This window comes from Podarcis liolepis (genome assembly GCF_965112155.1).
Source record: "Podarcis liolepis genome assembly, chromosome: 15".
Classification (NCBI taxonomy): domain Eukaryota; kingdom Metazoa; phylum Chordata; class Lepidosauria; order Squamata; family Lacertidae; genus Podarcis; species Podarcis liolepis.
In genome coordinates this window covers 35789324-36942756 of record NC_139566.1, presented here as the reverse complement: position 1 = coordinate 36942756, position 1153433 = coordinate 35789324, and the positions used below count along the sequence as shown (strand labels likewise).

Below are 1153433 nucleotides of genomic sequence, written 5' to 3'. Positions count from 1 at the left end.
TAGGAGACACTGCTGGTCTCCCACCCCTAGGGAGGAAATGGTGGGGCTCACCAGTGGGATAAGTGTGTCTGAAATTGGGGTCCCAATAAGGGATTATTGCATTTGCATTTTATTTTATTTTTTGTTGTTGTTAGCTGCCCTGAGCCCGGCTTCGGCTGGGGAGGGCGGGATATAAATAAAATAATTATTATTATTATTATTATTATTATTATTATTATTATTATTATGGCTGTTGGCCTTTTTTATCGCACTATGCTTTTCTTGTTATTATCACCATACATATGCCTTTCATATTGCACATATGCTATATGTTATTGGTGTGGTGTAATAGTGAGGTAGGTAATAATAATAATAATAATAATAATAATAATAATAATAATAATAATAATAATAATAATAATAATTTATTATTTATACCCCACCCATCTGGCTGAGTTTCCCCAGCCACTCTGGGCGGCTCCCAATCAGTGTTAAAAACAGTACAGCGTTACATATTAAAAACTTCCCTGAACAGGGTTAGACTAAGACAGGGGTCTGCAACCTTTAAGACAAAAAGAGCCACTTGGACCCGTTTCCAAAGGAAAAAAACAAACTGGGAGCCGCAAAACTCGTCATTATAAAAATAACTTTGGTCACTTTTTATCATTTCTTTGTTTGACCCCTCAGAATTACTCCTCCTCATAGAAATGAACGTTAAATTAACAAGTTACCTTTTTTTGTGTGTGTGTTCTTCACTCCCCTTCAAAACAGTGACCAGCGTACATGCCCCCTTTCAATGCAGTGACCAGCTTACATGCCCCTTACAATGTAGCGGGCGGGAAGGTGACGTCGGGACGGTGCGTGACTAACGCACGCACCGCCCCCATGCGACGTCACAGCCAGTACAGCGCCCGCCACAGTAGGGAGTGTCAGGGCGCACAATGCGCCTCCTCCCCTCGCTAGTATCCGCCCCGGAGCCGCGGCAAAGGTGTAAAAGAGCCACATGCGGCTCCGGAGCCGCGGGTTGCAGACCCCTGGACTAAGAGATGGTGACTGGCCGAAGGTCACCCATTGAGCCTCATGGCTGAGTGGGAATTCAAGTCTCCCAGGTCCTAGTCCAACACTCCAACCAATGTGAAGAAGAAAGGCAATGATAATAGTAAGAAAAGCATAGTCCAATAAAAAAGGTCAACAGCCAAAATAAAATGTAAATGCAATAGTCCCTTATTAGGACCCCAATTTCAGACACACCCATCCCATTGGTAGCCTCTCCAAGGCTGTCCATCTCCAACTCCCTGAGCACCACTGCAGGATCTGACCATCCCTTCCACAATGCCTCCATGGGACTCATCTCTGATGGCCTGTAGGAGTTTGATCTAAATTTTAAAAATAAGAAAAGCAAATTTGTGGGAGCTCAAGCCTAGCACATCTTCCTGGTAGCGGTGGGTGACCTTCAGATCAAGCCAGTTAGACAATGAAATTGACAATGGGATTGGTAGCTCCCTGAAGCTGACATTTTGCGTCCCACCTGCCCCATTATGCTCTGGCTGCCTCGCTCTCGAGTAAGTCTATGGAATTTGCAAGCGGATGGCTAGGCTGCCTGAAGTTGGCATTGGGCAATCGACCCGTTCCATCTGCCCCCTTATGTTCTGGTTGCCTAACATGCCCGTATATATCCCTGCTCCACTTTGCAGCCCTGGCTTCCTTGCCATCTGGGATTCCATCCAAAGCCATTTTACCCGGGAACAATGCTTCCTCTGTTTCCCCCACTTTCAGCTCCGAATAGCATTGTTTAGTCTACAATAGCTTAAGTGGGCTTTCATCCAGAAGAGGGTCAGTCATAACAAAGAACTGACATTACGATAAAGGCTTGAAACTGTATCCAGCTCTTTGACAAACTGCCACTCGGCTGACAGGTTTGTACTGAGAAGCATTTCTCCACACTTTTAGCCATATTGCTGGTTTGGGGTTACTGTTTGGGTAAGGATTTTTCTTCCCCGCTTTCCATTTCCTATTTGTGTCTTGGCCATTACACTCTGAAAACTACAGCTGGGCTTTCTCCAATTCCTATGAAGGAGAAGAAGGAGGAGGAGGAGAACCTGGAGGAACCAGGGCAACAAACAATGTTGTGACTTTGGCTTGCAGTACACCTGCAAGCGGGTGGATGCAGGTGGCGCTGTGGGTTAAACCACAGAGCCTAGGACTTGCCGATCAGAAGGTCGGCGGTTCAAATCCCCACGACGGGGTGAGCTCCCGTTTCTTGGTCCCTGCTCCTGTCAATCTAGCAGTTCGAAAGCACGTCAAAGTACAAGTAGATAAATAGGTACTGCTCTGGCAGGAAGGTAAACGGCGTTTCCGTGCGCTGCTCTGGTTCGCCAGAAGTGGCTTAGTCATGCTGGCCACATCATCCAGAAGCTATACGCCGGCTCCCTCGGCAAATAAAGCGAGATGAACACCACAACCCCAGAGTTGGTCACGACTGGACCGTTACCTTTACTTTTAGACCTGCAAGACCCATGAAGTCAGGGTGTGATTTTGAAAGTATTGAGGGGGAAAGAGAAGTTGCCTTGCCCTGCATTCCAGAAAAAAGCTGAGGCACCTCTTTGGTTTTGTCAATGGGTGGCTACACCTTCTGATGGAGTTGTTCCTGGGGTGGGGGCAGGCCAAGTAAGCAGTTCCTCACCACCAACCATTACTTCCACACTCATACCACATAAATGGATGGGTGGCAGGGAAAACAGCAGAATTTCAGCACTTAATCAAATGCTTAATTGCGCTCCTAAATTGCGGCAAAATAAATAAATAAATGCACAAACGGAAGCATCTGATACACAGCACTGATGATAAAACTATTATCAGTGGGATTTCAGCATCACCATTAAGGTTCCACAAAGACAGCTGCTTTAGCTTAGTTTGAAGACTCGCTGCCTCCCCCAGTTTTCAAACACTTGCCCATTATCAAATGGGCAGCAACAAAGCAATTTACGCTGCCTTTGTTGGTGCTTAGCAAAGAGATAATGGTGTCCGGTACAATTCATCGCACATCGTGTTAGTACAATGAGAAAGCAACGCTGTTGACAGCTGGAGTTGTTCCCTAGTGGGACTGAGAATAAAGAGCTCTGTAAGTATGGCTGGAGCATGAGCAGAGTTGATATTCCCTTCGCAGTGATCCAGGGCTTAATCTGAGTCGTCGATCAGCTGTGGGAAGTATTCAAAAATGAATGCCTTCAACAGCATGTCTTCCAGTATTACGATGACTAGAGTGGCATCTTATATATGTGTTTCAGGGATGTCGCCCCCAATCAGCACTCCTGTGTCACGAGGGGCCACTGCTCAGCAGGAAAGCGTGTGATTTGGCAAGGAGAAATTTCACAGTGTTAATGCCATGCAGGGGGTGGAGAAACCTTTTTCAGCCTGAGAGCCACATTCCCTTCTTTCAGACAGTCTTTTGTATATTTATGTTTTTATTATTACATTTATATCTACTCTGGCAAGCTCAAGTTGGCAGCGTACATGGTTCTCTCCCCACCAACCTTCCGTTCTCCGTTCTCCCCTCACAACAACACTGTGAAGTAAGTTAGGATGAAAGACAGTGACTTTTTGATTGATTGATTGATTGATTGATTGATTGATTGAATTTATATACCACCCTATACCCGGAGGTCTCAGGGCAGGTATCAATATATAAAATAAAAACAATAATCCAATAACACACACCCCCCCCAAAAAAGAGCCACATTTTAAAAGGGCGTAGGATGTCAATCAAATCAACCAAAGGCCTGGTTAAAAAGGAATGTTTTTACCTGGCGCCTAAAGGTGTATAATGAAAGCGCCAAGCGAACTTCCCTGGGGAGAGCATTCCACAGACAGGGAGCCACTGCAGAGAAGGCCCTGTTCTCGTGTTGCCACCCTCTGGACTTCTTGAGGAGGAGTCACACAAAGAAAGGCCTCAGAAGATGACCTCCGGGTCTGGGTAGGTTCATATGGAAAGAGGCGGTCCTTGAGGTATTGCAGTCTGGGGCCATTTAAGGCTTTATAGATCTGAATTGGGCCCAGAAACTAATTGGTAGCAGTGGCGTAGCGTGGGGGGTGCAGGGGGGGCCGGCCGCACCGGGCGCAACATCTGGGGGTTAGGGTTAGGGGGCGCAAATTACTTGCCTTGCCCCGGGTGCTGACAACCCACGCTACGCCACTGATTGGTAGCCAGTGCAGTCGGACCAGGATCAGTGTAATATGCTCAAACCATCTTGCTCCGGTGAGCAACCTGGTCACTGAATTCTGCACCAGCTGAAGTTTACAAACCGTCTTCTGAGGCAGCCCTGCGTATAACACATTGCAGTAATCTAACCTTGAAGTTACCAGGGCATAGACAACAGTAGTTAGGCTATCCGTGTCCGGATAGGTGCATAGCTGGGCCACCAGCCAAAGCTGATAGAAGGCACTCCGGGCCACTGAGGCTTAACCAAGGTCACCAAGTGAGCTTCCTGACTTCTCCCAGGTGTTTGTCTCACACAAGGCCATTGTAAGCACATCAGGGTTCTGGCTGGAGACTGTATGGTTTAACTGCCTGGACTTTTATGCCACCTTAGATTCCGTAAGAGAAGAAAGCATATCAACGTAAATAAATAAAGCATTCATTGACTCCTTAGTTTACCAGGAAGGGTTAAGGAATGATTTTCATAATGTAGATGGGCACATTATGTTTTGCTTGTAAAATTAATACAGTGGTACCTTGGGTTAAGTACTTAATTCGTTCCAGAGGTCCGTTCTTAACCTGAAACTGTTCTTAACCTGAAGCACCACTTTAGCTAATGGGGCCTCCTGCTGCTGCTGTGCCGACGGAGCACGATTTCTGTTCTCATCCTGAAGCAAAGTTCTTAATCCGAGGTACTATTTCTGGGTTAGCGGAGTCTGTAACCTGAAGCATATGTAACCCGAGGTACCACTGTAATGTGTTATTAAAACATAACGCTGTTAAAAAGGACTGTGTACGTGCAGCCCAGATGGTTATGAAGGGGGGGGGGTAACACTATAGTTCAGCTATCCAGAACTAGAGGATGCCTTGGGGGGGGGCATCTTTGCTTGCAAGCTGACCGCCCTTCTAAGTAACAGGTTGCAATGTCATACTGTTCTTTACAGCAAGACGTTTTTCCTATTGTTCAACTGCTCCTGTAACTTAAGCCCAAGTTCGTCGAGTCCTGACCTCTAGAGCAGTAGAGAGCAATTATCTGACCCCTTTGGGTAGTCTTTCATTCAGTAGCAGATGGTGTTGTGGGGCAGAGGTACTCACTTGACCTCATTGCAGAGGAGTCCCTGCCACTCACAGCAGGGGGAGAGGCAAGGTGGCAATAATCACACTGGCAGGAGCACCAGACTGACACTGTGCCAGCCTCGCCACCACTTCACCCCTTCTTGAAAGCAGCAGTGATGACTCACATGCAAAGCGGTCAGGTAAGAATCTCTGCCCTGCCACACAACCCACCCACCCACCCACTGCCTTCATTTGGACAACCGGAACAGCTTTGTACAGTTAATTTTATCCCACTTATGGGACTGCATTTGCCTTCCGCATTGGCCTGTCTCAGCCAAACTGAATTCAGAAAACAGATTGTGATCCCCTTTAGAGGGTCTCAGTTGCTGTTTCTCTGCCCACTAAAGGCTTTATCGCTCAGGCTTGTTATTACCATACTAAATAGAATGCTTTAAGAGCTTAGCAACTTTAATAGGATAAAAGCATGTGGTTTATGTGGTTATTACGGTCATGCATACAAGGGTCAAAGCATGAATTCCCAGTGTTCTGGGGGTGGGTGGGTTGTCCAGCTGCACAACAATTTAAGTGGTGGAGGGGGGAGAGAGAGACCTGGGTGTCTGAGGGACAATTCATATGCCTCCAATTGCATAGTGCTTTTTTTTTTACCCCCTCCACAATCATTTGCACCATGCTTTGATCATGCAACTTTGACTTGGTTCATTTTGCAGCTGGAAGGATGGGAGTCATCAAATGTTTTGTGATCCATCATGTGAGCTGAGCTTCCCTGATTCCCTCACCATGTATCCAGCTTCTCTTGCAGTCTGCAGGGTTTCTGGGTGAAGGAAAAGGACAACCACTTCACCATGTTCACAACTTATTAAATGGGCTAATTTCATCAGTTTTCACTATACAAGTCGACAACATTTGTTATAGTCAGGCTCAATAAGGGCTTTGCAGTTATGGAATATATGAAGTCCTATGTAGGCCATCCCAGTTAAATAAAAAGTTAAGTATAGTTGAATATAGGGACGCGGGCGGCGCTGTGGGTTAAACCACAGAGCCTAGGGTTTGCCGATCAGAAGGTCAGAGGTTTGAATCCCCACGACGGGGTGAGCTCCCATTGCTTGGTCCCAGCTCCTGTCAACCTAGCAGTTTGAAAGCACGTCAAAGTACAGGTAGATAAATAGGTACCACTCCGGTGGGAAGGTAAACGGCGTTTCCGTGCACTGCTCCGGTTCGCCAGAAGCGGCTTAGTCATGCTGGCCACATGACCTGGAAGCTGTACGCCGGCTCCCTCGGCCAATAAAGCAAGATGAGCGCCACAACCCCAGAGTCAGTCACGACTGGTCCTAATGGCCAGGGGTCCCTTTACCTTTTTATAGTTGAATATGTCAATTTTAAGTCTGTGTCACTTTCAAATATTTTTACCCCCAGTTCCATTTTTTAAGACGTAACCTCTCAAAATATATACTTAAATGCTAGTTTTTAATGCATACTGAAATGCATATTCTCTCTTGTGAAATATGTCTTGAAATTGTTTGGAGAACTGTGTCTACAGAATATTTGGGAAAGGGCCGTAGCTCAGTTAGTGTGGCATCTGATTTGCATACAGAAGGTCCCAGCTTCCATCTCCAGCATCTCCAGGTAGGGTGGGAGAGACAACCCTGTCTGAAACCCTGGAGAGCTGCTGCCAGTCAGTGTAGACAATACTGAGCTAGATGGACCGGTAGTCTGACTTGCTATAAGGCAGTTTCCTTGTAAGTGTAAAATTGGGCAGGTAACTAGGTTCCAATTCACACATTAGTCCAAGAGATGTTGGGATCAGCTCACCCTATATTAGAATTCACAGGTACCAATTTGGTCAAGCATCCATGCTGAAAAGGATGGTTATCAATCTTTTAGCCTTTGCAAGAAATCACAGGAGTGCTATGGGATGGATCATAGTGCAGTGATGAAGCACAACCTTTGCACAAAGAAGGTCCCAGGTTCAGTTCTTGCTAACTTTAGCTAAAAGAAATTATAAGAAAGAGTCATCTCTGTCTGAGGTCCTGTAGAACTGGTGCCAGTCAGACTAGACCAGCAATGGGGTTCTGGGGTCCTTCAGGTTTTACAAGACTCCTCCTATCATCCCTGTCCCTTGGCCAAACTGGCTGGGCCTGGTGGGAATTGGAGTCCAACAACATATGGAGGACTATAGATTTCACACCCCTGGACTAGACAGTACTGTGCTATATGAGCAAATAGGTTGACTTGGAATAAGGCAGTTCCTTATCTTTCTGTTTTGTTGTTTAGTCGTTTAGTCATGTCTGACTCTTCGTGACCCCATGGACCAGAGCACACCAGGCACTCCTGTCTTCCACTGCCTCCCACAGTTTGGTCAAACTTATGCTGGTAGCTTCGAGAGCACTGTCCAACCATCTCGTCCTCTGTCGTCCCCTTCTCCTTGTGCCCTCCATCTTTCCCAACGTCAGGTTCTTTTCCAGGGAGTCTTCTCTTCTCATGAGGTGGCCAAAGTATTGGAGCCTCAGCTTCATGATCTGTCCTTCCAGTGAGCACTCCGGGCTGATTTCCTTAAGAATGGATCGGTTTGTTCTTCTTGCAGTCCATGGGACTCTCAAGAGTCTCCTCCAGCACCATAATTCAAAAGCCTCCATTCTTTGGTGAAAGTTTTCTTTATGGTCCAGCTCTCACTTCCATACATCACTACTGGGAAAACATCATCTTTCCGTAAACACCACCAATATGGCTGCCTGCTCAGTTCCTAGGAATGCCATCCTCCTTACTTAGACAAGAGTCAAGCTGTCGATGTCATATAGGCAGCATTTTTCTTCAATGGCAACATGGATTTTATGTTCTCACCAGTGTGCTACAAGTCGAGTGCTCAGTGTGTCAGTCCCAGAGGTTGATGCATTATTCAAGACCTTTGAAACAACCAGAGAAACTCAACCCAGAGATGAAATGCAAAGGCAGAGCAAGCAAAGGATGCATTGGGCATGATGATTGGGAAGCACCTTGTTTTAATTGCAAAGGACAAATTGTGCTAGTTCCTGGAGACACAGCAGAAGCTTCAGTTGGTCTGCCATATTTATTGGAATGCAAAACGCCCTGCCTAATTGAATTGCCATGGTTGGTTTCCATCTTGAGTGTACATTTGCTGTGTAATGCATCTAGGATCTGCACCAGGATCCAAGCTACACAATAAGGAAGATGGTTTCTAAAAACTGCCTGGCCTTGTGCAGGATCACAGCAGCCCCAGATGTGGAATTTGGGATAAGAGAGGCCAGAAGTTCATGCTGAAGACAAAGTCAGATCTGCTGTGTAATAGGTATGAGTTACTCGTGCGTAAACTGGTGCCTTTCTCGGTCAATTTGCCTTGTTAAACCTTTCTGACTGCGCAGCCCCTTCTCATGGTGGCTGCCTCAGTCACTGGCAGAATCCGTCAGTGGGCGTTTCTTGATCCTCTTCCAACATAAAAGTTGTTTGACACCCAGTCTCCTCCTCCTCTCACTACGCGGGAGTCTTCTGCGCAGGGAAGGCGTGGGTAGTGGAGGACCTGGGCTCTCCTCACTAATGTCCAGTGAAGAGTCCTGGAGCCCTCTCTCCAATTCCCCCGTCTGCCCCCCTTTATCCCTGGTGTTGCGCTGATTGGCTTCCCCCTCTACTGAGCTGTTTCTCCCCCTGCTGCTGGGTCCTTCTCCAGCATCATCTGGGAGCCTCCCCTTCGCCTCTCGCTCCGATGTCAGTTCCCTGACATCCTGCATTAAAGAGATGAAGAAAAATCCAGTAAAATTGATTCGTCTATCATATTAAATGAGGTGTCAGTCACTGTGGGCATTGGAACATGGGGGGGGGCACCACGGGCCAAAGATTCATCCAGTCCAGCATTCCAGACTAGATCTTGTTAGTCTCACAGTGGCCAAAAGCAGTGCTCATAGAAAGGCCAAAAGCTGGAGCTCAGTGCAACAGCACTTTCACTGCCTACAATTCCCACCAGAATTTACTAAGATTTACTGAGAGTTAAGCTGGGGGCTGGCAGGGGAGGTCAGGTTTTATCTGCTTCCTGCAGTGCTGCTGCTGCAACATCCTCTGATATTTCCTGCGATAACAATTCCCTCTGATGTTTCTGCTTCCATTGTTCACACTGCAGAAATTAGTTTTAGCCACACAGGACTCCCCCAGGCTGAGTTATTCCGTTATGAAGACACGTATTCTGCTGAAAGCGGAAGGGGATTCTGATGAAGCCTCTGGAGGACACTGGCTCTTTTTTTAAGCTGCAGCGTCCATCCATCGGCCTCTTAACCCTGCATGCTGAAATCCAGAAAGAGATGGAAGATGCCCAGCGCATCAGCATAATGTGCATCAGTCAAAGAGCTAGGCATTCTGCTGCTAAACATTATGCTTGGGGAATGAGATGGTGTCAGCAATCTTGGTGCATGGTCCAGCATTCCTAATGCCCCCCACCTGCCTACCTTCAGACTTCCATCCAGCCCTATCAGCTTCCTCCTCCTTAGTCTCAGTGTTACCCCTTGTCGAACTCAGCAGGGGAAAGGAGGAGGATAAAACTATGGTTTGTTGGCTATGCCTCTGATGGGCTTGGGCTCCAGCCACTGCTTGGCCTCCCAGCCTTCTGATCTCCCACTGCCAATGGGCACCAGGTGCCAAGGCAAGCAGCACTGTCACTGCAACAAATGCCACCAAATGCAGTGTACAGATGCCACCAAGGACCACAGTATTCTGAGTGTTATTCTAGGCAAGATAGCGTTAGTTGGGTCCTTAACCAAGGACTGGTGGCCATCTGTCAGGGATCCTTTAACTGTTATTCCTGCACTGCAGAGGTTGAACAAGTGGAGCTGTTGAAGCAACGGTGGGACCATGACCCCTATCCTGGGCTTCTGTACTCTAGGCTAATGGAGTGCACTTACACAACCTGAGGCTTCTCCTGCATAGGAGTCACTACTTGCCGGAAAGCCTCTTCCTCTGCTTCCAACCCATGCTGTGCCCCCACCTTCATCTCTGACTGCTCAGCTCCTTCCCTTTCCCCTTGCCCTGGCTCCTGCCTCCCAGGTGGCACCAAACCCCATAAATCACTGTCCCCCAATCCTGGGTCCACCTCTGCCCCCCTTCTGCTGCACACTGCCAGGCCCTAACACTAAGCAAGTGGGGCTTCTGGTCAATGCTAATCATCTATGAACCGTCCCACTGGTGCCGCCATTACTATGATATCAGGTGATTGTGGGATGTGATACGTAAGTAGCAGTCAAGTACAACATTCCTTGTTTTCCTAGAGTGGACATGCAGGGGAATGTTTGGTCCAGCCAATTGAAAAATTACTGTTTCCTCCTGGCTGGGACATACTTCCTTTGTATGTGACTACAGGTGGGCATGACCTTACCTGTCCAGGTAACAAGGCATGCAGCACACATTCTCTCTCTCCTTTTGACTTCTTCCATCGTTGGAGCAGCTTTTAGCTAGAGATGCTCTGTTGGCTGGAAGCCAACAGAGGACACTGGGATTATCCCCATATGGGATAGCTCCACATGTATATACAGTGGTACCTCTGGTTAAGAACTTATTTCATTCTGGAGGTCCGTTCTTAACCTGAAACTGTTCTTAACCTGAGGTGCCACTTTAGCTAACGGGGCCTCCTGCTGCTGCCGTGCCGCTGCTGCTGCACTATTTCTGTTCTCATCCTGAAGTAAAGCTCTTAACCCGAGGTACTATTTCTGGGTTAGCAGAGTCTGTAACCTGAAGCGTCTGTAACCCGAGGTACCACTGTACTTTGTAACAAAGTCTGCCTTCAGGGATCCATCTGTGAACTGAATGTGAGCAAACCATTTTTGTATACTTTACACAAGATTGCGGCGTCTTTATTCTTTTAAGAGGGATATAAGGGAACTTACCAGGAACCTGATAGTGAGAGGTTTACACAAGCCTGCAACCAGCTACCTGCTGTGTGTTTAAAAGGGCAATGTGAAACTTTGCTAAGTAAAGGAACTTGCTAGCGCAAGTTAGGAAGGGTATTAACAAGCAATATATCCTCTCCTGCCTCCCTGAACATTCCCACAGTGATTAACAGGTAAGCAATCCCATCCATCTGTTAGAGTTGGCCTGCAGGGGGTTAAGGATCTGCCTCCCACCCAGTTCTCCTCACCCCCCAGTTTAAAGCCATATAAAGCACTGCAATCACCTTGAGAACAATATCTCTCCACATTGTTAACAGCAGGGAGCCCAGCCATAGTCCACCATGATATAGCACAATACAAGCATAGATGCCAGAATCAATCCACTGTTATCACTGGACATTTGGGACATAATTAACCACTATAGTCCATAATAAAAAGATGGAGGTTTTAAAACCCACTTAAAATTACACTGGGGAGATAGAAGCCTGCCTCATGTCAAGTGGGGTCGTTTTTCTCTCTCTGCTCGGGGGCTTTGTCCAGGGATGGACAAATCAGATTATTTCTAGTATGTGTTGCCTTCACAAGTTTTGACTGCTACATCCATTATGCCTCACTTTGTATCGACATGCAATTTTTAAGAAAAGGAAAAAACCTGCATTTATCACACACATACGGTGCATCTAAATAATGTTGTTCCAGCTTCCCCACGTCTTTCTAGACTGATGGCATGAAAGCTTGCCACTCTAAAGAACTTTTTGCAATGGGAAAGTTTGAAAAAACTCCATTTGTCTTTGTAGTGTATAAGAACTTGCGGACCTCAGCTACTGCAGGAAAAAATAGCACATATATTTATTATTATTATTTGCATTTCATCTGTAGATCTCAGGGCAGTTCAGAGCATAAAAATACAAGATAAAAACACAAAATACATAATAAAAACAATAACAAATAAAACAATAACCCCCCCAAAGAGGGGGGGTGTCTCCAGAGGGATGGGCGAGTCATAATTTCTTATGATTTTGGCTTATATTGGTGTGTTAGCACTACTTCCCCTTAATATTTTTTTCTTTGCTTGATTGCTTGTTCTGAATGTAGTGTGATGTAATGCCCTGCTGCTGTACTTTTGGGCTGATAGTAATGTACATTATGTTTACAATATATATTTTTAAAAAAATAAATAAATGTTGCTACGGTATATGACCTCACAATAAGCACATTGAAATGCATTCCATGTTCTTTGAGCTGCAAATGTTCACTTTGAAACCTTCAGAGAAGTGTGGAATAATAGCTGTGTTCAGATCTGCACGTTACTCCAAAAAATGTAAGCCCGTTCAGTTTAGTTTATATCAGATTTCATAAAGATCAAATTCCTCAGGCACCTTGGGGTGCAGGCTCTGGACTTAATGGTCTTATTTACAGGGGAGACTCTCTTTGGGTGGCTGTTGCTGTTATTACATTTATATCCCAGTTTTCCTCCAGAAAGCTCAAGGTGGTTCCTATAGGTAAAGGGACCCCTGACCATTAGGTCCAGTCGTGGCCGACTCTGGAGTTTTGGCACTCATCTCGCTTTATTGGCCAAGGGAGCCAGTGTACAGCTTCTGGGTCATGTGGCCAGCATGACTAAGCTGCTTCTGGTGAACCAGAGCAGCTCATGGAAACGCCGTTTACCTTCCCGCCAGAGCAGTACCTATTTATCTACTTACACTTTGACATGCTTTCGAACTGATAGGTTGGCATGAATAGGGACCGAGCAACGGGAGCTCGCCCCGTTGCGGGGATTCGAACCACAACCTTCTGATCGGCAAGTCCTAGGCTCTGTGGTTTAACCCACAGCGCCACCCGTGTCCCAAGGTAGTTCCTAGCTCCCTCCATTTTATCCTCACAACAAGCTGGGAGAAAGTGACTGGCCCAAGGTCACCAAGTGAGCTTCATATCTGAGTGGGTCCTAGTCCAACACTCTAACCATAACACTGCACTGTCTGTGAAGTAATGCCCCCATACACTTCATATTGCCTGTCCTTAAATCAGTTACCAGTACCTTAATGTAAAGTGTGATAAGCCAGGGAGGCTCGTTTGGTGTCATCATTACTTATCTCCAGGCGAAAATTTTCCCCTTCTCCCAGGCTTTTGGATAATTAAACAATCTATGGCCTTTTAAACTGTATCAAGTACAGTGGTACTGTAGCACCCTGCTTGTGGTTAACGCTTAGCTGGAATGAAATATTCAACGCAGCAACAGAGAAATTAAAATAATAATTTATTTGTCAGACAAATAAATAAGAGGCACAGTGGTATATGATTACCAAGCTCTGGCCTGGCCTCCTGCCATTATGGCCAGCACTTATATTTCCTTAATCCACCCCCCTTTGTTCCTCCTGTGGCTGCCTCTGTTCAATCAGCCTGCTCGAATTTCCTATTGGCTGATTGCTATAACCAATCACAAAAATACACTCATATCCTCCTGTCCTTATATGGAACACAAAGAGCTATATATTGTTACATCTATAAATGACAAATAAGTATTAATATATCTTACATGCGTCTCAACAAGGAATCTTAATTACCAGCTCACCTCTTGCCCTCCTTGCCCTATTGCCTTCTAAAACAAATGGTTAATCTTAAATTTTTATCTTGAACAGATGTCAGAGACCTCGGGTTCATATTCTCATGCATCATCAATGAAATATCTCCTTTTAGAGGTCTTTAAACAAAGGTCTGACAGCCATTTGTCATAAGTGCTCGATTGGCGTCTTCTTGTCTGACAGGGGGCTGGGCTCAATGGCCCCTGTGGTCTATTCCAACTCTAGGACTCTATGATTCTATGAAATAAGAATTTAACATTTCTTTCTTTCTAGATCCTTTGCATAATTACATTTAAGCCAGGATATTTCATACATTATCATAGATAGCTTTTTAGAAGGATAAACTTCCTAAAAGTAACAAGGAAGGAACAGTTTACAGCCTCAAAATAAAATAGGAAAAAAAAAAGCCTCTTCCCCTGTTCACACTTCCCCCCCTTCTCCAGCCGGTTTGTTTTCCATGTGCTCTTGGCCTTTTGACCTTAGGCTCAAGTTTAAGGCACATGGTTTTATTTTACTGTTTACCAAACTCTTAATTATGTAGGGTCTGTGTAACCTTGGTCTTCAGCCTGTAATTCCAGCTTTTACGACTTTGAGAATTGTTTTCTGCTATCAATCAAAGGGGGGGGGCCTTGTCTAGGAGGAAAAACATTGCCTGTGTCCTTTAAACAGCTGGCCTTCTTGCCTGGCATGAAGCTTTTGAAAATCTTTAAACTCTCTCTTTAATTTAGGAACCTGATCAAGATATAAGCCAATATATGCCTTGATTAAAAATGCAGTCCATATTCAGATGCCACAATCCCCCCTTTCAAGCTCAAGGACCTTGCTACCAAGCGTCCTTGATAGCTTGATCTTCCTGAGTTAAAGCTCTGTATAGGGCCATGATATGAGGTAGAGTTTCATTCGAAATCATCTTGCTAATTGTACTTCTAAAACATGAGATGATACATGGCATCATACATAAAACCATTACTACTACCGTCAAGAAAAACAAGCAAGACAATAGTATCCCTTTGAGTCCTGTGACATTGGGTAACCATCCCATATCCCATCCTTCCCATGTTTGTACTGGGACATGTGCTATATTCTCCATCTTTGTGGCCAACACACGGATTGCCTCACCATTATCAGAAATGTTAAAGCAACAGGCATTCCCTGTCAAGTTCAAGACTCCACATAGGCCTCCCTGCCTGGCAAGTACATAATCCATTCCCATTTTTCAGCTGCAAAATGGTGGCTCTACTTTCATCCAACTGTTGTGCAATAAGTCTCAAACTCTGGGCCGTTGCATTGGTTACAAGTTCCACTACTGCTTGCAATCGAATTATTCTGTTTAGATTATAAATAGGATCCCGTGCCCCTTGTATGAGCTCACCAGGATTCCAGGAGGCAGGATCATAATAGGCTATAATGCGCTCTGGTGGCCAATCATCAGTATCGCTCCAACTTTGGGTACTTCCTCCTGCTATATGAGAAATATACTAGTGGGCAAAATCCACATTGGTGGTAATACCCATCCCAGGAAACAAGTCCCACTCCATTTGGAAGGGAGTTTCTTGTATGCCCATTCTCCACATATCCACCACAACCATCGGGTCTGAGGTTTTTGGTATGTGGAGTGCATAAGGCGAAATATCACAAGAGGTATAGAGTTCACAGTGCAGTATGTTAGATTGCCTTTTTCTGTCACAGTTATGTTCCATACCACTTTCCATGCATGAATAAAAGGAAGTGCACAGGGCAAGGTATTCCGAGTTCGATAGGTAGTACCGTGTGCCCAGGTATTCTTAATATTATCCCAAGTATAGTGACAATGAGAAGAGCCTATCATGGGAGAATCAGCTGCATCTGATGATTTATGTACACAGAATTCCCCTTGTACAGGTATAACTCGTAATGGTTTAGTTGAGTTCCATCCGGGGAAATTCTGTACTTCTGTTTGGTGTAGCATTTCGCTTACCATACCAATGGCATTTAATGGTATTGGTAATAAGGGCATACCTCCCTCTGAATCATCTGGCCCAAGAGAGCAAACAAGGCAATTGGTCCTATTTGCAACACTGGCTACCATTTCAGCTAAACCTACCCACATATTGTGGTCATAGCGGAATCCATATTTAGTAAATTTGGTCAGATTCAAGGACCCTTCCCCTTCCCAAGGGATCAGGATTAATAATAAAATCATGTTGATGTCTAGCATATGCATTCCTTCCACAAAAGATTACCTTATTGTGATAGCATAAATATTAGTCCCAATATAATTCCCCCAGTGACAGGAATGGGGAACCACCAAGACCAAAACATATATCCCAAGGATCCCCAATGTGTAATATCTCTGATAATTGTTCCACAAGGGGGCAGTCAATCAATTGTATAAGAGAATCTTCCCTTTCACAGTCGCTGGTTCAGACGCTCCTCAGGCTTCAGGCGTGCGCAGGTCAGCCAGCTTCCAGGTTTGTGGCTGCAGCAGGCCGGTCGTCTAATGTTGCCCGTGACCTAGCCCGTTCCCCGTAGGGCTAGGTACAGGGGTTTTTGGAGAGAGTCAGTTTTAAAGGATTAAAGGGGTCACCTTTGCATGTCCAACTGCCTTCGGACTTCTTCAAACGGGAGTGATGAATCCAGGGGGTCACCTCAGCTACCTTCACCGCTGTTGGAGTAAAGAGCAAGACGGTGTAAGGTCCACGCCACTTAGGTGCAAGTGGATCACGTTTCCACTCTTTCACCCATATGCTATGCCAGCCTGGAGCTGATGAATCGGCTTGGCAATGCTGCACGGCGTGCGCTCGAGGGCCCACCTGTTAAGATAAAAAAAAAAAAAACAAACAAACACGGGAGAGAGACAAAAACACGGGAGAGAGATTGCACTTATCCCTGTGTCACATGGTCTCCTATTTGTTTGAGGTCAGTTGGAATATCCTGAACAAAGGAGGGCGGCCTCCCATACAGGAGCTCAAAAGGTGACAACTTAAGTCTTTTTGTGGGTGTGCACCGAACACGAAACAGTGTTATGGGTAACACGTCTACCCTCCTGAGACTTTAGACATATTAGTGGGCTTCTGGCATGCCCTGCAGATACCTTGCACAAGCGTCTGGCGATAGGTGGTAAGCCTGGCCAGGTGAATTGCATTGTTTGGATCCCAATTAGGATCTTCCAAGGGAAAGTTGTCCTGGAGATGACGGTCAATATTATAAATATTTCCCACTCTGGCCTGCTCACGCAAATATATCTGTGCCTTTTCAATTATGTCTCTCCTTTCCTCAGTGGTGAAGAGAGTATTCAGGAGCTGGCGACAACCTGTCCAAGTAGGACTGTTAGTATTTACTATTGAAGTCACCAAGTCCATCATAGCCTGAGGTTTTTCTGCGAAAGATGGGGTGTTTTCCAATTCATCAGATCCGTAGTTGTGAATGGAATATATAGGACTCCAATGCCTCCTGAAGATATTTTTCATAATCTATCAAGGAATCAAGTTCTGTGACTCCACCCCCATTATTCATTCCACTTTCTTGCCTTGGGGTTACAACTGGTGGAGGGTTTGGATTAGGCTCCCTTCGATGTGGAGCATAGGGTGGAAGCACCTCTTCCTCTGGTCCCTCAAAAATAGGTCTGAGTTTATTTGGCAAGATTCCTTTCCTAGCTTCGGCTTTTACAGCCAATAATTTGCATCGTTGGACTTTGCATTCCCTTATCCATGGAGGATTTTTATTTAATGTGCTCAGCCAAGAATCTATATATGAAAATTGTTCTGGGCACCCTCCAGTTTCTTTGGCGATGTTAGACCAAAGTTTGCTTACTAAATTTATATCAAAGGTTCCCTGAAATGGCCATTCAGTAATTTCTTTTGGCCACTCTAGTTCACATAACGTTCTCAAGCGTTCTGGCGTCATTTTGACTCCATATGCCCCTGAGAAGGCTTTCTTAAAATTATTTAACATACATTCAAAAGGTGTATTTCCCCCCTTTGAACCCCCAACTCCCATTGTATGGCCCTGTGAAGTATCCACTCAGTCACTCACACACACACCTTACTGGGAAACGAAGTAGTACTCACTCCACACTTAGGTCAGCTACACATTGTACTTTCTCACACATGCAATGCGCCAGATACTTCACCACACACTACCTCCCATTCTTCCCTTTTCCCTACACCAGATCACCATCTGATGTACCCAGCCACCTAGCGTACTCAGTTCCCCTTTACTGAGACGCAGAAGTTTGATCAGGACTTCTCTTCCTCCCAATTAATTGGAGGGCCAAAACCCCTTAGTGCACTTACCCTTAGCTGGTTCCCTGTTTATTTCTCTGGTCCCCCCCGGTCCGTCGCCGTCAGTGGGCAGGGTATCAGACAGACGAGACTGCTGCGTTCCCCTGGAAAAATTTTTCCAGTGCGCGCTGGGTAGGCACAGTTGTCCTCTCTCTTGTACCCCGCTCAGTGAGGCGAAGGGGCTGCGTTCCAGCAGACCACTTATCCGAGTCACGGCACCATAAAATGTAGCACCCTGCTTGTGGTTAACGCTTAGCTGGAATGAAATATTCAACGCAGCAACAGAGAAATTAAAATAATAATTTATTTGTCAGACAAATAAATAAGAGGCACAGTGGTATATGATTACCAAGCTCTGGCCTGGCCTCCTGCCATTATGGCCAGCACTTATATTTCCTTAATCCACCCCCCTTTGTTCCTCCTGTGGCTGCCTCTGTTCAATCAGCCTGCTCGAATTTCCTATTGGCTGATTGCTATAACCAATCACAAAAATACACTCATATCCTCCTGTCCTTATATGGAACACAAAGAGCTATATATTGTTACATCTATAAATGACAAATAAGTATTAATATATCTTACATGCGTCTCAACAAGGAATCTTAATTACCAGCTCACCTCTTGCCCTCCTTGCCCTATTGCCTTCTAAAACAAATGGTTAATCTTAAATTTTTATCTTGAACAGATGTCAGAGACCTCGGGTTCATATTCTCATGCATCATCAATGAAATATCTCCTTTTAGAGGTCTTTAAACAAAGGTCTGACAGCCATTTGTCATAAGTGCTCGATTGGCGTCTTCTTGTCTGACAGGGGGCTGGGCTCAATGGCCCCTGTGGTCTATTCCAACTCTAGGACTCTATGATTCTATGAAATAAGAATTTAACATTTCTTTCTTTCTAGATCCTTTGCATAATTACATTTAAGCCAGGATATTTCATACATTATCATAGATAGCTTTTTAGAAGGATAAACTTCCTAAAAGTAACAAGGAAGGAACAGTTTACAGCCTCAAAATAAAATAGGAAAAAAAAAAGCCTCTTCCCCTGTTCACACTTCCCCCCCTTCTCCAGCCGGTTTGTTTTCCATGTGCTCTTGGCCTTTTGACCTTAGGCTCAAGTTTAAGGCACATGGTTTTATTTTACTGTTTACCAAACTCTTAATTATGTAGGGTCTGTGTAACCTTGGTCTTCAGCCTGTAATTCCAGCTTTTACGACTTTGAGAATTGTTTTCTGCTATCAATCAAAGGGGGGGGGCCTTGTCTAGGAGGAAAAACATTGCCTGTGTCCTTTAAACAGCTGGCCTTCTTGCCTGGCATGAAGCTTTTGAAAATCTTTAAACTCTCTCTTTAATTTAGGAACCTGATCAAGATATAAGCCAATATATGCCTTGATTAAAAATGCAGTCCATATTCAGATGCCACAGTACCTCGGGTTACATACGGTTCAGGTTACATACGCTTCAGGTTACAGACTCCACTAACCCAGAAATATTACCTCGGGTTAAGAACTTTGCTTCAGGATGAGAACAGAAATCGTGCAGCAGCGGCAGCAGGAGGCCCCATTAGCTAAAGTGGTGCTTCAGGTTAAGAACAGTTTCAGGTTAAGAACAGACCTCCAGAATGAATTAAGTTCTTAACCTGAGGTACCACTGTATATAGTTCTTCTTGTTATGATGTTCTATATTTTTGTGTTTTCATACTGTAAATCACCCTGTTATCCCCAGACGAAGGGTGATCTATTAATTTACATGAATGAATAAACAAGAGATTGGGAACTGCACGTTCTGCAAGTATGGCCCTGGAGTTATGCTCAGTTTTCTGCTCAGTCCTGCTCTGATGCTGCCACTACAAGCACCCTTAAGCTCATAGATCATGGGTAGGCAAACTAAGGCCCAGGAGCTGGATCCGGCCCAATCGCCTTCTCAATCCGGCCCACGGACAGTCCAGGAATCAGCGTGTTTTTACATGAGTAGAATGTGTCCTTTTATTTAAAATGCATCTCTGGGTTATTTGTGGGGCATAGGAATTCATTCACCCCCCCCCCATATAGTCCGCCGCCCCCCCCCACAAGGTCTGAGGGACAGTGGACCAGCCCCCTGCTGAAAAAGTTTGCTGACCCCTGTCATAGATGTCTGTGGGGAGGGGAGCATTTGAGATTTAGATCAGGCAAATGGCGGAGGAAGAGTTAAACTCCCATTCATCAACACTGTTGTTTGGCTCAAAACTGACCCCACTACCACCACCGCCCTTGTTTTAACATAATGCTTGGAGAATGGACTGTTCGTGGTTTCAGGAATCTTGACACACGGTCCTGCATTGTTGACAACCATCTGCAAGGGAGAAAAGCCCAAGAGACACACAGACATTGCTACACCAATGGACAAATGCCACCAGGGGCCTCACTATTTTGAAGGCATCCTAAGGGTGTGGGTGGGAGGTTGTGTTGAGTAATCAGGAGATTCAGAAATGGCTCTCCCAGTCACTTCTGTGTTTTGGTCTCTGGCTCCATCCTTGAAACACATGTTTGGGAGTTTTGACTCCTTGTAGCTCTCTGCTTGCCTGTCCCCTGATAGAGATGTTACAACAAGGCAAACTAGCAGTGGCATTGTTCAGAAATAGTATCAATCTGCAGCTGCTGCACTGGCTAAGCATGCTTGTATCCTCTAGGGTGTTAGTGCAATACAAGTTGACCTGGCCCTTCTGAACAGCTTGGTTGATGACATGTCGCTGTGCTGTCTGTGCTACCAAGAGGCAGAAGCACTCTCACTGAGCAACAGCAGCAACAACAGCCCCCTCCTTTGCTTGACTTGCAGCCAAGAGGAAAGATTCTGTTTAAACAGAAATCGTTCTCGTGCTTCTTGAAATAGGCTGCGTTTCTTATACTTCCTAACCAGCTAAAGTAGCGCAGGGGTAGAGCATTCACTTATATACAGGCAAGGCCATCTCCAGGCAAGGCTGGGTGAAGAGACCAGGGACGGCTAACCTTTAGGTCTCTAAATGATGTGGGGCTCCAATTCCCATCAGCCCCCATTAATGTAGCCAATAGTCAGGGATAATGGGTGCTGGAGTTGGAACACCTGCCTGGGGAAAGCAATACTGGGACAGTAGTGTCAGTGATCTGGCTCGTTCTAAAGTAGTGTCCCATGGTTTCCCTTTGCTTGTACAATCCATTTTAGGGATGCGGGTGGCGCTGAGGTCTAAACCACTGAGCCTCTTGGGCTTGCCGATCAGAAGGTTGGCAGTTCAAATCCCCGCGACGGGGTGAGCTCCCGTTGCTCTGCCAACCTAGCAGTTCGAAAGCACACCAGTACAAGTAGATAAATAGGTATCACTGTGGCGGGAAGGGAAACAGTGTTTCCGTGTGCTTTGGTTTCCGTCATGGTGTCCCGTTGCACCAGAAGCAGTTTAGTCATGCTGGCCACATGACTGGGAAAGCTGCCTATGGGCAAACGCTGGCTCCCTCGGCCTAAAAGCGAGATGAGTGCCACAACCTCATAGTCGCCTTTGACTGGACTTAACCGTCCAGGGGTCCTTTACCTTTACCTTTTTACAACCTATTTTATATTATGTTAATGTTTCGTTTTACTGTTTGTTAAAAGAGGGATGATCTTCCCCTTTAAAGATCATGCTGTGACCATGTTCCCCTTTAAAGGCATCTGCCAGCGATATTTTGGCATCGTAAGTTTATTTGTGCTATAGTTTATTGCTGCTTCCATGCTGTTAAAGAGTCTTTCTGCCAGTTCTGGAGATGCCAGGAACTGAACCTGGGACTTCTGCATATTACCCCCCCCCCCAAAAAAAAATCAATCTTGAGTCTTATTCAGCTTTCTATAACCAAGTTTGCCTATTCAGCTGTCGTATCATTAGCATGCAAAACCTAGCCATCCTCCCGCATCCCTACCCAATGCTCAGATGTGGGGACCCCAGGCCTCCCTGCTGAGCATCAGCTTCTGGAAAGCTGGTGAGAAAGAATTAAAAAAATATAAGCCTCTGCAAATACTAGCCGCCATGCGCAGAACATGTCTGAATTGCTGAGAGTTAACTGCTGGGAGAAGTCAGAAGCATCTTTAATACATCACTGTCATTCTCTCCTGCTGCTTTTAATATTTAAACCAAAGGGATGAACGACAGCAATGGGTTCAGGCCAAGCCCTTTGCATCTTTGCCTGTAGTTATTCCTCTGATGTATTGTCATGTATAGACGTCTCCTGCGTGGGTCTCCAAAGGCCTCTTAATAATGGATATTATACTTTGGCGATGATCGCAGAGTTCACAAGCACCCCAAAATTACCAGCTTCCCTTGCTGGGTAATTTGTTATTTTAATGCTGTCAACCTGCAGAAATAGATTTATTGTTATTAATAACAGTGATTTGCCACATTTTTGCTAGTTAAATTACAGTGCTGTATAGTTAGTTCGACAATAAAGCGCTGGAAGGGAGCCAAGAGATCGCTCATAGCGTTGAGTGCAAAGGCAGTTTGGCACCCTTCCCATTAAGGCATTAAAATTTGAATCAGAAACATAACAGATGCAAAACAAAACATGAGCTCGCTCGCGGGGATTATATAAAAACAATTAAAACAAATTAATTACCAGTTACGTTAATGTTCTGCCGTGTACATGCAAAATGATTACCAAACCCATTGCCGAGATCTTTAGACGACCATAAAGTCAATCGGAATTCCCCAGAGGGCTGGAGGACAGTCACGAATGGGAACATTGGTGGTGTGTTGAAAGGAAATGGAGACAGAGAAACAGGAAATAGCAGAGCAAGTGGAACGCAACAGGGAGCTCACATGAGAGGAGATGTGGGATGCACATCCAAGGGTAGAGTTCCAAGGTTCCTAAGAACCAAAGTAGATGGGATAGGAAGAAGTCTGTGATCAGATCTTCCAGCATTCTTAAAATGAGAACATAATGAGAAACCTGGGTCATGGCCAGACTGTCAGCATTTCGTGGGAGAGATTCAAGGGCATTCCAGAAATTTAGATTTGCACAATTGAAGTGGAGTAAAGCTCTTTGTCAATCTGGCACAATAAATTCTTTTTTAAAAAAACAGTCTTTTTGCAGTTAGGTGGTTGGGACATGCACCAAATAGAGATGGGTGGATGGATGCTTAACAGAAAGCGACGTAAACACCCCACAAACAAATCGAGGTGAATGCTTATCGCCATATACCCCGCTCACTAACAAGTCAGAAGGAATGTCCAATATAAACCAGACATGTACACTTTGTGCCAGCAAATCAGGATGGATGTTCAGTAAATAGGGTAAGAACGTAAGATGAGCTAGCTGGATAGCGAAAGGAATTCTGCCAATTCTGATGAGAAGCCAGCTCCTCCCTCCACCACTTGTCAGCAGCTATTCCACTAGGCTGCAGCAGAAAGAGAGAAGGGTATCAGGGCCACCACTGGCTCTGCTGAAAAGCCACCCTCCTCCCCAATGCCCACCAACTATCACCTGGCCATTCCATTCCACCAGGCTTTAGCCAAGAGAGAGACAGGAACACCAGCAATGTTTAGCTACTCTTCTCCCTGAACAGTTTCCATTGCCACTGGTCTTTAGAAGGACTTGCAGCTAAAGAGCTGGTACTTGAGTTTTCTTATTTCCTCCTCCCTCTCAGTCCCATTTCCTTTCATGCCATCCCTTTTTAGATTGGAAGCCTGAGTACAAGGACTGTCTTGTTTTCCTTGATCTGTGAGCTGCCCTTGGAGCCTTTGCTGGCTGAAGAGCAGGGTTAAGAATTATTTAAAGTCAATAAATAGCACTAGGTGTGCCACAAATGTTTTCTCATTACAAGGAATAATCAGCATCCCTTCCAGATCTCTCTTCCTAGGCCTATATAGGCAGGAAGTCATGCTAATTCATCTCTCTCTCTCTCTCTCAACCTCCAAATAATTACAACAGAATAATCAGCATGAATGACTCAGGCACGCACACTGGTAATGGCATAGCTTTGGGGGAAAGATAAGCTCAGAGCCAGGCAGTGATAATTGCTGAAGTGGTTTCCTCAAACTGAGCAAACGGAACAGCAAATGGCCGCCTTTGCTTTTTTCAAGATTCTTTGAGTGCAGTCTTGGGAGATGCTAACGATCACTATTAATAAGCACAGTGGTGGCCTCAGAGCAGAGTTGAAGAGCAGTAGCCAGGGTTGAAACCGCGGGGGGGAATCTGCCGACTGTCTCATCCCAGCTGCTCTCCAGCCTCGTTGACTTCTGATGGCCGCAGCTCAAGAGAAAATGTGCAAGTGTTGGCGGGGGGGGGGTGGGGGGCAGAAAGGAAGAAGAACATCAAACTCAGGACCCAGATATTAGCAAAACACAAACGGAACACAAGAACTGGAGCTATAGGTTTTGTGCTGGGAAGAAACAAGTGTGGAGCAATCCTATGTGTAATGCGAGGGGGAAGGATTCAGTCATTTCCGTTTCATGGAGAGGCTACCTACCGTATTTTTCGCTCTATAAGACGCACCAGACCACAAGACGCACCTAGTTTTTGGAGAAGGAAAACAAGAAAAAAAATATTCTGAATCTCAGAAGCCAGAACAGCAAGAGGGATCGCTGCGCAGTGAAAGCAGCAATCCCTCTTGCTGTTCTGGCTTCTGGGATAGCTGCACAGCCTGCATTCGCTCCATAAGATGCAGCCTGCCTCATCTCTGTCTCCTGGTCCACCTCCTCTCCTGCCTCTGAGTCTGGACTGCTCTCTGCCACAGCCTCTTCCTGCCCACTAAACCCTGTTGCCTCTTCAGCTTCCAAGACCTCCTCCTCCTAGTCTTCTCCCTCTAACCATTCATTGTCACCCCACCGCCAGTCCCCTGGCTCTGAGCCTTCTTCCGCTGGGGTGTCCCTTGAGGGTTCCCCAGCTGGTGCCTACCGCCACTCCTTGGCATTCAGCCAGTCTGTGACAACTTCCTTCTGTCCCTCTGTTGGGGAAGAGATGGGAAATGGTAGAGAGGAGAGAATGGAATGGAGCATAATTAAAGAGTGACATGGCTGGCTGGCTGGCTGGCTGGCTGGCTGGCTGGCAGGAACCCTGAACAGGAGCCCTCCACACTGACATCTTTTGGTATAGGTCCTACAACCCATTAAGAACACAGAAACACAGATAAAGTAAAGGTAAAGGGGCCCCTGACCATTAGGTCCAGTTGTGACCAACTCTGGGGTTGCGGCGCTCATCTTGCTTTATTGGCCGAGGGAGCCGGCGTACAGCTTCTGGGTCATGTGGCCAACATGACTAAGCCGCTTCTGGCGAACCAAAATGTCGTTTACCTTCCCGCTGGAGTGGTACCTATTTATCTACTTGCACTTTAACGTGCTTTTGAACTGCTAGGTTGGCAGGAGCAGGGACCGAGCAACGGGAGCTCACCCCGTCGCAGGGATTCAAACTGCCGACCTTCTGATCAGCAAGTCCTAGGCTCTGTGGTTTAGCCACCCGTGTCCCTCAGAAACACAGATACTTACTCACAAATGCTGTGCATACTTGGGTGGCGGGAGAGTCAGAAAGCACACCCCAAAATTGAAATGGCTACTTTTAGGGGCCTTCTGCTGCGGAGCTTTAACAAAAAGATTCCCTCCACCAGCCGTCCAAAGCAAATCTGAAACCTGAGCAGAACAGAGGATTTGCTCCTTTGCAGACTTTTCCCACAGCTCAACCACATTTCCTGAATTTGGTTTGGCTTCGGGACGGGACGAGGAAATAGCCCAAATGTTATAGAGGGATCTGTGCAAAGACACTGGATAAATGCTGTCACTGAGCCAAGTGTGGAGTCACCGGTGGACTGGGGGAGAAAGCAGAGGTGCAAAAGAAGAGAGCCAATGTTTGCAATCTTAGCTGAGGCAAATTTACTAGGCCCTCACTAATCCCTTAAGAAAATAAGGAAGATGAAATTTGGCTCTGGCTGATCCTAGAAGAGTAGTGGAAATGCTTCCACTGTTCACTCCCTTGTTGACACAGCCAGTCTCATGTGCTTGTTTCTCTAAGCAGCTCCTGTTTACACGCAGAGAAGAGAATGTGACCTCTGTCCGGGGAAAGGCGTTAATTAATCTAATCCAAGACACACCAGAGAGTATCAGCAGCCACTACACGGAGCAGAAAGAGACCTAGAGTCCACTGGCGTAACAAGACAGGTCAAATGAAATAAAATTCCAGACGTCACTAGGACTGTGCTGTCAATTGGACTCCTTATTGCGTCACAGATAGGGAAGTTGGAGAATCCCAAGAAAAACAGAAGCAAGGACTGGAATTTGCCCAGTTTTGCTTATTTATCCCCTATCCAGAATGGGAATGAGTCCAGCGAATGCAGTCAGTATTCACTGTTGTTGCTTTCAGTTCACATACTATACAGTGTTACCTCTGGTTACATACACTTCAGGTTACATACGCTTCAGGTTGCAGACTCCGCTAACCCAGAAATATTACCTCGGGTTAAGAACTTTGCTTCAGGATGAGAACACAAATCGTGCTCCGGCGCTGCAGAGGCAGCAGAAGGCCCCATTAGCTAAAGTGGTGCTTCAGGTTAAGAACAGTTTCAGGTTAAGAACAGACCTCCAGAACGAATTAAGTTCTTAACCTGAGGTACCACTGTATAAGCTAAACAAGCTATAGCTTAGGGCCCCAATCTCTTGGGGGCCCCAAAAAAATTTGAAGGGGAAAAAACCTGGATGTACATTTCCAAAAGATAAGATAAAAAATAAAAACAAAACCTTCATACAGCAACAGTGTTTTGTGTTGTGTAGGCTCCTATGATGTAAATAATGGGCCCCGCCTGCAAGCCTCTTTTTTTGCAAATGGCTTTACATACCTATTGTTGTTGTTTAGTCATTTAGTCGTGTCCGACTCTTCATGACCCCATGGACCAGAGCATGCCAGGCACGCCTGTCTTCCACTGCCTCCCGCAGTTTGGTCAGACTCATGTTGGTAGCTGCGAGAACACTGTCCAGCCATCTTGTCCTCTGTCATCCCCTTCTCCTTGTGCCCTCCATCTTTCCCAACATCAGGGTCTTTTCCAGGGAGTCTTCTCTTCTCATGAGGTGGTCATGAGGTATACATACCTATTAGGTCCATAAATTGCCATATAGCATATATTCAACACAAAAAAGCAGTGACAATTTGTTGTTGACAAAGGACAGCTGGACATATAAAGGGCCCCATTACCTTCAGTAGCTTAGGGCCTCATCAAACCTAAATCCAGCCCTGGTTTGACTTCACCCCCAGAGGTACACTCGAGACAGATATCATCAACAACCTTGATCACTGAAGCCTTCTGATGAGGCCCTATTGGTGGTCCCACAACTGGCCTCTACCAGAGAGCAAGTCTTTAGCATGGCAGGCTCTGCCCTGTGGAACTCCTTGCTCATTTGTAGGTGCCTTCTAAAAACTGCATTATTCAGACAGGCCTTTCAAACTTCAGATTCTCTGCTAGCACATCCTTACTGATGTGTTTGACATTTTTATTGCAAGACTGTGTTTTCAGTCTGCATACTGCCTTGTGATTGTTTTATATGGAAGTGTGGCTTATAAATATTTGAAGAAATAAAACACAGCCACGCACACACGGATCAGCCTTAGATGCTCTTGTTATGTGTCGCCGAGGGGGAAATGCTCCCGTTTCACCAGAGAGGAGGTGCTGCCAGTGCTTGGCCACAATGAAAAACCAATGGGAGTAAGATTGCATGCTTTCCCTGTACACAAACTGTGAAAAATACAGACCCCCATTGATGCTCAACAACCCGTGCATCAGAACCAGTTGACAGCTAAGTACTATGTAAAGGCTGATTCCCCCGAGCAAGTAGACATTTACAAATCAAAATAACTGTGATCCGCATTGTCGCAATGCAATTGCCGGGGTGGCCTCTGCTCAGCTTTCCTCCACCTAGTGTGTTATTAAGAGCACTCTCTCCCTCTCCTTTCCAGAGATAGCTCGGCTTCCCCTCCCCTTTTCACCAACCATTTCCCATTTCTTAGAATCTCTGCCCAGTAGATGGCACCTTTATCCAAGTATTTCTCGTGTTCCGGGAAACCTGCATGGCGGCGCGATAAATCCTAGACGTCAGTGCAAAAGAGAGACAGAGAGGCAGAGAGGGCTGGGGTAATTGAGATCTCGTTCCAGCCAACACTAGCTGGAGCTCACAAAAGGCAGACAGGCCCAGGGCTTTGTCGGCAGAGAAGGCTCAGCCAGGAGCTCCAAATACGAGGCTTATGCTGAAAGCTGATAATGTGGCAGCCTGAGTGGCAACAGGCAGCGACTCGAGATTCCAAACACACACACAAAAACATACACTGGCTGAAGGGGACAAGAGTGATCTGGTACTTCATTTATGCACAGCTCAAGCCAAGCTTCCTGCTGGCTCTTTGAGCCAGCTATTTCACTACAAAGTTGAGAACATAAGAACATAAGGTAAGCCCTGTTGGCTCAAGCCAAAGGCCCATCTAGTCGTCGTCGTCTTCTTCTTCTTTGGCGATCACTCATAGCCGAGTAAGATTGTCTTCCATAAACACGGTTTTAACAATGAGTCCGTAAGTGACTGTGGAGGCCAATGCTGGATACACACGTCCTTCCACAGTGGGGACATTGGTTTCCGGGAGGGAGTTGATCACGGTGTGGATTTGCCAGGCGTGCCTTCCTCTTAGCACATTTCTTCCTTACATCCTGAGTTTGAGTGTCTTCAAAGCCCATGACACCTTTGGTAAAGGCTGTTCTCCCACTGGAGCGCTCGCAGGCCAGTGTTTCCCAGTTGTCAGTGTTTATACTACATTTTTTTAGATTTGCCTTGAGACAGTCTTTAAACCTCTTTTGTTGACCACCAGCATTACACTTTCCTTTTTTAAGTTCAGAATAGAGTAGTTGCTTTAGAAGACGATCATCAGGCATCCGCACAATATGACCAGTCCAATGAAGTTGATGTTGAAGAATCATTGCTTCAACACTGGTGAAGCCAGTGCTTCTTCCAGTACACTGATATTAGTCTGCCTGTCTTGCCAAGTGAACTATGTAAAAATTTTCGGAGACACCATTGATGGAATCTTTCGAGGAGCTGGAGATGGCGTTTATAAGTGGTCCATGTTTCACAAGCATACAGTAAGGTTGGATTGGAGCCTTCTGTGGTTTCAAGCAACTGGTATTGCGTGGCAAGGTCCCAATCCCTCCCATAGTTGAAATAAAGACACTAGGCACCAGTATTTTAGGTTAATGGGATAAAAAAGGCCACAACTTTATTGGTTACAGGTTGTGAGTGGTATTGGCTTAGGCATTGGCCCTAACCGACTATATCTGACTCCTGCCTCGCCAGGGAGTCCGGGAGGGGTTAACCACCAGTAGGGGGAGTCCTGCCAATACACATTGACTCGGAGCTCCCCTAGGGTTACCGATATGGGTTGTTCCGTAGGCCCTAGCCACCCACCGGGCTTCGGACAGGGCCACGCCCTCTGGAATCCTTTAACGGAATACTCTTCATATGGGAGGGACAGGTATGACAATTACCTCCCCTCATCGCCTCCAGCAATATTCCAATGCCTAACTGCCACTTGAGCCAAAAGGCTTGCCACCAATACCCTCACACCTGCAACTCAACTATGGTGGCAGAGCACAGCTATTGTGACTAGTAGCCCATCAACAGCCTTCCGCTCCATAAATTTGTCTAACCCTCTTTTACAGCCATGCAAGTTGGTAGTCAACCCTGCCTCCTGTGGGACTGAGGTTCCATAGTTCTCCACTGCTCATGTTACAGATTTGTGCATGTACATTTGGGGAAGGATATGGCCACCAGGTCAAGAGCACCGCAGACCCTGCTACCTAGTGATGTCACAGAGCAACTCACAGTGATGTCACAAGGTGGGCCCTGGAGATGGAGGTTAATTGGGAGAGGGGAGCGGAAGATGGTAGAACCCTCCATAGTGTCCACGCTATCATTTGCAGCCAGCTCCTGCTGGGCTGATGCTTGAATGTTATTATTATGAAAGGTACTCTTGCCCTCTTGGGGATTCAAGCTCTCTCCTGCAACCTGGAGGTCTGGCAAACCTAGAAGACCCTAGCTTAGTGGAAGGGAAGGGTAAATCTGTCCACTCTGATTTCTCACTTTTCTGGACTTTATTTCAGTTCTCCAGATTTCTACATCAGTTGGGGAATTTTATTTTTGAAGTCCTCATGAAAATTTGTCAGTAACTTATTGAGTATTTTTCCTAATATACACCTCTTTGTGTGCAAAGTTGGCTCATGCACACATTCTTTTGCAAAGCAGCTTTTCCTCATGTAACACACATTTGTGTATTATTTTCACTACTTTACATACTTATGTGCACACTTTACCCTGGCACATGCATTTTTGCACATTTTACTTGGCTAGAAAACCGCATGGCAAAATTCAGAGAAGCGTGAATTTTGAAGAATGACTGTTTCAGTAGCTGTGTTTCTGACATCCCTAGAAGTGCACCCAGTGTAAAAAGGGGAGTGTCCTTTTCTCAGGTCATTTTTGCAAATATATGCAACTTTTGCACATTTCCCCCCAATTATTATCTTTATTATATTTATTTGTGCCCCACAATTTTCTCTGACAGGACTCAAAGCAGCCTACAGATAAAAATACCGCTAAAAACATAGGGAAAAACCATTTTTTTAAAAAAAAACAAAACACCATTAATAGACTATAAACTATATATTAACACCATACCGATAATTACAATAAAAACAGCTCTTTCATTACAAATTTTGTCCCAATGTTTTTTGGTGGGGTGCGTGGGTGAAGAATTGCATTGCAAAGTTTGGTCAAATGTGAATTTCAAAGGATAGTTGTGTTTCTGGTTGTCTACTGTTTGGGCATGACATAAGTTCATACTGAGATGCCCACCGATCCAGACTTTCTCCCTCATTCATCTGCACAGCACCAGCTCATCATCTCTGCATTTGGCTGCATGGCCTGGAGGTCTTCACAAACCTCTCGTCTCAGCAACATGCCTTTGACAGCAAGGTGAAGACTACAACTTATCCCGCCTGACTTTGTCAGGTTAATTTGATTAACTCTGGCTGGCTGCCTCCGCTGACCAAGTGACAGGACGGCGGGGGATAATTCCTTGTGTGTGTTTAGTACATCTTTGGCAGGTGTCAAGGTGCATTCTAGAGCTTGTCACTCATCGGAGTGCCCTTTAGATAGTTATTATTTCATGTAATTATGATTACTACATGCTGATACGCTGCCGTTATGAATAGCCTCTGGCTCCCGTCACTCAGTAGGATTTGATGTGGAAGGATGAGTTGTCAGGAAAGCACCCACAGGCTGTGAAATCGCTGAATTGCTCCAGAATAAAGGAAGAAACTATGGCACGAATGAAAAACTGGGCCGCTCAGCCCTATTACATTCACTGCACATGAGTAACCGAAGCGAGGGAACGGGGTTGCAGCTTGCGAGTGCCTCGCTTTACTGAGAGTGGGTGCCATTCAAAGTGGGCACAGCTTCTCCCCTGAGTTGACCCCACTGCTGCACCCCTCCTTTCCCTGCCAAATCTGCCCCCCTCTTTTCTCAAGCCAAAAAGACTAAAATAAAACCTTTTACTATGGATCAGAAGGGGCCTAACTCCCTTACCTTTGGTAATGATACAAGAGACTATTGTAAAGTTACAGATAGGTAGCCGTGTTGGTCTGCCATAGTCAAAATAAAAAAATTCCTTCCAGTAGCACCTTAAAGACCAACTAAGTTAGTTCTTGGTATGAGCTTTCGTGTGCATGCACACTTCTTCCAGTGTATCTGAAGAAGTGTGCATGCACACGAAAGTTCATACCAAGAACTAACTTAGTTGGTCTTTAAGGTGCTACTGGAAGCAATTTTTTTATTGTAAAGTTACTTTGAGATTTTACTTTTGTATAAAGTCACCAGCAAAGATAAGCAACAGCAACAAAACAAATAATCATAATCATAAAATACTTCCCCAAAAGAGGACTCATTATACCTTTAGACCCGTAGTGAGGAACTGCAGGCCTGGGTGACAAATGCAAGTCTCCCATAGGAGCCAACTCCTAGGGGCCAAGGTCCCTTCAGCCCCCCTAACATATTTGAGGGTGTCAGGGCCCCCCAAAGTTGATGGGCATTGCTATTCAAATGGTGTGGATGTGCCTCATCATGTGATCGATTATGTGGGGTGGGGCTTACCTGCCCCCCCAATTTTATTCGAATTGGCACCCCCTGAGCCTTCCAGACATCTCTAGCTGACCCCTAAAATTCTCCTCAGGCCACACCCCCTCTTCTAAAGCTACACCCCTCACTGTTCCTGCTTTTCAATCTATGGATTCTTGCCCAGAGGAAGTATGTCATTGAACCCTGATAATGCCTCCTGCTTGTCTGGGTGGAAAATGCAAAGAAGAATGTCTGCCAAAATTAGCCAACTGAACAAAGGGCCAATGGACATTCATTTCCCTGCCCACTTTTGCATCTTCCCACCATGGTCAGGTGGCCTTCAGAAGCCATGTGACAGAAAATAGTACCCCACCTCTGCTTTAGAAAGAGGGAGACAGCTGCCTCTTCCTGGACCCCATGTTTGTAAGAGGGTGGCAACACGAGACCAGGCCTTTTCTGTGGTGGCTCCCAGTTTGTGGAACACTCTCCCCAGAGAGGCTCGCCTGGTGCCTGCATTACATATCTTTAGGCACCAAGCAAAAACATTCCTCTTCTACCAGGCCCTTGGCAAATTTGACTATCCATGGCCTGTTAAACAGGGGGTGGGGTATTGTTTTTGTTTGTTAGTATGTTAAGCATTTTTGTGTTTTTATATTGTAAACCACCCTGTAATCCTCGGATGAAGGGAAGTACAGAAATTTTAGTAGTAGTGGTAGTAGAAGTAGTAACATTAATAGTAATAATAGATTTTTGCTCTACGATAGAACCTCTCTAAAGCCACAATTGTGGCCACAACATAAATCATTTTCTGAAACAATATGCAAACCGTAACAGCACAGCCATCCTTCAAAATTTGCACTTTTTTGAAGTCACACAAATGACCCTTCCCCTTTTCCTTCCTTCCCTTTTCAGGTGAAGAGCTCAACATCAGCAGTATCAGTGTGGAGTGCAGAGACAGTGTTGTGTAGTGGTTACAATGTCTAACTAGGAACTTGGAGACCAGGATTCAAATCCCTATTCAGCCACGGAGTTCACTGGGTGACCCTGAGCCACTTTCAGTTTTTCAGTCTAACCAACTTCGCAGGGTTGTTGTGAAGATGTAATTAATGGGAAAGGAGAGAACCACATTCGGCACCTTCAGTTCCTTGGATGAACTCTGAGATACAAATGTAATAATAACTAAATAAATAATTAACAACAGATGGTGTCTGTTGGTTTGAAATGGACTGTTCCAAAGTTAATTATAACTTTGTTATAAGTTAACTTTTTTATAAATATAATATTCCCAGAGTTCCCTGGGAAGAGGAATTGCTGTTGGAACTGCAGCTTTGTGAGGTGAATAGGGGTCTTCTAGCAACTCCTTAAAAAGCTATGGCTCCCATATTCTCTGGGAGAAGCCAAATACTGTCAAAGTGGGTATTATAAGGCTTTAAAAGTATTGTGTGAATGTGGCTCAAGTCTGTCTCTTGAAGCAAAAGCCTGAAGAGCAAAGGCAGCTCTTGATCATTGGAACAGCGCAAACGAAAGAAGGAGGAAGAGTCAGCAGGACACGTCTGGCTCTGATTCTGGCCATTACAGAGACACTTAATGAATGTGAAAGATGCCTTGGCAAGCCTCTCTCATTCTGGGTGAATGTGCATTGTGCCTGCCGATAGATCAGTTGATCCACTTAAACAAGGGCACAGATTTAGACCAGGCCCCGCTGGCATGCCAGAACCTCTTCAGGCACTTGCTCCTCAGTGCACTGCCAAGGCCTCATGCTTTTTGACTTAACGAACCTGCAAGCACAGAATGTGCCTTCAGGAAATCTGACTGGATGTAAGGGAAAGAAAAAGAGGAAACTCACAAGGAAGGAAGAGAAGGAATCATGCTGCCATCAAAGCATCTTGGACCGGAGGGATATTTGCAATGAGAGTACAATGTCTTTATTTAATCTGTTGAAAGGCTAGACAGGTGTCAACATCCACACACAAAACAAGATTCTTCTATTGGCCTCAGGGGCCGTGACATCTGCTCTCGAAACCCAGGCAGAATTTTCCCTTGGACCTCACTGTGAAAGAAAAGGTTGCATTTAACAGTGGAGAAGATGTCTGAGAAATATGCATGCTGCTGGTCTTGGGTTTGAGACTTCTCAGTGGTTGAAAGAGGGCCTTGGGCTTGCAATCCTTTGCGGGGGGACAAGGGTGTTGACTATTTTCACCCTTGAAACATGGGCTCTGCCTAACATTCCTCCCTCTTTTCTAGGTTGCTCTCTTCAATTCCCATGAGGAATTCCCACCCACAAAAAAGTTTGCTTAGTCTCTCGCAAAGCATAGCCTCTCTCAACTACCGAAGAGCATCTTCTTCATAGCAACATTTGAGGAAGGATCGGGTAGGGGCTGGGAGTATAGTTGACATTACATTATACAACACAAAACTGATCTGTTGTGCCTCAGGGGAACTAAGAAACATCTGCTTTATACAACTCTGATGTGAAAGACATGTTTAGCATCTGTCCACCTCTAACAATCTTGCTGATCAAAGCAAAAACAAACCCCTTACCTGAATAGGAGGTACAACCAAGATGGATGGCAAGTATCAATGTTTGACCCAACGTTTGAGAGATTTAGCCTAGGGACAGATTAATTTGTCAATTTTTGTTTTTCTTTCCCCCACCTCAACCCAGTCTTAAATTCAGTTCTTCATCTACACCTGTTTAAGATTGTTTACTTTCTTAAAAGCGCCTAGTGTGTGCAGATTTCTGAATGCAATTTTGCCTAGCATACAAACAAGGGATGGGGGAGGGATTTCATACCGGTTTCATTTTAATGAGAAACTACCTAATTTACACTACCAGAACCAATGCACAAACCAAAACACAATCATCCTTTGAAATTTGCACTTGTCTAAATTTTGCAGTGCTGTTCTCCAACCAAATTACTATTATTCATTATGTTCATTAGTCCCCTTTTCCACACTAAAAAGGTGACTCAGTGCAACTTACAGAAACAAATGCTAAAAGCAAGTTGGACCCTGGCTAATACTATCTGTGATCAGATTGCAGTACAACCATTACAATCACGGTGACCACTGTTTCCAGTGACTGGCCCAAGGTCGCCCAGGAAGCTTCATGGCCAAGTAGGGAATGAAACTCTGGTCTCCCAGGTCATCGTCTGCTAGTAGCATGATTACTGTTGTTATCAGTGATATGCTGTGTCCCTGCTTCTCTGGGTTTCTCCTAGCAAGAGTCTAGATCTGCTACTAATTTGTTATAGCAGGTACTTCTACTATTCCTTTGGGGGGGGTAATGCACCACACATAAATCAAGTTGATACTGTACTATACACTAAAAACAAGAGTAAAAGCAACCTAAGAAGGCCAGATATAGATAGATGATGATGATAGATAGATAGATAGATAGATAGATAGATAGATAGATAGATAGATAGATGATAGATAGATAGATAGATAGATGATAGATGATAGATGATAGATGATAGATGATAGATGATAGATAGATGATAGATAGATAGATAGATAGATAGATAGATGATAGATAGATAGATGATAGATAGATAGATAGATAGATAGATAGATAGATAGATAGATAGTAGATAGAGATAGATGATAGATAGATAGATAGATAGATAGAGATAGATAGATAGATAGATAGATAGATAGATAGATAGATAGATATAGATAGATAGATAGATATAGATGATAGATAGATAGATGATAGATGATAGATATAGATAGATAGATGATAGATAGATGATAGATGATAGATAGATAGATAGATAGATAGATAGATAGATATAGATAGATGATAGAGATGATAGATAGATAGATAGATGATAGATAGATAGATAGATAGATAGATAGATAGATAGATAGATAGATAGATAGATAGATAGATATAGATAGATAGAAAGATGATAGATAGATAGATAGATAGATAGATAGATAGATAGATAGACGATAGATAGATAGGATAGATAGATAGATAGATAGATAGATGATAGATAGATAGATGATATAGATGGATGATAGATGATGATAGATAAAATATAGAGCTGCTGTGGAAATGTGGATAAATGAGTTTAAGATTAGAACAAGGAGAAACTGAGAGAAACCAGAATGAGCAGATTCATCCATCCCTAAGCACTAGATATAAAATTATTCAACATGTAATTATTGTATTACTGGGCAAAAGTAAAAGCCTAGACCAAGAGCAACCAATGTGGTTCCCTCCACCTGTTGTTGGAGCACAATTTCCATCACTCCTGACCTGCTGGCTGGGGCAGATGACTGGTGGAGTCCAAGTACATCTCGAGGGCACCACATTGACTATCCCTGACCTAAATTTCCCAAATCTATCCCTATCTAGATCTATTCATCCTATTACTCCAAATATAGACCTTCTGTATCCATATCTACTTATCTTTATCTAGTGCTATCCCAATCAACGTTTTCCATATTTATCCCTATCTAGAACCATTCAGACCTTTTGCCATTCTGCTAGCCTGATCTAGACTTTCCATTTCCATCTATCCCTACCTCTACCTCCCCTGGTCAAGACTTTCCATATCCATATCTATCTATCCCCATCTAGATCTACCCCTGTTCTACTACCCCTGATCTAGACTTCCCTATATCTAGATATCCCTGTCTAGTTCTACCTCAACCAAGACTTTCCATATCCGTCCCTATCTAAAGGCATCTAGACATATCCCTGTTCTACTAATTCTGATCTAGACTCCCCCACCCTCTCTATCTATGTAGATCTACCCTTCTCAAGACTTTCCATATTCATATCTATCTATATGCATATCAAACTAAATACATGAATCATCAGTTTGCAGGGGGGGGGGGTTAGGTGGGAAAGATAAATGATTCACAGCGCAAATATTCAGAGTGATTCATTGTTTAGCTTCTCACTCCAGCCTAAGTAGCTGAAGCTGTCACAACTGATGAGCATTGCTTTAAAAAAAATATGGTGCGTGACTCTAGAAGAAACCTCAGATTAAATTGTGTACTTTGGCTGAGGCTGCAGAAAACAGCTCTCAAAAATTAAGACAGGTATAAAGAAGTTAATTACAAAAGCATACTTTTCCACAACCCCTCTCCTCCATTTGCAAGTAGGCATTAGTTGCCCAGATTTCACTGTATCCAATGGACAGGATTTCCCTCTGTGCAATATTTGTTTTGCTGCCTGATGGATTAAAGCAGAGAAGCTGGTCCCTGAGTAAAAAGTTCTCCATCATTTTTATGGGGGAACGCAAAGCACAGGGGTCCCCAAACTAAGGCCCGCAGGTTGGATAAGGCCGGAGGGACTCGTTTATCTGGCCCACGGCGACCCCCGCAGCCCACTGCAGCCGTCCGCTCTTACCAGCACTGCACGGCTGCCCACTTCTGGGCTGGAGGAGCACCGGAAATAGCTTGGTCACATGTGCAAGCGCAAGCGTTATTTGCGCATGCGCAAGCGTTATTTCTGGTGCACATCTGGGTTGGAGGAGGCCTGTGCACATGCACACAAGCTATTTCCAGTGCTCCTCCAACCCGGAAGTGCACCGGAAATAGCATGTGCGCACGCGTGCCCATACACGTGCGCACACGCTCCTCCACCCTCTGGCCCGCCACACGATCGGCTGGAAACACTGGCCCGAGGCCCGGTAAGTTTGCTGACCTCTGGTATAGCACATGTGTGAGGCTACGTGTTGGTATCTCCAGCTGAAGGAATGTCAACATCTGAAGCAAAATCTGACATGGCTTGTGCACTATCCCCCAGAAAGATGCTGTCAATCAAAATTAGACAGGTGGAACTGGCAACAATGTTGCAGTACAAGGGATATGTCTCTTTGGGATGCTTAAACAACTAAAAACAACTTAGTAACCATCTGTGACCAAACTGCCCTCCATCCTAGCTTCAAAATCTGGCACAGCAATTGGGATCAACTGGGTCAATTGCCTTACTGAAACCCTTTCATATGCAGTATGAGTAGCATTTGGTAAATGACTCTTGGTTAAGGGGTAGGCTTTACTCGTTGCAGTCACACACGCGATGCTTGTAGAGTAAGAAAATAGCAAAACAGTGTCTTGTGGGGAACACATCACTTGGATACAGGGCCCAAGACATTTTGGCACCCAAGAGGACCCACAAAATGGTGCCCTCCCTTTCTGCCAGGGAAGAAGGCGTGGTCTACATCAGGAACAAAGAGGGAATAAATATCTTCATTGGGATCTGTTGCCCCTGTGAATCTTACCACCTAAAGCGATCACCTCACCTTGGCTCATGGATAGGCCGACCCTGCTTGGATAGGAAAGTTTCTAGTTTTACTGTAACTGGACTGGAGAAGACAAAGTCAGCCATGGACATTTTCAGAAGCTGACTCCAAGGTGACCTTTGCTCTTGAGGTCCAAAAGGAAGGTGTGAGGAAGAGGAAGTTGTAAAATGAGATTCAACCTAAGCTGTATATCAGTTTAACATCAAAGAAATAGAAAGGCTGGCTCAAGAGGTTAAAGATACAAGGACTATCTGGGAATCTGAAGGCACCTAACTCTATGTCTTAACCCATGAAAGACCCTCTTCAACCTGAGTTGCACCCAAACTTCCAGCAGCAGTTCCCTCCCCCTTTACCATAGCCCTGTACTCTCTCTCTCCATACAATGCCATCAGAGGTTGAGAGAAGACAGGAGGTGCCTGGTAGCTGTTTAGAAGCTTTGCTCTCAATAAAAAGGGCAATAACTCTCACAGAGAAAGAGAAATGGAGTACTGATGAAAATCACTTCAGATAACGTCTTGTTCCTATGCACCCTCAGGACAAACTAGCCTACAGCTTCTAAACTCTTCTTGAGACTGTCATGTTATTCTGAAGAGGAACAGCAGAAGTTAACATCAATGGATGTTAGATTATCATAGCGGATATCAGTCGTAGCACAAAGGAAGGTGTCGTTAATATCATAGCTTAATCTTTTGAAGGGACATAACACACAAGTTCTGATAAGAAAGGGCTGATAAAAAAGTGCCTCTCCACAGAGCTTAGATGTAGAGATGGCAACCAACTTGGATGGCTTTTGTCAGGGAACTGACATCGGAGCCAGAGGCGGAGGCAAGGCTCCCGAGTGATGCTGGAGGAGGGCCCAGCAGGGAGAGAGGCAGCTCATCAGCGGGGGAAGGAAATCAGCGTAACATCAGGGATAAGGGGGGCAGATGGGGGAATCGGCGAGGGGGCTCCAGGACTCCTCGCCGGAGACCAGCGGGGAGAGCACGGGTCCTCCGCTACCCACACCCTCCCTGCGCAGAAGACTTCCGCGCAGGGAGAGTAGGAGGAGACTTGGCGTCAAACAGCTTTTATGCTGCAAAAGGTTTAAGAAACGCCCACTGACGGATTCTGCTAGCGACTGAGACAGCCACGAAGTGAAGGGCTGTCCAGACAGAAAAGGTTTAACCAGGCAACCTAGCCAGGAGTGGCGGCAACTTACGCACGAGCAACCCCTATTATTATTATTACAGCTTTCAAAGAGGATTAGAGAAATTCATGGAAGATAATGTGATCAGTGGCTACTAGTAAGGGTTGCTATGTTCTCCCTCTGCTGTCAGAGGCAGGATGCCTCTTGGTACCCATTGCAGGTGGGGAGAGCACTCAGAGGTCCTGCTTACAGGCTTCCCATGGGCAACTGGCTGGCCACCATGGGACCAGGATGCTGGACCACATGGGCCATGGGTCTGATCCAGCAGGGTTTTCCTTATGTTGTTGTACTTCAACACATGCATCCAGCCACTGAGTTCCATGCAGTCTTTTCTTTCAGTTAAGAGCAATCCATCAACAATGGTTTCACTGAGATTAAAGGGTTTGCATCAAATAACTAGACTGGGTGCCTCATCCACTGAAAATGAACTGAGCATGCTCAGAACATCATTTGACACCGCTTTTTCGCCTGTTCGAAACACATCTACCCTTCTTCAACCTAGTGGCCATCAAACAGTGGAGGCTGGTTGATTAAGGCAAACTGCCCCACCAAGCACAGTTTGACCTCAGCCAGCACGACCTTCCTCCTTACTTGCAACCCATAACTGCCTGCTAGCTTCCTACTCCTTTAGACAGTGTTGTCCCTTGTAGAACCCTGCAGGGAGGAAGATGGGGGCAATAGCAGAAGTGGTAGGCTCTGCTTCTCATTGTCTCTAGCGCCACCTACTGTTGGCCTCCCTGCCTTCTGCCCTGCAAGTCTCAGTGGGTGCTCTCCTCCACCACTCTCAGAGCAGCTAAAGCCACATGAGAGACTTTTAAAACTTCATCACCATAGGAACAATCCCATTGAAACTTGCAGCAGAACAGCTGTAAGAAATGCCCATAAGAAAAATGAAGGTCACAGTCACATTAGGTTAGAGCTACAACCCAAAAATATTGTTGCATGCCACCCCTGTCTCTAAGCAATGTGAGATTTCAGGGATTCCAGGCACTTACTCGGGATTCAGAAATTAGGCACAACAGAGGATATGGTGCCTTTATGATATATGGTTTTATTTACATGTATCTGCAACATGAGCCAAGATGGAGGGATTGCAAAGCATGCACATCCCATGAGTGTCTGGCTTCCCCCTTAAGGGCAAAAATGGATTCAAAAGACAGCAAAAATCCATCCCCTGTTCCAGCCTGTCACCCCCAGCTCACATGGAGTTCTGTCCCTCCTTCTGCTTCTCGCTGCTAACCGACTCCAAGGACATTGGTGTTGGTATCAGATGAGTTTCTTTAGAGAAGACATTCCAGAAACAGAGCACCACCACCAAGAAGGCCCTATCACAGGTCTCCCCCTGGCTCACCCCTGAAGGCAGTGTGGGATCCCAACATAAGCCTCTGGGCAGGATTGCATGGGGGCTTTCTGAGCCAGGAAGGTTGCCAGGGAATAGCTTTTCAGTTCAGAATAATCTGTTAATTACGAACTGGACCAATTTGTATTCCAAATCAGGGGATATCTATGAACTTCTGCATATACACCACACAATTAATTCACATCCCCCGCCCCAAGACTCCTGAGAAGTATAGTTTACCCCCTCACAGAGCTGCAATTCCTAGCACCCTTAAGTATGGTGTGTAAACAACCATGGCTTCCCCCAAAGAATCCTGGGAAGTACTGCTGCAATTCCCAACACTCTTTGGTTCCCAGGAGTCCTTGCAGAAGGGTGGCTGCGACCAACATCCTATCAGCCCTGTATCATGTGGTTCTTTTAGAATGCAAGGCATATGTATGTGAAGTTCTGGGCTACTGAATCTTCTTGTGCAGGCAGCCTGTTGTAGAACACTGAGCCAGGAGAAGGCTTCTAATCCCACTTCTTATTTATTTTTATTACCCAGCAGAAAGCTCGGCTGATGAATGCCTCCCTAGCTCCTGCTGATGTGAGATACAACAGCAGGTAAACTGCAGTCAGCAGCTCATTCTGACTTCATTCTGAGCTCTCCCTTTGCACAACCCACATGTCAATAAAAGTCCCCCCTAGCCATAAACCACACGGCAATCAAATGGAAGCCTCCCTTGCTTTATTAACCCCACATGGCTTTAAAATGCCCCTACAGGAGTGGAGATGAAGATGTGGGCAGAGAGAAAAGAAGAAGGAAGTGGATCTATGAAAAAGAGAACATATAATAACAGTATTTTTAAAACAGTGGCAAGGTTGCCAGCTTACTGGGGGGGGGGGGTGCACCCTGGTCTGCTCTTGTGCCTTTCACTGTAACTTGAATCCCAGAAGCCTCAGGAAATGTGCTTTTCATAGCATGGAAATTAATGCGGCCACCTGCCACCGCCTGTATGCTGAACTGCTATGAAAGGTGTAGCTGCAGAGGCTGACTCAAAAGTTGGCACTCTTAGGCGATGGTGGCAATAAATCCATTTCCTACCTCTTCCTCTCACTCCCCCACCAACCCCACACGGGGGGGGGGGGGTTGGGAGAGGGAGAGAGACAGCATTGGGGTATTTGTCTGGAATCTTCCATGAATCTAGCATTCCATTCTATGGCTGATTCATCCCTTTCTGAAACACCCAAGCAGGTTTAGTAAACAAGCAAAAATGTAACACGCCATCTGCAGTGTGGTTTGCTTCTCTCACTGCCCCCTCCCCAGCCCCGCATTCCCAGCTATGCTTTTAGGAGGATGAATTTGCTGTGCCCGCCAATACAGAATCTGGCTTGGGCAATGTCACACCAAGTTATCACTAGGGAAGGAGAAGCTGTCGTTCCTGGGAGTCTCATGCCATGCTCACCTGAGATATTGACCAGGGTGCAGATCCTAGAGAGAATTGCCTCCTAGGTGACAACTTTCAGTTAAGAAGGAGTCCTTCATTACCCAGGGATCTCCATCTTTCTTAAATTGCTTTAGACCAGAGCTGGAGAGCCCTTGAGCCCTTCAGCTGAAAATTGCCTTCCAAGGGTCAAATGCCAGCGGTGGATGGGGCCAAATGTAAACGTGTGCAGGACAATAGATGCGATGTAGACCTTTGTATCATAGCTTACCTTCCAACCATGCAAAGGTCAGAGGTTTCTACACATCTCTCCTTCCTCCTGCCAGGCCAGCAAGGGGCATTGTCACAGGTCAAGGACAGACAGGCAAAAGCATGCAAGGAGGATGTGATCTCTAGGAAGATTTCAGAGGGCTAAATAGAAGGCTGCATTTGGCCCTAGGGCGTCTGAGTTTCCCGACTCTGCTCTCAGTGTTAAACCTGATTAATATGCCTCAGAAGGGTTTCAATAGGTAGCTGACCCTGTTATCCTGTTCACAGGTTCATTGTGGGATGCTTTCTATATATACACACATACCGTATTTTTCGCTCCATAAGATGCACTTTTTTCCTACTAAAATGTAAGGGGAAATATCTGTGTGTCTTATGGAGCAAATGCCTACATATGGCAGGGGGCTCCTGCTGCAGTCGCGAGGATCCATGGTTCTCCTTCCTTCCTTCCTTCCTCCGTGGCTCGCTTTGAAGCAGCAAAGAAGGAGAGGAGTCGCTTACATGGGTGTAAGCGTCTCCTGTCCAGTTGGCTCCTTTAAAGCGAAAGGGCTCTCTTTCCCTCCCTCCTCCCTTTTCATAGAGCTGAGCCGGGGAGGAGGGAGAGAAGGAGAGCCCACTCGCTTTAAAGGAGCAAAGCAGGAGAGGAGCTGCTTACATGGCATGTCCATGGCTACAGCCTGCACCAAAAAAACCGTGCACCCACTGTTGCCTGGGGCCACAATGGCACAAAAACATGGTTACAAAGCACGGATCCACATGGATTATCAGGATTTTTGCATTGGGCTACCCCAAACTCACCAGCAAATCACATGTCTGTGGCCACAGCATGAACCACAAAAATCATACATCCACTGTTTCGTTTAGAATACTTTTTTTTCTTGTTTTCCTCCTCTAAAAACTAGGTGCATCTTATGGTCAGTTGCGTCTTATGAAGTGAAAAATATGGCACATACCATATTGGCCTGAATATAAGCCTCACTTTTTTTCCAAATTCCGACCATGGAAAGTTAAAGTACGGCTTAAATTCGCGACCTTACAAAAATGGGCTTTTATGATATCACTGCTGAAGCAGACACACAGTAAAATGGAACAAGTGTGAGTCCCTGCAGAATTTTAAGGGAGTGGTTTATATTCCGGTATTGTCTTTTTTTCCTTCCCCCTCCCCCTTGAATTTTAAAGGTGCGGCTTATATTCAGGCCAATACGGTATATCCATAATTTCCACAGTTCAACCCATGCTCAGGGCAGCTTGCAACCTGAAAAAAATACATAATCGCAACATAAGCTACGGCTGTCAAAAGCAACTTTCAGGGTGTCCTGGTTTTTACTTATTGAAATATGGCAATCTTAAACAATAAACAAAACATTTTAAAAATATATACAACCAGCCCAAAAATAAAAAGAAGTCCCAACGAAAGAAGAATGGATACGAAAACTTACGAAATATGCAGAAATGGTGAAACTTACCAGAAAAATAAGAAATCAAGATAACAAACTTGATATATATATATAGAAGAATGGAAAAGGTTTATTGAATATTTACAAACAAATTGTAAACAGATAAGAATATTAACAGGATTATTGCAATAACCTGCAGTTTTATAAGAGTATATATTTAAAGTAGATGAATAAATGAGTAAGTGAATCTGGAATATGCAGAAAATATAAAAAATAAATTTAAGGAACCACAGAAAGAGGGGGAAGGAAGACGAGTTTCAAAATGTTAAAATGATTGTAAAATTATTGAATTGTATAAAATTGTAAATCGTAATTTTTTTAAAAAACACACACACAACCAAACCGAACAATTTCCACATAAATCACAAGAAGATCTGAAATAAAGATACAAAAACCCAACAGCAACACACCCACCCTCAAACATCACCCCATCCCAGGAGTCTGTGTAGCAGCCTTAGTTTTTGTAGCTGGAGTCAGTCAGGGCTCCACCCTCCCAGGCCAGGTGGGGAAAAGCCTTCCAGGATTCACAGAATCACGATGAGATGATCTGAGACCTGGTTTATGTGCTTTATATGTCCATCTCAAGCACAGCAGTCCTTTTCCTTCAGTCCATTTCCTGCTCCCATGATTCAGTCTCTTCGGACAGATTTCAGAGCTAATTGCAGCACTGAGCCACTAGACTTGCATGCTCTGACCTCTCTCTCCTGGTGGTTTTGCTGGGGGATCTGCACGCCCCACCAAGGAATATCCCTGTGCCCTTCGTATCACCTTTGCACATGTACATCTACCAAGGGGCAAATGATAATTAAAAGAACTGGGGTCTATTTAATTACTTTCCAAGGTGAGATTGCCTGACAAATTGAACCTAATGGAAGGGAAGGAGTAGCTGGGGATTTGGCATCCTAGTAACACACGTTGTCTACATTAGAGAAAGGAGAGAGAGAAAGAGGCTTGTTGTTCTAATTAGCTGGGGATTCTGCCAGCATTCAGATCAAAATGAAGTTGCATTTCAGATGGGAATGTAAATGTACGGGGTGGGGTTTGTGTAAATTTCACCACTTGTTCAGACACTTATCGTTCTGAGCACAGCCTTTTAATGCCTCTGCATTCTTTCAAACGATTGTGTAACGACACACTCAGAGTTGCATCCAAGGTTGGCTGCATTCGTACAACAGTTTATTCCATTTCCATAGTACAGTTGAGCTTTCACGCGATGCAGAAGACACTTCCGGAAACCTAGCAGAATCTAATGAAAGTTCAGCATTCATTTCTGCGTTAATTGCTTCCAGAAAATACCCACTCTGGAAGAATGGCAGATGAAAATGATGGACTACATGGAATTGGCGGAAATGACTGGCAGAATCCGAGACCAGGGAGAAGAGTCGGTGGAAGAAGATTGGAAGAAATTTAAATACTATTTACAGAAATATTGCAAAATTAATGAATGTTAGAATGATGTTTGATTGAAGTTAAGTGGTTTCTAGCTGTAATGGTATAAAAGAATATGGAAAAATTGGATTTTTAATAGGTAAAAATTTAATGCTACAATATATTAAGATTAAAGATCAGGATAATAAGGAGGGAAAGGAATTGCTGAACTAATAAATTGAACTGGAATACAAAAAAGGGAGGTATGAGGAGGTCCGGGAAACTAGTAAATGAAAGATAAGTGACGAAAAGATGGAATTATTTTTAACTGTTTTTTATTTTGTATTTTTTCTTTTTTCTTTTGCATTATGTAATACTGTGAAAACTTTAATAAATATTTATAATAATAATAATAATAATAATAATAATAATAATAATAATAATAATTGCTTCCAGAAAATAATCATTTCACAACCCCTTTAATCCCCAAAACTAGTGGAAGTAAAGTGACAAAATTTGGGATGGCATGCGGTTGTTTTCTGATGTTTTCATGGGGGAATCATGGGGGAACCAAAGAATTCATGTGTGGAAAGGGCAGGGGAGTCATAACATTGTCCAGTACCGTTCAATGTTGTGCCACACCATGCCCACCGGTGTGGATGAAATTAAGCATGACCTGATGGTATATTGGTCAAAAAGCCACAGTCCCACAATGCACGAATAAAGTAACAGAACAGAAGTCCCAACGTTATAATCAGGGAAACTAACTCAGTATTTCCTACCTCTGAATTCATATTTGGTCCTACTCAGGCTAGACCCATTAAAATTAACTGACATGACTAATTTAGATCCCTTAATTTCACCAAGTATAATCTGAAGAGGACTTATATGTAAATAGCACTGCCCAGAATTCATATAAACTCCTTAAGCAGCCTTCCTCAAGATGCCTCCATCTGCTTGGACTCCACCTTCCATCAACCCTGACCACTGGTATTGTTGGCTGTTGATGGTGGGAGCTTGTGTTCAACAACATCCTCAGTATATCAGTTTAGGGAAGGCTATTCTAGACCAGTAAGGTTGTTATCTGCCCCTAGTCAGAGGAAGGGCTGAACATTGGTGGTAGAGCATCTGCTTTGCATGCAAAATGGCACCTTCATCAGCCACCACTGCCCTCACAGAGAGAAGCTCCATGACTGAGACCTTTATTGAGAAGTGCAAGGATGCCTTTGATATTTGTGCTGAATGAGCCCCTGGCTTCTTCCAAGGGAGAACAGCTTGCATTTTACACCTTTACACCTTCCTGGCTACAGCACACATGGATTTCCTGGGAGCAGAAGACGACTTTGGCCCCATGACTGACGCCTGCAAGTTTTCCACCCTCAGTTTTCTCCTCCCGCCCCAGCCATAATTGAGAAAATCACCAGCAATCAGAGGAAGTCAGCTGCGCTGAGACCATAATGAAAGAGGGCTGGAGCAGCTGTGCTACATCTCTGCACAATTATCCTCCCTCCGCCTCACTAACTAATAACAGTCCCCAAGAAGAATAAGCCTCGCCATGCCTGAAATGCCTCCGGAAAGGGGGTCCGGTTCCCCGCCAAGCCTGCTGCGGAAAGTGGATAGCACTGAAGCAAGAGGCTTTTCTTTCTTCCTTCCATTATCGATAACAGGTGTCAAAATATTGGGGGTGGGGGGTGAGGGGAAGGAGAGCCAGCCCATGAGCCAAGGGCACTCATGTGGCAAATAGCAGGAGGGAAAGACTTTCTGAAAGGCGTGGAGGCCAGTCGAGGCAGCAACGCAGGCAGAGGGTGGAAGAGGAAAATGGCCATCCCCCCCCCCAAAGTAGAAAAATATCAGATTTTGCACCACCATCTTTCTCTCTGTTCCATTCCTTTATTGCAAGGGCTAGCCAGTGGGCCTTTGCCAGGCAATCTCTTTCGCCCTGCACCCCAAAAGCACACTCCAATTCAGGAAGGTTTGCACAACAAGCACCATTGTAATGATGGGTTGTGCATAGGTGAAGAACATTTTTTTGGAGCAAGGGCCACATTCCCTTCTGGGAAACTTTCCAGGGGCCACATGCAGTGGTACGTGGGGTGAGAGGCAAAAGTGGATGGAGGCCAAAGATGGGTGGGTGAGTGGGTGCAGAAAGGAGCCCACTGTGCAAAGGTAAACTTCACATCATTTTGTCAAGGACTGAGCAGAGGAGTGGCAAAGACCGTCTCCCCATCCTGACCCTTCCGGGGGGAGGAAGAAGAAGACAGTATAGATTTACAGCAGGAGTTTGCAGGAGGTCACAGCTCAGAGGCAGATGAGAAGGAAAGTTGAAAAATAATGGGAGAGGAGGAACAGGCAGAGACAGAGCAGTAGCTGGCTGACATGTTGTCACTAGAAAGCATTCCAGACCCACCATCTCCCAGTACCTGGCGAGCCTTAAAAGTAGGAGAGCAAAGTGCTCCAAGACAGAGGGCACGTAGCAGCACCTGTAGATGAGATGATAGACGGGTGGTGGGTGGAGATTCACTAGAGACAACACCTTTATCCAAGAGGCTGGGTTCTATAGCCTCTCTCTGTAAAGTTTGAAATAAAAAAGGATGTTAAGAAACTTTCCCTTGTCTTTATATTTTCCTGGGCAATCAGCCGGGGGCCGCTGATAGCATCCTGACACCATTGCTCTGCCCACTTTTGCTTCTGCCCCAACAAACTCCTGGCACATGACCTCTGGATGATTACCTAGGAGTGTCCCTCAGGCCAAAAAATATGTCCCTCACCACTGCCCTAGGGCTTGCCTGTTCCTCTATTCAGGGAGAACAGAAAAGATGCTTCCTTAAGAAGCTTAATTGCATGAGCGTTGATGGTGTCTGATGGCTGGTGGCGACTTAGCTGCCAGACGCACATGCTTCTGTTTGCTTGGGGGCTGGTGAAAAGCAGTTTGGCAGCTATGTGGAAGAGAGGAGCTGGTTTCAAAGCTGGCTAGTGAGAAGGAGCCTTGGGGCAGGAGATGCTGCAGTATGCTGTTGTTTTCAGGGGACCTGAGGCTGCATATTTGGAAATAAGGAGCAATTACAACACTCTGATAGGTCTTCTGCATTGTCTCCTCAGAAAGCAACTGACTCCGGACAGCTCTGCCCCAGGAACTGGAAATGTGGGAAGCCACGAAACAGTATATTGTCTCCCAATCAGGAGTTTAGTGCTTGTTAGCTTCCTCCTCCATCAATAACAAAAATCCCATTTACTCTAAAGAGATGCATCTCCGGTCTGTATTGGAGGCAGGAAGAAAAGCCTGTAGATGTACATCTGTATCAGCAGCGTGAAGCCTGTATAAATCACAGCGCTGTTATCAGGGGTAAAATTAGCTCCTGTTACTGACAGCATCTATCACTCATTCCTGCTCTAATCTCTACCATGGGAAAGATTTACAAGCAACTGATGAAAGAGAAAGGCGGGGGAATCAAAGGCATACAGAAGGGAGATGGGGGGAGATGGGGGGGGTTGGACAGAAAGCAGAGATAACAAAAGTATTTGCTAAGCCAGAAGAAACAAACAAGCGGGGAGGGGGGGCGATTACTAGAAAAGAGGGGATCGTTATCACACAAGATTATTTTCTCTTAACCTGTCAGCCCAACTGTCTTTGAAAGAACCTGTCAAAAAAGCATTAAATGATCAGACTGAGCACTCTTCCAGTCGTGTGTGTGTGTGTGTGTGTGGAGAGAGGGGGTTTGTCCCACGAGATCTCACAAGTGTATTCCTACAAGTTCTCTCCTATTCTACCGACCCCCCAAAAATGCATATATTTAAGAGAATGTTCATACAAATGCATGTTTTAGTGAAAATAACATACAAGAATGCATTATGTTAGGGGAAATTACCTGCAAAAAATTTCAGCTGCATGCAAAAAGATACTGGCGAATCTTCAGAAATTTGCTGCAGAAATGTGAGGAACTGAATTTCAGATTGGAAAAATGAAAAAAAACAAAAATGATGAATTTGTCCATCCTTATGTAAAAAAATTAATAAGGTCTTATATATATAATAAATGTTCATAAATGTACCAACCAAGCACGTACATAGATATGTGGACCACATGTCTGGAGCAGCACAGGAAGGCCATCCTGAAACCATTTCGACTCCCAAGCTGACCAAATGTTTTCTCTGCAAGGAGGGAGGGGGTGAGGGAACCTTCCCATTGTCTCAGGAATAGGGTAATCACCATCTCAAAGGAACGGCCAGACTACCAGGAAAGGCAATCAGACAAGGCATTATCAGATAACCTGACAGACAGGAAAAACAACAACATTCAAATTTCTATTGTAGACCACCTTTTCTGTGGTGTATGTATGATGTATGGAGGCGTGGTCTTGAGCTCCAGGGAAGGCAATTTAAAATGTCTATATAAGGGCAGGCACACTTTTGTTCTGAGTCCTCCTCCATTCTCCTGTGTGTGGGGGGGGGGGAGCACCCTGTTGCAACAGTTAATAAAGATCAGGCTTACGAGCTGCTTTGCTTCTCAATATTCTCTGATTGGCCTCTGATATTTTCTCCTACCAATGGAGAACCTACAAAGGACTCTATGAGGGCTCTTGTGTCCCCCATAAGGGAATAAGGGCAGATTTTGTTTACAACACTTACCTTCTGTACTTTTTTTTTCTGGGAGTACTCAAAGGTACCCTATACCAGCACCTTCTCCTCCACCCCATGTTCAAAGTGTGGCACTTACTATAACAACTTCAAAGTAAGTACTGACAGCTTTTTTTCTTTTTTAAAAGCACTGCTTAAAGGTAAAGGAAAAGGGACCCCTGACCATTAGGTCCAGTCATGGCTGACTCTGGGGTTGCAGCGCTCATCTCGTTTTATTGGCTGAGGGAGCCGCTGTACAGCTTCTGGGTCATGTGGCCAGCATGACCAAGCCACTTCTGGCGAACCAGAGCAGCGCACAGAAACGCCATTTACCTTCCCACTGGAGCGGTACCTATTTCTCTACTTGCACTTTGATGTGCTTTCAAACTGCTAGGTTGGCAGGAGCAGGGACCGAGCAACGGGAGCTCACACCATCGCGGGGATTCGAACCGCAGACCTTCTGATTGGCAAGTCCTAGGCTCTGTGGTTTAACCCACAGCGCCACCCGCGCCCCTGCTTACCTATGCACTGCTTACCTATGCATAATTATTCAGAAGTAAGTCCCTGTAAGTTCAATAGCAGGTGGATACAGGATTACAGCCGAAATGACCGAGTTTCATGGGTTTATACATGTTTGAACAAGACACATGCTAGCATTGTAACACGCACAGGAGGGAGAGAGGGAGAGAGAGATGCTGGGTGTATAATGAGATCATGTATGCTAATATCCAGTAATACAATTTTTAGGCAGATAATGCCATTTCAGCATTTTCCCCTTAACATCGTTATTGATGGACTGACTTTGCATGAGTCAGGCAGAGAATAACCTTCAAAGATTCTCTGGGAATGGCATGGAAATTAAGGTGATACTTGGGCTCATGTATCCTCTGCTATGTGTGGTGTTGAAATGCTTCACTGTCAGGTAGCGTATAGATCAGAGGCAAATGGAAGTAGAAAACAAACACATATCTCTCTGGTATAGGTTTTTTGTTTGTTTTTTTTTACTTTATATTCCCACTGCCCCAAAGGAACTAGCAGTGGTGATTGGCATCCAATGGAACTGGTAGGGCAGAAAAGAGGGAGGCCACCAGTAGGTGGAGCCAGAGCCAACGACAGAGGGAGCCAACTAATTTCAGATTTTATCCTTCTGCTCCCTGCTGAGTTCTAAAAGAAACAACAGGAAGACTAAGGAGGAGGAAACTGGCAGCCCAGGGCCACTCCCTGGACTGGTTTAAAGTGAGAAGGAAAGCAAGTGAAGGCTGGTGAAGGATAGACAGAGGCTGCGGGGCTGGACCCCAGCTATGCAGATAAACCAGCCTTCACTGGGAAGCTAGATACAGATAAGAAGGAAATGGAACTGTAAATTTAAATTAATAGGCAGCTTACGGATGCAATCCGCTCAAAATGGAGCACTTCAACATGCATTGGGAAAGAATGTCTTGGCCCACCCTGTTCTGCTAGTTTTCTACTTTGGAGTATTTTAATGGAATATATTGAAATTTAAATGAATTAAATATGATTTAAACATGAGATACACCACACATTCTGCTGCATGTGATTAGATCAGGTCAGTGGCTGTAGGCATGCCAGTCTCAGTTGCCACAGGAATACAGTCATACCTTGGAAGCCGAACACCTTGTGAGTCAAATGCTTTGGCTCCCGAACGCCGCAAACCTAGGAGTGTTCCGGCTTGCAAATGTTCTTTGGAAGCTGAACATCCCGCGTGGCTTCCACAGCTTCTGATTGCATGCAGGAAGCTCCTGATGCCAATAAGTAGCTGCGCCATAGCTGCTGAACATTTTGGAAGTTGAACGGACTCCCAGAATGGATTCCATTCGGTTTCCAAGGTACGACTGTATAGGAAACTGCCATATACCGAATCAGACCTGGACGTTCTGCATGCAAGGCAGATACTCTACCGCTGAGGTATAGTGGCAGTCCCTTATTCTGCCTAGCATTTATCTGTGTGCAGAATTACATTGAAACAAGACAGGGGATCATGACATTCTCCTAGACGAGCACACAGACTGCTCTCATAAAGAGTGGCAGACCAAAAGGTGCGCATTACTCTGCCCCCATCACAACTTGATTGTCCTAAGCCAACCTTCCCCAATCTGGTCTTTTGGACTTCTACCTCTGTCAGTCCCAATTATTGTGGCTAATAATAATAATAATAATAATAATAATAATAATAATAATAATTTATTATTTCTACCGCACCCATCTGACTGGGTTGCCCCAGCCAGCATATATAAAAACACAGTAAAACACGAAACCTTAAAAAGTTTCCCTATACAGGGCTAATGGCCAGGGATGGTGCGAATTGGAGTCCATGACATTGGGAGGGTACCAGGTTGAGGAAAAAGTTGCTCTAAACTACCATTGGCATTTCTGGACCTCCAAACAGGATTTACAGTGAGCTACACGCAAATCACATTGGGACACGGGTGGCGCTGTGGGTTAAACCACAGAGCTTAGGACTTGCCAATCAGAAGGTCAGCAGTTCGAAACCCCACAACAGGGTGAGCTTCCATTGCTCAGTCCCTGCTCCTGCCCACCTAGCAGTTCGAAAGCATGTCATAGTGCAAGTAGATAAATAGGTACCGCTCCGGCGGGAAGGTAAACAGCGTTTCCGTGCACTGCTCTGGTTCACCAGAAGCGGCTTAGTCATGCTGGCCACATGACCCGGAAGCTGTACGCCGGCTCCCTCGGCCAGGAAAAGCGAGATGAGCACCACAACCCCAGAGTCAGCCACAACTGGACCTAACAGTCAGGGGTCCCTTTACCTTTAAAGGTAAAGGTACCCCTGCCCGTATGGGCCAGTCTTGACAGACTCTAGGGTTGTGCGCTCATCTCACTCTATAGGCCGGGAGCCAGTGCTGTCCACAGACACTTCCAGGTCACGTGGCCAGCGTGACAAGCTGCATCTGGCGAGCCAGCGCAGCACACAGAACGCCGTTTACCTTCCCGCTGGTAAGCGGTCCCTATTTATCTACTTGCACCCGGGGATGCTTTTGAACTGCTAGGTTGGCAGGCGCTGGGACTGAACGACGGGAGTGCACCCCGTCGCGGGGATTCGAACCGCCGACCATGCGATCGGCAAGTCCTAGGCGCTGAGGTTTTACCCACAGCGCCACCCGCGTCCTTTACCTTTACTTACACGCAAATCACACTCTTGATTAATCAAAGCTCATAAATAGCTCTGATTGTGCAGATAGCTCGTCTTCAGCGGCCCCGGCTTTTGTTGGAGGGCTCTGTGTTAATTCGAGAAGCCATTCATCAGGCCCAGGAGCAGGATGGCGGGAAGAGTGATATTTGCCAAAAGTGGTTTGGAAATTTCTAAATGGAGCAGGCAGCATGGAGAGAGCCAAGATGGATCTCTCTGTTAGAAAGGGCTGTGTGCGTAGGCTCAGTGCCCACGTCTCAGTAATGGATGACTGATGTACTCATGGTACGGCAGTGACAATCAGAGAGGTAAGCTATGTGTCTCTTCTTTCCTATGTTTGTTTAAGGATACAGATTCACACAAGAATGTGGTTTTAATGGCTAATAGAAATTTTGCATGGTTAGACTACATTTTGATTACAGCTGAGCTGAAGTGTTGACTTGCAGAAAATTTGGGGCTTCGTGGGAGGTCAAATACCTTCCCTTCCCCTCCCCCAAAAAGTGCAACTGTTAGAGCTATACACACACACCAATCTGAAGGATTTTTTTGGCATAGCATAAGTGTTGGTGCTGACCTTTAAAGCTCTAAACGGCCTCGGCCCGATATGCCTGAAGGAGCATCTCCACCCCCATCACTCAGCCCGGACACTGAGATCCAGCTCCAAAGGCCTTCTAGCAGTTCCCTCACTGTGAGAAGTGAGGTTACAGGGAACCAGACAGAGAGCCTTCTTGGTAGTGGCACCTGTCCTGTGGGACACCCTCCCATCAGATGTCAAGGAAATAAGCAACGATCTTACTTTTAAAAGACATCTGAAGGCAGCCCTGTTTAGGGAAGTTTCTAATGTTTGATGTTTTATCATGTTCTTAATATCCTGTTGGAAGCCGCCCAGAATGGCTGGGGAAACCCAGCCAGATGGGCAGGGTATAAATAATAAATTATTACTATCATCATCATCGTCGTCGTCTAAACTGGGGGAGTTTATATTCCCAAACCTGCTGATTTGTAAATGCTTCTCCAACATTAGACACAACATTAGGGCAGTGGGTTCCTCTTACTGAGACACTTAGGTCTAAGTCCCACCCCCTTCCTATAGAAGTCCCCTCTTGAATGGCAAACTAGTCTATTCTCCATAGCAGATCAGAGTACGTCCAGTAAATCAATTCCTAGTCCTTCTGTTTTCAGAGGTAAAATTTCCATTTGCTCTGGCTGAGGAGTGCTGCAACCCGCACAACAGGTTTGTTTTCAAAATGCTTTAGTTCCACAGGACTAGAAAATCTAAATGAAAACAGATTAATATCTAGGGGGCCTATGGAGGCTCAAATACAGCAGGAAGGGCCAAATAAAATAACAAATGTACATCAGAAGTGGGGAAGACCCAACCTACGAGCCCTGCCTCATCTTAGCCTGTGGGGTCAGGGGAGATAGTTTTGTCTGCTGGATCCAGTCTCCTGTTTTCATTTCATTTTATTTAAATTTATATATTACTGGCTCGCCAAGTGGGCATACACACACACACATCTGCTGGGAAAATGGTGAGAGATTGTTGACTCATTGAGGAAGAAAGGAGCATTTTTCTTGAGCTCAACATTTTCACACTTTGGAGTTCAATTCATTTAGTTGTTTGTTTATTTTGTATCCCTTGCTTATAGCGTCTTGCATCAGTTTTCAAAAAATATATTAATTCTATCCCCTAGGGGCTCACAGTCTAAGGAACTTAAATGGATTTAGAGGACTCAAATAGACCAAACGAAATCAGAAAATGACATTGCATTTATTAAAGGAACTGGAGGCCCCTCGACTGTCCTCGGGTCCAGTATTGGACCACTTCGACCAGATATCCCCAGCCGATGTGGACAGACTCCTCCGAGCTGGAAAGCCCACCACCTGTCCTCTCGACCCGTGCCCGTCTTGGCTGATTAGAGCGTGTCCAGACGAGGTGCGGGCCCTCCTGGGGGATATCATCAATTTGTCCCTTGGCACGGGGACATTCCCAGGGGAACTGAAGGAGGCAGTGGTGCGTCCGCTCTTAAAGAAAACATCATTAGATCCTTTAGATCTATCCAATTACCGCCCGGTTTCGAATCTTCCGTTCCTGGGTAAGGTGATTGAGAGAGCGGTTGCTGAACAGCTTGGTGGGTTTCTGGATGAAACATCGGCTCTGGATCCATTCCAGTCCGGCTTCCGCGCTGGTCATGGGACCGAGACGGCTCTGGTCGCCCTAACAGATGACCTTCGTAGACAGCTGGATCGAGGCGGGTCGGGGCTGCTGATTCTTCTAGATCTATCAGCAGCTTTCGACATGGTCGATCACGAACTTCTGGACCACCGCCTTGCCGACGTGGGGATCCAGGGCACAGTCCTTCAATGGCTGCGCTCGTTTCTCTCTGGTCGGGGACAGAGGGTGGCGCTTGGGGGGGAATTGTCATCGCCCCACTCCTTGGTGTGTGGAGTACCTCAGGGTGCGATACTCTCCCCGATGCTTTTCAACATCTTTATGCGCCCCCTCGCCCAGCTTGTTCGGAGTTTTGGGCTGGGTTGTCATCAGTATGCCGATGACACCCAACTCTATCTGTTGATGGATGGCCATCCTGACTCGGCCCCAGACACACTGACCAGATGTTTGGAAGCTGTGGCTGGATGGTTACGTGGGAGCCGGTTGAAGCTAAATCCTTCGAAGACAGAGGTCCTGTGGCTGGGACGGGGCGATATGGGATTTGGGGGGCAACTCCCATCTCTTGCGGGGGCGCAATTAGTGCCAGCACCGTCCGTTAAGAGTTTGGGTGTAATCTTCGACACCTCCCTTTCCATGGAGGCGCAGATTGCAGCTATAACAAAGGCGGCATTTTTCCATCTCCGCCAAGCTAAGCAGTTGGCTCCTTACCTCTCTCGCCCTGACCTAGCCACTGTGATCCACGCGACGGTCACCTCCAGACTGGATTATTGTAACTCGCTCTACGTGGGGCTGCCCTTGAGACTGACCCAGAAACTCCAGCGGGTGCAGAATGCTGCAGCGAGACTCCTTACGAGGTCTTCGCTGCGAGATCACATTCACCCGGTGCTATACCAGCTGCACTGGCTCCCGGTGGAGTACAGGATCAGGTTTAAGGTGCTGGTTTTAACCTTTAAAGCCCTATATGGCCTAGGACCCTCGTACCTACGGGACCGCCTCTCCTGGTATGCCCCACAGAGAAACCTACGGTCTTCAAATAAAAACCTCTTGAAGGTCCCAGGCCACAGAGAAGTTAGGCTGGCCTCAACTAGAGCCAGGGCTTTTTCGGCTGTGGCTCCGATCTGGTGGAACACTCTGTCACAAGAGACCAGGGCCCTGCGGGACTTGACATCCTTCCGCAGGGCCTGCAAGACAGAGCTGTTCCACCAGGCCTTTGGCCAGGGCACAGCCTGACTCCCTCCCTCGGCAATCTTCGCAGAGCTCTGGCCCAATGGTTACTAGTGGCTTGAATTAATTAATTTTTATAATGAATGATTTTAGAATGTTGTTTATGTTGTACTTTTGTACTGTTTTATTGTTGTTAGCCGCCCTGAGCCCGGCTTCGGCTGGGGAGGGCGGGATATAAATAAAATTTATTATTATTATTATTATTATTATTATTTAATAAACAAAGAGTAAACAAAAGATCTATTTTTTAAAACAATAATCCTAAACACCTATACTTCACTGTAAATAACCTCCCCAAATAGTTATCCAGACAACAGTACCTTTTGAAGGCAACCACCAGCTGAATGCCCTGTTATTATTAATTTTACTTATTAATCACTGCCTATGGATTATCTCAAAGCAATTTCACAATGCAATGAAAACACATATAACACAACTGAAGCTATAGAAAGAGTTTACCCAATAGCATACACAGAAACATTAAAAACCCATTCCATGTCTAGAAACACTTAAAATTACTGCACATATAAAAATTATTTCAAATCCAACATAGACACTGTCTGGGATAAGAATCTACACTTAGAAATCTTCCTGAAATAGGAAAGTCTTTAACATACACTCTGAGGACAGCAGGTACAGTGGTACCTCTGGTTACGGACTTAATTTGTTCTGGAGGTCCGTTCTTAACCTGAAACTGTTCTTAACCTGAAGCACCACTTTAGCTAATGGGGCCTCCCGCTGCTGCCACGCTATTCTCATCCTGAAGCAAAGTTAATAATTATTATTATTATTATTATTATTATTATTATTATTATTATTATTATTTATATCCCGCCCTCCCCAGCCAAAGCCGGGCTCAGGGCGGCTAACAACAATAAAACAGTACAAAAGTACAGCACAAACAACACTCTAAAATCATTCATTATAAAATTAATTCAAATCAAGCCACTGGCAACCATTGGGCCAGAGCTCCGCGAAGATTGCAGAGGGTGGGAGTCAGGCTGTGCCCTGGCCAAAGGCTTGGTGGAACAGCTCTGTCCTGCAGGCCCTGTGGAAAGATGTCAAGTCCCGCAGGGCCCTAGTCTCTTGTGACAGAGTGTTCCACCAGATCGGAGCCACAGCCGAAAAAGCCCTGGCTCTAGTTGAGGCCAGCCTAACTTATTTGTGGCCTGGGACCTTCAAGATGTTTTTATTTGAAGACCGTAAGTTTCTCTGTGGGACATACCAGGAGAGGCGGTCCCGTAGGTACGAGGGTCCTAGGCCATATAGGGCTTTAAAGGTTCTTAACCCGAGGTAATATTTCTGGGTTAGCAGAGGCTGTAACCTGAAGCGTATGTCACCTAAAGCATATGTAACCCGAGGTACCACTGTATAGTGCTCATCTGATATGTAATGGCACAGTTCCAAAGGTAGGTGTCGCTACACCAAAGACATGGTTCCAACACCTGTATTTGTAAAAGAGGTGAGAACAGAGTTCAGTCTCAAGTGATCAAAGAAATGCCATCAAAGAGAGTGTGTACCTGCACACGGTGCTCTGTAAAAGGTCGCTGCTGCTCATGTGCAAATGCAGATCACGGAGGCCTAGTGCAGTTCTCCTTTTTTTAACAGCTTGGCAAGGGGGAGAGATTTTGTGCAAAGAAACAGCAAGGAGGAGGCATGCTTTTCCTGCTGAAAACACACACACCCAAATGTCTTCCCACAACACCATTTTAATTATGTATTGTTGAAGTTTTAGCTAAGTCAAAGGTGCTGAATTTTTTCACTCCTCCATTGCCTCTGTTATGCCTACGGATGGGAGAATCTGCCGATTTTGATTTTGTTCAATTTCTCATTTCCCCCAATCAGTTCTCCCCTTTTTATGTCAGTTTGTGATTTTTTTTTAAGTCCTCATGAAAATTCAGCAGTATATTAATGCAAATTTCTTCCAAAACCCATTTGGCCCACTTTACAAACTGATTTCCCCCTGCATAACATGTTTTTGTATACTATTTGTATGCACACTTTACCCTAGTATATGTGTTTTTGTACACATTACTTGGCTGGAGTACTGTATTGCAAAATTCAGGGAAATGCAAATTTCGAAGGATGGCTGTATTTTTGTTCCTGCATTGTTTCAGAAAGGGTGGATTAGGTAGGTTCCCCTTAAAAAGAGAACTGGATCTAATCTCCCCACCCCCAAATCCCTAGCTATGCCTAACTGTGTGATAAATGGATCAGGTGCTGCAGATTCTCTCCCTTGGCCTGGCTTCTTTGCCTCTGTCATTTCTCTCTCCCCAGCCTGCCACAGGCTCCCCAGCCTGGTTGGAAAGGAAATAATTGGCGATGCTTTGCAATGGTGGCAGAATCAGTGACGGATGCTGCCCTCTCAGCAGATGAGTGCTTTGTCTGTTGTTTCCAGAGGCTTCATAAACAAAGCCATTAAAAAAAATAAAATCTCATTGGAGTGAGCTCTGGTGGACCTAGCAAGGCAATCAACATAACTTCTTTAATGACCCTCATTTTGTCGGAATTAAATCAAACCTACTGAATAGTTATGCTTCACCAAAGAAATACACTTGGCTCTGTCGGCGCCTTCTCCTTCTCCTGGATGCATGGCAATAGGGCCCCAGGTCGTGATCACAGCATAGGCATAAGGAACCAGCTTTAAGAAACCACTAAATATTGTACTAATTGGGTTCAGCCCATATGTGAGAGAAGGAAGAGCAGATTGCCGGACTCAGAGGACTAATTTTGACTCGGGGAATAAGCTGTACCAGTCTGTAAATGGGAGGCACAAGTATGACTGAGTACATCTCCAATGCTAAAATAACCTTCACCTGCTCCCTGCTCCTTTTAAAAGTAAATATCTGTCTGTTATACCTGCAACCTTAGCAAACATGGGACCAGGATAGTTGGAGGCAATTACACTTCTATAAACCTACCCACCATCCTCAGTTTTAATTCCTGCTGGACACACTGATAAGTTGGGGGGGGGCTGTTTCACCATGGACCAAATCACAAGGACTTAGACATCAAGAGAATCTCCATTAGCAGTTATTCAACAAAGAGGTAAACCAGGGGGGAGCTCCTGCTCATAGTTCATTCTTGATATTCCAGCAACCACTGCCAAGAGCAAGACAGTGGTTCTCCATCTGTTCCTGCCACCTCCAAGTGGATGGAGATCATCATTTATCTACCTTGAGGTGCCCATCTGCCTTCACCTTTAAAAAGATGTGGGAGATGCAGTCACAGAGGGTTCAGAAGGAGTGTACACACAATATATTGAATGAGTGTACAATCGGCGTACACAAATAGTAAAGCTCTACACTCATGTGGTTATTCACATGTAACGTATGCAGTCTGTGTACCTCTGTACACAAATATTAAGGCTGAACACTCATATTTGTAACATTTAACAGATGTAGTGTATCTGTGTACACAACAGTGGAAATGTACCAAGTCAACAAGTGCACAATCTTTCACACAAAGACTTAGACATGTGCAGAGACTTCTTGAAATTATGTTCAGGGTACATGTGTATAAGCCTAGGATCTCTGCTTACAGCTGTCAGAAAAAGGGGCTTATTAATTATTACCCAGCAGAAGAATACAGATAATTTCTTTTGCCTCAAAATAGTCAGACCAGTGACAATATAACCTCTGTCAGAAAAAAAGTCAAGGAGGAAGAATATTTTCTTTTATAAAATAAATTAAACTTTCTCTCCATATTTTCTTTGTGATGAATGGAGACAGTTCAACTGGCAGCATTTTCCTAAGAGTTGAAAAATTAGACAGAAAAGCTCCGGAGACACAATTTGGTCATCGATCATCCTCTTTTCTCCCCTTCATCTTGAGAGAAGTCATCTAATAGCGACATCCTTGACTAAGATTTAAACAACAGTCATTCCATCAGAGATGGAGAGACCTGACTAGCTTCCTTAAAAAGTACGGACACACACACACACACGTTTAGGAGTCTGGCTTTCAGTCACCAATGGACAAGTTTTGAAAAAGGGTGAACTTCCAGAACTTCCACATATTTTGGGACAACAACTTCCATCTTTCCTAAGATAGGAAAGATGAGAAACCAACTTTTAAAAGTTTGTCCATCCTTTGGTGGTAGAATTGGTTAATGTAGTAGCCACCACGTGCGAGGATGGAAACCTCAGGCCTGGGGGCTGAATTTGACACTCCAGTCTTCTCTATCATCCCATCAAAATTCTTTCCTTCTCAGAAACCTTGTGAGCTCCAAATGCCAGTGGTGCACAGGGCCAGAGCCAACAGTGGCCAGAGCAATCAATGTGAATGTTATCTTTGGAGATGTCGTGGTCCTCAAGGGGACTTCTCAACAGGGAAGCAGGAGGACTTGGTGGCAGAGCCACTTGATGTGACTCCAACACCACTTTCCATCAGTGGAGTGCACTCCACCTCCAGCGAGATACCAGATTGGACAGTGAGCCAGCCATGTCAATGTCTTAGACTACACCTAACCATGTAGCTTAGAACTCTGTCATGGCACAGCCTTGACCTTATGGAAAGATAACCTGTAACCTCGCTCAACATCTCAAAGGCTGATCATGTGCCTGTTCAAAAAAAGACAAGAAGATGACAATGTAAGTATGCAGCACTGGTAGGGACTGGCAGGGCTCTGAGGGGTGTGTGGCAGAGGCAGGGGAGGCAGATGATGATCCAGGAGAAAGGCTTGGCAATTTATAGGGTTTTGTACTGTTGGGATATCCAGTTAGAGCGGTCAAGTCCAACATTTCCTGTTTGCCAGACTGGGCACACAGAGGAATGTGGGTCCAACAAGGGAGTACTTCCTGTCAAACTTATGGGAGCCACATACACCCCTGGGTGCAACCAGTTAGATGGACATGACATAAATAAAAGGCTGGGCATGTAGCCATTCTCCTCTTGGCTCTCTTGATCTTCTCTCTTCTGCTGTTCATATGCTTCCTGCACATGGTTCATCCATAACATCCATAACAAAAGATGTAGGCCCATGTTGGAAGCCTGAGGCTTAGCTCAGACTTCTGTTCTCTTCAATCTAATCTACAGAATGTGCCTGTTACTGCATCTTAAGCCTGCCTTCCGATTGCTACTGAATGTGAACTAACTGTGAGTAAACTTTATTCTTATTTTAAGAGGACTTTTGTGTTGTTATTGTTTGAAGAGGGAAATAAGGAAGAATCCAGGCTGCACTAAGGCATCCTGGATTGCTTCATCAGGGACTCAGCTACATTAGTCAAAAAGCAGTGTATTGAATGTGTTATAAACATGCAACACCAGATGGCACTGGAGAGTAAAAAAATAAAATCTATGCTATTTTGAATAGCATTTTTCTTTTGTTATAATGACTTAATTTCTGACTTATTTGTAGCATTTTTTCCTGTGTGTAGATCCACCCCAAAAGGCTGAAACCAACTATCAACAGCTTCCTACTTGCTGCAAAGGAATGCACTCTGCTCTACGCCCACTAATGTGAGTAAGGAAGAATAATATCTAACTAATATATCCTCTCCTGCCTTCCATATACATTCTTGCATGTACTACGTGGGAGGCAGGAGCCAGAGCTGGAGGAAGGGGAAGAGTCAGAGCAGTCAGAGATGGGGGAAGAAGCTGCAGGATGTGTCAGAAGTGGAGGAAGAGACTGTTTCTGAAAGGGGAGGGCTGGTAGAATCCCTTCCATCCCCTTCCCCGGGAGAGTCTTGTAGAGGTAGGCACAGTGGCAACTTCCTTGCAGGAGAAGTCACAGGTGGCTTGCCCACACCCCACCAGGTGAGGGTACTTAAGTTCGGGTGGAGCCATTGTCACACTGTGGTTCCAACAGTCCAACACAGAGCAAAAGCCTGGACAGGGGATGCCAGCTACTTAACCACCAGAAGCATGTGTGTGTGTGTGTGTGTGTGTGTGTGTGTGTGTGTGTGTGTGTGTTCTGGGCACCTTAGGAGCTACTATAAGTGTGTGCTTTGTCAATAAAGAATTAAACTAGCTGCCGTTTGTCCTCATTGGGCTGGGTGTGCTTAGGACAAGCACCAGACAGCGATCAGCTTCTAACGCAATTAACAAACCCTTGCCAAGTGAGTCAATAAGAGCACTTCGTCAGCCCATAATAACTCTGGAGGGTATAAGAGGAGCCTGCCACCGTAATGCCTTTAATTGTCTTTAATGTTTCATTAAACACAATTAGATGCAAAACGTCAACTGCGCCATTTGTTGTGGCTTTAATTACGCAAAGGGCAAGATATAAGAAGATTTGATTAACCCCCGTGTTTGTTGAACACTTAGGGGAGATACCCCCTGTTAAAACAAGGATTTTTTGAGGCTGGGGAAAATGACACAGGCAGTGCCATCAATTTGCTAACGATTTCATGGCTTCCCCACTTTTCAGGAGGTGAATACCAAGACAAACTTGTAGCACCCAAAACCCCTCACTGAGGTTCACTGCCCTCATTTTGTGACGGCTCCTTTTCTTACAGATATACTGGGGTGGGGGGTTTCATGCATCCACCTAACTACCTGGAATAGATCCAATGGAATCAATGCGCCAGGCTAGCAGGTTCATTAATTTTGATGGGTCCACTCTGAGTAGGACTTAGTTGGCCATGGTCTTAGGTGTTGCATTCCAGATGTTGCAGACCACAGCTCCCTCATCACCCTTGACCATTAGCCATGCTGGTTGTGGCAGATGGGAGTAGGAGTCCAGCAACATCTAGAGGGCACCATACTGACTGCCCACAGCTGCAAGGGGGGCAGGAATTGAGAGGCTGCATACTTCAATTATGCATTAGTCCCTAGGGACAGACAAATTAGTCTACTTCCATGTCATGTCAATTTTTGTTCCCCTTAATAATATTCCCATCCTGTTTCTGCATTAATCTGCTCATTTTAAATAAATAAATGCAATTTGATACAATTACACTGTTTAAAAATTAAATGCATTTTTTTAAAAAAAAGTAGTTAAAACTAAATACATGCAAATGTCCTTTAAAAAAAATTGTGAGCTTCCATTAGCAGAGGTACGACATATTTTTCTTCCAAAATACTAATTCCTTCATATATTTCAGTATATTTTATTTGAGCTGAAAATCGTGGCAGAACATTTGGGTGGAAGATGGTGGGCAACCAACTTCCAACCCACACTGTAGTCTGCAGGCGATGCATTCCTTGAGGGACAGATCTGCTGCTCCTGTGAATCCTGCCACCCAAGGCAGTTGCCTCACCTAGTGTCATGAGTGGGCCGGCCCTGATCACAATGTAGAATTAGCAGAATGGAAGACTGCTGTTGCACTCAGGTCCTACTTGTGGACTTCCCACAGGCTGGCCATGGTCAAAACCAAGACGCTGGACCAGATGGGCCTTTGTCCTAACCCAGCAGGGTTCTGCTCATGTTCTTAAAAGGATTCAACAAATTCAAATAGCTATCAGTGGTTACTATCTGAGGCAAAGGCTCTGGGACATATCACATAGTGATCTCCGATCTCAATCTCATGTTATCTGTGGCCCATTAGCAGCAGGAATTCAGTATGGGTTTGATACCTGCATATCTTAGAAATTTGTCTGTACTAACATATCAGCATCTGTCAGGGCTGCCGCCCAGTCCCAGCTCACATAGGACCAAGTCAGCCAGCGTTCAGTTTCAAAGAGTCTTTATTGGATTACAGGTTCCATTTCCAAACTGCAACGTGCAGCCCTACTTCTTCTAGGTCAGAACGACGAAGACCCGTCTGAGTCTCCGCCTCTAGCGCACCAGCTTAATACCCTAGCCTTGCTCCACCTCCTGCGCCTTTCCCTCCGTCTCTGGGTCCTCCTGCCCCCCTGGGTCTCTCCTTTCCTACTCTCTTCTGACGCGGACCCCCCTGACCCTTCCGCCTCCTTGCGGCGGGCTTTGGGACCCGGTTCACTCTCTGGGCCGCTGACTGCGCCAGCTTCCGTTACATTTGAACTTGGCGCGCGCGCCCAACTCTCCACTTTCCTCTTGATCGTTTCCTCGCTCCCCGAGGTGGGCGTGACTACTCCTGACTCATGCCCTCCCTCCTTCTGAAAGTCTCCGGAGCCCGATATCTGGTCCCCTTTCTCCCCGCTGCTCCCGGCTGGAAACGTGGGTCCCGATCTCCAACTGCTGCTTTCTGATCCCTCTCTGGACCCTTCTTCCTGGGGTGTCCCCCTGCTCTCCCCCCTTGCTCTGGCTGCTGGCGCTCCCTTCTGGGAATCCTCGGACTCGCTAGACAGGCTCGGTGATCTCGGGTCGTCATCCCCACTCATCCTTCCTTCGTATTCCTCCCCCTCGCTCTCTGTCTCCTCCCTTCTCTGCGTCTCTGCTCCTGAACCCCTGACAGCATCTTTTCACCAAAGCCAGATTAAATGTATTTTCATCAGAAGTGTTAAACAGCAGACTGAGAGGTATCCCTTATAAAAATAGGATCTGTGTGTGTGCTCTCAGGATGTCGACTGCATGAGGCATATTTTATTGCATTGCGGACAATATGATCAAGCTAGGGAACTATTGATTAAACCACTACAGTGGTACCTTGGGTTACATACGCTTCAGGTTACATACGCTTCAGGTTACAGACTCCGCTAACCCAGAAATAGTACCTCGGGTTAAGAACTTTGCTTCAGGATGAGAACAGAAATCGTGCTCCAGCGACGCGGCAACAGCAGGAGGCCCCATTAGCTAAAGTGGTGCTTCAGGTTAAGAACAGTTTCAGGTTAAGAACGGACCTCCGGAACGAATTAATTACTTAACCCAATGTACCACTGTATTGGCAAATCGGATGGGTCAATCTGAAGCCTACTATATCAAATACCTTCTGGACAACAAGTCCAACGATATCACAGTGGCCATGGCAAAGTTTCTTTCAGTAGTCATACGAATCAAAGATCAATATACCCATGACTAAACAAATAACGCTGTGGTCGCCCTTCCCTGGGGGGTTGTCTGTATGAGTCTGTATTTTATTCTGTATCTATGTTATGGGTCATTGGACTGCAATAAAGATTTTATATATACTATCAGTGGGTGGCGCTGTGGTGTAAACCACTGAGCCTCTTGGGCTTGCCGATCAGAAGATTGGTGGTTCGAATCCCCACCACGAGGTGAACTCCCATTGCTCTGTCCCAGCTCCTGCCAGCCTAGCAGTTCAAAAGCATGCCAGTGCAAGTAGATAAATAGGTACCACTGTGGTGGGAAGGTAATCAGCGTTTCTGTGTGCTCTGGTTTCCATCTCAGTGTTCCATTGTGCCAAAAGCGGTTTAGTCCTGCTGGCCACATGACCTGGAAAGCTGTCTGTGGATAAACGTCAGCTCCCTTGGCCTGAAAGCGAAATGAGCACCACAACTCCATAGTCGCCTTTGGCTGGACTTAACTGTCCAGGGGTCCTTTACATTTACTAGCCATGATGCCTATGTTTTACATCCACTACCTCAGAGGCAAGCATGCCCCTGAAGATGGATATTGGAAGATTCAGGAGAGAGATAAATGGCTACTAGCAACCATGTCTCCACTGCCAGAGGAACTATCTCTCATGGGTGGGCAAAGCACTGTTGTGCTCATGCTGTGCTTGTGAACTTCCCATTGGAGCATCTTGTAGACCACTGTAAGAACAGGATGCTGGACTAGATGGGCTATTGACCTGATCCACCAGGCTCTTTTTATGTTCATTAGGGGACATGCTATCATTGGCATTGACAAGATTTCCTCCATTCAGTGCTGGTGGGAGTCAGTGAGGTCTCTTTCAGTTCTGTGATTCTTCCATTCTCCAGGGCATGTGGGGCAGGGATTCCACTGACCAGAAGGACCTATATACTGTATGCCTCTGTGTAACTTAATTACCAGACATTGGCTGTGATGCCTGGCAGTTGCTGCTCTTGTTCCTTCTCACCAAACAATTATTGCCACCCACTTCTTGCTCACTTGCTGGGAACAGTGCCAGGCAGGCAAGCAAGGAAGTAGGTGTTCCTCCTCTTCACTGTCATTGCTTGCTTGCTCACTTTCCCTGGCTCAGAGGAAAATGGTAGGCTAGAGAGCAAGCAACAGTGGTGAGAATCAACAGGCATGTGAGTAAGGAAGAGGGAGAAATTCATTTAGTTCATTATTTAAGGTGAAATTCCCAAATTCACACTTAACTGATGCACAGTCTGAAACCCAGCTCTCATTTGAAATCTGCACTTCTCCAGATCCTGTGGTTGCAGATCTCCAAAATTGATAGATTAGTGAAAAGTACCCCCAAAATTGATAGATTGGTGAAAATAACATACAGAAGTGTATTATTTCAAGGAGAAATTGCCTGCAAATATGTATATACCTGGCAAAATTGTGTCCTAAAACATTACGCATGCACACACACAATATACCAGTACAGTATTTATTCACTTGCTCCCTTTGAGCTTGACATATTTGGTTTCCCCTATCTCCCCAGAACCACCATGTTGTCATACACAGCAGACTAAACATGGAGTGTGGGGAGAGGAGAGCACATGACAGGAAGTGCATCTGGCTGAGTCTGAGTCTGCCTATCAGCAATGTGGCTCTGTGATCTTAACCCCTTCACATCATGCTAACCTGCAAAAATATGCATTGTTAGATTTGGTGGCAAATCTCCCACAGAACTTCACTCACTCCTTCTTCCCTGGCAACGAAGGGGCATTATTTTGTGGTTCACCTCAGGTGCCAAAGTACCTTGGGCAGGCCCTGCCTTCTCTGCCCATTGCTCATATTCAGTTGAGACTGGTACCCATTGCAACTGGTGGAGCACATTCTAGGGAGCCCAAACAGCAGGCACGGAAACAGCCAATGATAGTCGGAGCCAGCAGATTCTGGTTTTGTCCCCATCCTCCTCCCTGCCAAATTCTACAAAAGCAACACTAAGACTGAGGAGGAAGCTGACACCGGGTGGTAGCTCCTGGACTGGTTCTAAGTAAGGAGGGAGGCTGATGGGGAGGTTGGCTGTGGGCAGACGGAGACTTACTTGCCTCACTTGCCCTAAAGGACTAGTCTCCACTGCTCATATCCTCCTTCTCCACCGCCTGCATTTAGCCTCTTTGGGTTTCCATCCCTTTTCCCCAGCAAGAGTGTTTTATATTCCCGAGTAGCAATGTTAAAGATTCTAGCCTAACTCAAAGTGACAAGAGTGTCTGTGCAGGCTGGGGACTCCGTGGTATTATTAAATGTGCACCTCAGAGCTATTTGGGGAGGGAGGAAGAGAAAACTCACCAGGGAAACATATCTTAATTTGTCTCCTTTCCAATTACATCATCAGTCTTTCAACATTCTGTTTTCCCAGAGATAACGCTCTAAATAGTTCCATTAAAGCAGATGGGTGTGGGATTTATCTCCGCCCCCCTCGGTGACTCCTGTCACCATCCCTACTGTTCTATTGATCTTCCAAGAAATGAACTGCAGTATAAGCAGAACGCAGTAATCCAGGCAAAGATGGAAGGTGACTCCACACATTATGCGGCTGCAGACCAGTTTCCTGCAGCCACAAGGATGCTTGGCAGGGAGGGGCAGCCAATCCCAGTGGACTCTAGTCCATAATGGCAAACAGGGCACTGCCCCTTCAACCTCAGCCTGCCCTCAGCCATCCAGAGGGTGGCAATGTCTGTAGGCTTCCTCCTCCTTGGTCTCAAGGTTGCCCTTGCAGAACTCGGCAAGCAGGAGGATGGAGTCAAAACTCGAATGCATTGGCTCTGTCTGTCATTGGCCGTGGCCCTGCATCATGGCTCCACCTACCATTGGCCTTCTTGGCTTCCACCTTCGGCTGTCATTGGCTCTGGCTCCACTTACTGTCGGCCTCCCTGCCTTCCACCCTACCAGTCCCAATGGACATCAATCGCCACTGGCCAATCCTTTGGACCCATTTCATACATTGCATTGCAACAAACCAATGTTTGCCATTAAGTGTGTTGTCAACTAGCGATAGAGGAGGAATTGGTTTGGTTCGCATTTCAATGTGAACCAGCCTAGTTCATTGGTTTCTGAACTAATTTACAGATTGGAAAGCAGCTATTCATCAGATCACACGCTTCTCCAATTTTTTGCTGAGCAGTTCAGCCCCAACCCAAATGTGTGGAAAATGCATATTTCGTGGGGAAATACATGCATAAACGTGTGTTTAAGGGGGAAATGCATTGAAGAAGTATAAGCGATTCATATTTTAGGAGGAGAATGCATGCAAAATTCATATAATGTGCTTACCTTAAGGGAACGTGCATACAATTTAAATTTTTGTGCCTTAAAAAAAAAAATCCACCAGAAAAAGTGAGATGGAATGAGCATGTGCAAAATTGACCTGGAATGAAAACAGACTGCTCTGCCCATCCTTACTCTCAAGAAGTAGTTGTTGCCAAGCATTTACTCCTAAATGAGTGTCCATGATTTGAAACACAAATGCCCCCTCCCAATTATGTCCTCCATTCACGAACTGCAAAATTGGAGGGAGGGATCTCACTAAATAATTCTTCTGAGGGAGGACAACATTCTCCCATTTCTTTTAGGGGCAGGTTGGGACACTATCACAAACAGGTGGGAATACAAACAAGGACTGGGCTGCCAACATAGCAGCTCTCTGAAGATACTGGAACCAACCATGGGGGCAGGGGGGTTAAAGGAAATGAAAGGCACCCCCCCAAAAAACAACAACCTGGTATTGCCCATGGATCTGATCAAAACTCATAGAAATGATCTCAGGGTGATGGGTGAAAAATAACTAAGACTACAATCCTAACCCCACTTACCTGAGAGCAAGCCCCATTGAATTCATTTGGCATTATTTCTGAGCAGACATGAGACTGTACTGAAAATGAATAGTTGATTTCTCAAAACATGGTTTGGACATGTATGATATTTCAGCATCTCTGTGGCGTCCGTTTGGCTTGGTTGGTGCTTTTTGAACCTACCATGTGAAGGGCTCTATTTTTGTCCAAGAGGTTATCGCAGAAAGGCCAGCTAGAATATCCTTCAGTAATAAAGTGAATTACTATGATATTTAACCCATAAGACCATAAGACCAGAGATATTTTGAGTACCTTTAAGATACGCTGTAAACTTAATTTGTCAGGCAGCAGCAGCTGCTAAAGATAACACTCCTGGTGAACTTAACTTGTGATCAGCCACAAAGGAACACTCAAACACTGTCAAAGTTCCCCCACTGTTTCTAAAATATACAAGCGTGTTTTATGGACACAAGCTTTTCAAGCATCCTGAGTTAGCTGTTTGACTCACTTGTGCAAAATGTGTTTGTTTTCTGTCTCTAGAGAGGAGCAAAACAGATATGGGTCTCACTAGAAGGAAGGGTAAGAAATAAATTTAAAATACAGCAGGATCCTGAAAACATTATTTGAATTTCTGCTGAAATTAGGGAACATGAGGAATTGTTATATATGGGTATAGGGCTGGAATTATTCCGTTTCAGGAATTTAGACAGCCCAGTACCTTTGAGCATGCTTAGAGCAGGATAACTGTTAAAAACCTGTGGTGTTTGTATGTGTGTGTGCTGTTGTATTACCAACCTTACTGTATGCTTGTGAAACATGGACCACTTATAAACACCATCTCCAACTCCTCGAAAGATTCCATCAACGGTGTCTCTGAAAACATCAACAATCGTTGGACAGGTCATGTTGTGCGGATGCCTGATTATCATCTTCAAAGCAACTACTCTATTCCGAACTTTATTTTTTTTATAATATATTTATTAACTTTTCACAGGTTATACAGAAAAAGCAAAAATACAAAAATAAAAACACATATAATTCCATTCACTTATTTTCTTTTAACTTACTTCTCAGACCTCCTCATACCTTCCCTTTTTGTATTCCAATTCAAATTATTCATTCAGCAAATCCTTACCATTAATTTTCACTTAATTTCCCACCTTTCTTTCTTTTTTCCCCCAATTATCTTAATCATTACAGCTGATAACCACTTAAATTCTAACCAACATCATTCTAACATTCACTAATTTTATAATATTTCCCAAGATAGTCCTTGAATTTCTTCCAATCTTCTTCCGCCGTCTCTCTTCCCTGGTCTCGGATTCTGCCAGTCATTTTATTCTGAACTTTAAAATGGAAAGTGTAATGCTGGTGGTCAACAAAAGAGGTTTAAAGACTGTCTGAAGGCAAATCTTAAAAAATGTAGTATAAACATCAACAATTGCCTGTGAGCGCTCCAGTTGGAGAACAGCCTTTACCAAAGGTGTCATGGGCTTTGAAGACACTTGAACTCAGGACGCAAGGGAGAAACGTGCTAAGAGGAAGGCACGCCTGGCAAATCCACACCGTGATCAACTCCCACCCAGAAACCAATGTCCCCACTGTGGAAGGACGTGTGGATCCAGAATTGGCCTCCACAGTCACTTACAGACTCATAGTTAAAACCATGTTTATGGAAGACAATCTTACTTGGCTATGAGTGATCGCCAAAGAAGAAAGTGTTCGTTCTACTTCAGTAACTTGAGCACAGTCCAGCTAGGACTCCTTGTTATTGCAGTGACTCACACCAAAGGCTTGTCTAGTCCAGCAGTCTGCTCCCACAGTGACCAATCAGATGCCTGTGGAAAGTCCACAAGCATGATCTTCGTGCTAGTCAACGAGTTGAGTATCAGTTCAATTCATACTTAATTTCACACACACACACACACACACACACACACACACACACACACAAAACCCCCAACCAACTTGCTCAAGCACCTCTACGTCCAGATGACAGCTGATGGATGGAGGGGAATCTGGTGGAGGTGGTCCCTCAGCAGAGCAGATGTAGTGGCCTGCTTCCTTGCTCTCACTCTGCTGTTGCCTGATGGAATGTCTGCTTCCTAGTGACAGCTCACGGAAGGAGGAGCCAGATAGAGCTGGTCCTTAGCAAACTAAGTCTAACTCTTCCTTCGATGCAGCCACATTGCGTCTTTCCTTGCTGGATTCTGCCCTACATTGCTGCCACAATCTCACAGACAGCATGCTTTGTATATCAACACCGTGGTGTTTGCACAGAGCTAGTAGATTGCAAAGGTATTGTGTTCCATTGTAGTCTCTAAACAGACTGAGAAACAGCACGTATGTGTCACACAAACTTTGTTTTTGCTTCTTCTTCTGCTGTTGTTGTTTGCTCCCCTGCATATGGAGGAAAACTATCAATCCTCACCCCCTCCTCTTTACCCGATCACAGCTCTTTCAGTTGCCACTAGCCTATCAGTAACAACAGTCAACAGAGCCCCCAAGGAGATCTTGCCAAGCCAGTCTCTGACAGCCAGTTTATTTTGGAGAGGGATCCATGAGCTTCTTTCCCCTCCACATGCAATCTTGCTTTCTTTCATGAAGTTCTTCCTCTTAGGTTTTTCTCCAGCTTAGAGATAATGGAAGTGCCAAAGCCTAGGGGAATGGAGAGAGAAACTGCTTTAAAAAAAAATTCAGAGCATCAGTTAAATAGCTTTTTCTGCACTGCTTTGGTTAGCTGCAAAAATAACATCAGAGGTTATTGGAGGTAATGATGTCAAGTGATTGGCACCCGGAATCAGCTGTTTCAGCAACCTCCTTTGAAGGTGCTCCCTAATGCAGATCCACTCTGATAAGTGCTGACAGAGAGCCTTGCTTGCAAATGAACCATCAGGATTCCCTTTAAGCTCCCAATTGTTTCTTTGCAGCCATGCCCATGCCTGCCTCATGAATGCCTTCAGCTGTGGGGTCTGGAAAGCATGGCGTGTTGAGCCAAATCTAGACCTTTTCCAGATCTCATTGGGCAAAGGTTCCCCACCATTGATGTAGACGACACTGTGCTATCTATTAAATCATGGAATTATAGAGCTGGAAGGGACCATGAGGGTCATCTAGTCCAACCCCTCCAATACAGGAATCCTTTGCCCAACATAGAGCTTGAATGCATGATCCTGAGACTAAGAGTCTCATGTTCTACCAACTGAGCTATCTTTGGATGGTCCAGTGTTCTGATGTGGTACAATCGGTGTGGCCTGGGAAAGGGACGTGTTATTGACAATGCAAGAATTAGGACCATGTCAACAAACAACGAAACCTTGGAGAACAAGTGCTACTGTACTATAAAGGGCAGAAGTGGAGAAGCTCAGGCCTGAGGGATCCCACACACCCTCACCGGACCCCAGCCCTACCACACACCCTCAGGTGCCTTTGCCCGGTTTGGCATACCATAGTGCCTCTCACTTGCCCAGATAGAGAAAGGGGTATGTGAGGAACCTGTCTTTTGCTGGAATGTCAGATCTTCCAAGTGTCCCTATTTTCCAAGGACAGTCACGGTTTCTGATTTGATCCTGGAATGTCCCGCTTTCCCTTAGGATGTCCCTATTTTCATCAGAGAAACGTTGGAGGGTATGGTAGGACAGCCCTATTTTCCTTGGAGAAATGCTGAAGGGTATGGAGTTATGCAACTTCTGAGCCAAGGAGATAAGTAACTATACAACCTTCAGAAGACACCTGAAGGTAGCCCTGTATAAGGAAGTTTTGCTAAAATGTTTGATGTTTATTATGTTTTTATTTTGTAAGCCTCCCAGAGTGGTTGAGGCAAGCCATTCAGATGGGTAGGGTATAAATAATAAAATTACTATAATTATTACTACTGCTACTACTACTACTACGGAATAGGGCATCACTATTTTCATCAGAGAAATGTTGGCAGGTATGGAATGTAAGCCAGTTTACACAGGTAAACTTTTGCCTCTGGCCCCACCCACCACCAACATGTGGCCCCTGGAAGGTTGCCTGTGAGGCAATGTGGCCCTTGAGCTTTCAAAAGTTTATCCGCCCCTGACGCAGAACCAGCCTTTGGAGCAGAGAAGCACACCCAGCAGATAGCCCAAAGGTCATCATCTGTGCACATCAAAGAGAACAACAAAAGACAAATGAGTCATTTGTGCTGCCGTGAGCTTGTTCCATTAACCCAAAAAAATGTTGAATTGTGTGGGGTGGGAGTGGGGGAACCATGAATCTGATTCCTTTCCGAAAACGGAGCGTTTGCTTCACGTTTAAGTGGTAATAACTGAGTTTTCTATTCCCAGGGGTAGGCGCTTTACTTTGAAAGCAAAGATGTCAGAGTGAGTTCAGCCTCCCAGCTTGATAGATTTAAACGTGGCCGATGACTAACGAGGCCCGCTGCGGTACAGATTACTGGTGTTTATACAGCTTTACGGAGGAAACTCGTAAAGTGCTCTTTAGATGAAATCAGTACATATTTGCACATTAACGTAATTTAATCATAATACTCACATTATCACTTCACTCTCAGCAGGGGGGAGGGGGGGCCAAGCATGCATTAGCAAACACAGAGAGAATTCTGCTTCCATTTCTAGACTAATTATAGGAATATACTAGGGTGTGTGTGTGTGTGTGTGTGTGTGTGTGTGTGTGTGTGTGTTTTCCCCCCTTCACGTGTTTGTTCCCAAAATATTTTTTAAAAAATTAAATTTCAGAGACAACAGAAACATCTAATCAGGCTTTTACTCTAAGTGGGAATGGCTTCTCTACGAATTGGTTTCAAGCAAAAGAGTTTGCAGAAAGACAGTTCTCTTAACAGCAACGTTTTCTGCCACCAAAGAATGAGTCAACCCAGGGAAAGGCTGCGTGGGACTATGTATCAGTTTCAGGCAACCCTTTTCACCCTGAGGCCCACATTCCTTTCAGGGTAAGCCTCTGAGAGCCATGTGCCTGCGAGGGGCATGGCCATGGGCAAAAGTGGGCAGCGAATATCAATCATACCTTTGTACAGTCGGCTAGTTTCTACACGCTCAAGCCACCCCTCTCTATCCTCCCTCCAGGCAAGCAAGAGGCCAGGCAAAAACTCTGAGGGTGCGAGAGGGTGGGCTAGAGAAAGTTTTGAGGACCAGATTGTGAGACCTGGGGCACCACATTTTGCCCTCAGACCTGAGGTTCCCCATCCCTGCTTGGTATAAGGTGAGAGAAGATGCTTCCCTGGCCTAATTTCCCATCCTATGGCCCCTAGACAGGCATCTCAGGGGCAGAAGATACATCAGACCTCACCCTCTGAATTTAGTACTGTTGTTGTTGTTGTTGTTGTTGTTGTTGTTGTATTTGTACTCCGCCCATCTGACTGGGTTGCCCCAGCCACTCTGGGCAACTTTCAACATACATGAAAACATAATAAAACCTTAAACCTTAAGAACTTCCCTATTATACAGGGCTGCCTTCAGAGGTCTTCTAAAGGCTGTATAGTTACGTATCTCCTTGACCTCGGGTGGGAGGGCTTTCCACAGGGTGGGCACCATTACTGAGAAGGCCCTTTGCCTGGTTCCCTGCAAATTCACTTCTCACAGTGATGGAACCACTTCTAACAGTGATGCCACCATTTGTCATCTACAGGATAACAGGAACCACAGGGTGGGAGAAATGTAAGGAGGAAATTCACTCTGTCATTTCACAAGTATGCCTAGTAGGGCCGGCCCACACTCACACCCCGCTTTAGCCAAATCCAAGGTTCTGTTTCAGAGGCGGGGAATACTATGCATAACCTTCCAGGGGCCACATGACAGTGTTGGGTGCGGCAACAGATGTGACTTTTATCGTTGTACAGTAGGCTACAGTCCAGCCGCACAAAACCCAGAGGTTTCCACATTTGCATCTTTCCATGCAAGCAAATAAGAGGTAATAATCTACTCCAAGGACACATTCCAGACACATTCGGGGGGGGGTAGGGGTGGGATATGGCCAGTGTGGCCTGGGGTCACTTCCAAGGGCCAGATAAAGAGTCTTGGAGGGGAGTTGCAGTCCAATGTATCTTGTTGGAGAAAGCTGGCCTAGACTATGAACTTTGACCAGGGAGACCTGTCTTCAAAACCCCACCAAGCCATGAAGCTTACCCAAGCCAGTGTGGTGTAGTGGTTAAGAGCGGTAGTCTCGTAATCTGGGGAACCGGGTTCGCGTCTCCGCTCCTCCACATGCAGCTGCTGGGTGACCTTGGACCAGTCACACTTCTCTGAAGTCTCTCAGCCCCACTCACCTCACAGAGTGTTTGTTGTGGGGGGGGAAGGGAAAGGAGAATGTTAGCCGCTTTGAGACTCCTTCGGGTAGTGATAAAGTGGGATATCAAATCCAAAACTCTTCTTATTATTATCTGATTATATTTATGTTTTATTGAATGGTTGAGTGGGTTTTTGTTTGGCCCTGGGCTTTTGTAGGGTGTCTTTATCCATAAGTGTTTCTGGGGTGGTTTTGTCATCTGCTGTGAAGACTTGGGTAGGGTTGCCATATTCTTAAAACAAAGTGAAAACCAGGACACAAAGGTTGCTGACTTTTGGGGGGGGCAAAAAGAAATGAGTTTTTGAACTACTTTTAATGAAATCTGGATGGAGTCCGGATTTTCCCAGACGTTTCCGCATTTTCCGCCCAGACGCTGTTTACTTGATCTGAATACCCGCTGTGTCTAGGAAATTCCAGACGTACGGCAAAGCGGAGGAGAGTTATAAATGATCTCAATAGGGAAAGTGTCAGGGGTAGAGTTTTACCTGTATCTCTAGTTAAAAGAATCAGGTAGCCGGTGATGTGAAAGACCTGTGTCTGAAACCCTGGAGAGTTCCTAGCAGTCAGAACAAACATTGCAGAGCTAGGCCATTTCCTACGATCCTGAAAAAACAAATTAATTTTAGTTATGCATGCGGGGCAGGGCAGAGACCTGGAATAGAATGTCAGGCCACTGACAATAGGTTAAGGCTTGGAGAACAAGCCCCTTGCGCACCCACAGCACTGTGCCTGAACTTATAATATTAGAATTTAGGGGCATCCAATGAAGCATAGTTAAATTATAGTATCACACATTTTAAAGGGACGCGGGTGGCGCTGTGGGTTAAACCACAGAGCCTAGGACTTGCCGATCAGAAGGTTGGCGGTTCAAATCCCCGCAACGGGGTGAGCTCCCATTGCTCGGTCCCTACTCCTGCCAACCTAGCAGTTCGAAAGCACATCAAAGTGCAAGTAGATTAATAGGTACCGCTCCAGCGGGAAGGTAAACGGCATTTCCGTGCGCTGCTGGCCACATGACCTGGAAGCTGTACGCCGGCTCCCTCGGCCAATGAAGCGAGATGAGCACCGCAACCCCAGAGTCAGTCACGACTGGACCTAATGGTCAGGGGTACTTTACTTATCATACATTTTGATGGCTTTAAAAGAGGATGGCACAAATCCCCAAGGCTATCAATTGTTACTGGTCATAATGGTTATTTTCTGCCTCCAGTGTTGGAGGGGACTGCAACTACAGTCAGATCTTGCCTTCGGGCTTCCCATAAGCATCAGATCAGCCACTGTGAGAAGAGGATGATGGACTAGATGGGCCATTGCCGTGATCTAGCAGGGCTCTTCCTATGTTCTCTGGATTAAGAGGACTTGTACCATCTCTTGATGTGTACTCAGATATTTGGGGATGTTCCCTAAGGCACCAATGCAACTCATAGAATCATAGAATCATAGAGTTGGAAGAGACCACAAGGGCCATCGAGTCCAACCCCCTGCCAAGCAGGAAACACCATCAGAGGACTCCTGACATATGGTTGTCAAACCTCTGCTTAAAGACCTCCAAAGAAGGAGACTCCACCACACTCCTATCCACACTCCTAACTATTTTATAACAATATGGGAGAGAAACCCCAAAGTCTGTCCAGCCATCAAATGTCTTGCAAAGCGAATGTAGGCTGTTCCTTTGCTGTTCCTATTGTCTTTTCAAGTCCCAGCATCTTCTTTATTATTATTATTATTCTTTATGGTGGAAGGTGGGTGGAAGGGATGTAAAATACTACCCACTTTAGTCTTTCAAGGGCCTGGAAATCGAATTTGCCCTTTCATGCATCGGGTTCCATAAATTCCAGAAATACAAGGACAGAAAAATCAATGCTCAAAAGGGATGGATCATTCTCCTACCTACCCACTGGAAGAGATGGCTTGAGTTGTATCAGATCTGTCAATAAGGTTGGTGCAGCGTGTCAGTGTTTTTCAGGGAGAGGAATGCCTTTTGTTTTGGTGGGGGAAATAGAAGCACTTTTGCAGGGGAAACACTGTAGGAAGAGTGTGGCCATTAAAAAAATATCCTATGGCAATGTCCACCATTATCTGATCCCCATCTCTTAGACCAGGGATGGGAAACCTGAAGATCTCCAGATGTTGCTGCATTTCAGCTCCCACCACCCACAACCATTGCCCATGATGTCTGGGGCTGGTGGGAGTTGGAGTCCCAAGAACCTTTGGAGGGACCACAGGCTCTCCATCTCTAGTGTCAACCTTTTCAGATATTCTTTCCTGTTGTAGTTTAATCCCAAATTATGGTTGTTCAGTGTCTAGTATGGCCAAGAATAGAGATGGGGAATCTGTGGCCCTCAGGATGCTGTTGGGATCCTATTCCCAATCATTCCATCTAGCTTGGCCAATGCTCAGGGATGATGGAAGTCATAGACCAACAAATTCTAGAGCGCCACAGATTCCATATCACCGTATTGAATTGTTATACTTCCTATCTTCAGGGAAGTTGCTTTCTCTGCTGATGCACCTGCCGAAGAGCTTAATTGCACTGTGGAGAAGGATTCTCAATGAATTCTAACTAAGGCAGTGCTGGGGAACCTGTGATCCTCCACATGTTGCTGAACTAGAGTTCCCATCAACCATGAGCATATGACAGGAGTGAACCAGCAGTAAATCACACCGTGCATGCTGGAGTTAACCCTTTAATATTAAGAACAGAATCTGCACAGACTTGGCAGAATATCAGGCTTAATGAGCACAGGAACTCATCCCCACTAGGTCTTACCCCATGGATCAGTTGATGAGACTAAAAATCCCTGCCTCCCCACAGCTTCCTAAGTCCCCTCCTCCCCTGGGTCCTTCTCAAGCAATCCAAGACTATGCCAACACACCTGTTTATGCTCCTCCACCTTCATACTTCTGCTGGTCCTGTATTCACACTTTCCACAAACAGGCACATTTTAATAGACTTTATTTGGTTGGAGAATTCTGCATAGCCAAATTTGAAGAAGTGAACATTTTGAAAAATTGAAAATTTGGTTCTTATATTGAGTCAGGAATTGAAGATTGGGTATATTTGCATTAAAATACAAACCAAAGCGAATTTCTCCCCCAATGATTATGACCCTTGTCAAGAGCCCTTCATGCCACAAAGTCATCTAAGCGTAAGAACTTTGCCATGCTCACATACTCCCTCTCGCTATCTCATGGGCCAGGAGGGTTTGCACCTGAGCCTAACAGTGGCAGCTGGATCCTTCAGTCACTGAAGTAATCTAGCCATCCCCAACCCCAAAGTGAACACATTTGTATGGAGCAAGTCACTCTGCATTCATGTTTGAATGAAGGCCAGACTTTTTTCTCTTTTAAAGAGGGGGTAAAGAAAGATCAGCCTTTGAAATAAGCAGTCTCACTCTGAATAACACACACTGCCTCTTTCTAGCGACATGAATTGCAGATGAAACACTACAAGTGTCTCCTGGAAGTTCTGTTTCTGATCTCATCCGGGGCTGTTGTTCCAGCATGCTCGCCTTTGATATGCAAAATTCCTTTCCCCCTGCCCCCACTTCTCGACTGAAGCACTCGATGTAACTCATGAAATGGTAAACCTGGGAATTCGCCCAGGAGACACGGAGTATAAAAATGCAAATCGACAACTCTAAAATTGATGAGCATGTACGCGGACTGCTTACAAGATGTCTAGTTTTGGTCTCCATGCACAATTCTAACGAAAGGATACCCACTCCATTTTGTTAATGCTCTTGTGGCAAATAAGTATAAATGAGGGCTGGAAAGGGGACAAATCCTGGAATGTCAATTCTTATAATTTCTGATCCTCTTCCAGCATTTATAGGCAGGCCTGCCAAAGTATAATTTGCATTCACTTAGAAATGACCGGACTTCTTCTCCGAGAGAGTCTAACAGAGATGGTTTCCTGACCCTGGGAGTCATGGTATAGGTATGGTATAAGTGGAGGGAGCGGGTGGCACTGTGGTCTAAACTACCGAGCCTCTTGGGCTTGCTGATCGGAAGGTTGGCGGTTCGAATCCACATGGTGGGATGAGCTCCCATTGCTCTGTCCCACCTCCTGCCAACCTAGCAGTTTGAAAGCACACCGGTGCAAGTAGATAAATAGGTACCGCTGTGGCGGGAAGGTAAATGGCATTTCCATGCACTCTGGTTTCCACAGTATTTCATTGCACCAGAAGCGGCTTAGTCATGCTGGCCACATGACCCGTAAAGCTGTCTGTAGACAAACACCAGCTCCCTCGGCCTGAAAACGAGATGAGCGCCGTACCGCATAGTCGCCTTTGACTGAACTTAACTGTCCGGGGTACTTTACCTTTATGATTCTGGGTCCCTTAGCAGGTTATTGTCTGTGATTAAACACCACTTTATAACTGGTAGCCGAAGGTATGAACTGAATCTATTAAAAAGCATTGCACTCAAAACCGGGTAATACTGTATTCAACTTTGGACCTGGGGTGGTTTCACTGGCGTGGTTTTGCAATACCAAGTAACTCCCCTGGGGGGAGCAGTTTATTTCATCCATGTCAGGAATGTGGAACCTCAGGCGCAGAGGCCAAATGCATTCTCTATCTGGCCTATATGCCACATACATGCATAAATGGCTTCTAAGTGGTTTCCAAGTATAAAACCAATTATAAAATTGATACATAATAAAAATATGCACTAGAGCAATTCCATCAAAAGCACTACAAACATCTTTAATTAACATTTGCAATAAGACAAACTTGATTTAAAGAGTTAAAGGAGTTGAAAGAATGAGTGGAAAAAAAATGAGATCAGGAAGGTCAAGTTCAGGGGAGTGCTGGCCTAAACAGAACCCGCAGAATGCCAGTACTGATGGGGCCTTGCTTTTTTCAGCAGAGAAGGCATTCCACAACACTGGTACCATTGGTGCTGTGGCTCCTTTAAGAGCTGACACTGGGTGCCCACTGGTCAGAGCTGCTTTATTCAGCTGGGCCATCATTAGCTTTATTAAACATGACCTGAATTCCCACAGGTCTTCCCCCTGAATTTCAAAGAGGTCATGCTTGAGCTCCTGAACATATTATGGGCTGCTGGCCAAATATCTGTAGAGTCAGGAGCGGCTCAAGCGCTGTCCTGCTCTCCGGCTAGATCCAGGCAGCAGCACTGGTCAGCATCCCAAGGTTATTCTGCATTTCCCTAATGGATCTCCATGCATAATGAATTTGCTCATTAACAGATTGATTGGGAGGAAAGAGTTGGCTGCTAAAGCCAAGGGTAGGTCTTCAAGGTTCCTTAAGAGACTTGTGATTGATGACTTAATGGGACCCAGTCCTGCAGATATGAACTTCAGGAGGGTTACTTGGGTCAGACCCCATTCTGGTGCACTGGATGTTTTTTGTGCAAATCTCTCCATCTCCCCCCCACCTATAAATTCATGTATTTGTGCTGAAATTAGAGCTACACCAAATATTTGCTGGGTCTGATTTTGGAGATGAAATGAGCCAATTACATGAGGACACCTCATTTGCATCAAGATTCACTTTGTTTCACCATTATTTCACCCTTTGGGTGTGGTGCTTCTATGCTGTCTCCCTCCCCAGTAGCTGCTGCTTTGTCACTATTGTGTGGGTGACCCTATCATACCTAACCAGGGAGCTTCCAATGAATGGGATGTTGCTGCGATGCTATGTAGCTGACAGGATTCGGCGAAGGCAGAGATGTGAAATCTTTTCCAGCACATAGGCCACATATTCTCTTCTTTCCAATGAAGGCAAAATTTACTTTTACAAAGTATGCTAATTTCTACACACACACACACACACACACACACACACACACCTTTCCATCCAGGCTATTGAAAGGCATGATCAAAGTTCAAGGACACATTCCAGCCAGGCAAAAACCCTTGGGTCAGTGATGGGGAGGAAAGGAATATGGCCCAAGCAGAGTCTTGTGGTTGGAAGAGAAATGCAATTCAGTTTGCATTCAAAAGTGAACCAACCTAATTCACACTTTCTGTAACGATGCACTAATTGAAATGCATCCATCCTTTGAAATTTGCAGTTCCCTGAATTTTGCAATTCAATTCTCCAGTCAAGTAATGTGTTACACACACACCCTAAAAAAGCACAGTGGGGCAAATTACATACAAATGGTGAAAATAGGGGTAATTAGGACCATCAGAATGCAAGAGCAGCCCTGCTAGATACAGGCAGTGGACTATCTAATCTGGCATCCTGTTCTCTCAGCGGCAAAGGAAATGGCTGAAGGAAACTTTTAAGCAGGACCCAAACACAAGAACATTCTTCCTTCCTGTGGTTTCCAGCAACAGCTTTGCAAAATAAAAAGTGTATATTAAGCAAAATTGCATGCAAAAATGTGTATAGCAGGAGAAATTTGCACTAAAATGCTGGTGAATTTCCACGAGTCCTTAAAAAAATAAATCACAAATCAACGTGGGAATGTGGAGAACTGAATTGCCATAGGGGAAAAGGAAACCCAAAATTGACAGATTTTACCAACCCTACCTATGGGCGGGATAGAGATATTTGGTGGGATGCCCTTGGTCCCCAGTCCTGATGTTTGCCACTTGTGTTTTGGGGGTCCCAATTGCATCCATACTCTATTCTCCTCCTGCCCCCACCCTCAAACACAACACCCCCTTCCCTGCTGACACAAACCCTCCTCTAATCTTCCCTTCGTACCTCATAAGCTGAACAAACAACCCTTCTCCTGCAGGTCTGTGTGGGCAAAGTTAATTATCTCCAAAATAGCTTCCAGAAGCCTCAAATCAATTTATGAAAACAAAAATTAACTTTCCATATAAACATAATTACAAGGAAACAACAGTATCCCAAGCGCTGGTATGAGTGTTCTTCTGGAAGCCGGGAAGAGAGCCAAATGAGTTCATTAGGCAATGTAATTAATAACACTCTCCCCCTTGCTTTAGGAAGCTGTTTATGGTCCTCAGAGCAGTTTTTTTAAAAAAAGCACTACACAATTGACAGGTTTTAAAGGTGTTTCAGTGATCAAGACAGTGGCTTTTCAAAGAGGCAGTGCTTTTACTGGGGGGATGCAGGGGTACACATACCCCTAAATATTTTGTGAATTTAGGTTTGGCCTCATTGAGGGGCAGTATTTCAATATGAGTAGGAAAATGAGAGTACCCTTAAACATTTTTTTAGGGGGAAAAAGCACTGGGTAGATGAGTTTTTTGTAATTTGGAGATATCCAAGAGGCACGGTCAAGCTGAGGCAGACATCCTGCCCTCTTCCATCTCTATTACAATATATTTATTTATTATTAGCAGTATACCTACCCTGTCCTTTTGCACAAAAATTATGTCAGAGCAGCCTTCAAAAATCAGTCATTACCATCAGGCACACGGTCTAAAGGGGTCATGGCACAAAAAGAAAAAAGGAGGAGGAGGGAGGAGGGAAAAGCAAGCTCAAGCACACAACCTCTTCAAGTTACAGTCAGTGCCAATGATGGCTTTGGCTTTTTTGCCTTGGATAAAGAGCAGCCCCTCCCTGGAAGCTCTCTTCCTTCCTCAGATCAGAGGAACAGGTGACAACATCCAGGCAAGAAAGATCAGGGCAGCTCCTGACACAAAGTTCTTCCTTCTGAATATTGCTAATTATGTTGTACATCAGGCACCATATAGCTCAGTGATACAGCACCATGTTATTCTCTCAACAACCCAGTGAGGAATAGGGATGGTTGGATTAGTCAATTTCCATATCTGTTCTGTTGCATTTTGTGCATGGCTGGGGGGGGGGGAGGAATCAGAACTACACAAACACATAAATAATCTAATTTAAAGTATGTACACTTCCCCTAAAGTACACATTATATGCATCATTTTACACATAGCCCCTCAAATGCGCATTTCCCTATCTGTTTTTGGTACGGCATTGCCAAAATTGACAGAGCGGCAACCAAAGGTTCTGTGTTCCAATCCATGTGTTAGTCTGGGAGGTGCAAATTAGGTGAGAACCAAATGAAATTCTCCTCCTTCCCTGGGGAGGAAAGATAAGCTGAGAGCATAAAATAAGATGGGGCAAGGATTGTAGCTCCACGTCAAAACATTTGATTTGCATGCAAAATGCCCAAGGCTCTACCCATGGCATCTTCAGATAGGGCTGGGAGAGACTCTGACGGAAACCCTACACTGACTGCAAGTCAGTGTAGACAATACCGAGACAAATGGGCCAATAGCTTGACTCAGTATAAGACAGCTTCCTATGTCACTAGGGCATGTGTTATCCAAGGTAACCAAAGCGAGTCTCTATAGCCTAGCGAAAATTCAAACCCAAAAAACCTGCTCAAACTCCAACATCCTCACCATGTCCTTTCCTATGTGTTCAGCAAGGCTGAATCAACATTGATCTCCTAAACGTTTTTTGTTTTTGTTTTTGTCTTTTAAAAAAATATATTCTATACAGTGGTACCTCAGGTTACATTTGCTTCAGGTTACATACGCTTCAGGTTACAGACTCCGCTAACCCATAAATAGTGCTTCAGGTTAAGAACTTTGCTTCAGGATGAGAACAGAAATCGTGCTCTGGCGGCGCAACAGCAGGAGGAGGCCCCATTAGCTAAAGTGGTGCTTCAGGTTAAGAACAGTTTCAGGTTAAGAACGGACCTCCGGAACGAATTAAGTACTTAACCCGAGGTACCACTGTAATGCTTAATGACAGTTTTCCGTTGCCAGTGGCTCACTGCTCTGCAGCGCTCCCCTGCTGTCGCATTTTAATAACGCATTTTTAACGTTATAAGTGACAAGTGTAGATCCGCCCCAGCATGTGAAAACTAATGAATGGAAATGACTAAATTTTAATTATTTTGTATGACACCCTTCATCTGAAGATCTGAGGGCAGTTCACAGCATAAAAACACAAAATAAAAAACAAAATACATAATATATAATACATAATAAAAACAAGAGCAAAACAAACCCAATACCCCCTCTTCCACAAACACATTAGGTCCATTAAAAGCAGTGGGTGTGTTCCAAGTAGAACTTAGTTTGAGACTAAGTTGTTGCCCATGATGGCTGTGTTCTACGTCCACAGTATATTTCTGGGTATCAGTTTCTCAGAATCACAGGTGGCGAGAATTTAGTTGCACTACTTTTCTGCTTGGGGGCTTACCATAGGCATTTGTTGGGCTACTGTGTTAACAGGATGCTTGGCTAGATGGACCATTGGCCTGATCCAGGAGCTCATCTAAGGTTCTTATGAATACAATCCTTGGCTTTGTTTGTTTTTCAACTGCTGAAGAAGCAGGGCATCATCAGTGATTCCCTTTTTCACCCATCAGAGAGATGCAAGATAGGTAACAAATCTAGGTCCCTTTATCAACCCCCTGATCGCGCCTCTCAGGAAAGCATTTGTTAATTACCACTTTCGTTTGCTGCATGGCCTACAGCTCCTCTGGAGTGCCCTCAATTAATTCCTTGCACCACTGGTATTGCATTTGCCAACAACGAAGGACACACCAAGTGAATAGTTAAGTAGCATGTGATGGAAAGCAGGCAGCTCCGCAGCTGAGTTAAAGATTCCCTCCCCCTTCACCCAAGTACACCACAGTAGAGCAAATATTAGTCTTTATAGGTGGACAGTGGACGCCAAAGATTGAATTAGAAAGGAAATATTTGATCAGGAAGGGATGGGTAGCTGCTTTTTCTAACATACGCCAGAATGTTAGGGTAGGATGCTGACTTGGGTTTTCTGTTTTCCCAGCTTCCCCATTGCCAAATGGTGTTGTCTAGTTGCTACCAACTCTGGTGCTGCCTGGTAGTGAGGCAAAGGAGCAAAGGAGCTGTCCAGCAGACATGAAGAAAGATTCAGAGTTAGGTTGTTGAAACAGCAGCAGAAGCTGTGCACTCAAGTAGCATTTACTTACTTACTTACTTACTTACTTACTTACTTACTAACTTACTTTTACTTACTTACTTTTTTTTTACCCACCATTCTTCCAAGTTAGTATTCAAGGTGGATTACATAGTTTCAAAAACCTAAATTATAAAAGACAAACAAATGAAAACAAACCAGTTAAACACAATAATTAAATTACATCAAACACGTTTAAAAGCAGCAATTAAAAGACAGTTTGCCCTGATCGTAGCCCAGTGATCAGCATTGTCTGCAACTCAGTTGTCAAAGACCTGTCTGAATAGGAAGGTCTCCGCCTACCAGCAGAGGGACAGCAAAGAGAGCGCCAGTCTAACCTCTCCTGGGAGGTAATTCTACAACAAGGGAGCAGTCAATCTGAATCCATTGGATTGGTTTCTACCCTCTGGAGCAGCAGAAAACAGGCTTGCTCCATCTTCCATGTGATAGCCCTTCAGATCTTTGAAGATGGCTATCATAACATCTCTCGGTCATCTCTTCCCCAGGCTAAACATACCCAACTCCTTCCACCATTTCTCATGAGGCTTGGTTTGCAGCCCTTCTCCCAGCTTGTCATTTTCCTCCTTAAACTGCAGTGGTCTGCTTACAGGCGTAAGGCAACATGCTTGTTGGTGAACCAGAGCACACCACAAAGTATTGAAAAAAGAACAAAGGTGCAAGCAAATTTCACAGCAAACTGTGACTCTGTTGATGGGGAACGAGGAGAGAGAAGAAAACAAGTCAAAGAGCACAGGATGTTTGCAAAGATCATTCCTGATAGAGCAAGATTAAAGTGTCCTTGAGGCCTATTGTGATTTTGGCTTGCAAAAGAAGATTACTGTGTATCTGATCCGCAAGAAGGATTAGCAGAGTTTGAAGCAGGAGGAACTGAAGTGCAATACATCCAAAGGTGAGAATGCAGGTGGAAGGTTACAGCCAATCTCTTACTAATGAGAGCTGAGATGTATGTCAACTAGATATCAGTTCCAGTCAAATGTTCCCGTTTAGAAAGAGCCTCTTTGCAATCTGTGCAAAGAGGCTTCCCATTCCATAAGTATCACACCCCCAAATCGATATTGGTTGTGCAAATGCACATTCCAATTTGGTAATTCAAGCATCTGAAATAATTAGCGGCGGGAGGCCCCATTAGCTAAAGTGCTACCTCAGGTTAAGAACAGTTTCAGGTTACGAACGAATCTCCATAACAAATTAAGTTCTTAACCTGAGGTACCACTGTACAGTGGTACCTCGGATTACATACGTTTCAGGTTACATATGCTTCAGGTTACAGACTCTGCTAACCAAGAAATAGTACCTCAGGTTAAGAACTTTGCTTCAGGATGAGAACAGAAATCCGGCACCGGCGGCACGACAGCAGCGGGAGGCCCCATTAGCTAAAGTGGTGCTTCAGGTTAAGAAGTTTCAGGTTAAGAATGCACCTCCAGAACAAATTAAGTACGTAACCAGAGGTACCACTGTATTTTGAAGAAGAAAAAAGAATGAAGTCCTATGCCCCACAAATAACCCAGAGATGCATTTTAAATAAAAGGACACATCCTACTCATGTAAAAACACTCTGATTCCTAGACCGTCTGCAGGCCAGATTTAGAAGGTGATTGGGCCAGATCCTGCCCCCTGGGCCTTAGTTTGCCAACCTATGTTATACATCAGTCTTCCCTAACATGGTGTCCTCCTGGTCTTGCTGGAATCCAGTTCCCAACAGCCCCAGTCAACATGATCAATGGACAGGGAGGATGGCAGTTGTAGTCCAAAAGATCTGAAAGGGACTAGGAAAGGGAAGTATGCCATATGTACATGTTGTGATCAAATCCCCATCTCTTTTCCCATCAGTCTATGCTCCCAATTTCTAGTAAACAGCATGGTGGTCATCCTGAAATGCGCCTGCGATCAGCCTTCGTTGGATTCCTCCCAGCTCTCCTGTGGATCTTGTGCTCCTCATTGTTGATACTCTGATGTGCTTCTCATTATGCCTTGTTATAGGAAAATTGAGTTTCCGCTGAAATCTGCAGTACTGACTTATTAGTGCAAGTAACCAGGCTGCAGAAGCCATTGCCGCCGCCCCGCCATTGCACAAATCAGGCAGCACCAGATGGCATTTATCAGGATATTGACCATAAATCTTTGCAGTGGAAACTGAAGAAGAAAAGGGAAAAGGCATAATTGCTCATTAGTACCGTACAGGCCCTTGCTTTGTATTTAGAAATTAGCCCAGCACAGGCTGGCATTTATTTTCATTAACTGTTAATGCTAAAACAAAATAAAAACAACAAAAAATCCCTGCTCATTGTTCTCTGCGGTGTCCTTGTTACTTACCATCCCAAAGCAAGTAAACAGTGGGAGATCACAGTCTCATTTACATGGGGGCAAGGCAAGAGGAGCTGAGGGAGTAATGTTAAAATATTTGGGACAGGAGTCACAACACATTCCAATAGTCCTATTTAACAGGGGTAGTCATTTTTAAAAGCTATTTTCTGTCCCTGGTAAGTGACTGCCCTATGTGCCCCACTTTTTTGCTCCTCCTTTTTAGATCCCTTGCTAATATTTTGTGAAGTGTGACTTCCTAGGTTCTGATCCTAAGGTCCCAATCATAAAACCCGTAACACATAAAAAGAACTTGGCTAAATCAGGCCAAAGGCCCATCTAGTCCAGATTCCTCTTCTCACAGTGGCCAAACAGATATTTACGGGAAACCTGCAATAGCGGTCTTCTCAATTGCAGTTCCCAGAAACTGGTATTCAGAGACACACTACCACCAACAGTGGGGGAAAGCTATAGCCATTGTGGCTAGTAGCCATTGATAACTTTATCCCCCATGAATTTGTCCCATCCTCTAGGTTGGTGACCATCAATCCACTTCATCAGTGTGTCCTGAATTTTCCAATATTCACCTTAACTGAGTGTCCCTGAGTTTTAGTATTATGAGAGTATCACAAAAGGAGTTTTGCACAAGTACAGGCCTTGGGCTTAATGGATTTTCTGAATCACGTTAAGGGGCCACCAACATTGGGGTGGGGGGCAGTGTGCACTCATGGAATGTTGAGAAAAGTGCTGTGGTTGGAAGTAACAATATAGGTGTTGTTGGTTGGATAGCGTAACAGTTTCTGCGTAGAAGAGGTTGAGCCAATGCAAACATGATTTTACTGTAAAGAGCAGCCTCTTGAGTATTGATTTTTGAAGGGATATTCACTGAGACCTCCTGTGGGCACAAAAGGAGGTACTAGAAGGTCCCCGGGGCACCACATTGTTTACGCTTGCTTAGCAGATGATCCCATCAAGTTTAATAGGGCCTAAAGAAGCATGAAGACCGTGATCTTCATCCACATGGGCTGCACACACAATGTCATGGACTGGTTGAAAGCAGAGGAATGGTGGGAGGCACCAGCTGGGGAACCCCCCCAAGGGAAGAAGGCTCAGGGCCTGGGGATTGATGATGGGACAATGATGAGGGATCACAGGGAGTAGTCTGGGAGGAGGTACCAGAAGCTGAAGAAGTGACAGGGTTTAGTGAGCAGGGAGAGTCTATGGCAGAGAGAAGTCTAGAAGCAGAAACGGAGGCAGAATCAGGAGACGAGGGAGGCCAAGAGGCAGAGGTGAGTCAGGCTGGTGAAGAAGCCAGGGTGTGACAAGTTCTCCTCTCTTCTGGTCTCCCAGAACCAGGAGAGGCATGAGGAGGGAGGAGCAAAGACAGGTTCATGGCATAGTCTCAAATTGCATGGGGAGGGCCCAAGGACGGAGGAAAGGGAGGCTGTGGGAAGACCTTCAGTCTCCACAACTCTCTCATAAGGGCAAGACCTACTGAGAAGAGTTGCTGTGCTCATTGGGCCTGGCACTCCTGAGCAGACCTTGTTTCTTCTAACAGAGAGTTAACTCCACTTACTCTGTATGATTTATTGCTGGCTCGCTCCTGACACACAAAAAGCAATTATCAGAAGGTGGCAGTCTCTCCTTCACTGGAGGCTTTTAAAGAGATGTTGGATGGCCATCTCTCAGGAATTCTTTAGATGTGAATTCTGCATTGCAAGGGATTGGCCTAGATGACCCTTTGGTTCTCTTCCATCCCGATGATTCTGTTATTCTGCCTCCGAAATCAACCAACTGAGCCCATTTAAATAAAATAGTTTTTACTTGGTATTGAAATGGCATCAAAAGAGAAGGCCAGGTGGATTTCCCAGGAAAGGTACTGCTAAAGTTTGGATATCATTGCAGGAAGACCACTTCCCACCTAGCTACCAACCGGACTTCTGAGAGTGGTGGGACAAAAAGAAGATCTCATCTCCCCAATGACCTAAGAAATACCTCTTATGGAAATGTATCATTTCCCACTTAGATGTTCCCGTGTTAGATACAGCTTCAGCATTCACTGTCAAACCTCCTTAGAAGCTGGGTGTAGACAGGATAGTGGTGCCTAGCACAGGACTTCTAGTCTGGATGCAGTTGCCAAGGAAACCACTTTCTTTGCCGTTGCATTTCCTGCATGTCAATGTCGCTTTGTGTCTGGCTTTTTCTCAGAAATGCAAAATAATCTGTCTCTCCGCAGAAGTGTTTTTAGAAAATACAACATGTTGGAGACATTTTTCTTTTACTATAAAAAAGAGAGAAATGGAGGGAGGAGGAGAAAGAAAAGAAAAGAAAGAAAAATGGGTCAATGAATGGGATGATGGAACAGCAGGATTCCTTCTGCAGAAATCACAAGTGTCAAAGCCTTGCTTAAATTCTGTTGATTTAACACGGCAGATTTATGCTTGTTAAATCCAACTTGGAAAGCAAAGTATTAGTAACATAGAAAGCTGTCTTATAACAGGGCAGAACATTGGTTCATTTAGTTCAGAATTGTCTACATTGACTAGTAGCAGCCCTCTAGCATTCCTAGGCTGGATCTACACTGACCTGTTTAACGTTATTAGAACAATATAAAATACATCATTCCAAAATGTCACAGGGCATACTTGTAAACTAAAACATTCCTTACCTTTGTTTTTTTCATCAAAACGGTTATATCCCTGGTCGCTGGTGCCCCCTGGTGTCACATTTCAATAACACATTATGAATGTTAAAACTAGAACAACATGTGTCCATATGGTTATTAAAACCATTCCTTAACCCTTCCTTAATGTTAAAAACCATGAGTGTAGATGCGTCCCTAGACTTCATTCCTAGCCATAACTGGAGATTCTGGGAGCTGAATCTGGGGCAGGGGTCTGCAACCTTTAAGACAAAAAGAGCCACTTGGACCCGTTTCCGAAGAAAAAAAAAACTGGGAGCCGCAAAACTCGTCATTATAAAAATAACTTTTTTGTCACTTTTTATTATTATTTCTTTGTTTGACCCCTCAGAATTACTCCTCCTCATAGAAATAAACGTTAAATTAACAAGTTACCTTTTTTTGTGTGTGTGTTCTTCACTCCCCTTCAAAATAGTGACCAGCATACCTGCCCCTTACAATGTAGCAGGTGGGCGGGAAGGTGACGTTGGGACGGTGCGTGACTAACGCACGCACCGCCCCCATGCAAAGTCACAGCCAGTACAGCGCCCGCCACAGTGGGGAGTGTCGGGGCGCACAATGCGCCTCCTCCCCTCGCTAGTATCCGCCCTGGAGCCGCGGCAAAGGTGTAAAAGAGCCACATGCGGCTCCGGAGCCGCGGGTTGCAGACCCCTGATCTGGGGTGTTATGCATACAAAACAGGTGCTCCACCACAATGTTACAGCCCTTCCTCTTACCAGCCCAACACTGAGGAATTCGCGTACCAGGTGCTCAAGGCATCCAATGGATTGAACCTGTGATCTGCTGCATACAAAGCCAATTGCTCTAACAATGAGCCACAGCCCTTTCTCCTAATCAACCACAAGGGGCAGCATCCCTAATACTGGCAATCTACCAATCAAGTAGTATATTTATTATGAATTATTTCATTCTTCTCCCAAGAAACATAAGGTAACATGTATCATTCTTCCCCTACTCAAAAGACAGTCAACCACAGTTTCATCCAGAGTTGGAGTGATCAGCTTCTGAGCATGAACCATCAACATCTGCCAGCTTTAAGTGTCTCATGCATTGAAAGCAGTCCACGCAGGTGCAAAATCAGTACACAGTCTCATCACGGTCTCTGTTTCAAAATTCCAAGTCAAGGAAGCAAGCTCTCCTTGGAATCCATCTGGCCATTATGAGCTGGCAAATTGCACCCCAACCATATGTTCAGTATATTTAATCTTAGGAAATCAGAACTATAGCTATAGTAATAGCAATAGCAATAGAGAGAGAGAGAGAGAGAGAGAACAGCACAAATACAACAGAAGGTGGAGAGAGAGAAAAGAATGTCCTCGTGTTAACCATAAGACAATAAGAATGTTCCATCAATCCTAATATAAAGAGGTCCATCGATCCACATATAAAGAGGTCTGAATGCCCAAACTGATGTCCAAACAAGATTGATGACTGTAAGATACACATTCCAATGTAGAAAGGGCAGTAAGATCTTCAGACCATTGAGAAATGGATGTGTTTTTCCTTCCAGCCTTGAAGTTTAAGTTTCATTGTAGCCATAAGGGCTTGAAGGATCCGCTACAATCCTGAATTTAGGAGGCTGAACTCACACACCCCATTTACCCCTCTAGCCATGTTCCATCTCTGTATTTGTTGTGTTCAATTTCTGATTGTAAAAGTGCTCTTGCATTTCATAGAGCAGCAAGTGCATTGATGGTATGATAAAGGTTAATGTGAGGGATAGGCTGGTGATCTTCAAATATCTAAAGGAAGATCATGGTTAAAATTAGAATTGCTTGTCCTACCCACAGAGAATACAGAGAGCAAAAAATAACTGCTGTTAAAGGAAGGGCAGATTTAGGAAATTCCTCCCATTTGTATTGCGATATTTCTATCCTACCTTTCCTCCAGAGAGCTCAAGGTGGCATCCATGGCTCTCCTCCTCTCTATATTATCTCACAACCTCTGAGATAGGTTAGTCTGAGTGCTGGTGACTGGCCCAAAGCCGGTGAGCATCTTGGCCAAATGGAGATTTGAACCCTGGTCTCCTGGGTCCTTGTCCAGCACTCAGTCTAAACACTGCACCGTGCTGGCAGAGCTCCATTGTGGAGCTACTAGTCAGCTAGAATCCAGACTCCAGCTTGGAGCTTCAAGCTGCTCCCTCCTGGAATGTTTCACAATGTCATTCCTTGCCAGAACGTCCTCCTGCCAAGAGCGCTCCTTTCAAGAAGAGGTGGGGTGGAGAAGCGAGGGAGTGCTATATAACGGATGGAGGAAACTCCTATTTTGCACACTGGAAATGTAGGGAAGGGTGAACAGATTGGAACTCTGTGACAAGTGAGTCATTATCACACAAAGCAAATAGCTGGAGATGCTGAGGGTTTTGCCAACATCACCCACACAAGTTGTCTTCCTTCCCAGGGAGGAGAGACAGCAGCAGCACATTTCCCAATGGGCTGTTTCTCATCTCTTCGAAAGCAAGGATGGAGAACCTTTTCCAGTCTTGAGGACTGCGTTCTCTTCTGGGCAGCCTTCCAGGGGCCACAAGCCAGTGGTGGGTGGGGCCAGAGGCAAAGGTTGATAGAGAAACAGCTGCAGATGTTACCTTTGTACAGCACAATCGCAAACCCTTCTCTGTCATCCATCCCAGCAGTCAAGAGCTCAAGGACACATTCCAACCAGGCAAAAATACTCAAGGAGGGAGAAGGGTAAGGTTGGTGTAAGGTGCAGCCTGGGGAAGTGGTCCCAGTGGCCAGAAAGAGAATTTGGCTCCTGAGCCTAAGGTTCCCCATCCCTGCTATAAAACACCCACATTATTTAGGAGGAAAGACACATACAGGGACTGCAATACTTGTATCCCAGTAGTGGGTGGGGGAAAGAGCTTTCAATGCATAATATGCAGCTGTGCCTCTGATCCTCTAGGGTATAATTACCTCCTCTGAGCCTCCCCACCCCCCACTATTTCCCCCTAGAGCTGCCTTTGTAGCTATTATGAAATTTCCAGCTTTTCACATCTCTGTCAATTAATGGGGAGCTATTTATCCTTCAAAAAAACCCACCATTTGGTCCTTCAGCTCTGGAAAAAAATCACACAGAGTTGTTTGTGATGAGGTCAAAAATTAGTTTAGAAATAAAAAAGAGCATTTGAATGAAGGTGGGGAGTCAAGTCAGTAGGAGTGAATGGATGATGATGATGTATCATTTGCTTTGGTTTAAGATATTTATCATTCCTTCCCAACACACACACTTTTAAACCAGTTAGCTTGCTCAACCCAGACCTCATCCAATATAACATTGTGTTTTGGAGCTAATTATTACACTTTATCATAATCACCCCAGGAGTGTCTGGCTGTCCAAATGGAGTTTAGGGAATGGCTTATTCACATACTGTGCTCCAGACTTTTTGTGACATGCTGCATCAAATGGTTAATTCAAGAGCTAGGGAAGCCTATGGTTTCTGTGGACTGCAGAGGAGTAGCCATAGAGAGTGTCTTGCATGTGATGGGGCTGGTCCCATGGGACTATTCCATGCCTTCCCCATAGACTTTCATCTTTTAAAAACTATATTTACCTTCTCATCCATTTTATTTGCCCCCCCATCCTATGCTCAGGTTATATCTATGTCTAAATAAAACAAAAAAATCGTAGACACCACAATCTCTACTGACCTGAGAAACAATACAAAAGAAGCAGTACTCCCTAACAGCTCTGAACATGGAGGTTTCATCTATGAACTCTGATCTTCACATCAAGCATCTTGGCTAATTCCAATGGCACCTGCAACTGAAATCGCAGTCTTGGTTGGTAGCAGTTATCATTCTCCATAGGTAAAAAGGTAAAAGGTAAATGACCCCTGGAAGGTCCAGTCAAAGGTGACTATGGAGTGCGGTGCTCATCTCGCTTTCAGGCTGTTTGTCCACAGACAGCTTTCCGGGTCACGTGGCCAGCAGGACTGAACCGCTTCTGGCTCAACGGGACACAGTGACAGAAGGCAAAGCGCACAGAAACACCGTTTACCTTCTCACTGCAGCAGTACCTATTTATCTACTTGCACTGCCGTGCGTTCGAACTGCTAGGTTGGCAGGAGCTGGGACAGAGCAACGGGAGCTCACTCCGTCTAGGGGATTTGAACCACTGACCTTCCCAGGAGTATATCCCACTTAACACAACGGAGCATGCTGCTAGTTAAATGTACACAGGCTTGCATGCCCATTCGTGTTGTACGCATGTGCTGTGGCGAGTATGTTCTGCAAACAGAAAATAGAAATCCTAAGTAGTTAGAAGCCCTGGAAGGATCTTCTGAGAAACATATATAATTCATTTTCTGTGACACTTATAGCATTGCTAAATACACATTGTTGCCTTTGGATATGAACATGGCTTTGCATTCAGCAGACTAAAGGAAATCCTTTCCCCCCCCCCACCTCCTTCCCTTCCTCTCTCTCTCTCCCCTCTCTTTTTTTAAAAAATTGCCCGAGGGACACATTCTTTGTTTTAGTTTAACTGAACGCCCATTAATTTTATAATAAAGGGGGCAGAGAGGAACTGGGCGGGGTGTGTGGCAATATACAGAGGGAGGCTAATCTCTCGGCAACTTTATGACCTGTGGAAGCACCCCGAAAAGAATTCCCCCCTCAATATAATCACACAGCCTACTTCAAACACAAGGGTAGCTATGGATGTAATATTCACCAAGAGAATCTGGAATCTGTGTTTGATGAGGGGCTTGTGGGAGTGGATGATGATAAGTTACTTGATTCTAATTTCACTTGTGCCCCCAATGCTGCAGAGGTGTGACTGGCCTCAACCAGATCATAGAGTTGGAAGGGACCCCAAGGGTCATCTAGTCCAACCCCCTGCAATGCAAGGATCTCAGCTAAAGCATCCATGACAGATGGCCATCAAACCTCTGCTTAAAAACCTCCAAGGAAGGAGAGTCCACAACCTCCAGAGGGAGACCATTCCACTGTCGAACAGCCCTTACTGTCAGAAAGTTTTTCCGTATGTTCAGTCAGAATCTTCTTTCTTGCAACTTGAAGCCATGGGTTCGAGTCCTACCCTCCACAGCAGAAGAAAACAAGTTTGTTCCCTCTTCATTTTTTATTTTTATTTTTTGATACAGCAAGAAAACTGAAAACACAAATACCAAATTACACACAGGTATAACAATAGATACTGAATTTTTTTAACAAACAATAAGACACAAATTGGTCTTAACACTAAAGACCCACCTCCCGTCTATTCCATATTTCGATATCATATAATTTATTGCCAGTACACACTTTATTATTAAACTTTTTCCTAATATATCTTAATTCTTATATCTGCCTTGCAACTATTGCTGAAGTTCCTCAAATGCTGCAACCGAATTTAAACTACTATATTTATATTTCAAATATTCTTTGAAAACCTCCCATTTTGAAACATTTTTTTTAAAAAGTTTGTTCCCTCTTCCATGTGACAGACCTAAAGATATTTGGCTATCATATCTCCTCTCAGTCTCCTCTTTTCCAGGCTAAACAAACCCAGCTCCCATGGGGATTTAGTGCTCCCTTGCTGTGAAACACTCTTCCAGCAGAGATTCATCAGGCATCCTCACATTTGACTTTCAGGCATCTCTTGAATATCATTTTTATGCAGTCAGACATCTGCAGCTATTTATATAACTATTTTTGAATAACCCGGTGGTTCCCAACCTTTTTTGGCCATGCGCCACCTAAGCACTCTAAAACCCTGATCCCTCCCCCCCATGACATATAATTTTATTATTCAAAAAGTGAATTCCTATTCATGTGAAGGAAGCCTAAAAGGCCATTCACTGGTTAATAACTCATTCTCAAATTGCCCCCTGTAAGGGGGGGGGGTGCCCCACGTTTGGAACCGTGGGAATAACCAGTCATTTCAATCATTCATTTGTCATAGTGTTTTGTGTTTTATAGTATACTTGTGAGGAGTGCCTGGGATTTTTTAGAAACCAAAAAATATTGTGCTTTTTAACATGGACAGTGTAATTTGTGAGTTTGGTCCCATTATGCCAGCAAGTCGGGTGAAGTCATGCTGAAGTTATTTTGGTCAGCCATCTTGAGCCAAAATGACCCCTAGCATTCAAATATCAACAAAGACCCCCACATTGGGAACCTCATGCTGAGGTGATATTCTGAGAGACAGCTGAACCTAGACCCCAAACTGGGTGCTAGACCACCCAATACTTCTCTTCCATCTCACACCTGAGTGGAGCCCAGTTGTATACCAAAACAGGCTTTTGCCTGGGGGTGGTGGGGGTGGTTATAAATCTGCTTCCATCTCCTCCCCCCCCCCACCATGAATTCATAACATCCATCTTCTAGTGGGGTGCAGTTGCATCCATCCATTTTTATTTTATATATCTTGATTTAAATGATCGAGAAGTTGTTTTGTACTTTGAACCTTTGTAAATTGCTTTGAGTAGGACGCGGGTGGCGTTGTGGGTTAAACCACAGAGCCTAGGACTTGCTGATCAGAAGGTCGGCAGTTCAAATCCCCACAACGGGATGAGCTCCCGTTGCTCGGTCCCTGCTCCTGCCAACCTAGCAGTTCGAAAGCACGTCAAAGTGCAAGTAGATAAATAGGTACCGCTCTGGCAGGAAAGTAAACGGCGTTTCCGTGCGCTGCTCTGGTTCGCCAGAAGTGGCTTAGTCATGCTGGCCACATGACCCGGAAGCTGTACGCTGGCTCCCTCGGCCAATAAAGCGAGATGAGCGCTGCAACCCCAGAGTCAGCCATGACTGGACCTAATGGTCAGGGATCCCTTTATCTTTAAGTTGCTTTGGAAGTTTTATTGTAAAAAGCAATGAATTAAATACAATAAATGGTTGTGGTGGTGATGATGATGATGATAAGGAGGGACTTTCTGTCTACTGACATGGAGGGCACTGGGGGGGGGGCAGAGGTCCAAGGGCCATTTCATACCTTTGCATGTCTTTTGGAGATGCCACTGCTAATTGAAGAGGTGACTACGTATTAGCTTATCATGAAAGAAAGATGTGCAAGTGATGTTCATCTTAATAACAACGAGAAAGGGGAGAGGAAATCTGTGCCGCACCAGATGCTATTAGCCTACAACCAACAGTCATCCCCAATCGTTGCCTTTGCTGGCTGGGGCTGAGAGAAATTGGACTCCAACAACATTTGGAGTTGCAATGTCCCACCACCAAAACAACAACAACATGCTCCTGGTTTAAATTTCCTTGCTCAAATAATCTGTGATGCCGAGGATGCGATGTTGTGAAATCCTATCCAAGATAAAGTATTGGATGAAGTGGCACGTCAGCCTTGGAGACAGCTTCAGAGCAACAGTCCAGATGAACAGAAGTTGAATTGTAACGACAGGACCACACTGCAAAGAGAGCCATTCGGAATGCCTTTCCTGACCAAAAAATTAAGGCCAAAACAACCAATCCAACCCATGCCAAATAAAACTCCCAGAACACTTTGCACATGCGAGTGTAACTTGAGATCTGGTTTCATGAGCTTGTTTTCTCTCCCTCTTTTCCTTCTTCTGGGATGACATCACCAGCTTCTGGATGAAGAAGTCTCAAGAGGGTAAGCAGTATACGCACTGCAAGTTTTTACGATGTGTCTGCTTTCATTTGTGGAGGAGGGGGAGACAGTCTCTCTACTCTCTGGAACAACAAGCTGAATTTCTCCTTTGGCGCTACTAAAGCTGAAGACAGAAACTGGAATCCATTTTTTTAAAAGATTGCGGAAATAGTAGTGGGTGCCACTTTAGTGAAGGTGCCACATGTCTGGTGTGGGCACAATAAACTTACCCCCCTGTGGTGTAGTGGGGCCAGTCTTGATTTCGCCATGCCCAGTCCTACTGAATTCCTACAGCAAAGCATCTATGCATTCAACCGTAAAACAGGCAGGAGTTTTGCATTCCCATCACTTAGGAGAGCTTAGAGGAAAAAGGCTGAAACAGGCACAATTCACAAGTTTTAACAACCTGAATATTGGATTCTTTATTCAAATTTCCATTAGCAACCCTTTGAGAACATTGCATCCAATTAGCTATCGTTTAATTTGCCTTAATTTGATTTGCCTTAATTTAGTGCGAGAACATGTACGGCTCTGCATTTAGGTCAGGTTGGCAGGTTATGCTAAATCCAATTCATTCTTGCTTAATTCAGTTTCTCTCCTTGATATTAAAATAGTGAAGGGGACAAAGAAGTCAAATCCAAGGACAGGCTGGCCCTAGTTAGAGTTGGGTGCTCAGGTGCAGAGGTCTGAATATTGTTTGTTTGTTAAGCATTATGGATATTGATATTAGCCAGCCCCCCTTGGTGATCATTATTTGCTCTTCAGCAGATTAGAATTTACAGATAGAGATAACTATATTTCTGGCACCACACTTTACAGGGCATTTCTATGGATGTTTACTCAAAAATAAGAGCACATAGGGACACGGGTGGCGCAGTGGGTTAAACCACAGAGCCTAGGACTTGCCAATCAGAAGGTCGGTGGTTTGAATCTCTGCGACAGGGTGAGCTCCCGTTGTTCGGTCCCTGCTCCTGCCAACCTAGCAGTTTGAAAGCACATCAAAGTGCAAGTAGATAAATAGGTACCGCTCCGGCGGGAAGGTAAACGGCGTTTCCGTGCGCTGCTCTGGTTCGCCAGAAGCAGCTTAGTCATGCTGGCCACATGACCTGGAAGCTGTATGCCGGCTCCCTCGGCCAATAAAGTGAGATGAGCGCCACAACCCCAGAGTCAGCCATGATTGGACCTAATGGTCAGGGGTCCCTTTACCTTTTAAGAGCACATAGGACTGAAGCCTTAAGTGAATTACCACTAAAACATATTGACTATAAGAACAGAAGAGAAGCGCTGCTGGATCAGGCCAACCTAGTCCAGCATCCTGCTTTCAGAATGGCCAGCCAGATGCCCCATGGAAAAGCCCAGAAGCAGGAATAGAGCACCATTTGTGATTCCTAGCAGCTGGTATTCAGAGGATTGGGATGTGGGTGGCGCTGTGGTCTAAACAACTGAGCCTCTTGGGCTTGCTGATCAGAATGTTGGTGGTTCGAATCCCCACCATGGGGTGAGCTCCCATTGCCCTGCCCCAGCTCCTGACAATCTAGCAGTTTGAAAGCACACTAGTGCAAGTAGATAAATAGGTACCACTGTGGCAGGAAGGTAAACGGCGTTACCTTGCATTCTGGCTTCCATCACGGTGTCCCGTTGCGCCAGAAGCTATTTAGTCGTGGTGGCCACATGACCCGGAAAGCTGTCTGTGGACAAACGCTGGCTCCCTTGGCCTGAAAGCGAGATCAGCGCCATACCCCATAGTCCCTTTTGACTGAACTTAACTGCCCAGGGGTCCTTTACCTTTTACCTTTTTATTCAGAGGGATACCACATTCCACAGTAGAGGGAGAACCTAGCCATCAGGAATTTATCCTCTCTTGAAGCCATTCAAATCAGTGGTCATCATTGCTTCTAGTGGGAGCCAATTCCATTATTTAGCTATGTCATGTATCGATACTATTATTAACAACAAAAACCACAAAAACTTTCGTTTCCTGCCCATCACCAGCAGGCCCTGGGGTGGGTTACAAAAAAAATAAATTAAATTCAGAATTAAAAATAGTTAAAAGAAAATCCAGTCACGGGAAGACATGCATCTCAGGGGTCAAGGGGTGCATCCTCAGCATTTGCCAAAAGCAGTTGTCAGGGAACTGCCATCGGAGCCAAGAGTGGAGGTAAGGCTCCCCAACGATGCGGGAGAAGGGACCAGCAGAGGGAGAGAGAACACTTCCTTTGGGGAAGGAAATCAGCGGGACACCTGGGAGAAAGGGGAGCAGGGAGGGACTTCAGAGAGATCGCTCCAAGACTCTTCCACAAAGACCAGCGGGGAGAGTCCAGGACCTCCGCTGGCCACGCCCACTCTGTGCAGAAGACTTCCGCGCAGGGAGGCTAGGCGGAGACTTGGCGTCAAGGAATTTTTATGTTGGAAGAAGTTCAGGAAACGCCCACTGACAGATTCTGCCAGTGACTGACACAGCCACGGAGAAAGGGCTGTTCAGCCAGGGAAAGTTTTAGCCAGGGAACGTTGCCATAGAGCATCAGCACCCTCTACGCACAAGCAACCCCCAATTCCCTTTACAGCAGTATAGTGGGAAAGCCAGACATACCCAGGGGCAGAAGGCATTCCATGACTTAGGGGCTGCCACAGGGCTACCACCACCATCCTGAACTTCTGAGGGATGTGGAAGTTTGCTAGATAGGCACATGATAGGAGCAGCTGCTCCTGTAAGTTTGCTAGAGAGAACTCTGAGAGACACTCCCACTGTGCCCTGACAGGGGGAGGGCATTGCTACATACAGTGGTACCTCTGGATGCAAACGGGATCCGTTCTGGAGCCCCGTTTGCATCCTGAGTAGAACATAACACGCGACTGCGTGTCTGCGCATGTGTAGGTCGCGTTTCGCTGCTTCCGCGCATGTGCGTGATGTCATTTTGAGCATCTGCTCATGCGCGAGCTGCGAAACCCGGAAGTAACGCATTCCGTTACTTCTGGGTTGCCATGGAGCGCAACCTAAAAATACTTAACATGAAGCTACTTCAACCCGAGGTATGACTGTACAGTGCTTTTTTTTTAAAAAAAAAAGAAACGTTTAGGGGCACTGTCATTTTGACTTAAGAAAATCAGCATTTTATAGTTCAAATTGGGGAAAATAAATACAGTAAATGGACAAAATTACAAAGAACATGCGTTACCTCATATTACAAAGCTGACAGCTCACAGTAACTTCCACCTTGGCATGAGGTTGCATGCACTAACATCTTCCCAATTCCACACATCCACATTCTACACTGCTTCACACATTAAACACTCGCTTTTGTGTGAGACTCAGGAACCACCGGGAAAGGAAAGGAAGCCGCCATCGGAGGTGGTAACAACAAAACTTACCAAATCACCGTGCTAGATTCCAACTCCTACTTCACACAGTAAACGCTCTCTTCCATCTGAAACTCAGGAAACATCATGACAGAAAATGAGGCCGCCATTGGGGGTAGCAAATGGAACTGACGATTCAACGCGCTAGAGAAGGAACTAAAAATGTTAACATTTTTAGTTTCTTCTTCCGTTAGATTCACAAAATGTTTAGGGGTGTGTGTACCCCTGCATACCCCCAGAAAAGAAAGCACTGGCCATATAGATATTCTCCTTACCTGCCTGGACACATCCTCTTTTGCCTCTTACCTGTTCATCTCCTCAACAAGCCAGAAATGTGAGAACGATCTGCTAAGTCTGAGCTCAGACTCCATCCTAAAGTAGACTTAAGCCTTTCTTTGTAACCGAATTACCATTTTAAGCCTGCCTGAACAAAGCTGCTGTTTCTGTTACTCTAAAACAGAACACTCTGCATGAGTAAATGTTATTTTTATCTTTTACAAGACTGTTTGTGTGATTATTGTTTTAGGGGGGGGGGGGACCCAGCCTGCCTTAAAGCATCCTGGAGTATAAAGGTAAAGGTAAAGGGACCCCTGATCATTAGGTCCAGTCGTGACCGACTCTGGGGTCGCAGCCTTCATCTCGCTTTGTTGGCCGAGGGAGCCGGCGTACAGCTTCCGGGTCATGTGGCCAGCATGACTAAGCCGCTTCTGGCAAACCAGAGCAGCGCATGGAAATGCCGTTTACCTTCCTGCTGGCGTGGTACCTGTTTATCTACTTGCACTTTGAGGTGCTTTCGAACTGCTAGGTTGGCAGGAGCAGGGATCGATTAACGGGAGCTCACCCTGTCGCGGGGATTCGAACTGCCAACCTTCTGATCAGCAAGTCCTAGGCTCTGTGGTTTAACCCACAGCGCCACCCGCGTCCAAAAACACTAGTGTGAACACTTACTTTTCTCTGTCCTGAGTCTTCCAACCATCAGCTTTGCTGGGTAGCCCAGAGTTTGTAGCATTATGAGAGAAGGAGTTCTGCTTAGACTGAGCAACGGACATCTATCACAGGCTTTCTTCAGTCCACTCTCTGGTCCTCGTGCTGATCCAAACCTCCCACAGCCAGCAGCAGGGTGAAATCAATGATGCTTGTGATTGAAGAACCAGGACACCATTCCCTTCAGCAAACAGGGAGTTAATTAAATTATGGCATCCTTGTCATCAGCTGTGAAATTTCTACCTGCAAATTGTGCCAGCTTTAAGGAACAGCAGACCTTGAGGCCTTGTTATTCATTTGGGGGGAAAGGGAGAAATTTAAGTCTGATTTATATGTGCCAAGGATCTCAATAGGGGACTCTTGGGTCTGGTGTACAGTCGCTTTCCTTCAATTAACCTCCTTGGCGTAGAGGGAGAGGAGAATGAGACATCTGTTGAAAACCCAACCCCAGCTCGAAAAAGACAGCATATTTCAGCTTGAAACCAGCTCTTGTCTCCGTTAACCCTTGGCCAGCAGGACCTGCCAAGTTCTCAGCATGAGATGCCTTGCGAATGACGGAGACAGGCTACAGAAGGAAACTTAATCACAGACAATATGGTGAGTCAAAGGAGCTTTTGTAGACTTCAATCATCGCCTTCATTCTGGGGGGAATTTTGCAGCCAGCTTCCCAGTGGTTTCTCAAATTGGACATCCTCCCCTCCATCAGTATGCAACAAAACTGGAGGCACAGGAACTCCACCTCTAAGGCTGTTATATGTGAGGGAGCAAATCTGGTAGCTGCAATGGCAAAATAATATGAATAATGATACAAGATAACTGATGGAGAAATGATGTTGGAAGTTTAGATAGAAAAGGGCTGTGCATGGAGTTGAGAAAGACAGGGACCTCCAGATTCTCAGACTGTCTCTATATGTTTAACTTCTTGAGCTGACCTCTCCAACTCCTCATTGTTTAAACTGATAGGACTCAGCTATACAGCTGCAAATAAAACGTTTTAGGTGTGTTTTAAGTGCAATATACAATGTGACACTAGATGGCGATGGTGAGGTTTATGGAAAATCCAATGTATTTTTTTAATGCTTTTTTAAAAAAGCATTTTCAGAATAGTTTTTATATGTAACTCTAGATGTCCCTAACTTGTCTTAACCCATGCGAAAACCCTCTTCTGCAAGCTGAGTTGCACCTAAACCAGGCATAGGCAAACTCAGCCCTCCAGATTTTTTGGGACTACAACTCCCATCATCCCTGACCACTGGTCCTGTTAGCTAGGAATGATGGGAGTTGTAGTCCCAAAACATCTGGAGGGCCAAGTTTGCCTATACCTGATCTAAACATTCCTCTAGGACCTAGTGCATAAACATAAAAAAATGCCTTATGCCAAGACATACCATTAGAAGAAGAAGAAGAGTTTGGATTTGATATCCCGCCTTTCACTCCCTTTAAGAAGTCTCAAAGCGGCTAACATTCTCCTTTCCCTTCCTCCCCCACAACAAACACTCTGTGAGGTGAGTGGGGCTGAGAGACTTCAAAGAAGTGTGACTAGCCCAAGGTCACCCAGCAGCTGCATGTGGAGGAGTGGAGACTCGAACCCGGTTCCCCAGATTACAAGACTACCGCTCTTAACCACCACACCAAACTGGCTCTCAAACCATTAGTACATCTGCCTCAGCATTGTCTACTTTGACTGACAGTGGCTCTCCGGGATTTTAGACAGGGACATTCCCAGCACCACCCAGACATGCTGGGGACTGATCCTGATACCTTATGCATGATCTACTGCTGAGCTACAGTCCTACCACAAATGAGAACAGCATATATGCCATTATTTTAACAATACACACTATATTATCGACCCGAAAGCTATATTTAAGTTGAAGCAACCCCTCTTGAAAATTAAGACTGCAGATTTATCAAATGTGACCTATTAATTTTTACAATGTGTTAAAAGGATCTTTTATGAGGTCTGGCGAGAATGATCGAAGAGGAATCGCCCACTTAGATGACTTTAAATGTCAGCAAGGATTAGCAGGGCTGGGTAGGAAACTCTCCCTCAAAATCACAAATGGGTGAAGAGGCAAGTATATTTCAGTTACTAATTCTGTTAAGCAATAGCTATAAAACAGTAGTGAGAGGGGGAGGGGAGACGGCGGAGGAACTGGCCTCAACATGTTACACAACATGAATGTTACCCATTGATGAAAGTGTTTGGAGAATTAAGAAAGGATTTGTAAATGCCGCTATTGGCAGGAGTTAATGCAGAAAGTTGGTACTTTTTTAGCATAGGGGAAATAGGGCAACAGACATGGGCATGATAAGTTTATAAGCAAAAAAACTCCCTCTTGCTGATTTATTAATGTTTACACAGGTTACCAAATCTGAGTGGGAGCTCCCACTAAGATTTGGTGTTGGTGTTGTTTAGTCATTTAGTCGTGTCCGACTCTCCGTGACCCCATGGACCAGAGCACGCCAGGCACTTCTGTCTTCCACTGCCTCCCGCAGTTTGGTCAAACTCATGCTGGTAGCTTCGAGAACACTGTCCAACCATCTCGTCCTCTGTCGTCCTCTTCTTCTTATGCCCTCCATCTTTCCCAACATCAGGGTCTTTTCCAGGGAGTCTCCTCTTCTCATGAGGTGGCCAAAGTATTGGAGCCTCAGCTTCAGCATCTGTCCTTCCAGTGAGCACTCAGGGCTGATTTCATTCAGAATGGAGAGGTTTGATCTTCTTGCAGTCCATGGGACTCTCAAGAGTCTCCTCCAGCACCATAATTCAAAAGCATCAATTCTTTGGCGATCAGCCTTCTTTATGGTCCAGCTCTCACTTCCATACATCACTACTGGGAAAACCATAGATTTTACTATACGGACCTTTGTTGGCAAGGTGATGTCGCTACTTTTTAAGATGCTGTCTAGGTTTGTCATTGCTTTTCTCCCAAGAAGCAGGCGTCTTTTAATTTCGTGGCTGCTGTCACCATCTGCAGTGATCATGGAGCCCAAGAAAGATTTGGTAGCCATTCCCAAATCTCAGAACTTCTTTGATATTTTCCCATCTGCCTCTTGTTCCTTCTCTGTTTGTCTTTCCTCCCACAAAGCCTAAATACCCCACCCACAACACCCAAAATATGATCACACAAAATACTTTTAGTGTTGTAGCTGCTTGATCCTGTACTTCAACTAAGGACCTATAAACCTATCTAAGGTATTACATAACAGCATATAAATATTGTATTTTATATTTTAAAATATTATTATTTATCTTAGCTATATTCTGCCCTTCCTTGAAGGAGCTGGAGGTTGCATAGGACGTTCCTCTCCTCATTTTATCTTCAGAACAGCCCTGTGAGGTCATCAGGCTGAGAAACAGTGACTGGCCCAAGGTCATCCCATGAGCTTCATGGCTGAGTGGGGATTTGAACCCTGGTTGCCCAGGTCCTATTCTGACACTAACCACTAGCTATGCAATGTGCAACTTACCTATGTTCCATCCGTGATATAGTCTATGCACCAGCCTAATGTCAATAGGGAGTTCCAGAAAATAGAAGCACCTTCTCTAAAGCCTCGACTCCTCACAAATGCAGAATGGAGATTGTATAGCACTATGCAAAAATGGAAGTTTTGCAGATTACCGTAAATATCTGTGTGAGTGTGTGTGTGTGTGTGTGTGTGTGTGTGTGTGTGTTTGTTCGTTTGTGTGTGTGTTCATTCATACATTCCAACAACAAACAAAGTGCAACAGAAACATCCTTGCTTCTGTTAATTTTTTTTTTAAAGAAAGAAAGAAAAGAAGAAAGAAAGCAGAACCTATTATCGACACTAATAAGACAGCGGTGAAACTAGCATGTTCTAATTACTCGGGTCAGCAGTGGAAAACTGGAGACAAGGAGGACGTTTTTACAGGGAGACCTTGGCGTTGGAGCGTGTAATCAGCCAGGCATAGCAGCATATTTATGTCAAGATAAAAAGAGGAAAGACAGAGCAGACACCAGTCCTGGTACATGATGATAGTGACACAGGTTGTCAGCAGACAAGAGGAGGAAAGGTTCTGTTTGTCTGAAGCGGGACCCACCAGCCAAGATGACACAAAGGCTTTAATGTATTCTGCAGCTACCCCAAGCTTCTTTGTCTAATTAAAACTGTGAACCTTTGGGATATGTGTAGGAAACTGTGTTCCTCAAGCTCTGTTAAGGCTTCTGTTGATATTGAAAGATGCTGTAGTCGACACTGTAAAGTTGAGCTGTAGATAGAGTACAAATCTAAACCATGGAAGAAATACAATCCCCTCCCTTCCTTTGCTCATTCTAAGCCAATTCCATTAAATTCTCACAACAGTCCATCATGCCGTAGTGCGATGCATAAAGGTGAACTAAAATGGAAGTACAGTATTCAGCCTTTCCCAACCTGGTGCCTCCCAGATGTTGTTCGACTCCAGTTCTCATCAGCCCTAGTCAAGAATGGTGGGAGTTGGTGTCATAGCTGTCAACTTACAGATTTGAAAATAAGGGACCAGCAGCCTTGAAAATAAGGGACTAGCAGCCAAAATAAGGGACCTGCAGCCTCATCTGTCCCAGGCACTCCAGTCTTCCTGTCCTCCTGCAGTCTGGTCAAACTCATGCTGGTAGCTTCGAGAACACTGTCCAACCAACTTTGTAACCAGAGGTTCAACTGAATAGAATCTGAATCACATGCACTACAATGCCTATGCAGCCTCAACTTAAGATGGCTCCCTGGCCTGGCTTTGCACTGCAAAGTTTGCAGCAGCACGTGCAAAAAAATGGCATCCAGCATTCAAAAACCCCCTCAGCTTGCATTAACTAGCCACACACAAGGCATGCAAGCTCCGCCCCCCAGTCGTTCTTAGACTTCTTATTGGGTGAGCAACACAGCCAAGCAACACAGTTGGAGCCTCCCTCCTCCCTGGCCAGCAGGGAGGGAGGGAGAGGAGCTGCTTCCTTTGAAATTTAAGGGACATCATTTAAGGGACATTTAAGGGACATCCATCAATAAGGGACAGCAGCGGGACATGGCGCTGGCATAAGGGACTGTCCCTTCAAATAAGGGACACTTGACAGCTATGGTTGGTGTCCAATGACATCTGTAAAAGCAGAGGCTAGCCAGACCCCTCACTGGCCTTGCATCATATCCTCTTTGGGTAGAATGTGTCCTTGAACTCTGATAATACCTCTTTGCTTGCCGGGATGGAAGATGCAAAGCATCCTGCTCACATACTGTGATCATATTGTTTTGGAAAGCGTGAATCAGGACCCCCTTTAAATGTCGGCTGAATCAAGTTTCTCCCCCATCCCTAGGAGAAACTAGCCTCCTATACAAAGGCAATATTTACATGAATTGCTCCGCCTACTTTTGCCTCTGGGCCCCACCAATGGCAGGTGGCCCTTGGGAGGTTGCTGGAAGGGAATGTCACCCTTAGTCTGAAAAAGTTTCCCTATCTGTGTTACAGAGGATGACAACCAGATTCAGAGAGCCAGTATTCCTGTGCCATAGATGCTCTCCTCCTTCTAAAGCCCATTTAGTTAGACAGCTGACTCCCAGTAGGAGTTGAAGCAGGAGATACTTCAAAAGACCAGTTATTCAGGACCACCTTCATCCCAGGTAACAGTTCAAACTTCATTTATACATGTGATTCATTTAAGCTCTTTATTGCATATAAAAATATAATTAAAGAAATTATTGATCAGGGTGAATGCAAATGAATCAAAGAGTAGTCCACTAAGTCCCTCTCTCTTTAATAAAGTTCTCACCTAGTCCTTTTGAGTTTATCAGGCAGGCTCTTAGCACTTAGTATCCAAATCTAGCACCTCTCTTAAATTATTCCTCATTCTTCCCCACCACTGCCCCACATGAGTCAATTTGCCCCTGGTCCCTATAGCAACCCCGCTTATCAATCATGATGGAGGGCAGATCCTTGTTAACAGGTCCTCTGTTCCCAAAACAGCTGCTGTTCACAACTGATAAAGAAATAAAACAGGTGGGGAGCTGGAACAGAGGTGGCCCTGGAAACCGCTCTGTCTAGCCCTCAGAACTCTCTCCTGGCTGTGGGATGTAAACACAGGAGCAGTCAATGACAACATTCCTAGAGTGTACATGTTAGAACATGGGGAGGGATGTCAGTCCAGCAAGCAGGTAAACTTCCTGGGGACGGACTTCCTCCGCATGTGACCAGAGGTGGGTGTGGCCTCACCTGTGCAGGTAATGACAAAAGCACAGGGCAGGCAGCCACTCTCTCTCTCTGCCATCTTCCTTCGATGAGGAAACATCTAAGGATGCTCTCTTGGCTCCCAGCCAAGAGAGGAGATAAGGTCTATCTTGCTACAAGATAGATTCTGAATGTATGTAACCTTTTTAAGCTGTCTGCCTTCTGGGATCATATTGTGAACAGAACGTGAGTAAACTCTTTTATACTTTTATAAAGACTGTGTCGTGTCTTGTATTTTAAGAGGGAACAAAAGGGGAAATTACCAGGGTAATTATTATAGAGGTTCTAGCGAACCTGTGCACACGTTACCGTTGCGAACTTAAAGGGGAATGTCTATAAACTCTGCTGATATTTTGGGAACTTGTTAGCACAAGTTGGATAAGGTTATAATTAGTCAATATATCCTCTCCTGCACCCCAGAACATTCCCACACTGGCCACATGCCCTGTCCCCAGGCCACAGTCCTCACCGACCCTGTTTTGTACCCTGAGTGTTTTTGTCTGCCTGGAATGTGTCCTTAATATCTGATAATGCCTTTTGCTTATCTGCACAGAGGATAGAAAAGGTATTGAGGATGACTTAGGGGCTAAAATTAGCATTCATTGCTCCACCCAGGACAGGGGTGGAGAACCGCAGGCCTGGGGGTCAAATTGGCCCCGCCTGGTCCTTGTAACTCTCTCAAAGCCACACCCTGCTCCTTAAGCCACACCCCTCTTAAGCCACACCCCTGGCTGACCCTCTTTCAGACCTCCAAGTGTTTTCGCCAGGCTAGAATTCTGGCACGCTGATCATTCCTTTTGCTTGCCTGGATGGAGGATAGAGAGGCCTAGGCAGGTCAAAAGCAGCTGGTATATGGCTCCTGGAAAGTCAGCCATGTGGCCCTCGGACAACAAGGGTCTCCTCGCCTACGACATATATGCAACTAAGTCCAGTGCCACCGAGTGACAAAATGACACGATACTATCCACACCACTGCAGTCAATAGAATAGTCCTCTGAGTAGATGAAAAAATATGTATTTCAAACATGTATTACAAACGAAGGGTCTTCACCTGGGTCTCTTTCTAGGACCCTGCTTTCCAAAATTATCTGGACACTATTCTTTGTTTACTCAACAAGGTTTTCGTTTCGTGTTTTTTTGTGTATGTGTGTTTTAAAGAATCAATAGCTGTTTACTCTGTAGATTATCTGGATTGAACCATTTCAGCTGAATGGATAAATGTAGCAATTTCACATTTTCTGATCCAGCAGGCAATTTTCTGTTGCATTTTACTCCTCCCTTACCCTGCAATCATCGCCAGTGTATTAAAGCTGGGATTGGAGCTGAATTGATCCAGTGTCCTTCAGCAATCAAGCAGCATCTCTGGCATGTGTGGCTCTTCCATTAGTGCTCCTCATTACCCAAGCTTTCATTGGGGGGCTATTAAGGAATAAAATAATGCCAGTCCCAGCTAACAAAATCTGTGCTTCCCACTTGCAGTGAAATATACCAGCAGGAAAGATGGGCAGCAAACGTTAGTCAGCATTTTCCATCCAGCAGGGAAGCTTTGTAAGACTAGAGCTTGTGCCTATCCAATAAGTCCGAATGCAGGAGAGAGCAAAGGAAAGTTACAGAAGTGGGTTTTGCATGGGGTTAAGGCAGATAGAGTTAGAGACCTCCAGATTCCCAGACCATCCCTGTATCTTTAACCTCTTGATCTGACCTCTCAGCTCCTTGTTGCTTAGGCTGAATCCTTTCTCTGGTTGAATTCTGCTTTACAGCTTTCACCTCCTCCTCACTCCGACCTCAAAATGAGAGGTCATCTTTTAACTATCCTTCAGAGACAAAGGAGCAAGCATGGCTGCTTTGTTCATCTTTGTATTAGTTAGTTCAGTGCCGTAGCTTTACGGGGGGGGGGGTGCTAGCCTGTTTTTTTTTGCCCTGGGTGAAGCTTCCAGAGGAGCACCATTGATGCTCCCAGCCTGTATGTGTGTGTACGCAAATGCAAGGGGGTGCCAAACTGGGGCTGGATCTACTCTGGTCAGCAAAAACACTTTTAAAACGGTAATATAGCTCTCAGTGCAATTGCCCATTGACAACGGATCACTGCTCTACAGCGCCCTCTGGTGTCACATTTTTATAACACATTTTTTAATGTTTTAACTGGCCAGTGTAGATTAGTGGCGGGTCTTTGACCCGCGTGAAATAAAGCCTAGTTTTGCCCCTGGTTGGTTAAACTAGAACCAGAAACTCTTCTATCCAAGTTATGCATCTCCTACAATAAACAGCTTTGTTATTTATCCTACAAGCATCTCTGTGTGCATGCGATAACAGCGCGTGAAGTCGGTTCTTCTAACCAAGATTCACTAGCGTAACTGCTGATTGCTCTGCATAACAAATGGGATTCAATGGGTGATTGTGACCCCATTAAGGAAATATTTATTCACACAGCACCAACGTAAACTACGTAACTTACTCCCACAGGGGGCAGTGGTGGCCACCAACATGGAAGGCTTTGAAACAAAACAAAAAAAAAGGATTTGACAAATTCATGAAGGACAATAAAGCTATCAGTGGCTCCTAGCCATGCTGGCTATGGTCTGCCTTTACTGTTGGAGGCAGTTTGCTTCTGGGTACCAGTTGCTGGAAACCACAAGAGGGGAACTGCAGCTACACACAAATTATGCTTGCTGGCTTCCCATAGGCATCTGCTTGGCCACTGGGAGAAAAAGATGCTGAATTCAATGGGACTTTGGCCTGAACTAGCAGGGCTCTTCTTATGTTTTTGAGTTCTTATGCTTCAGCAGAGATGCTACATATCACTCAATGAAAAAAGAGGGGCACTACAGGCAGCACACATTTTCATTTGCACTTGTTATAAGAAAAAGCTGTTTCTTTTCCCTTATGGGGTACCCAAGAGCCCATATAGAGTCCTTTTGTAGGTTCTCTATTAGTAGGAGAAAATAACAGAGGCCAACCAGAGAATGTTGAGAAGCAAAGCAGCTAGTCAGCTTGATCTTTATTGATCTGTTGCAACAGGGTGCTCACAGCCACACACAGGAGGCAGGAGGGACCCTGAACAATGGTATGCAATGCCTTATATAGACTTTTTAAATTGCCACCCTGCAGCCCAAGACCACTCCCAAAAACATCATACGTACATCACAGAAGAGGCGGTCTACAGCAGAAATACATTACAGAAGAGACAGTCTACAGCAGAAAACCTGTCTGCCAGGGTACCTGATAATGATCACTGATTGCATTACTTGGGCAATCTGGCCATTCCTTTGTGATGGTAAATACTCATTTCCTGAGTCAAGGTCACAGGCTCACCCTATTCATAAACAGATACCCCTTAAGACAGGATTTGTGAACAAAGAGACAATGGGGATGCTTTTCCGTTTCCTTCCTCCTTGCAGAGAAATATTTGAGGTGACTGAAAGAGTCAAAATGGCTTTAGGACTGTTTTCCTGTACTGTTTCCAGACATGTGATTTATATATTTATGTATGTGTTTGCCTTGTACAGTTGTGAACATTTATTTTATATATAAGACCTTAAAATTCCTACAACACACTTAAAAAGATATGCTCAAGTACCACAAATGTTTGAAAGAGAACACACGTACCATTTCTACAAATAGTGCCTACAATCATTTATTCAGGTATATATTAAAATCTTTTTGTCTCACCATTTCTGTTTCTAGCAAGACCTGCAACTATTCATGATTTTAAATTATAAAATGCCTCCTCACAAAAAAGGTTTAAAAAAACACATAGTCATACATAAGGTTGTAGCCAACAAATGTTTTCTCACAATAGATGCACTGAAATTAAGAGACTGAAATATTTCCTATTCATTAATTTCAAAATCGATTAATTTTACTTTGAGTAGATCTAACATTGGATACAATGCTGAATCTTTCTTTCCCTGAAGAATGACCCAGGAGGGTCTGGAACACATTGGATTATTAAGTATCCATTGCCTACTCTATTGCTTTTTCCAATATATATAAATAAGCCCAATGCTTTGTCAGTGTGTGAGAGACAGTATTCACTGGTATGGAGTACCATCACCTCTTAATTTTTTTATTTTGTTGCCCATGGCAGCCTATTTGTGTTGGCATCCATGGTACTTTTATCAACACATGACTAAGAGGAATGCATATTTTACCACCACCACCTCACCAGATCTGTATGCAGATCTGTGTCCTGTTTAGTCTTTTTGGTGATGCATTTATTGTTTCTTTATTGCATTTATATCCCATCTTTTTTCTCCAAGGAGCTCAATGTGACCTACGTGGTTCCTTGCCCGCCTCCTTATTCAATCCCCACAAACAACCCAGTGTGGCAAGTTAGGCTAAGAGGCAGTGACTGGCCCAAGGTGATTATTATTATTATTATTATTATTATTATTATTATTATTATTATTATTATTTATACCCCGCCCATCTGGCTGGGCCTCCCCAGCCACTCTGGGCGGCTTCCAAAAGAATATCAAAATACTATAATACATCAAACATTAAAAGCTTCCCGAAACAGGGCTGCCTTCAGATGTCTTCTAAAAGCCTGGTAGTTGTTGTTCTCTTTGACATCTGGTGGGAGGGTGTTCCACAGGGAAGGCGCCACTACCGAGAAGGCCCTCTGCCTGGTTCCCTGTAACTTGGCTTCTCGCAGTGAGGGAACTGCCAGAAGGCCCTCGGTGCTGGACCTCAGTGTCCGGGTAGAACGATGGGGGTGGAGACGCTCCTTCAGATATACTGGACCAAGGCCGTTTAGGGCTTTAAAGGTCAGCACCAACACTGAATTGTGCTGGGAAACGTACTGGGAGCCAATGTAGGTCTTTCAAGACCGGTGTTATGTGGTCTCTGCGGCCGCTCCCAGTCACCAGTCTAGCTGCCGCGTTCTGGATTAGTTGTAGTTTCCGGGTCACCTTCAAAGGTAGCCCCACGTAGAGCGCATTGCAGTAATCCAAGGTGTAGCTTGATGGCCCAGTGAGGATTTGAACTGTGTTCTCCCAGGTCCCTAGTCCAACACTCTAACCACTAACCCACCACTGGCGTTCCAGTGATTGGAGCCAATTGGAGACTAGATGAGCCTGACTCTTGCAGAATGCAGCAGTTTCGAATGTTCCTGTGTCTGCTATTGGCAAAGCAGTCTCTGTGATGGATTCTACAGCGTCAACACAGCAATAGCCTCGGGCAAAAGCATCTTCCTTTGACAGCACGGGAATGTTCTCCTCACATCCTGTCAGCCCCCCCAACAGCAACAATCTGGCTAGGTAATAACTGCCAGAGTAAAACTGCATGGAACTATATGACCAATGCCTCCAAGGCAGTAGGCGGTTCCAAGGCAGTAGCTATACAAAAGCAACTTGTGGTTCTTTTTAAAGAGCTGTGCATGTAAAAATTGCCTGGCAAACAGAGCATTGTTTTACGAAAGAACAACAACAAAAGCCTGGTTAATAATTAACAGCCTGCCAGCTAATTAGCATTCCCTCAGGTAGTTGGCTAAAAAAATGCCTCTTTCCCCCACCCCTCCAAACTATATCCGAAAAGCAAATGAAGGATAGAATTTGGTTCAGTGTACATTTAACAGGGAATCTACTTATTTCCCACTCCCCGAGAAAATAAGCAAACTGAAACTTCAAAATCTGAGCATCTCTGAATTCTGCAGTGAAGTCCCCCAACCAAATCAAGGATACGAAAATGCGTATTATAGGGGAACTGTGTGCATATATAAATGCATATATTAGTGACAATAACATACAAAAATGCATTAGGTAAAGGTAAAGGGACCCCTGACCATTAGGTCCAGTCGTGGCCGACTCTGGGGTTGCGGCGCTCATCTCGCTTTATTGGCCAAGGGAGCCAGCGTACAGCTTCCGGGTCATGTGGCCAGCATGACTAAGCCGCTTCTGGCGAATCAGAGCAGCACACGGAAATGCCGTTTACCTTCCTGCCGGAGTGGTACCTATTTATCTACTTGCACTTTGACGTGCTTTCGAACTGCTAGGTTGGCAGGAGCTGGGACCGAACAACGGGAGCTCACCCCGTCGTGGGGATTCGAACCGCCCACCTTCTGATCGGCAAGTCCTAGGCTTTGTGGTTTAACCCACAGCACCACCCGCGTCCCTACAAAAATGCATTATATTAAGGTAAATTGCTTGCATATTAGATTGAACGGCATGCAAACATTGAGAAATTCTAAAATGGCTGTGCTTTGACAAAATAAATCACACACAACAAAGAAGAACACTGAACTTAAGGCAGGAGAAATGAGAAGCTGAAAATGAGAATGAGAAGCTTAGACTGAGTGTTTACATAGCAGCTAGAGGCTCCACCCTGGTTCTCAACAAGACCTTGATCTGGGTAGGTCAGGGATGGAGAACCAGATGTTCTTGGACTCCAACTCCCATCAGCCCCAGCCAGCATGGCCCATGGTCAGGGATGATGGGAGTTGCATTCTGGCAACATCTGGAGTGGTTCACCACCACTGGGGCAGGTGATTAGATGCATTCCCCCTTACTCCTGAGTAAACTCACACACAGCTATCCAAACACATTGCCCAGGGCCCTGAAGCTGAGCATGGAATGCTGTTTGGCGCAGGAAAGTCGAAAGCCAGGTGGGAAGGGAAATGGAAAAGACTGGCAAGGGCATGACTTTATTTCTACCCCACCCATCTTCCCCAGCCACTTTGGGTGGCTCTTATACGGCCAATTCTCAAGTACAAACATGGTTATGTATCTTTGCACCAAAGGGAAACTGTGCACTTGGAGGAAGGGGCTCTTTCGCCTCACCTCTCCTTCAGCCATCACTCATGACAGCAGGCTTTGTCCCTCTTATTGCATCTTCCATCTTTCCTGCTGAGGGCTGCTTATTTGATCTTATTTGGAACTGTGTGCTGCCTTCTCAGGCTGGGGGGGATCCGTCAGTACTTATTTGCCTCAGCATGGTCTTCTCCATTTCACGAGCGAGTGTAATTTGGTTAGGCTCTCAGGCAACTGTGTGTGTGTGTGAGAGAGAGAGAGAGAGAATGAATACATTTTTGGTTCCTATGCAGAGTTGTGGAATGTCCCCTCTGCTTCCTACTATAGGGAAATGCTCAGTGGTAGAGCATTTTTTGCATGTAGTATGGTAATTTCCAGGCCCTGGCAACTCCAGATAAAGGGAAGAGAGACTCCTATTTGAAATCCTGGCGAACCATTGCCAGGAAGCATAGACACAGGTCTCTCTCATCCCCACCTGGTGTCAAGGCTTCAGGGAATCCTACCCCTCTCATGGTGAGATGCCAAGAAGCAGAAAAACAAGAAGACTTCTTTCTTGGTACAGTGGTACCTCGGGTTACATACGCTTCAGGTTACAGACTCCGCTTACCCAGAAATAGTACCTCGGGTTAAGAACTTTGCTTCAGGATGAGAACAGAAATCATGCTCCGGCGGCCCATTAGCTAAAGTGGTGCTTCAGGTTAAGAAGTTTCAGGTTAAGAATGCACCTCCGGAACAAATTAAGTTCTTAACCTGAGGTACCACTGCAGTTTATTCAATATCCACAGAGAGACGAAGGAATGTAGTCTCTCTTAGTTAGTGTTGTTGCTCCAAGTAAAGTCCCACTCCCTCAGTCCCTCCTATTCTATGTCACGCCTACGCCGGCTAATCTGTGCTTTCCGCCTCTGAGTTTTCTGTTCTATTACTGTCAAGGCACGCCTTGTTCTGGGAGAGTGGGGGGTCAGGCAGGGGTGGAGCAAGTGGGCAGGGGGGGATTGCCCTGGGTGCCATCTTTGAGGGGGTGACAAGAAGGCACCCCGGGGGGGCTCACCCCCACCACCATCACGCTGCCCCAGCCACTTGCGGAGGATCCTCCACTCGCGGCTGCACCCTCCTCCACCAGGGTCAGGAATGCTTTCAAGAGACACTAAGTCTGTTAGCTGTCTCTCCCCTGTTGCTGCGTCTTCCTGCTGTTCCTCTCCCAATATTTCCCAGCTTCTCCCCTCTGCAGCCTCTGAACTGTGACCTTCTGCAAACCATTGTTCTAAATCTATACAGTCCTCCTGTTCTTGGGAAGGTTCAGGAGAAGGGGAGCGGCCCCCACCATTCCTCCTCAGTCCAGTCCCTAACAAGTGATAGAGCACTTTTTGCACGTAGTAATGTCCAGCTCCTGGCATCTCCAGGTAGAGGGAGGAGACACTCCTGTTTGAAATCCTGGAGAGCCATTGCCAAGAAGCATCCCTACCTGGATGTTGTGAATCGCAGCTGGGGCCTCTTGCATGTACAGCAGATGCTCTACCACTGAAGTGAGGGGAGAGGCAAGGCCTCTTTCCACCTGCCTTGCCCCACCCTCTAACCCTAGGAGTCCTCATAAGGGAGCTGGGCCTGGAAGAAGAACTATGAGGGGAGAGACTCCATCAGGCAAGGCCTCTCCACCTGCCTTGCCCCACCCTCCAGTCTCGTCTTCTCAATTTGTATTGTATTATTTTATGCACTGTGGCTTGCCGTTGTTTTATAGTTTAGATATTATTTATTGTAACTGTTGAGGGGATTTCTGTTTAACTTTTATATGTTGATATTATTATTTTATACTATTCTAATGATTGTTGAGGGGGACGCGGGTGGTGCTGTGGGTTAAACTACAGAGCCTAGGACTTGCCGATCAGAAGGTTGGCGGCTCAAATCCCCACAACAGGGTGAGCTCTTATTGCTCAGCCCCTGGTCCTGCCAACCTAGCAGTTCGAAAGCACGTCAAAGTGCAAGTAGATAAATAGGTACCGCTCTGGCGGGAAGGTAAACGGCGTTTCCGTGCGCTGCTCTGGTTTGCCAGAAGCGGCTTAGTCATGCTGGCCACATGACCCAGAAGCTGTACGCCGGCTCCCTTGGCCAATAAAGTGAGATGAGTGCTGCAACCCCAGAGTCAGCCACGACTGGACCTAATGGTCAGGGGTCCCTTTACCTAATGATTGTTGAATGTTACTTTTTTGATGTAGGTTGCCTATTTTAAAGTTATGTTTTATTGTCACATTTTTGTATGGCATTAGATTGTTATAAGATGTACATTTTTTGTTTCATCAGCTTGTAAACCACCTTGAGTATTGTAAGATAGAAAGACGGTATACAGATTAAAAATGATGATGATGATGAGCCACAGCTCCATCCCAATAATGATTCTTGGATTAATGCCTATGTTCTATGTCTGTGGGGTGTGGGGGGGTAGTATCTCTGGTGGGGGACACATCATGTTCCTTCTGAGGTCCATCGTCCCCCTTTAGTCCCCACCCTACACTCAGTCTCACCTGTGGCTCCTAGAAGCTGTCAACACGGAAGGTTACAGATAGGTAGCCGTGTTGGTCTGCCATAGTCAAAATAAAAAAAAATCCTTCCAGTAGCACCTTAAAGACCAACTAAGTTAGTTCTTGGTATGAGCTTTCGTGTGCATGCACACTTCTTCAGATACACTGAAACAGAAGTTGCCAGATCCTTCTATAGAGTGAGAAGGTGGGGAGGGGTATTACTCAGAAGGGTGGTGGGAATGGGTGATTGGCAGATAGCTGAGATGAGCCTGTTGATGACTCTTAACGACTGCAATAGGTCTTACAGGAAAAGGCAAGGGGTGAGAAGGTGAAAAATGGCTTAGTCATGTATAGTGAGATAAGAATCCAATGTCTCTGTTCAGACCAGGTCTCTCCATGGTTTTAAGTTTGGTAATGAGTTGCAATTCAGCAGCTTCTCTTTCCAGTCTATTTCTGAAATTCCTTTGTAGTAAAACAGCTACTTTGAGATCTTGTATAGAATGTCCTGGGAGATTGAAGTGTTCTCCTACTGGTTTCTCTGTTTTGTGATTCTTGATGTCTGATTTATGTCCGTTTATTCTTTGGCGTAAGGTTTGGCCTGTTTGTCCAATATAGAGAGCTGAAGGACACTGTTGGCATTTGATGGCACACACAATGTTAGACCGATGAGCAATTAAATAGTCCCGAGATGGTATGTGTGATGTTGTTGGGGCCAGTAATGGTGTTGTCCGGGTGTATGTGGCAGCAAAGTTGGCATCTGGGTTTATTGCAGGCTCTGGTGCCAGTGTCCGTGTTAAGTCTGGTTGTAGTATTATTGTGGGTTAGGAGTTGTTTACACGGAAGGTGATAGACTTTCCATCACTGGAGGTTTTTAAACAGTGGTTGGGTGGCCATCTGTCAGGGGTTCTTTAGCTGGGATTCCAGCATTGCTGGGGGTTGGACTAGATGTCCCTTGGGGTCCCTTCCAACTCTGCAATTCTACCATTCTGTGAAGTGGGAGCCCTGGAATCCTCTCTGCTCAGCCAGCCACCTGCGCTGCATACAGCCCTGGACAGCTCCAGAAAAAGAAGGAAATCCCCTATAATCACAGCCACTTACCCTTGAAATTCAACTTGACTCTACACTTTTTATGTAATCATGTAAGTAGTTCTTCCCACAGAGGCAGCTCCTAGGAGCTTAAATATTTTACAATTGCCTGCAAAAGTGCAAATCTGGGGCACACACTCTCCCTTTGAAGTGCACTTTATGCGCAGGTTTCGGCAGCATAATTTGCCGCGCGGTCCAACAGGTCAGAGGCAAGAGGGGGCCATTTCTCCTCCACCACACCCCCCCCCCCAGGTCTGCTTTCAAATTATTTACACAGCCGCTCCCAGGTATTACTTTCTAAATTGCACTCCTAACAGCCCATGTTGTGTCCATGGGTATGTGCTAGTTATGTCCGCCTTTTATGAAAACATAAAAGGGAAATTGCCTTTTAAATGCAGAGACAAAGAAGAAGGTTTGTTTTTTTAAAAATTTGCCTGGCCAGGAGACCCTAAAATGCAGCTTAAAAAGATTAAACTTATATATCGAAAGCACTTATTTATACTTATATAACTTATATATACAGAAAGCATTTACAGTGATACCTCGGGTTAAGAAATTAATTCGTTCTGGAGGTCCATTCTTAACCTGAAACTGTTCTTAACCTGAAGCACCACTTTAGCTAATGGGGCCTCCCACTGCCGCCACGCCACCGGAGCATAATTTCTGTTCTCATCCTGAAGCAAAGTTCTTAACCCGATGTACTATTTCAGGGTTAGAGGAGTCTGTAACCTGAAGCATCTGTAACCCGAGGTACCACTGTATTTCAGACCCAAGGTGCTGTAGTTCTTAGTAGGGCTGTGCCCTGTGTCTGTCGGAATCCCAGAACCCAAACCAAGGTGGGACAATTCTGGTCACAGAATCACAGAATCGTAGAGTTGGAGGGACCCCAAGGGTCATCTAGTCCAACCCCCTGCAATGCAGGAATCAACACTGGATTTGGCCGGATTTGGCCAAATCCAGCCTTATAAATTTTAACTCCAGCGGGCTTTTAATAATTGTTGCTTGCTTTTATGTCTTTAAGTGATTTTTAAAAATTATTATTTGTATTTTATCTTTGTAAACCACTTAGAGGCTGTGGTAATTAAGCATGTTTTTGTTTTTTAAATCTTGTATCCTTATGTTGTGAACCAATGAGATCTATGGATGAAGGGCAGTATACTAATTTAATAAATAAAATAAAATGTTTTTTTATTTCTCTCCCTCTTACTAACACAAGCACCCAACTTCTCTCCCCTCATTTCATTCTCAAGATATCCATTCTCTTTCATTCACTTCCTCCCTCCATCCTGCTCTCTGTGGACTTGAGTGGGGGCACTGAAGGAGGTGGGGCCCTGCAGCCCACCCCTGAGCCCAGGGCCATAGCTAGGGGGTGGTGAGGAAGGCCCCCATCAGGGGCGCAGCCAAGGGAGGTGCAAAACCGAGTAAAAAATATGTCCCTAAAAATGTCTATAAATAAAAATATTGATTATTGCCTCATAAGAAAAGGTTTTATCGAACTGAATGGGTGGAGGGGTAGGTTGAGGAGAAGAGGAAATAAGAGCTAATTTGTCCATGGCTAGGGGCCGCAATCTGGGCAGTTCTGCCAGGGGCACAAGATCACCTAGCTACAGCTCTGCCTGTGCCCACCTGTGGCTAAAAGACCCTGAGACCCTACCTACCTGCGGACTGTCTTGCCAGAGTGGTGCATGCTCTAGCTATCTCCCACTTGGACTACTGCAATGGGGCTACCTTTGAAGGTGACCCGGAAACTGCAATTAATCCAGAATGTGGCAGCTAGACTGGTGACTGGGAGTGGCTGCCGGGACCACATAACACCAGTCCTGAGAGATCTGCATTGGCTCCCAGTACGTTTCCCAGCACAATTCAAAGTGTTGGTGCTGACCTTTAAAGCCCTAAACGACCTCGGTCCTGTATACCTGAAGGGGCGTCTCCACCCCCATCGTCTCCACCCCCAGACACTGAGATCCAGCGCCGAGGGCCTTCTGGCAGTTCCCTCATTGTGAGAAGTGAGGTTACAGGGAACCAGACAGAGGGCCTTCTCGGTAGTGGCGCCCACCCTGGGGAACACCCTCCCTTCAGATGTGAAGGAAACAAGCAAGCTACCTTATCTTTAAAAGACATCTGAAGGCAGCCCTGTTTAGGGAAGTTTTTAATATTTAATGCTGTGTTGTTTTTAACACTCCTTTGGAAGCCGCCCAGAGTGGCTGGGGAAACAGCCAGATGGGCGGGGTATAAATAAATTGTTGTTGTTGTTGTTGTTGTTGTTGTTGTTGGCTGGCATCTACATTTCTTCTCCCAGCTGCTACCCACAAGCCAGCCATGTCGCTCCAGAAAACACGTGCATTCCAGGAACATAAACCATCTCGCCCAGAGAGATTTATGTGTCCTCTCCATTTCCAAGAAGGAAGGGAAGAGAGGCGGGGAACTCTCTTCAGGTGCAATGTTCTCAACAGCAGCTCAGACATAAAGCCTTGTAAATTTACATGTTTGGAGTTCCTCGGGAGATGCTTCTGTTTTTCAGCGCACCAGGCTTTCAAGCTTATCCTTAAGATCTCTGTAATCATTTCCAGCTTCTCTTTGCAGTCTCTGACTAGATGAGGAGGGTGGGAAGGGTGCAACGCTCAAAGGCATCACCCTTGGCACTTGGGATCCAGGCCTTCATTTGTGTGCCTCCCCATCTGTATCATTCCCAGAGCCTGCATCATGGCAACTTCTTGGCTTTCTCTCTGGGAAGCTCAGGTGTAAGCCAGCACCTCAAGATTTGATGGGAAGAACAGTGTATGAAATTAATATATGCAAGTTGAGTGACCGCTGAGACCATATAACAGCGGTCCTGAAAGACCTGCATTGGCTCCCAGTATGTTTTCGAGCACAATTCAAAGTGTTGGTGCTGACCTTTAAAGCCCTGAACAGCCTCAGCCCAGTAGACCTGAAGGCAGTGGCGTAGCGTGGGGGGTGCAGGGGGGGCCGGCCGCACCGGGCGCAACATCTGGGGGGGGCGCTCGCACTCGCAGCTCTCTGCCCCTACCTGGCTCACTCACTCTCTCTCACTGCAGTGCTGGCTGTGCGAATCCGATCCAAGCCGCTGGGTCGCCGCCCACTGTGGAGGGGGTGGGTGCCAGGCGTATGGTGCGGAGAGAGAGCGAGGGACTATCTGGGGGAGGGACAGTGCAGCAGCTGCCCAGCGCAGCGCTGAGCGCGGGAGAGAACCACATCAGACCAGACCAGGCAGCAGCAAGAAGAAGCTGGCAGCGGCGGCAGGTTAGGGGTTAGGGGGCACAAATTACTTGCCTTGCCCCGGGTGCTGACAACCCAAACTACGCCGCTGCCTGAAGGAGCGTCTCTACCCCCATTGTTCAGCCCGAACACTGAGGTCCAGCTCCAAGGACCTTCGGGCAGTTCCCTCACTGTGAGAAGTAAGGTTACAGGGAACAAGGCAGAGGTAGTGCTGCCTGCCCTGTGAAACGCCCTCCCATCAAATGTCAAGAAAATAAAAAACTACAGTGGTACCTCTGGTTATGAACTTAATTCGTTCTGGAGGACCATTCTTAACCTGAAACCATTCTTAACCTGAGGTACCACTTTAGCTAATGGGGCCTCCCGCTGCCGCCGTGCCGCTGCAGCACGATTTCTGTTCTCATCCTGAGGTAAAGTTCTTAACCCAATGTGCCACTTCCGGGTTAATGGAGTCTGTAGCCTGAAGTGTTTGTAACCCAAGATGTTTGTAACCTGAGGTACCATTGTATCTGACTTTTAGAAGACATCTGTAGGCAACCCTGTTTAGGGAAGTTTTTAATGTTTGATGGTTTAATTGTGTTTTTAATATTCTTTTGGAAGCTGCCCTGAGTGGCTGCAGAAACCCAGCCAGATGGACGGGGTATAAAATTAGTAGTAGTAGTAGTAGTAGTAGTAGTAGTAGTAGTAGGCTGGTACTGGGCAGGTCTCGGTTTTCCTATTCTGCCCGTCCCTTGCAGATGTCAAGTTAGATTCCATTCCATTTCCATAATGAGGATTATCACAACACTCCATAGAGAGCAGGGTGAGAACCTCAAGCCCAGAGGGGCATAAACAGTCCTCCAGACCTCTTTATCTGGCCCTTGTACTTTCCCCAGGCCATACCCTGTCTCGCTAGGACATACCTCTCACTGGCACTGCTTTGCATGTTCCTTGGGTCTTTTTGCCTGGCTGGAATGTGTCAGGGAACTCTGATAATGCCTCTTGCTTGCCAGAACAGAGTGAGAGGTGAGCCTAGCCAACTGCACAAAGCTAAGACTGTGAACCACCCCATGATCCTCAAATGTAGGGTGGTATAGAAATTCAATAAATAAAATTTAAAAATAAAGTAAGATGTACATTAATTGCTGTGCCTGCTTTAGCCCTGCCCACCACTGGAAGCATCCAGGGTAAAGGTGGTTGAATGCCCAAATGGGCAAATTTGAATGGAAATTCGGTTTGGGGGCACTTCATTGCGCTCAATGGCATTGAAATGTATGCACTTCCAAGTGTCCATCTCAGTGTTCAGAGGAGGGGTGCCTCAGTGATATCACATATGACACATCTTTTTCTGGGGCAAGCAGGTAGGGTAAGGCAAGTCCAGAAATTCAGCCTAAATAGTGGTCACCAGTCCAGGTAGCACAGAACCTTGGAGAGCTCCCTATGGAGAAGCCTGGCATGAACTCTCTCAAAGTGACCCATTACCTCTGCAGCAGCCAGCAGTCTTCTGAAGACTGGCTGGCTTTTTGCTCCTCAGAGGAGGTGGAGCTACTAGAAGGTAGCTGTTATTTAAAGGGCCATTGTCCTGTCACAGGCTCCTACAGAGTGGAGGTAGTGAGGGATGTAGAGGAAGGGGTGTCTTTTGAGCTGGAAGAGTTGGCCAAGGCTGTATCCTCTGGCCTGGATGAACCAAGAGTTAAGGATTATGGCTGCCCAGATACTGCTTCCTCTTCCTCTACGTCTGCCTCTGAGTTGGGTTGGGAATCACGGGAACCTGACACAATGTTAGTAGACCACTCCCTACCCTCTGCGCCATCCTATATCTTATCCGAACTCACTTACAGTCTTTGTCTGAGGCTCAATGTGGAATCTGACCCAGATACGATGTCCAAAGGAAGCACAAGCCATACAAGAAGTTGCCACATAGAACAACTATTTCCTTTCTATGTTCACTTTGTGAGGACTAGAAAGTTGGCAGACAGGCAGGTAGGCAGGAAGATGTCCTCTAAGCAATGCCATCCAAGATTATACAGAATCCAGATTCAATTTGTCTTCCTTTGCTTTGGAGCCAGGGTCACATACGCACTTGTTAACTCTTACTGTTTGTCTCTTCTGCTAGACTATTCTTCTGCCACAAGGAACTTGTCTAAACATCTGAGATAGGAGACATAACTTATTACCAACAGATTTTCATGAATTATATATGCCTTACTGGGGGCACTGATGATAGTATACACTGTGGGGGAGGGGAGACAACTATTTGCTCTCCAAACACTTTCATAGTTCCAAGGGAAGTGGAAATTAATGAAGGGCTATCTTATTCCCTCCCCTTTTCAGCTGCAAAGTGTATTTATTTAAGAGAAGGAGGGTCTTAATGCTTTTCAAGCTGTTTAATTGCCACAAGCGAGTCATCTAAAACTTACTTGCAGTTGTGGTTCAAATGATTTGTAATCCATGGGGATTAAAAATAAATGAGGTGGGATTTTCTTTTATTTTTATGCATGCCACTGCTAAAGGATGGAACTTGGGGAAATGGAAGTGACCGAGTCTCACTTTGGCAGGCCATCCTGCTGGCTGGAAGGGCAATCTGGCCCCAAATCTTATTTCCCAGGGTTGATGTCAGAGGACTGTATCCTTGGGCACCCGCTGTGGCCCACTACCCGATCAGGGGACTGTGGCCAATACCTGAAGGAGGCTGGACCTGATGGAAAGGGAGACCCTGGCAGCCTTTGTGTCTTCACACAACAGCTGAGACGATACCTGCCGTAACTCAGCCAACAGGGAGCTGTCCAGGGTCCTGGATGACCTTGTTTCAAGTGGAAGAGGTTCTGGTGATTGTCACCACTCCCCCCATGAGCTCCAAGGCCCAGCAGAATCGGGATAAAAATCCAAGGATGGGAGAACTGTGGAGTAATAGAGCATTGGTGTCACCTTGGAAACAAGCTCAGGTAGTTTAGAAGTCTGAACTCCAAGAAAGAAATTCAGATCAGATGAAATGCTGAAGAAACCCTGTTGCAGATGACAATGCAGGCCAGTGACAATCACATTAAAGTCAAACTCAATGCTTCTTCCATATTCAGTAAGGGACAGTTGAATCAGGGGCATGGAGAGTTGCCATGTGAGCAGGCCCTGAGACAGAAGGCATGTGCTGAGCCATTGCACTTGTAAAGGTTTCTGCCTGAAGAAAGTGCCGTCACTGTTGGCATTAGGGGCTTGCAATGCCATCAACAATTCATTATTGTCTTCCTCTCCTCTGTTCTGATTGCCTTTGTCTCTCCTGGATAACTGCAGGGGCTGAAGTGAGTCATCCAGCCAAGGAAGACAGCCCAGTGTGCTGTAGCCAAGTGACAGTTCAAACCTATGGGAAATCTAGTAGTGCATGGCGGCAAGGGATGCATTTTCCATGACAAATTTCCCGGATGCGCATGCCACTCCAAGCCCATCTCTGCCATCTCTGGCAAAACATTATTGCGTTGACTAGCGGAGCAAAATGTTTTATGTCACTCTGAAAGGAACTGACACGGCTGGAGATTTAATCGCTTTGGATTCATCTTGGCATGACGCCACTTGTGCGTATAAATGGAGCATTTAATGTTTAATGTGATGCTGTGACTGCGCAGTGACCTTCTCGCTGCATTTGCATGTCGGGGATTTCTGACGCTCTGTCACTACAAGCAGCATTGAGAGATACAATATGTAGTGCAGATATCACCAAGAACCTTGCAACTTGGAACGAGAAGGGGGAGGATTAGCTGCTTGGAACTTCCTAATAATGCCCGCACACACATACACACTTTATACCTGGGGGCCATATCAAGACACTTTGTGTGCTCTTCATTTTTATTTTTTATTTTTTTAATGCTTTTTATTAAATTTTCAAAAACCAAATCAAATAAAACATAAATCCTTATATTCAACATTTTAGTATTTTCTTATTTACCCTGCGCTTTGTCGTGCTCAGACTTCCTTCCTTCCCTGCTTCAGCTTTCACAAATTAACATCCACTCTTACAGATTCTTATTTACACTCCATCCACATCACAAGATTTATGTTAACCCTGCTACAGTTTTTAAGCTTCTACAATTATTCTGTATATACACAACAAATTTATTCCACTCCTCTTCAAACTTTGTTACTTTTTGGTGTCTTATCTTATAAGTCATTTTCACCAACTCAACATATTCAAACATTTTCGTCTGCCACTCCATTAAAGTTGGAATCTCCTGGGTTTTCCATTTCTGGGCCACGAGAATCCTAGCGGCGGTTGTGGCATACATAAATAACTTACAATCCTCTTTTCTTACTTCATCTCCTATTATCCCTAGCAAGAAAACCTCTGGTTTCTTTGGGAATGTGTATTTAAACAGTTTTTTTCATTTTGTTATATATCATATCCCAAATTTTTTTCCATTTTTTTGCATGTCCACCACATGTGGAAAATTCACCATCCTTTAATTTACACTTCCAGCAGGCTTTGTTGCTCATGCTATACATTTTTGCTAATTTGACCAGGGTAATATACCACCAGTACATCATTTTCTTTAAGTTTTCTTTTAAGGTGGAGCATGCTCTGCATTTTTAAATGCTCTATGAGCATAAGGAATAGCATATGGAAACAATGGAACCCTTTAAAGCCCTGCATTTTTAAAATGTTTTTCAGGTCCAAATGATGGCTCCATTTTCTGATGGTTTTTCCCACCACCACTCCTCGTTAAGAGGTTCATAAGCCTTGCCTGGAACTGCTTTGAGTGACATCATCATGTAGAGAAATCAGATTGGCCATGTGCCATTTTGGCATTGTCTTCTCCCCCGCACATCTGTTTAGAAGGGATCACCCATGCGACTAATTCAGGAATGAGGAACAGCAACCAGAGAAATCCAAAATACTGGCAAACAACCACACAACTGAAGGGTCAAGCTAGGTATAATGAAGTTGTCATTCATGTGTTCACCCCATTCACACATAAAACAGGTGGTCTTACCATTAAACAAGCACATAGAAGAGGAATATTTCTCCCCTACGGCACCCGATGTCCTCTAATTGGTTGCTTTAGCTATTTTTTCCTCAGTTAGTTCTCTGTTTTGATAGCAGAAGTTAGCCAGGACACAGAAAAGTGTCTGGAACATCTGATTTGGGGGCACTAAAGGCCCAGGAAGTTGAGGGCTTAACACCCATCTACCAAATTATGAGGAGCGTTTGTTAATTGTTGAGTTTTTTTGCTGGTGAAGACCTCAACTCTCACTTTTCTATCATCCCAAATGGAATACAGGAAGCTGCCTTAAACTGAGAAGTTGAGAGGAACCAAAATAGATAGTCCTAGCTGTCTGGCTTGTGGGTGTGATTCCTAGAAATGGGACCATGGGAGGAGATTGTCTCATGACTGACGTACTCCTATTCTGGCATTCTTGTGTACAAAAACATGAATACTCGACCTGTAAAGAGAGATGAAATTGTAGGGCTAGAGAAGATCAGATGAGAATGAGCAGCAAGAATATTATTGGCCCAGAAATGGAAACAAGAAGAACTACCTACGATTGAAGAATGGAGAATGAAATTAACGGAATACGCAGAACTGGATAAATTGACAGGAAGGATCCGGAACCGGAGAGACCAGAAATTCACTGAAGACTGGACTAAATTTACAGATTATATGAAAAATGTATGTAATGATCAGATAACATTTGTAAGTTTTCAGGAAGTTTTGTGAAAATTAGTGGTAGGAATATTACCAAAAAAAAATAAGATAGAATAAGTTGCTATTATTGTGTAATATTAATAAGGGAATGTGAAAGAGGTGAATAAGACGGAGAATTATCAGATGTGCTGATGGAAGTCCAAAAGGTTGATGTTGGTGATAAACTGGATGTATTATTTGCATAATTTTATATTGGAAAATTAATAAAATATATATGAAAAAAAGAAGAGAAGATCAGATGAGAATGGTCAGAAGATCATTGCTGCATCAGGCCAAAGACCCATCTAATTCAGCGTCCTGTTCTCACAGTGACCACCCAGATTTCTCTGGGAGGCACAACAGCACTGTGTCTCCATGCAATTCCCAGAAACTGGCATTAAGAGTCATATTTCAGGTTTATTGTTGGTTGTAGAGGATGGATTCAAGTTAACTGCTGGAGGCTCCAGAGGATGTTCCAGAGTTTGCTACTGGAGTGCAAAGCAGTTCCTAAATAGAATGCATTTTGAATTTGATACTTTCACTAATACAGGGACACTTTACCCCCAATATATGCATTTATGTACAGATAACTTGGCTGGAAAATCTCCATTGCAAAATGTTGGAAATGTCGGAAATGTGGGAATTGAATTTCAAAGGATAGCTGTATTCCAGTTCTCCTATTGCTTCAGAAATTGTGAATTAGTAGGTTCACCTTTAAATGCAAACAGAATCAAATTTCTTCCCCTGCCATCCCCACTGGCAGCACCTCTTTAGTGTGTGACTCATGTTTGCACCTTTTCTGCATGGAAGTCTTGTTAAACACCGGCCTGTGATGAATATTTAAAGTGACAGTAGGACCAATACAAGTGTTCCTGCAAACAGGAAGGCAGGAGGGAAGATATTTTAACCCTGGGAGTTTTCTGCTATTCGTGTTAAGCTTGACTAGAAAGATCTCTGTTCAGGGCACGTTCCGTTATGAAGCCTTTGAACTGTGGCACACACGACTTCAGTAAAATCTGTTGCAAGATTTTTCTTTCTGATCAAAGCCCTACATGCTCATATAGTTCTTTGCCTCCAAACGATGCCTACAGGACCTCTGGAGAATAGCTTTGTCCGCTTCTAGTTCAAAACAGGGGCTTATTGATGTGAAAACACATCTTCCGCACATGAAACAGCAACTCCAAGATGTAAGGTGGTACATTTCATAAGCCTGCAGGTCCCTAATATTTATCAAGATCTTTCAGGCTGAACTAAGCAAACGTTGGAAGCATGCAAGAGGCAAGTATTTTGCCTAATAATAACGGTATCCTGTGGTTATTGAGCACTGCATTTGAGCATATGCCTCTCAAGTAGCATGCATGAAACTCACAAAACTAATTCTATTTTGCAACCTGTTTTTCTACCACCTGAGCAAGAGGATCACTGTTCAAAGATCCATGTGCCCTTTTGACATTCAGCCATTTCTGAGTCCCCCGCTGTACTTGGAATATTGTCAATTGCATCCTTCAGTTAGAGGCACCAAATATATGTGAAGCTAGATGATAAATAGAGATGATAGATTAGATGGATAGATAGATAGATCATCTTTATGCTGCATCATGGGTTTTGTAGTTTCAGGAACACACATGCCCTGGCAGTTATTCCCACTCATGCATGTTGACAGGAATTGGTTTGATTGTGAACAAGTACAAATGTTGTAAAAACAGAATATGAGAAAACAGATTAATATTTATCCTGTTATTGCATGAAAGACTGGGCATGTTACTGGCTCCCCGTTATTCTTGGCAAGTCCTGGGTGATCTCAACCCTCAGTCAAAACCCTCGATCCCACGTGTAGTTTTGAATCCTAACCAAACTGACAACTTCCCCTTCCCTCACAGAAAGTTAAGCCACTAACTGTTTATTTCCTTAAACAACCAAATACTTTGACTCATCGCATCAGCTCAGCCAGTATCAAAAGCAGTATAGATATATTCTGTTTTCATCATGATCACAGGGGCAAAGATTCCAGTATGTCTACAACGTTTGGAGAAAGGAAGAGAAGGAGAGTTCATTTTTAACGTGGAAAACTGTAACACTCTGGGATGAGACTGACAGCAATAAAGACTTTATTGGAGCTGAACCGCTTGTAAATGTTCGCGTCTGTTCCTCGTGGCAGATGTGCCAGCTTTTAAAGCTGTCTGGCATCTTCACTCACTTCCTCCTAAATGTTTTTCTTCCTCCTTGGCAGCGCTTTCAGGTCGGAGCAGGTGAGTTTTCCTTGCCAGCTGCTCAGATTTTAATACAAGCAGGATGAAGGGAAACAGGTCAATAAAAGCATTTGGCTCAACTTGTAGCATGGAAGTTGGCACTGAATTACACTACAATCTTTCTAGAATAAAGTGATGCCCTACACAGCTTTCAGGTTCTGTTGCTTGCAGAACACATGTGATTTTTCTAACAGCAGTAATAATACCACCAACACCGCCATCACTATAAATCTTCCCAAACAAAATGGGATAGTTCTGCCCCTAGGATCATACAATCAAAATTTTGACAGTGAAAATCACATCTGTCATAACGTTTTCCAGAGGGGTAACTATGTTGCAGCAAGACCAACAAAGGGGAGTAAAAAAGAACCATTTCCCACTCGCTGTGGCTGAATTTATGTTATTCCATGATGTCAGGGAACTGACATCGGAGCGAGAGGCGAAGGGGAGGCTCCCAGATGATGCTGGCGAAGGACCCAGTAGCAGGGGGAGAAACAGCTCAGTAGAGGGGGAAGCCAATCAGCGCAACACCAGGGATAAAGGGGGGCAGATGGGGGAATTGGAGAGAGGGCTCCAGGACTCTTCACTGGACATCAGTGAGGAGAGCCCAGATCCTCCGCTACCCACGCCTTCCCTGCACAGAAGACTCCCACGCAGTGAGAGGAGGAGGAGACTGGGTGTCAAACAACTTTTATGTTGGAAGAGGTTCAAGAAACGCCCACTGACGGATTCTGCCAGTGACTGAGGCAGCCACGATGAGAAGGGGCTGTGCAGTCAGAAAGGTTTAACAAGGCAAATTAACCGAGAAAGGCACCAGTTTACGCACAAGTAACTCATACCCATTACACACACCATTCATTTCAATGGGGGCACGGGGGATGTCATAAATAACATACTGAAAAAATTGAGGACTGAAAAAAATGACAACAGCCCATCCTCTACCAATTACCTATTTTTCTACTGCCATCTCTGCCCCCTAGGATTCTTGTTGTAGAAACCTCAATATAAGTAAAGTCCATCCTTGTGAGAGAACCGCTGAATTCTGAATTCTGGCAGAACCCATCCACTCAGAAGGAGTGGCCATGACTGCAAATTTCCTTCCAGTTCTGGGCAGAAAATGAAAAGGTGATAGATTTTCCCTTTGTTTTAAATATTCCAGCTCATCTGAGCGCTTCGTTTGCTGCCCAACTGGGAACGTGAATAAACTGAAAGTGTGGAGTGTAAATTAGGGAAATAAATATATTTTCCAAGTGATTTTAGCTCTCTGGGATACATAGCGAGAAGAGAGGGGCAAAACAGGTTGAATTGCCAAGAGGAAAAGGCGCTCTCTGAAGCGAACCACAAGCCAGGCTCCACTTTCAGGCAAATAGACAAAATAATTCTGAAGCAAGCCTCATCTGCCAGCTCCACTGTGGTTTCCATTTATACATCTCATTCCCACCCACCTCTTCACCTCAAACACGTCCCTTCATTTCTCCCCTCTCTTCCTGATTTCCAGATATATAGAAGTCTATATTGCCAAGCCACCCCACATCCCCCCTCTCAGTAATTTAGTTTCTCTGATAAAGAAATTCAGCTGTGATACTTATCCAAACACTCAGAATCTCATCCTGCCTGGCAGGCAGATATAGAAGCCCAGCTGCTCAAAAGGTAGTTCTTAATTCAACAGCTTTGAGTCCCAGCTGTGCTTTATCCAAATAGATAAGAGAGATTGTGGCCACTTCACAGTCGCTGCTGCTGAAATACGGGATTGATGGGCTCTCTCTGATCTCCCATCCTTCACTGGAAGCTGCCTTATACGGAATCTGCCGTCTGCACTGACCGGTAGTGGCTCTCCAGGATTTCAGTAGCAGAAGATACTCCCAACCCTACCTGGAGGTGCTAGGGAAGATTGAACCTGGTGCCTTTTGCATGCAAAGCAGATGTTCCACCACTGAGCTATAGTCTTCCCCCGCTTTCAAGGCCCGACTGACTGCATGGTTCGGTCCATGTCAGGGGATGGCGGGACACTGTGGACTGGTGGCTGGGTGCTGAGGAGTGGGCACTGGGAAAGGGGGGGTTGGAGGCTGACTTGGAAGAAGGGATCAGTACAGGGCCGGATTTAGGTTTGATGAGGCCCTAAGCTACTGAAGATAATGGGACCTTTATATGTCCAGCTGTCCTTTGTCAACAACAAATTGTCACTGTTTTTTGTGTTGAATACATGTTATATGGTAATTTATGGACCTAATAGGTATCTTAAGGAAATCAGCCCTGAGTGCTCACTGGAAGGACAGATCGTGAAGCTGAGGCTTCAATACTTTGGCCACCTCATGAGAAGAGAAGACTCCCTGGAAAAGACCCTGATGTTGGGAAAGATGGAGGGCACAAGGAGAAGGGGACGACAGAGGACAAGATGGTTGGATAGTGTTCTTGAAGCTACCAGCATGAGTTTGAGGAAACTGCTGGAGGCAGTGGAAGACAGAAGTGTTCTGGTCCATGGGGTCATGAAGAGTCGGACACGACTAAACAACAACAACAATAGGTATTTAGGGACGCGGGCGGCGCTGTGGGTTAAACCACAGAGCCTAGGACTTGCCGATCAGAAGGTCAGCGGTTCAAATCCCCACCACAGGGTGGGCTCCTGTTGCTCGGTCCCAGCTCCTGCCCACCTAGCAGTTCGAAAGCACAAAGTGCAAGTAGATAAATAGGTACCACATCAGCGGGAAGCTAAACAGTGTTTCCGTGCGCTGGTCTGGTTCGCCAGTCATGCTGGCCACATGACCCGGAAGCTATACGCCCAATAAAGCGAGATGAACGCTGCAACCCCAGAGTCGTCCGTGACTGGACCTAATGCTCAGGGGTCCCTTTACCTTTAATAGGTATCTAAAGCCATTTGCACATAACAAATAGGAGCCTACACAACACAAAACACTGTCGCTGTATGTAGGTTTTATTGTATTTGTTTTTTATCTTATATTTTGGAAATGTACATCCAGGGTTTTTTTCTTTAATTTTTTTGGGGGCCCCCAAGAGAGTGGGGCCCTAAGCTATAGCTTGTTTAGCTTATATGTAAATCTGGTACTGGATCAGTGATCTGGAGGAGCCTGTAACAGCTGGGCGATGAGAGTCAGAGGCAAGAGATGCTGCAGGATGAAAGAGTGAAGAACAGGTACAGAAGGAGGCAGAGATAGCTCATGCTGCCACAGAGCCGAGGGCTTCCACTCTTCCTTCTCCTGGCCCCACCTCTCCTGCCCCACTGTCTCCCAGAACCAGGAGTGAAGTAGGAGGAGCAGAAGCAGGTTACATGAAAGCGGGGTCTGCGCCTGCTTGTACACAGCTAAAATGGGGGAGATAAATAAGCCAAGGTCAGGGGCAATGCCTCTCTGATGACTTAACTGCCTCATCAGGTGCACACCTAGAAGTAGCAGAGATATATACTGTAGGACTGATGGACATGCCTTTCCCTAACTTGAAAGTGTATTTTGACAATAAATAGTTAATTCCTCACTCTGGACGTTCTTGCCTTACAGCGCTATGACAGTCCACCATCCAGGTGCTTCGAAAAATATTTGGGTTTCATGTCCCTGATACTTCAGACAGGAATTCTGAAGCACGGGAAATGTGTGCCTCAGTTGGACTCTGCCTTAGGGATCCCACAGACCTCAAGCCATCCTGGCATTTAGTCTGAGAAAGAGCAGTCTGCAGGATCCACTGCATAATTTTATCCCAAACCCCAAAGCACAGGAATGGGATAGTGGAGGCAGAAAAGTAGGGAAGCCCAGCTCCAATACATTTTTCATAGCAGGAGCACTATATATTTTTCAACAAAATATGTAAGTAAGATTCATGCTAAGGATCAGTGCTCACTAGCGTTCTGTTGAAAAATATTGGCTGATGAAGACTATTACGAAACAGTAGTATCATTCCAGAGACACTGTCCTTTTGAGGCTTTTGAGATGTCTTCCATTGAAACTTTTGAAAGACTATTGTGAGACTGTCCTTAGACATCTGTTTTGAACACACGGCTTGACGGCCCTCACAACCACTCTGTTATATTGTACATATGAACTTTGATTGGCTTAGTCCTATATTTTGAATGATATAATTATTCTATTATATATTTTCTACTAACTATTAGCCTACATGTTGTGTTTGTATTGTTGTGATTGGTTCTTATTGCAACACAGAGCTTTGTTTTTGGATTATGGGCTGGGGCTCCGTTTTAGAAGTCACATAACCCCTGCTTGGTTGACAGCTGACAGCAGCAATAGTTGACTGTTTCTGGGCTGAGTCAAGGTGCCCACATTAGTGTTTAAGGTCCTGAACATCTGAAGGACCATCTTCTTTCCAACAGACCCTCTCAGATGTCACAATCAACGGAGGTCAGACCCTCTTGGTAGTTCCACCAACCTCAGAACCTCTGAGGCAGTGGCTTGGGGGACAGCATTTTCTGCAGCCCCTAAGCTGTGGAATTCCCTCCCCATACCTTCATAATGTAGTTTCCATCATATGCTGATGGTGGACTTTCATCTTTCGAATTTCAGCAGCACCCTGTGCAAGGCCAAAATTTGGCACCTCCAAACTTCCATTCTCCATGTGCACTACAACATAGTTGTGATGCCTTATGGCGCCCCCCTAGAGTTGGTGCCCAGTACAAGGGAACTGGTCACATTGTCCTAAATCTCCCTCTGCCTCCTCCTCCTCCTCCTCCTCCTCTCATTGAAGCTGCAACCACTTTGGCATTTCTCTATTGCAAATGAAAATCTATATGAAAATCCTTTAGATAAACACACCTACCCAGTTCTGTTAGCAAAGTGGATCAATGGTGCTTAGAGCAAACCCTATGGATTCTATACCCAATGTGGTGCTAAGTTAAGAGTCACTTAGTGGTATAATTGTTTCGATAGCGAAATGCTTTGTGACAGTGGAGCGTTGTGGTGCAAGAGATCGCAGAAGCAGGCTGCTGGTAACCTTTCCACACAACAGATTGCTCAATCCATTGCCCCATGGTTTTCCCCTGGTGCAATTGTTGCATGGGATCCCTCTGTTGCCCAACCTTCCATCATGCCTTGCACTAGCAGGGAATGTGGGGTGCAGCCCTCTGAAATCAATTACTATCTAAAATCCCTGTGGGTCTCCTCTATGCATGATTAGGACTGGATCCATCCTAGCAAGCCTATGGCAACCCAGGCACAATCTGATTCCTCTCTTTCTTTCTTTTAGTCTGGGCTATCCAGCTTGCAAAATGGAACAAAGAAAAGAGAAGCATCATCTAACAGGAGGCCTGCAGGAAAGAAATGTCTTTCTTACCACATTTGCAAAAGTTTTCCATGAACACTTGGCCGCAAGAACAAGTAGGTATTCTGCGGTTTGGGTGGCTGATGTTGTTTCTTGTAAGTGAGCGAGGAGATATGCACCTTGGCATGAGAGAGAAAAAGAGTGTGTGTGCTGCAAGACCAGAGGGGGGTTTACATAACCCTGGGAAGGTGTTTAATCTGACTTGTTGACATTCAGATCTGGGGAAACAGCTAATGCTTATGACACTCGGGCAGAATAATACCTGGAGTAAGCATAGCAGAAGCTAAAGGGAGGTGGCAAAGTGACATCATGGGTCTAATTGTATTGGGGAAATGCTAGAAGAAGAATCTCTGCACACATAAAAGATTTCAAGTTCATCCCCCTTCCTGGAGTGCCAGGGAATGTATGGTCATCTTTGCAAACACAGTGTCCTTCGGAGAAGAGACTGCCAGAGACTTCCCTGTACAAATTTCTTTATTTACCAGTAGGGATGAATAAAGCACAGAATTATAGAATTGCAGAGTTGGACTTGACCTATGGGTCATCTCGTCCAACCCCCTGCAACCATCACAGCTAAAGAATATCTGGCAGGTGACCATCCAACCTCTGTTTAAAAACCTCCAAGGAAAGCTAATCCATCACCTTCCAAGGTAGCCCGTTTCACTGTTAAACAGCTCTCATGAATCTACTGGTTCCAGTTTCTCATTTTTACACTTTTAAGTTCACTTTTCCACATTGCTTCATGTCTGTGATTTTTTTTAAAAAAAAAGGTTCCCATGAAAATTCACCAGCATTTTAGTGCAAATTTCTTCTAACGTGAGTGTGTGTAGAAACTAGACTGTTCTACATAGGTGAAATTTACATTCGTCCCTCCTCCCACTCTTGCCTCTGTCCCTGCCGACACTGGCACTTGAGCCCTGCCAGGTTGTCTAGAAGGAAATCAAAACAACTGGGAAGCTATCCTCCACAAACTCCACTGACCAAGAACCTGACCCTTCTAAGAAGAAAAACCTTGAAATGATGTCAGGTTTATTTTTACTTCCTAAGCAGTCAGTGGCTCACTTACACGAAGTGCTAAGAGGCAGACATTCCCAACTGATGGCTGTGAAATTCTTTCTGTCTGCCCTTCCTGTAACCTCACACAGGGGGTCCCTTTCATTCCCTGCCTGACCTTTAGCCTGCAGGAGCCAGAAGAAGGCTCACAAAACATGTTGAACAACAGCAGCTCATATTTTGGCAAAAAAAAACCACAACAGAGTACAGAGAATGATGCAGATCCCATCAAAGAAATGGAGCGGTTGTTCTGCGTAGAGAAGGGAAGAAAGCGGTGAGAGATTCTGAAGTTGTAAAGCAGAGCATGAAGAACATAAAGAACTTGTGTGCCCTTTGTCTGAGAAGTGAAGCAAAAAAAATGTGCCAGAGGATCTGTTAAGAGTTTAGGAACCTTTTCTAGCCTGGGGGCCGTATTAGGAGTGGTAGGAGGGGTCAGATGCAAAAGCAGGCAGAATGTAAATTTTTATTGGCTGGTTTCTACACATATCCCCATCCCCCTCTTTATTATAGACCCATTGGCTGGATAGCTCAGTTGGTTAGAGCGTAGTGCTGACAGTGCCAAGGTTGCAGGTTCAATCCCTGAATGGGACAACTGCATATTCCTGCACTGCAGGGGCTTAGACTAGATGATGTGATTCTATGAGATATCCTCAATCAGGGCAAGCAAGAGGCATTATCAGAGTTCAAGGACACATTTCAGCCAGGGAGAAACACTCAAGGAAAACAAGAATCAGGACCAGGAAGGGGTGTCACCTGTAGAGAAAGCATGTGACCTGACGTGTCCCAAGGGGAAGTTTAGAGGGGAAGGCAGGGAATCCTCCTTTCATCTCCACGCTCTTCCTGTGCAGCTTTCAAGGCTGTTAGAATGGATATACAAGTTAATAGACACGAGCGCATTCCTAATTAGGACACGCTCCCCAGTTCCACACACTTGAGCAAGCAGCAGTGATATTTTGCATCAATCATTTCTTTCAAACCAAGCACCTAGTAAGATGAGGAGGACTCTCCTTTCGGGTAACTGGAAGCAGATCAGGAGCTGCTATAGGATAAGCCACATCCAGGCCACCATGCATTTAAAGCACTGTGATGCAACTTGAAATAATCCTGGATTTCCCCATAGAATTCTGGGAGCTGTAGTTTGAGTGATGATTTTCAGAGTGGTTTTAATATAAGTGGGGAGAGCAATGTTCCACTCAGGTCCTCCTTCCCTCAGGCATCTACCTGTAGTTGGTCACTGTGAGAAAACAGGATGTTGGACTAGATGAGCCATTGGCCTCATCCAGCAGGGCTTTCCTTACGTTCTTATCATTGCACAGAGGAGGAGGAGGATAGTAGTGGGAAGATGGATTCTCCCACCAACCTTTCTTGATCACCTCTGCATGCCTTAATGGTTTCCTGCATGCAGAGCATCAGAAGATGGCTCAGCCCAACCTGCCTCTCAGGGTTTCCTTTAGTTATTTATGTAAGGAAAACCTCTAAGGTCCTCAGAGTAATGGTGGAATACCAAAGCTTATTATTGTTCTTGATGTTTATGTATTTCAGTAGTGAGGAACCTATGTGAGTCAAGTGTATTTGCCTTTAAATGCAATCTGGATTGAATTTTTTCCCCTCCACCCCTAAACTGGAATTGGAGTACGAATTCAAATGTATAGCAGGCATCCATAAGCCCAGAAAATATATTCACCATCAACATTCACAGAAGAGCTGTTGTGATCATGTCTGTCAATTTCATCCTGGTCCCATAATCCACTCTTCGTGTGGGCCTTGCCCTCTCTGTTAGAAGTGGGTTCAGTAGGCAGAAAAATAATTCAGATCTATAAAGCCCCCCCCCCAAAAAAAGGAGTCAATCTATTGATCACATCCACTTGGCTCTTTTCTGACACACTGTTCTCAAGTCTGTTATTTACTTGGTTGAGGAGTTCCCATCATTTCAGCTGAGAGGGTTTTCCAAAAATAATAAAATAAAAAGTAGTTTTTAATGGGTTTTTTCCACAGCATCCTTCCGATTGACGGCTTTCCGTGGAACCGTTAACACTGCAATTGCCTGGTCCCTAGTTACAAGCCATCTCTGCACGTTTACTTTGTCACAAGTAAACTCCCACACATAGCAATAAAGCTTAAGGTAATGACTTGTTCGGTACAAAGCTAGCAATTTCCTGTCAGCTCAGTTTACAAACGGCTACCTCTCGGGTTAATTTTCAACTGTGGCTTTGGTAGGGAAGCTCTTCAGGCACTGCTGTCATTGACGCTTACCCCCTGAAGCAAAATCTAAGCCCAAGGTTTCCTATGGGGGAGAATGAGGGTGTCCATGTAACCTACTATACTGTAGGGCAGCCTTCTATTGGAAGGGCCTGTCAACAGACAGTCCTCTCTCCGTAGGCATCCTCTGCGTGCAGGGGCTGTCCATGCAAAGTCCGGCATAAAGATCAAGAACAATATGAAATTGCACATACCTGGACAGCAGACTGAGCAGGCACATTATTAGAGAGTGTAGGAAGGCGTCCATTTCCATTGCAAACCGTGTTAATCGCATGCAGTGCTGCTTCTGTTCCATTGCAGTTCGACTTCCAACGAAAACCACATTGTTCATTCCACTGTGGTGGAATTTTACGTAATTAATAATGTAATTAATTACATTGCTCTGCACCATTCATATCAGTGCAAAGGAAACGCACTGCAAATGGGTATGGTCAATTACTTGTCATTTGCTGACTGAAAACAACCACAGCGAATACCGATTGCTTTCACTGAATTGATTTGTGTTCTGCACGTGGCACAAATATGCAAACGTTGCCAATATCCTCTCCAGATTTGTCAGGATTCTCTAACCTCCTTATACCCAAGTTAACTGTTCACAGCCTTTGCCACTACAGTGAGATTTGTGGTGTTTCGATTTAACTGAGAGTAATCATTTCTAAACCTGCATCTACATAAATCAACACAGGCAGATGTTATGCAAATCAGTGTCCTCTTTTTTTATTTTAGGCAGATGTGGCCACCCTGGGTCTGAACTGCCTTTAAAGCAATCTAGATGGGCATCGTACAGCAGCTAATGCCATAGTTTAACCAGTGGAGGCTGGTCCATTATGGCAAAGTTGGTACTGCCCCACCAATTCTCCTTCACTCACCACCCCTGTCCCTGCCCACTCTCAACCAATCAGCTTCCTTCTCCTGAGTCTCAGTGTTGCCCTTGTAGAACTCAACAGGGAGGAAGGTGGGAACCAAACGAGAATGTGTTGGCTCTGCTTTGCCTTTGGCTCTGATGTCTGACCCCATCTCCTCTTGGTCTCTTGGCTTTCTGCCCCACTGGCCCCGAATGAACACTAGACACCACAGTCTTTAGCTGTGTGCTGTTAGAAAAAGCCCTGTTTTTTTCTGTTCTGAGCTTTCTAACTCGCCCACTGTACATCTGAGGAGGAAAAGCCCTTTGATAGGCATAGCAAAGATTTCATCTGTTCGCCTTCGAAATGTGGTGAATTAAAAAGCAGAAGTGAGGGAAGTCTGGCAGGTGTTAACCTTCCCCCGAAAGGATTGGTAGGCCTGCACCACCACCTTACGGAATCAGTGAGTGCCGAATCCTCCAAACAGACTTCCTGTTATTTTTAAGGATGTGTTAGAATTAAATCTTTGTAAAATGTCTGCCACCGCCAGGCAGGAGAGCCCATTAATCAAAAGACTGGGCCTCTCCCCAGTTGTCTAGGCCAGGGCAAGGCAGCAGTTGATAAATTACACCTGGAGGTAACTCATAAATCTGAGGAGTAATTTTCCTTTTATGAACAGGAGCCAGCGAGAAGAAGGATTCTGGCTGCCGAATGCATTTGGCTTGGAGAAGCATGACTGGACCTGGCTTCCAAGCCAAGGGCGGCCTCCCCAAAGCTCTCCCGTACACATTTCCCAACTGAAGTGCCACGCATTCCAGCAGTGTCACCTGCAAGAAAGACACAATGCATAAATGTGATGAGTGTGTGTGTGTGGTGTCAGGCGGTCCATGTGTCCTACTTTAACAGATAACAGCAGGGCATCCCTCTGCTTGAAGGGTTGTCTTGTCCCAAGTCCAATTAGATAAAGGAAACTAAGAGGAGAAAAGCAGGAAGAGCCTTGAAACTGCCCATTAGCATTTAGCACCTGGGCAGCAGACTGAGCAGAGACGCAGATCAACTGGTACCCGTCTTAAATTAGGGCCGCAGGAACTCAGAGCTATAATTTACAGCACCCTTAATAAGCTACAGTTCTGAAAATTATTTGTGGGGAGCCACGGGCTTCAAAGATGCTTCAAATGTATTGTGTGGGTGTGACCTTCAACTTTTGACTGCGTTTAAAGCCTGCTGGTATCCTCTTTCCTGACTCATGTGTTCGTTCCTGAACCAGGCTGCCTATTAAAGAGAGACAAAGTGGTACTTCCTGGTGCATCTCGCCAAGCGAGGTCAAGCCTAATGAGGTTTTAATTGTCTTGTTATATCTATTAAATCTATATTATGCAAGCACAGGCTCTCTTCAGATTATCCTCATGTTATAATGTGCTTCATAAGAAATATCTCTTAAGAATTCATTAGCAGTGTTTCCGCTTGCAGAACATCTCTGGAAAGAGAGAGTTGCCCATAATCACGGTTAGCAAATCTAGGGGTTTGGATCTAGGATTATCATCTGGCTAGAAAGAAAAGAAAAGAAAACAGGCACGAGTCTAATGCCTTTGAACATGCAGATCTGCCAAAATCAGTGAGTGAAGTTTTTCATAGGCACAGAGCTAAGCAGGATCACTGGCTCATTGCTGCAGATCAAAATAAAAAATACAGTGGTACCTCGGGTTACAGATGCTTCAGGTTACAGACGCTTTAGGTTACAGACTCCGCTAACCCAGAAATAGTCTCTCGGGTTAAGAACTTTGCTTCAGGATGAGAACAGAAATCGCACGCTGGCGGTGCGGCAGCAGTGGGAGGCCCCATTAGCTAAAGTGGTACCTCAGGTTAAGAACAGTTTCAGGTTAAGAACGGACCTCCAGAAAGAATTAAGTTCATAAACCAAGGTACCACTGTAGTAATAAGTAGAAACAGAGATTCAGCAACAACAGGGCCCAACCAAATACAGTGGTACCTTGGGTTACAGACGCTTCAGGTTACAGATGCTTCAGGTTACAGACTCTGCTAACCCAGAAATAGTACCTTGGGTTAAGAACTTTGCTTCAGGATGAGAACAGAAATTGCATGGTGGCGGTGCTGTGGCAGCAGGAGGCCCCATTAGCTAAAGTGGTACCTCAGGTTAAGAACAGTTTCAGGTTAAGAATGGACCTCCAGAACGAATTAAGTTCTGAACCCAAGGTGCCACTGCACATGTAAAAGCATAATAAAAACAATAATGCAGCCAATTACATGACAGCAGCAAGTACATTATCATATAGTATCCAGAAAATCAAGGTTTTACCTTGCTGTTAAACCCCAGTTGTGAAGGATCCAGCTGAGCCTCCTGCAAGAACACAGAAATATAGGAAGCTCCATCTAGTTCAATGTTGTCCACACTTACTGGCAGCACCTCTCCAGAGTGCAAGGCAGAGTTCTTTCCTAGCCATATCTGGAGATGCCAGGGATTGAACCAGAGACCTTCTGCATGCAAGGCAGATGTTTAACCACTGAACTATGGGCCATCCACAAAGGAGTTCCATAATCTATAGTAGGTGCTACCCCGAAGAAGGACCTGCCTCTTGTAATAAAAGGTGGAGGCATACAGAATGTAGCCTCTCAAAATCAGTAGAGTAAATATGGCCATATGAAAGGTAGTGGCCCGTTCATATGGGAGTTGGTGGCCTTTCAGCTACTGTGGCCCTAGTCCACTGAGGTCAGAGACAGGGAACCTGTGCCCCCACCCCCGATGGAGTTGATCTCCCATTAGCCCCAGCTAGCATAGTCAGTAGTCAGGGATGATGAGGAGCTGTAGTCCAGCAACATCTTGAGGACTGCAGCTTCTGCAACTCCAGCTGAAGAGTTATAAAAATCAAAAACAGCCTGGAAACCAAACAAGAGCCAATCAGGTTCTCACAAAATTGGAGATATGTGTTCCATACAGCATATTCCTTTTTTATTATTTATTTATTTATTTATGCATGCATGCATACATGCATGCATGCATGTTCCAGTTTACAGTTTACATGCATTTAATATCTTAACATTTACAGTCTACAGTTTACATGCATTTAACACACAAGAGCCAGTGTGATTAAGAGTGGTTAAGAGTGGTGGACTCATAATCTGGTGAACCGGGTTCGCTTCCCCGCTCCTCCACATGCAGCTGCTGGGTGACCTTGGGCCAGTCACACTTCTCTGAAGTCTCTCAGCCTCACTCACCTCACAGAGTGTTTGTTGTGGGGGAGGAAGGGAAAGGAGAATGTTAGCCGCTTTGAGACTCCTTAGGGTAGTGATAAAGTGGGTTATCAAATCCAAACTACTACTACTACTCCTCCTCCTCCTCCTCCTCCTCCTCCTCCTCCTCTTCTTCTTCTTCTTCTTCTTCTTCGTCTCATACTCCTATATCGACTTCCCAACCTATCCTTCACCGACATCCTATTTCCCTTTCATTGGTTCTCTACATCTCCTTGGGTCTTCCATCCTTTTTCATCCCTTCAATTCACTTATCTTGTCTACTGCTGACCACAGGTTTATCCCCACTTGCAAATTTACCATAATGCTGTCTCTTTCTAAGCATTCTCCAAGACAATCCCACTTGCATCTTGTTTTCATTTCATCCCAGTTCCTTATTTTGGCCATCATGCTCGCAAAGCTCCACAAATTCTATTAATTTATGCAACCACTGCTCCTTGGTTGGGGTAGCCTTTTCTTTCCAGTTCTTTGCATAAACTATTATTGCGGCCGCTGTTGCATTAACAAATTCTTAACTTTCTTTCTATCTCCTCTCCTCATACAGAATAGTCTAAGAACATAAGAAGAGCCAGTGGCCCATCTCCAAGCAAAGGAGATGATCTACCGCTGAACTACACCCCTTCTCCAAACCAGATTCTGACATCTAAACCCACCATTGAATTCCAGAGCCCGCCAATACAGTCATACCTCGGGTTACAGACACTTCAGGTTGCGTTTTTTCAGGTTAAAGGTAAAGGTATAGGTACCCCTGCCCGTACGGGCCAGTCTTGACAGACTCTAGGGTTGTGCGCTCATCTCACTCTAGAGGCCGGGAGCCAGCGCTGTCCGGAGACACTTCCGGGTCACGTGGCCAGCGTGACGAAGCTGCTCTGGTGAACCAGAGCCGCACACGAAACGCCGTTTACCTTCCCGCTATAAAGCGGTCCCTATTTATCTACTTGCACCCGGGGGTGCTTTTGAACTGCTAGGTTGGCAGGCGCTGGGACCGAACAACGGGAGCGCACCCCACCGTGGGGATTCGAACCGCCAACCTTTCGATCGGCAAGCCCTAGGCGCTGAGGCTTTTACCCACAGCGCCACCCGCGTCAGGTTACGGACCGCTGAAACCCAGAAGTACTGAAACAGGTTATTTCCAGGTTTCAGTGATCGCGCATGCGCAGAAGGGCTAAATTGTGCTTTGTGCATGCACAGAAGTGCCAAATCGCAACCCGCGCATGCGCAGGTGTGGGTTGTGAATGTGATCTGTGCGGGATACACATTTGCAACCCGCGTTTGCGCACGCGTGGGTTGCAAACGTGCATCTCGCACAGATCACGTTCGCAACCCAAGCATCCACTGTATATGGGGGCAAACGGCCACTCTTCAAAGCAAAGGAAGAACAGGTCCCATCTCTTGCCAAGGGCATTTCTCTTTCTCCCTCGTATACAAGCTTCCATGCAATAACCTGTTTTCGACTCTCTGTGTCCTCCGCTTGCAGCCTGCAGAGTGCCATCACACATCAGTGTGAACCGGCAAGGGAGAGGAGCCCTTTGGCAAGCCACTGTGAGATTTCATGCGGCTTTCAACTCTTGCTCCCGCTGCAGTAAGGAGCCACTCTGGCCTGCGAGCTGCCTCTTTATGCTTTAAAGGGCAGACTGGGGGGAGCTACAGACCTCCGCTGTGACTTCACACAGTGCAGGTAAAAGGAGCAGTCGAAGTGTGCTTTGCTACAAAAAAGTGAAGAACGGGGGAAACAGCCTCCTCTTTCCCCAGGAGTGCAATTAGCATTTTTTAGATTGGAATAGCTGGATAGCCTGTCTGCACCATTTGCCTAAGCAAAAGGGCTTGACTCTCAAGGAACTTGCCATTTAAGTTTGGACAGTGGGAGAAGTGGGACAGGGGCCTTTTGCCGAGTCAGACGATTGGTCTATCTAGATCAGTATCGTCTACACTGACTGGCAGCAACCCTTCAGCGTTTCAGACAGGGAGTCTCTCTCTGAGCCCTGCCTGAAGATGCCATTGGGGATTGAACATGGGACCTTCTGCCTCACAGGAACCAAATCCAGAGAACCGTAGGTACTTGGACACCCACAGTAATATAAATGTGGGGGCTGGGCACCCACAAAGTCAACGAGAAAAGCCTGCAGGTGGCAGCAGTGCTGCCTCCAAGAGAGAAGCAGTTCTGCTCCACCCTCCAGCCTCCAGCCAGCCAGCGAGGCACCCCCTTTTCTAGGGGGTGGGACCCAGACATGGCAGCAATGTCTCTCTGCCTCTGAGTCCAAGCTGCTCCCTGCAGAAAAGGGAGAGAAGGAGGAAGAGGAGCTGTTGCCACTGCAACACAGACATGTGATATCACACACACATGCCTGTATGTAGTATGTGTGATGTGTGCTGTTGTGTGCATCTGAGGTCACACACCCGCACTGCGGTGGTGGGTACCCACAATCCTGAGGCCGAGATGGCACCCCTGTTCTGCATGCAAGGTAGATGCTCTACCAATGAGCTACGAGCCTTCCCCAAGGAGGAGAGGAAGCTAAGGAAGGGTTGTGCCAGGGTGTTGAGATGAAAGTGAGAAATTACACCTAGGCTTGCCGATCAGAAGGTCGGCGGTTCAAATCTCCACGATGGGCTGAGCTCCCGTTGCTCTGTCCCAGCTCCTGCCAACCTAGCAGTTCGAAAGCACGCCCAAAAGTGCAAGTATATAAATAGGTACCACTCCGGTGGGAAGGTAAATGGTGTTGCCGTGCGCTGCTCTAGTTTTGCCAGAAGCGGCTTAGTCATGCTGGCCACATGACCCAGAAAAACTGTCTGCGGACAAACGTCGGCTCCCTCGGCCAGTAAAGCGAGATGAGCGTCGTAACCCCAGAGTCATTCATGACTGGACTTAACTGTCAGGGGTCCTTTACCTTTTTTATGTTGATGCTTGTGGGGAGAAGATTATGAAGAGAAGCTACAGGTAAGCATTCTCCACTGTGGCGCCCATGGGCACCCATGTACCCACAGAGGTCTACCTGGTGCCTGCAGGTTCCCTGGCCACAGGGCATGCTGGCTGGGGTTAATGAGGGTTGGAGCTCCACCACATTTGGAGCTCCCCATCCCTGCTACTATAGGGTCTTCTGCCCCTTTGGCCTATATATGGCAGTGTGTAATTTGTGAGCAACCTCCACTACTGGTCTGACATGTGGCTCGTCCTTTTCCTGTCTCTGTGGGTCTAAGCAGTCAATGTTATAATTCTTTGTGACTTCTTCCAGAAGCCTTTCATCACACCCCTGCTGGCTCTTTGTTCAGTGCCCACAGAGACACCTACTGGCCATCAAACATGCTGCAAGCAACAACAACAACAAAACTCATTCTGAACCCACCGTCAAGATCTGAAGCTGGATTCCCAAGATATCTTAGAACGGTTCAGAGCAAATGTTCTGGCTCACTGCAACACCGGTACTTTTAAAGGGGGTGGGGGTGAGAAGAAACCTGTGCCGACTTTGCAGATGCAACTTGGCAGGCCTAGAGATTAAAACAACACCCCAGCAGGGCCTTTTTATGCTACATCAATGCACTTCTGAAAAAGCTCCACAGCTGAAAGCTATTACAGCATGAAGTGGATCCTTCATCTACCTGCTCCCTCCAGATGAAAAGACCTGGCAGTTTCTAGGTCCTTTGGAGAGAAGGAGAAAATAATACTGTATCTAAAAAAATAAAAAATCCAAAACCAGATTAGCACTATAGTCATGCTGTTAATTACGGGTCATTTAGTTCTGTTAATCAATAGGCAGGCTTCTTTAACCAGCTAATTATGCTGAAGTGCTTCCATGCCAAACAGAGTGCACGGCTGATTATTAACTGAGAAAGGATAACACTTCTCTGTGTAATATAAGCCAAAGTCCCACTGCTTATGCAAATGCTACAGCCCAGGATCAGGGCATCTAGAGATGAGATAATTGCCCACGCAACCAACCAAATGGGCAGATTATGTCCTTATGAGCTGAAAGCATTGCTCTGGAATTCTTAGAAATGGAAAGATACTGGTATTTATACATGGATATTGCAATTTGTTACTTTCTAGGGCTCTTCGTGCCCCTCCAGACTTCCAGACAGAGACAAAAACCTCCTGCTCAATCTCAGGAGCCACTATGCCAAATTTGGTGACAATATCTTCAGAAGTGTCCAAATTAGCACAGTTTGGAACGCTTTGGTCCACTATCTTAATTTAAAAATGCATTAGACGTTTTCCAAGCATAGGGCAAAACCAAATCCTCTATCTTGGTAGCCACCACTCTCCTTCCTTGGAGATTTTTAAGCAGAGGTTGGATGTCCATATGTCATGGATACTTTAGCTGAGATTCCTGCATTGCAGGGGGTTGGACTACAGTAGATGACCCTCAAGATCCCTTCCAACTCTACAATTCTATTATTCTAAACTAGGCAACAATTAGGCATACTAATTGACACAGTTTGCAATGGTTTAATCCAGGCATAGGCAAACTCGGCCCTCCAGATGTTTTGGGACTACAACTCCCATCATCCCTAGTTAACAGGACCAGTGGTCAGGGATGGTGGGAGTTGTAGTCCCAGAACATCTGGAGGGCCGAGTTTGCCCATGCCTGGTTTAATCCACCATCTTGGTCCAAGATGGCAACCAACAGTATCTGAACATAGACAAAAACTGGCTCCTCCATCTCAGGCACTGTTGTGCCAAGTTTGCCAATGATATCTCAAGAGGTATTGAAATGCATGCCCATGAGTTTTTATACCACAAATGCAAGTGTAGATGTTTCGAAGTTTTCCACTGCTGGACTATTGAAATCCAAGCTGCAGCAAGCAAGCTTTGAAGTTATCAGTCCTCATATTCAGTGACGACAGTTGTGGGGAAGCCTGTACAGGTGATTTAATTGTTTTAGATATTTCTTGATATACCTGGGGTTTGCTAATAAAGCTATCAAAGGTAGTTACCATCAGCACATCCCCTGGCAGCAAATTCCATTCATTAATTACTCACTGTGCACAAAACTAATTCATCTGGTCCGAGGTAAGTCAAGATGGTGTCTTCCGGATGTGGTTGCACTACAACTCTTTATACACAGACATTATCAGATCTCAAGGACACATTTCAGCCAGGCAATAACACCTGAGTAGGGTCAATGCGGGGTGTGGCTTCCAGAGAGCTCCAAGGGCCAGATAAAGAAGTGGGGGGGGGGCTGCACTGGGCCAGAGCTTCCCCACTCCTGCCAGACCCATTGTAGACTTAGACACAATTAGATACATTCCCACCTAAGGATCAGGCTCTGGGATGCTTGCACATCCCACAGATTTGGTATGTTCTACATTTCATCACCATCCTAACCTGTCATGATCACTTGCTTGCATCCCACTGTTAATCATCTAATCTTCTTTAAATGCCTCCAGTACCTGGAGTAAACAGGTGCTAGAAAAGATCCCCTCACAGCCCATTAACCAATTAACACTAATTGTTGCCATTCCAGTTAAAGACTAACGAGGATGCAGTTTTCCTTTCTTTTCGGGGAGAGGAAGTCCCTGGCAAATGCACACACACACATGCACACCCTATGCCTTGTTAAAAAAAAGTCACTGCCTGCAGAGGAGGCTGGGCTATTAGAGCAAATGGGGCACTTCCCCACCAGCCCCCACCTGCCTGCCTCCTTACTTACAAAGACCTTAAAGGTAAAGGTACCCCTGCCCGTACGGGCCAGTCGTGTCTGACTCTAGGGTTGTGCGTCCATCTCACTTAAGAGGCCGGGGGCCAGCGCTGTCCGGAGACACTTCCGGGTCACGTGGCCAGTGTGACGAAGCTGCTCTGGCGAGCCAGCACCAGCGCAGCACACGGAAACACCGTTTACCTTCCCGCTATAAAGCGGTACCTATTTATCTACTTGCACTTAGGGGTGCTTTCGAACTGCTAGGTGGGCAGGAGCTGGGACCGAAAGACAGGAGCTCACCCCGCCGCGGGGATTTGAACCGCCGACCATGCGATCGGCAAGTCCTAGGCACTGAGGTTTTACCCACAGCGCCACCCGCGTCCCCAAAGACCTTACTTACAAGGAATTTAGGGGTTGGCACTGCCTGCCAGCTTCCTCCTCCTTCGTCTGAGCATTGTCTCTCGTAGGAGGATGAGCACAGGATGAGTTGGCTCAACCTGTGGCTCGGCCACCCAGGGCATAGAATCCCAGTGTTTTTGCCTGTCTGGAATATGTCCTTGAACTCTGATAATGCCTCTTGCTTGTCTGGAGGGAGGCAAATTATTGTGCAAAGGTAGTGTTCACATGCATTGCTCCACCCTCTGGCCCTGCTCACCACTGACATGTGGCCCTTGGAAGACTTGCCAGAAAGCAATGTGGCCCTCAGGGTGAAAAATGTTCCCCACCACTGTGACCCAGGAAAATCTGCTGCTACAGCATTCTTGTTGTAAAATGGGAAGAAGCAGGAAAGTGACACTTTAAAAAAAAATGAATGAGAAAACAATATCCCAATCTACTCTTGATCACTTTTTCGGCTATTCTTAAACTGCTTGCTATGCAATCCAACACCCAGTGGGGAGGCAGTGGGATTTCATTTCACCCAGGGCAGCAAAGCAAACAAACAAGCAACCTCAGACTGGCCTGGATAATCACACTTCTGTCAGTTATGATCTGCTTTCCATCATGTTCATCCAGTTCATGTGGCAGGCCTGTACAAATTTAGCTGCGAGCTACTAGCTTCTGTTACTCGTGCATTGAGGCCCTCCATGCTGAACATATTGCTTTTCCACAACAGGAGCAGAGAGATGCACTCAGGGAAATGGAGACGGCGGTTGCCATTTGCACAGACATTCCATCTGAGGACGCAATGAAAAAAGCACTTTCGTGTTTTATTTTGTTTGGGGAATCGATAACGTCAGATGCCCACCCAGGTTGGTTTGATTTCAGCTCTCTTTTTTTCCTGCAGAACCCAACAGGCCTAAGACGGCATGTAGTGAACATTTCTGCAGTAATATCCCTGCCACGGTTTTCTAACACCATGAAGAGGATAAACCTCTCGTGCCTGTTGAAAGCAATTGACAGCACCTTTTATTACCTTGCCCTGCATCCAAACAACAGCTCTGTTTACATTCTGCCCTCCAGCAATGCTACTCATAGTTCAGGGGCTGTGGTTGTTGTGGGTTCTGTTATGTACTGAAGTTCTCACCCTGGGCCAGCAGGGGGATACTGTAGATAGTTATGCAAATGAAGGATCCAAAGTGACGTTCAGTGATTGGATAGTTTGTATGCAAATGAAGGATCGAAAGTGACATTCAGTGATTGGCTAGTTACAGAAAATGGTTACTGTTGCATTTTAGTGGAGCTCTATATAAACAGGCTGACTGAGCTCCTCAGTTTAGTTCTGTTCCAGCTTACAAATAAAGAGCTGCTTTGGAAGAATCGCTGTGTCGTCTGATATGTTCGCCCACAACTTAACAGGTTCATTCCTCCGCCTCCATTTTTTAAAAATTTTATTTTAAGAAGAGGGGAAGGCAGAACCGATGGCATGGATCTAAGCAGCACTTGACTTTATGAAGCTTTATTTGCACTGCTGTGAACATGCACCATAATTCAACCAATGGTAAATGGTGTTTTCCTCTCCAGTGACCACTCCTCCCAAAAGAAACAAAACAGGTTATACTTACATGGATATTTGCTAATGTTAGTCCAGAGGTAAATTCACACCAACAACATGTGTGATTACTTTGCAGCAGGAAGAATGGCTATCAGCTGAAGTGAGTTGGGTTCTAGCTCCCATCAGTCCCAGCCAGCATGACCAATGGCTGAGGATGATTGTAGTCCAGCAACATCTGGAGTGCTCCCCATGAGCGACCCCTGGTCTCTAGAGTCTGGTAGGTTGGCCTTTTGGTTCTCTAAGCAGGGAAGCAGAATCTGTTTCCTAGAGATAACTGGTGCACTGGTCCATCTCCTCAACTGTGTTGGACACTTGGGTGCAACTCAGCTTGCAGAAGAGGGGATTCACAGGGAAAACAGGGATTTCCAGGTTTCTTAAACTATCCTGCATCCTTACTGCCTACCAGCGTGCATCTCTCTCTCTCTCATTGTTAGACCGATATATCAGGTAGCACTTCACTTTACAACTTCCTGCTACCCCTCACACTTCTCTCTCAGACCTCAAGATGACAGCTGTCATCTGAGAGAACAAAAGAGCAAGCATGGCTGCCTTGTTCTACTATAGACCAGTTCATTAGACAAGAACAAGGAAATTGTCTGCCCAAGCATAGATTTCCTTCAATAAACTGCTTGTGTCATTTTCTTACCTACAAGTATCTGTGGGTGTTATTGGAAAAGGTAAAAGTCTGCCCTCTAACCAATATTCACTCCCTTAATACAGCCATACCCTGCATACCAAAGGAGTTTCAGTAAGTAATTGGAACAAAATAACACAACAAGACACCTACAATATCCTCTGCCTTCTGCCACAAGCGAAGAAGAAGCATGAGTCACATTTTCCAGCCCTCTCTTAACCCTGAGCTACCAGAAATCTCCCAACCAATAGATGTCAGCACCCATGGCCACCAGTTATTAAGGAAGGAGCTTTCAGCAGCCCTTCTGACCCTGTTTAATCTCCTGTCCAGACTCACAAATGCATACCCTTCAACCTTTCTCCAGTGAAAATAGGGACATCCTATTCCATGATGACTATGGTGATTTTATGTATACCCCACCTATCTGACTGGGTTGCCCCAGGCACTCTAGGTGGCTTCCAACATATACAAAAACATAATAAAACACTAAACATTGAAAAACTTCCATAGACAGGACTGCTTTCAGGTGTCTTCTAAAGGTTGTCTAGTTAATTATCTCCTTGGCTCGGGGGTGGCATAGCTCCACACCCTCCAACATTTCTTCAATGAAAATAGGGACGTCTGAAGGAAAAGCGGGACATTCTGGGATCAAATCAGAAACTGGGCAGCTTCTGTAAATCCAGGACTGTCTCTGGATAATAGGGACACTTGGAGGGTCTGCAAATGTGCATCAGAAGCTGCTCAACATGCTACACAGAATTGTGTCCATACAATTCTGTATGGACAGAATTGAAAAGGATATTAATATCCTTGAAAAGGATATTAAAGGTAAAGGACCCCTGGTGGTTAAGTCCAGTCACAGACGACTCTGGGGTTGCAGTGCTCATCTCATTCTATAGGCCGAGGGAGCTGACGTTTGTCCACATACAGTTTTTCTGGGTCATGTAGCCAGCATGACTAAGCCGCTTCTGGCAAAACCAGAGCAGCACATGGAAACACCGTTTACCTTTCCGCCGGAGTGGTACCTATTTATCTACTTGCACTTTTTGGCATGCTTTTGAACTGATGGGTTGGCAGGAGCTGGGTCCGAGCAATGGGAGCTCACCTTGTTGCGGGGATTCAAACCGCAGGCCTTCTGACTGGCAAGCCCAAGAGGCTCAGTGGTTTAGACCACAGCACCACCCGCGTCCCCTGAAAAGGATATTAGAGAGCTGGAAAACATTCAGAAAAGGGCAACCAAAATGATTAAGAGGTTGGAGCAACTTTCTAGCTGAGAAATCTAAAAACATTCAAGGCTTTTTAGTTTAGGGTCATTGGGCTAATCTAGCAGGGTCCTTGTGACGTTGTTATGACGAAGAGCTAGAGAGCAGGATGTCACAGTGACGCTTGCAGCCTGAATGGCAAAAAAGAAAAAGAAAAAGGAAGGGAAGATGGTGCTTAGCAGTGTTTACCTGCTCCAATAGTTCTCCATCCCAGGACAGAACGCTGCAAATAAACTCCAGCCTTCATTAGACAGGGATGGAATTACGTGGGTTAACAAAGTAATGCTCCCAGTTTCCTTTTGCATTTTAAAAGTGGCTGGAGACCTATAAAATCCCTCTGAATCTTATTAAAAAGTCTCCTGCAATCATTTTTCATTCTGCAGACCCAGTTGAGCTGAACTAATAAATTAACATGTTATCTGCATGGGTATCCATTATAGCTTCAAAAGGAATGTTATTAGAGGCAAGAAACTGGCAGTGCAAGTCTCGAGGGCCACGAGAGCAAACACAAGGCAGAGATTGCGGGTTTGGGAAGCTCAGCCTTGACAGGTTAATTTGGATGTGCTTCCATTAGTATGGGAAGTACTTAGGGCTAAGGTCTTCAGCATGATGCTTGTGGGAACCACAGCACACTCAGATGCGCCCTTTGGGACCTGATGAGGCCCTCTGACCTTCCCAATTTGTCATTATTATTTTTTAAAGCTTTTTTTAAAAAGGGGTTGTTTAATGGGGTGCCTGTTTTGAGGAGAGTTTCCTGCTTTTTCCTCATTGTTTCGGGGTGTGTGTGTGTAAGTGTTTTGCCTGTTTTGAGGGGGTTTCTGAGCATCACAAGTTTTTCTTCCATGAAATGCATATTTTGTGGCACCCACAAAAGTTTCTCAGCTTTCCTTTAATATATATATATATATATGAGAAAATGTGTATTTAAATCTACGTTTTCAAGATAGCTTACAAAAGAGAACCATAAAACAAATATAAAACAGATCAAAAACATCAGAATTAAATGCAATTATCATAGCTACAATAAAAAAATGCAAAAAGCAATAGATATAAAATCAATTAAAATCCTGGGAGATTTTTTTTAAAAAAATGTCTAAAAAGTGGTTCTCTTCAGGTGGCAGCATATAAATTATTGTTGTTGTTATTATTATTATTATTATTATTATTATTATTATTATTATTATTATTACTACTACTACTACTACTATTACTAAGAAAGCCTACAGAGTGGTGGGGATAATTAGAAAAGGACCTCTGGTGCCAGACTTTTCCAAATGTGCTCCCCTGAGGCACCAAAACGCCCAGATGGCATTGACTCATGGCAGGGCCTGGTCAGTGGTGGTTCCCCACTTGTAGAATGCCCTCTTTGGTGAGCCATATGTGACTTCCTCATTGTTGACTTTCAGGAAAAATTTAAAAACATTCCTGTTTACCCAGGCATTTTAATGTCTGATGGATACTGCCTGCGACAATTGTGATACCAATAAGCATGAGGGTCTGCTATTGCCTTTAAATGCATTTAGATGTTCTAAATATTTCTGCACCCTTTTAGATGGTCTTAAATGGTTTTTTGACATGTTTAAATGAAAATGTATTATATAGCCTTCCTTTAAATTGTACTGTTTAAACATTTTTAAATTTTGTTTTTATTAGTTTTCACATTATTATGGAGCCACAAAGACAAGTAAACAATAACAAAAAATCAGCAATATATCCAGTTAAAGTCAGGGCATACAATATCTAAACATTAAAAACATGTAAAATTGGGACAGCCGTATTTCTCTAGATGGGGTGGGGGAAGATACCTGTAAATCTGAAACTAAACTATATGAAATAAAATTCCACCTTACTTTGTAGAAATGATCAGGATCTTCCTGTCCCTTAGACATTTGTAACTCAATTCTTTTTTCCTGCAATTGCAGATATCTTTATAAGGGCATACTCAGATTTTTTAAAAAGAATGTCCACTGATATGCTATAGAGATCCTGGCAGCTGCCAATGTCTATGTTTTAACATTTTGATGTTTGCCAAACTGGACTCCTTGGGGAGGAAGGGTGGAATACAAACAGGCATTCTGTGGCACCCACAAGTGTTTCTTTATAAAATAGTTTTTAATAAGGTTTGGAACCCCTGACTTAGCAAGCTACATACCGTATTTTTTGCTCCATAAGACGTACATTTTTCCTCCTAAAAAGTAAGGGGAGATGTGAGTGTGTCTTATGGAGCAATGGCATTGCGCAGAGAGGGAGAGCTGTGTAGCACCCCTTCACCGAAGCAGGAGGAGGAACGGAGCCCCTTCTGTTCCTCCTCCTGCTTCGCAGGAGAGGCACTGCGCAGAGACAGTGGCCAGCACTGTGGCCACACAGTGGCCAGCTTGATGCCTCTGGGAAGCTCACAAGCAGTACATGAGCATCATAGCACCTCTAAAAACTAGGTGCGTCTTATGGTCGAGTGCGTCTTATAGAGCGAAAAATATGGTATATAGACAAGCACTTGCCTAATCTGTCATTGTGGTTGTGACAGCAGATGAAGCTTGGAGCTCTTGCAGACTAGGTTATTGGGCATCTTCTTTGGGAAATCAAGAACGGAAGTGTCAATAGTTCAATGGGGAACCCTAGTCCAACTCAGAGCACTTTCAGTTTCAAAGTTCAAAGGGGCCTGATTTGACATTTTCTGAGTTTCAAAACTGATGTCCTCTTATTCCAACCCACTTCCACTGGGGGAGCAGCAGCTACAGCTGCAAACAGGTCTGTAGGTTCATGGGAGTTTGGGAAATAATAGAGCTAACACTCAACGGTGGAGGGAGCATTCTTTGCCTCTCATAATTGCTGGCCCTTTTCTGAAGCCTGGCGTTATTTGCCCATTGCTAGAAATGTCATGTGCATTTTGCAATTTGGAGTGTTCTTCTCCCCCTCTCCTTCGCAGTGGGAGAGAAGCCCAGTTCTGAGTCTTGGAAGTGTGCCTGGAAAGCCTATGGCATGACCTTGGCAAAGGCAGGAAACAGATAGTCTGGCAGCCTCCTCTAGTGCTGCCTCTGGATAAGCAAGGATGTGTTCTGCCTTCCCCTTCTGTTCATCCATTCATGCATGCCTGCCTGCCTGCATTCATGCTAAAATGTGTGCCCTGCCTCCTGGCTTTCCTATAGGCTTGGTGCAGAAACATTGACAGGGGTCATACAGTGCCAAACCTCGTGATCTTCCATTGAGCGCATGACAATGAACTGCCAGCCCAGGACACAACAAGAATGGCCAAAGGTTGCCATTCCCAGTCAAACCAACAGTCCATCTCATCAGCACTCTCAGCCAACTTTGCCCTGCCAAGATCATTTGAGCAGACAACTTGTGCAGGAGATCAGCTTGTGTTTGCAAGCTCACATCAACAAGAAAGGCAGAAAGTCTGAAGTTAACTTCAGGATTCATTTTGTAAGATAATCTGGAGAAGACAGAAGCATTGTTTTTTCTGAGACAAGTACCTCTGCAGGCTCATTCCTACACTACCCACAAAGTTATAGTCTTTGCTGAGCTCCATCCATGCATTGTGTGGAACATCTGCAGGAGGAAGTCTGATCATGTATCAGCTCTTCCCTTCTGCTGAACGCATGCAGGGTGGAGCAAGCATTCATAGAAAGCTGCCTTATCCCAAGTCAGACCACTGTCCATCCAACTGAGTATTGTCTACTGTATAGTGACTGGCTGTAGCTCTGCAGGTTTTCAGAAAGGGGACATTCCCAGTCCTACCTGGAGATGCCAGGGATTGAATCTGGGACCTTCTGTGCGCAAGGCAGATTTTACTACAGAGCCATGTCTCTTCATGCATTTGTGAGTGTATACAGGGAGACTTCTGAATCGAACTAGAGCAGGGGTGTGGCGTGTACTGTGGTGTGTACAGTGGTACCTCTGGTTGCGAACGGGATCCATTCCGGAGGCCCGTTCGCAAAATGAAAAGAACGCAACCCACAGCGACACATCTGCACACGCACGGGTTGCAATTTGCCGCTTCTGCGCATGCATGTGATGTCATTTTGCGCACCTGCGCATGTGCGAGCAGCGAAACCCGGAAGTAACCCTTTCCAGTACTTCCAGGTCACTGCGGGACGTAACCTGAAAGAACGTAACATGAAGCGGACGTAACATGAGGTATGACTGTACTTAGTTGCAGCGTGCCTATGACACTTCCTCTTGTTTTCAAATGTACCCTTAAGCCTGAAAAAGGTTGGTGACCTGTGAGCTGGAGTGTTTTCTCTCGGAGATCAGGGAAAGAGAGTCTCTTCAAATCTAGATGGGGATAAATTATTTGTGTGTGTTGGTGGTGTTCCTTTTAAGATCAAACTGCTTTCTAATAGTAATATATAGATATTTGTTGTTTCTTTCTATCATTTGTATCATTTCTGTTAATCACATTTGCTGTGCACTTTGCTTGTCTGTATCGACATGTTTTATCAATAAAGTCATTCTGCTTCATTTCATTATATTGCTATATATTTGACAGTGCCCCGACCCGATTAAAAAAAATTAATTAAAAACCATTGGGTAGAGTAAAGCATCTATTTGTAGGCCTACAGCTGCAGTGGGGAAGCTGTGGCCCACCAGATGTTGCCAGACTCCAACTCCCATCACAGCTCTGGTGTTATGGAGTGGTTAGAGTGACAGACTAGGACCTGGAAGACCAGAGTTCAAATCCCCACTGAACCACAAAGCTCACTAGGTGACTTTAGGTCACTCAAACTCTCTTAGATCAACATCTTAGCTCACGTCTATTCTGCTTATGGGACATGGGTGGCGCTGTGGGTTAAACCACAGAGACTAGGGCTTGCTGATCAGAAGGTCGGCGGTTTGAATCCCCATGACAGGGTGAGCTCCCGTTGCTTGGACCCTGCTCCTGCCAACCTAGCAGTTCGAAAGCACGTCAAAGTGCAAGTAGATAAATAGGTACCGCTCTGGCGGGAAGGTAAACGTGCGCTGCTCTGGCTTGCCAGAAGCGGCTTAGTCATGCTGGCCACAAGACCCAGAAGCTGTATGCCGGCTCCCTCGGCCAATAAAGCGAGATGAGCACCGCAACCCCAGAGTCAGTCACGACTGGACCTGATGGTCAGGTGTCCCTTTACCTTTACCTTTATTCTGCTTATGTACCTGCTGCTCTTTAAAACCTCTGCCTTGCCTACGTGCCAGTCTGATACACACGTTAAATCCTTGGGCAGAAACAGAGCTGAGTGTTCGAGTTTGAGAGCCAGTGTGGTGTAGTGGTTAAGAGCAGTAGTCTCGTGATCTGGGGAACCGGGTTCGCGTCTCCACTCCTCCACATGCAGCTGCTGGGTGACCTTGGGCCAGTCACACTTCTCTGAAGTCTCTCAGCCCCACTCACCTCACAGAGTGTTTGTTGTGGGGGAGGAAGGGAAAGGAGAATGTTAGCCACTTTGAGACTCCTTAAAGGGAGTGAAAGGCGGGATATCAAATACAAACTCTTCTTCTTCTTCTTCTTCCTCTGGCAGCAAGGGCCAGGACAAAACCTGCCACTGTGTAATCTACAATAAAAGGCCCAATTGTGTGGGGAGGGTACCTGTTCTTCTTCCTCAATTCCAGTTCATTTTAATACAGCCTGAGGAGGAGACATTCTCCACAGATGCCGCGCTAAGAGGCCAAATGTGGGCTTATTTGGTAAAAATTGATTAAATTTGTCAGGTGAATAAAACCCTTTATTGAATTTACCTTGTTGAGTACTGGCCTCGTGTGTTCCTGGTTTTTTTCATTAGGGCACCACTGCATTTGTCGGAAGTCATTAAGCATATCATAAGTGAAACATCAGGAACAATTCGGCCAAACCGCAATGGAGACCCTCCCCTGAGAGCAAGCAAGCGTTGCCTGTGAAGCCAGGGCCAGCTCAGCCTACTTTGGCTGGCTTGGATGAAGATTAATTTGGCCTCTCCCTCTCCTGTCGTGCTGAATGCAAGGGGAGGGTAATTATGTCGCCCGAGAGCAAGTCCTCTTTTGCATTTGCAGCTTTGCAACCCGCTTTCTCTTTTGCTGCACCTGCCTCTGCAAGGGATAGGAGAGGCATTTGATTGAGTTTGCCTTTAAAAACAAACCTACCCAATTCAAGCTATCTAAAAAAGTGCATGCACTAAAATGTAACCAACCATTCAAAAATTGCACTTCTCTGAATTTTGCGATGCAGCTCTCTAGCCAAATTAATATGGACATAATCATGCATGTTGTAGCATGCCACCCTGATCTCTGAGTGGTGCAAGATTCCAGGAGTCCCAGGCACCTATCCAGGGTTCGTGTTTCATTGGGGAATGAGGGAAAGCAGAGAATGTAATTTCTTTAGGATATATGGTTTATTTACACATGTATACAACCTGAGCCTACGATGGAGGGGTTCTCAGCATTAACGCACCAAGAGAGTCTTTTTTCTCCTGTAGCCGCAGCCTTGGATTTAAAGCAAAATCAACCTCCCTCACTCCCCAGCTTTCTGCTCTGCTTCTAGCCCACATCACTGCAACTCTAAACTCAGGCTTTGTCCTTCCAACTATCTATGAGTTGGGAGAAGGACTCTTCCCATTTGCCATCTCACACTTTATTTACTTACTTACTTACTTACTTACTTACTTACTTACTTACTTATTATACTGCCCTAAAACCGCAGGTCTCAGAGTGGTCCACAGAACCCCTTTCCTTTGTTCTCCTAATGGCCCATCACTCAGGGAATCATCCGGAAACTAGCCTGGCTTATATTTTAACACTTGCTGGGTCCAGGAGTTAGAAGGGTCTAGTCCATGGGTAGGCAAACTAAGGCCCAGGGGCCGGATCCAGCCCAATCGCCTTCTAAATCAGGCCCGCAGACAGTCCAGGAATCAGCATGTTTTTACATGAGTAGAATGTGTCCTTTAATTTAAAATGCATCTCTGAGTTATTTGTGGGGCATAGGAATTCGTTCTTTCCCCCCAAAAAAATATAGTCTGGCCCCCCACAAGATCTGAGGGACAGTGGACCGGCCCCGTGCTGAAAAAGTTTGCTGACACCTGGTCTAGTAATACAGCCTGCTGCCCCAAACTCATAACAATATCTCCATGAAAGCAACATACAAAAATTCATTATTTTAAAGTAAATTGCTTTGCAAAAAGGTGTACCCTCAGGCAAAAGTGCATATAGACATGCATATGAGAAATTTGCATTAAAATGTAGGTGAACCTTTAGGAGGACTTAAAAAAAAAAAAACCCAACTACTAACAAATATGAATTTAAGACTGTAAAAAAGAGAAACTGTGAGAAACTGAACTTGACAGATTTGCCCATTCCTCACCCAGGTCCACCCACTCTGAAGAGACAGCCGTACTCAGATTTTAGTTTGCCGTTTAAGATAGGATCCTCAGTCCTGGTTCCCAAGATTCGGGACAGATAAAATAAAGTGCTTCTTCATGCATCACATAGTTACGGAACTCACTGCCACAAGAGGCTTTGGAGTCACCAAGATGGCTTTAAAAGAGGATTAGACAAATTCATGAGGAGAGGCCTATGGAAGGTACCATGCTCTGCCTTGGCCTGATCCAGCAAGCCCTTCTTCTATTTCTTCTATTTCTTTTTTTTTCTTCTTTTTAATATTTATACCCCGCCCATCTGGCTGGGTTTCCACAGCTGGGTGGCTTCCAACAGAACACTAAAATACAATAAAATATTAAACATTAAAAGCTTCCCTAAACAGGGCTGCCTTCAAATGTCTTCTAAAAGTTTGGTAGTTGTTGTTCTCTTTGACATCTGGTGGGAGGGCGTCCCACAGGGCAGGTGCCACTACCGAGAAGGCCCTCTGCCTGGTTCCCGGTAGCTTTGCTTCTCGCAGCCAGGGAACCGCCAGAAGGCCCTCAGCGCTGGACCTCAGTGTCCAGGGTTGACAATGGGGGTGGAGACGCTCCTTCAGGTATACAGGACTGAGGCCATTTAGGGCTTTAAAGTCAGCACCAACACTTTGAATTGTGCTCGGAAATGTACTGGGAGCCAGTGTTGGTCTTTCAAGACTGGTGTTATATGGTCTCGGCGGCCGCTCCCAGTCACCAGTCTAGCTGCCGCATTCTGGATTAGTTGTAGTTTCCAGGTCCCCTTCAAAGGTAGCCCCACGTAGAGCGCATTGCAGTAGTCCAAGAGAGAGATAACCAGAGCATGCACCATTCTGGCGAGACAGTCTGCAGGCAGGTAGGGTCTCAGCCTGCGTACCAGATAGAACTGGTAAACAGCTGCCCTGGAGACAGAATTGACCTGTGCCTACACGGACAGCTATCAGTCCAGAATGACTCCCAAGCTGCGCACCTGGTCCTTCGGGAGCACAGTTACCCCATTCAGGACCAGGGAGTCCTCCACACCCGCCCACCTCCTGTCCCCCCAAAACAGTACGTCTTGTCAGGATTCAATCTCAATCTATTAGCCGCCATCCATCCTCCAACTGCCTCTATCATTTGCCCCAGTATATTGGACCCTATTGTCCTAAGGTTGCCTAGCCCTGGTGGCTGGGATGATATCCTTCTCTAGAGGAACTCCCAACTAGCCGAAAGCCCCAGAATTCTGCCGCTTTAGACAGCCACCTTTGTGGCTCTTTGGCTGGGCTGTTCATGTTCATGCACCTATCTGATTGAAGCGTCTTGAGATAGGAAAGGGAGGAGGAGAGAGAGAGAGATGCCAAAGAGAAACTGGGCTGCAAAATAATAAGGAATGCAATAAAATAAAAATAAGGAGAAGGGCTGTGAGGGCGGACAACGGCATCAATATTTCAAGCGCAGTCGCGAAGTTGAGCAGCAAATATTTGCATCCGCAACATTTCTCATCATTGCATTCAAAGCAGCTCCCTCTCTAGATATATATTCATATATAATTTCCCTCTTTTCTTCCATTCCCCTTCTCAGGGCTGAATGCAGCTGACATTTGGTGCTCAGGGAATTCATTTCAGCCGCCCCAGTCTGATTTCTAATTATGATGCAGGAGGCACAATTATGTCGCTCCTATGGGATGCTCATTATATAGCACATATGAATGTACCGCAATCAGGCACGTTTGTTGCTTGGGGCGGGGGCCAGAGCAAGCATGCACAGCCTTATTTGTGACATTTCCCGTGGACTCCCAACACCAGCTTCTTCCATGCATCAGCAAACCGAAGGCAGAGTGGGATTTCAATTGGCACGCAGTAGAATATAGGAGGACGCGGGTGGCGCTGTGGGTTAAACCACAGAGCCTAGGACTTGCCAATCAGAGGTCGGCGGTTTGAATCCCCGCGACGGGGTGAGCTCCCGTTGCTCGGTCGCTGCTCCTGCCAACCTAGCAGTTCCAAAGAATGTCAAAGTGCAAGTAGATAAATAGGTACCACTCCGGCGGGAAGGTAAACGGCGTTTCTGTGCGCTGCTCTGGTTCGCCAGAAGCGGCTTAGTCCTGCTGGCCACATGACCCAGAAGCTGTACGCCGGCTCCCTCGGACAATAAAGCAAGATGAGCACCGTAACCCCAGAGTCGGCCACGACTGGATCTAATGGTCAGGGGTCCCTTTACCTTTAGAATATAGGAAGCTATCTCAGAGCACTGATCCATCTAGCTCAGTTTTGTCTACACTGACCGGCAGGGGCTCTCCAGGCAAGAGTTTTCCCCAGCCCTACCTGGAGATGTTGTGGATTGACCCTGTGGCCTTCTGCATGGAATGCAGGTGCTCTACGACTGAGCTACAGTCCCTTCCCCACAGAGGGGGGAGAAAGGAGACAAAGAAAAAAGAAGCTTTGTGGATCTTTTGGGTCATAGTGAAAACCAGTTTCCAGAGAAGGAGAAGGACAGAGGCTGAGCAATTGCCTTCCCACTGAGGCCAAATGTGATGCAGACCCTCTCTCACCACCTTCCTCACAATGTACCACTACATCTGCTTGCATCCATCCTTTGTTGCCTTGGCCGCTTTTCCTTATCTACATTTAGGTTCAAGTGTGAACATTATCAGAGGCGCACAACTGCCATGGTCAGGAGCATCGTGTCCTGATGGAATTCATGTGATCTCACGAGGAGTATTTCTGACACCTGAACAGGGAGGACAGGACATATTTATTTATTCTAAAGTATTTACTCATTTAGATGGACGCGGGTGGCGCTGTGGGTTAAACCACAGAGGTTTGAATCCCCGCGACAGGGTGAGCTCCCATTGCTCGGTCCCTGCTCCTGCCAACCTAGCAGTTCGAAAGCACCTCAAAGTGCAAGTAGATAAATAGGCATCGCTCTGGCGGGAAGGTAAACGGCGTTTCCGTGTGCTGCTCTGGTTCGCCAGAAGCGGCTTAGTCATGCTGGCCACATGACCCGGAAGCTGTACACCGGCTCCCTCGGCCAATAAAGCGAGATGAGCGCCACAACCCCAGAGTCGTCCGCGACTGGACCTAATGGTCGGGGGTCCCTTTACCTTTACTATTTACTCATTTAAACAAATCTACAGCTTAACTTCAAATGCCACTCAGCAGTTTACCAAGATAAAATACAAAAAAACCCAACTATAACAGGCTTCCTCAAACTCGGCCCTCCAGATGTTTTTGGCCTACAACTCCCATGATCCCTAGCTAGCAGGACCAGTAATCAGGGATAATGGGAATTGTAGTCTCAAAACATCTGGAGGGACGAGTTTGAGGAAGCCTGAACTAAAACATCAAACTTTGGTTTGAATGTCTGCTGGAATTATTATTATTATTATTATTATTATTATTATTATTATTATTATTATTATTTAAATCTACTGTAGGTAATGGAAGTTCAGTAGGGAAGGAGGGGGCCTGTCCAACCTCAGCTAGAAGAAATTCCATAAAATTGGTCCCGCAATGCTAAATTCTCAGCTCCTGGTATATATAAGGCAAGCCTTGGGGGGCCAAAGACAGTGTCTCCCCTGAAGGTCTCAATGACCAGGCAGGGGAATGAGAAATCAGATGGTTCTTGGGGTATCCTAGACCCAAATTGTTAAGGTGATTTTGGGCTCCCCTTTTAGAAAGGATGCCCAAAGCCGTAAGCCTTGAAGAACACAGGAGAACCCCAAATATTTTCTGAGTGTCAAATGCAAAGCGCTTTTGCATACATGTTCTTGTGCCTGCTGCTGACTACAGGACTTGGCCCAGTGACAGCTGTGTTTGCTGTACCTTTCAGGAGCTTTGAGTCACTCAGGCCCACTGGTTCTCATCTCCGCACTGAAAACTCTGAAGGCAGACATAAATCTGAGTCCTCCTTGGTATGGTTGAGATGCTTTAAAATTGGTTTTGAATTCTGAATTAGTTGTGACTGACAACAGCAGTGTTATGGGAAAGAGATGGAGGGCTGCCTAGACTGGAGTTCAGCTTTCCACAGAGTTTTATGGGGCCTTAAAGATAGGCAGACTGATCATGGCCTCAGTCGATTTCAACAGATACAGGAGAGGAAGATGAGTGATAACTTGTGGGTGAGCAACTGTGCCTGGGGTTCATGTCTGCTCTGTGCCTTGACTCACCCAAGTGCATGTACATCTTGTCTGACAGAAAGCAGGTAGCTGTTGTTACCTTGGGACAGGATTTTCCATCTTCAGGAGATGAGTCAGATGGGGAACTGCATCTGGGGCCACCCATCACATGGGGGAAGGGCCATGGATCAGTAGCACAGCATCTCTTTTACTTAAAACAATCTCATGCCTTCCGTTTAGCAGTGTGTTGAATAAACTGATCTGGGAAGCCATGGAAGATGTCTTGGAAAAGACTTTGCATGCTTGCTGTGCTCCCAACCCAAGCAAGACATAAGGCAGGGATGGGGAAGTTTTTTGGCCCAGTGGGTCAGATCTTTCGTCCCCCCCCCCATGGGCCAACTTTGACACCCCATAGGTCAGTCACCTGCCAGTCACCTGGTGTCACTATTAGCTTGTAGGCTGGAGGTTCCCCACTCCTGTCACAAGGGGGCAGCAAGAGAGAATGGAAGTGATCCAAGCATGAGGGGGTAGCAAGGGAGAGTGGGTGGAGTCCTTCAAAAAAGAGCAGAAGATCGTTGAGCATATCTGGGCAATAGTTCATATTTCAATTATAAAGTCATTAACCTTTTTCCTCGTCTCACGGGTACCTTGTCAATCCTGTGTAAGCCTGCTGCTATTTTCTGGTTATTTCAATATAGTCTACATGCAAATGAATGCAAAAATCTGGTTCACTTATTCTAGAGAGTAGTGAAGAAATGCTAGCGAAAAGTGTGGGGGGGTGCGTATTAAAAATGAGAGCAACAATCTCCTTTTGTGTCAATTGCAACTTCTTGGCTTCGCTGCTATGGTTACCACTTTGTTAATTTTATCTCTATTTAAAAGAAAACAATAACAAAACACCTTTTGAAATGTTTGAAGTGCTGAAATGTCATCTCGCCTGAATTTGAAAAGATGCCTGTCTTTCTCTGAAAATAAAGGGCCCATCTAGGAAACCGGCAGCAGAACGGGAGGGGGGTATCTCTTCTCTAATGTGCTATTCTTCCCTTCTCTCCCACCGCCCCAATCACTGCTCTCTACCATGAGATGATCCACAAAACAGGCACAATGTCAAAAACCGGGATGTGAAATCAAATGAGATGCCAATCAATAATGCCACCCTCCCCGCTCTCCGAGGATATATATGTGTGTTTTTCTCATTGGATTTTATGTTGTCTTTGCAGCCACGATATTGCTATTCTTCCTTAGCACTGGTGGTATATAGTTTGCTGCAAATAAAATAAAGAAAGACAGGGAAGAATCTGGGTTGCATCCAACTAAGTATAGAACTGTTGAGATGAATGGACTTTGGTTAGACATGCCCATTCACTTCAGTGGGGCAACTCTACGTAGGACTGGCATTGGCAGGGCAGGGCAACCCATGAGGCAAGATGAAGTTGCTGCCTGGGTCAGGGGGATCCACAGAGGCAGCAGATGTGTCACCTGCCACTGCCACCACAGAGCCAACAGCAACTGCAACACACTCTTTCAAGGCCGGTTATGCCGTTTCCTCAGCAGTCTCCTTACCCCACCCCAACAGCAGTCTCTGAGTGAATAGGAGACACTACTGGTGCCTTCCCAGCCCCTGTTTGCAATGCTGGTCTTTATTTCATCCTTCCCCTCCCCCTTTCCTGAGGTAGTTCTTCACACCCTGGCCGGAGGAGCCATTTTGTAATTTGCCTCAGGTGCCAAAATGTCTTTGGCCAGCCCTGAGCACTGGATACAACCCACATTCACCAAGTGCAGTGGTGCCCCCAATTCCCAGAAAGGAAGAGGTGGTGGTCAGACTCAGTTCTCACTTCTAACCCAAGCATGCTTTGGGGGTCCTGTTTCTTATTCTTTTACCATATTTTTCTGTGGTGGTAGCACTCCTGTTGCAACCCACCATGGATCAGGACTAGGCCTGGGTGATGTATCAATACATCACTCAGGACCGGTTTGAGGGCCAGAGCATAGTGACACATTCACCCAACAGTATATCACAGTGGTGGTTGTGCTTGCAATATACTGCCGAGTGAAGGCACCATCATGCTCTGGTACTCAAACCAAGGGAGGAACGAGCAGCGAGGAACTGTGGTCAATAGAGTTCATTCCTCCCTCAGCCTGCCACGTGCTGGCAGCAGAGGGAATCCCGCTGCCGCCAGCGCCCAGAGAACAAGCTCTATTGGCCCCCTTCCCACAAGGCTGCCACCACTCCCACCAAAGGGCTGGGCCCAATGCAGTTTGTTCCTCCCGCCATTTTTCAACATCATAATGTATCACTGTATTGCAGTGTTTGGCTGGCGATACAACGCAATTTGGAAATGTTGATATCGCCCAGCCCTAATCAGGACACAACCCACCTGGGGTTACGACCCACCAGTTGAAGACCAGTAAATTAGACAAATTCATGGAGGATCTGCTCTACCTTCACTGCTGGAGGCAGTATGGTTCTGAATACCAGTTGCCAAGAATAACAAGTTGGGAGAGTACTGTTACACTTAGCTCCTCCTTGTGGACTTTCCATCAGGATCTGTTTGGCCACTGTCAGAGCATGATGATGGACTAGATGGGCCTTTAGCCTGATCCAGTAGGGCCCTTCTTATGTACTTATTCCAACCAGGCAAAGAACACTCAAGCAAGACTATTGATGAGCATGTTCTGGAAAGATGCGATGCAGTTGAGGAGGGAGTTGCCCTGGGCCAAGTCCCAAGAGCCAGATAGAGTAAGTCTAGAGGGCCTTACTTGCTTCTCAAACTATAGATTCCATGCTCCTGGCTTTCACAATTGTGTGCCACACACACTCTCACCAACAGCTCACTCCCTAGGGAGCATGATCTGGTTAATTTTGTGATCACATGGTGGCAAATCTTCAGAAAAGCCTTGGGGTTCTCTATGAGTGACGAATTGAAGGTATCAGAACTCTCCAGGACCTTTGAGCTGCCACTGTGGGTGTGCCATTGGGATCCTGTCAGGATGAACGGGAGTTGTTTCTATACAGGACCATACCCTCCAACATTTCTCTAATGAAAATAGAGATGTCCTGTTTAATAATAATAATAATAATAATAATAATAATAATATCCCACCCATCTGATTGGGTTGCCCCAGCCACTGGGGTGGCTTCCAACATATATAAAAACATAATAAAACATTATACTTTAAAAAATAAATTTCCCTATGCAGGGCTGCCTTCAGATGTCTTCTAAAGGATGAATAGACACTTATCTCCTTGACTCGGGGGGGTCACATAACTCCATACCCTCCAATATTTCTCTGATGAAAATAGGGACATCCTAGGGAAAAGCAGGACATCCCAGGATCAAGTCAGAAACCAGGACGGCTTCTGTAAATCTGGGGCTGTCCCTGGAAAATAGGGACCCTTGGAGGGTCTACAGGACTCGGTTTTGAACCAAAAGGCAGGAAGAATTTAATCCACACAACAATGACCAAGGAGGGGGTCAGGATGGGAGAGCCATTTGCTCACAATTGTTATTCAAGGACACCATCGGCCTCCTCCTCCTCCTCCTCCTCTGTCTACTTTGCATGGAACAGGAGCCACACGTTAGGTCAGAGGCCTAGCAAGAGCCTGAGGCTAAACTAATTATTGTGATTTGCTCGTCTTCCGTAATTAATCGAGGGAAAGCTTAAGGCTGTTAGCAGCTTTAAAGAAAGTAAATCTGAAGGGCCAATTAATTAAAAGCAGCAGTGTTTAATGAGGACCTTTTGCTTCCCTCGTGTTGATTGTTATATTTGTCAAGAAAGTTACCATTTCCCACTGTCTGTCAAGATCTCGTCTGAGCTTGTAAAACAGATCTTCTTAATGCCTGGGCGCTTTAACCACTTGACACAGGGAACAAAAGCTTTCGATTACAAAGCAGTTTACAGAGATTATAATGGAATGAACTACGACCACACTCCTTTCCCCCTACCACATAGGCACACGGCACACTTTTTCAACAATCAATTGAAGGTAACAGTTGAGTTCAAATGGGAAGTGTTAAGATCAGAATGTCAGTCCTGCTGGCAGAGATAATGTCCTGCAGCAAATGACCCTGGAGATGGAGTTGCCAGAACTTCAGCATGCAGCTAAAATGACAGAAATGATTTCTTGGAAATAGAAGGCAATTTTCCTTCCTTCCCAGGTCTTACATGCCATGAACACTCGATACAGGGAAAGAGATACACCCTGGAGTTATTTTGGCCGAGTACATCTCAATCTTTTTGAACAAGAGCCATGGCCTTTTGGCAGAACCTAGTACAGTGGTACCTCTGGTTACAAACTTAATTTGTTCCGTTCTTAACCTGAAACCGTTCTTAACCTGAGGTACCACTTTAGCTAGTGGAGCCTCACGCTGCTGCCACCAGCGCGCGATTTCTGTTCTCATCCTGAGGTAAAGTTCTTAACCTGAGGTACTGCTTCCGGGTTAGCAGAGTCTGTAACCCAAAGTGTTTGTAACCCAAGGTGTTTGTAACCCGAGGTACCACTGTACCTGCTGGGACCTGCTGCTGAAGGATGGGTAATAAATGTAATAATATTGGCACCGTTGATGGAAGCAAGAAGAGTTACCGTTGATTGAAGAATGGAGGGTGAAGTTAATGGACTATGCAGAATTAGATAAACTAACAGGAAGGATTCAAAACCGGCGAGACCAGAAATTCACGGAAGACGGACTATTTCAAAAGGAATTGTGAAGAGCAGGTGACGTTTGTAGGGCTGCAAGAAGTTTTGTGAGGAGTATTATTAGAAGTATTGTAAAAATGGACAAGGGGGAGGATGATTTGTTAAGAGATGTAAAGGCAATATAAAGTTAAGAAATGCATAAGAAGTGGTTAAAACGGTGAATCATCAGAGGTGCTGATAGAAGTCCAAAAAGATTGTATAAGTGATAAGTTTTGTAGTACATTTTATAATTTATATGTTAAAATTAATTTTAAAATATTATAAAAAATAATAATATTGGCACCCTTGAGGTACCTGTCGCTGCCTCATAGAAAGGCGACACTGCAGGGGCCTTGGACCAGCTCCTCCTCTTTGCTGTCACTTTCTGTTTACTTTCTTGGGTGGCTACTTACACATCACCAAAAAGGGAGGGAATGCGTCATCGTAAGACAGGGACACAAATTTATGGAGAAAATGCTTGTGCTAATGTGTGTTTGCATGTAAATTAAGAAATAACAGGCTGTATCCAGGCAGAGGGCCTTCTCGGTTGTGGCGCCCGACCTATGGAATGCCCTCCCATCAGATGTCAAAGAAATACATAACTATCTGACTTTTAGAAGACATCTGAAAGACAGCCCTGCTTAGGGAAGTTTTTAATGTTTGATGTTTTATTGTGTTTTTAATATTCTGTTGGGAGCCACCCAGTGTGGCTGGGGAAACCTAGCCAGATGGGCGGGGCAAATTATTATTATTATTATTATTATTATTATTATTATTATTATTATTATTATTCCATTATTCTCGGTCTGCTCGCATTAAAGCTTGCCTGTCTGCTAGCACAAAGACTTTTATGCCAGCAGACAGGTGAGCTTTAATGTTGAATGCGCAGCAGAGGAATCCAACACAACTGTTGTGCTAGCGCAGGGGTCAGCAATTTTTTTCAGCAGGGGCCCGGTCCACCAACCCTCAGACCTTGTGGGGGGGTCGGACTATAAGCCATCCCCTCCACCAACTCTCCCCTCCCTTCTCCACAGCACCGGATGAGCTCCGGTTGCTGTTTACCTGTGTGTTGCAAGCGACAGGGGCTGGTGGTGGAAGTGGCGGAGGGACGATGAACAGCGCACAGGACTCCGGAGAGGGGCTGCTTAAAATGGCAGCTGCTTGAGCACTGCTGCTGCTGGCACCAACAAAGCCCAGCCCCCTTCCTCCTCTAGGCAGGGCGGAGAGAAGCCAGGAGGAGGGAGGGGGAGGAGGCGGCGCCGTGTGAGTGAGAGGGAGGAAGAGGGAAAGAACGCACACGCGGGCGATCCATGCAGCAATTCCCTAACCGTCCGTGGGCTGGATCCAGAAGGCAACTGGCCCATAGTTTGCCGACCCATGTGCTAGTGGAATCTCACTGGTGCTGTTGATTGTGCAACGAAGTTGATTGTGCAACCTGCCTATGCATTCTCTTGCACGACAACCTTCTAATTAGCACAAAACATTGCACCAGCAGAACAACTATACCACTGAGTGGCTTTGAATATGTGCTATATTGGATACAACCCAATGATTGTGACTCAAGTCCATTGATTGTAACAGGTATACTTGCATATGACATAGCTGGAGACAACCCAATGATTTCAACACATAAGCAATGCATCTCACTACAGTGGGGAAGACTGTGGCCAGGTGCACCTGCTCAATGTGATCATAGAATCATAGAATCATAGAGTTGGAAGAGACCACAAGGGCCATCGAGTCCAACCCCCTGCCAAGCAGGAAACACCATCAGAGCACTCCTGACATATGGTTGTCAAGCCTCTGCTTAAAGACCTCCAAAGTAGGAGACTCCACCACACTCCTTGGCAGCAAATTCCACTGTCGAACAGCTCTCACTGTCAGGAAGTTCTTCCTAATGTTTAGGTGGAATCTTCTTTCTTGTAGTTTGGATCCATTGCTCCGTGTCCGCTTCTCTGGAGCAGCAGAAAACAACCTTTCTCCCTCCTCTATGTGACATCCTTTGATATATTTGAACATGGCTATCATATCACCCCTTAACCTCCTCTTCTCCAGGCTAAACATGCCCAGCTCCCTTAGCCGTTCCTCATAAGGCATCGTTTCCAGGCCTTTGACCATTTTGGTTGCCCTCCTCTGGACACGTTCCAGTTTGTCAGTGTCCTTCTTGAATTGTGGTGCCCAGAACTGGACACAGTACTCCAGGTGTGGTCTGACCAGAGCAGAATACAGTGGCACGATTACTTCCCTTGATCTAGATGCTATACTCCTATTGATGCAGCCCAGAATTGCATTGGCTTTTTTAGCTGCCACGTCACACTGTTGGCTCATGTCAAGTTTGTGGTCAACCAAGACTCCTAGATCCTTTTCACATGTACTGCTCTCAAGCCAGGTGTCACCCATCTTGTATTTGTGCCTCTCATTTTTTTTGCCCAAGTGCAATACTTTACATTTCTCCCTGTTAAAATTCATCTTGTTTGTTTTTGCCCAGTTCTCTAATCTGTCAAGGTCGTTTTGAAGTGTGATCCTGTCCTCTGGTGTGTTAGCCACCCCTCCCAGTTTGGTGTCATCTGCAAATTTGATCAGGATGCCCTTGAGTCCATCATCCAAGTCGTTGATAAAGATGTTGAATAAGACTGGGCCCAAGACAGAACCCTGTGGCACCCCACTAGTCACTCTTCTCCAGGATGAAGAGGAACCATTGATGAGCACCCTTTGGGTTCGGTCAGTCAGCCAGTTACAAATCCACTGAGTGGTAGCATAGTCAAGACCGCATTTTACCAGCTTCTTTACAAGAATATCATGGGGCACCTTGTCAAATGCCTTGCTGAAATCAAGGTAGGCTACATCCACTGCGTTCCCTTCATCTACCAGGCTTGTAATTCTGTCAAAAAACGAGATCAGGTTAGTCTGACATGACTTATTTTTCAGAAATCCATGCTGACTATTGGTGATCACAGCATTCCTTTCTAGGTGCTCACAGACTGTTTGCTTAATGATCTGTTCCAGAATCTTCCCTGCTATTGATGTCAGACTGACTGGGCGGTAATTATTTGGGTCCTCTCTTTTCCCCTTTTTGAAAATAGGGACAACATTTGCCCTCCTCCAGTCTGCCGGGACTTCGCCTGTTCTCCAGGAATTCTCAAAGATGACTGCCAGTGGTTCTGAGATCACATCTGCCAGTTCTTTTAATACTCTTGGATGCAGTTCATCTGGCCCTGGAGACTTGAATACATCTAAACTAGCCAAATATTCTTGTACTATCTCCTTAGTTATTCTGGGCTGTGTTTCCTTTGCTGAATCATTTGCTCCAAATTCTTCAGGTCGGGCATTGTTTTCTTTATCGGAGAAGACTGAGGCAAAGAAGGCATTGAGGAGTTCAGCCCTTTCTGTGTCCCCTGTTTGCATTTCACCATCTTCTCCTCTGAGTGACCCCACTGTTTCTTTGTTCTTCCTTTTGCTACGAACATACCCATAAAAGCCTTTTTTGTTGCTTTTAACCTCTCTAGCAAGCCTGAGTTCATTCTGTGCTTTAGCTTTTCTGACTTTGTGTCTACACGTGCTGGCTATTTGTTTGAATTCCTCTTTGGTGGTTTCCCCCCTTTTCCATTTTTTGTACACATCCTTTTTTAATCTTAATTCATTTAAAAGTTCTTTAGATAGCCACCCTGGCTTCTTTAGGCATCTTCCATGTTTCCGTCTCATTGGTATTGCCTGACGTTGTGCTTTTACTATCTCCCTCTTAACAAACTCCCAGCCATCATGAACTCCCTTTCCTTTTAGTATTGCTGTCCATGGGATCTCACCCAGCACTTCCCTAAGTTTTATGAAGTCGGCTTTCTTAAAGTCAAGAAATTGAGTCCTAGTATGCTTGGCTGCTCCTTTCCGCTGTATAGTAAACTTCAGAAGAGCATGATCACTCGCGCCTAATGAGCCTTCCACTTCTACCCCACTAACCAGGTCATCAACATTGGTTAGGACCAGATCTAAAATGGCTGTTCCTCTTGTTGCTTCTCCCACTTTCTGGACAATGAAGTTGTCTGCAAGGCCAGTGAGGAATCTGTTTGACCTTATGCTCTTGGCTGAGTTTGACGTCCAACAAATATCCGGGTAATTGAAGTCCCCCATTACTACTATCTCCCTTCCTTTTGCATGCTTGGCCATCTGTTCCAGGAAGGCATCATCTATGTCCTCCGTTTGGCTTGGGGATCTATAGTAAACTCCCACAATGAGGTCTCTGTTATTCTTCTCTCCCTTAATTTTGACCCAAATGCTCTCACTTTGGCTTTGAGGTTCTAAATCTTGGATCTCTTCACAGGTATACACATCCCTGACATATAACGCCACTCCTCCTCCTTTCTTGTCTGGTCTGTTTCTCTGAAATAGATTGTATCCCCCCATTATTACATTCCAATCGTGGGACTTATCCCACCAGGTTTCAGTGATGCCTATTATGTCATATTTAGTTTGCTGTACCAAGAGCTCAAGCTCATCTTGTTTATTTCCCATGCTTTGCGCATTAGTGTACAGACATTGAAGTCCATTAATTATTCCCCCGTGTCTCTTATTTAAGGATTTTTTCCTCCCACCACTAGGTCCGTGTGCTGCTTGCTCCATTTGGTCTATGACATTTGGATGATCATCTTCATTAATTGATAGACTCCTACCTTCAGGAGCACTGTCTCCCTCCCCCACATTAGTCAGTTTAAAGCCCTCCTGATGAGATTTCTGAGATTTTTGGCAAAAACATTTCTCCCAACCGTTGTGAGGTGCAGCCCATCACTTGCCAGAAGTCCATCTTCAAGAAACTGCAGTCCGTGATCTAAGAATCCAAACCGTTCCTGTTTACACCATTTGCGAAGCCAGCTGTTCACTTCCACTATTTTCCCCTCTCTCCCTGGGCCACGTCGTTCAACTGGGAGGACAGACGAGATGACAATTTGTGCATTTAGTTGCTTCAATTTCCTGCCGAGAGCCTCATAGTCTCTTTTGATCTTCTGGAGGCTATTGCTTGCAGTGTCATTGGTTCCCACATGAACCAAGAGGAAGGGGTATTTGTCAGTGGGTTTTATGATTCCTTGCAGTCGTTCAGTTACATCTTGGATCTTAGCCCCGGGGAGACAGCACACTTCCCGAGACATCTTGTCAGGCCCACAGATCACTGCTTCTGTTCCCCTCAGTAGGGAATCCCCTATCACCACTACACGCCTCCTCTTGGGTTTGGTCGGGGTTTTTCCATGAGCTGTCCGTTCCAAGGTCGCCTGCACATTCCCTGAGGACTGACTTTGCTGCTCGTCTTCATATACCTGATCGACTGTAATGAGGGAGAGATCCTCAAATGGAGTCTGCTCTTCGTCCTCCATGCTAGGGGAGAGGACCTCAAAGCGATTGTGTATTTCTAAACAATCAGAGTGAACCCTGGGCCTCCTACTTCTTTGAGTCACGTTTCTCCATATATCTGGCTCCTGTATTGGTGAACTATCCTCCTTCTCAGGGGAGTCCCCTGTCTCCTCCTTGGTGGGGACGGTGTGCTCTGTTGCTTCCAAGAAGAGCTCCAGCTCTCTAATTCTTTGGAGCGTAGCTACACGTTCCTCCAGTTGCTGTACTTTGTCTTTTAAAAGGGCAATCAACATGCAATTGCTGCAGGTAAAGCTGCCTGCAACCTTTGGCAAGATGGCAAACATTGCGCAGGAATCGCAGGCGACTGCAGCTGTTCCCTCCCCTTCCATCTTGAGATCGTGTTGTTGGGGGTGGCTACAGAGGTCCTCCATCATAAAAAGCTTGAAGACAGGACAAATAACTTCCCCCACAAAAAAACAACAACCTAGGTCTCCCCCAACAAACGTTTGAGACTAGCTCCCCTAAATCTAAAAGATGGGTATCAGCCACAAAGAAACACACACACACAAGAAAACCCTTTTTGCTCCTTCTTCAATTGCTGCCCTACAAACTCTCATCTGATGTCCAGGTGCTCACTGTTGCTGGACAAGCACCCTCCTGCTCTTTATCTTGAAACCAAATTTTGACTGGGCAGCCCTGGGAAGGACTTCTTCTAACAGAGGAGTGTGCTCTGCCAAGAAGGGTTCTTGCTAAAGAAATATAGTAACATGTCAAACAGCTTCCAAAGGCTGTGTTCCAAGGGTACTTTCCCCACATCATTTCCTTAGCTGTTATTTTGTGTGACCTTTCACACAATATAAAAGACATTTCTGAAAACGTGGAAATTTAGTGCACATTTCTGGGTTAACTGTTCCCAGAAAAAAATCAATTTGCAACATTATTAACTCAGGAATTCATAGGTGTTTCATGCTGTAGCATCATGTCACAAAATTGGAGGCATTTTTCCAGTATAAAGTTCTTTTCCACAGCTTCAAATTTAGTGTGACTAGGTGGTCTATTGATCAAAACGCCATAATGCAACAGGTACTGCAGCGTCAAAGCACTGTTAGAAAGCAGAAAGGAAGCACTGGCATTACAACCAGTAAAACTAACACAATAAACCCCACATCTAAATGAAGCCCAAGTTTTAACAAAGTACCCATTGAGAACAAAAAAAATAGGGACTGCCCGTTGTAAACAGGAATACGTTTCAGCTCTCCCATCCAAACACTGGAATCTCAACAGCCTTGCAGCACAGATCACTTTGTGACATGACATAATTGGCCAGGAATTGACAGGTTAAGGTAAAGGTAAAGATGACCCCTGACAATTAGGTCCAGTCGTGGCCAACTCTGGGGTTGTGACACTCTTCTCGCTTTATTGGCCGAGGGAGCCGGTGTACAGCTTCCGGGTCATGTGGCCAGCATTGCTAAGTCGCTTCTGGTGAACCAGAGCAGCGCACGGAAAAGCTGTTTACCTTCCCGCCGGAGCGGTACCTGTTTATCTACTTGCACTTTGAGGTGCTTTCGAACTGCTAGGTTGGCAGGAGCAGGGACCGAGCAACGGGAGCTCACCCCGTCGCAGGGATTCGAACCGCCGACCTTCTGATCTGCAAGTCCTAGGCTCTGTGGTTTAACCCACAGCGCCACTCGCGTCCTGTGTTGACAGGTTTGTTGACCTTATTTTAGCTTTTTGGTACTCCAAATTGCTTTAGAGTGCATTTTAATTATGGTGTGTTTTTAATTATGGTATATTTTAATAACAGCATGCAAGTGATTTTTCAAAATGTTTTGTAAACTGCTTAGATGCTTATTTTTGAATTAAGCAGCATATAAATTAATAAATAAAGCAGCAGCAATAACAACTCTGGACAATGGGAACTGAAAAGTTGACGCACCAAAGAAAATGAGTGACCTGACAATCACTTGACATTGCACAGCAATGATGATGATGATGATAGTAATAATAGCAACTTGCAGTTTAGCAGTGTAAAAATGGAACATAGCAGTGATACCCTGGCTGTTAATTAAGTTCAGGGATCATCTGTGCTATCGTACTGATCAAAATAGGAAGATGCATTATGCTGAGTCAGACTGTTGGTCCATCTAACTTAATATTGCTGACACCAACTGGGACATATTTTCTTATATATATTTAGCAGGGTTGTAAAAAGCTTGGAAGCTGGAGCTACCTCACCCCCACCCATCGTCTGTCTCATTCTAGCACTAGCGTTTTAATTTGTTTTTTAAAGGTAAAACACATCCGAGTCCCAAAGAAAAAAATGTTCCTTACTTACAGTTACTTCATATTCACAAGGTTGGCTTTGGGCTCGGATTCTACATCGTGGAAAGAGGTTTCATGGCTGATTCATGCAAGAGGGGAGAGGGAGAGCAGGAGGAACAGGCAGAACTTAGTGGGCAACCACAAAGTGTATTTTCCATGACTAACTGTCTGTCTTAGCCCTGCCCTCTACTAACTAGAAGCATGCAAGGTTGCTTATACCCAACAGATGCTGGAGAATGAACCTAGGCCCATCTGTTTACAAAGCAGATGTTCTACCACTGAGCTACAGCCCTTCCCCCAAAATATTCCTTCTAACATTCAAAATGTATGTGGACCTTAGAAGATGGAGCAGCTGCAACCATAGCATGGCAGTTTTCCTTCTTCTCCAAGCCCCCTTGTAATATGCAGCCCATGTACTCTGAGACCAGCTTGCCCCTCATCTCTGAGCATCTCTTAATGGTCCCAGCATGTTCTCTTTCCACCTGCACTTTGCTGCTTTAACACAAGGCAATCGACATGTAAATCATAACCCTCCATCTGTTCCTAACTTGATCACATGTGGTGGGGGAATTATAATAAAATGGTGCTCCAGGGAGTTCAAGTGCCTGGCCCATGCTCTCTGGCGGAGAGTGGATCTTAATTGCATATCCAAATCCACTGTTTTCTTTGCCAAGGTCCTGTGGTTCAGAAGGGATCAATCCAGCCGTCAGAGTCCAGCAGCAGCTTTCTAATCCAGATTATCTAACGCCTGGCTGTCTGCTCTTCTCCAGTTTGGAAGCACAATCAATGATGCAATGTTATTCCTTCCTTCCAGGCAGCAACATAAAAAAACTACCCTCTGATGCAGAACAGATAAACAGGGCTTTCAGCCATCATTTTCAAATAATAAAGCAGGCAGACTAAGACTAAACTGTAAAGCAGACTGAATCTCTATACAGCAGAGCAAACCTGAAATGTTGGCCTTGATTTTAACTTTAGTTTCAATATGTGATGGGTGGAGAAAATGTTTTTATTTTATTTTCCAGTGTGTTTAATCCATTATTCAAATACAAACTCACTCCAGTTGAGAGACGGGGAGAAGTTCAGGGCCTTCCTGAAACACTGAGCAAACCAAAATTGCATATACAATATGTCTGTTAGAAGAAATGTGTGCTCAACTGCTCAAATTTTGCAGAGACTGATTGGTTATTTAAGGGGTGAGGTGATCGTCCAGGTATCCTGGTCCCAAGCTGTTTGGGCTTTAGACACCAGAACCAGCACCTTGAACTTACCCTGGTAGCTAATTGGCACCCAATGCAATTAGGTGCAAATATATGAGTTTTGAGATCCTGTTTAACTATTAAGGCAACAACTGCTGTCAACGGATCTCTTCTTCTCTATGACTTTGTCTAAGCTGCTTTTCAGCCATCTAAGCTAATGACTATCACTGCATCTTGTGGCAGAGAATTCCATAAATTAATTACTTCTGGGAAAAGCATGGAAGTCATGCTTTCAAATATCAGAGGTATCAGGGTAGGATGTGAATCCTAGGTTCAAGTGTGGGTTGGTTTTCTTAAGAGAAAGAAAGAAAGAAAGAAAGAAAGAAAGAAAGAAAGAAAGAAAGAAAGAAAGAAAGAAAGAAAGAAAGAAAGAAAGAAAATGTCTCTGTTAGTGGTCCCCCATGGCTCAACACAGGCCTTATAAGTACAGTGATACCTCAGGTTACAGACGCTTCAGGGTACAGACGCTTCAGGTTACAGACTCCGCTAACCCAGAAATAGTACCTCAGGTTAAGAACTTTGCTTCAGGATGAGAACAAAAATTGTGTGGCAGCGGCGCAGCAGCGGCGGGAGGCCTCATTAGCTAAAGTGGTGCCTCAGGTTAAGAACAGACCTCCAGAACGAATTAAGCTCTTAACCCGAGGTACCACTGTACTAGAAGATGTGCATTCAATGTCGTGGGTTCAAGACTCCATAACTCCCTCCCAAATGAGAATAGATACATGACCTTCCAGGTACATGACTTAATACTTTCTAGTTCCAGCAGACATGTCAAGATAGGTACTCCTCTGCGTGAAGGAATAGAGAGAATCAAGAGTCATGATTAAATCACAAGACATATTCCAGCCAGGCAAAAAGGACAGTGAGTGGGATGTCTAGCAAGAGGTTGTGGCCCAGGGAGAATATCAAGGACCAGACAGAGAGGTTTGCAGGGCCACATGTGGCCCCTCGGGCTTGAGGTTCCCCACCTCACTAAAGGTCAAATGGTGTAGGGCACATCCCATTCTTGAGAAGAAAAAACCATGCAACAAGTTAATACCTTTGTGAGTTTTATGAATTGCTTATCAAGAGTGAATGCATTGCATGCATGGAGAATTAGAGGCAAGCATCTCCGTCTCCCCTGCCATAAAACACACCCAGGAGATGCTCAGCAGCACGTTTGCAACTGTGTCAACACCGAATTCTTCATTGCTCTGCACATGAAGATAAGTGCCAGACTCAGGCATCATGTACTCTTTGCTGTACAATAGAGAATACTTTGAGAAGTACTCCCTGGGGCACTTCAGTCATCACCGTGCAATGAAGCACAATGAGACATGTGAAAAGCCTTGGCAGTTGTTTTATGTCTGATTGGTGCTTTCATGAATAGTGGCATCAGTAATTCTTCCTTTATGTTGATGGCTGAGAAAACTCCAGCGACTCTTAATATGCTCGAGAGGTTAACCCTTAATCTGCTCAGACATCTGGCAGTCTGCTCCAAGTCCCTGAAGAAATTAGGATAGAAGCTGGGCTGAATCCCCCTCCCCACAGATTTCTGCAAGGCTCTCTCCCACAGGACCCTCCATCTGCTAAAAGATGGGTTTTGCCTCTGCTCGTGAGTTTGCCCTCGTGGTATTTTTAAGTGGGGCAAATCTTTGCAAATCCCCAGGAGTGGGAATTCTGAGAAGGGAAGGGGAAAGGGGGGGAGAGAGATAAATGGGAAAATAAAGGGAGAAAGATGCAGAAAAGGAGGGTGGGGAGGGAAGGAACATGGCAAATACACATAATACACAAAGGCCCCACTATCCGAACACAATACATTCTCAGGAAATGGTTTGTTAGGAAAGTGTTCACATAATAAGCTGGCGATTTCCATTTGTTCCTATGGGAAAATTTCTAATACGTTCCCAACCCAGTGGAATTTTGGCCACAAAATGATGAAAAGATTGTGGAAAACCCAGGAAAACCCTCTGAAACCTTGCAAAAGGCAAACTAGGAGGGGGGGGGAGACATATTATTTCTGACCTCTCCCCCCGTCTTCCATTCCTCTCTCCCACCATGGTTTCTGGCGAAACGGCTGCCACAGACCACCAAAGCACAAAAAAGTAAAGCTTATTTATGGCTGCTTATTTGTTTACAGTACTACACACAGGGCTGGCTGTTCGGATCTCTAACTCTGTGGTTTGTATTGCAAGGTTTGGGGTACTAATGTTTGGATAAGTGAATTTTCGTATAATGAGCATTTGGATAGCGGGACCTGTGTGAACAAGAACTCAGGGACATTCAGTGAAACTAAAGGTTGGGAGATTCAAGATTGAGACCAGTGAAAGTACTTATTCACACAATGCATAGTTTTGCTATGGGATTTGCCCCCACAAGAAGCAGTGATGGCCGTCAACTTGGATGGCTTTAATTAGACAAATTCATGGAGGAGAATGCTATCCATTGCTACTAGCCATGATGACCATGCTCTGTCTCCATGGTCAGAGACAGTTCCTGGAAACCACAGGAGAGAAGAGTGCTCCTGTGCTCTGGTTCTGTTTGTGGACATCCCACAGGTATCAGGAGCAAGCTTGTTTTCTTCTGCTCCAGAGGGTAGGACCTGAACCCCCAGATTCAGATTACAACAAAGGAAATTCTGACTTTCTGTCAGTTAGAGCTGCTCCACACTGGAATGGGCTGCATTGGAAGATGGTGGACTCTCCATCATTGGGGGGTTTTAAACAGAGGTTGGAGTGCCAACTGTCAGGAATCCTTCAGTTGTGATTCCTGCATTGCAAGGGGTTGGACCCTTGGGATCCCATCCAACTCTTTGTTGTTGTTGTTGTTGTTGTTTTGTCGTTCAGTTGTGTCCGACTCTTCGTGACCCCATGGACCAGAGCATGCCAGGCACTCCTGTCTTCCACTGCCTCCCACAGTTTGGTCAAACTCATGCTGGTAGCTTCGAGAACACTGTCCAACCATCTCGTCCTCTGTCGTCCCCTTCTCCTTGTGCCCTCCATCTTTCCCAACATCAGGGTCTTTTCCAGGGAGTCTTCTCTTCTCATGAGGTGGCCAAAGTATTGGAGCCTCAGCTTCAGGATCTGTCCTTCCAGTGAGCACTCAGGGCTGATTTCCTTAAGAATGGATAGGCTTGATCTTCTTGCAGTCCATGGGACTCTCAAGAGTCTCCTCCAGCACCATAATTCAAAAGCATCAATTCTTTGGCCATCAGCCTTCTTTATGGTCCAGCTCTCACTTCCATACATCACTACTGGGAAAACCATAGCTTTAACTATATGGACCTTTGTCGGCAAGGTGATGTCTCTGCTTTTTATGATACTGTCTAGGTTTGTCATTGCTTTTCTCCAAAGAAGCAGGAATCTTTTAATTTCGTGACTGCTGTCACCATCTGCAGTGATCATGGAGCCCAAGAAAGTAAAATCTCTCACTGCCTCCATTTCTTCCCCTTCTATTTGCCAGGAGGTGATGGGACTGGTGGCGATGATCTTAGGTTTTTTGATGTTGAGCTTCAGACCATATTTTGCGCTTTCCTCTTTCACCCTCTACAATTCTATTATTCTTCAAGGCTCTTCCTAACAGGCTCTGTTGCAGACCTTTCGTCCATGAGTGTGTGTGTGTGTGTGTGTGTGTGTGTGTGTTTTAAATCCATCCCAGAACATTTTGAAATTATTACAGTCCACTTGCTCTGTAATTATAAAAACCTGAAATTACTTTGAAGCTTCAGCTATGCAAGAGGAATGCTGCAATTACTCCACCAAGCCATTTGCAACCTAATTATCTGCGGGTGTCATATGCTTATATTTGCGCATAAATGGGAGCCGTTTAAGGGCGAGCCATGACCAAAAGTATACCTCTAGGCTCCTCCGTTAATATGCTTGGCCTCTTGAAACGATCTCCAATAAACTAAGAAAACAATAATCATACGTTACACACTGCTTTAATGGTTGGCTCTGCGGCAGGGGTGCTTCCAGTTGAAGGAAACCCAAAGAGGGGGAGGAAAGGAGGTTAGTGAGTTATAGCTCAGCAACACTGAAGTTATTAGCACTTGCATTCTGGTTCAGAGAGAGAGTAATATTCTGGCAAGTAGAACAGGCTCAGTGCTCCTGTATCTCCTGAGAGTTAACCTCTAATTATGACTAAGGGCATGTACTTGCAGAAAACTCACATCCAAAGGCAGGTCTTGGATGTGCTTATTTATGCCATCATATCCCTGACAACCCCAAAGGCCCCATGGAAAGATTACATGGATTCTTTGCCTAACCACAGAGCAGGTGTAAGTAACTAGCCATGCCAGAGGAGGGTTTTTGTTGGCATATAATACCCACAGAAACACTGGTTCACCTGTATGGGAAAGTCGCACCCAACCAATTCTAAATGGGGCTACATGCCCCTTAAAACAGAGGTGAGAAAGCAGGGCTGGATCTGTAAAAACACTATTAAAGGCTATATAACAACGTTCAGATTTTTGGGCATTGAATTACAAGAGGATCTGTCCTGGAGTGTCAACACAAGGGGGCTTGTGAAGAAGGCGCAGCAGAGACTGTACTTTTTGAGAATACTAAGGAAAAACCATCTTCCGCAGAAACTGCTGCTTGCCTTCTATCACTGTGCCATTGAGAGCGTGCTCACTTATGGCTTATGTGTGTGGTACGGAAGCTGTACTACCCAGGACAGGATGGGGTTGTGCAGGGTTGTTAAGGCAGCAGAGAGCATTGTTGGCTGCCCACTCTCCACCTTAGAGCAGATTTATGCCACAAGGTGCCATAGGAAGGCACTGGACATAGTAAAAGATCCATCGCATCCTGGTCACTGTCTCTTTGAGCTCTTGCCGTCGGGACGGAGATACAGGACGATGAAGACAAGAACGAGCCGTCTTAAGAGCAGTTTCTTCTCCAGAGCGATCTTGGCCCTGAATGGGAAGCCCGGACTTTGAAAGTCATCTATTCTCCCTTGCTGTATTATACTGTATTGTTTAATTAGTGTTTTTATGGAGCAGCCAAGTAATTTCGTTGTCCCCGAAGGGGGCAATGACAATAAAGATATTATTATTATTATTATTATTATTATTATTATTATTATTATTATTATTAAGTTATATAGCTCTCAGTGTAATTTCCCATTGCCGACAGATCACTGCTCTGCAGCGCCCTCTGGCATCACATTTTTATAACACATTTTTAACGTTATAACCAAGTAGTGTAGATTCACTTCAAATCTCTCTGCCTAGCTCTCAGAACTTCTTTCAGGCCACACCCTTCAGTCACCCTGCTTTGGACACCAAATGCTTTCCCCTGGCCTGATCATGTGCCTTGCTTGCCTGGATGGAGGTCAGAATGTGTGTGTAGAAACTAGCCTAACCATACAAAGGCAAAATTTACATGGATTGTCCCACCTCTGGCCCTGCCCACCACTGACATGCAGCCTTTGGAAGGTTGCCTTGCAGGAAATGTGGTCTTCAGGATGAAAAAAGGTTCCTTATCCCTGTCTTTAAAGGATCGGGTTCATAGTTTGGGGATGCACATTGCTCCAGCTTTGTCCATTGATGGACTGATGTCCTCTGAGGCAGAGTGTCTTCCACCAGTTGAGGCCAGTGCCCCAGCTGCAACCTTTCCTGAACAGAGATAGTCAAAGTTAAATGAGTCGAATGCATTTAGAACCAGGCACCATCCTCAACACCACACCACCCCTTCCTCAGCATTAAATCTAGGAGAAAGTGCAGACTTTCAAAAAGAAGATCCTATCCATAGTTTTTATATTCTTGTACATAGGACTGGTATTTTATGAGACAGCGGTATACAAATACTTTTGTAACGTAAATAAGCAAATGACATTTCTGCAAACTTGTTGTGCCATCCTTGAAGCATACAACACTAACACCTCAAGGGCAACACGTTGGCTACTCCTGAGACAGAGCAAAAGCAGAGTCATTCACTACAAAGCAGCATATTGGATGCCCACATAAGATCCCCAGAGAGAATCTCTGCACCCTCAAGGTGCCTCCAATCAATTCTTATCTGCCCCTCCATAACAAGGGTCGTCAGTCACTTTTCCCAACTTTGACAGGCATCTCGAAAGACAGAGAGGTCCCCCCATATTTCCTAACCATTCAGTCCCTTCAGCTGATTTTTCCGACTGGCTGATCAGGCAGGCTGCTGTTCTATCACCCAGCAATGTCATCAAAGAAAGGAGGGAGATATAGGAATTAGTTGTCATTGTGGACACACTCACACGTACACACCATCAGTACCCTCCTATACTATGTATACAGCTTGGAACCAGGAGACCTGAAAGATCATCTCTCCCGTATGTACCAAACTGATCACCTAAGCTCTGCAGGTATCATTTTATCAGAAGGCCTGTTCTGCACAAAACAGGAATTGGGAACCTACCCTTTGGAATTCTCTCTGGTTAAATATTAGATCGGCACCTCGTTTGTGGTCCTTTTGCGCTGACTGAATACTTTCCTTTTCCAATAAGCCTTTCAAGTAGAGCTCTTTCCTAGTCTTGACATTTATTTTTAAATGTATTACTTGTTTTATCATTTGTGTGTCTGCTGCCCTGGGCTCCTTTGGAACATAGGGTGGAATTTCTATTGCTGCTGCTGTTGTTGTTGTTGTTGTTGTTGTTGTTGTTGTTGTTGTTGTTGTTGTTATATTGTTATTTTATTTTTATTATTATTATTATTATTTGACCCCCTTATGAAAGCTGATGGCAAACAGTCTTTGGCAATGCTGTTTTTCTATTACACTTGAACGCTTTGGTTTTCCCAAGGGACAGGAAATGGGTGTGCTGTATTTCTTTAACAATATATGCCACTTGAGAAAGAATAAAAGTTAGTAATTGTTCCCACGGTGATACTCCTCTTTTAAAACTTAATTAAAACCCTTTAGTCGGCTTGCCCACCCCTGCCTCCTTCATCTCTCTCCTCCCATCTCTGCTCTGCTCGCCGTAAGAACATGTTCCTTTCAGAGTGGGAAGATTAAATACACTTTCATGTTATCCAGAACAAATTAAAAATTAAACAAAGTCATTTAGCTGCTTTTGAAATACGCCTTTTGTGTTTCCACACTTTCTGTTGCCTGTCATTTGAATTGGAAAGCAAACAGATGTCCCGGCGTGCTTGAAGGCACAATCGGGCGGAGATACTGTTAAAAATAGCTTCAAATAAATCCTCAAATCTAAACAATAATGTTACAGGTAGCAACAAGGAAGGGAAGAACAATCTGGCATCCGGCTTCCCTATCCCAACCCTGTGTGATATTGTTGTGCAAAACTGGAGATGAGAAAGAGGTTTGCACAACAGTTTATCTCAAGTTCATTTCAAAATCCTGTCATTTTGCCTGTTGATGCAACTTTGAACCAGAGAGAGGGAGGGAGATAAAGATAAGAGTATCACAAGTGACATAAACAGAACTGGGGAGGGTTTGGAGGAGTCTTTGGATAACATGGCTGTGAAAGACAATGCAAACATGATAGCGTTACTCTTGTTACCTGGTAGAAATTCTCCAAGATTTGCCTGCTCTTTCAGTGGCTGGCAGCACAGCCCTATCTATGTGTGTTTACTCAAAATTCGTTTCCAATCAAGTGGAACGCCATACCAATTCAACATAAAGTTCCATATAATAAAAATGTAAGACTGTCATCACGCAGCCCACACTGGAGCATTTGCAGTGCTTTTTTTCTAGGGGGTACTCAAGGGTATGCAATACTGGCACCTCCCACACACACACAAACATCAATGTTCAGTTATTACTGTAACAACTTCATGGTGAGTACCAGCACCTTTTTCTTTTCTTTTTTGTTTTTTTTTTTTTTTTTTTTTTTACAAATGCTTTTTATTAAATTTTCTTCATCGCATACATCCAAAAAAAAGAAAACACATCCACTACACATTAAAAAGACATTAAATAAGAAAATACAGAACAAAAAAAAACAGAAAAAGAGAAATTAGAAAAGTAAGAAAAAAAAGAAAGAAAGAAAGAAAAGAAAAAAGAGTACATATAGACAATTTGCTAATAACAACTTCCTTCCCTCCTGATTTCGGATTTCTACCTTTAATGATTTCATCATACAGCTGGTGTAGGTTTTTAGTTTGTAACATTGAAAGATTTACATCAGACCTACTGTAGTTGGTAAGTTATTAAGGTTGCCTTCAATATATACCATAAATTTATTCCAGTCTTCTTTCAACTTTGTATTTTTTTGATTTCTAATTCCTTGCGTCATTTTTGCCATTTCTATATTTTCTTTTCTTTTTTGTAATACCACATCACAATCCTGGATTTGCATGAGGTCTAGGTGGGATAGGGGACCAAAGTGAAGACACATGCCACAAGAGCAGTGGGCATGGCATGGGATCAAGAAGGGAGGGACACTGAGAGGGGGAAAGTGGCTGATAAAAACAATGACAGAAGTTTGAGCAAAGTACCTTCGTTATTTACCGCATGAAGTGTGATTAGGATTGCATTTGCAGAGTGGAGAAGCTGCCACAGGCACAACTCAGAGAAACTGCAGCCAAGTATGTACTGGATGTAGTGGAAAGCTTTTGTCAAGCCTGCTTTCAGCAGAGGAGAGCCCAGGGAGGAGACCCTCTGAGCACCAGGGAAAGTTTCTATGGGTGCATGTGTGACTGTGGTCAGCACACTGGCAACCCCTGTTTCAGGGTCTGGGTCCAGATAGTTTGCTTCAATCCAGACTCTACCTTTCACCCTGTTTCAAGGACCCGTCATGTAATAGAAGCAGAAACCATGGTACTCATTGCGTGGACAGGCGGAGTCCCCAGATCCTGCACGGTCCCCCCGTCATGTGAATAACGACTCAAGACAACGTGCTATGGGATTAAATTGGCCACAACTTTATTAAATTTCAAATGTGGGTAGACCTTGGCTCAGGCATTGGGCGTTCTCCCTCCCCGGTCCCCAGCTGGGGACCTAGGGAGCATCAGGGTTATCCAGTGTGTGGGGGGGGGATGGGCCGGCTCTGGAGAACATATGTTCAAGCAGAGATGGCCGCCCCCGTAACGCCGCCGCCGCAGGAGGGAGCAATGACGACCTTTCGGTGTACGGCCAAAGCCTCCCTTCAGACAACCCCTTTAACGGGGAACCCTGGTATCGCCGCCGCAAGAGGAAGATGGACAAAAGGATTCCGCCCAAGGCCTGATACCGCCAAAGTTGTGACGTTTTGCTACGGGAAAGGCGAAACCTGCCAATGCAGGGAAATTCCTTTCCGGCCCTTTAACAGCGACCTTAACGTAGCAGCGCCCGCATACCTGTGAAGAAAAGTTAACCTGCAAAACCTGTGAAGAAAAGTTAACCTGCAAAATAAGACCTTAACTGAGGGTGGGTAGGGTGGGAGAAGCTCTGGAGCCAAGTGAGGATTCCTAGGTAAGATCCTCCCTCTATTGTGTGGGCAGGTAATCCCTCCCCTACCTGGCCTGGTCTCCTTGGCAACGCTTCCCCCAGGTGGGATTGGACAACTGACTGAGGTAGGTGGAGACCTCCAGGTATCCCACCTGAGGGAGGCAAAGCCAAGCCTATGCTGTTGGAGCCGCTCCAGATCTAGGGGCTGCACGCGTCCACGCAAAGGGCGCCCCCCGTTTTAAGCGGGGAGCGGTCATTATTGGCCTGGGAAGAGAAGATCCAGTGTCAAGTCCAGGATTTTGGGAGAAGGGCCTTGGGCAAGGCACCAGAAACCAGAAGGAGCCAGTGTGGTGCCTATCAAATATTGTTTGATACCAACTCCCATCAGCTTTAGTCAGTTTGGCCAACGGTTGGGTTTATAGGAGTTTGAGTTTGAGTTAAGGGGTGATATGATAGCCATGTTCAAATATATAAAAGGATGTCACAAAGAGGAGGGAGAAAGGTTGTTTTCTGCTGCTCCAGAGAAGCGGACACGGAGCAATGGATCCAAACTACAAGAAAGAAGATTCCACCTAAACATTAGGAAGAACTTCCTGACAGTAAGAGCTGTTCGACAGTGGAATTTTGGAATTTGCTGCCAAGGAGTGTGGTGGAGTCTCCTTCTTTGGAGGTCTTTAAGCAGATGCTTGACAACCATATGTCAGGAGTGCTCTGATGGTGTTTCCTGCTTGGCAGGGGGTCGGACTCGATGGCCCTTGTGGTCTCTTCCAACTCTATGATTCTATGATTCTATGATTCTATGATTCTATGATTCTATGATTCTATGATTCTATGATTCTATGATTCTATGATTCTATGATTCTGAGTCTAAGGTGTCATGCCTAGCCCTGGTGCCAGACATTGAGTCCTTGGAGGATGAACCAGACACGACACAGGTCATGAAACTTGAGGAGCAGGCATTGGCGTCCTGGAACCAACGATGAGGATCCCCTTGGGGGCCTTCCCACTGTGTGGAGGGAGAGTTTTGCTAAAGAACCCTTGGAGCTATCTGAGGAAGGAGTGGAGCCACCCCTCAGTCCAAAAGGTCCTGGCCAGAGAGAGATAGCATAACACACATCTATGGACCTAGAGTCATTGCACAGCTAACATGTACGGGGTCTACTTGTGAATAGGGGTGGCGCTGTGGCATTAAACCACAAAGCCTAGGACTTGCCGATCAGAAGGTTGGCAGTTCGAATCCCCACGCCGGGGTGAGCTCCCGTTTCTCGGTCCCTGCTCCTGCCAACCTAGCAGTTCGAAAGCACGTCAAAGTGCAAGTAGATAAATAGGTACCACTCCGGCAGGAAGGTAAACGGCGTTTCCATGTGCTGCTCTGGTTCGCCAGAAGTGACTTAGTCATGCTGGCCACATGACCCAGAAGCTGTATGGTGGCTCCCTCGGCCAATAAAGCGAGATGAGCACCGCAACCCCAGAGTCGGTCACGACTGGACCTAATGGTCAGGGGTCCCTTTACCTTTTACCTACTTGTGAATAAACAATATCTAGAATTTCTTTGCTCTCCACCTCCTCTCACTTGGCAGAAATACTGGCTCAGGGGCTTCAAGGAGGCGTATACAGGCGCATCCAGGTAACCTACTTCCAAGGCATTCAGCCCTGCCTCAAACTGAGCTTACACATGCGATGAGAAAAACGAAGCAGAGAAGGAGGGGGAATTAAATTAATCTCCTGGGTTCCTCCGCCCTCCCTCTCAGCAGTTTCTCCTCATCCTGTCAGGGGCCCCCACAACCACCCCCTCCAGCATGCTCACCAGGAGCCCAAAATCCCAGCAGGAGAAATGGAGTCATTGGGCATTAGCTAGCAGCTCTAAACTCATCAAGGGTGGGCGGTAAATAGATTTGATTAATATTTATCATTTGTGTGTTATAAATAAATGATGCTGGTAATGTGAAGCACAGTTCACTCCCTTAAGCCTTGGATGCTCAGAGATTCAGTATGTTTAGAGGAGCTGAGGAAGAGAAAAAGAAAGAGAGATTTTTTTTGTTAATTCTCTGGTGCCTTATTTGGCCGCTGCTCTGTTAGGTTGTTCATTATGCTGTTGGATTGTTGATTATGTTGTTGTGTATTTCACCACCAACACCCTGCCTGACCCCCTAACTTCTTCTAAGTAGCCACTTCAGTCTTCTGATGAAGTTCCCAGGGGAAAAAGGACAAAATCATGTTCTGTTTCCAAGCTGCATTCGTATAAAGAAAGATGCATGCCAGCAGGAATGTCCAGCCAGGGACATTATGGGTTTTTCAGGCAAGCGCAGGCACTCAAGAAGGCTGCAGAGTGCAGGCTACAGGTTGTATCTAAGTTATTCATTTAGCAGTGCATTTTTTGCATTGGTGGAAGACGTTTGCTCAATGGGAACCACAAGTACATTACCAAAGATGGTGTGGGATAACCAGCCTCATATAACCAACATGCTTTAGTCCAACTAATACATGAAGGGGTTAAGACCATTGAGTAAACTGCCCTGCCAGGTTCACCTCGCCTTGGGAGGAATTAGGTAATCAGGCCTATTATTCCCTCCCAGTCTAACTGAGAAGTTCAGTGTGTGAGGAGGTCTGAACTGGCTGCTTCAAGCCCAGACCGCATGGCTATAACAAGCCACTCTTGAGTTCCTATACCAATTATTTAGACGCTTTCGGCACATTGCAACTAAGCCAAGTTTTACCGCCTGTACAACTTTTATGACTGATGTATGGGAAAGCACATAAACCATTGAATAGTTTGTAAGTAAACCATTTTTAGCTTACCAAACATGTCATTTCCTCCATATACTCTGTAGGAGGGAAGTTATTTTAAAGGTCTAACAGCCTATATTTCCATGTTTTACTTGGCATCCAGGAATTCTCCTATACAGCCCTTTTTTCCTTGCCACCAACAGATGGAAGTGCAATTGATTGCGTATCAATAATCAGCTGTTGCAGCTGGAAGCCGCTGGAGCCCAGGCCAGGGAGCAGACAAACCACCAGCAGCTCCTGACAAAACCACTGATGGCCTGAGATAACTGTTGAGGCAACTTCTCCCCTACCTTTTCTGGGGCTGCTGGAGAACTGCATGCCTTTTGTTTCTCCAAACACCACTCTACAGTGTTGTGTAAATTTATCAGTCAAAGCCAAGTACCCTATCATACCACTTGTGGATAGTGCATCCTTTTTTTAAATATAATTATATTTATTAAAGTTTCCAATTTTTAACAAACAAAAAGAAAAAAACACAAAAATATTAAAAACACATAATTTTCACAACTTATTTTCTTGTAACTTGTTTCCCGTACCTCCCCTTCTTGTATACCCAGTTTAAGTTGTTTATACAGCAAATCCTTATCTCAACCTTTAAATTACTATAACTTTTAAATTCTTACTTACAAAAAAAGGAAACATTTTATCATAATTACAGCTTGGAACCCCTTAAGTTCAATCCAACATCATTCAACATTCCTTAATTTTACAATATTTTTGTAAATAGTCTTTAAATTTTATCCAATCTTCTTCTGCCGACTCTTCTCCCTGGTCACGGATTCTGCCAGTCATTTCTGCCAGAACCATACAGTCAATCAGCTTCGTCTGCCATTCTTCCAAGGTGGGTAGGTCTTGTGTCTTCCAATATTTTGCAATAAGTATTCTTGCTGCTGTCGTAGCGTACATAAAAAAAGTTCTGTCCTTCTTTAAGCATCCTTCTGCATCTTTCCAATGTAACCCCAGCTCCATGTGTGCTGCCTCAAGGAGGTGGTTTATCAGATTCTTGCAAGGGAGATGCTTGTTGTGCCTTCTAAATAAGGAGAGCAGAGCACTTTTGTCATGTGGAGTAGAGAAGCATCAGTAACTATTTAAAAAATTGTGAAAATGCCATAGCTCACCATCTCCATCTAGTGCCACATTTGTATAATGCACTTTACAACACTGTTAAAACGTTTTATTTGCAGCTGTATAGCTGAGTCCCAGGGATCCTCTTTAAACTTGGTTCAATTTCTGTGTTTTATCTGTTGACTTGAGACCAACAGCCAAACTGTTGTCTGCGGGTCTTTAGCTAGCTAAATTTGCTTATCTTCTCTTTGCTGAAGTGCATGATATATTTGACTTTTTTTTTCCCCCACTGCTGCCCTCTTCTTCTTATGAAGCCAAGATAATAGCATATTCCCACTGATTAAACTGACATGGATGTCAGGTATGAAAGAGCTGGTTCATCAGATAGCAGCCAGACAGGTGTTTCAAGGATTTCCTATATAAATAATTCAATAGAAGGATTAGTATAAATCCATAATAAGAACATCGCTTGGTGAACCGTAGTTATGGGGATGAGTGTATGAAAGAGAGAAAGGGGGGAACCTTCTTTTCACTGATATAACTTTGGTTTCTAGTGATAATAAAAAGCGGCCCCTGGGTGGGTGCATTTGGGGCGCTCCATGGCTCAGTGGTGGAACATCTGCCTTGCATGCAGAAGGTCCCAGGTTCAATCACAGCCCAGGTGGGGCTGGGAGAGAACCCTGTCCAAAACCCCAGAAATCTGCTGCCAGTCAGTGTAGACAATACTGAGCGAATTGGTGTGAAGCAGCTTCGTTGAATTGCAGAGTTGGAAGGGACCCCAGGGGTCATCTAATCCAAACCCCTGCAATACAGGAATCTCGACTGAAGCATCCATGACAGATGGTCACCCAACCTTTGGATAGAAACCTGAAGTGAGACCACAACCTCCTGAGGGAGGTTCCTGTGCTCCGTCTTAGCACAGATACGCCATGCATCTTAATCCCTTCTTACACTACTCAGTCAAGGGCCGGTGGATTCATATGGCTCAGATCCTCCACCAACAGTAGGTGAAGCCAGAGCCAATAGAAGACATAGCCAGCCCCTGACTGGTTGCAAGGTTGGCTGAGGACAGACTGAGGTTGGTGGGCCATTTCCCCAAACAGACCAGCCTTCACTGTAGCTCCCCATGATAACGCTTTGCTTAACTGCTGGTTGTAGTCTGGTATACCACAATGGCAGCAGTGGGGAGAGGGAGAGATGGGGAGGAAGGAAGAACGGGCGACTTGCAAATGTTTGTCTCCCAACCCAATCGTTACTGCATATTGCCATAAACCTTGGCATAATTTATTTTTATTTGACCCATGAAAAGCTTTGGAGAATGCTTTCCTCATAAATGGCTCATAAAGTCTGACAGGAACTAGGCCTCCCACGGCTTTTTGTGACCAATATATAAACATGAAACCAACTCATTCAAGCCTCCTTCCCCAACGCCTTTAATGGACGCTTTATGAAAGGAGGAAATGCCTGTGCCTCCCTGAGGAAGGAAGGCAGTTTCTGGGCCTAGCCCTGTGTGGACCTATGTGTGTGTGCGTTGCTTTCTGATGAAAGCTTTCTCAATAAACCTCTGCTTTCATGACAAATCCCTTTCACGTAGCCTGGATTTATCTCCTGGATTTGCCGCATCCACAACATACATTTAAAACACTATGATACCACTTTAAACAGTCATGGCTTACCTCAAAGGATCTTGGGAACTGTAGTTTGTTGAGGTGCTGAGAGTTGTTAAAAAGGTAAAGGACCCCTGACAGTTAAGTCCAGTCATGAACGACTCTGGGGTTGTGGCGCTCATCTCTCCTTACTGAACGAGGGAGCAGACGTTTGTCCACAGACAGTTTTTCCAGATCATGTGGCCAGCATGACTAAGCCGCTTCTGGCGAAACCAGAGCAGCACATGGAAACATTGTTTACCTTCCCGCTGGAGCAGTACCTATTTATATACTTGCACATTGAGGTGCTTTCGAACTGCTAGGTTGGCAGGAGCAATGGGAGCTCACCCCATCGCGGGGCTTCGAACCCCCGACCTTCCGATCAGCAAGCCCTAGGCTCAGTGGTTTAGATCACAGGGCCACCCGCGTCCCTGAGAATTGTTAGGAGACCCCTATTCCCCTCAAAAATTGACAGTTACTAGTGGCTTAACAGTCAATCCCTCTTCGCAGGGAACTCACAGAACTGATGGGGTCTCCTATCAACTCTCAACACCCCTCACAAGCTACAGTTTGCAGGATTCGGGGGTCTGCTAGTTTAAAGTGGTATAATACTACTTTGAATGTATAGTATAGTTTGGGCCCTAAAAACAGGGGTGTAGCATGGGTTGCCAGTGCCCGGGGCTGCACAGAGGGGATGGGTGAGAGAAAGGGAAACATACGGAGTATACATGTGCATTCAACAGCCTAAGGTGCCTGTGTCACCCAGGAGATCGCAACTGCAGAGATAAGAAAAGAAGAGTTGTTCTGTTGTCTGGAGAGGTCACTTCCTCGTTCGCATGGAGAAGCCATTGAGCACGTACCTGTATTCAGGCAGCACCGGGTGTTGAAATTTTGTGTCTGTAACAAATTTTGCTTCGGGGCAACTTCCCCTGACTATTAGGTTCAGTCGTGACCGACTCTGAGGTTGCGGCGCTCATCTCGCTTTATTGGCAGAGGGAGCCAGCATTTGTCCACAGACAGCTTCCGGGTCATGTGGCCAGCATGACTAAGCCGCTTCTGGCAAACCAGAGCAGTGCACGGAAACGCCATTTACCTTTCCGCCGGAGCTGGGCCATAGACAAATATGGGTACAGTGAATGTAAATTTGTGGCAGTAGGCAACTTCCTGTGCATACTCACACACCCCTCTCTGCTCTCCATCCACAAAAGTAAGAGGCATGATCAGAATCCAGGGACAGATTCCAGCCAGGCAGAATCACTCAAGGAGGGCAAGAGGTAGGGCTGGATTATGGCCTGAGCAAGGAGGATGTGACAGAGGATGGGGTGGCCTGGGAAGAGTCTAAGGGCCCACAGAGACAGCCCTGGGGGTCCACATTTGACCCACAGGCCCAAGGTTCCTCACCTCTCATTTAAAGCCTAGACGGCGTGTGAGTTAACAGCACAGTTTTGACAGCGAACAATTCTTGTTAGCAATGAGTAGTGCTGGTTTCTTTTTCTTTTTTAAAAATGATGCTAGCAGGAGTGCCACTAGTTTTTAAATTTTCCATCGTCCTTGGTTTTGGACAATGTGAGAATATGAGAGAGACGCAGATTTCTCCATCTGTCCCTTAAAAAAAAATATCCTGTAGAAAAATCCCATCTGAATTTGTTTTCCATTGTAGTGACATATCTCCCTACTGTTCACCTGGAAAATGGCCAAGAAAAATTGGTGGGTGTATTTTTAGCTTTACTTTAATCTTGCCCAAGCACAGTGGCAGATTGCAACCCTTCTTAGTTTTCCCCAAACCCGGCTGTGAGTTACGCTACTAAGAAAAACATACATATATATAAGTCAATGGCTTTGGATTGATTGCCACCCCGGAATGATATGGAGATGCTCTTAACAGCTAACCCGTTTCAGCTATAGGAAATTTGATCATATGCATTTCATTCTGGGTGTCGCGTGTAAATGGGAGATACATTTGTCACCGGGTAATACATTCAGAATTAACAATAAGTACTTGTCAAGTTTTGGCTGCAACCGCGAACGCAAAAAGCCTACAGCAAAATAAACTGTCAGATCAGAGTGTTGTTAAAAGGGATTAAACCTATTCGCAAAGGCGGAGCAGCAGCAAAGCTTTTAAGCTTTTTCCTTATACCTGAAAGATTTTAAAGGCAGATCCAGACAAAGGCTGACACCGCAAAACTTTTCTTTTTAAGCCGAGTGTTCCTACTTTGCTCATGGGATGGGTGAGCAACAGATCTGACAAAAAATAATAATAGCCTGGTTTCTTGAAATGCCGCAAGCTGAAAAACCTGTTTGCAATCACAGGTTAAGAGTTTGGGCATCCAGCCAAGTTAACACACACTAGAGATGGGGGAGAAATACAAACTGGGTTTGCATTTAAAGCAAACCAACCTAATTTGTGCTTTTCGAAACAGTATGCAATCCGAAACATAGCCATCTTTCAACATTCACACTTCTCTGAAATCTGCGAGGGAATTCTCTCCAGCAAAGCAATGTGTACAAAAATGAATGCATTAGGGTAAAGTGTGCATTAAAATGCATGACGTTAGGGGAAATTTACATACAAAAATGTGTTAGATTAGTGGAAAGCGCTTTATGAAAATGTGTTGTTGTTGTTGTTGTTTAGTCATTTAGTCGTGTCCAACTCTTCGTGACCCCATGGACCAGAGCACGCCAGGCACTCCTGTCTTCCACTGCCTCCCACAGTTTGGTCAAACTCATGCTGGTAGCTTCAAGAACAGTGTCCAACCATCTCGTCCTCTGTTGTCCCCTTCTCCTTGTGCCCTCCATCTTTCCCAACATCAGGGTCTTTTCCAGGGAGTCTTCTCTTCTCATGAGGTGGCCAAAGTATTGGAGCCTCAGCTTCAGGATCTGTCCTTCCAGTGAGCACTCAGGGCTGATTTCCTTCAGAATGGAGAGGTTTGATCTTCTTGCAGTCCATGGGACTCTCAAGAGTCTCCTCCAGCACCAGAATTCAAAAGCATCCATTCTTCGGCGATCAGCCTTCTTGATGGTCCAGTTTTCACCTTCCATACATCACTACTGGGAAAACCATCACTACCCCTTCATGGAGCACTGGCAGGCACTCCCTGCATTACAGGGGATCAGACTAGGTGATCCTTGTGGTTCCTTCCAACTCTAAAATCCTATGATTCTTAGTGGTTAATTTGGCTGTTTTATAAAACCTGCAAAGCCAGTTCACTCCTGATTGGGCAAACTTCTCAGATTTAAAAATGGTTCAGCATCCCCCACCTCAAAGAAAGTAGACAATCTTGATATGTTTCGACATGCATAGTTTCTTCCCATTGACATCAATGTAGAGATGGAGGAAAAATTTAGCTACAACCAGATTTTAAAGCGAGTCGACCTAAAATGCACTTTCCTAAAAAATATATGCAAACTGATGTACAGCTGCCTTTGAAAGTGCACTTCTCTGGATTTTGTGATATAGTTTTGCAACCAAATAATGAGTTTATTAGGGAAAAGCAGGTACAGAAATGGATATATTAGAGGGAGGGACATTAAATGCAACATATGAGGGGTAATAGATTGCAAAAAATGTGCACATGGGCCACAACTGCACACAAAGAGAGATGTATATAATAAGCAATTTGCACTAAAATGCTGACAAATTTCCATGGGGACTCGTCTCACAAACTGATGCAGAAATTCAGAGAACAGAACTTAAGAATGGGGGGTGGGGAATGGAGAGAAGCCAAAATTGAGAGGATTTGTCCATCCCTAAATAAATGGAACTTCAGTGTTACTGTATAACGTTGCATTCCTATGTTAAAATAACCAAAAAACATAAAGACCCTTTTGGATATCTTCCTAGTAAAGGTAAAGGGACCCCTGACCATTAGGTCCAGTTGTAGCCGACTCTGGGGTTGCGGCGTTCTTCTCGCTTTACTGGCCGAGGGAGCTGGCATACAGCTTCCGGGTCATGTGGCCAGCATTACTAAGCCGCTTCTGGTGAGCCAGAGCAGTGCACAGAAACACCGTTTACCTTCCTTTAAATTGTACTGTTTTTAAATTTTGTTTTTATTAGCTTTCACAATTATTATGGAGCCACAAAGACAAGTAAGCAACAATTATTATGGAGCCACAAAGACAAGTAAACGGAAACACCATTTACCTTCCCACCAGAGCGGTACCTATTTATCTACTTGCACTTTGACGTGCTTTCAAACTGCTAGGTTGGCAGGAGCAGGGACAGAGCAACGGGAGCTCACCCCGTCGCGGGGATTCGAACCGCCAACCTTCTGATTGGCAAGTCCTAGGCTCTGTGGTTTAACCCACAGCACCACCCGCGTCCCTCGATAGCTTCCTAGAGGGGTCTAATAAATCAATTACTAAGCAGGTGGCAGTATATCTGAAATCTCTTAGACCTGCCATGATTGTTTGCTCCTAACTTTTCACTTACAGTTTTTTATCAAATGCTAGTCCTACTCAGAGTAGACCCACTGAAGTTAATGGACATGGCCAGTGCTTTTATTCTAAAAAAAAAATGTTTAGGGGTACTCTCATTTTGACTCAAGAAAATCACCGTTTTATAGTTCATATCAGGAAAAACAAATACAGTAAATGGACAAAAGTACAAAGACTCACAAAATGTTTCGGGGTATGCGTACCCCTGCATCTCTCCAGAAAAAAAGCACTGGTCATGGCTAACTCAGCTCCAACTGATATACAGTGGTGCCCCGCAAGACGAATGCCTCGCAAGACGGAAAACCCGCTAGACGAAAGGGTTTTCCGTTTTGGAGGTGCTTCGCAAAACGAATTTCCTATGGGCTTGCTTCGCAAGACGACAATGCCTTGCGAGTTCCTGCGGGGGGGTTTTCCTCCTCCCCCCTTTTTCTAAGCCGCTAAGCCGCTTATCAGCTGATCCGACCAGCAGATAAGCCGCTAAAAGCCGCTAATAGTGCTAATCCGCTAATCCGTCAATGGGCTTGCTTCGCAAGACGAAAAACCGCTAGACGAAGAGAATCACAGAACAGATTCTTTTCGTCTTGCGAGGCACCACTGTAACTCTTTGGTCTACTGAGGCTGCAGTTTTGTGTGTTTGTGTGTGTGTGTGCGCGCGCACACGCATATAACTTGATTTACTGGATGGTTGATTAAATTTGGATAGCTAATCACACTGCTGTCCTTAAAGACCCATTTTTGGTGGGCGGCAAAAAATTAAAAATTAAGAAATGAAACAGGTGGGAGGGAGACGCATCATTGTGTTTGTGAAAAATAGAATATGAAGCGAGCCCAGCGCCATCCTCGACTTTCACAATGATCCCGAGTTACATCAACAATGGCACAAGAACAAAGGGAGCCACTTCCCCCAGTTACTGCTCCAATTAGGGATTTGAAGAAATGGAGATTGCACCTCTTTATCTCGTTCTTGTAACATAATCATTGTATTTTACATCTCACGAAAGAAAGGGGAGGGGGGAGAGAGAGAAAGAGGCCTGCCAAAGGACATTATCTGGCTCTGGGGCATACATCAGAGGTGATAACATCGTTATTCATGTCAAGAGGGATGATCAAGGCCTGCCTGTTTTATCAGCGATTAGCCAGGGAAGAAAAGCTGTAGCCAGGCTGCCGTTGGCAAGTGGCCAGGCCTTCTGGAAGTATTACCATCACAATCAAAAGGGGAAAGGCAGCGAATATTTCTCAGCCGGGTTAGAGAGCTTCACAGGTGCGCCCGAGGGACTCTTGCCTTTTGTTTTACCCAAGATCTGAAGATGGAAGACGGGAGCCCTTTTTTTACCTGAGGAACACAATCCCTTTGGGAGAGCTGCTGGAGGATTGGGGGGGGGGGAGCTCATAGATGGCCAGAGACAAAAGTGGACAGAGCAACACGAATCACTTTTTATCTTTGTACAGTAGGCTACTTTATGCTCATGCTCCATCATCACCCACTCATGGAAAGCAAGAGGCATTCTCAGAGTTCAAGGACACGTTCCAGCCAGGCAAAAACACTCAAGGGCTGGTGCAAAGCAGGGCCCGTTAGATGGTGGCCTGGGAATTATTATTATATTATTATTATTATTATTATTATTATTATTATTATTATTATTTAGGTTGGCAGGAGCTGGGACCGAACAACACAGCTGCCATGTGAGCCTATTGGAGAGAACAATGTTAAGTGTTATTGGTTTTTTTAAGTGGCACAGACCGGAAATATACTTGATTCACAAAAAGTAAGTAGATTTTGTCTTGACTTCTATGGGTTGTTTGAATCACATGATGGGAAACAGCTTCATAGGGTTAGACCTAGAGAAATCTGGTCCAATTTGCACTTCAAAGCAAACTTACCTGTTTTGTACTTACTGAAACAACATGTAAACTGGAGAAAAACAGCCATCCTTCAAAATTCAATTCTGAATTTCCAGTCAGGTAATGTGTACAAAGACTCATGTACTAGGATAACATGGGTAAAATGCATGTATTTTTGAGAGCAATATACAAAAGTGTTATATTAGAGGAAATTGCTTTTCAACAATGTATTTATTAGGCAACATTGCATATAAAGATGAGCATATTAAGGGAAATGCCTGGCAAAGTGCTTATGAATTTCCATGAGGAGAGTTTGCAAGCTGATGTGGAAATGTAGAGAACTGAAAATAAGAGGAGAAAAACCAAAAGCTGAGAGGAACCAAAATTGACAGACTCTCCCATCCCTAGTTCTGGGTACAAAAAGGTTTTGCTCCCATGAAAAAAGCAATGTGTTATATGACTCAGCAAGCAGTCAGGGAACTAAGCTCCCATCACTGCATTAGTAATTGAGACTACGGTGACAATCTGTGCGAAGGAGCTGAAGTGCACAGCATCATTACCCTTTGGAAGCCAGGAGCCTGTGAATCATCTGAAGGAGGTAGAATCAGAGAAGGAAGCTTCAGGCGGATCATCGTCATCGACCAAAGATCTTTCTTTCTTTTCAAATGGCTACTTCAAAAAAGTGTGTTTCTGTTCTGATGCATCACCCAGGGCAATGGTGACTCACCAAGTAGCCTCCTACAGGAATGATCACTTGCATCTAGTTTTGGTCAAAATCCAACCATTTCATTGGGGTGGATCAGAGGCCATCAACCTGTTGTGGACAGTGGACACATCTGGGATTTTGAGAAGGAGCCATGTTGCGTGTAGGGGTCGCATAACACAAAATGGCTGCCATGGAGTCAGTGCAAACAAGAACTAAGCAGGAAGATCAAACACTCTCTCGTTCATCATTGATTTTTGAGGGGATGTCTTCTGAGAACTTTCATAGGTGTTATAGGAGATACTGGTCGGTGCCACATTGCCGACCCCTGGGCTACATAATGTTCCCCCCTCCCTCAAAATACACATACATATAATACAAGGAGTCATCTGGTTGGATATTGCTTCAATGACACTGCTTTTCTTTTCATGGGCTTCCTTCCATGACAAGTCCCACTAATGATCACATATGCACAACACACACTCGGGAAATGAGAACAATCTCCTACATCTCTCTTTCAGTAATTTTTGGCACTCCTGATTAATGTGTTTGCTTAGTTGTTTAAATGGTAACAATCTGACGCGTCCTTGTTCTCTCTTGCCCTCAGTGATGCCACAAAACCAAATTGGATCAAGGCACATATCATTTCCACAGAATCTTGAAAAACCATTTGAGGGAACCTGGAAGCACATTTCGTGGGTGACAAGAATGGTGGTGTGACTGAAACACAGTAGAAAGGAGATGGATTCCATCCGTAGAAAATTTTTGTCCTCAAGTTCTCATGGAGTCAGTCTCTTGTTACGGAAACTGCATCTCCCCTTTCCAGGGCTACACACCTTTAATCATGCGCCTGCCTAAGCTGATAAGCAGAAGGAGGAACATGGAGGGCTTCACTCCTCATTGTCCCGTCAAGGCATCTAAAATTGGGCAGTGTCCAGCAGTAAGCAGCAAGGTGGGCTGAGACTTCCTCAGCCTGGCTTAAGGGTGGGTTGAGGCCCAATTCAAATGAGCCCTCGTTAACTCATTTATGGAGGGGCTAATTTGAATTCGGCCTCATTGCCGCTGCATTGCCTCCCCAGCACCAGCCCACATCGTCAGCCCCGCCACACCTTCCCAGGCTTACCTGCAAGGTAGGACTGTAGCAAGGTGAGTGATAAAACAGCAACCCTCAGCCTATGGTTTATGGCAGTGGTGGGGGAACATTCTCTGCCCTTCTTAGCAACCTTCCAGAGGCCATGTGCTAGTGGGGAAGGTGGCCAGAGGAAAAAGTGCACAGAACAATGAATGTCACCTCTAAGGCTTCCCTCACTGCAAGAAGTGAAGTTACAGGGAGCAAGGCAGAGGGCCTTCTTGGCAGTGGCACCCTCCCTGTGGAATGCCCTCCCATCAGATGTCAAGGAGATAAAACTTTTAGAAGACATCTGAAGGCAGCCCTGTATAGGGAAGTTTATAATTTTTGACTTTTTATGTTTTTATATCCCACAACTTCTCTCAGCTCTTGAAAATTTCAGGCAGGACAGCAGCCCTACCTGCAAAATGGATGCTCTATCACCGAGCTATTATTACTTTTATTAATCATTTCATAACACTTATACACTGCATGACTGTGGGGGGACGGGACGCTCAAAGCAGTTTACAGAAAGGCAAAACAAGAAAATAGAGAGGGGAAATTGCAGCAATACCTTAAAATATGCAAAAGCTAAACTATGAAAACAGATTAAGATTATCTCAGCTTTCTGAACACCAGGATAGGCTTGTCTAAATGAGAATGCATTTTGCAGGCACTGAAAAGAGTACAGCGAAAGCGCCTGCTTGATATCAATAGGCAGGGAGTTCCAAAGTGTAGCTGCTGTCACACTAAAAGACTTACCAATGTAGAAGAGGTATTATGTGGCACATGCAACAGTCCCAGTTCCACAGATTGAAGCAGTCGAGGGAGTATATATGGGAGTGTGGGATGTAAACACAGGAGCAGTCAATGACAACATTCCTAGAGTGTACATGTTAGAACATGGGGAGGGATGTCAGTCCAGCAAGCAGGTAAACTTCCTGGGGACTGACTTCCTCCGCATGTGACCAGAGGTGGATGTGGCCTCACCTGTGCAGGTAAATGATAAAAGCACAGGGCAGGCAGCCATCTCTCTCTCTGCCATTTTCTTTCGATGAGGAAACATCTAAGGGTGCTCTCTTGGCTCCCAGCCAAGAGAGGAGAAAAGGACTATCTTGCTACAAGATAGATTCTGAATGTATGTAACCTTTTTAAGCTGTCTGCCTTCTGGGATCATATTGTGAACAGAACGTGAATAAACTCTTTTATACTTTTATAAAGACTGTGTCGTGTCTTGTATTTTAAGAGGGAACAAAAGGGGAAATTACCAGGGTAATTATTATAGAGGTTCTAGCGAACCTGTGCACACGTTACCGTTGCGAACTTAAAGGGGAATGTCTATAAACTCTGCTGATATTTTGGGAACTTGTTAGCACAAGTTGGATAAGGATATAATTAGTCAATATATCCTCTCCTGCACCCCAGAACATTCCCACAGGGAGAAGGCGATCTTGAGGGAAAACTTGTCCCAAATTGTTATGGGCCAAATACGCTACCTTGAACTTGGCCCAGTAGCAAATTGGCAGCCCATGCAGATCTCTGAGCCCAGGTGTTGTTTATTATGCCCTCTCCCTGCCCCCTCTCCCTGAAACCCAAATTTATCTTAGCAAGCAAGCCAGCAGGACACCATGCTAGCAGCCAGCATGGTACCAGCAAGCATAACACTCAAGAGTCCACAGAACAAACCCCAGGCAGCTATTATGCTGCAATGAGCCAGGCATAATAACTCTATGGCCCTTTATTTAAAAAGCATACCTAGCTGCCTAGATTAATAAAGACATCCTCCCCTCTTCTCAGTTAATATTATTGATTAGATCTGTGTAATGAGAACGGATAGGATTTCAATTTTGGCATGTTAACCTGATTGCTGGAATAATTCAATGCGGATAAGAAAACATCACCCAGAGTCAATTATGTTATGGCTTGTTAAGAAATGTTGACTTTGAAAATGCTTCAAGGGAATACGGAGCTTTGCATCAAGATGATTTCAAAGACATCCCTGACTTGCCATCAAATGAGGGTTTTTGTGTTTCTTTGTGTGTGTTTCTAATTTAAGCCGACTGGTTGATGCTGTGAAAATAAAATTAACCTCCAGCTTTGCTAATATAAAGACTAGCATAATTCCCTTTACTTCTGCTCCCTGCTGAACAAGGCCCCCGGGTATTCCGATCTGAGCCGGGGTCAGATCTGAATAACTGCTAGATACTCCATTTTCAAAATGTGGGGAACGGCTGTTATTATTTCTTGTCGCTCCAGCCTTTGGTACATCCTGAAACCATACGGAAATATTCTGAAAGGATATTGACAAGCTGGAAGGTATCCAGAGGAGGGCAACCTAGTTGATGAAGGGTCTGGAAACCAAGTCTTTTGAGAAATGGTTGAGGGAGCTGTGTCTGTTTAGCCTGGAGAAGAGAAGACTGCTCCCTGCCTTAGAGGCCTTTATCCACCTTGCCTGGGAGGGCAGGGTCTTGACTGAGTCATGACAAAAGCTGAGGCTGCTGAGGAGGCCAAAGACCATCTTGGCTGTGAGTCCTGGAAGACCTGCTCTCTGCCTTGCAGGCTTTTTCTTATCTGGCCTGGGAGGGCAGGGCCCAGACTGACTCCAGCTACAAAAGCTGAATCTGCTGAACAGACTCTAGGGTTGGCGTCCTGCTTTCCAGTTCGGGAAGGGGGTATTGCCTTATCGATATTGATTTTTGTAGCTTTACTATTTCTGCAGAAATTGTTCTGTTTGGTTGCTCACTTTTTAATGTTTTATTTATTACTTAGGACGACATTTGTTGTGTTTTGAATTGTGTGATTTTTTTCTTTCCCCGTGTTGGAAGCTGCCTTGAGCATGGTTTTAACTGTGGAAAGGCAGCATACAAATAAAATGATGCATGCATGTATGTATGTATGTATGTATGCATGCCATTTTCAACTACCTGAACAGCAGCCACAAGGAAGCTGGAGCAAGCTAGTTTTCTGCTGCTCCAGAGAGGAGGACACTAATCAATGGATTCAAATTACAAGAAAGGAAATTCTAGCTAAACATTAGGAAGAACTTACTGTGTTTTGGTTGGCACATTGTTCCAGAAACAGCATATCAGACAGCTTCACCTTTAAATGCAAACTGATCAAATTTATTACCCTAACCCAGGGGTCTGCAACCTTTAAGACAAAAAGAGCCACTTGGACCCGTTTCCGGGGGGGGGGGGACTGGGAGCCGCAAAACCATTACGACATTTAAAACAAATATATCTCCGGAGCCGCGATCTGACAGCGGGCGGGAAGGTGACGTCGGCACGCACTGCCCCCATGCGACGTCACAGCCAGTACAGCGCCCGTCACAGTGGGGAGTGCCGGGGTGCACAATGCGCCTCCTCCCCTCGCTAGTATCCGCCCCGGAGCCGCGGCAAAGGTGTAAAAGAGCCACATGTGGCTCCGGAGCCGCGGGTTGCTGACCCCTGCCCTAACCCTAAGCTGTATAGCTGGCTTACTGCAGTGTGAAGTGATGAATTTCAACATCTCAAGAGTAGGGGCAGCCTCTAAGAACATCAAGGCCTGAATTTAAAATGGCACTGTAACTACACTACTGGTTCCACTTAACATCTAGCTAATAATAATAATAACATTAAAGCATTCAGTGAACTCAGAATATTCCTGTCTGTCGTGTGATGTTTTAGCTGGTTGTGATGTTGGTCTTCTAGTATAGGAGAAGCCTTGGGGCAGGGAGGGCTTTGCCAGGGGTCCCCTCAAACACAGAGGTGACTCTTTCTTATCCAGAACTTCGCCATTTCCTCCTTTCTCCTTTTGCTAAAAGGACTGCCGGGAAACAAGAGAGCCTCTCACTTCCAAGAGAATTTGGCAAAAGATGGAGACGTAATTTCTTTTTAATAACCGTAGCAAACTTTAGCCAAAAAAGAAAAAAGAAACAGAGTGTGAACAGTCCTATTATGTCAGCAGTGAAGAATGAGGCCTCGTTTCAGTATGTTATTAAATTATTATTGTAGCTGAATCTTTTTACAAATGCCATAAAACCATTTATTCCAAGACCAGAATTGCTGTCTTATTGGGACTGGGCAATGTAGCGAATTCAATTATATATCTCAATGAGGGATTGAACAGACTTGCCTTTTGAAACTATACAGATTAGAAAGTCTTTAAGCCAAATCTATGAAGGAAGAATGCAAAAGCTATAGCGGGAACTGACATTTACTAGGTATCACTATAGTGCTCCCAAATTAAATTAGCTGCATTCAAAATTATGAATTTCTCAAAATGATGGTCATTGCTTTCCGTCTTGCCTTACCTCTTTGTTCATCCTTCTTTATATATATATGTCCTTCTTTATCCTGACCCTTCTCCAGGAGTCCTCTGTAAAGTAAGATACTTGAACACGGTACCAATTCACGTATGTGAAAGCAAGTTCTTTGAAGCGGAAGAACTTCCTTGAGTTTTTTTACCTGGCTGGATTGCACCCTAGTGCTGAGGTTCCAGCAGGACCATCTTAAGCATATGCGATGCCAGGGTGCAAAGATCCACCCAGTGCCCCCCTCTGGTTGCCCAGAGTTGTCAACCTTTTTTTAGAGGGGAACCCCAAAGCTGTTGACCTTTTTTTAGGGTGGGTTGGCAAGGCGCGCACAGCAGAGGTGGCCTGGCCAGCCGCTAAAACAGAGGAGCCTGAGGAAGAGGTGGCAGCAGAGCAGGGCCGGGGCCGGGTGCCTGGGGGGGGGACAAGCAGAGCCCAGCAACAACACTCGAGCCCAAGGTGGTGGCTATGGCAACTGAGCAAAGCTGGGTGCCTTGTGTAAACAGCGTGCATTGGGTGGGCCTCTCGATGGCCCACCAATCCCAGGTGTGCAGGAGGGCGGAGCCAGCCAGCTGCCTCAGCGCATCGCTTGCCCACAGCAGAAGAGCTGTGGTGCTCCAGTGGGCTCCGCTCCACTCAGCAGTGGCTGTCAGCTCTTCCCAATCCCCAGACTCCAAATCTCAGCCCCGGACTCTCGGCCTGGTGCCCCTGAGAGCTCAGCACCCGGGTGCCCCACACCCCTAGCGCCTATGTGTAAGATGGCCCTGGGTTCCAGTTTGAATTAGTAGGGTTCATCCAAATCTTTTGGACCAGCAGCACCAGAGGAAAAGGTGCTGGAAACCAATCAGGGTCCAGCATCATGACTAGGCCTGAATCAGAGCCTGGGTACATTAGTTGGACAAGGGCAGTCCCTCAGTGGTAGACCATATGCTTTGCATGCAGAAGGTCCCGGGTTCAGTTCCTAGCATCTTCAGGTATGCCTGAGATAGCTTCGTATCTAAAATCCTGGAGATCCAGTCAGTGAAGGAAATCCTTTCGGGCTAAGGCAGCTTCCTATATGCCTAAATTAGTGTTTCTCAGTCCAGGGATGCCAAGTGCAACCTTTGAAGTCCATAGCCTCAGAGCCTGTGCACCCCAAGGAACCAATCTTTTAATGCCAGGAGTCCACACCCCTATATTGGTCTATCAGCGTTGGCAATGCTGCTGCAGGGTACCCACAAACAGGAGTGCTAGGCTCCAGGCCAGAGTTCTGTTCCTTTCAAGTCTTCTACTTCTCAAGGAACGGATGTGTTCTGAGAGGAGGAGCCAGACTGTGAAGGCTTCGGCCAAGTCTCATTTGGAGCTCCCCTTGGTGCTGAAACTCCTGGCCTATCTCACCACGGCCTTATTTCCCTAGGGCTCCATGTCAAGAACAGGACAAGACACTCACAGTTTGTAACAGATAGTCTCAATACTTACAGAGTAAATGAATACAGCAGAACAGTGGCTAGAGACCAAACATGTGTGGTGGTTAGAGCATCAGACTAAGATTGGAGGGACCTGTGTTCAAACCTCACACAGCTATAAACCTCAATTGGTAGCCTCAGGCCACATTTTCTCTCTTATCCTAAACCAGAGGTGGGGAACTTATTTCAGCCCAAGGCCAACATTCCCTCTGGGTAGCTTTCCAAGGGCCACGTGCCGGGAGTGGGAAGGGCCAGCGGCAAAAGCTAACAGAACAATGGATGTAAGTTTTACCTTTGTACTGTAGTCTACCCACTCACATACCTCTCTGTATCCTCCATCAAGGAAGAAAGAGGCATGATGGGAGTTCAAGAGTGCATTCTAGCCAGGCAAAACCACTCACAGAGGGTGTAAAGCAGGGCTAGTGCTGGGTGCAGACTGTCAGCTATGGAGACCTAGATGCTGTGGCTCCCAGGCTAGAGGTAGACTAAACTACTTTGCAGTGTTGTTGTGAGAATACAGCGCAGACATAAAACCATGCATACTGCTGCACTGGGCTCATTGGAGGTAGAAATGTAATAAATACATAAATGGTAGTCAAGGAAGGCCTCAGGTACAGCTCCTAGGCATGAGACTAGGGATGTAGCAAATGCACCTTTGTTTTCATCTGTGAAGCTATGGAGAGTAGGGAGGTATATCAAGTTATGTGATAACAACAGAGAAGATCTGACCCATCTTGTTTGCTGAATCCCCTTGAACAAAACATGCTGGCTTTGTATGATTGAAACACCTTTTTAATATTCTACCCCGCCACAAACAGAGAGAAAAAGACGTTCTATACACTTTGTGAAATTCCTCCAAAAGTCACTGTTGTTGCCGTTGCTTGAGATTTAAATATATGACCTGTAAGGAGAAGGAAATTTATTTGAAAAAAAGCATATGGCAGATCTGACAAGGTGTTTGTGATAGAGGGGACTATGATAAATGAGGTGCATTTTGCAGCGTGAAAAATTTCTTTAGCAATGTATTGTGAAAGTGGATCTTTAAATGCTACGTGGCTTAGAAACTTCACATTGGTTTTATTCAAGACTCCTTCCACACTGCGCATAGAGCATAAGAGCCATTGAGATCTCAGGGCACATCAGAACATGAGCTGATGCCTCGTACCAACAGAACATTTCTCCATCTAGGGTAGGCAAACTAAGGCCCGGGGGCCGGATCCGGCCTGATCACCTTCTAAATCCGGCCCGCAGATGGTCCGGGAATCAGCATGTTTTTACATGAGTAGAATGTGTCCTTTTAAAATGCATCTCTGGGTTATTTGTGGGGCATAGAATTTCATTCATTTATTTATTTTCCAAAATATAGTCCAGCCCCCCACAAAGTCCAAGGGACAGTGGATCGGCCCTCTGCTGAAAAAGTTTACTGACCCCTGGACTAGCTCAACTTTACCCTATGCCTCTCTGCAAGCTCTGTGGCTGCCCTCAGGTTTGGTGGAGAAGACATTCACACGGGTGGGTGTGTCCGTCAGTTCTAGTTTCTAATTATTCCAAACTCCACGTCAGTTTTAAAAATAATATTATTATAGAGTCCTCATGAAAGCCCAGCAGTATTTCAATGTACATTTCTCCTCATACACATCTTTTTGTATGGGATTTTGCCTAACAGACATGCTTTTGCAAGCATCTCCCCATACGCCATGCATTTGGGTATGTTGTAAGAGCACAGGAATGTAACAAGAACCTTCTGGATCAGGCTAGTATCCCATCTAGTCAAACATCATGTTAAAACTGGCTAACCAGAGGAGGGGTGACCATGGGGAGGAGCACAGAGCGGAGAAATAGCATGGAGCATCTGCAGCAGCACAAGCGGACGTCTTCATCTGCCCCAACAAAGCATGGCTCTCCTGTAACCTTCCAACAGTTTGACTTCACCTCCGAAGGTGCACTCCTCCATTGTCTCCCAAGGCAGAGGGATGCCAACCAACCAGATCCCAGTGGGATGCCTGCAAGCACAACAGCACTTTTGCTTCTGGCGGTTTCCCTATCCTTCTCATCCCTGTCTTCAGCATCTCCGACACATGCTAAACTGAACATAACAAAAAACCAGGTGTTGTGGGGAGTGGGGGTTAAGGGAAAGGGAAACTGAGAATGCTCATTGGCTACAGAATGCTGACTGACAGTTGAGGGATGAGAGTGGAAAACTGGGGGGGGGCAGTGGAAAGAAATGGAATGGGTGGAATTCTGAAAAGAAGTCGGCTGCACTGCAACTTGTAAATAACAATCCTGTTTCCGCCAAGAAATAGTTTATGAATATTTCCTACCAATGTGCTGTAAACTGAAGCCTATCCATCATGCTATGAAGTCTTAAGAGAAAAGGGGCAGAAAAAATGTTTGTAACATCTAAGCCAAGCTACCAACAGCACCCAGTCCCACCAGCACCATCAAATCATCAGCATTTTAGATTCGTCATGCTTTCCTAAATGCCAGCATTTTTCTGGATCCATTCCCATTATCATGCAGGGACACGTAACCAAAATCGGTGTAATCTCCAACACAGCATATTGTCTCCCAAACATCCTTCCTTTGCCATGCAAAGGGGTTGCAATGAAGGTGGTTTTTTTTTAAAAAAAAAAGTGTCAAGATGCCAAAACGAAGAGGATGAGACTGAGTGAGCATCTGTAGCTTTTTGAGCTCTGAATACATAGATGCATTCGTGCTTACAGCTGTCTTCAAGTGGTGTTCGGGCAGAGGTTGGCAGATATTTCTTTAAAAACTCTTAAGAATGGTTTAAATAGATTCCTGCAGAAGCAAGTGATAAATCTTTGCTCAGAATGCCTAGAGTGCTGCCAGGGGGAGGGGGGCTGAATGTCTAAATCCAGCAGAGGAGAGGACTTTCCTCACCTGCCCACTCCCATTGGTGGACTCCTGCGGACTTGAAGGAAAGGCACTTTTCACCACTGAGTTTTAGCTGAACCATAAACTACAAATTTATGTAGGGACGCGGGTGGCGCTGTGATCTAAACCACTGAGCCTAGGGCTTGCCAATCGGAAGGTCAGAGGTTCAAATCTCCGCTACGGGGTGAGCTCCCGTTGCTCGGTCCCTGCTCCTGCCAACCTAGCAGTTTGAAAGCATGTCAAAGTGCAAGTAGACAAATAGGTACTGCTCCAGCGGGAAAGTAAACGGCATTTTCGTGCGCTGCTCTGGTTTCACCAGAAGTGGCTTAGTCATGGTGGCCACATGACCGGGAAGCTGTACACCAGTTCCCTTGGCCAATAAAGCGAGATGGGGGGGGTGAGAGAGGTGCCCACTGAAGTCACCTTGCCCATCCCTGAAGCCACCAGCCCCTGCCAAGTGCAAATGAAGCCCTGGCCTAGTGACAAGGCTGTGCTTTTGTCGACATAAAAAGATCTCAGGAAGGAAAAGAGAAACCTGAAGGTGCTGGGCCTCCCCATCAGCCTTCCACGATATAAATGCAGATTTGGAAAAAAGAAAGAAAAAAGCAGGACAGAGAAATTTTCTACATCAGAATATTGAAGTGACAGGCTCTCTGCCCCCCCCCCCAAAAAATCCTCCAGTGCAGAGGGCTGCCAGCCACCCCCGCTGGTCAGCTCCAAGGACTTGCTTGGCTTTGCTCACTGCATCAGCTGTCACAGCAAATTTTTCACAGCAAACTTGCTCTTTGGGCAGTCCATTAATTTTGTTTTCTCGCTCTCTTTTTCCAGCTCGGACAAATGCGACGCAACACATCATTTCCCCGAACTCCCAAGCACAGATTTCTCCGTCCCCGCTTGAAATGTATCTCACATGCACCTCCCTCAAGGACCAGCCTATCGGACTACTAAATCTTGTAGAACAGCTTCTCTCACTCCCCCCCCCCTTTCCTTGCTGCAATATTGTTGTTGCAGATCTATGCTCCGAGAGCTGCCACCGCACTCTCCCTAGTGGGCAGCAATGAATAATGTATTCATTACTATTCAATACAAACTCAAAGCAACAGAGGAAGCAAGAGGGAGACCCCACGGGTCACGAAGAAATCATTTGCTTCACTGCCGCTAACCCTCAGGCCCTTTATTACATTTGAAAGCACAGTATTTCCCCCCTCTGAGCGTTAATTCCCTTTGCTCCTGCACAGCTTGCTTGCTTGCTTGGGTTGGTGCGTGTGTTTTTTTAACATTAAAATTGCCTGCACAATAGGCTAGGGAGCCAGTATGAATGGGGACAAGTCTTGTAATAGTGAGGGCGGGGGAGGGCATTGAATGGCAGAGGGTGAAAGGGAAATGCTGAAATGCAATTCATGGCAGCTGAGGATTTCAAGAAGGAAGGAGCTTCTGGTTTGAAGCAGGGTGTCCACTTAGGCATGAAGAAGAAGATCTGCATTGCATCTGCATATGTTAATTTATGTGCATAAGTCAGCAGTGAGGAACCTCTGGCCCATGGGCCTAATGTGGACAACCATGCCTCTGCATCCATCTCTCAGACTTATAGCTGTGACAATGCCTCTTGCTTGCATAGGAACACAGGAAGTTGCCTCATACTGAGTCAGACCATTGATCCATCTAGCTCAATATTCACCAGCAGCGCAGCAGCTCTGCAGGACTGCAGACAGGGTTTCCTCTCCCAGTCCCTCCTGGAGATGCCAGGGGTTGAATTTGGGACCTTCTGCATGCAGAGCAGATGCTCAGCCATGGAACGATGGCCCTTCCCACAACTCTGTTGCCTAGATAGTGCTGGAGAGCCTCTGGCTTCTGTGTGGCTGGAATATTGTGTACTGTGCAAATATGAGAGTCACAGACATTGTCCCACCCACTTTTCCTTCTTGGGCCTGCAGATCAGAAGGTCGGTGGTTCAAATCCCCACGAGGGGGTGAGCTCCCATCGCTCTGTCCCTGTTCCTGCCAACCTAGCAGTTTGAAAGCACACCAGTGCAAGTAGATAAGTAGGTGCTGCTGCTGCGGGAAGGTAAATGGAGTTCTCATGCGCTCTGATTTCTGTCGCGGTGTTCCACTGCGTCAGACGTGGTTTAGTCATGCCGGCCACATGACCTGGAAAGCTGTCTGTGAACAAACGCCAGCTCCCTCGGCCTGAAAGCAAGATGAGCGTCGCAACCCCATAGTCACCTTTGAATGGACTTAACTGTCTGAGGGTCCTTTACCTTTACCTGCAGCCTGAGACTGTTAATCTCAGGGCTGTGGGTTTGAGCCTCATGTTGGGCAAAAGATTCCTGCATTGCTGGGGGTTAGACTACATGACGCTGATGATCCCTTCCAACTCAGCAATTCTATGATTCTGTGGTTCTATGATGTCCAGGTAGGTCTGAAAAGGACCCTTGCCTGAAACACTCATTGTAGACAACAGCTTCCTGTGTTTCTATGTGTGTTCATGAAAAGGGCCCAAATTCTAGAATTACAAGTGTAGGAGAAAAATGCCTCCCTATCCGCATTCTCCACACCAGTTCCAGAGAACAAGGTCCAATGCCAGCAAACTTTCTGCGCTTAGTAATGTTGGGTTTGTGAACTCAGCTCCTCCAAGGTTTCCCTGTAAAAATCAAAAATTCTTCGTCAGGACTAGAGTGCCAAATGTCACACAACCAGGAAGTCAGAAACCAACGGTGGGTGGAGGGTGAAGGGGGAAATAAACTATTTTAAAAATCCTGGAATTGTTGCTATCATGTAACTCTTCCCGTAGATTTAAATCACCCCAGCAGGGACCGCTTATGCTTTCTCCTTAATGAAATAGCTGCCATCTATTATGCCAAGGAACGAATTTGTCAATGCAACTTACCAAATTACAAGCCCATAATTCTAGAAACATTAAGCACCTAACAGAAGATGCAATAATTTAGCAGGGAAACTCTGGCTCAGAAGAAGTCAGTCGGAGCTTTGCCAGGAATTTCAATGGAGCAGTCTCTCTCTCTCTCTCTCTCTCTCTCTCTCTCTCTCTCTCTCTCTCTCTCTTTTAACTGTCTTGATTGCTCAAGCTCCCATTGCCAAGTGCAGGCGTGCCAGCTCTTTAAATTTAGCACAATTCTCATCTTTGTCAAGGCGTTCCTTAAAGCCCTAGTTCCTGAAATCATAAAAGTTCAAGGCTGAATACATCAGTGCTCAGGGTTGGTTGGAGTCACCAAGAAAGAAAAACAAAATTAGAGGTAAGAAGTGGAAACTGCAGCAAACTATTGCAGAATGGAGTGCTCCTGTTCAGGATACTCCATTCCATTATGCACACACACGTCAGCATTCCGTGAATGTTGAGCCTGAACCATCTTCATCAGCTTGTTTTGAGGGAGGTTACTACAGATTTATTTTGTACAATGGTGCCTCGCAAGACGAAATTAATTCATTCCGCGAATTTTTTCATCTAGCGAATTTTTCGTCTTGCGAAGCACGGTTTCCCATAGGAATGCATTGAAAATCAATTAATGCGTTCCTATGGTCAAAAAAAGTCCAAACAAAGCCAAATTTGGTACAACAAGAGTTTATTAAGTGCTCTTTAAAGTCACACATACTGTAAAGAGCATTTCAAAATTCAAACCCAGATTTTTTTTTAAAAAAAACAGCAGAGTGGCCCAATGGTCACAGGAAATCAGAAAAATGCAGAAAAAAACACACAAGCTTCCAGATTCTTGCAAACCCCTTCCCAACACCAAGTCCTTGAATTCCAAACACCCCAACCCAAAATCCAAAACCCCCCAAAAAAGTTTTAAAAGCTTAACTTATCAAATGGCTGCAAAAGAAGTTTTGGAAAAGCTTCAAAAATCACCAAAGTCTTTAAAAACCTCAAAAAAGGCTACTATGTACACTGCGTTCAATGAGTTGCTCCTCGAAGTCAAGTCACAACTGTATTAACGGTGTTAAGAAAAAGGAAACAAACTTGCAAGACGTTTTCGTCTTGCAAAGCAAGCCCATAGAGAAATTCGTCTTGCAAAGCAGCTCAAAAACGGAAAACCCTTTCGTCTAGCGAGTTTTCCGTCTTGCGAGGCATTCGTCTTGTGGGGCACTACTGTACTTCTGCAAACCTTGAGGTTTCCCCAGGTCTGCCAGTATGTCTTTCTTGGGCATGACTGGTGCATTCTTGGCTACATCAGCAACAGCACTCACTCCCAGAACATCGGATCGAAGTTCCACTGAAGCATAAACTTTGTTACAGAGTGGCAAAAGATCTCTGGATGTGTTCCAAACTTACCGCTGTAAAGTTTCATTTCCCCCACTGGACTTGCTGTAAATAAGAAGGAAGGCAAGTGAGGGGTGGCTGAGGGCAGACAGGGGCTGGTGGGGCAGTTGCCCATTTGCCCTAACAGACCAGCCGCCTCTGCCACATCCTGAATACACAGGTAGATTAAACTAAGGAGCTGAATCATTCGTGCTGGCACAAAGAAAAAGTGACATGCCTAATTCTTTCAGCCAGTGTGGTGTAGTGGTTAAGAGCGGTAGACTCGTAATCTGGTGAACCGGGTTCGCGTCTCCGCTCCTCCACACACAGCTGCTGGGTGACCTTGGGCTAGTCACACTTCTCTGAAGTCTCTCAGCCCCACTCACCTCACAGTTTGTTGTAGGGGAGGAAGGGAAAGGAGAATGTTAGCTGCTTTGAGACTCCTTCAGGTAGTGATAAAGTGGGATATCAAATCCAAACTCTCTTCTTCTTCTTCTTCTTCTTCTTCTTCTTCTTCTTCTTCTATGTCAAACACAGTTTTAAATGCACATGAGTAGATTTGGAGGGCAGAGAGAGAAAGAGGAAACCTTATATTATATTATATTATATTATATTATATTATATTATATTATATTATTTTATTTTATTTTATTTTATTTTATTTTATTTTATTTTTTGTGTGTGTGTGTTTGTTGGATTGTGTGACCCAGTGGATACAATCCAATTATATGAGATGGAGATAGTCAGAAGAAGAGAAAGATGGAGATGCCAATAGGGCACAGCCTTATTATAGATCTCCCTGTCCCTACATCGGAGTCCAAGCCACGGTCCTTCGGTCAAACACATCACCTCTTTCGAAGATGGCAGGAAGCTATTAAAGTTTAAAATGCAATCAAGTACATAGCGGAGAGGTCATTTTTCCCTTCCCCAACTATGTGGGTGCTCGAAGGCAGGGGGGAATAAACTATTCCACAGACTGGGGCAAGATGTTAAGAGGAGAAAATATCCAGCTAACCAAAGGAAAGCAGCAAGAAGCAGTTGGGTTTGGTGGTTAGAGGTAGATTTGCTGCAAATGCCCCTATTTCTCCAGGAAGCAGTCAATTCACCAGTCTCTGGATTGATTAAGTCGCTTTTTAAAACCATTTTTGCCTTTTGGGAATGCCTTGTTAAACTGTTGCTAGCTGGAACAGGAATCTCCAGCCTTTCAGGGTCTTAAATATACCACTAACAGGGTTAAAGAAATAAAGGTAAAGGACCCCTGACAGTTAAGTCCAGTCGCAGACGACTCTGGGGTTGTGGTGCTCAACTCGGTTTGCAGGCCAAGGGAGCCGATGTTTGTCCGTAGACAGTTTTTCTGGGTCATGTGGCCAGCATAAGCCGCTTCTTGCGAAACCAGAGCAGCACACGGAAATGCCATTTACCTTCCCACCGGAGCGGTATCTATTTATCCTCTTGCACTTTGACGTGCTTTTGAACTGCTAGGTTGGCAGGAGCAGGGACAGAGCAACTGGAGCTCACCCCGTCATGGGGATTCGAACCGCCGAACTTCTGATCAGCAAGCGCAAGAGGCTCAGTGGTTTAGTTAGTGGTATCACTAACGGGATTCCTGGATTTAAATTGCTATTCAGCAATGAAGCTCGTAGAGGGTACTTGAGCAGGTGACATCCTCCCCCCCCCCTTTCTCCCCTAACTCCTTCACATGGCTGTTGTGGGACCAATGTACATCCCCTGGCCCCAAGTTCCATGAAGGATAGGCTGGGTATTTTGTAATTTATATATATATATCAGTTAGAGTTGGGATGAAAATGAATGAATAAAAAGAGGAAGGGGGGGACACACTGCAAGAAAGAAAATGTTGTTTGAACGCTGTTCTTTCAGCCACTGATTGAATCACTGCAAACTTGGGCACCGTTCTTATTTTTCCTGAACTGCAGCCTGTCCGGCTCAGAAGTAAGGTAAACGCAGGATATTGTCGAAAGTTAAAGCTGTTTGTAGGAACAGTGTTTGTCTTGGCACCTTTGAGCCATGCTAGATCAAGTTTGTCTGGCTGCAAGAAAGAAGTCTGGGAGAGGGAGAGAGAGAGAGAGAGAGAGAGAGAGAGAGAGAGAGAGAGAGAGAAGTGCAATTTGACATAAAGAGTCTCTTTACTGGAATTGCATTTGTCCTGTCCAAAAACTCTGGCAACCTGCCCTCCTTGAAAAGATGTCTCATAAACTAAAAGTACTTAAAGGGCAGAGCTCAAATGACTGTGCGGCATGATTTTATTTCTTATACAGTGGTTCCTCAGGTTAAGAACTTAATTTGTTCCGGAGGTCCGTTCTTAACCTGAAACTGTTCTTAACCTGAAGCACCACTTTAGCTAATGGGGCCTCCCGCCACTGCGCGATTTCTGTTCTCATCCTGAAGCAAAGTTCTTAACCCGAGGTACTCTTTCTGGGTTAGCAGAGTCTGTAACCTGAAGCGTCTGTAACCTGAAGCATCTGTAACCCAAGGTGCCACTGCCCAGTGGTTTTCAGCCTTTTTGAGTCCATGGCTCCCTTGACCAACCACATTTTTTCCACAGGTCCCCTGTGGAAGCCACTTGCACTGGGGTTTCTATCACAGGCACTGGCGGACAAAGGTGGGGGCAGGGGGCGGTCCATCCTGGGTGCCATCCGGGGGTGACATCAGGGCCTCTGGGACGCTCGGCACTCACCACACATCCCTGGGACTCTTGGCGCTTACCACACATGCCTGGGACACTCACCACTCACTGTGCACTCCCCAGGACCTGCGCCACTTGCCACACGCCCCCTGACACACACACACCACACCACCTGGGACATGTGCCACGCCCCCGGATGTAGGTCGCACCCAGTGCCGGAGCAGGTAGCTTTGACGCTGATTACAGGATCTGTGTAAGTATGGATTTGCCCCTGCCCCATTCTGCCCCACCTGTATCTGGTGCCATTTTTGTCATGCGTGTAAGTTAGGGTTACCAGACATCCCCAGTTCCCGGGGACAGTCCCCGGATTTGCAAATCTGTCCCCGGGAAACATGGCAGCGGCAGCCTTAGCAGCCCAGAGCCAGCCTGGTAGCGCAGTTGGCTCTGGCTGGCTTCAGGAGCTGCTCGCTGCCGTGGCACCCACCATTTTTCCTGCGCCACGGCAGCGAGGAGCGAGCAGCTCCTGAAGCCAGCCAGAGCCAGCTGCACTACCAGGCTGGCCCCTCCTGGGCAACAGCCACCCACCCATGACTCCCTAGCCTCCCCTAATCTGTCAAAACAAAGGGGGAAGGGGGAAGGGGGAAAGGGGAAGGGGGAAGGGGGAAGGGGGAAGGGGGAAGGAGATCAGGGAAGGCTCGGGAGTCACAGGTGGGTAGCGCGCCGTTGCCCAGTTAAAAAAAAAAACTCTGTACATTTATGTTTCACAGGGTGCAAAAGAAGGGCTTTGCACCTTTATACAATATGCATGTGTGCTTGGGCCCAGGGTCTTTTGCCTTACCATCCCCTCTACTGACTCCCTGTTGCTACACAGCTTCAAAAAAAAAAGGGGGGTCCCTGATTTCATTGAAAAAAATCTGGTAACCATAGAAGTGGGAACGCATGTGTTGATGGGAACCCAATCAACACCACTGCTCTGCAGGGCTGAGCTGATGCACTCCACATGGCAGTGCCAGCCTGCCTTTCCCAAAATGAGTGTGCAGAGTTGCCAACAGGCCTAGTGCCTAAAGCCAGCTCCCTGTAGAGCCCATCCTTGGGTATCCTGCCATCTTCCATTCTGTGGACATGACCAAGCCAGCATAGAAGTCACTGTAAGTTCTGTACTTCCAGAGATGCATTTGTATGAATGCACAGGCTAGCAGCAGCTCTCTGGGGCTTTCCCAGCTCTGCTTGGGATTGAACCCGAGGCCTTTGGTGAGTAACAGAGATACTCTACCACTACGTACACCTTGCATGCCCTAGCAGACCCCTGAAGGGGGCTGTTCAGGCTTTGCCTTCCTTAGCAACTGCAAACGCTTTGAGGCAGAGGAGCAAGCTTCACCAGGGGCCAAGCTGGCGACCAGTTCAAACCCCGTCTCCTGCTTGATATTGAACAGATCTTTCTTCTTAAGGAGCCGGGCTGCCAAGCCAAGCTTAGCCAAGCCTTCTGCTTCCTTGCACAAAGCAGGAGCAGAGGCGAAATGAAGCAGAGTCGTTGAGCGCGCCGGTGTTCCACGCACCAAAGTGGGTCAATGCAAGTGGCACCTCGCCCTTTGAGGAGTATTAAGCCAATAAATTTCTGTAAGCAAGAGCACTTGTAGATAAAATGCTCATCCACCTTCCCTCTCTTGTGCAATAGAAAGCTTATTAGAACTGGGTCACCTTCCAAGTGTAGAAGGGAGCAGATTGCAAATTGGCAGGTAGTGGAATTCTTTCTAAAGGGCAGCTTCCGTGACCAGGCACCTTCTTTCAGAGAAATCCTTTCTCTCCCAGCCTTTCCTATGCATACCCCTGCTGTCCGTCTGGCTCGAGGGCAGGGAGCCTTTTTCAGCCAGAGAGCTGCATTCGCTGGAGGGTGATTTCCTGGGGGCCACATACCAGTGGTTGGTAGAGCCAGGGGCAAAAGTGTCTGGGGCAGGGGCAAGGATACAGTTTGCTTTGGTAGAGCAGGCTGGTTCCTAGACACACTCGTCCTCAATCTTCCACCTGGGTAAGCAGGAAGCAATATCAGAGGTCAAGGGCAAATTCCACCATGGCAAAAACATTCAAAGAGGATGCAATGTAGACTAGTGAGATGTGCTGTCTGGGGAGGAGGGGGTCCGAGAGAGAGTTTCACGCCCTCCCATCAGATGTCAAGGAAATAAATAACTACCTGACTTTTAGAATACATCTGAAGGCAGCCCTGTTCAGGGAAGTTTTTAATGTTTGATGTTTTATCGTGTTTTTAATACTCTGTTGAGAGCCGCCCAGAGTGGCTGGGGAAACCCAGCCAGATGGGCGGGGTATAAACAATGAATTATTACTATAAATGATTGTTTCAAGGGCCAGGTAAAGAGCGATAGAGGGCTGCTTTTGGGCCCTGAGCCCTTTGAATTCCCGCTGCACAGAGGTACAATATGCTTGCCACCTTCATTGTAGAGCTTTCATCAAACCCAGAAGACAGACTGTTTTATACTGGCTTTTGACACCTGAAATATATATAGGGCCCACCTGTTTCTTTTGATTCTAAGTTGTTTAAACCAATTTAAATGTTTTATTTTTACATTGTTGTAACCTGCTCTGGTACGTTGCAGTGAAGGGTGCATAAGGAACATCATCATTATCACCCCGAACTTTTAAAGGCATTTATAAACCACTTAATATTTTTACAGTATTGTTATATTTTTAAAAGTAACAGCCAGCCACTCCCCTAAGTGCAAATTCACCGGAATATGCACACATCTCTCCAACATTGCAGATCTGTGTTATTTTAGGAACGACCCAGAAATGACAGAGAACTGTATCAAACACTGTGTTATTGGACTCCCGCAGTAGCAGCCACATGGCAATTGGTTATGGGAAAACCGATCACTGTGAAAACAGGGTGCTGGGCTAGCTGGTTCACTGGCCTGATCCAGCAGGCTCTCCTTCTGTTCTTACGAGTTGTAGCCCAACACCATCTGAAAGACAGCACATTTGGCTTCCCTTGCTATATACTAATAGCAAACACATTCCCTGAGTGCACAACTGTTTGCGGCTAAGATGGTACCATCCATGTACAAAAGGAAGATATCAACAGGCTTCCGAAGGTTTGCAAAAGTACAGCAAAAATCCAGAAAAGTGAAAGAACCCCGAAACAGCCCTATAAAGACTGAACAAGCTCAGGATGGGGTTGGGGGCAAATGAAAGAGAAGAAATGGAATGGAGTGTTTTGGAAAGGGGGCTGTCTGGCTAGTGGGAGCCCTGAAGAGGAACACTCCACTCCACAGCATTTTGTTGCAGCTCCCCCTTGTTCTCCCACATTAATTGACAACCTTCCAGTGAACCTGTTGCAGTGTTTAGATTTTGTTTTATTTTTTGCCTTGGGGAGAGGACCTCTGACTTTCTAAAAAAGCAATGTTGGTGCCCAGCAGGGGTCCTGAAATACATTCTCTCTCCCTTATGCATACACACACAGCCTTTCTTGAATGGGAGGAGGGAAAGCAAAAGGGAGAATGTGTGCTGGGTGGGTGAAAGGCTTGCTCCATAAACTGCTAACAGACTGGAACTGGCAGCTGGCAACGGGACACAGCGGGGAGCCCCACTGTCTAACGACATCAGAGGGAAGGTTGCCTGGCGGAGGCAGACAGAAGCCAGATTAGCTATGCAGCCCGGACAGCTAGCTCTCATTGTCTATGCAAGGGAAGCAAAGGAAGGCCGAGGGAAATGGCAGTTCAAAGGTGAAAGGCTTGGCGGTGAGTGGCAGGCCCAGAATAGCAACCTAGCAGGGGAGAAGGAGGGGTGGCGTTGCAAGGCTTTGCAATAAAGACAAGGCCCTCCACAGTTACAGGGGGTGCAAATTCAGCAGGTGGTGACACTTTTAGCTCTAATGCAGACTTGGCAAAGGGATAAGCAGAACCGGTTGAACCTGCCTCCCTCTGAGGCCTGCCAGTGGGGAAAACATTTGATTCAGTTCGCATTTAAAGGCGAGTGTACTTGATTCAGGAAACACAGCAATCCTCTGAATTTTGCAGTGCAGCTATCCAGCCAGGTAATATCTACAGGAAAAAAAGCACCTTCCAGGGTCAAGTGTGCATTAAAATATGCATAAATTTATGAAAAGAACATACCAAAAGGTGTGCTGCATTAAGGGAAATTGCTTTGCCGTCTTTGTTAGGGAAAGTTGCATATTAGATGAAATTTGCACCAAAATGGTGATGAATTTTTCAGGATGGCCTTCGGCAACGTCGTCTCAAGCAATTCTTCTCTCACATTATCCCGTGTCTTTTCCCTTTGCTTTCCTTATGACACCAAGTCCCTGTGGGGAGAGGATTTGTTGTGCAAGAGCACCAAATCCACTTCCATTGCACAACTTGAATCCTGGGGGAAAGGGGTCCCCAAGCAATTATCAGCATTTTTAGCAAACTACAGTTCTCAGAGAAAATCTGCATCAATGACGCAGGTGAGTTTTCAAAAAGACTAAGAAAAAAAGATTGCTGCAGAAATGTGAAGAGCTGAATTTAAGACTGAGAAACAGAGAGAACCAAAACTGACAGGTTTATCCATCTGTAGTCCCATGGCGTTGGGCTTTAAAATCAGCATCTTCAATTTAAGCCTGGAAATGCCCTAGCCTGTCCATCTATGAACCCCACACCAAAAATTCACCCCTCCTACAATTAGATAGTTTTTAATAAAAAAAACAATGATAAAGAAGAACATAGTAAACTCTTCGTGAACTGGTGCTGAACAGCTAGAAAGCCTTGCAATCCCTGCAGTCCTGACACTGCCTTCCCAAAGCCAGGTAAGGAGGCATTAGGTTTTGGAAAGGAGGCATGAGGGCTCTAGGCCCCTGCCAGAGCCTTGCATCTCCTTCCCAAAGCCTGGCACCTCACTTAGCCAGCTTTGGGAAGGCAGTACAAGAGCTGGTGCGTGTGTATCAAATTTGGGGCTCACTCACACACACACTCAAGTGCATGCATGCACAATCCAGTATGCAGCCTGCAGGTTCCGTGTCAAAGTACTGCTGCAGCCCACTTGGTATGAAATGTTGGACCGCCTTGGGTTAGACGATAACCAGTCTTTATTGAACATTTGTTCTGAATCATTTTCAGGGTGGCTATATGACAACATGCATTCAACTTGATTTGCTTGCCCGGGGGCATAGGCCTTCCCATTAACCATTTGTCCACTACACACTTTTCAATGAATTTCCCCATCACTTTCCTAATGGCAAAAAGTCTGTTTTCTGCCTGTGTGTGTATCTCCGGTACCAGGAAGACAAAGCACTTTAATCCACTTCAGTTGCACAAACCTAAATTCACATTATATGCTTGAATCCCTCCTGCAAAATAATAATAATAATAATAATAATAATAATAATAATAATAATAATAATAATAATAATAATATCTTTATTGTCATTGCCCCCTTCGGGGACAACGAAATTACTTGACTGCTCCATAAAAACACTAATTAAACAATACAGTATAATACAGCAAGGGAGATTAGATGACTTTCAAAGTCCGGGCTTCCCATTCAGGGCTGAGATCGCTCTGGAGAAGAAGCTGTTCTTAAGACGGCTCGTTCTTGTCTTCATCGTCCTGTATCTCCGTCCCGACGGCAAGAGCTCGAAGAGACAGTGACCAGGATGTGATGGATCTTTTACTATGTCCAGTGCCTTCCTATGGCACCTTGTGGCATAAATCTGCTCTAAGGTGGAGAGTGGGCAGCCAACAATGCTCTCTGCTGCCTTAACAACCCTGCACAACCCCATCCTGTCCTGGGTAGTACAGCTTCCGTACCACACACATAAGCCATAAGTGAGCACGCTCTCAATGGCACAGTGATAGAAGGCAAGCAGCAGTGACAGTGTGTGGGGATCCTCCGTCAGAAGTCAGTCTTCCAGTTTAATGCACCTGGAAAAAGCAAGTTAAACCGGCGAATGTGGTAGGTTATGACACCTATTTTCTTAGTAGTGGCTTGTTAAGAAATAGGGAGATAGTGGGAGTACCATGCTGTTGTTGAGATCTGAAGAAGCATTACTGAGCCTTTAATACAATCATGCTGGAGGTGGAAAGGGAGGGGCAAATCCCCATGCTTTTTGGCACTGAACACCACTGTGTCCCGCCAAACACTCTGTTAAAACTAAGTAAACGTCTTATGAAAACACCTGCCATTTGCATTATGTGTTAAGGAAGCTGCAGTAAAAGAACAAACACAATTACCAAAAATTCAGCACTCCCTCTCCTTCCCCTGCTCGCCCAAAAAAAAGAGGGGGAATAGAGAAAATCCCTTCTTCTGTCAATCATCTCTTCCAGAGTCACACATGCAACACAATCCACAAGCTGGACCCAAGTACACTGAAATGTCTGTGCTAAGCGGGAGTTGGGGCTGGATTGCCAGAGGATGGGTCGGTTTTATGAACTTGAGAACAGCTTTGGGAGGCATGTAGGGATGGAGGAGGAACTTCAGCTCACATTTACCAAATTCACACTTCCCGAAGCTCAGCCCTCCTTCAAAATTTGCACACCTCTGAATTTTGCATTGCAGTTCTCCAGCCAAGTGATATTTACAACAAAGCCTATCCTAGTGTGCATTGAAATTCATATATATTATATTAGGGGAAATTGCTTTGCAAATATGTGTGTGCTAGGCAAAACTGCATACATCAATGTGAATATTAGGAGAAATTTGCACCCAAATGCTGATGAATTTTCATGTGGGCTTTAAAAAGAAAAAACCCAACAAAGTGATGTGGAAATGTGGAGAAGTGAATTTAAGATTGGATAAATGAGAAACCAAAATCAACCGATTTGCTCATCCTAGCAGCACGTACAGTGGTACCTCAGGTTAAGAACTTAATTTGTTCTGGAGGTCTTTTCTCAACCACAAACTGTTCTTAGCCTGAAGCACCACTTTAGCTAATGGGGCCTCCCACTGCTGCTGCACCGCTGGAGCACGATTTCTGTTCTCATCCTGAAGCAAAGTTCTTAACCCGAGGTAATATTTCTGGGTTAGCGGAGTCTGTAACCTGAAGTGTATGTAACCTGAAGCATATGTAACCCGAGGTACCACCGTACATGCATAGCAATGGGGTCACTGAGTTTACTCTTGAGTCCCAACCAACATATTTCCTTTAACAGCCTCTCCTTGCCTTCCTTCATTATCCCCTCTAGCTTCAATGTTCAGACAGTGAGTGCCAATGTTAATTTACGCAAAATGGCACCAAACAGACACACAAACATGGAGGAGTCAGGTGGCTTGGGAGACCCGAAGATCTGCAAAGTGCCGCCAAAAAAAGTCTTTAAGGAGGATTAAGGAGGGGGTAACCCAAACCAGTCCAATTTGGGGTGTGCTCAGTAGCCACAGCATGCTTAATGACTGACGGATGAAGGTGAGGCATGAAAAACCAGGTGGGAGGGGATGGGAGTGGCTGGAAGGCTCCACGCTGCAAAATTTTGTTGCAGAACCCAACAGGCCATGGGCCTGATCCAGCAGGACACCTCTTGTGCTCTTAGATTGGAACCCAATATATCCCACCCCTCTGTCTCCTAAACACCACACACATCCTATAGGCTGTGGTTATTTTGACCATCTACTTGACAACACTGATGCATATCAGTATACTTAGCACAAAGATGCCATCTTCTCTAAGGCACAAGGTGTTTTCAGCAGCCTATACTGACGTGGGGACCGTGGCAGGAGGAAAGCCGATTGTGTGAATTGGCAGGCGGCCAAGAAGATTTATGTCAAAAGGATCTAACCACAAGTGAATTGATAATTCTGCCTGCGGTTGGAATTGCCATCCTCTTTATCAATGTGAGGGGGGAAGCGAATGCTGTTCTACTCATCCTCTCCCACTCGCCCCCCATTCATCTTTTAATTTCCAGCTTGGCAACTGTATCTGCTAGATTGAACATAGCCAAAGGAATGGTTTCTCCATCTGAGGCCAGCCTGAAAGTGAGCTATTAAAGGCTTTGCCTGTGTCCATAACACAGAAGCTCATTGCCCCATTCTCCTTGTGGAAAACCATGCAAGCGTGAGTGAGCACTGCTGCTCTTTGCTATGCAAATGTTGGTGTTAATTGCACCAAAATGAGAAGCATATTACTTAAATCAGGGCACTCTCCTGAAGGGTATTGGGGTGTGTGTGTGTGTGTGTGTGTGTGTGTGTGTGTGTGATATTTTGCCAGATGTTGCTTTATGACTGTGGTTTAATACCTAGCCATCTGTTTGCTTCGTTATTCCATCTCAGCTTTTGAATTTTCACTGCATCTTATCCACCTCCTCTTCTTCTTTTTTAAATAATAATAATAATAATAATAATAATAATAATAATAATGCTGCACAGTCTTTTATCTCTTTTAGGCCTAAAGGATGCAGAGAAAAAGAAAAAGCAAGAAGAGTGAAATATAACTTCCAGGAAGCAGAGGGTACTATTGTATTTTAATATTCTGTTGGAAGCCGCCCAGATTGGCTGGGAAAACCCAGACAGATGGGCGGGGTATAAATAATAAATTATTATTAGGTAAAAGTAAAGGGACCCCTGACCATTAGGTCCCGTCGCAGATGACTCTGGGGCTGCAGCGCTCATCTCGCTTTATTGGCCGAGGGAGCTGGTGTACAGCTTCCAGGTCATGTGGCCAGCATGACTAAGCCACTTCTGGCAAACCAGAGCAGCACACAGAAACGCCGTTTACCTTCCCGCCAGAGTGGTACCTATTTATCTACTTGCACTTTGATGTGCTTTTGAACTGCAAGGTTGGCAGGAGCAGAGACCGAGCAACAGGAGCTCACCCCATTGCGGGGATTCGAACCGCCAACCTTCTGATCAGCAAGTCCTAGGCTCTGTGGTTTAACCCACAGCGCCACCAGTGTCCCTTTAAATAATAATTATTATTATTATTATTATTATTATTATTATTATTATTATTATTATTTGCTGTGAGACAAAAAATGAAAAGAGCAAAGGAAGGAAGGAAGGAAGGAAGGAAGGAAGGAAGGAAGGAAGGAAGGAAGGAAGGAAGGAAGGAAGGAATTCATTTTCTCCCCCACCCCCTCTCTTTCCCACCCAGAGATGTAGGAGAATTCTGAGAGAAAGAGAAATGGGAGCAGAAATTCCCATTGCCTGGTTATTTGTCTGCCCTGAATAGAAATCAACCACCCCTGCAGAACCCCACCCTGAGTCATGTTTTTTTGGTCACACTAACCTGTGACAGAATGTTAGAGGAGCAGAATGTTTGGGAACTGGCATTTGGGGTAATGGGACCATCAGTGACATAGTACTTGGAACCAATTTCTGCTCTTCACTTGATTCCATTTAGGAATTCCTTGTTCGCAGGATGCAGCAGGAAGGGTAAGGGAGAGCAGTTGGCCAAGGTCACCCAGGGCGTCTACCCTCCAGGCAAGACCTGAAGTAGATCTCTTGGGCCCAACACCCTGTTTCCCACTATCAATCCCCCTCTGCTTCCTTGCCAGCATTAGAGCTGTCGGAACAAGAGCATCTGCTTCAGCTTAGTGTTAATTCACTTAGTTTGCTTGTTTAACTAAGTTGAACTGCTCCTTTGATTAGTTCCATTTTAAGCAAAGTTTAATCAAACATCTGAAAGTAAACAAAATCAAATTGAACTAATTGAAGTAAATGGGAGTCAAATTATGGCCTCGTTAAGCAAGTTAAAGCAAAAGTACGCAAAGCTGGATTTCCCGCAAATGTCGAGCCGCGGCGCAGATTTAAAATTTGGGAACTAAAGAAACCTAGAAGCCAAAGCTCAAAGAGAGATGGGTGCATTCATTCCAACCTCTGGCTGGCATATAGAACATAGCTGGAAATATCAGCCAAACTGAGCATGGAAGCTTTGGAAAAGAATGGGTTGCTTCTAACTCATTTTTGCTTTGAGTAGACCCACTGAAATTAATGGACCTAAGTAATGTCTGTTGTTTCAATGAATCTAACACTGGAAACAATCCTTTGCATGTAGAGTGATCATATGTACTATTTTACAGAGGACCATCCTCTGTTTGAAAGGATGCCAGAAGACTACCCTTTATTTGAAAGCATCATATTTAAAGGGTTGTCCAGTCCAAAACCAGCTTAAAATAAAGAAACCTACTCCTGCAATTGCCCATCAACAGTTAACACCAGACTGAACAGGCATGGAGGTGACTTGACCACAGTCTTCACCAATACAGTGAGATGTATAGTATTACAGCAATTTTTTTCTAAATGGGTCTAAATCAGGCATCCCCAAACTCGGCCCTCCAGATGTTTTGGGACTACAACTCCCATCATCCCTAGCTAACAGGACCAGTGGTCAGGGATGATGGGAACTGTAGTCCCAAAACATCTGGCGGGCCGAGTTTGGAGATGCCTGGTCTAAATGGTCTATGGCCCTCCTGGTGCTGCTGGACTCCAACTCCCATCAACCCCAGCAATCATCATCAAGGTTGATGGGAGTTGGAGTCTACCAACATCTGGAGGGTCACAGGTTCCTCATCCTTGCAAATCCTCTTTGGTCTTCTTTGTTTTGGTGATTCACAGGCAGCCACATTGCAACAGGCCCTATAATACAGTCCCTGGGAAAGCAATGCCCTTAATTTGGGGACACCCACTGCCTTGCGAGATATCTTCAGGAGAAGAAAAGGCTAAGGAATAAGCCCTATACAAATCTGGAGTGGAGTCCCAAATACACTTGAGTGATGCCTTGTATGCCTCCTTCCAGCAACTCCTGCAGCCAAGCTGGTGCCAAATATTTTGCTCTGTTTCCTTTGGACCACATCAGCAAGGTTCTCCAGCAGTTTGATTTCACCCCTGGAGGTGAACTCCATTGTCTCTCGAGATGGATGGATGCCAACATCCGCTGGGGGAAGTGGGAGAGATTTGTTAAAATGTTGCAAGTTTTTGTCGTGCCTCTAGTGCACATCGATCTGTTTCCATGCACATGAAAATTAAGGATGGTGCGTTGAATCTGTGGCCCTCCAAAAAGAAGGCAACACGCAGCCCCCAGTCTCCGATTTTGCACTGTATAACTGCGGAGAGATGCTCTGAACTACTGATAGCCTATCATACGACAACTATTATTTAGGAAATCACTTTAACCAAAAGACCCAGCACCCTTTTGGATTTTGAATAACTGAATGATAAGGTTTTTGTAGAGTGGGTGAATGCAGTAGACACCAGGCTCTAAGGGGTCTGCAACAATTGCTCTATTCAGTTATACAGCATTCGTGAATACGGAGAGTGCGTCGTTCAAAGATTGCAAGCTCTGACACCAATCTGCGTGCATTCGAACTCATGAATGGAGGGAATGGAGTTCATTGCCTCTGCCTGTCATTGGCCTCCTGCTTTAAACCCACCAGTTCCAATGGAAACCAGTCACTGCCCATTCCTACCTGTAGGCAGAGCGGAGGCTGAGCTAAGCATTCTCCTGTGATAAGTTTTGGCTTGCAAATCAAAGGCAATGATTAGGGTTGGGTGAATCTGTCAATTTTAATTTATATCAATTTCTTACTTTTCCAGCCTTACCTTAAGTCTGTCCAATTCTGCATCAGTTTGTGGGGTGAGAGTTTTTGTTTCGTTTTTTAAGGTGAAAATTCATTTGCATTACTCTATGCATTTCTCCATGGGACGCGGGTGGCGCTGTGGGTTAATCCACAGAGCCTAGGACTTGCTGATCAGAAGGTCGGCGGTTCGAATCCCCGTGATGGGGTAAGCTCCCGTTGCTCGGTCCCAGCTCCTGCCAACCAAGCAGTTCAAAAGTACGTCAAAGTGCAAGTAGATAAATAGGTACTGCTCTGGCAGGAAGGTAAACGGTGTTTCCGTGCGCTGCTCTGGTTTGCCAGAAGTGGCTTAGTCCTGCTGGCCACGTGACCCGGAAGCTGTACACCGGCTCCCTCGGCCAATAAAGCGAGATGAGCGCCGCAACCCCAGAGTCGGCCACAACTGGACCTAATGGTCAGGGGTCCCTTTACCTTTACCTTTTATGCATTTCTCCTATAATATATTGAAAGCAATCTTCCCTTATATTTGGGTAAATTTTCACCTCTGCATATATATACTTTCTTTTGGAGTACACTTTCCTCTGGTGTGCATAAAGATTTGTATTGCAAAATTCGAAGAAGTGTGGATTTCAAGGGCTTGTTTTGCTTCAAGCATTGGTTTTGGAAGTGCAGGTCAGGTATTAGGCATTAAAATGTCAACAGGAAAAAAATGATCTCCCCTCCCTTGTGAGGAGTGGATTGGACACCTTCTCCTGTACCCGAAGGCACTAGGCTAGCTTAGGAGGCACAGAGTGGGTTAGTTTAAGGGGGATCAGGGGAAATGGTGGTGGAACACAGAACGTTGCCTTATGTGCTGAGTCAAACCAATGGTCCCTCTTAACTCAGTACTGTCTACACTGGCTGGCAGTGGCTTTCCATGATTTCTGGCAGGGGTCCTTCTCAAATCTACTTGGAAGGGGGTTGAATTAGGGACCTTCTGCATGCAAAGCAGATGCTCTACTGAGCCATGGCCCTTCCCAAAGGAGAAGCTGGCTTCTACAGAGTCAACCTGTTGGTCCATCTAACTCAGTATTGTCTCCACTGGCTGGCAGCAGCACTCTTGGATTTCAGGCAGGGGACTCCCCCATCCCTACCTGGAGATTTCAGAGCTAGAACCTCATATGCACCTTCTACCACTTAGTGGCTCGTATTGCCATCGCTTGATCCAGCTGCCTCACCCTGTTTTGTGGGTGAGCTGCTCCTGAGCAAACCCCACTGCGTAGGCAGCGGACGAGCATTTCTAGGTTGCAAAGTGTGTGGGATTCCTAGTTAGAAGAAATAAATTAACCTTCCATCGATTAGGAACCGAAGGCCTGTCAAGGAATCTGCCCCAGCCGCCCCACAGAACGGACACTCAAATTCAATAGCAACAGCTCTCTGCAACCTTTTAAGTGCTGACAACAGCTTTTAACCCTGGCTCACCTATTCATTCCGTGTGTTAATTAAGGGCTCCGCAGCCGGGGAGGAGAGAGAAGTCAATTAATTAATTGCATCCACACTCACTGAAAGGCACACGCCAGAAAGCGAAAGGAACTGGTACCGTAAGAGGTGGTGGTGGTGGTGGAGTCTCGCCTAGGTGACTCTCAGAGATATTACTATCAGTGGCTATCTTTCACAGCATCCCGATCTTCCGAGGCGGCAACTGGCCTCCTTTCACCAAATGCTGCAGGGAAAGTAAAAGAGGGTGGCTCTCTCTCTCAATCTGCTTTGGAGGTGCCCAGAGCCATACTGCTGGGAACTATGGGAAGCAGAGCTACGGACCAGAATCTTAGAGCAGGAAGGGAGCTTGAATGGCTGCCCAATGTCTGCATTAATACCTTGTGCTAGGTGGACCAATGAGCTAGGTGGACCTTGAGCTAAGTGGACTAACGGTCCAATCTGGTATAAGGCAGTTTGCTAAATCCCTCTCTGCTGCTCATGGCAGAGTAGCCTATAGTACAATACACAAGTCCAAAGTCCTATAACACTTGTCCACAGTCAAGGAAGCAGTCTGTAAAGGCATTACAGAGAATGGAGCCATCCTTTTGCTGTTTTATGTTTTTTTTTTTTGCGCCCCCCCTTCCCCCCTCCTTTGGTGGTTTCACTTTATTTATTTATTTATTTTCTCCAGGAAGCTTAAGTAACCTGCTGAAGTGCATTAAAACGCTCTTGCCAAGCCCTCGTTTATTGTAAATATAACAGCAAATCCATTGTAAACTGCAGCAAGAGGCTGTGGGAACACATTCATCAAAATAAACAGCTCTTGGAAAGGAGAGAGAGAGAGAGAGAGAGAGAGAGAGAGAGAGAGAGAGAAGTCCTCTGCTCTGCTTGTTTAACTAGCATTGCAGCTCCTCACCACGTAGCCGATTTCCAAATACACAATTTATCGCCATGCCCAGATTTGCTTAGGAGCTAGGATGACACTCCTCTGGGGCTACTTTGAACATCCAGTTAATCAAAGCACAATGCCAACCCCGATCATATTTACAATCTGGCAGGCAATTAGTCGATAATAAATAAATAAAAGCGGGGATCAGCGGGGTGAAGACAAATGGCATTGTTGTGCCTGTATCAATGGGCTTATAGATTCCAAAAAGATGTGTCAGTAAGCACTGCAGAGAATAAATATTTATCAATGGGAAGTATCATTCATATAATATGATAAAGTATCTTTACCCATGGCAGAAAGAAAAATTAAAAAAAAAAAACCAACCCAACAGCACACTAGATTAACCACCTAATCATTCCCAGAGATGGGTGGAGTTTGGAGGCAATTTCGTTAGCCCTGCCAAGCTACCGCAGGAACTTAAGGTGAAATAGGTCTCTGCAGTGGTAGGTACAGGAAATCGATAATAAAATGTTTCAGCAGCCCAAAATAAAGGCATGTGGTGTAATCTGGATCCACTCAAAAATGACAGGATTTTTGTCGTAAGCTTCAGTGGGTGCAAAGTCACACCCCAGGATCTCCAGGGACCCATGGCCATTGTGAGAACAGGATGTGGGACAAGATGGGCTAGGAGTCCTAAGATTGGTAGTGGGATGGTGGTGAATGGTAAGAGGGAGGAGATGGGGAGGGGGAGATGTGGGAAGCTGAAGAGGTAACAGGGCTTAGTGAGCAGGGAGAGTCTGTGGCAGAAGCAGAAGCTAAATCAGGAAAGGATAGAGGCCAATAGGCAGAGACGAGTCTAGCTGGTGAAGAGACACTGGTATCTCTCTCTTCTGTTGAAACAAGCTCCCCTCCCCCTGATTTCCCTAAACCAAGTGAAGCATGAAAAGGACAGAGGTGACATTAGTTTCACACAGGAGCAGTCTCCAATTGCTTGGGGAAAACCCTGGAGAAAAAGGGACTTGGGCAGCTATGGGGAGGTAGGGACCTTCAGTCTCAGCAACTACTTTTGGGGGGCGAGACCTACCCACTAGAGATGTGTTGCTGGGCTCATTTGGCCTGACACTCCTGTGCAGATCCTGTTTTTGCTAATAAAGGGTCAACCCCAACTTGCACAGTGTGATTTACTGCTGTCTCACTCTTGTCTGGACCTCTTGATGAGATAGCATCTGCTGGATGCAATGTGCAGTGATCCATCAGTTATATAAGGAATGGGTGATCTTTTAGATAAGGTAAAGGTAAAGGGACCCCTGACCATTAGGTCCAGTCGTGGCCGACTCTGGGGTTGCGGCGCTCATCTCGCTTTATTGGCCGAGGGAGCCAGCGTACAGCTTCCGGGTCATGTGGCCAGCATGACAAAGCCACTTCTGGTGAACCAGAGCAGCACACAGAAACGCTGTTTACCTTCCCACCGGTTTACCTTCCTATTTATCTACTTGCACTTTGACGTGCTTTCGAACTGCTAGGTTGGCAGGAGCAGGGACCGAGCAATGGGAGCTCACCCCATCACAGGGATTCGGACCGCCAACCTTCTGATCAGCAAGTCCTAGGCTCTGTGGTTTAACCCACAGCGCCACCCGCATCCTGGTCCTAATCTGTATAGGACTTTGCACATCTGTGCTAGCAACTTAAAGCTTAACCTGGAAGCTACCTGGGAGCCAGTGCAATTCTTTCAGAAGCTGCATAACATGGTGGCAATAGTGTGAGCAGGGTTTTTTTGTTATTTACATTTGTATTCCACCTTTCCTGCAAACTGAAGGTAGCATACATGGCTCTCCTCCTCCCTATGTTATCCTCACAACAACCCTATGAGGTAGGTTAGGCTGAGAGTGAGTGACTAACACAGAGTCACGAAGTGGGGTCCATGGCTGAGCAGGGATCTGAACCCTGGTCTCTCGGGTCCTAGTCTAACAGCCCAGGCACTGCACCACACAAACACTCTGCGGCTGAATATTTTGCACTAGCTGAAGCATTCAGGCCCACCTCGAGTCTTTAAATGCAAAGCAGATGCTCTACCACCGAACATCTTATAACAGCTCCAAAGCCACGGTTACACCACGGGGTGGGGGAAGACCCTGGCACTAGCTGAAGGAGGCAGGCAGATGTTCTCATGTTTACAGCAGCAGTCAGACACAGCTCCTCATTGGGCGGGAGCTTTCCTTCCCTCGGGGCCTGTGAGTGGGAAGATAGACAAGGAGTCTCCGAAAAGGGATCCTTCCTATGCTTGCACATCGCTACCCTGCTAGTGAGACCTGATGAAAATTTAAATGCTCCCTTGGTGTACAAACCCACCACTGTCCTCCCACTTGTTGTTACATGGGCGTTTGGCAACATCCGATGCATCAGCAGGCAAATGTGTCGAAGTACCTGTGAGCAGACACTCCCAGCTTCCTTTCAAATTAAACCTCTGCAGGAAAGGCTGTGTCAATTCTTTGCAGTAGCTACGCAGCCAAGGCGTTTGAGAGGAGAGAGAGAGAGAGAGAGAGAGAGAGAGAGAGAGAGAGAGAGAGCGCACATCTGAGCAGCAAACAGGAAGTCCTCAAATTTCGGTTTCCAGCACTTATTCCCATCACTGGGGCCATCAGGGCAGGACTTTTGGGCACAAGTCCAATGGATTGTGCAACATTGTGCCTTGCATGCAGGTGGTCCCTGGTTCATCCCAGGTAGCGCCAGGTGAGATTCCCTGACTGAAACCTCGGAGAGCTGCTGCCAGTCAGTGTAGACAATACTGAGCCAGATGGACCAATGATCTCGCTATTTGTTTTAATCTCATTTTGAGGGGTGCCTCATTTTATTTTATTTTATTTGCACCACATTGCTGCATGCCTGGCGATACCATCTATAAATATATAGATGGTGAACTAATAATACACATTGCCATCTTAAAAAAAAAGCACTCTTTCCTGGCAAATCATTAAAATATTTGAAAGCATTCCTGTTTACCCAGACATTTGGTAGAATGTTTTTAACTGCAACAGTTTTAGTTGTTATTGCTTTTAAAATATTTTAATCAGCTTCAGAACGTTCTTGCTTTGTTTCTAAATTGAGTGCCTGTTTGCCACCCTGGGCTCCTTAGGTAGGAAGTGTGAGATTTAAACAAAATAAACAAATAAATAATAAGCCCAGCGTCTAAATTACCAAGGGACGTGGGTGGCGCTGTGGGTTAAACCACAGAGCCTAGGACTTGCTGATCAGAAGGTCAGCGGTTTGAATCCCCGCGATGGGGTGAGCTCCCGTTGCTTGGTCCCTGCTCCTGCCAACCTAGCAGTTCAAAAGCATGTCAAAGTGCAAGTAGATAAATAGGTACCGCTCTGGCAGGAAGGTAAACGGTGTTTCCGTGCGCTGCTCTGGTTCGCCAGAAGCAGCTTAGTCATGCTGGCCACATGACCTGGAAGCTGTCTGCGGACAAACGCCGGCTCCCTCGGCCAATAAAGCGAGATGAGTGCCGCAACTCCAGAGTCGGTCACAACTGGGCCTAATGGTCAGGGGTCCCTTTTCCTTTACCTTACCTAAATTACCTAAATGGCAACACCGATTTCCCCCTTCCACAGACCTGGAGCTGTATCTTGATAACTGGCTGGGCATTGCAAGTGCAGACACTTGCAGGCTTCATCCTGGCTCATCTGGAAAGTTAACCAGGGCCAGTATTGGCTGGTATCTAGACCACAGACCACCCAAAAGGCACAAGTGTTGCTGGTGGCAATTGCAAGTGATCACAGCAAGCCAAGCAATGCAAGAATTACAATAGCAACTAGGGATGGAGAGAGAAATCTGGTTCATTTAAAAGTGAACAGACCTAATTCACACTTTCTGAAACAAAAGCCATCCTTCAATATTTGTACTTCTCCAGCCAGATGCAGTTCTTCTGCCACCTATACAAAAACGTATATGCTAGTGTGCGTTGAAATGCAGATATATAAAACTGAAAATAACATACAGAAAGGGAAAATCACTTTGCAGAAACGTGTGTATTAAGCATAAATGCATACAAAAATGTGTAAATTCAGAGAAATTCATGCTAAGCAAACAGGAATGTCCTGCACTCTCTTTTAACTTGTAAGTTCAAACAGCAGTGGCACAAGACATTCAACTGGCACCAATGCAGGTGAATCAGAAAAAGAAATGCGCCAGTTTGAACATGCCCTTCAAAGTACATACAGAGGAGATTTTTAAAAAGCAGAAGAGATAACCTCTGCTGAGGGTGGCAGACAGAAGGCACATCAGCAAACAACTCCAGAGCACTCTGAAGCAGCCAGCCAGACACCTGCCTATCTAGTGTAAATATCAATGGCATATTGTGGTGCATAACCCAGCTGTAAAAAGTCCCCATGTGGTCTGGGAAATCCTGACAAGGTGCAGGTAGAAGTCTCCTTTTGTGAAGTGGCTTTAAGAAACCACAACAAAATCAGAGTGTGCCAAGTATTCCCTGGCTTTAGATGCTAGAAATCTAGGCAGGAAAAACAGATGTCTAACTCCCCCACAAAAAAAGTAAAATTTTGCAAATATTCACTCCTTTGAAAATCCCACTAAGCATCATTTTTACTATGGAAGGTTGCAGCCGCAGTGAGCGCTACTCCCTCGCGCCTGCCCCGCCCCCCCCCCCAAGCTGTTGCTGCTGCTTCCTTCTTGGATTAGTAACATAAGCCAATCCAACCCAATCAAGGATCACAGAGTGAATGGGGTAACCGTACGATGCTCCATATTAGGGATGGAGGAAAAAAATAGTTTAGTTCACCTTTTAAAGAAAATCCACCCAAAGCTCACTTCTTGGAACAGTACACAGCTATCCTTTCGATAGTCACACTTCCCCAAATTTTGTGATACAGTTCCCCAACCCAAAAAAGCCACAATTCCTGCTCACCCCCTCCCAACAGGTGGGCGGAGTTTGTGAACCCATGCAGGGGTTACCTGGCTGGGTGCCACCCACCTGGTAACCAGGTGTCAATGGGCTGCAGGCGGGGTTGTGGCCTGGGACAGGTACAGGGGCTGATCCTTCAGCCAATGCTCATTCTTCACCCACCGGACACTCACTAAATAATGAATTTGGCTTTGTTGTCACCTTTTCCTTCTTTTGCAGCCTAACCTTTGCGTTCCAGGTTAGCGGGCACTGCTATGGTCCTAAGATTGTTGCTGTACTCAGAACTGGGAAGGAATTTTCCCTGCATTGGCAGGTTTTGCCTTCCCTGTAGCAATTCATCACAACTTTGGTGGTTTTTTTGAGCCTTGTTAGGTATCCTTTAGTCTAGCGTTGAGTTTGGGGGGAGCATCTCCTTCACCCCAATGCAGCGGTGTTCGCAGGGCCCATTAAAGGGTGATTGCGGGAGTCACTGGCCCTAGAGCAACAGCAAGTACGTCAAACTCCCAACTTAGGTGCAGTGCATGGGCACTCTGTGTAAGTTCACGCTTTACAGTTCCCTCACAGGCACCTGTCTGACCCTGCACATCCTCAGCCCCGGTGGGTTGAGAGGGATACCTTCCAAGGCCAAGGCCAAGTTTCCTACACCTGAGATTCAATAAAGTTGTGGCCTAATTTGGACCCATACCTTGGTGTCTAGTCTCTTTCTTGTGGGGGGGGGGAGGCTCCAAGGACAGGGTTTAGCGCGTGGGCTGGCAAATTGTGTATTAGAGGAAAGTGTGCATAAAAATGTCTATATTAGCGAAGACACCTTCATCCGCTCTAGCTGCAACAAAACATGTCTCTCCTGTATCAGTCTCTATGGCCACAGCAGGTGCTGCAACCTTCCAACAGTTTGGCTTCACCCCCAAAGGCACACTCCTCCTTTGTCTCTCCTTTGTGTCACCCAGGAGAATGCAGCTGTGGCGATAAGGAAAGTAGAGTCATTCCGTTGTCTGGAGAGGTCGTTTCCTGATTCACATGGAGAAGCTGTTTTCAATGAAACCCAGTGACAGAAGTGCACAGCTGTATTGAGGAAGCACTGGGTACTGAAATTTTGTACCTCCTAACAATTTTGTGTCCGGGGCAACCGCTCCTATGCCCCCCCCCCATGCTACGCCACTGGACGGTGCACACTGTCCTGCCACCAGCTCCTTGCTGCTGCTACTTGCCTGCCCCTGCCCCTCCACAAGCACACACATCAGCTGCCTCTCTGCCTGGTGGTGGAGCTTGCCCTAGGCAGCACTGAGAAAACACAATGTAGCTTAAATTCAGAGGACTCTAAGTAGCCCGGATCAAGCCTGAGTGCAACTAGACAGAAACACACACACACACACAGAGAGAGAGAGAGAGAGAGAGAGAGAGAGAGAGAGAGAGAGAGAGAATCATACACAGTTGAAAAGCAAATGCTCTTATTGAGAAAGGTTATTAGGGTGTTCGGGAAACAGCTGCAGGCCCAGATGTAGAAATGATTGCTCAGTTAAAGATTTCTCAGCAGAAGATGGCTGTTGAATAAACCAGTGCGGAGCTTCAGAAGGGCATTTGAAGGAGCTGGATTCCTTAAGGCAGAACACTGCACAGCCAACGTTTCATTTCTAGTAGCGGAACAAAATTGCAAACAGCTGGTGGAAGATTTTTTAACATTTCTTTCAGATGGGATGATATTGCTTTTTATTTTTATTTTTTAGCAAACAAACAAAAACCAGGCAGTCATACAAAAGGCATTCTTTCCCCCACCCCCACCCCTATAAATAGCTAGCACTGATAAACTCACATCCATTATGTGAAAACAACAGTGATCTAGATGCGGTAGTTCTTATTCATTTCTTAAAACTGTACTCTCTCCATGTTCCACAGTATGCTCTAGGGCAGCGGTTCTCAACCTGTGGGTCCCCAGGTGTTGTTGGACTACAACTCCCATCATCTCTGAGCCCTGGCCTTGCTAGCTAGGGGGTGATGGGAGTTGTAGTTCAACATCTGGGGACCCACAGGTTGAGAAAGGCTGCTCTAGGGCTTAGGAACCTGTTGCCCACCAAATGTTGTTGGATTCCAACTCGCAGCAGCCCCAGCCAGCATGGTCAATGGTCAGGGGATGCCAGGAGTTGCAGTCCAACAATATACCGTATTTCACCACGTAATGGTCACATTTTTAATGCTGATTTTTCTTTTCAGAAAGCTGAGGCGCAACCATTATGCGAGGAAACAATTTTTATTAATGAACATAGTTATGTTTATGTTGCTCATGGCAGCTTTGCCCACCCACCCGCTCCCCTTGTACCTTCAGCTGGTACAGAGAATGTGCACTGCGAATGCCCTGAGACAACTGTGTGGTGAATGTCTTGGGACTGATATTAGGGACCCAAAAGGGGGGGAGCGACTATTATGCTAGTATCGAGGGCCGCAAGTTCTGTGCCCCTAAATCCATGCAGCTCTCTGGGATTTCAGGCAGGGGTTTCTCCCAGCCCCACGTACAGATGCCAGGGATAGATCAAGGCATGCCTGCCCTCCCTAGTAGCAGCTTGCAGAGGCTTCTCCGTTGATTTTACAGTGGGGATGGGACATAGCTCACTGGTAGGCCACCTGCTTTGCATGCAGAAAGTCCCAGGTTCAATCCCTAGCATCTCTGAAATCCTGGATTGATGTAAACAGTACTGTGCTCGATGGACCAGTAGTCTGTCTCTGTATAAAGCAGTTCCTATGTTCCTTTGGCAAACAGGGATAGGGTTAATGTCTACTCTAGGCTGAGGAGGATCCCAAGTCAAGACACTCTCCATATCCCTCCTTCCTTCACTGAGTCCTCATTGCAACAGTTCCAGGGGGTTCTTGTAAGAGGACCTTTGTTTAGGGGTGGTGTGGCTCCTCAGCAGATGCCTGACATGTCAACTCTTGACCCTGGTCCTGGATGTGGTGGTCTAAGGATCTGGATCCAAATAAATGCTTTCCCTTTATTCCATTTCCATGGGAGAGTATACTTTCAAGAAAGGCCTTCCTAGACATTTCCACATAATTTAAAACAACAACAAGAACAAAACGATCACAACTGCATTCTCCATTCATGGGTATTCCCTTCCACAGAAGGGAAGCTTCATCGTCCGATTAATTATTCATTGCAAATTAGGCACTCGGCTGTAGCAGTTTAAAATTTTTTGCAACAGACATTTGTTTTACCGACTCGTAGCCTGGATGCAAAATCATTCTACACAGTGGTTGTATTTGGATGCAGAAACACTTGGTAAAGAGGAGCGAAAGTGGAACTCTGTTGGCATCTTGCAGACCAGCGAGGGGGGGGGGAATCAATGAGTTGGTCTTTAAAAGCACCATTTGCAACCCACTCCAATTATAACAACCTATATTCTTCATATCACAAAGATGTAAACCAATGAAGTGTTTATACTATTGTTATAATATGTTCTTCTATAACAACTCCCTTTGGAATCCTCATCCCACCCACCCTCTGCTTCATTTCTGCAGAATATCTACAGTGGTGCCCCGCAAGACGAATGCCTCGCAAGACGAAAAACTCGCTAGACGAAAGAGTTTTCCGTTTTTTGAGTCGTTCCACAAGACGAATTTCCCTATGGGCTTGCTTCGCAAGACGAAACGTCTTGCGAGTTCTTGCGAGTTTGTTTCCTTTTTCTTAAAGCCGCTAAATCGTTAATAGCCGCTAAGCCGTTAATAGCCGCTAAGCCGCTATGCTGCTAAGCCGTTAATAGCCGCTAAGCCGCTATGCCGCTAAGCCGTTAATAGCCGCTAAGCTGCTAATAGCCGTGCTTTGCAAGACGAAAAAACCGCAAGACGAAGAGACTCGCGGAACGGATTAATTTCGTCTTGCGAGGCACCACTGTATTTGTTTTCAGATGGGGGTCATAAAGACCCCCTGCAAGTTGCTCCACCCACTTTTGCTTCTGGACTTGCCCATCACTGGGGTTGTGGTCCTTGGAAGGTTGCTCAGAAAGGAATGTGGCCCTCAGGGTGGAAAAAGTTCCCCATCCCTGCCTCATAAGAGCAAAATAAAAAAATTCCTTCTGGTATGAGCTTTCGTGTGCATGCACGAAATTTTTTTATTTTGACTATGGCAGACCAACACGGCTACCTATCTACTCATAAGAGCAAGTTGCTCAGTTGGAGCTCTCCGTGGTGCTGTAGCATCATACCTGCCTTTGCTCTGTGGGTTCCTCCATGGAACCTCAATAAGATTTTTTTAAAAAACACAACACCTTGTATTAAAATCATTCTTTAAAAAACAGCCTGGTGCACAATGAACTGGGTAACTTTTTAAATCTGTCAAATGGTGGTTTAATTGACAAGTGCAACCCAGGAGTAGACAATGCGGTGCTCCACAGATGTTGCCAGACCTGGACTCCCATCTGCCCCAATGTTCAGCTAAAGAATCCCCAACAGATGACCGATGAACCAACCTTTGTTTAAAAACTTCCAAAGGAGGAGAGTACACCAACCGTCCACTATCAAGCAGCTCTTTCCCCCAGAAAGTTTCTCCTAACATTTTGTCGGAATCTCCTTTGTTGTGGTTTGAATCCATTGGTTCGAGTCCTACCCTCTGGAGCAGCAGAAAACAAGTTTGCTCCATCTTCCATGAAACAGCCCTTAAGAACTCTTCTTAGAAAGGCGAGGATTTACTGCAATGTATTGTTGTGCTTCTTGCCTGTATTTCCTAGAATGCTTGAAAGGAAGGGAGCCTTCGCTTCACCAGCAGCAATTGCATGCTGGAAGCCAAGCGAGACTGCCTTTTTAGAGGGACACTTCAGGCAGAAATGGAAACATATCATATGCTCTGATTGGACATGGTTTGCAGCTGTAATGCAGAAGTAGAGGGAAGCAAATATACCATTTCCTATCTCTCCCACCATTCGCTCCCACCTCAAGCCCCCGCCCTGGGCAAACACACAGGGTTTTCTTGATCTTATCTTTACCTTTCACAAAGCCTTTAAAAGCCATCTGTAGGGATTTGTAAAGGCTGTTTCTTGTTTCAAATAAACTACAACAGTGATCTGTATGGAACAGATGGAAACAAATAAAAAAAGCTTATCAGGATGCCAGGGAGGGGAGGGTGTGTGTGTGGAGGTAACACTTGCTACATTTGGAAAATATCAGATATGAGTTAGCAGAAATGTTGCCTATGAGATGCACCAAGTTGGCGCTTGGCCAGCAATTTCCTCTCCTTCATAATAAGCCAGAGTGCTCCGCAGCCACTTGAGATGGATAAACCCATCAATTTTGGTTTCTCTCTTTCTCATTTCTGCACTCTTCATTTTTCTGCATCACTCGCCATTTCTTTTTAACATCCGCATTAAAACACATCTGCATTCCAGTGCAAACTTTCTCCCAATATATACATTTTTGCAAAGCACTTGGTACCTCGGGTTACAGGCGCTTCAGGTTACAGACTCTGCTAACCCGGAAGTAGTACCTTGGGTTAAGAACATTGCTTCAGGATGAGAACAGAAATTACGCAGTGGTGGAGCGACAGCAGCGGGAGGCCCCATTAGCTAAAGTGGTACCTCAGGTTAAGAACAGTTTCAGGTTAAGAACGGACCTCCGGAACGAATTAAGTTCTTAACCAGAGGTACCACTGTATACTGCACATTGCATATTATTTTTCACTAATATCTGTATTTTTATGGTGGCTTCACCGTACTGTAAGCATTTTTGCACACACTGTTTGCTTGGAGGACTGCATCTTATTATTGGGAGAAGTGCACATTTCCAAATATAACTTTTAAAAAAAAATTGCAAATAGTTTCATAGAGTGCAAATTAGGTAGGTCGTGATTATTGGAAGAGTGTGCCCTAATGTATCCAAAGTGTGCAGTATAAGGTTTGTAAATCTGGATACAGAGCAGACTTTACCTGTTGCAATCAGACTCGGAGAGATGCTTGTAGAGTGAGTGAAATAACAAAGTCATTTGTTGTATGAAGCACATAACTTGGACAGGAAAGTTTCCATTTCTAACCTACCTAACTAATCTAGAGAAGAACAAGGTAGCCGTTGCTTGTTCCTTTGTTCTCAGAGGATAGCTCCAGCTTGACCTGCCAATCTCCCATTCCCACCACCCTTCTGAGTAATACCCCTCCCCACCTTCTCACTATATAGAAGGATCTGGCAACTTCTGTTTCAGTGTATCTGAAGAAGTGTGCATGCACACGAAAGCTCATACCAAGAACTAACTTAGTTGGTCTTTAAGGTGCTACTGGAAGGAATTTTTTTATTTTGACTATGGCAGACCAACATGGCTACCTACCTGTATCCAGCTTGACCTGTCATCTTGAGATCCAAGAGAGGAGGAGGAGGTTGTAAACAGGATATCTAAACAACAAAGAGATAGAGAGGTCAGCTCAAGAGCTTAAAGGTACATGTATATCCATAACCAAAATAACTTTATTGGCTTTTAAATTAGTTTCCAAAGACCAGAGCTGATGGGAATTGCAGCCTCCAACATCAGGCAGGCAACAGATTCCCCATACACATTGGGAGATGCCTTATACTGTGTCAGACAATTTGGGCTCCAACTAGCTCAGTATAGCCTGCACTGACTGGCAGCAGCTCTCTGGGGGTTTCAAGCAGGGGAGATGTCCAGGATTGATCCTGGGATATTCACGCAAAGCAGATGCTCTGCTGCTGCGCTGCAGCCCTTCCCACAAGGCAAAGGTAGTGGTGACCCATTAGCACAAGTTTACTCCCTAAAAATTAAGCTGAGCCATTTACCAGACTACTTTGGATTGCCCTCGAGAAGTTATTAGGGAGCTAATTAAAACAAAGAGACGTCTTTGGTATTCAGAACTCATAGTGCATTTATTCAGCAGCACTCAAGGCAAAAGCTGGAGAAAAAGCCATGGATGACAAAGCACCATTCTTCCTGGGATGGAGCTCTGGGATGTCCACTCTGCTCCTTGTTACGCAAAGGATTCTCCTCTGATCTAAATATACTGGTAAAGATGAAAAGGGGTTGTTCTCTTTCCTTGCCTTATAATGAATGGGAAAGAGAGGGAGGGGACTTGGGAACTGCTCGTAAACCAAGACAGCGGGGTGGAGGGGAAGTGTCCTGGGAAATGATAATATAAACTATGAAATCAAAAGAAGCATCCCCCACAAAACACAAAATCTCTTAGGATTTACATAACACAAAAGGAAAAGCACACATCCAGCAGAGTTTCAGGGGCTACGTGGGAGCAGGAAAATGTTCTGCCTTTTTTTCTTTTGTTTAACTAGCCGGAGGCTGCATAAGCACTTTACATTTAAAGCACACACTCCAAGGATCCTGGGAACCGTAGTTCACCACTCAAAGTGCTGCAAATCCCACTTTTCATGATTCGTTGAAAAGGAATATGCTTTGAATGTGTGTGCAGCCATAGCTTGAGTGTGTTGGGGAGTGTTATATACAGACTGTGCATCCCACCATAAGTCTACTGAATATTTCTAAATTACACCTATACATATTAACTGCATGCAGCTGAATGAAGCGGCAGAGCCAATGTGGTGTAGTGGTTAGAGTGCTGGGATAGGGTAGAAAGACCCAGATTCAAATCCTCTTTCACCCATGAAGCTCACTAGGCTACACAAAACCATCAGTCTAACCTACCACACAGGGTTATTGTGAGGATAAACTGAAGGGGGGATGAGAAAGAAGCATGTATGCCACCTTCAGCTCTTTGGATGAAAGGTTTGGTGTTTAGTCGTGTCCGACTCTTTGTGACCCCATGGACCAGAGCATGCCAGGCACTCCTGTCTTCCACTGCCTCCCAAACTCATGCTGGTAGCTTCGAGAACACTGTCCAACCATCTCGTCCTCTTCTCCATCTTTCCCAACATCAGGGTCTTTTCCAGGGAGTCTTCTCTTCTCATGAGGTGGCCAAAGTATTGGAGCTTCAGCTTCAGGATCTGTCCTTCCAGTGAGCACTCAGGGTTGAGTTCCTTCAGAATGGATAGGTTTGATCTTCTTGCAGTCCATGGGACTCTCAAGAGTTTCCTCCAGCACCATAATTCAAAAGCATCAATTCTTCGGCCATCAGACTTCTTTATGGTCCAGCTCTCACTTCCATACATCACTTTTGGGAAAACCATAGCTTTAACTATACAGACCTTTGTCGACAAGGTGATGCCTCTGCTTTTTTAGATGCTGTCTAGGTTTGCAATCACTTTTCTCCCAAGAAGCAGGCGTCTTTTAATTTCGTGACTGTGTCACCATCTGCAGTGATCATGGAGCCCAAGAAAGTAGATATAAATAAATGTTGGCCATCTCTCTCCTAACTTATTCAGAAATATGCAAGACTCCCCCACTCTTTCCAGTCTCAATTTCTCTTTATCCCCCAGACAAAACTCACCACCACCCAGTAGGCCAAGCAAATTTGGCCCAGAAGTATATCTGCTCTGCAGGTACATGAAAAATGGGGTTAGTTATGGAAACGAGGGTCGCAGTGTCCAGGTCCATTCATACGAGGAAAGGCGGTCTTTGAGGTATTCCGGCCTTAAGTCAATTAAGGCTTTCTAGGTCAAAACCTGCTCTTTGAATTGGGGCTGGAAACTAATTGGCAGTTGTACCAGGATTTACATTATACTCTTGCTGTCTTGTCCCTGTGAGCAACCTGGCCGCTGAATTCTGCGCCAGCTGAAGTTTCCAAACCATCTTCACAGGCAGCCCTACTTTTAACATGTTGCAGTAATCTAGAGCAGGCTTCCTCAACCTTGACCCTCCAGATGTTTTTGGCCTACAACTCCCATGATCCCTAGCTAGCAGGACCAGAGGTCAGGGATGATGGGAATTGTAGTCTCAAAACATCTGGTTGAGAAAGCCTGATCTAGAGTTTACCAGAGCATAGATGGCCCTTAATCTGATCCAGCAGGGTTATTGGGTTTTTAAAAAATGTTCTTATGGACCTTATTTAAGGTCAGGGCTGTAGCTCAATGATAGAGCGACCGCTTTGCATGCAGAAGGTCCCATGTTGAACCCCCAATGGCATCTTCAGGTGGGCTGGGAAACAAGCCCTCTTTGAAGCCTTGAAGAGCTGCTACCAGTCAGTGTTGACTATGTTGGGCTAGATCAGCCAATGGTCTAGAGAAGCTTCCTATGTCCCCACATTTATGGAGCCCCTAGAGCTCCCCCTGGTACCCCTGAACTCTCCTGCATCTTTGCTCTGGGCAAGATAGAAAGGTCACAAATAAACATGTAGCAGCAGGCACATCCTTTATGTCCCAATCTTGTTTCTCCCGGAGGCCATCTCAGCCCCCAGCCCATTACTCCAGAGCAACCACTATCGCCCCAACAGCCTTCTTCTTGCCTCTCTACAGCGCACCGTTATGCTTGCATCCCTCAAGGTCATCCGAGTTTGTTTGCAAAAGGCTTCTGCATCGTAAAGTGGCATTTTAAGTACACATGCGGCCGCCTTGCAATCTCGCCAGCACCCAAGGTCACCGTGCAGAGCCTGTCAAGGGGTGAAGAGGGCAAAGTGCCTGATTCCTCTCTGAAATTGAAAACGCTGCCCTTCCCCTTGGTTCCTTGAGGGCTGTCACGAGACATACAATTCAGCTGTTAACTGAGAGGGAGGAAGAGGAGTGTGTCTCGCATATGCACCAGCGGGGTGGGTGGGTGTCTTGTGGAGGCAGGGAGGTTGTTTAAATAGCTGTGAAAAGCACGGGGTGTGTGTTTTACCCAGAGATATATTACACTTGATTAGGCGATGCGCTGGAGCGCAAATGGTACAACGGGAGACGGACGTGCTTAACTAGCAGTTCCAGCCCGCTCTCCGGTATCAGGAGGTCAAGGGAAAGATTAACTGTATCTGACTGCCATGTCAAAACGCTCAATTGGAGTGTTTATAAAAATATTAAAAAGCAGCAAACTAGTTGCCATGGACAAGAAGGGTAGATTGATATCCCACGATGCAGCTCCCTCCCCACTGAAAGCAACAACAAATCCGTGGCGATTAGCAAGGCCTTGTTTGCAAGATGCTGCAGCCAAAAGGCCAGAGGAAACCTAGCTTCCCATCAGGATTCTGAAGCAAATGGAACGGAGAGGGAGAAAAGCAATCTCCACTTTCAGTCTCTAACCTGGGCATGGTAGGAAAGAGGCAGGATACCTGCGGCCCTCCAGAGGGTAGGATTCAAATTGCCAATTACAGTGGTACCTCAGGTTGCAGACGCTTCAGGTTACAGACTCCACTAACCCAGAAATAGTGCTTCAGGTTAAGAACTTTACTTCAGGATAAGAACAGAAATCGTGCTCCGGCGGCGTGGCAGCAGCAGGAGGCCCCATTAGCTAAAGTGGTGCTTCAGGTTAAGAACAGTTTCAGGTTAAGAACAGACCTCCAGAAAGAATTAAGTTCTTAACCTGAGGTACCACTGTACGATTATTTGTTTTGTTGCTGTTGCTTATCTTTGCTAGTGACTTTATACAAAAGTAAACTCTCAAAGTAACTTTACAATATAGTGGTACCTCGGGTTAAGAACTTAATTTGTTCTGGAGGTCCGTTCTCAACCTGAAACTATTCTTAACCAGAAGCACCACTTTAGCTAATGGGGCCTCCCGCTGTCACTGCACCGCCGGAGCACGATTTCTGTTCTCATCCTGAAGCAAAGTTCTTAACCCGAGGTACTATTTCTGGGTTAGTGGAGTCTGTAACCTGAAGCGTATGTAACCTGAAGAGTATGTAACCCGAGGTACCACTGTACTGGGCCAAAGCCATTTAGGGCTTTAAGGGTCAGCACCAACACTTTGAATTGTGCTCAGAAACGTACTGGGAGCCAATGTAGGTCTTTCAAGAACGGTGTTATGTGGTCTCGGTGGCCACTCCCAGTCACCAGTCTAGCTGCCGCATTCTGGATTAGTTATAGTTTCCGGGTCACCTTCATAGGTAGCCCCATGTAGAGCGCATTGCTGGACTACAGCTCCTACCTGCCACAGTCCCCATGGCCAATAGCCAGAGATTATGGGAATTGTTGATGGACTACATGGAATTGGCGGAAATGACTGGTAGAATCCGAGACCAGGGAGAAGAGTCGGTGGAAGAAGATTGGAAGAAATTTAAAGACTATTTACAGAAGTATTGCAAAATTCATGAATGTTAGAATGATGTTTGATTGAGGTTAAGCGGTTTCTAGCTGTAATGATATAAAAGAATATGGAAAAATTGGATTTCTAAATAGGTAAAAATTTAATGTTATAATATATTAAGATCAAAGATCAGGATAATAAGGAGGGAAAGAAATTGCTGAATTAATTAATTGAATTGGAACACAAAAAGGGAGGTATGAGGAGGTCAGGGAAACAAGGATATGAATGTAAGATATGGAAAGGTTGATTTTTTTATTTTTATTTTTTTCCCTTTTTCTGTAAGTGTACTTATTTTATTTTTTTCTGTATTTCTCTTGTATTTTTATTTTTGTCTTTTACTTTTGTATTTCTTGTTTTTATGTAATTCCTTTTTCTGAAACTTTAATAAATATTTTATAATAAAAAAATGATTATGGGAATTGTTGTTCAACAAGATATATAGGACCACATTCCTACCATAGTGGCCAGGAGATTGACAGCACAATCCCATACACATTGATTTAGAAGTAAGCCCCACTGAGTTCAGTGGTGCATACTCCCAGGTTTGCCACCATATGCTATAGACTGCATCCCTTGCCATTGGAGATGCTGGCTGCGAATTATTGGAGTTGGGGCCCAACAACATCTGGCAGGTCCCACAATGCGAATCCCTTGTTTAGGACTGTGATGCAATAGCACAGAGAGGGAGAGACCAGGATCCCAATTACAGAGTCCTCTGCCTCTGGAGCTAAGACAACCAGCTTTAGAAACAGCATACACATTAACTAGTTTTAGGGAGTTTTACCCAATACACAAGCATTGTTCCAATCGCACAAAAATTGGAGAAATTAATTCCCTGCTCTCCCCCCCCCCCCCCAGAAAAAAGCAAAGAATGTACAAAGAGAGACAGACTATAATTCTGGAATCGACAAGGCCTGACTCACCAGTATTAACTGGCCTATATAATTATGTCATGAGAGTGCTTTAGGGAACAGACAGTCTTAATACAGGAACCAGATCCTTTGAGTAGAACAATAAAAAGAAAGGGGGGGAAACCTTGAGGGAGGTGACTTTCATTTTCTTTTTTTAAAAGAGAAAGAGAGAGAGAGGCAAGAAAAGAAGCCAGATTTAGTACTGTTCTAACTTGCAGGCTTCCCTTTCAAAAAGGTAATTGCAATGCATTAGTGTGCCAGAGAATGTTCCAAAGCATTTCGGTGAAATCTCTTTTGCTTTCACGGCCTCGGGACGCAGATGCCAAAACAACAAACAGCTGAAATCCAATTACAGTGGAATATTCCGAAGCCCATTTCCATCTGTAATTCGTTAGTCTGCTTAAACATGCAAAGTGATTTCGCTCTCATGCGTGGGGTGCCCGGCTTCATGCGTGCTGGAGCTCACACGGCAGACCACTTTAAATTTTAAATGGCGGCGCCCGCCACAGATCAGGGTGATCCTCCGTGGTTCCTTTAATCAACTGTGAACTGTGTGCTCCAGTTTCAAGCATAAGTCCTGAGGGATAAAGCCAAAGGCCCATCCTGGTCTCTTGGCAGCCAACCAGGTACCTATAGGAAGCCCACAAACAAGACCTGAGCACAACAGCCAATTTCACCCACTTGCAGTTTGCAGCAAGTGGTATTCAGAGAAATATTGCCTCCGACAGAGGAGGGAGAACATATCCATTGAGAGCCTTATCCTTCACGAACTTTTCTAATCCTCTTTTAAGGCCACCCAAGCTGGTGGCTATCGCTACATCACAGAGCAAACCAAGAGGCAGGACAGTCACGACGTAAAGACAAAACCAGAATTACACCAGATCTCAGGTAGATGAAGGCAAGCCCAGGAAGGCTGGGGCCATTGCATGAGAATGTGAGAAGACTCCTGCTGGGTCAGGGCAAAGGCCTATCTAGTCCAACATCCCGTTCTCACAGTGGTCAGCCAGATACTGACAGGACGCTCACCAGCAGGATCCAGGCACAACAACACTCTCCCCATTAGAACCCCCAGGGCATTCAGAGGATTCACACTGTTTATAACTGTCATGGTCGAACATAGTCATCATACGCCATCCCGTCCCATTCTGTCCTTTTTGTAGTAGACATTGATAACCTTATGGTTGTTGTTGCTGCTGCTGCTGCTGTTGTTGTTTAGTCATTTAGTCGTGTCCAACTCTTCATGACCCCCTAGACCAGAGCACCACAGGCAATCCTGTCTTCCACTGCCTCCCGCAGTTTGGTCAAACTCATGTTCATAGCTTCGAGAACACTGTCCAACCATCCTGTCCTCTGTCGTCCCCTTCTCCTTGTGCCCTCCATCTTTCTCAACATCAGGGTCTTTTCCAGGGAGTCTTCTCTTCTCATGAGGTGGCCAAAGTATTGAAGCCTCAGCTTCAGGATCTGTCCTTCCAGTGAGCACTCAGGGCTGCTTTCCTTCAGAATGGATAGGTTTGATCTTCTTGCAGTCCATGGGACTCTCAAGAGTCTCCTCCAGCACCGTAATTCAAAAGCATCAATTCTTCAGCAATCAGCCTTCAGCTCTCACTTCCATACATCACTACTGGGAAAACAATAGCTTTAACTATACAGACCTTTGTCAGCAAGGTGATGTCTCTGCTTTTTAAGATGCTGTCTAGGTTTGTCATTGCTTTTCTCCCAAGAAGCAGGTGTCTTTTAATTTCGTGACTGCTGTCACCATCTGCAATGATCCTTATCTCCCATCAATTTGCCCAACCCCCTTAAGAACATAAGAAGAGCTGGCTGGATCATCAGCCCAAAGGCCTATCATAGTCCAGCATCCTGCTTCAAAGTGGACAACCAGATGACCATGGGAGCCCACCATCAAGAACAGAGTACAAGAGCTTTCTCCCCGCTTCTGATCCCCAGAAGAGCAACCCTCAAAGAAACCCCAAACCCTAAAAGGTGTTTGTTTGTTTTTTGGTCTCCAACTATATAATTAATTTCAGCAAACAAGAATCAATCAATTGGGAAATTCCTTAGATGCCACTCAAGGTTATTGGTTGATTTTTTTAAAATTATTAGAGTTTATAAATAAAAATGCAAATATTATTGTCAAATACCTTTTTTTTTAAGACTAAAACATTAATCCAGAGGCAGAAAAAGAGAAAGAATATTTACAAGGAAGGAAGGAAGGAAGGAAGGAAGGAAGGAAGGAAGGAAGGAAGGAGAAGCAATCCACTCAAAGTTTTCATTATGGGCCAAGCTGCCACTCGACATCAGCCACAAAGACATCAGAAGCCTAAAAGTGTTCTCTCTCGCTCTCACTCTCTATTTCGAAATCCTGGTTTATTGATTGAACAGAAACATAACAGAGATGTGTGCCTGCTTCCAGAGACAGGCAGCAATGTAATTCCTTCAGCTCCCTGTCATTCAAAATTGGTCAGACTGAAGGTCACAAGAGTGAGAGGAGCAAATCCTGTTCTCCTCGAGTGCTTTGTTGAAAGGCAAAGTGCTGATGCAGCATCGTGGTGAAGAGGCTGAACAGTGACTCAGGAAGCTGCCGGTTCAAATCCCACCTCAGCCGGTGTTCTTAGAAGAGCAGTTTTTTCTCTTTCTCTCTCAGCCTGCAATATGGAGGAGGGGAGAGATAATTGTACTGACTTACAGTACAATTGTACTGTACTGACTTATCTTACAGAGCTGTTATAGGATTACAACAAGGCGGTGGCTTCTAAACATCTGAAACTCCCTAAACATACATTGCATTATTTTGTTGCATGAATTTAAATAGGTGTGGTGAACACACAGTCCTCAGTCTAATTTAATGGGGACGGAAGGAGGGGAAATTGGGGAAATCCCAAACAAAAGGAGCAATGGAAAGAGGAAAGTTCTCTTCAAGCGATTGTTTCAGACCTCTGGTGTCACAGACTGGCTAGACGCAAAGGAATGATGGGAGGCACCAAAGGGATAAAGGCTCAGAGCTCGGGGAGTGGTGGTGGGACAACAACGCATGGTCAGAGGAAGAAGATGGGGAAGAGCAGGTGTCAGAATTTGAAGAGGAAGCAGGGCTTGGTAAGAAGGGAGCATCTGTGGCAGAAGGAAGTGCTGAAGCAGAAGCAGGAGAGGAGGGAAGCCAAGAGGCTGAGATGAATCAGGCTGGTGAAGAAGCCAAGGTATCTCTCCCTCCTGCTGCAACAAGCTCCCCTTCCCACTGGTCTCCCAGGACCAGGAGAGATATGAAGCGGGAGGAGCAAAGACGCACTGCTATAGTCTCAGATTTCTTGAGAAGTACCCAGAAGAGGAGAAGACTTAGGCAGCTATGGGAAGGTGGGAACCTTGCCTCATAGGAGCAAGACCTACCTAGAAGAGTTGCTGTGCTCATTGTGCCTGGTGCTCCTGTTCAGACCTTGTTTCTTCCCATAAAGAGTTAACTTTGCATGCTCTGTTCAATCGGTGTGATTTATTGCTGGCTGGCTCCCTGACATTTGGCAAGAGCGATCGGTGCCACGGGATTTGCTTCTGGGTCCTGGTGTTGACCTTGAGAGGACTTGGATTCAGATGGGGCATCGGTCACACCACCCAAGGAGAAACCCTTGGCCAGTGATAGCTGATATCCACTGGGACTGGTGGGGCAGAAAGCCGGGAGCCCAACGGAAAGTGGAGGCAGAGCCAATAACAGGCAGAGCCCAGGAATTGTTTTGCCTTCCTCTTCCTCCTCCCTGCCAAGTGCACATTGAGACCAAGGAGGAGAAAGCTGACAGGCAGTGCCATCTGGACTGGGTTGGAAGGCAGGTAGGTGGGTGCTGGCCCAGGACGGGCAGAGTTTAGTGGGGCAGCACCCCAGTAGCCCTAACCCTCTGCTGCCCTCAACACACCTTTAAATGCTGCTCTGGTCTGGGGACATGGCTCTCCCATCATCCTCAGAGTCTGAGGAGGAATCTCTCACAGCCTGTCCTGCTTCCCAACCATGCAGCTTCACGAGACTACATCACTTTAAAGATCACAAATTTAACAGCTGGGCAGGAATTCTTCACATACAAGTCTGTGTGTCTCAAAGAGACACTGCTGGAGTTTTTCAGCTTTACTGCATTCAGAGTTCAACTATATGTGAGATATGGAGGCTAATGATGGCTACCAGGCATTATTTACTTATTGCATCTGTTCCCCACCTTTATTCCAAAGAGCTCAAGTTGGAATACATAGTTCTCCTCCTTCCCATTTTATCCTCACAGTAACCCTGGGATGTGGGTTAGGCTGAGAGGCAGTGACTTGCCCAAGGACTTCATGGCCCAGTGGGGATTTGAACCCCCGGTCTCCCAAGCCCTATTCCGACACACAAACCGCTACACCACACTGGCTCTGTTCTGCTTCCACTGTTGGGTGGAGGGTGTTTCTGAATACCAGTTCCTGGAAATCGCAAGCAGGGCAGAGCGCCTTTGAACTTGGGTCCTGCTTTCAGGATCTGGTCAGCCACTGTGAGAACAGGATGGTGGACTAGATTGTTGTTGGCTTAATCCCGCAGGGCTCTTCTTATGTTTTGATATCCCTGGAGCTGGTGTGTCTGTGTGTGTGTGTGTGTGTGTGTGTGTGAGAGAGAGAGAGAGAGAGAGAGAGAGAGAGAGAGAGAGAGAGAATGCTCACCTTCCTTCTCCTCTCCCCGCCCCCTATCAGTGAGCAGGTAAACATTATCCATTTTATAACAAGGCAATTGGGTGCTGCAAGGGGAAGGAAAGACACCAGCATAGACTTCTCTCCAATAAAACCGACAGGGAGGGAGGGAGGGAGGGAGGGAGGGAGGGAGGGAGGGAGGGAAGGAAATTGCCATGGTTCACTTCCCAATGTAATCACTCAAGTTCAAACACACAGCTGCGATGAATGGCAAGCATCCAAACCTTAATGCAGCAGAAAGCGGAACCAGTGTTTGAAGAGGCTGTCCCCCGGAGGAAGAGGGTAAGAGAGTGCGCGAGGGAGCGTAAACCATGAAGTCAGCAGTCTGAAGGCCCTGACTGGAATGGCTGCTAACTGGCAAGAAGAGAAAAAGAAAGAGAGAGGTCTGGGCAATAAAGATGCACAACTGTGACCGCCACATCTTTGGGTGGGGGGAGTTTCCTGTCTCCCCACCAGGCTTGCAATTAAAGGAAGGAGCTCTCTAGCATATGTGCCAAATATTTCACAGGTTCTCCTGCAAGCAAGCAAGGAGCATCTTCTGTGCCCCTCTTCCATGTGTTCAACTTCTTGGAAGATATACTTGTCTCTTCAACTCTTTGTCCGAATAGTTTATCCCTGGCATACAAGACAATGCATCTGCATGTATGGCTCTGATCACAATCATTCATATGTTCACTTTTTGCACTGATGATGGAGATATTCCTACAGTTTTCTTGAACAAACAAACAGACATTCATGCAAGAGGGGCTGCACTGTGTTGTGTTGTGTTGTGTTGTGTTGTGTTGTGTTGTGTTGTGTTGCCAGCTTTACAAGTGAAGATGGACTGTTTGTACTAGTTGGTTCAGCTACTGACTCAATAGTTGAGTAGATAATTCATGGCAGGTAAACCTTGAACCCAAGGACTTCCTTCAGGCGGAGGCTTAGATCACCTGCCCCTAAGGATTGGAAGATCTGTCTATTTTAGTTCTCTCAGCTTTTCATATTTCCCGTCTTGAATTAGGCTCTCCACATCTTACAGCAGTTTGTGAATTAAAAAGAACAAAATCCTCAGGAAAATTCATCAGCATTTTAGGATGAATTTCTTCTAATAAACACACTTTTCTTTGTAGTTTTGACTAACGCATTTTTGCAAGCAACCTTCCTTAAAACAATGAGTTTCCCTCCACCCCTATAACCATCAGGTTGAGTTTGGTGAAGGTATTTTGATAGAAAGCCACAAGCCTATGCCCCCAAAATGGGCAAATTCACGTGGAAGTGATGTTTCAGTTCACCATCTTGATTCAAAACAGCACCTGGTGTCCAAACAGAAACAAAGTCCTCTACCGCCAACTCCTCAGGCCAAATTGGTGATGATATCTTGAGAGGTGTCTGTCCACATAGCGTACAAACAGACAAACGGGCAAACCATTTCCCAAAATATATAGTACAGTAGATTGCAAACTGCTTCAAGATCTCCAATGCTAAGTGGCCTGTAAAGTGCAAATCATAATATAAATAATAGGATTTGTTGCAACAGAGCATTTTCAGCCACTTTAATTGGGCAAACCTCAATTTCTGGTGTGTGGTTGGATCATTCCTACATAATACTGACAGCCTGAAAGTCACCTTCCGCAGTTAACCTACCATGTCCAAATACAACATGACTCTGGTACCCTTGTGTGTTCATAGGACCCTCTTCCCACTTTTCCATGGAAGGATCAAAGACCAAGTTATGACCAGAACAGAAGGAAGGATTCCACTGTCACTGTCCCCAGCCACCCTGCATTGACCTCATGGAGGACTCATGAAGACTGCTTAATCTTAAAACAGCTGAACATAACCAGCAGTTATGGTTCGAAGGCAGTCACACTGAGTCCACAGAACTTACCGTACTCCCAAGTATGCATGCCTAAGGGATCACAGCCTTCAGCACCAGTTGTTCACAACATAGATCGGGAACCTAACATTTTTGACTGCTAAAAAAAGTCTCCGTGCACATAAAATGTTTAGAGACTTCAGTATGTAGCTGCCGTTTTTCTGATAGCCTTGTAAAAACTGACTCCCTCCAGGCAAATCCTAGTTTTGACAGACAGGGGCGGGGGGGGGGGTTACGGTACTCTCTTCTGTGCTGTTTGTGTTGCAGCAATATGTTGCTGTTTGGGGGTTTTTTTTGTGTTTTTATCTAGAGCTATCAGCTGGAGACAAGCCCCTTTTGTGTTGAACAGGGAGCAAACGTCAGCCCCAAATGCACAGAGATAAAAGGCAGGGGCTTCATACAATCAAAGACGCTTTGCAAAATCTGGCAGGCAGAAACCTGGCCAAGAGCCCTGGAAAGTCAGTCATGAACTGCTGACAGCCAGACCTAGATTAACTTCGATGCTGAGTGTCAGTGGAGACTGGTCCGTTAGGACACATGGGGCACTGCCCCACCAACCTTGGTCTGCCCTCCGCCTGCCAGCACCGGCCTGCCTTCCTACTTGCATCCAGTCCTGGGGGAGAGAGTGATTTGAGGTAACTTCCAGGTCCATAGCTCACTTGGCACGCAGGCAGTTTCAGGTTTGGCTGTTGGCCTCTCCAGTTAGCAGGCAGTGAACAAGCTGAGTTTGAGAGCCTGGAGGGCTGGTGGCAATTCTAGTAGACAACCCTGGGGTTAGATGCAGTGCTCCATTATGGCAGACAGGGTGTTGCCCTCTCTAATTTCAGCCTGCCTCTTGGAGGGTATCTGGGACACGGGTGGCGCTGTGGATTAAACCACAGAGCCTAGGACTTGCCGATCAGAAGGTCGGCGGTTCAAATCCCCGTTATGGGGTGAGCTCCTGTTGCTCGGTCCCTGCTCCTGCCAACCTAGGAGTTGGAAAGCACGTCAAAGTGCAAGTAGATAAATAGGTACCGCTCGGGCGGGAAGGTAAATGGCGTTTCCGTGCGCTGCTCTGGTTCACCAGAAGCAGCTTAGTCATGCTGGCCACATGACCCGGAAGCTGTACACCGGCTCCCTGGCCAATAAAGCGAGATGAGCGCTGCAACCCCAGAGTCCTTTTACCTTGGAGGGTATAGACAGCAGCGGAGCGAGCCGATCAGGTTCCTGGGGTGGCGTGCATGCCCTGTGCGCAGGGGCAGGGCCAGCCACCTGTGGGGCAGGGCAGGACGCTCCACGGGGCCTCTGAGGAGTCTGCCTGCCTCCTCCCACTCAGCCGCCCTACAGCTGAGGAGGAGAGAGTGGGCAGACCGTTTGGGGCAGCCCGGAGCCTGCGGGCCCCCAAGCCACTGCGTCACTCGCAGGAGAGACACATGGCTCGGGTGTGCTGCAGGCCCCGTGGTGAGTACCACCTGGCATTTTGGTGGTGACACTTGGGGTGACCCGCCCTACCACACACACACACCCTTCTTCCGCCCCTGGGTATAGAGTTACCCCACCCCTGAGCCCCCTGAAGGCAGCTCTGTATAGGGAAGCTGTGATTCCCAGCAACTGGTTAAAAAAAAAGAGAGGTGCATTATTCAAGGCTGCATTCCAGCCAGGCCAGTCGAGGCCAAAGGTGGGTGTTAACTGAGGAGAGTTCTGAGGGCCAGACAGAGAGATTTGGAGAGCCACGTGCTGGCATGAGGCCTGAGGTTCCCCACTCATGAGTTAGCAGAACATCTAACATAACATTCATCAGATTCAGATCTCTCAAATTCTCACATTCTGAAACAATATGTGCATCGAAACACAATCATCTGAAAATGGAACAAATCACCCCTCAGTTGATGACTTTAGATCCCAAAATGGCACTACTTTCAATATTTGCAAATAAAGCACAAGATCTTAGGGACGAAGACAACATCAGAATCTACAAAACTTTTACAAAACATGCTCCACTTTTATTTCATTTGCAACAAAGAAAGATCATGCCAGTCGGTAAATCGTGAGACTCTTAATCTCCAGGCTGTGGGTTTGGACAAAAGACTCCTGCTTTGCAGGGGGTTGGACTAGATAATCCTTGCGGTCCTTTACAAATCTACAGTCTATGATTCTGTGCCTAATAACAACCAAAGACACATGGGGACCTGTGGAACAACACTTTTAAAATCAGCAGCAATTGAATGTTTTGTTTTATTATTACTAATGCAACTAGACCTGGTTCAGATTGTTATGGGAGGGAAAGGACAAAGAAGAACTATAATTGATTGTAAGCTTGTTCCTGTATTCAAAATTAATTTTAAAAAATTAAAAAAGGAAGAAACACAGACATCCTTCAAAATTTGCACTAATCAGAATTTGCAGCACAGTTTTCCAGCTAATATGTATATGATGAAAAAGCATGAATCAAAACAAATATAAAACCAAAACCACCAGAATGCCTGCATCACGCAAATCCAATTGAAAAAAACACATAAATGTAATAGGCCGTATAGTAACAATTGCAAAGTTATTTACTAGAAACTACTTCTCAAAAATTAGATACAGCTTCTTCTAATGTCAAAAATCAACTTTGTGACATAATATATTAAAAAGTAGCTTTTCAGTTGATCACCAGGTCCAGTATGTAGAAAAGAATGTACTACAGCACTGACAAAATAGGATTTGTATTTTATACATACTGGACCTGGTGATCAACTGAAAAGCTACTTTAATATATTATGTCACGAAGCTGATTTCGGCATTATAAGAAGCTGTATCAAATTTTTGAGAAGTAAAGAACTTTGCAGTTGTTACTATACGGCCTATTACATTTATGTGTGTGTTTTTGAAAAATGAATATACTCATGAAAATAGCACACAAAGTGCATTATATTAGGAGGAATGTACGTTAGTCAAAATTGCATACCCAAAAAAGTGTTCGTTAGGAGTAATTTGCATTAAAATGCTTAATAAGTTTCCTGAGATCTTTTTTTATGATTATTTTATGCAAATTGCAGCAAAATTCGGTAGAGAACCAAATTCAAGATGGTAAAAATAAGAAGCTGAGAGCACTGAAATGGACAGATCCTTCCATCCCAATTGACGGATGGGTTGCGCAACTGAGGCATCTTGCAGAGATCGTCCGCAGATCCCTACGGAGACTGTATTCCATAGCAACCGTGGATTTGCTGCCGTGCAATCTGCAGAATCACCCTGAGGGTTCTAAGGTATAAATTTAGGAACAAAAGCTATCCATGCGTAAGTGCAGCTGAAACCAGATCTGTCCTGTAGAAGTTAGCCTGTTGGCATAGCTTACACTTGATATACCCGGGGTAGGTTACAGAGGATATGGACTTGAATTTCCCCTGCTCTGCTCCAGGATGCTGGGGCCGGGGGGGGGGGGGGAGTTTCTAAGCCACCCAGGAAGGGTATTAAATTTCATCCAGCCCAGCCTCATTGTAAAAGCCCATTAAGAACAATTGATCAGCTGCTCGGCGCAACAAGCCCAGTGACAATAGAGAAACAGGGCCGCATTGTTAGGCTAATGGAATAAATAGGTTGGCGCTTCTCCCCTGCTCAGAGAGAGAGGGGGGCCGGGCGTGCACAAGGGAATAGATATAAAACTCCGAGCAGCATAGATCCATAATTGATGTTCGCTGCTATAATAAATACAATTTAATGGCTAAGCTTCAGATGGTTTTAGAATAACAGCGTGCTAAGCTAAATCCTGTCGAGAGGGCAAGGAGGAAGTACTTGATCTCGGTACCATAGGAGAGAAAGGAAATGCATTCTCTTGTCATTAAGGGCTGGAAATATCTGATTAAAAGGGTTAGAGGGGAAACTCCCACTGGCACTGGCATACCCCAAACAGCGCCCTGAAGTCACCCAGCTGTTTACCAAAAGGAATTTCATTGACGGAATGGACTCTTTCATCAACCACACACCATTATCATCATCATCATCATTATTATTATTGCTATTATTATTATTATTATTATTATTGCTATTATTGCTATTATTGCTATTATTGCTATTATTGCTATTATTGCTATTATTGCTATTATTGCTATTATTTTGGGTTTTTTAACCTTAAGGTCCCATGGTGGGTTGGAGCAATTTAAAAACAGTAAAATAATTTTAAATACAGGTAAAAGAATATGATGGGATATATACTTGTGTGTGTTACATAAAAGGTAAAGGGACCCCTGACCATTAGGTCCAGTCGTGGCCGACTCTGAGGTTGCAGCGCTCATCTTGCTTTACTGGCTGAGGGAGCCGCCCTGCTTCTTGTCTGTTCCACTTCCTGTGTGTGAACCAGCCTGACTTCCTTATTCTGGGCAGTTAGTTACTCTATAAATCTCCCTCTCATTCATGTTGACGTTGCGTTGAAATCCAGGACTGGAAATTGAGGGATCAGGGAGTATTTCCATGCACACTGTGTCATTGTGGCTCTGTTGCATTTTGACACACTTTGCTAGTATAGCATGGGGGTGTGAGTTTGTATGTGAGAGAGACGGTGTGGGGAGGAACAGGAGGAGGACGAAGCGCTGATTGCATCATGCAGAATTACATCATAGCCTTATAGATTGTCTTCTGAGACAGGCTGTAAATCCCATCACAAAAGGGAGAGGACAAGAAAAAGAGAGAGGGTCTCTTCAGCACATGAAATAAAGGCTTTCATGTTCAATGAAAGTACAACCTTGTGAGTTTTCTCCAGCTGCGTTCACCAACAGCAAAGCCAATCAGGGAGCACACAAAAAGCTCATTGTTTGAATCAAGATGAAAAGACGGGTGGCCCTCTGAGCCCGCTGAGGATTTGCAGGACTTAACTTATTTTTTCATGTTTTATAAATAAAAAGCACTTGAGGATTGGCTCAGCATCCTTTTTTTCCTCCCCCAGAAATAAAATAAGCATACGGCGCTGCCGTACACTGAGTCACATCACTGGTCCATCTTACATTGGTCCAAGTTACAGAGAACCAGGCAGAGGGCCTTCTCGGTAGTGGCACCAGTGGCGGAGCTTCATGCTCCGGCCCGGGGGTGGAGCGCAGGCAGAGGCTGGGCTGGCACGCATCCTGGGGGCAAAGTGCACCATCAGGAGGGGCGTGGTGTGTGTCCTAGGGGCGAGGCAAGCCACCTGCGGGGGTGGGGCAACCAGCGTGGGCGAGGGGGCCACCGCGATGGTACCCTGGGGGTCGTGCTGCCGGGGGCGGTGTGCTTCCCCTGCACTCCTCTTCCTCCACCAGTGAGGGGCACCTGCCCTGTGGAACGCCCTCCCACCAGATGTCAAAGAGAAAAACCAACTACAGTGGTACCTCAGGTTACATACACTTCAGGTTACATACGCTTCAGGTTACAGACTCTGCTAACCCAGAAATAGTGCTTCAGGTTAAGAACTTTGCTTCAGGATAAGAACAGAAATCGTGCTTTGGCGGCACGGCGGCAGCAGGAGGCCCCATTAGCTAAAGTGGTGCTTCAGGTTAAGAACAGTTTCAGGTTAAGAACGGACCTCCGGAACGAATTAAGTACTTAACCCGAGGTACCACTGCACCAGACTTTTAGAAGACGTCTGAAGGCAGCCCTGTTTAGGGAAGCTTTTAATGTTTGATGGACTATTGTATTATAATATTTGGTTGGAAGCCGCCTAGAGTGGCTGGGGAAGTGGCTGGGTGGAGTATACCCTAGTGATGCTGACATAAAAACCCCACTAAGTATTACCACCCCTCCTCTCCCCCCTCTCCTTCCTCCTTCTTTCCCAGCCTTATTCTGTATACAACACTAATGTCTCACATCAAATGTAAAAAAAACTCTACAACCTGAAAAAGGAGCAATGCACATACTTTTGTAAACCAAGAAAATACTTAATAAAAATTATTTTTTTAAAAAAAAATGACTGACAGCAGCTCTCTAGAGTTTCAGACAGGATTTCAAGCTCCTGGAGATGCCAAGGATTGAACCGGCGACTTTCTGCATGCAAAGAAGATGCTCTACCTTTCCCTATAAGAGAAAAGACCTGTAGCCAGTGAATTGTCTGTTTATGTCGGCTCAATACGGGAATGGCAGTTGCCCTCATCTTCTTCAGAAGAGCAGTCCTACAGGATCAGGCCAGAGGGCCATTTAGTCCAGGATCCTGTTTCCCACAGTACCTATCCAGATAACTATGGGAAGCCCACAAGCAGGACACAGGGGTAATAGCACTCTCGCTACAAGTCGATGGCTGCCTTAAGAACTTCTTTGGAGGACCTGCTCCAGGTACCCTCACCAAATGAAGCGAAGCAGGCAACCACCAGGGAGAGGGCCTTTTCAGGGATGGCCCCCCACTTATGGAAAAGCCTTTCCAAAGAGTCTCCCCCGGCACCCTTTTTGTGTGTGTGTCTTTTCCAGCACCAGGTGAAGACGTTTATCTTCACCTCAGGCTTGGAGGGTGAAGGTGACCCACTCCAGGAATACCTAATATGGCTCTCCATGACCCTCTCCAGGCCACACATTTTCCCCAAGTCACAGCCCACACCAGTCATGATTGCTGAATGTTTTTGTTTGGCTAGAACATGTCTTTAAAGTGCACAGATACCTCCTGTTTGCTTGGACGTGTGGATGTTGGGAGGGTAGAAACCCCTGACTTTGGCCTAGCTGAAATGCAGCCTACTGTACAGAGGTAGGAGTCACACCCACTGCCCCACCCACTTTTGCCTCTGGCCCTGCCCACCGCTCTCATGTGAGTATGGGAAGGTGCCCACCATGCCTTGTGGCCCTTGGGCTGCAAAAGGTTTCCCAACCCTGCTATAATATATAGGATTCTAGCAAACAATTGCCAAGAAAGAAAAGGGAGGGGAGAGGCCAGTTCTGTGGTCTCGCTGAACCTCGGGAAGTGTTTTATTAGCAGACAAAAATGGACGCATTCCCAAGGAAGACTTCTGCGCCACTTGGAGCCGGAACGCACTGAAGTCTCTGGGCTCCAGCATCTTGTCATCAGCTCTAATGAGCTAGCTGAGAGGCAATATTTTTCCCCCCTGAACCGAAAATGCACTGTGACAAATTCTGGATCAAGGACACTGACCATGTGACAGCGATTATCATCAGCCTGCAGAGTTGATTAGGCATGAAAGCCAGCATGCTTTGTGCATGGAAACATCAGGCTACGTCTACACCATAGAAAAAGAAGGGGAGGGGGGCCCATTAGCAGGGCTGATTTCCGTATCACGAGGTGGAGAGGTTCTCCGCACTCCATCATGAATGGGCCAGGGGGAGCGGGGTGGGTGGGGGGGTGTATTCTGGATGACCCAGTAATTACAAAGCAGAGTATCAAAGCTATTCACTGAGAAAGACTGAAGAGTCATTCACAAGATCATAGCCTTTTTATCTGAGATTAATTCATCTGCTTTTTCAGCTCACCAGCACAGAAGAGGATCTTGCCACTCCAACTCTTAAAGGGGCATTCTCAAGTTCACTTACAAAAGGCTGAATTCACATGAATAAAGACGGTTTCAGGTACTTCCAGTTATTCAGAAGGTATTGCCTATAGCTACAGAAGAGCACAGCTACAAGTAGAGATGAGGGAGGTATTTGACTCCCTTCATGTTCTAAAACAAGGTGTGAAGCAATAGGCAGCCATCCTTCAAAATCCACACTTCTCTGAATATTGTTGTTGTTGTTGTTGTTGTTAGGTGACAGCAACCATAAAATTAAAAGACGCCTGCTTCTTGGGAGAAAAGCAATGACAAACCTAGACAGCATCTTAAAAAGCAAAGACATCACCTTGCTAACAAAGATCCGTATAGTTAAAGCTGTGGTTTTCCCAGTAGTGATGTATGGAAGTGAAAGCTGGACCATAAAGAAGGCTGATCGCCAAAGAATTGATGCTTTTGAATTATGGTGCTGGAGAAGACTCTTGAGAGTCCCATGGACTGCAAGAAGATCAAACCTCTCCATTCTTAAGGAAATCAGCCCTGAGTGCTCATTGGAAGGACAGATCGTGAAGCTGAGGCTCCAATACCTTGGCCACCTCATGAGAAGAGAAGACTCCCTGGAAAAGACCCTGATGTTGGGAAAGATGGAGGGCATAAGGAGAAGGGGACCACAGAGGACAAGATGGTTGGACAGTGTTCTCGAAGCTATCAGCATGAGTTTGACCAAACTGCGGGAGGCAGTGGAAGACAGGAGTGCCTGGAATGCTCTGGTCCATGGGGTCACGAAGAGTCGGACACGGCTAAACGACTAAACAACAACAAATTATTATTATTGTTGTTGTTATTATTATTATTATTATTATTATTATTATTATTAACCACCCTTCACAGAGGAGGTTAAATGAGAGTCTGCGCCCACCTGCTGAGAATCCTTGGTAAGATGGTAGATGGTTCAGGGATGCAGACTCAACTCAAAACAAAGAGCGCCCTCTTCACTGCTCTAACTTGCCCGAAGTTGTGAAATACCTTCAAGGCATCCCTGCCTTGTCTGGTGTGGAATGCATCACTCACTAGGAAGTCTTGAGATGCTCAATTATCAGAACCACACCTTGTGCCATCATCTGACACACAGACATTCATCCTTCCTTCAGCACCTAATTTAATTTAGTCAAGGTGAATCCTGCTCTGCTTCTGAACTCTCTCCTGGGCTAATCTATTAACAATGTGTTACAGTCTGTGCAAATCTGTCTGGCATGTCTCTCAGCACACTTTTTCCTCCTTTTATTCCTTCCCTTCCGTTACCTCCTAATCACCCCTGGAAGGCAAACCAGCTCTCCAGCTATCCTCATAATAAATACCTATTAGGAGGATGTCAGCACCAACCCACCCACCACCAGTGTCCCCTGGGAGTTCTCTTGCCTTTTGACATGTCAGAAATATAGCAAGTGGAGAGACTGGAGAGATAGAAAATGTGATGCCCTCCAGCTCCAGACATTGCTAGACTCCAACAAACTTACAGGTGTGTGGACTGCAAAGTGTATGCCCAAGATCAGCCTTCCCAAATACGGGGGGCCCCAGGTGTTGTTGGGGGGGATTTCCTTTTGGGTTTAAGTATGGAGGCTCAAATTCCCAGTCGGTCAGATTTTATTCAATAATACATTACAGGACAGAGCCCAGAGAGTCTGCAAATTAGGACACATGTCCTAATTAGGACACATGCTATATTGGTAAAATATGCATCATCTTGGCTGTTTCTTGCTCTCTCCACTCACCTCCTGCCATCCCCACCATCTCTCACCCAACCACATTCCTTGGAAACACTCAACTCAATTTTTAAAAATTTTATTTATTTATACATTTCAAATTTATACATTTCACTAATTTTATACATTTCACTGATTTTACAATCATTTTGACATTTCAAAACTTGACTTCCTTCCCCCTCTTTCTACGGATCCTTAAATTTATCTTTTATATCTTCTGCATATCCAAATTAACTTAATTTGCTCATTTATTCATCTTCTTTAAATATATACTCTTATAAAACTGCAGGTTATTACATTAATCCTGGCAATGTTTTTATCTGTTTATAATATATCTGTAAATATTCAATAAACCATTTCCATTCCTTTATTCAAAATTGTTTCCTTGATTTCTTTTTCTTCCAGTAAGTTTTGCCATTTCTGCATATTCCGTAAGTTTTTGTATCCATTCTTCCTTTGCTGGGACTTCTGCTTCTTTCCATTTTGGGGCAACTCAACTCAAGTTTTTTTACTGTATGTGCAAAGCCCTCCTTGCACCTTATCTGGAGCTGGTTTTTCACTATAACATTCAGCTGTTTGGTCACCCCTTAACTGATTCCTACCAGTTTTGTAGTCAATTCATATTCTTTCTTATGTGACGCTGGCCTCACCGATAATAGAAAATCCACCACAGTTTTGCTTGACTGGATCTTCCATCAGCCCCGGTCAACATAGCTAATGTTGTATGCCATCAAATGCCAACAGTGTCCTTCAGCTCTCTATATTGGACAAACAGGCCAAACCTTACGCCAAAGAATAAACGGACATAAATCTGACATCAAGAATCACAAAACAGAGAAACCAGTAGGAGAACACTTCAATCTCCCAGGACATTCTATACAAGATCTCAAAGTAGCTGTTTTACTACAAAGGAATTTCAGAAATAGACTGGAAAGAGAAGCTGCTGAATTGCAACTCATTACCAAACTTAAAACCATGGAGAGACCTGGTTTGAACAAAGACATTGGATTCTTATCCCATTATACATGACTAAGCCATTTCTCACCTTCTCACCCCTTGCCTTTTCCTGTAAGACCTATTACAGTCGTTAAGAGTCGTCAACAGGCTCATCTCAGCTATCTGCCAATCTCCCATTCCCACCACCCTTCTGAGTAATACCCCTCCCCACCTTCTCACTATATAGAAGGATCTGGCAACTTCTGTTTCAGTGTATCTGAAGAAGTGTGCATGCACACGAAAGCTCATATCAAGAACTAACTTAGTTGGTCTTTAAGGTGCTACTGGAAGGAACTTTTTTATTTGAACATAGCTAATGGTTAGGGATGATGAAAGCTGTAGTCTAGCAACATCTGGGGGGATACAGGTTCTGCATATCTGTCCTAAAGAATTTTTGAAAAGAGCCAGGTGAGTTTCCTTTTGGATGAAAGTTCTCAGGGTGCAAGCGCACAGTAACTCCTCTCTCTGGTCGCTACCCATCTAACTCAGTTGGGAAGGACACCCAGAGAAGGACTTCTAAAGAAAGTTTCACCCACTAGCTGGGTTCCTTCAACAGCAAGCACATGATATCTGTGCCTTTACAAAAGCAACTTGGTCCCGGGAAATGGGGAGCATTGCTAAACTGTGTTTAAAGGAAGAGTTGAAGCTTGGCTTGATATTTACAGTCCAGCATTTCTGGTGAAACAATTTAAAAATGGTGTGCAATAAAATACATGAGAACAAAAATTAAGCAAGCAAGAAGTCACGAAATGAACAGCAATAAAACAACAGCTGTTGAAATATTTGGCAGATCAGACTGGCGGTGAGCTGTTCAATCATGGAAGAGGCTTGTGGACTCTCCCTCCTTGGAGGTTTTTAAGCAGAGATTGGGTGGCCATCTGTCAGGGATTCTTTAGCTCTGATTCCTGCATTGCAGGGCGTTGGACTAGATGACCCCTTTGGTGCCCTCCAACTCTCCAGTTCTGTATGATTCTGTCTTCTTAGGCAGCATGCTGTGCTTTTGTCCACACACACATACCAGCAGCTGCTGCTGCTGCCTCAGATCAGCTGATCACAAATACAGCTTCTACATTACCAAAAGAATTCCACTGAGCTCTGGAACTAGCCCCTTGAACCAGACATTGAAATCCCCCACTAAGGCTACTGGGATACATACAGCCGGGTCTTAATTCTACTGGATCTGCAGCAAAGCGCCACAAGCTAAGCTTTCCTTGGAAAACTGAAAGAAATAAGTGCAGGTGGGGAGAAGAAAAGCCCAGGCTTGTGATTTCAAAAGGCAGGAGTTGAAAACACACGCCATCCTGCCAATCCTACCTTTTATCCTCGCTTGATACAAGTTAAACATACTTAAGCCTTCTCCACTTTCCTGCAGTCAAGCTCCCAGCGCAAAGTTCAATTACTCCAGCAGCATAGACCAGCCGGCAGCTAGAGGAAGAGAGGAACAGGAAAGGAGAGAGAGAGAGAGAGAGAGAGAGAGAGCACTAAGCCCAATTGCTCTCAAATAAGCATTTCACCCTTTGCCGACATCCTGCTTCCCCACGGTGCCGAATTAAAATGTAGAAAGCATCCATAAATTGCAAATGTAATTCACCCCTGTCAGAGACGCGGGTTTCCATTCACTCATCTGAGCTATCTTCCGCCAGAAAAAAAATTAATGCAGTTAACTTTTGCTGGATATTTCAGTTCATATAAAATGAGGTCAAAGCAACAGGCCCCACCCCGGCTAAACCCAGCTCTGACAGCAAGCTTGGCACAAAATAACCCTTTGCTGGGGTCCAGGCAGTGTTTCAGGGCTCATCCAGACTTCCCCTTGTCCCACTGCTTCCCCCCTTCCTGGGGGAAACCGCTCTTTAGCACTCAATTGGAGCAAACTGCAATTAGGATTTTCTTCGGATTGATGTTTGCTCTGATTTAGCACTAAAGAGTGGGTTTTCCCTGCAGGGCAAAGGGGAAACTGTTTCAGACCCATGTTTTCTAGGCACAGGGCAAGCCAGTGGATGAGGCAGTGTTGTGCGGTCAGTAGACTAAGGGGACTAGGCTTTGTTGTTTAGTCGTGTCCGACTCTTCGTGACCCCGTGGACCAGAGCACGCCAGGCACTTCTGTCCTCCACTGCCTCCCGCAGTTTGATCAAACTCATGCTGGTAGCTTCAAGAACACCATCCAACCATCTCATCCTCTGTCGTCCCCTTCTCCTTGTGCCCTCCATCTTTCCCAACATCAGGGTCTTTTCCAGGGAGTCTTCTCTCCTCATGAGGTGGCCAAAGTATTGGAGCCTCAGCTTCACGGTCTGTCCTTCCAGTGAGCACTCAGGGCTGATTTCCTTCGGGCTGGATAGGTTTGATCTTCTTGCAGTCCATGGGACTCTCAAGAGTCTCCTCCAGCACCATAATTCAAAAGCACCAATTCTTCGGCGATCAGCCTTCTTTATGGTCCAGCTCTCACTTCCATACATCACTACTGGGAAAACCATAGCTTTTACTATACGGACCTTTGTTGGCAAGGTGATGTCTCTACTTTTTAAGATGCTGTCTAGGTTTGTCATTGCTTTTCTCCTAAGAAGCAGGCGTCTTTTAATTTCGTGACTGCTGTCACCATCTGCAGTGATCATGGAGCGCAAGAAAGTAAAATCTCTTACTGCCTCCATTTCTTCCCCTTCTATTTGCCAGGAGGTGATGGGACCAGTGGCCATGATCTTCGTTTTTTTGATGTTGAGCTTCAGACCATATTTTGCGCTCTCCTCTTTCACCCTCAATAAAAGGTTCTTTAATTCCTCCTCACTTTCTGCCATCAAGGTTGTGTCATCTGCATATCTGAGGTTGTTGATATTTCTTCCGGCAATCTTAATTCCAGCTTCGGATTCATCCAGCCCAGCCTTTTGCATGATGAATTCTGCATATAAGTTAAATAAGCAGGGAGACAATATACAGCCTTGTTGTACTCCTTTCCCAATTTTGAACCAACCAGTTGTTCCATATCCAGTTCTAACTGTAGCTTCTTGTCCCACATAGAGATTTCTCAGGAGACAGATGAGATGATCAGGCACTCCCATTTCTTTAAGAACTTGCCATAGTTTGCTGTGGTCGACACAGTCAAAGGCTTTTGCATAGTCAATGAAGCAGAAGTAGATGTCTTTCTGGAACTCTCTAGCTTTCTCCATAATCCAGCGCATGTTTGCAATTTGGTCTCTGGTTCCCCTGCCTCTTCAAAATCCAGCTTGCACTTCTGGGAGTTCTCGGTCCACATACTGCTTGAGCCTTCCTTGTAGAATTTTAAGCATAACCTTGCTAGCGTGTGAAATGAGTGCAATTGTGAGGTAGTTGGAGCATTCTTTGGCACTGCCCTTCTTTGGGATTGGGATGTAGACTGATCTTCTCCAATCCTCTGGCCACTGCTGAGTTTTCCAAACTTGCTGGCATATTGAGTGTAGCACCTTAACAGCATCATCTTTTAAAATTTTTAATAGTTCAGCTGGAATACCATCACTTCCACTGGCCTTGTTATTTGCAGTGCTTTCTAAGGCCCATTTGACTTCACTCTCCAGGATGTCTGGCTCAAGGTCAGCAACCACACTACCTAGGGTGTACGAGACATCCATATCTTTCTGGTATAATTCCTCTGTGTATTCTTGCCACCTCTTCTTGATGTCTTCTGCTTCTGTTAGGTCCTTACCACTTTTGTCCTTTATTATGGTAATCTTTGTACGGAATGTTCCTTTCATATTTCCGATTTTCTTGAACAGATCTCTGGTTCTTCCCATTCTGTTGTTTTCCTCTATTTCTTTGCATTGCTCGTTTAAGAAGGCCTTCTTGTCTCTCCTTGCTATTCTTTGGAAATCTGCATTCAATTTCCTGTATCTTTCACTATCTCCCTCACATTTTGCTTGCCTTCTCTCCCCCGCTATTTGTAAGGCCTCGTTGGACAGCCACTTTGCTTTCTTGCATTTCTTTTTCATTGGGATGGTTTTAGTTGCTGCCTCCTGTATAATGTTGTGAGTCTCCACCCATAGTTCTTCAGGCACTCTGTCCACCAAATCTAAATCCTTAAACCTGTTCCTCACTTCCACTGTGTATTCATAAGGGATTTGGTTTAGATTGTATCTTACTGGCCCAGTGGTTTTTCCTACTTTCTTCAGTTTAAGCTTGAATTTTGCTATAAGAAGCTGATGATCTGAGCCACAGTCAGCTCCAGGTCTTGTTTTTGCTGACTGTATAGAGCTTCTCCATCTTTGGCTGCAGAGAATATAATCAATCTGATTTCGATGCTGCCCATCTGGTGATGTCCATGTGTAGAGTCGTCTCTTGTGTTGTTGGAAAAGCGTGTTTGTGATGACCAGCTTGTTCTCTTGACAGAACTCTATTAGCCTTTGCCCTGCTTCGTTTTGATCTCCAAGGCCAAACTTGCCAGTTGTTCCTTTTATCTCTTGTTTCCCTACTTTAGCATTCCAATCCCCTATAATGAGAAGAACATCCTTCTTTGGTGTCACTTCTATAAGGTCTTGTAAGTCTTCATAGAATTGGTCAATTTCAGTTTCTTCAGCACCAGTAGTTGGTGCATAAACTTGGATTACTGTGATGTTAAAAGGTCTGCCTTGGATTCGTATCGAGATCATTCTATCATTTTTGAGATTGCATCCCAGTACAGCTTTCGCCACTCTTTTGTTGAGTATGAGGGCCACTCCATTTCTTGTACGGTTTTCTTGCCCACAGTAGTAGATATGATAGTCATGCGAACTGAATTCGCCCATTCCTGTCCATTTTAGTTCACTGATGCCCAGGATGTCAATATTTATTCTTGCCATCTCATTTTTGACCACATCCAACTTACCCAGGTTCATGGTTCTTACATTCCAGGTTCCTATGCAATATTTTTCTTTACAGCACTGGACTTCCCTTTCGCTGGTTTCCGGTAAATTAAAATATTAAAGCCTGGTGCCTCCTTCCCAAAGCCTGGAAAACTTCTGCTTAGGAAGGACGGTGCAATGCTTTGAAAGGGTCCAACTGCCCTTCTGCCACCTTCTCAAAACCCACCCAGCTTCGGGTATCAGAAGTCCAGGGAGGGGGCTAACTGCTGCTGGGATTTTTCCTCCCAGCTGCTGCGTCTTTTCATTTATTCTGTTATTTAGCTGTATTCTTTTGTCTGTTGTAATGGTCATTAGCCATATTGGATATCGCCGAATTGAAATGTATGGGGTGAAAATATTACTAATGGAAGCCCTGTTTCCCTCATATTACAACTGTGGGAGTTTGGTGGAGAGATGAGAGAGAGACTAGGATTGCGTCCAACTAAGTTTTACACAGAGAAGACCCACTAATGGGCCCAAGTTAGTTGTGGTGTTGTTGTTTTTAGTTTCAGTGGGCCTACTCTGACTCACACCTAGATACAACCCTTACATGCAGAGCCAACCCAATGCATTTCTCTGCCAGAGGTGAAAAACAAGATGGCATCTCCTTCTATTCCATGTACAGAACCTGAGTAGACTGACAGGGAAAACTTTGACACCTCACTGTACCTGAGAGCAACATGGGTTGCCAGTTAACTACCGAAAATACTGCCTTCCACAATATCAACCATCTTGGGTCCTGCAATTAGGAGGGGAGGCTGGTTTGTAGCGCTATAGCTAGTTGGGTGCTGTCCAGTGGCGCTGATTCACGACAGGGCCTTATTGGGGGTGGGACCCCGCTTGTGGAATGCCCTTCCCAGCGAAGTGCACCTGTCTCCCTCCTTATTTAATATCCAGGAGAATTTCGAAACATTGCTGTACACCCAGACATTTGATGGCTCAGTGATACTGTTCCAAGCCCCAGTGAAATATTTGCTGTGAGGGTATTGTTTTCTTCAATTGTATTGCTTTGCTGCTCTATAGTGTGCTGCCAAGAGCTCCCTTGAGAGGAAAGGCAGGCTAAAAATATATATTATTACAGTGGTACCTCTGGTTACGTACTTAATTCATTCCGGAGGTCCATTCTAACCTGAAACTGTTCTTAACCTGAAGCACCACTTTAGCTAATGGGGCCTCCTGCTGCCACCGTGCTGCCAGAGCACGATTTCTGTTCTCATCCTGAAGCAAAGTTCTTAATCTGAGGTAATATTTCCGGGTTAGCGGAGTCTGTAACCTGAAGCATCTGTAACCCGAGGTACCACTGTATTATTATTATTATTATTATTATTAATAATAATAATAATAATAATAATACAGGGGTCAGCAAACTTTTTCAGCAGGGGGCCAGTCCACTGTCCCTCAGACCTTGGGGGGGCAGACTATATTTTTGGGGAGGGAATGAATTCCTATGCCCCACAAATAACCCAGAGATGCATTTTAAATAAAAGGACACATTCTACTCATGTAAAAACACACTGATTCCCGGACCACCCATGGGCCGGATTTAGAAGGCAACTGAGCCACATCCGGCCCCTGGGCCATAGCTGTCAACTTTCCCCTTTTCTTGCAAGGAATCCTATTTGGAATAAGGAATTTTCCTTTAAAAAAGGGAAACGTGGACCTTAGTTTGCCTACCCATGGATAAGGGGATGCAGAACAGGCTCTGTGGCACATATTTCTGCCTCCCATCATCCTTGCTGCTGTTTCTCACCACCACCAGCATCTGCTGCCAGAGGCAACCACCTCACTCTGTCCTACTTAAGAAGAGAACCAGTGAACACAAGGGGATTCCCCCCCCTCCCCGGTGGTTTTAATCCCAAATCCCACCTCCGAAACAGGAAATGTGCCCCCATTTGGGGAGCAAACATCTTCCATTCGTAGTGGAGAACTGATGGGTGCAGAAAGCATCATAGGTGCTAACTCCCTGGGGCCCTGGATGACCAAGCACCCACAAAATTCCCCATGAAGGGGCCATGCACCCACAAATTTCAGGGCCGTGAACGCTGCACGGCACCCATGGCTCTGGGCACCCACAATGGCGGGGCCAAGTTGGCACTCCTGGAAAGGGTTAAACATCCCATCTTGCCCAACCTTCGCTGCCCCACATGTTCCCATTTTATGGTCCCATTTACAGGATAGGGAGCTGCATTCATGGTCCCATTTACAGGATAGGGACCATGATTTTGCTAGTTGTGAGGTCTAAATCTACTCTCAGGCAGCCGTAGGTTCAAGTCTGGTGTTTTGTTTTTTACAAAGAAAAAAGAAAAAGAAAGAAATTTAAACTACCACCTTTTGGGGAATGGAGGGGAAAGATAGGATTTATTACTTTTTAACAAGTGCTGTAGAAAATCCATTTCATGAATTTATAAGGGAGGTGGGGAAGGGGAGAGGTGGCGGTGGAAGGGGGGGGGTGGAGTTGTCAGTTCAATAAATTCTCCCCGACTGCTCCTTTGAAGCGAGTGGATTTGGGCCTCTGGATGTCATCGCACAGGCTTTTATCCAAACGAGCTATGTGTTTTCAATGGAATGACTTAAAAACACCTCAAGGCAAAAGAGGGGGGGGGGAGAGAGAGAGATGGATGGGAGAAGCAGAGCCTGACAAAAAGACAGGCGATCACGTTGACACGTTTTTTTGAACTCCTCAGCTGAAAGGGTTTAAAATAAATAATTATTTTTTTCCATTTTTAAAAATTACATTCCCTCGAAAGCAGGCCCACAATTTTAGTATGCAGCATTTGCTAATTATGACAACACTGATGGCAGACCGAATTATATATGTGGCTAGTGTGTCACTTCATCTTGGTCCCTCGTAGGGATGGATGGATGGATCTCCATATTCCCATCCTATAATGGTTTCATTTTTATTACTGTTATTCATTCATTCATTCATTCATTCATTAGCCGCTTACTACAAAAAGTCTCAGAGTGACTTACAGTTTTAAAAGCATGCATGATATAAGTTTTAAAATACATTATTATTATTATTATTATTATTATTATTATTATTATTATTATTATTACACTTACATGCCAAAATGGCTTCTAAGAGGTTTATCCTTTAGCCAAAAAAGGCTCTCAAAGTGGCTGACAAAAATGAGTTCTAATGCGACCCCTATTCTCAGGCTCACAATCAAAGAAGCCATGGCACTCGAGGAAAAAACAAGAGGTGGGAAGAAGGGAAAGCAAGTTCAAGCACATGTTCTTAAATCTTTAGTTCTACAAGTCACAGCCTGTGACAGTGGTGGTTCTAGCCATCTTGCTTTTGATAAAGAGAAGTCCCTTCCGTAAAGCCCTCTTCCTCCTCCAGATAGATTCAAGAGAAGAATTGCGGACAGCGTCCAGGCTAGAAGAAGAAGAAGAAGAAGAAGAAGAAGAAGAAGAAGAGGAGGAGTTTGGATTTGATATCCCGCCTTTCACTCCCCTTCAGGAGTCTCAAAGCGGCTAACATTCTCCTTTCCCTTCCTCCCCCACAACAAACACTCTGTGAGGTGAGTGGGGCTGAGAGACTTCAGAGAAGTGTGACTGGCCCAAGGTCATCCAGCAGCTGCATGTGGAGGAGCGGGGAAGCGAACCCGGTTCCCCAGATTACGAGACTACCACTCTTAACCACTACACCACACTGGCTAGGAAAAACCAAGGAAGTTCCTGCCATACATTACTTCCCTCAGGCAGCGAACAGCAGGGACAGCCCTGCTTAAAGTGGAGTCTGGCCCCTGAGACACACTGCCCAATGGTAGGGCCAGCACTAATTGCAAAGGATGCAGTAGACACCCAAGCAAGCGCCACCATCTTTTTTCTTTTTTGCTGCACGGACCATAAGTATAAACAAAACAGGCATCCATGACAATACCTGATGAAATTACACCGATCTTGCCTTTCTCTCTTTCCCAACTTCTTTTACTATTTTGTCAGGAGAACAGCCTCCAAAAGCATCCCTCTCAATCACAACACAAATTTCGGAGCAATCAAAATATCAATCAATCACACACTGCATCTTTATCGCAGCTGTTAACGCGAACAATTGGAGAGCAGACAGACTCCTGGAGGAAAAGATTGGAAAAGCAGCGCCTGTTATGTATTCAGTGGTCTGTGTTTGCCTGAGTTTGAGTCTAGATTAAGGATTCTGACCCCTCGTGTTCTGATTCAATACATGATATCCAACCAGAGAACATTTCAGGATTTGGGCCACTGCCATTGGCCCTTAATCTCTGAGTCATGATTCGCAGCTTGGAAGTTTAGACAGCCAATCACGTTGGGAGTGGGAGTGGCCCAGGCCTTCAGAAATATACAGTGGTACCTTGGTTTGCATACGTCTTGGTTTGCATACTTTTAAATTACAAACACGTCAAACCCAGAAGTGTGTGTCCCGGTTTGCAACCTTTTTTTGGATTACAACCCATTTTTTTGGATTACGAAAAAAAATGGGGGGAGGCCCCATTGGCGAAAGCGCACCTTGGGTTACAACCTGTTTTGGTTTACAAATGGACCTCTGGAACAGATTATGGTTGTAAACCAAGATAAAAAGTAAAGCTAAAGGGACCCCTGACCGTTAAGTCGAGTCGTGGCCGACTCTGGGGTTGCGGCGCTCATCTCGCTTTACTGGCCAAGGGAGCCGGCGTACAGCTTCTGGGTCATGTGGCCAGCATGACTAAGCCACTTCTGGCAAACCAGAGCAGTGCATGGAAACGCCATTTACCTTCCCGCCAGAGCGTGCTTTCGAACTGCTAGGTTGGCAGGAGCAGGGACCGAGCAACGGGAGCTCACCCCATTGTGGGGATTCGAACCGCCAACCTTCTGATCGGCAAGCCCTAGGCTCTGTGGTTTAACCCACAGCGCCACCCGCGTTCCTCGTAAACCAAGGTACCACTGTATATAAGCAGTTGCTTTGCCCCTGCTGTCCAGTTCTGTTAGTTCAATAAAGGTTCTTGCTGTTATCTCTGTGTCTTGCCTCCTGGGACCCTCCCACACTTCAGCACCCATCTCTAAGATTGTATCTTCCATCTAGTTCAGTACCGTGTGCTCACAGTGGCTGGCCAGATGACTATGGGAAGCCTGCCAAAAGGACCTTGCAACACACTTGTGGTTCCTAGCAACTGGTATTCGGAGACATACTGCCTCCAAGAGTGGAGGAAGAACATACCGTATTTTTCGCTCTATAAGACGCACCAGACTACAAGACGCACCTAGTTTTTGGAGGTGGAAAACAAGAAAAAATATATTCTGAATCTCAGAAGCCAGAACAGCAAGAGGGATCACTACACAGTGAAAACAGCAATCCCTCTTGCTGTTCTGGCTTCTGGGATAGCTGCGCAGCCTGCATTCGCTCCATAAGACGCACACACATTTCCCCTTACTTTTTAGGAGGAAAAAAGTTAGTCTTATAGAGCAAAAAATACAGTAACCACCACGACTAGGAGCAACTGGTAGCCAATGTCTGGATATAGCCTGCAGGCTTTCACTACTGCTGGATCATTTTCACAGGAGTAAACCAGGGACCTTCTGCAGGATATGCATATGCCCTGCAATTGAACTATGACTCCTTCCCAAGCAAACAGCTGAATCCCAAAGCTTGCTGGGGCTCCATGCCAGAGGAGCAGATTTAGCCCTTCCCTGTCCTTGCCAAACAGCTGATTGGAACAACTGCTGGTTGTGTGACAGGGTGACACAGATGCACGTTTGGATTGGGGCCAGCAGCTATAGCAAGTGGCAGATGGGGCTGAGTCTCCCATGTGCATTTACATCACTTGCAGATGGATTCTCTGCATGGTTACTTGGAAGTAGGGATGGACAGGTCAATGTTGGTCCTCTCAGTTCATTATGATTTTTTATTGAATTTATATACCGCCCTATGCCCGGGGGTCTCAGGGCAGTTCACATAATAAAACCAAGATATAAAGCCACAAAATAAATAATGAAAATAAATACTACAACCCACTACCCACACACGCACACACACAAACCACACATCTTAAAAGGGCATAGGATATAAATCAGATCAACCCAAGGCCTGGTTAAAAAGGAATGTTTTTGCCTTGCGTCTAAAGGTATATAATGAAGGCGCCACAAAAGAAAGTTTCTTGCTTTCTTTCTCCAGTCTTAAATTCAGTTCTCCACATTTCTGCAGCGAATTGCTAATACAGTGGTACCTCGGGTTAAGTACTTAATTCATTCTGGAGGTCCATTCTTAACCTGAAACTGTTCTTAACCTGAAGCACCACTTTAGCTAATGGGGCGGCCTCCTGCTGCCGCACCACTGGAGCACGATTTCTGTTCACATCCTGAAGCAAAGTTCTTAACCTGAAGCACTATTTCTGGGTGAGAAGCGTATGTAACCTGAAGCGTCTGTAGCCCGAGGTACCACTGTATGTTTATTTTTTTAAATCCTCACAAAAATTCATCCCAAGCCTTATGAGGAACAATTGGAGAGCATGCTTAGCCTAAGAGAAGACTGGAATGTGTTATGATAGTCACCTTCAAAGACCTGGAGGTCTGGCACAGGGAAGATGGGGCAATCTTGTTTTCTGCTGTTCCAGAGGGCAGGACCCAAACCAATGGCATCAGACGACAAGAAAGGAGATTCCAGCTAAACATTGGACAGAACTTTCTGACAGTAAGAGCTTGTTTGACAGTGAAATAAACGACCACAGAAAGCAGTGGCCTCTCCTTCATCGGAGGCTATAAACAGGGCTGGATGGCCATCTGTCAGAAATTCTTTAGCTGTGATTCCTTCATTGGGGTCTCTTCCAACTCTACAGTTCTTACAGAAATGGGGAATATTTTTGGTCAGAGGGCAACATGCCCTTCTGAGCAACTTTTTGGAGACCATATGCCAGTAGTGGGTTGGGCCAAAGGCAACAGCAGGTAGATCAATAGATATAAATTTTACATTTGTACCCGTAGGTTTGTTTCCACACACACTCTTTCTGTCCCCCACCAAAGCACAAAAAAGGCAGAGCCAGTGAAGGAACATGGCCTATGGAGAGTCCCAAGGTTCAGACAGAGAAGTCTAAAGGGCCAAATTTGGCTTCTGCTTCTCTACCCCTGACCTTGATGGACAAACAGTTGAACTGGCTTAAAGGCAGTTTTCCAATGTCCTTGCATGCCCAGTTCCATTTTTTTCTACATGCACATTTTGCCTGAGCTGGATTGAGGAGGAGGAAGAGGAGTTTGGATTTGATATCCCGCTTTATCACTACCCTAAGGAGTCTCAAAGCGGCTAACAATCTCCTTTCCCTTCCTTCCTCACAACAACACTCTGTGAGGTGAGCGAGGCTGAGAGACTTCAGAGAAGTGTGACTGGCCCAAGGTCACCCAGCTACATGTGGAGGAGCAGAGACGTGAACCAGGTTCACCAGATTACGAGTCCACTGCTCTTAACCACTACACCACACTGGCGAAGAGGTCCCTGAACGAGTTGGCCCTTTGCAGATGTGCTCCTGCTTTTTCAGGCTACTAAAGCTGAAGTTTACCCCAACTTCCCACCCTCTGCTGAGAAACTCATCTTTGCAAATCCAACTTTCGTCTGCAGAACCAGTTCCGTCAATGGAAATGTGGCTATTTTGTTTTGTTTTGTTTTTACAAAGTAAGCCTGCTGCCTGCTACTACCCAGCTCCCCCCCCCCCCATGCTGCCATCCCTCCACCTCCCCACCTCTATTTCCAAGTTTTAACTATCAGGTTGTTTCCATAATTAAATATTTATCTTGGCTTTTGCTGCAGTGTCATGGAAACATTGGCTAACAATCAGCAGGAAAGGCAGAACACCCTAGATTTAAGCCTCCCCCTTTTTTCCCTTTTTCTCCTCCTTTTTGTTTTGCTTTAAAAGACTTCTCAGGCACGAGGAGGAAGAGGGTCTCACCGACATGGAACTCGCAGCCTTTCCTGGATTTATGGGGCTCTCTTTGGTATTTAATAAAGGTTTGTGTTTTCTGACAATAAAGAGAAGCAGCTGTCACGCTGTTCACACTTGGCGAGGTGGCAAGACAACTTATCTTTGTTTCCTCCAACGGCTTTCATCCGCTCCCGTCTCTCAGCCTCTACCCTTCAGCCAGGGAACGGAGAAACCAGCACTATGCAATTGGGGGAGGAAGGAAAGCAGAGCTCCACAGCCTGTTTCGATTAGTGCAAATTAAGCTGGTTTTGAAACACGCTCCAATGCTTATGGGGATTTTTGTAAGCCCTGGTGAGCCTAGTCCCAGGTGGGCATAGGATTGCAGCATTATTTAAAGGCAACGGCATTAAGATTAATATTTTTGTTTGATCCACCACACACACATCCTATTGGTAATTACTGTGGAATTGTCTCTTCCAGTTATGTAGACGTATTTGTTAAACCTCAGCAATATTCTCCTGCAATCACTTCCATGTCTCTGTTGCTTCCCTTCTGGTATTCTTCTCCCTCTCCTCTCTTTCTTGTTTGCCTTCTGTAAAGAAAAAAATCACTTTCTTCTAATTTTAAAACTTCTGTAAAAAGTATGTGAAAAAATAAGGATTGCAACATTAGATTTTCTTGCTTCCTCTGAAATGTGAGTGAAAAGCCTTGAACCAAAGGCATTCCACCTGACTTCTGTATCACAGAAAGAGAAAGAGAAAGATTTTCACTATACATTTAAGGCACTCATATCACTTTAACAGTCAACACTACCCACAAAGAATCTTAGGAACTGTCATTTTAAAAAAGGTCCCTCCCAGACTTGGGAGAATGCAGGTAATTTGACTAGATTTGACCTCTCAGAGTCTATAAAATCCATTCTAAGGCAGGAGGTGTGACAGATTTGGAAGACGGGGTTTTGCAGGGCACCTGTGCGAGGCAGGATTGTGTTCTTTGACTTGCCAGAAGAGCAGTTTTGGACCTGTGCTATTTTCTTCCACAGTCAGCTGGCGGAGCTGGCTTGTTGCTCTCCAGCTGGCACTCGGACACTTGCCAGGCCACATTCCTGAATGCGCTGCAAATCATAATGCAAATAGAATTTAAGTGCACGAGAAGAGCCGTACGGGATCATATTCAAGCATGCCATTGCCCTCCGGTGGCCCCTTGGATTCCCCCAGAGATGCCCATAAGCAGGATATGAGGGCAATAGTCCCCATGGGAACATAGAAAGGGCACAACCAAGTCAGACTGCAGCTCCATCTAGCTCAGCTGGCAGCATCTCTCCAGGGTTTCAGACATGGAGCCTTTTCCAGACCTATTTAGAGATGTTGGGGGTTGAACCTGGCACCTCCTGCATGAGAATCATGTGCTCATTCACTGAGGAAGGAACATAGGTAGCCCTTTTTGTACTGAGTCAGGTCTTGGTCCATCTTACTGAGGACTGTCTACACCAGAGGTAGGCAACCTAAGGCCCGGGGGCCGGATGCGGCCCAATCGCCTTCTCAATCTGGCCCAGAGATGGTCCGGGAATCAGCGTGTTTTTACATGAGTAGAATGTGTCCTTTTATTTCAAATGCATCTCTGGGTTATTTGTGGGGCTTGCCTGGTGTTTTTACATGAGCAGAATGTGTCCTTTTATTTCAAATGCATCTCTGGGTTATTTGTGGGGCTTGCCTGGTGTTTTTACATGAGCAGAATGTGTCCTTTTATTTCAAATGCATCTCTGGGTTATTTGTGGGGCTTGCCTGGTGTTTTCATATGAGCAGAATGTGTCCTTTTATTTCAAATGCATCTCTGGGTTATTTGTGGGGCTTGCCTGGTGTTTTTACATGAGTAGAATGTGTCCTTTTATTTAAAATGCATCTCTGGGTTATTTGTGGGGCCTGCCTGCTGTTTTCATATGAGTAGAATGTGTCCTTTTATTTCAAATGCATCTCTGGGTTATTTGTGGGGCTTGCCTGGTGTTTTTACATGAGTAGAATGTGTCCTTTTATTTCAAATGCATCTCTGGGTTATTTGTGGGGCTTGCCTGGTGTTTTTACATGAGCAGAATGTGTCCTTTTATTTTAAATGCATCTCTGGGTTATTTGTGGGGCCTGCCTGGTGTTTTCATATGAGTAGAATGTGTCCTTTTATTTCAAATGCATCTCTGGGTTATTTGTGGGGCCTGCCTGCTGTTTTCATATGAGTAGAATGTGTCCTTTTATTTCAAATGCATCTCTGGGTTATTTGTGGGGCCTGCCTGGTGTTTTTACATGAGTAGAATGTGTCCTTTTATTTCAAATGCATCTCTGGGTTATTTGTGGGGCCTGCCTGCTGTTTTCATATGAGTAGAATGTGTCCTTTTATTTCAAATGCATCTCTGGGTTATTTGTGGGGCTTGCCTGGTGTTTTTACATGAGCAGAATGTGTCCTTTTATTTCAAATGCATCTCTGGGTTATTTGTGGGGCTTGCCTGGTGTTTTTACATGAGTAGAATGTGTCCTTTTATTTCAAATGCATCTCTGGGTTATTTGTGGGGCTTGCCTGGTGTTTTTACATGAGTAGAATGTGTCCTTTTATTTAAAATGCATCTCTGGGTTATTTGTGGGGCCTGCCTGCTGTTTTCATATGAGTAGAATGTGTCCTTTTATTTCAAATGCATCTCTGGGTTATTTGTGGGGCTTGCCTGGTGTTTTTACATGAGTAGAATGTGTCCTTTTATTTCAAATGCATCTCTGGGTTATTTGTGGGGCTTGCCTGGTGTTTTTACATGAGCAGAATGTGTCCTTTTATTTTAAATGCATCTCTGGGTTATTTGTGGGGCCTGCCTGGTGTTTTCATATGAGTAGAATGTGTCCTTTTATTTCAAATGCATCTCTGGGTTATTTGTGGGGCCTGCCTGCTGTTTTCATATGAGTAGAATGTGTCCTTTTATTTCAAATGCATCTCTGGGTTATTTGTGGGGCCTGCCTGGTGTTTTTACATGAGTAGAATGTGTCCTTTTATTTCAAATGCATCTCTGGGTTATTTGTGGGGCCTGCCTGCTGTTTTCATATGAGTAGAATGTGTCCTTTTATTTCAAATGCATCTCTGGGTTATTTGTGGGGCTTGCCTGGTGTTTTTACATGAGCAGAATGTGTCCTTTTATTTCAAATGCATCTCTGGGTTATTTGTGGGGCTTGCCTGGTGTTTTTACATGAGTAGAATGTGTCCTTTTATTTCAAATGCATCTCTGGGTTATTTGTGGGGCTTGCCTGGTGTTTTCATATGAGTAGAATGTGTGCTTTCATTTCAAATGCATCTCTGGGTTATTTGTGGGGCCTGCCTGGTGTTTTCATATGAGTAGAATGTGTCCTTTTATTTCAAATGCATCTCTGGGTTATTTGTGGGGCCTGCCTGGTGTTTTCATATGAGTAGAATGTGTGCTTTCATTTCAAATGCATCTCTGGGTTATTTGTGGGGTCTGCCTGGTGTTTCTACATGAGCAGAATGTGTGCTTTTATTTCAAATGCATCTCTGGGTTATTTGTGGGGCATAGGAATTCATTCTTCTTCGTTTTTCAAAGTATAGTCCGGCCCACCACATGGTCTGAGGGATGGCTGAAAAAGATTGGTGACTCCTGGTCTACACTGACATAGCAGCAGCTGTCCAGTGATTCAGGTGAGGTCTCTGCCTGGAGATGCCAGGGACTGGGCTTGCGACCTTCTGCATGCAGTGTGGGTGCTTTACTCCAGGCTGTGGCCCTTCCCCCATTGTTAACCCCCCACAACCACTGCCCTGGGAGCTTTTGACACCTGAGGCGGCAACTTCACCCCAACTCATGAGTGAGCCGGCCCTGCCAGCAGCTGGTATTCCGTTATATATTCGCCCGGCGCATGGAGGTTCCACAGAGCCTCTCGCCAGCTTGTGCTGCATCAACGACGCCAAGCCAAGACTGCTTCCTCGAGGGGAGAAATGAGCAACATGCACTTGTTGTGCTATGAAGCGATCCTGCAGGAAAGCCACAGGAGACTCAGGGGTCTCCCAAGGATTCTGGAACATTTATACAACCTGCTGCCTAGTAACATCCTCACCTTAGGGGACACAAATCACCTTGCCAACCACCAAGCACCAATATCAGTCGGCCTAGTTAGAACATAGAGCACCTCTCGCTCCTGTTTGCACCTCTGTATTACTCTCTCTCACACACACACACCCAAATCCCCAGTGATAGTCTGTAGGCGCATTGCTGAAGTTCAAGTGCGTCTGGGTTTTAATCACTACCTGGATGCAGGGATTTGCCTAGGAATCCCATGTATACCTACTTAAGCTCTGCAGAAGAAAGGTGAGGTATAGGGGGAATAAATACATAAACCGCTAATTTGTTTGTGGGTGGGAAAACCTCTTTTTTACAATCAAGGGCTGCATTCCCTCTAGGGTAATCTGCCAGAAGGCATAAATGCAATGGGCTGAAGGCAACGATAGGCAGGGCCTCCCCTTTTCCCTCTCTGCTACTCCCCCCCCCCCTCACACACACACATAAGTTTCTTTTGGAAATGCTATCTCTACCCTTCCTTCCAGTGCGCTCTTGGTAAAAGGTAAAGGGACCCCTGACCATTAGGTCCAGTCGTGACCGACTCTGGGGCTGCGGCGCTCATCTCGCTTTATTGGAAGAGGGAGCCGGCGTACAATTTCCGGGTCATGTGGCCAGCATGACTAATCCGCTTCTGGCGAACCAGAGCAGCGCACGGAAATGCCGTTTACCTTCCCGCTGGAGGTAAACTTGCACTTATCTACTTGCACTCTGACGTGCTTTCGAACTGCTAGGTTGGCAGGAGCGGGGACTGAGCAACGGGAGCTCACCCCGTCACAGGGATTCGAACCGCCAACCTTCTGATCAGCAAGTCCTAGGCTCTGTGGTTTAACCCACAGTGCCACCCGCATCCCTTTTCCCAGTGGACTGTTGGAGGAGGGACAAATTGCTCTTGTCTGAGGTCTGAACTAAATGATTGCAGAGGATCCACCCCCTATCCTCCTCCTCCTCCTCCTTCCATTGTCAAGTCCATTGCAGCTTCCCCACCCCATCCGTCCCCCACCCCACCCCTATCTTCTCTCCTTTCAGGTTTGAAAGCGGCAGGTTGCCAACCCAGGCTTTAGAGAATCCTACAAGGCAGCCCCATAAAAGCTGCAGATTTCCATCCATGGCAATGGCAATCATTCCCGTGTGACCAGGCCAAAGTCAGCAATCAATCTTATAGCTAGACTCTGCAAAACTGGCTTATTAAGCAAATACAAGGGGAGCTGTTGGAGCAAATAATTGAAGGATAATATGATAAAAAGCCTCAGTATTAGTGATCAGAGGCTCTACAAATTGGCCCTGTGTAAGAGATTTGGTCGGTACATGAATCACCTGCTCCATTCTCACATGGCTTTGGGACGATTTTGGTGATCATCTGTATCATGGGCGGGCAGACTTCAGACATCTCAGATCATTTTTTAGTAGACTTCTTCCCTCATGCTAAGAGGACAACAGGGGCAAGGCTTATATACATTTCTGAAGGCCTGAACCACTGCCACTCCCAACATGATTTGCTGTCTAAACTTCCAAGCTGCGAATCATAACTCAGAGTTTAAGGGCCAATGGCAGAGGCCCAAACTCTGAAATGTTCTGTTATTGGATATCATGTATCGAATCAGAACACAGGGGCTCAGAATCCTTAGTCTAGACTCAAGCTCAGGCAAACACGGATCACTGAATATATAACAGAGACAACCCCCTCTCTAAAATCCCAGAGAGCTGGTCAGTAGGCAGTATTGAGCAAGAAGGACCAATTCATTCTTCTCTCTTCTGGGAGACCAGGGAGGAGGGGAGTGGCTCATAGCAGGAGGCAGAGATTCCCCGGCTTCTTCAGCAGCCCCTCTGAGTCTGGACTGCTCTCTGCCACAGCCTCTCCCTGCTCACTAAACCCTGTGGCCTCTTCTGCTTCTGACACCTCCTCCTCCCAGTCCAATCCCTCTTCTCCCTCTGACCACTCCTTGTTGTCCCACCACCAATCCCCAGGCTCTGAGCCTTCATCCCAGGGGGTTCCCTTGGGGGGTTCCCCAGCTGGTGCCTCCCACCACTCCTCAGCACCCAGCCAGTCCATGACACCCACCACCTAATGTTGTTAATATGGTTAAAGTGGAAAGACCTCACTCGTGTAGTAAGCATGGTATAACCCAGGCATAGGCAAACTCGGCCCTCCTGATATTTTGAGACTACAATTCCCATCACCCCTGACCACTGGTCCTCTTAGCTAGGGATGGTGAGAGTTGTAGTCCCAAAACATCTGGAGGGCCGAGTTTGCCTATGCCTGGCGTAACCTACCCCATGGGATTGTTGTGAGGATTAAGATAAAGGGGGTCTGCAGTTGCCACCCTGAGCTAATAAGACTGCAGTCCTATATAAGCTTACCTGGGAGCAAGCCCCATTGAATTTCATGGTGCTATGTACTGAGCAGTCTGTGCTTCAGATTGCACTCTAAATGAACACATAGGATACGTTCCTCTGGACCTCTCCCTGCTCAGAAACACACAGCCAGAGTTATTGTTAATTCTGACATCTGGCTTTTCAGGAAGATGCATCTCTCACTGGGAAAACGCATGCTGACAAACCAAGGTTCCTCTGTGTATTTTGGTAAATTGCAATCCATTATGAAATATATATCCTCCAATAATGAAATGCTACTCTCTATCCCCCCCTCCACCCTCTTTTTTATTATTATTAAGAGTCATGACAGATGCTGTCCAAGCACCAGGGGAAATGTTTTCCAACTGCATTATTTTTCTGTAGATTACGCAGCTACCTTGTTTATGTATTCCTAATGCTATCCTCTGAAGAATGAACACTTTATGAATGTAGACCTAACTCGTATTACTGTGTGCACTCAATCGTATGGATAACTAAAATAAAATAAACATAGTTGAATAAACCAGGCTGCATAACCCCTGCAGGCAAAAAAGCTGAATACTTGAACCTGCATAATATATTTTATTATTTTTATTATTACTGCAATTATTATTATTTTCCATTTCCCCGCCCCCACTGCAGCCTTGTAAATAACTACCCACTATGGTCAGTAGATTTCCAAACCTCTGGAGGGGAACGGGGGGGGGGGGACGGCCGAGGGAGGGGGATGTTACGAGGGAGATTTTTTGAGGCTGATGATTTGTTCATAAAGCAAATGGTAAAATAGGCCCTGCTAGGTCAGGTCAAAGGCCCATCTAGTCCAGCATCCTGTTCTCACAGTGGCCAACCTGATGCCTATAGGAAGCTCACAAGCAGGGCCACTATGGTGGTGATAGTCAGCAACTGATATTCATACTGCCTCTGAGGGAGAACATAGAGATTGTGGCAAGAGCCACTTGATAGCTTTATGCTGCTCCATGAATTTGCCTAATCCTCTTTTGAAGCCATCCATGTTGGTAGCCACCACTCCCTCAAGTGGAAATGAGTTCCATAGTTTAACTATGTGCTGTGTGAAGGAACCCTTCCTTTTGTCTGTCCCGAATCCGTCCAAAATGCAGCTTCACACGATGTCTGTGTGTTCCAGGTAAAGGGTAAAGGGACCCCTGACCGTTAGGTCCAGTCGTGGCCGACTCTGGGGTTGCAGCACTCATCTCGCTTTATTGGCTGAGGGAGCCAGCGTACAGCTTCCGGGTCATGCGGCCAGCATGACTAAGCCTCTTCTGGCAAACCAGAGCAGCGCACGGAAACGCCGTTTACCGTCCCACCGGAGTGTAACCTATTTATCTACTTGCACTTTGACGTGCTTTTGAACTGCTAGGTTGGCAGGAGCACGGACCGAGCAACAGGAGCTCACCCCGTCGCGGGGATTCGAACCGCCGACCTTCTGATCGGCAAATCCTTGGCTCTGTGGTTTAACCCACAGCGCCACCAGAGAGAGGGATAAAAGCTTCTTACGGCAATGTACATCCATATTCTCTTATACAATATGCACGTATTATTACGTTAAACACCAGTGAGGCATTTTTATTATTATCATTCCATCTTTTCCCAATAAAAGAGTAGGGAACCATGAGAAACCATGAGAAATATCATTCATAGTGCTTGAGAATGTTCAGCATCTATTGCATACATGATCTCAGTAATTATATAGCTGCAAGAATAATTATACAATTTAAGCACATTAGAATACATTCGCTTATTCTGCATAATGAATGCCAATTCTCCAAGTCAAGAAGAGGGGCAAAGAGTGGGGCAGGGTGCTGACACCCTTTCCCCTGCTCTTCTTTCCTAGCTCACTTAGATCCTGTGTCATCAACAGCCAGCATGGCTGAGCATCTGCCGGGGTCCATGTACCAACAGGGGGCCATGGACTGAGGCCCCGCAGACCAACTGTTGGTGCAGGTCTAGCCAGGCAGAGGCAGCGAAGGGCAGCACTCCAGCAATGCAAATCTTGCGCCTGCAGGCTGCCTGCAGTCTCTTCGAGGCAACCTGCTGGGTGCCACAAGCTGGCGGTGGGCAGAGCAATACATCTCAGTTTTCCACAGTAGGCCAATTTTCACACACATTCAAACACACACACAGCCATCCTCCACCCAGACAAGCACAAGGCATTGTCCAGCTCAAGCACACATTCCAGCTGGGCAAAAACACCTAAGAGTATAAAGCAGGGCTGGGGAAGGGTGTGGCTTGGGGAAAGTCTGGAGGGCCACGTAGAGGGCCACATTTGGCTCCCAGGTCTGAGGTTCTGCACCCCTGCTGTAGCCGGGCACATGAGGGATGGGATGGCATTGCTTTGAAGCCTCCTCTCTCCATCTGGGTTCCGTCCTTCACAACAGGCCCTCGGGGGCAGCGGGGGACAACCACACATTGTGTGGGCTCAGGCTCAATTCCTGGCATCTCCAGGCAAAAAGGGGGGCACATAGGTAAGAGGTACACCAGAGGACCTATGCTGGGAGAGTGAATGCTGCAGGACTCAATAGACCATGGGTAGGCAAACCAAGGCCTGGGGGGGCCGTATCTGGCCCAATCGCCTTCTAAATCTGGCCCCCGGACGGTCTGGGAATCAGCATGTTTTACATGAGTAAAAAAAGGTAAAGGGAGTCCAGTCGTGGCCGACTCTGGGGTTGCGGCGCTCATCTCGCTTTATTGGCCGAGGGAGCTAGCGTACAGCTTCCGGGTCATGTGGCCAGCATGACTAAGCCGCTTCTGGTGAACCAGAGCAGCGCATGGAAACGCCATTTACCTTCCCGCTGGAGTGGTACCTATTTATCTACTTGCACTTTGACGTGCTTTCGAACTGCTAGGTTGGCAGGAGCTGGGACCAAACAATGGGAGCTCACCCCGTCGCGGGGATTCGAACCCCCGACCTTCTGATCGGCAAGTCCTAGGCTCTGTGATTTAACCCACAGCGAATGTGTTTTTTTATTTAAAATGCATCTCTGGGTTATTTGTGGGGACTGTCTGGTGTTTTTACATGAGTAGAATGTGTGCTTTTATTTAAAATGCATCTCTGGGTTATTTGTGGGGCATAGAAATTCATTCATTATTATTTTTTCAAAATATAATCAGGCCCCCCACAAGGTCTGAGGGACAGTGAAAAAGTTTGCTGACCCCTGCAATAGACAAATAGTCTGACTGGGTACAAGAAAGTGGTCTGTGTTCCTCTGCCTCCTTGCAGAATTGGAAGCTGCCTCACAGGTGGTCAAACTGGACATCCATCTAGCCCGGTGGTTCTCAAATTCCTTTCCTCTTGGCCACACTTTCAGAACAAAAATTTGCTTGCACTCACCCAAAAAATGTATAGATAGGAAAAATAAGAGGAAACAAAAAGAAACAACTCCCAGCAGTGCTTGATTTATAACATAGAAGACTGTACTACTTTATAATATGATCATGGGACATCCTGAAAGTACTGTATAAGCCAATGCAGCTGCGTAAGAACATAAATCATTCCCAAAATGTAATGATCAATGAGCCTCTTTCATATGTACCTTATGTATATATACAAACTCAGTGATAGGTGAGAGCTTGCAGGATCCCTTGATGCTCATGCTCTCATTTTGAAAAACTATCCAAATTCTGCAAATAATAATATTAAAAATTTGATACTATACTATACTACACTGAAATGTTTAAATGTTTATTTGATTGTCCTTTGCTTTACCTTTGTGCACTGTGCTAGTTTCCATATAGCTCACACACCCTTCTCCAGCCTTCATGCCAGCTAGCAAAAGGCCTTACCAGAGTCCAATAATTCGTTCCAACCTGCAGAGGATGGGGGGGAATACTCAATGAAGGTGTGAAGCCAGGCATGTGAGGGGTGGGGCCTGGGGAGAGTGCCAAGGCCTGAATGGAGAGGCTCAGAGGCCTCAGGTTCCCCAACACACACCCCAAACCCAGCCCATTAGAGTCTGCATTGAGCAGCAGCCCACCTCTGTAACTTTGAGGACTAGCCACTTGCTCACATTTTTTACAAGTAGAAAGATAAAATGCTCAGGATGCAGCGCTCTACCCCCAAGAACAGAAGAAGAAGTCCCTGACTTTTCCTGAGCAGATGCTATGGGTTAGGAAAGTGGGGGGGGGGTGTCCCGCACCCCTCTCCCTTTATAGTTAAAGACCCCCCCCCACACACACACACACACACTGCTTAATATATGACCTGGACAGTTAGGGAAAACCTAGCCAACAGCATCGTATCTAGTTGGGCCTCTAGATGACAACTGCTGTTCAGGCTGCAACGTGATAGCAATCTGCCCTCTTGAGAGACTCTTAAGGAGAGGACAGTCCTTGAGGAAGGCAAGAGTCCTTGAGTTCCTTCTCCGCTCTCGCCATGCTCACCTTTCAACAGCATCTCTTTCCAGTGAAGCATGCCACTCCTGCATGCTTCAGTTTCCTTTCCCATGTCCCGCTGGCCTAGCTGAAGAGCTGTTGATGGCAACAGATTAGCAGGGAATTCTGCAAGGGGGATCTGGTGTCAGGCAGGTCAGGGCTCCGTCTACTCCTGTGGAAAATGCTGCTCAACCACTCTGCCCAACAACAACATCCAAGTGCAATGGTCCTTTAATGAAGCTGGCTGGCTGGATTGGGCCACAGGATGGAAGAGGACAGGTAAGCAGAAGAGGGCACCCCGACTCCTCCCTGTGGCTGGCATGTATGGGAATCCACTTAGGTAATGCGAGCCTACAAGGACACCCATTGGAACATAGGAAGCTGCTTCATACTGAGTCATCTAACTCAGTATTGCCGACACTGACTGGCAGCAGCTCACCAGGGTTTCAGACAGGGGTCTCCCCCAGCCCTATCCGGAGATGTCCAGGGCTGAACCAGAAGCCTTCTACATGCAAAGCAAATGTACTACCTCTGAGCTAAAGCTCTTCCCTGATTTAAGAGGGACACAGAAAGCTAAGAGTCAGGACTTTGGTCCATCAGTGTTGTCTACACTGGCTGGCAGCTCCTCCAGGATTTCAGGCTAGGGTTCGAATATGGCACCTTCTGCATGCAAAGCAAATGCTCTACCACTGACTTGTTCCCCATTTGAGGTCAGCCTTGGAGTAGTGCAAGGAAGAAGTGTGAGGTTGTTGATACCATCCTCACTACAGTGGTACCTTGGGTTACATACGCTTCAGGTTACATACGCTTCAGGTTACACACTCCACTAAGCCAGAAATAGTGCTTCAGGTTAAGAACTTTGCTTCAGGATAAGAACAGAAATCGCACTCCGGCGGCGCAGCTGCAGCCGGAGGCCCCATTAGCTAAAGTGGTGCTTCAGGTTAAGAACAGTTTCAGGTTAAGTACGAACCTCCGGAACGAATTAAGTACTTAACCCGAGGTTCCACTGTATTTGTATTGGTACCACACAGTACCTGGGGATGGGAAAGAACTGTGCTCAGCTCACATTTTAATGTGAACCTACCTAAGTCACATTCCCTAAACCAACGAAACTCACGCCTTGAATTTTGTGATACAGTTTTCCAACCAGAAAGCGTACACACGCAAAATGCGTATCTTGTTAACAAAAACCACATTAAGGTAAATTGCTTGTAAAAAAAACCACAAAACAAAACATGTACACGTGGCAAGATTGCGCACCAAAAATGCATACAGCAGGAGAAACATACCCCCTGCCGAAAAAGCACATGCATTTGCATTCAGACTTTTAAAAAGAAAAGCGTTTGCAAAGCGATGCAGGAATGAGGCATCTATAGAACTTTAGGGTGGAAAAACGAGAAACTGAAACGGACAGATTTGCCATTCCCTGACTGTACCCACCGAGAACCGTTATGGGCTGCCAAGTGTTTCCACCTCCCTCTGCAGGAAATAGACAGAACATTCTCCTACGCACAGGCTCTCACATTGAAAGGCATGGCTTGCCCCTGCCCTGGAACCAGAATGAACGGAGGAGGAGGAGGGGGAGCACATGACTGAACAGCCCACATGCTTTTCCTGTCCATGGCAAACTGTTCTGAGGCCCACTGCGTAACACTGCCAAAGCACAAAGGAAATGGTTGGCTGTCAGGGTATCTAACAAACTTCTACGGAGAGGGTTAGGCAGACGCATAAATTCGTGAAAGTGCAAGTGGGAACTGCAAAAGAATTTCACAATGTTGAGTTGTTGTTCAGAGTTCTAGCCAGCCAGCCAGCCTTGCCTTACCTGTCAGAGGCACCTTCCCTATGAAGAATGGTTGCAACATTTGGAGCCTTTCAGTTTAGAGGGGAAGCAGGTAGGAGGTGGCATGGTTGAAGTCTCTAAAACGATGTACGGCATAGAGAAAGTGGCTAGAGAAAAACGTCGCTCCCTCTCTCATGATGCTAAAACTCAGGGACACCCAGTGAAAATTCAGGACAGGCAAAAGAACGTACTTCTGCATGCAGTGCACTGTTTAACTATGGAACTCACTTCCACAAGAGGCGTGATGGCTGCCAACCTGGGTGGCTTTCAAAGAGGATTTGACAAATTTGTGGAGGAGAGGACTGTCAATGGCTGCTAACCCTGATGGCTAAGTTCTACCTCCACAGTCAGAGAGAGTATTGTTACAAAAGTTGGGTGCAGCCCCCCACTCTCTGCAAGATCCCAGGGGATTCCAGGCACTCACACAGGGTCTGTGTTCCTTTGGAGAATTGAGACACATAGCGGAGACTGCTGTAGCTTTAAGAAATACAATTTATTCATCTATTTGCACCTTCAGTCTTTGTGGAGGGGGCTTCAGATCTTACAGCAGTGTCAAGAGGAGCTTGTCCCCCACAGCAGTGCAGCCATGGAGACGAAGACATCTCTCCCAGCCAGCCTTCAGCCAACCTGCCCAAGATGGACCCCAGTCTTTCTTCCTCCTTCTTCTTCCCAGAACACCCTGCTAAAAACTTTCCTTTCCTGGCAACCTTTCAAACCCCCAGTCACTGTTCACAGGGCAAGGGCAGAGGGCAGTTCTCTTGCATTGCCAATGCGTCTCAATGGCCCTGTATTGATGGCCCAGGGTTTTAATTGATTTTATATCTACTGCTTTTTGTGTTTTTACTGTTGCTACTATAATTGCTTTTATTTCTAATGTTTTTGATCTGTTTTATATTTGTTTTATGGTTCTCTTTTGTAAGCTATCTTGAAAATCTAGATTTAAAAACACATTTTCGTGTGTGTGTGTGTGTGTGTGTGTGTGTGTGTGTGTGTGTGAATGAATGAATGAAATGTCTCAACAACAGTAGTTTTAAATTACTTTCCCTTTGCCCCAAGTGCTCAGAAAAAAAATCTGTCAAAATCTTCAGTCATTTGAAGACTAGCACTAGCCCCCTAGGATTTCAGACAGGGGTCTCTCCCCAATGCCTCATGATATGAAGAATTTAACCTAAAAACGTCTGCATGCACATTGTGAACTTCCATAAAATGGCCACCAACAAAAGAATTAAGAGGAGAACTTGCTTTTGACAAAATGCATCCCCCAGCTGCCAGGGTCTGCGGCAAAACCCAGGGCCTTTGAATAATCCTTGGACAATTTATTTCAAGCAGAAAACCCATTGCCTGTTTTGTTTTTTGTTCTTGAGAGGTGCGGGAGGGGGAGCTTGAAATCACTTTCAAAACAAGCTTTTGTAACCTCAAGTGCCTTCTTATGTATTCTTCAGCGTTTCACACTTTTGACGACACTTAAACCTGATGTTTAATCAGAAGCCAAGCGAAGAAAATGGGAAAGCTCAGGAAAGGAAGCTCGGTTTCCATTCCCACAGGAGTATGAATTATATTTTTCTCCTGTCCTCACTCCAAGGAGCTCAGAGCTGTGTAAATGGAGACTCTTTGACCACCCACCTTTTTATTGTCAAAGCAACCCTCGCTGGGGGGTTAGGCTGAGAGGCAGTAGCTGGCCTTGGGAGGGACAACTCGGTCAATTTCAGCTTCACTCTGTTTCTCCTTTTCCCCTGACTTTATTTTGCTTTTCCACATTTCTGCACCAGTTTGTGTGGATTTTTTCCAATTAGAAAAAAAAACACACATGAAAACTCATCAGCATCATAGGACATGTTTCTCATAATAAATGCATTTCTGTATGCAGTTTTGCCTAATATGCACATTTTTGCAAGCAATTTCTAGTCACCTAATGCATATTTAAATATTATCCCTAGTAATACGTGCATTGTATTTATGCTTTCCATTATCATGTAAATTTTACCTTCCATACAGTAGGATAGTTTAACCAGCTGGGGGAACCCCAAAGGAAGAAGTCTGAGACCCAGGGCATTGGTGGTGGGACAATGATGAGTGGTCAGAAGGAGAAGAAGGAGCAGACTGGGAGGAGGAGGAGGTATCAGAAGCTGAAGAAGTAGCAGGGCTTAGTGAGCAGGGAGAGTCTGTGGCAGAGAGAAGTCCAGAAGCAGAAACAGAAGCTGGAGAGGATGTAAACTAAGAGGCAATGAGAAGCACAGCTGGTGAAGAAGCACAGGTTTCTCCCCCTCCTGCTGTGACCAGCTTTCCTCCCTGTTGGTCTCCCAGAACCAGAAGAGGTATGAAGAGGGTAGGGCAAAGACAGACAAGATGAAGGAGCCTCAGATTGCTTGGGATGGAAGAAGGAGGAGAAGGAGGAGTTTGGATTTTATATCCCGCTTTGTCACTACCCAAAGGAGTCTCAAAGCGGCTAACAATCTCCTTTCCCTTCCTCCCCCACAACAAACACTCTGTGAGGTGAGTGGGGCTGAGAGACTTCACAGAAGTGTGACTGGCCCAAGGTCACCCAGCAGCTGCATGTGGAGGAGCGGAGACGCGAACCCGGTTACCCAGATTACGAGTCCTCCGCTCTTAACCACTACACCACACTGGCTCCTCAGAAGGGGAGGAGGAGACTTAGAGGGCTGTGGGAAGGAGGGCACCTCCAGTCCTCGTAACTGCATCTTTGGGACAAGAACTACTGAGAAGAGTTGCGGTGCTCACTAGGCCTGAGCTGCTTTGCTTCTTTGAATAAAGAGTTAACTTCACTGATGCCTTGTTGGGAATTGCTGACCTGTTCGATACCCACCCTGACTATGAAGGTGGCAGAGCAGGGTGTGGCTGACCATGAGTGGTGCAATCTTGGAGAGAAGACCCAGACCCGGAAAGCTACATTTTAATTTTCCACCACTGCTGGAGAACCACCCAGCTCTGTGGCACTAACCCTAAACTCATTCCACTTAGATACGTCTGTTCCTGCGCATGCCACTAGATACAAGGATGTAAGACTTTCATTTGTTCACAAGAGGAGATGGCTTTGCCAAGACGTGTTCAATATTTGAAATATGTGCTCGAGAGAGAGAAATAATCTGTGTAAATGAAAAGTAACTCTATCAATGATTCACGTGCTCACCATCAATGCAAGCCCCAAATCTATTTATGACTACTCTGGGGAAACGTTCTTTTTCTTTCTGGGTGGCTTTTCGTCCTGATCAGCCCCTGTGGCACCCTCAGTCCAGATTAGTTTCTCGTTCCGCCTTCCAGCATGTCTTATCATGTTGCCTGTAAATATCCCGGCCACCCCTGTCTGCAATAATTTCCCTGCTATCAAGAAAACATTGGCCACAGACGGATGTTTTCATAATGTTTTGAAATACTGATGAGGGTTCAACGTTAAGATTCACAGTAGCAAGCCCTGGCCTTTTTCAGATCTACAGAGACAGTGTGGCATTTTCTGGAGGGGAAAACTGGGGGGGGGGTGAAACGGGGGCGGGGAGCAGTGGCGTAGCGTGGGGGGTGCCAGGGGTGCCGGCCGCACCGGGCGCAACATTTGGGGGGCGCGTTTGGCCGGCCCTCCTCGAGGAAGCAGGAACCCCACTGTCCTCGGACCTCCTCCGAAGGCTGGCGGTGGGGCGGAGAGACCTCCTCCCGCCGCCAGCCTTCGGAAGGCTGCTCCGAAGCCTGGCGGTGGGGCGGAGAGACCTCCTCCCACCGCCAGGCTTCGGAAGGCTGCTCCGAAGCCTGGCGGTGGGGCGGAGAGACCTCCTCCCACCGCCAGGCTTCGGAAGGATGCTCCGAAGCCTGGCAGTGGGGCGGAGAGACCTTCTCCCCGCGCCAGCCTTCGGAAGGCTGCTCCGAAGCCTGGCGGTGGGGCGGAGAGACCTTCTCCCCGAGCCAGCCTTCGGATGGCTGTCCTGAAGACTTGTGGTGGGAGCAGTGGCGTAGCGTGGGGGGTGCAGGGGGGCCTGCTGCACCTGGCGCAACATCTGGGGGGGGCGCGGAAGAGACTCGAGTGCTAAAATCCACGGGTTAGGGGGCGCAAATTACTTGCCTTGCCCTGGGTTAGGGGGCGCAAATTACTGGCCTTGCCCCGGGTGCTGAGAACCCACGCTACACCACTGGCGGGGAGGAGCATCAATGGGGATATAAATAGCCACAGAGGAGTCTTTTAATCGCTGGGAGGGCAGTGTAGATTTTTAAAAGATAAAAGAATCGAAAGCTCTGAACCATCTTTGCTGCCTCAAGACTTAAAATCCATTCATTTGCTGCGGTCTAATTGCAGCACTTCTTCCCCATATTTTAGTGTGTCAGCTGATCCAGGCTAGCCTAAGATACTCTGCACACCAGGGTAAAGGAGAGGGACACAAACACACGCCCCGTCCATATACAGAAGCCAACCAGATTGGCAGCTGAATCTTCAACATTACTTTCAGTTACTTATTTACAGCATTTATACCCCAGTCTTGAGCCAAAAAAAAGGCTGTCAGAGCATCTTGCAAAACAAACAAACAAAAACAAACAAACAAACAAGCCAGTATTAAACCCTTCAGGCTTGTGTTTTTAAAAGACATGGCAGGCAAGGAAAAAGGAATAGGAGGGAAGAGGGATGAAGTGAGCTCAAGTTCTTAAGGTATAGTTTTCATAGCGTAGGTAAGAGTAGAAGCTTCTTGCTGGTGTCAGTGGCAGTTCTGATGATTTCCTCTTAATGAAGAGCACTGCCCCCCACCACCCCAAAGCAGCCTGTCTGTCCCACTCCAGATCAGAACCCGGAGCACAGGAGACAATAGTGTCCAGGGCTAGGAAGGCAGGGCAGTTCCTACGGCACAGTCTGAGCCTTGAAGGCAGCATCCTCCCAGGTGGGGGCCTGGTGGGGCGCTGCCTCTTCCCTTGCCAATGTCAGTGGTGAGTCTCACTGTTTTATTCTCTCCAGATGCACTTTTCAGATCCAGTGGCAGAGGCGGTGACAACACCCAGGTCAGGAGGACCAGGCAGCTTCTACCACATGGGGAGGGACGATGGAGGCTGGTGACCTTTGGGACCAGTGGGGTGGAAGGCAAGGAGCTCACCAGTAGGTGAAGCCCGAGCCAATGACAGGCAGAGCTAACTCATTCTAGTTTTATCCCGATCCTCCTTTCCTGTTGACTTCTACAAGCTCCATGCTGAAACCAGGAAGGGGGCCCGGTGGTGTCACTCCTTGGACAGCTTGTAAGTAAGGTGACAGCAGACCCAAATTGGTGGGGCAGTGCCAGTGTTAGAAACTTAGGTATATCAGCTAGGTGCCAAATGGCACCTTAAATCTAAACGGAATCTATTCACCAGGGGGCTGGAATAGATGTCACCAGGGGGCACTTCCAATGCGACAATTCTATGATCCTATGATCTCAGCTACATGGCTTGACTGCAGCTTGCTCTTACAGCAATTCACTTGTTCCAGTATGCAAGGAGGAGAAACACACACAGTGGAAATGGAAATGGTATTATAGAATCATAGAATCATAGAGTTGGAAGAGACCACAAGGGCCATCAAGTCCAACCCCCTGCCAAGCAGGAAACACCATCAGAGCACTCCTGACATATGGTTGTCAAGCCTCTGCTTAAAGACCTCCAAAGAAGGAGACTCCACCACACTCCTTGGCAGCAAATTCCACTGTCGAACAGCTCTTACTGTCAGGAAGTTCTTCCTAATGTTTAGGTGGAATCTTCTTTCTTGTAGTTGTAGTTGCATTAACTATGGACGAAGGCAGAGGCTTTTAATCTGGGGTCTGTGAGTTCCATTTGGGTGGCCTGTGAATTGGCTGCAGCACAGTCAAATATCTCTGTCATCAGCCCTGCACTTACTTTCCTTGATGTGATGATGGAGGACTAAGTTGCCCAGCAAGGGGTCCATGATTCGCACAGCAGCACAAGACACATGTCTTTTTGCTGTGCACGAGTCAGCTGACCCGACAGAGATGTCAGGCGCCAACCAGATGCCCAGAAATCTCGCCGTAGTCGCAATTGGACCCGCACCTAACCTTCTGCATTTCTTGTCAAGCTGGCACACTTACCCAGCTAGCGATGTCACCTTGGGCTGCTGGAGGAAAAGGACTAAGGATGATGGAAGCTGTTTCTTTTTAAAATCAAAAAAATCAAAAAAATCTTAAGGTCAGCATCATCCATCCACTTTGCAAACAGGCGATCTGACCTTTCAAATTGGTAATGTTTGTCAGTGTCCCCATTGAGAGTTTGACCCAGGTGGTTGTTTAAATGTCACTTATGGCAAAAACTAGGGGGCTGGAAGCTGTATAATTTATAATTCTGTGGGGGGAAACCTGCACTTTTTATTTGACAGGATGATGCACCATTCAGAACTGCTAATGAGACTTTTGGACGCCTTGTTAGAAATGTAAAAACCTATCCGGTACATATCGTATCCGGTCCCCTTATATCGCAGCCCCAGTAGATAATTGTGCAGCAGGAGTCTTTGCGGTATTTAATTCATTTATTTATAAGAAATAACAGGAAGACCATGTTGGTCTCCTAGGCTAAAGGGAAATGTGTCTTGCGGCACCCTGTGGTGAACCTTTAATAAGCTGTTTATTACAAAGTGGTGTGAGCAATTGTGGGCGACAACCTACCGTATTTTTCACTCTATAAGATGCACCCAACCATAAGACGCACCCAGTTTTTAGGGGAGGAAAACAAGAAATAAGAAGCCTCCTGAGCGAAGAGGGAGTGCTCCTCCCTCTTCCCTCAGGAGGCTTTGCGGGGCTATCCCTGAAGCCAGGAGAGCAAAGCCACATGCTCTTTAAAGGGAGCACAGCTCTTGGGGCCTTTTCTGGGAGGTGGGGGAAGGGACAGAGCCACGTGCTCTATCCCTTCCCCCACCTCCCGCAAAAGCCAGGGATAGCTGAGCGAAGCCTCTGCAGGACAGCGGGATCAAGCCTCCCCACTGCCCTGTGGAGGCTTCGCACGGCTAAGCCAGAAGCTAGAACAGCGAGAGGGAGCGCTGCACAGTGCTTCCTCTTGCTGTTCTAGCTTCTGGCTTAGCCGCGCAAAGCCTGCATTCGCTCCATAAGTCACACACACATTTCCCCTTTCTTTTTAGGAGGGGGAAGTGCGTCTTATAGAGTGAAAAATACGGTGCTTCTTTAAATGCTGAGTTGGCATCGAAGAAACCAAGATGGAAAACCTGATCAAGAGGAAATATCCCTTTCCCCCGTTTTCCTTCTCTGTTTTGCCCCCACCCCTTGCTTCACCGCAGTGAATAAGTGCAGTCAGACCTGCATCAGCGGCTGCTACTTGCAGGAGGATGGGGAAAAGGCTGACCACCATTTGCCCCCTCAACATTTGCCTTCTGCTGCTGCCAGCCTCCTGGCAAGAGGACTCCTTCTCTCTGAACTGCATTTAAGCCAGGCTCCTTGAAGTACAGGAAGACCTATATTGGAAACTTTATTGTCAGTTAACTCTCATTGTACTTAAACCTAGATTTTCTTCCTTTTTTGTAATATCAGATTTATATTGTGTTTGTTAAATTGTTGGTTTTTGTCCTTTTTGGAAATTACTGGCATGCTCTGCAACTTGCATATTTGTACAGTATTTATGTGTTTTGGATGTTTCTGTATGATGCTCTGGACACAGCTCATTGTGGAGCCAGTGTGGTGTTGAAATATACTCAGAGTCGAGAGTGGATTTCATGCTCTTTATTCAGCTCATAGTGGTGAGGAGGGAATGGAAGTCCCCTCAAAGTATCTGCTTTATATACATTATTTACACAATGGGCTGCACGTGATTGGCTAATTCCGGAATTCTCCTGTAGGCCAATCAGGTTGTGGATTCACTTCTACCTGGAGCTGGATTGGGTGGCTCCTGCCGACCAATCATACTGCTGCATTGTTCTAGGACCAATCAGACTGCTGCAGTTTGGATCCTATTCAACTCAGTACATAACAGGTGTAGTGGTTAAGAGCGATAGACTTGTAATCTGGTGAACTGGGTTCGCTTCCCCGCTCCTCCACATGCAGCTGCTGGGTGACCTTGGGCTAGTCACACTTCTTTGAAGTCTCTCAGCCCCACTCACCTCACAGAGTGTTTGTTGTGGGGCAGGAAGGGAAAGGAGATGGTTAGCCGCTTTGAGACTCCTTAGGGTAGTAATAAATCCAATATCAAATCCAAACTACTCCTCCTCCTCCTCCTCCTCCTCTTCTTCTTCTTCTTCTATAGAAGTCAGCTCAATCGGTCACAGCCTCCCCATTTCTTCATTTCCGCACCTCTGTCGAACCACTAACCCACAGAGTCGCACTCAAGTACATCAGGGAGAAGGAGATTCCGGCGAAACACCAAGAATAACTTTCTGGCCATGAGAGCTGTTCAACAGCAAAACAGTCTCCCTCAGGAAGTTGTAGACTCTCCTTCCTTGGAGGGTTTTAAGCAGAGGTTCAATCGCCATCTGTCATGGATGCTTTAGTTGAGGTGTCTGCATTATGGGAAGTTGGACTAGATGACCCTCAGGTCACCCCCTTCCTAGGACTTGCTGATCAGAAGGTCGGCGGTTTGAATCCCCGCAACAGGGTGAGCTCCTGTTGCTCAGTCCCTGCTCTCACCAACCTAGCAGCTCGAAAGCACGTCAAAGTGCAAGTAGATAAATAGGTACCGCTCTGGTGGGAAGGTAAACGGCATTTCCGTTCACTGCTCTGGTTCACCAGAAGCAGCTTTGTCATACTGGCCACATGATCCCGAAGCTGTACGCCGGCTCCCTCGGCCAGTAAAGCGAGATGAGCGCTGCAACCCCAGAGTCGGTCATGACTGAACCTAATGGTCGGGGTCCCTTTACCTTTTTATGATACCATGTTGCATGTACAGCGGCCTTGGGACAGGCAGGCTCCCATCTTTGCAAGAGAGCAATGTGAGTCTCCAGGCAGTAAGCCGTGGTGTAAAGGCAACAGAGCGATCAGCTGGCAGAATGGAAAGAGAGGAAAAGAGGGCAAGACGAGCACTCTGCCGCCAACACCACAGCACCTTCTCTCCATCCAAAGATACATTTCACTCAGTTAAAAAAACCTCAAAGGGTGCAAAGAGAGGAGGGTGGCCTGAGTCCCAACAGAGGGACCCGGAGAGCTGCATTTGGTGCTCTGGCGAACCAGAGCAGCGCACGGAAATGCCTTCCCGCCAGAGCGGTACCTATTTATCTACTTGCACTTTGACGTGCTTTCGAGCTGCTAGGTTGGTGAGAGCAGGGACTGAGCAATTGTGCTCTTCTCTATCTGTGCTCTAACCCAGCACCCTTAACAAAGCACAATTCCCAGGGGATGCATTTTTCCCCCCCGGTCCGCCTCGGGCAGCAAAATGTATTGGGCCGGCCCCAGCATCAAGCTTCCAGGCTCCACAGAAATCTTCAAGCACAGTTCATCCTTCCTTGCAAGTGATGCTGCAGTCACTTTAAGTAGTCTGCATGCTGGAATGTAATGAGAGAAGGCTAGGGGGAAGGAGGGAGGGAGGGAGGGAAGAGTAACCAATCTCCCCAAAGAATGAATGCTAAAAGCAAGAAAGCCATATACGCTGGGACAGGAGAATTATGGAGCCTCTTTGCCTCCTCCTCAGAGGATCCAGAGAGCTCAGTTTCAAGCCCAATGTAGCAATCAAGGAGAGGAGAGGGAGCCATTATCGTAATGCACAATAGTATTTGAGAGAGCTTTTGAAGTTTTCGACTGAGATGCTATAATTAAGGGGAAACAATCAAGGCTCGCCAGTTGCCATCTGAAGCAGAGAAAGGAAGACATCACTAGCTAAGCTTTCCTGGGAGATAATGAAGAGAGAGAGGGGGGGGGCAGGCAGACAAAGCACAAGAACCTGGCTACAGCATTCTTTATTTTTTTCCTTCCTTGCAAAAAAGTAAAAGAGAATGCCCAGGTTCCACAGAAGTGCAGAAATATCCTACATATCCTCAGGAGGTTTTCGCATTTGCATTTCCATGCTCTCAAGGCAAATATTTTTTAAATGTAGTATAAGCACTGATAACTGGGAAACACTGGCCTGCAAGTGCATCAATTGGAGAATAGCCTTTACCAATGGTGTCATGGACTTTGAAGACGTTCAAACTCAAGAGGAAAGGGAGAAACGACCTAAGAGGAAGGCATGCTTGGCAAATCGTCACCATGATCAACTCCTGCCCAGAAACCTATGTCCCTACTGTGGAAGGACGCGTTGATCCAGAATTGGCCTCCACAGTCACTTACGGACTCACTGTTAAGACCATGTTCTTGGAAGACAATATTACTCAGCTATAGGTGATTGCCAAAAAACAAGAAGAATGCCACGCAAGAAACACAGCACTGTATTCTCTATTCACTAACACAAGGGATCTTGCATGAGGTGACGGGTGGGTTTTAATGTTGGGCAACAGTGGAATTCAATGCAACAGTTGCACTAGGGGAAAGCTCATCACACCACAAAGTTATGAACAACCTACTTGTGCATTCTCTTGTGCAGGGTTCAGCAACCTTTTTCAGCCGTGGACCGGTCCACCGTCCCACAGACCATGTGGTGGGCCGGACTATATTTTGGAAAAAAATAATGAACAAATTCCTATGCCCTACAAATAACCCAGAGATGCATTTTAAATAAAAGCACACATTATACTCATGTAAAAACACACTGATTCCCAGACCGTCTGCAGGCCGGATTGAGAAGGTGATTGGGCTGCATCTGGCCTCCGGGCCTTAGGTTGCTTACTCCTGGTGTAGACAGTCCCCAGTAAGATGGACCAAGACCTGATTTAGTATAAAAAGGGCTACCTATGTTCCTTCCTCAGGAAATGAGCCCCCAGGCCTTAAGCTCTTGTGCAACAATGTCCCCCGGCTCAAAACATTTCGCTAGTGGAATGAGTATACCATAGGCTTGCTAAACATCGGGAAAATTCCCAACATATCCTTGTTTTCAGCTGTAAAAATGGCATCAGGAGGGAATTTTGCTGAATTAGCAAAATTAAGGGAAAACCTGGATGTATGGCAATGTGATGGGAAAAGCAGCAGAAATAGCTACAAAAGCTTAAAAACACTATTTTGGGGGAGGCTTCCTAAAACGAAGCTCAACAATTTTGGGGTCTTCCTAAAAACTTTGCAGGTGTCAGGAATTTTACTTTTTGAAATATGGCAAGCCTAGTATAACGCTATATTATTCAAACACACTCTGCAAAGTGACTTTAACTCAGTGCCACATTGGATACAATCCATATTTTTGAATTATGCTGTTGTTTTTGGTCATTTGAACAAAAAAAGTGGGTCTGCTGTTCAAATCTGGGAGAGCTAGTGAATTGCATGGAGAAGACAGCAATGTCTGGCACCCAAAGCTCTGTCCTGTCCCCCCAAAACCTCCCCCCTACCTCTCTACCCGCCCCCATCGATCTCACTCTGCCCCATGGTAAGTCTGGCCCTGTAAACAGATGCCTCTGCAAAGAAGAGTCCCTTGCATTCATAGACGGGACAGAGAGTCCAGTGAGGATCCTACCAGATTCTAGAGCAGTGTTTTTCAACCACTGTTCCGCGGCACACTAGTGTGCCGCGAGATGTTGCCTGGAGGGAGGCGGGCGAGTCGGGCGGCGAGAGGCGGGGCGGCGGCGGCGAGGAGAGGCCGCCCAGCACGGGGCTCTCGCCGTCTGCCTGCCTGGCTGCCTGTGAGCTCGGCGGGCAGCGCCTCCGTCCGCAGCGCCCGCCTCGCGGCTCTCATTCCCTGCCCCTGCCAAAGCTCACCCAGCCAAGCCACGCTCTCCTTCCTGCCTCGCTTTGCTGCCTCCTCCCCCCCCACCCCCAAAGCTTGGAGGTTCCCCGGCAAGGGGGAGGGGAAAAAATTGAAACTTACACTTTCGTGCGTCCCTCCCGGCGTGACGCTGCGCGCTGACGTCACGGGGCTGTAATGGTGGTGTGCCTCGAGATTTTTTTCATCAAACAAGTGTGCCTCTGCCCAAAAAAGGTTGGGAAACACTGTTCTAGAGGCTTTATTTATAACCCCCTCCCTTCTCCCTGTGCTGGGATGGTCTCCTGCTTGCACTCTTGGAGAACTTAAAAAACTGTTCATTTCTTTGTGCACAACCGCTGCTCAGCTCTTGCAAAAAGATTTTACCTAGCACCTTTCCACTTGAAAAGCTGCTCCCAGTTCTCTCAACAGCCAATAATCCTGCTCAGGTGACCTCTGTAAAAGCAAGACAAACTGATTGTTGTTGTTGTTTAGTCGTTTAGTCATGTCCGACTCTTTGTGACCCCATGGACCAGAGCACGCCAGGCACTCCTGTCTTCCACTGCCTCCCGCAGTTTGGTCAGACTCATGTTTGTAGCTTCGAGAACACTGTCCAACCATCTCGTCCTCTGCCGTCCCCTTCTCCTTGTGCCCTCCACCTTTCCCAACATCAGGGTCTTTTCCAGGGAGTCTTCTCCTCTCATGAGGTGGCCAAAGTATTGGAGCCTCAGCTTCACGATTTGTCCTTCCAGTGAGCACTCAGGGCTGATTTCCTTAAGAATGGATAGGTTTGTTCTTCTTGCAGTCCATGGGACTCTCAAGAGTCTCCTCCAGCACCATAATTCAAAAGCATCAATTCTTCGGCGATCAGCCTTCTTTATGGCCCAGCTCTCACTTCCATACATCATTGCTGGGAAAACCATGGCTTTAACTATACGGACCTTTGTTGGTAAAGGACAAACTGATAGCCATTGAAATTAAGCTGTTTTCTCTGCAGAGCACATTGCTAACACACTGCTATATGTTTTATGCTGACAGTCGTTGCCTCTGCACCAAGGGATTCTGGGACAGCATGACATTCCCAACAGGCCGACAGAAGTATCGCCCCCACAAACACTTTGTGTGCTTATTTTAAAACACTCAAAGGCTATAGCTCCCCGCTGCAGCGAGAAGCCTTGCCCTGAGCCCTTTGTACTGAACTTTTGACCCTAGGCTAAATAAATCTTCATTACAAAGAAGCATGCATCACTTTGCTTGGCTCTAGCTAGGAGATTCCTTGATGCTACTGTTTGGTCAACACAGAAACCACAGGGCAAGAGGGCAGGGACACATCTCTTCATTTATTTAATTTACTGCCATATATATATGAGTTGCCCTACATCCAGAATTTCCCAGACATAACCGGGAATTTAATGGCAAAATTAGTGTCTGGGGGAATTTCGAAAAATCAGAATTTGGGGGCGATTTCCCCCCAAAAAACTCAACAACTTTTGTGTCCGGATTTTTACTTCTTGAAATATGGCAACCGTGTGGTCATGCTGCAACTGAAGCAACAGATAATTAACCCAGAAGTCTGGCAGCAAGCTGTGGCAAACCACAAGTCACTGGCATCACTTACATCAGCACAAATTGTTGACAGGCAGGCATGGATTGTGAGAAACAGCTGCGTGGGCCGTTAGGAGTGACCAGGAGCTGGGACTAATTCAGCCCATAGGTGAGAGTCGTTCCCCCCCAATTGCTTTATTCAGCTCTTATGGCAAAATGGATCAAACACTGATCTTGAACAAAGATGTTGGGTCCTCCTTCCTGTTGGACATTGGGTGCCTCTGCACAACTGCGTTTCAGGAGAGAAAACTGGGTAAGGTGCGACTTCTTCCTGGGCACTATTGGGGCAGGGTCCCATTCAGCAGAATGAGCGGGGAGGTGGGGCTCAAAATGCTACAGAGATGGTTTCACCATGTTGGCCAACATAGTTTGTTGCTTAACCAAAGTAATGTGGTGCCTGTCAGATGGTGTCAGACTACAAATCCCCCCAACCCTAGACAGCACAACCAGCAGTCAGGGATGGATGGGAGTTGTAGTCCAACCGCATGTGGCAGGCACCACATTCCTTTGGTTACGTAACAAACTATGTTGGCCATATTCCTGCCTTGCAGGGGGGTGGATTAGATAATCCTCGGGGTTCCTTCCAACTCTATGATTCTATGAATTTAAGATTGGGGAAATGACAAACCAAGAAGCACTGATGCAGACGGATTTGCACATCCTTAGAAGTGTTAAATTTGACATCCGTTGCCTGTCCGGTCCTCTTCTCTCTGTGGGATGCAAGGAGTGGCACCATCTTGCCCTTTGCCTCAGGTAGTAAAATGACTTTGGCTGCCCGGAAGAGGCTCCCAGGTTCTGCTGGGATTTTAACACTTCATGAGGGTCACGTGCAGCACACTTCATCCCAGCTCTTTCAGTTTCAGAGGAAACAGTCAACGCCTTCTGCGGGTCAGAGGGATAACATCAATTATATCCTCGCGAAACCGAGTTGTCTGTCTGTGTGAAGCAATCTGACAGTTACCACCATTAACACAAAGCACACTTTCTCTGTAATGCCAGACACCTTGTAACTGACAAAAGACATCATTTTCAGTTTAAGTGCAACAGAGAGTGGGAGAGGGAGAGGGAAACGGAATTAGACCTGTGCAGCTAGCACAGAAGAGAGATTTAGACCACGTATAACAGATCACACACTTTAGTGGCTAGTAACTAGTGAAGGGATGTGGCCCTCCATGCCTGTGTGCCTGGCCCTGGGGACCCTTCCTGGACCAGATCTTTTCCCAGAGGCCTCACCCTACAGTACCTCTGCTTTGGACCTTCCAAAGTCCAATCAAGTCCAACACTCTCTTTCCACAGCAGCCAATCAGAAGCCCATGGGAATCCTTGCAAGCGGAAATCGTTCGCCCTGAATTCATTCTCTTGTGGGGTGTTTTATACATCTTCTTGATACACTTTCAGTCACATCACATTTTGGAATGCATTTTCCCATCACTTTTCTGACCTGGAAAAATAGAGTCGATTTATTATTGTTATTATCTTAAGCGGATTTGTTGCACTAGGGCAACAGAGCACTTCAATCCAGTTTAAATTTGAGTACGTTGTTGTCAGCAATCTGCTGATGACACACTGCTCCACTTCTTTGCATCTGCAGGTGTGCTGGACCATCGTCTTGCCTCAGTAAAGGACTGGATGAGAGCCAATAAACGGGGGCTCTTCAGCCCTGTAGAGCCTTCAATGTGGGGTTCCTCAGGGTTCAGTTTTACCCCCTTTGCTGTTTAACATCTACAGTTCTACGTCTCTTTTTCTTGTCTCTGTAGTGGGCTGGATGAGAGCCAACACACTGAAGCGCAATCCAGATAAGACTGTGCACTGTTAGTGGGAGGCTCCCTAGACCGAATAGATGGGAGGTTGCCTGCTCTTGATGTCACCCTAGACAGGTCAAAGGGAAGGAGCTAGACAAAGAATGATCCAAGAAGTCCTCAACAGCAGAACAGGCGGATGATAACAAGCGGTATGTTACAACAGCCGTGAAGGCGGATGAAGGCTGCAGCAGATAGGAATCTACTAGTTTGTTGTGACTACTTCATGCCATTGGAACAGAGCCCTACTGCAAAGACTGTGTGTTGGTCAGCATGCACTGATCTACGCACATAAAACAAATTCATGCACAGGCGTCTTTCAAAAACCCAACCCAAACCCCAAAAGTCCCACGATGATCGGCAAATGGTAACGGGGGCAGGATCATGAAATCTGGAAGCCCCAGTCATGAACCGGCACATGGGTGGTGGATACAGATTCAGTCATTCTGACTCAAGGAATGAGGCAGTTGAGCAGCTGTATCCATGACTGAGCAGCCCTTTTTAGGATCCACTCTGCTCACCTCAAAAAGGGGGAGAGGCTAGAAAAGGTGCCCTAACCATAGTCTGCCTCCCTTTTTCCCTGACTGGATTACCACACCCAGTGGGGTCACCACCTAGCGGTCGTAAAAGACAATTGAACTTTGGAACATGGAATGTACAGACTTCGTCAGATAACACAGACAGTGAATGTCCTGAACGCAGACACTGGCCTGTGAGCGCTCCAGTTGGAGAACAGCCTTTACCAAAGGTGTCATGGGCTTTGAAGACACTCGAACTCAGGATGCAAGGGAGAAATGTGCTAAGAGGAAGGCACGCTTGGCAAACCCTCACCGTGATCAAACCCAGCCCGGAAACCAATGTCCCCACTGTGGAAGGAAGTGTGGATCCAGAATTGGCCTCCACAGTCACTTACGGACTCATTGTTAAAACCGTGTTTATGGAAGACAATCTTACTCAGCTACGAGTGATCACCAAAGAAGAAGAACACTCCTTCTGAAGAAGTGGATACACAGCTTGGGGTCACTTGAGCCGCAGGTGGCTTCAGTGGCGCAGAGTGCCTTTTATCAGCTTTGAGCATATAACACCAATCCAGAAGGTAGCAAAGTGAGAACTAGCCTTTTCTGTGGTGGCCCCCTGTTTATGGAATTCTCTCCCCAGGGAGGCTCGCCTGACACCTTCGTTACATATCTTTAGGTGCCAGGCAAAAAAATTATCGTCTCCCAGGCTTTCCGCTAATGAAGCAATTTGTGGCCTTTTAAAACTGGGGGGTATTGTTTTTGTTTGTTACTATGTTGTGTGTTTTTGTTACAGGTAGGTAGCCGTGTTGGTCTGCCGTAGTCGAAACAAAATTAAAAAATTCCTTCCAGTAGCACCTTAGAGACCAACTAAGTTTGTTATTGGTATGAGCTTCTGTGTGCATGCACACTTCTTCAGATACACTGAAACAGAAGTCACCAGAACCTTATATACAGTGAGAGGGTGGGGAGGGGTATTACTCAGAAGGGTGGTGGGAATGGGTGATTGGCTGATAGGTGTGGTAAACCTGTGGACGGCTGTTAACGACTGCAATTGGTCTTACAGGAAAAAGCAAGGGGTGAGATAGTTCAAAATAGCTTTATCGTGTATAATGAGATAAGAATCCAATGTCTCTATTCAGATCAGGTCTCTCCATGGTTTTAAGTTTGGTAATAAGTTGCAATTCAGTATATTTTTGTGTTTTTCTACTGAAATCTCTGTGATCAGATGAAAGGGTGCTTTAATATTATCTTTTTAATAATAATAGTGCAACCTTCTATTTATTGTACCCACTTGATTCCCTCCAACAAAACAGCGACAGTCTGGAGACAACTTGAAAAAATGGGGTGAATGAATGAATAACAGGAAGGTGAATAAGCACCCTGCAAACAAATTGGGATGAATGCTCAATAAACGGGCCACCTAGAGAAGCCCACCATTCCTGGACAACACATTCACACACCATGGAGGTATGCCCAGTGTTTAAGCCTCGGGATCCTACGACGTTTTAGCTTTATCCACAATGGTTTTAGAGCTGCCTTGGATTTTATCCCAGATTTGTGAACTACAAAAAGCAGTGCCTTGCGGCAAAAGCTGTACTGGTCTCTATACAGTACAACGGTCTTGTTTTGACTGGCAGCTGTGGAGGATGACATCACACTATCATTCTGAACTCTGGCTAGCTGGGGAGCAGAGAGAGGGAGGGAAGGAAGGAAAAAACAGGTTTGTTAAATTGCCCAGGGAAAAGTGGAATGAGGAGGGGGAGGACTGCTATGTTCAGCAGCTAAAAATCAATGCTAACTACAGTTGATTCTCTTTCAAGTATTCCTCAATAGCTTATTTATTCAATGGAGAGACCTTTTTACAATAAAAAAAAATCGCTTAACAACATGGTCTGAACTACGTCTACTCAGAAGAATGTCCTACTGAATTCAGTTGGAGCTTACTCTTAGGTAAGTGTGATTAGGACTGCAGCCTAACTAAAAAGAAATTAATGCATTGGAGCTCTTTGCAGTAGGATCCCCTCCCATAGCTGTCAACTTTTCCCTTTTCTTGCGAGGAATCCTATTCGAAATAAGGGAATTTCCTCCTTTAAAAAAGGGAAACGTTAACAGCTAGGCCCCCTCCCCTGTTGATCTCTCTGAAAAAGCAAGCCACATAAATTCCAGAGCAAACCACAAAAGTGGCTCTCCTTCACTATGTTACAAAAGTTGGGTGCCTTCCCCTCTCTCTGCCGAGTGGTGGCAAGAGCCCGGGCACCCACACAGGGTCTGTGTCTCTTTGGAGAATGGAAGGCACGGCAGAGACTGTTGTGGCTTTTAAGAAATACGGTTTATTGACCTACACCTTCTGTCTGCATGGAGGGAGTTCAAATCTTACTGCGTTTCAAGAGGCAGCAAGCGCAGGCTGCCTGCAGCCAACCTGCCCAAGATGGATCACAGCTCTTCTTCCTACTTCTCCTTCCCAGCAACCCTTGCTGAAAAACTCCCCTTCCCTGTCTCCTCAAACACACACTCCATCTCCTTGGTAACATCTCACTCCCCAACTTTTCTTGGATGGCCCATCAACCCAATTTGTCACGTTAAGAGATATGCTCTTCGCTAGGCCAGTCAGTCTGGTTTGCATAAACCAGCCCAGGGATTCCCTGTCTGGAGCAGCTCTGCAACTTGTACTTTAATCCATATCCCAATTAATCAAAATCCTAGTCTTTATTCATGGCTAGGGCTGTGGGGGGGGGGTGCCTCCCCCTAAATCTATAACACCTACAGTAGAAAATTTTAAGTAGAGGCTGGGTGGGCACCTACCAGAGGTGATGTACCAGTGGATTTCCTGCATTGGCAAGGCGTTAGACTAGATGGTATTTGAGTCACCCTATGTAGGTGGCGCTGTGGTTTAAACCACTGCGCCGCTTGGACTTGCCGACTGGAAGGTCGGCGATTCAAGGCCCTGTGACGGGGTTATTTCCTGTTGCTCGGTCCCAGCTCCTGCCAACCTAGCAGTTCAAAAGCATGCAGTGCAAATACAGTGGTACCTCGGGTTACAGACGCTTCAGGTTACAGACTCCACTAACCCAGAAATAATACCTCGGATTAAGAACTTTGCTTCAGGATGAGAACAGAAATCGTGCTCCGGCGGCGTGGCAGCAGCAGGAGGCCCCATTAGCTAAAGTGGTGCTTCAGGTTAAGAACAGTTTCAGGTTAAGAATGGACCTCCAGAATGAATTAAGTTCTTAACCTGAGGTACCACTGTAGATAAATAGGTACTGCTCCAGCAGGAAGGTAAACGATGTTTCCATGCACTGCTCTGGTTTCGCCAGAAGCGGCTTAGTCATGCTGGCCACATGACCCAGAAAAACTATCCGTGGAAGCGGACAAATGGCAACTCCCTCGGCCTGTAAAGCGAGATGAGCGCTGCAACCCCAAAGTCGTTCACGACTGGACTTAACTGTCAGGGGTACCTTTACCTTTACAACCTTTTGTGATTCCAGATGACTTTGCAGGGGTATCTGCTGGCCACCACTGAACTAAGCAGAGCCATGGTCTCATACAGCCTAAGCAGTCCTTAACCACGATTCCCCTGTCTATTAATCCTGTTATGTCCCAGCAAGTTGACAGTTATGCCACAGAGTAAGCTGCAGTTATCTAGTCAAATGATCATTTAATGGTCTTTATTTCACAATTTCTTTTTCTGCCTAAAGAAAATTGATTCCTTGGTTTTCATGTTCAGGGTATTTCGTCGGGCTGTGATTATGAAGCAAACGGGATGGCGTTGCATTGATTCACTAGGCTGCACGGTTTATAATCTTTCCAGCGTATAAGAAGCCCTAAAAAAAAAACTTGGTGCCAAAGAAGAAGAAGAAGAGGAGGAGGAGAAAAGATGTATGCTTATTTGTTTTCTAAAGCACATTCCACAACACGATCTCTTGCTTGCACAAACTGAGCCTGCATCCAATCAGCTTCGTTATGACTGGAGGAGATGGTTCAGCGTGTAGAAAATGATCTTCTCCAGCCCATTAAACTTTAGTATTTGCAGATATTCAATGTTTTAATCCGAGGAAAGCTCTTCAAACCTGGTTTTGTGGAAATGATGTTCCTGTCTCAGTCCTGTCTGAACATTTCCAGCTCGTTAAACCCGGGGATTTGAATCCCAAATGCTCAGCATTTTGGTAACTCCTAGTGCCAATTCGGGGTTGGGGGTTGGGGAACCCTTGGAAAATGTACTCTCAGTGGGGAGGGCCCACCTTTCTTACCCATCCCCATTAGTTTCCTCGTCTCTTTGGACTCAATCAGTATTATATCACCTTCAACAGAGATACAGGAGGATGCTATTAGGCATGGACCTGAGCTGGACCATGGACCATGGACCCATGAGGCTGAGTGAAGCAGTCACCTCAGGTGGCAAACTGGGAGGGGCAGCAGATTCAAGAGGCCCAGGAGCACACTGCCCATTGTCTCCTGCACTTGCTGCCCACCAAAGCTCCTCTCCAGCCTCCTTTTTCTACCCCCACTGCCTTCAGTATGCCGGGCTCCCCCAGGCCAACTCCAGCATACCTGCCAAGTGCCCTGGAAAAAAGTGCATTTTTTTTTTTTTTACTGCTGCACGAGATCTGCAAAAGTGCTGGGGGGGGGGTGAAAGGGAGGTTTTGGAGCACATCCCTGACTACGCCAAGCCCTGAATTTAAGACTGAAAAAATGAGGAATTGAAAGAAACCGAATGAACAGATTTCCCCCTGTCTACATTATGCTACTGAATTTCTTGGTGAAAGGACTGCTATTTTTGCAGTTTGAATATTTATATATTTTTGTCATTCAGTGGCATGTGAGATGCTAAGCATCTGTGTGCTTGACCAAAGTTGTGCTGATTCAAATTGAGGTATTCACTGTGCATCCTACGCAGGTTTACTCGGAAGCAAGCCTGGTGCTTACTCCCAGGGATGGGTGTGGCAAGGGCTTGGCAGCAACAGGCCCATGATCCAAATGTGCATAGTATTTTCCTATGCTATTTTATATGTATAGAGGGCAAAGTAAGATGCTGAGTGGTTGTGCTCTTACCAGTACAGAGCAAAGTCAGGTCAATAGCTCAGTGACAGAGCACCTGCTTTTCATGCAGAAGGTCCCAGGTTCCATCTTTAGCATCTCCAAGCAGGGGTGTCGCAAGGGGGGGTTGCAGAGGGTGTGGTCCGCCCCAGGTGTCATGCCTAGGGGGGTGACAAAATCCCCCTGGGCAGATCGGCATGGTGGCACTCGCACCCCCGGCAGGTGGATTTTCACAATTGGCATGATTGTGGTTGTCAAAATCCGCCCACTGATCGCGCAAATACACCCAGCGATCAGCCTGGCACCCACCCCAGCGGGCAGCGCTCGCATCCCCAGTGGGCAGTTTTATGCAATCGTCAGTCAGATTTTTGCGATCGTCGGGCAGCGCTGGCACCCCTGATGGGCAGTGCGATCAGCAGGCGGATTTTCACAACGACACGATTAGCGGGCGGATTTTCACAGCAACCACAAAAATCTACCCACCGGGCGAGCGCCACCTGCCAGGGGGTGCAAAAAAGCTCAGTAACCCTGGGCAACCTTCCCTAAAAAAAAACCTCAACAACTTTGGGCAACATTCTCAAAAATTGCAATGTGAGGGGGAGTGACCAAAAGATTTCCACACCTTGCTATGCCTCTGTCTCCAAGGAGAGCAGAGAGATGCTCCTGTCTGAAATTCTGCAGAGCCACTGCCACTCAGTATAGTCAGTACTAGGATAGGTGGACCAATGGTCTGACAAGGTACCTTCTTATTAAGGGAAACAATCTGTGCTCCTAATAATTTTGAAAAGAGGAAGAGAAAAGAAGAAGAGGAGAGCTAAGGCTCATCACAAAAGACCCGGGAGTCCCCACAAATGTCCCTGCACCCAGAAAATTGCACAGAAAGGATTGCAACGTTATTTTCTGTTCAGAAGCTAAAAGAATCCTATTTCTTCCACCAATGATGTCTTATATTTGCTTACTTGTGTGATTTTTTCCCCTTTTTTCATTTTACAAAACGGTACTATTTTTATATCAGTCAGCCGGTCTTATTGCAATGCAAAAAAGAAAAACCCAGCCAGTACACACCAAATCACAAACAATTGGAAAGCGACAGCCAGCGCTGCTCCTTATGTTTTGTACAAAGTGTTGCAAATAAAATAAGTGGCTCTGCCTTTCCATGCTGATCACATCAGGAAGCCATGGGGCACCACCAGGATCAACACATTTATCAAGGCCCATAAACATTTGCGGACCAGAGTTCGTGTCGCGAGATGCATGAAATGTTATCCTCAGTTGCAGGTGTGTACCTGAGGGGTGGCAGCAGTGGGACTGTAATCAGAGGGATACAGAATGCGAAAAGGTACAGGCAGTAGCAATTCAATTAGAGCTACACTGTATGCAAGATTAGCACAGTGACCCTTTGCAACAGCAATGATAGGTGATAAAACAATCAGCTTGGTAATGCCGAGTTAATTAACATCTGTCAGAGGCTAGGAATACATTTCCAAGTTGATGCGTCTGCTGACGAAACCCTGCATGTCACAAAGGCTTCTGGGTAGTGGTTGCTTTCCAAAATAGTATTGTAATTTATATGGTAGTTTCTCTTCAAAAGGGGATAGGAAGTCAAACCTCCCCCCCCCCTTATTTTTAAAGTTAAACAGTGAATATGTAACCATGCACCTCTTAAATTTTGGAAAGTTGTGAAACATGATCCAGCAATTAGTATCAAACCTTTCTATCGTTTACCTCAATAGAAATAGTATCAATAGAAATCACAACAATTTACGATTCAAAGCCCAGGAAAGATTTCCAGTGTGATATCTCAGCCCCATGTTGTTGACAACAATATGGTTTTTTTCTGTCAAATCTTTCTGATTTTCTTCGTTACACATGTGTTTGTATGTATCTGTGTTTGTGACAGTAGTCTGTATGTTCCTTAGATTTCATTATTTTTCCTGAAAAGCTTTGGATGATGAAAAGGTATGTTTTATGGGCTGGATAAATAGACACAGGCAAGTGTCTTGCTGTGCTATGCCTTCCCATCTGGGAATAGAACTTGTTGCATCAGACTTACTTTCTTGTCTGTGCAGTGGGAGAATATTAGCCGGGGCTGTGTGCATACTTGGATTAAAAATCTGCACTCAGGACACGAAGGTAACCTGAATTCTCTGACCGGCACAGTTTTGCAAATTAAGTAAATATATATTTGTTTTGCATCGTTTATTATTCTGCAGCTTGTCATCAGGGGAGGCACAAAGTTCTCTGCAGATTCTCCTTCTGAGACTTCCCTGGGCATTGCTTACTCTCCAGGCAATCCTCCCTCCCTAGAAACGTGGGTATTTTCCTGTCTTCTTTCTTCACTGTAGATACAGTTACTAGTGGATGCTAAAAGGGACCAAATATGCAAGAAAATCAAAAAGAGGGAACTGAAAAGCATGTTAAGGTGGTCACACGAACAAATCGGGGCCAAATCTTCACCAGAGAAGGAAGCATTATGTCAGGGGTAGGCAACCTAAGGCCCAATCACCTCCTAATTCCAGCCCACAGACGGTCTAGGAATCAGTGTGTTTTTACATGAGTAGAATGTGTGCTTTTATTTAAAATGCATCTCTGGGTTATTTGGGGGGCACAGGAATTCATTCATTTCCCCCCCCAAAAAATATAGTCCAGCCCACCACATGGTCTGAGGGACGGTGAACCAGCCCAAGGCTGTAAAAGGTTGCTCACCCCTGCATTATGTGCTTCTTTTAAACTTAATTCTCCCTCTCATGTCTGCAACAATGTTTTACAGTGCAATCCTGTACATGTTTAATTGTTTTTAATGGTTGCTTTTTAATATGTGTTTAGCTGTTTCTGTTTTGGTTGTAAGTCATCCGAGAAAAAGGCAGGAAACGACAACAACAATGGCAACAACGACAACAACAACAACTTCTATGACAGAGGGATTGTTTCCAACTTTGTGGGTGGTGGGTTAGATTGGCCCAGAAGTCATGCCTGGTCCCAAGCTTTTACCCCAGCCCAAGTTTAAATGTTGGTGCAAAATTGCTTGAAGATATTCAGTGGGAAGTGATCTACAAATAAACAGCAGTAATAGCACTAGTAATGGTAAAATATAGGTGTGGATATGGTTACATCATTTTCATATGTGCAATTGTTTTTTATTTTATGTACAGATTTTTATTGTATAGTTTTTATTTACTGTATAGTGTTTGATGCTGGTGCTTTTTCTATGAAGTCATACCGATATATTTGAAGGGAAGGGAAGCAATTCATGAATCAGATAAACAATTAGCACTAGTAAATGTATTAATGACCAATCAATGATTGAAATTGTAATAATCATAACTGTAGTTGTTGTTATGAGCAGCATTTGCAATATTATATAGTCAACTGTAATTATACTAGATACGGATATTACAAAAAAATAGCAGTCAGCCATGGTGCTGCCATAAACAGGTCTCTTCGCCCTGCTCTTTTGCAGAACAGGCTCCATCCCCAAGATTTGCACATGGGAGAGAAGATCACTGTTCACCCACCTCTACCCCAACAAAGGACACCCCTTTCCCTTGCGACAGCAGGTGTGGGAACAGGTGGCAGAAAATCTCCTTCTTTGACCAGGCACTGTGCTTCCTTTTCCTCCCATCTCTCATCCCTTCCGCGTGTCAAAGCAAGCACTCCTGCCAAACCTGCTGGCAGCCAAGGAATCTTCTGGAGGCTCTCGCCCACAGCCAATTGAGTGCCAGGAAACTCTCTGGAACCTATTGCCAGGGGACTGGTTCACGGCTGACCTCAGCTTGAGTATTCGCAAAGCACACTCTTGCTCCATTTAGAGATGATGAAGTGCAATTTCACCTTGATTAACATGTACATAATGTAGTGAGAAATGCGATAACAGAGCACATTTCTCTTTTTTAAAAAAAATGGATTGGTTGTTAGGGCTCCAGTGCTTCAAACTACAAAAGCAGAGAGATCTAAATCCACCTGGCAAATTCTGCTACTCAACAGGCTTGGTGGGAAGACATAAGAGGAAGCTGCTGCACTGAATCAGGCCATTCCTCTGTCTACTCAGTACTGTCTGCACTGACTGGCAGCAGTTCTGCAGGACTTCAGGCAGGGGGTGTTCCTACCTGGAGATGCCAAGCAGTAAACTACAGTGGTACCCCGGGTTACATACACTTCAGGTTACATACACTTCAGGTTACAGACTCCGCTAACCCAGAAATATTACCTTGGGTTAAGAACTTTGCTTCAGGATAAGAACAGAAATCGTGCAGCGGCAGGGCGGCGGCAGCAGGAGGCCTCATTAGCTAAAGTGGTGCTTCAGGTTAAGAACAGTTTCAGGTTAAGAACAGACCTCCAGAACGAATTAAGTTCTTAACCTGAGGTACCACTGTAGTGGCCTTTTGCATGATTTACCACTGAGTTATGAGTAGGGCTGGATGAGTCTGGCAATTTTAGCTGCAAGGAAACACCGAACAGATAGAACTAGCACAGAGTGGCAGGACACATCTCAGGGGTTTTAAGAGTGTGCTAATTTCAATTTCAGAATAAATTGAGTTTTACCATATTGCATCAAAGGTTCTAGATAATCATTGTATTTCATGCATTCATTATTCATTGTTCATTTCTACTTTACTGCCAATATATCTGGAATTTTTTGGGGGGAGTGTATTTGAAAGTTGTCAAGGCTAGTACAATAAATTTGCTGGTGTTTATAATGACTAACAGACACCTTTCCCCCAAGTAATTTCCCCTAATGTAGTACATTCCATACGTTGCTTTCACTAATATGTATTTTAGAATCATAGAATCATAAGAGTTGGAATAGACCACAAGGGCCATCGAGTCCCACCCCCTGCCAAGCAGGAAACGCCATCAGAGCAATCCTGACATATGGTTGTCAAGCCTCTGCTTAAAGATCTCCAAAGAAGGAGACTCCACCACACTCCTTGGCAGCAAATTCCACTGTCGAACAGCTCTTACTGTCAGGAAGTTCTTCCTAATGTTTAGGTGGAATCTTCTTTCTTGTAGTTTGGATCCATTGCTCCGTGTCCGCTTCTCTGGAGAAGCAGAAGACAACCTTTCTCCCTCCTCTATGTGACATCCTTTTATATATTTGAACATGGCTATCATATCACCCCTTAACCTCCTCTTCTCCAGGCTAAACATGCCCAGCTCCCTTAGCCGTTCCTCATAAGGCATCGTTTCCAGGCCTTTGACCATTTTGGTTGCCCTCCTCTGGACACATGTTGATGTACATGTTTTACTAATGCTTACATTTTCTTCACATTGGTTGGAGAACCGCACCACAAAATTTGGAAGAATGCAAACTTCAAAGGATAGTTATGTTTCGATTCATGTATTGGTTTTGAGAAGTGCAAATTAGGTAGTCTCTCACTAAAAGGCAGTCATAGGGTAGAATTCAACATATGCATGCAGGGAACCAGTTCCTCATCAAAATTCATCAGCTTATTAGCATGAATTTCTCCAAATACACACATTTTTGCATGTAATTTTACCTAATATCCAGAGTTTTGCAGAGCAATTTCCCCTCAATATAATACACTTATGTTATTTACACTTTAATGCACGCTTACCCTAGTATATGCATTTCTGTAGACATCAATTGGCCAGAGAACTGCATTGCAAAATTCAGGAAACTGCAAATCCTGGCTGCACATTTTTTAAGGAATTGTGAACTGGGTATGTCCACCTTTAAATGTGAACTGAAACAAATTGTCCCCTTGAAGTGTCTCTGAGGGAGCAGTGCTTTATGAACAGTAAACTAGCACTACAAGTTGCAAATGCAATCCTTCAGTCTAGAAACTGTTGGAAGTTTGGGAGGAACACAGCTTGCTAAAATGGGTTTGCACGGGTCATGAGAGATGAAGCAGCAGATTCCCAATCTCTTCCTGTAACTTCATCTCCATGCTGACATCTCTCTATCTCTTGGATGGATGTTTAGACTGATGAATCTTGGGTTGCATCCCGTTTGACAACTTCCTGCTTCCAGTCAAAAGTCTTTCTCTGGACCTCACAGCCAAGCATGTCATCTTTGTTTCTCCAAAGAGTATTAGATAGTTAACTATGACTATAGAACTATTTCCTATCAAGAATATACCTCCTTTAATAAGCATACGCTTTCTTATCTTATACCTAGTCTCGGTCTAATTAACTTTCAACTAAAGGTGTGCTCTGAGTAAGGATTAATTTAATTCAAGTTTACCTCTACTGCTGCAAATAGACTCTGTATCAGGCTTCCTCAAACATGGCCCTCCAGATGTTTTGAGACTACAATTCCCATCATCCCTGACCACTGGTCCTGCTAGCTGGGGATCATGGGAGTTTTAGGCCAAAAACATCTGGATGGCCAAGTTTGAGGAAGCCTGCTCTATATGCTAGCACAGACCACCAGTGGCAAGCTAAGATTGTTGCTGATGAAGTCCAGTTTTACACATGGCGGTGGTTTTTTTTTCATCTGCCAGCTGCCAGAGAGTGGGGAGGGGGGGTCCTCATTCAGTAATTGAGAACATCTAGCAACCACAGCAGTTCAAAGAAATAAAAATTGTGAATACAGTACAAATGCCTTAGCACCTTTTATCATAAGAAGCTTGACCACTTATGAAATTATTTTCACACTCCATGGTCAAGTTCTCTGGAAATCTGTCTGGGGGAAAAAATGCCTGCTACTAGAATTGCCTACTCTAAATTAATTTTCTTTTTTACTAGCTCTCCTCTTTTTCTCTTTTAAAGCAACATCCACTAATAGAGTGGAAAAAGTTAATGTACAGCAAATACATCATTTTACAGTATATGCTTTCTAGGTCTCTAGAGGCTTGGGTTCTTTTTAAACACACAAGTACTACATAGACACACACTATTTCAAGCATCCAAGTTTAGCGGAGGAAAGAATATGAAGGTACTTATTTATAGGAGCAAGAATTTTGGGAAAGATTATGGCTGATCATTCAGCACTTAAGGTGAGCTCCTGCTCCCTTTTCTTAAGCATGCCGAGTGGGTTTGCTCTTTTTAACTTTCTCGTGCATTGAAGTGACGCAGTGTTGCCATTAATGATATCTCCGAACCCTTCTCTGGATGAAGGGTTTTGCAAGCAGAAATTCACAGCTGGATACAACCCAATTATTATTAATCACAAGATCAAAACTTTATAGTTGTAAAGCTGTTCTTCCTCAGAGATGTTTGTAATGTTAACAGTTATGCTTGGGCTTGGGTGCAATATTGGGTTCAAATCCCCATTCAGCCATGAAGCTCACTGGATAACCCTTGGAACAGTTTCTCTATCTCAGCATTACCTACTTTGCAGGGTTGATGTGGGGACAAAATGGAGGAAGAACCATGCACACCACTCTCAGCTCAGTCCCTGGAGCTTGTGGGGCAGGCAGCGGGGAGAAGCGCTCTTCTCCCCACCGCCCGCCTTGAGATCAGGTCCGGGGACAGCAGGGAGACGCAGTGCTTCTCCCAGCTGTCCCTGGAGCTTGTGGGGCAGGCAGCGGGGAGAAGCGCTCTTCTCCCCACCGCCCCCTTGAGATCAGGTCCGGGGACAGCAGGGAGACGCAGCGCATCTCCCCGCTGTCCCCGGAGCTTGTGGGGCTGGCGGCGGGGTCTCCCCGCCGTCAGCCTCCAAACCACTTTGAGAGACAGCGGGATGCCGGCATTCCGCCTCCCTCTGTCCCCCGACCTTGTGGGGCTGGCGCTGGGGCTCTCCTGAAGCCTGGAGAGCGAGAGGGGCGGTGCGCACCAACCCCTCTCGCTCTCCAGGCTTCAGTGAAAGCCTGCATTCGCCCCATAGGGCGCACACACATTTCCCCTTCATTTTTGGAGGGGGAAAAGTGCGTCCTATAGGGCGAAAAATACGGTACATACTGTACACAATCAAGCCTGGATAGGTCAGTATGGGACAGCTGCAAATTTCTCCATTGCAGGAGGTTGCTGATGTGGTCCAAAGGGAAGCAGAGCAATATGTTTGGAGCAAGCTTGGCTGCAGGAGTTGCTGGAAGGAGGCATAAAAGGCGCCATCCTTAGGGACTCCCTCTAGATTTGTGCAGGGTTTACTCCTTAGCTGTTTCTTCTCCTGAAGATACCCTGCAAGGCAGCGGAGGTTTAGGAACAGAGTTTTCCTTCTCCTGGATGAACTACCTTCCCAGGTTGATGAGCCCCATCTACTCCTCACTTCTCTCTATGGTGTCACGGTCTGGTTCATGGGTGATCGAAGTCCCGGCAGGGGACATCAGGACCAAGGGCAAGATGGTGGAGTGGGAGCAGGAACGAGGGTCCAGAAGCCAGGAAGCCAAGAGTCTGAGGGTCAGAGAGCCAGGAGTCAAGAAGCCAAGGGTCCAAGGGCAGGGAGCAAGGAGTCACGAAGTCAGGGGTCCGAGGATCAAGAAGCAAGGAGTCAAGAAGCCAGGGGTCCAAGGATCAAGAAGCAGGGAGCCAAGAAGCCGAGGTTCAAGGATCAGGAAACAAGAAGCCAAAGACTGGAAGCGTGTTGCTGTGGCAAAGAGCCGAAGGGAAATGCTGACCTTATATCCCTTCCCAGCTCTTGCCACCAGGTGCTTTCAGTTACCACTCGGCCTCACCTGTTCGGCCGCGCCTTGCCTGTTCAGAACAAACTTAGGAAGGCCCCAGTCCTGCAAAGTCCTATTGGTCACAGGGCCTGGCTCCTGCACGCACACCTGACATATGGCATGTGCAGAAACTGCCTTTTTGACTGCTGGTCTTGTCTGTTCAATCTGCCAGAGCCTGTCTTTGCATGCAGGGGAAGTCCCTATCTCCCCAAGGCTTTGAGACCTATTGGCTACCCTCCCCTTGCTTAGCTGGCCAGTTGAAGCCATTCCCAGGGGGCGGCTGCTGTTGGATGCTGACAGCTTCTAGGAGCCACAGGTGAGAGCCGAGTGCAGGGTGGGGATCAAAGGTGGACAAACTACCCCAGAAGGAGCACAATATGTCCTCCACCAGAGGTACTACCCCTCCACCTCCCCTACTCTCCATAAAGAGTACTCTCCCCCACCTTAATATCTCCTGTATACTGAAAGGTGGTTTATCATCCTTAATACCCTTGAATGGTGTTCAGCTATGCAGGACTGCTTTGCATTTGCTTGCTTCCTTTTCCTCCTTACTCCGGTTTGCTTTCCTCATTGTCTTTGATGGTAAGTTCTTTGACAGGGAATTAAACTTCGCTTAAGCTGCTTGCAAACATTAGCCTGGGCAATAACGTAACGGTAACAAATGAATTGTGCTTTTTTTACTGTTGTTTAAGGTGGGGCGCGGGTAGCGCTGTGGTCTAAACCACTGAGCCTCTTGGGCTTGCTGATCGGAAGAAGGTCGGCGGTACGAATCCCTGCGACGGGGTAAGATCCCATTGTTCGGTCCCAGCTCCTGCCAACCTAGCAGTTCGAAAGCACGCCCCAAAGTGCAAGTAGATAAATAGGTATCACTCCGGCGGGAAGGTAAACAGCTGCTCTGGTTTTGGTCTTCCGTTGCACCAGAAGTGGCTTAGTCATGCTGGCCACATGACCCAGAAAAACTGTACGCAGACAAACGCCAACTCCCTCGGCCTGTAAAGCGAGATGAGCGCCACAACCCCAGAGTCGTCTGCGAACAGACTTAACTGTCAGGGGTCCTTTACCTTTTTACTGTTGTTTAAATATTAAGCATTAAGGACTAACCAAAAACAATAACACCCCACACCATTAATTAATAGCAGGTTCTCCTCCAATCCAATCAATTTTTACTCTTTGGGTAGAAGACAAGGATTCTCTCTCCACCAAGCCTTTGTCCATCCATCAAATTGAGTTTTACACAGTGATATCCATCATATTGTAATTCCAGGTGAATGGAAATAGATCAGAGGGCGTGGAAATGGACAAGGGTTTAAAACAGACAATTGCTACCACAAACCTGGACACTCTTGGCTACTGCAAAGGCTGGTCATTCAGTTTCATAATGGCTACATACATTTTGGTAAATATATATATATATATACATCTGAAGGAAGCTTTTTAGCCTACAGCTTTTTAAAACCTAGCAGCAGTCTTCTTGAGCAGTGACAATGAATGGGAAGTCTCTCTTTTTGAGACTGAAAAAGGCTGAAAGATGAGGAGTTCAGCGATGCAAGATAGATAATAATTGCAGCTGCAATTTGGCTGGGTCAAAGTCTCCAGGCCTTGTTTGCGCCGTGGAGATTTGCAGTCTTTCCTGTCAGTTCTCTAGCACATCTCACTTTCCGTCCAAAGAAAATGTGCAGATTTCTCACTGCAAATGGCCTGGAATATATCCAGGCACGGGTGTGAAGCTGTGGGATTTGGGTCAGGTTGATTCTTTTTGCTGTCTGCTTCCGTGGGCCTTGGCACCTATCCTAAATGAGGAGCTTGATTTAGGGTCAACAGCTAAACTGTGCCCCCAGAATGGAAGGGCAGGGGCAGAGGAGGAGAAGAGACTGACCCCTGGGGGACTTCAGCCATTCAAAACTTGAGTTCATCCAGTGAAGCTGAATGATGGAAGATTATGCACAGACAAAAGAACGGACTTCACGCGGTGCATAGATTAACTATGGAATTTGCTCCCACAAGAGGTAGTGATCGCTACCAACTTGGATGGCTTTAAAAGAGGATTAGACAAATTCATGGAGGACAAGGCTGTGAATGACTACTAACCCTGATGACTATGTTCTCCCTCCACTGTGGGATTCAGAAGTGGGGAGTGCCCTCTTGCACTCAGGGACAGCTTATGGACTTCCCATTGGGGCAGCAGTCTTCTTGAGCAGTGCCAGATTTACATATAAGCTAAACAAGCTATAGCTTAGGGCCCCACTCTCTCGAGGGCCCCCCCAAAAAAATTAATGGGAAAAAACTGGATGTACATTTCCAAAATAGAAGATGAAAAACAAATAAAATAATTTTTTTGTTATTGCCAAATGCCAATGTGTTTGCATTATTAAGTTTGTTATGAAAAAATAATAATTTTAAGTTAGAGCTTAATAATTATTTCACTATTAATATACTACTTCTTAATTGTATTTCACTTTTTTGTTATGTTTAGATACCTATTAGGTCCATAAATTACCATATAGCATATGTTCAAGACAAAAAACAGTGACAATTTGTTGTTGACAAAGGACAGCTGGACATATAAAGGGCCCCATTACCTTCAGTAGCTTAGAGCCTCATCAAACCTAAATCCGGACCTGGCTGAGAAAAGGTTGCCGGACTTGATGGTCCTTTGGCCTGATACACATACAGTATTCTGAAGCATTTTGTCTCACTCGGGCTACGTGCTCACCCTACATTTAAAGCACACTACTTCCTCTAAAGAATCCAGGAAACTGTAGTTTGTTACGAGTGCTGGGAATTATAGCACGGTAAATGACCGTTCCCAGAGACCTGGAGAGCCACATTCCTGGGCCTGAGGTTTCCAACCCATTTTAACTGGTGCTTACATCTGGAACCTTCTGCATGCCAAGACCCTGTAATAACCATCTGAGGCCCTTCTTCGTGTGTCCCTTCCATGAGAGGCCCAGAGGGTGGCAACACGAGAATGGGCCATTTCTGCAGTGGATCTCCATTTGTGGAATTCTCTCCCAAGGAAGACTCACCTGGCACCTTCACTACAAATATTTACGCACCAGACAAAAACTTTCCTCTATAACCAGGCCTGTGGCCTTTAACGAACTATGGACCTTTAGAAGCAGGTGGGATGTTTTTAATATATTCTAATGTTTTTAATGTATTTCTTCCCTTGGGCGGGGTGTGTGTGTGTTGTTTTGTCACCATGGGTTGCCTTCGGCAAGATAAAGTGGCTAACAAATTTAATTCATAATAATGATTTAATTCATAATGGTGATAATAATTAAAAGGCCCCAGACTGCTCCATCAGCCTTCCGCTACAACACAAATTAAACAACTCTGTAAATCTGTGATTTATCTCCCTGTATTTCTTGGGCATGGCATTCTACTACAACACAACAGGAGAGACTCTGATCTCATTGTGATGGAGCGCCTCAAATCAGAGGATGGCAGGAAGACACAGGATCTACCCACACTGGAAGAATGGCAGATGAAAGTGATGGACTACATGGAATTGGCAGAAATGACTGGCAGAATTCGTGACCAGGGAGAAGAGTTGGTGGAAGAAGATTGGAAAAAATTTAAAGACTATCTACAGAAATACTGTAAAATTAATGAATGTTATAGGGATGAATTTTAAAGGTTAAAACGATGTCTGATGGAAAATAAGTGGTATTGGTAAAAAGATTTCTAAGAAAAAGTAAATAGGGATTGACAATTGGAAAATTGATACTTATAATAGGTTAATATCTTGAGTGAAGATAAATGCCATAGGGTAAGGACTTGCTGAATTAAATATTTGAACTGGAATACAAAAAGAGAGGTGTGAGGAGGTCAAGAAACTAGTGAATGAAGTATAAGATATGAAAATACTAACCTATTTTCTGTTTTGCTTTTTGGTTTTTCTTTTCTTTCCTTTTTTTCTTTTCTTCTTTTGTTAGCTGTTTTCTATTGTGTATTTTTTATGTGTTTTGTCTTTGTATTTTTCCATTTTTGTAGTTTTTTATGTTTAATTTTTGAAACTTTTTATTGTTTGTGAAACTTTAATAAATATTATTAAAAAAAAAAAACAAATCAGAGGATGGCAATGCTGCCCCTCAAGATCTGCACATTGTGGGGTGTGCATGCCATTGTCTAAACAGCTGGTACCCTGCTACCATGGAGACACTGCTTAATTTCTGAACAAGGATGCAAAACCAGGCCATTAGACATGCCGGAGGATCTGGAACAGGGGCCAAATGCAGTCCCCGCTATCTGGCCCTTGCAGCTCTCCCCCAGGCCACACCCCCTCCTAAACCACACCCCTCACCAGCTCTGTTTTGCAGCCGCTTCCAATGTCTTTGCCTGGCTGGAATCCATCCTTGACATTGGCTGCATTCACCTGGCAGCTTGTTCCATTTTCACGACGCTAGTCACTCATTTCCACATTGCATTTGAGCTTTCACGCAAAGTAAAAGCCACTTCTGGAACCGTAAGTGGAATATGGCACACGTTCCGCTCTCATTTCCGTTTTATTTGCTGACTGATGGGAGCTGGAAGTCCAGCAGCAACTGAGGGCCACAAGTTCCCTGCTCCGCGGCCTGTGCTTGCAAATACGCCTTGCGCTGCTAACACATTAAATGCAACACATTTTAAGTGTGTGTCTAAAAATGGGAAGTGTGACATGATCCTCATTGGCAAAGGAGAGGTGGAGTGCGTGCCCAGGCTCTTTCCTCTTATTATTTCTCACACCCTCAGGTCTTTGGATGTCAAACAAAATGCACAGCAGCTGGCAATGTGGGAACCAAGGTGAACTGCCAAAATTACTGCAGCAGGAGAGCAGAGCACAGTTTGCGAGGAGAAACAGGCAGGGGAGAGATGCTTCACCCTTCCCTATTGGTTCTCCCCTGCCAACTGTACCCTGGTCACTGCTGATGTCCCTCGACATTATATGCAATGGAGAAACAGTACTTAACTCTGCCTTTCTTAGTAGAAATCACTCTGGTGGAGGGTGTAATTTGCAGAGGGGAAAGGCGGCAGCAGGAGGTGAGGGTTGAATCCCGTTTCTCAGTTCCAAACTGCATCCTCCTCAATGTTTTGAAATTCAGACAACCTGTTTATTTGGCACTCACCCCAGTAATAATGATAATAATTTTATTATTTATACCCTGCCCATCTGACCGGGTTACCCCAGACACACTTCCAGCACATAATAAAACGTCAAACCTTAAAAACTTCACAATGCAGGGCTGCCATCATATGTCTTCTAAAGTTGAGTAGTTCTTTACCTCCTTGACATTTGATGGGAGGGCGTTCCACAGGGAGGGCGTCACTACCGAAAAGGTCCTCTGCCTTGTTCCCTGTAACTTCACTTCTTACAGTGAGGGAACTGCCAGAAGGTCCTCAGAGCTGGACCTCGGCGTTCAGCCTGAATGATGGGTGTGGAGGCGCTCTTTCAGGTGTACTGGGCCAAGTCCGTTTAGGGCTTTAAAGGTCAGCACCAACACTTTGACTTGTGCTCAGAAAAGTACTGGGAGCCAGCGTAGATCCTTTAGGGCTGGAGTTATATGGTCTCGGCGGCCACTTCCAGTCACCAGTCTAGCTGCCACATTCTGCAGTAGTTTCTGAGTCACCTTCAAAGGTAGCCCCACGTAGAGCACATTGCCATAGTCCAAGTGGGAGATAACCAGAGCATGTGCCACTCTGGCGAGACAGTGTGCAGGCAGGTAGGGTCTCAGCCGGCGTACCAGATGGAGCTGGTAGACAGCTGTCCTGGACACATAATTGACCTGTGCTTCTCAAATGACTCCTAGACTACACACCTGGTCCTTTGGGGACCAGAGAGTCCCCCACACCCAACCACCCACCCCTGCTCCCCCAAAACAGTACTTCTGTCTTGTCAGGATGCAATCTCAATCCATTAACCACCATCCATCCTCCAACTGCCTCCAGACGCTCACACAAAATTTGCTTACACAAAATTCACATGCTGGTTAGAATATGTCTTCACTGAACATTTGTTATGATTGGTTTGCAGTCCTGACTTACCTGCAGGTTGTTTACATGTCTTCCTGTTAATCATTTCTTCATTCTACACTTTGTGCAGTGCTGGAGAAGTACATTAGAAAATGAATCTGGAAGAAATCCCTCTTTTAACAACGACAGCAAAAGTGGATTTGTTGTGACGGAACAACAGAGCAGCTTAATCCACTTTGAAGGTGGAAACCTAAAGTTCTTGTGTTGCTCTCCTGCAAAATACTGAGTCAGGGGGCATCCTTATACAAGCTGTGTTATGCTCTGGCAATAATGAATGAAGCTTATTTTATGTCTCAAGTGCATGTAAAGATTCCCTACACTTTGGCTTCAAGGTCTAGTTCCTTCACCCTTTTGATGACCCTTCATAGCCTTTGCAGGTCAAGCATTGCAAACCTCACAGACTTTTCCTTAAAAAAAAAAAAAGCCTTCCGAGCCAAAACACTTCAAAGACACAGGCAGAAATGGTGACTGAGGGGGGAAGGGGGAGGAGGAAATCCCATCTCATCTGAGAGTCCAGCCAAGCCCATGAGCAGATAAATGGCCAGTTCCTGCTAGCCTGCAATTACCAAAGGAAGTGGTTAGAGAGTCAGTTGTCTTTCTTGCTTAATTGGGCCCGAAATGATTATAGGATTTGTTGCAGGACAGATGACATTGGAGGGCATGTGTGATTTTTGGCTAAGCTGCACACAAAATGCCGATTTGCCCCCTAACAGACCGAGGAGCACAACTTCTGCCTCCACTTTCAAATTAAAACACTCAACGACAGGAGCTTGTCGAGTGGCAAATACAACGAGCCAGGATGGTGCATTTCTCTAAGAAGGGCCTAGCATTCAACACTTCAGAATTCCCAGCTTTTTTAAAAAATAAATAAATAAATCTTGAAGCATAGGGGTGAGGAAACCTTAAGGGAAGGGAGGGGACAAAACAGCCTGACAAGCCTTTCTATGTAGCCCCTGGGGCTCCCGCCAAACCAGCTCCCCAGGCTACATCCTCTACTAGCTCTGCTTGTAACTGGACAATTTAGTCTGGGGGAAATTATTTCCCAGCAGTCTCACATATGTGGTCAGAAACAGCACAGAGAAGTGAGATTTCCCCCCAGGCGCTGGCTTGGAAAGCAAAACAGCAGTAATATTCTGAGCTTGCAAGTTTTGGTAATTCCAAGTGTATTTGGCCAGCGTAGCATAATTACTATAGGACCAATCAGCGAGTCAGTTGCTCCCAACTTCAGAAATGTACCTCTGCTGTTTTGGGGGGGTTTTTTTGTCTCACCAAATGGAGGGAGGGTGCCTTAAAGCAAACTACTGACCCATAGCACACCAACTGCAGTGGGGGGGGGTAAGAACATGCTGTCCTACCTCACAAGGCTGTTTGGATTCCGAGACACCGCAAGACACTTTGAGCACCCTGACATGCTGCACAAAGCTAAGTGCTACTATTTTTAAATATCAATCAATCCATCCATCAATCAAAGAGTGTTACTAATTGCCTAAGGCACCGTTAGCAGAAGTGAAATCTGTAAGGGTTTTTGAAACAAAACAAAACAAAACAAAACAAAACAGGAGCTCTTTTGTGTTTTTGAATAAAAATAGTTAAGAGCCTTGCATTCAAGTGGAGAGGGGAAAGGGAACCAACAAGAGATACTGACTGCTATCCCTTGGGTATGTTTTTCCAGATATCATCTTCCCCTGTTCCATTTCTTTTCTATAGATCTGGTTCTAGACATCCTCACCAACCTTATCTAGATTATAGGAGTTACTACTACAACATAGAAAGTCTCAAACCAAAACAGGGGCTATGTGACTGCTCCGGATGACAAATACTAGTGATGGCAGAGCTCTCCAAACATTTCCTGGGGTTAAGATGTACCAAATGCTTACACTCCAAATGAGTTAATGCAAAATAATTACAGCCCCGGGTGTAAATCCAACTGCCTGCATAAATTAGAATTCTAATTCTAATAAACATGTACCAACATGTACCAACCAGGTATGGGGAGGGGGATATTCACCTTTATTTTAGCTACCGTACTTTTGTTATTTGCATGCTGTTTACAAGCAATTTGCCTAAGAAGGACTTGAGAACAGCAGCAAAAACCAGCCTATGAACCTTGTGTCTTGAGTAAGGAAAGCCATTTTTAGTTCAAACACAACCATTGATCAAGTTCTCAATGAGCAAGACTTTGACCTCTAAATAAACAGAAGCCACACACCTCAACTCAATCCAATTATAAGGAGAAATAGGTACACCTGTTGAACAGCTTGTCTTTATGCTTCAAGCCCAGCCCTTTTTACCCAACATTCCTTATGGCTGCTACCCCAGCCCCCTTTAAGCTATATAAAGGAAGAAGAAGAGTGCTTACATCTATAGCCAATGATTTGCTCCTTGCTTACTGGTTGGAAAGGGGAAGATTACTATAGGATGCTACCTTATACCAAGTCAGAATGGAGAGGTCCAATTAAATGAGCCTTTTCTATACATACTAGCAGCAGGGCACAGAATTGCAGGTGGATTCTCTCCCAATCCTGGCAGGAGATCCCACAGATTGAACCCGAGACCAACTGTATGCAAAGCAGTATCTAGACAATAGAGCCACATTCCATCCTTGGACTGGTAAGTCGTTACAACTGTATAGGACTCTGAAGTTGATCACAATCTACGGGTGGAGCGTTTTTGCAAGCGAGCTATCTGCTATGCAGAAAACTGCTTCTCTTCCATAATAGCCCCAAGCTTACTTTTTTAAGTCCCTGGGGTTTCAGCGGGGTTTATGTCCAAGGAAATGTGTATAACTCCCATCCACACCAAACATTTAAAGCACTATGATGCCCACTTTTAAGCAGTCATGGCTTCCCCCAAGAATCCTAAAAAGTGTAGTTTAAGAGTGCGGAGAGTTCTTAGGAGGCCCCTATTTTCCTTCCAGAGCTGCAGTTCCCAGTTTCCCCTTGGGACAGCTCTTGGAACTGTAGCTCTGTAAAGCACCGTCAACAAACTACAGCTCCCATGATGTTTTGGGGAAAACCCACAACTGCTTAAAGTGGTACCCTAATGCTTTCAATGCAAAGTGTGGATGTGGTCTTGGGCTTTTATGGGTGCTAGGTACAGGGGGGAGTGGCATTTGCTTCTCCCTAGAAGACGCAGGTGGCGCTGTGGGTTAAACCACAGAGCCTAGGACTTGCTGATCAGAAGGTCGGCAGTTTGAATCCCCATGACGGGGTGAGCTCCCGTTGCTCAGTCCCTGCTCCTGCCAACCTAGCAGCTCGAAAGCACGTCAAAGTGCAAGTAGATAAATAGGTACCACTCCGGTGGGAAGGTAAACGGCGTTTCCGTGCGCTGCTCTGGTTCGCCAGAAGCGGCTTAGTCATGTCGGCCACATGACACGGAAGCTGTACGCTGGCTCCCTCGACCAATAAAGTGAGATGAGCGCCGCAACCCCAGAGTCGGCCACGACTGGACCTAATGGTCAGGGGTCCCTTTACCTTTACTAGAAGACGGGCTACAGGACCCAAGGGACAAGGGCTCCACTCCACAGAAGGGTCTTACAAAGGAGAAGTTCTGTCTGAGTACATGAAGTCCCCCAAAGTGTGAAGGTGTCCCCATACAAGGCCCCCAGACCCTTAACTCAAACCGCGAAGACAAGTCTCTTCAGCGGTGCCTGGTGCCCATTAGGACTGGTAGAGTGGACAACAGGGAGCCCAACAAGTGTAGCCAATGACAGGCAGAGCCAACTAGTTGTATCCCCATTCTCCGTGCTGAATTCCGTAAGGGCAGCTCTATTTTAGACTGGGGCGGAAGCTTTTATGTAAACAAAATGAAACAAAACTACCACTCAGTGAAGGAATGAGCAAATTGCAAGGTAGTGGTTACCTCCCCCATATGAATACTGACCTTAAATGCTCCTGTTCTTCCCCATGGAGTATTATTAATGACTACAGCTGAGCAATAGGTGTGTTTTTTGGTGTTTTTTTACCCCTCACCTGATTGGGAGACATCTCCCGTACAAGAAAAATTGCAGAGTCTCCTATGCCCCCTTCCTTGTTGAGGTGGCTGTCAATGGCATATAAAAAAGATTTGCAGTGTGTCAGGGTTTGTGTAGTATTATCTGTCCTCCCCAAATGCTTGCTTGCTTTTATTGTAGTTTGTTTTCCCCACCCCACTCCCCCATTTAGATGCTCCAGTATCTGCAATGGTTAGCTTGACATCTTCTGAAACAAATGTGCCACTCAATACAGATGGCAAGGCGAGGAGGTTGTTACTTCTCTTCCCCCCACCCCAACATTTTAAATGTCTCCTTTATTGCAGAGGAGGGTGGGTGTAATCTTGACAATTCTCTTGTTATAGCAAAAAATTGCAATGGGTAGCTTGGTGTGGGTATCATCACCTCCATAGGAATTTATTTATTTTTTTGCAAATAATTTATTCTTCTAAATACCTAGTTATCACCAATATTGTGGGCTGCGGGGTGTTTTGTTTTTACTCTCTTCTTCCCCTGCTCCCTTTTGTATTTTCTCAAATTGCAGCTAAATAAAAGAGGCAGGCTTCTTCTCATTCTGCAATTCTGTAAGATCTACTTGGCTCCCGCAGCAATAAAACTGGTAGCACATTTGCAAAGCCAAGCAGTGTCAGTTATGGTTTCAAATTGGATGGGGAACGAGTTGAGATTCCTGTATTGCAGGGGGTTGGACTTGATGACCCCTGGGAACCCTTCCGGCTCTACAATTCTGATTCCACTGACAGTGGAGTCCTCAGGGCAAGACATGGTGGGGCAGAAATCCAAGCCCCCTCCCAGGATAGTAAGTAGGAGGGCCTCTCAACGGCCACACACCTATTGAAGCCAGTGAAAAGTCCAGGGTCCGCCTCCCCTTTAAAAGACCCTCACAAGTGCAAAAGTCTAAAATGACTTAACTGTCCTCTGAGTTCAGTGGGATTAAGACTCTCCGGTTAAGTGACGGCAGCCTGAGATCCTTCCAAGAATTGCAAGATGAAGGAAATGATTGCCATGAGGAAGCTACAGAGATTGCAAAGGGGGTTCAAAGTGTGTGTGCGTGTGTAGCTCGACACTTTCCTTAATTCTTTCCCCTCTCCTAACGTGTTGTTGTTTTTTTTTGGGGGGGGGGGGTTCAATTTCCAGGAATTGCACGATTTTGCTTGCCTTCCCCTTTTGGATACAGAAACGACTGCAACCAGGGAGGATGCAGAAATGCTAAAGGCAAGAGGGGTGTGTTGTGTGTGTGCGCTTGCCCTCCCCTCTTTTCACCCTCTTTCCCCAACCTGGGGGGGGGGACACACACACACCAATTACCGTTTCTCTTTTACCTTCCCCCCCCCCCCGCCTTTTGACGCGGGTCCTCTTAACCTTTCCTCCCCTCCCCTCCTTGGGGAGTTGGTAAGGTCAGCGAGAGAGCGAGAACCCGGGAGGTTTGTTGGAGGGGAGTTGGATTGGGGGGGGCGGCGTGTTGGAGAGAGAGGGGAGTGCGTGCGTGCGAGTGGGAAGCGAGCGCGCGCGTGAGAGAGAGAGACACAGAGAGAGAGAGAGAGAGAGGAGAGAGAAGCCGCCGGCTCGGGGCCTGCGCCGGGGAATGACGCGCAGCTGGCAGCCCTGCTCATGCGCGGCCGGCCGGGCGGTGCTTAAAGCCTGAGCCTGCTCGGGAGGTGGGGTGGGGTGGGTGGGGGGAGAAGAAGAGGAGGAAAAAAAAAAAAAAAGAGGAGCGAGAGGGAGAATGAGAATGGGGCGGAATGCGAGCAGGAGAAGCTTGAGGGAGAGCAGCAGCAGCAGCAGCAGCCGGCGCCGCGGCGCAGCAGCCTGAGAGAGAAAGAGAAGCGGGCGCGCGAGGGAAGGAGGAGGAGGCGGAGAGGCAGGCGCAGCTTCTCCGGGTGACAAGGCAGGCAGGCAGGCGGGCAGGGCGGCTGCTGCTGCTGCTGGTGGCGGCGGCGGCGGCGGAGGGAGGAGGAGGAGGAGGAGGGTGGCCGGCTTAGGGAGGCGGGCAGGGCGGAGAGGCTCGCCGGCCGCGGGTGGGAAAGTTGGGGAAGGAGGGGAGCAGCCGGGCCCGGCTGTAGGAGGAGGGGGCGGCGAGCTGAAGGGGGGCGGCGGCGGCAGGAGGAGGATCAGCAGCAGCAGCAGCCGCCGAAGAGGAGGAGGCGGAGGCTGCGCCAGGGAATTTCTCTTCGCCTTCCTCGCAACAAAGTTGCGGCGCGCGCGCGAGCGCGGGATCCGGAACCCTCTTGTTGCCATTTTCGTCTCTCGGCAGGATTCGAACCCGGGGCGGGGCGCTGCTTGCCCTGGGGCGGGAGGGAGTTAAAAAAAAAGAGGGGGGAGGAGAAGGGGGGAGGGTTCGTCGCGGAGGAGCAGCCGCCGCCGCCACTACCACCACCACCGCTTCTGTTTCTTCACATCGGCTCTGCTGGTGTCCTGGATTTATTATTTTCCTTTTCCCAAGCCTGGATTCGACCTCCTGGATTTGTCTCTTGTGTTTCAGTTTTTTGGGGGGTGATTTTTTTTTATATAATTTTTTTTTTGGACGGGGTGTGTGTGAGTGTGGGGGTAAGCTTGGCTCTTTCTCTCTCCCACCAGATCCGAACTGGAGATCAATTGCACTGTTTGGCTGCGTGGCTTACCTCTCTTTAATTTTTAATTTTATTTTTGCAAGGGAGGGGGAAAAGATTTGTCAAGGTCACTTCGTCTGGATTTACATTTTTCTTTTCTTCTGGATCTCTTTTAATTCCCCCACCCACCCACCCCCTTCTTCCTCCTCTGCCCTCCATCGGATCACCCTTTCCTTTCCACAGAGGTCTGCTGGATTACATTTCTCTCTTCTATCCCCCCCCCGCCCCACCTCCCGCCCCCTTCCTTTGGATTTTATAAGCCTGAAGGAGAGAAGAGAAAAGAGAGAGAGAGAGAGACAGGCTGGATTATATTAGGGTGGTATTTTAGAGAGAAAAGACCCACCACGCTTCGATCTGAAATACATTTTTGAGGTGGTTTTTTGTGTGTTTGTTTTTGCTTCTTTGACATGGATGGGAAAATCAGACAGAGCAGGAAATCTCGGTCCCAAAGGGACCGCGTGAGGCGAAGGGATCCAAATGGCAGGGACCGCCCGAATCAGAGCCCTTCCTCGGCATCCGAGAGAGAGCACAGCCCGGGCAAGGAGAATACCAGCCAAAATTGCCCAAATCCTAAGAGCCAGGCTTCTGCAGCCCGGAACGCCAGACCTCCGAGGCGGAGGAGGCGAGAATCCAGCTCTCAGGAAGAGGATTTAATTGATGGATTTGCGATCGCCAGCTTCAGCACGATGGAAGCCTTGGAGGTAAGGATCAGAATGGGTTTCATGGGCTTATGTTATAGGGATTTGGGGGTGGGGTGGGAGAGAGGGAGGGAAGAGCTTGGGGTGTATCTGTTGGGTTTGGCTGGATCCAGCCATCCACCCCCTCCCCTTTTTGCTTCCTTGTCAATATCAATTAACTTCTGGCACATGAGCGATGAGTATTCAAGCCTGGAGGAATAAAAGGCAAGAGGCGTTGTTGGGTGTGGAAGCCTGTGCCTTGTTTGGGGTGTGCAGATGTGGTCCTAAGGTGCAGAGCCTCTGGCTGCATCCTGGGGGTACTTGCTGGGGCCGCTTCTCCTGAGTTGATGTGTAGGCCAAGGCATGTGGTCTTGTGCTTTACTTTCCATTTGAGCTGATAAACCAACTTGAGTTTGCTGAGCGCTGGTTTTCAATGTTTGTTTGGAATTCTAATTGGCTGGCGAGTCTGTGGGGAGAAGTACAAAAAGTTCTCGGTTTGTTTGGGTGGTCTTCTCCCTTTTGCATGTTGGAGGCAGGGGGTCACCAGGCGTGTTTCGAATTGCTTTAAATGTGTGTGCACTGCTGCCCAAGTAATTTTCTTTTTGGGAAATTGAAATCTCCCATCCTTTTGGTTTGCTGTTGTCATTTCCCCCAGATGTGTCTCTGGAGAATGTAAGAACCAAATGGTTAATGTTTTTCATTTTGTGTGGATGGGGAACAGTGGTGGAAGGGGAGATGTTCTACGAGACAATATAAATTGGTTTCTGATTTCAAAAAAATGTTTTAAAGACTTGCGGATATCAAATAGATTTCTAATCGCTGGTGAACTATATTTTCTTGGTGTTAATCAGTTGGCAAAAAAAGTAATTGCATGTCTGACTTATTGTGAAAAACGTTTGCTGTGCCAGTACTGCTTGTTTTGTCTGAGTGAAGTTAAAGAGAGCAGAGAAAATTTTAATGTGTTCAACGAGACTGTGACAAGCTAGGGGATTTTGGGTGTCTCTTGGTGTTTTTTGTGTGTCCTCTTGATGTGATGGGAAAGTCTGAAGCGATAAGAGACTTTCTGGTAAGTGTGTTGTTACCCTGTTAAAGTTAGTCATTTTGTTCACTCTTAGTATGCTTTTCTAAAAAATTAAAAGTTGGCTGGTATGTTTACTCACGTTGGGTACCTGACTAATTCACAGGAGTGAAGAGTTGGTTTGGATGTCGGCAGGTTTACTGTTCATCAGTGAATATAACATGTTGGCTCCAAACTTTTTCAGCGATGCACTGTGAATATGTGTGGGAGTCCATGGGTTGCATCTTCCATTAGAGTCTTCTGGCTACTGTCTCTCGTTCTCTGGAACACAAGTTTCATTTATTGTAGCAAGTTTTACTTACTTGTGAGGTGTCTCAAAGAAAATGCATATCCTATGGCTTCAGACTCATTTAAGTGTTTCATTTTTTTGTTTTTAAATCCTTGGCTTTTTTGTTTGTTTGAAATCTGAAATTATTGGAGATTTAATGAATGCAGGAAAAGGCTATACAATATTGTGAAGTTCATGCATGAGGATTATCTGGCAAAAGATTATTCTTTGAAGAAGCAAGTTTCATTGTACATCATGTGGTCAAGACCTGGAGCCAATACTTTTTTTGGAGAGCGATTCAGTTGCCTTTCCTTCTTAGTGGTGGCCCCAGGCCTCATACCTACCTCTGTCACATTTGCTTCCTTTTGCTATACCTGTTTTCTGCTAAAGTCTCTCACTTTTTCCTGGGCATTGACATGAAACTTGTCAGGCGCTGAAGTTCAAAGCCAATGAGCCTTCAGAATTGTCATTGACGAATAGACAAATATGTTACCTCTTCGGGGGATGAAGTATGTCTTGATGGTTGCTTCATTAAACCTTTTTTTAAAAAAACTATGTTACAGTGATGGTAAATATGTCTTTGCTTGCTCCAGAGGAGAAACATACAAATGCAGAAGGAAGCCATGGAAAATAGTTTCCATCTGTCAATCATGAATAGCTGGAATACTGGTGGCCTTGCTTGTGGGGGTGGGGGACCCAAAACAGGGGGAAAGATTCCCTCTAATGTTTCTCTGTGAAGTACAAGGAGAAAAGCCATAAAACAGGCTTCCAAAACTGCTTCGCCATATGGTCATCTGTAGATGCTAGGTAGCTCTTCCAGGTGACTGGATATGGAAGCTCTGGTGGTGGTTGAAAACTGAGAGAGTTGTTTTTTTTTTTTCTTTCAAAAGGGCGAATGCGTGTAGATGAACTAGTACCATTTAGGCCTTTCTAGCAAGACTGTCATAAGGTAGTGACCTAGATACAACACCCCACTGTAAAGACAAGCAGCTACAGATTCCTTTTTAGCTAGTGTGATGGAGGGGCTTTGGATTGGGGAGGACAAATTTTGGTGTCTGCAGAAGCCACCTTCTCTTGGGTGTTTAATCCTTGAATCCTTTCAGTCCACCCCTGTTCTCTCTGCTCCTTCATCAGCCTTCCTTTAAGGGTGAACATCTTCATTTTCGTTGAAGTCTTATTTCATTTTAGACATTCCTTCCCTGGTGGACTGTATTGAGGGCTACTAATTGGTGTTTCATCTGGACTAGATCTGTTCAGTTTAAAGCAAGGCTGCCACAATGTATGTATGCTTTCAGACTTGTCCTGGGACCAAAGTAATGTTTGGGGAGGTTCTGTAGCGCCACACAAAGTACGTTAACTATTCATCCTGCGACTTTTGACTAAAGAGTGATGCTCTTGCAATTGGCAAGTAAAATAAAGTTCTTACCCACACAGAATCATTTTGCCCAAAGACATAATCCCTTGGTGGCAGTTTCTCTATGTCAGGGGTCAGCAACCTTTTTCAGCTGTGGGCCGGTCCACTATCCCTCCGACCATGTGGTGGGCTGGACTATAGTAGTTTGGGGAAAGAATGAACGAATTCCTATGCCCCAGAGATGCGGTTTAAATAAAAGGACACATTCTACTCATGTAAAAACACGCTGATTCCTGGTCCGTCCACAGGCCAGATTGAGAAGGCGATTGGGCCGCATCTGGCCTTAGGTTGCCTACCCCTGCTCTATGTAGATGCTGCTTCTGTTTAGTGTTTCAACGTTAGGATAGTTGTTATTCCCATTTTAAAGATGAAAGCATCAACTCTTACAGAGCAGTTTGCATAAAGATGTCCCGCTGAGTTCAAAGGTCGAAGTTGTGTTAGTGATTCAGCTAATGTTGTGTGCTAGCACACCTAGCCTGCTTCACTTGCATGCAGACACACACCTCTGGTGTGGTTATGGGTTCCAATTGGGGCTGGGTGGATGTAGGTTCCAATCTCCCCATGGCCATTTGTTTATGTATTTAACTCACTCACTCCCTTCCATGGAATTCAAGTTGATATATGTCAGTGTTCCCAGATAGGTGTCCTTCCAAGCACAGCCCAGACCTAGACCTCATTCTGTTCCCTGGAGCCACAGGGTGACCTTGGACCCAGTCACTTTTTCTCAGCCTACCCTACCCTTGCAAGGTTGTGAAGATAAAATGGGGCATGGCCTTGTGTGGTTCCCTGACATCTTTGGCAGAACAGTGGGCTAAAAATGCAAGCAGTATAACCTCTTTGCCTTAAAGTCTGCCTCACAATGTATGAACCAACCCAGGCACCTCCTTTGTGTATTCTCTCCAAAAGGAGCTATGGAGGGTGTCAACCCAGTCAGTTGGGCAGGATACAAATAATAAAGTTGTTGTTGTTGTTGTTAACACGAGAGTGGGCTTCTTCAGTGGTGGCTCCCTATTTGCAATCTCCATCTCTGGTTAGGGATCAGGCAGGAACATTCCCATTTACCCTGGCTCATTGGTTTTTAATTGGGAGGGGATCTTGATATGTCGGCAGCCCTTAATTGTGCTCAACCTTTGGGTTGTATGGGCTCTTGTCCCTTTTAGTTTTTTAGTTTTTGTTTGTTGCTTTTAAAAAAATCTGATTTTAATGCCTTGGTTTCATTTTTACTGTGCAAGTAGTCTTAGGCACGCTTGAATACAAAAACGTGACTGATGGATATCATTAATAATAATAAATAAGCAATGTTTGCTAGGTATGATAAGCGTGGACACATTTCCCTGCACCGTGGCAGAGTGGGTCATGGGTTGTGCAGAAACTGGGAAATATGTGTGGGCAAGTAGCCTGGTGAGGAAGTGACCCTCTTAATCCACACGACAGTGGCTTTGTGAGCACTGTGCCTGCAGCTCACCTCTATCAACATTCAAGAGAGCACCTCCACTTGCAGCATCTTGGGTTTTTAATTGGCTCATCAGAATAAATAGGATAAGCAGAATTCGCTTGTTTCCTTTCATGTGTTGAGCGGGGGAAGAGTGTCTGCTGTACTCAAGGTGCTTTCAGAAGCCAAAGTGGCAATCTGTGTTAGTGTAAGATGTGCGTAGGTTTTCTTCTTCTTTTTAAATTCCAGTAACAAAGCAAAGCAAAAATCACCAGGGACACACCAGTGGGTTTTTCCTTACCAAGGAGCGATTGGTGCTTCTGAGTGTGGGAATTGCCAGCCAGGCTTCTGATGTTAACATTAGTAAAGGGGATTACCAAGACCAAAATCTCTTAAGCTAACATATGCCCAATTTACGTCATAGTCCACAATTTTGTTTCTTAAAAAAAGAGAGAGACTTGGTGGGGCTCATATTGACAATGTAAAGATGCTTTTCTGCTATCCCTCTTAGCAAAAAAAGTTAGCCATGTTTCTCTGTTGCAGCAATAAGCAAGCCTTGTTCCACCTTAGAGGCTAGCAAATTTATTGCATTCGCATTATGGGCCATCAGTCCATTTTATATAGGATGCATGATTTATTTTGATGTGCAGGTCAAAAGCAAATACGTACGTACTGTACACAAAAGCTTAGACTCCAAAGAAAGCTGAGAAATGGACCAATGTGTTTGTGTGGGGGGAGGTCCCCGTTTCAATCCTTGGCATCTCCAGCTAAAGTGTCTCCAGTCTGCTGGTGATTGAAAAGGCCTCTCACTCCCTGCCTGGGACCCATGGAGAGCTGCTGCTGGCCAGAGTAGACAACACTAGTCTAAGTGGATAAAGACCCTCCCTTGGTATAATAAGGCAACTTCCTAAACTCTTGATAATGAATACTTGTAGACAGAGCAGAGAAGCTGAAGTCTCCAGCGCTCCTTTTTAAGTGGGTCTTCCCCAAGTTCGTGAGTTCGTGTCATAATTTTCTTTGGCAGCTGAGCCTGAATGGCTGTGCACATGATAGTCTTTCATGCTGTGTTCTAATCTTGTTGCTCTGCACCACTTTTTAAAAGTTTGCTTATAAGAACCAGCGATTAGGAAAACAGAGGAGCTGTATTGCTTGGGTTTCCCCTCTGTAAGTTCTAAATTGCTCTGCATGCGTGTGTTGAGATGGATATTTGTGGTGGTGTAAGGATGGAAGGTACGTTCTATTTTATCTCCAGTACAGTATTGGGAATTTCCCTTGTCTCTGCAAAGTTACCACAGTAACCTTTAATGTTCTTGAAAGTACAGTGTTGTGTGCATTCCTTTTCACACAGCTATTTACCCTAGCAGATTTGAGAAATCCAGAGTCTTATAATTTTCTCAGGCTTCCTTGGGTGTAGGCTTCCTTGGGAGTTTACAGTATTTATCCATCCCTCCAGGTGCTTTCAACCAACAGAGGTGACTGGACAATTAGGAACCAGAATCAAAGTGTAATCTTAAGTCTTTGGTTCACTACATTGCGACACAGTTCATCCCACTCAAAACCTTTAATTTGTGTAAGGTCCTGGCAGTTTGGCCGTGCATGTGTGAATGCTTAGACAACTGCTCAGCATACAAGTAATTGGGGAGAGGGGGCCATTCTAGAGACATGGACATGCATATCACATACATACCTGCAAAGAAGGAGCTTTGAGTGAATGGAGTTTCACGCAGCTAACTTTAACTGGCTTCTGCACACTTGTCTGTGCCTACCTGACATTCATCAGTGATCATCTCTTATAAGAGATGGGAATGGCAAGACCTGAACTTGTTCATTCTAAATATATGTTCCTCACACCATGAAAGTAATTATCCTCCCAAATAACAGCGATCATGTCAGGGCTGGTTGGACAAAATGCAGTTTTATAGTGTTTGGTGCCTTGGGAAAAAGCTATCCTCTGGGATTTCCACTTTGCAGGGAAGATTCTAGGCACTGGGACTAAGAAACTTGTCAAAAACCCAGAGAGAGAGAGAGCTTGCTTGCAGAGTCTGTGGGAAAGGAATTAAATTATAGAGGGGAAACTTGCAGAAAAGAACGGTTAACGGCAGTGGGAGGAGTGAACACTGAGGATTTGCTCCAGGGACTTGCTTTTAAATGAAAAAGTAGCCTCCTGGGTTATGTGTAAACTGAAGTAGCCATTTTGGATTGCTGCATTTGAATGACTAGCAAATAGGGTTCTGTGCACCTTAACTAGATCGTATGCCAGTTTGCCTTGGGGGCAACATCTTCAACATCTGTATCAGAGATTACCAGGTGAGTGTTGGTATGTAAAATTTAAGAGCTAAAAAAAAACTATTCAGGCAGTACATTTTTGGTACTGCTTTGGGGGATAAGACTTCCTCTAGCTTTACAGCAGAATCCATCAGGCTACATGGCCTACGCTTAGCAGGAATACAAAGTTTTCCGCCACACCAACAAGACAGACCTCTTTCTGAATTATTGCAACCAGCCTCACAACCATTCTCATAACTTAGACTAGGTGCAATCGTGGTTCTGCCTCTCCCCTCCAAAAGTGTAAAAATAGCACTAAAAAAAGGAAGCTTGTCAGAATAATTAATTGGATGTTGGAAGGGAAAGCAGTAAGAGAGCTGTGGAACTGGTATAGCTTTGTGCGGTGGTCTCTTGCAGTCAACTCAGCACATTTTAACAAAGCTCCGGATTGTTTTTGTTACAATTAAGTCAGGGAGAGGGTGTGCGTGCGCCTTGTGATTTGACCACAAGCCCTTGTGCAAACAGCTTTCTCCTTCTGACCGAGTGTTTCCCGTCTCCTCTGCTTTGGGTGATCAGGTTGTCTGTGGGATCCGCGCAGTGGTGCCTTCGTACAGCCAGGGTGTTTGGCAGAAATGACCACCACATAAATTAAAAGTAAAAATGGAACAGGTCACCAGGGTGCCTGCAATGCTGTGGCCTATGATTTGAGGCAGGGGCGGCCATCTGTCTCAAGCAGCAGTGGTTTCCAGTGAGATATCACAAGAGTCCTGGGAGATGTTGCCAGCACTTCGTTGCAGGCATCACCGTGCAACCCAGGTAAGGAAGACTTTGGTAGCAGGGTAGTTTCTCATTTAGTCTCGGGTGGCAAAACGAGACCCACTGCCCCTGATTTGGGGAAGCTGTGTGTCAGAGTGGAGGAGAGAGCCCCAAGAGTCAGAAATACTGTACTTTTTTCTCTCCTAGCTTGTAGGTAAGGTTCCAAGATACAGACCTGGGAAATAGAATAGGAAAGAAGAATAACCATGGAAGAAGCATTGCCCATTGGAGATAAGGAAGGTCTAGAATAGCGGTGCCCCCCCCATTCCCAGTTTTATCCTCACAAAAAACCTGCAAAATTTAGCAGAGAGAAGGAGCAAGCATCATGAAGGTTATATGATCATGGAGCTTTTCAGTCCTCATTCAGCGCTTTAATCCAGGGTTGGCTAACCCATGAGCCATATCTCCTTGCAAGAAATTTAGTTTGGGCCACAAGACACCCTAATACTTGTGCTTGTGTGTGTGTGACACTGAACAGTCACCCCCAGGAGTTGAACTTGAGTCAATGCTGCCCTCAGTCCAGAAGAGATTAGCTACCTCAGCTCTGATGCTGCTCACTGCTACTGAATTCGATTTGGAGGGAAGTCTTACAATCATAATGAACATTTTCAGTGTGAATTTGCTGCTCCTTCAGTAGCACATGCTGCTGCTGGCTAAACAGGTGTTTGTTGAGCCTCAGTAAAGTGCCTAAATTACAAACGGAATGCCTATTTTATTTCCCTAACCTCTGTGAGTCACTGGGTAGGCATACTCCATGACTGGAAGATGCACGGAATGAACATTAACTCGCTCAGAGATGCAGTGGGTGTCCTCCTCGCCGCATGGGGATGCTGGTTTCAATATGGCATTTATTCATGGCTTGTGGCCTGCTAGCAGTCATCTCATGGTACACAACCTGGTTGCTATGACTAGCAGCTTTATCCGCATTGTGGCTTCCCCCAGAGATTTATGGGAGCTGTAGTTTGTTAAGGGTGCTCAGAGTTGTTGGAAGACCCCTATTCCTCCCAGAAAACTTTCTAAGTTCTACGGTATTCAGAGTGCTTTGATAGACAGTCCCTCTCTCTGCCCAGGGACATCTGGGAGTCTTAGCTGTTTGTGAAGGGAACTGGTGTCTTCTGACAGCTCTGAGTTCCTTCAGCAAACTACAGTTCCCATAATTTTGTGGAGAAGGCCACATTTGCTTAAAGTGGTACAATATTGCTGTGAATGCAGAGTGCAGATGGGGCCTGAGGGTGCTTGGTATGCGATTCAGCGCTAGTGCTATGTATCACACTGCAATGGTACCTCGGGTTAAGTACTTAATTCATTCCGGAGGTCCGTTCTTAACCTGAAACTGTTCTTAACCTGAAGCACCACTTTAGCTAATGGGGCCTCCCGCTGCTGCCGCACCACTGGAGCACGATTTCTGTTCTCATCCTGAAGCATATGTAACCTTGAGGTATCACTGTACTTAATCTGGAGCCTGTCCTGTTTTTTTATGGCAGCCGGGAAAGATCAGGACAGGGAAACGTGCAGTGAACATGCATGAGCCCAGTTCTAAGGCCCTTTTGTTTATTTCTTCAACTTAGAGTTCGATTATCTTGTGCTTCACTTCCCAAAGAAGAGAAGCTTGTTGGGAAGAGAAAAAAATAATAGAAACTTGCTCTTGAAGAGCAGAATTTCACCCAGGTTTAATGGCAAACCCATTGGGTAGGGCAGCATAGGCCTGTAGGTTTTTAAAAACATGTATCCTTCACTCAAGGTGACCTCCAAAGCAGCATGTGCTTTCTTGGTTCTCTTGGAATGTTTGCAGAACCCGTGATCTGTTGAAGCTGCCTCATACCAAGTCCATTTAGCTCAGTATTGACTAAATTTGACTGGCAGTGGCTGCTGTAATCCAGCATCATCTGGAGGGCAGTTGGTTGGCCAGTCCTGCCATCTGTGCCCTTCCCAGCGCTCTCTGCTGATGCCAGGAATTGCCCCTGGTATCTTCTGCATGCAAAACACATGTTCTAGTCCTTGGGGCCAGTGGTAACATGGCAACCTGGGAAGCTTTGTGTCACTGGGTTTCAGTTTTCACGGAAATATTTCTGTGCACGTTTCATGCATTCTTCTGTGGCTCTGCTCCTATCTGCTAAGCCAGCTGATCTAGTATTGCCACCCACAATACACTCACCACTCCAGTGCTGCAGCCATTGAGTTAACTCTGCCCCTCATGATTGCTGCTGTTTGCCGTTTCCTGTCAGCCGGCCCGGTGGGCATAAGAAGTTGGAGCAGAGCCTGACCGCAGACCTTTGCAGCAAGCAGCTTCTAAAGGTGGCACAGTGTTCTAAATTAGCCAGGCGCCAATCGCATTTTGCACCTGGCTATCCACTACTTGCGACCAAGTGAAGATGCCTGGGTGCCAGGAAGGTGCCTGACATCTCTACCATCTGGAGGTGCATGCCTGGGAATTATTGGATCTGGACTGTTTTTGCACACAAACAAACCCATCCTGTAGAATTCTATCCGTTGTATTTTATCTGCACAATCAGAATGAATGTCAGGAACCAAAATGCTTTTTCTGTGCAGCAGGAGCAGTGAACAACCTTATAGTTAATTGTTGTAGCTTGCCTTCATTTACCCTGCCTCACTGCCCTGTTCACAGTTGTGAAGAATATTCTTGCATTATGGACGGTCCATGTCACCATTAAGAAAAAGAGGTCGGAATAGGCCAATATAAATGTGGACTGTCCCTGGATCAAGTGACTTTTCTACTTTAAGTTCTCAAAGCTCTTAACCTAGCTCAAGGTTGTCATCTGAGCTAGCCAGATGTTTAACTGATAATCAATCACAGCCAATCCGTCATTTGAAAACTCAGACCTTAGAGCAGTCTTGCCCCAAAATGGCAACTAGATATTCTGTTTTGGTGACTAACCTTGGTTTAAGGACATTCCTTCCAGTAGCACCTTAAAGACCAACTAAGTTAGTTCTTGGTATGAGCTTTCGTGTGCATGCACACTTCTTCAGATATCTTCAGATAGGTGGTATCTGAAGAAGTGTGCATGCACACGAAAGCTCCATACCAAGAACTAACTTAGTTGGTCTTTAAGGTGCTACTGGAAGGAATTTTTTTATTTTGACTATGGCAGACCAACACGGCTACCTATCTGTACTTGGTTTAAGGAGGCATTTGGGTCACCAAAGGTGGGCGACCCCTTGCTAATGCAAGGCTTCAACTTAGTGGTAGAACATCTGGTTCACATGCTTGACGGTGCAAGATTCAATACTTGCCTTCTCCAGCTAGGGCTGGGGAAAAGACTGTATTGCCTGAAACCCTAGAGAGTCTCTTGTCAGTCAGGGTAGGTGGACCCCATGACTTTGTCGAAGACAGCTTCCTGAGGTGACTATGTCAGGACTAGCTGCTGGACCACTATAAGTCCCAGTGGTGGAAAATGGGCTTAGTGCAAATCTAATTATGCAGGGAGTTAGTAATGAGTAAGGATCAAGGTCGGCTGCCCGTATTGGGAATCTATATCTCATCAGCAAGACCTCCTCTTATGGCCTGGACACAGCAAATATCAATGGACAATTGTTACATGAGAGTGAGCCATTGAACAGGAGTCTTTTTTTTTAACGTCGTAATGAAGTGGAACTCTTCCATAGCGAAGAGCCTCTGCGTTACACAGATAGTGCTAGTTGCAGGGCACTGTCAAGATGTATGTTAATTGCTACTTACTCTATAGCTAGAAGGGGAGGTTGCCCAGTGATGTGAGCGCTGCCTTTATTCCATTCCTTGAAACATGCGCATCACCCTGGAAAACTCCTGATGCTGTCACACATTCCTTTCTAGCTTCCCATCGTGGCAAGCAAAAAGCATTGTGGAGTCCAGTGACACATTCCAGTCATGCAAAAACAGTTGTGGGTGGTGTTGCAAAGAAAGTCCAGTAAGAGTCCACAGAGCTAAAAAGGTCTAGAAGGACACATTTGGCCCCTGGGATTGATGTTTCCTATCCCATCACAAGAAAGGATGCTTTCTCCCATCTTTGAGTGCCTTCAGGATTTTAAAAATTTAACCACTCGAAGCAATTGTGTGTGAAAGATAGGTCGGTTTAGTGATGCTTATTGGAAGATACCACACTGAAGTCTCCGTCTAAAGAGTCAGCTTTCAGTACCCTGTCACACTCATAACATGATCAAGGAATGGAGTCCATGCTGGGGCTATGCAGGTGACAAGGGCAAGGCTTTTTAAATGGGGAGCCGTGAGGTCCTAGTGAGGTTTACATGTGCACCTCTTCCCTTCATGCCTTGATGTGGGAGATTAACATAGCCTTGTGGGCACTGTTGAAAGTGCAGGTGAACGTTGCCCCATCTTAGCAGTGACACTCAGTGGCTTGGTCCTTACTGACGGGTAATCTGTAGGTGCTATGTGTGCAGTGAAAGGGTGCAAGAGCCCTGGTGGATCTGATGGAAGACTTCTCCAGTCGAGCATCCTGTCTCCCATGGTGGCCAATCAGATGCCTGTGGGAAGTCTGTAGGCAGGGCACAATAGCAATAAGTCTTGTGTTGTTCCCTAGCAACTACTTTTCAGAAGTCTCTGATACTGGAGGTAGGGTACGGTCGTCATGACCTGCAGTGACTGATAGCTTTGTCATTCCCCATGAATTCCTCTAATCTCCTCTGTAAGGACAACTAGGATGATGACCCTCACATATTGTGGCTCCAGATTCCATAGTTTGGTAACCGTGTGCTTTGTCTGCAAGAATACATAAATGTGCGCACCCTGTTCTTCAAAATGACGGGCATTTTTGCTAGTTAATTTTTATAAGCCCTCCTTGTTTGTTCTACTGACTGGCTGCTGAAAACTTGATGAGTCTTCCTGGTGTACTACTAAAGAGATATAATTGCGATAATGGCCCCTGCTGAATACTGCAGTATATTGTGGCTTGTTCAGAGAAGCCTACGGAAAAAAAAGGATAAAGTTGGCTCAGTTTTAAATTCAGTCACTTTAACTATTCATAATTAGGATGGTGAAGAATCTGCTTCTGAGTTTCGCTTAGTATTCTTGGCTGTGCTTGCCCAGTTGTGTGCACACTTGAGAGAGAGACAATTCCGTTGGCAACTGGACTGGAAGCAAGTAACAATTGCTTCCTAGTGGAGAGGCTTGCCAAGTCTTCTTTGGAGATTGCACCAATATGTAGATTCATGGAGTAGTGTGGAGAACATAGCATAGGAACATAGCAAGCTGCCATTGGTCTATCTAGCTCAGTATTGTCCACCTTGACTGGCAGTGTGGTTCTCCTGTTCTCTTCTTTTTTCAATGTACCAGTGTTTAGGCCAGTGTTTAGTTCTCCAGCTATTTTTTAAGTACAATTCCCACCATCTATGTCCACTGGTCCTGCTAGCTAGGGGAGTTGTAGTCCAGAAGCAGCTGGAGATCCAAGTTTGGGGAACACTGGTTTAGGCTGTCTGCGACTGCTTCATGACTTTATAAGAGATAAAAATGCAGCGTTCAGGACTTTCTGCTTTAGGCAAAAGGAGAGTAAGAGGTGATGTGAGACAGGTTTCTAAAATTATACATGGCATGGAGAAAGGTATATGGAAGTTTTTCTCACTCCCAACATGAGAACTTGGCAGACATCCAATGAATCTGCAGGTTGGAAGATTTGGGGCAGATAAAAGAAAGGACTTCTTTGCACAGTGCATAGTTAAAACTATGGAACTTGCTTGCACAGAAAGCAGCAGTGGCCACCAACGTGGATGGCTCCAAAAGAGGATGAAACCATTTCATGGAGGAGAATGCTGTCTGTGGCTGTGAGCCAATGGTTCCTGCAGGGATCTGGTTGCCTGGCGCTGCACTGCATAGGCCATTTGCCTGATCCAACATGCTGCTCTTAATGTTCTTAGATCTTATGCATTTTATGTATAGTCCTATGCACTACATTTAAGTGGCAAGTCACAACATCCTGTAAGCGGCGTTCAAAATTCACCAGGTGCCAGACACATTTTGCACATGGGTATCAGCCAGTTGCAACCAAGTGAAGATGCCCAGGTGCCAGGATGGTGCCTGACGTCTCTACCATCTGGAGGTGCATGCTTAGGGATCCTAGGATCTTGACCGTTTTCACACACTAACACATCCTGTAGAATTCTTTCTGTTATATTTTATCTGCACAATCAAAATGAATGTCAGGAACCAAAAAGTCGTATTGAAAAATGAGACTTTAGAGCTGTCTGGTCCCCAAATGGCAACCAGGTATTCTGCTTTGGCGATTGTAACCCTGGTTTAAGGAGCCATTTGGCACCTAGCTTATATATCTGAGTTTCTAACATTGCCTGTAAGGGTACGTTGGTTACAGTATCGTATGGTTTTGGTTTTTTTAAGGGCTAAAGTAGCAGGTGCTGGGAAAAGATTTTGGGCCACTTTTGTGATGCCCCTATACTACTATGAGTTGCTAACAATTCACTCTAATCTCCTGTGTTCCTTCATTAACAAACCTGTCCAAGGCAGCCTTCCCTTCTGTCATTCCCTGAAGGGAACCTCTTTTGAGTCCTGGCCCTCACTTGCAAGCAAGCATGATTGCATACAACTCTTGAATTTCTGCTATCAGTCCACCCTGTTCCCACTTTGTACCGTGCCCCAATTGTAATAGTGCCAGACTTGGGCACAAATCTTAAGTCACTATAAATTACATTTGAATGCCAATGGCAAATAAAACCCCCATTGCTGTTTCTCAGTTGTCGATTATTCTTTACCATGATCTTTAAGCAGTGTGCTTCCCTGTTTAATCTTCCAAAGGGTCATGTTCATGATTTGCTACATTGCTTGTGCTGTATAAATGTGTTGGTATATGTTTGTACATTGCTGGTGAGCAATGAAGTCTTATTTTAAAAATTCCTTAACACGATAGGCACAGCCCATGCCTCAGTGTTCTGTGGTCAGTAACACCTGTTCCCCCTTGTAATTGCATGTTAATGTTCCTAGTTTATCATAGTCTAATGTATAAATGAGTTTTTTTATCTAGGTGAAATGGTTCTTGCAGTGGAACTGTTTTCTTCTTTTTCTTTTTCTTTTAGTAGCAGAACATGAGAACATTTTAGCAGTGCCTCCTTGCACAGAATGAGCCAGAACGCTGGTTGACTGGGAACAGTCTATCTCTTGGGAGAACACCAGATCATTGTCTTAAACACAAACAAAAAAAAAATATTCAGTGAGCAGACTTGCAATCCACACTTACAGTTCATTTTCTCTCTCTCTCTCTCTCTGGCAAAGTTATTCTAGGCTATTGTTAAAATCAGACTTCACTCCTGGATGTTTATAAAAGACCTAGATGCTATTTTTGCAACTCTGACCCAGCTTGCATGTAATGCTAAGCCATGGTTTCTCAAGCAAGTGTTTGGAGAGAAGGTCATGGCCATTGTACTTGTTCCCTTGTCCTCCTGCTGCCGCCACTCTGCCCAGGGCTAAACTGTGGTTTGGCTTGTATTGCTTCAAACTCTGACTCATGGTTTGCCTTGCTCCAGACAAACTATGACCTGCGAATCAAAGTGTGTTTTTGGCTCACCAGTCTCTATTTATAGCAGGGATGAGAAATCTGTGGCTTTGCCAGTTTTGTTGGACTCCAGTTCCTATCAACTATAACCAGCATGTCCACTGGGCAAGGATGATTGGAATGGCACAACACAACATTTTAAAGCTTCAAAACACAATCTCAGCATCACTGCTTTTGTTGGGGTGGGGGGGGAGGTGTTTTGAGGAGAGGAAGGAAACATGCAAATTGCAGTGCACTTAAGCAGAGCTTTTTGAACAGAGTGGTTTACCAGGACTTGGTTTGAGACAATCAAATGGAAACGGGCTTGGCTAGAGTAAAAGTTGCATTAGTGAGGTCACAACTTTAGAACAGGGGTCAGCAAACTTTTTCAGCAGGGGGCCAGTCCACTGTCCCTCAGACCCTGTGGGGGGCCGGACTATATTTTGAAAAAAAATATGAACGAATTCCTATGCCCCACAAATAACCCAGAAATGCAGTTTAAATAAAAGCACACATTCTACTCATGTAAAAACACGCTGATTCCCCAACTGTCCACGGGCCAGATTTAGAAGGCAATTGGGCTGGAGCCGGCCCCCGGGCCTTAGTTTGCCTACCCATGTGTTATGGTGGGGACCGCAATGATTTCCAGAGATGCTGGCTGCAAAACAGGAATTTACCGTAAAGCTCGGGGATTTGCTTTACATGCAGAATGTCTCAGTTCAATTTCCAGCATCTGAAGGTGGAGCTAAGAAAGATTCCCTGCCTGAAATCCTGGAGAGCTGTGGCAAGATGAGCTAGATGGACCAATGGTCTGACTATGCGTAAGTCAGCTTGTTATATTCTTACATGTAATGGTAGGGAGTTCCAAAGGGTAGCTACCATCACACTAATGGTCTGCTTCTGACTTCGTGCACAATGGTCTTTCTTGGAAGTTGGCCCCTGCATGTTACTGGCTAGGTATATAAAGGATGAGACTATTTTTTCAGGAATATTCCCACTTTGCACTGTGTGTGTGTCTATGTATGTACACATGCATGGGAACAGAGTATTGCAGCCCTGCTTGCACAATAACTGCACATTTGAGTTGTGAACATTGATCCCATTGGGCTCATGCCCAGTATTCTGTCCCAAAGCTGGAAGTCTCAAGAGCTTTACTTTACTTAAAAAAAAAATATAGACAGCCCAGTGCTATCCTTATGCCTATAATCCAGTGTTGGCTCCTGAAAATGGAATTGTTATGGCCACTTCTACTGGGCCGTTTCTGATATGGAGACACGGTGGTCTCCCTTCTCCTGATTTGTTAGAGGCCATTCTCACCCAGCTATTTGTTAAAGCTTGAGTAGTTCTATCTTTGCCCTCCCCCCCCCTTCTTATAAAAATGATGAGCTAAAATAAGACCCTTTACTTTCTTCAGCTGTTGGTGCCTTTGAAGGCAGACAGCTAAGCCTTGGCTAATGTGGTGCCTTTGACTTGGGAATCGACTGTGGCTTTAGTCTGAATGCCTAATAGGGGAAGGCAAATGCCCTTTAAATAGCCACCCCCTCCCCAGCCTCGTCCAAAGCACATGCCCACCACCACGGTAATTGAAGGGGAAGATTGAAAGATGCTACAGAGTCAAAGAGATGGCTTATGGAATCAGTCAGACTTGGTATGAAATAATTATGGTGTTTTGACAGCCTGTTAATAACTCACAGCCATTGGAAGAAATATAATTGCAGCGCTGTGAGTTTCCTGGCGTTTTCTGTCAGATTTGTAAAATTAAATAAAGGCTGTTGAAATCTATTAAAAATAGTTGGGACATTGTGTCTTGGAGATGATGGGCCACTTAATTTCCCCCCCTTTTTAACCTTCCCATTCCGATTCAGGTTCACGGCATTTCATTCTGGGGCTGTTTTGAACATTTGTTAAAAGCCGTTGGGTCTTTCAGTTCAATCTTTGGAAATCTGTAGCTTCCAGGGGGGTTGCCCGGAGGTGGCCGAGAAGCTTGTCTAAGGGAATGCAGTGGACGTTAATCCTCTCGCACGTAATGTAAGAGAAGAACCTTGTCACCTGTAATGATTAAAATCCCCTGAAGTGTTGCCAGCATGTACTTTAGGAATTGTATAATTATATGATTATTGAAAGAGACATAAAAGGAAATCATGGCGCAGAGAGGGAGGGGGGACCCAAAGGGGGGGAAAGTTCAAATGTATAAAGAGGAGCTCAGGATTTTGCCTGCGCTTTCCAATTACTTTGTGCAGTGTCTAATAACAAAGAGGAATAAAAGGAGGTTAGTCCAATAATTGCTTTGTATCAACATCCATTTAATAAAAATTGTGGAGGCAGCGGGGGGGGGGGGGAGGAAATGGTCAGCTGATAACACAAGAGTTCCAGTGGTGACGACTTCTCATTGAACCGAGTGCAGGGTGATGCCTTTCTGGGGCAAAAGTGAGTGGAGGAAAGAATGTGTATTTTGCATAGTAGGCTAGTTTCTACACATGCTCAAACATTCTCTTCTCTGTCCTTTGTGTGGGCAGGCAGGAGACATTATCACAGTTTAAGGACCCATTTGAGCCAGAAGGAAACACTTGAGGTGCAAAGCAGGGATACTGGATGTATGTGGCTTGGGGAGACTGCCAAAGGCCTTTGGACCTGCCCACCGCCCCCCTCACAGAAGCAAACTTCCTATTAATGCAAATAGCAGGCGATTGAGACAAGTCACAGTGGTGGCAGAGAACTAGTTGCAAATGGAGTAGTATGGTTTCTGATTCTTTTTGAAACCCTCAGGATGCCAGCTGTCAGTGTAGAAAGGTGTTTTAATAACTACATGGCCATCCTTCTGATGCTCATTTTTTGGCTAATGGTTGGTGCCAGGGTGGTGCTCCTTTGTTTTGTGGTTAGTGGCAGAGCATCCTTCCACTCCCTTGGGCAGTGTTGGGGCAAGATGTACGTGAATGGGATAGCAAAAACTTGAGCTGTAGCTTTTTCCGGTCCAAATTGCCCACATCTGCCTTGAGAAAAGGAGAACAGAAAGTTAATTAACACTTTTCTCTTTTGATTCTCTTGTCTGCCTTTCTGCCGTAACCTTGAGCAAGGATTTTTAATTTGCTGTTTGCTTTTATCTAGCTGTGAATAGCATGCCACGATGCATACAGACGTGACAGAATGAGAGCATTGCCCCCTCCTCTTTATGGAGCAAAAAATTTGGTTAGTTGTGAGCAGAAACTGACTTCCTGTTCAGCCACATGTGTGTGGTGTTGATTAGAGCACATGGCCACTGGTTTTTTTTGTGGTTAGTTCTTCCCAGTTATGATTTAAACATTCAGGGTGCACTTGGACATTAGGAATAGCATTTCAGTTTTCCTGATTTTAATGCTAGCTCTTCTGTCCTGTTTTCTAATGTTCCTTTCACTCTGCGGCAGCTGTTACATTGTGGAACTGTGGCTTTTTGTCTAATGTGCCAGCATGTCACGCTATATTTCATTCACACCAGTGGCTGTGGTGTGACACAGCAGTGAACATCATTGGGCAAGGTTTCTGCTCCCCCACCATTTCTACACATGTGTGTTTCTGTCTCCCATGAAAACTGCAGGAAGAAATTCCACCCAAATTTCATCACTTTACCCCTGCAATTTTCTGGGTTGTAAGGGGGCTGCAAGCATTTTTTCCCCCTGGAATCAAGTAACATGGACATGAACCATATTCCACCTGTTTTCCAGAAGTGGCTTCTACATCAGGTGAAAGATAAAATGCAATGCGGGTTTTAATTGACAGGGAAATGGAATAAACTGTGATGTGAATGCCGCCTGGATGGGTCCAGCAAATGGCAACTGGAAGTGGTTCATTGGGTAGGCAGTGTTTGTAATTAGCCAGGCGTGTTTTGTGACTGATGTAGGTCCAGTTGTGGCCACGTGGAGGTCCTCCCACTTTTGCCTCTGGTGCCACCCAACATTGGAATGTGGAGCACAGGAGGTTGCCCAGAATGGAGTGTGAAAAAGGCTCCCTACCTCTACTCTACACTGACTGGCAGCTTTCCAAGTTTTCAGACATTCTCCCTTCCCAACACTATGTGGCAGCGCATGGAGTGCAAAGCAAGTGTAGCTCCTCTACTGAGCTTATGGCATCTATGACTTCCCCAAAATGGGAAGTCTGGAAACGGCCAGGAGAAGCTGGCTGCATGTTCTGTTTGTCATTGTGTCCTCGGCTAATGTAATTAGGCACCTGCAATTGGATTATTGGGCTTGTTTAATGGCTTGCGCAGGTATCCCTCAACGGTGCGCGCTCATCGTCTGCTCTTTACCTTGATGTACCCACTGGTGTGTTTACTGTTGCCAATTAGCATAGTTATTTTTAGAGAGTGTTGAGGCAGCTTTTGCAACTGGTATCAGCTAGGGACTGAACGCAACAGTTTTTGTTTTTTTCTTATAATTATTTAGGAGTGCAGAGAAGTTTGTTGTTGTTGTTTTTAAAATCGCATGATTGCTGTTGAAGCCTTGAACTTGGAGAAGAGTAATTTTGGTTTGAAGAGCTTCCACTTGTCAGCAGTAGGACATACAAGTAAGTTTTTCTAGTTTGTGTTCTTTGGGAGGTCTTGTCCATCTCCTTCCCGGCTGCCCTTGTTATAACATTGGTGGTATATTGTGAGGTCATACCATGACTCTGGTGAACTGGGTGGGGAAGAGAGACTTCAGCACATCCTTCAACTGTTTGAGGTCCACAAGCCCCAGGGCTCAAGTGGTTTTTCTCCATTGCTGCACCAAGCCTGTAGAACTTGCTGGCGCAGCAGATATGTTCAGCCACATCTCCACTGCCTCTCAGATATTTGGGTCTCAAGCTGTTTGGGGCTTTAAAGCTCTCATGAGCATCTTGAATTGGGCCAGGATACGAACTGCACCCTAGGCAGCTGCCTGATTGTCCCAGTGATAGCACTGGCCCTCATCCCACCCCCAAAATAGCAACAGTTTGGAAGCACACTGAATGAACTTGTATTTGCAATAGAAGACAACTCCCCCCTCTATTTAACTAGAACTGTTAAAGGACCTTTATCTCTTGGAGAAGACACTGAAATCAGAGAGACTTTTTAAATGTAAAAATCGTATAGGGCTAGAGGTTTTTTTTGGGTTGTGGTGGTGGGGAGAAACACTGTTAAGGACAAGTAAAAATATCTATCTAGTTGCAGAACCACACACATCCCTTGCCTGTTCTTGCACAGCCTCAATTTAGCATTCTCAAGACTCTCGTGACCCACCCAGATCTGTAAATAGTCCTTAAGAAATTTAGTTTGAGCCCCAAGTGCAGTGTTTTATGATAGGCATCCGCCTGCCAAGAAAAAGATTTGGCCGAGTATTATTAACAACGAAGGTATTTAAACCATCGGCAATTCTGATCCTGATGCTCATTACAAATACAAATTTCAAATGGAAACTGGCTGTGGTAGGTATTAACCTTGATGCAGACACCAAGGCTGATGCTGAAAACTATTTGGGGTTGGCATCTGGGAGCTGTAGCCCTGGCGACTTTCAGTAGCAGTCCTGCCGCTGTTGCAAGTTTCTCCTGAGAAAGATATTTGAGCCAACAACTTCAGGAATGAGGAGCCTGGAGGATATGAAATTGTGCTGTGAGATTTCATTCGTGCTGCTGTCGCAACGGGCTCACAGCAACCTGGCTGGAAGCTTTCAAGACTGTGGAGCAGAATTTTAACTGCTCTGAAAGCTATCTGTGCATCTCCAGTGCATTTTTCAGAGTTCTTGTCTGGCGGGCTTGCAGCACCTTGATGCCTCGTGTTCTCCAGTTCTCTTGTGTTCAGCCACTGAGACGAGCTGGGAAGCCTCAACAGCAGAAGGAAGGAGGAGTGCATTGAGAGGCAACTGATAGTGTCTGCTAGTGCTTAAAAACCGTGTGATCTGTCACCATTGCTGAGTAATTCCCAAAGTTCTCATGAACAGAGGTGTGTTGACAGTCAGGAGCAAGCTGCTTTTAATACAAGAGTAGGTATATATTTGGATCCATTAGTGCTCATGCTGGGGGTGTCTGTCTCTGGTAGCAGGTCCTGTCTTGGGGGACGCTCCACAGGGGCAGGCTTTGCACCCCGAGTGAGGACAAAATTTAGTGTCCTCAAAATGAGTAAGGTAAAGGGACCCCTGACTATTAGGTCCAGTCATGGCCGGCTCTGGGGTTGCAGCACTCATCTCGCTTTATTGGCTGAGGGAGCCGGTGTACAGCTTCTGGGTCATGTGGCCAGCATGACTAAGCTGCTTCTGGCAAACCAGAGCAGCACATGGAAACACCGTTTACCTTCCTGCCGGAGCAGTACCTGTTTATCTACTTGCACTTTGACGTGCTTTTGAACTGCTAGGTTGGCAGAAGCTAGGACTGAGCAATGGGAGCTCACCCCGTCGCGGGGATTTGAACCGCTGACCTTCTGATCGGCAAGTCCTAGGCTCTGTGGTTTAACCCACAGTGCCACCCGCGTCCCTCAAAATGAGTAGGTACCCATATAAATATAGGATTATTGCTATTTTGTGCTCCCTCGGCTTGGTGTCCTGTGCAACACCCTTCAAATCTGGTGTTCCATTGTGTGTTTTTGACAACATAACTTCTGCATTTGTGGTGGATTTATTCTGCTTTCTCAGTTGTCCTGCACCATTTCCCAGTTCTGCCAAATTATTTCTCAGGAAGTGGAAGGGAAAGGGAAAACAACACCCACACCAGAATATTGGTGGTATGAAAAGTTACAGGAAGGATGTGAATTGGTCAGAAATGAAGCTGAGTGACCTTCCCAAAATGCCTGCATGGCACAAACAGTATTGGGAGCAGTAGGTGGTGGCCCAAGGTGTTTTGGCACTTGAGCCCGGACCCCAAGGAAAAAGGAGTGTGGGAAGAGCTACATCAGGGGGAATGGGGGCAAAGGAAGATCGGGATCTGCTGCCCCAGTGGATCCTGCCGCCCGAGACAATTGCCTCACCTGGCCTGGAAACCAAGATTGCATATGACTGGCCCAAGAGTGCGAGTAATAAATACACAAAAAAGGATGTATGGAAGAGCCCTTGATGTGCCAAGAAGAGCAGAATTCACCTCCTGCAATTCTTCATAAGAGTTGTAGTAAATTTCTTGGAAAGAGAAAAGTAAAGGACGAATGCAACGGGGAAGGAGACCATTAAAGCAACGGATTTTGAAAGTGGTGGTGGCGGTTTTATTACAGCTTTGAGGGAAGGAGATTTCTTGGCCACCTTTGAGCCTAAGCCGCCCCCCCCCCCCATTTTAACAAGCTTGCTGATGGAATCACTGCAAATTAAAAACAGTGATGTTGGTTTTTCCCTGTACACTTGGCTGCCTGTGGTTGTTTTGAGATTTTTCCAGCCTCCATTTGACAGTATTAGTTGTTTTTGCTCTTGCAGATCACTTGAAGGGGAAGAGTTTCTCCCCCTCCCTCACGCCACATATTCAGTGTGGAATTTCTGCAAGGTTTGGGGGGCTTTTGTACTCCATGAGATTCAGGGTCCATTTCTGTAGAATGAAACGGTTAGGTGAGCTCAAGACAAGTTGACTGTCCAGTTTACCAGGGTGTGTTGGGGCCTCCAAGCGGAACACATCCTGAACTGAGATGGGTTGCACCGGTAGAATCCCCAGTGCTTTGAGAGCTAGGGTGTAGGCAGTGGTTTCCAAACTTTTTTCGAGGGGGCCAGATTTGATGAAATGAAGGGCTGTGAGGGCTGCCCAAAGGGCCAACCAATGTTGTTGACCATTTTTTAGGATTGAAGTTTGAAGTTGTCGAGGTTTTTTGAAATGTGTTTTTTTGAGGGGGATTTTACCCCAGGAAATAAATGGCCGCAGGGGCCGGATTAAACCCAGCAGCGGTCTGGATTAGGCCCCCGAAACGGACTTTGGGCATGCCTGGTGTAGTGGATAGGAGGTTGGGATCATGACTAGGGAGATCTAGGTTCAAATTCCTCCTCAGGCTGAGACCAGGGGACTTTGGCCCAGTCACAGTCTCTTAGCCTAACCCAGACGTTTTCAATGTTTTTGAGTCCACGGCTCCCTTGACCAACTACATTCTTTCTGTGGCATCCCTCTGGGGCTCAGGACCCCAATTACGTCACCCCTTGCCTGCAGAGCCAGCAGCCCCTCACCCCTTTTCGAACACCTCCCTTGTGGCGTGTTCCCTCAGCCTCCTCTTCTCTCCCCTCTCCTTGGGAGTCCTCTGGGCAGCCACAGCCGCTGCCCCTGGTCTCTGAGCTGCCTTTCCTGCCCCAGAGAGAGGTTCCTCGTCAAAACTGCCCCACAGGGGCCTGGGAAGCACCAATTGGCCAGTTCCAAAGACACCATTCACCAGGGGAGCTTGTAGCCAGGGGTGCTGCAACAAACAGCTATGCAAGCTTTTGGGAGGCAGAGACATGAGAGGGCATCAGAGGAGGGAGGGAATGGCCATCTTTTATGTATTTATTTACGGCTATTAGCCCATAAAATATGTACAAACATAAAAGCACAGAGGCATAGGGACCGATATATTCAACACCAGAGGGTGAACACCACAATGCAAGGGTGGGTCAATGAGCAGAGCCAAATAACAGCTTGGGACCCGGAGAGCTCCAAGGGACGGATCACAGAAAAAGGAAAACTGAAGACGAGGTCCGACATGCACTCTCATCGTAACTGTCCAATTAGTTTTGGTGTTGTTGTTTTTTTGGTTGTTTTGTGTGTGAGATAACCGTGTTCAGGAATCTCGCCACCTGCAGAGTTACCGAAGGATCTGTATCCTGCAAAAGTAGTGCGGCGTGTGACTCAACAGGCCGGCCCACCAAGCACAGTAGAGCAGGACCCAGGAATTTAGTCCTGGCTATGCTATGTAGGGGGCAGTTGAACATTATATGTGGAAGAGATTCAACAGTTTTCCCGTCACACACGCATAGCGGAGACACTAAACCCTTGGAAAATCTGTGAATGGCCATCATTCAAGGCACCCCAGGGTGCCATGGCACACTGGTAGAAAACAAATGGCTTAACCTATGTCACAGGGTTGTTGTGAGGATAAAATGCACCAAACCTCCATTATGCCCTTCCCTCTTTTGCCTAACCTAAACAGACCCAAAGTTGTAACCTCCTCCCACTTTTCTTAAGAACTTGGATTTTTTTTCTACTTCTGCGTTAGGTTTTTAATGAGGAAAGCATGCAGATCTCCAAACAACTGTAATTAAATGCATGCTTGAGATCACCGTTGCAAGCTTTTGTTCCCAATACCTGCCTTGCTCTGCTCTTCACACGCAGGGCGAGAGTGTGAATTGGTACCGCCCACAGACACCTCGGATGCTGACCTTGTCAGCATTTGCTTCTGGGTGTTGTGTGCGCAGTAAAGAGGGCTGCCACAAGAGATTACCACATCTGGGCAGAATGCATTTTTAATCCAAGCGTGTCTGTGCCAAATCCCAGCTCTGGCAACGCAGCTGCATTCATCGAGTGACACAGAAAGGGAAACAGAACAGCTGGAGGCTCGCCAAGGTCTCGGGGAGGGGGGAAAACAAGTAGGAGGCTTGAGCTTTGATGATTCAAGGCAGGGTTTAACCCCAGAGCCTGCTGACTTATTTCCGAGCAAGCTCGCTGAAGGTTTACGGTACTCTCCCCAATGCAAGGCCCACTCCAGATTCAGAGATTCAACAGCGCTGGCAGTCTTTGCAGTCCCGGTACTCAGACTTTGCTAGATGTCAGATGCAGTAGTGCTCTTGAATGTGCCCACCGTGTTTTCCCTAAGCTGTGTTAGCCAGACCTTAATAGGTGGTTGAGCATGGATAACCAGGCATTTTCCCGTAATTGAGGCCTCTGAGAACTTGTACAAAACAGCTTATCATGGGCACAGGGAACCCCAGGAGTCCTAATTCCTAGAAGCTGTTTCTGGAGGATTCCCCCTCCGAGTGGCTGATGGAGAAAAAGGGAAGCTCTTCCTTTTCACCTCATTTAAAACCCTTTTTTGAACCTGCATTTTTTATGTTCTTATTTTGCGCACCTACAGACTCTTGCTGCCTCGTCTGTGCTAATACACTCATGGTAGGGGGAATTAAGGATCTTGGGAAGCTGCCTTTGTACCAAACCATAGCTGTCAACGTACAGATTTGAAAATAAGGGGCCAGCAGCCTCGGAAATAAGGGACCAGCAGCCAAAATAAGGGATTTTCCGAACACAGGTATGTTCAACTTCTGAGCCCCTCCGAGCCAAAGGCAGAAAGCCCAACCAGCAGCCAAACGAAGCCTCAAGCGGTGGTTCCCACAGCACAGCAACCCGGCAAAGGGGATGCAGCAAGGGAAACCACCGCCACCTCTCCGCTGGGAAGCGCTGAGCAAAGGCGAGTCCCCAGGCAACACGGCCGATTTGATCAGCACAAGGCATGCAAGCTCCACCCCCCAGTCGTTCTTCAACTCCTTATTGGGTGAGCAACGCAGCCAAGCAACACAGTTGGAACCTGCCTCCTCCCTGGCCAGCAGGGAGGGAGGGAGAGGAGCTGCTTCCTTTGAAACCCGGGAAATTTAAGGGACATCATCAATAAGGGACAGCAGCGGGACACTGCGCTGGGATAAGGGACTTTCCAGCCAAATAAGGGACGGTTGACAGCTATGTACCAAACCAGACCATTGGTCCATCTAGCTCAGCATTTCCTGCTCTGACTGGCAGAAGCTCTTCAGCAATCAACGGGGTCTCTCCCAGAGCTACCTGGATATGCCAGGGATTGGACTTGCAGGTAAAGAAGATGCTCTACCACTGAGCTACAGCCCCTTCCCCTTAATAGGGATTCCTGCTATTCAGAGAATAGCAGAATCCCTCTGCATCTTTTCCAGAAGCAGAGCAAAACTAAGGGGGCCTTCCCTTTCTCAGTGGAGCAGTGATGGGGGACATGTGCCCCTCCAGATGCTGTTGGACTCCAGCTCCCCTTAGCCCCAGCCAGCATGGCCAATGGCAGGGGATGATGGGAGGTGTAGTTTGACTGCCTCTGGAGGGCTGCAGGTTCCTTGCCGTAGATGGACAAGGCGGTGAGTGCAATATCTCATCTGGTCTGCCAGAGGCAGGTTCCAGTGTGTGTGTGTGTGTGTGTGTGTGTGTCTGTGACAGTGTTAGAAACTCAGATATCTATGCTTAATCGTCAAATGGCACCTTAAACCTAGGTTGTGGTCGTCTCAATGGAATGTCTAGGTGCCATTGATTATTGTTTTTTAGGTTTATTATGATTATGATTACTATTATGATTTATGATTATGATTTATTCATTTCTATACCGCTTTATATTTTAAAGAATAAACATGTCAGAGCAGTTTATAATGCATTAATACATCAAATAAAACAATCCAGAATATAACATAATCAAGCTTCAAGGGAAACATTTCAGATCCTCCTCTAAGTGACATTTTGTTTCCCCCCTATTTATTTACCTACTTAATTTATATAGCTGCCCCATAGCAGACGTAATCTAGGAAGCCATTGTGGTGTTGTGGTTAGAGTGACAGACTAGGACCTGGGAGATCAGGGTTCAAATCCCCACTCAGTCATGAAGCTCATTGGGTGACCTTGGGCCAGTCACAGCCTCTTAACTGACCTCACGGGGTCATTGTAGGAATTAATTGGGGGTGTGGTATGTGAAAATGCTGGAAAATGCTGAAAAAGGGGAGGGGGGTGAACCATGTACTCCTTGCAGGAAAAGGTGAGCGATAAATGCAGGAAACAAGCTCTTCTGCTAACCTGCTTAAGAAAGCTGGAGGGGCCCGGCAGATGGAGATGTCAGTTGTCAACCTGGCATCCAGAGATCTCCACGTGGTCACAGTTGGACCCACGCCAGTTGCAAAACGTGCATGGCGCCTTGGGAATTTTGAACTCTATATTTAAATTTCTAAAGACCAAGTGAGATCTAGTGGTTACAGTGCATGCTATGTAAGCTTTTCAGTGGGGCCACGGTGTGTTCTTCTGTAAGAACAGAGCTGGTCACATTGATCTGGTTTCGTTTTAGGGTTGCCCAGGAGTCTAAGATTTCTTTTCTTGGTTGGCGTTAGCTGCCATAATGAGCTAATTCATTAGTGAACATGGTTAATGAACTAATTGGTTAAACTGTTAAGTTGAATTTTGATCCCAAAACTACTGTGGCTTAGATAAATCAGTGGTAGTTAATGAATTTTACTGGAGTTGTGTTTATGGGCTGAGATATGGCTGGCTTTGATTTGTAAGAAATTGTGGTTCAGATGGTCTTAATGAATATTGGGGCTTAGCTGGTATAATCTTCATAATTTAAACATGTTGAAAATGCAATAAAATAAAATATTGTGTTTTATTGGAACCCATGGCCATGAGTGCCAGAAGTATAAAGAACTAGAAACTAAATATAACTGAGAGAAGGAATAACGCTAAGCTAAAGGAAATTCAGAATGTTATGGTAACTAAGCTAAACTAATGTAAGAGATGATTAAATCTGTAGTGAGGTAACAGGGAAAACTGCTTAAATGTCCAGCCACTCCAGAGGAGAATGTAGATGTTATGGACAAAGGCTGTTAAAAATTAATATTAAATTAAAAGCTAGTAGGTTGGTTTCAGTAAAGATGGGCAAATTAAACAAGGAGTTTACTATCAGATTTTGAGTGTGAAGAAGTATAGTGGTGCCTGTTCCCAAATGGCTTAGTTGTCAAACAAATCAGTTCCCAAACAAACCTGGAAGTAAGTGTTGCGGTTTGCAAACGTTTTTCGGAAGCCAAACGTCCAATGCGGCTTCCGAATGCAGGAAGTTCCTGCAGCCAATCAGAAGCTGTGCCTTGGTTTTCAAACGGTCCTGGGAGTTGAATGGGTTCCCAGAACAGATTTAAGTTTGAGAACCCAAGGTACCACTGTAGTTGAGAAAAATCAGTGACAGTTTAGGGTTAGGGTTAGGGTTAGAAAAATCAGTGACAGTTTAGGAGACACATACAATATGAGTAGGAAATACAACGCCCACACCGAATTGCAGCCAGCTGTGTCATTGTCAAAAGCCTTTTTGGCAATGGCTAGCAAAATTGAGAATGGTGAGTATTTGATGTTCAAATCCAGAGTAAACAGGACACGTTTTTGATGCCCACGAGAGCAGCTATTCTGAGATCCTATTGTTCCTTCCAGAGACTGAACTTAACCTTTGGTTTAATTCTTCTTTGCTCCATTGCCATTGCCTGTGATTAATGAATGTTTGAGTGACGGTGTCATAATCAAGCTGTATAGATACGCCATCATAAATGGTCCTTTGTTTGACTTATTCTACCAAACGCAATCTTTAAAAGTTTCCCTTTTAAAGTTCTATGCACTATTGGCAGGATGAATGTGGAATAGGAATGGGTTGGTGGAGCGATTTGAAGTTGGAATAATGTTTTCTTTTTACTCATGAAGGAAGCTATAGTTGGACGAATTTTCTGAAGGGTTCTGTTTTTCAATAGTGTTAAGTATATGCTGGGAAACATTTTAAGACCTGCATATGGTACGTATTGATATGTCACAAAAAGAGTAACAGATGCTCTTAAAAGAAATGTAAAGCTTAGAAAAACAGGGTAAGCAAACAAGATAAAAATAAGGAGGGGGACATAGAGCCCTAGTATAGATAAGCTGAAGATTAGCAGATGCTATGAAAACACATTTTATTGAAATAAAGCTGGGTAGTGGATTGACAGAAGCAAAATATACCCCAGTACCCCCCAAATTAAGGGAGAATATGTCATCACTCCAGATGATGAGACATCAGAATTTTGTGATTGTACTAGACTTGATGAGAAATCAAATTCTAGTAGACAAAACAAGATGCAAACTAGATGTTCCTGTCCTTTCAGAAGGATTTAAGAAAGTTGTGTCCTATTCAATGAAGTTTGTGGAAAAAACAAGGCATCAAGTCCAGATAAAAGTATAATTTTTTAAAATAAAGAATTTAAAGATTGGTCTTTTTATTGTTTAAATTGCAAAAAATGGGAAGTGTTGAATAGAGGTTGATAACAATAATAATATTGCTCATCCACCCGTCACCCTAAGGTGGGTTATGGCAAATTAAAAATACAAAACGTATCAAGGAGGCATCCTGTCCTCCTTTTGAACCTTGAACATTGCAATAAATGTAATATATATAGCAAATCATGTGAAGTATTAGGTGATCTGTGACATAGCTTACTAACATCCCTCTTTACCCCAGGCCTTTGTCCGATAAATAATCTATAGCCTGTTAAAAGCAGAAGGAAGGGGGGGACTGTTAATATGTTTATTTTTTGGTTTGCTATCTATTATTATGCTTTTATTATTATGGTCCTTAATAGGCTTGCCATATGTCAAGGAAATTCCTTACATGTCCTGGTTATGGAGGAATTTTGCTGAATTGGCAAAATGTCACGGGAAACCCGGATGTATGGCAGCGTGATGGGAAAAGGCAGTGGAAACAGCTCAGAAAGCTTAACAACTTTGCAGGTGTCAGGAATTTAATTCTAGACTCTGTAACATGTGTTCTAAATGTACATCACCCTGGAATCTTCTGATATAGGGTGCTATATAAATCATCATAATAATAAGGTAATAGTAAAGGTAAAGGGACCCCTGACTGTTAGGTCCAGTCGCGGATGACTCTGGGGTTGCGGCGCTCATCTCGCTTTACTGGCTGAGGGAGCTGGCGTACAGCTTCCGGGTCATGTGGCCAGCATGACTAAGCTGCTTCTGGCGAACCAGAGCAGCGCACGGAAACGCCGTTTACCTTCCCGCCAGAGTGGTACCTATTTATCTACTTGCACTTTGACGTGCTTTCGAACTGCTAGGTTGGCAGGAGCAGGGACCGAACAACAGGAGCTCACCCTGTCACGGTGATTCGAACTGCCCACCTTCTGATTGGCAAGCCCTAGGCTCTGTGGTTTAGACCACAGTGCCACCCACGTCCCTATATTAAGATAATAAATAATTGCAAAAAAAATCTGTATATGTTTGCATTACTCTGTGGAAGACTAGAAACTGTTAAATTCAGGCATACATATTTTAGCAGAAAGCAGCTAGAAGGGACTTCAAAGATTGTATGGTTATGAAAAATAATACCATTGGATGGAGAATAAAGCTCCCCCCCCCTTCTAAGACATATCCAAGAAAGCTAACAGCAACATTAATGGAATTTGATTTTGTATCCAGCAATTACCCCAGTCAATTCAAATCAGATTATAGGTTTGGGTATAGTTGAGAAAATGAAAGATGTAATTAAGAGGATATTTGTGGCACTGTAGAAGGACAAAGATATAAGACACCTCGGGGTAGAATTATTAAATGATTCTGGTGGGTTTATTAAAGGCAGCATGTATCATTTAGTGAAACAAGGCAGAAATGGATGGTCAATACTGAATTCCTCAAGTTTGGAAAGAATTTTCATGGCAAAAATTGAAGAGACTCGGGTATTAGTGTTAAGAAAAGAACCTTGGGGGGGGAGTCTATTCTTCCTTACACCATTTCATGTGGAATAAAAGGCACCCATAATCAATGCATTACTCGAAGGTATGTTAGCTGCTCTCAATTATTGGGACTCCCACCAGAACATTGTGGTTTGTCTTCTCTTCCTAACAGGAGTGCTTCAGTTTGGGGTGCCAGACAGCAGTGCCCCCCTCCCCGCTCCAGGATACTTGGTTACGTATCTCTTGCACATCAGATTTACTTTCTTTTCCTTTCCCCAATGGCGCTTGCCATTTCTTAGAGCAAAATTTCTGTACTGCTGGATTGTAATTAGAAACCTCTAAGTGGTTTACAAAAAAACAAACATTAAAACTTGCCATTTAAAAATGATGTTAAAAATAGATATATATATATTAAAAAACCAGAGTATATTTAAAACCAACGGTTAAGCTTTTAAAAAGCAACAACACATGCCAACTTTTACACGGCTTGTCTGAACAAGAATTTCAGCAGGTGCCTAAAACCGCCTGACGTTAATAGGCAGGGATTTCCAAAGCGGGGGTCCTGCCATGCTAAAAGTTTTAATTTTGTACAATTGTGAGATGAATATTTTGTGGCATCTGTAACAGTTTCACAGATCGCAATGGCCGAGTATGCAAATATATGCCGCCATCACTGGTGCTGATTAGGGTACAGTGGTACCTTGGGTTACATACGCTTCAGGTTACATACGCTTCAGGTTACAGACTCCGCTAACCCAGAAATAGTGCTTCAGGTTAAGAACTTTGCTTCAGGATGGGAACAGAAATCATTCTCCGGCGGCGCAGCAGCAGCAGGAGGCCCCAGTAGCTAAAGTGGTGCTTCGGGTTAAGAACAGTTTCAGGTTAAGAACAGACCTCCGGAACGAATTAAGTACTTAACCCAAGGTACCACTGTATTTTGCCCCAAACATGTGCAAACTTCAGGGGTTCCGCTTGGTAGTAAAGCACATCTAGAGCGCTGTAGTACCACTTTAGCAATTCCCCTCCCAGAGCTACAATTCCCAGATATTGCTGGGGGAAAGGGTTGGTTGTTAAACCACTCTGGAATTTTAGATCTGGAATATAGAGCAGGATATTCCTCAAACAATTTGATTCAGGACCATGAAGGTTTGTAAATCCTCCAATTTAAGAATGCGGGATATAAATGCAAAAGCGATCTGGCAGCAGCACAGCTTCTGGCTTCTTTAATATACTGCATAGATTTCTCTCTCTCTTTTTTAGTTGCCAGAGAGAAGTAAGTAATTTACCGACAGGGAAAAAGGCCAATTTAACAAGTTATTGATTTACATATTGTGAGCAGATTTATGACACATTCTGATGTGAGGAACAAAATGCAATGCTTGTATCCTTTCTTCCTTCAATACTAGCAGACGAGAAATGTGATGCCCACAGGGATTGTGACACACTGAGAGCGGATGGAGTTTGAAGTCCGGTTTGCTAAACTTTTAAATCTTGCAGAGATTTAAAGAGAGATACAGAAGCTTGACTGATGCTCTGAAATGATAAATACAAGTAAGATGAGAGATTGCAAAAGTATTGTGTTGGTTGATTTATGGAAATACATGTGTAGGAGAGGTACCAGCTGTGTGGAAATAAAAACTTTAATAAAATAGTAAAAGGTAAAGGTACCCCTGCCCGTACGGGCCAGTCTTGACAGACTCTAGGGTTGTGCGCTCATCTCACTCTAGAGGCTGGGAGCCAGCGCTGTCCGCAGACACTTCCGGGTCACGTGGCCAGCGTGACGAAGCTGCTCTGGCAAACCGGCACCAGAGCAGCACATGGAAACGCCGTTTACCTTCCCGCTATAAAGCAGTACCTATTTATCTACTTGCACTTAAGGGTGCTTTCGAACTGCTAGGTGGGCAGGAGCTGGGACCGAACAATGGGAGCTCACCCCGCCGCGGGGATTCGAGCCGCCAACCATGAGATCGGCAAGTCCTAAGCGCTGAGGTTTCATAGTATTCAAAGGCAAAAAGGGGGAAAAAGAAAAAAGTAATGCCAGAAGGGCTTATTGGAGATACCAAACAAAAGATACGGATTTTAACACTTGCTGGCGTTGTCAAAACTATAAGAGCGTGTTGGATGGAGATATTAAAAGATATATGGGAATAGGATGGGGCAGGGCAGTAGTCTAGTACTTAACCCACAGCTAAGGGGATTGTTGTTGATGATTTATTATCTACCCTTCACAACAGTTTAAAATGCCACATTATATAGGGGAAATATGTGTTATGTTCAGTGTATTGCTAAAGTTAAAGGCACATATCATAGCAGTATACTTGTCTGCTGACAAGATGTTTTGTTCAAATACAGCCGCAACACATGGCTAATAAATATGGTAAATGTATTATTAGTAGTAGGTAGAATATAATCCAAAATTTACAAATCATAAACATCATTATATAATGTATGTATAAGTCCATAAACAAGAAAGTCAACGTAATGAATTGCTGTCAGGGAACACCACGACGCAGGCCGAATGCTTTTTAGTAGATAATGTCCCACAGTATTGTATTTGTATTGCAACACAGGGGTTTTGTTTTTGTCACACGATAAGATGTTTTGCAGCAGCAGATCATGGTTGCACAGGAAAATGCACAAGCCGGTTGTTGGTGACTCCATTGCATGAGTTTCTGCTAGTGTGGCTGCTAGACTGGATTCCTCTGAACAGATTCCTATGAATCTTTAAAATAAACAATTAAAAATAAAAGTAAGAAATGTGGTTATTGGGGGGGGGGGGCACGCACGTTAGCAGTAGTCAAAATGGTTAAATGAAGCAGGAAAGAAGCCTCCCATAGAATATGTTCAAACTTTTGTTTTGCCCAGATCCATTAGATGGTTGAAGGACCAGATCCTTGAACTTGTTTGAAAGGAAGCTGGTAGCCATTTATTTCCTGTGCAAAAGGAAACAATTCCAAGGAGGAAATATGGGCTCAGTTGTTATGAACAATGCTTCATACTAGGGGTAGGAGTTTCTCTTGTGATCAGACCATCAATCATGCTGGTTGGGGCTGATGGGAGCCTGGAGTAAACTTCCGCCTGGCATGCTACAGTTTCCTTGTCCCTAGATGGGTAGATCGTCATGAATTCACACACTTGACGTCTTTGAAAGGGTGAATAGGAAGAAGCAATTGCTTACATCAGCTGAAAGCAACTTTTCTTGCGAATTAGTGTACAGTATATGTAGTTGTTGGAGAGCCTGGAGGAAATCTGACCCATTGAATCTGGCCAGGATCTAACATCTATAAGAGATGCAATGAAGCTTGACTCTGTCGACAGTGGACCAGTGTTCTAAATGAGCCAGGAATCAGGTGTGTCTTGTGACTGGCATGGGTCTTGTTGTTACTACATGGAGATGCCAGGTGGGTGACGGGGGGAAACAAAATGTCACCTAGGATGGGATCTGAAATATTTTCATTGAAGCTTGAATTTGTTGTATTCTGGGTTTTATATGATGTTTTAATGTGTTGTAAACTGCTTTGAAATTTGTTCTTTAAAATATAAAGCGAAATGGAAACAACAACAGTAATAATAATAATAATAATAATAATTATTATTATTATTATTATTATTATTATTATTATTATTATTATTATATCATCCCATCCAGGGGGGCCAGGACTGCACATAAAAACTCCATTGTGGTGACTGCAGCCTAGGTTTAAGGTGCCATTTGGCGATTAGATTATATATCTGAGTTTCTAACACTCTGTTGAACCTAGTGGATTAGTACTGTTCTCTGATAAAAGTCAAAATCTGCACATAAGGATGTTGATGGTGATGATGATTGTTTGTTTATTTATTACTCTCCCTTCACTCTAAGGTCCCAGGGTGGGTTACATCAGTAAAACACAATATAAGAAACAGTTTAGGACAAATTAACAATCATAAAAAATAAGGGTGGTGGTTGTTAAAAACATACACCTCATGTGTCAAAAGCCAATGTAAAGAGGGCAAATCTTAAGCATTCTTTGGAAGCTGTACAGTGAAGATGCTGGGCACACCTCTCTGGGGAGTCCTGCAACTTAGGGGCTGCCACAGAGAAGGCCATGCCCCTTGGGTGTAGGAACTGCCAAGGAAACCTTTGCTGTTCTTAGCACTTGAAAAGCTCTGTAGGGAAGGAGGCCAGCTTTCAAATGTTGGGGGCCTGGGTTATTTAAACGCTTAACGTGAGCACCTAGAATTGGGGCAGCTGTTTTGAAACAGTAGCTATATGAGACCTAAACGGATTCGAAGCCAGAAATCTGGCTGCTGCATTTTGGACTGACTGAATTTTGCAGCCCCACATAAAGCGCGTTGCAGTAATCCAATATGGGAGTTAACAGAGCATGGAGTATGTGGCTGAGTTGTCTCTGTCCAGTTATTGCACCCATAGGTTAGAAGCTCTCAGGCTGAAGCGCGCTCTCTCTCTTTCTCTCTCCTCCTTTCTGTGTGGCCTTTTTATTGAAATATAGGCAGCCTATACAGATAAATGCCAGCACTCTAAGCTTTGTCCGGAGCGTTCTCCGGAAGCTAATTTGCTGCCCTTCAGCCAGTTCTTGGCCGTGCCTCTCTCTGGCTCCTAGCTGCCAGCTCCGAGTACTGCAGTGGGCAGCCAGACAAGCCGCCTCATTGACACAGTGAGGCCACTTGTGTACATAGTATACAGATTTGGAAGTGGATCGGGTGGGAAGATATGGGGCTGCAACTGCAGTCTAGCTTGTTGATGGACTTGGGGTCACAGGGAGTTTACTGCCGCACCTGCGCTGGCTATTGAGGACAATTCATGGTGTTTGGTTTTGCTCAAAAAAGTCCTGGAAAAAGGATGGGGAGCCCGTGGTCAGAGAAGATGGGAGCTTTAGTCCATGAACTTCAGGAAGGGCTGCAATTTCCCCTTTCCTAAAAGGTAGTGTTGCAACATAAGATGATAAAAATCCCTGCAGAATCAGACCCCAAAGGTCCATCTAAACTAGAATCCTGCTTCCCAGGGCAAACTTTATCAAATTTGCCTTGATCAGCCTTTAACAAAACCTTTGGGGAGTAGCAGATTGGCCAAGGCTGGTCTTTAATTATCCCCCTTTTAAAGTGTGGCGTTGAGAACGAGATGGAAGTAAATCTTCCATGGCCCATCTGAAAGAACCTAAAATAATCCTGTCATTTTCCTGTGATCTCTGCCTTAGCAGGTAAAATGTAAAGCATTTTTCACGCTCTTAGTAGAGTCCTCATTTTCACCTGGGCATATCCTTCTTATCATGCTGCGAATCTTCACAGCAGTCTGAGATGCTAACCTTCCAGGCAGGAGGTGCTGAGGCTTAAAATATTCCATGCTAGCGGCTGGTCTGCCTTTTTAACTTTACACATTCCGTTGCCCCCCCCCCCCCCGTTAATTGGAAGCCACATAAATGTATTTCATGGCAATAAAGCAACTATGCAAAGAGATTCTTCGCATATGGTGTTGGTTTGAGTAGCTCTGATGGTAGTCTGTCTCTGGCATGGAAAAAGAGCTGAGTGACTTCCTTTATAACATTGCATCAAATGAATATATCAGCAACCAGTGTTTCCTTTTGTTGTAGTGCTCAGTTTAAGCAATACAGTGGTACCTCGGGTTAAGTACTTAATTCGTTCCGGTGGTCTGTTCTTAACCTGAAACTGTTCTTAACCTGAAGCACCACTTTAGCTAATGGGGCCTCCTGCTGCTGCCACGCCACCGGAGCACGATTTCTGTTCTCATCTTGAAGCAAAGTTCTTAACCTGAAGCACTATTTCTGGGTTAGGGGAGTCTGTAACCTGAAGCGTATGTAACCTGAAGCGTATGTAACCCGAGGTACCACTGTAGATACTGCAGTTCACTCATACAGAAGGTTCAGAAGTGCATTATTATTGTTTATTTGAAAAAGCTTGGGTGGCCCTGAATTCCCTTTAATAAGAATATTCTGACTTTCCTCATTAAGAGCTTCTCCAGGTAGCAACCAGCAACAGAGCAGATAGATGGCTAGTGCAAATGGTAATTTTTGACTCAAAGACAGGGGGTAGGGAACTTGTGGCTCTCCCAGATGTCATTTGACTCCATTTCATTCATCGTTCTGGGAGTTCTAGCCCAGTAATACCTGGAGGAGCACAGTTTATCCATCACTACTCACGGAGAAGAAGCATATCATAAGTACAGTGGTACCTCGGTTTACAAACTTAATCCTTTCCTGAAGCCCGTTCTTAAACCAAATCCATTCTTAAACTGGGGCGTGCTTTCCCTAATGAGGCCTCCCGCCACCGGTGCCCTTCCACCGTTCAGCTTCCATTCGTAGACTGAAGTAAAGTTTGCAAACTACTTCCGGTTTTGCGGAGTTCGTAAACCGAGTAGTTCGTGAACAGGACTGTTCTTAAACTGAGGTACCACTGTAGTTGAATATGGTAGCTAGATGGCTCCAGTTTGCTATGCAGCCAGTGTGGCATAGTGGGTAGAGTGCCAGACCAGGACCTGGGAGACTGCAGTTCAAATCCCCACTTAGCCACGAAGCTCACCTTCGGCCGGTCATTGTCTCATACACTGACCTTCTTTAAATAGGAAGTAGAGCTGTATACACATTGAGCTCTTTGGAATAATAGGTAAAGGTAAAGGCACCCCTGACCGTTAGGTCCAGTCGCGAACGACTCTGGGGTTGTGGTGCTCATCTCGCTCTATAGGCCGAGGGAGCTGACGTTTGTCCGCAGACAGTTTCCGGGTCATGTGGCCAGCATGACTGAGCCGCTTCTGGTGAACCAGAGCAGCTCACGGAAACGCTGTTTACCTTCCTGCCGGAGCGGTACCTATTTATCTACTTGCACTTTTGGCGTGCTTTTGAACTGCTGGGTTGGCAGGAGCAGGGATCAAGCAACGGGAGCTCACCCCGTCGCAGGGATTCGAACCGCCGACCTTCTGATTGGCAAGCCCTAGGCTCTGTGGTTTAGACCACAGCGCCACCCGTGCCTACCCCTTTGGAATAACAGTGGGATATGAATGTAATAAATAACTAGGTAGTGTATTGTTTTGCATATACTGCTCCTGGAGAAAGAGCAGCACACTGGAGCAGCCAGCAACACCCAGAAATACAGCATTAGGAGCAAGAGTGAAACCATAATCTAATTTTTAAAAAATTGAGTTCGGAAGATGGGAAAAGGTACCACAAACAGTGACCAGTAGGCATGGGGCAGTATAAATGCCAGACATATAGGATTGATTACAATGGCAGACTTGCAGAGTTAGCAACAACCTTCTTTAAACTTTGGAGAGAGATACCTAGTTGAGGAAAGTCTGTAATATTGAGATAACGTACCTGTCAGGGCAGGTGTCAGGAGCAGATCGGCACTAACTCGCACAGTGCCCAGTGAAGTTAGCTCTCTTTATTCAGAGAAACAAAATAGCTCAGGAGGCCAAGCCTAGTGAGCAGAGCAGCTCTTCCTGGTAGATCTATGCCCCAGTGAGGCCGCCGTGAGGACTGAATGTTGCGTTAGTCTGTTTAAATAATAAAATTATTATTATTTATTAAAAGCGCAACTTTTCTAGCCCTATCGTACCAGTTTTGCATAGCTAACAATCACTATAAACGAGAGCTAGATATAAAAACTCTGTTATCATGAAATCCATATGGAAGTATAAACCTTAAGGCTTGGGCCTTCTACTTTCCTCTTGCAAAGTTACCGTAATCAAAGTTCCACTACTCTCTAGCAAAAGTGTCCTTGTGTTCTGTCCATCTTGCCTGCTAACAACTTGCGTGTTAGCTTTCCAGTGAGGACTATATGCCATGCTCTTCCATGCAAAGATTTTTTCTAACAGTATTTTTATTAGTTTACACACACTACATTAAAGAAAAAGAAAAAGAAACATAACATGAAACATAACAACTGTATATGCTATCAATATTAAATCCACATTGTGGGATTGCTTCCCTCTACTCCTTCCCTTGTACTATCTTCATTCGTGCATGTCAATAAAATCCCTGCAAAGATTTTAAAGTTGCCCCTTTTAAGACCTTCCCAGAAGTTAGCAATGGCCCGAAGTGTTGGGGCAAGAGTGGCAAGTCGACTTTAGTTGCACAACCTGAACTGGCTGCTGTCCTGTTGCATCCCATCCGAAAATGATGGCACCCTGGAAACCCTTCTGCTGCAGAGGGCTGGATAAGTTATGCATTCGGCACATTCACAGGATAAGCAAGTTTCCATTTGCGTAAACAAAAAAGGATGCAAATGCCACCCAAGGAAAGTGGCTGGTGAGTCACCAGCACTTCCTGCAAGCTACCCCTTTCATTTATGTTTCATGTTAATGAGGTAATTCATTACCTTTATATATAAAGGTTTGTGGCTACAATTGCTGCTTAAGTAGCTCTTTTCTCCAGGTGTTCAGTTGCAAGTGCCAAAGAGGCTCTGCTGATCAACGCTCTCTTGTTTTCCTCCCGAAGCCTCTCTTTCCGTGCCTTCTGTGATCTACTGTCATGCACCAGAATGATTAAAAAACAACAGCAACCCTTCCCTCATTAATTCATCAAGAGGAAAGTGGAGACAGCGGCAGAACAAAGCCAGTGTTTTGCCTTTGACAGGGGCTTGATGTTCTTGTGACAACTTTCTCCCCTTTTGTGTGTATGAAAGCACTTCATATCACATTCCTTCTCCCTGCAAGGAAACTTCCACTCGCTTGTGCATTCAGAATTCGGAAGAGAAGTCGGAGACTTGCACATCGCACAGCTTACTACCCAAAGCGGTGATTTCTCTTCCTCCTCCTTGGGTTCTGAATCGTGAAGAAGCACCACAGCGATGCGCCTTTTCATATCTTGGGATTTACAGGCCTTTTGCCTTTTAAATCTATGACCTTTTAAACTGAGGGGGGTGGTAGTATTGTTTTTGGTTTTTTACCGTGCTATGTATTTTTGTTCTTTTCTATACCGACCTTCATCCAAAGATCACAGGGTGGTTTACAGTATAAATTAGTTAATTAAATAAAGCTTTTTTCAAAATATTCCCAAGCAAAGAGGGGGGAGATGGGAAGCAGGGCCATTTCATCTGTTCTGTGGAAAGACTAGCATCATCTGTCACCGAATTGTTTCCATTCCAGCTGGTCATTAGCTACTATTGAATTTTAAGGATTGATACCGGAACTTGTTTTCCCCCTCCTCTACCCTCCTCATCCATTCTTCCTTTTGTGTCATGTCTTCTAGATTATAATCCTGTTGCCATGAATTTGCCTTGGTTTTTATTTACCATGTGTAGGGAACATTGTGCACTTCAGTAATACTAGGCAGATCTCTGTCTTGGTTTCCTCAGCTTTAGCTCATATAGGTGTCTTGACTAAATAACCTGTTGCACTGAGCTATGTTTTAAAGGCCTGACCCTGATTTAGAGGAATGCTTATCTATGATTTGATGAGTTCCACCTGAGAAGAGAATTCGCACTGTGATTCAAGATGATGCCATGCATGTGTTTAGAAGGCACGTTTTGCAAAATGCTGTGTATTTTCTGTCTTTGCTGTTGTGGAGAAGTAGTTCAGTGGAACACTTTCCTTATCTGTTAGGCTGCCGATTTGTCAAATGGAGAAGTTATGTTCTGGAGATCATTAACAAAAAGTAGGTGCTATTCCACCTCGCAACTCTAAATAGGCGGTGTTAGTCTATTTCATTTGAAAAAAGTCTATGCTACCAATATTCAGGAAAAAGAAACTTATATGGTGTTAACAGCATAAAATCAACCATAAATTTAGATTTATAAAACCAAGTTGTAAGGCATTCCTGGAGGTAACCTAAAAGATCATCTCATTCCTTAAATATCCAATGGATCACTACACTTTGCAGGAGAGGGCATAATCAGGTACCATCCTATCAGGAGGTCTGTTCCATATTATGTCAGAACTGAGTCTTTAGTGTACAAAATCCATTTGGAATTTCCTGCTGTTACATATCAAGCGCCCATTGTGGTTGTGTTTTTGGTGCTTGTTGGGAAGTTTCCACTGTCCTAGTTGGTTATCAGCATCGTATTAGTTTGTTTCTGTGTGTAATTTTTAAAACTGTTTTATGCATGCTAGTGTTTTATATGCATGCCTATTGTATTGAGAAATTGCCTCGAGAAGCATCGTAGGAAAGGATTCATGCATGCTATAAATAACAACCACCTGGTTCCCAAGCTGTTCAGGGCTTTGTGTGTAATACCTAATAGCAAATACCTTAAACTTGGCTTGGTAGCAAACCTAGAGTTGCTTCATTTTCAATGACGTTGACAAGAGTTTCAAGCTGAAACTGTTGATTTTAATGTATAAAATGCCACATAATTGATTTTAATGTATAAAAGGTTTGATAGAGTTTCTGCATTTCCCCGGCATTATTGTATTTTGGATGCGGTGTTACGGCTTGAAACAACAATAGTTCTGCAAAACAAGCTAAGAAATGAAGCGTAAAACATTCAAGTGACATGTAATGGGCGTCTTGTGCGATGATTCCTGTGTGCCACTCTGCCGTTGAGTTGATTTGCAGAAAGAATCTTATTTCAGAATCCCAATGAGCAATATGGATTAGCTGGTTAGTTACACTCAGCTGAAGCTGAACGTTGGAAGATTTGGGGACAGCCAAAAGAGACTTTGTGCAGCGCAGAGTGGAACTTGGAGGTTCGCTCCCACAAGATGTAGCAATGGCCACCAACTTCGATGGCTTTAGACAAATGGATCAAGGATAAGTCTATTAACAGCTACTTGACGCAATGGCTATGTTCCTTCTCCACCATTGGGGACTCTTTGTCTCAGAATACCATTTGCTGGGAATCGCAGATGTTGTGCTCAGGTCGTGCTTTCGGGCTTCCTCCAAACATCTGGGTGGCCACAGTGAGAACAGGATGCTGGACTAGATTAATTCGGCTAATTAAAACATCTATGGCCTTATTTTTGTTTGTTACTATTTTATGGGCTTTTAAAAAATTGTAAACCCCTCCGTGATCCTCAGATGAAGGGTGGTATAGAAATTAAATGAATGAATTAATGAATGAATGGGACCTTGGCTTCATCCAGCAGGGCTCTTATGTTTTCCTAGTTCCACCAGGGCTATCGCAACAGTAGTACAAATCAGAGCATCCCAGTAAGAGCATCAGCCACTTCTAAAAGAAATAGCAAAACTAGTCAATCATCTCATGTTGTTCCTAAGTTTTATTCATTTACACATACTTAATGCTGACATGCTTTGGGTGGTTTGTAATGTGTGTTAACTGCTTTGGGCCTCTTTATTTTTACATGGAACGGTGGGATAGAAATGTTTGCAATAAATAAGCGCAATGCATTTTGAAAACACATATTTCGCCCCTTCAAGGCAAGTCTGAATAAATGCACTTCTTGCCTCAAGGGCATCCCTGAATCAAGCTGGAAAAAAAGCACCGTGTAAGGGGTGGGGGTGGGGCTTTCTAGGACAGGCACCATCTTAACACACTTAATTGGTATACGTTGTGCGGGATGTCATGGCTCCTACCTTGGCTTGCCCCCTGATAATTCCCTCCTCCCTCCGGCTCCCGCCCCTTTCCTTCAAAAGTAATTCTCCATATCGCTCTGCTCATCACGCGGCGTCACAGCACAAGGGAAACTCACAAGCTGCCTTTTCTTGTCACATGAGATTTGAGCCGAAATGACAGCCAGATAGAAGCAGTTCTGACAGCGGGGAGGGGAAGGTGGTGGAATTCTCTTCCCGGCGCTGTAAGGCTTTTTGAGGCATCATGATAACACACAAGTACCTCCTAGTTGCGATCTATAGCAGCAGTGCTTTCAAAGTACAGATTTATCCCTCGCGTCAAGCAAGCTCTGGAAAGGGGGAGAATGAGGCCAGGCAAATTGCAAGCTGCTTTTTAACAGAGAGGGAAGGAGGAGGAATTGATTCTGGCTTTGTTTCTGCTACTGCTTGGGCAAGGAGGGCCAAAGACCCCACATTTTCTATCCCCTCCCTTTAATTTCTTAGAAGTGGCATGTGGCCAGTCTCTCCCTGCAAGCTGGCTTAATTTACCCAGTGCTGCCTCCTTATCAGTCAACTCCAGCCAGATGTTGCTAGACTGCAGCTGTGGGTTCTCCTGCTTGCATGAACCCGGGGACGACTATTTTTTTTTTATAAAAAAAACACCATGTTCTTGTACAGTAAGCCCACAACTTGCACACATTTAACTTGAGTGCATTCAGCTTTACGTGTTTGGCAAATTTAAAAAAAGGGGTGGGATTAAAAGTGGTCTGGATTCTGGGGGGAAATGACTGGCAATCGCACCCACCGTGTGTTTTGACTATACATCATTTTGCCTTATGTGCAGCCCTTGGAACGTAACCTCCACGTTAGTTGAGGCTGACTGTGCTAAGGAAGGTAGAGAGTGGCTCGACTGGTTTTTAATTGTGCTGGTTTTTGTAGGTGAGACAGTGAGTTATATAGTGTTTAGAGTGTTAATTCTTGGGGGAAAAGGTAAAGGGACCCCTGACCGCTAAGTCCAGTCACAGACGACTCTGGGGTTGCGGCGCTCATCTCTCTTTACTGGCCGAGGGAGCCGGCATTCAGCTTCCGGGTCATATGGCCAGTATGACTAAGCTGCTTCTGGTGAACCAGAGCAGCGCACAGAAATGCCGTTTACCTTCCCGCCAGAACGGTACCTATTTATCTACTTGTACTTTGACATGCTTTTGAACTGCTAGGTTGGCAGGAGCTGGGACCGAGCAACGGGAGCTCACCCCGTCACGGGGATTCGAACCACCGACCTTCTGATCAGCAAGCCCTAGGCTCTGTGGTTTAGACCACAGTGCCACCCGCATCCCACTTAGACCTTGGAAACCACTGTCTCTCAGCCCTCTTAGTGAGGATGAAACTCAGAGAGGTGGTTGGTAACCATATATATGCTGCCTTGAGCCCCTTGGAGGAAAAGTGTGATATAAATAAATAAAAATGTGCCATAACGTTCTCTGATAGAGACTTAAGACGGGAGCTTAACGGCAAACTCATTTCAGTGCTTTGCTTCCTCTAAAGGGTGCATAAAGCTCTGGCATGCTGACCAAGTAGCGAGCTTTGCACTATCTGCTGCTCAAGCGGGGTAACACTATACCGGCCAAGACTTCTGCGCCAGCCGATCTCCCAACAGGACGTGCTCTGTGCTGAAGCTTACTTGGAACAAGCTGAGAGAATGGGGGGCATTGTTCTTCCAGCCACAAGACTTGCACAGTGTAATGTCAGGCGGAGCCTTTCTGCAAGAGGGTTTGCTCCGTACATAAACCCTCTGCCCACCCACTCCCCCCGAGTGCCTGGAACAAAAACTGAAATAGCTATTCTCCACTAACGTACGGTATTTTCTTAGGTCTCTAGATGGAGAAGCTTGATAGCAGTGAACCTTCATAAATTTCATCTCTCTATTTTTATTTTTTTTAAATTAACTTTTAAATTAAATGGAAATTGTTCAATCCCCAGCGTCTTCAGGTAGGGCTGGGAGATACCCCCGTCCAGAACCCTGCTGAGCACCTGACCCAATATAAAGCAGCTTCCAATGTTCCTGCCTTGAATAGCTAGATCCGTGATTGACAAATGCTAAGCGTGGCTAGAGGCTCAGAAGAGATCGCTCAGGAAGGTGCCGTGAGCTTGAGTTCCACAAAATCTAGATGTCAGCTACAGATGACACCTAGGCAGCATAGAAACGAAAGGCACCCATGGGTGCAGCTGCTTGTTTAAATTAAGGTACTGAGAATTAAAGTTATTCTTCTCCATGCAAGTGGCTGGGAAACACGGGCTTGAAAGGCCAGATGCAGCCATCAGGACCTGTCTATTTAATCCTCAGAACCCACTCACTGCCTTGCTTCACCCTTGGGATGTGTCCTGAACTCTACCAATGCTGCTTGCTCTGCCAAGCGAGCCTGTTTTTTCCTGCTCCCGGAGGGAGCAACCAATGGCTTGAAGTTACAGGAGATTCCGACTAAACGTCAGGAAGAACATTCCAACACTAAGAGCTGTTTGACAGTGAAAACAGTCTCCCTTGGGATTGTGGACTCTCCTCCCTTGGAGGTTTTTAAGCAGAGGTTGGAGGGCCATCTGTCATGGATGCTATAGCTGAGATTCCTGCATTGCAGGGGGTTGGACTAGGTGACCATTGGGTCCCTTCCGACTCTACTGTTCTATGATTCTTGGTTGCCTGCATGGAGGATAAAAAGGTAAAGGGACCCCTGACCATTAGGTCCAGTCGCGAATGACTCTGGGGTTGTGGCGCTCATCTCGCTTTATTGGCCGAGGGAGCCGGCGTACAGCTTCCGGGTCATGTGGCCAGCATGACTAAGCCGCTTCTGGCAAACCAGGGCAGCGCACGGAAACGCCGTTTACCTTCCTGCCAGAGTGGTACCTATTTATCTACTTGCACTTTGACGTGCTTTCGAACTGCTAGGTTGGCAGGAGCAGGGACCGAGCAATGGGAGCTCACCCTGTCGCGGGGATTCGAACCGCCGACCTTCTGATCAGCAAGTCTTAGGCGCTGTGGTTTAACCCACAGCGCCACCCGTGTTCCATCGGTGTTTATGTGGAAACTAACCCTACTGTCGTGAAATTGACATTCATTGCTCGGCACACCACTTCCATGCGGCCCCCTGGACATTCGCTGAGATGGGAAGGTGGCCCTCAGATTGAAAAAGGTTCCTCAACCCTGCTTTCTGAGACTTGTGGTTAGTCACGGGTTTTTTTCCCAGAATGTTCCAGCTTTTCTAGGAACGACTTGCAGAGTAAAAACCTAAAAAGATAAAAATACTGCCTGTTTTGCAAGCCCTCCTCTTACAGAACCTTCCGTGCTCATTTTTAGATTCCTGCTTTAGTACAGTGGATATCTAATCACTTAACCCACAATGTCAACACCCTGTTATAAAAAGGGCAAGTTTTATCTCCAGTGAATGGTTATAACAGCTAATAAACTGGTCTACAGGGCTATAAGGAAGTGGAAAGGTTGTCTGTGTGGTAATGTTCATTCAAAGTTTCTTTAAGGTTTTGAAAATGCACATTCATGTGCCCGCAAGGTTGGCATCTGTCTGTCTTGGGAGGCAATGGAGGAGTTCTGCTTTGCGAGTGACGTTCAAGCTGTTGGAAGGCTGTATCACTTGCTGTGTCTGTAGAGACCGATATGGGAGAGACACATTTTGTTGCAGCTGGGGCAGATGAAGGCATCCAGTTGTGCCAATGCAGATGCACCATGGCGTTTTTTTCCTCTCTGTGCTCCTCCCAGCGGTCATTCCTCCTCTGGTCACTACTGTGGATACACGACCTGACCGATTGTCTCCAGGTCCTGTGGTCATCTGCAAGGGATACCCACGCGGTGGGGTTGATGTAGCCAGCCATTATGTCATGCTTGCAGACATTTTTGTAGCACAGAGCTGGCCTGCCAACAGGCCTGGGGCCTGTAACTAGCTCCTCACATGCAAACAGATAAGAAAAAAACCCCTACTCAAGGTTGCTCAAGGGTTATCCAGGACTGTGTCCTCTGGATATTGTTGGACTGTGACTCCTATCACTCCAGTCTGTTGACCTTGGCAGCTGGGGCTTATAGGAGCTGGAATCCAACCACGTTTGGAGGGCGCCATTTGGCTACCCCTTCTTTGGGGTGATCCCCGGACTTGATGAACCTCACCTGCAGCATAGCGCCCCCCCCTTGAGCATTCCAAGGGACAGATAAGAGAGGCCTTTTGGGCCACAGATTCCTCCACTCATGCTCTAAGCCATCTTCAGCAGACTGTTGTTCATTCATTTGGTCATCTCAGATACAAGTTTAATCAATCATCTTGAATGACAATCAAACAGGCTAACTACAACCTTTTGCATTACACACATGCTCAAAATCCCATCATCCTTGGCCACTGGTCCTGCTAGCTAGAGATTATGGGAGTTGTAGTCCAACAACAGCTGGAGACCCAAGTTTGAGAAACACTGCCTCAGATGCTCATCTGGCCTTTCGGCCAAGTCTCAGGAAAACAGGAGGAGGTGCATAGCAAAATCTCTTGACCAAGATTTAGTTTCATTCCACGCTGATCAAGGGAATGAAGCGCTTGTCTGAATGAGTTGGCAGGGCCAATGCGTCTTGAACCTTCCTGCAGTGCAAAATGTGCCCAGCCTTCCACAAACTGAATAAGCAGATAAAGGGGGGGGGGTGTTAAGTTTTGATACCCAGCAGATGAAGATAATTTTTCTTGCAGAGCTTGGAAACGGGGCAGCAGGGCATTTTGTGCGACTGACCTAGTTGCTCAAAACAGGAGCGGCGGCTTTTGCCGTCTGTGAGTTAAAGAACACCCACAGAATCAGCCTGAACATCTGTCTCCGCTTTCATGGCGTAGGGTTTTGTTTTTTTTTTGTTTTTTGTTTGCATTCCTTTCCTTTCCTTTCCTCTCCTCCGCTCTCAGCATCATAAGAAGCCTTAGTGCAAGGAGGGTAATTTAGAGCGCTGGAGGGGAGGAGGCATGGTGAAAAAGCCTATCTAACCACATGCCCCTGCTGCCGGGTGTAGCAGGGTGGAAGAAGAATCCATTAGAGTCATCGTTTCCTTGAGCTAGCTAGTCAGAGCCTCCGTTTCCTCCTTTTTATATGAAAAAAGAAGAGTGCAGGTTCGGCTAATATTTATGTCATCTGGGAGGACGAGACAGAAAGCGCTATGAATCTGCAGAACGCTTAACTGTAATGCCTGGAGGGGCAGTAAGGAAACTCAAGCACTAAATCAAAATCCTGCTGCAGCCGTAACCCAATAATGAAAATTTCATAACCACTGTTATGCAGTCTCCCAACTAGGCCGGCTCTGGGGCCTCTCCTAGGCGGCCCGTGGTTTCGTTGTTGTTGTTGACAGTCTCTTATATTATATGCGAGTAGTTTGCCGCTCACGTTAGCTTCCTGCCAGAAGTGTTTGCGTGTCAATTGTTCTGTTAACTTGTAGAGCACCATCTGGGTACGTGGAGCATTGGCCGTGGGCCACAAGTGCCGGAGGAAGTGCGGCGAGGCTCCTAGCCTTTTGGCCAGAGCATGCCGTTATTGGGAATTGTTACCAATGACAGGAACTTATGCCAGCACTGGTATTGTGCGCATGTGCATTCTTGTTTTTAGCAGGAAGCCACAGCTTCACCCATGGGGAGGGGAAGCTTTTGCAGACAAAGGGTCACATGCCCATCTGGGCAAACATTCTAAGACTTGCATGCCAGCTCAAGGAGAAGACCCTGGCATCCTCAATTAAAAGGATTGGGTGATGAGACAGACCTGTACCTGGTTCCCCAGAGAGTAGATAACTCTCTGGACAACAGGAGTAGGCGTACAAACAGTCTTACCAGGTATAGGCCATTTCCGTTGGGTTGCCTCTAGCTAAGTTATACGCAGAGCAGACCCACTGAAATTAATTGGTCTATGTTGGTTGTTTCAATGGGTCTGCTCTGAGTAGGGCTAACACGAAGGCAGTGATGCGGTTTGCGCTGTGGTCTAAACCACTGAGCCTTTTGGGCTTGCCGATCAGAAGGTTGGTGGTTCGAATCCCCACGACGGGGTGAGTTCCCATTGCTCTGTCCCAGCTCCTGCCAACCTAGCAGTTCGAAAGCAGTGCAAGTAGATAAATAGGTACTGCTGTGGTGGGAAGGTAAATGGCGTTTCCATGAGCTCTGGTTTCCGTCACGGTGTTCCATTGCGCCAGAAGCAGTTTAGTCATGCTGGCCATGTGACCCTGTGGACAAACACCGGCTCCCTCGGCCTGAAAGCGAGATGAGTGCCACAACCCCATAGTCTCCTTTGACTGGACTTAACTGTCCAAGGGTCCTTTTCCTTTACCTAACATGGAGTACAACCCAAGAAGAGTACAATTTGCAGTAGAACAGCTGTAAATCTATGGCATGCTTAAACGCACACGTACACGCCACCTCAAGCTGCACACCCTTGCACTTTCACGAGCAGACAGATTTATGTGCCTAGTAAAAGCTCAGTCGAGGGGTGCGATATAAAGCGACCCATTATGGGAGTGTTTTTCCTACGTGCACCCTGATGCGAACTCTTCCAAGAAGCCAACCTGTCCGTGCCAAACGATGCATCTAAACTGGCCCTTGGGGAGTGCTACAGTCGTGCAGAAGTTCCATCCATTTTTTAATCTTTCTCCCCTCCCCACCCCTTTAGCCTTGAAAGAATTCCTGTTGCGGATACCTGGTGCTCCATTGGCTGCTTCCAGTGAAAAATTCATATTGGGAATTTAATGGCCGTGAAACTAAGCTGTAGAGACCCTTGTACTCTAAAGACCACCACCCCCCGCCCCCCAAGCTCAGGCCTCTTTTGCTTAGCTTTCCTTCATCTACTGAAAATAATAATCCAGTCGGGTTGATTTCTCTTCCTCAACTCAAACAGCAACCACTTTGCACAGGGTATATGATTACCCCTAACTATTTTTTCGCCGACAGAATAAGATGGTGATGAATAGTGATAAGGAGGAGGAAAGAGTGTAATCGTAAGAAAATAATTGTCAGAAAATTAAAATAAAATATGAAATAGCAATTCTTGGCATTTGTATGGAGCTTAATCTTCGTGTTGCATGTATTATATGTGCCATCCTTACTGACTGATTTTATTTTATTTTGCTTGCTATTGCTCAAAGTGGCTTACAACAGACATCCACCCACTACCAAATACAAATAATTTTTTTAAAAAATGAACAGGGGTCGGGGGAGAGAAAGCAATTTACAAAACACATCGAGGAATTCCGAGAACAATTTTAGCGTTTTAGCGAAGACAGAGTAACTTCAGCAATGCAAAAGAAATGATATGGACGTGAATACGTAAGCACACAGCAGAAAGAAAGTTAATAGACAGTAACGTTCTAGCTGTCTCACGGTAGAGGAGACCCAACAGTCAAGAAGGTGGTTTCTGCATCTACATCAAATAAAAACATCTTGAAGGTCCCAGGCCACAGAGAGGTTAGGCTGGCCTCAACTAGAGCCAGGGCTTTTTCGGCCGTGGCTCCAATCTGGTGGAACGCTCTGTCACAAGAGACTAGGGCCCTGCGGGACTTGACATCTTTCCGCAGGGCCTGCAAGACAGAGCTGTTCCACCAGGCCTTTGGCCAGGGCACAGCCTGACTCCCTCCCTCGGCAATCTTCGCGGAGCTCTGGCCCAATGGTTGCCAGTGGCTTAATTTGAATTAATTTCATAATGAATGATTTTAGAGTGTTGTTTGTGTTGTACTTTTGTACTGTTTTATTGTTGTTAGCCGCCCTGAGCCCGGCTTCGGCTGGGGAGGGCGGGATATAAATAAAAATTATTATTATTATTATTATTATTATTATTATTATTATTATGCCGTAGGCAGGTGTGAGGGGCAGATGGGGTTTATTAACCTGGGAAGGTAGCCCAACTAGGGGAAGGAAAACTCTGATTCTAAACCTCTGCTGCCTTGCGGGATATCTTCAGGAGAAGAGAAGGCTGAGGAGTAAACCCTACACAAATCTGGAATGGAGTCCCTAAGACTACCGTCTTGTACGCCGCCTCCTGGCAACTCCTGAAGCCAAGCTCCCCCTTTTTCTGGTCCCCAAACTGGCAAATAAATAAATAAATAAGAATAAGCAAGGTCTCAAGCTTCTGCCTCTAAGCCATTAACAGGGGGCAGTCAAGGGTCTTGTGGCAGGGGGCTCCAAAATTTGGGTGCAACTACCACAAAAGGCCCTGTTGCATGTAGCATATCAGATGGGAGGGAGGAACTCTTTGGCTCACATGGGGGAAAGGGGTGCTTCAGAGATCCTGCTGGCAGGACATTTCAAGCAACCTAAAGTCCTCCAAGTAGTGTTGGGCTGACAGCTTCCATTAGCCCCAGCTAGCATGGCTATTGATCAGGGATTATGGGAGTTGCAGTCCAATAAACATCTACAGGAATTCCCTGCCCCTGGGCTAGCAGCTCCCCAGTTTTAAAACCCTCTATGGATATAATAAGTGGCTAACTCATTCAGTGGGTTTGTGCACAAAGTATCTGGACACGCAGAATGCCTCTAGTATATATATTTTTTTCCTGGCTGAATGTGCACAATTTGCTTTGTTCTTAATCCCCTAGGATTCTTGGTTACATTTTTTATTATTATTTGCATTCTTGTTTTAGAACATTTCTTCCCCCTTTCTCTCCTCTCTCCTCCACTCCACTCCACCCCAACTTGATATGCTAGTTCTGATGCTACTTAACATGCACTGTTTATTTTTAGAGCGAACGGCGTCAGGCAGATTTGTACTCATTGTCTGCAAAGGCACGTTTTGGCTCCTCCAGCACAGTCAGGGAGAAGACAATATTGGGTGATTGTGCCTGGGCAAACCTAAAAATGATTTTAATTAAACCATGGCAGCAGCTTTTGCAATGCCAGAGTTGTGTTCTGAGTGGCATGCTTCATGCACAAGCATTGTATTTTGTGTGTGTGTGTGCGTGTGTGTTTTGAAGCAACCCCCCCCCCCAATATTCAAATAACAGTCAATCAAGCCACACACCCCCACCCCCTTTGGGGATTGCAGGTGTTCTGCAAGAAATCGAATCTGATGTTGTTTTGCCGCCTTTATTTATGGCCCCTGAAACGAATGAAAAAATGAGACTGAGAACAAAAGTCTTGCTACCTTCATTAAAGTGAAACGTTGTGTCTCCAGCTTCACCCTTTGCTCAGTCTCAATTTGTGTGTCAGGATTCCTGTCTCTCCCTCCCTTCCGCCAGACCTCCTTCTCTTCCCTTGTTTGTTTAGGTTTTTGTGTTTTTTAATTTGTTCTGCTTGGTTAATCTGGTTTGTTTGTTGGTGGCACAAGGAGCTGCTTTTTAAAATTTATTTATCCCTGGGGGGGGGGCGAGGCTTCTGTTCACTCTGGAACGCTTAGAAAAACTGGAATGCGGGTGGACGGATTTAGCATGAATATTGCAGAGCCTCACTGGTGACAGCCAAACGGGGTATGCCTGTCGTTTTGCATGACTGGTGCAGGCGTATCAATCTCCGGCTAGGGAAATCTTGCCTCTTCTGTGAAGTAGGTGGATTTTGGTGAAGTTGACCTCTCACAGTCTTGACCACTGCTCTGGATTGCATTCACTTGCCTGAGAGGGTGGGGGTTAGGTTTCCAGAAAGACGATTAATACAAAGTGCTATATAAATGCAAAATGTGGGGTGCACCCTGTGCAAATGCGTCATGGATTTGTTTCATTTATGAATCACTTCCCTTGAGGCCCCCCCCCGAAGCGATTTACACTACAACAACATATGCAAAACACATACATATGTAAGGCAGTCAAAACAATTGCATATACAAAAGTGATGGTTAAATAAAACCCCAAGTATATATACAGTATATATAAACGGGTTAGAACAGCAGCAGGATATACATAAAATCATTTCAAATCCAAGACAAATGCCAACTGGGAATAAAGATATTAGACAGCTTATTGACAGAGGAATACCTTGAGCAGGTGCTGAGAAAACCTGTCTGAGGTGCAGTGGCAGGGAGTTCCAAAGGCCCTAACCCAACATTGTGTGGAACAATCCTTCTGATAGGATGGTATCTGCAGGATGCTCTCCTGGCAGAATGTAGTGATTGGTTGGCTACGGAGGGGATATGGAAATCATTTGGGCGTCCTGGTCCCGAGCTGAATAGGGTTTCGTACACCAGTGACGACACCTTCAACCATGCAGCATAGAGGCTTTACACCCATGGTGACTTATTTGGGGGGGCAAGGGCCACATTCACACTTGACTAACCCTCTGAGTTTTGCATGCCAGCAGTGGCTGTCACCCACCCACCCCACTCAGGACACACACGGCTCAGCCGATCTATCTTCTGCCGTTTGACATCTCCGTCACGATTTTCTCTAAACTGAAAAGTCCTAAACACAGCAACCTTTCCCCCATCAGGGATTCACTCCATCTTCTTGATCCTTTCAGTGTTGCCCTTTTCTGAACCTTAATATTAGAAGATTAAGGCTGCAATCCTACCTACGATTGCGTAGGCGCAAGCTCTGTTGAACTTAGGGGGATGTTTGAGCAAGCATACCTACGACAGGGCACAGTATCTTTGGGAACATAGAAAGCAGCCTTATGCCCGCTTCATATTCTTCGTTCATCTAAGCACAGTATCATCTGTTCTTAGAGGCAGCAGTTCACCATGGTAAAAACTCACCCTGCCCACTAATTGCTTCCTGATCCCTCTAACCATTTATGGTGCCTTACTGACTTATCCTAGGGCTTTTCCCATGCAAAACTCCACCACTGAGATACAACCCTTTCCCCAGGATGGGGCACAATACATTGTTTGCTGGTAGGACACTATCCAGTTTATTCTTCAATAATCTGTCTTCCCCTGCCTGCTCCCCCATTATTCCTTGATGGTTCAAAGTCCAGGCATGGCCAAACTTGGCCCTCCAGCTGTTTGGGGACTACAACTCCCATCATCCCTAGCTAACAGGACCAGTGGTCAGGGATGATGGGAATTGTAGTCCCGAAACGGCCGGAGGGCCAAGTTTGGCCATGCCTGGTTCAAACGTTCGAGTCTCCTCCTTGCCCAGGTGGGGATTCTTCCATGCCTTAGGCGAGTAGTTGTCTATACTGCTCTCTCCACTGTTTAAGTCAGAAATAGCGCTTGTAAGTAATGCATCTGACCTCAGGGACTTTCCTTTCCTCATCCACCCTGTTCGTTGCAATCATGTTTGAACGATGAAATATTAATAAGAATTCATTTTCCTCCCCCTGTTCACTTCCTTGGCCTTTCTCGAAATCTCTGGATAACTTCGCTAAAACCTTGACACAGAGCCCTTGAGCTGCTGAGTTTGAAGCAGTTTCTGTTTGTGGCGAAAATGCGAATAGCAGAACAAGGGAGCCTGGCTCCTGAGGTTTCCCAGGTCTGGGCTTCTCCAAAGTTGAGAGATTTGCTGCAAGTCAAAGGGAGAAGTGCCTGCCCACAGCTTTGACTTCTGAGATTCAGTACCTATTAATGTCCCTGTTACCTTCAACAAAAATGCCCAGGTGTTGTTTTTTTATACTCAGGCATGCAAGTGCTGATTTGAGCACGGACATTGTAAGATGCTACCTTTAACCAGGTTAGGGTATTGTTCATCTAGTCCAGGTTACTGAATCCACCCCCCCTCCATTCATATAACTCCCATTTAACTGATTAGTGTGGAAGGCTAGGGTTTGAATGTTTTCTTCTTGCCTCACACTGTGTATTCAGGATTGTCCCACACCAGTACAGTGGTATCTCAGGTTACATACGCTTCAGGTTACAGACTCTGCTAACCCAGAAATAGTACCTTGGGTTAAGAACTTTGCTTCAGGATGAGAACAGAAATCATGCTCTGGCCGCACGGCAGCAGCAGGAGGCCCCATTAGCTAAAGTGGTGCTTCAGGTTAAGAACAGCTTCAGGTTAAGAACGGACCTCCAGAACAAATTAAGTACTTAACCCAAGGTACCACTGTACTCAGAACTGAACTCTTGGTGTCTTGGGGTGCCTTTTGTCTGTCTTCAACTCTGCCTGGGTCCAAATGTCTAGAACATTTCAGCCTAAGGACCACATTATGCAAATTTTACCTTTTTGCAGTACGCTGGTTTCTATGCGCGCACACACACACTCCTCCATAAAGACAAGAGTTTCAACCACACATTCCATCTGGGCAAAAACCCTTCTTGGGCTGTGAAACAGGACCAGTGAGGGGCATGGCCTGGGGAGACTTCTGAGGGCCACATAGAGAGGCCTAGAGGGCCGTATTCAAAACCCCAAGCCTGAGGATCCACACTCCTGTTATGCACATTATTTCCTGAACATTATTGTTTTGCTTCAGCCTTCCCCCAACCCTCTGCATCAGTACTGAAGATGAGGGCTTAAGGTTTAAAGAAGTGTTGCTGCTTTAAAAATGTATATAAATCTGAAGATGCCCACTCTCTCCCCCTTCCCTTTTTCTGCTTTTCAGATATAACCTTTCAAGCCGACAGGATGTTATTCAAATATAAGCCTCTCCTTTAAACTGTTTGCAAAACTCCACAGGGTCTGCAGGATATTTGTTTAGCAACAATACATGGGAAAGCATGTTTCTTTCATATATATATATATTTTTAAGCTGCTGGGTGAAATTCTCAGGTCATATTACAATAGATGTTTTGATGTTTGTTTTCTGTCTTACCCTCTTTGCTAGCTAGGTAGAATGCCCCTTACTCAGGGGAATCTGACAGAGCTGTTTGGGCAATGCAGCTGTACCCTGAATTCCAGTAAGGAATGAATGAATAAATGAAAGTGTTTGTTCCTTCTTAGGATGATGGACATTGGTGGACTCCAGTTCCCATCAGTCCCAGCTAGCCTGGCCAGTGGTCAGATATAATTATCCAGCATCTGGAGGTCACCACATTGGCCAATCCTTCTTTAGCATACATTGCCAACTCTGTGCACAGAAGATCAGAAGGCTTATGTTCAATGTCACAGTGTCAATTCCTGCTACCCAATCTGCATTGTCCTTGCTTTTGGGTCTTTCCCCCCTAAAAGAAAAGAGGCATGCAGGGAGACCAGATCATCTTTTTGAATAATGGCCAAGCATTGCTTGGCAACTGAAGTAAAGCTCTCTCTCTTTTAATCACATGGATTTCCTGCGATGAAACCAGTGAGATGGAGATAAGGGAGGAGATGTGTGGGGCTAAGGAGCTTGATGCAGGCAGTAACCAGCAGGCTTTAAAAGAAGCACAAGGGAAGGAAACCCATTAGCATGGGAAGAGAGCAAGAGAGCCCAGCAAACCACCAGAGATGCAAGCCCTGTTTGCGTTTTGGCAGGAGGAGCTGAATGGAAGCTGTTCCGAGTTAATGTTCTCAACAGCAAGACGCAGCCGAGGTCATGTTACAGTTGAGTCAATCACTGGGTGTAAAGAGCAGCTTTTGCTTTTTCCTCTGCCTCTTCTCCCGCCTGCCTCCCCCCCCCCCCCCCGGCTTCTTCTTCTTCTTCTGTGCTAGACCTTTGGCAGACTTCTGTTTTGCTCTGTGCCCAAACTTGGGAGGCAGACTCCAGAGATGTGATAGGATTACTAACCATTTTAAAAGGTGCTTGGGAGATGCAAGATCTTCGTGTGCCGGTAATATTGCAAGACCTTGGTGAGTACCCACTAAGATTGGCCTGGGAGCTATCAAACTAACTAAACTGTAGTCTTTATTGGTCAGCAGCATCCTACGTCCTAACTCTTAAGCAATGCCGGACAATGTGCCACCATGAGATTGGCATGTGCATTTGTCTTGCGTACATCTGCAGAATCTTTTATCGAACTGGACATCTTGAAGGGTGGTGTACAAAATTAATTGATGAGGATGATAATAATTTAAATATGTATAAGACAGTGAGGAGCATGGATGATGTGACTCTTAACCTTTGTTAAGCTATATCCCAGCCACGCAAACACCAGCGGTTTCACACATCCAGGCGAAGCAAGAGGCATTGCTGGACAGTTCTCGGACGCATTCCAGCTTGTAAAAGGGACCCAAGGAGGGAAGCGAGTGTGCTTGGTGCCAGGGGACGTGGCCTGGAAAAACGTAGTTGCCGCGTTGGGAGAGCTCACAGGGCTCAAACTCGGAAGAGCCGGGCAGGGGGCTGCATTTGGCCCCTCTGGGCTTGACGCTCCCCATGGCTGAAAAAATGCAAACCAGCGGACTGGGAGGCTGTGAGATTGCTGCAGGCAAGGATTGTGCTCTTAATAGCCGTGTCACAGCAGCTTGATCAATGTCTGCACTTAGCTGTTTTCTTCCAGTCTTCTGATCACATGGATCCTGCAACACTGATGGCAGCCTGACTATTGGGTGGGGCTAATTGCCAGGGGGAAGGGTGTAAACTGCTGGCTAGAGGGGAGGGGAATGTGGCTTCCTTCAGCAGGACCACGTGCCCGATCTTCATTTTTAATTGAATGGGGGATGCTCCTATCTGGGAGAACTTTGGGGAAAGAATTCATTAGCCAACACTGATAGGAAAAGCCTAGACCAAAAGCTTACCTTCAGCCCAAGAGCCACGGTTGCTTTTGGGCAACCTAATGGGGGGGGCACACAACAGTGGATGCAGATTTTACCTTTGCACAGGAGGCTAGTTTCTACTCTCACGCAGACCCTTCTCTATCATTCATGTAAGCGAGCAAGAGGCATTGTCACAGCTACAAGACGCATGGGTTCCTGCCAGGCAAAAACACTCAAGGTGTTGGGGTCAGTGCAGGGTCTGGTCTGGGAAGGAGGGCTTGGTCTGAGGAGATTCCCAAGGACCAGATAAGGTGTTTTGAAGAGCTGCTTTTGGGCCCTGAGCCCAAGGTGTCCTACACCATCTCCCCAGCTTTTATCCGATCTAGGATCTTGTTTACGGTCAACCAGATAAGGAGAGGCCAACAAGCAAGACATGAGTACAATAGCTCAGTTGGTTGGAGCGTGGTGCTGATAACACCAAGGCTGCAGGGTCAATCTTCATATGGGACAGTAGCATAGTCCTGCATTGCAAGGGGTTAAATTTGATGGTCCTCGGGGGTCCTTCCAACTGTACAGATCTATGATTTTATGAATGGCCTCCCATTGCTTGTTGTGATTGGCATTCACAGGCATTTAGTCTCTGATCCTGGAAGTAGCACATGAGGATAACAGCTTATTAGCCCCATGCTCTGTAAATTGTCAAATCCTTCTTTAAAGCCATCCAAACTGGTGCCCAGTGTCACATCTTGGGGCAGCAAATTCCACAGTTTATTAGTATTGCCTGTTGATTTAGACAGGAAAGTAGTTGGGGATGGTGAGTTCCAAATGGGTTGTCATATAATAGGGGTTGAGGAACCTGTTTCTGAACTACAACTCCCACCATCCCTTGCAGTTGGCCACAGGCTCCTCACTCCTGATCTGGAAGGCCAAGTTTGGAGTGTGTGGGAGGGAATGGGTAGACATCATACGCAGGTTGTCATAAGTCTGTGGGAGCCATTTTTCAAAAGCCACCCTCCAGCAGCAGCAATTTCCTGCCTCCATAAAATGCATGTCGAAGTGTAACTTTTCACATGTTTTTATGATAGTGTATATTAACATACTTTAATATAGTAATGCCAATAATGGTCAAAATAAGCAGAAGTTAACAAGCAGCTGGGGTTGTGCAGCCCAAAATAATATTTGAGAAACCACTGAAAATATAGCCACAACCCCAGTTGACTGTCCCCTAAAAGACAGTGTTGAATTGCATCTGGCCCAATGCTTTATTTGGGCACCGGACACAGTGTATGATGGCTCCTCCGTGCCAGTACACACACAGCAGCAAAGGCCAAGTTTTAAACTCAACAGACGAACTCTGTGTGTGTCTTTCTGCATGTGCTGATCTGGCCCTACATCTGTTCTGAGTGCCAGTTCTCTCTCTCTGTCAACCTAGACTACAAAAACACACTCTGTTCCCATAGGAGATTTTGTAAGTGCAAACTGTGGAACAGGGGCAGACAACGTGTTTGGCACTAACTGCCATGTGGGAAATCAGTCATGAGCTCGAGGACAGCAGTTAATTGCACCTGTAATTCATGTCACTGTAATTTGCATTTCATTCCCTTTAACCTAGGGAATGCCAAACTAAGGTGGATGAAGTTCTGCACTCTATGCTTTGAAATAGTTGCCCCTTTTATGAATAGAACATTTTAAAAAGAAAATTGTCAGTGTCCTTGGAGATGGTCGGAGTTGGTGGTGGAGGGTGGAATATTTTGGGCTATTGTTTGCACTCGAGTGGGGGTGGGAGGGGTCCTTTAGACTTTTCCGTTCATTGTTTACTTGCAGTTTTCTGACCTCGTCCCATATGTGACAATGCATTTAGGTTTAATAACATGAACACACAATTCCCTGAAATATTATATACAGTGGATGCTCGGGTTGCGAACGTGATCCGTGTGGGATACACGTTCGCAACCTGTGCATGCGCAGGTTGGAATTCGGCACTTCTGCGCATGTGAGACCGCCGAAACCTGGAAGTAACCCGTTCCGGTACTTCTGGGTTTCCGCAGTCCGCAACCCGGAAAAACTCAACCTGAAGCGGCTGTAACGCGAGGTATGACTGTACATTGGTATGTTAATGTATCTCAGTTAGCGTAGATGCAGCCATTAAATGTCGTTGCAGACAAGAAAGTCTTTAACTGCACTCTCCCAAAATTTTTGTTATCAGAAATTGTTAATACATGTTTAATTTGGTGTTTACAATAAAAAATATTGGTGCCATACTTTAGTTTTCAAAACCAAAGCCAAACTTCAAAACCAAAGATTTAAACCAAAGCCAAACTTCAAAAAAGCAAAATTAAAAACATACATTGGCAAACAGTAATGACTGATAATTTAAAAAAGAGAAAACATTTACCAGCTCTTTAATTATTATTATTTTTAATATCCCATTGTGTTGATATTGGGATTTTTTTTCCTCCAGAGGGCAGATTAAGGACAAACAAGCCACCTATACCTGTGATGTCCTGTTAATTACTGCTTAATTACTTTTTATGCTGCTCATGCTCTCAAAGTCTTGTAAGGAGATTATTGGAATTGACGTCCTGTTGGTTGTGCATCCTTTGCCTGGTTAAAGGTTTCCATGGTGATTGGCATAGTGGTGCTTCCAAATGTTACAGAAACAGGCTTGATAATTTAGGCAGGAGCAGGGGGGTTGGTTGCACAGGGGAGAGGACAAGATTAAAAGCTCAATTAAGGAATCCGATTCCAATATTTTGTGCTGATTTTCTCTTTGGGGGGGGGTGCTTTTTGTTGTTGTTTTTAAAAAAGGAAGCTCACCTGAGCATGCATCCTATTAATAGACAATGGGGAGGGTTTCTTTAAAAGCGGGCCCACAGATCCATAAAAGTATAGGTTTGAACAGACCTGAGAGCATTTGGATGGAGTTTCTCTTGTGTTTGATCTTCATATCTGCGTTCAGGGTTGGAGTGACATGAAAGAAAACGTAACCGCTGCCACCTCCTGCCAAATCCTTTCATTATGTGTCTCAGAGAGCAGGGTTTTTGGCTTGCACTGAGGTGCATTTGATTTTCAAAAGGTTTTAGTCAAAGGGGTCCAGGAGTTGGGTGAATGTGCAAGTTGTCGCTGTGTATAGAGCACATGGGTATTGCACTCATCCCTCCTTGTGGTACAAAGGTCCTCGACACACACACACCACACTTTCTGTCACAGTAATAGCTAACTTGCTATCATGCATCTATATGAGTGTGTGGTTTTTTAATGTTGAAATCCAGGTGCAGAAATAGAATAAAAATTCAAGATGATTAAGTACATCATTGAGAGAGAGAGAAAGATGCAAGGTTGTACCTTATCTGGAAAAGTACTGCTTCAGAACATTTTTTGCACAAAGACGTCATTTGATTTGTGTAACGGCTCCTGGGAGGGGGTGGGGAGAGAAAGATTTAGTTAATAACTTGGCATCCCAGGTGTTTCTGATCCGTTTGAAGTTGATGGTACAGCAGATTTCTCCCAGTACTAAGTGGTGATGCACATTCTGTCGGCTGCTAATGAATTCGATGCCAAGTCAAAACTGTCCATCTGAATATTGTCCTTTAGAAATTGCTATGATGTTTTTTGGAGGATCGTGCAAGATAGGATAAATGGTCTCCTCATAAAAATCTTGAATTGATATCTCTCCAAATGCTTGAATCAAAGGGCACAACCAGATCATGTATTAGAAAGCTGCAATGTGTGATAGCTTACGTGCATATATTGTATGAGTTTGATACAAGATAAAATGGTAATTTATGTGTTAGCTATGTTTGGCTCTGCGTGCAGGAGGTTCTAGGTTCAGTTGTCTCCAAGTATGGCTGAACAATATTGCTCCATGAAATGCTGGAGGTGCTTGAATGTAAGCCATTGTAGAGAATACTGAGTTACATGAAAGATGGTTCTCACTCGGTGTAAGGCAGGTTCCTATCAGATGCATTGTCCTGTAGTTCATTGGTAAAACATTTGGTTTGAATGTAGATGATCCCAAGTCTAATCTCTAGCACAGGGGTCAGCAGACTTTTTCATCAGGGGGCCGGTCCACTGTCCCTCAGACCTTGTGGGGGGCCGCTCCATCGGCTCGTCCCCACGAGGTCCCAGGCGGCGTGCACCATGCGCTGTGGCCCGTCGTCAGAGGCCAGGTTGGCGGGAAGGCTGCTCATGTGGAGTGCTAGGCAGGTTGCGCACAGATTGCCCTCCAGCTGCTCCAGTGTGGCCGCCAAGCACACCACCATCAGCAGCGCTAAGCTGGGTGCCAGGCGTGGGGCCAGCAGGCGCGCCCGTCACAAGGCCCATGGTGCAGTCCAGACCCGCTGCCCGCCCGCTTCTCCGTCCATGGCTATGCTGGGTTTACTTCCTGCAGCCAATCCGAAGGCGTGCCAGTGTTGTGGAAGTCAGTCCCCATGCAGCAAGGCGCCCACGGCTTCTTTTCAAGGAAACGCTGCACCAGTTTAGCTCAGCACAGGGACTGACCGAGTGTGTGGCAGGGTCCGCAGGCTGGATTTATGAGCCTGGTGGGCTGCATCCAGCCCCCCGGCCGTAGTTTGTCAACCTCTGTTCTAGCATCTCAAGGTAGGGCTGGGAAAGGCTATTTGAAATGCTGGAGAGTTGACTTGCATGGACCAATGACCTGATCCTGTATGAGACAGGTTCCTTTGTAGTTCACTGTGCCCTCCTTGCCAACAAGCCACCCATTGCATCAAAAATCAGGCATGCAAACATTCAGAGCTCATATGAAGCTCTAGTACCAGGTATCTATAAGGACTCGCATATGAGACTGTCCAACTTTTTATATTATTTAATGGATTTTCTGTCCTGCTTTTTAGGGTATATATCAGCTGGGGTTTCTTTTCTTCTCCCTCCCTTTTATTCCAACGCTGCTGCATCCGTAAGACCAAGAGCTCACTGCTTGAAAGTTGCAGGCAAAGTGAAGTTATTTGTATGGGTGCTTGTCAAGGAATGTCTGAGCATATTTCATTTTTCTTCTTTCCCCGCAATACAACTTGTTCTTTTTTTTATGATCCTTTTGCCGGAAGCTGCCTGAGAGCTGGAGTATGAAATATAACAACATTTGCATTGCTTCATGAAAGCACCAAATTGAGATGCATTGACGCTTTTGCCAGAAAGCCTGGTAACATTTTTCACATTCCTATTTAGTGAGAGGCAAAATCGCAGGAGAGAGACAGAAACAGAGGAAATGAGAAAGCGAGAGAGACAGAGACAAAGACAGAAAGTGTAGATGTAGCCTGTTGTAACATCTCAAATATTCACTAAAAATACCAATGGCCTAATCCAAAGCAAATGACTGGAGACGAAAGAGGATTTTTTTAAAATACAAAGGTTGCCAATCTTGTTAAGAAATTACTAAATTTTGTTAGGGTATAGTGATGGAGAATTAATCCAGAAAACTATGGGGTGCCTGCCTGCTATAGGATTGGCATCTGCCAGAGTCTTGGGCCAAGGGACACATTGTTGTATTAATGCAGAGATGTTATACTTCCAGCTTTTGGGGAAATTTAATATTTGACCGTGAAGATGATAGTGTTGCTACTAAGATTTGCATAGCACTTGTGAATGTGTAAACTAGGTTGGCATCCTTCTGTCTCAGAAGATAATGGAGGAGGAAGTGTTGGAATGGAATAGTCTTCATCATGTTATGAATGTTAGTAGCATGAGAAGGCAAGTATTTATTATTTGCAAGCTTCCTTGAGCTGGGGTTATTGTTATTATTATTAATCTGGGATCAACAATAGCACTTGACATTTGTGAGTTTACATTTCAACTTGGTGAGTGCAGTGTTGAGATGTCCTCTACCTCTCCTGAGCCAGCAGAAGAGCAGGAACACTCCCTATCAGTGTGTTGAGCCTTGAAGACCTTTGGAAAGTACCAAGAGCTCCTGCTGCTTCCTGAGCATCTCTGAGGTTTAGCACAGGAGGGGTGAGTCTTCACCTTTCCCAGCAGTCCCCCTCCCCACTCCTGTCTCCCTAGGCCTGGAGCACAGTATGACATTAAAGAAGTCCCTGACCTTCCTATGCAAGGGATGTGGAGGCTGGGGTGTGTTGAGCAAACATCTTGGCTGGTTACCAAGGCCAGCCAAAGTTTGTGGACCTCCTGTTCATTAATAATAATAATAATAATAATAATAATAATAATAATAATAATAGAACATGCACAGCTTGTCAAGACACTGCCAATGAAACTTCCTCCTCCCCCAATCTGAGGAGTGTATGGTGCAGTGAAAGGGGAAATCACATGTGTGTACAAGTCTGTCCCAATTTTTCAAACTCGTGTCCCTGCTTGCTACTGCAAATTCCCTATCCGCCTGCCAGCTCAAGGCTTGTTCAAAATCCCTATAGCTATAGTGTAACTTAACAGAATGTTGCTTGGTGGCTGGTGTTAAGAGGCAGAACACACCCCACAAAAATTCAAGGATGTGTGTACATGCATGAATGTCCCCTTTCCAGATCTCTCTCTCTCTCTCTCTCTCTCTCTCTCTCTCTCTCTCTCCCCCCCCCCCACCTACCCACCCAGCCATGTTGGTCAACTTGTATGAGCCAATTTTCAGCTATAAAACCACACTGAAACTCACAACAACAACAAAGAGCACCAGCTATTATAGACATTGATTGTTACCTTAATCGCCTGCATAAGCCTGGCAGCAAAAGCATTCATTAGCTGGTATGCTAATACAGTTAGGCACAAAACATACTTTTACTCCCTGATTTACATCTTCAAAGGAAGATGCCTTCTTCCAAGTCAGGCTGTTGGTCCATCTAGCCCACTATTGTGTATTTCAACTGGAAGCAGCTCTCCAGAGTTTCAGGCAAGGGTCGTTCCCTGCCTAGGTTGGAAGGGTCCAAACCCCAGCAATGCAGGAATCTTTCGCCCAACATGGGACTTTAACGCACAACCCTGAGATTAAGAGGCTCATGCTGTACTGACTGAGCTATGCTTGGGGTTGAACCTCAGATCTTCTGCCTACAAGGCATGTTCTCTACTACTGAGCAATGGCCCTTCCTCTCCTGGCAGCAGTAGTAGTCAGCCGGATGCTGTTGGTTGTTCTACTCCAGTTCCCATCATTCCCATCCAGCATGACCAGTGGTCATGGATGATGGGAGTTGTAGTCCAACAACAACTGGGGACCCACAGGTTGAGAACCGCTGATCTAGAGGGTGCCACCTTTGCTACCCATTGATCAGGACAGTGATATTTCTGGCCCAGGCAACATGATTTTGGCTGGTCAGCAATCCTAGTGAGAGAATCCTCCAATTTATCTGCTCTGCTTTTCCAGAGAGGAAGTAAGTTGTCGTCTTCGTAGGCGGAGACCTCCTGTGATTTGCTGGAACTGACCTTTTTCCTGGCAGTGTTAAAAGATCCTGGAGCATGCAGCTAAGATTCAAACCACCACACACACACCCAGTCCATCTCCTTTTATAAAAGTACCTCCTTTATTCTCTTTCACTTTTCTTGATAACGGGTATTCAATTGCATTGGGAGTTGTTAAGCTCCAATAATAACAAGCTCACATGAATGTGGTTTTAGGACACACTGTTCCTTAAAGAATCTCGACGGGTCTTGAAAGCTTATAACGTGTGTTAAACTTCTGTTTGGCCCACTGAAAGGAAGATCAGTTCGGCCTGTCCAGGCGAGATAATACATTCCAAAGTGTGTCTAAATTCTGAAAGTGGCATTTTTAATTGTTCCAAAGTGAGTTCGAGCTGGGAAGTGGTGTGCTGGTTCTTAAACTCTTTCCTGCTCACTGTTTTTTCTTCCCCAAGCTGCTGTTTCAGGTTTTCTGACAGTTTGAATCTACACAGCACCCCAGAAAAGAATGCTGAGAACTATAGCTTACACCTTGCAGAGCTACAGTTCCCAGTACTCTTAACAAATGACACTTCTCAGAATTCTTTGCTTGTGTGCGGGGGGTGGAGGGGCTGGAGAGAAATCTGATTTAAATGTTTGGTCTCTGCTCTACATCTCTACTCTAAATCATAACCTGGAGAGAGTCCTGCTGGATGAGAGCACAGAAGCAACAGCCCATCCTCATCCCCTGGCTGTTCACCTGGTGTTCAGAGGTACATAGCTGTTTAGCCTTTTCCGGGCCCCATCCAATTTGTCCAATCCGCTTTTTGCAGCTGCTTAAGCTGGTGCTCATCTCTATACTCTGTGACAGCGGAGCCCCTGCATAGAATCATAGAATTGTAGGGCTGGGAGGGACTACGAGAGCCATCTAGTCCAACCCCCTGCAAGGCACGAATCTTTTGCCCAACATGGGGCTCAAACCTTCAACCCTGAGATTACTGACTGGGCTATCCCAGGTATGTTATGCATTATGTCAGGGAGTGGGGAACTTCAGCCCTAGGGGACAAATGTGGCCCACAAAGCCCAACTTTCTGGCCCTTGGGGCTATTGCTACTCCACACTCCTCAGAGGCCCTGCTTTTCACCCTCCTTGAGTTTTTCTACCTGGGTGGAATGTGTTGTTGAACTCTGGTAATGCCTTTTGCTTGCCCAGATGGGGGATGCAGAACACGCTCTCTCGCTCTCTCTCTGTGTGTGTGTGTGTGTGTGTTTGTGTTTGTGTGTAGAAACTGTACAAAGGAGAAGCTGTGCATTGCTGCTGTGTCCATGTTTGCCTTTGGCACCACCCACCACTGGAATTGTGGCCCCCAGAAGGGAATACGGCCCTTTCTTATAAACGCAGCTGTTGTTGACGTTTCTGTGTTTGTGTTTGCAGGCCCCTTTGTTAGTAGGAAACAGAGACAGCTTTGCAGGAGTCCTTCAAAAGCCAGCAGTGTCAGCTGCCTCCTTATTCACAAAAGTTCCGAAGTGATTCCTCGCTTCGCGTTCTTGTTAATCTGTCAGAGTGCGGCTCTTGCTTCGAGGCTGCTAATGTAAACCATGTTAATAAGACAAAACAAGGAGTTGTGCTGTGCCGTAGGCAGCGGGGAGGGCTGGTCCTTGCGTTTCCTAGCAACGCCTAGTGTGGAGATCTGTCGCTCCTCCTTTCGGGAGGGGGTGGGGACGGGACACACGCCATGCCTTGTCTCGGCCTCCCTCCCTCTTTTCTGTCAGGCAATTCCTGTGCAAATGGCGTTGGGGGAACTAGTAATTTGCATGGTGTGACCGCCACGAATCAAAAGCCTTTGCAATATGTATCAGCAAAATCTAAATGCTGGCATGGTTATATTGTGTAAAATGCAAGTCTTTCAGCATGGTAGGGGACTCATCAACTGGTATTTCAGAAGCATACTGTCTCTGTCTGCAGGTAGAACATACCTTTCTGGTTAGTAGCCATTAATAGCCCCATTTGCCATGCGTTTTGCCTAATCCCCATTTAAAGCCAACCCAATTGGTGGGCGTTGCTAGCCCTCAGGGAATGAATGAAGTTTCACAGTTGTCTGTCGTCAACCTTCCAAAGTTCAGCTTCCTTGGAAGCCCACAATTTCTAGTGGTTTGAGACAGGATGAAAAATGCATGGTTTTTATCCATCAATTCTGTCCGCGTATAAATACTTGCCTTCTCCTCTCCATCTCTGTTCACAATAGCCTTCTCGTACGCTAGGCCTGGAGAGGGTGACCTTATGGCGATTGATCCAAGGTCACCCAGTAAGCTTTGTGGCTGAGTAGGCATTTGAAACCCCGATCTTCTTCCATGACTACGCTGGACATTCCAGTAATAATAATAATAATAATAATAATAATAATAATAATAATAATAATAATAATAATTTATACCCCGCCCATCTGACTGAGTTTCCCCAGCCTCTCTGGGCGGCTCCCAATTTCCTAGAGGATGTTGGACTCCCAACTCCCATCAGCCCCAAGAAGCATGGTCAGTGGTCTGGGATGATGGGAGTTGTAGTCCAGCAACATCATGGAAAAGTAAGCTGGGATGATGGGAATTGTGGTCTGCCAAGTTGGTTCAAAGACACATTCAAGCCAGGCAAAAGCACTCAAGTAAGGCGTGGAACCGGACTGCAGAGGGTCAAGGCTTGAGGAGAGGGAACATGGCGTGTCAATTTCCCAAGGACCAAACAAAGAGGTCTCAAGTGATGCATTTGGCCCCTGGGTCTGAAATTCAGTACTTCTGAATTAGAGGGTGGATTCTTTTACAACACACACACACACACACACACACACACACACACACACTGTGTCTAGCATTTTTTACGTAGTGCTTTTGAATGTCCAGCACACTTCCTTGATCCTTACAACAGCCCTGAAAGGCAGGCAGGGGATGGCTGAGGGCAGACTGAGGTTGGTGGGGCAATACCCGAGTTGCCCTAATGGACCAACTCCCAGTGCCAAGCCCAAGGCACACTGGTATTGTCATCATATTGCAGATATATCAGCTTGTCTAAGACTTCTTCTACAGAGTTGTGTGTTAGAGATGCAAATTGAACTGAGGACTTAACTTGCCTTTACACTCTTGGTCACTACAGTACCCCAGCCATCATATCCTGGATTGATATGTCCTTTGTGTTTTGCACCATATGTGTTCGGAAGAGTAGGAATATCTCAATTTGCACTAGGTTCTGTATCTTTGCTTCAACGGCAGATTCCTTTGTGCATGTTTCATTACGTCATAGCTCCACATCTCCCGTTTGGCCAGGTGAACCCCCTTCTTCTTCTAACAGAATTTCAAATACACTTGGAACCAAGGGTGTCCTAATGGGCTGAGCTCTCTTCCTTTTCCCATCCCACCAATCATCTTCAAATATTTCAGCAGCTGTGCTTGGAACTAAACAGTACCTTAGCTTCCCAAGGAATTCAAGATGGATCCCACAGGCTGAAATATTGCTTTGTCCAAGCACTCTGCTGTGTACTACTGGTTTGAAACAGAGTACAGGGAGCTATTTTTCAAATGCTGTGGTTAAAAAAGAGCTTTTATAGTAGCTCAGACCTGCCAATAATTTATCTTTCCCTACCAGCAGCTTCTCAGGAGTATAATCGTTAGAGTTTGTATGTGGTACTATCTGGATCCATATATAATATTTCCAACTTCTGTTCCTACCCTGATAAACTCCATGCTTATGATGTGTACCCTCAGTATCAATCTGACGAGGCACCACTTGAGTTATAGCATGCATTGCAGCTTTTTCACCGTCTATGGCAGGCTTCCTCAACCTCAGCCCTCCATATGTTTTGGCCTACAACTCCCATGATCCCTAGCTAGCAGGACCAGTGGTCAGGGATGATGGGAACTGTAGTCTCGAAACATCTGGAGGGCCAAGGTTGAGGAAGTCTGGTCTATGGCTAGAATGGGCTATTGTTTTTGGAAGTACAACAGTACAATTCAGTTTGTAAGTGAAAGGTTAATAGAGGAAGCTGACCTTCTGGTTGCTTGAGGACCAACCCTACCATTAGGCAGAGGGAGGGAGGGGACAGGCATGGTAGCTGAGTGATGGTGAATGTGTGCACGGTCTCTCCATAATCCCATAAACTAGCCTGTCCTCTGGTGCCATGAAGGACACTGTCTTGTCACCAGTGTTGGAAGTAAGATTCGACTTTAGGTTGTGTAGCACCTTGCAATATTTTACATACAAATATGGTCTATGAATATGTTCATAAACCACCCGTTTCACTTGCTTCTTCTTATTTGCTTCAAGCAGCAAAATGTCTCAGGTTGGCCCTGTAAAACTTCCATCTCCTAAAAAACCCAAACCCATGCAGCAGGCATGGGTAAACCCTTTTCAGCCTAAGGGCCACATTCCATTCATGGCATCCTTTTGGGAGCCACATGCTAGCAGTGGGCGGGCGCAGTGGCAAAAGTGGGCGGTGCAGCAATTTTTAATTCAAGCTTCTTGCGTAATAGGTGAATTTCCACACCCAACCTTCCACACCCCTCACTGTCTTCTATTCAGGCAAGCTAGAAATGTTATCAGAGTTCAGGATCACATCCCAACAGGAAAGAAGCACTCAAGGAATGTGCAAAGCACAGTCAGAAATGGGCATTGCCTGGGAAGAAGGGCGGTCTAATGGTAGGGTGCTGTAGCATTTTCTTATGTCAGTCTTGGGACCTTACTGCATGTTGTAAACTTAGCTTCTCAATAAGAGAGCTTTAGGGCCCAATTTGTGAGAGCTGTGACCCTTTTTGTGCCTCATAACAGTGCCGTTTTGAAAATCTGTAATAGTAGTAGTAGTAAAAAGGTAAAGGTACCCCTGCCCGTACGGGCCAGTCGTGTCCGACTCTCACCTAAGAGGCCGGGGGCCAGCGCTGTCCGGAGACACTTCCGGGTCACGTGGCCAGCGTGACGAAGCTGCTCTGGCGAGCCGGCACCAGTGCAGCACACGGAAACGCCGTTTACCTTCCCACTAGAAAGCGGTACCTATTTATCTACTTGCACTTAGGGGTGCTTTCGAACTGCTAGGTGGGCAGGAGCTGGGACCGAAAGACGGGAGCTCACCCCGCCGCGGGGATTTGAACAGCCGACCATGCGATCGGCAAGCCCTAGGCACTGAGGTTTTACCCACAGCGCCACCCACTAGTAGTAGTAGTAATATAATTTCTTAAGAGCGGTGGCCTGGCCTATGAAACATGCATCGATGGCTGTGCTTTCAGAAATGGCGCACTTGCTTCTTGGTAAGGCTGTTGAGCTCCAAGCGCTTTCAATTAAATCCCTGTTCTGAAGGTTCCTGAACTCATTCCAAAGCTCATTTCCTACTTCATCAGGAAATTGTTTTGCTGCCTTATTGCCTGAGCTGCAAAATAATCCAGAGCTGGGGGAAAGGCTGGTGGAATCACTTCTCTGGGGTGTCCTGAGCAGTCAGCACTGAAGGTGGACCTGTAAGGTTTGAAGAGATGCTACTTCTTGTTGCGTAGATACCCCTGTTTCTTGTTTCCAGTGAAAGGGTGAATTATGGATTAGAAATACTGCTATCCAAAGCAGATTTAAGTGCCTGTAGATGCACTCCTTAGAAAGCTTCCTGAGATTAAGTGATCAAATAAAACCATTGAAGCAGGAGAAATGCAATACCCATAAGATAAAATCTACTTCACCCCTCCCCCCAGGCAACTCATGGCTGGCTGAATTCCATTTCAGAAGTCTTGAACAAAACATACAGTGCTTAAAGTTCTCCCAAGTCCAAGCACACTGCTGCTGGATGAGTAGCAAATAGTTTTGCAGAGGAGTAAATTCTTCAGATTTCAAGTTCAATCACCGGGGAGCAGGGATGGAAGAGAAATTCTCAATTTAAATATGAACTTATGAAATTTGCATTTTATAAAAGAGTTCATGAACCAAAATCCAGCCACCCTTTGAAATTCAGACATCTCCGAATTTCCAATGCAGTGCAAAAAATCATAGGCTATGGTATGGTGTGCATAGAAAAATACATATTTCTAAAAAAAAAAGAATACAAAAATGCATTATCTTCAGGGAAATTGCTGTGCAAAAATGTGTATATTAGGTAAAAGTACATTCAAACATGTATGTTTGGATAAATTAGCAGTAAAACACTGATTAATTTTCATGAGGCCTATGTTTTGGAGCCTGAGTGGTGTACTTCCTGGGATGGAAGTACCTAGGGAGACTAGGCTTAAAGCCACATTCAGCCATGAAACTCTCTGATTGTCCTTAGGCCAGCTGCACACTCTTACCCTAGGACAGTGTTTCCCAACCACTGTTCCGCGGCACACTAGTGTGCTGCGAGATGTTGCCTGGTGTGCCGCGGGAAAAATTAAAAAATTCGAAAGATTTTTATTTTTTTTTAAAGTCAAATTTTCGATTGGGGCGCCGTCACTAGATGACCCCTGGGGTTCCTTCCCTCCCTCCCTCCCGCTCTGCGCCTCCCTCCTCCTCCTCCTCCGGGGAGGCCCTTCCTGGCTCTCAGCCAAGGCTTGGCAGCTGCCACTCACTCACTCGCTCGCCCACCCGTCCCTCCATCCCTGCACCCGGCCTCTCCCCCTCCGTCCCCGGCGCGGGGGCTGCCGGGATCCGTAGTCCCCTTGCCCTTGGGCTCCGCGCCTGCGCGGGGTGCGCAAACTACGTTTCCCATCGTGTCCTGGCGGGCCGGGCGTTTTGTTTGAAGCGCTCTTCTCCCGGCCATGGAATGAGCGCAGTGGCGGCGGCCGGGCGGGCAGGGGCTCTTACGCGCAGACCCCGCGCAGCCTGCCTGCGTCCCCACGCAGATCGGGCGGCAGGATGGAGCCCGGGGATCCCCGCGGAGGCGGAGCCGCGGAGGCGGAGGCTGCCCCCCAGGTAGGGCTGCATCGGGGGGTTTTAATTTTTGCAATGCTGCATCCGCGCCGGAGGGGACGCATCGGACCGCGGGGAGACCCCTTGGCGGGCGTGCAAGGCAATGCATGCATGCAGGCGTTGCATGGAGTGCAGTGCAATGCAATGGCAACGCGGCGCCCTGCATGCATGCATGCAACTTCCACCGGCGCTCCGGACTTGGCAGGTGAGGGGGGTCCCCAGTGGGCGGCAGAGAGTGTCGGGAGGGCGAAGGGGAGCCGGGGGGGAGCAGCGCTGCTCCCCGAGCCGAGCCCGGGGGGAAACTTCGGCGTCGTTGCGCCGGGTGTTGGAAGCGGAGGCTGGCGGGGGCCCCTCACCTGCAAAACCTGGTCGCCTCTCATATATTTCGTGCATTGCATTCATCGCCCGCTTGCTCCTCCAAGGAGCTCCCGGGGGCGTGCGTGGTTCTCCCCGTGTTATCCTCGCAACAACAGCCCTGCGAGGTGGGTCAGGCGAGTGGCCCAAGGGAGCACCCAGGGATTGTCCTGGCCAGGTGGGGTGATTTGAACCCTGCTCTCTGCCCGGTCTTCGTCCTCATTTAGCCCCCACATGTGCATGACTGTGCATGACTGAGGTTTTCCCCCCTCGTCTTGGCTATGGTGTGAGTCTGTGCTGTTAATTAATGGGGTTCTGCCTTCGGAGAAGATGAGCCAGCCCTCAAGGAGGTGATTATGTAATTTGCTAGCAATTCATGTCCCTCCCGGCGTGACGCTGCGCGCTGACGTCACGGGGCTGTAATGGTGGTGTGCCTCGAGATTTTTTTCATGAAACAAGTGTGCCTTTGCCCAAAAAGGTTGGGAAACACTGCCCTAGGATACCCCACAAGGCTGCTTCGATAATAAAATGAATGCAGTGGGGAGAAAACTTATGCTCTCTGGGGCCCCCCTTTCTTTGGAGAAAGGTGCAATAAATGACATAACTAGTTGTGCAGACTGAAGAAAATAGCAGTCAATCCCCACAGGTGCTAATAGGTGGAACTGGAAAATTACTGGAAAATTATTTATTAGTTGGAATTATTATTTACTTTCTGGTACTCTACATTTGGCTGGACTCTACATTTAAATTCTTCCCTGGTCTCCTTGCTGGCCCTAGTAGGACCCGTTTGGCCAGTTAGCCCTGGTGATCATTTGATGTCTACTGAATGGGGTTCCCTCCCGCCTATCACCCCTGAATTTTTGAATTTTATTGATATTGATGCTGCATTTTATGTTGTACTTTATGCTGTTTTAAAGTCGCATTTTAATCAATGCTTTATATTTGCTGTTAGCCAGCCTGAGCCCGGTTTTTAAACTGTGAAGGGCGGGGTATAAATTATTATTATTATTATTATTATTATTATTATTACTTCTTACAAATGCCAAAATAGGCTTCTAAGCAGTTTACAAAATATGAAAAGGAGCTACAGAAACATTAAAATATGACCCTCCATAAATGGACAATAAACCAATGCTATTAAAACACAATCACTTGACTTTGCTGGTCTGAGGAGTTTACTCTACCTAACCTGCATCTCCCAGGGGTGCCCCAGGTATGGATCCCTCGCCTTTACCTCTTGGTTTTAGCCTTCTAAGCACTTGACTTATGGACACATCCACAGCTGGGTGGCAAGTTTATGAATTGTACATTCCACGTCTGGAACTAGGGCCTTAAGAATATGAGTGCTGCTGAATATTCAGAGGGGGGTGTGGTTAGTGGTAGAGCATGTGCTTTGCATGCACAAAGTTCCATGTTCCATTTCCCAGTATATCCAAGTAGAGCTGGGAGAGATCCTTGCCTGAAATCCTGGACGGCCACTGCTGGACATTACAGTATGCACAATACTAGATGAGTCAGTAGCCTGACTCAAAATTAGGCAGCTTCCCTATGTCCCTGAATTACCCTACTTACGCAAAAGGCTCATTCCAGTCGAGCACTTTGCTTTCCACAGTGGGCATCCACGAAGCTCGCAAATAGTGCACAAAGGCAATAAACCTCTCCTGTGGCTGTTCATTGGCTACCCCCTTGACAGGACTGAAGGGGGGGCGGAAATGGGGAAGAAAGACATGTATTTTGCAAGCCAGCCTTTGCTAGCTATTGCATATGCTGTAATTGGACCCTTTCGAGCCAGGCTGTCTAGGCTTGGCTGCATCCGCTGTGAGCAGACAAGTGTCAGCCCTTAATTCTATTCTGTCTGTGTCACTGAGCTAAGACATCTCATCTCATCCTGTTATATGGAGACTTAAGAAAAGATACAGGCATCAGAAAGCTGCCAGGAAGCCACAAGGGCCTGAAACCACTTTGCTACTGATAACCTTCATTTTGGCTTCTTTGAGCAGGATGTGGAGATTTTTCTCTTCTGCATCCAGTTAGAAGGAGGGTGTGTGTGTATGTAAGTGTAAACTAGCCTACTGTGCAAATGTGAAATTTACATTCACTGCTCCATCCACTTTTGCTTCTAGCCCTGCCCCCTACTGGCCTGTGGCCCCCAGGAGGGAATGTGGCCCTTTGGCTGGAAAAAATTCCCCAGCCCAGATTTAGGAACACAGGTCATATTAGCCCATCCAGTTCAGTATTGTCTATATTACAGGCATAGTCAAACTTGGCCCCAGTGGCGTAGCGTGGGGGGTGCAGGGGGGGCCGGCCGCACCGGGCGCAACATCTGGGGGTTAGGGTTAGGGGCGCAAATCCACGGGTTAGGGGGCGCAAATCCATGGGTTAGGGGGCACAAATTACTTGCCTTGCCCCGGGTGCTGACAACCCACGCTACGCCACTGCTTGGTCCTCCAGATGTTTTGGGACTACAATTCCCATTATCCCTGACCACTGGTCCTGTTAGCTAGGGATCATGGGAGTTGTAGTCCCCAAACATCTGGAGGGCAGAGTAAGTGCAAACCACACACTCAAGGGATGAGGACTGTTTTGCAGGTAGATAAATGAAAGGCTGCCTGAGATCAGCTGCACAAATTGGATCTTCTTGTCTCTTGTTGAATCAAACGGCAGATCCATCCAATCCAACATCAAGCAGCATCTCTCTCATGCTGCTAAACCCAGCAACTTGTTGGCACACTGCCTCTGAACTTGTGGATGGAATTGAGGAAGTGCTATAGCATCTGCTTTGCCTGCAGCAGGTCCCGGGTTCAATCCCCGGCATCTCCAGAGAGGACTGGGAGAGAACTGCTGCCTGAAACCCTGGAAAACTGCTGGAGATAATACTGAGCTAGAAGGAGCACTGTGGTCTGATTCAGCATAAGGCATCACCCCATGATATCTACCATGGGGGGGTCTGTGTTTAGCAACAACGGCTACTAGTGGTTGCAGACGCATCTTCTCATGAAGAAGGCTCTGGGCTGATTCCCCTTGTAAGGGTGAGTCTAGATCAGCCTTTCTCAACCTGTGGATCCCCAGATTATGTTGAACTACAACTCCCATCACCCTTAGCTAACAAGGCCAGAGCACAGGGATGATGGGAGTTGTAGTCCAAGAACATCTGAGGACCCACAGGTTGAGAACCGCTGGTCTAGATTGTCACTCCTTTGTAGGAGGAATCCAAGTACATATTGTAAACTCAGATTAAAAGTGGTTGCACAATTAAAAGTGGATTGTTGCCCCACAACAGGGTTATACAATGTAGTGCCCTCCAGATGTTTTCTGGACTCCCAACTCCCATCAGCTCCAGACAGCATGACCAGTGGTTAGGGATGATCTTCATTGGAGTCCCAACAACATCTGGAGGGCAACCCAGTTTGGCCTTTATTCCTGCAACCACACTTCCCCTGTGCCTGGAAGACTGCCAGGACATAGGTTTTAGCCTGGTAGCCTAAGTTTAATCACAGAGCCTCATTCGGAATCTGTGCCCCTTCCAAAAAGTTCACTTAGACTTCAGAGGATGGGGAGGAGGGGATGGTTTTGGCAGCCTATATAGGTGGTTTTTTCCTTCACTTATTTGTAGAGAAATTGCAGAGAAGACTCCTGGTTTTAAATATCTACTTTGTTTTTAAATAGAACCCTGAGACTCACCAAACAGGGCCAGACATGAAGTGGTGGCTCAGGAGATGGAGCCCCTTAGCTCCTGTATGTTTTGAGCCAAGTACTGAGATGACCTACTTAATCCAATACAAATCTACATTTGACTTCTTCTTTTTTTAACAGATCAGAGATTCTAATATTCAGACTAGAGTTGAGTTACTGCAGATCAGAGATTCCAGGTCTCTAATTCAGAAGGGAGATAGCCTTTTGTTGCTATTTTTGAAACTCTTGCTGACCTACTGCAAATCATGCAGGGATCTTCCTTGAGATCCTAATCTATCTTTTCCCTACCCCCAGTCTGAAAAGATCAGGTGAGAACTTTAAAGGGCAAAGGATTCGTGACTAAAAATTGAAAGGGTGTGAACCCATAGTTTTGGCTTCCCTGTGGCTCGAAACCTACTGTATAGCAGTGCTAAATACACTTGCCTGCCAGCAAGTCCCATTAGACTTTGTTGGTGTTAAATCTGAGTAGACCTGCCTAGCATTGTGCTACAAGAGTTTCCCCAAGTATTACCATGAAGGCGATAAACTCTGTCGTCCAGCAATTGTAAGAAAAGCCTCATGCTGATCTCTTAAAATACAAGCGGTACCTCTCTCTAGCATGACCCCCATCCCTTTCCTACGAATGTTGGCATGCATGTTAAACAATAACAACCAAATTATTGGAAGACCAGTGTGAAACCCAGTGGTTTTGTTTCCCTGCTTCCTACCAGCATTGATAAGTGGTGGGGAGCTCTGTCTAAACTTCATCTGAAGGCTTAGATCAATACACCGTGGGCTTCTACAGGCATCGGCAGGAAGGAAAGGATACTTAACTTTAATCAGCCAACCAGGCGTTTTGCTCTGGCTGCTCCCAGTTTCAGTTTTCTCAAAGTAAACACCAGCTAAATTTCTGGGCAAGTAACCACAGAGGCTGGGAGCTCCTAGCAGTGGTCTAATCTAATCTATATTAGGCCCTCTCTGTTTTCATTGTGGTTGGAGTAACTCTTCACATTTGGCACAATGCGCTTCCTTGCTAACACTTGAAAAATTATCCTGTTCTTTTCCCCCCTGCAAACTCCATCACTTTACAAGAGACACGGTAACTGATCTGGAAGAATATTTGTTCTTGCAAAAAAGAAAAGTGTTGCGTGAACCCCCATCCACCCAAAAAGAGAGCAAATACAGCTATGTAACTGAAATATTCCCTAAGCCATTTTTTATCCCTTAGCGTGTCACAAACAATTCATACAGGGAAGGCAGGCAACTTACATGCATGTCAACCCTCATTCACTTTTCTGCTGCGAAAAGCCTCGTCTGTGTTTCATAAACATTTCACCGAAAAGGCTTTTGATTTTCTTATCCCAAAGGAACTGTCACTCCTCAAGTTGACTCCACTAGAGGTTGCCATCCAGTATACTGCCTGTAAGTGGTGGTATTTAATCAGAACTCCCCAGTGGCATCCTACACAATTTAAAATAAATACTCTGTTGGCCAACTCATGCATTTAGCTTCTGCCTCTCCCTGAAGTCTTTCAGAGGGGTAGAAATATTTAAGGATTCCAAAAGCATTTTAATTTATCAAGAGTCAAATCCAAAAATTCATTTTGGATTTTGTGTAAGATGCCTTTTGTACTTTTATAGAAAGGTGGAGTCATAAATTCAATTGCCGTGCTACTAATAATGGCACTTAAAAATCCCAAAGATTGTGCATAGTGATGCTCACCAGAAAGCACCAAGTAAAAAAGTTACACTTACTCGTGAGACACTTCTCCAGGGTTCAAAGTAGGGAACAAAAGATGAAACGATAAGGCATTAGCAACAGAAATGAAGCAAAATCATTCAGATGTTTGCCACGAAAACCACTGTAGTTTCTTGTAAACGGCAGCGAGAGATTTTCAAGCTTTTTGTGTCTCTTGAGTGAGGCCATTGGTCTGCCTGGTTCAGTGTTCTCTGCACGGACTGGCAGCAGCTCTCCAGCATTTCAGATGGTGTGCATTCCCTGGAGAATGCCAGGGATGGAACACAGGTGCTCTACTGCTATGTCCTTTTAAGCTGGTGGTTTTCTCTGCTGGGGTCCTCAACGAAGTTTCCCCCACTTAGAAGTGGGCTTTTGTTCTTGGGAGCAGAACCTTGTGGCACAGTTGCTTCCTCCGATGTGGGAGGTTGTCCATATGCCAAGTGGCGCTGCTGCTTTGCTTTATCGTTTTTCCCCTTCCTTGGGAAAATGATCTGGTAGAGGGTCTGAGAAAAGCAACCAGGCAAAAAGCCGCGAAGTGCAGCTGGTGTCAATTTGCAATAGCATTTTGGGGAGGGGGGCAGGAAGGGGAGAGCGAGGAAGTTAAGAAAGCACTTGGAGTGGTACGTAGATATATGTAGCCTGTGCTGCATGTATTTTTGCACTCAAAGAACACAGGACCACCCCGTACCCAGCAAGAACTATGCGGTCTCACTTGTCATTCATTCCTTGGGGAAAAAATATTTCCTAGCAACTGAGCTTTTCTCTTTAACAAAGAAACACCAGCAACTAGGATCCGTGTTGCACAAGGCTGTAATAATTTAGAAGGGAATCACTGATACAGGCCTTGCATTGATATAAAACAGTGGTGCCCCGCAAGACGAATGCCTCGCAAGACGGAAAACCCGCTAGACGAAAGGGTTTTCCGTTTTTGAGCTGCTTCGCAAGACGAATTTCCCTATGGGCTTGCTTCGCAAGACGAAAACGTCTTGCGAGTGTTCCGATTTCCCCCCGCTCCCTCCTTTTTCTAAGCCGCTAAGCCTTTAATAGCCACTAATCCGCTAAACCGCTAATAGCGCTAAGCCGCTAATAGGGTTGCTTCGCAAGATGAAAAAACCGCTAGACGAAGAGACTCGCGGAACGGATTATTTTCGTCTTGCGAGGCACCACTGTACAGCCATACCTCTGGTTACAGATGCTTCAGGTTGCGTTTTTTCAGGTTACGGACGCTCCGAAACCTGGAAGTACCGGAACGGGTTACTTCTGGGTTTCAGAGGTTGCGCATGCGCGGACGCACTGCTGCGGGTTGTGAATGTGCATCCTGCACGGATCACGTTCGCAACCCGAGCATCCACTGTAATCTGAACAAACACAAACCCCTGTGTTGCAAAATGTAACAATCTACAAAGATGCAAATTCAACACGCTGGCTAATAACTGTAAGTGAATATATAATTGGTTGTAATGTCATTCAAAATATACGAATAAGCCACTTCAAAATGATGTATATATCATACAACACATCTCACAAAATATACAAGTAACTGCAAGTAGTTATATATATCAGAGTCAAACAAAGAACCAAACAAATCAATGAATAGCGAGGAACGCCAAGCCGTCTCTCAAAGGAAGACGTCTCACAAAAGTCTCAAAGGAAGACATCTCTCAGAAGCCTCAAAAGGACAGTATATACTCTGCATATACTCTAATCTATATACAGTGGTACCTCGGGTTAAGAACTTAATTCGTTCTGGAGGTCCGTTCTTAACCTGAAACTGTTCTTAACCTGAGGTACCACTTTAGCTAATGGGGCCTTCCGCTGCTGCTCTGCCGCCGCCGTGCGATTTCTGTTCTCATCCTGAAGCAAAGTTCTTAACCTGAGGTACTATTTCTGGGTTAGCGGAGTCTGTAACCTGAAGCGTCTGTAACCTGAAGCATCTGTAACCCGAGGTATCACTGTAACTACTCTATATAACTACTTGTAGTTACTTGTATATTTTGTGAGATGTGTTGTATGATATATACATCATTATATATTCACCAACAGTTATTAGCCAGCATGTTGTATTTGCTTTTTTGTAGATTCTTGCATTGATATAGGCTAGGGATTGCCTACATGGTGCTCTCCAGAGCTTGCTATACTACAGCACCCATCATCTGTGATCATTGTCCCTGCTGTTAATGGGCACCATGTTGGCTACCCTTGATAAAGGCAATCCACTGTTTATTCAGGGTGCTGGCATCTCTCAAACCAGCTTTTTTCAGATGGAGATGGTAACGAGTAAGGCTGCTTGTCCTTGAGCTCTGCGGTCTGTCCTTGTTTTGATTTATTTTATCTTGAATGGTTTTAAAGCCAGTTGGACCAGCAGCTAATGATAATTGCCACATGCAAGCAAGGAACATATCTGTTTTTATCTGTATTACTTCTTCATGGGCTTAACAAGCCACATATTTTAAATGGTGGACAGGCGATAGGGGAGCAGCTGTTTTGGCTCAGCTGCTGATGAGAAATGTTTAGACTTCCATCTTGACTGAAGGGTACTCCACAGTTTTCACATGGTTATTACATAAGCACAGGCCTACAGTACTTCAGATAAAGCACCCAGAACTCCTTTCCCAGATTTAGTCCAGAAATCTGTGTTGGACTATTGTGACTCGTCAAGGAAGATGCAGGTATTGGCAAAGCAGTTGTGGGAAGATAAAGTTAATAATGTCTTACATGGACAGCCCTGGAGATGCCTTATCCCAAGTACAGTGGTGCCCCGCAAGACGAATGCCTCGCAAGACGGAAAACCCGCTAGACGAAAGGGTTTTCCCTTTTGGAGGTGCTTCGCAAAACGAATTTCCTATGGGCTTGCTTTGCAAGACGACAATGTCTTGCGAGTTCCTGCTGGTTTTTTTCCCCTCCCCCCCTTTTTCTAAGCCGCTAAGCCACTTATCAGCTGATCCGATCAGCAGATAAGCCGCTAAAAGCCGCTAATAGCGCTAATCTGTCAATGGGCTTGCTTCGCAAGACAAAAAAAACCGCTAGACGAAGAGAATCACAGAACGGATTCTTTTCGTCTTGCGAGGCACCACTGTAAGAGGTTTTGCTACATGCTCCTTTAATGAAAGCTTAGCTAACTGGTCAGTTGATCTGGACTTGCTAGGAAGTGATCTACCGTATTTTTTGCTCTATAAGACTCACTTTTTCCCTTCTAAAAAGAAAGGGGAAATGTGTGTGCGTCTTATGGAGCGAATGCAGCCTGCGCAGTTATCCCAGAAGCCAGAACAGCAAGAGGGATCGCTGCTTTTGCTGCGCAGCGATCCCTCCTGTTGTTCTGGCTTCTCAGATTCAGAATATTTTTTTTCTTGTTTTCCTTCTCCAAAAACTAGGTGCGTCTTATAGAGCGAAAAATATGGTATATGCTCCCAGGCAACCCCAGCTTAATCCATATAACAAAGTGTCATCCATGTACATTGAGCAGCTTGACATAAAAGACTTGGCTACAGCAGAGACTGAAAGTTCCTCACTATGGGAACTTTTACATGACCAGTGTCTCCTGTTTAAACAAACAGCAGAGGGTATGTTTAGTAGAATTGACACATTAGAAAAGGAAGTTTTGGCTTTGAATACCATAATTGGTACACTGGTTTGGTTAGTGGAGACAGGAATTCTAACTGTAAGACCCTCCCAAGTAGAAACTGAGTTTATTGATGGTTTGAGGGTACATGAAAGTTGGAGATAGATCTGAGTTCACCAAGCCCCTATCAAATTCAGCAACCAAACAATTAAATTACACCCATCAAGATTGGAACTTGAACTCAGAAACCTTCTTTTACGCCAGTATGAATGTTCACGAGATGGACTTGGAGGAGTCCTTTTCCATTCATCTCTTTACTCCTTCAGATACAAGGCTACTGATAGGGGATGAGTATGCTAATAATCCACTTGCTACATTCCAAGGAAATGATCTGGGTCTGTCACCTAATCTAATTTGTACAAGCTGGCGTCTTTCGATGGAACTCTGAAGGCTTCAGGGCAGCTCTCCTCATTTCCTGCCCTATAGCACAGATGGGAGGAAAAGGCAGCGAATGATGGCTTAATAAACATACTTTGAAAGCTTGTGAATGAGGGGGGTGGTCATTCATAACTGACCAGTGAAAAAACCCAGCAGAATAATTAAAACAGAATCTGAACTGCAAGCAGGAATTCAGTCCATTGTAGGGGTTTTCCTGGGTTTAGAAAATGGTTTACGTTGTAAATACCTGTCTTAATTTTGGCTACAGAACTAACCTTTCAGGATCCTGTTGTATGGGATAAATTTTGGTCTCTAATTCATATGTTCGCTGACAGAGAGCTGTTTTTCAAATTAAAAGGTGTTCCAAATAACCTGTACTTGCTAGAGAATGGGAATCACAGTCTGGAAAGGAGCAGAAAGTTCTTGAGCTATAAGACTCCTGCCTTTGTCACCTATCCAAATAGTATCCAGATACATTCCAATAGACAAGAAAGGAATATCAATTATATTGGCCTGAATGCAGGTATTGGAAGAAACATCTCCGGGTTAGAGGCCTCAAACTCCTACCCTAGCAATCTACTTTCCAGAGATCAAAGGGATTATCTGTTAACAAATGCTCAAGATAAGCCCAGGGACTCTAGGTAATTATAGAAAAGCAAATTATGATACCTTCCGCTCCCCACTAAGGTACAGTAAATGACTAGAAAACATCTAGAAAGGTCTTAACATTCTTTCTTGGAACCCGGTGGGTTGGGATAATAAGGAGGCAGATAAGAATTTTATTAGGAATCTTTCATTTCTATGTGATCATCTCTCAAACCTTCCTTTTTGGGGTAAGGTCATCATTATTATTTAAATAGTGATTTAAAATACAACTTTAAAACCAGGTTAAAACAATCTATGATCGAAGTGGTAGATGAACCAGGCAGTGTCTCTTTCATGTGTGTGGTGTTATAGATATTCCCGCCCCCCCCCCCTCTTTCTCATGAATCCATTCCATCGCTTGGATATTTTTAAAAAATTGTTATTTTTAAACCACACATGAAAATTAGCATACTTTAAGATTTCCATATACAGTGATACCTCGGGTTAAGAACTTAATTCGTTCCGGAGGTCGGTTCTTAACCTGAAACTGTTCTTAACCTGAAGCACCACTTTAGTTAATGGGGCCTCCTGCTGTCGCTGTGCCGCTGTAGCACGATTCCTGTTCTCATCCTGAAGCAAAGTTCTTAACCCAAGGCACTGTTTCTGGGTTAGCAGAGTCTGTAACCTGAAGCATATGTAACCTGAAGCATATGTAACCCGAGGTACCACTGTAGTATAAACATATAAACAGCAAAAAAAGTACATCTATTAGCTACATAAATTAGATAGGATACTTATGTACAATTTTTGTTGCCCAACCTGCAAAGCTCTCTTAGGTCAGGATAACCAGTGCTGGGGGCTGAAAATCTTACAAAATCCCATTTCTGCCTACTTGTGAGCCAAACTGAGATACCTAAAATTAGGAAGTTTTGGTCACCGGGGTTTGGCAGAGGATGACGGGTGTGCCGTGTGTCATTAACAGAACTTCGTTTGGCTAATGATATATTTAACAGAATGATTCACATCATGGTTGCTAGCATCTGTTTGCAGAAAGTAGAGGGCCCCCATTTCCTAACCGTTTTACAAAAAAATATATTTAAAAAATCCTGCTATTAAAGCCTCGGTTTTGATAACTTTTAAAAGCATAACTATTAAAACTAATTGGCTGATCACCACTTTGGATGCTGCTGCTAATAGTTTTCTCTTTTTTATTCTGCTGGAATGCCTGATGGCTGCTACGAAAGGAACGTGCAGAGCTTGTAAAAAGCCCAAGTTACATACGCTGCATTAAAACACACACATGCACACACAAAAGGGGTAGCCATGTTGCTCTATTAAGAAAACAACCAGCAACAGCTCTAAATTTCACAGTTGGGCAATCTATTACAGTGGTACCTCGGGTTGCAAACACCTCAGGTTACCAACACTTTGGGTTACAGACTCTGCTAACCCTGAAGTAGTACAGTGTTACCTTGGGTTAAGAACTTAATTTGTTCTGGAGGTCCGTTCTTAACCTGAAACTGTTCTTAACCTGAGGTACCACTTTAGCTAATGGGGCCTCCCACTGCTGCCACACCACCACCGTGCGATTTCTGTTCTCATCCTGAAGCAAAGTTCTTAACCCGAGGTACTATTTCTGGATTAGTGGAGTCTGTAACCTGAAGCGTCTGTAACCCGAGGTACCGCTGTAAGCAAAGAAGAGGGGGGGAGAGACGGGGGTGGGGGTTGGAAAAAAAAGCACCAATTAGGCTGAATGTCGTAGCGATAGGGTCAGTTTTTAGACACTGTTCCAAGATGGTAAGTTGCAGGCTGAATCAGTCTCTGCCAAATGCTACAAGTTACACACCTAGGATTTGGGCATAAAGAAGCAACAACTTCCCCTTCCCCCATTTTTTAAAAAACATAAAAATCCATCCTACTCCTTAAGCAGAACAGGGAGCTTCCTCGTTAGGGCAGAGAACAGAAATTAAGAGAAAAGTGCAGTCATTGGCCTGTCTGCACACAATACTGTAGCACAGGGGTCAGCAAACTTTTTCTGCAGGGGGGGGGTTCATTGTCCCTCAGAACTTGTGGCAGGTAGGACTGCGCATGAGTGTGCACGTGCACATGCCTATGCCTCTCTTCCCTTGGAGACAGAGCGGCTGAGATACCTCCACTCACCGTGTTCAGATGGAGTGGACTGGGCTGAGCTGGGCTGGGGAGGGGGCGCCCCGCCGGCACTGGATCTCGGCTTCTGCAGAGAGGCTGCAGCCACCCCGCCAGAAAGGGTGTCCATGACCGTGCTGCTAATGTGTCATCACCGCCAAGCAGCATAGAAGAGGAGTCCTCCTCCTCCTCCTCTTCCCTCTCCCTCCTCGTAGGCTCTCTGCTCCCGCTTCTTCCCGCCCCTTCGCTTCTCCTCTTCCCTACTCGGAGCTAGACGTCAACATGGCGCCCTGCGCTGCGCCTCGCCCCGATTGGAGCAGTGAGTCTTGGGAAGGGTCGCCATTGGCCACTAGCTCGCATCAAACCAGCCAATGGAGGGGAGGCCCGAGGTTGCTAAGGCTTCGGATTGGCCAGCGTCGCAGAAGTCTGAGCAACTTCGCAGCATGCTGGGGAGATGTACTCCCGGGGGGGGGGGGACGCAATAAAGTGGCTCCCATAAAAAATTGAAAAAGGCGATCGCACCGATCCAAGTGGCAATTGCAGAACCGTTCGCAGGCCGGATCCAGAGGGCAATTGGGCTGAATCTGGCCCATGGACCGTAGTTTGCCAACCCCTGCCTTAGCATGAACTTGCAGACTCTGGAACAGGAGATTGTTCTCCTCCCATGCTGCGCTGCGCTGAGCTAAGCCATGTCATGCCTTGTTGTCCAAACCTGAGCTCGTGGTTTAGCTCTCTGTGGGCGGACTACAAACTGCAACCAGAGTTTCTCCTACAGGAGAGCTAAGACACAAGCTCAGTTTTGGATGATGTGCAAAACACCATGACTTGGCCTAGTTTAGCAGAGCAGCAGAACAGCTGAGATGGAGCAAAGAGGCCAGAACCTCTTTTCCAGGAGCCCACATACATATAGCATGCACCTGCTAAACCATGGTTTGGCTTAACGTGACCTGCAAACCAGGCCTACATATTAGCAGAGCCAGAGATTATTTGGGGTTGCGTACTAAATTACAAAGAGTTGATTCGGTATGATTTTTTTTGTGGCTGATGCAATTTTATTGGCTAGCCAACACCTGTCTAAGAAGGAAAGGAGAGCAAGCAGCAGGGAGCTTATAGGACTGAGGCTCCTTTGACTGGAAAGTTTTATTTGCCCATCATTGTAAGAATACGATTCTGAGTTACTTGTGCAAATTTTCCAATTAGGTGTCTGTTTTAAGCAGATTAGACAAAACCTATGGTGGACAGGTGTATCAGTGACTATTAGCAAGTGGCCCAGCTGGGTCCTTTTAGACCCTAGACATAATGCTTACACAGAAACGCACTCTTTTGGAGTATGTATTACTTCAGTTGAGAAGCACACAGAACATTTTTCTTCCCCCTGCTATGCCATGCTCTAAAACTCTGCCTGCATCTCTCATGTTAAAGCGAAAACGACAACAATAGTTTGCCAAGCCTGTTTTAAAAACAATAATTACTAGTAATAATAATATGTGTGTGTGCAGCTTTCTCTCAAATCATAGAAGCATCATGAAAGCAAGAATAATGTTGGGTTTCCTTCTTCTACCCTGATAAGTACCATTTTGTTGTAGAGAATGATAATTGATTTGTTGCGTCTGTTACCATGTACATGCCTGATTAGGCACCCACTGCCTACAAAATGAATTCAAGAAAGAAAGGGTGTTCTGGTGACTCGGACTTCGCTCCTCATGCCCATGCCTGATCAGATGCTTGATGAAGGGACTGTTAGCTGCAGCCCCATCATCTGCTCTTCTCTGGGTGGTGGGTTCTGGATTCCTGAACCAGAGTCCAGCCTACTCCACCTACTGTTAGTAATTGTGACTGTGGAAGGGTCACACAACAGTGGTACTACATCTGTTTTGCATGCAGAAGGCCACAGGCTCAATCCCTGGCATCTCCAGGTGGGGCTGGGAGAGACCCTAGCCCCCAATCTGAAGGCCTGGAGAACTTCTGAGCCAGGTGGGCCCAAGAGTTTGACTTGTTACAAGGCAGCTTCCTATGTTTCCATGATGTCTCCATGTATTTTAATAATATACCTGTCAGACTGATGTAGAGATGGTGCACAACTGCATTTCTACCTGCTAAAGGTCCAACTTCAGCCCCCCCCCCTACATTGCCTTTGCATTCCACACACCACCTTCAAATACAAATTAAAGGGAGTCCCTCTTTCCTTTTCCTCATTCATGCTCGTTCGTTTGATCGCTAGATTTGGGAGAGATGAGCAGAAATCTCAAAGCTATTTAAAAGGATTAGAGCTGGCCTGTGGGGGTTTTAGCAGAAGAATTAGCCAGCGGAAATCATCTTTTAGTGCATGGGTCGAAAAGCAAATGGGTGGTATTTTAGCCTACATTTTGTAGGAAGCCCAAGACGCTGTTTCCTTTGTCAGCGAGTCTGATTTGATGAGGCTCTGCCGCTCTTGAGTTCTGACCTGCTCTCGGGTATGATTGCTGCCAGCTTAGCAGCCTGTGTGTTTGGTGGAAAATGGAGAGAGACGCAATATTCTTGGGAGGAGGGTAGATGGAGACTAGGAGGCATAGCAAGGAAAGGGGACATTGTGCTCAAACTCCCTCTGGTGGGAAGCTCACTGCCTGGAGGCTGGTTTTAACATGCCCCAACCCAAGATGGCACAGTCATCCCTGGGACAACAGCAGTTCACAAACCAGTGTTTGTTGAATGAAAGCACCCATATGAAAAACTACACACCTTGTGCTGCAAAGGGTCTTTACACCCACCCACACCCCGGGGAGCATATTCTGAAAGGGCATCTGTTCGTTGTGTAAACGGCAACAACTGAAGCATGGCCTTGATGTAATGGCATTTCCATACAACTTTTGGAGTGCATGTGTGTGTTTGTCCAACCCTCCTGCAATTATTTTTTGGTTTGCAGCCAATCTCATATGCTGGCCTCAGACAAGGCAAGGGGGGGGAACACAAAAGCCCTGCCCACCCCCTGCTCAGAAACTGGGGTGGGGTCAACATCTCAGCAGTTGCAGTTATAGCAAGGAACTTGGTTTAAGAGAAAGAAAGCAAAACGAACATCAGGATACCTGGACATGAGACCATGTACACACTCTCTTTCTCTTTCTCTTTCTCTTTCTCTTTCTCTTTCTCTTTCTCTTTCTCTCTCTCTCTCTCTCTCTCTCTCTCTCTCTCTCTCTCTGTGTGTGTGTGTGTGTGTGAGTGAGAGAGAGAGAGAGAGAGAGAGAGGAGAGGGAGGGAGGGAGGGAGGGAGAGAGAATACCCACATCCCTGCTTTTGTCTTTCATGACATTAAGTTCATGGGCAGAAGTTGTGCCATATGGAGCTAAATCATTCATCATTCATCATGACTGGGAGCATTAGTATTCTTAACACAAAGGACCACATCCTCTGCCAAGAGACTGTCCTTTCTGTGTATGTATATTATATACTGTTGTTGTGGAATACAGGCAGTTGCAGGAGGGGAAGAGCCTGTTTGCATCTGGTCCCAGCCGGGTCCCTGGAAGAGTCCTCACCTTTCGCTCTTGGGAAGTGAGGTAGCTTTTAGCAGCCCATGCCAGGGATTCCATTGCAGTAGCAAACAGCTTAAGAGTGAGAGAGAGATCACCCTTTTGGCCACAGAAATACGACACTGAGAATGTCCCACAGAGTTTGTTGCTACATGGGAAACTGCACAAAACATCTTGTTTGTTTATTAGATTTATAAACCGCTTGATCGAAAAGCTCTCTGAGCGATGTACAAATAACACTGGATGCAAGACACTGCTAAAATGCACTGTCCAGTTAAAAACAAACGAACTTAAACCATGCATAAAAGCAAATACCTGTAGAACCATTGTGACAATATTTAAAAAGAGAAAATCATTAGTACAGCCAAGGTAGCAGGGTGCTGGTCATGAAAGCTAATCCGGCAAAGCATTTATTAGCCTTGAGGTATGCTTTACTTTGGGCATGGCAGGTATAGCCTCACCTGTTCTCTACCTCCAAAGCTGGTTTAAGTTACCCTTCTGACATGGAAACTGCAGTCCCATTATATGACAGTGTACCTGGTGTTTTCCTCCCACCTCTTAATTTCTTTTTCTTTTTCTTTTTTAGAAACCTGACATGTATAACCATCATGTCAGGACTTCACAACACAGTAAATGCTTTTTCACATTGCCTAGGAACTTCCTGTGTGTTTGACTATGCGGTTCACGTTGCGGCTGCAATGGGATCGCCTTACTGTGATGCTGCGGTGTCTGCTGAAGCGGACAAAAGGAGCACGTTGCCTTTCTAAAAATAAAACGCTTTTCCCTGACTACTTCAATTTGGGGAGAGAGAGAGAGAGAGGGGGGAGAGAGGAGAGGAAAAAAACTGGCACACTGGCATATTAAGAGACTGCTTTTTACCAGAATCAGAAACTCTTGCCTTAAAAAAAAAAAAGAAAAAAAGCCAAGGTTTTATTCTCACCTTCTGCCTTGCAAACTATGACTACTTTTTGGTATAACAGCAGTTGCATTTCTTGGTTCTTGTCAAGCTGTAACTTCCACTTGCCTGCTCCCAGCTGCCTCTTGTCTCCAGGTACTTAAGGGGGGTTGGGGAGCTGAGAAGTGCTGAGCAATCTGTGGTGATGGAGGCAAAAGAAAAACCCATGAGAAGCGGAGGAGACAAAGCCTTGAAATAAGCAGTTGTTGGGAAAGGCATTTAAGCCTCACACCAGTCAGTTCTGTTTTATTCTAGGTAGGATTGGCACCTGCCACTCATCTGTCTGGCTGCTCCTTTTTTCCCCAGCTTGCAAATATATCTCAGGGAGCCATCACAGTAAGAGTCATATCTAATGTTTGATGGGGCTGTAGCTCAGTGGTGTAGAGCCCCTGCCTTTGCATTGCAGAAGGCTTCAGGTTCAGTCCCTCACTGTAGGGGCAATCTATCTGGAAGACAATCGTAGTTCGAGGAGTTTAGTGATCTGACATGGTCATTTCTCCCTGCCAGGGACATGGTTGGCACTGTGGTTCTAAACCACTGAGCCTCTTGGGCTTGCTGATTGGAAGGTCGGTGGTTCAAATCCTGGTTACGGAATGAGCTCCCGTTGCTCTATTCCAGCTCCTGCCAACCTAGCAGTTCAAAAGCACACCTGTGCAAGTAGATAAATAGGTACCGCTGCAGTGGGAAGGCAAACGGCATTTCTGTGTGCTCTGGTTTCCGTCACAGTGTCCTGTTGCTCCAGAAGCGGTTTAGCCATGCTGCCACATGACCCGGAAAGCTGTCTGTGAACAAACGCCGGCTCCCTCGGCCTGAAATCTGAGCTCCACAACCCCATAATTGCCTTTGACTGGACTTAACCGTCCTGGGGTCCTTTACCGCTACCTCTTCCTGCCTCTGTTTACTTCCCCTCTATCTCTTGTTCTGCTCTTTGATGGCTGAGAGCAGCCTTTAATGTATAATCTGGTGGACGGAATAAGTGATAATTGCAGGGTACCTTCTGACCTTCTTCTGTGCTAGACATTGTTTGGAAGAATGTGGGGTATTGGAAGAGGGGGCTAGCTAATTAATAATCTGCACTAGCTAGTGGCGCTGTGGGTTAAACCACAGAGCCTAAGACTTGCTGATCAGAAGGTCGGCGGTTCGAATCCCCACGACAGGGTGAGCTCCCGTTGCTCTGTCCCTGCTCCTGCCAACCTAGCAGTTCGAAAGCACGTCAAAGTGCAAGTAGATAAATAGGTACCTCTCTGGCAGGAAGGTAAATGGCGTTTCCGTGCGCTGCTCTGGTTCACCAGAAGCGGCTTAGTCATGCTGGCCACATGACCCGGAAGCTGTACGTCGGCTCCCTCGGCCTATAAAGCGAGATGAGTGCCGCAACCCCAGAGTCAGCCATGACTGGACCTAATGGTCAGGGGTCCCTTTACCTTTACCTTTACTAGCTAGTCAGGCAAGACACATAGGCTAACAGACTTAGTTAGCTATAAATCAGATGGTGTTGGGCAGGACTTCTGTGAAACTCATGTACAAACTCATGGCCGGAGGGTCCTGCAACCTGAGGCTGCCTGGTGGTGGCCCTTTGCCACTTCTTGACGGCTTCCCAGTGGCAGATCGCAGTCCTTGCTTGGTAATGTATATAATGCTTATTATTTTTAAAAATCAAAACAAATTAAAATCAGCAGATAGCTAAAAACAAAAATTACTTGCAGTGCACTGCAGTTTGTGAGGGCTCCTGTTCTCTCCCCCCCCCCCCCCGCCGCCAAACTAGATGCTGAATAGCATTATCTCTTGTTTTTGTATGACATGTTTTCCCTGGGAAAACAACACTTCAACACAAGGAGAGTGTGCCAAGTGCATTACTTTGAACCTCTCATTATACTTGAACTTGTGGCCGTCCAATGAAGCCGAATGTTGGAAGTTGCAGGCTCTGACATACACCTGGGCACCCAAAACCGGCTCTGCTTCTTCTTCCCCTTGTCACGGAGGTGACTTTCAGCCAGAGAGGTAACACAGATGATAATTTGCATTCTCTTCCTGCTTGCTTCCTACCTCATCTGGCTAATGGAAATTGCATGGAAGGGAAGAACAGAAAGGGTGTTTTAAAAAGGGGAGGCTTAAAGCTGCGAAGGTAACATGCATTAGCTTGAAAGCACAGGTCACTGCCCAGGCTCATGCAAAAGCAGTAAAACGTTGCAGAGAAATGAAAGTTGACTTAGTGGGGTTAGAACATTTTAACGCAGCAGTGTTAATTTCCATGTTTAAACCTAAGGGAGCCCTTTTGATCTGAGCAGCCTTTTGACAAGCCCTCTGCCCCTCCTTCCACAATCATATCATATTGCTGTAAATGGATGAATGTGTAATTATCGGAGGTGCCATTTCCTAGTTACTGCAATAAAGTATTTGCCCTCTCGTGTTAAAACACCTGCATTTTTGCTCTCTGTTCTCAGAATTGCATACTTTGGCACAGGGCCCTGATTTGAGACTCTCGGGTGACGAGGCGACGGCTTTGTGGTGTCTTTGTTTTATTGTACTCTTAGCTGAGGGATTAAAAAAAAAAAAATCTCACACTGGCCTGTTTCATACATTACTGTAAGCCATGGTTAGGAGTATGAGCAGAGCCTGGGGGCTTAGCTGTAGTTCACCCCAAAGTTGAAGAGCTGCAAACCACTCTCGAGGCTCATCTGTTCTTCCTGGAGCTTTTAACTATTTGGTAAATTAATAAACCAAAGTTTAAGCAGTTCTCTGCCAGACATTTCAGTGTTAACTATGGTTTGTGTTAACCATGGTTAAGCACTGCGTATGAACCACACCACTATCTCTAACCTGACCCCCTGAGCCTTTCCCCCTTAGGGGCCTAAGATGAAGTTTGTTTTATATTCTTAAGAATATAAAAGAACTCTCCCCTGGCACTTCTCGGTGTGCAAAGAGAGAAAGGAACATGATATTGGTAAAGGGAAGCATTATTTCACTTCTTGGTCTTAAGGGAGGGGGTGTCCCTTTTTCACATCAAATGAACATTTTAACGATTAATAGCCAAGTCTTCTTTGGAGCTCTTGACCTGAGGCCAGAGAAAATGAGAGGCTAGAATCCAATCTCTCTCTCTCCTTTCCCACTCATCCACTCACCCCATCTGCTTCAAAAGAGGCGAAACTCAAAGCATTAAGGATTTGCTTCAACACCTGTTTGGCTACTCAAGAAAAAAAACACCACAGAGCCTTTTCTCCTCCTCCTCTTCCTCCACCTCCACTCCTCCCGATGATTAAGAAGAAACATATGGCAATCCCAGGGAATGGAAACCGATGCCCATTTTGCCTGTCTAATCAATCAGACTTGTTAACAATCAGTGCCGTTGCCTGTGTGCTTGATAAATAATAGTGCCCATCGAGTTTGTGTGTGTGTGTGTTTAATGTAATAAGGTGCTCTTGCTTAATTAATGTGTGTGCATTGGCTAGGGTTGACTTTGAGAGCCGGGTGGTGTCGCGGTTAGAGTGTCCAGCCAGGGTGTGACAGACCAGGGTTCAAAAATCCCACCAGGCCATGAAACTTACTGGGTCACCTTGATATCTCTCAGGCTCTCCGACTGGACACGGTTGCAGTGGGGCATGACAGCGAGCTACATTTGAACCCCTGAGATAGGTTTTAACACTCCACTGTTGCTCAAAGCTATCCCAGCCTAACACGTCTGAAAAGGACTGGTGTCAGGACAAAATTTGGGAAAGGAGCGGTCTGGACCTTTTGCCTGCCAGAAAGCAGTACCAATGTGGGGAATCTGAAGTATGTTCTCTGCTTTACTAGTTGTCTGCTGTTAAGAGAAGGGTGGAAAAAACACACGCATCTTAACTCTGAATTCAGTGTTCGTACCCTGCCAACACAACACTGCTTATCAGCTAAAACATATGTTAAGCTTGGCACTAGGTGTATCACCTGGCCGCTCATTTAATTAAAAATGTTGTCCCATTGAGGGAGGTGCTGGTGACCTGTTGTATATACATGCAGGTGTGGATGCATAGGCAACACAGAACTTCAGTTTGAATAAAACAGCTTTGTGGAGCGAATGAGGCGGCTCAGAAGCCCGTGTTGCCATCGTTCTTGGAACTGTGGGCACATCTGCAAACTGGATAAACTCTCGTTGTCACAACCTGCGCTGCAGCTAAATACACCCTGCAAGCTGTTCTACTGGCTACAATAAAATTCTTCTTCCGAGCCTAATTTCAGAAAGGGGGGAAGATCTTGTAGGTGCTCCAAGAAGGCCTCTGCAGTCCCACGTGCAGCTGTGCAATCTAAAGGAAAGGGGAAAATGCTGGGCAACTGAAATGGAAAGCAAAGATGAAGCTGCTTCTGTGTCTCGTGGAATTCTCTCAAGTTTGGGCAGGGGTACAAGGAGAAGGAAGGAGGGGGATGCTGTAATAATGGGTTTTCTGCAGTGGCAAAGGATTGGGCTAGATTGTGAGATACCTTGAAACTCTTAATTGCATGAATGGAGACATGGTCAGACGTGGGACAAATGCAAGATCAGAGACCCATCTGTAGGGAGCCGTCTTATACCGAATTCAGACCGTTGGTTTCTCTAGCTCAGTATTATCTACAAGGGCATGAAGCAGTTCTCCAAGATTTCAGACAGAGTCTCTCCCAGCCCTAGCTGGAGATGCCAGGGATTGAACCTGGGACCTTCAGCATGCAAAGCAGATGCTCTGCCACTGAGCTACTGCCCTTTCCATAATCTATAGTGTACAGGCATCCTGGATGAGGTCCAGCTGCTCAGTTCTCTTGTCGATACTGCTTTTTGCTCCAGTTACAAATGCCTGCTCCCTATTTATTGCCTTTATATTCTCCATACCCAACAGGGCTTAGAACTAAGAACTCGGTCTAGCTCAGGTATGGCCAAACTCAGCTCTCCAGCTGTTTTGGGACTACAACTCCCATCATCGCTGACCACTGGACCTGTTAGCTAGGGATGATGGGAGTTGTAGTCCCAAAACAGCTGGAGGCCAGCCAAGTTTGGCCATGCCTGGCTCTGTCTGGTTGACTCATTTAAAAAATGCATCCCAGTTTTGAGCACTGCCTGTGAAGTCCTGTAGTTGAACACTCGCAGCGCTCAGTCCCTCTTGTCCCCACAAAAAAGATAGCTGAGAAGGATTTCAGTTTGAAGATGCCTCATGTTTGGACTCATGTACCAAGTAGGCACCCTAGTCACAGAGAAAGCTCCCATTATATGGAAGCCATGCCCACATGAAAAACAGCTCCCTTCAAAGCTCTGTTCTTAGGGCACATGACATATTGCTGCAATTTCAGAGTTTCTCTTAGCGGTAGGCATCTCTCATTGATGTGGCCACTTCTTTGCAAGCTTTTCCATATGTAGCTGGTCAAGTGCTTTGACCAAAGCTTGAGGAACAGCCTTGTAGGCTTGTGGAGATTAATTCTCCTCCTTGAAACTAGATTGTCAGGCTATCCCAACAGCACTCAAGCCACTCGTGATTCCCAGCAACTGATAATTAAAAAGCCCAGTGCTTTTTTCAGGGGGTACTCAACGGTGCGCAGTACCAGCACCTCATTTTGCTGTTGTTAAAAAGTATGGCACTTACTGTAACAACTTAATGGTGAGTACTGTCACCTCTTTTTCTAGAAAAAAAGCACTGCTATTTTCTGTGACAGCATAAGTAGAAAATAGCCATTGTATCCAGCATGAACATCTAATCTTTGCTTAAGTGACTTTTAATGAAACCGATTTTTCTTTACAAAAGTGCACAAAAGTACACCTTTCTAAAGGTTCTGCCATAGCCCTTAAAGGTAAAAGTAAAGGGACCCCTGACTATTAGGTCCAGTCGTGACCGACTCTGGGGTTGCGGCGCTCATCTCGCTTTATTGGCCGAGGGAGCCGGCGTACAGCTTCCGGGTCATGTGGCCAGCATGACTAAGCCGCTTCTGGCGAACCAGAGCAGCGCACAGAAACGCCGTTTACCTTCCCGCCAGAGCGGTACCTATTTATCTACTTGCACTTTGATGTGCTTTCGAACTGCTAGGTTGGCAGGAGCAGGGACTGAGCAATGGGAGCTCACCCTGTCGCGGGGATTCGAACCACCGACCTTCTGATTGGCAAGTCCTAGGCTCTGTGGTTTAACCCACAGTGCCACCCGCGTCCCCGCCATAGCCCTTACCTTGCTGAAAAGGCATACTGTAAATCGGCTTGCTTCTTAAGCAGCATAAGCAGATGCTCCAAAAATACCAAAAAAACCCTCTTGTTCTTCCCCCATGCATGTAAGTTGGATGCTCAAGGCTATTGCAGCCATGTGTTTCCTGGATAGCAAGAGATTAGTTCCCTCTCCAACATAGGAATGTCAAATGCAGAGGTCTGGATAAACAAGGAAGGACCCGGTCAGTGGTAGTGCCAAACCGGTATTAATGGAGGGGCCATATTTACAAGCTATGTAGATGAAAGGATAGTCAAAACGGAATGGATGGTGATCATTTGGTCTCCCTATGGGCAGTGTAAGAACTAGTTGAGCTTTAGCAATGGCGCCCTCATTTAGCAACCCCAGTTAAAGAGGATTCCTGTTTGCCAAGTTATAATTACTTTTATCTCTCCATCCTCTGTTTACTGCAGCACAATTAGTCATTTTATTGGTACCGCATAGTGACAATGTTTAGTGAGGAGTATAAAAATTCTGCAATGCTAGGCGCCTTTATTCACAACATTCTGAAGAGCTGGGGTGGGGTGGTATGCTAGGAAAATGTTTAGATTGAGCTGCATTGAAGTGTTTTGGCTGGGTTCTTTAAAATGCATCTTTCTAGGCAGGCTGTATTAGGAGCAAAGTATCCTCCACCCTCCCCTCCCTTGCCATCACTCACTTGCATACAGCTAAGGATTTGCAGGGAGCAAATGCTGGTATAATGGCAGCCTTGCGTTGACAGTTCCAGAAGCCTCTTCATTTCTCAGAAGAGGAGATTAGTATTAGGCTATACTGGAATAATCCCAGGTACCAACAGTTGCAGTGCTGGTACCTAACACAGGCCTGTGGCCCTTCCGGGTGTTACTGGATCACAACTGACATCACCCCTAAATATTGGCTGATGACAGCTGTAGTCAAACAACATCTGGGTCAACGAAAGCTTTAGACAGTTGAGTTTCAGACAATGGTGGATACTACGGCGAAGCAGCATTAGGAACCTGCTGGGTCAAGCTGAAGGCCCATCTAATCCAATGTCCTATTTTCACGGTGGCCAACCAGATGCTTATGGGAAGCCCACAAAAAGGAACCGATTACAAGAGTCCTCTTCTCCCACTTGTGATTCCCAGTGAGTGACATTCAGAGGCATGCTGCTTCCAACAGAAGATGTAGAACAGAACTATTGTGGCTGTTAGCCCTTGATGGCTTTTTCCTCCTCCGTGAATTTCTCTGATCCTCTTTCAAAGCCTTCCAAGTTGGTTGTCATCACTACATTTGGTGGGAGCCAACTCCACAGTTTAGCTCTTTGCCGTGTGAAGAAGTACAGTCATACCTTGGAAGTTGGACGGATTCCATTTCGGAAGTCCGTTTGACTCCTAAATCGTTCAGAAACGAGGGCGCACCTTCCAGTTGGCTGCAGGAAGCTCCTGCAGCCAATCAGAAGCTGCAGAAACTGCGTTGAACTTTTGGGTTCCCAAAGAACATTTGCAAACTTCCGGGGTTGTGGCATTTGGGAGCCAAAAGTTTTGAGTCACAAGACATTCAACTTCCGAGGTACGACTGTGCTTTTAATCCAGAAAGTTCCAGGATGAGGAGGCTTCATTGAGTTTTCATTGAGAGAGGGAGAAAAAAGCATTGTTTCAGCTGCAACCCCTGCTTTATTCAGTGAGAGTCTGTTTCCGCTGGTGGCTGGGTGTTGACCAGGCTTGGGCATTGAGATTAAATGACACCTCTGCTAATTTGTCCCTCTCTCTCTCCTCCCCCCCTCCCCAAACCACAAAGCAAAGCAACGAAAAAGTTCAACTCCTTCATCTGGCTGATAAATGTTTATGCAACAGGAACAGGCTTCCTTCCAGCGGGGGGAGTTGACAGGCAGGAGAGGCAGACAAATTGGAACAAGTCATTAAAAACATGCCACTCCAAAGCTGTTTAAATCATCATCATGCGAACTGTGAATTTATTACAATGCACGCCTCCTCAGGGGACAGAGATCTGAAAGGGCTGTTTGTAAACATGTAAAACAATAAGCGTTTTTTCTCCTGCAGTGCTGGTGATGGAGATCTTGCATGTCTAAACAAGACAGGGATGTGCACACAGGCTTGCCTCTCACCTGAGGCCAAATGTCTCTCTCGGTGGGTCAGAGAACAGAACATTTAGCAAAGCAAGCTCTTCTTCCTTTGTTCTTCCCCAGCCATAAAACAACATAAACAAACAACTTGTGTGTCTTGGAAATAGCAAGGTGCATTTTCTACCTTTGCAAAAGACCTGCCCCTGTCTCTTGTGTGCACACGATAATTGTGCCAACTGGTGGTCTACAGACCACAGGTGGTCCATGAAACCCACCCAGGGGGTCTGTGGCACTATTCACATAACAAAAAACTACAATAGAGATATCAAGATTTTCAAAAGCTTAATTGGGAACCACTGGTGTAAGGTAAAAAAGGAAAAAGCAGGACAGTTGCCATTTTGGAACTGGGCAAACCTGGTGCAGTAAGACCTAGTGGTTAGCAACTGAGCCCCTCAGTCTCCGAGAGGAATTGTAATTGCCATACGTTATTAAAACACAACCCCAATGGTTGCCTCACCCATTAAGGATGCTTTGGAGAAGTATGTGGTAGCAGCTGCCCATTCATTTGCCTCTCCCTCTTGGCCCAATCCACACCATCTCCAGAAGGAGAGGGAGAAACATGCAACAGTTGACGCTCCTTCTCAGGTAAAGCGTATCTCAGGTGAATGGGTACCAGCAGCAAGGGAAAGGAGGAGCCATATCAAAAGGGAGCATCTTTCCCCATGGTGGGGAACCTCCAGAGCTCTGTGTCTGCCCCCCACAGTCTTCTTGGTCATGCCCCTTGGTAGTCTTGCTTTGCACCCCATGTGCTTTCGCCGGGCTGGCATGTGCCCTTGAACTCTGATCATGCCTCTTGCTTGCCTGGATGGCTAGCCCTACAGCACAAGGCTAACATTTGCATTTCCTGTTCCACCAACTTTTACCTCCAGCCCCTCCCACCATGGGCATGTTGCAGCGCTCAGAAGGGAATGTGGCCTTTGGTCTGCAAAAGGTTCCCCACCCCTGAGCCTTTCCATAAGGTGCTGGGTCAAGTCCGGAAGCCCTTTCAAGCTTTCAGAGTTCATGCATTCCAAGTAAATTCTTGTTGACGCTTCTGCTGCTGAACAGAATGTCAGGCGAAGGAGCTGGTGACCTACAGATGAGCGGCTTTCATTCCCATTACCCTGCCCTTTTCATGCCTTGCGTGAAATATGAGTGGGGCAGGGCGACGCTTCATGACACCAGCTGGTCAGCACTCCCTCCATGTTTTCTAGGCCAGGGCGAGGTCACACTTGGCAGCAACTTGAGATAAGCATGCTGGAGAAGTCTCCGAAACGGACAGCATTGATTGGAAGGGAGGGGAATGATTTATATGAAATGGGAAGTCAAAACAATAGTTCTGTGTGTGCTGATGGCTTGTCCTAAAAAGCCTTCTCTTTTAAAACTTCCAGTAATTATCTTTTTAAAACTATATTTAATTTTGATAATAAACTTAAAATAATTGTGCATGCCTGCAGTTTTTGCTTACAGAAGTAACAGGTAAGGAGCAATGCATTCCATACCAGAACAGCAGCAGCAATAATTTATCTTGTGAGCAAATGCAACCAAAAACACCGCTGCAGTCAAGAACATATGCAGTAACAGGAAACTGTATTTCAGAAGATTTATCCTTTTGCCTGCAGTAATTAATTAATGGGTATCAGAATTTTAAGCATGCAGGAGTTTGGGAAGCTTTGAGGAATACTTCCCAGCTCCCTGAGACACAATGAGAGATTTCACTAGGTCTCACATCACCCTCCAAAGGATTAGTACAAGACCTCTACTTTAACCCTGCAGGCATCTCTCTTGACTCCTTTTTGTATACTAGGGAGGAAACTCTGTCTTAGTGGATAGCACCTGCTTTGCATGCAGAAGATCCCAAGTTCAATTCCTGGTTGTTGTTGGCATCTGTCTATCTCCAGCTAAACGGATGAGATCACTAGTGATAGGAAAGACCTGCCTCTACCTGAAAACATAGAGAGGTACCTCCAGAGTAGACATACTAGCCTACCTGGACAAAGTGTGTGTGTATGTGTGTGTGTGTGTGTGTGTGTGTGTGTGTGTGTGTGTAGAGAGAGAGAGAGAGAGAATCTTCTCTGAGTGCTCTATCATTCCAAAGTTTGGAAGGTGATTGCCAGGGAATGGTTGGACATAGTGGAATCGTGGGAGAAACCAGCTGGAGAACCGCCAAAGGAAGAAGGTTCAGAGCCCGGAGATTGGCCAAATCTCTTTTCCAATTACTAAAACATTTTTCTCCTCCTGGTATTGGGATACTTTGAAATAAAAACATCATCTTTGATAATATGTTCATCTTTATTACCAATATTTTCCCTAATAAGGATCAGAACCCAGAGATTGGTGGTGGGATGATGATGAGTGGTCAGAAGGAGAAGACTGGGAAGAGGAGAAGTCGGAAGCTGAAGAGGTAACAGGGTTTAGTGAGCAGGGAGAGTCTGTGGCAGAGAGGAGTCCAGAATCAGGGGCAGAAGCTGAAGCAGGGGAGGAGGGAGGCCAAGAGGCAGAGATGAGTCTGGCTGGTGAAGAGTCACAGGTGTCTCCCCCACCTGCTGGAACAATCCCCTCTCCCCCCTGGTCTCCCAGAACCAGAAGAGGCACGAGAAGGGCAGATGAGAGGTTGGTTTCGCTCAGGCACAGTCTCCGGTTGCTTGGGGGAAACTCTGGAGAGGGACTTAAAAGGCTGTGGGGAGGCAGGGACTCTGAGTCTCGGCAACTGATCTGTGGGGTAAGACCTACTGGGGATGAGATGCTGTGCTCAATGGGCCTGACACTCCACCAAGTCTGTGCAGATTGTATTCCTGTTAATAAAGCGTTAACTTCAACTTGAACGGTGTGATTTACTGCTGGCTCGCTCCTGTCAGTGACCATAACAGAGAGGGGCCTTTCAGTGGTGTCCCCTCAAGCAATGAATTGCTCTCTGTAGGGGAGCTTCCTGGCAACCATGTTGTCCTTTTGGCATGAAGTGCCTTAAAAAACAAACAAAAAACTGGCAGGCATCTTGAGAGTCTGTTTTTTTCCGTTTTTGTGGTGTGGCTGGTGGCTTTGGTTTTCATATTTGCTGCTGGGTTGTTAGCTTCTGCAATTTGGATAGTGCTGTATTTGATCGTGTAGGTCAGAGGTGGGGAAACCCCTTTCAGCCCTGGGGCCACGTTGCCTGCTGGGCAGCATGCCAGTGTGTACGTGTTTGTAGATCATACTAAATATAGCAGAGCACGAAGAGCCCTGCTCCCCCTTGCTTGTGCATAAGGGGAGGGGGCTGCCAAAAGCCCCTCTAGCCTAGCACTGTGTTCTCTAAGTGGCCAACCAGATACTTCTGGAAAGTTTGCAAACAGGGCCTTCCTGAGTGCAAGAGCACTCTCCCCATTTGTGGTTCCCAGTAAATGACATTCAGAGGCATACAGCTGCAGCAGTGGAAACAGAACACAGCCTTTGTGCAAAGCAAGTGTATTGATGGGTCATGACGGACCATTATAAAAATTACATTCATGTTGCTCTTGTCTTGAACCAATTTCCTGGTCGTCACCATTGGCAGCCAGGAATCCCATGCAAGCCAAGTGTGTGAATTTCCCTCCGGGTGAGGGATTGTGCTGTCAAAACAAACACAGAGCACTGAACAACTTCCCTGAAGCTGCCATCTGAGTCAGCCCTACCTGAGTCTGCCATATATATATATATATATATATATATCCAGAGTACTTCTGGGCCCAAAAGGACTTGGGCAGCACTTTTCTAAAGGGGAGTGCTCTTGTAAATGTTTTAAAGGGAGGCGATGGAGAAAGGTTTGTTTCAGCTGGAGGGTGGGAGAAAAGAATTAAGTCAGGGGTCAGCAAACTTTTTCAGCAGGGGCCGGTCCACTGTCCCTCAGACCTTGTGGGGGGCCAGACTATATTTTTTTTGGGGGGGGTGAACAAATTTCTATGCCCCACAAATAACCCAGAGATGCATTTTAAATAAAAGCACACATTCTACTCATGTAAAAACACTCCTGATTCCTGGACCTTCCGCAGGCCGGATTTAGAAGGCGATTGGGCCTTAGTTTGCCTACCCATGAATTAAGTTATTAGGGCAGTGAGAGAGGAGTGGAAGCAAGGAACACAGCAGAGCTTATAGCCCGCAGAATTGTTTTACTCATCTGCTTGATTTTCCTCACCTACTTTGTGTAAGTGGGTTCTGTCTTATGAATGAAAAAAGTGTGTGAGTAAAAGCAAACAAACAGGCTAGCAACTCATGGAGCTTCATAACAAGGCTGTGTTGATTTCATGCTGATTTGGGGTTGGGGACAGGGACATCCCACTTGGTGCTATCAGTTGACAAAAAAGCAAATAAAGGAACAGTCCAGTAGAGTCCATCTTCTTAACCAGAAGAAGAGCATGCCATTTCTCTGTTGAATGTCGGGGTGACCTGGAGCCATCTTGGCCTGACAGTGATGGATAAGCATAATTCCAGCAAGTAAAATATAATTATGGATACAGAAGAACAAGACGCTGTGAGAAAGATATAAAACGATACTGTATGGCCATAAAATGTGTTATCTGCACAAAGGCCTGCCAGGATTTATAGGATAGGTAATAATTCTATCCTGTATGAATTTTTTTGCCTTGGTTTTCTGCCCGCGGGTTTAGAAGTGTGTTAACTGGCTTGTCAGCTACAGTCGTACCTTGGAAGTTGAACGGAATCCATTCCGGAAGTCCGTTTGACTTCCAAAACGTTCAGAAACCAAGGCACGGCTTCTGATTGGCTGCAGGAAGCTCCTGCAGCCAATCAGAAGCTGCAGAAGCCGTGTCAGACATTTGGGTTCCAAAGAACGCTTGCAAACCAGAACACTCACTTCTGGGTCTGCGGCGTTCGGGAGCCAAAACGTTTGAGTCGCAAGGTGTTCGTCAACCAAGGTACAACTGTAATAGGCTGGTTAGCAGATTGAAGTTTCTGCCTGAGTCGTTTGGATTCCAGAACATCCACGGTCTATAATGGTACAATAGGTATTGCAACAGAAGCAGAGAAATATTTTTGCCCAACCCCTAAGCATCACCAATAGCTCAGTGGTGGAGCAGGTGCTTGGCATGCAGAAGGCTGCAGGTTCAGTCCGCAGCATCTCTAGGTAGGGATAAAGCCCTGCCTGGGACTGTGGAGAGTCGCTGTCAGTCAGGGTGGACTGTGCTGAGCTAGATGTGCCAAGGGTCTGTCTGGGTTATAAGGCAACTTCCTATGTTTATAAATACTTAAAATATAAAGTCAAGGTTTAAAAAGTAAGGCCAAAATATTTTTATACCGCAAAGATACAAAAATTAATGCACGTGATAACTTTTTTTGGAATCAATGTACAAATAAAAAGAATGTGTGCCCTAAGGCATTAAAATCAAATATTTCAGTGCACAGAGGGTGTCTAACCTGTGGCCTTCTAGAAATAGTTTGACTTCAGTTTCCATCATCTGTGACCACTGGTCATGTTCTGTGTGGCTGATGAGAGTAGTAGAATATCTGGTTGGTCACAGGTTGGCCGCTCCTGCTTCAAAGCAAGTATTTTACTAAGCATTTTTTTCTGATGAACATTGATGGCAGGCATAAGAATTTGAGAAACGCCCTGGATCAGAAAAAGCTCTATCTGATCCAACATCCTGCTCCCACAGTGGCCAGCCGGATGCCTATGGGAATCCTGTGGGAAGACTCAAGTGCCCACATTCATGGACAGACTTGCCTTCAGTGGTGGAAGGAGAACATAGCCATCGTGATCAGTAGTCATTGACAGGCTTATTCTCCTCCGTGATGTCATCTGATCTCCCTTTAAAGCCACCCAACTTGGTGGCCATAAGCTAAACTGCTTCTCCCAAACAAAACGCAGGTGGGAAGCCAACAACCAACCTTGGCTTCCAGATATGACTGGAGATGCCAGAGACAGAAGCTGGCTTGAAAAACCTGTGCCCTGCCACTAAACCAGGAAGCTGGCTTCCTCCAGATGATGTTGGACGACAGTTTCCATTGGCCCCAGCTAGCATAGTCAAGGATAATGGGATGGGAGCAACAGCTGAAGGCCACCATGTTGGCCAATTGAGGCCGAAGCTATAGTCCTCCTCCATCTGTTTGCTGAGCTATGGTTCCATTTTCTAGATGTGTTTTTTGAACCCTTGGGTCCTCTTCAGTGGTTTAGAAGTGATGGTTGTTAATTTTCCAGGAATGAAGTAAGTTGAACCAGACTCTTTCTATAAATGCATTCATCCACTCTGAGGCTCCGTGAAAGGAAGTCACCACTTTGAAAATGAATAAAGCTTCTTTTATCATATCTGAAGAACATGTGGGGAAAGAAGATCCTATTTCAATTCTTATGTCAAGAGAGAAAAAGAAAGAAAAAGTGTGCTCTTATCAGTAGCTGGAGCCTAACATCTTAAATCACGCTTTCTCTTGTGTTTCTCCTTGTTCTGTTTTGTCAGTCCAGCCCAAGTCTATTTGTCTTGGCTATGAGCCATTACAAATGTCAGAGTCTACAAAATGCATTAAGCACAAGAAAGGCAACATTTACTGAAATAGAAATTCACTCAAGGAACGACCCAACAATGAAGCAGTTTTCTCAAAAACTCAATTAGCAGAACGCTAAGTGTTGACCTCAGGTGGCAAGTTTTCCATTCCCGTGTGTGGATGTGTAGAGTGTTTTGGTGAGATTTAAACAGCTGCCAAAGCAAAGTAGGATAGCAAAATAGCCTCTTTTGTTACTGATTGTCAGGAAACGCTCCAGTTTTGGTGCAGTAATCTTATTACGTGTTCCTCTCCCACAGTTTAGAAATTCAGATATATAATCTAATTGCCAAATGGTACCTGAAACCTAGGCTGCAGTCACCACAATGGCATGTCTAGGTGCCTCCCCCAATGGGATTTTGTTTGTTGTTGTTGCTGCTGCTGCTGCTATATTTATTTCCTTTTAATACACTGCTTTATATTGTAAAGGACAAATCTCAGAGTGGTTTACAGCATATTGAAACATCAAATAAAACAATACGGAATTAAACTAACTCAACAGAGAAGGCTCTGAAATATTCAAGAATTCAGTGATGGCCACCAACTCAGATGGCATTAAAAGAGGATTAGACAATTGCTCTACCTCCACAGTTGGAGGCAGCGACGCTTGTAAATACCAGTTGCTGGAAACCATGGGAGGGGAGAGGGCTATGGACTAGCTGAACTAGGTGGGCCATTTGCCTGATCCAGCTGTCTATTCTTATGTTCTTATACTCTGCCACTGAGCTGGAGAACAATCAATTGTGAAGCAGGCTGGTGAAGCAGGAAGGTCTCTCTCCTGCTCTTCCAAGAGCCAGAAGGTAAAGGTTAAGGTAAAGGGACCCCTGACCATTAGGTCCAGTCGTGACCGACTCTGGGGTTGCGGTGCTCATCTCGCTTTATTGGCCGAGGGAGCCGGCGTACAGCTTCTGGGTCATGCGGCCAGCATCACTAAGCCGCTTCTGGCGAAACAGAGCAGCACACGGAAACGCCATTTACCTTCCCGCCAGAGCGGTACCTATTTATCTACTTGCACTTTGACGTGCTTTCGAACTGCTAGGTTGGCAGGAGCAGGGACCGAGCAACGGGAGGGATTCAAACCGCCGACCTTCTGATCGGCAAGTCCTAGGCTCTGTGGTTTAACTCACAGCGCCACCTGCGTCCCAAAAGAGCCAGAAGAGAGGGAACCAAATCTCCCATCTGTCCAGGGTGTGGGCCCACCCCAGCCCCCATTCCTGAACTGTGCTGCTGCGCCGCTGAGGGGCATTTTAAGTCACTTGTTGGTTGCCAGAGCAAACATGTTCTATGGTTTTGTCTCCTTCCTCTCTCTCCCCCCCCCCCCCCGTTCTCAGCAGCCATAGGATATTACCGCAAGCTGGTTTTCATCTCCTGCCTTAGTCAGCCCGCAGTGCGATTCATTTCTCCACTTGGATTTCAGTTTCTAAAGCACTTCAGGCCGATAAGCGTTCCATTTAATGTGAGAAAGAGATGTTGCTGTGCTGCTAGCCAGCTGTGAAAATACTAAAGAAATGACAGTGTGGCTTTCCAAAAGCGAGGGAATCGGTAGGCAGAAGATGAGAGATTGGGTTTTCTCCCCCAGGGTTTCCAGCGAGAGAAGGGACCCCAGGGTATGGCTTCCTAACCCCCAGCCCTTTTGAACATGGGGACAAAAAAGCCCAAAACTCGAAGGGTTAAGCGGAAGGGATTTCTCCTTGAAGGCTATGACTGCTTCTGGTCAGCAGGCCTTCTCTGAGCCACAGATAGGCGCCTAAGAGGCAGGGGAACCAGCGTAAAGTGCAAGCCATAAATTATGGAGGCACCGCAATAAATTGGAGAGATTGCAGGTGTGCTTTGGTGCTGAAGTCTATTAAATCCGTATGGCTGAGCATTTTTCCTGTGCCTTCTCCTCTTCCCCCTTTCCTTTCCTTTTGAAACACACACACAGAGTGAAAAACACACAAGCCTTTTGGCTTGGCTTTCACCTCCCCGAATTCTTCGGAGTCTACATCACAGTGTTTTTAAACAATGTGAGATGTGGCAAGAGGCTGATGGTATTAACAGAGTGCTGGGATTTATTGGCAGATTGACAATCTGATACATTCTCTCTTCTCCTTTTATTCTTTCTGCCTCCCCCACCCCTTTTATGCCACAATTTGACTCCCCTCCTCCTGTCTTTTTTTTAAAAAAAATTCATTCATAATAAGGGATAGGGAAATAAACTCCCAAAGTAACAATAAACCATTCCCAGGAATTTCTTTTGTGTGGAGCACACTATCCGCTGCTAAATATGTTTTTAGAACAGGCTGCCATGTTCCACCTCTCCCTCTCTTTAAGTAATAGACTGTGTGTGCGTGTGCGTGTGAACTTCTAATTTTTTAAAAAATACATAATGCTGTTGCTTGGGACCCTTGGGTCTGTATGTTTACAGTAAGGTAAATGCGCATTATCAAAGACAGTGGGTGCATTTAGACATGGGGTATATTGTGTTAGTACTCCTGTCCTGCTTTCTAACATGCCTTTCACACTGCAATTCCTGTCATGTTCTGGAACTGTGACTTTTTGAAACAATTTAGCCTGTGGTGCTGAATTTCATTCACACCAGTGAGCGAGGTGTGACACAGCAACCAACATCATTGGACAACATCACGATTCTCCCACCCTTTTGTGCACATGTGTGCACTTCTATTCTCCCATGATTCCCATATGGAAACAGCAGGAAAGAATTGTATGCCTGTATGTTGCCGCTTTACTTCCATGATTTTCTGGGTTAAGGTGGCTGCAAACCGATTTTATCCGGAGTCAAATAGCATAGAAATGAGTACCAAACATGTACCACTTCCGATTCATTTTCTGGAAGTGGCCTTCCTGTCATGTGAAAGCTCAAATATAATGTGGAAATTAACAGGGAAACATCGAGCAAATGGAATAAACCACCCCGTGAATGCAGCTGTTGACTCCAAAACCATGTGTTTGTATGTGCCTCTCATAAAACCTTGTGGGGGGTGGGCATTGCCTCTTCACCATGCTGGGAGTCAGTGTCTCCCCAATGCAGTGTTTCTCGAACTTGGGTGTCCAGCTGTTGTTGGACTACAACTCCCATCGTCCCTAGCTAGCAGGACTTGTAGAGTTACAATCCATCTAGACAGACAGCATCTCCAAGCAGGTGCGGGAAGGACTCCTGTATGAAATCCTGGAGAACTGCTTCCCATCAGTCTGAATACTGAACTAAATGGACAGTGGTCCTACTGTTGCATTCATCTTCCAGAATGCTAGCTAGCTCTGCTGTCCCAGTTCCTTTAACACTGAATCTACCTGTGGCTTTTTGATGGATATCCCACCATGCCACGTGAAATATTCACTCAGCGGACATTGTTGGGGATGCTTCCACTCTTCATGCCCATGCATGATTCTGCTCCTCTGTGATTCGCCCATGAAAATGGCAGGAAAGAACCATATGCCTGGGATACCACTGCAGGTATACTCGGCCCAGTATACCTGAAGGAGCGTCTCCACCTCCATCGTTCCGCCCGGACACTGAGGTCCAGCGCCGAGGTCCTTCTGGCGGTTCCCTCGCTATGAGAAGCCAAGTTACAGGGAACCTGTCAGAGGGCCTTCTTGGTAGTGGCACCCGCCCTGTGGAACGCCCTCCCACCAGATGTCAAAGAGAAAAATAACTACTAAACTTTTAGAAGACATCTGAAGGCAGCCCTGTTTAGGGAAGCTTTTAATGTTTAATAGGTTATTGTATTTTAGTGTTCTGTTGGAAGCCGCCCAGAGTGGCTGGGGAAACCCAGCCAGATGGGCGGGGTATAAATAATAAATTATTATTATTATTATTTGTCCATGGTGTGATCCATGGAAACAGTGGGGAAATTGCAGTTCAAAGCTCTTTGCCGTTTTCCAGGTTAGCAGGATTGCAGGAGGATCATCTCTGGAAATAACCAAAACACAGAAATGAGCACCTGAACCTCTGCTTGATTTCCAGGAGCACCTTTTGCATTGTGTGAAAGATTTGCATAAAATAAGCAAAGGAGTGTTGGGGAGACAGAATAAAGTGCTGTGTGACTGCAGCCTTGGTGCAGCTTCCTCCATTAAAGTGTCCCCTGACCCCCACCTTAAAAAGCTGGTTGCAAACCAGGACCTATGGTTTGATTATTGCTGCTCCCTGTCTCCTGAATGTAACGATTCTGCCTGCCCTTGCTCCCTGACTCCTCCGTAGAACGGCTTGTGCCAAGTGATCAGCCCATTAATATTCTTCCCATCACCCTTCCACCCGCTCCAGTTCGTGCAGATTAAATGGTTGTAAGCAAGCTTGCTGTGATGACTGACTCTGCACTCATTCAGTCGTCCCCCCCCCCCGACCCCCACGATGAAGTGTGGCACCATCTGGCAAATGGACAAGTTGGGAAAGATTGATTGGTTCATAGAGAGCCCCATTCATTTTCTCCCTCCCGGTTTTGGACAGGAAGCAAATGTTTTTAATCAAATCTATATGTTGCTAAAGCATATTGGATGCTGAAGGCATGCCAACAATTACGATTCTTCGCCGCCGCCCCCCCCCCCGCCTTTTCTCTGCTTCCTGTGAAATAGAGCTATCTTCTGCCAAAGTCCCATTAGGTGGGCTTCTGGGAAAAACAGCATTGTGGTGGCCATTTCCTCAATTTCAAACACATGCTTAGATTGGGAATAAGGATCTGTGGGTTATGGGGATGTGTTTGCATGGATAAGGATGCGTGGTTGCGCGTAAGGGGAAGCATCTATTTGCAGGACCAGAATAGCTCTACTTTAGAACATTTGCATCCCCTGCCAAGACACACTCTGAATATTCTGAAGTGATGATATTTATATAACCTCAGTGTGTGTGTGTTATTTTGCAAGCACTTGGGGTGGTTTATAGAATCATAGAAATGTTGAGTTGGAAGGGGGCCCTTGTAATACAGGAAACCCAGCTAAAGCATCTATAACAGATGACCACCCAACCTCTGTTTAAAAACCTCCAATGAAGGAGAGTCCGCAACTTCCCGAGGCAGAGCGTTCCAACTGTTGTTCATACTAGGGGTTCTCCAAAGTGTGGTCTGTGGACCACCAGTGGTCCATGAGCTTCATTCAGATGATCCATGGAAGTTACTGGGAGAGGAACAGGAACATAGGAAGCTGCCTTATACCGAGTCAGACCATCTAGCTCAGTGTTGTCTACACTGACTGGCAGCAGCTCTCCAGAGTTTCAGGCAGGGGTTTCCCCCCCACGCATATCTGGAGATGCCTGGGATTTAACCTTAAAGCCTTTTGCATGCAAAGCAGATGCTCTACCACAGAGCTATCTTCTTTGGCGATCACTCATAGCCGAGTAAGATTGTCTTCCATAAACACGATTTAACGACAAGTCCGTAAGTGACTATGGAGGCCAATTCTGGATCCACACGTCCTTCCACAGTGGGGACATTGGTTTCCGGGTGGGAGTTGATCACGGTGTGGATTTGCCAAACGTGCCTTCCTCTTAGCACGTTTCTCCCTTGCATCCTGAGTTTGAGTGTCTTCAAACCCCATGACACCTTTGGTAAGGGCTGTTCTCCAACTGGAGCGCTCACAGGCCAGTGTTTCCCAGTTGTCAGTGTTTACACTACATTTTAAAAGATTTGCCTCATGAGACAGTCTTTAAACCTCTTTCGTTGACCACCAGCATTACGCTTTCCATTTTTAAGTTCAGAATAGAGCAGTTGCTTTGGAAGACGATCATCAGGCATCCGCACAACATGACCGGTCCAACGAAGTTGATGAGAGCTATGGCACTGAGGGGGCTCTGTTTCAGAGTACTAAAGCCATAGCTGGTGGCAAGACAGGGGGAAGGAGTTGGGGGTGGGGGAAGAGGCTGACCGGCTGCTGCAACGCCAGCATCATTCTATTTGGTTGCTGACTTCCCATAGCTAAAGCCATGCTCCAATCAGCTTACAACATGAACCAACTTGTAAAAGTGAAAAAGTAGCCATAAACAATAAGTAAAACATGCCAAGAAGTTCACAATTTCCACATAAACTCTAATAGCAGCTAAAAAATAAAGGTACAAACAACAGCAACCCACCCAAACGGGGCAATGCTCTGTTTCAGCATACTTCAGCTCCCTGTGGTCTCCCTCCCTCTCCATTCATCTTTCTGCATGCTGACCACTTTTGATTTCAGAAAGCTCTCAGGTATTTCCGCCACTTGGTGGATCCATTTCAAACTTGCTCCCTGCCTCTCCCCACCCCCAACTTTGTGTTTCAAGCACACTCAACAGCCCTGAGTAGTGTCGTTTCTGCTTCTTGAGTGTCCGATCAGATACTTGTGGTAAGCCACAGAACTTTAGTTGTGTTGTGGGGGTGGGGAGCAGGCTGGGAAAGCCTAACAGGGGTTCAAGTGTGAGAGCTGAACACGTTCAAGTATTTGAAGCTGCAAAGAGAGAGGCGGTGGCGGGGGGGGAGGCTTCTCTTACCTTTGCCTTTGAGAGAAAAAACAAACACTTCCATACTTGAAGGTCGTCTAGGCTGCGTGGAGAGCTCGAGATGTTAAGTGGTGGCACTGCAACGCTCTTCTATCCTGCATTTCTTCTTTTAATCGAAAGAGGTCTCGTTGCAAACAGAAATCATCTGGAAAAAAGCAGAGATGGAAGATATGATACAATTAATTCAGAGGCTGTTGATTCCCCCCACCCCGGCTGCCTCTCTTGTTCGCTCTTTTTGCATTCTTTCCATTGACTTTTTCCCCCCACCCAAAAGAGAGTCGACCTGCCATGCTCTGTGTCACTAGCTTATGTGATTAGAAGCAGCCTGAATCATTTTGAAAAGCCGATAATTAGGCTTATTTTGAATGGGAGACCTGGCCTTGAGGCAGCCTTGGCACGTTGGGCATGAATTTTGAGGCTGTTAAACTTGATAATCCAGAGGGGAAACAGAAGCAAGGTCTCGAGAGGACACACCTGCCTGAACCAAACCTTTTATCAGCCCTGTTTTGCACCCTCCTTCAGCTTAACTAGAATGTGCCTTTGAACTTGGAAAATGCATCTTGCTTGCCTGACTGGAAGGTGAAAATGGGTGTGGAAGCCTGTGTGGAAAGCAGCCACCTTATTGGCTGCTTCCAGCACCATAAAAGCACAGCAAAAACGCCAGACATTTAAAACTTCCCGATACAGGGCTACCTTCAAATGTTTCCGAAAAGTCATATAATTGTTTATCTCGTTAACATCTGATGGGAGGGCATTCCACAGGGCGGGTGCCACTACCGAGAAGACCCTGAGCCAGGTTCCCTGTAACTTCACTTCTTACAATGAGGGAATTGCCAGAAGGCCCTTGGATCTGGACCTCAGTGTCCAAGCTGGATGATGGGGCTGGAGACGCTCCTCCGGAGGAGGAGCCAGAACCAACACTTTGAATTGTGCTTGCAAACTGGGAGCCAACGTCAATCAGATTTTATTGGTCGACCAAATGCAGGTTGTAGCCAAGAACAAACAAACAAAAACAGACAAGCCGCAAAAGCATAATACAGCACATAGCATTAAAACATTATAAAGTGTTTCACAGAAATTGCGGAAAATCCCAGGCACAAGGCAGGTCTCTAGGCCTTTCCTGAACTGAGAGGCTTTTAGTGCAAACTTTGCTGTGTTAAACAGAACTGGTTTGTTCGAGCTAGACAGCCAATGTAGATCTTACAGAGCCGATGTTATCTGGTCCCGGCAGCCCCTCTCTGTGACCATTCCAGCAGCCGCATTCTGGATTAGTTGTAGCTTCCAAGTTTCCCCATCCCTGCAACACACCTTTAACACACCTACACCTTTATTCAGGGTTGCAGAGTTTTGTTAAATGGGGGTGGCAAACTCCGCATTTCCCACCCCACCTCTGAGACTCTGAGCAAAATAAACCAGCCTTGCTTATAACGGTGATGCAGCCACAGACCTCTAGGAACCTTTCTCAGCTGTTAACGTTTTAAGATAAAGGTTTTGGAGGAGAGGACGGGAACCGCTGAACTTGCTGCTCGCCTGCAGGTAGGCATATTGCCCTTGCAGGGTTCCTCGCTGTTCTTTCTCTGTAATTTGACATGAGCGACGCAGCGTGGAATAGGTTTCGGAATGGTCCCAATGTTGCTCTTTCCTGATGGCCCATTAAGTGCTTAGACCTCAGACTAGCTGTTGGAGGAGAGGTCATCTTCCCCCGCCACCCCCTTCCCCAGGGAAACATTCAATGCTTATCTCAAAAGGAACGAAATAAACCAATAAAGATGAGCCAGTGAGGCTCTGTGACAGAGTAGAAGTGGGTTCGAATCCCTGTTCATTCAGCAGATGTGTATTAGGTGCCTGAGCCAGCCATTCTCATTATCTCTCTTTCCTAAACCTACCTCAAAGGGTTGTTTTGAGGGTAAAAATGGTGGTAGTGGGGAGTTTCTACACCCAGTATTGCCCAGATTGACTCTGGGATCTTCTGTATGCAAACATGCCCTCCACCCCCATCAACAAGCAACGTTATACTGAGTCAGACCATTGGTTCATCCAGCTCAGTACTGTCCACACTGACTGGCAGCGACTCTCCGGGATTTCAGACAAGGTGTTTTTCCCCAGCATTGCCTTGAGACACCAGGGAATGAGCCTTGGATCTTCTACATGAACAGCAGGAGTTCTACCACTGAGCTCTACATGCCTTCCTCAAGGGAAAAGGAGAAGAAGTATTTTACAAGTGGGTTGTTTGCAAAGTGGGACTAAAGCAGCCTTGTCTTTAAGCCAGTGTTTATCCAGCTCAGGTCCCAGGCTGCTGCTGGACTACAACTCCCATTATCCCTAGCTAGCAGCGGTCAGGGATGATGGGTGTTGTAGTCCAACAACAGCTGGGGACCCAGCTTTGAGAAACACTGATTTAAGCACTAACCTGGTAGCCATGGGTGCTTATAGGCCAGTAGTAAGGTTGGTGGGAGAAGCAAAAAACACTTTGCCCTCTTTTTTATGCCGAAGTGAGCTTCTCATAGAGGTGGATGCCCTTCTCCAGGCCCAGCATTGAAATTTGGTGAGTTGTTGGTGGAGGGACAGAACTCTGCATCCCTCCTCCCCTACCAGCCCTCAAAAAGGTAAAGGTAAAGGTACCCCTGACCGTTAGGTCCAGTCGTCGTGGATGACTCTGGGGTTGCGCACTCATCTCACTCTATAGGCCAAGGGAGCCCGCGTTTGTCCACAGATAGCTTCCGGGTCATGTGGCCAGCATGACTCTGGCGAAACCAGAGCAGTGCACAGAAACGCCGTTTACCTTCTCGCTGGAGCGGTACCTATTTATCTACTTGCACTTTGATGTGCTTTCGAACTGCTAGGTGGGCAGGCGCTGGGACCGAACAATGGCAGCTCACCCTGTCGTGGGGATTCGAACCGCTGACCTTCTGATCGGCAAGCCCTAGGCTCTGTGGTTTAGACCACTGCGCCACCCGCATCCCACCAGTCCTCTTGCAAGGCAGTAATATAACTGTCTGCTTGTCTCCCGTTGCAGGCTAATAACTTTCATGAGCTTATTTACAAGGCTAGACTAAAGGTGGGTCCAGGGATCAAGAGGAAGCTGAAGACCACAATTTAGATGAGTGTCGTATTAGCATGCAATCTATTACCCCTTCCTAGTTTTTACCTTTTTCCTTTTGGGCTGCCTCCACTATTCCAGCCCTACAGAGCCTCATCATTTGAAAGAATGGTTTCCTGATCTTTATTGCTCTCCCATTCTTCACCTGTCTTCCAAGGCAGGCTAGAAAATGAGGATATTCTTTTTTATCCCTCGGCAGAAAGCTGTTATTAAGGTAACTATACCCTTGCCTTGCTCGGAGCCTCTGTGGAATCCCTAATTAGCTCCCACTTCATAATAGGCTCCTGGTGGTGCTGATGACTCAGAGGCATAATCTTTCTTGGCTTTGAATGTCTTCCTGAGCCCAGAAGGGAAGCTGCAAAAACACGAATGTCGCAGGCTTTGGACTGAGCCGCAGCGAGCTGAGTGACAGCCTCCTCTTTCCAATTTCCTCCTAATGTAGTTCCATTGCGCATCCATCATGACATTATTCGCCTCCTTCAGGAGCAGAGTGGCCAACTCCTCACAGGCTCTTTTGTGGTGGTGTTGTTTTTCTTCCTACAGACTTCAGGTGGAATTTCAGAACCAAACCTCACTGTTTCCGGGGAATGACCCTAGGTCAGCAGTAGAGCTTTGAAGGCTCAATCCCTGCTATCTCCAGATAGGGCTGGGGGGGGGGGAGGGGACACCTTTATGAAATGCTATAAAGTGCTGCTGCCAGTCAGTGCTGACAATATGGAGGAAATGGAACAATGGTCTGATGATATATGGGAGCTCCATTTCAGGTTCTGCTGCATGCATATCTGGCTGTCTACCTTTTTTGAAAAAGCACTGAATCCTGCTGCTGTTTTTTGTATAGCTGATTTGAGCATACTGTGCATTCAGAGCTGAAAAAAATGAGTGAGTGACTAGCATTGACCCGTCACCGTTCCTCTAGTTCGCTGGAAAACTGGATTGGCTTCCTTGACAGCTCATTGACAGGACAGTACATCAGCGGAGAGGCCCTTGTTTTCACGCTCTCGCTATTTTTAGTGCCTCTGCTGAGCTCATTCACAGAAGGGTTGCCTGCTTACATGCACATACCACCTGTGAATGATTTCTCCCTTTACATTCCGTTTTAAAAAAAAGATGATTATAAAATGACACCATTGGGAGGGAGGAGCCATAGAACCGTAGTTGGGAGGGACCCCCCAGGGTCATCTAGTCCAACCCCCTGCAGTGCAGGGATCATTTTGCCCAATGTGGGGCTCGAACCCACAGTGCTGATATTAAGAACGGCATGCTCTACCGACCAAGCCAATGTGGCACTGTTCAACCATTGTTGGACTCTAGCTTCCATCAGCCCTAGGGAACATGGTCGCCACCTGGGGATGATGGGAGCTGCAGTTCAGCATCATCCTAATCCCTGTGTTACCTTTCTCCTTTGTGATGTATTGTGTTGTAATGAGCGGCTAGAATGCCCAGGAAATGGACATGAAAAAGGGAGCCCTCCGATTGAGGGCTCCTCTAAAGGGAGTTCTGAACAGCCTTAGTTACGATTACAACCTTCACACTTGTTAAGAATCAGCACGTCGCAAAAGAGAATTGATAAGTTGCTGCTGTGCACCGTAAATGGGAATCTTAATTGTTACCTGTAGGAATAGGCAACTTTCGCAGAATGTTCCCAATAGTGACATGCTCTTCTTGCGGTGGAACCTCTTTAAAGCAGAGGAAACCAATTGGTGCCCTCCAGATGTTGATATGGACTACAACTCCCATCATCTCTGACGATTGGCCGTGCTGGCCGAGGATGATGAGAGTTGAAGCCCTAAACATGTGCAGTACCACATTGAGTACCCCTGCTTTAGAGTAATTCTCATTTGCACATGTGTGCACGGAAAAACCTGAAGAAACCTAAAGGCTAGTAACCATGGTTTACTTATTGACACAGACTTTCATACTCCTCTACCCTACTTCTTTCGTGTTTTAATTCTTCTCTTTCCTTCTTAACATGCCTCTGGGAATGTCTCTTATAAGCATCAAGCCCAGCCTGAAATATGGCACTGCCACTCACCTGAAGAGCTTAAGGGAAGCTCTGCATAGCCTTAACCATGGTTATTGTTCATTCTGGCAAGCTGGTAAACCGTGGTTGAGAAATAGACACTTTTTCCTATAGACTGGTTAGGGGGCACAGGAAAGGATCCCCAACTTGGCTTTTCAATAACCACAGTTAGTAGAGGACCAACACTACAGCTTTACCAGCCCATCAATGACAGGTGGATTTTTTATTTTTTGCAAGAGTTCAAATAGGGACATTGTTAACAACTGGAGATTCTTGAGTTCCCACAGGGTGGAAAAATGTACACTAATTCAAGACCAGGGAGTGCACAAGAGAACTCGGCTATTGCAAAGGAACGAAGTCAGCTTTTTTGATATGTGTTTGTTCCCTTGGCATCCGTTTAGCATTGAGCTTGTTAAATAAATCCCTGGAGATCTGAGGGATACTCTTAGCAGCAGCAACAACAGGAAGAATATGCTATAGAAGGATTCTTCCCCTTTTGCTCTCAGTGAGGTTATAATACTGGATTGAAACGGATAGGGGGGAAAGCAAAAACCATTCAGTGGGGTGCAAAGATATACAAATCAAAATACACAACCAATACAAATATTATTTAAAACATTCATTTTACCATGGAACTGGTGTCAAGTCAACATCTGACTTGGCTCGTTTGTCAAACTTCTCTTTCTGTAATACTTTGCTTTTGAACAACTCCTGCTGTTTGCATAAATAGCTTTTCATCTGGGCAAGCAAGGAATTGTAGAATCTTAGAAGTGTAGAGTTGGTTGGGACCCCAAGGGTCATCTAGTCCAACCCCCTGCAATGCAGGAATCTCAACTAACGCAAACATGTCAGATGGCTATCCAAGCTCTGCTTAAAAACCTCCCAGGCAAGGAGAGTCAATCACATCCCCAGATAAACTGTTCCACTGTCGAACAGCTCTTACGGTCAGAAAGTCCATCTTGATGTTTAGTTGGGAATGTCTCGTTAACTAGACTGTACTCTTCTGCCTCAGTGGTGCAGATTTGCTCCATAATTTTCACACGTTTGCCAAAATGCATCCTAATAACAAAAAAGGGAGTCATTATCTTGCAAAAGGGATGGGGTGGAGAAGCTGTTTCAGCTCAGGTGAACACCAGAGCATTTTTACAGGATCACTGTGGGATGTGCAGGAACTCTTCAAAGATGTTGTGTTCCTTGTTTTGTTAGCTTGCCATCCCACTCCTTGACTATAATTGAGCAGATGTCTGTTAATCTTTGTGAGACGTTACCTTGCCGGTTTCATCAAGTGCAACGCAGAGGACAGATGTTTGGTTTCTTTGGTTTCCCTCCCCCTCCCCACTTTTCCTGTCTTGCTTTCACAATTGCTTGTGGTGCTTGTTACAAGATTTGCATATGCTTAACACAGACAGGTGGCTTCAGACTGAAAATAAACTTGCTGTTTTAACTTTGCTGCTTTGCTCGCGTGCGGAAAAGCGAAAGGCGGGCATGAAGGCATCAGGACACAATTTCTTTGCAAATCGGTTTGGCATGCATCTCAGACAAAGTGGGATCCATTAGCATAGCATTTTTTAAAGAGAGCTGGATATGTTTGAATACAGTTTGTACCAGAAATCCCTTCCGTGCTTTTTGAAGCAGATGGTTTTGTGGAAAGGTCCAAGGATTTCGGCAATCAAGACAGCAAACAGCCTTGGACTTTGAACTGTTGGGCTGGGACCCCCAACTGGGCTACTAGCTAGTTTGCTGGGATGGGGGAGGCACAATTCAGAGGTAAAGGCAAACCATGATTTCATAGAATCATAGAAATGAACGGGACCCTGACGGTCATCTAGTTATTGTGTTTTTAATATTTTGTTGGGAGCCACCCAGAGTGGCTGAGGCAACCCAGTCAGATAGGCAGATGATGATGGTGGTTGTGGTTGTGGTGGTGGTGATTCAACACCTGGCAATGCAAGGATCTCAACCAAAGCTTCCATGACAGATGGGCATCCAACCTCTGCTTAAAAACCTCCACCGCCCATCTAGGGAGACTGTTCCACTGTTGAACAGCCCTTAACATGAGAAAGTTCTTCCTGATGTTTAGTCAGAACCTCTTTTCTTCTCATTTGGATCCACTGGTTTAGGTCCTACCCTCCAGAACAGGAGAAAACATGTGTGTTCCATCTTCCATGTGTCATCCCTTTAGATAACTGAAGATAGCTATCACATCTCCTCTTTTCCAGGCTAAACATACCCAGCTCTCTCAACCATTCCTCATAAGGCTTGGTTTCCAGTCAATGTGGGTAATACTGAGGTCGATGGACCAGAACTGCAGACAAGTTGCCTCTGAATACTAGTTGCTGGGGAAGAAAAGTGGACAAAGCTCTCATGTCCTGTTTGTGGGCTTCCCACAGACAGCTGAGATGCATGTGATTCTCCTTGTCATTGGAGTTGGGCTAGGCTGTGCAGGTCTGGGACTAGTGTTTGGATGTAGCAGTGGACTGGACGAGAGCCAGTAAACTGAGATTGAATCCCAACACGATAGGAGGAGGGGGTCACAGCTGCAGTTGCGGACTGCAACTTCCATCAGCTCCAACCAAGATGGTGAGCAGTCATGGATGATGATGGGAGTTGGAGTCCAATAGCATATGAAGGTCTGTAGATGCATCTCTGCATGTAGCAGCTGTGGTTTGGGCTCATTCGAACCTTCTGAGCATTCTTCAAAGTAGCCCCAAGTACAGTGGTGTTGCTTCGTTACTGGGGCATGAATAACAGAGGCCAGGATATATTTGTCAAGGAGAGGCTACCCTTAAGTGGTGAAAAGGCATTTTGTGCCATTTATGTTGCATATGAGGTAGTAGGGTGGATGGATGTGCCTGTCTGTTCGGTCAGTCCAGATCCTATGATCCTATTTTCCTCTTATTGGGAAATATTTTATGCACTGCAGTGCACTTCAACCAAGCGAGTGGAGGGGGGGGTACCACTTCTAATTGATGCTTAATAAGGATTAATACTTGTAAAGTAATTAAAATGAGCTCTGGAAGCACTTCTGTCCCTTTGGTGCTGCCAGCTTAATGGGCCATTGTTTTCGGTCTGTTAGCTGTGCCCTTCAGCTCTTCTGCAAAGTGTGCTAAAGCCCTTTTTTATTTTATTTTTTTGGAATTCTGCTCCGAGATTAGTATTATTAAATACGCATGGATTTAATTTTCTTTAAAGTTTAGTTTTAGACATTATTTTCTCTCTTTCCTCTTCCTCCTCCTCTTCTTCCTGCTTCAGTGTTAACCATTATAGGATGTCGGCAGGAATTATTACAGCAAAGGAGTCAGCCTCACAGTTTCCTTTCTTCCTTGATAAGTAGAAAATTACAATGTCTAACATTTTTTTCCTGCCTGGAGATTAAGTGTCCTTTAGGCGAATTAGCCCACATGGGATTTCTTTCACTGCCATGGGAGGGACAAAGACCACTTACTGGCTGGGAGCATCCGTTCAGCTAGTGCAGGGATGGGGAAACTTAGGCTGAATGTGGCCCTCTAGATCTGTTTATCCGGTCCAAGTGGGACTCTCTGAATGCCACACCCTCTGTCCCGAGACACTCTCCTCACTGGTCCTCCTTTTATGTTTTTGCCTGGATGAAATGTGTCCTGGAACTCTATTAATGCCTCTTATTTACCTGTACGCAGGATAGAGAGATAGGTGTTCAAGTGTGTGTAGAAACTAGCCCAGGGGTGGGCAAGCTTTTTTGGGGGTGGACCGGTTCACCGCACTATAAACCTGCTGGTGGGCCAGAGTGCATGTGCACGTATGTGCACATGGCAGAGGGGGATTCTCTCCCCCCCCCCTCAGTCCCTCCTGTCCCCCTGCCTACCTAGGGTGCTTTCAGGCTCCTCCTTCCTTCTCCTCCTCCACAGATGACAGTGGCAGAAGCGGCGGAGGAGGAATGAGCAGTCCTCCGCTGACAAAGGCAGCCTCAGCCGCTCGCAAGGGCAGGCACAGGAGCTGCGCTGGGCAGAGCGGCGGTGGCACGAGCGGCGGGGGCAAACAGCTTGCTCCGACGAGGGGCTGCTGGAAATGCACTCGGCCAGCTCAGCCCTGCCCCCTTCCTCCTCTCAGCCACACACAGCAGCCGCTCACCCATTGACCAGGGCCTCAAACCTTAGCAGGCGATTGGCCGGCGATTTGCTACACCAGGAGCAGGGAGGGAGGAGGTTCCGCTGTGGTGTGGGGGGGGGGAGTGTTGGTGGGGGGGGGCGGAAATGGCACCAGTGCTGTGAAAAAACCCCACAGATTCCCCTCGCTGATCCACGGATCCAGCCCATGGGCCTTAGGTTGCCGACCCCTGAACTGGCCTATGTGAACATGTGTTTCTCTGTCCTCTTTTGTCTCTGACCCTGCCCACCACTGGCATTTGACCCCCCCCCAAAGGGATTGTGAACTTCAGGCTCTAGTGAGCGGAACCAGTCCTAGACCAAAAGGCACTCCATGCTCCCTCCATATGTCCACATCTTTACATTTTGAGCATCTCGTTGTTTTGTTGCATTTTTAGTCTGGGTGTATCGACTGGAAGGGTTATTACCTCTGGTGGGGGACATGCTGTGCCCCTTAGGGGTGTAGTTTGCCCACCTTTGCTTCCCACCTTGCACTCAGCTCTCACCTGTTGCTTCCAGAAACGGTCTGCGTGAAGCAGTAGCCACATCACGGGAACAGCTAGCAAGTGGCCGGCTAAACCAGGTGAGGATGGCTGGTGGGTCTCAAACCCTCAGTGAGTTAGGGGCTTGCCCTGCATGTGAAGACAGAGTCTGGCAGATTGAGTTGATGAGACCAATAGTGGGTCCAACCGTCAAGAAGGTGTTTTCTGCACATGCTGTAGAAGGAAGGTGAGGTTTGTCAACCTGGGAAGGTAGCCCGTCTAGCAAAAGGAGAACTGATCCTTAACTTCCTCTGCCTTCTTCTCTTTGAGAGAAGAAAGGGCTAAGGAGTAAACCTTACACAGATCTGGAGCAGAATTCCTAAGACGGTTGAATGGCACCTTCTGGCAACTCCTGCAGCCAAGCTGGTGCCAAACATATTTCTGGGTTTTCCTTTGGAGCACATCAGTGAGGTTGAGAGGGGTCTTGTCGTCTGAGCAACACAGGACCTCCACACATACTGCCCAGGCTTGTGCCCCAGGAAGGTCACTTCAGTGCTGCTAACACAATAATTTGACTGCACCCCAGGAGGCACCCTTCATTGTCTCTCAAGACAGATGGGTGCCAACAACAACAGTCTGGTTCACAAATCTGATGCACAGTTTGCATGCATGATTTATCCCTGTTCTATGAAAATGTTGTACATTTTTTCTGAGAAGAACAATGGGTGGGGGGGAGAACATAAACACAGCACTGCTTAGGGAGTTGCTGGTACTGCCAGCTTTAAAAATGAAGAGGAGCCGCTTGTGCTGTTTCAACTCTGGAGCAGATAGTTGAGCCGACTGCAAGATTGTTAACCAGAACTGGACATTTTAGGGATCAAGCTGCAGAATAAGGAGCTCATTTGATCTAAATTGAGGCATCTTGGCAAGCTGTGGTTAAGGATGTGTGAACCATGGTTTGGCACAGGTCACATTTGACAAACCGCGGTCTAAGAAGCCAGAAGAGAAAGCATGGTTTGAAGTGGGTCTGCATCCCTGGTTTGTTTTAACTTATCATTTCATATGATACCTGAAAGGGAGGGTAAATATGGGTTATAGCAGTAACACAGTCTGCAGAGACTGCAGCATCATAGGAATTAGAGTGCTGAGCATATGATAAATAATAGCAAACAAATTTACATCATGCTAAAGAGAGAGTTCTAAGTCCATGGTGAGTTCTAAACTGTGGTGAGTAGAAAACCATGGTTTGATGTGTTGTCTGAACTGAGCCTTAGGGTTGTATTCAGCTATGTCATAATCAGAGTGGACCCATTGAAATGAATAATCCAATTTAGTCATGTGCATTAATTTTGGTGGGTCTACTTCGATGGGTCACCAATATAACTGGTGTTGGATATACCCTTAGTAGCGGTTTGTTAGCTCTGTCAACACATTCTTTTTCTGAGCACAGTCTGGGAAAGGCAATAAGGATAAATAAAGGTTCTTATTTGTGAATAAAGCTCCATTGCTTGCAATCTGTGCATTTCCTGCTCTTGAAATCCAAAACTCCTGCTGAGTGACATCATTGGGTCAAGGAAGGACAAGGGAGAATTAAAATGTCTCATGCCGAAGAAAACAGTTGATGGAATGTCTGTTTTTGCTTCTGGAAGTAGCTTCTGTGTCCACCTGGGAATTCATATTCTGCTAATGGGAAATCTGCCCCTAGTAGTTAAATGATGAGCAGCAGAGAGGAATCAAGAGTTGCTGTTTCTATGCTATTGCAAATAGAGTTGACTTACAACTTATGCACATTTAATTTGTGCGAATTCAGCTCTATGCACTTGGCTAAAAAATATATTAAAAAATGGAGTGGGCACCTGGGAGTGGGGGGAAGTCTGCAATTCCACCCACCATTGCAGTCGCCTTGGGAGAACATTCGGAAGTGCAGGGAGAATGTATTCTGACTGTACACGAGCTTGGCTTTATCTGCTATTCCCGGAACATAACTCCAGCCTAAGTTGGGAGTCAGCTGAACACATTTGAAATAAACTTGCGTGCACAAAATTGAAACTGGGCTGTCAATAAGAAGCTGTTTACCTGTTTACCTGGCATAGATCAGAAGAAAAGAAAGGAAGATATAATGGCCAGACACAGAGGTGCCAACTTACAAGGGTGATGTGGGTGAGGGATGTCATGTGTGACGTCAGGACATTGGGAGGAGCCTGGGGCAGAGCGAAACACAGTGGCCCTGCAACTTTGATGGACAGCATCTCCTCCTCTGCCTCCTCTTGGCCCAGCCACCAGCAAGAGGCTGCTTCCACCCTCCTTCCCCTCCATGGCAGGAAGAGGAGGAGCCAGTCACTGGAACCATGCCATGCTTGGCTCCATGCTCAGCCTCCACCGCCCCATCAACATTGGGGGGGGAGCCCCTCCCGAAATATTTTTGGGGTTCCAAAACAGCCCAGCCCCCAGGACTTGGTGCCCCTGACCAGACGGATCCAAGAGTAACCCTCCCCCTTTTTGCAACGATCCCACCTCTTGCCCTTGTATTAACAAATTTGGGAAAATAGGAAGCTACCTTACACCAAGTCAGTATTGTCTGCACTAACTAGTAGCAGCCTTCCAGGATTTCAGGAAGGGATCTGTCCCAGCCCTACTTGGAGATGCCAGGGATTGAACCCAAGACCTTCTGCATGCAAAGCAGTTGCTCTACCACTGAGCTGCGGCCCTTGCCTTTCATTAACACAAGGAGTCTTGTAGTGCACTCCTTTAGGAGGGAAGGAGATTTGTGAAGGCTCTCCTTTCTTGGCAGAGTGATCCCAGGCCAGTTTTCCCGGGATCGCTGTCGGAGTGCAACAGACATCAGTGCTTGCAAGGAGTTGTATAAGGATAAGGTGAACCAAAAGGGCATAGTGAACATGGATGATGGGTAGCTAAGTTTGACTCACAGCTCAGCTGCCATTTTTATTTATTTCATCTGTCCGTAGTTGGGTCTTGTGAGGTAGAGAAAGCAGCAAGGTTGACTAGTGGCTACAGAATGGCAAACTACTCCTGGCAAGCAACTTCCTATGGAGAAGCCTGGAGATGAACAGAGGCCTTACTGAGCCTCTGCCTTTGGACCACCCCTCCTATGCTCTGGAAGACTGGAGAGTCTTAAGAGGCCAACTCCCTGGCCTGAAGATGGGCGCTTGACCAGTGATGTGGGGATAACTTCTGAATTGCAGGTTCTCGTCATGAGACCCTTGCCCATATAACCCCCCCCCCCAAGCTGTGCCTCTTCTAAGACTACAGTCTCTCATCCCACCTTTCAGGGTTGTTGTGGAGATAAAATGGAGGAAAGGTGTGATATAAGCATATTCATACTAGTAACAAGCACTTGATCACTTTGTTGTGACATTTCGGTTGGGGATAATAAAAGTGCTTCCCGATTGTGCATTTTTGATACACCCTCTCCCCCACCCCAAACACACCCACCCACCCCCCAACCAAACTAGCATTCTAGCCCTCCAGTGTCCGTGCTAATGTAATCTCTCCAACTGATCTGGTAATGGGAATCCTATGAAGGACATTTTCGTTTACTTAATCAATGCTCGCTTGCACTTTCCACACAAATTGCAATGGCTGGTGGCTGGTGCAAATAAATTATCTACTTTAATTAATAAATAAATAATTAAGGAACAGCAACAGCATTGCAGGTGGTGGGAACCTCAATTTAGCAAGCAATCCAAGATCGGCTGGATATTGGGCAGGTGGGGGGAGGTGTTTGTAGGTACACATTCTGCTTCTCTGGTCCTGGCTGTTGTCACAACAGCTGCCTTGGGTAAGCTTTTTGGAATCCAAATTCTGCCATTTTTTTAGGGGTGGGGGAAGTGGTGGATAACGGGTTAATGGGTTTCCTGAGGGATTCCTGTGCATGGAAGTTGAGCTCATCAGGAGTTGGCCCAATGCGTTTTCTGGTCAGAGTCACAGACCACTTGACTCCCCACCCCTGCCAAAAAAAGAAATAGGCCTGTAAAGTATTTCCATAGGGACTAATTTAGAACATCTCTCCCCCCCCCCCTATCTCTCCCTCGCTCCATCTTCCCCTTTGTTTGGCTTGTTGGAGAAGTTTCTCTCTGAGGCTTATTTATTTGGCATGCACAGGCGTTGGCAAATAGCACTCCAGGAGATGATGTCACTACCCCTGCTGTGAAAAAATGTGTTGGAAAAAATGTTGATGCTTGCTGCTTCCCTCCTTCCCTCCCTCCCTGCCTGCCTGCCTGCTCTACACCACTGCAAGGAAGTCTCTCCTGGAAGAAGACCTCTGCATAAAGTTCTCCTGCAAGTCCTGACTCTCTGTGGGTTCAGGTTCTGCAAACCCTTATTCATCAGCCCCAGGGTTGGCGATCTGCTGACCAACAACCTCTGGCTTAGGACCAGGAACCCAGTCCAGTCCCCCCCCCCAGCCAGTTGCACAGCAGCCCTGGACTTGGCCAGCTCATCCTAGCTTGAGGCTGGGGCGATGACATAATGTGTGCTTTCCAACCCAGTACTGAAAACGCAAAAGTAATTTTAAATGGAAGCTAATTGGGGCAAATTTGCACACTCCGTTTTCGGCTCAGCAGAAGGCACTGTGTAACTGTGTCAATGGAACGGGATAATGCTGATAGTCTGGTAAATAAGATTACCTCCCGTCATTAATGTGCTATGCTTGGAGAGCAGGGGTTTTTGGGGTTTTTTAAAAAGCCACATGGCTGTTTCTGCAGCCCATTGAGAAAATTCATGTGCTGCCTTGAATTTAAGAGCAGAGCTGCATTTGGATCTCGGGGAATACAAAACTAGTTGAGATATCGGTTCAGGATATAAATCTTATCTGGTCCATGAAATGCAAAGGGATTAGTATCGTTCCGTATGAAGGATGACTTGCTGTGTCGGGGAATTACTTTAAAGCGTTAATTCAAGACTGGAAAATCTCAGTGAGATTTTGAGCTGTGCCAGGCAGACAAGCTAAATCAGCCTCTCCCCCCCTTTTGTGCTTCTTTGATTTAATTTAAACAGAAGCAGCCTTGGGCAGGGGCTATGATCCGTCTAAGCTGGTGGTTTCCAACATGGAATACTTGCTACCATTTGGGGGTACTCAAGTCCTCATCAGGGAGTAATTGAGAAGAATAATTGCACGGTGGCCTCCAGCATCACCACAAATAACTCCAGTGTGGCGAGTCTTCTAGCACCGGGAGGACTGCGGGGTATAAGTTGGAACAGGTGACGAGGAAAATGCGAGGGGAAATAGGAGCCAAAATACAGGGAAGCTGAGAATGCACTGATCAGGGTAAGGAAGTCCTATGCCTATTTGAGATTGCCCTGACTCCTAGCATGTGCTTAGGTTTCCCAGCTAAACAGAAGGGGGAGTCTGAGAATCAATTAAGTCCCAAGAAACCTTGGAAGAAGTAGAGCAAACCTGAAGGTGCAGGTACATAATTTTGGGGTGCTTTTGAACCATCATTGTCACTTAGGAGTGCCTTTTGAAAGCTTCAACTGTGGCCATTCCTGGGTAGAGAAAACCTGAGCGCTGCAGTTCATGCTAAAAGACTGGGTTACTGTAGTGTGTTTTATGCAGGGTTGCCCTTGGGTCTGGTCTGGGAGTTAAAGCTAGCGCAGAATGCTGCACCTAGACTGGTGATGGGACGGGACTACCATCAACATAAGACACTGGTGTTTTAAGACCTGCACTGTCTTGTAAGGTAAAGGTAAAGGGACCCCTGACCATTAGGTCCAGTCGTGGCCGACTCTGGGGTTGCGGCGCTCATCTCGCTTTATTGGCGGAGGGAGCCGGCGTACAGCTTTCGGGTCATGTGGCCAGCATGACTAAGCCGCTTCTGGCAAACCAGAGCAGCACACGGAAACGCTGTTTACCTTCCCACCAGAGCAGTACCTATTTATCTACTTGCACTTTGACGTGCTTTCGAACTGCTAGGTGGGCAGGAGCTGGGCAACCAAGCAACGGGAGCTCACCCCGTCTTGGGGATTTGAACCGCCGATCTGATCGGCAAGTCCTAGGCTCTGTGATTTAACCCACACCTAGTGTATAAATCCCTGGTTTAAAAAGCCTAGAATACCTTAAGGACTGCCTTAACCTGTATGCCCAAAGTGGGGAGCACTTATTAGTGGGTCTCTGAAGGGCAAGAAATTAGACAGATACCATCCCTATGGAGTTTCAGATGCCTATTCAAACCTTGTTTATTTCAGGGGACCTTAGCACCCTCGATGCTTCTCAGATGTTTCACTTTCTTTTTTTTAGATGTGGCACTCTTGAAGTTTTAAGTTTTGCAGGTTTTACAGTATAGTTGTATGCCACTTAGAGACCTCCATGTTAAAAAGCAGGGTATAAATTTGTATTTAGTCCAGCATCCTGTTTTCCGTAGTAGCCAATCAGATGCCTGCAGGAAGCCTAAAAGCCGGACACTAGAGCAATAGGCCTATCCTTGCAACTGGCATTCGCAGGCATGGGTAGCGATTGGCTTATCCTCCCTGAATTTGGCTAATCCTTGTTTAAAGCTACCTGCACTTGTGCCCATAAACCACATCTCGTAGTAGAGAGATTAATAGTTTAACTATTAACTGCCCCTTTCTATAAAGATTTTCAGGCACCTCCTGTAGATTTATTTCCAATTTCTTACTCCTCTTAAAAAGATTGCTCCTGTTTGTTTCTACCTTTTGGTGAGGTGGAGAGGTCAGTATTGCTTGTAGATTTTTATCTACTCCTTTGTATCTCTCTCTGAAGTTCGTTTTCCATTGCCTTCTCCTTGTTATTCACAAGCCTCACTTAAAAAGGTAAAGGACCCCTGACAGTTAAGTCCAGTCGCAAACAACTCTAGGTTTGTGGCGCGCATCTCATCTCGCTTTAATGGCCGAGGGAGCCGGCGTTTGTCCACAGACAGTTTTTCTGGGTCATGTGGCCAGCATGACTAAGCTGCTTCTGGCAAACAAGAGCAGCGCTGGGAAACACCATTTACCTTCCCGCCGGAGCGGTACCTATTTATCTACTTGCCCTTTTTGGTGTGCTTTCGAACTGCTAGGTTGGCAGGAGCAGGGACTGAGCAACAGGAGCTCACCCCGTCGTGGAGATTCGAACCGCCAACCTTCTGTTTGGCAAGCCCTAGGCTCAGTGGTTTAAACCACCCTTTTTATAAGCCTCACTAACCCATAATTTACCAGCTGATACCTGAAGGTGATGGTGGTCTTGGTGTGTGTTCTTCTGTAGAGGAGGGGGTTATAAAAAGTGGAGCAGGTGATGGAATCTCCACCTATTTTAATTTTTGTGACTGGCACCAAAGATTGCAAGCCATTGGCTTCTTAATGCAGGTATTTTTCACTTCACTCTCCCTGCCTCTGCCTCTGCCTCCCCTCACAAATGCTGTAATAGCTGCGGATCAGAGCACCGTCTAGTCCCCTCCGGCAGTTTGATGTAGGAGACGAGGAATAGCTTTCCTGCACTTGAAAGAGAAACGCATGAATCACTCTTAAGAACTATTCTCACTGAATTGTCATTTGAAGACTTTAAATCTTGTTTAATAACATGGGACTGAAGGGAGAATTTATATGCATACAGAGTCTAAACCCTCATCCCGTGGTCTTCGAGAGAATACCCTGATGGATGAACCCATAATTTCAGATGGCTAGAACTGAAGCGGTATGGGATTATTCTTGCACCAGGTGTCAAGGTACTTAGAGTATTGCTCATCAGTTGCTCACCTGGGGATTGTCTGTGGACCTCATTTTGGCATTGATTTAGAGGTGAAAGAGCTATGGACATGTGGTAAACCCTCCTCACAGCTTTTGTCATATGCTGAAGATACAGTGGTGCCTCGCAAGACGAAATTAATTCGTTCCGCAAGTTTTTTCTTCTTGAAGAAGAAGAAGAAGAGTTTTTCGTCTTGCGAAGCACCATTTCCCATAGGAATGCATTGAAAATCAATCAATACATTCCTATGGAGACCGTCCGGGAACAGAGGGGAAGCGCCGCGGGCCTTCCCCTCTGTCCCCGGACCTGTTTTAAAGCAAGGGAAGGGGCAGCGGGGAGAATCGCTTCTCCCCGTTGCTGCACCTTGGTTCAAAAGGGGTCCGGGGACAGAGGGGAAGGCGCCTGCGCGCCTTCCCCTCTGTCCCCGGAGATTGCGGGGCTGGCAACGGGGAGAAGCGATCTTCTCCCTGCCGCCCCTTGCTTCAAAAGAGGTCCGGGGTGCTGGGGCAAGCTTCGTTTTGCGAAGCAAGCCCATAGGGAAATTCGTGTTGCGAAGCAACTCGAAAACGAAAAAACCTTTCGTCTCGCGAGTTTTTCGTCTCGCGAGGCGTTCGTCTTGCGGGGCACCACTGTACACCTTTTTATTCCAGTATTTTGAAATCAACTGAAGGCTGCCATCCTGTTCCGTAAGCAGAACTTAATGCAAAGGGAGCATCTAATCCATGGGTAGGCAAACTAAGGCCTGGAGGCTGGATCCGGCCCAGTCATCTTCTATATCCGGCCCGCAGACGGTCCGGGAATCAGCTTGTTTGTACATGAGTAGAACGTGTGCTTTTATTTAAAACGCATCTCTGGGTTATTTGTGGGGCATAGGAATTGGTTCTCCCCCCCAAAAAAATATAGTCTGGCCCCCCACAGGGTCGGTGGACTGGCCCCCTGCTGAAAAGGTTTGCTGACCCCTGATCTAATCAGAACTCGCTTGTCACATCCTACAGAATTTAAAATAATTCCTAAGTTCTGTCCCACTTAGAATGGTTTTAATTGCTTTATCGCACTAACGGTTTTGTCTGTTCTTTTGTAATTGTATATTGTATTGTTTTGACCCACCCTGGGACCTTAAGGTGAAGGGCAGGTAGGAAATATTGCAAATAAGTAGATGTGGGCTTGTTATCTGGGGGTAACAAAGAGCAGGCAAGGCAAAATACAAGCTAAAAGCCGAGAAAGTGGGGGGCTGCACCTGTTGAACTGACTGACCTGACCCAGGAAATTTATATTTTGGGTTCCCAGGCAGTCAGAAAGGGGAAGCTAGTCTAAGTTAAACTTGTATAATACCCCATCTAATTTGTGGTGGTAATGGAATGTTTTGCACACGTTATTTTTGGGTTCTTTGAAAGCAGAGTATTGCCATATAAATGCAAACACGTTTTGTGAACATATGATTCAGCTTACCTGCCTCAGCAGTGTCCAATATTTTGATCAAACATTCCTTGACAGTAGATTGTTGGGAATTTCTTTGACAGCCTCTCAAAAGGTTACTCCTTGTAAGCAGCCAACATGGTGCCCACAAGATGCTGTCAGAATATAGCGCCCATCAGCCCCGGCCAACATGGCCGAGGGTCAGGAATGATGGGAACTGTAGTCCAGTAATATCTGGAGAGCATCGTATTGGCTCCCCCTTCATTACAGGCGTAAAAATACTCAAAATCTTTCTTGGCATACAGCTTGCTTTCCCCCTTCAGCAGCCCACAGGCTTTGCCTCTCAAAATGAATTTCATGGTTGCCCCTGGCAACCTTTGAGGCCTAAATTTCCCGTGCCATCCTTGGGAGCTAGCGCTGAGTTAGGCTATTGGGCTTTCCCAATCCATTCTTAGTTCATGCCCTCTTATCCTTGCCCGTTTTTCTTTTCTCTTCTGACTGAATCATGAAGTCTTTTTCCTTGGCACGAAACCCGCAATTGATGTCTCTGCAGAATACGAGCTCAGACCAGCCGAGAGACTGCTGTTGTCGGTTCCAATTTGGAGAGAGGAGGGTTTTTTAATTTATTTATTTAGCTTGGTTACTGCAGCAAGGCAAAGCAATAGCTAGCCAGCCTACTGCATACTTGCTGTGTTGTGTTTAGAGTTGTCAAAGCCTGCTTTAATATTAACACAGCATATGTGTTTTGTTTAACCTCTGGTTTCTGAGAATGATCATAAACTGACTGCATTATTGGTGCATTGCCAGATAACCTTGGGAAACGGTCAGAGCCCGTAATTACCTCCCCATTTAACACAAGGCCCTTTCTCTCTCCAGACTTAGGGTGGTTTAGGATGTTTATAGGGAATTTAAACTCTGGTTTGGAAGGGAATTCTTTCTGAATGCAGCCAGTAATTTCATAATTAGCTCTTAAAATTACAGAGTAATAAAAGTCTGAGCATCATTAAAGATCAGAAGCAGCGGAGCATCTGTCTTGCATTCTTTCTTTACTGCTCCGAGTCTTGTTCCTTCTTGCTTCCATCAAAAAGAAAATTATTGGGAAAGCAAAAGAATGTTTTGAATTTATGAAAGGAGCATGCTTTTGTTCATAAATATATTTTAATATTAAGATGGTTGCTAATCCAACCACAAGAGATCCTTCAGGGCAGTGGTCTTCAACCGGTCCACACCCAAGACCCACTTTGGAATGTCACTTTCAATTTATACTTGATAGTGCTAATAATGCGCATTATTAATCCTAAAATGGAAGCTTTCATAGCAATATACATAGTGTTACCTCAGCATTAACGAATACAGTGGTACCTCGGGTTACAGATGCTTCCGGTTACAGACTCCGCTAACCTGGAAATATTACCTCGGGGTAAGAACTTTGCTTCAGGATGAGAACAGAAATCGCACGGTGGCAGCGTGGCAGCAGCGGGAGGCCCCATTAGCTAAAGTGGTACCTCAGGTTAAGAACAGTTTCAGGTTAAGAACGGACCTCCAGAACGAATTAAGTTCTTAACCCGAGGCACCACTGTACTAGTCTTCCAATTTGGCAGGAGAACGGCATGAGCATGCAGTTAATCCACAAATAGTTATCTTATTCAAAAATAAAAATAAAAAATGGCTTGTGCCTTTTTCTGCCACATTGCAGCACTTGTGGAAATGGATAAAATGGACATCTCATCAAAAGAATGTGGCCTAAAACTTTTACATTTTATTTTTTTTGTGACTTCAGAAACATGGCAAAAAGCATCCCAAGTGGAACAGGGATGTGCCCCCAAAACAGAATAAATCTGTATTTTAAAGGACAGGTAGCAACTCTGTTTGAGAAGTCTCACTAGCTCCTGGCCCTCTTGAGAACATGAATGGTGAAAGAGCTTGGGTGTGAATGTAAAACATTGGTCTCTGTCTTGATGCTCCTCCAGGCTTCCTTTTTATTGCACGCTCATTATGATTTGTGCTCATGATCACATGTGATCCTGCTTTCGAATACTGTTTGTGCCTACAAAACCTTTCTTGTGGTCCCACTGCTTCCGATCAATACATACCCCATAACTTCCTGTTGGAATTTACTTTTTTATATTTTGGGTTCCCAGGCAGTCAAAAAGGGGCAGTCCCGCTTTGGCCTTTCCAATCAGCGGCACTAATGCACTATAACTGTGTCAGGAACATGTTGCAGAATGCACCAGCAACAAAACTCCAGTCTGGATGGGCCCCTAGACAAGCATAGGGACTTTTAATTTTGCTGGCAAGGGCAGCCCCTTGTCTTGAGCATTTCGTTTTCCCTCCCCACCCCTGCCCCCATGCCTGGAAAAGAGTTGTGATGTGTTGAGATGAGGCTTGTACTGGAAACGCACCACCCTGCAATTGGAGCTATCATGTTACAAACAAACAGCCCAATTAAATACCGAGAAGCCAAATTAAGTGGAAGCCCTTGCCTTTCTTGGCCAATGGATCATTTACACTGATGATTGATGTATTGTCGGGCTTGGAAATACTCAACCGCTTTGTCTGGCTTTCATTTTAAGTGTCACCCGATGATCTTCTGGAAATTTTCTTAAGTACACATAGTCTAATTCAGATTCACCTATGTGTTTTTATGACAACGTAATGGGAATGTGAGTGGGATGCAGGTGGTGCTGTGGGTTAAACCACAGAGCCTAGGGCTTGCAGATCAGAAGGTCGGCGGTTCGAATCCCCGCGACAGGGTGAGCTCCCGTTGCTCTGTCCCTGCTCCTGCCAACCTAGCAGTTCAAAAGCACACCCAAAAATGCAAGTAGATAAATAGGTACCACTCCGGCGGGAAGGTAAACAGCATTTCCGTGCGCTGCTCTGGTTCGCCAGAAGCAGCTTAGTCATGCTGGCCACATGACCCGGAAGCTGTACGCCGGCTCCCTCAGCCTATAGAGCAAGATGAGCGCTGCAACCCCAGAGTCGGCCACGACTGGATCTATCGGTCACGGGTACCTTTACCTAATGGGAATGTGAGATTTGGAGAACGATTCCTGGGCCATAGAATCTGGAGGGTTGTTCACTGCCAAATCTGCAATACAGGAAGAGACTCCAATAACCTTGACAGATGGCTCTCCAGCCTCTGCTAAAATGCTTTCAGAGCCTACCACCTCCTGAGACATGTTGTTCTATTGTCACAAAGCTCTTACCATCAGGCAGTTTCTCCTAGGTGCGGGAGTCATGTTTGTTTTTTCTCCCCACATAAAAAAACTTCCTGCAACCTGAAAACTAACAGAGCAGGAGGAAAAGCTTTGTCACAGCCCTTAGCCTACTGTGGTTATTTTTCTAGCCACAAGAGAGTTTTCACACCAGCAACTATTAAAAATGTTATTTCCGTTCTCCCTCCCAGGCCGCCTAAAATGGGCAGTCCAACCTGCCAACCCTGTTCTTCTGCATGTGTGCATCGGGTTTACATTTGGAACTACAGAGCCAACTCTTTTGGGCAGCGACCTGCCCTTTCTGGGCCAGATGCCTGAAAGATCCACCCCAACCCTCTGCTCCTGTGCGGTGTCCATTCATTTCAATGGAGCTTGTACATAGAGCTGGACTGCATACACTGTAAGCCTCCTGTTTTTGAGGAAGGTGTAAGGCAGGGGTGGGGAACTGTGTCTCTCCCGCGGGCTGGATCCTCCTACCCCTCGTCAGCCAAATTTTCCAGGTGGGCAGGGCCGCCCGCCCACCTGTCAATCAGTTAACCTCCAAGTGATGCCAGCTGATGATTGTCAGGATTTCAAAGCACCTATTCTTCCAAGAAGCCCTTCAGGCAATGACTTTGAGCCTGCTTTTTCTGGCTGTGCAGTCAAGTTCCCCGTGGGGAACTGGGGTAAGATGGTCATGGGACTGATCCAGGCGTCTTAAGGTCACTGCCCATCATGTGATTGGGCCAAGTCTTGCGCATGGTCCAGAGTGCCCCCACCCCTGCTGTAGGGAGAGGGTCACAGCTCAATGGTAGCACACATGCTTTTCTTTCAAAAGGTCCTGAGTTCAGTTCGCACCATTCCTAGTCAAAATAGATCAGGTAGCAGAGATCAGTTCTAGTGCTTTATTACAGAAAGGGGTAGACTCACAGCAAATCAGCCTGCCAGGTCTCCCAGCCTTTTCAGACGCAGGGCAGGCATCGCAGCAAGGAGATGGCTTGTCAGCACACAAGTGAGCATTTATACCTTCTTTGTACACAAACCAGCAAATGTCACTTCACCTGACCAGATGAGGGCATAGGTGGCAAATGCCCAAATCTTACAGGTAGCTCCCCTTTCTGGGCTCAGAGCCCAGCACCCCAAGCCCCCAGATAAGGATAGCATCAAAGCAAGCCAATTAAACCCACATCAAAGCAAGTGAATACCAACATATATGAGCTCATGGCTACGACAGCTACCAATTATTTGCGGGATTATCTTGACTACCAAGATGGTGTTTGCTTCTGGAACAGCTCACCTGTGTTTCAACACAGGTGTTGAGAAGGATCTTTCCCAAAGATGCTGCCAGTCAGTGCAATCTGTACTGACCTAGATGTACTGACCTGGAATAAGGCAGTTTCTTAGCTGGTTGATCCATGGATTAAACTGATTAAAGCTTGCAGCCCTAATACCGCCATAGCTGGATGGTTTTTTTAGTTCATTTGATCCTGGTTTCACTGAAAATTCACATAAGATGTGCAGTAGCCCAGAAAATTACATTGGGTGACTGTGATTTCACATAATCAGACCTTCCATGTCTCTCAGAAGCTGCCCCAGTGACGTGTTTTTCTGGGGGGAGAGCTGTAGCTGAGTGGAAGAGTATTTGCTTTGCATAATAATAATAAATAATAAATAGTTTTATTTATACTCCGCCCTCCCCAGCCAAGACCAGGCTCAGGGCGGCTAACACCAAATATAAAACGATTGGAATACAACTTTAAAAACAAGATTAAAATACAACATTAAAATGCAGCCTCATTTCAGCAGGAACTCAAAAACTTTTGGGGGGATGAAAACGCCAAGTCTTCACATGCAGATGGTCCCTGGTCCAATCCCTGGCATAGGGCTGGGAGCGACATCTCTCCCAGAAATCCTGCAGAGCTGCTGCCAATCAGTGCTGAGCAAGAAGGACCAATGGCCTGACTCAGTGTCAATCAGCCTCCTACGTATGCCACTTAGAGCAGGAGTAGACTTGCTATGCCCTGGCTGCTGACATTGTAAAACTTGGCAGGCCCTTGACCTCCCCCCCCCCCAAATGAGAAGTACTCTTCTGGACTTCCACTCCAAGCAGCGAAAAGAAAGCAGCAACACAGCAGATGTTTTCCATCTTACACTGTGCGGTCTGAGCAGGCCCTGAAAGCCGAGCGGAAACATATATTAGTGTTAATTATTAATGATTATAATCTCACCACGGTTATTAGTGGTATTTATTATTTACTTACAGCTGCTCTGCCTTTCTCTGTCTCTCTCCCAAGCCTGGCTGATTCGCCTTGCGGTGCTCTGCAGAACTTATGCTATAGTAAGCATTATGAATGAAAGGGGCTCTCAAATATAAACAAATGGACAAGCTTCTTTGCAAGGCGAGGAGGAGGAGAGGGAAATTGTGTGTTGGGTAGATAATTTGAGAAACAGGCCGAGACTTGTTCTCGGTCGCCTCTGTTCTCAACCAAGCAATTCTGCTTGCTGGAAGAATGATTTAAAAGCTGGGAAACCAATAATCAGTCTTTTGGCACCTCAAAGTCTTAAAAGTCTTTTGGCTGCCTAGAGTGGCTGGCTGGGGTATAAATAATAAAATTATCATTACTCTTAGTAAAGACTAACAGATTTTTTTTGGGGGGGAGTGTTAGTAAAACATCTGGATGGTAGCAAGGTTAGAAAGGCTGGCATCAGGCATGTTAAAGGAGCACAGAATTGAGTTTCCGAGAGGCTTAACATTCCAGTCTGTGTCTTTATTGGAACTACTGTATTCTAAAATGTGTGGTGTTGTTGTTTTTTAATGGAATTGTTTTTATATATTTGTATTGTTTCGTTTTTATATACAGTGGTACCTCGGGTTAAGTACTTAATTCGTTCCGGAGGTCCGTACTTAACCTGAAACTGTTCTTAACCTGAAGCACCACTTTAGCTAATGGGGCCTCCTGCTTCTGCCGTGCCGCCGGAGCACGATTTCTGTTCTCATCCTGAAGCAAAGTTCTTAACCTGCAGCACTATTTCTGGGTTAGCAGAGTCTGTAACCTGAAGCGTATGTAATCTGAAGCGTTTGTAACACGAGGTACCACTGTATAATAATTAACATTGTACTGACATCTCTGGATATTCATTGCTTTTGCTGCACATTCCTGCGTGCTGAGCTGATTCATAAACTATTAAGACAGATTCATTTGTCAGATAATGCAGCATAACTCATTCTTGGCTTTGTTTATTTGGTGGGGCTCCTGTGTGTGTGCTTTCGCAATGTGCACACACTTTCGGGTTTTTATAAGCCAGCAATTTGTTAGCTGATCTCTTTGGAGACTGTTAATAATGTTGGTGGGGGTGGAACCTTCAACTTTTTATCAGCCTCATGGCTGGTAAAACTTCATGGTTTATTATAGTTGTGGAGGTTGTGAGAAACTGGAGCTCCTCCCGGTTTCTGTAAGAGCTTAAGCCCTGAGAATTCATCAAGAAGAAGAAGAAGAAGAAGAATACTCCTAGGTACATTTTGGTTTGTGATTAAGAGCTACATCAGATGCTTATCATAGCGCCAGGTGCAATTTTCTCTAGGCATGTGGAGGCAGATTTCAGGGTTTCACCTGCATTTCCAGAGTGCCAGCCTCTTCTACAGGATTTCCAGGTTAAAACCCAAACTGAGTGATCCAAATCAAGAGAGCAATCACTTGTCTACTATTCTTCAGTATTTGTAGCGCCAACTCTGAGATGTCCATCTCTCTTCCTTGACCTGCAGAGACTTCTTCTGCTCTGTGCTACTGGGCACTGCTCAGAGGATGGCTGCTGCTTGATAACTGTTGAAAGGGAGGGTATAAATATCTTAAAATAAATTAGAAGAGCTTGCCCCCGTAGCAAATATTACACAGTTGTGGCTTTTTTTGCTCTGTTAATCCTGGATTTGCTTTTTAAAAATCGGCTGTGCTTTTTCTTCTTTGCTCTTTGAGGGTCATAGAGCTAGCAGCACACATGGAGGCGTTTTATCTGTGCAAGGTGTCCACCTCAAAGGACAAATGAGGGCATATTTGCATAAATACTGCACATCACATGCTAATTTATAGGTCTAGATGCAAATATAGAAGCCGTTTCCGTAATTTAAATTGCAATACAGTAGTGGGGGAAACCGTGACCAGGTGAGTTGTGTGTACCTGCTTGATCTGCTGTCCAGGTGATGGGCAACTTCAAAGCATCTCCCCTCCCACCGTAGGGTTCTTCATCTTTAAACAGGACTTGAACTGGCCTTTCAAGCAGAACAGAAGTGGGGAACCTGGTCCCCCCCCCCAATGTCACTGAAATACAATTCCCATCTAGCACTGCAGTAAAACCGCTAACGCATTTTTGCAAAAGCTAAGCAGGGTCTGGTGTGGTTTCAAATTGGAGCGGGGGTTGTGTGTTGAGATTCCTAGATTGCCGGGATTGGACTAGTTGACCCTTGGGAGTACCTTCCAGCTCTACAGTTCTAAAATTCTATGGTCCCTGATCACTGGACATTTTGACTGGGGCTGGTGTGTCTTGCGAGTCCAAAAACAACTGGAGATTCCCTATCCCTGAAATAAAAAACTGTCCTCTGTTGTTTATGTATGGTATGGCCTCTCACAAAAGCTGCCAAGACGATCAATGGAACAAGGCAGGTTTTCCCAAGCTTGAGTCTCCAGCCGTTTTTGGACAACAATTCCTATCATCCTTGACTTCTGGTCCTGCTGGCTAGAGACAATGGGAGTTGTAGTCGAAAAACAGCTGGAGACCAAAGTTTGGGGAACCCCGGAACAAGGGAAGCAGGCAAAGTCTGCCTTATGGGATGTTATTTTTGAGAATCAGGGAATTTTGTTCATGCTAAGAAGTCTTGTTGCTCTGTTTTTGTGTGTGAAACCACCGCACCAAACTCTATTCTCCTTTTTTCCTTCTGCCAGGTGGTCCAAATTGTTAAGGGGTTTCACATACTCGAAAGCCTGGCTAGTAGCTAGTTCAGTCCCAGCCAAAGAGATGGAGCAAAGGCTGTCTTGTAGAGGAGTAATGGAATACAGACCTTGTGGCTTATTTCTCTGCTTTCTTCCTGCTCTCTGTTGCCTCATTCCCCACATTCCCGCAGGCTTCAGCTCCTTTCCCTGGCCTGCTGTGATGTCTAGACATTAGGAGTTCAAAGTCTCCAGTGCTCCCCTCCTTCAGAGCCGGCTATTAACATGTCCCCTACAGCCTTGCTTTGGGAGGAAACAGCTACATGTAGTTGCATCTAGCAGGAGTTAAGTTCTTGGGTTCTGCTTCTTCAGTTGTGTTAGACTTGGAACCTCAGAAATGCCTCATTTCTAGTTGTTCACAAGTCCATATACGTGTACCGCTTTTTATCACACTATGTCGCTTGTTATGCCTCCTTCATCTTTTTGATTGTGAGAATTGGTCTGCTAGGATTGATTAAAAAAATTGGGTATTCACAGTCTGAGTTTAAGGGCTGCAATGAAAGTTGCAATGGAGTGAAACTTTTATTTTTCGGTGGTGGAGAAATGTACAGTATCTTAAAAGGTGTCCACCCAGAGGAATATTTTATTTTATTTTAATCCACTAGAATGGCACAAGCATTGCTTTAAGGGCTTCCGGATAAAAGAAAAACCCCTCCTCTGCCGCCCTTCTGTATTGTTCTCCACATTTCACCATCTGTGAATGGGAGACTCCATTAAATATAAACAAGTTTAGATGGAGTTATCTAAAATAAAATTGCAATTTGATTGATTACAAATTCTTCCAAAATAATGATGCCTCTAGCATTTGACTTGATAGCCTTTGATTATTCCGTTTCCCATAAATACTTTATATTGTTGCTAGCTGCAACTTTTGCATTTAACATGAATAGACATATCTTTTGACAGAAGGCTCTTCACTCATTCTGTCAGCTATCTATGTTTGTTTCATTTTCCAGTTGAGAGACAGACCCTCACAGCTATCCCACAGCCCGGTTTTGAGTGCCAGGGAACAAAAAGTGAGTCTCATGCTATTGGCTTCTGCTTATGTTCTGTAAATCAAGACATTTTCCTGACAGAAATAAGATGGGAAAGGAACGGTATGCTTTTCTTTATCAAGTAATCTGCTACACTTAAAAATCTTTTTTACTGAGCACCAGGCGTTGCATCATATGGAGAGTGGTTTCCCAGATGTGGCTCTTGAAATAAGTGTGCAGATATATATACACAGCCTCTAATTAAATATACATCATATAAGTTACTGACAGTTAATTATAATTCTCTGTAGGCCATTTGTCATTTATTTTACCCTTGAGGATACTGTTATTGCTCCAGAGTTTTGGCGACCCAGGAAAGGGAGCATTAGGATACTGTCTGGAGGAGAATTAATTTCCCACCCTGGAACTTTCCTTAAATGACCTGCAGCCATTAGTTGCAAAATTATTGTTTCAAAGAGGTATGGGAAGAGAATTTTTGAGTTGTTAAATAACCATTTCAAAGAAGTTGCAATCCATGTTAGTTGGTGTGTGTACAAAATGTGGTATCACTCCTCTTTCATATGTGACTCATATATTTGCATATTCAGATTCAAGACAACATGGATAGGCCAATTTTGAACCCTTCTAGTTTAACCACTAGGGAGATACCACACACAAAAAGGGGATGAGATGCAAACAAATGTTAAATGTAAAGGGACCCCTGACCATTAGGTCCAGTCGTGACCGACTCTGGGGTTGCAGCGCTCATCTCGCTCTATGAGCCAAGGGAGCCGGCGTTCGTCCGCAGACAGCTTCCGGGTCATGTGGCCAGCATGACTAAGCCGCTTCTGGTGAACCAGAGCAGTGCACGGAAACGCCGTTTACCTTCCCGCCGGAGCGGTTCCTATTTATCGACTTGCACTTTGACGTGCTTTCGAACTGCTAGGTTGGCAGGAGCAGGGACTGAGCAATGGGAGCTCACCCCGTCACAGGGATTCGAACCGCCAACCTTCTGATCGGCAAGTCCTAGGCTGTGTGGTTTAACCCACAGCGCCACCTGCGTCCCCACAAACAAATGTTGCACATGCTAATTTATATATTTAGAAATTGCTGTTATTTAAAGAGATAGACTATAAGGTAGCATGCTAGCTGCTAACTTGTTGATAGACAGCGTCAATATTTTTGCTATTGCTTTTTATGGTTCTTTATCTTTAAATTGGATTTGAACTGGACAGTCTATCCACTGGATGGCGGAGCCACTTCCTGGCAAGTTGGTCACTGTTGCTTACCAGGAGGAAGAGGGGCAAGCCAGCGGGGAAGTTGGTGTGGTGCAAACACAATCTGAAGCCCCCGCAAGTGTGTCTACACTGCTCCAAACTCCTCGCTGCCTTGCCTCTGCTCCTCTCTTTCTCAGTAAGCAACAAGGACTCACTTTATTGAAGGTGTTTGCCATGCCATCCAGCAAACCACTTCTCAGCGTGTGCCTCCAAATAATGGCCATGAGCCTAATGGTTAGAACAAAATAATTAAAAAGAACTATAAAGAGAGTTAAAAAGAAGAGAAAAGGAAGCAGATTGTTATGGTTGATATTAGACCCGCGTAGAGGATGAAGGAAGTCATCAAAGAAAATAGATTTGAAACTTGGTTAAAATATATTTTCCATTAGAGTATTTTTGAGGTATGTTTTTATTTTTGCTGTTCATTTTGTTAATATTGTGACTTCTTTTCTGTTCTTTTTTATTATTTTCTTTTTCTTTTTAATTTGTTATATAATCTATGTCTTTGTGTTATGTTTGTCTGTCAGCACATAAAATAAAATCATTAAAAAAACAATAATAATGGCCATGAGCTTGAAGACAGGGTAGAGGGGGAGAGAAAGTGCTTCTCTCTCTCTCTCAAAATATTTTATTCTTTATCCATATTGAAAATTACATTTTTACTCTACAGTTGTATCCCAGTTCAACAAAAATAGTGACTTCGAGCTTGATGTTCATAACCCAAATTGCATGCAATTGGGTTCCGTCTTACCCAACTGCATCCTCTTTAACATGTTTCTTAATATATTCTGCCATTTTCTTACACTTCAAACCCCGCTATGGTCTTCGCATATGGGGAATACAATTTTAAACAGGTCAGAAGTTTCCAGTCTTCCTTAAAGGATTCTTAATTTGTGTCTCTTATCAGTACTGTCTTATCAGTTTTGCCATATTTGCGTACTCCAAGATTTTTTATCAACTGTTCTTCCTTTGAGGGTATCCTCCCTCCCTTCCACTTCTGTGCATAGAGAATCCTTGCTGCTGTAGTCACATCCATAAATATGTGAGGGATATAATGAAAATTATTATTATTATTATTATTATTATTATTATTATTATATCGACTTTTCCCCAAGAGGCCAGAATTCTTCCTGCTGGGGCTACTAGACAGAGAAATCCCAAATAAACTTTCTCAGTCTTTCTCTCTCTGTTGATTTTTAGTATTCTGTAATCTTTATTTGTGAGCACAACAAGGCGATTAAAGAGTGTTACAGAGCAAATAATCTCTGCTAAGTGATCTTGCCTTGCCGTTGGTTTGAAGGGGACTTGGAACTGGAGGCAAATACACTCCCCCCCAGCTATTGAAGCAATGCCCAATGTGAGAGAAAGGCTCCCCAAAGAAGAAACGTGCAGAAGACGAATGGGGGAAACTTCCCAAACCTGCCCTAGTTAGGAAGAACCAGGAGGGGAAAGGAACTCCCCTCCTGCAGTTGTCTGAAGGCTACAAGCTCTGCATTGTGGCCCAAGTTTTCACCCATCATTGACTCTCTCCCGACAGCTGTCATAATGTTATTCTCCTCAACAGCCTCCTTTGTTTTGTTAGGAAATTATTTCAAACATTTCAGCTCTGATCCTTTGAGGAGGAATTAAAGTTTCGGCAGCTGGGCCGCGTTCCTCCTCTCCTCCTGCCATCGCCTCCTTCTCCCCACCCCACTCCTTTCTCAAATCCTCCACATTAGCTGGGACTTAATTACTTTCTACGTCCTGAGGCCCAGCCAGCCCCGGAGAGGAGCAGGCCAGAGGCTTCCCTTTTCTCTCCCTGCCTGCTGAGTGATGTGCTAAGTAAGTGGAAATGATAATGCCGTGGGACAAAGCAGCTGTAATAGACTTTCTGTGGTGTGAGCGAAGGAGCCTTTAATTAGAACTGAAGGTCATGCTTGCGGAGGGATGTGGTTCAAGAGCCCATGCAGTTTGTCTTGAAGGCCTTGGGGGGGGGGTGTGTGTGAGTGTGCATTTTGTGTGTGAGTGAGAGAGTGAACGAAAGAAAGAAAAGCAGTTGGCAAGATACAGAGGAATAATTGCTAATGAGGCGGCGTGGCAGACTGGCCAGGAACAGGATTTTGGCTTGTGGCAATTTGGGGAGGGAGCTTCTATGGGGCGGTTCTTCCTGTCCTTTTATTTTTATGAATCGCACGAGCCCTTTGCGGAGGCTCTCCTCTTAGAATCATAGAATCGTAGAGGATCGTCTAGTGCAACCGCCTGCAACTCAGAAATCTTTTGCCCAACGTGGGATTCGAACCCACAACCCTGAGATGAAGAGTCTCTTGCTCTGCCAGCTGAGCGATTGCTCAGCTTGTTGTCCTGCTCTCGGGACATTCAGTGAGTGGGTGGTGGTGCACAGTTGCTGCAAAGGATTGCTAGGAACTTAGAAAGCTGCCTTACGCCGAGCATAAACATTGGCCTGTCTCACCCAGTACTGTTTGCACGGACCAGCAATGTTTCTCCAGGGTTTCAGAAAGAGTTCTCTCCCAGTTCCTACCTGGGGATTGAACCAGGCACCTTCCGCATGCAAAGCAGGTACTCTACCCACTTGAGATATGGCCACAACTTTATGTGCATCTGTCAGAGCTGCTCCCAGATCCTAGCTCACAGAGGATCACGCTAGCCAGCGTTCACTTTATAAAAGTCTTTATTGAGTTACAGTTTCCATTTCCAAGCTGCCGCGTGCAGCTCTACGTCTTATAAGCTAGACCGGCGAAGCTCCGTCTGAGTCCCCGCCTCCTGTACACCAACTTAATACCCTAGCCTTACTCCACCTTTTCCGCCTGACCGTTCTTCTCTGGGTCCCTCTGCCCCCCATGGTCTCTTCCTTCCTGGACTCTTCTGACGCTGACCCCCCGGACCCTTCTGTCTCCTTGCGTCGGGCTTTAGGACCTGGCTCCCTTTCCGGGCTGCTTACTGCGCCGCCTTCCTGTGCATTTGAACTTGGCGCGCGCGCCCAACCTTCCACTTTCCGCTTGACCGTTTCTTCGCTCCCCGATGGAGGTGTGGCCACTCCTGACTCATGCCCTCCCCCCTGCGGCGAGCTGCCGGAGCTCGATACCTGGCGCCCTTCCTCTCCACTGCGCTCTGTTGGGGATGCTGGCCCCGATTTCCAACTGCTGCCCTCTGAACCCCCTCTGGACCCTTCTTCCTGGGGTGTCCCCCTAGGCTCCCCCTTGCCTTGCTCTGGCCACTGGCGCTCCTTTCTGTGAATCTTCTGATTCACTGGAAAGACTCGGAGATCTCGGGTCGTCGTCATCACTCATCTTTTCTTCGGACTCCTCCCCCTCGCTCTCTGTTTCCTCCCTTGCCCTCGCCTCTGCTCCTGAACCCCTGACAGCATCTGTGAAGAGCTGCTCATAATCTTAAAACACACACACACACCGCTTTCCACCAGTGTTTCTTGCTCAAGACCTTTTCCCACTTTCAGTTTTGCTACTGTTGACTCTTCATAGCACCAACCTAAAATTAATTTCCAGCTTTGTGTCCATGCAAGGACTTCCAAACTTTTGTTTTCACTTCAGCTGTCTGGCTTACAAGGGTTATTCTGATTATTCTGCTAAGCACTGGAGAAGCAGGTACAGTGGTACCTTGGGTTAGAACTTAATTCATTCCGGAGGTCCGTTCTTAACCTGAAACTGTTCTTAACCTGAGGTACCACTTTAGCTAATGAGGCCTCCTGCTGCCGCCGTGCTGCTGCCGCACAATTTCTGTTCTCATCCTGAAGCAAAGTTCTAAACCCGAGGGTATTATTTCTGGCTTAGTGGAGTCTGTAACCTGAAGCATCTGTAACCTGAAGTGTCTGTAACCCGAGGTACCACTGTATACAAAACCACCAGATTTATATTTCCTAAAACATTGAAACTGGGACCCACTGCTGGGACTGGGACCCACTGCTGAGTCATAGCCTGACTTGAGAAGGTTGCAACAGTAATATGACCACCATCGTACAAATAGTGTAAAACTAAAAACTGGATCTTCCAGTGCATGTTTGGGCGTTGGTCTGAAAAGGGTAAGGACTGTTGTTCTAAGGCACAGTGGCTATGAGGTTCTTCACCCCAGTAGTTCTGGATGCAGCCTAAAATCTGTTTTGCACTCAGCACAATCCAACCTTAATGTTGGGATTCTCTCTGATCCAGACCCCAGTGAGGCCTCTGGGGAGGAAGAGGTTCAGGGCCCTATGGAGAACCCCACTCCAAATGAAGACCTCCTCAGTAGTCCACAGGCAGCTTGAAGAGCCTTATCTCAGGGATGCCCACCTCCTCAGCAACACCTCCAACTACATCCTGGCTCTTGCATCAATCCTGCAGCACCCACCCACCCACGATCTCAGGAGCGCAGGTGGCAGTGGACCTGATGGGAAGCCCAAAGTTTCTGGAGAAGTAATGTTTGGTTGCTAGAAAGCTCTATCACCAGGGATCTATTGGGGTGGAGGGAGAAGAGCCATCAAGCAATGACTCAGCAGAGGACCAGACAGACTAGATGTTTATTATTGTGCTCAGTCTAGACACACCACTGCTGCTACAGAACTTCCCAATTCCGCTCCAGATCTTCCTCGCCTTGGGCTCTACTTTAACCCCTATGCCAGCTGCTGGTCATACATACTTCTTCACTTCCTGCAGAATCTCAAGTTTTCCCCATCAACTCAGGTTTTTTGTTGTTGTTGTCCTTCCTTCCTTCCTTCCTTCCTTCCTTCCTTCCTTCCTTCCTTCCTTCCTCCCTCCCTCCCTCCCTCCCTCCCTCCCTCCCTCCCTTCCTTCCTTCCTTCCTTCCTTCCTTCCTTCTTCCAAGGAGTGTGGTGGAGTCTCCTTCTTTGGAGGTCTTTAAGCAGAGGCTTGACAACCATATGTCAGGAGTGCTCTGATGGTGTTTCCTGCTTAGCAGGGGGTTGGACTCGATGGCCCTTGTGGTCTCTTCCAACTCTATGATTCTATGATTCTTTCTTTCTCTTTGCTTAATATCTGGCCTTAATATGTGGCACTCAAAAGCTTGCTCACTACTTTATGCCACTTTTGTTTATCTATTAAAGATATTAATCTTTTAACTCACTCTTACTTGTGCCTCATGTCTGATCTGTGCCTCGTGTCAATTGACCTTTGCGTGCTGGAAACAATTTCAGACCTCTCCATTGTCTAACACAGACTGTGTGTGTACAGAGCCTATCTCGTGGGATAATATTCTGTAAAGGGAGGCTTACTCTGTATAGAACTGTAGTCATTAACGCGTTGTTGAGTTTTCTGTTTGATCTGAAATGGAAGGATGAGGAAAACAGTTAATTTTATATTCCTAAACCATGGTGTGTGTGTGTGTGTGTGTGTGTGTGTGTATTGTGCTTCTGCACACATTTCTTATTTCTATGTTGAAAAAATAGCAATAAAAAGATTTAAATAAATAAATAAATGCAATAAACCCTAGTAGTAAGAACTGAGTAAGCAAATACAGTATTTCTACATTCACGAGTGCAAATAATTACTCCCTAGTGAATTACACCACTGATAGCCCATTGGTTACAGTTACATGTGTTTGTTATGGATCTACATAATCACAGCTGGTACTGTTAACCAAATCCATTCATATTGAGCACTATCCTGCAGCTGCAGCTGTTATTTTAACCCTCTTTTAAGAACCATTGAGGCATATCTTCCAACTGTACTGATTTAATTTAACAGGTGCAGCACCTATTTTCTAAGTTTTCAATTAACACACCCTCCAAAAAAACAACAACATTTCAGTTTAAGATATTGTGTTCAAGACTTCACACAGGGCCCAAAATGCTGGGATATCACAACCGTTAGGGCTTAATCCTTAAGAGACACTTTATTTAAGCAACAGATATAAGGCATCGTATTCTATTCTTTACTTCTAGCTTAGCCCAACACCTTGGAGCTGGCTGTGGTAGAATAATGAACTTTAAGTCCCTGATTCGTCTGTTCACTGGAATAGACATGATTAGCATCTTCAGAAGCATCTTCAGAAAAACAAGAAAAACAGCCCAAAAAGAGTTTTTAAAACCTATGTTTTGTTTTGTTTTGTTTTGTTTTTTAAAAAAACCAAAACACACACCCATGGCGGGAGCAGAAGTTATCATTCCATGTTGCAGATATCCTGTTTGCATGTTCTCCAACGTCCGGGTGATCCAAACTGGAACACTCGTTTTTGTGTGTGCTAAGCTCTCATGGGAGCCAGCTGACTCGCGCCAGAACACAAGACCAAAACCGCATGCTTCTTGACTTGTGCAAGAGTGTGCCAGACCCCTCCCCCCAAAAGGAACATTCTAGGATCTAATCAGAAGCAGGGCATGGCTTCTGTAAGGTAAAAGGTAAAGGTAAAGGCCCCCTGGATGGTTAAGTCCAGCCAAAGGTGACTATGGGGCGCAGCGCTCATCTCTGCTTTTGGGTCGAGGGAGCTGGCGTTTGTCCACAGACAGCTTTCCGGGTCATGTCACCAGCATGACTAAACCTATTCTGGCACAATGGGACACCGTGATGGAAACCAGAGCGCATGGAAACGCCGTTTACCTTCCCACCAGAGCGGTACCTTTTTATCTACTTGCACTGGTGCGCTTTCGAACTGCTAGGTTGGCAGGAGCTGGGACCAAGCAACGGGAACTCACCCCGTTGCAGGGATTAGAACTGTCAACCTTCTCATCGGCAAGCCCAAGAGGCTCAGTGGTTTAGACCACAGTGCCATCCGCATCTTGGCTTCTGTAATTCCAGGATGCTCCGCTTAAATCGGGACGGGTGAGCAGTATGCAACTGATAACTAATACCATCTATTCAGAATAACAGAATGCATTTTTCCTGCACACCCCACTTGTAAAATCTCATTTTAAAACTTAAAGTCAATTCTTTAGCTTGTGTACCCAAAACTGGTTGGAGAAGCTGCCTTCAGTGAACACTTCCTCAGCATCTGTTCCAGCCTGTCTGTGGCAGCCCCTGACCCTCATGTCTTTAGGTCGACAAATATGAAAGCCTCCACAGAAAGTTAAGAAACTCCTTTGGCTGTTCTCGCCAGCCCAAATTACGCCACCAACCTCAGAAACCCTTAACATTCAGAGTAATGTGAGAAATCCTGGCAGCTTGACAAAGTAATAAAACTATTAATCCTTGCTTGGAGCTATAGAGGCACCTAACTTTTTTTTCTTCTTTTAACGTCATCGCTGGTGTTATTAACTTGTGGCACTAAAAGACTGCAGAACGCTCTTCAACATCTGACAGTATTTAAGTTAAGGCAAGGCTCAGTGTTGGAATATATGAAATAATAAAGATGAGTGCGACTTTACAGAGCTGCATAGTATCCTCCCTTCATCACATAAATTAGTGTAGAGAGAAAGTTTCTCAATTAAAGGTCAAGGCACTCCGAAAACTGGAAGCCAGATACCCCACATTTTATAAATTAAGTGGTGCTTGCAAAGTATGATGCTTTGACTTGCTGTTTTCTGGAATGCACATCCCTGGTAAATGGCTACCCTTATTTGGAATCTATTTTTGCTTTATTTTTGCAGGGGCCTGTGTGTGTGTGGGGGGGTGCCTTTTGTTAGTGTGAACTGCAAAACTTTGTTTTTTTTTTTCATGCAGCACATTTTGTCTCTAGTGCACATCAGTGAGTGTGCAGGAGCAAGAAGGCACCACATAGTGCATGGCCTACTATTCCACCCGTTAGAAACTGAGATATGAAAGCTAGGAGCTAAATAGCATCTTAAATCTAGGTTATGGGCGCAACAATGGAATGCCTAGGCATGCTTTTTTTATAACAAGAATGCAAAGCTGAAAATGAATGAACTGCAGCTAAAATACTACGTTCATTTTCCACATGGTGTAGGCCTTTCCCCTCCCCACCCCCCACCCCTAATATCTTCTCCAGTCTTCAGAGTAGCTGGAAGTGGGGAGGCAGAAAAAGGTCCTCCTTTCCTTCCACTCTGCAGTTTTAATCTGAAATCTTAGGCGCAGTACTGCGCCCAGAGAGCAGACTGCTCGCTTCTTGGCTTTGAAAATGCAGCAGGCCAGGCCATGGCAGAACAAATGAGTGCATGGTGGAGCCGAGCCTTGCACAATGTGCCATCTGTTTATTTCTTTCACAGTGGCTTGCAACAGCGCTCTCTCTCTGTCTCTCTCTCATAATAATTAATTGGGGGCAGTCATACGTGGAATGTTATTTATTTTTGTTCCTTCAAGGAGCTCAGGCTGGCATACTTGGTTCTTCCCCCCCCTGCAATTTTACCCTCACAACAACCCTGTGAGGTAGGCTAAGCTGAGAGAGAACATAGTTTCATCTCCAAAGGCTTGTCTACAGCGCAATTATCGCCAGTTGACTCGGTTGGTAACCAGATTGCCTAAATTTATACTTCATATTGGCTTCTTGAAGCTTCATCTTGGCTTCTTGAAGCTTCGTATTGGCTTCTTGACGTCTTCTTCATAGCTTGCTGCATCTCAAGCCTGCCATCTGGGGCTTTAGGGCTTTATCCCACCTCCATGTCTTGATGGTCTACATGTTGCAAAGGAAAATGTCCCTATGGGACAGCTGCCTATTCCTGCATTGCAGAGGGGTTCGACTAGATGACCCACAGGTTCCTACCCGATTCCGTTGTGCTCTGCTGCATGTCCTCCGTGTGGAGTCGTGATGCTGTGCCTGCTTACCCCCCCCCCAACTTAAGATAGAAAGAGACAAAAGTTGGAGGCAGCAGTTATGTGAAGCATTGGTGTTTTTTTACATAAACCATGCCCAATCCCCTCCTTGGTCAATGTAGTAAAAGGCACAGGGCAGGAATGTTTGAACTGGAGCTCCCAAAAGAAAAAAAGGAAAAAATGCAGTCATAAGTGATGAAGGCTGGTCTGTTAGGGCAAACGGGGCACTGCCCCACCAATGCCAGCCTGCCCTCAGACAATGCCCATCTTCTTACTTGCATCTGGTCCAAGGCATGGAACTTCCTCCTCCTTCGTCTCAAGTGTCGCCCTGGCAGAACTCAGCTGGGAAGAGGATGGGAACAAGATGAGAATTAGTTGGCTGTGCTTGTCGCTGGCTCTTACTCCTCCTCCTGTTCTTTCTGCCCAACAGGCACCACTGGTCCTATAGTGCCTACATCCCCAGCGGATCCAGGTGGTGCTGTGGTCTAAACCACTGAGCCTCTTGGGCTTGCCGATCAGAAGGTCGGCGGTTCGAATTCCCATGACGGGGTGAGCTCCCGTTGCTCTGCCCCAGCTCCTGCCAACCTACAGTTCGAAAGCATGCCAGTGCAAGTAGATAAATAGGTACTGCTCTGGCGGGAAGGTAAATGGCGTTTCCATGCGCTCTGGTTTCCGTCACGGTGTTCCATTGTGCCAGAAGCAGTTTAGTCCTGCTGGCCACACGACCCAGAAAGCTGTCTGTGGACAAACGCCCTCGACCTGAAAGCAAGATGAGTGCCACAACCCCATAGCCGCCTTTGACTAGACTTAACCATCCGGGGTCCTTTACCTTTTTACTTACATCCCCAGCATAAAGTTCATTGACAGGCAGAAAACAGAAGTATTGGAAGCAAGTAGTCCTAAGATTGGCAAAGCTGGAGTTTTTGAAGATTCTCTTAAGCAAACCAGCGACCTCCCGGTTGCCATTTTGAACTAGGCCACCTGTGTAATTCATAACCTCATTATTTCTTAGGCTGACACGTGTGTGTGTTTGTCAAAGACGAGTTTTCATCTAACGATATCTTCCTGCAATTCTGCTTTTGATACAGATATCTCCCTCTTTCTTTCTGTCCCTCTCCCTGTCTCTCTCTCTCTCTCTCCCTTTGTTTCAAATTAGCACCGTAATTAAAGCCTGAGATCCTGCTGACTGCTAACCAGTAATTACTGTACAGTGAAAGGGAGAAACATCTGTCAAAGCTAGGATGAGATAACAGCTGTAATTGATTGCCACCTCACGGAGCCTGACCACCAACAGATGGCCGGGGCCAGTTTTTAATAAGCAAATGCAGCGGCAACTGTTGGGCCCACCGAGTCTCCTCGGAGGTGGCCGTGTGCGAATTACACCTGCTTGGAGGTTTGCTGCGTTAGGACCAGGCGCCTGCTTCCTCTTGCTTTCATTGCATCTTTTCCAAAGCGCTTTCCCTGGACTCCAGCGGTTTGTGTTGTGTTCACTTCGCAGGGAATGAGACAAGAAGGGGAGGTGCGAAGAATAGGACCTCAAGTGGTTTTTCAGTGGGAATGGACTTCGCATCACTGATGGTTCAGCAGGGAAGAGGCCCCTGATAAGGATCTGCTTGGCTTCAGGTCCACAGCTGAGGGAAGAAATTGTCACCAGAAAGGAAAACCCCTTCCTAAGAGGGTGTGCCACACGCCTGTGGCCTCCGTAGCAGAACCTTGTTCCGTGCATTCGTAGAATTGCCCCTGGGACTGAATTTCCTGCTGCATTTGAGAAATTTCTGTTAAGTTGTGGGCGAACATATCAGATGACACAGCGATTCTTCCAAAGCAGCTTTTTATTTGTAAGCTGGAACAGAACTAACTGAGGAGCTCAGTCAGCCTGCTTATATAGAGCTCCAGAACAATTGTAACTGTTGCAGCTTTCTAAAACTATCCAATCACAGAACGTCACTTTTCGATCCTTCATTTGCATACAAACTATCCAATCACTGAACATTACTTTCGATCCTTCATTTGCATAACTATCTACAGTATCCCCCTGCTGGCCCAGGGTGAGAACCTCAGTACATAACACTTTCAGTGCTGCGACTCAGTGGCAGAGAACCCACATGTGGCCCTGCAAGAGACCCAAGGGCCAGATAGAGAGAGGCTGCTTTTGGCCTCCTGAGGCCTGAGATTTCCCATCCCTGCTGTTAGAAACTCCCTGTGTTTCTGCATGGAACGCTTGAACGGTACACTGGTGTGTGTGGTGGTGGGGGGGGAGCGGTCAGGTGTTTCTTCATTGTCTCTGGTTTATTGGTTCACCGTACACAGCAACCCCTGTGCCCTGACCCTGTTGGGAAGAGCTCCCTGCGATGCCACGTAAAACAGCAGCCTGCATTTAAGCTGTGCAATCCGTCATTAATGTGGCTAATAAATCACAGCGTAAGAACAAGAGTCTTGGAAGATTAACATCTACAATCAATTGGGAATTACAACATTGGCTCTCATAGCGCAAGCTGATCGTTAAGTCCTGGGAAATTTATTGCCTTACAAATCTGCTTCTTAAAAAAAACCAAAAACCCACAAGAAACGAATTTGTTTGTTTTGAAGTCTCTGCAGATTGTCTATGTAGCTGTTGCTTTTTTTGGTTTGGGGCAAAGGGTCAAATAATAACAGTTCTCATCCCTGAGACTCTCTCTGCTGCAAGGTACGACATGAGTTTCTGTTGTTTTTGCTGTTGAATCCTACTTAAAGAGATACAGATTTCCTCTGATTCCTTCCTTCCTTCTGACTTTCAAAATCCTTTTAGCCTGTCAAAGGATATGTTAAACTTGTCAGGCGGTTTTACAGGAGGCGGGAGAATCATATCCCTACAGATGGAATAAATTGCCTTTCAGTAGGTTTCGGAAGATAGGTTGTGTCATGGAGTCTCAGGGGTTATTTACTGTCCTCCTTGTGATGCTGTAAGTCAAGGATCTCCAAAATTTCTGCCAGTAGATGCCCAGAGGCTAAGCTTTCTCCCTATTCCATCCAACTACGGAAAGGAATGGTACCACAACTGTCATGGGGGTAAGCCTGCCATGTTAGAGGGGGCAGACCTTTTGTTAGTGGGGCAGAACCTCTGCTTGCTATGTATTTGTATTGATTTGGGGTGGGGCAGGTGCCCCTCCTTGCCCCCTCCCCGGTAACGCCCATGACTACTGCGCACTGTCAATCATTTCAGGCAGAGATTCCTGAAATTGCAGGGGGTTGGACTAGATGACCCCTGGTGTCCCTCCCAACACTACAGTTCTTTGATTCTGTGATCCTATACTGCTACGGATCCAAACATACCGTCCCCTCTACACGTACTGGGTGGCAATGCAAGGCAGTGGGGTGACTTCCCTCGGAGGGGGCAGGATTTGGCCCAGAAAGTGGCAATCACTGACTTGTGTCCAACCTTATAACTGCTGTAAAAATAATATTTTTGCCCCTCATATATAAATGAGACAGAATCAGGGAGGAAGGGCCACCAGGCAGATTGGAAGACTGGGGTTGTTTTTTCTCCTGATGATGCTTTCAGCTTCCCAGAAGGGAAACAAGAAAGCTTATTAAAACCAGGAGGTTTCTCCACCAATCCCCAGTACTGGCAGCTAAAATGCAGAGCAGGGGTGGAGAGCCTTTTTTTCTGCCCAAGAGTCACATTTCTTTCTGGGCAACGTTCCAAGGGAATGTTGTGAATGATGGGTGGAGCATTGCCTGTACATTTTACATTTAGCACAAAACCTCTTTGCACAAAACTAGACACGTGTCGGGCTCATTTCTGCCCACACTCCTCTCTGTCCTCCGTCTAGGAACCATAATGCGTTGGTCAGAGTCCAAGGACACATTTCTGCCAGGCAAAAAACGCTCAGGGATTTGAAGCAGAGCCAGCGAGGGCAGGGTTTTGAGGACCAGATAGAGGGGCCTGCATTCAGCCGCTAGTCTTGAGGATCTTCGCCCCGGCACAGAGTGAGTTCAATGCCTTACTGAATTGCAGAAACCCGAAGGCATGCACTGTCTTCCAGCCTTGCGTTGCCATTCAGCCTCTCAGCTCTCCTGAAACTAAGCACCCTTCCCAGATGATCTGTTGGAATTGCCAGGCAACATGGCCAGCAGCAAGAAATGATGGCCGTTGCAGTTCAACAGCCCCTGGAATGCCACAGTTCCCTTCTACAGTGTAGACCAAGCTGAACAGACTCTGCATAATTATTTTTACCCATTTATTTATTAAACTTGTAGGCCAGCCTTGTATAGCATGAAATTGCAGTATTAAAAAAACACAAAATTAATAATAATAATAATAACAACAACAACAACAACAACAACAACAACAACAACAACAACAACAACAAGAGCAAACCAATAATTCCACCCCTTCCCACAACACATTTAAAAGGGCATCAGATGTCAATCAAATCAAAGGCCTGGTTGAAGAGGAACTTTTTCATCTGGCACCTAAAGGCATATAATGAAGGTGCCAGCCATAACTCGCTGAGGAGCGCATTCCACAAACGGGGAGCCACCACAGAAAAGGCCCGTTCTCATGTTGCCAACCTCTGGACATCTCTTGGAGGAGGCATACAAAGAAGAGCCTCAGATGATGATCTCAGGGTCTGGGTAGGTTCATATGGAGAGAGGTGGTTCTTGGGATATTGCAGTCCTGAGCTGTTTAAGGCTTTCTAGGACAAAGCCAACACTTTGAATTTAGCCCAGAAACTGATTGGCAGTGCAGTTGGGCCAGTGTAATATGCCCAAACTGTCTTGCCTTGCACCAGTTGCAGTTTCTGAAACGTCTTCAGAGGCAGCCCTACGTAGAACACGTTGCAGTAATCTAACCTAGAGGTTACCAGAGCGTAGACGACAGTAGTTAATCCGCCCCATCCAGATCACGCATTAGGCAGATTCCTACGAGAAACACTCACAGTGCTGCACGCTGGGCTGCAGATCTTCCAAGCGAGCGGCACCTCGGGGTTAATGTTCTGCTCCTTTTGGCATTTATATGCATGCCACAGTGGTGGCGGCAGCAACCGGCAGCGCGGTTGACATGGAGAGGGCCCTTTGTGCTCCCAACTCCCGCGTGAGCAGTAGGTCAGTGAGTGAGTGAGGCTTGAATAAGCAGCTCTTGTCGTCTTCTGTCTCTCTGATCCCTAGAACAAAACCGGCATGCGAAAGGCAGCGGGGCAAGGCGAAGGCCTTCTTAAATGTCACAGTAATGTCAGCAGCGGAGGGAGCCGAGTGGCTTCCAACTAGCAGGAAGCCTTTGTAATATTTATAGAAACAGAATTGGTTTAAAAATACATTTGCCTGTTAGGAGGTTTTTTGGGGCCTCTACAGAGCCTCCTCTGCTGTTGCGAGTTGTTGGTTTTTAAAAAAATCTTCCTTCCCCTTTTCCAAGTGTGGAAGGAAGGAAGGAAGGAAGGGCAATTTATGAATGCCATGCAACCGTGGTTCATTGATGCAATTGGTGCTGCCCATCTTGACGTGAATTATGGAAAGCAACCTCCCCAAAGTTCTCAACCAGCAGCTTAGCTCAGTTGAATCCTCAGCATCTCCAATTAAAAGAAAGAACGTTAGGAGATGATGAGAAAGGCCCTTTCTGCCTACGATCCCAGAGAGCTGCTGCCCATCAGAGTAGACATGCTTGGGTCTGGTCAGAGGTAGGGAACCTGATACAGCTCAGCTGGAAAAGATCGCTAATAATGGAAGGTCTACGAGAGGCAAATCAAAACTCACGAAGCCTTATGCAATTTGGCATCTGTTTATTTTGTGTGTGCAGTGAAAAAATTGACACATGATGGCGTCCACAAGATAATCCGGTTCACCTGGCTTTTCTTTTTCCTTTATGTTTGACGCGCTCTTTAATTAGCCAAGGCGCCTTCTCATTGCAGCTTTTTAACCTGTAATGGTGATCAAAAAGGGCAGAATCTGTTACGAAACCTGATCTCAATTCTATTGCTTTGTTCCTTTTTTTTGATCGGCTTTTCTTCCAGTACTTCCTGTTGTATATTACCTTCGCTGTGGCATAGTAACCTTTTTGGGTTGTTGTTGTTGTAATGGAAAAACCAAACACATTACTAGTTTCAAAAAGGGAGATAAAGAGATGGGGAACCTGGGGAGCTCCAGATGTTGGGCACTATTGCCCAGCCGGCATGGGCAGTAGTCAGGGGTGATGTGAGCTGAAGTCCAACAACATCTGGAAGCTGGCCTGGCCCAGGACATTTTGTCACTTCGTGCAAAACAGGAAATGACAGATGCACACATTGCCTCCTCCGTTGCCCCCTCCTCCCACCACCATCACCTCTGTGCAGTGTGCAGTGTGGTCCTCAGACGGCCAGATCTGCTGCCCCTTCCAGCTGCCCCCTGCCTGCCGCCTGAGGCAAATGCTTCACCAAGCCTTATGAGTGGGCCAGCCCTGTCTAGAGGCATCCCTGGCTTAGATGGACTCATCGTCTGACCTGGAGTAGAGCATCTGCCTGCACGTCTTCTTCAACCATTTTTTGCGCTGCGACCTTAGAGGCCGCTTCCAGTGAGGGGCAGCTTCCCTTGTGACATTTATTTGCCTTAATTTCAGTATTTACGCCCATTTATTCTACAAAACATTCATGATCAGAACCAAGGGTGTTGCGCTAATAACTTGCCCTTTGCATCTGTGTCGTCTGTTTTTAAATTTGTGTTTCCGTCACAGTTTAATTAAGAACTTTGTGATTATAGAAAATAAAGTAAGACAGAGCAGAACAGAGGGTGGTATCCAACGTAGGTTTAGTCTGAAATAAATGAACCCAAGCTAGTCAACTGCATTAATTTAGATGTGTTTCCTCTAAGTAGGGCTAACACTGTATGCAACCCCCAAACAATATTTATTTACAGTGGTACCTCTGGTTATGTACTTAATTCGTTCCGGAGGTCCATTATTAACCTGAAACTGTTCTTAACCGGAGGTACCACTTTAGCTAATGGGGCCTCCTGCTGCTGCTGCCACCGCGCGATTTCTGTTCTCATCCTGAGGTAAAGTTCTTAACCCGAGGTACAACTTCCAGGTTAGTGGAGTCTGTAAACCGAAGTGTTTGTAACCCGAGGTACCACTGTATTACATTTATATCCTACATTTCCTCCAAGGATCTCAGTGTGGAGTGGAATTTTTTCCTCTTCCTCATTTCCCCCCTCACAATAACCTTGTGAAGTAAGTTAGGCAGAGATGATGTGACTGTCCCAAGGTCACCCTGTTCACCGAGTTCCTAGTAATGAGGCTCTAATTACCATGCCGCTCTGGCAATCATAAAAAATCAAGTTATCAATAAACTAACTGCAATCTTAAAAATGTGAAATTCTTTATTTTTCAAAAGAGCAATAGGATCATACATTCTTAAGGGATCCCAAATGTCATCTGTTCCAACCGCCTGCAATGCAAAATTACAGCTAAGAAATCCCTTGCAGATGGCCATTGAGTATTTGTTTGTAAACCTCCAAGGAAGGAGAGTCCACCATTTCCCAAGGGAGTCCGTTCCACTGTCAAACAGCTCTCAATATCAGAACGTTCTTCCTGGTGTTTAGTCAGAGTCTCCTTTCTTATCACTTAAATCCATTGGTTTTGGTCCTACCCTCTGGAGCAGCAGATATCAAGCTTGCTGCATTTTCCATGTGACAGCCCTTCAGATTTTTGAAGATGGCTATCATATCACCTCTCAGTCTTCTCAAGACTCCCTCAACTGTTCCTCTTAAGGCTTGTTTTCCAGGCTCTTGGTCTGTCTTCTTGGCTGCCTTCCTCTGCACACATTCCAGCTGTCAATATCCTTCTTAAACTGTGGAGCCCAGAACTGGACACAGGTGGTGTCCTGACCAAGGCTGAACAGAGAAGTGCAGTTACTTCCTTTGAATGTTAAAGGAGCATTAAACAATTTGAAAATCATAACCTACAAAAGATCTCTGAAGTAGAAATAATGTGCAGGTTACCCAAATGCTCCCCGTCGCCAACATGTGGAAAGGCTTTCTAGCAGTTTTGCACGCAAGTGTGCTGAGAATCCTGGAATAGCTTAGTGTGCCCAGAGCCAAGCTGCACACTGACATGCAAATACCTTCCTATGTTAACTGTATTTTTTCCAGGTTATTCATCCTGGGGCATGAGGTGCCAACCACTTCAGCTGGCGTAACTTCAACCAGCATTGCTTTCCCTCTGCCAGAAGTTTCCGAGGGTGTCCATCAAGCCCTGGCATCCATCAAATCAGGGGAAAGGCAGAATGGTGCTACATTCTGCTCTGTAATCCCAGCTCATTCTACCTCCTGCACCACATAGTGCCAACTGGCTCCTCTGCCTGCTTGGAGTGCCATAGTTTTCACCCATCAGCGGGTGGCTAAAGCCATTAGCCTGAGCAGACAGGCATAGGAAGCTTAGATACTTAGAATCCTAGAGTGCCTTACACTGGTGAAATGGCACATGGCTATGACTCTTCCCCCCCGGAATATATCTTTAAGGACATAGGAAGCTGCTTTCTACCAATGGTCCATATAATTCAGTGTTGTCTACACTGCCAGTCAGTGTCTCTCCAGGGTTTCAGAGGGGGAACGTTCTCAGCCTTACCTAGAGATGCCGAGGATCAAAGCAGGCATCTTCTGCCACTAAGCTAAGCCCTTGCCGCATTAGCAGGCACTGGGCAAGATTCATACTGCAGTGTCGTAACTGAAGTCAGCATGGAGTGGCACTTTCCATTTCTCTGTAAGTGAGGGATGTGCATTCATCTCAGCACAAGAAGGGGATTCTTCCAGGAGTTAACCCTCATGGCCTCTTTTGCTCTTTGTTTTTCTGTGTACCCACACTGCTACATCCAGCACTTACAGGTGCATCCAGATGTACACTATTTCACTGGCAAACCCATGGCACAGTTGTATTTGGGCTGCGTGTTCCATTTCCCCAGCCATACTGCGAAGGAGGAGACTTTCTTCCGAGAAGAAACCATTGGCTGCCTTGTTGGGTCAATCGTGGCACTGTGTTCCCTCCTCCCCTCTCTTCTCACCTTGCACCTTGCTAATAGGCTGCGCTTGGTGCCAGTCACAAAGCCCCTTCTTGGAACCGATTTGAAAGTATGCAAGTGTCTACATGTTAGACAGCAAGAGAGGAAGAGAGACAGCAAGAGAGGAAGAGGCTGTATATGTTTGTTGGTGGCAAGGGGTGCATATCTCCAGCTTCAGCTGGATTGTCAATAATGTCCCTTCCTAATTAAATTGGATCTTCATGTGGTCATTCATGTCTGTCTGACCTCTGGATTAGATTATGGCAGGGGTAGGCAACCTAAGGCCCGCGGGCTGGATGCAGCCCAATCGCCTTCTAAATCTGGCCCATGGACGGTCCAGGAATCAGCGTGTTTTTACATGAGTAGAATGTGTTCTTTTATTAAAAATGCATCTCTGGGTTATTTGTGGGGCATAGAGATTCGTTCATTCCCCCCCCCAAAAAAAAAATATAGTCCGGCCCACCACATGGTCTGAGGGACAGTGGACTGACCCATGGCTGAAAAATGTTGCTGACCCCTAGATTACGGCAACAGGTTCTGCATGGGGTTGCCCTTGAAATGTGGGTGGAAATTGCAACTCAGCACAAAATACTATCACTAGAGGCTGCTGTGTGTTCAGCCTTGTGAGGGCCCCTCTGGACACTCTTTTCATTGTACATTCATTATTATTTGTGTACAGGATGCTACTGGGGTGGTCATACAACATCATTGATTTCAGTACTGTTTCCATCCGCAATAGTTTTGGCGCAATCATAGTGCTTTATTCCTAATCCATGAGTGTCCAATAGCTTCCTGCTAACATCACATTTCCCCCTTTTTTCATTTTGCCAGTGTGTGTGTTTGCAAGGGGGGGGGGAGGTTTCCCTGCTTTTTGTGTGCTGTAGCCCCTCTGGATAGCAATAATGTGGAAGCACTGGGGAAGCATAGCAGAACGACTAATACTGCAGGTTAATATTATTATATTGTTGTTGTTCCCAAATACACTCACAGTAAAATGCCAGCCAGAGGGTGGGGACTGAGTCTTATCAGTCTGGCGCGATCTGCAGTGCCTGCTGGTTTGTTTCATGGGCTAAATCCAGGATACTGGTTTCAACCTTTAAAATGTTTTTTGTGTATGCGTGTGTGTGTGTGTGTGTGTGTGTGTGTCTTCATATAGGTAACGGCAAGGAGGCTTGCGGCTTCAATACCTTGCCACTGCAGGAATCACTCAGGTTTTTGTCAGCCTAGGAGGATGCGAGACCCCCTTCAAAAGCTGCAGCAGCTGCTGCCAAGGCCTGGACGCTGCGGCTACTAAATCATTTGGAGACGCGCTGCAGCCGAGGGCTGTCCAGATCAGCCTTTTGTTGCCATCGCTCAGCAGGCTCTGGACGGAAGCCAGGGCTGCAGGCGGCCATTGTGTGAACAGAGACGCACATCTGCAATGGAAGGAGAACGCTGCTCTCAGCTGCCTGAATGGGACTTTTGTAGAGGGTGTTTGTTCCGGGTTGCTGTTTTTTTTAAAATAAAATAAAAATAAATAAAAAGGGCCAACCAAAAGGGGGTGGGAGGAGTAGAAGGATGGTGAGCTATTTTTATGATGCAAACGGGCTATTTAGGTTTCCGTCTTGTGTTCTGTGCCCTGGCTTCTCCTGTGTTTAACTCGCCACAAGCTTGGAAACCTCCACTACCTACCCCCGATTTTAAGGCGGTGAGGTAAGCTTGAGTGGAACCCTTTAAAAAACATTTTAACAGTCTACATCATGGGTAGGCAAACTAAGGCCCGGGGGCTGGATCCGGCCTGCAGATGGTCTGGGAATCAGCGTGTTTTTACATAAGTAGAATGTGTCCTTTTATTTAAAACGCATCTCTGGGTTATTTGTGGGGCATAGGAATTCGTTCACCCCCCCAAAAAATATATATATATAGTCCGGCCCCCCACAAGGTCTGAGGGACAGTGGACCGGCCCCCTGCTGAAAAAGTTTGCTGGCCCCTGGTCTACATAGATGCAGTCCATTTACAGGTCCAATGCAGCGGGTTAGAGCAGAGCCTGGGGGCCACATTCCATTCTGGCCATGACCTAGGGGGCCAGGTGGGTGGGACCTGAGGCAAAAGTGGGCAGAGCAACAGCTATTACCTTTGTACCTTAGGCTTGTTTCTGCACCAGTTCCTGCCTTCCATGCAGGGAAGCAAGAGGCACATTCCAGCCAGGCACAAACACTTGGGAGTCAGGTTGTGCTTGCAGACTTTCCCAAAGGTCACTTTGAGAACAGGACTACATGGGCCTTTGGTCTGATCTGGCAGGCTCTTTTCATGTTCTTCAGGGAATTGGACAAATTCATAGGGCTTTCATTAGCTTTGTTTAGTCGTTTAGTCGTGTCCGACTCTTCGTGATCCCATGGGCCAGAGCACGCCAGGCCCTCCTGTCTTCCACTGCCTCCCGCAGTTTGGTCAAACTCATGCTGGTAGCTTCAAGAACACTGGCCAACCATTTCATCCTCTCTCGTCCCCTTCTCCTTGTGCCCTCAATCTTTCCCAGCATCAGGGTCTTTTCCAGGGAGTCTTCTCTTCTCACGAGGTGGCCAAAGTATTGGAGCTTCAGCTTCAGGATCTGTCCTTCCAGTGAGCACTCAGGGCTGATTTCCTTCAGAATGGATCGGTGTGATCTTCTTGCAGTCCATGGGACTCTCAAGAGTCTCCTCCAGCACCATAATTCAAAAGCATCAATTCTTTGGCGATCAGCCTTCTTTATGGTCCATCTCTCACTTCCATACATCACTACTGGGAAAACCATAGCTTTAACTATACTAGCTACAATTCTTCCTCCGCTGTTGCAGGCGGTTTGTCTCTGAATCCCCAGAGTTGCCGGGAATCACAGGTGAGGAGAGCAGGTGGTGCTTGTGGGTTTCCCAGAAACATCTGGTTGGCCACGGCAAGAATGGGCTGCTAGTCTTTGGCCTGTTCCAATCGCTAGGCTTGCTGGGATAGCTCCATTGGTGGAGCATGAGGCTCTTATTCTCAGGGTTGTGGGTTGAGCCCCACGTTGGGCAAAATATTACTGCATTGCAGGGGGCTAGAGATGGCCCTTGTGGTCCCTTCCAACTTTGCCATTCTATGATTCCATGATTCTTCTTATGTTCTTTAGCCACGGGGCTTTTGGGACCTGCTCCAGGTTGACACTTTTATGTCAACAACTCGTATCTCCCAGGATATCCTGCTTAGGGGTTTTCCCCTTCTGCCCACAATTTGATTTATTCCTACAATTCAGTTTATTTGACTCGGGAGTTCGTCAAAACTGTTTCAGCCTCTCTCTCTCTCTCTCTCTCTTCCCCACCCCACCCCGCCTACCAATCATGTTTCATTTCCTGAGGGCGTTTTGTGGACTTCCAGTGAAGAAGGATGAGACATTTATGAGTTCTGTGTTATTTTATCAAATGTTTACTTGTTCTAGCCATGGGCTGCTAACAATGATTTTGTCAGAAACAAAGATATATAAAAAAAATAGGACTGGGGCCATATACTGTATTAAAAAGTAGCCAGTTCACCAATAAAACAAACAAACAGAAACTACAGTGGTACCTCGGGTTACATACGCTTCAGGTTACAGACTCCGCTTACTCAGAAATAGTACCTTGGGTGAAGAACTTTGCTTCAGGATGAGAACAGAAATCGTGCTCCGGTGGCAGCGGGAGGCCCCATTAGTTGAAGTGGTGCTTCAGGTTAAGATCAGTTTCAGGTTAAGAACGGACCTCCGGAACGAATTAAGTACATAACCAGAGGTACCACTGTACATATCTTTAAGCAGCACATGCCACTGGATCACAATAAAGGAAAGGATCACAATGAAGAGTGCAAAAGGATGTGTTTGTGTCTCACTTTGAATCCAAAAACATACAGGTCACACCAGCCAGAAAGCTAGACAGACTCTTCTAATAAACCCTGTTGCCTTCCAGACATTTCTGGACTCCGGCTCCCATCCCTTCCAGCAGCATGGGACACTGGGAACTGTAGGATACGTTCAGACACGTTTGACTGATATGCCAGCATGCCATTCTAAATGTCATTCACGCCAGTGGGCTTGGTGTGACACAACAAAGGTCACTGGACAGCAGTGCTACTCTGGGGCTAGGGATAGCTCAGACAGAAGAACATGAGACTCTTAATTTCAGGGCTGTGGGTTTGAGCCCCATGTTGGGCAAAAGATTCTTGTATTGCAGGGGATTGGACTAGGAGGCCCTCAAAGTCCCTTCCAACTCTACAGTTCTATGGTTATCACCATATTTTTCGCTCTGTAAGACGCACCAGACCACAAGATGCACCTATTTTTTGGAGGAGGAAAACAAGGAAAAAAATATTCTGAATCTCAGAAGCCAGAACAGCAAGAGGGATCGCTGCACAGTGAAAGCAGCGATCCCTCTTGCTGTTCTGGCTTCTGGGATAGCTGTGCAGCCTGCATTCGCTCCATAAGATGCACACACATTTCCCTTTACTTTTTAGGAGGGAAAAAATGAGTCTTATAGAGCAAAAAATACTGTATCTCCTTTTCCACACATGTGTGCATCTGTTCTCCTGTGAAAATAGCAGGAAAGAACTGTATGCCGGTATACTGCCCCAAAGTTTGTTGCTTTGCTCCTACAGTCTTCCAGGTTAAGGTAGCTGCAAATGGTTTGTTCCCATCCCACGCCCGGGATGAGTTTGCACAGAAATGAATGCTAACTCATGCACTGCATTCCATTAGTAACCTGAGAGTGGCTTTTACGTCACACGAAAGCTCAAACGTAATGCAGAAATTAAACAGAGAAATAGCTGCGAAGTAGAATAAACTGCTGTGTGAATGCAGCCATTTTCCAGCAGCGTCTGGAAGGCACCAGTTTGGGGAAGCCTGTTGCAATGGAGCACAAGGTAAAACAATAGACCCTGGCAGTATCACAGGCAAGATGCGTCTGTGTCAGCTTTATAGGATGCCTGTGCACTGAGCTGGTTCTGAGTTTGGAGGGAGGGCAGGTGTTGGGGAAATAGGCCTCTGGTTCTGCCCTGATCTGGCAGGCTTGCAGCAATAGTTGTTGGCCGCAGGGTCTAACCACTCTAGATTGGAGTGGGCGGGCATTGTGGATTGTTGAAATGGCGGGTGGGCTCAAACTGAGAAAACCAAAACGAAACTGAACAACCCCCCACCCCGAACAACAATAAAATTATGGTTTTTAAGGGAATGGCAGTGGTATCAATGTCTGCTTACATGTTTTCAAAGAAAGCCGAAGATCCTATCTCTGTTCAGTGTACTGGTCTAAGTCCATTTCCCCCCCAGCCTGGAGGATAAAACTATCAGTTGCCATGTTCCACCTCCTTCCTTTTTGTGAGGCGTTACGCTTCTGAATGCCAGTTGGTTGGAAATCGCAAGAGGTTGATTGCTGTCGTGTTCAGGTTGTGCTTCCAGGCTTCCCATGGTCACTGTGGGGACAAGATGCTGATGTAGTTCCCTCAGGCTCTTCTGATGTTATGGTCTAAAGCCCTCCATGTGTCCTGGACTACATTTCCCATCAGCCCCAGCCAGCACAGGTTTGGGAAGGTTGGTCTAAGTTGACCCCTTCGTCTGCAGACCGTAAATTGGATCAATTATCTAATTTAATCTCCTTGACTAATGGCTCCGCAGGCAGATTCCACTGGCATAAGGCAGCTTGGTTTTCCCCATATTAACTCCGAAAAAACACTCCTGGTTCGCTGCCTTCAATTACCTTTTATCCAGCACACCCTTCGTAATGCTTTTTATTCTCCAGCTTGTCTAGCCCTGCAGTTTTTAAATCATACTTTCATGACCCATACAATATTTCACATAAAATCTATTGCCTGTAACTCAGTTCCTTGGTTTTTATTGGATTCCACCACTACCTGAACCAGAAACGTTTAAGCTTTCATATACCCATTCACGACTTTCTTTTCTTTTTTAAAATGTGTGAAGTTCCTGAGATCAGGTTTCACTAGAGGAGCCCACTTATTGTTTGTTCACTTGAAGGATTTGGATAATAGCAAGCAGGATATGCAGGCGATTCAATTAAGTGTGTAGCACTGCTGTTTTTTGAGCCTTAGTGAAGACACTTCAACCTGAGACTGAAAGGTGATAGAGCAGTATATAATGGATAGGGAGGGGGGCCATTAAATTCATGATCACCCCTCCCACCATCTGCTCCTTTTAATAAAGGTTGAGTCATGTAGACATGTAGACAGGGGTGTCCAGACTTTTTTCAAAGAGGGCCAGATTTGATGAAGTGAGGGCCGACAATTTTGCCTGATGTTCTTTGAACCATTAAAATTAAATCCAAATTAAATTAAATGCAAATTAACTATTTTATGCAAAGTTTATTGCAAATGGCATACTTTTAATTTCGTCACATGGATGACAAATCTAAACAGGTGTTAAATCACTCTGCCTTTCATATCTGAAGGCCAGATTTTTTTTTGGGAGGGGAATCCAGGAAGCTGAAATACATGTCAGGAACATTGTAAAGTACGTTACATATTATTAGTAATAAAAGTTGTCTGTCACTTTTAAGTTCAAAAAATGCAAACAGGAACATAACACCAAGTTGGCACAAACCTCTTGATGAGGGTAGTAAACAAACCAGCAAAATATTGTTAAAGGAAGTGTGTGTGTGTGTGTGTGTGTGTGTGTGTGTGTGTGTTTGTGTGTTTGTCTCCCCCCTTTTCTTCCCTCTCTCCTAGGAGGTGGGAGAAGGCTGTTGAGCATCCCTAAGAGATGCAATTCCTATGTGATTTAGCTGTGATTCCTGCATTCCTAGGGGGTTGGACTACATGACCCTTTTAAATAATGTTATTTATAATTTTTTTAACAAGGAAGCAATTGAACGACGTTTCCAATTTGGCCATCAGTCATTCCACCTACGACTTCCTCTCCCTCACTTCATGGTCCCCCCCCTCCTATTATAGTTACACTTATACCTTCTCCTTATTTCACAACAAAAGCAAAACCCCAAAAAGTTCACCTGCACTGCTGTTCGTACTCAAATCCTATTTGCATTCTAACATTTTTACACGGAGTCTTCAAGTATTCCGCAGAAATTTTTCGATCTTCTTTAAAAACCAGTCTCTTTCTGTTCTCCTAATTTTTAAACGTCAAACCTGCCAATTCTACCAATTTCAGCTGCCACCATTCTTTGGTTGGTTCCACCTCATCACGCCCTTTTAGTGGGTATAATATTTGTTCTGCCAGGTGGGCTAGATGACTTTTGAGTTCCCTTCCAACTCTAAAAGTTCTACGATTCTATGAGAAGGGAGACTATATAGCAGAACTGAGGTTGGAGAAGCCCCTTCTCGTTTTCTCCTCTTCATGCAACTGTTCAGGGTAAATCCTGAAGGGTTTATATTTATGTTTTCTGTAGACCTTTCCACGTGTTCTCTGTAAAAGGGCAAAGAACAGTGCTGGAACGAGGAGAGCCTGGCCTGAGCTGAGAGGTGAAACATGAAACCAATTGTCTATTAGTCTAGTCTATCCTGGCGCTTCTCAGTGGTCTAATCCTAGTCTTCCCCTCTGCAGTGTACTGAGTGTACTTCCAGTACCTTCCCCCTTAGATGTTGGATTATCTTTGAGCGTTCCATGGTTTCACTGCATTTCAGGTAAGTGTAGCTGTTGGGACAGGAATAGATAGCTTATTTTAGGGGACACATTGGGTGGCCAGGGAGCTGCTGTACTGAAATAAACACAGTATATTCAAATAAGCAGAGTTTATAGCTTTCTGTCTGCGACAACAGAAGCAGCTTTCGTGTGGCTGAGCCTGGTATCCATCTCAAAATGTCTTAACCTGTCTCATTGCCTGAACCAACCTTCCCATTGTCTGATGTCCTCAGGGTAGACTCCAACTCCCACCAGCCCCAATCAGCATAACCAATGGCCGTGGAAGTTGGAGTCCGACAATGTCTGGAGGACATTGTGGAAGGTTGGGCTTGAATCACAGTAGGTGCCCCCCCATCCCACCCTCTGTGCTAGACACCGGATGCACAGAAGGATCTAGACAATCTTTTTCTAGATTTCTACACTGAACTGGATGGTTTGCCTTGTTGTGCAGTATAGTTAAATCATGGTGAGGGAGAGGGTGGGGTGAGCAATGGGACCCCCGTCCCCCAAAGGGGTTACTCACACCCTGGCCCTTCACCTCTGTAGCTCCTTGTCCTCTTCCTAACCCAAGAGCTTCCCCCGACCTCTCATTTCCACTGCCTTTCCGGCCACATCCGCTTCCTGCCTCACTTGCATTGCGCTTGTAGTGATGTATGGTAGTGGTGTACGGAAGTGAGAGCTGGACCATAAAAAAGGCTGATCGCCGAAGAATTGGTGCTTTTGAATTATGGTGCTGGAGGAGACTCTTGAGAGTCCCATGGACTGCAAGAAGATCAAACCTCTCCATTCTTAAGAAAATCAGCCCTGAGTGCTCACTGGAAGGACAGATCCTGAAGCTGAGGCTCCAATACTTTGGCCACCTCATGAGAAGAGAAGACTCCCTGGAAAAGACCCTGATGTGGGGAAAGATTGAGGGCACTAGGAGAAGGGGACGACAGAGGACGAGATGGTTGGTCAGTGTTCTCGAAGCTACCAGCATGAGTTTGACCAAACTGCGGGAGGCAGTGGAAGACAGGAGTGCCTGGCGTGCTCTGGTCCATGGGGTCACGAAGAGTCAGACATGAGAAAGCGACTAAACAACAACAACATAGAACACTGGAAGCTGCCTTCAATACAGTCGATAGAATAACGGAATCATAGTATTGAAAGGGACCATAAAGGGTCATTCAGTCCAGGAATCTTTTGCTCTCTGAGGGGCTCGAACCCACAACCCTGAGATTGAGTCTCATGCTCGACCGACTGTGCTATCCCTTCATCTAGCTCAGCTTTGTCCACAGTGACTGGCTGTGACTTTCCAAGATTCCAGGAAGCCCTACCTGGAGATGGTGGGGATTGAAGCTGGGTCCTTCTTCATTGCAAGGCAGATGCCTCTCCACTGAGGCATGATAGCGCTTCCTCCCATATGGCCTGTGGCTTATAAGGAGGCCTCAAGGGAATTGGCTGCCTGTGGGTGCCAGTTTGCAGCTGCATCTGTGGTTGGACTTCTGCTTCCCTTGTGGTTTCATCCCCGACTTAGACTTCTTTCTTTTCTTTTCTTTTTAAAAAAATATATTTATTAAAAGTTTAATAGTTACAGGAAAAAAAGAAAAAACAATAAAAAGTTCACAATACATCAAAAATAAAGAGAAAAAAAACGAGGAAAAAAAGAACAATACAACAAAACAACAAGAAAAGCAAAAACATTCAAAAAAACACATCCAATATATCTCTACCTTTCATTTACTTGTGTCATCGACCTCACACCTCCCTTTTTTGTATTCTTGTTCAATTAGCTATTTCAGCAAATCCTTTCCATCTTTCTCAATTTTTGTTCTATAATTTATCTTAACACAATCTGACCTTAAATTTTACACTTTGGCCCATTAACAATCTATTTTTACTTAGTTCTTTATAACATTTCTGCTAAAACCATGTAACTTCATTCCAGCAGCCTTCTAACATTCATTAATTTTACAATATTTCTGTAAATATACTTTGAATTTTTTCCAGTCTTCTTCCACCAACTCTTCTCCCTGGTCTCGGATTCTGCCAGTCATTTCCGCCAATTCCATGTAGTCCATCACCTTCATCTGCCATTCTTCCCGGGTGGGTGAATCTTGTGTCTTCCAGTGCTTTGCGATGAGTATTCTTGCTGCTGTTGTAGCATACATAAAAAAAGTTCTATCCTTCTTTGGCACCAATTGGCCGGCCATGCCCAGGAGAAAGGCCTCTGGTTTCTTCAGGAAGGTATATTTAAATACCTTTTTCATTTCATTATAAATCATCTCCCAGAAGTTCTTAATCCTTGGGCATGCATCCTCGACTTAGACTTCCACCTTCTTCTTCCAGCAGAACAACATAAGAAGGCCCTGCTGGATGTGGCCAGTGACCTGTCTAGTCCAGCATCTTGTTCTCACAGTGACTATTCAGGTTCCTGTGGGAAATCTGCAAGCGGGACCTGAATTCAACAGCACTCTGCCCTCCTGCAGCTTCCAGCGACTGGCATTCAGGAGCATAACTGCCTCGCACTGTGGAGTTGGAGCATAGTCCATGGGCTTCATAGCGCCAGAATCCTGTGTTACTGCGGGGCTGTTGCCCCCAGTATCTCCAAATATATCTTTTTCTAAAATGCCCCGTGGCAGAGTGAACTGTTGAAAACATCTTTTACATTTTGACCCCCTTAGTTACAGCTTTACGAGGTGACGGGAGTTGCTGTTTTTTAATAGCGAGTAGCATTGTTCCGTTGCTCCCAAACTGCTAAAGCAATTTAGTGACTGCAAATGGAATAAAACTGCCTGTGTATATATATATAAAATGTTTAAAGATCACCCTGACCTTGTAAATCCTGTTGGTTTCCACCCTTCCTTTGCCTCACTGCAAATGTGGAACAATGCAAACAGTGGTATTGGGTTTTTTTTGGGGGGGGGCAGCGAGAGATAAATAGCTCTAATTAGCAGCTAGCAGCTATAAGACATGGGGGGAAGTGTTTGCTGCTGATGCCGAATTTGATTTAGCCTCTGTTGGGCATGGTACAGACATTTAGCTGTCTTATCTCGCCGCGTTATGAAGATGACATTAAGTAAAATATCTAAATGTCACGAGGGATCTCTGTGCTAACATTTAGTTTAAAGTACACGATGCACATTAGGAAGGCAAGCCGCATTTTGGGGGATTATTGCCGGTTGGAGGTTGAATGAATCTTCACATCAGAGGTATTGAATGCCAGAGTTCAGCATGTTGTAACAAGGAGCTCCTGATAAGTTCCTTAAAACTCATGTCAGCTTAAATGACGACAAGAGGAAGGGTAGTTTGACACAGGGCTGGATTTTATTTTTTGTTATTTCTGCACAAAGCCCAAGCAATGTGGGCATGATGATAATGATTCAAGGGCCAAAAGGTGTCAGTGGACAAGCGCTGTTCCTTTCTTGTGCATAATCTAGTAATTAATGTTATTTCTTTCTTGATGTTTTTTTAAAAAAAATATTTCTTAATTGCCAATCATCTAAAGATTCCAGGGTGGTGCAGAGAAGTGTGAATTACAGTGGTACCTCGGGTTACATACGCTTCAGGTTACAGACTCCGCTAACCCAGAAATAGTACCTCAGGTTAAGAACTTTGCTTCAGGATGAGAACAGAAATCGTGCAGCAGTAGGAGGTGCCATTGGCTAAAGTGGTGCTTCAGGTTAAGAACAGTTTCAGGTTAAGAACAGACCTCTAGAACGAATTAAGTTGTTAACCCAAGGTACCATTGTACATTAATTCTAACGGTGCTGCAGGGAGTTAGACTAGATGACTCTTGGAGTCCCATCCAACTCCATAATTCCATGTTTCTATAGTTTTACAACTTCAAACCCAGGAATAAACATGCTGGAATGCAACAAGACCCCGATACTGAATAAATGCCCAGGATAGTTAGGAATAGAACATAATTGCAAATATCTAAAATCTCTTAATTTCTGATTGCTAGCTTTAGGTTATTCATGGTATTGCAATTTTTTTTGGTTCTTCATTATGTATTTTTGTGTTACGTTTTGAAGCAACAGCAGCTGCCCTTTGGGCAGACTGAGTTCCATGAAAAATGTGCCGCAATATCTTTGTGAGTCTTTGTGAGAGTTAAGCAACAATGCTTTCAACAAGTTACCTGTACAGTGGTACCTCTGGTTACGAACACTTCTGGTTATGAACGCTTCAGGTTATGAACTCCGCTAACCCCGAGGTAGCTGCTCCTGGTTGCAGACTTTGCCCCAGGATGCAAACAGAAATCACGTCCCAGAGGCCCCATTAGCGAAAGCGCGCCTCAGGATAAGAACGGTTTCAGCTTAAGAATGGACCTCCGGAACGAATTAAGTTCGTAAGCCAAGGTACCACTGTACAGGGATGGATAGAGAGAAAGATGCAAGCAATTCTTCCCTCACTGATTCCTTCTTGTGTTGATTGTTGATTACACTTTACTTCCTTCCGGCTGCGTCTCTAGTTCAGTTAGACCTTTTCTTAACCTCATGACGCCATTATACCACATGTAAGCTTGTATATGGGGACGCAGGTGGCACTGTGGTCTAAACCACTGAGCCTCTTGGCCTTACTGATCAAAAGGTCAGCGGTTCGAATCCCCGCGACAGGGTGAGCTCCCGTTGCTCTGTCCCAGCTCCTGCCAACCTAGCAGTTCGAAAGCACGCCAAAAGTGCAAGTAGATAAATAGGTACTGCTCCGGCGGGAAGGTAAACAGCGTTTTGGTGCGCTGCTCTGGTTTTGCCAGCAGCGGCTTAATTGTGCTGGCCACATGACCCGGAAAAACTGTCTGCAGACAAACGCCTGCTCCCTCGGCCTGTAAAGCGAGATGAGCACTGCAACCCCAGAGTCGTCTGTGACTGGACTTAACCGTCACGGGTCCTTTACCTTTAACTTTAAGCTTGTATACACAATGGCTTTGTTTGCTAGGAGTAATAAACCTTATGTTTCTGTATTCTCAAAACCAACAGTTAATCAGACTATTTATTTTTTGCAACCCCCTGCTCCCTCCCTCCCTCTCTCTATCTCCACACACACACACACACACACACACACACACCAATCCCCAACATTTTAAAGGTGCTGTTAGACTTGTGCCTGGGGGGGGGGGTGTCACTTAGGTGCTGCTGATGTAACGATTTGACTTCACCTCCAGAGGCACACTCCATTGTCTCTCGAGACAAATGGGTGCCAACAACGCATACCCCAATCTTGAAGCAGTGGGAAATTTCAGTAGCACCAGCGCATGGTTTGGTTTCTTTGGTATGAAGGTTACCAGAGACTGTGATGCCTTTGTGATTGACGGCTTTATGTACACATATACACAGGCTGAGCATAAGATGGAGGGGCTCTGAGCAGCAACAGTCCAACAGATCTTGCTCCCCCCATTAGTTTTTGTTTTAGCACAGACAGCTAGTCAGGCATTTGTGGTCATTTCCAGATGAGCTGTTTAATGAGCGTTCAGCCTCATTTCTTTGTGGGTAGATTAAGTGACTTTGCATCACAGCCAGTGTTATCCCACACTTCCCTTATTGCAAGAAGGAGGTGGAGGAGGAAGAGGAGGAAGAGGTGGAGGTATGTTGTTCAGGAGCTCCAAATAAGCTTCAATTGTGTAGTCTGAATTTGCTGGGAGGTGATTGAATCCCACCCCAAAATTGTGACAGGTCTGGAAGCACTCAGAGCATCTTCCCAGCTCCAGGTGAGACTAGCTCCTGGCCTGTCGCTCTCCGTACATCAGTGGTTCTTAAAGGGTGTGGCAGGAGAGAAAGGCAAGTGTGGTAGGAAGGTTCAATGAAACATTTAAACATTTCAGTGTAGTATAGTGTGTGTGTGTGTGTGTGTGTGTATGTGTGTGTGTGTAATTTTGTTTGCAAAATATCGATAGATAATATTTTCAAAATGAGAGCATGAGTATCAAGGGATACTTGCAAGCTCACACCTCTTATTGAGTTTGTATACATACTCAAGGTACCTAGGTAAGAGACTTGTTTAAACAGTGGTACCTCGGGTTGAGAACTTAATTCGTTCTGGTGGTCCGTTCTTAACCTGAAACTGTTCTTAACCTGAGGTACCATTTTAGCTAATGGGGGCCTCCCACTGCTGCCATGCCACCGGAGCACGATTTCTGTTCTCATCCTGAAGCAAAGTTCTTAACCCGAGGTACTATTTCTGGGTTAGCGGAGTCAGTAACCTGAAGTGTCTGTAACCTGAGTTACCACTGTAATTATATTTTGAGAATGATTCAGATTCTTTTGCAGCTGTATTGTTTTATACTTTCTGAATGTCTCGTGATTATGTTATAAAGTGGTTGTGCCTCATGTTATAAATCAAGGTGCTATTTCTTTTTTGTTTCCTGTTGTATTTTTTATCAATGAAAAATCCCGTGTGGTGCGAACAAATTTTTATTCTGAAAGTGTGGCCCACCATCCTTATCCTATAAGTACAGTGGTACCTCAGGTTACATATGCTTCAGGTTACATACGCTTCAGGTTACACACTCCGCTAACCCAGAAATAGTGCTTCAGGTTAAGAACTTTGCTTCAGGTTGAGAACAGAAATCGTGCTCCGCGGCAGCAGCAGGAGGCCCCATTAGCTAAAGTGGTGCTTCAGGTTAAGAACAGTTTCAGGTTAAGTACAGATCTCAGGAACGAATTAAGTACTTAACCTGAGGTACCACTGTAGCGCCAAGTTGCTACAACACGAAACTTAACACAGCTACTTCTCTCTGGAAACAGTTCCTATTGGTAGAAGGCTGGAGTGCCAATAGCAGATAAATGCATTTTATCATTGTAATACACCATCCTGGGCATTGATGACTGTGGAAAGGTGATCAGAAAACTCTACAAAACACAGAGCTCTTGGCCCGCTGTCAGGGTAAAAAGAGCGAGAGATAACAGCAATAACCGGAACTGCTGGCTGGCAGACAGGAAGGCGGGCAACACCGCTAAGGGTTGCTCAGACAAAAGGTTTGCAATTAGTCCTGATAAAAGCGCCACATACGCATTAGCAAGTCGCTTGGCTCTCTCTTGGCTGGGGCATGATTCTATAATCTTTCCCGAGCATCTCAGAAGAACGCCACATCTTTTGTTTTGGTTCCCAGGGTGACTTGTAAATTCCATCTTGCTGAGACCCAAGCAGGCAGCTAAGCGCCCGTGGCTGCAGATTTCATTGCCCGCCCGCCCCCCCCCCCGCCCAGAATTAATTATTTCTGTGGCTTTATTGTGCTTAAGGAAGGGGGGAAATCATTATGTCTGAGTGGAAACTGTCTATTTTGTGTTCATTGGTGAGAAGAGCTTTTGTGATGCAAACTGGTGTCTCTCTTTACCCTAGAGAGGAAGCCACCACACCGTGTTTCAGTCCAGCAGGATTGGGACCCTCCTGCGTTTCTGCTTCTACCCTGCTCCCTTAAATCTTATCATAGATTGCTATCCTTATCCTGATGTAGAAAAGCCCTTGTACGTTATGAAAAGTGGTCCGTTAAAAAATAGCATTATTACTCATTCATTGCAGAGGGAAGTGGGGAGGAATCAATTAAGGAATTAGGCAAACCATACAGGAAACGAGGTGGCAATATTTTATTTTATTTTTATTTTTAAAAAAGGTTCTCCCAACTTAATTGGTAATAATTAGGCTTTTGTTCACAAGTAACTAAGGTGTAAGAAATATTAGCATCATCATTCTTTGAAGCAGAATGGTTTTGCTATTGAGAGCCTCCTATCTTTTTTTCTTTTTTAAGCACGTGTTTCTGGCTCGGATCAGAGGGACAATTATGAGATGCTCCTACCATATTTATTAGGTTTTTAAAGGGCTGTTCAGTGCAACACATTAATCAAATGGGAGCTGGCTGAAAAATACAATGACTTTGGGCACGAGGCTGAGCCAACTGGCTGGGGAATAAACAGAATCTGAGTTGCAGTTTCCACTGCACTGCTTCTCTCTGAATGTGTCAGGGTTGCAGACCCACGAAAAGCCCCGGGCAGTGACCTCCTGGGATGTTAGGAGTCCAGCCATGTGGTCTCTGGGCAAGGCCAGCTCCAGATAAGACAGCATCCCAGGTGAGGAGCGTCCTGTTGTTCACCTTTTTTCATGTCTTTGATGTGCCCTTTCAATGCAGAGATTACAGGGGTAAGCAAACTTTTTCAGCTGGGGGCCAGTCCACTGTCCCTCAGACCTTGTGGGGGGCCGGACTATATTTTGAAGGGGGGGGGGAATGAACGAATTACTATGCCCCACAAAAAAACCAGAGATACATTTCAAATAAAAGAACACATTCTACTCATGCGGAAACACACTGATTCCCAGACTGCCCATGGGCCGGATTTAGAAGGCGATTGGGCTGGATCTGGCCCCTGGGACTTAATTTGCCTACCCATGGTCTAAGAGAACAAATGTGCATGTTAGGATCTGTAGATCTGTATTTATTCACTCTTGCTGTTTGTTTCAGCTGTTGAGTGGGTAAATTGAGTAAATACAACGGGTCTGTCAAGGCAGGACTTTGGGACAGAGGAGAAGGAGGGTCTCCCAAGATCTGCAGGCATGACTGACCACGTTTTGAACTGGTTTAAGCCTATACACATTGCCAGCTAGAAAGTGGGGAGGTGCGTAAGATGGAAGAATGGGGAAATGATAACTCAGGAAGGGGTTTTCTCCCTTGGAGCACCTCGGTTCGGAAACTCTCTTCTCCCGCAGTGCTGCAATTATGAGGAAGAACTTTATGATTGTAGGAGCTGTTCAACAGTGGAATGGACTACCTTCGGAGGTGGTGGAGTCTCCTTTGTTGGAGGTGTTTAAACAGAGGGTAGATGGCATTCTGCCAGGGATCTGTGATTTCTGTGTTGTAGGGGCTTTCACTTGATGACCTGTTCAACTCCAGAGTCCTATGATTCTGTGACTCTGTGTCAGGGGTCAGCAAACTTTTTCATCAGGGGGCCAGTCCACTGTCCCTCAGACCTTGTGGGGGGACGGACTATATTTGGGGGAGGGGGAATGAACGAATTCCTATGCCCCACAAATAACCCAGAGATGCATTTTAAATAAAAGCTCACATTCTACTCATGTAAAAACACCAGGCGGGCCCCACAAATCACCCAGAAATGCGTTTTAAATAAAAGGACACATTCTACTCATGTAAAAACACGCTGATTCCCGGACCGTCCGCGGGCCGGATTTAGATGGCGACTGGGCCGGATCCGGCCCCTGGGCCTTAGTTTGCCTACCCATGTTCTATGTCCTCCCACCCCACCCTGAAACCTCTTCCAGTAAGCGGCTTGGCGAATGCAAGACCTTTAGCCTTTGACTCGATAGCCCCCTTCCACAACATAGCATGTCCGTGACATTCCCTGATGTGCGAAAGGTCAGCCTCTCCTGGCCCCCAGGACAAATCCAGCCCCCCCCCATTACGTTTCAACTTTTGCGTGGCTGAACCAGTTCCCTCCTGGATTCCAGCGCTAAGCTAGCAAATTGCTTCTTCTCTTCTCTCTCCTTTTTTGTTTTTCTTTCCCTCATCTCTGGATTAGGAAGAGTATCATGTATTGCTGGCTGAAGTAAGGAATCGGATTACTGACATTTTAACCCCCCTTCCCTCCACTCCAGTGTGAGCTCCAGATTGGCTCCAGAGTAAAGCACCTGTTGCAATAAGAATTAGAGAGGATTAAGTGAAAGGAACTTGAAGTTACAGCAGTTCGTTTTCCTTGAAGCCACATCATTCCTTTGCTTTCTGTTCTTTCGGTTCACTACCCAGTGGGTCTTTAACTGCTGTCTTGGCCAGTCTCCTTATCTGCAACTGGGGAGGGGGGTGGAAGTCTGGCTGTTTGATCTGTGCATCATGTGGTTGGCCGCTATGAGAAACGAATTCTGGACTTAGACAGGTCGGGAATGGGCCAGGGGTGAGCAGATCCAGAGGGGAAAGTGGTGTGTGTGTGTGTGTGTGTGTGTGTGTGTGTGTGGATGTGTGTGTGTGGATGTGTGTGTGTGTGGATGTGATTCATTCCAGCCACACACAAGCAAGAAGTTTCTTTGACTCTCCATCCAGGCAAGCAAAGAGGTTCAATGACACTGCTAGCCTGGCGAAATCTCTGGAGGAAGATGCAAATCTGAGCTGCTAAGGAGTGTGGCCTGGAGGGCAACATTTGGCCCCTTGGCCTGAGATTCCCCACCCCGACTCACCTCACAGAGCTGCAATTCCCAGAGCTTGCTGGGAAGAGGGATTTATTGTTCAGCCGCTCTGAGAATTGCAACCCAGTGAGGGGAATGGAGGGGGGGGGGACTCTCAGCACCATTAAGAAATCACAGTTCTCAGGATACTTTGGGGGAAAGCCATGCCTGTTACCAACAAGTGATAGAATAGTGCAGGTGTAAATCTAAATCTGGACGCAGGTGGCGCTGTGGGTTAAACCACAGAGCCTAGGACTTGGCGATCAGAAGGTCGGTGGTTTGAATCCCTACGATGCGGGGAGACACCGTGACTAAGAGCTGCTGAAAGATCCCCTCCCTCCTCCATGAATTGGTCTAGTCCTCTGTTAAAGCCATCTAACCTCGTAGCCACCACCATATCTCGAATTTGCACCTATGTTGGCCAGATACAAAAGGGAGCAGGGTTCCTGCACCTTTAAAAGCTGAACACCTGCTGAAACACCCTCTGGTGGCGCTGTGAGTTAAACCACAGAGCCTAGGACTTGCCGATCAGAAGGTCGGCGGTTCAAATCCCTGTCACGGGGTGAGCTCCCGTTGTTCGGTCCCAGCTCCTGCCAACCTAGCAGTTCGAAAACACGTCAAAGTGCAAGTAGATAAATAGGTACTGCTCCAGCGGGAAGCTAAGCGGCATTTCCGTGCGCTGCTCTGGTTCTCCAGAAGCAGCTTAGTCATGCTGGCCACATGACCCGGAATTCTGTACGCCGGCTCCCTCGGCCAGTAAAGCAAGATGAGCGCCGCAACCCCAGAGTTAGCCAAGACTGGACCTAATGGTCAGGGGTCCCTTTACCGTTTCAAACCTAAATCTAAAAGCTGCTCCCCATTTTGCTGCGAGGCCGGCCAGTTGATTTTGCATGTGTCACACCTCTGAACAGGCCTTACAAAAGGGTATTGCAAAAGGAAGAACCACGGCTAATATCTCAGCAAGAAGCACTGTCCCGAAATGAGTTACGGCGCTATTGGAACCGTCTTTATCTTCATTCGCTCCCCCCCCCCCCCGGCTGCCCTCTGCATATCAGCCAAGCCAACTGTGTGCCATATAATAATTACAACATTGATAATGTTGTCAGGAGTAGCTGTGCCCGTTTTGCCATAGTTTCTAACCCTACATTATTTACTGCTGGGACTTGACACTATACTATGATGCCAAAAAGCGGGGGGGGGGGGGGAGAGTGTGTGAAGAGAAGAAAGTTTTATCACAGCAGCAGAGTGAACATGCAACACACCAGCTGTGTGTTATCAAGACGGTCTCCGAAGTGTGAGTGGAATTGTGAAGGGAAGGCCTTCCATTTGATTGTCTTTATCTCCGGCTCCAGATTTCTGTTTTTCTTGCCATTTTTTTAAAAAAAGCCTCCAGTGCAGAAAAACAATCATTCTCAGTAATTTAGCACCTTCGGTATCTCACATTGTTTGCTGCCTGATTACAGAAAACTCTCGGTGTGTGAGGTGTAGTTCTTTGGAAGGTCCATCTGCCTTTCTCGTTGTTGCGACCAATTTGGTTTTCAGAATATCAGTGCGGAAATAATATATGAAGACTAAGCCAACATACACCTCCCACTCTGAGCATGGCTAGTCCGTTTGTAGGGCATGGCTGTGGAATCTCAGGTCCAGGCATAGCTGTCAACGTTTCCCTTTTTTTAAGGGGAATTCCCTTATTCTGAAAAGGATTCCTCACAAGAAAAGGAAAAAGTTGACAGCTATGGGTCCAGGGGCCAAATACGGCCCGCCACATTTTTCTGTTTGGCCCTCAGAAGGGCCACTCTTATCTCTCCAGAGGCTATGCCACTCACCAGGCCTGCTTTGAACCTTCTTCCTGTGTTTGCCAGAAACGAATCTTTGGACTCTGATAATGCTTCTTGCTTGCCAGGATAGAGATTTGTGTGAAAACTATCCCACTGTATAAAGTTAAAATTCAGATTAATTGCTCCTGGCCCCACACACCACTAGCAGGCGGCCATTGGAAGTCTTGCAGGGTAAGATGTTTGCGGGCAGGCAGATATTGGTGGTGAACAGGGGCCAATTGTCCTACCGGCACCAACCATACTCCCAATTGCTGTTGGCACATTCCCTCTCTCATTCCCAGCAAGGCTTCAGAGCGAGTGGAGGGGGGGAAATATTTGTTGTTGTTGTTTAGTCGTTTAGTCGTGTCCGACTCTTCGTGACCCCATGGACCAGGGCACGCCAGGCACCTCTGTCCTCCACTACCTCCCGCAGTTTGGTCAAACTCATGCTGGTAACCTCGAAAACACCATCCAACCATCTCGTCCTCTGTCGCCCCCTTCTCCTTGTGTCTTCTCCAGGGAGTCTTCTCTTCTCATGAGGTGGCCAAAGTATTGGAGCCTCAGCTTCACGATCTGTCCTTCCAGTGAGCACTCAGGGCTGATTTCCTTAAGAATGGATGCGTTTGATCTTCTTGCAGTCCATGGGACTCTCAAGAGTCTCCTCCAGCACCATAATTCAAAAGCATCAATTCTTCGGCGATCAGCCTTCTTTATGGTCCAGCTCTCACTTCCATACATCATTGTTCACAATGCTTTGTTATGAGCCCACTTAATGCTCTCTCTGTGTGTTTTAACCACCATTTTGGGGGGCATATGCTGTGGAGAATTCCGAGGGCCCCCTGGCATGAGGTTCTCTGCCCAAAAAGAAACCATCCCAGAATGACTATCTGTTCCTAGCTTTTCTGGGCCTCTCGGGGAGAAAACTCACATTTTGTTCAAAGCCAGCTTTCTTCTACAGATTAAACAATATTTAATTTTAATGAAGAGAATGAACTACAGAACCATCTATTGTTTAAAGAGGGAAGGGGGGGGAACCCCGACGCTCTGGTTTTTTTGGCTGTTGCAATGTTAATAACTTGCTATTATGGACTGGTCCAGCCAAGCCATTGTTGGGACTTGTTCCAAGCCTTTTAATTTGATCCTGCATTTGCTGACAAATCAAAGTGAATTGGCTGTGTGCTTAACGCACTGTTGCCGCCATACAAATGATGATAGGAATCCCAACGATTTTTAATCAGGAAATACTGTTCCTGAATATGTTATTAGAATCTTCAAAACAAAGCCTCCCTAACGTCAATGGACAGGGCATGCAAGTAAGTGGGTCAGAATCGCAATCCTAAAACACAGCTACCCATTGAACTCAGTGGAACTGGCTTCTGAGTAGGATCGCACTGCAGACCCCCGTTTCTGACAAAAGGCTCTGTTACCTTTTCATCCAGCTGGCATGGACATAAGGATTTATTTATACTAGCATTTAAACCCGTTTTCCCGTACGAAAAAGGAGCCGCTCAAAGCTGCCAACAAAATAGAGAAATAAGCATTAAAAATTATAACCCACCATTAAAACACAACTATATAAGTGTGTCAGTTCGAAAGCACGTCAAAGTGCAAGTAGATCAATAGGTACAGCTCCTGCGGGAAGGTAAACGGCGTTTCCGTGCGCTGCTCTGGTTCACCAGAAGCGGCTTAGTCATGCTGGCCACATGACCTGGAAGCTGCACGCTGGCTCCCTCGGCCGATAAAGCGAGATGAGCGCCGCAACCCCAGAGTCGGTCACGACTGGACCAAATGGTCAGGGGTCCCTTGAATATGTTCAATACAAGGGGTCCCTTGTATATGTTGAATATATTGGGTGTTGTTTACTCAGAGTAGACCCATTGTAGACCCAGAGTAGACCCACTGAAATTAATACTCGTTGGTATTGTGTTTCTCTAATGGACAGGCCTAAATATAGAAGGCTTTTAAAAGATATGTGGCATTGTGGTTTGTTGGCTGCTTAAAATTGAACACCCCCCCCCGAAAAGCTCATGTTATTTAAGCTAAAAAACAACCACCACCCACAAATTTGGTTAAATGAACCAATGAGTGACTGATAATGGCATCTCTAAATTCCTGTTTAATGGACCTTGATGCATTGGAGTGGAGTGAGTGGGGAATCTCACTCATGGAGCAAGGAGGAGCTGCATATCTTTATTAAGAACATCATAGTGCCGTCTCTCTCTCTCTCTCTCTCTCTCTCTCTCTCTCTCTCTCTCTCTGTGTGTGTGTGTGTGTTTTCTCCTTCTGCAAATCATTTCCCAGAAAATTAAGAGAGCTCAAATTGCTGCTAATTTAACCAAGTTAAGATTGCAAATGAACAATCTTTTTTTTGAAAAAAATATTATTATTATTTGACAAAGTGAATGGCTCACGAGTATTGTGCTGTTCAGTTCCCCCTCCGCTCCCCAGCCTTTTTTGCACTGCATTATTATCCCAGTTGACAATAGCTTGTGCACTTCCAGAACAGCAAAGGAGGAGAAAATGAAATAGATTTACATAACCAAGTTTACACTTAATCAAAGGCATGCAAAACCCCATTTGTGCCTAACTTGTTCTCATCATGCAAATTGTTTTTTTCTTCCTTCACATTCTTAAGCTGGAAATCAAGCGCCAACATTTTACTAGGCAAATCTAAAATGTATTTTCTTCTGTTTTTGGCCTGTTGGTAGCTGACACACACTCCTGTCCTTGGCCTTCACAATACCCCTGAGATGCAGAGAGTGACTGACTGAAGGTTACCTGGTGACTAAGTCAGGATTTGAACCTGAGTCCAGCACCTTAATCACTGCATAACACTGACTCTAAAAGAACACTTGTTATTGCAGACTAACCATGAGCTGTAACCAAGGTTTATCCCATGGTTTTTGACTTGTGGTTTATCCAGAGGGCTAAACTGCAAGCCCAGGTTTGGGTGATGAGCGAAGGCAAACCCTGGTTTAGTTTAATGCAGTGGAGCAACAGAATAGGTGGCCGCACACTTGTGCTAACACATGGTTTGGCTTTGCATGCAGAGGTTCCCGGATTCAATTCCTGGCATCCCCAGGCAGGGCTGGGAGGAGACCCCTGTCTGAAATCCTGGAGAGTCGCTGCCTGCCAGTGCCAGCAGTACTGGTCTAAATGGGCCAGTGATGTGTCTCAGAATACAAGCAAGTGTCTCGTACTAAGAGAAAGCAGCTTGTGTGTGTCGGGGATCCACTTTCAGGCAATATTCTGGTATAACGTTTTTTTTACGCGACTGCTGTTTCTAAGTTTTGGAAACCATCCAACCATCCAAGACACACACTCTCTCTCTTAAATCAGCTTTAAGCCTTCTTCCTTACAAATAGGCTTCTTAGTTTTGTTTTTCCTTTGAAGCAAGGGGAGTGCAGAGGCAACACCTTTCCAAAGCTCCTCTTCTCCAAATAGCATGGAGAAAGATTAACAGGCTGATTGCTGCAGGGACATAAAGTGCACAGCTCTAAGCCCCCTGCCAACGCTAACCTCCAAGGAGGGGTGGTTGGTTGGTTTTTGTGTGTGCCAGGGAATATTATGGGAATCAAACAGACCAAAATCCCCAATTGCAACTGCTGTATGTATGCACAGTTAACTTGACAAATGCAAGTCTGCAGCAGAGCCATTAGCCATTGGCCATAGGAATTAACAGTTGCCTGGAAGTGATGAATCACAGAATTGTAGAGTTGGAAGGAACCACAAAGGTCCTGTTGGGATCATTGCTGGAGGGTGTCCTCCCTGGTGAAATACGAGAGGCCCCCCATCTGTATTGGCATTCCACCGGCTCTTGAAGACACACCTGTTTAGGCAAAACCCTCCCCCCAAACTGAACTTCTTGATCCAACTGTTTTAATTGTCTTTATTGTACAGTATATTTTAATATGAGCGTTCTTAAAGTTTTGTTGGAATTGAGAATATTATTTTAATTAAGTAAGGGTTTTATGATTGATTTTATGCTTGCAAAACACTTGGAAACCATTCTAGCGTGTGGGCAGTATATTAATTAATTAATGTCTACAAGGGAATGTGTGAATCGAAGACAAGAGTCTTTTTGAGGGTGCCGTAGAGGTCTGTTTCCTTCTCTTGAGTTCACTAAGGGCTTCTTTGTGGCAAAATTCCTTTCTCTTAAGAAATCCACCCAGACCTCTTTGTCAAGAAATCCCATTCCTTAACCATCCATTCATATCCCCCAAATAATCCCTTCAAAAGGGAGTTATTACAAGCCATTCTTTTTCTGCCATCTTGTGTTAATGACTCTCCCTCTCTTGCAAACCATCATCTTAGTTCAAAGTACCTCTTGGAGGGCTTTTGATGAGCTGAACTCAATTTGCTCAGGGTTGGTAATGTTAAATTGGTATTTGGTTTCCATTAACCTGCGCTGTAATATCTTGTCGTTAGCAGGGGCCTTGTATGGGGGGGGGGTCCTCACAATCGTTAATTCCTGAAAAGACTGTTTATCCTCTCTTTCCCCAGCTCGCTCTCCCCCCACCCCCACCCCAACCCGCAAAGGTGGTTTTGTTTCCTGCTTCCCGCATTTTTGCAGTAAGCAACCCAGAGCCCTTGTTCTGTGAGTAATGGGAGGTTTGCTGTCAGCCTGGTAGTACTGAATGGTGAATGCATTTAGCAAGAGTGTCTGTTCTGCTCTGCCTTTAATTAGAGTTAGCTCATTGGCAAGGTGTTTTCATCACTGTAATTGCTTGAGAGAGCAAGGCTCGATAATAGAAGCATAGCTGCAAAGTGGCATTTGAATGCAAACACTGAAATGTAGCAGCAATCAACTTTGCAGTGTGTGGGAAAGTGGGGGCATGGGCTGGAGAACAATACCAATTTCACAGGCTCCCAGCTTAGCCAGGGACCATTTCCTATATTCCAGTACCTGCCCCATATAAATCTCGGCTCCTAGTTAACATTGGTAGTAGAAGGGCTCTCCCAGAAGTCCTGTCTATTGAGCATTCATCCTAATTTGCTTGCACAAAGGTTATACTACACCTAGTCTTTACTGACTATTCGTTCTGATATGTGTGCAGGATGATTACGTGACAGTGAGCATTCATCCCGGTTTGCTGGTGGGGAGTTCATACGTCTTCCTAGTAGTCATTCATTCAGCCCACGCTTTTCAGAGCAGTTCCTCACCATGTTCCGAACTGCAAAAGGTCTTGTAGGGTTTTTCTAAGTGGATTTGTTGCTCTAAGGTAGCCTTTATCAAACTTGGGTCTCCAGATGGACTACAACTCCCAACACCCCCTAGCTAACAAGGCCAACACTCAGGGATGATGGGAGTTGTAGTCTACAACAGCATCTGGGGACCCAGAGTTGAGATGGGCTGCTCTAGGGTGACAAGAGTGTTTCAATCCACTTTAATTGTGCTACCCTAAATTTTTGGTGTGTGCTTGAATCCCTCTCTGAAACTCATGACAGTCCAGAGGCACCCCATGACTAGACTTGTTCTGCTGCTCCTTCCCCAAAGAACATAGGAAGCCAACTTACACAAAATCAGGCCACTGGTCCATCTAGCTCAGGGCTGCCACTGAGCTACGACCCTTCCCCATCTTATCTGCCACAGAGCTACGACCCTTCCCCATCTTATCTGATCATGATGCACATGATCATTAAGGTGCCAATACAGGGCCCAGCCTGCCATTTCACATGTAGCAATTATGCCCTCTCCCCCTGATCTGATCTCTTAACTGAAAGGTCACAAACACCTGAGGAAGGTACAAAGCAGGGCTGCTGAGAGGTGTGGCCCGGAAAGGTTTTAAGACCTGAGGAATGTTGCAAGGGCCAAATGGTGTTTTTGCCTGTGCCTTTTGAGATAGACTTGGTGGCAATTTGTGAGAGACATGAAACTCCCTAAAGTAAGCCCAAGAGTTTCTCTTCCTCTCTGTTTGTGTTCTGCTAGCAGCTGAACACATTTCTCTTTTAAACAAGCCTTTAATTCTCTCACTGCTTAATTTAATTTATTGATTGTTAGTCTTGGCTCCTTGTTCTCTTGCTCTTTGATGGTACTTTTAGTCTGGCAAAAGCTGTGTTTTAATATGTATACACCAACTTGTTATATTCGTGCGAGAGTGAATGTCAGGGACAAAAACAAATTTGTTGAGAGATGGCTGCTTTTTACTTCTTTTTGGAACCAAAAATTTGCAATACCATTTTCATTATTGTCTTTCGTTTAATTCTGAAGCATATTTGTTATCTCCGTCCTTTTTCATATGGCAGTGTAAGAATCTTTTTATCCTCAGTTAATTTTCTCTACATATCTAAAGGGTGGTATACAACTACAGTAGGTTTTACTCAGCATAGACCCAATTCATTTCAGTGTGAATCTTGTTGGAAAAAAAGATTAGCCTAGAGCAGGCATAGGCAAACTCGGCCCTCTAGATGTTTTGGGACTGCAACTCCCATGATCCTTAGCTAATGGGACCAGTGGTCAGGGATGATGGGAGTTGTAGTCCCAAAACATCTGGAGAGCCGAGTTTGCCTATGCCTGGCCAAGAGAGGGGGCATCAGCTTTCACTTCAGAAACAAAATTTATTCAGTTGATAAAACGTGAATTAGCCTTCCGTTGAAATATTCCAGGACAATTTACAGTAGATCATGAACAGTCACTAGGTGTATTTTGCGACTGGCGCGGGTCCAATTGCAACCACATGGAGATCTCTGGCCCCTCCAGCAGGTAAGCCAAAATGCTTATTTGCCGTATTAAATCCCACCTTTTTCTCCAAGGAAAACATGGTTCACCCCCACTCCTCATCTAACCCCTACAACAACCCTGTGAGGTGGGTTACGAGGCTCTGAATGGCCCAAGTTCACCCAGTGAGTTTCATGGCTGAGTGGGGATTTGAACCCTGGGTCTCCCAGGTCCTAGTCTGACACACTAACCACTACACCACACTGGCTCATTCTTTCACACCCACCCAAACCACCCCTAACCCCAGTCCCCTTCATAATTTCAGTGGCTTGGGTGGATGTGGCGTGCACAGACTTCGGGTGGGCGGGCGTCATTTTAGCTTCTTGCCTAGTGTTCCAACTCGCCACTGCTCCGTCCTCTCAACAATTCAGCTCCTATTTTTTGCTCTGTGGTGGAAACCATGTAAATAACATTCGGAGCCAAGTCGCTGACTCTGTTTCCAGATGACACCCTCCTGAGGGCTTGGTTACGTAAGGCACTTGGCTGTGAAGCTGCTTGCCCGTCTCTCTGAAGGAACAGGCATTTGATGACAGCTGAGCTGCATTCTTCGTAGCAAATTGTTATTTTCTACACACCAGGTGCTGTGGAAGAGCCATCTATCTATCTGTGCACTTGACTTTTGAACAAGGAGCCTTAAAAAAAATAAAAAATGGGGCCAGAGATTCCTTGCAGAGAAAAACCGGGGGGGGGGGAGGGGGCGACCTGTTCTCAATTTCTGCCTCTTATCAGTTTGTTCCAGTGGACATACAGAGAGTGGCTGTAAATCTACCAACAAGGAAGTCAATTGAAAGTTTATTAAAATAAGAGTCAAATAGTGGGAAATGTGTAAATCCTCCTTAAGAACTGCAAAGGCACGATGTAATATAAACAGTGAATTATATATATTAAAGAAATTAGTACGCCATAAATTAGGGGGTTGTTAATGCCCACAAAAGGTTTGAGTAAATACCCTCTCAAAATTGCACAGTGCATGAGAGAAATCCAGCTGAGTTCCTGCTTCCATGGGCTCAGCCTTTCGTACATTGAACGCTTTGCATGAAATGCCCACATTTCATTGGAGGTCAGGACAGGACAGCCACCCTTCCTTCCATTCTGAACTGAGGTGAGATGCAGAACGTTTATCTCTGTGAGCAAGCACACACACATACCCCATACACCCACAGTCGATGGGATGTGTGCCTGCACCATTTTGTTGCCCCATCTCTTTCTGATCTTTTCGAAGTGGCAGCCATTTTGTGGAATGCCATGGGCTCCACAGCAGCCATCTTGTGACTGGCGCTCACGACACTTTCTCGCAGTTCCAAATGTGTCCACTGGCCTAAAGTGGGTGGGCAAACCCTGCTAAGTTCCCTGTTTTTGTCTCTGGTCTGTGCTTTACTTTTCTTTTCTTTTTTTGCCCTTTGTAATAGCAGTTTTTCAGAGCGGGGGGACAACAGACATTACTTCTGCACACCTTGAGGTTCACGCTGGTTTCTCCTTATTTCAGCGTCTCTGCTTTGGATCTAGTCCTTTCAGTGATCAAAACTTGAATTTCCTATTGCAAGGAATGATAAATAAAGGGCCATAGAAGTCAAGGGAGAGAAACTGGCCATCCAGAGGTTGCTGATCTACAACTTACATAATCCCTGCCTATCGGCCATATTGATTGGAGCTGTGGTCCAAAATATCTGGAGATTACCAGATGTTTTCTATTCAGGTTCTCTGCCTCAGTGAGGTCCAGAGGCTAGATGCCAGCGCACACTTTTGAATGTTTGTAGTTCAAAAAGATGGGAGCCTTTCTCTCTGTGCTATGGATTGATGAACATGTTATTGTTGGACTAAAGCTGCCATAACCTCTGGCCGCTTGACATGCTTAACCAGGAGTACTTTTCTGGGAAAGTATTTCCATTTGCTAGCTGCTGGAAGCAATGCCGGAATTAAGACGTTAGCAGCCAGGACCGAATCTTAAGGCACCTGCCCTGAATGACCATGAAAAAAGAACCTTTAGGTACACATGCCAAAATGTCCCCCGCCGTTTATTGTCATTTTTGCAAGAACCGTTGAAAGGAAAATAAAAGCAGCACAAGGCTGCAGATCGATACAAAACACAAGAGGCGACATTAGCGAAACACAAAAGAACCAATAACAATAATTTTATGAAATTAAAAATTAACCGCTGGGTCATAATTTGCCAACCAAATCAATCCAGTAACAAGCTAATCATGAGCACCTTTGCACAGGCGATAATTGAAAGATAGGTCATTAGTCTAATAACAGCAACAATTGGTCTAAAATTGTCTGTGATCAATAAACACTTTTCAAAGGATCTTCTGGTGGCTTTGTATGGGGTGAATCGGACTAATTGCCCGACTTACAAAGCAGGAAAAGATTGCATGAATGCCTGTGGCTTAATGATTACTTAATTTCGCAAATCGTTGAAGGGTTAATTTTTATATATATAAAAAAAATATGTCTCCAAAACATTAGTTAACCTGCTATTTTCCAGCTTCCTCTACCCAAAACCTCTCCCCTCCTGCTAAATCCGCCTGTCAATCCTTCTATTAACCTCAGTTCACTGAGTGCTACTCCATCGTTTACCATCCACACAACACGAGGGAGGTATGAGTCAGCTTATGGAGCAGAACCTGTAGAGAGTATTTGAGACTGTTAGAAGAGAGGGTAAATGGACATGGAGTATTCCAGAGGAGGTCCTGGCTTCCAGCTAATCAATACTGCAGGTACAATTTTGCATTGCATGTTGCAAATGCTGTTTAGCAACCCTTGGACAGGAAGCATGCTGAGGCTTTGCGTTCCTTCTCTCCCTCTGTTCTTTCACCTCCCTGAAACAGAGTTCTCACACTATTTATATTTTGTATATGTGTGCTAATTTCCTTTATTCTTTTAATGATGACAGAAGAGCCTTTCACGGCAGTCCAGAGAGTTTGTTCTAAATGATGTATTATTTATCCAGTGGATAATGAGCCCTCTGTCAATATGTCTTCTTTTTAAAGGGTGTGTGTGTGTGTGTGTGTGTGTGTGTGTGTGTATTTCTAGCTAACATTTAAATTCACACTCCAGTACTGCTTAGAATGTGCAATACAGTGTACATATGTATTTAGGGACTTGTGTGTGTTTTCCTTAATAGGCAATCCATCTTTTTTCTGTGTATTTAGGGACACTTAAATCTGCTGTTGAGTATTCACATTATGTCTGTGGTCTGAGAGCAATATACAATTTTTATTGTGTTTTGGAGGGAATGTGTGATCAGCAAGCTGCTTGTTATAGTGGTAAATCTGAATGATCTTTGTAATGCAGCCAAATACAGCCCCACTGTTTAGAATTCAGCCTGGCCAGGACATCAGTTTATAGCTTGGGAATGGACCAGAGGGAAGGGGGGTGTCACTCTCCAGTCTGTTTCAAAGCAGCTACAGTGGTGCCTCGCAAGACGAAAAGAATCCGTTCCGCGAGTCTCTTCGTCTTGCGGTTTTTTCGTCTTGCGAATCAAGCCCATTAGCGGCTTAGCAGCTTAGCAGATCAGCTGTTAAGCGGCTTAGCAGATCAGCTGTTAAGCAGCTTAGCAGATCAGCTGATAAGCGGCTTAGCGGCTTGGGGAAAAGGGGGGGGAGGGAAAACCCCCCACAGGAACTTGCAAGACATTTTCGTCTTGTGAAGCAAGCCTATAGGAAATTCGTTTTGCGAAGCACTCCAAAACGGAAAACCCTTTCGTCTAGCGGGTTTTCCATCTTGCGAGGCATTCGTCTTGCGGGGCACCACTGTATGTGACTTCTGGTCAGGGCTTGGGCTGCAGCATAGTGGGATGGGTATCCCCAAACAGGCCATTCCAGAAACAATCTTGCCTTCCCAGCACACACCTCCTCCCATGTGACTGGGCATGGCTGGTCAGTGGTGAACCATCTACAGTGGTACCTCTGGTTAAGAACGTAATTCGTTCTCGAGGTCCGTTCTTAACCTGAAACTGTTCTTAACCTGAGGTACCACTTTAGCTAATGGAGCCTCCCGCTGCCACCGTGCGATTTCTGTTCTCATCCTGAAGCAAAGTTCTTAACCTGAGGTACTATTTTTGGGTTAGCGGAGTCTGCAACCTGAAGCGTCTGTAACCCGAGGTACCACTGTATTTTTGCTGCAGGCTAATACGGTTCTGCTGTTTTGGAATTATAGGGGTTCCTGCATATACCAGGATTCAAATCCTCACGCAGTTATGAAAATCACTGGGTAGTTGTGAAGGTAAGATGGGTGGAAGGAGAGTTATGTAAGCTCTCGGAAGGGGAGGCTGTAGATCAGTGCAATGTAATGCAATGCAATGCAATACATACAGCAAGAACAACAACCACCCAAACCTTGGGATTATGGGTTGTTGTAGTGTGCATATGCAGCTTTTCATTTCATTGTCTTCATAGCTGGGGTGGGTGGAAAACAGTTCTAAGATCCCCCTCTGGAAAGCAACTGGGCAGCATAATACAGTGGTAGCTTGGTTCTCAAACGCCTTGATACTCAAACAAATTGGAACCCAAATGCTGCAAACCCGGAAGTAAGTGTTCTGGTTTGCGAACGTTTTTTGGAAGCTGAACATGCTCCATTTTGAGTGTTACGCTTCTGATTTGAGTGCCACTCTTCCACTTGAGTGTTACACTGAGGTCTGTCTGTTTTTTTCTATTTAATTTGCGTTTTTGCTTTTGCGGCTCTTTTTTCTTTTGTTTTTGCAACTGTGTGCAACCCAGTTCAGCTACTGATTGATTGATTGATTGATTGATTGTGTGACTGCAGTACATTGTTTATTGCTTTCATGGATCAATGGTCTCGTTAGATAGTAAAATTTGTGTTAAACTGCTGTTTTAGGGATTGTTTTTAAAAGTCTGGGATGGATTGATCCATTTTGCATTACTTTCTATGGGAAAGCACGCCTTGGTTTTGGAAAGCTTTGGTTTTGGAACGGACTTCTGGAACGGATTAAGTTTGAAAACCAAGGTACCACTGTAGTGTTCTGGTGTCAGCGCAGCTCTGTTGGAAGATGGTAGGACCAAGATATGTCACTCCATTAAGACTTAATTTTCAGCCTTCTGTCCTGTCACCCTTAGCTTAGAAGAACCACAGTGTCATGTGCTTGGTCTGAATGTGCTTTGGCTTCTATTCTTATTTTTCTGATCTCAAGAACAAAGGCATGTGTTGCTCTTCCTCTCCACTTTAGGAAGGATTGGCTTGCAGAGATTGGCATGCATTATTTTTCGGCATGTAGAGTGTGTGTGTGTGTGTTGTTTTATCCCCAAGGTTACTTAAATGAAAACAAAGCCTCCTCTCTTCTTCTGGGGTTCATGTGTTCTTTGCCCTTGCCTGACATGCAGATAACCATCGACTTGCTGCTGCTGAGCAAATTAGAGGCCGCCGTCGAAGGCTTTGGGCTCAGATTCAATCTCGTGTCCTGGGTCATTCTCCTTTCTGCAAACGGGATGTGCATTGTTAAGAAAAGTATAATTGAAATTACTTCTGGGAGGAACGTCAGAAGCCGCCTTTGTCACCCAGGCTTGTTGTTGCTTGCAAAGCACAGTGCTGCAGGGCTTTGCAAGCACCAATAATCAGTGGGCTGGCAGGGCTTGCTAAGTGCTGTGCAGAAGGGCTTTGCAGGCCCCTTTCGCCCAACCGTGTTTTTACCTGCTAACAGCTGGGCATATATCACATCGGGTGCAGAACAGGTAGACATGGATTGGTTAAAGTGGGCAGAGGGGTTGTGGTTCTTAGCAGCTGGTATTCAGAGATGTTCTGCATCCCAACAGTAGATGTGGAGCAAAAGACAAAAGGGGAGAGGGAGACTCAGGGAAAACATCACTGTGGGTTCTGCTGGGGCCCTGGCATTCGACCAAGGTTCCCTAAGTGCTTATTCTGGCTACTTATTCTGGCCCTCCTATCTATTAAAACATCTGTCCCCCTTTGCAAGTTGTCACGCTTGATCTTGCTATTTCAAAGAAAGAGAAAGAAAAATAGTGTGCTCCTCCCCTCTGATGTTCTTGATCCCGTCCCCAGTGCAAAAACCATACACAAACTGGTTATGGGAGTCTGTCTTTTTATTTATTTGCTTGCTTACAGCATTCATAACTTGCCCTTTAGCCAACAAGGTTCTCAGAGCAGCTTACAAAAAGAACCACTAAGGTGGTCCCTGCCCCCAGGCTCACAGTCTAAAAGGACACGGCACAAGAGGAAGAGGGAAGGGGCGGGAGGAGGAAAAAGCAATCTCAAGCACTAGTTCTTGACAGCTGATGTCATTGGTGGTTCTAGCTACCTTTCCATTGAATAAAGAGCAGTCCTCCCCTTGAAGAACTCTGCCTACTCCAGATTTAGGTCTAGGAACAGAGCAGGCGATACCCTCCAGACAAGAAGGATCAGGGCAGTTCTTCCAACAGAGTTTCCCCTCATGGATTGCTGCAGCCTAAAATAATGTAAGGGCAGGGATGCGGGTGGCGCTGTGGGTTAAACCACAGAGCCTAGGACTTTCCGATCAGAAGGTCAGCAGTTCGAATCCCCGTGACGGGGTGAGCTCCCGTTAATCGGTCCCTGCTCCTGTCAACCTAGCAGTTCGAAAGCACCTCAAAGTGCAAGTAGAGAAATAGGTACTGCTCTGGTGGGAAGGTAAACGGCGTTTCTGTGTGCTGCTCTGCTTCACCAGAAGCGGCTTAGTCATGCTGGACACATGACCTGGAAGCTGTACGCCGGCTCCCTCAGCCAGTAAAGCGAGATGAGCGCCGCAACCCCAGAGTCAGCCACGACTGGACCTAATGGTCAGGGGTCCCTTTACATTTACTTTACTAAAATAATGTAAAAGCCATTTGCCTAGGGGTAGATGTCACAGGGGACATATACCACACACACTGAGGTTGTCTGAACTGCGAACTGTGCAGTGTCTGCTTTTGACATAACGTAGGGCCGACGGCGACTGCTCTGGGACGCTTTCTAAACAGACAGTTGGCCTGCTCAGAAAGAACTGGATTGCTGCAGTGATTCCAGCCAGCATCAATGCATGCCAAGTTTTTTTCTTTTGCAAAGGAAAGGGAAAGTTGGGAGGTATTGTAGCAGAGGAAACAGTAGGCTGCTCCTTGGCTACTCCAATTTGTGTTGAGCTCACAACATGCATTTAAAAGCAAGGCTTCTTCTGCTGGAGCCCCGAGATAGAAAGTGTTGGCAGTTCTTCAGGGTTGGCCCAAGACATTTTGGCACCTGAGGCAAGCCACAAAGTGCCAGGAACAAGGGTGGGAACAGACCAGCAGTGCCTCTGATTGGCCAAGAGGCTGCTGTAGAGGTGGCATTGGGTGGGGAGCTGCCAAAGAGATCTGGCCTCCAAGGAGCGCCACAGATGATGTTACCACGGTGGCAGCGGCCGATGCATTTCTTGGCAGCTGGATCTGCTGCCCCTATGGATCCTGCCACCTGAGGCGGTTGCCTAACCTGCCTCATGGTTCGGCCGGCCCCGCAGTTGCACCAATTCGCTCAGTTCTGGCAGCAAAGGTTCATAAGACCAAATGGCTGGGCTGGTGTGGCTGGTATGGTATGGCTCACAAACACTCCAGCTGTGCTGCTGACGTGCAAGGAGGGTTTGCAGACTTGTGAGCAAGAGAGGCAAGCGAGGGCAGGGCTCCTCCAACCCAGGACCATGGCAGGGCTGCTGTGGTTTTTCAGAACAGCAGACATGGTAAATCCTACCCCTAGCAGGGGCATCAAGCCCTAAGCAGTGAGGGAGCTGAATTGTGACTGTACTGATTTGAGCTAACCAGCCAGTTCTTTGGCCTCAGGCTTCTAGTATATCTTGACTGCTCCACTGGGTACTCAGTAGGTTGGGGTGTTTATGCAGAGAGCATGCTGGAGTTCGGAGCAAAGGAAAGTCCAAAAGCTTTTTGCCTGCAGCCGGCAGCTATAAAATGGGAGTTTAATGTTTTCATTTATCTCCCCTACTGCTTCACCCAGTGCTTCCTAAATCCCTAGTGCAAGAGTGGAGAACATTTTTTTTGCCGCATTCCACCCTGGGTGGCAGCGGGTGGAGGGCACATACTGGTACTAATGGTGGGTGGGGCTTTCATTCTTGCCTGGGCTGCTGCTTATCTGGTTGCCCAGACCTAGGACGGCTGGTTGACTGTCCTGTAGCACTCATCCTGCCTTGCCCTTGCCCAAAACAGGACAACAGATTCCGCATCGCTGCAATACTCAGACTGCTTCCACCACTGAAATCCTGCTCAGTTACAAATGGTGATAAGAGTAGGGTGGTTTTTTTAAAGGAATGCCAAATAATGCTACCTCTCAGGCTGCAAAGTTCTGCTCCCACAGATGACTAAACACACAGATGAAAAGGGAAACGTAGAAGAAATAATTTGTCCATCGGTTCATTCCCTCATGGGTTACAGAAAGCCAAGACATGTTAGCTTGCGCTGATATGGGGGGGGGGGAGGAGACTGGTTACCTTACTGATGGCTGAGCGTGTTCTCTTTATTTTTATCCTGACAAGCCTTTTTGTGCTCCAGGGCATGTGTAAGAAGAATTAAATGCAACCCCTCAGAGTCCTCTGCAGGTTAAGAGACAAGAAAGATAGTGCAAAGGGATTAAGGATTAAAAGGTGGCAGGGAAGCAAGCTACAAGCAAGGGTAGAATTGGTCTCTTCCGCCAGCTAAATATTTATGAGGGGCTGCCTTGGATGACTGCAAAGTCTTCCTGAGGTTTGTGTGTGGGAAAACATCAGAGGTCTGATTTGCTGGCTTCCAGGGAGTTTGCCCAAAGGTACAGAAGAAGTGATTTCTGCCCAACCCACCACATTTGCAAATAGGTGGTAATAATATAGGGAAACTTGGGGCCCTAGGAGCCAAATTCACTCCTCCAAGTCTCTCTGTCTGTCCTGCAGGACTTTTCCCCAGGCCACACTCCCTACACACTTGACTGGCCTTGCTTCACACATCCCTTGAGTGGTTTTTCCCACTTGGAATGCATCCTTGAACTCCGATAACGCCTCTTCCTTACCTGGATGGAGCCTAGAGGGGTGTGTGTGTGTGTGTGTGTGTCTGTGTGTGAACTAGCCTACTGTGCAAATGTGAAATTTACATTCATTGCTCCACCCACTTTGCTTCTAGCCCTGCCCCCAGAAGGGAATGTGGCCCTTTGGCTGGAAAAAATTCCCCAGCCCTGATTTAGGAACACAGGTCATATTAGCCCATCCAGTTCAGTATTGTCTATATTACAGGCATAGGCAAACTCGGCCCTCCAGATGTTTTGGGGCTACAATTCCCATCATCCCTGACCACTGGTCCTGTTAGCTAGGGATCATGGGAGTTGTAGTTCCAAAACATCTGGAGGGCAGAGTTTGCCTATGCCTGGTCTATAACAGAGTTCCCCATTCTTGCCGAAATGCATATCTTTTTTGGTATTCTTTATTAACATAAAATTTTTAAAATGCAATAATAGTAATCGAAGTTATAAAACACAGGAGCAATGCACAGGCTGTGTTTTCCAAACGGAGAGCATTTAATGTAGAAGAAGAAGAAGACAACAAAGCTTATTGTGAATGCACCATTTGTGAATTATTTCCTTCTGCAGTAGTCAGAGACCACATATTCTTGTACCAGAATGAGCAGTTTTAAGTCCTGTAGTGTCTTCCATTTCTGGGCCAGCATCCACATACAAATTCCCTTAGACCAGAAGCTTACTGTTTGATCACCTCACAAGTTCAAAAGGACAAGTTGTGGGGAAACTTGAAAGAGGCATTTCGTTTTTCATTTTCACTTCTGCAAAAAAGTAATATAAAATAACTTTAAAATAAACAACATATCAAATAAAGTAATATTCAATAATCCATTGGAATATAATAACCCACAATAAAATTAATTCTTAAAATATTAGCATATAATAATTAATTAGAAATTCACTCTTTGCAATTGCAATACTATCAATCTATTTATCTATCTTCAGAACCATCAGTCCAAAATGCATATTTAATTGCACAAGTGAAGAACTGGTAGCAGGAGGCAGACTGTAAAACTGTTCCCTTCAGCCCCGGACAAGGCTAGCGGCCAAGGATATTGGGAATGGCAGCTCAGCAACATCTGGAGGGTCAAACGTTCTCCCACATCCGATTTACACTGCATAGGGGCCTGGCAAGAGGCTTTTCTGCTCCCAGCACACTCCTGTGGGAGCCCTGGAAGTGAATCAGCCCTTGCGAGTAAAGGAGGGGTGGCCGTGCACTTGATATGAAAAGAACACTTCTCTTTTTAATGCGTTCTTATTTGTTCTGCCACTTAATTTAGCGAGGGAAGCTAGTCCCACCACGCATGGCTTGGCAGGCAGGGTTAGACAGAAGGCTCCCTAACCAAGCAGGATCAATAGAGACAAAGGCTCATTAAGACTATGCAAGTAATGGGGCATGCCTTGCGCGTTCCTTTAAACACTCCTGCCGTTCCCATTTGGCGGACATTGTTCCCTTTGCACTTAGATGATCTTTAATGTTAGAGGAATCCAATTCCGTCATGTTAAGTTTGCCCTGCGGAGCGGAGTGCGAATGCAAGATGCCGACTGCTTCAAAGGCACAGGCACGCTTCAACCTCCTTGTGACTTTTTTTTGTTTTGTTTTGTTTTCAGTGGAGGTTTATTAGAAGGGCTGTTTGGTTTGCAGAGGGTCGAGAACTCCCAATTTAATTTGGAGGAGGATGCTGTTTGCCAGAAACGGAGAGAAGGAATAGGGTGGTGGTAGAGCACATGCCCTGGTTCGACGACCCCTGGAATATTCGGCTAAAAGATCTGCTGCTGGGAAAGGCCTCTGACCAAGACCCTGCAGAGCCACTGTGTCATGAGCCCCATGGAAGGGATGGCCCAATCCTGAGGATGGGTGGGAGGAGCTCAGAGAATTGTGGCTGGGCAACCCAGGAGGAAGATCCTAGTGGGTTGGGGAAGCCAAAGCAGAACCCCAAGAAATGTCTGGGCCTGAGGAGGGGACTGGTGAGGCAGGGCGTAAGGAGCTGGATCCAGAGGGTTGGTAGCGAAGTGTTCTGCTCCTTAGATATTGGATTCCTCTAGCCAGGCATCTGTCCTGGACTGGCTGGATGCCGAGGAGTGGTGGGAGGCACAGGCTGGGGAACCCCCAGTGGAAGAAGGCTCGGATCCAGGGGAGTTGGGAAGGGACGGCTGTTAAGTTGTGGGTTGACATAGCAGCCGGCACAGCAATTTCTTCAAGTAGCTCTTTATTTTAGTAAGCTGGAATAGAACTGACTGCGAACAGCTCAGCCGGCCTGTATTTATAGGCAGCCGGCTGTCAACATTGTAACCACAACAGCCCAGAGTTCCCGCCTAAAATAACTGCCGCGGACCTGAGTGAAAACTATCTACAGACCTGAGTGAAAACTATATACAGTATCCCCCTGTTGGCCCAGGGTGAAACTATACTACATAACACCGGCGATGAGTGGTCAGAGAGGGAAGAGGGAGCAGACTGGGAAGAGGATGTGTTGGAAGGAGAAGAGGTAACAGGGTTTTGTGAGTAGGGAGAGGCTGTGGCAGAGAGCGGTCCAGACTTAGAAGCAGGAGAGGAGGTGGACCAGGAGACAGAGATGAGGCAGGCTGCTGTGACCAGCTCCCCTCCCTGCAGAGGAATGATGTGGGTGGAGCAAAGAGAGACAAGATGAAAGAGCCTCAGGTTGCTGGGGAAGAAACCAGGGGAGGAGCCTTAGAGAGCAGTGGGAAGGAGGGACCTTCAGTCCTCACAACTGCCTCATTGGAGCAAAACCTACTGGGAAGAGTTGCTGCTTTGGTTTCTTTGAATGAAGTGTTAACTTCACCAACCCCGGGTGTTTTATTGCTGATCTGCAGCGGACTCCAGACCTCCTGTCAGTGAAGGGCCTTTCCCTTATTTGGGAGGTTAGTCGGGTACCAATCAACTCTGACTACACCGCTGTCAAACAGGAAGTGGTAAGACCAGCATAAACAAACTCCACAGGCTCAACCCACTCAGAGGAAGACCTGTTCACTTGCCCAGTCCCAAGACTCCAGCCAACTCCAAAGGAAGGGCATGGCACTGTTGGATCAGCATCTTTCTTGCGCTCAGCCAATGCCATTCACCTGCTGGACCTTGCAATGCTTGCCTATGTATCCATCTGATTTACACATTAAAGATTTCATCAGAAACAGGACTGCAAAATCATGCTGTTTATCTGGCAGTGCATGCTAGGATGCCCTGCTTAGCAAGAGCAGGTGATCCTGGGCTAGTCAAGCGGTGCAGAACCTCTGGCCTGTGGGCCAATCTTGCAACAATTCCCAAAGCTTCCAGGTAATAGGGATGCACTGTTAAACCACTCTGAGAATTGTAGCTCTGTATAGGCAGTGGGGGTCTCCTATCAACTTTTCAGCGCCCTTAACAAACTGCAGTTCCCAGGATGCTTTGTGGGAAGCCATGTCTGTTTAAAGCAAAGTGGGTATACATTTTTAAATACAGTGGTACCTCGGGTTAAGTACTTAATTCTTTCCGGAGGTCTGTTCTTAGCCTGAAACCGTTCTTAACCTGAAGCACCACTTTAGCTAATGGGGCCTCCCGCTGCTGCCGCATCATTGGAGCACAATTTCTGTTCTCACCCTGAAGCAAAGTGCTTAACCTGAGGTACTATTTCTGGGTTAGCGGAGTCTGTAACCTGAAGCGTAAGTAACCCGAGGTACCACTGTAAATAAAATGTAGAAGGCAATGTTGTTATAGGATTGGAGGCATCCATAACAATCGACTTAGCATCCCTTGCAGGCTAACCCTGGGTACTGCTCATCTAGTAGGCCTGCCTTTTATTAATTTCCTTGGAGGGGCTGCTGATTGGCAGTAGACAGGTTGGATTTCCAGTTTACCAGGCAGTTTTGTTGATGCTGGAGCAAGGCTTTCAGCTGGTTATTTTTAGCGCTTTGAGGCTGACTGCCAAGAGGTCCTTGCTGCTGCTGCTTAAAATGATTTGGAGTTATTATTATTACTATTATTAACGATTTTATTTTGCAAATTCCATTGCTGGCTGTGGAATTTCAAGTGCCAGCTGTCTGTCTTTGGGCTGGTGGATTGTCTTGACACATACTCCCTGTGATTTGTCACCACCAGCTCTAGCTTTGCCTTGGCTGTGACAGACATGCTTATCAGCATCTGACAGGGAGGGAGCGAGCGAGTGAGCAAAGTGACAGGGAAAGCCTCATTACTGGCAGCCTGGGAAACACTAAATTCACATTGAGATTGCTGGCTTCCTCCTCCCTCAGACCTCCACTCTCTGGTAAAGCATATTTCCCCAGTGGCTGCGTCGGCTCTCAACTTCTTCCATCCTTCCTGTTAAAAATCAACATCCATGGGCACGGTTGTGCCCGCTGCTGCCTCCCATGGTGCTCACAGGAAGGTATCAATAAATATCCCCTCAATAAGTGCATGAGAGACTGTTGGCTCTTCCTGCTTAGCTCCTGTTTGCATTATCTCGGCCTCTCCTGCATGAAATGTAACCCCTTAATCATGCTCACATTTCATTGGGTGCAAGGATTAGACACCCACGCTTCCTCCTGAACAAAAGACAGTTCAAAGAGCTTCACTCTGTGAGCAAACACAGCGGTGGCTGATGTAGGAGCCTTTTCCCGGGGTGGGGGTGGCACGCCTTTACACCATTTTGTGGTCCCATCTCTTTTTCTGTTCCTGTAGATGTGGCAGACGTGTGGTGTTGTGCCATGCCCGGCCAGCAGCTGTTCTGTGTATGAGTCCCACAGCAATCAAAAAATCTAAATGTGTTCACGAGTTTGAAAAGGATTGGCAGCTCTTGCTGTCTAGCGTTTTCCATTCTTGCCTTCTCTTTAAGCCTTGGTGAAAGTTATATGGTTTGGCTGTGCCCGTGCAACGCATACCTGCAGTAGCTTTCCACTAATAAAGGGTCCCTTTATTCCAGATGGAATTTCCTTTGTATAAGTACATGGGCTGGCATGAACATTGCATGATGTAACCCATGATGTGACAAGTGCACATGCAACTCTCTCCCACATGCATGCAAAAAATACACCACGGAAATCACTAAGCACTTGTGAGATTTACCCATTTCCCTACCCTGACCCAGCCTAGTCATTTCCCCAATGAGTGTCATTTCCCAAAAAAATTGGGGGGTGGAGGAACATGGGCAAGGTACTTCCAGTGAGACTCTCCCACTGATCGCACCTGTTTTCTCCTTGCCACTATCCTTCTGCTTGTCTTTTTCTCTAGGCCCAGGGCAGCTCTAGATGTTCCCGTTCATTCAGCATTCTTCCTGGTTTCTTACATAAAGCTTACGAGGAGGTTAGACTTATGTTTGGCATTTGCTGAGGTCTGATTTGTTTCTGAGGTGGTGTTTACATTCCTTACCGTGACGCGAAGGGATGATGGCCGCCAATTTAGACAGCTTTAAAAGATTAAATGCATTTGTGGAGGTTGTGTGTGTCAATTGCAAGTAATCGTGATGGTTATGTACTCTTGCAGGATTAAAAGCAGCATGCCTCTATGAGTTGCTGGAGAACAACAGCAGGAAAGGGAATATGATTAGCTTGCAGGGCTGGGCTAGAGAGGCCTTTGGTCTGATCTAGCAGGGATTCCTGCAGGCAACCTGTTGGTTGAGCATTCATCCAGATTTGCTTGTACACAAGTTGGACTACACCTGGTTTTTACTGAGCGTTTGTTTGCGGGGTGGTTACCCAACAATGGACCTTCATCCTGATTTGCTTGTGGGGACGTTTACATGTTTTCCTGTTAATCATTCGTTCAGCCCACACAGTTTCATTATATTCCCCCCCACTTTTCGATTGGATTTGTTCCACGAGGGCAACAAAGTGCTTTTAATCCACTTTCACTGCGCAAACCTAAAGTGCTGGTATGCGATTGAATCCCTCCTGCGAAATAATGACAGTCTGGAGGCACCCTGGGTTGGCGCTGCCTCCCAGAGAGCAAGACAGAGAGAGAAAGAAAAGGAGGGGGAGGACAAGGGGTGTGGCGGTTGCTGCTCCTACAGATGGGTGAATATATCAATTTCAGCTTCTCATTTTTCCGTTCTTAAGTTCAGTTTCCCACATTTTCACATCGTTATAATTATTTTAAGAAGTCCTCATGAAAATTCATCAGCATTCTAATGTACATTTATATTTTTCTGCATGCACTTTTGCCTCAAATAATACACTTTACATGCTGTTTTCATGAATGCACATTTTTTCAAAATGCACACTGATATATGCATTTTTGAACAGTGTGATGCAGCAGCAAAAAAAAAGGTTACATCAACAGAAGTATGGTGTGCTAAGTGCCAGGACCACTCTGTTCTTCCTTGGTCAGACCCCAGCTGGAGTTCTGGGTCCTGTTCTAGGCTCCACAGTTCAAGAATGATATTACAAGCTGGAATTTGTGCAGAAGTGGACAATCAAGATGATTATGGGTCTGGAAGCCAAGAATTATGAGGAACGGTTGAGGGAGCTAGGTATGTTTAGCCTGGAAAATAGGAGTCTCAAAGTGGCATGATAGCCATTGTCAAAGATCTGAAGGACTATTATGGAATATGGAGTTGGAATCCATCCAAACTGGTGGATTCAAATTGCAAAAAAGGTTGTTGTCGGTGGTGTTTATATTTATTTATACGCCACCTTTTCCCCTGATGGGACGGCTACTTATAGATATAAGAATTGCTAAAAACATAGATTCTGACTAAATATTAGGAAGAACTTTTTGAGGGAAAGAGCTGTTGGGCAGTGGAACAGAACACCTCAGAAGGTGATGGATTCGCCTTCATTGGAGGTTTTTAAACAGAGGTTGGGTGACCATCTGCCAGGGATAATTTAGCCATGATTCTGGCATTGCAGGGAGTTGGACTAGGTGACACTTGCGATCTCTTCCAGCTCGACGGTTCTGTGGTTCTAAGTTCAAATTTGTCAGGATGGCTGGGTTGCAGTTCCTGCATTCTTTTGAAAAGTGCAAACCAATTCAGCTTTCTATCCCCACTCCTAGCTCCTCTTCTCCTTACACTCTCCCACTTGGGTGGGCTTTGGCAGGTGCCTGGTGATGCCTGCTCCCTGCAACCCCACTTCTTATGCAAGGACTTGCTTGTTCAGCCCCTCCCCCCCCATGTGAAAAATCATGCCCTGCGACATGTCAAGCTATTTCCCTACTGCTTTTCTTGTAACGTTCAAAGAAGTAAACAATATAACAACGCATCACCATTGAAATACAAATCAGCCCAGAAGACTTCAGAGAGAAGGCAGTCCATGTTCCCAGTGTGTCTCTTTGAATGCACAAATTCGCTCTTAGCCTTGGAAAATAAAATACTTCCCCCACCCCACAATGATAGATGCTTTATTGTAGCAGTAAACAAACCTATGAAGTCTTACATGGGTTTCTAACACTTTAGTTTGAGGTTGCATGTTGCTTCTGTGATGAATGTTCACAACTGTGCTCTTAATATTGTTATTATTATTATTAGTTTAAATTTTCAATTGAATTGTCACGGGCTACACTTTTTTTGCGTTTCATTGTCTTTTTAACCCACTGCTGACATTCTCTCTCTCTCTGTATGTATGCACAGACATCTCTCTCTATATATATGCACACACATACACTCTTGCCAGCTGAGGATAATATTTATTACATCTGATGTTTGTTTGTTTGTTTCTATACCACTTTATATTTTTAATAAAAATCTCAAAGTGGTTTACAGCACATTAATCAATCAATCAATCAATCAGTCAATCAATCAATAAAACAATAGCCGGGTGGAAAGGGCCTTGCAGGGAGCGGCCTTCACACCTTGCAGCCAGGCGATATTCCTCCCGGATTATTATTATTATTATTATTATTATTATTATTATTATTATTATTATACCCCACCCGTCTGGCTAGGTTTCCCCAGCCACACTGGGCGGCTTGCAGCACATAAAAAATTGTAAAACATCAGGCACAAAAAAAATTCCTGATACAGGGCTGCCTTCAGATGAAGTGAATTCTAGTCAATGAAAGCTTATGCTATAGTAAAGTTGTTGGTCTTTAGGGTGCCACAATATCCTTTGTTATGTTTGCTGTAACATCCTATTACCACGGCGACCCCCTCTAGAACTTAGTCGTGGCATACCATATATGGAAGGCAAGTTACATCTGTGTCTGTTATACAGTAGAACCTCTACTTACAACAGCCTCCACTCGTGGACGTTCCAAGTTGCGACCACGGCAACCCAGAAGTAACCGGCAGGTTTGCTGCCATTCACTCATGCGCAGAAGTGGGCAATCGGCGCCTGTGCCTGCGCACAACAGCGCCTCTCCCAGCGACCCATTTCGCCATAAGGACGGGCCTCCGGAACGGACTATGGCCGTGAGTAGAGGTTCCACTGTATATAGCCCCATACCTGTTGAACTTCTAGGTGCAACCCCATAGCCTTTTCCTCATGGCAAAATGAACAGAGGGGCTTGAAATACCTTGAAAGCTGCAAGATGCTTTGTTGGTTTCCTTGTACGGTTACAGGGATCTGCTTTTTTACCTGCCAAGCTTTACTGCCTGGGACAGCTGCTGTATTGGCCCAAAGGAGCCATTTATCTCTTTCCAAATCAAACTGAAGTTTGCTGTTGCTGAAGATGAAGTTGAACATTTTTCAGCAGGGCATTTAGAAGATGTGCCAATCGCTGGGACTCACAGGAGAGTGCTGTTGTGCTTGTGTGCTGCTTGCAGAACACCTGATCGGTCCCTTGTGAAAACAGGATGCTTCAATAGATGATGGGCCATTGGACTGATCCAGGAGGGGTCTTTCTAGGTTCTTCCCAAATTGATCCCATTTCACTGGGCAGTGGAAGAATTCTGGCAGGCTGGTAACTTAATGGGTCTGAGGACTGCCGCCTTTTGCAAAACAGGGGAGAAGACGTGAGGTGATGGTGATGGGGAAAGCTGAAGAAGAAACGGAGGAGCAGGTCTCTTTAACACCTGGAGCATAATAAAACTATTCACTGTGGTTGTTTAGTTGCATATGCGAGCCACTTTCTGGCAGGGTCGCTCTGATATCCAAACTCCTGCTAATGCTCAGCTTTAAAAAAGCCAACAGCCCACAAACCTTTGTTTTAAAAAAGAAAATCCACACCCAATTCTCAGGGGTTCTCTGCTGCTGTCCCCTAGTATGGAACTGCAACCTGCTCATCCTTATTCTCCACAATTGCCACATGCTCTCCCACTCCTTTCTATCTTGCCATCTCTGGCTCTCGTGCCTTGGAACAGGACCCATGAGTGGTGGGCTACCTCCTTCCTTTCTGCCTGTAGCAAGCGCTGATGCTAATCTTTTCTCTGCGCGCTGAAGGGGGGTGGAAAATAAATAAATAAAAACCGTGCTTTGCATGGCAGGGGGATTTGATTTCAAAAGACAGGCACTGCTCCCTTTCCCTCTCGTTGGGAAAAGTCCAGATTGCTTCATCTTGTGCGGCATTAATACGAGAGTGCAGCTAATAGGCTTTCCCTTGGGGTGTACGTTACAGGCCGCACAAACGTTCCCTTCAGAGGCTGGCTTAAGAGAAATTCGGTAGCTGCTTCTTGTTAAGTGCATTCCAGCTTCCTTATTTGACTGCGCCACAATAGCAGGAGTTTGGATATCAGAGTGACCCTGCCAGAAAGTATTGGCGCCAAGGCTCGCATATGCAACTAAACAACCACAGTGAATAGTTTTATTATGCTCCAGGTGTTAAAGAGACCTGCTCCTCCATTTCTTCCTCAGCTTTCCTCACCACCATCACCTAACATCTTCTCCCCTTTTTTGCAAAAGGCGGCAGTCCTCAGACCCATTAAGTTACCTCATACAGACGCAGACTCTTTATCACCTGAGCACAGTATTGCCTGCTCTAACTGGCAGTGACCCCCTTTGGCTGTTCCTCCCCTGAGCATGGAGGGTGGCAATAAAAGGGACAGGGATTGCATATGGCGCTGGTGTTCCCTTGAAAGAATGATCTCCCTGAAGAGTTTGACCTGCCTGGCATCTGCTTGTATACCAGACCCTCCAAGTGTCCCTATTTTCCAGGCACATTCCCAGATTTAAAGAAACCATCCCAGTTTCTGATTTGATCCTGGAATGTCTTGTTTTTCGTTAGGTAGGATGTTCCTATTTTCATCAGAGAAATGTTAGAGGGTATGGAATTATGTGATTCCCCCAGGGCAAAGAAATAAGACAACCTTTAGAAGACATCTGAAGGCAGCCCTGTATAGGGAAGCTTTTAATGTTTAATGTTTGATCATGTTTTTATATATGTTGAAAGCTGTGTGGAGTGGCTGGGGCAACCCAGTCAGATGGATGGAGTATTATTATTATTATTATTATTATTATTATTATTATTATTATAGGATGTCCCTATTTTCATTAGAGAAATGTTGGAGGGTATTGTATACTCCCTACATCTACACGTTTAATGTTATTTTAACATCTCGAATTTTAAACTGTCCGAGACTGATCAGTTTTAGCTTGCATTTAGACTTTTGAGGGGGCTAGCTTTTATATGATAGTGCCAGTGTTGATTCTTGTTTGTGTTTTTCCTCCTTGCATTCTTTTGTATTTGCATATTTGTGTGTGTGTGTGTGTGTGTGTGTGTGTGTGTGTATCATATATATTACATAAATATATATCTATATTGGCACTGGGTGGCGTACCTGGGGTGAAATCACAGTAGCACCTTCTGCAGCTGTGTTATCACCATCCCTGTGTTTGATCCCACTTTTCCTCCAAGTAAGGTTGGTTGTATGCACCCCTCATTACAAATAATCCTGTGGTGTAAGTTAGGCTGAGAAACACTGACTGGCCCAAGATCATCCCGTGAGCCCCATGGCTGGGTGGGGATTTGAACCCTGGTCCCCCAAATCCTAACCTAACACACTAACCACTACACCACATGCTCACAAGCTGTGCATCATAGTAGGCCGGCCGACAACAAAACCATAGCTTGGGGTGGGGGGCAGAGGCACCCAAAACCTGGCAGGCCAATGTTGAGAGTTCTGATGGGCAGAACCATGGCAGACTACAACAGCAAATCCTTTCAAAATCTGGATTTTACTAGCTCCCCCCCTCCACCATATTATTTACCCAAAAACCATATTGTTAACCTAAAACAATACTGTTTTCCTAAAACAGACTACATCTCACACACATAGTAAACCTGTTCATTATATGAGCAAAACAATTTACTGCAATCTATTTTACAACGGTCCTTGTCATAATTTAAATACCAGCTGTGACCATGTACTGAGTCCTGGGCTCCGATTCTAGCCACAACATTGTTATTAGCAAGCTTAAATATGTTGGCTGCCTCAACACTAATGGAGAAATTTGTCCAGAATGCGCCTTCCCTTTCCTGTCACTTATTTTTGGAGTTGCTTTGCGTTTGTGGCGTTGTTTGAGCTTGGATTTGCCCTGTGTGTTGCTATCAGTAGAAGGAGTTTGCACCCTCCCGAATCTTGGAGAAGGAGAACACTTTGTCCTTTGTTTGCATACTATCCTCCTGAGAACAAGCCAGTTCTGTGTTTTGGCATGCCTTTGTGCTTTAGTATTCATTGCTGCTGCTGTTCCATGCATCAACAGAGAACAGAAACAGAAATTCCCTTTTTCCAGAACACTCGCCTTACAATCCGGAGGAGACATTAACGGGACATAGGAACACAGGAAGCTGCCTTATAGTGAGTCAAACCATCAGCTCACATTGCTCTGCATTATTTACACTGACTTAACAGTGACTGTCCAGGATTTCGGACAGTGATCTCTCTCAGCCCTACCTGGAGATGCTGGGGGATTGAACCTGGAATCTTCCACACACAAAAGCTGCAGCCTTTCCCCCAAACATTGAGAGGAAGAAAATTGCAATGTTTCCCCCTCTCTGTAACAGAATCCCCAGATAGGGGACAAAGAGGGAAATAACCTTCCCCTATGTTAATCAGACAGCAAAACAACAATGTTCAGGGATTGTGGAACTTTTGATCAAGTTCCCATTAAGGCAGAAAGCTTGAGTCTGGGCTGCACCGATTTAGACTGCATGTGTCATCTCACATAATGGAATACCCTTCCATAGAAATAATAATCAAAGCACTCGCTGTATAGGGAATTACATGTGCATAGGTAACAGTATGGTTTGGAAACAAAATTTAAAAAATCCTTCCCGTAGCACCTTAGAGACTAACTAAGTTTGTTATTAGTATGAACTTTCGTGTGCATGCACACTTCTTCTGAAAAAATCAGATCAGGGGTGCCCAACCTTTTTCCAAAGAGGGCCAAATTTGATGAAGTGAACATGCGTGAGGGCCGACCAAAGTTGATGAGCTTTTTTTAGGATTTAAATTACAATTTTACCCAAAGTTGTTGTTAAGCTTTTTTTAGGATTGAAGTTGTTTAGCTTTATTTTTAAGATTTAACCCCAAAGTTGCTGAACTTTTTAAAGGATTTTACCCCAGGACACGGGGGCGGAATAAATCGACCGGACTGGCAGGCCGGATTAGGCCCCCGAAACAGACTTTGGACATGCCTGCCTTAAGCCCTAAGTTACTTTCTCATGGTACAGTTCTATATGTCTCTACTCAGAAGCTGAGTTCAATGGGACTTTCTTCCAGGTATACAAGACAAGTGTAGCCTAATTTTCCTGAAGTTCACCAGCATAGCTCCCTATCATTGGAGTGCATTTCTTCCGCTCCTTCTGCTGGTGCATCTGATAAAAAAAAGACTTGCCTCTTCACTCTTCCATTTAACTGAGTTCACCTTTGCAGCATACCACTTTCAACTTGCAGATCTGCAAGTCCCAGAGCAGTTTAATATAACCATCAATCCCTCTTCCCGGGGAATGCTGTGAACCGTAACTCTGCGAGAGGTGTCTTCTACCGACTCTGAGCACCCTTAACAAACTACAGCTCCCAGGATTCTTTGGGTGAAGCCATGACTGTTTACAGTGGCATGACACTGCTTTAAATGTATAGTGCAGTTATAACCTGATTTCCTCTCTCCTCACCTTCCTTTTTGGGCCACAGAGTTTGGTGAGACTTGTTTCTGAACACATATGCATAGGGTTGAGCTGCTCTTTAGAATGTAACCCTGAGGACAGGGCATGTGCCCCATTTTCCCTTTAGATATACCACCTACAGTGGTACCTCGCAAGACGAATGCCTCGCAAGACAAAAAACTTGCTAGACGAAAGGTTTTTCCGTTTTCGATTTGCCTCGCAAGACGAATTTCCCTATGGGCTTGCTTCGCAAGATGAAAACGTCTCGCGACTTTTTTTTCTTTGTCTAAAAACAAAGACATGTTTTGTTTATAAAGTTAATTTATTTTCCCTTCAATTTTTGAACTGCTCTTTACAGTATGTGTGACTTTAAAGAGCAGTTAATAAACTGTTGTTGTACCAAATTTGGCTTTGTTTGGACTTTTTTTGACCATAGGAACGCATTAATTGATTTTCAATGCATTCCTATGGGATTTCGTGATTCGCAAGACGAAAAATTCGCTAGACGACAAAACTTGCGGAACGAATTAATTTCGTCTTGCGGGGCACCACTGTACCACCTAGTTCTTTGCAGGCACTCCAATGGGGCTTTCTCAAGAGTACCCGCTGTATTGCCTGTATCTTAGACTACAGTTCCCTTCCACCCTAGTCATCATGGCCAGGGGCCAAGGATTATGGGAGTTGTAGTCCAATAACCACCTGGAAGGCAACACGTTGGCTGTCTCTGGTCTACCCTGTTGCGTCCCTTCCTAATCTTGCAGTTTCCTTCCTTTAGTCCTCTAACAAGAAGAAGAAGCAGCAGCAGCAGCAGCAGCGATAAAAGTCCACTAACCTCCTCCCCTGTTAAGCGACAGATTAAAGTCTAGTTTGAGGTTCTGTTGGGAAAGGGGAGGGGATGAGAGGAAGGAAATACCTTTTGATTCATGTATTTATCATGCTGCCTCCAGCCTCTCTCTCCTCTCTGCTTACAAAGAGCAGGCTGGCTTTAAAAAGAAAAGTTGGCCTTGGTGTGTGTGTTTAAGCCTTTAAGAGCATAGTCTCTGGCTGCTGATAAAGCAGAGACGCTCCTTTGAACTTCACAGTGCATGGTGGTATTTGTACTCACAAGCCTTCGTGTTTACATGGCCCCTGGCCAATCGTTCATAGATACCCTCTGATTCTATCCCTGATGCCCCCTATCTCCATTTAAAGCAGCTCTATAAACTTCCCTTGTTCAAAGGGATCCTTTAATCTCTCCGTATTTGACCCTGACACAGGCCCGACCCCCCCCCCCTCTGCTTTTGCAGGGTTTATTTTTTATTGTTTGGAACCGCCGGGCTCCTCTCTCCCCAGCCTTCTCTCTCCTCCCAGTTGTAATCATTGCGCCCCAGTGTCCACTCGGAAGTTGGTGGCTCCTTGTGCGTCAAGTGATTAAGATTCGCAGAAATTAGAAGCGTTGTCCTGGGAGGAGGGGGAGGAACCTGCACTTGGAAATACTCGAGCCAGCTCTCCTAGCCTGTTAGCAAAGGGAGGGATGCATTTGCCAGATAAGGCCCACTTAGTTGCTTAGCAACAGGCTCAGCCGAGATGGAGATTGGAGAAGGAAGGCCTGCTGGGCCCACTTATGGAGATTCTCCTTGGACTGTCAATCTGGAGAGGCAAACTTGGGCAAGTTTATTATTATTACTATTATTATTTCCCAATTTCATTTGCCCTCCTTGAGGTGATTTTTAATAATAATAATAATAATAATAATAATAATAATAATAATAATAATACCACCTCATCAGGCCCAGGCAGGCAGAGAGAGAGAGAGAGAGAGAGAGCAAGAGAAAGAGCTCGTTATTCACATTTTTAAAAAGGTGTTTAAGAGGGCTAATGCTCTCTGAAGGCAGTTGGTGTGCCGGTGGTTGCGATGTGGGCCCTCCTGAGCACCCACATTCTGCCCCCCAATAATGTCAGAATGGGGCAATGAAAAAGCCCTCCGTGGTTTTGTGGTAAGTGGTGTTCCTTGTGTGGAGGGGTTTGAGGGTTTTTTGGTGTGCATATGTGGACACCTTAGCCACGGGCTCCATCCCCCAAATTGTGATGCTCCCTCATCCCCAGTGTTGTTGTTGTTGTTGTTGTGTATATTTAATTATATCCCACCATTTTCCCTTGGTGGGACTCAAGACAGCTTGCAGATAAAAATAAGAACTACTAAAAAACAACTGGTAGAGTTAGAACTCTGTGTGTGTGTGTGTGTGTGTATCGGCATCCGACTGTCTCAGGAGACAATGCAGGAGTGTGCCTTTTGGGGGTGAAGGCAAGCTGTGGGAAGGTTGCAGCGCCGGCTGTAGAGACAGAGACATGTTTTGTTGCAGCTGGGGCAGATGAAGTTGTGCTGCTGCAGATGCACCATGGCGTTTCTTCTCTCTGCGCTCCTCCCAGCGGTCATTTATTCTCTGGTCCAGTTCTGGGCGCCACAGTTTAAAAAGGATATTGACAAGCTGGAGCACGTACAGAGGAGGACAACCGAGATGATCAAGGGTCTGGAAACCAAGCCTTACGAGGAACAGCTGAGGGAATTGGGTATGCTTAGCCTGGAAAAGAGGAGGCTGAGAATTAACCATCTTCAAATATCTAAAGGGCTGTCACATGGAGGATGGGGCAAGCTTGTTTCCTCCTGCTCTGGAGGGTAGGGCTTGAACCAATAGATTCAAGTTACATGAAAGGAGAGTCTAACTAAACATTGGGGGGGGACACGACTTTCTGATAATAAGAGCTGTTTGACAATGGAACGAACTCCCTCAGAAGGTGGCCGATTCTCCTTCCTTGGAGGTTTGTAAGTAGAGGTTGGGTGACCATCTGTCATGGATGCTTTAGCTGAGATCCTTGCACTGCAGGGGGTTGGACTAGATGACCCTTGGGGTCCCTTGCAATTCTACGGGTTTATGATTCTGTGACAGTGCTCTCCCTACCTGTGATTCCCAGCAAGTGATATTCAGAGGCATACTGCCTGTGAGAAGCTCAGCTTCACTTACCACAGGAATGAGGGACCTCTGGTCCTCTGACTTTTATGGGACTACAACTCCCATCATCCCTGAACATTGGCCTTGCTGGCTGAGGCTGATGACGGTTGAAGTTGAACAATACTTTGAGGAAACAAAATTCCCCATCCCTTCCTTACAGGAGTGTAAGTGTTGTTTTTTAAATGATTTTTTAAAGGATTACATAATTGAGTGATATAATTAACCCCACATTTGCCACCCTGAAGGTAGGGCAGGACACAAATGGGATAGAGAATCAAAAGGAAAGCTGTCGATAATTCTTCTTCTTCTTCTTCTTCATGTATACTGTAAATCATCCTTATATCACATGAGTCTCGAGGCGATTTCCAAACATACCATAAAATAACTAAACATAGTTTCTAAAGCAGTGCAAAAAGACCTAATGGCAGATTTTTAAAGCAATAAAAAATTAACAGCTGAGGCCTTTCCGTCCAGCTGCAAGAGGTGGCCCAAACGAAAATGTCTTCAACTGTTTCCAGAAAGAACAAATAGCAGGTTCCTGCCATTCCGCAAAGGTTTCACCAAACAGGTAGAGCAGCCACACTGAAATCCCTGCTCAGAGTCGTTGTGAAATTGTCTTCTGATATTTAGGGACTTCAAGCAGAACCTTGCATGAAGTATGCACTGGTGTTGGCAAAGGCCAGTTTCTCAGTGGTTGCATATTTTGATTATTTAGTACACTTGTATCTTACACTTCCTCAAACAAGCCCGGGAGAGGGTAGGTGGTTTTCTATCTCCTCCTACCCACCCCGCTTTTAGTGGTTGGCCCAGAGCGGGCTTCCTCAACTTGTTTGAGATGTTTTTGGCCTACAACTCCCATGATCCCTAGGTAGCAGGACCCAGTGGTCAAGGATGATGGGAATTGTAGTCTCAAAACATCTGGAGGGCCGAGGTTGAGGAAGCCTGGCCCAGAGTCATCAGGTAACACATTCTCTGCTCAGTGCATCAGCCCATAATACTGTGCTTTTGCATTGGGATTCTAGTGAACTTGACATACAAAGACGTCCTCCTGCTGCCACGGAAAATGTAGCCCATTGCTAGTGGCTATACCATTTTCAGGGGCCTTCTGTTGCTCCTTCTCAATGCAATCCTATATCTGGGTCTGGTCCATCTTGCATGGCCCTGGAAATTTGTGTAACGCATGACATTCTCAGGTGGAGAATGGAGTCCTTATACGCAAACACACACACACACACACACACACACACACAAAATTTCGTTGGAGATGTCTGGCCAAAATCACAATCTTTAATTCCCTAATTAAAGATTGTGATTTTGGCCAGACATCGCCAACGAAACGTTATGCATCTATGAAGCACTTAGGCAAAATTGGGACTGAAAGCTATACATGGCACCAGCTGGCGTGGTGTTAATGAGACACAGTTGTTCTTCTTGAGAGAGACGCTCTTGTAAATCAGTGATTTGAGATGAAGCCTGGCTTGGGGTGGGGCGAGGGAGGGGGGATAGAGAGAGGGAAGAGGGAGAAACAGCAACTGCAACCTCCGCTTGCTTTCTCTAAAATTGTCGGTCTCCTTTGGCAAAGAAGATTTTCCCTTAATCCTCCCCGGTGTGCTAATAAACAGTTTTTAGAAGCAGTGTAAGTGTAAATAGAATTTAATAGATGGTTTGGGTTACTGGATGCAGCATGCAAGGCTTTTTAAATGACAGCGGAGTCCTAAAGGAGAGAGCGAGAGCAAGCAGAACCTTGCCCTGTGCCCATCTTTGGGTGTCAAGATAACAGCTGGGCGCCTGTGGACACTTACATAGCAGTTCTAAAATCACATAGCTTGAAATGGATGTCTGGTAAACAACTGGTAATCTGCTAATGACCCTCAGTGCTTTCCTATTGAATGTGTGCTGTCTTATTAAAAGGCAGTGTGCTGACAACTCTGTAAGAGAATAGCACCTGCAACGGGTAGGCAGGAACTGATATAGCTGCGAAACATTACGTTTCCTTTTCTCTGTCGGAGGTTCTGAGCCAGGGAAGTTCTCAGATGATGCTATCTGCCATCACACCCTGTTTCCAAGTCATAACCTGCTCACACAGCCACTGTGACATCATAATAGGAACTGGATTTGTCCTGTCCATTTAACTTGGCATGGTCTACCCTGGCTGGCAGTGGCTCTTTGAGGTTCAGACAAGAAGTCTCTCCCAGTCCTACTTGTAGTAGATAGGTAGCCGTGTTGGTCTGCCATAGTCAAAATAAAAAAATTCCTTCCAGTAGCACCTTAAAGACCAACTAAGTTAGATCTTGGTATGAGCTTTCGTGTGCATGCACACTTCTTCAGATACCAGTCCTACTTGGTGATGCCACAGATTGAACCTAGGGCATTCTGTTGGCAAAGCAGATGTTTTACCACTGAGCCATTCCCCTAGTGGCTCTCTGGGGTTTCAGACAGGACCTGTCTCTGTCCTACCTGGATCGAACCTGCTAGGGACTGAACCTGGGGCTTTTTGCATGCAAAGTGTGTGCTCTGCCACTGACCACTTGACGCCTAGACAAAATGTAAAACTGGGGAAATTGTCCTGTATGGTATCAGAATTCTCTTGAACCCCTCCACTCCACCCTCTAACCTGAGTTAGTACTGTTAACCTTACTGCTCTTTGCCTACCTTTGGGCCAATAAGAGGGTAGAGAGCTGGAACAGTGCAGAATACACTTTAATGGGATTTACAGCAACTTTGTGAAGCCAAGCCAAGGCCAGATCCATTCAAGGGATCCAAAGTCCCTCATCTTCATAAACAATAATAAATATTATTATTGAATTTCTATACCACCTCTCATCTGAGAATCACAGGGCAGATTGCAATATCAATTTACAAGGATATGTACCATAGTAACAAACAAAAACAATACCCCACACACAGTTTAAAATGCCATAGATGGATGCCATAATTGCCATAATTGTTTAATTAGCCAAAGGCCTGGGAGAAGAGAAATGTTTTTGCCTGGCACCTAAAGATCTGTAATGAAGGTGCCAGGTGTGCCTCCCTAGAGAGATCATTCCACAAACAGGGAGTCACCACAGAAAAGGCCTGTATTTGTGCTGCTACCCTCCAGAAATCTCGCAGATGAGGGGCACAAAAATGGGCCTCAGATGAGGAACTCAGGGTCTGGGTCAATTAATATGGGGTCCTTGAGGCATCGCTGTCTACCCTGACTTGCAGTGGCTCTTCATAGTTTCAGGCAGGAGTCTCTCCCAGCCATACTTGCTGTTTAAGGCTTTATAGGTCAAACAAGCACTTTGAATTGGGCCCAGAAACTAATTGGCAGCCAGTGCAGTCAGGCCAGAATTGGCATTATAGGCTCAAAACCGTCTTGCCCTGGTGAGCAACCTGGATGCTGAATTTTGCACCAGCCGAAGTTTCCAAACTTTGGTCCAGCACATCCACTGCAACAGCTGCAGATGTAAAGGAGAAGTAGAGCTGTGTGTCATCAGCATATTGCCAACGAAGTGAGTTCTCTGGGGGAAGAGAAAAATTGTACTGGAAATTTTTCCTATGCAGATTAGGCTAGTTTGCATATTGGGCAGAGGGGGGGGGGAGAATCAGTTTGCAGCAGAAAATGTTCTGATGTCCTAGAGAGTGATTAAATTTAGCATGTTTGTTTTACTTGTATTTAGTAAACAAAGCTAAAAACTTTGAAACTGCCAAGCATGCCTAATAATTGCCTCTGCAGTTGGCATCCATCCCCTGTTGCTAATGAACTTAGGAAACAGAGCATTTTCCATGGAAAAATAAAGCACTGGAAAATGTTGCATGTTGGAAAATTTTCAAGCCCACATTTCATGTAGGAAGCACATAGACAAATTTCTAGCTCTAACCTAACTAATCTCGAGAAGACAAGGGCCGTCCTTTGTTCCTTTGTTCTCAGAGGATAGCTCCAGCGTAATCTCTCATCTTGAGGTCCAAGAGAAGGAGAAGGAGTTGTAAGCAGGATGCCACCTAAGGTGTATCAGTCTAAACCAGGGGTATGCAAACTAAGGTCTGTGGGCCGGATGTGGCCCAATCGCCTTCTCAATCCGGCCTGCGGATGGTCCGGGAATCAGCGTGTTTTTACATGAGTAGAATGTGTCCTTTTATTTAAAATGCATCTCTGGGTGATTTGTGGGGCATAGGAATTTGTTCATTCCCCCCCCCCAACAAAAAAAATATATAGTCCAGCCCCCCACAAGGTCTGGGGGACAGTGGGCCGGCCCTCTGCTGAAAAAGGTTGCTGACCCCTGGTCTAAACAACAAAATGATAGAGAAGTCAGCATAAAGATGAAGGTACAGGGATTGTTCCTAGCTCTATCTGTCTTAACTTTATGCAGAATTCTCTTCTGCAAGCCGAGTTGTGCCCAAACTTCCAGCTGTAGGTTTGCCTTTAAAAGGGAACTGAATCAAATTTCTCCCGCATCCCTGGCTCTCTACCTGCCTTTTATTCTTTTGCTCCCATCTCATCTCCCAGCTCTTTGTCTTGGCGTGTTCTCTTTGTTTTGCTTTCCCTGCCTCCCCACATAGTTCCATGTAGATAAATGAGCTGCAGCGTTACATGAGTGTGTCTGTATGCGTGTTTTATATAATATAATTTGCCGCCCCTTACATCAAGGTGTATGGTCTCTTGTTACAGTCCAGGGAACTGTTGGAGCAATAAAGCAGCCTTCATTGTGAGAGGTTTGACTTTGTGCCCGTATGTGATGCATTCTTCGGGGAATTATTGTATTTCATGGCTGCATTTTAAAAAGGGAAAACTCTAAAAATAAATGGAAGGCAGCAGCCCTCCTGACTGTTTAATGTGGCGAGATAATAAATTGTCGTGCCATTTGTACCTTTTAGTTGAATGACGCAGAGTTGTTTAAAGAGGCACGCAGAGGGACATAATCATAAGTTTCTGAATTCATACTGAATGTAACTTTATGTAATATGTACTTAGCACTAAAAGTGCTTCACGAGACGGGTGCGGGGGAGTGTTGCCAAGGCAGGACTTGCTCAGCATATCTCTGCAGGCTCTTCTGTCACAGCTACTGGGCAAAGTTCCAGCTGTGGTGGTGGAGTCTAAAACTCCATGCAGCTTGGGACCAGGATACCTAAAAGATAGTCTGACCCCATATATATATCCAACCCATCATGGCTCTGTACAGCTGATAACTTCCTGCAGATACCATCTTAACAGGAGGCCCATTCTGTGCAATGTAGGAGTCAGACCTTTAGTGTTGTGGCACTTATCCATTGAAATGCCCCCATTGCATGTCTTTTATCTTTCTGGCACCAACTTTTCTGCTGCTCCAGAGGGCCTGGGACCTGAACCAGTGAATTCTAATCACAAAGAGAAGAGATTCTGACTAAACATTCAGAATAACCTCCTGACGGTTAGAGATGTTTTTGGCAGTGGAACTGAGTGTCTCGGAATGGTTTGCCTTCATTGAAAGTTTTTCTACAGAGGTTGGGTGGCCAATTTGCCTGGGATTCTTTAGCTGCAACTCCTGCTTTGCAGGGGGCGGGCAACTAGGTAACTCTAGGGAACCAAAACTCCCATCATCCCTAGCAGCTGGCTATTGTGGCTGGGGATGATGGGAGTTAGAGTCACAAGAACATCTAGAGCTCCACAGCTTTCCCAACTCTACTCTTGAAAACAGAACAGAGGGCTCCATTATTTAGTGAAGCTGGCACCTCCCTTGCGGGACCTGTATTCTTTGGACCAACCTTCTCCTGTACAAATCTGCCCACTTCTTGAGATGTTCAGCAAAAAGCTTACTTTTGCCATAGGTGATAAACCTTTGGTAGTGAACCTAGGTTCTAGAACTTCTTCTCCCTGGAATCCATCTAGCCCGCATGCTTACTGGCCTTGAGGCACTCTGCAAACTCTTTCATTTTCGTTGGACCTGCAGGTCTTGAATTACACGTTGCTTGCCTGGGTTTACTGCTTCATTTTTTAAGGTAGCTTCATTATATATTCAGATTTTGGGTTTTCTGTTCATCTTAGTTGTGTTGAAGGACTCTTGCGTGGGACAGCACCCTAAAAATGTAATTGCAAATAAATAAATGAAAACATTGAACAAGTGAAGCTCCTTCTGTAATGAGTCCAACCAGATCTTTCTGTCCTAGTAGTGCCTAGTCTGCCTAGCTCTTCTTCAAAGCATCAGGCAAAGATTTTTCCAAGCCTGCTGTATGAGATCCTTTTTAACTGGAGAGGAATAAGGATTGTTCCCAGGACCTTCTCACGTGCAAATCCACGGTGGTGTAGTGATTGGCAGGTTGCAGAGACCTGAATTCAAATCCCCACTTGAACAAGTTATTACCTCTCAGCCTAAGCTACCTCACAAAGTTATTGTGAAGATAAAAAATGACTGGGAAGAACCATGCAATTCCACCTTGGGCTCGTTGAAAGAAAAACAGGATAGAAATGAAAATAAATAAAACTTGGGCTGCACCATGAGGTTATATGTTCTCATTTCTTACAAGTAAAGGAGTAAGTGGATGGTATTACAGATTGGAAGCAAGGCTCCTGCTGCTCCTGGATTTATAGATTCATAGAATTGTTGAGTTGGAAGGAACCACGACTGTCATCTAGTCCAGCCCCCTGCAATGCAGGAATCTTTTGCCCAATGTGGGACTTGAACCCACAACCCTGAGATTAGGAGCCTCATGCTGTACCAACTGAGCTGCCCCAGAGAGAAGCCCCTGCATAAGTAATGCTCTTCACCTCTTCATCTGTTCATTACCAACAAGCTGATGCTGGCTATAGGCCCAAATTTACAGTGGATGAACTCCAGAATCGGGGCGGGTGCTGTTTAGCACCATTGTTGACCGTCTCAGAAGAGAGGTCAAGAAGCGACTGAGAGCCTTTTGTTAGCGCCCTTGGAAGTGCACGATGGTGTTAGCATAATTGTAGAGGCAGCAGACAGTGGAGCTTGCTGTTTTGGTGCCGGGGCCCTTCTATCTGGGAGCACTATGGCATCTATAAGCTGTAGAGCAAGAGTGGAGAACCGTCATCTGTGTTCATTGGCCACGTTGGGTTGATGTGTGCTTAGCCGCATCTCCATCCCTGCTGTAGAAGAACCCTGTGATGCACACACCTAGGACTCCCAGTTCAGATCTCACCCACTACTAGGTAGCTTTGGACAATGCCGCTGTCTTTCAGCCTCAGTCTGTCCATCCCTCTCTGCCTGTCCACTTGGTCACAAGAGTTAGAAGGCTGGGCAGCCACCCATGGATTCTGTGTGTGGGTGCTGGGCCTGGAGGCTGTGGCTGGCTAAGATAAGACCTGTTAGCAAGTCACAGGTTCCCATTCTCTTTTCCCTCCTGCTTCAGGCTGTAGGGAGGTATCAAGCAGAACATAGGAAGCTGCCTTATAGGTCCATCTGCTTCAGTGCTAACTGGCAGCAGCTCTCTAGGGGGGTTTCAGGCAGGGAACTTCCCTGAGCCCTACCTGGTGATGCCTGGAATTGAATCTGGGACCTTCGGCATGCAAAGCAGGTGCTCTGCAGCCCTTCCCAGTTGAACCCAGTACCAAGCAGCAGCACCGTTGTGAATAACTGCCCTGGTTTCTCTTTCTGTCTTTATACACTCTCCAGAACTGGTCCAGCTGATCTCTGAGGCCCTGCTTTAAAAAGAGCTCCAACCCAAAGCATCCTTTAAAAAAAAAAAAAGTGAACATGCTATCAAAAGATAGGCAGGCTTGGCCTTCTGGTGTCTAGTTGAATGAAGATCTCTCTGTCTCTCAGCTTCCGCGCAGACAGCCAAAGCCAGGCAGGTTGGGTCTGGCAATATGCTTCATTTCATCTACCTGCAAAAGGCGCCCTGGCTCGCCTTCAATCATTTAAGCTCCCTTGCTCCCTGACACGCTTTTCCGCTGTCAGTAATTCTGCGAGCGCTCGCCGGGCATTTACTGCCATCACCAGAGGAAATACTGATGGCTTAAAGTGGGATCATTTCCTTTCTGACGGACAGCCGGCACCTGTGGGAGTTTTAATAGCCGTGTGGAGCGCCTGTCAGGAGGCAGTGCAGGAGATGTGAGCAATCGCCCTGCAGTGAGGTGCTTGCAAGCTGTGAGAGCCTACTGGGAGACCTGGGAATGGAAAATGAGCAGAGAAAAGAGGGGGGGGAAGGAGGAGGGGGAGGAGGAGTATATGCAGCAGCAGCAGCGGATTTATAAGAAATCTCTCTCTGGAGAGATCTGGGGAATGCAGCTGGGGAAATGTACCCCCCCTTCTCTTTTAGGCTTCCCCAGAATATATATATCTTTTCTTATACACTCAGTCAGCATCCTCAGTTAGCTCCTCTCACTTGCCTGGAATTAGTGGAATGAATGGGAAATCCCAATATTCTTATAGATCAGAGACGCCATATGAGCCTTTAGGGCAGCGATGAGGAACCTGAGACCTTCCAGGTGTCTTTGGACTTCAATTCCCATCAGTCCCAGCCAGCATGGCAAAGGGACAGGGATGAGGGAAGTTGAAGTTCCAACACCACAAGGAGAGCCACACACTCCCCATCTCTGATTTAGTGGTTCTCATTGCAGCCTTGGGTAGTTGTTGGCATCGCCATCAAAGAAATAGCTTGCATGGGATGACAAAATATGGGGAGGGGCATTAGGTCATACTCACTATTCCTAGCATTGAAAGCACAATGACTTAGCTGAATTATGCAAGGATTGCACTGAGTCGGTTTCCTACAGCTTGAGCTGCAATAGGGGGATTTGGTAGTTATGTGGACCTCCATTTCCAGTGGCACTCACCACTTGAGTTTGCTATTGAAAGGAATGGTACTCAAGGTGAATTGGAATCAAATGAATAGTTGAACTGCTTTATAGGTTTTTAATGTGAAAGTTTCCATAGCCAGAATTATTATAGCAAAAGCTTACTTGGCAGGGACACTTCCCTTTTAATTATATGTTTATTGAACAAGTTTCCTGAGATTTTAGCAGTGCAGGTGAGGTTTCTACGGGTACATAAGTGTATTTTGTGCCGCACAACGGCCCTTTGGGAAATCATATTATTTTGGGGTGAACCTTTTGAGCTAAATGAAAATAGATATGTACCAAGGTACCAAGTTAAAATAGATGTAGCATGGATCTTGTTTTCAGGAGCCTGTGGTGCAATGGATCAGTGTGTCTGGCTGTTAACCAGAAGGTTGGTCGTTCAAGCCCACCCAGTGACACTTGTGGGCATGATTCATGCATTGCAGGGGGTTGGCTAGATGACCCTTGGGGTAAAGGTAAAGGGACCCCTGACCATTAGGTCCAGTCGTGGCCGACTCTGGGGTTGCGGCACTCATCTTGCTTTATTGGCCGAGGGAGCTGGCATACAGCTTCCGAGTCATGTGGCCAGCATGACTAAGCCGCTTCTGGCGAATCAGAGCAGCGCACGGAAACGCCGTTTACCTTCCTGCTGGAGTGGTGCCTATTTATCTACTTGCACTTTGACGTGTTTTCGAAACTGCTAGGTTGGCAGGAGCAGGGACCGAGCAACGGGAGCTCACCCTGTCATGGGGATTCGAACCGCCGACCTTCGGCGTATATCCAGGTCATTGTAGGAAGGAACGGGAAGCAGGCGGAGAAGAAAAATACCTGTTCATGGTGCCAGTTGTCAGTTTTTTGCAGCAAAGAGGCCTGGAATTGGGCCCATTGCTGTTGCATGCTGCCAGCAGGGTTGACCCCATCCCCCCCAAAACCCCTGTCCCATTTGGGGGTTTTCTGCTGGCTACTGCAGAATCCCCAGTGGTGATTCCAATAGCTCCTGCCTGCTGTTTGGGCAGATGTATTGGGTTTCCCCCTGCTGACTTCCCATAAAGATGGAGGCTGGTGGACCCAGAGAGGACTGCTGGAAAACACGTTGCCCTCGTCCAAACCACCTCCAACATTGCTCTGCCCAATACTGGAAGATTTTTCCTGTTAAACATGTAATAATATTATAGCATTACTTTGCTAAGCTGCCTTTTCTTAATAAACTAAACTAAACTAGCAGCAGAACAGTCATGGAGCATCATTTAAACACCAGAGCAGCCAATTAAAAAGCCTTGAGGTCTGTTTGTTTTTTAAGGTTTTAACTTGTCACCAAAAGGTCAGCAGAGAAAGTGCCCCCTGAATCTGTTTGGGGAGGTCATTGCAAAGATGGCACATCATCAGTGAAAAGCCCTGCTCCTCTCTGACAGCCACCCGCCTTGCCTCACAAGCCTGGGGAGAAGAGCCTCAGAAGATTACTACAAAGGTCAGGCAGGCTTCCACGAGAGGAGACTGTCCTTTACGTAGCTTGCCCTAAGCTTGCTTAGGGCTTTCAAGCAGCTTTGTATTTAAGGACTCACCTGGTCGCCATGGGTGAGAAGGAATTCCATGCAGGCGAGTACATGTACATTCCATGCTGGCAAGCTTAATGGGCTGGCGGAGGAGGACCTGAGGACCCATATCTCACCTCTGGGCCCAGGTAAGAGGTGCAGAGGAGGGAAGTCCCCCTCCTTCGTGATCAGTGTAGAAATGCAACAGCAGCTGTTGGAGGATATAAAGGGCTCCCAGTTCCCTTCCTTCCCTGACGGGGTCCAGCAGGCTAGTACATTTTTTGCAAAGTAGTAACACTTCTGGGCTTTTCTCGCAATGTTGCTTTAAAGGTTCAAACCAGCACTTTGAATTGAGCCTAAAACAGACTGGTATAACCAGTGTGCCCTTAGAAAAATTACTGGTGAGGTATGTTCAAACCAGAATGCCTGTGTTAATCTTGCAGTCATGTATTCAACCAGCTGAAAATCCAAACTGTCTTTAAGGGCAGCCCCACAATGAGCCTGTTACAGTAGCTGAGTGTAGCTGCTACCGGAGCACAGATAGTGGCAGCCAGGATATATACACACACAAGGGAAGGGAATCCCTTCTGTTTTTCTTGTTTGTGGGGATTTTTGACTAGTATTTCCTGCTATGTATAAATATAATGAGATTACGTTAAGAGAGTGGTTTCCATGTGCATAGTTTATGCTTCTGTTAGTGACTCTGTGTGCTGCTTAACTGTTGCTTTGTGGTGTGGTGTGTGTGTGTGTGTGTGTAAAATGTGTGCGTGTATAATTTCTTAAGGCATTCTCCCCAGCCCTTTATGACAGCTGTGTAAAACACAAGCAGATTTCTTTGATTTAAAGCAAACATGGGGTTGTATCCAAGCAAGTTAGAGTTGACCTCTTCCAAATTAATGGTCCTAAATTGAAATGTGTTAAGCCAGGGATGAGGAAAAGGTGGCCCTCTGCTGATTCTCATCAGCTGCAGCCAGCATGACCAATGGTCAGGGATGATGGGAGTTGTAGTCCAACAACATCTGGATGGCCAGAGCTTCCCCATTGGTGATTTGTACACAACAGTAAATTACTTCATGCCATGGCTGTGTCAGGAACAACTTTGAGTAGAATAGTTTCTTTGAATCTCTTTTTGTATTTTAGTATTGCACACCTGCAAGCCTGCTTGCAGCTTCAAACATCTTAACCTTCCCAAAGCTGTCAGTTTATCAAGCAGGGCATCTGATTTTGACAGGGTCAGAGAGCAAAAGTCACATTGTTTTTAAAAGCAAGACATAGGCTGATCTGGAATATGTCAGCTGCCGTTGTGGAAATGTTAAGGCTGGGGTTAAGGAAATGTTGTGGTGCTTCAGGGTGGGGAGGGGAGAGGTTTCTTCCAGTGGAACTGTATGGCTAAGATTTAAAAGACCAAAGGTGTGATATTCCCCATTTAGCTATTCTTCTATTTTCACAAACAGATTCTCTCCCTCTCCCTCTCCCTCTCCCTCTCCCTCTCTCTCAGCTTCTTTCAGTATAAGCAACTTCTTTTAAAATTGAGTTTGTCCACCTGAAATTGTGATTTTGGATAATCACTCTTTAAGATGTTTGTTCAAAAGGCTATATTATACATTGAAGAAATACGTACATGACTTCTAATTTAAACTTGTGCAGATTCAGACTTTCTTGTTCCTTGCCTAACATTGATGGGCACTAGATATGGCATCCCTGACCATTGGGCATGTTGGCTGGAGCAAGCTGGAGTCTTAAGAGCATCTGGAGGTTTCTCACCCCAATTTATAGGGCAGGCTGTAAACCAGCAAATGTTAGCTGCCACTCTGGAATTCCATTTCTCCAATTAACTGCTCTGGAAATGAATATGTGGCTATTCCCACTACAGCATTTGGTCAAATACATGTGGCCTTAATGCTGTGAGCTTCCTCATGTGGTGACTGAAGCAGAAAGCGCTGGTCTGCGCACTGTAGTTAGACAGTGAAATCATGACTCTCCCAGCCATGAACTGTGCATTGGGACTGCTAAAGTAGATATAGTCATGGCACACGCTTCTGCAAAGCCCCAAGGATATTACTCCTCCTTCACGCTCTGGAATCTCAATAAGCTGTGTAAACAGAGAAGATTAGGGAAGGGTTTAAACCTGGGCTGAGCAAACAGTGAGATTTCTGACCTGTGAGAAGCTATTGGTGGGTGGGAGGGTGGTTGTCTCAAAGCCAGGGCCTCCAATTAAAAAAGAACAAAATGATTTCTTACTGATAGATTGCAATAACCTGAGGTCTTGAGATGTCCCTTTACATCTCATGGAGCCACAGTTACGGTACATATATAAATGTCGTATTCCTGGAAAGCATAGGACTGCATCGTGTGGGAAGCTGCCCAGTTCATTAGATGAGTATCAACAGCCCGAGCTCCCAGGTGAGCATGTCATGCATTTTTTTGGTATCATATTTTGTCCTTGCAACAACCCAGCTAGTGTGCATTTGCATAGGTTCTTCTCTGATAGCAGGGCATTCTCATGCACCTCCTTTCTGATCCATTCACCTGGGCATTTTCAGCACACATTGGTCAGTCGTGGCAGTGGAGGCTGGTCCTTTAGGGAGAATGAGGCATTGCCCTACCAACTTCAGTCGGTCCTGTCTTCTTACTTACATTCGGTTGGGGGGGGAGTGGCCCTGGCATCAGGGAGGAGAAGGGGGACCAAACACAATTAGTTGCCTGTGCCTGTATTGGCAGAGGGATGGGGTGCCCTGCTCAAGTCCCTTGCGATATAGTATCCCAGAGGAGATGTCCCTCTGGAACTATAAACACTTCTTTTAGAAGGAGAGGATATTGCCAGCTGCTGGTTGAGTCTGTTTTCAGTATTTTAACATTTTATTGTGTTCTGGTTGCCGTGACATTAATAGAGCTGTTGTTCTAAAATGCCATTAGCTGACGCAAGAGTGTTAAACTGAGAAGCAGGTTGGAAATATTTAAGTAAGCAAATAAATACATTGAACTTTAACCAGGAAAGCTGACTGATAGACTCTGTGATCATGGGCTTGCTTTATCTGTCTAAATGCCGCTTGACATCTGCCAACCGGAGGCAGCAGGGGTATTGCCGCTGTTGTTGTTGTTTCATTTATTTTATCTCTTTTACATTGTATTCTCACAACAACTCTGTGAGGTCGGTTAGAATGAGCAATAGGTGACCAAGTGGGGATTTGAACATGGGTGTAATGGGAATTATAGTTGCTTGTGTGTAAGTCACCAACTTCTCTAAACTGCTTGTTTGGTTAAACCTTTCCCTGACTGAAGCGCTCTCCTGTGCGTCTGCTTCAGTCGCTGGCAGAATCCGTTAGTGGGTGTTTCCTAAACTTTTTCCAACATAAAAATTCCTTGACAGCTAGTCTCCTCCTAGCCTCTCTGCGTGGAAGCCTTCTGCGCAGAGTAGGCGTGCCCAGTGGTGGTCCGGCACTCTCCCCGCTGATCTCACTGGAAGAGTCCCTGAGCCTTCCCTCCACAGTGCTCTCATCCTCTCCTTTCTTCTTGGTGTCACCTTGATTCCCTTCCCCCTCGGAACCTCTCTCTCTCTCCTTGCTGGTTCCCTCTCCTGCACTATCGGGGCGACTTCTCTCTCTGCTGGTCTCCAATGTCAGTTCCATGACAATGGGTCTATAGTTGGATGCTCTAAACAGAGCAAACTACAAGATATATGTGTGTGTGTGTGTGTGTGTGTGTGTGTGTGTACACACACACACACACGCGCACACACACACACACACACATATATATATATATACACACACACACACATATATATATATATACATACATACACATATACATATATACATATATACATATATACATATATACATATATACATATATAATATAAATAAAATTATATATATATATATATATATATATAAATGCTAAGCAGCACGGCACTGAAACAGAGCCAAAGCCCCTGTTTGCTCTTTTAAGACTAACCAGTGGCTTCTCCAGCCCTCCTGACTCCAGCAGTGGGTTGGAGGAATCCTTTTCTTCCAAATAAGCAGGCGGGGGTGGGACTTTTATCTCCAGCTTGCGGTGCTTAGAGCTGAGATTGGAGATAAGCCCCCTGACTGCTCTTTCAGAGTAAAAGGCAGCATTTCTTCCCACACCACCACTGTGTGGGCTGGTGTGTCACTTCCTACAGCTTGGTGGCCAGATGTGGCTTGCGGTCTATAGGTCAGACACAGGGCTGTCTTAAGCATATGCAGCGCTGGGATGCAAAGATCTGCCCGGTGCCCCCCCTCCGGTTGCCCAGTGCCAGGCGCGCAGAAGGGCGGAGCCGGCCAGCCACCTCAGCTTCTCGCTGGCTCAGTTGCCCCCCCCCCCAACTTGCAGTGCAGAAGAGCCCGCCGCAGCACTCCGACCGATGGGTGGGCTCTTCCCCGGACTCTTGGCCTGGCACCCCTGAGAGCCTGGCGCCTGGGTGCCCCGCACCCCTATCACCTATGGGTAAGATGGCCCTGGTCACCCACTCATTCTCTAACCACAACACAACACTGACTGGTAGGACCAATGCAGCTCATACTGAGAGAGAATTTCTCGCCTAGAGCCATCAAGGGAGCTTCACGGCTCACCCGGGTTTTCAATCTCATGTTCCCCACCATCAAATTCAATAAGGAGTGGCTGCAACTGACCAGTTGTCGTTTGGGTCTGCTTGCGAAGTTGTCAGGCTGCACACAAATACATGGGCAGTCAGATTGATCTATATAGCCTATAGCCATGTTGCACAACAGTTCTTGCCATGCCTTCTATATCCGTGCTTTGCTTGCAGAGGAATGGGGTTTCCCTTGCCAAAAAAATCACTTTTCTATATGACCAGATGCTGCATAAACGAATTAGCTGCTTGCAGCAAAATAAAATGTCATTGTAGGTGATAATGAACCGCTCTAAAATGTCAGTGTGTGTATAGCTTTGCTGTGCCTGCCTAAATAAATAAATAAGCCTTTTTTCCCTTTTTTTTTTTTTTTTTTTTTGGTGCTGAACCTATGTGGCCCCTTATGCGTGCAACGATCTGTTAATTAAAAACTGGGGGGAAAGAAAATAGCATAGTGCAGCCAGCAGGGCATTTCATCTTAGTTCCTAGTTCTTTGCTTTCAGGTTTCCATGGACTTAAAGAGTGCAAAAGCGAGCACGAAATGAACAAATGGGTTTCTGTTACAGCCTCCAGTTTGTACAGAGACTGAATAGAGATGTCGCTGTTGTGTCTGAGACAAAAAGGCAATTGCAGAACATTTAATGTACTTTAAAAAATAAAAAAAAATGCTTGCAACCTTTTGCAGTTCACTATCCTCTCATTGTTCCTGGATAAGGTTGTGGATAATAGCATTACTTCTGTTCCATAGATGAGATATTATATAGCTTCTTGCATTTCTGATGATATTTTATTTTATTATGTTTGAAGAGAGCTCATACAGTGTAGTGTTGAGTGTTGAGATTGGCCTAGGAAGACTTAGGATGGGGAATCTCAGGCTGAATGCGGACCTCTAGGGTGCTCTGACTGGCCCTTGGAATTTCCCCAGGCCACACCTCTCAATGGGTTTCCTTTTTCCCCTCCTCATGTGCTTTTGCCTCATTAGAATGATCTCTGACCATTCTTCTGGTTTGCCCAGGAGGGAGGGAGGAATTTGAATACAAAGGTAAAATGAACATGGGTTGCTCCCTATATGTATTGCTTCTGGCCCACCACTGGTATGTGGCCCTCTTAAGGTTGCCTAGAAGTGAATGATGCTCTCCAGTTGAAAAGGGTTCCCTACTCCTTCCATATGGTTTTCTGACTCTGCCCCTGGTTTATCATGGCTTTTTCTTTGTTTGCTGCATGTTGTACAGACAAGCAAGGTACTTCACCTTGCAGTGAATAAGGGAATATGGAGGAGGTCAAGGGTGCCATTTTGATTTTCAGTAAAGTCACATATAGGCATCACTCTGGTCTCTGTCTTTGCTCCTTCCTCTTCTCCAGTGTCTTTCTCAATGCTTCTTCAATGGCAACAATATTTTATGGTCGAAACTGTAGAGTTGAAGGGGTCTTGTAGGCTAAGCGGACTAGCTTCCCGCTCAGTGCAGGAGACCCAGAACGAGAGCCTCCCCAACAGTTGTCCCCCAAACAAATTCCATGTGAGAAATCATTAGGAAAGGAATTGAAAGTAAAGTTGCCAATATCGTAACACCGTTATACAAATCTTTGGTATCAACACATTTGGAATACTGTGTGCCAGAGGCGAATAGTGCAGCGCAATATATTTAAATGTAAATAGGTGTTTTAAATGTAACAGGGGGCCAAGTGGTCCGGATTAAAACAGTGGGAAAGCAAAGTAGCCAGTAGTGTTTTATGAAATACCTTTTTTTCACTTCCTCTTTTCTAATTTACTCCTTTTTTTACAGAAGGATATGTCATTGAAGCCACAAGAGAGAAAGGAAAAATGGGAGAGACATCCAGGGAAGAAACCCAGAGAATCTGAACACTGCGTGTCAGCTGAGCCAAGCGAAAATGGCCACAATAACGATGCCATGAGTTCGGGGAGAGAGACGGATCGAGGGAAGGAGAGGGTGAAGAAGAAAATCCCGTTGAAAATCCACACGCAGGTAGGACAAAGGTTATCTCCCACCTTTGGTGCGGGTGGTTACTTGGGGGGAGGCAAGTGTTAATGTTGTTATTATTTGCTTACTGCTGTTAATATTATTTGGATGTAATATTATTTGCATTGAACTTAAGATTCATACAGATGTTTGTGGGTGTGTCACACTCGGGGAAATTGCGGTGCTTCGGCTTGTTTCGTTTGAGTTGTGTTCCCCAGTTTTGGGTCCCCAGATATTGCTGAACTAGAACTCCCGTTATCCCTGACCATTATCCATGCTTACTAGGGCTGATGGGAGTTGGGAGCCCACATCATCTGGAGTGCCATAAGTCCCCCAACCCTGCTTTAGAAAAGTGTTTATTTCAAGAATTAAGTGTGGGGAGATGGGGGTTGGAGTCAGTGGCGTAGCGTGGGTTCTCAGCACCCGGGGCAAGGCAAGTAATTTGCGCCCCCTAACCCGGGGCAAGGCAAGTAATTTGCGCCCCCTAACCCGTGGATTTTAGCACTCGAGTCTCTTCCGCGCCCCCCCAGATGTTGCGCCAGGTGCAGCAGGCCCCCCTGCACCCCCCACGCTACGCCACTGCTCCCACCACAAGTCTTCAGGACAGCCATCCGAAGGCTGGCGCGGGGAGAAGGTCTCTCCGCCCCACCGCCAGGCTTCGGAGGAGGTCCGAGGACAGTGGGGTTCTGCTTCCTCCAGGAGGGGCCGGCCAAACGCGCCCCCCCCAAATGTTGCGCCCGGTGCAGCCGGCACCCCTGGCACCCCCCACACTACGCCACTGGTTGGAGTATTTTGGTATTTACCATTTTGTCTCTCTGCTGGCTTAGTTTCACTGGTGCACCTGAACATATCTGACGCAAATTATCTCAGTTGTTTCTTGTGGCTTACCTTTTAACAAAATTGGTGGTGTTTGTGGCCTGGCTATGGCTTTCAAAGTTCCAAATGTGAAATCCACCAAATACTTCTTACTGCCTGTGGAGAACCAGACTGTAGGTAGTTGCCAATGCAATAAATCGGAGTCAAATTCTAGGAAGGAAATTGAAGCATCTGCACTGTCTCCTGGCTCATTTCAGGACCAATTCAGGCAGCTGGTGCGTATCTTTGTAGCTCTTCACAGTTTGGGACTAGGATATTTGATAGTTTAGCCTGCCTTTGTCATTCTCAGTGGCCCTCCTTCTGGGAAAGGGCCTTCTTGGTGGTGTTCTAGAGGCCTGCCTTTTATCTTCTCCCATGTCATTTTCTGAGGTATTTTAATTGTCATTCTCCTGTGGCTAGTTATAAGCTGCCCACACATCTAGTGGTTTTACTGGGGGTTTTTTTCTTATGCCTTGATTATGATTGCTTATGGTTGCTCTTTTTTATATTATTACCCCTCTTGGAGTTATGTTTTTTGTTGCTGTAAGCACTCCTGGGAAAATGTTGCTTTTGTTGTGGGGGAAGGAAGAATGGAAGGGCAGGGTATGAATATTTGGTAATACAATAGGTTTGTATCCTCCTCAGAACAGTCCTGTTGCAGTTAATAAACATAGCTGACTTACGTTCCTCTATTTCAACAGGTCTACTCTGATTAGAACTTTATTGTTTTTATTTGTTAAATTTATTGGTCACTTTTTTACCTCTGCAACTCAAAGCAATAGAGTATTTTAAGCAAAAAACTAACACATGGACATAAACACACACACGTAATGTATATGTACATCTGTGTGTAATGTATGTATATGTACATACATTAAAACCAGCACTGAAAACAACAACAAATATTAAAACATCCCACCCATGCGTAAAGGACCTAGGTAGGTAAAAGCCAAAGACCTACCTAAAGATATGTAACAATTGCACCAGGCAAGCCTACATTAATGTAGACAAATAACAAATTACAAAAAGGATCAATAAACCTTTATCATAATCACATGTCAGATTTTCTTTTGTGAACGAAATAAAATGGTTTCAACCAGTTTATAATAGCCAAAAATCAAATATAGGGTTTGTGGTGTATTTAAACAAGGCTTAGATCAACTCCACAGATGTTCAGTGTCCAGGGGTTCAGTGCCTGGCACCCAGAAACTTATGACACAGGGGAGTATGGTACCCACAAACTCATAGCATTCCACTTCCTTGCAGCCTAAGGAAAGCTGTTTATTGGCAGAACACAGTGGGAAGAAACTGAAAGAAACAGGGGGATGAGGAGGTCTAAGGGTGAAGTCTTGTTCCTGTCCATCATAACACTGGACAGATTGCTACAGGTGTTGAGAGGGGTTATTTTTAACTATTAAGTGAGAAACAGCAGCCATAGTGTAGGCCGGAAGTGTTTTCCCTTGGTGACCCCGCCATGTTGAAAAGTGTGTGTTTGCAAGGTGTATCCTGTCCTGTCCAGAAATGCACCGTGCTAGATGAAGCCAGCTCTGGATCTTTTCTAAATAAATTGAATAAAACCACTTAACCCACTGAAAGATATATTTGAAAAATGAATATTAAGGGGAGCCATGCCTCTTGTAAAGCAAGGTAGCTACTGGTGTCATGTCCTCCATTGTGACACATCCCCCTGCTCAGTGACTTGGCTGAGGACTTTGGGAAGAACTATTTGTGGATAGTTCAGGTGATAGAAGGTGATTTTTGACAACCCAAGTATTTTTTCCAGTGCTATGAAGAAAGATTATTCATCTAAAGTGTAAGTAGAGTTCCTAATTCTTTCTGCATTCTACTTCTTTGGCTGTTCCTCAAAATTTAGAAACATAGGGAACCAGGTCATGGTTAGATTAAGTTTTAAAGATTGTCCTCAGGGCCCCCTTAGATGCTTTGAGGGAAATGGCTTGCCTTCTCTCTTGTGGGCATCATCACAAGAAGGGCATCTCCCAATTTTGTAGGGTCCTTTGACAAGATGCCCTCCTCCGTGGGTTCAACTGCATGGGGGAGCCACCAATGAAAAGGCCCTTTCTCGTGTTGGATATAACCTGTGGGAACTTGCTGGTAGGGATGTAGGACAAATATGATTCACTTGACATTTTAAGGCAAGCCTAGCTAATTCATACCTTCCAAAACAATACACAAATCAAAACACAGCCACCCCTCAAAATTCGTGTTTCTCTAAATCTTGGAATGCAGTTCTCTAGCCATGCAGTGTGTACAAAATGTCTACATTAGTGAAACTGATGTTTAAAAATGCATTTTACAGAGGGAAACCTCTTTGCAAATATCTGATTAGGGAAAATTGCTTACAATTATTATCAGGAGAAGTTTGCACTAAAATGCTGCTGGATTTTCACGTTTTTGTTTTAATTTAAAGAATCCAAATTGGTGTGGCAATGTGGGGAATCCAAACTTAAGAATGGAAAAATAAGAAACAGAGAAACCAAACCTGACAGGTTTGCCCATCCCTACTTAGAAGCTGTTGAGGCCAACAACCTGCTCAAAGCAGTATCTGCGCTGCTGGGTGCAACTGCAACGCCCCCGACAGATGTGAGCGTGTGTGTGGTGTGGTTTACAAACACAATTTTCGTATGCTTTCTGTGATTCGGCTTTCTCCTGTGTGGTGCCTGGCGGCGAATTTAGAGCTGCAAAGAGAGAGAGAGAGAGAGGCAAGGAGTGCTGGAGAATGTGAGAGGCATACCGATTTGGGCTGTTCCCCCTCTCCCCTCCCTGCTCGAGGCCTCCAGCCGTTTCCCCCATGCATTCAAAATTTGACAATGCATTTAACAAACTCCTGAGATGGCAGTAGTCTAGCCTGCCAGTCATACACAATGGGGGCTGCCCCAGCAGCCTTTGCTTGAACTAACATGTTTGTTCAAAGCTAAGGAGGTGAAGAGAGAAAAGCACCAGGGGGGTGGCAGGCCATTTATCACTTACAGCTGCTCATCTGGGATGTTTGCAGGGGGAGCTTGGTGCTCAGTCATCAGCTTGATAGTTCCATGGCTGCAGCAGCAGCATTTGTATTGCTAACAGCAAAGGTTTCCTCACTTGCTGTCCCTGATAAGAGAGAAAAGCTGGGCTAAAATAGCCTCCAGAAATTCTCCACCTTATCTGTCGGTATAGAAACTGGTGAGTGAGGGTAGGGGAGATGTTTTTATATTTTTAATTAGTATATTTTAAAAAACAATTAATAGGAAGAGGTGGAGAAAGGAGCAAAGGAAGGAAAGAGGTACAGACCTGGATTGCAAATGCCCTTTGTCTCACAGAAATATTTTTACACTCATAGCCTGCGGGGGCCACATTCCCTTCTGGGCAACTTTCCAGGGGCCACAAGCTGGTGGTAGGCAGATCTCCCTTTGTTTCAGCGTTGCCCTTCTTGAACTCATTGGGGAAGAGGATGGAGACCAAACTAAAATTAATTGGCTCTGCCTGCCACTGGCGCTGCCAACACCACACCATACCTTTAAAGTACAATTAACACACTATTAAAGCACATAGCTTCCTCCAAAGAATCATGGGAACTGTAGTATACTGCCTCACGGAGCTCCAGTTCTCACCATCCTCAACAAACTACAGTAGCCAGGATTCTTTGAGAAAAGCAATGTGGTTTAAATGCCTTTTACATGCATGCTGTAATTGTGACCTTGTTCTCTTTCCCTTCAGCCCTACCAGTCTCAATGGGAACCAGCCAGCCCTAAACCTAGGCCTCATTCTGGGGCATTGGGCATGTGGAAAATGGTGGTTACAACCACTGATAAAGAAAGCTGAAGATAGTCTATGAAAATGCTCTTTATTATAACATAAACAGTACTCCACACTGCAACATTTTGTTGCAGATCCCACTTGTTTTATATATACAGCAGAACTTCATCAGGCTTGCCGATGGGGTTTTTCTTACATGTTTTTAAAGCGGGTTTTCCACCTGGTTGGTTTTCACCCAGAAGCACCCTTTAAAAACAGCAAGCAAGCCGGTGGAGGCAAATCTCAGACTAGCTTTCTCCCTCCCAGTTCAGACACTGCCTGATTTGAGAAACGTGCCGCTGCTGCTGGCACCCTCTCTGCCCTTTTCGCTTCTCCTTGACTGCTCCTCCTGCGGTTAAGCATCCCATATAGAACTGTAAATGCAGCCCGGCCGGAAAGAAAGTCCTGGCTAAGCTAGTGAAGTTCAGCTTAAATGTAAAGGCAAGCGGAATGGAGGAAAGAGGAAGTGGGAAATAGTGTTGTTCTAACTTCCTCCTAAAGCTCTATGTACTTTTCAGTAGAGGAAAAGACAACTTATGTAAGCCCCTCCTGACCAAGGGGGCAGAGACAAGACCTCGGGGACTTTGTGTATTCCAGGGGAAGACCTCAAGGGCCCCATTGCTCCCATAGGCACTCTGTTGGTGACCCCCTGCTTTAAAGACTAGCAAATTGCATCTGATGAAGTCGGGTGAGTAGCCCACAAAAGGTTATGCCATAGCAAATTTGTTAGTCCTGTGAGTTTAATTCAATAAAATGTATGGTCCTATTTGGTTGCAGTGGTGTCCAAACTTTTTTCAAAGAGGGACAGATTTGATGAAGTGAAGGGCTGTGAGGGCCGACTAAAGAGCCAACCAAAGTTTTTTTTAAGATTTAAGTTGTTGAGCTATTTTTAGGATTTTACCCCAAAGTTGTTGAGCTTCTTTTTAGGATTGAAGTCGTTGAGGGATTTTTTAAAAAGGATTTTACCCAGGAAATAAACTGCCACGGGGGCCAGATTAAACCAACTGGCGGGCTGGATTAGCCCCCAAAACAGACATTGGACATGCGAGTTCAGAGCTTTCAAAATGGCACCCAGCAATGTGCCTGTTTCAGGGGGGTCGAGGAGGGTGGTGTTCTCCATTGTTAAGTTCTTAGTTCAGCCTGAAAGCCGCTGCCACATGCTCTGAAGTCACAGATGGCTCTCTCCTGTTCGTTCCTAGTAATCTGCAAGGCACAGAGAATTCGCAGCTGCCTAAGAAACCACTGGGGAGCCCCAGCACAAAGTGTTGAAATGGGCAATACAGTATTTAGTCATTAGGGCCGCTCATCTAAAGAACTAAAATAAGGCTCATTTCAATCAATAGCAATCTGTTTGCACTGTCAGGAACTAATTTAAAAATCTGCTTTAAGTCCCGGTTAGGCATTTTGATGCTGAAAGCAGAATACAAAGTGCAGGGGAACTGTTGGGCATGGTGCGGCGGTGGCAGCAGGGAGGGAGTTAGAAAACAACCGAGTAAGGGGGAAACCCTGTCATTTTAACAGAGCTTATCCTGGTGTGTTAAAGCTTCTTACTGCCAGCCCTGAGCACACAGCTCTGCGGCATGTCTATGCGAAAAAAAGAAGCAAGCGATGCTCGGCTTGCTAAATACACGGTTCTTCCTCATTTAAGCATTTGTTTGAAGGGGTAGGACAGCAACATTGAGAGGAATAGCAGCAGGTACAGGTTGCCTAGGGAGAAAGGGGCTGTTTGCATTGGCGTCCATTATGGGGGTGGCTTTCTTTCTTTCTTTTTTAAAAAGAATATTTTCTAGAACTTGAGCTAGGAGGCAAAATGTACAGGCTCTATTCTTTTCAATTTTTTTCTGAGAAACTAGCCTTCCGCCTCCCCCCACTTTCATTGTTTTAATTTGTCGTCATCCCCTCTTTCTATCTCTGTGAAAACCCATAGCTGTTTGCTTCTGGAGATGGCATTTCAGGGGCTAAGGGTTCTCCCTGCTACACATCTGGGCCTACCACATCCATTTCCCCCATGCTAGAGAGTAGCATGGTTGCTAAGCAACCCCTTCTGGGCCTAGCGCCTCCTGTCAGGTTAGAAGAGGGAGTTGGGAAATTTGAAAGGTAGGGCCCCATCTGTCAGGCATCCTTTCCCTTACCTGAGTTCTAGTTCTAGACAGGCCTGAATAATTGCTAGCTTTAAAATAAAATAAAAAATCAGAAGGGAGAGCAGCTGTGTTGACTTTACCCCAATAGCCTTCGGTGCAACATCAGATCTCTTTTCTACCCGCCACTGTATAATCCAGTGAACAGCACAATCTTACATATGTCTACTGAGAAAGTCCATTTGTGTCCTGTGCTCCCTTATAATGGAGAACCCACAGCCATAGCCCAGAGCAGCCCAAGACATTTTTCTGCCTGAGGTGAAACAGAAAATGTCCACACAGATTACCCCGCCATGCAACCTGACAAGGACATTATAGCTACCACCTCCTATACTCTGAGGCGCACCCTCTTCATCCTTTTTAAATGTATTTGTTCATTGTTGTCGAACACATGCTGAGCAGCGAATTGGACTTGATTATTTCAAAAGTCTGTTCCAACCCTAAAATGCTTTGATTCCAATCGGAACGAAAGCCCCAGTACTTTGCAAATTAACTGCAGTTTGAGGACCTTGCAAATGAGAATTTTTACTTGGGTGAAAAAGGACCTATGATTCCGAGGAGCTTACCCCCAGGAAAGTGTGCATAGGATTTGGTTGTTTGTTCCTGGGGGTTTAAAAGAAAACCTCGAACCGCTCAGTGCCCAAACCCAGACACATGACTTTATCCAGAGCATCCTTGGGAACTGTAGTTTGTTAAGAGTGCTGAGAATTGTAGCTACAGTTCCCAAAATTCTTTGGGTAAAGTCATGTGCTTTAAATGAATGGTGTGTACACAGCCTGGGACTTCCAAGGCTGCCCAGTGAACTTTGTAGCCACGTGCACACGCTATATACCTTCAGTGCACACTTTTGAAGCACACTGACACTCAAAAAATGTCTGTGCACATTATTTTTCCCCTCAGAGAGTTAAAATTCCCAGCAAACCTTAACAAACTACAATGCCCATAATTCTTTGTGGGTGGTAAATATGCTTCAGATATGCTTTAAAGGTATAGGGTGTGTACAGCCATAGTCCAGTAGTGTTTATGCCAAGGTCTTGGGCAGAGATAGGTCTTTCTCATCACCTGTTACCTGACGCTTTTACATGGAGTGGTCAGAGATTGACACTGGGATGTTATTCATGCAAACCACATACTGTGCTACTGAGATATGGCCCTTCCAGATTCAATTCAAAATTGTGAGCCATCAATTTTGTGAATAGGAGGAGAGAAGAGCTGTTGAACCTCTGTTACACTGCACAAAAATAAAATAAAATAAAAGCTTCCTTTTGACGAAACCTCTTTTGCAAAACACCTTTAACACCCGTGGCTGCTCATTAGCTGATCAGTAGCAAACTCCAAACAGGCCATGGTTCGTCAAATATGGTCCCAGCCCTAGAGCAGTGTCTTGAAGAACAAAGTGCTCTCTCTCTCTCTTATCCTCCGAGCAGCTTTCTGTGTAGACATAAAATGGATCTCATTACAATGACTGCTTTGAAATGAGGAGACAGAAAATTTTGTTGCTAACAACTTTTATGACATCAGGCTCCATAAAAAGGTTGTTGTTGGTCATTGCTTACATTATTATAAAAGAAGAGCTAAATGGTTTGTAATTTAGGGAAGCAGATTTAATTACATGAAGTAATTTACAGAAAGCCGTAATTGTATCTCAGACTCTCTCCTTCCCTTGGATTTAATTGGCAAACTCAGTACACCAGCCTTGCAGTTTCCCCCCACCCTCTTTGTTGTATGCAAAATCCTTTCTTTATTTGGGAGGAAAAGGCAGGCACCTTCTGTTATGTCACCTTGGCCTCAGATAATAAGAAAACACAAATAAACAAGAAGTTATCATTGAATAGGTCTGGCTTGTTTTGCAGGAAGATGCTGCACTATGATGTTCAGCTGTTCAGTAGTTGAAATGGAAGAAATTAGCTTGCTTATAAATGTAGAGGCCCTTTGTGTTTTCTCTAGTAATTACAGTAGTTCTGAGTTAACTGGAAAAGCTTGTACGAAACACACTCAGTCCTTTAAACTTGGCAACAACTGAAGCCTAACAGAATTTTCCTGCTAGGAATGCATCTACTTGATCATTTTTTAAATATCTCCCATCCTGGTCCCCTCCATAAAGTTTGGACCACAACTTCCATCATCCCTGACCACTACTTACACAGATGGGGGATGATGAGAGTTGTAGTTGAAAACATCTGTCAGGCATCAAATTGGACAATTCTTACAGCCTTAAAAACAACAACGAGTTTTACAGTTAGGTACCGTATTTTTTGCTCTATAAGACTCACTTTTTCCCTCCTAAAAAGTAAGGGGAAATGTGTTTGCGTCTTATGGAGCGAATGCAGGCTGTGCAGCTATCCCAGAAGCCAGAACAGCAAGAGGGATTGCTGCTTTCACTGCCCAGCGATCCCTCTTGCTGTTCTGGCTTCTGAGATTCAGAATATATTTTTTCTTGTTTTCCTCCTCCAAAAACTAGGTGCATCTTGTGGTCTGGTGCATCTTACAGAGTGAAAAATATGGTATATAGTTCCATATAAGCAGCTGCCTTAGACACGGTTGGACTATTTGACCATCTAGCCCAGTATGGCCTACTCTTCTTGCAGCAGTTCTCTGGGCAGAATGTGTTTTCCATTAATCCCATTCCAACAATAAAACACGGAGCCTTCTTCATGAAAGCCATGTGCTGTACCACTGAGTTATGGCTTCTCCCATTAAGGGCATGATCAGTGCCAGTTGACTGTATATGTTATAGAATCATAGCCTTGGAAGGGCTCTTGGAGGCCATCTGATTTAACCTGAATTCTCAATGCAGGATTCAGCTGCACTGACCCTAACAGATGACAGTCCACTTCTGCTTAAATACTTCCAGCAAAGGAGAGCCCACCACTTCCTGAGACAGTCTCTTACCATTAGGGAGCTTCTCCTAATGCTACAACAAAATCTGCTTCTCTACATTTTTCATCTGTTAGTTCTTTGTCTTGCTTTTTGGAGCGACACAGAACAAGCCTACTCCATCTTCTGCATGACTGCAAGGGGTTGACCCATAGTGATATCACAGTGCATCTGTGCAAATGCCCAGAATTTGTATCGTTAGCAAAGTTCTTCAAATATAATACAGATGGAACAATAACAGTGTATAATTTGAGAAAGGAACAGCAGCATTCAACTGAAACACTCAGAAGAAAAACTCCCTTAAAACTACGCAGCCAGTCAAAACAGGTACTCCCTCAGTGAAGCTCATGCCACTCTTCTTCGTTGCTAAGCAACACCCCACTTCTTGTAGCATAGATGCAATAAGCGATTAAATAATGAATAGGGTTGTTCTGTGTTCTCTGCTTCCTGGTGAACTTTAAGATACTACGCAAAAAAAAAATTAAAATCTAGCTGTGGAGCTGCGATACTGCAGCTGAAAGTGCTCTCTTGAGGACAGGAAGCTATTGGGAACCGTCCAGGACTGTGTGCTGTGGCAGTATTATTAACCTCAAGCATTCAAAAGATCTGTGTCAACTGCAACCACAAATTATAGGATGGGATTAAAAATAATGATAGTGTTTAGGGTGGGGGGGAGGGAGAATAATAGACTGAGGTTTCTTTTCTCTGCCTCCCTCTCTCCCTCTCCTCCTGCCTTCTGAACCTTTTCACTTACGTTCAGCTGTGCAGCGGCTATAAGCAAAGTGCTGGCAGCAGCATTCTTTAGCCCGTTGAACTGTGGTGCATCCATTTGTGGAAACCTTTAAGAAAAGAGAGGCTGCGTTACAATCTACTCTGGTTCACAGTGGATTAAAATGTGCTCTTGAAGGAAGTGGGGGTGGGGGGGCATATGGCCTATAGGTTTCTGAAGTGCCACCCTCCATCCACTCCGATGCCTTGAGTTGCCCTGATGTGTCTTGACCACAGTTGTTAAGAAAGGATTCTTTCTCTAATGATGGAACAGATTCTCAAGTGAGGCTTGACTGGTGGTCCTTCCTTCCCTGCCTTTTATGTTGGCTTTAATCCAACTGATTTTTGTTTTTGTTTTTTATTTTGTTTTATTGTAATTTAGCCAGTTAGATTTTTAAAGTCATGTTTTTAGTCTGCTGTTAAGGACAGAATTAACACCACCCATTTAATAATTCTGTGTGTGGGGGGGGGTGCTTACTAATCTTTCTATCTTGGAATCCCAATCACGATTTATTTATTTTAAATATTTTCTGTTTTAAATGCTTGGAATGCCAACTTTGCATTGATTAGTATTTGTTTATGTAAATATGTTTTTTGTATACCCTGTTTTGTGGGGTGGAGCCTATGTTATTATTGCTGAATCAATATTTTTTTGGGGAAGAATCAGGGCAAAACAGAGAATTCAAATATACAGTGGTGCCTCGCAAGACGAAAAGAATCCGTTCTGTGATTCTCTTCGTCTAGCGGTTTTTTCGTCTTGCGAAGCAAGCCCATTGAAGGATTAGTGGATTAGCGGCTTTTAGCGGCTTTTAGCGGCTTATCTTCTGATCGGATCAGCTGATAAGCGGCTTAGCGGCTTAGAAAAGGGGGGAAGGGGGGGAAAACCACAGGAACTCGCAAGGCATTGTCGTCTTGTGAAGCAAGCCCATAGGAGATTCGTTTTGCGAAGCACCTCCAAAACAGAAAACTCTTTCGTCTAGCGAGTTTTCCGTCTTGCGAGGCACTCGTCTTGCGGGGCACCACTGTAATGCAGCAAAAGTATAAAGCCTCACTAAAGATTCAATTATTTATTTATTATTATTACATTTATATTCCACCTTTCCTCCAAGGAGCTCAAAGTGGCATGCGCGCGCTCTCTCTCTCTCTCCCTCTCTCTCTCCATTTTGTCCTCGTAACAGCCTTGTGAGGTGGGTCAGGCAAAGAGAGAGGATGCTTCCGAATGCAATCCACCCATTTTCTGGAAGTATTACGACAGTGTTGCAACAAACACGTTGCAGTGTATTTTCCCACCAGTTTCCTTATTGCAAGCAAGTGAGGGCTTGACAAACCTTAATATCACTTGATTTGATAGGAGAAGCTTTGATAGCAGATTTTGGAATAATTATCTTTTGTCAGTACAGATCAAAGCTGAATTAGGAATCTTTCTCTTCTTCCTACCTTACCCCTACTAACAGTCTATCACTGACCACCAAGATTTGGTCATATCTAACATCCCTACTGGAGCAGATTTATACTTATTGTGAGGATTTTAATGCCCAAATTGAAGGAACTGCAAAGGGTCTATTGCTACCTTTAAGGCTTACACTTGGAATATATTTTCCTAACCTCACACTGTTCTTTGGACAAGAAATATAATGCACAGGGCCTGAAATTGTTGGAATTCGTATTCTAGCCTAATTTATTTATTCTTCGTGGTAGTCCTGTAGACATATCTAAGGGTCAGTGCACTTATTTGAACAAACATGGTAGAACTGCTGTCAATCATATTATAGTCTCTCCTTTATTCACTTTTGTGAACGCCTTTGAAGTATTAGAATGAACAGAAAGTGACCATTTTCCAGTAGCGATGACCATAGTACAGTGGTGCCTCGCAAGACGAAATTAATCCGTTCCGCAAGTCTCTTCGTATTGCGGTTTTTTTGTCTTGCGAAGCACGGCTATTAGCGGCTTAGCGGCTATTAACGGCTTAGCGGCTATTAGCGGCTTTAAGAAAAAGGAAACAAACTCGCAAGAACTCGCAAGACGTTTCGTCTTGTGAAGCAAGCCCATAGGGAAATTTGTCTTGCGGAACGACTCAAAAAACGGAAAACTCTTTCGTCTAGCGAGTTTTTCGTCTTGCGAGGCATTCGTCTTGCGGGGCACCACTGTATGTCCTTTAGAATGCATAGCAGCAACCAACTCTGCAAGAGTGTACACAGCTATGGCAGGTGTGAAAAGGCTGAAATGGTCTCACAGACTGAGAGTTATAATCTCACAGTTATAATCTGACAAGCTTCCATCAACTTTTTATGAGCAGATCGCCAAATCTCATTGATATCTTTCCACAAATTCTCACAGAGCTCAGGCCTATTTGATAACTTCAATAACTACACGCAATCAGCACATCTTGGCTGGTTTGACGTGTCAATGCAAAGTGCCTAAGAAAGTTCTGGCTAAGACATTTAGGGATTTGCATAAGAATCCATAAGGAATCTATAGAAATACTGATCAAATGTAGATTGGAAAACAGGAGTCTGAAGTGAGTTCACCATAGGAATGGAAGCTTCTACCTCTACCTCTGATTGGGTTAAATATTTTTCCAATATATTTGGTGGTAAGTTTGGATAATCATATGTACCAGCAACCTTCCTGAATGGCAACTAGCCTCTGATAGTGAGATAAAGGCCCTTATTTCCTGCCTGAAATTAAGTAAAGCCCGTGGAGAAGATATACCATATTTGTCCGTGTATAAGACTAGGATTTTCCCTAAAAAATAATGTCCAAAATTTGGGGGCATCTTATACACAGATAGACCTTTCCCCATTTTCTTAAATTGGAGTCCCCCAAAATAGGGGGTGTCTTATACCTGGGGGCATCTTATAGACTGAAAAATATGGTAGTTGCAATTGAAAATATTCAACCCCCATTGCAAATTGGGTTTATTATCAAAATTTGCAGACTTTCAGCTGTTTGCAATGGGCAAACCAAACCAAACCAATTGAAAGTTACAATTTCAGTTGATTTTGGGGGAACCATTTGAAGCATCCATTGTGTTGAGCTATTTCAATTGCTTCTGTTTGATTTGCTCATTGCAAACAGCTGAAAGTCTGTAAATTTTGATAATAAACCTGATTTGGAATGGGGGTTGAATAACTTCAATTGCAACTGTATGCTTCCACCCGAGCTCTGTAAGGAATACAGTGGTGCCTCGCAAGACGAAATTAATTCGTTCCGCGAGTTTTTTTGTCTTGCGATTTTTTTCGTCTTGCGAAGCACAGTGTCAGGAAAGTTTTGGAAAAGCTTCAAAAATCACCAAAGTCTTTAAAAAACTCAAAAAAGGCTACCACACCACGTTCTATGAGTTGCTCCTCGAAGTCAAGTCGCAACTGTATTAACGGTGTTAAGAAAAAGGAAACAAACTTGCAAGACGTTTCCGTCTTGCGAAGCAAGCCCATAGGGAAAATCGTCTTGCGAAGCAGCTCAAAAAACAAAAAACCCTTTCGTCTAGCGAGTTTTTTGTCTTGCGAGGCATTCGTCTTGCGAGGTACCACTGTACTTAGAATGGTGGGTGCCTATCCTAGCTGGCTTATTTAACATTGATTTTATTTATTTATTTATTTATTTGCTTGTTTGTTTAAAGCTGCTCTTTAGCAGCTTACAAATCGCCAAAAGAGAGAGAGAGAATCCTTGCCGTCAGGCTTGCAAGGCATGACACAATAGGAATATTGATTAGGAGGGACCAGGAGGAAATAAGCAAATGCAGGGTCAAGTTCTTAGTTGCAAGTTGGAATGGAAAACCTCAATAAGTATTAGACGAATTCATGGAAGATAAGGCTATCAGCAGCTACAAGCTATGATAGCTATGTTCTATCTCTGCTGCTGTAGGCAGTGTATCTCTGAATACCTACCTGTGCTTGGAATCACAGGAGGAGGGAATGCTGTTGCATGTCAATCCTGCTTTCAAGCCTCCCACAGGCACCTGGTTGGCCACTGTGAGAATAGGATGGACTAGAAGAGCCACTGGCCAGAGAGGGCAGGCTCTGTTGTTCTTCACACAGTGCCTATTTCAATTGGAATCAGTACCCACAAGAGGCAGGGATGTCCACAGACTTTGATTGCTTTGAAAGAGCATGAGACAAATTCATGGAGGATGACACTGACCCAGATGGATCTGTTCCACTCCACAGCTGGAGGCGGTATGCTTTGGAATGGCAATGCTGGAAGCTGCAGGAGGGTGCTGTTGAGCTCAGGCTCCACTTGTGAGCTTCCCGTGAGCATATGTGAGATGCTGGACTGGATGGACCACGGGCCTGTTCAAGTGGCGTAGCGTGGGGGGTGCAGGGGGGGCCGGCCGCACCGGGCGCAACATGGGGGGGGGCGCACGCTCGTACTTGCAGCTCTCTGCCCCCTGCTAAAATCCATGGGTTAGGGGGCGCAAATTACTTGCCTTGCCTCGGGTGCTGACAACCCACGCTACGCCACTGGCCTGTTCTAGCAGTCGTTTCTTAAGTTAAGGAGAGGAGGCCATTGCTGGTCTGGCAGAGTAGTCCTATATCCCTTCTCTTCACTCCTCTGTTGCAGCCTGATACTCTAATGACCGCTGGCAGGTGACAATTGCGGGAGGGAGAAGACCAGCTTTTTAGAACTAACATTGACCCTGTGTCTTCCTTTCTTCCAAAGTGGGATATCAAATCCAAACTCTTCTTTCTTTCTTTCTTTCTTTCTTTCTTTCTTTCTTTCTTTCTTTCTTTCTTTCTTTCTTTCTTCCTTCCTTCCTTCCTTCCTTCCTTCCTTCCTTCCTTCCTTCCTTCCTTCCTCTGATGCAGCTTGATGCAGTGGCTGCTATTAGCCACCCCTGATCTAAGGCAAGAGCCCTCAGCCTTGTCACTCCAGATGTACCTTTAGCCCAAACATTGTTGTTGTTGCTGTTGTTAAATTTCAATATCACACTTCATCTGAAGATCCCAGGGCTATTTACAATATAAAACATGTATTTAAAGACCCGCTTTTAAAGCTTACACTATATGTTTTTATGGTGTTCCACATTGTTGATCTTAACCATCTTTTTAATTTTTCCTGTAATATGCCAGACAATTATGAACTATTTTAATAAAATAAACAAGGTTGAGCCATGTAACTAGATATCTATACATACACAAATACTCTCTTTATTTATATGTAATCTTAAACCATATTTTGAATGTTTGTAAATACCTTTTTTTTAATCGAGAATTTCTAAGTTTTACGGTAATTTATCTTGTTGGAAAATGCTTAGAGGCTTTCTTAAAATTAAACAGCATATACATTATGTTAAAATAAAACAAACAAAAGTGGTGGCAGTGCTGCTGCTGTGACCCACTTTAGGTCATGCCAGGAATCGCCAGCATGAATCAGAGGCCCTCCAGATGTTGGGCTCCAACTCCCATCAGCACCAGCATTTTTCAGGCTTGATGGGAGTTGCAGCCCAGCCCTGCAACATCTGGAGGGCCACAGGCTCCCAGCCACTGTGGCAGCGAGTGACCCTCCCATCCTTCCTGCGTAAAGTTATATTTGGGGGAAAGGATGTTACCGCCATGGTGAGAGTGCCCCTGAGAGAGAATAAATCTCCTTTCTCACTCTGTAAAGAGAACAAACAGTACATCTGTTCCTGACCAGTGATCCCTGCTTCCCCTCGTGCATACAAACACACACACACACACAGTCCTGTGAGGAAAAGCAGTGATTCTGTATGTCTGAACTGGCACATCATGAGCTAGAGAGGAAGAGAGAGATGGTCCTAGCCAGCTCTTGTTTAAAGCCTTTTAATGATGTGGGTCTGACTCTGCTGGGTTTTCTCACAGAAGCGTACAAAAGAGAGGCTTGTTTTCCAGCGCTCGGTGGTGCTTGCGTTGCAAAATGCAGCTCCAGGCAATACTAGTGTATTCCCACTTCCCTCACACCCCACACCCCTCCTCCGTCTCCTTCTTCTCCTCCTCCTCCATGCATTTCCATTTCCAGAACTGTGATTCTTCAGGGAGCCAATTTTCATACTGCTAACTGATGGATGGTTTACATGAACTGTTGAGAATACACACAGCTTGACTAAGCACATCTCTTGATTTCAGGACATCTTTTAGGTTAAAAAAACAACAACCCACACCCTCTGTTTTTCATGTGCAAGGTTTTCTAGCAAGGTTACTTGTCACCACAAGGGCAGTGGGGAGATGATGCCTCTGGGCTATTTGTTAAGCAAAGTCAGCTCTCCAAACCCTCTTCTGTACGAAGGAGGAAGGCCTGGAAACCAGCTGAAACCATGGGGGAGAGTGGGAGTCACAACACTACCCTCCAAGACTCTCAGAACAAGAAGGATTCCTGAGGGTGAAGATGCTTGTTTGTTGAGCAAATGTTTAGCTTCGAGTTAGAAACATTCGTGTCAAAACAACAATCTTGTGGCATCAGCAACAAATTTATTATAGTATAAGCTTTTAAGGACCAGGGTCTGTTTCATCAGATGCTTGATAAACGTTGAAAATTGACATGAGCTTTAATCTAGGGTTCACCTTATCACTGATTTTGATTTTTTTTTAATATCTTAAATGGTTGTTTTTCTGTTTCATTTCTACTGATAATTTTATTGGTTGTTTTTTTTTTGTAAACCGCTTTGATCTAGCCTGGTTTTATTACAATCCATTTTGGGAAATAAATAAGTGTTATCTGCCTAAATTGGCAGGTATATACATATATACACAGGAGGGGGGAAGAGTGGAATAAACTGCAAAAATTACAGACTGTAACAACTGTACTAGAGCATAAATGTATGTAAAACAATTACAGCGACCAATCCCATATCAGTGACTGTGGTAGCACATACATTCTAGTGTTGGTAAGCTATTTAACAACAGTAGTGGGCTAAAAACCCATTACAGTGGTACCTTGGGATAAGTACTTAATTCGTTCCGGAGGTCCGTTCTTAACCTGAAACTGTTCTTAACCTGAAGCACCACTTTAGCTAATGGGGCCTCTCCCGCTGCACAATTTCTGTTCTCATCCTGAAGCAGAGTTCTTAACCCAAGGTACTATTTCTGGGTTAGCGGAGTCTGTAACCTGAAGCGTATGTAACCTGAGGTACCACTGTATCTCAATTCAGGCTGCAAGTAATAGATTTGAACTTGCTGTTCCCAGAGGGGTAGCTATCTTAGGGTGCAAGCTCATTGATATCTCGGTTTATTGCACCAAGCTTTAGGGTTGGGGGAGTTTGGATGTGGTGGTCTCCTTTCATCCCACCTAGAACAGCTCTGCCAGGCTAAAGTCACTCTGCTGGCCCTGAGCTCCCCATTCCGCCTGCTGATAGTAAAAGTGGTAGCAGCCTGCAGAAAATCCAGAAATGGAACGTTCTGAGCAGTGCTCGAAATTCCCCAGCTGCCAGGCGCATTTCTTGTGGGTCCAATTGCGATCATGTGGAGATCTCTGGATGTCAGCTTGGCGACTGACATCTCCATCTGTCTGGCCCCTCCAGCTTTCTTAAGTTGGTAAGCAGAAGAGCTTGTTTCCTGCATTTATATCCCAGCTTTTCCTCCAAGTAATACATGGTTCACACACACTGCTCAGTTAATCCCTGCGATGACCCTGTGAGGTTGGTTAAGAGGTTGTGACTGGCCCAAGGTCACCCTGTGAGCTTCATGACTGAGTGGGGATTTGAACCCTGATCTCCCAGGTCCTAGTCCTGTTACTCTGCAAAAGGGGTTTTAGTTCACTCTGGTTCTCCAGGCCAAATGAAGACATACAGCGCATGGAAGGAACTCATCTTTATTCATAAATCTGCATGAGCGGCCCAGAGGATTGCTCCAAAAAGCTGGGCTGAGAATACAAAATTCAAGACGCTTTTATAACTTCTGACTAACTCATGAACGATCTCGTTCAAGCAATATAACTGGGTAACAAAACGTGTGGACAGCTCATGCATACGTTTTCATTGGTTTGCAGAAACATGTTCTTATCTGCATGTGCAGCGCCATGGCAACAGGCAGTTTTAAGCAAAGTTTCATTTTCTACTGCCAGTCTTTGAGTTACTCTTTCTCTTCCTTTGAAGTTCTCCTGGTCTTCTTCTGAAGGCACTGCTGTTCTGTGCCAACAGATAAGGAAAGCGAGGGGGACCCTAGACGGGTTCTATGCTAGCAAAACATTGAATTGCAGCTTCTATTCACAGATGGGGGTGCAGAGAGAAGAAAGCTTAAACTTTCAGGTTTAAAAGCATGAAGTGTTCTCAATCCTTGTTTTACTTAAATGACAGAAATGATCTGATTGACGCTGAGCATCTCTGGCTTTGGAATTTAACGGGCATAGCATTAATTCTAGAAAACAAGTGCATTACATTACCTTAGCTAGCCAACATCAGAATTTAGACACTTCAAGGCTATTTGACCACTGCTTGCAGCTCACAGGTCACATGAGACTCACAGCCACACGTCGGCCCACAGATTTCTTACCTGGCAACCACAGTGCCTCACCCCTGCTTAAATTGGACATGGAATAAGCCTTTTGTAGCCCATAGAAAGCTTTTCTAAAACCTAATTGCAGTGCAGGTGCAATTTCAGGGGGGTTATAATGGAGGGAGGGTAATTGTGGCACTCATGTGGTTCCCATAACCATTCATCTGCTTTGTGCATGTGTCCACAGTCTCCCAAAGGTTGGCAACCCCTGGCTCTAGTTGCTCTTCCAGTGCTTAAAAGGCTGGAAGCAAAGTTTGGTGCCATCTGGCGTGGAAATAAATCAGGTTTTAGGTGTTTAGAGTAAGAAACAAAAGGGAAATCTGAGTTAAGATCGCTAGACTACAGTTTACCTACTCATGTCTGTGGCCTTTCAAGTCAGCAAGACAGAAGGTTAATTAATGCAGACACCATGTTAATTAGATTACACATAGGCCTTGCTGGTGCGGGTTCCAGTTACAAAATGTTCCTCAAGGGACAAAGCAATAAATTAAATCGGTTATCTTTGGAAGTATAAACACTAGGAGTGAAGACATGCCCATATCTCCAGTGCCTTCTGGATAACAGCCATCGTTCTTTTTCACTATAGTTTTTAAAGGGCATAGCAGTGTTTTTAAAAAGAACTTCAAAATGCTGAATGTGAAGTTTGACCCAGCAAACAAGTCACAATAAAAAGCTGGTTTGTGTAACATTGCCAGTCACCTTGAGCTTAAAAGCATAAGAATCAGAAGACTCTGATGTCCTACAAAGGTAAAGAACTATATCTATATTGCAATTATTATTTCTAATTGTTGGAATATTTTGCCCGTGTGCAACTTCCTTTACAAAATGACACCCCCCCCCCCCAAAGAATAAAATAAGTTTTTACTCATTTATATGTGTGGAGTATTGGCAGATGATTAGGAGATAGGAGACCATTATCAACTATGGTGTGGGTTATTTCTTGCATTGATGCTTCAGCCAATTTTCATATGAAAATTGCTGACAGCACAGCAGGCATTAGAAAGGCTAGTTGCCTAGTGCCTGAGTGCCTTGAATTGTATTGTGTGCTTTTGCATTAATCCTTTGGAGTAAGAGATTTGTTAACTAATTTTGCAGATTGAACTGCAATCCCTTGCAACGTATATTTAGATCATACAGCCCAAAGAGTTGGAAAAGAATCAGAATGCCATCTCAACCCCACAACGAAGTGAGCCTCCAAAAATAAACATAGTATTGTAAAGTACACAGATAACTTAGTACTGCTATCGAATTTAGTTACCGTATTTTTCACTCTATAACACACACCCGACCATAACACGCACGTAGTTTTTAGAGGAGGAAAATCCGTAGGCATGCCACCCGTAGGCATTTCCTCCATAACACGCACAGACATTTCCCCTTACTTTCTAGGAGGAAAAAAGTGAGTGTTATGGTGCAAAAAATACGGTACTTCCTGCTCCTGCTCTGTGTGTGTGTGTGTGTGTGTGTGTGTGTGTGTGTGTGTGTGAGAGAGAGAGAGAGAGAGAGAGAGAGAGAGAGAGACATAAATACTACTGAAGAATAGATGGCAATTTTCCCTCTCTGGACTCCAGGATACAAATGACTGAGCAGCAAACAATGCATGATATCTTCAATCTGATTGTACCCAAATATACATTTCCGTTATATAACTGAGTTTCCAAGGTATCTCCCATCCAGATGTAGTGAGGGCATCTGCTGGAACCTAAGATCTGTCCAAGCTGTCAAAGCTGGGTAAAGGTCATAGTCTCAAAATATTGGGGCATGGAATGATTAATCTTGATTTGGGGGTACCAGATAGCAAAAAGAGCATTAACAATGGATGTTCCATCTTGATTAGCATTGTGATTAAAAAAACCAAAAAACCCAGTTCCTAAGAGTATGTGAACTAATAGGCAGACATTTTCCTGTTCAAAGATTATAAATCCTTAGTGCATCTTGAAATGTAGGTGCTCAACTTCCAAGCTTCGATTGCTCCAACCTGCAAAGCTTAGTAAGATTCTGGTCCTCCAGACCATTAAATCTGTGCCAGTACTAAAGTATGCTGAATCAGTTCTGGCTGCAAACAGTAGAAGCCTCAGTTCAGCCCTGAGATGGGTGGATGCGGTCCCTGGGGAACACCCCAGTATTTGCCTCCTAAAGTTGGGTGACTGGTTATCAAACTTAGTTACTCTCCCCATATACACAAACTTTGACCTTGTGTGTATGTGTGAGTGAGAGAGAGTGTGTGATTGATAACCGGTTTGAGTTTTATTTGATTTGATTTATTGAATTTATATGCAGCTTTTCATTCAAACAAATCCCAAAGTGGCTTACAAGCAATAAATAACGATTGCATACTAAAACAGAAGACAACATACTAAAACAGAATACATTACAAATACACATAGAAAACAATTAACAAATCCAACAATTAACCAGACAATTACAATCTATAAAACACTACTAACAAAGCAACAGCTAAAAAATGATCTAAGCATCACAATTACAGAAGTCATATTATTAACATGGCATTTATAATCTATAGAGCAATAAAAACAATAACAAATAACAGCGTTTAGATGATTATTATTTAGTTGTTAAGTTCATACACACACTCCCCATGCCCCGTGACTCATAATTGATCGTTCAGTTCATTAAAATACATATAAAATACACTTAATGTCCATTGTTAGACCAGCATCTGGCTCTGAGTTCTCAGTTGGTGTCGTGGTGGGAACATTGGATGTTGACTTTGGGTTGCCTGCCCTGGCGTCCTTGATGAGGAACTCACCCACATCGCTCTCGGTAATCAGGAGGTGCATTCCAAGAAAGTCCAAGACGAGCTTGTCCCTCTGGAACGGCGAGTCACAGCTGAACTCGGTGCAGAAGCCAACCAGGAGGTCCAGCAGCACTTTCACACTCAGGAAATGCTCACTGTTCCATGGCCCATCCACCAACAGCTGCTCCATCTTCTTCAGCTGCCCCTTGGCTAACATGGTGGTGGAGGATGGTGGAAGGAAGCAGTTCTTCATACAACATAGGCAGCTGGAATCCACCAGTAGCATAGGCAGGTGAAGAAGAGGACAGGGAGCCTGCCCCTTCCATATAGTTGTGTAAAGGTAAAGGGACCCCTGACCATTAGGTCCAGTCGTGACTGGGGTTGCGACGCTCATCTCGCTTTATTGGCCGAGGGAGCTGTCGTACAGCTTCCGGGTCATGTGGCCAGCATGACTAAGCCGCTTCTGGCGAACCAGAGCAGCGCACGGAAACACTGTTTACCTTCCCGCTGAAGTGGTACCTATTTATCTACTTGCACTTTGACGTGCTTTCGAACTGCTAGGTTGGCAGGAGCAGGGACCGAACAACGGGAGCTCACCCCGTGACGGGGATTTGAACCGCCAACCTTCTGATCGGCAAGTCCCAGGCTCTGTGGTTTAACTCACAGCGCCACCAGAGGGTGTTTCAGCAGGTGTTCAGCTATTAAAGGTGCAGGAGCCCTGCTCCCTTTTGTATCTGGCCAACATAGGTGCAAACTCGAGATATGGTGGTGGCTACGAGGTTAGATGGCTTTAACAGAGGACTAGACCAATTCATGGAGGAGGGAGGGGATCTTTCAGCAGCTCTTAGTCACGGTGTCTAAACAGAATCTATAGACAGACTCCCAGGCTTTGCGATCTTTTGAGGAGGCCTTTCTCTTGGCCCCATCACCTTCACAGACACATTTGGTGATAACACCAGACAGGGCCTTCTCTATGATTGCTCCCAGATTGTGGAACTCAGTGGAAAGCTTGCTTCTCCTCCTCTGTTTTTCTCTCTCTTTTCTTTCTTTTTTATTAAAGATTTCTTGGTTTACAAAAGTATGTGCAATGTCTCTTTTTTCAAGTTACGTTTTCTACAGATCAGTTTCATTTGTTGAGACATTAGTGTTACATTAGGATGAAAAGGGGGAAAGAGGGGGCATGGTGAGTGGGGTGAGGTGGCAATGTTTCTATTCTACTTATGTATGTCTGGGGTTTTGTGTCAGCATTGCTTATTAGTGAACTTCTCTTCACTATTCATTTGTGTTCCTTTGGTGGTGAGAGAGGTTGGGGTTGGCCTAGGTTGTGGTTGGTTGTTTGTGACTGGCTGTGGTGAACTTCGTTTTCATGTGTGAGTGGGATGTGTGTGTGTTTTTGAATCAGGTTAGCCATATTGATTCATATGATGTTGGCGGATTCTTGTCATTGTCTTGTTGGCCTGTGTATGTGATAAAGGGAAGCCATACCGGGGTGAAGGCATCTTCTTCTATTTATCCCTGTGTCAGTTTCAGTTTATTGGTTAGTTTTTCTAATAAGGCTGTTTCCGATAATATTTGATACCATTGGTCCATGCTGATTCCTGACAGGTCTCTCCAGTGTCTGGCTATGATGTTTCTCTCTCTTTTTTCCTTTTTGCCAGCAGTCAAATATTTCTTTTTTCATGCCAACCTTTGGCCTCTTACTGCCTGTTGTGGCAGAGTCTACTGAGGGCTGATGTTGTACATTCTCTCTCTGTCTCTCTCTTGCTTTTTAAAAATCAATCCCTCATCCCAGGGAACTCTGGGAATTGTAGCTCTGTGAGTGGAGTAGAGGGTCTCCTAACGACTCTCAGCAACCTTAAAAAACTTCAGCTTCCAGAATATTTTGGGGGAAATCATGGCAGTTTAAAGTTGCATTAAAGTGCTTTAAATGTAAGCATTTCATTTTCCCAACCATACACCCTTAGTTACTTTGCAAATTGTGTGTGTGTGTGTGTGTGTGTGTGTGTGAATTCATAATTTCACTTCAAGCAGAGCACCAGTTTCCTCTTTCCCTAAATTGTTCAAAATGCACACAGGAGTAAGGGGTGGGAGTGGGAGACAGAGAACAACAACAACCTTAGCAAATGTGCTCCAGCAGCCTATTGTTCCAGCCAAATGGAGAGAATAAAAGATAGTGTTCAGACATAGCCTATCCGCAGCAGCAACCAGGGACCTCTGATAAATTGATCAAGGGACTCATTTGACCCGAGGCTTGCCTGTTAGAGAACATTGTTATAGGCACGTTGTAATCACAAATGTAATAAAGAGTCTTCATTGTCCTAAGGAAAAGAAAAGGAACATGTTGTGTAGTTTGATTTTATTGTGGGAACTCAAATTACTGTCTGCTGACCTGGGGTCATCTGAAATAAGTTTTTAACCCCGAGGCAAAGCCCCAAAGTCAAGGAGCTTTCAGATGGTTCTTACCTGAACCTTTTGACAAAATTACTAGCTCGGGTTGTTCGCTGAAAGAAGAGGTCGTGAAAATATGAGGCCATTTTGGCAAATTATTTCAGCTGCAAAAGGGTAAAACCTTTTCCGCTGAGCCTTGGGTTATTGAGGTGTCTTGATATGGGAGAGAGAAGGGTGGCAATAGGAACATAGGAAGCTACTGAGTCAGAGGACTGTTCCGTGTATTGCTGACACTGGCTTCTCAGTAACTTTCCAGGATTTGAGACTGGGGGCATTTACACCTGGAGGTGTCAGGGGTTGAATAGGGCCTTCAGCATGTGAAACAAGTGCTCTTCCACTGAACTATGGTGCTTCCCCTAAAACCAAAGTAGGATTCCATTCCTGGTGGTTTGTAATAAAGGACTGCTTTACTGACCTAGGAATCTGATTTATACTGACAAAGACCAGAACGCCTACCTGGAGATGAAAGGGATTGTACACCTTCTGCATGTAAAGCGGATGTTCTACCACTGAACTACAGTTGTACCTCGGAAGTCAAACAGAATCCATTCTGGAAGTCTGTTCAATTTTCAAAACGTTTGGAAACCAAGGCGCGGCTTCTGATTGGCTGCAGGAAGCTCCTGGAAGCCGCAAAAGCCTTGCGCACGTTCAGGTTTCAAAGAACGTTCGCAAATCAGAATGCTCACTTCCAAGTTTGTGGCGTTCGTGAGCCAAAACGTACGAGTGCCAAGGCATTCAAGAACCAAGGTACAACTGTATAGTCCTTTCCCCAGCTTGTAGATCTTGGGACTTCCAATTCAGCAGTTTTTTGGGTTTGGTTTTTTTCTTTAAAAATACGGTTAAGAGACACAGAACACCCACACTAATGGGAATTTACAGTATATGGGCCTGGAGAAATGGAAGGAGGCTGAGCTCCTTGGAATTGGAGTTCCAGTAAATAAAACGCTCTCGGGGGGTCTAATAATGCTTTTCTTTGCATATCGATTATTTGTTTTTATCCCCTCAAAGTAATTTACTGTTAAAATAGAGTAGCAAAGATATGGAAATCAGCAACAGACAAAAACGTGAATGCTTATCCAACTATATCTTTTAAAAAGAATAAGTCCTACCTACCCCACTTGATAGGAACACGGGTGGTGCTGTGGGTTAAACCACAGAGCCTAGGACTTGCCGATCAGAAGGTTGGCGGTTTGAATCCCCGCAGTGGGGTGAGTTCCCGTTGCTCGGTCCCAGCTCCTGCCAACCTAGCAGTTCGAAAACACATCAAAGTGCAATTAGATAAATAGGTACCGCTCCGGCGGGAAGGTAAATGGCATTTCTGTGCGCTGCTCTGGTTCGCCAGAAGCGGCTTAGTCATGCTGGCCACATGACCTGGAAGCTGTACGCCGGCTCCCTCGGCCAATAAAGCAAGATGAGCACCGCAACCCCAGAGTCAGCCACGACTGGACCTAATGGTCAGGGGTCCCTTTACCTTTACCCCACTTGAAGAATGAGTAAAACAAAGGCCTCGGACATAATCTATCTATCCTCCCAATCAACAGCCACAAGCCTTGGTTACATAAGGATATGTTTGCCTGGCAGCTAAAAAGAGAAATCGGTAGCACCAGATGTGCTTTCCGGGAGAAAATATTATACAAACAAAGGGCCACCACTGAAAAGGTCAACAAACCTCTGCACCTTCTTTGAAGGGGGCACATGAGGAAGGGCCTCAGATGATGAATGCAGCAGTATCCATAATTTTAAAAAAATATTGAAAGAAACTATTGTCGTTTTTGTCAAGACCAGAGGCTTCCAGATGGGGAAATGGTTTGGCTGGAAATACACTTGAGCATATAATTTGTGGTGTTCCTTCTTTAGTAACCTGCTCTCAGGAGGTTGCAGGGAAATGCCACTTCTAACCAGTCGAAGGAAAGCTCAGTTGCCACACAACCTTGAAACTGCTCCACCTGGCCACGCAGCCCTGAATCGTAAAACGGGCCTTAAGCTGATTTGCAGTTTAGGAAGGAGGCTGTCCAAGGGCTGCCTTGCCAAGGGATCACATTTTCAGCAGCTCAGTGGAGAATTAATGCCATCTTCCAGCCCAGCTGTGTTTGGCTTGGTGCTGCCTTTTAAAGTGGGTGCTTCTCTAGCAATAGCTTCCTGAAGATGATACAGAAAATCGCCCAAGGGGGAAAGGAGCTTCTCTGTGACTAGGGATGGAGGAGAAATTTGATCCCGTTCACGTTTAAAGAAGCAGCTGCCAAATTTCCACTTTCTGAAACATTACATGAACCAAACACAGAACCATCCTTTGAGATTCACACTTCTCTGAATTTTTGTGGTGCAGTTCTCTGCCCACATAACGTGCACAGAAGTGCTTATACTAGGGTAGAGTGTACATAAAAATGCATGAATCTAACATATATGTCAGGAAATTACTTTGCAAAGATTTGTGTATCAGGAAAAAATAGCTGATGTGTTTTTATGAGAACTTTTTAAAATAAAATTGCAAACTGGACTGGATTTAAGATTGGAAAAATAAGAAACAGAGAGAAACCAAGCTGACAGATTCAGCCTTCCATTTCTGTGACCCTTCACTAGGAGTGTGTTAAAAATTTGATCTGCCTCAGCTTCACATCTCAGGACAATAGGGTATCTTTTATTGATGAAGTCATCTTTCATCGGCTGTACCTGAGCTTGAGCTGTCCCACCTGAATGCTTTTCGAGATGATATTATGGTCACTTTGATTTGGCTAGCTGCCTGTTCTGTGAAATATTTCAGCCTTGCTTTCACAGGAGTTAGTTTTTAAACATCACATCTTTGCTTCCTGACCCAGCTAAGAGCTTGAAAGCAAATTCTAGTCAGTCGTAAAAGAACAAAGATGAAGGTTTTAAAATAAGCTTTAGCGGTCAAAGGATGTTGCTAATACATTTTATATTAAAACGTTTCGTGGTTTATATTTCTGATGCAAGGCTTAAGTAACACCATGTGCTTGGATGTGTGTTGGCTGCAGTAGAGTTTTTCTTTTTAACCCCTTCCATATCGCATTCTCAGTCATTCCTAGTCACTTGAACGAAGGCTGAGTTCAGGGACAGCCAAAGTGACTACTGATTAACGGGGCATTATAGCTTAAGCAGGGTTTTCCAGACTTGGTTCTCCAACTGTTTTTGGACTACAATTCCCATCTTTGACCACTGGTCCTGCTAGCCAGTGATGATGGCAGTTGTAGTCTATCAGCAGCTGGGGACCCAAGTTTCGGAAACCCTGGTCTTTATTATTCTGAATGGTTGTAGTAGTAGTAGTAGTAGTAGTAGTAGTAGTAATAAGCCCTTGTAGGCTTTTGGCAGATGTTAGCTATATTTAAGAATATGGTTAGACAAAATGCCCTTGCCTAGGGATTCCATTGCTTTTGTTGATAGCACCATTTATCTTCTCCATGGTGCCAGCATAATCTTACCTGGAGTTTTGATCCCTAGCTGGCTGCGGTCAGCCCTAGCCTTGAATCTTGGCCACCCCTATTCTGTATGTAAGAGAGCTCCCAAGATACCTCAAGGAAGGGAATAAAGTTTCTGGAAAAGATTCTGCACTATTTCTGACGTTTTGATGGAATTAGAATCTGCGCCCCATATTCCCACACCGCAAAGCATTTGGGTAATCACCTCACTACCAAAAACCTTTAAGGCCACCTAAGACTAATGGTGCTGTAACCTTGATCAAGGTTTTGCTGGCACCCTGGTGGTAAAGTTTCCCTTTTCCTTTTTGCCATCCTTTACTCTGTCCGGTTCTGTTTGAACCAAGGGTGCAAGTGCTGGGTATTTTCTTTCTTTCCAGATAGCTCTCTGCAAATGTTTGACCTTCTAGTTCCTGCATTCATTTTTATCTTGAGACCCTTTGATCAGTTCAGCGAAGCACTACAGACAAAACTCCCTGAGCTTCCTCTCTTGCAACAACTACATTCAGTCATTTAGATTTGCTTTGTGTTCTTCCTGGCAGTACTCTGTGTTCTACAACTGTGCTGCCTTATCTGCCAATACCGAAACACATCTCAATATGTAGACTTATACCTGGCAAAGGAACAAAACCGTTGTGGCTCCGTTTGTGTATGCTCTGCTGCTGCCGCCTTGCAAAGTGTTCAGGGTTCTCCATACTGGCTTAAGTGACTATTTGTAGCACGAAATGCAAGCAGGAAGAGGCATTTGAGCTATGACTGGAAGAGTAGGGAAATCAAAACGTTGCTTTGAGAGCTCTAAAATGGAATCGTGTGGGTGCTGTTTGCCGGGTGGGGGTGGGAGTGGGGTGAATGACAATAACATAAGGAATCGCACTGAAAGCAAAACTCTACCAAGATGCCCCAAGGGGGGGGGGACATCCACTCTATATAAAGAATAATTCCTATGGGACAGAGACCAAAGGAAGAACATGTCCCTTTGGGGAAAGCATTCTGTTAAAGCATCTAAAGAGAAAATGAAAATCACAATTCTCTCTCTCCCTCTCGGCAGTAACAATTCATTGTGGCAAGGTTCAGCAAATAAATAAATGCACCCATTCTGGGTGCGTGATAATTCAGGAAGGATGCCAATGTATGCAGAGAGACCTGAGCTAGTGGAGGCTGGTCCATTAGGGCAAATGAGGCACAGCCCCACCAGCCTTACAACCAGTCCAGGGGGTGGCATTGCCTGTCTACTCCCTCTTGCTTAGTCTCAGAGTTGCCTCTTGTAGAGCTCAGCAGGGAGGAGGATGGGGACAAAAATGAGAATCAGATGACCCTGCTTGTCATTCGCTCTGTCGCCACCTTACTGTTGGGCTCCTCACATTCCAGCCAACCACTGAACATAACTCAATGGCAAACATCCACAGGTTCTGGGGGATGGAGAAAAGCTTTTCTCTAGCCTCTTTCTCCATGCCGTGCATAATTGTAATACACCTCTTCCAGCATGTCACCCCTTGCCCACCTTTTCCCTAAGCTAGAAAGCCCCCAATGTTGTAACTTCTCCTCATAGGGAACTTTCTCCACACCCTTGTTGGTTGCCCTTTGCTGAACCTTTTCCAGTTCTACAATATCTTTTTGGAGGTAAGGTGGACCAGAACTGTACACAGTACAGTGGTACCTCAGGTTAAGAACTTAATTTGTTCCGGAGGTCCGTTCTTAACCTGAAACTGTTCTTAACCCGAGGTACCACTTTAGCTAATGGGGCCTCCCGCTGCCGCTGTGCCACTGCCGCATGATTTCTGTTCTTATCCTGAAGCAAAGTTCTTAACCTGAGGTACTGTTTCTGGGTTAGCAGAGTCTGTAATCTGAAGCGTCTGTAACCCGAGGTACCACTGTATCCCCAAATGCGGTTGTAGTATTCCATAAGAGCATCAGAAGAACCTACTAGATCATGCTAATGTCCCATCTAGTCCAGCATCCTGTTCTCACAGTGGCCAACTAGATCTGCCTGTGGGGGATCTGAGAGCAGGACCCCCAAGCACAAAAACACTCTCTCCTCCTGCAGTTTCCAGCAACAGACGTTCAGAAGCATTGCTGCCTCCAACTGTGGAAGCAGAGAACAACAGCCTTCATGGCTAGTAGCCATTGATAGCCTTATCCTCCCAGAATTTGCCTAATCCTCTTTCAAAGGCACCTAAAGACAGGCTATTGAAGTAAGGTGAATGTGTTTTTATCCTAGCACACTGGGTTCTCTGGTTTCTGTTTGCTCCTCTGCCAAAAGCTTTCTGGGTTGTTTTTTAAATGGGTTCTTATTTTTAATTAAAGGAGATTAAATTCTCATTTGGCTGGTTCATTTAGATTGTTTTATTCTAGTTTTATATCCACCTTATTCCAGCATGAGTTACACTAAACCACACTAAACCTCTTTTAATCCAGTGGGTTTAACAAATTGGGTTAAAAAGGGTTGTTGTTGTTTTTTAAAACAGTGCCGCTTAATTGTTCTGCTTTTTTTTTGCCTCCTGGAGTCCTCTGTGTTGCATCCATTGTTAGTGCTACTCAGAGTAGGCCCAATGAAAATAATGGGAGTGATTAATTTCAGAGTTTGTATTCTAACATAGCTGGATACGGCTTTGTCTTCTTAGAAAACCTTTGTGGACTATAATTTATCAGATGCATGAAGTGTTATTCTTGGGGGGGGGGGTAGGCAGAGATGGATAGATGTATGGATAGATAGATGAGAGGGAGTTGTAAACAGTGAGGTTGGAAGAAAATGAAATGCAGAAAATTACATGATTAACAGTGGCCATTCATGAAAAAAGTTGTTGGTAATGCATACATCTTGGTATTGGTAAGCCAGTCAACACATGGAGGGCAATAAAACTCAGTTGTCCTAATTCAGTCCACAAGCGATAGCACTGAACCTCTTGATGTGCTGTAATTGAGCAGTTTCACATTGCAGTTTCCCTTTGCAAAGGCCACCTTAAAGTCAGTTCCAGAGAGTCCCTGAAGGTTGAAATGTCCACACCCACACACCCACACACACACACCATTTTTATTGTTGTTGCCATTTCTGATATCAAATTTTTGTCCTTTTATTATTTTGCATAGAGACTCACCTGCCGGGCCTTATATAGAGTGCAGCGCAGAAAGACATTGCTGGTGGATAATGGCATAAGTTAGGCTGAGCAAGTGAATTAATCCCTGGTATTGTGGATGCTGCTGCTAGGTCCTATACTAATGTTGTCAAAGTACAAACAAGGACAGAGATGGTGTCAGTTTCCATTGCTCTCTGTATCTCTGTTATATGGCCATAGCTCAGTAGTAGAACGTCTGCCTTCTATGCAGTAGGTCCCAGGTTTAGTCCCCAGCATCTCCAGGTAAGACCAGAAGGGATTCCATGTGTGGAATCCTGGACAGCTGCTACCAGTCAGTGTAGACTGTACTGAGCTAGATGGACCGATGGTCTGACTCAGTTTAGGGCAGCTCCCTATTATATTCCTGTGGTCTGTTGATGGTGGCAAGTAGCATTAGGATGGGGAAACTCTCTGTAATCAATTACAGGGCTGCCACCCAAGGCCTCTGGGAGGGAAGAGTCATTGTCCAAGATCGGTTGTAGGCTATTGATTATTGTTTTAAATGGGATGAATAGCAATTATTAATCCCGGCTAATAATAAGTGTTATGTAGTGTAGTTTCACCCTGGGCCAACAGGGGGATACTGTATATAGTTTTCACTCAGGTCTGTAGATAGTTTTCACTCAGGTCCGCGGCAGTTATTTTAGGCGGGAACTCTGGGCTGTGGTGGTTACAATGTTGACAGCCGGCTGCCTATAAATACAGGCCGGCTGAGCTGTTCTCAGTCAGTTTTATTCCAGCTTACCACAATAAAGAGCTACTTGAAGAAATCGCTGTGCCGGCTGCTATGTCAACCCACAACTTAACACTGGCGACGAGGATGGGATGGATGGACATCAGAGCACAGCCAGATGCGGCCAGCCTCTGAACTAAGCCGAATCACTGAGCTGAATCACAGAGCGAAATCACTGAGCGAAATCACTGGGCAGAACCAATTCAGAGCTGACTGTTCTGGCTAGAGCACTGTGTTCCATCCATCGCCCTTCACGCCGGCATCGGAATCATGGCTTCACTTGTGCCTCTACCGCCGTTTGCGCCAGCCTCTGAATCATGGGACTCCTACCTCGCTCGGTTTGACTGCTACCTCCAAGCCAACGAGCTGACAGCAGTATCAAAGGATCGGAAGCGGGGCCTATTCCTCAGCCTCTGTGGGTCTGAGGTGTTTGAGACGGCCCGAGCGTTGGTTGCGCCTGAAGCAGTCCAGGCAACACCATGGGACACGATCCAAGAGAAGCTCCGCAACCACTACGCACCAAAGCCGTCCAAGATTGCTGCCCGCCATGCGTTCTACCACCGGAACCAGGCAGAGGGGGAGTCAATCAACAACTACACCACCGCCCTGCGACAGGCTGCAATGCACTGTGAGTTCCGAGACTTAGACGATGCCCTGATGGATCGAATCGTCTGCGGGGTCCGGGACATCCATCTGCAACGGCGCCTCCTAGCCAAGCCAGACCTCACGCTACAGAAAGCCATTGAGGAGGCTGTGGCCTCAGAAGCTGCTGAACGCTCCGCCCAGGAGATCCGCAAGTCCAGCAGCCCGCGTCTTGCTAGGGAGCCAGTTCCGGTGCATCATGAAGAGGCCAGCAGTGAGGAGGCATCCTCCAGTGAAGACGATGACGTGCACCAGACAAAGCGGGAGCGCAGGAAGTTCCAACAGAAGTCCAAGGGCCAACCGGAATGTGCTGGCTGCGGAGGCAACCATTCCCGTGCCAAGTGTCGATTCAGAGACGCCATCTGTAGGAAGTGTTCCAGAAGGGGCCACATCGCTAAGGTCTGCCGATCGGCTCCGTCTGACACCCCCCCTTCATCGACTCGCAAGTCCAAGTCTTCACTCCAGTCTGCCAAGGAAAGTTGTTTCGCTCTCACCAACTGCCGCTGCCCGTCTGGAACCACGATTGGCCAAACCGACTCGCCTACGCGACACAAGCTGAACGTCACGGTGCTCATTGAAGGAGCTCCATGTGACATGGAGATCGACACCGGGTCTGCCCTGTCCATCGTGTCATGGAGCACCATCAAAAGACTGGTACCCAGAGTGTCCAAAAGGCAACTCGACTCTCACCGTGTACACCTGAGAGACTACCAGGGAAACGACATTCCCGTGGTAGGCGTTGGCCGGTTCCGGATCGCCTTCAAGGATTTTTCGGGCCTGCTCCGGTTGGTGGTGGTCGAAGGTCAGCGGCCAAGCCTCCTAGGGCTAGACTGGTTTGATGCCCTCGGCCTGGAAGTCACCGGCATCAACTGCATCTCTAACGCAGAGACTGAGGGTCTGGTCAAAGACTTTGCCGAGGTTTTTGACGGCACCTTGGGCCAATATACAGGTACGCCCATCTCCTTTAGCCTTGATCCACAAGTCGCCCCCATCAAGCTAAAGCCACGCCGGGTTCCCTTTGCTCTCAAGGCTAAGGTGGACGAACAACTGGACAAACTGATCGCCCAAGGAGTTTTGGAGCCGGTTGACCACGCAAAGTGGGAAACCCCCATCGTCACGCCTGTCAAGCCGGATGGGTCGGTGAGAATCTGCGCTGACTACAAGTGCACGATCAACAAGGCACTTCAGCAGCATGCTTATCCGGTTCCTGTTGTCCAACACCTGCTGCATTCCCTGGGTGAGGGTAAGGTCTTCGCTAAGCTGGACCTTGCCCAAGCCTATCAACAACTGCCAGTCGATGATGCCACTGCTGAAGCCCAGACGATCGTCACCCACCGGGGGGCATTCCGTTGCCGCCGGTTGCAGTTCGGGGTGAGTGTGGCTCCTGGCATCTTCCAAAGCCTTATGGAGCGTCTCCTGCAAGGGTTTCCGGGCGTGGTACCATATTTTGATGACGTCTTGGTGTCTGCAGACTCACACCAGCAGCTGTTCGAGCGCCTCCGTGCCGTGCTGACCAGGTTCCAGGAGGCCGGGCTCAAGGTAAAGAGGGAGAAGTGCCAGATCGCCGTTCCACAGGTAGAGTTCCTGGGCTATCTTATCGACGCCTCTGGTCTTCATCCAACCACATCCAAGATCCGCGCTATCCAGCAGGCCCCCACCCCAAAGAACAAAACGGAGTTGCAGGCATTCCTGGGGCTGCTGAACTTTTATAACATGTTCCTGCCCCACAAAGCCACAGTGGCTGAGCCTCTTCACCGACTCCTTAAAGAATGGTGCGCTCGACAAAATAGGCACTGGCGCGCCTGGACCGGGGAGACTGGCATGAGCGGGTCGCCGAATACTTGTTCGTGCAACACATCACCCCTCATGCGGCCACAGGGAGGAGTCCTGCTGAACTGCTTATGGGCCGCCGCCTCAGGTCACCGCTCGACCGGCTACACCCAGACTTTGCCGTGGCTGAACCCCCAGGCTGTGCCAACGCACCACGGTCATTTGTCCCAGGAAACCAGGTCTTTGCCCGGAACTATGTGGGGGACATCCCTTGGGTGCCAGCCACAGTAGTGGGAGTCACTGGACCTCGCTCGTACCAGGTGGCACTCGAAGACGGACGCTTGTGGCGACGGCACATAGACCAGCTTAGGCGCAGGGTTGGGGACTTGGACACTACCGAGGTGCCCCCAACTGCGCTTGCGGCTCCAGAAGAGACACGTACAGATGGCGAGGCCCCACCTACACCTCCCTCGCGAACTGCCAGCGTGGAGCCGAACCAAGCCGTTTCTGAACAGACTCAGACCACTCCACTTGCGGAGGCTCCACCCACAGCAGCGGATCCAGGGGAGTTGGTTCCAACGCCACCTAGGGTCGCACCACAGCCTCAGCGAGAACTGTGTGGCCCTCCGGACTTGGCTACCAGTCCCCGGCGGTCTGGCAGAGTTTCCAAGCGCCCAACGTATTTAAAGGACTATGTTGTTGGACAGGTATCACTGTTGGTCTAAGTATGGGAAATGTAACCGATATGCTTTTGTGCTTATTTGAACCATTACGCGTAGTGCTGTATATAAGGAAACCATTACGATTGTAACTAACGCCTTATCTCGGTGGGGAGGGGTGTTATGTAGTGTAGTTTCACCCTGGGCCAACAGGGGGATACTGTATATAGTTTTCACTCAGGTCTGTAGATAGTTTTCACTCAGGTCCGCGGCAGTTATTTTAGGCGGGAACTCTGGGCTGTGGTGGTTACAATGTTGACAGCCGGCTGCCTATAAATACAGGCCGGCTGAGCTGTTCTCAGTCAGTTTTATTCCAGCTTACCACAATAAAGAGCTACTTGAAGAAATCGCTGTGCCGGCTGCTATGTCAACCCACAACTTAACAATAAGAATGAATTATTGTTTTGAATTTCAGCGCTAAAATTTATTCTAATTCCAATAATAATTCTAATAATAATAATAATATGATCCTATAAGTGTTGCTGTATAGAGTACAAGGGAACAAGATCTCTGCCTCAATGAGCTTACAATATAAAATTTGGCATGGTGAGTGGGAAGAGAAATGGGGCTCCCACTCACGTTTGTAGGGATTAACTGTGTGGTTCCTTTCTTTACCAATGTTTATCTTTAAATTTATTACATTTTTAATTACATTTATATCCCACCACCTTGCCCTATATATGCCCACTCAACCGCTTTGGTCTGCAGAATATGTTGCTCTTTTCTTGCAAATCTTAATGGAGTGACCTGGGAGCGTCTCCCATGCTCCCTTAGTAATGCATCACAATTTACCACCATTAAAAAGAGGTCTATTGCAGGGAATTTAAAGTGGTAAATACCACAAAAGACATACTTTTTTTTATAGCCAGATGTAACCTGGTTTTCTTCTTCTGAGGGACTCATGCCTGCTTCTCTTGAGGCAGGATCAGTTGTTCCTTTCCCCCTCTTTTCTTTCCTCTGCCTTTGTGCTCCATTCTACTCATTGCCGTGTTCCTGGAGAAGGGAGGGGGGAATTGGTTAACTGTAATAAAAGCAAGAAACACTTGATTCGCTGTGTGCAATAAATTATCCACTCCTTACCCATTGAAACCTCTTTCTGGGGAAACTTGAATCTTCTTGCTGCAGATATATAGATGTTATTTGACTGGATGGGGTTTGGAAAGGAATCCTAGCTATTAAGCAACGTATTGAAAATGATTCCACCTTGCCTATTGTGGAATTGAAGGAAAGGTTCAGACTCAAAAGCTAAGAGGCAATTAGCTCAAGTTCATGAGCTCACAATTTTCTGGCCTTTTATCTAAACTGCCTCCACTTAAAGCCACTGGCAGCACGGGAAGGACGATAGATGGGCCCAGGCAATATAGTGATGCTAGCCCAGAAAGTGTTATAAATTGTAAGGTGCAGATGTGGCAAATTTAACAGTTTCCTATCATGATCATGGGTTCGTCGTGGTGTGTGGTGTGTGTTTATTCCTCTCTCAAGTGTACTTTAAGAAGAAGTGGACAGTTTATAGAGACGGTGTGTCCCAGTGCTTATAAGCACAGAGCTATCAGCTGGAGGTCGTCTCTTCCTGCTATCTTATAGCTGTCGCCTTTAATGGAACATCCAAGTAGATTAAAAGCAGCAGCAACCGCCAATCAGAATCCAGCTGAGACAGACAAGGAGGCAGTCTCAAGGAGGGGAAAAGCCAGTGCAGGCTAGCTCTTAAAGGCAAATGGAAAACTGCCCCACCAACCACAGTCTGCCCTCAACCATCCCCATTGGACTCACTTCTTACTTACAACCATCACTAGCTTCCTTCTCCTCAGTAGAACTCAGCAAGCAGGATGATGGGGGCAAAACCAGAATGCACTGGTTCTGCCTGTCATTAGGTCTGGGTCCACCTATTCTTTGGGCTCCTAGTATTCTGCCCCAGTAGTCACAGTGGGCCTCAGCCACCCCTAGGAAGAGCTGAGCTTTTTTTTGATGGTGGGACATGTGTCTTCCTAAGATCTGCCAGGAGATGGTGAGGGGCCTGGAGACCAAGTCCACTAAGGAAGGGTTGAGGAAATTGGATATGTGACTTAAGAGGCAATACAAGTGCCATCTTCAAATATTTGTAAGGCTGTCACATAGATGATGAAGTGTTTTCTGTTGCCCCATACAGGAACATAGGAAACTGCCTTATACTGTGTCAGAACATTGGCCATCTAGCTCAGTATTGTCCACACTGACTGGCAGCAGCTCTCCCGGGTTCAGACAGGGGACATTCCCAGTCCTGCTTAGAGATGCCAGTGATGGGACCTTCTGCATGCAAAGCAGATGCTGTACCACTCAGCTATGCCCCATCTGGAGAGTGAGATTCGAATGAACGGGTTCACATTAAAAAAGAGTGGAACTTTGATTAAACTTCAGGAAGAACCTCTCCTTTATTAAAGCTTTTAAAAGGAAGGCCACGGATGAGAGATGCTGTTGCAACGGACTTGCTCCATTGCCAGGAGTCAGAAGTAGGTGATTGTGATTCTGTGCTTTATGATTAAGTGTGGGCATCTTCCACAGCTGTTCAGAAAGGGGGACAGTGGTGCTCTCCCTTCTGGCCAGTGAAGGCCTACATCAAGAAGGAGCTCACATCACCAAAAAGAAGGTCTTCTCTGGCCTTTGAAAATGCCAGTCATATGCAGGACACTTCCATTTCACCTTTTTATTGAGCATTTTTTAGATGACTTGGCTACATAAAGGATAGTTGTTCCAGTTTGTTTGCAGGGAAGTTTGATGATAAAGCCACTTTCCTTATTGCAAAAAGTCTTGGGGAAGCAGGTTTGTTGCATCAGAACTCTCAATCGGCTTTAATTTCACAACCTGAATTTGCTGGTATGTGATTGAATCTTACCTGAAAACAATGACAGTCTGGAAGTTCCCCCAGTTTCAGAAAAGTATCATTAAATAAATAAAGCTTTCAGTCTGGGTGCTTCTCCTTGGGTGCTTCAGAATTGCCAAGTTTGGACCTTCCTACTAAAACTGTCCTTTTTTCATGTCATCTGCTTTGACAATGTCATCTTACCCTTCTTAGAATAACTGTTCTAAGAAGTGTGACTGCGGTAAATGCAAATAGATAGGTTGGATATAGATATAGATATAGATATAGATATAGATATAGATATAGATATAGATATAGATATAGATATAGATATAGATATAGATATGGATAATATTACATTTATATCCCCCAAGGAAGTTCAGGTTGGCAATCCTGTGATGTAGGTTAAACTGGCCCAAGGTCACTCAGTCAACTTCATTTGTGGTCCTATAACCTGCAGGAGAGTTTATGGAGCAGGAGAAAGCTGATCATGGGAGGGCGTGGTGATGGCATTGGATAACACCTTACCTATCAGAGCAGGTGTGCTTTGTTTTTGCATCCTGCATAGTGAAGTGATAGCCTCTCCTTTGCTTCTGAAGTGGGCATGTTTGGACTTGCCCACACCGCTAGCAGCCAAATCAGCAAGGGGCTATCCCTGTTCAATATGGAAGGGGTGGGTGTGTATACCAGAACCCTTACTTAAAATATATGCAGCCAGGCTTAATGGGCCAGCTCTTTGCCTGCAGGCAACATGTTCAACCCCTCAGTTAACCACCACTTAGCATTCCCAACATGAGCAAGGTTTGTAATCCTTGACTTGTGATGAAATTCTTGGTACATCATCCACAACCTTGAGGGCCCCACAATGTCACCTTTGTACACTTCCACGTTTCTCCTTTGAGCAAAAAAAACAAAAGCTTTGCAGACTTGTGACAGCAGCAACATGGGAAGTTGCTTTCTGCAGTCAGACCATTAGTCCATCCAGCACAATATTGCCATGGCTGTCCAGGATTCCTCATTCACGGGTCTCTTCCAGCTGTAGGTTATGGGAATCGAACCTGTCAGTTCTTTCATTTTCAATGGGAGGGGGAATCCAGCCATTCTCGCAGAGGACGATGGATGAATTTAATATGCAGGTGGGCTGCGTCTCATGCCCTTTCGTAGGGAGAGGAGACTTAGCGATCTAATAGGAGTTTGTTCTCTCTTAAGCTCTTGCCGCCCTGCTTCCTGCCAGAATAGATTTCTCTCTTTTGATGTTAGTCAAATGTTAACAAATCATTGAAGTCAGAAATAAGGAGGGAGAAGCAGAAGGCAAGGAAGATACCACTGCCGGCCTTAATACTATGCTTTGTGGATATATATATATATATATATATATATATGACATCAACCCTCCTGCAGGCATGAATTAAAGATGAGAACTTAATAAAACTTGAACAGGGAAAAAGAGGGAGGAGAACCAAAATCTATAACATCTTCATTTCTGAGCAGACAGCACCACCTTTGCTTCGGCACAGTTTCCCTCTCTGTGCTTAAGAAAATCCTCGTGTGGTCTGCGAATCAAAAGTGCCCTCTGCTGGGTAATTCCGGGATGAAGGAATATTTCCAGAAAACATTTTCATTGTTGGCATCTGGAGTTGCTGAGGCTTTTTTTCCTGCCCCTCAGTGGAGAGTAGCTGGACTCTGTCCAAAATCCTCTCGTTGGTTTTGCCATTACGTGCCCTGTCGGCGGGTTAATACATAACCTATAAACTAGCATTGCTGTTGTTAGTGAATAAAAATAAAATCCCAGATCAAGCTTGAACACGGAGGCAGTTTTGAAGCAGGGGAGGCTGGAACAATAGGGCGAATGGAGCAGGTGCCATAACAAACTGCACCAGCCCCACTTACCTGCCTTTTACTTACAGACAGTCCAGGGGGTGTCACTGGCTGTCAAATTCCTCCTCCTTAGTCTCAGTGTTGCCTTTGCAAAACTCAGAAGGGAAGGAGAGTGGAGCTGAATCTAGCATCAGTTGCCTCCATCTGCCCGAAGCTCTGACTCCACCTGCCGCTGATGATGATGATTTATTACATTTCTATACTGCCCTTCATCCGAGGATCACAGGGCAGTTTAAAATATAAAAACACAAAAATACATACCGTGGTAACAAATAATACCCCCCAAACACAGTTTAAAAGGCCATATATTATTTAATTAGACAAAGGCCTGGGAGACAAGGAATGTTTTTGCCTAGCACCTAAAGATGTGTAATGAAGGTGCCTGGTGCACCTTCCTGGGGAGAGCATTCCACAATGCTACCGCAGAAAATGCCCATTCTCATGTCACCGCCCTCTAAACCTCACACAAAGAAGGGCCTGCAATGATGATCGTAGGGTGCCCCTACTGTTGGTCTTCCTGCCTTCACCAACCACCACTGCTGAAATGTGTTCTGAAGAGGAGGTCACACAGAGATTGCATAACGAAAACAACTTTAATACAAAACGGTTTGTGGAAGGAAAAACCATGTGTTAAGCTGCTGCCTTGAACACAGAACAGAAATTATAAAAGCTTGGTGCCTGAGCACTGACTCAGGCAGTTCCTGGTTTGGAAAAACCAGGAGGGCTTATACACTACAGTAGCCAAGATTGCAAAGGACTGAACTGTTGCAGAATGGTAGAAATCTTAGGATGATTGAGAGGACCTGTTCATTTTGTAATAGCTAAGTACGTATCTCACCTATAATATAAGAATTCTTGAGTTTGGGTCTTATCCATCACCATTTCCTAGTCTGCTGCATCCCTGCTGCCTTTCATGAATTGGATCACAATCAGGAATCTAAAGCAGCCTGCACAGAACATACCTCCCTTTTCAAACCATCAGTGCCTCCAGATCTGGAACTATCTTCCCTTTGATATTAGCAAAGAAACTACCTTTCTTCCCCCCCCCCCCTTTGGACACTGCCTAAGTTGGTAGTTCTTGGTCGTTCACTTGGTAGCTCTTAAATGGCTCAGTTGCAGCTCTTAGTTCATTCTGCAATTGGGCTAAGTATGATTTTGTTATTGCCATTTTTTATTTTTTAAAAAAACATGTTTTAATATGCCTTTGTTGCTCCCTGCCCTGTAAACTGAGGATAAGGTACAGCTTATAAATACTTTGAAATAAATTTTGAAAGACTCCCTAAAGGAAATATTAGTGAGGCCCCAATATACCGCATGTTCCTTCCTCGGAAGAAGGGGAGGAGCGCGTGAACAAGAAGTTTGTGAGCTCCCCATAAGCATCTGGTTGGCCACTGTGAGAGCAGTGGCTGAAATAGCTCAGCTGGGAGAGCATTTGACAGATGATCTAAAGGTCCCTGTTTCGATCTTGGCTTTCAGCAAATCCTTTAAGGGGAGAGATGTAGCTCAGTGGTAGAGCACTTGCTTTGCACGTAGGAGGTCTCTGGTTCAGTCCTCAGCATCTCCAGATAACTCTAGGACTGTCGCCTTGTCTGAAACCCTGGAGAGTCACCACCGGTCAGTGTACACAACACTGAACTGGATGGTCTGACTAGGTGTAAGGCAGCTTCCTGCAGTGGCAGACTTTGGAACGTCAAATTTCAGTGGTGCCCTGTGTGATGCTAAAATTCGGCACACTCCCGTCTCTCTCACTCCATTCTATGGCATTGTTGTGGTGCCCCCTGCAGCACTACCCTAAAACCGTCTTTTCTTCCCGTGTTCCTAATGGGAGACTGGGCTCGATGGGCCTCTCACCCGATCCAGCAGAAATGCTCTTCTTAGGATCCTAAGATGTCTGCATTCTGAGCATGTCCTGAGTATGTGTTCAGTTCAGACAGTCAGAATACTGTCTGCCTCTAACACAGAGAGTTCTCTGCTTGGTTCCTCCCTAAGCCTGGAAGCAGTGCAGTCCAAATACGGCTTATTTCCTACCAAACTTTAATCCGTTTAGACCTTCTCCTCCTCTCCAGTGTCTGAATGCTGCATTCCTAATGGGTTTTGTACTCTTAGGAACAGGCCTAATCGATTTCAAGTCAAGCTAATATAATTCCACCTCCGTTCCAGGTCTAACAGCAGAGGAGAAGTGCAATCTTGGGGTTTTTTTGTTTTTTAAAAAAGAGGAAACACCCAAGCATCTGGCCAGATTGAAAAAAAGGGAGGGGGAGCTTTTTTGAAAAAGCACTGTTCGGTGCATTAGCAAGCAAGCATCATCTAGTGGCGGTGGCATTGTTTTCAATGGGATTGGGTTTTAGCTGTGAGCTAGGCTAGAATAACAGACTAATATTGTACACAAGGTTTGGTGACTGGGAGTGGCCGCCAAGACCATATAACACCGGTCCTGAAAGACCTACACTGGCTCCCAGTACATTTCCGAGCACAATTCAAAGTGTTGGTGCTGACCTTTAAAGCCCTAAATGGCCTCGGACCAGTATACCTGAAGGAGCATCTCTACCCCCATCGTTCTGTCCGGACGCTGAGGTCCAGCTCCGAGGGTCTTCTAGCGGTTCCCTCACCGCAAGAAGTGAGGTTACAGGGAACCAGCCAGAGGGCCTTCTCAATAGTGGCACCCACCCTGTGGAACGCCCTCCCATCAGATGTCAAGGCAATAAGCAACTATCTGACTTTCAGAAGACATCTGAAGGCGGCACTGTTTAGGGAAGTTTTTGATGTTTGAGGTTTTATTGTGTTTTTAATATCCTGTTGGAAGCAGCCCAGTGTGGCTGAGGATGCCCGGCCAGATGGGTGGGGTATAAGTAATAAATTGTTGTTCTTGTTGTTGTTGTTGTTATGTTGTTATTTGCAGCTGCAGCATGTAGAGCTGGGGGTGGGTTGCAGCTAGCTAATGACAAGGTTCCAGAGCAAACTTCATCCTCAGTTAAAGTTTTCATCTGCATCCAATATAGGGTGTTAGTTAAAGTCACTTACAGGTATATGTGTCCTGTGGGCGAAGAAGAAGAAGAAGAAGAAGAAGAAGAGTTTGGATTTGATATCCCGCTTTATCACTACCCGAAGGAGTCTCAAAGCGGCTAACATTCTCCTTTCCCTTCCTCCCCCACAACAAACACTCTGTGAGGTGAGTGGGGCTGAGAGACTTCACAGAAGTGTGACTAGCCCAAGGTCACCCAGCAGCTGCATGTGGAGGAGCGGAGACGTGAACCCGGTTCCCCAGATTACGAGACCACCGCTCTTAACCACTACACCACACTGGCTTTGCAGTAACTTTCTACTAGCACAGAATTCCTGTGCTGAATTCTTCTGTCCTGCAGCATTTAGGCATGAGTCTTGCATTGCAGGGGGTTGGACGAGAGTCCCTTCCAACTTCCAAGTCTACAATTCTATGAACATTCAAACTTAGCCATCTAGCACAAGAGTGGACGGAGAACATTGGCTATAGCACATTGTTTTTCATTCTGTTCACCCCCCCCCCAAAAAAGGCAGTTTTCCTTCTCAGTTGCACAAAAATATCAACAGCAGATGAAGTGCTGGAGTGAGGCCATAACTCAGAGGCAGAAGGCCTCAGATTCAGTGCCCAGGCGGGTAGGCAGTAGCAAGTCTTACCTGACTTTCTGCCATGGGCATCGTTGTGGCATACTGGGAGGGGGAGCGGGAGGGATGAGGGAGTGGCGAGGTCATTGCAGTGTAAACACACTGGGGGAGCCAATCAGATGGCCTGTATGGTTCTCCCCCTCTCCATTTTATCCTTCCAACAGCCCTGCGGCGTAGGTTAGGCAGGGAGACGGTGACTGACCACCTAGCAAGCCTCATGTTGAATGGGGATTTGAACCCTGATCTCCCACATCCTCTTCCAACAATTTCACCTCTACACCATACTGGCTACATGGAAGCAGCAGCTATGATGGAGAAGCTTGGTGGGGGTTTTCCTGCAGTGTGGAAGAGGAGAGTTGGGGGCAGGAGCAGAGAATGGGTGGTGTTGGTGAGATGGCGAATGCAACTGCAGGTGACTGTGCACAGTGATAGACTCTTTTTTATGCAAAAAAGAAAAGAAATAGAAATAAATATTTTTGGACACACCAAATGATGAAGGATGTGAATATTTGCAGTGCAGTTTTGATAGTAACTGCAGCTTTGGCTTTCATGGGCAATGGATTGCATTCGTATCAAGGCAAGACAGCCTGACCTGGGTGGCTCTGTGGGTACCGCAGAGGTGCTGTGGGTTTGGAGCAAAGATCAAATTACCACTTCCTCTTTTCTTCACTTTCCCAGCAGATTTGTGTGTGTGTTTTTTTGTGTGTGTGCTTCATCCAGCATTAGTCCAGTGGGAGCAATGGCAACTAGAGACATTTCAGTTGATTGAATAAGATGGAGAGATTTTGAGTAGACAGCCGCTTGTTCACTTACAGAGTCTTCCTCTTTTTTGTCACAGCTGACGGGGTGTTGCCTTGTTTGATTCTGCAAATTGTCCTCATATTCCTCAGTGAGGTAATGTTTCATTTTTAGTTAACAGAATGCATTTTTGAAAACTACTTGTTTTTGTTTAGAGAAGTGAAACAGAGCCACATACTTTTCATCCATCCCCTCCCTCTTTGGTTTTCGAAAAAGTTCAATTCGTTTTATTCCTCTGTAAGAAGATTCCAGATATAAACAGGAACGTGTGTTCATTTACTAGCATGTTTTACTCAAGGAGGAAAGCATATTGGCTTTCCCCCTCTGTTCTGTTCTTGCCAACAAAGAATACTTGGTCTTTCTGAATGAATTAAACTCTGTGGGACTTAATTAAATTTATCCAAGATTCCTAAAGGAGCTGCATAAACCACTCACTAGGTTCCCATGACCCATTGGCTTATCTTATCCACCATTTCAGCATGGCTATTCTATTGATTGAGGGGTGGTTGTACATTACTACTCCTATGTACTAACATTTTCTTTAATTTGCTTTTTAAGACCTGTATGAAATTCTTTAAATGTATAGTGTCTGCTGACAGGCTTACAGTCTAATAGGCATGATATAAAAGGAAGAAGGGAGGGGGAAAGAAGGGGAGAAGAAAAACAACTTTTTTCATAGTGACATCAGTTTTTCTTTGCCTTTGGCAGTAGGTACAGTGGTGCCCCGCAAGGTGAATGCCTCACAAGACGGAAAACTCGCTAGACGAAAGAGTTTTCCGTTTTGGAGGTGCTTCGCAAAACGAATCTCCTATGGGCTTGCTTCGCAAGACGAAAATGTCTTGCGAGTTCCTGCAGTTTTTCCCCCTTCCCCCCTTTTCCTAAGCCGCTAAGCCGCTTATCAGCTGATCCGATAAGCCGATAAAAGCCGCTAATAGCGCTAATCCGCTAATCCGTCAATGGGCTTGCTTCGCAAGACGAAAAAAACGCTAGACGAAGAGAATCACAGAACGGATTCTTTTCGTCTTGCGAGGCACCACTGTACCTGCCAGTCCTAGTGAATTGAGCCATGCAATACATAGGAGCTCAGTACAGAGCTGCCTTGTACTGAGCTAGACCATTGCTCCGTCTAGATCAGTATTTATTGTCTGTACCAATGGTTCTCCAAGCATGTCCTCCTGGAGCAGAAATGGCGTGGAACCCCTGAAGGATGCTCACAGACCACAATTTGGGAATTCGTGATCTTTAGTGACTGGAAGCTCCTCTTCAGGGTTTCAGACAGAAGTCTTTTCCCAGCCCTACTTAGAAATCCCAGGGATTAAACCTGGTGTTTTGCATGTACAGCAGCTGATGTACCAGTGAGCTACGACTTCTCTGCTACAGGCAAGTGGAATAGCTTCTAATAGATGACATTAATGGTATTGTTTATCATGGGGGTAGAGAAACTCTGGCCTCTTATATATTGTGGGATTCCATCTGCCATCAGGCCCAGCCAACATGGCTGATGGTCAGAGATGATGGGAGTTATTGTCCAGCAATAGCTGGAAGATCAGAGGTTCCCACTACTGCCATAAGGAATATGAAGATCAAACAAGAAAATCAGAGAAGATAATGTGGTGTAGTGGACTAAGTAGACCTGTGTTCAAATCCATGTGCAGCTGTGCAGCTCCCTGGTTTTCTATTCAGCCGTCTTATGTATGCCATCTGGCATTCCATTGACGGAAGGTGAGATGTGATTGGGTGAAGGGGTGGTTCAAAAGATGCCTGAAGTTGTTCAATTCCAGAAACTAAGCAAGTCCAGACCTGGTCAGTATCTGGATGGCAGGTTGATTAGGAACCTCAGACTGCTAGCTCAACCCTGGTTTTAGCAGGGCTGCTTTTTAAAAGGAACAATAACAAATTCTGGGACGTTGTTGGAAACAAAAATGGCGATGGGGAGCACCTTCCCCATTTATTATCAAGGAAGGCCCACAAGGCCTCGCATGAACCATAGCAGGTGGGGCACCAGGTGGCCCTTTGCCAAAGTACCCTTCATCCTAGCGATGTTCATGTTTGAATTCCTTCAAGATGGGCTAGGAGAGGTCCCATCAATATTGGCATTCCACCGTCTCTTGAAGGCACACCTGTTTAGACAAGCATTCCCCTGATCTGCTGACTTGAACCTCCATCTTTAATTGCTGTTTTAACATTTTTTATGTTTGTGTCGTATTAATCAGCTTTATTGTACATTTTAATTGTGAATGCTTTTTAAGGTTTTGTTAAAATTGTTTTATAGAGTATAGTATAATTGATTGCAATTGACAGTACACACACAGAAGCATACACACATGTGCAAATGACACATATATTCCAAATTCTGCTCTCTCCCCCCATGAATTTTGTGCAGCTGGAGTGTCCTTGCCTTAATTTTGAAATACCAGTAGGAACTGATATAATCAAGAATCTAATCTCCTACAGATTGAGCTCCTTGCAGGTTTGAAGATTAGCAGCTCTTGGATTTGCAAAGCGCTGTGCTTCATAAGTGGCAAGCTCTTTTTCCCTGAGACCTGCAGCCTGTTAGTGGAGTGTGTTAAGCACATCTTCAGAGGCAGGATTCTCCTTGTCAAGACTACTTAACGGGCAGTTAAAACAAGTCACTTAAACCCTTCTGTGGCTGCTGTTTATTGAAAAGTGCTTGGCTCTCCAGCAAGCAAAGCTATTAATATGCTAAACCAGACCTGTGACTTAATTCTGATGCAAATAACTTATTTTAAAATCAGCATTGGATGAGACATTCTTCTCCTTCCCCCACCTCTCTGAAGATTTTTCTGCTGCTAGAATAGCCTCATTTCAGATGCCTTTTGTGGCCTCTCTTTTTTCTTGGAAGGCTGCCCCCGCCTCCACAGACACTCTCTTGGTGGTTCGCGCACTCCTGTTAATAAGTCTGCTGCTCCTTGAAATTGCATCAGGAGGTCAAGCTGCCAAGTGGACACCCACTTATAGTTTAATATGAGGTTAAATGCAGGTGGTGGTGCTTGAGAATCCCAGCTGGCATTTCTGCCCAGATGTGATTGTTATAAAGTCATTGCTAGGTGAGTATAGTTTTCGTCCTGCTGTTCTTTTAAAAAGTTAGGAGGACCTGGGCCCCGTTTTCCTGAGGCACTGACTGCCCTGGGAAGACAGGCAAACTAATGCCAGTATATTGGAAGAAGCAACGATCACTAGTGTCAAAGCATTGATTCTTCAACATCAACTTCGTTGGACTGGTAATGTTGTTCGGATTCCTGATTATCGTCTTCGAAAGCGACTGTTCTATTCCGAACTTAAAAATGGAAGGCATAATGCTGGTCATCAACAAGAGAGGTTTTAAGACTCTTTCAAGTCAAATCTATTTTTAAAAAAAGTAGTATATATACTGACAACTGGGAAACACTGGCCTGTGAGCGCTCCAGTTGGAGAACAGCCTTTACCAAAGGCGTCATGGATTTTGATGACGCTCGAACTCAGGACAAAAGGGAGAAATGAGCTAAGAGGAAGGTACATTTGGCGTCACCGTGATCAGCTCCCACCCAGAAACCTATGTCCCCATTGTGGAAGGACCCGTGGATCCAGAATTGGCCTCCACAGTCACTTATGGATTCACTATTAAGATTGTGTTCATGGAAGACAATCTTACTCAGCTATGAGTCATTGCCAAAGAAGAAAGAAAAAGCCTTTTCTCTGTTCCCTTTGCAGTCTCTGTGATCAATGCTTGCAGAGATCAGAATGGAGGCCTAATTCATGAATTAGGAGCTATGGGAAGAGCCAGTGTGGTGCAGTGGTTAGAGCAGGGAGGGGAAACCTGTAGCCCTCCCCTCAGGTTTTGGAATTGTTGGTAGTGTTGTTTTCTTGTTGTATTTATGTTGCTTTTGGTTTTATGGTTTTGTTTTGTGTTTACATTGTTTTATCATGTATTTTTGTAAGCTATCCACAAGACTTTAGATTAATGGGACAGCATACAAATGATGTTAATAAATTAAATGAAAGACAGTACATTATATGATGAATATCATACAAAACATTTGTCATTATATGACAAGTGGCAAATCACAATACTGTAGGCTGTGTGCAATGTTAGTAATACTCTGAGTAGACCCAATAAAATTAAAGGGCATTATTCTGCCTTGGTCAGACTACACCTGGAATGCTCTGTCCAGATAAGAATGTTGACAAGCTGGATCATGTATAGAGAGGTGTAGCCAAGATGATAAAGAGTCTAGATACCAAGCCTTACTTATGAGGAACAATTGAGGGAGTTGAGTATGTTTAGCCTGACATGACATGACAGCCATCTTCAAAGACCTGAAAGGCTGATGCATGGAAGATGGAACAAGGTTGATTTCTGCTGCTCCAGAGGGTAGGGCTCTAACCAATGGATTCAAATTACAATAAAGAAGGTTCTGACTAAACATTAGGAAGAACTTCCTGACGGTAAGAGCTGTTCATGGAACAAACTCCTTTGGAAGGTGGTAGACTCCCTTTCCTTGGAGGTTTTTAAACAGATGTTGGATGGCCATCTGTCAGGGATTCTTTGGCTGTGGTTCCTGCATTGCAGGGGGATGAACTAGATGAACCTAAGGGTACCTTCCTATTCTACAATGTTATGGCTAACTTAGATCCATCAATTTCAATGGGTGTCCTCTGAGTAGAACTTAACTGGATGCAACTCTGTGTTTTTAAATGCATTATGAGATATTTGGACCCATGGGAGCCACAGGTTATTTTTGGAAGAGTTGGGAAGTCATGTGGTGCCCGGGACAAGGATGCCCTCTTAATCCATGAAGCATCTTTTGGGCCTAGATTCACACAGGCAGCAGAAGGAGATGGTAGGAGTCCTGACATGCTATCAGGAATGGAACTGGAATCACTGAAGATTGCGGGTGGAAGATCACATTTGTTTAATGGGCCCCCTGTATTTAAAATCAAACAACCCACTTTGCATACATAAAATTGATCCTGCAGGGATTGGGACTGGCACTGGAATCTTCATTATGGATATTTTAGTTGTTTACTTGCAGGGAGATGGTGGGGTGTGTCCAAAGGCTCGAACAATTTCTGGGACTTGGTTCCATAGGTACCTGCAAGTATTCCTACAAGTATTCAAAGCATGGTCTATCCTACCGTGCCTATCTTTCTTATCAATGACTTCCTGCATCCATGTAATTAAATATTGCACTAGGGTCGCCCCCCCCGGCTTTGTTTTAAAAAATCTGTACCACTCTCTTCTTTTGTTATAAAACGGGGGAAATTGGCCATTAGCAGCTGAGTCAAAGTGTTTGTTCATTCAGCTGTTGAAGAGTAGCCCATCTATCTATTAATAAAAGGGGTGGGAGGGCAGAGAGAGGGAGAGAGACAAGCACATTTCGACCATCTGTCTCATTTATTGTCTTTTACCAAAAGCTACTTACAAGCCTTTATAATAGCTAACTTAAGGGAACATTTTCTCTCCCCCACCCTTTCCCCCATCACCATTTATGAAAGTCTCCCCCCTTTTTTTCTAAGTAAGCTTTTAATTTTAATTTAAAAATGGTTTCAGGATTGGATCCAATTATGCATCCTGTTGTTTTCAAACAGACAGATACAATTACTTGCGTCAAGCTCTTGGTTTTGGGGTTTAGTATCTACTGGATCATTTCCCCTTCCCTGGGTTTCTGAATTTTCAAACGCATTGCGAACTTGCAGTAAAATTGTTCTGGAAATGGATTTCATGTGGAATGATTAATAAATGAGGAACGTATTCGTCCATGGCCATTTAGAGAAATCAGGCCAGCAGCACACATTTAAATGAAAGCTGGTGGCTGATAACTTCAGCTCTGCTTCTACCTTTTAAGGAGGTGGTTGGGTCTGACTCTTTTTCTTGAAAGGTACTTGCAGGGAAGGGTCACAGCTCAGCGCTAGAGCATGGGCTTTGCATGCAGAAGGTCCCAGGTTCAATCCCTGGTTTCTCTTGGGAGGGCTTGAGAAACACACCTGCAATTGTGCTCAGAAGTAAGGCCAGTTCAATTCATTTACTCCTGGTAAATGGGGCTAGGATTTCAGCTGAAATCGCTGGAGAGCTGCTTCTACTCAGTGTAGACCAGTGGTTCCCAAACATTTTTGTGCCACCTCCCCCTTGGTTCCACAAACTCATCCCCAGTGACCCTACCCTACCCTATGAAAACTATAAAAATAGTGGTTTTCTCAGCCTACTAAGGAATATAATTGCACATTTCTTCAAAAAAAATCAGAACAATAACATTTAATTGCACATTTCTTCAAAGTTCAATTAAAACCATTTAATTATTTCAACAAAACTGATGGGCCCTCTATTCGCTCCTCCCTCCTCCTCATGCATTCCATTTGTATATATCATTCACTTAGAGCAGTGGCGTAGCGTGGGGGGTGCAGGGGGGGCCGGCCGCACCGGGCGCAACATCTGGGGGTTAGGGTTAGGGGGCGCAAATCCACGGGTTAGGGGGCACAAATCCACAGGTTAGGGGGCGCAAATTACTTGCCTTGCCCCAGGTGCTGACAACCCACGCTACGCCACTGACTTAGAGGTAAGTTATTTAAGAAACCACATGCAAACAGTGAGATCAATTTTAGGCATTAGGTAATAACATGTGTATTGTCTTAGCAGATTACTCTAGAGCAGCGGTTCTCAACCTGTGGGTCCCCAGATGTTATTGGACTACAACTCCCATCATCCCTGAGCTCTGGCCTTGCTAGCTAGGGGTGATGGGAGTTGTAGTTCAACAACATCTGGGGACCCACAGGTTGAGAAAGGCTGCTCTAGAGATTGCCATGAGTCAACAGTGATGACCTTGCTCTGTTGGTGTTTCTCAAAATTGTCTTTGTTTTGTGTATCTTTTAGCGCCTTAAGTTTTTCCACGAGTGCCATATTCCAGGTCTTCTTGTATCGTGCCCCCGGTGTCAATCAGCCGCCACCTTCCAGGTTAGAGAATACTGAGCTAGATGTAGGAGTAGTCGGTGGGCCTCATCACAGCGTTATCACTGTCACTTACCAGGACAGGGCAGATGCAGGGCAGGACAGGGCAGTGGCGAGGTGGGTACACTGGTGGAGTCACTCTGGCACTCCTGCCAGTGTGCCTGCACCACCTCAACCTCGGGACCACCCTGTCCTGTATATGCACCAGGAATGCCGCTGTTGGGATGCTGGCTCCACAGTGCCACACTGCCAACTGTTCCTGGATAGATCTACGCTGGCTTGCTCACATCCACAGAATGGAAGATGGCAGGTTCCCTGAGGACATGCTCTACAGGGAGCTGGTTTCAGGCACTAGGCCTGTTGGCAAACCAGCTCTGTGTTACAGAGATGTCTGCAGACATGACATGTAGGCTGTATGGGATGATCTCAGTGCCTAGAGACAGTGAGGTCTTGTATCTGCAGCAGCGACCAGAGGCGGAAGGACAGAGAAGAAATGCTGTGGTGCACTTCATCTACCCCACCTGCAATAAAACATGTCTCACCTCTTGTATTGGTCTCTGCAGCCACAGCAGGCACTGTAATTCTCCAATGGTTTACCCCCGAAAACACCCTTTCTCACTGTCTGCAAGACAGAGGGCTGCCAACAGTCTGCCTCCCCACCCAAAAATATTCTTTCCAGTGAATGCCTAAGCACGTTCCTTTTCCAAAAGCTTCTCTACAGGTGCAATGAGCCGCTTTAATGTTGTAGGAGAGTGTTGGGCATGGGTCGGGGAAATTAAGTTCAAGTCCTGGCCCTGCTAGGAAGCTCGCTGTGTGATCTTTGACTGGCCCTTTCTTTCATAGCTTCAGAGAGTTGTTGTGAGAATAAAGAGTCTCCATGGATGTCACCTTGGGCTCACTGGAGGACGGAAAACATGCAAACGCAGTGCATAAATAGATTTAACATAAAATTCAGGACAGGATTTCTCCTTGCTTGTTTGAGCACTTTAGGAAATATTTGTTTCTGTACTTTGCTTTCCCCCCTTTCTTATTATTTCTATCTGGGTTTTAACTGATTTTTGCTCTGTTTGTGTTTTATGATGTTGTAAGTTTCTGTGATAGCTTTCTTTTTAGCAACAAATAAGCAACAAATAAATAATAATATTATTATAGTAATATAGTTTTCTGCCCAAAGGGGATAGCCAAGGTTAGAATAGTGAGTCAAGTAAGCTCTGAAGACAGTTATTTTTCTCCCAAAGTGCAGAATTTATTTATTTATTGAGGCAAGTGTTTCATGCTTAAGGAATTAAAAATTAAGGGAAAGCCTCTTGAATGCCAGGGTTAAATTGCCAGAGACACCGCAAAGATTTTCAATTGGCAGTTCTGTGTGAAACATTCTTGGAAAGATACATGGCATTTTTTGTGTGTGTGTTTACCCATTTCACCCATTCATCTTAATCATGTGGTTTTGGACTCAGCCGCTGGAAAAAAAATGTCCTGTATGAATCAATTCCACATTGATTCTTAAACCATAATCCCAGAACCTTCTGTCAAAATTCAGACTGTGTTTTATTGTGCCCTGATGGTTCCAATCCTGCCTTCATGTGTAAAGAGAACAGGAAGCCACTGCCTTAAACCACACTGCCTAGCATACATTCAGTTCATTTACCCATTAAATAGCATGTCCCACTGCCACAGCTCTTTAGCTGCTTCCAGACACTCATTTTTTTATATAATATCCTGAGCATTCATTCAGATTTGTTTGCAGGGGAGATTACCAAGTACAAGACAGCTTCCTGAGTTCCTAAATATACTTGACTGCCTACGTGTCATATGCAGCCAAGTAGACAAGTCCTATAAATTACCGTTATTCATTCTTCTTGATCTGCTGCCCTGGCCTTGATCAGGGAAGTTTGTGATTGCATCCCTTCTCTGCCCTTACTCATCCCAGTCACATGTGAACTTGGTTATTGCAATGTAAAATCTTTCTTCACCACTATTTTTTTCCTGGGAATTCTCTCTTTCCAAGTTCAGTTGGTCTATGTTGACTCAAGTCTTGAGATCTAACACAATCAGAAGCTAAAGTGTGTGGCAGCAGGATTTTTTTCAAGTACAATGAGTCTGCAATTTAACACACATTTAACTTATGCTCATTCAGTTTTATGCGCTTGGCGGAAAAAAAATGAATTGAGGGGATGCTCATCAAATTTGCAGATGACACCAAACTGGTGGGGTAGCTAATGCCACAGAAAACAGATCCAGAATTCAGAATGACCTTAGCAGTTTGAAGAACTGGGCCCTAGGTAACAAAATGAATTTCAATAGGGACAAATGTATGGTTTTGCTCTTAGGCAGGAAGAACCAGATGCACAGATATAAGATGAGGGGACACCTGGCTTACTAGCAGTACATGTGAAAAGGATCTAGGGGTCTTGGTGGACCACATGCTTAGCATGAGTCAACAGTGTGATGCAGCAGCAAAAAAGCAAATGCTGTTCTAAGATTCATCAACAGAAATATAGTGTCCAGATCAAGGGAAGTAATAGTACCACACTATTCTGCCTTAGTCAGACCAGACTTAGAATACTGTGTCCAATTCTGGGCACCACAGTTTAAGAAGAATGTTGATAAGCTGGAACGTGTGCAGAGGAGGGCAACCAAGATGATCAAGGGCCTGGAAACCAAGCCTTATGAGGAACAGTTGAGGGAGCTAGGTATATTTAGCCCAGAAAAGAAGAAATTTAGAATAGTTATGACAGCCTTCTTCGAATATCTCAAGAGCTGTCACATGAAAGAGGGAACAATCTTGTGTTTTTTTCCCTGCTCTGGAGGGTAGGACTCGAACCAGTGGCTTCAAGTTACAAGAAAGGAGATTCCGACTAAACATCAGAAAGAACTTTCCGACAGTAAGAGCTGTTTGACAGTGGAACAGTCTCCCTCAGGAGATTGTGGACTCCTTCTTGGGAGGTTTCTAAGTAGAGGTTGGGTGGTTATCTGTCATGGATGCCTTTGTTGTGATTCCTGCATTGCAGGCGATTGAACTAGATGACCCTTGGCGTCTCTTCCAACTCTACAATTTGACGATTCCTTCCCATGTACTACAGTCGTAATCCTGATCATTCCCCATTTATTTAGCAGAGGGGAAAAGCACTAAATATTTTAAATACAGTTGTGCATTCAGTGGCATGTCTAGTTAGTCTAGACCTATAGTCTAGACCTATAGTAAATTCTTAAATAGAAGAAGCGAGCTTAGTTTGGAGCTACAATGCACTCCAAATGTAGACATTCACATGCATTTGATTGTGTCCATAATTTGGGAGGGTATCATTTAAATGCAAAAGACAGAGCCTCCACCCAAGATCAGATGCCTATTTAGAAACAAATAGGAAAACCAACACTGGTGGATAAACTCACCCTTTTTCGTTGACTCACCTCTCCCTTGAATTGGGATGGGGAATAATGGGATCTGAGGGCTATTATTTTTATTGCAGGCAACAGTCTACTTTGTTGGATGTCAGGCATGTGGTACGGTAAATGTCAGAAATGTGATGAATGTGCTCATTGATGAGCTACTCCTGGGATTTTTTTAGGTCCAGCAAGAAACGCTAGGAGACATTTGTATTATCAGGGTTGTATTGATATTTACACCTGCAGCACAGTAAATGCCTTTATTGATTGAAATAAAGGGAGGGGAATTTTCTGAAGACAGCTAAGTTGGCTTTGCTGTTTTACAGCTGAAGGTCAGAATTTTCTAACACAAACTTCCATGGCTTTTAAAGTTCTAAATTCTTACCAGTGAGTGCCATTGCATGCCATAGAAGTAAGCATCAGAAAATACATTTTGTGTAATTTGAAAACTTATATAATCCTCTCTTTTTTTAATCAACGTAAGTTCCAGTAAGAAAATACACTTTACTGTACTACTTTTATGTTTCTTTTCTGTGGGGTCATAATAGCCACAACACTATACCAGGAATAGCCAGTGTGGCACCCTCCAGATGTTGCTAGACTCCAGGTGTTGCCAGAGGGCTGATGAGAGTAATCAGCCCCAGTCAGCAGAGGAGTGGGCAAGAATGATGATGGTTTATTAACTTATATACTGCTTACTTGCCAAAATGGCTTCTAAGCAATTTACAAGGGTACAACCAATTATAAAAAATATATTCACACATAATTAAAAATACACAATAAATCACTTCAATCAAAACATTAAAACAGTGAAAACATTTTTAAAATACGAGAATTACAGTACATCAGCTTCTGATCTGTAGCATGGATGGGGAACCTGTCGCCTTGCAGTGGACTACAAATGCCATCATACAAAACTATTGGTGATAATGGGAGTTGTAGACTATTATTTATTTGCTTATTGCATTTATATCCCACCATTTTCTCCAAGCAGCCAAGTACATGGTTCCCTCCTCCTCATTTAATCTCCACAACATCCCTGTGAGGTAGGCTAGGCTGAAAAGCAGTGGCTGGCCCAAGGTGACCCAGTGAGCTTTGTGGCCAAATGGGGATTTAAACCCGGGTCTTCCAAGTCATAGTCCGACACTCACACCGTGACACAGTATCTAGAGGGTCACAGCTTCCTCATCTCTGATATTTAAACCCAAGTTAAACTGAACATTTTCTATGGCCTGCTAGAATGGTGCTTGATCAAAAAGAGAAAGAAAATATTGTGCTATTTAACAGATAAAATTGAACAAAGTCCTGAACATTCGACGTTCCCTAATTGTTCTAGTCCATGGCAAAATCAGGGCTTGCTGGCATCTTATAGGCCTGACTTGTTAATATTCCACCAGAAGTGATAAGATAAGGCAGTGGAAATGACCCTGAATTTGTACCTTTTAAAAAAAATCAATAAGATTTCCAAATTGAATAAACTGTCATGCCATTAAATTATTATTATTCTTTTTGATGTTTGATATTATGAGTTCAGACATGATAGTTTTCAGCTTTTCACTCACAAAGGCAATTGTTGTTTTTTGTGGGTAGATGATCTTATTGCTATCTTTTTTTAAAAAATATACTATGCTAGCACTTCTCTTTTAGAAATAAAACAATAGCTTACAATTCCTAATTTAGGGAAGCACAGATGATGTATAAGATGCTATTGGTCCATCTAGCTCACTGTTGTCTACACCAGAGGTTTTCAACCTTTGCGGCACCCCTGTGGGACTCGGGAGACCAGTTATGTCGCCCATTGCCTGCAGAGCTGGCAGCCCCTCACCCGTTTTTGAACACCCTCCCTCGTGGAGTGTTCCCCCAGCCTCCTCTCTTCTCCCCTCTCCTTGGGAGTCCTCTGGGCAGCTTCAGCTGCCACCCCTGGTCTCTGAGCTGCCCCCCCCCGGCCCCAAAGAGAGGTGCCTTCTCACACTATCCCACAGTGGCCTGTGAAGTACCAATTGGCCAGCTCCAGAGGCATTCGCCTGGGGAGCTTGTAGCCAGGGCTGCTGCAACAAACAGCCATGCAAGTCTTTGGGAGGCAAGAGTGCATCGGAAGAGGGAGGGAAGGAAAGAGGGACAGAGGCTGGTATTGCCCACAGCACCCCTGACCATCATTCAAGGCACCCCAAGGTGCCACAGCTCACTGGTTGAAAACCACCGGTTTACACTGACAATCAGCCATTCTCTGGGATTATGGTGGGGTGGAAGGAATCTTTCCCAGACTGTCTGGAGTTACTAGAGATTGAACCTGGGACCTTCTGCATGCAAAGCAAATGCTGTACAACTGAGTTACACTCCCAAAGTAACCATGACTTGTTTCACTTAAAATTGGCTTGGTTTTCTCCTTGCTCTTCCTTTGTTTTAATGTATATTTAATCTTGGTTGGAAGCCGCCCAGAGTGGCTGGGGAAACCCAGCCAGATGCGTGGGTTACAGATAATAAATTATTATTATTATTATTATTATTATTATTATTATTATTATTATTATATTTTAGCCAGCGTATTGAGAACTCCCCTGGCTTGGGCATAACATAAGAAACCATGGTTCATGCAAACAGAGATCCATAAGCCAACTTCAAACAATTTTTTTCATATTCTGGTTTGTTAACAACAAACCAACCATAGTTTGTAGACTGTAAAAGCAAACCATGGCTTAATGTTATCTGCAAATCTTGCCCGTGAGTTGATCCAGCTCAATCCTGTCTTCCACCTGGAAATAGCTCTCTAGGATCTTGAGTCTTTCCTAGCTCAGTTGTCAACTGAATATCTGTTAACTGAAGATGGCAAGATCTGAACTTGAGACCTTCTGCATGCTACTACTGAGCAAGGGTGTCCATTCTTAAATTCTGAGTGATTTTTCAAACACCAGCCCATGGTTGCATTTTTTTTTTAAAAAAAATATGTGTTGGCTGCACAGTTGCAGAATAATCATAACAGAATACCTGCTTCATGATGGGATAATTCAGAGCTAATCAGCCATGCGAAAGTACCGTTAGTCTCTGTGGGCCTCGTTTCCATATCTGTAAAATGACAATTGTGACAATTGGAGCAATTCTGGTCTCCCAAGAGTGCTGTGACAGGGAACGTGTTAAAAGGCTGTCGCCTCAACTGTGTTTCAGTATCTCATTAACAGCACAGTAAATCGGCAGTACCGAAATCATCGGATACGTTAGGTTGGCCACTGAATTGAAATGAACTAGTTAACATTCTGTTTCCCCGAGGAAAGATTTAAGCTCTCCACAATGCAGCCATCTCAGCCCTCCTGCAGGAATGAGATGTAAGTCATGGCTCCAGATCTTTTGCCCATTTGGGAATTGCATCCTTACTGACCAAGAAATACTGCCTGATGCAAAATATTAGAGGAAATATGGGTCACCCGTTGTGTGATAATTAGCTGTGGAAGGCTCTAGGATTGTGAGACTTTTTAATAGGGCAAACTGTGCCATTTCCTCCTCCCCTTGGGTTCTGACTAGCATAGATGGAATTTATATTTTTCTCCCATAGGAAGCAGGTAGTACAATATGAGATCTGGAATTGAACAAAGGGAGCTCAGACATTGAAGCCAAGCAAGGAGGACTCCATATCTGAGCAATGAGAGAACAAGTGGCAAAGGCCATAGCTTAGTGGTAGAGCATCTGTTTACATGCAGGAGGTCCCAGGTTTGATCCCCAACATTTCCAGGAACAGCTGGGAACGTCCTTTACTAGAATGTCCTCTACCAGAAACCTTGAAGAAGCTGCTGCCAGTCTGCATTTGGTGGGGTGTCCTCCTGCTCATTATGCTGCGTGGAGCTCTGGACTACTTCCCCAAAGTCTTTCCCCCATAGTACCACTGATGAGGAGGAATGAATGAGAGCCAAACTACCTGTGACATTGCATACATCTTTGCTTGGAGTGGCTGCTGTCCATTGGGACTAGTAGGGTGGCAGGCAGGCAGGGAGAAGTATGCCGATGACAACATAGTGTGCACACACTCAAAGGATGACCTCCAAACCACCCCACTGTAAATATCTTCACAGAAGCTTACGGAAAGCTTGGCCTGTTGCTCAACATCCAAAAAACCAAAGTGCTGACCAACAAGCACAAAACAACCCCTTTGCAGCGCCACAAATCCAACTCAATGGTGTAACGTTGGAAAGTGTCAACCACTTCTCCTACCTGGACAGATCTTTCCACAAGGACCGACATTGATGCCAAAATCCAGCATTGCCTGAGCTCTGCAAGTGCAGCTTTCTCCTGATTGAAGTGCAGAGTGTTTGAGGACTGGGATATTCACAGGTGAACCAAAATGCTTGTTTACAAAGCTATTGTACTACCAACCTTGAACTTAAAAACGGAAAGCGTAATGCTGGTGGACAAAAAAAATGGTTTAAAGACACTCTCAATGCAAATCTTAAAAAATGTAGTATAAACACCGACAACTGGGAAACATTGGCCTGCGAGCACTCCAGTTGGAGAACAGCCTTTACCAAAGGTGTCATGGGCTTTGAAGATGCTCAGAGTCGGGACGAAAGGGAGAAACGTGGTAAGAGGAAGGCATGGTTGGCAAACCCTTGCCGTGATCAACTCCTGCCCAGAAAACTATGTCCTCACTGTGGAAGGACATGTGGATCCAGAACTGGCCTCCACAGTCACTTACAGACTCCGTGTTCATGGAAGACAATCTTACTTGGCTACGAGTGATAGAAGAAGAAGAAGAAGAAGAAGAAGAAGAAGAAGAAGAAGAAGATAGACTGAGCCAGCTTATTGTAGTTTTGACCTCCACCTCCCCCCCCCCCCCCGTTGAGTTCTGCTTCCTGGACTGTTTGCAAATAAGGAGGCAGTTCTGCAAGGTGGGGGAGTGGGCTGTGGCTGAGGGGCCACTAGCTTTGAATTTAACGTGCAGGGTGTTGTTGTTTTTAAAGAAATGTAAATAGCATCAGCAGGGTGTGTGTGGATTGATAATTATTGTGACTGCAACAGGTAAGGATAGGAGGTTTAATGCTTTGCTCCCCTAGTGCAGGCCTGGGAATGTGGGGGGAGCAACCTCCTTTAGTAAGAAGGAGCTCCCCCTCCCCCTGGAGCTGCTTGAGAGCAGCCATTGCCATCAGGAGTACAGCAACAGAGGGAAATGTTGAACCTTGCCTCCCCACCTGCTGATAACCCTGATCCTTATTGCCCCTTTCCAGCAGATGGTATCTGGACTCATTCACCATTACCTTGTTTGGCCCAACGAAGGAAGGGAACCAGTAGCAGGAGAACAGAGCGCTTGTCTTCCTGGGCTTACAGAGAAATTTAATGTGTGAAGCTCTTCCCTACCAGGAAAACCTTCCCCTGCTAAATTGGCGGGCCAGGCTGCTTTTCTGGGCAGAGAAGCAGGGGCGAAGGGAAGGAGGGAGGGAAGAAATAAGGGGGGGGGAGTCAATTTGCTTCAGTTTATCAAAACTTAGAGCAATACACAACACACACATTGAGTTTTTAGCATGCTGTGTTTCCTTTGTGTCAATAAAGGCCAGGTTTTTATTGCTTCATTTTCATGGGAGGTTTGTGTTTATGACTTCACAGCACTACAATTCCTTTTACTCAAGCTAAATTTAACCCTGCCCCGATAACAGCAGCAAACATCGTTAACCCGTGTGCATAAAGATGACACATGCAAAATGTTTGTGTTTAAAAGGAAAATGTGCTCTAAGCCATATGCTACAAGTTTCCCTCCTGGTTCTTAGTCTGGCAGAGGTGAAATCTTGAGCCAGAGTGAATCTGTGCCAGTTTGCCAAGAAGCCTTTATCTGGGATAGGCTTGGTGGTTGGGCATTATTATGCAACCCTGCAGTCAGTCAAGAGTAAGAGTGGCTATCAAGCCAGAAGGGGTATTCATTGCTTTATAGGTTGTGGCTCACTGGTTTGATAGCAGAGGAATGTAGGAAGACAGATCTTGGTCCACCTAGTTCAGAATTGTCTACACTGATTGGCAGCAGCTGCAGGTTTCAGAGAGGGAGTCTTTCCAAGCCCTACCTGGAGACACCTGGGGTTGAACCTGAAATCTTCTGCATGCAAAGCAATTTTTTTACCATGAGCTACGTCCCTTCCCCTATGATCCATCTGGATTGCTTTAAACACTTTCCTGCCATCAGCCATAAAATGCTGCACGCATTTGATCTGGCATCTCTAGATGCACTATTTCTGCCCTCCCCCCGCCCTTCTGTGTGTGCACCTTCTCTTTCCTTCACAAGTCAGGAAGCTCAGAGGAAGGGGCTTTAGCAGCTTTAAGTGTACTCTGTGAGCAGCATTAAGCCCTTTGCCCCTGAAATCCCACTTCTGCCTAGGCACTACGGGGACGGAAGCCACAGCAGTGTGGTGTTGTGCAGTTGGTATCCATTACTTCACTTACATACTTCCCAAAATCACCAGCCTTCATAGTGACAGGCAAGCATCTGCTCAGCATTCCCTGCTGCTAATCAGAAAGGCTCCAATATCCTCTTCCATCCTCCAGGACAGTGGTGGGGAACCTTAGGCCAAATGTTCTCCCCACACCTGGTTTTTGAGACTCTCTGCAGGCTTGCTCCAACTCTTGAGTGTTTTTGCCTGGTTGGAATGTGCCCTTGAATGCTAAAAACGCCTCGTACTCTCCTCGGTGGAAGATGGAGGGATTTGTAAGCATGTGTGGAACTAGTTTACTGTACCAAGGTAACATTTGCATTTGTTGCTCCTCCCACTTTTGCTTCTGGGCCTGGCCCACCACTGCCCATGGCCCTTGGAAGGCTGCCCAGCAGGGATTGCGGCCCTCAGGCTGAAAAAATGTTCCTCATCCCTGATCCAGGAATGTCGGCATTATGTAGTTTGAGCTTCGTCCAGCCCCAACTGGAGATGCTTGCGATTTAACTGGGGGCCTTCTGCATTCAAAGGAGGTGCTCTCCCTGAAAGTCTGGGCTTCAGACAGGCTTGTGATCCCCATGGCAGCCTCCTCCCACTTCTCATCTGTGCCTGAGCATCACTCTCCTAGATGTCTGAAGACTGGAACATGACAATTTAGGGGCGAGCCAACTATCAGCACAGCTGGATGTCTTGGAAAAGCAAGGGTACCTCCTCCTGCATTGAGCTGAACAGAGAGAAAATAAAAAATCTGAATTCTTCTCATCCATCCCTCAGACATATTTCCATAAATCATCCCATCACTTGGGGATCCCATCAGTCTTACTCGGTGGTGGCTGGTGCTCATTGGAACTGGGGAAGCAGAAGGCAGAGAGTCTGACAATCGATGGTGCCAGTCAATGAGAGGCAGAACCAACTTTGACCCCATCATCTTCCCTGTTGATTTTTTCAAGAGACTAAGGAAAAGGAAGCAGGCAAGCAACACAACCCCCTGAACTGGTTGCATGTAGGCCAGTGAGGACTGGCTGAGGGCAGACTGAAGTTGATGGCTCTAATACAGTGTTTCCCAACCTTTTTTGGGCAAAGGCACACTTATTTCATGAAAAAAATCTCGAGGCACACCACCATTACATCCCTGTGACGTCAGCGCGCAGCGTCACGCCGGGAGGGACATGAATTGCTAGCAGATTACATAATCACCTCCTTGAGGGCTGGCTCATCTTCTCCGAAGGCAGAACCCCATTAATTAACAGGACAGACTCACACCATAGCCAAGACGAGGGGGGAAAACCTCAGTCATGCACAGTCATGCACATGTGGGGGCTAAATGAGGACGAAGACCGGGCAGAGAGCAGGGTTCAAATCACCCCACCTGGCCAGGACAATCCCTGGGTGCTCCCTTGGGCCACTCGCCTGACCCACCTCGCAGGGCTGTTGTTGTGAGGATAACACGGGGAGAACCACGCGCGCCCCCGGGAGCTCCTTGGAGGAGAAAGCGGGCGATGAATGCAATGCACGAAATATATGAGAGGCGACTAGGTTTTGCAGGTGAGGGGCCCCCGCCAGCCTCCACTTCCAACACCCGGCGCAACGACGCCGAAGTTTCCCCCCGGGCTCGGCTCGGGGAGCAGCGCTGCTCCCCCCCCGGCTCCCCTTCGCCCTCCTGGCTCTCTCTGCCGCCCACTGGGGACCCCCCTCACCTGCCAAGTCCGGAGCGCCGGTGGAAGTTGCATGCATGCATGCAGGGCGCCGCATTGCCATTGCATTGCACTGCACTCCATGCAACGCCTGCACGCATGCATTGCCTTGCACGCCCGCCAAGGGGTCTCCCCGCGGTCCGATGCGTCCCCTCCGGCGCGGATGCAGCATTGCAAAAATAAAAAAACCCCGACGCAGCCCTACCTGGGGGGCAGCCTCCGCCGCTCCGCCTCCGCGGGGATCCCCGGGCTCCATCCTGCCGCCCAATCTACGCGGGGGCGCAGGCAGGCTGCGCGGGGTCTGCGCGGAAGAGCCCCTGCCCGCCCGGCCGCCGCCGCCGCGCTCAGTCCATGGCCGGGAGAAGAGCGCTTCAAACAAAACGCCCGGCCCGCCAGGCCATGCTGGGAAACGTAGTTTGCGCACCCCGCACGGGCGCGGAGCCCAAGGGCGAGGGGACTACGGATCCCGGCAGCCCCCACGCCGGGGACGGAGGGGGAGAGGCCGGGTGCAGGGATGGAGGGACGGGTGGGCGAGCGAGTGAGTGGCAGCCGCCAAGCCTTGGCCGAGAGCCAGGAAGGGCCTCCCCGGAGGAGGAGGAGGGAGGCGCAGAGCGGGAGGGAGGGAGGGAACCCCAGGGATCATCTAGTGACGGCGCCCCAATTGAAAATTTGACTTTTTTTAAAAAAAAAAATCTTTCGAATTTTTTAATTTTTCCCGCGGCACACCAGGCAACATCTCGCGGCACACTAGTGTGCCGCGGAACAGTGGTTGGGAAACACTGCTCTAATAGACCAGGCTCCACTTACTTAGGTGTGTGTATCGTTTGCAGCCCACAATATCATTCACACCACTGAGGTAGGAATGCCCCAGAGTGAGATGTGTATTACATCCCCACTGCCACAAGGACACAGCAGGTATGAAAACACCCAGACCCAGAAGAGCAGCTTCGAAAGCATTATCACTTTCATTGGGGAGACATTTGAAGCAGCCTTCCCCAACCTGGTGCCCTCCACCACGTATTTTAGATTGCAACTCCCATCGGCCCCAGCCAGCCCAGTTGGGCTGATGGGAGCTCCAGTTCAAAATACCTGGAGGGCACCAGGTTGGATAAATCTGCTTTAAAATAATAATGGCATGATCATGATAATGACATGACATGATTTTGGGGCTCCCTGAAGCACCGCTTTTAATTGCAAGCAGGCAAACCGCAAGTGGTAACAAGACACTGGTAGCAAAAGGCATTATGTGTGTTTTCCTAGGCTCCCTGCTAAGCTTTTGACACAATAAGTAGCATTGCTCCATAGGTTGGGCTACAGGGTGCAATTGCCCTGCAATAAATATGTGTTTATGGCCTACCATAAATGTTCACAGTGACAGTTTATGGCACGTAGATTGGGTGCTCTGAACAGCAATTGCCTATATTCTGGATTTTTCCTGTGTTCCTCTAGTGGTAGCCAAAGTAGACATTTAAGAGCTCTTTTGCCTTGGTGTGCGTTTTGCCAGTCTGAGGTGCTCCGGCACATAGGGGAAAGAGCCAGTGGCCAGGGCCCTTTCCAGACATTTGGGAAGTGAATCCTGCTCCGACTCACATTAACTCATTGGCACTCCCACTGAACATTTGGGGATACACCAGTAGTGTAGTGCCTGACAGGGTATATTATAACAGAATAGAGTATTAGAACTGCACCAAACTGTTTGTGTTAACAGTGGGTACCTTGCTTCCATTATAGGTAATTCCTACTGTTACATGTGTATACTTCACTCACAGTCATGTTGTATCATAGATTTTTTGTAGTTGTTTGGTTTTCGTTCATGTGGTTTTTCATCGTTGCAGTGAATCGTGGAGCTCGTAGTTGTAAAGTTGCATAAATGGAGTTTTTGTTTTAATGAGTATTGACTCAAAAGAAACAAGAGAACCCATAGTTATTAAAAAGAAGCAAAAGATGTGCCTCTGTATCCCATGAGGTGGTGAAATTCATAATATAACCTGTAATTCAAGATTGGTTGAAAGGTAAATTATACGCTTTGGGTTATAAGGAAAAATAGATTTGCTTAGTGGATGTTTATGGAACTTACTATGACGAGTGTTCAGCTGTAAAATCTGATACTTGAGCTGGGTAATCTTTCCTGAAATTCAAGATACATTTTTGTGATTAAAACCATGAAGACATCCTATTATTTTTTATAAGCACATTAACTCTTGTAATTTAAACAGATTAGTTTGCATTTCACATGCCAAGTGCATGCATCATGATTTATTAAGGGAAACAGTTCTCCACATCTGTTTCTGTTTCTTGATTCATTAAATTTTGATTGAAAAAAAAAAGTTGTAGGAAAATCCCACAACACTCACCAGCCAGAGTGATTGCTTTTCTGCTGCTTTGTCTGTTTGGGATTTATCTTTCTCTCCATCTCCCCCCTCCCATCCCCTAAATGAAATGAAACAAAACAAGATTCGGTTGATAGCCTATAAAATCTAGAATTCCATGGCTTCTAAATTTCAAAGTCAGGTTCACACTTGCTGTGTCTAGAGGCTGCTGAGTTATGGCCATTCAGCCTTGAGAAAGATGTGCCTGTTTTTTTGATGTGAAAGAATTTGAGACCGTGCTTTCTTTTAGAATGCATGTCACTTCACACATGTCACACATCTTTACAGTGGTGCCCCGCAAGACGAATGCCTCGCAAGACGAAAAACCCGCTAGACGAAAGGGTTTTCCATTTTTCGATGTGCTTCGCAAGACGAATTTCCCTATGGGCTTGCTTCACAAGACGAAAACGTCTTGCGAGTCTTGCGATTTTTTTCGCTCCCCCCTTTTTCTAAGCCGCTAAGCCGCTAATAGCCTTTTAACTGCTAAGCCTTTAATAGCCGCTAGACCGCTAATAGCGCTAAGCCACTAAGCCGCTAATAGGGTTGCCTCGCAAGACGAAAAAACCGCTAGACGAAGAGACTCACGGAACGGATTATTTTCGTCTTGCGAGGCACCACTGTACTTGCAACAATGCAAAATTCTGTATTCTGTGTCTTCCTGTAAAGCATATGCTGTCTAATTGTACATGATTCCTCCAAATCTGCTTTAAGGTCTCAAGCAGAGGCTGGCAGACAGCACACCAAATGTGCTTTCCCTGTTCCCCTTTGATAAGGCTGTTGTGTTTGTGGTGGTGTACTTAGAGCAGGGGTTGGCAAGATTTACCTCGCCTGGGCCAGTTCACTCCCATGGAGATTGCTCTGTGGGCCGGATCATGTCTGTGCATGTGCAGACGTGATTTCTGGGGCCGTGGAAGCGAGTCCCCGCTCCGGGCTGCGCCGGTTTAGTGCTGCATGCGGAGATTCACTGAGTGGGTGGCTCGGTTTGGGGGCAGCTTGTGGGCTGTTTCAATGACCCCTGTGGGCTGCTTGTGGCCCATGGGCTGCAGGTTGCAGACCCCTGACTTAGAGGAAGTGATTCAGTTAGAGTAAGCATGGACCAGGGAGAGAAAAGTGCCTGTCTATCAGTGGTGGCGAACCTCTAGCTCATGGGCCAAAATTGACTTCTGAGGCCATTTGCTCCAAACCACACCCACCAGCCCCACACTTGCCTTTGTGCAGCATGGTTCTTTTTGACACACTCACCAACCCCTCTCTCTGTCCTCCATCCAGGAAACAAAGAACCAGCACCAGAGCTCATGAAGAGCTCATGAAACATTCTAGCTAGGCAAAAATGCTCAAGGAAGGTGCAAAGCAGGACTGTGAGCAGGTGTGGCTGGTGATGGGTGTGTCGGTAGGCGAGGATCCCAAAGGCCACATTCAGGGCTTGAGGTTTCCCATCCCTGAAATAAAGCTCAAAGGCCGCTCAAAGTGACTCTTGAGTATTGTCCTGCCTTCTTAGGTTATCGCACCTGGCTCTGGTGAAGCGAAAACCACAGAAGTGGACGGGTTGTGCCGACCAAGTGAGGAGGGAGGTCACAGGGCACCTGCTGATATCCTTTGAATAATGGGATTCTCTTAAGAGCTGGGGATTCTCTTAAGAGCAAAAGAGTCCTAGCAGAGGAAAGAAATCAGCAGCTTGAGAAGAAGAGACTTCACAGGCTGAAAGTGGAAACAATGTGCACTTGGTCTCAGTTGTGGCCTGGTAGAGTTTTAATTGCTGAAATTACCTTGTCGGGAAGCCTTATCAGCTGCTGTTCTACTGATTGTTTGGTTTAGATAAGCGCTGAAAAAAGGATAAAGCTCTTGATAAGGTTCTGCCGATTACAGCAACCAGTTGAAAAGTGTTTCCGCTTCCTGGGAGTGGAGTCATTTTGGATCTTGCTTGGATCTTTCTGTTTTTCTCTCTCTCTCTCTCTCTTGTGGAATACTTTTCGCTCCCTTCCCGTAAGTGAGTTTAAATTGACCTCTTCAAAATGTGTTTTTATAAATCCTCCGAATGCCCCCCTCTGTTTGCATGGGTTTCTTTAGGGGAGGGGAAAATTATCTTTGTGGAAACAGATGCTGATAGTGTAGGATTTAATACAAGGTTGATTTTGCTGCTTTTCTCTGTTGCTTACATGGTTTGACTTGCCAGTACAGCATATAGTAGTGACTATAAAGTATTAGAATAAGTTGTTAACTATAGCGATGCCATGGCTGCTCCAAGTCCATGTTTTGGCATCAGAAGTAGGTTGTTTGTGTAATCGACAAATAAATCTCCAGTGCTTGAATCCATATGTTCAAAGTCAGGGTTCCCAGCTTGGGAAAAAATCACTTGCAAGGTGGAGGGTGAGAGTGCTATGATTTGGTCAGAATCCCTTGACATTTGCAATGAGGTAGGGAGTTGTTTGTTAGTGTTGCTGTTTGGTGTGTTTTTTTTTGGGGGGGGGGGTCTCTCTCAACTCTGAGATCCTGAATCAGAAATGGAGGCAACAGCTGGACAAAGTTTGCTGCTCAGCTCGTACCATTTGGGTCAGTGCCTAATTATGCTCTTTTGTAAGGCAAGGAAAAGAGAATAGAATAGAGGGAATGGAGTATCATTCCTGGTTTTGTTTTTTGTTTTTTTAAATAGCTCTGTAATATTCATTTGAGCCAATCCTTGGGCTGTGACAGTACAGCAAACCCCCTCTTTACTACTGCTTAATTTTTTTGTTCTTATGAAACAGCTCTGGGATAGAGCCGTCAATAATGATGTTTTAAAATATGGAATTTATGCGTTGATCAAATGCTAGTCCTACTCAAAGCAGGCCAATCGAAATTAATGGACATAACTAACATAACAAACTTGCATACAACCCTGTATTTTCTAGTTGATTTTCAATTGTAATAATGATTTTTAGAGGAAATTCGTTTGTTTGGCTGTTTAACTGTATTTTGCATTGTGAAATTTTCCTTGTATTTTTCAAGCTGGTCTTTATATATTTTATTTTATTTTATTTTATTTTATTTTATTTTATTTTATTTTATTTTATTTTATTTTATTTTATTTTATTTTATTAAAGCATTCATATACCGCCCTCACAAAATACAGCAACATAAAAAGACACAGAGAGACATTAAAAACAGTACAGAGCAATCATTAAAATGACTGAATTTTCAAGAAATTTTTTTAACAATCATAGAATTTGGCTTTTTTTGTCTTTGTGGTTCACTAAAGTAGGGATTTTATAGAGCTGAAATTTAGTCATCTAGAGGGGCAGTATTTGTTTGTTTTGTTTCTATTTTTATTATGTATTTTGCATTTTTATGCTATGAACAGCCTTGAGAAACACAAATTTAATAAAATTTAATAAAAACAAACAAAAAAACTGAGAATTCATAGCTGGGAGCTGAATTTCAACTCCAGTCTTCTAGATCAGGGTTCAGTGTACTACTTCTGAAATGCACCATGGAAAAGTGAAGATAGGAACCATTAGTCCATCTAGATGAGTACTGTCTGTGCTGACAGCAGTCATTCTGGGTAGTTATCAGGAGGAGGTGGAAATTGGAGCTTTCACATGCAAGGGAGTTGCTCTACCCCTAAGCTATGGATGGCACTTCCTCACTTCCACACTGTATGTCAGGGTTGCTAACATGCTGCCCACCCAACTACAACCCCCACTATTGCTTAACCTTGCCCATGCTAGTTGGAGCTGATAAGAGTTGGAATCCTATAATTTCCCCCCATTCTTACACAGGCTTGGGCAGCTGCAGCCAATTTACAGAGCAATCCAGTGGATATCTACTCAGAAGTAAGTCCCTTTGAACACAGTAGACTTGCTTCCAGGTGAAGTGTTCATTGTGTTCAGCCCACCCAGTAGATATGACTGTTTCTTCCTGAGTATTACTGTGCTAGTAGCATTTACATGATTCCGTTTGCATTTTTACTGTGGAAGAAGGCTTTGTGTAGAAACCCATTTGACTCATGCCTGCAAGAGGCTTTTTAATAGGTCTTTGGGTTTTGTTGAACCCTCCAGCCTTCTAAATAATCACAGCCATCAAAGGCCTTGCACTTAAATAGCACCTTAATGCAAGGATCGTCAAGGGCTTTGCAGATGTTAAGGAAGGAATGTTTGCCAAAGGCAAAAAGAAAGCTCAACAAAATGATAGAGAATGTTTCTCAGACACACTTTTATTCCCTTCCCTGCTTGTCTGTAGAGAGCTACTATGCCTCACTCAGATGTTCCTAATCTTGATTAAAGTTTGACACGAACAGCACAGCCCAACATTTGGCAAGATTCAGATCGAAGGCCAAATTGCCTTGCTTGCAGTTGAGAGAAGAAAACACAGTTGTATAGTTTGTCTCAAGAGTATGCCAGAGTAATCTTCCCTATGTTCTTGTTTCCATTGACTAAGAACCCTCAAATCTGGTTACCCACAAAACCAATGAAAATGTTTTGTGCTATATTATGCCACAGAACCTGAGATTTGTGCCACCAGTGCCTACTGTAGCATTAAATTGGGTTTTGTAGTTAGTGGTCCAAAACCCCATACTGTCCATCTTCTTCAAACCTGTCCCACTGTTGTGTATGCTAGTTTTGTGCCACAAGCCTGGGTTTGGCGTTGCCACTCACAAGTGTGCAAATGGGACTACCCAGTGGTGAGATCCTAGTGACTACCCTAAAAACAGCATGATCATATCTCCTCCAAATTTTGGTGCTGCTCTGTACCCCAAATTTCCAACACCGCTTGTGAGCATGCAACAAGCATATCATCCGGTGACCCCTAGTGAATACCCTACATCTTCTGTAAACCTGAGCTGAACCTTTGATTTTTGTTCCATTAGTCTCCAGTTTCTTATGCCCCCCCAAGTGTTCCACAGACATACCCTGTAGTGATTGCTAGTGAACACGCCAAATACAACATTTATGTATCTCTTTTGAACCCGTGCCAAAGTTTTGTGGTGTTTTGTGCCACAAACCACGGTTTTATTCGAACGTACAGCTAAACGCCTTGGCCTGGTTCACACATCATGCTAAGCTAAACCATGGTTTAGCAGGAGCTTGCGAGCATGCAGGTTCCAGGGGAGGAGATAGTATTGCTGCTTTGCTTTACTGAGTTAAGCCATGGTATGTCCTCTTCAACAGTGTTAAATTCCTGCCCCCCCCCCTTTTTGTTTCCAGTGAAACCACATAGGCTGGACCAGAAGCATCCCACAGATGAAGAAGCCTTGTATAATACCTCCCCCCCCCCCAATCTGCACTCCAGCTTGGGTTTCTTGTGGTGTCGGCTCCATAACAAAGGCTTGGCTCTTAGCAATGTAAACTATGGCTAAAGCCATGTTGGTTTGTTTAGATATGCCAAGGAGTGCTGCTTCTCTCCCGCCTCCCTTTCCACAATGGGGACTAGGCTACCACACACAGCTGGTGTTTCTAATCAAGCACAGATGTGTATTGGGATCTCTCCCATCTCCTGGAACATTTAAATGGAGATGAATGGGGCTTAATCAGCTATAAATAACAGCATGCCTTGCCTGTGGATCACTAACCTTCTGCGGGACTCCCACAGGAGGAGGGTTAGGTTTAATTACTTCAGCTGACTGCAAACAACAAAATAATCAGGCTGTGGATCAAGTGCCAAAAGGAGGGAGAGGGATTAAGAGGTGAAGTAATAAAGAAAGATAAAGATCTAACAGGCTGCCTGGGGTTGTGGGTCCTGCCACCCAAGCAGGGGACCCCTTGGGGATTGGGAAAGCATCCTTCTAAGCACTAGAAGCACATGGAGAGGTTGGCAAAAATGTGTGCACAGCCCCTTACCCCAGTGCTCTCATGCAGTTGCCCATCCTGAACTCTGCTTCAAAGTAGAGTCTTGACTGGGGAAAATCCTGGATTCAGATAAACACATTAAGAATGCAGGAAGCTGCCTTAAGTCAAGTCAGCACGTTGGTCAATCTAGCTCAGTATTATCTACAGTGAATGGGACACGGGTGGCACTGTGGTCTAAACCACTGAGCCTCTTGGGCTTGCCAATCAGAAGGTTGGTGGTTCGAATCCCCACAACAGGGTGAGCTCCTGTTGCTCTGCCCCAGCTCCTGCCAACCCAGCAGTTCAAAAGCATGCCAGTGCAAGTAGATAAGTAAGTACCACTGTGGCAGGAAGGCAAACGGCGTTTCCGTGTGCTCTGGCTTCCATCATGGTGTCCCATTGTGCCAGAAGCGGTTTAGTCATGCTAGCAACCTGACCCAGAAAGCAGTCTGAACAAACGCCAGCTCCCTTAGCCTAAAAGTGAGATGAGCACTGCAACCTCATAGTCACCTTTGACTGGATTTAACTGTCCAGGGGTCCTTTTCCTCTCTCTCTCTCTCTCTTTTTACCTATCTACACTGTCTGGAAGATGCCAGCTTTCAAGACGCCGGCCAATGCTGCAACTTTTCCTCACAGGGCAGTTGCTCCTCCTCCTCAATCATTTTGGTTGCTTGTTTCTGAATCTTTTCCAACTCTACAATGTCCTTTCGGAGGTGGGGTTCTCAGAACTCCAAGTGTGGTCAAACTCCAGATTTGTACAATGGCATCATGTTATCGGCAGTTTTATTTTCACTTCCTTCCCTAATGAATTTGATGGAACTTGGAGCCCAACGACTTCTGAAGGACCACCAGTTCCCCATCCCTGAAGTAGACAGTACCTGCCCTTATGGATATGTGGTTGGATCATGTATTACAGGATATTTTCCATCCTCATAATCATTACTCCTCCTCCAAGCAAAATTCTAGCTATAAAAAGTGCACCCCACATCTTTAAAATAAGTGGGTTCAAAGGAAAAGCTGCTGTTCCCGTGTGTGAGAGGGTGAGATATAATCAAAGGGTTGTTCTGGAATAACTTCCCTCCCTCTCGTTGGGCAGTGGCGCAAAATTGCATTAATCACGTACATGTAAATATTCTTCAGCTCCTTCCATTGATAAGCAATTTCAGAATGGTGACTGGTGCCATCCAAGAGCTACTAGGGTGCGGGGTGAAAAATGGGTGAAAACCTCTTCAGTCTACAATTGCCAAAAAAAGAAAGAAAATATGGGACATAGTTGCTAATTCTGGCTGCTTTATCACTTGCTGAAGAACACAGCCTCTGTCAGAAAGCGTTTAACTTATGTTATGACTGTTCTCGTTCACTGACAGCCAGCGAGGCGCAAAAGAGGCAAAATGAGACGGAATGCCCATCATGAGTCTCCCCCCCCCCTTACTCACTGTGGTTCGTGGTGCATTGGTGCCACTTAGTGGGGGGAGAACTGAACTGAAGTTTTCTTAAACTGGGTGAAGGCTTCCCCAGCAGGGGCTGAGGGAACACGGCATTCTTTGAGCTTTTTGTCCTCCTTATCTAGAAGATCAGGTGACTCCAAAGCGTAATTCGAAGACATTTCAGGGTGAATGTCCGGCTATTCTTGATGAGCGCCTATACTATTGCTGGCCCTCATATGAACATTTTTTTGCTGAAAATTTCTCCTTCTCTTTCTCTTTGTAATGAACTTCATTAATAACCTCCCCAAAATGCTTTTGGTCCTGTTGCTGTGAATGCAAAAGCTGTGTGCGCATTATACCTTAAAGCACATTCAAAGCACCTTCTTTCCCTCAAATAATTCTGGGCACTGTAGTTTTTACCCCTTACAGAGTTATAATTCCCAGCAAACCTTAACAAACTACAGTGCCCAGAGTTATTTGAGGGCGGGACTGTGCTTTGAATGCACTTTAAATATGTACACAGCCTTGTGGACTGTTTTGCGTTGTTGTTCTTGTTATTATTCATACCTCAATAACAGAGCATCTGCTTTTCAGATTTAACCCTCTGCATGTCCAGGCAGAGCTGGAATAGATCCCAGCCTGAAATCCTGGAGATCCATCGCCAATCAGTGCAGACAATATGGAGCTAAACAGACCCAGTGGTCTGATTCGTATAAGGCAGCCTCATCATGTTTGCTTTCTTCCTTGGCTGACCTTAATAAAAACCACTAAATCCTGTGTTTACTTTATAAATGGGGAACATATTTACAGATTCTGAACCTTCTGATGGGCAAGGCGATAGTAACAAAGCCCAAATCTTAATTAAGTAATAGGATCTGACAGGCTGCGTATTTCTAGATGTGCACTGCAGCCTCTGGGAGAGGGTCCAGAGGGCGAACACTCATAATAGTCTGAGATGTGTCTTAATTGCTCAGAAAGGAAGTGGATATTTGTCCAGTCACTTTTTCCAAGTAGAATATAGATATTCTAAGAAAGTTAGATTCGACATTATTTTATTTTTGTTAAGGCAGCTGCACTGGGCTTAAGAAAAAGATTCTCCAAATACAATTAAAGTTAGGTTGGCAAACTGTGTGATATCCACCTAAGGCTTCAACCCTAATCCCACTTAACTGGGAGTAAGCCCCACCCAATTTAATCTGATTTACTTTTGGGTGGACATAAGTTACAGAGCTGTACAGTTGGAAGAGACCCCGAGGGTCATCTAGTCCAACCCCCTGCGATGCAGCGGGTTAGTCATATTCAGAGTATAACTAACATTGGATATCCCCTGTTGTTTGCTTGTCTTCCATGTATAAATGGAAGATCAGAATCACACGAGATTTCTTCCCACTCCACCGTTGCTTATACGTATTAGAGCTGGTATAACATGTCAGAATTTGACCAGTGGAGTGGACAGTGTGGGCCGATTCCAAAATGAGGAGAAGAAGGATGTCGTGTAAACATTAGGAAGAACTTCCTGACAGTAAGAGCTGTTCAACAGTGGAATTTGCTGCCAAGGAGTGTGGTGGAGTCTCCTTCTTTGGAGGTCTTTAAGCAGAGGCTTGACAACCATATGTCAGGAGTGCTCTGATGGTGTTTCCTGCTTGGCAGGGGGTTGGACTCGATGGCCCTTGTGGTCTCTTCCAACTCTATGATTCTATGATTCTGTGTGTATCACATGGTTTGGGCAGAGGAGGGGGCCTTATGATGGCAATACAGTGGTACCTCGGGTTACAGACTCTTCAGGTTACAGACTGCGCTAACCCAGAAATAGTACCTTGGGTTAAGAACTTTGCTTCAGGATGAGAACAGAAATTGTGCGGTGGCAGTGGGAGGCCCCATAAGCTAAAGTGGTACCTCAGGTTAAGTACAGTTTCACGTTAAGAACGGACCTCCAGAACGAATTAAGTTCTTAACCCGAGGTATCACTGTAACAGTCTTGGTGAAGAGGATAATGTTAACCAGCGCCCCACTGAGGGTATTTCCAACATCTTTTAAAGGTGTTTTTTTTAAAAAAAAAAGAGAGAAGAAAATTCCAACTGTGCAAAATTCAGATCCCTTTTAATTCTCACATGTTAATCCAACCATTTGGGCAAACAAGAGACATTATCACAGTACATTGACACATTCTAGCCTGGCAAAAGCAATCAAAGAGGGTGCTGAGCAGGAATGTGACTCAGGAGAGTGTGTGGCTTGGAGAGGAGCAGATAAGAGAGGCCTGTGGAGCTACATTTCTACACACACTATAGTTTCTCCACCCACCCACATCCACCACCTCTGTGCTAAATCCAGGCAAGCGAGAGAGTTTATCAAGAGTTCAAGGGTACATTCTTGACGGACAAAAGCACTCAAGCTAGGTAGAAAGGGCTCAATGCCCACATTTGAGTTCACAGGCCAGATATTTCATTCCTCTGCTCTTGGGAAATAAAGAGTTCCATAGATATGGGTCCACCAATGAGATCCCCCATCTCTCATGTCCAACATTCTAACTGGCCCTAAACCAACATTAAGTTGAAATCAAACACACCTTATTGCTGGAAAGTCTTGTGGTGCTCTCTTTTAATTCTGTGCAATTCTGTTTGCTTCCCAGTATCAGCAAGCGATTCAGTCCCTCGTGCATCTGCCTGCCACAGCTAATGCTTGCTGGTTTGATCAAAACATTTGGTCACCTGTAGACGGTGCAAAAAGTCCTAGGGGCTAACTCAATCTTCCTTTTTATCTGTTCTTTCTGTGAATCCACTTAAGTTGACAATTGCCCTTGATAAAGACCTTTATTTCAGTGTGCCAAGCGCCCATTCCTTATAAAGGCTACAGAAGAGTTTTGGATGTTGTTGTTGTTGTTGTTTTTAAAGCACACATTTCTGTCTTGCACACACACCAGAGGGCACTGTATGGCATGTTGTAACATAATAAATAACCTCTTAACCTGCTTAGTGCTTTATGCTCAATAGCGTGTTCTACAGCATTACCTGGAGTCCTTGAATACTAGTTCCCATGGCAACCTGATATAGCGTTTTTATTCTTTATTACTATCACTGTTTTATTGCTGCCTTGTTCAAATGTGCTGTCATCTTTATTTTGCTTCAGTGCTATCCTTGTGTGCGCGCCTGAGATTGAGAGAGGGAGGAAGGGAGTGAAAGAGCACTGCAAATCTGTTTCTAGAAATTATTTTAGAAGTAAGAAGGTGATCTGTCATCTCTGTATTAAATCTCAGTTCAAGCGTTGACACAAATTGGGGGTAGGAGAACCCCCACATGTAGAAAGAGACTGACAACCTGAATATAGATTAAGGCAGGTGGTTAAATTATGGCATAAAGCTGCACAGAACCAGTGAAAAATGAATTGGGGGGGTGGGGAGGTGATAGCTGTTCTTACAGATGGAAGAGGGGAGAGGATTCCATTTCATATTTGGAGCCTAAATGCTGTGATGTAGATGAGGATTTTTGTAAATTGTATATGGATCTGAATCTCCAAGGAACACAGGAAAAGGACCCTCTACCCAAATCATTTGTTATCAATTAGCAAAAAAGGGGGGAGAAGGAGGGACCCACTCTGATTCCCAGCTTTGCAGTGCGTGCATCAGTATGGTCAGTTTGCACCCAACACACAATACCTTGTACACACAACTTCTTGGTAGCATCCACCCTGGATTAAAATAGTTTCACCCTGTGGGAGTTCAGGACAAGGGCTGTAGCACAGAGCACATTCCTCAAGTTCAGTACCTGGTATCTCCAGGTAAAGACTCCTGTCTGAAATTCTGGAGAGCTGCTGCTTGTGCATGTAGACCAGCAGTAGGCAATCTGGTGCCCTCCAGATGTTCTGAACTGCAGCTCGCATGATCACCTCCAGCCAATGTGTTTAGTAGTCAGAGATGATAGGAGCACCTGGAGGGCACAACTGGTTCCATTAAACAGACAAAGTATTTGCCACTCAACCATTTCCATGAGGTCTAGTGTCATGGCGCTCCAAAAACTTTATGAAGGACTGTGAATTCAATCATAGCACACATGTTTTACATATAAGCGTTCCAGTTCCAGTCTCTGGAATCTCTATATAGAGTCTGTCAGGTAGCTGGACCGTGAAAGACTTTGGCATGAAATTTGGAGAGCTGCTCTCAGTTAGCATTTAGAGAGGTCTACAGTTGGTGCTTTAAAAGTAAATCAACATTCTGGTGCCAAGGTAAACTTAAGTACTCCAGAAAAGCTGGATGTTGCAGTTAGTTTAAATTTTATGCAAATTTGCCTGATTTCTTTTCCTTTGCTGAATATATTATGCTGCTGTTAGTCATTTTTTATTTTATATTCTTTATTGAAAGATTTTGAAAAATTACAATTGCACAGAGTAAGATAAGAAACAAAAAAGAAGAAGAAAAAGAAAATAAATAGTACCCATGTATAAAATAAAACAGAACAGAACAGTGGAAAGGACATATATGAATGTTTCTCTCGCTCTATCTCCAAAGAGGCAAAGCTGTTAAACAGCATTATGGTATTATTATGATTAACAGGTGGGAAACCTGTGACCCTCTGGATGTTGGGCAACACTTCTCATCATCTCTGACCATTGGGCATACTGGCTGGGGCTGATGGAAGTTGGAGTCCAACAGCATTCAGAGTGCCACAGGTTCACCACACCTGCTATATGTTAAGACCTATAATTATTACCCCAGCTATGGTCCTAATTCATATTAATATATTGTGAACTCATAACCTGTATTTGCACTAACTTCTTCCTCTTGCAATATTCAATGAAATATAGCATGCTTATCTTATCTTCTTTTTTAAATTTATTTTGTCAGTTTTAAACTATACCCAAAAAGAGGAAAGGGGGAATTCCTTCCCCTTAATGAAGAAACACTAAATCCATCACTTGCAAGGTTGCACATACAGTCTGAATTGCAAAAACTAATTTCAGAATCCATATCCGAAGAACAATGGAAAGTGATTCATTTAAAAATGTATCCAGAAACAAACATACAATAAAACTAAGTATAAATATAAGACTGTGTTTTCAAATTAAAATATTGGAAGATAATATGGATATTTTGATGTCTACTGGTACAACCAGGATGGGTAAGGTAAGTCAAGAGGGGCCACCATGTGACTTCAAATGAGTCGGACTTGATAAATCATCCGCTAAGTCTGCTTTGTTGGACCAGCTTTTATTGTAATCCAAGAGCCCAACTTTACTCCTGTGTAAAAACAGAGCCACAATTCCGTTGCTGGGCTATTTCCATTTTCGCCGTTGCCAAAAGGAACATAATCAAACTATTTAAACATGATAGCCACTTTAATATCTCATAAGAATTTGTTTCTGTTATTGATTCATGAAGTTACATTTGGTCCTGATCAGGGTGGATTTGATTTAAATCAAATTGATTTAAATCACGATTTAAATTACTAGTCAGTAAGACTTGATGTAAATCACTAGTCAGTAAGACTTGATTTAATTTTTTTTTACAGAAAGACTCATTCTTGCTGGTATAATCTTAATATTTACAACCAGATGAAGGTGTCTTTTTTGGAATAATAAATTTTCATAGTAGTTTACAGTTATATCAAAAATTACTGATTTGGTTATACTACTACAAATACATAGACAGATAATTAGGAAATTATTGCGAAGTTTAATAAGTTAACTGTTTATATTTGGAAAACTTTTCTGCTGTACTTTATTGGAAGGAGAAAAATAATCATTTCCTTAATAACAATTTAAACAATTTATTTAACTAAAACAATAACATTATAGCATATGTATCCATGTTTGTTAACGGATGTGGTTAAATGATTTTTTTAAAAAAACAACCACCTTAGACTAAGTTTTAGCACACATGGAAAACTTAAAACAAATCCTTATTTCCTGATGAATAGCCTTTGGACTATAATGGAACTTCAATAGGAAACTATCTTTAGAAAGATTTTTCCTCCAAAAGCATTTTATTTTGAAAATCTGATTTAAATTTTTAAAAATCTGATTTTGGGTTTTTTTTGTTTTGTTTTAAAAATAATTGATTTTTACCCACCCTGGGCCTGATGTCTTCAGTGGGCCCAGCTCCTTGACCAGGGGTCAGCAACCTTTTTCAGCTGTGGGCCGGTCAACCATCCCTCAGACCTTGTGGTGGGCCGGACTATATTTTTTTTGGGGGGGGGGGAATGAATGGATTCCTATGCCCCCAAAATAACCCAGATATGCATTTTAAATAAAACAATATATTCTACTCATGTAAAAACATGCTGATTCCTGGACCGTCCTTGGGCCGGATTGAGAAGGTGATTGGGCCGCATCCAGCCGACAGGCCTTAGGTTGCCTACCCCTGTCCTTGACACTGCTGTGTGTTTGCTGGCCCTCTGGGCCCAATTCACATCGCTGCTTGAAAAGGGGAAGGGGCAAGGCAGGGAGGGACTGCTGCTCCTTCTGCATGTTTCTGTCACTACTTTTGTGTTGGGGGCAGCAGCAAAGTCTGGGGACTCTGGAGTTCAGCAGCGGGGCCCTTCTTGGGATGTGGCCCTTGAACCCTGAAGCAGACCCTGCACCTATCAGTAATGGCAATAACGTGCAAGGCCCAAGATGCTGGTCAGGATATTGGAAAGCGGGGCAGGTGACCCTTTGCAACTCAAGAGGGGGCCAGATTTCCCCCATGGAGAACCTTCTAGGGGCCTTATGCCAGCGATGGGCGGGGCCAAGAGCAGCAGGGAGCGGCCTAACAGATGTGGCCATTTGTATAGCATTCCAGCCATGTAAAAAAATTGAAGGCTTTATCGTGCATATTCACACACCTCTCTTTGCCGCAGTCAAGAGGCACTGCCACGGATGCCTTGCTTTTGGAGAAAGCACTTGAGGAGGGTATGAAGGTCTGTAGCCTAGGGAGTCCTGAGGGCCATTTAAAAAGGTATGGAGGGCCATTTAAAAAGGTATGGAGGGCCACATTCCTCCCATGAGCCTGAGGTTGCCCCACGCCTGTTGTAAAGTCAGAAGCAGCACCTCAAATCTGCCTGCATTTAAAACAGATATCCTGAGAAGTGTGTCAGGGGATGCTAATCCTTACGCCTGTGTGTGAATTCCACATTGCCAGATGGATACATATATCTGGGAGAGCTGGCAAGGCTAGATTTTGCTCTGCAGAAGAAAGCGTGGTAGGGAGGCGGGACGGATGGAGGGAAAACATTAATCTGAAGTTACCCATGTCGAAAACGCTCGCTGTGAAGCCGGGCCTAGACAAGTGACCCCACTGGAAGGGCAGCAGTGCCTGGTGTGTCATCCAGCGATAACCAGTTGTGTGTTTTACTTGCGAAGGGATGTGACATGATTTCCGGAACGAATGCATTTAAAGGCAAGCACTGTGTTCCTGAGAATGATAGAGCCAGTGGAGTGTTAACCGTGGCACTCTGATCTTGGACTTGCAGGAGCTGGCTGGTGAGCCCCAGATAACACATATCTGCTGAGCCACATGTTAGGACTAATATGGATTTTGGTGTCGTTCTCTTGCAGCGAGAATCTCCCTCCCTCCCTCCCTCTCTCGCACACACGTTTCCCACACTTCTAGGTTTTCTGGCTGTCAAAATATTTGTATTTTCTTGGCTAGTCCCTCCACAAATATATAAATACACATCTGATTGCTACTGTTCACCAAAATACAGCAATAAGTTATAAGTGCTCCTACGGCAGAGGGAGATCTAGGGTCAGGGCTGCCTCCTCCAGTGTGATCTCTCTCCTATTTCGGGGAATTGAGAGGCATCATTTGGAAAGGCATACAGTGGTGCCCCGCAAGACGAATGCCTCGCAAGACAAAAAACTCGCTAGACGAAAGGTTTTTTCATTCGCGATTTGCCTCGCAAGACGAATTCCCCTATGGGCTTGCTTCGCAAGACGAAAACGTCTTGCGACTTTGTTAAACCATTTAAACCGTGCTTCGCACGAAGAAAAATTCGCTAGACGGCAAAAATTGCGGAACGAATTAATTTCGTCTTGCGGGGCACCACTGTAAATCATTTTGAGAACAGTGGATAGATTTTTTTGGGTGTTGTTTTTACGGCCCGCTTTTGAAATCCTTCATTACATCTTGTGCCCAGAGGCAAGGAAGATGCTACGAAAGCAGGGGATTCACTTGAGTGTCTTGAAGAACATTTGTGCCCTTGAAGCAGGATCTGGCAAGTGTTTATGCATCGCCTTTGGTAGGAACATGCCTGCCTTATATTGCACCAGATCATTGGTACATCTATCTCATTATTGTCTGTGCTGACTGGCAGCAGCTCTCCAGGGTTTCAGACAGGGATAATTTTCCAGACATACCTGGAAATGATGGGGACTGAACATTGAGCATGCAAAACGGAAACTCTGGCACTGAGTTAGGGTAGGTGCTAATACAGGGGTCAGCAAACTTTTTCAGCAGGGGGCTGGTCCACTGTCCCCCAGATCTTTTGGGGGGCCAGACTATATTTTGAAGGAAAAAGAATGAACGAATTCCTATGCCCCACAATGAACCCAGAGATGCATTTTAAATAAAAGGACACATTCTACTCATGTAAAAACACACTGATTCCCGGACCATCCACGGGCCAGATTTAGAAGGCGATTGGGCCGGATCCAGCCCCCGGGCCTTAGTTTGCCTACCCATGTGCTAATTATCACTGAGTGTTCTTCATAGAAAGGTAGGGATCTAATTTTCCCCTTCCTGGAAATGTAGGTGGATAGAGGAGTATTTAAGGTCAGATTTAGAAGCAAACAATCCAGACAACTCCCCGAGGTGTTGAATTGAGGTGTGGTGGAATGGGGAGGAGTCTGTAGCAGGCCATCTTCTCAAATGTCCGCTCAACACCTGAAACCAAGGATAAAACCAGTTCACCTTTGTAAAGCTGTCAACACTGACCCACACAGCCAGAGCTTTGTTAGTGTTTGTGAGATGTTTGTGTGTTTTGATTCAGATAAACATTTACAGCACCCTTCTCCAAAGTGGTGCCCTCCATAATCTTGGAATACAAGTCCCAACCCTCATTATCAGTGGTCAGTGATTTTAGGGTTTCTAGTTCAACGCATTAGAAGGACTGCAGCTGGGGGAAGGTTCATTTATAACATCCGTGTTCCATTTGCCGATTGCTGCATATCTGAGTGATTGTGATGGGATGGATGCATGCAGATTTATCACCCTGCGCAACATGGGTAAACTATGCAGTGCAAACCATGCATCAGAGCCATGGAAAGAGCTTCAAATGCAACTGCTAGGAAGGTGCAGTGAATGGAAGCAGGTGTTGAAGGCCTTTCTCACCTGGTGCACCGTTTGATATAGGGAGCATGGGAGCCCCTCTCTGTAATCTGAAACAATACAATCCAGACAGAGATTTACTACCAGGTGGGAATTAGACCATGAGTCCTTCATGGTTCAGTGACAGAGCACATGCTTGGAATGCGAAAGGTCTCAGGTTCATTCTGTGGTATCTTCAGATCAGGCTGGAAAGTTTACCTGTCTGAAACCATGGCAAGCCTCTGCCAGTGAGTGTAGACTAGCGGTTCCCTAACTCCCTCACTCCCCCGCTTGGACCACTTTAAAATTGCCAATGGTCCTGGCAGACCATGATTTTACTCTTTGTTGTCGCAGTTGCAGTGCACTGTGCTAAATGCTGCATGGTTTCTAATTGTGTTTGATTGTTCCCTTCCCTTCTTATATTGCATTTGGTTGTATTGCAGAAGAAATCAAGGAAGCAATAAAAATACACTTAAAAATAAGGTTTAATGGGGATGTGTTGTGGGCCACCTGAATGACGCTCAAGGACCACAGTTTGACAATTCCTGGTGTAGATGATGCTGAACTGAATGAAGTGGTCTAGTTCAGTATAAGGCAGCTTCTTACGTTCCTGCCTTTCCTTTAAGAAAAACAGTGGTTTCAGTGGAGCTATCCTGCTAGTGAAATGCTATTGCCATTCATAGACTTTACTACAGTACAGTCCTTCCACAGATACCATCTCTGGCTTAAACAGCATTGTCACACGTGAGTAGCTCTCAGTGAACTTGGTAATTGTGAAGGGCACGTTGTACAGCAAAGTCTTCAGCCCAGCAGTTGGAAGAAGCATTGATAATTAAGCAGCACCTAAAATATCATTTATCTGGCAGAAGCATCTGGACGGATTCAAATTTAATCTACAACAAAGATGATTCTCAGTCTGGAATGAAATGGAGCTCTTAGAAAAGGTGGTGCATTTGCAGAAAAGCCCCTGGCTTTGAAGGGGAGAATTACAGTGGTACTCTGGTTAAGAACTTAATTCGTTCTTGAGGTCCGTTCTTAGCCTGAGGTACCACTTTAGCTAATGGGGCCTCCCGCTGCCGCTGCGCTGCCACCACGCGATTTCTGTTCTCATCCTGAAGCAAAGTTCTTAACCCGAGGTACTATTTCTGGGTTAGCGGAGTGTGTAACATGAAGCATCTGTAACCCGAGGTACCACTGTATATCCAATTTAGTGCTAAGTTAAATCCACTTAGTGGTACACAGTACTTGCGCCAGCAAAACATCATAGTGCAAGGGCATGCAGTCAGCAGATTGCTGGTAACGTTGTTGTACAATAGATTGTGCAACAAGTTCCTGCTAGTGCAACCGTCACATTTGGTTCCTCAGTTGTGCAACATTAAAACTTGCCTGTCCTCTAACACAAGAGCCCTTGTGCTAACAGGCAAATATTGCAGGATACAACCAGCAGTTTATGAAAGAGCATTTGCTGCTACGGTGTTGTTTGAATAAACATTGGTCCCGCTATCCACCCACTTGTTATGGGAAAATGCACTTATCTGAACACAAAGAATTATAACCAAACCTTGCTACACACACGGCTGATTCAGATATGCAAACAGACAGGGTTTGCCCACTTCCTTACTTGTTTATATTTTGCTGGTTGACTGCAGCCATTTTGGGGCAGCAGCTACAGAGCGAGAGATCGGACAAATCAGAGAGCAGGAGAGACCAGACAAATCAGTTTTTCATTTGTCTGGCTGGCTGGCTGCAGCCATTTTAAGAAGAAACCCTGGTGGGAGCAGGGGGCAGGGAAGAGATCACCAATTAGAAATGTTCCCATAGGAGAATATGACAATCATCAGCTCGTTATGGGAACGCTTTTCTCACAAACAATTTTCTGGTAACATATTGGGACGTGCATGCACTCTACTACCAGTCAGCTTCTGGAAATGCAAAGCAACAAGATTAACGTTTCTAGGAAGCTGCATTACACCAGATCAGGCTATTAGTCTGTCTAGCCCAGTGTGGTCTGTTCTGACTGGCAGCAGCTGTCCAGGGACAGAGAGACAGGTCTTTCCTTTCTCCTGCTACTTGAACTTTCTAACTGGAGATGCCAGGGATTGAACCTGCAAGTGAAGCAGACTATCTGCGTCTTGTCCCTCCTTGTGACTTTGAAGCCCTCACCCCCCTATTTGGCCCAGGGTGCAAGTAAAGCAAGCAAGCAATCAAATGTATGAATGTATGTGTGTTGTGTTTAAAGGCAAAAGATTGAAACACTTCAGAGTGGTATTCTTTCAAGGCCATACTGTAGATTTAAGACTATTGTTGTTATCGTTGGTAAACCTGGGTCTATGCATTTCCTGTTAAGCTGACTTGCTGCCAGTGGCGTAGCGTGGGGGGTGCAGGGGGGGCCGGACGCACCGGGCGCAACATCTGGGGGTTAGGGTTAGGGGGCGCAAATCCACAGGTTAGGGGGCGCAAATTACTTGCCTTGCCCCGGGTGCTGACAACCCACGCTACGCCACTGCTTGCTGCAGACAAAGTTAAGGTTCTGCGAGACCACCTTGTAAAATTGCTGTGTGTCAGCTCAGGTTTCGCAAAGTGCATCTTAACACAGGGCTCTGCTATAGTGTTTGCACCCAATCCGAGACCTCCTCCCTTTCTGTAGTTTTATTTCACATTACTGTGCTCAGAGTGTGAGATGGGCCTTATTAAGATCGAAAATGAGAATGTATCCTGAGCTCAGATGTTGACTTTGGCTTGTTCTTTATGTAGCAGTCTGATGGAAACGTAGGTTCAGTGTGACATAAAAATCTGTTTTAGCATTTTGGAAAATGATTTATTTTGAGTACACATGCTTAAATACCCCGCTCCAGTTTTTCACAAAATGGAGCACAGATGGGGTTAAAAAAACACACGAAATAAAAAACCCTTCTTTCTCATGCAAAAGGCTCTGGGTATTTAGTTGGAACCACTGCTTTCTAAAATGACTTCATAACTTTTTAAAAAATATCCAGTATAAAGGGAATGGGGTGGCTTAGTCCTGCCACTAAATCACTAAGGAGCTAGTGTTGCCTTGCATGAAAAATGCCTTGGATTCCATAGGAATGCTGTTCTGCTTAGATCTTTGCTTGCTCTCATTTAGCTCTGAGGGCTCTTGAGGGAGCTATCAAAGGAGGCAATGGACAGACAATAAGAATCAAGTTCCTCAGAAGGGGAGAAGGGGAATTGCGAGTGGTGTCTGGGGTGACATCACGCTTTTGGACTCTTTCCTCCTCCAAATTCGGATCAGACTTAAGAAGACAAGAGATGAAATGCCGTCCAGGAGGCTTTCTGAACAGGAAGAGCCTTCAGACATCAGAAGAATCTTTTTTAATTACAGGCAGAGAGTGATTCATTCAGAGGTTTGCATCTGCGTTGCATTAAAATATGAAATCCTTCACATATTGAAGGTATCTCTGTTTTCCATCCTCACTTGGCACCAGTACAGCTGTGTTTCATGTTGAAGCACTGCAAGGCCTTCCTTTCAAGCGTTGAGGGTTGCTTGCTTAACCCCTGCACACGCACCCTGTGTCACTTTTATATCTCGCTCCCCCACCACAACCATTGTCTGAAGGAGTGTCTTGGCAGACGAAGGAGGGAGTAGCTCAGCTGGTAGTGTGTGGGACTCTTAAACTCAGGGCCATGGATTTGAGCCTCATGTCGGGCAAAAGATTCCAGCATTGCTGGGGTTTGGACTAGATGACCCTCGTGGTTCCTTTCCAACTCTACAATTCTGTGATTCTTTCACTCTTCTCTGCTGTTTCTTTGCTGATGCCAGAGTGTTGGGGGGTAAAGTAAAGGACCCCCTGGACGGTTAAGTCCACTCAAAGGTGGCTATGGGGTTGCGACGCTCATCTCGCTTTCAGGCCGAGGGAGCCGACGTTTCTCCACAGACTGGTCATGCGGCCAGCAGGACTAAACCGCTTCTGGAGCAATGTAACACAGTGGCGGAAACCAGAGCACACGGAAACACCGATTACCTTCCCACCAGAGCGGTACCTATTTATCTAGTTGCACTGGGATGCTTTCGAACTTCTAGGTTGGCAGGAGCAGGGACAGAGCAACAGGAGCTCACCCCGTTGTGGGGATTCAAACCACCAACCTTCTGACTGGCAAGCCCAAGAGGCTCAGTGGTTTAGACCACAGCGCCACCCATGTCCCATGTTGGGGGTTATCTAGCCCCCAAATGTATGGCACAATCTTTCTATATATGTTTACTCGGAAACAAGTTCTACTGAATTGTATGGGGTTTAGTTCCAGGTCACTCTGCATGGGATTTCAGCTTAACAGAGCAATCCTAGCAAGTTGGAGTAAAGTAGCAGTCTTATCACAGCCCCACTGAGCTCAATGGGGCTTTAGACTGCAATCTGGGGAGCAAGTCCTATTGAACTCAGTAGGACTTATTTTTTAGTAGTCATGCATAGGACTGTGCTGCTGTTTCAGTTAGCACTACCCAGCTAAGGGGGGGTCCAATGTAGCCTTAGTTTAGCAAGACCATCAGTTAGAAAAGCAAGGGCTTCACTGTGTTCCCTGCTGCCCGCCCACACATACACGCCACTACGGAAATTTTCTCTTTGGATTTACTTTTTAAAATCTAAATAAAGCCAGAACAAGGTCATAATCATGAGGAACACTCTATTTGGTGCGTACACGCTCTCTCTTTTTCTCCTTGTTATACCTTTTTAATTTCTTTTTTTTAATATTATTTTTAGCAAGAGAGCAAGCCGAATGTTAACAACAAATTAGAGCCAATTAGGTGTTTTCAGTTTTCATACATCAGTTCTGATTAGCTCTGGGGCCTCTTCCTCTCGTTGCCGCTTTCCAAGATGCATTAGGCCTGTCAGATGCAAATTGGGGGCATCAAAGAGCACTGGAGCCGGGTTAGTAGCCGGCCCAAAGTACAAATTGCTGTGCCTTTCCCCTCCATGCATTTGGTGCCAAGTGCAAATTATGTTTAAAAGGCTACATTTTATTTGGCCAGCCCATGTTGATCATCAGCTGTGAGGTTAACCTTCCAGCTCTGCCAGCTGGCTTTAAGGCTGGAAAAAGAAACACCAGCAAAGGAGGATTCCAAGCCCCGTAAAAACTTGGAGGTGGTGCACAGGGGCAGGATGATGTGTGGGGAAGGAGGTCCTGATGCGTTTGCCAGAATGAAATCTGGAAGGAGCCAGCTATGATGCTGGCGTTGTGTGGAGCTTTTGGTATCGTGGACATCTTGGGGTTTCTTTTAAAGACAAAACGCTCACGGTTATTTTTTATTTTATCAAGTCCATATACAGTGGTGCCTCGCAAGACGAAAAGAATCCGTTCTGTGATTCTCTTCGTCTAGCTTTTTTTTCGTCTTGCAAAGCAAGCCCATTGACGGATTAGCGCTATTAGCGGCTTAGCGGCTTAGAAAAAGGGGAGGGGAGGGAAAAAAACCCGCAGGAACTCGCAAGACATTGTCGTCTTGCGAAGCAAGCCCATAGGAAATTCGTTTTGCGAAGCACCTCCAAAACGGAAAACTCTTTCGTCTAGCGGGTTTTCCGTCTTGCGAGGCATTTGTCTTGCGGGGCACCACTGTACCACTTTCTCCTCTAAGGAGCTCAAGGTGGTACTCATGATTCTCCTGTCCCCACCCAGTGACACTCCGGCCTTTATATTCTAGCCCTTTTGGATGTGGAAATGTTTGGTGACATTTCAGAAGCCAGAGGGGCACCCGCCTGGATTAATCACTAGTGGTTTGTTCTCTGCAGCAACAACCTGGTTTCCTTGTAGCACCAGAAGCAAGCAAGAAAGGACTTATGATAGGGGCACAGGAAAGGTGCATTTAGCATGCTGTCTGCCAGCCTCTGCTTTAGACCTTAGAGCCTCGGGGAGTTGTTAGACTACATATCCCATTGTTCTTGACCACTGGCCATGATGACTGGGACTGATGGGAGTTGGAGTCTGACATGTGGAGGACCACAGGTTGTAGGCCAAAGGCTATTCAAAAGACGAAAGGTATTTGTACTTGCAACAAGGTCTTTGTTGTTGTTGTCCACATTTCCTCCAAGCAGTTGAAAGTGGCATACATACTCCTGCTGCTGCTGTTTTATCCTTACAACAATCCTGTTAGGTACCATATTTTTTGCACCATAACACTCACTTTTTTCCTCCTAGAAAGTAAGGGGAAATGTCTGTGCGTGTTATGGAGCGAATGCCTGTGGGTGGCGGGGGGGTCTGCTGCAGTCGTGAGCAGAGGATCCATGGTTCCCCTTCCTTCCCTCCTCTGTGGTTACAAAGCATGGATCCACATGGATCCTCAGGATTTTTGCATTGGGCTACTCCAAACTCACTGTCAGATCACATGTCTGTGGCCACAGCATGAACCACAAAAATCATATATCCACTATTTTGTTTAGAATATTTTTTTTCTTGTTTTCCTCCTCTAAAAACTACGTGCGTGTTATGGTCTGGTGCGTGTTATAGAGCGAAAAATACGGTAGGTTTCTCTGTTCCCTTGGAACAGCATCTTATGCATTTTGTAAAACTGCCATAGAGGATAATGCCTGTTATATTACTCTGTACCCACTTTACAAAGTTCCTCGTAGAAAAATAACTACTGGAGTTACAGTGAGTTTGTATGATTTTTCACCATTTGATAATGAGAACGATGTTACTTTTCGTGTTTCTTTACTTGTGGTGGCAGCCAGGAAATTAAGAGCTAAATTTGTTGTTCCCCTCTGTGTGGCTTTTGCTTTCTGTTTGGTTGTGGCTTATAGCTGAACAAATAAATTATTATGTATGTATCTGCTTGTTGTGGTGTATACCAATGAAGGGTTGTTGCTTTTCAATTCCCCTACCAGAGCCATCTCCAAGTTTGAAAAGAGCCTTGGCAATGTGCCCTCAGCTGACCCCTACAGTGGGTTTACCTGGTGGTGCCACAGGGGGAAGCAGTATCTCGTTCAGTGCTGGTTGGGTGCCATTCTAATTTCTCACAGCCATAGAATCATAGAATCATAGAATCATAGAGTTGGAAGAGACCACAAGGACCATCGAGTCCAACCCCCTGCCAAGCAGGAAACACCATCAGAGCACTCCTGACATATGGTTGTCAAGCCTCTGCTTAAAGACCTCCAAAGTAGGAGACTCCACCACACTCCTTGGCAGCAAATTCCACTGTCGAACAGCTCTTACTGTCAGGAAGTTCTTCCTAATGTTTAGGTGGAATCTTCTTTCTTGTAGTTTGGATCCATTGCTCCGTGTCCGCTTCTCTGGAGCAGCAGAAAACAACCTTTCTCCCTCCTCTATGTGACATCCTTTTATATATTTGAACATGGCTATCATATCACCCCTTAACCTCCTCTTCTTCAGGCTAAACATGCCCAGCTCCCTTAGCCGTTCCTCATAAGGCATCGTTTCCAGGCCTTTGACCATTTTGGTTGCCCTCCTCTGGACACGTTCCAGTTTGTCAGTGTCCTTCTTGAATTGTGGTGCCCAGAACTGGACACAGTACTCCAGGTGTGGTCTGACCAGAGCAGAATACAGTGGCACTATTACTTCCCTTGATCTAGATGCTATACTCCTATTGATGCAGCCCAGAATTGCATTGGCTTTTTTAGCTGCCGCGTCACACTGTTGGCTCATGTCAAGTTTGTGGTCAACCAAGACTCCTAGATCCTTTTCACATGTACTGCTCTCAAGCCAGGTGTCACCCATCTTGTATTTGTGCCTCTCATTTTTTTTGCCCAAGTGCAATACTTTACATTTCTCCCTGTTAAAATTCATCTTGTTTGCTTTTGCCCAGTTCTCTAATCTGTCAAGGTCGTTTTGAAGTGTGATCCTGTCCTCTGGGGTGTTAGCCACCCCTCCCAGTTTGGTGTCATCTGCAAATTTGATCAGGATGCCCTTGAGTCCATCATCCAAGTCGTTGATAAAGATGTTGAATAAGACCGGGCCCAAGACAGAACCCTGTGGCACCCCACTAGTCACTCTTCTCCAGGATGAAGAGGAACCATTGATGAGCACCCTTTGGGTTCGGTCAGTCAGCCAGTTACAAATCCACTGAGTGGTAGCATAGTCAAGACCGCATTTTACCAGCTTCTTTACAAGAATATCATGGGGCACCTTGTCAAATGCCTTGCTGAAATCAAGGTAGGCTACATCCACTGCGTTCCCTTCATCTACCAGGCTTGTAATTCTGTCAAAAAACGAGATCAGGTTAGTCTGACATGACTTATTTTTCAGAAATCCATGCTGACTATTGGTGATCACAGCATTCCTTTCTAGGTGCTCACAGACTGTTTGCTTAATGATCTGTTCCAGAATCTTCCCTGCTATTGATGTCAGACTGACTGGGCGGTAATTATTTGGGTCCTCTCTTTTCCCCTTTTTGAAAATAGGGACAACATTTGCCCTCCTCCAGTCTGCCGGGACTTCGCCTGTTCTCCAGGAATTCTCAAAGATGACTGCCAGTGGTTCTGAGATCACATCTGCCAGTTCTTTTAATACTCTTGGATGCAGTTCATCTGGCCCTGGAGACTTGAATACATCTAATCTAGCCAAATATTCTTGTACTATCTCCTTAGTTATTCTGGGCTGTGTTTCCTTTGCTGAATCATTTGCTCCAAAGCCCCCTGAGTTATTTTAATTAACCTACCCTAACATGGTGATAGGATGGTAAATTTATCTTGTAACCTTGCCTTTAGCTCCTGGAATAATGTGGAAAAATAAAATGTAACTAAATAATTACCTTGTTTTGTTTTGTTTTGTTTTGTTTTGTTTCGTTTTGTATGTGTGTGCGTTTTTGTAGCTAAAATCTGCATGACCAACTAGCATGAGCTCTTAAATCAGATCCAAGTAAAAGGATTGTTTTAGCCAAAGAAAGCAAAAATCAATATCTCTCCCTGACCCACTTAAGCTGATTTGAGTGCCCGCAAAAGTGGTTGAGCTACTAATTGCACCAATTTAGAAAACGATTTAGCTAAGTTAGTTATTAAATCAATTTGTCTTCTGGGTTTAGACTAGAGGCTGTCGTCACTGGTACAACCTTCCGCTCTTAGCTACCCAGCCACTTTCCCTCTACCAACAAGTGTGCCATTCCTAGAGGGAGGTTTAAAGTCATCAGGAACACACCGTATCGCGGAAGTGAGTCTTCAGTCTGAGACAGAGAATGGGTCAGGGACTGTGACAAGACTGGGGAAGCCTCAGGTCTTCCTGGGCCTTTCATAGTGGAGCCCTCTGAGGATGGAATTGACACATCCTTGGGTGTGGGGCACCAGTGGCACCCACAGATGCTAGCAGCACCTCTGGGACATGCTCTGCATCCATCCCTTCCAGGTGTGAAGTCCTGCCCTCCAGAACTTGACATTTTATTTATTTACTGCAGGTATTTCTATACAGTTAGCTACCTCTACCAAGGTCTGTTTAAAAGAAGAAGTCTAAAACACTCTTAGTGCTTCCTATCAATAGTCTGTATGTTTTTAAATGGTTTTGGGGGTAGTCAATCACGTTTTACTCAGAGCAGATCCATAGAAATTAATAGACTTAAGTTAGTCATGTTCCTTCAATTCCGTGGGTCAGCATTGAAATTGATAAATGTTGGGTACATCTTTTTCTTTTGGGGTCTGTTTTCGATTTGGAGGGCATATATTGCTGCTTCCCTTCCAGCCGCCTCCTTACATCCTTGAGGTACTACTTCTAGATTTTGTTGTTAAGTCATTTAGTCGTGTCCAGTGTGTCCAATCAAGGCAATTTGCCAATACTATCATTACAGTGGTGCCCCGCAAGACGAATGCCTCGCAAGATGGAAATCTCACTAGACGAAAGAGTTTTCCGTTTTGGAGGTGCTTCGCAAAACGAATCTCCTATGGGCTTGCGAGTTCCTGCTGGTTTTTTCCCCTCCCCCCCCTTTTGCTAAGCCGCTTATCAGCTGATCCAATCAGCAGATAAGCCGCTAATAGCGCTAATCCGCTAATCCGTCAATGGGCTTGCTTCGCAAGACGAAAAAACCGCTAGACGAAGAGAATCACAGAACGGATTCTTTTCGTCTTGCGAGGCACCACTGTACTATCATTATAGGATTGGGGGTTGGTTTAGACGAGGGTCCCAACCCAGCCTGTGTTTTTGTATCCGCAAGACACTAGTCTGTAGTAGAGGGAACATGCCAGGCTGGTCAGACTAGTTTCTTTGTTAAGTTGATGGCCCTAGCTGGGCCTATAAGCATCATATCTACATGACTAAAGAGTGACCATGTTGCCATGGCGACAACTGGCTGATGAATCTTTTCCAGGATGGAGTAGGCTTCCTCCCTTTTTCTCTTTTTTCGAAGAAGAACGGGATATTTTAATAGAGGCCCAAACTTGTATTCAGGTGACAAAAATATAGTTCCTTTATTGTCGGTTTGGTATTTGGTAATACCTGCTACTCCTTGTTTGAATTATTTGGATGTTCACATCTCACTGGTATGTTCTCCTCTTCCTCTCTGGTTAATGGCTTGCAGGACATGACTGCGGCTCACTCCTCCAGCCCAAGCAGCATGCTTTGATTAAATACCTGTGGGGTGGGATACATCAGACAAACAAAGCCCTCGCTATCAGCCTCTCCCCCTTGTTCCCCCCAACTGTAAAACAGAAACCATGAAGCCCTTCCTCAGCAGAGTTGTTGCAAAGTGTGAATGCAACAAAGAATGTAAAGCACTTAGCAAATTAAGCATGCTGTGCAAATTATCAGCTGCAGCGTAAATGCATAGGGAGGGGGGAACCTTGAACCCTAAGAGCAGCTTTCCTTGCCCAAAGGCAGTGCTTTATTATTAATTAACCAAGGATTAATCAGGCTGGTTAGTACTTAGTAGCTAGGTTTCCACAAATGTAAACATCTCCCCCCCCCGCATGCGCGCGCGCACACACACACACACACACACACAGACAAGAAAGAAACTTAAATACAAAGCTTTCTGTTATCTGTGGGTTTTTAACACCCCCCTGGAGGTTTAAGTGACCTCATTCCCAGGCTGTTTTGAAGACTGCACTTTTCTCTTACACTTTTCTCTTGCCTTTGACACCCGTGGAATTCTCCCGACCCAGCTCCACTCCCCTAACTACAATTAAAATGTTGACACCTGGTTTAGCTTTGTAGATTAGGATTTGATTTTCTGTAATTATATGTTATCGCTCACATTCAGCAGCAATTTTGCCTTCTGTACAGTATGATAACACTTATTAATTCAATAAAAGAAATCAATTCGCAGGCAATTTAAAAAAAAACAACCTTAAAAAACCCCCACTGTAGCACCTTGGTAATTTAGCAGCTACCCAATCGGATTAAGCATCTGACTCCGCGTCTTGTCATTTAATCAGTAATGGGTGATTACAAAAGAGGATACACGTCAGATGTTAATTAAGAGTTGCACAGTTTGGGACCAGGAGGTTAACAGTGCCTGTTTTGTTATGATGCCGCGCTGAGTATAGCTGATATTTGACTTTGCACTTAAGGATTATTTACAGTAAAATGGAACGATAAGGACATTTATTCTATCTCTTTGTTCCGACCAGATATACTGAATTCCTCCTTGATGCCATGCCATAGTACATACTGGCTGATAATGGACCAAAAGCACACTGTTTGGTTGTGACGTTGCGTGGAGGCAATGGTGTGTGTGTGTTAATTTGGGAACACAGGGAAGTTTAATGCCACCCAGGATGAATTTCCCAGGGTTCCTCACTCCTTTGGCACTTCCCTTTAGCACCTTCCTTTAGTGAATTCCTTTAGCACCTTCGATGGCTTTTGAGAGCCAGTGAACTTTTAGTGAACTTCAGGCCCCTAGGTAGAAATACAGCTCTCCAGGCCTTGGAACTCTCCTAAGGCCAGGGGTGCCAACTTGAATAAAAAATGGGGGGGGGCAGGTAAGCCCCACCCCACAAAATCAATCACATGATGCGGTGCACACACACCATATGAATGGCAAATGCCCCCCTCAAATACCGTATTTTTCGCCCCATAGGACGCACCGGCCCATAGGACGCACCAAGTTTTTTGGGGGGGAAATAAAGAAAAAAAATTATTTCCCCCCCAGGCACTTGTGGGGCCGGCAGCGGGGAGAAGCGCTCTTCTCCCCGCCGCCCGCCTGCATACCAGGTCCGGGGACAGCGGGAAGACGCGCTGCGCCTCCCAGCTGTCCCCGGAGCTTGTGGGGCTGGCAGCGGGGAGAAGCGCTCTTCTCCCCGCCGCCCGCCTGCAGACCAGGTCCGGGGACAGCGGGAAGACGCGCTGCGCCTCCCAGCTATCCCCGGAGCTTGCGGGACAGGCGGCAGGGAGAAGCACTCTTCTCCCTGCCGCCCGCCTGCAGACCAGGTCCGGGGACAGCGGGAAGACGCGCTGCGCCTCCCAGCTATCCCCGGAGCTTGCGGGACAGGCGGCAGGGAGAAGCGCTCTTCTCCCCGCCGCCCGCCTGCAGACCAGGTCCGGGGACAGCGGGAAGACGCGCTGCACCTCCCAGCTGTCCCCGGAGCTTGTGGGGCTGGCGGCGGGGAGAAGCACGCCGTCAGCCTCCAAACCACCCGCTGTCCCCCGACCTTGTGGGGCTGGTGCTGCGGCTCTCCTGAAGCCTGGAGGGCGAGAGGGGTCGGTGCACACCGACCCCTCTCGCTTTCCAGGCTTCAGCAAAAGCCTGCATTCGCCCCATAGGACGCACACACATTTCCCCTTCATTTTTGGAGGGGGAAAAGTGCGTCCTATAGGGCGAAAAATACAGTATTTTAGGGGGCACAAAGCCCCTCAGACCCTGGGAGTTGGTTTCTATGCCTCAGACCACCCATCTCACCAGCCCTGCTTTGCACCCACCTTGTATGTTTTTGCCTGGCTGGAACGTTCTTGCTTCTTGCTTGCCTAGACGGAAGACAGAGAGGAGAGTGTGCATGTGTGGGTGGAAATTAGCCTAGTGTACAAAAGTAAGATACAGATTTATTACCTCACCCACTTATGCATCTGACCCTGCCCATCACTGGTATGTGGCCCCTGGAAGTTATCCAGAATGGAATGTGGCCCTCAGGCTGAATATGGTTCCCTGTAGGCTTTTTCCAGGCTTACCTAGAAACTCTACCCTTATATATGTGTGTCCAGTGTCAGAGATTGCTGAATATTGACCCAGTGTCTAGCAGCTGTGGAAAAGGTGACATTCAGAGAGGATAAGGCCATCATCAGTTTTTATACCTGATGTTAGCCACCCAGTCTTGGGCGGGGTATAAATAAAATTAAAAAGAAGAAGAAGAAGACGAAGAGGAGGAGGAGTTTGCATGTTAAAACTGATAAGAGGAAAGTATATACATGCTCCCAGACTATCCCTATACAGTGGTACCTCGGGTTACATACGCTTCAGGTTACATAAGGTTACAGACTCTGCTAACCCAGAAATAGTACCTCGGATTAAGATCTTTGCTTCAGGATGAGAACAGAAATCGTGCGGTGGCAGCATGGCGGCAGCAGGAGGCCCCATTAGCTAAAGTGGTGCTTCAAGTTAAGAACAGTTTCAGGTTAAGAATGGACCTCCGGAACGAATTAAGTGCTTAACCCGAGGTACCACTGCACTTTTAACCTATTGGCTTACTTCTGTATCTCCTTGTTGCTGAGACTGATTCATCTTAGGCTGCATCCCACTTACAACTTCCTCCTCCTCACATTTCTTTTTCAGACCTCAAGGTAAGAAAGAGGTCATCTTTATTTATTAAAGAACAAGGGAGCAAGCATAGCTGCCTTGTTCTTCTCTGAACTAGTTAGTATGAGTGGAACTACAGTGGTGCCCCGCAAGACGAATGCCTCGCAAGACGAAAAACTCGCTAGATGAAAGAGTTTTCCGTTTATTGAGTTGTTCCGCAAGACGAATTTCCCTATGGGCTTGCTTCGCAAGACGAAATGTCTTGCAAGTTCTTGCGAGTTTGTTTCCTTTTTCTTAAAGCCGCTAAGCCGTTAATAGCCGCTAAGCCGCTAATAGCCGTGCTTCATAAGACGAAAAAACCGCAAGACGAAGAGACTCACGGAACGGATTAATTTCGTCTTGCGAGGCACCACTGTACAAACTTTTTAAACCATGTTATGTGCTTCCTGCAATAAACAACTTTGTTATTTTCTTAAAAACCTTTGGATGTGATTGCAACAGGTAAAGTCTAATCTCTAACCTAGATCCAGTACCCAAACCCAGCTCACTATACACACTGTAAGTGTTTCAGTAGGTAACTGACCCAGTTATCTAAATGGAATCAATATATCTATCAATAGTTCCCGTCAAAGACGAGTTTCCCCAACTTGCTAAGTGTTGGAACTCCTAAGAAGTTGCGAACGCTTGCTGAGTGTGTTTTAACTGTCAACGAACTATGTATACTGCAGGTCTCAGGACAAACAAACAAAATAGGAGTAGCAAAACATTAGCATTTGTCATTTGGGTATAAGGAACTGACCATCGCTCCACAGGATGCAGGCAGGGGGGCAAGTTTGACTAAGTGGCAGAGGACAGGCCATAGATCAGCAGGAGAGCATCTTTCTGTTGATGCAGAAAGTCCCAGGTTGAAACTCCAAATATGGCAACACTGTCGACAACACTGAGCTGGATGGACCAGTATAAGGCAGCTTTTTATGTTCTGTTCCCAGTTTAGTAAGGGTTGGAAAGGGCGCTCTCTCTCCCTCTTTCCATATTTTTGCTTTGAGGGTGAATATTTAGAAAATTGGTTAAGTGCATTCTCTTCCCTGCCTCCCTCTGTCCCTCAAATCTCACTGGTTAAATGAGAGGAGAGGAGTCGTACCCCCCCTCCCCTCTGCTGCTTGCAGACATTTCACAGCAATAGCGTCATAAATTTGTTTCATTTTGTTGTGTTTTGCTCTCTTAGCAAACAGAACAAAGAGGGAAGTTTTAGCCCCGCTTAGAAATACATATCCATTTAAAGCAGACGATAAAAGAAAATGGTTTAACAAACAGAAATGATCTAAAATGCCGACATTCCCCCTCGTTTGAACAAATCCACTGGCTTTAAGAGACACACGCCTCACGTTCTGAAGCCATTTAATAAGATTTAATGAATATTCTCCCTGCTAAATGAATAGAGTATGCCCTAAAGCTTTCTTGGTTTAGATGTTCCTCTGATGAAAGATTATGAGCAGAGTGACCAATGAACATGCAGATCAGAGCCAGCGCTTCCTAGTTTACAGCTTCACTGGAACTGCTTTGCATCTGTCCTCTTCCCATTTTATTTTGTGCAATTTGGCAGATAGCAGCTTTCGTTCTACATGCTGGCAAACGCCATTAGCTTTGTTCATTGCATCCATACGGCTGTTCAGTTGCCCCTCCCAGTCGTGTTTGCCATATAAAGTGCTTTACAATTCTCCGCTTTCTCCTCCCAACCCCCCCTGTGAGGTAGGTTAGAGCAAGAAAAAATAGAAAGGTTTTCAGTTATTACAATTCTTAGCTGGGCTTCCTGCATTGCAAGGGGTTGGACTAGATGACCCTTGGGATCCCTTCCAACCTTCCAATTCTATTGTTCTGTTCCATTTTCTCCTCGCAACAAGCCTTGAGGTAGGTTAGAGAGGGGTTACAGAAAGAGAGCCAGAGGGAGAACGATCAGAGGTCACCTAGAAAAGTGGAACCCAGGTCTTTCCAGCTCTAGTCCAAGCCCCTCTCAAACAAAATTTCTGAGTGAATTTCACTGATACTCCTTGGAACCATTTGAAGGGGGGGTAACAGGGCTTCTGCATTGTAAATGGGAGTATGCTTCTGGTCCCTGGGATTTTCATTCTGCTGCACCCACAAAGGACTGTACATGATGAATGGAAAATAGGAAACCTCAGTCCTCTGAGGTTAGCTATATAATCAGGATGGTTTCTAATCCCAAAGTTTTGTGCCCAAGAAACACTAACTCTTTATCCAGGACTCATGGTGTATACCAGTGAAATATGAATCTGTTTTAGTCTTTAGCCATAGCCCTCAGCCATAGAACAAACGTGAAACACTGAGCACATCTATCGAAGACTTATTACTATCCCCTGAAGTCTACATACAGTGCTGTTTTTAAGCCTGATAAACGTATAACCCACTTTTAAAGGAATAAATCTCCACCAACTGTTATATAAAGAACAACCAATACAAATGCAATTTTAAAACGTTAAAACCAACCACAGCTCATAATAATATTTTTTTTAAAAAAGAAAAAAACCCATACACCCCAGACAGAAACAATTTGCCCAACATAAACTAAAACCTACTATTAACAATTCACCACGCTGTCTTGGCAGTGCTCTCAAATTTGCCACGACCGCAAAAAACAGAACCACCTCACAAGCGGCTGAGTAAAAAGAAACAGAAAATTGGGGTGAATGGGAGACAGGATGGAATGGTAGCCTGCTGAAGGGCATGGCCGACTGGCTGGCACCCTGAACAGGAGCAGTTGACTGTGCAGCATTGTCTTGCAGGTCCCACTTACAATGGACACCCCCAGCATCTCACTGAGAGGTGTGCATATATTTTATTTGTTTATTTTATTGCATTTCCATTCCACCATTCCTCCGAGGAGCTCAAGGCATTGTTCTCCTCCTCCTCCCCATTTTATTCTTGCAACTACCCTGTGAAGTAGGTTAGGCTTGAGAGTTCATGACTTGACCAGGGTTACCCAGTGCGCTTCATAACCATGGTTCACACCATGGTTTCTTAGGCCCTAGTCTGACTCTTAACTACTCCTCCACACTGGCCCTATGTGTGTGAGAGCAGGGGGTTGGGGGATAAAGAGAGAGAGTTTTTGTGCATGTGCAGACGCAAGGAGGTTGGTGTCCATTGTGTCAGCAGACTAGAGCCTGCCCACATTGTCACACCAGGTGTTCGCTGTAGCCGGGCTGGCATCCCTCCAATAAAGCAATTCTCTCTGCCGTGTGTAACCCACAGATAACGGCTATCTCTCTGCAGAAATAAATGACACATGGCCATTGACAATAATTCAGACGGACAGACTGTCAAGTTTGCAGTTTGTTATATGGTGATTGGGCTTTTTATTTTTAAAAAAATTACTTGTAACAGGATCCTTTGTGTGTGTGTGAATGCTTGGTTTGGATGTGGGCAGCTGTTTCTTGAGCCGCAGTCTCTGCTCAAGTTAGCACGGAGCCTTCAGAAAAACAGTGAATAAATACCCTTGGAATGCTCCTTGGATCTGGGGGGGGGGGGAATTATTCCTTTTATGCATTTATTCTTTTATCAGGTCTAGAACAGTTTCGTTGCCAAGCTATACACAGCTTTAGCTTGCTGCTATCAGAGAAATAATGCCTATTAGTAAATTCTGTATTCTTGTCGCCTTTATTTCCCATGGGCCTTATCTGCAGGAGATGGATCTAAGCTCACAAAATACCTTTGTGTTGAGTGAACTGCTGGGGGAATTTGGACAACCAAGCTTAATTCTCTGGTTTCAGCGTAGCATATGGTTGAGTTGCAAAGTTAAGCTCCCAGGAAATGTTTGCCGTTGCCTGATCAAGTTGGTGATGAGATAGTCAGAGCTACTCCAACCTGGAACAGAGTCAGACCATTGGTGCATCTTGCTCCATATTGTCAATAGTGACTGAGAGTAGCTCACCAGGGTTTCAGCCAGGGATCTTTCCAAGCCTCACTTGGGAATACCAGGGATTGAATTTGGGATCTTCTGTGTGCAAAGCAGATACGCCACCACTGAGCTGGTTTCAACAGAGAGCAAAAACACTATGCAGTGGTACCTCGGGTTACATACGCTTCAGGTTACATATGCTTCAGGTTACAGACTCCGCTAACCCAGAAATAGTGCTTCAGGTTAAGAACTTTGCTTCAGGATGAGAACAGAAATCGTGCTCTGGCGGCGCAGCAGCAGCAGGAGGCCCCATTAGCTAAAGTGGTGCTTCAGGTTCAAAACAGTTTCAGGTTAAGTACGGACCTCCGGAACGAATTAAGTACTTAACCCGAGGTACCACTGTATACCTGCATGTTGCCTTTTTATCACTCCACTCAATCTATTGAGGACTTCCAGAAAGCTCTAGAACTGTTTTCACTGTCAGGCCTCATCTCTTGAAAGATCTGTATAGTCCTCCTGCCATTGGCTGAGATAGTGTGAGGTCACAGAACCTCAGATAAGCGGGGCCGGGGGCCGAGAAGCACAGGGATGCAGCAAGTGGAGATAGGAGAAAAAGCCGAAAGGAGGCCTAACCGTTTTTAGAGGTGAGGAGAAAAAGGAAAAGAAACAGCAAGGAATCCAGACAGACGTAGTGGAGGAGTTTCTCTGACCATGTGTAGAGTTCATAGGTAACCAGAGCTTGCCCACATACACATCTGGGATTTGGGCCTGCCGTACACCAAACCACAACTTCCACAAAAACTCTGAGAGCATTAAGCAACTACAGAATTACGCACATTTTTAAAATAAATATGTCACCCTACTTCCCCACCACCACACCACCACCAAAAAAAATAACCATTTTGCAGTAAATGGGGTTTGCTTTCCTGGCCTAGCATCAGAAAGTTTAAGTGACATTCATAAGTTCAAAGACATATACAGTTCTGACCTACCATAAGCTCCCCTCTCCTACAAATGACATTTCAAGACTTTCAGCGTTTCTCAAATAGATTTGGAAGGATACAATATAGATTTAAAAATGCACTGTTGATTTAGTTTAAGCTGTGATATTAAAGGTGGATAAAGCTAGAAATCAGCGCTCACCTTCCAAGGTCGTGATTTCTTAGTTCGAGGTCATTTTTATATTCATCAGCAAAGTGAAGAAGGCAGCATTCAGCCAGTGCCTGTCTCACATGCTACTGGCATCTCTTTAGTTGTGGCTGTAGGTCAGGGCACCTCCAGTTGGACTAAGGCTTACACAAACCCAATAGGTTTTGTGGCAAATATTCCTAGCTTTCCCATCCCTACCCCCTGGTTTTTGTACCCCAGGGCAGCTTTGTTTAAAATGAAAAAAACAATTGACCATGCTGGGACAGCTTCTACTGTTTCAGGTATTTGCCATTGCTCTAGGGTAGAATCATTCACTCTCCCAACCCACAAAAATACAGTGGTACTTTGGTTTGCATACGTCTTGGATTACAAACACGTCAAACCCAGAAGTGCGTGTCCCAGTTTGCAACCTTCTTTTGGATTACAACCCCCTTTTTTTTGAGGCCCCATTGGCAAAAGCGCACCTTGGGTTACAACCTGTTTTGGTTTACAAACGGACCTCCGGAATGGATTATGGTTGTAAACCAAGGTACCACTGTAAAATAAACCAGGTTCTCATTGCAGTGTTGTAGCTGTTTCCATAGACCAGGGGTCTGCAACCCGCGGCTCCGGAGCTGCATGCGGCTCTTTTACATCTTTGTTGCGGCTCCGGGGCGGATACTCCCCTCCGAGGGGAGGAGGCGCATTGTGCGCCCCGACACTCCTCACTGTGGCGGGCGCTGTACTGGCTGTGACGTCGCATGGGGGCGGTGCGTGCGTTAGTCACTCACCGTCCTGACGTCACCTTCCCACCCGCTGTCAGATTGTGGCTCCGGAGATATATTTGTTTTAAATGTCGCAATGGTTTTGCGGCTCCCAGTTGTTGTTTTTTCTCCGGAAACAGGTCCAAGTGGCTCTTTTTGTCTTAAAGGTTGCAGACCCCTGCCATAGACTTTCATCTCACAACATTCATCTGGGTGCTGAGAAGTGAATGATCCATTCCCTTGCCTGGCAGATTTTATTGTCTTACACCCAGGTCTGTAAATCTTTTCAACAATTTAAGGCAGGAGTAGGCAACGTGGTGCCCTTTTGATGCTCTTGGGCTGCTTGCTAGCTCCTGCTTCCAACAAAGGTCCAGTTTTCATGCAGGTGGGGGAACCTGTGTCTGGCTTGTCCCCTGTGAGTTTGAAGGTGTGCGCTGCTATGACGGAATATTATTCTATAGACAAAATAAATAAATTGATGCTTGTGGCCACTGCTTGAGGAAAGCACAGCCATTGCTGTTGCCTCTGGCTCTTCTCCTGCCTCCTTTTTTCCTCCCCTGCTTCCTTCAGAGCACCTGTCCTTCTCTGGAATGCCTCCAGTTGCCTCAGACGGTCGTGGCGGCAGTGAGGAGGTGGAGGCAGCAATGATGGGGAACTCCATTTTCTGGTTTGTGACAAAATGTCATGGCCATGTACTTGGTTTAGAGCAGGGTTTCCCAAACTTGGGTCTGCAGCAGCTGTTGGACTACAACTCCCATCATCCTCAGCTAGGAGGACCAGTGGTCAGGGATGGTGGGATTTGTAGTCCAAAAAACCACCTGGAGACCCAAGTTTGGGAAACCCTGGTTTAGAGCTTGCTCACAACTTAGCTTTCACCCTTTAGGGATGGTCACCCGCCCCCAAATCATTGTAACTGTTGTATCATCATTGACTCCCATCAACCCTAACTAGATCTTTCCTGTTTTACCCCTAGTGCGCGCGCGCACACACACACACACACACACACACACATGTGTCTTTTCAATAGTGTGACTTATCTACACAAGTAATAAGTTAAAGCTGCTCCATGACACATTATAACTATGTGAGTGCTCTGGTGTGTGTAACCAGAACCCAAAATGGCTCAAGGATATTTTGTCTTATGTGCAGTGTAAGTAGATTAGATGGAGGATGCTTTGCTGTATATGGCATAGTATTGCCACAATGTTTCAGATACAAACCCAGAATCCTAATACTAAAAGACACGACGGACTTGTGCTGTCTTCTCTAGTTATATAGAAGTGTACAGTCCTTAAATAAAACATTTGCATACTGTTTTGTTGAGAGCCCATGCTGCCTCACCCGCAAAGTGTTGTGCTTGGGTGTTGAGAGACCCAGTTTCTCATAGCCGAACAACCGAACAGCAGAATCAATCAAGCACTGAAGTCCCTGGTGATTTTAATGTGTTTTGGCATCTAAGCGTGCTTCAGCTACCTGTCCTTCAGTGTTTAAGCTGAGTCCATTCAGTCTGCTTCATAAGTCATGGTAGACAAGTCCTTGCTTTGTGTACATGCAGTGTGGGATCTCTTCCTCTGTACACCTCCAGGGCATGTAGAAGACTTTTCACCATGTCTTCCTGTCTACATGGGGGGGGGGGGAAATTCAGTGCAGCTGCCATTTAAATGTACTGAAAACCCAACATATGAAGCAGCCCTGATTTCATTGGCTAATAGCACTTGCAGCATGATCCCTGTCACATTTACTCAGAAGTAAATTACATTTTGCTCAGTGGTGCATATACCCTCCCACATTTCTCCGATGAAAATAAGGACGCCCCATTCCATAATGGTGATTTCACTACAGTGGTACCCCGCAAGACGAACGCCTTGCAAGACGGAAAACCCGCTAGACGAAAGGGTTTTCCGTTTTGGAGGCGCTTCGCAAAACGAATTTCCCTATGGGCTTGCTTCGCAAGACGAAAGCCCATAGGGAAATCTCTGGGACAGCGGGGAAGCGCAGCGCATTTAGAAGCGCTCGGGGAAAGCAGCGCACTTCGCTGCTTTGCCCAGAGTGCTTTTAAATGCGGGCGGCTGGGAGGGAATCCCTTGGCCCCCCGCCGGACTTCCCGAAGCTCTTTTGAAGTCCAGCGGGGGGCCAAGGGATTCCCTCACCGCCGCCCGCATTTAGAAGCGCTCGGGGAAAGCAGCGCACTTCGCAGCTTTCCCCGGAGTGCTTTTAAATGCGGGCGGCTGTGGGGCGGCTCCGGGGAAAGCAGCGGGGGGTCCCGGGGAGGTTTTAAAATGCTGGGGGTCGGCAGCGCTTCGCTCCCGACCCCCAGCATTTTAAAACGCTGTTCCGAAGCGGGGAGGGGGGGCGGGAAGACCTGCCCCAGCCGCCCCACTTCGGAAAGCTGTTCCGAAGCGGGGAGGGGGGGCGGGAAGACCTGCCCCAGCCGCCCCACTTCGGAACGCTGTTCCGAAGCGGGGAGGGGGGGCGGGAAGACCTGCCCCAGCCGCCCCACTTCGGAACGCTGTTCCGAAGCGGGGAGGGGGGGCGGGAAGACCTGCCCCAGCCGCCCCACTTCGGAACGCTGTTCCGAAGCGGGGGGCGGGAACACCTTCTGAAGGCGGGCAGGGGGTGAAAGTCTTTGTCCCCCTGCCTGCCTTCCCAGGGGCTTTTAAATCACCCCGGACAGCGGAGAAGTCCTCCGCTGTCCCAGGGTTTTTTAAAATGCTGGGGGTGGGAAGAAAAGCCCTTGTCCCCCCCCCCCAGCCTTCAGAAGAGGTCCGGGGACAGACTGTCCCCGGACCTGGTCTGAAGGCGGTTTCCCTAGGAACGCATTAATTGATTTTCAATGCATTCCTATGGGAAACCGTGCATCGCAAGACGAAAAAACCGCAAGACGAAGAGACTTGCGGAACGAATTAATTTCGTCTTGCGAGGCACCACTGTATTTATACCCCACAAACCTTACTGCGTTGCCCCAACCACTCTGGGCAGCTTCCAACATGTATAAAAAAACAAAAAACATTGAACATTTACAAAGACTTCCCTATACAAGATTGCCTTTAGAGAGCTCAGGAGTCAAATAACTCTCTAACATTTTTCCATTGAAAATAGGGACATCCTAAGGAAAAGAGGGACATTCCAGGATCAAATCAGAAACTGGGACGGATCAGGGATGTACTTGAAAAATAGGGTCTGGTGGTGCTTTTCTCCCCAGTAGATCTGTTTTGGACTAACAGCGTTTTGCGGCCTTTCCCAAGCTGGTGGTCTTCCAGATATTTCATTTACTTTTGCCTCTGGCCCCACCCACCACTGGCATGTGGCCCCCAGAAGGCTGCCTAGGAGGGAAAGGTGGCCCTCAGGCTGAAAATGACCTCACCCAGAAAGTCTGCCCTTACATGTGTCTAGCACCAGAGGTTGCAAAAGTGTTCCATAAGCAATGGCCCTTGATCCATTCTAAGGAGGCTGAAAAAGATTTTACAGCATATCCTGTGTTTTCTGACATGACTGCAGCCGCTCTTTGCAAAAAAGAATCCTATTTCATGACAGATCAAGAGCAGAGAGGGATGGAGCTCAACGCTTATTTGAAAGGCAATCCCTAGTAAAACAAGAATTTGCAAATGTGGCGTGTTCCTCATATAAATATAATCGTGTGTTGCATATAACTACAAAAGAGCATAAAGTTTTAATTATGGCCTAAATCTACTTCTTTAGCCATGGGGCTCACATGATTAGCAGTAGGAGGGGGGAAAGAGAGCATCTGGAAAGGTTGCGTGGAACAGTTTTCCCACATGTTAAATTTTATACGGAACAAATTATTAAAATGCCAAACCTCGGGAGAAAGATTGTAATGAAAAAATTAGCACTCCTTTATCAAGGCTGTTGGTGATTTGCCTTGTGACTCTGTCTAAAACTTTGGGAAGAGGAAAGCAGAAAGGAGACAATGGAGGTGGCTGAGTACACATTATACGTCTGAAGTACATTTAAAGCACATGGTTTCCCCCTAAAGAATTGTGGGGACTGTAGCTTACTCCTCACATGGCTACAATTCCCCCCACCGTCAACAAACTACAGCACGATTACTGGCAGGAGTGAGGCCTTAGCAGCATATAACACCTGTGATCAGAGATCTGCACTGGTTGCTGATCTGCCAAGAACCCTTACTATATTGTCATTTTATCCCACATGTGTCCGCTCAGCCGCTTTGATCAGTGGAATTGGCACTACTTCAGGAGCTACATAATACCCATTCTGCATGTGTAAAGACTTGATCATTTAGGCAGTGCCTAAACCTAGGAACTCCCTGCCACTTGATATCAAGCAGGCGCCTTCACTGCATTGTTTTCGGAGCCTGCTAGAAATGTTCTTGCTTAGGCAAGCCTGCCCAGAGGTTTAGAAATGTTGGTGTGCATTTTAATCTGTTCAGTATTTTTGTATGTTTTAAAGTATTGTATTCTCGCCCCCACCCTTGATACAGATCCCTGCCTGGGAAAGAAAAATGCATGTGCCACCCATGACCACCTCGCAGCAATAAAATATGCTGTAGCCCCACACCCACAGAAATTGTAAATTGCCCTGAAAATGGGGTAGTGAAATTGGACCCTCTTCCAAAGGGGAACAAAACTTTCCAGAAATTGGAGACTCTGGTTCAGCACAACACTAACAACCCTATACAAAGTGTCCTAACCACACCAAACTATGAATTAAAGGAAGCTAATGAAAAGACGCGGGTGGCGCTGTGGGTTAAACCACAGAGCCAAGAACTTGCGGATCAGAAGGTCGGCGGTTCGAATCCCTGCGACGGGGTGAGCTCCCGTTGCTCGGTCCCTGCTCCTGCCAACCTAGCAGTTTGAAAGCATGTCAAAGTGCAAGTAGATAAATAGGTACCACTCCGGCGGGAAGGTAAACGGTGTTTCCGTGTGCTGTTCTGGTTCGCCAGAAGCAGCTTAGTCATGCTGGCCACATGACCCGGAAGCTGTACGCTGGCTCTCTCGGCAAATAAAGCGAGATGAGCGCTGCAACCCCAGAGTCGGTCACGACTGGACCTAATGGTCAGGGGTCCCTTTACATTTACCTAATGAAAAGATTATATATCTTGAAAAGCCTTCCTTTTCTTCTAGCTCACATCATTCAACTTTTTGCAGAGCCATAGCTGGGGGGGGGGGGGGCTAGCCGTTTTTTGTTTTTCTGTAACCAGGAAGCTAGTTTAGGTATTCCAGATCCTCCAAGTGTCCCTGTTTTCCAGGGACATCCCTGATTTAGAGAAGCTGCCCTGGTTTCTGATTTGATCCCGGAATGTCCCACTTTTCCTTAGAGTGTCCCTATTTTCATTGGAAAAATGTTGGAAAGTATGGAGTTATTTGACTACCAAGCTGTCTGAAGGCAATCCTGTATAGGGAAGTTTTTGTAAATGTTTAATGTTTTATTGTGTTTTTATATATGTTGGAAGCTGCCCAGAGTGTTGGGGCAACCCAATAGGATGCGTGGGGTATAAATAGTAAAATTATCATTATGGAATGGGACGTCCCTATTTTCATTGGAGAAATGTTGGGTATGCTATTCCAAGAACTAAAAAAAGGGGGGTAGACATTCACCCTAGCCCACCCAAAAGCCATAACAACGTCAAATTAATGTGAGCCTTCAATATGTTTTCTGAAAGCACAGAATGTCCGAATCAGTTGAGTCTCTCTTAGAAAATAGCTGCACAGTCAGGGGTCAGCAAACTTTTTCAGCAGGGGGCCAGTCCACTGTCCCTCAGACCTTGTGTGGGGCCAGACTATATTTTGAAAAAAAAGAAAGAAAAAAAGAATGAATTCCTATGCCCCACAAACAACCCAGAGATGCAGTTTAAATAAAAGGACACATTCTACTCATGTAAAAACACTCTGATTCACAGATCGTCCACAGGCTGGATTTAGAAGGCCCCCGAGCCTTAGTTTGCCTACCCATGGTTTAGGGGCCAGTGGAGAAAAAGCCCTGCTTTGAGCCCTCGTACATATCAACCTTCCCCATGTGCAGAACAGAGCTGCTCTTCTGATCTGTTCCTAATGCTAAGGGGGAAGATACCCTGGTATGCTGGGCACAGTCTGTTATCTGTTAAAGATTAGCTTCTGGGTTTGTTTGCTTAAAATACTTGCATCACTTCCTTGGAAAGATTTCACCCACCCCCTCTCTTTCCCTCCCTTTCACAGGTGCTGATTTTAAAGTGTAACTCTGTAGATTTTCCTAGGGACAGATTAAATGGAAAGGTCAACTAAAGTAATACTTACAGGTAGCCCGATGCAAATTGAGGCACTCACAGCATGATTATGTGTGATTAACAGGAGCTGCATTGTGCAAAAGTGCTTATTATAACTAAATTCTTCATTTCCTGCAGAAACTTCTGCAATTGTCATCATGGGAAAAGTAAACACTTCTGGTCTTTGCAAAAGAGTGTCAAAGGGCAGTTGCCCTGTATGTTTCTCCACCTGCCCCACCCATAATTTCCTTCTTTGAGAGAAGAAATACCAGCTCCCTTTGCCAGTTTAAAAACATCAGTTTTTGCAATCATGCCTCGGTTTCTCCTGAGTCTGCTCTCAAATCCAGATTTAACAGCTGATGACATGTAGCACCAGCAGTGTGCTCTCAGCACCGGCTGTGTGAGGTGCTGATTAATAATTTGAGCTGCAAATCTTCTTAGAAGCACCAGGTGGAACCTAAATTGTCCATCAGAGGCGCCCGCCTTCTTCCTAAGAAACTCCATCGTGATGATCTTTGTAGTGGCTCATGTTTAATTCCCCACCAAAGAGATAAGTCTGCAAGAGGGGAGAAATCTGAAAGGCACACCTGGAACAAGCAGGGCAGATGGTGGAATGTTAATATGTAAAAAGTGTAGAAATTGTGTGCTATGGACCTGCTGCAGAACTATGGAAATGTGCAACCCCCCCCCCAAAAAAAAAGAATCCTTCTAACAGAACTACGATTCTCAGCACCCTTAACAAACTATAGTGTCCAGGATTCTTTGTGTTTTCAATGTATGGTGTGGATATGGTGTAAATCAGAGCATGGGCTGTTGTGCTCCATGTGTGGTACAACACATGCCAGGGGTTCCAGGTCCATGGAATGCTAAGGGCATGTGACAGAGCTCAGGGCATGGTAAAATGTGAAGCAGCTGCACTGAATGCTTCCCAGGTAAGCAATTTATTATTGTTATTATTTTAGCTTGCCTGGCATTGCATTCAAATTGGGCCTGTGAAGAAGCTGGCGAGAGGTGAAAATATATTACTCAATTGGAGGGATTCAGGAATTAGATGTGCTAGTTTGTGTGCAGTTCCCTCGAGTTCACAAATAAAATTAGATGGGCTTTCAAATTAAAACCTATAGGAAGGCATCCACTGCATCATTTATCGAAGCATTGCTGTAATATTTTAGGGAAGGGAATGGTGGAAGTGGTTGTGTGTGTGTGTGTGTGTGTGTGTGTGTGTGTTTTATGTGTGTGTTATACCAAGTGCATTCCAAACTTCTGCAGAAGGCTTCAAGTAGTCGAAAGCTTTTAAATACAGATGGTGGAGGAATTCCCGATGGGGAACAGGCTTCTATTTCAAACTTAGGTTCGTTTTCTCTCCCCCACCCTCCCCCTCCTTTTCATGGCAGGCTTTGACAGATCAGAAGAAATTTTCACAGCTTGATGCAGCTGGATTCTTCTTTGGCATGAACGAAAACATCTGGCCCCCAAAACAGTGCCTTTTACCAAAGGGCCGAGAAAACATGCGCACACATCTGTTGTGCTAACATATTTCCCTATAAACTCAGATGTTAATTGCTTTGTTTTGGGGAGGTAACACAGTTGGCTCTCTGAGGCAGGCTGTTTCCCATCGCCCTGTGCTAATGGTTTCCTTTAACACTGATATTGCTTTGATTTGCAGATTCACAGGTATAATGTGGGCGGTATTTAATCTAAAAAGCGCTAGCAGAAAAGTGCGCTAGGCAAGGCAGATGCATGCCTGCTGTGTGGCAGAGAGATATTCAGCTGAGGTCAAAATATGCAGGATGGAGGGATATCTCTGTATACAACACAGGGCACTGACAATTTGATATTAAGTGGGGAAGATATCAGTTGCGGGAAGTACAGGTGAGAATGGCCTGAGCAAGGGCCTACCACCTAATATTTGATTGTACTGTAATAGGACAATCTGTTAGGAATTACAGATACGCCTGACTCAGAATCCAAGTCTGGACAGTATGCCCTATTATATTTATGATTGTTATTCCCCTGCTGCCATTGAGTGAATATATCTACAGCAGTAAGGCTAACGCCATCCCTTGCTACATGGAAGACGAAGGGAAAGATCCAACCTCTGTGGTAGAACATCTACTTCGCGTGCAAAAGAGTCCTAAAACACAAGTGAGCTAGCCTGCTGAATTTATTTCAAGGTGAAAACTGGAATGTTCACTTTAAACCGTTGGTTGGATATTTAGCGACCAGTTTGGTGACTGCCAGATTTTTGAAGGGATTAGAGGGAGCGCTTTCTATGGCATAGCACTAGTGCATTTAGGGTTTTTCTTTCTTTCCTTGAAAGTACTCAAGGGTACACAGTACCAGTATCTTTTTTCCTAGAAAAAAGCACTCTATAGTACAGTGGTGCCCCGCAAGACGAATGCCTCGCAAGACGAAAAACTCGCTAGACGAAAGAGTTTTCCGTTTTTTTAGTCGTTCCGCAACACGAATTTCCCTATGGGCTTGCTTTGCAAGACGAAACGTCTTGTGAGTTTGTTTCCTTTTTCTTAAAGCCGCTAAGCCGTTAATAGCCGTGCTTTGCAAGACGAAAAAACCGCAAGACGAAGAGACTTGCGGAACGGATTAATTTCGTCTTGCAAGGCACCACTGTACCAAAGGATTTGGCAGATGGCTTTGAATGAAAGCTAAAATAGCAAGGGGGAGAAAGGAAAAGGCCACAGACAAATTCACAATGGAGTGGAACTGTTTGGTTACGCATATGAACAAGATGGACCACAAGGGATTTCCTACCGCAGCATGTATAATCTTTTGGCTGGTTTGGTTCCTGATATTGGGCTGTTTTTCTTGTGCAGAATAACTGGGACTCTTGCTTTCCTTTGCTGTGTTACAGTAACTTGGCTTTATTCTGTGCTGCATCTTAGCTACTAAAGGTTTCTTTTGCTGTATAAATGTTGTTCTTCAATCTCTAAGAAGAAAAGCATTTTTTTTTTTTAATTTTTTAAAGAAGGTCTCCGGTTCTATCCCTGGCATATCTTGGTAGACCCCTGTCCAAAATCCTGGAAATCTTCTGCCAGTCAGCTAATTGGAGGCCAGTGTTCTGACTCACTATAAAACAGCTTCCTAATAGACAATCTCTGATCTTTTGTGGAATACACCTGCGAAAACAAAACAAAAAGCCACCAGTCTTGGGGGCCCTGTGGCATTAACTTGTTCAGATTTATTGACAACAATCTAGTCACATGTCACATCGAAAACCAGCTGAAGCAATGGGCAGTTGTGTACACTGTGGTCCTAAACGCATTTCTTTCTGTCTCTTTTCCCTTTTGATGCTGGCTTGCGGTCTCCGAAAGGTTGCCCGGAAGGGAGTGTGGCCCTTGGACAGGAGAAGGTTTCCCAGCTCTGCCTTATGATGACAAAGTTAGCAATTAGTTTCAGACGGTATGCTGTGTAGCAAGATTTAGTAGTCAGTCCTAGTGGCTAGAGAGCAAAGTCCGATCCCGCCCCCAGTTGCACAGTAGCAGGACATGAATGGTTGGTGTCGAATCACAGCATCCCCAGCATCCCGCTTTCCCAGCTTTTGTTTATTCCCTGGCTCTTTGGGTAATTCAGCTGATCCGTTTTCTATATTAAGTGATAAACAGCAATTCCACAGGGCCCCCGTGCATGTCCTTATCGCAGCGCGACTTCGGGGGGGGTGGGGGGACGGATGTCAAAACGTGTTTCCTATTCCTCAGCCGTGAATGTTAATCACCAAGCAAAACACGACAATAATTAACAGAAACAATTGTTGCCCCCTTTTTAGCTATTCAGGGCAGAACATTATCAAATGACTTCACCTGAAATACTGGGGCATAAATAATTCATGTGGTTCAGGGTGTCCCTCCCTCCCCAGCAGGGAAAAAAAGAAAAAAAAAACCAGGATGTGTCCCTGAGGTATTCTGGGGAATTTGTCTATGTGATTCCTAATGGAGCCAGCTTTGTTATGAGATCCCAAACACCTCAATGGCAAGAGTGACGTACGAAGCATCGCTCCTCACTCCTGTCTCACAGAAAGTATCCACAGCAACTGTCTTTCATAGGGATGGGGAACCTCAGGCCTAGGGGCAGAGTGTGGCCCTCCAGCCCTCTTTGTGGCTCTCCTCCTCAGCCACACACCCTCTCCTCAAATGACACCCCTGACTGGTCCTGCTGGGCACCCTTTTTGAGGGTTATTTTGTTTTTTCCTGGCCTGGTTGGAGTGTGTCTTCAAACTCTGGTAACACCTCTTGCTCACCTGGATGGAGGATAGAGAGGTAGGGGTGCATGCAATCGGTAGGATAAAATTTACATTTGCTGCCCCACCCAACGCTGGCATGTGGCCCCCTGGGACCCTGCCCAAAACAGAACGTGGCCCTTAGTTAGAATACAGTCCTCCACCCCTGGTCTAACAAATCATAGGCCTGTTCCTCACTGAGGTGGTAATCTCAGATTATTAGGTGAGGGCAAGCATGTTATAATAGTCCTCTATACAGTAAGAATCCTTCCACACAAGTACATGAAATAACAGTCGTGTGAGGGACAGTTTGAGCTTGTCGCCAAACCCTCCTCTCCCCACATTGGCATTGTCTTGTTTTTTAGCCCTCTGTGAGTCAGAAGACAACTTCATGAAGAAAAGGAAGCTCCTAGCTCCATATGTCTACCTCCCAGCTCATTGAGAGCTGCAAAAGGAAGATAGTGGCATGCCGGAGAGGTTAGGGGCTTGCCAGCATGCTCCTGTCAGGGCTTGAGTCAGGCATAGGTCTGCAACAAAAAATAAACCACTCAAGGACAGTGAAGTTAAATATTTATTCAAGGAAACAGAACACAGCTGAGGCCTAGTGGTCTCAGCAACTCCTCCTCGGAGGTCTTACCTCCTCTCCCGGGTTTTCCCCATGCAGTCTCAAACAGCATCTGTACACAGCTAATCTCTGTTCTGCTCTTTTTATTTATCTCAGGGGCCGGCAAAGTTTTTGTGGCTTGGGCCGGTTCACGGTCCCACAGATGCCGCGGTGGGCCAGAGTGCGTGCACACGCATGCGCAAACGCTATTTCCAGCGCACCTTCCGGAGCGGAGGAGGCGTGCACAGCTTCCCATTGTCTGCAGGAGCTTCCTGCAGCCAATGGGAAGCCAGCTAGCGTCGCGGAAGGCGGTCCCTGCTCTGCTCCACGCCAATTTAACGCGGCACACGGGAGCCAACTGAGTGGGCAGCGAGGGTCCATCGGCCAGTTAAACAACCCTCATGGGCCGCTTGTGGCCTATGGGCCTTAGGTTGCCAATCCCTGATTTATCTGGATTCTTCAGCAGCGTCCTGGCCCCTCTCCTCTCCAGCCTCTGCTTCAGCCTCAGAATCTGAACTGCACTCTGTCGCAGACTCTTCTTGCTCACCCTGTTGCCCCTCCAGCTTCCAACGCCTCCCACCGCCACTCCCCTGGACCTGAGCTTTCGTCCCCCGGGGGTTCCCTAGGGGGTTCCCCGGCTGGTGCCTCCCACCACTCTTCTGCATCCAAGCCAGCCTACGACAGTTCCTGCTCTTCCTAGCTTATTGTGCTTACAAACTGAATGTCTGCCTTATACCAGGTGAGACCACATGCCCATCTGGCTCAGGGTTGTCTATGCTGCCTGGAAGCAGCTCAGTCAGGATTCAAGCAGGAAACTTTCCCAGCCTTAGCTGGAGGTGCCGGGGGATTGAACCTGTGACCCTTTCAATGCAAAGCAGGTATTCTAACCCTGAGGTGCAGATCCTCCCACTCTCCATGTATGACACCCCCTCTTGGTGTGGGTGAAATTATGTTTAAATGGAACAGAGAAAATTGCAGGGAAAATAAAATAAAATTTATTTTCATAGATTTCTAGCCCACTTGTCTCCCACCATGGAAACGAAGGAAGGTGGCAAAATTTTGCTTCCCAGGAAGTCTCCACAGGGGCGGAAGAAGGGGGGGTGCAGTTGGGGTGGGCCGCCCTGGGTGTCACCACTGAGGGGGGTGACAAAATGCCAGGCGCATTCACCACGGGGCCTGCAGCGCGCCTGAGCCACACGTATCTCCTGGGAGAGACACGGTGGCTTGGGCGTGCGCAGGCTCCATGCTGCCCAAATGGTCCACCCGCTTCCTCCCCCCCAGTTGTAGGGCGGCTGAGTGGGAGGCGGCAGGCAGACTCTGGAGGCCCCGCAGTGCGCCCCACCCCTATGGGAGGGTTGGCCCAGGCGCCCGAGCGGCTTCCTCTACTGCTGAGTCTCCAAGCACTGACCAAACCCTGACGTGCTCAACTTCAGCAAAGTTGTGGTCTCATGTTCTTTCAGAGCAGACCCAGCAGAACTAGAATCAACTGTGGTTATGAAATGGTCCGAGAGAGGCTCGCCTGTGTTCTTTTTTTTTGGCATCAAATCCCTATTTGTCTCACAGAACTACACTATTCAAAATTCCCTGGGAAAAGGCATCAACTGTTAAACCTCTCAGTAGATTGTAGCTCTGTGGGGGGAGTTCCCAGAGTTCTTTGTGGACAAGCCATAACTGTTCAAAGCGGCACCACTGTGCTTTAAATATAAAGCGCAGATGGGGCCAAAGAGAGACAGCTAGAACTAGGTGAGCATGGCAGCAAAAGGATCGTTCTGTTCAAAATGTCAAGCATTTGTCTGGCATTTTTTTGCTGTATTTGTGATCGGAATATGTTGGACTTCTGTTTAAACAAGAACCCTTTTATATATTAGTCAGTCTGTATAGCAAATAATCCCCCCCCCCTCACCTATTTGCACAAGCACATACAGACATATTCCACATGGAAGCTTTATAAGCGTGTCCATACAGATGTGTGCGTTGGAACTAATAAAATCTTGATAGAATATCAGGAAGGAAACCTGCCATTTATTGCAACAATTTTTACTTCTGTAGACCAGAGCTTTCCAAACTTTTCATCTTGGTGACACACTTTTTAGACATGCATCATTTCGTGACACAGTAATTCAGTTTCCCTAGCAAACTGGAGGGTAAACCAACCCCTTTCCAGCCCTGGGAGGAACACGGAGAGTGTTTGTACGACACACCTACACACTGCATGTCGTGACACACTTTGGAAAGCTCTGCTGTAGACTCTTGTCAGGGGAACAGCTTGTGTGTTCATAACAAGTTCAAGGTCCCAAAAGCTAACATAAAGCAAAGTCAGTTTAGATTCTAGAAAGAATTTTTCTCAGAATATATAAGATTTATGAGTCAGTAACTTGGGTTGATTTCTGTTATTGGTCTCCCATGCCTCAGACATTTGAGTATTTACACACTAGGGGCCACGTCTTCAGAATTTTCATAATTACAAAAAATATAACAAAAGTTAAGTAGTCATAAACAGTGCATGAAAACATCTCAGTAAGTATATTGTTACGGGCTTGGGGGGCTGGTCTGGATGATATCTGTGGGCCCCAACCAAGGCTGCGATTGTAGTAGAGGAAACTGGTCAACTTAGCACCCGCAAGAGAGGACCCTGGTGGCTTAGAGACAAATGGCTAATGCCGTGAGCCCTTCCATCCTCTGCTCAGGATATAAAACCATATATCTTAAAGACACTGCAGCCTCCATTGACGTTCATTCTAAGAAAAGCAAACCCCTGGTAAGCGCTTGCGCTCATTGAGTCTCTTGCCACATTCGAGTATGTGCAGCAATATATTAAGATTAGACAACAACAAAGATCTAACAACAAAGATACAAAAATACCAATGAGAACAAAAATTGTCTCCAAAATTAAATATTGACTCCAACAAAATGTCCTAAATAATACCTCCACCCTGATAGTCTCTCTCTAGGGATCCTCCTGAGCAGTACATCTTCCACGACTCACAGGTAAGAAGCTAACGCTGCAATCCTAAATGACTCACTCAATGCGAAGCTAAAACTGTGGTCCTAAATACACATAATGGAGAATAAGCCCGTTGGATGCAGTGGAGCTTTTTTCTGGGTCCATTTGGGCTGTAAATGTATAATGAGATGCTGTTATAGTGAACCAGCTTGAGAGTAGGGGGAAAGTTGGTATTTGCATATTCTTCTGGCTAGGATTGAATGGTCAGACCTGATGTTCAAGGCTTCTTTTTTTAAAGGCATCAGAGGCTCAGATGATCTAAATGTTGAGCTTATTAGCATTTCAGTATCACAAATACATAAATTATGTTTGAAAATTTTAAATGGTAGAATGATAGAAGTGGTGGATGTCCTTGGAAATACATTTTCCTTATGTTGAACAATTATATTCTACAGCTTTATGTAATTGGTTCCATAAGGCAGCAGCATATTGCCTCTCATTGACCTAGAAGTTTTGAGCTGGATACTTTCTCATTTATATTTCCAATGCTTTGTGACTTTTTTATTATTATTTCAGCATATATTTAAGTAAGCCCCACCCCACCCCGATTTTTATGTGGTATCCCTTTCGCAGCCCATGTGCTGAGCTAATTGTATACATAGAAACTGTGGCATTAAGCTAATAGACACTACTGAAATAATAACTAAATAAATCCCCACTGGAGAAGGTACACGAGCCCCTTCTCAGTGTTCTGCCTCCAGGGGAAATACAGGCCATAGCACAATGGTAGAACATCTGTTTTGCTTGCAGATGGCCCCAGGTTCAATCCACAGGATCTCCAGGTAGGGCTGGAAATTGTCACCCATCTCAAATCCTGAAGAGCCACTGCCAGTCAGTGTAGACATTACTGAGATAGATGGACCAACAGACTGACTCGGAATTAAGGCAGCTTCCTGTGTTCAGAGTGCTCAGCTACAAGCCTAGGAACCTACCAAAGATGTTGAAACTTTGCTTGTGATGTAGCGCTCTGGCAAGATGCAAGCTCCGCTGGAGGTACATTATTGTTGTGATGGCTGTGAGATATTTATCCTCTTCCTCCCAAAGTTGGATGGATCCCAAGGCAGCAAATAAAAATTAAGAATAGATAAAGAATGATTTATTTATTTATTTGTTTATTCAAAATTAAAAACAGTACAGGCAGACTCAGTTGACTTTAGATTCTGGTGGATCAACATCTAGCCTTCTCCAGAAGCTCTAAACTGGAATTGCTCCTTGGTTCTGCAGAGCCTGACTGCTCTACCTTGGAACTTGCTACCAACCTATGTTGCTGCGTGATATCCAGTGGAGCTCAGGGCCACACCTACGCTTTATGTTTAAACTATAAATGTATGCTTTAACCATAAATTTTAATCTGGAACTACTCTCAAGGTAAATCAGACTGAGGCCCCATCTGCACTATAAATTTAAAGCAGTATCATATCACTTAATATACTAATGGCCCCCAAAATACTCCTGTGAACTGTAATTGGTTAAGGGTGCTGAGAGTTGTATAGAGACCCCATATTACTTTAAAGGAATGGTTTAACAATCAATCCCTCTTCCCAAGGAACTCTGGAAATTGCAGCTCTGTAAAGGGAAAGGGATGGGTTCTTCTAGCAATTCTCAGGACCCTTTGCAAACAATAATTCCCAATATCTTTTGGGGAAAGCCATGACTGACATCATAGTGCTTTAAACTTTTGGTGCAGATGTGACCCAGGTCTGTCTTAGTGGAAAGGGCTTGTAGCCTGGCCAGAATATGGTAAGTCACTGACTTCTTTGAAGTTCTGGACCTGAAAGAGGAAGGAACAAAATTCCGGCTATTGTGATCAAGAGATAGAAGCTGGCTCACCGTCTCTAGTGGAGTTGCTTCCCAAATCCCCTCTTGTTTCAGCTCAGTCTCAATTACTCTTAAGCACGTATTTTATCCATTATGCATTTTGTAATAATCTCCCTGCCAGCTATCACTCCTCAAGTCAGTCTCACTGGACGTTGGCTAGGCTCTGTCTACCTAAATTACCTCCAGCTGTGCTCTGCTCCATTTGGCCCCTAGCCTCCCAGAAGCCCAGCAAAAGGAAGCAGGAAGAGCCTGTTTGCCAACCCATCCATCCAAACACGGCTTGTTTCCCAATCTAAGCTCTTGTATAGACTGTGCCTGGGTTCTGCTGTGCAAAGCCCTCTGTGTCCACTCAAACCTTGGGAGCTGCCCGTGACACTTCTTGATCCAAGTCCAGGATTCCAGATCTTCTTAGTATAGCTCTTTTCCAGATGTCCGTGTATGTTTGTGTGTACACACATGCTGGGTTTTTTTTTATTCACAGCTACTAGCATTTGATGAATGACTATTCATTTGCATCAAGGAAACACATCAGTAAATTGAAGGATAGTTTTTCTTCTTTGGTTCCGTAACATTATGAGACGTCGCATCCTGCATTTGGAAAATTTAATATGTATATTAAATTTACAGTTGCTTTGAAGATCCCAGCTGTTTGATATTAGCCTTTAATAGATGGTATCTTTATGTGTAGATGACAGCAACATTAAAGCTGTCGGTTCTCATCGCTTCCCTGTGTGATGTTGGGGGGAAAACACTGTGTAAACCTAGTCTAGCTTGCTCTCTGAGTCTCATACTAACACATCATCTTCCGCCTTGCTCAATTCAACCTCAGTCTATCAGTGGCTTGTGTTGTATTTGATAATACTTGCTTCCCAGTAACCAGAGTTTTAAACGTGGGTGGGCTCAGGCTGTTCAGAAACATGTGAAAGTCCACGGGTTCCCCATCCCTGATTTAAATACTAGCCTGGTATCCATAGGTGAAAAGAAAATCCATTTGGGCAAGTGAGTTGGTTGACAGGGGAGAGATGGAATGTCCCCTCCTCTGCCCCCAGCTTAGAAAAATGGTGGGATATTGCAGGAGGGATAAAGCTTTCCTTCCTTTCTTCTCCTGTCGGTCTCCAGTAGAGATGTAAGAAGGCATCATTTTCCACTCCAACCTCTATGCATCACTGCTTCCATTCTGCTACAGTTCATCTTCCCTTGAAAACTCCACAAGTCATCTTGCAGTCCACTGTGGTAAAATCATGGAACTTATGGGATTTGCATAATTACGTTGTCATTACGTTACTCCACCTCATCCGTTTCAGTGAAAAGGAAACACAATGCAAATGGGGTGTCTGCAGTAAACGTAATCAACTGCATATTTGTGGACTGAAAGGAAGAACAACGGCAGATACCGATCGTATTTGCTGGATTGATTTCTGAACATGGGACACATAAATGAAGTGAATGCAGTGGTACCTCAGGTTAAGTACTTAATTCGTTCTGGAGGTCCGTTCTTAACCTGAAGCACCACTTTAGCTAATGGGGCCTCCTTTTGCCGCTGCGCCACCAGAGCACAATTTCTGTTCTCATCCTGAAGCAAAGTTCTTAACCCGAGGTACTATTTCTGGGTTGGCGGAGTCTGTAACCTGAAGCGTCTGTAACCTGAAGCGTATGTAACCCGAGGTACTACTGTACAGGCACTTTCCGTTCCTATTTCCCTAGCCCCCAGTGTAAGGGTAGAGCTTGTAAATTGCGGACTCTCCCTTAATGTTAAGGACTTGGCAGTTTGAAGACTTACCCTGGATTCACGTGATCCAGACAATTCCTTCGGCCTCAATTTTCAGTTCTAGCAGAGGGTCTTAGAAGCTACTCCAAAGCTTATTTTTTATAAATCTACTCTTCATTCTTGGTGCCTGTTGTTGGACCCAGAAACATTAACACTCAGCAACCAAGTAAAGATTTATACAGAATACTGTAGTAACTTTGGACTTATTTACAAGACCACACTCTTCTGCACAGGCTCCAATCCCTGAGGCAGTATTTGATACCTAGAGCCTTTTCCTATCCCTTTTGTGTTGTGTCTTTTAGATTGTAAGCCTGAGGGCAAAGACTGTCTTGTTGTTGTTTTATTGATCGTAAAGGCACACTGGGAGCCTTTTTAGCTGGAAACACATGGGATAAAGAGGCTTTTTAAAAGTGGTTTCCTGTGGGAAAGTTGGATTGTCTTGTATCATCTATCACAGAAGATCCCAATTCTTTTTGGTCCTAATTTTTCACCCTCCTGGGAATTTTCTTAATAAAATGTTTGATGGGTGCATCTTGTGCCTCCGGACTTCCTTAAGCAGCTTAAATGCTGTGTGTTTCATAATATGTTTGACAGATCCGTAGCTACGGGGGTGGGAGTGGGAACTAGCCAGTTTTTTTGCTCCAGGTGAAGCCTCCAGAGGGGCACCATTGAGGCTCCCAGTGTGTGTGTGTGTGTGTGTGTGTGTGTGCGCGCACACACACACACAAATGTGCATGGGAGATGCCAAACTAGGTCTTTGACCAGGGTGAAATAAAGGCTAGTTATGGGTTTGAAGCTGTTTAAGGCCTATTTTCAGACACATTTCAGCCTGAGGCCCACATTCACTCAGGGGCAACCTTCTAGACTAGCAGTGGGCATGGCCAGAGGTAAAAATGGATGTGAATCTCCTTTTTTTGCACAATAGGCTACATTCCATCCACTCAAGTCCATAGATTTCTACACACCTGCCCAAATACCTCTCAGTTTCCCATGCAGTAAAAGCACTCGAGAAGGTGCAGAGCAGGGAGATTATATATATATATATATATATATATATATATATATATATATATATATATATATATATATATATTTGCTTTCGTAGATTTTCACGGGTACAGGAATGCAGGTTTTGGTGTCTTCGGGTGTCTTCCCGTGTAAGAGTTGGGGTGTCTAGGCGACGTTTCGACGAGGTCTCACTCGTCATCTTCAGGCTGGTGCTTTCGGCTTCTTGTTACTGGAACAGAGCAGGATCTCAGTGTTTGAGTTCCTATAAATACTGTTGAGGGGGTGTGGTGTATAGCCTCCAACGTTCTGGGCAGAGAGGAAGTTCCCAGGTTGGTGTGTCTTTTCTTCTTTTGTTCCTTAATTACTTGAGGGATATCTTGAGTGATTTCTTGAGTGATATTCTGAGTACCACTTAGGTGGGTCATTAAGTGTGGATTAGTTGCTAAAGCTTTCGTGTCTTGACCTCTTGAGCTTGTGAAGAGTTTTTCTGAGAAGATGGCTGTACTGCACTTAGTTGTGCTCTGGCTTGGCTTCGTGTATAGGGGCGAGCTGTGGTTTTGTGCCCTGTGCCAGCCAGATCTGTGTAGGGATTGCAGGGGGGTGCAGCATCCGGAGGTGCCACTATGGTTTGGCTACTGGATGGTGTCTGTAATTTATCTGTGGAGAGGGTCTGGGTTTGGGTCTGGTGTGGTTGATTGGTGATGGCGTTCTGTGTGCCTCTGGTTCTGGTGTCGGTTTTTGTGGGGAGGGCTAATTTCCAGATGTCTGGCAGGCGGGACGTGTCGTCACGCTTGTTCATGTTGTGAGGGTGTTTCTCTATCTCGATGGCTTCCATGATTATTCTCTTGTGGTGATGTTCCATGTTAAAGAGCAATTTGGAATCTGCAAAATTAATTTCGTGTCCTGTTTCTTTCATGTGTTGGAAAAGAGAGGAAGTTTTTTCTTCTTTTTTGACGGCATTCTTGTGTTCTGCGATACGTGCATTTATTCGTCTGTTTGTTTGTCCAATGTACGTGGCTGGGCAGACTTTGGGCAGTCTATGAAATACCCTGCAAAGTCTGCCCAGCCACCCCAACTCTTACACGGGAAGACACCCGAAGACACCAAAACCTGCATATATATATATATATATATATATATATATATATATATATATACCGGTATTTATTTTTTATTATTTTTTTATTTTCTATACTGTCCTTTATCCTAGGATCACAGGGCAGTTTACAATATAAAAACACAAACAATGCATAATATAGTAACATACATGATCCTAGTTTTTGACTCATGCTCCTAGGTAGTTTGTTTTATTTGTTTGTAAGTGAGCATGGTGTTGATACTTTTGTTTATTTAAAGAATTGGAATTCAAATTCATGGTTTAAATGTCTCTCTTTTTCCCTTTGGAGGTTTAAAAAGTGGTTTCAGTCACCTTGCTATAACTTCATCCAGCCGTGCATGGCATTCTATGGGAATTAAGCAATGTTTACATTGACTTCACACTCAGACAGTGTACTAGGGCTTTAGCCCCATGACCACCTTTTTTGCAAATTTAACTGTCAGCTGCATGATCCATCAATTTAGAAAGATTAGTCTCATGTTCCGTGATACCTATGTCCAATGCATGTGTTTTGCTACAGTAATTGAGTGTGAGGTGCGCTCTGTTTGCAAATATGCACGATGCACATCCCTGTTGACTGGTGAGATCAGAAGGCACACACATCTACAGACCTTACTTAGAATTGCAGGATTTGCCTTTTCATTGGATTTAAAACAAAACAAACGTCCACGCAAGCATGCGCACACCAGAGTCCTCTTTCAATCATAAAATCTTCAAACCGTAACGTTGCTTTTTCGTGCCACATATCCTTATTGAGAGGAAAAAAGATTGCACCCTTAATTCAAAGGGAATGTTGCCCTGTGAGCCAGAACTCAATGAAATGTAAGGGGGAGAAATTGTGGAAAAGGGCAAGCAAAGAAAATCAAATTGCAGTGTGTGAAGCGATTTAAGGAGGGACCTGGGGAATACATAATCTCCAAACTGCCAAGTTAGAGCACGTATAAAATATACAAACAAGGCTGATATTTTTCCCAGTTGATCTCATTATGAGGTATGCTTGGGATAGATAAATTCTGTTAGAATGCATTAGGGCTGGATTTTCAAGGAAACAAGTCAGATGCAATATGATTCCATCTTGTTTTGATACATAGGTCCTTTTTTTTTTGTAAGAGTCAAAGAAATGCATTTATAAAGCCAAATGGTTTTGTTTGCTTCGAGCTTTAAAAATGAAGGCAGCTCACTGACTTTTACCACATTCTGGCAAGAACAGGCATTTATAATTTTGGCACCTTCTGTACATCAGCTGAGCATAGTCTGCCACTTAAAGCTCGCCTGCTCAAAATCTTCTGACTCAACTGTGGGTGCAATTCTAATGACTTCACCTGCACAATAGGCTTTCACCTAATTTCCTAGATATTTTAAAGTAGACTGGGCACTCATAATGAGAAGGTGTGTGTATTTAAATCTCCTAATGTTAGAAAAGCATGGGGGCTGCCAGGGCCATCTTACCCATAGGCACTAGGGGTGCGGGGCACCCGGGCGTCGGGCTCTCAGAGGCACTAGGCCAAGAGTCGGGGGCCCGAGAGTTGAGTCTGGGGAAGAGCCCACCCTTCGGTCGGAGTGCCATGGCGGGCTCTTCTGCTGTGGGCGGCTCTGCACCGCGAGTTCAGGGGTGACCGAGCCAGCGAGACGCTGAAGCAGCTGCCCTCCTGTGTGCCTGGGACTGGGCAACCTGGGGGCAGATCCTTGCACCCTACATATGCTTAAGATAGCCCTGGGGGCTGCATTACCCTACAAAAAGGAAAAGTAGACGGGAATAATTTCATAATACTGGAATATGGGGTCATTCAATGGAGCTAAAGGGTGAGAGGTTTGGAGGAAGGAAAAGTAAGTGTTTCTTTACACAGTGCATAGTTCAACTATCGAATTTGCTACCACAATCTGCGTTGGTGGTCCCCAGCTCGGATGGCTTTAAAAGGAGGGTAAGGCTATTAATTAAACAGCATTTTCATGCGCTCTGGCTTCCATCACAGTGTTCCGTTGCGCCAGAAGCGGTTTAGTCCTGCCTTGCCACTTGACCCAGAAAGTTGTCTGTGGACAAATACCAGCTCCCTCGGCCTGAAGCAAGATGAGCGCTGCACCTCATAGTCGCCTTTGACTGGACTTAACCATCCAGGGGTCTTTTACCCAGTGGGTTTTTCCCCCCTAAAAAAATGTTTACAGGTACTCTCACCATTATGATAGTTAAAACCGGGGAAAATAAATACAGCAAATGGACAAAAGTACAAAGATTCACAAAATGTTTAGGGGTATGCGTACCTCTGCGTCCCCTCAGAAAAAGCACTGCTTTTACCTTTTACAAGTCACAGTGACTATGTTACCCCCAATATCAGAGGCAGTATGTCTCTAAATACCAGTTGCCCGTCAGGAGATCTTGCTGGTTGGTCGCTATGGGAGCTGATCAGGAACATTGGAAGCTGCTTATATGGAGTCAGACTGCTGCTCCACCTAGCTCAGTATTGTCTAGACCAGGCATGGGGAACCTTTGGCCCATCAGATATTGTCAGACTCCCAACTCCCATCAGCCCCAGACACCATGGCTAGTGGTCAAGGTTGATGGGAGTTGTAGTCAGGGGCAGCCTGTTCCGTTTCACCACCGGAGGCAAAACAGGAATTGCTGCCTCCTGCCCCCCGCCACCACACCCGCCCTTTGCTGCCGCCATGTTCCTGCTCTCGCTAAACTCAATGGGAGCCAGAATGCTCCTCTAAGTATTACTACTGTACTTGGCTTCTCCCCTAGGTGGTAGGAAGCCTGATCAGCAACATGGCTCACAGGAATGCCCCAGTTCTCACCCAACTTGGTGTGCGCTGGGGCTCTTCTCCAAGCATTGCCACTCAGCTTCTCCCCCGGGGGCAGGGAAGACGGGCGGCAACACCATATGCTGGAACGCCGCCTCCTCACCAGCAGTGGAAGTAGTTGGCCAGGTGGAGACCACCTCTTGCACTTCTGCTACCTGAGGCGGCTGCTTCACCTCACCTTATGGGTGGACTGGTTCTGGCTGTAATACAGCAATATCTGGAGGGTCACAGGTTCTTCTTCCCTGGTTTGAACTCACGGGCAGTAGCTCTCTGTCAGGGAGGGGCCTCTCCCAGCCCTACCTGGAGAGGCCAGGGACTAAGCTTGGGGCCTTCTGAGTGCAAAGCAAATGCTATACCCTTCCTTGTATTCTACCTGGCATAGATAAGATTCAGCAGGGCTCTTCCTATGTTTAGTCCCATTTGTGACTCTTGAGAAATGTTATGACTATATACACGAGTCAGCCCCTGCTAGCATGAGCAGTGATCTGAGATGTCAGGAGCTGTCGACTTCCAAACCGGATTACTGCAATGTGCTCTGGGTGGGGCTGCCCTTGGAAAAGACTCAGACACTTCAATTGGTCCAAAGTGCAGCAGCCAGATTACTGGCTGGAGTTCCATTTCAATCTCATGAAACAGCTACTCTAGTTTCCATTTGTTTCTGGGCCCAATTCAGGATGCTTGCAGTAGTGTTCAAAGCCCAGATACCTGAGAGAGCACCTCCTTCCCTACAGAGCCAGATTGGCAGAGTTCCTCTTGGTAGCCTTTTCTGCCTTCAGAAGCTTGTGGAGGAGGGGCCCCAAGAGAGGGCCTTCTCTGCAGCAGCCCCTAAGTTGTGGAAATCACTCCCTACAGAGGTACCTCTAGCACCTTCATTATGCAGCTTCTAGGTGAACATGCACCTCTTTGCCTTGGTTTCTGGCTTGAGGTGTATTTTTGTCGGACCCAGCTTATTTCTGTAACTTTTTTTTTTAAAAAAAAAAAAACTTTTAAATACTGTGTTGTGTAATGTTGAGTTTTAATGCTGCAACCCACCCTGGGATCTTAGGGTGAAGTGCATGTAATAATAAATGATAATGAGCATGATGATAATAATCCAACAACGTTTGCCCCTACAACAATAGTTGGAGAAAAATGCATCACCTAGAAGCATCCGGGACACATTTTGTACTCGTCTCCTTTGTAAACTTTGCTGTACAAAGATTCTGCATATGGATTATCTCAAGGGGGCAGGCACACAGTTTCCCTCACCTGCTTCTTTTCTCTCTCCTTTCTTCTGCTAAACAAAAAGGAATCTTCCTGAAGTTTTAATTGTGGTACTTTTTTAAAAAAAAAATGTATGCTGAGAATCAAACTTCATAAAGTGCTTAAAAAAACAAGCAAAAACAGATGGATGTGGCTTTAAGAGAGAGATGGAGGGGGGTCAGGGAGGGAGAAATTGGGGTGGGGGAAGAAATCCCACAGCCTGTTGTAGCAGCTGTAGCTTCAGATCGTGTAGAAAATGAAGGCAGATGATTCAATTTGGCCTGTGCCCCAAGTACATTTCCAAATGCTTCTCTGTGTGCGCAAGATAATGAACAAATATATTGAGATGGCACAAGATCAGTTTGAGTTTGCCGCTGTGCAAGCTGCAGAGCTCCCAGTAGGAGTGAACTAGCTTTGGTAGGTTAATGGGGGTGAGGGTCGCTGAGCCCAGCACCTTTCAGAACAACTTAAGAAAAGAATTTGTCTCCTTTTGCCCCAGGGCTCCCAGTAGCACTCGAAAGGGAGCTTTTGATAAATTGAAGTGTATTTATTAATAATGAGCAAAGGGGGTGGGGGTGGGGGAATGCTTGCAATTTGAAAATAGATGCAACCCTAAATAAAAATAATCTTTCTGATGACCTGGGACCTGAGAGGAGACTCTTGCTTTAACTGGAGAGTCGAGCTGTTTGGATGAAATGGAAGTCAGGTGGTGGTGGAGGCAGAGATACTCATACGGAGTGCTAAGGAAGGGGGACTGGGTTTTCGGGGTGAAAACACTTTTCCATTTCCTGTCCTTCCCAATCCACTCCAAATAAATAAATAAATAAAATAAAATAAAATAAATTACTGTTCAGGGAAGAACAAAGAGCCATGGCAGGAATGGAAAAGGAAAGCTAGACTATAACGAGCAGAAGTTATGGCTGGAATGAGTTATGATGTTTAATCACGGGACATGATATCCAGTGGCATGTGGCTCATGATTCTTGGCTGGCACGGTGGCTTGGGATTACTCACAAGCACCTGGAGCCTGTGAGCAGGTTGGAACGGTCCAAGCTTTGCTGGTTTCTCCCTCTGGTTCACATAGGATTTCCTGAATCAGAGATAATAGCAGATGATATTCATTTTATTAATCAGGAAAAATTCAGTCTAGCTACATCTGCTTATATTCACGTGCACGTGAATTCCTGGGCAATCTTTGGCCCTGCAGTTGTTGGTCTCCAGTTTCCATCAGCCTCCAATGATCAGCCGTGATGGGAGTTGTGCTCCAGCAACATCTGGGGACATGGGTTCCCATCCCTGTAAAAAAGCATTATTTGCTAAACATGGTGCCCTCCAAATATCTTAGACTGCAACTCACATCGGTAGTTGTAGTCTAAAACATTGGAGGGCACTAGGTTCACAAAGGCTGCATTAAAGCTTTATTTCTCTGGTTGTTTTCTATTGGCTTTGTATGGCGTTTTTGTCCACTGTTTGTTGCATGCATCTTCTTGAGTTTCTAAATCCCAATTCACTTCCCACCACCGTCTCAAATTTTGCTGTGGACAAAATTGAACCTCTATAATGGTTTTATACAAATATGATAAGGGACGCAGGTGGCGCTGTGGGTTAAACCACAGAGCCTAGGACTTGCTGATCAGAAGGTCGGCGGTTCGAATCCCTGTGACGGGGTGAGCTCCCATTGCTCGGTCCCAGCTCCTGCCAACCTAGCAGTTCGAAAGGACATCAAAGTGCAAGTAGATAAATAGGTACCGCTCTGGCGGGAAGGTAAACGGCATTTCCGTGCGCTGCTCTGGTTCGCCAGAAGCGGCTTAGTCATGCTGGCCACATGACCTGGAAGCTGTCTGCGGACAAACGCCGGCTCCCTCGGCCCATAGAGCGAGATGAGCACTGCAACCCCAGAGTCAGTCACGACTGGACCTAATGGTCAGGGGTCCCTTTACCTTTACCTTACAAATATGCTATTAGTCCTTTTGGCATTATATTTTCTTCCACTATTTTCCCCCTCCATTTCTATCCTAGGACTTTGTTTAAAAGGACCTTAATTGTTTTTGAACATTTCCCAATTGAATTTGCATCTCATTAATAGTCAGGGATTGTCCATCTTTGTGAAAATGTTTCAGATAGTACATATTCCACATATTTATATTATAGGCTCTATATTTATTCTTGAAAACCAGGTGGAACTGAAATGGAATAGCAGCCAGATCGCCCTCACATCCTATAAACTTTATACTCGCTACCTGCTAAATAAACTGGTTGACTGGGCTGACCACTCTAACTTGTTTAACCCGGAACAGGCAGGGTTTAGAAAGGGCCATAGTACAACAGGCCATTGTCTGGTACTACAGACAATGATAGATAAGTATACAAAGGTACATAAGAGCAAACTTTTTGTGGCTTTTGTAGATCTCACATCCGCTTTTGATTCAATCTGTAGGGACAAATTATGGCAAAAACTATATGAAACAGATATTGACAGACGACTTCTCAAAATACTTAGAGAGTTACATTCAGACACCACAGTTAAAATTAGAACTGGGATGTCAGGCTACTATACTGATCCACTGCCACTGGAGAAAGGGGTTAAACAGGGCTGTTTGTTAGCACCGTTCCTCTTTAATTTCTATATAAACGATATTGTTCAACATATGGCAAAGTATAAGTCATCAGCTCCTGCCCTGGAAGGCAAACACCTAAATATATTGCTATATGCGGATGACATGGCTGTCATGGCAGTCACTCGAAGGGGCCTACACAGCATGCTGGAGGGGCTCGCAGCTTATTGTTCCCAAAACTCTCTAAAGATCAATTATGACAAAACAAAAATTGTGGTATTTACTAGAGCTCGCCACACATTTAGATGGTCTTTAGATGAACACAAAATTGAACAGTGTCTTTTTTTAAAATATCTTGGTATCACTTTCCAAGCTACATCTAGCTGGCTTGCCCACTTCAAGACTGTAGCCCTTCTAACACGTAGGACAATCGGTGCTCTGCTCAGCTTTTTTTATTCGAGGGGAGGGCAACTGGTGATCCCGGCACTAAAAGCTTTTGTTGGAAAAGTGATTCCCCAGATGCTATATGGAGTAGAACTCTGGGGATGGAATCAGAAGCTGTTAGAACGGCTTGAAATCTTCCAAAATTTTTACCTCAGAAGAATTCTAGGCCTCCCTCAGAGTACTCCGGCAGCTCTCCTAAGAGTGGAAGTAGGATTACCTTCTGTGTCTGCCAGGGCCCACTTAAGATTCCTGCGTTTTTTCACCAACCTCATAGATGCCCCGAACACCTTATTGGCTAAACAAGCCTTTGTATCATTACAAAATAATACTACTTGGCGTAAAAACCTACTAGATATCCTATCCAGATACAATCTACCTGAGTTTAATACCCTCAAATTGTGGAGCCCAGATAAAGTTCGGGAATGGATCTTTGAAAAAGACGCCTTCTTGGACTCCACAAAGATAAAAAACTCTGGGTTTTCCTACTGGTTTCCCCGAGTAAAAGCAGTTAAAATCTGTGCCAACTACTTGGCGGAGATCACTGATCCCACCCTTCGGAGAGCTTTCACTATGGCACGGTTTCAAACACTGCCAACTGCATATCTGACCGGTAGATTCACAAAAACCCCAGTAGAGCATCGTTTATGTCCTTGCCTTATGAAAACTAAAGAGGATCTTACACATTACCTCCTCTATTGCCCCATCTATTCGGGCTTTAGAGACGCATTGCTGCAAATTATACCCGACTCTATAACCAATCCTGAAGATAGAGTAAAATTTTTGTTAGTTGATGCAAACCCACGTATTACCCATGTGGTAGCGGTTTTTGTGATGAAGGCCATGAAAGCCAGGGAAAGATTTATGGATGACAATGTAAAGACCCCTTCATCGTCTGTTTAACTCGTTGCTTGTTTTCCCTCTCTTTCTATTTTGTGGGATGAAGGTCTTGTTGGCATAGTATGTAATGAATTTTAATATTTTTAACTATTGTTGTGTTGATGTTTGTGTACAGGCATGGTCCTCACAATAAACGGATTTGTTGTTGTTGTTGTTGAAATGGAATAGCAGGTGAGGGGCCTAGGACCAGAACCTATGCCCATTTGGTTCAAATCTTGAAAGACACCATGTTGGTGTTAAGAACATAACTGCCCTCCTGGATCCATCATACTCTAGCATCCTATTCTCACTGTGGTCAAGCCAGTGCCTATGGGAAGTCCAAAAGAAGGACCTGCGCACAACAGCAAGTCCTTGTGATTTCCAGCAACTGGCACTCAGAGGCATAGTGCCTCCGAGGGTGGAGGCGGAACACAAACATCAGGGTTAGTAGACACTGATGGCCTCATTCCCCACGAATTTGTTTAATACTATATTGAAACCTTCCAAGTTGGTAAAAAGGTAAAGGGACCCCTGACCATTAGGTCCAGTCATGACCGACTCTGGGGTTGCGGCGCTCATCTCGCTTTATTGGCCGAGGGAGCCGGCGTACAGCTTCCAGGTCATGTAGCCAGCATGACTAAGCCGCTTCTGGCGAACCAGAGCAGCGCACGGAAATGCCGTTTACCTTCCCGCCAGAGCGGTACCTATTTATCTACTTGCACTTTGATGTCCTTTCGAACTGCTAGGTTGGCAGGAGCAGAGACCGAGCAACAGGAGCTCACCCTGTCACGGGGATTCGAACCGCCGACCTTCTGATCGGCAAGTCCTAGGCTCTGTGGTTTAACCCACAGTTGGTAGCCATCACTAAATATTATGGCAGTGGATGTAAAGAAATGTAAAGCTGAACCTGGGAGAATCTGCATGCAAATCGAGTTCTGCCATGGAGCGACTGGTGGAGGAAGAGGGGAGCGGGGGAAGCGCATTGCCCCCAGCAGCGCGATCCCGGTGGGGAGCCATCGTGGCTGCCCCCCCCCGCACTGCGCGCCACACCCCCGTAGGCGGTGCACCATGCCCCCAGGATGTGCGCTATGCCCCTGCGGGAGGCGTGCCCCGCCCCCAGGATACGCCCCACGCCCCCCCGGACGTGCACTAGCCACGCCCACGCCTGCTCTCTGCCGCCCCCCCCCCCGGTGCCGGAGCATGAAGCTCTGCCACTGCATGGAGCTACAGCCCTTTCCCTAATAAGAAGCTGCCTTCTACTGAGTCAGACAAGTGGTCCATCCAGCTAGGTATTTTCTACACTGACAGGCAGCAGCTCTCCAGGGTTTCAGGCAGGGTTCTCTCGCAGCCCTACTTGGATATGTCAGAGATTGGACCTGGGACCTTCTCCAAATGACAGGGAGAGCTGTCAAATTTCAAGCGAGCAAGGATCAGCTTTGAAGAATCAAACTTCATTTACAACACCCAGCTGTGCCAAGGGGTACCCCCCGAAACCAGCACATCCCATTTAGCAGAACAAGTTGTCCTCCTAGTTCAGTCCTGCGTGTGTCTCATTAAGATAATTACCAATGAATTAAAGCAGGTTGGCTCAGTGCACTGGCGGCGGGGGTGTGGGCTCCCCTGCTGGCAGGCAGCAGGTGTAAATGAACAAGATCTGTCGAAAAGGCTGATGACCCTCTTAATTCACGGCAGCAAACAGGGGACATAGGTACCGAAGCAAGTTTTCATAATTGATATTTACTCTGAAAGGTTAATGGCAGCAGTGATGCTTCTAATTTGCTTGCCCACGCAAGACCTTGTTAGGTCAGATTCTCTCCATTTACTTCTGTGTGTGAATTGGAAGTGCACAGTTGTTTTTCGTATGCAAACTTTGGAAAGAGGAGAGACAGCAAAGAGATGACTGCCCTGCCCCAAAGCACCTTCTTATGTCATCTGATTGAAATAAAACCATAAAAGCAGCTGAGTTAATGAAGATGGAGCAGAATTTCATCAGGTCCACATTTTTAAAGGCAACTGACCTATAATTTCCCATTCCCAAACATAGAGGTAAATCATAATGCATTATCGATTGGATGGAGCACCTCTTCAGATTTTTGTGACGATGGGTTTGCTTGTTTTTTAATGCATGCTTCACAAGGAGAATACATATACAGTGATACCTCGGGTTAAGTACTTAATTCGTTCCGGAGGTCCGTTCTTAACCTGAAACTGTTCTTAACTTGAAGCACCACTTTAGCTAATGGGGCCTCCTGCTGCTGCCACACCGCCAGAGCACAATTTCTGTTCTCATCCTGAAGCAAAGTTCTTAATCCGTGGTACTGTTTCTGGGTTAGCGGAGTCTGTAACCTGAAGCATATGTAACCTGAAGCGTATATAAACCAAGGTACCACTGTATAAATGAATATTTTAGGGAGGATGTGTAGAAAAAATATCCAGAAATTTGTAAGGAGGGGCATGGGAAATAGAAAATGCTTCTTTTGGAGGAAAGTGCATACAAAATTGTGTATACAGTACTGGGGGAAATGTATATGATTTAAATGCACATTTTGTATGACTTATGATTGAATGCATGCAAAACTGACACGGAACAGGGTAATCAATCCATCCTGTTAGTTAGTTAGTTAGTTAGTTAGTTTGTGTGTGAGTGTGAGTGTGTGTGTGCATATGCATGCATGCGTGTGTAAAGATGTATATAGATATGTATGTGGAGGGAAGGAGAGAGAGAGGGAGGGGGAGAGAGAGAGAGAGGGAGAGAGAGATTAATTAGGGATAGATGGATGAGCCTATTTCTGTCCCATGCTAGTTTTACATTCATAACTTTCTTCCTCTCTTCTGTGGATGTATATACAAAGGAAGCTGCCATAAACCAAGACAGAGAATGAGTCCACATGATGCTGTTGAGAAGGAAATGTGATATGGAGGCTTCTCAGTTGCAAACAACTTTGCACTTAGCCATGTTTACTGATAGCTTTGAAGTAATTACAGTGGTTCCATCTTTGCAGAGGAGCTGGTGTGTGGGCGTGTGCATGCGTGGAGCTTGCAGTTTGTGATCTGGAACCCCATTCATATCTTCAAAGTGTGTAGGCTCTGCGCATGGGATGGGCAGGGCTGAGGTCGCAAGCTGCACACATGACCTGCATGCATACATTTTGAATCTGTGTCTTGAAGCTTTCTTTCTTATATGCCATCTAACACAGCATTACTTATACTGCCTGACAGCAGTTCTCTAGGATTTGAGGCAGGGTTGTCTGAGATGGAACCTGGGACCTTCTGCAGACAAAGTATATGCTCTGCCCCAGTTTTCCTATTTCAATTCACACCATGGTGATGAACTTAGTAGGTAGCTGTAATGGTTCTAGGGGTTGCTCGTGCGTAAGCCGGTGCAAACACCTGGCTGGATTGCCTGAGTGAACCTTTTCTGTCCGGACAGCCACTCACCCGTGGCTGTCTCAATCGCTGGCAGAATCTGTCAGTGGGCGTTTCTTAAACTTCTTCCAGCAAAGAAGCTCTTTGACGCCTAGTCTCCTCCTACTCTCTCTGCGCGGAAGCCTTCTGCGCAAGGAGGGCGTAGGCAGCGGAGGACCTCTACTCTCCCCGCTGGTCCCCGGCAAGGAGTCATGGGACCGCCTCGCCGCTTCCCCCATCTGCCCCCCTTCTCCACTGGTGCTAGGCTGATTCTCTTCCCCAGAAGATGGGCTGCCTCTCCCAATCCCGGGACGCTCTCCAGAATCCCTCTGGATTTTGCTCTCTCCCTCCGGCACTGATGGCAGTTCCCTGACAGTAGCCTTAGGCAAGCCACTGTATTTCAGGCATAGTTCAGTGATGGGGTCCCAGCTTTGCATACAGAAAAACCCAGGTTTGACCCCCAGCTTCTCCAGGTAGGTCTGGGAAAGACTCCCTGCCTGAGACCTTAGAGAGCTGCTGCCAGTTAGTGTAGACAGAACTGAGCCCAGTGGGACTAATGATCTAATTTGGTATAAGGCATCTTCCTTTTAATATTCTAACTCCCATCCCAGCATTTCAGTGCTGAAAATAGCTGTCACTTTTGTAGTGTTGCTGTTGTTCTTCCAAGGATTACTATGTGAGACCTTCCACATAAATGAAGATTGAGCTTCTCTTTCAGTACCCTGCACTCACTTATTCTGCAACAGCCTGTCCTTCTACTGATTTAAAAGTTGGCAGTGTGTCTGCATCTGCATGTGTCTCTGTGTGTTCCTTCAGTTAAAAATAGGCCAGGAATAGCATAATTGCCCTACAACCTGTTATCAGCAGTTGAGTACGAGCCTCCCCAGTGTGCAAAGTGTCAGGCTGTGTATGACATGCTATCTTAATGTTCACGCACATGCAGGCGCATTAGAGCCAAAAATGCATCCACACCCACCCATCCACCCCACTCTTAAATATTTAAATACTGGTGGGGGTGGAGCTGAGTTCTGGAGGGTGGCAACCCTAGCAACTCACACTAAGAAGGCGTCTCCAAAAGGCAAAGACAGGGTTAAATTAGGGACAGCGATACACCAGGGACTAGAAAACTGGAGAAAGTGCTTAGCTCTGTAGTAGAGGATGCTGTTTGCCTGCAAAGGTCCTGGGTTCATTCTCTGGCCTCTCCCATTACAAGGATCTTAGTTAGCAGGGCATGCAAGAGACTGGCTGCTTGAAATCCACTGCCAGACAAATAGTCTGATTTGGTATAAGGCCGCAGCATCCTGTGTGATAGATGAAAAATGAGGTACTGCTGTTTTAAGGATTGTCTAATCTTAAAGGAGATGTTAGGGTGGTTAGGCAAGCATCACAATCCGTGGGCTAGGAGACCTGATAAAGCAGCAGAGAGCAGTTGACTTTGTTAAATGAGTCTCCTCAACAAACTTACATGTAGTTGCAAAGCTCTGTAATGCCATGGTCATCAACATGATGCCTGTGAGCACAAGTGTTCCCACCAGTGCCCCCTATGACTCCCACAAAAGGTCTCAGCACATATCCCCTCAGAAATCCAGTGTTTGCTAGTGCTCCTGTTGAGGTCCTTATCCCACTATGGAGCCAGGAGATGTGTAAGGCCATCAGTATGATTGCGCCTGAGTATCGTCACTGATGCTGTGCTGTACGCAAACCTCCATGGTACTCCAGAGACCTGTGCATGATAAAGAAGGAAGGTTGATGGCAGGAACACAGTTGGTGCGAATTCCAGTCTGAGTTTGACCCAGCACATTCTTGCACCTATTGATGGTGGTGTGGAAAGCTTACTTTTCTGCTACCATTGCATCCTCTAGTAGCCATCCAGCAATATTATTCTGTATGGCGAGTGAGCTTTCTTTATCTAGCCAGCAGAGCAATGCTATTCCATCCTTGAAGACATGCTGTAGTAATTCTGCCCACACAGATCTGGGCAGAATTAGATGCCACAGAGTGAGTCTGGAGAAGGTATCCAGAGCATCATTAGGTCTGGCTGTACTGTATCAGTTTCCATTGTTATGGTGTGAGGATGTGAATACATTTCTTAGAGGGGTTCAAACTTGACCCCTTGGTCCTGCCCATCTTGACTTACTAGATTTAGACAAAGGAACTTGACTGAGCGGGTCATTCCAGGTGTGTGTTGGTTACGGTGTTATCTTCCTGGAAGGAGGTAGAGATGTGTCCCTCATTTAGGGTCCTGGGCGCAGAAGTCCTAAACAACTATCTCCCAGTGGGAAAGGGGTTATCTAGACCTGTTTCAAGCTGGCTTCAGGCCTGGTCATGGCACCAAAAGTGTCTTGGTCACCCTGGTTGATCACTTTCATCAGGTGAAAGATGGAGGAGTGATCCCCTGCTCATTCTCCCTCACCCCTCTGTAGATTTTGATACTGCTGCCCATGGTATGCTCCTGGAGGGAGTCTGTGAGGTGGGGACGAAGGATACACAACTGTTTTATGGTGGTTCAGCTTCTAATGGTTGCTTGTCCAGAGTAGCAATAGGGGGTATTACTTGGAGCCATGGGAACTACCTTGTAGCATTCCACAGGAATCCATCTTGTGTCACATGCCATTTAACACCAATATGAAGCTGTCATGAGATATCTTCAGGAGATTTGGAGTGAGGTGTCACCAACGTGCAAATAGTGTGCAATTCTCGCTGTAACATCTGAATTAGGAGAGGTGGTTCAGGTGCTAGATGGGTGCCTGGAGGTGATGATGGGTTGGATTTGGCCAAAAAATTCAAACTGAATCTAGACAAGATGGAGGTGTTATATGATCTGAATTATCGTGTCCAATAATTGAAGAGACAGCTTGCTCTAGATAGAGGACTGTGCCTCCTTGGAAGCAGCAGGTGCCTAGATTGGGGTTACTCCTGGATCCCGTACTGCTATTGAAGGCTTGGACAGCATCTGTGTCCAAGACTGCCTGTTTCCAGCTCTCGCTACTTTGCCAGGTGTTGATGCTTTTTGGATTGAGATGACTTGGCCACTGGACTCCATCCTCGCATAACCTCCAGATTAGATTATTGCAGTGGACTATGCTTTGGAAACTGGTTCAGCTAAAGTATCTCTGAAAGATGGCCATCCTACCTCTGTTTTGAAACCTCCAATGAAGCTGTGATTCCTGCACTGCAGGGGGTTTGAGTAGATGACCCTTGCCATCCCTTCCAACTCTACAGTTCTGTGATTCTGTTAAGAACTCCAAACACAAATATAAATGCAAAAGACCAAACATATTTTGACCAAAAAATCTTGTTCAGTTTTCATTAATGTATGAATGTCAAAAAGCATGTGTGTGTACACATTCATACACCAATGACAACTGAAAAAAACTGTTTAGTCTTTTACGCTTAAGTTTTATTTATGAATACATTTGTGTTACAAACCTACATTATTTTACCAGTATCGTTTTATTTTTCTGATCCCAATTTATTTGTTGTCATTGTGTATGTTGGGAGACACTTCTTTCGTTTACTCTCCAAAGGGCCTTACAGCATATTAAAAATGAACGTAAGAAAATTACAATACCATACTGACACAATCCTACAAAAGCACATGCAAGTCATTAAAAATGTACAGAATATAATATGTTTGCCCAGAGAGACATTTGGCCACAGGTCCCTTTCAGACAATCAACTGCCCCCATTTTTCTTCTACGATGGTTTAGAACAAGGATTAGAAAATCTGTGGCCTCAAGGGCAATATGTGTCCCGTGGCCTAATTTCATGCGGCCCTAGGCCTAACTGGGTGCAGGTGATAAGGTGGAGAGAAGTGTGGGGCAGCCAGGAAGAGGGAAAATGTGCTCTTTAGGCTTCTGGCACTGGTCCTGCCCTTTTTTTTTCCTCCCCCCCCCTTTTTTTTTTTAGTTTCAGTTCCTCCTACCATTGGCTCCAGCCACAGCCACTGCTGGCTTTCAGCCCCCAAGAAATTACCCCAAAGAGCATGGGTAGGCAAACTAAGGCCCGGCGGCCAGATCCTGCCCAATCACCTTCTAAATCCGGCCCGCGGATGGTCCGGGAATCAGCGTGTTTTTACATGAGTAGAATGTGTCCTTTTATTTAAAATGCATCTCTGGGGTATTTGTGGGGCCTGCCTGGTGTTTTTACATGAGTAGAATGTGTGCTTTTATTTAAAATGCATCTGTGGGACATAGGAATTCGTTCATTTATTTTTTTCCAAAATATAGTCTGGCCCTCCACAAGGTCTGAGGGACAGTGGACTGGCTCCCTGCTTAAAAAGTTTGCTGACCCCTGCCAAAGAGCATGTAAGCCATTGAGAGAGAAAAAGTTACCCTGCCACTGCTTTAAGAACACGGTGGGGCTGTGCCTTGCGCCCCAGATGAGCTTCAGCGCTGACTGGTGGTGAATGAACTGAGAGGGATTTACTAAAATACCTGTTTCAATGGGATGATGTTTTTTGATCACTGCAGATGAAAGTCCCCATGAAGCGAAGTGGCAGGAACAGCGAGGACGACAGCATCCGGGAGGCCACCAGCTCCCAGCTCAGCAGCTCCAGGGACTGCCTCAGCGATGTGAGTACCACTGAGAAACGGGCGGCGCTGTGTTGTGGCAATTTCATAAATCTCGCTGAACAAACGTTGGCATCCAGAGGTCACTGTGTAATAACTTTCTCTCCCCCCGCCCCCCATGTCATGATTGAGTGTTATGGCATAAGTGGCTGAGCTCCCTTGCAAACACTATAATCATAGCGCAAATAGTATGATAAGTGAAAGATCAGAGGCAGGGAAAACAAAACGGAATTGTGCTTCCTGGGAGCAAAAGATGGCTCAAGAGGATTACTTTGAGGGGGGACGTTGGGGGGGGGCTGGGGTGTACATGAAATTGTTTGTGTGGTTTTTTGTACTGAAAAAAACAACCAACTGTTGTTCCAATTATTATGGGCTGCATGGGTGAGCTCACCTGTTTTGATGATTCCTCCTGCTCTGAATTGGGGGCTGGGGTAGATTGTGATTAGTGGGGCAGGGTTAGGGGGTGATTGGAAACGCTGCTTTTGAATGAAATGTTATGATAAACTCAATGCAAAACGACGTCTAAGTGTATAAACACACAAATGGGCTCTTTATTTTATTTTTACTTTTTTTAAATCACCAAGAAATCAGTGGAAGTGCTGGGATAATTTTATGTGAAGGCTTTTTTGTGTTAGCAATTAGCATTTTGCCTTCATTAAAACATGATTTTTTGCTAATTAGGACCTTCCCCCGTTAGGAGAGATTTAAATGACGAACAATAATCAAACACTGGCACGAGTCATGTCTGAAATATTAAATTTAACATTTCAATGGTGAGCCACGGTTACATCCCAGAGAGAGTGGGGTTTTCATGTTCCGTTCTATTAATGTGAAATATGCTTCATAACTAAAACCTGTCACAGGAAAAAGCAGCTCACACCAGCCAAATTCAATTGGACAGTTAATTTAGCTTTAAAATTGAAAACACTACCTCTGCTTCAGGATGCAAAAAAGGAAGGGGGAGGAAGCCTTTGATAAGCATAATGTATTTGCTATTAAGGCTTTCAGAGCTCATTCTCCTGAAGGAGGAGAAGAGGAAGGGAGAGAGGAGGGGGCAAAATGGCTCCCACAAATGTGTTTAAAAGCTGAAAGTATTTATTAAAAATGTCAGCAGAAAAGTGCTTTTGGCAGATTAAAGCGGGATTCAGCTTGACAGCTCTGACAGCAAAATGTGATGGTGTTGGTGTTATAGGGTGTGCGTGTGGAATTCACTCTACATGTTTTGAGCAGGAATGGGGTGCTATAAACATCCTGTGTAGTGTGGGAAGAAATAAGAGGGGTGGGGTGGGGAAATCCCATCCCTGTACCTCTGATCTGATTCCAGGGAAAATAAAACGTGTGAATCGGAAAGGAAAGTGAGCAGGGGGAAGGGGGAGGTGGATTTGGCATCTTTGTGGTAAATGATTTTGTTTATCCAGCATTGGTTTGGGTAATTGTTGATGCAGTTGTGTCCCCCCCCCCCCTTAAAACAACAATTGTTTCCTCTTCACCCACACTATGCATGCAGCAGCTACTGAATGGCTTCTCTCCCTCCCTCTTCCTCTGTCTCACCCACACCAAAAGGTGTATTTATTCCAACACCCTGTTTAGGAGGCCCACAGACAATAGCCCTATTCTGTTCCTCAGCAGTTGGTACTTGGGCATGTGCGAGATACAAATTTTAGAGGAAGCGTGGAGACCATACCACAAGGAAAGAACTGAACAAAGAGCCAGGGTGGTGTAGTGGCTGGAGTGTCCGACTAGGACCTGGGAGACCAGGGGTTTAAATCCCCACTTGGTCACAAAGCTCATGGGGTGACCTTGGGCCGGTCATAGTCTCTCAGCCTAACCTACATCACAGGGTTGTTTGGGGGATTAAATGAGGAGGGAGAGAACCATGCATTCCACCCTGAGCTCCTTAGAGGAGAAAGGTGGGATAGAAATGCAATAAATAAATGAATAAACTATTGCATGCATTTGGAGTGAAAAAGCCCACCAGAAAGCTGTGTCTTCAACTACCTCAGGGCCTGGTCTCTAGAGGTCCTGGGCTTGGTAGGGCTCCAGACTCTGGTGAACTGGAACACCGACTGGATTCCCCTTAATGTTCCAGCATGCTGCCTCTGATCTTGGATGTGCAGACGTGAATTATTATTATTATTATTATTATTATTATTATTATTATTATTATTATTATTATTATTATTACCCCACCCATCTGGCTGGGTTTCCCCAGCCAGTCTGGGTGGCTTCCAACAAAAGATTAAAAATACATTAAAACATCAGTTATTAAAAACTTCCCTAAACAGGGCTGCCTTCAGATGTCTTCTACACGTCAGATAGTTGTTTATTTCTTTGACATCTGATGGGAGGGTGTGCTTAATCCTATGTTAAAGCTACCTAAATGCACTCCCCCTCTCCACAAGTTGTTCTGTATGCACATACATGTGTGTACGTATGTGTGTGTACACACACACACACACACACACACACACACATCTGAAGAAGTGTGCATGCACATGAAAGCTCATACCAAGAACTAACTTAGTTGGTCTTTAAGGTGCTACTGGAATAAATTTTTTTATTTTGACTATGGCAGACCAACACGGCTACCTATCTGTAACACACACACACAGTTAGCAGATTTGCAAAGCTAAGCAGGGTACAGTATGGTTCCAAATTGGACCGTGTGCTGAGATTACTGCATTGCAGGGGTTTGGACTGGGTGACCCTTGGGGTCCCTTCCAACCCCACAATTCTATGATTCTATGAGGTAGGGTGAAGCAGCCGCCTCAGGTGGCGGAAGCGCAGGAGGCAGGGCCCCCCTGCTTCTGCCGCCACTGGAACATGCCCCTCTCAACAATTTCAGCGAGAGGGGGCATTCCAGTGGCAGCAGAAGTGATGAATCATGGCAACACAGCAGTTTGGCTGTCCCTCTGTCTACTCATATACATATGCTTGTGAGCAGGTGTGCCATCTGCTGGAGGGCTGGGGGACCGAGGGCCCCCCAAAATTTTCAAGGAGGGGGCTGAACCCCCTCAAAATTCCCTGGTGGCTGTGCATGCATGTTGCAGGACATGCTCGTATCACACACATAATTTCCCTGCTAACATACTGGCACTGTACTGCACAACATCCTTAGAAAAGGCAGATTTTTGCTGTCTGCTTCTGTGTGTCTCTTTCTCTCTCACAAACACACACACTCTCTCACTCCTGGGAATACCAATTTTACATTTTTAAGTAGCCTAGTCACCTTTAGTGTGCTCACCCTTCAAGGATTTTTTAAAAATATTCACTTTTTTCTTGATTCAGGCCACAAACGCCTATTGATTTATCTTGTTTTATGTTACAGGATTTACATACCACTTAATCACCAAAACATCGACGTGGCTCATGTAAAACAATATAAAACACACATTAAAAAGTACAGTATCAAGAAAAACCAGATGTTCAAAACAAGTTGGCCTAGAATAGGTAGAACTTGCCCTAAAACGTCCATTTCCGATCTCTTTCCTCCTTTTCAATAATTGGGTCCTAATTAATTTATTTTAGCACCATCTCTTAGGAAAAGCTCTGCTGGATCAGGCAAGAGGCCCATCTAGTCCTGAGTCCTTTTCTCACAGTGGTCAACTAGCTGCTTCTGCAAGTAGGACCCAAGTGTAACAGCACTTTCCCCACTTGTGATCCCAAGGATCTGTGGTTAGGGACCATGGACAGTTTTCTCCCCATGAATCTGTCTAAACCTTTTTTGGATCCATCCAGTTTGGTGGCCATCACTCTATCTTGTGGTAGTGAGTTCCATGTGCACTGTATGAATAAGTCCTTTCTTTTGTTTGCACAGAAAGGAATGTGGCCCCCCCAGACTGGAAGAGGTGCCTTGCTCCTCACTTAAAGAGTCTTGGGTAGCGGGGCTGAGAATGGTGTCTGCCTTAGACCTTGGACAGTTGTTGCTAGTCAGAGTCGACCAAAGATGGGGAACTGTTGGGCTGCAGCTTCCACCACCTCTGACCATTGTCCATCAGAGCATAAGAAGAGTCTGGTGCAGGGGTCTGCAACCTTTAAGACAAAAAGAGCCACTTGGACCCGTTTCCGAAGAAAAAACAACAACTGGGAGCCGCAAAACCATTGCGACTTTAAAAACAAATATATCTCCGGAGCCACGATCTGACAGCGGTCAGGAAGGTGACGTCGGGACGGTGCGTGACTAACACATGCACCGCCCCCATGCGATGTCACAGCCAGTACAGCGCCCGTCACAGTGGGGAGTGTCGGGGCGCACAATGCGCCTCCTCCCCTCGCTAGTATCCGCCCCGGAGTGGCAGCAAAGATGTAAAAGAGCCACATGCGGCTCTGGAGCCGCGGGTTGCAGACCCCTGGTCTGGTGGATCAAGCCAAAGGCTCATCCTGTTCTCACAGTGACCAACCAGATTATTAAAGGAAGCTTGCAAGCAAGTTCTGAGTTCAACAGCACTCTGTTTCCAGCAACTGGTATTCAGAAGCCAGAGCCGTAACTACAGGGAGGGGGGCACTAGCCAGGTTTTTTGCCCCGGTGAAGCCTCCAGATGCATTGCTGCCTCCAACAGGAGAGGTAGAACAGGATGAGGCTTTGGTCTGATTTAGCACTGCTCTTTCTTCTTTTGCCCTTCTGTTCTTGTCAGAAACTTGCCACACCTATGCAAAAATCCCTTTTTAGTCCCTATGACACGTGGTTAAAATATTATCCATTGTAACTATTGGTAGAACCACCAGCTACTTTTACGAAAACGTAAAACAACAACAAAAAATCCTCTTCCTCACAGTTAGGCACATGGTATTAAGAGAGAATTAAAAGACAGAATATTCCTGTGCTTTATTTTGATTGAAATTAAATAGAGGGCGGTTTGGGGTGGTCCCGGGAGGGAAAGAGGGTGTTCTGTTTTGCCTCCCACCCCTCCCTCCCTGCTCCTTGTTCCATAATTGTCCTAATCTTTCCTGATGTCCTGAACAGTGTAAAAAATCCACACAGAGCCGTACATAATGGCTTTTAAAAAAGGGTTTATCTTTTTCTTGACCCATCAGCTTAAGAACTGCCTGCGTTTTTTAATGGATTTTCTCCGTCACTAAATTGAATGGATCGTTCCTCATTATCATTTAAATAGGACCCTCATTCCCCACAAACACAGAACATTTGAATGTGGTGGTAGAGCTGCGTTAATTTGAAATGTATGGAAGATGGGGAAGGGGAGGGAAAGGAGGAGAAGGCAGCCGCTGAGTGTGGAATTGCTGGATGTAATTGTCATGGATTCTCAATTTTGTTGCCCCCAAGATGGGAAAATAGACTAATAATTGTCTCCCAGCCCTAGTAGAATAGTTGCCCTAGTTAGCTGAAGCTAACACTCTAATTGTCATGGGGGGCATCTAGATGAATGAGGATGTATGCAGGGCACAGCAAGGGCTAAATTGAGTGATATACTAAGGCAAAGAGCAAATTGGCAATTATGGACCCAGTCGAAAAGGTTGGCAGGTGTGCAGTGTTCTCATGAGCCCTGAGGGGGAAATTGGAAATATAAAATATCAACCATAAATACCAGCTGATTAGGAAATATGTTGCAAGAGGTGTTGGCCACTTTGGAAGGATGGATGGAGACATAGATAAGAGTGCTGGGTGTTTATTTAACGTTTTAAAAATAAAAAAATGTCAGAATTCACAGACTCCATTTTTGGCTCTTTTTCTTTCACTCATTCTAGCTCTCTTCCGTCAGGTTGGATGAAGTAACTTTTAAAAATGTTATTGGGGGTAAGGAGAAATCTACCTGGTGGCGAAGGAGTGGAAACCAGAAATTATAAGAAATCGTCCTCCACCTTTATGGCTCAGGTTTAAATTCTTATTTAACAATGATGCCTGGATATAGGACCTCTTAGGTTATAAGGGGTTTAGGAGGTGGAGAAGATAGAAGGCGAAATAATTGGGAAAGTGTGAATGGCTGGCTGGCAGGCTGCTTGTCTGTGAAAAAGAGAGAGTGATAGTGTGAGGGGCTCTGGACCCCCACCCCATATTTGGCTGTGGGCCTAACTCACTTTACAGAGCTCCTTACAGAGCAACAATTCCCAGAGTTCCTTAGGAAGAGGGATTGATTGTTAAATAACTATGAGAACTGCAGCTGTGAGGGTGTTAAAAAAGGTCAACAATTATGGTGGTTTCCTAAAAGCTCAATTTTTCAAATACGGCAACCCTATGTGAGGGGAATGGGCACCCCTTATCATACTACAACTCCCAGAATTCTTTAGGGGAAGCCATGACTGTTAAAGTGGCACAATAGTGCTTTAGGTGTATGGCATAGGTGTGGCCTGGGCTGGGTCTGAGCCTCAGAAGACTAGGCCTCACCCTACCTGAGCTTCTCCCTCCAGGGATCACTCACAATGCATTAGTAGTTTTCTTCTCCCTGACCATCCCCTCCACCCCATCATGTTTTTTTGTCTTTCTTTTCTTTTCTTTTTCATTTTTAAAAATCAGGCGTCATATACTTCCAAGCGCTTTAAATTCCCTTTCACTTTAGAGTGGCTGAGGAGAAAGGGTTGTATGTTTTGCCAAGGATAGCAACATTGCATGGCTTCTTTTGTTTGTTCATGCACATGAACTGAAGCAGAGAAATGACATTTCAAAGTTTCCTAAGTGTGAAGATGCTAACAGGGGCTGCCCCATCTCTTGTGGTTTCCAAGGTCAGGCCCTGAACTCTGAGCGGGGCTAAGTTTTTGATGCATTCCTGACGCTTGACATGTCAGCCGATATTCCTCTGGAAACATGGGAGAGGGATTGTGTCTGCATGGCCATGGGGAAAAGAAAAGCCCTTCTGTGTAGGGGATCTCATACTCCTAGCCGCACATCCTCAATTTAAAGCGGGTATGGTCTGGAGGGAAGACTTGCTGTGTATCTCCATTGCTTAGAAAGCTAAATTCCCAGAGCAGAGACCTGACTTGGGCTGGGTAGGCTGACAGGAAGTTTGAACTCTGTCACATATCAATGCAACAAGATCTTTAAAATGCATAAGCTACCTGCCACCCCTGGAGGGGAAAAAACACGGAATGAATTTTCCTAAATGGAATTTTGCAGAGGTAAGACTAAGAAAAAAGCATCTTCTCCATGGAGCTTGTAGCTTAAAGTTGGATGAGGGAAGAGAAGAGTAAAGAGGAAGAAGCTTAAAATGTATGATGTCCCCTCAACTATATTATTTCTGGCAGGGATAGCCAACATGGTGCCGTTCAGCTGTTGTAGACTACAGCTCCCATCTGCTCAGTGGTCACAGATGATGGGAGTTGTAGTCTACAGCATCTGGAAGGCACCTCATTGACCACCCTTCTTAGGCGCTTTGTCCGACATTTGGTGGAAAGGTAGGATACATAGTTAACAAGAAAATATAAAAGTAAAATAAGGGCCACTTCATTTATTTATGTTCCTAGGCATATACCTAGCGGGTGGGATGTGGTTTGTCATGTAGGGCACTCCGGGATTAGTGCAAATTGGCCATATTGCAAGTGAATTTTAGGAGGGTGCTTCAGATATAAACAGCCAGTTGTCAAGACTGGGGCAACTTTGTTGGATGCAACTCTCTGCTTCCTACGCAAGGTACTTGATTGAAAGCTGTGTCAACATTTTATTTGGGTATATTTCTTGATACCTAAGCACAGACTTGAATTTAGTGGAGCTTGCCTTTGCACACTAAATCACATTCCCTTTTGTTTTGCTTTTTTGTTTTCTCCCAGACACACAGTGCAAAAATACCTACATTGCATCTTATTATAAATGAAATAACTTGCCATAGCTGCTTGTAAAACATCAGCTTTGAAACCCCCGCAGTTCAGCTCTGCCTTTACTAGCAAGTTCTTTTCTCTCCCCCCCCGCCCCCTCCAAATTGCAAGCAGAGAAAGTTGTTGGTTGTAGATTCCCCCCCCCCCTTTAAGAAATTGAGGGGAGATCTTGTGGGTTGTTGTTGTTTTTTTTAAAAAAGACCAAAATTACAGACTGAAGGGATGTCTCAAGAGCCTTGGTAATAGGATAATGAAGCCTTTTAACTCTTAAGTCCTCAGTGGGTCAAATTCAGCCCGGGTTGGTAAAATTACCAAAAGGCATCTAATGGCTCGTCTACATGAAATGAACTGTTGGTTCCTTTATGGTGAGGTGTCTGCAGTTATGAAGGCGCCAGCACATTACACTTAATGGTAATTGGTACCTTCTCTACAGGAGGGAGGCCAGGAACCCTTTTGGTTAAAGAGGCTGAAGGAACATTTTGCACATTAACTGCTGATTCTCTGAATCCTGGCAGATTGCAAGTCACTCCTAGGTTTTAGGTTTTATAGGCACTGGGATGAATGAGTGACATGGTTCCTTTCAAGACCAGGGAGAGGAAAATATGCATTAGACAGAATATTATTCACCCGGGTTGTTTGGTTCCTCTCTAGAGTTGCTATGAGAGTGGTGTGGGGTCGGGTGGCGGGATTTAAGTTGAACAAGCAAAAAACCAAGGTTCTGGGAAAAAACTTGACACCTCTAGAAACAGATGAGTTTCAGAAGGAAACAGAATTAAATGTGGTTTAAAAAGTGGTTAAAAAACCTGGGGGTCAATTTGTCCTCCAAAAATTTGAATTTATTTAAGGACAATTATGAAAAATGTTGGTTTGAAGTTAAAAAGGATTTAGAAGCTTGGTCAAGACTGAAACTTTCCTTGTTGGGTAGAATTGCAGCGGTAAAAATGAATGTATTGCCAAAGATGTTGTTTTTGTTTCAAACCCTACAGATTGTGGACAGAGTGGAATGTTTTGGTAAATGGCAGAAGGATATTTCAAAGTTTGTTTGGCAGGGCAAAAAGCCCCGAATAAAATTTAAAATACTAACTGATGCAAAAGAAAGAGGGGGGTTTGCCCTGCCAGATTTAAGGTTATATTACGAAGCTGCAGCCTTCTGCTGGATGAAAGATTGGTTACTTTTAGAGAACACTGATGTCCTAGATCTGGAAGGGTTTAATAACTCTTTAGGATGGCATGCATATTTGTGGTACGACAAGGTAAAGACTCATAAAATGTTCAAAAACCATATTGTCAGAAAAGCAATATTTATGGTCTGGACGAAATACAAAGACTTATTAGAAGGTAAGACCCCGAGGTGGTTATCACCAGTGGAGGCCAAGGCCCGAAAAACCCCCAATATGGAGGCCGGCTGGCTGAAATATGGGGAAATAATAGAAAAAATTGGAGACAATTGGAGGTTACAGAGCTATGAAAAATTAAAGAATAAGGTGCAAGATTGGTTTCATTATGCTCAAATTCAAGAGATCTTTAAGTTGGATAAAAAATTAGGATTCCAGGTGGAAAAATCGAAACTAGAGACAGAACTGTTAGAACCGAAGACTAAGGTGCTTTCGAGAATGTATAACTTGCTGCTTAAATGGAACACTCAGGATGAGACAGTCAAATCAGCCATAATAAAATGGGCTCAAGACATTGGGTACAACATTATGTTTGAAGACTGGGAAAGGTTATGGACCACTGGTATGAAATTTACGGCATGTAATGCCTTGAAAGAAAATATTATGAAAATGATATACAGGTGGTACATGACCCCAGTCAAACTTGCTAAAATATATCATTTGTCTGATAATAAATGTTGGAAATGTAAGGAGGCTGAAGGGACATTCTTTCATCTCTGGTGGACCTGTCCAAAAGTGAAGGCCTTCTGGGAGATGATTTATAATGAGCTAAAAAAGGTGTTTAAATACACCTTTCCTAAGAAACCAGAGGCCTTCCTCCTGGGCATTGTCGGCCAGAAGGTGTTAAAGAAGGACAGAACTTTCTTCATGTATGCAACTACAGCAGCAAGAATTCTCATCGCAAAATCCTGGAAGACACAAGATTTACCCACACTGGAAGAGTGGCAGACGCAATTGATGGACTATATGGAACTGGCTGAAATGACTGGCAGAATCCGAGACTTGGGAGAAGAAACAATGGAGGAGGATTGGAAAAAAATTAAGGATTATTTACAAAAATTTTACAAGTTATATGAATGTTAAGAACTTGCATGATTTTGAAAATCTAGCTCCAGCAATAAGATTTGGTATATTGGAAATTAAGATATAACTATGAAAGGATTAAGGTTTAAAATAACATTGTATTTATTTTAGGGCAAAAGCAAATTGATAATAAGTATTTTGAACCCAAAAGAGAATTATTTGAAAGTACTAATAACACATGAAACAAGGTATTAATTTGCTGATAATTTTATTGTAAAGAAAGCAGGGTGAGGGAGACGTGGGGAAGTCCGATTGGATATGAAAAAATGTATTGGAAAGTTGGATTTCTTCTATTTTTTTTCTTTTTTCTTTTTCTGTTATTTCATGGTATATCTGACTTTATATCTGTATCTGGAAAAAAGCAATAAAAATATTTATAAAAAAAATATGAGAGTGGTGTGGGGCCTGATCATGAGAAAATGATTCCCATACTGCTTTGGTAACGCATGAATTGCCTGGGTAAATCTAAAGAATTAATCAGGTTCCCCTCCCCTAGTCTGTGGCCCCATCTGCACCATATACATTAAAAATACTATTATGCCACTTTAAACAGTAATGGCTTCCCCCAAAGAATTATGGGAACTTTAATTTGTTAAGAGTGCTGAGAGTTGTTAGGAGAGCTGCCCTCCCCCCATTCCCCTCACAAAGCTACAATTCCCAGAATGGTTTAACATCAGTTCTTCTTGCCAGGGAACTCTGGGAATTGTAGCTCTTTCAGGGGAATAGGGGTGCTTTGAGGGAAGCCATGACTGTTTAAAGTGATATGCTAGTGCTTTAAATGTATCATACTGTTGGGGCCTGTGTCACTTTCTCATGTGGTCACCAGAGGTCCGCTCTGTCTTGTATGCAACATTGATCTTCAGATCATTTATTTTTAAAAATGCTTTAAAATACATAGGTTGATCTAACTAACTCAGAGTAGCTCATTGAAATCGATTATTTCGAAGTAAGTTGGATGCAATCCCATGTTTAAATGAATACTTTATTGCAAATTATGCATTTTTTTAAAAAAAAATGACCTATGCACTGTGTTGGAATATTTGGGGAACTTTAGTCCAGGAATTGTGGATCAGGTCAGTTTGTTCTGGAATACACACAGATTGAATTCCTCAAGCGTCCCTTGGTAGTACTAATGGAAATAATTTTCCAGATCGTTTCTACCCAGCACATGCTTTTTCCTTTTGGATTGGCTTCAGTGTGGACTGCACTTTTTCTTTTTTTAAAAAAAGAACTTTCTGTAAAGCAAGCACACGTTTGTTTCAAAACTCGTCTGCGGCACTTGATGTGCAAGAAGAAGCATGTATGGGCTTTTCTGGAAGGAATGTTTGCTCTCAGTCAGTCCAACTGCTGGAAAAGGTTTTAAAGAGGTGGATCCACAAGAGTTCACCAGTTTTACTAGCTTTACACAGGCAATAACAAATCCTTTTCTAAAGGAAAGCATCCAGTGTTGAGTTCCAGGAAATGTTAATCTTAAACAGGGAAAATATATTCGTCTTCATAGGGAACGTTTACCTCTGAAAACTCCAAAGAAAAGTTGCATGTGTTGCAAAGTATTGTGCCAATTCTACCTTTTAAAGGGCTCTGCAGGCTGTGTTTAAAATCCCAGCAGGGAATTAGGAATGAAACAGCTGGATTTTGTCCTCCTCCGCTCCCCTCTTTTACTTAAACCTTGTAATTTCAGTCTTCTATGTATTTGCTCAGAAGTAATTTCAACTGATTTAAGAACCACAATAGCCAATGACCCATCTAGTTCAGCATCTGGTTCTTACAGTGGCCAATGGGAAGTCCCGTTCTGTCCCGTCCCCACACTATAGCCTGAAAATCAGAGCCATAATTGCCAGTACAGTTAACAAACTACAGTTCCCAGATTCTTTGGGGGAAGCTAAGAGTCGGACACGACTAAACAACAACAACAATGTGCTTTAAATGTAGGGTGTAGATTAGGAATGGGCAATAACTGTTTTTCAATATCGCAATATATTACCAGCTAAACATCGCATTGTATCAATATATCACAGTATTCCTTTGTCCTCTCCCACAAAAGATAGGGATAGGCACCAACTTGTATCTCTTTAAAAGATAGTCCATGTAGAATAAAGCTGTGCTTATTAATACGGTATGTCTTTATGAGTATTAACTCTGAATACCACTTCCTGGAAGCCGCAGTGGGGAGAGTGCTTTTGTTCTGAGGTCCTTCTTTCAGGCTTCCCAGAGGCATCTGAGTGACCACTGCTGGGCTTTGATGGGTTGCTGGCAGCAGGCTCTTCTTATGTTCTAGGGGTGTCTCATACATATTCAGTGTACATTTCAGTTTTGAGTGGCAGTCTAAAGAAGATTTAAGAACTTGGTTCAGCTTGCTGGCAACTTCATCTCCTTTTCTTAACCCCATCGACTAGTTGACTCCATCTGGTCATTCTTCTTCGCTGCATGACAGAAAAACCATGTCCATTTCGACAACATGAGTGAATATGACAAAATCAATAAAAACATTTTGGAACACTGCCATGTTGTAAAGTAGGTTTGGAAGGGAGGTGATGGGAATCTTGCGTTTTGACTAGACTTGTAAATAGCTGCATAATGGAACCTGTATTGGATATGTGTTAGCCTTGAGTGTTTGCTTTAATATCTTTTAAACAGGTCCAACCAGCAATAAACCAGGCTGACATGCTATTTCCTTTTACTCGCTCTCTGTCCTGTTAACCATTGATAGTTTTAAACTGAAGTGGCTGAAGTAAAGCGGAAATATTGCAAGGAACAAATCTTTAAAAGGGTTACAAATTCTGAATATTCAAAACTGTCAGCTTGGAAGACAAACCAAACCAGGTGTTGAACTCTTACCTAGGCTGTAGCACTTGGGACTGCGGGGGGTGGTGGTGACATCAAATATTCTACGTAAAATGGGAGGTTTCTAGCCTCGCTTTCTCTTTGGCATGCTAGTTTATATGTTAAAGATTTCCCTCTTTCCCCAGTGTGGCAGTATTCAACTATGCAATTATTCTAATTACACTTTAAAGTGGACCAGCCCAGACAATAGTAATCTCCAGGGATTTTCTTTTTCCTCCTGGTGTAGCAGCAGAGTACTCTCAGTATGAGCTTCAATAGCCCCACAATTGTGCCAGTGTTATTCCAGTTCCTTAGCTGGGTCCCTAAATCTGGATGCTGGACTTGAAAATAGTTTCCTTGGTTCTGTGCTGTAGTGGTTTGGAGTTACTCGTGCATAAACTGTCCCCTTTTGGAGCTTGGCTGCCTGGGTTAAACCGTCCTGACTGCACAGCCCATCTCAGCGTGGCTGCCTCAGTCGCTCGCAGAATCTGTCTGTGGGCGTCTCTTAAACCGTTGCCAGCATAAGAGTTGTTTGACTCCTAATCGTCTCCGCCTCTCATTGCGCGGGAGTCTCCTGCGCAAGGAGGGCGTGGGTAGTGGAGGACGAGGGCTCTCCTCACTGACTTCCAAGGAAGAATCCCGGAGCCCTTCCACCGCTTCTCCCATTTGCTCTCCTGGATCTTTGGTGTTACGCTGATTTCCTTCCCCCTCCATCAAGCTGCGTCTCCCCCTAGTGCTTGTACCTTCCCCTGCAGAATCGGAGAGCCTCTCCTTCGCCTGTTGCTCTGATGTCAGTTTCCTGGCATGTGGTTTATTCAAAAGGTGGTTGTTCCTCACCTGGGTAACAAACAAGGTGGTGTAGAGGTGAATTCTTACCACAATCCCCCTCCCCTTTTCTTTTTAAAAAGGTGATGTTAGGTTAATATTAAATTTCATAGAATTGTAGAATTGGAAGGCACCCTGATGATCATCTAGTCCAACCCCCTGCATTGCAGCTGTCCTATGTAGGGATTGGACCTGCACCCTTGGCATTATCAGCACCACACTCTAACCAACTGAGCTATCCAGTCATGTTACTTTCTACTGAAAAGCCCTAAAGCAATTTGCAAATAAAATATAATTCAGTCAAACCTCGGTTCTTGAACGGCTCCGTTTTCGAACCTTTCGGCTCCCGAATGCCGAAAACCCGGAAGTAAATGCTCCGGTTTTCGAACGTTTTTCAGAACCCGAACTTCCGACACAGCTTCCACTTGAGTGCAAGAAGCTCTTGCAACCAATTGGAAACCGTGGCTCAGTTGTCAAATGTTTCGGAAGTTGAACTGTCTTCCAGAACAGATTACGTTTGACAACCGAGGTTTGACTGTAATAAAATTACACACACAAAATAAAATCAGTTAGCAATAGAATAGAATATTGTTGGTATTGCATAAATGCACAGAAAAATAAATGATTGTGTCCAGTGTTTGTCCTACTCAGAGTTTTTTGTTGTTGGCATCTGTCTGTCTCAAAAGGATTGTGCCTCCTGGGGCAAAGTCAAACTGCTGGAGAATCACAGCGTCCACTGTGACTACAGAGACCAGTAACTCATAACTACTGCCTCCCACATTGTTTTTGCTGTGTTAATAGCTCCAGAATGACCTCTCTGGGGCACAAACCTGGGCAATGTGTATGCAGAACCTGGGCTGGCCATATGACAAGACCCCCCTCTCAGCCTCACTGATGTAGTCCAAAGGAAAGTAGAACAATGCATTTGACACCATCTTGGCTGCCGGAAAGAGACATACAAGAAGCCATCCAACTGTCTTAGGGACTCCACTTGAGATTTGTGTAGAGTTTACTCCTAAGCCTTTTCTTCTCCTGAAGATGTCCCACAAGGCAGTCCTAACTAACTTAGGTCTGTGAATTTTAATAGGGCTAGTGAGTAGGCCTTAATTGGATACAACTCATAAATGGGGTTGGTGCCAGATGGGTAGAAGCACCTTTAGCACAAGTTGTACAAGGATTGTAGTAACTGGAAACATGGAAAGGGTTACTATAGGGATTGGGCCTGAACTATAGAAGCGAGTAGGAGGTCCCAAATTAGATCTGTAGTCTATAGAATGCCCCCCCCAATCCAGTATCTGGTTTCACAAATGCGAATGATCTTGGGAGAGCGAGAATGCACGGTGCCTGGCTAGAATTAATTCAGTATAAGGCAACCCATTATATGCTAACCAGCTCCCCACAGTGATAGATTTTAAAGGAAGCAGCCTCCTGTTGAGTCAGTCCATCACTCTTTTCTATACCAGGGGTAGGGAACTGTGGCCTTCCAGATTTTGCTAGACTACAACTCCACACAACCTGGCCATTGGCCATGTTTACTGGGGCTGATGGGAGTTAAATGAAATTTGGAGGGCCATAGATACCCTACTACCTCACCTGCACTCATTGGCAACAGCTCTCCATGGATTCAGACAGGGGTCTATCTCAGTTATCTACCTGGGTATTGAACCTGGGACCATCTGAATGTAAAGCATATGCTCTACCACTGAGCCATGAACTTACATCTCCTATTGCCTAGGAAAGACCTGTAGCTGAGGCTTCATTGCTGTGAACTGTAGAAGATGATCGCTTGGCTAGATGAACCAATGACCTTACTATGTAGCAGTCTGCTTTATGAAGCTATGCATGTTCAAGGGCTATTGGGCCTGCTTCCTTGGCAAAACCTGAGTCTGTCTTCAAATGAGACCTGCATGTAAATTTGCATCTTTTTACAAGTGTGGGGTGATTGGCAGCAGCATTCCTGGATCTTGATAAGAGTTACCTAGGAAATGGCACTTTGCAATTGCATGGAGAGGGAAACTTGCAATTTTTCGTGACATTACGCATAACTCCCTTTGTTACTTACACTGATGTACCTTTTCTTTCCACAGAGTTCTGCTCAATCACTTTCAGGAAAAGGTTATTCGGTAAGTCACCTTATAGCTAATTATTCGATTTCACTTCTATCGCTGTTTGATTGTGGAAGATTACATTACCTGTTACATGTTCATCTACGCTGTGGGAATACAGAGCATGCAAAAGAGGCTTTGAGAAAAGCGCAGCCACATTGCTAAACCACCTCTCTCTGCATGAGAGAGTATTAAAACAGTTTGTTTTCTGAGCCTTTCCAGTTTTATTGTTCTGCTTTTCCATTCATGCAAACCATGTATCTACAAATCCAAAGATCACAGATTGCCTGCAGCATACCTTTGACTTTCTCAGTGTAAGGCCAAACCAGCCTTTTATTGTCCCATTTTGCCACGTTACATTTTATGTCCAGTTGAACATATGCACATACGTTTGACTGTAATGTTGGCTTCACCAGCTCATATGAATTCTCTCCAACTCCAAAAATGGAGAGGAAAGAATCAGTCAAATGTGATGGAGTTCCCTTGAATTTGTTTTTGCCTGAAAGTGCTTGTACAAAGATGTTTTCTTTCCTGAAAGTAACAGCACTTACAGCCTACAACCTGGACTTGTTATTTCTGAAACAGGCTTGCTTCAAAACTATTGGCTTATTTCAGACATAATACTATTTGATATTTGATTTTTTAAAAATATATTTTTATGAAAGATTTCTTGGTTTACAAAAGTATGCGCAATGTCTCTTTTTCAAGTTACATTTTCTACAGATCAGTTTCATTTGTTGAGACATTAGTGTTAAAGTAGGAAGAAAATGGGGAAAGATGTGGAGGGGGGCATGGTGAGTGGGGTGGGATCGGGTGGCAATTCTACTTAGTGTCTGTGTGGGGTTTGTGTAACCATCAATTGTGTGGGTCCTCTTTACTATTCGCTTGTATTCCTTTGGTAGTGAGAGAGGTTGGCGTTGGCCTAGGGTGTGGTTGTTTGTTTGTGATTGGCTGTGGTGAACTTTGTTTTCATGTGTGAGTGGGGTGGGTGTGTTTTTCTGGATCAGGTTAGCCAGATTGATTTACTAAACCATAGTTTAGTGTTAAGTGGACGAGTCTTGGGGTTGTGTACTCGCCCCTCTTGCAATCTAGTGTTCTTTGATCCTGAGTTGTTTCAACAATCCACAGTTTCTCTAAATTGCGGGTGGGGAACCTGCGGCTTTCTAGAGATTTTTGTACAACACCTCCCATCATTCCTGACCATTGGCCATTCTGGCTGAAGTTGATGGGAGCAGGAGTCCCTATTCCAGATTTAAACTAACCAGAGTCCACGCCTCAGTTTGTATGAAACAACAGACACTGGGTAGTTTCAAACAGGAAACAGATACTTCTGTTCTTCTCACAGCCACTGTAGAGCAGGAGGGGAAGTGTATGGGCTTGGGGCAAGCTACTACTCTCGTATGGTCCAGTGTTATGTGCAGAATGGGCCATAAAATCAATCTTTTATGAAGGGCAGAATAAAAATACATTTAGATAAACATTCTGACTTTCAGATTTTGACTTGCCAAATGTGCAATGCCATGTGATAAAACCAAGTTCAAAAATGTTTGCAACAACAACATTCATAAATATCTGGCCATCAACTCTGAGTTACCATAGTGTGATTCTGGGGCTGTTCTTGATTCTTTTATTCCTTAAAAAAAAAGTAAAAGAGCACTCTGTATCCAGGTAGATTGCTACTGAACACATACTTACTAAGTAAATAAATAGTGGTGTAAGAACAAGGTGGTATTCTGTAATTCCACCTATACAGCTGGAACTGTATTCGCTTCCACCTGTATTTTGTAAAATTGCTGTGGGTGGTTGCTCATTCAGAGGGAAGGGATGAGATGGTTTGAAATCATAATTGCCAGATAAAGCAAATATTGTCTGGGTTTTTACTTGTGCTTCTGAATCTTAATTTTGATCATAGTAGCTTTCTTAAAAAGAGAAGGAGAAGCAAATAGCACTGAACGAAGTGAACCAAAGCTGACTGCCAAATAGCATCAGACAAGTCCTGTCTCCTTTTGACTGCTCTCACTGAAGCCTTAAATTAATTCCCTTGCCAGTGTGAAAGAGAAAGAGAGAAGGAAATCTTAATTCATTTTAGCATCTCTAATTGCCAGTAGTAACTATGGTTGCAAAAGCTGTAACTGGAAAAGGTTTTTTACAATTCGGGGTACATATTTCAGATGGCCAGTGCTTGGAATGATGCCTGGATGGACTATCTTTGTATGGTGAATGGCAGCAGCACAACCTCTCACAGTGTCACTCATCATTAAGTGTGGTTTTGAATGTTTTTAGAGAATTCTTGAGTCTGGCGGGAATTTTGAAATCATTGTGTCTACCAGGGAAACATTCAAGCTTATCTCCTGATTTTTTTATTTGGGTGGGGGATGGCTTTTTTCCTCAAGCACCAATTGCCAACAGTATGCAAAGCAGAATAATTGTGGTCAGGTTTTCAGTTTATGTTTGAGTGAATGAAGTAAACCTTTTGCCTTGGGCTGGTAGTGAGAAGTGTGGGAGGAACAACTCCACTTGTAGAGTGTCTCTCTCTCTCTCTCTCTCTCTCTCTCTCTCTCTCTCTCTCTCTCTCTTTCTCTCGTGTGTGTGTGTGTGTGTGTGTGTGTGTGTGTAAGAGAGAGAGAGAGCTTAATGGAAAAAGGTCAGAGGCCTTGCCACCACCCTGGTGTTAATAAATCATGGGCAGGCATTTTTATCTCCCTTCATGAGAAGTTCCTTTTGATCTGCTGAACAAACAGGCATGTAGAAGTATAGAGCTGTTTATCTGAAAGCCACTGGAGTCCTGATAAGTTTGTTTCTTGATTGCTGGGCTATAAAGAGATTGAGTAATAAGCACTGATACCTCAAACTGTGGTCTGTAGAGATTCCACACACACACCCAACGTGGGCTGTGAGCATTAGGGTTCACACATCGCCTGAGCATAGTGTGTGTGTGTGTGTGTGTGTGTGTGTGTGTGTGTGAACTTCCTTGATGCAAAAAAAGGCATTTCATGGGCCTGAAAATGTTCTGCCAAACCATAAAACATTTCCTTTTTCATACTGGGTCTTTTTTTATTTGTCCTGATTTTTGTTTTGTTTTGTTGCTTTTGTTTTCATTGGTTTTAAGCAGCTGTTTTGGTGATACTTCATTTCAATAAGAGTGTGATCCTTCTTGTTGATTATGCAGTTCAATTGGCCAAGAATCACATAGCTAGTATGGTGATGTCACAAAGCCAAGTCAAAGTGAGGGCCCTCACTTGGGAATAGGTGAATATTTTAATATAATTTTGCAGTCCCTCTCTCCAAAAATTGCAAAAATTGATATTGTTTCCAAGGGGGTAAACAATTTCACATAACAATCCCCTCATCACCACCACTTCCTTTCCCACAACTTCCATTCCTTGTGAAATTAGAATTCAGCATCAATAAGGAACCTGGTAAATTTCTGCAAGGTGGGAAGAATTCAGTTTGTGTGTGAGTGTGAGGGATTTAAGATCATAGATTGCTTCCCTCTCACCACCTGCCATACACATTCTTTCTTTTATTTTCTACATGAACTAGTGTGTATAAATTTGTTGTTACTAATCTGAGCCATGGGGCTGTTTTGAATAGTGATGAAAAATAATAAAGGGAAATGTGCCCAGTTGATCTTCTGTGAAAAAGTACATCATTTGTCCCACTGTCTGCTGTGGCAAAATTACATAACTTGCTGAATTTGCATAACTAATCACATAACATACATAAATTAGATTGTTATCACGTTATTCCATGTCATTCATTTCAATGTAAAGGGAATGCAATGCACTCGTGATCCAGAAGCTACTGTTATTGCATCATTATTGCTGACAGGCGTGAGACACTTCAGCATGTAACACCTGTGCTCAGAGACTACACTGGTTGCTGATTTGCTACTGGGCCAAGTTCAAGGTGTTACTATTAGTATATAAAGCCCTTAACAACTTTGGACCCGTTCACTTACGAGATTGCCTTATCTCATATCTGTCTACCCAACTGCTGCAGTCTTTGAACTGGCACTGTTACAGGTGCCTCAGAATACATGATCCACATTTCTCAGAAATCAATATTTTAGTGTGGCAGCACTCACCCTCGCTGCCGTAAAGAGGAGACTGAGAGCAGATAGCCATCTTCAGATATCTAAGGGGCTGTCACATAGAGGATGGAACAAGCTTGTTTCCTTCTGCTCCGGATGCTATATGACCCAAACCAGTGGGTTGAAGTTAGAAGAAAGGAGATTCCAACTAAACATCAGGACAAACTTTCTGACAGTAAGAGCTGTTCGACAGTGGAACGGACTTCCACGACAGGTGGTGGACTCTTCTTCCTATAGGTTTTTAAGCAGAGGTTGGATGGCAATCTGTCATGTATGACATAGTTGAGATTCTAGCATTGCAAGGGATAGACTAGATGACCCTCAGGATCCTTTCTAACTCTACAATTATATGATGCCATGACATCTGGCAGGCCTCCTCCGTGTGCCATTTTCATTGCCTGCTATCCCACCTGGGATAGCTCAGCCAGTAGAGCACGAGACTCTTAATCTCAGGTTTGTGGGTTTGAGCTCCGTGTTGGGCAAAATGATATCTGTATTACTGGGGGTTTGACAATATGAACCTCATGGTCCCTTCCAATTCTACAGTTCTATGATTCTATGAAAAACACGTATGTTTAGGCAAGCCTACCCAGGTATGTAGAATGTTAGCATGTGTTTTAATTTGTTTTTAGTTCATTGTTGATTTTAATTACTATTTGAATATTTTAACGGTTTTATTGATAATTTTATTGCTTTGTTCTTTTTGTAAATTGCTTTGAGTTTTTTCTTTCTTTCTTGCAATCAAGCAGTATATATATTTTATGCAATAGATAAATGTTCATTATCACAGTGAGATGGAGGCTCCCAATTGCAGCATTCCTGGTTTACCACATTCAAAGCCAATCCTATATATTATATATTGTTCCATTGTAATGTACATTGTAACTGTACACTGAAATGTGTAAAGCAATATTTGTTGCTGTTGAAATATGGAGTGGGATAAACAGGGCCATTAAGTCCAGAGTCTAAAACTACCCATCTCCACCGTTAGGTCTGAGAGGTTGAGAAACTGCTGGTGTGCACAATGTGTTGCTTCTCCATTAAACTACCTTCTGCCTGATCATGGGCCAGCTGTTGAGGAAGCTGTTTACTTCTGGAGTTTGGCACCGTTTCTAAATGGATGTGTCATAAGGCAAGAATCCATTATTTCTCTGATGCCACCAGGTCTAACTACCATTCAATTCCATAAGGAACTCTGAAGATAATACAGGGGGGTTCATTCTTCTGATATTTTGGGGTTAGGTTCGTTTTTTGTTTTTGTTTGGGTTTTATTTTATTTTTTTGTCTCCTTAAGTACCAAGCCACTTTTTTAACAGTGGCATTCTCAAGGTCCCTAAAATATGCTGCTTCTTGCCAGACATTACCTGCAAGAAACATAGCATAAAATGTAGAACTTGAGGGTAATCCCACACATGCAACTTTTGCAGTTCTACATGATGTGGCCTGTCTGCATTTCGCACAGAGCCAGATGAAAAATATCATAATACAAATGTACTTATTTATTTTATATAGCTAATTCATATATTGCTTCATAGTTCAACAAAAACCTCTAAGTGGTTTACAAATCACAAGAAAAAGGAATCAGTATAAGAATTTTTTTTAAAAAAAAATCCACATTCAAAATCAAACAACCTACTAATAATCATAATTACACACTTTAGTTAACATAATAAATATATCTAAACAATTTACAGAAAAAAACTTGTTTTTGTTTAGTTGTGTCCGACTCTTTGTGACCCCATGGACCAAAGCACGCCATGTTTTCCACTGCCTCCTGAAGTTTGGTCAAACTCATGTTCGTAGCTTTGAGAACACTGTCCAACCATCTCGTCCTCTGTCGTCCCCTTCTCCTTGTGCCCTCCATCTTTCCCAGCATCAGGGTCTTTTCCAGGGAGTCTTCTCTTCTCATGAGGTGGCCAAAGTATTGGAGCCTCAGCTTCAGGATCTGTCCTTCCACTGAGCACTCAGGGCTGATTTCCTTCAGAACGGATAGGTTTGATCTTCTTGCAGTCCATGGGGCTCTCAAGAGTCTCCTCCAGCACCATAATTCAAAAGCATCAATTCTTCGGGAATCAGCCTTCTTTATGGTCCAGTTCTCACTTCCATACATTACTACTGGGAAAACCATAGCTTTAACTATACAGACCTTTGTTGGCAAGGTGATGTTTCTGCTTTTTAAGATGCTGTCTAGGTTTGTCATTGCTTTTCTCCCAAGAAGCAGGCGACTTTTAATTTCATGACTGCTCCTTCATGGATCACTGCCTTGTCATGGCGAAGGGGCTTGAATAGCTCAGAGAAGCTATGAGCTATGCTCTGCAGGGCCACCCAAGACAGACAGGTCATAGCCGAGAGTTTAGACTAAATGTGATCCACCTGGAGAAGGAACTAGCAAGCCACTCCAGTATCCTTGCCAAGAAGACTCCATGGACAAAAACAACAGAAAAAGCCTAGGAACCACAAAAAGCATGCATCAAAATTCAGTGTAATTACACTATCATAAAATACAGAATATCATCAAATACTTTTTTTAAAAAAATCTAATACAGTCACCAAAACCACTTAGCTTACACATTCACACTATGCAAAGTACACATTCACACTACACAAAACTAATCCAAACACACACAACCCCCACATTCACAGTAACTTTAGTCTCCTTGTACCCACCTCATCACTCCATCCACTCAATTCTCACTTCAGTGAAACACCTCTTTAGACACATTGCGAACTGATATACATAAAGGCGCTTTGTTGATTTCTTTTACAACTCTGCTTTGTTGCTCCTTCCCAAAATGCAATCTCTGTGCATCCTCAGTGCCTATAGGGATCGCCTTTAGGGGAGCCAAGCAAACAAATCTTAATCCAGAAAAGACTAAAGTAATGTTTGTTTGTTTTAAATTGTATCACATTTTTCTTTGTAAAAAACAAAACATAAACCCAGTTCCTCTAGCAAAAACAGAATCAATAAACGACAGAAACAAAAATAAATAAATAATATAATGTCCCTCCCCCGGCAATACAATGCCGCTGAAATCATGCTTGTCTTAGAAAAGTAACTGCATAACTTAGAAGTATAACTTGATAAGGCCCAGGGTGCTCTACCACTGAGCTATGGCCCGCCCCTAGGAAGCAAGCAGCCAGGAAACAAAAGCTATGGGGGAAGAGAACCCAGGTAGCAATATTGGGCATTGGCACTGCATTCCTTGCTCTCGATAGGACAGTCTGGAGTCGCTATACACTATTAGATACTGCTTGTATAGCCTCTGCAGGGGAACCATAAAGACTAGGAGAATGCAAAAATAAAATAAAAATGAAGCAGAAGCTCTGAGGCTGCTGCTGTGTCCCAGGCCTAGTGCCAGGCGGAGTGTTCTCTGCATTATGCAAGTAGACATGTGGACCCTGCTACGTCTCTCATAAAGTATATTTTTGGTTTATTGGTTGCATTAATTCTCTTTCAAAATAACCTCCCTCTGTTTCCAATTAAACTGTGTTCTGCTTTTAATAATGATCAATTGTCCCATAAATTGTCACTCATCCCCAAAATCTCACACACACACACACACACAGAGAGAGAGAGAGAGAGAGAGAGAGAGAGAGACTGACTCTCCCCTTCCCCTTCCCCTTCCCCAAAACTGGGTATCTACATCAGTCTCAGCATTTTGAGGCATTGCTAAAAGGCTGTTTTGCTGAGGCAGATACAACACACACACTCCTTTGTTTATTATGCCTGAGCATAATTGGATGATTTTGATTTACATAAACCTACAAGTTTTCATGCAAATGTAGCCTTTCTGACGTGGTGATCTTCTTGAAACCCTTCAAGGCGTGGATGGTATGTGACCCCTTTTCTGATTTCTTTTTTTTTTTAACCACATCTTTTTAAAGGGAGGAAGTTAGGGCAGAGAGAGGGGAACCTCATCTGTAAGCTGTCAATAAAGAAAGCTACTATGTTAAGACAAGCACATCTTCACAAAGGCTCCCAAAATTCATTGCTGCAGGTTTGCTGTGGAAATAAATAGCTCCATTCAAGACAACGATGGTTGTCTAGTCCAGCTTCCAGCAATATAGGCATATTTTGCCCAAAGTGGGGCTCGAACCCTATGACCCTGAGGTTAAGAGTCTCATAGCAGAGAATAAAAGCCAAGGCCTGGAAAGGACACCAATTTGCATGTAGTAATTTGTATATATAGAGAGTGGTATTCAGCTAAGCTGTACTCAAAGCAGACCCATCAAAATTAATGAGCATGGCTAAGGTAAAGGTAAAGGGACCCCTGACCGTTAGGTCCAGTCGTAGCTGACTCTGGGGTTGCGGCGCTCATCTCGCTTTACCAGCCGAGGGAGCCAGCGTACAGCTTCCGGGTCATGTGGCCAGCATGACTAAGCCACTTCTGGCAAACCAGAGCAGTGCACAGAAATGCCATTTACCTTCCCTATTTATCTACTTGCATTGCATGCTTTCAACTGCTAGGTTGGCAGGAGCAGGGACTGAGCAACGGGAGCTCACCCCATCACAGGGACTTGAACCGCCGACCTTCTGATTGGCAAGCCCTAGGCTCCGTGGTTTAACCCACAGCGCCACCCATGTCCCATGGCTAAGTTAGGTCCATTAATTTCAATGTGTCTGCTCTGAGTAAAACTTAATTGAATACCGGCCATAGATGCAACTTTAGATATAGTCACTGCTGTTTAAATAGAAATGCAGTACATCTCAGTGATCTCACCAGAGTGGAGGTGACTGTGACCAAGTGACTTTGCATGCCTTCTCAGTTTGCTGATGGGCAGCTTCAAGGCTGCCCTTCTTTTCCCCCTTCTTGTTGTTATTTATCTTTAAACCCAACTTGGGCCAGACAGCCCTTCAAAATGAGGAATTCTTTAAATAGAGGGTTGTGCTCTGTAAATTAGAATGCATGGGGGTCGGTGCTTATCTGACCTCCTATCACAGGTATTGCCGCAGCTTACCAGGAGGGTAAGTGCAAATAAACTGGTGGGGCCAATCTGATGTTCCCAATGGTGTGTTTGCACCCTGCTGAATGTGCCTCTGCACATCTCCTCATAAGCTGCAGCAACAATGCTTATAATGGGAGGTTGGTGAAGTGCCACCACTTCGCCCTGCTGGTACTTACTGACAGCCACCTTACCTTTCCTTGACAGTAGGTGGAAAACTTACGAGGATCCTATTCCTCTAGAAGCTCTTACTGCACCTGCCCCCCCCAAAAAAACACACAGAATGGAAAGCCTTGGCAAACATGGCTTTCTTCTTAGGCGGGCTGCATGAAGGGTGGTATACCTTGAGGGATGTCCATATGAAGAGACAGGTGTTAAGCTTAAATTATTGTAGAAAGCACCCTGTTTTGGAAGGAAGGCCCTCTACATGGACCTAAAGTATGTGCTCATGGGAGTAACAGCAGTAGCCAGCACACTCCTGATTGGAGAGATGTTTATTCACTTCAGCTGTGTCCACTGTAATTTGTTAATCTTTTTTCATATTTGTATTTCATCCCCTATCCATTTGCTGTGCATCTTAGCTGCTCTCTAAGCAAGTGTAACCATAGTTTCTGGCCTTCATTCTCCCTCTTAAGTTCTCTCCTAGCCCCAAAAGAAAATAGAAAAGTTGTGGTTAACACAATTTGCAGGAACAAACGTATTTCCACACCCAAACCTTTCCGCTAAGGTAGAAAGGGAAGCCAGCAAACTTGCCCCCATCAAACAGGTACGGTTGGGTCAGTGCTGTTTTTAACACCACTGCGTATATGCCAATTCCCATACACTGTTAGTTCAGGCAGTGCACGTTAATACCTGCCTCAAATCAATGCTGACCTTTGAACAAGTGGTGGTGCAGACACAGACTCTGAGAATGATGTGTCTTACTTGTGTGTGTTGCTTGCCCTCTCTCTTTCTCTCCTAAACAAAAGCATTACAGGAAGCAGAGGGAGCCCTCCTTTCTCAGCAAGCCAGCACTGCTATTTGATGTTGCCTCTAAAGCAGGCTCAGGTGGGGTTAGCTGAGGCTTTGTGTTTCCCCATTTATTTCCTGCTGTCCAAAGTCCGTGTTGTCAACGTGAGCTATGACCACCCAGGCAAAGGTTCTTGGTACCTAGCTTCTTTTTCTGCTAATGACGCAAAGGCAGCCATGGCCTTTTTGTTGTACACATGCTGTGACATACTCATAATAGAAAATTAACATGCGGGGGTGCCATGCTTTGCTAGTTTTTGTTCTGTATTTTGCTTGTCCCTACCACCACCACTTCAGTTTCTCTGTGTTCATTAAAGTTGGAACAACACTGGACAACAGCAGCTGAGGTTGAGCAGAAAAGGGGTAAATGGTGTGCTGTGTTGGCCTATTTAACTATGAAATGAAAAGGTTGCAAGAACAAGGGAAATACCAGAGGCAGAGACTCTTGGGGAAGGACCATAGCTTACTGGTAGAACATTCTCTGTGCACACAGAAGGTCCCAGTTTCCAATCCCTGGCAGAACCCTGTCAGCTTAATTACTGTTCAGTGTAGACAACACTAAGCTAGCTCAACCAACAGTCTGCTTTGTATACATTATCTAGTTGCAATTCTCACACCTGTAGGTGTTTAGCTCAGTGGCAGAGCAACTGCTTTGCATGCAAAAGATACAACGTTCAACCCGTGGCATCTCTAGGTAGAACTAGGAATGTCTGCTGCCCTAAACCCTGGAGAGCCATTGGAGTGTAGACAATACTAAACTAGATGGACCCATAAAGCAACTTCCTATGTTTCTGTGCACTGGATTTGTACCGCAAAGACCAAAAGGAACATCTAGACTGTTTAGTAAGTGCATGAGCAAAGGATGCCCATCATTTCCATGTGCTAAGATAGTTTCCCCATATATGAGAATCAGAGTGGAATACTGTAATAATACAGTTTCCCTGGGGAAACTACAGGTGTCTTGCTATTTTAGATTACTGCAAGTACAAAAAAAATGATATGAATGAGAAAGGTAGTATATTTATCACATATATGAAAAGAAGGTTCCTGAGATTTAGGCTGCATGAGCACCATACATTTAAAACACACACCCCCAAAAAGAAAATCCTGGAAAATGTAGTATCAGGAGAGCCAGTTACCTGTTGTTAATAGTATCAGGAGAGCCAGTTACCTGTTGAATCTACAGAGAGCCTCACTAAGATTCGTTTTTACTGAGCTGCGTTTTCAAGCTATACATTGGACCCAGGAGGCGATTCTCACCTTATCGAACATCTGCCTGGTTCCCTGTAACTTGGCTTCTCGCAGTGAGGGAACCGCCAGAAGGCCCTCGGCACTGGACCTCAGTGTCCGGGTAGAATGATGGGGGTGGAGACGCTCCTTCAGATATACTGGACTGAGGCCGTTTAGAGCTTTAAAGGTCAGCACCAATACTTTGAATTGTGCTCGGAAACATACTAGGATATCATATACGATATCCCATATACGAAACGTATATGGGATATCATAGAACCAAAGAGACGAAATTATTTGAGTATATAGAGTTAGCGAGATTGACACAGAGGATCAGGCATCAAAAAAATGTAAAACTAAAGAATGATTGGAATAAATTTTTAAGTTATATTGAAGGTAATTTGGGAATTAAAAAAATAACAGTGGACGGAATTTAAAACCTACGATGTATAGAGTTATTATAATACAACTGCAGAATGGTTATAAGTTTATCTAACCTAAATCGAGATGGAAGGAAGCCAATGTGTTACGTCTGTAAGTTTGTTTCTTTTATGTTAATATGTGTTAATCTGATATCTATTTTCTATTCTTTTTCTTTTCTATTTTTTTCTATTTCTTTATTTTTACCTTTTAAATGTCTGTATGTCTTGGCTGTAGTTTGCAAGAATTTAATAAAATTTAAAAAAATTAAAAAAATAGAACCAAAGAGTTGTCAGTGGTCCTCTAGTCTAATCTCCAGCAATGCAGGAATATTTTGCCCAACATGGGGCTCGAACCCACAACCCTGAGATTAAGAGTCTCATAGCAGAGTAATTAAAAGCCAAGGCCTGCAAAGGACAAGATAGAGCTTTAAAAGTAAGTCACCAGCATTTTGAATTGTGCTCATAAATGGGTCAGGAACCAGTGGAGCTCTTTAAATGTTGGTGATACAGTAAGCTCGTGACTTACTTGCCTTTAACTTCTGCACATTCAGCTTTACGTGTGTGGCAATAAAATAAAATAAAAGGGATAGAAAAGGGGTGGAGTTCCAGGACAAATGACTTTGGCAATCTCACCCACCATTGAACCTAATGTGTTTTGACAAAACATGATTTTGGCTTTAGGTGCAATCTCCAGAACATAACCCCTGCACAAGTTGTGGGCTGACTGTATGTGTTCCCTGTGCTTGATCCCAGTTAGTAGCTCGATAACTGTGCTTTGGACAAACTGCAGTTTCTGGCCAGCCTTCAAAGGAAGTCCAATGTACAACGCATTGCAGCAGTCTTCACCTGGAGGTTGCCAGAACATGGATGACTGTAACCAGGCCCTGTGTGGCCCAATGGGGCCACACCTTGACACAAGCAGCTTTGGCTGATGAAAGGCAGTACAGTGGTACCTCGGGTTACATATGCTTCAGGTTACATACGCTTCAGGTTACAAACTCTGCTTACCCAGAATTAGTACCTTGGGTTAAGAACTTTGCTTCAGGGTGAGAACAGAAATCGTGCTCTGGTGGCGTGGCAGCAGGAGGAGGCACCATTAGCTAAAGTGGTGCTTCAGGTTAAGAACAGTTTCAGGTTAAGAATGGACCTCCAGAACGAATTAAGTACTTAACCCGAGGTACCACTGTACTGTATATGTCACTAAGGCCACTTGACTTCTAGCAACAGTGCATTCAGTGTATGGGGTTGAAAGTAGGGATGTGAAACACTATACCATGTTGGGAGTGCAACAGCAGGGATCATTCAGCTGCAGCTTAAGGGTTAATTCTCTTATCAGTCAGCTAACCATGGGGTTGGGTTGAGGTATTGCTTATAGCAACCAGGCAGAGTGGGAGGGTCTTTCTGTTAGGATTTTTATCCACCCAAGCTGCTCAGGCGTTTTCCCAACACTTTCACATGCTCTGATTGTCTGCGTAGTGCTGTGTTTTCCCTCTCTATGGTTGGTTGAATATCTTCCTGCTATGTACAAGGCCTGAAGTAAAAAAGACAAAAACTTCTCTGTTACTTTCTCCTCAAGTTATACAGTTTCAATTTGTTCAGTTTCCTCAGGATTTTCACTCTAGTCTCCCGTCTGCATTATTTAAGTGACTTTGCTGACATGCCACAATTCATCCCCACTGCATCTTCACTTCCTGCTGCTAACCATCCTATGTTGAAATGGCTCAGATTATTATCAGCTGTGAGGCTCACAAGCATGGCAACCAGGAAGCCGAACAGCTGTTTGGTTACTGTGAACCCCATTGTTTGGAAAAACGAATCTTCTGGAGTTGCCAGGCTGAGTTCATGAGACAGCTCTTATTGCCAGCTTCAAAAAGCTAGTCTAAGCTTTCCCAGCAACTGCTTGTAGCTGTTGTGCTCACAATTGTCCTCCAATTACAGCTGCTGCCTCATCTTTGCAGCCCATCCCTGGGCAACAGTTAAAAGAGACATTGCGGTTTCATAAAGCTATTTTTTCAACTGGGTTTTTTTTTTTTAGCTCTTTGGTAAAAATGTTGTTCATTAACAGAATGGCTTCACAACCAGCCTGCTGGCGTGGAAAAAGTCCCCCTGAGCAGTGAAGCCAGGCAAAATGCTGAATGGGACACTGCCCTACCAACCTCAGTCTGCCCTTAATCACTTGCCCACCTGCCTGCCTTCTTCCTTCGAACCAGCCCAGGATGTGGCACTGCTTGTCAGCTTCCTCTTCTTTAGTCTTAGTGTTTTCCACTTATATAAATAAGAGTGGATGATGGAGACAAAATTAGAATTAGTTAGATCTGCTTTCCATTGGCAGGTACCAACTACTGTTGGGCTTCAGTTCCTGCCTTCTTCCACCTTGCCAGCCACAATGGGCACCAGCCACCGCTGCCCCTGAGCTGCTTTCATTTGCACCCACAACATTTTAGTTTGTACACTCTTTCTTTTGATAGGAATGTACCTGTAAGGCGTGCCACAAGGGTGCTTGCAGCTCCAGGGTCTCTTTAAAACCCAAACTCATTCATTACCCTGAGAGAAACCCCCCCCCCAAAAAAAACCCACACCTTTAAAACCCAAACTCATTCATTACCCTGAGAGAAAAAGTGGAGGATGGTGGGAGGAGTCCTTGCACATAGCTATATTATTAACCTCATTCTTTAGCATCAAAAACTTTTATCTAGGGAAAGATGCTGAGCTTTGTATTCCTGCTCTGCTTGCATCTCTCGCTCACCTTTCAAGCACATTAGTTTTGTAGGTCTGGAGGCCTTTCCAGAATTTAAATATATGTGTGAACAATTTTACTTAGAACAATCAAATTGTACAAGTCACATCTTTATTTATTTCTTCCTGCAGCTTCTCCCAATAATTTTTGTGTCCGAGTTTCTGATTTTTTGAAATTGTTGTCTTCCACATTTTCTCTTGCATTTTCCAGCTGGGATTTACGGTGCAAAGGGAAGATGTAATAGTCAAGATGCTACTAAAAACAAGCTGGTCAGGCATGAACAGAAGTGAGGAGTAAGTCACAAGAGAGCTGTTTTGATACTACACATTTTCCTCCTTGTTAAATCACCAGCTTTCCTTCCCTCTAGGTTCTCACAAAGGGCTTGTTGTTCACCCTCAGGAGACATAGCCTACAGTAACAAGTCTGCTACTCAGGATGTATATTTAAGAGTCGAGTTGGATGTAACAATCTCAGTAAGAGTCACGACATGACTCTTCTCATGAAGTATGAATGCAACTTTGCTACTTGCCTTCCATGCAAACTTGACCACTGGTGCAACTCTGAGCCTTGCCCCCCAATTGTGCTTCAGGCTGCCTGTTTGCTTTCTTATACCAGGTATGTTGCCAATTTAAGAAGATCCCTGTGGATCAGACCGAAATCTCATTTAGCCCAGCATTTTGTTCTATGGGAGGCTCAAAGGCAGGACCTAACAGCACACCCTGCCCTGCTTGTAGTTGATGTTGAGAAATGAGGTAGAACTAGCCATTGGTAGACTTATCCTCTGTGAAATTGTCTAATCCTTCTTTAAAGCCATGCAAATTGGTGGCTATTGGCAGAGAACAGTGGGGTTGCTGTTGTTTTCAATAATCGCACACCAAATGTATTTTTTTAAAAAATTAAAAAATAGTTTTTTTAGGCATGGGGAGAGACTTTCCGGAGCAATGGTGTGTTTGGGAAATGAATGCAGAGTTGACAGTGCAATCCTATTTGTGACCACTCAGATGTAAGCCACTGTTGAGTCCAATGAGACTTATTCCCAAGTAAATGTGTGTTGAAAGCTAATTTCACCCAGGTCCTATGGTTCCATTAAAGAGGATAGTACACACACACACCCGCAGCACATGCAGAATGCCACCTCTTCCCTTGTGTATAGCCTCAGCTACCAGCCTTCACCAACCTGGTGCCCTCTAGATGTTTTGGACTACAACCCCCAGGCTTGCCCTGCTGGGACACTCCAGGCACTTTGAGTACTTGGGTCATGTAAACAATTGGGAGTGGGGGGGGGCGCCAATACTATCTCCACTAAGATGCTAGTTTCCCCCCTCATCTTATTAGGGACAGTTTACACTGAACTACATACTTGAAAATAATTAGCAGTTCAGAGTTTACTCACTTTGAATTTTCCCCGTGGATTTTGTTGAGTTAAACTAGATGGATGATTGATGATATATCCAGATTGCTCTGCTTTGAATACAGTTTTGCAACATTTTCCGAAGTGTGGTGAACTGCAAGCATTCCAGAGACCACTTAGACCTGTGGTCTTCAGCTTTTTTAAAAATTCAGATGTACTTTTAACTGCAACAGTCAACAATGAACCATTTCTTTCTTTCTTTCTTTCTTTCTTTCTTTCTTTCTTTCTTTCTTTCTTTCTTTCTCTCTCTCTCTCTCTCTCTCTCTCTCTCTCTCTCTCTCTCTCCCACTTCCTTTTGAAATTTCTGCCATTTCTCTCTTCATGCAGCCCAGTTATGATTTCAACAAAAACATTTGGTTGCATGTGCTTCAGCCTAATTCCAAACTGGACTGCAGCTAGGGATCGAGTCCAAGTGCAGGCTGGTGAGGATCAGAAGGGCAACAGACATGGTCAGAAATGGACTAGGGGTCACACACTGAATCAGGCAGATGAGGATCAAAAGGCCAGAGGCTAGTGTGGAATCGGAGCTAGGGAAAAATTCAAGTTCCAAGACAGCAATAAAAGGTAAAGGGTGGCCAGAGACAGATGTTAGGTCAAAGCTAGGCAGGCTGGGTTTTATTTTTCACTGTAAGGACTAAATCTGCGACGAATTTTTAAAGGGTTGTTTTGGTGCAAAACAGGGAGTACCCCCCCCAAAAAAAAAGTTTATTGAAAGACACTCTGCACACATTTTTGCACTGTTTTGCTCTTGTTTGTTGCCCTTTTCATTTGTCAGTCAGTAGATTTTATTGTTTATAGCCAGTAGCCTTCACAATAGCCCCTTTCAGTTGCTTTGACTTCCCCCGCTTTCCGTTATCTGTATGATCCCACTGATCAGAGAACATGTATCTAGCATGATGATGTCACAGCGCCTCCCAGTGGCGTAGGAACCCTGGTGACACCCGGGGTGGGTACACACGCTATCGAAGCACACAACTCCATAGGGTGGAGCATCCTGGGGGCAGGGCGCACTTCTGGAGCTGCGTCCCTCCCTGGTCCCCTCTACTTGGAGGGCAGTCAGGGGGACATGACGTGCGTGCACACTGCCTGCAAAAGCAGTGCGGGGCTGAGGTGTTGTGTCCCTCCCAGGCATCCTTCTTCTGGAGGGCAGCTGAGGGGGAGGTGGCAGGTTAGAGGCTGGAGGGCCCTGCACCTTGGGGTTTGGTGTGCCACCCCAAGGTAAGTGCCACCCAGTGTTCCCTGCCCTTTTCGTCGTCGTCCTCCCTTTCTCTGCTACTGCTGCTACCTAGCTAATCATGTCCTGTGTACGTGATGAGACATCAGGCCTTGGCCTAATGCAGAGATGCACTGTGGCTGGAGTTCAGCTCAGATGCAAGAGGATCAGAAGAGCAACAGATGTCCAGAGTTCAGGCACCAGCTCAGGAAGATGAGTAGCAAGTGTAAAGTTGAAGCCAGGCAGAATGTCAAGTTTCAAGATCCAGAAGTAGATGTGGAGTGAAATGCAGGCAGGAATTAAAATGTGAGACAGTAGTAAGGAGAAGACAGCAGGAGAGTCTTCCTCAGGACTCTTGGTTGAACTTGGCTTGGCGGCAAGAACTTTTTAGGGCTTGGTGTGCCCTGATTGAGTTGGAGTGTCAGCTGACGCTATCAAGCTGGGAGGGCAGCTGACTCTCCCCAGTTTGAACTGCAGCCTGTATTACACATTTCCCCTAAAACCTAATCTGCCTGGCCTCCTGAGGACCCAGAGCTCAAGCTGGTACTTCAGAAGGTGAAGCACTGCAGACTTCAGTTCAACACACACACACACGCACGCACCTTACAGTGTGGAAGTATTATTTTGGCATTTTTTCTCTTTCTTTGAACACTCAGTCTTTTCACCTGACAATCAGCAGCTGTGGAAACATGATTAAAAATAGTATGCATCTCTGGTGCAATTTCCCCACACTTGTAGATTATATATATATATATATATATATATATATATATATATATATCCCCACCTTGATTGGCTCTACTCAAATCAATTTGTACATGTGTATTTCTGGACAGAGAGAGAGGCGTATCATGACACATTTTAAGAGTGTCATCTCTGTCTTGCGGTGAATGATCACTGCTAAAAAATGAACCACAGGGACATGTATCACACTAAGCAGTTGTCTGACCATCTGAAGGCGTTTCTCTTCCTGCTAGCGTTTCCTCTCTGAGGTTGCCTGTGACCGTGAGAGCAGTGAAACAGGAAGTTGTAATTTCAAGCCTCTTTGCTATCAGCATGATATCTGCGGTCAGTCCCCTGACACAGCTTGCGGCTGGTTTCTGGTTAGCAGAGAGACACTTTTGTGCTGATCTGGCATCAGTTCCCACCTACTTAATCAGTTAAGCTGTGCAGTTGAGTAGCGTTTCTAGTTGCCTTGTGGATTCTAGTAATGGCAAGGAAGAGATATATTTGAGTGGTTCTGACAGGAATAGCTGGTCACTCCAGAGAGGCTGATAAAATTACATGAGCACTCTCATTTATGTATGGAAGACATTTGCTTTTAACCTCTCACATTGTTTTACAGTGTGGGGTTGGAGATAAAATACTTATCTTATTTCTGCAAGAGTTGCTTGGTTAGTCTGCTTCAGCAGTACTGACCAGAAGCCCTTCATTGGCTTGGCTTGTGTTAAGATGCAAAACTCTTAAACCAACTTCATGGACCAGGTGGATAGCCAATGGAGTACCCTCCAAATGTTGCTCAGCTCCCAGCTCCCAGCAGCCCCAGCCAGCATGGTCCAATGGTCAGGGATAATGGGAGTTGTAAGCCATCAACATCTGGAGGACACTGTGTAAGCTACCAGTGGTCTACAGCCTATAGTGGCATGGTTAACTTCTCAATTTACAACAAAGATCTGAGACATTGATCTTTTGCAAATAGCACAATTTGAGCCATAGTGCTCAGCACATAGACTTTGAGGATATAAAATTTTGTGACATCTCAGCTCAGTTGTGGATTTTCAGGCCATGAAACAGCTTTGCCAGCCAGTTTCCTTACACTCCTGGAATATTTAGCTGATCCCACTGCTACCTTGCTACCGGTGCAGATCCCAGCAGACTACTGTGAACAGATCTGGTTGCGACATATAAAAAAGGATATTGTAGAGTTGGAAAAGTGTGCAGAAATGGACAACCAGATTGAGGGGGGAAGCCTTCTGGTTTATTGAGCCCAAGACAAAAATTTAGCACGGGTTTAGAGGCAGCATCCACCTTTTTGTGGGATGATGGAGTGTCATCTGTATTTGAAAGAAGAGAAATAAAGAGAAGGGACACTTTGTTCAGTAAAATGAAGAGAAGCCCAAGTGACTGGATGGAAAGGAGATTCTGAAAGAGGCGTGCTTTCTAGGTTTTACAGTGAATTTTTAGCACAAATGTCATCCCTGTATGAAACTACTCAACACAGAAATTATGAAATCAATATTCCTGGTTGCATTCAGTATCCTCTAGAGCAGGGGTAGTCAACCTTGTTATACCTACCGCCCACTAATGCATCTTTCTTAATGGTAAAATGTCCTTACTGCCCACCAGTGCTTGATGGAAGGAGGATTCAGCTTGTGCCATAGAACCCCCGACCGCCAACCTAGAATCCTGAAAAGCCCACCAGTGGGCAGTAGGGACCAGGTTGACAACCCCTGCTCTAGAGAGCACCTTCCATTAAACTTGAACTGAATTATTTCTTGCAACTGCTGAGTAAGGCTGCAATCCTATTCTCACCTACCCTACTGAACTCAATGGGGCTCGAGTAGACATAGGTTTGCATCCAAGTAAGTTTTACTCAGATTGAAGTTATCCAGTGCACTGCAGATTTGCTGATCCCCTGTGATTTTTCCAAATATAGGAAACTTGACTGCATAATTTGTGACTGACCCCTTTAAATTATATGCCCCATTCAAATTAATAGATGTAAGTTAGTCATGTCCCTAACTTTCAGTGGGTCTTCTCTAAATAAGACTAACAAACCATTTGTATTGTATTGTTTTGTATTGTATTGTATTGTATTGTATTGTATTGTATTGTATTGTATTGTATTGTATTGCAAGTCTGTTTGCTTTAGAGTAAAGCTGGAGGAGACTGAGCTCAATCAGAACATGGGTTTCATAATTCATTTTGAGTGGTTTCCCCTGGCGAGGACATTTGTTTTTGAAACACATTTAGGAAACTGTTTGTTAATGCATCTTTCTTGCAGACATTGGTTTTCCTTCTTAAAAAAAAATACCTGTCTTTCATAACCATACAAAACCACAACTCATTGCCCATTTACTTGTGACCTATTGGCTCTTGATAGCCTCAGCTTTGAACCTCTTATTTATATGCTTTTGCTACCTCTGCCCTGCCAGCTTTCCTAGTCAAATTGTTTACGGCTCAAAGCAATTTCCTTCTGTGGCACAGAGCACGTCTGGGATATACAACATGTGTTAATTTAACAAAGCAGCTCTTTGATGCTGCTTTAATTTTTTAACAACAGCTCAGAGGCAATGATGTACAGATTATATAGTGTCAGTTTCCCAATTAAAGTTTTACAGGAAAATACTCTGTGTTTGCTCTGAGGCGGTTTTGAACGCTTCCTTCCGGCACTCATGCAAATGAAAAGCATACGATTGCAAAGCATCCATTTGAAACCTTGAAATATTTATTGAGGCTTCTCTAGAATACTGAAGCAGGAATCTTCCTGTAGGCTTGTTGATGTCTTTCATTTGCATATATTTTGTAATTAAATGTCTGGAAGCTTCTAGTTTATTGTGGTTTTTTAAAAAAACAAAAAACCCAGTAATAAGGTATTTACCATGCTCATTGTAGAATTCCCTTGGAATTTGAACTTAGGAGGGAGGGGGGCACAAAGAGACTGTGTCTGAAGTGCCTCCTGGTAAATAGAAGGTTCCCATTAATTATGGTACAAAATTATGATGGGATGAATAATAGCCTGCCTGGTCTAATAATGTTGCTTAGATTTACAGACACAGAGGAGACAGTAAAGCAAGGCACATACCTTGAGGCACAAGGAATTTGGAAGTGAGAAGATGCCAACAAATTATTTATTATATGTTCAGCTTCCAATTCTCCTTGTCCTTGTGAGGGTGGGTCCACCACGCCAGTGTCCAACCATGTGAAGGTGTTCTTTCTATTGCTGGCTACAAGGATGAGGAACAGCTATTGTCTTGCTAGGTCCGTTCCCTTAATGAGCGCTATTCTAGACAGTTGCAGGTTCTCCCCCTCTCCAGAGACTGAATTGTTCTTTGGGCCTATGCTCAACTAAGTTATACTTAAAGTAGAACCATTGGCTTTAATAGACCCAACTCACACAGATCCATTAATTTCAATGGGTCTGCTCAAAGTACGACTAATGTTCAATACAACTCTTCATTTCCACCAGCTGACATCTTGAATGTGATGGAAAATCCACAAATATTTTCCAATGCCAGGGTGCCAAAAAGGCCATCTGCCTCCCCTTCCAGAATGACACACTGTTCCATCTCCTGGCCAACAATCCTTTCGATCGGTTTGAGCCTTACTAAATGTGCATCTTCTCTTTGGAGCCTCATTTCCGCATGTTCACGCAGCTCTGCTGACACCCTTGTGGCGTCTGCTTACTCTACTTGCACTCATTGAAATAGTGGCAACTGTTGTCAGCACATGTGTGTCTGTTTCTGTCAAATATTTCCCTTAAAATAGAAAGCCTTGCCAGACATGGCAAAGTCAGCCCTGCTTTCTCCAGAAATAACAAAAACACAAACATAAAACTTCCCTGCTTGCCGAAAAAATGAAATGTGATATTTCAAGAAATTCTATGTTGTAGAATGGAAGGCGAGAGGTGGGGAGCACCAAATTTTGGCATTGCACAGGGCGCTGCTGAAATCTGAGACCCCAAGGTCTGCCACTATTCAAGCAGTAAGCACAAAAATAAGGAACCCACTGTATTGGTACATACACAAATACCAAAAAAAACCCCAGGGGTTCGGGCTAGCATACAAAGAATATATGGCAAGCAAAGTACAACGAATGTATTCGTCACAATGTACCTGCTATTATAAGGCATACAGTACATGAAAGCGGTACTCTAGAATCATCAAAATAAGTACAATATTACAATTAATATTTCCATTATCTTTGACGCAAGGGAATTCTTGGGAGCTGGGGAGCGGCTGTAGCAAACAGGACTGTAGCCCAGTGATCCCAGTTTTGAAGAGAAACTCATTCTTCAGTTGACATTATAAAAGAAAATGGTAGGAACCCAAGCCAAACAATATAGTGTAAACTTTTCCAGACCATGAAATTTCCAAATTTCTCTCCTAAGTGTAAGAGCTTTGGCGTCTTTGAGAGCCAGGGTGGCACACTGGGTAAGAGTGTTGACTGGAGAGACTTAGTTTCAAATCATTCTCCCTCAAAATGACTTAGGTTCATTCTCCCTTGCTGCCCCTTATGTATGAAACTGTTTCCCAGAACACCTTTGTGAATGTCACCTCTTATTTCCTTCCAAGCCTGCCTCTCAAAGACCCACCTTTCCCATCAACCGTTTGGCACAGCCTCCTAGTAGTTCCCCTGCCCATTATCTCAGTAGACCTTACAGCAAGGAGGACGGACCTGTGGCCCTCATCCCAGACTGTTTGCCGTGGGACTCTTGGGTGCTGCAATCTAATATCTGGAGGATTGCAGATTCCCTACCATACAGTGTGAATCTATTAAGTTGGCCAAGGTCAGTATCTTACAGCAGGTAGGGTGGAACTGGGCAGAGCGGCCTGGGGTTAAGAGAAAGGGGCTTGCAGAAGGCAGCATTCTGAAGTGAAATTAGAATTAGGTTCACAATTTAATTAGCTAACCAATTGGTCTCTTCACCACTGCAGTCGCTTGAAGTACAGCAGTATCTGAACAGACCCCAATATATCTGAGAGAGAGAGAGAGAGAGAGAGAGAGAGAGAGAGAGAGAGAGAGAACCCACCAGGAAGGAGATTCACAACACAATAAGGAAATGACTTCTAGGGATTTACAGAAAGGGTAAAGAAAGGAGTCTGTGCTACATATATTTATAAAACTCTCTTTGTGAGGAACTGGAGTGTTGTGATCACAGAAGAAGTTGTGAGAGCAGGAAAATGTGGCTTATGGTTTTCTAAACATTGTAAAAGTCAGGATTATTTTTGGCATTCTATTGATCCCCTTATTACCATTTGTTTTTATTAAACAGACATCTGTGAGCACCGCTGTACTGCAAGCGCTGTCAGTGACTCAATTATGCACCCATGTTTTATAGCTTGGTAGGGAAAAAATGTACTCTGGAGGGCAACTCAGCCTGAGAACAAACATTTTCATTAGCCATTTTGAGTGGGGAGAGGGACAGAATTAGTTCATTGTATTACAGCATGTGCTTGATATTATTTTAGTCATTTACTGAAAACAAAAAAGTGACATCCTCTGCCTGCTAAAGCTGCAATCTTGGAAGGGTTATTGTTTCCTAATCCTGCATATCAACACAAATCAAAGGAAGGTTTGTGAATAAGATACTGTATTTGGTGTGGGCACTCGGCAGGTTTTCTTGGACTCAGAGGTTTTCCATCAGGATTTCCACAAACATTTCCCACATACCTGTTATCATACACAATATTATGTACCCCCTGCGTTATGGGGGTTCTATATCACACTCCGCGTTTCCAAGTATTAAAACTGTTCTGCACATCAGGAAATAATGTCTGTTGGTGATACACTGTTTTGAGCAGTCCTGGGTGTCTAGCAACGCGCAGTGTAGAGTTCATTAGAAATTTCCTTCCATTAAGTAGCTGGAGACTTTCAGTTTTTCACACTCGAATCCTCAGAACTTAAGTGTTCTTCCTGTTTAAAAATCTTCAGGACCAAAGTGTCCCTTCCTGTTTAAAAATACGTGTCTCAAAGAATCTGCCTCCTAACATTTTGCTCCTCGACATTTTGATCTTCAGCTTTAGTTTAATATTGTTTCCAGGTGTGGAATTAGTGAAGCAAAGAAAGTTAAGCAGGGAGATTGAGCTTTAATTTAGAAATTCTGTTCCTAATAAACTCCACTCTAGCTGGGTATTTTGGCCTATATAAGATTGCCTCCTCTGCCTGAAAAGGGGAGGGGGGATCCTGAAAAACCTCTCATTGTGTTAAGGTGGATGGCCTTTAAATAAAAATCAAAATCCAAAAAGCGTTTCCCTCTCCTTCCTTGCTGCTTTTCTGCTTTTCCAGTTTCAGTTGGAGCCCTTGTTGCTAGTTCACAGTCATCTTTTGATGGCTTAAAATGATAATAGGCAGTGTCAAACGCCCTTGTAGATGGAGGGGGTTATGCCTCGTCCTTTCTTCCCTTTTTTGCTCTCCCCATAAAATCCTTCCCACAATGCATCTGAGCAGCTTGCAGGTGTTCCTGCCGCTCTGCCCTGGCACATACGCTGCAAATTAGTAACAGAAGCTAATGGCCCAGCATGGGGCCATCAAAGGACTGACAATTCCAGCTTTTCCAAAGGGCCCTTTATGTCAAACCCCCCCATGAGACCTGTCCAGCTGAAAAGACTATTTGTCTGTCCCTGTGTGCGGCCCTGCTGCTGCAGCGAGGCCTGCTGCTGCTGGCCTCATGCTGAGACCCTGACTGTTGCCGCTAGCAACAGATAGAAATCACTGTTAAACACAGCAGGGCCCACAACACATCAATCATGTAGTCTAAGATAAAGGCCTGAGGCCTTTGGCCCTCTAGTTTGGCTATTTCTAAATAATTTCCAGTGGCTGAACTTGCTATGGTGTAAGCTGGGTAATTCAGTCCAGAAAACTTAATTTCAGTAGAAGGGAGTGGGGGGGGGGGGAATGCTTTGATTCTTAAAGAAAGAAAGGGGGGCGGGGAAGAAAGACTGTTTTTGTTCAAATGTTGCTTGTTTCAAAAGGAGGAATTTAACTGATGAAAGAGGCACTGTGAAAATTTCAGGGGAAGAATAATAAATAACTGTTCAGTGGTTAAATGCAAAATACGCCCAGCAGGCCACATTAATGGTCTGAGTTTAGTAAGTTGGTTTGTTGTTGTTTTTAAGGGTGGGGCACTAAATAAACTCCACCTTCCTTCTAGGAAATGTCAACCCTATCAAGTATTTAAATATATCTGGACTTCTGTTAATTTAAATAAATACTAATATCTCATACTTAATATATAAAAATAACATCAGCCCCAACCTTGCATTATTAAAAAGATTTATAACCAGATATTGAATTACAGTTTTTAACATTGGCTGGTTAATATATCTCCTCCCTTCCCCCTTCTTTGGTTCCATCACATCGTATTTGTAAATGAAAAACTAAATAACTTTGACAGTAGCAAATTTTCTCCTTGGCACAGCTAATTCCTCATCCTGTCTTAATGTTCTGCAGCATAGCCATGAGAAATTATGATGCTCAAAGTCTGGTGGTTGTGGATTTTGTTCTTCCAAGTCACTAATCCTTCAGAGGAGAGATGATTGAATGCAATTTAGCTGTATTGCAGATTTGAGTAACATGAAAATGATAAAATCTTTTGATCATTAATATTGACCAACTAGTACATATTCCTCCCAAGGGTAGTTATTTTCTCACTGTTCTAAATTTGGGGCCACTAAATGCATTTCTTAAATATATTCACATACAAAGATTCTGTATTTTATTATTTATTTTAATTCAATTTTACAGTGCTTCTCCACTATAAAAAAGCCTCAAGGTGACTTACAATAGACACTAAAAATAATAATAAAATATCCTAGACCTAGCAATAGTAAAATAAAGCTACAAGGCCAGATAATATAGCAATACACAATTAAAGCCATGAAAAATCATTACATGTTAATTAAAAGCTCAGGTAAATAGTACGGATGTAATCTGGCACCAAAACAGTAATAATGAAGGCACCTCGGGAACAGGGAACTGCCTTATACAGAATCATACCATTGGTCCATCTAGCTAAGTATTGGCAGCAGCACTACAGGGTTACAGGCAGGGAGTTCCTCTCATGCTACATGAAGTTGTTGGGGAGCAAACCTTGGACCTTCTGCATGAAAACCAGACACTCTATCACTGACCTATGGGGAAGTTGGTAAAATGAGAGTTGGACAAGGCAACTGTTAGGCAGATTTGTAGCTGGTTAACTGACCTAACCCAAAGGGTACTCCTTCATTGTTCCTCATCATCCCAGAAAAAGGTGACAGGTGGGGTGCCGCAGGGCTCTATCCTGGGCCCGTTGTTGTTCAACATCTGTATAAATGACTTGGATGAAGAAATTGAGGGGAGGCTCATCAAATTTGCAGATGCCACCAAACTGGGAGGCGTGGCTAACACTGCAGAAGACAGACTTGGGATTGAAGATGACCTTAACAACTGGAGAACAGGACCCAATTTCAGTAGGAACAAATGTAAGGTTCTATACCAGTGGTGGCCAAACTTGGCCCTACAGCTGTTTTGGGGCTACAATTCCCTTCATCCCTGAGCACTGGTCCTGTTAGCTAGGGATGATGGGAGTTGTAGTCCCAGAACAGCTGGAGGGTCAAGTTTGGCCATCACTGTTCTACACTTAGGCAGGAAGAGCAACTGCACAAATATAAGATGGGGGACACCAGGCTTATTAGTAAAGGGACCCCTCACCATTAGGTCCAGTCATGACCGACTGGGAATGCGGCACTCATCTTGCTTTATTGGCCGAGCTGGTTTATTGGTACAGCTTCCGGGTCATGTGGCTAGCATGACTAAGCCGCTTCTGGTGAACCAGAGCAGCACACAGAAACACTGTTTACCTTCCTGCCGGAGCAGTACCTAGTAGTACATGTGAAAAGGATCTAGGGGTCTTAGTAGACCACAAGTTTAGCGTGAGTCATGTGATGCAGCAACAAGAAGCTAATGCTGCATCAACAGAAGTATAGTGTCTAGATGAAGAGAGGTAAATGTACCACTCTATTCTGTCTTGGTCAGACCACACCTGGAATACTTTTTCTAGTTCTCTGGAACACAATTTAAGAAGGATATTGACAAGCTGGAACATGTGCAGAGGAGGGCAACCAAGATGATCAAGGGTCTGGAAACCAAGCCTTATGAGGAACAGTTGAGGGAGCTAGGTAGGTTTAGCCCAGAAAAGAGGAGATTGAGAGGAGATATTATAGCCATCTTCAAATATCTAAAGGGCTAATACATGGAAGATGGAGCAAGTGAACCAATGGATTCAAGTTTCAAGAAAGAAGATTCTGACTAAACATCAGGAATAACTTTCTGACAGTAAGAGCTGTTTGACAGTGGAACAGACTCCCTTGAGCAGTTGTAGACTCTGCTTCGTCTGTCATGGATGTTTCAGTGGAGATTTGTGCATTTCTGAGAGTTGGACTAGATTACCCCTGGGGACACTTCCAACTCTATAATTCTATGATTCTTAGAATCTTCCTGTACAGCTGAGCCTGCCATACCATTAGGCAGTGTGAAGCAGCTGCCGCAGACAGCAAAATGTACTGCACTAGCCCTGCTGGAGAGAGAATTCCAAAGTCAGGTTGTCACCCCAGGAAGGTCTAAAATCATTAAGAAATAAAATTTGTATATGCCAATTTATATGAATAGATATGCATCACAAATATTCACTATAATTATACAGGTGTGCAATGCATCTCACCATAGTGGGGAAGAATATAACCAGCTGCCTGCTCAGCTGCCTACTGTTTAGGTCCTAACTATTGATGGACAACTTCAAAGCCTGCTACATTTCCTTCTAATGTGTCTTTATTTTTAAACTGGATAACCCTCCAGATAGAAGACTTCCTCAAATAGAGAACTGCAAAATAGGGCACAGGGCCACCCTAACCAGAAGCTACCCACCTGAAGGTGGTGTATCTGGAACAGGCCCTTAAAATGTTGATTTTTTTTTTTAAGAGCATCTGTGCTCTTCAGCCAAAAAGGCTGCCCGAATGGTATCCTAGAATTGTAGAGATGGATTTAGGGGCATTATTGATCAGCAACAGCACATTGAATTATTCCCATAAACTAATGGATAAGCAATGAGGTTAGATCAGTACTGGAAAGATGCAATCACTTGTGAGCTCAACTTACCATCTAGCAACCCACATTTTGAACCAGTTGAACTTGGTTAACACTTTTCAGGGTCAACTTCATGTGTAAAAAATTGAGTAATCAACTGAGTAGAGTGTCACATGCATCCAAGGAGAACATCAGGTGTTAAATATCTTATGACATTTGCAATCGAGGAGCAGTGTTTGCTTGTGCAGAAGTCCCAACCTAATTCTTAGATTGCAATCTGTACTTCATCCTCAATAGAAGCCCCATGAAACAATGAGCTGATTTTTGAATAAAAGTGCTTAGGATTAAGCTTTAATTTTTTTAGATAGCTGTGTGTATCAAAATTGTTTTAGGTACATCATGGTGTAGCAGTATTGAAGGGATAAAAGAAGCCAGACACTTTCATGCCAGTTCATGGCCATTTATTACACATGTTACTATGTCTGGAATGGAGAACACTGTGTAAGTGTACAGTACAGATCTGGACTTGATTGCATACCCTTTGTTAAAACTATGTTCTTGGGTATCATAACTCCTTTGGGTGAAAAATAGATGGTAAACAAATAGGAGAAGAGATCATACAATAGAATTTGAATAAGAATACTTATCCAGCTTCTGATAAGAGGAGGGAGGACATTTACATGTTTTTCTTTATGGATGTTATTGTGTCCATCTATTGTATATTATTGCAAAATCAATAGAATAGTTGGGGGTATGTTTTTGGAACTGGATAGCTTATTTTTGTCTGAAAGGACAGGAGTCCCTTAATTTACATTAGATTTCACAAAATCCCACCATAGGCACTTCACTTACTCTTCTCGCACCAATCGCTCTTCTTGTTGTTGTTTTCACAGCAAGGTCCCTGTGGTTTCTTTTCCTCCACATATTTTCTAAAGAATAATGTAGGGAATGACAGAAGAGGCTGAGTTAAACAACCCAGAGGGGTTCTCATCTTCCTTGGTGCTAACTTTATATCCACACTCATTATGTGAATAGGCTGGTGAAATGTTTCTCGTGATAAATTGGAGCTCTGCATAGGTTATACAGGCTGAGTTCAATTTTCGGTAATGGTATACAATCATCTAGATTGTTATGTTCAATGCATGGAGCAGTCCTTCATTTAGAGATATTTGAATGCATAAAGCTCTCTAAGAAACATTGCCATAACAAATTTTCTTATTTTAAGGCGGTGTCACAGTACACAAGATTATCCTCCTTCCTTCCTTCCTTCCTTCCTTCCTTCCTTCCTTCCTTCCTTCCTTCTCTATTTTGTTAATAACCTCACAAAACATACCTTTCATCCATGTAGTTGCTTGATGAGAGTTAAAACCACAGCACCAAGAAGGGTGCATACTGATAGGCAAGAGATAGATGGTCACGTTTGGTTTAGGCCATTATCATTCATTGTGAAACAAGGCTGTGTGCTCTTCAGTTGAGCTATGACATTCATATTTCAAGCAAAGTCAATTCTTGTTAATAAAGTGATGAGTAACAGCAGCCTAAGCTTCACGCCTGCTAACCAAATGCATTCCCGATACTTAATAAAGGATATTTTCTGGCATAATTAAAATATAATAATATGCTTTGGTATCCCAGGCTCTTCACCCTCTGAAAGAACATAATTTGATCAGTTTCTACATTACAGGCACAGCTCCCATACCACACTGTTCTAGTAAGGTTAGATCACTTTGTCAGTCCCTGTGTAGTGTAATGGTTAAAAGCGGTAGACTCGTAATCTGGTGAACTGGGTTTGCGTCTCCGCTCCTCCACATGCAGCTCTGGGTGACCTTGGGCCAGTCACACTTCTCTGAAGTCTCTCAGCCCCACTCACCTCACAGAATGTTTGTTGTGGGGGAGGAAGGGATAGGAGAATGTTAGCCGCTTGAGACTCCTTAGGGTAGTGATAAAGCGGGATATCAAATCCAAACAACTCTTCTTCTTCTTCCATATTACTTTTTTTTAGGAGTTGTGACTCCAAATGTTATTGGACTACAATTTTCATCATCCATGACTATTGACCATGCTGGCTGAGGCTGATGGGAGCTGGAGTCCCAAAACATATGGAGGGCACAACCTTGGCTACTCCTGTCCTAAATGGCCTTGGACTTGGGTGCCCCCTTTATGAGTTGGACCACAGAGGAGACCACTGGCCACTCCTGTAATGTAAATAGTGTCTCTTGTCTTCTGCTGTTGGAACAATCCAGCACAACCACTTCCCACTGATTTCCCAGCCAGCCAGCTTGGTGTCAGCTCATATCCATGGCCCACTCCATCTATGTTCGCCAACTACTGTGCATTGGTGATCATTGTCATTTTTGCAGTTTTATAGTTTAGTTTATCTTTAAAGCCTCTCCCCACACTAGCCAAGCTGGACCTTGCATTTGTTATCTAAACCTTTTCTCTATGTGCCCCCTCCGAGAGGGGTATAGAGGGTGGAGCACGAGCCTTTTCAGTGGTGGCTGACCACTTGTGGAATCCTCTCCCCAGGAAGGCACACCTGGCACCATCATTATCTATATTTAGGCACGTTTCTTTACACCCAGGCTTTCGGCTTTTAATTTGAAGGGTATACTTGTGGCCTCTTTCTTGCCTATTTTAGTTGTGTGGGTTGTGTTAGTTCATCACACACTCGTGTTTCTAGGCTTTCATTCTGTTTCAGTGTTTACATATTGCTTTACTGTTTGACTTACATTTTTTTTGTTTCATGTGTGAACTGAGTCTGCTCGCGAATGTATGTGACAGAGGGTGCACACACACTTCGCTTTACACATTTGCTGTGCTCAGGTCATCTGAAAAAGGGTTGTGAAGTTAAAAATAAAAACCTGCGTAAGATGTGGGCAGGCAGACTAGGATTGTTAGCATTATCTGCTACAAGATATCCCTCTTCTCCACTGCGGTAGGGTTATGGCCCAAAACACATCAGAATTCACTGTCTTCCATGAGGAAGAAAAATGGTGCAACTGATGGAATTTGTCATCTGCTAGAGTGGGCTTAACTCCTGAGATCCTCAACTGTGCTTTGTGAAAAAGCTAGGTTTCTGAAACAGCCTGCCAGCCTGCTCTAGCTGGTTTACGAGACTACACTGTTGCAGATGCTTATCCTTCTGAGACTGTCACGTTAACCTTCAATTTAAAATGCAGCTTCTGTGACTGAAAACGGCTTTGAACTTCAGGTTGATCTTGCCATCCAGCATGTTAAAAATTCAGGCTAAATTGCAACGTTTGGAAGCCACAGACCATTGATTAAAGAGTTGCTTCTCATAAAACTGCTCATTAATGTTCTGTGCGCTATTCAGAGTTTGCCAAAAGTTTGTGGTCTTTCACCTCCTTCTCGCTCCCCTCCCCTCCCCAAATCACCCAGTTCTTTACCACCAGCACTACCAGGATCCTCGCCTGCAAGGAGGAATGAGTGCAGCTCTCCTGTGGCAACCTCAAACTTACACAGCACAGGCTCATCCTTTGATCCCTCCTCACAACTTTATTTCATTATCCCTTAAGTATAAGGAGGAAAGTTAATGACATCATAAAACCCAGAACTCTATAAAAGATGTTTCTGCTGATTTACTGCCAATGTACTAGAAGCATGTCATATAACTGCCCATTAAAGATGGTGAGTTGCTCTCCTGCCTGCAGCTTTTCCTTATCACCAGCCCTTTTATTTATGACCAGATTATAGGGGGTGGGTGTGCACCATAAATCACAGAGCTTAGTTTTTATGGCACATATAATTAACCCTTTAATTATTGCATTAAGGCAGAACTGTGTGACTTTCATTCATATATATATATATATATATATATATATATATTCACAAGGATTAGCATGTTCAGGATGCAAAGGTCCTGGATTTATTTTGCTTCTTCTTTTTAAACATTAGATCAGTGCATCTAATCTATCTATGCATTGCTAGTAGTTACATGCAGAAAAAAATGGTACAGTCCTCCGACCTGGAACCAGGAACCCTTAAAGAAGTAAAAACAGGCAAACAAACAGTAAGTGGCAGGACATTCCTACCTTGGGGCATCTTGCTCAAATGTGGAGGAGTAAGGTGAGGGTACTTTGCTGACATTTGTTATTCTAAGGCTAAGTACATACAGTACATTTATAGCACATTATTTCTCCCAAATAATCATGGGAACTGTAGTTTAGCCCCTACCTAGCAACAATTCTCAGCACTCTTAACAAACTACAGTTCCCACAATTCTTTGGGGAAAGTTACATGCTTTAAATGTATGGTATGTAAATAGCCTTACTTTAAGTAGAAATGAGCCGCTTCTCAGATGGGAATAGCCAAGCAGGCTAGTCCAGCCTTGATCTCCTGGAGACATTATCAGATTTTAAACAGGGTGTAGTAAACACACAGTTTCTCTTGTAAGGAATATGAAAATGGATTCAGCTCTATAACACAGGGCCCATACCTTACTGTACATCTGGATTTTGGCTTAACTCTAAAAGTTCATACTTGCTTGTGATGCTGTTCATAATCTTTAAACATGAGGAAGTCATAGTACTATTCACATCAGCTGCAATTGTCCATACTGTATTATCTTTCTTTGCTCCTGGAAAGTCACAATTGTTTAGGATGGTCATGTTTCCTGCTATAAACAAGACAGCCCTCTGCTTGAAGAGTCTGCTCTACCATGAGCCATGTTGACTCAGATGGCAGATTGGGAAGGTCTCTGATTTTGAACCCACCACCATCTCATCTGCTGACTTCAGGACCACCCACGAGGCACAACTGATGCTGCTTTCACCTGTGAGTCCTTCCTCAGAGCAAAGATTTGTGGGTGAGTTTGGCCAGAGAATATCTGTACTACCACTGCTTTGAAACAATGGTGGGAAATGACCACTTAAAGTTACCTTGAGATGAAGTGGTGGTGATGCAGGCATTCTCCGGGCCTTTTCACCCACAATACCTCATTCTCAAAAAGGACCACTCAGAGCAAAGCTTAGAAGGCCAAGAGCAGGAGGATGAGATGTGGCAGAAGAGGTGGTGGTGGTGAAATGGTCCCCATATCAAGTGGCTGAACATTGTCTACCCTGATGGGCAGCAGTTCTTCATGATTTCAGGTGGGGGTTCTCTCCCAGCCGTACCTGGAGATGCTGGATATTGGACCTGGGACTTCCAGCATGCAAGCCAGGTGCTTTACCATTGAACTACGGCCATTTCCCCAACCAGGAAAGCAGACAGAGCAGTTCGAAGGCTGGGATTGCTTAGTTGGGAGAGCATGAAACTCTTTAATTTCAGGCTTGTGGGTTCAAGCACTACAGGGGATTGGACTAGATGACCCCTGTGGTCCCTTCTGAATCTACAGTACTTTGATATTTGAAACAGGCACATGGTTTACCTGATCACAGTGTTGTGGTGGTTATAGTAATTAATTCTAAATTAATGCCTATACAGTGGACCCTCTAGTTACGTACCGCTCTGGATACGTAACTTTCGGGTTACAAACGTGGCAAACCCGGAAGTGTATAATTCCAGGTTTCACCACACGAGCATTCACAGAAGCTCTCGATCATGCCGTGTGTGTGTGCGCAGAAGCAGCACTTCTGCCTGTGGACTTTTCAGGTTGCGGCCGGACCCCCAGAACAAATTTAATTTGTATCCAGAGGGTCCACTGTACATATAAATTAATGTATGTAAATGTTATGTAAACATTTACCTTGGGGGGGCACAATACACTCCCTACTGTTTTTGTTTTGAGTGATATTTTTATGATGAATCGCTAGGTGAAAATGAAAAGTTACGTTGCATATCTAACAGGTGCCAGTTACTTTTGTGAAGTTAAAATTCCACCTATCAATTACCCAAACTTGGTTTCCCAGATTCAAAATATGGTACTGGGGAAATTTACCCAGTACTGGGTAAAATATGATATCCCTGCAATAAAAATACATCCCCCCAAAAAAGTTTGAGCTGTGCACTTCAAGAGGGCATTAATGGCTCTAAAACCTGCTCACTCAGCAATTGTTGTGGACAACAGTTGCTCAGCAAAATTAAAAAGAAACCAAAGCCTTCTATTTTCGCCATGGCCAATTTAACTGCCCTGCACAGCATAGTTACCTCTTCATTGATTGCTTTCGCTGAGAGTAAAGAGAAGCATTTCATAGCAAGTTCAGCGTTGTAATCCTCACCCATGAATTTAGAATTTCATCATGCAATATTGACAGCAAGCCACAGGAAAGCTTTATCGGAACAAAAGTTGTCATAAATTGATAACAGATCATCTTGCTTTAGTCCAGCCAGGAAAAAGTGGCTCATGGATTTTCAGTTTCTTTCTCTTTTATTTCTTTGGCACACGGACAAAAGGTTGTTGGGGGGTGGGGAGGAAAAGCAGCCACGTATATTGCTGCTTTTGAGCTCTGTTTTCCCTTTGTGTGTTATGAAACAAGAATGAGTCCAAGCAGGGAAGTTATAAAGAAAAATAATCGAGGAAGGAAGCTAGGAATGAGCTCCCAGAACTTTGTCGTAGCACACACCTCCCCTCTTGCCAACACTAGGAGAACAGGCTTTGAGAAGAATAGCATTTTTTTTTTTAAAAAAAAAAAAAAAAGGTAAGGTGGCTTTGCATGCTGACCAGCTTGTGAATTACTGGATTCTTTAAACCAGACATAGGACATCTTCCTAAGGATGTCTTCAGAGAACTGTTCTTGGACAAATAGAGGGCTCTCCTATAAATCAAGATACATGGGCACCCAGACAGCCCTCCAAAGAGAGCACTGTCCTTGGTAGAGTTTGACAAAGGCCACCCTACTGCCATGGAGACCCACAGGTGTAGGAGAGGATCTTCCTAGTGGACATTTTGCTGACGGTCACCTGAAACCTGAGGATGGTCCTGGCACCTTTTCCCTGAAAACTAAGGCCCTGCAACCAGTTGAAGTAGTTTTCTCAAAAGCTATTCAAATCATGAAGGCTGTTGAAAACTGAAGGGGGGGGGGAATCCTGTTTCCCAACCAAAACTGTCTAAGCCGGATCTTTCCAAGCTTTTCATGTTGGTGACACACACTGAATTTGTGACACAGTAATTCGGTTTTACTAGCAAACCAGAGGTTAAACTATAACCCCTTATAAGAGATATGGACACATATTGTGCGACACACTGCAGCCGACACACTAACGAGTCACAACACACAGTTTGGAAAGCTCTGGTCTAAGCATTTAACAATGAAACTTCCTCACTGTGAGATGTTTACCTAGCATGAGAGCAAAAGAAAATAAGAAAGCAAAGTATGAGTGCTGTTCAACAATAATAAAATGCTCTCTATTTGCAATGTAAGAATTCCTCAATTAATTCCATACCTCGAATAATACATACCCCCAAGCTAGCCATCTGCTCAAATTTAAGCTGGAAGATAATAGATTTGGAAGAGAGGACTGTAATTATTTGCTAGGTGATTCTGATTAATTTACAAAGTAAAGTGCTAATACTGATCACATAGTACCCCCTTTGGGCCAAGTGGAAATTGCATTATAGCAAAAGGGGGGAATGTAAATTATAGATGGCAAACCAAATCTTGCAAGCTCATTGGACAGTTTTAATTATGGATGGCACACAATTTTGCAAACTGATTGAACTCTTTCATCATGTTAAGGCACTAATGAATAGCTGAACCATGGTGTGCTTTGTACAACTGACACTAGTGGCCAAAATTGTGGCAAACCTTTGGAAAATATGTATTTCTGAGGTTTCATAGAATCATAGAATTGTAGAGTTGGAAGGGACCCAAGGGTCATCTAATCCAAACCCCTGCAATGGTTCATAACATCACTCTTTTCTAGAATAATACCATAAAATTATATGTCATTAGAAATATAATTTAATGCAGAATTTAATGGAAGAAACTTTATTCTATCAAAGGTTATAGCCAAATAAAAGACCCTATACACAAAATAACCATGATAAGGAGTATTTCATAACATCCCACCATTTCTTTTGGTACTTAGTGTGAAACCTTTTGCTGCAATTACAGCCCTACAAACAGGTCCCATGGAGTAAACCAAGGATTTTAATTTGTCAGCTATTATAGTGTGAAACTGGGGAACGTGGGTGGTGCTGTGAGTTAAACCACAGAGCCTAGGACTTGCAGATCAGAAGGTCGGCGGTTCGAATCCCTGCGACAGGGTGAGCTCCCGTTGCTCGGTTCCTGCTCCTGCCAACCTAGCAGTTCGAAAGCACGTCAAAGTGCAAGTAGATAAATAGGTACCGCTCCGGCGGGAAGGTAAACGGCGTTTCCGTGCGCTGCTCTGGTTCGCCAGAAGCGGCTCAGTCATGCTAGCCACATGACCTGGAAGCTGTACGCCGGCTCCCTCGGCCAATAAAGCGAGATGAGGGCCGCAACCCCAGAGTCTGTCACGACTGGACCTAATGGTCAGGGGTCCCTTTACATTTTATAGTGTGAAATGTAGATTGTATGATTGCTTCTTCCAATTTGTGCTTTATTCATTGGTTGCTTCTGACTAACAAGTTTATTTAACTGGCTCTACATATTTTCTATATATTTCTATATTTTCAATGTAAGGGCTATTACATTGCTTTCTAGGTGACCAGTCAACTCTTTCCACTCTGTTTGTCATTGGTCAGTTTTGAGTTAAGGAAATCCCCTTCCTGTTATGTAAGGCAAGTTGTGCTTTCATTTTCTGATTATTTGGCTATAACTTTTGATAGAATAAATAGAATTCAGCACAGGCTGTTGCATTACATTCTGCATTAAATAATCTTTTAAATAATATATAAGTTTTGAATTACTGCAGAAGTTTTGGACTATAACTGGATTACACTTTTTAGCTGTAACTGTTTTTAGAATGGTTTAATTGTTTTAGTATGCTTGCTGCTTTTAAAAAGAAAATGTGGACGTGCTTTTTACCCTGGGCCCCTTTGGGAGGAAGGTGGGGATATAAATTCAAAAGATTACTAAATGAATTCACACTCAGCATGGCTAATGGGCAGGGCTGCTGACTGTGGTCTAAAACCTATGAAGGGCACCAGTTTGGAGAAGGCTGACATATTTTAAATCTGTTTATTTCACCAAGGGTATTTTTTGTCCAACAGTGGAAATCAACAGAAATACCAAACACTATATCATAGTGTGTGGTTGGGTTTTTTTGTACTTGTTTGTTAATTATGGATTCAGAGCAAACCCATTGCAATCAATGAAAGGTTACAAGCTGATACTTGAACTGGTTAATCTCCTGTTAGAGAGAGACAAAGACTTTATGTCTAGCAGGTGGAGAGAAGTTTAATACAAACATCAACCAAATAATCTTGACATGCACCTTGATGTGGTCAATGAACCCTTGATCTTTGCCATCTTCTATCTCTGAAATTTTGCAAGTACTAAGTTTGCATTAGTTTGCATCTGACCATTTTGCATGTGAATATAGGTTTGCAGAACATCAGTCACCTGGTTATTTGTAAGCAGCATCTAATCCCCTGCAAATTTCTCTTTTTGATATAGAAATGAGACCTCTGAACCCACAGTAACTTAAATTGCAATTTACCAGATGTAGTTGGATGCATTAGATTTTGAAATTTCCCAAGTTAAAAGTCCTAATGGTTTTTTGCATTAGAAGATTATTACATTTAGATGCAACACCTTAGCAATCTACTTTTGGTAAATAACTGTCCTTGACGCAGCAATAGTGACTCTTTGCATATTCAGTAGGAATAAAATTACCGTGAGGAAGAGTTTACTGCTTTTAGGAATTATCTGCTTTTAAAGTTGTTTGCTAGAGATAAAAGCGAAATTTGTATGCTTTTGTCCTATACATTGTTATCATCCCCCAGTTTTTCAAGGTGATATTAAGGTTGACGGGGAGACCATGTTCACTCACAATTCAGGAATAAGTGGATAGAAGGGGACTCTAATTCTTCATACTGTAGGAGAATGCTCACTATAACAACCACATTTTATAATAGTAGACCTTTCTGTTCCCTCATTCAAAGTGCATTAGGGTTGATTCGGCTACATTAATTGTGGCTGCTTCTTTCACCTGTCAGTTCATACATTGCTTTCCAATGTAAAGTGTGTCCTGGGCACACAAATATCATGCCAGGTATATGCAGGCATATACATGTGTGGGAGTCACTAGACAATATCCAAGTATTTTCTACATTCAAATGGGATTCCTTAATAACAGATTACTTTCAGATTTGTCCCTTAAAGTTACATTTTAAAAACCGCAGCATTTCTGGCCGTGACCTCTGATCTCTGTCTTTGATTTGACCATCCCTTCCCGGTGACTTAGTTAGTTTTTATTCTTAATTTAACTTTTTACTTAGACCCATAAAATTGTAGAGTTGGAAGAAACAAGGGTCATCTAGTCCAACCCCCTGCAGTGCAGGAATCATACCTTCCCTAATTGTCATAGCTGAGGGCAGCAAGCAGGGAGTAGATGAGGCCGTCATTTTCCTTTCTCTCAGTTTGTCTTTTCTTCCAATCTTAAATTTGGCTCACCCGTTTCCACATACATTTCTCTGTGTGCTTTTCAAGCCAGCATGGCAATTTGTCTGTCTGGTTAGAGAACTGCATCACAAAATTTGGAGAAGTGTGAATTTCAAAGGAGAGCTGTGCTTGTATGATAAAAGTGGAATTAGAGCAAATTAGAAGTGTTTGTACTAGCCTAAATGTTCATAAAAGCAATGCATTTATTCTGATATAATATTCTATAATATATTAATGTATTCATTCTCATGATTTGATAAGTCATACTAGTATTTTCCTTGCTATTTGTTTGTAGTTCCTATTCTTTCAGGAGTGGGGGAGATGTTAAATAAAATAATAAAAAGCAGAACTGCATTTGGGTTTGTGTATTGGTTCAAGAAGTGCAAATTTGGTAAGTTCTCATTAAAATACGAACTTTCCCCTTAATATCTGATTTAATAAGACTCTGCATATTGCAGTTTCAGGGTGGGGGAGATTCATTCAATACATGTTTCGTGAAGCACTGCTACGCCAATGGACTACGCCATAGGATGGGGAATGTTTTTGATGTATATTTTTAAAAAACAGCCTCATAGCTGGTATGTTTCTACCAAATTTGATTTTATTTGGTACAGATTACATGTGAATATTCATTTCTATTAGTCCTCTTTGCTTCCGTGAAAATAATATTCCCGTTTTCTTTTTTGATCTTGGATCAACGGATCTTGGACTTTGTATGTTGTAAAGTAATATCTAATTGTGCATCGCATATCTATAATGGCGCCCTTAAGCTCTAGTAATGCCTCTTGCTTGTATGGATGGAGAACAGGGAGGGATGTGGGAGTGTGTGCAGAAACTAGCCTCAGAACTGGTCCACCCTTGTTCCTGATGCAGATCTTCACTCATTCCTTCTTCTCTGGCTGTGTGTGTGTGTGCGCGCGCACGGGGGGGGGGGCATTTTGTAGTTTGCTACAGGTGCAAGGGACGCAGGTGGCGCTGTGGGTTAAACCACAGAGCCTAGGACTTGCCGATCAGAAGGTTGGCAGTTTGAATCCCCGCGACGCGGTGAGCTCCCGTTGCTCGGTTCCTGCTCCTGCCAACCTAGCAGTTCGAAAGCACATCAAAATGCAAGTAGATAAATAGGTACCGCTCCGGCGGGAAGGTAAACGGCGTTTCCGTGCGCTGCTCTGGTTCACCAGAAGCAGCTTAGTCATGCTGGCCACATGACCCGGAAGCTGTACGCTGGCTCCCTCGGCCAATAAAGCGAGATGAGCGCTGCAACCCCAGAGCCGGCCACGACTGGACCTAATGGTCAGGGGTACCTTTACCTTTACAAGTGCCAAAATGTATTGGGCCAGCTCTAACTAGCCTACTGTACAAAAATGAATATTGAATTTGTTGCTCTCCCCACCTTTGGCTCTTGCCCTGCCGACCACTACCCTGTGGCCCTTGGAGGCTTCCCAGGATGGAATGCGGCCCTTGGGCTGAAAACGGTTTCCCATCTCCAGCCTCTTAAGCTTCCATTGAGCTTCCTCTTAAGTATTCAAGAGTCTAGGAAATCAGCCAGTGGATCCCAACTTACTTTGCTTTATCTGCAAAGATGGGCAGAAAGCGCCATGTGCCATCAGGCCACACATTCATTGCTTGCTGAATGATAACATTGCTGTAAGAGGGCCCAGGCAAAGCACTAAACGTGTTTGGCGTTCAGACCAAGAACCAGCTTTAGCAATGGTTTGGTTAAAGAATTCCCCGGATTTAATTGTTTAGAGACAACTGTCTTCTCCACAGCAATGTTTATACAACTGTCTTCATAGCTAATTAGACATATGTTCTTTGTCATCACCACAGCTTTGCTGGTGACGTTACAGTCGTTTCCTTCCTTGATGCTTCCTATTATTTGTCAGAAGGCAGTTTGGAAAGATACAGTGCACAGACCTACTCACAAAATGGCTGTGTGCGATTCAAGCAGAGCGCTTACCGTGATCCTTGATTAAATGCAGCTAGTCGCTTATAATGTGATTTCTATAGCTTTCTGGAATAGCTTTTTTTTTAAGGGTAAAATATAATTCCCTTTTCAGTCTGTTTAGTTCTTCATTAAGATCACATAGCTCCTCTCAAAGTTTATGAGAAAAGGTGTTGCTTGATTTCGCTTTCATCAGCTAATTTTAATTATTCACACCATTGGCTTCATTAAGTCAAAGCATCCATAGCATTACTTGTGAAATGATGATCTACTGAAGACGGGCAGGGGCCAGGGCTGGGGGGAGAGAACGGGGGCGTGTAGAGAGCAAACCCAAACCCTGTCCCTTTTCGAAGCAGGAATGTTGGAACCCCACTTCACGTTTATGGTCAGATTTCCTTCGCTGATAGAAATTGGATCCCCTGTTCATTTTGCCGATTGGCTCTATGCAGTGAGATTTAATACAGCATCTGCTCAGCCAACCAGTCCAGTCTAATAAATGGACCCGTATGTCTCAATTTTGTAAAGGCTATGTAGTAAGGGCACTACTCTGGCACCTAGATTTCCAGGAGACATAAGGAAGTTTTTATTTTCTGTTACAGCAAAGCAGTTCTGACTTGTTATTATTTATTAATTTATCTTGCAAATGCCGTTTGCCTCTTTTAACAACAAAAAATACTGTCAACCCATTAAAAATTATTATTATTTCTTAAAACCCAAAAGCACAGCAGCAGGGATTGCATCACACCAATGTTAAATCCTGACCTAGCATGGATGGTGAATGTTGGTCATTCTCTCCATCACACGCAGTCTTCTAGGAGTCACAATATTTCAGCTTTCTTTTTAGGGGCTTTGCATTAGCACATTCAGTGTAAGGAGAATGTGGTGTATGACCTGACACGCCCCTTGAGAAACTCTGCACTCTGCTAGGAATGACTCTACCAGCTCAGATAGGAAATGTAGCCTGCCAAGCTAATTGCGCATTTTGGTAGTTTTAAAAAAGATGTATGTAAACAGTATTGAAAGCCTGTCCAAATTATTCCCAAAGCTTGTGTGTTTTTGAACTTCTGAGTGTTTTACTCTCTCTGAGACTGACAGTTAAAATGTTGCTGTTAAAGCAATAAGCAGAATTTTCAGTTTGCTTGTCAAAACAAAGAGCATTTTTGCCGCAAAAGAGTGCAGAGAAGCACCTAACAATGGAAAACACCTTTCAGAGGAACGTCTTCATTATACAATCAGTTTCATACTGTAATCACCTCGTCCAAGAACATGTGTGTTATTTCCCCATAATACTTTATTGCAAGCGGACATTAAATGAATGCTAAATGGCCTGCAGAATACCTGGTATAGATGCCAAAAGTTTTCAATAGTATTTAAGGTGAGGCAGGTGGAAGGTAGAGCAATGGGCAGAGGATAAGCCATGGCTCGTAAGCTGCACATGACTCTGGAGCAGCTCGAGTGTGTTTTCTAGAGAGCTTGGGGGGGGGGGGGGATTGGATCATTCCCTCTATTAGCAAACCCAGGTGGCCAGTGCTGGCAGAAATGAGTCACCGAGAAACAAGAAGGGAGATATGCTCAAGGAAAACTCAAGGTCTGTACTGTTGACATGAAAAAAGTTTTTGAAACCTGAAGAAGACACCATAGGCATACCCAGGATTTATGTTAGGGGGGCAGGCTTCAGTTAAGTATTTTTTATTGATTTACTTGATTGGGGGGCAGCTGCTCCCCCGCCCCCTTGGCTATGGCTGTGGAAGACACATGGCCTTGAGGATTATGTTCAGTATCCATCAAATGTCAGTGAGTAGGTAGATAAAGAGAGAGAGAAACAGCTTTAAAGTATCCTGCAGGAGGGCTTGACTGGCTGGCAAGTATATTCTAAATAAGAGCACTCCAATTAGGGGTTGAGAATAGTCCCATTTATACATGTTAATAAATAAAGTTATTAACTTTATACAAAGCTAATAAAGAAATCCCTTTTGCACATGAGAGCTCTAGCGGCTTCATGCCTTTGCCCGGGCGCTCCTGGAGCGTTTTGAATGTTTTGTTGAGGGGCGGGGGTTGTTGCTGTTGTTGTTTTGTATATTTATTTTAAATTTTCTTGTGATTTATGTGGAAATTGTTCAGTTCGGTTATGTATTTTTTTAATGTTTTGTTTATTGGGTATGACTACCCTTGTTATATTGAAGTTATGTATTTTTTCATCTTGACGGCTGCCTTGAGCATGGTTTGAACTGTGGAAAGGCGGCATACCTCAAAAATAATGTATGTATGTATGTATGAGCTGCCCCTGTTAGTTATATGAAGCCATCCTAGCCTTCATGATGTTAGAAACGGACACATTTTCCTGAAGCCTCATGAGTCTTACCTAGAACTCCAAGTAGACAGTCCCACTTTGCACAGATGTACACAATTATCCATAAACTAGTGCTTCGTTCCAATTTATGGGAACACCTTCAATCCCCCCTTTTCTTTCCCTAAACACCTCTCATTTAGAGGACTGCTGTCCACTGTTACAAATTTTAGGCATTGAGAGTAATGAGCTTGATAAAGGCGCTTTAAGCCTTTAGGTCAAAGATCACATTTCAGAGTCCCTCCACAGTTTTCTGTTACAACAGGGATGGGCAAGCTTCGACCCACAGGACAACCTTGGTCTGTCAGGGGTTCCAGATTGGCCCATGAAGTCATCTTTCTGAAGCCACAGCCAGCTGTCAATCAAGTGGCATTACCTTGATGGGCAGGTAATATTAGTTGATCCTTGGAGGGAACTGGAAAAAGCAAGGCTGAATGATGTCATTGTGGCATCAGCTGATGGACACCTCAAGCATACCTGTCTGTGTTAGCCCATTGTGGTTGCAGGGGCAGGAAGATAAAAATTTGACCCACTAAGTCAAAAGGGTTTCCTGTCCCTGTGTTACAGGTTTATTTTTTTTCTGACGTGAAGCATTGCTGAGCAAGCGTTACTATCAGAAAAGGTGCAGGGTGTTGTTGTTTTTTTTTAAAAAAGTATGAAAATATCAGAATCAGCAGTGTGAGTTTTCTATTTTCTCAGTAATAAATACAACACACAACAAAGGCATGAACTAGCAGTTGTTAATTTGAGCAGATGTATGCTGTTTAATCCCACAAAAGGACAGCCAGCATGCACCTGCTTTAGATGGTGTGTCTTTTGGAAAGAAATGTAAGTTCCTTCCTGCTGAGCTTTTCCTCCCTCCCTCCCTCCCTGTGGCTTAAATTGTAATATCTTCATTGGCACTCAAACCCTTCAGTAGTATCTCCACTTCTTCCACTGCGCTCCACCCCACACTCCAAGCCTGAACTCTGAAAGATGCACAAGCGTGTGTGATGTGTACAAAGTCAGCCCTGATGTAGTTCCAAACTAAGCTCCAGCTTCGGAGGGAATTTGCCCATATGGTTTACCATATTTGTTCTCCCACTTCTCTCTCATTGCGGTGTTTGTGCGCTAGATGCAGATTGTTCACAGATTGTGTAGCCATTTGTGCACAAATATTTCTTGGCTTGGCTTTAAATCCTACCACCCCCAACTTCCCTTCCTTTTACTGTTATGATTTTTGATCATTATTTTTTAAGTTCAGCAATGGGTGATAAAAAGATTTGGGTTTTAAAAAAATGTATTATTGGCTTAAGCGTTCACTTGTCTTATGCCAGCCTAGCATTCTCTACTCCAGAGATTGAGGAGCGGTGTCCCTCCAGACGTGGTTTGCCTACAACTGCCATCATCCCATCATGCCATCATCCCATATAATTTTAAAATTAACTTTCAAATTTTATAATTTCTTTTAAACAACAATCAGAATACATCTCTCATATCCATTGACTTCCCACCCACCCTTCCATTGTGTTTTTTATTATCTTACAGAGCTGCTATCTTACTTATATTTTACCCATTATATACATTAATTATAAAATTATTAAACTGCAATTCTCATCTGCTGCCATACTTCAAATCCTTGTATACATTTTAACATAACCATATTTTTTTCAAATATCACACAAAACATTTCCATTTTTTTTTAAAAAAATCTTCATTCTGTTCTTTAATTCTCACAGTCAGTTTAGCTATCTCATCAAATTCTGTCATCTTCATAAGCCAATCTTCTTTTGTTGGGACTTCTTCTTTCCATTTTTGCGCATAAACTATTCTTGCCACCATCGTAGCATACATTAAAAACAATCCCTTCGGAAGCGATATATATATATACTGCATTTTTTGCCCCGGCCCATAGGGCGCACCTAGTTGGGGGAGGGGGAATAAAGATTTTTTTTATTCCCCCCCCCCCAGGCGCGGGGCTGGGGCGGGAGAAGCCCGAGCTTCCCCCAAACCCAGCCCCCAGAACAGGCTGCTATCTGCAAGCCTGGGGATCCAACATTTCAGGGAATGGGTGCAGTTGTCACACTAGCCTTTACTATGCAGATGGCACTGCTGAAACCTGGGCATACTACCTTACAGGGTTGTTGTAAGGATAAAATAATGGAAGAAGGGAAGCAAATGTGTTCTGCTCTGTGCTCCTTGGAGGAAAAGGAGATTGAAATAAATAATATGGCTGCTTTAGGGGAGCCTTGAGTGCCTTAATGACCGCATCAGCCAATCCCCACTCATGTCTCAAATCTAGTGACCAAAGGGCAAATACCACCATGCTTAACAGACTTAGAATCAAATGATCAGGAATAAATGTGAATTTTCATAGGTGAGCAGCAACCAGGACTTGCCCAGCCACTCAGGTGCAGCCCATTTTTATAGCCACATTTCCATGCACCTTCATAAGAGTTCATGGACAGTGTTCTCATAACACACATATTAAGCTTTTTCAAGGTTTGAGCTTGGAAGCAGCAGTGAATTTTGTTGGAGGTTTCTTTCTTCTTCACAAGTAACCCTAGATGTTTTCAGGGGTCTGCCATTTGATGTCTTGACTGTTCAAAACTATTGCACATATTTTAAATGCTGCTTTAATTTTGCCAAGATTTATTCATAGTCAATTTCCAATTATTACTTCTTTCTTTAACGGCTTCATCTGGAGAGCTTGAAGCTTTTCCCTAGCACATCATTTGGTATTCTCTAGCACTATAAAATTAGTTAGAAAGTAATTTTCTTAATTTGGTTTCTTGCAACAAAATAAATGAAAGATCCATCACCAGCCAAACCTAGGGGACTTGGGGTTTTTCCCTTTATTAAAGAGAAATGATAATCTATAAAGTTAGAATGTGGCTGGGGACGAATATTAACTAGAAAAAGGCTTATCTACCCTAACATCATTGAGATGGTTCAGCAAGAAGAATTCCCCCATTGGTAGCAGTTTATGTGTTGTGCTTGCAACTGAAGGCACTGAAACACGTGTTTCTCCTTAGAAGGAGGAGAAACTATGAGCAGGGAACAGGCATAGCCAAGTGTGTCCCATTCATCACGAGATGGGGCCACAGGATACTGGAAGTTTGCCTTTTCCAAGTTTCTAGGCCTCATGCTAATAGACAAAAGCTCAAGAATTGTGTTGGCAATTTAAGTGAAGTCCTCTTTTCGCATCACTTTTATTTTTTCTGTTTTCTTAAGATGCATTGCCGTACCAAGCCTTTTCTGATACCACCATCTGCACAGCCAGTGGTTTCCTTCCAGTATTTTCCTCTCTCTTCCTAGGCTACAACATTCAACAGGAAGCAGTGATGGGGGAAAAAATAAGCCTATTGCATGACAGTGAAAGCTGCAAATAGAGCCTTGTTTACTGCCTCCATTGCATCCTCAAGTACCTGTCCAACAGAGTTTTTCTGAATGGTGGGTGGGTTTGACATCTTACTCAGCAGATGAAACTTTATCGCCCCCAGAATCCTGCTGCAACTTGTTTGCTAAGCACTTTGAGCATAAGATTGCTCACCTCCACAACAACTTAGGTGCCCTTGTTTTGACAGGTCCTAATGAAGTGTCCATTGCACTGTCTCATCAGATTTTGTACAATTATTTTCAGCTCTCAAGGCCCAGGGATGAGTTGAAGGTTCCTGTTACTGTTCAGCCAGCCACTTACCCTCTCAGTTCTTGCCCATCATGGCAGAAGTGGGGTGTAAAGTTTATAGTGAATGCATTGTTAGGGTGGTGCCTGCCACCCTGAATGAAGTGGTAGAGTAGCTGCTCCCTAGAAAACCCCCCACAAACCCCAGGTATTTGAGAACTGCCACTTGGTTGCAAATAAACCCCCTTTTAAGGCAAGGTAATTGAGAGGATGGTGGCAACCCAGCGCCAGACACACCTGATGGAAATGGGCTATCTTGACCCATCACAATCTGTTGAGGAACCTCCTTTTGAGCTTCTGGAAAGCTCCAGAAATGCCCAGAAGCCACTGGTATAGACTGATCAGAGGGCAAAGAGAGTTTTGGGTTGCTTAAATACACAAAGAAAGCCATTAGTTTACTTTATTGTTAAGAAAGTGAATGGCTAGCTAATCTTATACTAAAACTCGCTCTATCCTCTCCTCTCCTCTCCTCTTCTCTCTCTCTCTCTCTCTCTCCCCCCCCCCCCCACCCAATTTACAACCTGGGCGCCCAAGGCTGTTTCAGTCAATAACTGGTTCTTGCAGGAGACTGGTAGCCTCTGGCACTCCCAAGATGGCAGCTGTTGCCCACCGGCCAAATACTTCTCCCACTTGAGCGATTGTGTGATTTGTAAATAGCTAATAGGTTGGCAGGGGCTAAATTAACTGCAAATTGACAATTGAATTGTAAATCATACAACAACAAAACAAAAAACAAAACAAAAAATCTGCCATAGTAATTAACAAGATATTTCCATAAAGACATAATTACCATTTTGCTGTATGCTGGCTTCACACTTGCCTTTATTCTATCAAGACAAAGCTCTCTACTTTCCCTTTCTCCTCTCCTCTTCTGGCAGAGCAAATATTATTGTTTTTAATCCTTAAATTTTTTTCAAGCTGCCCTTGTTATATACGGGTTTTGTGTGGAGGGGAAATAAATTAATAGATTCAGTTCCTTTTCCTCCATCCTCTATTTTCTGTCCCTCTCCCACAAGGGGGTATGTGACCATTGCTTTTGGCTCTCCCCACTCCACAATTTTTTCATCTTTTTTAACTGAAGAGATAGCATCTTACTGTTTTGTTCATGGAAGCTCAAGACCTACCTAGGTTTTGTCACTTGCAGTCAGTGGCTTGGTTCCCCTCCCTGCATCTCCCTAAGCTTTCTGATCTCAGCTCTCCCCCCTCCACAACTCTCTCTCTCTCCTCTCCTAGCCATGTGAAATAATATCACTGATTAGTTCTTATCTTTTTGTCACACTCCTGCCAGGTATGGGAGACCAATTGATTTATGTACGTGGCATCGTACTCTCGATAGTGTCATAATTTACCACTAAATATTGCTTTGACACAATAGTTTTGTAACAAATACCTAATACATATTGCTCTGCCTTCCCCCTCCGCCTCAAATCAGTTTTTGAATTAATGAAGTGAGACTCCCTCAATTCCGAAGGATCTCCGTGTCAGTCAGCCGTGTGGAGGGTTGCAGAATACCAATCTGCCACTGCCCCCCCCCCCCCGCTTTTCACAGTGTCACCTTGACACTAAGATGGCTCCTTCCCTCCCCATTCCACCCCCCAACTTTACAGGCACATCCAAGGGTCCCTCTGCTTCCCCCCACCCACAAGCTCTCCACCCTACATCCTTTCACATGTCGTCAAATTAGGCAGTCCTTCACTCTTTGACGAAGAACGTCACTTCTGCTCACAAAGGCCTGACTTGATTTATTAGATAAAGGAATATGTTGAAGGGAAAATGTTGAAGCATATACACCCTCTCTCTCACACACACACCCTTAAGCTGAGCCCCAGAGCTTCACAAGAGGAATTCAGTTGTTAATTTAAAGAAATAAATATATAAAGCTGAGTGGCAGCTAATGGGGATAATATATATATATATATATATATATATATATATATATATATAGGGGATGAACAAAGAGTTCACCACCCTTGAGCCTTGCCTTTAACAAACACATCCACAGAAACTGAATGCCATTGAAACTGGCTCTGGTTCATGGCTTCTGTGTTGATAATACAAATCCCTGAACAACTTGGGTCCAGAGTATTGTAAGGACCTCCTGAGCACTTATATCACTGAGATCATCCAGAGGGGCTCTGTTAGTTCTCCCCACGTTATAGAGGCCAGATTGGCTTCAGTCCAAAGTCAGGCATTTAGTGTTGTCCATCGCACACCATAGCAGGAACACTCTTCCAGCAGAGATTCAGCAAGCATCCTTGGTTTTAACTTTCATGCCTCTCTTGAAGAATTTTTGATGTATCTAAAGGGGTGTGCCATGGCTTTCTCCAGTGGGAATTGAAGAATTCTTTATTACAGATCCACCTACCTGTCCCTCTCCTCTTCTACAGACCTACAGCTCATAGGGTTCCTTGAGAAGAAGGAATTACTGCTGAGCTATTATTTTAAGTAGTACAGATATGCCCTTTGAGACTCACAGTTCATTTTGGCAGTCTGGCATTGACCTTTATTTGAAATGCTGCAGAGATATGATGAAATTAAGGAGTGTGCCTCCTATATATCAAACATATAGAGGACTTCCGGTGGAGCGCGGAACCCGCTACAGGCGAGGGTTTTTTCCGGTGGGAGAGCCCTAGCTTTTTAAGCCGAAAAAAGAGGTTTTTAGGGCGCAAAAACCTCTGGTTTTACCTCTGGAGGGTGTCTAGAGGTCCTGGTTCCCGGCGGTGCCTAGGAGCTGCCAGTTTCGGCCGTCAGGTAGCCTCCGTAAAAAGAGGTGAAGAGCGCGGCGGAACGAACAGTAGGCGATCGGGCGACCATTGCAACGGCTAATAAGCGAAGCCCCGAGCCTGGGGGGGATAGCGCTCCGCTCTCGAAACAAAGAAATTCGGACACAAACATCTAAAACTGCTGAGCAGTAAGAACAAGGAAGTCTCCGAATTAACAAGAGAGGAGTCCGAGCTCAGCGGACGTCTGCTTTCGCCAAAAGACACAGGCTGTATGCAGAGCCTAAAAATGAAAGTAAGTTGCCGCTAGCGGCTACTCTTTTCGTTTCCCCTGTAACAATTTATCTCTGTGGACTAAGACAAGGAGAAGTAACTCTCTCCAAAGAAGAAAGGGGAACAGAAACTTTCGTGAGTGAAACGGATTCCCAGTGTGGGCGAAGCATTGGAAAGATAAAGAGAGCTGTATAAATACATCCCTGTGAGCTCTGTGAGTGACTAATTACAGCCAATAACTGGGAAATTGTGAGTGAAATTTAAGCTAAAGAAACCTCTGAAACCTCTGACGCCATATTAAGTTCAGGAGGTTCCTAGATGTTATACTAAATAACTTCCTAAGACATTTGCTTGGCTTTTTTTTTTTTGTTGTTGTTGATAAAGAAGGCTGGGCTTTGGGAATTAGCCAAAAAATCTTTCTTTGCATTTATCTACTTTCTTTGTTTGGGACATTAAATTGGTGAAAATTGGACTTTAAAAAAATTGCCGGAGCAAAGGAACCATTTTAGGATTTTCCTCTCTCCAGAACTTTCTTCAAGACTAGGTAGAGTCAGACTCCCTCTAGGGGTCTGAACCAAGTATTACTATTGAAAGCAGAAAACCTGTGTGGAAGCAACCTAAGACTGCGAAATAGAAGAGGCTTATCTTTAAAGTCTCTTTAACACCTAACGGGAAAACCTCCTGGGATTATATACTATAGGAACCTATTTCCAAGGGGTAAATTTATTTCTAAGGGATAAATAAAAGATACTCTGAAACTGGGTCGTGAAATTTGAACTTGAATTTGAAATTGGAATATACGAGAACATATTTTGAAATTTGAACTCATTTGGAAGTACAGTCAGACGTTACATCTACTATCTACTATCTTTGTTCCTTGAAATTTGGATTTTGCCCCCACTATTTTTGCCTTCTGGAATATCTCCGGACTACTAAACTGAAGGGAAACTGAAGGGAAACTGTTAGTTTCTTCTTTGGAGCGCTTTTGGACCCTCAAAACATAAATCTCTGATTGGATTAGCCCGAATGGGGGCAAGAAGAACACGAAGAAACAACTAAAGCTTTCAAAATTCTAGTGGAAGACGGGACAATAATTTACATAAGACTTTGAGGAGGAGCTGTTTAAGTTATTTGTAAATCATAATTCATTACCCTGTTTGGTATTGCTAATCTGCAGTAGATATTCCAAATAGCATTTAAGGATAATACCAATTGTAATTGCAATTATTTAGGAACTGTTTAGAGATTGTATAACCTAATTTAGTATTTGATAATTGATATCTGATAGCTGGGGGAATGTCGCACACACAAAAAAAGGGGGCGGAGGGGGGGACCCCAACAGATAGAAGAGCTTCAAAACAGGAAGCAGAGTTTAAAACAGAAATATTGAGGATGTTTGCTGAAATCAAACAGAGTGAAAAGAACTTGGAGATAAAATTAGAACAGGTTGATAACAAAATTGGGAAAATGGACAAAAAGATTGAGGAGACAGTTAGTGAACTAAAGGGACAAATTAAAGAGGTCTCAAAGAGAGTGGATGAGGGTCTCAAAAAAACAAAACAAGAAATGAAAGAGATGAAACGGGAGGAAGAGAAGATAAAAAATGAGATTGCAGATTTAAACAGAATACAGGAAGAAATAAAAGATTCTATCGCAATGAATGAATTAAAACAGAGAGAAGTGAATCTGAGATTGAGGCAAATACCCGAAGTGCAAAATGAAAACATAAAAGAAAGATTGATAAGAGAGATTGCGCAGTGGATGGGGTTATCCTCACCAAGAAAGGTCATGTAAACAGAACATTGGTGTGATGAAATGGTTAGAGTGTCAAACCAGGACCTAGAAGACCAGCAGATCTATGGGGAAATAACAAGGGGGAAAGGGATAGCATAAAGAAAATAGAGAGGAGGAGATGGAAGAGAAATAGAGAAGTGGCAGAAAGAGAGTGAAAAGGTGGTGGCCTTACCTGTCTTTCTGACCCTGTCCATTTTTTATTCTGTCTCACCACCACCAGTGGGATTGCAGTCCTCAACAGAGAAAGACTGCACACTCCTCTGCTATTTTAATATCACATGCATGAATCTTAGGTCCATGTGCTTTCTACTTCCTCCTCTGGTATGGTCGCTATGAGCAGATTGGAAGCTTTTGCTACTTTCAATCAACTGTGGCTTATTGTTACATCCAACCTGGAACTAGGGTTAATATTGACTATGGTTTGGGGAAACAAGCCTGGATTGTAAACCATGATTTGAAGCTGGCTTTCTCCCCCACTCCCATATTTAAGAACTAATTACAGTTCATCTGGGTTCAAACAAAACAGGTAACTGTGGTTAGTTTAAATCAGGAACAAATGTTTCTCTTCCCTACCTTTTAGCCAGAGGAAAAGAAAAAAGGTTGCAGCTTGAAGACCTGAGACTTGTCTATCTAATGCTGAAACACAGTTTAGCATTGAATCTGAATGAGGATTTCACATTGCTTTACAAAATATTTATTGTCTATCTCCCTGTCCCTGTCCCTGTCCCCACCTCAAACACATACAGTACACCACACCCTGACTGACTGCCTGACTGCCTAACACTGTTCTGTATCTCACACAGCTTACTAGCATTTCGTCATGTGTAGCCATTTACAATTATTGCCAGCAATTATTTGCATAAATGTCCTCCAGATACACTGTAGTTTGGCACATGGAAGAGAGCAGCACTTTGAACCAATGGGCATATTTTACCTGCCTCTTGCTGTACAAGATGAGGTTCATAACAGTCATAATGATTTAACTACTAGGCCAGCTGGAGTTTTGCATTTCCATATCAGAGTCTCATGGCAAGATGAATGAGTGTAACTGTAAGAAATTCCTTCCATTCCCCCCCCCAAGAGCTCCTCAATTCACTCCAACACAGAGCTGCTGCCAAGTCCCAAACAGCACCTCTCATTCCTTTCTGTGATGTTATATCTCTATATAAAACATCTCCCCGTGTTCACAAATCCAGGCTAATCAGATCAAGAGACTGGTTTTAAGATATGCCTCAATTCTTTTTGGGAGATAAGTTTCACAAACCTCAGGCTATGGAAGTCTAAAGCAGATTCTCAGCTACTTATCGAAAGGTAGCTGGTCTGGTAGCTCAGATAAAAGAGAGCAGGGTGAGCTGTTGGTCCATTATGGTTGGTGCCCATTTGCATGTGGAAGGTGGGAAGGCAGGGAGGCCAACAGTAGGTGGCGCAAGAGCCAATGACAGGCAGAGCTAACTAATTCTAGTTTGATCCCCATCTTCCTCTCTGCTGGGTTTTACAAGGGCAACACTGAGACTGAGAAGGAGGAAGTTAACAAGCACAGCCACCCCCTGGGTTGGTTGTTAATAAGAAGGCAGCTGGTTGAGGGCCATCTGAGGTTGCTGGGTCAGTGCCCCGTTTGCTCCAGTGGCCCAGCCTCCATTGTTGGGGTGTTCCCTGTAGGCAAAGGGTAGCCAACATGATGCATACAGTTGCTGGATCTGTAGGTAACAGATGAGGGCTGGCTAAGGACCAGCTGAGATTGGCAGGTCTGGTATTAGGGAAATGGTTTTAGTTCCTCTAATGTAGATTGATATAATTATTTTATTTCTCACTCTGGTTAACAGATGTTACTTTTATACCAGATTAATTCAGCATTTAACAGCCCCCCGCTAGCTCTGTAGTCACATCGTAAGGAAGAGAAACATATGTCCTGACAGATCAGACCACAAGATTCATCTAGTCCAGAGCTTTCCAAACTTTTCATGTTGGTGACACACTTTTTAGACATGCATCATTTCGTGACACAGTAACACAGTTCCACTAGCAAACCGGAGGAGCACGGGGAGGAGTTCGTGTGACACGCCGACACACTCTAACGTGTCGTGACACACAGTTTGGAAAGCTCTGATCTAGTCCATCAGCCTGCTTCCCACAGTGGCCAACAAAATTACTCAAGTGTAAACCATCAGGCAAAGAGGAATGGTGGAGAGGGGCACATTGTCAAGCACCACCTGATATGGCACATATATGCCCTCAGTTTGAGGACAAAGGACTGAAGCAGGGGAGGGTCTTCTGTTTGTGGACGCTCCCCACATAATTTAGAACCTGATTGCATAGATACAGAAGGTTTCCCACTCCATACTTTTGACCTCAGACTGGGCTGTAAACAGGATGTAGGGGACACATCAGACTGGGGTGGGTCTTGGCGGTGCAGTTGTCATTTTCTGTGGTGCAGCAAAGTCCAGACAGGGTGTAAGGCAAGGAAGGCAACACAAGATGGGACACGGTTAAGGTGGGATATGAGACAAGACAGGATTCAGGATGTAATTTGAGGAACACAGAGCTCTGAAGTTGCTCCAGCAAGGAACATGCTGCAACTGAGCCTTTATACAGCAGGGGCAGCTTAATTGTTATCACTACCTGCTCTGCAAGGTGTTGTGAGGGGAGGCAACCTCAGGTCTTCCTGGGTATTCTACAGTGCAGTCCCCTGATGTAGAGGATGGCATGCCACATCCTTGGGGAGAGGGGGCTCTGGCCCCTGAGGCTGACCCGAGAAGCACTTCTTCCCCTTCTACTTCAAAGTGCTTGCCGTCATCCCCTGAAGAATCTGACTCCACTCTCCACTGGCGGAGGAAGCGGGGTGCGGTGGGGGCGGCTCGCCCTGGGTGTCATCCCTGAGGGGGGTGACAGCGCTGCACCGCCCCCCCCGGGATGCTCGTCACAGGCAGCACCCCCCAGGACGCTCGCTGGAGGCGGTACCCCCCTGGGATGCTCGTCGTGGGCATTGTGCTGCTCTGGGTGCCAGAGCAGCTAGCTCCACCTCTGCCACTGTCGTAACAGTGCTGGCCTCGTTTGTTTACTTGTGAGTAATCTGAGCATCCAAATAGGACTAAGTTGCTAGCCCACTTATTTTGGAACCTGAGGCAGAGAACCCCATAAGCAGTTCTCCCCACCCCTCAGCAGTAAAAATACAATAATAAATTAAGTGACTAAAGACTTGTTGCCCTTTCATGCCAACCAAAATCAGTCGCCTGAGACAGTCAACTCACTCTATGGCAGGACTGGCCCGACTGCCACCCACCAATGCTTTTTCCTGCTATCAGCACTCAAGATAGATGGGGTTCTATAACCTCAAATAAATGCAGACATCAAAACCTCCCACTCAAGAGTGTTTTTGCAACTTGTCTGGATTAAGTGGTTTGCGCCTTGCAGGTGAAGTCATCATCACATTATTCAGCCTAGTTTTTTTAAAAAATAATTTGGTCAGACCTGATCTATGCCCACTGTGTGTAGTCATTTGGCGGGGGCGGGGTGTGTGCACATGCTATCTTTGCACATCTGATTTTTCTTCATTTTTCTCTTTTTGATGGGGAAGAGATGAGGTTGTCCTTGGCAATATCTTGCTAGGCCTGCTGATAACAGCTTAGGGCTGGACAGAAATAATAAAAGGAAGTGAAACTCGCAGAATGGAATCTGCCCAGAGTTTATGATGCTTCCTCTGTGCTCAAAGGATTGTATAGCTACATTGTGCTAGGACTTGGGTGTCAATCAAAAGGGGGGGGAGAGAAGGAGAGGGTGGTTTGTGTTTTTTAAAAAACCTTTTTCTCCTACGGGGAAAGAGCCTCTGATTCAAATGTGAAGAAAGAGGGATGTATCTTCAAAATAACCAAAGGGCTATCAAAGAAGAGAACAGCATGCCAATCGTTAATAAATCGACGCCATTTCCAACTGCAAAGATCCTTTGTCAAATCTCCAAATGTTTGCAGATAGCGGGCAGAGGTGTTCCTTCCACGGGTCTAAATGAGAGATGAGTGACCTCTGGGCTGGGAAGGGAAGAAAACACGAATCGTTAGAGCAACGGTGATGTTCCTCAACTGATAAGGGGGACTGAAATAAAGCATTTGCCTCAGGATGTGCTGCTTTCTTATACAGTTTGGTGGCTCAGACAGAAAGTAAAGGCTGTAGTGATTTATCTTTGGATTTGCTAAGGCTAAAAACAGTGGTATAGTGGAACGCAGGAAAGCAGAGCATTGAGACTTCTTTTTTTTAAGATCAGGAACAATGAGGTCATCTGTTGGAGCACTGGAGTAATCATAAAATTGTAGAATTGGAAGGGACACCAAGGGTCATCTAGTCCAACCCCCGGCAGTGCAGGAATCTCAACTAAAGTACCCAAGACAGGTGGTCAGTGGATCTTTCTTTTGTTCTAGTGTGGTGAAAGGTGTTCCATTAGGACAAATGGGCCACTGCCCCACCAACCTCAGCCAGCTCTCACCTGCTTTCCTGACTTCCAGCAGGTTGGCACAGCCTCTCATTGCCTCTGAGCATTTTGCCCCAATGAGCACCAACCACCCGCTGCTCTGGTACAGGGCTGAGGAACCCTTTTCAGCCCAAGGGCCACATTCCCTTATGGGTAGCCTTTTGAGGGCCATATGCCAGTGGTGGGTGAGGACAGAGCCAAAAGTGGGAGAAGCAACAAACGTGTGCTTTAACTTTGCACAGTAAGGTAGTTTCTACACATGGTCACACACCCTCCCCCTTTATGCTCAACACAGGCAAGCAAGAGTCATTATTGGGGGTTAAAGGAAGGCATTTCAGCCAGGCAAAAATCTGAGGTGCAAAGTGGTCTGGCCAGAGGGTGTGCTGCCTGGGGAGAGTTCCAAGGGCCAGGGAAAGAGGCCAGGAGGCTGCATTTGGACCCCTGAGGTTCCACACCCCTGATCTAGTGAATGAGGTTTCAAGGGTGCTTGTAACAGATGAGCAAGGAGGTATTTTGGAGAAGGGGAAAATAAGCAGATGCTGCATGCTTCTCTCCTTTTCATTGATGTGGTTCATACTTTACAATATCAGTTGAAATAGTAAGATTGCAAGATGGTTTGTGTTTCTAATTAGAAGCCAGTGGCTGATTTCAATTGGTGGCAGATATTTTGCTGTAGCTTGCTGTGTTTCATAAGGGAAACATAGGCAGTGAGTGAGAAGTAAGCACCACTTAGTTCAGTGGAGGTTATGCTATAGGGGCTGACATGATGAACTCCTGCACTTCACAATTCACCATTATACCACTGGGCTAGAAACCAAGCAATGGCATCTCTTAAAACAGCACCAAGAAGCAGGGGTGTAGCCAGGAGTTTTGTTAGGGGGGGCAGAACCTCGGTTTGCTATGTATTTTTATTGATTTAGGGGGGCAGTTGCCCCTCCCTGTCCCCCCATGGCTATGCCCATGCCAATGAGGAAGCTTTACCTGCACAAGGAGTTTGCCACCGCACCCCCAGGAGTAGGCAATCATTCTCTCAAAGTAAGTACTGAATGGGAAAACCAAACAGCTACCCTATGAAGTATTGTCAGATCTTACATTTGAAGACAAAGAGATAATAGCAGATAACTTTCTTGTTTGCAGGTGACTGCTTTGGTCAGATCCAGCTTGTTCATCCAAAATCTGCAAGGTGACTGTAGTACATAGGGGTTACAACTATCTAAGAACACAGAATGGCAGAGAACAAGACCGTTAGTGATCCTTGAGCGTCAGGTCCTCAAGGTCTGACAGGCACTTGCAAGGAGTGGAGAGTCAGTACATGGGAACAAAGTGAGAAAGTGGGGAAGAAGCTAAGAGAAACTGTGGGCAAGAGAAAGGGAGTGGCTCGGAGTAGGAGTTGTCAGTTTATATTGATCCATACTAATTTTTAATTTTATTGCCTATTCTATTCTATTAAATTTAAAATTCCATATTATACAATAATAGTTCCTTTAGCACCCATCATGTCACATTGCTGAAGAAAAGGTAGAAAAATCATTAAGTGGTCTGCCAAGACCCTCAGAAATGTTCAACTGGTCTTTGGCAGGGAGGAGTTTTTGAGAATCTTAACGATCTATTTATGCTGAGATGAAGCCCTTTCACAAAATGTTTTATTACTACAAATTCGGTTTTTGTCTGCCTTTTTATATAGCTAATTTTGAGTTGGTTCCTAATTCTATATATACAGTGTTCAACTGAAAACTGGAACAAAATGCTTCATTGCAGAGTGCTTTGTTCAGGATTTATGCCCGCCATGCCCTTTTCCACAAGAGCCAGTCAGCATGCCATGCCCACTGTCCATGCTCAGTCTTCTATGGGCTGCTTTTAGGGAGTTTCCCCAACTATTGTATGTGGGGATGCAAATCTCTGGGTTTTTCCCAAGCCTTCTTCTTGAGCAAGGATTGTGCCATTGTGGTTAGAGAACTGGATTTGCTGTTAGTATACTTGGTGCTGCTTTTATTTTGGTTTTGTTTTCAATTAAAGCACAGATTATCACAAAGGGATGAAAAATTATAGTCTTAAACAGGAGCGGCTCCAGAAAGAAAGAAAGAAAAACTAATTTTGAAGAGCGGAGAGGATGGCAAAGACCATTGTTTTGGGAGCAAGGATTTAAATTCATGCTATATAGGACCTTAATATATACTATGATTTATAGCTGTGGAAGCAACCTGCTAAAACTATCTGTTGGATAGTTTTAAAAATTATTCTTGAAGGTCTGCTTACTTCACTCTGACTCCAAGAAGAATGTTGCACTGTTGCAAAGATTATATTTTGAGTGTTCGGTATCCACGTTGACAAGCCTCTGGATGTGGAAATCTAGCACTAGAGAGAAGACCAGGCTAGATCTTTGTTGTGCTAGCTTTCCCTGTACAGGGAGTTTATTTAAAAAAGCAGGAGTACTCAAAACATATGGCTTCTTTTCTTTTCTTTGTGTTTTGATTGTCCCCCCCCCCCCAACAAACACACACTTGTGAAATCATAGGATCGGTTGACTATAAGCTTTGTCTAAGTAACATGCACTGTGCTGACTCCTGACATTGTTGCCTGCACTCTGAAATTGCTCACTAAAATTATAGCATTTAGACAGAAAAGAGAGAGAGAGGAAATAGCCCAAAGTTATCAGTATTATCTCTTCAATCTCAAGAATCCTAGTGTCTTATCACTCAGGGAGCTGTTGAGCAATTCTCCACTTTTTGTCTTTATACAAGGCGAAACAAAACAGCTGGGTGCCTATGTGAGGAGCCTTCATTATAATGCCAAAGTAATTAAGAGGTGCTCTTAAATGATAACTTTGCTGAGCTTTCAGATGTTCCCTAAGCAGAATGCTCGCTTAAGGAGGTAGCGTACTGTAAATGTTATTGTCAGCGTAGGCTAATTGCTACCCTACAAATCATAAAAGTTTAAGGCAGGGGGAAAGGACCACAGGGAAAATTCTGCAATCAATAAGATCAGATTAGTGCTGCAAGCTATCCAAATATTAAGAATGCTGACCGAGCTCTTAGCAGTTTCACCAAATGTTTGAACTGAGACTACTTTGTCGTTATACAATTGAGCTTCAGTTTCAATTGTATATGAAGCTATCGTGCACCAGACTTCCCATCCTTGCAAAACAGCAGCTGGTGAAATGCTGCAGAAATTCTAAAAACGTAAAAAGGTAAAGGTAAAAGTACCCCTGACCGTTAGGTCCAGTTGCGGACGACTCTGGGGTTGCGCGCTCATCTTGCTCTATAGGCCGAGGGAGCCAGCGTTTGTCCACAGACAGTTTTTCCGGGTCATGTGGCCAGCATGACCAAGCTGCTTCTGGCGAACCAGAGCAGCACACGGAAACACGTAAAACGTAGTAACATCAAATCATGCTTTGGGTGGATATTACTATATAGTACATTTCTAGATAATGTCAGGAGAAGGACCATGAATCAAGAGTATGGTATCTACTTTGCATTCAGAAGGTCCAAGATTCAGTCCCCTGCATCTCAAGCTAAGCCTGGGAGAGACCCCTGCCAAAAATCCTGGAGATCTGCTGACAGTCCGTGTAGACCAGGGGTCAGCATCCTTTTTCAGCCGTGGGCTGGTCCACTGTCCCTCAGACCATGTGGTGGGCCGGACTATATTTTTGGGGGAGAAACGAACGAATTCCTATAACCCAGAGATGCATTTTAAATAAAAGGACACATTCTACTCATGTAAAAACACGCTGATTCGTGGACCGTCCGAAGGCTGGATTGAGAAGGCAATCAGCCTGCCTACCCCTGGTGTAGATAATCTGACTCAGTGTATGGCAATTTCCTTTGTTTCCAAAGGAATTGGGTTATGTTTATGCCTCCATCCTCTTAGAAAACTAACTGGTGATGTAGTTGCACATTCTGAACGTTGGAGCTCACATTAGGAGAGGGGAGCTAGTGACCTGCTTTTTTAAAAAAATCTTGTTTTTTATTATGTATTTGTGCTTTTATGCTATATTGTGACCACTCCTGAAGGGTGGTATACAAATTTAAGATATATATATATTTTTAAAAAAACACCCCCCATAGTCACATCCCAAATAAGAGTCCCAAAATTAATGTAGTATTATATATACACATGACCAAAGAGCAACAGTACATAGTATAACACACCCATTGTAGCAAGATCAGCATGACTGTAATCCTATGCACAGTTCTCTGGGAGGGTAAGCTCCATTGAACTTAGTGATGCGTCCTTCTGACTGCATCAGTTCTATTTGTAAAACACATCACACTTTAGCCAGATTAAATGCAACCTTTCGTTTTTAATTAGAAATGTAATCTTGCAAAGAAGTCTTGCCATTTAAATTGCTAGTGTGAATACAATCAACGTCAAAATAGAAAGAAAGAAGTATCCAGCCTTGGTTTAATTATTTTCCTCATTTTCTGACATTCTGTATGCTAATCTGTAACAAACAAACTTGAAAGCCTCATTATCTCCTCATTCACTTGCTAAAGCAAGGGAGGTATGTTAATTACCCAGGCTGCTTCTGCTCTGAATAAAGTGGCAGAACTGCTCTCCTCTGTCCCTCCTGCATTGCACTACCAAATGCTATATTAAGCTGTGGTTTGATAAAGTCTGGAAAATATGAGCCATTCAATATTTTCTGAATGGCTGAAAGTCTGAAATGTTAGATGTGTGCAATGAATTTGGTGTGGCTAACATTTATATTGAAAAGCAGATTCACTTTATTTCCCACCTTTCCACCCACTCATATATTACTTTGAAACTCATCTAATATGGATTGATTGATTGATTGATTGATTGATTGAATGTGTTTGCAGCCTAACACCCTTCAACATTCCCAGGGCACAAAGATCTAAAAATCACAATAAAAGCAAATGAAACTGAAATAAAGAAAAGAAATAGAAATAAAGAAATAAAGACTGCCACATAAAAGCAGTCAGCAATAATAAGACAAAGTCAGATCAGCCTAAAAAGTGATCAGCAGGTATAAATACATATAATGTATGATTAGAAAGCCTCAAAAAATTAAAGGGTCTTTGCCAGGCACCAAAAGTATTATTATTTATTAAATTTATATCCTGCCTTTCCTGCTCAGGTTTGGTTTTTTTGTATCTTGGCTTTATACACGAATCCCTGTTTCGATAGCATACATTGTTCACCAACAGGTTTTGTGTACTTAATTGTGAATGAAACCTCTGTGTGGTACAACTTTATATTCTCTCCTATTCTGTTTGTCTGTATTAGAAGTTAATGGAGTAAATCGCAGAGCAATCCAAACCCCAGCCAGTCCAGCCCAGTGGTGGGGCGTCTTAGTAGCCACCATCCCACCTACAGCCTCATCATGCATTCTGGCTGAGGCGGAAGGTGGAGGGGAGGAAAAAGCCTGATGTGGGCTGCACCAATGTGGAGTGGCAGTCACGGCCGGTCCTGATCCTGTTGAGTGATAGCAGTGGGGCCACCTTAGGATTCAGCAGATCCCGGATGGCCTGACCATCTCACCTCCCAAACATCCCAATCCAGGGCAGTTCTGGATTTACGTATAATCTAAACTGTAGTTTAGGGCCCCACTCTCTTGGGGGCCCCAAAAAAAAATTTAAGGGGAAAAAACCTGGATAAACATTTCCAAAATACAGTCATACCTCAGGTTGAAGTAGCTTCAAGTTAAGTATTTTCGGGTTGTGCTCCATGGCGACCCGGAAGTAACGGAGCGTGTTACTTCCGGGTTTTGCCGCATGCACAGACACTCAAAATGGCATCATGCGCGGAAGCGGCGAAACGCAACCTGCGCATGCGCAGACACGCAGTCGCGTCTTATGTTTACTTCAGGATGTGAATGGGGCTCCGGAACGGATCCCGTTCGTATCCAGAGGTACCACTGTATAAGATAAAAAACAAATAAAACAAAACTTACATACAGCAACAGTGTTTTGTGTTGTGTAGGCTCCTATAATATAAGTAATGGGTTTCACCTGCTAGCCTGCTCCTTAAAATATCACTGGTTTGCTCATTTCTATATATAAGGTGCCTACGTTCTGCATGGATTGGTTGCATGGCAACATGTGCAAATGGCTTTAGATGCCTATTAGGTCCATAGATTACCATAGAGCATATATTCAACACACACAAAAACAGTGACAATTTGTTGTTGATAAAGGGCCCCATTACCTTCAGTAGCTTAGGGCCTCATCAAATCTAATTCCAGCTCTGGTCCAGGGTCTCCCTTTTGGCCTTTGGAAAGAGGAGCAATGTGCTGTCAGAGTGGTGCTGACATCACTCCATGGCTGGAGGTTGGCAGAGATGCTCTGGGCTTGGTGGAGGGAGACTGCCACCCCATCTGACTAACCCTTCTCAGTGTGCTGGACCAGAGGTCTGGACTGCGCCTTCAACCTTCACAACAAAGCTTTATGCCTTTCTCTCACTCTTTCTGCGACACTAAACAAGTGATCATAAGTTGGCTCACATCAGGGATCCGTCGCCACCTCCAGAGCTCAAACATGCGCACAAACAGAAACCTTAAAACATTTATGCCATGGATCTTCGGTACCTCAATATTTTCTTCCAGAGAAACTGACACTTCAAGTGTAATACAGCCAAGTGCACCATCTAATAAGGCTGTATAATTTTGATATAACAGCCCCGCTCTGTTGTACTATTAAAGCTTTAAAATATTAATGCTCGTTAATGGTGTCACTCAGCCATTTTATATGATTAGTTTTAAGCCTCTCTTGGGTAGGCAAGAAAGGGGAATTTTTAATGAAATGTTCCCTGCTCATCTGACCCGCTGTATTACCGCATGAATGCCATTTTTATGAGGCAGGTTTATGGCATTCATTACTCTGCTCCTTGAGCCACTTCATGGCTGCTGTAATTTTTAAAGAAGAGATAAAAATAAGTCAGTTCTTTCCTTGCAGTCAAGAAGGACTGCATTTCTAGCTTTGACCTTTAAGCTGTCATGCATGGATTAATCACATTTCTGCTGGAAATTGTTTTAGACTTAATACTAGCCAAGACCTGATTAGCTTACTTGCGTTGCTGGCCATATCTTAACAAGGTTCGTCAGTCAGTGACTCTCCCAAGAATAGTCTCCTTTTCTACTTCCCAGGGATGGATGAAAGTCAGTTTTGGTTTCTCTTCGATTTCTCATTTGCACACTCTTCAAGTTCACATCAGTTTGCAACTTTAAAAAAAAAAAATCCTTACAAAAATTCATTAGCGTTTTACTCTTAATTTTTCCTGGTATACGCATATTTGTGTGCAATTTTGCCTTTATGTACACATCTTTGCGAAGCCATTTCCCCTTACGTAATGCGTTTTTGTATGCTATTTTCACAAATATATGCATTTTTATGCACACTTCACCCTAGTACATGCATCAGTGTACAAATTACTCAGCCAGGGAACTGCGTTGCAGAATCCAGAGAAGTGCGTATTTTGAAGGACATCTGCTTTTTGGTTCACATTTTGTTTTGGAACATGCAAATTAGGTCACTTCATCTATAAATGCAAACCGAATCTAATTTCTCCCCCATCCCTACTGCTTGTGTGTGAGTGATGCCCTACCACTGTGCAATGGCCCTTCCCCTCAAGACCACCCTCTATACTACATCCAGAAGCTTACTGGACTAGAAGATGAATGCTACTTCAACAGTGCCTATGGAACAGCATGCTGCATTGCGTCTAAGGGCAGCAGCTTGGCTGGTGCAGGACAGACGTGGGGCACATATCTCTGTCCTCAGGCAGGTGGAAATGGCCGGTGTGTGTGTGTGTGACTCAGGAGGAACAGTTGGCAATGCTGCTGAAACTGAGTGCCCCCCCCCCAGCACCCGCTGCCTGAAACAGTTGCCTCCCTCTGCCTAATGGTAGGACCTGCCCTGCTAAAACAAAACCAGATTGTTACAAAACAGGGTCTTTAGAAAAGCAGACGCTGGAGCACGTATGCAGCCTAATTGTTAATTTAGAGATGACAAGGGCTTTAGCTCCATGGTAAAGCACTTGTCTTGCATGCAGGAGGGCCAGGTTCAGCCCTCAGTGCCCCCATGGGAACACCCGGTGCCTAAAACCTTGGAGAGCTGCTGCCAGTCAGTGTAGACAGTATTGACCTAGGTGGACCACGATCTGACTTGGTATAGGGCAGCTTCTTAGCTATGAAGTGTCGTTGTTGCACATTATATTTCAAGTGCAGAAGAGCCATACATGTTGATACTGCCTGCAGTGTCACAGTGAGCTGTTGCTCTTTGGATTTTGTGTGTCAGGCTTAAACCTCTGCATTCCAATGCCACCAACCTGGAGCATGTAAGCGTATCCAAGGTATATCCCCCAAAGCAACAGACACTAACTGTGCTGTTCTCCTCTTCAGTCCATCTCATTAATATGATTACCTGGCCGTTTTGACAGCCCGCAATGTGAAGCACAGATTATATAAAGTCATTTTAATAATCAGATTGATAAATGAGTCGCTATTTCTCTCCTTTGCCAGCTTTCCTTTGAACTGTGTGACATTTTAGAAGGCACTTTCCTAAAAGGCATTGGGGAGGGGGGAGAGTGTTAATTAGAAATGAGATTGATTTGCCTCTTTGATGGCCTGTTCCAGTGAGCCTCTGCAACCGGGGAACGAATACTTTAGGTTAGGAACAACAACAACAATTTACACAATGGTATTTCCAACTGAGGCTGCATACACACAATGCATTTAAAGCACACAACATCTCTCAAAGAATCCTGGGAACTGCAGTTTGTTAAGGGTGCTGAAAATTGTAGCCCTGTGAGTGGTAAACCACAGTTCCCAAGATTCTCTGGGGGAGGGAATGTATTGTGCTATAAATGTCAGGTGAGCATAAAGCTACTCAGAGCAAACCCCGTGAAACTGATGGACCCAAGTTAGTCATATACCTTAGTTTCAATGGGTCTACTCTGAGTAGGACTAGTATACAGTCTAGATTATTTAGAGCACTTTGCATATACCATCTCTGTAATCTTTACAACAGCTGAGTCTGTTTTATTTTTCCTCGTTGCAAATGTGTGTCTGTGGTGTTCATACATATGTATTTAGGCTGAGATACAGAGACTTGTGGTCCCTAACCACTAAGTGACACCAAGTGTAGAGATGTGCTCTTTTGCTGCTTTACAAGCTAACCAAAGATAATGTCCTGACAGAGTAGGTCAGGCTTTCTTCTTTGGCAATAACTACCATTTACTTAAAGGAACGCGGGTGGCGCTGTGGGTTAAACCACAGAACCTAGGACTTGTCGATCAGAAGGTCAGCAGTACGACTCCCTGCGACGGGGTGAGCTCCCATTGCTCGGTCCCTGCTCCTGCCAACCTAGCAGTTCGAAAGCACGTCAAAATGCAAGTAGATAAATAGGTCTACTTGCTCTGGCGGGAAGGTAAACTGCGTTTCCGTGTGCTGCTCTGGTTCGCCAGAAGCAGCTTAGTCATGCTGGCCACATGACCCGGAAGCTGTACACCGGCTCCCTCGGCCAGTAAAGCGAGATGAGCGCCGCAACCCCAGAGTCGGCCACGACGGGACCTAATGGTCAGGGGTCTCTTTACCTTTACCTTACCATTTACTTGCCCAGTCCTGAGACGCCATCCACTTGCTACACTAAGAGCTCTTACTACCTGCCAAGCTCTTCAAACGGAAGATGCATCGGGCATATCATTTTTTAGATCAGCATCTTCGCCAGCACTTAGCCAGTTAATTATACCTTTATAAACAATCTAACCAGTGCTTTGGCCTATGTCCTATCTGATTTATGGATTGAACACTTCGGCAGAAATGGAACCAGGAGTCCTTTGTCTGGCATTTAAGTTTTTGATGGCCATATTGCAAGCTTAGCAGTTGCAGCATTTTTTAAGACTTGCCTCCTGGATACTGACTTTTCTTGCACTCAAAAATGTTCATGCAGTGACTTCCTTTTCAGTTCAACAGCTCCAGTTTTATCCTGACTCTACCTGCTGCCAAGGTAGCAGTAAAAAGGCTTGTCTGTCAAAAGGTCGCAGAAGCTTGATCTGATTAGTATGGCCTCTGAGCACCTTTCTTTCATGTACAGGGAGGAAAGAAAACTGAGGCAAAGCAAGTTCAACTCACAGAGCATGTCTCTCTATTCACCTGCTCATCTTCCAATCGTGATTTATGCCAACAGTGCCCTTCTGCATTCTACATTGGACAGACAGGCCAGCCTCTACACAAAACAATAAATGAACACAAATCTGACACCAGAAATGGCAGAAACCCCAAAACAGTGGGGGAATGTTTCGGCTTTCCAAGGCACTCTGTAACTGATCTTCAGGTGGCCCATTCAGAACAAATGAGATTAAAAGGAAGAACACAATTGAATTGCAATTCACCAAGAAGTTCAGTGTCATCACTTTTGGGTTAAATCAAGACAAAGGATTTTTTTAAAAAATATTAACTTTCATTTGCAAGCCTTCCTCTTCTGTTTTTGAGCTTCCGTTTCTCAAGGGCCACTCTGAATGAGGCAACGTATTTGGTGATTAGAAATGTAAAATATTCTGCAGCCTTTTTGTTGTTCCTTTTCTCCCATCTCCCAATACCTGTTAGTGTAGTTGTCGTGGATCAGTGATGGCCAAACCTGGCCCTCCAGCTGTTTTGGGACTACAATTCCCACCACTGGCCCCGTTAACTAGGGATGATGGGAATTGTAGTCCCAAAACAGCTGGAGGGCCAAGTTTGGCTATCACTGTCGTAGATAGACATAACAGAGCAAGGGCATGTAGTTTTGTGTGCTTAGTTAAGGATTCACTGGCACTGGTCTGCTGAGTATCCAGCTCAGCAGAGAGGCAGCAGCAGCAACTACAGTGGTGCAGGAGCAATTTTAACATCATCTATAGCTGTCAGTTCACTGCCAACAGGCCAACCTAATGGATCAGCTAGTTGTTGTTGTTTTGTGCAAAGGGACAGTTAGTCAGTTATTACTTGGAGCTGATTCCCCCCCCCTTTGTATTTACAAGTGTATGGTGTTAGGTGGCAAGGTTGAGCCTCCCTTGGATGCACATAGTATTTGCATCTGAGATGAGAAGTGGGGTGTGATCCTAATTGATTGTGCCCACTGTATTTTTGTGTTAGCCTCATTAGTAAATGAAGACTGACGCCATGTTTGGGGGGCATGGGGTGGAAGGGGTTCAATGCGCCAATGCTGGTGGTAAGAAAGAAGAATTGGGAAAGCAAGAGGTGAGGTACATCAACACCTTTGCTTCTGCTCCCGTGCCTCCTCTGACCAGGATTTTGTGAAGCCTGTTAACCTTCCTCCAAACTAGTGGTAAATATCTTTTAATACCTGTCAACCTTTACCTGTCATAGCTTATTAAACCTAACCAAAGGAGATTGACTGGCTAGCTCAGAGAGTGATTAATGCCTCTTTGTGGGAGGGAGAGGTGCTGTGAGCCCTTAAAGAAATGAGCTATCTTCCTAACTCATGGTTTGGAGCTGACTCCCCCCCCCCCCGAAAAAAAAACCACAACCGTTTAGATCTTCCTTTCCCAACCTGGTGGCCTCCAGATATTTTGAACATTGTCCATGCTGGGTGGACCTGATGGGCAGAACAGTTTGGAGAAGACTGGCTTAGATGAACCACAGTTCGTCCAACAAGCTGTTCTTAAGGAATCATGGGGACAAAAGCTTCTGTTCTCCTCTGCATGCCTGCGTTGAAGGAGAGACAGAAGGCAGAAGCGTAGGAGCCCAACTTGAGGGGGGGCAGGTGGTCTTCTTCCTGTAATGCTAAACTATGGTTTAACATGATATCTGAACCAGCCCTGTGACTTCAGGCAAATCACCGTTCTCCACCCCCACAAACCTCCCTCCCTCCCTCCCTTGTTGTTAGGAGAATGATTCTCCGCTGCCTCGAAATCCTTGCAGGAAGACCTAAGAAACAATGTGATAAACAAAACTGGGCGTGATAACCTAGCAATTTAATTGGAATGGCTTTCCTGTGCTTAGGGTATCATGGCAGAGTCTCAAGGAAAAACTATAAATTTTGGCACTTTTACACGCCTTAGGTTTCCAAACTCTCTTTTATGTTTCATTGAAAATGACAACACTAAATTACACCGTCTGAACAGATCTCCTTCTCTCCATGTAGCTGTGACAAGAGCTTGCCCCTCATTTCCATGCCACGTGCTGTGCCTTGCGACATACTCATACCTCCACTTGCCTCTCCAATTACATTTTCCCCACACCACCCCAAAAAGTCAAATGTGCTTATCAATGGCGAAGTGTTCCCATTGACATGCAGTTCACCATAATTCCTCCTACTTAATGCACATCACCTATTAGAGAGGGACATTTGGGGCAATGCACTCTTCTGTATTGATGTGTGAGTTATTGCTGCTCTTTAGCAATTTACAAACTATTATCACAAGCCCCTAGCAGCCCACTGCTTATACTATGCACTTGGAAGTAGAGGCCTTGGTTGCTTATTTTAAATCAGTATATGCATTCCTTTTATCAAACCTCTTTAAACCAATAGAACACATCCCACACGTACCCAGAGTCTCACAACATCCAAATGGTTTTTCAGGATTAGATGAGTGACCCTTCTCCTTCCTCAGTTAGAATGTCTGTGAACGTTCTTTGACATCACACCCAGCAGGGCAGCATGAACCAGCAGTCACCTCTCCGTAACATTTGCCCCTAATTGATTATTTCACCTGAATTCACACTAAGGCTGTTGAGAACAAGTTCTGAATTTCCCCATATTAATAATACAGCAGTGAAACTTCTGGCCCAACAGGAGCCAAGAATTTTTTCCTCCTGATATGACTGACTCTTTCTAGACAGAACTAAACTCTTCATACTTGAAGAGTGAAGATCAATATCAGACATAATTGGTACAATCATCGCTGCTAGACCCAGAAGGGTAATGAATGTACACCATTAAAAGCCTGCTTTTGTCTAACTAAATGCAGCATCTCATCTGTGGGGCTCTTTGAAGACCTGATATTTCTGCAGTTTCCTTTTGAACCATAGTTAGAAACTGTACCTTGCTGATTGATATGCAGGGATCCATTTAGAGCACACAGAACTGCTTAAAAAACGAGTGCCTGATTTCCCAGTCACGTGACAATAGTGGAATTGAATTGGGACCAGCCAATCGGAAGCTACCCAGCTTCTGCCTTCCCCTTTATTTCCAGTACAACAAGCTTTAGGACTTCCTCCCAAAGCACTTGTTTAATTACAGCTTCAGGAACATAAAGCCTGTTATTATTTTAATGGAAGGAGCTGGGAGTGAAATAAAACCGAGCTGGGCCCACGTCTTTTCCTGGCAACTTGTAATTTGGCGGACGCGGGGGGAGCCGGAGAATGGAGGAGAGATTGGGAGGGGGAACACCTGTTCAGTGGGGGATCTTTATCTTTTCCTTTTTCTTTTTATCCCTCCATTAATTTATTTTACAGTCTTCAAACAGATATCCAGATGGGAAGTAGTGGCACTCAGGGCTTCTCTCTCCTCAGGAAGTAGAGTCAATATATAGGTCTTTTATGGCAGAGAAATGCAAATGTAGTTTCTCTACCCTCCTGGTAAACCATAAAGTGTGTCCATTCCAAACCCCAAACGTCAGCATCTGAAATGAGCCACATATGGCTGCTGGGGGAATATCTGGTCTGAGCATCCACGAAGAAACGTCTGCAATTCTCTCTCCTTCCAGAGCTCTTCTTATCCTCGCTCAGCCCCCTAAAGCTATCTTCCAGATACAGCATTGCTCTGTCTCCTAGGGAGAAGCCTCAGAGCCAACACTTCCCATCTGGATATCACTTTTTCTAATCATTTTGGCAGCGGTATTCACTTCCTGTGCTCTGCATAGAATTCGGGACTGCCTATACAGCCTAGATTTTTCTTTATTTCCATGCAAGGGCAAACAACCAAGCACCGTACGTCTGTCATTTATTTAGTACAGTTACTCCACCTTTCATTGAGGCCTCACGCCTCCTTGTTCCTACAGATACACAACCTGAGGCATCTTTCTAGGCTACATGACAGCAGCAGGACTGCCAATATTTTTTTTTTGCTGGATCCTGGTTTAAAGCTGCTAGTGAGACCATGGTGGATCTCGTTGCCTCTACACCAGCTCTGATTGTGCATAACAGATGTCAGATACATCAGAAGCGGAGCCATTGACAGAAATGCAAAACCCAGGAAAGTTTAGCAGCACCCTGATGGGGTACAGAAAGTACGCCAATCAATGCTACAATCCTATTCCCTATGGCATAGATAGCCAGTGTGGTGCCCTCCATATGGTGCTGGACTACAACTCCCATCATCCCTGATCATTGACTATGCTGGCAGGGGCTGATGGGGGTTGGAGTCCAAAAAATATCTGGAGGCCACCATGTTGGCTATCTGCACTAAGGAGTAAATATTCTTGATCACAACGGGGCTTACTGTATAGATGTTCTGGCTGGATATTTCCCTCTACCACTGATACAGTGGTACCTCGCAAGACGAATGCCTCGCAAGACAAAAAACTCGCAAGACGAAAGGGTTTTTTGAGCTGCTTCGCAAGACGATTTTCCCTATGGGCTTGCTTTGCAAGACGGAAACGTCTTGCAAGTTTGTTTCCTTTTTCTTAACACCGTTAATACAGTTGCGACTTGACTTCGAGAAGCAACTCATAGAACGCGGTGTGGTAGCCTTTTTTGAGTTTTTTAAAGACTTTGGTATTTTTGAAGCTTTTCCAAAACTTTCCCAACACCGTGCTTCGCAAGACGAAAAAAAACGCAAGGCGACAAAACTCGTGGAACGAATTAATTTAATCTTGCGAGGCACCACTGTATAGCCATGCCATGAGTCACTTCACCTGTTTAATTTCTTCAGGCCAGGCTGCTGTTAAAAGTACAGGAGTGGGGCCAGTTGAAAAAGTGAGGGGAAAGATCACATCCATGCACCATACCTTTCAAACACTCTTATACTTACTCTAACATGGCTTTCCCTAAAGAATTCATTTTGTTAAGGGTGCTGAGAGTTGTCAAGAGAGCTACATTTCCCGGAGTTTCCTAGGAAGAGAGATTGTTGTCAAATTACTCTGGGAATTGTAGCTTTGAGGGGAAAATACAGTCGTACCTCCGCTTACGTATCCCTCCGCTTACGTAAACTTCGGGATACATAAGTGGCAAACCTGGAATTATATTTCTGGGTTTTGGCCTCACACACATGCGCAGAAGTGCTCTACCACCGCGTGCACAGAAGCAGTCCCTCTGGTTGCGGAAACCTCGGGATCCGACCAGAGCTCTGGAATGGATCCCGTCCACAACCCGAGGTGCCACTGTATAGTGGCCTACTAGCTACTCTCACCACACTTAACAAACCACAGCTCTCAGGATTCTTGGCAGGGGCGGGGGAGGAGTATGGCTATTTAAAGTGGTATCATAGTGTGTTAAGTCTATGGTGTGGATGTGACCAAAGTGCCCCCACTTCCTGTTTTCTCCACCTATTCTGATCTCTACCTCTACCTCCAGATCACTTTCCTACTCACACCGGGTCCAAGGAAGACCAGCTGCCGCTCCATAGGAAGGCAGGTTCCTTTGAACTTAATAGTTCTCTGAATATTATTAATATAACCCCAACTAGAATTTGGTGTTTGTGTGTCCAAGATTGGTTAAACATGGATTCTTTTTACTGGAGCTCTCTCTTTGTTAAAGCTGCAGATTTTGGTTCCAGATGTTTGAGCTATTTTACATTTGGCTCACAAACAAGCCACCCAAAACATTCCACATAATGGCAGGGGAAACGGCTTTGCAGAGCGCCTCTGTGATGCTGAGAGACAGTCACTCATATTCCTTCAGGGAGGCTCTTTCCAGATGGATATTTGTCTTCCAAATTGTTCTGGGAGTCATGAAAGTGGTGACAAAAAAAATAATAGGTTTTTCTTCATTAGGCACCAAAGCATCTTCTTTTGACATGGTTTTACTGGTGTATTCATAAGCACTATGGATGCATTATTCTGGTTTGTTTCCGGCCCAAATCAAAATTATGAGTTTGTCTGTTCAAATCCAAGATAGCACTTTTCAAATCTGCTGGATTCATTTGGTTGGGTTGTGGAAGAGGGCCTTCTGGGTGAGTGCACAGTTTTGGCATTTCCTCTTTGGGAGATTCACTTTGCCCCTTCCTTTGATGGCCATGTGAAAATATTTCTCTTCGAGAAGACGCTCGGCCTGCCTGGAGGGTGGCTTTGTGCCCTGCTTGGCAGCCCTTTGTTTGAAGGAGTTATCTGTTAAAAAGGCTGTCTGGTCTAAGTCTGGTTCAGAGATAAAGAACCTTAAGATGCTGAGTGACTGTGAGAATCTAACACAGGGGTAGGCAACCTAAGGCCCGGGGGCCGGATGTGGCCCAATCGCCTTCTCAATCCAGCCTGCGGACGGTCTGGGAATCAGCATGTTTTTGAGTAGATGGTGCCCTTTTATTTAAATTGCATCTCTGGGTTATTTGTGGGGTCTGCCTGGTGTTTTTACATGAGTAGAATGTGTGCTTTTATTTAAAATGCATATTTGGGTTATTTGTGGGGCATAGGAATTCGTTCATTATTTTTTTCAAAATATAGTCCGGCCCTCCACATGGTCTGAGGGACAGTGGACCGGCCCACGGCTGAAAAAGGTTGCAGACCCCTGATCTAACATAAGGCAGCATCTCTCCTGTCTGGTGGGAGTGTGTGTTATCATACAAACATAAGAAGAGTCCTGCTGAATCAGGCCAGTGGCCCATCTGGTCAGCATCCTGTTCTCACAGTGGCTGACCAGATGCCATTGAGAAGCCACCAAGCAGGACCTGGACACAACAGCCCTCTCTCCACTTGTGATTCCCAGGAACTGGCATTCAGAAGCATTTACCGGTACTGCCTCTGGCATTGGAGGTAGAACCATCAGGATTAGTAGCCATTGATAAGCCTTGGCTACTAATCCTGATACCGCAGGCCCAGGGGCCAATGCCGTGCTCCAGGGCTTTCTGTCTGGCCTTTGATACTCTCCCCAGGCCATTCCCTCCTGAGCCACACCCCTCACCAGCCTTCTTTGCACCCTTGAGTGTTCTTGCGTGGTTGGAATTTGTCATTGAACTCTGACACCTTGCTTTCCTGGATGGAGGATAGAGAAGGGTGCCTGAGTATACAGAAACTAGCCTACTATTCAAATATAAAATTCTCATCTCTTGCTCTGCCCGCTTTTGCCTCTGGCCCCACCAAAAACTGGCATGTCCCATCGCCCCCCCCCCAAAAAAAAGGTTGGCTAGAAGCCCTCTGAGTTTAAAATGTTTTCTCTCCCCACATCTATCCTTCATTACTTGAGGCCGCCGATAATTTAGTCTTGCTTTGCATGTCCTAAATTCCTTTCAGGGAGGATTGAATAAAAATGCAATCAATGAATGAATAAACTTAAACAAACTTTAAACAAATAAGGCTAAACACACAGGGACAGAAGAGTTCTTAGTCAGACTTTACTTAGCCTCAATCTATACTCTGTTACTTGAGACTGCTGGTAATTTTGTCTTGTTTTGCAATTTGTCATCCCATTAGACCAAATTAGAGTCAGACCTTTCCACCCTCTCCCCCAGCATCTGGCTTTGTGGTCATGTAAATCTCAAAGAGGGAAATTCCACTTGAAGGTAGTAGTATGAGACTCGGGCAGTATAAGTCATCAGTGATTCAGCCCGCTCAATCTGGTTTCTGAATAATTTTGGAGGCTTCAATGCAACAACAAAACCTGACACCCCTCCTTTTATAAGAAGACAAGGGAATTAACCCTCTGAGCCATACTTCTTTGTGAATACCCACTGCCACGCAATCTAGAGGTTGCCTGAAAATCACACTCAGAAAACATCATTGCAATTTCACCTGTAAACATGCACTTGGAAGAGAGATAAAGAAGTAGAGAAAGTGTGTTAAGGGGAAGCCAATCCATGGAAAATCATAATCTGAATCCCAAGTTATGCAGCCGGTTAAGCAGTTTATTGTACTGTACTGTGGAATAAAATTCTTCTATTATTTTCACTGCAATTGATTCACCACTGGAAAATTTTCTCCATTTTAAATTTCCATCTTTTACTTTCATTGCTGGACCAGAAAATCATGGCTTCTTAAATCCAAACTTGACTTATTAAACCATAGGCCTCCTACGTGTGTATGGATCTTCTATTGGCTTGACCTCAGCTAAAATGATGGAGCCCTCTTAAGCTCTACCACATTGCTGTTCCAATCATGTGTTCTGGCATCTAACCCTATGTATATGCACATTATTATTTAAAGTATTAAAAAAATTATATTCCACTTTTCTGGCCAGTGCGTGTCCAAAGTGGCATAGAATCAAAACAAAAGATAGAAATAATACAGTCTAAACGTAATGTAAATTACAGCAATTTAGCTAGAGAACCATCTTCTGCAAGTCGGGCAAAATACATCAAATTAGATTGCCTGGCCAATGAGATTGTTGCAAACCCTTTATTGTTGCTTGTCATAACTGTTAAGTGGGACCCAGTGGCGTAGCGTGGGGGGTGCAGGGGGGGCGGGTGCACCGGGCGCAACATCTGGGGGTTAGGGTTAGGGTGCGCAAATCCACGGGTTAGGGGGCACAAATTACTTGCCTTGCCCCGGGTGCTGACAACCCACGCTAAGCCACTGGTGGGACCTGCAGCAAAATATTGTAGTGGTGGGGTGCTCTGTTCTGGCTGCTAGGCAGCCAGCAATGGCATCTTTCAGGATACTCCACTCCATTCCCCTCACCCTCATTTTCCATTCCCCGTGAATCCCCATAGAACTCACTCCCAAGTCAACAGGCAAGGCTGCAGATAGACTTAGAATGGTCTGCAGTCTCCCTGCAGATTCTGGTCCATACTGGGGCACCGAGCCCATGCAGCTGTGCTCCAGAGTTTTGGTATTTCTTGCTGTATTGCCATCTTGTTCTGGGACTCAATGTTGGACTTAGTAAATCAAAGTGAAATGTATGATGGTTCCTGTAAAGGTAAATCATGCTGGCTGGGTTGTTACCTAAGTGGCATAAAGCACAATGATTTGTATGCCGTTGTCAGCTGTGCTTTCGGATCCAGTGTTTATCTCTCTCAGCATGGAGTGTGCAGATAGATAAATAAATAAAGCTGACTGTAACACCAGCCAGAGACATGTGCATGACCAAAATTTATACCAGTGGTTGTCAGAGCCAGCTCCTGTGTACTGGAGGGTGGATTGAGGTGAGTGAAGCAAAGGAAGTGATGATATGTAGTAGCAAGCAAGATTGAGCCAGGATTCAGTGTGGCCTATTAGGACGGAGAGGCTTCGTTGACTCTCTTGATTGGTCTCCTTGAAACTCCTTCCTTTGGCCAGATCTGGGTGGTGGCAATGTAGCTTAAATCCCTGCCTATCATCCTGCAGGTTCCCGGTTTGAGATCCACCTTGGATGTTATTAACACTTTCACTGGGTGATATCTAAAATGTTCAATATGCTTAGGCCTCTGAACTGTCCCTATGCCATCTTTCACTAGGCTTGCTTTGCACCCTCCTCAGGTGTTTCTACCTGGCTGGAATGTGTCTTTGAACTCTGATGGTGCCTCTTACTTGCCTGGATGGAAGGTAGAAATGGCTGTGCTGTATGAAGGGGGAAAATATGTTCATTGCTTTGCCCACCTTTGCCACCAGCCCCATCCACCACTAACATGTGGCCCTCAGAAGGTTGCCCAGAGAAGAATGTGGCCCTCAGGCTGAAATTTTTTCCCCACCTTTGATCTGTGTGTGTGGGGAGAGAGAGAGAGAGAGAGAGAGAGAGAGAGAGAGAGAGAGAGATTTCTAGTGTTGCTTTTCTTGGTGGAGGCAACATGTGCCTTGGGGATGTATGTGAGCTCGGGTCACTATGCAGGGGGCACACACACACACACACACACACACACACACACACACACACACCTCACATAAGGCCTTGGGTGTTTTATACACTTCTCAGGAAAAATGTGGAGGAGTCAAGAGGGAATTGTGTTGCTCCCACACTCTTCAAATCACCCAGCCTTTGTACATCTGTCATAAAACGCACCCCAAGGTGGTTGTTATGGAGTTCCCCAGCTGAGAACTGATTAATGCCAGACGAAGCCAGAGACCCTCAAAACACAGTCCCTTTGTTAGAGAAAACAAAGGCTTTTTGGTAATTGGATTCACATTGAGGAAGGCACTTAAAACAGCAAAGTAACATGAAAAATCTGCCAGGTTATGTCATAACTGCAAGAGTGGGTGTTTAGTCATTTTAAAAGAGACTGACTGGTCTCTCTCCCTTTCTTTTTACTAGCTTGCTTTGGTATATTGAAATGGGAATTTTTACTCCCCTCCCCTGTCAAATCCCCACTCATATGCATCAAACAGTGAGTGTTTCTAGGCACTGAAGACATTGGAATAGCAAGCAGGTCACTGGGTCTGTGAACAGTGGCAAACTGAAGAGCTGTTTTTACCCATTTACAAAGTTCTGCAGTGCATGAGAAATGGAAGCTGCTTGCCTTAAGGCTTTAGATTGGACAAAAGTCAATCTCTGCATAGCAGTCAATGCTAAACCCCATTTATTGGGGTTGTACATAAAGCTCTCAACTTTTGAGCGGCCCAGCCAGGCATCTTTTATATAACATGATCCCAAGCAAAGGAAATGGATGTATTTGGGAGAAAGGACCTAATAAATACTGACCTTAAGGAGAGACTTGGGCTAACTCCTAATCTCACTGAAATAGTGCTTTGCTCTGCCTTTGAGATCCCGCTAAAATTGCTCTGAACATTCATAAGCAGCACTTGGTAAGTAGAAAAATGTCCAAAGGCATATTGGATCATAAGAAATGAGACTGGGTTAAGGTGACCAATTACACATTGCACCAAAAGAGGAAATGTGTCACTATAAAAGCAGAGAAAAGAGGACACTGGTTTGCATCAAATTTCCATATACGTAGTAATTTGTGTAGATGCAGCTGTAGAAATAGTTACCATATTTAAATGGAGCACAAAGCTTCTCACTATAGTATGGAAGACTGTGACCAGGTGACCTTTGGGCCTGCATAGTCTCCTGTCAATATAGAACTGTTGATGGGCAACTTCAAGGCTCTTGATATCCCTTCTTAGGGTATACAAGAGAACAAGAAAGAGGAAAGGGATAATGTAAGCAGGTAAGAAGAGCCCTGCTGGATCAGGCCAATGGCTCCACTGCTTCAGCATCTTTTTCTCACAGTAGCCAACTAGATGCCTATGGGAATCTTTCACAGCAGGACCTGAGCACAACAGTCTCGCTTCCTGTGGTTTCCAGCAACTGTTAAAACCGTAGCTTTGCACTTCAAAATCAGTTTGTGCTGGAGGTGCTGAGGGTAAAGGGCAAGTGATGTTAGGGGCATAGGAATCTGACTTATACCAGTTCAGACCAAACTGGTCCATCTAGCTCAGTATTGTTGACCCTGATTGGAAGGAGCTCTCCAGAGTTTCAGACAGTAGCCCACCCGGAGTTGCTGGGGATTGAACCTGGAACCTTCTGTTTGCACATCAGATATTCTACTATTTAGCTATGGCCATTCCTTTTAGTGGAAAGGGGTAAACTTGAATAGTCATAGAACTGTAGAATTGGAAGCGAACCCTAGGATCATCTAGTCCACTCTCTCTTATTTGAGTTAACACCAACTTGCATGGTGTGATTTACTGCTGGCTCGCTCCTGACACAAGGCCAGTGAGGAATGTGGCCTGGTAATTGTCTGAAGAGCCTTGGAGGCTCGCATTTTGCCCCAATCCCTGTGGTTCCGCATACCTGGAATAGACAAAACTGGGCTAGACAGACAAATAGGCTTTTCATGGCCTAAGGCATGGGAATAAGGCCATAACATAGATAGGAGAAAGGGCTATAACTCTGTATCAGAGCATCTGCTTTGCATGCTGGAAGGTTTCAGGTTCAATTCCTGGCATCTCCAAGCAGGGCTGGGAGAGATCATTGTCTAAAATCCTAGAGAGCTGCTGTTGGGCAGTGTAGACGGTACTAAGCTCTATATAATATTTTTTATGGCTTTGGAGCCATAGATGGGGCTGTTTCTTGGTAGCACAAGGGGAAGTCTGAGAAAAGTTGCCTCTGTGTTCACTCGAGGATCACCACAGAGCTCCACAGTGAGCTTGCTGACAGCTTTCCATGTCTGACTGCCTCCCTGGCGTTGCATGGTGCCACCAGATGTGCAAAAGATAAGCCCCTCCTGCCCGCGCTGACGACAACAGCGCCTTGTGCTTTGATTGCTTGTCTAAAACTAAAATTCAATTATTCAGCGCAGGCAGGCTTTGCTGTGACACAGAGGGTTAGGAATTAATGTTAACACTGTTTCTGGTTAAGACTTTTTGTGTTGATAAATAATTCATAAGGCAGTTAGCTCCTCTCTTTTTTTCCCCGAGTCCGACAACACAAGAATATATTAATACAGTAGACTCAGCGAAAGGTCAGCCCTGAATGGTGAAGCATCTGAGCCATCTTTTATTCATTTTCTGACACAGACTCATTAATTATTACCACATTTGAAGGTCTGCAACGGGAAGAAGCGCTAATGAGAAAAAGGATATTGGGTTTGATATCTGACACCCGCTCTCTGAAATGACTTGGGGGGGGGGGAGGACGTGGACTTGCTCAGCTAGGTATGACGCTGAGCAGTGTGTCTTAACCAACAGGCTGGCTTTGCCGGAGAAGAACGAGGGATGATAGAAGCAAGCACAGATGCGCATTGGGTGTACGTATGCAGAGGGACCATAGCTCAGAAGTAGCGCACTTGCTTTGCATGCAGGTCCCAGGTGCAATCCTGGCATCTCCAGTCAAAAGGATACTGAGCAGGGGAAATATCTTTACCCAAAACCCTGGAAATCTGATGCCCATACTAGGCTAGCTAGAAAGACTGTTAGTCTGGCTTGGTGTAAGGCTTCTTCTATTACCTGCAAGCAGCCTTGTACCCAGTGTTGATCAGAATTCTAAGAAACCAAAAGAATCAGTGCAGTTCTTAAAGGTTTGGTCCACCATCTTGAATCCAAATGGCATCAGAATGTACCTAAACATAGATGAAGAATCTGCTCCTTGATTTCACGAAGCATCATGTGAAATAGGTGTCCAAATGCATAGGAAACAGATGGACAAAGTATGTAAAAAAATTAACCGGATTAGTCCAAAAATCTGAACTAGAACAGAAAGTAGTTACTGTTTCTGCTGGATGAACTGGAATTAGACATGTTAAGAATTTGAACTAGAACATATTATGCCATATTTTGAAAGATTACAAAAGTCCACCCCTAATTACCACCAGTCTTCTCCTCAAAGGATCTTTGGGGAGGATTCCCAAGGGTTGAAAGGCACTGGTGTGTAGACATTTACCTAAAGATAAGCTGTCTTCAGACAAATTCTTGACTTTCTAGAGAGACCAAACAATGGACAATGATGGTAGTCATTCTCCCAGAAGGATGGGCAACCACTGACATACATTTGGATCCTGCCTGCACTCAGCCTTGGACTTTGATGCTGGTGGAAACCAGGAACAGATGGTCCAAATGAGAAATTCCAAGGATTAATGGCAATTTGCTGGTCTCCAGAGCATAAGAACCACTGCACAGCTTTTTTTCCAAGGCAATGATGAATGATGCACAGCTGCATTAAAACAGCTGGATATTCTGACAGGCCATCCAACATGCCCTTTCTCACTTGTCCACCATCCCTCTTTTTGATGGTCACTTTGCTAAACAAAAACATGCATATTTCCTTTAATCAGACACTGGCTCCTTAAAACAGAAAATTGCCTTCTCTAAAACAGGCGCGACGTTGAAGGGGTGGGCTGGGCTGTGAAAAAAATATTAGCATGTAATGTAACATCTCCGGAAATGTAGTGTTTGCTACAGCTGTGTATAAATTTGTTTAATGGGTGTCTTAACTCACCATCAGACTCATAAAGGCAGCCACTGTAGAGGCTATTAGGCTGCAGTAACTTAATTGCTCGTTAATTGGGTAATTAGTGCTTTGTTTTGCTTTAAAGCCTAAACACTCATAAAAAGTGAATTAGCTGAGTAAACAAGAATGGAATTTTCATGATATGCTGTCCAGGTTATTGCACATAATTAATCAACCTTTTATTATAATTCTTTCTTTTCCTAGCAGTTGCATCAGGTAGGCAGATTGGAGAGGAGAGTTACAGAATAAAATAAAGCCTTAAGAGACCTCAGGAGAATGCACACATTTTTATAGATCTTCTATTTGAAAATAAGTAAACATCTTTATATATGACTTGGTCCCATCGTACGGCCCCATATGTGCCAGAGGGTGGAGGAGGAAACTTTCAGGTTTGAGATTGTTGTGTCAGGATGCCAGGTGTTGCAAGGTAGTTTGGTGATACCACACAACAGACCGGGTTGCTACTAGTATGATCTGCATGGAGATACAAGACAAGAACTGGAAGCCTCTCCTGATATATCACCACTGTTGGAGGCAGCATGACTCTGAATGTTGGTTGATGGGAATCGCAAGTGGGAAGAGCGCTGTTGCACTCAAACCCTGATTGGGTGCTTCCCAGAGGCATCTGTTTGATCACTGTGGGGAAAGGATTATGGACTAGATGGGGCTTTCGCCTGATCCAGCCAGCTTCTGCTTATGTTCTTAAGGGGATTAGACAAATTCATTGAGGATAAGGCTATCAATGGCTGCTAGCCATGATGGCTATGTTCAGTGCTGGAAGAAGTGTGCCTTTGAATAGCATTTGCTGGAAATCACAAGTACAGAGAGGACTGGTGCTCAGGTCCTACTTGAGAGCTTCCTGGTGACATCTGTTTGGTCACTGTGAGAACAGAATGCTGAACTAGGTGGGCCTTTGGCCTTATCCAGCAGAGCTCTTATTAAGTTCTTATCTATTGCTATACTGGTCCAGAGCAAAATGCAATAGGGGGATCAAATCACTGAATGTTTCCTCATTCATTCATTCATTCATTCATTCTTTCCCCCCAACATCCCTGTACATTCTTAACTATGCTAGAGAAGCTCCATTGTGACATATCCCTTCACACATATACAATAAGATGTGTTCAGCCTGGGCATGCATGCCCATGGGTGGAAACATTATTTGTTTGTGTAGGGCCCTTTCAGACTGGTGTCTTATTGCGAGTGTATTTTGCGACATGTTCTTGACACAGTAATAGTATGTTAGTGGTAGATTTATTCTGCTTTAGTTTGTTCTGTGATGTTCCCCTAATGTGACCACATTACTGCTGATTAGAAGGGCTAAAGGACAACGAAAGCAAAACAAAAATAAAGCAGAACATTTGTGGTATAAAAAGTGACATGATTCAGCAAGTAGTTATGGGATAAGCACTAATTGGAAATGAGGCAGTGTGACCACCCCAAACCTTTTACAGTCACAAACAGTATTGAAAGTGGGAATCAGATATGAGCAGCCCAATACCGTCATGGCCGCAGATCATCATGAATGTGCAATAAAAGGATGCCTGGAGGGCCCCTTTTAAAATTGCTTCCTCCCCCCCCCCCCATTTTACAATTGCTGCCTTTGAAATCCACTCATGTTAATTTTTAAAAGAGTGATTTTTTTTTTTACACACCATACATTTAAAACACATGGCTTCCCCTAAAGAATCATGGGAACTGTAGATTACCCATCGTAGGGCTACATTTCCCAAAGCCTGCTGCCCTTCAGCTCTGCAATGGACAACTGTTCTGAATAATATTAAGTCCCTGAGTAAACATTGCATTAAAATGGTTTTGGCTGTAGCTTCTAAAGTGAGAAGAGACCACAGTAAGGTGAGATCTCGATGTATTTGTCTTTGGTATTTGTGGTTGCATGTCAGTGTATATGAAAAAGAAATTGTGATGACATCAGACCGCTGTCACTGGAGCACGCTTTGAGGTTTTACCCAGAATTATGCTTAACCACAGAGACTGTTCAGCTGCAAGCTAATAAGTGGGGTAGACAGTGAATTTTCACACATACAAGACTTGAGAGTTAGAACAGTGTTTGTCATATCTTTCATATATTTCACACATACCCACCTCAGAGTCCTACCCATTACTAAGAGGAGTGCATAGGAAGTAGAAAGAACTTATGCTCATTCCCCAAATCAAAGATTCCTGGTTTGCAGAGCTAGGAAATACCTCTGACTGAGATCCAGGAGAGCTGTTACCAGTTGGTCCCAGAACCTGTGATTGCTGGACTACAATGGCTCCAGCTATTATCAAGATAGTTGAATCTTCAGTTACATTACCCCCAAAGTACCAGATACTTGGGACAAAAGGAGGTGTCCACATTAGTGGACTTGGAGTGCAATTCCAGTATCCAAACACACATTGCTGCTGTAATGGCTGAAAGAACTGCGAACATTTTATTCCATTGCTCCTTCTACTTTCTGTAGCCTCCTGCCTGGTGTGCTCTCTCCACTGCAGGGCTGAGGTACTGTGGGAGGTATTTGGTTCTTCAGGTTCACAGCAATGTGCCTGTGAGGATTATGATCCTGTCCCTCCAAGCCCTAATTCAATAGGTGGCTATTGTTCTGGGGGCGCCTGCCTGTTTTACTCAAGACTCGGTGGTTTGCTGATCTCCAGCCACAGAGCCCTGAACCTGGTCCACCTCCTTAGCTAAAGACTCCACAGCCTCCAGCTGAACCATAATTGCTTCTGGACTCTTGGGGTCATGACAGCGGTAGAGGAAACAGGGATGGGTGTGTCACTCTTTGCTGCCTCTACAAGATCAGGGTTCTAAAACTCAAGAGGAGCCCTATGTGAATAGAGCAATCTCCTTGCTTCAGAAAGCTCCTTCTACTGGTGAAGTGTCCATGCTTCTCCATGCTTCCTCTTCCACAAAAGGTTCATTGCATGGTTCGGGTATGAGGACCCCTCTTCAGTCCTAGGGCTGCAGACCTGTGGTGCATGGGGCCAGAGGCGAAAGTGGATGGAGCAACAACAGCTGTGACTTTCCCCCTTGTATGGTGGGCCAGACAAAAGTAAGAGGTTTCTTCCCACACTCCCACATCCCTCCCATCCATGCAAACAAGCTAGCAAGCAAGAGACACTGCCAGAGTTCAGGGACAGATTCCAGCCAGGCAAAAGTACTTAAGGAACAGAGCAGGGCCAGTGAGGGGCATGATCTGGGGAGAGTCCCATGGGGTAGATAAAGAGGGTCACATTTGGACCCTAGGCCTGAGGTTCCCCACCTCTGGCATGAATAAGGAAATACCTGAAAAGTAATACAGTTTCAGTATATTGGTAAACTTGCACAGTAGCAATAAAATGTTCATTTCTTGCCTAGAAAGTGGAGGAGGAGGAGGATCTCCAAATTGGCTTTCTTGGGGAATGTTGGAAATAGGGAAAAGCTTTGTCCTGTTCCTCTGCCAGTCCCTGGGCCTTCTCAGTAAGAGACAGTCTGGCAGTCCGATGTTAGTTATGGCTCCAGTTCTCTGGCATACGTAACATAACTGCGATTTTATATGTCTAATAAGTGAAAATAAGTTTTCTGCTTCAGAAGCAGTGGAAATAATTACTTAAATAAATCTGAGATAGTCTCAAAGAGTAACTTGATAGAGCTGCTGCATTTGGGGCTGACCTGGTTTGACCTGTGGCCAGTGACCTTCTCTTGTCCTTCATCCAAACAAAAAAGTTTTTTTTTTTAAAGAATCCGGCAGCAAACATCCTCAACTCTGTTTGAGTAGCTCTAATTTACATAACTTAGGTAGGCGTAAAAGATGAGGAATGACCTTTTCAACATGACTTCAGATATTAAAACGATCTTACAATCTTATTATCATGAGAACATTTCGCAGAGTATTAAGCTCAATAAATTACCTTTTCCCCAAGCTGATAACCCTCGATCCCTCAGGGGCAGCAGCAGCAATGATGTTGGTTCACGGCCTTCTTATTTTAGCTGAATTGCTTAATTGGTATGTGTTCTACATCCCAGATTGAGTATTTGGAGCGCAAATGAAGGTTAGAACCTTTGTGCTAGTTATCGACGGGAGGAAAATTGATTCATGCTCAGGAGTGTGGTTGGGAGACGGTTCACCATTCTCACTTGGAAGGCAATATCCTTCCAGAGGTAGCTTTTTCCTCTCCTCTAATTCTTTTTTTTTTTTTTGCAAAAGGTTATTGCAGAAGGGAAGTACACTCTGCCAGAGATTAAAGGCCCCTGGGAGGCTGCTTCCCCTGCCTCCCAGGAATAACATCAACAACTCTCAGGAATATGAGAAGGGGTTGTTGTTGCTGCTTGCATGCATGCATCAGGTCCCAGGTTCCATGCCTGTCATCTCCTGGTAGGGCTGGGATTGGTTGTGAGTCATAGAAGGCAGACAGTTGGCTGACCGCAGACTGAAGTTGGTGGGGCAATGCCCCATCATCCTAATGGAGCGACCTCCACTGTTGCAGTTGTCTTTGTGGCCTTTTGCACGCCTCTCCCAGAATGGGCTGATTCATACAGCCCTTTCATTTTATGATACATTGATGTCAACGCCAGGCGACTTCTCTTGCTCTCTCTGCAGGTGATGAGCTGGCTGTGTTTTGACACATCTCCAAGTCACAGATCTGCACCCAACCTGCTTTGCAGGGGCATATTTCCTTGTGTGCTGGAGACATGTTGAAACAATCTCATGACCATTTCTCCACCTGGGAAAAATAACTGAAGTTGACTTTGCTTTCACAAAAATTAGCTCAAGATGGCTGTGTTAATTGGCCTTAAGTAAACGAAACTGAGACATTTTAGTCTCTCCTCCATTCTTGGCCTTCGTGAAGAGCTCTGCAGGTGGAAGGGAAATGGAAATATACAACTGACACCCCAAAAAGACCACTCCAAGGAATGCCGCCAGCCAGGCCGCTGGGGGCGGCCTTATATTATGTAATTCTTCCACCTGGGGAGGGAAAAAATATTGGAAACAAAAAGAGCTCTGGGCAGGGGAAGAGAGAAATCTGTGAAACTGTGCCAAATGTCAATGGGACGTTAAGTGTTGATTCCAGGTCACAGGCCCATCTTAACTAGTGGTGCCTTATTATGTGCTCTTAAGTAGCTAGCAGTGAGAAGGGATCAGCTGCCTTGCAAAAATAAAATACAAAATAATATTGGCCAAAGCTAGTGTTAATTGGTAGCAATGATGCTCTGGAGGATTATGGTTCAGCATACTAGGCCAGGAAGAGGGGGGGGGGTGAGAAGCAGGATCACATTAAATCCCTTTTAACACTAAAGCCAGACAGAAACTCTAACGCTTGTGTGTAAAACACTTGTGTTCATTAGTTCTTTTCCATTGCTTTTAAATGTCAACATCTCACACTGTGGGTTGTTAATCTTCTAAACAGAAAACGGAAACCAACATTAAGGATGGGGGAAAGCCATGATGGAAAATCCCCACGAGCTCTTAAAATATCTTCCTTTATGTCTATCTGTCTGTCTGTCTTTCTTTCACTTGTAGTGAAAAATCTCTGAGCTGGATTGAGCCATAGGCCTTGTCTAGACTAGGAATTGACGTGATATTAGATCTTATTATCTTAGGATAAAGCAATTATGTATCAACATATGCTAACATTTTATCTATCTATCATCTAGCTATCTAGCTATCTATCACAGATTCAGTGGTATCATTGGGTGTGTCCCCCACCCAGGCCTAGCTTACCACATTTTGAAGAAAGTCATTATTATTATTATTATTATTATTATTATTATTATTATTATTATTATTATTATTATTATTATTATACCACCTTCACCTGAAGTTCACAGGGCAATTTACAATATAAAAACACAATATAAAAACACAAAATATTAATATAATAACAAAAAACAGTATACCTCCCCCCAGACACAAGTAAAAGGCCATAAAATGTTTAATAGGTTTATGGCCTGTTTCTGCTTGGTGCCTAAAAACATGGAACAAAGGCACCATACTTTTGCCTAACACCTAAAAATAGAGAGCATTCATTCATTCATTTTAACTTGCTAGTCACTTGCCACCTAAAGGGTCTTAAAAACAGCTTACACTGAAAAATAATGATGATGCCAGGTGTGCCGCCCTGGGGCTAGCATTCCATAAATGGGGAGCCACCACTGAGAAGACCCATCTTGTGGTAACAGCCTTGGCTCCTGCAGTTGGAGCAAATGTGTTCTCTTGCTCCAAAGACCGGGACTAGAACTACTGTACGGCAATTTCAAGGCTAGATGGCTGTTAAGGATGTTGCAGTTGCATCCCACATTTGATTAAGCAGGAGATTTGATTTGATGGGGCTTGCTTCTGAGTAGCCATATATAGGCTTGCACTGTGAATCTGACATTATAATAATATAGATTTACTAGCAGAGGGGGAATACCCCAAATCCACCGCTTCTTACTTCATGTTTCTGGCATAAACTTGGGTAGGAAGGTTCTCCTGCAAATGTCACCAGTCTTTAAGCTATCAGTTAATCAGAATAAAAACTGACATTTGTCAGAACACTTGTTTCCTTTAAAGATAGAACAATATTTTTAAAAGAAAAGGAAAAGCTTGGGAAAAGGCTTTTACTGTCAAAAAAACCCCCACCCCATCAACCCTAGCTTGTACTAATCTTGGCAGCCTTCCATTTTGCCAAATCCACAAATAGCAGCTTTGTGAACTGGCCTTTTCATCACCCCCAAATCAAAATACAGAAAAGGAGCACAATATTGAAAGAAAGAATTGTGCTCCTTTTCTTTATTTTGATTTTGGGTTTATCAGTATCAAAAGAGCACCTTAGATATGTTTTGGTTTTTTTTTCGTGGGGAGGAAATGCAATTTAGCTTTCCCTTCTGAGTGAAATATAATATCCATGTAGTCAAAAATTATCCTGTAGCTCCCTTCAAAACCAATGGCCTTATCATAATGCAACTGAGCATGTAATTTGCCCTTTGGATATGAAAACTGACATAAAAGACAACTAAATGTGGTAAGAAAAGGTCAGTGACTGACAAGTTGTCTAGGAATCATGTCTTCATTCAAAAGCAAAATATGCATCTGCCCTTCATCCCCCTTTTCACAACTGGCCATTATCCAAGAGTGTGTGATTCTAGGCAAGACTTGGGAAGCAGGAAGAGGCTATGTTGCCCTTCGAGGGCAAGCTTATGCGGTTCCTTACTTTCATCTTGGGAGCCACAACCATGAGTCTTCCAGTGAGACTAATGGATAATGCAAGAAGGTGCCTTATACAAAGTCAGGTAATTGGCCCATCTAGCAAATATTGTCTCCTCTGATAGACAGCAGCTTTCCAAGGCCTTTGTTCTCTCCCAGATTTGCCACTGAAGATTCAGTCTAGGACTGTGTGGATGGCAAAGCATGCATAGCTATTAAGTGTCCCTTATTTGAAGGGACAGTCCCTTATTCCAGCGCCATGTCCCGCTGCTGTCCCTTATTGATGGATGTCCCTTAAATGTCCCTTAAAGGATGTCCCTTAAATTTCAAAGGAAGCAGCTCCTCTCCCTCCCTGCTGGCCAGGGAGGAGGGAGGCTCCAACTGTGTTGCTTGGCTGTGCTGCTCACCCAATAAGAAGTCTAAGAACGACTGGGGGTGGAGCTTGCATGCCTTGTGTGTGGCTAGTTAATGCAAGCTGAGGGGTTTTTTGAATGCTGGACGCCATTTTGTTGCACATGCTGCTGCAAACTTTGCAGTGCAAAGCCAGGCCGGGAAGCCATCTTAAGTTGAGGCTGCATAGGCCTTGTGGTGCATGTGATTCAGATTCTATTCAGTTGAACCTCTGGTTACAAGGTTGGTTGGACAGTGTTCTCAAAGCTACCAACATGAGTTTGACCGGACTGCAGGAGGACAGGAAGACTGGAGTGCCTGGAACAGGTGAGGCTGCAGGCCCCTTATTTTGGCTGCTGGTCCCTTATTTTCAAGGCTCCTGGTCCCTTATTTTCAAATTGTAAGTTGACAGCTATGAAAGCATGAGCAGCAGGTCTTCAACTGTGCTTGTAGCTGAACTTGGTGCTGTCAACCTACCTCTGGACTAGCAAAGGAGCCTATGCATTTGACTGTAGGTGTGTGGAAACGACATCACTGGGACCAGCCTTTCCTCAGCCTTGTACCCTCCATGTGTTTTGGGCAACTCCCATCATCCCTTGTCGTTGGTCATGCTGACTTGGGCTAATGAAAGGAGTCCCAAAATTTCTCAAGGATTTATTTAATCCAGTAGCACATCTAATATGTTATGATCTCAACATTTGTCAGGAAGGACATTTTTATTCCCATTTCACATACCAGAGAACAGAGCAGTAGCGACTTAACCACCCTAGCAATCCAGGTCCAAACAGGGTTTTGAAACCTATTTGCTCTTCTTATGGATGGGCTCTCTGTAACTCATTGGTAGAGCATCTGTTTGAAATGCAGAAGGTTGCAGGTTCAGTCCATGGAATCTCCAGGTAGGGCTATGAGAGACACCTGTCTGAAACCCTGGAGAGCTGTTTCCAGTCAGTGCAGGAAATACTAAGTTAGATGGACTGACTTGGTATAAGGCAGTTGAATATGTTGTTCCTAAGTCCACACCTACTGTCCAAGGCACTGGGCTATGCAGACTCTCGAAAATAAATAAAGTAAACTGTACAACTGCCTTTTAAGCTGGAATGCTGGTCTTCCTTAAGAGCATTTGACATAATGTGTATATGCCCCAGACTTGATTCCTGACTCAAGCCTGGATATCAGTGTTTACATTAAAAGGCTTAAAGTTACTTAGAGGGAAAAATGGAAGCAGTTCATGTTGGGAAACTGCCAGGGAGATAGTGCCCATCATGAGCCCCCAAGCCGGAGTTCTGGACGATCCATCGGCCTCCCGTAGACAGGCAGATCCAGCAGTTAGCGACACGAAGCCTCTGGAAATTCCTAGCCACATTCCAGGGCTGGGTGTACACTGTTTATCAGCAGAAACACAGCCAAAAGCTTGCACCGCAGAAGAGCATAATTTACAGACTTTATTAGCGTTTAACAGAACAAAAGAAAACGTGACCGTTCTGTGTCAGCATCTTCGGCCAACTGAGAAAACGAAAGGAAAAAACAGCAAGCATAAACATCCTGTGAATAGGACATGCGCAGACTCTGTTGCTTACAAAAGCCTGCTCCCTCTTAAGGTGGAACGGGAATATCCTAACATCCTCCCCCTTTCCGTGTAACCTGTTGTACCTGTGGTTCACCCAATTGCAACTTCTGTGTGTAAACCTTAAGTTGTTCTCTGTTAACAACCTTCGACAACAGATCAGCAGGAATTTCATTTCCTGGCATGTAGGACACCTGAATCAGTCCTTTCTGAATACACTCTCTTGCACGATGTAACTTAATCTGCAAGTACTTGGTTCTCTGCTTGCAACTCTCGGAGTTCAGCAAAGCCAAACATGATCTATTGTCTTGATACACTTGTATAGGACATTTCACAGAAACCCCGATGTCCTTAAACAGTTGCATCAACCATTCACAATCCATGAGTGAAAATGACAGAGCATTGAGTTCTGCTTCACAGGAACTTAGGCTCACTGTTGTCTGCTTCTTGCACAACCAGTCAAACAGGCAGTGGTTGTACATGTAGCATACTCCAGAAGTGCTTGTACCATCCGTGGTGTCACTTCCAAAACTAGCATCTGCAAAGATTTCAAGACCTCCAGTCTTCTGACTGGTGAACCTCAGCCTGTAGTGCATAGTCCCTTTCAAATAGCGGGCTATGCGCTTCAGAGCTTTCCAATCCTGAACCGTAGGATTGTTGGCATGTCTGCTAAGCAGATTACAGCTTACAGCTATGTCAGGTCTTGAACATCTGGCAATGAAATTCAGCTTGCCTAGAATGCATCTGTACAGCGTTGTGTCAGAAAACGCTTCAGCAGTACTGTCTACCTGGTAACCTGTCACCATCGGTGTGTCTGCTGGGTTTGCATCAACCAAATTCAACCTGGTTAATACATCAGCAATTTTCTGTGTTTGGTGTACCAGAAAATTACCTGCTTGGTCCTTCTCCACCTGCAGAGAAAGATAGTTGGATACCTCACCAAGATCCTTCATGTCAAAGTGCTCCTTCAGCTGAGCTAGGGTGCTTTGGTAAAAAGCCTGATTCTTCCAAAACATCAGAAGATCATCAACAAAACATAAACAATACAGTTTGTTTTGCCCCTCCTCCTTGACAAACACACATGGATCAGCTTTGCCCTGGTGAAAACCTAGAGAAAGCAATGTCTCAGTGAGTTTTGTATTCCAACACCTGGCACTCTGCTTGAGACCATATAAGGATTTCCGCAGTTTACAGACCATACCCTTCTGTATCTCCATCCCATCAGGTGGAAGCATGAACAGCTGTTCATTCAAAATCCCGTACAAAAAAGCTGTATTAATGTCATGGTGGGAAACATGCAGTTTCTCCTCCGCAGCGATCTTGAGCATCAGCCGAATGCTCTCATATTTGACTGTGGGTGAGTAGGTCTCGTGGTAATCCTGTCCTGGTACCTGTGAAAAACCTCTGGCAACCAATCTGGCTTTGTGTCTGACTACCTTGCCATTCTGGTCTGTCTTGGCCTTGAAGACCCATTTGCTGCCAACCAGTCTCATTCCTGGGACTACCGGTACCAATTCCCAAGTTTGGTTCCTGTTCAAGGAATCCACTTCAGCCTTCATGGCATTAAGCCAAGGCTCAGCATCTTTAGAGGTCAACTCCTGAACCTCTTTGAAGCTTGAAGGTTCCCATACCTTCTCTGAGCTACTAAGAACAGCTGTTGCTGTCTTAGCAAACTCATCAGCATACCTCTTTGGAGGTCTGCCTTTGGTCGCCCTTTCAGATCTGCGTACTAGACGCAAGTCTTCTGGACTCATCTCCTCTTTCTTAGGAGAAAAATGACCAATGGTGAACAGTGGTTCTTCCAGTTCATTGTCAGACGCATCAGATGGTCTGACTGAGGCTTTTGCGCTCTGGTAGTCTGCTGTGTCGTCACTGTCACTGACACCAGCAGCAGCAGCAGCGCCGCCCACTGAACTGGAATCCGAACTCTGATCATCATCATCATCCTCATCATCCTCATCATCAGCAGCAGCTTCCTCAGCTTTAGCTGCTTGCTTGACATCACCTTCATCCTCCTCTGGGTAACTCTGGAAAATTCCCACATTTTCCCCCCACTTAGGATTGTACTCAACACTCCTTGTGAACTTTATGGATTTAGAGTCAGTCATCCATACCCTGTATGCACCTTTTTCGTACCCCATGAACAAACCATGTGCCCCACGCTTCCCAAGCTTGTTGGTTTGTTGTGTGCGTACCCACATGTCAGAACCAAAAATTCTCATGTGTTTGGTGTTGGGTTTCTTGCCAAACACCTTCTCATAGGGGGTACAACCAATGGGTGATGACAATCTGCGATTAACGGTGTAAACCAAATTCCCCAGAGCTTCCCCCCAAAACTTATCAGGGAGATTGGCATCATGCAACAAGGTTTTGATTCCTTGCAGCAATGTTTGATTTGCTCTCTCCGCAAGCCCATTCATCCATGGCGATCTGGGCGTTGACATGTCATGCTGGATTCCCTTCTCAGTCAGGAAAGCTTCAAACTGCTGAGAAGTAAACTCCCCGCCCCGATCAGTAAACAAACAAGAAATACGTTTACTGTGCACATTCTCCAACCAAGCACAGAATTCCTTAAACTTTGGAAACGCTTGCGATTTCTGTTCGAGCAAATACACATGAATGTACCTAGAAAAAGAATCAATCAGAATCATGAAGTACCTTGCTCCTCCTATAGAGGGCGCTAGTGGACCAACCAGGTCCGCATGCACTAGCTGGTAGGGCTTGGAAGCCTGCCTGCTAGACTCCTTGCCTTTTGGAGCAACCTTCACCTTGTTCTCTGCACAAGATACACATTTCATGTGAAATTTACAAGGTTTGATGTTCAAACCTTCAACCACCTCTGGCATTTTGGCCAGTGCCTTCCAAGAGAGGTGACAAAACCTTCGATGCGCATCATGAATGCAACCTGCATGAAGAACTTTGTTAGTTTGTGCAACACAACAAGAATCAGCATTAGAGACAACAACAGTGTCATCATAAGTTATATGGAACAAACCATCCATAAACTTTGCATGCAAATAGTCCTCTTTGCCTTTACTGATGACACAGACGCTCCTCTTGAAGGAAATCTGAAAACCACGTCCAGTAAGCTGTGGGACGCTCAACAAGTTGCTTGCAGCGCCTGGAACATACAGTACACCACTGATGGTTGTGTGCAAACTTGCAAGTTTCACAGTCCCTTCTCCAGCAATTTGCAACGTCCTTCCATCAGCCAGGTGGATCTCACCTTCCTGAGGCTTGAAGGAAATAAAGAGATGCCTGTCCTTGGAGATGTGGCGGCTGGCACCTGAGTCCACAATAAATCTGCCTTTGGCTGTTGGAGCAGTCTTTACAGCAAGCAAACCCTTGTTTTCCAGTGGCGTGGGCTTTTGCAGCTTGCCCCCCTGCTGCTCCTGGCCAGCAGACTTGCCTTTAGCCTTTGGTGAAGCTGTGCCAGCAAGCAAAACCTTGCTTTCCACTGACGTGGGCTTTTGCAGCTCGCCCCCCTGCTTCTGGCCATCTGCAGACGTGCCTTTAGCCTTTGGTGAAGCTGTGCCAGTAAACAACGCTTTGTTTTTCCCTGGCGCCGCGGGCTCTTCACCCTCCCTCTGCTCCTGGCCATCTGTAGGCATCTGTTTACCTTTGCCTTTCCGGCCTCTGCAAAGGCGATGACCTTGGTTCTCACGAGAACCAGAGCTCTCAGCTGCCGACTCCTTGGATCCCCCTGGAGGCTGGAATGCTGTCTGGGATGACGTGACTGTCAGCTCCCCCTGCAGCTTGCAACCGGTGCCCTCAACATCCCTGCACTCAATCGCATTCTGGGAAACAGCTAGGACCTCCGATGCAGTCAAACTCTGGGCTGGGATTTTTGCTTTGTGAGCTTTTTTTAAAGCAGACCACATTGCACGTGCAGTGGTGTTGCCAGCCAGCGTCTTAATTTCCTCAAGAGATACGGATAAGACTATTACGTCAATGGCTTTCGAATTCTGGCCTTTCCATCTCTCTGTCAGAGGAACTGGGGGGGCTTCAGAAACAACATGCCACACCCCAAACTGACGCAGTAAACTCTCACACCATTTTGCCCAGGGTTCATAATTCTGCCCATGTAACTTAAGGGACTGAGCATCTCCAGAAGCTTGGAAAAACTCCATGTCCAGCTTTTGGCTTTTAGCCGTGAGTCTATTTTAACTTGAAAGACTCCTTATCTTGGCAGCTCATTAATCACGAACTCTTTGGCTCGGCTCCCAGGCCAATTAAGCCTTGCCGGAGTTCAAAGGCTCTTTGCCGAGGTATAACAGAAAAAGCGTCCGTCCCTTTCGCTTTTCCCCCCTTCATACCTCTTACGCAGTCTGTTGCAGCTTTACTCTCCTGTAGGTGCCGTGAATCTGGGCCCATAACCTTGTTGTTGGGAAACTGCCAGGGAGATAGTGCCCATCATGAGCCCCCAAGCCGGAGTTCTGGACGATCCATCGGCCTCCCGTAGACAGGCAGATCCAGCAGTTAGCGACACGAAGCCTCTGGAAATTCCTAGCCACATTCCAGGGCTGGGTGTACACTGTTTATCAGCAGAAACACAGCCAAAAGCTTGCACCGCAGAAGAGCATAATTTACAGACTTTATTAGCGTTTAACAGAACAAAAGAAAACGTGACCGTTCTGTGTCAGCATCTTCGGCCAACTGAGAAAACGAAAGGAAAAAACAGCAAGCATAAACATCCTGTGAATAGGACATGCGCAGACTCTGTTGCTTACAAAAGCCTGCTCCCTCTTAAGGTGGAACGGGAATATCCTAACAGTTCACACTTTCAGGAAATATACTTCAAGATTTATCAACAGCAGAACATTTTCCTCCTACCTTAAAGTTCAAGATGCCAAATCCTGAAAGCCACTCCAAAGCTTCAAAAGGCAGATGTGCTGTGCCACTATGGTATTATTTTCCTATGGATTAATAGGAATCAGATAGCATAAACAGAGGAAGTGGTCTGGTAAGGGAAGAATGGGGAACTGGGATTTGACATACTATAGGTCCAGTTTTGTTTGTACCATTATGACACTATTACAGCTGCTTAGCCTGCTCCCTGTGGCTCATTTTATCCCATTTTTAAAAAGTAAAATAAGAGGCAAAAGTTCATCATACATGCATTACCCTCACCTGATGTCTCAAAGCGGACCAGGACTTTAACTGTGTGAGGAGGAAAACCAATTTGTGGCCAAGGCTATTGGCATGGTCATATTTACTGTATGAGGAAGAAGACTACTATTAAAATACCGTATTTTTTGCACCATAACACTCACTTTTTTCCTCCTAGAAAGTAAGGGGAAATGTCTGTGCGTGTTATGGAGGGAATGCCTACAGGTGGCATGCCTACGGATTTTCCTCCTCTAAAAACTATGTGCGTGGTATGGTCGGGTGCGTGTTATAGAGCGAAAAATACGGTAGATTGTGGGTCCTTTTTTATTTTAAAAGAACAGCTGTAACAACACAGGGAAGATCAGAACCATAGGTTTGTAGTGATGTCTTTAAAAGGGGATTAGATAAATTCACAGACAATAAGGGTGCTAGTCACATTCATGAATACCAGTTGATGGGTTAACATGGACAGGAGAGTGCTGTTGGGCTTGAGTCCTGCTCGTGAGCTTCCCAGAAGCATCTGGTTGATCACTACCACCTCCAGTCCTCTCTGCATTTCCCTTGAGACTATCCCCAGGCCATAACCCCCTCCCTAGCTAGCCACTCTCTTGTCTCCCAAGGCTGTGCCACTCACTCACCACACACTTCTTGAGTGTTTTTGTCCACCTAGAATGTGCCCCTGAACAATGCCTCTTGCTTCCCTGGGTGGAGGACAGAGAGTGGTATACAGAAACTAAGCTGCTGTACAAAGATACCCTTGTTCTGCCCACTTTCGCCTTTGGCCCTGCCTACCACTGGTATTTGTCTCATGGAAGGTTGCTCAGAAGAGAAGGAGTCCCTTGGGCTGAGATCGGGTTCTCTGCCACTGCCTACTCTTAGGGCATCTTCCCCAAAACTTGCTGCTTCCACTGAGCAGCAGTGATCTTTCCCCTGTGTGTCGAATGGAGTGTTATTGCCCCTTATATATACCTCTGGAGAAATACATATATGAACTGTGAATGAAAATTACCACAGCTGATAATTACCGCTTTCTGTGGGTGGAATTCGGTTATTTATATGGGGCCTGGGAGAATAATTGAGATCTCTTCACTAACCTGTATGTTTTGCTTTATATATATAAAAACACACACACGTATTGGTTAATGGAGCATTTGCATATTATCAATGTGCTTAATCAACACTAAGGCACCTTCTGTAGTTCATGTATAATTTGAAGATATGTGTTTTAATTCTAAGCCCACCTTTGAAACCCTTTTTCTGGCTAATTCCAGCTCGTAATCCCTTTGCATCGATCATATGGAATTTTCCAGCCTAAAATCTGCTTTCCATTTACTTTTCACCTTCAAATTGCAGTTCCCCAAGGTCCTTTATGGAGAACTATAAATTGCAGATAGACCTTCTTTTGATTCTTTTTTTATTCACACTTAATATCTTGCACAGTTAGCGAGCCCTCAGGAATTGCCATGTGCCCCCTCCCTATTATAACCAGGGTGGTAATAAAGTGGGGGATTTACAGAAAACCCTATAAAAGTGTGTGCAAGGGTAAATTGTATTTAGGCTACTACTGGGGAGAGAGGCATGAATGTACAATTATGAGAAGGATGTCCCTAAAGAGAGATTTCAATCCATCGCTATAGTCTAAATCCTCTATCTTGTGCTGCAAGAGGTAATTGAGGCAGAGGGGAGATTTTTTTTCTCTCCTAAAGAGATTATATTACCCGTCTCCTCTGTTGATGGATTTTATTGCTCAGGTTCACTGAGAGTTTTATTATTGCATTACTTAATCTGTTTTTGAGGTTTCTGAAACATTTTAAATATAATAATGAGTTGAGCTGTGTGCCTTCTGCTGTGTCCTTCCTATCTTATGGAGATGGGATCTATGGTGCTTTTAAAGCTGCTTGTTATGTAAAACATATATATATCCTGGCTTTGAAAACCTCAAGGAAGCAAGGGTTAAAAATTCAGCTGCTGTGGTTCACTTCCCTTAAAGGAGCATGAATGGAGAATGAATTTAGTATATGCCTTATTGTTCATGTTGGCTACTAACCTTCCTCTACCACTGTCAGTGAATAGCCCATTGTCTGAATTCCATATGGAACTGGCTTGTTCATCTGACACCTATCTTCATCTGTCCTCTTATGAATAATTTGTTCACTGCAAGATTAATCTCATTTTAAATGTCTCACTCCTGAATGAGAATTTATATTTCTAGGCTCCTGGTACAGTAGACTGGCAGCCACACAAAAGTTAGGTGTTCAACAAACACCTCTACCCATCCACCATCCAGCAAGCAAGAGACTTTATCACAGATCAAGGACCTTTTCAGCCAACCAAAGGACACCTTAAAACCTAGGTTATGGGCACAACAATGGAATGTCTAGGCACACTTTTTTATAACAAGAATACAAATCTGAAAATGAATGAACTGCAGCTAAAATATTGTGTTCATTTTTCACTTGGTCTAGTCCTTCTCCTGCCCACCCCTCTAATATTCTTAAGAAGGTCTCTTCTCCAGTCTTCAGAGAGTAGCTGGAAGCAGTGGCGTAGCGTGGGTTGTCAGCACCCGGGGCAAGGCAAGTAATTTGTGCCCCCTAACCCATGGATTTGCGCCCCCTAACCCTAACCCCCAGATGTTGCACCCGGTGCGGCCGGCACCCCCGGCACCCCCCACGCTACGCCACTGGCTGGAAGTGGGGAGGCAGAAAAAGGTCCTCTTTTCTTTCCACTCTGCAGTTTTAATCTGAAATCTTAGACGCAGTACTGCGCTCAGAACTCAGAAATTGTGGTTTCCATGTAAAGGCAACCTTCTTTATTCTGGAGGCTGTTTGGAAAATGAGCAGCTAACCACAGCGGTCCTTGCTTTTTTTAAAAAAAACAATAAAATCCAAATTGATCAAAGCAGGATTCCGAACAAAGCATCCAAATTTAGCAAGCTTATACTGGAAGCAAAGAGTAGTGTGTTGGACATGGAAAAAACCATGTGCCGCTATTTACCTCTGTGAAATGTTGCAATGTGATGTCATGGAAACTGGGCAATGGCCATGTTTTCCCCAGTAGATAGTAGCCGATGCTTGGCAATTAGGGGTGCGGGGAATGGAGGCTTGGCCACTGGACTGCCTTGTCAAATTTGCAGGTGCTCTGCCTCTTTCGACTAAGAACAAACTGCCCAAGTTTCCGCATACAGCTGCAATCTGCTCTGCTTTCTCTGGAGCTCTTCCTGTTTGTGGCAAATGTGTGGGAGGCTGGATTTTGGTTCTCATGAAAGTGAGAGAGGGTGAAAGAGCCAGGGCACATCACACATGCAGCTGCTGAATAAGCCTTCCCACTGTGGTATCATCCTGACACACAACCACAGGAACAGTGGTTTAAGCCTTGGTCTGCCAGCTTTACTTGGAGTGCCAAGTTGTGCAATTGCTTGTGAGTTTGTTGCTGTTTTTGCTTATGTGCACCCTCCAAGGTGCTGAATGGAAATCACAGAACCGTGTAGTCGTTGTTAAAAAATCTGTGTATATTATTTTTGTGAGTATCTTAAGGCAGTTTGAACACATTTGTACTAAACCAGCAGTTCCATCACATAAAGTATCTTCCTGACCTTTAAATAAATGTTCTTTCACCTCTCTTCAGCCATTTTCTCAAACTCGCAGCAACTTCACTGAACTTTTAACTAAATTGTTATAAGTTTGAATCTTTCATTGTAAGCTCATGGCTTCCCTTATGAAATATTATTTCTATAAAGATATCAATGTTGTTTTGAATCTCCTTCACTTACAAAAGTAAGTCAAATAACACAGATTAGGCTACCTATTTTGAAATGAAATAAGCAGTAGAAACAAATTATCTATTTTGTGTGGGGTGGGAATCTTTAGTTTTGTGTGTGTGTTTTTTGGAAAGCAGCTAAAAGTTTGAAATGATCATTTATTTTTGTTGGTCAGGATAATTTTCAGTTTAGGCATTTGTTTATTTATTATTTAACATTTATATGTTGCTTGATTGTAAAACAAAAAGCCTCTTAACAGGGGAGCCAATGTGATTCCACCAAATGATGTTGGACTGCAATTCCCATCATCCCAGAGTGATGCCAGGTAAGGCTGGCGAGAGCTGTAGTTTAACAACACCAGGTTGGCTACCCTGAGCTAAATTTGTAAAGGCTGTTGCCTATTTACTATGCTCTGAAAGTGTCATAGGCAATGGCATGGTCAAAGAGAAGCTGTCTGTCAGATTGCAAAAAGGTTGTGTGGCTGTTCTGTGAGATGAACAACCAAACCTGGAGCAACCTGGACTACTATGTGGCCAATCAGGCACCTATTAGTTCCTCAGGTCACCTGGTGCAGCTAGGCAGCCAAACAACAGCACATTCTCTGTGTGTGCTGTCAGGGGATGGTGGACACCAGATATCCCACCATCAGATGCAGGTAGGCTTTCTAGCCCCCTGCTTTTCAAGCTGGCATTATAATCTTTTGCTGGCTGTCACGTAGTTTGGCTCTTTGTCCTATTGCTTCCTCCCCAAGTGTTTTCAGCCAGTTATCTCACTGGTTTGGATGCTGCCTGGGGAAGGACCAACATATCAACAGCCAGCCACACAGAGACACAAAAGCACTTTTACCTCCCCCCCCCCTCAAGTGCAATCTGTTTATGAGGTTCTTCTTTTTGTAGCCAAGATAGATCAGCCTGTGGTTCATAAGGGTTGATGGAGAGGAAAGTGAGGATATGCATACATTTCAAATAGTGTGTGCTTGCATAAATGCGGATGTCCAGGGAATGCTGCAGCAGTAAAGGACAAGTGGCCAGGAGTGATAGATTTGAGCTTGTTGAAGGCGCAAAGAGTGGAGAATGGTGGTTAAGAAGGCTGTGCTTCATCTCTTAAGTGGCTCAGTATTGCGATGTGAAAGCCTCAAGTGTGTGGTTAGCTGAGAACATTGCAGTGGTTACAGCTGCAGAGAATAGTTTGCTGTGTGTGCTGAAGAGGAACATGTTGAGGTTAAATGCACTTGCTTTTACCTTGTCATTAGCCCAAGATAAGGAGCTGGTGAAACCAGAAGGCCTGTTTACTAGTCTTTTAGTATTTCCACCCCACGGCATTGAACATGCTTCTTCTTCACCTAGGCAAGTATGTTTAAGAATCTAAGACTGTAGTGTAGTAATTGCAGCTAACTTGGAAAGGGACGTGAGGAGCACTTGTGGTCTTTTTGACTTCTTTATAATGTGCATAAAAGCCCTTTTTAGTTATTAGGGAGAGAAATTTGCTATTTTTATTTTTTATTTAAAAAGCAACAACTTGACAAATGGCGGGATTTCTCTCCTTGATTGCTTTGCTTTAATGTTACCACTTTCAGATCATACCTATCAAAGAAAGCAAATTTATTTGCCCCACACCCACAAAAACTATATCCAGCCACACTGAACAACCTGCTGCCATAGCCTTTTGGACTTCTTCCCACATGTCATGGCTTGCATTCCAAGATCCTCTTCCATGCCAAAACAACGGTCCCCAAATCCAGCCAACCTAAACAAGTTGTCATTCCCAAGTCCTAATCTTGATAGAGGGGAGGGGAGCTCCTGGCACACAAGCAGAAATCCTTGCACTGATGGGACTCGATTGTAGAATGCTGCCCTTTGAGCTGACATCTCTTCAGAGCAGCTAAAGGCCAAGTAACTCCTTGCAAGACTTGGGCTCAGGGTGCTTTTACATCAGGAAACATAACTGTGGCTGAGGTGCATTTAGCCAGTGAATAAGTGTTGGCAGTGGGTGTGGGTGGGTGTGATCCGTGGCCTTTGCTTCCTGACCCACCTCACAGCTGTCTTTAAGGCTCGGCTCTTACTCTGTAAGCTGCTCTGGTCCTCTAGAGCTGAACTATTTGACAAGAAAGCCAAAGCATAGCACTAAGGTTTCCCCCTGCTCATGAATTTTTCATTTCTTTGTTTGAAAAATGCTTCTTAGGGGGGAAAAGGGGGGAACCCCCTCTTGTTATCTCTCCTGTAAAGCATAGTAATTAACATTCACTTTGTTGAGGGTGGGGAGAACCTTGTCTTGTTTTTGTTGAAGCTTAATTGCTTTGCTGATTTTTATCATGAGTGTGTGTGTGTGTGTGTGTGTGTGTGTGAGAGAGAGAGAGAGAGAGAGAGAGAGAGAGAGAGAGAGAGAGAGAGAGTTCCCGAACTCATAAGAAGTTGCCTTACAATGAATCTCATCATTGGTCCAACTAGCTGCTTCAAGTCAGTGAGTCAGTGTTGACAATACTAGTTCAGTATTGTCAACACTGACTCACTGGCTTGAAGCAGCTCTTCGGGGTTTGGGTTTGGGTACCTTCTTATACCACTGAGCTATGGCCCTTCCCTTAGTTTGAAGCTGCCTTCTACCATTTAGTGCAATATTGTCTGCACTGACTTCCAATGGGTCTCCAGGATTTCAGACAGGATTCTTTCCTAACCGTACATGGAAATGCTGGGGATTGAACCTGAAACTTTCTGCCTGCAGAACAGTGTTCATTTGGATATTTTAGGCTCTCTCCACCTACCCACTTTTTTTCTTTTTCTTTTTAACTTCTGCAAACCTTGGGGTTCTCCCAAGCCTGCTGGTACTTTTGTCTTGTGCATGGGTGTTGCCATTTTGGGCTAAATAAGGATCCACATTCAGATAACTCAATTTCATATCACCATATATACCAGGGGTAGTCGTCTTAAGAACATAAGAAGAGGCTGCTGGATCAGGACAATGGCCTGTCTGGTCCAGCATCCTGTTTTCACAGTGACCAATCAGATGCCTGTGGGAAGCCTTCATGCCAGACCCAAGCACACAAGCACTATCCCCTTGTGTGGTCTCCAGCAACTAGTATTTGCAAGCATTACTTCTTCCAGCTGTGGAAGCAGAGCAGAACTATCATGGCCAGCAGCCACCGATAGCCTTCTACTCCATGAATTCAGCTTGGTGACCTCAATATGTGTTGGGCTACCATTCTCATCACCCATCACCATGTTGGTTGGGGGGAATGGGAGTTGAGCATCATCTTGGCTACCTGTGGTATGCATGATGCCCCTACAAAAAAACATCCAGAGGTGTCTGAGGTGGGGGAGGAATGCTCATGCTCCCCTCCATGTGTATGGGTTAGATCAGGAAGATGTATTGTTCTTTCTAGCCTGTAAAGTCAAGAGGCACTTTGGACAAATCCAAACCATGCATTTAAAGCTCATTCAAATAAGAAGAAGAAGAGGAGTTTGGATTTGATATCCCGCTTTATCACTACCCTAAGGAGTCTCAAAGCGGCTAACATTCTCCTTTCCCTTCCTCCCCCACAACACTCTGTGAGGTGAGTGGGGCTGAGAGACTTCAAAGAAGTGTGACTGGCCCAAGGTCACCCAGCAGCTGCATGTGGAGGAGCGGAGTCGCGAACCCGGTTCACCAGATTACAAGACTACCACTCTTAACCACTACACCACACCAGTTTCAAAGTATGTGACTTCCCCCAAACAATCCTGGGAACTGTCCTTTGTTAAGGGTGCTGGAAATTGTAGCCCTGTGAGGAGAAAACTACAGTTCCCTGGATTCTTTGGAGGGAGCCATGTGCTTTAAATCTGCATTGGGTGTGCTTTAAATGCATGCTGTGGAACTGCTGTAACAGATTTGTTGTGGCATCAGCTTGAAGCGATGAGAGCCAAGGTTCCCACTCCTAGAAGAACCCAGGTCCAAGTCTCCCTTCTGCCAGAGGTCCTGACAGCCTTATAATTATTGGCGTGCTCATATAATGAACAATAATTGATCCCACAGCTGCTTTGGTGCCGCTCGGCCTCTTTCTTCCACTTGTCAAGTCGTTCCTCTTTTGGCTAGCAGAGCCTCTTCAGGGAAACCCTGAATTAGAGTCGCTGCAGGGAAACCCTGAATTCAACTGCCTTTTTCAAGCTGCGAGGAAAGGCTGCTGTCCAAACCTTTGCTCTGCCTCCCACTCCTTAGAAAAGTTGGTACTAATTCCATGCTCTGCAGCTGAGCAAGCTTCCCCTCTTCCCATGAGGCATTATGCTGTATCTGCAGTAGGTCTCTCTCTCTCTCTCTCTCTCTCTCTCTCTCTCTCTCTCACACACACACACACACACACACACACACACACACACAAATTGTAGCCTCGGAATCAACAGTGCAAGTAGCAAAATTGTAATGCCACCACTAAGGAAAAATAAAATTTGGTAACCAGGCTGATGTCCACTGGTTTTGTCTTGGAAAGAAGCCAAATGGGGCCGAGGGATCTAACATAAGGGCAGGCTGCTGGATCACGCCAATGGCCTGTCTAGTTCAGCCTCCTGTTTTCTCACAGTGGCCAACCAGATGCCTGTGGGAAACCTGAAAGCAGGACCAAAACACAAGAGCACACTCCCCTTCTGCTGGCACTCAGCAGAACTGGCACTCAGAAGCATGCTGCCTGCAACTGTAGATGAAGAACATAACCATCATGGTTGGCAGCTAGTTTCTGGGAATGTTAGTTTCTGGGAATCACAGATGGGGAGAACACTGTTGTGCTTAGGTTTTGCTTGCACATTGGAGCATCTGGTTCTAAATGGGCCCTTGTCTTGATCCAGGAGGGTTCTTCTTATGTTCTTATTGAATACTTAGGGAAGTGCAAAAAAAAAAAAATAATGAAGGCTAACTCTGTTCTGATCTACATATTAGTTAGGGAAATGTATATCAGTTGGATGCTGCATGAGAACAGAAACTTGCTGGGTAACTATTTTCCTTTAAAAAAGAATAACATCCCCACACACATCTTAGTAACTTTTTTTTCTTTAGCTGCAATAATTAGTTGATTCATCAAAGAATATCAGAGCAGACGTCTTTAATAGCATGCCTTGAACCTAGTCCTTGGTGGAAATGAATATGCTGATTATCTTCATTGCACTAGTCTCTCTGGCAATCCACTAAGGAGGAAGACAATTGGAACTCTGACAAGTCGCTATTAATTTGCTTTAGCCAAAAAGGAAAGGGAAAAAACCCTCACCAAGCAAGCAAACAAACAAAAAAGAAAGGAAGAGATAAAATATACACTAATACTAACAATTAGTGTTAAAAGATTTTGAGGGGGAAATATTAATATATATTTTTAAAGTTTCAAGATATATTGTTTTAGTGGTTTTGAAATATGCTGACAACCATAAAGGGAAGGTACCAGTTCAGTCCTATTCTTTACAGAGCACTAATTTTATTTATTTTTCTTTACTGTTTTTAACTTTTTTTAAAAAGCTATATATATCTTACCGTCAACATCCTCTTAATTAGTTACACACCTGGTTTGCAGCAAATTCATATGATCCCAGTTTTTGGCCATGGATCTGGGAGTTCTGAATTCACATTCCTGCTAACCCAGAACCTGATTCCAAGTTCCTCCTACTTGTCCACAAACTCATCCACAAATTCCTGGGTAACCTTGGTCCCTTGCCGCCCCCTCCTCCAATTCTCTCATTCTCTCTCTGTCCCTCTCTCCATCCACATTCTAGCTACTTATCTGTAGAATGACCTGTAATGACCTGCATCACAGGGTATTGTGAGAGGATCACTGAGACAAGCATGATAAATCACTTTGGGCCAATGTGAGGGCTATGGTGATGATGATGAATGAAAGTCAACTGGAATATTTGACTACTAGTGGTTCATATCTGTAGCAGATCCAATCTTTAGTATCTACATTTCCTTGCACTTAGAGCAGGGATTGGGGACCTTTAGCCTTCCAGATGATGTTACACTATTGTTTATTTATTTAAAGGATTTTATTTGCTGCTTTTCACTACAGTGTGATCCCAAACCTGTTTCCAACCCAAAGAAAACCGACATATCAGTGAAAGCAGAAGAAATGGTTAAAAGCTTCCATAATAATTCACTGCATCTACTCTAACTTAGTTGAATACAACTCATAGCCTTTAAGCACCAAAACAAAGTCAAAAAAGTCTTCCAAAAGGCTGGGAGAAGAGGTGAATTTTCATTAGGTGATGGAAGTCCATAAAAAACGCAGCACTCGTGCCTTCAAAAGGAGGGAGTTCCACCATCTGAGTAAAATTGCCATAAAGTCCCCATCCCTTTTCTCCACACAGCGAGCAATACTTCTGGTGGGAAAACAAGAAGGGCCCCCTCTGCCAATCGGAGGAACTCCAGTTTCCATCTATCCTGACTGTTGGCCACTGGGCTGATAGGAACTGGAGTCCAACTACTTTAGCATCTTGATATTCAGGTGGCTATTAAAGGCCTTTTTTATTTCAGAAAGGCTTTCCCCAGTGTGACCCAGTTATTTTATGAAATACTGTAGAAGATTGGTTTATTGGGATGTGTTCAACTAAGTTTTACTCAGAGTAGACCGAGTGAAATTAATGGACCCAAGTTAGTTGTGTTCATTGATTTCAATGGGTCTACTCTGAGTAGGACTAACATTGGATACAACACATTTTTTTAGCATTTGTATCTTTTGTATTCTATCTCATTTTATTTTATTGGACACGGGTGGCACTGTGGGTTAAACCACAGAGCCTAGGACTTGCTGATCAGAAGGTCAGCGGTTTGAATCCCCACGACGGGGTGAGCGCCTGTTGCTCGGTCCCTGCTCCTGCCAACCTAGCAGTTCGAAAGCACGTCAAAGTGCAAGTAGATAAATAGGTACTGCTCCAGCGGGAAGGTAAACGGCGTTTCCGTGCACTGCTCTGATTCGCCAGAAGCGGCTTAGTCATGCTGGCCACATGACCCGGAAGCTGTACGCCGGCTTCCTCGGCAATAAAGCGAGATGAGCGCCGCAACCCCAGAGTTGGCCACGACTGGACCTAATGGTCAGGGGTCCCTTTACCTTTACCTTTTGTATTCTATCTCATTTTATTTTATTGTGTACCACTTCAATAGTTTTTGGCTGTGAAGTGGTTTATAAAGCAACCAGCTAGCTGGAAGGCAGAAGGTTCCTCACCTCTGCTTTATAGCATGAGGTCCTTCAGGTGCCAGATTTTGTTCCCTTTGGGTCACTCAAGCAGTTCAGAGGTGAAGAAGTGTCTTTTATCCCATATGGACTAAAGTCCCATCCCCCCCTTGTGGTGGCATCAGGACCGCCAAAATGGTAGGCAGCTTGCCTTGATTGACAGTGCCATCCTGAAGGTCGTTTTGCTCAAAGCATTTGAAGCAAGACAGATGTGTCTTTTCTCTCCCCTCCCCATCCTTACTCTGATTAATTGCCTCATTCAATTTCAACTCTATTGCAGTTAAACATTAATTCAGTAGGACTTAATAATGCATTCATTTATGATCTTGCTTGTGCATTAATGACAATGATTTGCTATTTTTTTAATTATAAGGATTCGTGCAGTGCGCATTTTACATCCACTTACTAGAGAGGGGGGAGGAATACTGTACAGTACACTTGGGTTCTTTTATGCGCAACAAAATAAATGCTCCAAGATGCTTTGCAAAATATTTGCAATTAAATATTTGACATAAAACCCTGTATGCCTGCCAACTTGGAGTTTTAGCACAAAGCATTTGGAAGGAGATATGTCAAATCCTCTCTTCTTTCCACACTTACCTTTGTCCATGAAGGGAGCACATGGCGTTGTTACTGCTGAGCTTAGGTCTGAGTGAGGTTACATTTGTTTATCTGTGCACATGGCTGCTGTGATTTGCACAACTGCAAAGGCTCACGAAAGAACCATCCTGTTCATCCCAGTGAAGGAGGCTGTGTGTGCAGCCCCCATATGGAGCTCTTTCCTTACAGACCGTCTCAGGCGTTAAGGCGTCAGAGGGGTGCCCTCTTCGTAGTTCCACCACCCTCAGGATTTTGGGGGGCAGTGGCCTAGACGAGAGCACTCTGTGGGACAGCCCCTAAGCTGTGGCACTCCCCACAGAGGTGTGTCTGGCACCTTCATTACATAGCACTCAGGTCTTTACCTGGGCCTGTGGTACTTCCGGGCCTGCCTTATTCGCTAAATTGTCGTTTGTTTCAACTTTTTAATCATTGTATTTTTAAATTGTGTAACCCACCCTAGGACCGCAAAGTGAATGGTGGGTAAGATAACAACAACAACAACAATAAGTGGGTAAGATATCTAATAAACACTGATGATGCTGACAGGAAATATCAGAAATATAATTATTAATCACAATAAATAAACAAATAATCCAGTTGCCCCAGCCAAACCTGTGGCTGCTTGGTTCCTCTTCAGCCCCTCTGAAAAAGAACTAATTCATTTCCAGTTCAATTCACAAATCTTTCACCTTGGCATCTCCCCCACCCTGACCACCCCCACCCAGGATTCAGAGAGTTACAAGCAGCTGTGCTGAAGCATAAAATATACTTTAGGAGATGATAAGAAAACATCAGAACACACACAGATGCACACACAGTATAATGTCAACAATTGCTTTATTTATTTTTTGCAACCATGATGATCTTTAAGCCTAAACAGCTTCATCACTTTTCCGAAAGGTAAAAATGATAAATGCAATTATCACACTCAAACACAGAGTTAAGTGTGATTAAATCTCTAATTATAGAGTTAAATTATTGGATTCAGATTAAAATGGAATTGAGTTAAAAATCACCCAAACTCCCCCACAAAATAACTTCGTTCACCCAGAAATCATAGAAACAACCTTTAGATGTAATTCTGAGACGTTTGAATTAATTCAGTGAATTAATCTTCATTAGTTCAGTGAATTAATTAATCTTCATTAGTTCAGTCCAAAAACTGCCTGTGTTGTGTCTGCCTTCTCCCGAAAGTCAGAGTTGCCCAACCTTTCAGCAGTTGGGCTCCTGTCCCTTATAGGATTGACAGGTGGGGCTTTTCAAAACTTGGTAGTACGGTGACATTGCATTACAAGTTGTGTTTCCTGAAATTTCCATTTCCACAGGGGCATGTACATGTCCATGTTGGGTGTACATGGAACTGGTGTTGTCCTGTGTCTTAAGTGCTGATTTTGGGGGTATAACAGAAACTGCCTTATTGCTGCCTTTGCTAAGCAGAGCTACCGAGCAACAATGAGCCTTCACATTTGTGGCTGTCCTGTATTGCCATTAATACTGCACACGGTTCCTGCTAGCATAATTACTTAGTGTAGCTTGAAAGGTCTGATCACCTACAGCTAAAATGACAGTTTAATGGGGATTACAGTTTTCCAGCTCAAGTGTTCGGCAGCTTTAATTAAGCAGGAAAAGGCCAGATTGGTGGCAGAGACAACATCTCTCTGTTGGATGGCATCCTGCTTCTGTCCTGAACTGTCTGTCTGACAAAAGTGACATGCTACATGCTTTCAGCTGGCTTCTTTCTGAAAACGCTAGTTACCTTTATTTTCTTGGTCGTATTCGTGCCAGCTTCTCTCTCACCCCTGCACACATTTGTTGATACATTTCCCTACTCTTTTAAGGCCTTTCCTCTTTAAATTAGGCATGTCCTTCTGATTAAAGGAACCTGGGTCGATTAATTATGCTAGATTTAACAGATAAGTTGATGGTATCTGCATACATTTGCTAGGGAATAATGCCATAACTTTGAATCAAAGCACATATTTTCTTTATGGGGCTTTTTACGGTTTTGTATCAATGTGGTATAGCAGACCACAATATAAAAAGAGGCATTTCTCTACCAGGTGTAAGAGAAGGGGTATAATGCTTATTCTAAGATGGTATCATAATTGGAGGAGACTTTGGCTCAAGTAGTAGATTTCTGCATATTACTAGCCTTGGCTTCTCTGTCTTTCTTTGCTGCTTTCTGACTCCAGTTTCTCTCTTATTAATTTTTATTTATCCTCTTAAAAATTAAAGTGTTTCATAATGCCTCCTGGGTGCCCTAATCTATGGGCCAGCGTGTGTTTAAATCTTGGCACATTTTATTTACTGATTTGGATTGCATTGGGGGCATAAATCGAGCTAATCTAGAAATTCTAATTAGTACTTTACATCTTCAAAGCTCTGTACAAACATTAGCTAATCTTATATTAATCACCCTGAATTTTATACTGACTTGCATATTCTTTGTTGTGTGCTGTGCATTACAACCTTTCACACTGATGACCAGAGCTTTGGAAATACTATGATAGTCCTTTGATATATATATTATAAAAATATTAATCAAAGTATTCCTGTTTATTCTCTGTGGTGTTTTGGAATTATGGGGTGTTATTTTGCTTTCTCAGCTGCTAAGGCAAGTGTGGTTCCTAAACAGTCTCCTACTTCCCACTTTCTTCTGCTTCTGAGTAAATATCTTTTAAGGGGCTGTAGTTGGGAGAATGCCCAGGGACTGAGGCCCTTTTTTGAAAAACTTACTTTTAAAATTAAATTTCTTAAGAACTTTGTTTACAGGACAGTTGAGCATGCTGTCCACACACTTAATTTGCTCAGAGGCAATTTAAGCTATGCTAGCAAGAGCCAGAGTTTTCTTCTCTGAAAGTCAGTCCAAATTTGTATCATTACAATTACACATATAAATTAACATATGCAGATTTATGCAGATTTGGAGTGTGTGCCCTGTTGTTGTTGTTGTTTTCAGTACCTAGCAACATCCCTTCTTTTGAATATTAAAGGTAACAGAAGGGTCAAGGAGGAAACTTGAGCAACTGTCTGTGCCTCCTTATAGACCAACATGGTGCCCTCCAGATATTGTTGAACTACAACACCCATCAGCCCCATCCAACATGGTCAGTCATCAGGGATGATGGATGTTGGAGTCCACCAATATCTGGAGGGCACCACGTTGTCTATCTCTGTTATAGAGACATGCACCACACATTGCAAACCCTTTGTATAAAGGCAATACAGTGGAATCTCGGGTTACTTACCGTCCTCCTTACGAACACTTCAGGTAACAAGCTCCACTAACCCGGAAGTTGGTATTCCGGGTAGCGAACTTTGCCCCGGGATGTAGGCGGAAGTCGTGTGGTGGCAGCGGGAGGCCCCATTAGCGAAAGCATGCCTCACATTAAGAACAGTTTCAGTTTAAGAACGGGCCTCTGGAACGAATTAAGTTCGTAAACAGAGGTACCACTGTACAACTAAGCCACAAACCTGTAGTCCAGGGGTCAGCAAGGTTTACCTCGCCTGGGCCAGTTCACTCCAGTGGAGATCCCTCCGTGGGCTGGATCGCGCATGCGCATGAGCGCTCACACCTGCAATTTCCAGTGTCTGCGCAGACGCAATTTACAGCGCCACAGAAGCGAGTCACCGTGCTGTAGGGCAGCTCGGTTCAGGGGTGGCTCATGAGCCGGTTAAATGACCCCCATGGCCCGTTTGTGGCCCATGGGCCTTAGGTTGCCGACCCCTGCTATACTCTTTTACCTGGAATTAAACCCTATTGAACTCAGTGGGACTTACCGTTGAGTAGACATACAGTTGTGCTGCTGGCAGAGTGGCTAATTGATTACAACCATTTTGATCAGAAAGTTGCCCCCAATTAATTTGTTAACAGATGTCTGAGTGATTTTTAATATAACTACTCATGACAACTGCAGTGGCAAGAGCCACCCTTTTATTGATATTGCACTGAAATGCCAGGGTGGCTACTAAGCAGTCTATAATGATAAAGCTATATAGATGGACACACATTTTTAAAAAAACACAATAAAACAATTTCATGAAAGCATTACAACAAACATCCACAATTAAAATATACAATAAAGCAGCACAATTAAAACAGGTGGTTCAAGTCAGGAGATCAGAGAAACATTTGTCTAAACAGGTATGCATGTGTCTTCAATAGCTGGTGGAATGCCAGCACTGATGGCACCTCTCCTATTTCACCAATGAAAACCCTTCCTTGGTGATACCCAAGTGGATGACCATCAGGCTGTGACAAAACTATCTCTGAGTGCCATTTGGTGATCTTAATGCACTTACCAGGCAATGGAGGGGGAGGCAATTTGTCTTGTTGCTCCTCAGATGATTCCCTGGCACAACTCCTGATTCCCAGATCATGACCCTGCCTATTTCCTGGTTGAGTGCATTAGGTGCAAATCCATAGCAAAGCATGGAAGGGGGAACTCCTTGAGCATTGCAATACAGATCTGAGCACCTCTACTTTGTACTACCTCAAACTGCAGTCTAGACTTGCTTGGGCGCATCAATCAAAAATGTCCTTAAGGTTAAGAAAAAGTTAACACTGAAGAAATCACATGCAGCTGTACTGGTGCTTCAGAACAATATTTATTTGCATTTTTTCACCTATGACTTGGAGATGTGTGACATGTATATCAGATTTAGTACACTTACCTAACTATAGTCATTGATTTATGTCCCGACTACAAGCTTTCCCCCAAAGAATCCCAAGAACTGTAGTTTGTTAAGGTTCCTGAGAGTTGTTAAAAAGGTAAAGGACCCCTGACAATTAAGTCCAGTCGCAGACGACTCTGGGGTTGCGGTGCTCATCTAACTTTACAGGCCGAGGGAGCAGGCGCTTGTCCGCAGACAGTTTTTCCGGGTCATGTGGCCAGCATGACTAAGCCGCTTCTGGAGCAACGGAACACCGAAACCAGTGCAGCGCACGGAAACACCATTTACCTTCCCATTAGAGCGGTACCTATTTGTCTACTTGCACTTTTTGGCGTGCTTTTGAACTACTAGGTTGGCAGGAGCTGGGACCGAGCAACGGGAGCTCACCCCATCATGGGGATTCGAACCGCCGACCTTCTGATCGGCAAGGCAAAAAGGCTCAGTGGTTTAGACCACAGCGCCACCCACGTCCCTAGTGAGAGTTGTTAGGAGGTCACTAATCCCCTCACAGAGCTACAATTCCCAGATTTCCCTGGGAAGAGGGATTGTTCGTGAAACCACTCTGGGAATTGTAACCCTGTGAGGGGGGTGGGGGGGCTTTACTAACAATTCCCAGCACCCTTAACAAACTACAGCTCCCAGGATTCTTTGACTGTTTCAAGTGGTATGATGCAGCTTTAAATAGTTACATTGAGGATGGATTATTATAACCCTTTCTACTTGGAGCTGCCTTTGAAGAGTGTCCAGGCATTTCAGTTAGTACATAACACAGCTGCACATCTTTTGACTAGAACCAATTACCAAACTCCTCTGTTACATCATCTGCCGGCTTGTTTCTGGGCCCAATTCAAAGTGCTGATTATAACCTTGTTTGTCCTATATGGCTTTGGACCAGAATACTTAAAGGACTGCATGCTTCCAGGCTAAGTTGCCTGTTCCCTGAAGTAATTGGGAAATACCTTGTTGCATGGCCCCTCAATGTTTGAGCTGCATTTGGCAGGAAAAGGGGAGTAAGCTCTTCTCCGTCACTTGATCCGTGGTTTATATATATATAGAGAGAGAGGTCTCAGGGTGGCTCACAGAACAAAACCAGAACATGAAACCACAAAATACATAATAAAAACAACAACCCAATAACCCCCTCCCAAAAAAAGAGCCACATTTTAAAAGATGTCAATCAAATCAACCAAAGACCTGGTTAAAAAGGAACATTTTTGCCTAAGGGTGCATAATGAAGGTGCTAGGTGAACTTCCCTGGGGAGAACATTCCACAGATGGGGAGCCACCGCAGAAAAGGCCCATTCTCGTGTTTCCACCCTCCGGACCTCTCAAGGAGAAGGCACATGAAGAAGGGCCTCAGAAGATGATCTCAGGGTCCGGGTACTTTCATACGGAAAGAGGCGGTCCTTGAGGTATTGCGGTCCTGAGCTGTTTAAGGCTTTATAGGTCAAAAACAGCACTTTGATCCTGGTATGTCCCGCAGAGGAACCTACGGTCTGCAAATAAAAACATCCTAAAGGTCCCAGGCCACAGAGAGGTTAGGCTAGCCTCAAGTAGAGCCAGGGCTTTCTCGGCTGTGGCTCCAATCTGGTGGAACGCTCTGTCACAAGAGACTAGGGCCCTGCGGGACCTGACATCTTTCCGCAGGGCCTGCAAGACATAGCTGTTCCACCAGGCCTTTGGTCAGGGTGCAGCCTGACTCCCTCCTCTGGCAATCTGCACAGAATTTTGCTTAACAGTTGCCATCAATTTGATTTTAATTAATTTTTATAATGAAATGTTTTTAGAATGTTGGATTATTTGATTGTTGTTAGCCGCCCTGAGCCCGGCTTCGGCTGGGGAGGGCGGGATATAAATAAAAAAAATTATTATTATTTATTATTTGAGTTGGGCCTGGAAACGAATTGGTAGCCAGTGCAGTCGAATCAGGATCAGTGTAATATGCTCAAACCATCTTGCTCTGGTGAGCAACCTGGCGGCTGAATTCTGCACTAGCTGAAGTTTCCGAACCGTCTTCAGAGGTAGTGCTATGTATAAAGCATTGCAGTAATCTAACCTTGAGATTACCAGATCATAGACAACAGTAGTTAGGCTATCCCTCTCAGGACAGGGGCGTAGCTGGGCCAGTAGCCAAGGCTGATGGAAGGCACTTTGGGCCACTGAGGCCACCTGATCCTCAAGCGACAGCAAAGGATCCTGGAGTACCCCCAAGCAATGAACCTGCTCCTTCAGAGAAAGTGTAACCCCATCAAGAGCAGGCATTCTCCCACCCATCTGGTCTAGGGAATCACCCACTAACAGTGCCTCAGTCTTATCTGGATTGATTTTCAGTTTGCCGGCTCTCATCCAGTCCATTACCGAGGCAAGACACTGGTTCAGCACTTCCACTGCCTCACTTGCAGATGTAAAGGAGAAATAGAGCTGAGTGTCATCAGCATACTGCTGACAGTGTACTCCAAACCTCTGAATAACCCCACCCAGCGGTTTCATGTAGATGTTAAGCAACGTGGGGGATAGGATTGAGCCCTGCGGAATCCCACATTGAAAGTTCCACAGGGCTGAAAAGCATTCCCCAAGCAACACCCTCTGGGAACGACCATCCAAGTAGGACTGGAACCACTGCAAATTGATGACACCCACTCCTAGTTCGGAGAGTCGCTCCAGAAGGATACCATGGTTGGTAGTATCGAAAGCCGCTGAGAAGTCAAGAAGAATTAACAGGGACATGTTTCCCTTGTCTCTCCCTTGACCGAGGTCATCATATAGGGTGACCAAAGCAGTCTCTGTGCCTAAACCCTGACTGAAATGGATCCAGAAAACCAGTTTCTTCCAAAAGCGCCTGGATCTGGTCTGTGACTGCTCGCTTCAGGACCTTGCTCAGGAAAGGGAGATTAGCAACTGGCCAGTAGTTAGTTAGGTTTTCCAAATCCAGGGAAAGTTTCTTAAGGAGTGGTTTTACCACTGCCTTCTTCAAACAGGCAGGGCCCACCCCCTCTTGTAAAGAGGCATTGACCACCTCCCTGGCCCAGCCCACTGTTATCTCCCTGCTGGTTTTTATCAGCCAAGAGGGGCAAGGGTCTTGAGCACAAGTGGTGGCTCTGACTGATCCAGGCACCTTGGCCACATCCTTGAGCCTTACTCTTATAAGAGTGTAGGTGCTTATGAGCTGCCTAGAGTATGTCAGATTGAGGCAGAAAGATGAGCACTTTTAATAAATCAAAGCACCAATAGACTGGCGGTGTCTTTCATCCCCACCCCTCAGGCTCCTCTCTAAATTCAGGGGAAATCAAAACAAATTTGCAGGTTTAAGGAGAACTGCTGATAAGGAATGGCTGAAATTAATTGTGCTTGGCATAGCTCTGGTCAGCACCCCCTCTCAAATTATCTGTATGCACTATGCCTTTACTGCGAAAGTACAGAACACCTTCTGTAATAGATTTTTTAGCAAATTATCCGGAATGCACAGGAATCAGATTTCACTTTCCCATACCACCTCAGGCATCAGCTATATGCATATATGGTCCCTTAATACAGAGTTCTCTGTCACTGCAGGGTTTTACTTGTGAATCTGCTGCAAACATGCTCTAAGATGTTTTATATGAATAAAACTTCTTGCAGCCCACGGTTTTTAGCAAGAGTTCAGCATAGGATATTCTCGTAGTCCCTTAGGCAGCAATAACCACATTCATCTGGCTTATTATTATTATTATTCAGCCCCTGATATTTTGGATGGGTTTTCATTTCAGTTGACAAGGAAAGGAATATCTGTGCCCCTTCCCAGCTTCATAATGTAGGCTCCTCTTCTAATAACATCAAACAGTCTGATTCCACCGTTAAAGGCAAATTAAGTTCTCCTGTATATCAAATTAGCTCTCTGAGGGTGGCATCAGCTTAGTTTCTTTTATGTTTAAGTCCTAGTTCTCTAATCTGTTTCTAATTCATTCTGTTCAGCAATTTTGCATTTCTGTTTTAGTGGGAGCAATGCTGATTAATTCCTTTTCATGACATCTATAGCTGCATCCTAGATTAAACCTGCTCTGATACAGAGGCTATCATTAAGCGTTAAATATTCTTGCAAGGCTACTTTAATTTGATTTAACATCAGTGGATCATTTAATACAGAGTCATTAATTCTCCATCTTGCGGCAAGGCCACATTCTGGCGGTGCTTTTAATCACAAGATTATTGTGGTATGATTTGGGAGGGATATGTTTCATTCATATATATATATATGAATATATACACACACACAGACACACACACACACACACACAAACACAAACAGAAACATCTTTGAAAACATTATGAAAGGCCAAGTTGCCAAGGAAACAAGGCAGAAAAAACCCTATTAATTTCTGGCAATATTATGTATCACTTTACATATACTGTGGTTTTTTTTTGTTTTTTTGAGAATATCCTGGTTTAATGAGGCTTATCAAAATAACCCTTAAAATGTTTTCAGAAACCACTTGCAACTTTATTTCATTCATTTCATATGCACACAGTAGATCCCTTGTTCACCCTTTAATACTCATTTAGTGGAGTGAACACGTCCTTCAGAGATGAGTATATAATGGAAGCCTGTTTGGAAGCTGTCTTTTCTCCTCCTCTTCCTCCTGAGCTCCGCTGCCCCCAGACATCAGTCAGCTGAATAAAAGTGCTAGTGAAAGATTAATGTTAATTGACAACTGAGGGAATGTGTCAAGAAGCACACAGCCGAGCTCCTAAGGATTTGAGGTTGTCCATAGCAACTCCATAGACATAGAGCCTTTCACCTGCCTGCCTGAGTCACATGGTACCAAAAAGGCACTAGGCCATTTCCTAGGCCTGTTTGGTGTAAGGTATGGATGGCTGAATGTACCCTGTCATCCCAAACAGGGCTGCTCCTACAGGAGAGCCAGTGTGGTGTAGTAGTTGAGAGTATCAGACTAGGACCTGTGGGACGAGGGTTCAAATTCCCACTTGGCCGTGAAGTTCACTGGGTGACCTTGTCACTACTGCCTCTCAGTGTGAACTACCTTTCATGGTTGTCGTGGGGATTAAATGAGGAAAGGGGAGAAATTTATGCCATGTTGAGCAGGTTGGAGGAAAAGGTGGGATATAAAGGCAATAAATGAATAAAATAATTACCATATTTTTCGCTCTATAAAATGCACCAGACCATAACACGCACATAGTTTTTAGAGGAGGAAAACAAGAAAAAAATATTCTAAACGAAATAGTGGATATATGATTTTTGTGGTTCATGCTGTGGCCACAGACATGTGATCTGACAGTGAGTTTGGAGTAGCCCAATGCAAAAATCCTGAGGATCCATGTGGATCCATGCTTTGTAACCACGGAGGAGGGAAGGAAGGGGAACCATGGATCCTCTGCTCACGACTGCAGCAGATCCCCACCCCCCACCCGCAGGCATTCGCTCCATAACACGCACAGACATTTCCCCTTACTTTCTAGGAGGAAAAAAGTGAGTGTTATGGTGCAAGAAATACGGTAATTAGGCAGAGTAAGAGTCTGGACACTGTGAAAGGCCGAAGAAGTGAGAGTTCTATCACTACACTCAGAGCCAGTGTGCCTCACAAGTGGGCGAAGTGCTGTTGGGCTCACACCTTGCTTTTGGGATGCCCTTGGTTGGCCACTGTGAGAACAGAATGCTAGACTAGACAATAGACCTAGGTAATACACACCTTTATTTGCAGGTGTGGTGGGGGGCGGTGTCACTATTTGCTGCTCTTCCTCAAGCAGCAAAATGTCACATGAACAGCTGGGATCCAGTCACAGCAAAGGAGCATCTGAAGAGCTTTGGAAACGTATCAAGCTCCAGCTGTTACATAAGAGAAATCCATCTAGTCCCATGTCCTGCTTTCTGTGGTGGCTAACCAGATGATTCTGGGAAGCCCCAAAGTTAGAAACAACTCATTTTTGTTGAGGAGCTGATATTAAGAGACCTAACTATTTAAGAAGAGCCACTTAGAAGACACTGATTTTAAAAAAAACCAACAACCCCAAAAACTATTTTTAAAAACTCACCAAACAATAAATTATTTACATGAGAACTGGCAGATTGGCTGAGAAGAATAAACTAGAAACACAACTCCCCTAAAATGAGCTCTGTAAGTATTTGGGTTATATCCAAAGCTAGCCATTGAAATTAGCAGGCATGGCTATCTTAGGCCCATTGGTTCACTCTTAGTAGGACTTTGTTGTATACATTTCTTTGTTTCTAATTACATTATGCGTTATTCTGAGGTAATTGTGTGCATGGGTGGTGGGGAGGATTGAATTCAATAAAGCAGGAGTGGGGAACTGACAGAGCCTCCATATTATATCAAGTGATTCAACTTCAAAGAAAGAATAGGGAGCATATGCATAGGTGCGCTCAGGATTATTCCTTTGCAGCTCCTTTGTGAGGGACACATTTGGCCCCCAGGCCTGAGGCTTCCTGCCCCTGGCCTAGGGAGTGCTGTCAACAGACCTACCGAGAACCATGGGTTGCTGCAACTAGTCCTCAGAGCTCCTGGCCTTAGCAAGCATATTAGTAAAGGGAGTTGTCCATTTTTATGGAGGAGGGGACTCCTAATCCACTGTTCAGTATGTAGCACATCATTTCATTCCCTAGAAAGTGAGATGCTGGGAACAAAGCAAAGGGTTAAACCCAATTTAGTGCTGAGTTATAGTCACTTAGCAGATTACTCACTGAGATCCACCTCTGAGAGTCTTCTGGTGGTTCCCTCGCTGCAAGAAGTGAAGTTACAGGGAACCAGGCAGAGGGCCTTCTCGGCAGTGGCGCCCTCCCCTCAGAGAGATCAAGAAGATCAAGAACAACACAACTTTTAAAAGACATTTGAAGACAGCCCTATATCCAGAAGTTCTTAATGTTTGGCATTTTATTATGTTTTTATATCTTGCCGGAAGCTGCCCAGAGTGGCTGGGCAGGGTGGTGTTGTTTCTGCTGGAAACTTTGCTGCACAAGAGATTGCGCAATCTGTTGTGCAACGGGTTTCTGTTGTGTTGGGCTCCTCTGTTGAGCAACATTAAAACTCGCCTTTGCACTAGTGGACAGAGAACATTGAATACACCCATTTGTTCCCAGCATCTCCTCACCTTCCAGGGTGGTGGGCCATATAATTTTGGCCCAGATTTTGATGGCCTCACGTCAGTAACCTTAGCACCTTGTCTTCATGTCCCATATAATGAATACAACCCTGCCAATCAAGACACTCTGTTTTATATCACTTATTACTAAATTGAAAATGGTGTTTTACTACAGTAATAAAGGCCTGGTACAGCGCGAGGTACATTTTTATACAACTCTATGAACTTTGTCATTGAAAACATTATAGCCTTGAATTTGAGAGCACAGTGGAAAGCTATATAATTTGATTACCTATATTAATCAACTAGAGTACAACATATAAAACCAGTAATGCATAAGTCTGACTGGAGCCAGATAACCCTCTTGTGCATCTTAGAAAGATTTATTTTCAGTAATATAATTCATTTGACATGAAAGTATCATAATTGCTGTTGCTAGGAAGAGTTCTTTTTTCTTTCTTTCTTCTTTTGGTTAGGGAAAAATGGTTTCAAGAGCAGCTTCTTTTAAATCTCTGCATATGAAAAATGGTGTCAAGGAATAGGGAAACAGGCTTCTTGTTGTAGTAATTGTGGCAGTTTTTCATTAAGCGGCTGAGCTAACAAAGTGGTCCAGCCTGAATTATATTTCTGCTGCATGAAAAAGAAAGCAGTGCGGACGGGGGAGAGTTTATAAAAAGTGTCAAAATTCAGTATCGTCTTTCGGTCCCAAGGAACCAGACCCTTTAGGGCCGCATGCAGACATATCTGTGACTAGGAACAGTTGGAAAGTTTTTCTGCTGTGATGTGAGCTTGTAAAACCTTTCTGAGCAAGGGGAGGGAGTTTGCTTTTTAACTGACATGTGCAACAGCCATTCAGCACTGAAGCACAGCCCTTTGGGCTGCAAATAGGAAGAGCAGGTTTCCTCTGAGTGATGCATGATGCAAATAGCACACGGTCAGCACTATGGCTGGATTGTGGCCCGAATGTCTAGTTTTAATATATCTATTGATCTATATCTCTATAAAATAAAATAAATGCAAGCATTTTTAAAAATGCATTTACCTGCCTTCCGCAAATATACTTTATTTTCAGGTTGTTTCGTCTTACAGGTTATAAGCAAATTATGCACTATATAAAGCTTCATGGCCAGCACTGCATTGACGCACCTTAGGCCCTTGTGCTGAAGGGTGGGTAGAAAAGCTTAATAAATAAATAAAATGAAGAGGGCTACTGTGTGTGTACATAAGAGGCCTCACAGTAGCCATTCAAACAACCACCCAATTCACAGCAAGAGTTCCTTTAAGCTGAGTCTCCTTAAGCGCAGGCCAGGAATAAGCGTGAGATCTGTGTTCCTGTCAGCAGGTTAAAACTCATTAATGCTTAGAGGCAACATGAGTTTTGTTATATATAATGTTGCAGCCATTCATCCTAGAATACATTTAAACTTTTCTTGGCTCTCTCTCACTGCCTGTTATGCAGCTCTGTTTGGGACTTCATTAACATATTTATTCAGCAGAGAACATGCTTAGTTGTTTTTTTTCTCAGCACAAGGCTATTATGAGCTGGCAGGAAACTGCTGTAGGAAATTTCAGCAATACAAAAAAGTGCACTTGAAGCCATTAATATTATTAAAAATGACCCTCCTTCCTTTAAGAAAATATGCCAAGTCAGTGGCTGTAGAACAGGCTGAGATACTGTGACTTAATCTTAGGAAAGTTTATTTTCTATCATAGGACAAAGAGCTGTATTTCCCCCCCTGTTATCATGTTATCAGCTTCTTGCAGGATGCTACTTTTCACTGCCCAGAGAGAGTCATTTTTAAATTATTGGTTTCCCATCTCATCTTCTTTAACCACATTAATTTCTTTTATCTCCATCTGACACATAGAAGGGCTATATAATTTCAATGTTCTCTATCACACCAGGAGTACTAAATAACAACACATCTCAGTAATCCTTACAATCTACTGTATATTTTGGAAAGTTGTTTGTTTGTCTGTTGGTTCCCTATAACAGCTGCTAGTTCCCTTTAATAGCAGGTTGTGCTGATTGCAAGCACACCAGCGGGGGAAGCAAGGCTCTGTTGAGCCCCACAGGAATGCATGTGCGGTCATTGTCACTGTGGGTGGGACCAGATTGTGCCACATTTATACAAATGTCAGCATGAACAAATACTTCCAACAAACTCAAACAAATCCTATTACTGTATGTGCCTGATATGTTGCATTCCAGAAGTACATAAAACAGCCTTCCCCAGCCTGGTGCCCTCCATATGTATTGGAGTACAGCTCTCATCATCTGTGACTATTGGCAATGGTTGCTGGGGCTGCAGGACACCAAGTTGGGGAAGATAAAAAGCTGTATATCGTAAATTATTTTTTGCTTTGCCTATCCTGCACTAACTGCACTCCTTCATTTTGACACTGGTGCACATTCTCACGTTGTGACAAACCATTCAGTTGGGACTTCTAGTTGTTTTTAGTATTTTGCAGATAAGATTCTGTCTGATTTGACTGTAGCCTATGCTAATCTTTGGTGCTTCACTTCCATAGAACATTTTAGTAACTAAAGAAAAAGAGTTGAATTTATGAAGCTATAGTTACAGGGGAATGTAGCATGGTGCCCTCTAGAGTTTGTTGGACTCCTATCAGCCCCAGCCAGCATGACCAATGAGTCTAGGATTATGGGAGTTGTCCAACAACCTCTGAGGAGCACCATGTTGGCTGTATCTAAATAGTTTACTCCATTAGTTTTCCTAAAACAAATTTATGAATGGGTAAGCGTTCATGAACTACAGTCCATGTCATCAGATGTATGAAGTGTTATCTATGCTTGGCAGATATGAAACCTGTGGCACTCCAGCTGGTGTTGGTCTGTAACCCCATAATCCCAGGTCATTGGCCATGTTGGCTAGAGCCACTGAGAGTCCAGCAGCACCTGGAGGCCCAAATTCCCTGTCCCTGATGTAGAGGGAGAAGATATAATATAGTGTAGAGAGAAAATTATATTGTAAACTGCCCTATGATCCTTGGATGAAGGGCAATATGAAAATTTAATAATAATAACAAACATTTTTAACAGTGGGATCAGACAATAAAATACAAAATGTGCAGTTTATGACAATTCAACTAAAGTCAAAAACTGTGCAAAATAAACATGTTGACAATGCTATCCATAATAGCATCAGCTGGTGATAATGCAATTACCCAAATATCCTAGCTAAATATTGTTTTTGCTTGTAGGGGTGGGGAGGTGTATAGATGAGGTCAGGACTTGTCCGAATGGTGCAGCAAGAACTTTTAAAATGTTGAGCCCTGTGATAAGATACCATTTGGACTTTGGTTCAGACCAGGGAAAGCATTTCATCTCCGCTTCAGGCAGCAAAATGTATTGGGCCTGCACTGTTGTCTAATCATTTTATCTCGGGTTAATATTTAATGAGTGAGACTATCCAGTTTCCCATCAATCTTTCCAACCGCACATTAGATTTTTTTCTACAATCTCTTTAAACCCATTTAATCTTGCTACAATTCTGTTGTTCAAATTGACACATAATTCTCCCATCCTCTTTTTTGTGTGGCCAGATCACAATCCCTATCCTTAGTCTCAGAGTGTAGCTTGGAGAATGAGGAAGGCTTAGGTTTTCATTGTGCCTCAAGTGTACACTAAGGATTGCTTCATTTCATCCTGCTTTTTATTCATTTCCCTAAATTTCCCAGGAGCCCAGTATGGCTCATGAACCACAGTTTGGCCACCTCTACCATATCTCTATTTCTCTATCTATATATCTCTGTTCATCCATCCATTTATTATCAAATCTGCAGACTTCCTAGCATTTTTTAAAGGACTGGCAAAACCGCCTGTCTTTAGTGTGGTTTATGCCATTGATTTTCAGTTGCTTCAGAACCTGATTCCTTATACCCTCTAAAATAATACTAGCAATATTATTTTATTAAAGCTTCCGTAGGTACAAGAGCATCCACCAACATTGCCCTATAGTAAATTAGAAGCTGCCGCTCATTGTCAGGGCTGGCATTGGACTTCAGAGGGCCCTTAGTACAGGGCCACAAATGGGCCCCCAACACAAATAGACCCCACACAATGCAGCTGCTGCAGATGGCTGCCATCCAGAAGTGGCGCTCCTACCCACCCAATGCTAAAACAGCCACCTGGGAGCCTGGTGAACAGCGTAGTAAGGGTCTTTCTGAGCTGCTGTAGCCCTTTGCCAGTGGCACCAGTACCCAACCTGGCCTACCACTGACACCAGGGGCACGCGCAGGCACACACACACACACGTAATAGAATCCCCTATCTTATATAATTTTTTTAAGTATAAACGATCTGCTTGTTAAATCCCAACAATTACTTTCCAGTTCATTTTCTCTCACACACACATGCTCGTCTTTTCTTTTCTTTTCTTTTTTGTTCAGCCTCCTAATATTTCTGCCTGAATTCTTTCACGACAGAAGCAAATGAAAATTACACCGTGGTTTTTAGGTCTCTGTTTCCTGATTTTTGCTTGTCATGTCATGAACTTCCTCAGAACAGTGAAATGGCAGCCCATCTCCCAGAGAGCTCCAGACTAGAATTTCGAAAGTTGTCTTGTTAACAGCTTGTCAGGAACCTACATTTCAGTCTCGCTGAGTTTATATCATGCACGCAAACAGACACACATTTGTGGGGGGGGGGAGTTGCTGGAAATTATGATTTTTACAGGTTCTGACATTTTTCTAAAGAACTGGAATGCTCAAGGCTGCTCCCCCCACCCCTGTCTGCCTCCCTTAACAGGCTATGCTGTTTGGGGTAATATTCTGCGTTTGCAGCAACTGAACATCAGAGCAACATTCAGTTTCTTCCCTTTAAACATGTTCTTTGAATTATTTAAGGTGTTTTGATGTAGGCTAGAATTTGTAACAAAGTCCTCCAGCTTTTATCCTAACAAAAAATCAAAAAGGTTGAAGGGTTTTTTTCCCCCTCCTTCCCCTCCTCCCTCCGCTGCTTTTCTCCCCCCTCTGCTTTTCCTCCCTCCTCTCTCTGCTTTTAATAGATCCTAGGTTGGAGCATCAGGGGACTTCCTTTTATGTTGTACAGCATGAAATGACTTAGTCAGGGCCTTCCTGATTAATTTATGAAGACTAAGGAAAAGAGAAGAGAAAAGGGGGCTTGGAGGGGGGGTAGGGGAATACGGAGGCCCGTTGGGAATCGACCCCTAGCTGTAGCAGATCAACTCACTTTTGTGGAATGAAAAGAGACTTTTAAATAGTGTTTTTTAAACCGTTGGCTCCTTGACCCATGGAAGTAACACAAGGAGGCAGCTTTGGGGGTGCAGAGACAATAATAGAGTCCAAGGAACTGCTTCCTGTGCAAACACTGGGCCTTTCCTTTCTCTCTTTTTCTCTCCTTTTTATTTTTTTATTGTTTTGTGGATTGGAAGATTAACGTGCTCAGTGGTAAAAGGGGAACGGTAGAAAATCCACCCTAATTTCCCTCATGTAAGACACACCGGGAGGGGGGGCGGAGAGAGAGAGAGATTTCCCTTCTCTCAGCTTGCAGGTGACAGCTGTTGGTCACTTAACAAAATGGCCTCCACAACAACACCCCCACACCCATTCACACACCTTTGGCTCAGTCTGCACCAGCCATGTTGATGCATCACTGCCTCTCAAAATTAGTTATAGCGCTCAGGGCTATCCTCAGTCGCCAAATTGCCACCACTAAGATTGAAAGAGGGGGGGGGTGAAAGAGAGCTCAGTTTATACATGTATAGTGCTTATGACCTCCCTCTCCCAGCCAAATGCTGAGAAAAGAAAGGGGGGTAGTGGTGAAGGAAGGAAATTGCTGCCCTGAGGCTCAGTCTGTTTCTTACAGCTCTACCCCTACCCCCCACCTCCGCCCTGCTCCCCCTCAGCATTCGGAAGCCAGAGCTGGTCTAGCCATGGGGAGGCCCTGGACTCATTTCATCAAGCTGTCAAAGAGCTAGTGGAGCTAAGAGGACTCTCTCCTGCCTGGGGCAAGTTCAAGTCAACATTCAATTTCCTCCCCCTTCCTTTCTTCCTTTCTATCTTCTCTCTCCCTCCCCGAGCCCCCCACCCCGCAAAAGCTCTTGGCTAGCTTCTACCCTTCTCCCTGAGCCGCAACAGCTCACAGTTTCTTGCCAGTGGGGAAAGACTCGGGGGACCTTATAAAGGACACAGTGGCAAAATTGCTGCAATAAATCAGTAGCCCTTCGACACTTGGCGGAAGCTTAATGTTTTGGCAGTTTCTTCCTTCTTTTTTTGTTTTTTTGTTTCTGTGCGTAAAGCCTCAAGTCCCATTAGTGGGCTTTTCTGTCAGCTTGGCTCATGATAAAGCTCCTTCTTCCCATCTTCTTAAGCAACACCCTGCAGACTTTAATATGGTGCCAAACCTGAGTATGTGGCAGAGGGACCCAACACCCCCTCCCATCCCTTATACACACAGAAACACACACATACACCATGCCACCATTGCTACCACCAAATCATTGTGAGGTACAGAGAGCAGGGGGCTCCATCAGCTAGGCCTCAAAGCCCTTTTAACCCCAGGACCTGTTCAGCTTTAGAAGATGCGAAATAGCAGCAGACTTTTATGAGGAAATGCATAATGCCTTTTCCATGCTGTTTTGTAAATGTAACCAGTGCTCACATACCTCTAGAGTTCCAAAAGGAACGGCCTGCAGCTCAAGCCTGCTTGAATGTTAGGGGGAAGACCCATAGCTCAGTGGTTGGAGAATGTGTTTTGCATGTTAAATCACCAACTCAATCCCCTTCATCCCCAGTTAAAAGGTTCAGGTTGCTAGGGATGGGGTAAAACTCTGCCCGAGACACTGAAGAATAGTAGCCATAGTTGCTCTGAATGGGCAGATAGGGCAGATAGTTTGAAATGATATAAGGCGGCTTCCTATGTCTTGCCACTAAAGGCTCATCACATAATCCCAGGTTTGGGGTAGCTGGGAGGGAGGAACTGCACTCCACACATGTTCAGAGACACTTGTGTTCATTTAATGGCTGCATTTTGGTACAAATCAAGGCCTATGCACTCACCTCTGGAAATAGCTTCATTGTAAGTTTGAGTCTGATGTTTCTTTTTTCGAAAATTAATCACTGTGAAATGTTACAAGAGTAGACTGAGGCATGACTCATGAGTCACTTGTGTCCTCTGGGCAGTCCAACTGTCGGTCTTGAATAAAAGGATGCCTAGGTTTTTCTTTCTTTTCTTTCTTTTTTATGTCTCTTTAGGGGGACGGTAACTATGTAGGACAGCACATGCTTTGTGTTCAAAATCCTGACATTTCCAGTAAAAAGGAGCAGGTAACAGGGCCTGCAAAAGGCCATCTTCATGAACCCTGGAAAGCAGCTTCCAGTCAGAGCAGACAGTATTGGTCTAGAATGATGAATATATAGCCTATCTAATGTAAGGCAGCTTCCTAGAACTTTCCAGTTTGCACATGCAGTGATTGTGCAGAAGCGGGAGCTATATGTAAGCAGATATTGTGTCAGGGAAAGTTGGAGAGTGTTTATGAAACTACGTAACACACTTGAACCTTGGATTCCACAGACTGAAACCTCAATTTAAACCTTGCCCAATGCCAATGCACATTTTGTCGTCTTCTGTCACTGCCATTGAAAAGGGTGGTGTCATGCCTCAGCTCTCAAACACCTTAAGTACTGGTGCAAAGGTGGGGGAGTTTGGCCCCATGTTCTCCAAATCAACCTAAGGGATGTCCTTGCTCTCTGAATTTGCTTCTAAGACTGATCAAACAAAGTGACTTTAACCTTCTTCCACACCAACCACCTAAGGATGCTTAGCCCTCACGCAACTGCTGCTTCTGACTAGAGCATTGGCCTTCCACAGTTAGGCTACATGACACCTCAGGTGGATTGCGGCAATGCCTGCATCACTGCTTCCTTATGTCCTTATAACTTGAAAACTGAGCCTGCATTTTGCTTCCTCTTATTGGCCTAGGCCGTAGGGAGTGCAATTGCACCACACACACACACCCGGGACATGTACTCAAGGGTTCCAGGTGCGTCCACAGACTAAGAGTCTCATGCTCTACTGACAGAGCTATCCTGGCTAGTTGAAAAACACTGCTCTGGAGGACATTAAGAGACATTGGGCTACAAGGATCCATGCCAAATCTGTCTATCTATCTATCTATCTATCTATCTATCTATCTAATCTACCTACCTATATCTCCAGTTTGCATATAATCATTGGGCTGTCCTCGGGCTAGTCCAATACTCAAGGGTTTGTTTAATCTCTGATTTGGTGAAGCAGTGTCTGTGCTTTTTTAGGAACAATGCAAAGCCCTGTAGTCGTTTCCGCTGGCTCCTTAATGCCTGTTAGCTACTGCTTGCTGCTGCAGGCAATGCTCCTGTTATATTGCCCCAAAGCCTGGCTCAGTGCCCCCATGGGCCTCAAGCACTGCAGCTATAGCCACCTTTGCCTCCCCCCTCCAGCTGAGAATCCGTGGCACAGTTTGAATGTATCTGCATTAAGTGGCTGTGCAAGTACCTGCCTTCCAGGCAGCCCCAAACCATTTCTGGTTTTAAATATTTAACACTGATTCTAGTAATATATGCATAAGTGAAGTATATGCCTGCTGTATATTTAAAGCAGCAAACTATATTGTTGTTTTTTACACAGTGATTCTTCCTACATGACTTTTACAATGCTTTTATTTTCTCTCTTGTACCATCTGAGAATCCTCTGTAATCTCAGACCCTGCTATATAAACGGTTTACTTTCACTGTGATATTATAGGACTGAGGACTAAGGGAATAGATCTGGACCATGAAAGAAGATGAAAAAGAGGAAATGTGGCTTTTAACAAACAAGTCTTGTCCAGTCAACTGTAGGATCAATAGCTATGCAAACTGACACCAATCCCTCTGTGTAGCTGACTGAAATACTGTACTGTAAAACCCTGATACTGTTCCCCACTACCTGAGATACATAAGTGGCAGAAGAGGAAATATATAATCCATTTAGTTTAGATTCCATTCGAATATAGTATTGGAAAATGCCAAGGTCACTTAAATAATGCAAATGGAGTCCAGAAAACAAGGCCTGATAACACTTCAGTAATGAAAGTGAATGAAAACTATGTAATTTGAGAAGAAAGGAGGAGAGAGGTTTTGTTTTGTTTTCTGGTTCAGGCCTTGTACGTAGCAGGGTGCTATTCAGCTAAACATACAAAGGAAAAACTCCCTCAGAACTACACCGCCAATCCAGACGCTTGCTACCTTTTGTGAATATCATACCACTCTGCTTGGTTGCTAAGCACCACCTCAACCCATCCCCCTTCTTGGTTAGTTGACTTTAAGATTAACAGAATAAACACCTACAAACTGTTTGATCCCTGCTGTTGCACTTCCATGATCCGTGTGGAGAGAGAAGATAGTATGGCTATTAATCTGAACAGTACAGAAATGCATCCACTCAGCATTAACCATGATTAAACAAAAAAGGCTGTTTAAAATAAGCACAGGAATGTGTTCATTTCAGTTTATTTGACCATTGACCATAACAGAACATAAAACAGAATACTAAATCATAATGCCACCAGAAATCAGGCTGTAAACAAAGAATTTGTAACCTAGCTTAGATTAACAAGGTTATTTAACGAACATGAAAATGTATTTAAGAATCATGGCAAAATATGCAAACTTCTGCAAAAGTTGCATATACTGCGTGTAATACAATATTGCTATATGTGTGCAAATGTATCTGTATAGGGTTGTAGCCAATGTTAGTCCTACTCAGAATGCACCCATTGGAAATAATAAGCATGACTAAAGTAGAACCATTGATTTTAGTGGGTCATCTTTGAGTATAACTGTAGTTGGATGCAACCAATAGAGCCTCTTTCACAGTAGCGGATGACATGGCGTAGCAGGAGGGCTCACCTGACCACCTAACACTAAGTCATCTGCTCCTTACTCTGATTGTGGGTGGAGTGAAGCAGCAGGGATTTTGGCATGGTCCAAATGCACCCAACAGGTGTGGCAGATTGGCTCAAGTGGTGTGCTTGCATTGTGGCGACCTTTTTTGCCACATCATCCCTCTCCTTCCCAATAATAAGCCGCTTCTCAGCTGTCCAGAGGTCAGGTGAGTGCTTGCCATGCCTTCAGAGGCTGCCCTTATGATTATCCAGTGACCTCCCAGTATGCCCTATATTATAACCCCCAACAAGAGGCCAGTCTAAGAGACTGTTTTGGATTACTACCATCTCCAGCTTTCTAAACATTTGCTACTAATTCTTGCATTGTTGTAGAACGTTGTTTGCTCCACACAACTTTGGAAGATGTTTCAACTATCATGTTTATTGCTCTCTACAGTAAGGAAAAGCTTTTGAGGTCATCTAGATTCAGGCAAAGTTACATTTTTGTCACTTGATAACGGCAGTATTCATATGGCTGCTGAGTATATTATTTTATAATTTCTATTTTTAAAACTGCTGGTTTTCTTTATATTGGGGGGATTATGACAGTTCAAGCAGCTTGAAATTGGTTTACTTTTTCCTCTTAGGGAAACAGTACCTTCAGACTGTGGTTTTTTTCTGGGGGTATGCAGGGGTACGTATACCCCTAAACATTTTGTGAATCTTAAGTTTGGCCTCATCGAGGGGCAATATTTCAATATGTGTAGGAAAATGAGAGTACCCCTAAACATTATTTTTTAGAAAAAAGCACTGCCTTTAGACATTGTTGCTTATAAATCAAGAAGGTCAGTGCAACTTCTTGAAAATCAGAAACATTTAATAATTAAGGTTTAAATGAGGTCCAAATCAAGGCCTTTCTTGATTTTCAAGGACACTTGGGAACTCTAATACGGGAGTCTCTCTTTCTCTGTGTCTCGCCCCTAGAAAGATCAGCCTTGCCTTCACTTCCAGTGCACACTTGGCAACAACCAGCTCGTTGATAGCAGATCAAGCAAACTCCAGAAAGTATTGTTTGTTTGGGATTTCATTTTTTAAAAGCTTACTTGCCACTAGCAAGATTCAGGCTTAAACCTGCCTCTGTCCCCAAACTGTTTTTACAAAAAAAAGAAGAAAAAAAGTGGGGCAATTAGGATCTCCTTTGCAAACATTCTTGGTGGAATTAAGAGGCAATTGGCACAACTCTGCCAGTAATCCCTTTACAAGCCTTTATGAACACAACACAATAGGCTGTTTACAGATTTACTTATAGACCTGGCGTGTTAACAGGCCTGTAGGAAAATTCAGGTAATTGAGGCTTTTGTCTTTAAATGAGCCCCCATAGCTGTCAGCAGTTGCCATTCCTCACATTTCTTTAACTGTGTATTTTGACAAGGGCTTTTGTCCCATTGACAACAGCTGCGTGGGAGGTGAAGATGTGGAGAGCTTTCTCTTCTCTCTCCACCCTTTAAATTCCTTCATGGCTCACATTCTGTAAGAAAAGCTTCTTGCATGGCTTAAACCAGCAAACTTTCGCCTTGGTTTTTGTTTCCCCACTCTTCTGAATGTGCTGCTTCTCTGGTTTTCCAGATAATAGTTGCACAGCAGGATGACTCAGAACCAATTTATTTCTGGGGCTTGGGTTCTCATGAATTACACACACTCAGAACGTATTGGGCACCAGCAATATATTAATATTGTTTATTATTATTATTTATTAAATTTGTATACTTCCCTGTAGCCACAGGTCTCACCTAGTTTACCCCTTTAATGTGTGTGTGTCTTCAAATATTCTCTCCTATTCCACGTTCAAAAATTCTTACCATTACTGCAAGAGTTTTTGATGATACAGTGGCAACTTCAGTAGTCCCAGCAGATCTACCTGTAAGATACTTGTTTGCACACATCACAATAAGCTAAACTGTAGTTTATTAAAACTATGTCGATGTGCTGGTTCTTGGGGAGTAGTCTGTGCGCACTTTGTTCTTCCCAGTTTCTTTTAGCACAGTGTGGCCTGGCAGCTAAGCAAACACAGTATATATGTATATATATTCCATTCCCTTTCCCCCAGCTGCAAGATGTCTATGACAAAAGTGTCTCTCACCAAATGGAAACAAACTGTGGGAAAGACTATGACTTGAATGGTGAGAAAATAGATGTACCTTTCCCTGTTTATCTGTTTGCTTTGTAACACAAAAACCTTAATAAAAACTAATTAAGTGTGTGTGTGTGTGTGTGTAGGGAGAGAGAGATAAAAAAATTAAAAGTTGTGTGTGTGTGTAAATTGAAAGTGCACAGGGTAAAATAAGACATGAAAAGGGGGGAGAAAAAGAAAAATACATAATACCCATATGCAATACAAAAGAACCTTATAAATATTGCAAGATTGTTATTGTAATTATCCTACAGTTAATGTAATACAGTGTTTATAAAAATGAATTCCAAATATTTCTTAAAAATTTCCATGGCAAGTCTATGTTTACATGTGATTTGTTCCTGTGTTGCAAATTCGTACGTATCTTCTATCGATTCCAGGGGTTGGCAACCTGCAGGCCATGGGCCACAAGTGGCGCACGGGGTCATTTAAACGGCCCACAAGCCACCCCCAGACTGAGCCGTCTGCTTGACAAGTCCCTGTGTGCTGTGCTAAACCAGCACAGTGCAAAGCGGGGACTCACTTCTGCGGCGCCGGAAATCGCGTCTGCACAGACGTGATCTGGCCCACGGGGCAATCTCTGCGGGAGTGAACCGGCCCAGGCATGGTAAACCTTGCTGACCCCTGATCTATTCATTAAAGGGAGCTGCATTTTAATTTTTTCCAGTTCATCAATACCTGTCCGTTTGCCATAGTAGAGGCATGGAGAGTCCACTCATATTGTCCCTTTCTTAGGTTCCAAGTATTGGGTATATACGGTAATTCAGAAGGATATTTTCCTCAGCAAATTTAAGATTATTCCATACAGTCGCATTGATTGTCTCTATTACCCTCTGCCAAAAATTTACCAATGTAGGACATTGTAAGAACATGTGTTTTAAAGAACTGTTGTCCCTGTTACGTCTTCAGCAGCTAGATGTCTTAGATAGCCCTTCCATAAATAAGCGTAATGTAGTCCAGTAAGTTCTAAATATTATTTTTTGCTGTATAAGTCTTAGTTTTGCCCACAGAGCAAAACTTGGGTACAGATTGTAATTAAGTAGGAGAACTAGGGAGAAGCGGCTGATTTGCATGGTTCCAATAAGCGATAGTACAGTGGTACCTCAGGGACGCGGGTGGCGCTGTGGTCCAAAGGCCTAGGGCTTGCCAATCGGAAGGTCGGCCGTTCGAATCCCCACGACAGGGTGAGCTGCCATTGTTTGGTCCCAGCTCCTGCCTACCTAGCACTTCGAAAGCACGTCAAGTGCAAGTAGATAGATAGGTATTGCTCCGGTGGGAAGGTAAATGGCGTTTCCATGCGCTGCTCTGGTTTGCCAGAAGCGACTTAGTCATGCTGGCCACATGACCCGGAAGCTGTCTGCGGACAAACGCCAGCTCCCTCGGCCTATAAAGCAAGATGAGAGTGCAACCCTAGAGTCGTCCGCGACTGGACCTAAGGGTCAAGGGTACCTTTACCTTTACTGCAAAGCAGGCCCAAAGCAACAGTGTGTTGTGGCATCTTAAAGACTCATGGATTTGCTATGGTATAAAACTTTCATGGATTCCAGCCCACTTCATCACTTCGAGTTCACCTTGTGTCCACAGAAATTCATGGCGTAACAAATGTGTTCGCCTTTAAGGTGCTACAAAAACCCTCATTGCTTTTGGTGCAAGAGACTAAGACAGCTACTCCTGGAGAATTTTACAGTAAAAGTTGTCTCTTATTAATTATATGTGCTGGTGGAATATACATTTCAATACTAATACTAATAATATACCCATAAATAATTCCTGGGTATCAATAGTTTAGATACATCTTGTTTTAAATGTGTGTCAGAAGTTAAATGGTACATTTGTTGTTGTCCCCAGAATGCATCTAAACTGACACATCCATTTAGAGGGGACTGTTCAAGAAGAGGGAAGAAAAAAGTTCTATTTCCTTGGCAAGCAATGTATGTCCTTAAAAAAAAAAAACCACGCAAAAACCCTTCTTCAAAGGATTATGGGATAGCTTCCCATAGTTCAGTGAGGCGGGAAAACAAATCAAAGGAAATCCAGGACTAATCACTCGTGCCCAGAAAATTTAGTCTGCAAACAACACAGAAATTATCTGCTTAATCCAGAAGCAGATCAAATCCCTGTTAGTCTTGCATTAAAAACTGTACATGAATGTACTTAGACAGTACCACATGTGTGAACCAGACCACAAATTTCCCTTTTACTCCTGCTGAGGAATGCTCTAGATCTTTTTTCATTCTTTTTTAAAGGAATATCAATCATAAGAATGGTTAACAAAGAACATGTTAAAGTATAACATGTACATTGTTAACCATTCTTCTGATTTGTGTCAATTAAAAAAAGATCTGTAAGGTGAACCTACTTATGCTATTGTAAATATTGCTATTATTAATGTGTGTTCTGTGTTTGTTTGCTCTTCGTTGCATTAAAGAGTTGCAGCCATACGGTATTTTCTTCTTATTATTTTTTTCCTTAATATTTTTAGTCTTCTAAATGTCTTACATCAGGTATGGGGAAACCTTTTCATTCCAGGGGCCACATTTTCTTCTGGGCAACCTTTTGGGAGCCACCTGCAGGTCAATGTGAGGCAAATATGAGCAGAACAATTAATGTCCATCTTACCTTTGTTTCTACACACACTCATGCATCCTTCTCTGTCCTCCATCGAGGGAAGCAAGTATTATAGAATCATAGAATTGTAGAGTTGGAAGTGTCATCTAGTCCAATGTCCTACAAGACAAAGCAAGACCCGTGAGGGGTGTGGCCTGGGGAAAGAGGATGTAGCCTAGAGAGGAAATGTGACCTGGAGAGACTTGAAAATTCACTTATCCAAATGAGAGGAATTAGTACCCAAACCTTGCTATACACATTGCAGATTCAGATATTCGAACAACAAGCGTTTTTTACTTCATTGTTTACTTTTTGCTGGTTGGCTGAGGAATTGAGAGGGAACAATAGGACCAGGGCTGTCTTAAGCATATGCGGCACTGGGGTGCAAAGATCCGCCCGGCAGCCCACCCCCAGGTTGCCCAGTCCCAGGTGTGCAGGAGGGTGGAGGCAGCTGGCCCCCTCAGCATCTTGCTGGCTCGGTCGCCCCCAAACTCACGGCACAGAGCCGCCCACAGCAGAAGAGCCCACTGTGGCGCTCCAATCAACGGGCGGGCTCTTCCTCGAACTCAACTCTCAGGCCCCGGACTCTCGGCCTGGCACCCCTGAGAGCCTGGCATCTGAGTGTCCCGCACCCCTAGCACCTATGGGTAAGATGGCACTGAATAGGACAAATCAAATAGCAGTTTTCCTGGGTTTTCTGGGGGGCATGATAAGCTGGGGGGGGGGGTCCAACATTTTGTGGTAGGAATGCATTAGAAAATTCCCCATAGGAATCAGTAGAAATCGTTGACTTGTTATGCAAACGCTCACCTAACAAACTCTTTCCATAGAACTCATTGTGTTTGGATAAGAACAACAGTAATGAACATTTGATGTCCTTTCTGGATACTCAGAATTAGCTGCCTGAGGCAGCTGCCTCACATGCCTTCAGAAAAACCGGGAAGTGGAAATGGCATACAAATAACTGCTCCTAGGTTTTAGAGGTCTTTCTGTCCATTTTGATAGAAGCAGACGTCTAGTATCCCTCAGAGGAAGAACCAGTGTAAGATGCCAAAGATCAAATCTCTTTCCCACTGGTTGCTAGTGCTTTGACCGCAAAATCCAAAGTCAACTAATTCATATCCTCTGTCTAAAATAATGTAACTTGAGAAGCAGCCCTTGGTGGGCAACTGACAAAATGTGCCATAATATATTTTCCAGGGAAGATGAGATTCCCTGTTTTAATGTAGAAACCACCCCCCTGCTGCTTTTGAGGTCATTTTCTGCCCATAGAGAAGGCTGCAATAGCTTCATTTGTACTTTGCAATGGTAATGTTTTCTCATCTCCAGCCAGTGAGATCTATGCATCCCTAAACATTCCAAGGTGTCATTATCCTGCCATATGTACAGCTGAAAATAGAACTATTCCATTTTCAAAGCCAGCAAGTGTGTCCAATGTAAAACGACTGCCACCCCTTCTCCTTCTTGACTTTATGGGTTTTTTCCCATCTAGAAAATGTTTTAAGAACTTTAGTCTCCTAAGATTTTAAGCACAGGAGAGCAACTGTACTACAAATTGATAAACTTGAGACCAGGTTACTTAAGGAACTGCATTGCTCCATATATCCTTGCCAGGGGTGGAGGAAGGGGAGTGCAGTGGGTGCGGGCCACCCTGGGTGTCACCAGTGAGGGGGGTGACAAAATACCGGGCGGCACTCACCGTGGGGCCTGCAGCACACCTGAGCCACGCTTCTCTCCTGGGAGTGACGCAGTGGCTTGGGCGCTCACAGGCTCCACACTGCCCCAAATGGTCCACCCACTGCCTCCCCCCCAGCTGTAGGGTGGCTGAGTGGGAGGAGGCAGGCAGACTCTGGAGGCCCCCGCAGTGCACCCCGCTTTTGCCCTGCCCCTGGGCGTGCCACTTCCTCTGCTGCTGTCCTTGCCAGCAACTGTGCTCCTTAGCTCTAGGGGACTGCTGGGAGGGGAGTATTGCATGCCCCACAGTCTTAAGTCTTTTGTATTTTATATCACTTCAAGAACGGAATGAATAAAGATAGCTCTTTCCCAGTAGAATCACATTGAAGTGGGCAACGCTTTCTTTCTGTTGAGGGTTTCATTCCCTCAAAGGCATTGGATAGAAATCATACAGCCAGCATTTTTAGTAAGCTTTCTACTATGATCCCAACAGAGGCGGATTTATGGAAGTGTGACCAGTTCGGTCACCCTGGGGGGGGGGGAGCCTTGGGTGCGCTGCGGGGGGCGCAACAACCACAGTATGTTGTAGAATGGAAGGCAAGAGATGAGGGCACCAAATTTTAGCATCACATAGGATGTCATTGAACTTTGAGACCCCAAGGTCGTCCACTGATCCCAAACCTGAACAGTAACAGCCAAATTAGGTTCCCCATGTCCCCAAGTCAATATATATGTATTTTGGATTCTGTGTCCCAATGTACCCGTCTAGACATTGAATCAATATAGTAAAGTCCCAAATGGACTGTGAGGAGGATCTGTAGAAGAATGTCTCCAAATTGGCTAACTAGTCAACAGAACAGCAGATAAGAGTCAATGTTTATGTCCCAATTTGCCCTTACAGACATTGAGACGCTTCTGCCATTCTGTTGCCTAGGCAGCCAGTTTGGAAAAATCCTTTTTGAGATCCTCACAGTCAACTCAGGACTTCACTGTCCTTAATAAATTGGGTCATCTGCACAGTTTGCTACTGCAAGCTATGGTATTCATCTCTAAATTCCAATAATTTATGAACAAATTAAATTGTCCTGATCTCAATACAGATTCTTAGGAATGAACCTCACTGGGTGTTAAAGCCTGCTCTCAGAACAGTTTCCAATACATAGGAGGAACATTTGCCTTCATATGCCATGACTGATATGCTAGGAACTTTTAGTGAAGGACTTCATCAAATGGCCTTTTACCCAGCCCAAAATATCTCACTTTTCCAAATGCTCAGGGCAGCTAATGCCTATCTACTGGGATGTTTGTGTATTTATCAAATTTAAAATAGCATTATTTGGATATGTTATTTTAGTTCATGTTAACATGCTGAGATTATTTATTTCAATGTTAAAATAGGGAATACATTTTCAAAGGGAAATGATGCGATTTGCCAGGGAAATTCAAAATTCTGGTTCTATTGTCATAATAAAAATGGAGGGAGTCTGTGACATTTTTTATTGATATTACCTTGTGTTTCTTTCATACAGATAAGTTTATTATTATTATTAATTTCATAAAATTTGCACACCTCATTATCTACATGCTTACCAATACTCTCAAAGAATTCTAAAATTGAAATAAATGTGATTATCGCAGTGCCTTCTAATTGTGCTACGTATCTTATGAGGCCCTTAGTGCTAAGAAGGCTTTGAGTTGTATACGTTGATGTGTATAATTTCTGCATCTTTTCATAACAGAGTCTTCTATTTCTTTCTTTTTAATTTACAGTGTGACAGTGAGAGTGACATTGACGATAAGGTAAGTCCAAATGTCCTTTCCTTTTTGTTTTGACTCTACTGTCTTCCTGAAGCTTGGAAACTCTTTTTCCAGGAAAGTAAGAGGAAACTACAAAAAAAAAATTCCTATCTGCTTTTATGCCAGATTTTAGAAATAGTGATTGCTAAACCTCAAATGCCTTGGGTCACTATACAAGATGTCTTTTCCCTTGGGCTTTACTATGTACATAAAATAGGGTTTGTTGTTGCTAACATGACGACCTTCTTTGATTAATGTGCTCTGATTGGAAGAGCACTCAAGACTGCAGTAGCATTCCTATCATGTTATTTTGGAGGAAGACTTCCCTCAGTAACTGCTTGAAAGGCAATATTTTATTTATAATGACTTTTGAATATGTCAGTTTTCATAATGGGTTTCGAAGATGGACAACCAGTAACCCGTCTTTGCAGATGATGTTGTAACTGTCAAGGTATATTTTGGCTTCATGCATACATATTTATCATGCAGCAAAGATTTTTTTACCCCTGACCCTTTTGCTTGATACTCGCATTAGTCATTGGGAGATTATAGTCAGATGTTTGGGATGGGGAGAGATGAATGTATGGGTTCTTGTTTAAACCCAGTGACCTCCACTGACCTAAAAATGTCCCACCTATAGAAGAGGCAAGTTTAATTAACATCACTAAACTCTGAAGCACTCCCACTGACTGCAGTGAGACCACTATGAGACTATGTTGAATTCCATTGTGAGCTTCACACTGATATTGTGTTAAAAGAAAAAATTATTGCCTGTAAATAACCTTCAAGTTCATCAGATATTAGTCTCAGGCCATGCTGACATTTACAGCTGCCTTGGTTCTGTCTTTGAGTGGGCTGAAGTTTTTACTGCAATTTTTGAAGAATACAATTAAAGTAACATTCAGACAAAAAGGGAGTGTTAAAATATGGAAATTGTTTTGGCCATATAAATTAGAAATACAAATATATTGAGTTGTCATAACTCTCAAGAAATGTTGATCAAATGTTTTCATATCTATCTTCTTTGCACTCACATCAATACATTTCCAGTTCAGATAAAGACAGGAACTACAAATTGTTTGTTAAATGCTTTTATTTAATTAAAATGTTTCTCTCCCGCTCTTCACTGCAAAAATAATTCCAGGGTGGGGAACAATAACATATATACAAACAGCATAAGTGACAGCATAATACAGGTTAAAACAAGGCAAATGAATTATAAATGAATCCAGGAAACACCAGATCAGACATAACCAAGTCTTTACCTAGCACCAGAAGTTGAATAGCAATGCCACCCTTTGTATCTTAGAAGGGAGTTCTAGAGCTGAGATGCTGCCACTAAGAAGGTGTTGCACGGAAGGTACCATATTCCCCCTCCAGTGTTGAAGCACTGTACATTTGGCTGGGTGTCATGCATGTATATTTGGTAGTAAATTCTCAAAAAGCAGGAAGATTAACCCCAAGAGGGGCTTGCAGTTGGGCAGCTCCACACCATTTGGCTAAGGTACCCAGTTTCTGCCATGCATCACTAATGTCTTGGGATGGAGATAATTTGCTATGGAACCTCTTTGGCATCCAAAAAAGTCCAGAACGATATAGTCGTTGAATGAGGCACAGTCTCAGGGTAGTGGAGGACGTTTTCATAAACAAGAGTGCTGTGAACTGCTGCTTGGGTAGAACGGGTCCTACCTTTTACAATAATGTATCAGCCCCTCACTTGGTCATAGCACAGATACCAATATAACAGAGTGTCATTTGTCAAGTCCCTTCCATAGAAGCTTCAACATTCATCTCTCCAATAGACAAAAACAGAGAAGATTCTTGTAGAACAGGGGTCGGCAACCTAAGGCCCATGGAGGCCATTTAACCATGGAGGCCCATGGAGGCCATTTAACCAGCCTACAAGACGCCCCTGAACTGAGCCGCCCATTCGGTGAGTCCCTGCGTGCTTGGTGATTCTTTTCTGCGGCTCCGGAAATAGCTTCTGTGCATACCCAGATGCCAGAAATTGCGTCTGTACCTGCCCAGACGCCGAAAATTGCTTTTGAACAGACACAATTTTTGGCATCTGGGCATGCGCAGAAGCGATTTCCAGCGTTGCACTACATCGGTCCAGCCCACAGATGATCTCTGCAGGAGTGATCCGGCCCATGCCCGATAAGCCTTGCCGACCCCTGTTGTTGAAGCTTGAATGCTAACAGATTTACTTCATGATCTAGGGCCCACTTTATCAGAGGCAAGAAGTATTATTTGAAGGAGGAGGCTCGAGTCCTCCAAAGTTTACGCTACAATAAATATTTTGGTCTCCAATGCAAGATTTAAAGTATTTAAAAGACAGTGGAACCTTGGTTCTTGAACGGCTTAGTTGACAAACAAATCGAAACCCGAACGCCGCAAACCCGGAAATGAATGCTTTGGTTTGCGAACTTTTTTCAGAAGCCGAACGTCCAATGCGGCTGCCGGCTATTGTTTCCGGAGTGCCTGCACCAATCGGAAGCCATGCCTTGGTTTCTAAACATTTTGGAAATCTAACGGACTTCTGGAATGGATTAAGTTCAAGAACCAAGGTTCCATTGTAAATGAAAAATATTATTTGGAAAAACCCAGCTTTGGTGGTTGGTTTTCAGTTAAACTAGGAATGGGCAAACTGGGATCCATGATTCTGTAAGTCTCATCATCCTTTAGAATTCCACTTTCTCATCTTACAAAGACTGGGTGAATTCCAGAAAAAGTTGGGCTGACTTAAGTCACAGAAAGGTTCTTAAACTCATAGTTAAACCCTTTTGATTTCAAATTTCCTTTGACATGTTCCCCATCTCACTAGCTATCAGTGTTGCAGATATCATTTTGAATGGTGCGATAGTGGAAGCTTTGTGCAACCCTCACTGCTGAACAAGATATCCACCTCATAATAATAATAATAATAATAATAATAATAATAATAATAATAATAATAATAAAGTTTTATTTAAAAAATCAAATTATAAAACTAACAGAGAGATGCAGAAAATCTGCACATTTCCAAATTTAGAATTGGGTTGTCATTTGGCTTACAGAGTTATAAAGTGTTTCTGTTTGACCTCTGCTAAAACCACAGGAGGTAAAAAATACCACAAATGCAGGAAGATACCTGGGAAGCCTACACTAATAAAGCAGATTTCCCCCATCTGTTCAAAATCAGGAAAATGTATTTTGCCTTTCATCCTTTCACTGCCTTCTTTTAAAAGTCTTGCTGCATGTTTAAAGTTGCCCCAGATGAAATCACAGATGTGTTTTGACACATAAGCCATAAGAGAGAGGTCTGGATTAAGCAACAACAGCTTGTATTATGGTGTGTGTTGATATTTTTTCGGTTGCCACAGTCAAGTAGCTGAGGCCAAAAGGGGAAGAGGGACTGATGAGGCTGAGTCTACCTGGTGCAAGTGCAACCATTTTACGCCAGTGTGAAGAGCTGTAGTGGCCTGTGCTAGCATAAATCCATCACATTATTGGCACGTCCAGTGTCTGCAGTGGGCAGAAAACACTGCCATCCCCTATTTATCTCCCAGCAGTGGTGCCTGAACTCTCCCCTTATTTGGTTTGCATATATGGTATGCTAGCTTTTGTGTTAAAATTTCCTAATCTGTTGGCAGCTAAGCTCCACACAGCTTGGTGCCTGTTCTCACATCAACTGTAGCGGTCAGACGGTGGAATGATGGGTGCTTACCTGTAGTAGAAGTCGCTCCTGCTTACTGAGAAGGAGAGCAAGAGGACAAGGTGGGGAGAGATCCACTCTGTGCAAATGCACCAGTAGAAGAAGCACAGCATTGGTTGCCTCTACCATCTGAAGTGAAGTGGGTGTTGGGCAGAGAAAGGGTCTCCACAGTGATGGCCCCTTGGGAGCAGAGCGCCTTCTTTCAAAGGGCTGCCCACTTTGTTATACTTAAGGTTTATTTTCCCAGGCTCTCAAATATTTGAGCTGTGGCCGCTTGATCTGCAGCTTTTTACCTGTTTGTTTTGGTGTTTGGATTGCTTGAGCGTTATTGCGTGGCTCTATGGAGTGAACTGACTCTGGGAGCCTGTGGCTGAAGGAGAGTATAGAAATGTCTAAAATAAATACACAGAAAGTTTCTCATAATTTAATTAAGAAGACATCGTGAAAGAACAAATGTACACAGCAGTATCAACAAGCGATGAAGTCTAAATAAACAGACGGATAAAAGCAGCAGCCAGCACCAATCACCCATTAAAAGCCTTGGAGAATGAAAGGATCTTAACCTGTCATCTAAATGATAAGTGTTGGTGCCTGCCAAAATTTGTAGCTGCTGCTTGGTAGAGATGGCCAGGAACTTGCTGTGCCACACAAGTAGCTGTTCTCTGCCAGAGCTAAGTTCTTCTGTGAAATGCATTCTCCCCCCCCCCCCTTTTACGTCTCTCCATATTATTCTTTGCCGTGTATATTTTAGGTTTCTGTCTGCCCCGTCTAGATTCCTGATAACAGAGGGTAGTGTTACATGGCTGAACATGGTGAGACTCAATTCCCTCATATTATTTCCGACGCAGAATCACAGTATTTCTCGCATTTCCCCAATCAAAGAAGGCAAAAAAGCAATCATTTAGAAAAACTACTTGAAAGATCTGCCAGTCAATGCTCAGATGAAGTTGTAAGTGACATGTAGTTTTAGTATACAGCTATGCTATTAATGATTATCTAAATTACACTGGGTAGGCCTGGCTAGCAGCATTACATCTGAGACTGACGTTTGTTAGATTAGGTTTGACTTCACCTTGTAGTGAAGAAATTGAAATCTGAACAACATTGATTAGCTTTCAGAATGTGGGATCTGAGGTTACCTTCAGAGGAAGCTGCATTGCGTATGGCTTGTAACCTAACTGTCCTTCTCAGAAAAGGAAGAATATTATATCATTCTGTACAGATGATATTTGAGAGCAGGGTGGGGGGTGGAGATGGCCGTCACGCTTCATTTCAACTTATGGACTAACCAACGAGCCTTTGCACACACAAAAATGAAGAAATGAAGAGAGAATGCCTCTGTGTCTTTTCTCTGTATTGCTTTCTTGATCTGTAAAGACAAAAAGCAAGGCATCAGTTTCTTTAACTAGGTCTCTGCCTCTAAAAAGGACTATATTCCATGATAGAAAAGACAAATGCATGCATCACATCACTGTAAGTAGAGGTCTGAGCCTTTGCCTAAGTTCCTGGATGCAGCAGTGTTTTGGCAGGTGATGCTGGATTGTTGCCTCATGTGCACCTGCCCTAGGCCACATACTGTGGGATGCAGGGTGCCCATGTGCCCTGGAGACCTTAGAAAATAATGTTCTCTAAAGCCTGGTGTTTACAGAGGCTTGGAGACTGATGTCTCGGGTCCCATTCATGCCTACAGCCCAACCAAACCTTGGTCCTCCCCCCCCCCCCAGAGTGTCCTTTAACTTTTTCTTAATCCAGTTTAATATGGGATGGGATGAAAGAGTTCACAAGTACTCATACTACTACAATACCAGCTGGGATCAGAGACCGGGCCCATAATTGCAGTATTAAAATTTTGTTCCAAATGACTGTCAGTGACAAATCTGCTCGACAGATCTTCTATCTTGCATTCAGTGTGCCCACCTTTTCTTGTTTAAAACAAAGGGAAATGTCAGGGAACTGCCATTGGCTCAGAGGCAAGAAACAGAAGGGCAGTTGTGTTACAGGGAGCCTCCGAAAATCTTGCGAAGCAGTTCCTCTTCCGGGGAGGAAGAAAGCCCCACCTCCAACGGGGAAGAGGTGCAAGGATCAGAGGATGCTGGTGGAAGCCTTAACACAGCTCCTGGGCAAGCCAGCTCCTGGGCAAGCCAGACAGGAGGGAAACATGCCCTTGCCATCACCCATCCTGTAGAAGGCGCAAAGAGGGAAGGAGAAGGCAGGGGGTAACGAAACTCTTATGTTGGGGGAGGTCCAAAAGACAACCACTCCCGGATTCTGCTAGCGATTGAGCCAGACATGAGCTTTGGGGCTCTTCACTGTAAATAGTTTGCACCAAAATAAAGCCTGTAAAAGACAGCTTGGAGTCCTGCCTGGTTACTCTCGAGCAACCGCAACAGCCATCTGACAGAAAAGGAGGGAGAGCTTTATTGATTTTGAGAGAAGGTGTTTAGCAGAATCTGGAGGTGCTTTTGTTTTGTTTCCTAGAGCAGAGGTTTTCAGCCTTTTTGAGTCCATGGCTTCCTTAACCAACTACATTATTTCTGCAGCACCCCTCTGAGGCTCAGGAGCCCAGTTTTGTCACCCTTTGCCTGCAGAGCTGGCAGCCTCTCACCCTTGTTTGAATACCCTCCCTTGCGGAGTGTTCCCTCAGCCTCTTCTCTTCTCCCCTCTCTTTGGGAGTCCTCCAGGCAGCTGCTGATGCCATCCCTGGTCTCTGAGCTGCCCCCGCTCCACCCCAAAGAGAGGAGCCTCCCAGAGGCACCATTTGCCTACGGAGGTTATAGTCGGGGTGCTGCAATAAACAGCTGTGCAAACCTTTGGGAGGCAGAGACGGAAGAGGACATCAGAGGAGGGAGGGAAGGAAAGAGGGACAGAAGCCAATGTTGCCTGCGCCACCCCTAACCACCATTCAAGGCACCCCAGGGTGCCACGGCACACTGATTGAAAACCACTATCCTAGACCATCTAGGACAGCTTTGCATGGGGCTGTAGCTCAGTAGTAGAGCAGCTGCTTTGCATGCAGAAAGGCCAGGGAGTGCTCCCTGCCTGAAACCCTGGAAATCTGCTGCCTCTCAGCGTACACAACACCGAGATAGATGAACAATAGGAAAGAGCCTCCTATGGCTTCCCTCCGTCCCTCCCTTGTTTTTGCTTTGCTTTTCATTTGCCTCAGAGGGGGAAAAGACAGGGACTCCCGGTTTGTCCGGAGATCTTCTGCAGCACGTAGCGGTGATGGTGGCATTGCTCTGACGGCCCATAAACATTGCTACTGAAAATATATACTTCCTTTACTAGCTACAACAGCATTAACAGACAGCAATTACCCTTCATTTTCAGGAACTATAAAGTCTCCATTAATTCAAGATTTATGTAGTTATAGCATTTAGCACAGGAATAACACCACAGAGAATTGGTTTATACACATGTAATGAGAGAGCTTATGGCATACTTTAGTGAACATTAACATAATAGAGTAATATAAACCATCAACAGTTCCTCTTATTGTCTCTTACCTGCTTTAGCGTTCAGATGAAAAGAGGCGAGCAGCTTGGTAATGTGCTCCCGCTAAATGGCATTCTGCGAAAAGCCAAAAGTCAAGTTGCGTAAAACAAGGGAATGACTAATTCCTTCTCATCATTATTCCAAAATGTTGCTGAGACTTTTGCTAATAACAATGTTTGGAGCAGTATTAAGTATAAAATGTGGGATGTGGGGCGGTGGGGGGGGGGAGGGAGAACCTATTACCTTCCCTCAAAGTAATTCAACATTCGTGCTCTTTCATTCTTGGGCTCCCAACTGCTGCGAGTGAAATTATGGGTTGTCATTTTAATTGTATGGACCCAGAGCGTAAGCGAGCTCTACAAATCAAGGGTTAGATATCAGGCATTTCTTCATTTACTAAATAAGACACTGAGGAAGGAGGGGTAGGGGTGCAAATGGCATTGCACTTCTAAGTTAATTAAACGTTCGCTGCATATTTATGCTGTGGTTTGATTTTGTGTTACAATGGTGGCAGGAAAAAGCTTAAAACCTCAAGTAGCTAAGACCTGGAGCTGAAACGAAAAGGGGTGGGGTTCTGTGTGCACCTGCTTCCCACCAAAGGCAGCCCTTAGTTTTCAGTATTAAAGTTTTTATGACATGTCAGCCTCATATCATGGACATGGACTTTGGCGTCAGATAATCCAGTGTTTTCTTAGAAGATTCATCCACCCCTGTGTAAGAGAGGCAGAGGGACTGTATTATGTTTAAGAGAGCTCGAAATGGTAGCCCTGTGAGAGGGTAAACTACAGATTTTGGATAAAATACAAGTTGGAAATACAAGTTTCCAGCATAATTAATAGGATCAGAGGCCAGAGCAGGCATGGAGAGAGAATTTAACCCTTTCCTCCCCTGCTGTGGCCCTGAGGCAAATCCCTCTTCCCGTTTGCATTGGGAGGAAATTCCTCCCTGGGGTAATTGCTGAAATGCCTAAACACATGATGGTTTAATTGACATAATGCCTAAACACCATTATGTGGCAGCCTCTCTTCAGTGGCATCTGGTCAAAGTTTGGTACTGGTTGGCTTTCCTGAATAGTTGCCCCATGGTTAGGGACACGGGAAGCTGTTTATACCAGGTGAATTCACAGGTCCATTTGCTCAGCATTGTCTGTACTGACCAGCAGTAGTGGAGCCTCAAAGGTTCAGGCAGTGAGGCCTTTCCCAGCCCTCCCTAGCTATACTACTGAGCTACTATGGAGTCTTTAAAAGGGATAGGTCTTTCTTTCTTTCTTTCTTTCTTTCTTTCTTTCTTTCTTTCTTTCTTTCTTTCTTTCTTTCTTTCTTTGAATGATTGGGATTTAATGGATGAATCAGGTTAAACTCATATGATTAATTTATTAAGATTTTTCTAATAGGATAACCACTCTACTTCGAAACCATCCTCTGAGTCATGACCTACCTGTGCTCCTTTAGAGTGACATGGAAGAACCTTTAGAAACATGATGTTTTCCCCAAATGGCACAGCCCTCTGTGCCAGATTCCAGACACAATCTTTCACCCATCAAAAGAAATTTCGTGCACCTGTTCCTTTCAGAGCCTTACAGTTCTTGTCCTTTTCTCTCTCCCTTTTTATAACTTCTGTTCTGCTGGCTTTGGTGTCCAAGCCTTAGGATACCAGTTTCCATCTGTGGGGAAAGTTTGTGGCTCTGTGGGATATGCTTTAACATGGGAAATGCTTTAAGGATGGAAAGGTAATCTGAAACACTGGATAGCTGCTGCCTCTCAGTGCAGACAGTATGGAGCTAAATGGACCCCATTATATTTGGTATAATGCAGCTCTCCACGTTTCATGATCAGACTGTTCTCCAAAGACACTGGGCTGCCTCCAGTGTTCCCTGCCCATTAGTGCAAGGACTAGCACTTTTTAATGTGCAACAGAGGAATCCAACGCAACAGTTGTGCTAGCAAAACTCATTATGCAACAGATTGCACCATCTGTTGTGCACCAAAGTTACCAGCAACCTGCTTATTACTATTTCTTCCTCTCACCAGTGGAACAAGTATACCGCTAAGTGAATTTAACTGAGTGCTCATAACTGAGCATCATAAGCATTAGCCTTTTCCTCCTGCTCCCAAAGTGGCTTACAGATATCAGCGAGAAGACAGTCCACACCCTCAGGCTCAGAGCCTAAGAGACGTGAGACAAAAGGGAAAGGGACGGGGGGGGTTCAGGCACTAATTTTTAATTACAGAGATATTTCAGCAAATATCAGGAATGGAAAAATTTGCAGACAGCCAGAAATTGTTGGTATTTCAGCTGAGCAAATGAAGAAGCCCTGCAGTCCCATCTCTCTCCCTCTCTCCCAGCCCAGTGGAGGTCCTTAAGGGCAAACCAGCCCCTATCTGCCTGCCTTCCTGCTTCCAAGCAGTTCAGTAGTTGAATTACTTTCCTCCTCCTTACAGAGGCAGAACTAGCTGCTCTGGGACCCAGAGCGGCACACATGCTGGGCACCCGGGGGGCGGGGCTAGCTGCACAGGGGTGGGGCGAGCATCCCAAGGGGCGGGGCGGTGATGTCACCCCCCCCCTCAGGGATGACGTCCGGGGCGGACCGCACCCACTGCACCCCTCTTCCTCCGCCAGTGTCTCGTTATGGCTCATCCAGACTTCCTTTTGCACCACTCCTTCTAGGTACAGGTCTGCGCTTTAAAGGTCAGATTGGCATTTGCTCGGATTCAGCAGTAAAACACGGGTTTTCCTGGGGAAGTGCCAGGACAAAAAACATACATATTCTCGGACACAGAGCCTGTACCTACAGAGGCGGCACAAAAGGAAGTCTGGATGAGCCCTGAGTCAGTGTTAACCCTTGTTGACCTCAGCCAGGAGGGGTGGGTTGGAAAAACTAGATTTAGCTGGCTCTGCCTGTCTTTGGCTCCATCTTCACCTACTGTTGGGCTTCCTGCCTTCTGCTTCAGAGGGCACCAGCCACCACTGTCACAGCCTGATGGAATATGTTACTGTTGCCAATAAAATTATTTATATACAAAACTAGGAACTGAAGGATTACCTGCTGAATGTGCCGTTGTGCTCTGCAAAGTATACTTATCTACTGTATTTTGGAGGATTTCAGATCACAATTAGCGAACCCTTTTGTGGTGTCTTTGGCATCCCCTCCCTAAGAAGATTTACCAGGCCCCGACACTGTATTGCTATAGCCATCCGTTTGAAACATGACCATTTCAGAAAGCTTTTAGTGAGGTGGAGTAGATTTATATTTTGTTGTAAAGTGCTGCTACTCTCTGGGATTGATTTTTGTAAGTTATTCATATGTATTCCATTTGAAATTAAGATTGTATATTCTTACATTATGTTATGTTGTTTTTTTATACAAGCCTCAATCATTATATTTATAAAGAAAGGTGAGGTATCAATTGCAACAGCACATTTTTGCAGCTGACAAATTGTCTATCATTTGTCATACTTCTGTTGGAAGAACAAAGTGAGCACCTTCCTGTCTCTGCTTATTCAAGGCACCTCAATGAGCATTTCCTGTTCTCTGATTCCTCTTAGCGCTGCAAGAATGTGTGTTTGGTTTTAGTGTCTTCATAGGCACACAAAAGGGGGGAAAATCACACACAGTTAAGGTATGTGATCCTCCTGAATGGAGCAGACTTCCTGGCTCCAAAAGATTAAAAAGTTGAGAACCCAGAGATATTAGCTGAAGGACAAAACAATAAGAGTTAGAAAACTGACATCTGTTTAATGCCTGGATAAAGGTGGCTGGTTTAATAAAGGAGAGCCTTGGTTTCAAAGATGCAGCAATGTCTCCATATTGAAAACAGCTGTTTTCTTTATTACATGGTCACAATATTATGTTTAGAGTAGCATTGTAGCCTTTTAGTGACATAATACTGTAAACAAGATGAACATAATAACTAATCACTCGGGAAGGATTATTCTAATTCAATTTATTTGCAGTGCACTGACCACAAATAAACTTTTGAAAATTGCAGTATGTAAGAAGACCCCCTGCTTAATCAGACCAGTGCCATCTAGTTCAGCTTCTTATTGTCATGGCAGCCAACCAGATACCTGTGGTAATCCAGAAAACAGAACCTGAATGCAACAGCACTGTCTCCACTTGTGATTCCCAGCAACTGGTACAGTGGTACCTCGGGTTACAGATGCTTCAGGTTACAGACTCTGCTAACCCAGAAATAGTACCTCGGGTTAAGAACTTTGCTTCAAGATGAGAACAGAAATCTCACAGCAGTGGTGTAGCGGCAGCGGGAGGCCCAATTAGCTTCAGGTTAAGTGGTGCCTCAGGTTAAGAACGGACCTCCAGAACGAATTAAGTTCTTAACCCGAGGTACCACTGTATTCAGAAACTTACTCAGTATTTAGAAGCTTATCCAGGTCAGGAGGACCAGGAGCCCATTGCACCGAGCTTATACTCTAGTTCTATCCAACAGGTATAGTTGTATATGTGACATTCTCACCAGCTATCCTCACCCCTGCTGGCTTTCTACCAGCATACGAGTAGTTGTTGTTGTTGTTGTTGTTGTTGACTGAGATAATTTATTTGGGCGCTTGTGATTTGTTCAGTCACAAGGGCCTCGGGTGAGGTGAGGAGAGTAGCCTGCTCTGACCTCACCATGCTGTCAAAGTTCCTCAATTACTCAATTTGCTTTTTACTTCATATATAAAAGTAACTAACTCAATATTAGTTAAAAAGTGAAAAGTTTATTTGCTATCTTGGAGTGGGTTCGGTTGATCTCTGTGACCAAGTGGTCAATTGCAAACTCAGCTATGATGGTCTTATTGGAAGAGTGGCTGCCGTTCCGGGATATAGCATATGTTTGACATGGATGAGGTCCTGTATTCTATCCTTGGCACTTCTCCAGGTAGTAACTACCAGGATGTATACCTGGGGAAAATACAGAGTTGTGTGCAGACAATGAGCTGGCTCTCCATAAGGCAGCCATTTTTCTGACTGCACAGTGACTTGCATCAATGGAGTCCCTTCGTGAACCCAGGTTTGTCAACAGATTGGCTGCCCTTCTTTGGTCTAATTGTGAAGTGTTGCTGCTCATATGTCATAATAGCAGCAAAATGCATGCTTGGTTGCTAGAATGCCTCTGAATACCAGCTGCAAGAGATCAACAATGACAGGGAACTGTTGCCTTTATACCTTTCTTGACTCCCTGGGAGCATCTGGCTGGTCATTTTGAAAAGCCGGGTGCTGTGCAGTAAATGAACCTTTAGTTTGATCCAGTAGGGCTGCTCTTCATTCATAAGTTTGCCACTACAAAATAGTTGCAAAATGCCACTGGCGCTGTTGGTAATGGACATTGAAAGGATATCCAGAGTAAAATATGGGCAAGTGTCTAGTTGGCTTTAAAAGAAGTGGGCATTGGAATGAAGCACTGAAACAGCACAAATGTGAGCTGTTTTCATCAGAAGATTAGAGTCTGCAAAGTATTGGCATTAATGTTGTACTAAGTAGCATTTCTCTATGTTTGCCCACGTCGCTATTACTTTGCTGCTGAGAGAAGAGGAACCTTTGCATCAACTCCCCGATCAATAATCCACTGCTGTTGCTTTTTTAATGCCTCTAAATACATATACGCATGATGAAGAGGAGCTGTCTGCAGAATCAATAAAGCAGATTTAGAAAAAAGAGAGTAGAGGAGGGGAACCTGAAAGCTTATGTTTATGTGACAGGCCCATGTTGCGAAGGGAGGTAACAGTGCTGTTGTTGTTGGCATCCATCTCTCTCAAGAGGTAATGGAGTGTGCCTCCAGCGGTTAAGTTAAACAGCTGTGTTAGCACTGAACTGACCTCCCCGGGGCGCAAGCCTGGGGAGTGTGCATGGAGGACTGCCCAGATGACAAGACCCCCTCTTGGCCTCACTGATGTGGTCCAAAGAAAAGCAGAGCAATACATTTGGCACCAGCTTGGCTGCAGGCGTCTTGTACAATCTGATTTTGTACAGTGGTACCTCTGGATGCGAACAGGATCCCTTCTGGAGCCCTGTTCGCATCATGAGCAGAACGCAACCTGCGCCTTCACGTGTGCAGGTTGCGATTCGCCGCGTCTGTGCATGCGCGTGACGTCATTCTGAACTTCTGCACATGCATGAGAGGCGAAACCCGGAAGTAACCCATTCTGTTACTTCCGGGTCAGCGCCGGACACAACCTTAAAAGATTTAACCTGAAGCGTGTTTAACCCGAGGTATGACTGTATAGGGTTTACTCCTATAGAATCTGATTTTGTATAGCATTTACTCCTTAGCCTTTTCTTCTCCCGAAGATATCTCGCAATGCAGTGGAGGTTTAGGATTAGAGTTTTCATTCTCTTAAATGTGCTGCCTTCCCAGGTTGATGAGCCCCATCTTCCCTCACTTCCCTCTATGTCACATGCAGAAACAGCCTTCTTGACCAAGTGGTCTTGTCTTCACATGCAGGGGAAGTCCCTAACTCACCAGGGGTAACAGTTTAAGGCATGGAAAACAGGAGTAAGACAAACAAGCTCAATTTCAACAAGTAATCCCCATCATCCTTGACTAGTGGCCATGCTGGCTGGGGCAAATGAGAGTTGTAGGCCCAAAGATATGGAGGGCACAGGACTGGGGAAGCCTTCCTCAGATGCCTTCTATGTCTCCCACTAAATGAGGTGATGTGGGTGGTTTCTGTGAAGAGGGCCTTTTTGGTGGCAGTGTCCTAGTCATGGAATGCCCTTCCCAGAGAGGCTTGTCTGGCACCTACATTGTAGTATTTCTGGTGAAAACTCACCCCCTGGCCAGCTTTTCAATTACATGTGCTCAGGGCTTTTTTCCCCCAAGGGGAATTCACAGGAACTCTCTTCTGGCAACTCTCAGGTGGACACCATTGCCATTCTAAGAGAATGAGGGAGGTGTTCATGGTGAGTTTCAGCACCTCTTTTTCTAGAAAAATAGCATTTTGTGTGCTATAGCATTTTGTGTGCTTTGAGCTGTTGGCACTAATTTACATGTAACTGACATTGTCACCTTATTCTGAAGAAACCTTTTGTCTATGCACATAACCCCTTCTGTCTTTCCTCCATGACATGAGCATACATGCCAGGAAGTCTCCAGTTAATTATAGTTCCTGTTCAAACCAGGAATCCTCCAATTAACCATAGTTCCCCATTTCATCTGAACTTGGAAATGATAGCCACCAGTTTCGGAGCAAGGCAGGATAGAAATTCTAGCTTCTTCCAAAATTGCTAACCATAGTTTCCTGATTTCAGATGAAATAGGATTGGAAAACTATGGTTAGTCACTTCCTGGTTTAATCATAGCTCAAGAGGACAGGGCAGCATGCATGTGGAAAAGGGTTGGTCATATCTCAGGGTATTAATCCGAACCAGATCAGTCACACATCATTCCTTGGTTAACCCTGCCTCCACTTTCCTTCCTTCTGGTGCTGAGTTTTAGATCGCAAGTCCCTCCAGGCAAGAACCCTTGCAATCTTTAGTGGCATGTATACTAGGGTGGCTAGCTATAAGAGAGGTCAGGGCTCCTGCACCTTTTAATAGTTTTGTAGAAGAAAGATGTAGCTTGCCAGGTTTACACTATATTAACAATATAATTATTTCAGTATCAGTGCCCAATTTATAGAATTCCCTTCCCTCTCATGTATGGCTGATGCCAACTCCCATGGTGTTTTCAGCTCATGTATTTGCCCTGGCAATTGAAGTAGTCTTCGTAGCAAACAGTGCAGTGGTACTACATCACTTACTTGGCCTCCTTCTGGTCAAGCTGTTGCTGTTGACTTTAACTCCTTTTGTATTAATTTTAGTGTCACTTGCCCTAAGATTGCCTTGGCAATGGAAGAGCGGATGCCTAACATTTAAAATAGCATATTTACTATTCAATATGTGTGTACCACTTCAAATTTCAACAGAAATCTCTAAGCAGTTTGCATATCACAACAAAAAAACAGAAAAGTAAAAAAGCATTTTAAAAAATAATACAGTGTAAATTCCACGTTCAGTACTATGCAATGCTACTAATTCCACATTTGAAGTGACCTAGTTAAAGGTAAAGGTAAAGGTACCCCTGCCCGTATGGGCCAGTCTTGACAGACTCTATGGTTGTGCGCTCATCTCACTCTAGAGGCCAGGAGCCGGCGCCGTCCGCAGACACTTCTGGGTCACGTGGCCAGCATGACGAAGCTGCTCTGGCGAGCCAGAGCCACACACGGAAACACCATTTACCTTCCCACTAGTAAGCGGTCCCTATTTATCTACTTGCACCCGGGGGTGCTTTCGAACTGATAGGTTGGCAGGCGCTGGGACCAAGCAACGAGAGCGCACCCCGCTGCAGGGTTTCGAACCGCCGACCATGCAATTGGCAAGTCCTAGGCGCTGAGGTTTAACCCACAGCGCCACCCGCGTCCCTGACCCACCCGCGTCGTAATAAAATATAATCAAACATCATTAATGCGCTTGGACTCAAATGTGAGCCGCGGACATTAAATAAGACAGCTATGGTCAGCAGAAGATAGCCATGATCATTTCTGCCATTAGCAGGCTGTGAAACTAAACCTCAAGTCCCCCCAGCCCATTTTTCTGAAGGGTGCCTCTCCACATTTGCAGGCTGCTTTAAAGGTCCCTCTCCCAAGGCTTCCTGTATACCTGTGTCAAAACTAGTTGAAGGCCTTTTGCCTAAATCTTTGTCAGCAGCTGACTTAATTTGTGGCTTACTGCTCCTGACAGTTTATTGGGGAAGCAAAGCGTGCCTTCATCTCCAATAATAAACAGCCCACCCACAGATACTTTGACAGAGTTAATGGTTTTTATACAAAAATGGACAGACTTAATGTTTCGGCTGTAGCAATCATCAGTTCTGATCTCCTTAATGAAATTAGATTAAGTGCACCTGGGAAAATGCTGAGACGGCACATTGCCTTCATCACCTCCTTTAATTTAAAACCAATTTGTGGGGAAAATATTCTCTGAAGCTGAGGGATGCAGCAGGAGAAGGAGGGAGTGAGGGGCAAAAAAGGAGATTTTAAAATCTATCTGGATAGCTGCTGGCACTTTTAATTCCTTTCCCCAATGACAAAGTGAATTATTAAGTCTTAAGAAAGGAGAGTTTAAAGACTCATTCGCTAACCCTTCTTCTGCCTTTCATAGAGAAGGGGGGAAAATACATTTAAAGTCACATCCAAGGACACAGCACTGCTCTATGTGTTTATTTTGTTTGCAAAAAGGGTAGCTGTAAGTTTGCCTGCCATCATCTCCCTCTGCCCAATAATGGAAATTGACCTCACTGGGGCCAAACATCACCACCATCTAACAGAAGCAGAGAGGGAAGTGAGGGGCAAGGAAAAACATTCACTCACACACTTACCTTCCCTCTCTCTCCAGGGAAATAATTACATTTTCGCATGTCCACAGTAGCCCAGTTCACAAACCATAGTAAGCTATATTTAATAGAGGAAACAAATGCTCACAATGGATCCATGTTAACAAGTAGGTTGGTGATTCGAGCCTACCCAGGGATGACTGCAGGGGGTTGGGCTAGATGACCCTTAGGATCCCTTCCAGTTCTAAGGCAGTTCTGTCTTAGTGTTATATTCAAACCAGGGTTTGTGGTATTCTTACTTCCAGTTCAAGTTAGGAGGTGCTAAGGTGTGATTCATTTATGCACTTAAGCATGCTTTATGGCAGGGATCAGCAACCTTTTTCAGCCGTGGGCTGGTCCACCGTCCCTCAGACCATGTGGTGGGCTGGACTATATGGGGGGCGGGGAGAGATGAACAAATTCCTATGCCCCACAAATAACCCAGAGCTGCATTTTAAATAAAAGGACACATTCTACTCATGTAAAAACATGCTGATTCCCGGACCGTACACAGGCCTGATTGAGAAGGTGATTGGGCCGCATCCGGCCCCCGGGCCTTAGTTTGCCTACCCCTGCTTTATGGTTTACGGAGACATGCAAATGCGGCAATTGTAATTTGAAATCAGGAAAAAATACATCCTCCCAAACCAGAAGCACACTCTTGAAGTTCCCACTTTTGATTCCAACACACAAAAAAGCAAAATTTGCACACCTGATGCATTATAAATGGATTGTCTGGACGGAAACAGGAGGAGGCGCCCAGGCCATCTCTTAACTGCTAATATTATCTTATTCTGCTCTTTCATAAGCTTGCTAGAAACATCAGCAGGATGTTTTATGTTTGCTTGTTTGTTTTTGCTTTCAATGAACCACTTGCTAATCTTTATTGGTTCCAAAGTTCCATTCAGAAACCCCAGCCTTAGCAACCTCTCAAACCTAGGACGAATGGATAGTTTATACATTTTATATTGACTGGGCACTCAGTGATGATGACATGTACGCTCATCCCTGCAGGCCACTTGACAGTGAAGGATTATAAACATTGCCAATATTCTGTGAACTATAATTGTATCCCTGCTTGCCTTCACCTAGGTCCTTTAGAAAAAAGAGTATTTCCAAAGACGGTTGTACTTAGACTGTTAACATACCATCCTAAAAGGAATATAGCCCTTTGTCCAATCCCCCTACCAGTCACAAATATTTCACTGCAAGCTCATTGATGGTCTCAAGCCTTTGTACAGTTCCACCCTGGCCTGGCACACACACATTTCTCATGCAATGTTAATTAGTTTGCAGATATCAAACACGCAGTGAAAGGGCTGCTCTGGCAGCTTTCCTTAACCTGATACCTTCTAGATAATTTGGACATGGATGGAAGCTGTAGTCCAAAACATCCAGAGGGCACTAGTTTGAGCAAGGCTGTCCTAAAGTTTCATTTACTGTCTGCCTATTTCCTTTTGAGTAGCAGTTGGTATCAATACTCCTTTATTTTATGGCCCAGAATAACAGCTCTGTAATTAGCAGAGTGTAATGCAAGTCATAGTGCAAGTAGAGAAAGTCAATGGGGTTTTATTGAAGCAGTAACTCTGTGGCGGACAGGGAGTGTTTGCTCTCCCAGCCAAAAACACTTCTGCTTTTCTTATTATTTACAGGCCGTGAAGTAATTCAGGCATTACTTGTTCCTCCTCCTCCACATGTCATAAGGACATTTATTGCAATTATTTGCAGTAGCTTGACTGTGTGAACCTCAGCTCTGATAGGCCATTTCTTCTTATCATGCCAACCGATTACTTAGCAAAGGAAGACAGTCTACAAGGTGTGAGGCCTCCTGTAGGGTGAGCAGGTTTGTCAGGTTTCCCTTTGGTTCAGGAGTTTCCTATGGGTGTGTTCATATTGCCCACTTAATAGGCAATTAAACTGGAGCGTTTTTGGTGCTTTTCACAGCTCTTCCTCCAAGCCATTCAGGTCAGCACAGCTTCATTTTGTTTGGGTTCACACCATGGGACAGGCATGGAAGGGGGCATGGCCATAGGAGCCAACTTGTAGGGCCTGAGGGGTCTTTAGCTCCCCTAATTGAAATATTATTCAGTTATTCAGGTTGCTCAGTTAAACCTCATAATGTATACCTATTTTATTTTCTGTGAAGTACATAGCATGTCAGACATGCTTTCACTGACAGCATTCTTAAATTCTTGCATTAGATCAGGGGTCAGCAACCTTTTTCAGCCGCAGACTATATTTTTTTTGTGGGGGGAGGAATGAATGAATTCCTATGCCCCACAAATAACCCAGAGATGCATTTTAAATAAAAGGACACATTTCTACTCATGTAAAAACACGCTGATTCCTGGACTGTCAGCAGGCTGGATTGAGAAAGCGATTGGGCCGCATCCGGCCCCCTGGCCTTAGGTTGCCTACCCCTGCATTAGATAGTCTTTAGCCCTTCTTGGAACTTGTGCAAAGCTTATGATTTGTCTTTTTGAAAGGGGTGGGGGGCAGCAGTCAGAAAAATAACAGCAGCAAAGAATCTTAATGTCAAAGCAGGTCAGCTCTGAGGCCTAATTAAATTGACAGTGTCATTTATAAAATGAAACCAAAAAGAGAGAGCAGGCATTTAATTTAAATTACCTTTTCAGCATGAAGTTATTCTAAAGTTCCTCTTTAAGAATAACAAGTTTGATTGCCTTTAGTGGGTTATAAAACATCCACAGTCCTGCGTGAGCCACGCTGCATCGCCCAGGTGTTGGAGGAGGCCAAGAAAAATGCTAGGCTAGGTTTGGAGTGAGTTTTGTTTGGAGTCTTGAAGCTTGACATGTTGTTCTACAAAAAGTCGCACACAGAGATCTGTATGTAACAGTTATTCTACAGATTTTTTTAAACAACAAACTAGTCAGCCAGACTGCAGGGATCAGAAATAGTTGTCAGCCACATCCTGATTTATTTGACAGTCTCTGTAATAAAATAACTATTTGTCTAACTCTTCCTGATTAGTCTGAAGCATTCTGCCAAGACTAAGAGGATTGACTAGTCAGGAAACCATGACTGTTTTGGCTTTTTGAAGGCCTGTGATATTTGCACGGGGATATATATATATATATATATATATATATATATATATATATATAATATCATTAAGTTTGGCATTTCAAAAATAATTCACCGCTGTGATGTGGACATTTTCCACACCACCAACAAAGTCTATTAGGGACAGATTTAGCAATTTCCCCCCTTTTTTAAAAAAAAAAGATCACTCCAAGAAAAAAAATTGCTTGCAGATGTATCCTGTAAAAATAATTGTTTTTCACTGGATTTTAATGTTTCTTCAACTTTGTAAACATAATGCCTAAGTGGTTTTATTCAATAAACGTGACCCACGCTGTAATTGCTTTCATATTGTTGGCCCTTAAATAAGGAGCAGATTTTGATCAAATGACTGCATAGCGTTGAAGTCGCTTAGGTTACAGCCTTTGGGGTAAGCAGGAGATGGCAAGTAACCCAACTAAGAAACCCTGGCTTCAGAAATTAAGACAAATGAGCTATTTCACTTCAATTAGTAGATTTCCTCCTGTCCTCTCCCCTCTTAGATCTGAAGTTTCAAGAGATATTTTGGTTAGGTAAATTTAAGCGTCTTAATCAGCACTTTTAATCAGAACTAAATCACACTGTATTTGATGGTACTTATTTCCAGGTAAACAGGCATGGGGTTGCAGTCTTACACATGCTAACTTAGAAGCTGGTCCCATTGATGTTTACTCCCAAGTAAACACACAGAAGCTTGCAGCTAAAATGCCTTAGCTATTCTTGAAAAGGCATGTGTAGGAGACTTTCCTTTTCTTTTTGAAATGCCTTTCTGCTAAGCAAAACAAAGCCAGGACGTGCTCATGTTGGGAACAAAGGAATGTATGTTTCTTTTACTTATGGTTGTTTTGTTTTTTTAAAACATATTTAAACACCTTAGTATTAAAAAGTACTCAAATGAGGCTAAAACGTAAACAAAACAAAAGCCCACCAAAACTTTTATGGTTCAGAGGAAAATGGGGACGGGAAGAAAGAGCATTAAGCTTAGGCAAAATGTCACATGAGAAAAACAAAAGCTTGAAAGAATAGCAACCTAACACTAATTAGATATTGCATGTCAAGTAAGAAGATGACTTGCACAGCAAAGCAAAGCAAAAAAAACAAACCAACAACCCACAGCTTATAAAATGGAAGTTCAAAAACAAGCAAACAGAAACCACATGGACACTCTTTCCTGCACGAGATGCATTTGGTACAGCTCTCAGTAGAAGGATTAAACCCAAACACATTACAGATTTCCTTGGCGGAGCTCTCGTGAGTGCCGTGGGAGGGATAAGTTGCCCACCATTTTCTTTATCCTCTTTGTTCATTGACTGTAAAACACTGAGAGCCATCATCTGTAGTTGGGGCTGGAGGCGTTCAGCATCCCTGCCCACTAAGACCTTCAATCCCTGAAGGATGATCCTGTGTATGGAGAAGAGGGTCACTGCCAGACCTTTTCCCATCAAGCCAAAATCATACATGTATTTTTGAAGCACTTAGACCTTTACTTGGGAATCTGTCCCCCACCCCACCTGGTTTCAGTTAATGCACGAACCATCATTCAGAATGCATGTTTCTCTCATTTTAAATGCACCAATGTGACAGCACAAAAGGATGGGGCGAGTTCATTGTTATTTATTTTCTGATAGGACTTTATAGAAATATCAGGATGGTATGCAACATTGAAACATAAAACACCATTTAAAAACAATGCAGGTAACCATTAAGAATATCTGTCTAATTTTTTTTTTAATTAAATAGCTACAAAAGCCTGCTGGCAGGAAAAATTCTCCCAGAAACGTCTCAAAGTTAAAAGTGAGTGTGCCTGTTGAATCTCTGTTGGAAGTGCGTTCCTCAGCATAGGCCCATGACATTAAATGCCAGACTTTAGCTGAGGTATCGCATGCTGTTGGCTGTCTGCCCCCATCAGCAATGTAGTCACAGCATTCTGCACCAGCTGTAGCTGTTAGTTGCTTTACTAATTTACTAGTTAGGGAGCTGAAGTTGAGCAAGTAGTAAACAGCCCAGGACCGCAACAAAAAGTGTGCAGCTGAGTTGGTGTGTTGGGCCCTGGTATTCACGTCCGGTGCTATCTCTGTTGATTGCACCAAACATCAAATATTCTTTCTGTCACAAATGTTGCCATCAGGCGTTTTAATACCAATAGCATTCCGTCCCTGTTTTATAAGCCTCCTCCCACCCCAGAGATCAGTCCCTGTTCCAACATTACAGCTCAAGTGATCCCAACCAAGTAGTGCAGCTGCTTTTACACATCGTTTAAAACATCCACAGAAATACATGCCTTGTACCTTTATTACACATAAGGGGGCTGTCAAGTGCATTGAACTGATTGGATGATTGAGATTCCTGGTCTGATCAGTCGCTTTCCTTTTTATTTTTCCAAGGCTGCTTCAGGGCTTAATTTGAGCCAGGGCCATTCCCCAGAACCTGTTTTCAGTGCCAGGATCAGCCATGGGACATGCACTCACAGGCATCTGCATTCTCTTTAGCAGAAGATTCCATCCTGAAGAAGAGATATTATCTCTCTGACCCTACAAGTTGATTCTCTCTCCTCACTCCCCCAACCCGCGCCTTGATGCTGCAAAGTCCTCTTCTGGAAGCATGTCCTAGGATATTACAATAGAAACATATCTTGAAGCATTGCAATAGATCCTAGTTTTCCTCCTGTCAGGCCTCACCAGGGAAACATAACAAATCTCTCAGCTAGATTTATGCAGACAGTTCTAAGGGCAGAATTACACACACTCTGCTTTTGCTTGGGAGTCTTGGGGCTGCTGATCCAAACAGTCAGCTACTGAGAGTCTTTTTAATTGCAGAGCACTGGGGTAGAGTAAAAGCTTTGCATGGGGACAGTCCTAGATTTGGTTCCTGGCACCCTCCAGTTAAACAAAAGCAGGGACAGCTAAGATGGTCCAAAGAGATAGCCCTTCTGTCCAAGGACACCCTGCTTTTTGAAGGGCTGTCCGCTCCATGTTTGGTTTAAAGACTAGGAACCTCTCTGATCCTGACCGCCTCAGAAAGAAACTTTGCAACTACCAAAGATACGCTGGGAATCCTATCCCCTATAAGGTACCTAACAAAATTGTGCAGGTCTTCCTGGAAGGTTTGCAATTAAAGGAATATTTGTTGTTGTTGTCAGATCTGTTTGTATAGTCCGCAGGGCAGTCAAATATGCTGTACGGATTCTGCTTCCTGATTTGTACATGGGCATAATCTAGCAGAGTAATATCTGCCTCAGAGCATTTTGGAAGGAAACACATTCAGTCTGGCCTTGGTAAAAAGTCTGTGGTAGTTGACCACTGTCACGTTCTTTAGATATTCAGCTATACGAAATGTTCTGACATACTGTAAACTCACAGCTCTTGGTGAAAAGGATGAACAGGCCCACAGGTCACCCTAGGCTATGTCCCACAGTCTTTGTTTTAGTTGTTAGTGCCCCACGGGTGTTTTTCCCTTCTATCACCTGCAGTGCTGCTGTTTATGTAGCGCTTTGGGGATAGAAGTCTAGGACCCCACTCAACTGAATGAGCTGGAGGGCCTCCCGACACAGCAGCCCTGACTTATCACATTTGGAAGTAATGAAGCAATACACATTAACATCTAAAAATGGTAAGACCATTAAGTCCGGAGTCTAAAATTGCCTAACAGTGCCGCTGATCACCTGGGAGACCCACAGAGGTAGTATATTAATTCACTACCCAAGTCTGCAGTGAATTAATTCATTCCATCAGCTGTGTGGTGCCCTGACCACCATGAGAAGAGATTTTCAGTGACAAGTGCCCGGATATTTGAATTTGGCCTCTCTGTAAATACAGTTTGAGAATCTCAGTTTTATCATGCCACTGCCTTAGGGCATGAGGTGGATTAAGTGGGAAGGCATCCCTTGTTGCAAATCTATGACCAGTGTTTTAAAAGCACTGCTCTAAAAGGAAAAGGAAAAGCCCAACATTTACATAAGTAGAGCTTTTGAACCTCAGAGAGAACTCTTGTCACAGCTGAGTTTCTGCCTTTGATCCTGAAACTGCCAATCCACAGCAGGAATCCCTGTTGAGCTACCTATCTCAGGTGCTTAGATGCTCTTTATTACCATAATACACGAGGACATCAGTATCATGGCTACATTTATCCTCACAGCATCCTTGTAAATGAGGAAGGAAAAAGCCGGTGACTCGCCTAAAGGCAATCTCAGTGTCAAAATTCCAAAGGCATCTGTCTTGGTGTTAATGTTCTCCAGCCAATACTATCTAAGCATACAGATTAATCCTGACATGATTGGATAAAGCCAGCGAGGTTACTGTCAATGCTGTTAACCAAGGCCTAAGAGGAATTGTTGTTGTTGTTGTTGTTGTTTAGTAGTTTAGTTGTGTCCTACTCTTTGTGACCCCATGGACCAGAGCATGCCAGGCACCCCTGTCTTCCACTGCCTCCCGCAGCTTGGTCAAACTCATGCTGGTAGCTTTGCAAACACTGTCCAACTATCTCTTCCTCTGTCGCCCCCTTCTCCTTGTGCCCTCCATCTTTCCCAACATCAGGGTCTTTTCCAGGGAGTCTTCTCTTCTCATGAGGTGGCCAAAGTATTGGAGCCTCAGCTTCAGGATCTCTAAGAGGAATATCTGTGGACAAATCCAATAGTGCAAGGAGCTAGCATATTAATTTATACAAAATTAGTTTGACTTGGTCACTCTTTTCCTTCATCTGGATCAAAAAATTGGGATGATTATATTTTGGCATAGAATAAACACTCTGCATAATTTTAGAGATTCTCTTTTTTATTACTTGGCACATTCTAGGACTCATCATTCAGGTAAGGTTCTGGAACTGACTGTAGGCTAAAGTTTCTTTTACATAGGAGAGCCAATGTGCCTTAGTGGTTATAGCAGCATTTCCCAATCTTTGGTCCCCAGCTGTTGTTGGACTACCACTCCAGCATCACCAACTGGGAACCCAAGGTTGGGAAAGGCTGGGTTAGAGTGCAAGACTGCAACCTGGGAGACCAGGGTTCAAATCCTGGCTCAGCCATGGAGCTCACTGGATGACCTCCTCTCAGCCCAACCTCCCTCACAGGGTTGTTGTGGGGTTTAAGTGAATAGGGGGAAAATATGTACACCACCTTGAGCTCCTTGGAGAAAAAGCTGGGATATAAATGTAACAAATAAATATAAATGCATAAATAAATGAATTTCTTGGTGGCTATCACTTGGTAGCAGAACACCTGCATTGCATATAAGAGGCCCCAGGTTCTACTCCCAGTATCTACCATTAAAACAATGACATAGCAGCAGATCTTTCTGCCTGAAACTCTAGAGAGCTGCTACCAGGGTTTGATGCACAGGTCATCTGACTTGGTACATTTCTGAGCACAATTCAAAGTGTTGGTGCTGACCTTTAAAGCCCTAAACGGCCTCGGTCCAGTATACCTGAAGGAGCATCTCCACCACCATCGTTCTGCCCGGACACTGAGGTCCAGCACCGAGGGCCTTCTGGCGTTATTCTTCGAGAAGCCAAATTATAGGGAACCAGGCAGAGGGCCTTCTTGGTAGTGGCACCCGCCCTGTGGAACACCCTCCCACCAGATGTCAAAGAGAACAACCACTACCAAACTTTTAGAAGACATCTGAAGGCAGCCCTGTTTAGGGAAGCTTTTCATGTTTGATGAATTACTGTATTTTAATATTTGGTTGGAAGCTGCCCAGAGTGGCTGGGGAAGCCCAGCCAGATGGGCGGGGTATAAATAATAAATTATTATTATATTATTATTATTATTACAAGGCAGCTTTCTTTTTCCCTACAGTGTTAAATAGAATACTTGGTGCAAGGGTTTAAGGGGGAAAACATTTGAGCTGCTGGCTGTGGCATCCGGTGTAATGAAACTGCATAGTGTGCAATTTTGTGTGCCCAGCCCTGTTTAAAACAGCCCACCAAACAGTTGCTAAATGCTTCATGAAGAATACAGGAGAGGAAAATAATCATTTTTAGGCGGTAGCTGCAATCTCTGTACAATCTTTGTAAAAGTGCAGGGCTAGAGTTTACAGCAAGGAGTTCCTGTAGGAGAGATGCTTCGGTTGACAGGCTCTCCCTCCAGTTGGAGCAGAGACAGTTGCACAGAATAAGGTCATGCTGGAGTAATTGGATTATCTAATAAATAGCTGGACGGGGGCCTGTGACATGGAGTGAAGGCTTGCAAAGCACAGCGGCTGTTTTTTAATTGGTGCTTTAGCCTACTGCTGGAAAGCAGAGTGATGCTGAGAGAAGATATTTGCAACAGCAGGTTCAGTGGTAGTGCTGTTGTTCACACAGCACTGAAATTTGGGCGATACAAGTACCATTGCAGTGGGGATACAGCTATACCCTTGTGTACTGGGAGAAGTTTGGCTGTCCATAGGTTTATAGCATTTGTATGCCACCCCTAGACATAAAGTTATTTGCTTTGCTTACAATAAATAAGTTAAAAGGGGGGATACAATTAAGGCATTGAATAAAAAGCTACATAAATGAAAAAATAAAAACTTTCACTGCACTCCCAAAGTTAAGAACATAACAACAGCCCTGCTGGATCAGGCCAGTGGCCCATCAAATCCGGCATTCAGTTCTCTTTTTTTAAAAAAAATAATATTTATTAAAAGTTTAAGAATTAAAGAAAGAAGTAAAAAAGAAAAAATAAACAACACAAACCAATACATTACAATACATATAAAAAAACAAAAGACACAATACATCAAAACAAAAACAGTTAAAAACAGATCCAATATTTCCATATCTTTATCTTTCATTAACTTGTTTCATCGACCTCCTCACACCTCCCTTTTTGTGTTCTAGTTATTAATTATTTCAGCAAATCCTTTCCATCTTTCACTGTTTTCTGTCATTTAATTGTCTTAATTTATTTTAACCTTATCTTACCATTAAAACCCTAAAACTTATTTATACTTAACTCCTTATAACATTTCTACTAAAGCCATATAATTTCATTCCAACATTTTTCTAACACTCATTAATTTTGCAACATTTCTCTAAATAAATTTTTTAAAAAACTTTTTCCCAGTCTTCTTCCACCGTCTCTTCTCCCTGGTCTTGGATTCTGTCAGTCCTTTCTATCAGTACCATATAGTCCATCAACCTGGTGACTTTCTATCCGAGGCTCTTAACTCTCTTCCATGTCCCTTCTGCAGATCTTCTTTATTCCTTCCTTTGGCATTGAGGAGTAGTTCTCGAGGAAACTCCAACCTAACAATGTCTTTATTCCTTCTCGATAGGTCAGCCCATTCTCCATAGTCAGAACTAAAGTCTAAAAGATATTTCAGAGCACCAATCTCCCCCTGACCCAAATCCAGATCCCAAAGGCCAAAGCATCCCTGCATAAGAGGATCTCCAAGCAGGGCTCCATCCCACCAAATCTGGCTTTCTCTAGATTTGATCATAAAGGGCAACAGCTTATGCTCATCAAATTGCTTCTGTGAGGCCGGGGCTCTCTCCACTTGAATTACTTGAGGTTCAACAACAACTTTCTCCTCTGTCTTCTCCACAGCTTGCCATGCCAAAACAGATTCCTGAGTCAATTCCTGAGTAATTTCTGTGTAGGTATTCACTTTTTGTCCCAACTCAGTCATTTTTGTCCCAAATTGTCAATTTTAGTAATCATCACATCTATCTTCTCATGAAGCTGTTCCAGTAAAGCACTTGTCTTGCAAAATGCAATCACTAAGGCTTCTTCTGTCAACATTCTTGTCCAAGGTCAGTCTCTGATTCTCACGATCTTTAATCTCTGCAGCTGGAAAATTCCCCAGCTCCACTCCTGCAACAGTTTCAAAAGCTCCCTCTAGGGGAAACAATTTCTATTTGCATTCATCCTTATTCAGTTACTTTTTTGCTCCTTTTTAACTGCAAAAGGAAACAATGGAAACAGTATATCTCTCTTATTTAACTATCTGTCAACATACGTTTTATTCGCAGTCAATGAACTTTCCCTAAACGTCAATCTTACTGGCAACCCGTTCCCAGGTTCGAAACGATGGTGATTTATCTTTCTTCACTCTCTCTCCTGCAGGCTTAAACGATCTAAAATTCCCCCCCTCTTCTCCTGCTTCCAAGGGGGGTTTAGTAATTTTAACCGATGGAGATTTAATCCTTTACAAAAGACTTTCCAGGCTTTAGCTTGCGACGTCTTTGCTTCAGTCTATTTACAAAAGAGGAAGGCGGACTTCCTGTTTGAAACCTTCCCGTTTCGATGCCAAATTAAGAAGTTTAGAGATCCAATTTTCCGTTCTACTCACGGGTAGTTGTTTAGAGTCCAATTGTCCACAGGAAAAAGTCAGCGCTCTCCGGCAACAGCAATGCGGCTTCACTCCGTGAAAGAAGCAATCGATTCGAAGCACCGCGCCGCTCACCCCACATCGCTCCAGATCCCCGAAACCGGGTTTCCCCGCGAGTAGGGGAGGCGCAAAAGGTGCCAGCCGAATCCCACGTCCACAGGCTTCTCCCGCCTGTGGTTTTTAGTGGGTCTCCGCTTCGCCGTGGCGGTCCAGACCCTAATTTCCATGGAGTGGATTCCTCCCGATCAGAGGAAATCCGCCATTGCCGGAGGCGCTAACCCGGAAGTCCCCCAGCATTCTGTTCTCACAGTGGCCAACCAGATGCTTTTGGGAAGCCCAGAAGCAAGACCCAAGTATGAGAGCACTCTTCCCTCCTACTGTTTCTAGCCACTGGTATTCAGAAGCATTATGGTCTCCAACCTTGGAAGCAGAGCTCCTGATAGCCTTCTCCTCCGTGATTTTGTCCATTCCTCTTTTAAAGCCATCCAAGTTGGTGGCCATTACTGCCTCTTGTGGGAGCGAATTCCATTGTTTAGCCATAAACTGTGGGAAGAAGTATTTTCTTTTGACTATCCTGAATCTTCCAACATCCAGGTTCATTGAATGTCCCCAAGTACCAGAATTAGCAGAGAGAGAGAAGAACCTATCTTTATCTGCTTTCGCCATACCTTACATAGTTTTATATATTTTTGTCCCACCTCCTTTTACTTGCCTTTTCTCTAAAAGTCCCAAACACTGCAGCCTTTCCTCATTCTCTATCCCCTTGATCATTTGGATTTCCCTTTTCTGAATCTTTTTCCAACTCCACAATATACTTTTTGATGTGTAAAAGGTAAAGGACCCCTGACAGTCGTGACCGGCTCTGGGGTTGCAACGCTCATCTCGTTTTACTAGCCGAGGGAGCCGACGTTTGTCCGCAGACAGCTTTTCCAGGTCATGTGGCCAGCATGACTAAGCCACTTCTGGCGAACCAGAGCAGCTCACGGAAATGCCATTTACCTTCCCGCCGGAGCGGTACCTATTTATCTACTTGCACTCTGACGTGCTTTCAAATTGCTAGGTTGGCAGGAGCTGGGACCGAACAACGGGAGCTCACCCCATCGCAGGGATTCGAACCGCTAACCTTCCAATCGGCAAGCCCTAGGCTCAGTGGTTTAGACCACAGCGCCACCCGCGTCCCTAAAAATTCTGCGCCCAACCGAACCCACAACCCTGAGATTAAAAGTCTCATGCTTTACTGACTGAGCTAGCCGGGCATTTTTGATGTGAGGTGACCAGATTTGTGCACAGTATTTCATGTGCAACTGCGCTACAGATTTGTATAATGGCATTATGATATTGACGTTTTTATTGTCAGTCCCTTTCCTAATGATCCCTAGCATGGCATTTGCCTTTTTCACAGCTGCTGCACACTGGGTCAACACTTCCATCAAGCTATCCATTATGACCCCAAGGTCTCGCCCCTGGTCAGTCACCTGCCCAACCAGTTTATAGCTATCCTTGTCTTTTACTGAGTTTAAGCCGAACTGAAAGCTGAAACCTTCAGCTGAGTCTTTTTTTCCAACATACATAAAAAGCCTAACCTTTTTAACCTAGGAAAACTGAGGGTGTTTCTGAAAGGCTAAGGATACCCTTTTAAAATCTAAACTGACCCTTTGGCTAGCTATATCTATATTAGCTGGAGCTATATATATTATTTGAGCTTTCTTTTTACTTGGAGTTAGTGAAACTGATAAGCCCCACCTGCCTAAGTGTTGTGTTGTTTTTTAAAGGCCTGGGTGAAAGGAAAGATTCTCACTTAGCAGCAAAAAGACCACAGTGATGGTACTAGGCAAGCCTCCCTGGGAAAGGCTGTTCCATAGCTGGGGTGCCACCAAGGAAAGAAGTCCCATCTCCTTGGTCGTGACCTGCTGCACTTCATTTCAGATTCCAAGGTCAGGGAAAACCTAGGCAAAAAAAGATACGATTTCAGAAGACATACATGAGAACCCCCAGTTGGTCTTTGGTCAAAGCACTGAGCAGACTCAGCCCTGATTAAATTCAGCGATCTTGTCTCAGGAAGGGGAGTGCAGTGGCAGACTTTGGGCTTTAAAATGTCAGTGGCGCCCTGTACAATGCCAAAATTTGCACCCCTCCATTGTTCATCATTGCTGCAGCGCCTTCTGCAGCCCTCTCGGCTCAGCGTCCAGTGCAGGCAAACCAGCAGGGGCCAGGGAGATACTCAGCATGCCATCCATAACTCCTTAGAATAAGAGTGAGCTAAATGCAGAATCAGTAAATAGATAGCCAAATGAGCTAAAAAGCCCCTTCTTTATTTATTTATTTATTTATTTATTTATTTATTTATTTATTTATGCGTGCATGCATGCATGCATCTTTCCTCCCAAAGGAGCCCAGAGCAGCAAACAAGTGATAAAACAATTTTACAATAGGCACCCAAAAACAACAACAGTGATGTTGCCTGCCTAATATTCAAGGAAGAAGGAATTCCAAAGTTTAGTTGCCACAACACTGAAGGCCGCTCTATTGTGGAACGGACCTCCTGATAAAATGGTTTCTGCAGGAGGCCCTCACCTGCAGAGTGTAGCTGCACCTGCATGTTAGTGGCACTTGATCCACATCTGTTTTTAATCCCATAAAATAATATTGTAAACAGTGGCTGGGTTGATCTCTCTGGAGAATGGATTTCATAGTTCCATAGAGAGAGGTGGTGACCTGAAAATGACCCATGTTCATCTGCAAGAGAGCATTTATGGAAAACTCCTCCAAATGTATTCTTTGGTTAGGCAGCCTTCCCCAACATTATGCCCTTTGGATGTTGTTGGGCTACAACAGCATAGGTAATATTCAGGGGTAGTGGGAATCGTAGTCCCAACTTTCTAGAGAAAGCTGAGGCAGAGCAACCTGCACAAGGGCGAAATCGATCTGTACATCTTTATATCACTTCACATGTGAACCAGTATTTGTCAATTAATATGATATTTTTTATTATTTGTTAGCCTCCTTGCAGAAAGCAACACTTTTGGCATATTAGCATCGGGAACAGTCTACCTATTAAAATACCTTGGCCTTTTATGCACTGCCCTCAAAGAGGAAATGCACCATAGGAAGAAAGAGGATGCACATTTAGAAAGAGTTACTATAATTTAAGAAGAAACTCAGTGCATCTCAGCATAGTGGAGAAGGCTGCAGCCAGTCAACTTCTGTGCATGCTCAGACTGCTGTCCAGGTGAAATGTAGGTGGCTAGCTTCAAAGCACCTGCTCCCTTCTTTGGGTTCCTCAGCTTTCAGCCACACTTGTACTCGCAACTCTTCAAATAAATAACTTATTCAAATAGAGGAGTCTCCTCTATATATTGGGGCACACGGCCACCCTGTTTTAAATTGCTTAGTTTGCTAGTCAACCCTATTGAAAGTGTTCTTGCCTCATGAATTTGGTCGTAAATTTGGGGTAGGAGTTTTTTTTTCTGCTGTGTAAAAATGGTTGTGGGTGGGGAACCACTTTAAAGGATAAATTAACAATAATCATTTTCAAAGAAGTGCTTTGGGGAAATAGAAGAAAAGCGGTCGTCTCCCTCCCCCCTGTCAACACACACACACACACACACACACACACACACACACACGTTCTCTGACAAGTGTGGTGTAAATTATTCATATGACACTTATAAACCATTTGAGGTTTGAGAATAAAACAAAACATTGAGGTGTTAGTAATATGAAGTCTCAGTTCATGGCTGTTATTAAATATGTGGCAAAAAGGGGGAGGGGGTCTCATTTGCTTTTACTGGGGTGGAGTGGGGGGGGAGTTGGTTACAAGCCCCAAATAGTTCAACTGGTAGAACTGTGAATGTGTTCTGTTCTGTTTTTAAATGACATTCACTAGGTTTGAGATCTTACTATTAACCAAAGCGTTTTAACAAAAGGGCCCAAACACCTGTTGGGGAGAAATAGCAATAGCCTTCGTGAAACAAGACTGATTTCTTTGTATGCTTACAAAGGCTTTGCTTAGATTTCCACATAGATGAAAACAAATGTTCCATCGTAAATAACAACCCCCCCCCCTAAATTTGGCTGTTCTCCTTCAGGCCTGAAATGCACTGGAGACCCCATTCAAGTTCCTGGGACAAAGGGTCAGGGTCAGAAGGTCGGGTCACTCTGCTGCATTTGAAATTTGGCACCTAAATGCACATGGCATCCGCAAGACACAGAGGCTTAATTTGCCAAATCAGATGGATGGCCTCTGCTTATTCCACTCCATCATGCCCAGCCCTGCTGTCAGCTATTACAGTTATTGGGTTGGTACCAATCAAATATGCACAAAGGAAGGAGATCAACAACAGTCTCTCTCTCTGTGTGTATAGTTCCATTCTTCCCACTTCTTTTGAGTAGTGGCAGGTTCCAGGAGCAGTGCTGCAGGCAGCCATATCGCTCCAATAGCATTTTGGGCTGCACACTCAATTTTAGCTAAACAAGAGGTCTTAGCTCTCTTGTTTTGTCTGCTTCTGTTACTCTTCCTTTCAACTTCTAAGTGCTGATTCTCACCCACAATTTGCCAAATACTCCTAGTAATATAAAAGGAGCCTGCTGGATCAGGCCAGTGCTCCATCTAGTCCAGCATCCTATTCTCACAGTGCCCAACCAGATGTCTATAGAAAACCCACCAGCAGGAGCTGAGATGCCAAACTTCAATGAAGTCATCTATGTCTCTTGTTCAATATGTGTAGTCTGTTTGTTTGTTTGTTTGTTTGTTTGTTTGTTTTGATACAGCAATTGTCCATACTATCTGTTTCCAGTGAGATATATGCAGGTTTTCCAGTCCTTTCCAGTTCTGTCCCACCAGAAGAAAAATAGTCAATTCTTTGTAATGGAGATCAGGTTGTACTTCTCTGAAAATGGGGTATATTCCACATGTTGACCTGTACTAAAATTTATTTCCATTACTGCACTTTGCCACACTTTGGGTCTTGCTACTCTTCTTCAGACACAATTGGTTCAAATCAGTTAAGAGGAGGATGAAGCAAAGTAGACTTCTAGACTGTCTCAGAAGTATATATTTAAAAAATAGCTCTTCTTTGAATTTGATTAATCCTAGTTGTTCCTGGTTAGGAGGCACAAGCCTTTAGATGCCAAATAAAACATTTCTTGTTCACCTTTGGGATATTTTCTCTCGCACATTTTCTCTCTTACCCAACTTTCTGCTGTTGGAGGAGTAGCAGTGGACATGGAGAGCAGAGCCAGGAGGTGCAATCCTGACTCTTCCTCTTCTGCAGGTTAATTCTATACAGGCATGTTTTCTGGCAGATCTGCAGAATAGTTGGGATTAGGCTGTCTGAAGGGGCCCAGGCAGCAATGGCCACAGACATATCAAGCCCCTCCTCTGTTGGATAGTTACTGAGTCTGCTGAAAGGTTGGACTGTCTTGCAGACTCAGGACCAGGAGGCACATAGTCTTCTCAGGAAGGCTTCTCAGGATGCATGTTCTTGCCTGTTGCATCCTCACAGCAGTGTCGTTTGTTATGTGTGGATTAATGTGTGGTTTAGACACTTTAAAGTCTGTCCTTGTGCAGTAATTTTTTAGTTCAGAGCAAAAGATTTACGATGAGGTTGTAAACCATTTAGAAAACCAATGAGGGGCTAAGGGTCCCTTGCAGTCCTATAATGTAACAGCACTTACTTTGGATACTACTGTACCTGGATAATCCATAAAGGTAACACAGCAGTTACAAAGCCCAATGGTGCTAAGTAATAAAAATAAACTTAGCTGAAACCCAGGAGCAACTCTGGGACCCTATAACGTGAAGCTTAGGGACCCTAATAGCCAGGTGTGTGTATTTGTACAGTACATTGTTTTGCTTGTGTATAGTTTGGGGTGCTGCAGAAACAGGCAGCTATTGTTTAAGGATGTGGTTGTTGTTTTTTGTCACTTTCTCTCAAACATTCCTTCTTCGCGGGGTTGTACCAGATTTGCCACATGGGGCAAATGTACTGGACGGGAAATGTGCTTCTTGGCCTGGCTCCAGTTATGAAACTCTTTCCCTTCTTAAAAAGCCCCCAAGTTGCAAAACCAGGGCCTTTGGAGTCTATAAAAGAAAGGGCTATTTTGCAGTATGCATGCACCACCACTGCCTAGCAAGCATGGGGCTGAAATAATTCTTAGAGAAAAAGAGAGATAAACGCAATGAAAATTGGATCACGGTCAAGTTCGCAGTAATCTCTGCACTCCCTTTGTTGGCTGAGCAGCCACCAAAGGGGGTAGGATGAGAGCTCACAAACAAGTCGCGCAAACCCTATTGTGGGAAGGAACGCCTTCCGGCAACGTAATTGTGATTGGATGGAAACCATTTAAGAACAGACAGTTTTCTTTCCTCCCTTGTAGTAGTCTTACTCCCTAACCACATTAAGAAAGCGAAATGTTGTGGTTGGTAGAGAGCACGATAGAAAGGGGGAGGGTTAGAAAGAACGTGCACTCTCAGGGGGTGAGGTTGTGTATGGATATTCCGAAATAGCTGAAGGCAACACAGCTTGAAACTTAATAATTCTGCCCCCACCCAGATTAGCTGCTTGGCCACAGAATCTGTTTCCACATCTCGGTAACATAGTGGGTCCCAGCACAGGAGGACAAAGGCAGGGACAATCCTGGCTGATGGGTAGCTTTACTGCCCAGTTAGCCATCCTGCTGGGCCAAAAAGAAAAAGAAAAAACGTTGAGGAGCCAAACTTGATTGTTACCAGCTTTTGCAATGGGCCTATTAGCCGGTTTGTCCTGAGGTTATGGAATATTGTAAAAATGTTTATAGGAAAAGAGTGCAAAAGTCAAGAAGATTTTATATACATGCAGGAATTTTGTAACAGCAAGGGGAGGGGAAACCCTCACACATTTGTAGACTTGTTTTAACAGGCAGATTTGTGTGGCATATATCTGTTGTGCATATTCTTAATTTGCTTTTTCAGTAAGCAGTGCAGACACAGTAAATTATACCCAGTGCTTTTTTTCGGGGGGGACGGATGGGATGCATACCCCTAAACATTTTATGAATCTAAGTTTGGCCTCATTGAGGGGCAGTATTTCAATATAAGTGAGAAAATGAGAGTACCCCTAAGCATTTTTTTTTTAAAAAGCACTGATTATACCCAAAGGCCACAACCTAGAACATGAGTAGGCAAATTAAAGCATGGGGGCCGGATCCAGTCCATTTGCTTTCTCAATCCGGCCTGCTGATGGTCCGGGTATCAGCGTGTTTTTACATGAGTAGAATGTGTGCTTTTATTTAAAATGCATCTCTGGGTTATTTGTGGGGCATAGGAATTCGTTCTTTCCCTCCAAAAAAAAAAAAAATATAGTCCAGCCACCCACAAGGTCTGAGGGACAGTGGACCGGCCCCCTGCTGAAAATGTTTGCTGACCCCTGACCTAGAATGACTGTATTGTATCAAAAGTTGGCCATATTCAGAGCAGACCTACTGAAATTGATGAACGTGACTAACTTAGGTTGACTAAATTCAGTAGGTTTACTCTGAGGAAAACTTAGTGTGCTTCCGGACTGCCATTGTTTTCCGGTGGGATTCAGCCACATACTGTACTGGTGAATTCGGGGCACATATTTAAAGTAGGTTTGGTGTTCTTGCACAACAATCCCAAAGACCCATCTTCTTGCAATACCAAAAGTGTTGAGGGAAATGCACTGCAAAGTGTGGGATAACACTCACTGACACCACATCATCTAACTTCCTTGCAAGCAAATCAGAATGTTTGCTTGTTAAATAACTAATGTTGCCTAATCTCCTTGCAAACCAATCAGGATGAACACTCAATAAATAGGTCCTCTGGAAGTGCCCTTAGTTGACTACAATCCAATGGGAGTCATGCAACAGTTATTCCGGCTAAATATTCTGTGGCCCCATATAGCATTTTAATTGGCTATATAGAGGGTTTTTAAAGGTATGGCTGGGATTGGTTGTTTTAGATTCTTTCATTGTTACATTTTATATTCTTTATTACCATATGATGGCTTTGTGTTCAGCTCGTTATTGTGGGGGTTTTGCGTTTCAGGATCGAAGGGAAGCCATCTTGGGAGAGTAGGGAGAGGAAAGTTCTGTTGAGCTCAAGTCCACCTTGCAGGCTTCCCACGGGCATCTGGTTGGGATGCAGGACAAAATGGGTCTTTGGCCTGATCCAGCAGCCCTCTTCTTATATTATTATTAATCACACTATTTCATAGATGAAGAACTGTAGTGCACAGTGAGCACTCTATCCCTGCGTTGTCTTCTTTGTTGACTCAAACGAACATGGATCTTGAGTTTTACCACTATGAGTGGCCAGTCTTTAGTAGATTTGGATTTTTTTTAAAAAGTCTATCATATAAGGAAATGACCTGACCACAACAGGGTTTGTTTTTTCAGCGACTCCTACAATAACCAGCCTAGTCATGTTCAGTGCTAAAGGTGGGTGGGTGCGTTTATCTTGGCTAAAGTCCTCCAGACATTGTTATCTAAAATAATGGCAATGTCAGATTGGCAAAACACAGTGTGCCATTTTAGCCAGCATTGATGCATGGTAATGACAGAGACCTAATGGATTTTAATATCATAATTTTCTGTTTGCTTCTGTATTTTATTTTTCAGTTTTCCTTGTGGTACCTGTATGCTGTATAAGAACTGTGTTAATACCATGGGGAGAAAGACATGGGTCTCTTTTTGCAGCCTTGTTAGAACTATATGGTGTTGGACATGTCATGTAGTATGAACCTTTCTATGCATGTTTACTCAGAAGTAAGTCCCATTATTGCATGGTGACATACTACCAGGAAAGTGTGCATATGATGTACACACAAACATATTCATAATGAGAAATTAGAATAATCTTGAAATATGGAACTCATTGGGACTCATGAGACTTAATTTGGCCATTTTATTTGGATGCCCCCTAATTTGGCAGTCCCACCTTCATTTCCCCCCTTCTACACCTGGCAGCTTATTTTTTGGTAAGCAAAGACTAAAATGGCCACATGGCCCGGAAAAACTGTCTGCAGACTAACGTCTGCTCCCTCGGCCAGTAAAGCAAGATGAGCGCCACAACCCCAGAGTGTTTTAAAGGTGTGTCAAATGTGCTTTAATGCATGTTGCATATGTGACCAATGTCTGACCATTTGTCCATCTGGCTCAGGGTCTCCCTCCACAGGTTCTTTTTTAAAGTCTGTTGAAACCTGGACATAGGAAAGGAAATGTCTCTAAACAGATGAATACCTAAACCCAGAGTTCCCAAACTGAGCTTCACTCAGGTGCTTCTGAATGTCTGTGGATTTGTGGATAGAGGTGGCACATCCATCACATTTCCTATTCACATTGATTTTTAATTACATTTGTATTATTTCTTTTATATTGTATTGTATTATAATTTGAATTCTATGGACTAAAGTAAGTGTGTGTGTATCATCCCCCTGGAATGAAAAACTGTGGACCAGCCTTCTCTGAGTATGTTAGGACTGGTTTACATAGCCCCTTTAAATGCTAATTTTCCAAATTCACTTGGGCTTGCCCAAATGTTGCCAATGGGCTCACATCCTTACAATTAGCTCACTTAAAGTGATGCCGCTGGTGTGCTAAAGACACTTAAAATTAGACCCAGAAGTTAGGCAGTTAATCTGTAAAGCTCAATAAAGTCCCTTGTTTCATCCAAGGGTTGTCAGAAAATTCGTTCCACATCTGTACAGAGAAAAGGAGGGGGGAAGAGAGAGAGAGAAAAGAAAGAAGCGAGGTGTAAACTGCCAAGAACCATTTTAATGATGGCTGGAGAAAAAAGGAGCCAGATGGCAGGCTCTGCTGTGGCTGCGGTTGGTATTTAACTGCTTTTTTATTGGAAAAATATGGGGTGAAAAATTGTGTGGGACTCATTAGGCAGCCTGCTGCGATTCTGATCAGCTTGCCAATCTGTTCTGCATGGCAAAGATCCAAACGTCCATAAATTTTGAGCAGCGGCTTATAATCTATGGCTTGGAGCTTGTTAAATCTTCTCTTGTTCCCCCCGCCTTTCCCCGTTTTGGTTCACTGCTTGAGCTTTCTTTCTTTCTTTCTTTCTTTCTTTCTTTCTTTCTTTCTTTCTTTCTTTCTAAGGAGCCTCAAGGCTCAAGCTGTGTTGCAGACCCCCAAAATCAGAGATAGATGGAAAGGACACAGAAGATTCTACTATCACGTTCCACTGCTGCTTCCGCAGATAAAACTTCTGTAACATCTTATATAGTCCTAACGAATCCATTCTCCAAGCATGGGTCCTTATTCTGCTGGTGTGACACCAACCAGATATAGGAGAGAGGAGGTATCAGCAGGTTCAATGAGATCCGAAGTATTCAAACATATCTCTCCCCCCCCCCCAAAAAAAACCCCCAAACCTTTAAGGAGGAAAACATCCTCAAGTGGGATAGTCCATAACAGCCCAATCAGGACTAGGGCATGCTTAATGGGTATGCAACACAGATTTACTATAGAGGGAGCAATGAAATGCAGGAAAAGGGGAAGGGCTGCAGCTAAGACTAGTGCATCTGCTTGGCATGCAGAAGGCCCCAGATTCAGTCCCCAGCATCTCCAGGTAAGGCTGGGAGAAAATCCTACCTGAAATGTTGGCAAGCCACTACCAGTAGAACCTACTGAGCTAGATGGACCAGTGGTCTGACTTGGTATAACACAACTTCCTTATATGTCTCTGTCCTGGAAAAGGATATGGTTGGCTTGTTGGAAACCTGAACATGCCCCACTGCAACATTTTGTTGTAGGTCCCACTTGTAGGTGTGATATTTCTCAATGTCTGCATATTGAAAAGTCAGCTCCTACTTTAGGCGTTTGCATTGCCAGGATGGTTTTTGGAAGGTTTCCCATGCTTATGCGCACATAAAACTCTCATTTGCTAGAATGGGTCATGGCCTCAATTTGTTAAAAGATGATCCTTCTGTGAGACGGAGGCTGGATTGCTATGATCCAGCTTGCAAGATGGTTTTGGAAGCAGCAGATTGAATGGATGACACATTCCCATTGAATGTGTTCACATGTCTGCTCCTGTGGGAATCCTTCCAGGAGCTGTCACAGAGATGCAAAATGTTACATCAGAAATGGCCTCAGAGTGGAATAAGTAGTATCTGAAAAGTGCCTCTTTTGCTCTGGCACATTGCAAACCCCACCTCCCCATCCTCACTTTTCATCTTCAGAAAGAGACAGAGCTCAGATTGTAAGACAAAATGGTTGTTTTGAAAGGGTTCTGGCTCTGCTCTGTTTACCTTTTTTTTTTTTTACATGAAACAATCCCAAAGTGAAAGAGATGCAAATTTTAGAATATCATAGCTGGAAGCAAAGTGTTATGATCACAGAGTGACTGTTGCTCAGGGGAGCCAGCAAACTGCTAGCGGAGTTTTAATTTTCCATCCTAATCGTGTCTGGATTGTGAAGGATCCTAAGAGGAAACATAAAGCTTCCTTTCTCTTAATATTTGCATATTAAAGAAATCAGTTTCAGACAGGGGTACGGGGAGGGGGGCAGGGGGGTAAGAGGGATTTCAAGAAGCCATTGAGACATGTTTCCAAGTAACACAGACAGAGAACTACTGAGCTGCAACTTCGCAGACACACTCCCCACATGTACTTTAAAAAGAGAGAGAGGGGGAAATGGAAAATATGCTGTCCACATTTTTGTCCTGAATGGATACACATTGGTTTTGAAAACTTTATGGAAACCAGAGGCCAGCTCTTTAAAACAATGCAGTTACTCACATATGCACTGCCTGAAAATGCCTTGGCGTTTCTCTTCAATGATTAGAAATTGCAAACTGCCGAGAGTTCACTCTTTATAGCATTAGGTTTTACAGTCATGATTTACAATCTACATACTTGGAAGTAATACGTAGTATATTCTACTTACAGCTATTTCTGTTTTACAGATGACTTACCCACCTACCTCCTCCAAAAAAAATGTTCTGACCTACATAAACATTTGGCCAGCCCTGCCCAACTGCATGTAAAAAAAAAACAATGTTATTCACCTAAAAGGAATGGTTACCATCAGTGGGTAATTTGTTAACAGAACAGCTGAACTGTCCTAGGCATGCACACACACTAAACAAAGGCTGAGCCAAATTTAGCATGGGGAGGAACTTCTTTTCTTTTCTTTTATGCTAAAATTTTCATCCCATTTGAAACAAACCCACTCATTTTGGTGATATTTCATTGTAGGGACTGCAAAATGTGGCAAAAAAAGTGTTCATTCAGGGTGAGGGTATAATTTATTGCTACTACTCTGATTTGTCCTTGTGATGTCATCAGATAGCTAACTCTTATTGGCTATGGCGTGCCACAGCATCATCACACTTGCCATGTGATCCCTGATTAGAGATACACAGAGAGACATAGTATTTTCAGAAGACTGTAAGTAAAGTGCTAATCCTAAAATTTGCTTGGAAGTATGCCTCAGAACTGGAATTTCTCTCTAATAAATAATGTTCATAGCTGCACAACCTAATCTAGGGCGTCGTTGTTTAAATTAAAATAACCAACAGACAGGTAGCTTGGATGTTGAGAATGTTGTAAGGATGGCTCATTCATCCTCACACTGGCCTGGATTGTGGGACAGTGTCCAATGCCCAGATCTGGGGTTCCTATGCTTAGTACTACTACTACTACTACTGCCTCTGCTGTCTCCTTTTCATGTCCAAGTCACTGCTGGTAGTCTGACTCGTTGCAAGATGAATGGAAGGAATCAAGAGATGTCCCAGATTGTTTGTGTGGATTGTTTCAGTGGAACAATAGCATATTGGGGAAAACTTAGAATCATAGAATCATAGAGTTGGAAGAGACCACAAGGGCCATCGAGTCCAACCCCCTGGCAAGCAGGAAAATTTCAATGGGGAGGGTTTTATAAGCATTCCTAATATTAAGTGAAAGTTGGAGCAGCCACCATTGCTCCAAAAAGAACTAGTGTCAAAGGTTAGGAATCACAGACCAATGTGACTTCTTGATGGGCCCCAAGCAGCCTGTTCTTATTCAAGAAAGGCATCTTTATGTCTTGAGGGAAAGGCTAAATGAGCTGTGCCAGGGCTGCAAGAGCCAAAGATGGAGAGGTCTGTATTATTCCTTGAAGAGTCTGGGTATTTTCTGCGCTCTCCCAGTAGGAATTACTGTCTGAGGAATCATCTACCTTTACAAGGAAACTGCCTATTTTCTTGTCAGAATAATAAATAATTTCATGTAGGAATACTGTGTAAATGCACACTGCCATCTCTGTTTTACCCTTCCCAGAAGGGTAAAATGTGGACACACACACCCCTACCTCTTTTTTAAAAAGGATATAGGAATTTGAATCCTGAGCCACCTAGCCTTTTTACTTTATTTTTTAAATCCTGCCTCTGTCTTTCCATCTTGGCCAGAGACAACCAATCCCTCCCCACTTTAATTGTGTGGACCTGGATTTTCTCCACTTGCTGTGTGCATGCGTGCACAGTTTTAATGGAACACACCACAGCCCAACCCCACTCCTGCCCTTTGGCACACTCTGCATTCTTTACAAGTAACAGTGGGACTGTAAACTTTCCCTCCCTCCCGCTTCCCTTTTATAACTCGCCTTTCGTGTGTATAGCCATGAAAACAGCCTTAGCACGGCCTGTCTAGGAATGAGTTCCATGAAAACTCTTGGCTGTTCACCAGGAAAGTGTTAGCATGGCACGCCTGTCACTCAAAAGCAAGCCTGAGCTGAGTAGCGCAGGACAGCCGCCAAGCCCAACTTGGGGTTTTTAAGAGAGGGAACGAAGAAGGCAGAAGCTGGGGTTGTTCTAACTTGTTGGACTTGCTATGCAGGTGGGAAAGTGGGGGTGGAGAGGCAGGGAAGCATTCCAGGTCTTCAAACTGACTTGGCCAGTAGCAAATTGGCTTCTATTTCGTGCACCACCTTCCTCCTTTTATATCTATATAGGGAGGCATTATCGTCCCATTTGCCCTAGCAGTGGGAAGTTCAAATGCAGCCTGTCAAAGGCTAAAATGCACATCACAGTAGCATCCCCTTTCTTTGAAAGTGGCTCACAGATGAAGAGTTATAAAGCAGTAGGGTGGGGACAATTTCAGACCGAGTAACACAGACGCAGACCCTCCAAGTGTCCCTGTTTTCCAGGGACGTCCCTGATTTAGAGAAGCCATCCTGGCTTCTGATTTGATTCTTGAACGTCCCACTTTTCCTTAGGACGCACCTATTTTCATTGGAGAAATGTTGGAGGGTATGGAGTTATCCAACCCCTGAGCCGTCTGAAGGCAATCCTGTATAGGGAAGTTTATTTTTTAATGTTTAATGTTCAGTTATGTTTTTTTATATATGTTGGAAGCTGCTCAGAGTGGCTGGGGCAACCTAGTAAGATGTATGGGGTATAAATAGTAAAATTATTATGGAATGGGACGTCCCTATTTTCATCAGAGAAATGTTGGAAGGTATGCAACATGGTGCTCCTCCTCCTCCTCCTCCTCCTCCTCCTCCTCCCCAGCACCAAGATTCAAATAACTAGAAGAAAAACAATATGGGGGGAAAGGGTGTGGAGGAAGACAGCAGGCAGGGGAAAGTTCAGCGGATGTCTTTCACATCAAGCCCTGGATCTCTTACCTTCTCCACCACCAGAGAGAGAGCTTACACAGTAATTTTCCCTCTAAATCTCAGCTTCAATTTGCATCTATACATATAAATCAGTACAGGGGTCACCAGCATGGTGCACACAGATGCCCAGGTGCACACAGTGGCAGAAGTGCCAACTTAGGCCTGCGACCATGGGTGCCCGGGGCCGTGGGTGCCATGCAGTGTGCATGGCCCTGACACCAAAATTTGTGGGTGCCTGGCCCCTTCATGGGGAATTCTTTGGGTGCTTGGGCACCCAGGATGCCAGGGGATTGGCACCTATGCACCGAGACATTCCCTTGCACCAGCAAGCTCCCCTCCCTCTGCTGGCATTAGGCCTGAAAGAAGCATTTTGTTGTAGCCCATGGGCCCAAAGAAGATTGTGTAGCCAAATTTGTGCTATGAACGTTTTCTTTTTCTTTTAAGGCATTGCAGTGCCCCTTTCTCAGGAGCCAGCTCCCTCTCCAGGCTTTCTAAAAGTTAAGTATCTGCTGGAGTGAGGGGAAACTTGTTTCTTCTGTACATACATATAAAATAAATGCACACCCATGAACACAAAGGCGCCGTGTGCCGCTTGCCATGTCACATATTGCAGATGTTGAGGTATATTTTGAATGGTGATAGCATATTATCAGGCCATTATGTTTATCTTTAGTCAGAATAACAAACAGTGCCTTGGCTTTTAAATCAGTGGAAGATGGGCTATAAATACAGCAAATACAAGAGACAGCATAGCCTTCAGTAATGCATAATAAGCAGGAGCTCTGACAATGATCTTTGGTAGGAGAATAGTGGTATTACAGATATGTCCCTATTTTCAACTGTGAAATGATGGAAGGTATGAAATGCTGCAAAATGCATAAATTATTCAAATTAAGCCAATTTCCATGCAATTTATTATTTTGCACAAATTACAATAAGACAATGTATATAATGCACTCCAGAGGATTGTTAATAGTAGTAGTAGCAGTAGTATTTAATATGTCCCTCTCTTACACTCCTCGTTGTATTCTAAGGTGCTTTGTGTAAAAGAGAGCGAAGAAACCTGCTCATGTAAGACAGATCTTTTCTGTGGCAAGCCTCTTTGGATCTTTGGGCCATCTCTTAAAACAAGAGGATCCAGCATTAAGCAACTTACTCTGCCGCAAACAATAATCTTCCAGAAGGGCTAGTGCTGGCAAAAGAACAGAGGCTGGAGGGGGTGCAGTTTGATTTGTGAACTGAATAAAGAGGATATCTTTGGAAAATAGGAAGCTCCCACATACTGAGTCAGTAACAACAACAACAACAAAGTCACAGGAGTTAAGAATTATATTAATATAAACATGTAGACAGGCTATGTGAGCAACATTGCACTTTCCCAAACAATACAGCATATGCAAACAATAACACAATTCTCCAAATGATCATAGAATCATAGAGTTGGAAGGGACCCCAGTGGTCATCTAGTCCAACCCCCTGCAATACAGGAAACTCAGCTAAAGCATCCATAACAGATGGCTTTCCAACCTCTGTTTAAAAACCTCTAAGGAAGGAGAGGCCACCACCTCTTGTGAGAGTCTGTTCCACTGCTGGACAGCTCTTATTGTCATAAAGTTTTTCCGAATCTTTAGTCGGAATCTCCTTTCTTGCAACTTGAAGCCATGGGTTCGAGTCCTACCCTCCAGAGCAGGAGAAAACAAGCATGCTCCCTCCTCAGTGTGACAGCCCTTAAGATAACTGAAGATAGCTATCACATCTCTTCTCAGACTCTTCTTTTCCAGGCTAAACATACCCAGCTCCTTCAAGCGCTCCTCATAAGGCTTAGTTTGCAGACCCTTAATCATTTTGGTTACCCTCCTCTGCACATGTTCCAGCTTATCAACAACCTTCTTAAATTGTGGTGCCCAGAATTGGACACAGTATTCCAAGTGTGGTCTGACTAAGGCAGAATAGAATGGTACTATTACTTCCCTTGATATACTTCTATTGATGCAGCCTAGAATAGCATTACCTTTTTTTGCTGCTGCATCACAGTTGACTCATGTTAAGTTTGTGTTCCACGAAGACCCTTAGAACCTTTCCACATGTACTGCTAGTAAGCCAGATGTCTCCCATCCTATATTTGTGCATCTGGTTCTTCCTGCCTAAGTGCAGAACCTTACATTTGTCCCTAATGAAATTCATTTTGTTTGTTTGTACCCAGTTCTCCAATCTGTTAAGGTCGTTTTGAAGTCCCCCATGATTACTATTTCTCTCCTTTTTGAATATTTGGTAATCTCCTCTACTCTAGTAAGGCATCATCCAATCTTCAGTCTGGCTTGGTGGTCTATAGCAGACAGCCACAGTAAAGTCACTGTCGTTTCTCTCTCCTACAATTTTTACTCATACACTCTCAATCTGCTTTTCATGTTCCAGGTTATGGATTTCTTTACAAGTGTACACATCCTTTATATATAACGCTACTCCTCCTCCCTTCCTGTTTCATCTATTCCTTTTGCACAGGTTATACCCCTCAATTCCTACATTCCAGTCATGAGCCTCATCCTACCAGGTTTCTGTAATGCCTACCAGGTTGTATTTGCCATCCTGTATTAAAAGCTCCAGTTCATCTTTTTTGTTTCCCATACTCTGTGCATTTGTGTAGAGACAACTGAAACCATGATGCAGGATTGAAACTCATTCTATACTTCTTCAACAACTGGAGAATGTTACTGCCTCAAATTTTCTTAATGGATTTTTCTTCCTTTCAAAGGAATATCCTTGCTGAGAGCCCTGCTGAATTCTATTACATGCTTCTGTGCATCTCAGTGCAACCAAGAAGGTTGCAACTCCAAGCACTGTGGTCCAGAAATGAAGACTTTTCATTCATCAAGCAAGGGTTATAATAAATAAAAAGCTGCTGAGTCAGACTTTGGATCCATCTAGCTTGGTATCAACTGGCAACAGCTCCCCAGGGTTTCAAGCAGGGATCTCTCCCAGTTGGGGATTGATTGAGCCACAGCCTGATTGCAGAGAAATGCAGCTCTCTGCTGACATTTCTACTACTGCATAAGTAAAAATGTGATTCCAGCATCTTCCTCCTTCCTAAAATCGGTTAAAAAATTTCTCATCCCTCTTATATTTTTTCTGCCTATGTATTTTTTTTGTCATTCTCCCACCTACCTACCTACCCACCCACCCATTACAATACCAACCCTCCCTTAAAGTCATATTCGTCCTGGTAAACGAAATGGCATGTACTGAGACAGGTGCATGCATGTGCATGTGGCAGAGTAACAGGGATATGGGAGGCGGGGGTAGGAGAGAGAGGGAGAGAGAGAGGGGGGGGGAGAAGCACAGCATGTTGTGTCATTAAAAAGTGCCGTGTATTACCCGGCAGCCACCCCATCTGCTTTCCATGGGCATCCCAGGAGAACTTGGCGATTATGAAGGAATTCTCGGAGGCCATTACTGGGAAGAGGAAAAAAGGCTTGCTGCAGACAGCTTAATGGACTAATTTGTAACTGCGAGAGCAGGAGAAATGAGTTGTTGGCCGCGTTTTAATTTGACAGCAAGTGGCAGAACGAATGCTAAATGTGATGAGTGAGCAGGCGCGTTTGTTTCCCCACTGCACTTTGCTCAGGCCTCTTGGCTCTCCCAAGGGGCCTGTCACTATTATTTTTCCCTTCTGCACTGACTTGAAGAGGATGGGGGAGGGCAAAGGAGGCAGAATGTGATCAAGCAGACAGGGCTCGGGGTATAATTTCCTACGGATGTTATACAACGAAGAGAGATTAAATGTCTAAGACTTTGATGCATGGGCACATATTGTGTTTAGGGCGCTGGGCACCTGTACATAGCGTGTGCTTAGAGCGGAATGCCCCCCCCCCCCAATTTGCAGGGGTTAGAGTGGCATAGGCATGGGTTATAAATTGTGCGTGGTTGAGTCCTCACTTTGGGGATGCTGGGCTGTCCCAAAGAAAACTGTCCTTGGCTTCTCAGAACAGAGGAAGCTGTTTTATACTGAGTAAGAGTCCTTTGCTCCATCAAGCTCAGTGTCATCTACACAGATTGGCAGTGTTTCTCTGGGGTTTCAGGCAAGGCTCTCTCCCAGCCCTCTCCAGGCATTGAACACTCTGCCACTGTGCTAAGTCCTCTCCCTAAATCAGTGGTGTCCAAACTTTTTTCAAAGAGGGTCAGATTTGATGAAGTGAAGGGCCATGAGGGCCGACCAAAGGGCCAGCCAAAGTTGTTAACATTTTTTTTAGTTGTTGAGCTTTTTTAAGGATTTTACCCCAGCAAATAAACTGCTGCAGGGGCCGGATTAAACCGACCGGTAGGCTGGATTAGGCCCCCCGAAATGGACTTTGGACATGCCTGCCCTAAATGAAAGTAGGTTTTCCTATTGCAGCATTTTTTCTGATGTAGTGATGTGTGGGTGTATTTAGGAATATCAAAAGCTGCCTTCTACTGAGTCAGAGCATTAATCCAGATCAGTATTTTCTACACTGAGTGGCCACAGGGGACATTCCCATCACTACCTGGAGATGCTTGGGATTGAATCTGAGACCTTCTGCATGTGAAGTGAATTGTCTGCCACTGAGACTTTTTGCCAGGACAAACATTATTGTTGCAAGTGGGACCTACAACAAAACCTGTAAAGTGTGGCTCCCCCCCCCCCCAGATACTCCATTGCATTCCCCGTCCTGCCTAGGTTTCTACTTTTCTTCCACTAGTCGTTCACTTTGTGGCCACTGAGGATGTTCAGTCCTTGTTGAGCTGTTTTGAGTCTCTTCTGCACAGCCAGCTTTTCCCTTAAATATACTTTGATCTGCTGCAAATTTTGGGACTGCCCCACGCCTGCTGATGCCTCCATCTTGTTGATTTGGCTATCCAAATACTGGCACTCACCTCTGAACTTCGGAATTAGTGGGAGCAATTAGCACTGTCATTGGAGCGTCATATGAGTTTAATTTGATTAATCAGTTAAATTTGCATAAACTCGAATATTTTACTCATATGCAGGTAAATCAGTCATACCCTGTAACACCTGTTTTTATACGTTGGTTTTATACGTTGTGTTTGTAATAAATATATTACATTTAAACAAATCATTTTGAAGTGAAAAGAAGTATTTCGCATACATGTTGCAATAGGTATAATTCTAGAGGAATGCCTCTTTTAGCAAGGTACTTCCCATCTGCAGTATTAATGAATACCTGTGTGGAAATGCTGCTGAATTAATTAGGATGCCTTGATTAATATAATCAATTAAACCTTGCAACTCTATTATTTGCATTTATTTTATTCACATAGACATAAAACTGCAAAAAAAACCATAGATCTCAACAGAGATGGTGCACTTAAAACACACGCACACACACTCCTAAGTCACATAAATTATACTTTTAACACACATTCATAATTTAAGGAGCAAGAAATGCTTCTATATTATCTGTACCACTAAAATAATTATTGCTCCATTTCGAATACATCTAAACTATTTTAATTAGAAGATACTCCTTGCTTTATCCAAATGAAATTAGTCAGTTTCACCAATTTCCTCAACTAAAAGAGGATTAACAAATATCCAGACTTCTGCAATTCCTGTCATTGGTCCTGACAACATATTTATTCCCACCTTGTTGTTTATTGTCTTCAGCACTTTATCAGAAAAAGGCGGAGCAAATATACCACTGAATAAAAGAATGATTCATGCTGTGTCCTTCCATGCATGTATAGCAGTAGGATGTTGATAGTGGAGGTCCTTTGTTTGTTCCTTTTTCCAGGGGTTTTCATCAGAATCCCCTGCTAAAACTACAAATCCAGATTTGGGGGTGGGATTGGACAAGGTGCTCTCAGTATGGCCCTCCAGGTGGCCTCATCTTCTTCCCCTCCTTGCTGTACTCCCACTGAACATTTGTTTGCCTCTCCCTCTGGCCCCAAACTATACCACCTCCCAAATGGAGGCTAAGGTGTGCTGCTTTCCTCCTTTCCTCGCTCCTCTTCTTGCTTGTTTGGGGAGGACAGATGAACAGGCAACAGAAGCGAGGAGGTGGAGGCTCCTAGAATTGGCAGGGGGGTCTCAGCAGGCGCCTGATAGTGCCAATCCGCAACATTGGCCTTGTTGGAAACTTTAAGAAACAGCAACCATTGATCGGCTAAATAGACTCGCCCTCCAATTCTGGGGAGATGCTTAGTGCCACAACTGACATGAAGCCAAAAATAGAATTGAAAACTGGATGGTCCAATGCTTATCTGAACAAGGCAAGTCCATCCATCCTCTGCCTTTTATGGCAAATCTCTCTCACACACAAAAGATTATCACCAAGTATTAGATATTCAGAACTGGTCCAAAGTAGGTGGCTTTCTGGCCAGCATTTCTCCAGGATGCTATGTAGGCAGAATAACCCAAGTCTTACCCAACCCCAGCAAGCCTCCTAGTTCAGAGTTGATTTGCAATTCTCAAAAACTGTGGGTCTTGCCAGCTGTGTGTACAGTGATGTTAATTAGAGAGTAAATGTGTGCAACATTATGATTTTCAGGCAAGCAAAACAAGCAAGCTATTGCTTCCTCACTGTGCAAATAAATAAATAAATCAGGGTATTTCAAAGCATATTGACACCCCCTCCACCCCCCAAAAGAAAATCTTTTCCTGATTAAATTGTAAGTGGGTATAAAAAGTGGGGAAAGACTGCCTCCTTTTAAGGATGTTGTATATTTTTGGACGTCTGTGGAAAGGAAAACAGAAATACTGTTTGATCCTAACTCTCTTTATTGCATGTATCCTGTTCCTGGAACACCCTGATGTTATGAGACACGATTTGATAAGGACATATTTTTATGTTCCTTGTGCTAGCTGGTTGAAACGTATCCTGAAGTTCCTGTCTTTTACAGGGCAACCACAAATTATATGCACCATATCAAGCTAATGTTCAAGATAAGGCTATCAAGGAGACTTACAGCAGTTCAGGGGAGGAAACAAAAACAAAGCACAAGGTACAACCATCTTGGGACTGTACAGTTTCATAACACCCCAGGCCAGCTCTCCTCAAAATAAACTTGTGTTTTCTTAATGTTCTCAGGGGGGAAAGCTTACTGGTGTTTGGTTTGGTTTTCTCAAACTTTTTTCCAAGAAAACTCAGAGAAGCCAAATCCTCCTCACCAATTCCTGCTTCTTCCCAGCGACTAAGTTTTGAATTGGACCTTGAGGCATAAGAAACTACAAGTCTCACCCTGGCTGGAAATAATATCGAAGTTTTAAGGTGTCAGCAGTGCCCACCAGCAGCCTTGGGAGGAGGGGATTGTCAGAAAGGGTTGACTGGAATATTTTATACTTCAGCACAGCAGCTTATAATATTCTATTATGTGGGGAGGAGAGGATTGCCGAGAATTATTTAGAGGAACTTGAATTTTGTTGCAAACCCAACTAGTTTGTTTCGTAAATGGACGAATGTGAACGGGAATTAGTTGTGGAATTTTGTGGCAATGTTGAAATTGAACTGGAACTAGGTAAAGGTAAAGGGACCCCTGACCATTAGGTCCAGTCGTGGCCGACTGGGGTTGTGGTGCTCATCTCGCTTTATTGGCCGAGGGAACCAGCGTACAGCTTCTGGGTCATGTGGCCAGCATGACTAAACTGCTTCTGGCGAACCAGAGCAGCACACGGAAACACCGTTTACCTTCCCGCCGGAGCGGTACCTATTTATCTACTTGCACTTTGACGTGCTTTCGAACTGCTAGGTTGGCAGGAGCAGGGACCGATCAACGGGAGCTCACCCCGTCGCGGGGATTCGAACCCCCGACCTTCTGATTGGCCTAAAAGGGACTTTCCAAGCTCTGGTCATTTTTAAGATGAAAAAGGAGTCATGCCTTTCAAGAAGTAAGCTTAAAAGAAGGAGGTACTTATTGGAGTGTTTTAAAGGCAAATGAGAAGGAACTAAGAAGTGGTCACAAAATTGCAAAGGAACTTTGTACATGCATAATAGGGTAGGGGGAGTGGACATGATGAAGGGAGCGCTCTATATAAATCTCTTATGAGAAGAAGCACAGATTCCAGTCTTTCTGGGAGTTTACTGTGTTTCTACCTCTCATCCAGAATAAAATGTTACTTGAAGGAGCTTCTTCTCATAAGTTGACTGACTCTCGCTTACCATCTTTTCTTTTACAATTGAGGGACTCATGTGAATTTTATGTTTCAGTTTTACTGACAAACTCCAACCCTAAAATTTCAGGAACATATGGGTAGGTTCCTTTCTGTAGTCCTAGAACACAGTTGTTAAAGGGAGGATCCAAGTAAAAATTGCCTGTATTTTTGATCCTGAATTTTGTTGTACCCTTCTTTTAAAAGGCACAATCTGCATATTGTTTATGGTCAATAGACCCAATAACCCAAACTGCTTACTCAATCAGAACAGCCACAGCCCTCTAGTAATTTTTTTTAAAAAAATCCATTGTCATTTCAGCTTCTTTTTTTATAAAAAAAAACCACACACACTGTTTATCAGCTTGCACAGATGAAGCTTTAAAGATGGGTTGCTGATGACTAAAGATGCTTGCAGTTATGCCCTAGCAAGCTAGTTAGCCAGGTCCTTGCTTCCCAGGTTGCTGTTGCCTTTAAATCCAGGGTAAGGCGGTGTCTGTTGCTCCCCACATTTCTGCTATTTAAAGCAGTTTCACTTGTCAAGACAGTAGGGTCCCTCCTGCTACTGCTGCTGCCTCATTTCTTCCCCCCCCCCCCTCTCTCTCTCTTTACCTTCCAGCTCACTGCCTTTGTTCCTGGGGGCCTCGGGAGGCTTTAACAAGCTCTAGATTGTTAGTGACAGTCAGACACTTTAACACTTAAAGTAGAAGGTTTGATTTAATCGCAAGGCTGTCATTTATTATTTGTCTGCTGTGTTCCGCTGGGGCGCCCGCTGATCAACTGCCTGCTCCCAAGAGTGCTTTCTTTTCCTTTCCTCCCCCCCCCCTTTTTTGTTATGTCTAAATCCTCAATACAAATTGCAGAGTTTCTGCATCTCCCAGTGGGACCCATTACCGCCTGTGGGGCATTAAGGATCATTAATAGTGCTGTCAGCAAGCTAGCCAGTTGGTTAGCTTCTCATAAATAGGAAATTAATCCATCTACTTCATTAATAATGCCGAGTGTAGCTATTTTGTTGCTCTCGGTGTAACGGAGGCCCCAGTTGCATGTATGTAATGTGATAAGACAGGACTCCAAATTAGCATAGAATGTCTGATTCAAGAGCACAGGCTCAATTACTTAGAGAAATGTTGTTTTAGGTTTTTTTGGTGTTTTTGTTTTTGTTTTTACAAAGAAATATTATTGCGAACAATTTTAGACATCCTTCAGCAACAAGGGGTGCTTCCAGATGACCTATTTATTGAGTGTCATCCTGATTTGTTTGCAGGGAGATCAGACAACGTTGACTGTTTATTGGGCATTTGTTCCAGGTCGTTTGTGGGGAGGTTAGATGACACTGCATCAAAACAAGCTTTATCCCACACTTTCCAGTGCATTTTCTTGTCACTTTCCTTATCTCAAAAAGTCCAGTTTTGGGGGGAAGCAGGTTTTTTAGGAACATAGGAATCTGCCTTATACCAAGTCAGACCATTGGTTCATCTATCTCAGCACTGTCTACTACACTGACTGGCAGGCACTTTCCATGATTTCAGATGGGGAATCTCTCCTAAGCCTACCTGGAGATGTAGGCGATTGAACCTAAGACCTTCTGTAATGCAAGGCAAATATTCCCCTAAAGACTTCCCAATCAACTACAATTCTGCAATCTGAATTTGCCAGTATGCAATTGAATCCTACCTAAGCATTATGACTGTCCAAGTGACCAAGTTAAAATTGCAAAAGGAGGGGGGGATAAGAAGGGTCCCAGTTGACTTCATTGTTGTTGTTTGATTAGAGAACGTGATTTGTTTTAGTGTGTTGTTTTAGTGTGTTGCCATGAAGAAGCAGAGGAGGAAAAGAAGGCTTCCAAAACGTGAGGCAACCTTACCCAGGAACAGGTACAATGCTTTGTAATTAGGCTGAGGCTCAACACATCATATTCCTCCAGCATTTCCTGCCCTGATTTTATAACTGTAGTCCTTGAAGGATAATTAAGACCTTGAAGGAGTTGCATGGAGCTCTTAGTTTTGAAGGAGGTTGAAACACAGATGAAAAGAAATAAATGGAGGGGGGAGCTTGGTCACCAACCCACCCCTGTGGTGCAACGCATAGTGCTCAGTCAAACTGAACGTTCCTGACACTGTCAGGAAGCATGTCAGCAAAGGTCACAAGAGCAGTGCAGTTCTACAGAAAACATTGAAATTAGTCCATACTTGTTTACACAAAGATACAGAGCAGTCAGCCCATCCAAATGGCTACTCCCCTGGATTTTAATCAACCCATCCATTAATAAATAGGTTAAATTTAGATTCAGGTACAAATTGCTAACCTCAATGAGTGTGCAATATAAAACAACACAGGATGCCACAAAATGATGGTGTGAAATGTTCTTGTTCAGTGTTCCAGCCAGCTAGCCATGCCCTTTTCTGAGATACAGTGGTACCTCGGGTTAAGTACTTAATTCGTTCCGGAGGTCCGTTGTTAATCTGAAACTGTTCTTAACCTGAAGCACCACTTTAGCTAATGGGGCCTCCTGCTGCCGCTGTGCCGCCGGAGCATTATTTCTGTTCTCATCCTGGAGCAAAGTTCTTAACCTGAAGCACTATTTCTGGGTTAGCGGAGTCTGTAACCTGAAGCGTATGTAACCTGAGGTACCACTGTACTCCATTCCACCCCACCCACCCCAAATGCCCAGTGGCAGGAAACGTAGGGTCAAGAGGGATGGCAGAAGATGTGGAGCATTTAACCACTGTACAGTGCAATCTTGCACATGCCTACCCAGAAGTATCAGACCCATTGAATGCAGCAAGACTTATCACCCAGGTAAGCATGTGCAGGATGGCAGCCATAATTTCACAGGAGAGCACAAAAGCTGGAGACTCTGTCAGAATTTGGACTCTCTCAGCTTTTGAATTGTTTAATTGTATGTTTGTAGCTCATGTCATTATGTTTAGGTGACGTTTGTTTAAAAACTGTGATACCAGAGAAGAAAACAAGTTGTTCATGCTGCCTGCTAAGTATAGCGCAAGGAACAATATGTAGATCAGGACTGGGGAACCTACAGGCCTGCAGGTGCTATTGGACTCCAGCACCCATCAGCCCCAAGCATCATAGCCAGTGGTCAGGGTTGATGAGACTGGAGGGTCACAGGCTCCCTAGCCCCGATGTAGACATTGGTTATTAGGGGAAACTTTCCAGGTTAAAAAAAAAAATGCAGCCTAGCAGTAGAATAAGAAGGCTGGGAAAGATCTGGAGCCTTCATTCTTGAAAGTTTTCCAGAAAACCCTGGGCATGCATTCATCAGGAATCCATTAGGGATAGTACACCTCACAATAGGGTAGGTGTGCATGTGTGTATAATATATACAAAAGCTGACAATTGGAAGTCATTTAGAAGTCCTGTTCCAAATAATCCCACATTTTGCTACTAGGAAAGTGGCAACAGTAAGAGAGTAGGTGCTTAAGCACTGCCAGAAAGAGAGGACAGAATGGCATAAAATGGCACAAAAATTTGTGTATGCTAATTTATATGTATAGTTGTAAAATTAGAAACAATAACTATAATTTAAGTAGAGATTCCATGCATCTTGCCATAAAGTGGAAGACTGTGTCCAGATGACCCGTGACCTGCGTATTGAGCATTCATCCTCATTTGTTTGCAGGGAGATGAGGTGACGTATTTAAATGCACTGCTCAATAAATATAAATAAATATAATATAAAATATAAAAAATGTATGTCCCATTCTTCTGGTGCCTACACACCACTCAGGGATGCTGACAACACTTAAAACCAACCATAAAATGCAATTCAAGGCCCGCCCAAAACCCATGGTGTAATAAAAACAGTACAGCAGATTTAAATAAAAGCACTCAATAATTAAAAAAAACCCTGATCTATGGGATAAAGCAAATGCCTGCCTAAACAGAAAGGTTTTTGCCATATGGCAAAACACTGCAAGAGAGGGAACCGGTCGAATGTCCCTGGGCAAAGAGTCCCATAATATATTAATGCATGTACCTATAAAAACTGCAAAGGGCGAATACCAGAGTAAGAGGCATTTCCCTTTTCTCTTATACAGACATGGAATGTGTGCACCATCTGAAGCCAAAAGAAGCATTCTTTCTGCTTCAGAACTATATTTTTATAGTTGCATAAATTTAATCAACCTTTTAAGCATATGTGTTTAAGCTCATTACATGACTAAGGTTTTTTTTAAAAAAATAATAATAAATAAATAGAGTGACAGCTCTATAAATTACTCTTAGGCCCGTCATAGTAAGTCACGGTTTGCCTTAAACCATGGTTTTGTTGTGATTTCACTTGCCCCCTGCCATTCAGGTTCTTGCACAGCTTCCCTTTCACTCTCCCCCAGCCTCTGTGCAGTGGAAACAAGCCATAATATCTCTTGTCGTATCTTCCAAACCCAGACCGTGGTTCAGGGGTGCCGACTTGAATGAAATATTGTGGGTACCCAGGTAAGCCCCATCCCACATAATCAATCACATGACATAGTGTACACAAACCATCTCAATAGAAATGCCCATCAACTGGGGGGGGCTCAAATATTTTATTGTGGGGGCCAAACCCCCACGGCCCCTAGGAGATGGCTCTTATGCCATGGTTTGTTTGTAAACCAAGTCAAATATAAACTTATACACGTTTGCTTGAAACAAATGAACAAATCATGGTTTGGTTTGGATGACACAACAAACCATCACATGGCTTCCTTCAGTCATGCACCGGGAGAATGATTCTTTCGCAGGGGAGGGGCAGGAGAGAGGTACATTCACAATTAAACCAAGGTTTAAGACAGGCATCCCCAAACACAGCCCTCCAGAAGTTTTGGGACTACAACTCCCATCATCCCTAGCTAACAGGTCCAGTGGTCGGGGATGATGGGAATTGTAGTCCCAAAACATCTGGAGGGCCGAGTCTGGGGGTGCCTGGTTTAAGATAATCTGTAGTTTATTGTGACGTGCAGACAAGGCCTTTGACTGAAATCCTATACCCACTACACCCTGGGAGTTGGGCTGACTCCTGAGTAGGGATGTATGGGGCCATACTGTTACAGAGGTTTGTTTCTGAGCACAGAATACTAGGTTGTAAGACTACAAAGAAAAATTGCAACACTGTTGGGACTTTAGCCGGAGATGGTAACCATTCTTATTATTTATTTCTGTCCTGGGATAGAGAGCTTAAGAACGATGAGGATGAAAAGGAAAACCTGGGTTGTGGTTCCCCCTGTAAGGAAATGAGAAACACAGGTTTGGAAAGGATGCCAGCTCTCAGATCGAAAGACTATTTTTATTCTCAGCATGTCCAAATGGCTTGGGCATGTGATCCAAAGTTTGACTTGCTTTGTTTCATTTTTAAACAGACTACCAGCACAGCCCTGTGCATATGTACTCAGAAGTGAGCCCCACTAAGTTCAGTGGGGCTTACTCCCAAGTTAGTGAATATACGATTGCTGCCTAAGGCTGCAGCCCTATACCCACTTATGGGATTTAATCCTTGAATTCAATTAAACTTAACCTCTGAGTGCCTGTGTATATGATTTATTCATTTATTTATTTTAAAGCATTTATAAACTGCTTAATTTTTTTAAAAAAAAATCTCTTAAGTGGCATTCATTGTAAAAGCAATAAATGAAATAATAAAAATTCCAGCACAAAACCAGCAAACCAGTGGTTATATAGAAGCATACTAAAACCAGAATTCAAACAAATAAAAATATGATCTGATCTTATCAGTCGGGGAAAGCCTGGGCAAAAAGATAAGTCTTTGCACAATGTTTGGAGCAACTGGTACTTAGTTGCGTCATGCGTGAGAAAGGAAAGGGCATTCCATAGCTAGGGGCAATAGTGCCTGTTTTCGGTATTCGTCCTATGGTATTCTCTAGGGTGCAGCACCAGAAGTAGAATATCCCCACCTTATCTAAATGATATGACAGGTCTGTGCAGCAGCAGGCAGCTCTTCGCATAACCTGATCCCAAGTTGCATACATCCTTCCAGAATGCTTCATCCAGCATCATGGCCAATGGTCAGGGATGATGGAAGTTAGCAGCATCAAGAGGGCACAACATTGGCTACCCCCTGCTGTAAAATACAACAGGGAAGCAGTGCCTGCCTGTATCTTTTTAAAATATCCGTAGGAGTCATTTGCCAGGTGCAGCTTTCTGGTGAAAAGCATGTTTGGGACCCCCTCAGAAGAATGCCTCTGGCCCTAAGAAAGAATCAAAGTACTGGGATGGGAACATTAAACAAAGCAGGTGATGAGATTTGCAGCGTCCTGACATGCGCAGCCCTTCATTTTATCATCACAACAACCACGACTGGATTAAGCATTAAGCAAAATAAGCATGTGCATAAGGTGTCAAGGGAAGGAGGGCACCACGAAAAATTCCCATTGCCGGATTTACCATATGGTGCAGCTGAGCAAAAAAATAAACATTATTTATACAAATATACAGGTTTTGTTCCATTTCAAAAAACAAAATTTTATTTTAGGGTTTATTGTTGTTTTTATTTTATATGGGGGCACCAAAATCTTTAAAGTGCTTAAGGCCCCTAAAGGTCTTAATTCAGCCCTGATAATAACCCTGGAAGAGAGACTAATAGACCCAAGTTCATCAGGTGGACTTATTGACTGAATGGGGATATTGAACTCAAGTCCTCGGGGTTCAACACTGGATTCACGACATTTCCCCCCCTCCAGTATCTTTTTGCCTTTATGTCTTCTTCCCAGAAGCATCTGGCTGGCCACAGATGCTAGACTCAATGGACTTTTGTTCAGATCCAGCCGGATCTTCTTATTCCTACAGTGCACAGATGAGGAACCTGTGGACCTCCAGATGCTGCTTCAGTCCATCTTCCATCAGCCACAGCTGGCATGGCCAATGATCAGGGATGATGGGAATTGCAGTCCAGCAATATCCAGGTGGCATCAAGTTGGTTATCGCCGAGTTAGCCCATTTTTTGTGGCTGCCACCAACACCACCTCTCTTCTACTTAAGAGGCCTCTTTATTTTAGGTGGAGTTGTGCTCTTCTCTCATTTGCACCAGGGTGGGGTGAGTAAGACTAAACAGGAGTCTCTTCCACCACTCATATGAGACTAATACGTTTTTCTTCTTTCTCCAAATCACACCCCAACTCAAGAGTTCCAGAATGGGAAGGGATCTGTAAATTATTGGGGAACTGGCCAGCCCGACAGTTGTTCTTGGATGCCTCCTAAGGGCAACTTCCAAATAATCCTTGGCTACCCTGGTGGGGTAACCTTGTCAAAGGGCTGACAAGTCTAGGTTGAGTAATATGCGGCGATGAATTCTTTTGGGAGATGGGAATGTGTGTGCGCAAAGCCCGTGGTGAAACAAGCCTTTAGAACTTTCAGTTAAATTAACTTTAATTTAACCTTCTTCTCAATAATAAAATGCTTTGGGACTTTGGCCTTTAGAGACTTTGGCGGGGGGAAACACATTTTAATTGCAAGCTGCAAGAAGGGACTTCTCCAAATGTGTTGAAATTGTTAGATTAAAGCTTTCCTCTCCTTCGACCTTTCTCCCTTCCCCTCCCCACTCCATTAAAGACCAAGCCTGCTGTAAACAATTTATGGCATTCTTAAAGGAAGCCAGATAATCCTGACTGATTTGTAGCCCTTCCTTTATTGCCTTGCCAAACTTTGCTTTGTCATTTCAGGCTGGGGGAGCGAGGTGCTGGTGGTGGAGGGAACAGACATAAGCACATATGTTCAAGATTCTGATTCCTTTTTTTATTATTTGCACACAAGATTGTGTGTGTTTAAGATATACATGATGTTTAAAGGCCATTTCACAGAGTACAGTTTCCTGACATGGGTTTACGCAGATTAGGTTCCTTTTTCTTAAGTGCACATCAGTGTGTAAAGCCTGTATCAGTTTTGCCATGTGCCCATACATGCATTGCATTAAGCATCCCAGTGCATGTGATGAGTGAAAACTGTTGGTGAACCCATTTCCTCTACATCCATATAGAGGAAAAACATTAGCAACCCTACAGTGTATGTGTGTGTGTGCATCTGTGGAGTGAGGGTGGGGGTTGGGAACCCAGAGTTGAATAATTTCTCCTTTGGTAAGAAGTGGCTTTTAAAAATGGGGTGTAAAACACACCATTAACGATTTTACAATCGCTCAACAAATCAGGCGACCAAACCTTGAGGAGAGCAACACTCCACATTAGTGTCAAAATTGATGTTTAGTCATGTGCAACCAGGGTGAAATTGGAAGAGGAAAGGAGCCAGGAAAGGAAAGAAAGGAGGAGGAAAGAGGGGGGGGGGAGAAAATTCTCCTCTTCTGTGTCTCTATCTCCCTCTCTTGTTTTACAAATGTTGTGCTCCCTCCCTAGGGATGATAAAAAGGCTCATTTCCACATCCATCTCCCGTACAGATTCTAGCGCTACACATGTAGCTTGGAAACATAATCCTCCTTGTCTGTGAGGTTGTTTGATGGCTTTCAGATGCAATCTGTGACAATAATGGGAATACTCTCTGCAACATCTTCTCTCGCCCACACAGTTTAGCATGTTGGTGAAATCAAAGCAGATCTCACACTGCAGCCCTCGTGACCAAAGTCCCAAGTGACCTAGATAGCAACAGGTGTGATGTTTGCGTGTTGGGGGTTGCGCAAAAGACAGCAGTCCCTCAGGGCGTCAGGTGAGTTATTGGAGATGGCTGTCAGTGACCCAGGCTGCATAATATGCCAGCCTGAGGAGCAATTGTGTTGCTTCCCAGTGATGCTGGTATGCAGTTGATGCCAAACAGAAGCCTGTTCGTGTGTGTGTGTGTGTGTGTGTGTGTGTAGAACTGCACACAGTCTCCTTCCCAAAGGCAAATATGTCTGGCTATAGGCCAGCTTAGTAGGATCTCAAAGGTGTATTCATGGAAATTTATGAAAAGATCCTCCAGTGACATATACAATGGGCATTTGGTGTTTATTTGGTGTGGTTGGTTGGGGTAACGCTTCAAATTAAGAGTCAGTATAATATTGTGGCACTCTTAAGACTGGGACTTGGGGTCCACCCAATGATATATATTTTTGGCAGCAAATCAGCGAATGGGGAACCCATGACACTCTGGTTGTGGCTGTAGTGCATCTCCCACCATCCCTGACCATTGGGCATGCTGGCTAGGCTAGTGGGAGTTGAAGTCTAGCAATATCTGGAGAGCTGCAGTTTCCCCACCCTTGTTCTGGAGAGGGATCACTTCTCACTGAAACAAAGGGTAGGGAGAAATTGGCAGGCCATTTTTACATTATTTTGTTGTCATGCTATTTTTTTGCGGTGGGGCGGGGAGTACACTTCATGGGTTGGGAACAGAACTCAGTGCTGCCACATTCTCTTTGCTCCTTGCATCTACCATCCCTCCTCTCCCCCGCCCCCAGTTTCTGAAATGCCCCAGAAGAAGTCAACATCATGTTATAGTATCTTTCTCGGAAAGTTAGAATGAAACAAATGGCTAAAAGTAGCAAGGGGACCACAGATGTTCCACGAACCTGCCTGTTAGTATCACACCCCTGAAATACTGAAGAGGGTATGCAGTTACTCCCACCTTAACCCTTTTCCACCTTAACCTCCACCCCAAATTAAAGCCACAGTTTCAGATTATTTTAAAAGATCAGCACATTGTATCTGCAGCAAATCTCGCAGACTCTCTCTTCTTTGCTTCCTAAAGTTTGCACCTGCTTCCAGCTGAAAAAATAACAGGAGAGAGTGATGGTGGCACATTCTCCTGGCTCCTGTTTGTTAGCCTCTCCCCCCCCCCCATAGCATTCTGACCTTTCAGCTGCTCAAAATGCGCTTACAACACAGCAAGTCCCAATTCTTACTCCCCACTGTTCTCCAGCAGTCATCTTTGGTGAAAACCAGATTCAGTTTGCTTTCCTCTCTTGGTCACTGCAGGCCCCCTCTGACTGATTGATGACTTGGTGCTAACAGGTTCCAAAGGGAGGCCTGGTAGTCAGTTGTTCTCTTCCAGAAGATGGTGACTGTGACACAGATCCTCGAGGGCATAGGAAAAGCGAGTGATTAAAGCGCAGAAGCTATGGGAGCTGAAGATGGACAGCTCTATCAGCACCACACAGCATCCCTTGGGGCAGGAGGTGGGAGAGGAGGAAACAAATGAGGGAGAAATAAATAAAAGAAAAGTTCCCCAAGGAGCTGCTCTTCCCACTTATAAGCCCCCGGCCCCTACATTGTCAGCTCGGAAACCTACACAGGAATTGATTTGTGTGTCCTGGTTTCCCTCACCAGTGTTTAATGTCTCTCCAGTCGATTAATAATTATTGAACAATGAGATAAGAACTGTGGTCTCAAAAACCTCACTTTTTTTCTTAGCTTTTGTTTCTCGACTATGAATTCATGTTGGGGACGGAAGGGGGAGAACTTGGGTCTTTTTGTTTGAGGCTTGGAAAAGGCTTGAAAGAGTAAACAGAGTGTGTGGTCTGTTGTACTCCACCCCCCCCACCCCCCACCCTTCCTCCAAACCCAGCTTGGATATTGCTTTATCAATACCCTTCTATCAATAAGCAGTGAACAAACACAGGTCTTTCCAGATTTACTAACTAATCATAGAAAAGTGTTGACAGGGCTTAAAGGATTGAGTGGTCAGCCCCTAGTAACTCATTTTAAGCATCTTTACTTGGTGGATTGGATTTTCTTTGGGAAAACGAAGTTGCTTATGCTCTCCTCCACTCTACCCTCTGACATTTGCTTTTGCATCTACAGCTTTGCATGGTGATTTTTTTGTGCCAGGGGATCCAGGATCCAGCCAGAAATCTCATGATCTGGAACCTGGTAAACCATACAGAACTATATCCATTTAAGTCTCAGGTGGACAAATGATCTGAACTTATATAAGCAGGGGTGTAACAGAGGGGAAATATGGGGCACCACAGCCCCAGTACTTCTTTTTTTTTAAGAGCAGGAGCAATGACTTCATCCAATGAAGGGGCAGGGTATGTAGTGGGTTCTGCTTTCACTTGCGCATGAATGAGTTGGTGCAACCTTCAAATATGTTTGGGACAAGTTAGCAGAGAGGAAGACAGGGAGTGAGGAAAATAATCAAGCAGAGGATGGATATTGCTTTCTTTTTCTTTGACAGGGTTCCTACTTCATACTAGCAGCTTCAATGACAATGCTTCCTTGCAAGATTGCTTGCATTTCTGAGTTAAAAATTAAAAGGTTGCATTTGAGCTGGTTGAAGGTATTTTGTTACAGCCAGTGGCGTAGCGTGGGGGGTGCCAGGGGTGCCGGCCGCACCGGGCGCAACATTTTTGGGGGCGCGTTTGGCCGGCCCCCCTCGAGGAAGTGGGAACCTCTCCAAGGCACAGCGTGCCGTCGGTAGAGGAAAAAAGCCGCGCAGCAGCAGCAGCAAAGTCGGGAGGAGGAGGAGGTGGAGCGAGCCTGCTAATTCCTTGCTGGGAATTAAGCGGCTCAAAGAGGCAAAGGAAAAGAGGTGGAGCCGCTGGCCCGGAGGGGAGGAAGCTGGAAAGAGCAGCGCGCCAAGCGCACGTGACGCAAAGGGCCTGCCCAAGTGCAGGCTGAGCTCCCCGTGGCAGGGGCGGAGGGTGCCTCCCTTCCTTTTAATGGGCGAGCATTTTCACGCGGGGAATCGACAGCAAATCCTCGGGCAGCTCTCGGGGAAGGGGGCATTTGGGAGAAGTGTGGATACCTCGGTTGGTTGGAGCGCGGCGATGAGAACGCCAAGGTTGCGTCTCTGATCCTCGTTTGGGACGGCTGCATATTTATCCCTGCATTGCAGGGGGGGTTGGACTCGATGACCCCCAGGGTCCCTTCTAACTCTATGATTGGCGGGGGGGGGGGACTGAGAGGCTGGCCTTAGGGACAGAGGCAGATCTAGCTGCTCCAGCGCCCGGAGCGGCGCACATGCCATGGGGGTGGGGTGAGTGTCCCAGGGGGAGAGATGCCCATGGGGGGGGGGTGTGGAGCGAGCTGTCCATGGTGGGCTGCTTCCTGGGGGGTGGGGAGCCATGCCGCTTTGCCAGCGCCCTTCTTCCTTTCCCTCTTCCTTTTAACAGCTATGGGGAGGCTCCCCCCCCCCCAGCAGCCCGGAAGCGAGGGGCAATGGCGCGACGCCGGCCCACAACTCCAAAGCCTCCCCCAGCTGTCAAAACAAAGGGGGAAGGTGGGGAAGGCCGCTGGCAAGGCGGCGCATCTCCACCCCTTCCCCTGACGGCTCGGGGTAGGCCTGGGAGTCACGGTGCGCCGAATGTCATCCCCCTCAGTGATGACACCTGGTGTGGACCGCCCCCACCGCCCTCTTCCTCTGCCCCTGCTTAGGGACAGGCAGAGCCTGGGCTCCTCGGAGTTGACAAATGGAGGGGTGCACATGGAGGGACCAGCAGCTGGCCAAAGAGGGGAAATATTATTGACTTATTCGCAGAATCTATAGCCTTCTCTACAGCTGAATTCTCCCCACTCCCAAGAGTGGGGAGCAAAGTAATGAAAACAAATAATAATAATAATAATAATAATAATAATAATAATAATAATAATAATTTATTTAAGCCCTGCCTATCTGGCTGGGTTTACCCAGCCACTCTGGGTGGCTTCCAACAGAATGTTAAAGTACAATAACCTATTAAACATTAAAAGCTTCCCTAAACAGGGCTGCATTCTGATGTCTTCTAAAAGTCTGGTAGTTGTTCTTCTCTTTGACATCTGGTGGGAGGGCGTTCCACAGGGCGGGCGCCACCACCAAGAAGGCCCTCTGCCTGGTTCCCTGCAACTTGGCTTCTCATGAGGGGACCGCCAGAAGGCCCTCGGAGCTGGACCTCAGTGTCCAGGCAGAACAATGGGGGTGGAGATGCTCCTTCATGAAGAAGAACAATTTACAAAATCTTTTAAACAGGTCCATTGAAAAACTAATCAACGTCCTATTTGTCTGGGGGGAGGTGGGGGGCAGTGCCTGCCTGCCCCTTTCAAGCACGGCTGGGAAGAGGCCTCTGCAGGCTGAGCAGTGGCGTAGCGTGGGGGGTGCAGGGGGGGCCGGCTGCACTGGGCGCAACATCTGGGGGTTAGGGTTAGGGGGCGCAAATCCACGGGTTAGGGGGCGCAAATTACTTCCCTTGCCCCGGGTGCTGACAACCCACGCTACGCCACTGGTTACAGCGCAGTGTGTTTTGCAAGTTGAGCCTCTGCAACCATAAGTAGGAACTTTCACCTAGTAAACTATACAAGGCATTTCAGTCACAGTGATCCTAAAAATTGAATGTTATGCTTTTTACTGCTGCTCTTTGGGGGAGGCATGCATGCATTAAAATGGATCAATGCAGCTGCCTGCAGTTTGGGACTCTCCTGTGGGGCATGGCTGTAGGGGCTGTCAAGATGAGCGCCTGCACTTCAGGGTTTACCACAACACAACCAGCTATAAGGCAGCCACCTACGATTGCTCTGGAAGTCATATTCTGCTCCTCCTGCCTCTTTCCAAAAAGTGTGAAACCGCAAAGGTTCTTTTCAAAAGTGGCCTAGAGACAGGTAGCTTCTCCCTCCTCTCACATACATTAATGTCTCTTTATTGAAGTCAATACCAATTTACACCATCTGGGCCCGTTCTGTTTGTTTGACTGTTTGATGTCTGGTTTTGCCTTAACACTCAAGATAAAATGGATAGGTTTGAAAGGCTCCCCTCCCTGTCTCCCTGGCAATTTCTTGTCACGAAATTCCTCTATTTTCACTCGCTGCTCCCCTGCTGGCAGCTGCCATCTGTAGCAATATTTCTCCTGCCAGAAAGATTGGCAAGCAAGTCCCTCTTGTGCCCACATCAGCTCTCCCTCGCTGACAGGATGGGTGCTTGAAGAGTGGAGCTTTTCAACTCTCCCCCACCCCCCGCTTCCCTCACTCCTTCCCTCATATGTTCACACTCTTGCAGACAATATGTTATCTTGGACAAGGCTGCTTGCTGCTTGCTCAGAAAATATCGAAGACTGAACCTCTGCCCATCTAACACTCCCTGCCTATGACCAGGAAGACTGTAGGAGAATTGAACGCCTTGTGTTACATCAGAAGCTGCCATATAGTGAGTCAGGCCAATGGTCCATCTAGCTCAGTAGTGTTGGCACTGACTGCCAGCAACTCTCCAGGGTTTCAGACAGGGGTCTTTCTCATCCCTACCTGGAGATGCTGTGGACTTAACCTGGTACCATCTGCATGCAAAGCAAATGTTCTGCTGCTGAGCTACGGCCCTCTTCTGTAAGTGAGGAAAACCAAACAAAATGACACCTGTGTTATCCTTTTGCTTGACAATACTGTGTAGGCTGCAACAGTCTGAATTTCAGATTCAGAGTTCAAAGCCTTTGTAAGGCCCCCAAAGGCAATATCCACAGCCACCAACTCACCCCCACCTCCCGCTTCCGGGTTGCCCACCTCAGCCCCTCTTTTTCCACCCTGACTCATAGTTTCTTACATATGGTGCACCACTGTGATCAATACCTTTTTGTCCTCATAAAAATACCTAAGCCTCAGATAATGTTTAGAAGTCACACCTCTTTACCCTGGCCCTTCTGATTGTAATCTGTTTTCACTGTTGTTAATTCTGAATTTTAAATTGTTGTAGCCTTTCCTGGGACATGCTGGTAAAGGCTGGGTAATAATAATATTGTTGGCACCAGTCTGTCTTTAGAGACAATGGAATGCACCTCTGGAGGTAAAGTCAAACCACTGGAGAATCACAGCTCCTGCTGTGGTTGCAGAGGCTGGTAACTCCTAACTGCTGCCTCCCAAATAATGCATCTCTTCCGCCAAGGATGCATAAGAGGTGGCTTCCTCAATGTACCTTACACCTTTGCCAGAAACTTCTAATTAAAAGACAGAAAAATGGGAAGATCTGATTGCCAGTCACCCATGTCATATCTGCTTTGACCCTTAAATGCCAGTAGAATCGATTGTCCCTTTCCTTACTGCTATTTGAAGGATGATCTGTGAATATCAGCACATGTTTTTAATCCACAAAGAAGTGTTTTATGCTTATGCACATATGAGCGGATGATTGATATGTTTATGCTTAACAAAAAACAGTCATCTGCTCTTTCCTTTTAACTTGAAAGAATCCCATATGGAAAGCAAGCCATTTGGGGGTCTCCAGTAGGACATTGCAAATTTAGGCTTCAGCGTAAGGAGTTGTCAGTCCCTTTGAATTTGGTGCTGGCTTACATCACTACTTACATGTTCGCAAGCATAGCCAAAGTTCAGCACTCCCCATACTCAGCAGTGCCTCTGCCCTGCTCCATCTTGAGATTCCTGATTTTGTGGCTAGCTTTGTTCTGTGGTCAGCCTCTTTCCATGCTTATCCTCTGCTGTGTTCTTGATAACAGCCTAAGGCAAGGATGGGGAACCCGTCACCTGCCAAATGTTGTTGGACTGCAACTCCCATCAGCCCCAACCAGCATGTTTGATGGGATGATGGGAGTTGTAGTCCAGCAAAATGTGAAGGGTCACAGGTTTTCCCACTTTTGGCATATGGTTTTAAGGGCAGGCATATTTTCAATTAAAAATGGGAAGCAGAAAAGAGCCCGTTTTAAAATCAACATACATAGTTGCTGTTGCTGTTGTTGTCATTTCTGTCCTACCTTTTCTCTGAGAAGTTCTGACTTACGTGAAGATTGCTCCCTGTTTTATCTTTAAAACAAACTTGTGAGCCAGGTGGTTGAGCTGCAAGATATCAGGTATTGGCTTAATATCTCTCCAGTCCAACCTAATCTCTAAATCCATTACATCACACTGGAACTACAATCATTTGCAAACATAGAAAGAAGTAAGTCCCATTGAAATTAGAGGGCCTTACATCTAAGCAAACATGGTTAGGATTGCACAGTAAGGCTGCCATCACATGCATATTAACAAGGGAACATGAATACCATTGAGCTCAGTGGAATTCAATTCTTAGTAAATATTTCTGTACATTGTTAGTCTCCTGCTCGAATTGGTCATTTGCAAGAGAAGGATTCAGATTTACTCCTGTTGCCATCGGTTTGATTCCTGCCACTTCCGGATTCCTTCCCACTGTAGAAGTGGGTGATTTCAGGACCCACTTTTCAGGTAACACGTTTGTTGGACAATGTTTATCCTGCCATTTTTCTAATTAAATTCAATATGGCTACTAACATATATGCATATATATATATGCATATATGTTCCAGTAACAAGAAGCCGAAAGCACCAGCCTGAAGATGACGAGTGAGACCTCGTCGAAACGTCGCCTAGACACCCCAACTCTTACACGGGAAGACACCCGAAGACACCAAAACCTGCATATATATATATATATATATATGTTTTCGTAGATTTCTACATAAGAAAAGATACCTACTAAACCAAACCAACAAAGATCTGCTCACTCTTCACCTCAAACTCTGTAACAAAATCCACCCTGCACTCTGGGACAAATGCAAACAACTAGCCGTCTGGAGAGCTGAAACTGAGACCTCACATAAGACAGACACACACACCAACAAACTCCACAAACTAGAGAGACGCCAGAAGCCCAGCCACCCTCCACAACAACCCATGAAACAAACAGTACATAACATATCAGACAGGATCCTCACCTCAACTGAAACCAAAGTACTCTCCAAAGGTTTCAACTTTGCAGTTACCCCGAGACGCATCCCCACGGAAAACATCATATGCGGAGTCGAAGCTAGCCTAACCAAAATCAACCCAGATGAAGCCAATAAAATCAGACTTGAAGTCACCAACATCCTCTGCTCCAGCAAACCACCCAGAAGCAATTTACACAAAGAAGAACAGAAAGCACTCACCAACCTGAGGAAAGACAACAACATAATCATTCTCCCAGCAGACAAAGGTAATGCCACTGTTGTGATGAACACATCGGACTACCAAGCAAAACTATCAAATCTACTCCAAGACCCTACCTACCAACCTATAAAAACAGATCCCACCACCTATCTGGAAAAAACCACCAAATCCAAAATAAAAGCCTCTCCTATTAGTGAAGAAATCCAGCTAAGAATCATCCCCAGAGAAAAATCATCCAGATGCCCCAAACTCTACGGCCTCCCCAAGATACACAAAGAAGGAACACCACTCAGACCAATAGTCAGCTCCATAGGCTCACCTCTACAAAATCTCGCTAAATTTCTCGCTAAGCAACTTCAGCCCTATGCAGAATCCATCTCTTCACACGTTACAAACTCCTTCCAGTTCATAGAAACAATAAAGAAGCAAAACCTACATCCCGATGACCTACTTGTGAGCTTCGATGTTGTATCTCTCTTCACACAAGTGCCCATTAATGAAGCCTTGACAGCCATTCAAAACAAATACAATCCCCCCGAATACATCCTGGACCTGACCAACCACTGCCTAACCAACACGTACTTCATCCACAATGGACAAAGATACAAACAGATAGAAGGAGCACCTATGGGATCACCCCTCTCACCGGTCATCGCAAATCTGTACATGGAACACTTTGAAACCAATGCTTTAGACAAGTCAGAACACAAACCCAAACTTTGGCTCAGATATGTTGACGACACCTTTGTAATTTGGCCACACGGGAAAGAAAAACTAGATAGCTTCCTCACACATCTCAACAGCCTACACCCCAAAATACAATTCACTATGGAAATAGAAGCCAACAACCAGCTTCCCTTCCTTGACGTCCTAATCTACAAAAAACCTGATGGCTCCCTAGGACACACTATCTACCGGAAAAAAACACACACCAACCGCTACTTACATGCTCAATCACACCACCACCCTGCACAAATAAACTCCGTAGCCAAGACCCTCATCTCCAGAACCAAACGCCTGGCTGACAAAGACCACTTGACAACTGAGTTACAGAATCTCTCAAATGTGTTAATCGCCAATGGATACCAGCAAAACAGGGTTAGGAAGCTAATCCAAAAAGAAACACCCCCCAAAAACCAAGACACGGAAGAAAACAATGGCATGGCCCTCCTTCCTTATATCAAGGGCACTACAGATAAAATTAGCAAAATCCTCCATAAACACAATATCAAAACAGCCTTTTGCACCAACCAAAAAATAGCCAATATCCTCAGAAACCCCAAAGATAAAATCCAGTTGGAAAACCAAGGGGTCTATGAAATACCCTGCAAAGTCTGCCCAGCCACGTACATTGGACAAACAAACAGACGAATAAATGCACGTATCGCAGAACACAAGAATGCCGTCAAAAAAGAAGAAAAATCTTCCTCTCTTTTCCAACACATGAAAGAAACAGGACACGAAATTAATTTTGCAGATTCCAAATTGCTCTTTAACATGGAACATCACCACAAGAGAATAATCATGGAAGCCATCGAGATAGAGAAACACCCTCACAACATGAACAAGCGTGACGACACGTCCCGCCTGCCAGACATCTGGAAATTAGCCCTCCCCACAAAAACCGACACCAGATCCAGAGGCACACAGAACGCCACCACCAATCAACCACACCAGACCCAAACCCAGACCCTCTCCACAGATAAATTACAGACACCATCCAGTAACCAAACCATAGTGGCAACTCCGGATGCTGCACCCCCCTGCAATCCCTACACAGATCTGGCTGGCACAGGGCACAAAACCACAGCTCGCCCCTATACACGAAGCCAAGCCAAAGCACAACTAAGTGCAGTACAGCCATCTTCCCAGAAAAACTCTTCACAAATTCAAGAGGTCAAGACACGAAGGCTTTAGCAACTAATCCACACCTAATGACCCACCTAAGTGGTACTCAGAATATCACTCAAGAAATCACTCAAGATATCCCTCAAGTAATTAAGGAACAAAAGAAGAAAAGAACACTAGCCTGGGAACTTCCCCTCTGCCCAGAACTTTTGAGGCAATACACCACACCCCTCTACAGTATTTATAGGAACTCAAACACTGAGATCCCGCTCTGTTCCAGTAACAAGAAGCCGAAAGCACCAGCCTGAAGATGACGAGTGAGACCTCGTCGAAACGTCGCCTAGACACCCCAACTTTTACACGGGAAGACACCCGAGGACACCAAAACCTGCATATATATATATATATATATGGGAATAGATAGAGCCTAAAAACATAGTAAAAAGCCAGTGCCCGTTTAACAAACAAACAAAATTCTATATCCAGTGTTCTCTCCTTGACTAGCACAAGGGTTCTTGCACTATCAAATGGGTGAGTTTTGATACTGTGCAGCAGAGCTATCCAACACAACAGCCGCTCTAGTAGAAACTGCTGTGCAACAGATTGCGCAATCTATTGTGCAACATTGTTACCAGCAACCTGCTTATGCGTTCTGTTGTGCAACAACATTCCACTGGCACAAAACATTTCGCCAGACGTATACCACTAAGTGACTTCAGCTCTGCATTGGATATAACCCAATAAAATCAGCCTGTAATCCCAAGCAATAAAAGCTGTCTAGAAAGTCCATTGACATGAAAGGTATCTCAAGGATGCAGCTTTGCTGCGGACTCATCCTGCGTGTCATTCCCCTCCACTGGGAACATGGCTCCTGTGTCCTCTGGTTTTGCAGTAATGTACCACCAAAACCAAAGCTCAGAAAGTTCGTTTGCAAACCCACTTTAAAAGAAGTTGTTGAACTCTGCTCACTGCAAGTGCCTGACCGAAATGAAGTGTCTCACATTTCACCCAGTACTTAAAGCTTCCTTGTACGAAGCTGCTGAAACGGCTTGACTTGGCCACAAACTCCATTGTTTTTCAGCAAGCGGCTGGTGGTGGGGTCTCTGTAGAGAGAGTCTAAGTCTCTCTCTCTCTCTTACTCCCAGCTGTCAAGGAAACTTGAGGAGGCATTCAAATGAGAGACACATGGATGTTTATAATTCACAGTTTTGCCATTGTTGTCACCAGAGATTTGTGCTTCCTGCTTGGTGACGGGAAAAAGGAAGGATAAAATTGGTACCATAACCCAGCCAGACATAACTCGTTTGAAAGATGGGCCTCCAATTATTTACTTAAGGAAATAGTGGGAGATTTATTAATAACCTCTGGCAACTTAAATAGCTCTAGTGATTTCCATGTGTGACCTGAGGCCTCCTTCTTCCTGGCTGATTAGACACAAAAACCCCGACTAAAAAGAGCTGACCTGGTTGGTTTTCAAGGGCTCTGCTAGTTAGCTCCCAGATCGTGAGGCCTAGGAAAAACAATGTCTGTCGGGGCCGTTATAAGGTTCTCCGCTACAACAGGTTTAATCTTACCCTCTGATTTCAGAGGAAACGGTTAAGTAGGAGGGCTGGGGGGGGGGGGGTTGGAATGGCAATGAAGTCAACATAAGAAACTAATAACACAACATACATTTTAAAGTGGGGGGGGGGAGGGAGAGCATTTATTTTTAGCCTATCACTGCTTTGCAGATATTAATTTGACACTGTTACCTCTTGGAAATAAATGAAAACATACTACCATTAGAAGTGTTGATCTACTTTTCTGCCACTTACATGCTGTATTTACCATCCTCCGATATATTGTTTTGCATTGTTTGGCTATCCCATAGGTGCCCATCCCAGGGGAAAGGTGAGGTCAAAATGCAGCAAACAAACCTGGTCTGTGTGCACATAAAGTCCTGTGCATAAGCCTTAGCCTGCTTCTATCATCACCATTTTCCAATATGAAGTTGTTCCAGTGTTTTCTGGTTTTGATAGATCTATAGAATGACATTTCAGTATACTTCGACTTGTTCAGAAATACTTTCTGTAGTTTTACTGGAATTACTTTCAGAAAAGCTTGCAGGGTGAGGATTTGTTGGCCTCTCCCCCTACATCCCACCACCCCAAATTTTGGCAAGTTGTACAGATAGACATCTTGAGCCTTTGACCTGCACTCTTCTCCCCCCCCCCATCCCTTGCAAAGATGTGATTCCTTGGAAGGCTGCTGCCATCTTCACTTGCTCTTGACAAAGAGTATTCCTGTGTCTTCCAGTGATTCCCTTTCCGATACAAAATGGCTTTGCCAGATGTAGACTGAATCAGGAAGTTTGGTGACCCTGATGCTTTCTTGAGGAGCCTACAGCATAATCCTTCATTGCTTTGCATCTCAGTCAGTTTTTGCCTTGCTAACAGTACATATTTTGGAAAGTCCTTCCATGTCTTTATCAAAGAAAATAAGTTGTATTTATGGATATAGATTTGATTGCTGTATTATAGTACCAGAGCATGGTGGGGAGGCACTTGATTTCCAAGGCACAGCTGGATAGTATCATAACCCACACCTGGGAATCATGCACTGTACAATAGAAGACTCAGAGAAGGGTGAGGCTGTGGCTCCATTGCTGGAAGAAGAACAGCCAGACCTTCTTCAGAACTTTTCCAGGTGGAGGACACAGGCCTTTCACTCTCCTCTGATTCAGAAGAGGAGTCTCCCACACTACCCCTCCTTAACTCTCCAGCCCCGTGGTAGCTGGACTGCAATATAAGGCAAGGGCTCTTTAGCAACCAGCCAGCTCCTCTGGGGAGATGGGGCTTAGTCCACGCAACATATATAAAGATTCATGATCCTGTAGTAGATGGTTCGAAAGACAACAGTTTGCATGGCTAACTCAGCAGGATTCTGGGAGCTCTCCAAGGTCCTGCAGGTGCTTTCTTGGATTCTGGCTTTGAATTTCTGACTCCACAAGATCTCACAGAATAGGATAGAAAGCTCTTGATGCGTCAAGCATGTTGAAGCAAAACAGGTCTGTACATTTATCACATATACCATATATGGCAGACTTAATAACACCCATCCACCAGGCAGATGTCTTATATCGAATTCTTCCTTATCATGTACTACCCGGTGGAGACTGGTCCATTAGGACAAATGGGGTACCACTCCCACAACCTCAGCATGCCTAAACCTGCATACCTTCTTATTCAATTCAGAGGGTGGTATTGACTGTCAGCTTCCAACTCCTTACCCTCTGTGTTGCCCTTAGTAGGACTCGGCAGGGAGGAGGGTTGCGGCCAGAGTGGAGTTGGTTGGCTCTACCTGACCCTGGCTCTGACTCCATCCATGGTTGGGCTCCCTGCTTTCCACCCCAACCATTTCCCAAAGGGCACCAGCCACCAATGGCGCTGCCTCGCCCTTTTAAACAGGAGACGCTGGGGACTGAATCTGGGAACTTCTGCAGGCAAAGCAGCGTGCTGCCACTCTGCTGTGGTCTCTCCCCATAACACTAACACATATCGGCTCCTCTGAGCCCAAAGTGAATATGACAGCAAAGAACAGCAGGCCTCTAGAGTCTGCCTCTCCTCTCCCAGGTTCCCCGAGTGACAATGATGACAGTACTGTGTGCTTTTCATTTTACATTTGCTGGATCTGAATGCCAACTGTGACCTCCTTTCAGGTTGGCTACAGGAATCGGGGCCAAGCTCCTCCACTTAATATGAGTAGCTGCTTCCCCAAATTTTATAGTAGGGAGAAAACAAGAAAAGCCGAGCAGTAATTAATGGCAGAGGGAATAGATATCATTTACACTGCTGTCCTTGTCTTCTTGTTTCTTTTACGCCTACACAGCCATGAAATTTGCATGTTTATACAAAACATTAGATACAATCGTTGGCTGAGGAAGCCTTTCATGAAATATTGCTGAAGAAATGGTGGCATTGTGTCCCTTGGAATGAAATAAATGCCAGAAGTCTCACCTTTGCAAGTGGGATTACTGGTTCTTGGAAGAGTTTTTTTTTAGCTCAATGCAATAAGCAGGTTGTTAGGTATGCTTCTTGTTGCAGAGGCTTCAGTTGCTTAGGTTCTACTTTGCCCTGGGCTTGGAGCCCTAGGCTCGGTAGTACTCTCAGCACAGGACTTTGGGGTGGGAATCCAGTGCCCCACTGAGCAGAATGAGCAGGAGCCCCCCCCCCAACAACTAAACTGCAGCAGAACTGGCTTACCACAATTTTAAGTAATAGGCATTACCATGTGAAGAAAGGCTTCCCACCTCATAAGGCCACTAAGTCAACTGATAAATGCTATGGGGAAAATGAGTAGACTGTGTTTGTAGATAAAGCTATCTGTGGCCATGAGCCGCAATGGCTACGTTCTACCTCCATTGCCAAAGGCAGTATACCTCCAAATGCCATTTAACTGGGAGTCAGAAGTGCAGAGAGTACTTTTGCACTCAGACATCTGATTGACGACTCTGAGACCAGAATGCTGGACTAGATGAGCAATTGGCTTGATCCAGCAGGCACTTCTTATGTTCTTGGGTGCTCTATTATTAAAATCATAGTCCTGCAACAGAGCCTGGTTAGCCTGGCCCCAGCTAGTCCTTCCTCAGCCAAAATGGCTTTGGTCTCTATTGTTGGGAGGGGGGGGCAAACCACAGGCTTTCTGCAGACCACCTGAATGGAGCTCACAGACCACAGTTTGAGAACCTCTCTTATTTGGATTTTTATTGAGGTACTGCTGGCTCCATTTAGAGGAGCACTGCCCATAGAAGTTGACAGAAATGATTCAGTTGCCTTCTGCAAGATTCTGCAAATGGATGTTAGCTATGCAGAAATACACAGCTAATCAACAACAACAGCCTTATACAGAAAGCAAAAGATTCTCATTACGGATGGTTAAAAAAATCTAACTACATTCCTCTTCTTTCTCATTAATATGGCAGTGCTGGCATTATACATTTGTTGCCTTTTTAATGAATATAGGGTTCTCCCCTGGTGTTCCAATTAGCAGATGCCTTTAAATTAGATTTTCTTTTCCCTTTCCTTTTAAAATGAGAAAGAGGGGGTGGCTTTTCTTATTTGGTGTGTAGTTTCCTGCTTTTTCCTAAGCATCAAAGAATTCTTTTTTTATAATAGCTTCAGAGACTATTTCAAGATAAGGGAATTCTTTTCTGCGTTGGTCATGTATAAGCTTCCAAAGGAGCAAGATCAGGGGGAGCTGTAACTATGCATGGCACATGAGTATGATTGGCAGGAGTGGCATTCACCAGTGATTATACGAATCCCTGTTTACATGGAGTGTGAGTCCAGTGGAAGGTGAACAGCATTACTAATAGTAGCTTGTGCATATTTTGATTGATCGGTAAGATTTCTTATCTACCCTTCACCATAAGGTTCTGGGTCAGGATTGTGTGGTGCTATACTCATTGCAACAGTAGTATAATAATACAAATCTCAAAAGCTATGATGAGAGAGCTGTATTGGTTGCCAATATGCTATCAGACCAGGTAGGTTCAGGGTTCTTGTGTTAATTCACAAAGCTGTAAACAGCTTGGGCCTAAAGTACTTTGAGGACTGCCCTTTTTTTGGTTTTGGGTTTTGGGTTTTTTTAATGCTCCACCTCAGTGACTGAGGACTTCTCTTGGTGGTCCCACATAACTGCATACCACCAAACCAAGTCATTATCTATTGTGACCTGAATGTCACCTATCTCCTCCTCTTCTCATGAAACCACAAGAACCAATACATAGCCCTCCAACATTCACGCTTGTCTGGATTTTGCTATGAAGTTCTCCAACTAACTGATGTTTACAAAAATGCATATGGTAGGTACGAAATATGCCTTAAAATGAAAACATTTTTGAAAATAACATATAAAAATGGGTTGTATTAGGAGAAATTGCTTGCCAAAAACATCGTCAAAACCGCATACAACATTGTGTTTATTAGGAGAAATTCGCACTTAAACCCTGAAGAATTTCCATGAGAGTTTTTTAAAAAAGAAATTTTGCAAATCACTGCAGTAATGGAGAGCAGGAGTTAAAATTGGAAGAACGAGAAGTGGGGAGGACCAAAATTGACAGATCCTTCCATCCCTAGTTCCATGGCCCCCAAGTCTGATATTTCCTATCCTTGATGCACGCACCCCCCCACCCCCCACATGAATTTTATTTAACGTGTATCCTGCCCTTCCTCCAAAATAGGAGACATGGCATTCATATTATTAATTAATAAATAATAATAATAATAAAACATTCTAAAAACTGTTAAGAATTTTCTCTTCACCTGAGATTTCAGGGTTGCCAAGAACAGTATCTTTCAGCCATTAAATGCCCCCTCCCAATAATGATAGAGACAGCTGCACTTCACCAGGGAGGACATTCTACAAAGCAGGGGACCACCACTGAAAAGGCCTTGCCATGGGTCAATGTCAACTGGGCAGTCTTCTTACATTCAGGTAGCAAGGCTGGTCTAGATACACCAATGGCCTGATTCCGTTTAAGGCAGCTTCATAGGATCAAGAAGTGGAGGGCTGGTTGGCACATTGAATCCATGTGTGCAAATTGGCCCTGATTATATATATCTTTAAACATTTAGATGATGATGATGATGACGATGATGATAATAGTTACTTGGAATGGAAAATCTAACTCTGCTTACTACATTTCTCTGTCTCTCACTCTCTACCCCAATCCTCTCAAGGCCAACATGACAACCTTGAATAAGTGCTTTTTTTTTTGTCCTGACAGCCTCTCCACTATAGGAATGCATTCCTGCTTTCAATGAGAAAGTCAATTAGTGCCAGACTTAAAGTTGCAGCCTCTGTGTGAAATGGACCAGTAAAGTGAAAGCGGGTGTGAAATTAATCAGGCAAGCCAGAGTCAGGCGAAATGGGTTGGCTAAGTAGCCCAATGACTGTAATTACTGATCGTTGCAATAAACCCCTGCCCCCCCCCACTCATTGTATTTTACTTACTTACCTACTGCATCTCATTTATTTATTTGTTTACTGAATTTGTATTCTGCCCAAATAATTCAGTCCTTTCTGGGTGATTTGCAACTTATTAGAAAATACAAAATACAATCAAAACTTCAATAAAACAATAAAACCAATTACAAACAATACAAAGCAGCAGAAGGGGGGAAACCATTTAAAAGCCAGCGTCAACACAAAATCCCTCCCCTCTTGATTTAAAGCCATAGGTCACTAGGACAAATGGGGCATTGCCCTCCAACCACAGTCTGCTCTCGGCCAATGCCCACCTTACTAGTTTCTTACAGCCAGTGCAGAGGGTGAATGAAAAGGAGTTTGTCCAGCGCCTAAAGAATAACAAGTTTGGCACCAGGTGAGCTTGGGGAGGGAAATCCATAGCTGGAGTGCCATAGCTAAAAAGGCCTCCTCTCTGTTTGTCTATCTAGCTTAATATTGCCTACCCTGACTAGCAGTGGCTGTTTTCTTTTGCAGAGTTCTTTCTTAACATCTTCCACAGCCGCAGATCTCATCATTTCTGAACCACTGACCATGCCAGTTGGGGTGATGGGAATTGGGAATCCTAGGTGCACAACAAACTACTGTTCCCAGGATGCTTTGGGGGAAGTCATGGCTGTTTAACATGGCTTTAAATCATAGTGCAGACAGGCCCTGTGCTGGGCAAGCTGCAGTTAATGGGGAAAAGGGAGAGGGCAACAGGCTTTCCCCTGCAACAAGCTTCTTCCTTCTGCAACCCTGGGACCGTTTCCTTCCATTTGATTGACATCTTACGGGGCAACATAAACACTTGAACAAAGGGAGTACCCCCACTGTATCTTTTTAAAAAAAGCAACTGTGCACACATAAATATATATGCTAAGGAAGTGATTATAAATGGTTTGATTTATAATCAAGTAGGGGATTTGTCATTGACTTCAGATGTGCTCTCCATCCATGAATGTTACTGCTTCATCATGGATCTAAAAGAGTGGCAGACAGAAAGGCAGAGAGAGTTTCCCACCTCTAGAAGGATTCTAGAATACATGTGTGGCATGCTGTGGACGTGTCCGTCTGTCAATATAGCATCTCTCCCCCTGTGTTGACCCTCATGTCTCTGACTTCCAACCCCCTGGCTTAACGATGACAAATGGAGTTATAATATTGGTTGTTGAACCATAAGCAGCAGACAAATGTGCTTCTGAGAACTACCATTAAGTCCCTAAATGGATTATATATATATTTGGTTTAGAAACCTAATATTTAATATTAGTATATTCTCCAGTGGTTGGCTTTATTTCTCTTGATAATCTATTCCCACTTCATTTCCTTTTTAGTTTTCTAAACTCATTTATTTTTTTCATATCACAAGTTATATTCTCTTCCAGACAAAATGAAAGATGCCCCTTCTTTTTCTCCCTGTCTTTTGGAATGTGTCTAATTTTTAAACCCCCCCCCCTCTTTTTTATTTTGCTCCCAGACTGCAGAGGGTTGACAGGAGGAAAGGGAAAAACAAGGAGATAAACATTCTTTTAAATGATGAATTTTAAGGTCGCTTTACGAGTCAGGCGGAATTGCTAACCATATTGAGGATTGTAAAAAGCCTGTGAAAGGCAGCATAATAAATGATGCTTGAAATGGCATTTGTTGTATGCAACATCGGATGCCTACAAGGTGTCTTTATGTACATGTTGTTTTGGTCAAAACTGTATGTAGCAGCAGGTCTCTGTTTACAACGAGATCTGCCCCAGTCATGTGCAAAGCATGGCAGGGGCTAGTTAAGAACAAAGGGGCTGCAGAGTGAGGAATAGCACAGCTACTTACCTCTCTGCAGTCCATCACTCAGATTCTACCTCCCTCCCCTCAAGCAGGGCTCTGATCATGGAAGTAACCATGGCAGGGAGAAAGGTATATGAGGAAGGGATCACTCTCCCCCTCCCTGCTCTGCTCCAGCAGTGGAGGTTGGTGTCCATGGGGACCAGTAGAGCAGAAGGCAGGGAGCCCAAACAGTAGGTGAAGCCAGGGCCAATGATAGGCAGAGTCAAAGCCAATGACAGGCAGAGCCAACCAATCCTAGTTTTGCCTCCATTCTCCTCCCAGCAACACTGGGACTAAGGAGGAGGAAGGTGACAGTCAGTGCTGCTCACCAGACTGGTTGCAAGTAAGAAGGCATGAAAGCAGAGAATGGCTGAGGGCAGCTCGTGGTTCCCCCATTTCCCCTAATAGTCTAACAGGCTCTAGGACCCTGCCAGAGCCTCACGCCTCCTTCCCAAAGCAAGGGAGGGCATTAAGTGTCCTCCCCTCCCCTGAAAAACCCACTCTTTAGCACTGGATCAGAGCAAACATCAATTTGGTTTTCTGTGAATTGACATTTGCGCCAATTTGGGACTAATGAGTGGGTTTTCCAGGGGAAAGCTGTGGGGCAAACAGAAAACCACTCAGACCTGTGCCTAGAAAGCATGGGACATATGGAAAGCTGCTTGGATCCATGGTTTCTACACATGGGACAAGCAGAAGTGTGGATGAGGCCATACTCTAAAGGGTTGTTGTGAGTTTAAAATGGGTGAGGAAGAAAGGGATGCCACCTGGAGCTGCTCATAGGAATGGCAAGATTAAAATGCATTTTTTTATTTATACTGTGCTATCAAAGGATATGATAGTTCACAAAATACAAGAGGGATTCTCTGCCTCAGGGAGCTTGCAATCTAAAATTTGACACAGTGGAGTCAGAGGACTATGAGTTCATTTCAGCTCTGTGTGATTAATCTTCGTTTCAGTAGGCATGGCCTAGAGGCTAATGGGTTGAAGAAATGAATGAATGAATGAAAATATAACCCAAGCACATCTACAGGTTTAGCATTTATATTGTACTATAGAGTTTCGAAAGCATCTCAGTCGACATCTAGTAATTCTTACCAGAACCCTATTCAGATAGGTCTGTATTCTTATCCCGAAATTACAGTGGTACCTCGGTTTAAGAACAGTCTGGTTTAAGAACGATTTGGTTTACAAACTGTGCAAAACTGGAAATAGTGTCTTGGTCTGAGAACTTTACCTCGGTCTAAGAATGAAATCCGAATGGTAAAAGGGTACCAGCAGTGGGAGGCCTCATTAGGGAAAGCGCGCCTCTGTTGAAGAAAGGTTTTGGTTAAAGAACCGACTTCCAGAACGGATTAAGTTCGTAAACCGAGGTACCACTGTACAGACTTTGGGATGAAGGACTCAGCCACTTAATAAATCGGTGGCAGAGGTGAGATCTTTGGATACTCAAGCCAGGCTGCAAAGGAAGATCCCTGCCAAAAGCATGTATCAGGAGCACTATGGAGTCGTTCGTGGCTGTCCCCTTGCAAGCTAGGTCTGCTGTCAGTGCCAATCAGCTGATTGGCGCTTATAGCAAGTCCCACTTTGGGCAAGGAACAGCTGTATTACAGAATTCCTGATTGGGAACTCCATAGTGCAGTCAATCCCTGTGGGGCTTGCTGTCACTGCGAAGCAGCTGACTAATGGTGACAGCAAGTCTTGCTTGCTGAGAAACAATCAGGAGCTCACTTTAAGGCACCCAATTGTTCTTTTGCAGCTGTGCCTTTACCTGACCCACACCTGACATCACACGTGACATCAGGTGTGGGTCAGGTGGCCTTGCTGGACAAGTTAGGGTTGCATCCATGTTTTCCTCTAGATATTCATGGTTTCATTGATCTCAGCATTCAAAAAATGCAACTTAGGGACTCGAGTATCTTTTTTTTAAAAAAAAGTTTTATTATAAGAAACAAGTAAGATTCTAAAATAGCATATACAGTTTAAATACATCTAAACAGTATAGCTGTATATAAAAATGCATAATAAGAGCAAATCCAAAGTGCAAATGTAATATGATTTCCATATTACATTTTTGTGTTTCTCTCACATTTAGGTCATATTGGAGACCATTCTTAAAAGTAACATATCCCAGCTCTGAACTGCTGTTAAAAATTTGAATGAACAATCTGTGAGTCCCATATCCATGGGTACCAGGTTGAGACTGTGTCTCACCATCTTCCTGAGTAACAAAAACAAAGTCACTCCAAGTTGTTGAGAATCTGCCTTTGGGTTTCTTAAAGACTGTGTTGGTTTCTCCATTATTGCCAAGTTCCAGAGTTTGGTGTGCCAGGTCTGAGTATTCAGTCCTAAAACATTTTTTCAGTGGTGTGCAATAATCACTCACATGCTGCCACAAGCATAAACATCATCAAGTCCTTCGAAGGGGCTTCCACATCATCATCAGATAATATGAGCAACAAGCAAAGGCTTTAACTGTGGAGGAGCAGATAATGAGGATTAGCTCAGTAATGACATCCTCCCCAAACACATCTACTGAAGGACATTGCCACCACGGATGAAAAATAGGAGCCTCCAAAGAAACATTCTTTCCAATACTCTGGTGATCCCCTCCCTGGATGCAGCCCTGGGAGCCAATATCTTTTCACTTTTAATGGACCACCTTCAGCTGTTTTGAAAGCTTTCATGCACCAACATTGCATGGGATTGTTCCTCAAGTCTAAGAATTCTTTGGAGTTCAAACGCAGTTCTAACAATGCTCGTTACCTTCCTGTTTGGTTGCCTCTCATTCACATATTCGGTGGATGGCTTTTCCATTTCCACTTTGCTTTGCAGCGTTCAACATCATTTTCTTTGATAGGGTACCATTGGTCAGCTTTCAGGACCTGTCATGTCTGTTTAGAAGGGGCCCAGTCTTTGCAGGCCTCCTTCCATTTTCTCCCACTATCCGTAATGTCGTTTTGATGAGGACAGAGTCCTTGAGTGCACTGTGCTGTAAAGAGGATTCATTATTGCAACAAGTCTATTTTAAGCCAATTTCCATCAGGTTTATTACATCCTGTGAATTCATTACACTTCTGTTCACCTGTGTTGGAGGCATGTGACAGAGTTATCACCCTTCCTTGCAGAGGGCAGGGATGGATGGCTGAGTGGCTCTGTTTTAAGACCTAATGGCCTCTTATTTAATACAGTTTTATCTTCATCCTCCCTTAGCAATCATCGCCTTAAAAAATATAATCTCCATTATATCCATTCTGTTCTCTGCTGCAGAACAAATCAATGCTCCTCTCTGGCGGTTTGAGATGGTTTAAGTGTGTTGGAAATCTGAAGGAATCAATTGCACCCAGGTGCATAGAGAGGCATGTAAGTGGAGGGTTCTTTCTCCCCCTAGAGAGAAATGGCTGGCAAGATTGGCTCCTGTTCTCATGACACAGCAGCTTTGTTTCAATTTTGTCCCCTTCAAAAATATAGCTGTGAGTGCTAAATCTTCCATGCCTGACTGCAGAGTGCAGAGACCAATATAAAGTTACATTTCACTTTGGACTGACAGGTGGAAAGCCATAATCATGTCCCTTTCTTCATGATGAATGATGAATTCTCAAGATATAAAGTGGATCCGGGATGGCCACACTGTCAGTGAAGAGTACATGCTGGTGACTTCAGATAAGAAGCAAGCTTTTCGAGAAATGCCCTCCTTTATACAAATCACGGTTGCTGAAGATTCTGGGACACTGTTAAAATAGGTTTATGCCACCAGGAGTGGGGGAAAGGACACAAATTTGTCCTCATTGCAGAATGCTAAATTTACCAGCTCTTTCATTTTTGCAGGATGTGTCCCATGACAGTCACTGATGCAGTTCCCAGCTTATCCAGGGCCTGATTATGGCTCCAGTTCTGTGTTTTGTTATGAATACAGTGGTACTTCCGGATACGCACACCTCTGCTTCCGTATCTTTCAGGATGCAAACGCGGCAAGCCTGGAAGTATTTTTCTGGGTTTCTCCCCGCGCACATGCGCAGAAGCACTAAAAGTGCTAAATTGTGCCATGTGCATGTGCAGAAGTGGCACCTCTGGTTGTGAATTCCTCGGGATCCGACTGGAGCTCCGTAATGGATCCCGTTCGCAACTGGAGGTACCACTGTATGTCAGTGTTATATGAAAGAGGGATAAATTTTTCAGCAATGTTCTATACAATGACTAGACACTGTCCTCTGAGTGCACCTTTGTGGCAAACTGAGATGCCTGCTGGTGGTCAAGTCTACTTGAGAATTTGCAACCCAGACTGCTGTTTCAAATGGCCGGTTCATGTGCCTATCAACAATTAAAACAGCTAGGTGTCCCAGCCTGCTAATTCAGGTAGGGGGTGGGGTACAGCAACAATTCATGAGAAAATCTGTTTGTATGTAGATGCTACACCTGACATTTATAAAACAACGAGTAGAATCTGCAGCAAAATGTTGCAGTGTGGAATGCTCCTATTCAGTGCTTCATTCAGCCAGCCATACACATATCCCATTTCATTCTCTCTCCTACCTGGTTTTTTATTCCCCCCCCCTCTCCATTCCCCTCCTCCCCACCCTAAAGCATTGTGTGGGTTGTTGTTTCTTGAACATTTGCAAATCTTGAGGTTCCCCCAAACCTAATAATGCCTCCTTCTTGTGCATGAATGGTGCTGTTTTGAATGCATTAGCATCAGCACTCAGCTTTGAAGTTTGGAAAAAGAAGAAAATGATGTTCCAACCCACAAATATCCTGGTCTCCAACATCCTCTCCTTTACCAAGAAGCAAGTGATCAAAGATATCTGAGCACCATCTTCTCTCCTTAGGTGTGCATTTTTGCTTATTCAAGCTGCAGACTCTCAAAGCAAGACCTCAGAGGCGGCATTGTAAGGGGATTGGTCTGTTTCCCTCTTAACCAGAGTTTCCGTCTTGCAAAGCAGCCAGCTCTCTCCTTTCTATGGAGAGGCAGCCAGCATCTAATCAGGTTTCACTCCTTTGTTGTAGCTATTGATCCTCAGCACTGTAAGATGCAAATAGCCAAGCCTGACAGGATTCAGGGTGTTTTATCATCAATGGAGAGTAATTATGCTTGGCTGCACCAATATTGGATTGTTAAGCCCCAGGATAATGCGCAAGGTAAAGACATTTAGAAGGCAGTCCACCTTGGGAATTTGTGTAAATGTGATGGATAGAGTGAGAGAAGGATAGCTGAATTACAGCCCTCAGGGACTGACAGATGCATGAGCAGAGAGGGAGGAGGGTGGATGTAGCCTTGATGATCTTGCAGGAGGGGCACAAGATAGCACTGCTGTTGATGCTCAGTCCCAACATGGATGCAAGGCTATAATTTTCCATTGCTACCTAATCTTAGCAATGTGCCATGCATTTGAGAGGGAAACATGCACTCCAGAAATTGCTGATGGAGTGGTTTGGGAAAGGCTGTGCAGATTGCTGTTTATAACGTGTTTTGTTGAAGTAGTAGTGCTTTGGCCTGGGGAGGTGCAGGAGTGGGGTGGGCATTCTGGGGGCAAGAGGGGTTCGTGCCTTCATGGTGATTTAACCCAGCAGATGTGGTAGCACAAAGGAAAAAATTGCAGAAGAAATGAGTAGTGGTTGAACAAAAATATTTAGGCCAATATTTAGATAAGAAGCAGGCCATAGGTTTTGGGCAACAGAAGGCAGCAGGGACCTCTGTGTAGGAAAGGTTGCACGGGTGCATATCTATGTGCTCAGGTGTGGACACTGTACCTCTGCAAATTGTGTATGTCACAGGAATTCAGGAGCCCTTAAGTCCAGTGTCAAGGGATCTCTTGTCTAATCTTCTTTCTAACTCCATACCAAATAGGAATACAGACTGAGAAACCTTAGTGATGTACAGTAATGTGTTCTTTTATCCATTTGGTGCAAGCAGAAAAACCCAGAACTCACCCTGGGCACTCACAGCACACTCTAAGGAATCTCTCCTGCTCTTGGTTTTGCACAGAAAAGGATGAAGGAACCTGTCACCCACTAGATGCTGATGGGCTGCAACTCCCCTTGTTCCTGACCATTGGTCAGGCTGACCTGCACTGATGGGAGATGCAGTCCAACAACCCCTGTAGGGCCACAGGATTCCCCATCCCCAATATAGAGGTTCCCTTTACATGTATATTAACTGTTTTTTGTCTCTTATACAATTGGAGCTTAATTGTACTCAGTAGATTAGGCCTCATTCCGATGTCTTCCACCGTGGAAACATAGGAAACTGCCTTATACGAAGTCATGCCATTAGTCCATCTAGTTCAGTACTGTTCACACTGGCAGGGGTTTTCCAGGGTTTCAGGCAAAGTGGTCTTTCCCAGCCTTAACTGATGATGCTGAGGATTGAACAGGGGACGTTCTGCATGCAAAGCATATGTTCTGCCACTGCCCTTCCTAAGTGAACAAATCACATTGCTGATCTCGCTCAGTGTTCCATTTTCATTTGGGACATACTGAGTCCTTTCGTCTGAGCCCTGTGATGTGTGTGAGAGAGAGACAGGTGGCCAGGGAACACCAAAGGACAGCCATGTAAACGTGTGACTAACAAACAGGAGCTTTAAAAAAAAAATCAATCTCAAGTGCTCAGCAACTTGCAGTAAAGACCTTCTAAATGGATAAATAGCAGAGTCTTGTATTGACATAAGAATCTGGCTAACCTTTGCAGAGTCTGGTGCATGAACTAGCTAAGCTGCCCTCGCTGTGGGGGGGAAATGTATCTCTCTACAAAGATGCTGTGTTAGCTAGCTAATCCCCAGCTCTGATCATTGCAAACCTGTAAGTAGACAGGGAAAATCTTCTTTCCTGGTTGTTATTCATGCCGAGTGAATCTCATACCTGTAAAATAAAATAAAAACGTTGAGCCTTTTTTTTCCAGGTATCTATGAAATTTTCAAGATGGGTTGTAGGTAAAAGGGATTTTCTTGTGAGGCAGCTGTGACAGGCAATTCCCAGAGAAGGCCCATCTTGACACGATACTTGCCTTCAAAAATGATAATTGTATTGCAAAGCTGTAACACATTGTTGTCAATCGGAAATTTTGATTTTTAGTAGGGACAGGACTCCAATACATCTCCTTGACTGTATTGCAACTTTCCGCAGCCTGGTACCCTTTGGACTAGAGTTCCCATCAACCCCAGGCAGCAGGCCCAATAGTCAGGGATGATGTGAGATGTAGTCCAACACATCTGGAGGGAACCACATTGAGAAAAGGCTTCTCTAATCACTGTGCCACAATCACTCACAATGGAAAATATGACATGACTCTGGATCAAATTGAGCTGAATCCTCATATTTCTTCATGGGCAGGGCCTGCCACAGTAGCTGATCGGAACATCTTCTAATGGAGAATCGCTGTTTACTGCAAGATTGACAGGTGGTAGCCCCCTGGTGCTCTCTGGCTTTTCAGATGCCTAAACTGCCTCTCCATTGCTTCATTCTGGTGACTACCTAAGTTGCCTTTGGAAATGGAAAGGAGTGACTGAGACTATAATATGCACTCAATGTGCTTCTCTTCCACAAATACCTGTCCCTTCATACTTTTTTGTTAGTACCAAAGTGAAGAGGGAAGATACTTCCGGGAACTCACAAGTGGGGAGAGCTGCTGTTGCATTCAAGTCCTGCTTGCAGGCTTCCCATAGGCCAGACCAGATGGGTCTTCAGATGAATAAGGATACACTTATTCTATTGCTGTTTGTGCAATACTACATTTGGAAGTTGTGGCAGTTGCCAGTACAATAATGCCAGCCTAAATCATTGCATCAGCGTAGCATTTGCAAGTTGATTTGTAACTCTAGCACAGTGCCCAAAGTTATGACATTGTGCTGGTATATTGCACTCCATCCTGGGACCACCTTATAAAAGGCATGTAAATGTCTCTAGCCTGATCTGGTGCATGGGGGAAGTGGTGTTTTTAAATATATATATATATATGTAGAAGATACCCCTAAGTATAAAGATATTTAAAAAGTTATTTACCACTCTTGAATTGATGTCCTGAACTGCCCTGGTTAAGGAACATACTGTAGAAAGAATATATTGCAAGTTATAAGAACATAATCACAGCCTGCTGGATCAAGCAGTGACCCACCTGGTTCTTCATCCTGCTCTCACAGTAGCCATCCAGCTATCTGAACCACAAGCAGGTGCCAAGTACATCTCTCCCTTCCTGCACTTTCCAATGACTGGTATTCAGAAGCACACTGCCTCCAACAGTGCAAGCAGAACATAGTCAGTAGAGCATATCCATCAAGGGTTAGTAGCCATCGATAGCCTTATCGTCCGTGAATCTAATCCTCCTTTAAAGCCATCTAAGCTAGTAGGGATCGCTGCCTTTTGTGGGAGAGAATTCCATGTGCGCTGTGTGAAGAAGAGTCCTGTAACAAATGCCAGAATGTGGAGATGGAAAGATTAAAGCAAAGTCTGTGGAGCAAAATATTAGAATAATAGCAAAATGTTACAGCAGAATTATGTTGAAGAGAATGGCGAAAGTCCTTTATTTATTGGTGGGTTAATCTGAGGAGTTATTGTCCACTTTTGCAAAAGTAAAAAAAAAAAAAGCTGGTGAAAATCAGGCCTAATGCCCTTCACCTTCTTTGATTCAAACCCTCCTGAAGCTGCCCCATTCTTCCATCCCATCAGGGTTCCTTCTTTCCTGTTCAGATTGTCCTCAGTTTTTCCTGGATTTTAAAATGCCCCCGCTTTCTGTGGAACTACAGAATAATTCGAAGGGGCGGTGTTTTGTTTTATTTTTCCTGGGTTGTGTGGTTTGAGGGAAATAAAGTTTCTCCCCTCCTCCCAGGCTGTCTGAGAACAAATTGGTAGGCTTCTGATGTGTGTATGCATCGCACAATAAAGCCAGAACCTTAGGAAGATGCGAATCTGTCCAGCCATCTTAAACCCCACATTTTATGCATACAGCATGAATGTACTGTATACGTGCATATCTATTAAATGTAAAACACATGTGTGTAATTGTATTTGCCATACCCTGCACCAAAGTAGTTATTTCTTTTTATTGGGAAAATTGTTAGATTTGATGGCAGTATGTAATTAGTAGCTTGCCAGCCCTAATTACAGGCCTGTGCTCCAGCAGAACTGATGTAGTGTTTCTGTGTGTATGGTGTACCACGAAATAGGAGTTTGGAAGGGTGCCACATTGCTGGATCATCATATATTTGCCATGGCGAAAGGCTGTTGCTACAATAGTTTATGTGGTGACGGGAGTGGGAAGCAAGCGCTGCGCATATTGCAAACTAGAAGACTTCCTTTGTTAAACGAACCACAATTGCCAACCACAAATTACAGCTTCGCAAACTGTAGATTTTAAGCCTGGGCTCTTTGTGTAAACAGAAGTTTCTTTGTGTGAGTGAGTGAGTGAGTGAGTGAGTGAGCAGAACTTTGGGGTGGGGGTGGGAAAAGCCTCAGCCTGTTTGGTGCCATTAAACAGAGTTACAGTGTTTGTTTAAAGTGTCAGATCCAGAAGCTCAAGGCTCTAGAAATGACAATGTTTCAACAGAGCAGCTATGTTGCAAGCTGCCATCTCAAAAAGCTTTCGCCCTCCAAGTGTTGGTCAGTGGATGTTCAGCAACATATGGGAGAACACCAGGTTGACCTACCCCTGCTTTAGTTTCTTGCGAACCGTTAACACTTAAAACCTTAATTTTTTAAACAAGTATTAACAGTATTAACCAATAACAAGTAACAAAAACATACAAATAAAGCACAAAATCAATAGCTTGGTGGTATACAAAGTTACAAAGCACCAGAACAAATGAAGAGAGAGAAGCTAGTACCAAATTCGCCCGCTCTAAATTAGATGACAACGGCAAACCTGAACTGGCTCACCACCACTGAATCAGAGCAGACTGAACAGGGATGGTGAGCATTTTAGTGCACCCATCCTGATTCATAAGCATTGGAGTGACCACCATGTTCTAATAAATATCTCAGATTCTATTAACCTTCTGCGGTCTTTGTTGTTGTGTTAATTTTTCCACTAGTGCTAAGTTCCACACCTTATTCCATCAGCCACCCATTGTAAACTGGGGTCTGTGGGTGTTATCCAATGTGCTTGTTATTTTAGCATAAGGGTTTACACAAGTGCAACAGAACTCCCCCCCCCCCCCCGGTTCATCCACATCCCCTAAATGTGTTCTGGGATTTCTTCCAGCCCTCTAGAGCAGATCTGGGGAGGGTACTGGGCATGTGTGGGAACAACTTCTTTAGCATTAGTGTGATGTAGTGGTTAGAGTGTACGACTAGGACCTCAGAGACCATGGTTCAAATCCCGGCTCATCCATGAAGATCACTGGGTGACCTTGGACCAGTCACTGCCTTTCAGCCTAGCCTACCTCACAGGCTTGTTGTGAAATGAGGAGGGGGAGAACCATGTACACCACCTTGAATTCACTGGAGAAAAGGGAGGGATATAAATGTAATAAATACATGAAATAAATAGCCTTACATTGGATGTAACCTTATGGTTACAATGATGGGCAAATGCCATTTTACGGAATGGCTTTGTGATAAAGCAACATTTTAGAACAGTAGTATGCATCCTGCAAGTGATGAAAAAGGCCTTTGCTTACCTTACGACATGAAGAGCTGCTGTCATTTAGAGTGGACACTAATGAGCTTGATGGACAAACAGTCTGGCCTGGTATAAGCCAGCTTCCTGTGTTCCTACGCTGGCTGGAGGAACAGAGAGAGGACAAAGCAGTCTCTTCCAGTGACAACAACTTGATCAAATGGAAGGAAGTCAGAGAGCGTGCTTGTCTTTAGTCACCCCTCCCCGAGTAGCAGCTGACTGGACCTTCCAGATCAGGAAGATCCAGGCCTGCCCTCAGGATTTCCAGGTCAGAATAGCCTATGGTTCTATCCCTTAGCCAGTAGTCCCAGCAGTACAAGGAGCTAGTACCTGATCCACAGGGCTCCCTCTTTAAACCCTTCAGCTCACGAGCTCATAATGTTGTGTCATCACTACTGATTTACAGAGAACCAAGCAAACAGAGCAGCAGTACCATTGGGCACATATATATGTCATTAGAAAGACCTTTTTGGCAATCCATAAATAGCTGGCACAAATCGACAACACCCAATATGTTTTGTTTGTTTATTTAACATTTATATACATAAGGCGGTCTCTAAGTGGTTTGCAAAATAGCAGATCCCATGTGTATGCATAACAAACAATGAAACTGAAAGACTACAATGCAACACAATAAAAATCCGCCCCAAACAAGCAGCACATTTTGTAACATCACCTTTATAGGGTTTGGGGTCCCGTTTTCATCCTCCCTCATGCCAAGGCACACCCCGACCCACAAAATACAACACTTCGCCCTACCGGCACATATTAATCACACCCAAATCCTGCCTTACACAAATCATACAATAGCAGCCAGTCATACAGTATCACTCATCACATTCTGCTCCCACACCTCATGCACATCCATCAGTACAGACAAGCACACCACCCACCTGGGCACTCCATTATCTCCCACTCAATCATCAACCACTGTCACCAGTCACTCCTTCCACTTAACAAAAATGTACCGCTGTAATGTAATGTAAAGTAAATGTAATGTTTTGGTAATTTCTTCTAATGGTCTTGTGAGTGGCAGGAGAGTGCAGCAAGGCAGGTGTGCCAAACAGTAGGATACCTAGTAACCTCAGCGCAGCACTGTGGGAAGTGGTGGACTCTCTTTCATTGGAGCTTTTTCAACAGAGGTTGGATGGCCATCTGTCAGGGATTTGTTAGCTGTGATTCCTGCATTGCAAGGAGTTGGACTCGATGACCCTTGGGGTCCCTTCCAACTCCACGGTCTTGTGAGAATTCACCGTGGCTTAGCATATGGTTGCTAGCCTCTATCTGAAATAAGCAACTGTTGTTGTTGTTGTTGTTTTTAGTAAGCCCATAGGACATAAGTGAAGGGTATTGTGCACTGAAATTATTTCTGGAGAAAATGCAAGCTGGAGCCATAGGGTTCTGCAGAATGAAACATGTCGTTAAAAATCTCTTTATGGTGGGTAGAAGGAAATTGACTGCTTAACATGAGAGGTGCACTGTGGTTGCACCCAAGGACTTTTTCTCTGAGATTGCCTTCTATTACCTTGCAGATCATTAGCGTACCCAGCATGATTTTGAAATACATCATTTTGGCAGCGGCAGCAAGCTGAGGATGGGTTTCTGTTAATATCTTGCCTTTAGTAATACATATTTCCTCATGCAGAGTGCTAACGGGAAATGCAATTTTTATTACACTGGACTTAAAAACAAAGAGGCTTTGATGTTTCACTTTATGTGTGTCGCTCCTGCCTCTCACAGTCACCGTCATCCTATGTTTTAAGAAGCCGAAATGGCTTTGGGCCCAATTATGCAGGCCACTGTAAACACCCACAGGAGGTAGAGCCCTTTATATAGAGAGGTGGGGGGAGGAAAGAGAGAAAGAAAGAATGAAATTTGGATTGAAACAGAAGATGGAGAGCCTTGATTTTACCATTTGTGTGCTCTGGGAAGGAGCACTCGCACATATGATCACCAGGCAAAAAGAAATCGCTTACCCCCATGGTGACTTTCTCCCTGTTGAATTCACCACCTCAACTGGTTGCTTCAGTTTGGATCTCCCATTCTGTTTGATCAATGCAGCTATAAACTCCCAAGCCAAATAAACACCACCAGCAGCCCCCACTCTCTATATGGCCCCCAAACAATTGAGCTTGACGTTTCTCGCACATTTTAAATAAACAAAGAATCTTCCATGCTTGACTTTTCAGCCACCGATAGCACATCCATTGCAATGCAGTTTACACAGTGGGATAGGCCGGCGGGTAGCTGGAAGTGCATTAGGCAGGTGGCCAGCTGCTAGAGCCCAAATTAATACAGAGGAGATGGGCAATCTTGACTGGGCTGACTGACTCAGGTGACCACAAATAGCAGGTGGTCCTAAGTACTAGTTTCGCTGCACTAGATAAGGTATCCTGCTGAAATGTCAGCTCCAGCTTCTCCCTCCCTCTCCAGCATTCATCAAGAGCAAGATGTGAACTCCCCTCCCTGCCGCCGCCCCACCGGCCCTAGCTGGCTTGTCAGCTCTATTGATGGAATCAAAACATGGTGAAAACAATATTTTAAAAGGCCGTCTAAGGGTCAATACACACACGGCTGCTGCTTGGAGGCCATTTTAAATCACTTCCCTTTGGTGTCTGCCTCAGCACGGCGAGCCATTCATACGAAGCTGCCTGCTGTGCTGTGAAGCCTCATGCCACTTACTTCCACCACCACAGAAATGTGGGTCTGTGGTGGCAGCAGACTTCTTTGCGTGGCAGGTTGTGCCAGACAAACAGCTTGCATTGAGGAGGCAGCTGTTGTGGAGCACCGTGTTAGGAACATAGGAAGCTGCCTTATACTGGGTGAAACCAGTGGTCCATTGAGCTTGCTGTTACCTACGCTGACCAGCAGCAACCCTTCCAGCTTTCAAACAAGGGATCTTTCCCATCCCTACTGGGAGATGCCAGGGGGGTCGAATCTGGGACCTTCTGCATTCAAAGCCATTTGTTTGTTTGTTTACAATATTTACTAGCTAGCTTTAAGGTAAATGGGACGCGGGTGGCGCTGTGGGTAAAACCTCAGCGCCTAGGACTTGCCGATCGTATCAGCCCCAATGAAGCAGAGTGTCTTTTCTGTGTCTCCCCTTCTTACCTCACTTTTACACTTGACCTTCCATGGAGACAAGGGGATCTCCCGGAGGAGGATAAAAGGGAAGCTTATTCTGGGACCGCTCTGCTACCTGGGGTCAATTTACTATATCTTATGGGTAGGGATAGATGGATCAGTCCATTTCACGTCTATGTGTTTCTAATTTTTCCAGTCATAATTTCAGTTCTCCACATTTCTGCAGCATTTCACAATATTTATTTATTTTAACTCATGAAATGTTATGTGCGTTTTAGTTAAAATTTCTACTAATATATACATTTTATATGCAATTTTGCCTAACAAAACATTTTACAAACCAATTTCCATGTGCGTGTCACTAATAATGCACGTTTTACCATGCAATATGCCTTGTACATATTACTTGACTGGAGGACTGCACTGCAAAATTTGGAGATGGGCAAATTTTGTAGGTTTGCCTTTAAATGTGAACTTAATCAAATTTCTCCTGCACCCCTATTTAGTGTGCATTCTGAATTACACATTGCGCCCTGGTCTTCCTAACTGCCTGAAGATGGGTCTTGGAGGACTAAGTTTGGCCCCCTCCACTAGCTGCTCCCTTTCTTTCTTTTTTTAATATATATTTTATTAAGGATTTTCTTGTTTTACAGAAGTGTAGTGCCTCGTATTTTTTTTTCCCATGTAACATTTTTACAAATCCGTTTCATTTGTTGAGGCATTAGGGGAGAAGAAAAGAAAAAAGAAAAAAGAGGGGGGGTGGAGAGAGGGAAGATGGATAGGGGTGGGGTCGGGTGGCGGTGTTTCTATTATGTTTAATGTATGTAGAGTTTGGTGTCAGCGTTGCTTGTGTTGTTCACTTGTGTTCCTTTGGTGGTGAGAGAGGTTGGGGTTGGCCTAGGGTGTGATTTTTTGCTTGTGATTGGCTGTGGTGGTCTTTGTTTTCGTGTGTGAGTGAGGTGGGTGGGTGTTTTGGATCAGGTTAGCCATATTGATTTGTATGCTGTTGGTGGATTATTGTCATTGTCCTGTTGGGCTGTGTATGTGATAAAGGGGAGCCAGACCGGGGTAAAGGGGTCTTCTTCTGTTTGTCCCCATGTCAGTTTCAGTTTATTAGTTAATTTTTCTAGTAGGGCTGTTTCCCATACTATTTGGTACCATTGGTCCATGCTTACTCCTGACAGGTCTCTCCAGTGTCTGGTTATGGTGTTTCTGGCTGCTGAGAGCAGGTAGGTTATGAGTTCTTAGCTGCTCCCTTTCTCTTCAGCTTCCAAGCCAACCTGCACAGCCTGTGCATACAAAGATTGATCCAATGGCTTTTTTTGTTGTTGTTGTTTTGTTTGTTTTTTGTGGGAAACAAAGAGAGGCACCTGGAAAGTGGGCTCTGTATTTTCAAGGTTCACAACAGATGCACAAAAAGAACAAAACATGCAGCGATTGTAGATAGAAATTGCCACTGCAAGAAGAAACAGAAGCAGCTCTAAAGATCTGTGATAATTAGGAGACTATAATCACACCCTGTATATGTTGCAATATACATCATTCCAGAGGCTTAAGAAGAAAATAATTTGGGTGGTCATTTGCAGATAGTCCAAAAAGAAGAAATGCATCACCTCCAAAAATGGGTGAGGAGAGACTAAAACAGATGAATTTGCATAAAATTTGCATATGTATATACATACATTTAGAAATAATTACATTATACATAAAATTGCAATATATCTTCCTATAGTGGAAAGAATGTGACCAGGTGAACTGTGTGCCTGTTCAGTCTGCTGACCAGGTACTCCCTGTTGATAGACAACTTCACAACCCCTCCTTTCCCTTCTTATTATGGTCCTTTCTTCAAACTGGACTTGGCCCAAATTGGCTTTCAAGTAGAATAATGTCTTCCGTAATGCATAGGGCCGTAAAGCATATGGCCACCCTAAGGCTAGTCCACTAAGTTATTTTAGAGCACACAGTGGAGTGCTCTTGAAGCTGCTCATCAGATACTTCCCAGGGATGAGGAACCTGTATCCCTCTAGATGTTGCTAAACTGCAGCTCAGCCCCAGCAAGCATGGATGATCACAAGGGATAATGGGAGTTGTAGTTCAGCAACCTCTGGAAGGCCAATGGTCCCTCATATCCATTATAAGACATAGATGAGGAACTTGTAGCTCCACAGATGTTGCTGAACCACACAGCACATGCAACCTGTAGTCCAGCAATATATAGCTAGGGGAAAAATTTCCCCCTTCTTATCTTTTACCTTCTTTTCTTTCCTCCCTTGTCTAAATATTACTTCGAAGCAGAAGGAATAAGCACAGCAGAGAAGAGGAACAGAAGGGAAAATAAAGGAACATGTTCCCACTTCAGCAAAGGGGCGGGGACATATAGAAGAGAAAGAACAACCCTAGTGAACATTAAAACAATGAATAGCTAATGAAATCCTAATACATAAATAACAGAATAATAAATATATGTATTATAAATACTTGGTATAAGTCAATAAACAATGACAGAAGTGAAATTAAGCATCATCTGTGGTACGAAGGCTTCATAGCACAGCTGACGAGTGCTTCTGTCATTGTTTAACACATTTTGCCATATGTTCACTTCATTCGTGCTTTATTGAATTTTGCCAAGTATTCATATTACATATCTTTATTTTTCCATTTCGTGTGTATTAGGTTCCATTAGCTATTCATTTAATGCTTATCACGTGGGTGCTCCTGTTTAGTTTTCTTCCCCCCAGTATGAATAAACAGCTATAACTATGGGGAGGAACCATAGCTCTAGGGCAGAGCATCTGCTTTGCATACAGGAGGCACCAAGCTCATTTCCTTCTCTCTTAAAAGGATCAGGTAGCCTATGGCTGTCTCTGCCTGAGCAGAGAGCCACTGCCACTCCAAGTAGGCAACACATAGGGAACTGCCTTTTACAAAGCCAGGCCATTGCTCTACTGCAGCATGGTCTACACTGACTGGCCACGGCTTTCCATGGTTTTATACAAGGGGCATTCCCAGCCCTAACTGGAGATGTCAGGGATTGAACCTGAAACCTTCTGCATGCAAAGTAGCTGCTCTAACACAGAGCTCTGGACCTTCACCTGAATACTTGGCTAGATACACCATTATTCTTGCCTGTTGTAGGGCAGGTTTCCTTGTTCCTCTTAATGCAGGTCTAGTCTAGTGTGCCACTAAAGGTCTGGTTCTCTGGGCCAAATGAGATATGATGCTATAAACACAGAACAAACTCAGTCACATAGAAATAGTGTTAAGGGCTCCATTTTAGCAACGGAGTGAACATGCAGGTGAGAGGAGCTGGTCCCAGGGCACAGTCTGACCTCAGAATGCAAGACACAACAAACCTCCTGGAAGAAGTATTGAAATAATACTAAAGGATGGCCCTCCTCGTATGCTCAGTTGCCATTTGAGGCCCTGATATAACCTTGTGAAGTGAGGCTGGCATCAGCTAGGGGTAAGGCTTTCTCTCATGTGCCTCATGTTCTGTGGAATGCCTTGTGGAATGAAGCCAATCTGGTCCCATCACTGTTTTGCTTAAGGTGGCTGGTAAATACCTGGTTCTTTACAAACTCCTTTAGTTAATGAAGTGACCTGCCACTGGCTTAGATTTTTGTTTTATCTTCTGCTGCTGGAAGTGTTCAATCTTCCAAATATTGTTATATAATTATTTTAACCATGTGATGAGAATTTGTGTGTGTGTGTGATTGTGCTTTGTTTTACCATTTTCATTATTGATCTGTTAGCTGCATTAAGGTGGGATAGTAAATGTTAAAATGATGCCTTTGAAATTAAATAGCCAACTGCGCTTCCGTGAATGGAATGCAGTCACTTCAGACAGCTGCCTCCATAATGCCCAGTTTCCCACCACAGTAGCAACATTTTCAAAGGAGAAAGCTCTTCAAAGGGTCCTGAAAACAAATGGTTAATTGAGCAGAAGTGAATGGGTGTTTATTCATGAAGCTGAGCTGCCCTAGGCAAAAGCAATCAAGCCACCTCCATATTGTAACACTGCCACTAATGAGAGCCATAGCTTTAGCAGTCCTGAGACTTGAGAACATCTCAGAATGTTCCGAGAAAGATTTCTAGATCATTTGTCTTCCTGAACATTTCCCCACCTTACTCCACCATGTGAAACACAAAGACCCCAAATGACTGACATGAGGCAGTGGTTTTCCACCTTTATCTGCCTCCCTGGTTAAGCATTTTCTTGTTCTGATTTCAACACTTAGATATTTTGAAAGTATTCATTCCCCTCAAAATAAGGCTGTGCTGTGGGCCTCCTTCACCCACCACTCCTCTTCCAATACTCTTGTGTTCTGCCTTTAAAGGGATTATTTCAGCTTGAGAAATTCATGCTGATGGGGAGGGTTTCATTGGGTGACCTTGGGTTCCTCATAGGGTTGTTGTTGTGAGGATTGCAAGGGGGATGAAATCTATGTACGCGTGCCATTGGCAGCCCTTTGCAGGAATGATGCTATTCATGGCTTTGCTACAACCAAAGCTAGGGTGTGTGTGTGTGTGTGTGTGTGTGTGTGTGTGTGTGTGTGTGTTTCATTGTCTGAATAAATCAGTGCATCAAATTATTTATGCTTGAACTTAACATATGTTAATTTTAGTTAATTTGATGACTTCATGATTTCAAAATAATAATAATTAAAAATTGCAGTATGAAATACAGTGGTGCCTCACAAGACGAAATTAATCCGTTCCGCGAGTCTCTTCGTCTTGCGGTTTTTTCGTCTTGTGAAGCACGGCTATTAGGGGCTTAGTGGCTATTACCAGCTTAGTGGCTATTAGCGGCTTAGCGGCTTTAAGAAAAAGGAAACAAACTCGCAAGAACTCGCAAGACATTTCGTCTTGCGAAGCAAGCCCATAGGGAAATTCATCTTGCGGAACGACTCAAAAAACGGAAAACTCTTTCGTCTTGCGCGTTTTTCGTCTTGCGAGGCATCCGTCTTGCAAGGTACCACTGTATATACTGCTTAGGTTTCTTTTTATTAGGCTTTGGCCTTTCATGCTTATAATCCCGGCCTGACCGTAGGGCAGTGCTAGAGACTCAATTACATCTTCCATTCCCCTTTTGAAAGACCATGCTGAGTCCCAGAAATGCCCAGGAGGAAGTATGAATAAGACCATCTGGAAGAACAAGCCATCTTCTGAACAAATGGCACATTTGTCCCATTGCAGCATCCCTTCAAGGACTGTTAGAGAACCAAGTGAGTGTCATCCTCCTAAGGAGGGGAGAAGTTTCAGAAGAAGACACCTAGCAAGTAGGTGGAAGAAACGAAACTCCAGCCCCAAGTGCTTTGGGGGTTTGGATTGCATTTATGTCAGGACAGCTCAGACAGCTAGGGCTCCCAATGACGGTCATCTAATTAGAAGAAGGAGAAGGAAGCAGCCACAGCAATGGAGGTTATGAAGAAGAATGGAAAGTATTTTCATGGCTATATGAAGGCTTTGATATATGGCTTAGGCTGACGACTTCCATCCATCCTGTTCTAAACTACAGTGCTTTCTGCAGTGCCCAACCAGTCCAAGAGTAAAAATAAAAACCTGCTTATTTGATAGCCACTTCAGAGTTGCTCCTCCAGCCCGATGCCTGACCACCCAGTGTGAAGGTGAGAGGTTAAACAAATGCCGCCCAATCTTACATCTAGATTTGTACATTCAAAGCTTGGAGAGATCTCTTAGGCTGCAACCTCTGTTGCACTGTTGATTCTTCAATCCCTCCTGTCATAGCTCAATAGCAGAGCATCAGCTTTGCATGCAGAGGGTCCTAGGTTCAATCCTTGGCATCTCTAGGTAGGACTGGGAGAGACTCCTGCCTGAAACTCTGGAAAGCCAGTCAGTGTATGTAGACAATACTGAGCAAAATGGGCCAATGGTCTACGTGTAAAGATGGCCAGTGGTCTAACTATGATCCTATGCCTTTGCAGAGCACACCCCGTGCTTTTTTCTTCCAATTTTTTGCCCTGACAGTAAATGCAGGAGGCAGGTTCTGTTTAGTTGTAGCCTCCATACATTGCTGTTTCTCCCCTATTGAGATTTCTGCAGCAGAAGTGAGGAACCTGCAGCCGCCACCCCCCAGAAGTTTTTGGACTATGGCTTCCATAATCCCAGTTCATTAGCCATGCTGATGTCATGCTGGCTGGGGCTGATGGGAGCTGGGCACAGGTTCCCCATCATGGTTCTACAGCAATAGGATTCTTCACAGAATAGTAATCCATCAACGTCAAACCAGGACTTCCTCTTTGACCTAAGCTTCCTTGGAATGTTTGGAACTACTGTTGGGCTTCTCAGGGATAACCCAGCAACTAAAACTCCCACTAGTTGAATGCAAAGTCAACAGAATCTTGTGGCACCAAACAAATTTTATTATGGCAAAAGCTTTCATGGACTGGAGTCCACCATCCGATGCATGAAGTGTAATGTTCAGTTGCAGAAAGGCAGAAAGATATTCAGTGAGAGTAATGGGAGGGTGAAGTCATATGCAGTGAAGTCAGAGGAGAATGAAATGGAAAACACACAGACAGTGACAATTCAATTAGAAGTAGAATGTATGTAAAAACAAAAGCATAGTGACCCTTTGCAACAGCAGTGGTAGGTGATAAAACATTCAACTTGGTAATGCTGAGTTAATTAGCATCTGTACTGGGAAAGGAAAAAGGTAAAGGTAAAGGTACCCCTGCCCGTACGGGCCAGTCGTGTCCGACTCTGGGGTTGCGCGCCCATCTCGCTTAAGAGGCCGGGGGCCAGCGCTGTCCAGAGACACTTCCAGGTCACGTGGCCAGCATGATGAAGCTGCTCTGGCGAGCCTGCACCAGCGCAGCACACGGAAACGCCGTTTACCTTCCCGCTATAAAGCGGTACCTATTTATCTACTTGCACTTAAGAGTGCTTTCGAACTGCTAGGTGGGCAGGAGCTGGGACCGAACGACGGGAGGTCACCCCGCCGCAGGGATTCGAACCGCCGACCATGCGATCGGCAAGTCCTAGGCCCTGAGGTTTTACCCACAGCGCCACCCACGTCCCTTTTTGGGAAAGAAAACCATAGTCTTTATTCAGACCCAGATGAATAGAATTGAACCTCTTGATGATTTAGTGGTTTCCCTCTGAAATTAATTTCTTCACTGGAGCATTTTCTTAATACTTACATGTAAATGGCTGCTGTGAGACATCTCTTTTAATTTTGTCTCTCATTTGTACTTTTATTTATCTGTTTATCTGCTTTAGCTGTGTCTTGTGAGTTTCTTTGGTGTTGGGGGTGCTGGTTTGGACTTCTGTGCATTCATTAGGAGGTTTAAATGCTGGAATTATCAGTATATTTTATATTTTTATGTTTTTTGTGTTTGCGTTCTTATTGAAAACAATAGACCATATGTGCATATGTACATGATAAATGAATTCATTTCTTAAAATCAGTGGCAGTAGCTGTGCTTCCAAGTGTATTAGCTCAGTATTATCTACACTTACTAGCAGTGGTTCCCTAGGGTTGCAGGCAAGAGTCTTTCCCAGCCCTACCCGAAGATGCCAAGGGTTAAGTCTAGGACCTTTTGCATGCAAAGTATGTCTGCTACCATGTCTGAAAGGAATGGCAGACTCCCAACTGCAGCACGATCTGGAACAGCTAGACGTGAAAGTAAGGTCCAAATTTAGTAGTAAACCAATCTAGCAAAAGAAATAACATTTTAGGTGTTAATTTGCAGAAACTACAGGCCTACATGTGTGTTTGTGACCCTACGCAACCTTGGCAATTGTAAGCTCTGAAGTCATCAAGGCTTAATGAACATGGAAGTCATTTTTCATGATCGCATTTCATTTCAAAGTCAGCAATTATACATGAAATAGCACAGCACACCGTGCTATAAATACTTCGTGTGTCTGTGAAACACTGGCTGCATTTACACGTAACACAAAGTTACAGAGTATGGTTTGTTTAACTGTGCTAGCCACAAACTGCATGCTGGTGCACACAGGCCAGCGCTTTCACTTCTGCTCCTCTGTTAGTTAAGCAGGGAAACAAACCATAGAATGGCTGGCGTAGCATTATGCCAGAACCAGAGCTTGTGGCTTGTTTCTCTCCAACCAATTGCAACTGGTTGCAAGAACAAATCCAGGACAGCTACTTAGACTGGATTTAAATAAGAAGGCAGGCAGGTGGGACATGGCTGAGGGCAGACTGAGGCTGGTGGGGGAGTGGCCCATTTGCCTTGATAGACCAGTCAACCACTGAGTTGCCATATTGTAATCCAGAGGTGGGGAACCACAGGCCTGAGGGCTGAATGTGACCTTCCAGAGCTCCCTGTCTGGCCCTCAGGACCCTCTCCAGGCCATGCCTTTTCTCCCCAGGCCACTCATCAAATGTCCTGTTTTTTGCATGCACACACAGCTTGAATGTTTTTGCCTGGCTCAATATAACGCTTCTTGTAGCCCCTGGAAGGCTGCCCAGAAAGGAATCTGGCCCTCAAGCTGAAAAAGTTCCCCTACTCCTTTTCTAACCTGTGAGGCTCACAGGGGGATCTCATCATAACCTACCTCACAGGGCTGTTGCAAGGATGTGTGAAGCCTTTCGTCCACTAAAAAGCACTGTATGGCAAAAAGGATGACTAATACTCTTGGCTTATGTTGCTAAAAGCAAAGGTCTATTAATATTACTATTGTTATTATTATTATTCTTTCCAAAGCTACTCACCACTCATTTTCATTAGGTCATTGCATAAGAAGGTGATGTGATCATAACTGTAGGCTTTTGCCTAAAGTCAGTAGGAATGTGTTTGGTACATAGGGGACAGCAAGATCTTCCTTCCTCCTCGGAAGATTTATATTAAAAAATTCCAAACTGAAAGACGTTTCCCCTCTATCCTCCCCAGACGGCGAAGCCTGAGCCTTTTGATGTTTGTATTTACAGTTTGCTCTCATCTGGATGTCATTTGTGACACCAGTTTTCTCCTTCCTGCAATCGCTAGGTCTTCCTGTAAAACTCATTTTGAATTTGTAGGCCAGGCTGCTTTCTGTGCTATGGCAGGGCAATCTATTTAGCAGACCGCTAGTAGAGCCATAAAGAAGTACTCTAGAGGTCACACTGTGTGCTCTTGTAAATTTATCCCAAATTAACCCTGATTGGCATCCTGCTCTCCCACCGTAAAGAGACAGATGTGGACTCCTTCCAACATCTGCAGTTTCATGAGCAGCCCTGCCAATAAATTCAGGAACCTCAGTGACCTGGACTTGGGTAAAGGGTTTCAGACACTTTTACTGCCCAGCAGTGACTGGGAACCTTACAGTGATTATTAACTACATTGGAACCGTCTTGTTCAAGAAAACTAGATGTGACATCAATATTCCGGTCCAGGGTAATAATTGTGGCATGTGTTTTAATGCATTTGATTTCATCTTTGGTTGTACACGCATATGAACATGCCGTATCTCCTTTGTTTACATAGGCTATGTAGACAAAATATGAGTGGCACAGCAACAATTACTGGAAACCTCAATCTGCCAGGTGTCCATGCTTCATGACTACCTGGGCCAGCATTTCTGATGCAACAGCTACATCAAAACACCTTTTCCATTGCTGGTTTAATTATTTTTGGTTTGTCTTTTTAAATTTAATTTCAAGGGTTCTGTGCCACTTTCCAAATAAGTATCAAAAGCAGTGTACAACAGTAAAATCGCTTCAAGATATTTTCTGGGAAGTGATTCATAAGTAAATACATAAATTTAACCATGTACTGTACATATTTCATAAATATGCAATAAAACTGTAAACATGGAATTATTAGACAGAGGAATTACGGTCCCATAAAATGCTTTGTGTGGACAGAAATGGTGTTAATTGCTGCAAAAATACATCACTGAAGATGCTCACCAGATCAGCATGGTCTACAAAAGCATAAACAAATGACCTCAAATAATAAAAATAATATATCAGCAAATAAAGCAGGGGGGAAATCAAATTGCAGCAAGCAGCATAAAACGAACTTCAATCAAAAGTTTTTTTAAAAAATAAATGTCACAATGCCAGAATGAACCAAGAACTGGTGCCAGGCAAGCATCTCTCCAGAAGGCATACTAAAGGCAGGGCAATGCTATTTGATGTAAGGGCACGTACACTGAGAGAAAGTGATCTTTCAGATATCTGGGATTCCGATCCTTTTGGGACTGTAAAGGTGAGCACCATCCCTTTGAGCTTGGAAACCAAAGTTTCGCCATTGCACTTGCGGAAGCATTTGCAATTATCCTAGTTAGCAGCCCGACAGCTGTAGTTTTGCAATTTGGGAGCAGCCTTCAAAGGCAGCCCCAGGTAGGATGTATCGCCATAGCCTTTAACTGCACAGAGATCAAGGAAACCAGAAGGATACATTGGATGAAGGTTATGGAGACATGTTCTAAGGGATTTCTTTGTGCTCTTTGTCTTATATCTGAGCCAGATTCTTTCATTTATCATTGTCTTGGAAGGTGATGGGAAGCCAAAGATATGCAACCCTCCCTCCAATTAGTTACAGGGGATCAGGGCCGGCCCACCCATGAGCCAAGGTGAGACATCCGCCTCAGATGGCAGGGTCTACAGAGGCAGCAGATCTGGCCTCCAAGAAATGCATTGCCAGCGACTGCTCCTTGGAGGCCAGACCTGCTGCCTCCCTGACAGCCCCCTCCTCCTTGCCACCTCTACAGCAGCCTCTCTTTCCTGGGGAGGGAGAGAGAGACACCATTCTGTGGTTGGCTTCAGCAGCCAAAATGCTTGGGCTGGCTGCCCCCCTTTGACCAAGACCTTAAGGCTGGGCTGCAACGTCGTTGGGTTCATTTGTCCAAATTTTCCCTTCTGACATATCTCCCTTTATTTATTGAGCAGCAGTCCCCCCCCCCCGTAAACTCTTGACACAAGGCTGTGCTTGAGTTGCAACACGTCCTCCCCGCCCGCCCCCTTTCCAGCTATAACTGAGATAACAAATCTGGCCCTGCCTCCCAGCCCCCAGAGGGAAGGGGAGGACGCAGCTGGGGTGGGAGCGGGCGAAGGTTTGTTCTGGAGAGCGGGGGGGGGGGGCCGGTTAGGCGACTGTAGACTAGCTGCTGCTGTGCCTGCAACAGGGTCCACCCCAGCCTCTGGGCGAGGTGCGGGGACACACACAGAGAGAGGATCTGCTTCTCTTGGCTGGATTACTCTCGCCTGGCTCTCCTCTCTCCCCGTCTCTCTCTGCTACATTTTAGTCGCTCGCAATCGCCTGCGCGCAGAGCAGTCGCCGCTCGGAGCGGCTTTGCTTAAGAAGCGCTAGCTGGGAAAAGGGAACCGCGGCGGGAGGAAAGCGAAGGGGATCCTCGCTCGCCCGCTCGCCTGGGCGTGTTGCTCCTGCCGCTGCCGCCTCCTCCTCCTCCTCGGGAGGAGAGGAAGGAAAAAGACAGAAGCAGCTTTTGAGGTTTTGCAAACGTCTTGTTCTTTTTAATTGATTCCTCCGCCGCCTTTATTTTTCCATGGTTGGGAATAATGGCTACCAAGACTTGAACAAGAAGAAAGAGAGGAAGAAAGAGAGGAAGAAAAAGCGAGACCTCTCCAAAGCCGGGGGGGGACTTGTCTCTGGCTGTGATGGTGCCTGGGGGGCAGCTGTGACTTGTTTTTGCTTTTTTATTGTTTTTGTTAGTTGTTTTTTTTAAACCCCCCCCCCCAGCTCGTTGCTCTATTGATGCTGATCGGAGCCGCGTTTCCTCCTCCTGTTCCTTCTCCGGCTACGATGACCCCGCAGTCTGGGATCGGAGGGGGGAAATGATTCCTGCGTTTGGCTTTTGAGCAGAAGGTTTTGTTACAGTTTTCTCCGTTGCCTTCGATTGTGGTGGTTTGATCTTCTGGGTCGAGAGCGGGGCGAGAAGGAAGGAAAAGGAAAGAAAGAGGAAGCGAGACCAGCGAAGCAAGTGGAGAAGCAAAAAAAGGAGGGGAAAACTTTTATTTTCTTTTAAAGGCACCTTTAATACACCCCCCCCCCGCCCCGCACATATTTATTTTCCGTACTCTTAAGACCTGCGTTTCTCCCGCCGGAGTCCACCTAGAATCTGCCTGCATTCAAGCAACGGGGGAGCGACTGGAAGAAAAGCGAGCAAAGATACACATACATGTGTGTATGTCCATATATCTCTCTCTCTTCCTTTTGCAAGAAAAAAAGGAGAGACGAGGGAGGTCTGTCTCCTCCTCCCGCCGCCGCCGCTTGCCTCGGCAAAGGGATTGTTTAGTCGGCTGGAAAAGAGAGCGAGCTGCCGGGCTCTTTCCGATCCTCTTTCGCCCTCCCGCCTCCGCCTGCAGGGTGTTGTAGTTGCCGGCCTTGTTGTGTGGATGGATGTTCCTTTGTGCCAAAGAAGCTGGCTTTCCCTTGATCGCCCGCCGAAGCCGATCAAACCCATCTCGCCTATGGATTAAAGACTTGATCCGCCAGCCCCCACCTCCCCACCCCCTCCGTCTCTCCCTCGATCCGCGCCTCGCGCGTGTGAGTGTGTTTTGTGCGCGCGCTTCCCTTGTTCCCTGCGCTCCTCTCCCCTCTCCGCCTTGTGGATTATCTCTCTTCCCTTCCTCCACCGCCAAGTTGCCAACTGTGCTTTTGATTGCATTTTAAAGACCCGCCTCGCTTGGACAGCAGCGTGGTCGGGGAGGGGGGTAAGTAAAACAATAGTAATATTAATGACGACGCGAATGAACAAGGAAACAGCAAGCCGTTTGGGTTGCAAGGTGGGCCGGGGAGAGGGGGAGATCCACGTTTAATTCCCCTCTCCCCCGCCAACATCCTTAAAAAGCAACAACCAAACAGCCGGATCGGTGCCTTTTTAGATTTCCCCTCCTTTTTTTCTCTCTCTGTCTCTCTGGTTCTTGGCGAGCGCAGCTGGGATTTGCTCTGGGCCCCAATTGCGAGCCGGACAGGCGCAAAAGGGGAACTGCCGTGTGTCTGTCTGCGCGCACACAAACACACTCTCTGCCGGTGAATTGGTCTTTTTCTTCTCGCCTGCTTTCGGTGGAATTGACGAACTGGTTACATTAGCTACTCCCCACCGTTTGCCGTATTTCCCTCGGCCTTTGGCTTCCTTTCTCTTTCCCCCTACCCGGCCGTCCTTTATTATTAAAATTGCACTCTTTCCACCTCCTCCACCCCCCTCCAAAAATGGTATTTGTTGCGTTAAGGCACCAGGACAAACCGAATAATAGCGAGATATTGCTGAGGAGGATACTGCTTTCCCAGTTGTTGTTAAGTGAGCGGTAAATATGTGACAGTTCTCAACACAGAATCTTAGCAATTGGGTTAAAAATGTATTCAAAGCAGTGGAGACGTTCTGAAATGATGGGAGGCTAGCCTGCTCTGGGAAAGTGAGCATGTCCTCCCCCCCCCAAAAAAAATACCCATTATAGATGTCTGCTTTCATTTTGTACACAGCACAGGAGGAAAGGGGAAATATTAAACTGTGAATGGTTGCCTTCATGGGTGGAGGGGAGGGCAGGGGAAATCCAGACTATATTTTCCAGAGCAGAAGACCAACAAAAATTGGATGAATCTGCAACTAACAAGGGGTCTGGTGTAACAATTTGAAACACCACAAAAGGAGGTGATTGGCCCACTCAGTGATGCTTGTCTCTGTTTAAAATAATAATAATAATAATAATACCAACTTTGAGGCAAGCCTGGAGGTCTTCCAGGACAACTTAATTCCCAAGTGAGCGTTCTTGGAAACAGCCATTACTGCCATTTTAAACCTGCACACTTGCTAGGAAGGATGTCTGTCCCGCTGGGTTCAGTGGGACTTAAATCTGAATAGTTTTGTGAGTGTGATACTGTATATGTGACTTCTCCGACCTGGCATGCACATACTTTAAAAACCAAAGCGTCTGGATTTAAGCTGTGTTTAGCCACATTGGAAGTCAATAGGATAAATTTGACTTGAAAAATAATTACCAGGATTTAAATCAGGTTTTGAATGGCGCATTAAGAGTGCTTAGAATTGGAGCAATTGAACTGGATCTTGTGCCAAAGTTATTGGGAGTTTAGCTGAAGGAGCTTTGCTTCTGAGTTAGATGGATATGGGATGAGGTTTCAGCCTTGCAGATGGAATGGAGATTGTGAAAATATCAGTCTCTTTGGGATGTCTGGTTTCCTTAGACTTCTGGTATTGGGGTGTATGGAGAATGTTTAGGCTTCTGGCAGAGAAAGTTGTAAAACCGAAATGACTACAGCAAAAGGGAATGAGAAAAGAAACCACAGAAGCCGAGACAAATTTTCTCTCACATCCCATTAGCAGATTCTTAGCGTGCTCACACATGCACACAGCCCTGTAATTCACAAAGGTGTGCTTCACCTTCTCAAAGGGAAGATGATAACCTGAGGGCTGATAGTCTGGAGTCCTAAACTAATGAATTAAATTCTTGTTAAGATAAACTGAAGGAACTGACATACATGAGAGGCACTGGATGTGTGAAATGAGGCAGTGGGTGTTTTAATATTCCATGCTCGTGAAACGCTTTTTCATTTTTATGCCTTTTGTCTCTTACCCTTTTCCACGCGGGCGTACGCACTTTGCAGTTTCTAAATCTAAGTTGCAGATCTCTTGGGCAATTTCTTTGGCAGATGTGGCATTGTACTGATGCATTTCATGTTTACTCATCCACACAGGTTGGTAACATAAAGCACAAAGGTGAAAGAGGCTTGAATTTGTAAAAGATTAGTATTAACTGAAACATAAAAGTTGAGAGTAAGATCTTTAAGTAAAACAAGATAGTAATTAATTACCACACCGTGTGCAGTTTTGTTTTTACTTTCCTTGTCCAAGGTGGGGGTTTCAGTGTAGGGGGGGGGGGAAATCAGCTCACACCAGGTTAACAAGTTAAAAATTATCTCCAGAGACCTTTCCAGTATAACATGGTGTCAGTGGGATCTCAAAAGCATTCCAAAGCTAGGTGAATCATATTAGCATATTAATACATAAATAATGTTGGTTTTATTAGAAATTCCGGATATCCAGTATTTGTGTGTATTTAATTGGTTTTTTTTGCACTGACTTTATTCTGTCAGCTGCTTTTTATTTTATATGAAAGAAGGTCAACAAATATTTTTGCAAATGATAAAATAAAGTAATAAAATATGCATTCCAGGCTTGCAAGGGAAGCCATGGTTTCATCTCCTGCATTTGCATTGGGAACCATTAGACATTTAAAAGCAGCTCTTTTAAAAGTGCAAATTTTGTAGTGTGAAATGAGCTTTTCCCCATCACTGAGCAAACAGGGCCATAGCTCAGAAGCAGAGCATCTGTTCTGCATGCAGGTCCCATCCCCTGCATCTTCAGGTAGGGTTGGGAGATGCCTCTGCCTGAAATCCAATGGATCTGCTGCCAGTCTGTGTTGACAATATTAAGCTAGATGGGCCAATGGTCCTATTCTGTATAAAGCAGCTTTCTATGTTCCTTTGGTTTTTGTGGCTGCAGGAAAAGCAGAAACCTTGGTAGGATTTGGGGGGGGGGGGAGAAAAAGATTTTAAGTAAAAAGTAAAAATTGGCCACCTTGCAGGAATGAAACATTTAAAAGGAATGACCAAGTACTGCAGAAGCTGTATGTGTGTGTCTCTGAAATGTATATTTCATTCCTCTGTGCATAAATGGTGCCAAAATCCTATTTTACTTTTTTTTTGGGGGGGGTGATAAACAGTTTCAGTGGGGATGTTTACAGAGAGATAAAGGGGAAAACATTTGTTGTTCCCATTGATTGCTGGAGGGGTCATGAAAGCTGCCTATTATACAAATCCTGAAGCACTGTTTTCTCTACAATGGGAACAGGAATTATTTACTGTATTATCTACTCTTGGAAGAATGTCTATCTTAGCTGGAAAAGATTGTTAAGGTATTATATGCTAGCCGAACCTGCCGGCTCTCATTCCTAAGAAGTTAAACCTCTGGTCATCCCTGCTCAGAATTTTACTCCAGGGGTTTATGTTTATGCATTAAATCCGATTTTCTCCGCATACAGACTTAGGTGGCAGAAAAGCTTTGTTCGGACCTTGGTACATTAATGTCTTAAAAATGCTATGCGCTCCACCACCATATCCGCTTGGCTTTCTAAACACAGTGAGATCAGCCACCGTAGGATCTCAAACCTGTTCTGTTCACCTTTCTTTGGGGAGAGGGGAAACTAGGCATTTTAATGTCACTGGATAAAGTAAGTCTTTTATATGGATTTCTGTTTAGGCCTGACACAGATTTGATGGTAAAGGCAGTTTGTGTGCAGCAAGGAATACCAGAAACTTTTGGAGCTGTTTTTTCTTAAAATTCACATGCATAGATGTAAACCTACCTTCTCTAAGTATATGCAATTCTATGGTCTGTATCTGGCCACTCTACATGAGAGCGATAAGTTATTTTGCATGAAGACTGCTGAATGTGAAATGAGAAAATAAAATTTGGCAGAGAATAGACACATTTGGTTACCTTTGCAAACAAAACAACCTCAGAGCGGTATTATATTGATTTTTATCAGAATATTGTTGAAGGAGTTTTGCTGGAGAGGACGTGAGAGCCTGGAGTTCCTTGTTCAAACCTTACTTCTGCCGTGAAATAAATATTCTTGACTCTTAGCCATCCATGAATATTATGAACCTCTATAAAAGCCTTTGCAGTCCCCCCCCCTGTGTGTGTGTGTGTGTGTGTGTGTGTGTGTGTGTTAAACACTCCCCAAGCACATTTTTTTCCTGCTGTAAATTGCATTTGCATCTGTTTTTTTAGCTGTCCGCTCATTGTTACCCTTTGAGACAGGTGTGTGAGAGCAGCACCTTACCTCATCCTTGCCATCACCATGTTTGCATTGCAAATGAGTGTTTCCTTTGTGGGTGTGATGGTAGTGGCGATTGGTCTTCATTAGCTTGTGGTGTCAAAATATTACACAAAAATAGCCAGTCTTCCTTAACATAGATTTTTCTGTTTGAGCAGAAATGCAGGTCTTCTTTTTTTCAACCAGTACTTGGGAGCTATGTCTTTTTAAGCCACCCTGTGTTGTCTTCCATCATACCACTCACTGCATGCAAATGTTAACATAGATCACCTTTCTGCATATGCGGAATTAAATGCACAAAAGCTTTTTTTCATGAGCTTTCCAAGGAGAGTTATGTATATAATGCTCTTCATGGAGCATCTGCAGACAGCATAAAACAATGTGTGTGTGTGTATATATGTGTATATGTGTGTGTGTGTGATGCAAATACAAAATGTAACAGACCTAAAATTTGGCATGTTGTGCGAATTAAGCCTATGGCTGCATTGTGCCAGTGAGTAAGCTGGTACCAGACTATGGTTCAAGTCACAATGGTTCTTATCAGGCATTGCACCAAACCATTATTAAGGAAACTCACAACAATCCCGTGAGGTACGTTAGTCTGAGAGACAATGACTGGCCCAAGATGAGGTTTATAGCCAAACAGTGTTAAATCTTTTTTCCCCCAGACCCTATTCCAACAAGCACTTAAAGCTGCAACCCCCATACTGGTTGTACTGGTCCAACATACGCTGTTGCTCCATCTTGCTCAGTGGTGTCTACGTATGCTGGCAGCTGGCAGGGAGTTCTTCTGTAGCCCTGCTGTGCAGGATCTGTACACCTAGTGATATCCAGAACTGAACCATTGTATCTGCCATCCACTTATTTTGCAGCTCCGTTATATGCTTTCTGCCTCACCTCCCAAGAAGTCAAGCGCAGAATCTGCCTGTGGCATCAGTATTCACATGGTGGCTTCCTACATATCCTCATGTCTAGAAGGCAGCACAGTCTGCTTGCATGTCAAGGATGCAGCCTGCAGAAGCACCATTGTATGTGTTGTCCCCTTGATCACCTGTTTATAAAGATAGTGCAAAGCAGTGAAATTTGATGACTGGCTATAGAAATACAGACTGGCAGTGTACCAAGCGCACAAGGCTACGCTCATTGTGCATATCACATTGCTTATTTTTAAAACTGCCAATAGATCAAGGGACTCCCAAGGTGGACAGATCATTACTTCTTAAGAGTATTTCACTCTTTGGATGGGACCCTAATATCAAGCAAATGGATCTATCCAGAAACCACTTCCTAGCTTGATGAGTCAGAGGATGTAATAAGCGAGAGAGGAATAGTCCTTACCTAATACCGCTGTATACCTTACCTAATACCTCAGAATTTCTGTGTCATATAAGGAGAAGCATTGTCTTGAAATGTCTATGCACTCAAATTTATATCAATAGTGTCCATATGCAGTGGGAGGGGACTGGGGAGGGGATGCTGGAGGTGGAGGTGTGGAGCCATTAGGGAGACCTCTGTTAATGTGCAATGATGTTTGTTTTGTCAGAGGTTTGGTAATCATTTTATTTTGTGTCCGCACACACATACACACAAATCTCCCAAGATGGCAGAATGACAAAAATCTTAATTCTGTGTGACAGGCTTAATGCTGAAGATACAAAACATTAAAGGCTTATGCTTCTGTCTCAGCTTTCGTTTAGTTATTTCAGTTTATCTACTGCAGCTACAGTCAAATGGAAAGAAAATCCCTGTATTACCCGGCAGTAAAACTCGGCCAGTTGTGTCCTTACAGGGGCAAAACTTGCTTTTTTTGCATTTATATTTATTGTATTTATAGTCTTTCCCCCCCTTGTTAACTATATATTTAAGCCCCCAAGTACTGTTTATGTAACTTGTTGGGTTTAATGAATCATCTAATCTAAACACTACTGCCTTACACCTAATCTGCAGAGTCACCCAGTAAAGGGTGCATCAAATTTTGCACGGAAAACAATATGATATTTGATACTGTCTGCCTATTTTTGTAGATATTCAACAATGTTTGCATTAATCAGGCTTAAGTCTTCCACCCCTTGTTTCCTCGGCCCACTGATGGCACTTCTGTGTTGCCCTCTAGCAGGGCCTCTTAACCTCTTTAATGGAAGCTGAAAATCCAGGCTATTAAAGTACAGCATTTGCTGTTAAAAGTGGATTTAAATATATTCAGACCAGCAGATGAATAGGAGCTGTAAAAAAATTTCAGGCAGATGAGAAAATACTTCCATCTGAATGCTAATTTAATACTCACACATTCCTCTCATTCCAGGAGCATCGATAAAGCTTGTTGTCAAAAGAGGAGTAAATGGGTGTTTGTGTTTCTTCATCCACCACCCTAGAAATAATTTTATTTAAAAATACCATCACCTTTCATTCCTTTTTAGGGGCACAAAAGTAGCACAGTGACCTCTGGTGGTGGTTTTGGTAATGATGACCTCCATAGCTGTGCTCCTTCTGATATACAATACTTGCTGTTGAATTACTTAAATTTCCTCATCAAGTCACATTTTAAAAAATATTTATTTTTGCAATAATTTGTATGCCATCTTGTGGTTACTTAAGTACATGACAGTATCACAAGTATATATGGTTTGCTGATTATCAGAAGGCAGGCATGTGATGTGAGTTTTGTCTTTTCATGAATTGCCTAGCTGACACAGAGTTCCTGATGCAATCTTGAATCATGGGCTTCTTGTGTCTACAAGCTGGAATTGGTCAGGGTCATGGCTATATTGATTACCTCCAAAGAATCGTAGAATTGTAGAGGTGGAAGGGACCCCAAGGATCATTTAGTCCAATCCCCTGCAATTCAGGAATTCTGCCCACATCCGTCCGCTCAAAAGACCAAGTTTCTGGTTAACAGCCAGACATAAAGAGTTCCTGTTTAAGAGCAGCAGGCAGGTTTTTGTAGACTATAAACATTAATCCTATGTTGTCCAATTTGATGGCCTTTGAGACCCAGTTTTACCAGCTCATCTTTTGAATACTCATGCTGTGCTCCTAGTTAGGCTCAATACATGAGAAATAAGAACGATGATAGAAGACCCAAAACTTCAGGCCTAATTTATATCAGAAAAGTCATGAAGGCATAGACCTTTCAAGTCCAAGACTGAGCAGTGGTGTCATAATGAACAGAGGAGTGCAGGTCCAAGACATTTTTTTTTCTGAGCAGGAGTGATGACATCATCTGCCAGACGGTCCAGGTGATTGTGGGAATTTCTTTGCTATGACAAATGAGTAAAGTGATAATGAAGCTTTCAGGTTTGTGAGCATAGAGGTCAGAGAATGAGGAAAATAAGAGGATATTTCTTTTCTTTGGCTGGATTCTTTCCTTGGGTTAGCAGTTTAAATGACAACACACCTGTGGAAGATTGTTTCCATTCTGAATTAAAAAGCTAAGGGTTGCAGTTCAGCTTCCAAGAACCTTTTGTTTAAAGCTAAGGCAGTTTTGCTAGCTTAAGCCTATATAGTCAGAAGTTGGAGCTTACTTGCAGGATACTATAGATAGGATTGCAGTCCCTGGGTATTATATGTTCTGCTGCTCTTTGATCTATGTATCTCTGCATATGTGTGGCAATAATGTATAATGGATCCATGCAGCTGCCTGCATATTTTGAAGTCTCATTGCAGCTACTGGGGCTCTCATGATGCAATATTCACCACTACAGCACAGTTCCAGACAGCACATTTTAAAAACAAACTGGCTTTCAAAGCAAGAACATTTATGTTCAGACCACTTTCCACAGCACTTTAGAATGTCTGTCTGTCTTCACCCTTAGTGAAGAGCAGAAAGAACCTGATAAAAACAGATCCGTCCTTAGGCAGAGTAATTGGAGCTGTGGTCGGACTATTTCATCACCCAGATCTTACGGCTAGTTTTCTTTGTGTGGTGCACATTGTGGTGTTCAACCAGTTTTATATTATTTTCCCTTCAAATTCTGTAAGTTTTTTTCTTCGAATTTAAGCCGGACTCCTTTTGCTTTCTGCCTTAAAACAGCAAAACAGTATTTCTATAGAAATGAATATTCTCCTGCAGCCTGCTGTAAACTCATTTAAGTCAATTTACTTGCATTTAAGATGCTGAACTGAGAGGATCCAGCTGGTTTAAATCCATGTTTTGTGGTTTAACAGGGTTGGTCTTCTAGAAAAGGGACAGCAAACCTATGGCTCTTAGGACTGTAGCCAGTGCTTGCCCTACTCAGAGTAGAACTATTGAAATTAACAGACATGACTGACTTGGGTCCATTAATTCCATTGGGTCCACTCTGAGCAGGACTAACATTTGATACAACCCAATGTATTGTAGTTCAGGGTCCACAGCTCGGTTATAAGCTTAAGCTTTTCATACAAAAGTTCCTGGGTTGAATCCCTGGTCTCATCTCAGGTTGAGGGTCTGAGAAGGACCTCCCTTGATCTGAGACCTTGGAGAGGTTAGGGTGAGTGACCAAACTATGGGAACTTTGCCATTGGAAAGGACCCAAAATATCATTTGGTCCAACCCCCTTCCAATGCAAGATGTCTGCTACGGCATCCAGCCTCAGCTTAAAAACTTGTCTTCATTCTGAGAGTTGTTGGGTGGGTTTCTTCTTCTTTGTCATTTCCATTAAGAGGAAACAGTCTGGTGTCCTCACAGGAAATGCAATACAGGATAAGGTCCTGTGTGCATTGCAGAGATTGCAGCTGGCTCTCCTTCCGCAAACCTCCTGCATATTAATAGCGAACTCATTTTCCAATCTCACATGCACACCATACATTTAAAGCACATTTTTAACACTTTAACAGTTCTGGTTTCCCCACAAAGAATCCCTAATTCCCAGCACCCTCCGCAAACTACAGTTCTCTGGATTCTTTCTTGGGTGGGGGAGCTGTCACCGTTAAATTGCTTTAAGAGCACTTCACATATATAGTGTGGATGTGACCCAGGCGAGGCTCCTTATGTATCCAAAATGGCACCATCCATGCACAAGTGGGTGGTATCGGCCTCGCAGGGAAGCCCAAAGGTTTGCAGAAGTAGAAAAAAGACTTTGAAAAATTATTTGGGCCGGTGTTGAGATCCCAAAATAGTCCAGTGAAGATTGAGCAGGCTCATTGTGATCAGAAGACGGAATGGAATATCCCAGGAAAAGAAAGTGGCTGGCTGGAATCCTGAACGGGAACATTCCATGCTGGGACATCTTTTTGCCAGTCTGATTTGTTTCTTTGAATTGTGCTCAGCTGGGAGTGGAAAGCTGGGCTAAGCAATAAATAACAGAATGCTAGTCTAACATTGTTTTGTGTGTGTGTGTGTGTGTGTGTGTGTGTGTTTTAAAAAAATCTGTCTGCAGGGAAAAATTAATTTCCTTCTGGTGCTGTTGGAGGCATGTTTTGAACACTTGACAAAACAAACGGCAAGCGAAAGCGGAAACATGTTGTGTGTTTAACCTGCTATTCTCCCTTGAGTTGTTGGCAAGAGAGTGAAATATTGTTTCTTTTGTGCCACTAAGAGACCTCCAAGTGGCTCCTTAGTCCAGAGTGTGTTGGTCCTAAAGCAGTTGCGTGTGTGTATATGTGTATGTGTCTTCAGATGATTAGAAATCCTCCATAAATACCTCTCCAACACATGCCTCCCTTAGAACCGTATGATTGGCTCCCGAAAAGCCTTCCACGAAGGCTGCACTGTAATCCTTTTATGTTACTTCTTCAGTGGAGATTACGCAGCAAGAAATAATTAGGAGATTAATTTTCACCTGTCACTGCCAATAATAGATAACCTTGATACAGTGACAGGGCTAGGATTGTGGGGGAATGGAAAATCATTTAACCCTGCTGTGCTGGTAGCAGAAGGCCAAAAAAAAAAAAAAAAAAGGTTAGTGAGAGAAGACCATTTTCGCTTGACTCTGTCAAATGTTGTGGATACACTTTTGTAACATGATGGAACCAAGGAGTTCATAGTATGGCAGTCAGCAAATGGTGTGTTACTCATCCCTACATGTATCCGGTAGTTTTAAGTGTCCAGAAAATACAAGACAGGTGTTGCTGAGTTTTACATTTCCATCCCCCTGTCTGGCCAGGGGCTTTTTTGGTCCATCCAACCAAAACAAGTCCTGTTGGTTTCAGTGGGGTTCATGCCCCAAACTCTGGTCCTAGGGTTGTATCCAATATAGTGCAAAGTAAGAGTAACTTTATGCTATTCTACTGGTGAAATATTTTGCACCAACAGAACATGGCTGCACCGGGGAATGCATAAGCAGGTTTCTGGAGCTTTGTTGCACAATAGATTGTGCAATCAGTTGCACAACAAGTTTCACCTAGCACAGCTGTTCTGTTGGATTCCTCTGTTGCACATCATTAAAACTCACCTGCCTTCTAGCACAACAGAATGTTGGATCCAGCCCCTAGGACAGAGATGGGAGATGGAGGAGGGTCTTGGTGGGGAAGACTTGGATATTGATTACCTTCTGCACCCTTTCTTACTGTGTCTGAGTATTTCTCTTTACACACTTTGCCCTCTGTCAGTGAATTAAATTACTATTAAATTTTAATCAGTTGCTGTCATCTCCCTGGGTCTGTTCAGTTCAGTGGAAGAGTTTAAGGATGTTTCCGGATAGTGACTGTGGTGCTTTTGTGGTTGGCAGCTATTGGCACAGCTGAACACCCAGCTGTCTTGTGTACTGATATTAGCAGGATCAGCATGGATGAGCAAGTGGGAAATAGTGATGGTTGATATGACTCAAAATCTAAATCCAGTGGTGGCTGGTGACCATTGGGTCTTTTAGAGTGGAAGGCCAGGAGGTCAACAGTAGCTGGAGCCAGAGACAATGATAAGCACAACCACAGACCATGAATGTTAGACAGAGCCAACTAGTTCCAATTTTGTCTCCTTCCTTGTTGAGCAAAGAGGAGCTAAAGATGAAGGAGCTGATAGGGTTGGTTGTAAGTTGAGTTCATTTTGAGAGCCACTGGTAGTGTAATGGCTAGAGTATTGGACTATGGTCTGGGAGACAAGGGTTTGAATTCCTGCTCACCCATGAAGCTTGCTGGGTGACCTAAACGAGGAAGCATGTGTGCCACTTGGAGCTCTTTGGAGAAAAGGTGGGATATAAATGCAATGAGTAAAATTGTAAGTAGGAAAGCAGACTGGTGGGGACAGGTTGAGATTGGTGAGGCAGTGCTGCGTGTGTCCTAACCAACCACCTTCCGCTGTCTAAACCTCCATGATAATAGGCATTACTTCTCAGCTCCTGGATTATGTGTGCGTGTTATCATCACACTGTAGAGCTTTTCATACACTCCAGTGTACAGAAGCATCTTAATATAATCCACAAGCAGGGAGGGATAAGTGTGAGTCATCCCAGGGTATAGCCTGAAGATATATGATGCAGCAAACTGAAGCTAAGCAGGTCTGGACCTGGCCAGTGCTTGAGTAGGACACTACCAGGGAACCTTCATGTACACTGCTTTGAGTTCCATCATGGGAGTGGTGCATTAGCAATTTAAAATAATAGGATTATGACAGAGGAAAACGAATATGGCAGCTGCTGTTAGAAACCACTGTTGTAAGCCAGAGCATGCTGACAACCCCCCCCCCACCACTTATTTACATCACAGCCCCGAGGATGTCATTTCTACTGCAGCAAAGAGTCATCTACCCCTTTAGAAGATATTATTTCTGTAGCAGTTTCCCGCATGGACTTCATTTGGTCTCAGTACAAAAGTAGTTATACAGCAAAGGACGTGCCCAAGTTGAATATACGAAGGTGCCTTACACTTGAGTCAAACGACTGATCCATCTAGCTCAATATTGTCTACACTGACTGGCAGCAGCTCTCTAGGGTTTCAGGCAGGGGACACTTCCAGCAGTGCCAGGTACTGAACCTAGGACTTTCTTCTTTGCAAAGCAGACACTCTGTCACTGAGTTAAAGGCCTTCTCCTTAGTTGTATATTGCAGGGCAAGGTTTGCCAGCTCTGGCTTCCTCATCCAAGTCCATCCATTTACCTGTTGTACCAGTAGGACTTTCTGATCTCTCACTGCAGACGTGGGGAACCTCAGACCCTTCCAGACCTCTGGCCCTGGAAAAAGTTGCCAGGCCACACCCCCTCAGGCCACACCCTCTTTTCCCCAGGCCACACACCTCACTGACCCTGCTTCGCACAAACCTCCACAGTTTTTGCCTGGCAGGACTGTGTCCTTGAACTCTAACCAGATTAGAAACTAGCCTACTTCTTTGCAAAGGTAAAATTTCCATTAATTACCCCACTGACTTTTGGTCCGACCCACCGCTAGCATGAAACAGGTTACCCATCCCTTCCTTACTGTTATCACCCTTTTTTTTGTGGCTCTCTCTACACTGCTACATCTGGCAAAATCTGACCAGGTGTGCATTGGTAGCAAGAGATGTATTATTCTGCATCCAGTCTTTGCTTCCTTTTCCATGAGTCCATTGTCCTCTTCTGATTCCAGGCTTGTACACAGCTAGGGGGTGGGGTGGGGGGGGAAGGATGTCTAATGAAGACAGCTTTATTAGGCCCTGTGTAGCCTTAAAGCCCCCCCCCCCACCGCCGCCGAATGCGGCAACCCTCTAAAAGTCACAGAACAGCTAGTCCTGGGGATTTTCTGAGAAGCCGAACCTTGTCTTTCTTCTTGTCCCTTTCAAAATTAATTGCCTCCTCAGTTCAGGTAGGCTTAAAATACATCCAGGAATCTGAAGCTGTTGAGCAAAAGGAAAGTAATTTGGCGATGGGGGGGGGACCTTCTCTTTCTCCTCCTTGCCTCTTTTGTGCTGAAGTTTAAATCTACAATCTGTTGAGAATGTAATGGGAAACCAGCCTACAGAAAATGCCATTATTCATATCATTCGTAGCTCATTTATTTTATCTGCAATAGCAGTGATAAGGCAAGCTGCTTGGCAATGCTGATAAGCAGGGGAAATATCTTAGAGCTATTTGTAAAAGTTAAAGCAGATCTTGGTACAGAGAGATAGTGGGATGGGGGGGAGGGGACGGGAGGGGACGGGACTGACAAGCTTTTTGGCAATCCACTGTGCTGGAAGCTAATAAAGATTTTAATGGGGAGGCCTCATTAGGATTAGGCAGAAGATCTGTTATCTCAGATTTACACAACATAAATGGTGAAGCAACACAGAGTTCCATCCCCCACCCCAACCTCCTTTCTGTGCTCGCTAAATAGTGCAGTAGAATGGAAAATCTTTTAAAATTCAATTGGGCTTGCTTGCTGCCAGGAGCCATTGGCAGCTGTTTGCTGGGCGAAGGCAGAGGAAGAGCCTAGGAAGGCATTTGCAAGGAGAGGCTTAGGGGATGTGTGACGAAAAGGAGGATCCCAAAGTTAACTCTTACAAGCTGACACAAACAGCTTGATATATAAATGAACATTACATAGGCTCAAATGGAAATTAAAAACAAAACAATGTGGACTAGTTTGTTTCAGAGCAAAAGCCGTGTATGCTGACGAAATGTCAGCGGTGTAGACAATTATAACTCAGGAAATATCGAGAGAACCCAAATGCCTTTTGCCCTTAGTCTTCTTCCTTGGTGATCTCTGTCCTATGTTTGTAACCACTGTTCAGCATAAAAACAAATTTGAATCTGCAAAATCAGAATTTTATATAAGCAAATCAAAACCAAAGCACCACTTGTAAGGATAGAACATTATTATTATTATTATTATTATTATTATTATTATTATTATTATTAGTGTAAAATAAAAAACACTAATCTAAAAAATATTTTTAAAGTATGCCGTATTTTTCGCTCTATAGGACACACTTTTTCCCCTCCAAAAATTAAGGGGAAATGTGTGTGTGTGTCCTATGGAGCGAATGCAGGCTCCTTGGCTTCAGCGATAGCAACACGAAGCCTCCGAAGCGCAGAGGGAGCACTCCCTCCGTGCTCCGGAAGCTTCACGTTGCTTTTGCTGAAGCCTGGAGAGCGAGAGGGGTCAGTGCGCACCGACCCCTCTCGCTCTCTAGGCTTCAGGGATAGCGGCCTGAAGCCTCCGGAGCTTAGCGGGAGCTCCCACTGCACTCCGGAGGCTTCGTGTTCCTTTTGCTGAAGCCAGGAGAGCAAGACTCTCCTGGCTTCAGCAGAGAGGGAGAGCTGTGCAGCGCCCCCTCAGCAAAGCGGGAGGAGAAATGGAAGGGGCTCCTTTTCTCCTGCCACTTCGCTGAAGGGGCGCTGAGCAGAGAGGGGGAATTTTTTTTTCTTGTTCTCCCCCTCTAAAACAAGGTGCATCCTATGGTCGGGTGCATCCTATAGAGCGAAAAAACGGTAATTTAAAAAGAATAGACCAGCTGGGGCTTTAGCAATATTTATCTAATCAGAGATATGTGACTACTGTATTGTTCAATCAAGTGGGCCCACTATGGCAGTGGTTTTAATTTGCTTTAAACTGTTTTTAATGCACTGTTTTATATTATTGTAACCTGCCCATGGAAGGGTGGGTAACAAACCTAATAATAATATGCTTTGCTTGTTAAAAGCCACAGGTACAATCTCCAGCAGTTTTAGGTAGGACTGGGAAATACACTGGTTTGAATTTGTGGAAAGCAGTTCATATAATAATACTGAGCTAAATGGACTCTGTATAAGGCATCTTCAAATGTTCTAACCTTATCCCACTATCTTTTATGAAAAGCTAAATAATCATTTTGCACCCTCTAAGGTACAATGTACCTGCTTCTGCAATAGGGAAATATATGCTTAGACATCTCATTTCACTTAAACACACCATCCCCCCCCCATCCCTCATCTTCTTTGATCTGACTCTGCAGCACCCAGTAGCACCTCTTTTCAACCCTTTACCCTTTCTAAAGCCATTGTAATATTGACTTATCAACCTAACAGTTTCTTGGGTTTCATTCAGAGTGCGCTGGGATAATGGAAAAATATTCACATCCATTGAGTTGCATTGTAATTTCTTTGTCATCTGTGATTCCTATTTTACTTAACTGGTGTACTGAATATTGTGTTGGGCCACTTTTATCACTGGCATTGGCTTCTAGTATGCCCTGTGTTAGAGCAGAGTCAAGTTAAGGCAAAGCTGTCAAACTTTTCATTAAAAGTCTTTATGCATAAAGAGGAACTTTTCTCCATGCCTATACTTTTAAAGCAAATACTTGCAGATTCACCTTGAAACGGTGACTCTTTTAAGGCTGTTTAAGCAGAGCCGATACATTTGTTTTTATCTAGTTGTCAGACCATCACGAAACACATTTTAACAGTAGGAAGATAATGTCAACAGAAGTTACGGTAATTCAGACCCAGATAAACTACAACATAAACTTACAACAGCAAATTTCTATGGCAGATTGCCACATGCCCCCCTTTTTTAAAAAAACAAAACTTTCCCTTGCTTTAATTAATATTAAAATGAAATATTAAAATGAATGGAAAGGCAACTAGACAAACCACGCCTCTTGGTCCTTCCTGGTGACCGGGATGACTGCTGAAGGCCTGGGCAGGGGGCAGTAGAAAATGTCCACTCTCTAGGCCAGTGTTCATCATCCCTGACCATTGGCTAAGCTGGCTGGGGATGGTGGGAGTTGTAGTTCAACAATATGTGGGGACCCAAGATTGAAGAACATTGCTGTAAGTAAAAGATATTGCTGTTGCTGTTGTGGATCCTCTCAAAATCCCCCCACCCCCATTCTAAGCTACCCATACAATGAGCAGTGGAGAATTTATAACAGCCTAATGCAGGGATTGCCAAAAGCCACTTCTCTGCACAAAACGTCAACTACCATTATGTATGGACAGTACAGAGCTAGATGAACCAATGATCTGTGTTCCTAAAGGAAACCTCACTGTGCCAGCAAATGGGACCAGGGCCCTACCACCAACTCAAGGTGTAGCCATGGTGGTGCCCTCCAGATTCTGTTGGACTACAATTCCCATGTCCATGATCATTGGCTGTGCTGGCTGGGGCTGATGGGTGTCAGAGTCCAACAACAACTGGGGGCACCACATTGGCCAGCCCTTTTCCTACTCTTAAGAGAATCCATAGCCCATTGGTTAGTCCAGTTGACTTCCTTTGTGGTATCTTCACAGAAATCATTACACTGACTTAATATATCTTGGAAGCCTTTTCAAACCCTGTGTTTGACCTTTCGTAGTATTGAAGGCACAGCAACTATGCTGAATCCAGCCGGTGTATGTCTGGTCAGTGCTTAAATAAGAGAACGCCTGGAAATCCTGTGTATACTTATTTGACCTCTGTGGAAGAAAGGCAGGATAGAAATGTAATAAATGTTAATGATGGGGACCACTCGCTAGCTAGCCAAATTTGCTGCCCATTTTGTTAGTTAGACCCCTACCTCTCTCAAGAAATGAAGGGGCAGAGGCGGACTCAGATCCATGAAATGACACCCCCCCCCCTTTTGCCTAGGCGAAAAAGAGATTTCTGTTAAAAGTGTTTGATTGTGAACAGAACTTTTTGTTTTGTCTGTAGAACTCAGCGGACCTGGAGCTGCCTCGTATCAGGAGTGGCTTGGTAGCAAGCAAGGTATGAGATCAAGTCTCTCCAAATGGGCACCTGGGGCTGGTTGTGTGTGTGTGTGTGTGTGTGTGTGTGTGTGTGTTTTGCTTTGGGATGCCTGAACTGAGTTGCAGTCTCTTCTTCTGCTTTTGTCTTTCGTTTTCTTTCTCTAGTCCAAAGTTGGGCAGCCAAGGCCCACCAAGTGTCGTTCGACTGCAACTTCCATCAGCCCCAGCCAGCATGGAGAATTGTTAGGAATGATGGGAGTTGTAGTCCAACAAACCTAGCAGGCCACAGGTTCCCCCAACCCTGCTCTGGCGCTTCCTTTATTTCTGTTAATAGGCATGTGCTCTTTTGTATGTCCCCATCCCTGCAATTCTGCAGCTCCTCCTCCCCTCCCTTCCCCCAGCTATGCTGCCAAGCTTCCAAATTCCATTGTTTTGGATCCAAAAAGTGCACACGTGTTATAAAATTTCATTTTCCAACTTAATTGTACAATTAGAAGAAAAAAACAAATTAATATTGAATTGTGCTTTATAGACTTCCATGGCTAGGCTATTTGTGTGCATGTGGTTGGGGATCACTTTGTTGTTATTACTGACGGGCTTATTCAGGCCTATCCAAACCATACTATTTGCCTTTGCTTTACATTTGTTCTGGTTTTGTGTTCTTATTTTCATTCTGTAGTTTTAGGCTCCCTTGAAAAAATGTTCTGGGTTTTTTTTATGAGACAAGGTATAAATATGAACCAAATTTAAATGGCAATTAGATTTTTTTTAAAAAAAGAAAACTAGAAGTGATTTGTTTATTTTAAATTTCATATCCCACCATACTTCCATCATGGAATTCAAGCCAGCATATAGAAGATTCACAAGAGGTCTTCCATTCAGGCAGTTACTATAGACTAAGAACTACTTCGTTTTAGCATGTTCATTGCTTTGTGTGCTTACAGACTGTAGCCCTGGCCTTGGTGGATGAGACCTGCCACAAAATGCTGCAGTGTGGAGTGTCCCTGTTCAGGAGTCACAGGAACATAGGAAGATAGCTGGCCCTTCAGCTCCGTATTGCCTACACGGACTGGCAGCATCTCTTCAGGGTTTTAGGCAGGGAGTTTCTCCCAGCCCTACATGGAGGTGCTGGGGACTAAACCTGGGGATTTCTGCATGCAATATAGATGCTGTACCACAGAGCTGCTTTCCCTGTCCTTCCCAAAGTCCAGACACCCCATTCCATTCCTGTCGCTACTCAATTTCCCATATGTCCCCGCAACACTCAAATCAACATTCTGTGATCACTGAGCATGCTCATTCTGATGTTTAGGGGTCCCCCCAAAAAGATCTTTTATACTTCTGTAATCCTTGAAGACCCATCAAGCCTGCTGAAGACTCTCTCTTGTTCATGGATAGAAATGTTTTAGTTTCATATCCAGAAGCGGCTCGCTGGGTGGGGCAGAGCTGCTATGCCCATGTGGCAGGGGGGTTGGTGTGGTGCAAACACACTAGCTGAGCCAATGGGACCCCTCTGCCAGTATGTTTGCACCACAGCAACCTCTCTGCTGCCTGACCTGTCTCCCAGTAAGCAACAGTGACCCGCCTGCTGGGAAGCCTAGTGTAATGGCTCCTTCCCCACCTGGAGAGCCTCTGCTGTTCATAACCAACAGCACTCACCTCCAAACATTGGAAATCAAAGGAATAATGCAAACTAGGCCTATTATTTATTTATTTATTTATTTATTTATTTAATTTGTATACCGCTCATAGATCTCAGGTCGGTTCACAATGTAACCATGGAAGACTTGCTTCACACTTTGTGAAGCATGAGTTTAAGGAACTCTCCTCGCCCCCATTTTAATTTAATCAAGATGCTGTCATTGAATATAATTTGTGCATTCCCATTTGCCGACGGAGACTGCCAAAATGAATGCTTAACAATGATTAGGTATTTGCTGTAGTCAGTAAAGGAGAGGGGATGTGAAAAGATGAGTGTAAAAGGAGCAAAAGAGGAAGCTAGTTTAGGTGGAAGAAAAAAGCAACACACACACAAAAACACAATCTCAGCTGGAGAATTCACTTGCCTGTGTCTTTGATTCAAAGCTGGAGGTACATCTGTTATTGGAGAAGAAGGACCTCCTGATTGCCCAGCCGTTGCAAGAAAATTAAACCCAGCAAAAACAATAAAACAAAAGGATCTTTTGTTCTGCTTTTTTGACAATAATGTAGGAGGGTCACCGTTTCAGCTGACAGCAGCCCTCTCTCTTGTGTTACAGTCACATGTTCCGGGTCAGCAGCAGGGCAAAACCTTGACACTGTTACTGATGACTGGAACTACGTTAAGATAATTATTTCCCTTTATCTCTTTGCTGTAAGCTCATGATAAATGGAATTCTGGGCTGGAAGGAGCATATCCCCCCCCCCAGCTGCTTATTAATGCAGGCTTACCCATTCAGACTAGGGCAAGTCTCTCGCCGGCATCTGTGTTGGCTTCGAACCTCATTCTGGGCAAACAGGCATTGGGGCCTAAGGCAGAAGCACAACACTAAACTCTGCCCAGGTGGTGGAATTGTTGTACCCGGTGCTGAATCATGCCCAGGTGACTTGTGGCAAACGCCTGATTCACGGTTCTGCCTAACAAACCTTCTACATCTCGTTCATGGCAACCGACTGGATTTCCTTCAGGGAGGAGGAGCATGGGCACATTCAAAAAGCATGCACGCCATATGTGCATTGCATGTGGTCACCCTGCATAAATCCATTTTGCTGGGTTTACACATGGCATTAAGCTGTTCTAGGTTATGGCTTCCCAGTGCACATATGCTGCTTGCACATGCAGCAAAACAGGCACATTGCACACACCTTCCTATGTAATCCATCATGTTGCAAGTGGCTCTGAACTAGTAGTTGCCAGCATGGTGCCTGTGAGTGCCATGGTGCCCTTAGTGTCTAACACTGATGCCCGCAAAACCCAAAGCACTCCCTCCCTCAACTATCCAGATGTGTGCCCATGGGCCTATGAAGGTTGATGTCCCCTGACCTGATCAATTCCTTTGCAAGTTAGTTGCTGCACTTAGCCTTGCCTTTACACTGTGTATACCCTCCCTTGACCTCTGCCTGTGCTTTCTTGCCCATAACAGGACCCCATAGAACGTGGAATACAGGCAGGTCAGAATATGGTCCTCTAGTCTCATCTTAGTCTAGTGCAGGGGTCGGCAACCCCGACCCCCATGGGCCACAAGTGGCCCATGGGGGTCGTTTAAACTGCCCCCAAACCGAGCCATCCGCTTGGCGAGTCCCCGCACGCGACGCTAAACTAGCTTCCGTGACGCTGGAAATCGTGTCTGCGCAGACTCCGAAATCATGTCTGCGCAGATGCTGGAAATCGCGGACGCGCAATCCAGCCCACGGAGGGATCTCCGCTGGAATGAACCAGCCCAGGCGAGGTAAACCTTGCCGACTCCTGGTCTAGTGGCTAGGAAGGTAAAGTGAAAAAGAATAATCAGGTAAAGGTATGGGCAACCTTTTCTCAACCAAGGGCCTAATTCCCTTGAGAGTAACATGGCAAGGAGGGGTCACATGGCAAGGAGGGGTGGGCAGGGCCAGAGTAAAAAGTGATGTAGGGCCACCCTGTTTTCTCTCTCCCTGACTCTCTTTCTGACACCCCTTCTCTTTTTCCTTCCCACCCATTGGGCTGGCAAGGGAGGGACAGGTTGCTGTCACCCGAGAGACCAAACCAATTGCTTGCAGAGGGCTTTTTGATTGACGGGTGCATGGAATTAGACTGAGGTTGACAGGTGGCCAGCCTGCAATCTAGAGATGGTTTACTGGGAAAGATAAACCGAGGGTCATTGAGGTCTGCCAGCATGTCTTCCAGCCCCTGCTCATCAAACTTTACAACTTTTGGGCGTGTGTTTGTGTGCGTGCACGCATGCTGTACAACACCCCCCCCCCGAAATGTAATGTGTAAAAAGGCCCTAAGGTCCTCTCCCTCTGAGAATTCTATGTACAGTCAAGAAGGGTGGGGTTCATAGTTTTAGGACACTTTGTTCTTAGCATGAGCAGCTAGTACAGTTTTCATCTTCCTGCTCTCAAAGCATTGCATGTGGATGTTATCCTATATGTGAATCTTGCCTCTGGTAAGATTCTGAGATGAATTCTCAGAAACTACAGATGTGAGGGTGGATAAATTTGTGGGTTGAACTTCATTCTGTCGGTGAGTAAGCAGAAGCACATATGATTCTCATATCCAAAGATAAAAGGTTTCCTATAGAGCAGGGGTGGGAAACCTCAGCACTGGGGACCAAGGGCAGTCCTTGGTCATGCCCCTCTCCAATCCTGCTTTGTACCCCAGGTGTTTTTGCCTGGCTGGAACATGTCATTGAACTCTGGTACTGCCTCTGGCTTGCCTGCATGGATGATGGAGAGGGATGTGTATGAATGTAGCCTACTGTGCCAAGGCAAAATTTAGATTTGTTGCTCCAACCACCACTGGAGTGTGGCCCAGAAGGGGATGTGAAAAAGATCCCTGGCGCCTGCCATGGAGAGTTCTGGGCTTTTCCTTACACATTAATTGGGGCCCATTAACTCACAAATTTGGAATAGATTTCCCATAAAACAAAACATTGTGCATTGATAAAGATGATTTGAGTGTTTTAGTTTTTTAATTGCATTCTTGCTTTGTTATCTTAAGGCCTTTTTTCAGTATGTGCCTTTACTTTCAATGGACACAGGCTAATAATAATAATAATAATAATAATAATAATAATAATATAATATTTATTTATTTATACCCTGCCCATCTGGCTGGATTTCCCCAGCCAATCTGGGCGGCTCCCAATCGAATATTAAAACCGCAATATAGCATTAAACATTATAAACTTCCCTAAACAGGGCTGCCTTCAGATGTCTTTTAAAAGTAGGATAGTTGCTTATTTCCTTGACATCTGATAGGAGTCCTCCACACCAGCCCGCCCCCTGTCCCCCAAGAACAGTATTTCTGTCTTGTCAGGAATAAACCTCAATCCGTTAGCCGCCATCCATCCTCCAACCACCTCCAGGCATTCACATAAGACCTTCACTGCCCTCTCTGGTTCCGATTTAAAAGAGAGGTATAACTGGGTATCGTTATGATGATTATTATACCTTAGGGTGGGTGTATACTCAACGGTCCCAAGAATTCTCAGTTTGACCATTCTAACTCTTGAGGCAGCCAAACTGGTACACTTTCAGGTATTGTGGGTTACAACTTCTCTGACATCAGCTGGCTGGGGCTGATGGGACCTGATGGGGGGTTTAGTTCACAACATCTGGAGGTCGCTGTTCGACTACTTCTATTCTAACCACTTGAAGTCTTCTTCTGCAATGTTTTTATGCTCGTCGCCTGTTCTGTGACGGTCTTGTAAGAGCCTTTCTTTGCATAAATAGGATGCAGCCATTTGCCTTCAGCAGTAAACAGGTTTTGCAGACCTGTCTGCACCATACTGTGGCCTTTTCTTCATGTTTTTAGCTTCAAGCTCCAGCGAAATGTGACTGCCACAACTTCCTTTTATAACAGCTTGGTCATCTCCCAGAAATTATGCCATAATGAGCTTTGGTTTATATGTTTTACCTGTCTCCTCATTAAAGTGCTATCTTTTCAGAAGAGGCGCTTTGTGTGTTGAAATATTGCATGCTTAAAATGAAGGCAGGTTTATAAGAATTTAATGTACTTGGGAGCCAAGGTTTTGCAGCTTTATGGCGTAGATGTTGTAACAAAGGACTTTATGGGTAGGGTGTGCTATATTTTACCCAAGCAGTTGCTCAAGGAAGGGAAAAGAAAAAGAAAAAGAAACCTTAAGCAAAACCCTTCTGGTCACGCAGGACAAACTCTCTGCACTAAACAGCCACACCCATTTGGACTGAGCTGGTATTAAATCCATTGGTCTTAAACAGCTATATATCCTCCCTCATGTTTGAACCCCCTGCTATGCCAGCTTGCTTGTTTGAACATGAGGCTGAGGATGTAGTGAATAATTGAACCACAACCATTACTGGTTTGCTATTGTGAGACACAGCTGACGTGCTGCATATCAGCATTCAATAGGAACAGGGAAGCTGCCTTATATTAGATTGACTGTTCCTCGAGCTCAGTGTTGTCTGCTCTGACCAAGTTCCACTCTTCAGGGTCTTGCCTGTCATCTGCTTTCCTGATCTTTTTCTCAAATGGAGATGTCAGGGACAGTAGTGGCCAGCATGGTGGGGTGGGTGGTGCTCCCCTGGCCTCAGTCTGTAGTGTTGCTGCTGCTTACCAGGAGGTGGATAGAGAGGGGACAGAGAAAGTAGGCATGGTGCAAACTCAACAGTGCTGGATTAGCTCAGTTGGTGCATTTGCAATGAGCCCACCTCGTCCATTCCTCTCTACCTCGCATTAAAAAACAGTGATGCGGCCAACTGAAGGTCATGTTAGCTCTGCTGTCTCACCACACTTGCTGGTTGAAGATTGAACCTGTGACCTTATTCATTCAAGGCCATGTGCTCTACCAAACTACTGCTGAGTTATAGTTCCTCCTTTTAATGTTGCGTGTTAACCATATAACTCTTGAGAGTCCCATGGACTGCAAGAAGATCAAACCTATCCATTCTGAAGGAAATCATCCCTGAGTGCTCACTGGAAGGACAGATCCTGAAGCTGAGGCTCCAATACTTTGGCCACCTCATGAGAAGAGAAGACTCCCTGGAAAAGATCCTGATGTTGGGAAAGATGGAGGGCACAAGGAGAAGGGGACAACAGAGGAAGAGATGGTTGGACAGTGTTCTCAAAGCTACCAGCATGAGTTTGACCAAGCTGCGGAAGGCAGTAGAAGACAGGGGTGCCTGGCGTGCTCTGGTCCATGGGGTCAAAAAGAGTTGGACACGACTAAACAACAACAACCATAGAACACTAATGGAAGACCACTGTCCCGCTCGCCATGCAGGGTTTGTGATTGTTCTTTGTGTGTAAGAGACTCTGACATGTTGGCCTCCTGTCTGCAGTGGTAGATTCCAGACGCAGCTTTGCCATCTCAGTGAGAACTAGGTCTAATTGGAAAAGAGAGTGGAAGGGAAACCTCCAGGGTTGATGTTGTCAAATTTTCGACAGAGGCTACAAATGGTAGTGGCAACTGCACAGTTCCTCTCTTAAGAGATATCAAAGGCTTCGCACACACTGTTATCTGACAGCTGTTTTAACACTGTTGACAAACCACCTGCCTTGTTTTAATTAACTCCTATAGGGAGAGTGCACATGACCTGCAGAAATCAGACGCACTTAGGTAGTGGGAAAGATGTTGCACCACTGGAGGAATGGGAGACACCCCTGGTGATTGATGTTCTGTAACAACTGGCATTCATACTTGTAAGAGGGACAGTCTACAAATGGTGCCATTACTAAGTTCAATGTGCTGGTTTTGCTGTATATACAGTTTTGAATCAGGGTATCCTTGAAAGATCATTTTACCCCTCTCAATCAGTCACTGTGCTCTGCAAGTGGTGACCTCTTGCAGGCAGTGTTAGAAACTCAGATATATAAGCTAGGTGCCAAATGGTTCCTTAAACCAGGGTTACAGTCTCCAAAAAGGAATACCTAGTTTCCATTTGGGGGCCAGATAGCTTTAAAGTCGTATTTTTCAGTAAGACTTTTTGGTTCCTGAAATTCGTTTTGATTGTGCAGATAAAATGTCACGGATTGAATTCTACAGGATGTGTTGTTAGTGGGTGAAAACAGGTACAATCCAAGGATCCCTAGGCATGCATGCACCTCTGGGTGGTGGAGACGTCAGGTGCCATCCTGGCACCCGGGCATCTTCACTTGGTCGCAAGTGGTCGATAGCCAGGTGCAAAATGTGCCTGGCAAATTTTGAGTGCTGCTTGTAGATACCATCCTATTAGGAGGCCTGTTTCACATATTGTAGGAATTGGGCCTTCAGTGTGAAGAACCTACCCTTTGCAATTCCCTCCTGTTAACAGTTAGGCAAGTGACATCTCTGTTGTCATTTTGGTGCCGACTGAAGACTTCTTCCAAAAAGCCTTTTAATACCTTTCTTGGTCTGTCTCTGTATCGGGATTGTTTTTTAGACATTTTAATGGTTTCTCATTTGTGTCTTTGCCTCCCTGGGCTCCTTTGGGAGGAAGGGCAGGATATAAATTAAATTATATCATTACTCTTACTATTGTTATTATCATTAACAACAATTTCTCACTGGTACTTCACTGGTGGAATTGACCATTTTTAATATTAAAAAAAGAAGTCCCACTTGCCATTTGTTGTAGATGCCAGTCTACACACTCTAGTGTAGTGGTTATCATGTTTGTCTCACATGAGAAAGGTGTCCAGTTCCTACTGCTCCATAGTTCTGTGGACTCCAGTGTGAATGGCGCTGCTGGTGCCTGGGGAGGTAGGGTGCATCTCTTGCCACACCCACACTATATATTGGGAACTGTAGTTTGTTAAGGGTGCTGAGAGTTATTAGAAGATTCGTATTCCCCTTACAGAGCTATAATTCCTAGAGCGGTTTAACAATCAATTTCTCTTCCCAGGGAACTTTGGGAATTGTAACTCTGGGAGGGTAATAGCGGTCTCCTAACAACTCTCAGCCACCTTCCCTAATGGACAAACTTTCAGGTGCCAGGTGCCTGTAGTGGGTGATGCCAGAGACAAGACTGGGTGGAGCAGTGGCTGTAACTCTTTAACAGTAGGCTACATTTCAGATAACAAAATCCAGAGATTTTTACATCCCTCCTGCCAACACCTGTCTTCCATCCATACAAGCAAGAGGCACTATCACAGTTCAGGGATACATTCCAACCTCGCAAAAGTTGAGTTTTGAGGGCAACAGGGAGAGGAAGCTTCGGAGACTGCATTCAGCCCACAAGCCAGAGGTTCCCTATCCTCGTTATACTGATTTATGATGAAACTTAAGTTTGGTTATTGAACTGCCCTTATGGAATATTCACACAACCAGTTTGCACAAGTGTATCTAGTAATGGATTCAGTTTCAGGGTTCATCTGATGTACAAATTCATGTGTGATCTGGTGCCAAGCTTCCCTTTCCTTGCACCATGCAAATAATTTTGCTGTTCCTAAAAAAGAGATCTCTGTTTTTATGTAACGCGGGGCATTGCCATTTATGACCCTGGGCCCTCTTTGAAACTCTTTGCCCCAGTCCTAACATTGGTGGATTTCTCCTTCCTTCTTTTTCTGGTCACTTTAATGCCTGAGAGATCTGTCATAAAGACTGCAAGATACCCTCTTTGTAATGTCCAAGGGTTTTGCATTGTTGTTGGTGCGCCAGCAGATTTTCATTGTATTTCTCTGCAAAACAAAACACCAACCCTAGCTTCATTATAGGGAGGAAAGCATATGGGCCTCATTAATGAAGAATTACTGTGCTCCATCTCATTTTTGCAGCTCACATGAGGGAAAGGGGAAAAGGAAGGAAGAGGAGATATTTTCTGTTCTTTTGCTTATTCTTTCCCCTCAAAGAGAGGGGGAGAGAAATGCCTGCCAGCCTCTGGCTCTCTAAATTGGTAATGGTTTCTGGAAGGCATCCAGGCTGTTGTAAATATGAACTTTTGTCAATATTCCCCAAGCTTCCATGGACTCTGGGGTGGGCTTTATTAGCTGAAGGTCACTCCATTATGTTCCTCCCTCTCCTGAGACCTTTGATTCTTTTCTGAAAAGGACAGCCGCCATCCAAGGCCTCAGAAGCCAGCTTTCCCTTTAGCAGTGCTGGAGCTGATAAGCCTAAGGCGCATATTTCATCTATCCTCCACTGCTCTGCAAAGACAAATGGTATTTATAATCCTGGTTTCTTCTGGCTGAACAATGGCAGAGAGTGGTGGGTGGGAGGAAAGAGGGAGCGTATGTAAACACACTCCCCCCCCCCCATACAGACACACTGAAATGACTATCTTTAAGCCCCTTCATCCATTCAGAGGGCCTCAAGGTCTTTGCTTGTGACACCTTTGCAGTCACAGAGGCTGCCCTATTAGGGCAAATGGGGCAGTTCCCCACCTGCTTGCCTTACAAGCAGTCCAGAGGGTGGTCCTCCTGGCTGTCAGCTTTCTCCCCCTTAGTTTCAATGTTGCCTTTGTAAATCTTAACAGAGAGGAGGATTTGGGAGGGGGGCTATAATTTATAGGCTCTGTCTGGCAGTGGCAATAGCTCTACCTAGTGCTGGCCTCCCTGCCTTCCACCCCACCAGTTTCAGATAACTGGCCCCACCCAGCTAGGGCAATCTCATTAAAGGATTGCCATATTGGCAGAGACTGGGGCCAGATATTAATTTAATGCCAACGTGTGTTTAAAGCAGGGATGGCTCTGTTAGATGGCACCTCCCATCAGCCCTAGTTAGCAACACCAGTGGTCAGGGATGATGGGAGTTGTAGTGCAGTTTACATCTGGAAGGCCTCTCATCCCCGTTCTCTAAGCAAGTACAGGGTTTCCATTCTGTTCAGGGCGGAAAAGATGATTTAAGGGGAGGAGTAACTACTGCATACAAGTGGAAGTGAACAAGTCTTGGTAGGGTTAGAATTGGATCAGGTTACTGGAGAGGAGGCAGCAGGTGTGAGTGCGGGAAGCTGAGGTCGCAAGGGACTTTTTGCTGCTAAAGAAGGTAGATGTCTTCCTCTCTTTGTAGAATTGGGAATCAATCAGGCTTTGGTGAAGAGGAGAGAATTATATTAAACTTGAAGGAAGGGGGGAACACGGGTGGCCATCAGAGTTTGTGGATGGCAGGGGGGGCAGTTCTTGCTTTTTTCTCTTCTGTCACATTGTGGGTTCTCTTTAGCATGGGATGAAATTCAGAACTTTTGTTTGCTCTGTTGGAAAACTTAAGAGCTGCTTTTCTCAAGCAGCAGAGTAATGGGGATGGGCTGGTGGGTGGGAGAACAGCCTGAAATTGGATGTGTACGTTCATGAAAAGGAGGATTTTTATTTTTTTAAACGCTAATACCCTCCATTGTTCTGGTGGCTGCACTCTTTGTATTGCTTTACTTAACACAAACAAAGAACTCATAACCACTGCGGTAAAAATATAATCCAAGCATTTTAAGTTGAAACTTGAAAATCCCACATAAAGGTGTGTCTTTTAAAGAGCAGTTTAAGATTTGCCTAAACAAGCTCAAACAGACTGTGCTAAAGAAAAGGAATACCTGGTGGTGTTCTCTAGAAAGGTATTGGGGCATAGGGAAAGGTGTGTGTGTGTGTGTGTGTGTGTGTGTGTGTGTGTGTTTCATTTATAGCCCACCTTTTTCCAAGAAGCTAAAGGTGGTATACATGGTTCTCCCCCTCCTCATTTCATCCTTAAAACAACCCTGTGAAGTAAGTCAGGCTGAGAGGCTGTGATTGGTCCAGGGTCACCCAGTGAGCTTCATGACTGAGTGGGATTTGAACCCGGGTCTCCCAGGTCCTAGTCTGCCCCTCTAATCACCTCGACACACTGGCTTTCTGTCATTCGGTGGCAGCATGTAGAAGCAACAAGGATGACTATTAAGGGGTTGTCGTTGAGGACACATCTGCACAATACATTTAAAGCACCATTATACTACTATTATTATTTAGGGAAGTTTTTAATGTGACATTTTTATGTATTTTTAATCTTTGTTGGAAGCCGCCCGAAGTGGCTGGGTACAATTATTATTATTATTATTATTATTATTATTATTATTATTATTATTATTATTTATTGTAATTATTATTAATATTCCACTTTAACAGTTATCCTGGGAACTGTAGCTTGTTATCTGTGCTGACAGTTGTTAGGAGACCCCTATTCCCCCCCACCCCCAATAGTGCTACAATTTGCAGAGTTTCCTGGAAAGAAGGCTTGATTGTTAAGCCAATCTGGAACTGTAGCTCTGGGAGGGGAATAGAGGTCTCCTATTTTTAAAAATCAATTTAAACAATTGCATGAAACCAAAAGTCAGTGCAGCTTTGAAATCAGTGGTTAAAATCTGCTATTTTGAAAGGTTCAGTCCACCATCTTGATTTCAAATGGTATATTCAATTGTCGCAAAACAGAGATGTAAACCTGCTCCTTGGTCTCAGGAACCATCATGCAAAATTTGGTTAGGATAGCTTAAGAGTTGTCAGGTGCCTAGCAAGCAGACAAACAACTTTCCAAAATACATAGATTCCTTAGAGACTTTTTTTTATTGGTTACAGACTTAGCCACAGTAAATTGTATATCTTTCTAAGCCAGTTTTACTTGCTATCCAGCATTTTCAGTATCTTGCAAAGCCTAATCTTAATTAATATATCTTGTAGTTGTATAGATTGAAGAAACCTTTAAAAGTAATAAAATTCAACGAAAATGTCACATTCTTTAAAATAATTAGGTCAGTGGGAAGACTTGGCTGTAATAACCAATGAACAGAGAGCCATTCCAGAAATAAATGCTTCATAACCTAGCAACATTCTTTACGTGCTTCTTAGAAATGTTTGAGAAACCAACGGGTCACTTCTTTTGCCCAGAGTGCATGTTCCTTCTTGCACCTGAACAGGGAAACAGGAAAGCAGGGAGGAGAACTACGCTGAGTGCTTGTGAGTTCCTTTCAAGAGCTTTGCCCTGAGGGCATCCCTTAATGAGCCATCTCATTCTATCCAGCTCAAAAAAGAAGACAATAGTGGCAGGTGCTTTCCATTGTCCTAGGGCAACTTTAATCTTGATCCATTCTTAATCATCTCTAAGGATTAGGAAAACAAAAGGTCTTAGCATTAGTTCTCTTCCACTCCCAAACTTCAGGTAATTCCATTCGCATGTTGCATCTCTGAATCAATTGCTGTGCTTTCCCCTCCCTACACCCCCAGACATATAAACAGAAGGGGGTTAGGGTTATGTTGCACCACACAAGTGTTCCTTCACACTTGTGCTAGGAGTGGATGGAGCTATTGGAGGAAATTGGTCCTTCTCCTTGTGCTGACCCAGGCCTGTCTTGTTATTCAGCCCAGCTGTGTTTTGATCTTGGAGGGTTGTTTGAAGATTAAATTGAGACATCTTTTGTTAGTATTAAGTGCAGTAATTTTGAATCTGCTCAATGTTATTTAAGTGTGGGAAACGTTGACTGTCTGGCCCATAGGCGTCTGAAGTTGCCATTATGCAGCTGTGCTGCTTCCAACATTTGTGATAAATATGTAGGCAAATAAAGAGTGCAAAGGCATGCTCTAAAATCATTTCCATTTCCCCCTCCCAGATCTCCAACTGTGCCTCCTGCCCTCCCCTGTCATTTAACTTTTCATGTGAAAACTTTCTTCAAAATCAGTACAAAGAAAGTATTAGTGCATGGCCAAGCAAAGGATAACAGCTGAGCTTGTTGGAGTCTCAGGAATAGGGAACATGTTCTGCATGCAGGAAGCCCCAACAGAGCTGGGAAAGACTCCTCTGTCCGAAACTCTAGAGCTGGCACCACTTAGCTGAGTTAGATAGACCAGGCACGTCCAACTCCATCTATTCACAGTATAAAAAGACCAGCTGTGATCTACTCATTGTCATTGCCAGGAGTTGTTGAGCTTTTTGGGGGGAGAGAGTTGGCCAAAGTTGTTGAGCTTTTTCGTTTTCCTTTTCTTGGTTGTACTTCATGCCACGATCGACCTGCAACACCCCCACAACTTACTGGTCGATCGGACATGCCTTTTGGACCAATCATATAAGATACCTTCCTGTGCTCACTGCTGGTTGACTATGAGTACCATTCAGTAGCTATTCCCCACAGACAATGGGAATGCTTTGGGGGCAAAATCACTTGGCTGGCTATTTCTGTGCAGCCCTTGTGGGACAGGCAAATCTCAGAAAAATTAACTTCATGCTATGTTAAGAGTGGGTGCCTCCAGACTGTCACTCCTTTTGGTTGAGATTCAATGACATGCCAGCAAACTCAGATTGCACAATTAGAGTTGTCCTGTGCAACAAGCCCACTTCCCCCAAATACCTGATGTTTTGTGATAAGGAAGGTGACTGGAAAATTCACTGAAAGTGCGGCAGAACATTTGCTTTGATGCAACGGCATCCAACCTCCCCGCAAACAAATAAAAATCTTCATTAAATAGCCAACATTGTCCCATTTTCCTGCAAACAAATCAAGATGTCTCTCTGTGTGTATATGAATTCTAGGTGTATGAGAATGCAAATGTTTTATATGGGTTTTTAATGGTATGGTGTCTTTATGGTTTTGTTTTTAAATGTAGACCTCAGTTGGGTGTGATTTGGTGGGAGTGGTGGTGCAGGCCAGCTTGGACCCCGTGGTGGCCTGTGGGCCAGAGGTTCCCTATTGTGTGCTAGGATAATCACGCTAAGAGTTTTCACTGCAGGAGACAAAGGTAGAAGAAGATAGAAGGGTGAGAAGCTGCCCTTTGGAGACATATGTTAAGTGGAGTATAGTGGTACCTTGGTTTACAACCATAATCCGTTCTGGAGGTCTGTTTGTAAACCAAAACAGGTTGTAACCCAAGGTGCTCTTTTGCCAATGGGGCCTCCAAATAAAATTTGTTCGTAATCCAAAAAAAATGGGTTGTAATCCAAAAAAAGGTTGCAAACCAGGACACGCACTTCCGGGTTTGACGTGTTTGTAATCCAAAATGTATGCAAACCAAGACATATGCAAACCAAGGTGCTACTGTAGATCGGTCATGTAAGGTGGCTATACTGAGCCTGAGGTTTTTTTCCAGCACAGACCCTTCCAGGTCAGGTTTCAGAATGGGCTTCTTGAATCTCCCTCTTCCACCCCCAACGGGCATGCGTGCAAAGCTATGCTTTGCCACCAGCTTGTGGTTTAGAAACAATATGGAGTTCAGCAATGCTACCCTTTTTATGTGGGCTAAGCATACAATATATTTGAAGACATAATAGTGCTGCCTGCCAAGAAGGAAGAACAGCCACAATAAATAATGCTCCACCTTAACTGAAAAGCTCCTTGGTTAGTGCACCTTCTGCTTTGTTGTGTTCAGGCTTCCCAGCGGCGTTTTAACACTCTCACACTTAGAAGTCACTAGCTAGGCAGTTGGTGATGGTTGCAACACCTCCAGTTGTTTTCATTACCATCCTTCCCCTGGAGAAGAAGTGGCACAGAAAACCCAGGTTGATGCTGTGTATGTGTCTCTACTGGGCATTTGTCATGTACACACACGTTCCAATCCACACCCCTTTATTTTTGCAACTCAGTAATTCTAGGCTACCCAACAATGCACCCTCCAGGTATTGTGGGCTACAGTTCCCAGGGTTCTCGAACAACAGCCATGCTAGCTGGGGCTGATGGGAAAAGTAGCCCACAACATCTGGAGGGGGCACCGTGTTCGAGTACTTGTGTGCTTTTGACTGCAGTTCTGCTAAGGACGAGCTACACAGGCAGATGGGTGGGGACAGAGCAAACCACAGCTCTGGCCATAACTGTTGTTTCTTTCTTCTGCCCCCCCCCCCCCATTTTAAAATTGTCCTGTGTTAACATGCAAGAGCCGTGCTGCCGATCAGACTAATGGCGCCTGCCACATTGCAAGTATGCCGTCATTAGTTGGTCCAATTCATGCGCACGGAGCTAGGCGGGCAATGTGTAAACGCATGGGGACTCAGGAGAGAATAGGAGGCTGGGCTGGGGAAGGAGGGAGGGGGAGCCCAGTAATATAGTGACAATGCAACATAAGGTAGTTGCGCTGGAAAACTTTCTCCTTCATTAGCAGGGATCTGTTGAGTTTCTGCTCACATTAGGGTAATTAACACTAGTACAGATTGTTGAACATCTGTGCAGTTTAACTATATGGCTGGCTCCCAGGCTTTTAACAAGGTTGTATGGAGCCAAAAGCGGAGCAGAATGCAAAGCCCACACAGTATTCATTTTACCAAAATTAGTATTTCTGGATGAAAGCTGATGTTGCAGCATGACAAGGATAATTTTTTCCCCTCTGCTCTGGTCCGTTGCCAAATTGGCTAATGATCTGAGATTAGTGTTAATAAATGTATATTTTTAAAAGGGGTTTTTTTTTGTTACTGTTCTGAAGTGGAAGCCTCTTTCCATTTTTAAACATGCTTTTTCTTTTAACCTACGTGGGTGTTTTCTGTTTTAATATGCTTTTAATGATCTACAAGGAAAACCCCTAGAAGAAATTGCTCTTGGAGCCTCTGCAAGGGGTGGTTTTTTGTTTTGTTTTTTGCTTGCTGGGATGTATCTGTTTTATGATCTTGACAGCAAAACTGCTGTTTTAATTTTTCTAGTCTTGTAAATGCCTGTACGACTGCATCTAGCCGTTGCTGTGTACACTGGGAATGGCTTGTTTAAGTAAAGAATATAAACGGCTCTGTGTTGCAGCTGAGTACCTTTGAATGCATATGCAAGATGGCTTAGAATTAACAGCTGAAAGAGATTGAGCAGTTTTGCATCCATGGAGGTCCTGTCAAGCCCTGTGAGGAACTTAAAATAAGCATTACAAGAAATAGAAGGTTGCAGCTGAAAACAGCGGCTCCATGTTGAACAACCACTTCCAGAGTACAGCATTTCCCATGACCTGACACCATTGCAGCAGCCAGTGATGCAAAGCAAGCCACACACACATCAGAAACATAGCATGGTAATGTCCAGCTGTGCAGTGTGTTGTACGAGACATTGCAGTGTGGTGGGAAGCTTGGCACAGGGCTCCCATTTTTTATTGTGGGCCAGCAAATCAGCATTTAGGTTTAAGACTGATATGCCTTGAGGTTTGATTTGAAGTCTCAAGGTTTTAGACTCCTCCTCTGGGTCTCTAGTGAAAGATGTAAAAACTTAGGTTAAGGAGTCAGGGTGATGGGGTTAGTAGATAACTCTTAAGAGAGTTTGTTGTTGACCGTACACTCTTAAAACATCAGACTTCACCCTTGAGCCACCATTCACAGCCAGCCTTTGCCCCCTGATTCAACCCCCCATATGTTTAGAGATTACAAGGCTACAGTATGCCCCTTCAGCTCTGACTGCAAGGCTCAGCTTCCTGGATCTCCCAGGGATGGAGCTTCAGGAGATCCTACGTAGGATGAGAGCTGGTCCTTCTGTGCAAACCCCATCAACGCTCTACATACTGCTGTTGTTATGTTGGAAACGGGCAGTGTAGTGGAACGCCATTGCACACAAATGGAAACAGCTGATTTGGGTCAGGGTTGGACACTGCCCTTGCAACACACAAAATGGTGTTCGACCACAGAGAGGTAGTTACTTCACACGTCTCTGAGTATCTGGACTATTATAGAAGATGCAATATAGTAGTAATAATTTAGAACAGGAGTGCAACAGATGGGCAACATAGCAGATCAGATCCATGCCGACGGCAGTCTGCGTGCTTGCTGCTTATGAGGTGAATACAAAAAGCACTGCTGTTGTTGGTGTTAAGCTTATTTGGAGGAGAGAGAAGAAAAAATAGCTAGCTATCTCCCACTTCAAGCACATATGGAGCAAATTTGCTAGAAGGATGAAGTAGAAATGTAGATTTATATAGTCACATTTCCCATGAAACTAATTCTCTTAACAGCCTTGGATTTGACAGTGTACACAGAGAGGGTGTGTGTGTGTGTGTGTGTGTATGAATTGTAGAGTTGGAAAGGACCCTGTGTGTCATCTGTTTATGCCATTCGGCTGTCATCATGCCAGAGAGGTGAAAAGCCACGTCTAGAGGGTTTGAGAAAGACAGTGAGGTCCACTCCATGCAATACACGAGTAACTGAGCAAATAAAACCTGACATTACAATTCATGGACAACAACTATATCTGAACTTGACAGGAGTCAATATCCCTCTGTGAGCCTCCTCAGCTCCAAACCATTTGCGGTTATCTGACTGTTTTCAGAAAATTGTTTTAGCACTGCACTTGCCATATTGATGCCTAGAAATGCCAAAGGTTTTCCATTTTGAATAAAAGCATTCCTTCTGCACTGCATCCCCATGGAATGTAATACATTTTCCATGCGAGCTCAACAATGTGCTATCAACCAGGCATCAAGAGTTCAAACACTGGAATCTACTTTACCCTGAGAGAGGCCATTGGTTCATCTAGCTTGGTGTGGTCTACACTGAGTGGCAGCGGCTCTCCAGGGTTTCAGGGGGAGATTTATCCCAGCCTTACCTGGAGATGCTGGGGATTGAAGCTGGGACCTTCTGCATGAAAATCAGATTATCTACTGGGCTATATGGCTTTTACCTTGCTCCATTTACTTTTGAAATGTTGAGCTGGGGATTTTGTTGGAACCTTAGGTTTTGATATTTGGAGCCACCTTTATAAATGAAGCAAATTATATAAGGGATTCCCCACCACCACCAAATATATTTATACACAAGGAAAGAGTTCTTCATCCTTGGGCCTCCAAGCACTGTTGGACTACAACTTTCATCATCCACTGTCAGTTTAGCCAGTGGTCAGGGATGATGGGAATTGTAGTCCAACACTTTCATCTAGGGTCTTTCAATGAAACTGAATGTTGGGAGATTCAGGCCAGACAAAAGGGAAGTAACAGGATGCATATAAAATTCACTACTGCAAAATGTAGCAATGGCCACCACCTCAGATGACTTTAAAAGAGGATTAGACCAGTGTTTCCCAAACGTTTTTGGGCAACGGCACACCTGTTTACCGGAAAAAAATCTCGCGGCACACCACCATTAAAGCCCCGCCCCGTGACGTCAGCGCGCAGCGTCACGCCGGGAGGGACGCACAAAAGTCAAAGTTTTTTCCCTCCCCGCGAAGCAACGAAAGAGGGCGCCTCAAAACCGGGAGGTGGGCAGGGAGCGGGGGGAGCGGCCAGACGGGCTCCGCTGGGGGACTTTCGGCTGCCGGAGGCGGGGAAGGGGCGGCTGCAGCGGACCCGGAAGTGGTTGCGCCCATCGGGGGCGGTGGGAGCGCGCCGTGCGGGTTGGTGGGTGGGGGAAGGAGAGGAAGAGGAGGGGGCGGCGGCGGCGGCCGGAGGCTGGACGGATCCGCGCAGGGACGGCGCGCGAGCCGGGAGGAGGCGCGAAGAAGGAGGCAAGGCGAGAGCAGCGCGGCTCGGGATGCATTCGGACTGCCGGCTGCTGCGCCCGAGACGCGGGGTATGGTGAGCAGCCCGGAGCGCCCGCTCCCCCGGGGGACCCGGCCGGCGCTGGCCTCCCTCCTCCTCCTCCTGTTGCTGCTCAGGCGGGACGCGGCGGCGCAGAAAGGTGCGTGCGGGAGCCCCGCCGGGAGGGGAGGGACCAGAGCCTTCCCGCCTTTCTTGCTTGGCGCCCACCCAAAAGCCCGCCGGGTTTTCGCGCCTTCCTCCAGTAGGCCGGCCGAAGCGAGCGGCGATGGGATGTGGGAGCTCGCTCGCTCGCCGCCCCGCGTGTGCTCGCCGCCGCCGCCCCGCCTCTCGCCGCCCGACTCGCCCGCCTCCCTCCCACGGCACACCAGCCGGTGTCTCACGGCACACTAGTGTGCCGCGGAACACCGGTTGGGAAACACTGGATTAGACAAATTCATGAAGGATAGGGCTATCAATGGCTACTAGTCATAATGATTGTTTAGTATCTGCCTTTGGTTTCTGGGGAGCATAAGTGAGTATGTGGGAGTTGTGCTGTTGTGCACCTGTTCTGATTGTGGGCTTCCCATTGACATCAGGTTGGCCACTGTGAGAAGAGGAAGCTGGACTAGATGGACCCTGGGGATGTTCCAGCAGGGCTTTTCTTACAATGTGGACTGTCTGCTTAAGAAAAGCCTGCATGTAAACTGCTGTTGTGTAGGCTTCCCCTGTACAGTCATAACTCTAGTTGCGTTAGGTTCAGGTTGCAGATTTTTGGGTTGCGAACATGGCAAACCCGGAAGTGTATACTTCCAGGTTTCACCACATGTGCAGAAGTGTTCTGCGTGCTTCACGCATGTGAAGGAGTGCTCTGCGCACTTCGTGCGTGCACAGGAGCACTCTATTGCGTCATGCACAGAAGCAGCGCTCTACTTACGGACTTTTTGGGGTGCAAACAGCACCCCGGAACGGATCGCGTCCATAAGTAGAGGTACCACTGTACAGGCAGTCTATGCCCATGGCTTGTATCCAAGAGTAAAGCCGCTGAAATTAATGAACATCAGTTAGTAATGCCCATTAACTTCAGTGAGTCTACTCTGAGTAAGACTAGCATTGGATACTACCTGATGTACAGTGAGGACAAGGCCAGCAATGTGTCCATCTAATTGTTACCATAAAGCACCAATGCTGCAGCAAGCAAAGGCTCCAGCAGCTCAGTCAGCTGCTTGTGGCTGGAAAGCCAGACAGGATGTTTGTGACTGTTGCCATGGGAACAAAGGGGCAGTTCATTCTGTACTGAGCACCGGATGTTAGCTCAGTGTGTGTGTCATATGACCCGTACTGGAAGTATATGGGTGGAGTTTCTTCTTGCTGTTGTCGAGTGCAGACATGTTTCTCTGTACTGATATGAGAGACAGAAATAAAAGATGTAAATAGTTTTCTGTCTGCTTCTTTCCCCTCCCTGGGGGACACCAAAGGGGGGAGAGGAAGAACGGTGTGTTCCTCTCACACATCTGAGATGAATCGCCGGGACCTCGCCTGCTTATCAGCAGAGTGGAGACGCGGGGAGGTCGACAGGAATATCTGCCGGTGCCTACGCTGTGGCACATTCCTCTGACCCAGGCAGAATTCCAACACTAATTTCATGGTGCTTTCCTTCATGTAATTCACTTTTGAAGGCACTCATGGTGTACTGAATACCCACAAAGACTGGAACCAAAAGGTTGCATCCAACTAAGTTCTAGAGTACTATTCAAATTAATGGATCTAAAGTTAGCCATGTCCATGAATTTGAATGGGTGTGCTCAGAGTAGAACTAACATTAGATAGAACCCAAAGTACAGAAATGTCACAATGACAATACAGAAGTGTTCAGTCGTAGCACCAAGGATTTATGTAAGCAAGTCAAGCCACAAGCCCCTTCTTATTCTAAATTAAGTTTTGTCCTTTAAACTCCCCCAGGATTCCTGAAACAAACATTAACCAAGTCCAGGGCCACAAATGCAGGTTTTCAGATGGGGAGATGAATCCGTGAGGTGTTTTTTTTAAGCCTCGTGGTTTGACTTCAGCTTAAAAAACAAGTAAAAGGCAGATATGAAGGAGGGAGAGGTTATGTTGTGGGGAGGATTAGGGCTCCACTCTGTTTGTAGAGGAAGTGAAGAGAGAGTAGTATAGAGGGAGATGTATTGTGCACTTAGGTCGACAAAAGGAAAAAGCTGAGTTGTAAAATGAAACCCGCGGTATTAGCTGCGTCCATCAACTTTGCTTGCCAGAGAGTTCGGTTTACGTTCTCCTGTTGGGGAGTTGGAAGCTGTCATGGAACAGTTTATATTCCAGCCTGCTCTGGCCTTGAATTATGCATGCCCAATTTATCATGCCCCCAGCTGAAAAACTAATTATGTCCCTGGGATATATTTACTAGAAATTGTAGTCTGCTGTGGTGCGGTCCCCAGGGTGTCCAGAAAAGCAGATGAGTCGGAAGTTACTGCTTGGTCCTGCCGCCCACCCTCAAGCAACTTAGCTGTGGGCTTTCTGAATAGGCCTTGGGATTGTTGATAAGACACCTCTTGTTTTGAACGTTTCCTCACTAAGGACTTCTATCCCTCTCGTTTTCCCATCTCGTTTTCTTACGCTGCATCAGACATCAGCAGCAGGCATGCGGCTCTCAGCAGTTTGAAATATATTAAAAGAAAAAATTGCAGGGATACGACCATGAGAGATTTGCTAGAGGAAAATGGCATGCTGTGTTCTGAAATGTGGAACATTGCCTTCTCTAATGTCTTGTGCTTGGCTTTTGTTGTCATCTAAAAGTCTGCCCTCCCTTGAAATTATGAGCCTCTCTTAATCGCCATCATTTGAATGATGAATGGGAGGCAGGATTTATTTCCCCATCGAAAAAGGAATGGTGCTTTGTTTTTTAAGTGCATCATCCCTGCAAGTGCAGTGACTGGCAAAAGGGCACAGAACACCCCCAACCCCAGTTCTCAAGGAGAGGCTGTCATCAGTCAAAATCTGCCCTTAAACGTAAAACAGAACCCTGGTGATCACCAGGAAGGAGGGGGATCATACTCTAGATTAAATTAACAATAATTTCAACTCTGATCAGGATGTTAGAAATATAGAAAGCTGCCTTATACTGAGTCAGACCATTGGTCCATCTAACTCAGCATTGTCCACACCGATTAGAGTGGCTCTTAGGAGTTTCAGACAGGATACAGCCTTACCTGGAGATTTCTTTGATTGAAACGGGGACCTCCTGTGTGAAAAGCAGATGCTGTACCACTGATCTTCAGCCCTTTTTCAACAGCAGGAGGCTTTGGGGCAAGAGCAAGCAACCTGGTACCATCCAGATGTGTGTTGTTTGTTGTTTAGTCGTTTAGTTGTGTCCGACTCTTCGTGACCCCATGGACCAGAGCACACCAGGCACTCCTGTCTTCCACTGCCTCCCACAGTTTGGTCAAACTCATGCTGGTAGCTTCGAGAACACTGTCCAACCATCTCTTCCTCTGTCGTCCCCTTCTCCTTTTGCCCTCCATCTTTCCCAACATCAGGGTCTTTTCCAGGGAGTCTTCTCTTCTCATGAGGTGGCCAAAGTATTGGAGCTTCAGCTTCAGGATCTGTCCTTCCAGTGAGCACTCAGGGCTGATTTCACGTTGTTGGGCTGCAATTCACATAGCCCAAGCCAGCATAGCCATGCTGTCAGCAGTTGGTGGGAGTTGCAGTCCAGCAACATCCAGAGTGGACCAGGTTGCGTACCCATTTTCTGGCATTGACTTCAATGACAAAAGCAGTGAGAGCAGGTGGGGGACATTTTAGCAAGGCCAATGGAACAACATGGTGGTTCCACATCTCCATCCTATAATAAGCACACTTTCCCCTGATGGTAATAGGAAAGCTCCGTTTAAATGAAACCACAGGGGGGAAAAACACTTCTTGTCAGTGTCAAATGAGGCAAAATCTCTTAAGACCATGAGTTGCCACTTTCCAAGATGGCAATTTGATCTCTAGATAGCCTGTGACCATCCAAAGAAGCATGTTAATGGAAGAGGACAGATTACTCTGGGTTGTCTCCATTGTTGTGCTAAGTTAGTCATTTAGTGTTCTGCTGGATAAACCTTTTGCCACCAGCAGAACGCTGTTGTGAAAGAAAATGTATACACAGGTTGCTGCTAACTTAGTTGCACAACACATTTCCACTAGTGCAATTGATGTGCTGGATTCCTCTGCTGCACAACAAACTCATCTATCCACTAACGCAGGAACCCTTGTGCTGGCTGACAATATTTGTAATTTATCTGGTCTCATAAACTAAGCTAAGGGGATGCAGCATCATAGCTGAGGTGAATTAGTGGTGCAATTATGTAATTTTAGACTCTGGACAGTGGTCTTATGGGCCAGAGCAATGTGTGGTAATGCATATTACTTCAGTTATGGTAAGCTCACCCTGCTGTGTTTGGGAACCCTCTTGCTGAGTGTCGCCTTGGCTTCCTGCCCCAAACTCCTGCCCTGATGTCACTACCATGGTCAGGCCTTGTATGGAAATTCTTGGGAAACTATTCTAATGACTATATTTCTTTAATGCTGCGAATTATAGCAAGAATTCTATAGAGGGGGAAGGAAACAGAGATGGGAATGGGGGAAAATATGAGCTCTGCAGAGCTATTACGTAATAAAAAAAAAAATTAATTATTAAGTCGTTTTTTTACAAGCGACACACACTTAGCTGAAGGAGAAGACAGCACAGGAGAAAGCTTGAACTTGCATCTTTATAAGCCATCTGGGATGCTTGCCGGCTCCAATTCATCTGGAGAGGTTCACAAAGTTCCGTATTGTGGTTTTTAATTTGGCATTGCTTGCCTTTATTGATACAGAAGCAATGTTGAAAAGTGGGAACGTGGGTAGAGAAAGGCTACCTGTTCAAGTAAATTGAAACCAGTGTGTGTAGGTTGGGGATCAATGAGTCTCCATAGAGCAGAACAAAGTTGGAGAACCTCAGGCCTAGAGGCCAAATGCGGCCCCCAAGTCATTTTTGTCTGGCCCTTGGGACTCTTCCACACCCCTCATAGGTCCTGCTCCACCTCCTCCTTGAGTGCTTGCCTGGCTGAAATGTGTCCTCACACTGTGATAATGCTTGCTTGGATGGTGAAAAGTTGTGTTTAGAAACCGCTGGATGCAGCCTACTGTAGCAGAAGTGAAGAGATGCACCTGTTGCGCCACACGTGTTTTTATTTCTGGTCATGCCCACAGCTGGCATGCGGCTCCCAGAAGGTTACCCAGGAGAGACTGTGGCCCTTGGGCTGCAAAAAAATGTTCCTCATTCCTGGAATGGAATTGCATATTTTATTCTACTCCTGGCCTATATTTCCCCATGGGATACCTTCCAGGAAAAGACGCTAGTGGTAGGCAGGTCCAGAGGTGGAAATGGACAACTCAACTAATGTGTCTCTTACCCTTTGGTACAGTACAGTGGTGCCCCACAAGACGAATGCCTCGCAAGACGAAAAACTCGCTAGACGAAAGAGTTTTCTGTTTTTTGAGTCGTTCCGCAAGACGAATTTCCCTATGGGCTTGCTTCGCAAGACGAAACGTCTTGCGAGTTCTTGCGAGTTTGTTTCCTTTTTCTTAAAGCCGCTAAGCCGCTAATAGCCGTGCTTCGCAAGACAAAAAAACCGCAAGACGAAGAGACTCGCGGAACGGATTAATTTCGTCTTGCGAGGCACCACTGTAATGCAAAATTCTGAACAGGTGCATGTATGTTTGCGCATGCAAACCCCTCCATCCAAGCAAATGGGAATCATTGTTTTGCAGTTCAAGCACACATTCCAGCCAGGGAAAATCTGGCCTCTGTGCCAGAGTAAGCTGCTTCTAATGCAAGTGTCTTCAACTTTTTCAGACACAGGACCCACTTTTAACCCAAACGGGCATTTGAGGACCCATTTCTTAATCTTTTACCATGTATTTGCTTGGTGGTAGTGCTCGTGTTGCGATGCACCAGTTGAAAACCAGTGGTCTAATGGATAAGATGTCTGCAGTGCATTTATTTATTTCCCCAGGTGAAAGCAACAGAGAAAACTATAAACAGTGTTAGGATCATGATTTCGTATGGAAGAGTTTTGTATGTTAATGATTATTTATTATTAACTCTGTTTTACCATATGCACCTATCTGGGATCTTGTCTAATGAGGAATGGAATTGAATGAATAAATGCTCTCAAGGAGCGTGTGCTGGAGAGGGATGCCGCCTGGGGAGAGGGGTGATATGACCTAGGGATAATCCCAAGGGCCAGATAGAGAGTCCCAGGGGCCAGATAGAGTGATCCCTGCCATTGATTTGGAATTTCAAGGGTGCAGATGGGATGGCTCCCCTTTCATGTTGTCATGCATGCATATCCCTTTGCAAGATATGGCTTTAACCATTAGTTTAGAAGGCTCTAAAAGGAGATTAGGCAAATTCATGGAATATAGCTTGATCATGTGATCAGCTTCAGCAGCCAGCAGGGGGCTGGTGGTCCTGCCTTCATGCTCTGTGGGCTTTGCAGAGGCATCTGGCTGAGCACTGTGGAAAACACAATGCCGGGCTAGATGAACCACTTGGTCTGATGTAGCCAGGCTCTTCTTTTATTCTTATGTGTTTGATTGCAGGAGTCAAGCTATGAATGCAAAATGTCAGCAAGAGAGAGAGAGAGAATATGTGCAATGAAGGCAGAATAAGAAATAGAGTTGAGAATAGCTCTCTTGTATTGTAGCCTTGTGGTAGTCAAGAGGAAAGAGGGAGGCTGGGGAGCAGACTCAAATTGCACTTTCCCCTGTGATAGCAATTTCAGTGGTAGCCAGATAGGCGTCTGTGGATACTTTTGCCCTTTCATTATTCAGGAATGAGACACATTAGCGAGTCTAAGTTAGCACTCCCTTGCTAGTGGCTCTATTAGCTTGCTTAATGATCTTCCTAGGCTTTAAATATCTACAAATGGGTATTCACAAGAGCTTGAATTTGGGAATTGGCCAGACACATTGCAGATGTCCCCTGCAAAGCCACCCAGGCTCTACCTTCAATTTCCTTTTCACATACCAAGGAAATAACCCAGCAATTTCATGCCAAGTGAGAAAAGCACACAACACTTCAGAATGGCAAGCTTTCCTCATGTTTCTGAGAGGCTGCTTTCACCGCCTGGAAAGACCCAGTCGTGCCTCTTGTGGCCCTTGCCATATTTCTTTCATTGTTTGTCCTTCGGGGTTTCCACTAGCTTTGCCTGCCGGCTTATACTCGTCGCTCTGTCTGAAATGAATCCTAAGTGAGCCAAAGACTTTTCCTTTTTTTAAAATATACTGGGCTGAAGGCCTTTGAGCAGCCTTAGATGGGGCCTTGGGCTGAGGATTTGGCTGCAGAATGAAAACATTATTCTATATACTAGTAGTGCCTTGGGTTAAGTACTTAATTTGTTCCAGAGGTCCGTTCTTAACCTGAAACTGTTCTTAACCTGAAGCACCACTTTAGCTAATGGTGCCCCCCGCTGCTGCCGCACCGCCGTCGCACGATTTCTGTTCTCATCCTGAAGCAAAGTTCTTAACCAGAGGTAATATTTCTGGGTTAGCAGAGTCTGTAACCTGAAGCGTCTGTAACACGAGGTACCACTGTAATTGAAGTTTTAGGAACCTGAGAAGAGCCTTGCTGGATCTGGCCAAAGAGTCCATTGCTAGAAAATCAGATATATAAGCTAACCGCCAAATGGCACCTTAAACCTAGGTCATGGTAGCCACAACAGAATGTTTAGGTGCCATTTTTTACAATTAAAGTTGTTGTTTTCATTCATTTCATTTCAACACCACTTTGTATTTTGAAGAAAAAACAAGTCAGAGCAGTTTACAATGCTTTAATACATCAAATAAAACAAATTCAAGCTTCAAAGAAAATATTTCAGATCCGTCTCTTAAGTGACATTTTGCTTTCCCTACCTTTATTTACCTACTTAATTTATATAACTGCCCCATAGCAGAAGTACTCAAGGCAGCCAGTGTGGTGCAGTGGTTAGAGTAGGACCTGGGAGATCAGGGTTCAAATCTCCACTCAGTCATGAAGCTAACTGGGTGACCTTGGAGTCTGTCACAGCCTCTTAACCTACCTCAGAGGGTTGTTGTAGGGATTAACTGAGGGGTGTGTGTGAACCATGTACTACTTGCAGGGAAAGGTGGGATATAAATGCGGGAAATAAGCTCTTCTGCTTACCTGCCTAAAAAAGCTGGAGAGGCCAGCCAGGTGGAGATGTTAGTTGCCATCCAGAGATCTCCATGTGGTTGCAGTTGGACCTGTGTCAGTTGCAAAATGCACCTGGCGCCTGGGAGATTTTGAACGCTGCCCAATACCTGTCATAGGTCAACATTCTGTTCTCACAGTGAATATCCCATCAAGTGATACTCATGGCTAGTAGCCGTTGCCAGCCTTTAGCTCCATGAATGTGTCTAATCCTCTTTTAAAGCCATCCCTCTTGGTGCCCATCACTGCATCTTGTGGGAGTGAATGCCATAGTTTTAACTATGGACTGTGTGGAGAAGCTTGGTTTCCCTTTGGTCTGTCCTGAATGCTAGCCTTCTTGTAGGCAAAGCAACACCATTAATACCCAAGATGGAGAGGTATCAGCAGACTCGGGGGGGGGGGACAGGACACCAAGGCTTGTGATGGGCAGAGAGATAGAGAGGCGAAAAGCCCTTGGAATGTGGGTGAGCAACATTGGAGCAGCACTATGAAGACTGAACACGCTCAGCAGATATGGAATCCTGACTGGTTTTAGGGCTGGGGCAGAAATGGAATGGAGTGTTGGGAATCATGAACAGGGAACATTCTACAGGAAGTATTTAGGAACATAGAAAGGCGCTTTGTACTGACCATTGGTCCATCTAGTTCAGTGTTGTCTGCACTGGCTGGTAGGAGCTGTCCCAGGTTTCAGAATGAGGACATTCCCAGCCAACCTAGAGGTGCTGGGGATTGAGCCCAGACCCTTGCGCACACCAAGCAGATACTCTACCTTTTAACTATGGACCTTCCCGTTTATCAGAGGTGCTTCCAGTGTTTGGCACCTTTACTTGCTTAGTAGAATCATGTGTAAGGAGTGAGCCAGGAAATTGTCTAAAACATGCATATTTGCAGCATCAGTGCAGGCCAACAAAATATCTCTTCTAGCTGGGCTCCCAGAATTTCCCTGAAGTTCATGGATTGGCAGGTTTTCCTCACTTGGTTTAAAAAAAACATGGCTGAAAGCCTCAAAGCAGTTTCCCAGAGATTTTCTGGTTCTTAAATCTTTTGGTGAGCAAAAGAGAGTTTCTCTAGGCTTTGCCAGAAATGTGTGGATGCTTTCCTCATTCTCTAGGAATTAAGAGATGGATATGATATCTGGTTGGAACAGTGTGGAGGTGGGGGGGATGATTTTTTGCCCTGGTTAAAAAAAGGGGGGGTTTGAAGAGTGGCATCCCCTTTTTTAACAGGCTGTGAAGGAATTTAGAACGGAAGGAAGCAAACGTGCGCGATCTTTGGTCCTCCAAAGAGCACCCCTTTAAAAAAAATTGACATCCTCACTGCCAAGTATTTCTGAGGCTGCTGAAAGCTTTCCATTTGTGCTGGAGTCTCTTTGTTTCTCTCCATCACAGGCAGCAGAAATCCTAGTGCCCCCAAGCTTCAAACAAGGACTTCACGCTGTCGTCGCAATCTGCCTTTATGCAGCGGAGTGTGGAGGCTTCTAATTACGAGGCCGAGATGCTCTGCGGGTGGGGAGGCGTGCTGAGCCCCACAGCCGCGCACCTGATTATCCATTGCTGAGGTCCTTAGAAGGGTTACTCCTGAGTTTAAGCCTGCTCGGCAAGACCCCTAATTATACGTTTCCCTGCAAGTTGCATTAAAAGAGAGAGAGAGAGAGGGAGAGAAATTGTTGAAAAGACAAAGGACAGAATAACATTTCCTCCTGCGGTCTCTCCCTCTCTCCCCCACCCCACAAACCCATACAACACACACACATATACACACTCACAGACGCGCACACCACCTCTTGCCTGCTGAGCCCAGAGCTGCTTTTCACGCTCGACTTGGTGCAAGCTCTGATAAAGCCATTGAAAGATGCAGCAGGGGTACACAGCACTCCCTGGGATGGAGGCAAGCTGAAGGAAAATGACCCCTTCCCAGGTAGACAGAGCCTGGTACTGCTGGCTGAAGGAGCTGCCCCGCAGAGCAGAATTAGAGAAGAGATTAAGTGTTCTTTATTGTTTTGCTTCACCTCCTAGGGAGCAACATAATATAGTTCTGCCACAGCAACTCCCCCTCCCCTCCAAAACACCCTCCCCCCCCCAAAAAAAGAGTTCCATCCACCTTCAGCCAAAGCTCCTGGAAGCCTGAACAACTACAGATAACACATTCAAAGAGCAATAGTCCTTCCCTCATGGCTGCCTGCCTTTCATTTTAATCTCCCCCAGTGTAAAAAAACAACAAATTAAAAATTTAAGCCTTGCAGTTGAATGGCACACAAGTTGTTCCTTGCACCATGCAGTTTCCAAATACATCAACAATGTGTATGTTCTGTCTCATTCACATCCAGTTGTTTTTAACTTGCACACCTCTTTGATAATGGTGTGATTTGGGGCACAAGGGTGGAGAAGGTGTTTTTTTTTAATTTGTTTTGTTTTGTTTTTAAGTTGCTGGATCTGGTCAGCTTATTTGTATTGCTGTGTACGATATCCTGTGGATTGCTACTTTCATGTGTATTTCCTTACTTAACACTATGGTTATTTGTGATTGTTCCTATTACTTGTTTTGGATTTGTTATATTTATTGCATTTGATTTGTTGTGGCTTTTGGCAGAATCTTGTGGGAAAGTGCCCTGCAAATAAATGAATGGTGATGATGAGCAGTGAAAGCTTGTAAAGAGAGGTCTTGTTCCCCAACTGTAGAACTTACTTCCTTTGGAAAGCTGTCAAAACCAGAGCCATGGGTGTTTTCCAGAGGAACATTTTCATTTAAGATGGCAGTTGGCAGTTGGATTGGGTCTAAGGTTATTTTAGTTGTCAGTTGGCTTGTGCTTGTATATTTTTAGACATTTTTACATTTTTAAATGTTTCTTGGATTGCTGTCATCTGCTTCCATCCTAAGCGGAGGGTAGGGTTTCAGAAGCTGATGTGCCATAGAGGTTCCAAGTGGAGTAAATTTCATTGTGTTTCAATTTGGATCACATCCATGCTGCATGTTTCAAGCACATTTGAAGTGCATGGCTTCTCTAAAAGAATCCTGGGAACTGTAGTTCACCAAGGCTACAGGAATTGTTTCTCTGTCAGGTGTAAACAGGGGCATCTTACCCATAGAGGCTAGTGGCGTGGGGCGCCAGGGCGTCAAGTTCTGGAGGGCGCCAGGGAAGAGGCAGAGGCTGGACACGGCGCCTCCCGGCATCAGCTCACCACCCTCGCCTACCCATGCCATGCTGAAGCAGCGCCGCGCCCGGAGCCTCCATCTGCCGTAGCCACCATAGCACGAAGCGGCCAGCTGAGCTGGGAGGCGCCGCGTCCAGCCTGTTCCCCACCAGACGAGCCGCCCTCCAGCCACTGCCCGCTTACTCCAGCCCTGCCAGCAGCACCATCCTCCCTAAAAAAAACCTGGGAAATTGGAGGGGGGGCACCGGAGGGAGCTTTGCACCATGACGCCGGATATGCTTGAGACGGCCCTGGGTATAAACTATAAGTTCTTGGCATTCTTTGATCTATAATATGGATGTCATCCAGACCACAGAAGTGGCTTTGGGGAGAAGGAGAAAAACTTTCATGCAGCATGTTTCTTTTTGATACATCTTTCTGCCTGTGCACTTGTTATTCAGAGCTGCATGGAATGGAAAGATACACAAGGCTGTTTTAAAATACAGTGGCAACCTAGCCGTGATCGTACAACCCATACTATAGGTTAATTAGACAAATTGGAGTGGGGTGGGAACAGGCTGGCTATCAGAAGTGGAAAGCAGAGACTCCATAATTGTGGAGGCTCCCTGCATGCTTTTAGACCTTGTCCCCAACCCAGCCTGTTCTCGTGGAGAAATCCCATGGGGTCTGCGAGTAATGATCCTCCAACCCCTGCTTCATTTATTTTCCCTGCTGCCCTCTTCTTCGCAGCAGCATTTCCAGGAGCGCCATGTTATCATGGAGAGGCTGTGCCTATCGGAAAGCATGGCAATGCACTTGAGCAGATTGGACTTGTGCTTTACCGGCTTTCCTTGGTTGGTGCTTGGTGTACTTAGAAGCACCTGGCGGCAAGACATTGGAGCATAGTTGCTTTTCGCTTTGCCGTTTTGCTTTGTCTACAGCAGGGGTTGGCAACCTAAGGCCCATGGGCCACAAGCGGCCACCCCCGAACCGAGCTGCCTTCTCAGGGAGTCCCCACGCACTTCACTAAACTGGCACAGCACGGCGTGTAGACTCACTTCCGCGGCACCAGAAATAGCAGATGCGGGAAATCACGGGCATACGTGCTCAATCAATCCGGCCCACGGAGGTATCTCCGCTGGAGTGAACCAGCCCAGGCGAGGTAAACCTTACCAACCCTTGATCTACAGAGGCACATTGCACTTGGGGTTTTCTGGTCTTTCACATTGCACAGCAAATAGGTCTTATTGGTGGAAAGTGGAACACATGGCACTGCAGACAGTTGCTGTGCTTTCTGCCTCCTATATGCTGATTGTTGTGAGTGCCTTATGAATTGTAGGCCACTTTCAGAAGAGCAACAGGAAAATACATGCATGCATGCATGCATACATACATAAAACTATTATTATTATTATTATTATTATTATTATTATTATTATTTTAAGGGAGTGAAGGTGCTTGTCTAATTTCTAATTTCCCATAATGTACTTGGACTTTATATGTTGGATTTTTGATAAGCTGGTTCTGGAATTTCACAAACGACTGTATTTACCCCACCTTTCCTTATTCACTACCTGTACCTGATGTGGACAGTACAATGAGGCAGCACGGCTGCCTGCTTCTGTGAGATGACCATCTGTGAGATTAAGGACTGTGAGGTCACAGAAGCAGTGGGAAGAGGTTGCAGAAAGTTAATAGAAATGCTGACCTGAGTCACAGTACTTTTTAAGAAGGCCGCAGTGCAGCTGCGTAATCAGCAATGTCTGTTTTCATTTTGTTGGCCTTCGCTACATAACCTCGCTGAGAGTGGGGTTGTGGGTAGGGGTTATCTCTGCTGGAGGCATTGCATTTGGGACCTTGACCTTCTTATCCACTTTATTTATTACACACATGCTTTGATCTTCATTTGAAGAGCTCAGAATAGTTAACATGGGTTCTGCGGTAATCTTCTATGCAGGCAGTTTACAGGGCTTAACTGGTTGGATTGTGTCGTGCTCCTTCTGAACATTCACTGAGCCACCAAGGGAGTAGCCAGTGTGTAGGTCCAGTCTGTGGTTCTGAATATGTTAGTGATGGGGGACCCATGGTCCTTCTTGTGCTGTTGGATGCCAACTCCCATCAGCCCCAACCAACATGAGTAATGGACAGGGCTGATGGGAGTTGTAGTCCAACAGCAACTGGAAGACCTCAAGTTCCTTGTCCCCACTTTAGAAGGTAGTCTCCAGAACTAGGATTAACTTAGTATAGCAGGGTTGGCTAGCCTGTGGTTTTTAGGATGCCATTGGATTACTCCTCCTGTCTTCTCTGACCATTGGCCATGCTGGTTGGCAGCTGATGGGATTTAGATTATCTGGAGAGCCACTGGCAGTGAGATTTGGTCCAGCAGGGCAAATGGGGCACTGCCCCAGAAACTTCAACCAGCCCTCTCTTGCTTGCCTTCTTCCTTACAAGCAGTCCAGGGGGGGAGTTGTGTCTTATCAGCTTCCTTCTCCTTAGTCTCACTGTTGCCCTTGTAGAACTCAACTGGGAGGAGGATGGGGACAAAACTAGAATTTGTTCTGCTGTTGGCTCTGGCTCCATCTACTGCTTAACCTTTCTGCCTTCCTGTCCTGCCAATCTTAATGGGCACCAGCCATCACTTTATCCACTCCTGCAGTGTAGAGTTTATCTGTGGGTACAAAAGTGTTTTCTGATTACACACACACATGTGCACGTGCACAGTTAAGCTCTTATTAGTGAACCACTAGGGAAATTGTCATGAGTCATCCTTCCAGCTCAGTAGACAAGGATATGCTTTGCCTGCAGAAGGTCTTAGATTTGGTCCCCAGCATCAAATCAAACTAAAGGATCAGTTAGCATGTAATAAGGAAGACCCTTCTTTGCTGGAGACCCTGGGGAGCTGCTGCCAGCCAGAGTACAAAAGATAGTGTGCTGGAAAGTCCAGTGGTATGTTTTAGTGAACTGCTACTTTTCAAGTCCATATCCCTGGTTCTTCCTGTTGTTTTCCAGTTCCACACATTTCTGAGGATCAGCTTGCTCCGTTCTATCTTCCAATCTCAACTGACAAGGCAAGGTCACATGAAGTAGAGAACAATGTGCATGAACCACTGTTGCATTTTACTGCTTAAATGATCAACTAGTCATAGAGCATGATACCATCATGCCTCTTTAGACAGGCCACCAAGGGGAAATTAAGTCGGACTCTCTCCTCAGACATCATCTGCTGGGCATGGCTCCCAAAAAAGAAGCATTTTGGCCAGTTATAACATGGTGTTCTCCACATGTTGTTGGACTACAATTCCCATCCTCCATCACCACTGGACATGCTGGCAGGGGCTGATGGGAGTTACATTCCAACAATATCTTGAAAGCAAGACATTGACTACCCCTGCTTTAGAGAATAAAACTATAAAGCAGTTCTTTCCTTTCCTTCCAGCACTGATTGATTAGGCCAGATATATTCCCCCTCCTCTTTTTTTAACACAAAGGAAGCACTTAATTGAGCTAAATATCTGGTTTAATTGCCTGCGTAACTAGGATTGTATAAAACTGATACCGCAAGATTTCCTTTTGTGTTCCATTGCCTTAGTGACATTCATTCAGATTGAGTAGCAAACATCAAATCAATATAACACCATAGCTGGTAGGAGTGTAGTCTTTGTGGCCTTTCTAGTCTGTAGTGGGATTCTGCTTTTCTCTCCTTTTTGCCAAACAGGCTTGTTGATCAGAGATGTAACCTCTAACTGTAAGGGTCGTAGCAGAGTCTTAAAATCCTTTCATTTTTTGGAAAGCAAGCTTTGGTGGATGAACTATTGAGAACAGTCTGTTGCCCCCTGCTTCTCTGAGGAATGTCTCTCCCCACCCTCCATACTCCAATACCTCATAGATTTTACTTTATACATGCATATATATGCAAGTAAATATATACAGGAGAGAAAGCTGCACATATGTGTAATATATGTGTTAATCACACAATCATCAATCATCTTTGTGGGAAGTGAAAGCAAGGAGCCTTATCTTTTATTATTATTTTAACTCAGCTTTCATTCACTTGAGGTCAGGATGGTGGCAATGCATTTTTTCTGTTGACGGATAAATGGACAGAGCTCCTCAGGGCCCCAGTGTGCTGAGAGTGAGCGAGGTCAGAGCTGACAGCGGGCAGAGCCAAAGGCCAAAAAGTCTTCTGGATTAACCAACCTGAAATAAATTCTGTCCTGCTTCACTTTCAGCCGTGGTTTAGGGTAAATTTCACAATCAGTTGTGGGTCATGCAGAAGTTAGACTTTGTAGGTCTGATGGGGTTACTCTCAAATAAACTATACAAAGGATTTGGGGTGGGGTGGTTGTTTTTTTAGTACAACAGTCATTGACCCTCTAAAGCTCATTTAAAGCACATGGCATGCTCCAAAGAATCCTGGGAAATGTGGTTTACTCAATCACAGAACTACAGTTCCCAGTGCTCTTAACAAACAAAAGTTCCTGGGATTCTTGGGGGGGGGGGAGCAGTGGCAGGGCTGCTCAGTGAGTTTCACAACTGAGTAGGGGTTTGAATCGCACCTCATGCAACGTTCCAGACACTCTGCTATACCAGTTGTCTGTGCTACTTTGCTTCAGTTTGAGTTTATTAAAGTGACACTGTGCTATCAAAGGAGACGCTAGGTTCCCTCGAGGGAATAAACATCAGCGTAAGGAACAAATAAATAACTTCAAAACATTCTTACTTTCTGAAACAAAACCATCTGGCCTTCTGTTGGATTGACTGTGCAAAAAAGGGGGAGGGGGAATTGCAACCCTCTTAATGTGTGGTGGCTGTTGCATATGGAATAATATATATAAATATTTATAGAGATAAAAGGGAATGTAAACCAACTAAAGGATGCCTGCTCGGTAAAAACCAAGCCATTTCACACACTTAGCATAGTATGTGCATTGAACAGTGAAGTGAGCGCTGGTTTTCTTTGGTGAGAGAGGGGGCGAAGCGCCTGTTTTCCTCTCTTTCAGCCGCTGTGTGTTCTTGGTGTTGGACGTGGTCCTGACAGATTCAGTCAAAATTCAAGCTTGAAGTTGAAATAAAATAGGACAGTGGAGAATCTTAAGGTCGGATGCAGGCTTCTACTATTGTTAACTGGGAATAATTAAAAAGGACATGCTTCTAGGATAGCTTTACCCAACCTGGTTTCCTTGAAATGTTTTGGATTACAGCTCCCATCAGCTTCAGCCAACAAAGCCAATGGTCAGGGATGATGGGAGTTGTAGTGTAGAAACATCTCAAGGGCACCATGTTGAGGGAAGGTTTCTCCATGGCAGTGGTGGACAGAAAGGTAAATCATGATCTAAGCATTCAGTGGCTCATAAGGAATCCGAGTAAGCAAAAATGTGGGCCTCTCAAGACTGAAGTCCACCCATCCCTCTGCACTAGAGATTGCAGTAAAACGGGAGGCCAACCTTGTGTGCTCAGGGCAGAAAACATAGAAAATGGCCTTATACCAGGTCAGTCTATTTACCTATCCTACCTACTATTATTTACTCTGACAAGCAGCAGGGTGGCTTTGATGTCACCTGCTACCTGATGCTTTTAACTGGATGTGCCAGAAAATGAACCTGGGACATTCTGCATGCAAAGCATGTGTTCTACCACTGAGAAAATGGTCCAGGGATGGGGTTATTGTATCAAAACAAACAAACAAACAAATGTTAAAGAGCACATCAGTCTCACATGTTTCTCATATTGCATTGCAGTAGTTTTCATGCCAATGGCCATGCTGGCTGGGGCTGCTGGGAATTGTAGTCCAAAATATTTGGAGGGCATCAGCTTGTGGGTAGCTGTGTTACAGAATTTTGCATGGGGGGGGGAATTAATCAGAGGCACAAATTGGATGTAGTGCGTGGTCATTGCAGAAGACGAGTGCAAGTCAGGCACCTCTTTGAAAATAATATTTGTGAGCTTGAGTTTTCCTCCTTCTTACTCCTACATCCGTGTTCGCCCAAATCTGTGTTTTAAGATGCGTGGAAAATAGCTTTGACTTGAGTAGAAATCTGGCTTTGGCTCACTGGGTAGAAAATCGTTCCTGTTCCTACTTCAGCTGCTCTGAAGATGCTGAGATGAGCTTGTTGTAGCTGCTGGAGTGCTTAAGAAGCAATCAGTGAGGGAGGCAGAGGAGCAATGATAGTAACCTAGCAAGCTAGTGACTTTGGAGAAGAGAAATGATGAGCGTACAAGGCCAGTGTGAAAAGGAGAATCCTATTTTCCGCACTCTGCCCCAGCACCGTAGAACAGATGGGTTGACTACGGGGTGCCAGATCCATCAAGGTATAGCTGGCATTATTTTTAAAAGACCAGCGATCAATTTTGACTTTCAGTTGATGATGACTAGGATTCCAGGGGGAGCGTTGAGCGATGGAGGTCGTTAGCTTGGGAAACCAGCTTTCCTTTACTATATAGAGCCATTATTCGCCGTTTTGTACCCTTGTCTTTGCAATTGTTAACCGCAGAGATATTGTGATTGTGATAGAGTCTCTGTAAATTGTGTCTCTTTGATTCAGTGTACGTAGAGGGAAAACAAAGTTAGACATAAGAGTACAAATACTCCTCCAGTATGTATTATTGAGACCCAGTACTGGCAGGTCTGATGTCAACATGCAGCATACTTAAACAGGGCCCTTGCTGACACTTTCTCTGGGACCCTAATTTATCTTTGCTCCAATCTGAGCAGCAGGTATCTTAAATCCGGGGAAACTGCCTTTTCAGTTTTCTCACAGTGCCCCGGAGCATCGGGCACTCTGGGAAATTTAAAGGGCGTCTCTTTCAGAGTGCCATCACCAAGTCAGCCCCATGGCCTCAGGGTCCCCACTGATGTAGGAAGAGACTCACCAGGGTGCAGTTTGCAGAAGGCCCCGCCAAATATTGATTCAGTCCTGAGTCATAGGCTTGAAAGCTCTCAATCCAATTCTGAATTTAGCCACAGCCTCCCTGGATGACCTCATGACAGACCACAATGTTTCAGCACCTGTTTTATGACATTAAAATCAGAGCTGTAATGTCAGTGGTGAGGGTGGTTGAGGAATGCATTGTAAAACAGCTTGCATGTAAAATATGCAATAGAGATGGTTATTTATAATGAGAGTAGGTTTGTGCAACTGCTTCACATGTTTCATTTGATTCTTTTAGGGGCACCTTTAAAATGACAATGTTGTATTCACTCAACAAGATATGTATTTCAACAAATCATAATGGTTAATATTGGGAGTGCAAAAAGCAGTGCATGTAAAACTCATATTTACATTCCTTTTACCCTTACCATTATTGAATTTTATCTTTATGCTGTAAAGCTTTGGTGTGGGATCACAGTTTCAGAATAAACTGGTGATGATGAGGAATCTCTGGCCCATTAACTTTGTCTAATGGACATTTTAGACATTAATATATTTTATGTGATAGCTGTTTTGTATGATGCTCACAGAGCAGCCTTGGAATTGAGATGCTTGACGTGTGTTAATAGGGTCACAGCATACATTCAGCTTGTCAGCAAGCCTCCCATCCCCTGACTGCAGGTAGAATGAGAAGGCTATATTCTTCTTGCACCATCAGGTCAGGATACAACTGGCAATACTCCCCCACTCCCCATCCTGTTTTAAGGTTTTATCAGAGCTTGGGAAGTTTATTTTTAAAAGAAACTGATTCCAGCTCACATTCATTGCATTTAAAAACAAACTAATTCCGTTCATGTTGAGTTCACAGTTCGTGTTCATCCAAATTATCATTGGCAAAAAAAGTCAGCATTCAGAATGTTACAAGCTTCTGTGCTGAAGGATAAAATATACTTAAGAAGACTAAGGGAACATCAGCACATACACAGTGAAATGTGAATGGTTAGATTTTGCTTTTCCAACCAACAACCAACAATTAAGCTTATGTAAAAGAATGACCAGGGGTTGTGAAATCTACTCCACCGTTGAAGTTTTTATCCATGTTTATCTGTAAACCCCAGTGCTTGGAATGAGCTTGTTTGATTTAACCAAAGTTCCCCAAATTAGTTAATAGATCTCTGAGTTGCAACTGGAAGAAGTTCCTATAATTTTTAGGTGAACTGAGTGGGAATTAAATTAGTTCTGGGGTAGAACTTTGAAAGATTTCTAGTTCATCTTCAAGGTCATTCTCCAACCTCTGTAGGTGTCCCTTGTTAAAAACAATTTACTTTTTTCTTCCTGAATTACCTTCAAAGACACAGCTGCAAGTGGTATCACCCAATTTTTCCAGGAGCCATCAAATCTGGAGTGGAGTCCCTAAGATGGTTGGATGGCACCTTGTACGCCTCCTTCTGGCTGAGAAGGGTGTTGGGTCATCTGGACAACCCAGGATCTCCATACACACTGCCCAAGCTTGTGCCCTGGGGAGGTAACTTCAGTGCTGCTAACTCAGCGGTTTGACTTCACCCCCACAGGCACACTCCATTGTCTCTCAGGATAGATGCCAACAGCAACAGCAATTCACTGGAATAGCAAATACATGTTGCTTCAGACTAAAATTATTTTGATTCAAATCTGACCCAGCATTTGACAAAGCCACACTTCTCTGTGTACTCTGGACACAATTCAAGTAAGGCTGAAAACTGGAAAATTATTAGCTGCTGACTCACAAGAGCTTGCTGGACTCTGAAATGATGTCAGTATAAAAAGAGAGAAGTAAAGGGTCAAAAGCATGCAAACTACATTTAATAGGGTTCCTGGGCAAATATTGTAGACATGTTTCTAGACACTTCACTGTTGGCAATTGGCATTTTTCCTCCGTCAGTGTTGCTATTGAAGTTAGTCATGTATTTATAGTTATATGCCTGCCACCTATCCACAAAATGTTGTCCCCAAGAGCGAAAGACCAGTAATGGAGAATTTAGACTTTCTGAAGCAATTGCTGCTACTAAGATACCTCTGTAATTACTGGGTCTCTCAGGCACCACCTGTGGCATTGTTTAGCACACAAACATCATTAATTTAGCCAGGGTGGGCTATTGGAATTGCATTTACAGTTGTGTTGAAGCTTTGCTTGATAGTACTGTCATGTCAATGCAGTAACAGTGGGAGTGAATCTTATCGGAGGGCATATTTTAACTGGCTTCCGTTGTATTTTCCAGTGCTGTACAGCTCTCGCCAAGCCAGTGCCCTCCCTGATCCTGCAATCTGTCACCATTTATGCCTTTGTTGTCACTTTGCCTGTTGGGACACCAAGCTTGTAACTAACACACACACACACACACACACACACACACACACACACACAGACACACACTTTCTCTCTCTAATAATAATAATAATAATAATAATAATAATAATAATAATAAGTTTTGTCTGGTATGACTTGTTTTTGAGAAACCCATGCTGTGTTTTAGTAATGAAGCATCCTTTTCTAAGTGTACACAGACCAACAGAATTATCTGTTCTAGAACCTTTTCTGGTATTGATGTCAAGCTGATGGGTTGATAGTTAGCTTGGTCTTCTCCTTGGGTCTTCTGTTTCCCCCTTTTTGAAGATGGAGACAAAAATTGGCCATTCTCCAAGAATTCTCAAATATTATAGACAGAGGCTCTGAGATTACATCTGCAGTGTCCCAGAGTGCAGCTCATCAGGCCCTGGAGATCTGAATTTGTTTAAGGTAGCTAAGTGTTCTTTTCCTAGATTCAGGTAGGTAGCTGTGTTGGTCTGACGCAGTCAAAATAAATAAAAAAATTAAATAATTGTCCAGTAGCACCTTAGAGAAGGGACGCGGGTGGTGCTGTGGGTTAAACCACAGAGCCTAGGGCTTGCCAGTCAGAAGGTTGGCGGTTCAAATTCCCGCAACGGGGTGAGCTCCCATTGCTCGGTCCCTGCTCCTGCCAACCTAGCAGTTCGAAAGCACAAAGTGCAAGTAGATAAATAGGTACCGCTCCGGCGGGAAGGTAAACAGCGTTTCTGTGCGCTGCTCTGGTTTGCCAGAAGCGGCTTAGTCATGCTGGCCACATGACCCGGAAGCTGTACCCCGGCTCCCTCAGCCAGTAAAGTGAGATGAGCGCCGCAACCCCAGAGTTGTCCACGACTAGACCTAATGGTCAGGGGTCCCTTTACCTTTACTTTTTAGCACCTTAGAGACCAACTAAGTTTGTTCTGGGTATAAGCTTTCGTGTGCATGCACACTTCTTCAGATCTGTGCATGCGCACAAAAGCTTATACCCAGAACAAACTTAGTTGGTCTCTAAGGTGCTACTGGACAATTTTTTTATTTATTTCGACTTCTTTTCCTGTAATGGGCTGCAGCTCCCTCCTTGCATCATTTATTCTATTATCACCAGGCTGGGCACTGCTTTCCTTTTTGGTGAAGACAGAGGCAAAGTTGGTGTTGAGTAGTTCCACCTTCTTTCTGTCACCCTTACTTGATAACTCTGCATCAAAGGGCGAAAATAGTAAAAGCTGTGATGCTGCACTATAAGCATGCACACAGCTTTATTGTCTCCATAAGATAATATTCCTGCCCAGAGGGAGTTGCTAGCTGCATGTGGTAGCATGGGGTGAGCACTGGGAATATAAAAATAGCAGCTACAAATATAGTTGTATCTTGAGAGTGCTTTATAATAATTATAATTATTTATTATGGTTTCCATTGTTTTCCTTCTCTTGTCTTATAGGTGTTATGTTCACATGCCTGAAAAGGCAATGTTTGCCCATTTTAGGTATCATGACAGCTGCAAGGGAAATAGGATGAAATGAATGATGAAAGGGGAGATTGGATGAGAGATTGAGCCTGGGTTTGGGGGACTGTGAAGGAGACGAGGCTCACCTCTCTGTTCAGTTATTTTTCTAGTATGGTGTTAGCAGAGCATCTGGAGATTAGGATTTATTAAGGGGACCGTTAGTATGGCTATATAGAGAAAAGTGATTAAAAAAAAAAGAATAGGGCCAACACCACCTTCCATCCACTGGCTATTTACATATGCAGATTTGTTTTGCTATTGGTGTATGTGTTTGCATCTGTCCGTTACAATAGATTTAATGTAATTAAATCAATTAAACATTGCTCATTTGCAAGCAATGAGGTTGAAAAACAAGCAAGGAAAGAGTAAACAGTGACGACAACAGTGCAAAACAAGCCTGGCAGAATTTTCTATAAAGAAAATGAAATAAGGTTGGCGGTATTATGTTTAAAGTAGTTCTTTGAAGATGGGGAATAAGGGGTTAATTTTTTTGGAAATATAAAAATGGTAAGAGAGGACAAGAAGCCCTGTTGTTCTGGAGTCAATTTTCTGGATTCTTTTTGTCTGTGCTTTGATGGATGGGATTATACTGTCAGAAATTTCCCACAGGACAGCCATCATATGACTATAAGTCTTTTAGAATGCAGGTGGGGAAATCTCACAATTGAACATATTGAACACAATTGAACATATAGTCCTGCATATAGTGTTTAATGTTATCACAAGAAGAAGATAATGACTCCGACCTAACCTCTCCTCACCATGTGGCCAGAGAATAGGGGTGTGAAAAGGAAGGGAAGGAGGAAGGGAAGGAGGGGGGGGAAAGGAAGGAAGGTTCTATTATAAAAAGTAATTTAATAAGGAGACTCACACTGCTATGACTAATATACTAATATACTTTCTAATCCTTGGCTCTGCTCCAGCACCTCCAAAATTCTGCAACTGGATTGGTATGGGGAACTGGTGTGAACCACTGGATTGGAAAACCCTGCAGCTGGATTGGCCGGTGTTGTTGTTTAGGTCCGCCCTGTCTTTACACCAAACTGCTGAAGGACTCCTAAATGTTAGCAATCAGGAAAAGGGGGAGGGTGACTGAATGAGTGGCGACTCCAGACACCCTGTCTTAAGTTTTCTCTGCAAGGGAAGGAATTGTGGGTTTTGTGGGGGCATCCCCCTGGATACAGTGTTGGGACGTAACAGCGCACATTGATTCCTTAGTGCAGGGGTCTGCAACCCGCGGCTCCGGAGCCGCATGCGGCTCTTTTACATCTTTGCTGCGGCTCCGGGGCAGATACTAGCGAGGGGAGGAGGCGCATTGTGCGCCCCGACACTCCTCACTGTGGCGGGCGCTGTACTGGCTGTGACGTCGCATGGGGGCGGTGCGTGCATTAGTCATGCACCGTCCCGACGTCACCTTCCCACCCGCTGTCAGATCGTGGCTCCGGAGATATATTTGTTTTAAATGTCGCAATGGTTTTGCGGCTCCCAGTTGTTGTTTTTTCTTTGGAAACGGGTCCAAGTGGCTCTTTTTGTCTTAAAGGTTGCAGACCCCTGCCTTAGTGGATGTTTGCTTGCGCAGGCTTGCACCTGACTGGTCACCAGAGACTGAAAAGGGATTTCAAAGAGACTGATTTGATTAATGATTATGTGTGTGTCGGGGGGGCAAAAGGAGTGTGGGCTCTGGCTGAGGGAATGGCAGGAACAGGGGTGCCCAAGGATGACGTGAAGAGAAATATCCTCTGAGGGGGAAAATCCGTGCTCCTATGAATGGCTGAAGCGATCTGTTAAAACTATTGACCGTGGCGCACGGCAAGAGGTCCCAGGTTGTTTTTTTATGAGGACTTTAGGTTGGCTTCTCTCCTCACCCCGTTAATGCTTTAAACAGCATTATGTGTTTAGCAGTTATTTGTTTAAGCACTCTCCGCTGTATTTGAAAGCCCTATGTGAAGGAAAATTGAGTGGAGAAGAGGCGAAGAGGCGGCCCCAAGCGTGGAAATGAGGAGAGGCAATATGAGAGCCATGTGGTGGTGTAGGAGATTGTCTCTTGGCATGCAAATAAGGCTTGGTGTTATTCAATACACTGTGCTGTACAGGGGCCTGTGAGGACTCCCTCACACCTGGTATTAAATCAGCAGAAAGTCTTCCACCTTCTGTTGCTGGGAGTTATGCTCTTTAGAGCTGGGTTCGACAGTTGTTATTGCAATTTTGTTGTGCTCTTTTGATTTACAGCTGTTTTTACGACCATTGAGACAGCCACAAATCGAGAAAATCTCATAAAACAGAGAGTAAACGTCTCCTTCCAGAGCCCAGGCAGAGATTTTGGCATCCGCACTTATTCCATAGAGCAGGATGTGTAAACAATATTGTGTCCCCTGAGTGGCTGATATCAGTTCAGTTAAGTGGTAACAGCTTGAAAAATGCATTTCTCATATATTAGCGGTAAAACTCGAAATGGGCCCCTGGGCTAAAATAAATTGGTGACATTTTGTAGCAGAAGGGGGAACGCAGAGGGGGGGAGGAGAGGAAAGGGCAGGAATTGGAAATGCACGGAGTCCCAGCTTTGAAAGCAGCGGGACTGGAGCCAAAAGTCAGATTCATTTGCATTATTTCAGTATGAAAGTAAATGGATCCACCACACTTTTGTTGCTGAAGCGTCACTCGTAATTGGTTGACAGATTGCAGGACTGCTTTGGAAGGCAACAAAACAAAACATTTCTTTCAAAAGGATGTAAGTTGAGAGATGCCGTGTACGAGCAAGAGATCAGGAGTGGCCTCTTTATTTCTGTTTTTCTTCTTTTTCTTTTGTAGCTCAGTGACAGAGATTATTTTTGCAGAGCTGATACGCTATATTTTTGTTTTGCCCCTCTAGAGCATATGGCGAGCAGTTTATTTCTGCTCACCTTTCTGCTGGATTGGGAGGAGCAGCAACCAGGGAGAAAGTTATTTATTTAAATATGTATAAACCACACTTTCATTTTAAAAAATGCGTCAAGGTGGTGTACACCATACAAAACGACAATATAAACAGCAGTAGGCACTGATTGGTGAAAATTCACATTGTGAAAGCCTGTTTGAATAACATCTAAAAGAAAGTAACTGCCAAGCTTCCATTGGCAGGGAGTTCCACAGGGCATGGCCTGCCACACTAAAGGGTTGGCCCCTGGTAAAGGCCAACCAAACCTCAGGGACCTGATGAGCCACAATGGCTGCAGCAAGAACATTGTTGGACTTCAGCTCAGTTGTAGTTTCATCTGTAGGGCGCCATGTTGGCAAGAGCATGTTGGGAGAACCACAACTGTATTTCTAGTGATTGTCAAACTGGAGTCTTAATTGGCAGCGTTTGGCATGGCCCTTTTCATTCTTTGCCGAAAGACTATTTATTTCCTCAGGACCACCCAGGAGCAGGGAGCATCTTTGTTTATGATTTCTTGTTTTCTTAAGAGGTTTATAGACCACCCTTCATCAGTACCCATACCTGTGCAGGCTACAGCATAAGATAAGTTATATAAACAAGCAAATAAATAAAACAGTAAACAAATTTGTCAAATCATCAACCAAGAGAAGCAGCAAACAGCAGCAGAGTAGACCAAACCCAGCACCAACTGAAAGCCACTAAAATCCTTGGGTGAACAGTAGTAAACAGATGAGTCTCTTTCCTGAACTGGAAACCAAGGCTGATGAGCTATCGTGGACTGTGATCTCTCAGGTTACAGAACTCTCTTTGTGTGCAGAGAGAGTGTGGGTAAGGGCTGTAGCTCAGTGGTAGAGGCATCTGCTTTGCACGCAGAAGATCCCAGGTTTGATCCCCAGCTTCTCCAGTTAGGGCTGGGAAAGAATGCCCGCCTTAAACTCTGAGTGACTGTTGCCAGTCAGTGTAGACCAGGGGTAGCCACATCCCTGACCATTGGCCATACCTGGCTGGGGCTCCTGGGAGTTGTAGTCCAACAACAGCCTGAGGGCACCACATTGACTATCCCTGGTGCAGACACTACTGAGCTAGATGGACCAATGGCCTGACTCCGTATATGGCAGCTTCCTATATTCTTATGCTTCAGAAGGAAATGAGGTGTGCATTACAACTTAAAGTAGCGGTTATGTGCCAGTGGTTTCTTGTTACGTGGGCTTCCAGCAAATACGGCCAGTGTTTTTCAGCTGCCATGCAAAATTGTAACCTGGGAAGAGTGCCGCAGCTTAAGGGTGTTCTGGAGATAGTGGAATGGAAGAAAGTTGAAACCTAAATGGCAGGAAAATCTCTTATAATGACTTGAGCCCTGCAGATCCTCGTTCCAGCTACAGCCAAGAACCCAAAAGAGCCAAAAAGGAAACAGCCTGTACTTTCTCCCTGCCAACACCAGTACACCTATCCAAAGATTTGTTCATTGTTTTGAGCCATGGGTATGAACTGTGTGCACTCTGTGGGACCCATGCGCTCCCAAAATGCATTGTTTATTATTTATTATTAACTGTTACATTTACCGTATTTTTCGCTCTATAACACGCACCCAACCATAACACGCACGTAGTTTTTAGAGGAGGAAAATCCGTAGGCATGCCACCCGTAGGCATTTCCTCCATAACACGCACAGACATTTCCCCTTACTTTTTAGGAGGAAAAAAGTGAGTGTTATGGTGCAAAAAATACGGTATATACTGCCCTATGTCCGCAGGTCTCAAGGCAGTTCACAGGATAAAATTACAATATAAAAACACAGAAAACATAATCAAAATAAAAAACAGAAATAACCAAATAAACCCCCCCCCCAAAAAAATACAGAAAAAATGCCCTTCTCCCTTCATTCCAAATCAAACATTCAGAAATAGACCTAAAAGGCAAACACTGCACAGGAGAGAAAAGTTGTTAGTGAAGCTGTCAATATGAGCAGGATGTTTGGGGGTTGTTATTACAGTGGTGCCTCGCAAGATGAAATTAATTTGTTCTGTGAGTTTTTTCATCTAGCGAATTTTTCATCTTGCGAAACACGGTTTCCCTGGGTATTAACAGTTTTAAGAAAAAGGAAACAATCTTGCAAGACGTTTTCGTCTTGCGAAGCAAGCCCATAGGGAAATTCGTCTTGCGAAGCAACTCAAAAAACGAAAAACTCTTTCGTCTTGCGAGTTTTTCGTCTTGCGAGGCATTCGTCTTGCGAGGTACCACTGTATTGTTATTATTTACTAAATTTCTACACCTCCCTTCATCCGAGGATCACAGGATGGTTTACAATTAAAACACAAAAAAGTGCATAACATAATAACAAACAATAACACACGCACACACACACACCCCCACACAGTTTAAAAGGTCAATGATTGCTTAATTAGCCAAAGGCCTGGGAGAACAGGAAGGTTTTTGCCTGGTGCCTAAAGATATGTAACATCTTTAAAACAGCACAATTAACAGGAGAATAAAATATTATCATAAGCACAGAATATATCTGATGCTGTTGCTAGCAATCCTGCCAATGATGGTTCATGGCGCACGACGACTGTGGAAGCGCAGGCTCAATGACCCTGGGTCTGCCCTAAGAGACAGCCAAGACGGCCGGTCTCTGGCCTCTTCAGCAGCCTCAGCTTTTGTAGCTGGAGTCAAATGAGAGCCCCACTCTCCCAGGCCAGGTGGGAAAAGGCTTGCAAGGCAGGAGCAGGTCTTCCCAGTCTCACATCCACGATAAGCCAACTGTATCATCACTTGGAACTGCACATTGTCCACAGAGAAGGGAGCCCTAATGTAGATTGTGGCCTAAGTTGTTTTGAAGGCTGCTCGTGACAAGTTCTATTGACTCAGAAATATGTGGAAAGTGAGTTGGGGGCTGCTGAGACTTAGTCTGGATTTGGAGGTTTAGGGGTGTGTTACTATGGAAACTTATTTTGGGAAGCTTAGTATGTGGGGGAAGCCCTCTCGGAATGCATCGCAACTACAAGAATCCAAAATTCCTTAAGAAATTGGATAGATGGGGGCCTTCCAGAAGCACACTGGCTTATGGGAAAGTGTTGGCAGCTTTGGAGTAGCAAGGAGAGAGTCTGAGCATTTTCTTAGAAACTGTGTCAAATGGGTGGCACCAATGAATACCTTTTAGAAACTGGAAGGGGTAGGAGCATTGAGCATCCTGTTGATTTCTCAGGTGGGAACTAAGAACACCATGTCTTCCTGGTCCTGATCCCAGGCCTTGATTTTTGTAGCAGAAATTAAACAAGCACTGGCTTTTTAAACATGGAGCAGCCTCTAGGTCAAACTTGATGGATTCACACTGCTTATCAATAACACTGTGGCATAACAGGTGGATGCAATATGAAAATGCAGGGCTTGTTGAAGGGCAAACTTGGCTGAACCAAAAGGATGTTTCTGCATATACATCTCAGCGTTATCCTCCTTTATATTAAATTGGGCCTCTTTTTAAGCCGCCATGAAAAGAAGTTATTTCACATAAGGGAAAATTGTTCTGTGTATCACAGCAATGTGTTCAACATATTAGAAATTGCCCTCTGGAGCAAGGCTGCTGCAGCCTTGCAGGGGAGACATCTAGAATCATGAGGTCTAGGTTGTTAATTATCTCTTTTTTTTACTGCCATGATGTTCTTGCATTGCCCTCTAGCCCACTGTCCCCTCCCTCTCCCTGTCCCTCAATCCATTAGCTCTGCCATCTACTATCTCTACAAAATCTACTCCTTTTACTATTCTGCCTCTCTCGCTGTCTCTTTCATTTGTAAGGCATCTCCACCCTCCTGAGAGATTTGTTCCTTCTCTCCAGCAGCCGCTTGCCATGATAAAGGCCCTCAGACTGCCTCTCTCTGATTAATCAGCCTTTGGGGAGCCTCGATAGGGTGTTAATTTGTAAACTCTGTGGACAGGCAGCCTGTGATAAGCCTCAACAGCTGCTGCACGTCTGCCATGGGGGATGGCACAGATAAGGCTCTAGCCTGGGAGACTGCCAAAAATATTTGGGAGCATTGAAGTAGAAAGGAGCAAATAACTGGTGGGTGGGTGGTGAGCTGACCTCCTCCCGCTGCAAAAAATAAAATCATTTTAGTGGGGCAAGCGGAGAACAAGCAAAAGTTCATTGCTTTGCTTTTTTTTAATTCTGCGTCTGGATGAAGGAAGTAACATATACTCCTGGACACAGAGTGAGACTCCAGGGCACTTGCACAGCACTTCAAGAATTACTGGAGCCTTCCTTGAGATCCCCTCTGCTAAGAAGCTAGAGTGTATGGTCACATGATAGGGACTGCTGAGTTATAGAATGCCCCTTTAGTCAGTTTGGATGTTCCCAGCAGAAGGGCAAGCGATTACAGTTTCTGCTGTCATGTGCATTCCAGAGGTCATCCGGGACTCTCAGATCTCACAGTGGGGGACATCCTCAAGGATTCTCTTTGCATGTTTGACTGGAAGTGAGAACAGTAGAATCAGCCATCCCTCGCGCTCCCTCTCCAAGCTTCCCATGCTAGACACACTGCCTCTGAGTCATACCGAGCATTCTTGCTACCAATCTCCAGAGCGGTTTAACAGTCAATCCTTATTCTCTGGGAATTGTAACTCCGTGAGGGGAATAGGGTTTGTCTCCACACCTCTCACCACTCTTAAACTATAGCTCCCAAGATTCTTTGGCGAAAACCATGGCTGTTTAAAGTGGCATGATACTGCTTTAAACGTGGAGCACAGATGGGGCTCCGACTGCCAGCTTCTTGAGCTGTTCACACTTCATTTCATTTTGCTCTTTATACAACAAAAATCAATTCCAATCATCATCAACAACAACAAACCCAAGCAAAACACATACATATACAAATAAAATACAGGTTACCCAAAAGTCTGGGTAAAAAGGAAAGGTTATGCCTGGTGCCTAAAACTAGACAAAGGGTGCTGGGTGCCAAGCTAACTTGATGGGAGACGGTCAAGTAAAACTCTGACCCGTGAGACAGGGAGCTAACACAGCAGTGCCTTCAGGAGCAGGGAAGGGAGAAGAAGTTTGTGGGGCTTGATGTTTCAGAGTAGGTTGTTACCAGGCCCAGCATTTGCTACCAGGTGAGAGTGGTGCCTTGTTGCTTGGGCTTGGCTTCTATCAGGTAAATTCCACCAGACTGCAGCTGCTGACTCACTCTTCTCCCCACCACCACCACCACAAGGAGGGAGAGGAGAGGGTAGGGTCTTTTATTAGGGATAAACCTGGCGCTCCCCATTCCAACACCACTCCTGCTTTACCTTGAGATGTTGCCCGCTGCCCTCTCCTTTTAAATTGGCTGCAAGGCTCACTGCCTCTTCTCTGTTGGTTTCAAGTGGCTCTCCCTCACTCTGCCTGAGTCACAAGGAAGCCTGGGAGCTGCAAACTGCCCTAACTGTGCTTGCTGCTGTACACTCACTTTGCAGTCCTGTACCCCTTACCTGGGACTCAGCTCCATTGACATAAGTGGGACTTGCTTCTGAGTATATAGGATTATGCTGTTAGCATGCCTATTTTTCACTATCAGATGTTGGGTAATATATCAGGAGAGGAAAACAAAGAATGATCACTTCCATAGAAAAGAGAGGTAGTTAATGCAGGTATAGTACAGGTTTTTACTGCCATTTTTAAAGTACTTCATTGCAGGCTGGAGAACAGAAAACACTAGTAGAATGGCTTAGAAACATAAAATTCAAAGGGTTAGCCCCTCCTTTTTTCATAAAAGGTAAAAATGTAAAGGGACCCCTGACCGTTAGGTCCAGTCGTGGCCGACCCTGGGGTTGCGGGGCTCATCTCGCTTTACTAGATGATGGAGCCGGCGTACAGCTTCCGGGTCATGTGGCCAGCATGACTGAGCCACTTCTGGCGAACAAGAGCAGCACACGGAAACGCCATTTACCTTCCCGTTGGAGCGGTAACTATTTATCTACTTGCACTTTGATGTGCTTTCAAACTGCTAGGTTGGCAGGAGCAGGGACCGAGCAAAGGGAGCTCACCCCGTCGCAGGGGTTCGAACTGCTGACCTTCTGATTGGCAAGCCCTAGGCTCTGTGGTTTAGACCACAGCGCCACTCGCGTCCCTTTCATAATAAAGAATAACTGCATTTCCCCACCACCACCAATGCTGGGCATCTAACCTAATGCTACTACTTGCAGATTAAAAGGGGGGGGGGATTGTTTTCTTTCAAATAAGCTGGCAACCTTTCTCCAGCTTGTACATGCAATCCTGGGAATAGTATAGATGGCAAAATTGTCATGGGAATGTTACCGCACAGCTCCTGGAAGGCTCCCAGCAGTCATAGGTGGAATTATCTTAGCTGAACTTGCCAATGCTACTCTGGCATTGGCCATATGAAAAGGACACTGAAAGTGCATAGAACCTGTAAGTCATTGGGCAAGGGCTGAACATTTGGGTAGATGGCAATTGCACCATACTTAGGCTTAATAACAGGCTGAGTTGCTGTAGGCGTAGGGGATGAGAAGTAAGGAGTTGTGCCAAAGACTTAATGGAAAAGATGGGTTGTAAGGAAGGATTTGAGGGAAGTAAAAAAACCCAACGTTAATGCCACCCTTGTTCTGGAAGACTACCCTTACCCAAACATAAGCCCCATTGAACACAGTGGGATTTACTTCTAAGTAAATATGCATAGAATCATGCTGTTAAGCCACTTAATGAGCTGGCTTAGGGGATAATGACGTATTACATGTAAATGCGTGTGACAAAGTGACAAGAACAGCTAGGGGAAAAAACAGAGGAGCAGTCGCAGCCGAATTTAGAGTACCGGGTTCTCTGCCCACTTTTTCCCCTTTGCCCCCTTCAAGTGGAATTTTCCACCTGCAGGGTGCCTAATGCGTTTGTCTGGGGCATTGTTCAAAACACATTTGGAACCTTGTGGTGAGTGCAATTTGGAGAAAAAAACACACCAAAAAAACACAGACAGTGAAAAGGTTAAGTACCCTCTGTCTGTCACTTTCCCACTTAAAATCCCCCTCTCCGAAAGCCAGTTCATATAAATGGTAGCTGGACCCAGCTGCCTAGTACTAACCAGAGCACTGAGAAGAATTTAACACAGGGCTGAAGGAACCAACCCCACTCGCATGGGCATTGCACCTGCACAGGCTAAGATTATGCGGAGTGTGTTTTCTGTATTTCAAGACATCAAACTATTCAGTATAAAGAACCCACTCTTAACGTGTCACTTAATTTTGAACTGATGTAGCATCTATTGCATAACAACACACACAACATTTTTGTACAGCAGACAAATAACACTGAGCATATTGAAACTGTAAATAAATTTCTTTTTGTCCCCTTTCTCTCTCCCTCTCCTACACACACACACACACACACACACACTCCCTCTCTCTCCTTTAAAATACAAAAGAAATAAGATTTACCAGAAATTCAACCTAGGTTTGTCTAGCAGGAAATTTATTTCTTTTTCCAGTTGGCAGTACACATGGAAAATGAAAAATAGATCAGGAACGGCAAGGAGTAATGTTGTGTGAATATCTGTAATGTGCACGCATCTGAAAGCGGTATATATTTATGCAGATCAGTGTCCCACATGTCTCTTTTCATGCAGCAAATACATATGAAACAAAACTATGCTTCAATTATATATATTGGCCAACGTTTCAAAACTGAACCATTTGAGCTATTCAAGAGTGAGTCAGGGTACCTGGTGCTCCGATTATTGGGGTTGAAATAGTTAATAAAATCTACAAAGCCTCACTCCTCCTGTCCCTCCAATTTTAGCCACATAATCTCGCTGTACTAGTACTTGCTTTTTTAGTAGGAAGGGAGATAAATGGGGGAGAACCCTCTTAATCTGAGCACTGATTTAGAGCCATTTCGATAGGTGGACTTGATGCTTTATATGCTATTCTTCCATTGTACATCTGTATATGTTGCACTTGAAACCTTCTGGGATTGCAGAAACACTTTCAAGCCAAGGATGAGAGCCAAAGAGAAAGCATTCAGACATTTTTCACAAGTATCTTGTCTTCCTGGTGCTTGGTGGTGCAGCACTTTCACTAGGGGAAATGATTCTGGACGAGCGGGATTTTGGTGCTCCTATAAATAAGCCGGAAAAGATGAAATGAAATGAAGGTTCCCCTGCAGGTACGGCGATAGCAGGAGGTGCCTAAAATGAATTGCTTGGCAGCATTGCCCTGGCTCTGTTCCTTTCCTCCTCCCCTCCCTCCTCCTCTTCATCTTTTGCCAAGTCCCGTCTGGCAGGCCATTACAATGATAAATGCAGGTACTTGGCAAGGACCACAGTTGGGAGTTTGTTGTAGCATGCCAAGCCCTGTTTGGCATTCTCTGTCAGTGCCAGCGTTTGCACTCTTACTCAGCTTGACAGAAACGAAGATACGAGGTGTGATTTTATGTCCACATCCATCCTGTGCAGAGGGGTTGGGGGGAGAGAGAGACAGAATGAAAGTCATGATATGATGATATACAAGGTAGCTGTAGCATTCGAAAGACAACCGTCTGCCACCTTTCCTCCCCTCCAGCCACTGCCCAGCAGTTACCTGCTCCCTTCCTTCCTTCCTTCCTTCTTTCTCCCTTCCTCAAAGCGTTTAGATTTCCAATACAGTTCATAAAGTTCTGTACTTTCTGTTCCTTCTGCTTTCCCAGCAAATATATAGCAGCCCAGCCAACTATATAGTTCAGCTGAAGAGCTTCAGCATGAAAGGATAAATATTCAAAATGCTGCAATAATATTTTGCAGATCTTATTCATACAAAATGTTGCCTCTGCGCAGAGGTGGGAGCAATGACATAAACTCCTCAGTAAAGAGGCCCTCCTAGTTCTGAATAATTTCTTCATGACAACTTCATTTTATTATATTTATATCCAGTCTTTGCTTCAAAGAACTCAAGAGGACATCCATAGTTCCCTCCTGTCTCTCCTTTTGACCTTGCAACAGCCCTGTGTCTTTTGTGTGGCACAAGTCAAGGATTTGCCTCTGTGGATCAAGGAGTGCAGCCAGTGTGGGGACAGAAGTAGAGACAGTGTGGGGCAATTGTGAGAAACCTGTGGTGGCCCTCCAAATGCTGGACTGCAACTCCCTCTTCCCCTAGTGATGTTCAAATGTGGTGCAGGTGGCCATGGCTTAGGGAAAACAGCCTCACAGACCCAGTTGCAACCCATGCTGGGTCCAGTTAGCCCTGTGGGCTGGAGGTTCCCCACCTCTGCCCTAGGCCCAGTGTGAGGAATTGCTCAGAGAGAGCCAACAGAGAATGAAAGATGCTGCGCCATATTTTCACTCTGGTCAGAGTCACACTGCGTGTTCAGAGAAGGCATCTGAAGAGGTGGCAACATGAAGAAGAAGGAACTGCAAAGCCAAGAGGCTCAGGGGCAGGGCTGGATTTAGGTTTGATGAGGCTACTGAAGGTATTGGGGCCCTTTATATGTCCAGCTGTCCTTTGTCAACAACAAATTGTCACTGTTTTTTTGTGTTGAATATTCTTCTTTGGTGATCACTCATAGCCGAGTAAGAGTGTCTTCCATAAACACGGTTTTAACAATGAGTCCGTAAGTGACTGTGGAGGCCAATTCTGTATCCACACGTCCTTCCACAGTGGGGAGATTAGTTTCCGGGTGGGAGTTGATCACGGTGTGGATTTGCCAAGCGTGCCTTCCTCTTAGCACGTTTCTCCCTTGCACCCTGAGTTCGAGTGTCTTCAAAGCCCATGACACCTTTGGTAAAGGCTGTTCTCCTGTTGCTGTATGTGGGTTTTATTTTATTTGTCTTTTATCTTATATATTGGAAATGTTGTTGTTGTTGTTGTTTAGTCATACATCCAGTCCCCCCCTTTAATCCCCCCCCAAGAGAGTGGGGCCCTAAGCTATAGCTTGTTTAGCTTATACGTAAATCCGGCCCTGCTCAGGGGCGTCAGCAGTGCCCCCCCCCCCAAGGATGTGTGGGCCTCGGCAGGTGCCTAATGATGGTGACACATACATACACCCCAATGTTGGCCATGCCCCTGATTGACCCGCAGTCAGTTGTACACACATGACTGTTAAGGGACAGTGGCTATAACTTTCAGATAGTCTTGATCCAGCTGTCACAATTTAAACTCTTGACCCTGTTGCTTCTGTTCTTTTCCTCGGTGGCTCTGAAGTTCAGCTGTGTTCTTTCCATCTACCCGGCAGCCTCCCTCTCTCTCTCTCAACATATCCAAGAACTGCTGCTGCTGTGTCCTCCCTTGACTTGGATCCAGCCAAGTTGGGTCACAACCTGACACGCTCAGCAGGGTTATGTGGGAAGGATGTGTGCAGACTCTGGCAGGGGGCAAAGGCAAAATACCTAAAAGGGAAGGATGGTTGGGGAATAACGTGACCTGGCCCATTTATAGCGAGATGTCAATACAGTGTAGGCTAATATTTTAATGGGATAAAATTAACAGCGAAAATTGTACAGGTCTGCCACAGTTGCCAAAGTAAACCTTTATTGGGGCTCCCTCAGTAATTGTAGTCTTTGACATCAGCTTGGCATCCAGCTACAGAGATCTATCTACACAAGAAGAGATCCAAAACCCCGGCTTTCTTTGAAATATTCTCCCTTCAAAAATATTTACACACATGGTAATTGCCTGCTAGAAACAGAGCTGGGTAGGAGAGGGAAAGGAGCAAACCAATCTGTTACACCGCTAAGGCTGCAGGCTTTTCTTCTGATGATCTGTCATATTCTTTGTCAGGGAAAGAGGCAAAGCACAGCAAATGGCGGCCTGATAAATAAAATTAGTGCCAAGCAGAAGAGGGATGTAACATATTGTGAGCCATTGTGATTCACTTGTACAGAATGTGGGGCATGTACTTGGTTGGTGCTGGTTCAGGGTGGGCTTCTGAAATGGATATAGTTCTTTGCTTCCCATAACATTGTAGGGATAACATTCTGGAAATTTGAATGCCTATGAAAAGTACAGAAACCTCAGTTTGCTCTTCACCCAATGGTAATATTATGGATAGTAGGTCATGTGGCCCTGCTGCTTCTTGCCCCACAGTCATGGTTAACCTAAATACAGCAAAATTGTCTTTGTGGTCCTTTTCTGGTGTATTTGGCTACCACAAATCAAATTTGCGCCGCCATTTCTGAGGTAATCAAGTCCTCTCTGTAAATGTCCCTAGTCTCGTGTGATTGAAGTGTACTTTTGCCATAGTTGTCCTGCCTCGAACAGCATTCCCCCCCCCCCTCTCTCTCTCTCTCTCTGTGTCTGTGTGTGTGTGTGTGTATGTGTGTGTGTGTGTGAGAGAGAGAGAGAGAGAGAGAGAGAGAGAGAGAGAGAATATAATATTTACAGTGGTACCTCGCAAGACGAATGCCTCGCAAGACGAAAAACACGCTAGACGAAAGAGTTTTCCGTTTTTTGAGTCGTTCCGCAAGACGAATTTCCCTATGGGCTTGCTTCGCAAGACGAAACGTCCTGCGAGTTCTTGCGAGTTTGTTTCCTTTTTCTTAAAGCCGCTAAGCCGTTAATAGCCGCTAAGCCGCTAATAGCCGTGCTTCGCAAGACGAAAAAACCGCAAGACGAAGAGACTCGCGGAACGGATTAATTTCGTCTTGCGAGGCACCACTGTACATTCTATTACTGTGTGCCTTTGCTCTGTCACATCTTTGCCAATTTCTACCTCTCTTTCACATCCCGTATTTATTTATTTAGTAACATCAATGTGTTCCCTGCCCTCAATGAATTTACAGTCTAAAAATGGTAACTGCTGGCTGAGGTGGGGATATTTAGCTCCATATATTATTGTTGCTGTTTAATTTATTCACCACTTAGTTGATAAAGCGGCAATTAAAATACACAATTAACAATTCCATCAAAACATTAAAATGAGCATTCACTATTAAAATGTGCAATAAAACAAACCCATTAAAGCCAAACAATACTTAAAATAGTCAAAACATCAGGAAAATGGTTTAAAAGAATGAGAGCAGAGTCCCATGGTAAGAGGCCTTGAATGTTATAGCAGGGAGGAGGAGAAAGCACCTCAGGGCAACCTGTCATAAAGGTAGCGCACAAGTCGAAGGAAAAGCCAGGCTCTTCAGACTTTTGTTTTGCTGATAGCGATAACCTGGGCAGTTTTCCTGGGGGACAATTACATGCAAACCTCTCATGTCTGCAAGCACTTGGAAAAGGATGCTGTGGTTATCAAGACCCAGCATGGGTTTTTCAGAAACTAGTCATGCCAGATGAATCTCATTCCTTTTTGTTAAAGTTACAAGCTTGGTGGATTGGGGAAATGCTGTGGACATGGTGTGTCTTGATTTCAGTAAGGCTTTTGACAAAGTTCTCCATGATATTCTTGCAGAGAAGCTGGTAAACTTTGGGCCAGACAATGTAGCTGTTAGGTTGATTTGTAGCTGGTTGACTGGCCCAAAGACTGCTCACTAATGGTTCCTTATCATCTTGGAAAAAAGTGGGTCACTGCAGGGTTGTGTCCTGGGCCTGTTGTTTATAACATTTTTATGAACAACTTGCACGGAGGAATTGAGAGGATGCTCATAAAATTTGCAGATGACACCAAACTGGGAGGGGTAGCTAATGTTTTAGGTGACAGAATCAGGATTCAAGATGATCTTAACAAATTGGAGAACTGGGCAAAAACTTAACAAAATGAATTTCAATAGGGACAACTATCGCGTTTTCCGCTTAGGCAGGAAGAATTAGCAGCACAGATATAAGATGGGAGACACAGTTTTCACCACTCGTGAAATGAGAGTAACAATGGCCTCTTTCAGAACTGTGTAAGTGGATGAGATACGAATCACAACCAACTTTGCTTGTTAAAAGGGCCAATAAGGCCGTAAAGGTAGGCAGGAATTGGGGTGTGAAAATATGGTAACCCAAGTGTTTATGTAAGTTGTCGCTAATATAGAAGGTGCTGAGAAATTTCGGGCTGGTATTTTGATTTGAAATAAACAAGGATGCACAAAGTTGTGTTGTAAGGTCTTTTTGGCCGTGTTTAATAGACACAGCTGGGACCGTTCCTCCCTGGATGCTGTCAGCAGGACCAAGCTGAAGGGGAGCATTCATAGCTGAAGAGGCCTCCGCTGCCTGTTTAAAAGAAGAAGAAAGAACACATTTTTAATTCACTTGCTGAAGAAGATGGAGGGGAAGGGGAGGAAATGGAAGCAACATCTTCCAAGAGGCCGCAAGCCTCTGAGCAGAAGCTGAATCACGAAAGCAGGGCTAATGGAAGGAAAGGGTAAGCCAAGCCGTGGGCCTTGTAGGCAGCTCTCTAGGGAAGAGAACGGGAATGCAAAGGGCCTCTGTTGTGAGGCTATGATAACAGCCATGCTTGTAGGTCAGACATCCTGTTGTTCCCCAGGGCACCAGGTCAGGCAGACTGTTGCTTGCGGCTTAAGGGGAGGAGGGGATATCTGGGCGGCTGCCTTAGCTCCAGAATTGCAGGTACTGTTTATCCCAGCAGTGCTCTTGCACTGCATTCTGTAGAGTGGACTCTTTGAGGACGGGTGGGGGATTTATGTTGTCTATTTGCGGCACTTAAAATATAAATAGGAAACAAGTTGTTTTCATTGTGCTGAAGAGTGCTTTTAAAGTGTTTGTGGAGGGCTGTTTAACTGCTATATGAAAGCATGGCAAACATACCAGAATTGCTAAAAATTATAATAATAAGTATTCGTCAGTCATCTTTCTTCCTCAATCCCATTTTCTTGTCTTCTTCCCCCCTTTCATTCCATTTTTATTGTTCCTCTCATATGCTTTTTCTCATTACTTCTTACGGTCTTTCAAAGCGTTTAGGGTTTTGGGGGGGGGTATTTGCTATGTAGGGCAGTTTAATTTATTTCCTTTACATACTTGATGCAGCTTTTAAATGTGCTGTTCTGGTTGTTCTTACTGTAGTTTTAAACAGGGTTGATAAAAGTTGTCATCATCAGGATGGTTAAATATTGCAGAAAAATGTGGATGTGTTCAAAACCAAGACAGTGTACATAATATACCTTTAAAACACATTTCCTTCCCTTAAATAATTACGTGCAGTGTAGTTTGTTAAGGGTTGCTGGCAATTGGATCTTGATGAGGGGTAGACTACAATGCCCAGAATTCTTTGAACGTAAGAATGTGTTTCAGTATGCTTTGAAAATATAGTGTGTACACCGCTTAAATTTTTATGGTAAGAGGAAATGCTGGGTGCGGGGAGCAGCCAGTGTTTTTCCCCTGTACAACCAAAAGGAGCTTCTGCACAACTGTCCTTTTACCAGGGACACTGAATGCTACTATCCATTGAGTCAAGTCTCTTCTTCCATTAACCTACAGACACAATTCAGATTTTATCCATGCTGTTAGCAGAGAGCAATAAACATGGCAAATGATTCCAGATGACTCAAGTGGGTGAGCCAAGCTGTGCTCCACAGGGAAGATAGGATCCTAATTAGCCAGTCTGACCTGTGGGAAAACACTGTAAGTTGGCAAGTCCAATCTTGAGTTCAATGCAAAATGTACATGACCTATCTTTGACAGCCTTTGTTCATTCAGGAAAGGCCTGTTCAGGAGAGGACCATTTGCAGTGGGTAAAAGATGGGCGCAGGGCTTCTAGCTTATTTCTTCCTTATTCCAAATCACCCCCTTCCAGCTGCCAACTCAGAGCCTTGAACTCGATCTGGCTCCTTAGCTGTTGCCTCTGCAGCTTCCAACTCTCTTTCTGGATTCCTTCTGGATCCAGGGTCGTAACAGGTGCAAAGCATTTGTATAGCAGTAACTCTGAGCCGGGCTTTTAGTGTGGCTGCCCCCGTTCTGTGGAGCAGCATTTGATAAACAAGCACCCACTATCTGCAATTTCCAGAAACAATTGAATATATTTTTGCACAAACTAGCCTTCCTAGCTGAATGATTAGGTCCCTTCCACGGGTGTCTACTTGGTATTGTTTGCTGGTTTTAGTTTTAAACAAACTAAATAATAGCGGCATATGACTGAAGGTCATTCTTATCTGTAGAATGCTTGTTGCTTAAGGAAAGAGGAAAAACATTGTCCTTCATTGCCTCTGGTAGTTGTTTTGGGAGTCTGTAATTGTTAATTTGTCACAAGGCTACACTTTTCATCTGCCCGCTGTTAGATTTAATCAAGAGAAATGAGCTAGAAACTCTGGGCTGATTCACACATGGTTTATTCAACTATGGTTTATTCAACCATGGCTTGTTTCGTCATCTGAACCCTGCCCAGCAGTTTGTCATCTGCTAACAAACACTATCTGAAGCTATTTATGTTGTAATCTTGGTTTATTTGACTATGTCTTAGCAGTATGCTCTAACTCAGCCCCCTTCTATAAACATGGTTTTTTGGCCACTTACTAATTTACATAGGCACGAGGCAAGAGCTTTGGAGAAACAAACCATGGTTTGTTTTTGGGGCAACACGTGGTTTGTTTAAAAACAAGCAAACATGACTTAGTGTTATGTGCAGACTAGGCTTCTGTTATCCCCCAGTGTACTTATCCTTATGAAAAAAAGGAGTGTGTTTCCTAGTTCATGGTTTCCTCTATGCTTTATTAAAGCAAACACTATTTCAATTGTGATACTATTTCAGCTGTTAGAGGCAGTTGAAAATCACATACCATAGAGGGTTCAGTTTGTTGTATTTACCTTGGGAAGAGTAGGGTCCCATGAGAGCTTTATATTTCCCAAGAAGGAAAAATGGATAGACACATGGATCTAATTCATAGCATTTCCAGTCCGTTTTGGAGCTGAGTCTTCTATGTAGGTGACTGCTTGCTGTGTGGGAAGTAAGAACAGTCAGAAGATGAGGCCAGAACATAAAAGTAGTGAACTGAAGTTGTTGGCCCTTCTGGGAAACAAACTTTAAAAAAGATTGGGAATAAGAATATGTGGCAAGCCTCCAAACCTTTTGAAAGTAAGCTAGAATGTGGATTTTTGTGTGTGCCTTTTTAAAAGTTCTTCATTATTTGGTGCAGAGCTACCTTGAAGGCTGTCCTTCGTTGCCTTCAAGTGTGTCCCATTCCATCTTGTCTGTTCTTTCTACAAAAAAGAAAATTCAACCCTTAAAAAAAATCCAGGAAAGAAAAGTTTCCCCTCCTGCCCTTTTAACAAACATGACAGTTTTCATGAAAAATACCTTCCTTTGGATCTGGTGTATAGAACATGGGGGTGAAAGTAAGGAGCAGTCAAAGGGAAGAAGACAGGCACCAAATGCACCTTCAAAAATAGAATTATCTTCCATCCCAAAGCTTTGGGCTGGACTTGTCTGCCTGCATCTGCCAGTGGATGGCAGTGACGGTGGGAGCAGGGGGCGGGAATCTCATACAAGCAGCAAAACACTCAAGGGTACATGAAACCATTCCATGCCTTGTGCCCCATTTTATAAGACTTTGCTACTGGTAGCGGGGGGGAGGGGGGGAGGAAAGGGGTCTACAGAGTGGAAGTCAATGAATTATTTAACCTTTCAGCCCAAAGCATCTTAGGATCTGTAGTTTGTTAAGGGCACCGAGAGTTGTTAGGAGATCCCTATCCCTGTCACAGAGCCACAGTTCCCAGAGTGGTTTAATAATTAAGTCCTCTTCCCAGAAGACAAAACCTGAGTAATTGTAGCTCTGTGAGGGGAATAGGGGTCTTCTAACAACTCTCAGCAACCATAACAAACTATTGCCATTATAAGAGAACAAGGGAGGTGTTCGTGGTTATTTTTTCTAGAAAAATAGCACTGGCCTTAGTCCAGTAGAGTGGCCAACACAGGCCTTTTGGTGCCTAAGGCTGAAGATGCCTCCCTTCCTGTGTTGTAAAAATAGGATAATACATCAAATAGCTGACAGATTGGTGCCCTTTGTGGACACCCAAACTACTGCTTGAGGTGCTTCCTTACTCTGTCTACAAGAAGGGATCATGTTCCCTAGTGTCTTTGGAATATAACTTCCCTCATCTCCCTCCTTTCTACAAACAAATGTAAACAGATTGCTTGGGGTAACAGAAAAGACAGGAGGAGAATTGCTATGGGCTGCAATTTCTTTAAATGGATTTCTCTATTGGATAATAAACACACATTTGTTTCCTATTTTTCTGCATGGGCCACATATCCCCCCCTTTCTGTGAAGATACCCCATTTCCAGGGCATTCCCCAAATCCCGGTGTTTCAAACCTGGGAAAACACAACTCTTCCCCTAATGTCACATTTGTTGCTCTTGTGGTTGTTGTGCAGAATGTGATTATGTGTATGTTGCTTGTAAGGTGCAGTACAAGTCTTCCCTTCCTCATTTGCACTACCATTTATGAAAAGTCTTTTTTCAGATTTAAAACAAAGGTAAAGGCAGTGGCTGTGTTCATCCATCTCACTAAGCCGTGGTTTAGTGCAACATGCACAGACTAGAACCCAAATAAGTGGGTTGGTGGGGGAGAGAAAAGCTATTGTGAGTGTGTGGCTTGTGTTCTCCTGCTCCCCATCCCCTCTCCTCCTTCTGTGTGGCCATGAGGGAAAATTTAGAAGCTTCTGCTCTTTGTTTTGGTTAATTGTAGTTTGTTATATTATCTGGCGGGATAAACTGTGATTAACTATGGTTAGTTTCAAGGCAGCCAACCACTAACAGTAGCTTATTGAAACTGACTATACTTAATATTAACAATGATTCCTGGTCCTGACAACATGCAAACAGTGGTTAATGTAAAGCAGAAGCAAATGAGGGGGCATGGGGAGTGCAGGCGCCCACGATCTACTCCAGCTCATTTCTGCTTATGCATGTTGCACTACCATGGTTTAGCATGATGTGTGAATTCAGCTTCCTGTTTAGGAGTTCGCATCTGGCTCAGTTTCTTCTTTTAAAAAAGTAAAATAGTAAAGCTATTGTCTGCCCCCTCTGCACATGTATTACACGACATAGGGTTTCAGTTTTGGTAAGCGAACAATATTTGGATTTATGTGTAATCATAATGTGATGCTTTCATGTAGACCTGTTGAAGGCACCATAAAATACATTGCCTACATTAGCAATATCAAAGACTTACCATGGACACTGTGTGTTAAATGTGGTGAAATCGGTATTGTTCTGGGGACAGATTTTTGTGCAGGAGCTTAACTTCATTGTTAGTATATATGTGGGTGAAAATCCTTTGTATTGGACACTGCAGTTATTGACTGAGCCGAGCCTTTAGTTTTTGTATATTCTTCTTCTTTAAATATCCCTCCCCATGTCCCTTTTGGTCCTTTATCCAAGGTTCAGAGGGTAAGGTTTATTGATGTTGTTTCATTCTGCATTATGCACTGAACAATTGAACAAGTTTCAGTAGATGAGTCCATTGATAAATCACACACACCCAATCAAGTAACACAATTGGAACTGAAGGCTACCAGTGTTGTACACAATCATACAAGAACACTGATGTGCATGCACGCGCACGCACAGTTGAGTCAGATATGAAAATTCAGTGACACTATGGTATATTGATTATGCAGTTAACTCCATGTTGTTGTCCTTCCACAGAAGGCAGGACGCTGTGATACAGTGCAATAAAATAATTCATGGTTGCTGCAAATTTGCAAGAGTCCCTTGCATGCAGTGCAAATGGGGAAGGGAACTGGGACATCTGCAAGAACTGAGCTGTTGTGTGACTTGTGTAATGCAGTTCATTATCAAGTTAAGTGAATCTAGATTGCTGCTAACAGAGGCAGTAGATCTTCTTGGCTTTTTTAACTGGAATCCTGAGATACACTAACTGGAGACAGGTACAAATATATGCATTTAGGATTAAATAATTCTGATCCCAGGAATTTGTTTTGAGTACCAGGGCCGAACTGAGTGCCCGTCCTTCCACAGAAAAAGGCAATCCTAGTTGCACACATGCAAACACCACTTCCTTCATTTCAGCAATATAATTTGGGGGTGAAGTAATAATTTGGGGGTAGAACCCAGTCTACTTTCTGCCCTACCCTGTTCTGTCTCTTCTTGCTAGTATTCTGGATGCAGCTGTAAATAATAAGCATGTTCAAGTTTAAAACAGTCTATACACACACAATGTAAAATTGATATTAAGCTTTTGACCTGGTACTGAATTAGCAGGAGAAGTTGGATTGTCTGTGGGGCAGGTACTGGGGTGATGATGGGTGAGGTTGGCACAGCAAAAAGAGTGTTTGTGATTTGATTGTATTTGGCCCCCTTTAGCCTGGGATTTAAATTCAGCACCAGTCAGTCTAGTGTCTGGAAGGTGTTTGCATGTACCCCCAAAATAAGGGGCATCTAGAAGATCTAGAAGAAAACTCATTGTTTTAAGGATTTAGATGCTGTAGGTTGCAACGTTGTTAATCCTACTCAGAGTAGACCCATTTAAATTAATGCACATGACTAACTTGGGTCCATTAATTTCAGTAGGACTCAGCTGGACACGACACTATATGTTTGCTCCTTAATTTGTTGATAAAGAAATAGGTTGGTTGGGTAGACGGGGGCATTTGAGGTTTTGTTTTTTTACAGGGAATGGGAAAAGTGAATTGTCAGGAGCCTTTTTAATATGCTTGTCAGCATCACAGGGCTGGTCTGCAGTAAATAAATAACCAAAAGCTTGGCTAGGAATGGCGACTGACCTTTGTTTCACTTCTGCTGCAAAAGATGATTTAAACATAATAACCCCGAAGCAGAATTGCATCCACAAGAGATGCTCCATCTCCCAAAGGATTTCATGGGTTATTTTGTTCAATGACCAGAGGCAACCTTTGGGGGAAATGTATGGCTAAACAGTTCTTTATCTTCTGGGTTCTGCCTCATCATCCACTGGTTGTTTTTCCTCCCCTCTCTCTCTCAAAGGCAGCTGCATTCAGTAAGATCCTGCCGCTTGTAAGCCCTTGTCACTCAGAAGTAACTCTTGATAGAGAATATATTTTTTACTGCCTGTAAAAGGCCCAGCCCAAAGGCCATTGAAGCAAGGAAAAATAAGCTCCCATTGATTCCGGTGATCCTTTTGGGTCAGGGCCCAGCGTTCTAGCAAGTCTGGTTATGTTTCTCTGGGTTTTTTAAAAATTTTGCTTCTGAAATCTCTGGCTATGAAATATGCAGTGTTGCAGTACAATTCACGAGACACTTAATAATGCAAGCTTTCCGAGGAGGGGCAGAATAAAATCAATGATGTTGGAAAGAAAATCAACTTAGCTCAGCCATGAGTTGAATTTTTTTAAAAAAGCAGATCTCATCTCCTTCCTGTTAGACACACAGGCTGCAGTCTTTAACACATTAGCACTGCAATCTAAACCCTCTCTGTGCCATCTTGGGGAGGAGGGTTTGGATTGCATGGACCTGCCCCTCTCTTCCCAACCTCTGGCCACCGAGCGATGCCATTGTCACTCAGCCAGTTCAGCCTCATTCCACTTAGCGAACAGGTAGACCACGCATAGGCAACCTTCGGCCCTCCAGATGTTTTGGCCTACAACTCCCGTGATCCCTACCTGACCAGTGGTCAGGGATGATGGGAATTGTAGTCCAAAACATCTGGAGGGCCGAAGGTTGCCTATGCCTGAGGTAGACAGAAGTGCTGTTCCTGACAGCAGCCTATGGAAGGCCTCAAAACATGGGGCCTTCCGGGGAAAGGGATGAGCCAGCCCCACCACTATCATATGACTGCACCAGGTCCAATCTGGCCCTGATTGCTATACCAGCTTCAAGCTGGTTCAGCAATTTGCCTGCCCCCTGACTTAGCAGATCTGCAGGTGTGGACGCTCCATTACTTTGCTAATCTTTTCCAGATGGCAACTTAAGTTTGAATTTCACTCTTACTCGGGAATAAGCCTTGCACATTCTTTTATATCATGGATCTAGCCCACTTGGAATAGTCAAAACTTTTGTCTTGTGAAGGAACTTCACTACATTAACAACTACGCTAGGTAAAAACAGAAGACCCACAGGCTACTCTGTTACCCTCTTTCAGGCTACCCTCAATTACCCTCTTTCAGCAGCACATTTCAGAATAGTATTGTACAGTGCAATCCTTGAAAATAAGCAGGGCTGTCAAACAGTTAGGAGATTTTAAGTCAATTATTTATATTAGTTTTGATCATCTAATCAACCAATGGGTCAAATTTGCTTTTGAGTGAAAAACTAACAGTTCTAAAGAAAATACGCTTTCTTGGCTTTTAGATGGTGGCTTATCATCAAATGGTATTCCCCACTGCCTCACAGAACTTGCCATCTGAAGCTGTTATAAGGGCAACTATTAAAAATAATTTAAATACACCGGCCAGTTAATCTGGGGTCCCTTTTTAGGGAATTAAAATTCAGTTAACTGAGTAATTGAAAATTGAATAAATATCAGAACCCCAAAATAATGACTATTTAGCCTTTATATTTGCCCCATGAACTTTTCTTGTTTCATGGAGTGGAAAGAACCCTTGAAAGATTTTATTTAAGAAAACCTTTATGTACATGGATTTTCCTTTTATTTTTCCTTTTTTTTTTTTAACAGTGCGTGCTGCTATTATCCTGGCTGAAACCCAGTGCCCCTGATTACCATGAAGCTGTTTACAAGGTTTAGGTTAATTGGATTTCTTAACTACTTCCCAGGGCAGAAGTTACAGCATGGCTGGAGTTCAAAAAGCAGAATACAGCCTGGATATAAATGGGAGAAAGCAGCTTTGTTAATAAATCTGCTAAGCAGAGTAGTGAGGGAAGAAATGAGAGGGCCTGTGTTTTGGTACAATATAGGCCTCTTTTTTTCTATATCTCTGCCACTCCCAGTTCAGTCCTTCCTTATTCAACAAGAGATAAGGATCCATCTCGATACCTTGTGCTTTCAGTGGGAAGAATAATTGAATATAGCTTATGTGTTGCATGGTTGCCTCAATGGATAGGAAAGATATGAGATCAGGGCCCAGTTTTCACATGCTTCCTCTCCTCACCAGCTTCTCCATCCTTGGTTCTTTTTTTAATGGCACAACATTGCACCCTCCAGGTGTGACACATAACTGCAGTCTTCGACCTCAGACTGATTTGTTTTCTTATTGCTGTTGGGAAATCATAAACTCTCATTTAGTTAACCCTCTTTCTTTTGTTCTTTTCAGGCTTCTGAAGGCTCAGAGAAGCTGTTCTCCCCTGCAGCAACTAAAGGTAGGTAATTTTGAAGAAATACTTCCCTGATGTTTTGTTGAGCTGCTTGTTGTTCATCTGAAGACATATTTCCAGGGCATGAAAACTACAAGATGCATTATCCATCCAGGTATAACCAGCAATTCTGGGCTTCAGAGGCAGGCTGAGCTTTGGATCGCTCAGTTTGCCCTGGAGAACTCTGCCCGTTGTAAGAAATCTCAAGAGGCAGCGCCCCATTGATTCCTTTTGCCCACTGTTTTCTCCGGGTCAGCCATGATTTTGTTGTTGTTGTTGTTGTTGTTGTTGTTGTTGATTACTTCATTGGTGTAAAACTACCTTGTTCCGACCCTCAAGTGGATCATACTTTTCCGGCCTAGGGCCACACGAGTGGAAGCGGCGCCCTTCCTTCCATCTTTCTAGGGTTTTCAAGGGAGAAAGAGAGAAGACAGACACATGCACAAGGAGTAGACAGGCATACCTTTTATTTTACTTTATATATATTTATGCAGACATATCTATAAAAAAATTAATGAGCTTTTGGAGGACTTTTCCGGGATCCCGAGTTATCACATATCTGTTGTTGTGTCAGCTTGCTGTGGATTTTGTTGTAAGTTTTTTTTTCCTTACAAAGATGGTAGTATTTTATTTTATTTTATTATTTATTGCTGCCAATGTGAATCCTACTCTGAACAGACCTGTTGAAAATAGTAGGTCCATTAATTTCAATGGGTCTGCCCCGAATAGAACTTAGTTGGTTACAACCCTACGACTGCAGCCTTAATTCATGCTTAGCTCCGAGTGAACCTACACTGAACACAGCAGGCCTGTGCTCCAAATAAACATGAATAGGATTCAAGTGATTTTGTGGGTCCCAATACCTTTTCTGTTGAGTCTGAAAAGGTTGACAAAAGACTTGCACTTATTTATTATTTTGTATACAAAAATGCCTATATTTGAAGGTGGGAAAACAAACTCAAAGCAACAGATAACCATAGGTTTCCAGTAGGCATATCCTGGGACGTGTTTTGTTTTCCAGTATGGCTTTAACTGTCCACAACCATGAAATGGGCTTGGTTCAAATGGCTTTCTGCCAGATTTGGTCCTCTTCCCTTCCCCAGCCTTGCTCCCTGCCAGGAAACAATCATTAAACATAAAAGTATAGAGAGGTCCTCATCTGAGGGTGGTGAGCAGCCGCTGTTTCTTTGCTGTTTCTTGGCACGAGGCTGCAGACATTTCTTCCTGGTGCAAAGGGAGTGAACTGTTCACTGTTGAGGCCTTTACAATATATCCTCCCTGCGAATAAATCAATGGACAAATAAGAAAAGACTGTTTGTTTTGGCACCCAGCTTTCACACACATTGCTCTCTAATAAGACAGTCTCTCTTTCATATTCTTTTCTCTCTTCTCTCTCTCTCTCTTTCCCCCCCACCCCCCTTCCAATTTTCTGTCTGAAAGACAAGCCATTTACTTCAGGCCACATAGGAAAGAAGGTTGCTTGAATTATGGACTCCAAAAGGTTAATAATTCAGGGTACTGAGGCTCTACAGCAGGTGTAGCCAACGTAGTGCCTTCTGAATGTTGTGGGACTGTAACTCCCATCAGCCCAGCCAGTGTAACCAATGGCCATGGATGATGGGAGCTGCAGTCCAACAACAACTGGAGGGCGCCATGTTGGCTACCCCATTCTCTATGTGGTACAGCTCCCTCCTTTCCATCAGCGCCCAGAACCTTAAGGAACCTTGCCTTGGAGCTACCTATCTCTTTATCTGCTGCTTTCTGTACTTGAAGCTCCAGAAGTATTTCTAGGAGAGGAGTGGGGAATGCCGTGCTGGAGTCCTGTGTGGCCCTGCCACTGCTCCATCAAACCTGGCCCACTTGGTACCACTCCTTATCTTTAGCCACAGGTGCTGCTTCTGTAAAGGAAAGTGCCTTTGAGCATGTCGAGCAAGGCTTTCCACTTGCCACTGAGCACCTGTCCCAAAATACTTAGGATGAATTCCTTCCAGGCCCTAAGGTGTGATTCCCATGCAGGTCTGAGCCTTGGGGCCTCTCTGTTTAGAAGTTAAATGCTGTCCCCTTGACCGCATTCTGAGGACACTGTCCACAGACTTCTTAAGGGACTTCTCACATTCCACTGCTGAACATCATGATAGTATTGTGCTGTGTGGGGTTTCAGGGCTGAAATCCCTCGGGTCTTTCATGTGTTGGTGTTTTGCGGCTGCCACGTGTATTTGTGGTGGGTTCCTCTTAGCCACCCCATCCCAAATGTCCATTGCCATAATGCTTCATGACCATGAAGCCTTGCTCAGAAGGGTGTTGTGCCATCACTATTCTAGGGCATTCTGAGCAAGGAATATTTCTTAGAGGGGCATTGAACTGCCAGTTATTTTTTGGACCCAATTCAAAGTACACATGCTTGTAATTAAAACCCTAAGCACTTTAGGCCCCATATATCTGATAGACCACCTCCTTCCCTACAGAATCTCCTGGGTGTTAAGATCAGCTGAGGGCCCTCTTGGTTGTTCTGGCCTTGGTCAGAAGTTCAGGGTGGTGGCAGCCCAGAAGAGAGCATTCTCTCCAGCAACCCCCAAGTGTGGGAATTTCCTCCCCACAGAGGTGTGTCTGCTACTTTCTTTATATAGCTTTTTGTGAATACTGAACGGGCACCTCTTTCCCCCAGCACCTGAGATGTGTGTTCGGGACCCACTCTATTCCTGTGACTATGATTTATTTTAACTGTTTTTGATTCTGATTTTAGGTTATTGTAACCTACTCTGGGACTTACTGGTGAAGGACAGATGATAATAATAATAAATGGGGGGAGGAGATGAGGGGTGCTGTCTCTTTCCCCCAAAGCCCTATCCACACCGCTAGCATGAGAATTGTGCTATGCCACTGGTGTTAGATATTTGTTTGCATCATCCACTGGGCTTTGCAATTAGAGTAAAAAAAATCAAAGATATGTATATAAACAAATAAGCAGGTAAAATTACCAGACTAAATTAAAACATCAGTCATTGCAATTTGTGTGCTGATATAAACATAGAAACACCACTGTGCAGATGAAATTGCCAAACTCAATCAGAATTTAAAAATTACATAGTTTAAAACTCAGGGCACTGCAGTTTTTGCTGCCACCAGCTAGTCTTTATCTCCAAGGAGAAAAGCCATGTAATAAGCGCCTAGACTCCCAGGTTGAGACTCTTAAAAACAAAGTGATTAACTCTTTATGCAAATCTCCACACAAAGAGCCAAACAACAAACCACAGTTTTGACACTGCCATATCCACATGGACATATCCAGTTTTGTAATGGGATTCTCTTATAATGTGTACTGCTGAAGGCAGGCACATTCAGTTGTGCACTCAATAAAGTATATTCAGGTATGTTAGATCTTGTTGATACAATGCTACCGTATCAAGAGGACTAGCTGGGAAACAAGTCGTACAAAGGACTCAATTTTCTCATTGCAGACAGATTATTTTCAAGCAAACATTGCCTCAGTATGTCCTTTGCTTTGTTCAAACCTAAATGTAATAACTCATGTGGTGATAGGCCAAAGACATAGCCACTGCTGGTGGCTCACCTGGTAAATTGCTGAAATGCCTTTCTTGTTTTTCCACCTGCAAATGGGACAGCAAAATAGGTGGGGGTAGATAACAGCTGGCAGATTTTGGCTTGACACTGTTTTTGTACCTAACTGATCTCACTTTCAGTGCTGAGGTCCAAGTGTTGAAAAATGTTCCTGTCTTGCACTCAAACCAGCCTTGTAGATTTGCATGCTGCAATAATGAATATGTTTGTTGTTGTTTGTTGTTATACTTGTTTAATATTTAAAAATCAATAAATATATATTTAAATGGCCTTGTAGATAAGATCCCCAAATTTACTACATGAAAATCATCATCATCCTCTGGAGTGATGGAAAGCTATATTTCTAGGTAGGGTGAGAAGAGGTGGCTTCACTCATTTACTTGCCTGCCTGGTTTCTTAGATCAAGGATTCCACCTCTATCATTCCAGCCCAGCCACTCACTCACTTGCATGCAGTTCCTGGCCATTAATGGCTAACAGACTTAAATATAAGGTTGCCTCAAAGTCTGGTGCCCTTCAAGTGAAAAAGCCCTACCAAAGGGCTTTTGAGTCGAGTAGCCAGCTGATGCAGTAACTCTAGCATCTTTGGTGTTCTACCGTAAAAAGGGCCAATAAATCTCTGATTTTAAAGAGAGCTGTGGCTACTTCTTGTTAACATTTTTTGAGCTGTGGCTACTTCTTGTTAACATTTTTTTACTCCTATTGTAGAGAGGATGGACTCTCTGAGCTTTAGACTATCTAAATATAGTTTCCAAATACTATGACTTTCAGAATTTCATGTTGGGAATCTTAGGTGACATACCCATGCAGCAGACATGTTGCCCCCAGTTCCAATCACCACACAGGCAAATTAAGGTCCAAATAGTTTACCGTTGCAAAAGATAAAAGGCTTCAGTAATACAGTTTTGGATATGTATACAGCTTGTAGGCTTTGCAGATACATATAAATACTAATAATTTCTGTTGGTCCAGCAATTTAAGACATAACACAGACTACGACTCCCTTCTCAAGACTCGCTAATGAGTTGACATGCTATAATCACTTGGCCGTTGCCATAGTAACTAGCTTGGCTGACCATGCACCTGTTGGTTTTATTTCATATATAGGGTGATTTATGCCCATGAAGGAAGTTGACTCCTTCCTCTGTGTCCAGTTCCTCAAACATTTCAAACTGGTTTAACTTTCATAAGTGTCCTCCAAGTAGCCCTGCCTTAGCACCATAGATTTGTGATGGAGCAGGGAATCTCTTGTCCCCTTGCAAAACTACGGCCCCTAGAGATCACTGGGGCAAACAGCTGAGTCGGGTTTTGAATTGGTATGTTAGTTTGGATATAAATGAAGCTCTGACTGCAAGTCACAGTAGTTGGTAGCCCTTGCTTCTAACTGCCAAAATTGCATATGGTAGAAGTAGTAGTAGTATTTGATTTTGACCTATAAACAAACACACACCCCTCCAATGGTTTCCACACACACTTTCCATTCACTGCCTTCACTGGTATTAAAGTCTGATGTGCCGTCACTTCTTGAAGACTGTGGACCACCCAACCCCAAAAGGAAAAACCTGTAAGGACTTCACCATCAACTCTTTTAGCATTGGCCACTGGATGTATTAAAAGGATCGGCGTTGTTCCAGAGCATTTTAACTCCATAGAGCTTGATAGACACCCTTTACTAGGGAGAAACCCCAGCTTCTTAGAGCTACTTAAACCCTTCACAGTAATGGGCTTAAAAAAGAATCTGACCAGTCAGTACAGCCTTTGCTGAGCAGAAACCACATTTTCTCAGCAGGTAGCCTCTAATTGTCAATGTGGGATGATCTGCAACTGCCTGCCATGTGGGCTAACAGCTTGCAATCCTTTTGAAGTCTCTGCCTTTTATTTTATTGTCTTTTTTATTTTGTCTTCCTGGCCACAGAATAGTGCCTCAGGCCAGCAAGAGAGATTTCTTGTTAAGAGGACTCTGAGGTTTTGACTAGCATGTCTGATCCAGAAAAGAGACCGTGTTCTTTGGAGATCAGGGCTGCATAATTCTGTTGCCTTAAGGGGACTGAGTGTTTTCCTATGTTCCCCCCACTCCCCTTTCCTTCCCTGCTGTGCTAAACTGTCATAGTAAATCATTTTAAAAACTAGAAATGCAAAACCTCCAGAGATAGGGCATGCTGCTTCAGAATGGATACCTTATTATTTCAGGAAGGACTTGGGGGCGTGGGAGGGTTTGGAAATGGATGGTTACTTCACCTGGCTCCCGGCAGGCTTCCAGTGAAGTGGAAACTAACACAGGCGAAGCTGCTCTCAGCATATACAGTACTCTGCAGCCTTCTGTTTTTGTCTAGGGAAATGAGCTTGGCAGAAAGAGATCCAGGCTATGCCCCCGCTGCTGCCTGTGGTCTGACCCTGGGCAAGTTCTTTTGCTTCTGCATTTCCTCTGTTCCTCCCCCACTTGTTTCTCTTGTCTTCCTTAGAGGCATGGAATTCGTCAGCGAGATGAAATATTTTATTGAGGCCAGCCAGTAATGGAGATGGCTAATTAGATTTCCTTTTGGCCGGGAGTGGGTGGTTCTTGCTGGATCTCAGTTTACACAAATGAAAAGTAATCTGAAAAAAAAAATCAAATGAAAATAGTCCGTCATAATTAGCAGCTGTTCCAGCACTTCGTCTGAAATCTAAATGTGTGGGAGCCATCCCTTTCAGGCCTGCCTTTTTATGGTCCGAGTACTATATTGCCTGATTAAAGCTTGATAAATCTCTTAGGCAGCTGGTTGACCAAATGCAAGAAGTGGATGCACAGAATCAATGAGTCTCTTTATGTGGAAATTAAGGAGAGCTGGTGTGGTGTCATGAAACAGGACAACCCCGGTTCAGAACTTTGTTCAGGTATATGAAGTGCTTTGACCTTGGGACAGTTACTATTTCTCAGCCTAGCCAACTTTACAGGATTGTTTTGGGGATAAAATTTGGACAATGAAAAAATAATAATAAGCAGCCCATACTATATCTGCCTTCTCCTGATTTTTAAAGTCCAGTTCCATTTCACAGAAATTGTAGGTACATTTCTTTAAATGCTATGTATATGTGTTTTTGCGTTGTATGGTAGCCATCCCCATCGTTTGTATCTGTACATGGTTTCATATTCCTATGGAAGACATTAAGGCAAGACAGATAGAGAGGTATGTGTTTCTCATGTTGTAAGAAATGCTGCAGATACATTTGTGGCACAGGTGTTTGTCTGTTCATCTCTAGAAGATGTGAAGCATCCTAGGAATGTGGAATTTCCACTCGGGACATCATCTTATCAGAGTGCCTCCTTGCTGTGTCACACACACTTGGGTTCCAGTTTGCAGCCAACTGGGTGAGATACTATCAAGAACCGAGGCACACCATTCTAAGTGTGTTTGGGACTGATATCCAGGAAAGGCTTATTCATACTGAAAGAATGGACAACCAAAATAGGCCATAAGCATTCATTGCTTTACATCACAATCCCGTGCATGTTAACTCACATACAAGTTCCACTGTGCTCAGTGAGGCTCACTCCCCAGTTGTACAGTTAAATAGCCTGGATTTTTTCATATTGATCATAGGGCCCGGCTCCTAAAGCTGTAGCTCCATCACTGTTCACTGGTCCATTGTGGAAGCATAAGAAAAGTGCTGCTAGGGCAGACCATAGGTCCATCTAGTCAAGTGTTCTGCTTCCCAAAATGGCCAATAAAATGCCTCTGGGAAGTCCACAGGAAAGTTTTCAACCTCTCTTCCTAATAGTTGCTCACCATCAACTGGAATTCAGAGGCATAGAATCCCAAACATGGAAAGCTCCATGTTGAGAAACATCTCCTCTCTGGATTAGTGTGATCTCGTGGCAGTGAATTCCATAAATCAATTCTTCACCTTCTTCATGTTCTGTGACTGCACAGCCAGTCACATGAGGACCTAAAGCAGAGCAGGGGAACCTGCAGCCCTCCAGATATTGTTGTCCTACAACTCCCATCTTCCCTCACCAGTGGACTCAGTGGCTGTGGCTGATGGGGTCTAACAACATGTGGATGGCCATAGGTCCCCTGTCTCTCTTCTGACGACACTTAGATCTGCAGTTCAATCCTGTACATTAACACCAAGATTCCCTGCACCATTTATTCACCGACTCTCGCAACTCATACCACTCTTCTGTTAAGGCCCAGTGGAAAATTCACAGCCACACACCGAGGTCAGTTTTCAATCGGTGCCGTTTGTCTCATGTCAGGAAAGCTCAACTTACATGGGCAAAAATGTCATCAGGACCAACAGCTGAGGGAGAGAAGCAATTTATGGTTTTAATATCAACACCAATCTAGTATTGTCTAAGACAAGACAGCAATATCGAACCTCTCCGCAACTTAACCCAGCCATCTCCAGCTGAGTATTTTCCACTGTTAAGCTGGTATACAGTGTTCCTTTGTAGTATCAGGGTGAAAAGTTGAGTTGTAAACATTTCTGCACTCTCTGGTGGGTGGCAGGTCTGTTATTTTAAGGTTATTGGGGTACGCTGCTACATTCCTGTCACTGGGGTGAGAATAAATAGAAGCAATACTGCGGGAGATAGAATGTACTTAATTATTTATTTGAGCATTACAGACTGAAATTGCTTTTTGATTTAAAGCGTCCAAGCCACGGCTGCGTTTTTGGAGTTGAGAGAGAAGCTACGTGCTCATCCCATTACCTAGGGTAGCATAAATGTCTCTGTGCAACTGCCATTCCTTGGTAGAATTGGTTCATTTCCTGAAAATATTTCACATTTTAAATGCAGCACAATTAAATATTCTGGAACGTTAACAGCGTGTGAGGGCTTAAAAGGGGGGAGGGAGGGAGGGAAAGCCCTTAAACAATAAACAATTTCTTCTCACTAGTATAAATGTTATAGAAAGAATGGTTTGTTTTCTTTAATTATAGAGTATATATTGGGAGAGTTCTGAGGGGGTCTTGTAACGAGGAGAGAAAAATAACCAACATGCACGGTTCTGCCTCAGCAGACAAGTTTTACATGTTCAGTTTGTGTGAAAGTCAATTAAAAGAGGCTATCGGGTTATGAGCAAAGGCATTTAATAAATAATTCCAACCTTTGACTAATAACAGTTTATATTACCTTGAGCTAAAAGAATTTTTAAAAAGAAAAACTGAATGGGCTCTTCATCTTTTCCCATGATTGTTTACCTTTCCCTCTCATTCGTTTCAATAAACATTTGCTTCTGGCTAGACTCCCTTTGTGCTCCCGAGTTTAGATTTACAGTTTAGTAAGGGCCGCAGCTCAGTGGCAGAACATTTGCTTTGCATGCAGAAGGCTCCAGGTTCAATACCTGGCATTTTCAAGTAGGGCTGGAAGAGAACCCTGTCTGAAAACCCTGGAGAGCTGCTGCCAGTCAGTGGGGACATAAATCATGTTATTTATGTAGCTCTAGTACTGACCTGCCCATGAATTACACCCAGAGTGTGCAGCCAGGACTCATCTGCAAACACCCCCACCCAGCAAAACTTCCATTTACACTCACTGCTGCTATTGAAAGGCAAGTGCATTCTGATGCTTTGTGTGTTTGTGACTCTCTTTTTTTAATGCCACTGGATTCTCTGTTCCCTGCTTATCTTTTAGACTCTTACAGCCACACACTTAACTTTTGAGAAACAGTTTGACAAGTTATCAATATTAATCTGCCTTTAGTTGTATAATAGCCCATTAGGGATTCCTGCAGGCAGGCAGAGTAACCCTGCGCTTGGTGCAGGTCACTGGCGTAATAGAGGCCAGACCAGCAATTGACAAGTAATTTGACAAGTCAGCGGGGGGGGGGAGCTTTGGGGGTGCCCGGATAAGAAGAAGGGGGTACTGGAGTTGCCCCCCACCATCCAGGTCATCTTGTGTTTCCTTCTGCTCAATCAATGAAAGTGATCAATGCCATCACAGCACACGCTTTAATTGCAGATGGGTCCAGTTTCCCTTTTGTGTGCAACCCTGATGCTGTCTAAAATTCTTGTGAATCAGTGATTTCCTTCTTGTGGAAGTGAGGTCAGCTGGAGCAGAGAGAATACTATTAACAAGCTGCCGTTTCAGCCCCCCTGCAGACTGATGCACAGTTCTTTCCCCTGAAACCTTCCCCCAATCTTGGAATCATGGGGCGTGCGGTTGATGAGCAGGAAGCGCTCTCTCCCGATCAATCTGTGCGGCGAGCAGTAATAGTTCATTCTCCACAGCAATCCCAGGGTTGACATGTGGTATGTTTCAGTAATTGATTTTTATATTAGCTTCATTTTGAGATGTGTAAATCCCTATATTGCTCACAGCAGCCTGTCCTGTCCTATCCTGAGTGAATGAGGTTGGATCGTGGGGGCATCCTTCATGCCCTGACAACTCCTGCAATTTCATTTTTGCGTATAATTCATCCTAGAAATGCACACTCATGTGCGCGCGAACACACACACGACAGTATAAGCTTCAGCCTCTGTTTATCTGATTGCTCTTCTGCCTGAGATTTACAACACTGTTAAGTTGATGCTGTTAATTGCACACCTTTCTACTGTGAAAGGACAAGTTTTTCAAAATGGGAGACACGGGCAGTTTCGTTGCTGCTGAAAGATGCTCGTTCCTCGCTGCCGCCATGCAAGAGCATTGTTTGTGGGCTGATGCATGTCGTTCCTAACATGGTGTGGTTTCTACTGTACTTCCCTGCAACATCTCCTGAGTAGTATTTGGACAGCATGGATTAAACGGGTGGTTGTTGTAAAACAAATTTATAGACCACTTCACAGCATAAAGCCTTCATAGCGGTGTACGTGGTAAAAACAGAATAAAACACAGTGAAACAAGCAACAGAAACAATAAAATCATTACAACAAACTCAAACAACAAAACTGTCCATACAGTCTCTGAAAACAATGAAACAATTTCATCAGATATAAAATTGATCATGTGGAACATTCCTGCTGTCAGTGATACACCTTCCTAGATACCAAAGGTGCAGAAATGGAGCATGCAACCTGGATTTGTCCATTGTATGTAATTATGTTCTTGAATCATGATGGCAGGGAAGGCCCTGTTGTTGTTGTTGTTGTTGTTGCTGCTGCTGCTGCTGCTGCTATACTTATATTTATTTATATCCCACCTTTTCCCCTGACAAGAACTCAAAAGTGGCCTACAGCTAAAATAGAAACAGCTAAAAACATAGAAAAAAAACAATAATTAAAATACAATTAGTCATTAATAGAATGTTTATGTGTGTGTATAAGATTTATTACAACATACAGATCATTACAGTAAAAACAAAAACCTAACAGCACCAGCCCTTTCCTTAAAAATAGTCAGTTCCCCAAAGCCTTTTGGAACAAGGAAGTTTCTACCTGCCAGCAGAGGGACAAGGAGGGAGCCACTCTTAATTTCTCTAGGAAGGGAAATTCTGGGAGCCGCCACTGAGAAGGCCCTCTCAAGAGATGAGGCAAGGTGAGATTTGGGGTGTCATAAAAGGGCTGCAAAGTATTATTTACTTTAGAAATTTTACTTGGAGTTGGAGACATTATTGTGAGTTTTTATGCCCCAATTGCCAGAACAAGTTGACTGATCTTGACTTTGGTTGCGTGTGTGTGGGTGTGATTGCTGCTTTGCCTCAAGCAGCAAATGGTCTTGGACAAGCCCTGCCAGCATGACATTGGATCCAAATCCACATTTGGGTGTCTGAGGTTAGAAAAACTGCCCCATCCCAGTAAAATCAATAATAGTAAATTAAATTAGTTCAGTATTTAAACACTGTGTTTTTATTGTTTAAAATTACCTTATGTGCACACAATAAAAGTCAAGCAGGTTTTAGACTTTTTAAATAAATTAAAAGGACAGGAGGTTTTGACTACTCAGTGGAGTTAGTTCCAGTAGGAATTCTACAATAGTCGTGAATAGTTGTGTACATTGTGTCCTTCTTCTACCATATGTGACAGAGAGCAGCTTTGGCTGTGAAAATTCTGTCCTGCCACTTTAGTTCTAACTATGACTTATAGCCTCTGTGGTTTGTGGTCACATAACTACTAACGATAGTTGCAATGAATGCAGGTGGCATATCAGCCACGGTCCAAACTCTGTTATGTGTGATGTAGGAATCTTACTGGGTTGGGTCTTGTAGCTTCATGTGCTCACAGGCAGGGCTTCCATAGTCAGCTGGGGCGAGTGGAGCTCTACAAGAAGACCCTTGGGGTCCCTTCCAACGCTATAATTCTGTGGTGTGCGGGAGACACTCGCCTGGTGTCACCAACAGTCGGAGAGCCCTGCTTGCTTGCACAGCTCTCAGTCATTGGGTCACAGACATCCTGTGCTTTAATAATAAGCAAAGCTGTCTTTCTAGTAGACCCATGGACAGATGTTTTCATCTTTAAAAAAACCCCACAAACAGACCACCTCTTTGGTTCCAAATGTGTGAATTCGAACGCATTCCTGCTTCAAGCATTTACTTAGCCAAGGAAATGTTCTCCTTTCCTCACCCTGTGGGCCTGTACTGTTAAAGATGCCACCCAGGTGTCTAGCATAGATCAGCAGCTTGCTGAGTCTACTTCTGTTGCTGCTGGCAAGGTTGCCTTTGTGCTTTCCTGCCAGGCTTCCTATGTTTAATTTTAAACAAACAGAGCAGGGTGTTGTCATTTTGGAGGGGTTTCCCATCAAGCGGTGTTAGATGGTATGCAGGCAGGCTGGCAGACTAGGTTGGGGGTTTTATTTTATTTATACCCAGATGCATATTCTGTCTCCCCCGCCTCCCTCTCTTTTGTGAACAAGACCAGTCAGATCTGATTTCTCCAAAGCTTTGACTGGCACCATTGCTGATTGCCCATGAAAATGCTTGAGCTGCCAACAAGGTTGCAGATTTCACCGTCCAGCCATGCCAGAGGAACTGCTGCTCAGAAAAATTCCTGACATCGTTTCATATTCTGGGCGCTGGGCAACAGTAAACATATAAGCATGCGTTCCCTTTGCATCTGAAAAGTGGGGCAGAGAGAAACCGACATTTCCCAAGTTTCCGTTTCAGAGAAATCCATGGTTGGGGCACACCCCCAGACCTCATGCAAGTCTCATTTGCTTTGCCTCATACTGTGAACTCTGCGGCTACCTAATGGGAAACTGCTTCCCTCTGTCCAGTTTTGGAAACTCTCACCTCTTACTATTTCATCCAAGAAGCACAACATGCCTGCTGGGGACAGATACACTGCTAGACCAGTCTGCGTGTGCGAGAGAGAGAAACGCCTGCTTCCCTCCTCTCCTCCTCCTCCTAGATCACCGCTGAAAATGCACGAGCCAGCTATTAAATAATTAACGTGCCCAATGGGACGAGGGGAATCAAAAGCTGTTGTGTTCCAAAGTTTTCTCTGGCTCTGAAAAGCACAGTTCACTGTGTATTCTGGCACCTTGGAGCGGGATTTCACCCCCCCCCCCTTCTGCTCCCCTGTTATTATCCCCTATGTGCGCTGGACCGGGAAGTGGCGTTCCCAGCCCAGTGGGGGACGTCTGTTATTTCAGACCAGGAATGGGGGGGGGCAGCCTGTTGCCTGATTGATGTTTGTTTTTCATGGACAGACACCAAACGTTCATTGGAGCAAGGGAAGGCTTGAGGGACGGAGGGGGAGCGAGCTCTCTTAAGGAGCTATTGTGCTCACATGCCCTCCTCTTTCTTGACTTCTGTGAATGTCTTGGCTGTTCTGCTTGGGCTCTGGTGACTTAAATAAAATATACACACCTTGGAGAGATTTCAGGAAGGGCTTTGTTGGGTAAGGGAGCGAAGGAAGAGGAAAAAGACAATCCCGTTTAATTTTACAGTAATTAATTTCGCATGTGCTCTCTTTCCCACTGGTGCCTTATTGGGTTTCAGAGAGGAACGCTGGAGGCAAGCAATGATTTGTGTGGAGGAGCCACACAGTGTAATGTCTAGCCCGTTCTAACTCCTGTGGCTTTTTGAACGCATGGTACACTTCAGCTTTGGTTTAGGAAAAGGGAGTTGCCTGTGACACCCATGTAGAGTGGGAAAGAAGCAGTTTGAGGAAATGCCCCACTCATCAGGCCTGGAATCGGCAATGTGGGAAGAGCATATCAGATTTAACATTCTGCAAGGCCTGCAGATTCCAACTGCATCCTGCCTCTCCGTTGGGTCTGGTGCCTCTTGTGTCCTGTCTGGCAGTAGCCCTCTCAACTCAATTGCGGGTTTCCATAGTCACAGTCCTCGTACCATTGCTTACGTCAGAAGCCAAGCATGATACCATAAGCAGGCTGTTCAAAAATACTGGTGTGCCTAGGCCTTGCTTATTTGCCTCCACCTTAAAACAGGTTCCCTGAATGCGTGAGCCGAAACATCTCTAAGCATTTAGGCATCACTCGATAATGATGAGTTGTAAGAATTTCCAGTCACAGACCTGTAGATATTTTGCATACTGTTTTAAAGCTATTTTAAGTGTGTCTATTAAGCCCCCACCATAGATATTTGTTACCCATACCCTGGTGCATATTTCAAATTGTGGATTAATTACAATTTAAGTATCCTTTTCTACTGTCAATTGAGGTTAAACAATGGCAAAAGGGGTTTCTCCTTCCATCCATCCCTCTTTTAGTGTGTTTGTGGCAGTTTTAATGAGCATTAGTGATTGTGAATGTAGAACCAGATTGTGGTGGGTATATTGATTAAGTAAAGAAGATTTTTTTAAAATGTATGCTGTCTTTGCATCCAGAGATGCAAGAGGCCTGTAACAAAGGCAACTGTTCACTTTCAAGTGTTCCTGTAGGACATAAATATTTTAACAGTGCTTGCATTTTCGGTTCCCAGGGAAAAGGGGGCCTTGGTATTTATGAAGCTTGGGTATAGTGATGAAGGCTGACTTTTATATCCTCCCAAAGAGATTGGTTGTAGCCCATGGTATTCAGGGACATTTAGAAAGGACACCTTTTAAAAGGAGTTTTGAACATTCTTTCCTATTCCAACTAAGTTCAGGATTGATTGAGGATATTGCAGTTTTCTGTTTGCATTTAGTACTGTAATATTCAACCTGAAGCAAAGAGGAAGCGTCACATCAGAAGGGATTGTGCATACTTGGTTGTGCAAGTGACATGGTAGATGCTGATGTTTGATATTTGTCCTCTGCACTGCTGTACTAATGTACTAATTAGTACTAATGTACGGAAGTGCCATGCTGTAACTTGCCTTTCTAGAAGAGTAGTCATGTTCGCCTGTAACCAAAACAGAAAATATTCATGTGCCAACTTAAAGACATGTCAAGGTATTGTGATATTCCATATGTATCCAGTGGCCTGGACGGTTGTTTGGTTGGTAGGTAGGTAGGTAGGTAGATATTTGCATCAACCACTAGCCTTTGCATATTTGGGCATCAAATACAAACAGATACAGATAATTTAAAAGACCAGCAATTGCAATTTGTGTACAAAATATAAACAAAAGAACACCACTAAGTAGATGAAATTGCCTAGGTCAATTAGAATTTAAAAATTAGGCCATTTAATACTCCAGGATTGGTAAATATATATTATAACTTTACAAAAATGTATGTGTGGTCCAATCATTGGAGGTATGCCTCAGTTTCACTTGAACCTAAGATGTCCTTCAGATCTATACACACCCGGCTCAGACAAAATTACTTGGCATGATTTATTCAAAATGCTATGGTCTAGCAGCAGCAGGTGGGCTTCTAAAGGCTCTGTACAGTCACTTTGGCTTCAGAGAGGAGAATGCAGGGCTTGTGGTCTTGCTCTGAGTCAGTGGCCACCGGCATTTGAGGCACCATCGACATGACTATCTGGCATTTGAGGCTGCGGAGACAGGGGAGGTTGTGAGATGTCTATAGGGGCAAGGGCAGTGTTAGAAACTCAGATATATAAGCTAGGCACAAAATGGCACCTTAAACCTAAGTTGCGGTTGACACAACAGAATGTCTATTCGCGGGGGGTTGAACTAGATGATCCTTGGGATCACTTCCAGCACTACAATTCTATGATTTCTATGATCTCAGCAACACTGCTTGACTGTAGCTTGACCTTTATCGTGAGAGGGAAGTGTTAGCCTGTTACTTCAGACGATCTCTCAGAATACCATTTTGACCAAGGTATCCTCCTGGACCAACTTAGCAAGATGGGTATTGAAGGCAGTGTATTACAGTAGTGCGGTTGTATCTTTAAGGTCATGTTCATAGAGTAGCACTGGGTGTATGTTCCTCATCGTTTGTGCTATGGGGTTCTATATGGTACTGTTCTCTCCCCAGTACTATTTAATATTTATATGAAGCTGTTTGGTATGGTCATTAGGAGTTTTGGAGCGAGGCGTCATCAGTATGCTGATGACACAACAGCTCTACTTCGGCATAACATCTGAATCAGGAGAGGCTGTGAAAGCTTTGGACCGGTGTCTGGATGCAATGATAGACTGGATGAGGGCCAATAAATGGTGTTTGAATCCTGGGAAGACAGAAGCTGTTTGGGTAGGTGGCTCCCGCATTCAGGAAATTGGCAAATTGCCTGTTCTGGATGGGGTTGTGCACCCTCTGAAGGTGCAAGTGCATAGTTTGAAGGTATTCCTGGATACATCTTTGTCACCCAGGTGTCCTCTGTGACTCAGAGTGCCTTTTACCAGCTTCGTCTAGTCTACCAACTAATGCCATTCCTGGACAGGCATAGCCTTACCACTGTAGTTCATGCATTGGTAACCTCAAGGCTAGATTACTGTAATGCACTCTATATGGGGCTACCATTGGGTCTTGTTTGGAAGCCCCAGCTGGTGCAGAATACTGCAACCAGATTGCTGATGGGAGTATCTGGTGGAGAACATGTGACACCATTGTCAAAACAGACTGCCCATCTGCTACTGAGCCAGGTTCAAGGTTCTTGTATTGATTTACACAGCACTGTGCCCTAAGGGTTCACCTGAACCCTTATATCCCACCTAGATCTCTTATATCATCTGTGAGAGCATCCTTGGTCATTCACAGTAGATGAAGCTCTTTTGACAATAATAATAAATTGGGCTGTTAGTGTCATCAGCCCAGTCCTGTAGAATGAAAGAAAGACCATTGTGCCATGGCAACAATTTTGCAAGGCCAATAAGGGGCTTGCTCTTTCAACGCTTTAATGCTTGCCCCACCTTTCATTTCAAAACAACAGCAACAATGTCCAGTTGTTGAATGCTGACACAGTGTAGCTGGTTTGCTGCAGCTGTGCCCTACAGGTGCTGCTCCACAATCTTGATTATAATCACTGCAATTCTGAATACATAGCCTTATCCTTGCTGAGGTTGTTTCCCTCAGCCTGAAAAGTAGGGTGTGGGGTGCAGAAGGGAGATTGGCTTGATTTCTCCCCTCCATTTTCTTTCAGCAGTGAAAACAAACCACAATGAAAGAGTATTTGGAAGCCTCAGGGCTTCTGGTACCACAGGAGAAGCTGGGAACCCGAGTCCTACATTTACCCTTCAGGGAGCCAAGCAGTTAATAAAATTTGACTGTAAATGTGCAAGCAGAGACTTGTCTTTTTCCTTGATGATGCAGGGAAGGAAGCTGTCTTCCTCTTTTCTCAGATCTGCATCATCCAGATGCACTGTGTGGTGATATTCTGAACCCACACACCAAAACAGCAGATGTGCTCAGCATCTAGAGTTACATCTCTGCGTGCTTAAAAAGGCTGTGCAAACAAATAATTTTATTTTCAACATTTCCTTTAAAAATAAAATTATTCTACCTTTCTTAGCCACTTGATAATTTCTTCCTTTCCTTTTTTCTAATCCTATCTTGGTCCTTTTATTATTATTATTTAAAGGAAAGTAACAAAGGAGGATAGAGCAACAAGAATTCTTGTTTTGGAATTCATGAGGGATGAGCAAGGACAAGAAATACCCAAGGGGAGAGGAGTGTTAAAAGAAGTTGTTTTGTTTCTTTCCTTGTAGAGCATCAAAATGCCCGAGGCGTGAAGATACTCTTCAAATTACATTTTAACATTTGGATGTCTTGTTTCTAGTATTTTATTAAACATGGGGGAGTCAGTTCCAATAGTCAGAGAGGAAGAACATGATGTACAGTGGACTTAAAGCATCCTGATTTGGAAATCAGAGCATGGCTTGTTTCACAAGGAAAAGAGGAAATCCTTGCTTCTTATCCTGAAAAGAACTAAGCATACAGTATTTTGACCAAAAGGATGAACACATTCGGTAGAGCCCCCAGATTCAGTCCTTGGTAAGGTAAAGGTACCCCTGCCCGTACGGGCCAGTCTTGACAGACTCTAGGGTTGTGCGCTCATCTCACTCTAGAGGCCGGGAGCCAGCGCTGTCCGCAGACACTTCCGGGTCACGTGGCCAGCGTGACGAAGCTACTCTGGCGAGCCAGAGCCGCACACGGAAACGCCGTTTACCTTCCCACTAGTAAGCGGTCCCTATTTATCTACTTGCACCTGGGGGTGCTTTCGAACTGCTAGGTTGGCAGGCGCTGGGACCGAGCAATGGGAGCGCACCCCGCCGCGGGGATTCGAACCGCCGACCATGCAATCGGCAAGTCCTAGGCGCTGAGGTTTAACCCACAGCGCCACCCACGTCCTTGGTATCTCCAATTAAAAGGATCAGATAGGAGGTAATGGGAAAGACCTCTGAAGATCTTGGCAAGTTGCTGCTAATCTGTGTGGCTATGTGAATAGCTAGTCCAACCTCATACGAGGCAGCAGGCTCCCTACGTTTTCTATGTGAAAGCTGCAATGAGGCTGAGACGGTAATGCTTTGATTCTGTCCCTGCTTTGTCATCTTTGAAAAATAATCACTTGCGTTCTGACCGCTTGCCATCTGTGAAATGGAGGAACCCTTTCCTTCTCAGTTCAGTTTTTTAAACACAGGCTTTGGAAAAGCCATTCGTGTTACGAGATTTTGCAGTTCTTCAAATGCAAGGGGAGAGCAACTTCATGGTGTTATTCACATGACCTGCTCACATGCTTGTTATTGGCACTTCATCATTCTTATTCATTTATTCATGCACAAGAATCCTGTAGCAGCTTAGGTTATGACAGGAGCAGGCAGCTTCCGAGGTGCCCATCTGCCATGTCGAGGGCATTGGGTTTCAGGAACGGTAGAATCACAGAATTGTAGAGTTGGATAGGAACTCTAGTCCAGCCCCCTGCAATGCAGATATCCTGCCCACAGCCGTCCCTGGGTGGGCTTGAACTACAATTGTGCCACATTGTTATTAAGTGTTTGGGTTAAACTTATTAAGTGTTTGGGTTCATTTGCTTCCAGCTAACTGTGAAAAGCACTGTAGGGCTGTAGCAATGATTAATCTACCCACCCTAGGTGAGGCTAGTGTTTAAGCCTCTCCTAGTAAGGCTCATATTATGATTGCATGCTAAGGAAACATTGGTTTACATGTCAAGAGGACTGCATGTCAAGAAGGTGGTTTGCTTGTCAAGAAATGCTGCAGTTTTCATGCTTGGGGAACCCTTTGCACATGAACTTACCTGCCAAGTAACAGGTACTTACTCAGCAATACCCAGGTGTTCAATCCCACAGCCTTGCCTCAGAGGGCTTCAGTAGGAGCTGCTTCCAGGGAACTACCAACAAGGGAAGACTGTTTACATTGTGGGCTTTGAAATATCCAGCTGCTACCATTGCCTTGTATGGCAGCAGGGAAGAACAAGATCAGGGGTCAGCAAACTTTTTCAGCAGGGGGCCAGTCCACTATCCCTCAGACCTTGTGGGGAGCCGGGCTATATTGGGGGGGGGGGCAGAAAATGAACAAATTCCTATGCCCCACAAGAAACAAATTCCTATTAATTTATACACCACTTAATGCCAGGAAAGGCTTCCAAGTGGTTTACAAAGTATAGAAGCCAGATATATGAATATCAAAATATAAACACCCATCATTAAAATAGACAGTGAAACAACATAGTATTGTAAATGAAATAAGTGGTTCTTCAGAAGCTGGCTGAATGCCAATGGTCACACCATGAACTTTCTGCTCCTGTGCTGGATTTGAGTGTGATTTTATACTGAGGATCTTTTTCAAGCTTCCTTTAGAGCTTTTGGGGACTTTACAGCAGTATATATGTATTCCAAATAAATACTCAATTCATGGTGCTGGTGATGCATGCTGGGACTTTGAACTGTGAATGTGCTCCAAACCTATCACAGAAGAAGCCTGGACTTGATGAGCAAATTGTCATGTAGATTATGAATCCTAGGATTAAAAAGCTTCTCATACCCTGGAACACTGCTTGAAAACAAGTGGGTGAGAGGAATTGGAAAGACGGAGAACCATGCTATCCGACAGCATATTTATATATTTCTGCCCACTCTACCCATGCATGAACTTGCAAAGAGGCAAGGAGGGCAAAGCAATCAGAAAATGAGAGAGTTGTTGCATTCTCCTGCCCAAGAAGCATGATACTCAAGGAACTTGGTTCCCTCTACTGCATGATGAGACTGAATGCAGTCAAGGCACACACACAGAGCTGCTTACACTTTTTACCCAACCACCTTACAGGCCTCCCCAATGTAGTCCAAAGAAAGACTATGAAATCTGATTTGCCCAGCAGAGATCAGCTCCCATTGCTAGAAGCTTACTCTGATAAGATAAGAGAGACAGGTTGCATGGATTGTGTAAACTGGATTACCTATATATTTGTAGTGTTAGCAACACAAGGTTCCTCATTCCTGCTTTAGAGCAAGATAAGGTGGTTTCTCCAAGGCAGTTGAGGCCAAACCATAATGTGAAGCTTGGCCTCCCACATTCACCCAATACTCTTATCTGCTCTGCCATATCAGCTCCTTGCATGTTTGTGCATATCTGTCTCAATAAGAAACACAAATTCAGGCAACCATTTTCTGTATACCTGCAATGAGCATGTGATAACACCTTATACTGAACTAGACCATTGTTTGGGATCCCTTTTAGCCTGAGATGCCAAGGACTGAAGCTAAGGCCATTCTTCATGCAAAATGTGTGTTCTATCACTGAACTGCTAAATGGCTTTGACTGTCTCAGGACTCCCTTGGAGGTTGTGGACCAGGGGTGTCAAACTCAAATTCATCGGGGGGCCACATCAGCAGTTTGGTCACCCTCAAAGGGCCGGTTGTATCTGTAGGACTTTATCAAAGTTATTTTTCCTTAGGCACTGGTGTGTGTTGTCTTGAACCTATACACTATTTAATATACCTATTCCAGTACGATTTTAAATAAGAATAGAAGAAGAAATAATAATGATTTTTTAAAAAGATGACGAGATGGGCTTCCAGGCAGACTGGAGCTCCAATGGGGAGGAGACAGGAGCCTGTCCCAACAGAGCAGAGCAGAAGCAAATCTTGCCTCCCCCCGCCCTGCCGCCGCACTCAGGAGTCGGAGGATACGGAGCTGCAGTTTGGACAGCAGCAGTTTCTTCCTTGCAAGGGAGCCCCAGCGGCACTGCGGGCGCGGGTGGCCAGGATGTCCTGCTGGGGCCCCGAGCTGCTGCAGTTGCTCCTGGGGAGGGGGCTATCCGCCAAGTCCTCCGGCCCGGAGAAAGCCGATGTGTTGGCGTGGGGAGGGGGGCGGTGTTTCGTAGCCAGGCTCCCGCAGCCAAGTTGCTGGCAGGCTCGCACTTTGCTCCAGCTGCCCAGATGCTGGCGCGGTCCTCTTCGGGGTGGGAGGCGCCCCTGCTTTGCGGTGTGGCACACCGCCCGCTCGCCCGGCTCCCTCCACCCCACTCTGCGCAGCTGAACCGGCAGCAGCTTCGCCTCTCCCAGCCCAGCCAGGGCGCGCCGCCTGCGGCAAGACCTGCGCCGGGTCCCCACTCTCCACTTGCCTCCGCGTTCCCTTCCCTGCCTGCCGGCCCCGCCCACCAGGGCGACCCCAGCCAGCCCCTGGCCCCGCCGCCCGCGCCCCCGGCCATCTCCTCGCCAGCTGCAGCGCCGCAGTGGCCTCTTCTTGCGGCCCGAGCGAGCGGCGTCCCAAGCGTGGCTCTCGCTCCCTGCCCTCGCTGCCAGCCTCCGCAGCTCCCTCAGGCTCCAAAAGTTGCCGCGCGCGCGACCCGCCCCCTCGAGCAGCCGCGCCTGGGAGGCTCCGAGGGGCGGAGGCAGCCGGCTCCGAGCTCGGCTTCGCGGGACCGCCTCCTCCGCAGCGAGCCCCGGACTGGACCGAGCGAGCAGAAAGCCTCTTTGCCTGGCCCGCGAGGCAGGCGAAAGTTGAGGGACCGGCCGGTAGGCAGGGCCGACGGGGTGCGTCGATTGGAGCCCTGTCTGCAAGCAGGCAGGGAAGGCTTCCTCGCCCTTGATGCCACGGGCCACATGACGAGGTCTGGCGGGCCGGATTTGGCCCGCGGGCCTTGTGTTTGACACCCGTGTTGTGGACTATTTTTCACTGGAGGTTTTTTAAGCAGAGGTTGGATGACCGCCTGTCATAGATGCTTTAGTTGGGATTCCTGAATTGCAGGGAGTTGGACGAGATGACCCCCTTGGAGTCCCTTCCAACTCTTCAATTCTATGATTCTTTATTTGGGGCAGGGGGATCCAAGAAAACCAGGAATCCAGTGCAAAAGAGTCTGCAGACATTGTGGTTCGCTCAGATTAGATTTATGTAGCTTATTCAAAGGACCACATAGTTTAATTCTAGCTGGAATCATTTAGACAACCAAAGTTTCTTGAAAAATCATCTCTCTCCCAAAACCTGCAAGGAACATTTTGAGCTACAAATGAGAAATGGTCTTTTAGAAAGTATAGGAACACCCAACGGGCAGGGGCATAGCATGGGGGGGGCTGCCAGGGCATTGGCCCTAGGTACATTTTTTTAGGGGGCGCTGCACATTTGGTTCCTCACACCATCCTGCCAGCCCTGCACTGCTTTACAAAGCCGGGATCTGATCTGAAGGATTAGCCAGGTGAATCATTCAGATCAGATCCCAGCCTCGCAAGGCAGCTCAGGACTCCCAGCCTCGCCTTTGCTTTTGAGGCTGGGATTGAAGGGCACATGGCTGTTGCATCCTTCTCATGTCGCCCTGCCAGCCGTGAGCCACTTTGCAAGGCTGGAATGATCCAAGGGCCATGTCAGCTGGCTGGGCTTCCCACTGCGCATGTGGTGCAGCCCAGCCCCACTTGGCTCTGGTGGGGGGAGGAGGTGCTTCGGTAGCAAAGGCTGGGCTGCTGTGGCAGGCTCTGTTCACCCTCCGGGCACTGGCAATCCATACTACGCAGTTGCCAATGGGTGTAGCACAACAGTCACATAGCCTTACATCAGACAACATAGCACAAGATGGGTTGAATTTGCTAATGATGAATGGTAGAAGAATTATCTCAGAACCTCAGGATGTAATGAAAACAAACAGTAGCCTGGGTAAGCAGCCTTTGAAGGGCTATATAATGAGTCCATTTACTCACAGCTTCTGAGTTCAGCATACTGTTAATTATCTTACCATCCAAGCTTGTCATCCTGTTTTCTCAGAATTGAATTTTAAAAACTCTGGTATTTTCAAATGTTTCAACCAAAATATAATTTGTTAGCTCATGCGGCAAACAGCTGATCCTACTTACAACTTGTACTTAAGAGTGTACCATTCATATTGCACTGAAATTATCATCCTGAGACCACTCTGGGAGCCCAAAACAACTGGTTTTCCAGCATGTTCCTTTCATCCAAAATAAATAAATAGGCATCAATTTACTTGGAAGTGCATTCTGTGATTATACTTTAGCCAGAAACCTTTTATTTACCTTGCACGCTAATGTACTGTTATTTTTCTTGGTTTACCAGTTGGGAACGCAGTCAGCATGGCCAGAGTGCCCACCTACTTATACTTCAGACCCTGTCATTTGGGATGTGAAAGAGATTGTTTGTTGTTGCTGCTGGAACTGCTACTTGCGGATTTGGGGGAGTAGTTTGTGGGAAGCTGTGATCCAGCCCAGCAGCAATCTAGTGGGCTGTGTCAGAAAATAAGATAAAGATAAGCCAAACATACGACAGGCACTCGGCTGTAGGAGACTGGGCACCCAGAGGTAACAATAAGAAAAGGCCCATTTCTTCCAACATCCTCCTGCACACGGTAGCCAATCTGATGCCTCTGGGAAGCCCATGAGCAACACTTGAAAGTAGTAGCCCCCCTCCTGCCGCTGTTTCTGGACACCTAGTGTTCAGGACATCCTACATCTGAACTTAGAGGGTCCATACAGCCATTGTGAGTAGCAGCCATTGATCGCTTTATGAATGCATCTAACCCTCTTTCTAACCCTCACAAAGAGCTATTTCGAGTTTTCTTGCTTGCAGTTCATGCAGAAGGCATGTGTGGTGAACCTTTAGCCTTTAGCCCTCTGTGTGTTGTGGGACCCTAAGTTACAGCAGCCCCAGCCAATGGTCAGGGAAGAAGAAGAAGAGTTTGGATTTGATATCCCGCCTTTCACTCCCTTTAAGGAGTCTCAAAGCGGCTAACATTCTCCTTTCCCTTCCTCCCCCACAACAAACACTCTGTGAGGTGAGTAGGGCTGAGAGACTTCAAAGAAGTGTGACTGGCCCAAGGTCACCCAGCAGCTACATGTGGAGGAGCGGAGACGCGAACCCAGTTCCCCAGATTACGAGACTACCGCTCTTAACCACTACACCACACTGGCTCTCCGATAAGAGAGTGGATGCCAATCAGGAGGGCCATAGGTTTTCTAAGTTTCCTATGTACCCTACAGAATAAACATGTCAAGGAGAAGGTTCTAGGCTAGCCTTTTCCTCATTGACACACACACACACACATTCAAACATTCAGCAGCACAATTGATTCTGAAATGTCAAGTGGCGTTTCTGCTCAGGTGTTTGAGAGTTTGCATTACACTAGCATCTCCATCTTCCTGGGAAAAGCATTTACAGGGAGAATGCGTTTCTCAGTAGTGAGTTGCCAAAGACATCCTGCATCCTCATTATGCCATTTTTAAACAAATGTTTCCCAGTTTCCTCTGTTTGTTGATAGCTGCAAGTATATCCTGAACTTGCTAAGTTGAATTGAGGCATCACAGCAAGGAACATTTGTCATGATCTTTCCGGTGCATCCTTTTGGATCGAATATTTGGTTGCCATGGGAACTGACTGCAAGGGGCACATACAATTTGGTGCCTTGTTATGTGTGTAGTTAAGTTCCAGCTTTCCCTTTGAGTGTTTTAAGCATTGCTGTTTTTAAGAGGCTAGTGGATGGCCTTGTCCAATCTGCAGGATTCTCAAACATATTAGGACTTAGCTACAGAGCACAAACAGTTAATAGGGAAGACATGAACGCTTCTTTGAACCTTTACACCCAGATTTTGTAGGTATTTTGTTTGGACTGAGAGGTCCTGAGTTGCATGTGTGTACAGTAATAGCTTGGCATACATGTGTTTCTGCAGATTGCAGCTGGAGTAGGACTGGGGCACCTTTGGTCGGCCAGTTGTTGCTGAACCAAATCCCACATCAAACCCAGCAAGCATAGCCATTCATCAAAGCTGATGGGATTTGTAGTCCCCACCTCTGAGCTAGAGCATCTAAAACAGTGCCTTCCTCTTATTGGTATAGTTTTTGGATATTTCTGTACTCTTGACTAGGCCTCTGAAAGTACAGGGCAACATAATTTTGCTGCCGGAAATGTAAGTGATGATAGTACTGTACCAGCATTACAAAACAAGCAGCAGAGTTAGGGCTTGATGCTGGAAAGGTATTTTTTTAACATTGTAGAGTACAGAACATCTTCAGGTATTTGGCCAAAGAATGCATATTCCTCCTGCAACATGGTGGCCAGGCCTTTTAACAACACTGCCTCAGGCACCTCCTGCTGCTTATTTCAGATTCTTCCATCTTCTGCAGCATGTGGGGGGGGGGGCAGATAAAGGTCTATGTTTTGATACACACCAAATCAAGAAATAAAGTGACATGTGAAAGTTTAAAAGCTTGTTTCAATCTAGGCAAACTTCCTGTTTTTAGAAGTCCATGATAAATATGACCAGTGTGAAGAAACAGAAGCTGATAGTGATAGTTTAGAAAAAGAGAATGATTAAATTTCATGAGAGTGTACATTGAGTTTTGTTTCCCTTCACCTCTTTTTCCCAGCTGTTTTTTTAAGGAAATGAGTGCTTTATGTCTGCTTAACACTGTAGGACTAGAGGAGACATAATTTTCAGAATAAATAATTATTAGCTTATAAACTGGCAGAGTTGCTGGCTCTATATGGCACCTTGCAGTTCCATTTGTAACAAAAACTTTAAAGAATAAAGTTAGTTTGTAGTCATGGTCTGAATAAACTACTTTTAATATACCAGGCATGATATATAAACAAAGCTACGCATAATGTATTTTATGTTCCTAAAGTAACAAAGTTACTCTCTACATATTGAAAGATATATAGTATTGCATTTTTTTCATTCTTTTCTCCAAAATTCCCATTTTCCCCAGGGGTGGTAATTTTTCTCCATGACTTCAAAACTTTTAGAAAATTTCCATCTCTATCTGGACTAGGGAAAAATGTATTCACCTGGCATTAAAAGGACCTCAGATTTGACATCAGGCAAGCCTTCCTAGAGAGGGCATTCCATATGTGAGATGCCACAATTGAAACTCATAGGTCTCAGGGCTGGGTCGGACAGAGCTTTTGGACAGCTGCTACCAGTCAGAGTAAAATGAACCAAGGGCCAGCCCTACTATTAGATAGGGTGAAGTGGTTGTCTCAAGTAGCAGGTGCTGAGGGAGAGCAATAGCAGTCCTTTTTGAGGCCCCTGTCCACTATCCTCTATGGAAGACAAAGCTGCATGTGCTCTGTGGCCTATCCTGAACTGCCTTAACTAGCCACTGGCCTCAAGTGGTTTATCTCATCTTAAATGTGGAGGTAAGATTCATCCTCCAGCCCAGTTGGCTTGTGTACATGGAGTGTCATCTTGCCCTTTGCTTCAGGCAACAACATTTCTTGGACTGGCCCTGACCAGAGTAAGGGAGTTCATATGTACCCAAGAGTCAGGATAGAAATTGAAGAAACTAGCACTAGAGAAAGAAAGAAAGAAAGAAAGAAAGAAAGAAAGAAAGAAAGAAAGAAAACACGAAAACACTTCTGCAAGTTGTTTAATAAAGGCCCAGTCTGGGTGCCTTTTTCTTTTTTTTTAAGTATTAACCATCAAAACTCTGGAGAATTTGAGGGAATAGCGCAGTGAAGGGAAGGAGAGTATGATTACACAGAGGCAGCTTTCAGCTCTATATGATGTTACGCAGCTGAGTAAACATGCCTTTCCAATTTTCTCAAAGAAATGTTGAGATCCATAATGAGACCAGAGGTGGTTATTCATTTTCAAAAATTCAAATAAACATCCAACCTACGATGAAACTCAATTTGTCTAAGGTGGCAAGAGATTGTAAAGGGTGCGACCCTGTATTATTTATTTATACAATTCCCACTGCATCAGTGAAAGCTTCAGTAATGGCAATATTTTAAATTCAAGGTCCATTAAACTATCTTGCCTTTCTCCAGTAATTTTTTCCCCATCACTGCTTCCTGGCAGAACAGGTTTCTCTCCAACAAAATCCTTGGCATACTTGTCTGCAGTATCATTGTGCTATCATTAGAGCCTTGTGGTTTCTGACCTTGCCCCAACATAGCTGTTCCCAAGCACTTACTGGTCAGTATATCAGGTTATAGAAACTGGATGCAAATCACTCTAAGCTCTCTTCTTTCTAACATAGTTGGCAGAAGCTTTTTACTTCTCACCTTGCCCCAGGACATTCTTGCTCATCATTTTGCAGAGCTTCTAAAACCAGTAAGAAGTCTAAATGCATATGAAGAGCTGCCTGGAAGCAGCTGTCCAGAGTAGCAGCCAGAGGTTTCCCACCACCAACTTACTTGATCCTTTTAATTGGGGGTGCTGGGGATTTCACTTGGCACTCTCCACATACAGAGCATGTGTTCTACCACTGAGCCAAGGCCCATCCCTCTGTAAATCAGAGAATAGCAGTTGAGAAAGCAGAGTCCTATGTCATAAGACCAGCAGTGTAGGTCTAGTCCATTGACTGATAGATAAGTTGTTGTTGTTGTTGTTGTTGTTGTTGTTGTTGTTGTTGTTGTTGTTGTTGTTGTTACGATTATACCTTAGACTTATGTATGTCAGAAGAGGGCAACTAAGATGATCAAGGGTCTAGAACCCAAACCTTTTGAGGAACAGTTGAAGGAGCTGGGTATGTTTAGCCTGGAAAAGAGAAGACTGAGAGGAGTTATGATAGCCATCTTCAAATATCTCAAGGGTTCTCACACGGAAGAGGGAACAAGCTTGTTTTATCCTGCTCCGGATGGTAGGACTCGAACCAATGGCTTCAAGTTACAAGAAAGGAGATTCCAACTAAACATCTGGAAAAACTTTCTGACAGTAAGAGCTGTTCGACAGTGGAACAGTCTCCCTCGGGAGGTTGTGGACCTTCCTTGTAGGTTTTTAAGCAGAGGTTGGATGGCCATCTGTCATTGCCATTAATTTGATTTTAATTTGATTTAATTAATTTTATAATGAATGTTTTAGAATGTTGGATTATTTTGATTGTTGTTAGCCGCCCTGAGCCCAGCTTCGGCTGGGGAGGGCGGGATATAAATAAAATTTATTATTATTATTATTATTATTATTATTAGATGCTTTAGCTGAGTTTCCTGTATTGCAGGGGGTTGGACTAGATGACCCTTGGGGTCCCTTCCAACTCTACAATTCTATGATTCTATGGTATGTGTAAGTTAACCATATATCATAAAGGCACCACAGTCTCTGCTGTATCTCATTTCCAAAGGAAACACGAGCCCTGGGTAAGTGCCTAGGCCCCGCCGCTCTGAAATTGGTGGTGGCAAGTAACAATATTATCTGCTGCTTGTTGTTTCATGATGAATCCTACCTGGTCCTGGTGGATTAGGAAAGAGATTACTCTCTGCAATCTGTTTGCAAAGACTGATGTTAATGCCTTAGCTTCAACATTTACAAGACATATTGGCCTGCAGGTGGAGCAGAGGATCTTTATGGGGTTTAAGGAGAATAGATACCTTTGCTTCTATTTGAGAGTGAGGGATGATTCCTGTGCCTCTGTATGTATCTCCCAAAGTCTGGGTGCTAGGATCTCCATCAGGCTTTTGTGATTTGGAACTGGACAAATATATAATTACCATTTAATTTTTTTTCCAGCTGTAGGGGTGGGGAAATCCCTTTGTATTTCTGAAATATGAGTTGGTGTGATGCCATCCAGGAAGTTTGCAGTATCTGTGTCACTTGGGTTAATCTCTTTGGGATATTATTTTGAATAAAACTGTAGGAATTGTGTATTTATGTCTGGCGGAGTGACATGAATTTTGTTCTGTGCATCCTTACTGGCTGGAGTAAAATGTCATCTCTTCAGAGGTTCCAGACAATGTGCCAGGAACTTCCTGGCATACTCACCCCTTTAACAGTATTGTTGTTTTATACATGCCAGCATGAATTCCACAGGCGAACAGCATAGTGTCTGTTTAAATCATATTTGGCTTCTGTAGGTCAGCAGTTTGATGTGAGGCATAGTGTGCCAACAGAATTATTACCTGTTTTTCCCTGTTCTTGTCATTGTTTGTTTTGCTATTTATTTTCATGTGGTTGCATATGCTATAATAGAGCCTCATATATATAATACATATATGCTTTACACCAGGCATGGCTAAACTTGTTTTGGAACTACAATTCCCATCATCCCTGACCACTGGTCCTGTTAGCTTGGGATGATGGGAGTTGTAGTCCCAAAACAGTTGGAGGGCCAAGTTTGGCCATGCCTGCTTTACACAATTCTCATGTTGTGGTCTTGGAGAATAGTGAGCCTTCATTTAAAGAAACCTTCAAACCCCCCCCCATCTCTTCTCCATTTTCTTTACAAACACCAGTTCACTGAAAGGTACAGTACATCTTCGGTTTCCATCTGTCTTCAATTCTGGGAAAGTTATCCAATTGGAGATACGTGATCAGATATGGCGATGGTATCAATAGAGCTAGAAATGGTGAGGATTGGATGTTTGTTAAATCAGCAACTATCTTTTAAAGGAGTTGGATAATGCTTTCATCTGATTCTCCCTTGGAGGTTGAGGGCAGGGAGGCAGGTAACTGGATATTCCTCAGTAGCATTCTTTTTATCAACTTTGGGTGGCATGATAAAGTGATTATTCTCTCGCCAGGGAAACAGAAATAGAGACCAGCAGTTTACCACTTTAAAGGTATGGTAATCCTCTGTCTTTAGAGCTCACAGCAGGGTATATCAGGGGGATGAAGCAAGCAGCATGGAAAGCTGTGGATAGGCAGCCGCTCAGGACACCGGAAGTTTCATTCCCCCATATTTCTAATTGGATGTGGATGAGTGGTATGATTCACATCACCACTTGAGACAGCCACCTTTCCACCTGCACACCACTTAGCAAAGATTGGCATTGTTCACCCTCCAGGTTGTGATGGCAATGCTGGTCATGATTGATTGTGAATGCAGAATCTAGATACGGTAGTTATTCCAGACTTTTTAGTTTGGGATGAAAATATGCTAATTTGAAGTGTTTTACATGAGTTGCACTGTTCTGGCAACATTTTGAACTTTGGGGAGATCTCTCACTCCCCTGTACTAGGGAACTGGGTGGAACAGAAAGGAAAGAAAGAGCTTTGAATGCTATGTTAGGAAGCAGACTAATAACCATGTAGTCATGTTGCAGTCAATCAATTAAGGGATAAATGTTGTGCTGTTAAAGGCTTGAGAGAAATGCTGTCACGGGAGGTTATTATTAGATGTTTATCTGACCAACTCTTGTTAGTAACCAGATAAAAATTAAGCATCCTATGCCTTTTAAAACCTCTAATAAGAAAGGTGGGATATATAATCCTCTGGTTCTGGCCATAAATATATCATATTGTCATTCATGTCATTCAAAATTTGGCTAAGTTTTTTTTGTGTGTGGTGGGAACAGGAAATCCAGTTCTGTTACACAATTTGTAACTAAAATCCTTTAAAACTAAACTGTTGGAATATAAGCTTCATGTCCCCAAAAACATAGCAGCATGAACATGGAATTTCATGAATCTTGTCATTTACTCTCCTTCCTCCTAGAGGAAAGTAAATAAACCCAGAAGATAAAATTATGGAACAACAACTATAAAACAAACACTACCAGTTTCACACATTTCCAATTTACACACTGTGGGTTGTGTCCAACCAATTTTTATTCAGAGTAGTCTCACTAAAATTAATGGACCCAAGTTAGTCATATGTTTATTAATTTAAATGAGTCTTCTCTGAGTAGGGGTAGTATTGGATACAACCGTATGCTCTCATAGGATTTGTAACGCATGCTTCATACATTCCTTATTATTGGGTTTTATTAACTTTTAGTTCACCTGGAATGATACAACACAGAAACTTCAAAATGGTGGGTTAGGATAGTACAGAAACCAGGACTGAGCTTCATACAAATAGCAGAAAGGCACGACAGAGATAATGCAAAATTAATTAAAATGTCATTCTAATTTTTTTCTGTCTCTAAAACCTCTCCTCACCCTCCTTTATTCCTTCTCTGAAAATTCAGACCTCCTGCGTATTGTGGTAGACAAACCAAGCTCTTTATCCTATTACCTTCCTGTGGTCTGATTTTGTCATCAATGAAATTTGTTAGAATTCAGCAACTCCACTCTAGTTCTTTCCAAATCTGTCTTGACAGACCCAAGGAGAACCCACAAAGGGTAAGAAAAATCAATGTGACACTCCTCATTGCGGTGAGCCAGCCGCCTGCGGCCTGAACTCATCTTGATTAGCTTCATGGCTTACGTCCATCGCTACTTAATTGGCTGCCAATAGCTTTCCTAATGAAGGATGATAGATGGAACACAGAGTTTGCTGAGAAGGATGAACCAATCAGAAGCTGGCAGGAAGGAAAGCCTGCAGCAATGTGACCATCATGAAGATTCCTGGAGGTTAAGCAGCGTGGCAGCAGCTTACATCTTAGGGCAGCTTCACTTGCTATTGAAATTCCTACATGGAAGGCATTTCAGTATAGTAAATATCATGCAACCTGTGCATATGTCTTAATGTGTGATAATAATGCATGTGCATTTATCAAGGAACTCCAGTTGGCCCCAACATTTAAGCAGATGATAGATAGCAAAACAAAACCCACAAAAACACCCACATGTGCAAATGTCATATATTACTATCAGCATGTGGGTTGCATGTTACTAAAGCATTGTGCAGTCCTTGGGCTGCCTATACATGAGCAAGAGTCAAAGCACATGGGGAGGACTTTACACCTTTTGCCAGCCGCTTTCCAGGCCTCTGTGGTGTAAGCACCCCTGATGTAGTCAAAGGAAGGCCATAAAATCCGATTTGCCTAGCAGAGATTAGGTCTCACTGCCAGATGTTTACTCAGGTGCACTGAAGAGTCAGGCTGCATGAATAGGCCTGTCTAGATTACCTGGGGTGGATTTTGGGCGCAGCCAAAGGCACATATGTACAGTATACTCACCAGAATAGTGGAAGGATCATCCACTATTATGCTGTGCATGCAGGAGGCCCCAAGTTAAATCCCTGGCATCTCCAATTACAAATAGCATGTGATGAGGAACACACTCAACCGAGCCCCTGGAGAACTGTTGCCCATCAAAGAAAACAATATGTGGCTAAATAGATAAGTGCATTTGTCAAAAACATTAGAAAGTGGGGAGGGCATGAGGAGATGAACTCAACCCAAAGGATGTAGTGTCTTATTTTAAAGGTATGTCCATATGCTTCCAGAGGTAGCTAGTGCTCATTGGGATTGGTGGGGCAGAAGGCAGGGAGCCCAAACAGTAATTTAAGCCATAGCCAATGACAGGCAGAGCCTGTCATTCTTTTTGTTATGTCCCCATCCTCCACCCTACAAGAGTGACAGCGAGACCAAAGAGGAGGAAGCTGGTTATCAGTATGAAAGCAGGCAGGTGGGGGCTTGCTGGGGACACATTGAGATTTGTTTAGGCAGTGTATGCTCCTCAAGATGACAAATACAAAAATTCCAATGAGGATGTCTTCTGGTAATGGGAATGCTGCTGTTCTCTGGAGTGCCGAACCTCCTGTGTTCCTTATGCCATTAAAGGGGGAGGAAGGGTTGAGTCGGCATCATCAGTTGGAACAGAATTGCTGCTTTAGTCCACACTGGGTTTTAAGGCAGCCCGGCAGATCCGTTCAGTATAGCAATAAGAAAAGGATTTCGCATTTAACCTCTCGAAATTAAACCAGGTGTTAACATCAGTAGCTCAGTCTTATCGGAGCTTTGCCGGAATAACAAATTGTGATAAATGTACAGTTGTGTCTCCTGATTGACCTTGGGAGACGGATGGTGGTTGTGTGGGGGTTTTCCTCCTCCCACATGCAAGAAATTAGCTGAGCTTTGACAGATGCCTGTTTATTTTGAAAAGTGTTTATTTTTTATTCATTCACGTTCCAAACAAGGACAAGTTCACACATTACTTTTTCAGATGTAAGAGTTACTTGTATTTCTCCTTATATTACCTTTGTGGCGGGGGGGGGGGGTGAATCATAGACTCATGCACATCCTTGAACCAATATGAATTCTGTAATATACTGGTCTGACCTTGAAGAACTACCATCTGCTAAATTTGTGGTGGTGGGGGGCAGTGGAGAGAGAGAGAGAGAACGAACAGCATGCCAATTGAGCAAGCTAACCACTGCCATGCCCCTGACCCTCTCAAAAACTCTTCCTTTACACTGATGTAGTTTTTAAGTGACATTCTGAAACAGCCTTTTCTTTCTCTTCTTTTGGCTCTAGTTACATTATGGGCCACCACTTCTTCCCCGTTCAACTGTGTCTCTCATGTCTCACTTGGAACCCTCTTTCTGCAAAATAATTCTGAGAGCACTGCCATTTCCCACAATCCCCTTGAGCAGTGCAGCTACGGCATCATGGGAAAAACAGAATGGCAGATGCTGGGAGACTGCTACTCACAGAATATTTGCCCCTCCTTACTGTTAAAAAGATGGGATGCAGGTGGCACTGTGGGTTAAACAACAGAGCCTAGGACTTGCCAATCAGAAGGTCGGTGGTTCGAATCCCCACGACGGGGTGAGCTCCCGTTGCTCGGACCCAGCTCCTGCCAACCTAGCAGTTTGAAAGCACATCAAAGTGCAGGTAGATAAATAGGTACCGCTCCGGCGGGAAGGTAAACAGTGTTTCCGTGCGCTGCTCTGGTTCTCCAGAAGAGGCTTAGTCATGGTGGCCACATGACCCAGAAGCTGTACGCCGGCTTCCTAAGCCAATAAAGCGAGATGAGTGCCGCAACTCCAGAGTCAGCCACGACTGGACAGTGTGTGCGTGTTTGTGTGCATGCTCCTCTGTTGTGTTACAAGGTCAGCTCACCCACTGAGGATGCTTTGTCAAAGGGCCCCTCAAAACGGCCCTGTCCTTCCATATCCCAACTCTGCAATGGGTTCTGCCAGGGGAAAGTTCGGGGTTAAGAATTGAGGTCACTCAGTGGCTCATTTCCAAGGGAGCATTGCCCCTGCACGCACACGTCTCAGTTTAGTAAAAGATATATCCCTCCCTCCCTGGGTGGGTTGTGTGTGCATGCATCTACATCTGCTTAAGAGAACAGATGGCCTAGTTTGTTTGCTATGTGCGTAAAAAGTGGCTCGAGTTTCAGCTGAAGAATGGCTGCCTTCAGGTTTCCCAAAGAACAGTCTGTTCTATTACGATGAGCAGTAATTGCTCTTGGAGGTTTGTGCTATTGATCAAGTGCTGTGGGTTCAATTTTAGAGCAAAGAGTTGTGTTTGGGATTTAATTGGAGTGATTAATAACTCACAGCAGTGGGGCAGGAATCAATATGGATTTCAAACAGCAGAAAGTAGCATATTTTCCTGCTATAATGTGGCAACTGACAGTTTGTTATTTGCACTTACTTGACTAATTAAAAGCACGACATCATTTGATATATAGGAGCGCTGTGTCTTTTTAAAAGGTCCAGACATTGGCCTGAATACTTGAATAAGATTGGATTTTAAAAATGCTCCAGTTACTTTAAGAGGGTCTAAGAACCTCCTCCATGTATTGTATTGTTTTGCCTGCACTGCATAAGGCCCTCCTTAGTAAATACAAAAAAGCTTTTGTATCTTTTTGTGGTCAAGGCTATAGATTGCCTCTTACGTCATTGGTCAGGCTTAAGAGCAGGACTGAAGGGATTTAACTCTGCTGTGTTTGATCCAATGTTAGAGCCCAAGATTAAAAGCCTGCATGAAACTTCCAATCTCATTACAGAACCAGCATCCACAGTAGGTGCCTTGGTTGAAAATCCTGTTTCGGTTTTGCCTTGGACCACTGCCAACAGCCGCCTTGCTATGCAAATGTACCATGACTTACTTTTCTGGGGATTTGAACGGCAATCCTTACCTTTATTTCTTGGCCCCAAACCTTCAGTTCAGGGCCCATTTCCATTCATCTTTTTGTAGCTTTGGCATGTCGTCATGCATGCTTACAGCTAACACTCCTAGATATAGCATGTCAGAATCCAGGAATCAAACCATCTTATTAAAGAACCACAAAAGCAACAAATCACCATCCCGTGGATTCAGTTTTAACACTGTCGGGGTCCTTTTCTGCAAAGAAATTCGCACTCTTTGTGCTGGACATTTTCCCAATCCAATCAAGCTTCTTCTTTTTTTAGGAATAAAGAACTCTGAAATGCTTCAGTTTTCTATAGTGACTTGCCCCAAAGCTGCTTGGTGATGGAGTTGCTGTCCCTTTAGGTTGCAAACATATTTAATTGTTCGTTGATTCAAAGGTAAAGCTTATAAAGAAGTGATACATATTTGATCGTTGTGACACATAATCCCAGTGGGGTTTAAGATACTTTAGTCTGCTAATGCAGATGGCTCAGGCTGGGACTACCAAGCACCACATGTAAAACCCATTGAATAAAACAAAGTTTCAAGGGGGCAGGCAGTAGGAATTTGAGGAAATGGTTTAATGGTGGGCTGTTTGTTTGTATATTTATTGGCAATTATTTGTCTGCCCTTCACCATAAGGTCCCAGGGCAGGTGATGACAATATAATATACAGCTATGAAGCAAACGAATAAATCTATGACCATGATAAAACAAGTAAAACTGTTCCAAAATGCGTAAATTCAGTACAAGAGTTGAGTCCTGCAAAACAAAATAAGTTGATTGTCTAAGGCCACTTGCATCTTCAGCATATGGCGTAAACTGTAGGGCAAAGATGGTAGGTCAGGGGTAGTCAACCTAAGGCCCGGGGGCTGGATACGGCCCAATCGCCTTCTCAATCTGGCCCATGGACAGTCCGGGAATCAGTGTGTTTTTACATGAGTAGAATGTGTGCTTTTATTTCAAATGCATCTCTGGGTTATTTGAGGGGCATAGGAATTTGTTCATTCCCCCCCCCCCAAAAAAAAAATTATAGTCCGGCCCACCACATGGTCTGAGGGACAGTGGACCGGCCCACGGCTGAAAAAGGTTGCTGACCCTTGTGGTAGGTACACCTCTGTGACAAAGGAGTTTCAGAATTTAGGAGTTGCCACAGAGAAAACCCTCTCCTGGGCCACTGTTCCCCACACATCATAAGGTGGCAGAATTCCCTCTGCTGATGTTAACGTCCAATTCCGCTGGCAGCCAAGCTGGTGCCAAATGTATTGCTCTGCTTTCCTTTCAACCGCAAGCAGTGTGACCGTGAGGGCGTCTTGTTTGGGTAGCCCAGTCCATACACACTGCCCTTTGCCCCAGTTGGTCACTTCAGGGCTGCTAACGCAGCAAAAGCAACACAGGAGGCAGCAGTTATGAGTTACCGGTCTCTGCAGCCACAGCAGCTGCTGTGATTCTCCAGCAGTTTGACTTTGCCCCCAGGGCTGCACTCCATTGTCTTTCTAGACTGATGGATGCAGGACTGGAGCAGGACTGGATATAACTCAATAGCATTAATGTGAACACCTTGAACATCTCAAATTGGGCCCAGAAATAAATTCTGAAGCATTCTTTTTCTCTTTGAGTAGATTGTCCACAAGGGAAGCTCTCATTTAACATGAGGCTTTCATCCAGTTAATTAAATAAATTCATTTAATCATAATTTTTGTGACTAAGCCAATAGTTTTGAATAAAAAGCACTATTTGTTTGTAGATGGTGCATGTATATGATGCCATGTTAGAAGATGTTCCTGCCACCTGCAGATTTCATTAAAAAAAAAAGAAAATAATAATTAAGTTTTTGTTTTTTTAAGGAGGAGGAATTGTCTGAATCAGGTATCCTTTTAGTAAACTTAAAAATTGGTTTAGTTTATCTAATACACCTAAACCTTAAAAGGGTTTTAATTGATTTAGCAATTATTAAAATAAAAATTGTGGCCTTAATTTAAAATCTGGTGTGTTTCTCCAAAAACCACATGCTCCTACATAGTGTCATTTAAGTGAGTGGGGTAATTCTAAAATACAGTCTTTTGAAGCATGCAGACTCAGGGTCCTAATTCACTTAGGTGATTTTGAAAGCTGTTTTGAAAACCAGTATGGGGTACTGGCTAGAGTGTTGAAAAACTCAACTTTAAATTGTACTCGGCTATTAAGCTCCCTGGGTGGCCTTGGGCAAATCACACTCGCTCATTCTAACCCACCTCAGAGAGTGGTTTTCAGGCAAAAATACTGCTCTGAGCTACTGGGAGGAAGGGGAAGGTGCAGACGTAATAGAGATAAACGGTAGCCACTTTCGCATCACAAAACACTGTGCAGAAGTCTTGAAATTATGTTTTTTCAAAACCTGGGTGCCTCCGAAGCGAAAGAAAATGGGTGCACTTGGAAGCAGATTCCAAGGACCAAGCTGCCAGCCCTTTACCACGGTTCCTTTCCTCAAGAAGCTTGAAGGCTTGTTACAGCCCCAGCGTACAGCAATCTAGCAGGTTAAATGACTTGGGCAACACAGTTTATTAAAACTGGCAAGTGCTCGCTCCAGTTCTTTTCCTGATAGTCAAGGCTGTCGGAGAGAATAATTGACAGTGGCAGCTGTTCTGAGGGTGTTTTAGATTGTTGCAAGACGATTTGACTTGACAGACAGCTCCGTACCAACGAACTGAAGTGAGAGAGGCTGGATCCAAGTCCTTGCGGAAGGAGCTTCCTGTTGAAAAAGAGAGCAAGCAAAAAACCAAAAAAATGCTAGGAAAGGCCTAAGTTTGGATCTGGTGACGCTAGGCGTTGCAGAGCGCCCTTTGCTCCAAATTGTGATTCCATGTTTGTTTTGTTTTCAAGATGTAAGATGCTGAATGTTGTTTGATACCTAAATGGTTGTGGAGTACATGTAAGCATAGGGCTGTATCCAACTGAGTTCTACTTAGAGTAGACCCATTGAAATGAATGTCCCTAAATTAGTTGTGTGCATCAATTTCAGTGAGTTTACTCTGAGTAGGACTAGCTTTGGCTACAGCTCCTATGATCCAACTGTCCATATTTTCTGACCCTTATTTTCCAGAAACAATCCTATTTTCTGGCACCTGTTCCTGGTAAACCACTGTCCATATTTTTGTCTTTGTGGGCTGGCTTGCAAAAATGTTTAGTGTGAGTGCTTAATGTTTTCATTCTGCAGGGTTCATCTCCCCTCTGTCCCAGGCTCTCTAGAAGTTAATTTTACACACTGCAGCTTCCGAGGTATATTTTAAATTGCTGATAACATATTGAATGTCTTTCTCAAGTATAGCCAGAAAAAGCAAGCACTTTCTCTTCAGACTTTCATGAGCAGTCTGTCGTAGAATGAACAAATACAGCAAACACCAACAAATAAGAGGTTTCAGGAATGTCCAACGGTCTGAGGAGGGGCTTGGGTAGTGTATTAGAATTGGGGTGTTGCAAGTGTTGGAGAATGAAACCACAATTGCAGGGGCGAGTTTGACCTTCGTTGGGGGAAATAGGTGCCAGTAGCAGATTATTGTGCATTTACCTTTACTGCTGTTCATGCATGCAAAATTGCCATATACTGAGTCAGATCATAGGTCCATCAGACTCAGTATTGTTTACAGTGACTGGCAGGATTGCAGACAGGTGTCTCTCCCAGCCCTATCTGAAGATGCCAGGGATTGTACATGGGACCATCTGCTTCCAGAACAGATGTTCTGCCATTGATTTACAGCCCTTCTCCTTGACCACCGGTTCTAATGCCTGCTATGAACCAGCCTCTCACGTTCAAAATCAGTCTTCCAGTCACTATTTGGAAGATTTACATGGGTTATCCAAAAGGGTCTTATGAGCAGGTTTGCTTGCTTAGTTTGGCTTGGCTCACTTGCTTAATCGTTTTATTAACCTGACCCCTAATTCTTGGACTTAGATAAAGGATTTGAAGGGGTGCTTGGACTTAGATAAAGGATTTGAAGGGGTGCTTGGACTTAGATAAAGGATTTGAAGGGGTGCTTGTCAAATATGTAGATGACACTAAGCTGGGAGGGGTAGCCAATGTAGCAGAAAGATAGAATCAGGTTTCAAGATGATTTTAACAGATTGAAGAACTGGGCCCAAACGTAAACAAAATGAATTTCAGTAGGGGAAAATGCCAGGTTCTACACTTAGACAGGATGAATCAGCAGCACAAATATAAGATGGGGGACATCTGGCTTTGCCAGTAGTACATGTGAAAAGAAGGTGTTAGTAGACCACAAGGTTAACCTGAGACAACAGCAGCAGCAGCAAAAAACTGATGCTATTCTAGACTGCATCAACAGAAGTATAGCGTCCCAATCAAGCCAAGTAATTGTCCTACTCTATTCTGCCTTGGTGAGACTTACACCCGGAGTTCTTTGTCCAGTTCTGTGCACCACAATTTAAGAACGATATTGACAAACTGGAACATGTGCAGTGGAGGACAACCAAGATGATCAAGGGTCTGGAAACCAAGCTTTATGTAGAATGGTTGCAAGAGCTGGGCATATTTAGCCTGGATTAGAGGAGACTGAGAGGAGATATGATAGCCATCTTCAAATATCTAAAGGACTGTCACGTGGAAGAGGGAACAAGCTTGCTTTCTTCTGCTCTGGAGGGCAAGACTTGAACCAATGGCTTCAAATTACAAGCAAGGTGATTCTGACTAAACATACAAAAAACTTTCTGACACTACGAGCTGTTCGACAGTGGAATAGTCTCTCTCGGGAAGTTGTGGACTCCCCTTCCTTGGAGGTTTTTAAGAAGAGGTGGGATGGCCATCTGTAATGGATGCTTTAGTTGAGATTCCTGCATTGCAGGAGCTTTGACTAGATAACCCTCTTTGATTCTATGAAATAACAAAGCCATTCAAGGGAAATTAGAACCTTCACATTAATAGTAGTTATTGTTCTGTCTATGACTGGTGTGATACCTAAATAGTGAGATAAAGAATGATTTTCAAAAATTAAGATACTTCTGCGTTTCCAGTGTGAGCCTTAGACTTCTTGCACTGGAAGGGAAAAGCCAAAATTACACACACATTTGCCCTTTTCTGCATTTGAGTGACATTGTTTTTAAAACACAATATAGAGGTGGGGGTTGGAGTTAAGGAAAAAGTGGTACCCCCTCCAAAATCTCCCACAAAAGGCAGCTGCTCTCTTTTGCTTCCCAGAAAGATTAGTGTTGTACTTGTCATTTTGCCTAAATGCAAAAGGGTCATGGTACTCCAGATGTCGTATTATTTGGACATTTCTCAAACATCTCCAATGATTAAAGGAAAGTTTTTTTAAAAAAATCAAGCAGCATAACTTGGGCAATAAAAAGTGACTGCCATGTTTGGTTAATTCCTCAATAAACATTATGAAAAATATGCTGCTTTTGGCATTTTGTTATGGAAGAGTGGTCTTAAAGTAAATACATTCTAAAAAGAAAATAATGCAAAGTTTCAGCAAGTCATTAAATAACTAGCATATCCCTTACTCTGAGAGAATATAGGAAGCTGCCTTATACAGTGGTACCTCAGGGTAAGTACTTAATTCGTTCCAGAGGTCTGTTCTTAACCTGAAACTATTCTTAACCTGAAGCACCACTTTAGCTAATGGGGCCTCCTGCTGCTGCCAGAGCCCGATTTCTGTTCTTATCCTGAAGCAAAGTTCTTAACCTGAAGCACTATTTCTGGGTTAGCGGAGTCTGTAACCTGAAGCGTATGTAACCTGAAGCATATGTAACCTGAGGTATCACTGTACTGTATTTTAGCTTCTCAGTTTATTCTTCTTACACTTGATTTCAGTGTTTGTTTTTACACTGTAAGTTGCTCTGAGTCACTTCTGCAGGGGGAAAGCAAATAAATATTGGTATCTACAACAACACTGAATCAGACCATTGATCCATCTAGTCCAATATTTGGTATTCTGACTTGCAATAGTTCTCCAAGGTCTCACTCTTTCCCATTTGTCCTACTTGAGATCCCTTTAAATAGGAGATGCTGAGAAGTATGCCTGAAGCATTCTGTATGCGAGGCATAGCTCCAGTCTTGAGCTATGAGCCCTTCCCTAAAGTTGATCCAGTCCAGCATGTAGCATGGTGGCCCATCTCTGTGAAAAGAAACACCAAGCCAGGCAGATGTAGCTACAGTCTTCATTAACCGTCATGCCACTGAGCTTTACTCCTGGCAGACACCATATCAGGGCCAAGACCAAGAAGCATTGGGAATTAACCACTTAATTCTCTTCATAGTGCCAGGCTGAAGATACACTGTTTCATCACCATCCATCCTACTTGTGCCCACTGCCATTCGTCCACATCTGCCCTCTCTACTCTGATAAACTTTGGGAGGCACCAAAGGGCACCTTGCCTATACCTTCTTCAAACCTGGGCCCATTCTTTGACCAACTGCTAGGGTCTTCCTTATGAGCTCCAATATTTCTTTATAGTAAGGCACAGTGTGTCAGAAGCTATAAATTTCAAAGTCACCCAGGGCAAAGGGCAGGGAGTCTTCGTATAACGTATGACAGTGGTCATGCCACAGCCTGCTTTTTTCTTTGGCTATCTAGTACTAACACCAGTGTAGTCCATTCTTAGATGTGTGCTGCAGCTACAGTAGTTTTAAGGAAGGGGCGAAGGCCCCCCCCACACATTGCAGAGAGTAAAAGGTAGTGCAATGCAGGGGGATGCAGAGGCACAGCTTTTCCTTTTTTCAAGAAACATAGTCGAAAATATTTGATTCTTTCCAATCATGATTTTTTATGCATTTATAAACAAATTGCAAAGAACATGCACCTCCCAAGTGAGTGAGAGGGAGAAAGGGCTGCAGGTCTGGAAGTGATTTTGCCCCAAGTGCTGTTTGCATAACTCAGCAACTGCTTATAGGAGTCCTCAAAGAGCAGCTTTTGTGGATTTTAATCTCTTGCACTTGAGCAACACTTAATCAGCTTTGAAGCAAATTCCTCTAACAGAACAGGTTTAATTTGTGTCAGGCCCTTTTCTGGGAGGGGCACTGTGCTCAGTCTACTGGTGTGTATGACATGTTGGCGCATGTCATTTAAGAGTGGCAGGAGGGGGTACCAGTGGCAGGGAAAGACTTGTGCTTCTCTCTCTCTCTTTCTCTCTCTCTCTCTCTCTCTCTCTCTCTCTCTCTCTAGTTTAGAGCCAGTTTTAAATACCCCAAGTTGATTTCCCATCAGCTGCACTCAGCAGTTTTCCTTTAGACTTAGCTAAGCCCTTGAAGAATTTGCTTTCTGCTGAGAAGTCAGCATAACAGGCTAGCTAGCGTCCATCCTCCGCTCACAAATCTGTGGAATCTTAAATCAGAGTTACTGAATGTCCTTGAAAGTAATAGCATAATCCGCTTTGTGCACGTCTAAGTTAGGATAATAGTTTTTGTTCATTATTTCTGTTCAGACAAGTCAAGCCAAGGATCTTGACTTCGGGGCATTTTGCAAAAGTGTAAGGCCTACAGTGAGCCAAATGAACCAATAATTTGACTTGATAGAAGGCAGCTTCCAATGTTCAGAGGAATTGCAAAAGGAGGCAGCATATTCCTCATTGCAGCACATAGTTATGCACACCCTCTTGGGTTAAGCCATAGATTGGCTGCAGACATCAGTAGGGATAGTAGATATTTGCTTATTTTATTGTACCCCACTGTTCTTCTGAGGAGCTGGCACACATGATTCCCATGCACTCTGCTACATAGGCAATTTACAGGACTGAAGCTCCTTAGCTTTGACCACAAAGCTGCATCCCATATGAGCCTCCCCAGCAGCTGAAATCTCTAGGTGCCATCACCTGTGAAAATTAGGTGACAACCAGAGATACAGTGGTACCTCCAGTTATGAACAGGATCTGTTCCAGAGGCCCGGCCGTATCCCGAAAATTCCATAACTGGAGGACTGCTTCTGCGCATGCATGCGCCGCCGTAGAGCGCTTCTGCACATGCGCAGCAAACCCACTTCCAGGTTTGACGCGTTTGCAACCAGAAAGTTACATTACCCAAAGGTAACATAACCCGAGGGTCCACTATATTACATTTTCTGTGGTGGCACTCTTTTAATGAAACTCCCTCTAGATTCCCTGGTAGGGATGGAAAAGGAATCTGTTTTAAATGACTGTATATGGAATTCAGCAGTTACAACCCAGCTGAGCGTTGCATATGTATTATACATAAACATTATTGTATATTATTTACATGTATATACAAAAATTATATTCAAATAACGTTCCTATTTTTAGTGGAGCTGGTTAGAAAACAACCCTCTTCTCATCCAGATCAGGGAGTGAGACATGAATTGGAAAAAGAATTGGTGTGCATAAGCCCAACACTGAGATTTCTAGAAAATCCCATCCCTACCCTCTGGTGCCTTCTCTGTCTTACCTTTTTTGGACTAGGGGAAAATCTGCCCTGTTTATCTGGGCTTTTAGTGGCATAATTTAAGTATTGGCATTGGTTGCCTTTCCCCACCATCTTGCCTGCTCAGTTGCACTTAACGACATCTTGCAACTGGTTTAAATGCTGCCTTTTTATGCATTATTGTGTTTATGCATTGGCATGCTTTTATCTTAACTGCTGCATTATTTTATTATTGTTCTGGTGGGGGCGTTGTGAACAGGTGTAAAGCCACTGAGAAACTTACAGGTGCTTTTTTCCTCCCTCTGTTGTTTCCTATTGGAACTGGATGCAGGCTCAACTCCCACAATTTTGGCTTTGTCTTTCATGCGATGCATGGCTGTTACTCAGTGGGCCCTGGTCTACAGGGCTATCTTCTTCACGATGGTTCTTCCACTCTTGGCTGCGTACGGCTTGGCTCCTGGTCTTCATATCGTCTCCATCTTTCATTTTCCATGCTGGTGCCCTTATCAAAGGAGTAAAGTACTTAGGAGGAGGAGTGCTGCTGTGGTTTCAGCCTTATTCAGAAAATACAGCAAAGCACATCCAATAAATTATGATAGCTGGGCATCCGTCTCAAGGCTAGCACCCAGGACATAGGCCCCATTCATGCAGCGGATGAGGTGGCCTTGTATGCCATTGTTCTCCCATGTGTAGAATAAGAATTATAGCCTTTTTATGCCTTACAGGAGTGTCACAAGGACAAATGCATTAATGGTTTGGAAGTGTTCAGATATTGCAATAAAAAGAGGCAGGATCACGTAAGGCTGTGTGATGGATACCTCGTGGGCTGTTGTACACAAATGTTTCTATAATGAGAGACTGTTATGCCCTTTGTTAAGGAACGTTTTGCATCCTGGGATTCTAGTTAGAAAACAAGCAAAGTCAGCATGCTAAAAAAAGTGGGAGGGGGACAATGTTGTGTCTGGTTGTGGGGGGAGTGGGAAAGGGCTAATGCGATCTAGCCTTCAGTGTGGCTCGGCAGATACACAAATCATTGTAAATGTCAGATACTCTGTGAAGGAAAGAGCTAAGCTGACGTGAGTTCAGCTTTAATTAAGGTTGAAATATTGGAGCTGACTGTTGAGTCTTAGGCAAATTGGCTCGGCCTGTTATCATGAGGCATGAAAATTAACTACTCTAGAACTTGGTAAAAATAAACACATTTCTATCATTGGAATGTTCCAGTATAGGGTGGTGAATATCATGGTTGTTTATATCAGGGGCCAAAGGTCAACATCTGACGCAGAGTTTGCTAAGTGGTCTGCTGAGGCCCTCAGCCATTTTCAAGGAAAATAGGAAGCTTGAGAACCGCTGGTGCAGCTGATACTAAGTTAGATGGACCAATTCTTTGACTCCGTATAAGGCAGCTTCCTATGCATTAGCATTGCCTGTGCTTATCAAATCATGAAGGAACATGCCCAGAGGGCCTCTCTTCTTTATGGTAATTTTACTTGTTCTGGGACTCTTGTCACATCAGTGAAAAATAGCTCATCAGGTTTTCCATGTGGAATGCTTATGCCGATTCATTTGTAGCAAATCTTTACTGATAGCTGCAGTGGGTGTGTGCAATGGCGTTAGCCACGTTGAATCATGCTCAACCTCCACCTTCAGTTCTCAAGTTGGAGCTGTTTGGTTATGAATAGAGAGTGCCAATGACAGGTGGTAACAGTAAGACACCAGATAGGTGCCCACCAAGATACAACAGCCTGATATCTGTGAGTGTGGGTTGCATGATTGGCAATGTTAAAATAAGGGGGTGGGAATAAACACTTCCCAAGAGATTGTGTTACTGGTACTTTCAAGGGACCTTTTATTATAGCTGTTGGCATGTTTCTGGGTCCCCCAAAGTATTAGAGATTATTAAAGCTACATTGCTGTACATGGCTACTCTTCTTGTACAGCATCATTCTCAAACCACCCAAATAGGCATCACTGAATTTTTAATGAATCATTTAAATCTGTTTTTTCCGTCATAGTCTTTGGTCTATTCGTTGCTGGGGTGGGAAAATGGTGTTTGAGCTTTCCCAGTTCAGACAGCAGGTAGGAGCTCACATAACTATCTGAATGGTGATCCATACCAGATAAACAATTGCTGTAGGAAGAGTGGTTCTCCACAACTTGCTCATTTTCCAAGCGTTTTTTGTATGGAGGAAGAATGCTGTGATTGAACAAAAATCTCACCTTTTAGGGAAGAACATTCTGTCATATTGCACCTACGGTCACCAGGAGAGATGGATGGACGAATCTTTCAGATGTTGCTTCTCATTTTCCCAGTCTAAAATTCAGTTCTCTAATTTCCTTATCTGTACCCCCCTCCGCAAAAAAAATGTTTTAGGTCCATAATTTTTTATATTGTTGTAAACTGCTGATATATTTTTATGATACAGCAGTATATAAACACTTTCAAATAAATAAATAAATAAATAAATAAATAAATAAATAAATAAATAAATAAATAAATAAAAAAACACACTTCTTAGTGCATTTCCCCCCAATATATACTTTTTAAGTTGAAGAGGAACAACACAGGATTTGAGGTGTGGAAATTTCAAATGAGATTCCTGCATTGCAAAGGGTTGTACTAGATGACCCTCAAAGTCCCTTCCAATTTTACAATTCTATTATTTCAGTATGTGAATTGATTCAGGTGGTGCAAATTAGGGGATCCCCCCATACCCAGCAGGAATTAGGCATAATCTCATTTATCAACACCACAAATTTAAGGAGTGGGTCTTTAAATTCCCATTTTACAGGTTGGGAACCAAGACTGAGTATTCCAAAGCTCCCAACATGTCCTTGGCTAATGTGGGAGTTCAGGCAAGGTCCAATCTTTGGTTCACTGAATAAGTCTGGCTCATTGTGGCCATAGCTGAATGAGTATTTACATCAAGAAAATGTTTGCTGGAAAAATATATTTATGTAGCTGCTAGTTGCCATGCCACTGAAGTTTGATATATTACATATAGATTCTTTTTAAAAATTACAGCTTTTGAAGGGCCAGCCAAACAAAAAGTGTCCTTGGTGCCATTTATATTTATTATCAAGACCAGAACTGTACGTTTTAATAAAATGCACTTTATTGGTGGGTGCAAAAATCCAAGGTAAATGTGAGCATTACTGAAACTGTCACAGTACAATGTTAGCTGTCTAGAAGAGCAGTAGGCATTCCTGATGGAAAGGTGATGTGTGTGTCTTACATTTTGTAACATATACCTGCAAAGTTACCCACTTCCAAGCAGCTCTTGTCTAGTGTTGCTACTTATTTCTACCTAAAATGGAATTTGGTGGTAGACCTGGCGAGGCAGCGGTGTCACAAGTGAAATCTAAAATAGGATGTTAGTCTCACTGAAGAGATACTAAAAACCAGTTTTGGAAAATTCAAGCATGGTGGTATGGGAAAGGGGAACTCTGCAGTTTATAATGTCTATTTTAAAAAAATATGGCAAAACATACGAAGGGTAACAGGGCCATTCAATTATTATTATTTTTAAAAAGAACAGTCATCAAATGGGATTCAAAGAACTAGCAACCATCAGAATTATCTCCTATAATCTGTTTAACATAATCAGCATTATATACCACATTGGGCAAATCTTGACTTACATTTTCAAACAGATTGGTTGTATTCCATTATCTAAGGAATGGTACCAGTTCCCCAGTGAATTTCTTACTATAAAAGAATCTGGGACAGTTAATATAATGTCAGTTTACTTCAGTTCTCTGCCACCATTTTTTCTGCCGTCCTCCTGTTGAAGGCAGAACTTGCTTCTTTCCAGTTGCTTAGAACCACGTGAGCCAGCCATAAGAGGTGCAGCAGGGAGAAGAATCCCTGGGCCCAACCGAGGGAAACTTGACCCAGCCTCTTGTTCTGTACCTCAGTTTGAGGGGACAACAAGGGATGCTGCAATTGGAGAAAAAAATTCTGTGTCAATGGAAAAAACAGCCATGTAAATCCAGAATTCATGCCTGAGCCCTTGAGATGGTCTTGGCGGTAAATAACAACATGCTACAGCTAGACAATACGCTTAAAATCCTTTCCACCTTAGCATGCTGAAATCCAAATGCATCATCAGGATGTTTTACCACATAACTTTTGCCTTGTTCCTTGTTCTTGAAGGTCCAGCCTTGAATGACAAGGCCGAAGCGAAAGCAGGGAGCATCCCCAAGGTGTCCGGGCTGGAGCGCAGCCAGGAACTGAGCACTGACGTGCCCTTTGTGCTGCCAATCCACAGCCCCCCGCCGAACACTGTCGTAGTGACTTCCACCTCCTCTGCACCCACGTCGAGTGCTCGGGCAAGCCCGCTGTTGAAGAAAGAGCCATTGATCTCAGCACCAGCACCACCAAGACTCACCCCTCAGCCGCAGCCTCGGCCTCAGTCGCAACCTCAACCTCGACCTCAGTCACAGCCTCAGCTGCTGCCTGAGCTCCGGACCCAACCCCCAAGCCACATCCCCCCTCCTCTCAGTTACCCAGGGCTTCACCAGGTGGCCCACAACGGACTCAATAATATCAGGTGGGTAGACCGTGCTCATTTAGAGCTCTGATCTCTATAATCTTCTAGTGCAGTGATGGGGAATCTATTGACTCCAAGTCCCATCAACCCCAGCCAGTGTGTTCAGTCCAGCAATATCTGCAGGGCCACATATTGTTGTGATATGGGTCAATTCCCATTTTGTTCATGCTTGCAATTACTTATTTCAGAAGGAGACAGTGAGGAGTGGTTTGCAGTAGTCTTCAACAACAGGAGATTAAGGACATTGGGGATGAAAAGTGTATCAGAAGACGCTGGGGTGGGCAGGGAATATCTCAAGACATGTTGAAGAGGGAGGAGAAGCCCAGTGATCGCTTATGTGAAAATGAAACTGAATGTCATTCAGGAGTTGCTACCCTAGCTCAGATTGGGAAAATCCCTTGGGATCTCTGCTGGATAGTAGATGGGTCAAAATATCTCTGACAGTGTTTTTGCTGGGACACTTTTACAAATGCTTTGGTTATTTTGCAGTTCTGCAGCCTTTCTAATGACACTTTCTCTCCCCACTCCCTTCATTTTTTTTTATTTCCACAGCAGAAGCAGCAGCGCCAGCAGTGCAACAAGTATTAGCCTTCCAAAACACCTCCCCATCTCCCCCCAGATCCCTCCCCATCATTCCTCCGGCCCAGCGTTACCCCTCTCCATCTCTAACCTTGCTGCCTCACATTTCCCTCTCAGATCGCAGTCCCAACACCAGCACCATCCGGCCATGTTTGCCACCCCTCCTACGCTGCCACCTCCTCCAGCGTTACCCACCAACAGCCTTGTGATCCCTGGTCACCCCGCAGGTAGGTCCTATCATCCCTCATCTGGGTTTTGCACTGAGATTGATTCCCCTTGTCACGCTCTGTAAAACCCATTGCTTGCAGGGTGTGGTTAAGGTGAGGCAAAATCAAAAGGAAACCACCTGCTCTGGTGGTCTTTTAAAAGCAACAGGTACATGATTGTAACTGGTAACAGATACTAAACTAGACCTTCAAGACAAGTATTCACTCTGTATGTTGCCCGTGAACTGGAGAACATCTTCTGGAGAATGATAGGAATTCAAGCGGAAGCCATCCCCATAAATCAGGGGGTGCCCTCCTGTTGTTTTGGACTATGACTTCCACAAGTCTCGACAGATGGCCATGTCATCTGGGGCTAATGGGAGTTGCATTCTACAACATGTGGAGGGCACCATGTTGGCTATCCCTGCTCTAAATGTTACAGAGGGGCAAAAAGAACGAATGAAAGTAAGCCTTTTAAAATAGAAGTGTTTATCCTTCTGTTGAAATTGTGTGTGTGTGTGTGTGTGTGTGAGAGAGAGAGAGAGAGAGAGAGAGAGAGAGATTAGAAGTGGCTCAAAAATATGGGAAGAAAAAATGAAAAGAGAAGACAGAAATGCAGAGCATGCTGTCTTGCACCAGGTCAGCCTAGTTGTCATCTAGCCTGGGGTTGTCTCCTCCGAGTACCAGTGCTTCTCCAGGGTCTCAGGCAAAGAGATGCCTTTTCTGTCATCCACTCCCTGATTGTTTTAACTGGAGATGCCAGGTATTGAACCTGAGACCTTCTGCAGGCAAACATGGTCTCTAGCAGCAAGCTATGTCCTTTCCTGAACTGCACGTGAATCAAATACAGAAGCCTCCTACACCACCAGGCAGGGCATTTCACAACTGGGAGGCCACCACTGAAAAAGCCCTGTCATGGGTCAGTGCACTGGGCAGCCACCAGCAACAACAAGAAGACCTTATCTTGTGGTTCCACTCTTGGTGTTGGGTGCACAACATTTCTTTGGAAACATCCCCACATTTCCCAAACATACTTCTTATTAATGTCTTTTTTCAAGAGTTTTCATCAGTAATTTTGCTCTTTGCATTCACTTGTTGCTTCACCATCACACAAAAGAGAGCTGCAGTGCTCTTTGCAATACGTTTTCAGTTGCAGAGCAGATTCTGGAAGAAGATCCAGTTAGGGAAAGGAGCAGAGGGTGCAGAATGTCTCCTGTGAGACATTCCTTCCACTAAGTAGGGAAGAAGGAATTTGCATCTGGGGGAACCCTGAAGTATAGGCACAGCTGAGCAAGCAAAACTCTCCTATTAAAACCCAGGATAGCAGGCAATAATCCTACCAGCAAAAGACAAATGGATCCCATCTTCTATATGTGTGTAGTAATGTCCTGTGCAATTTTTTTCAGATAATCCCGCCCCCTCTACATATCAGGACACTTTCTGGAGGGGACGGGGAGCCTAGCAATCACAGATGGTTAATAACTTTTATTTTTTTCCTAGCTACATTTCAGAAGTTCCCTGTGTATCCTTAAATATACATACATTTCTGCTTCAGCCTCTGAAACACACCGTTTAGTTTCCTCATTTGCCCACAGCTGTTCCTGTGGCAGCTGGAGATTTCTGTGGTGTTTTCACCCCTTTGGATCTGGCATTTGACTCTGTAACTAACCCAACAGGGATTAAAGTGGACACACATTTACACCAACACCCCCTTTCTGTTTCCTACAAAATCCAATTAACAAACAAGAAAGAGGGTAGGGGATTTCTAGCTGTTGAAAGCAGTGGTGCCTTCCATTTTGTCCTGTGTTTCTCTTTTGGAAAGTTCCAAACGTAAAACATGTGAAAAGGGAAAAGGAACTGGCCAAATATTGCTTTAGGCTAAACCATCTGATCAAGGAATTGGCTTCAAGCTGTTGTCCGAGATTCCAGAGATAGAGAAGCTGGAGTAACTTGATTGTATGTTAAAGGCAAAAAAGGCTTAGAAACTTAGTAGAAAAAACTACTAGAGAATGTTATAACTAGGATCACATCCACAGCATACATTTAAAGAGCAATGCTTCCCCCAAAGAAACCTGAAAACTAGTTTACCACTTACAGCTATTCTTTCAAGCACCCATAACAAACTACAGCCTCCAATGATGAATTGGGGGAAGCCATCTGTTTTAAATGTGATTTAAATGTATGGTGTGGGGCAAAAATGGTAGAAATATCTTTCGCTGTTCGAAGCGGGTTTGCAAGCCAATGTTTGTGCTAAGTGAGGTTTGCTGTAATGTCTGAATTCACAAACCTTTGACCCACCACAGTCAGGGCCAAGGCTCCACCTCTGGGGGCTGCTGCACATCATAGAGACAAAAATGAACTTGAGAAACTGAGCACTGAGCAGATGGCATATAAAAGCAGACAGGCAGCTGTGAACCACGGCTTAGCTGCTCAACACATAGTGTGGTTATAATTCATACCTTGGTTTGGCATGATTTCTGAACCGAGCCTTTATCATGCAGCTGGGCTGGGCCAAAGCCACAAGAGTCATGCTAATATCTATATGCAGGGGGTGAACCAATGTTTGGAGGCAGCAATGGGCTGGACGTGGGCCACTCAACTGAAACTGAATCCAGACAAGACAGAGATGCTCTGGGCTGGCAGTTTTTGGGTCTAGGAATTGGTGGGGCACCCTGTTCTAAATGGGGCTCATTCCTCCTGAAGGAACAGGAACCTTGAGGGTACTTGAATCATCCAGGTCACTTGAAGGCCAGGTAGCTTTTGTGGGTAGAAGTTCCTTTCCTCAGATACAGCTGGTCTGCCAGCTATCTCCATTCCTGGACAGAGATAGTCTAGCCACAGTTATCCATGCTCTGCTAACTTCAGTGCTGGGCTACTGTAATGAGCTATTGTGAGAAGCATGGGCACAGGCAGGGAGGACAGCTACCCCACCCCCAAATCAAGTAAATCTATTTAAAAATACTTAACTAACTGAGGTTATAACCCACCCACCCCAACATAAAACCTGCCCTCCCAGCATAAATCTTTGATAACTGTCCTGAACTTGCAACTTGTTCAGCATATGGTGCCAGGGAGTGAGGGGGCATAACATCAATTCTTGGTTGCCTATTATTTTCCAAGCCTAGTTGAAGGTGCTTATGCTGGCATTTTCAATGCTAGGCCCAAATATCTCTTTCCATTCTGACCTGTCCAAGTTTTAAGATCTGTAAGGGAGATCCAGGCCTTCCCAGGGGATGGGGGGTGGGGGTGGAGTTTACTGGGAATTTGTATGTTTGGGATCAGTGCTGCAGTCCTTTCATTTTGGTTTTTTCATGCTATTTTTAGGACTTTTTTGTTAAGTTTGATTTTAATGTTTCTCTGTCATGGAACTTTCAGGTGAAGGACAGTTTATAACTACTTTTAATTCCATTTAAATAATGCTTTAAAGCTCACCTTTAAAGTGACTTTGAGGTACAAGCTGGTTATGTTGTTGCCTGGAGTTCAGCAAGCAGAAGAAACTGCTTTACTGACCAAAATGTCAACAACACAAGTTTGTTCTAACCAGGCCTGACCAATCAAGAGGCTTCATACTGCTGGCCAATCACAGGGGTCAGTGTTGCAAACCCCCATTCCTTTTCTGTTGATGAAGGAGCCCCTGAAGCTCGTATATTTTACAGGAGCTCACTAGGCTTTGTTCCAACCCCAGACCTTGATGTCCCCAGTTCCAGCCCAGAGTCCTGACACCTGTTGTATAAATCAGGAAGTCTCTAGTCTGTAGTTGTGACCAAAAAGTCATGAATGCACTAGGTTTGCTTAGGTATGCCTCTCTCTCTAAACCTCAGACCATATGTGCAATATGAAGATAGAGATACTAATGTGTTTTACAGAGCTGTTGCAAGGATACAGAAAGAGAATATGTTTAATTAGTGGAGGCTGGCCCACTAGGGTGAATGGGGCTTCCCCACCAACCTCCATTTGCTCTCAGGCAGCTTCCTCCTTCTCCTCAATCTCAGTGTTGCCTGTGTAGCACCTCCCTCATGGGGGGAGAGGTTGGGGATAAAGCTTGAATTAGTTGGATCTGGTTGTCATTGGCTCCACCTGCCCTCAGCCTCCCTGCTTTCCGCCCTACCAGTCCCAATACTCAGCAACCACTGCTGTATTTAGGGAGAAGTAGAATGCATGCTTTCATTGCACATGGTTCAAGCACTGGCACCATTAGTTAAAAGGATACAGAGCATGTGCTCCAGCACAGAGACTGGAAATCAGTTCAGCAGGTGAGGGTAACAGTCTCTGAAGAAGCCACTGTCAGCCGCTTTAGATAACAGATGGACAGTGTATGTTCCGCCTGCCATGTTGCATTCCTGTTACAATCCCTTGGTTTAACTGCTTTGCCACTGCAGTTGCTGCTATTTGTGCCCCCCCCCCCGGACACTCACTTTTTGTTCTCTTTGCTGATAAAGACGAAGCTGCTGTGTCACACTGAAGTCTCGAGTCAGCTGCATATCCACCAGGCCAGCTCCAAGTCTTTTAAGGAAACTCGATACCCAGCTGCCCACTTTTAAATCCATTCCTCTCCGGCAATGCCCCACGGGGGGAAAACAAATTGGATTATCTTTAAGCTAAACAGAAGTATCCGGTGTCTTAAAACAGGGCAGATTCCCCCCCCCCCAAACACACACACACACACATTTTTATTCTAAGTTAATAATCAATACATTGAGAGAAAATTAGTAAAAAAAGTTTGCCCTAGTAACACATAAAGCAGGTGGGGAGAGGACCTTAAAAATAAAAGGTTAGGTTATAAATAATATTGTAAGTAAACAGAGCAAAAGCAGAGTATGGAGGGAACTGAACACACTCACCAACCATAACTTACCTTCCCAGAGTGTAGAGAGCGTTCATTTGCCCTCAGCCACTTACCCCTGCTGTATACTGATTTGTGTTAACCCGAGTTAAAGTTAAGCAGTCTCTTTGTTGTGACATTTCATTTGGCTCTTGTTTTTCCCTTGTAAACTAGGTTTTAGCTTTTTATAATGGGGTTTTTTACCCTGGATCTTGAGAATGGTCTTTACCCTCACTATCATAATTTACAGTGATCACTGTTTATTATTAGCGCTAAATACTTCCTTTAGGGGAACACCACTTGCTTTGGGGGGCTCCTGTACTCGAATTTTACACCTCAGGCGCCTACTGAGTACTGCAAGCATTAAAGCAGCCTGAGGCCTTCCAGATACTGTTGGACTCCCAACTCCCATCAGCCTCAGGGACAACGGAAGTTGTAGTCCAGCAACATCTGCAGGGCCACAGGTTCACCAGCCCTGCTTTAAAGGAATAAATGGTGGCATTCATTTATTTATGATATTTATATCCCACCCTTCCTCCCAAAGGAGCCCAAGGGAAGCTTAAATCATAGGTGTAAATTGTTCTCCCTTACTAATTGAAAGGCTTGGCAGCAAAAGACTTCGATATAACATTGACAAAGTTAACCTGGAAGACAGGTTAAATATTTTTATGGGCTGCATCCAACTAAGTTCTACTCTGAGTAGACCCATTGCAATTAGTGGACCTATTTGAGTCATGCCAATTAATTTCAGTGGATCTGTTCTAACATTGGATACATCCCTATCAATGTTAGAAACTGGGATAGAAAAGCTGGGAGCCAAATCATTTCTGGGACCTGGGTTGTGGGCGCCAAAACAGAATGTCTACTCACCATTTGGTGGTGGGGGGGGGTCGGTAATATTTTCTGTTTATTATTTTGATAAGCATTAACTAATACGCAATTCACATAAGAGACACATTGTTAATATCACATTTTTAGCATAAATTGTTAATACATGTTTAATTTGGTGTTTATAGTAAAAATATTGTCACCGTACTTCAGTTTTCACAACACTCTTTATTTTTAAACTCCTTAACATATTGTCTATCCTTAATGTATACAGTGGTACCTCGGTTTACAAACTTAATCCGTTTCTGAAGTCCATTCTTAAACCAAATCTGTTCTTAAACATTTCCCTAATGAGGTTACCCACCGCTGGTGCCCTTCCACCGTTCGGCTTCCGTTCGTAGACCGAGGTAAAATTCTGGTTTTGCGGAAGTCCATAAACCAAATAGTTTGTAAAAAGGACTGTTTGTAAACCAAAGTACCACTGTACTTTGAGGCTTCAAAGCGCATACATTTAAGTACCGTAATCCTTGAGTGTCAGCCAGGTACGAAAAAAATGGCACCCAGACTTTTTGAGGTGCTTGCAAATGGAGAATCTCTAGGCACAAAATGCACCTGGCGCCCTGCTAATTTCGAATCCTGATCCCTATGTGTTTTATTATATTAATTATAATTTTTAACTTTTTATAAGCTTCCCTGGGAACCTGTTCAATTGTGGGGGACAGGTTTGTGGGTGTTTTTGTTTTTTTTTAAAAAAGGAGGGTCTACCTTTGAATTCATGCTTTCTTTTTTTTACAAAAAATATTATCTTTCAGCAGTTCCTCCAACCCTTAAATCCACAGTACACAAACTACAGGTCCTTTGCTTCATAAGTGACAGTGTGCTTGAGAGTTTTGCTACGTGGAGATTATATATGTGTATGGAAAATGTCAGTGTGAAATGCTTCTGAATGTAGAGATAGACATGTTGGTGGGGTGGAAAGGAAGATGGGGAAAGTTGGTGACACCCCCACCCCTCACTTAGGGTTAATAAATCCTATCATGAATGTTTTTTGGGCTGGGAGGAGGGCAGGGGAAGGGACACTTTGTTGATAACGCCCCAGTATGTTTTCTGCTGTGATGACTCATGGTGTTCTCTCTTGTCTTTAGATACCAGCCTGTTGATATCATTCAACCAACCAATCATGTATTGCCAGCCTCATTCGGGGATTCTGATTGGTACTTTGTCACAGGCATCTCTCTTACCTCCACCAATGAGTCCTCACGTAGAAAACCACCACAGCATGACCTGCAGAAACAGGGAATGCCAGGTGAATATCTTGACTCTTTTTCTTCTACGTCTTTTGTGAAACTCACAGGCCGTTGTGCCCTTGTGTCTTTTCCCTGTCCCCTCTCCCTCTCTCTCTCTCCCTCTTCTAGATCACGAGCTGCTCAGGCAAGAGCTGAATAATCGTTTTTTGGTTCAGAGTTCGGACAGGACCGGTGCCTCTCTTGGCCCGGTGCCGCTGCTGAGGGCGGAGTTCCACCAGCACCAACATACCCACCAGCACCAACACACTCACCAGCACACATTCAGCCATTTCCCATCCAGCCTGCCCCAGATGCCGCCCACTGCACCTCCCCTGGTGCGTACCCCCTCCCAAAATGTGAGGATAAGTAGAGACACCTCTGGCCAAAACAACCATGCCAGCACCAGCTCTTTGAGACGCACACTTTTCTGTGAAAAGTGCATCCTCGTAAGGATGCGGTTATTTAAAGTTCCCACCTTCAGTTGCACTGTTTTCAAACTAGTAAGTTTCTGTAGGTTGCAACCTGCTGCTTCTTCTCGATGGGCCCCACCACACGGCTACTTTTCTGCAAACCTTTTGCCAAGCTCTGTTTCTAGAGAAGGGGGTGCAACATGTAATGTGGGATGGTCATGCAAGTTTTCTCCTCTTAGGCATTTCAGGCAGCTGACATAATAGCATCTGGGCATATGGGAGGGAACATACAGGCATGATTTCATATATCTCACAGACTTATTGCAACATGGGCATTGCTATGCATACTCCTGTGTTCCCCCCAGAAAAAAAGCACTGGATATTCTTATTCTTATATCTAGTGCTTTTTTTCTTGGGGGGGGACGCAGGAGTATGCATACCCCGAAACATTTTGTGAATCTACGTTTGGCCTCATTGAAGGGCAGTATTACAATATGAGTAGGAAAATGAGAATACCCCTAAACATTTTTTAAGGGGGGAAAAGCACTGTTTATATCATAAAAGTAAGATGGGAAGGGCACCCCACAGATAAGCATGTCTGACTGTGACAGAAAGGGCAGGGTATAAAAATTTCATCATCACTGTGTATTTGTATGCCAACTTTACATCATTAAACCATGCTCAAAATGGCTTATGGCATGAAAAGATTTACATAATCAGAAGAACGCAGCAACATTTTCATAGTCACAAACAATAAATGGAAACAGCTCCGTAGGTATACAATAAAATCAAACAATCCCCACATAGTTCATAACAGCACTAATTTTAATATCCAAAATTAAGTATTGACTCCAACTAAAACTCCCAACAATACATACAATGGCATCCTGAGCAGCAGGTCCTGCAGGACTCACAGGTAGGATGGTCTCTGGCCCCTTAAGCAGAAGCAGCAGTTGTTGTAGCTGGTCAGTCATGCCCTACCCTTCCCAGGCCAAGTGGAAATAGGCCAGGAAAGCAAGGAGCATATATTGCAGGACTCGCACCAAAGCGAGAATCTTCTATGAAAGTAAGAGTTGAGAGGGCAGGAAATAGCTTTTATTGCAATAAGTTGATTGTTTTGTTAACACACAAGAGGTCAACATCATTGTGCAATGGACCTATGGCCACACTGGTTGATCATTCTGACTCCTGCCTTGCCATAATAATTTGCCTGTGCTGCTTGGTTTCAATATTTTTGCATCCTTGCCATCTATTGCTGTACCACCCACTCACTAACTCAACATTTGACTGGGCAACTCAAGACACAATAAATACATGCCAATTTTTTAACATGGGCTGTGCTTGCTTATGGCAAGGGTGAGGGGCTTCTTCAGGCTTTAAGGTTGTTTTACAGTTTCTTCCCAGACAGGATATCTGGAACATTCAAGTTGCTTTTAAACAATACCATCCACCCATGGCTGAAAGCTCCACCCCTTTACCAACTTCTCAGAGCCTGTCATTGGCTGTTCCAGCAAGGGTTTGTTTGATGGGACAACAAAACTTCAGCAGGGTCCGAATCCTGCAGAAAAGCTAGAGCTTTTCCTGCCTCCTTGGCTCTCAGGTTTTACAGCGATGCCATTTGGTTTTGTTCCTTTTCCACTGCTGCTGTTCTCAGTTTTGTAAATTCTCCAAACAACCTTTTTTCACACAAGGCAATGTTTATTTTTATTTTTTTGGTACACTGCATAAAGCAAGATTCAATATTTTCTCTCTTTTTGAAGGAACGCACTGCTTTTTTTTTGTAGCGAAGCAACAAATGTTCCAAAACAGGCATTGTGGGGCAAGCTCATAGGAAATGACATTTCTTGCCTTTCTTTACCACACTGGCTGATGGTATGACGACATTGTTTGCTTCTAATCCGCTTAACTGCAGGACAATGAGAGCCATTTCTGCCTCCCCCAATGTCCATCCACAGGTGTTTAAGCAACGTGCAAATACCTCCCTACTCTCCTTCTTTCATAAAGCAATCTCAGAACTTTTCCTTGGAAGGCCTGGCATGTTGTTTAAGAATCCTGATATCTGATCTTGCTGGAAAAAGAGTTCCCTTCCTGCCCACCCACGCCCTGTTGATGTCAAGCTGAAGAGTGAAAACAGCTTTGCCGCACCCTCTTTTGTTGTGCTTGAGCTCCCATCTTCTTATATTCCACTAAATGGGTTTATTAATCCTAATGCCAGAGCGGGTGGCGTTGAAACCGCCAGCTGCATGTGTTTTAGTAATTTATAGTATTTACACTGGAGGGTACATGACTCCGGTAATAACTGTAATTAACACAATTGCAAATCTGCTCTCCTGTATGGAGGAGAGCACACAACAGCTGGCTTGCTGAACGAGTGGCATTTCAAAGGGGTCATTGCTCACCATTCTGCGCCTTCCCTCAGCACACCTCCCTTTTGCTTAAGATTGGAATGTGCACATTCTTCACGGGGCATGGAAAGAATACTGATGGGGGCATAGGTCAGGTGCACAGTGCAAGGGGACAAAACGCCAGGACAAAAAACATGAGGGCAGATCCGCAGTGGGTGGCTCTATCTTGCAGTCTTGTCTGATTTTTCTTACGCCTTTTTTCAAGGAGCTGGCTGAGCTAAGTAAGGGCTGCATGATTTTTAAAAATGAGATGAGTGCTGGTAGATTATCTTAAGTTCTGCTCCAGCTCATACAGCTGTATCATAAAATCTAACTTTTAGAAATGATTTAGGGTGTTGACTGGCTTCTTGAGGAAGTTTGTAGGCGACGGTAAAGATTTATGTGCTAGATGCCTGAACTTGCTGCTTTCCCGTTGCAAAGCTGCAGGTTTAAGAGGCTGTGAAGTTTGGAATATATACATGTGCCCTTAAAATAAACTCCCCATTGCCACCTCCCTCAAAAAAAACACACTAGCTAAACTGGATCTTATACACCTGGGAGCATGCTTCATTGTGCTTAGATTGCAACCCAGTGCTGAAGAAATATATTCTCATTTGTTTTTGTCTTATTTCTCTTTTTCTTCCAGTTCGACAAGTACGCTCCCAAACTTGATAACCCTTATTTTCGACATTCCAACGTGAGTGCATTTGTGGGTTTGGGTTTTTATTTTTTTATTTGGTTTTGGTTTCTATGTTTGAACTTGCTGGGGGCTTTCCTTGCAGGTATTTGATGTAGCAAGCTTTAGCTCTTGTCTCTGTATTGTTGTTTTTAAGTGAATTCCCTTCCCTTAAGTTTATTTTAACACCATAAAATTCCTTTAATTCAATCATTCATCAAATGTTCTTCCTCTAATTCAGTGTTGGCTGCTGCTTTCTGACACCTGTTTCTCAGGCTACAATCCTATACCTATTTGCTTGGGAGTATTGCCCATTGAAACTTGCTTCTGAGTAGGATTGCAAAAGGAATGCTAAGTCTGTACAATACCACTGCTGATTCTGAGCTGGAACTCACATGAACCTCTTCATCCAAAAGCGTTCCCCGCACATATAAAAACTAACATATCCAGAAGAAGACTATGCTAGAACCCTTCTCATTGACAACTAGCCTTTGATGTGAAGGAGTTCTGAACCATGTGAGCTATAGGCTGAAGTGTTACAGCCCGGCACCTGTTATACCACCACAATAAGAACTAAGTTAGTGTCTTCCAGTCTTCATACATCTTTCTTCAAATTTAGTGACTCAAGCATAACACAGTAGTTCAGTTGTAGACTAGCCAGGGGTTAGGGGCTCACTTTTGTCCTGTGGTTAGAAAGGGTTAGAAAACTAAACAGGCACACACTAGCTCACTGAACAAGCTCAGTACTGAACAAGGCCAGCAGAGTTAGAATTGGATATATTTTAACTCTGCTGGCCTTGTTCAGTACTGCTATTCCCCAGGAATAGATCTGTCACCATTATTCTCCATTTTTCGTTACTTATTTACTGGACATAGCTCACCTAATTCCAATAACTTGCCTATAAGATTTTTTTGTCACTTTCGGCTCTTTTTTCTCTCCAAATTTAGTGTAGGTGTTCTGAATTATTGATGCTGTCATCCAGAGTGTATGCACCACCTCCTGGCTTTATATCCTCAGCACATTTGATAAAACTATATATGTAAATCTCTAATTATAAGATTGAACAAAAGTGGTCCATGGGCATAATAGACACTTGTGAAATTCCAGTTGATAGCTCTTTCTGAGATGACAGCCATGCATTGCAATTATTTCTTAAGCTGATTCTTTCAGACATTTGTGAATCCATTCCCATAGCCACTGCTGTCTAGTCCAGTTCTGTTCAGTTACCCTAACAGAATGCCACATGGAAATACGTTATCAGCTTTCCCGACATTGTGACAACTCATTATCAAAATCTTCTCTCAAGATGGGAACTAGCTTGTACACCAGAATATCCTGCCAGTCTTAAAAAAGAAAATTTCTCACCTGTAACTTCAAAAACACTCATTGATAAGAAGCCAAAAAATGATGCAAACAGCCACTGCCATGCTAGTGTCAGAGACTACTATGCAAAAGCAATAATGGCATGTCTGGTTGTTGTTTCTTTAATTGGGCCAGTTTTGTCACAGTAAGAATAAATGAGCTTTCATGCTAAACAGGATTCTTCAGCCAGTCATCCTGATGTAAAGGATAGTGTCCGAATTCAAGCCTTTCAGCAACACTCTAGAATTGCTTGCCTGTTGGTACACTTCCTGCCTGCCCTTGCTCTGCCGTTCCTTTTTATCAGTTGCTGCATCAGAAGCAGCGTTCTGGGACCGCATACTGTGGAAAATTAAAAGTGTGTGCTGATAATAGTGGACTTCATGGTTGGCAACTGTGGTAATTACCTTGTAACTGGGAGGCAGATAAAGATTAAAGATCCCAAGCAGGCTGCTTTCACACTTGCTAAAGTGGCATGTTTTGCAGGAGAGCTATAATAGCAGAATTAAGAATGGTAGCAGAGGCTAATTTTCCCCCTCTGGTAAAAATGAAAGCTTTCCATTCTTCTCAACAGAGCATCCGTTGTCCCATGGATGTCCCTTTTGCTTCTTATAGACATCTGTTGGAAATGTCTCTCTCTCCCCCCCCCCCGAAGGAAAGCATTTAATGCTTTCTTGAGGACTGGCAACCCCACCTTAAATATGTATGTAGAAAAGAGGCTTGACAGCTGTTACTACAGTGACATCCTGCTCTGGCAAAAGCAGAACCGTTACAAAAAGTTTCAGGCTGTATAATCGGGTGCATAAGCAGAGCTGTGCAGTTCTGTGCAGTTGGACAGCAATCACAAACACAGGATTGCTCATTCTGAGAATCTCTGCTTTCGTTTGCTAAAAACAACAACCAATTTTCTAATACTTAGTGCTCCGAAGATAAAATTAAAAAAATATATGGATAAACTACAGTAGCGGCACACAGCAGGCCTGCTCCCATTGTCTAAGGATGGGAGTGTAGAGCTTTGCATCCTTCTCTTTAGGTCTCTCGAGCTGAATAAGGCAATACTCTTGTTCAACAACTAGCTTGCCTTGATGGTGTGATGTCTAGGGCATCGTATAATGCTAATGCAATATGTCCTTCATATCACCCACTGATTGTGGTAGCCCTTCCTGAACACCTCTTGCTGATGCCATGATTCCAATGAAGGATTTTGTAGGTGATCTGTAGCAGAGGTGGGAAACTCTTTTGAGCCCAAGAGCCGCATTTTGTCACAGGGAACCTTCCAGGGGCAATATAACATTGATGGGTGGGGAAAGAGGCAAAGTGGGCAGGTCAATACATGTGACATAGTAGGCCACATTAAAACTATGCAAAAGTGAGTGGTTTTCTACACACACACATATATACCTCTCCATCCAGGAAATGAAAGGCAGCATTATAGTTCAAGGACACATTCCAGCAAGGCAGGGTGCTTCTATCCATTGATAGACCATGAGACTCTTAATCTCAGGGTTGTGAGTTTGAGCCCCACGTTGAGCAAAAGATTCCTGCACTGCAGAGGTTGGACTAAATGACCCTCGTGATCCCTTCCACCTCTTCAATTCTGTCATTCTAGGGTGCAGAGGGGTGTGACCTCGGGAGGGGGCAAGGCTTATAGAGATTCCCAACATCCAGCTAGAAAGGCAGATTTAGGCTCCTGATCCACAGTAAGGGTAACATTTGTGTTTCACTAGAAAGGGCGCATTCATTTTAGTGCTGGGAGCTGCTTAACACACTGGGTAAATTCACCCTCGATACAAACCAAGTCTCTCAGAAGAGGCCAAATGCAGAAGACTTGCGAGTTACTCAGAAGTACAAATCTCTTTAGAGATTGGATAGCAGGTCACCAAGCTCACAATCAAAATATTAGCAAATGTGCTTTGAGTGAGTGCATGAAAATAGAATATTCCTTTAAAATAGTATCCTCCTTAAACGATACAGCATATTTAAAGCGGGTTAGTTGTTTGTTTGTTAAAAATGAGCTCTTGAAGGAATCATGAGTTAGGCAAGCTCCCTCAGCGTCTAACCAATAAAGGGCTTGAAATTGATTTGGTAATTTTTGTTGTGGAACAACAAGTTCCTACGATTTGCACCAAACTTGTCTCTCACATCTATTACTTATCTGTAATGTAACCACCTCTCTCCTTTTCTCTCTCTTCCCGCCCCCCTTTCCCCCTTCCTAGTTCTTTCCAAGCTATCCTCCAGCAATGCCTGGGATGCCACCTCTGCTTCCACATTCAGGTCCTTTTGGGTCACTTCAGGGAGCATTTCAGCCGAAGGTACAAATTTATTATGGTTTCATTTTTTCCACAGGCTCATTTTTGTTGTTGTTGCCCATACGAAAGAAAGCATGATTCAAATGTAGCTGCAATATAAACACATGTGTATTTCTTGATCGAATTATTATTTTCACTAGGCACATCTGTTTCCCTTGTGCAATTTGCTTGATAGTTAAAGAAAGTAGCTCCCTAAAGGTCTACCAATATATTTCCAGGGAGGGAGGTGGAACCTCTTGCTGCTGCTGACCTAGGTCTCCCTAGTACACAGGTAGCCATTGTGGTGCTCTCCAGATATTTTGGACTCCGTCTCTCTCATCGGCCCCAGTGTTTGAGGACTGTGGAAATGGTAGTGCAGCAACATCTCAAGGGTACCACACTGCCTACTTCTGCCCTAGTCATATTCTTTAAAGCAGGAGCGGAGAACCTTTGGCCCTCCAGATGTTGTTGAACTGCATCTCCCATCATCACCAACAAGCATGGCCAATGCTAGGGGTGATGGGAGTTGTAGTTCAGCAAAATCTGGAGGGCCAAAGGTTCCCCACAACTGCCTTTAAAAAATAAAGGAACGTGTCATTTCACTCAGCCCACCTCTTGCAAGTGGCAAGAGAATTGGGGGTCATTTGGGAGAAGCATTGACTGTGATGACCTAACACAATTATTTTACTAGAAGCTGCATGGGTGATGTTAGTGGGCAGCAAGCAGGTCTCCCCAATCGCTTCTGGATTGGGCTCCACAGCTGCTTTGCAGTACCTTTTTTCTATAGGCAGGTATTTGGGGAATGGAGCTCTTTTTCTTCATGTGCGTATTTTATTGTGCGTATACACTGTAAGAATTCTGGATGTGTGCACATGGGGCAAAAATAGCCAAGTGCCTGGTGCAGTATATGGGTACACAATAGGGGTGTGCATCAGTTCTGTGTGAGGGTCAAATGATGAGGTGAATCAGGGGTCTCTCCCTCCCTGAGTCAAAGTGTGATGTCAATAAACCCCTTTAAGTCTGATCAGAATCCCCACAAACTCTAGTGTTGTCTTAGTTTTCCCATATCTCCATGTTTCCCAGGGTCCATGAGCTTTGCAAAAAGTGAGGCTGCCCATAATACTGCCTGTTGAGCACTGAAGAACTCTGGGTTTGTTTGTATATTTTGCTAAAGCACATCCATGGATAATTTTTGTACGAATTAAAAGATTCCTTTCAGGGGGTTTTGTTTTGTTTTAAATCCTATGTTGCTTTGCTCTATCCAAAAAACAAAGCAGAACTCTTCAGAACTCTGCAAACATTTCATCCACTTTTATCAAACAGGAAAGTGTCATAGCCATTTTTACATTCCCCATTATAGTGAATGGGGAATGCAAAGCTTCATTTTATACAAAGTGCCTTTGAGCCTGAATTACAGACTGAAATGCAGCCAGTACAGTTGACAGTTTTAAAACACACAGATGCACATATAAGGCGAATCTTTGGGCCCCTGCACACACCTGCCATCCAACTCCCCCCCCCCCTACACCGCTGCAGCAAAAGATTCTGTGCGTACCAAATGGTTTTGAAACTGCAGCCACTCTCAAATCGGTCATCAGACAGCTGCAATGAAACTCACCAGCAGAAACTACACCATCTGTGAAACTGATCAGCTAAGCTGCAGCCTCTGTTTGCAATTAGCCTTTCCCTTACCACTGGGTAACTAGCATCATATAGGGAAGCCAAGTGAAAATAATGTAGGCAGCCCCAACTGTTTTGCAGAAATGTGGCTTGGAAGGGCTGGGGTAGATGCTGGCTCTTTATCAGAAGAGAGTGCTACGCTTCAAATAAGATTTTTTAGAACTTAAGCAAACGCAATATGTGCTTAGTCAGATTAGCCTGTGTGGCTTATCTGTTCCCATCCCTGTTGTCTCTTGCAGACACTCAAATCCTGAAGCAGTTTTGCAGACATGTCAACTGATACTTAGAATTCTGGATATCATGTTTATATTAACACAAGAATACGGCTCATAATGGACAACTTCTGAAATGGCTGTGCAGAAGAAAAAGGCCACATTATTCTGCAGGAGGGCTCCTAGTATTGGTGTAAAGAGATAACTACCCTCCATGCTCTGGAGCTGGAAACTGGGCCAGGCCAAAGCAGTGGTATTGCTCCACTGATATTGCAGAAACCCCTTAACAACCCAACAAACAAAACACAGAGATTTTTTATTTTTTTAGGGAGCTGAGATCATCAATAGCATAGTAACTTTAGGCTTCTGAGGGTGACCCTGTACCCCTTAAACACTGGCAACCACCCCACCCAATGTTAGCAAACAAAGAAACTTACATATAGCATGGAGGGTGGCCCTAATGGCGTTGTAGTAGAAGGCTCAGCTAGTTTTTACCGTCTCTCTTACTACGTTTGTTGCTTAAAAGCTCTCATGGTGCCAGGCTTGAGATTGCTTTCTTTCCATTTGTAAAGTCTTTATAGAAACATGAGCAATGTGATCCGAGCTGTAAAAAGTAAACCCCACTGAATTCAGTGGGACTTAATCCTGGGTAAGTGGGTATAGAATTGTAGTGTAGGATTGTAGATTTTTAGAAGGGCGAGGAAATGCAACCCCCCAAAGCTCCAGCGGCTTCTGCAGACATATCTCCATGCAGAGATAAAAGGAAGAGCATTTGCCGAAGAGGCAGCTTCGCTATCTGCGTTGCAAATATACATAAAATGTAGTCTGCAGTTCGAACGATAAGCTTAGGGTTCAGGTGGAGCCTTTCTTTTGTGAACTTGCATACATGAGTGGGAATTACGACCTTTGTGGAAGACAGTAATATAAGGACCTGTATTTCCAGGCTCCCATCTCTCCTTTTCAAAAGCATTCCTGATCTTAGCCTAACCTTCTGTGCATTTATTGCCCAAGGAGCTTGTGGGGCAGTTCCCCCCATAGCAGGCCTGTGAGGGTTGGTTAGACTGAAAGATGGTGAGTGGCTTAAGGTCACCTAATGAGCCTCATGATTAAACAGAGGTTTGTTCATAGGCTTTCCTGGTCCAAATCCAACACTCTGTTTGCTGTGACACAGTGGGTCTGATTTTGAGCTGTCCCTCACTGGTTGTAACCCTGTTTACCCTCTGCTGGCATGCGGAGGATGCGTGCCCAAAGCGATCATCTTTGTACAGCCATTTCCCCACTCAGTTTTGGCGCGGGATGTGGGTTTGGAGGAAGAGGATGCCTCCAAACAACTGTGGTTGCCACTTCCTTGCAGAACCAACTGGACTGACTCAAATCAGGGGTCTTCATTTCTTGATGGAGTAATGCAGCAGCTTCAAAACCTTTAGGACAACAGCTAATGCACTAGACCAGGGGTAGTCAACCTTTTTATACCTTCCGCCCACTAATGCATCTTTCTTGATGGTAAAATTTCCTTACCGCCCACCAGTGCTTGATGGAAGGAGGATTCAGCTTGTGCCATAGAACCCCCTACCGCCCACCTAGAATCCTGAAACACCCACTAGTGGGCGGTAGGGACCAGGTTAACAACCCCTGCACTAGACCAGTGTTTCCCAACCTTTTTTGGGCAAAGGCACACTTGTTTGATGAAAAAAATCTCGCGGCACACCACCATTACAGCCCCGTGACGTCAGCTCGCAGCGTCACGCCGGAAGGGACGCACGAAAGTGAAAGTTTCAATTTTTTCCCCTCCCCCTTGCCGGGGAACCTCCAAGCTTTGGGGGTGGGGGGGAGGAGGCAGCAAAGCGAGGGACTGAGGGACGGCGGCAGCTGAGGCGGCGGCGGCTGTTGTGGTGGTGGCGGCGATAGCGGGCGGAGGAGGGGGCGGCGGCGGGGCCGAGGTGGCCGGCGGCGGCGGGGGAGGCGGCGGCGGGTGGAGCAGGAGGGCGGCCGAGGCCGGTGAGGGAGTAGGGTTGCCCGGGGCTTGAGGAGCCATCGCCGGGAGTTGCTGCTGCTGCTGTTGTTGCTGCTGCTGCCCGGACATGCCGGCCTCCTCCTCGTCCGCTGTCTCGCGCTCCTCTCTTTTGCACGCGCTGCCCCGCCGCCGCCCCATTGGCTGGGTCCTGTCAGCTGATCCTGTGTTATTTCCTGTGTGTGTGTGTGAGGGGAGAATGGAGAGAGAAACCTCGGCACCACCACCGCGGAGCCGCCCCCGGCTCAACGCGGATCCTCGCCGCCGCCGCCTCTCACCGCCCGACTCGCCCGCCTCCCTCCCACGGCACACCAGCCAATGTCTCACGGCACACTAGTGTGCCGCGGAACACCGGTTGGGAAACACTGCACTAGACAATGGTCATCCTTTGGTTTCTGTCTTTATTACCAAGCTGTTTCACGGAAGGAGCTATCTTATGCTAAGTCAGACCAGTTGTTCAGCAAGCCTAGTGCAGTCGTTGGGACTTTGAATCTAGTTTTTTGCTATTTTTAATTTTCTTGTTTATATATTAATTTTGCAAATTTGTGGGCTGCTTCACAGCCTGATTGCACGGTTCTTTGCTCCAGATTGCTGTTTTCTGCTTGATTTCATCATTAGATGCACACCAGCAATATAGAGTGGGCCTAGGGATTTCTTGCAATTTCATGTAAGCCACTATTTAGAAGGAAGGAATTTGACCAGAAAAACCACCCTCTTCACACCTCATAAAATTGGTCCAAGACAACCACTGTTTTCCATATTCTTCTGCAACGTGCTCCAGCCATTGTGAGACTCCATTTTATGAGCACAGTCCAGATTAGATGAGTGGGTCCCCAATCCCCACCCCAGTATTATTGCCAGGTTTGAAGGGCCCTGGTCAAGGTGCCACCCGTGAGGCTACCTTCCCCCCTTACCACCCTGTCCAGTTCATTTTCTCTTTCCACCCCCCATGCACCCTTGCATGGACATAGCCAGGATTTCTGTTGGGGGGCGAAGCTTTGTTTTTTTGGGGGGGCAGAATCTCAATTAGTTAAGTATTTCTATTTATGTACTTGATTTCGGGTTACGTCCATGCACCCTGGTCTTTCTGCTCCCCTCCCCCATGCCACCTTGGTCACTCCACCCCCCTACTACCTGTGCTGCCTTATTGCTCTGCTCTTCTCTCATTTCTCTCCCGTGTGGTCAGCCCACCAGAGTGGCTTGTGTTTTCTTGTTTGTCTAAATGTGCATTAAGATGCCTTGGTTGGTTCTGAAATGGTGGGATACTGACGTTCTTAAATAGATGGAACTCTGACAGCCTTTTAGGGCTTTTATCTAGTCAGTTTGAGTTCCCCCACCCCACCCCACCCCACTTCCCAACAACCAGGCTCTAATCAACCTGAGGCAACTGGTTGTATGAATGTAGTCAGTAGATAAATTATTTCTGAATGATTCTGTACCATAGGGATGGGGGATCTTTTATCGGCCTGAGGGCCACATTCCTTCATGGGTACCCTTCGGAGTGGGGAGCAAGTATCAACTGTGGGTGGGGCCAGAGGCAAAAGTCAGACAAATAAGAAATGTAACACCAGCCTTTGGATAGAAGGCTGCATTCTCGGTCCAAAGACATATCCCAACTAGGCAAAAGCACCCAAGGAGCACACAGAGCAGGGCAGTCAGTGACATGGCCTGGGGGAAGTCCCAAAGGCCAGATAGGAAGAGCTGTGTTTGGCCCCAAGGTTGTAGGATCCTCACCCCCTGCTGTACTGTGTGTACAGGGGATGCATAGCAACAAAATTGGCCAGTCTTCTCTAACAGCACATGAACCTTCCCCAAGGGGGAAAGCAGTCCCTCAGATTTACAACATTGTGTTGCTATATTTGACTGAATGGGGAGCATGTGGACGCACCTAAATTATCCACAACTTGCAGCGATAATGATTCATCTCCTTGGAGAAAAGATAAAGCTGAAATCCACACAAATCATCCTAACCTTTTTCTTCTCAAACTTTCCTCTTCCTCCCATGTGGCCGCCTTAAGCCCTAGATCATCATGACAGACGCATTCGGTGGCTGACCGTGGCATAATGAATTCTGTCCTCCTTGCCCTGTGAAGCAAGGAGTTTGTTTTTGTTTCCCCCCCCCCCACTTCTCATGTCACTTCCCCGAGGCCTCATATGTAAATCCCCACCACATGAATCCAACCTGACTGCAAACTTCTTAGCTACTTTCCCAAAGGCCATTTCTCATGAGCTAAGAACTTGAAAAGGTCAAAAGTATTCAATTTACTTTGCCGAAGGAAGCATTTCCATCTGTCTTCAGGGGGACAGAAGGACCAAAGGGCACTCTATCACTCACACTATTAATGTGATGTGACCTTAAAATGCATCATAGCTGTTATTTTTGCCTCCCTACCCATCAGTTCACAAAAGGGGCCTGACAGCCCTTCCGCTCATGGGAGAATCTCCCCCACCTTCTCCTTTCCACACACAACTCAGGAGTCTTTCGTTGCGTCCTTTTGTTCTTTTTCTTTCAACTTTAAAAACCATCCTTGACCTCTCATACTTAAGTTACAGAAGTATGTTTGCAGGTTGCTCCTTAAGCCTCCTTGTTTGAAATCTGACAGCAATTTGGCCCGTTTAATCGGTTAACTGCCTAGCTAGGGAATTAGCTAAACTTTCTGCACTCATCTTGAAGAACAACAGGTGCAGTGCCATGGGAAGGAAAAGACTGATTGCTGGCTCAGAGCCCCATTCCCTCCAACCAGACAGGGCTCTCCTGGGACCGATCATGCCAGGTTGGAGGTATAACCTCAGGGCTTGGTTAACTACTGTACAGAATTGCACCCCAGGCAAAAAATTAAAAAAACACCTTTTGGTGTTCTATCCAATCATACGCTATAGTGTGATTTCTGCTTTTCCTACTTCCTCATAGATTTACAGGCCGTTTTTTTTAATTTAAAAAAATCTAGTTTCAAAACAACAGCCTTTAAACATGCACTGTTGCATCCATAAACAGCTATTGCTCCTGCTAAAATAATAGAGGAAATTAGCAAGGTTCCAAGGCGAATGGATGTACAAGCTCAGTGGTGCAATTTCACATGTATAAAAGGCAAATGTGTCTTCAGTGAGGAAGGGGCAGCATTGTTGCTAGGAAGAGAAGAATGCACAGGAATATGTGCGCTCATCTCCCTTTAATGAGGCAAAATCTTTTTTGCACAAAGAAGCCAGAAAGTGTAGCACACACCATGACTAAGTTGTAGAATGGGCTCCACCACCCAAAGCTGACAGCTAAAATAAATCATTTTAAAAAAACAAATTATATTTATGTCCAAAAGAGCAAAAAAAAAAAAAAAGCAAAACGAATGTGGCTGCTTCTAAGGGTCTATAGCAGGGGTGGGGAACTTCTAGTCTGGGGCCAGATGCAGCCTTCCTAGGACTCTACCTCTGTGCAACCCTAGGCCACAAACCCCTCACCCAAACACTCAGGCGATTTTGCCTGGCTGGAGTGTGTCATTGAACAGTGGTAAAGCCTCCTGCCTACCTGGACGAGAGGTGGGGCGGGGCGTAGAAACCCCTAACTTTTGTATACAGTGGTACCTCAGTTTAAGTACTTAATTCATTCTGGAGGTTCGTACTTAACCTGAAACTGTTCTTAACCTGAAGCACCACTTTAGCTAATGGGACCTCCCGCTGCTGCCGTGCTGCCGGAGCACGATTTCTGTTCTCACCCTGAAGCAAAGTTCTTAACCCGAGGTACTATTTCTGGGTTAGCGGAGTCTGTAACCTGAAGCATCTGTAACCTGAAGCGTATGTAACTGGAGGTACCACTGTAGCTGGAACTGTAGAAAGCAAAGATTTGCATTGGTTGCTCAACCTGTTTTTTGCCTCGCCCCCCCCCCTAGCATCTGACCCCCAGAAGGTGGCACACGAGGGGAATGTGGTCTGCTGACTAATAAAGGTTCCATATCCCTGGTTTCTAGCCAGTGGCTATATGGTAACTGAGGGAAGAGCACTAAATGCTGCACAAATTACCGTGAGGCAGCTGCTTGGGGGTTATGAAAGGGCAGCAAATTGCTATTCACTTTTATTATTGCTCTTGTATTGATACCACCAGGGAGGGGGAAAGGAGCTTGCCTAAATATCTTAACTGACCTTGGTTACTGCACTCCTTGACTGTTCTGAGGGTGCTTTTTGCTGTTCCGCCTGAGGCAGCAAATTGCTTCCGTCCAATCCTGCTGAGTATGATGGGTCCCTATCCCGTGATGAACCTATTCAGAAGTCAACTTTCAGAATGTTTGGGACACAGATGCACAAAGCATTTACCATCGTACGCTCTGTTTCCACTTTTCTACCATATTTCCAAGATCTCTACAGTCGTGAGCACTGAAAGCTTTTACAATTGGGATACTCAGGATAAAGCCTCTGCAACCAATTAAACATGCCAGGGGGTGAGAACACCTCTCTCATCCCCACCTTGGTCAGAAAAGGATCTGTCCCTAGCTCTGCCACTTACTGAGCAAGTCATATCATTTTTTGTGAGCACCTCATTCCGCAACAAGGGACGTAGGTGGCGCTGTGGTCTAAACCACTGAGCCTCTTGGGCTTGGCCATCAGAAGGTCAGCAGTTCGAATCCCCGCAAGGGGGTGAGCTCCCGTTGCTCGGTCCCTGCTCCTGCCAACCTAACAATTCAAAAGCACGCCAAAAAGTGCAAGCAGATAAATAGGTACTGCTCCGGCAGGAAGGTAAAAGGTGTTTCCGTGCGCTGCTCTGGTTCTGGTGTTCCGTTGTACCAGAAGCAGCTTAGTCATGCTGGCCACATGACCCAGAAAAACTGTCTGAGGACAAACACCGGCTCCCTTGGCCTGTAAAGCAAGATGAGCACCGCAACCCCAGAGTCATCTGTGACTGGACTTAACTGTTAGGGGTCCTTTACCTTTACCTTTTACATTCCGCAACTACACAGGGTGAACTTAAAGCAGCACTACATTCACCCAGTTCAGGAGCCATGCACTTATTTATGTAGTGACAGCAACTAGGCAGCCAAAGGAGTCAGTACAACACATGTCCTATATCCCAACCCCATAAGAATCTGGCTGCAGAATTCAGAACCAGCTGAAATTTCCACGTCTCTTCAGAGGCAGTCCCCCAGGCTATTAGCAATAATCCGAACAACAGCCAAATAGGGCATGAATCACTGTGGCCAGGCTGGGAGGTTCCAGAAAAGGACAGAGCCACCGAACCCATCTTGGTTGTGCGAAGGTGCTCCTGGCTACAACAGAGGCCTAAAAATCCAGGCCTAAGGCACCAAATAGCAAGCATGAGTTCTCAGAGGGCGTTTAATTGAAACCCTTCCTACAGAAACATACTAAGCTACCATACTAATCTTAACTAACTCTGCATATCTACTACAATCTTTCTGTTTTAACAGGGTCTCATTAAATCATGGCTGGAGCAGTGGAACTTTTATTTATTGTCTTCTCCTTTCATTGCAGACTTCAAATCCTATTGACGTAGCGAGTAGGCCTGGAGCAGTACACCATACTCTTCTGCAAAAGACGCCAGGGGTATGTAAAGCACGTGAAACTTCTGTCTTTGTCTGATTCCAACTAAAGGTTCAACCCTCTTAAAATCAGATATAATGTATATTTTTCCTGCAGAAAAAGAGAGGGGAAATGTCACAACCTTTGTTTTTTTTTTATAAAATTTTTATTGGTTTTACAACATTTTTAAGAAAAACAAACAAACACTAAAAAAGACAAACATACACGTATAATTTCAAACATATTTTCATAAACCTCTTTTCTTGGACTTCCCCATACCCCCCCTCTCTGCATCCCAATGTCCATAGTTCAACTAGCAACTCCCAATTGTTACTTTCCAATCTCTATCATCTTAGTCCTCTTTTATAGTCTAACCTTATATCCCTGTACCCTTTTGCTTCTGGAAACCACAACATTTTAGCATTCATTAAGTTTATAGTAGTCCTTAAGGTAGCTTTTAAATTTTTTCCACTCCTCTTCCACCGTCTCTTTTCGTTGGTCACGGATTCTGCCTGTCATCTCGGCCAATGTCATATAGTCCATCACTTTCATCTGCCATTCTTCCACAGTGGGTAAATCTTGTGTCTTCCAATACTTTGCGATGAGTATTCTTGCTGCTGTTGTGGCATACATAAAAAAAGTTCTATCTTTCTTTGTCACCAATTGGCCGACAATGCCCAAGAGAAAGGCCTCTGGTTTTTTAGGAAAGGTACATTTAAGTACCTTTTTCATTTCATTGTAGATCATTTCCCTTTGGCTGTGCTATTGCTTCCCAGACTCAGGTTTTCCTGAGCAGGTGACTTAAAAATGGGAAATGTTATTATTATGCAAACAAAAAACCCTTTGTTATATTATTGTTTTGTTTTTTTTAAAAAAAAAGCAAGATGGAGAAAGAACGGGATCCTCAGATCCGGTTAGCAGACCCGAATTTTAAGTTAATGGGTAAATAGATGAACCAACTGGACCACATAAACAGATTTATGTTTTGAGTCTTGCTTGTTCTCAAACTGGATAGGGGGTTCACCAAATGTGTTGCACCTGCACTATTCCAGTGCAAGCAGTCATGCAAACTGTTGTGCCAGTTTGGATGGCTTCAAGTAGTTGACTTTGAACTTGAAAGAATCCACATTCTTACTTGCTAGCTGCTTTTATAAAGGCATGTTTCCATCAGTGCTAAGACTGCAGGGCACCCTTTGGCACTTTCTAACTTGGTGCAAATTAATGAAAGGAGGTTTTCCTCTGTGACAATTCTCCTCTGATTTATTTTCTCTGTTTATTGTCATCTATTCTCTCGAATTAAATTCCTTTTCCTCTTTATGACTGAATTTCTAAGACTGATCTGTTTTTCCACCTTTTCCTTAGGTGTCTGACCCCTATCGGGCTCCAGTACGAGTAAGTAAGGTTTGTCAGGGATTTTTTTTAATCTACCTTTTCTTAAAATATAATTTGTGTAAATGTAAAAATGTACATGCATGTGACATAAATCTGTCTTGGCACTTCCTTTGAAGTTGATTAAATAATACTCTTGATTCATACCTCGCATTCACTTTCTGCTTCAACTTTCCAAGTTAGCCCAAATTCTACAGTAGGAAAAGCTAGATTCTGCTACCTGCATAAATTATGTAAATGAAGCATTTGCAGTGCTAAACAAATTTTCATGATTTCAATCACACAGTTTCTTAGAGCCTGCAATCCAAAGGAGGCTTCTCCTTCATGAATTAAGGATGAAAAAATCAATGCATGTGCAATCCTCTGGATTGTGGGAAGAATAAAATATGGTTCTCCCGACTCGAGCTTCTTTATATGTTTATTTTATATATTTATCAGGCCTTTTCATGCTCTTTCCTCTTACTTAATAAAGGGATTTTCCATTGAGAGTGAAGAAGAGATAGTGATTAGTCATCATGGCTGTACCTCTGAACACAAGTTCCAGGGGGGACAAGACAGATTGCCTTCATGTCCTGCTCATGAAAATAAGATGGTGAACTAAATTAACTTTGGCCTGATCCAGGAGGGCACCATGGTTTTTATACTGCCCCCCCCCCCTTTAAATTCAACAGATCAGCAACGGTGTGATTGTCCTTCATAAGCAGGAGCCTGTTTTTCAAAGGCCTGAGAATAACAAAATGCTTTACCTGTCTCCTAAGGGAGGCAAATATTAGGCGGGGGGTTGTAAATGAAGCCCATAGGGCAGGGGTCTGCAACCTGCGGCTCCGGAGCCGCATGTGGCTCTTTTACATCTTTGCTGCGGCTCCGGGGCGGATACTAGCGAGGGGAGGAGGTGCATTGTGCGCCCTGACACTCCTCACTGTGGCGGGCGCTGTACTGGCTGTGACGTCGCATGGGGGCGGTGCGTGCGTTAGTCACACACCGTCCCGACGTCACCTTCCCGCCCGCTGTCAGATCGTGGCTCCGGAGATATATTTGTTTGAAATGTCGCAATAGTTTTGCGGCTCCCAGTTGTTGTTTTTTCTTCGGAAACGGGTCCAAGTGGCTCTTTTTGTCTTAAAGGTTGCAGACCCCTGCCATAGGGGCACCTAACCTAAAAAGTCCCTGTACCTTGAGGATGCTAATCTTGCATCCAAAACACACATGATATCCTGAGCAGGCTTCACTAACAGATCTTTGAACAGGGTGGGATTGCATCATATGATCTGATGCTCTCCACGCTCCACAAAGGAGGAATTTGTTACAAGTAATCTTCCCTCACATGAAAACAATACTGCATATTTCTAAATTATACAAACCAAATCAATATCCAGCACTGTGAATGGCTAGTCATTTTAATTATTATATTCTATTAAATTTCAAAAAAATTCACATATACACTCCAAAACATAATTTTTATTTGATTTTTTTATGTTTTCCGTGGTGTTTTTAATTTCTCCCCCTTGATGCACTCAATCTTCTCTCTCTTATATCATGACCACCGTACAATCTCATTCCTTCTGTTGCTCATAGTTCAAATCCTGCTCACGAATTTAGCATACTACAATATTTCTTTAAATACTCCAAAAAAAGGCTTCCATTCTTCCACAAAACAATCATGAATGACTAGTCTCTTTTCGTGAGCTGAGTATTGTCAAAGGGGGAAAATGGCTCCAGATTGCTGGTATTTTAAGTTAAACCTCCGTTTTTAAAATCCATTTGCTTGCAGAAGCCTGGCAAGTGGTGTGCTGTTCACGTACAGATTGCCTGGCAGATCTACCACCACCAGCAGAAGATAAAGGTAAATGAGCATATTTATTCAGAGATGATGAGTCTTTCAGCTTACATGATGTGTTCCCACTGCTACTCCCACCTGATAAATAAGTAGCTTCTCACAGTGTAGCTTTTGTTTGTAAGGTGTGAAATTAATTAAGCCTTTCTGTCTTTTAACATCTATCGTAGAGCTGTAATTGGTTGTGCTTGTCTGGTGGGGCAGGGCAGACTGGTAGCAAAACGAGTCAAAGGTATAAAATATGCAACCAAAAGGAGATCAGCTGGGAGGCTTGTGGGGACGGTGGGGGCGTACGAAGCACGCGTGTTTAATATCATTTCCCTTCTGCACTAGTACCTCCTGTGGAATATGGAGTGTTATCCTGTTCAGAGTGAAATGAGCGGTACGGTGAAGGACATTTTACAAAACATAGAGCAGGCGAGTAGAATGACAGTCATTGTGTCAGAGGTGCTTGGGGTTTTTTTATTTTGCGGTATTGTGTGGAGGGGAGGGATGGGGGGAGACTGGAACTGGAGAGGTGAGAATGTTAGGGATAGACGGTTCACCTTTGCCCAAGCAATTCGTCTAAAGCCCTTAGAATCCGGCACTTGGAAGATTCCAGATGTCAGTTTTCAAGGCACTTAAGTCTTGAGCGATCTCAGTGATGCTAAAGCCACTTCTCACGGGGGGTTTTATTGAGTCAGAGGGGAGTTAAATTCCACATGGAGACCCAAAGTGTGCTAGCTAGAACATCTTTTATAATATGCATCAATAAGCTCAATCAAAGCCATAGACATTTCATTACCATGTTGCAGAATTTTGGTGAAGCTCTTGGGAGGCAGTTACGAATATTCTGGGTGATATAGGGGAGGCAGAAGTAGTGTCCATGCAAATGGGGAAGTCCATTAGCAGGAGGATGTTCTTAGCTTCTAACAGAAGAAACTAAACAATAGATCGGCCACACTACCACCTGTGCTTCAAAATCTTTGTTTAGCAACAACCACGGATACAAATGTGGTCAATTAATTTCTGCAGAAGTTTTACAAGGCACATGTATTTGGGAGTTGCAGAACCACAGGATTCTAGATGCCTTGAATAGATGCTTTGATTTAAGAGCCAAATTACTTGTTTTTATGCCCCTCTCTTCATTATCGTCACCACAACCACCTTGTGCTTTGCTCATTAATCCATCACAGGTATTTACTGCCGTAGCTAAGTAACTAGTGTCAGGGAAAAAGGCAGAAATGTGGCCAGTCCACAACGTGTTACAGAAGTGGCAAGTATCCCTTCATTTTAATAGAGCTGGACTGCACACGTTAATCAGGTTCAATGAGTATACCGTTATTTTAAGCAGAAACCATTTAAGAGCCACACACTTTGGTAGCAACTAATAAGCCTGGAAATGGCTCAATCTGCTTTTCTAACAACCTTCCATACTTCAATATTACCTGCTTTACAGTCTTGCTGGAGTGGTTAAGGTACACTAGCTTTTATATATTGAGGGAGTGTCGAACCAATATGTTCAGCAGCCAGAGTCATAACTCAGTGCCCAACCATTTCCTTTGCATGGTTGAGGTGCCACAGCTTGACTTCCTGATAGCTTTAGCTACATGCTGTCAGGTGGCTGGGCTGAGCAAGACCTCCACCTGAGGCTCTTTAATAGTAGATACCTTACTATGCTGATTTTGTGTAAGATAGTTCTTAGTATCAAACATAGTTTTGCTTGACAGTCTGGGTGGAACGAGACGTTACAGGCAATGTGCAGCAGATGTCAAAAACAGTGGCCCTGTGGCTCCTTCTCCCTGCCGCCTCCCCAATTAACGTATAATAAAAATTGTATGACAGGATAATCATTGTGCTGGGAGTTTCCCCACCCTTGTAAAGAACAGTCAGTGGAGCGAGGGGGAATCGAAGTGAAATGTCATCAGTTCATGTTTTTCGTTTTCCTACCCCAGGAGTAGCCAGTGTGGTGCCCTCCAGAAGCTGTGAACTGGAGCTCCCATTGTCTCTTTCCATTGGCTTTGCTGTCTGAGGCCGATGGGAGTTGGAGAACAGCAACATCAGGAGGGAACCATATTGATTACCCCTGCCTTTCACATTACCAGGAGAGGGAAAAGAGCGGTTGGACTGCTCCTTTTTGTAGCAGCCTTTCAGCTCCCACAAAGTTTTGTTTATTATTCCATTACTTATGCTCTCTGCGGTCTTGGAATATATGCCATCCTTTCATAGGTCATTTATAGCTGTTATCTCTTATGAGGAAAGTATGAAGCTTCTGCTTAACCTCCAAGGATACACCTGAGTGTCCTCCTAACAAATGGGCACTGTTTTCGCACACTTTGTCCTAGGCTAGTTTTTATCAGCATGTGAAAGAAAGCTCCGTCCTCAAAGCATATTGAAATAAACGGGGCTGTGTAGCACTCTGAATTCAGGGAGCAGATTCTTTCTTCATCCTCTTCCTTTTCCATGAGTCTTTCATGCTGCGCTTTCTTTGCCCCAGGAAAAGGATAGCCTCCACAAGCCTCTGTCTTTTTCCGTCTCTCTCTGTGAACTGAAGTGAAGCAACCAAGCATGCGACTCTTGTCATCCAACTCTTTGAGGGTTAGTTCTGTCTGCAGCTTTCAGCCTGTGGAATATGTTTGTGCTGGGCTGAGGCTGCAGACTGATCCGAGGGGCGCACGACTCACTCAGCATATCACATTGCATTCTCCTGCTGAGTTAATGCCATGGGGCTAAGAGCTCATTTCAGAACTTATTCATGGAGGAGGAGGAGGCAGGCAGGCAGCTGAGAAGCTGTGGAGTGAAATGGCCTCATAGAGGCTACTGTCAGAGCATGACTCTCAGTATGAGACCACAGATGCTGCCATCACTCCGGCTAACTCTCCCTGGCGGTGCTAACGCAGGCGTGAAGTATGAGCCCTTTTACTGCTTTCCTCCCCCCTCCCCTTTTCTCTGTAGTAAAGGAAAGAAAAATGTATAATGAGATGTTTTTTTGTATCCTTTGACAGCAAATGCAACTGGATCCCCACAAGCTAGAGATAGGTGGGAAACTTGACCTGTTCAGCAGACCTCCTGCCCCTGGTGTGTTCCCAGGGTTCCATTATCCTCAAGATCTCGCCCGGCCACTCTTTTCCACCACAGGTGAGAAGGAATGAGTGTTGAATAAGTATGGACACATGCGTTTAATTGTTCTCTTCCCCTTCCTTTTATTCTGTGCAAAATTTAGTAATCATTAATACGTGTGCAGACATGGTCAGAAAGCTTTCGTCCTCTTAAAACCACTAGTTTTATAAACATTGAAGCCTTGGGGCTGAAATGCCCAATCACCCAAATGGCCTGTGCAGACTCAGGTTTGGCTGGATCCTTTCCTACTTCACAAATCAAAGCAGTTCTCTCACACACATTGTACCTAAAATAAGAATAAGTTGTACCTAAAATAAGAATAAATGGCATACATACAGACACTGTCTCAATGAATTCTGAATATCGTATGGCATAGATTGTTAATTTTTTCCAGAAGCCTAAATTAGTAAACATATTTTCAAATGGCTATGAGAAGACAATATGGAGGATGCCCATTCGTATCTCCAGTGAGAAGGGAGTTCCACAAGTGGGGTACTTTGACAGAGAAATAGATCTATTAAGGCTTCAGCTCTAAGCACACTTCTTAGGAAATAAGCTCCACAGAATACAGTGGGGCTTACATTTGAGTAAACATGTATAGGGTTGCAGAGCATAGGCAACAGATTAAAGGAAGCCTTTATTTCAGTCCCAGATAAATGACCCAACCCACCTGTGAGTATATTAATCACAAGAGGGATTGGACTGTAAATCTCAATAAAGTTGGTTATCGGAGGAGAGCAGGATGAACAAACATTGTGACTCTTATAGAAAGATGAATAAATCTTTTACTTTACAGTATCTAAGGCTTTCTAGTCACTTTATGGAACAAGAGTATAGTTGGGGTGAATCATGGTTTCTGCCGTATTGCCTTGTTATTGCAAAAAGACTTAAGTTATCTTAGGCCCACCTGGCTTTGGGATGAATGTTCAGCTGCCTGGCAGACATTATATTTAATAACTCCCCGACAGCCCACAATATTGTCCCTGGCTTTCTCCAAAGGATTTCTTTCTTTTTCTTTTTTTTTAAATTCTTATTATTATCAGCCCCATGTAGTCAAGTTTGTAAGCTGTCTCCTTTGAAGAAATCTCCCATCCGTTATACACCTTCTGAAATCCTACAGGATTAGAGAGATGACAGCCTCCATCCGTCTCAAAGCAGTCGAGCAAGTTGCTATGTTTATAGATAACACCGCGTCCCGCTAGCCATGGCAGCTTTTCTCTCTGGAGTTTCCTTAACTCGTTTTCTGGTTGCTTAGAGCCAATTCACTCGATCACTTTTCAGTCATTTCATGGTGAGCCAGTGGTTTCCACATCATGTTCCTAGGAACCCAGAGGTTCATCAGAATGCTTTTCAAGGGCACATTCCTAACTATCCTCCCCTGCAACACACAGCCACTGGAAAAGCTTGGGTATATTCTAGGGCAGGCAGCTTAAATCTGTTTGTACCCAAAACTGGCTCCAATTTGAGGGAACTCTTGGCAACATGCCTTCTCCTTTGTCCAAACCTAGACCAACCTTCTCCTTTTCACTAATGAAACCCACTTGCTCCTGAGCAGACAGTAGAGTCTAGATATCCCAGAATGTCTCACGCCGCTAGAGACTGCCTCTCTAGAATATGAGCTTGGATGCTTGGCCAATAACGGACACCAACCTTGGTGTGCATCCATTTCAGGCATTGTACTGAATGCACAAAAAATGATATTCACACCTCTGGTGTGCAGATACAGCTGTGCAGAATCTCCTGTAGAATAACAAAAATGCAAGTTATCAAGTCTGGAGACTTCCTTGAGACAGAGACAGATAGAACAGAACATGGGGGCTGATTTACAGATGCATATACATCACTTGACCATTCAGTAGTGGATTACCCTAAATTAAAAATGTGGTCATAGGAAATAACCCTATACCAAGTTAGACTGTCTAGTTCTCCAGGATTTCAGGCTGGGTTTCCCAGCCATACCTGGAGATGTCAGGGATTGAATCTCTGGCATTCTGCATGCAAAGCAAGTGCAGTACTGCTGAACTACAGCTTTCACACATACATGTAATCACTTGGTGGAGAATCACAAGAGGGGAAGAGTGCTGTTGCACTCAGATCCTGCTTTCGGACTTTCCATGGGCATATGGTTGGCCACTCCGAGAATAGGATGCTTGGAGTACATTTGCAAGTGGCCCAATCCAGCTGGCTTTTCTTATGTTCTAGGCCTATTGTAATTAAAAGAAACAAACGAAACTGAAATATTCACCTGACCTTCCTTCCCTTTCCCACTCCAAAATTTAGAATGACAAGTTTCAGAGTAGTTCACTGTAATCTCACGCCTACAAATTTGAATTGCCCAAGACTACACCACTTCCAGCTTACTGAAATGGCTAGATACATGCTTATAACTAGGTCTGCACGTCACCATTGTTTGTAAGGGTTTGGATGAAAAGGGTTTCATCCAACAAAGTTGTCCCATTCACACAACAACTTATGCTTTGCACAGTGGAGTTTCCCCTCCTTCTCCTGCCTCCCCTTCAATTCTGTTCTGACCCTCCTGAGATGGGGATTTTTTTTGGGGGGGAGGGGTCCGCTGCAGAAGATGAAGTGTCTGTGCAAAGAGACAACTTTGTCGGATGCTACTCCAATTCTTGCTACTTGTTCACACTCACCTGAACTGCTGCCGACATTGTTTTAGGAATCTCCATGAAGAGAAACAGAAATGGAAATGACCAGAAGAAATGCAAAGTACAAGATGGTAGATAATCTTAAAAAAGTTGCAAGGAGGGAGGGAGGGAGAGAGAGAGAGAGCCAAAAGATTACTGAGCATGATGTACCATTTATCATCTATGCATCCATGCTTTTTAACTTGCATATCAGATTCTGCCTAATGCTGATAAAAGGGTGGTGGTTTGACACTCCTCCTGCTGAGTTGAAATCCTGCTTCACCTCACATAGCAAAGCGCAGTGTTAGAGGAGCCGCAGAAAGGCATGCCATATATATATATATATATATATATATATATATATATATATATATATATATATATATATATATATATATATTCCACCTCCATTTCCCAACAGGAATAAGAGAAAAGTGCTCCCCCATTTTGAACAGCCTTCCCTTTTCCACTAATGCCTGTGCCATGATCCTGTTCATTTGAAGTCTCACCATATGATAAATTAAGAATAATAAAACAAAACCCACATATGACCATTCCCAGTGTGAGAGCTGCCCAACTTCTCTGTAAACTGCATTTTGCATGACTTCACAGTATGTACTGTAGGAATATTGTGTTTGATCTTGGAAGGCATTTCCCCACATCTGCTAGATTTACACGATGCTCTTCTGGCAGCCAGGAGGGGTGTGGAAAGAGCTCCAGCACGCAGCTGACTGTGAATGGAGACAACACACTGCGTGTCGGAAAGCAGATTAATGAGTAAATGATAAGGCTAAATATAAATATACATTCATATCCATGGGGTGTGGGTGGGTGTACCACACACCCCATCTCCTTGATGGGGATAGATTGGAGAGAACCCAAAGTTTTTTCAGATTTGTTGGATGTTAGGTGTCGTGGGATTTTTCAAGCCCAGTAAAATTCTGCCTGGCAAACAGGAATTCTCAGCTGGTTGAGCAGGAGGAGGAAATATCACTCAACTGAGGGATGCTTAGTTTCTGGGCCCTCCAAGTCCATATTTACCCATCCCACACCAACAGAACCTGTGCTCAGAAATGCCTAACTCTCATGATTTTTGTAACTTTCACAAAATGCTTCTTCCCTGCCCCATACTACATGAAGCATTACCAGAAATATCATTTCTCCCAACTATTTCTCTGCAACCAAAATACCAAAAACGAAACCTGGAACCCTACGCCAGCCAGCAACTGGAGCTGATGATACTAGTAGAGTGGCTTTAAAAAGGTGCTGGCAGGGAAGGAGTTTCTGCTTCAAATCACACATCAGCTACAAATTCAAAGTGGCCATAGGCAAGCCCTGGGGTTGTATTCAACATAGCATTAAGGAGATTGCATTTCTGCTTGCCTGCTGGAATGATCTCCCTTCTCCTCTCAGCACACTGTTTTGGAGGTTCTCCTGATGCACTGGAACAGATTTGGGGAGCTGCACTGGCTTCCACTCACACAATGGGTTAGTTCAACATGGCCCCAAATCACCTTACCCCAATTTGTCACATGCGGATACTGGTCTACCATTGAATGCTACCGCAATGGTTGCTGTGAAAGCACTTTGAACACACGAAATCATGACATAAATGTGGTGTTGTCATGAAAGCTTCACTTCATGACATTGGCCTGGCCCCGTGTTTGTCTGTGTATGTTGCAATGGGTCTTGCGCACGCACACATACAGACACAGAAAGTGATCCAGCCTACCCAGCTAATATGCCAGTTATTTACTTGCTGCAGCCACATTGGTGCCATTCTGCTTTCCTTTGGACCACATCAGCGAGGCCAAGGAGGTGGTCTTCTTGTCTGGGCAGCACAAGACCTCCATACCTACTGCCCAGGCTTGTGCCCTGAGGAGGTCACTTTGGTGCCAACTTCAGTCCCCAAGTCACACTCCATTGTCTCTCAAGACAGACGCATGGCAACAGCTGGCTTGGGGTGGTATCCCACGTTAGTAACACTCAAGAGTTGACCCATTAGGTACTTTTTTCTTCCTGTGAGTATTCTGCTGACATTTTTAAAATACAAAGGTCTCTTCTTTCTTGCATCCACAGGTTCTGCCCACCCAACCGCCACTCCTTTCGGCCCTTCGCCTCATCACAGCAGCTTCCTGCCTACTAACCACTTGGCAGGTAGGTGTAAGTAAACTCTTTCACCTTTTATCAATAATGCTTTATGTGTGTCTTGGCTTCCTGTCCATTAGCAATGTTTTATAAAAAAACAGAAGCAGAGCAGGAGGTTTAGCCTCTACAATAAGGGCAATGCCTAAGCAACATTCCCCACAAGAAATCGGATGGGAGGGGGTGCTGTTTATATAAGAGAATCAGAAGAGACAGAAGTATCCTCTTAAGCTGCAATGATTTTCAGGCTGCCTTCAATATACATCTGAGAAAAGTTTCAGAGATAGCAGTTTTATGTCAAATCAGATTTATTTACCACTGGAAGATCCACCAGTGTTTCCAAGAAACCCAGAGTGGCAATTTCTGTCCTTCCAAAGCCGAAATACTTGGGTTGTGTGTCCTTTTCAACTGCAGAATCCTCCATAATAGTGTTACCAGTTATTATTTGCCAGGCAGTACAAGAGAGCCATGAGTTTTTTTCTTGGAAAAACTCGAAGGTTTAAAGGACAGGAGAGAGAACAAGACGGGCATTGTATCTCCCAACAGGACATGCAGGACTGATAACAGGGATGAATCAGCTCAATTGTGCCATCTTCCAGTTTTTACAGGGCTGGCCAGGAAAAAAACGAAAACATTTGAAATCACCAAAGACAAATATTAGCTGGTGCACAAATGGCTTTTTTTGTGCTCCCTAGATTGTCCCCTGGAGGTTTGCTGAAGATCAGGGTGGGCAATGCAGGGGCTGTGGACTGTACACAAGCTCCCAGAGCGTGTTCTTCACTACACACCATGAACTAAAAACCAAAGAATTGCCTTGTCGGATTTGACCAAAAGGTCCTTTTAGCCTCTGGCCACTTAAGTATCTCTGAGAAGCTCACAAGCAGGACATGACAGGGATAGCCATATCTTATTGCTTTGTCTCCAGCATCAGGTTATCAGAGATATATTGCCTCTCAGTTTGGAGCTCCCTGTTTTTAACTCTCCTGGGCAGTAGCCATTGCTGCACCCAGTGCTATTTTTCTAGAAAAAGAGGTGCCGGAACTCACCCTGAACACCTCCCTTGTTCTCTTATAATGGCAGTGGTGCCCACCTGAGAGGTGCCACTGAAAAAAAGCCATGGCTGCACCCATCCTTGTATTAATTTGCCAAGTTAGAATTCTGATAATCTTCATCTTGATTTCTTTCATACTGGAAGAAGCAGATCTGAGCAAGTGATTTGAAGTTTGCAATAACGTTTTCAGTGCTGAGCAGGTCACCCATCTCTGTTATAGATAGAAACTCACACTTGTAGCGGTGTTGACTCATTCTGATTTGAGCTAGTGACCACATTGGTAAAAACTGCTAGCCAACACATGAGCCTTTTCCAGTTGTTACCAGTATGGGGCAGGCAATGGAGTACAGTAATTAACCCACACTGCTAGACCAATTAAACTAATCTGAGTCATCCAAAAATCTTCCCCGTCAGTCAGTCAGTCAGTGACCAGTCAGTCGGTTGCAGTCTCTCATGGAGTTTGCTGAGATGGTGTGAACTCAACTCCTAGATAATCCTTAAATTAAGGATAGTGTTTACATAATTCCATAATAGGATATTTACATATTATTAGAGCTATCCATTTAGGGTTCTAGGGTTGACCAAGAGGTGCTACTATATTCATGTCCATAGTACGCTGTTGTGGGGAGTGGGGGTGGTATTGGGTGTCTGTGACTCTCACTCTTGTCCATGAGTAGTGTTTTATAACTTAAAAGAGTATTTAATCAGGAGTCCAGGTCATGGTGCCATTTTCGCTAGTAACTCATTAAAAGAAGAGTATACAACTCACATTCTGCCTATTTGTTCTGCTAGGGCAAATAGTATGTTTTTGCCCATGGTTTCCTCTGAGGTCAAGCAGCCCTTTGCAGAGTTTTAGCAGCTCTCAGAACATGTGGGTTCCATAGGCAAATGACAAGGAAAGCAAATAAAATATACTGTTAGATGAAAATAGCTAACACATATTTCCAGGGAATGAGGTGTCAAATTAATGCAGTAACGCTTTTATGTGGGAGTTCCTAGGTTATGTCAAATTTTAGCTTTGTAGTTGGGCCTATATAGTGTAATGAAGGCTGTACTCCTAGACATGCTCACCTGGGAGCAAGTCCCTGGGGCTTGCTTTTGAGTAGATATGTATAGCCTACATAATCCAAAGCAGAGGGGTAAAGAGAGAGGATCAGTATATGTATCACAAAGCCACTTTATGCGTGCCTGAGTTTCCTGCATTGGCATCTCCTCCTACCTGTTTGCCATCTCCCCGCTAAAAAAATAATCACAGCCACGTCAGAAATCAGCTTTCAGCTTTTCATTTTGTTGTTGCTATTCCAGGTGGATCGGGTATCAGCTTGGTAGCTGCGCCCATCAATTTTGGCTCCTGGGCTGTTAACTTTCAGCTTCCCTCTCGCTTGGCACGCACAGAGCTGAACTCCAGCACCTGTTTTGCAGAGCAAGTTCTCAAATCCCTTCTCCATTTTTAACACGCTGGGAATTTTCTGTGCAAAGAACCTTGCAGTGAGAAGGATCAGCTTAAAGTCTGGCCTAATCCTACTTGGATTCAGACCATTAAAATATATATATATATAAAGAGGGGGAGGGGAGAAAGGGGTGCATTTCATTCTCCAACATTCTTGGCTAAATGCCGGCTAAAACCCTGTTTGCCTTTCCAGATCCATTTAGCAGGTCAAGCACCTTCAGCGGCCTTGGGAACTTAGGCAGCAATGCCTTTGGAGGATTAGGCAGTCATACTCTGAGTAAGTACTGGCTGGGTTCTGTAGACAAACCTCCTCTCCAGAGAAACCACATGCTCACATTGAAAGCAGCTGGTGGTAGTTTGTTTAAAATAGAGCAAAACCTTCATTTCCTAACCTCCATTCTCCTTTTGAGAACAAAACAAAACACTGCACCTAAGTGTTCCAGGTCTCTGTGGCAGGAGCTTTCCCATAATTTGTTCCCCCACCCAGTGGCAACCATACTTGGTTGCTTGCACTCTATTTCCAGAGAAAACAGGGGCCAGTAAAACCTTAATCCCCTTAATCTTCTTCGCGTGTCTCAGAGCCACTTCTCTCACTGTTTGTGAAAGGCATGGAGTCGCCACAAAGAGCCCTGAAAATGCCATTTTGGAGAGAGGACATGCTAACTCTTACCATACATGCGCCATCTTCTCTTTTTTTAAGGGTTTATTCAAACACATCAAGCTCAGATCCAACAGGGAAAAAGAGCACAAAATGGGTGCTGTGACGCATTTCTCGGAGCTGAACACCTACGATCCAGGAGCACCTTGAATAACACTAGTCATTTTATTTGGAGGCAGGAAAGATTATAGACTGCTAAATTCTCCTCCTCCTCCCAGTAATCAAGGTAGCCAGATGGCTTCTGCACTGGACTTTTCAGTTCTTTGAAACACCCATGTGAAGCACTGATTTTGCATCTGTTTCCCTGTTTCAGATCACAGCTAATGATTGGTGCTCATGCAGTGACTTTTTGTACTATTTATTTATTTCACAACATTCATATACCATTTGATTGTAATAAAACCTCAAAGTGGTTTTATTCACATGAATGAAAGCACAGGGGGCAAGTACATCAAGATGGGCTATTTATGTAGCCTTTTCAAGATACTTCTATGGGAAGCAATCACAGGAACATGGGAATCCGCTTATTGAAGTCCATCTATCTTAGTATTGTCTACACTGACTGACAGCAGCTCTTCAGGATCTCAAGACAGGATTGTTTTTCCAGCCTGACACAAAGATGCCAAAGATTTAACCTGGGACTTTTCGTATGGGAAGCATGTGTCCTGCAACTGAGCTTAGGGCATTTCCATTGGCTAATCCAGTGCAATTTACTGCTTGATGCAATTATGTCCTGCACCAACAATTTGAGTCCTCCACCAACCCTTCAGGTGGATGTTTAGCAAAGCAGCAGGGAGAAAGTGAAATCTGCCTTCTTGTTGGCACTATGGGGTCTGCATTTAGTCACAGTCTTAAAATGGATTGTGGGAAATGACTTGTTTACACGCTATTAGGCACTGTGCTGGTTTCAAGGTGTACTTAGGACTGCTGAGACAAGGAAACAAGCAATGGTTGAGTCCCCCATTTTTTCACACACTAAAACCTAGTGCTACGCAGATTCATCTCCATCCTTAGGCAACACTTTTATGTTCCTTGGGAGATGGAAACTACAACTGCTAATTGCATTGAGAGCACCATACAAAGATGGGCAAGGATATTTTAATTTCAGTCTTACGTACTTATGGCCTTCAAACTGTATCTGTGCTCCAAAGAACAAATCTGCATATTCCAAATTTAGATTGTAGTAGCACCTTGAGATACAAAGGTGATACAAGATGATTCACTAAGCTGAACCAACCTTTCTGGACAGAGAGCCTGCTGGATTGGTATGCATTACACTGGAAGAAGGGAAGTTGGTGGAGGTGGGAAGAGTATTGTAACATGCATTGTCTCTTGCATAATGTATAAAATTGCTAGAAATTGTTGCTTTGTATTTAGTCAAAGATTCACAATGAAAAAAATGTGAATTTTAAACAATGTTGCATTATCTTGTACGCCTTGAAAGTGGCGCTCCATTATTTTTACACACCACAGAACTCAGTGCATTCTGGAGGTTGGTTTCAGAATTAAAAAGAGTACCCCCATTTTCTTTCTTTTTTTTAAAAAAAGTTAGCTGCACGCAGAACACAGCTGCTGATGGGAGTTTTTGTAGAGGAGCATTGTTGGTGAACTAATCAGATTGACTGATTTATGCCCAAGGAGATTTGCTACATTGAAGCTCATCCTGTTCATTCCCTAATCAAAGATCTCAACTCACTGCTTCCCACTGCAGGTGGCTGATCGTTTTTAACTAGCTGCGTCCTCTTAGTTAATCTCAGTGGCTGGGGAAACAGTGCCAGTTGAGTCATGGATATCACAGCAGGGGAAACAGGGTGATTTGGGAGTCACCTCTTATCTTCAAAGCAAACGGCCTCATTACTTCCACAAAGTTACTCAGATCTGCAGTTAGCCTTTTTTCTGCAGAGACTTTAAACGGCTACTATTTCATTCCACAGTTAATTACTGTTTTTTCAGTGTCTCTCTCTCTCCCTCTTTTTATATTATCCAGCCTTGAAAGGATAACTGAGCTCATAATTGGCACTTGTGCAGAACTTATTTGGGACAAAAAGTCTTTTGTTCGAAGAGGGGCACACAAAGAGAACTAACCTAGTCTTTTCCCCTTTCCTCCCGATTCTAGGTCACAATAGCATTTTTGCTCACAAAGAAGGACCCAACGTTCAGAGCTTCAACAACCCCCATGAGCCATGGAACAGGCTCCACCGGACGCCACCATCCTTCCCAACACCTCCGCAGTGGCCAAAGCCCGGCGACTCCGAGCGAAGCTCCTCTGTGACAAATCACGACAGAGACCGGGAGTCAGAGAAGAGAGAGATATCTTCAAGTAAAGAAGACAGAGATAAGGACAGGTGAGGAGGGGAGGCCACCTACTACAGATTGGACAGAGTGAAACAGACCTCTGCAAACGGATATGTTCCACTAGGAGTGTTATTAAGCAGAACCACGTCAGAAATCTCATATGGTGTAATTAATAGTCAGGAGCCTGAATCCAACCTTTAAAGTGGTGTGGAAGCATCATGGGGTGTATAGTTCGCATTTGCCAGGGGTGCGAGGCCTGTGAATATTCCAGTTGCTGCTGGACTTCAACTCCCATCAGTCCCCAGGCAGCATGTCCCATGGGCATGGGAGCTGAGAGTCCAGTAACAACTGGAGGATGGCAGGTTCCCTGTCAGTGATATGCAGCAACCTTTCCGACTGGCCAGTTCCCCTTGCTATCATATCAATCGAAAAGGAAGCGTTTGGAGAACATAATGAAAATTTGCCCGATCTACACAGTGAGCTGCTGCAGGTAAAAATCAGTCACATGGCGAGTTATTACAATAGTTTCACCGCCATATGCCGTAAAGGGGGTGTAAAGGGACAGGGGAAGGCATGAGGATAGGAACTGGTGGAAGAAGAGACAGGTGAACACAACTCAGCTCCTCCTGAAAGGTTTCTGGTGAGGAGAGTGAAGGTGGCAGTCTCCTGGGTGCTGCTGCAATGTTCTCCTGCCAGGCCCTCCAGGAACTAAGGAGAGAGAGAGCTAGGATATCCTTTTATGCTCCACCTATGAAGGGAGCACCATTGGCCCAAATTGGCCCAAGGTTTATATGCCAGCCAACTTGCTTTTCATCCTTCTGATCAGGTCCCCTCCTGAAAGTCATCTGATCCCTGTGGAGCTGGGATCCCCATGCTTGTGGTGCCCGGGCTCAGCCTCCCCACTGTTCTTGCCTTCATCAACATCTGGTTGCTTCAGCAACTGGTGCCACCTTGCATAATGATTTGGCATTGCTGATACTATAGCCAACATTCGTCCCATGAGATCCATTAGGAAGCGTATGGTCAGCAGAGCCCAGACTTCCTATATGGCTTCTGAGGACTTAATTAGGCACTGCCCTTTGAGTCAACCTGTTGCAAAACCCTGGTGCTGGAACCCACTTGGCCCTGATTCACAGCATCACATAATTTGTATAGCTACCCAGTATGTGTTTTTAATGTAAATTTTGTGGGTTTCTCTTTTTTCCTGCAAAATGTTGGGAACTTCTCTGATTTCATAGAATTGTTAAGAGATGGAAGGGACCCCAAGGGTCGTGCAGTCTAACCCACTACAATGTAAGAATCTCTTTGTCTAATGTGGGGCTTGAACCCGCAACCCATGCTTTTAATATCATCTTAAAAGCATGAGTGTCAGTGATGTTGCCTTGATCCTTCTCAAAAGGAACCCAGCAAAACACCAAAATATTACTGGCAGAGTAAAGTTAAACAGATTTCATAATAACTCACCTGGCATATAGTTTTCATCATTCACTCTGATCACAGCAGTTGAGTTTCCTAAGGAAATTCAACTGCTGTGATCAGAGTGAATGATGAAAGTTAAATGCCAAGGAAGAAAGGGTATTTGAGGATACGTAGGTAAAGTTTCTGTGGTTCACCATCTGCTTGTTCGATACAGGATGTTCATGGATTGCTGGCATCACTTGATTAGTTAGAAGGCTTTAAAAAGCTCAAGGGTCTGTAAGAATTGGATAGAAGTAGTAGCCTAAGGGTGATTGGAAAAACTTCCAGGCCCAAATAGACAAACAAATAACTATTAAATCTATCCAGAGTTGCATAGAGGACATTTTTTCCATGTTAATCTTTCTGAAAGCATCTGGCATTCAGCATTTCCAGACAACGTGACATATTTATTATTACATTTATATCCCACCTGTCCTCCAAGGTGCTCCAGGTGGCATCAGCGGTTCTCTCCCCCCCCTTTTATCATCACAACAACCCTGTGAACTAGGTTCAGTTGAGAGGTTGTGACTGGTCCGAGGTTACTTAGTGAGTTTCACGGCTGAGTGGAAATTTGAACCACGGACTAATGATGAAATGACTGATACTTTTGTTAAATAATGACGGTATTACCAAAGATGCATAAAAACAACACAAAATTGTTAGAAGACAGCAACATATTCACAATATGATATATTTTCCTGCAGGGACCTTTTGGATAAAAATAGGCATTCAAATAGATCCTCGCCAGCTTCAGCCCCAGTGACTCACCAGATTAGCAACCTCATTCGCAGCAACAGTCAGACCTCCAGTGATCTCACCAGGCAAGTTGGCCTCAGTGAAAGAGAAAGGCCTAAAGAACCGGAGAGAGATATTTCTGACCGGCTGAGGGAACCTCCTCCAATTGTGGAGCACAAGATCAAAGAGAGCCGCTCCCCAGTGAAAGAACCACCAAGCCATGAAAAAAGATCCTCAGAGGACAACACAAAGCCAGTAATCCAGTCCGTATCTCCCTATAGCAAACCTGCACTGAGCGAGAGTTTAAAACTCAGCAATCTAATGAACAAGGATATTGAAAGAAAGCCAGAGCTTCCAGCAGACCTTCAGAAGATCAAGAACGATATCAAGGTCAAAGAGGAGCGCAAGGAGGACAGTGACGTGTTGGTTGTGAGCTCAGAACCGTCACAGCATTCCAGAACTGTGGAGCACCCACCACCACCTTCTTTGCATGGGTTACCATTGCCCCATACAATGGCAGCCACCATGCCCATCTCCATGGGCGCTGTCCATCAGATGAGCAATATGAATGTCCTGGATCGTAGCAGAATGATGACCCCTCTAATGGGCATGAATCCGTTGCCGGGAAGGGAGCGACTGCCCCATCCTGGGTTCTCCTGGGACCCCGTGAGGGACCCGTTGCGAGATGCCTACCGGAGCTTGGACCTGCACCGTCGGATGGACTTCCAGCTCCGCGCTGATCCCATCCATAGGTTCCCCACTGCCGCTGGGTTCTATGACCATGAGCGCTCTTACCGAGACAGAGAACCCCACGACTACAACCACGAGAATCTTCTTGAAGCACGGCGTGAGCAGGAGCGACTCAGGCAAGCGGAGGAGAGAGAGAGGTTGCACTTACGGGAGGAACTTGAGCGTGCCAGGATGCATCACTTGCACTCGTCCCCTATTGAAAGCCACCTGGCCCATGTGCCATCTTTCATGCCTCATCTCAGTGGGATGCATTATCCCAGACTCAGCCCCTCGGCTGCCATGCACAATGGAATCTTGAATAGGAACCCACCAACAGCCGCTTTGAGTGCCCCGCCCCCTTTGGTACCAGCTAGTAGTACAAGACCATCCTCCCCCCGCCGGACTACGCCACTCACAAACTCTGAATCGAGAGACTATTCTCCTTCTAGGAACCCCAAAGAAGTAGAGGCACGATAGTCCCTAACAAACAAACAAACAGGATGAATTTTAAAACTCACCTGTAAATATAAAAGAGGGAGGGGGGAAGAGACCTTTTAAAAATGCACTGCTGTAAACTTTTTTTTAACTGTAAAATTTGTAGAAATTAAGCACAGTTCCATAAATAATTGGGGAGCGGGAGGGTTATAGGTTACGAACCTTCCAAGCAAATGGTTGCTGAAAATTGAAATTTAATATATAGGTCTTTATTTCTTCGTTTTGTTTTTGCTTCTGTGCTGAGTTAAAATATTACCAGGTTTGTACATTTTTTCCCAAATGTGAGAAGCATTTTTAATGAATTTGTATTTTTTGTTAAATTTTGTGTGCTCTTTATTTACATAAAGAGCTTTTTTTTTTTTTTAGTTTAAATTTTAATGGCCTCAGATCCTTAAGTAAATACAAAATACACACCCAGGGTTTCTGAAAGTATTATTTATGGAAATACTGTAGTTTTGTACAGTCCACTGTGAGGTTCCCGAATTGAGGCCACTCACTTTCTCTTGGTACTTTGGAACTGAAGTTACAGATATATATTAAAATAATAATAATAATAATAATGTACAAAATTGTTTGGTTTTGCCTTATATTATGGAGAAATGAATTTTTTTTTGACTTCTTGTTTTAAACAACAAAAAAGAAAACAATATGTAAATATTCTGTTAATATAAATGTACACCAATATTGAATTCTTAACATAGGTAGACTTTATAAAAAATGGTTTTTAGAACCACTCTCTGGTTATTTGTTAACATTATTCCAACGCATCATTGTCACTGTCTTTAAAAACAAACAAAGAACCCCAACTATGGCACAAAACCTTCAACTATGCAAAATAACTTGGAGGCAGGTCCTGGTTGATGTGAGGGTAGGCAAAAAAGCATTTACAAAAATACACACATATACCCAGAAAAACCGCCCCAAACGCGTTCAATGTAAGCATGCAGCTTCGTAGGAAAAGGGCGATCGTTACCGGGAAGAGGAAACTTGTTCTACCGCAAAACAAACCCTACAGTGTTTATCTAAATCATAATTTCAATTTTTGTTTTGTGTGCATAACACACGGATGTTCAATAAACGTAAGGAAAAGATCCAGGTTATCTTATTACTGAAGTTTCTGCTACACAGACACAACTGATACAGCAATATGCGACAAATCCCTTTCTCTTGACCCCACTTCCCTCCCCGCCGGAAAGTGGGGGAAGTGGGCTGCCTTCCTTTGTCAATGTCAGGCACGTGAGCAAGGAAGCACTCTCTCCTGTGGATCCCTATGGGTTTATAAAAATATGAGGCATTGGGGGAAAGAAGTCCAAAGGGTTAATTTAAGATACTTGACACGTTCACCTGTAGTTTGCAGTGACCATAGTCAAATGCTTGTTTCCATGTGAGTTTGGCCTTGGATGTTTGGAGTTGTGTTGCTGCTGCTTTATTTCGCCACCATTTGATTTATAATATTACTTTTCGTATGTGAATTTTGCTATGGCTCAGTTCAGCGAGGCATATATAGAGTCCCTTTTTTAAAAAAAGCTGCAGTCCCTCAAATTTTTCATTTGCAGGAAAGGCAGAGCAGGGAGATAGAACCCCCAAGTGGAGAACTTTAGACTTTGCTTAGAAGGGCTCTGCACAGATTTGGATCAGAGAAGGAAAGTACATATGCAGCCCCTAGTTGTATTTACACCAGACCAGACCCCTCATCCTGCTAAGGATATATATGGGCATTGTGCCCCTTCCTTCCTTCCAAATATATATATATATATCCAGTATTCACATTTTATATTCTGGGTTTCTGCTTTCTAGTTAATTCAAACATCTGCTGATGTTTTCTTCTCTTGACTCCTTTCCTCTCCTTTCCTTCCTCCCTGCCCCCCCCCCGGCAAATATCCTTTTCCCTGCCTTGTAATTTTAAACATTTGGTTTCTTTGTAGATCATTGAAGATAAATACAACATTGATTTTGGATGAAAAAGGTAGTTAAGTGTTTGTGTGTCAGATCTAGTCAGAGCGACTGCCGGGAGGGAAAGAGAGAGTAAATGGTTTATTGATGAACGTGCTCAGCCTATTAACGCCACTAAACCTTTGGCGAATTTGGACCGTTAAAGAGTCACGTGGCTCAGCTGAGCATCTGCTGGTTCTTCGCTTGCAGTCTCCCTGGTTCAAAGATGCTCATGGCCCATGTTGCATATGGGAGAGTCGTGGAATCTTGGCTGAGTTTGATGTGCTACATGATGTACCACGCGACACACAAACTGAACGGGTGGGGAGGCACAAAAACCATGTATCCGTCCCCGTTCACCTAAACACAAGTTTCCAATGAACAGCTAGTTTTTGGGGGGGAGGGGGCAATTAATCTTAAGTCCCACCCCCACCCCAAAATTAGACACAACCAGACTGTATGGACTTCCAGCTGCTGACCCCCTCCTAAAGGACATCTAAGAGTAGCCTCACTTGTTATGCAGTTGTATTCAGATTGGAGTGTGGGGTGAGAGTTAACTTGTCCAACAATTCCATTTGGTCTAATTTGTGAAGTAGATAAAAATGGGAGGTGGTGTGGCAAGAGACAGACATTAACAGCGGTGAACTATAATATACACCATGTCCAGCCACCTTTTCTACAGTTCTTATCATAGGCATTTGCTCTGTGTTTGCATTATTATTACCCTCTGCAAAGAGAGACAGATGTGAATTCACAGTGCAGGGTTCTCACAAAAAGAGGGTGGCGGTTTTTTAAAGGGGTGGGGTAGGGTTTTGTTTTTTTGCAGGCTGAGCAATTCTGCATCTGGAATCCGCTTAGTTTTTTTGCCCAAGAAAATCCTGAAGGAAATCAGAGAAACTTCAAAGGACATTGCCCCTGCTGAGTTCACAACCCCGTAAAGCTGCCACGATCAATATTTTATCAGCAATACGCCGTTTTCTAGCAACACACTGTGTTACAAGGAAGAGAGGGGCTGCGTGTGTCTGTGTGGAAATGACAAGGTGAAATTACAGACTACCATTTCAGAACATAATGGAAAATCCAAACTGTGGTTTGAGGCCTTAACTGATGCAAGGGGGGGGGGCAGAAGTGAGAGAAAGAGAGAGGGGCAAACATCCCTGTAAAAAAATAAACCATCAAAGCCACATGCAAGCTTAAGAAAAGGAGTTACCTTCTGTTACTTCTGGCACCTGCTGTTGAAAGAGCACTTAAAAGTAATCTGTGCAGACTGATCCTTTAACATGTGCTGGCAAAGCTTGCAAGTGAGGTCACCTTACAAGAGTCTCTCCTCCCTCGGGCTTACACAGTTATCCCCTCCTTTGCTGTACTTTAACTAAAACATGTATCACGGGATTCAAGATACATGCAATTTGAGGCCCACTGGTAGACAGTTTGTTTATGTATCTGGGTGAAATCTTGTTTTCATTTTGTGTTCATTTACTGGCACTTCCGCGAGGGCCATTTTGACTTTCAAGAGCTGTGGCAAAACTCTCACCAAACAGCCCCTGACCGGAGCCAGCCCCAGAGTAATGAGCACTGGAAGAACTTGTGAAATAGGACACGAATGCCACCTTGCTAATTATTTATCAGTTCGTCTCTGTTAGCAGTGAGGTTGCCAACTGGCTGGGCACAGATTGCCCTGCCTGGCTTTTCCATTCGCCTGGGTTAGCTACTGGATCCACCTGCCAAAGCCAATTAGCTGAGTCAGCCTGTTTGCTTGTGCTCAGGCAGCGCAGATCTCTTTGCCACAAAGGCACCTCCAAGTACTCCTTCCTCTACCAAACAGATAACCAACTCTGTGGTGATGGAGCTGCCCCACCCCAGACCCTGTTGCCTGCTGGAAAACTTGCTGCTAAATCAGAGTTCCTAGCAGGGTCTGCGAATGACCATTTTCCAGCAAAAAGGTGGAAGCAGTGGCTGGCCCCTTTTCCTGGGTAATGGAACGCTGTCACCCAGTGGGATGTGAGTGCCATCCTTTCCTGCAGAAGGCCCACGTGGTCCCTTTCAGTTTTTTCTGTTGTTCTCGCGTTGCTGGCTGAAACATTTGATCCTTCGGAGCACTTTGCAGGAGACGACAGGGAAAGGTTGGCTTTTCACCAGCTGCGCCCAGGAGCTCTATTACTGTGGTGGCGAGCAGCCGACATCCTGACAAGTGACACAAGGATTACTCCTTGAACAAGAAGCAGCTGGAGCAGCAGCTCCTGGAGAAATCCCGATGCCCAGCTGTCAACACCCTGGCTACACACACACACACACACACACACACACACACACATAATATATCTCCTCCCAAGGGAAGACAAGGAGCAGTCATAGGAGACAACAGCCTATATATATATATATATATATATATATATATATATATATACATACACATACATACACACACACACACACCACAGTGTGCATTTTATTCAGGGAGGGCAGGACGGGGGGACATGATGGAGCAGTGCATGCTTTGGGGTAGGCAGTTACACTTCACATTTCATTTCAGTCAGGCACATTTTACTACAGGCACATGCTAACTAGATCTCCCGCGTGCCAGACTGTGTTTTACAACAGGAGGAGGGAGATTTGCATGGCACCTAGGCGGCGGTGGCGGTGGCGAGGGGACGATGAAACAAGCTGCCTCCTACTACCACCAGCCCAACCCCACAGGGGAGCCTCAAGGCAGGGGAACTGTGGGGTACTAATCGTAAGGTTGCCATACATCTGGAATGGCCCAGACATAGCCAGGATTAGGCCATCAGAAATGGTGTCTGGGACCAAAAATGCTGAAATGTCGGGGGGGGGGGGAGAGAGAGAGCTCAACAACTTCTTTTGTGTCCTGATTTTCATTTTCACTTTTTGAAATACGGCAACCCTAACTGAGTTCCACATGTAGATGAATGTAGTGGTTCAAAGTAGAAGGGTAATGTGAAAAATAATCCCCAAGAATCCCAGAACTACGATATTAGATTAGAATAGATTAGATTAGATTAGATTAGAACAGAATAGGTGTTGGAAGTGACCCTGAGAATCCTCTAGCCCAACCCCCTGCAATGTAAGAATTTGCAGCTGTCCCTTATGGAGATCAAACCTGCAACACGTGTGTTAGCACCACCCAATTGAGCTATCCCACTGATACAGAATTGTAGAGTTGGAAGGGACCCTGAAGATCATCTAGTCTGACCCCCTGCAATGCAGGGATATGCAATTGTCCCATACAGGGATTGAACCTGCAACCTAGGTGTTACTAGCACCATGCTCTACTAACCAGCTGAGCTATCCAGGCTCGCCCTTTACATGCTTGCCTTCTACAGTGGTACCCCAGGTTACAGTGTATAAGAAGGGGGACTCTGGGTGTGATAAACAAAATTCAAAGGATATAGGAAGCTGGCTTATAGAGTCAGACCACTGGTTTCTCTCTCCTCTCCTCCTCCTCCTCCTCCTCCCACCCCCCAAGCTCATTACACTGTCTGGGAGCATCTTTCCAAGGTTTCAGACAAGGGACCACCATGCAGCCCTACCTGGATATGTCAGGGATTGAACTTGGGACCTTCTGGCTGCAAATCAGATGCTCTGCCACTGAGCTATATGATCCCTTTCCCCTACAGCCCCTTCACGGGCAGCTTCAAATGGTACAGTCTTGATCACTCTACAACATGCTCCACCTGCTCAACAGCCAGAGAGGACACATGCACCTAGGCATCTGAAATCCATATCCAAGCTTTGTTTGTGGCCCACACTGTCAAAGACACATGCACAAAAAGCCATTAAGATTATAGCCACCTCACTTGGCAGACCGACAAAAGCTTCCGCATTAGCTCACGCAGCCTCTCCCCCCCCCCAAAAAAAGGGGCTGCACCTCTGCACTCGCACTAATAATGAATTGGTTTAACGGGCTGCCAAACCAGAGAGCAGCCAAAACTAACAAAAGTTTATGATCCTGTTGTCTCATTTACAACAGGATAACGCAGCAATAATTTACTCGATACTTGAGTGGAGAGAGAAAAGTTATGGTCATCACATTATTTATATGTATTTTTAAAAATACTTTTAATGGGAAAAACACTGATGAGCCTTTTGGCCCATTAACTCGCACCATTGTTTCAAGCGACACAGCTGTCAGCTCAGCAGGGTGCCCCCCCCCCAATGCCTGCGCTGTAGAAACAATGGCTTAGAATATAACACCAGAAAAGCTTTATGGGGTAGGGGAGGAGAGGAGGGCCGTGTTAAGATTCCACAACCATAGAGAAAAATGGCTGAATATATATGGGAAGCAACATACTTGAAGAGAGACCACCACGCATGGGTACTGCACCCAGCAAGACCCACTAAAATAAGCATCCTAATGAACCAGGTGCTGTGAATATGGTGGAAACAAGAGCAGAGCCAGTCCCCAAAAGAGCTACATGGTGGTATTGCATGCAACAACAAAACTGACAGGTAAGCGTGAGGGGATTGCAAATTGCTAACAAAAGCACCAATAAAAGTGCTTCCATAGTGGGTAGGGTAAAAATTCGATCCAGTTCACTTTTTAATCCAAACCTCCCTAATCCTCAATTTCCGTAACAATTTTGGAACTGTAACACAGCCTTCGTTTGAAATTTGCACTTCTCTGAATTTTGTGATGCAGTTCTCAAGTACCAAATGCATATACTTCCGGTTACGAACGGGATCTGTTCTGGAGGCCCGGCCGTATCCCAAAAATTTGGTAACCGGAGGACCGCTTCTGTGCATGTGCAAGCAGCAAGCCCACTTCCGGGTTTGCCGCGGCCGTAACCCAAAGATTCCGTAACCTGGAGGTTGCACAACACGGGGGACCACTGTATAGGAAAGGTGAAGCATGCACTGAAGTGAAAATGTATTTGTGAAAATAACATACAAAAACACACTGAGAAATTGCTTCGCAAAAATGTGTACAGTGGTACCTCGGGTTAAGTACTTAATTCGTTCCGGAGGTCCGTTCTTAACCTGAAACTGTTCTTAACCTGAAGCACCACTTTAGCTAATGGGGCCTCCTGCTGCCGCCGCGCGATTTCTGTTCTCATCCTGAAGCAAAGTTCTTAACCTGAAGCACTATTTCTGGGTTAGGGGAGTCTGTAACCTGAAGCGTATGTAACCCGAGGTACCACTGTATGTTGGTCAAATTTGCACACATAAAAATGTGTATGTTAGGAGAAAGTCGTGCTAAAAAGCTGGTGAGTTTTCATAAGGTGTTTTCGAAGAAAAAAAATGGACAAGATGATGTGGAATTGTAGAGAGATTAATTTAAGATTGGGGAAAATGAGGGTCGGAGAATGACAGATTCACCCATCCCTAATAGTGATTGAGATGCCCTCCCACACACTCCTCCTTGAATACTGGGAAGCATGATGAGAGGAAGCAGAATGCAAAGCTTCATCATGACATTATTTACACACACACAGAGCGCTATTCCAGCTCTAGAAAGAAAGAGAAATGTGTGTTGCTTTTCTCCCCCTTTTGGAAAGCTGTGCTGGTGTGTCTGCAGACGGTTAGAGCCTACTGGAACAGACAGCAGCTGCCTGAAGCTTCCCTCATCAGATGTTTCCCTTCATTCTGCTGTGGTTTTTTAAAAAAAGAAAAATACAAGGCTGTTGTACTTTTTAAACAAAGGAAAACACTTCTGCACAAGCGCTTTGGAGAACGCTGCTCAGAGGTCATCTCCCAAAGCTGTAAATTCATTAGTCTTGTCTCCTTGCAAGAGAAAATACACCACTATTCCCCTTCCCTTTCGGCCCTTCTTCTTCCCTAATTAAAATCAAAATTATTTCCTCACCAAAAAGGCCATTCCACATTCATTCATCTCCATTCTTTTTTCTGTTTGGATAAGCCATGCTACGGTATGCCAAGGGTGCCACATAAACTCTTTAAATGGCCACACTGTGTGTTATCACTAGCTAGGCAAGTCATGCCTAGCTAGTGATGCAGAGGAGTGGTTTGAGGCACCAGCTGGGGAGCCCACCCCCCAAGGGAAGATGGCTCAGAGCCAGGGGATTGGTGGTGGGACAATGATGAGTGGTCAGAGAATGAAGGAGGAGCAAACTGGGGGGAGGAGGTGTCAGAAGGAGAAGAGGCAACAGGGTTTAGTGAGCAGGAAGAGGCAGTGGCAGAAGGCAGTCCAGAATCAGAGGAAGAAGTGGAGGCTGGAGAGGAAGGGGGCCAAGAGGCAAAGATCAGACAGGCTGCTGAAGAAGCCAGGGGGGATTAAAATGTTTTAATCTTTTTATTTAAAAAACCTTGTGTTTTCTTAAATGGGGGCAGGTTTGTAGTTTTTTTAAATAAATGGGCTTAGGATGTGCCTGGAAAAGAGAGGAGCTGGGTAGAGCAGGGATGACCCAAATCACAGTGGTTCTGGGCAAGGAGAGGGATGGTGCGGAGGGTGCAGCAGGCCAGATAAAGGGCACACGGGACAGGCATTGACTGTGCCATGTGCCAGTCCCTCTTCCAACCTGGGAAACTGTGGCTGTCCCATCAGCCAGCCCTCAGGTCTGCAGCTGCTGTTGCTGAATGCCAGGTTAGCTCTGAGTAAGACCTCTCATATCCATTATCTGATTATGGATGCGGAGAGGCTGATCTGGTCTGTATCGCTGAGACTTGGGCAGGTGAGCAGGGTGGAGCTGGTCTCACCCAGCTGTGCCCACCTGGGTACTCGGTGCAGCATCAGGACAGACTTGAGGGTCAGGGAAAGGGAGTTGTGGAATCTAGAGTGTGTGTTCCTGGTGTTGGGCAATTGGGACATATTAGGTATTCTGCTGGTTTAGCGCCTGCCTCACTGCTCTGCAGTCTCCCTGCCTGTGCTGACATAGCTGGTCTCAGAAGCAATGTTAAGGACTCCCAGACTGCTGGTTTGGGGGGACTTCAGTTTGTTGGCTCTGAGCCTGGTTGGAGGTTGCCCAGCACACACAGCGCAAAAACTCTGAGGCTTGTTTTGATTTTTAAAAGGGGGCTTATCTTATTCAGAATAGCCAGGACAGGATAAGCAGGTCTTATCTTATCACTGCCTGTATTGATGTCAAGGTTTAAAAAGAGCTTGGGGTTCTGCTACATGGAGCAGAACACCTACACCGATAAACACAGATAAGGCAGCCCTAAACAGCATATTCCTTCTCTGCTAGATAGACACGACAGAGGGATTCAGAACAGTATCCATCATGAAATTCGACCAGATTTTTTTTCTCTCTCTCTCTCTCTCTCTCACACACACACACCTACCTCTCCCCCTTCAGCTAATTTGCTTCATCTATTCAGGCTGCTGCAGCTTTGGCCAAGTATTGAGGTGGACTCTGAACACTCGGCAAACAGTCACATATACCAGTCAAGCGACTGAATTTTGCATGGAGTCCGCAAACTAAGTTACGGAAGTGAACTTGCTGCTTTGCCACGTTGACGAAGGTGAGAAAGGAATGGAAAATCTAAAAATTCTGGATACGAATATTAGAACAATCTGGGAGGCCAGCAAAGAGTGGATTAGAGGTTATTACATACAGCAAAGTGCAAGAAAGAAAAGTATACGTGAGAGGAAGCTAGAAGAAATAAGAAAAGAAATAGCCAATAATGAGAAAATGTTAGCAAGAGAAACAAAAAATTGGAATCCAGTTCAAAAAATCAAATTACTGCAGGCACAGTTAACAATGATAATTGGGGAAGAAACTGAAACAAATATAAGATGGATGAAACAAAGATCTTTTGAATTTGCGAATAAACCGGGAAAATTGCTGGCATGGCAATTAAAAAAGAGAAAGAAGGAAATGCAAATTGATAAAATAAAGGAAGGCAGAAAAAATATAGATAATCCAGAAGAAATAAACAAATGTTTTATAAAGTACTTTAGTAAATTATATACAGTGGGAAAGGAAACAGAGGAAGATGTTATAAATTATTTACAGGACAAATGGCTACCCAAGATTGGGAAAGAAAAAATAGAGTATTTAAATGCGCCGATATCCTCAAATGAACTGCATGAAGCAATCTCAAAAGCAAAATAAGGCAAAGCACTGGGCCCAGATGGGCTCACGGCAAGGCATTACAAAAAAAAGGAGGAGGCAATAGCAACCCCTATGAAATTGACATCTTTCCGCAGGGCCTGCAAGACAGAGCTGTTCCACCAGGCCTTTGGCCAGCCTGACTCCCTCCTTTGGCAATCTCCACAGAACTCTAGCCCAATGGTTGCCATCAATTTGATTTGAATTAATTTTATAATGAAATGGTTTTAGAATGTTGTATTATTTTATTGTTGTTAGCCGCCCTGAGCCTGACTTCGGCCAGGGAGGGTGGGATATATATATATATTAAAAATTTAGTATTATTATTATTATTATTATAGCAGAAGGGAAAACCGCTGAGTCATGGAATTTGGCACATATCATCATAATACTAAAGCAAGACAAAAGTAAAAGAAAATATTAATAACTATAGACCTATATCCCTACTCAACAATGTCTACAAAATATATGCCGATATACTGGCCCAAAGATTGAGAATAGTTTTGAACGAATATATTAATCAAGATCAAGTAGGTTTCCTACCAGGGAGGAAGATGTGTGACAATGTAAGACTAGTGGTTGATTCGATCGAATACCTAGACATGAATCCAGGGAAAACAGCAGCTTTTGTATTTATTGATGCTGAGAAAGCTTTTGATAACGTATCCTGGAGATTTCTTGAGAAAATATTGGAAAGATTAGAGCTGTGAATATTAATATTAAATGGAATAAAAGCAATATACCAAGACCCAAAGGCCAATCTGGTAATTAACGGTGAGATGACAGAATATTTCCCCATACAGAAGGGAACAAGACAGGGGTGCCCACTTTCTCCTCTTTTATTTATATTAACATTGGAAGTATTAAATGAGGTTATAAGAAATGAAGAGGAAATAAAAGGTATAACATTGGGCAGGAATGTGTACAAAAGCAGAGCATTTGCAGATGATATGATAGTAATGGTGGAAAATCCGATAAACAGTATAAATAAATTGTTAGAGAAAATGGAAGAATTTGGAAGGGTAGCAGGATTCAAATTAAATAAAGATAAAACGAAGATAATGGTCAAAAATATGAATGAATAGGAGAAAAAGAATTTAAAATAAACAAGTGGCCTGCAAATTGTAAAAAAGATAAAATATCTGGGGATTTATGTAACAATGAAGAATATTAATTTGTTCGAGGATAATTACATAAAAGCATGGAAGGAAATAAAAAATCGATTAGAAACTTGGCAGAGATTAAAATTATCAATGTGGGGAAGAATTTCAACAATCAAAATGAGTATATTACCAAAAATACTTTTTTTATTCCAAATGATTCCGGTAATCAGTATATTTGAAAAATGAAAAAAGGACATATCCTGATTTGTATGGCAAGGGGAAAAACCACGTATAAATATAAACTGTTAACAGACATCAAATAGAGGGGTGGATTTGGACTTCCGGATTGGATAATTTACTATCTGGCAGCATGCTTAGGATGGATAAAAGACTGGGTCATTCTAGATTTAGAAGGATGGAACAACTGCTTTGGATGGCATGCCTATTTAATTTATGATAAAGTGGCAGTAAACAGGGACTTCCTGAATCACATACTCAGGAAGTCTCTTTATAAAGTTTGGGCAGATTACTGATGGCTGTTAGAACCTAAGATACCATGGTGGGTATCCCCATTAGAAGTATTGGCAGTGAAAAGAGTAAATATGGAGAAGGACTGGCCAACATATCAACAGTTATTAATAAAAGAGCACGGTGTGGTAAAAATAAGACCTTATGAAGAGGTTAAGAACTATTGTAACAGCTGGCTACAATATCACCAGGTATTGCATATCTTCAACCAAGATAAAAAAATAGGATTTGAACAAAAAACATCAAAATTACAAAGTGAACTTTTGAAACCAAATAGGAAAATAATATCGAAAATATACGGCTTGCTCCTTGAATGGGAACTGAAAGATGAGATAATAAAAGAACCAATGATAAAATGGTCACAAGAGCTGGGCCAGACAATTCACCTAGACAGATGGGAAAGGCTATGGAAAACCGATATAAATTTCACAGCATGCTATTTGATTAAGGAAAACATAATGAAGATGTTCTACTGCTGGTACCTCACCCCAGTAAAACTATCAAAGATGTACAAAAAACAGTCAAAGCTCTGTTGGAGATGCAAAACAGAGGTGGGGATGATGTACCATATGTGATGGGGGTGCAAAGTGCTTAAACAATTCTGGATTATGATACATGAAGAGCTTAAAAAGATATTTAGGAGTTCAATCTCTAAAAAACCAGAGGCATTTTTGTTGGGTTTAGTATCGAGTGACATCCCCAAGGATAAAAGGAACCGTGGCAGCCAGAATCGTAATGGCAAAAAATTGGAAACCGTTAAATAACCAGAATTATTAGATTGGAAAACCAAACTTCTCAAATTCGCGGAGATGGCAAAATTAACAGCAACAATCAGAGGCTGCTCTAATCAAAAAATTAACCAAGAGTGGGACTATGTTAAGGAATACATGAAAAAAGTCGGTGCTGGAGCTTAAAAATTAGTATGCAAAAGTTTAAAAGGCGCAAGGAGATAAGTTAATAATTGGAATAACGAATAAAGTGAGTAACGCAACAATAACAAAAATAATAGTAGGTAAAGAAGATTGCACACAGGTGGAGGGAAGCCCTGGGTTGTGGGGGAGGGAGGTGAAGGTATTAATTGAAATTGTTAAAGATTGGCCTAGGATTTAAGAGACTTAAAATAAGGAATTAAAATAAGGAAGAAGTAGCAAGAAATATCAAGTAAAGGTGTCGGAGAGGAGATCATACTTATGGTTTTGCTATATATGATTTTATTTTGGATTTGTCTGTTGTAAAGAATGCACATTATGTGAATAAAAAAAAGAAAGGGGGAAAAAGAAAATCTCAAAATCTTATAGATTATCACTGTGTTATTTATCTGTCTTGTGGGACAGCTGCAAGTATCTTGGGTGACACAAACTATTCATTTTATTTAACAATAATTATATACTGCTTAGTCAAGAAAAGCCTCTAAGTGGTTCATCTAAAGTATAGACATAAAGTATTCATAAGAAAACACTAATAAAATCAAGCTTTTAAAAACAAGTTCCCAATCTGGATTCAGACCCGGCTGTGGCCCTGATGGATGGCTTCCATTAAGAGTATGACTGAAGGGAAAGCGACCTTGCTCCTTGCTTTTGGGGTTCACTATGGGCTTTTTGTACCATTTCATACTCTTGGAAAATGCTTAGAGGTTTTGGTTGATGAAGCTTAATAAAAATGTTGTTAAATCAAATAAATACATAAAAGCAAAAAGCAACATCACTTTTATTGTCTTTCCCATTAAGGAAGCTCCTCTACTTAGCTAAGTTCAAAGTCAATTTCACCTTGCACTCCCTATTTGCCATGGCACCAAGTACGACACAGAGGCCCAGACAGTGAAAGACCGATTCAGCCAGGATTTATGCATGCAGCAAAATGAGGAAGGGAATGAGGTGCTTGTCCTGAGAGAGTGGAGTGGAGTGTTCATATCATCCGATATAGCAAGGACCCAGAAGCGCTCTGGTTTGGGGTCAATATATCACTCCTGATTGAGAGCTTAAGGTACAGTTACGGTTAAAAATGGCAGCTCCTTCCATCTGTCCAGGGCCAGTTCCATCTGGTGCACCAGCTGAGACCCTACCTGCCCACAGACTGTCTCTCCAGAGTGGAGCATGCTCTGGTTATCTCCCACTTGGACCACTGCAATGCACTCTTCGCGGGGCTACCTTTGAAGCTGACACATAAACTACAACTAATCCAGAATGCGGCAGCTAGACTGGTGACTGGGAGTAGCCACCAGGACCGTATAACAATTCAACGTGTTGGTGCTGACCTTTAAAGCCCTAAATGGCCTCGGCCCAGTATACCTGAAGAAGCGACCACCCTCATTATTCAGCCCAGAAAAGGAGGTCCAGCACCAAGGGCATTCTGGTAGTTCCCTCACTGTGAGAAGTGAAGTTACAGGGAACCAGGCAGAGGGCCTTCTTGTCAGTGGAACCCTCTCCATGGAACGCCCTCCCATCAGATGCCAAGGAGATAAAGAACTACACAACTGTTAGAAGACATCTGAAGGCAGCCCTGTGTCGGGAAGCTCTTAATGCTTGACGTTTTACTATTTTTGTTTTTGTTTTTTTATTAAAGATTTTATTGGTTTACAAAAGTACACACCTTGTCTCTTTTTTCAGGTTGTACAGTCTTTCTTACAAATCAGTTATATCTGTTGCGAGACATTAGTGTTGAGTACTACTATGTCTTTATGTGTGCTGTAAGCCACCCAGAGTGGCTGGGAAGAAAACCCAGACAGATGGGTGGGATCTAAATGATAAAATTATTATTATTTATTATTATTATTATTATTGCTGGCACGAATAACGTATAGCTTTTGGCTGCTCCAGGAGAACAAGGGCACCTGATGCACACCCACTGCAGGGCCGTCTTACCCATAGGTGCTAGGGGTGCGGGGCATCCGGGCACTGGACTCTCAGGGGCACCAAGCCGAGAGTCCGGTGCCTGAGAGTTGAGTCCGGGGAAGAGCCCGCCCGTCGGTCAGAGTGCTGCTGCAGGCTCTTCTGTCACCACGAGTTCAGGGGTGACTGAGCCAGTGAGACGCTGAGGTGGCTAGCCGGCTCCGCCCTCCTGCCGCCTGGGACTGGGCAACCTGGGGGGGGGGGCCTGCCAGGCAGATCTTTGCACCCCGGCGCCGCATATGCTTAAGACAGCCCTGCCCATCTGTAACAGCTGCGCCACAGACTGGTTGTGCAATGTGCTATGCTGAAGAACTGTGGGGGGAGACGCCCCCAGCCAAATGCTTCCGCTACCCACAGAGCACAGCAAACTGCTCCAAAGAAGGAATGATCCTTTTTCAACCAGGAATGTTGCCTTTGACCACACCAGGCAACACAGCACAGTGTTGTCTAGAAGGCCCTCTGTGAAGATGCCGTGGCCATCAGCTGCCACCTGATTATTTTTACTAGAGAGAGGGATTAAAACGGGTTCCCTGGTGCATGGAAAGCACATGAGCAGCAGCTTGACACCAAACAACACAGGAAGCTGCTTTATACTGACTCAGACCATTGGGCTCAGTGATGTGCACGCTGACAGTGCCTCTCCAGGGTTTCATGCAGGGAGTCTTTCCCAGGATCACCTAGAGGTAGAATTCGCAGAGTTGGAAGGGACCACGAGGGCAATCTAGTCCAACCCCCTGCAATGCAGGAATCTTTGGCCAACGTGGGGCTTGAACCCACAGCCCCGAGATTAAGAGTCACGTGCTCTACTGACTGAGCTATCACGGGTGTCAGGGATTGAACCTAAAACTATGCATAAGAAGCAGAGGCTCCACCGCTGAGCCATGCTCCTTCCGACAAGGGTCAAGCAAGCCGATTTGCTAATTTGCCCCATGCCAAGCTGGACAGGGGAGTTTATAGATGCTGTAGATGATGCAGTAAATACGAGGCATTTCCCCGTTTTGCTGAAGTCTTTAGAAAAAATGGTAACCTTTTACTGGCATAAATAATAAATGTGGCGCATCCCCACCCCGCTTACTTTTCGCCTCCTCGTTATTAAAGCAATAAAGCAATTTCAAAGGTGTGGTTAGCACGAGTTAATAGCATCTCCAGGGGATTTCTGCTGCCCTAGGAGATTTCTTAATCTTGTTTTTTAAAAAAAAAAAGGGGGGGAGGGGGGCAGAAGACACCCTTGTCGTGTCATATGCCATTAGTTAATTTCAGAAAGCATCTACAGGGCTCCCCCGATTCATGTGTTACACGGAGAGCAGGGCAAGTTAAAGATAGATAAAAAGCCATCGTAATCAGGTCAGGAGATGCTTCCAGGAATAATTTTTCTTTTTCATTTCCTTCAAAAAACACAAATCTGTTTCACTAATACAGTCTTGGAAGCAAAGGCTCTTTCAAGGCCACCTCTGAAACGGAGTTTCCTAACACAGTACTGCTTCCCCCCAAAAAGGCTCTGATGCAACACACAGATAGCCCAAATGTCTGAACTTGGCATCCTCAGAAGCACAGCTTCCATTCAAAAAACAAGGACTAATCCTTAGGGCTACAAGTCTTAGGGCTACATTTTAAAAGGAAACCAGAGGGTCTTGGCTGATCTTATGGAAATGCAATCTTTTAATGATCCTGTGACCAAATAAATCCAATTCAAAACCTGACCTCGTGTAGACAATTGCTGCACATGGAAGTTCTACTTTTGACAAACAATTTGCTTTCGCTGGAAGGGATGCTCATTTTTTCCCTTTGGTCATACAGTCATAATACTTCTAAGGATTCCTTTGTATTCAAATGATATAATGCCTACTTTTTATGCCCTTTATGAATAAATGAGGGCTGGGTGTTTTTGTGTGTGTGTGTGTGTGTGTGTGTGTGTGTGTGTGTGTGTGTGTGTGTGTATGCATTTGTATGCATGTATGCAAACACGCTTCAGGGGGGAGGTGCCAAACTGGGTCTTTGACCCGGGTGACAGAAAGCCTAATTTCGGCCCTGACAACCCAGCTCACGACCACCAACAACACCTTTCCCTTTTTACTCCCCTCTTCCTCCAAGCAGCAATAACCCGCGTGGAAAGAAGCCAACAAGGGCTGTATGTCTGTGTGGCCCCTGGGTTTGAGATCCCCCAGCTCTGCTTTACAGCTACAAGGCAGCAACAAAGGGTTTCTTGCGCTGCTGCAGCTTAATCCTGCAGGATTGGGGCGGCAGGCAACAAGCGGCTCTCCTCCGCCTGATGGAGCGGCAAAGAGACACGGCACATCATTTACAGGGAAAGGAAGGTGACTTTGAGGCAGTCGTCAGCTTGCCTGGGAGTGTCATTGAAGGAGATTCTTAAATTTGTCTTGACAGAGGATCCGGCTGTATGGACAAGTTCGCTGCCTGCCACAAAGAATAACAGGGGAACTTGTCTGTTCCAAACCACCCCCAATCGTACTCTCACAGTTTCCCCACAGCCCCTTCCTGACAATGTCTGTCATTCCAGCATGCCATCACTGGGAATTAATGTCGGCCTGGGGTGGCAAAGCAGGGAGCCATGGAGCACATCAAAAGACACGCCAACATTAGACTCCAACAGGCCTTCATTTAAGGTAATTATGTACCAAAGAGACTCTACCTTATCGCTGATCTCTTGTTTTGTTATCACAACAGGCCTCCCAGATTCCTCAACTAATACCTTCCTCCCCTTAACAGAAGACTGATGGATAGGGAAGAAACCGGTAATCCACAAACATGTGGGGAATGGGACTATATGCAGATGGAGACCGCTGCATATTTTGGGTTGATGCCTAATCCTCACTGGTATACCTTTGATGCACTACAGAATGCCAGTATGAGGCTAAAGTGATAAAACAGGAGGAAAGCAGGATTCTGGCTTCTACAGAACAAGACAATTGGCCAGTTTGGCTCAGCAATGTCAACACTGATTGGCAGAAGCTCTCCAGCATTTCAGAAATGGGTCATTGTGTCCCTCCTCCCTGCAGCTTACCTGGATATTTATTTTATTAAATTTCTACACCAGCCTTCATCCGAGGATTGCAGGGCGGCATACAATATAAAACACAAAAAAATACACAGCATAGGAACAAAACAGCAACACACACAGTATTACTTCTTCATTAAATTGGATGGAGGGTGGTATAGCAATTCTATTATTATTATCATTATTATTATCAACAACAACTGGGATATTCTGCATGCAAACCAGATGCTCTACCACCGAGCTACTACAGCTCTTCTCCTAACAAGAAGCTCCTTTCTACCAAGTCAAACCATAAAGCCTCGTATTGTCTACACTGAGCTACAGCCCTCACTCAAATCTTCCTCTATTTTAAAAATGCAGTATGCTCTCACATGCTGAAGCGCTTCCTATGTAGAAAATTTGTGTACACCCTAGAATTTAATTTGGGGTCGCGCAGGGCAAATGACTATGCTTAAATGACTTGCAGCATCCACTGCAAGTACAAAACGCCTTTCCCTATTGTTATTTTAAAAGCAGCATTTCGGCACCAAGGGGTAGAGTCAGGAAGCTGATGAAATGTGCATATTATACTAAAAGGGGAGAAGATTAACACCTTGGCAACTAAGGAAGCTATACATTAGGACAGAAATGAAATTCAAGTTGCAATAGAATGGAAAAAACTACATCTCTGAGGGGGGAGAGGAAGAATAATCTACAATCCAGATGTTCGCTAAGCAGATGAAACCTGGAAACGCTAAAAAGGAGTCTGGAGGTGAAAACAAAAACAAGCTGCACTTGTGAGCAGAGAGATAAAGCTAGTTTACTGTGGGGGGCGGGGGGACCCCACCATGCAGTCAGCTTGGTAAGAATCTTGTTTTCAGTCAAAAGAAAGGTTTTCAACAGCAACAAGAAAGTTGTAATGCCTCATTTCAGAAAAAAAGGATATCGGTCAGACCCAGAAACCATTTATACTGATTTTAATGTGTTTTTGCATTGCTGTGACCCATCCTGGGTCCTTGTGGAGAAGGGCAAAATAGATAGATGATAGATGACAGATAGATAGATAGATAGATAGATAGATAGATAGATAGATGATAGATAGATAGATAGATAGATAGATAGATAGATAGATAGATAGATAGATAGATAGATGTCCTAGGAATTTCAGGTTTCACTTTAATAAAAACCAGTTTCTCTCCTCTACAGTGACGGGAGACTCAAAGTGTGTGGACAACCTAAACCCCTTAAATTAAGAACAGGCTTTTTTAATTTTTAAAACCAGAATACTTCCCCAACACTTAACCCCAACCCTGTACACCCTCCTGTGCCCAAAACCTCCAAAAGAAAGAAGCCTCATAAGCATTTAGAGCAAAAGATTCTGCTGGATCGGGCCCTAGGCCCAACTAAGTCCATCACCCTGTTCTCAAAATAGTCAACCAGATGCCTACGAGCAGCCCACACACAGGCAGTGACGCAGCCACTGAGAGCAAAAGCATTCCCCCCCCCTTGCAAGTCCCTGCAACTGGTATTTAGAGGCACGGCTGCCTCAAACGCAGAGAAGAACATAGCCTTATCCTCCTCCTGTTCTAGCCATCCCAGGTGGTCCTGCCAAGTTGGGAAAGCCCTTTCCATCACCTGCTGGACCGCAAGCACCGACCCTGACAAAATGGTGCGCTAGACAGCCACCAACAGGTCTTCCTGTTGCTGTTCCTGAGGGTCTTCCTTAAGTTGCTACACGACTCTAACAGCTCCACATCAGCCCAAGCAGACATCTCCGGCCCCTTTGTGTGCATCTCCAATGCACCAGGCTCCATTTTATTTTTGCAGCTTGCCATTAATGCATGTCAGTCCAGTTGTCAGTCTGGAGGCTCAAGCTTTATTTTGCAGACAATCAGGGTAAAATCCAATTTGAAAAGAAAGGCAAAAGCTGTAGTTGTTAGAGAGGTGTGATAATGAAAGCCGTTGTGGCTTCCTCCCCCCCTTTTCCACATTTTATCTGTAAAACAGCCTGAGGGCTTACAAAGAGTTTACAAGAGCCCGGGAGGGGGACGGCTGGAGATAACAGTGGCAGGCACAAAGCAGCTAAACTGAAATCTCTAAGTTATCTGCCTGTGCCAAATTTTCAGACAGAGAAAAGGGGGGGGGGAGAGAGAAATAGAAATGCTGTTCCTAAAGACCAACATTGCCATCTAGTGTCAAAGCACTACAGTCAGACTTCGCTCAGTTTTGTAATCTGAGGTTATCACTAGACTGTCACCTTGTGACAGTTAAATTCCATCAGCCCCAGTCAACACCCATGGCAGAATAGATACAATGATACCTCGGGTTAGGTAAAGGTAAATGGACCCCTGACCATTAGGTCCAGTCGCGGACGACTCTGGGGTTGCGGCGCTCAACTCACTGTATTGGCCAAGGGAGCCAGCGTACAGCTTCCGGGTCATGTGGCCAGCATGACTAAGCGGCATCTGGCGAACCAGAGCCGCACACGGAAACGCCGTTTACCTTCCCGCCGGAGCGGTACCTATTTATCAACTTGCACTTTGACGTGCTTTCGAACTGCTAGGTTGGCAGGAGCAGGGACCGAGCAATGGGAGCTCACCCCATCGCGGGGATTCGAACCGCCAACCTTCTGATTGGCAAGTCCTAGGCTCTGTATAAACTTCATCATACCCTCCAACATTTCTCCAATGAAAATAGTGAAGTCATATTCAATAACAACAACAATTTTGACTGGGTAGCTTCCAACATATATAAAACCATCATTAAACACTGAAAAACTTCCCTATACAGGACTGTCTTCAGGTGTCTTCTAAAAGTTGTATAGTTACTTATCTACTTGACTCAGGGGTAACCCCATAACGGTAAAGGTAAAGGACCCCTGACAATTAAGTCCAGCCGCGAACGACTCTGGGCTTATGGCGCTCATCTCTCCATATCTCCATACCCTCCAACAATTCTCCAATGAAAATAGCGACACCCCAAGGACAGAAGGAAGGCTTCTTTAAATCTGGGATGGTCCCTGGAAAATAAGGAGGGACTTGGAGGGTCTGCTGGTGCGTGGGGGTGGAGATGTGGTCCCAGACCCATCCACTCTGAATGGAGTCTTACGCCTGAGTGAATAATAGACGTTATGTCAACTGGAGGGAGAAAGATTGTTCCCCCAAAAGTATGTGCCCACTAACGGCCACAAGAACACCATACATCTAAAACACCTGGTTTCCCCAAAGGATTCTGGGAACTATAATTTATAGAGCTACAATTCCCACCACACTTGACACACTGCAGTTCTTGGGATTCTTTGGGGCGGGGGAAAGCAATGTGCTTTAAATGTGGATGTGAATCTGGATATTCTTCAGAAGTTCTCTGAATCCCCTCACCTTTCATGGTGAAGAAGCTGGCTTCCAAGGGCCTTTTTCTGCAGCAGCATCTGAATTATAAATGTAATTGACAATACCAGTTGTTGTTGACTCACTGACTGATGTGATGGACATGTTTGCCCTATTTCAGTAGCAGTTGGTGACCAACAGGCATAACAAGGCAGAAAGTTGGTGGCGCAAAGGAGATTAGGGGGGGGGGTTACAGCGCAAATTAGGTAACTTTATCTTCGTTCAGGCCCAATCAGGGTATCCACAAAAATACATGAAGGATGTCTCAGAAGGACTGACAACTACTTGGAAACGTTCTCAAGTCCATATAAGAGCTATGACATTAGATGGTGCCATTGATGGTATTTCCACCACTTGGGAATAAGCTGTTTGCTATGTCAAATAGCCCTTCCTAAACTTTCTCTGCTCAATAGCTACTAATTATTCTATCCTTTTCCTTCCCAACACTACTGGTACCTTTAAAAAAAACACACAACAGGAATACTAAAAAAAACCTAAAACACCAGGAAATAAAAAGTCGCTTATAAAAGTTGTATGTTGCTTGAAGTAACAGAGTTAACGGATAAGCAGAAAATCCGAACAACATTATTCCACTGGACAAGTTCAATAAAATCCAGCATTAACGACGTCTAGCCCATTCCAGACTGCTTTAGCATAGAAAAATCTATATGAAGGGCCAGAAAGCAACCTAACAGCTGCCCCCAAGGCATCTACAATATAATAAAATACTAAGGCTGCAATCCTAACTCCACTTAACCAGGGAGTAAGCCTTACTGAAGTCAATAGGGTTTACTTCTAATAGACATAGTTAGCCTTGTGCTGTGGTGCTACGATCCTACAGACACTTACTTTGGAGTAAGTCCCACTGAATCCAGCAGGACACAAATGCAGGTGTAGAAGTCTTGCTCTTGCTTTGCAATTCCTTAATTTGCTCTGGGTGCTGCTCAGCTTTCCTAAACCCTGTTCTATGTATGAGTCAAAATTCATTCCTGAATTTATTACGCTGCTATGAAAAGCACAGTTGCCCTTTCCCAAAGTTAGTTTTTAAAACCTTACACCACAAAAGAGAAAAAGAGCTCAATTAAGCAAGTACAGTCAAATATTAACAGGGCAGCCTCCACACAAGCTAAATTAGTAGAAACAACATTACACCTGCTCTTCCCACCCCCAAAAAAACAGCTTTGAATTTTTCCCCCACATCCCTCTAGCCATACCCTAGTATACCACCATTCCTATAGAGCTATATTTACATATTACACACAAACACACATATATATTAGAAGTAATAAACACCAGAAACTCACAGAGCTGAAGTTAGTATCATGCTTCTTTCGCCTGCTGTTTGCAAAAGGAGGTAAAAACCAGCACAGCCTCAAAGAACAGGTGGCAAATGCATGCATCTGATTGGTTGGGGAGGACGGTCATAATCCCAACCAAACCTTCTAGCACCTTCAATGAGTTGCTGAGGTACTCCTGACTGACTAACCATGGGAGAAAAGCTAAAGGGGGAATTAAAATGGAGGCACATTCCTGCAAGAAGGGTTTTTAATTTGCTATTTAACATAGCAGGTTTGGTGACTTTTTTTTAACCCTGGAAACAGGGGTGGGAACTTAGTGATGATTGCAATTGGCTGTGCTGTCCTGAGATCATTGGCCAGCATAGGAGATGGACAGAAATAACTCCCAGCTAGACTGGTAAAGAAAAAGTTGTTATGTGTGATATAACATTGTGCCACCAGATGGCGACGTGGAGTCCTGTTTTTCTCTAACTGTTTTCCCTGTTTAAATTTACATCGCTTACTGAAACGCTTCTTTGATATGTCTAGATGCAGCCTAAATGAGATATATAACGCAATGTATATGACCAGAGACTGGGCTATAGCTTTGTGGGATTCAGGGTTCAGAAAGATTACTGAGTGAGCACCCAGACCTATATGAGAGCCCCTCCCTTGCCAAAATTTGTTAGGAGGCCATCGGATACACTTTTGCTAGTTTTGCTGCTGCTATTGTATTGGCTGGTTTTGGCCAATTCTTCCGTGTTGTGCTGTACACTTATTTTATTCTTATTTATTATTGCATTTATACCCCACCCTTTCCTCCAAGGAGTTCAAAGAGGCATATATGGCTCTCCCGCCTCCATTTTATCCGTACAACAACACTGTGAGGTAGGCTAGGCTGAGAGACTGACTGGCACAAGTTCACCCAGCAAGCTTTATAGGCAAGTGATGAGTTGAACCCTGCTCTCCCAGGTCCTAGGGTGACACTCTAACCACTGCACCACACTGGAAGTTGAATACAGGGGGCAGGAAACCAAAGACCTGACCTTGGAGGGAGGGGGATGACCCTCCAAGCTTCCCTGTTTTCCCCTCAGGCCTCCAGAGTCACACCCTTCACCAGCCCTGGAATGTGTCCCTGAACTCTGGTAGTGCTTATTGCTTGTCTGGATGGAAGACAGGGGAAGGGGGCCGCTTGCAAAGAAACTAGCTCACCGTGCAAACACAGAATTAACATTTATTGCTCTGCCAACTTTAGCCTGCGCCCCAGCCCACATGTGGCCCCTAAAAGGCTGTCTAGGAGAGAATGTGGCCCTCAGGCTGCAAAAAGTCCCCCCTCCTGCAGCTCAACTACATGATGAGGTGTAAATGAGATGAATAAAGAAAACCTGCCAATAGCTTCAACCTCAGATCTGAGTATCGTGTTAAATGTTATAGCAATATCAATTCTGCTTAGAGAGATATACTAGAAGTCTCTTTATTAAAGGCACAGGATCACTGGTCTGCGCCAAACTAGTCAAAACTATCTAAAATAACGCAGGCACCTGTGTAGATGCCTTAACCCTGGTTTGCTTGCTTTGAATGACTGTTAAATACAGTGGTACCTCAGGTTACATACGCTTCAGGTTACAGACTCCGCTAACCCAGAAATAGTACCTCGGGTTAAGAACTTTGCTTCAGGATGAGAACAGAAATCATGCAGCGGCAGCGCGGCAGCAGCAGGAGGCCCCATTAGCTAAAGTGGTGCTTCAGGTTAAGAACAGTTTCAGGTTAAGAATGGACCTCTGGAACGAATTAAGTACGTAACCAGAGGTACCACTGTACTCCATTTGCTCACCTCTAAAGCAACAGTAGCTTATTCGTATTTCTTTGTATGGGTCCTCTGGAGGCTTAGCATGACATGCTATGCTAAACCATAGTTTTACTGTATCTTTACCCAGGTTAAAGGCAACAAACATGGTTGGTGCTAACCATGGTTTAGTGCTATGTCTGCATAACATGGGGAAAGGTTCGCCGTTGATTTATACCTGCTTTGAAGTTGTCAAACTACATATAGAATGTAAAAGTATATAAAAAGAAATTGGCAATCCTAAATGGAAGTAAGTGAAAAACTGGAAGCCATTCTGTGGGAAATAAACTACGAGAGCCAGTTTTAGGTGGGCAGGCCGCACTGGAAGCAAAGGCTGGAACATCGAGCCTGCACCAGAGTAGACCAGCTGGTGTGAGAGGAAGTTTGCGCCAACACGCCAGTTGGCAGGAACTGCCTATCCTGCAAAATCCAAAGGTGAGAAGCAGAGCCACTGTTGCCAATCAGCAAATTGCTTGTCAGGCCTTTAAAATTACATGCCTTGCAATTGCTTGGGGAGCCTGAATCAAAAAGGCATAATCTGCTGTTGGTGTTCTCTAATTAGTTGTTTTTAGAGCACCTACTATTGACACAGTGCCTTTAGAGCTTTGTGAATTGCTGTAATGACACCCATTCCCTATCTCTACAGCTTGCAGCCTTATCTTTTATGCCAAACAGGGTGGGTGTTCAGCAAATACTTGGCTCAGAAGGCCATTATAGGTGCTTGCGCTGTGTTAAATCATCCCATCAAAGTGCCAAGTAAGAATCAGGGTGTTAATCTTTGTATCTGGATGATTTCCAGATCTACAAACGAAGCTGTGCCAAAAATTTCCAACCACTTGCACAGCATTTATGGGATAGAATGGGGTGGAGGGGTGGGAATGGTAGCTTTGGGGGCCTTTTACAGTGAAATATCTGGAGTTATTCCTATGGGAACACTCTCTCTCTCTCTCTCTCTCTCTCACACACACACACACACACACACACACACTTTTTTTTAAAAAAGCAGATTTTTTCCCCTACAACAATCCATGCACACAGCACAGTAGAATACAGACACCCAGCTATTAAATTCTTTCTAATTTACAGAGGTTGTGAAGTTCTGACACAAAGTTCTGACACAGTGCCTTAGCGGTAGAGCATATCCTTTATATAGAAAAGATGCCATGTTAAGTAACCAGTATCTCCAGTTAAAGGTGCGGAAGCCTCCTGCCTGAAACCCAAAACACTGCTGCCAGTCAGTGTTAGATAAATGAGGAAAAACTCCCCAAGTCTTCCTTGGATTAACACTTTATCCCCAAGAAATGGACGCTGGATAAACACAGCATCAGGGTACGGTACGACTTCATTTATTAAAGCCCAATCAATGATGAGCTTTGAAGCACAAACCTCTGGGCTCATACTTCCAAAAAGTTGCCCCAAACAATAGAAATTCTACAGCTTTTGCTTCTTTTGCTACATCAGTATAGACGTGAATTTGTCTAACATTCTACCTCCAGGGCCCATTTGAGATGACTGAGCATTATGGAGGCCAATCAGTCACAAAATGGTGGCGCAAGGGCAAGAGCCAATCACAAAATGGTGGCAACTTGGGGCTTAGTTTGGCATAATGAGCTGACATCGTTTTGCGCTGGTATCTAATCCCATCTTTGGGAAATGCTTTTTTTTTTTTGGTCGAATTTTCCTTGTCCGTAGCTCAGCTTTCTTCAAGCGAATTACAGACACGTGTTCTGCTGCTATTCAGAAAGCCTCTCTGCTTTAGGCCGTATTTGCTGATCTGGAAAGGGCTTTTTCTTTTATATTTTCCCTTCCCGCCCCTGCATACCACCCAAAAGTATTTTTACCCATCTCCTGTAATTTCTCCTTCCATTTTCCTTTCACTCCCACCTCGTACCTCCTGCCTCCCCACCAAACAAACAAAAACTGCTAGTTTATTTCATCCCTCCTCCTTGGTCCTTTTAAATTCACTTCCGTAACAGCTTTCCTCTCTTGCCCCATTCTTCTGTCCCCATATTGTTTATTGTTTATTATCATTTATTATATACTGACCTTCATCCTTAGATCTCAAGGGTGGTTCACAGCACAAAAATACAGGGTAAAAACAATAACAAAACAAAACGATAACCCCACCACCAGCCATTTTAAATGTCTTTGTTCTTTTATTTTTACTATGCCAGTTGCCTTGAGACTCTTGAGTGCAAATATGTGGCTTATAATCAGGGCCAGCCTGGTAAATTTTCCCATAAGATGTTCCTATTTTCATCAGAGAAATGTTGGAGGTTATGGAGATAAGTAACTACGTAACTTTTAGAAGACCTCTGAAGGCAGCCCTGTATAGGGAAGTTTTTTCATGTTTAATATTTTATTATGGTTTTTTTTAATATGTTGGAAGCTGCCCAGAGTGGCTGGAGTGACCTAGTCCGATGGGAAGGGTATAAATAGTAAAAATATTATTAGGGAATACGGCATCCCTATTTTCACCAGAGAAATATTGGAGGGTATGGCAGCAGCAAGGGCAACAGTGCAGTGTTGGCAGCGTGGGGAGGGCAGTGATGCAATGGCAGGGACAGGAAGAGGGCAGGGAGTGGGTTGAAACTGCCCCCTGAGGCAAATGGCTTCAACTTGCCTCATGCACAGGCCGCACCTAATAATAACAGTATCTCCACACACATCATTCAGCCCGGACACAGAGGTCCAGCTCCGAGGACCTTCTGGCAGTTCCCTCACTGCGAGAAGCCAAGTTACAGGGAACCAGGCAGAGGGCCTTCTTGGTAGTGGCACCCGCCCTGTAGATGTCAAGGAAATAAACAACTATGTGACTTTTAGAAGACATCTGAAGGCAACCCTCTTTAGGGAAGTTTTTAATGTCTGATGTTTTATTGCATTTTTAATATTCTGTTGGGAACCGCTCAGAGTGGCTGGGGAATAAATAAATAATTATTATTATTCACTGTCTAGTTTCCTTCAGCCCTCCACCCATTTCTTCTCAGAGATGTTCCTTTCCTCTTCAGCATGCCAGGTGTTACTCTGTGCTGGTACCTTTCCAAAGTAGCCATGCCATAGCTTTTTTGGTTGGGCAGATTGAGCATGCTGAGTGAAAGGAGAGTGGTTTTTTGTTTTGCCTAAGTTGTTGAGCTTTTGGGGGGAAATCACACAAAAAATGCCATTTTCAGCTATTTTTATGGAAAATCGGCAAAGACATTTACCTGATTTCTGCCCGGACGCTGCTGCTGCTGACTGCTGTATTCTAGATATGTTTGGGAAAATGCAAACATATGGCAAGCTTACTCTTGGTAGCTCCACGACCCTCAAAGGTTGTGGGGAGATCATGGCCTGGGAGAGGGGGTTCTCTGTGGCAGCTGCTAGGTTGTGGAATTCCCTCCCCACAGAAGTGTGTCTGGTACCTTCATTATATTCTTTCCTCCTATTTGGAAGACGTACCTCTTTATGTTGGCCTTTTGACGCCTGAGGTATATATTTTGGGGGCCCACCCTATTCCTGTGACTGTAATTTTTTTTTACACTGTTTTAAACATTGAATTTTAATTTTTTTTTTCATCTGCCCTGGGACCTTATGGTGAAGGGAGGGTAAGAAATCAAATTACCAGCAACGGTAGTCATAATATTAATCGATAATTTAAAAATACACTGAAGCACATAGCCTGGTTCTCTGAACATAATTCTATAGGAAGCTCTCCTTTCAGATGCATCCTTGCCTTGCCTCACCATAAGCAAAGACTGCCCTTAGTAGGGCCTTATCTCTGTTGAACCTATTTACTCTGGTTGTTAGCAGACAAATGCAAGAGATTGAGAGGCCAAGAAAATCCAGGTTAGGCTGCTGGAAGAGGGAGGGGTGAAGGATAAATCTGCTCTTAAGTGAAACTGACTTTTTATCTCTCTGTGTCTTCCTGCTGACACTACATTAGGGAGGTTGACATCAAAAATCCCCGGAGGTCCAAATCCAATTTGAAATCAAATGGAAAAGACCGGCCTGGGAAGGACAAGGATGAATTGGTTCTGCCACAAGAAAAATTAGGACAGAAACAGGTTTATCTCCAACCAATCTCTTAAATAAACTGCCTTGAGGTTTTAATAAGGGGGTCATCCTGATCCGATTTTTGAAGCGTAACGGGGACACAGAGCCTGAATTGACCCATCTGTATAAGCGAGTTGCTGGCAACACGGTGCTTTGTGAGTACTGTGCCATATTTAGAATGGAGGCAGGCGATTCCTTGATGCCCGCAATTTGTATTCACGGAGACAGCTGCGGCTCTGATTAACATACCATCACTTACAAGAAGGTGCCTTTCCCTCTATCCATCTGTCAAAAACCGCAACGATCAAGTACTCTTGTGTTCACCAAAATTCAAAACGTTGAACGTCTGGCTGCACATCGGCACCAGATGAAACAAAAATAGGAACTGGAGTCTCTAGGCCTTAATAGACCTGCCTTAATCATAGAACTGGCTGCCATTTATTTTAAATAGGAGCCTCTCTCATGGCCGAACTAAGTAAAGCCCCACTTATTGGCAAGTGCAGTAGCTGCAGAATGCCTGCCAGTTCAGTTAGCTCTGAGAAACTTGATTCAAAGGATGAAGAGGAACAGTGCAGACCAAACCCTGTATATTCAGAAGTAAGTCCTATTGTAAGTGGGGTTAGGATTGTGGCCTTAGTCATAAGGTGGCAGGTTCAAAGAGCTGTTCGACAGTGGAATTTGCTGCCAAGGAGTGTGGTGGAGTCTCCTTCTTTGGAGGTCTTTAAGCAGAGGCTTGACAACCATATGTCAGGAGTGCTCTGATGGTGTTTCCTGCTTGGCAGGGGGTTGGACTCGATGGCCCTTGTGGTCTCTTCCAACTCTATGATTCTATGAGTCAAATCCCCAGCATTTCCAAGTAGGGCTAGGAAAGACTGTCTGAAACACAAGAGCCCCTATTGGCGCAATACAGAGCCAGATGGCACAAAGGTCTGACTCTGTGTAAGGAAGTTTCCTATGTAAGCCACAGACTGCAGTCATAGTGCACACCCAACACATGCCCAATCTGCTTATTCGTAAGAGCAATGTGGTTTGTCTTCTAACCTGCTTGCTATGTACAGATCAAACTGTTTGTTGTCTTCCCCAAGAGATCCTTAATCCCTTAACATGGAAGCAATTAAATCATTTCCTCCACATTTAGGATATGGTTAGCCACAAACCTAATATTCGTTTGCATAAAGCTGTTTTCAAACTCAATGTTCTAATGTCCTTCTCCACCCCCCACCCCCCAAATCCCCAGAGCTCTACAAAGCTCAAGATTCTTTGTGATTAAATGTGAAAAAGCCCCCCGTCAACCAACATTTTCAGATTTTCAATTTTCTTTTTGGCCTCCTGGGGTTTTAATATGAAATCTTCCAGCACGTGGAAGCCATATAGCATCCTGAATTACGGCCAGTTTTCTTTTTAATGGCCACAGCCATTTACTAGTTGTGACCACACACACAAAAACCACACACACACACACACACACAGACACACACACACACACACCCCAGTGCTCTGAACATCACTAAAGGATGATGGGCCCAGCCTCCCAAAAGAGAAAAAAATAAAGGACAAGGTGACAGGAAGGGAGCCCTTGGCTCCAGACTAAATGAGCTGATTCTTCCTTGCTCATGAAAGCGACTGACACCCAAATAAGAAGGAACTAGAGACTTAAAAAGATTTTAGTTTGTATCAAAATAGAAAGAAGGGGCTGAAATAGTCTGTTAGCAGAGGAAACAACAAGTTTTTTCTAAAGTTTTTGCTGTTTATTTTCACATTTAATAATATCGTTATCTTCTATCTAAGGCTTTTTAAACGGTTTACAGTTAAAATCTTGAGTCTGTGTGGTCTTTTATCACTGGTTATTATACACTTTACCTCCTTTCTCACTGGGCAGATAATGAGCAAATATGAACTCTGATTAAATGACAAAAATAACATCTGCCACCAACGAAGTAACTGTTTTCTAGCAAATCTAAAAGGTTATTTGGTTTCTTGATCTCCCTTGCTATGTCTGTTTTCATTTGCTAGCTGAGTATATAAACTTCCGCTCTCTGCTTTTGTTGCATTTTGAATTTTATTAGGGCCTTAGTTTATTTTCATTTTATTTCTAACATTTAAATAGATACAAAAGAACAAGAGTTCTATGGGCAGTTCACCAAGCGACAAAAAATTAAAATACATCGTAAAACAGTAATAAAAGCAACCTTGAAATATAATTAAAAACGCTATTTAAAATTGCCTTGGGGGTCCATTTGGTGGGCCAAAACGCAGGAATTTTTTTAAGTACTTAGAATAAAACAAAAACAAAAATTCTGTCAATTGAATAACAATTTACTTGGACCAAGAAGAGACAGGAGCAGTGGGTAAAAAAGAAAGAAAGAAGTCTTGTCTTTGTACCTCTAGTTTATAAAAGAAAACCACTCTCAACAGCCTGAATTCAATTACTCTGCAGCCAATGAGAGTGTCGCAAAGCAACAGCAGAAACTCCCCATGGGATTTGGCTTCTTTAACTCCTGTAATATTATTCCCTTGCCCCGCCAATGGAGGAGACTCACAGCAGCTGCATTCGAGAACCGGAAGAGATGTACCGTATTTTATTTCTAATACATGCCTCTTTGTGCATGGAGCAGACGTAGAGATAAAAATGAAGAGGGACATACTAAACCGCATCAAAGCCCCATCAAATTCATTGATACTTATTTCTGATTAAACATGGTTCAGATGGTGCTATAAATGTTTTTGTTAAGCCGATTTCTGTAATGCACTCTACATGGGGCTGCCTTTGAAAGTACTCAGGAACTTCAACTGGCTCAAAGAGCTGTAGCTGTTTTTATTGTACTTATTTTTAATACAGACTTTCTATATGCATACAGTTTTAATTCTTTTAATGTTTGTTTTCTAATGATTTCCCCCATTTTAAACAATTATTGGTTTTATCTCTAAGCCCCTTCCCCTTCCTGGCTGAAGCCCTATGGTTTTTATCTGTTCCAGGTATGAGGCTAAATGACTCAGCTACTTCCACCTGGCTTGATTGGTACTACCGTCACTTGGCTGCAAAGCAATCACCCCACAACTGGGCCATCTTGTAGAAAAGGAGTGCAGATGCAAGCACTTAAGTCTGTATTAAATGAAGGGTTAATTGCACAATGCTACCTAAAAGGTAAAGGACCCCTGAAAGTTAAGTCCAGCTGTGAACGACTCTTGGGTTGCGGCGCTCATCTCGCTTTACTGGCCGAGGGAGCTGACGTTTGTCCGCAGACAGTTTTTCCGGGTCATGTGGCCAGCATGACTAAGCCGCTTCTGGCGAAACCAGAACAGCGCACGGAAATGCCGTTTACCTTCCCGTCGCAGCGGTATCTACTTGCACTTTGACATGCTTTCAGACTGCTAGGTTGGCAGGAGCTGGGACCAAACAACAGGAGCTCACCCTGTTGTGGGGATTCGAACCGCTGACCTTCCAATCGGCAAGCCCTAGGCTCTGTGGTTTAGACCCCAGTGCCACCCGTGTCCCTTTTTCAATGCTACCCACACCTCCTCAATTACAATTCTTCAGCATTTCCACTACAGGCTGAGAAATGCTGACTGGCCCATGGTCACCCAGTCAACTTCATGGCTGAGTGGGGATTTGAACCTGGTCTCCAAGATCCTAGTCCAACACTCTAACCACTGCACCACATTGGCCCTCATACATAAAATATATCAGTTATAAAATACATTTTAAAATCTATGTGACTAATAATCATGCACTCTAGTCAGACTGTCCCCTCCCTCTCACATGGCCAAACTTTACATTTTTTTCTCATTTGTTTTAGTATTTTAAAATTGCCTTAGGTGCTATGACAGAACGGTGATACGTAACTGTGATAAATTCTGTATGAGACATTCAGGTGTATATAGCACATAACACAGTTACAGAGATTTACAGAGTTTCCAGAAGGATAGCTGTGTTACATAACAATCATAACCATAGCTACTCAGAAGCAAATCCTATTGAATTCAGTGGGGTTTACTCCCAGGTAGTAGGGCTAAGATTGCAGTATTATGGCACCTTAAATGAAGGGTGGGAAACCTCTGGCCCTCCAGATGTGGTTGGACTAGGGCTCTGTATATACTATACATTTAAAGCACATTCATAATACATTCTTTCCTTCAGAGAATTCTGGGCACTTTAGTTTACCCCACAGAGTTACAATTGCCTTCAACCATTAATAAGGCAGCAACCAGAATTCTTTGAGGGAAGCAAGTGCTTTAAGATTATAGCGTCCACGCAGCCAGCATTGGCTATGCTGGCTGGGACTGGCTAGAGTGGAAGCTGGACCACTTCTGGGCTGCCCAAAGCACTGGAGTCCACTTCTCCAGATACCCGATAATCAGCTTTAGCAGTTATGATTAAATTGACAATTGCAGTGGGACAGGAATTGGCCTAAATTACTTGCATTGAACATTTAAATGAATTGTAATGCAGCGGTACAAAATTAGAAATTCCTTTGAAATTCCTTAACTCGAGGTCTTGACCTCTTTGTTGGTACAGAAACTAACCTACTGTAGGAGGGTGAAATCTGCATTGATTGCTCTGCCCACCTTTGCCTCTGGCAGTTTTATGTGAATATATACTAAGCATAAATGTCACTAGTAAACATTAACTTATTAGCTTGCCAAATACAGAAA

General features: G+C 44.8%; 1 protein-coding gene and 8 long non-coding RNA genes across 20 annotated transcripts; 4 read left to right on the top strand and 5 right to left on the bottom strand.

Moving 5' to 3' along the window:
- The first annotated feature begins 145102 nt into the window (after window positions 1-145102).
- Window positions 145103-146413, top strand: LOC310693904. The gene is made up of 2 exons (XR_014519413.1): window positions 145103-145272; window positions 145956-146413. It is a non-coding gene; the product is annotated as an uncharacterized lncRNA (long non-coding RNA).
- Window positions 146414-238968: 92555 nt separating this feature from the next.
- Window positions 238969-240546, bottom strand: LOC310693997. Its single transcript, XR_014519465.1, has 3 exons — window positions 240479-240546; window positions 239435-239512; window positions 238969-239061 (listed from the first exon to the last, which is right to left on the bottom strand). It is a non-coding gene; the product is annotated as an uncharacterized lncRNA (long non-coding RNA).
- Window positions 240547-329898: 89352 nt separating this feature from the next.
- On the top strand, window positions 329899-1121857 carry FBRSL1 (fibrosin like 1). 10 transcript variants are annotated; one of them, XM_083476390.1, is made up of 21 exons: window positions 329899-331131; window positions 554394-554594; window positions 690531-690632; window positions 706384-706419; window positions 841482-841511; window positions 962563-962616; window positions 1028626-1028671; window positions 1076128-1076524; window positions 1077077-1077330; window positions 1084375-1084601; window positions 1087686-1087736; window positions 1091292-1091387; window positions 1100739-1100810; window positions 1102149-1102187; window positions 1103944-1104015; window positions 1104340-1104423; window positions 1106991-1107123; window positions 1111830-1111913; window positions 1114590-1114673; window positions 1117171-1117399; window positions 1119512-1121857. In XM_083476390.1, exons 1-21 carry the CDS (start codon window positions 330838-330840, stop codon window positions 1120746-1120748), a joined length of 3822 nt encoding a protein of 1273 aa, XP_083332516.1. In that variant the 5' UTR covers window positions 329899-330837; the 3' UTR covers window positions 1120749-1121857. The 10 variants fall into 10 exon arrangements, with proteins under 10 accessions (XP_083332516.1, XP_083332509.1, XP_083332507.1 ...); XM_083476383.1 differs by having other exon boundaries at window positions 329900-331131; window positions 1084375-1084580; XM_083476381.1 differs by having other exon boundaries at window positions 329900-331131; window positions 1102149-1102178.
- LOC310693991 lies at window positions 410823-414003 on the bottom strand. The gene is made up of 3 exons (XR_014519459.1): window positions 413896-414003; window positions 411426-411552; window positions 410823-411192 (listed from the first exon to the last, which is right to left on the bottom strand). It is a non-coding gene; the product is annotated as an uncharacterized lncRNA (long non-coding RNA).
- LOC310693987 lies at window positions 557273-565505 on the bottom strand. 2 transcript variants are annotated; one of them, XR_014519453.1, is made up of 4 exons: window positions 564266-565505; window positions 558732-562804; window positions 558432-558551; window positions 557273-558139 (listed from the first exon to the last, which is right to left on the bottom strand). It is a non-coding gene; the product is annotated as an uncharacterized lncRNA (long non-coding RNA). The 2 variants fall into 2 exon arrangements; XR_014519454.1 differs by having other exon boundaries at window positions 562665-562804.
- On the top strand, window positions 584736-592831 carry LOC310693999. Its single transcript, XR_014519467.1, has 3 exons — window positions 584736-585756; window positions 589470-592174; window positions 592240-592831. It is a non-coding gene; the product is annotated as an uncharacterized lncRNA (long non-coding RNA).
- Window positions 729756-732663, bottom strand: LOC310693998. Its single transcript, XR_014519466.1, has 2 exons — window positions 729853-732663; window positions 729756-729801 (listed from the first exon to the last, which is right to left on the bottom strand). It is a non-coding gene; the product is annotated as an uncharacterized lncRNA (long non-coding RNA).
- On the top strand, window positions 987037-1018196 carry LOC310693988. Its single transcript, XR_014519455.1, has 2 exons — window positions 987037-987160; window positions 1018048-1018196. It is a non-coding gene; the product is annotated as an uncharacterized lncRNA (long non-coding RNA).
- On the bottom strand, window positions 1069240-1083360 carry LOC310693982. 2 transcript variants are annotated; one of them, XR_014519447.1, is made up of 4 exons: window positions 1081719-1083360; window positions 1075614-1075911; window positions 1074192-1074323; window positions 1069240-1072473 (listed from the first exon to the last, which is right to left on the bottom strand). It is a non-coding gene; the product is annotated as an uncharacterized lncRNA (long non-coding RNA). The 2 variants fall into 2 exon arrangements; XR_014519448.1 differs by having other exon boundaries at window positions 1081725-1083360.
- Window positions 1121858-1153433: the final 31576 nt, after the last annotated feature.

Excerpts from the sequence above, each read along its gene's own strand:
- FBRSL1 (XM_083476390.1), top strand. The coding sequence starts at position 330,838 with ATGGATGGGAAAATCAGACAGAGCAGGAAATCTCGGTCCCAAAGGGAC. Across the intron at positions 1,084,602-1,087,685 it reads TGCGTACCCCCTCCCAAAAT|TTCGACAAGTACGCTCCCAA; the intron begins GTGAGGATAAGT and ends TTTTTCTTCCAG. Across the intron at positions 1,111,914-1,114,589 it reads TAACCACTTGGCAGGTAGGT|ATCCATTTAGCAGGTCAAGC; the intron begins GTAAGTAAACTC and ends TTGCCTTTCCAG.